Source organism: Cygnus olor, chromosome 21 (assembly GCF_009769625.2).
Source record: "Cygnus olor isolate bCygOlo1 chromosome 21, bCygOlo1.pri.v2, whole genome shotgun sequence".
NCBI classification, from domain to species: domain Eukaryota; kingdom Metazoa; phylum Chordata; class Aves; order Anseriformes; family Anatidae; genus Cygnus; species Cygnus olor.
Genome location: NC_049189.1, coordinates 3,512,825 through 4,643,080, shown reverse-complemented (window position 1 = coordinate 4,643,080; position 1,130,256 = coordinate 3,512,825). Strand labels below are relative to the sequence as shown.

Here is a 1,130,256-nt window from a genome sequence, read left to right as displayed (position 1 = left end):
GCATGAAATGCCTGCTCATTCCTCAAATACTGCAAGTTACACTACAGAAAAATTAAGATCTTCTCTCCAAATTTCCTTCAGTTATATCAGGGAACATTTCAATGCCTGAATGCACAGGAGTATCAATGCTAAAAAAACCACAACAGCTTTCAGCCAATTGTTTTGCTCAAAGCTCTGAAATAAGATCCATAAAATGGCATTTTTTTGGTACATGCTGAGAAAGTTATCTGGCCTGAATCTTCTCTGTAATCTGACGTAGCATAAATGATATATTGACTTCATGCCTGGGCATAACAGCTTACCCACACAAACTTCTTTCCAAGCGCTTTTATGTATCTTGCCTGATCACTTTCTAACTTGTTTCTACTTTGCAAACTAAATGACCCCAGAAATATCTATATTTAGATGTAAAGCTAATAGATACAAGCTGAATCAGAAAAAACAGTAATGTCAGCATGCCAACAGAATCAGGTGTTATTCCATTAAGTTTTCTGCACGTGGAAACCAGAAGGGGAAGCACACATTTCATACAAGATCACTGGAAACACCGTGTGCTTGTGTACGAGTGCGTTTGTTAATCACAGAAATGAGCACAAGTACTGTGGAAATCTCCAACAACTTGATAGCCAAGCTGGTATCAACTCATTTGCCTATACACTTGGGAAATCATATAGCTTTAATTTTTACATGTCATGGAAGTAAGTTGTTTTTGTGCTGGTAAATTTTAAGTGTGGTAGGAGTAAAGATAATAAGCAGTAATCACAGACTGTTATGAAAGAGGAAGTGACATCTCAGTGAACTACTCTGACACACAGTATAAGCTGATGTTTTTCAGTCATCTCCTCCATAAAATATAAAGACTTCATGAACTAGGATTTGCAAGGTGTTCTTAGCACCTTAGATATAAGCTATTACAGTTGCAAAGAATAGTAAAAATAGCAAGATAGCAGTCTTCTGTAATTATATATAGAACTATAATTTTTTTTATATCTTAGATATACATTTTTAAGATATTTTGCAGAGAAACAGACGGATGAAAACAAAATCAATCCTGTAATGTAGATCAGTAATGCAGACATATTCTGAGTAGCATACTTCAACATTTCATAAATGTGCGCTGCTTAAAACACATTTAATAAAGAGAATTACCAAATAAGTTGGTCGTCTTCACAAAACCATAAGTGAGTTACAAACTCCTTTCGTTTAACAGTTTGCTAGCCCTTGAAGTAATAGGTACAGAACTATGACATGCAGAATAAACTTTTGAAGAGACGCTCTCTTGGATACGGAAATCCTCCAATTTTTATTATTTTTTAACCTATGCCTTACCTGTTTGAACACCTCTTCATCCTGATAAGTTGTTCTCACCAATTCTTGGATGAAACCAAATGGGAGATTCCTACACAGCATATAGGGTACCAGCAAAGACTGCTGCTGCAATGACCTTTATTTATGTAAAAGAAATCCAAAACTATTGATTACTAGCAGAAAAAAAACCACAGTCATCACATTTAAGGATGTGCCAGAAAGTAGATCATCCATACGTAGACACCTGCTCTTTTCAGAAGTAACCAACCTTGCCTTCTCTAGTGTACTTGTGTAAAGATTATTCTCAAGCAGATGCTGCTGCCAACACCACACTTCAGTTTAATGAGTCTGGAAGAAAATAACGGCTTCTGTGTAGTAATCAGCTCTGCCTTCTACTCCTCTCTAATGAAAAGACCTTTTGTTAAGCTCAGCTAGTGAAAGAACATTTTTCGTTGTTTTACCAGCATTAAGAAAAAATTTAACATTAGTCTGTGCTGAATTAATACAGTCATTACTTTTAACTGCTCCTGAAGTTTCTGCAAAAATATCTTTGTCTTATTACATATACAGAACTTATTCCAGTGTCAACAGTGATTCACATAAAGACAAAACTAATCTCACAGCACAATGGATAAAAGGTACAGCTTGAAAGATAATCAAGTAGCTATCTATTTCACATCCCCCATTTAAACTGTTCCAATCAACCTGAACTGTTTTATATAAACACAATTTAAAAGCACCTAAATTGCTCTCCAATGTATTAATGGGAGCATTCAATAGCAAAAGAGTAAATTATTCTTCTGGCACATAAATGTATCCCGTTCCAAAAATTAGCCTTTTTTTTTTTAACCTAATCTTCAGAAGAAAATAAATCCCCAAACAGTCTAGCTTTCGTGATTAACATCAGCTGTATTTACCTTGGTTGTGTTAAGGATCCCTGTAGCACCAAAGCAGCATGTGAAATGCACTGTGATCGAATGTTGCTCAGTAACTGACTAACTGTCGGCTGGCTACACATCTGATAAAAAATAAGGTCATTTTAATACAAACTAAAAGTATTCAGATACAGAACAGGCAGAAAGTATGATAAACTTCTTACTTCATGTAGTATGAATGTAATATGCAAATTAAAATTTGTACTACTTCAGCTAAAAACTTACAGTTTATACTTAGAAAGTTGTGTTTTGTTTTGCTTTTTCACCTAGAAGCAAAGCTTAAAGGAAAATATACAAACCTGGTTGGGAGCTGGTCTCATGAAAGTATGTTTTACATAGAACAAATGCCAAGTAAACGCAGAAGATCCAAAGAGGAAAGACAGCTTCTAATAGAGTGCTTATTTTAGAGATGTAAAGCATATACAAGCTTCAGATATGATGATCTAACAAGTTAAAGAGTAAATCCAATCTGTTTCTACAAAGCCATCAAGAACGAACTACCCATTTCCACTAACTTTCCCCACTAAAGACTAAGAGTCTGCAACAGCACTGACATGATTTCAGTCTGCTCAAATATACCTTTGGTGCTTTTCTCTCCTCTATTCCAACTCGGTCAAAACACTCAATGAGGTAGTTCAGCATCTCTGTCTCCTTACAACTTTCAATGGTGAAGTGGTCGTTGCAGGAATCAGAAACGCTTGAGCTGCCAGAGCCTCCCATACTTTAAAAACACACACAAAAAGAAAAGAAACAGAGCATAAGATGCAGTTCTTCACTCTTGCACAATCTAATAATTAATGAGCTCTTGACTTCTTCTGTCAATTCTCTGAAGACTCCGCTCCATCACACACACGACCTTCTCAACAATTAATACCATTTCTGTGCCCTATACAAAGAGCTCTCCATTTAACAGTTTGTCCAACACACACAAAAAAAAATCCCTCAGCTGTACTGTAACGAGTAAAGAATTTGTTATCTTATTAAATATCTTAGAGATGGCAATAAGGTACAAGAAATTAATGGGAATCAGTAAGTCGTTACTATACAGCAACACTGAAAATGAACAGCCTTTATGTTGTACTTGATATCAACTATCTGAACTCCTAGGACATCAAGACACTTCTATGCAATGATGCAACCTCCGCACAGTTTCTGCAGAAATCTCTGTGTATATCACTCATGAAATTATAAATTTCACTAACTCTGTTAACACTAGCCAGCCCATGGAAAGCAAAAGTCTCCCGCTACAAAGAAGAGACCCCAGATTATAGATGAGGGCTACAGGCAATCATGCTATATACTCTAAGGAAGGAGAAAAAACAAAACAGGAGGGAACACATCCAAGCAACTGTTTCTTTTGACATTTCCACATTAAAGACTATTTAATTTCATCTCAGTTCATTTTAATTCCCTTATAGTAAAATAGGCCATTTCATTAAGTAGCACAGCTACAGGGGGAGAAAAAAGAAAACACTGATATTGTAAACATGAAAACTAAACCCAAAGACAAAACTATGCTTGAGACAAGTGACAAATTAAATAGGAGAACAGACCCCCAGACTCACAGTCCCAGATTTGTTATCTCAACAGAATTCTTCTCTATGTAACAGCTTAACAGAGCTAATTAAAAATGAAACCCTCATTTTACAGACAGGAATTAAGATATATTCACCTTATGTAGATAAAATACAAGGAAAATAAATAGCAATCATGTGGATGGTCTATTCCTATTCCTCATTGAAGAAATCAACGTGCGCAATCAGGGCGTATTTAAAAGGAAGATCAATTTAAAAGCCCAAAACCTTAAATTTGAAAATAAGAGTATTTTTCCTTAGATGCAGCTTTATAAAAATATGGTTAGAACTACAAACTGCATCAAAATTGGGATTTCCTACAAAACGTAATATATTTTCTGCTTTACAAAACTAATAGGTAAGGTTTGCAGTCCAACCAATGAATTGCATAAAGGTTATTACTTGTGAAGTATCTGGTAGCTGAGCATCTGAAGAAATGTAACTTCCAGGAGCAGTCTCTTTTGCAGAGAGAATTTGTTTTCAGTTATTCAATTGAAACTAATGCACGTAAAATGTAGCTCTGAGAAAATAGTACTAGGTTACCATGAAACCATGCATCTGTTCTCTGTTGTCTCTTATATGATTCTATGGTTCTAAGGAACAATGTCATGGTTCTTTGATTCTAAGAGGCAATAGAACCTCTTGGCTACTCACATTCAGCTTAAAAATTACTCCTTTAGGAATATCTATTTATTTACAAAATTACTATTTCTGTAGTTACTCATTCTGGTAATGATTTCACTGCACCAGTAACTGAAATTATTCCAATGCAGAGCTCATACATCCCCTACAAACATATTGAATGCCTTGGTATTTTCAGAATGCAGTTGCTGCGTAATTGTATAGTCACTGTGTTCATAATTTAACTAACATCTACTGCTGTAGAATGCCAGGACATAATATAGAAACCAAGATTCCAGAAGCATAGCAACCTCAGGAATCCTTACCAAAGGCCATGCAACTCAATCCAATATTTACATTAAATTGCTAACAGCAAAAGAATTAAACAAAACAATAGTGAAAAACAATCCTAAATTCCATGTACATGTACACACACAAAGGCCTAAACCTCTGCTATCGAGTTCCCTCTCCGCAATTTAGACTGGTATGGAAAAGAGGAGAGGCAACTGGAAGGTCTTCCAGTTAACTGACTTATCAGTAGTGTCCCAACATACCACAGGAACAGTCACAGACAGAAATACTAGTGGGGGGTGGGAAAAAGATTTGTCTCATACCAAGTCTTTTAGGGCATTCTTTAATATCCCAAGATACTTCCTAAAGTCTGCACCTAGCCAGTTTTAAAAGGCTTGAGCAATTAGCCTTCCCTGACTTGCTGTAACTGAAATACTTCAAAAAGGATTGGAAGTCCAAAAAAATTCTTTTCATCACATTTGTTCAACAGGAAAAATTTTTAAGCTGTCACTGGCTCTGTGTATTAGAATAAGACAACGTGGGCAGCCATAAGGCACCTCCAAAGTACTATCAATCGTAATCAGAAATCTGAACAATCATAGAAAATGTTCAAAATACTAGCAAGACTATAGAAGTATCACTTTTCAGAAAGTCTTCCTAAAATATATGGTTTTGTATATCACATTTACTCCCTTTCTCCAGTTTGGATTGATACAAGACAAATGGGCATTACTTTGGGAATTTTGGTGCATACGATGAAGCTGATGAATGTCAAATTTTAATGGGAAAAAAAAGAATCACCTGCACCAACAGAAAGAGAAAAAACACAAATCACCTGGATACGACAAACAACCTTGTAGGAGGGCTGCTCATTTTTTCACATCAAAAACTCACCCCTCATATGAAAACACTTCTGTACGTGCCAAGGCATTGCAATATTACTCTGCAATGGGATGTAAAACTAGAGATCCTACCCCACATTCACATTTCCAGAAGCTTTTTTTTTTTCTCCTTGGCACATCCAGTGTTCTGTAGGTTGTGTTATTTTTGCACAACTACCTGGCTAGCCTCCAGACAGAACTAATAACAATCCTCATTTTGTAGAGTGAAAGGTTTTTGCTATATGATTCCTAAGCCTGTTTCACAGAAAAATATTCTGCTCTTTTCTTCCCTCCATTCTTGTCTGTTTCAGCTACATCAGCTACTACTACCCACCACATCAAAACCAATCAGTCCCCAGCGGGTCCAACTTTCAGGTGTATTTTCTTTATAGGCTAGAGGAGAGATCCTCAGCTGTCAAACAGCAATCAATCTGAGACAAAACGACAGTGATTGCATCAACTGGCTATTTGCCACTATATTTTAATATTTGTCCTCATTTTCCAACTTTTTAATAGGAAAACATCAACTGGTTTTAAAATTACAGCCATGGGTGAATAATATTCCTTCTCATAGTCAACGAGGAGTTCAACTCAAGCATCGTTTCAGAAACCATGCTCATTAAACTTAAAAGGCAGCATGATTAACATTTCCTTTATCTTAGTCATCTCTTCAAAAAATAGCTGACTAACTAGCATTCATTATCCATGTTTATACACCATCTTAAGAACCATCCCAGTCAGCTGCTCGGCTTTACTCATTTCCCAAGTTACTCTGCAAAACACTTGACGCTGCACATACTGTTAGTGCCTAGGCAACCAGACATGCAGGTTACATTCTCTTTCTCCAATACCTGGACCCAAACTGGACACAAGAAAAATCATCATCTTCATTTTCTTCATCACTACTGTCCTCAGACACATCAGAAACGGCAAGGAAGAGGAGGGAGAAAGGGTTGTCGTATATACTACCACAACAGAAATGAAAAAGGCCATCAGATATTTTTTTTAAGCCGAAAATACACAACTTTTCTTTGCAAGTCTGCCAAAAAACATCTTCTCTAAACATGCAGACAACGGATAACCCAATGTTAGTAAAAACCAAGACTATACTAACATGCTCCATGGCACTATTACAAGTTATTCATGTATCCAAACACCACACAGTCACAAACCAAAAATTTAACAATTTCAGAGACCTCGTAAAGAATATGGCTGAAGTGGGAATATTTAGATATCACTGAACAGGATTACAGTTGTAAGCTACTGAGCTGTAAAGCAGTGGTTCCAAGACCTTGCCTTTCCATTTTTCCCCCCTGCAGGGAATGGGGATTCTAGGAGCAGCCAGAGAGAAAATGCAGCAGTACTTGGCCCAGCCTACAGAAACAGGCTAATCTGTATTTTAAATGTATGCACTAGGGAATCAAATCTAACACAGCCCAGCAAGTAACAGCTTTCATCAAATCGACTAAAGCCCTACTGAGAAAACTGCTTTCAAAGCAGGAGGTCTGCTTGGTTTACTATCCAGCAGTAGCAACTGAACAGAAAGCTAAGTTTAGCTGGGATGGATGTAAAAAGCAGAGAAAATCAAAACACTATTGCTACCTTTAAAGCAATAGCATACACCTCAAAATGCTCACAGAAGCAGCTTTAACATTTTGGCAAAGACGGCTTGTTAGCAAGTCAATGTATTAGTGCAAACCAAAATACAGAAATCATCTCTGGGTGAGTAGGGTGAGCTCGGCACAAACATAAGTTCTCCCAAATTGCAAGATCATGCCACACCCTGCACTGCACACATAAAACACACTCTTGTGTTCTTGTGAAATACCTAGAAGGAATCCTGCTCAGTAAAGACGAACGCCTGCGTGAGGTACTGGGTGAAGCAGTAAACAAAGGCGGACCCATTGTTGTGGGTCTCTGTCTGGATGCGGTGACTGGCATGGCTGGAGGGCTCGCAGCCATGACCGAAGGACTTGGTGAACTAGGCGGGATGGAAATATTCAAGGAACGCGGGACAGAAGAAGCTGAAAAGCCACCAGAATGGGCAACAGTGTATGGCCGGTACCTCGGAGAGGAAGGCTGCATCCAAGAAGGGCTTGTTGCTGTCAGGTGAGAGCTGACAGTAATGGAAGGCACAGAGGTGGTGGCAACTGAACTGGCTGGTGGGGTAAGAGATGAACCAGTCATTGGTACATAGCTTGTGAAATTGGTAGTAGGAGCTGGACTAGTCCCATAGAGACTAAACCAGTTACAGGGGAAAAAGAAAAAACAAAAAAGCAATGATTTAGGATATGAAGAAAACGGGTGAAGAAGATAAAATGAGCAGCAGATGCCCTTCCCCTTCTGTTGACTCTTCAGCTATAGCTCTGCAGCTCACACACATTAGTCCTTTTTATTCATGTTGAATAAAACTATGTCACAATCTACACGTTAAGAGCCACAGCCTTTGCTGATGTATGTTAGGAATACTTCTTGGATGAAATGACCTACATGGCTTTAATCTGTCAAATATGTTTCTAGCCACAGCAATGCAACAAAAAAGGGTGAGACTGCAGGGAGACATTCACATGAAAAAGAATGAAGAACTTTTAATATCACTTCTATTTATGGTTCTTGGGACATTTCTATGCCTCTCTAAGTCTACCAATCAATATTAAAGTGAAATCAATATTCAGTTATAATCAGAAGTCACCTGGATAATGAACTGGAACCAAAGGAGCCCACATTACAGAACATAGGGCTGGTTCCTGGGTTGGAGCCCGTGTTTAAAATTAGGCTTCTGTCAGGAGACCGGGCAGTTGCAGCAATTGGCTGTGATGTAGCTGTCAGACTGGCAAATGGGTTTTCATCCCTTGACTGGGTGGACATCATCAGCACTTCCATCAAAATCTGTCCGATCAAGTCTTTAAAATCTGAAAACACTGTAAAGAACAAAAGAGATTTAGTACCCTCATCTACTGTCTTCAACTACACATTATTCAGAGATCTCAACTAAAAAGGACAGTAATTTACATGTGTGAAAACAGAGCTGCTCTTGGCAAAAGCAACTAATGAAATTTACATTTATAAATATGCTAACTACGGTTCGGTCTATATTAACTAGCTTCTGAAATTACAACTACACAAGAATACGACTGTCATAGGAAGTACCGAAGATCATACATGACCTAATGCTGTTACTACTCATTAATACAGTTGCCTTGTCCGTCCCTCTCACATACTCCCACCCTGACGCTGCATGGGCAAAGGTACATCATAGAACAAAGAAAAACAACACAAAACAACACAATCTACACATGCCTACATATGAAAACAAGTTTCATTCTGGCCATATCTTACAGCTGACAAAATATGAATTATATAAAATAATCAGAAATTGTTAGCTTATCAAATGAACTGTTAAATTTCTATAAATGTCAGTTATGATTCAAGATAACCTATTAAGTCAGTAAAAGTTTTCTGAAAAAAATTCAACAGCATGACAGTATCAGCATAGTAGTCTCTCAACAGAAGAAATAACTAGCAAAATCATAGCAATTGACTACAAGAACTATGACCAAGCTGTCCCATGTTTCTTCTTGGGAATTCCATTTCCTGGTACAACTGCTGACTGCAGATGCACTTTCCTCCTACCCTTGAAATCAAACAAAGACTGCAAGTAGGTGGCTCACAGCAAAAATACAAAAAGCTAAAGATAAGGGGAGGAAATATGCCACTCAACTGAAACCACCTCTAACAATAACAACAGCTTGGATTCCTACCTTCTTTTGGGTTCTGCTTAAACTGGGCAGAGAGGGAATTCAGGAATATAACATCTCTGTCTCGGTCCTTCCAAGAGACTCTGAAGATCTTACAGACCAGCTGTAAAGCTTGCTCCTCAGATACTTCAGACCCAGACAGAGGTTCCTTGGTTAGAGAGGGAGAAAAGAAGTTAACTTATTTACATTGATTACAACCGTACTGGTCAAGTCACAATTTTATCAGATGTAAGTCTTCTTTTAATAGCTTCAGACTAACTCTCAATGGAAGATTTGGCATATTTATGAAGGAATGCAGATATCTGTCAGTTTAGAGAAAAAAGGAAAGATGAAGCAGAACAGATGTAGCAGAAATACACTAAACCAGCAGGAAGCAAATTTCCCAAGCACATTAAAAAATGGTATAATAAGAATGCTGATAACCAGACAAGAAAACATTTTGCTCATAAGTGATGACCACACTGCCTATTCACTTACTCATTTGGAGACACCAAAAAGTTAAGAGGAATTGAGCCAAGTGTGCAAAGCTTCACTTGACTCTCCGCTGAGCCTCCCCCTTTCAAGACTGTCCTTGATTCCAAGCTATTTATTTCACAGTAGCACAATGCAAGCTGTCCAGCTGCCCTGTTTGCAGCTAGGAATTGACTGGAAAGGATTCTGCAGCAGGGTTATTGCTAGATGGCTTTAAGCCAGGCTTTTACCAACTGAGCTTATTACTGACAGTGCAGGAATAAACAAAGGCATCTAATGAGCGCTGCAAGAATTGTAGAAAATTCTCTCCACCACGCTGATGTCCCATTTCTTTGTGGTTTTATTTCACAAGGGCCTTAAAATCCAATGACAAAGAGGACTATCTCAAAAGTGAATTAAAGCTTTGTACATGCTTTCTTCCTTTTTCCATTTTAAATGGTTTTACCTCCTGTGTAATCCTTGATAGCTAACTATTCTTATTTACTTTCATATAATATCATTAAGAACAAAATCTTATTACATAGCATTATTTCAGCTTACATAACATTTGAAGCGGCACTTAGTCGACTTCTAAAAGCTACACAAATAATCTGCAACATATTCTTCAAAAGTATCTTAAAAAGTGTTTCTTCTTAATATTGCATATTAAAAAAAATAGATCTGGACAATAATAGGTCGCTGTTGCAGGATACATAACAAAGTATTTTTCTTCAGAGTTTTCAGAAATCATTCATAATCCTATTTCTGAGAAAATCCAAACACAGCTTAGAGATTTGGAGGTTGTTTCTTTTTTTCTTCAGGCAAATTTCAATGAGGAACAGTGAAGAAGTTTTTCCACAGGTGACATCTGAAAGCTAGTTCCATCCGCTCAAAAGGAAGTGTTCAAAACAGGGAGATAGCTGAACTCTCTGCAAGCTAATGTTCTGCATCAGTCCTCCATCCTAAACCCCTTGCTCCTGTTTCAATTCCACTATTTGGGACACTTACCTGCACACAGTTCTAGTAGGAAAGTTTCTCCAAAAAACAATGTTGTCCATTTTGAGAAAGAAGAAAACACCTGGCAAACATCAGGAATATTACAGATGGCAAAGCTGTAGCCATGTAAGGTTATGCCAGTAAGAGAAAACTTAGCAGTAGAAAAAAAGGCAGAATTTATCAAGTCTGAGGTGAAGTCTTCATAAAATAAACAAAGTTTTACATAAGAGAAGCATGTGCTACATTGAAAAAAATGAAAAACCAACACTGCTAACTGCAAATTGCATGATTTGAACAGGTATGCCATGAAATCCTGAAGCTTGATGTTGCAATAACCTACATATGTAGTATGGAAGAGAACAGCCAACATAATGGGCTAACCTTATCTGTCAGACTCCTCTTCTCTCTGCGATCATTCTCATCAACCTCCATGTTTTCAATTCCTGAATCCACATCTACCTGGGACATGCTGTAAGTGGAAATAAGAGGAAAAAGTCCATTAACTTGCAGAAAGCTGCAGACAGCCCTCTGTATGATGCTGACCAAAGGTACATCACCGTAAGCAGCCAAGAAAGAACCAATGCAACAGCAGTAGACACGTGCATGAACAGCAACTAAAAGTCACTAGTTGATGAATGCTTCTCATGTTACATTTATTTTGAATTCAAGAAACACAATGTTAAATTTCTTCAGCAGGCAATACAACCACATCGCTATCACATTCCATAATCTTTTCTTTTTTAAATAGAATAATTGAATCATCCCCAACAGACATGCTCATCATTTAATGTCTGAGATGATGCTTTGTCTTTTATCATTTTAGGTAAGGAATTACCATCAAAGACAGACTAGAAAAAGCATTACGATGGTCTAAACAGTGTGTCATGTTTAAGCATTTAAACCTATTGTATTAACATGGCTGAAAGTGAGAAACAGCAGAATATTTTCCTGTGTAAGTAGTTTTGATGATTAGCACAGTGCGACGTTTTCTGACTTACACAAACTGCTTTCTTTATTATTATTTTTACCTTTTCTCACAGGAGACACTATCGATATCCATGCTCTGAGACCGAGAGAGAGATTGAGATTGTGTTTCAAGGCTGTTAGATGGAGAACTGCTGAGTGAACTCACTCCTTCGCTGCTCTGGCTTCGGTGGGCTACTCCTAAAGAAAAGGCACCACCAAGATTACTACTACGGAGATGAGAAGGCACTACACAATTACTTGAATGGAAAGGGAGAGGAAATACTGTTCTTCAGTACAACTGTTAAGCATTCTTAGTAATGTATTAGGAAATAAACATTAATAATAATCACATTTGACTAAAGATAATGACATTTTCTACCTCCCTTTGCAGCAGCAATATAGTAATGCTTACCTGCATTATAACACAGAACAGAATTAAATTTGCATCCATGAGTGCTCAGAGACTCACTCCCATAATAAAAAGTACTGGCAAACTGTCTGGACTTAAAATCTGATATGGTCTAGCTAAGTGAATGATGTCAGGCTTGAGAAATACTTAAACTTGACTCCATCACAGTTAATGAATTAGCATGGACTTATAACAATGTTAAAAAAAACAATAACCTTTCACTCATGTGCATCCTTCTTTTTCCAGTCTCATCAGGTGAGAAGTGAACATCAAATCCATATACTAAAACACAACATACATGGGACACATAAAGGTGGCCACTGAAGAGCAAGTCTGCTTTTAGTGCGATTTTGAAACAGGGGTTAATTTAAAAAAAAATCCATGCAGATGTTAAAAATGAAGTTAAAAAAATCCAGCTAGTTTAAAAGAACATCATTGAAACAGTTTGCTGAAGAACAACTGGGTATTCAGCACTGGAAGTAGGAAAAGTTTCTTCATTGTACCACTCTGAAACTCCTGTTCCACTTCCCTGTGCATAAAAACAGTTTATATTTAACTCCTCCTTATTGAAGTTGGAAATTAGTCAGTATCCAGAAAACACAGAGATCTTCATATAAAAAGTGGAAAAAAGCATGAGGTCAAATTAATTTGCACTGGTATTCAGAAAATAATTGAACCAGCAGATTATCCAAACAGCCACCTTCTGTAGCTGAAGACACCTAAGATCACCTTGCTGGAATGCATAAGTAACTTGTGCCCACCACAAAATACTCTGACTTACAATTTTACTCCATTTTGTCCAAAGCTTCTATGTTTTGCTCAGTATCTTTCAGGCTCTAACTGGGTATTATCACTCATTCACAAACAACATTCAAACAACATTCTGGACTACTTTTGTTTTTCCCCTATGAAAGGAGAAGATCCTTCAAGAAAGTTACATTTTGCTTAAGCACCTATTTACCCATGTTAAATGTCTACAAAAGATTTCACCCAGGAAGCAGGAAAATGTCAAGGAAAGCTGTCCATTTAGAACCGGTGTTTCTATCACCTCCAGCCCCGGGATTGCAGGGATGGCTATTACAGCTCTGACACTGCAAGTCCTTACAGGAGGCTCAGACCCAAACCCCAGCACAGTCTCTGCCCCAAATCCAAGGATACAGAAACACCCAACGCAGCCTCTGAACTAAGTTGCTCAGGTCAGCCAGGTTAAATCTATATAAAGGCAACTTTCAAAAGCAGAACTTCAATGATGCAGTTTCTCCACAGGCAGCACCTAGCAGAAACACTATCCATGGCAGGGGATGGCTGGCTTCAGGAGGGTATTCCAGCACGTCTCTGATTTAAGATATCCCAGTGACAGCCTGGTTCTCTTTCAGTACATCAGTTATAAAGATGCAGTCTTGCTTGAGTCACGCCAAGGCACAATCCTTCCACCTCCTCCTTCTTCCCAACTCGGTGGATAAGGGGACTAGAGCAAACATGGCTTATCGTGGCGAAGAGCACACTGTCCTACGTTCTCTTGGGGTCTTTCTCCCACCCTCCTTCTGCCAGGTAAATGTACTTTAGCCGCTGTACTGCAGCGGTCATTAACCGGCCTCTTTAAGCACAACAGCATGCAGGGACTTGTAAAAGTTATGAAGACCACACACCCAGTATGCGTGACTGTCCATGATACATTATTTTTAGGCTCTCCAAAATATTTTTGAAGTGCACACAAAATAAACGATCACACTTTCCATGAAACCGATGTATGAGTCTGATCTCATCCTGACATGCTACTCCTTACAAAAACAGATGCTTACAAGGACATTATTCTGACGGGGCTGCTTTCTGTACATCCAAATCAATTTAAATCCTCTGCAGTCATTTCAGTCTACTGCTGCAAAGGAACTCCTGCAAACCACACAGCATTAGCCGAGTCCTCGTTTATGCTAAACAAATACAGCAGATAATCCGTTGTCAAGACTTTTTCGTGATTTATTCCCCAATTTAACCATATCCCTTATCCTGATGAAAAAAAAAATCACGCCTTATTAAATTGCTGCTACGACTGGAACTCTAGGAAACAAACACTAGACTGACTAGATACCTTCTGTTGCTGGTGATCAAACAGTCTAGTCTGTGTATTTAGCAACTGTCCAGTGCAGATGGATGAACTCGTTAAACAAAAGTCTCTAAGGTCTTAACCGTAAGACCACTTTAAACCACAACAAACCTGTCTGCCAATGTATGAACATTTCTACCCTCAGGTAAGTGTTTCCACATGTCCTGTTCTGTTGGCATTTGTGTTCATACAGTTGTGCACTCAGATGGATCAGGACTTCATCTGTTCAAAAACTAGCCATTATTTTTTTTGTGGGTTAGTTTCCACCTGGATTAAGTCCACAATCCACCTCACCACAGAGTTGCTACTGACAGCAGAGGGAGAGGCAGAGAGAAACACTCCTTTCACCAAGGGCCAGACCTAAGAGGGATTAAAATAGTCATGTAACCACAGGCTGAGTGAACGCAGCAAGTGAACTCTGCACTATTCGTAAAATAAATAAGTGAAATAAAATACACCTTTGCTTCTGGGTTGCTGTGTATAATCATGAGGACAATATGCAGTGTTAAATTCCAACTGCAATGAGCTTTGCTCAGGAAATGCTTTTGGTAGCTTTTCTCTGGCCTGCCCTGGATAAAAGACAACAAAATAAGCAGAAAGCAGTGCCTTCCAGATATCTCAGAGCAGCACTGTAAATAATTCATTTACAAGCTACCAGAAGACTAGACATCTCAATTTATTGTTCTTGCCAAAGCAAAAAACATAACATTTCAGAAAGCAAATATATTAGGATTTCTGCATGCTTACCAAGGATCATCAGAAAATTATTTCTATCAAATTATTAGAATCCATACTGAAAACCTGCTTAAAACAATCTTGACATATTTCTTGTGAGATTGATTTTAACACAAAACACACCAAACAAGTTTGCAGATGAGAACACCTTATTGCAGAAACATGCCAATTTGTTTTGATTTCCAAGATACACAATTGTAAATCCAAATATGTTAGGTCAAAAGTGGCATTATATATGAGAACAGAGTCTTGACCTCTCTACAGAGACTCTCCCAACTTTCCGTGCTTTCTACATTGTCTGACTTTAATAGATCAAGAACTATTCATATGTTCTAATAGCCATTCATAAATATGCTACTTGTACCCACTGCAGTAAAAACTGGAACTGTCAGAACCTTTAGTTTTTCAAAAACATTGAAAAGTAACACAAACGAGAAAGTAAATAATTAATTCTTACGTTGATAATGCAAAGTCACAGCCTACTACATTTTATTATGCCAAACACCAGTAATTAAAGATCAGAAATGAACTTGGGACTCATTGTTAAAACGTATGTAGGAGCCAAACATTAAAAACTGTGTTGCAAGACTGGAAAGCTTTTTTCATTTCTCGTTGGTAGACGGGCATTCTTTCTGTAATATTCCTCAGCTTAAAACTGTATTACAAACTTCAGCAATCTTCAGTAAGATTTTAAATACCATCGTTAGTTTACTGATACCTGGAAAATAATTGTATCTAACCACTTATTTTTTGGAAAATTAAAACCGAAGTACCTTCAGTCACTATTTTAGAATGTTTCTTTCTGAAAATTATTTTTAGTAACAGCAGAAAGAACACCAACAATAGCATTCACGCTTTCAACATAACAAGTCGCATAACAACCTTCAGCACACGTGTAATAATAACTGTTGTCACTCAGACATCAACCTACCTGATGCACCAATTGGAGAGGTAGCTGGGGTCATGCTATGGACATTTAGGCCTAGACTATGGGATGGCCCCGGGGCTGGTGCTACTGCAGGTGGTCCAGGCGGGGTCTCTCTCTGCGGTGACGTAAGGGGTGTAGTCGGCTGGGAAGATGGTCCGCCTGCCAACCGAGCAAGGCGCCTTCGACGGATCTGCACAAAGGAAATCAAACAACACAAATGCACAAATTCATTTGCACGTGCATACACACGTACACCCCACTATCTCCTCCTCTGCGCCTCCCACATGATACGGGTATTTATTCCTGCAACACTGCAAACAGGGCAGCTTTACCTGATAACCTACCACCTGTAGCTGAGTCTTATTGCCATTCTTTGCTCTGTGTGACAATATTAAAGTACCTCTGATGTTTATTTTGAACGTATGTATTTGCTGCCTTGGAAAACCATCTGCACTGAGAATTTGTCCTTCAAACAGTTGTGTAAGACAAGTTTAACATTTACTATTCGGCTATTTCAAAACCTCTAACACACCTCCTGCTTTATTTTGGCATTTGATTAAACAAACGGCATTAATCTGATAAAAAGAATAATATGAACATGACCTTTGCCTTAATTTCACAGCACGTAATACTAATAAAAACTTCTGCTTAAGAAGATCCAACAGAATGTTATTAAAAAAACATTATCCAATACCATGTGAAACATCTGCAACGCTGAAAATCTACAAGGCATCTGCTGGACAGAAGCATCTCAAGTAGTAAATGAAGACAGTAAATAACATCCTCTCATCATCTGGAGAGGCTGAACAGAACAGAATTAAAAAAATCAGTTTTTGCATGTTACTAATAGGGTGTAGAAGCATCTGTATTAAAAATCTAACTTCAGTATACTATTGTGAACCTATTTATTAAAATTAATCTGTGACTGCATAGCACTAATATGATGCATGAGATACAAATGGACAGAACAACTTAAAGAACCTGTAACTTACAACCATGAAGCTTGAAGCATAAATGAAAAAAAAAAATTATACAGGCTGCCTCAGAGGATCTAATACAAAAGCTTCAACTAGAGATAAATAAAAACATCATATTTGAGGGTGCCCACACCCTGCAAAGCTAAGCCATTCATTTTATTCCCTATTTGTGTTACGATGCCTGAGCGCTGAATGCAATATATCAGTTTTCATCTCTGCTCATAATCCCAAAGAACTGCCAAGCAAGTGAAAGAGTGAACAAAAGATTTGTGTCAAGTCAATGTCTATGCCACATCGCTGTAGTCATTTAATGGTCTGTGAAATCTACCCCAAAAGGAAGAAGAACAGATCAAATTAAATCAGACTTCAAAAACTGTGGGAAAACAGTGTCTGGAACAACATCTCTACCATGAGTGCTGTCACCACATGAGTATGGAGGGCAGCTACAAAATAAATCCTTTTTTGTTGTTGTTGCTCTTAATACATTTTAATCATAGCGTTTTTCTATTTAACTCCTCCTCCTCGTTGAGCAAAACAGGAGAGCTTATTATTGCATAAACAGTTTAGTTTTGCCACAAGTAGAAGCCATACATACTAGTGTCTCTCAAAAACAAATGTAAAAAGTTATCTCAATTTCTCTCCACAATTGTTATCTGGAAGAAAAAAAAAACACCAAAGAATTCTCACTCCTCAGAGGCATACCTGAGAACATGTCAGCCACACATCCCCATACCTATTTTCCCTATTGCTGAGTCCAAATGAGTTGTACCTAGCTAACAAAGCTGTGCTAAAATATAAAAAGTTAAACAACCTGAATTGAAATCTAATTAGGGGGCTGAATTAAAGTTTTAAAAGCTGTTTCTTCATCATTCACCTAATCCATAACAGTGTTTTTCAGACAGAGGAAGAGCAAGCAGGAATAGAGGGGGGGAAAATAATAAGATGCACAAACGCCCCCTATATATGCACACAACCCTCCCCCCCCCATATATGCAGAAGTGGCTGAAGGAGAAAAATGGAGTAATTATGCAGAGATCAAGAAATATAAATGTGATGTGAAACTCTTTTAAGTGTTGATATTCTTTCTTGCTAACCATTTCCCTTCTAACATCAGAATTAGAACTGTAGGAGGAGAAAGGGGAACAGGCAAATATATTCAAATGTTAATATTCATCAACTTATTTATCATTTATTCTCAAATACAGTCAAACCTTGATTACTCAAACAAGCTCATATCCCTCACAAGGTATAATTTGCACAAATCCTCTTCATCATCTCCCAGCTTCAAGCAAATAATTGAGGTCCTTTGTGCCACTCAACATTTCTTCATCTACAGAGCTGGAGTAGATCAACACCAAAGTTACGTCAATACCAGCTGCAATCAATGCTTTTGAAACAGGACACTGAGTCGGACCTTTTGCTGTTTGTTTGTCACTCCGAGTCCACCAAGCAAGCACCTATCTTCCTTACGGAGCTACACTGCAGATTGTAAACTGCCCTGAAGAAACTCTGAAAAACGGCAGAGGTAACAGAGGAACCTGCATAGACACTGAGATGCTTTTAGATAAGATACTGCAATTAAAGCAATACAAGATTTTCCCTACCCGTTTAAGGATGACAGACCAATTATACTTACCCTTCCTACTGCTGAACAAATTAACATAAAAATATAAATACATTCTGAATATTTTTACACTGAAAGAGACAGATTTCATGAAGGAGGTTACATCTAACGATGGTTAAAAAAACAGATTCGGTTCCTAGATACCCAGAGTTACCATATTCCTCCAGGTTTACATAATATTTTCAAGGAAATCTGAAATTTGATTTGAAGATTAGAGACTTCAGTAAGAGAGGAAAAAAAAGGGGACTGAGAAACAAAGATATGATGCTCGAACGGGAAATCCGCAGGCTGAAACAGAGGTCTGAGAAGACAGCGTAAAACCAGTGCACACCTTCTACCCAATTAAGACACTTGGGCCTGGAGACTGAGCAGCATCGAGATGGGGGAAGGAAGAGATAATTTCTGCTCGGGGCACAACGTGGGGACTTGGAAGATGTAGCGTGTTTGTACGGTACTACGCCCAAGCGAGGCCCCGACCTCCTGCCTCCTCACAACAGAAAGACCATACGCTAGAATTGCGGGTTCAAAGTCAGTGACCTGGTTTCATTTCGGGTTACATGACTATCCACATCACCACGAAGTAACACATGTTTTTTTTATATTAAATATTTTGTTAGGGACATTTCGGGTACCTCGGTAATACCCAACCCTTGAGTTCAGCAATAACTACTTGCAATAGCGACCTATGACAGGCTGTTACACGTCGTTAGGTTACCTAATAATGACAAGTTATTTGGGACCCATTACTACATGGGCATTCTTTGTTCCATAGCCTACCTTCCCTACAGAGAACAACTCCGTAATATACGCTTTAAAGGGTTAATGAAAAAATCTAATTGGTTGAATGGAAATGGGACATTGTTTTTTTAATTAGTACTGTTGTTGCTGGACACATCTGGACTGTGTCTCAGGATAATATCTTTCAGAAATGCATTTTGGATCTTACTGGACTTATAAACAACTCTTAGCTGGGCACACTACAACAAAGATGTTAAAATAGTACCCTGCTAAAGACATTTAACCAATAATTCAATTACACAGCAGACCAGTAAAGACACAAGCGAGAAGACTGGTCCCTCAGGTTCACGTACCCTGTTTATATAAAATTTCCTGAGTCAACAACTGTTTCAGTAGCAACTGCTCAGTGAGATTTTAAGGAGAATTTTTATCCTTCCACAAGCACAGAAGAGTTCCAAATTTGTAAAATAAGAGTTAATTTAAATGGATACCTTTATTTCCTTGCATCCTTTACAGCCTGTTAAAAGAGTTTAAGGAATGCTTCCCTTTCTGGGGATGCTGGTCATGGTCTACACTCAGAAAGCACAATGCTAAACTACTCAAAAATCATATGTAGATAGTAAAAGATGCTAAGTTCACATCATTCTTTCCCACTTTATGCCATGCTTGGTTTCCTTTAGCTTTTTTCTATGCAGTCCCTATTCTCATTACATTATTTATCACTCATGTTAAATTTCATACACAGAAAAGGAATTTTCTCCCTGTCTAAAGATTTAAGTATGGTCTGTAGTGAAAGACAACTTTACTGCTTTAATAAAGTAAACACCAAAAAAAATTTCAGTGAGAGAAAAAGCAGTGGGAAGTATCTGCTTGAAGTTATAACACATTCTATAATCCCAAAGCCATTAATCAATTGAATCTCATCTCTCCTCTTTTAAAGTTAAAATCTGTTAACGTTACACTTAATTATGTTTCAATATAGGGATATAATCAACTTAAGTGTTTCTTCCCCTTCAGCTAATGCCAGATAAGAAGTTTTTTAGATAGAAGTCGCATATAAGATAGAAACATTTCTATTTTAGAAGGCTTTTTCTATGCAGTTCAACTCTGATGCAGGATCCACTGCATCAAGTAACAGTAAATGGTGATGTGGTATTAAAATTGTCGTGACTCTGTCTTTTCAATGAGGGGTCCATTAACAATAAAAAGCGACAGCACGACTCTCTTAAAATGCTACAAGATTAAGCTTGTCTCAAGCCATCACCTAAAAGATGAATCAGTTCTGGTCCTAGATGAATTGCACTAGAAGGACATGGGAAAACTCCAAGTCACTTGGGACAAACATTTTGCCAGAATAGGTGCATGACTCCCTACCAGAGAGCTCATTTTCTGCAACCTCAGTTCATAATGCAGCATTCTGAATGATGTCAGAGACTTGCAGAAGCAGTGACACAAACAAGCTTACACAGATTAAACAAGTCCGAAACCATAAAACACCTCATAATCAAGATGCAGTTTACAGGAATGATCAGAAGGATCACAGGTAAACAAAGTACTCATAAAATACAGCTATAAAATGAGAGATCCCTTTTGACGGCAGAAATGACAACACTAGCATCCTACCCCACTCTCCCCACCATCGGAACTGGGCTCCTTTTCTCAGTGCTTCCCTAGCATATAAGGACCTCACCAAATAAACAGCATGAAGCATTTCCTCCCAGTTCCTGCTGCAACATAGCAGGATTGCTAAATCATGAGGCACAACATAATCAAAACATCTCAACTTGTTGGAATACAAACCTGAGTGATGGCAGTGGTCACCTTGAGCTACAATCCAGCCATAACACATGGTACAGCACAAAAATAACTTCTTTTGATCTTCTCTGGAGTACAAGTATAGCAAGAAGCCTAGGCTGTAGCTGGTCTGATAACCATGCATTACATACAACACACTTTGATGTAAACCCATATTTTAAGGAGGTGAGAGAAGAGTTGAAGATGCACATGAATTGGGCCGCATAGGGGGAAACTCCCTACATCCTGATCAACACCATGGCAGAATTCATTTGAGAGTCCATCAACATATACGCAAGGTATAAGATCTTAGTCTACACTAAAAAAAGGGGGTGGGGGCACCCTTTTAAGGAAAGAAACTGGAAATAGTTTCATGTCTGATGCTGATCACAACACCTATGACTTTGAAGTGAAAGAATGAGAGGTTAAATTGAAAAAGGGCAAATCAGAAGGAAGCCTCAGAAGACTGGCAAGCCTGTTTCAAGGCGAAACTGTATTCAATATAAGACCCCCACACACACCTTGCTTTTCAGCAAAGACCCCGAGAAAGCAATATTTTTAGCGTTGACTACATAAAAGATAGCGTATGTGTAATCATTTTTAAAATCACAGGCAGCAGACGCACGCAACGCCCGTAGCTCAGCACAAAGACATCCTCCCGATGAAGGCAGGCGGAAGGCGGAGGACAGGCAGCGGGCAGCAGAGCAGCAGCCCGACCCCATCCACAAGCCGGGGGGGCCCCGGACACGGGGAGGAGGCAGGGGGCAAAGGCACGGGGCTCCTGGCAGCACCCTCCGGGCACCGATCCCACCGGGATCTCCACGACAGGAGCCGGGAAGAGCCAGCGGGGCTGCCCGAAGGGGAGCGAAACCCACCCTCCCCACAGCCCCCCTCCCCGGTCTCAGCCTCACCTCGTCCGCGCTCAGCTCCTCCATCGCCTTCCTCTTAATGGTGACTGCACCGAGGGTGCTTTCCTCCGCCCCGCCGCAGGGCAGCTCCGGGGGAGCGCTCTGCCGCCGCCGCCTCTGCCCCCCGGGCCGCCTCACAAGGGCATCGCCGGGGCGGCCTCGCCTCGCTCCTCGCCTCGCCCGCCCGCAGCCCGCCCCAAAGCAGCCGCCGCCGCTGCCGCAGCCCCCGGCCCGCTCCCCCGCTGCTCGGCTGCTGCCGCCGCCGCCGGCCCAGGGGGAGCCGCCGCCGCTGCCGCCCCCCGCCCGCGCCCCTCAGCCCCGGCCCCCGCCCGCGCCGCGGCCGCAGCCCCGCGCAGGGATTATTAATCAAAACAACAGGGCGGCGGCCGCCATCTTGCGGCGGGATCACGTGAGGCCGCCGAGGGCAGCGGGCATGCCGGGCCCCGCGCGGCGCCGGCCAATGGCAGGGCCGGGAGGAGGCGGCGGGGAGCGCGGGGAGAGCGGGAGGGGCGGGGCCAAGCGGCGGCGAGTCGTGGCGGGCAGGGAGGGAGGGGAGGGGCCCGGCGGCGCCATGGCAACGGGGGGGCGAGGGCGGTGCTGAGGGGTAGCGGCCGGGAGGGGTGGGCATGAGGTAGGAATGAGGGGCAGGGGGGAGATGTCCGCCTGCAGGGGCGTCGCCGCTCGCCCACAGGACGGAGCAGCCCCAGAGGGGCGTGGGGAGCCGCCGGCTGTGGTGGCCCCGACCTCCAGTTGTGGGTCCCTTTGTGCCCCGCTCCTTGAAGACCCCGTCATGGGTTAGCCCGCCCCGCGCCTTGAAGGGCTTAGCCCGCTTCTCCGTGACCCATAATTAAGCTTTTTGTCTAATCGTCACATTCGGTGTGATATCCCAAGGGAAAGCTGAAGTGCTGAGCACTCAATACTGGGCCTTACCCCTAACTCTTGTTTGAACCTGATGTATGTTTTTCCCCTTCCTGTGGAAAAACATCTAGACATCTGCATCTAGTCATAGAATCACAGAATCATGCAGGTTGGAAAAGACTTCTAAGATCATCTAGTCCAACCTTTAACCTAGTGCTGAAGTCCACCACTAAACCGCACTGCTAAGCTCTACATCTACACATTTCTTGAAGACCTCTGTGATGACTCAACCGCTTCCCTGGGCAGCCTATGCCAGTGCCGCACAATCCTTAAAAATTATATTTGTGTGGAAAATATTAATCTTTTCTTTCACTTTCTTTTCTTTCCCTGTCAAAAATCGTACTCCAGTTAGAGAACAAAGCGGCCAGGGCTGTGCTGACTTGAGGTGAGTCGGATGTTTGCTTCCTGCTCCGTGTTACATCAGTTACAGGACAGGTAGGCGAAAAGAAAAGGGATTTGGAAAGTTGCTCTTTTGGAAGAGGACCAAAAAAAAAAAAAAAAAGGGAGTTGCATCAGCAGACTTGCCCATAGGATGAACAGTCACTAGTAATAAGATCTTAGTAGACAGCTCTGTGCCATGCCATGTAGTTTGACTCAGCTGGTGAAAGAATCCCATAAAGGAAGGACAACAGGATATGAGACGGAAGCAAACCAGTCAGTGTGAACAAGGAATCAAATTAAGACATATTTCCTTAAGTACCATGAATAATTATAAAGCAATACAATTGAACAGCTCTGGGTTTTTTATCCATATATGAGGCAGATATCCTTGCTATTGTATTTCAGCACACAACTTTCTTAATTTGATAGGAGCTTTTTATTTTTTTGAATAAAAATGTTTTTTGATGACTTAACCAAGTTGCCCAGAATGGAGAACAAGTTCTTTTGTAAATAATTGGATCATAATATATACTGCTGGTCTTTTTGTTGAACACCTACCCATCCTTACCATTGATTTTAGATTATGTTTTATCTCGTGTTTCTTCATCTTCTTGGGACAATGTTTAATTTTGTTATATTTTATTGTTTGGAGTTGGAGCTGTAATCTAAAACACTTGCTATTTTGTTCTTACACTAAATTACTCCAGTTTATTCCATATAGTAAGTACACAGAACATTATCCAAGAAAATGACTAGGGGACTACACACAAATGTATGTCTTAAAACACAATTTTTAAATATACGCTTCTGAGTGAAAATTAGTAACTTTGATGGTGCTTCTGTTGCTGTCATGGTGACACCATGTCATGGTCATATACCACCTGTATAACTAACTTTTTTCTTTTCATATAATCTTTAAAGAAACTGTTTTACAGAGTGTGAATCCTGTCTTTTCTTTTGAATTTTTGTTGTCTATTTTGATTGTAAAATCCAGAAGACAACACATATCCTTCAATTCACCCATCTATAAAGTACTTTTACATGCAGCCGACATATTTTGAACTCATGTAATACACATAGTCAGCAGTTACACTGACTAAAAAACTCAAAGGTTGGTTGCTGAAAAAGTTTCACCATCAAAGCTTTAGAGATAATTGAAGTGGTCTGAAACACCTTTGAATAAAACCCTTCAAGTGCTTACCTGGGGAATTTTGTTTCTGTCCTTCAGTTCTAGAGTTCAAGTGAATGTCTTCTTGGCAAAAACTATCTTAATATCTTTATTTATTTATTTATTTTATTTTTTGGCTGGTTACAGAATATAGGACTGTTCCCTTTCTTTTTTTCACCTTGAATTTCAGGATGCTTAATTTGTATTTTATAAAAGCATGCAAAATGGTTGGCATAAAAATGAAATTATAAGCAGTTCTCTCACTGTAGTAGCTTGTCTCATCCTCAAGATCTCCAAAGCATCCTCAAGTGAGTTCTGCATGGCATCGCCCGCTTTCAAATTATCAATTTGAAGCAGGAAGGTAGCAACAAAAAAGTAATATCACAGCTGATAAGTCTTCTATAGTTTGTTTTTTTTTTTTTTTAGCAAAGGCTTCTGAATAGCAGCCTTACTACTGAAGTATTACAGTTCTAGTCATACCGTCTTTGAAGATTGCATTTTTCTGATTTCTACTTGGATTTTCTCCCTGTACTAACAGACTTCTTAAGATCATCATGGCCTTTCTGTGTTGCTTCTCAAGTACATCTGATTGGAACATACAACTTCAAGCTGTGCAGTTTAAGCATTTTTGCAATATTTAACACTTAAAATACTGCTGTTGGAAACCTCAATTTTAAATACAAAAGCAATGTGTTGCAGTGGTGCCATCTAGTGGAATAGTGAAGCCTGTGGCTGTTGCAGTACACTGCCGGTAGACATGACAGAGCAGATTTGAGGTATTAAGTGTTGTTTATATTAGAGTAACGTGGTAGCATTAATCTTATTAATCAAATAAGTAAAATCATCACTCAGTTCCATAAGGAAGACACTGTCAGGAATCATAGAATATATGTAATATTTTACTCCCTGTCCACCAGATTTCCCTGTCCAGAGTACGAGTTGTTTCTTCATATTTTAGAAGCTACTGTACCTTTACAGAGCCTGATGGTATCCCACGTAATTACCACAAATCTCACAAAATCTCACGATGTTTTTAAGCCCTTCAAGCTTCAACGGGTTTTGTATGCCTCATTTAGTAGCTGTAGTAATTCTGAACTGACAGTGAGGAAGAAGAAATATCTGTAAGATACTTATCTCTCAAAGTGTCAGGGGTAACTTCAGTTTCTACAAAAAAAAAAAAAAAAAGGAGTTCTAATTAATTTATTTTGCTTAAGCTAGATTTAAGTTAAACTCCTCTTTTTCCACTAGCAAGCCCATCCCTGCAATACTAGCGTTACCGGAGAGATATATTGCACATGCAACAAGTCGGTCTGACCGCGTAAAGGTATTTACAGGAGACAGAATTAAGCTTCTGCGCAACAGCACACAAGGTCAAAAATGAGAGCTATGTTAACCTAATTGAACAACCATGTGCAAGTAAGTCTTGAGTAGCATTGTTTTTACTCTGTATATGTGCTAACAGCATTCAATTGCTTTGCAGACTGGAACCTACGTGATTGCTCAAACCTCTTGTCATTATTGTGGGATGACACTATTTTGTCATAGGCTTGCTCCCCCTCTGGTAAGCTGAACTTAATTATTTTGTGAACAAAGCAGCTATGGCACAACATAAAGTTTACATAACACATTTAAAATGCAACCAAAGTTAACTTCTGAAATACTAATCTGCAGCTTAAGAAGTATTTTGAATAATGACTTCGTATCTTGTGTTGTCCTTTTTACTTTTTACCATTCCCAGAATTACACAGGTTAAGTTCTCCTCTTGTTTGATGTTGGCAGGCCTGTTTAGACTGTTTTTTTTTTTTTTTTTTTTTATTGTTCTGATTTAGACCAGTAGTTAAGTGGAAACCAAGCCCCATCATTTGTCTTTTTTCTCCTCCCCTCTGTCAATATATTCAGAAGACAGGTACTTAAGATTGTTTTTGGTGTTTATTAGCAAAAATCAGATATTTAACATGGCTAACAGACAGCATTTCCTGAGCCAGAAACATCGTATCATTTAGATTAACAGGTAGAAGGAATCGATTCTTGTCTGTACAGCTATCACTGGACATGAGGATGCATGGCCTCCTGTATATAGCTGTCTTTCCACGGTGACCAACACTCATATTCAAGCTCTCTTGAATACTTGTTTACATACTTGATTCTCACAACGAAGCTCCTAAAAATAAATAAATAAATAAATAAATAAATAGTAATCAAAGGGATCATCTCCAAAGGTGAACATTGACCATTTGCCATGAGTACTGACCATCACTCACCTGCTATGCTAATAAGTTGTGGTTAATATTCTGCATTTAACTATGCAGAAGAATGAAGAATGAAACAGTAAAATTGTTACAGGTAGACAAGCTGAAAGCAGAATGTGTTTCTTATGTACTGTCAATTACATATACTACTGAGCTAGAAGAAAACTTGTGCATGTTATGACCACAATAAAGACTGTATTTTTGTCATAGATACAATTCTGAAATATATATAAAAATCTGAAGTAAAGCAAATACCAGGTGGAGGTCATCTCCTTCAAGCCAGTGAGTCCAGCCCCTGTTCTTCTTCTCACCAATCTGGACACAGACAAGTTTGTCGTTGTCCCAGGTAACTAAGCTCTGTTGAAGAAGAAACAGTGTTCCTATACGTTATCTCAGTTCTGAAGTACACCTAGTAGTTAATATCCTTTCTGATAAAAAAAGAGGACTAAATACTATTGTACAGGAAAATGAAAATAACTCAGGTTCCTGCCTCTGTATCACACTAGAAATAGTATTCTTGATAACTTCAGCCAAAGTAGCAAGATTGATCATGGCATCTTAATTCTCTAAGAACTTCTTGATTATTATTATTTTTTAATAGTCAGTCTTACCTTGCATTTCCTGTTATCCAGGCCTTTATTGTCTTCTTCAAACTCTTCTCCAATTTTGAATTGGAGCATGTAGTCTCTGAATGTGCTTGTGGTATGGATAGATAACATGTCCCCATCCTGTTTGATCACTTTCTGAGGCTTCAGCATTTTTGCTATCTTGCGTGTTGCAAAATCAATACCTTTGACAGGAGAAAAAAGGATAAGTTGTGCTCATCACCAGCCATTCTGACAGCCAGGATTTACCTTTATTGCTTCTAGAAGCGTTTCTTAAGAATAGCTTGCTATGCAAGGGTTCGATGGATTTTTTTAGTTGCTTTGGTTTTTTGTGCTGTTGGTTTGGGTCCCCCCATGCCAAACTGTTTTATGTTATACAGTTCAGTGAATGTTCTTCAAAATTTGATTTCCCCACACATACCCCCAAGAACCCCTTCTTTATTAGATACAAGGAATAATTAATACCTATTCTTTCACCCTTTTTAAAGAGGAAAGGCATTATTCAAATTAACAAGAATTTTTTGTACACTGTACCTTAGAGTCAAATGAAAGACAGTCCTAAAATTGAATTACTCAGGCTCATTTTCAGGACATGCCACTGGCTATTAAGACCTTTTGAGTGCAACTAGAAAACATCACACCTAAAATATTGCCTAGTTATGGGTAACGATCAGTTATCTTGAACATCATCCTCATGGTCTTGGTAATACTGGGCTTGAAGTATTGCTTTTAGGGTTTATTCCTATTTTTCTAGTGAATGTTTATTTATTTAGAGGAACAAACTATCTATTTGGCAGACAATACTTACATGCTCCAGTTTTTCGTAAGATGGGGTGTTAAATTTCATTTAAAATTCCTTTATATAGGCAGACAATATTTACTATCATGGAAAAAAGTGAATCTATTCCTTGTAAAGAAATTGGTTTGTATTCAAATTGCAGAATAGACCTTGGGAATAAATCCTCATTATGGAGTACCCTCCTCCCCCTGTGACAACACAGCAGGATGAAGAAAGGGGAAGAGTTTTCAACATGGTAAAGCTATCAACTAGACGATTAAAGTAGGTCACCCAGCGCATATATGGATAGAAAAAAGATTGCATTCTACTTGTGCATGCAATTACCTGCAAGCGATACTGCTAGCAGTCAGCTTACACAAGTCTACAAGGCAGAAAGAGGTGGGAGAGGTAGGTGAGGGGAAGGGGATATGCAGGGTTACCTGCTGTCAGTCTATAATGAGCTTTGCACATGAAAGCTAATAGAGTACCAAGAACTTTTAGTTCTCATTACAGCTTCATTAGTATCTCCATAAAGATCTGAATGAGATAAGAGGTTAACTTCAAGCACATGAGGAAAGGGATAGTTAGAAGGACTGCTCAACAGGTCACAGAATAAGTGAAGTCTTTTGTGAGCTGTTTAAAGGTTCATGATACTAAGCAAAACAGTTGCCTTGAATTGACAAATATACAAGAACTTGTTTGTTATTTAGTAATTAACCCTAAGACATAGGGTCTATAAGTTTGTTCTGGAAAGCAAGAGAAACTTAGTAGACAGGGAGAACTCTTCCTCATCTCTGATAAAAAGTATTCAAAAGTTCTACTTTAACAAGTACCAGGCTGAGAAGTTCCTGGAACCTGCCAGGATGCCTGGGTTACAGGCTAAAATAATTTTTAATGCTATGTAATTAATCAGCAAACAAATATCTCTCCATTGCTTTTCTGGACAAAAAAGCTTTACCAATATCTAGATTTTAGAAGAACTCGAGCATTTAAATTCAGAAGGAATCTCATGGGGGAAGGAAGAAGGATAGAATGAGGTATTTCACCTACCTAAAGCCACCATATAGCCTTCAAAATTGTCATTGGTGACAAGGTTCCAGGTTCCACTGAAATCTACAGGCATTTCTAGACTGCAGAAAGAAGTTGCAATCAACCCCTGAGCAAAAAGCAAAAATAAAGAAATAGCTTTCCAACCAGGCCTTATATGAGGAAGACTGTGGGTGGAATTACACCAGAGATCCTTTTTGATGGAGGGGAGGGGTACTGTTGCTGAGCCAATAGGTGACAGGATATTTGTGGATTAGCTTCGGCTGGGTTGGAGGGAAAAGTTCACAGTTTCTGAAATCTTTGTATGGAGCAAATGTTATTAACCCAAGAGTCACAGTACAAATGAAAAACTGGTTAAACTTCTGTCTGTCTTGTATACTTTAAAGGGAAGCACGGACACAATTTGTCATTAGTCAGATTTCTTGTGTGTATATTGGATATGGGGGTTTATGATTTGAAATCTACATATTTGTTGAAAAGGCGATCTACCCACTGCAAATTCATGATGTGTTTGTTTTAGCAGGCAGGGGTTGACTGGTAAATTGTTCATGGTACTGTATCTGCAAGTCTTAAAGTGGTACTTACGATACAGTACTAGAACTAAGTAGAATATCTCATTGGTTTACGTCTGGAGTGAATAACAGGCAGCATTGTTGTCTAGGGGCTGTAACAGGAAAGTGAAAGACCAATCGTTTTTGCATATGTTATTCTCTAATGTGACTCTCAACACAACTCTGCTGTGCCACAGTTCCATCCATTTGTGTTCTGTACTTCTGTTAGTTATATCTTAGATAAATAGACATCCAAGCACATGGGAAACATGAAGAGTGAACACCAAATTCTCTGTTTTGCCTGGTGCTTTTACCAGACAGAAAGTTTATGTAACAGCTAAGCATGAGACAACAGATCTAGACGCCTGAGCTCTGTTCACAGTTCTACAGCTCTGTATTTATTGGTTTTTCTAAAGGAAAGAAGTCCTTTTCTAAATGAAAGAAGTCTAAAGGAAAGAAGCCCCTTTCCTTGCAATTCCCATTTAACTCCTAAAAACTGCTAATAACAGTAAGAAATTCAAAAAGTACTCATGTAGACAGAAGATGTGGCTCTCCCCTTGCTTTTTATTCTTGACGCATACAGTAAAGGGGAGATCATATGGAGCATTAATCCTGATGATGCTTTATTAGGTGCTATGCATTGTGGCAGAGTATACAGGGAGTATAGCACATGGTGCAGCTGGGAAGCTTCAATATTGGACTTTATCTTCAACGAAGTGAAATAAATTCCTTAAGTGATGACCCAGTAATATATTTTGGAAAATGAAATAGAAGAACACTTCACTTCAAAGGGAAATGATATGTGAGGAATTTGGAAATAAGACTTGAACTCCTACAGAACACATACAATTCTCCAGTCACTTGCAGTTCTTCCATCTGTGGCCACTTTTTGCAAACTGTATGCCTTATTGTGACAATTTACAAAGTACATTTAAAAAGAAATAGGAATTTAATAACCCTGAAATAGTAAGCACTCTAGAATTTTGAAGTACCAGAGTTCCTCATCTGTAAAATGGGGAAAACAACAGTTCCCAAAATTGTGCATATGTTTTAAGCGTCAGCTTAATCCTACATTTTAATTTGTCAGATGGGACAGTACCAATCACAACCGTGAAGGCTACATTGAAAGAAACCCCCAAAACTGATGGACAAGGGAAATCTTAACTGCTGCTAGTAAAAAGAGAATTTGGTATTCTGAATCTTGAACGAAAAAAATCACCTATAGCTACTACATTTACCTGGTCACTGATACAGGTCAGGCTGAATAAAAGGATAATATTTTGCATAGAAAATTGTTTCACTGAACTTTAACTACATTTTTGGAGCTGACAGTTTGACCTATATGACTCACAGAATCATGTGAGTAGGAAATTAGGACGTCAAAGCTTCTTTCCTGTTTGCAGATGGATATTGTTCTCTAACCTATACTAAACTGGGAATGGTACAGAGAAATGCAAATTAATGTTTCCCCTGGACTCCAGTAGTAGCATTTCACCCACAATTTGTTATTACGAGGTTACAATACTAAAAGAGCACTGTTGCAATACTACTGACTCTTCCAAGTAAAGAGAAGTCAGTACTAGTATAAATCCTCCACAAAAGTCTGGATTAACTTTTTAGTTGAAAATTAAGATTGTACTGATTGTCTGGGATGTGGTGCTTCTTTCTGTAAATCAGTTCTAAATCTCAAACTAAGATATATAGAGGATACTCAGGTAGCTATTTCAAGACTAAGCCAAGGATCTGTATCTAATTTTGTGAGAACTCCCTAATGTCCTGGCCACCTCCTGTGATGGTTCATTTCATCTTCCCTTACAAATTCCCCTATTTTCCTTTTTTTTGTGGAAAGATATTTTTTCCATCTCCATCTTAATTGTTGTGCAGCACTGAGCATATAAAACATTCTGCCAACGATGTGGCCTCATTACAGAAGTAAATTAAATGGTTCCTACTGCTGTTGCAGTATTTGTAAAATAATTTGAATCTGAATTACTTACGTGGTATAAGGACCCTATGTTCTCTTAATAGAGTAGAACCAAAAGCAATAATGTTAAGAAAGCAAGCCTCACTTTTCTTGCAGAATAGCTGTGAATGCATTACAACTCTTTCATAAAAAAGTTCAATGAACTGCATGATTCACAAACCTTACATTTACAAGTATATACATTCTCTCTTAGATTTAGTCCACTCTTGCAAGTTTTACTACTTGAACATTTCAGAATATGACACCTCACTGACTGTGATGCTGATACTTAGAACTGATTGGAACAGCAGATTGTCAGTATATGTTTACTTCTAGTGTTGTAATAGGGAGATTTCCAGATCCCACTGGTAAAACAAAAGATCAATATTCACCACAATTTTTGAACAATATTCTGTTTTGTATAGACAAAACAATACTGACATCATTACTACTTAAAAGTTATGCAGTCATCAAACATCAGATTTGGTTAATGATTAAAATTATCATATTGCATGCAATTTATTTTATTGAAAGACCCATCACATAAAACTACATTAAAACCCAGTGAAATAACTGTCTGAAGATCACAGCTTTATAAACATGCAGTTAAATATGCAGTTTCTCTAGAATTATACAGTGCACCAATATATACCAGTGTCATTATTTAGAAGAATAATCCTAAAGTGTAGTTTTACTCTGAAAAGTGACCACATAAATGGGGTGCTTTCCTACTGGAAATATCTGCTCTGTTTATTCAGAAGCACACTAGTTGACGTGCATGCTGAAAATAAAACTTTCCTGCTCTCTGTTCTTGTCAACCATTAAGACAGACAACAGACGAAAGAGTAACAGAGATCTTATCCTTTCACATGCACCATCAATAATATAGTTTATCTTCAATGGCAGTTTGATGCTAAGGTGTGACAGAGGGGCTTAATATGTCCTTCAGTGCCTTTGTAACTGTTGATGATACATGAACCCAGCCTCATTATCAAAAGACTGTGTAAGTTTGCCTAAGCTCTAAGGGAAAAAATGGCAGACTGAGCACATTTGATGCAGAAATCACCAAGGGAAAAAAAATAAGATCTATGATGCTACTCTATGTCACAGTAGAGTTACAGATGACCTTCTAAGCTGTGCCTTGATTTTGTTACACTAATGATCTCCTTGTACATTCTCTGTAGATGGCGTGCCTTTGAAGAGGGGGAGTTAGAGAGTGACCGTGGTGGAGCTTGGCTGCCCACCCGAGAAAAACCACCACAGATGGCCACCTTTACAGGCTAGACCTAGCAGAACAGAGGTTCTAGTACATGGTAATTTTATAATATCGTGGGGCTCCAGGTTTGTATGTGTGATCCTAGCTCCACTGCATGTTACATGTTCTCCCACTAGAGTCTTTACTCTCCAGTTGGGTTCTATATGAGCCCTGCACATTCTAAGGCAACCCGTGATTGTTTGGCTGTGTTTGGCTTGTGGCTTCCAGATTCACCCTAAGCTCTCAGTGAAGCCCACACCTCTGCATTAGTTTTTGGGAATCACATGCCAGGGAAGGAGGATGACAGGTTGTCACAGTTATGATCCCAAAGCAAGTTCATGGTTCTAGACTTGCCCACCAGCACCTACGCTCTGCACACCAAGAACTTCATGTTCTGTTGGCTTTGTTGATCTGAAAAATGTGAACAGATTTGTCTTGAGGAGATAGTATGAAAAAGCTGTTGACCTGTTAGGTAGCGTCTTGGAAACCTTGACATTTTTATTAAGGCACATAATCCAAACTAAAAATGGGATGACAGCAAAGAAAGGGAGGTAGAATTATATTACCATGACATTCACAGTGCCTCTTTAGTTTATATTCACTTAATACAGACAGTATGTTTTTAGATTCTAAACCAGATTTCCAGCAAAGAAAAACATTTCACTTATGAACAGTCCTAAGTGTCCTACTATTTCTTTTCAACTCCACTAACATAAAAACATATCTAGCTATATACATTTGGCTCAAACGTAAAGGCTCATTTATTATTTGAAATAAAGGGACAACTGTCTGAGAATCTGCAATGACACTATTATTAACTTCTTTCCATTAAATCAATGGCTATAAACCAGTTTCTGAAGTAGGTCCCTCCTCTTGTGAGAAACATTGTTGAACTGAACCTACAGCTCTGGAAACATGAATGGGAAGGTAAAGCACAAGGCATTTTGGGGAGCAAACTGTGTGAGAGCAAGTAAACGGGCTTCATATTTGAAAGGCAGGCAACTAAAAGCATGATCTATCTAGTGCCATTTCAGCCAGGAGTAAATTTTTCCCTTCCAGGGTATAGCTAAATCATTTCTTTAAGTTGCATCATATGTTAGCAACTTAAAAAGTAATAATAATTATAGGGATTTACTATCAGTAAGTGGTACATTTTGAAATGAAATGGCTTTATTACTTACAGCACAGTTATTAAAAATATTTGTGTTCTTATTTTATAAATAGCAGTCAGAGCGGTCTGAGTTAAAACACATCAGAACATTTTCATTTGTTCTGTTCATCAATTTGTACTCTCATATACCACTGTGAATTCTTGTATTTAGTTCATGAACTGTGACAATATGCTTAAAAGTGAAAATCTTCTAACTGTATTTTTAAAAAGGATTGTGTAGGCCCAATTCTTAAGCAAACCAAACCTCAACAGCAACTACATGTCTACTAAAGCCACAGAATTTGCCTGCTATTTAATAAAAAAGTCACCAAAACCAAACAGGCAAATAAAAACTAAAGAAAAAAAACATTTTCCTCTACTGAACTAGTACCTTTTCACAGCAGAAAGTAAATTCGCTGTATAGTGCCTGTTAGTTCTTGGAATCACTTGCATATTTTTGTAAGGGAGCTAAGACAACCCCAGCATTCTTGTCTTCACTCTCTGGATTATATAGATTATTTTTTTCTATGTATGCCTGAACTACATCAGGCACTAGGTAACGAATGCTCTGGCCTCTCCGCAATGCTCTCCTGATCCTGGTGGAGGAAATGTCATTTGTGATCCATTCTTCCACAAGGTGAATATTATTCTTATGTCTCCACAAGATATCAGATTCGTAGATGAATTTCTGAACGTTGCTTCCAGCCCTACTGATGCATACAAGGCCATGATTTTGCACAATTTCAGTGATGTCCTCCAACTTCCACAGGTTGGGGATCCCAAAGGATTCCAGCACGTCACTTCCACAAAGCAGTTTAATCTGTGGGGTACCTTAAAAAGAAGAATAAATGAGAAGCTGGGCTTGGTTTAGGCCACCAGATTTTAGCTAGCTTGATGGGGACATTTAATACCTAGGCTAACTCTTCCCATCTTGGTTAAGATGAAATTAAAATAAAAAAAAGATTCAGAGCATATAGTTTACAATTAGTAGCCTTAACACAGGGTTTCTCTGAAAAAAGGTTATGGAAGTCTTCTCATGCAAGAGGACCAGAAAATATACTCTAATATGCTTATTTAGCTTTGGGGTGAGTCAATCAAAGGATCAAAGTAAAAGAAAATCTAGAGAGGATTTCAGAATAGCTAATTAGGAAGGGATACTATTATGGTTTTAAAACTTTATGTGACACTCCATAGAGTTACAGAAGAGGAGCTAGCTTTTGCATGGCAGGGGGTGGAGGGGATTGCATAAAAGGAAAGAAAAAACAAGCAAAAACCACCTATTTATGCTTTGGGATCTAGATGAGTAACCTTTTTTGCTAAAATCATAAACAAGAAGTAGCATAAAAAAGTTACTCATCAGCACAATTCCCTTGACATAGCAACTATTGTTAAGCATTTAATTTGCAAATAGACTTAACTTTTTATATCTGGACTCTGATTTTTTTTTTTAATAGGCTCGTGTCTATTTGGTTCCTGTTTCCTCTTCCGTCCTGGCTTTGTTAAAGGTAAAGCATTCTGCGGACTATTAGTGGGATCAGAAGACAAAAGCTTTTGATGATGGTACCTGCAAAACAGAGGTATTTTAGATATTTTAAAGATGCAAGAGAATACAGGGAAGAGTATTATCTACTAAATAACCTTTCACCACTTCCTCTTGCAGTGTCTTCACAGAAAACCCATCCAAGAACTGATCTGCTGAAAGAAGGACTTCTGAGAGTTGGCTTATAAGGTGGTAAAAGTGCAAAGATTTCAAAGCAACAACTACAAGATTTGTTTCCTTGTTTTTAAAGAAAAAGAAGAACCTCAGTTAAGTAGCAGTGACTGAAAGAGCGAAAAACATTAAATAAATAAATAAATAAATAAATGCCTTTAGATGATTCTCATGCCAACCTTTAAATACACAAATGGGCAGCCTAACACAAACAAAATCAAATGAGGGAAGCTTGCATAGCTTATGCCCACCCTATTTTAGTCTCTGTTCTTTCCTTGGGAATATCTTTTCAGCACAAAAACTAAATAGAGCCTAAGAAAAAATATATGATCTTAAAAATTGTTCACAGGCACATTTTGTGTACGTTTAGGACTAATATTGCAATCCTTCATTTACAATGTTTATACAAATAGTATTTTTGACTTCACTGAGTTTATTCACATGATTTGGGGTTAGTTTAACTTGTAATAGCTAACACCATTCCTTATTATTCTACAGGTTCTTGAGACTTTTTAGGATTTTGCAGAAGAATACCTTAAAACTTTTACTGTTTCCAACCACTCACTCTGGGTGCTTTCCCAGTCATCAACTTCCACCCAATCTGAGTTTTTAGTAGCTAATTTTGCCATGGTTACTCGGTGATCAGCACTGATCAGACCTTTCTTCTTATATGCGTCACTTACTGGTGAAATTATTCCTTTGATTACTTTGTATTTTCCTGTGGGGAAAAAAAACGCATATCACACAAGAACATGAAAAGTGGCTGAGCAGATGTTATTTCCACAGTACTGTATTTAAACTATTACACACTCATTGTTCACTGCAGTCTCTAAGAACATCAGTGACAGCTCTAATAACTAGCCCAGTGGAAAAGTACGGTATATTTCTGCCACTGTACAAGGACGCACAATTAAATATTCAGTAAGAAATATAAGAAAGATATATCTCTATGACATCTACTCATGCCTTTCTAATTTCAGAAAGAAAAACTATAAAACCAGTGTTTTAGTTCGTTAGAATTAGTAAAAGGCAGCAAATAAGTGAGACTGTATTTAGCCTACAGGAGTCAGTAGGATACATACTCATTCTAGCTTCAATACCTAATTAGTTTTCCAAAAATATCTATCACTGTCAAACAGGCATAAACAAAATATTCACCTTAACATTTAAGTGTCTGGATAGAGAGCTGTTTTAAATGATATAAATTACCATCCTACCTGTTTCATCAAAATAGTCTTTAGCCAGCTCAAATAGCCTGAGATGCATGTTGGTAATGGGATTAAAGGACCCACAGGCCAGCAGTACTACTTCAGTCTTCTTGTCGGGATCTTCCATAGCCATTCCTCACAGCTACAGAGCCAAGAGGAGAATGTTGGGCCTAGTTACTGCAAGAGAGATTAAAAATAGTTATTTCTACTTACTTGTGCTGCCAATAAGCAGATGATTTCAAGGGCAAATTGATCACCGTATTTTCCTTCCATCAGCATTTGGCCTGTGACCATTCATGTGATACTGCATTATCCAGCTTTTAAGAGATTAAAACCACTGTCTCTAGTTCTTCCTTGTTATTCCTGAATAGAATGCAAGGAGGACGACATATGTAACAGATATGTGAACCTAACTTTGCCTTGTCCATGTATTAGCTTGGCAGTTGCAATTCCTTCCTATATGCAAGAGAAGGAAGCACCTTTAAGAAGTTCATTAAAAATGGGCAGCTCACCAAAAGAGAGGCCAGTGTACTGCCCACTCTAAAGAAAAGCAGCTTGTGAAAAAAAAAAAAAAACAAGCAAATAAAAACAACCAAAAAACAACCAAAAAATCAGGAGGAGAGATTATTAAGGTCTCCAACTTCAGGACAAACTTTATTAGAATGTCTTTTTTTTTTTCAGATGCTAATGCCAATCAACTGCCAAGAGACATGTTTGCAGGGAACTTCCTTACTTCTGGTGCTTATAGAGGGGAACAGAACATCCTCTGAGAGTTCCCAGTGCTGCTGATGTACTTTGCAGTGAATATTTTCAGCAAAATCTACATAATTATCATTATATTGAATTAAATTCCGGAAGAGAGGAGGGTTAACATTTCTTTGTTTAGGATTTATTTACATTTTACGTGTTCCTAGTATGCAGAAAGACAGTGCTATGGCCTAAACATGAAAACAACCAATCTACTTGGTTTTGTGGAAAGTGGGTACTGTGTATACCAGTGGAACTAATGATAGAAGAAAAGTGAATTTTAAAAAGTTTAGTGAAAGCTGCAATTAAATACCTTTTTTTTTCCCTTTTTAAAAATACAGCAGCACTGTTTCAACTCTGCAACCTGAGTTTCAGAAAGGTGTTTAAGAATTGGGGAAAATAAGGAAATTTCACCACTCGTCTTTTTAATTTCTCCTCCCACTGCATGGATTTTTGCTCCTCAGTGCTTCATGAGAACATTCTGGCTTGCCAAGATGGTTTCTCCTAGGCTGGCCCTGAACAAGCACATGAAAACTGGAATATATTATGGGCCATTCTCCTGCTTGTTACTGTTTGTGAGATGTCTGAGGCATTTGTGTTGAGCACTGAATAGTCTGCCATTATTTCTACAGCACAATCTGCCTGGAAAAATCCCACAAGGTCAGCCTCACGATCAGTCTTCTTTGCAAAGAAACAGCAATGCTCGGTGCCACCACAGTGGTGATATATCTCATCACAGCTGAATCTTCTAACAGCTCCTACCTACTAACATCAAATAGCCCTTGAATAAAAGGAAATCCTGCAAGGCATCTTATGAGGTACATTTTGCAAGTTTTGGTACTTTTCTGTGCTTTTGAGTTTCACAAACTTTTAAAATATTCTTTATTATTGCAGAGTAGTTCAGCATTTGAAGGGTTTGGTGTTACTTGGAATGCAGTCTTCACAGGGGCATCAGCTAGAAGAGTTACTATGGGAACAGGCAAGGAAAGGAGTTGGACTTGCCTTTGTAATGCATAAAGCCCCACTTGCTAAAGAAAGTGACTCATACTGCAAATTGGAAAAGGATTGATTTTCTGCTTTAAAAAAAAAAAAAAGTAAGGGAAAAAAAAGGAAGATTTTAAGGTGAAAATGTATAGTGCCTTCTCTGGAGTTAGTCAAACGTCCTTGTTCATCCTTTTTTGCACTCTTTAGAAACAGGCAGGTATTGCATCATAAAATCACCTTGTAGCACTGCATATCTGCATAGAAATTAAGAACATAACAGTATGCCCATACCCTCAGCCTCCCAATCTGCGTTGACATCCTCTGTCTAGGACCATTTGCATAGAAAACAGCTACATGGCTGATGTGGAGAACAGCGCAGATGACAAGAGGTATTGTGATTACTGACGCTATTTTGTCATGGTTATACACAGCATAGTACCTACAGAGCTGGGACCTGCTCTGTACGAAATGACCTTCATACAGCTCTAACTCTTTGGTATGAGCTATGTGCACAGTCAGTTAAGTGTGGTTTGTTTCACAGCACTGCAAACAGCCACATCCGTTATTGTTCCCTTATATCAAGTACTAAATAAAATGTTAGTAAAATCTCTCTGTAGAGACTTTAAAAGTAACAAGGTAAGGCTGTGCTCAGTCAATGTTTCTGTAAGCACTGGATGCCGTGGATCATTTTCACTTTTTCATAAGGAAAAAAATGTGCAATGTAATGTATATGATCCTTTACATGTATGTTTACATAAAATCTCAGCATGCTTATACGTGATTTCATGTAGTGTGCACCACTTGCAGCCCTGACACTCGACATGTATTAGCACAAACCCCATCAAGATGTGCCTACAGCAGATTTTGGCAGTCCTGAAAACCAAGCTGTTCGCTTCCATGGGTGCGCAGGCAGCGTGGTGAGTCCGCCTTGGCCTACCACCTTTACATTTCCGAGGCAAACACTCATTTATTAAGAACAGCCGAAGAAATAGAAAGATTCAGACGTATCACATTGTCAGCGTGCAGAAGGAAGCTCCTGCTGGCAGCTGCCCCGCGCTGGGCCCGCCGCTGCCCGGCCCGTTTCAGCAGCCACCCCCTCCACGAGAGCCCGGCCCCCCCGGGTCCCCTCGGTCCCTCCCCGGCCCCCCGGAACCCCCGTCTCTTACCGCCCGGGGCCTCCCGGCGCCCAGAGCCGCAGCGGGCGGCGCCATCGCAGTGGCCCCGGCGCTCCGGAAGCGGCCCCGCGGCGCCCCGCTCCCGGCCTGCCCCAGGTGAGGCGGCGACACGGGGCCGGGCGGCGGGAGGGCACCGGGGGGATCCGTGTGGGGCTCGGGCCCCTCTCCGCGCTCCCTGCCCTGCCTGCGGGCGGCCCTGCGGCCTCCCCTCCCTGCCCCGCGGAGCCGCAGGCCGGGCGGTGCCGGCCTTGCTTCTCTTCCCCGTCTCCTCCCTCAGCCCTTCGCGTTTACCGCTCGTCTCCCGCCGTGGCCGCGGGAGGGTCGTGTCTCCTCCCCGAGTGCCTTCCAGAGCCGGGGCGAGCCGGTGGCATTCGTGCAAGTGCTGGGAGCCGGCTGCTCAGTACCGGGGGAGCCGGCGTGTCGCCCGGGTGCAGCCTTCGGATCGTTGCGCTGAGGCCACTTGGCCTATTTAATATCCAAAGAAGCGCGGATTTTCTCTAGAACGTTCTAGTTTTCTACGGCTAATGGTTTCAACTGGGGTGTTTACGTGCTTCAAACTCCTAAATTTGGGTTGTTGTCTCTTAAGTAGTTTCCCAAGGGGCAGTTGTAGAGAAGGCGAAGAATAAAAATTGAGGAGTTTTAGGATGCAAGGAGACGGCCTCAAGATGTGCCAGAGGAGGATTAGGTGGGATATCAGGAAGAATTTCTTCACGGGAAGGGTGGTTAGGCGCTGAAACAGGCTGCCCAGGGAAGCGGCAGTCGCCATCCCTGGAGGTATTGAAGAGACATGGACTTAGGGATGTGGTTTCCTGGTGGACTTGATAATGTTGATGGTTGGGCTTGATGACCTTAAGGGTCATTTCCAACCTAAAGAATTCTATAAGAGCCTACTGTTTCATATAGAGAGACCTGAAGTCATTAGTAATTGATGCTAGGTTTTGGAGTCGTTTCTATGTGATATAGCTGTTTGAGTTACTATCTTGGTGTATGATTTCATGCTAGAAAAAAAAAAGTCCTGTAGACCCAGCCTAATATTCCAGTATTTCTGCTGCTGGGATCTCGAAGTGCTTTTATTAGACATTCCGTCATCAATATATTGATCAATTGGATCACTTTAAAATATGTTTTAAGGTGTTGATACGTAACAGTAACACGTTCTTTCTCCTAGGAGTGTTATGTAACAACTTCGGATTTTCTCATGAAAACTGAAAATGGCTTCAAGAGGAACAACAGAGACCACTAAACTAAAACAGAACTTGGAAGAGCAGTTGGATAGGCTAATGCAGCAGCTTCAAGATCTGGAGGAATGCAGGTAATAGAAGTAGATGCTTTCCTCTTAAATGGGAATATTTTTCCTAAGTGGTTGGCAGAAGGGAACTGTACCTTTCAAAAGTCTTGTGTTTTTTTGTTTTTGCTTTGTGTTTTGATGTGTCTTTATTTTTTAAAAACTATGATAGGGTGTTAGTATTAGGTAGTAAAAGTGATGTGGAAAAAAACATTTTGTATTAAGGTCATTCTATTGTCTTGAGGAAAATGAGGGCAAAAATACTCATTACTATTTTCTTTGAAATTTTATATTTCAGTGGGACTTGTTAACTTGCAGTAGCTGTTCACAGAATTCTCAGTTTTCATATATGCTTTTTTAATAGCAGTTATTTGCTTTTGTGTGCTTTTATTTTGCTTTGTCTTATAATTACAGATTTGGTTGTGTATTTTTTTCCGTGGTTTGTTTAACATCTTCATGTGATACTCCTAACTCTTTCGGTCTTCGTAGGCTAGTAAAATTTGAAATAGATGGAATTGCCAAGGAATTTTTTTTTCCATCTCATTAGTGGTACTTAAGCATCCTGTCTGGTTTTAGATGCTTTCTCTGGCTATAATTCTAACTAGCCTAAGCGATACATATTTAATGTATTTTCAAGAACAGTTCTGTGTGTCATTCTTTGAGTTTACCAAGGCTTAAACAGCAGGATTAAGGGCTGACATTTTTTTTTTCCTGAATTGCTTGATGGTTTTGGGGTGAAGAGGTGGGCTTTTCAGATAATTTGATCCATCTTACCTTTAAGTAAGGCAATCTCACTGCATTTTTTTGTTGAGATCCCAAATAAATTTTTAAATGTTGCACCATGTGTTTAGTACCTTGTAGTTGTCAGTGTCTTTTTAATGCAAGTGAATTTGTACAAGCAACACAACTGCATGGACAACTATGAAGAGGTGCAAAAACAAGAAGCAAACTCATATTCATGAGCCAAATAACAGCTAAGAGGCCTAGAAGCAGAATAACGTGAAGTGATGTGAATATTTTTATTGCTATTTGAGGATATGTGCTTCATGATACACCCTGATGTCCTTTTTTTCCATATTACATCTCAGCTTTAATCCTGTGATTTAATACGTCTTGTTGGCTCTTCTTTAGAGAGGAACTAGATGCAGATGAGTATGAAGAAACAAAGAAAGAAACTCTAGAACAGCTGAGTGAGATCAATGACTCACTGAAGAAGATTATGTCTGGAGATATGACTTTGGTGGATGAGCTCAGTGGCATGCAACTGGTAAAGATGATTCTTACTCAGATCTGTCTGACTGATGTGTTATTAAAAGTAGGTTGTATTCTGCTTGGACTCAGCGAAACAGGAAATAGATCTAAGTGGTCTGTTATAATATCTATACAGGGGCACGTGAAACCTGCATCTTTGCACTGAATGTTTTTATTATTTAATGTATGTGTACATATTAAAAACTTGGTTAGGTCTCTTCATTTTACAACAGGAGGGGAAAAATAGTATCAGTGATAACACTGTAGAAGAAAAAATGTGGGAAACTGCAGGGCCTGAATATTAGAAAAAGTTACTAAATAATTTAAAAGGTGTGAGAGACAATCCAGGACAATATATGGTGAGAAACGAAGTTCTTGCCTATTTGTTAAGAAGGGTGAAGATAGCATTTCGTATGCTCGTATCACAGGTTTGTATTTCAGAGAGTCATCCCAGTCCAAATGAAAAGACTAATGGTGACTGTAAATTCAAGTTCTTCTGGTGTATTGATCTTATTTTATGTCAACTTCTAAACTTTTGATCCATTTTCTGTCTTTTCAAGTGTTTAATGAAAGCATGGTTTGTTCCTTCCAAGCCCTATGTTTTGAGCTCTGTTTCCAGAGAAATGATGATTTGTTGAAAAATAACTGTGGTGAGATTTAATATAATAGCTCTGATATTCTGTAGAGTATTTTGAATAGCAACAGGAGATGGACCTCATCAATTACATTCTGCTTACTCTTAGAAGAACTGTACTTGTCAGTGCGGGCATAAAAACTGCTTAAGATAGCACAGCACATTCACTTGTGTCCTGATAATATCAGGAAGATGTTGGAAATTTAATTAAGACCTGGACTCTAATTAAAAGTTCCACATCTTTTTCTCAGAATAATTGCACCAATTAGTGGATTTTTCAAGCCCTGCGTAAATGTTGGATATTTTTTTCATCTAAGTTCTGTGGTTATGCAAACAAAGAAAAGCTCTCTTATCAAATGATGCAGAGGATACTAATGATGCTTTCCAGCCTTCATTAATCTTGTCATGCAGCTATAGTTTATGATTGCTATTAGTTCTGGTCATTCTTGTTCTTTTCCTTGCAGGCAATACAAGCAGCCATCAGCCAAGCATTTAAAACTCCAGAAGTAATTAGAATGTTTGCAAAGAAACAACCAAGGCAATTGAGGACAAGGTTGGCAGAGGTGAAGGTTTCTGTTTTACTTTAAGAACAGTTTATTAGAACTAGACTTATTTAAATTTGTAATGATTGCAAGGAGAGTACCAAGTGTGTTAGGAAACTTGGTGATGGCATCACGAGGAGCTAAAGAAGTTATCTTTCAGTTTGTCCAGTTTCGAATGTTCATTGTGGTAATGGGGACAACAATGTATATGAGTTGTTCTCTATCTTGCTGTTTCAAAACAAAAATGTGGTTAACAAAAAGTGAGCTGAGTATAATTGCAGATGGAAGATGTGAAGAGTTTGAATCTAGAATTGTGTTGGGGGCATTTGAGTGCATTCGTGTTTCAGATTATGACTGAACTTGAGATTTAGATTAAGTGAAATGTGATTCCCTTGTGTATCAGTGATGTGTGAATCCATAATTTTGGATTAGAAGAGTTTCAAGTCTTTTATTAGAAGAATTTCAAGATCAGAGACATGGAGAATGCTAATGTCAGGTGCAGAGTATCTGGAGAATGTCAGAAAAAATGTGCAGCCGTCTTTTAAAGTATAGTTAGGTCTGTCCCTTACTTCCATGGGTACCGTGCTTACTGATGGTATGTTTAGGCTGTTGCAGTGGTCATGCTGTTTTATTGAGTGAAACTACTGGGATGTTTATATGATTTGACTTTTTATTTCTTGGTATACAGATGGACAGAGACTTAATGGTTGGGAAATTGGGACGAGACCTATACACGCAACAGAAAGTTGAAATCCTGACTGCCCTCAGAAAGCTTGGTGAGAAGGTAAAGTGTTAGTATGAAAGCTAGTTGATGAATAGACTTTTTTATCTATATAATGAAGACAAATCTTATATATTAAAATAAGAAATTACAACTTTTTTTTAATGAACAAATCCTAAAATGTAGCTTGCTTTCATAGCAAACGTCTTGAAGCACTCACTACTAAACATGCCAAATAATATTGTACATTTATATAAGACTATTACTATCTTTGTTGGGCCATAGGAGTGAATCACGTAGAAGCTCATACAAGATGATGATACGAAAGCTGCAATACGAGTCTTTTACTAGCTAACTAACGCCTATCCACCTAGCAGGGACTGTCAAAGACTTTTGACACACATTGAGCTTCAACTCAGTTCTGTATTGTTGATAATATCTGTTCCTTGGTGTGAGATATATACATTTGAGAGGTAGATGTTAAACGTTGTATTTCCCCAATAATCGCATCAGTGTGCAGAACAATCCTGTTTTTTTTTTTTGTGTGTGTGTGTGTGGTGTGTTTTTTACCGCTAGAGGGAGGAAGAGAAGTTATTTCTTTTTGTTGAAGGTGTATGAAGAAAATGAGTTGCTGTGTGTCTCTGTAGTTAAACTTTCCTAGTAAATGAGGGAATGTGATAGAAAATATCAAGTGTGGTACTAAAGGGAGGTACGTTCCAGGTAAGTGATACTAGCAAGTGCTTTCCGTCAGAATATTGTTCTTGTTAGACTGTCAAAGGAAAAAAAATGTTTTGGAAACATTTAATTAAGATTTGCATCTAATTAAGATTGTGAACTGAATGTGTGAAGTTACCTAGACCTGGCGTGAGTTCCTTGGGTCACCTCAGACAAGCCACTATGTTATGCTTTGACAGCCTCTTTATCTTTTAAAATGATCAGTAACCTACTTCACAGAGGACTTCCCAGGATAGCGGTTTCACATCTATTCTGAATGTGACAAATGTTGGTAAATATTACGTGCTTGTCTGCGCTGTACTGCAAAATGTTAGGTAGTTCGATGCTTGCTTATGAAATACAGCAAAGACAGGTAACTAGTAGTTTTTTCCCTACATCTGTCATAATTCTCAATGTTTGTACCTGATGTTCTATTGTAGCCTGTACTTTTAATTGTTAAATTGACACAATTGCTGTGGGTAGTTTGACACATTTAATTCTTCATCACTTTAATAAGGATGTATATCTGAGGTACTTAAATGAGTGAATTTTAACTTAGATATCTGAACCTTTCAAATGTAGGTTATTGCTTCGTTATTGTAAATATTTTATGGGCATCTGTCACCAAGGCATCAGAACACAAACATAAAAGCAAAATCTACATGTGTAAATGTCACTGATGGTTCACAGCACTTTAAAGGAAGAGACGGTTTTCTAGGTCACTGACTCTTAGTGTGGTCAAAGCTGGCTGTGGCTCTGTTTTGGCTTTTGTCAGTAGATGATAGGAGGTGAGATGCTTATGAGAGCTTATTAAGAAGCTTTGAAGCTTCTTAAATGAGAGCTTAGCTCATTAGTGTATGGACCACATGACAAAAAAAGTGGTTTGCATCCTTTGGCTAGTTTTGGTACAGAGATGCAGGGTGACCATTTCATCAAAAATTATCACTGGAGGGCTTGAAAACTTAGTGGTGCATACACTGTCCTTTCTGAACTGACAGAGGATATTGAGGAAGGTAATTCAGTGCAGGGCAGTAGCTTGCGTTTTTACTTTGGCTTTTAGTATTAGATAAAACTGCAAATTGATAATCCCTGTAAGCTGTCATGTTTCATGATATAGATGATGGGAATATGGTGGGGATATGCATAGTTAAGGTATCAAGTTCAGTTCGGCCTTTTTTGATTAAGCTGACACCTGATGAGGAGACCTTCTTGTCAGCAAATGCTGGTGCAGCCCTGAGCCAGTTTGAGAAAGTCTCCACTGACCTTGGTAAGTTTTCATTCTCATAAATTCCAATTTCTTTGCCTCTTCAAACAGTGATAAATAGAAATACCTGTGATTCTCTATGAAACAGAAAATACAAGCAAAAGATTCATGCCATTAAATTCTGACATGCGTTTTTCGATTTTATTAACAATAAAACTCTGATACACTGTCCATGAGGGAAAAGAAATGCAGCAAATAAACTCAGTGCCAAAAAGCCACAAAAAGGCAAGTGTTCCACATAATGCTGAAGCCTTGAATGCCCTGTCTCAAGTAGACATATCACTCGTACAGTTAAACAATACTTTTTTGCATTAATGACTCCTCAGGAGAGCCTTTTCCTCTGCTTGATGCAGAGAACGCTGCAATTACTGGCACACTATCAAAATAGAGCTTTAAAGCACTCTTCTTGCCATGATTGTTGTAATTCTAATCATGTTGACAAGACCAAAAGTTCGTGTATAATATGCATTAAATAAGCACGACACTTCATTCTATTTTTACTGTTAGAATTGTGATGAAAGAGCTATGAATGGCAGGAATGTGCCAGACTATGTCAGGGTACAGATGAACTAGTTCTGTGACCGAACTCTCAGTACTCCTCTTTCTGAGTGCAGGCAAGGTGGGAACCCTGTTGATCAAAATGGTGCTTCATTAGCAGCTCTCTACATAGTTTTGGAGCTGTCCAATCCAGTATATCTCTGCTTTTTCTTTTTATGAGCTCAAGTGTTCTGCTTTTCAAAATGCAGGTTTGATTTCTTTTGATTTCAAATGTTTTGCTTGATTTATATTGTATGTAAGGAAATTCTCTAAAATACAATTTCTACTAATACTGAAAATATTTTTCCTTTCACAGGATCAGGAGACAAAGTTTTTGCTCTAGCAAGTTTTGAAGTAGAAAAGGCAAAACAATGAAGAGGTGTGTGAGGCTCGAGTCTCTCCAGTTGTCAGCAGCATTGGACTTCTGTCGTTGTAATTGTTTTTTCTATTTTTAAGATGTTGCAAAAAAAAAAAGGGGGCAAAACCTATCAACAAATCCTAAATCTCCTGGGTTCTTAAACAGAAGATATGAAGTAAAAAACCTTAAAGTGCACTTGGTAACATTGGTGTCTGTGTACCTCTCAGTAACGTAAGTTCTGAGGCTAAACACTAAGTGGTACTCTAAAAACAAAACCTTGTTATGACTGTCTTTGAAAAGAATCGGCTATTTTCAACTCTTCTGAATGTGTATTTCTCTAACTATTAAATACGTTTTTTTTGCATGTGGTTGTACCAAGCAGATCTTTTTTCAGGAACAGTCCTAATGAATGAGTTATTTTTTGGGTGATTATTTAAGTTGCTCTCGAGTCGTCTTAATTTTTGTCTGGGCCCCCTACTAAGTATTTTATACTAGGAATGCATTGCATCTTTTAAAAACTGACATAGCTTATTTGAAGTACCATCTTTCTACAAACTGTTTGCAGAAGACCCAAAATGGGACTGTATGCTGATCGTTGGCCCTTGTCTGCTTGTTTACTGTGCACATGAATGAGTGTCATTGTGTCCCAGCTTTGATTGACAAACAATGGAAGCCCTGTAGAGAGACTTCTGGAGAAATTTAACCTTCTGTGTTGAAATGACAGGGCATTGCAAGGAAATGGCAATGAGAAGCCCTTTCTGTGACCTCTTATTTGAGCTCTCGGTGTATAACTGCATGCTACCATTATTTCCCAGGATTTCTGAGATAGCATGGAATAACTTTAAAGTAGAAACAAATTAAAAAAAAAGAGTGGGGGAAGCTCTCGTTAGATGTTGATGCAACTGTAGCTGTCTAATTATCAGGTGGTGGTGCTGAGCAGAGAAGAAGGTCAGTGCTTCCACAAGGAAGTTAGAATCCTGAATAGTTTCAGATTATCGGATGATTTAAAATCTTGTATTGTTGAATTTTTAGCTCTGATTGAGGAGAAACTACTTGGGACTCTAGATCTGTGTTTAACACTGATAAATTATTTTTTATATTTCTTTGTAAAATCAATATTAGGGATCTTGTTCTTCCAGTACTGGCAGCTTCATGTTTTAATTCAGCACTATTTCTCCTTATTTTATCACTAGCTGAAGAAAAAGGATATGAATAGAATACAAAAACCTCTGTGATCGTCTTAGCTATTAACACTTGCATCTTTTACGTCTTAACAGAAAGAGGAGAAAAGTTTGGCTTTTTTTATGAGTGTTGCTTCTGAACCTAGAAGCAGTAAATCATAATTTTTTTTTTACACAGTGTAGCTGCATGTAGACATATCTGTTCAGCTTTCTGTTTCTAGCCCATTCAAAAATAAGCAATTCAAAAAGAATTCAAATATTGGATAGTTTTTGGTCATTTGGACTAGATGTTGTAACAGGGAGTTAGCACTTCCTTTCTTTGGAGAACTTCAAAAGTGGAGAAAGCACGTGAAGCATCATTGGCAAAGGGAGCATTTGGCTGCAAGAGAATCGACGTGCTGTTAATACAGTACTGGGAGGGGGGCAGAGCACTGGGACAGGTTTCCCATAGAGGTTGTGGAGTCTCCTTCTCTGGAGATATTCAAAACCCGCCTGGATGCCATCCTGCGCAACCTGCTCTAGGTGATCCTGCTCGGCAGGGGGGTTGGACTGGATGATCTTCAGATGTCCGTTGCAACCCTGTCCATTCTGTGATATGGCACCTGTCAGAGAATGTGTAACTAGCCAGTTGCAGACAGACAATTCCCCTTGCTGTAAGATGGGGCAGAAATGTGTCAAGAGACGAAAGCTACCACTTTGCTGCTTATACTCCACATATGATGTTTTTTTTCCAAGTGATAAATTTGTATTTCCTTAAACAAGAGCAAAGTACATAAGCAAATAACCAAAGGCCACGCTGTTTATTCTAACTTGCCAGAAAATAATATTAAAAAGAGGACATTTTTGTATTGCAAAGCTGATAGGACAACAACATTGGTGATAGTCAAAAAATAGGCAGTGTGCCTATTTAAATTTTAAGCATGTCTCTGAAATTGTGGCTCTTCATTCAGAGGTTTTGTCTGTCATGGTAAAAGCAACCTCCTAAAAACATGATTTTAAGTTTTGAGTTTCTGTGAACGCATTAGGAACCTTGACAAGCTAAACGTTTTCCTGAATTGTTGTTGAATTAAATTTATCTTTTTCCTGCTGCTCTGTAAAATGTAGTAACTCCTGTCACAGTAACTTTGTTGCTAGAAAGAAAAGAATGGCAATAACACTGGAAAGAACTCCTAGGGAAAAAATTATATAGATTCCATCTTGCTAGTGCTTTGGGTTATAAAAAAAAAAATAAGAAATTCAGGTACCAAAAGTAAGGATGCTACCACATTCTTTTAGAATTGGTAATGGTTTAGAAACCAACTTTTAAATCCAAATGTTGAGTGGATTCAGTACCAGTTCTTGATGGCATGGCTGTTTTTGGCAACAGTGGAGTTGTCAGCATTGTTGCATTTGTCGGCAATGAAGATGACTGACTGTTTTGAGGAATCCTGTGCTTAATGTAGTGCAATGTCAGTGTTTTACCTACTGTGTGTGTATCTTAGGCTTTTATAGCAAGATCCGAGCTTCATTGAGAACTGCCATTAAACCGAGTGGAGTAAAAATAGTCTTAAATGTAAATAGTCAACTGTGATGTTAATGTCTGTCACATAATAGTCACTTCGAGAATAGGTGGTTAACATAGACTAGAAACAGAAAATTAACATGATCAATTGTAATGTAGATTGCATTTATAGGGCATAACTGCACTGTAAATAAGCACGTTTGTCTAATTGTAAACTAGGATTGGAGTAAACCAGATAATTTTTTTTTTAGAAAGATTTTGCTTTAGTAGTTAACCTTTTGAATTCTAGTCTTTTAGAAATGAAAGGCTATATAGTATAGACAGCATAATTCATTCGTTTAACTAATGGATTTTTTTCTCATTTCTATTTTTTGAGGAGCTTTTATTTAGACGGGGTCTTTTGTGCATTCTATCAGAACTATTTTCCTGTCTGGGACAGTATTATCTGCTCTGACAAAGGCTGACTGCAGCTTTATAGCTGAGAGCAGCTTATTAAAGGCTTTATTAGTCAGTCTGAAATTATTGAAAACAAAACAGTCCGTGGGGACTGTTGCTGCCTTCTTTTTCTTTCTGCTCATTACTGGTGCTAAGTAACTCTTCCCCTCCCAAACTGCTTGCAGCATTAGTATGTAAATTAAATCTCTCACTCCAACAGATCACAGTAAGTTTGCTCTACAATAACTTGCAAATCTTTTTCCTTGCAGTTTTAGAAAGGTGTGTACGTTTTCAGGAGAAACTTTTTTATTGATTTGCAAATACTTCGGGATTTTTTTTTTAAATTTTCTGTACTGCAGGCAGTTGTAAAATTCCTATTAAAATGATTTCTGACTGAATATCTTCTTAGTGTTGTGCTCCTTCTGCTCTTGAAAAGATCTCTTGTGATTTGGATGGACAAGATGAGACTGAGATTAATGATCAATGTTATTGAAAGATTATGTATGCCATGCCAGACTTCCCTTCTCAAAGCCATGACGGGTCAGAAAGCATAGCTCTAACCCAGAGGCTGGATATTTCCTGCAGAATAACTTGATTACAAATGTAATTTAACCAAGGAATCTGTTGCCAATATGAACCTACTTATATGTTGGCCCTAGCAGACAGTTATTTAAGCTAACCTACTTGAAGTGGTTAGATTAATTTCAGAGGCACAGAAGATTAATTGGTGTGCTATGCTAAAGCTTTTGCCAAATAATCCTGGGAATTACCTCCACCAGTATCTCTAATGTTTCTACAGGGGCTGGAAAAAAAATGCCATATTCCATTTATCATAATAATCATTTGCTCAAATAAAAACCGCTAACAAAAGAACAGATTCTACATGAATGTCTAGTTTTGCAGTTTAACATACCAGCTTGTGATGTTTGAGTTCCATCCCTAGTTCACCATTAGACTCAGGCAGATCGCTTATTGTCTACACGTTTTTTTTTCCAGAATAAAATACAGATTATGATACTTGACTCTCAAGTGCTGTGAAGTTGTCATTGATCATACATTGCTTTGAAGATTAAAAGTGCTTTGGTTTTTGTTTACAATTTTACTTCTGAAATACAAAATATAAAGTACAGTAGCTTTAAACGCATCAGCAAAGTTGCCCAGAGTTCTTTTTGGCCACATATAAGCTCCCTTATCTAATTGTTTTTCTCTGTAGGGTGAATCTAGTGACTGTACTGAGCTGAAATAAGAGGTGTTAGAGAGAAAATTGAAGCTTCAGATGCTGTCTGTTTCTTCTGTTTTTTGTCTCCTTGTATTATTTCCATTCTTTGATCTTGAATGGAAAAGTAGCAAGTTACCTTTGTATTAAAGGAAAAATACAAGATTTCTTAGGAAACCCCTTATTTATAATTTACCATGTTAACTTACCTGTTAAAGTCAAGTTCATTTTGACAGAGAATTTTGTATTAATGACACTGAAGTCTGTATTAGTGATACCCTATTGACCAAGGTATTTAAGGCTGTATCATTAGTGGCTGAAAAGGTAGCCAAATTAAAATATAACCATTTATTTTTGTTTCCAGTGTGGCCTCTGTAAGGACAAATACAATTTTTATGTTGTAAAGATCTGAAAGTCAGCCTGCAGGTGTCTTCGTTTTCCCCACATCCATCATTTTAAAATCATCCTCACTGAGTTCTGGTAAGTCTTTTCTGGTAGGGAAGTCAACTCTTATATCAATTCTGCTGAGCTACCTGTGAGAGAGGAATAGGAGTGCTCATAGCAGAGTTTTTCTTCAGGAGTTGTGGAAAATGTGACAGCTTGCATTGCTATGGGGTGGGTTTGTTTGGTTTGTTTGGTTGGTTTTTGACTTTTTTTTTTTTTGAGTTTTTACACCTGAGGGAGGGGACAGTTAGTGAATTTTCTGTTGCCCAAGATTTCTCTCCCGTGACTTTTAAACATCCAAGCTTCCACCTCAATCATAAGGGAGCTGCTGATGTTCAGAGCACCTGAAGAGGCGGGCCTGAAGTATCTGACACTACGTGTCCAGGATAAATAAAGACGTTTCGGAATAAGTAGTCTCTGAAACAAGATCTTAAAAGACAAAATGTTAGTGAATATAACTATATGTATTGCTGTATCATGCACTGAAATGTCTACTGTAATTTAATACATTTTACTGTATTAATGATAGATTTAATAGCAGATTTCTTAATTAGAACCTTAAAATCAAGTTCTAATTGTGAGAAACAATCTGTAGCCAATAACACAGGCTCAGGCGTAGCATTTTTATTGCAATGGTGGGCATCCTGCAAGCAGGAGAGCACAACATAACCTTATCTTCCCTATTACCCAACACTTGATTCCTCATGTTTCCACATTGGCTGAGTACTACAGGTTCACAAGCTACTCGACGCTTTTTACTACATATATGTACAATTTTATATGACCAACCGTTACTTTCTCCGTTTTCTTTTTTTCCCTTCCTGTCTCATGACTATAGGGGCTCGTGAGTTTTTATTTTACTGGTATCAAAATTCTTGTCTTGTTTTTCTTATCTATCCTCCTTTTTTTGGGATAGTGGGACCTTCCCCTTTTCTGCTTAACTCACTGTTCAATCACTTTTGAATATGCAAGATCACTGGAATTTTCCACTGCAAAAACAAAACTTTATTTCACACAGGTCTACAAAAAGGCTTCCATTGTGAGCACTTTTTGATGGGAGAAATCGGCGATGTATGTGCTGCCTTAGGGTTGTAATTAGGGTTAGGGTTGTTAGGGTTAATGTTAGGGTTGTTAGGGTTTGGAGAGCGAGAAAGCTCAGAGTCCTGTTGTGTGTGGGGTTGTGTAAAGGCTCCCCGAGGGAGTTCAGGTCTACCCAAAGGCTTCCATTGGGAGCATTTTGATGGGAGAAATTGGTGACGTAGGTGTTGGCTTAGGGTCATAATTAGGGTTAGGTTTACCATTAGAATTAGGGTTAGTTTTAGTCTCTTGAGCATGCAGCATGTCCTTTGACACTAAAAGTGGCTATTACAACAGGAAGTTGTCACCTTACTTGATAGCATAACTGAGTAAGGTTGGTGGTGATACACTAAGGTGGGTCAAAACCTGGTTTATACTCTATTTTTTTAAGAAAATAAATATAAATTTTCCCAAAGGTTTAGGAAGCCTTCTAGTATCTTGGTCTGCAAAAATCTTTCTAAATAAATCTGGGATGTTAAATTTTGTAACATATGATTGTATAATACTGTTGTGCTGTCGCCCAGCTAAACTAGGACAGGAGAGCTATACAGTACTTAGTTGTGAATGGTTTGTTGCCCATGATGCTCTCAGGAAAAAAACTTATACTATGGCAAGGGTGCAGACAATAGCTTAATTGTATGGTCCTACTGGCATAAGATGCTTTTGGAAATTTTCCTGAGACTCATATGCTGTGCTAATTAACAGTAATCCAACTGGAGGATCCCAGAGCGATGCTTCTGCATATTTTTTTTTTCAGCTTATGCTGGTGCTCTTATGTTCTTTTCTTAAATAATTAATAATCATTACTGCCTGCTGTGCTGTGGGTATATGCTAGCGATCTCAGATCTCAATGTATTTGCACCATTCCTGTTCCTGTCAACAGCTTGGTTTTGCTCTTTGCATAGGCTTTCATGTTAAGACCTTCATTAACTGGCAGTGGGTATGGATTTCAGTGGCATCGGGCTTTGATGTCATTAAGTAGCAAGCTGTTAAAGGAAGTGCCACCTATTTCATTACTGTGACTATTTTTATGCAATTAAGTTAAATAGCAAGTAGAAAACGTGCCTGTTACTAAACAGCACTTAGCACACAAAGCCCTTTATCTTGCTGACCCCACAATGACTATTACAGGTACGTGATATTACTGTTAGCCTCAGTGGGAAGCCACAACGCGCGTTAGTGACAGCAGGAGCGGATTCTGCCTTGATTTCTCTATGTTCACCGTGCTTTTACTCAGCTTTGGTCTTCAATGGGGACGGGCTGCGCCCTCAGCACCTGAGATCGGGTTTATTCGGAGAGTCACGGTAACGAGTGGTTGGGTGGGTGAACGGATGTTTGGTCTGGATGGAGGCTGTCAGAGGAGGTGCTTGGAAGATAACTCTTGGTGGATTAGCTTGAGTTCATGACTTTTCACAGAACCTACTGACGTTTCATAGCACTGTAGAATATCCCAAGCTGCAGGGGACCCACAGGGACCATCGAGTCCAACTCCTGCTTTGCAGAATTTAATGTTCTTAGCACGCTTTTATCCAAAAGTGGCTACGTAGGTGCCTTCACATCTCGGGGATTTATTTACCCCGGCACTCCCACAGTTGCCCGGCTCAGCGCAGCCCTGCGCAGCTCAGAGGCCAGCGCTGAGCTCCTGCCGATGCATTTCGGCGGCGGGTCCCAAGGGCAGGTAGGCCCCGCCCCTACCCCTCCGAGACCACGCCCCTCGCCAAGGCCCCGCCCCTCGCCCAACACACCGCACCCCTACCCTGTGGAACCACGCCCCTCTCCAGCAACACCACGCCTCCCTCCCTTCGTAGCCCCGCCCCTACCCGCCGCGACCACGCCCCCGGGTACAGTGGCCCCGCCCCCTGCCGCCCCGCCCCGCCCCTTCCTGCCGGCCGGCTCTCGGGTGGTGCCTGCGGCGCCGCCGCTGCCCTGGGCCCGGGGCCGCGGCGGGTCCCTCCCCCGGAGCCGCCCAGGCGCCTCCCTCGCCGCCCCCGTCCCCGCCCTCCTTCCCCGGGCCGCCGCGGTGAGTCACGACGGGAGGAGGCGGCCGCACGGCACCGCACGGCTCGGCTCCGCTCTCGCCTCGCTGCCGCCCGCAGGAGCACCGGGGCCGGCCCGGCCCCGCCCGCAGGTGAGCGCGGCCGCCCTTTGTGCGCGGCGCCCGGCCGGGAACAAAGGCGTCGGGGCGGGCAGGGAGGCGCCCCGCGGCCCCGGGCCTCCCGCCGTGTCCGGTGAGGGGCCGCAGCCCCGGGCCTTCGCCTCCGTCTTGTCCTTTCCTTCCTCTTCCTCCTCCTCTTCCTCATCTCCTTACTCTTCCTTACTCCTCCTCCTCCTCTCCGCCCCGGGGCCCGGCCACCTGCGGAGGCAGCGGCCGCCAGGCCCGGTGCAGGTACGGGAGGTGCCCGCTTCGCCTCCTGGCATCATCACGGGGCGACCGGCTTCGGGGTCCCGGCCCCGAAATGGCCGCGTTTTGGGCCGCCAGCCGAGGGTCCGCTCGTCCCGGTGCTCCAGGTGCGCTGGGGCGGGTGGCACGCCCGTGGGCCATACAGCAGCAGGCAGCCGCCCTTTGATTCCCAAAGGCTGCGGTGCTTGCGGTGTCCGAGCCACGATGAAGCGCAGGTAACCTCCGTGCAAACACCTCGCCTCGGCCGGTGTTTAATTCATTAGATGTCTTCGCTTGTTAGATGTCTTCTGGAGCATCCGAAGCAGCGCTCCGTAACTTTCTACTTGGCGTAAAAATGGACAGCATCTGCAGACTCACCATAGTTTGGTCTCTCTTAGATCCACGAGCAGCATCGCTTCTAAATCAGAATACAAATTGTGCTCTAGAAGCAGCTGAGAGCTGGTGGTAGCTTCTGCTCAACGTCCAGATGTGCTGCATCAGCGAACATTTGACTTGCAGACTTGCGTTTGCTTTCTCTCTTCCTCAAGAAGGGGATGTTTTGGTCTGTTGTATATCATCTTTTATTTGACCGTTCCTCATCCTGGTACGTTTAACAAAGTAAGCTTTGATGCTCTGTGGGATGAGAGCGAGACATTCTGCAGATGTGATGGTTAAAAAAAAAACACTAACAAACCAGACGCTGGAGGCGAGTTAGGTTTACTTGTTTAGTTTTCTGACCAGACTTGCCTCCGGTATGGCGATAGCCATCTCTCTTGAGAATTTTGGGAACATCACTTTTCAATAAATTTACAACATCCAAATTTTCTGTTTAGTTTTTGTTGGTCACTGAACTTGCAAGCTGTCAACTTCTTTTGCCTTTGATACTTCTGGACATCATGTGTGATGTGAAGTAGCCTTCTGAAAGAGAAACATCGTGTAAATGGTGAAGAGTGAGGCTAAACTTTATGCCTAAAGAAGTTTATTTTAGAAGTAGAGGCCTTCAAAGTGAAGGGACATACAGAAAGCTCAAGTATTGCATCTTTTGTAAATGCAGGCTTATTTTCTTATTAATCTAAAAGTTACTGTTTGCCTTGAAAAATAAATACAGATAGCAAATAGTGGCAGGTGTACTTCAGATACACTGGAGTTGCTTTGCTTTGGCACTAGCTGGAAAAGCATCATCTCTTATATCGTAATTCTTGCCCCTTGGTAGAAATTGGCGTCTTCTTCAGTACAATTTAAAGTTGCTGCTAAGCTGCTTTGCCTGCTCTCTTACTTCATGTTGTGCATGGTAAGAGCGGAAATCTACGCGGAAGCCTGTAGGATTAAGCAAATGAAAGAGCGAGGCTGTTTTTAACAAGTTAACTGATAGTGGATTGGCTGAAGTGTTATTATGGCTTACCTAAAACTGCTTCAAAGCAATATCTTTGGTTCAATTCATTTTAAACGTTGCAGCAGAGATTAGGGAGTCTTACAGGACATAAAGGCTTTCTGTCATCTTTGACAGCCAAATGGGAAGACACTGAGTTCTTCATCAGGAAAATCTTCCCATAGCCTGACAGTGTAATAAATACATATCAGATATACCACGGTTGTTACTTGCTTGGATGCCTGTTTGCGGTTGTGTGTAGGAGCTCTATTTATTGCACAAGCACTGTAGGTGTGTAGGCAAAGAGGGTTATTTCTTTGCTCGCGATACAAATTGAAGCCTCTATCATCTTAACACGAACTGGTTAATACTAGTACCTTTCAATAAATATGTAACAATAATGTTAAGGAATAGAGGAGCGCAAAAAGGAAGTTACGAATCCCAGTTTAGTGGGAAGTCTGTAGTACTGTGAAGTTCTTCCCTCTCTACCATCCTGGTGTCTCAATACAGTTGCTTTACAAGAGAAGAGAGGTTTCCAAAACAATTTGTTGTTTTCTAACAAACACAACTGAACTGAAACAAAATTTTGTAATTGCAAACGTTGACTGATACACATCTATTGCTAAAAATTAGTCTGCAGTTGCATACAAGGAAATAAACTGAACAACTGCACATATTTGGTAAGGTGTGACTAATGTTCAAGATTGGTGATTTGCTTAGAAAACTACTTGTGTAAAGATACCTATTTGTATTAGTTTAATTTGATTTTTTTTTCTCTCCAGAATGTTTATCAATAGCTAATGTGTACACTTGTGTTTTTTAGTAAATATTTCAGTTCGTAAGTTTGTTGTTAACTACAAAGCATCCTGAGCATCTGACCTAGTTTTAGGTGTCAAAAATGCACCAAAGTGGAGTGTGTACGGAGAAACAAGAGGCTTTTGGAAGCTGCTGTTGAATATGCATGGAGAAACTTCCAGTAGAGTTTTTTTCAAAAGGGATGGATTAGGTATCTTCAGAAATATTTCCATGCGTGTGGATGCAAAGCTGCATTTCCTTTTATTGCAAGCTGTCATCAGATTGGATTTCCTGCTGAAATGCAGCAAAGGTAGTAGCAGCTGTCATAGCTATACCAGTACCCGTGTGTACATAACGCTGAAGTGATTGGACCTGATGTTAGTGTTTCTAATTGTAAAAATTGTAATCCCAAGAAATATGCCAAATATTTACATTATCGAAGTTGACCTAAGTGTGTAGCAAGAGGGTGGTTATAATTCAGTTTTCAGACAGTGAGAGAAAATGACGTTCTGCTAGGTTTCCAGATATTTTAACAGTGATGATGCAGCCAGTCAATCATGTTCTTTATTTAAACTATTACTGTTCAAAATGGTACTTCAGAAATGGTATGGTAGGAAATTCAGCCAAAAACAAATTTTGGTTTGTAACAACAAACGTGTCAAGAACAGCAAAGAAATCTTAGCACATAACAGTTTTGATTGAGCCCTCTTTAAAAAGCAGTTAGTCCTGCATATTTTTCCAATAGATTAACTAAAATCCATCATATCTTGTAAGATTCTTTCTGAAGTTATGTCCGTAAATATTTTTGTCTTCCGTGTTATGTACGGTTTCTGCTTAGATGGTTTAACTCTTATTTATGATACCTCTTTGTAAATTTTAGTTTGAAATAACTCTTTGTATCACAGGTATTAGAGTTTTTGTTTTTAGTTTGAGTGTTCTGATTTGCTGCAAAATTAATGGTATTCATTAATTTAATTTCAAGAAAGCTCTTGCAAGTATACAAGTAGGTGAAGAGTCCCAGAAGATGTTAATATTTTGACGCTGATGCACACAAAAATGTAAATTAGTATGATGAAAGCATTCTGTCACCCACTCCACACCCTAAGAAATGATGGTAGTCTAATGGTCTTGCTTGTAAGTACATGGGAGAAATAATAAATATATGTTTTAAATTTAATAAAAACTTTGTACCAACAAACTTGACTTCAATTAGAAAAAAGCAAAGCATTCTGTTACTGTTCGTGATGATGTTCTATCTCTAATAATAGATGAGACTTACAGTTCTTTTTTCCTTTTAAAGAGCCATGGCCTGACCACGAGCTTTTTCAAAAGAAAAAAAGACCAGAATGAGTAAAACTGCGGAAAGTTAATAGGTGAGAAGAAACCAAAGATCAGAAAAATAACTGGAAATCTTCAATTGATGATTGAATAAGGACAATACTCTTCTGACTCTGGGATTTATTTTCAGACTCAGTGTTGGGGAAACATTATGTAACACATACTCCTTAAAAATGAGGAAGGGGAATTGCTTGTTTCTGCTTACTGTTGTTGATTTGATAGAACATTACAGTGCTTATACATAGGTTAAGTGTCACTGTGAAGAAAGGAGGTGTAATCATACTTCTTCACTAGGTGTTTTGGGGGTTTTACAGAATATCAAATCCGCAAGCATATTTTTTGTTGGTAATTGTGATTTTTTTTTGGTGTTGTTATGCTATTTTAGCATTAAAACAAACAAACAAAAAAACCATCTGTAGATAAAATGCTGCAGAGGGGGAACCAAAAAATTCTATTTGGACTTGTGGAACTCCTGTGACTGACTTGTAACAACTATTGATCAGGGAACAGAAATGTAGCCAAATATTTTTGTATAACGCTGCACTTGACTCGGGATGTTCTGTTTCCTGCAAGTATTTAGACCAAACATTTATCTGGTTTTGGAATGTCTATTTTCTCAATATATTATGAGGATAACTAGCAAATATGGGAGCAACTGAAGTAATCAGCTCTGTTTGTGACCATGACCAAGCTCTGAAACTTTCTGACTCAGTTTATCCTTCTGTAAAAATGAGTTGACTAATTCGCAAGAATGTTGTGATGTTTAATTAAGTGTAATTGTTTTGCCTGTGAACTCATCCAGGTCTTGATTCAGTGCACACTGAAGTCAGTGAGGAGCTTTTAATTAATTTCATTGAGCTTTAAGTAAGTGTACGTGTACAGGCAACCATGTAAGCTTAAAGGAAGCGTGACCTAAGTTTTTGCTACAGACTTTATTTAGAGTGGTAGCATAAAGCCTGAAACAGTTTCAAGTAAAATTACTGATAGAGGCTTTTTGTAGAAATGAGAAAGGGATAGTGTGGTTCTGGTCACCTCTGATGTCTGTTACCATACTCATTTAAATAGATTGCTAACTTTGTGCTGGATCTTATATGGAATGCTGGTAATTTCATTGTGTCCTGGTGGCTTGCTCAGTCGGTCTGGGGATGCAGTACCAAACTTCAAGATAAACATGGTAACTGAATGTTTATGCAGAAATAATCAGCAATAACACACTTAAAATATAATTAACTTTAAGAGTTGATGCCAAATTGAGAAAAATAGGAGCATTCACGTCTGCTTAGCTGTTTTTTTTTCCAGGAATGTATGTAGATGCCAAATAATACTCATTGGTTTATATGGAATTCGTGCAAGGGTTTGCTTAACTCCAGAGGTCAGAAATGTCTTTTTTTTTTTTAAACAGAACTGCTATCACTGAAACTTTATTTAGCAGCTCCAGAAGACTGCAAAATACATCTATCACAAACCACATAAACCTTTTCGCAACAATTTTCTTATGCTTTACTGCCATGATTTAGTTCACTGGCTCTTACAAAAGATGTTGTAAACCTTAAGTAAGATTCCATATGTGTAATAGTGATTGTATGTGAAGAAATATAGTTTTGGCACTCTGTTTTTAATGTATCTATTTCATTGTTCTTAATAGCTGTTATTTTTGACATAACCGCTACAAGCTCCTTCCTTTGGCTGATGTTAATAAAGATGTACTGTAATTGTACTAACAGTTTGGAAAGTGTAAAAATCTGCCTTCAGCTTCAGTAATTCTCTTTTCTCAATCTGCCTTAAATTAGGTGGCTATTGCATGCAGCATCTTCCTCGGGGAAGCTTTCTGAAGCTGTGTGAGATCTCATGGTGCTTTTAACTTGCAGAAGAACCTGCCTTGTTTTGAATGTTGTTGTTAATGGTCTCTGAGCTAAGATCTTTTGTTATAATTCGTATATATTGGAGTTTGGTTAATCAAAATATGTTTTATTGCATCTTTATGATTCTCCCGTTCTTAGTGGAAGGAGTGACGTTCATCCTGTAGATGTACTGAACTCTACATATTTAGGAGATCATGAAACAATCAGTTTTAAGTATTTAGCTTTGTTACTGTTAATCCTTGAATAAATCAAACCTGCCAGGCAGTTCTGCTTCCAGTTTTCCATGAATCTCAGGTTGGTTGCCTTTAACACGTGAGTGTCCTCAATCTTGCCTTAGCCTGTGATTCTTCCTGTTGTTTTGGGACTCTGACGTTGGCCAGTCCAGCACTGACTGGGACTTCATATAACGCTTAAAGCTCCTGTAGTCAGTATTTACTTCTCTCCAGCCTGTGTGTATGTTTGTAGGGTAGTGCTAAAGAGTGATTTCTGCTGTCAATGACCTCATACAGGATTATTTCACAGTTCAGGACTAATATAATTACCTTTACATACAAAATTGTGGCTAGGGAGGAAGGAAATTGCATCCCTGTTCCTGAGAAATAGGAAGTCTCTTGAAGGCAAGAGTTCCTTCCTTGTAATTCCTCTTTACCAAAAACCATAGATAGCAAAACATCTGCAGTGAAATTGGGTTGTAACTAGGAATTTGTATCAAGTTTGTGAACATTAAATCCTCTCTTTAATTGGTAAGTTTTTTTTCTTTCTCTCTGTTGACCTAAAGAGACTAACAAAAATCCTTTTGTTTTGCTTTTTTAATAGATCCTTCAGGAAGTAGGCGAACTGGTATACTTCTGTAGATGTGATTAGAACAGCCATTTAGACCAATTTATCAAACATTACCAAGAAACTTTTCAATGAGTATTCTTTTATGAAGGTCCTAGGAGCAAGAAGGGTCTCTTGGCCATATCATCCAATAATAAAGATGCTACCAGATCACCAAGGAGACAAAGGTTCTGTGGTCAGGAGAAAAAAGGTGGATCAGAAACATTTGTATTAGACAAATAGCCATTAAGTCTTAGTTTGAGCAAGAAGTATTAATGAAATACCACTCCAAAGGGTTTGAAAACCTGAACTATGAAGGTTCAAAACTGAAAGCACTTGACTTCTTTGCTTATGCAGAGCATCCATGCAGAAAGGGATGCAAAAGGATTATGGTGTATATTTTTTTTTCTCTGAAGGGGCAAGATAAGTTGGTGTCATAAGGGGTTTATTTGTAACTCTTTTCCAGCAAATGTTATTGATGTGTGAGGCCAGAACAATATTACATGCTGTTATATCCAATGGTTAGGCAATTTTGGTAGTCAACAGCTATTAATCTGAAAGTGTCCTTGGTTCTAACACTGTACTTTGATACAGTATTGCAAAACATTAAAATGCTAAATAGCAACCTAATAACAGCTCATGTTTTAATTGCTTACAAAAAATCTAGTTAGCCATAATCTCTCTTATAAAAGAGCTGTAGGTATTTTCAGTGTTAAATGCATATGATCTGGCATTAATGGTGTTCAGATGTCAGTACAAATTACAGGGCAACAAGTCATGTTTTAAATTGAAAGCTATCCCTAATATGCTAGGCATCTGTAGAAAGATACTATGCTGATGAGTACTAAAGTACTGCCTATAAATATAATGGTGCTTCAGCAAGTGGGGTAGTGGAGAGAAATCCTTGCAGTAGGCATTGCTTGTGATGTCTGCCATTTCTGGTTAAATATAACAATGCTGTGTGCTTAAGCTGCTGAGAAGTTGGTTGCTAGACCACAGGCAGCTTGACTCCAAACGTGGTACTTCTATTTTGGGGGGGCATGCTTGTAAATTAAAATTAAATGTTATTGTTAGTTTAACTGCTTGCAGATACTTACTGGCATTTTGCGTGTTCTGGTTTTAGACTGTTCTGTATGGGTTTGTGATCTGTTAGCAGTGTCACTTGCCTTTTTGCTAACAAAGATTGAGGGTGCAAATTTTTGTACTAGCCAGAGGTTAACAGAGCAGTTTAATTTAAAAATCTGAACGCAAATACAGTATTGAAGCTGGCTGGAAACATAGCAGATGCTGAAGTGTTTTTCCATTAGTGCTGCCTGGTAATTCTGAATGTGTGATTGTTCATGCGTTTCATGTTCCATTTCAAGCCACTTGAGAATTACCGAGGAATTCAGAAAAAAACATCCTACCTAGGGCATTCATACCTACTTGCATCAATTTTGACCTTGTATTTAGTTGCATGGGAGCTCAATGTAGGCTCAGTAGGCTTTTTTTAGGGTCATTAGGAAGACTGAACCAATTTCTTGCTTCTCCAGTCAACTAATTGTTTATTAGTGTTTATAGTGTTTATAGTCTTTATGCCCTATGAATTACATTTTTTTTTGTAGCCTGTTGAGTTTGGTTTCTGTGATATTAATGGCAGTCTCTAGGAAAACCCAGTTTTACAGGTAATGATCTATAAGTCTTCAGAAGTTTGCAAGTTCAGTGTTACTACTTCTTGCAGAGCTTCTTTGAAAGCATGACTTCGGTCGTAAAGCTGAGTTTACAAGAAGATGATGTGACCACAATTGCTGGCCTTGATCTTCTTTGTGCATGTTGTGTATTGCCCCTTGGGTCAGTTCCTGAAATGAACATGGGATAGACATGTGCTGCAAGAGTCTGTCATTGGTGACCATAATTAATAGCCCAAAAATATGATACTTCATTGAGGGAGATGTTGTATGGATATGTATTTGCCTGATGTGTGTAGCACGCCAACTACGGAAAATGGGAGAGAGATACAGAAAATAATTTAATTCCTGTAGGGTATTGATAAAATCGTTACTTCTGGTGCTCATTTTTTTCACTAGTTTGATTCAAGAGAAAATCAAACTACACAAATAAAGCTAGTTTCTTTAGAACAAAAGAGGCACCACAAGTTGTCTCGTATGTTCACATGCTGGAAGCTTGGTTTTTTGTTTCCCAAAAGCTAGAATATTTAGAATTTACAAAGAGATCCATAGAAGGCATTGTTTTGTCTTGAGGCACGTGTGACACTTGTTTTACAGCCCTAATTCTTTTGTGAGAGATACCTGGTAGTTAAAATTATTGGCTATCTATCATTATGACCTAATTTCCTGTTTAGAAGATTTGTAGCTTTGTTATAAATAGGTGCGTGAGCCTGTGTGAAAGGTGCTAGCGATCGGGACAAGAGCAGCGCTCTTCATTTCAGCTGTTGAAGATCATCTTGACTAAAGTAAAGTATTGTAATATTTCTTTAGTTGTTTCTTTGGCTTGGGATAAAATTTGAGGATAAACTGCTGTAGTTAAGTTTTGTAACTTTTAAAAGATTTTTTTTGACATTCCTTTTTGAAGTGTGAATACATACATGAAATTAAAATCTTATTTACAGTTGTGTTGATGTTACTACGTTTAATTTCAGAGGCTTCAAGACGACTGACGTGAACTGCCTAGAAATCTGTACTGCCTCTCTTAACTATATGAGGCATGATAGATGTCTTCTGTTATAAAGCTTGCTGCTGTGGTACACCAAAAAATATAAACTTAGTTTTTGTGTGCCTGAAGGTCAGGAGACAAGCATCATTTTCATAAAAATTGTGATTATAAAGCTAGGATTGTAGCTTGAACATTGATGTAAGAACTGCTTTATTAAATTGGGGAGCTTTTCTTAGTGCACTTCATTACCACTATTGAAGTGCTTTCTGAAGCTCTGGAGGGTGATCCCAGCACTGGGGGGAGAGGAAAAAAAACACAACTGCCTGTTTTTGTAGTTTTTCATGTCTAAGTGGCAGTGGTTTGGGTTGTTTCCCATCCCTCTTGAAGAGGGAGGACTGTACTGTTGTGTTCAAAATTTAAATCTAATGTTTAAAAGATGTGAACCTACCACTGGAGTTCCAGCTGACTGGGACTAAATTGAGTAAATTGACTAAAATCTGGGATTCAGATTCAATAATTGTATAGAAGATTATACTTAACATAAAACAATAAGATGAAAAATGCACGTTAAATATTTCAGTTCTTACTGTTCACCTATAAATAGGTAGCTGTTATGAATTCTCCATTGTCATGTCCCTCTGGAGATGGGAATTAATCCAGCTTCCAGCTGCCTGTGACTGAAGGTCATGAGTCAGATTGAATTAGAGGAAAATTTGTAGCAGGATTTTGCAGACTCTGGTTCCTGACTTCAGGTTTTAGGCTCCAGCTTGGAAGGTTTTTAGGGCTCAAGCTGTTCTCTGAAAAATGTCATTTGAAAATTAACAAGGCTTAAAGGTGCAGCGTCCCCTTGCGCTTACAAGTTTCCCAGTATGACCATATTTTAACCACTGAAGAACTCAATAGTACAGCTGTGGAGGCTAATAGCTTAACCTTGGATAATGGTATCACAGAGTTAAAGGGACCTCTTCACGCTGGCTGTTAACTCAATTTGTGTAGTGCAAATGAAAGCTGCAGTGGTCGGTCTTATTCACCCTAACTTCTTATCTGAGCTTTTATAATCCTATCCCATTAATTGAGGTTTTTAGCTGCCTTGAACAGAACCTGCCAGATTCAAGAAAAAAAAACCCTAGCTCCTATTGGATTTCTTTTGGCTATAACTAGAAATGATATAATGCATTAAAGAGGTAGTCGGCTGTAACCTACATTTTAAAAAGCTCACCAGGTGGCTGCTGTAAGTACCCTAAATTATTAAGACTGAATATGTAAAATATTACTAACATTTACTGACAGTTTACTGCCTTTTTTCCCCTCAATTTAGGCTGTGCAAACTGCTTCATTTCACCTTTTTTCCAATACCAGTAAAATGCCAATGTTCAGAACGTCAGCAGTAGGTGATCTCCAGTGTTGGGGGAAATATGGAATTGGAAGGAACAAAAGCTCACGTTGCTTTTCATTGCATTAAATAAGCATGCCTTTAAAATGAAGTGAGGTGCTTAAATAGTTCGATTTATGCAAAATTTACCAACGTTCATTTTTCAAATGTTTTTTTATGTTGGGATGTGAAATTATCTTAGGTTCTTTTTCTTTTTTTTAAAGGGTGGGGGCGTCAGTAATTTAGAAATTCTTTATTTTAAACCCTTCTGTGGTGTTGCCCAGCAAAAAAGCCCTTCCAGGTTTTGAATTCATAAGAGTGTAGGTGGAAGTGAGGGAAATACAGTTATAAATCTGTGATTTCCAATTGTTGCGTGCTGGAATCCTCCTTTACTGAAGGAGCTTGGTGAAAACACTTCTTGCCAGCGAGCTTCGGTTTCCTTAGGAGCTGTTTCCATCTGTTCATTAAACAGAGCTGTTAAACTGAGTGTGTGTTCACATTTCTTCTGTCTACATTTTTTTTTAAAGTGAAAACGGGGTAGTTGATGTTCTAAATCCGGCTAGGAAAACAAAGGGGGCTGGCTAAGTGGAAAGGTCATATTTTTTCACTTCGTACTGGACTGTTGTGTGCAGGGTAGTAATTGAAGGGAAACCTGGTGTGGTCTTTTCTTTCACTTTTGGGAGGGATTTTCTTTTCGCGATTGACTTTTCAACTTAGCAATGTGGAAAGGTAGTTGAGCATCATTTCCATTAGCGGAAAAGTTAAAAAGTATTTAATCCTCTTCTACCTTGGCAGCGTTCTTGTGAAGTAGCCCAACTGTTTTCAGACATACATACATCTGCTTCCAAAGTAAGTCCATTTTACTCACATCCCTATCTTGCTACCTTGCTAGGAAGTGCAACTTTTTGCATGAAGAAGGTGATACTTGCCCTTCCTTTTGCACAGGGGACAGCATTGCACGCACTTTTTCCACTACCCCACAGATCAGTTTGGTAGGCAGGCAAACGGGGACTGGAGCAGGGATGTCAGACGTGCTTGGCTCTGCCCAGTCCACATGTTGGGCCTTGCAAAGCAGAAAGCATTCCAGTGATCCTCGCCCAGCCCTTCTGCAGGCAGAGCAAGGAATGAAGTGCTGAAGAACAGGGCAGCTTTTCCATTTGCTTACTGACCCGCGTTTACTGCTCGAGAAAGGGAGACAACGTTTTTAAACCCAGATTTGTGCTCTGGTAAAGCTGGGCTGGCAGCTTTGGCTGTAATATACGGAACCTCCTCATTTATTATTCTGTCTTGTGAATCATATTAATAATACATGAGGCCCAAGTTTCGTTCCCTATGTGTGCCAAACAAGGAAAAATGAGGTGACCCAATTATGTCTGTTTTGCAGAGTTGGATGCAGCAGGACAAACTTGTAGGATTTGGTCTTTTAACACAGTTTAGTGAAAGATACAATTATTTCAGCCAAAAAAAAAAAAAAGCTATGCTTTTGAATTGCACAGCTGAGTCTTTTTCATGAGAGAGGCATTAAATAATGGCACTGGGAAGTACAACTGTGCTTAGCTGCAAGATAGACAAGGTATTGGCAGCTCAAAACATTCCTGTTGACCTTGCGAAACTGTCTCACCCATACCTGGAGAGACCAGTTCCAGCCGTGATAGAACAGGGCATCCTGTATGGCTTCACCAGCTTTTGGTACCTCTTCTTTCAGCACTAGTAATTTAGGTATGATCACTGGGAATTTGACAATATTCAGAAATACTTTGCTTAGACCAAGGAATATCAATGGATGTGTAACTGGGCTTATGAATATCCTTGGGTTCTACCTCTTTATTCTCAAAAAGTTTACGCACAAATCGTTATTAATTCAGTTAAATCTTTCCGTTTTTAACTGGGAGATAACAACTGTGTTTCTTTTTAGATTCAAATTCTTCTAGGCCCATATCCCATTTGTTCTCTTAAATGAGCATCCTTCCAGCGAAGTTCGGTTAATGCTGTGGAAATCCCTTCAGTACATAACTGTTTGTATTTTTCTATCTCCCTGTCTGGCTTTTTGTGCTGAAAAGACAGATCAAAATGTTGTGGGATTGTTTCTTGTATGCAACATAATGTATTTGACAAGAATAGGAAAACACATTAATTCTGTGTTTTTCCTATTACAGTAGGATTCAGTGGTTCTTTGATAAAAGTTTGATTTATAGGACATGCCAAATTAGTTGCTGGTTGGTTTTCCTCTTTGCTGATCAGCTGCCGTTCAGCCGCCAGCATCCTTCACTCGGCATGCTGCGTCCTGGTGCCTGTTCCATTTCCTTAAGCTGTTGTAATTCAGTGACATACATATTTTAAACCATGTTTCTGTTTGATTATTATGCCTTATGTTTTAGCTTAAAAACTCGTTTATCTCTTTGGTTGGGGCAGCATCGTGAGTTAAGTGATAGAGCCTAAGACTTCCACCTCTTGCCAGCTCCTGCATGGACTACTCTGAGCTTGTAAACATTGCTTCACTGCTGGTAAGACTTTTGTATGTTAAAAAGTACTCTGACCCAAGCATACAGCATTGTAAGGAGATAGAATTATTTAGGAGAGAAGGACAAGCATGGAATGAAACTGGAGACTTCGTGCGCAGTAAAGTTATTTCATTTCCATGGTGAAGGACCTCGCATGGTTTTATCTGTTCTGAAGTCTTTGCCTGGGAATGTAAGCCCATTGGGGCTGGAAGAATTTTGATTGGAAGTCTGAAAAATGGTTTTATGTTCTTGTATTCCAGTGACACCTTAAGTGAAAGGTGTTTGGTTATGCTTTCTCACGTGTGTGGGAGTACACAGTGTGTAGCTGGGCTTCAGCAGAATCTCTGAACCAGGAGAAAATCTGCGTCTTACTTTCCGTGATGGAAGTCCTGATCGGTGTGACTAGCCCAAGCAGCTGTTTTTAGCACCTGTACAATTGTTGAGAGGCTTGTGCGACGATGAAGTGATGCCAACCTCCCCATGTCCTGCAGCACTCACAAGCTGCACGAAGCAGTCACCATTTGTGTAGACAGAGGGACAAAAAATTGAGCAGAGGCAAAATAAGCAATGACTTTGCAGGAGCAGAAGGTGGGTACAGGTGAGCAACGAATTGGCAGAATTTAGAGATGGTAAAATTCTAAGAGCCAAAGAATTAACCTGAGCTGAAAAGTGCTTTTGGGATGGCTCACTGTGTTAGCACACAGGTCCATTGGGGCTTTCAAGGCTGTGAGCATAACTCATCCTGGTGATGATTCAGCTGTCCTTCAGCTGTCTTGCTAAACTCTTTCTCATATTTTGCAGTTCTTCCCTCCCACCCCTAAAATACATAGTTGCGAAATATTTTTAGATCCTATTTCTTAGGGTTTGTTGGGGATGAACGTGGAAGTGTTGATGTATAATGGAAAGCGCTGGACGTGTGAGCTGATGGTTGTCATAGCTGGGAACAAGGAGGTAGAATGTGTGGCTTTGGACTGGTCACCAGGCCTTTTGTTTTGTCCTCACACCTTCAAGAAAAAGTGATGAAACCTGATTTATATCATTTACTCCAGGCATTTGGAAGCCTTTAGCAGTAAATATGCATGTTCAGAAGATTTGCCCTGCAGTTTAGCAGAGATTTTTTCGAGGTACGGTGTGCAAGCTCGATGATCTATCCATTTATTTGCTGTGACGATGGTGAGGTGAGTTCAGCTGGGAGCAACTGTGTGGATCTGACAGAGGCAGCATGTTTTTAGTACCGCTGCTGACGTGGAAAGGGGCTGCTATTGTTTGTAAGTGAGACTATGCAATTGAAGCCTTCTAGCTGGTCATGAAAATGACGTGTATAGAGTATGTTTCAGTTCTCAGCTGAATTCCCCTGAATTTATAGGGTCAGGAAAACATTTGATCTTTCTCTTTTAATTTGTGTTTGGTGTTAAATATAACATAAATGCATAATGACTATTCTTAGCAATTTAGGGGAGGATTGGGAATTCTGCTGGTAGCCATAAATACTTTGTAACTGTCAGTAGGACCTAAATGCATCTCAGAAGTGGTTAGTACCTGTGTGCTGATCTTTTTTTCCTTTAGGAAGGAGCTCTCACAGGTGTGTGGTGAGTGTTTGTACAGTCTGTGTGGGTTCTTTGAGGTCTACAGAAATGAGAGCAGCAATTAGATCCTGTAAATGGTCCTGTTGTCTGTAGATAATCTTTCCTGGGACTGCGTTGCATATTTAGAGGGCAAGAACAGTGGGAACTAATTAGCGAGGTATAGCTTAAATAGAGGAGGTAATTTTTCTCCTCTGGAGAAATGAAATGAATTCTTTTAAGCCCATGATAAAGCTCAGCTGCTGCAGCGCTGCTTAGTAAGAGCCACAGTTGAGAACATATGGGTGAAGCTAGCATGTACCTTGAATTCAGCCTTTTTCTGATAAACCTGTTGTACAGAATGGATGAGTAGCCCTAGCTACTCAGTCCTTGTTTTTCTGCTAGTAAAGGCGTCTGCATTGGGTCGCCGTGAACAGCCATGAAAGAAACTGGATTAGTCTAGATTCGCCTTCACTTACTGACTTTATTTTAAAAAAAGAGAGTGTGTTTGATAAGTTAACGAATGGTGCAGGTATGTGTATCTTCCCTAATCAGAAGTTCTTAATTAAATATAGCAGCTTATGGTAATTATTACATAGTTCTAGCTGTGATGCTGTCCTAAGTAGCAGGCCCTTACTATTTCATTGCACGTAAAAGGACCTGAACTACCACTTCATTTGTGAGCTTGAACAGCTTGTCTTGCAGACTAATGTGATGGCAGTACGAGTTGTAAACTCTTACCAAGCCCATGTGCCCAATGTAAATTGTGAAATATGTTCAGAAATATGTCACAAGTCTAAAATAACACATGTAACTGTTTGACATTGGGGACTGAACAGTGAGGTTGGTCTGAAACGTTCTGAGCAAAAGAATTTTATAGCCCAGCATTTAATTGCCAGTCTTTGTAATTGCTATATTCAGATAACATATGCATAGCTGAAAACAATAATTTTGGTCAAAGTCACCATGCCTTCCATTTCTCCCTAGTTTTCCTCAAATCTTTGGTAAGCTACGCCTGTTTTTTTTTTAATCTAGAAGAAATTACATGTCCCTACTTTTATTGGCTTTTCCAGGGAGCTGGGGTTTATGCTGAAAGCTTCTTAAAGAATGCAAAGCTGAATGCATTCCATTCTCAAGTGATTGGGAATGTCATTGGTATGGACAGGGTGTAAATCTTGCAGATGTAGAATGGCTTGACCTTTAAGAAAACTTACTCTTTAAGAATAAAAAGGATCTACAAACTCCAGACTAGCCTACGCTTTTATGAATTTTGGCTAGACCAAGATATAAAACAGTCTGTGATTCAAAACATACTGAATAGAGTTTTTTTTTTTTTCTGGTTCTCGGCTTTTCTGTATGTATTTCTGTAATGCTTTGCTCATTTTCTTTTCACAGGGCAGTTTCCCCATCCTGTTTTTTCCAAATCTGACCATTAATCGGGACTGAACACACGGATTATCTGATCATCTGAGGTTTTTAGAAGCAGGTATGTTGGCAGGGAAATCTCTCAATATTTTACTTGTTTGGGACGGTGGGGGAGCTTTCTTCATATATGTACCAGAAAGAGTTGTAGGTTTAGAGAAATTCTGGTAAGTAACATTTCATTATGTATAGCATATTAATGTCACTTTCTTGAGAAAGCGAATTGGCTAAGTACTTCAATAAGACTTTCCAGTCCTTCGTTTGTAGAGATGGATTGTGCTGACTTCTGAGAATAGACTAGCTTTGTAAGTGGTTGTGGAAATTTACTGGTGTAATTATATGATACATATGGTGGGTATTATTTGTCATCCTAAAGGATATGATTCTTCTATGATTCTTCATAAAAGCTTTATGTAACAGGGACAGAGGTAGGTTTAAAGTTTTCAGTCTCAATATTGACTTAAGACTTTTGTTTCTACTTGAATGTCAAGTAGGAAAAGCTGTGGTAGCTGAAATTCACCCAAAATAATTATGCGGTGTATGAAGAGCAGAGTACTGTTGTGCTGTAATCTTAATTTAGCCTCTTTATACATATATTTTTGTAGCTTTTGAATCATGCTGCATGTTTTCACCCCATGTTGCTACTACCACTGTGAGGTATTCACCGAATGGGTAGATTTTAGTATTTTTTAATCCTTCCTGTTAAATAGGTAGCTTCATGATGAATCCATCTTGGTTGAAGTTTGCTTCGGAAGAACCAGGTTTAAATAGGAATATTTCATCATCCCTTTTTAAAAGTTTGATAAGTTAATAAGCAACTGGAAGACTATTATACTGGAAAACAATGAATAACTATATATGATTGACTGTCAATCTCTCAAATCATCTGATGTGTAATGAATGGGATGCTGAAATGTGTGGATCTCCCCAGCTGGCATGGAAGCAGCAGCGGCATTTTCTTGGAGCTTGTGGATAGTGCCACCTATTGGTTGATATTCCATATAACTTCCATTCTTAAATCATAGGTGTGTTACCACGTTTCAGGTGTCTTGGTTTTGTTTTTTTCCTGGAGAAAGGAAAAAACAAGACACTTCAGCTTCAGAAAGAGCTTTTTTTTTTTTCTCAGTGCAATACATGACATGCTGATGGAGGCCTTGAGACTGTGAAAAGACCTCTTATACAGTGTTATCGAGTTCTCTTTCTGTAAACATGATTTTTCATCCAGTTTCTTTAGAAGTATAAAGTCATGCACTTTTAAACTACTTCGAAGCACTTATTTGCTGTCTCTGGCTGCTCCAATCGTTGCCCTATCAGTCTTTGTTTCCAGACTTTGCTGATTGCGTTTCTTAACAGAACCGTTGGATCCATTTGGAAGGAGAGATGTGCCCATTTGTCTGAGCAGACTTCTATGAAAGCTAAAGCAGTGAGAAGTTATGTCAGGTATCATTATAGAGTATATTTGTAGGAAGAACCACATAAAAGAATTGAGGAAAAAATACAAATATGATAAACTCAGATTAATTTTTTTTAATAACCTCCTTATTTGTGGCATTTGATGCTGTAAGTCAGACCAGTCAAGATATCCATGCATTTCCAAACGTGGATATGACAAAATATTGTGATTACTCCTAAGAACATTGTATCTTTTTCTTTATGATTTTCTAATGTAGAAATTGTAATTATTTTTTTTCTACTGCTGCAGGACTAATTAAGTTCTAACAGATTAAATTGTCCCATCACACAGGCCCATTAGGTGTGATATTATTAAACCTTGCTGCTCTGAGTGTTTTGTAGAGTGATAGATTGGTGCAATTTGGAAATGCTGGAACAGCATGTATTGGCATAATCTAGCAGATCAAAACAGTACTGTAAGACATATTACACAAATAGAATTTCTCTATTGACAGTAAGTAGAAAATGAGGAAGAATTCAATGCCTTTTTTGGGAAGGAGCAGGGCAGGGTGATAAGTGCATAAAGAGAGCTATCTGTCTGTAGGAGAGTGGAGAAAAAAGTAAGTTGGACTTGATGACATAAATGTATTGTGTATTTGAGAGGGGACTATGCAGATGAAGAAATGAGGCAAAAATGTGTACAGGACAGTCCTGTTATGTTGTTTGTTCTCTTCTAAATTGATTTCTTTGGCTACTAATACAGCACCTTCCTGCTTCAAGTAACAATATTAAGGAGATAAAATAGTAGTATGTATCAGTTCAACATGAAGGACCAGTCACACATTTTCAACCTTTCAAACTTGTTTGGTATCTTGATTTAATGGTTATTGTTTCATCTGTCTCAGGATAGACATAACATCTCCTGCTCACTGTCTTACTTGGTTCATTAGCTTACTGTTGACATCACTTGTTACCACTCACAAATTGCACTGAGGATTGCACTCCTAGGAACCTAATCCAATCTACTTACGTCAGAGTTGATGTACAAAATTATGAGATCACTTTATTCCCCCTTCAGAAAGCAGTTTGCTGATTATAGCAAAAAATAAAATAATCATCACCTTGCAAATTTACAGGCTACAAGTTTTTGAGCCCAACCATCTCTACCGAATGGGTACAATGCAAATCTTCCCAGTGGGAACTTCTTCAGACAAGACTGGTGATAGAGCTTTCTCGACTCTGCTGTCTTCATGCTAAGTAATGTGGGTGGTAAAGCCTATCCCTGCAGCTGCTACTTAAGTTTGCATTATTTCTGACTCATTCAGGAGGGCCTGTGTGTAATTTTAAACTGTTTCCACACCCAGATTACTTTCCCTTAAAAATAATAGTGATGATAAAGTGGGGGGAGAGGTTGGTAATGACTACAGGAGAACATTACATGGAAAAGAGTGGTGTTTGGACCTGCTGTGGTACAGTCTTCACTAAGCATATCTCATATCTCAAGTATTCCCTTCGTTACTAAGATTTAAGAAATCAGATTTATAGATTTATATAGGACCAGACCCAGTTGTGTGAATGAAAACTAATTGGAGGATGATTCTGGAGCCAATTCTCTGAGCTGTGCATTGTGGAAGAGTAGCTGCTTTACACTTCCATCCAGGGATTCCTTAGCAGGGGTTATGTTTCTCCAACATACAGTACTTGTAATAGGTTTATTTAGTTTATTATGCTGCTGTATCAATGTATTATTTGAAGCGTTATTATTTCCTAAATTTGCAGTTAAGATTTTTACTGTTGTTGACTTAAAAATCATCTTGGAACATATTTATTAGTAGCAGTTGAAGGTTATTCCTGAACACTTTTACTTTGTCTCGGTAAACATAGTATCGTGGACTTTGAAGAATTATTGGATACTCAGGCAATAAATTACAATGATGTTATACCATCAAGAATTTACTTGACTGTTTAGTCTGTTTATTCTCTGATGTTACTATTCTTAATTAAAATAGAAAAGCGAAACTTCAACTTAAGCGATGTGAGAAAGGTTGCTAAGCTGTACTCCTTCCCTGTTCCTCTTAACTCTTTTTTCTCTCTACAACCATTATACGAACTGTTAAAAACTTTTATAAAATGTGAAGTGGCTTTTTTATTATAAAAGAAAAGGACTTAAGATTTCATCCAGCTTTTTTTTTCTCCAGTGTAAGCTCGATGGTTGTACATTCTGCATCCTGTTTTCGTGTTGGCTGTGGTTATTTACAGGGGAATAAAACAAAAACACAGGCTTTTCTGTCAGGGTAATTCTTTCATCTAGTTAGGTTTCTCTTTTTCTACTCATGCAGTAATGTAACAACAGATGATGAGGTACTAGTGATTTTAATATCAGACTCTTTGAATCTTTGGGTTGAGTAAGGCCCAGTTTAGCTATTCAGATTTTTAAGGGGTTTTCTGATAAAGCTTGTGGTTCCTCACTATTTCAGGCTACTTACTGTTCTGCCTGCTGGTGAAAAATAGATGGTTTAAGAATTAAACTTTATTATTGTTCCTATTATACCCCATTACCTGTTTCGGTTTGTTGTTTTCTGATCTTATCATGCCTTCAGGAAATCCAGGAGCTGGCAGGAGGGGAATGAACCGTGAGGGCGTCCCCGGAAAGAGTCCGGAGGAGATGTACATTCAGCAGAAAGTGAGAGTCCTGCTCATGCTGAGGAAGATGGGATCAAATGTAAGATGTCATAAACTGTCACAGCCCATGTTTTATAGCTTTCCAAATATAATTTCATAGCAACTGGGATTGTGCTGACTGAGATGGGCAGGTGATGGTCTGGTTTTATTGCTGAATTGTTTTAGCCATCATTGATTTAACCATCACCTGTGGTTAAATACAATTGATTTTTTTGCAAAAAAAGTTATGAGGCTTGTGATGCCTGAAACTGCATCTGAACACCTGATTATTACTCTATATAAGCCAAAGTTTTTCATTATTGTGAAACCAGGAGAATAAGGCATCTGTTTTAAAGTGGCTTTGAATCTCTCCATGAATGCATGATGTACCAGTTTGCTGCTGTTATTGCTTGCTGGTATTATAATTTGTACAAATAGCAGCTTAAACTGTTGAAGAGTAGAATAGAGACAACTGTGACATTTCTTACTGGGGAGTCAGAGATGATATCGTCAGTGTTTCTTCATTTTAGTTTTGCTGACTGACTCTTTGTACATTTCCAGCTGACTGCTAGTGAAGAGGAGTTCTTGCGCACATATGCAGGTGTAGTGAATAGCCAACTTAGCCAGCTTCCTCAACACTCAATTGATCAGGGTGAGTACCGGATTTGTTTGCATTTTGTTTAATTAGTGAGAAACAGTCTCAGAAAATACTAAATTTAGGTTCCTATTTTTCTTAACAGGTGGTTTTATTTTGTCAGATAAAGTAAGTCTTGGATATACCTAAGATTACTTAGGATGAAGGGCATTATTCTCCATGATAGCTCAAAACATTTTTGGCCAAAATCTTGTGAAATGAATTAATGTATATCACTTCTCAATGTATTTGATAAATATAAATGAATTCTAACCTCATTGATTTTTTTTGCTATAGGTGAACTTAAACTCAGGCATGCCTAGGCCCCTCTGATTCTGAGTGTCTTACTGTATTCAGTATGGGTCCTCTGCCTAAGTCAACTTTCATCTGAATTTTTGTACTTATTCTTACAGTGCTGTAATGGCCCCATTTCAGAGAAAGTTTAGCAACAAGAGGAATTTGTTTCCCATAGCATTTCTTTAATTTGCACAACTCAATTCCCAAACAAGGGTGGTGGAAATGAAATAACTTCACAATCAAATCTGCTTAATGTATGTGGCACACAAATTCTGACAGTAAAAAAAATAAAAATAAAAATCTAGTTCATACTAAAATAATACAATACCTTTGAGATAAAGTACAGCCAGAGATAACTGTCGCAGTAGAACTTCCATACTTGTTCTGGTAAATGCTGAATTATTTAGTACACTGTTTTAATTAATTGCCATACTGTATTATTTTAATTTGTTTCCTTCAGGTTCCCATTAGTGGAATGAAGTAGGTAGTATTTTTGTGAATTCCTTACAGAAGCCGTGGAAAACAATTGTGTGGTGGTATTCTGAAGCTACAAATATGTTCTGAACCTGAATGTTTATTTCTGAATATTTTTTCCCCTTCGTAGGCTTCCTGCCAGACCACATTTATAATGTGGGATTTGGTTTTGAAGGAAAATTGCTAGTCTCTTATGCCAGAAAGAACTGAGTTGAACAGAAATTTAATATAGATCTGAGACATTTAGAAAACCATTAGAAACACGACCTGTACAGACTTGCTCTTCAGTTTTAAGACTGTGTGTTCATTCCTCACATAGCTGGGGGACTGGTGGAGATAGATACACCTGTGTATTTTGGCTCAGAATTGTTAAACTTTTCTGCCAGTCTAAAGAGAAAATTTGCCAGTTTCTCGTCAAAAACTGAAGACGACATATTCAGTTAAGAATGACTGCCTTAGTTACCAGACAGTTACTGTCGTGCTGTCTTAAGCAGTTGGCATTTGTCAGCTTTATCCCTAAAATAGTTACATTTCTCATAATAAAAGTGTATGCTGAATTGTCTGAACTTTGGCAAAGAAGAGATAATAAAAACAGAAGTCCAGCCAGAGGACACTGATACTTTGTGCAGCTGTGCTCCAATACAGCTTAATCTAACTTTCCTGTCTAAGCTGTCTGCTTTTATCATTTGTGAAATTAACAAACTATTTTCTTACTTTACAAAGAGCTTTGGAAACTTAATTCTAATAATGTTGGAGTGCTTAAAAATCCCTGGCCTAGTGTTGTAAAGAAAGCCCAAAGTACTGTTTCTGATTGCTTTCAATTTGTCAAGATGATATGAAAAGTAAGAAACCCAAAGGGTGCCCTTCCAGATAAGGGTCAGAAACTTGCAGCTGAAAAAAAATTTGACTTAAATGTAGTCAAAAGAGAGACCAACAGTTATTTATTCTGCTTCTAGACTCCCTAATGATGCAACGCAGGAAATCTAAGAGCTTTATGCATTGTTCAAAAAGTTGTCTTTGTTCCATAGTTGAACAGATGCTAAATGATTTCCCTGTCAGCATTTTCTTAAAGTCCTTGAAGATTCTTTAGACTTTTTCCATAGGGAAGTCAAGTCCTCCCTGTTGTTGCTCGCTTTGATCTGATCTGAGGCGCTGCTGTCTTTCCTGTGTGATTTGACCATACGATCCACCTTCAATTCTCCTAAATTATAGTGAAGCTGTTGTCCTGACCATTAAGATTTTTCTTGGTAGAAGAAAATAGAACAAAGAAAGAATATACTTAACTATTTAGAAAAGCGGGAAAAGATGTTGGTCCTTTTCATATTCAGACATGTTGTCTCTCCAAATTAATGAAAGCATATCATGAAGAACAAATTGAAATGAGAAAACCTAGCCAAATACCATTTCCTCTGGAGAAGGATGGAGCTGTAGTATGCTGTAAAGGCATGAGCAACTGTAATTTGTTGCTCAGGACTTTGATCCTCAGAAAACCTCTGCAGATTTGTAATAGTCAGCTATGATAATGTTGCTCTTTGCTCTTTTTCTTCTGTGATTTTACTTTATTAAGAAATGTTATGTGTCATTTCTTAATAAAGAAACCCAGCAGTGACCATTACCAGCTGTCAGTACCTTTTGCTGTCTCCTAGTGTTGGTGAAGCATGAAGGGTAGATCATTAAAGTACCAAAACCAGAGGATAAAAATGCCACGGGTATCAGATTTGCCATCTTAAGGGAGATTCCATCTCCACTAGATGGCATTATCTTGCACTGAAAAACCCTGTCCCAAGTCCAAACACTTGAGGAACTTAAATGTTTTGTGTCCTTCAAGATTCCTTAGAGGAATTTTCTTCCCTACTTTTTTTTAATGTTCTCATTGAGTCTCCTTCAGAGGCTTTTAGTCTTTATGCGGTTTGCCTTACACAACAAATAAGAGGTGTGTTATTTAAGGAGTTAGTTGCAAAGACTTGGTAGACTAGCAGATTTCACAGTCCTTTTTTTTTCCAATAAAAGCACGAATTGCTCTCAGCCTAATTTGTCCCAGACTTCAGAGCCATTTTTCTCTAGCGGGCACACACAAGGCAGAAAGCTGATTTCATACTCTCATTTCTTTCCCCAAAAGGGAATGACATTCATGGCGTTCTAAAAGCTTCGGTATAGACCTGCAATTTTTCGTGAATCACTTATATATGCTGTAGTCTGGCCCCGCAATTGCAGAAAGTTTGTTGTTGTTAAGAAGAGTATAGATGATGATTTAGGATTTCATAAGTACATTACAGTCCCCATTACAATTTTTATGCTTTTCCTTGTTGTGCCTCCATGAAATAGTGTCCTAGAACAGCTGGCAGGTTGCCTCACAGTAATTACCTGAGGTAGGACTGCTGAGCCTTGTCACTGTCTGGTGTTCCTTACTAAGTTTTTTTGATAAAGATCTGTTAACTCCTTAGTTGAGTCTATTTGTCTGACCACAGGGAATCAGTCTGCAACCTGTGCGTCCAATATATATTTGCAGCTATGTGACAGTGCACTGAGGAAACAAGTTTGTGCTTGTCCCTGCTGAATTCAAGTAATTGTGCTATAAACCTTCATTTAGCCACTATTTAATAATAATAACACTGACATTTAAAGTGTATCCATGGTACTATGCTTACCTTATTAGGATTCAGCAATATAATTTAATCTCTAATTTTCATCAAAAAGCACCTTAGAATGTGTTATTTTTAAAGCAAGCTTGTAGTCTGACTCCCCTTCAGTTTGTGTTTAGTTTTCTAGAAAGAGGGGAAATTAAATTCTTAGCTTTTTGTTTCCTGTTTTGCTTTCAGAAGAAGTTTGTTAGTTTAGAAATACAAAATCATTGTTCTAGGATTATTTGCAGATCTCCTTTTATATTTGACACATACATTTGGAGCAACTTCACTCCTGAAGCACCTACATGGTGTCCTGTTGAACTGAACCTTGATTTCCTGGCAGGGAGCTCAGAGTTAGTCTGACTGCATTACTAAATGTATTTGTGTAAATCAGATAATAATAACAAATGTCCAGGGCTCTCTACTGTGTTCCAGCAGATAGTAAATTGAAATAGGTTCTATCTAGTATGTCTTCTATACCCCTCACTTTCAGAGGCACAGCTTATATTAGAGCAACAGATCTGTGAAGGCATCTTGAATACCCAGAACATGTATCCCTGTCATAACATAATTGTCTTTTTACTCCAACTCTATTTGCCCTTTCTTTTTAGGGTATTCCAGAATCTTAGGAAGTGCTTGGCCTTTTGGTGTGTTGCCTTTGATATGCCTCTCTTGAGTTGCTGTTTCCTTAATCTGGACTACAGTTCACCAAGAACAAGGAACGTTTGGACAATTTAGATGTCTGGAGTCAGTTCATAGCTTGATATTTTGACTGGTTTTATTAATACTTGGCCTGCTCACCCATTCTCTTCTTTAAGGGATCTGGCCATGTTGCATCCATAGCAATTATGAGGCTTATCTGATAAATGAAATACTTGATTACCCATCAAAAGGTACACTGCTAGCAGAGGGGATGAGATCTCACTAACGCAGGAAGGTCTGAACAAAAGTTTAAAAAACTAGACTGAAGTATTTAATGCTTAAGTTTAGTATTAGTCTAAACCTTTGTACCGTGTTATTAATGTTATTTTATAAACATTTTATCTTTGGATCATTGCTGCAATCTTGTTAAAGTGCAAAATATATCGCATTTTTCTTAAGGAGCATTTTTTAGCTGACATCTGTGTTTTTTTTGTTTTTTTTTTCATAGCCCCAAGAATAACTGAGGAACCCAAAGCCATCCCTCTTCAAATAGTGTCTGTTCTAAAGGGGGGATGTGATCATGAGCTGTTTTGAGATATTGCATATTAGTGCTCTTCCCTGCATTGCAGCAAGAGCTAACGCAGCTTAGACTCATTAGGTTTCTTGAGCTTGAAGTGATGAAATTGAGGCTTTCTTAAATATTTTTGACACAAGCAAAACGCCTCTCAGGAAGTTATATGCACAGAAGCATCACCTAAAAAAAAATAAAAAATCACAACACCATATTTCCTGCTTCCCAGTTACTTAAATTTCTAAATGGTAGGCTAGCACTTGGCTGTCTTAAGTCCCTGCTCTGTGGTGTATCTGAAAATGGAAGCTATGCAGCTAGTAAGCATGATATGTGAATTATAGCAAGACCTTGGTGATTACAGCTCTGTTGTTCCTATAGCAACAGGAGTGTCATGCTGGTTCTTGAAGAAAAAGCTGGTCCCTTGGGGAGGGCAAAGCTGAGATGCAAACGCACGCCTCAGCTCGGTGAGACACATTCTCTGGATGGTAGGGTATTGAAAACAAATCTAGGCTGCTTGTGGAGCTAAGAGGCAGACTGCAGCCATGAAGTATCAAATACTGGTGGAGAAATTGAGATTTCAGAGCTCTTCTCAGTGTAGGGATGGTTTTTCTTTTTTTAAACACCATGCTTGTCTTAATGTGTTCCTTTTCTCAGCAGTGCACGTTGTATTTTTAGAATGCCAAACTAGGATATTAAGACTGGGAATTTCAAAGAAAAGTTAATGTTTAGAAGATAGTTGCTGGAAAGTGATTGAAGAAGTGTGTATGTAAAGATCTTGAGGAAAGTAAAGATTTTTATTGTTTTTTCAGTTTGGCATCCTTTCAACACTCACAACAAGTTTAACCTTCTGATCTCCAAAAGCTTTTCAGGTTTATTAATTTTGCAGGTGGCTACAAACAAGACAGTTCTGTGTATCTATTCATCATTCCTGAGACACTAGGAAATAGCAGTTACAGGTAACATTTTGCTCTGTGTTAAGGCAGTGTGTTTCGAACCCACCTTGTACCCTACTGCCTTGATGTCCCTGTAGGTGAGTACTTGTTGTGGAAAGCATTAGGTACAAGTTAAATATTGTCAACTTTCAGGAAGGATAAAGGTGCGAAAGTATAAGGTGAAAGAAGTGGGAAAAGGATTTTTGTGTCTGAAAGTTTGTGGCAATCAATGCTTTGCCCCTGTAGGTAGACGGGAAACATTTTATTGAGTATATGCAAGTCTCTATTTCAGTGTAGAAATGTGTGTCCAGAAAAGGGAAACTTGGGGAGGGAGATGTTGTATGTATAGAATGTGTTAGGTCAGGTGTACGTGTACCTTCCTCATTGTTCAATAAATTAATTACTGGAAGTGCAAAGCTCAGTGGAGGATGTGCTGAAAGTAAACACGGTTCACAGTCCTATTGTCTTAATTGCAGACTTTTGGCAATGTGCAGCTTAACTTTATAACCTGTGCTCTGCTTTTTCAATTTTTTACTTGATTAGAAAGAAAACATCCGTTATGAGAGCCAAGTGAGACTGCTGCAGAAGCCTTATTCATTAGTACTTTAATCCCTGCTTTCCTTTCACTTCATAGAAACCCCTGCTCCATTCTCTGGAAATGTTTGTGTTTGCACAGGAGTAAAAGCGGCTGTGCAATTGCTTAATGAGCAGACTTGCTAGATTGGTTTCATTTATAGCTTGGGTTGCAGGACTGGATTTGAGCAAAACCTGCTTTTGTGCTGAGAAATGTGGATGAACTTTTTCTAGACAAATGTCACCAAGGATTTTTTTTTTTTGCTACAAGGTATCTTCAGAAATAATGATTTACTGTAAGCGGCCCCTGGAAGGTTAGAAGTAGTCACGAGGGTATCCCTTTCAGTTGCAGACTGTGCTGAAAATTATTATTCAGCAGATAATTTTTTTGTTCTGTTTTCAGGTCATTGAAATATCACTAGGTAGATGCTTCTCAATCTTACAGCACCTTCTCTTTGAGGAACTGAAAATGCTTGACAACGCTCTTCTGCTAGAACATCAACATCTGTATTAAAGGCAACATTTTGTTGTAGGGAAGATAAAGTGAGTAGCCAGAGATTACATGGCGCTTTGAGGCAAAATCACACCTAGTCCTGAAATTCCAGATTGGTAGAGTGAACCCCAAACTCTAAGAAATAAGTTTAGGGAACTGAGGCATCGTTTTACTAGTACAATATTTCTTCTCTCTTTCTATTGTTTTTGCTGCCTCTGTCTCCTGTCAAGTCTCCAGGTATGTATTTATTTTGGGGACCTTCCCCCTCAATATCATGCTTCACCTGAAAGTATATTTTCGGTTTTGTTTAATTGGCTGTTTTCACCAGATATGTGGTAAGGCTTTTGTGATGGTTCTTGTACTGCGAGCCTTCCTCTGTTCATCCAGAGGCTTGAAGCATAGTACAGAAACCTACCCGAAAAACATCCCTTCTCCTTCCCCTTCCCCTTCCCCCCCCCTTTTTTTTATGCCAAAAACATCTGAATTTGGTGTTTTGACAACAGTAATTTGGTTCAGACTGTTTAATGTCATTGCTGCTTCATTTTTGCAAAAACGGAGGCACAACAAAGAAGGCCATCCTGGAGTTCTTAGAAAATTGACATTTTCTGTCTCTTTCAACATCCCTGGTGCTCCTCTACGAATCATAGAACTTACTGCCATTCAAGGCGTTGTGGTGGTGGTGTTTTATGATTATCTACTCACCCTATGGACATGGAGATACCTTTCCTCTTTGCAAGTCCCTTGAACAAACTGGTCCCAGATCTGCGAAACGATACTGCTTTTCATATCTGTCAAGAGCCATGGTGCTCTTGAATAAAAGAGAAATGCTGAATAATGAACTCCTTTGTTAGTGAATATAAAGTAAGGCCATGAGATGGAATAGCCAGAAGGTAGTGGCACGTGTTAGAAGTGACTGGATTGACATCATCTGAAAACCACTGGGTTTGGTGTAAATTTCTTGCTCCTGTGCTCCATGACTTCATGGTAGTGTCAGATTTGGTAGCCTGCAAGAACTATCCATGCGGCTGCCATTATTTGGAGAAAGGATGTCTACCTCTTTGTAGTAATGCATCAACTCCTTAAGTATAAAATTGGATCTTTAATGTGGGAATAAAAGAAATCAGCATTGGCTTGAATCTTTATTGCAAGATGAGTGGTATTCGGTTGGGTGTTGTGCCCTGGGGGTTACCCACCCACTTACTTGTCTACCTTGAAGGTGGTGTATTATCTTTTATTTGATAGATCAAATTGTCTTCTTGAAAGAGCCTCAGGCAATTGCATTTAAATGTTAGCTTGCATGTAATTCCTGCAAATGAAAACAGTGCTAACCTTCTGTTAAAATAGCAAAAGGAACCGAGGAGGGAGCAGGAAGTAACACTGCTAGAGTTGTGTATAAAATCCATCCTTTACTGATCTTGTTTAAAACTGTACCATGGGACATAGGAATATGTCACTTTTAATGTTAATCTTCTTTTCTTTCCTTCTAAAATGAATAGCTAAAGCCCTATAGTCACTTCTGGCCTTCACTGTTCTCCTGTTCATGCCTGTATATTGTTTTGCTGCTCCCTGGTGTTTTGGCTGAACTTTTTAATGTTGAACTGCTGTGAAATTTCATTACTATGTGGCTACTCTTGTGTTCCAGCATAACTTACGAAAGTAGCAACTAAACTTGGTACAAAGGCCAATCATTGATGAAGTGCACTAGTAACCTCCCTTTCAGCCCAATGATTATCCTTTAAATACAGTTCACGATCTTTCCTTAACAAATCTTTTACCCTCTTTGGTTCTTGCACTGATTGTCCAACTTAAGTTAAAAGTGCTATATGGGAAATAATGTTATGAAGTACTGAAGAAATCGGAGAGGGAGCATGCTTTCTGATGATGATATACTTAAAAAATAATAATAAAAAACACTAGATGTTTTGTTGACAAATTCAGATAACTTTAAAACTGTAGTTATGATTACATTGGTGACAAAGCAGGAGTACTAAAGTTTCTACTTTGTTGTTAGCTTTGGCTGTGAAAGACTGAAACCTGGAATTTCAGACTCTTTCTTCATCCACTGATCATCATTTAGGATGCACATAGTAATAATGCGGAAGTATTACGGATATTCAAGCATTTTCCATACTTTTACACCGTATTCTTTACTGTACTCTTGCTTTTTTTCCTCCAAATAGAATATAATTTTTCTTTTTTTTCCCTGTTTTCTGGTTGTATTTGCAAGCTGTGTTTCTTCTGTTCCCTTCTCTTCTGTTCATAGTCCAGGCAAAAGGCAAGTTACCAGTTCCTTCCACCAGTGACACTGGTATTGAGGCAGTGCCACGCGGGCCTAGAAAAGGAGAGCAGGAGCTAGCTAAGTGGGACCTTCCTCTTCAGTGATAACTGTTTTGGTTGTGAAAGCCCAAATGAACGGCAGAATTCCCGGCGTCCTTTGCCGAAGGCTATTTCTGCTCATCATGTGCTTTAAACTGCTGCTTGCCCGCCGCACAGGAGCAGCGCTGAAAGCTGAAATTGCTCAGAGCAGGCAGAAACACCGACCAGCAGGCTTGTGGGATTGCACCATTAATAGAGAATGAAATTTCCTTTTCCACACCAAACTTACAAGAATACTTGTAAGTATTTTTTTCATATTCAGCCTGTGGAGAGGGGAGACCTCAGAAAAACAATCAACATCTGTTAAGTAATCCCACTCATCTCGGTGCTGTGACGTTGCCTGTGATTTCGCTGTTGCCAGGCTGCTCCAGCTGCTCGTGGCTCGCACAGCAAAGCTGCTGCAAAGCCTCCCCGGCTCTGGAGGAGGACTCGTGCAAAATGCAGAGGCATAGGTTGTTCTTCATGTGCACTGGCTTTGCTAGTGCTTTTAACTATTGTTACTCCTTCTTTTTGGCACGTGTTTGTTTCTGCAGGCTCCTTACGAGTAAAATCCCTCTTTCTGTAGAGGCTGGTAGTTGTTATATTTATGCACGTTTAAGAAAAAAAATCAACATGGTAACTTGCTAATTCTGAGCTGGGTTCCAGCATTATATATCATTTATGTTTTGATCAAGGAAAAAACAGTTTGTGGAGGAGATGAAAAGGGAGAAGACCGCAGGGCTTCTGAATGTTGGCAAGAGGGAACATCAGAGCAGGTTTTGATGTACTTCTATAAAATGTGGGTCCTGCGTAAGAAAAACAAATTACTGCTTGGTCCTTAGTATTTCCTCCTGTGAGTACATAAAACATATAAATTGTGAAGTGTATAAAAATAAATGTAGTTGCATTTCATAAGCATTGATTTAGTTTTTAAGGACATTAGCAAGGGGAATTAACAGCCTTCTCTTCCTCCATGTTTTTTGTCACTTTTCCTTCCGTATTGCAACTAAAGAGCAAATCAGATAACTGAAATTTCGGCTGATGTTCATGCAGTCATAACAGGTGAGGAATTTTGGTTAGTCCTCTTTCTTTTACCTTGTGTGCAGGTCTATAGGCAAAGTTCCTTGGGGCACAAAACTGAAATCTGCTGCTTGATATGCCTCAAGTGAAAGCCTCTGGAGAGTTTTACGCGCTGATGCTCAATCCAAGCTGAATCTGAACTTTCTAAACCTCAGTAAAAGATTTCTTTCTGTAAAAAAAAAAAAAAAAAAAATTTCTGTAAAGCTGATCAGTTATCTGAATGGCACAGGCAGTCAGTGTTACTTTTGGCATTTCCTACTTTGTTGTCTAATCCTTTAATAGAGGCTTTGAAGGAAATCTGATTAAGCAAAATTATCCCAAGCAGGCCAAATTAATTAATGAAGGCCAAAATGGTCATTTTCAGTCATCTGTTGCACTGAAGTGTCTAAGATCATTTCAACAGAGTAAATAATTTTTAGAAATTATATAAATGGTGACTGCATGTGTCATCATATTTTTCTAATCAGTTAAATGCTGTTACAGGATGTACAGATGAAAGCAAGCATTTACTTTTATCTAACTTTCTCAGGGATCAAATTTTTACCAGAAATTTAAAATATTGCATTCAGCCCTTCAGGGTTGTTTTCCAGTTCGTGTCTAGACTAGAGATACTGATTTAAATCACTGCTTTGACACTACTGTATGATGTATTTTTATTTCCCTATTGTCCTGAAGACATTTCTCTTGAAGTGCCTGTTAGGCTGTGCTCTATATTTAGGAAGTCCAGAGAGGTGATTTTTTTCCTGAATATCTCAAGGTATCTTTTGAAGAATGAGACCTTAGGATGGAAGGCTCTTTACAAGCCTTTATCAGGTATGATTCTTCAGCCATTCAGGACTTTCTACTGTAAAGGCCCACTCAAAAGACCACCCAAGTCTGTAAAGACTTGGAGGTGGTTCACAGGAAGGTAATAGCATCTTTCTGTATTTAGGGGAGGTGAGTTTTGGTGGTAATTATACACAGTTGATAGCCTCAATTGGAAAAAAAAATGAACGAAGAAAGTCTGAATTCTTCTGGAAAGATTTCTTTAGTGTAGGGATAAAACCATTACTTAGCAAAGCTGTATCTGTTCTCTGGGCAAATGGAAGGTTTCAGTTGGGAAGAAAATACTGTATTTCTACTACAGAATGGAATGCTTGCAGTATGTGTTAGTTCATAAAAGGTGCTTAAACAATTTCCAGTGAAGAAAATGCAAAAGCCTTTCAGTTGGCCTATTAACACAATTTTTATTCTTACAAGTTAAAAAAGGCAGTAAAAAACATCTAGATGTCACTGAAAAGGACAGGGCGATGCACAAGGCAGTACAATTTTTGTCGAACAGTTGAGTTCCTCATACTTCAGGTGGAAGCTCTATGAGTTTCCTATGCAGTGTAAGAATTTACGCAGCAATGAAACCAGAAGAAGATTATCTCTAAATGCCTGTGGTGACAATCTTGTGATTTTCTATCAAGTCTGTCTTCTTAACAATATTTGGGAGCAAGGAATTCTTGGTTTTCTCTATAAACAAACTGATTTCTGTAGTCTTGCAAAAAAAAGAAAAAAAGTTTAAATCTGCTGTTGAAATGTGTAGTCTGCTTTAAGTTCCAGTCCCAGAAAAATAATCAAAAACAAACTTTTATTCTCTCTATGCTCTTTTTACTTTCCTGTTGATTTGGTTTAGCGGATGACATTGGTAGTAAGGGGATGGTTGCACCAGATGATACTGGAGGGCTTTTGCAACCTTTATGATTCTATAATCATGGCACACATTTTGCTGTCATTATTACAGGTGCTGAGGATGTCGTGATGGCATTTTCCAGATCAGAGACAGAAGACAGAAGACAGTAACTACAGGATACCTGAACAACACAGAACTGGAGAGGACAGTGAGATTCCTGAAGATAGAGGACGATGGCTGAGCATTAATAAGTTCCTTTGCCCACCCTAATTTTTCCGTGGTAGTCCTTCTCCTTTATAATTCTGTTTCCTTTTGCCCAACCCTCAGAATGCATCTCACAGCCATCTATTCTTATAAGTTGTTGCTACTCAGCTGGGCTGTGTTAATTAAGGACAAACCTAAAGGTGTATTTTCGATTGGCTCAAAGGGACAGACTGATTGGCTAAAGGAAGACAATTTTTTAAACTTGACCAATGAAAACCTTTTCTCTCTTATGTTTTAAAGTAAGTCTCTTGACATCCTACTTCTAAAGAAGCTTTTCATGCTGTGGTGCTTATTTAGGTCAAACTTGTGAATTTGAAGAGGGTTTGATTTGGCTATGTAGAACTGGAAGCAAAGTGTGATTGGTTGACGATGCAAATGCTTTCTTCAGTTGGCTTGCAGGTGTTTTGCTGACATCGACACTTTCATTGCAGAAAGCTGATGTTTTGGTGCATTGGTTATTACTTTATCCTTACTTGGGGAAAAAACAAATGTGCTTTGCGATATTTATTACATCTATACACGTATACATGCTTGCTTTTTTGTTGTTGTTTTTTGTTTGTTTTTGATTGGCTTTGAAATCACGTTTTTAATTTCCTCTTGGCTGCAGTGTCTCTGATGCCATCAGTTTTTCCATACTCATCTGCTCTGTGGCCTCAAGCTCTTTTGGGAGCATGTGTTGAAAGCATATTTAGTTCAGTAAGTCTACCTGTTTCAGCTGGAACACGGAGATTACCAGCTGTTCTGTGCTTCTGTGTGGGCTGTACTACGAACTCCTGGTCAATCTGGTCGTTCAGGTGGCTTCTCTCTTTGCTTCTGACAGAGGAGCTGTCGTTATTTTGCAGGAATTGCAAGAATGAGATCTATGGCTGTGACATGAATTTGCCAAATTTGTATAGAGAATATGTGAACTTGTGTAAAATAACTATAGTTCCACTTTAACCCTTTAATTGCTGCACAAGACTCGCTCTCATACAAGGGAAAATTATTGATCGTTAACTTAAATCCGAGTTTCACGGGGCTTTAATAAGCTAAGTTCCTAGTCACTTGAAAAAAATTGTATGCAGTTTGGTTCCCTGAAACCGCTTGGTGAGTTGGAAATTATCTGGATCCTAGGCTAATACTATTTTCTCTAGGCACTGGTCCCAAGAGGCAGCAGCAATGCGTTAAGCTGTCTGATAGTGAGTGTACAGGTGACATTCAGGTTTACTCTGTTGGTAGTTCCAGGGCCTTCAAGCAGATGCATTTACAAACTCAAAAACCTGCCGTGAAATTCCCGAATTGCACTGACTGTTCAGGAATCTGCACATAAAATATCAGAAGCCTAGAATTTCTAGCACTGCTGCCAAAAACCTAGCACTTCATTTTCTCCAGTGTGTGCAGGTGGTTTTTACAATACTTCTAGATTTTCCTGTGGTTGCACTGACTTTAAGATGTTTCAAAGCCTATTAAAGCAGAACTCCATTCATTTACCTGTTCTTGGCTCTTTTCATGTGGTTGTTAATTATTTGGAGTAACGATTACAGAATCTGGCTGTGACAACATGACCATTTTTCATGGCAAGAAGTTCTGACGACAAGATGCTGTTACGGTCTCAAAGCGGGGAAAAAGCTTGAAAGAAACCATGGAATGTGTGCAAAAGGAAGAATGGACTTGTGAGCATGAGCAGGGAGATTATCTTGAGCAAATAAATATGAAATGAGAAAACCTGTATGTCTATTTATGAAAAAGTTCCTTTTCATTCATTTGCGGCTTTGTGAAGTTCAATGTGAAAGTGTCATTGCCCCTGTTGGTTGGGGCTGGATAAGAAGCTACTTTATTAAAATAAACCAGGAACAAGCCCAAATGATTCCTTAAATCTTGACCTCGTTGCCTAAGAGGCACTTTAATCTTAATTTAGTGCAAATGGGGCAACCCTTCAAGGGTTAATTGAAGGGAATAGGTGTGTTTCTGGCTGCTGGCTGGATGAATGGGGTGGATTGTGGTGGCCTGTCGTTGTCAAGCTCACGTGCATCCTCCGTGTGTATCTATGGCATTTCTGAGCTGTTGAGTCTTTTCAAGGAGAAAAGTGAAGTGTTTATGTTGTTCAGTCTTTTCACTGAAAAATGTAACTGTTGGGGGGAAATACAGTTTTTAACAGCTTCTCTTGTTTCTTACTGATTTATTATATTGTTAACCTGCCAAATGGTAACTGTGCTCTACCCTTGTGGAAGACTTCCAATCTTGGAGTCCTGAGTAACATGTTGAGAAGGATACATTGAGAAAAGTTAATGTGTTGTGTAACAGCGTGATTTGAGATTCAGAACCTGGAGGAAATCCAGTTTCTTGAGAATATTTGTGCTTTGTTACCTGTGTGCTCCCCAGCTCCCCACAAATGATTTCTTGCCTTTAAACCGGGGTCAGAAGATTTATAATAAAGAGTTGATATATAAATCAGTGAGAAAGTGGAAAATACAGCTTTCCAATGTTCCCCTTGAATTACATTTCAAATTAATTATCTTCCTGCTATGAAAGCTAAATGTCTATTAACACTGTGGAGCCTGGATTAATTGGGAGTTAGAGAAACCTGCACAGAATACATCAGCATGGTTGACTTGTTTATTGCACATACAAATATCTCTAGCTTTACCTTTGTGCTTCTGGCTTCTCAGGCGAACTGTTATTAATAAAAGTAAGAAACAGTGTTTTAGAGGTCAGAGATGAGTATAGGACTGGATCGAAAGACATTTATAAATACAAAAAGCTGTATAGTTCAATTACCAACCAAATAGTGCTTAAGGCATTCAGAGAGCATAAAAGCTTTAGAGGCAATTTCCAAAAAAGCATGCATCCTTTGGGTGGTCTTTTTGGGAAGACATGTTCCTTTAGATATTTACAATGTGTTGTTACGCTTCTTTCTTCTCTTATCAGGCTTATCATCTACCTCTCCTTTACACGCTGTGTTTTCCAGAGCTTGAGGAAAAGATTTAGAGCTGAATCAGATGCCCCTCTCATCTCTCCCCAGATGGGTAGCGATTGCTGTAATTGTCAGTAAAGGTCATTGTGTCTGTGAGCATTGCCTATTGTAAATGAAAATGAGACTCCTCGCCATTCACATAAGCCTTTAGATTGATTCTCCCAGGTCCTACAATAAACCCTGAAGTAACGCAACGTGTGAGCTGGTGGCGTAGTGACACTTGGGAAGGAACTGTTGCCTGAGAGAGACTGGACCACAAATAAAATAAAATAAGCTTTTTAGAGTTTTTGTTCCTTTTCATATCTAAGGTAAGTAGTCACTGTAAGTTGTCATGTTCTCTTGGCTGTTCAGTGGCCTGTGTGAAAGTTCTTAATGCTTTACTGTTAAATCTCTTTCGGTTTCATAAGGCCAGTATTTCTAATTCACCAGCAGCCTAAATAGTTCTGGTGAAGGCTAAAGATTAAATGGCCCATGAAATTCAAAGACCTCTGTCACCCATAGAAGACATCATCCTAAATAAGGCTTCAGGGTCATATGTGGGATGAATTTCTATAGCTATTGAGAATCCTGTTATAAGAATAGAGCAGTGCTATGTCTGAAGTTATCGGGGTTTTTGTTATACAAGAGGAAAAAAATTAAAGGCCAGAAGATGAAAGCTTTGAATCAAATGTAAATAAAGTGTTAGAGATTATTTTATGAAAGATCTACTAAATGCCTGGGCAAGGAGGGGAATAGATGACGTATATTGTTTTAAGATCAGTCCTTCAGCCTTCGTTTTGGTCTCTTGCCTCCTAAAGGACTGTGTGGCAGAGTTGACAGCAAAAAAAGGCTGCAGGGCATGGGGACCAGCAGAAACCAACAGTGCCATAAGAACAGTTCCTGGAGGTTTAAGAAATCTTCAGTTGCATTCAGTTTCTACCAAAGAAAGAGTAGTGAGTAAGCATTTTTACCTGTTATTCACCAGTAACAAAGTATTCCGAAGCTTAGTTGTTCATAGAGATCTTTTAAGAAGCTTTTTTAAAACTGCAGAATAGTTGTTTTAGGTGTATGAGTAACAGGAGCACTGAAGTGTTGCACAGTTGCTACCTTGGTGGGATTTTTGCTGAATGTGGTTGATTTTCAAATCAACTGACAGTAATACGGTGTACGTCTTGCATGAGCAGCAGCCTCAGCAACATCTGAGTGAAACTGGACCTGTTTGTCATTCAGTGCTGGGGTCAGAGATGTGTTGTATGCAGGGCAAGTTTTTCCCTGTTCACAACATCACCAGGAAATAAAAATGATTTTTTTTTAAATTTATTTTAGGTATTTAGGTATTTTCTCATTTGTTTTAAATTTACTTTCCTTCTGCTGCAGATTAGTATTAAGGATCCTGTCAGGCCTGGTTCAATTATTTCAGTAAACTCATGCAATAAAAATTCTCTCACAAAACTAACTTTTAAATGCATTATAATGGGTCAGATTTAGGTAATCGTGAGCCAGATAGGTATAATGTTGATGGGTATTTGCTGGACAGTCTTTTTCTTGCAGCCTCAGGTGTAACATGATCAGTTTGGTGTGGTGTGTGAATCTTGGAGATTTTGTATCCTGTATATCTGTAACTTCTGGTCTGTAGGAAATAGGTCACTGCATCGCTGTGGTTCTTCCAGATCTGCCCTGGGCTTGCTGTATAAGTATGGCAAGTCTACACATATACCTTGCACTACAGTTTCCTATAACCTTCCTCTTGTTTCTGATGCTTTTCACACTTACAGACGTGGAATTGCTGTATACAGGCAGGAGCGCTGTTATGTAGCAGGTGCCCATACAAAGACAGAAAATAAATCACCTACTCTGTTTTCTGAGCTCTGCTTTCATTTTGTTTGCAGCTGATTTGCCCTAAGCAGAATTCCTGCAGTGTGTCATAAACTATCTGGCTAGTTTCCTTTGTAGCCTGAAGCACTTCAATTTTGGAGATTATTTATTTTGGGAAAGAGTTATTTGGTTGTGATTCTTTTTTTTTTTTTTTTTTGGGGGGGGGGTGTGCATCTTTATAACCTGGCTTACTTATAAGCTGCCTCATACATCAACATGAAATAGCTATATGCATGGAGCTTTTTGCTGTCTTGACACTTTCGGGGTTGACTTTCCTTGCTACTAAATGCAAACCTGTGACTAGAGGCCTGTGATGCACAGAAAACAAACTTTTCAGCCTCTGTTTAACACTTACAATATTATCTTCAACCCAGGTGTGGACTAATGCACCTGTACCTCTCTTTGGTTTTTCACCTTGGATAGTCGTTGCTGCCCTTTTCTAATGGGGTTACAAATGTGGCAGGCCCCACAGGTTCAGAAGATGATCCCTTGATTGGGAGCAGCTGGAGATGTTCAGCCAATGCATCACAAGCATGCTCTCCGCACCTGCTGTGCTTGTCATTGTTGCACAACACCTGAGCTCTTCAGACTCCCCCAAAGAGGCCATAAATGTTCTTTTTCCAAAGTTGTAAAATACCTCTGATTAACCTGATTACTGTCAGTTGATTGAGCCGACTCTGGAGGTTGAATGTTTCTGGGCCGAGACTCTTAATGTTAGGGACCCATTCAGCCAAGTTTGTGTTGGAGCAGTATGTAACAGTGCTTCTGGCTCAACTATTTGGTTCTCAAATCTGAGCAAAGGGTTCCCTGGGTTTGCCTTAGTATGTGTGGAAATTGCTGCTTACAGTGTGGTCCACATGTTGCTACTTAAAACATATTCCCGTTTTGCAGTGAGGTGAAATTCTCAAATAAAGCCTATGGCTATAACTCAGTACTCACCTGATGTTTGCAATATTCCAGCTAACGTAAGAAACAAGGATGATTGTTTGGAAAATATCTCCCCAGATGAGGAGAATTTTGTGAGATGAGCACGGATAATGTAAGTTCAGATCAAGCCTTGACATAGAGATGCACCGGAATAAAAATGTGGTTTTCGAACTGCTCTCCAGCTGTTCTGTAGGGTTTGTTTTGGTTTTAAGCTGCCACAAGAGCTCAAAAGTTGCTTTTGTTTCCTGCCCTTAGTCTATTCTTTCAGAGAAGCTAAATGCATAATTATGGTTCAAGACTGCAGAACAACTTGTGACTGGAACTGAGACAATTTAATCATGTTTAGTATGCAAACTGGAGCCCTATGTTCATCTACAGCAAGAAGGGAGCATGGCACTGGATCTAGTCTTTGCCTTTATGCTGTAGGATAAGATTGTGAAGGTCTCAGTACAGTGTCACTGTTGTGGGTTTTGTTTTTTAAACTGTGTGAAAGGATGGAAAGTTTTGTAATTTCATAAGAAAGGTGCTGCTCCAGAAGAGTGCGGCTTTGCGTGTTATTGTATGCGTGCACTTATCCCATAAGGCAGGAGAATGCATGAAGTTATTTGATCATGCAGTGATACAGGAGCTTGTCTTGCTGCTGACAATGCACTGTAATCCATTTGCAGCTTTATGTGTGACCTCCTAATTGAGGGCACAATGGAAATTGCTTTGAACGTGATTGGAATGGACAGTGGTAGCCAAGCATTTTTCCTTCAGTCTTTTGTCGTGTATCTCAAGTGGCTGGAGCAGACTGACATAACTACAATTTTCCTAATCAGTGTCTGTAGTCAGCACTCGAAGTGAGCACCTGATGCCTGGTCACAGCTAGACACGGAGTTTTCTTCTGCAAGCAGAGCTGTTCACAACAATCTGTACTCCTTTTTACAGCTTTTTTCAGTGCCTAGCTTCTACTAAATCTCTCTGGTGTGCCTGAGGAGGAAGATACGGCAGGTCAGGAATGGATGAATTTCTGTAGGTGGAAGCATAAGAGGAGGATTCTCTGTCACTGTTGTCTTCTCATAAGCTTCTTTGAACCTGGAGAAAGATGGTAATTACACGAGACAGAATCTTAAGCTTTTGACTTGCCTTGCCAGCAGCACCAGGCTTCACAGTCCCCCTCTAAAAGGAACTGTGCTACGTGCTGGTTCTGTAGCATGCTTAGCTGCTTGTACCTTATGGGTGTATGCTAGAGCCTTTTGTTTTATTCTGGCCTTGACCTTGAGGTCACAGTCTTCTGAAGCTAAGTGGGACACTTGGACTTTATCATCCTGGCTAGTGTGATCATTTTGCTGCTCTCCCCCACACTCAATGTATAGATGTCAGAGGATGGAGCAGCACAGGGAACTAAATGAAATTTTTATTTTCAGTGCCATTGTCAAAAAGAGGAGGCAAGACTTAGCTGAGAAGTGCTTAGGTTAACTACATGCCAGTAACAGACAGGAAAGGCTGTCTAAGGGTTTACAGACCCCAGAATCAGCAGAGCTCAAATATGGACTCAAATATAGTAAATACTGGACTCCAGCAGGGTAGCACTGCTAGGTACGTAAAGATTCATAGTTCGTGTCCTTCTATATCCTCTCCCGTGTCCTGAGGGATTTAAATAGAGAATTTGTCAGCAAAAGCACCTTGGCTTAAGTCCTAGTGAGATGGATCACAGAGAATAAGTAAGACACAGTAAGATCCCAGACCTGGTAGTGCTTACAGCTTAAAGCCAACACCTTGAATTCAACTTGGGCAGATAGAACATGAAAATCAACTGTGTCTGGTTGTAGAGCAATGCCACAAAAATACGTTAAACATGAGTTCTATTACATAGATATCACTTCGGGATATTTTAAAATGACATGTACTGACATCCTGGCAGGAGGCGATGCTGCTTTTGTGATCTGATGGATAGTGTTTTCTGCCACCTGGGCAGAAGGAAGAGGTCGTTTGTTTTGTTTCTTTAGCCTCTTATCTTGACAGAGTGCAAAGAGTTGGTTCCTGTCTGGACCTGAATTAATCTTTGTGAAGGTTGTTAACACCATTCTTGCTTAGAGCTACTAAAAAGAGAGGGGGAGCAGTGAGGAGAGAAAGAGATTAAAGGGAAAAACCCAGTAGGTTATAAATGCATTTTCCTCTGTGCTGCAGGTTAAATAATACTCTATGCATGTGAAAGAGATACTGTGATTAAGGAGCTGTCAGGCAGAATGAGAGTTGGGCAAGCAAAGGGAGCAGAGATGCTTGAGGGAAAAGGGTATGAAGATGTTCTAATGCTGAGCTTTTTTGTGCATATCTAGCATGTGATGTATGGCTTTCTGTGCCTTTCACTGAAAAAATGGATATTCTACAGATATTTAGGTTTTTTGCCCTTTGTTGCTCAAGTATCTTTTCCCTCTGGGATGTCTCACTGGTTGCTAGTGACGTTATTTTAGAAAATGGTCAAAAACTCTAATCTACGCTGCTACTTCAGGGACAAGGATTAGGACTCTAGGATTCTATATAATAATCTTGTACTTAAACCATGGCTTTAGTGAATAGAAAAGATGTCACCTCCATTATTTTCCGTTCAGGCTTGTTGCAGAAAGACCAGTTCCTGTGCATGTTACTTAGTTTGAGGACTCCTCAGTCGTTGCAGAGCCTTGGGAAGTTTAGCTGTCATCATACACCTCCTGTTGAAATCACTGAACACTGGGCACTCGGGCTCATTTTTAGATCAGGTCAATAATCATTTGACCTATCCTGAGCTGTATTTTAATGTAGTGTTGCACAGACACCAGTCATTCCCAGAGGCTGCTCCTCGTGCTGCAGAAGTTGCCTGTGTAAGCTGAGCCCCAGACAGGATGATATGCCTGTCTCCTCTCATAAGCTTTTCACTTACGCTCAATGGGTAATGTATCATCGAAGCAGCAGTAAACATGGAAAAACTTGAGTAGTTAGAATGCAGTGCAAAGCCCCGTATTTCTGTCACTTACCACAGCAGGGGATTTACAGCCCCCCAGTTTCCCTGGCAGAAGACAATGTGTCATTCCACTTCTTCGGCTGGTTCACTTGTGACTAGTACAGAAGAATAGTGCACAGACCAGAAGAAGAAAAGGTAAGAATGCTCATTGCCTATGCTGAAAATAAGGAAAAACCTCAAATGTGGAAAAGTACAGGTGGAATGGAGATTTGTGGCTGCTGAATGTTTGTCGAGGTGGTAGGGTGGTCCTTCAGGTTGCGTTGGGTCCTGCAGAAAGTGATCCTGCAGCAGTAGGCATGTTACATTTACAAAACAGCTCTCTAGAAATGTTTTCCTTCACTGAGTGTAGGAAAACACAGGGTTAACAATCTGACAGGTACATCAAAGCAGAGCATGATGGGGTGGGGTAATTATTCTAAATCACTCCGATTCACTTAAAGATATTAGACTGGTTGGGAGCAGGGGGGACAGCCTTACCTCAGCGCTGAGTACAAACTGCAGTGATGTTGGTTCTGCCAGGTCTTAGCTCTGAGTGTGCATTTGTTTCGTGCTTTGTTAAAACAATACAGCTCTCTGCTGGCTCCCTTCTAAGGTTAGACAGTGCATTCATGACATGTATCCAGCCTGCAGAAAAGCCACCAAACAGAATTCTGTTAAGTTTTCCTGCTGATGGTAAGTCGACGGCTGAGACAGCGATACATACAAACCTCTGCTTATCTCCAGTGTGTTCCAAGAACAGCTCCACTTCTTTAAAGGAACCCTCCCACCCCAGGACAGTTTGCTGTTTAGAGAGATAGGGTCAGCATTTAACCTCCTTTCTGTTGCAGAGCAGCAGCTAGCATTAAAAGCAGAAGACAGACGTGTCCTTGTAGGGAGACTGTCTGCCTTGGAGCTCCCCGCGGGGAGGCAATCAGCCCCTGCTATTGGCAAAGAGCTCTCACTCACTCAGCAGCATTAATCAGGGTTGACTGTTCCTCTTAATCCTCTGATCCCCTCCATAAGGACGAGAACACAAGCGTCGCGTTTGTGTGTTATGCTCCTCTTCACCGAAAATAGGCCTGGCTCCGTGGCTTGCAGCAGGCAGTGATTAGAGGGGTGGGTGATCAAAACATGATTAGCAAATCTGCAATTAGAGTGAAGGCCAGGAGGGCAGAGGCTTACTGCAAGAAAGGGTCACAACTGGTATCTGTCAGAGTAGAAATAAATATGTGAAATGACAAAGGATTAAGCTGCACTCATGTCTGATGAGGCTGTAAATAGACAGGACACTGCCAGGAAGATGCTTGGAGCACTGGAATTTTAGAAAAATAGCAAGTAAAAGGAGTCTGCTCCTGGATCAGATAATTTTTTAAAGGCACTTTTTAAAGCAACAGAGGTAGTTTATGTAGCTTGAAACGTGGACTCAGGAACTAGGACATCTCCATCAATTCTTAATTTTGTCCCAGATGCTTTTTGTGATGGATGTACAGGAACTTCATTCATCATTTTCTTCAGCAGCTAGACAGTGAAGGTATTGACCATGCCTTGCAGAGGTTTGTGGGGCTTTTAATATATCAACGTGTGAAATGCTCTGAGACTCTGGGAGAAAGCTGTGGACTATTATTGCCAGATAAGATGAATTTGAGCAGGACAAGAGTGGAGAGGAGTTCATATCAGGAAGATCAACAGTTTGCTTGAAACCAGCTGCAGGACAAATAATGGCATGTTTTAGCTTATTTTTATTGTCTTTAAAAAGTCTGTATTGTGGAAAATACAGCAACTGGAACTCTGTCTCAGAAGACCTGTTTAGTAAAACCAATCCTATTTTTCCACATCTAAACAAGGCTTTTCACATCAGCTTCAAAGACAGCAGGATCAGGCCCCTTTACAGTGCTTTGCAGGTCACTTTTCTCAGGAGTAGGAAGCATTTGCTTGTAGTGATAGAAAACCTAATATTGCATGATGAAAATTCACATTACACATTTACGTATCTCAGATCTCCCTGGAACTTGTAATCCTTGGTCCAGGTCCTGGAGTTCAGCTCACTGCTACCAATGAATATAACTGGCATCTGTGCAAACACTGGGACTTGTTCTCAGAGCTGTGGCTGCGGCATTGGCTCCTATTGCACGGCCACACTGAGCATCCATTCAGCACACTGCACAGTCAGGGGGAAGCAGCAGCTGATTTGACTAAGGAGCCTTATGCACTATGGCAAAGAAGAACATGGGCAGCTTTTTTGAGGTCCAATCAGAACCATTGGGACTTCAGTAGTTAGAGCATATACAAGCTGGGTGACCTATGAATTAACCTGAGTAGTCTTACATTTGTCTGCTACAGAAGGATAAAGAGCTGAGTAATGCTTGTGAGAATTCAAAATGTTCCAATGGGTGGGGAATTTGAACCTAGCTTCTGATGGCGTTAAATCAGTCCCTTTGCCTGAAACTCTGACCCAGCAAGACAGCCTCAGATAGATGTAACATGATTTATGTTTTTTCCTTTTTTTTTTTTACAGCCCTATTGTATGACATGCATTGCACAACAGGATCCTAGTATAAATCTGCTAAATAGAATTGCACAGGGAATAAAAATGCCCTTTACTCCAAATGCTTTGTGCAGAGACAGTTAATGATCCTAGTGTCCTTTATTTGCCTTATTATACATTATTAAAAGATATAAGCATGAAAATGTTTTTAAAAGGCTGGGCTCTGGAGAAAATTTTGGCAATGTGGGGTGAAGAAAAGTGCATTCTGGGAATATGTTGCTCCCTTGTCTTTTGAGCAATCAGGTTTTTGAGTCTCTTAGTTGCTGCAAGATAGGATTAATTGTACACTGTTTATAGATAAATGAAATAAAACTAACGGGCTCCTTTCCTATGTCTTCCATAATCTAGTTCCCATCCTGACCTTTCTTCCAGAGTCCCTCATCAGAATGTCAATAGAGTGAGTTTTGGCAATGGGAAGACCAGTGCCGATTGTCTGTCCTCCAGTTGTCTGTCCTCCAGTATTGTTGTGCCTGCTTGCCTTTGTTATTATTAGATTTGGTCTGCTAATTGCACTCAAAGGAAAAGAGGAGAGGCAAGTTTTCTTTCCCCATGTGAATGTGGTAGTATAGTAGTATACTTTCAGCTTCCTGGCCTGGTGACAAGGACTGGCAAGGAGTAGTACTGAAGAAGGAATCAAATATTGAATTATCTGTTTTTCTGGCATTCTGCTGTTCCCAGTTCCCTGTGCCTTACAAAGGTCCCCGAGCTACTTTCAGCACAACTGTGAAGACTAAACATTTGATGCAGCTGAATGATTGCTCTTAGAAGTGTTGTACGTTTTCAGGGGAAAAAAAATCAACATTTGGGCAGGAAAGAAAAAAGCAGTTTTGCCGTATGTAGCCTTTTAATTTTTTATACAGTTTATTGAGGCCATGAATACCAGAAAAGAAAAAGTTAAACATGATAGCTTTCATCTAGGCTGGGGTGTTAGGAGTTTTCCCATCTTTACTCCAAATCTATTCTCAAGAAAATGCAAATAAATCTGGACTTGTTGGGTGCTTATATGCTAAAAGTCAATGAACAGTCAAGTAGGAATCTTGATACTTTTGTGCTCTTGCATAATATTCTTGGTTCAAATATTATTGAATAGTATGTTTAAAATATCAGTCTTCACGCACCTTAAGGTTGGTTTGGAAATGGGACTGTCTGTTTGAGATATATATGGTAATTTAATGGTAGGGAACTTATAAATGCTGCCTTCTTAATTAAAATAATATTCAGAATTTCTAGAGAAGCTTTTGTATTAGGATCCTGAAGTACTTTACAAACGTTAGTTAATGAAGTCTTATTACATGCTTGTGGAATAGGTGAGTGGCATTAAATTGAGAGGATAAATGAGGCATAGGGAGATTAAGGGACTTGTCTGTGGGTAAAATCAGTCAGTGGTGTCATCAGGAACAGAACACAGCAGCCCTGTCCCCTGCTTCAAAACCTTACTTTTGTAAATACTTCCAGCTAAGAGCTCTGTGCTATCTGAATAGGGGTCAGTACAGTTGGGTTCTGAGATCAGTTTCGGGTGGTTTTATTTTTTGGTCTGGATAGAAATAATGATGACAACTGTCTTTCAGACATCCCCGATAGATAATTTTGGTCTACTAGTCAACCATTTAAAGTAAAAAATATTCCAGATGGTGTTTTTGGGAAAGGCAGAGCAAGCTTTTTCAACACTGATATTTGCCTGCCGAGTTTTTATTTCTTTTCTTCCCCAAGGGACACAAAGGCAATGCAGTACAATAGGGAAAAATAAAATAAAAACAGTAATGGAAGCAGACACAGTTAAAAGCAATTTGCAATCATAAACTTCAGGTTTTCTTATGGGTAACACTTGTCCCAGGTAGCAGAAAATAACGAATGCCCACTGCTGTCTCTGAGAAGGAGTGAGTGACATTCATTCTGGCGTGGGACACCTCTGTTTCCTGCACCCAGAAACATATTGCAGCCAGACCCACCAGAGATCTGGACCCAAGGGATTTGGGGAGGAGGGAGGGTGCTAGACAACATACTGTGAAGTTTCTGCCCTGTTGTGGGAAGACAGTATTTTGTTTGTCCTTTTCCTCCTTCCCCAGACAACCACATACAGAAGGAAAAATAAATCTTTCCACAGTGGGGCTTTTTTGCCCATAGCAGCATCTGTGACCTAGTGGAAATTCAGATGTGTTTTTATAGAAAACTAGAGAGAAACAGTAACTTATTTTCAGAGGAACAATAATTTGTCCTAAGGGGAAAAAGTATCTTTAACATGTTTGTGTGGTACCTCTACGCCTACTTAATTTAGTCAAAAAAAGCTACCCACCTTATTGTCTTACAATAGTAAGTGTGCATTTTTTTTGTTGTTCCTTAATGTTTTTCAGGAATATCCTCCCTGATGAATGTTCATTTGTGGGCGATCTGTGCAATTGTAAACCATTTTGGTTGAGCCTTTGTTGTTCCTCTTTTCTTTTTTTTTCTCAAAACGTCATCGGGTTTAGTGAATATAAAATGGAGATGAAAGGTCTTGCTAACAGTGAGCCTTTGAACAGCAATAACGTTGCTGGAAGAGCTGTGTGTGGAAGTGCTGGTCCTGTCCTTGTGGCCCTGCTGCTTCAGCCGCTGGTTACGATGCTGCACACATAACTGGAGGCTTGTAATTTGGTTTCCCTTTAGAAGCCTCTGAGATGGGCTGCAGCCCAACAGGAGAGCATCTGCTTTTCATTTTGGTGAAGAATACTGCTGGACCTTCTCTCTGTAAGCTCACTTAAAAACCTATAGCTTGGTTTTATTAATATGTAATAATTTGGCTTCTTTTACCTATGAAAATTACTTATCTTAATAAAGTGGAAGAATTTTGTCTAACGAAAGAGGAAAATAAAGAGTATAATTGTGTTAATTACCAGAATACCAGACATGTAATTAATATGCCAGAGGAACAAAGAGCAAATGTACTAATAGCATATAATTGGACTTAAACTACACCCTTGGTAGAAGTCTCTGCAATGGAACTCTTGTGTTTGTGCTCCTTTTCAAATTAGCAATAAGGAATAAATTAACATCCATTTTCTTGCTCGTATAAAGGCAGAATCATATTGTGGGGCAGAGTAATGAATTCAGAGAATGCCTTTACATTCCCATATGGCTCTTAGGGAGGGGAGTACTCACGCACGGAGTCTCCTCCTCTTCCTCGCAGGAAAGCAAGCAAAGAAGAGGAAAATGTCATTGTATGACCAGATGTTCAATGAGTACCATGATCCTAAAGAATACAGAAAATCTGCAAGCTGAGTAATTTAAGCATCATCACCAGTATATGGTGCAAATACTGGAGTCTTTTCACAAATGTTAGCTTATCCATCCATACTTTTATATGTGATATGTTACTTTACTATGTTGTCAGATGAAAAATAGGTAGGGAAAGAGTTAGTCCCTGACCCAGGGGGCGGCAATTTGTGAAAGAACTAGAAAGGCAACACAAGATTCTTAACTTTTTTTTTCCCCCCAGCATAAATCATTCAGTTTTCTGTGTAAGTGAGGAAGTTAAAGCAGTTGTTAATGTGGATATAGCACACTATGGTGATCTTCAAAGCAGGTTAGCACAGTAAAACAGCGTAGAATCACAGGAGTCCTTGTTTTTTTATGGACATACATTCTAGCAAGGCTCATCCAGAGCACCTGACTTTAATTTTTTATTTTATTGAGTTAGAGGATGATTAGTAAATTTATTTCTGCCGCCTGTTTCACTTGCTGTCTCCCTCTTTGTCTTTAGCAGTGCCTTACTAAGCTTTATAAATAATTTATTTAATGCTATTTAGAGGCCATGGTGATTTCAGGGATTTGGGAGGCCCCAGTACCCCTTGAAATAAAGAAATCAGCCTTTTAAGAAACAGGTCCATTTTCATTCAGACTTCCCTCTTATTTATCTATCACAACTTAAAATAGCTACTGTGGTACTAGATGCAAAGGCCCATGTTTAAAAGCATAAATTTTCTTGAGGGCCTTCAGTCAAGTATGGTTTTTACCTAAGCACTTGAAAGCCTGTCTGTCTGTGTGTGGTTCAAGGTATTTCAAGGTGTTATGGTATTTCTTAACATTACCTACGCTCTTTGTGCTCTGCTTTCCTAAATATGCAAATAATGAGTCTAGAAATTGTCTTATTGTATTGTAATGCACCTGTCATCACAATATCTGCACACCTGCCTTTCTACTTCACAGAAGTATTGTGAGAGTGCATTAATTAACGCTTGTAAAATGCTTGGAGATCCTAGGATGGTAGGTGCTAATGAGCTGTAAAATATTATAATCATGTTGCAGAATATTCAGTCTCTCTCTTAGTAAGGAAAGACTTGCATCTTTCCTTCATTGCTTTCATGTTTCTAGATGTATATTTTTCAATAGTAAGTCTAAATGGGAAAAAAGGGATAAACAAGGTGGAAAGATTGCTAATGCTGATGGTTTTCTTGTGAGGAAGCTAGTGGTTTTTACGTACTTCTTTGCTCATTGAATTTTCTTTTTGTCTCTCTGATAAACCCATACTTCAATGGCTTGTTGAGAATTCTCTGAATGTTCAGAAATGTCAGGGGAGAAGATTTGCTTCTTCAGATTGCCAGGGCCTTCATTTGCATCCCCTAAATCAATTCTCACACACGATCAAAGCAGTTCTGGAAATGTTCAAGCATGGGGAAAACCAGTCCCCTAATTCTTTCCTCTCTAATATATACAGTCAGGTTCCAAAGTGCTAAAGAAAAAAGACAAAATCATCACCCACTAAATCTAAAAGCACATGAATTAAATGCCTTTTTATGGTCAGGGGATTGCAACTCTGTGTATTAGGGACAGCAAGGCTAGAAAAGATGCAGTAGGTCATCTGTGTGTTTTCTTCTCAAGCTAGTAGGGGCATTGCTGTAGCATTCTGTTGTGGAATGACCCAAAATATGCCACTTCTGCCTGCTGCCTTATGAGAAGCACTCTGGTTTCATACATCTCTCATTGTGAAAAATGAATTTTTGATATTCACCTTGAATTTTTGTTGTTGTTAATATCATCCTAGCTCATTCTTCCTGACTCAGTCTGGTAAAGCCATATCAGAATCACAAAATACTAGAATTTAAATTAGCAAAATGCCTTGGGATTCTCCCATTGTTTTCTCCGGTGGGAATGGGGGGAGCTAGAGTGGAGGAGCTGTAATGCAGATTTTCAGAAACTGGTCAGCTGTTGCCTTCATGTAATATTTTTGCTTGGCTATGCATGCAACTCTATCATGAGCCTAATTACATTACAGCATAGTCTCTATTGCAATTAGTCCCCTTTCAGAACTGGTTTCAGGGCAGCTGTGATAAAGCAAATGCTCAGTAGAGGAGATAAAGCTAGGTTCTGAGTTCTAACTTCCCATTAAAAGCAGTCATAATCTGGAAGCAAACTAGCATGCATACATTAATTGAAGTATTGAGACAAAAATCAACCCACAGCTAGTTCTAGCTTCTTTTTTTAAAGTCTGGACCATTTTTTGTCAACCTAGTTCTGGACTGTTTGAACGTTCTAAGTGTATTCAGAATTGGGTACGAGCCTCAGCTGTAACAATCAGATCCAAATGTTAACTTCACTGAGTATGCCTTGCTCCTCTAGATATGGTATGCACCAGCTTCCTTTAAGTAGCAAGCAGACATAGGCATTCATTTTTACCTATCACCTTATCTTTTCATTTCTGGCTGCTCAGCTCCATTCTGACAAGTGCAATAAATATGTGTCCTCCTGGGTCCTTGCAAGCTGGGCATTAGTCACACTGTGCATTTCAAGGACATCAGTCCAATAGTTTTTCAGCTGCAACAGAAAACATGTTCTGCCAGGAGCCATTTGTTCCAGTTTTGTTGCTTACTAATAAAATCAAAATCAATGGGTTTTTTTTTGAGCTTGAGAAGCAGGTCGGAGAGTAGGAGGGAGATAGGTGGTAAAAATGAAGGTGCTGAAGTTAGTTCTGTGCGTTTCTCTGAAATAATGGCATGTGGCATTTCAGAGAAAGTGAGAATCTCTGTCAACTTGTGAAATGCAGTTACCTCTGGCAAGTAGTGTAGCTATTGTTTAACAGCAAATAGGACTGCTGCGTGGTGGGCTTCACGGGCAATTTAATTCAAATTTTGTTTTGTAAAATAAAAGGTAGGTATTTGAGAGGCTGTTGTATTTGCCATACTTATGAAGTAAGTGCCAATGGAACATTAGCGGTGACATGGATCAGTTTTAATCTGTTGTCTCTGCCACGGATGGAGTACCCATACTATCCATGTCCTCAACCACTGAATTGCCAGTTCAAACCAGTTAGTCATCTAACTAAATAAAATTATCTAACTGAGCTTAAAATACAGGGTAAAGAATTATTGGCTTTACTGAATCAGTGCCTTAGTCACAACTGACTCGGAGGAGTTTTGCTCAGAGGGAGATGCAATCAATGCCTTCTCCTGCCTTGGAATTTTCCCAGTTTCATCATGACTGATTTAGCTGATTAATTTCTCTGAGCTGATAGTGTCATTGTACAATAAACAAAGCATTCCTGGACACACCATTTATTCCCTTAAAAATGTCTCCTCTTTCTAGTTCTGCAGAATCAGAATCATTTAGATGAGTCCAGATGGTAACACTGAAGTCCCCTTCTTGCTACGGTCAAATGTAGAGCCATTTTCCCCACATTAATGCATTATACAGACAGAGTGGACTATGGAGCAAATTCAACAATTTGAGATCTATCTTCTCTGCCATACCTAATGAATCTAAGTTGTTCTACAGTTTAAAGGTAAAAAAAATTGTTATTTTGCAGAAAGAGCGTATGCGATCGTATGTATTTGTATGAGAGCTGGCCACTGACTTACAAGCCTTCTTCAGATACTATCATATTGATATTCGGACTTGGTTATTCCTAATCCAAATCTAGTACTTGGGCAAAAGAGGTGTTATATTGTGAATTCACCAGCAGGCAATCATTTTAACTGATGACCTCTTGCCTCGCAAATCTTTACTCATAGGGGTGTTTTATTCCTCAAGCACTAAGTCGATAAGGCTAGTCTGCGAGTCATACTGAGCTGAACAGCCCTTCTACTCTTCATACAAAAGAAGAATACATGATGTAGCATACCGTCAGCTGAAGCTGCGTTGGCAGAATGTAAAGACTCAGCTATCTGGCAACAGATGGGCTACAGGCTTCTTCTGACACGATCTGCCATCCAGCATATGTTAGGCTGAGAAATCAAGGGGTTTTAGACTGAGGCTTTACCTTTAAAAAAAGAAAATGTCTTAGCTGTTGAGAAAGCGGGTTGCATATATCATACAGGCAATGAAATAAATGTGGACTAACCTGGTTGCTTGGTGAAGGGACAGGTTCATAGCACAGGATAGTAACTGGGGCACTGTTCACTGTAGTGTACCACGCTCTATGTCTCTTGAAATTCCTTTTCTGTGCAACAAACATTCATATTAGCAAATGTGTTTAAGGTACAGCAAGTCAAGATGGCTGGATTTAAGGATGGAAAAACCCTTGATGGGGGCAGAACAGCTCATCTTTTGTGTATCTGCATGCACTGTCTTGCCAGTTTTACATCTTGCTGCAGACCAAATCCTGTCAACTTGCTGAGACCTTGGGGACTGATCAAGGACCGTGAATAAGTGGGCTTCTCACTGTTGGTTGGCCGGACCCCCAACTCGAATTTGGGGTAAACAGATAGTGAGCAGAGAATGCGAACAGCACCGGGCTTGGCTTGGGGGAGTGGGGAGAGGAGGGTCTAGAACAGATCAGACTTGGTATTTAAATCACATATGTTTTAAAATAAATACCACATCTCTAGGATCTTGAACATTCTGGATTTTATTTTTACTTCACTGTGGGAGTGGAATGGCTAATAGGTACAAAACATGAGTAGTCATATCTAATTATAAAATAAGTTGGTTGCATTTTAGCTGTCAAAACTCTAATCGTGGAAAGGCATTTCTTCTTTTATTGAAGCATTTTCAAATTGAAATTTTTGACTAGAGAGCAAATAACTTTTCTGTTATAGGAGAGGTTGTGTAATTTAATTATTCCTGTGAAATGTCTTGACTTAGATAGTACTTGTAAATGTTTCCAGCTAGAATTAACAGACCTCTGCACTGTTAAAACTCAGTAAAACTATGGCAAAAAAAAAGGTTTCTCACTATGCAGAGGGTTCACCCAAACTGCAAGCACTGCCCTCGCTCCATTTGCGCAGGGTTTGTGCTACGTCACGGGCCCGTCATTCCCTGCAGCGTGTGTGCAGTGGGGATGAGCACCAAGGAAAACCTCGCAACGTCAGCCCCCAGCTCTAAAAATGTTCACCTGGAGAGGCGTGCAGTGGTGCACTGAGGTGCGTATGTGGTTGAAAGAAACAGATCTCTGCAGGACTGCAGTTCTACGGCCAAGAAACCAGAGCAAGAAGGTGTGTGTGTGGCTCCAGGTGCTGGTTTGCTCCCTGCCTCCAGCTGTGGAGCTCCCTGTAGCAGCACCGATCACTTAGCAGGAGGAAAAATAAACAGCTTTTTCCTGGTGGGTTTTTTTTTTTTTTTGGTAAAAAGATCTGTGTAAAAAAGATCTGTAAAAGAATTTAAATGGCTCTATGAGGGTTTTAACTCTTCCTCTAGTGTTGGGGTTTTTAATCAGTACTTAGCTCAGCTGTGCATCTTCAGCGGGGCATCAGCCCCTTTCCCTCCAGATAAAGTTCACCCCCCCCAGAATAGACCAATGAACCCCTAAAAAAACGCTCCCGGGGGCAGGGCTGAGTTCCTTTCCGCCCCCCGGCCGCCCCTCACATAGGCTCTCCCGTATCCCCTCCCCGGCTCCGTTGGTTCGTTCCCTCCCCCGCTTGGTAACGGGCTCGAAGGGGGGGGGGGGGCGGCCGCCATTTTAGGTGCCGCTCGCGGGGCGCCGCGGCAGCGAGGCGGGGGAGGGAGGGAGGGGAGGAGAGAGCAGGCGAGCGGAGCGGGGCAGCGCAGCGCTTCTCCTCCCTCCCCTTCCTCCTCCTCCTCCTCCTCCTCCTCCTCGGGGCCGAGCCCTCCGCACAGCGGAGCCCGGACCAGCGGGGGCGCCACAGCCGCCCCGCCAGCCGGGGGTGCCCCAGCACCGCTCGGCGCTGCCATGCCGCCGCTCCGCCCGGGCATGCCGCCGGCCCCCGCCCGCTGCCTGCTGCTGGCCGCGCTGCTCTGCGGAGGAGCCGGGGCCGCTCGAGGTAAAAACAGAGCCCGGGGGGAAGGGGCGCGGTGTCCTTGATCCCCTCGGTGTTGCGGGAGGGGAGACCGGGGGGGGTGGCTCGTTTTGCACCTGCGGCGGTGTGCATGGGGGGTATCGGGGGAGCATCGCCCTCCGTGCTCACCTTCACGGCGCCGTTCCCCCAACCCTTTTTCCCCCCGAAGGTTAGCCGGTGGCCGTTATGTAACCGTAACGGCCGCCCCCAGCAGCCCCCCAAGCCCCGGGGGGGGTCACTTGTTGCCGGGGGAGGTTTTCGAGCTCTCAAAATGCGGCGGGGCCGCCGGCCTGCCCTGTCCCGGCGGTGTGTGCTAGAGCCCACACGGGGTTCGGGCTCCTCGGAGGGAGCCTCGGTGGCCGAGCGAGTGGGAAAGGGGAATAAAACACCTCAGGGAGCCCCCGGGGAGCCTAACCTTCAGGGTTACATAAAGAACGCTTGTTTGGTTGCTGGTGATAACGCGTCGCTGTGCTGAACCTTCGGCGGTACGGCGTTTGGAAACGTTGGCCTTGTGGCTATTGATTGATCTCGGGGAGTAAAAGCATACGCATTGCAGGTCTCCCGAGCAGATTTCAGTAAGAGGCTTGCTTCCTACCTGAAGGTTATCCCTGGCATCGAGAGTGCCATTTCTGCAAGATTCAGCTGATCATATGACGAGGTTTGGGATCTGGCATATAATTTGAATGCAGATTAGAACTGGGGCTTTAAAATGGCTTGCGAATAGATTGAAGGGAAGTTCCTGATCTTAAAAACAATTCATTAAGGATGCATCTTGCTGCAATTTCCCTACAGAGGATCAAGAAACTGCTCCTGTAATAAAGGGCTCTGCCAGCTGTTTAAACGTGACCATAATTTACCTGTACAAGATCTCTTGAGTGCAATCTGTTCACTGCTGTTCTTGGAAACAAATTTTTTACCACACCAACATAGAAACACAATCTCATTGAATTGATGGGCTTTTCTCCATTAGAAAGCATGAATAAAATGAAGAGCAAAAACCATTTTCAAAGAAAGCTAATGTACATACCTGGAAAAGAGTGGCAAGTTTAGATAGCGTTTAATGGGCAGCTTTGTAAGTCAGCTCTTGTGCACTTTGTTAGAGGCTGCACTTGTTTTCAGTCTAACATAACAGAGCTGCTGACTGCAAGTCCTGTTTTGTTAAACTTCATCACACATAGTTAAACTTCATCACGCATACCTGAGTTAACATGTGAGCCCGGGTTTGGCTTGGAACTCATGATATTTTGGCTACTCTGGGTTGGCCTCTTAAGAATGTTATGTGAAGCTGTATCTAATGACAAACTCTGGAGAATACAAGAATACCTAGACTAGGGAAAGCTGCAAGGGGTATTCACTTTCATTTCCCTGTTAGGAAAAACATTTTTGTGGAAGCATTTATGGTAAACTTCCAGTTTTGTGCTGTACTGTCAGTTCCATCTCCTACGAACAGAGCTTCCTTTTTTTTAAAAAAAATAAAATCTGTGACTTTAAAAGTCCTTGGTACGAAGGTCATTGAGCTTTATTTTACACTGTGAAAACTGAATTGCACTTGGTTCAGAAATGTTCAGAAATGGAGTAGAAAGACTAGACCAGAGTGGTGAGTTTCCCTCTCCAGTCCTGCGTATTCCTGGGTTAGCATAACAAGTTTATTTTGTAATGAAGGAGGGAAACAGAAATAGCTTTTGGTGAATGTATTCTTGTGCAAAAGTTAGGTGCAAGCCTACCATCTCCTCTGTAGTTAATTTAAGGGGTGCAAATTGTGGTATTAGGTTTTGAAGAAGCATATTCCTGTCCAGTTGATGCAAAATGCTTAATTTAACTGAATTTATCTTATAATTGGTCAGGTTGACCCAAATATTTCAAAACTTGTTTGACTAATATTGCAGTGGGAAAGCAGTAGTTAGGAATGCGTCGAAATATTTATTTTTATCAAAGTGAAGTAATTGGGTATTTATCAACAGAGCTGAGTGGGAGGTGGAATGGAGTGACTTTCCAGAGGAGAAGGCAATGCCTCTAATGGCTCCTTCATCTGTAGTTACTGACCAGGTCAAGCATTATACCCCTGTGTTGCCTTGGACCCTATCTGATTTACTGTCATTTAGGTAGAGGGAGCATTGATCAAAAAAATAATAGTACTCTGATTTGTGATTATTTCAGGAAGTTGTCTGGTAATATAAATGTCTTAAATCCAAACCACAAACCACTTTGTCACTACCACTGTTTTACTGCAGATATTTCTTTGACATAGGAACAGCCTTTATAGTATATGGCTGGTGGTTAGGTTTCTCTCTCTTTTTTAGAGGGAAGGAAGTTTTAAGACTACCTTTAAGCATTATGAAGAGACAGTTTGGTGGTGGTTGTTTTTTTTTTCCATAAGGATTTATGAAAGTAAGAGACCACTGAGAGGAGGCAGAAGTAACCAATGCTAGAATTTTCTGTGATGCATAATGCTTAGGAAAGCACAATTTAGAGTCATCTGCTCAGATCAAATATCTAGCAGAAAATTTTCGTCTGTTTTTCTATTCATATTGTATATAAAATATAACACTGCTGTGGAAATTGAAATGGAGGAGAGGTGGTCTGAGCTAGCATCCTTTGCTGTGTGGTTAGGATGCTGTCATGCCAGTTGCCATTTCCCAGATTATTAGACTGCAGGTTGTACTGTCTGTGCCAAGTTAGCAGGAAAAATTATCAATAGAAACTTTCTAGACTATTACTTGTATCTTTGGTTTGAGAAATTAATGTTTTTATAGGCTTGAAATCACCAGTTTCAGATCATTGGAAACATTTTTCTGAGGTCAGAAGCTAGGCTCCAGGACTTCCATTTCTCATGGAAGATGGAAGGCTTGAAGTTAAACCCAGGTCAGGCCTCAGGACAACATAACATGAACATCTCGTCCCAAACAGATTAAGTTAGTCTGGTATTCTGGGTAAAACAGCATTTGCTGCTGTGAAAATGTATATACTTGATAGCTTGGTGCCTCATAGCTTTGAAACTGTTTTAGAGAGTGGAAAAAAATTATGTAGTCATTGAATTTTTCTGAACAAAAGCCCTTTCATCATTTTTCTGAGCCTTATCTCTCATTCTGTTTAGTTGTGTTTAGAGCATTCTCTATGAAATTTTGTTTAAGATATTAACGAGCATCCATCTTGTTGCATTATCGTTATTGTCAAAGACAGAAGTGATGCTTCAAAACATGGGAGAGTTCAGTAAGTCAGAAGCCTTGGTCTTAAATCTTGTTTTGCACTCTAATTTATTTGATTCGTGCCGGTTGACTCCCATTGGCTTCACTAGGAACTAAACCTCCTTAGGAGCCTTAAGAAAGGATTATTAGAAAACCTCAGTGCCTTGGAAGAACTGTCTTTCTGTCCTTTGTTTATGGTATTAGGTCTCATCTCACTTGCTTTGTACTCAGATTGAAAACAAGTTGCTGCTACTATTCCCAGTTGGTTTCCCTGTTTTTAAAAGGAGTCAACAAGTACAGCCAGAAACGCTGGCTATACGGAGGTGATATTTGCTCTATTTGTAAATTAGATTCCCTTTCAAGGAGTCAAGTTTATAAATATGACAACAGTTAGAAAGTGATTTCAGCTCCTGCACTATAACTAGCAACATTTAAGAGAACACGTATTAAATTTATGTTTACGGTTAGAGGCTTATGTTTTCTATTTTGGTGTTTGCATTTAGTTTAAAACATTTCAAATTTCATTTAAAAAATGAAGGCTTTTTTTTTGCCTCAATCCTGTTTAGGCTATTTTGTGCTGGGATATTTTTTATTTTGCTGTTTTCCTTGCGAGGCTTTTATCCAAATTGAAATTTGGTCGCTATATCTTCATTTTAAGATATTTGGTGCTCTGAATATTTCTTTTGCTGCAGCTGTGGGTAATAAAAACAAATAAGCAACTGGTTTCTCATCAGTCATTTACGTGTTCTATAGTTTCAGGCTTTTAGCAAAATCTCCATGTGTCTTTGCACAAATAAAATTGGATTTAAGCAACTGGTTCTGTGTAGAACAGGAAACCCACTGCAAGTGGTGATAAACCAGAGATTTTTCCCTAGGAATAATATATTTTAATAAACCTGTTGAATTCTTACAGCCGTTAGTCTGAATATAGTGTTTGGAGAATTAGTGGTAATTGTCCAAGCTTAAGCTATAAGCACTGATAGTTTAATTTACAAACATTACCTTGTGTTCCTGATGTATGACAGTTGAGCTCCGAGAGCATAAATTACAAGGGCTCCTGTGGTAGAGAATCCGAGATTGTGATCTGGAACTGTGGGATGAATTTCAACCACCTGCATTTCCTGCATCTAAGAACCATAGAGGTTAGTGTTGGTGTATGCCCTTGCCCTTTACCCAGTCCCTCTCCTACTGCAGATTTATCCCTCCACATTTTGTTACAGCCTATAGTTTTTATGTATCGGTAATAGAAATTGTAGTTCATTTTTAAAACCCGTGCTATAGATTATAAAAATTCCATAATATCAAGAAATTCAGCGTTTTAGCAGAACTTATGTTCAGTTTTACCTCATTGTTTGTAGCCGGTTACAAGATGACGATTTTTGGTAAAGTCCTAGGTATGAGAAGACCTGCTTAAATAAACAAAGAAAATAGATCTTTTCATTATCAATGATGTATTTCAAATTGTTTGTATGCAAAGTTAATCCTCACCCCTTTCTAACAGAAAATAGAGGCACGGCTCTGAATTGTCGGCTGGTGAGTGTAGGGCAGGAAGAGAACACACCATGCTACACCCTTTCTTATTAAACTTTGCTTTCAGGGTGGAGAAAGTATGTTTTACTGTGTACATCCTTTACTTCTTGGCTGAGCTATATTTTTCTCTGATTATGTACCACATAAACTTTGTTCTCATACTGATATTGCTAGAAATTTCATCAGATCAGTACTAACTTAGAAATATTCAAGCTTTAGAGTTTTTGTTGTCTCACCGAAGGCATGTGTGTATTCTCTTACACCAAGAGGAAAATAGTCACACAGAAGATGTACAGTAATCAAAATCTTTGTCAGACCTTCAGGGCAGGAACGAAGGACAATTTACTTAGTTCACTGAGTGCAATTCGTTTGAATTGTCAGAGAATATCTTTATGCATTTCTGGATTTTTCATGAAGTCTCAAAGGTGAATTTTAAAAGTGAATATTTTATGTACTATCATTAGATTAAGCATCTAGTTATCAAAGTCTCTAATACCTGTTATTGAATTCATTCAATGTGTTTTATCTGTTAATTCTTACAAATTTGTTTTGATATACATCATCTTGATCTAGATCTAAAAACTTGTAGCACGGCTGAACAACACCATATATGTGAAGTTGATGTCCAGAAGAAAAAACTGTTGTCATTGACAGCCCTTTCAGGTTGAGGTGTCTCTAAATCTCCAGTTATGTAGGTGCCAGATCCCAGTTAAGTCAAATGAACTTCTGACCACTTGTAAGACAATAACTCAGAAGGGACTTCGTTAAGTGCATTTAACTTTAATATGTTCACATCCAAATACCAGCACTGAGTTCAGTTGGATTAAAACTGTAGGTTTTTATTAAAGTCTCCTTACTAGCCCTAAACCCCAGTGTCCTGTCCAACATGTGCACTTACATTCATTAATTCTTTTAAGCAGCAGGAAAGGATTGCTGCTAGTTGATCTGATGGATTGCATTCTGCAGTATCAGCCGTTGCTCTTGGGGAAGCATCCTTTCTTTAGGATATTATTCCCGTTCCGCAGAACAGTCGGTAGTTGTTCGAGTTAGTATTAATAAATGCTATTCTGTTCAGTTTCATGGGAAACTGAGCATACCCACCTAGAGTGGATGGTATTTTAAAAACCTGTGTTCAAAGCACACATACTTTGTCATTCCTCGTACAGCTTAGCAGCAATTATCTTTAGATAAACCACGTTGAGTTGAACAGGTGGCTTGTGCTTACCTCGCAGATGCATGTTCGGTCATTGCCCAGTAGCAGTAAAGACTCTAGCATGAGCTTTACAACTCCTTTTGCTACTAGGAAAAAGAGCTATGCCTAGCTGTTTATAAAAAGTCTTGGCCACTAAAAGCTAAATAGAAGGCCAGCTTGCTGCAGTTTGCTAGGGAAGCTTCCTCCACTTGACTACATTAAATGCTAGTTGGGATTTACAGCAGATTCCAGTTGAGGCTCTCACAGATAGTGTGAATATTGTATTTCAAGGAAACCAGTGTAGTTTATCCTAGTTAAATGGCAAGAGATTAACAGCTCAGGGCACTTTGTTAGTGTCAAGCTTGGAACAGGCTGACTGTTTCAGTTTGCAATTAGCAGTGTGGCTTTGGAAGACTCTCTCTGCAGATTCCAGGTATTTTTTTATCATTTACGGGGGAAAAAATGTGAGAGAACAATTCTTACTCTAGCATTTAATAGTATTTAATCCAGCTGATATTAGACTAGTGCTTGCTTCAATTCCAGAGTTGGTTCGAGGGAAGCAGAAATGTACTGCTCCTAAGCTTGGCCTCGTATTTCACATAACAGATTGAGAATTTCTTACAGTAGGTGGTTATGCTAGAGTCTGGAGATCACAAGTCTGGATAACGGGCCTTTCCCGGATATTCAGCAGTAAGTTTGGTTAGTGATTTAAAATCCAGTGAAGTTTAGCCTTCATAAACACAAAGGGATTTAAGCTTTATGTTTTAAAATCCGGTGATGTTTTAGCCTTCCTAAACACAAAGGGTTTTAAGCTTTATGATTTTGTCTATGGCACAATAAAATGACATGACTTTGCTTTTAACTGGGCCTGTTGTTTGAAGGTTCACTAGACTTTGCAGATGCTTAGCATACTCATCATAATTGTGTTCATATGTGGTTATGGTACTTTAAGCTTTTATAGAACTCCCTACCCTTCTGTAATGGGATTTACCATAGCTTGCTAAATTAGGAGAGGTTTCTCAATGCTTTTAAAACAAAACAAAACAAAAAAAAACCCCTACATTTAGAAGCATTAGAATGGAGAAGGTTTTGGTTTTTTTTTTTAATTTTTTTTTCCTGGCAGAGGTCTGTTCTAGTATTTTATACTAGATCTTGTAAAGACTAAGATGAGCAGATGAAAGGACTCTGATATGTTCAGTCAAGGTATAACTGCCACAGGTACACCGACAAAAATACACAACTGCATCCTCCTTGTGCTTCTGACTGCAATAGCTGTAGTAGTGATGCACTTACGGTTTAAACCAGATCTGAATTAGGAGACCTGTTTCAATTAGAGACACTTCTAACAGTTACTGGCGCCTTCCCTCTGGGGGAGGAATGATGTGTTGGTCCCTTTGAACACGATGAAGTTTGTTTTAAAACACCAAGTTCCTTGGAGGGTGCTGCAGCAGTGTACTTCTCTGGGTAAATAGAACAATGTGGCTGACATTTAGCTGGCTATTTGGTATGCTGAATATTGAAAGCATGCCCATGTGAGTGTATTGAGGCAATAAAGATAGTGTTGCCATATTGAGTAAAACCACATGGCGGTAATTAAACACTCTGCATTAAAATAGTTCATTGCAAATTCTCTCTTGCTGAATCATGATGTATGAAGAAGTTATATCCTATCAGTTTGTTGCTGCTAACCAGTAAAAGATGGCAGATGAAAGCATATTGGGAGAATGTTATGGCTTCCTATATGAGTTCTCTGCATTTAGGTTTAATCACTGGTTTAAGTGTCATTTTATCACCTTTTTTTTTTCTTTAATTTCCCAGGGTAAGCATATGACAGACATCTTGAATGCATTTTAGCGTGTTGGAGAGGCAGGATTCAAACGTCCAGGTTAGCCTTGCAACCCTGCCTCTTTTGACAGTCTGCTTGTATAATTCTGCGGCGGGGTGAAATAGCAGGACTCATCTGCACAGGAGCGTGCTAGTTGTCACATAGGCTCTGTGCAACAGTTTTCAGGGCATCTGAGTGAATGTTTTCCAGAGGTACTAAGCAGCTAGCTACATACAGCCTTCCAGAATTAGATCTGGGCAATTAGTATTAATTCAATGAACAAGAAGAGTACATGGTAGCCTAAGAGGTTTTGTGAAATGATAGATATACCTTGCCCCAAACAATTTAGGTGGAACTGATGCATGTTAGGACCTCAGCATGAAGAGAGCTTAGACCAAGGAAAAAATCTATTCAGCTGTCAAGAGAAAGTAGTTGTTATACCACATTTGCTGGTTCTGTGGAATAAGAGCTGTATTTATCTTTAACAAGTATAACATAAAGATACGTAACAGCAAAGTCTTTCTCACATTGGATTGTCAAGTAGTAGATGATAACCTAGTAGGTAACATATGATTTTGTCTTGCATCTTTCATGATGTTCTAGAAAAAAATATTTTTGCAAGCTGACAGTGAAAGATACCGGGATTCTTTGCAGCAGAGGAAGACCAGTCATCTTAAACTTGCTCGGGTCATCAGTTTACAGAGTCCTTTATGCAGAGTCAAAGAATGCTTTTATGAGTGCTGCTTTAGTGGAGCTTCCCCATCTCCTAAAGCAGCTACTACACAGGTGATATAAAAAGTAGTCAGTATTTTACTTAGATTTCAAGGCATTCTATTAGATATCGGAAAAGGCCTGTGTAAAAACTAGTTAAGTTTGATCTTTCTTCTGTTTGTTCTCTTAATAATATTTATAAACACAAGAAAAGAATCTGAAACTAGAGAAAGCGTTCACTGGTAATACCTGTACTCTGAAGAATAATCTACCAACTGGAGAGAAGCAGAGCTTGAACAAACCCACGTGTTTCCTGTTGGCTGGTCTATTTTGGTCTGGTGCTGAATATGTGTTTTCTAGTGTCGTGTTGGCACTGATGACAGCAGCTCCCCATCACTGTTAAAAGGTTTTTGAATTGCACTTCGGGGGCATCTTAAATCCCGTCATAGTTAAAAGAGACTAATTTAGATTTTTGGAGTTAGTTTTGGAAAGCCTACAGGGACACTGATCTTTTCTGAACATACTTAGCCAGGATTTTGTCCCAAATTCTTGAATTTAGTCAAATAATGATTCAGATTTAGGAAAAAAAATGAAGTCAGTATTATAGAGCATTTTTAAGAAGACCTTAGTTTCAAAATTTTTAATCTTGTTTTTTTTTTCCTTTCAGTTAACAAGCATAAGCCATGGATTGAAACAACGTATCATGGTATAGTTACAGAAAATGACAACACAGTACTCTTGGACCCCCCCTTAATAGCTCTGGACAAAGATGCACCTCTGCGTTTTGCAGGTAAATAATTCATCTGCCTTTTTTTTTTTTTTTTTTTTTTTAAGAAGTGGAAATGCTTTCTTGATGGCAAATACTGTGTTTTCCCTAACAGCAGCATAAAGTTTTGTAGAAGTTAAACCCTAGGAAATGTTTGTCCATGGACCAGAGTTTAATTTGATATTTACAGCTGCATCCAAATATTCAATCTGGACAGTACTGTATATTGCAGGTATTCCACGCTCCTTTCAATTTCATGTGTATATGTTAATTTTTCTGGATATCTTTGCATAATGTCTAACCTTTTCTTCAGTCCTCTGGATTCCACATTTCACAGCATTCAGTCTGGGAGTTCTAAAATAATTGTTTGGTTTTTTTTAATCATTCTGAATAGACTTTTCAGTTTTCCTAGTGGTTTTGATTTATGTCTTAAAAGATTGAAAAAACAATGAAAACAGTAATTAATAGAATTAAGATTGCATTTCCTCTCTGCAGTATTTGGGCTGAGAATTTCTGTAGAAATCCAGACTTTCTGTGCTAAGTTTTTGAAGCAGTTTGGGTGTTTTAAAAAATGGACAGACTCTTCTGCTCAAAGAATCACAAGTAATTCATAGCTTAATGTGTGTCACAGCAGAGATGGTATAAGGGAATGTTACTTTCAACACTTTTTTTTCTCTGAGAAATGTGAAGGTCCACTTAGTTGAGGCTTCTTTAGCTATGAGATAGTGTTAGAAATCTGATCTCTATTTAATTTCGGGAGGAATTGTGGAGGGAAGCTTGGCTCTTTTGAAGTCTTCCTCAATGTCAGCTAGGAACCCTCTGAAGTTCCTGCATCTGGGAAGAGCTTGAATGCTGCATGACTGTAAGCATGAGCTGGTCTTGCTGGTGTACAGAATATCTTCCCAGATAATGGAGTTTTTCACCAGTGTGCTAGCATAATGCTTACCAATTATGAGATTTAAAAGTGAGCTGACTGTAGTAGTCCTGCAATTTTCTGTTAGGTTAGCGGGGTACAGCTGAGGAGGTCTTCTAGGTGCTGTTCACCTACATGAGCGGATAATCTCTGAACTATGAGAATTGCAGCCTAAATAGATGAAATTGATAATATGTCATTTCTTTTGCTCTGTTTTATTTTGTTTCAGATCAGAGAGCTAAAGCACAGATAGCACTGCATTTTTATAAAAGTCAGTGATGAATTCAGGTTTTCTATCTCCTGTGTACCTTAGTGTAATAGCACTGGGACTGTCTTAAAGGCAGGTTCTCCTCAATCAAAGAATATAAGGAAGGATGCACAAACTATTTGCAAAATGCAGACTATTATTTCACTTTTAACATCGGACTAGCAGCTGACAGTTCTCTTACATCTTCTGCAATAGGTCCTGCAGAATCTGCAGGTATCTAAGTTAGTTGTAGTAGTTAACATATGCTTATGTTTTATACTTGCAGAAGCTTAGTTGGTTAAATACATTTTTAGAGGATTAGAATCCTAGTAAAATGCCTAAAGGATGTGACCTTAGCCATTTTTGGGAACATAGCTTAGATTAGCTTCAAGGAGGAAGCTACAGGAAAAGAGAGTGATTAAATTAAAAGCCACTTAAAACATTCAGCATGAAAACTGCATTATGTGCTACAGTGGTATGGTAAGGTGGTCACAGTTTCTTAAGGTGGCACATAAAGTAACTTTTTTGTTGCTTTATTTTAAGAATGTAATCATCTCCAAGCCTGCATTGCAAATTCAGGAAGTTCAGAGATAATGGTAAACCTCTGAAATTTAACATGAGTTAGATAAACATGAGTGATGCTATTAAATGATCCTAACTGGAAATAAAACTATTGTCTATGAAAAAATATTTCATCCCCAAATGAAGATGCTTGTGTTGGGCTATCTCTCTTTTTACTTAAAAGATACGATATCGGATCATTCGGATTGCATACGTGGTGGTTGGGAGAATATGAAACATCGAAACATCTCTTGCAGTTCAGTACTTTAAATGTAGGCATTAGTAGTTTGAAGTATTGAACAGATTTTGAAAGCAGCAATTTTATACATCTTAGTGGATAGTAAAGTTTTCTTGAGTGTTGGATATCATGAAGCTTTCAGAAAATACTGGCAGAATATTCTTAAGTAGATGGTTGATTTGCAGAGGAAAGACCAATGTCAAAGCATCACTTTAAATGAGACTGCTTTTCCATTGTGTTGAACCAAATTGTATAAACCTGCTTTCATTTAATGAACCCAAATGGAAGCTGTCATTTAATATCAAAAGTTTGCATAAACACTATTTATTTTGTCTCAAAAACCAACAATTCTTCAGCAGTAGCAGAACAATGGATTTAAAATAGTTACCTTAAATTCTGAATATAGGACCCCAAAATTGTGCAGCTGTTTCCATCTTGGTATGACTCTGGATCTGAAGTGTGAATGACAATGTACTGTGGGAATCTGTAAAAGTAACTGTCTGCCATAAAATGGAACAATACTTGAATCTGTCTTTGAGGAGACCAAATGTGGGAGTGGTGTTGAATCAGCATTACCAATCCTGGTTGGTGGTGCGGTAGCTGTGTCCTGGAACGGAGAATAGCATTGTTATTGTCCAGCAGCATCTATGTGGGTGTTTATGTGTGAGAAGCCCGTTAGATTAGCGATAGAATGTTTTCACAGCGAAACAAAGCATTTTCAGGATTAAGTGGCTGTTTCAGCCCCAAGCAGTATATTCCTATTGCAAATCAAATATGTTCTTGCTTCAGAAGGTTATCTGTTCTAATTAGCTGTGTCTCCTAGCTGAGCTGGAAACACTTCTGAACTGCCTACAGTTAAAATATTTTAGATAGTCTTTTGCCTTCCTTCAGTTTTGAACGTGTCAAAACATCTTGAAAATAGTTCATTTAAGTGCTTTAAAGTACGTGAACTGTGGGGCAAAGAAAAGTAATGTTTTACTGCTTTGCTCCCTCTGCTCCCGAAAATTCAGGTATGCAAAAATAAGTAAGGCTATATAGAGGTCTATTTTTTGGATAACTTGTATGCTTTCACATCTGAAACAATACATTTTTAAAGACAGAATTTGAATATAGTCATGCCAAGTTGTTTTGTCTATCTGAAACACAGAGACCCTCTGGAATCAGTCTTTTGCGTCATGATTGTTATGGATCTGCTTGCGAAGACAATGGGTATCCTAGTTCAAATGCAGTCATGCTGGAATCTGATCCAGCGTGATCCATTTTTTGCTGTAAAAAAAAAAAAAATAAAAGGCAGCAATGTTTTCTATTTACCTTAGAGAAACATGTGTCTAAAATCAGTTTATTTTTTGAAACTCTTAGTATGGGTTTTCCATTTACTATGCAAAAAAAGAGCTGAATTTTAATTGCTTTTGAAACAAACTAGTATATCTGCATGTCTTCACATAGTTGAACGTATTGTTAAGAGAGTATAAAAGAGGGTCTTCATAGCAAAAGGTTTGAAATGTTTCCTTTGTGGAAGGAAACCTTATTTTTTTGATACATCTGTAGTAGGTTTTTAATTCTCCTGCCCCCTGAAACCCAAGAGAAAAACACTCCTCAGCCACAATATGTTAGTTTCCTCTTACTAATCTGGGATGCAAGAAGTATTTTTGAGGGGGCTCGGAATTTTTGAATTTAGAGCATGAATATGCATAGAGCTTTGAAAATAATCTTGCAGAATCTCAAATTGTTCTTCAAAAAATAAAATAAAATAATCCATCAAGCCCTTTGTCAGCCTCTCCCTGGAGGTGTGTTCACATGTGCCAGTGGGTGAGGGCTGATGCCGTCTTTCCACACTGTACTGCCAACCCTTGTTTGTTTAGGGCACGGAGCTGTGCTGACGTCCTGTCTGCAGCAGGCTAGTGTGAATGCAGTGCTCAGCTGGATGGTGGCTATAAAGAAATGATACGTAGAGAAGATGAATGCCACTGTGTAATCACTGGATTTTGATCTTGTCACATCCAAGGAGTGATTCAACAAATCAAGGAGTGTTACAACAAATGTGGTGTACAGCCATATCTGTAAAATGAAATGATTTTACAACAGTAAGTACAGCTGAGCCAGAACACTCTGAAAGTTCTATCCCAGTTACGTGCTTCCAATATATCAAATAAAAAACCAACTTGCAGATCGATTTTCGTTCTCGTTTAGGATTAGGAGAGGTAGAAATTTATTTCAGTAGTGAATCTCAGCGGATTAAATGAGAAAAAGTGATATATATACATATGACATAGCATGAAACCTTAGGGAGCATATCTGCCACTAAATGCATTGTATGGGACTAAGCTTACTTAGTGGCAATGAAAAAAAAATTCACTGAAAAACAAATTATCTATTCTATTTCTCTGCAATATAAATATATGCATTTCTTAACTGAGATGAAAATGAATATCATCCATATATGGCAATATTCATCTGTAAATTGTCCTATTTGTCTTGAAACAGCTCTATAACAGTCTAATATCTTTTGGAGAAAAGAGGAGGAGCTTTCATTTTTGAAATATTTTGTACTTAAGAAAATAAAATGACTCCTTTTTGCTTCTCTTCATTGCAGAGATCTTTGAGGAAGGGAGCTTAAAAAGCCTGTTAGGTTTGCGTATTTACAGCACTTTTACCATAAGTAACACTGTTAATAATAACGTGTGATAATAAAAGGGCTTTTTGTTAATCTTGTTAGTGTGAAGGGGGAAATACAATTGTATTGGGTCAATTATTGTTCTGAGAAATACTGGGCAGGAATTGAGCTGTAGTGCACCTTGAGCAGAAGCTTTGCACTGTAAAAAGCATCTGGAGACACATGGATATTAACTGGAGAGCTTATTTTATGTTTTATGCTTGGGAGCCAAAAATACAGTGCCTGACAGCCAAAATAAAATCGGTGTTGGTGCCAGAGCTAAAGGCCGCTTCGGATGGTTATGAAATGACCAGTTTTCAGACAAGCTCCCCTTCTCCCAAATCGGTAATTGCTGTATTAACACACTTTTCCCTCTTCCTTCCTTTACCAGGCTTTCTGCTTTCGTGTTCCCTTCCATATATTTTTTTTTGGTTGTCTTCGTGTTTCACACACAATGTGTGGCTCTCCAGGTTAGAGTTACTGGAAGGGGGCAGGAGGTTCCTTGCAGTTGGATTGTCATTTCTGACTGCCCTGTGGTGTCAGCCATGGATTTAAGCAGTGTAAGATTTTCTTGAATGGTCCTATAGACAAAACATACTCAAACACAGGGTTATATTTATACCCTATGTAAAAATACACTGAAATAAATTACGTGGATGCCTCCAGAGGCAGTATATTTGGTGCATTAAAATAAAGAGCTGATTATAAATCCAGGGATTACCTGAAGTGGGTTTCAGGAAGCACTTAATGAGAGCTATTTCAGAAACCAGCTCTTTTTGAAATGAAGGACTGCAAATAATGATACATTAGAAGGTATTTTTCCTTAATGACATTTTTACTTCAATATTAACCCGGAAATTTCAATTTTGTGAAAAATACTTGCTTGTAACTTCAATGCCTCATCTCTTTCTGAGGCCACTCAGGAATGGAGAATTGAGTGGCTCTGCTACTGCAAGTTGTGAGAAATATGTGAGAATTAACAGGAGATCTGTTTGAAGTGATTTTAAGGGTACAAGTCTGCTTTGTTATACTGCAATTAAGGTCAAAGATAATAGTAAACAGGAAAAATAAATGATACGTAAAAGGTGGTAGAATAGGATTTTAACAAAATTTACGTTTCTAGGGGAGTCACCTGCCTAACACAGTCATCTAATACCATTTTAAAACTCAGTTACATCTGAGATCTCCTTGTAACAGTGGAAAATCCAGGACACTATGGAAGCCTTTACTTTTCTGCAGCATTCATTACTTCAGTATTACAGTATTCAGTATTTCAGCAACAGAGTAAAATAGAAGTTGGTTACTTGTTTAACCTGGGAAATAAATATGCTGCAAAGAAAATATACAGATTCCTCCTAGCTGCCCAGATTTTCTTAAATTAAAGCTTTTATCATTATTAGGATCACAGTTTAATGTGTGTATTTTTAATTCTGAATTATGGCAATACCATAAGTTTGATTTTGATGCAGAATTTAAACTTTCCAAATGCTAGGTGTTATACAACGTCTACTGATAAAACATTAATTGGAAATGCAAAAATCCCACAACTATTTAAGTTGGTTTGTTTATTTGTTTTCTGGAACTCAAAACAGGAATACAAATTATTTTTAATTTTAGAAACATAGTGATTTCAGTATAATAGTTAAAAGCTTGTTTAAATTATGTAGCCTGTCTTCTTTAAATAGAAGAGTACCAATAAATTCTGATGAAAATGCTGCTTTAAGGATAAATTTCCATCAACATGAAATTTTGAAAATTTCTTGTACCTACAATTTAACTACCTCACTTAAAATTTCTACAAATGACAACCTGGAGATAAAAGGTTAAATCATGTTTAACGTAACTAAAACTCTAAAATTGTAACAGTTACAACAAATCACCACTGAATTTTTAAAATACATTTTTTTTCCAAAGCTTTTCTGTGTAATGTGTGCATCTTCACCTTTTCCTTATTTGCTCCCTTTCAGCCTTTCCTTTATTACTGACTTGGGTTTATCTTTTCTCCCTTTAGAGAATTTTGAGGTGACAGTCACCAAAGAAGGTGATAAAGGGTTCTTTCTATCCCTTTTATTAATATTAACCCACTAACTTTGGTTATGAAATGGGGAATCAGCACTTAAACAGAAGATCCTGTCATGCTCTTTGTCCCATTTATTCTCCCAGTTTTTTTCTATTTTAAAATATTTCAATAAAAAATTGTTATGTAACCAAACCCTTGGTTAGAAATATCTGTAAATCAGACATCCATTTGAACCATTGGGAATTATTGTATGTTGTATGGACAATGAAGAAGTTGTTTTGGGGAAAATTAGTATTTTCTGATGTTTTCACCGATAGCTTACTTCTTTGGGACATGTTAAGTTTTTTTCATATGCTTTGTAAAGTAATATTTAGCTGCCAAAGCATCATAACACCTTCCCTGCAGTATACTTCCTTCAGTACATATTTCAGTAGCTTAAAATCCGAGTCAATTTTTTTTTTAAATAGTTTTAGACTTGCTGCAAGTAGGAGTGCATTCTTGGTACTATGATACCACAGCAACTATAATAGCAACATGTTGTTTTATGTCGGTATAAGAAAATCACCTTCAAAACAAAGCAAGTTCTATGAGTAAAAACACAACGTAGCTGATCAAAGTCTTCATTGAGTGGCTTTTGTTAGCACAGCCAGGTCAGGAAAGGCTCAGTCCTCCTTACATGCTGGCAGATCGACCAAACCGTGCCAGCAAAGATGTCTTGTAGTATAATCTTAGGCTTAAATGTTTTTTAAAATGGTGTACTGGGGGCTTCTTTTTCAAGTTTATTAGGATGAAGAGAATAGAAAGGAAAGCTGACCAAATTGTTCTACGTGAGGACTTCCTTGACTAACATATTTGGTCTGTGTTAGTAGATAGCTGTTGAAATGGATGCCTGAGAAGTTGGTATTTCTACCTTTCTCATTCAGTAGTTTATTTTGATTCCCTAATTTTAGCCAGGTACATTGCACAGGAAGACTTTGTTCATTGATCTTTTGACAGAATTTCTGTAATTATGGTGCTGAACCTGTACTTAAGGCTTTTTCATCCCTCGACTTGTAACTGTGCATTTTAACCTTTTGCTCTGGTCAAAATAAACAAGCTGCCCAGCTATTCCCAGTAGCTTGGCATAGAAGATATTACCAGTGGCCTTGGCTGTTTGCTCTCATAATATCTACTCTTACCCTAGAGCTATCTCAAGTACTCCTGTGAAATGCCTGTCTACATTTCTCTTTTTCTCTTTTGTACTCCTGCATGAATGGATGCAAAGTAAACAAGTTGCTTGGAAGGCAGACGAATGCTTCTTTTTACTAAAGTTCTCAGAAACCACGCATCTTAAAGCACAGTGCTCTTGCTTTGTCCACAGACCCTCACAAACCCTTGGCTGCAAACTATTTGGTCGTTCATTTAAAAAAATGTTTAATAGTTTTGACCAGTTCTAACCTCTGTTACTTTGCATCTGTAGGTGAGATTTGTGGATTTAAAATTCATGGGCAAAATGTCCCCTTTGAAGCAGTGGTAGTGGATAAATCCACTGGCGAGGGAATTATACGCTCCAAAGAAAAACTCGACTGTGAACTACAGAAGGACTACACGTTCACCATACAGGCCTATGACTGTGGGAAGGGACCAGATGGAGCGAATGCAAAAAAATCCCACAAGTAAGTAAATCTGCGGTTGGCTGAGGGGAAGTTTGGTTTCAAGTGGTTGCCTGCTCATGGTGATTTATGGTCTGTGTGTTTAGAGCAAATGCAAACCAAGTGTTAATGCTGGAAGATTTTCATATAGTGGCAATATAAATAGCAGCAAAATGGAAATGAACTGTTTTGACAGGTCTTTATATTCTGAATTGTACTGCTTCACCCTTGATATCTCTAAATTTACATTACAAAATAGTGTGGAGTTAGAAGCAGGAAGACTGTTGAAATAGTTCAAATCTGGCTTGAGTTGATAAACAGACTTCATATTTGATACCAAGCCTGGACACTGTTTCAGAATTCAGTTTATAAAACAAACAAAAAAAGATTCAATAAGTCATATATATTAACCTTGATGAAATGGAAAAGAAACATGTTATTGTCATTTACAGACAGCTTCAGCCTAAAAAGCAAGATCAATAGCATATGGTTCATCTCTGCCTAGATTAAAGAATGGAAACAAAGCAGTCTTTATCTAAAGAAAAAACCACAATGTAAAATGCTTCCTAGAAAATAATTTGCAAATATCTGTAACACCCTGGTATAAACATCTGTAGAGCATGTGGAAGATTACTGTTTGTGCTAAGCAAAGAAGGGCATGAGTAAGATGAGGACTAGTTTAACAACAGTCATCTTGATGACAAATACAGTATTGTTACTCTATAGCTGTATGCTTCAAATAAGTAGCAGAAAGTTATCTTGTTATGGGTTACACTCATGGGAGATAGGTATCCCTGTTAAATTTATATTTAACACTCAATCTGACTTTCGAAGAAAGATCTCAAACAGAAAGATGGCAATAAAAATTTTGGTTGGTTGGCTGGAATTATATTCTTTGCTCAGTTTGATACTGTGCAGTTCTTTCTCCTCACTGTAGAAAGTAATATATTATTGTGCCTGTGCAGGCTGCTTGAGATATAAACTTTCTTCTGATTGATCCAGTAAAAAGTATATAAAAACAAAATATAAGTTGCATCAAAATGTGTAAGCCAGAGGAAAAGGTAACAAGTGGAATTGGGAAAGTTCCTAATAAAAAGGCAGCTGTGAAATCTCTTCAGTATATATTTAGAAACTCCTTATCTCAGACATCTGATGAAAGTGCATGAATTCTAAAGAAAATTTTAAACAGTCTAGTGCACAGGTGGCTGATCTTTGGCCTTTCTGAACAATGTAAATACAGCTTCCATGGTAGATTTGTGATATGTATGTTTTCAAGTGGTGTAGTGTTATGGCTACTGAAATTCCTCACTATGTAATGAACCAGAACAGCAGCGGTTCGTGAAACCATCATTATGATGTTGCTCTGCAATCCTGCACCATGTGCTGCAACTCTTCTTTTCCCACAGCAGAGTAGGGGGTTTCCAAGACCTGCACCTACAAACCTCTGTTGAAATTTCCTTGCCTCATGGCTGTCTGTGTTGCATTTTTGTGGCTTTTAACCATTTTTTTTTTGGAGTAGAGCCTTCAAAGGCAGTAATATAAACTGTGTTTGGTACAGAAAGCTTTTTTTTTGGTGAAATTTATTTGATACAAAGGCTAAAATAAAGCCCTAAAGCTAGATAGATATATTTAACGTAAGCATTGTAAGTTTTTTGCTCTTAGGCAAGGATTGTAGTTATTTAATTCTTTACAAGTTTACATTTCAGATACTTTTCCGTATTCACATTTTCTTCTTGGTCACTGACAGCAAATGTGTATTTTTTCCCATTGTGTATATACCAGCCATCAGTGGCAAGTATAAAAGGGAACAATTCAAGACCCAATCTGTTTAGGGTTATAAAGCTAGCTATGTGTTGTGTTGCAGTGTAACACTGTGATTACTACTGTGATTCTTCCATTTAAATTGTCTGATCTCTCATTCCTACTTTCAGGAAATAAGCCAGTTTTCGCTGACTTACAGCACACAGTACTTTATTATGAAAAGAAAGTTAATCAAATGCACTTGACTGAGCTCTTAGTCTAAGACCAGTCATAACTGTCATTCTTATTCACATTAAATAAGAATTGGATGTTTATATCAAATACTCTGACAGCAGAAAAGAACTGGAAGGATCGTACAGTTAATAGAGAGCTAACTGCCTATTTTGTCACAGCTGTACTTTGTTATGTTTCTGTAAAATGGCAGTAACTTAGTAGTCGCAGTACAGGGGGGTTGAATTTTAAACAAACAAACAGCGATAATAAAAAATGACCTGGAACTACATAGAAATATACAGCAATGCATGTGAAAAATATTCACTGCTTTCCCAGTTGGAGTACTTAAGGTTCTTAGTCTTGTTAGTCATTGGTCACCTCCTTCAGAGAGCTTAAATTCTGAAGGATGGCTTCATCTGTAAAAGAAGGAGCTGTTCTACCAGACTCCTTGCATGAATGGGACATCTGCAGTATAAAGAAAACTGACTTTTCTGTTTATTTCCAGAGCAACAGTACATATTCAGGTGAACGATGTTAATGAGTATGCTCCCGTGTTCAAAGAGAAGTCATACAAGGCAACAGTTATCGAAGGGAAGAGGTATGATAACATCCTCAAAGTGGAAGCAGTGGATGCAGATTGTTCACCCCAGTTCAGCCAGATTTGCAGCTATGAAATAGTAACTCCGGATGTTCCTTTCGCTATTGACAAAGATGGTAAGAATATGATGCAAGACGGAGTGGGAATTGCTATCATTTCACTGCCTTAGGAATAGGGCTTCAAAGTAATCAGCATAAAACTAGAGCAGCCCTGTTTTAACCCCTTCCTAGGATGTAGTTAAATGAACACGTTCACTTTAGCAATTTGAATTTATAATGAAAAATTAGATGTCTTTCAGTACCTATACCATGCAGTATCTACTGCTGTAAGGAGCAGGTGGTCTGCCGAATGTTTTGTTCCTAGTACAATTTTTTTCAAAATAAAAAAATATATAGATGGGAATTGTATTATGGTTTAGACCATCTCTTAGTAAGCTCTTTTTTTTTCTTTTTTCCTGTAGTTTTCTTTTCTGTGATAGTATAGCCTTTGCTAAACAGCTTTCAAAAATGGCATTCTGTTTGTGTGTTTTTTACATTTGAAATGCTTATATATGGTTATGGAGATTACAGTATTGTATTGAGTATATGATACTGGATTTGAAGTGTGGTGATTCATTTAGGTCATTTCGGCTGGTGATCTGTGAACTAATTCTACTTCTAGGGGTCCAAGGAAGCTGAGGTCTGCAAATTAAAAATAAAATAAAATAAATTGGAGAACCCTGGCAGGCACATGCCAAACTATTTGCCAGTTACCACTTATGAACAGTTTCATTTGGAGTAATATAATACTATTAAATATGATATTATATAATGTACTATATATGTATATATAATGTAAATGTAATATAATACACCATTAACAGCAGGATAAGTATATACCTGTTGCTCTTGGTATTGTGCTTATCTCCTGGATTTATGTAATTTTTGAATATCTGGGCCTGATATCTAGCATCGAAAGCACAAGTAGTGAAGGGCTGTCACTTGTGGTTTGTCTGTAAACATCTTGGTACCAGTATGAAGTACATAGTTAATACCTGTATGTATTTCATGCAGCAGTGACCCTGAAATACTCACTTCTGATTATCACTTTTTTTTGTCAGGTTATATAAAAAACACAGAAAAGTTAAACTATGGCAAAGAACATCAGTATAAACTGACAGTAACTGCGTATGACTGTGGGAAGAAGAGAGCTGCTGAGGATGTGTTGGTTAAAATTAGCATTAAGCCTACATGCAAGCCTGGCTGGCAAGGTTAGTTTGATCTCCTTCTTATCTGCTTTTAGCAGTTGCCAGTGCCTTACTTCAGTGAAACGTGAGAGATTTTTAATATTGTTTCTTTGGATGAATATACAGGTTGGAGCAAAAGAATAGAATATGAGCCTGGAACTGGTTCTTTAGCTCTCTTCCCAAGTATGCATTTGGAGACGTGTGATGAGCCAATAACGTCAATTCAAGCAACGGTTGAACTAGAAACCAGCCATATTGGTAAAGGCTGCGATAGAGACACCTACTCTGAGAAATCCATTCACAGACTCTGTGGTAAGAATGCTTTTGGTATAATAAAGTGCTTACTAGTCTTACTTTGAATATTATGTTAAAACACAAATCAGTGAGTGAATACAGTCTTCATTTGCATGTAGTTTCCCCTAAATTTTTGCCTAGTAGGCAATAAAAATAATTTAAATTGCTTGAAAGCGATGTTTTAAAATAATTTTCAAATGCAGTGAAGAGTCTTTTTCTTCTGCCTCTCTGCTAGCTTATACAGTGTAGTAATTTCTCTCATGAGGTTTGTGTTCAAGAGCTGAAAGGATTTTGTGTGTACATGTGGAAGAGAGTAGTCATCAGAACCTCTCTGTTTTTTGGTAGGCATTGATGGATGTAAAGGATGCCATGTGACAAATCCATTGTGATAACGTAGTTGAGAAATTCAAGAAAATATGATTTGGAAAACACAGCTTACTTGAATCAGTTACATTTATGCTGTGTTTGCCCCAGGAATATAGGGCCTTGGCATCCATATATGCTGCAGTTAAAGTTCTTAGGAAAAGTTTACTGATGGCAGAAGAATTAAGATTACAGGACAAATTATCACTGGTGCTTAATCTCTTCAAGTTCAGTTAAGTTGGTGGAAAGTGTATGTAATCCTAGAGACAGACCTAGGTTCTTCCCTGTTTATGTCACTGTGACATTGATAATTTAAGCTTGAAGAAGGGGAAAATCAGCAAGCCAAGCACCTACTGGGTATCATTGCTTCGGACTAAGGTTGTATTAGACGGTGACCTGGGAGGGGATGCTTGGGTTCTGCATGATATTCTTATGCAGCTCTCTTCAATAGGATGGATACTATTCTTAAAGCTAGTATAGATACAAGAGAAAGGCATCATGTTCATGGGTGTGGGTATTAAGTGGGCATAAGTGGTATTAATATGTTTCTTGAGATAGCAGCAAAGTGAAGTTCTACATCTGCAGGGATAGTAAGCAAAGCATTTTTGGTAAGATGGGTAAACTACCCAGATGTTAAAGGTATGAAAGTTAACATGATATTACATATGTCTAATGTTAATGCCACATTATTCAAAGGGTGAACAGTTTGGTATGTGATGGTAGTGCATAATGCTGATGGTGCTGAAAAATTAGCGCTCAGAAAATTTGATATGAAGCTAGCTATGATCTTTCTAGTTTCTACTTGGCTTTCATTTGAGCGTGTTTATTGTAGGTGCTGCTTCAGGCACAGCTGAACTACTTCCCCCTCCAAGTAGTGCTGCCAACTGGACGATAGGACTTCCTACTGACAATGGTCATGACAGCGACCAAGTCTTTGAATTTAATGGCACACAGGCTGTGAAGATTCCAGATGGTGTTGTCACCGTCAATCTAAAAGAACCCTTCATGATCTCAGTATGGATGAGGCATGGGCCGGGAACCAAAGAGAAGGAGACAATTCTGTGCAATTCAGACAAGACAGGTTTGTTGGTACATCAGCTACAAGCAGTCTAGTTGGGGGGTTGTGTTTATATACTCTGGCAGTATATGTGAGAACTTGGTCTTTTCTATAGGTTTCTCTAGTTTTTTCTTGGAAGTGAAAGAAAGTGGACTGCAACAGTTGTTCTTTATTGTATTTACCTATAGAGGTATGCCCTAAGATTATATAGCTTCAGTTCAAATTGGGTAGACTTGTTTTTCTAACTCTATTTTAATTTATTTTGTGCATTGCTTTTCATTATGGTAGGTGAAGTATTCTGGCAAAGAAGTCTCATTTTTTGCATCTCTACAAACAGTCTTACTCTTGGTATTGCCAAAAATCCTTAAGATACATATATCAGGGTTAGCAACAGCAATTGCTACTATATTGTGTTTTTTTTTCTAGGAGGAGATAATTTCTCTCTCTAATGATGCAACTTTTTTCATGCTGTGCATAGTTTCAGCCTCTCTGAATCCTGCAGACACTATCATTCTGAAGATGATATTAATAAGAAGAAAATCTGATAACCCTGTTTCTGTAATTGCTGTCTAATGGGGGTAAAAGAGCTCTTTCCTTTGTAATCTGGAGCAGTGGATTTGTTCAGTGTATTAGAAAGATATTTTAGTTAAAATGCTGCTAGGTTTTTCAAAAGAAACCAGTCTGAATGCAGACCAAATGCAGCGGCCTTCACATTTAACTTATTTAAATTGTATTTAAAGATAAGAAAGATTTAACAGTATCTGTAATATCCTAAAACTATTCCTTTGAACAGGAGAAAAGTCACTGTCATTCAGAACCAGGTACAAATAATTCTCCTCTTTTCCCTACCTTCGCCCATTCTCATTAATCAAAACCCAAAACTTTAGATTAATGAAAGGGAGTGAACTGGAGAAAAAAGGCAAATTTAAATACAGTTTTTCCTGTTCTAACGTACATGGGAAGGAGACCTTCAAAACAAGTTTTCTTATTCTTTGGTGTGACCTAACCATATAATAATTGCAACAGATAGTTTCTAGTATTAGAAATATAATTTGCCTTGATTTCAATGGTACATTATGCAATGTTGAAAGTCTAGAACTAGGTTTGTTGGAGAGAGATAATTCTGAATAAATTGCACCGGAACAATACAGTTAAGTTCAATGATGTCAGACTGAAAGATTTGCATGGTTTTGGTACTTTTTCATTCCATTTCTTGACTTATCCATGCCATGGTATGGATGATGTAGCTAAAATGTTTCCTTTCCTTATTCTTACTTGTTTTTCTAGCTTCTCACCTTTCTATTTAAGTTTTACATTCTTTAGAGCTAGGCCTATATGCTTTACACTTAAGAAAAAGTCTGTTGAGCAGCCATCATGTATATGTGTTCCAAAACAGTAATTAGATGTGTAGAAGATGCTCATTTGTAACAAAAAGTTTTTTCTGTTTGTAAATAGAGCTCTCTTTTTTTTTTTTCTTGCTTTCTTTATTTTCAGAGGGTTTATCCATGTCAGTTTTCAATCCTTGGCCTTGGCTCAGATTGGATTTTGAAATAGATGTCTATTGTTTTTGCTGTGTGTTATTCTTGGTCTGTTCAAGAATGTTTCAATGAACTACTGCTATAGATGTTTCTCATTCCACTTAACGTGTCTGATTTGCTTCTACATCTGTTTTTCCTATCAACTACTGGGCATTTACGTATGGAATTTCAGAATGGGTGAATTTTTTGGAGTTCTTGATGCTTACAGAAAAGTGTAATACTAATTGTACCTCTTGTGCAGATATGAACCGACACCACTATGCACTGTACGTACACAACTGCCGACTGGTTTTCCTCTTCCGCCAAGATCCTTCAGAGGAAAAAACGTACAAGCCTGCTGAATTTCATTGGAAACTGAACCAAGTAAGTTTGGAAGGGACAGTTGGTAAGGTGTTAGAATGCAGTGAAAAACACTGGAGCCTAAACTCCTTGATAATATAATTATTAATAAATACTTTTTGCAATTCCAGACTCCTCATACCAAGCTTTATAGAACCCAATTTATGATTGTGAAGAGTGAAATGGGAGGGACTAAATATTTTGTGTGCTTTTCCAGCCCACTGGATCTGGTCAGTTACTTGACCAGAGTTACATTCTAACATAGCTCACTGTATCCTAGTATTTTCTATACAGGGCAACGTATACAGCTTTAGTGGTAAAATGTCCATATATATCTTTGGGGAAAGATTATTGCTTTCCAAAAAGTAACTGACTTTCCATATAAATAATTATGTTGTGGAAAGCTTTGTTATATTCAAAATGGTCACGTTTCTCTAACCAGTCCCTCTCAGCAAAAAACAAATCCTTTGTCAAGTAATGTTGTATTATGACAGTATTTATAAATGATAACATGTGGATATATATTTTTTTAATTTAAATAAGTGGTTAATATTTAGATCCTATAAAAATTGAAGGAATGGAAATACACGCAGCTTCCTATATTGGCTATAGAAGAAAAGAAACTATTTATAAACCTGTGGTTGCTTTGCTTTTTTCTGTTGTTCCATATGTGTGAAACATAAAGTATGTCTATACAAACTTATAGTTTGTCAGTATGTCTACATATATGTATATATATATGCAAAACATGCATCAGATCCAGTTATTCAAATGCAATGTTTTTTTTAAAGATTAAAGCAATTTTTAAAACTTTTTTGTTCAGGTGTGTGACAAAGAATGGCATCATTATGTCCTCAACGTTGAATTTCCTGCGGTAACTCTTTATGTAGATGGTGTTTCCTATGATCCTTTCCCAGTGACTGAAGATTATCCACTTCATCCTTCCAAAATAGAAACTCAGCTAGTAGTTGGAGCATGTTGGCAAGGTGACTATTTACAGTTGTTAAGACATTTATTTAACTTTTATTTTTTTAAACAAAATCTTTGTGGTTAGCCTAGTAGTACATACCTAATCTTTTTAATGCATTGAAGATGACTTGTTATGTCTTATGCAGATTATTTTTGGTCCTAACTAATATCACATATTTCTTCTCTTAGCCATTTTTTCTGTGATTTTTTTTTTTTGCTTATTGGCTGCAGGTGTGTATGAAATACAGGGCTATTGACCAAGCAGTATTCCATCAAAGGGCTTTCTGTGGTAACTGAGAATATAGATGACTTAATTTTAATAACAGTTGTAAGAGTACATCTTATACTTCAGATTACTATGTAGAACGCTAATTTCAAGTAGGTTGAAAGTCCTATTTTATAAGTGTTCTCATAAATTGAAATATGGTCAGCAGACCAGCTAAGCAACACAGTGATGATGTCTCAGGTATTTTACCATTTCTGCTTACAGAAATAAATGTAGAAAGCATCTGCATCTGCTTTATTATATGCAGACTACGGTTAAAACACAATATTCTGCAAGCTGTAAAATGCTGTTTCATATTCTCTAATACTTATGAAACTATTCTTCAAAGCTTGTGGGGGGGGGAAAAAAAAAAAGAAAGCATCTGAACATGGAACATTGGCTAATCAAAGTACGTTGGTACCAGAGATTTCTGTAACAAAGCTCTTGCTTTACAGTCCTGAACTGAAATGTTTTGCTCACTGATTTAATTACCTCCTAGGTGATAAAAAGCTGATCTTTTGGGTCACAGAGAGAACAGTGCTAAATCATTCATGCTTTATTGTAGTTCGGAATGTGGACTGTAGTTGCAGTCTGCAATAATGCATAGAATTAGCTTGTGAATGAAAGACAAATGGGAAGTTTGGGGAAATTTATGTCAAATTAACAGTTTTTTTGTCATGATGTCTCTTCTCTCTTTGAGTTTTAAGGCTTCGAAGTATGAATGAAGGTTAAATTACCAAAATACCCTCTCTGTCAAACTTACTATTTTGTGGGAAGTTCTTTGTCTTTCAGCATTTCTTATTTTTGTGTTAAAATTCATTCTGTTATCTCTTTGAGTCAATTAATTATTTTCTCCATTATTCATCTCATATTCTGTCTGTGACTTTCTAGCTATCTATTTTAGTTCAAAGGGAAGCTATACTGGCTGGTTTTCAAGAAATTGCAGCTTGGAAACTGTTCCAGATGAGCATATAAATGGTGTAATGGCTTCTGTATATGCTCTATATCCGAACAAAAGCATTTAGTCTACAAACTTGTGTGCTTTCACATTAGCAACATTATATGATTCTTTAATTTCTTGTGATGTTAATTTACTTTTTTATAACAGCATACTGAAATAGGAGCATTAAAAGTCTGCAATACAAGAGCTTGAGGGGCTACCTTTTTAAAATTTCTACCAAGATCTGATTTTTAGGCAATTAGAGCACAGAAGGAAAAACAGTTATGCCAAAGGAGGGAGAGATTCTGTGATTTTTGAAAAAAAAAAAAACAACAATAAGTTTCTTAAACTAGATTAAAAGCTGTTTTTCTTTTTTTTCTTATTTAACACACTTCCATCTGACAAATTGATTACTTGATACATATGTTACTATTATTATGATAAGAAATTTGTGTCACTAATAGCTTCTTTTGATTAACATTCAATACCATCAGGTGATCTACTGGTACAGGCTGGATCTTACCTTAATTTCTCCTTTAGGGAGAGGTGAAAAAATAAGCCAGCTGATGGACCTGCCTCTCATTACTAATAGTGGTTTGTGTGAGACTGGGTGTTTGTAGTTAGTGTTCTCCATTGTGACCATTTTTACTGTGTCTTGTGTTATGGGGCTCTTCAGATTTGTCTTGTCATGAATGTTTATTCTTGTAATAGCTTAGTAATGCTTCTTCCCTGAATTGCAGTTTTCAGAGAACTCATAATCCTTGAGAAGCTGGGTGGAGTATAAGCATGGTTTTGGGGGGAAGTAGTGGTATCTATTTTCTGTGACCTAAGAGAGAATTTGACAAATGGTAACAACCTGGTCCCTTCCCTATTGTCCTATTCTTTGTCTTGCTTTTCTACAGAATATACAGAAAATGAAAATGACAATGAAACTGTGCCCGAGACCTCTGCAGGTTGCTGGAGTTTTTTCCCTACTGTTTTCATTTTTAAGCCAAGACATTGCTTCATCTCACACGCAGCATGAAATGCAGGCATTGCATTCGGGCCATTGACCTTCACATAATCCTCTGCTAGGCTTGTTTCTTCATTGTGCCTCTATTTCCAGAGCTTCACCAACTGATTTTTTTTTTCTCTTATTTTTTTTTTGTTGCACCCAATTGCACATCCATGTACAAATTTGCAACCATTGTGATTGCAGTGAAGTGGTGTAAAATAAGTTGCTGGTGCAAAATATTGGCTATGATCTCTTTTGTCCAGTTTGGTTAAGACATAAAAATACTTCATCCTATATGTGTGTATAAAAGCATATGTACATATATGTATGTATGCATAGCACAGAATCATTCAGTAGGTTGGAAAGGACCTCTGGAAGTTGGATGGTCCTGCTCTCCACTCAAAGGAGAAGCGGTTTCATATTTAGATCAGGTTGCTCATATTTAACTCAAAGACAGGCTGTAGCCTACAGTGGGTTGGATACTCATTTGATGAAAAAATGATACAAAGTTCAAGCTAGTGAATAGATATAAAGGCTTTGGCTCCCAGGTATTCCTGGTTGGCTACAGGGTTTTATTTTCTCAAACATTTATAGTTGATAGCTCAGTGGATTTTGTGTCTTGAGTTGGGACAATGAAATAAGCGTATATTTCTAAAAGTATGTTCAAGTTATGTACTTGTTCTGTGTAGTTTAAGAATTTCTGAAATGGTCTACATAAGATTGAGAAGAGGTTTTGAGCTGTGCATTGTGTTTTAGTTTGACAAGGATGTAACAGAATCCAGGGGCTAGATTCTGGAACCGTACAAGTCTAAATTGGAAATTATATCATTTATAACGGACAATTAACTACTGAAAACTTGTATCGAGTTACGTCAGGGATCCTTCATCATGTAGAATCTTTAAAACACGCTTAGATATGTTTATTAGAATCTGTTAGCTTATTAAGTGATGACCTTGAAATACAAATTTCCAGCAGGTGTTTTCTGGCCCCCATTAATAAGCTCACTAGGTGATCGTTTGGTGTCATCTTCAAAAAATCACTGGGTTGTAATTCATCAGGCCTAACTCAAATGTCTAAAAAACAAATTACTTGAGTTTAAAACTCCTCACTTCTGTCCATGTGGAGAAGTATGCACTTTTAGAGGGGACCAGTTAACTCTTAGATGTCTTTTACAGGAAGAGCTGGATCACTTTGTGAAGTTTATTTCTCTTATTTGAGTGTAAAGAGAGCGTGAAATGATTGGCTTAGATTTAGGTAGCTAACATCTAGATGATTGATGCTGTTGTCTTCTATCCTGATAGACTGCTGGTTTTGTAGAGAAGCTGTTAACTCATTGCGAGGATTCAGGATTCTGTTCATCTCACTGGTTTTGTCTTTCATTTCTGAAGAACACCACCTCGCTGTATGGGCATAAGATACTTTTTTTTATGGAAATAGTAGCCTTAGTTTCACAGTTCAGGATGGCCACACCTTCCTGTTTTGGAGGCCATATGCATGGTGAACTGCTTAATTCTTTCTTTATGCTTGAACGTAATCACAAGGTTAACACCCGGAACGGATGAAAACTAACCTGCATGTCTATAATATATTGTGGAGCCACAAAGCATCTTTGTTGTTTTACAAGAGAAAAAGGTAAAATAAATAAAATCAAGATGTTTAAGATTTTTCCTTTCTTCCTTTATGAAGGTGGTGAACTCCGCATGGCTCAGTTCTTCCGAGGCAATCTGGCAGGTTTGATGATTCGTTCTGGTAAACTGGAAAACAAGAAGGTGATAGATTGCCTATATACCTGCAAAGAAGGACTGGATTTGCAAATAGCTGATGGTATTGGCAAAGGCGTGAAGGTAAAGTTGCCTATAAATAAATGGAAGCATGTATATTACTCTGCTGATAATAGATGCAAGTTTTGCTCGTAGAGGTGTTCTAGATAAAACAAACTTACCTGTTGTGACATCTTGCATTAAAACTGCATGAAAACTAGCAAATCTTTCTAGTATAGGTATGGGTATAGTGGAGTTTAAGAATGAAAGTTACTGTGTTCTCTCCTTTGGAGGAAAAATTCCATATTTGAAAGCCTCTTTGTTTTACCAGCTATACCAGATTGTCTTAAAAGATAGAGATTCTTAACAAGCATCTTAGTAGAATTAACCTAACTTCTATGTCTTATTTTTTAATAGCAGGGTTGTAAGAACAAACATAAATTTCTCTTTTATATTAGTTGTTTCTCCTTCATGTTACTTCACATCAGAACTACGATAAGTGTCTAGATTTCTTCTTGAAGAACCAAATACTAAGCATATTTGACTGGAATAAGGAAGTGAATAGGGAAATTAAACTGTGAAGCACAAGGCCAGTAAATAACGGCCTCATTGCTTTGAATACAGATGTTATCATAGCATTTACCTTGCTAAGCAGTGCTGTACTTCTCGTTTTGGTTACCTGATGATGTTACTATTTTTATTCTTTTTTTATTATTTTTCCCTGTTATTTCAGATCCACATGAACCCAAGTCAGTCAACACTGACCTTAGAAGGGGATGATATTGACAGGGTTGATAAGGCCATGCAACACATTTCCTATCTGAATTCTCGCCAATTCCCAACACCTGGAATCCGGAGGCTTAAAATCACCAGTGCTGTCAAGTATGTTCTAGCGCTGAAATAATGTGTCTGTGTATTATGGTAGTGAAGCCTGGAAAAATGTTCATGTATCTCAGTTGTGATACACAAAAAAGTCTTGCTGTATGTAAGTGTTACATCAGAATGTGGCATCTGTTCTGAATATTGCTGTTTTCTTCCTGAGCCTGTAGTAAGGAATGTGTAAGATAGGAAATTTATTGTTGCAAGGGTACACAGTGAGGAACCACCAGTATCATAGGCTTTATTAAAGTTGTTATCTGTGGCTGTTAGTCATAGCAGAGAAAATGGGGCAAAATGTTAAATGTAAGTAAAAAGTAATTGTAAGGTTGTTCCCTTGCTGGGAAATTCTTCCAAAGCAGTTGATGAATTTATCTAAGACTCTTGGGTCTGAAACAGAGCTTTTTTAATTTATAAGGCAATTACTCTGCGTAATTGTGGCTCCCTCTCAAATAGCCACCTAGACTGCAAAACCGCTTCTCTATCTCATAGATGTTTCAATGAAGAGGCCTGCGTCTCCATTCCTTCTGTGGAGGGATATGTGATGGTCTTGCAGCCAGAGGAACCAAAAATCAGCCTTAGTGGCATCAACCATTTTGCCCGGTCTGCTTCAGAGTTTGAAAGTTCAGAGGGTATTTCCCTCTTTCCTGAGCTTCGCATAATAAGCACCATTACACGGGAGGTGGAGCCCGAGGGAGATGGAGATGAAGATCCTACAGGTAACATAATTTCTGGTTAAGACTGTTACCCTTACTCCATTCAGTGATCACATTGGAGGATCTTTCTTTTGCAAAGAGGCATGGATTTCTCTCATGATACAGAATCTAGTAGGGGAAAAGAAGATGTATATCAGTTGTATAGGTACTTTGCTCTGGGCTAACAGAAATTTGCCTGGAAATGGTAGTAAGTCTAGGCCATTATCTTCGTGTAAACAATCCCAAAAGATTGATTGTTTTATCATTATCTTGAATCCTTGGTCTCTTTACTTCAGACCCAGGTCTTAAAATCTGATTTGTAAGAAGAGTTCCATTTGCGTGGGATATTTTATGGTTCTTGGGCTCTTGTCTACTTCACCTTTGTTTCTGCTTATCTCTCTGGACTTTCCTTTACTTCTTAGTTCAAGAGTCTTTGGTATCTGAAGAGATCATGCATAACCTGGATACATGTGAGGTGACTGTGGTGGGAGAGGAACTAAATCAGGAACAAGAAAGCCTGGAGATTGACATGACACGATTACAGCAGAAGGGCATTGAGATGAGTAGTTCTAACCTTGGCATGATCATCACAGGTAGGACTTAGTACTTCTGCTCATGCAACTGGGTCTGAAGGGTCTGAAATCAGTGATAAGGAGAGCTTGATAACACCTTACTCCAAGTATTTTGATTTTTGACTAGAATTTCAGGCTCTGAGGTGTTCCCACTATATTCTGTGGAAATCTGTGGTTCTAGAAAATACATTGTTTTAGAACCTCCTTTCTATTCTCCTCTTGTGTCCTGAATTGCAAGTCACTTTTCAACTGTGGAAATGAAGTACACTCTGCCCCCTAGAAGAGGCTTGCTTCTTGCACAGATAACCTGGTGCCTTGACACATGCGTCATTCCTTTCTGTGTCATATTCAAAAACATATTACATATGCAGAAGGAAAGACGCCTTTAAAGATAATGTGGGTCTAGGATTTTATCACAAAGTAAACACACAAAATTTTAGTAAAGCCACATGTGTGCATGTCTGTCATAATGGTGTTACTTTTTATTCTGCTGACAGAAAATCTATCAGCCCAGAAAACTTGCTTAAAGAAAAGGAGTGAAGTTTGCGGAGTATATGATGTTGCCCTAGTCTTTTACAAAGTAATTGTTTTACTTGTTTCTCTCCACAGGGGTGGATACTATGGCTAGTTATGAGGAAGTTTTGCATTTGATACGCTACAGAAACTGGCACACTGTTTCTCTCTTTGACAGAAAGTTCAAATTAGTTTGTTCAGAGCTTAACGGGCGCTATGTCAGCAATGAATTTAAAGTGGAGGTATGTAAGCTATTCTGATCACTCTGGGAGGTTATCAAGTCTGGAAGGGTAGGTGGGTTATAGCTGGTGCCTCAGCTGATGGATTATTGATCAATAATTGATTTTTTTTCTGTAAATATTAGTAAACTTGCACATCTTAGGCAGTATTTCATATGTCTGTTCTCAATTGTATATTTAAATAAGGGTGCTTAAACAGAGGTGAAACTTGTGTAGTAGCAGAAATGGTATGGCTAATGGAATTGTGAAGGCAAAAGCATTGAATTAGAAAGACAGCATATAAATTTAACAAAAAAAAAAAGTGATTGAACTGCTAATAGTGGTGCTATACTGACCAGGGGCTTGAGTAGCTTTCATGTAAAACTTACAGGATTCTGCAAATGAACTTGCTGGGCCCTTTAGTGTTTTGCTTGTGTGATCCCTAAAACACTGACTGATACTAAGCACTGATGTAAAAGCCTAGATGGGCTAAAATTGCATTTCTTCTGCAGTAGAATACAGGTTAATTATTACTCGGTATGCTTATATCAAATATATGGAAGTACAGCAGAAGGTGACATAGTAGATACTAAAATTTCAGCTGCTGGAACATGAAGTCATTTTAATTGAGTGGAACTGTCACGTACGTCTGCATCTTTTATCTATAAGTTTGAATTTCTACGTTTTAAAGCTGATCAGAAGGGTTGACACTAAAGGTAACAGTTGTATTTACCACTAGTTGGGTGGATATTAGGGACTAGGGAGAAAGGTTGCAGAGCCTCTTGTGTTGCAGAATAGATTTTTTTTTAACTAAGTAATGTGATTTTGTTTCCTGAGGAAATTCTGTGAGCTTGAGTTGGGATCTTACCAAACTATTAAAAGCAAACGCTTTCCTTTTTCTGTACTGAACTTGCTCTCTTCCTGTTGTGCAGCTGCTCAGGTAACCTATATCACAGTGTTCTGCCACAGGAGAGGTATATTTAGCTCTGCTTGTTTGGCAAGGAAGCATGAAAAACTCTTTGTGAGGGTGAGCTTGCAGTTGTACTTAAATGCCAGCTATGCTAAGCTTGGGTTAAACTGTAAAGAACAATTTTTTCTTAACCTTTGGTCTGCAATATGGATTTTGTCTTTGCTGTTAGCTGAAGATAAACAGCAGAGTAAGAAAAGAAGGGAATGAAGAAGTGTAATTAATATGTCATACCTTTTTATATACTGTTTTGTCAGGATTAAAATGGCTAGCTACCAATTTTGATAACGAACCGGCTTTACCCGTTTTATTCTGAAATACTGGTGTCTGTACAAAAACTCGCCAGATTAACTAACACAGATTAGAAAGATGGAGAAGTGAAAGGTTATGTGACAAGAAACTATAACATAGGAGGAATTGCTGGTTGGGATGATTGTCCCCAGAGACAAACCATTGCTATGTTGAATGAGAATGGGATGCTTACTGTGGGAAATTGTGTTGTGTTTTTTTTTCCTTTTTTTTTTTATTTCTGTCTCTTGAGAGGTAAACTCTTGTATTTCTGGGGTTTAACAATTTTCCTTTTGTACCTAGGTGAATGTTATCCACACAGCTAACCCCATTGAACACGCTAATCACATAGCTGCGCAACCACAGTTTGTTCATCCAGTGCATCATACGTTTGTTGATCTCTCTGGTCACAACCTAGCTAACCCTCATCCATTTTCAGGTAAGAATTCTCAGTCGCTGAAGTTCAACTGATTTTTTCTGTTGTTAAATTGTCACAGAGGCTTCTTGCTGCACCCAAGATTTTTTTTGCCGGTTAACCCAATGTGTTGGACTAATAAATTTAAGCAGCATCTTGATCCCATTCTGCTGTTGCCCGAACAAGGAGGAGCACATTGCTGTAGATCTATGAAATATCTTTTCCTGCCAGCAGGGAAACTCTCTGCTGGTGTGCATGCATTGGAAAACAGAAGGTGTACTGTTCTTGGCAGGGACTATAAGACCTAGATAAAGGGCTGTGAGGAACTGGGACAATATTTCTTGTGAATGGCACAAGGAAAGAATTGCAGTGTTATTCCCTTGATGAGTCGTGGTATCTGCCTTTTCTATTTTAATTACATAAATTTGACGTGGGGGTAGGATGTGAGAGGAAGGAAAGTAAGCGTATTAGAGAGGAGTCTGTGTGGTAGAATCTGCTTTCCATGTCTTGTCAGACCTTCAGATTGATGTAATTATACTTAGGAATTAAGTTTTGTTTCTGGTTCTCCCACTGACTTTTTTAGTGGCCTTATACAAACTGCCTCTGTGTAGCTACCTACAATATTCGTATAATGCCATTTCCCTCTTGCAGGTGATGGGAACAGAGGATTAGTTATTAGCTTTACATAAAAGTTGTTTATTAGTATCGTCTAAGAAACTCCTTTTATTTTCCTGTTGCAGTTGTTCCAAGCACAGCCACTGTTGTGATTGTAGTTTGTGTGAGTTTCCTGGTTTTTATGATTATTCTGGGAGTGTTCCGAATCCGAGCTGCACATCAGAGAACGATGCGTGACCAGGACACTGGAAAGGAAAATGAGATGGACTGGGATGACTCTGCTTTGACCATCACTGTGAACCCTATGGAGGTAAATCAGAGTGGTGTCTCGGCACTGCACAAAAAAATCCCTCTTCCAGCTGTAACCAGTATGACTGTACACAGACAGAGTAGTAGAGCAAAAACAACCGTAGAACACAGAGAGAACAGACACTGAGTTTTTAATAGATGCCCAAAAGTGACATATCCCAAGAGCAGTTACATTTGGGATCTTGCATGGGCTGTAGCTTTGTGATACGTAATTGGGCAAGAATCACTTGAATCAGGTTTCACAGATCAGTGTTTAACACTGGTGTTTATCATGCTGCACACTACCTTTATGACAATCAGCTTTTTTCCCAAAGTTGCAAAAATTTATTGTTGAAACATTGTCTGTATTTAGGATGTTTCTGTCTGCTGTGTTTAATGTCTGAAATTTTGGAAAATCAGAAACAAGATTTGCAACCTTAATGTTATTTGTGTAATCTTACTGAAAGTTCTTTTTCCAGTAGAATTTGAAGTACTGGACCATACTTATGAATTAGTTTGTTTGGAGTGACAGGATTGATAGAAATGTTACAAAACAAGAAGAGCTGTTTTAATGAGAGCTTAAGCTTTGCTTTCTGGTTGCCTGATTACTGCTGAACTTCTGAAAACAGTAATGAATTAATAGCTCTTTCTCAATAAGAGTACTTTGTGCCCAATCCGAAAGAATAAAGGGAATTTTGGCTAGTATGATATCAACAGCCGATTTCTATCTTAACAGACTTATGAGGATCAACACAGCAGTGAAGAAGAGGAGGAGGAAGAGGAGGAAGAAAGTGAAGATGGAGAAGAAGATGACATCACTAGTGCAGAGTCTGAAAGTAGTGAGGAAGAGGAAGGAGAGCAGGAGGAGGACCAACAGAATGTTAATAGACAGCAACAGCTGGAATGGGATGACTCTACCCTCAGTTATTGATTCTAGCTGTTCCCTTTGTCTTTCTTTCTGCTCTAGAAGACTCCACTGTAATACACTCCATTGTTCCCAAGGATTCATGGTGTTTAAAAAAAAAAAAATAATTCTGGCCAGTAGATTCAACCAACACACATCCCAGTGTTTGTGTTATGTCGGCTAGTTCCTGATGCTGTTTCTAGAATTGTAGTTAGCACCTCTTTTCCCTCAGCCATGCCTCAGTGACTGGATTTTTTTACACTATGTGAGGAACCACCTTGCACTTTTTCTTCATGTCATCTCAGCTAAGTGACTCTGCAGATCTGTAGCCATTGCACATGAATTTCTGAACTTTTTTTGCTCTGTGAAACAAATATGGCTTTGTTCCTTTTTGTCTTTCTGAAAGATACAAAGATTGCTTGTTGACAAAGGGTAAAGCTGATCATTTCAGCCTGTTGATTTCTTTTAATTTTTTTCCCAAATTAGTGCATGTGTAAAGTGGCAGAATGAGGTTAATATGTAGAAGATTAACAGACTTTTTAATATTTTGTAAATATATTGGAATTATGTAATTATGTCATTTGTGGTAGTGAAAACAGGGATTGGGGTATAAAACATGCTAAAGTAAAAAAATCATGAAGCATGAAGTAATACAAGTCTCATACTACTGCAGCAGGAGCACTGGCACAGTTTTCTAGTGTAGATGTTTCAGTAAAACAGTGTCATTGGCCTTGACTGCCTTGTTCACTCATGCCCCACTCTGGTTTTTCTTTTTTGTTTTTCTTTTTTTCCTCCAATCCTTTGTTTTTGCAGAGGGAACAGATAAGCTTGTGAGAAACTGTAAAGGCTCTTTGGAACCTGTGCAGAGGTTCAGCTGCCCAACTGCCCTGCCTAATACAGTTTGTTGGGTTTATTTTATTTTATTTTATTTTTTCCGGTAAAGTTTTAGCATAAGGGCTGTTTAAGTTATTGGGAGAAAAACACTACTTGGATGGTGGACAAATGAGTGTGCTGGTGCTGTGGTGTGCTGCCACAGCACCTACTAATTACAGCGAGGCTGCCTGTAGTACAGTGATGGTCTGTTCATCTTGCTGGCAGGACAGATTGTTTAGTTGATTGATTGTTACATTGGTAACTGAAGCTGGAAAGCCTGAGACCTGTGTACCTGCGCACCTTGGCTACCAGTCTACATAGATAGGTTTTTAGTTTATTTGACTGTTCAGTTTTTCACATTTGGGAATGGGAGGGTTTGGGGCATAGCTGATACCATTTCTATTAACCACACTCCTGCTCATTCCCTGTAGCTCCTTGTACAGTAACTTGGACTGTTGGTGTATTAAGCCTTTGTTTACACTTAGTAATTGTGTTTTCCTGCTGGTGAAACTATAGCATAAATTATCCAACCAGAAAACCTTGGGAATCACATTAATATTATTCCAAGTCATGGCTAATTTTGGTTGGTTCCGATCAAAGTTCTAACTTGGAATTGCAAAGGACTTTTTTAAAGAACTGACTGAAAGGTACGAAAAGTAAGTTATGACCCCATGGTGGAGAGTGCTAGTTTTTTCGTAAGGCAGGTCTTATTCATTTAACTTTATTTGTCCTATGCAGAGCCTTGAATAATGAATATCTGCTTACTTGATTATTTTATGTTTGGAGGTGGATTAAAGAGTAACTTGTTTTGCTTGTAACAGGAAACTAGGACTCCATTCGCTCCTCAGCACGGTAAGCAAAGTTTCAGTTTTTGATCTTGTATGTAATCTGCCTGTGTTCTAGATGCACAGACCATGCATGTCATAGCAGGTTGGTTAATGGCTGACAGTACACAGCAGGGAAATGTTGCACTGGATAAGCCTACTAGAGGAGCAACAAGCAAGCCAAAAGGTGGGAAAGGAGTGGGAGAAAAAGGGTCATAATTTAAAAAAAGATAAAGATTGATCCAAATGTGTTCTATAGTTTTGATTTTTCAGAGCAGACCTATTCTCACCTAGTGCACATCTTGCCTCCTGATGTGTGTAATGGGATCTAATGGTGGGTTTTATCTGGTGGTAACACTTGACTCTGTGGAGTGCCTTTTACAATAATAGATGGACCTGGAAGCAGGGGAGAGAACCCACACAACTAGCTTACCATTTTTTTGTTTTTTTTTTTAATGTAAAATTTTAGATTTCTAAAATGGGGAAATGGTTTTGACTACTTATGTGGTAATATAACTGCTAGTTTTAAGTAAACTGGGAAACTTTTAACTTATGTCTGACAGTTGTCCTGTGTTAATGTGTAGAAGACTTATCTTTCCATATACTGTCACTGTAGCTGCTGTATTTTAGACTAAAACTGATCATGACTTAATGGTAATACTGAAAGGTTGTAAACGTCCTGATGCAGTTTGTAGCCACTGTGGGTATAACTTTCAGATGTGTATATTGGTAACAGGTCAGTTTGGAAAGTCTATAAGCTACAATAAATTTCTGGTTCTAAAGATTGTTTGCATTTATTTCTTAATGAACAGAATGAAGTTGGGTCAAGTTATATTAACTGTGTGTTAGTTTGCCTAGTAGTAGAGTCCAGTTTTATTTTCATTGATCTTTGAAGCACAGAAGGACTGGGGTATCGTGGTGTACAATTTAATCTTTTTTTTTATTTTTTGACGTACAAAACATGTACCAAAAACAACTGAAAAGTTAAACATGTAAACATTCTCTTGTTACAGAACCATAGTTTGACTTAAAAAAATACTTTTTTCAAAGGCAACAGAATAAGCACAGTCTGTTTGTACAGTTAAAAAAAAAAATCACAAAAACATCTCTAAATAAATACAAGTAGAAAGGGGTATCACTTTGAGCATATTTATAAAATCAGAAGTTACTTATTTACAGTGAAATGTAACATTTTTCAAAGTAACTTTAAGTTTTAATCCTCGGTACAATTCAACTTGCTGGGAAGTATCAGGTGAGCTGCTGTTTTGTCAATTTGAGACAAAAGCCTCTTTGCTGACCCAATACAGCCATCGGAATTTCATTAAAGATGCTATTCTAGTGGAGTACAAGGGAGGAAGTCCACTCACTGACTCATGGACATTCTTACTTGTAGGTAAGTCAACTTTCTAGACTACAAAACCTACCTAAAACTGTGCTGAATTGAGAAACACCTTTGGAATTGCTCAGTTCTAGCAGTTTATGTTGATACAGCTTTGTTTTATTGCACTTGTACGATTGAAGGACAGATGACATGAGCCACTGCTGCTTTGTACTTCTGTAAAAACAGGTATGAACTGCTGCAAGCCTGCGAACAGAGTACCTAAGAGTGACCAAGGAACCTGCTAGGTAAGACTGCCTTTCTACAGTATGACAGATGGGATCCTGGATTTTCAGTTGATGGCAATGTAAAAGAATTGCATGTACATTTACAGATTTTTAGCATGTTCCCTTCCATTGTGATTGCAGCGCATCTCAACTTGGATGTGGCCTAATGAAAAATGTGCCTGTGAAAGCACAGGCTCGCTGTCAGTTGTAATAGAGCATGTGACACGTAATCTGCTGCCCCGTGGAAATGTTTGCGTTTGTCCAAGTCCTTAAGATACTTGAATTTTTTAAGTGGGTGTAAGAGAGATGAGCGTATCCCTACTGCTAGTTTGTGACACCTAAAACCCTTTTAGCCTGTGAAGCAAGAGGCTATACAATCTGGCACTGAAAAGGAAAAGTATCCTTATAATACTTAAAATATTAGCTAAAAACATGTCAGATGGATTACTCTCATAATTTGTTAAACAGTTCAGCTTTGTAATACTATATTTACAAATATAGATCCACTGCTTTAAGATTTAGTTTGAAACCTGAGACCACTGACTGCTGTTCAGTTCAAGAAAACAGTGAGGAATATACTACACTTGGGAACCACATCAGTGAAAGCAATTTATACTGTATGGCAGTATTCCTTTCACAGAGAACAAGTCAAAGGCCATTTGAAGTTTCTTTTAGTCTAATCTCCAGAAGCAGCAGCAGTTCTAGAGTGTTGTCTCCAGTCAAGATAGGGTCAGGTCAGTTTGTACGCATTTATCCAATGTTGATTTCCTAGTGTTCTAAGTCAAATGCATAGCTATGGGCTGATACAAAGCCTGGCTTTAGGTTCTAGCTAACTAACTAGGGTCTGTAACATAGAGAAAGTACAGCACAACAGTTGCTTTTTGTAGCTGCAAACAAGCTTTCAATATTACTTAATATGCTGAAAAACTGTTAGAGAGGGTTGTGTAATAAATAGTTTGGGTCAATTACAAGGGCACATACCATTCTATCTTGAAATGTTCTGCCAAATCTCAGTTACATACAGCATCATTTGAAAGGTGTAATAAACGGGGATCAGTGAGGATCGTGTCAAGTTAAAAGCAGTTGTCTGCTGTGTAACTGCTGCTTCTGGAAACAGGTGCTGTATGAGAAGCAACCTGGTTTATACCACACACATATATATATATATATATATATATATATAACAGTATAGAATAGACTTCATAGCATGAAAAGAAACCTTAAGTCCGTAAAACAATTTAAATGAGCCACAATGTTACATTTAATCAATCATCTGGTATCATCTGTTTGTATATAAAAGCAATGAAGAAAGGTGGTTTTTTTTAATTAAAGTTGTTTCATGCATACTAAACATCATAATATCTACTTGTACTTTCTACAGAGGTAGAAGTTACTTTAAGGAAGTATTAAATTAGTTATGCAGCTTATGAAAAATATGTTTGAACTTGTGCTTTTTAAAAAACAATGGACTTAGCATTACCTGGAAGCATTTTGTTTGTTTTGAAGTACTAGGAGTACCTGGTTTTAAAAAGAGCTAAAAGTCAAGAATGAGTTGTACCTAGATGCTGGATGCAAAAACAATAATGAATCAAATTTACCCCATAACGGGGAAGATCTACTAAGAATAAACAGTTCAATTCAGACTCTGTCTGAAACTGGCTGTTTTTGTGTAAGTTTTAGGCAAAATAATTCAAACCAGGCATGGAAACTAAATTTATATGAGAGTAGACCATTGTTTGACAGTACTTGGATTTCTTGTCACTTAGGAAACACAATATGAAATGCCTGTATTTCACAGAATCACAGAATGTTAGGGATTGGAAGGGACCTTGAAAGATCATCTAGCATTGTTAAACCTAGTTAAGGGCATACAATCAAAGATCTGATTCAGCTTTAGTGATGTCTTGAAAATGGAATGACTTTGTCATTCCTTAACAGGTAGGAATGATAGCACCTTCATAGGAACATGATATTGTGGAGAACACAGGGAAATGGAAAGAAAGCACCTCAGGGAACTGCTAAAGGAAGCAGATACTAACCAGACTACTTCACTTATCTTCCAGCATGACCCATAGGCTGCAGCCTGCTTGATGCACCTCACTGTGCTCATGTGAGGCACAGAGGGACAGCAGTGGCTCTTGTTCATCTGTCCCTTTGCAACACCAGTGCTCAGAACTGCCCACCAGGTGAGGACGCTAGCTGGAAACAAAAATATGACACAGGAGTAGAAATACATGATTAACAACAGCACCTTGTGGGAGAGGAGATTCCACTTGGGAAAGAGACGTAGGCAGCAGTGAGAGCAGGAGAAGGCTGGAACAGTTTGTCCAGCTGTAGGTACCAGCACAGACGGCTGCACCTTGCTCTTTGGCTGCACCACCCCGTGCAGACAGAGTCTTTGCACCCCAGCTCTAATAACAGACAAAAAGTCATGTACCTTAGTTGAGAGCAGGATGTATGTTGGAAAAGAACAAAGAACAAATTTGTAAGATGAATTGAGATGCAACTTATTGTAAGTAATTTTTCAGTGTTAAACCCGCTCATCTGGCACTTCTCTATCGTTACACAGGAAGGCAGACTGGCCAAATAACTTAAGCACAGAATGGTGCCATCTGTCCCAGCTGACACTGGATTACAGTGTTGTATCCTAGTGATTAACGTAGGTGTAGGCCAGCGCCCTGCATGCATGCAGTAGAGGGAAGCCGGGTGGCAAACTAGCTCTAATGTACCCCAACAGGAGGTACATGTAGCAACCAATTACTTGCCAATTTTAAAAATGCAATCTTAATGTTTTCAGGCTTAAAAACAGAAAAAACACAGAAATCCAGGAGCGACTTGAGGTTGAACTGAAGTCTGATTTAGGAAAGCAAACAAATGTACCTAACCCACATTAGGCTGACCCACGCCTGTTCTTGTGGCATTAGCTTTTAGACAGCAATAGGTGGACTCCAGTTCCATTTCAGAACACTTTGGCTTCTGAAGCAGAGAGATAGTAAAACAATAGTATGGATATTTTTCCCTGTCACACTGCAGAGTAAAACAATTCACCCAAGTAGGTTTCAGAGGTGATTTAGACTGACCTACCTTGCTGCACACTGAAACAGGCTAGAAGGAGTGATCACGTAGTGAGTTAAAGCCTCTGAGCTGTAATGGTAGGGGCCTACAAGAACAGCTATAATATAAGAGCTATAGGATAGTAGCTTTTCAGTGTTCAGCTGAATTGTCAAGAAAATAGACACGTTAGCCCACTTAATGACTTTAAAGGATGTTACGACAGCCTGAACTCTTCCATTAGAAGATGTATTTGAAGCTTAACAAGTTCTTAAGGATACAGTACATCTACCTACCTTTCACTGTGTGCAGTAATTTTATTGCCTCATGCCTGCCCCTTGTCCCCCAAAGATCTAGAGCAGGCATGATTAGGCAGCTGACGACAGTCCAACAATCTTCAGTCATGCAGAAAAGTGTGACCTCCGGGAATGCAGGTGAGGAATCTTGAACACAGCAACATTCATCAGTCTTTATAAAACAGTCTACAATGGCTGGATTCAGTGCAAGTGGCATTACATTCTCTCGGAGCAAGTGTGCAGCCTGACTCAGTTGCTCTACTGTCTGTTATCTTTGGATACGTTGTGTGCTAGCCAGTTCACTTTGGTTTTCCAGCTCTCTCGCAGGGCTTCATTAAACTTTAGTCTGAAGTGCTTTAGTGCCTCCTCGTCCGTTTTGCCGAGAGCTAGGGAATCCTGAAGGTAAGAGGCAGAAATCAGTGTAGTCTTACTGAAAGGGCAACTGAACAATTAATGGCTAAACTGCTAAAATATTTACTTGCTCAGAAATTACTCTACTGAAAGGAGCACTGTGTAGGGAACAAGTATCCAAATAATTGTTTTGAATGGTTACTATAGCTGCACATTTTTTCATTCTGATAAATAGAGGCATCCTACTCTTAGCTTTTGGAATTAGGGAAGCATTAGATTTTTTTTTAGTATTCTTGTACAAAGCAACTGTCTTTCAAATGGACAAAAGCTAGGTTGTTATAATGTAAGAGGCAAGTTGAGAACAAGAAGTGATACTCCACCAAAAGAGTTCTCTGTGGTCTTAGCCTGCAAGCTGGTTCTACCAGGTACCTATTGCCTTTGTGCTGAAGAATCTGATGAAATTCTTCCCTGAGCACCAGTACCTTGTATTTCTGACACCTGCACGTAAGCATTGGACATTTACTCACGGTTTTTGCAGTTCAGTTGCTTCAAAGAAACTTCCACTGTGACCTACAACTCCTCACAAAACTACACGATCAGGTATTCATTTTCAACCGTATCCAGGCTCTGCTTTTCTTACCTTTAGATACTGAATGTCTTTAGAGCAGCTGAGTTCTGGCAGGCCAGCAGCTTTCATCAGTGCAAACAAGTGCAAGAAGAGAAGACCATGGCGCCTCAGAATCATATAGGCTTTTTCACAATAACCTCTGAATCTATTCAGAAAGGAAGGTGAGGCAATGCATTGAAGACTGCAAGATACGCTATTTTATAAAGCAAGACTAGGTATTAGTCTGAGGCCTACTGTCTGCATTGATGACTAGCATGTCATTTCACCTTGTCTAAAACATTATTTATTTGCTTTACCTTGTTTGTATATATTCAAATGGACTAGCTAATGTTTGTAAATTCCTCAGCTCTCCATTTAGCAAGAGCTAGGAATATCTGATTGCATTGGATTATCTAGTCCAGGGATGTACTCCCCACAGCCACAAACCTGAGTCCAAGAACCTGGACAAGGGACCACAGACTACAACAGTTGCAGATTCAAGTGCTACAGTCTCTTATTTTGTGCAATGAGATTTGACAGCTACAAGGTAAGTGGCTGACTTCTCACATACTTGGTCACTTTAAAAAGCCAGTTCAGAGCCATCTGGTCTAGGCAAAGGGCAAGGGGTCACGCTCGAGCCTGCGTGCTCTGCCTGCACTGATGGATTTAACAGCTATAGGCTACGTACCACTGCTAGAAATAAATTGTGAAAATTCAGAGCTTAAAAAGCTGAAGTCTAACACTTAACTGCTAACACTTACCTTTCAAACTTCTCATTGTTGTTAGTTTTTCCTTGTTGGATGACATGCACGAAGTCATATGTTAAGATGAAAGGAACTCGTTCTCTATTAATACCAAATTTGGTTTTGAAGTTCCCCAAAAAGTGACCAAAATCAATATGGAACAGCTGGAAATAAGGAAAAAATTGTTTTCAGAATAGTACTTCTTTTAGCCAACCTCTCTTCATGGTTACTGTATTCAAAAGATACTGACGATAGGATTTTGGAAGGGAAAAAACTGACCTGTTCCATTGGGGACTGTTTTCCTTTGGGGAAAGAGGAAATATTTACTTGCCAAGATAGCCTCCAGTGTAATTGGAGGTGGGAGAGCACAGAAAAGGTACTTAGCTCTTTCGTACTTGGTGTAGCTGGAAATACATTTTAAAAGCATTAGGGTGTCACTAGGAAGAGCAGAAAGACAACTAACTATGATGGGCTGGTGTCTTACCCCACCAGTGCAGTCTGCAGTCCCAGACTGTGGAAATAAGACGTCCTCCTGCTACAAAACATTATTTGTTCAGGTAAAGCTTTCCACCACAGCCACTTTTTTTTTTTTAAAATACAAAGTACAGTGAAGTTGTTTCATCACCGGTACAATGACGGGAAGGAAGCTCACGTGCCAAACCTTGTGCATTATGGCGATTTTACAGAGCTGCTGTAAACCCCAGAGCATATACAAAACCCACGGCTGCATACCGCAGGGCATCAGCTCCCCCAGGTGGACAAACAGCTAAGTGGCCCCTACTCTGCAGAAACAGCTTTGTAGGCTTCCTCCCCAACACTTGTTTTTTATATGGTGAGAAGAAGCAATCCTAGATAAGAGCTGCTGCTAATCACAGCCCAGGGAGAAAGGTTAGTGCCTAGTTAGTTAGAGAATGACGTGGTGGCTCTGTCCCTGCAATGATCCCAGAACAAAGGCGCTAGTAAGTTTTTATGACCATGACTGCTTGGATTTAGGGGAATAAGATGTAGAGATGGGGGATGTTACAAAGAAACAATACAGGCAGGCAAACTGTTGCCAGGAGTCTCAAATGTCAGCAGCTAATTTCTTACTTTCAACCACTAACTAGCTGACTTGGCTGGATCTGTAGGAGACTAACCTTGCAGTGGCTAGCACAAGGTTGTTCAGGCATTGTAGAATTCACAATTAAACAAGAGACACAGCTTATACTTTCCCCTCTATCAGAATATTACTACTGTAATTTAGTCTGTGCTCTACTAGAAAAAGTATTTTCTTTTTTTTTTCTAGTTTTGTCCTTTGTATTTCAAAGATAATATAAACGCTAATAACTATTCTTGTACACTAGAGAAGTAAAGGAATTGGTACAGGTGAAATTAAAACCACACTGACCATATGCAACTGTTTAAGAAAAAAATCTAGGAGAAAGACTATAAAAATATCATCTTGGGCAAGTAACTGAGGATCTTATCTAGCAACTACAAGCGATTTGTAATTCTGCTGAAGCCAAGTAAGTCTTCAGACTGGTAAGTACAGTGCTCAGGTTTGGATCTGCAGACAGTTTTAGGTCTGAGATGTAAGAATTGTTCCACTGTGATTTCAAAGTGGGTATTAACAGCAGCCTGATAAGATATTACATTGGCGGCTGCTGACACTTCCAGAAGCGCATTCAAATTATAAGACTGTATTTACCCTCTCAGTGATAGAAGCTATTGAGACTGGTTGTCCAGTCTGCCTCTACTGGAAGGGGCGATACATTCCTTAGCAGTAAGACTGCACTGGGATGTTTCTGTCCATTGCTAAGTAGAATTCGTGCCCCTCTCCAGCAGCAGCATAGCCCCTTACCTGGCCAGTTTCCCGGATCATGATGTTATCGCTGTGCCGGTCACCTATCCCCAGCACGTATGTTGCCACGCAGTAGCCAGCACAGGAGAGAGTGAACTCTTCTATAGCTTGTTCTAATGCGTCACTAAAGAGGGTAAGAAAAAGATTGAAATGAAATTTTACTTTGAACACCAGTACTTCACAGCAGGGAAGGCTGTTGTTATAGCTTCCCCCATGCAGACGTGCAGGAGAAAGTAAGGGAATTATGTGCCTGAATTGCACCTTCTGTAGCGTACTCCAGAGTCTGTATGCCCATCCTCACTTCACAAAAACCAGCTGCAGTAAAAACTGTCCATAACTGGAAAGGCCTGGGTAAGATTCTGTCCACAGTCTCAACTAAAATGACTTGGTATTAACTCATTTCTAGGTCTCCACAGATCCAAAACACCACCTGGGGTTCTTGAATGATTCCTGCTAGCACCTTCGGAGTTTGAGCAGGGTAGGGCTGATATTTTCTGCTTTCTATTTCTGTGCCTGCTAAACCCCCAAGCTGCACAGCTGCTTTGCTGTTTTCTTCTTTCACCTTCCAGTTTTGGCATTGCTCTTTCCACCCCTTTTCCAGCTCTTACCACACTCACTACTTACTCAAGAAAGTAACAGGACTAAGGGGAAGGCCAAGCTTTGGATCCAACCTGTGACAAGTGCTACCTTAAGCTACTGAAGGTCAAAAAAGCTTGCAAACAGTAACCCAAATGCCTCCATTTCTGTTCAAGATCCCTATAATGCCTTCTAGTGCGCTATGCTGTGGAGCAGCCATGGCTATTGCAGGACAGCTTGGAAATACATGTAACTGAAAGGGGGAAAAAAAAAGCAGTAAAGCACCACGGAGTAAAAGTCAAGCCCACTTACCCTGGGTTCTTGGATTTTAGCCAGTTGAGCAGTGCATCCTTGTTGAAGGCTGCAGTGGCCACCATGTTGCTCTTGTTCAGCTGGATGTTAGCAATGGTATCTGAATGCATGACTACTTCTATCAGCCCAGTTTTGTCTCCTGTGGAGAGGCAGCCATAAGGGGTCATCCTGCAGAGATGAAAGAAACCCTTCCGCTGAAATATTGCCCACAAGTGGGGTGTCTTGACTTTAAAGCTTTCCGTTGTCTCCCATATCAAAAGCATACTGGTAGAGGAAATTCCAACAGTACTTTCTGCCCGTGTTTTATGTTTGGAATTAAGGAACATCCCACAGTTCTTCAGGGGGTTGAGCCAGCAGAAATATTCCTAAGGGCCTACCGACCTTCACCTTATAGTGCTTCAGATGTGCTAAGGGCAGGTTGCAGCTGGGGTGCACAGAAGACAGAGCATCTTCCAACTGGAGGGTATCTAAGCCAACTACCAAGCACTGGTTTGGTACAGATAGCCTCCCAGCGACACAGATGCAGCATAACTAAGGCTTAATGGGAAATTGGTGAAAGAGCCTGATTTAAGCCCAATACCACTTACATCCTAACTTAACAGCTGTGCAGTTCTGTTTCTAGCAGCAGCCCTGAACTTCAGGTCCAGTAACAACATACATCATCAACACCTGCTTGCTATCAGTGAATTTCCACAGCCTCTGCTCCTGGACTGTATTACAGTCCTCATACTTCTTTCCTTAAACCTTGCTCTGTGGGAACAGCTGCAGAGTGTTACTTAAAATAGAACTGCCTGCATCCCTTCTCCTTCACAGTTCATTTAGTTGGGAGTCTCTGACGTCCCAGTTCTTTCTCCCACCTCTTGTTGCATTTCTACCCTCAGCACCATAAAACCTGACTAGCTGTTCACAGAATACTGGACAGACGTGGCAGAGACAAAACAAGCTTGCAGGTAAAACACTCTCACCATGCCTGATCTACCACTGCAGCAGGCCAACAGGGAGCATGTTACTCACCTCAGGTCCAGGCCCTCCTGCTTCCACAGAACATCCATCAGCTGGATCATCTGCAGAGTCAGCATGTCCTGACGAAGATCTACACAGCATTACAAAGGAAGAAAGGGTTGTGAGTGCCTCCCATTTTCCGCTCTTGTTCTTTTGCAGTTGAACTTGCTCTGCCCCTGCAGAAGGTTGCTAGAGGGGCCCTTGCCATGTTTGTCACTTGCTACGTCTTGCTAGCAGAGAACATCATCACAGAGCAACGTTCAGTAGTTCAGGAATATTGTAAAGTATTGCAGTATAATCAGGTCTGAGTTAAGGTATCTAATGGAGATAAATGCTACTTCACTTTGCCAAAGCTCTTCCCATAGCAGACAACATAGTACTTAACTAGAAAACATCTCCCTGACACAACTGAGCAGGAACAACTCTGACCCTACAAGGACTGATGTAGCATTTCCAGACCTCACATTTTACTTTGCAAGGATATCCAGCTATAAATAATTGGTACTACTTTGTTAAAGTTTTATGAAATACAGAGGAGAGTTCACTACATCTCCAGCTTACTGTCCAAAACCTCAAACACACTGATGGTCCTTATTGACAAAAAATCTTAATGGTCCATTTTTAGGCCCATTCACCACAATAAATATGTAAGACTATTACGCCTATGAAAGCACATCCTTTAAAGACTTACCATCTCCATTTTTAAAAATGATACCCACTCCACCTGTCTCTTCATTATTAAAAACAATCCATAAAGGTTTCATTTTGGAGTCCATAAAGGTGCACTGATCCACACTAGGGGAAATAAAAATACTACCATCAGTGTTTCTACCTGTTAAAAAAAGCATCCATCTAAGCTGCAAATTCAACAGCACCCAGCATTGTTAATGACCATGTGCCATCCATGAGCAAAGAGGGCCTCAGAGTAACCACAAACCTGGCTCTCCTGCTGAGCAAAACCTGCAGCACAAAGGGAGGAAGAGATGCAGCTATCTTGCTTACCAAACTTCAGCGAGGATAATGCTGGGATTCAGGGGAGACTGGAGGTGGGAAAGTGCTTCAAGATAAGTTTCCTGCTTCATGCACACATGCATCATCTCTTTGGTTTGAGGCTTGGTGGCCTTCTGAGAACTCACTTTAACAAAGTCATTCAGAGCTTTCATCTTGTTGAGTGCTTCTCCCTGCAAAGAAATGGAGACACAAAATAGGGTTAACAAATAGGAAGTACCTGGAGAAAGGTTAAAAACTACAAAAATCCACTGTGCAATGCAAACATTGCTTGTATTGATTACATTCTCCTCAACTTGTAGCAGTTCACACATTACAACAAAATGAATTCCGTACTGTCTGCTTAAGGACATCTATAATCAGTTACGGATATTCTGCTGGGCATAAATGTATTGCAAGGTAATGATTGCTGTCCTAAATATCAGGGATGATGCACAGCATCAAGCACCAGAAGAAGGCATGAAGTGCACTGGCTAGAAGACATGAGGATGAGTCCTATAGCCCCTGCCCTGTAAGGCTGTTGGGGAGGTCTGGTTATGCAAAAGCACCGCTTCAGCTTGCAAACAGAAGAAGCACTTGTTTGTGGGCACGTCTTAGCTCTGACTTCATGTATGCACTTCTGAAGCGGTTGCAGTGAGCCTTGACAAATAATAAAAAAGAATTTTAAAGAGTGGGCAATGACCAGGATTACCTCCACATGGCAACTGAAGGAAAGACTTCACTGCTCCAAATCGGGCAGAGAATTTTGAGCAATGCCTACTAGATGACAATTCATTCAACTCATCTAATAACAGCAGTCTGAACATGTCAAACCATTCTAGACACATCTTGTAGTCTGGGATACGTACGGGTGAGTAAGAGATGAGCAAAGTCGCATGTGATGGGGGAACTCCAGGCTCATAATAGGATATGCCAAAAACAATATAGCAGTTGCAAGGCTCTTTTTGTATTACTGATAACTTTAAGTTGAAAAAACTAACAGCTGAGACCAAGCTCCAAGCAAGAGGGATGTCAACCTTATGGCTAAAAGCAATTTTTACCTGTTTCATCAAAACTTTTATATGATGGGTGCTGCCTCTGCAATATGCTTCCAGGATCAAGCCAAACCTCAAGGCAACTGCAGGGACATGCATTTCTGACCTAGAGGAAACAGGGAGGTTAAAGCAAAACTGACTCACCACAGCAAGTGACTAATTCTCCCATTCATGCCAGCAAAAAGTGTGGAGAGAAAAACAAAACAAAACAACAAAAAAAAACACACCCTCCCCAGAAGGTGCTGTGGAAAAAGTATTGCTTGAAGTGGTGAGACAGCTTTCTCAATGACTAAAAGGTTAACCACTCCTTTGAAAAGATTAGCTGAGGAGTAAGGACAGGTCAGAGCCTATGGCTCGGAGCTGGCAGGTAGCCAGGGATGTCCAAAGTAAATTTCAACTCCAGGCATGTAGATATAAGTTGTGAAAACAGAGCCTAATCCAAACAAAACTCCTCCCTTCCCTGCCACCTGGGAAAACAAACAAACAAAACAATCCCAAACCAACCAAAAAATGTCACATCCTCATTGAATAAACCTCATGCAGTCTCTCAAGTAAAAAGCAGCAGTTCCTGAGGATTTGTAACCACAAGAAGAAAATCCCATTCATGCTCTGGTGAAAGACACTTAGGTAAAGGCCAGCTAATAGCCTTTACATAAATTCCCTGGCATCCACACATACAGACATGCTTGCTATTTTATTTCGCAGTGCAATGAGGAATCCAGTAAATGCTCGTCTCACTTTACTACTGAGCAAAAGCCTAAAACATTTGTTCTTACCTGAGATGCCAGAACAGGAAGTGGCCTATCTTACGGTTGGATAATGCCCTATCCAGCAAGAACTTGGTTAATTCACAGTCTAAGTAGGATTCATACTTGAGCACCTGGACAAGCTGCAGCAGATATTGGAACAATTCGTGATCCCTGTGGACAGAAAGGCAAAATAAAAGACCACCTCATCTTTACTGCAACGAGTGTAGTTACAAAAACAGTACAGAAAGGGCTGTTGGCCTTATTCACGGTCCTTATTAGCAACCCTAAACACATGTAGAAAGGGGCTCCACATCCCCTAGCGCTGAACACTTACGTCAGCTTCTTTAATGAGTTGATAGCAAAGGAGCCAACATAACGGTCAGGGAAGCTAAAATCCAGCAGCTCCAAGGCATTCAGGACAGGCAGCTCTGGCCAGGTCTGAAGCAGGGAAATCATCTGTAAGGGCAAAAAAAAAGAGCAAAAAGGGAACAAGTTTTTTAAGACTGATTAAAAATCTACTGATAGAAAAGCAGATCCTTTGTGGGGCCAGGGGGAACCCTCTATCTCAGTCACGAAAGATGCCTCAGAGCCAGCTTGCAGAAACCATGTCAAATACTGTCAATTTTTGGGAAAAGCACTGTTCTGCAGCATAACAATGTAGACTGAAAGGGGATCTTCAGAAGCTCCTATAAAAGCTCTTGAAGTGAGGAGGGATGAACAGCACAGACACCACCCGTAACTGACATCTGAAGTTCTCAGTGCAAGAGCTTCACTGACACCCTTGCAGTAGCTTGTGGCTGGTCTCTGACTATCAGTTAAGAATATCCAATCCAGATCCTATTTCTGGCTGTGAAATAATTTTTTCTTGCCTCCAGTTTCCTCCTTTCTAGAGGGAGTAAGCACTACCTTGTTGGTCAGTAATAAGCCTGGGACAGCACACAGAGCCAAAGCTCAACTCAGCTGGGTACCACTCAGCATACAAAGGTGTTCGCAGCAACTGGGACAGAACAGAAAATTTTGCTCAGCCCCAGTGATGCCAATCCTGCCTGCACAGGAGCACTGCCAAACATCCCTAGTTAAAGTGGCCTCTCGAACATAACAGAGGGATTGCCCACTGAAAGATACATTACATGTGTCCTGACTGCCAGCCCCAGCATCCTCACCTGGGCAACATCTTCATGCTTGTTCCATTTGGTGATGATAAGGAGCTTTGCCAAAGCTTGTGGGTACTGGTCACGGATATCATATCTCATCTTCCACACCAGGTCTTTCTCATGTTCATAGAGCTCAGTGTGGCTCCTCCGCTCCAGTATCTCCTTCAGTTGCAGCTTCTGCTCATGGGAATCACAGAAAAGAGCATACAGAGGGCTCAGCCTCAAGCCAAAGGGCTTGCTCAGCTCAGAGAAACCCTGTAGGACTGGGGAATGACCCAGGTTGGTGAAAAAAAGCTGGTTGTGGGCAAGATGGAAATACATGACTTGATCTAAGAAACTAGGCTTGCTAGTAGCCTGTACATACCCGAACAGTTGATGCCAGAAACTCACCTCCTCCGGATCTTCTGGTGCAGTGCGGGGTGGTTCTCCATTCCTCCCCAGCTCCAGCAGCTGGAACACAAATACAGAGTCCTCATTTCTTAATTCCACCTTGCCATCACTTCAGGCATTTATGCTGCATTAGAGATCAGTCACTTGCTACCTTTGGAGAAGGGGATCACCCCTCACAGCCCAGGTGTAGGTAATGTACTCAGTGGAACCTCTGCTCAGAGGTGTAACCTAATTGCCCATGGTGCCCTTTCCCCAGTAGGGATGAGAATCAAGGGATGAGTTCTTCCTCCTAGGCCAGCACAACTGCACACCCACATGGTCCATGTATGGGGCGCTGGGTCACTGAACTCCAGGCTACCACAAGCCACTCCAGGTTCCTACAACTGGCATGTGCTTGCCAAAGAGACAGCACTGCCCAAGGCGCCGTGCATGCTGGCACAATCTGTTAAAGCTTCTGAGCCAGAACGTGCATCATGGATGAGCATGTGTATATGTCCCTGGCAGAGCAGATCTCCTTTCCTGCAATAGGCACATTTCTTCTTCCACTTTAAAAGTCTGGCCAGTTGCAGTGACAGATGGAAAATTCTCATACCACACAGTATGTTATCGTTCTGTGCTGAAAGGGAGGGAGCTGTCTCCTTTCACTCATTTCCCCTTATTCCTCTTCTTTCCTATAGAGCCTGGTGCCGCCTGCAGTTTAAAGGCAGCTCAGTTAAACACATTTGCAAACAAATGCTCATGGATGACAGTGTTGTACCTTAGTACTTCCTTTCAACTTGAAAAACTATTCAAAGGTCCAGTACAGGTTAAGAGAAAAGGTCATTTTTTGAATTAACAATATCCATTCAATGAGTTTGTACCCGGTCTTTGTCATCAGCCACCCAAGAGACAGTGATATTGCATGCTCCTGCACTAAAAAGCTAGGGTATTTCTGTGCCTCCCAAAAAAGCATCCATGTCCCCTACCTGCTCAAATGATGGGTAATACACAGGATGCGATGCAACATTGGGGAAGCAGATGACCAAGGATGCTGCACTTTCCGTGTTGGGGTTGCATTGTACTGTGCCCATGGGGTTCAGAAGTTCACCTTTCTCATCTGAAAAACAACGTACATAGCCCATGAATCCTGATCTTCCGAAGCTTTGGTCCAGAAAACAGAGCACAGAATTGCTTCCAGCTCTGTCAGTGGTCATTGCATGGCCCTGAGCAGGTCGCTTCATTTTCCTGACCTCTCACAACCAAAATATACATGGTATCTGCAGGACAGCAGCAACCTCTTATGTCATGAGTGCAATGCCAGGTAAAATGAGGCCTTAATCTCGGCAGGGCTCTAGGTGCCATCACAATACAGAGTACGGTACAGGAACTGCTAGCACAGAAAGTTACTGCAGCACCAGTACGCCCTTCCTACAACCCCTTGGAAAGCAATGGAGGATTCAGGGCAGGTCCCATCTTTGTGGTGGGGACTGAAGACACAGAAAAACAAGGCAGCTCTAGCTCCTGACGTACCTGGAAAGGAGGACCACATGTGCAAGCAGCATTCCCCTGTTTTCAGCTGGTCCTTATAGTCAAAGAGCATGACATTCACCCAGGCGATGGGGCAGTCCTGGAAAGCAAAGAAAGAAACTTATCAGGGTGCTGTAATTGGAAAAGCTGAGGGAAGGGAAGAGCAGAACAAGAAAGAGATATCCCTATGCAAAGCAAATCCCTCACAATAGCCAGGGATAAAAAGTTCTTCGAAGTCTGCAAATTGCTACACAGAATGCTGCAGGCAGGTAGCTTTCCATTGCAGAGGGCACAGGCATCCCCTCAAAGAGCTGCTGGAAAAAATTCACCACCCCAAGTGGCGATGCCTGCTGCCTACCTTTTAAGTTCTCCTAAAATTTGAGTGTAAGAGAGCATCAAATTCAGATATTTACCACAAGTTAGGGTCCTTTTTGTAATGCTGAATGAAACCAAACACTCCCCACAAATATGCCTAAAGCTTCATCACTCAAAGTTTAGCAGAGCTGCAGATGTCCAATAAGTGTCCAATAAGGCCACACAACTCTACACTCAATGATATTTGAAGGAGCTGACTTTTATCCTTCCTATATTTCACAGCTTGAGGGGAGACCAAAGAGCCTCAGTTTTGAAACAGGGAAGAGGCGGTTAACATGACCTGGGAAAATGATACAGAATGCTAAGTGTGTCTGATAATGGGAAGAAAAGGCTTGAATCCTTTGTACAGTAATGAACACTGTCTGTCTATAGATGACAAACTTTACCCTGCCAATCCCAACAACAGCAGCATTAAGAGGGGAAAAAAAAAAAAGCACCCCAAAAAAACCTCCCAAAAGCCCAAACTCAACCCAGTTACACAAGCCAGTCTCATTTTGGGGGTGAAGGACTCCAGCAAGTAAAGTGACTGGGACATGGTTAGGAAAGAGAATCCATCTCCGTGCTCCAACCCAGTTCCCCGCCACTAGAACCGACAGGCATATCCCATAAGTGACCTAAGATTTCCTGTGCTCGGGTTCCCCGAATGGAACAGCTGACTTCATTTAACAGTTTCAGCAAAACCAGCATTTCACCCAGCTGCTCAGAAAACACCAAGGCTTAAGTGAACACCAGCACAGAGACTGACTTGCAAAGAGGCTGCAAGGCAAAATTCTGGTGAGACAACCCACAAACTGTGTAATACTGAAAGGGATCCCCACTGAGGCATTTTCCTGTTCCACTGATACATTCTAGAGAATATATCTCTAGATCTCTCCAGAAGGGACACCAAAAGACTTGTTGGAGGTAACATAGTCAGCATTTTTCCCTAATGCAGCTAAATGAATCACTTCCAAGTGGCCTCTCACAAACCTTGGTGTCGATTTGATTAGACTCAGCATCTTCAGTAAGATCCTATTTGAGACATCAGCTTTCAGACCGGAGGGAAAAGCCAAACACAACATCACCACCAGCAACAACCTTTTCTAACAGACTAAATGAAATAGTCTAACAGACTAAATTTCTAACTAAATGACATCAAGTCACTGCACAGAGCCTGCCAGAACCCTAGGCAAGATTTTTGGTGGATAAAGTCCAGCAGAGCAACGATTCAGCATCTTGAGGACAGAAATATCTCCTGCATGACTTACAGAAACACCGAAAGCCAACCGGTGACATTAACGCTCTGACTCATCCCAGCCAGGCTGCAGGCTCGCCTGTTTTTGTGGTCGTAAATGATTTAGTTCTACCTATCTGCTCTGGACAGTCCACACAGACAAACAACATGCATGTAGTTAACCTCTGTGTACTATGAGCAAAAAGATTTTTAATCTAATAAAAAATCAGAGTGCACTTTGAGTGGAACTTCCAGTTACCAATCATTTCAAACGAGATCTGGACACCTCACTCAGAGCTGCAGCCTGAAGATGTGGACAACTCCCTTTCTACGAAGCTCAGCTCCAGTAAATACTGTGATTTCACATTAAAAGCTCACCTGAATGCAACCACTTTTCCTCATTACCAGAACATACATGAACAACTCAGCTAACTGCACTGGTTTTGTTTTATCAATCAGAACAGCAAAATTTCCTTCTGACTGCTTCAAAACTGAAAATTGTTCCTGTGTGACCACAAAAACACAGACTGTGGATGAATCAGATATTCTGTTCAAGAAAAGCCTCCAGCAAGAGTTGGAGTTCTGCTATTCTTAAGTGAAAAACCAAACAATAAAAAGGTTGTTCCCTGTCTTGGCCTCAAAATGTTTCCAGCCTCAAGTCTCCAACCTGAAAGCTGGTCCATCAGGACTCCTGGGTTGCTCCCCAGATATTAATGCACTGTAACCCCGAGAGCCCTATTGATGTCAACACGACAAAGCTCAGCAAACCTCCCAGCAGTGAAGAGGAGCAGGCAGAACTGAGACTTAATAAAATCTTCTGTGATCGCATTTGTCAGTCCCTCGTTTCTCTGTACTCTAGTAAAGGTGACATGACTAATCCCCTGTTTAAAGCATGGTGACAGTGCTTTTATGGCTGCAAAAAAATCATTTACAGAGGAACAGATGCATTTGCTGCTCACAAAGAAAAGTCCTCGCATGCAAAGAGCTAGAGGCATCATGCTTACTTAAGTTACAAGACCAGGAAGCCAAAAATTCAATTACAGGCTGCACTTAGATCTACGCTTAGTTATTGAATTATTGTTATTAATGGGTGAGAAGTTTTGAAATAGAGGTGAGGAAAATGAGAAATATCACTACCTCTCTGATTCAGAAGCTCAAACCAAGAGCTTCCAAAGTGATTTGACACTTTCCATCCTCAATTTGCAGCATTTGAACAATAACCCCAAAGGTCCTGCACTTTTATTGTATCTCACCTAGAGCTTTGCTACAACCAGTGTTTACATTCCTCATTTTCTTCCCCGTTCTTGGCTGTTAATTTGCTCCATGCGCTTGCATGAAAGAGCTTACTAGAAAGAAGATGCAGCACAGAAGATGGTTTTAACCTCAACTATGAAACAAGGAAGTTGCGGAACAGCAAAACGGAGAAACTAACACAAATGATCCTTTTTTGTATGTGTTCAGATGCTGGGTATGTTTCTTAACAGTCTTTCTGGAGAAGAAATTACAGTTAAAACATCCTTTCCTACAGGCAGCCACTCCTCAGTTTCCTGTTCCTGTTGGGGAAGTTACTGGCGGTCATTCTGTAAGCTCATTTATTAACAAAGCCATCAGAAAGCAAAGGGCATTCGGCTCAGACTGGTGTCCCGTGCCCTCCAGCCCTGGCAAGCCTGGCTCGGTCCCGCGCTGGCTTTACTTACAGCTTTCTTGGACTTCTTCTTGGTGGAGCGTGCCTTCTTTGCCTTCTCGATGACAGCATAGAGGGCAAAACAGAGCCGCGCCATGCGGGGAAGATCACAGATGTTGATATCAAAATCCAGCCTTTGCTTCCACACCGGCTCCGAGCACACGTTCACTTCAGAGCTTGACACCATTTTGCACAGCATCTCATTGCCGTGAAAGAGACCTGCCTGCACCACCAGCTGAGGGGAGAAGTAAGAGAATACCGTGAATCCACGGGGACTTGACCTGTTCACACAAGACCCATGACTAGAAGAGGAATGGGACAGGGAGTCCAATCCTGTGAATAGGATGCCCTACTCCTTTCCTCTTATGTCCCCTAACCTCCAGCTTTACCCAGCTGCAGTAAGGGCACTGTTATCCTCTTACTTCATGCAGACTTGCAAGAGCTGCTTAATCATTGCAAAATGCTTGGGTAATCCATCGGTAAGGGTATTACAGGTTCCATCCTGTGAAGCCAAGCAATATAAATACTCACCAAACCTTGCCCACTGAGGTGCTACAAAACCTCAGCAACCTGTCATGCTGAAAAAGCAGGGCAGACACTGAGAGCCGAGCCAGTGCTTAGGCCAAAGAGGGAGCAAATCAACATTGCAGGAGAGGGCGCATGCAAACGCTGGGCGCCAGAGCAGGCCTGCAGTGCAGTGCCAGCTGTGAGCTGTCTCTGGGTGCACATCTGCCTGCAAATCTGCACTGCTCCTGCAGTCTGCCAGATCACTGTACAGCTGTCAGGCCAAGCCCATCCCCAGCTTTACCTCGTTACAGCATTGCTAGCTAGTCTGAATCACAGGAGACTCCCCAGGAGAAGCTCCCTGCAAACGATGGGGCACTGGACAGAAGAAATAACTATTTCATTGCCTGTTTTTTTATAAAGCTTTGTCCTGCAGAACACCTATACACATGATATATTATTGCTCTGGTTCCTTCCTCTCCCAAAGGGCAGCCATTCCCCTTCCCATTTGCCTGCTCCCTCTTCCCAGCAAACACCTTGCAAATCCCAGGGCTTTGCTGCATCATGCTTTCTGTCTCAACTTTACCAGTCACCACATCTCCCATCGTTCTCTCTTCTCAGAGCTGAATTTCCCTTCCTCTGCTTTCTGCAGACTTCCCTGCCCCTCCACACCTCTGTCAAGCAGCATCACTGCAGGGGAGCAGCACTGTTTGCTACTCAGAAGCTCTTGTAGAGGAGTGTTTCTAAGAACGCATTGCTCTGCTGCTGTGCTGCTGGTTAGCAAGTTGCCTTCCCCTTCCTGTTGTGCTGCAGCTCAGAAGCTGCCCGAGGGCTGAATGAAGCATGATGAGGATCACATGAGATCGAGCGATCAGCCCCTGCTTTCCTCACCACACACAAACAAGACCGAGGCAACCAGGAAAGCAAGAAAGCCAAAACACAAAACCAAAACCCCAAACTGAGCCGGTACCTACCTTCATTCTCTCGTCTGCATTGACCTTGCTGCCTTGCACCAGCTCAATGTAGAAAGGCTGCTCTAAGGACCAGAGAGAACTGTAGTTTGGCTAGAAAGAGGAAAGGGTTCAGATCAGAAATAGATGCAACAAAGACTTCTCAAGCTATGGCAAGACCTCATCGCTCATCACACGCTTTTTGCCCCAAGAGAAAAGAGCGTGACGCTGCAGGTGGGCAGTATGAAGGCTGTGACAACTTGGGCACTTGTGGAGGGAGCTGGAAGGTTGATTGGAAACCCCCAGCTCTTGGACCCTAGAGAAGAACCTGCCCCAGGAATGGCAGGAAGAACCAGCTGGTGTTCCAAGACCTCATCAGCATCTCCATGTGAGTTCAGGGTGACCTGGTGGGGTCACTGTGCCCTTTTACCTTTTTCTTGGGGAGCGGGGGAGGCTTTGGAGACATCTTTGGGGTGTTGGCAATGCAGTTGATCTGCTCATCTCTCATAGCAATGATAGTGGACGAGTGTACCATGGTCAGGTGGGGCGTTAGGCCTCGGTGCAGGCAGCTGCGAATATACTGCAAAGACAGAAGAGTCAGCACGGATGAAACAGAGCCAGGCAGGCATGAGCAGTCGAGCAAATCAGAACTGCCCAAAGCAGAAACAGGTGGAAAGAAAATACGGAAAGGACACAGCAACAATCAAAACTCAGTTTTAATTTATCTCCTGTTGCTTTTTAATCCAGCATCTCCCTGGACTCACACTGCCAGAGCCACAAATGTGACATGCCTTATAACCAGCATTACAGCAACAGACTCATATGGCTGCATTAAGGGAAACTGCTGAGAAGGATTCAGCACTCCCAGCTGCAGTTTGCCCTGCCAGGTGAACGCAGGATAGGGGATTATACTTGCCCAAATTCCAGGAAGCAAACCTCCAGCCCACCATGCAAGCAAGCAGACATTTCCAGAACCATAATGTATAAATGCACTTATTTACACTGCACTTGCTACCCAGGGACAAGCTAGATCACTAGCCCCCCACACCATAAGGACCTGTCTGGTTGCTAGAAGTACCCCTGGCCCCAAGCAGCACCCGGGTCCTGCCATCAATATGCTGCATTCCTGTAAACAGCAATGTCTCCTTGATGGAGGACATGTCTCAACGTACCCTCCCTGCAAGAGCGCAAAGGGGAACAGACTCGCTGATAAAGGAAGACAAAAGGCTCACCTGGAACTGGTACAGGGGGTAGTTTCCATATAGATATTCGTACTTCCCGTTCACCTGCAGGGTATAGTCCTCCGGGCTCTCCATTGTCTCATGGCGGAAGACGGTAGCCTGCTTCTTGATAGCATAGCTCATTAACGTGATGGGGAACTCATCTGGGGCGATCTGGAAAGTGAAGCTCTCCTGCAATCCCAACAACATAGCACGGACCGTCAAATATGAGCGAAGGGCTGAAATCAGCACAAGAAGCAGCAATAGCTCAGCAGGGAGGTAACAGCATTCCTGTTGCTGACAATGAAGGGAAGGATAGGGAGGCACCCTATCCCCCCACAAACGCATTAGCAAATAAGTAGGGATGTTTGCCAAACTGGGCAGAAACGTGTTTCAGCAGTGCAAGCACAGGGCTGGAAATCAAGAACTTCAAGTCCAGTATAAGCAGTATCACCAGCACATGTGGGTGCTATGCTAGCCATTAAAAATCTTCATAATATCATCAAGGCAGATGGTGGCTAGGGTCATCTTGCTCAAACACACTGCTCCCAAAGGCCATTCTCCCCTGGGGGTGGCTTCTGCTTCATGCCCAGGCAAAACATGCGAAACTCACATTAATTAAGGGTAGCAGGCAAGAACAGGGGCCATGGGCAACACAGACCAATGTCTGCGAGCAGCATATGCTGAGCATGAGCTGAGCAGACTCTTGGGCTTCAAAAGGAAAGGCATACATTTGGTTCTGTGCTTCTCTTCCACCCATAAACAAAAAGCTTTCCACCACGTGTGCATGCAGCAACCTCAGCTACCAGCTAACCAGTACACCCAACGCACGGTCAGGAAGGGAAACAGCTCCCTTGGTTGGAGGTGCAAGTATCCCTCCCAACCATCTCCACAGGCAATGGAATCTGGAGGATGAAGATGAACACTGAACAGATGGAAACACTGTCCACGTATACATTATTCCGTCTCCAAATGCCCAAAGGTACCCAAAGGGAAAACACAAACAAGCTAAACATCGTCACAGAAAAATTTGTGCTTTACCCCACCAGACTGAAACTTGACGTTGACAAAAATGTTCTTGGTGGGGGTGTGCAGGAGTCCAGTCCCAAAGCCTTTGGCCATGGGCTCCAGCTGCAAGGGAAAGTTGTACTCCATCCAAGCTGCCCAGCTGAGCTGCTGCCGCTTTGCTGCTCTCTCCTCGCAGAACTGGCACATTTTGGTGCGGAAATCATTCACCTCTGGATCCTGCATGGAATCAAACTCATGCAAACCTAAATGCAGAGGAAGAGAGAAAGACAAAATAAGCACCTGCACCCAACAGGGGCAATCGCCCTTTGGTAATCAAGTGTCTGTGAAACAATCTTCCTAAACACATGCTTAATATTTGGTCAAAAGGAGAAGAGTCAGCCAAGTTACTAATAATTGCTTATTTCCTCCGCAGAATTGCACGGAGTAAATAAGTAATTACTATGGCAGAGTAACGATGCAATTACTATGTCCATCTGCCAGCAGAGAAGATCACCCTTCTTCTTGGGTTTCCCCATACACTGTTCCCTTACCAGAGCCACTACAGACCGATGCTGCTTATTTCATCTACCATCTCAGCAGGCTCCATTGCTATTCCATGCTTAGGAACGCTGGCTGGGACAGAGGCATGTATCACCAACAGCCAGCAGCCCTACCACGCTCCTGGTGAGACCCATGGTGGGGGAACTGACCTTTCCCAATGAGCAGGCTGATTTGGGAGTTAATAACCTTCTTGACTCTGTCGCCTTCTCGAGCCACAAGCCGCAGTACCGGTAGGAAGGGCTGGATGTCACAAAGCCGCCGCTGCTCATCCTCCAGCTCTTGCTGCTCGGCTGTCTGGTTGATGCATGTGAAGACGTAGGCCTCGGGGTCACTGAGCATGTGGTAGAGCGGCTCATACTGAGCATGCTTCCACACCACCTGGGACAGAATGACAGCAGGGTGAAACTACTGCTGCTCCGCCAGAACCTCATCTTCCTCCTTCTGCCACCCCACAACCTCCCTCTTCCAAAACTCTCATAGCATTCCTGCACTCACAGGCTGCTTTTCAGCCAAGTCTGGGGGCTCCAAATCTTGCTGAACTGTGGGGAGATTTATTTCTAGTGCCTTTAACTGGCCTCCTTTTTTTGTGCTTGCCACGTGCTCCAGGCAAGGTCAATCTCTTGACCTTGGTATTCAAATAACCCTCACCTGGATAACTCTCAGCAAGTATCTGCTGACTGCTAGCCTGGTGAAATGAGAAATTACTCTCAGTGGAAGGAAAAGTGGATTAAGTAAATTGCCCCAGTAACATCAAATTTGTGACAGAGCCAAGCACTTTCCCAAAGTCTTCTGAACTCTATCCAGTTCTCCAAGCCTCTTTGCTCCCAGCAGACAACACTTCCACGTGTTCGTTCATATTCCACTCCTTTACTCTTCCTAAGCATCTGCTGTAGGAGACACAGCTCTGCAGTCAATGGGCCTCCAGTCTGACCCAGCATGCCTACTGGTTGTAAAACACAGACCTGGAACGTAGCAGCTGGAACCGATCAGCTCCACTTGCCCTTTTTTTTATTTGACCTGAAAGCTGCAGTATGAGAAAACTTGGAATAATCTGGCATTGTGCTTCTGTCCCTTGTGATCTGTGACTCATCTAGGCCAGGTTGCTGCTGCAGAGAAAACCTTTTCCATTCTGTTTTCCTTCACTTTCCCCTACCCCTCCTCCTGCCCAGGGAAACAAGAAAGTATCGTGCCTTTTACACACGGTTTCACTGTAGCGTTTTATTTCTCAAATGGAATTCTCTCTCTCACTTCTCAGCTTTCACTGTTCAGTTTCTGTCAGGCAAGAGACGGCTGTGCTGACATCCTGAACACTTGGAGTCAGTCCAGCATTTTTGACTATTTGGGGTGACTTCTCCTTGCATCTGCATACACGAGAGCATTCATACTGAAAAATCCAGCGTGGGGACTGGACGGCTCAGGGAAGCACTGATCAAACATGCAGACCACGAGCCTTGTGTCACCAACGTGAATTTGCCCTCATTCCACAGTTACTCAAAAACTGATTCATGTCTCAGGGCTGGACAAGTGCCCAGTGAATTAAGCCCAGCACCACCGGCACCACCAGCAGCACCTCAGCAGCTAGAGAAACATTTAGGATCGTGGAGACTGTCACAAGGAGCAACATGGAAGAAATCCAACTTGGGTTGAGACCCAAAACATTTCCCCTGGCGTTCCCAAGAACAGACTCCTTGTTCCAGGAGACTGCAGACAGGACTGGAACAAGGCTGTTACCTGCTTGATGGTGCCCAAGCTGGCATTGCAGGACACAGAGAGGTTCAAGTATATGCCTGTGGGCAGCAGAAAGTCCACCTGGATGTTCTGGTTTTCCCCCTTGGACCAGAATTCCATAGGGCAGTAAATGCCCGGGGGCATCCTGCTCACTTCTTAGCTACAACCTGCAAGGAAAGAGAAAAATGTTGCTGTTCACTACATATCTTCTAAGGGCACAACTCAAATCTGTGCTGGGCTCTGTACAAACTTAGTGTGCAAAAGGACCTAAAGAAAGGAAGATCAGCATATCTGCATAGCTCAGGAAAATTAGCACCTTAGTCAAATTTCCAGTCCAGTGCCTTTAAACCAAAGGGATATTCTTGCCATAGAATTTGCTTCTATTTCAATGCAACCCTTTCTTAATCTCTTTTAAAAACCTCTATTTGACAAAGAAACTGAAGAACTATCTTCCCAACAGCTCATTTTCCAACCAAGCCGTTAACACAAACAATGAGTCCCTACCCCTGGCTTTGTAAGGTAATCCTCAGGCCACATGCTCCAAGCTCCATTTTGTTTTCCCAGAGCTCAGTTCCAGTCTGCAGAGGGAGAAAGAGGTGTTGCTGGTTCTGAGTACACACACATCTTTAAACAAAAAATAACAACACTCCACTGCATAGTCCCCACCCTGGTAAAAGCAGAGGGAAAATGAAAGCTAAGGCTGAAGCACTCAGAATAAGTTTGTTAACTCCATTTGCATCCCTTCACCTTGCACTTTCAGGTACAAACACAGGATAAATGTGCACATGAACACCTAAAACAGGAGGCATTTAGCAGAGGGCCATCATATGGTTTCCTTCATAAAGACACAGTCTCAAAGTCAGAGAAACCCTCAAGCTCCATTCATTTGCCTATGAGCAAAACACTGCAGCAGTATAAAATCCTAGCTTCCTCCAGAGGTGACAGGCAGCCAGTCTGACTCTGCTGGTTCTAAAATTGTCCCTGCACATGCCCTGAGCAATTCTGACAGTGTCACTTATCCTCGGTCCATGATATCAGTACAAAATTTGCTCACTTCACAACTTAAAATGTGGCTCTGCAGCTGTCAGATGTGTACAAACTTAGAGAGAAACCAAGCAGCATGCTGCTGAAGATTTGGGTCTCCCGAATCATGAAGTACTGCTGGCAGCCCTGTGCTTCGCTATGACAAGAAGCCCAGCATCTTATCTGCAGTGCCTGGGAGCACAACACTTCCCCATCAGCAGTGAGGCAAGGATTCCCAGAAATATGAGCTATGTTTTATCTGTCCTGCTTCCTCAGTGCACATGCTGTATCACACACGGACCGGATACAGAGACCACAAAACCACCCATGTGCCTTAAGAGGGAGGGAAGTAAAAGGGGGAGGAGGCAAGGTTTATAAGTTTGAATAAAGCAAAACAAGCTTGCCTGGTCCTCTGATCATTGACAATAAAACCAGCAGGTTTCTAGAATACCTGTTCCTTCAGCCCTTCCCAAGGGGAACGAAGGCAGCAAACTGCCATGACCCTGCTGACAAGCTAAGACAGAAGATGCAATTTTGGCCAAGCTGCTTCCTTCTGCTGAGGATTTCTACCTGACAGAAAGCTCCCATCAGCCATGAAGTACCATACCTAAGATGTCAGCACGACAACGCCAAGTTCCAATTGCTCAGGACCTTTCCAAAGGCATCACACCGATTATCTCATGATGTACAGGGATGTTTTCCAACAGAAGACAAGGTGGATATGCCAAAGGAAGGATAACCTCTGGACTCGTGCTGCCTCTAATGCTTCTGTTACTAAATCTCTCCTCTTCTCGCAGCTAAATTCAGAGCACTTTGCTAGCTGAACCTTAGATCTGATCCAGTGTGACAGCTGCTACATTGAGCAAGCTCTGCACAGACTGGTATCTTGCACCACCCCAAGACAGACAAGGTATCTCCCCCACTTTCATCTCCCATTTTGCCCTGGGAAATCAGAACAAAGTTGTCCAGGCTGTAACCTTGTTTGCACTATCCTGACCTCATGAGAAAGAGTAATGACAATTCCCTTTTCTCTAGGTCACTTTGCCATTTACAAATAGCCAAATGCTGTGTGACTCCTTTTTGTCAGGGTTTACTCTACTGGTATCATTTGAAATATACTCTTTGCTTTTCACTGCTGCAGTCTTCTTTTCTATAATAAAAAAAGGAAAACATAGATTTCTCCTTGCAGCTGCCGATTTCTAAAAGTCCCAGCTTCATCTCAATCTTTCATCCTGTTGAATGTACGGATTACTGGATTATGGTAAGGTTACGACCTGTAGGCCTGGCAGTCTGAGGTTCAAGTTATTCAACCCACACTTGACAGAAATTAGTTTACTGCACAGCCTGCACATCCCGCAAAGCCAGGGCAAGCATGGGTGAGACAGAGGTCTGTATTTTTGTGGGATGCAAACCCACAGAATGCACCCCATGCGAGTACACATGCTACCTAAGGCTTATCTACGCTGGCTGTAGCCACCCACTTTCTACAGAAGACTCCCCCAACCCTCGCCTTCCTACTGCATACGCCCCAGAACATCGTCTTCTTGCTAGAATACTTCCACATTCCCCCACCTCCACCTTCCTACGACACTTAATCCTCCCCCAGCAGCCACATCTCCCACAGCCCTCCAGGATTTGTTTTAGGCCCAAGGCCTGGTTCAGGTCAGGGAGCGCACAGCACTTCGCATCCCAGGGGCCAAGGAGCAGGGCAGACAAGCCAAGTGCCCAAATCTGGCCTACACACACGACATCCAAGAGGGATATTTCAGGACTGGATGGCCAGCTGATCTGTTTGGGTGGCCAAACGTGTACATCTGAAGTAAAGGCCAGGCCCTCACACAGGATCAACCTTTTGGAGCCACGCACAGAGCATGTGAATCAAAAATGGGACCTTAAACACCTCCTCATCTATCTCAGGGCCTGCTTATATACAAAACTGACCTAAAAACTGCCCCGTGGCATGCATTCACTTGGGCTGGACGCCTAACATCATGCAAGGGCTGCGAGTGACGGGCTGCGCAGGAGCCCCTCAGGCAGACTGACCCCAGGGAGCCAGCACGTCTCGTGGACAGTGCTGCTGGCGCAGCTGGCAACACGAAAGCAAGATGCAGGTTGCTCAAAACATTATTCTGCCATTTCCTGAGAGGGGCAGGACCCCTGCTGCCCTAAAGAGCCGCTCTTCGTGGCCCACACAGAGGCAATAATTGAAGTTTTTCTCTCACAGTAAGCAAGCACGCATGGTGGGAGCCCCAGGTGCTGCGAACAGGGTGCGGTGAGCGGCCAGCCACAATGCAGCTGGCAGGGCTCAGTGTCGCTTCGGACTTCTCAGAGCATGTAAGAGGAAGAGAGATGAATGTTGCACAATGCAGGCCCCAGAGCATCGAGCAAGCACCAACAGATTTCCATGGGTCTAAGCAAGAAGCTGTTCCCCACAATTCTCACAGCAGTCAAGTGTGATCCCCTTTTCACATGTATTTCTGCACTGTGGAATATTTTCAAAGGGGAAAGTAAAAAGCTGGGTAAGAAAGACTTTCTCATGAAACTAGAAATAAAATACACATGGACCCGCTCCACACTGCCCCCTGCTCTGGTTCAGCCCGGTCCAAGCAGCAGCAAAAATTATTAGTAGTGGACACCTGCTCCTCAATCCCTCAGTAATTTTGGGATGTGGAGTCGGCCCATTTCCAGGGAATCAGGAAAGGCGTATCCACTGGTGCTAATCACTGCCTTACTGAGAGCCGTATGGGCAACGAATCCATCTTACAATGCCCAGACCTCCCCATCCCTGGGCAGAAAAAGAGGCAGAGGAAAATAATTATGAGACAAAATTCCAGGTGAGGATGAATCCTTTGCTTCCTCTCCCTCTTTGCCTCAAGTGATTATTCTACAGGAAAGCTACAGACTGCTTTGCCCTCCCTAAGGTCTCACCTTGCTTTAATGTGAAGGTACTAAATGTGTGTTTTTCCCAAAGAGGAGAGATGGCCAAGACAGAGCTGAGATGCAGATGGGATGAGTCCATCATAAAACCCTTACGTTACCGGATGCCATGTAATGCATGTAGGCATGATACACGTTTTGAATTCGTAGCACACTGAGGAACGTGCAGCGCACAGAAAGGCAAACCTATGCAGAACGTAGCAGACACATTTGAAATTACCTGGGTGGTATTTAGTGAGCCAGCAGTCAACACAAAACACACTAACACACATCTCCTCCTATAAACTTATCAACCACAGCTCTGGTGTTTACAACACACAACTGCTATTGAGTGAAAAAAAAAAAAGCAGCGAGCTATCAAGATCACACGCAGAGTAGTGTTCCACAAACCTCTGCGAGGCTGCTGCGTTAGACAGACACGGAAGCTCTAACGCCTACAAACTGATTACAGAATTACTAAACCCCAAGACTACAAAAAACCTTTCAACTTTATAAGAAATGAGTGGCACGGAGCTCACAGGTGATGCGTGCAGCGTGGGAGACTGCAGGAAGCCACTTTCATTGCAGGCATCAGCTCAGCTGAGGGAGGAGACCACGGGAATTTTTATGTACACATGTACTTGGCACATCTTTACCACACAAGCAACATGTTTAGCAGGTCTGAACCAAGACTGTGCTCTCCCCGACACAGCACACCCATGTCAGGGAGTCTTCTGAAGGTGTGTTGAGCTTGAGCTTGCTTTTTTGGTGGTGGTCATGGGCTGAAAGAGGTCTGCTGTTCACTGCGAGCAAGTCATTTGAGCATCAGACTTTTGTAAAAGTAACCTGTAAATTCCCCTCAAAGAACAGACTGGGAAAACTCCCTGAGCACACAAGCGTGCCCCCAGAGACACGCAAGCAATTCAAAGTGACTGCAGGTGGGAGCTTTGGGGAAGGCCCCTCAGCAGGGCTAGCTGGTTACGTGCACCAGGTGCCACTCATCAACTTAACTGCATATTAAAAACAGCTGAAATTGCTTGGCCTTATGGCCTAACATAAGAATTTGTGACCCAGGCCTCAATACCAGGATGTGGATGCAACCAACAGAAGCTCTGTTGTGACCTTAGCAGCTCTGACAACCTGTCTATTTGTTCCTCTAAAAATGAACGCATGCTGGGGAAAGGTGCTAGAAGCACAGCTTGGGAGACTGCCGGGTGCAGAGGTGCAAGTATCTGCTGTGCCCTGGCCCCAGCGGATTAGGTGGGATGCTCCAGACTGCTTAGAGGACCTGGAGCTGCTTCTAAACATCATTTATTTCAGAGAAGTTAATAGGATAGACTTGGCACATGAGAGCTCCTGTGCTCTCACATGTCAAAAGTGTTTCCTTTACAGTTTCCATAAGTTCTCTATAAAGTACAGGTCAGTGTCCCAGCTGTGCTAAGCCATCTGTGCTCCCTTTCCGTTCCTGTGACAGCACTGCACCTTCAGCACAGCCCTGAGTTACACCACAGCTCTGCCTCTGGATCCTCCTCCTCCAACACACGCCTAAGTGTAAGGCTTGGACCATGAACCAGGCAGGAAAACCCCTGAAAAGGTGGGGAGAAGCATTCAAACCCTTAACAACACCTGAAGTCAACGCTTTTGTATGCTTGGGGTTCATTTCCTCAAACGTGGGTTTAGAATATGGTGATCTTTATTTGGTTTGCCATAGTCAGACCTCTACCTCTGCCAAATATAAAACTCAAATAAAGACTTTTGCATATTATCAGCTTCTGTTTTATAGATTGATCTTTTATATCCTGCCACACAATTCTCTGCACTGATTCGGTTGTTCTCACAATACTTTGTTGCTCCTCTGGCTCTACAGAGGGCACATAGCTGCATTGTTTCCATGATGCCTTTCCTGAGAGATCTCTAAGCCCCTGATTAATCACCTTTACTCATTACTTTGCTTACACAAACCATTAGACTGAAGCAGATGTATGACGGGATCTGTTCAAGACAACTGGGCAAGGGATGAAAATGCACGTACCCAACATTTCAGGCCTCTGCAACTCCGCAGAGCATCCCCTTCCCTACCAGAGGGGCTGATACAAACCAGTATTTACGTAAAAATCGGCACCTTCAGCATCCTGAGACACTGACAGGGAGCAATGGGCCTTCCCACTGCCCCAGGAGGCATTCTAGCTGCAGGAAGACCACAGGGATCAGGCCTTGAACAACTGCTGGACCCAAAGAATCCCTTGGCTCCCGCTCTTCCCCTTCTGAAATACACACGCCTTTATTTTGAGCGTTCACATTGCTCCATGCCCGCCTTACACGTGCACACGCCCAAAAAACAGGATCCCAGCGAGGAGCAGCGGGAAGCAGAACTGCACTAATGCAATCTGAACCGGAGCTAACCTCGTTTGTGCGTGGGGCCGATGATGAACGGGGTTGTCAGCAGGGAAACAGAGAGGAAAACAGAATGCATGCAGGGCAATACCGGCAGGGCCACAGAGCTCATCGGGCAGTGCTGAGCATGGCAGTGCTGCACCTCGTTTGGGTTCAGCAGGGCCTTGGGTACGGCCACAAGTGTCAGCCAGAAGGAAGGGAAGGGATGGGAAGCTCAGGTGAGGCACCTTAAGAGCAGCGGAAGCAGGCAGCCATACCTCCTTCTGGAAGCAAAACAGCATCGCCAGAGAGAGGCAGAGGAATGTCGGGGGGTAGGAAAAGCATCTGACGGGAGGACTCCAGAACTCTGCCCCGGCGGAAACTTTCAAGCAGCCTTTTAGGCAAGTTCACAGACACTCAGCTACACTGCCAGTGCTGCCTGAGGAGGCATCGAGCAACAAATTGTGCACTTAGTGGTTAGAGCAGGAGCTCGCAAACCAGCGGCTCGCAAAGCTCCCTCCCCAGCCCCGACACGCGTGTGATGCGGGACTTTGACCACCCGACCCCGCTGCGGTTCGGTCCCCTCATGTGCCCGAGCCTCGCTCACGCAGGCGGCTGCAGCTCTGGTTGCTGGCGGGGAGGTTTGGGAACTTCGCACGCCCGCTGCCAGCGCGGGCACGGCCGGGAGCTGGATGAAGCGGCGCTAACAAAAACACCTCACCGAGGAGGTGGCTGAAATTGGTCTTTTTCCAACTGCTCCCATGGGCAGGCGCCACCAGAAGCCCAGATGCTCCTCACCAAGGGAAAACAAAAAAAAGCCTTATATTGCCAAGGACAGTCCAGAGCGCTCCACCTCTCCCAGACTCCCTGCACCCGCTGAGGCATCGGGGTGCTCCAGGGAGCTCTGGGGGGGCCCCACTCGCCCTGCCGGGGCAGCACCAAGCCCAGGCACCCCCGGGGGCTCCCCCCGAGCCCCAGCCGAGGCCGGGAGCCGCTGCAAGCCCCCCCACCCCCCTCCTGTGCCCCCCGCCCGGTGCCCCCTCACCTGCTCCGCTCGCCCGTGCCCGCCGGGCTCCCGGCCCCGCTGCCGGAGGGGGGCGGCCCCGATCCGGTCGCGTTCCGCCCCGATCCGCCCCGCTCCGCCCCCGGTCCCAGCCCCCGGCCCAGCCCCGGTCCCGGTGCGGCCCCCCCCGGGGCTGCCCGGTCCCGGTGGGCACGGGTTTGGGGGGCCGGTTTTTTTTTTGGGGGGTGTGGGGGGGTTTGCGGTGCGGCCGGGGCCTGCGCGGCGGTGCGGCACTGCTGCGGGAAGGGTGCGGCTGCGGGGGGGGGGGGGGGGAGGGTGTAAATCGTGTGTGCTCGCAACATTGTGCGTGTCCAAATTAAATTGTGTGTGTGCAACTCGGGTGTGTGCAATGCATGCATCTCTGTGCAGCACACATGCAGCTGCATGTGCGTGTGCAACTTTGTGTGCAACTTGTGTGTGTGCAACTCGTGTGCAACTTGTGCATCATTGTGCACAACTCGTGCATCTGTGTGCACAATTTGCACACGCACAACTTATCCATCTGTGCACAACACATGCAGCTGCTTGTGTGCACAACTCGTGTGTGCAATGCGTGTCTGTGTGCACAACTGTGTGCACAACACATGCATCTGTGTGCACAACTCATGCATCTGTGTGCACAAGGCATGCAGCTGCTTGTGTGCACCTCTTGTGTGTCTGCTTGTGCGCACGACTTGTGTGCACACAACAGGAGATGCCACATGCCCAGCAGAAGTCAATGCTGGCGGCCAACGCATGGTGTGGCAGCCACCAGCCCGACGCAGCTGCCATCATGCACGCAGTGCTGGTAACCGCAGGCAGTGGCTCATTGCTGCAGTGGTTCAAGGGCTAAATACAGGACATGATGCCGAAGGTAGGCCGTGAACACACATGCACAGTAAAACTACTCACAGGGGAGACTGAAAATACTTTGGGATTCACTCCTTCCCAGGGAGGGGCTCCTTGGCGGCCTCAGCCATGCCCCTGCTCTTTCTTCATCTGGAAATGTGTGCAATAAGGCCGGAATCCTGCAGGAGAGGGAACAGAGCACACCTCTATGCTGGGTACCAAGCACAGCCATGCAGGCTCTCCCCCACCCTTCCCCTCCCCAGGCTGTCGTGCAGGTCCCACGGCAGCAGGGAACCCCCCCAGGCTGCACCAGGGCACCCACAAGACCTCCCCCTGCACCAGCACCTCCTGGCCCGTAGGAAATCAGCTGCTCCCCCCGGCAGCAGCAGCTGGGGATACAAATCGTCACCCGTGCTCGCAGACCAATCACTCTCCTCTGTCTCATTAAATTTTCAGCAGCAATTCGATACCCAAAGGCCGCTTGCTCATCTGAAAAAACGCGCCGTGCTTTGGAGCATGGATAATGCAAGATTCGGAACGTGGATCTGTGCTTTGGCCATTTCACTCCCACCCCTGGAAACAAACAGCCTTTGGCCGTGACACGGTCAGGGTTACACATTGCCCCGACCGGTCCTGCAATTTTACGAGTCCCAAAATCACCATTTTTCCTAAAGCTTCCACTGCCGGTGGCATGTGATTAAGGTATAAATTCATTTTTTTTCCATGTTATAATCCAAGAAAAGCTCATTATTCTTGCGATCTGACTCATTTTTTTCCCTGAACATTACTAGTTGGCAGCCCAGGCTATCTGAGCATCAGTACAAAATGTGACTGCCGAAACATTCGTTCTTCAGCTCTGCTCGGATCTACCAGCACGTCTCAACGTGACCTTCTAAAGCTCAGAAACTGCCTATTTCAAATCGGAGCCCCTGACATGTGTTGAAGATATTTTTAACAGACTGTTTACTGGAATTCTGGTTTCTGTTCCGCTTTTTTTTTTTTCCTTCCCCAACAGCTTTTCTCTTCATGCTCTCCAAGTTTCACATATAGGGCCGCACTGAACACTCAGCGGGACGTTTGCCTGCATGGCCTGTGAGAAATGGGACAACAAACTGTAGGGAAGGGAGAAGGGAACTGAAAGTCCAAAAAATAGTTGCAGCCTGCTAGTGTAAGGACCTGAGACCTCCAGGAAGAGCAGACGGGAAGGGTAAGCTGGTTGGGTTTCCTCTGGGTTATTGAGACGCGGTGAAAACGCTGGCCAGAAGGGCTGGTAGTACCCATGCAGCACCTACAGCTCGGCCCTAAGCAGCTCCTAAGCAGCTCCTCACCTAAGCAGCTCACCAAGAACAACAATTGGTCGCTAAAACTGGCACAGGTGTAGCTGTTGGACAACACAAACTGACTTTCATTTTAAAAATTAGTATTTCTCATGCATAAATAAACACTAAAACCCAGCAGGGATATTCTCTCAGGCTGCGTTATAAAGGACACGCACTGCGAGCTGCAGCCAGTAGAAAGGCAAACGGCCAAGAGGGAAGGGTTTTCATACACGCTGCATCACAACTGCAGGTTCTAGGTACAAGTTTCTATGGGATAAGGAGTGCCCAGAACTCCCAGAAGAGGGGAGACTCCCGACAGATGGGGATGAAAATCCCACAGCGCTTGGCTGGGCCCAGGGGCTGCTGCCCGCTATAGATTTACCAACGCCAAACCTAAAGCACAGTTTTCTATTCATCTTTCGACTGTATCACACTTACAATGACTGCTCCATACAAATACCTTCTTTTTACATCCTTTTTCTTCAGCAAAGACTCTTTCAAGCCTTTAGTCTCATCTATCAGCCTTTCATAGCTCTCCTCTCAGCATTTGTCCTTGTGTCCCTTTTCAGGTTGTTTCTTGTCTTTCCTACTCCAGGTACCCCATTCTTGCGCCTTTGCTCTCCTCAGCATTGCTTTACAAACACACATGGTTGGAAACACCAAATATACAGCTCCTAAACATCTCCCTGCCAAATCCCTTCTCTGCACCAACGTGGTGCATGAGAATTCAGCCTGTTTGTAGCCCAGATGAACTGGCTGGTCAGCTTTTAGAGGAAAAGGCAACGGAGGGAGAAAGAGGAGGAGGACAACGACAAGCAGATAACGTGGCCGTGGCACCTTGTTTTTTACAGGATTGCCTGGCAAGAATGCTTTCAACTGCCAAGTGTGCACCTGGAGAGGAAAACACCGTGCCTGCCCTCCTGGGTCATAAGCCACATAGATATTGGCAATTTTAGTAAATAATAACATTTCACTAAATAAATAAATTCAAAATAAATAAATAAAATAAATAAATTTCACTAAATAAATAAAAGTAAATAATAACAGTTCACTGCTTCTGCAGGTGGAGTAATGATAAGCCTAGAAGTACCGTCTCTTATCCTCCACTTACTCAAAAAAAGAAAGAAAAAAAAAAGAAAAAGCCACATTTAATTGCACCACAAAGCAAACAGGAAGCCAGAGCAGTTTTAGGAGAGTTGAAACTATTTGCTCCATGTGGTTAACACTACCAAACAGGCGGGCAACCGCGTTTTTGCATCAGCTATGCAGTTGGTCTGCAAATATGGCTGGTAACTTGCTCATATTTAAAAGTCAAAAGAGCTTTTCTTGGCCACAAGGTCTGAAATAGGATCACAGCCACATGAGGTGTATGACAGTGATCCTCACAGGCTAGCAGAGGCGAGCAGCAGAGCTCGTCTGTACGAGCCACCGGATACATCCCTCGCTGAGAACCGCCCGTGGCCAAACCAAGCAGGGCTCAAGGTTTGAGGATCACCGTTCCTTTTTGCATCTCACATGATGGGGCTCTGGGCTCTAGCACAGTGCTATAGGCTTTTAGTTTTGGGAGGGATTTCTTTAAATCACATATATTTGGGGTGCCTAGGCTCTCTTGCAAACTAGCAGTGTGCATGTTGAATGGAAGCGAGGAGAGTGGAGCCCGGAGCCACGGATGTGCGCAGCCACAGGCTTCCATGTAGTCTCATATTTTGAGCCTTCCAGTCCTCCATCTTCATCACCCAGAGCCTCCACAGCCTTGCTAATTACAATGAACTTCATAAACAGCTTAACACTGCTGTATTTTACAGATATTTATTCAAGCAGGCCACAAAGTAAGAGAGAAGAGGAAGAAGAGACCTTCCTCACTTTGCAAATCTGTGCTAGCTCTCTGAGGAAAGCATGGACTGATCTAAACCAACCGCAGGTCCAAAACTTCCTAAACTTTGTTGGGGAAATTCGGATGTGAATTCACAATTTTAATCAAGCCCTATAGGATTATTCATACGGCAATCAGCTGTGATACACTCACGACAACACGCACAACCTGCTCAATTAGCCAGCAGCATTATCAGAGCAAACACTCATCCCAGGGAAACCAAGCTCTGACCTAGCACTGGGAGCGTGGCAGTGCCAACCTAATTTGACAAATTCCTGTTTGGTAGGAATATAGCACTACTAAAGACATTTACTTTTTATCATTAACGCATTCAGAATACATACTCTTTCAGTTGTGCTGCTTAAAGAGCTTTTGAATGGTATTGCGCTGTCAGCTCTGCACGCCCAGGCTTTTCTTCCTCTGTCCTTAAGAGGAGAAAACCAAGACACAAAAATGAATTGCCCAAAAGTTACCTAAGGGAATGGGGGAAAAATCAAATTACATGTCTGGTATCCTCACCAAAGGACATTTTATCAAGATAGCGTAAATTTACTTGTAAAACATATATACATATAGATATATGTACATATTCAGAGAGTAGAAGAAAAAGAAAAGTGGAGGAAATGGTGACTTAAGTAAATAATCAGGTACAGAGTAATTCAAGCATGCTGGGAGGTGACTGGGTGAGGGGTAGTGCATGCATTGGGACCACTGGCTGGTGGAAATGTGGAGGGACAGACAGTGGTTGCCCAGGAAAGGGAGTGCACAGAGAATTTCCTTGAGGAAGAACAGCACCGTTAGGATACACGGACTCACTGCAGCCAGCGGTGCAAGGACTGGGGGGTGGTAGCCCCGCGTGTTGGTCTCTGGACAGAACAGAAACTAGCAAAAGGCTGTGTTGAATAAAACTGAGAGGAGAAATTCACCAGCACACCTTCTTAAAATGAGGACTAAAACCACCACCTCTCTCTTGAGGTCACTACCACATCTCAGGTTCTCCTTTCCCGCAGCTCAAGTCCCACCAAAACGCCTTGTCCCCTGCTAGGGACAAAGCAGAGGACAAATTCCGGGTGAGGACCCAGCTCCTTGCTGCTGTAGGCTGAACACCTCTGAAGGAAAATGTGGCAGTAATTTCATAGCTTGGACTTTGGGTCAGCTGACTGCATGGTGGTTTTAATAGGAAATGATTGTGTTTTTTTTCAAGAACAAGGCCACAGTTTGCTTGTTGTTATTGTCACAAAAGAGCTATTTTGGAGCAGAAAGCCATGGCAGAGCCTCGGCATGTTTTTTCTCTTTGTCTGATGGACATGCTCGCAAATGAAAAATCCATAAAGTGAAATCTTCCCACGAGCTGTATTAGGAGCTGATGGTGAATTGTTAGGGGGTGGGATTCAAGGACTCAAGCAGCCTGTTTGTTCAAAGAGATTTTGAAAGAGTGTCAAAGCCTGGGACTGTCTGAATGACAGAGAAGGGGGAGAACGACGACAAAGATGCTCAGCTCACTTGCTGAAGGCCAGAATGGCATATTTAGGTGTCCTTGCCCAAATAAAAATACTGTTTGATTTGTGTGACTACGCATTTCAATGAAGGACATCGCGGACTTGAGAACAACACATTCCTCCATGAGTTCCCCATAAATATTTATGGAGGAAAATCGAGCAACAAGAACTGACCTGAGTTAGCTAAAGCAAAGAGCTCAGACTCTATCTTGGTCATCAGCTGAAGCCCAGGACTTCAAAAGGAGAAAAGCCCCTGGAGGCAGTTCTCCTTAGGAGGATATTGAAATGAACCAGGAGGCTTCGTTTGACACCTCCTTAGTTGTAACTTTGAAATTCCAATGAAGAGACAACATCTGAGCATGTCAAAGTATTGTGTTAAGGAAAAAGCAAATTCACTTAATTTTTGGTGGTGCAAGCAGTACAAGATCCCAGAGAACAGAGGGGAAGGTATTAGTTAAATGCTAGACAGGAGGAGATGCTACTGACCCAGTTCTGTGAGATACAGGAGGCTCCGGCTACATCGAGGATACAGTTTGGGTTACCGACTGCAAAAATAAAGCACAACAGAACACAAAAGCAAACCAACACCACTAAAACAACAACAAACAAAATGACACACTACAAAATCCCAAGACTTAACGCTTTCAAGGACAAGACCTGGCACAAGGACTCACGTTCTACTCCTCGTACTGGCACTGGTGCCGTGGCCTTTAATAAGTTGTTTCACCTGTTTCTCTGCATGCAGAATACAGATAACTTTACTTCCGCGTTTCACAGGGCATTTGGTGAAGCTTTGTTGTTTGTACAAGTCATCTGAGGTCTTTAGCTGGTGGTGCTACAGAAGTTCAAAGCATCGGCATCAACACAAAATATTGTTTATTTCTTTATCGCTTCAAAACCTAATTGCATACATACACACAGCATTTCCCCCCCACCAAGGAATGCCTCTCAAAAACTCACTTCTGGTGAAGATGTTTTTTGATACAAGACCAAAATAAGTCCAACAGAAATCTACGGAGGCTACGTCCCTTTTCTCACAATTCAGGAGTGACAAACAACTTTCCTCTTCTTGTTCTGCAACACATTTTCTTGGGAGTATTTCTTTTTGCAGAAAGTAAGTGATCTATAAAACCACAAATTTCCATTATGAGTTATAACTGCCTGCTTAACTTAACCACGCTATTTAATCTTGAAATTACTGTTGGGGGATTCTGGATCCTTTCCTTTGCTATCAGAAGAAAAGCAGCACCCGGTCTTCCTACAAGCAGAAGTCCAATTTAATTTCACAACTGCTGGGTACTCAAAAATATAAAACTGGACTTCGGTGATAAAGCCATACCATTAAAAACTTTCACCTTCCTAGTTTTGGAATTTTAGCGGTCTTTAATAACAGTTTCCCAGCAAGACCGGATCTTGCAGACCTCTGTGTGGGTGGCTGTCTGCACGCTGAAGGCAGATGCAGGTGCCTGCCTGCACTAAATATTTTGCACAAACTCATGACTTTGTTATGTTTGGGTGGTTTTTATTTGCTTGGTTTTATTTGATGTTTAAAGCGTGTATTCCAAATTAAGCACCGTTCAGAAACCAAATAAATTCGCTCCGTAATAAACAGAATATACGTATCATGTTACAAAACGAGATGGATGCCAGTGAGAAATGCTTTAAGAATTTTAACAGCCACCTGAAAAATCACTTAAGTGTCAGGACTAAGCAGCAAAGGGCACTGCATGAGTCATCAACGGCAACAAGGAGAAAAGGAATGTGAAGAGAGAATTTTTTCTTTTTCCTCCAAAAATGAGAGCTGGCTTTCGCTTAAAAAAAAAAAAAAAGTCTTATTTTTACTGTTAGCAGATTAAAATTTCCATTTATGAACAGGGGAATTTCCACCTGAGGCAAATCGGTGAAGAGTCATTTACATAGCCAGAGGTAAAACCACAGCTTTTACCCTGGGAACAGTGTCGAAGGAAAAACAGTCTCTTTCTGGTATGAGGAAAGTGCAAAAATTTTGTCCTCTAATTTTGGTCCAAAAATAGATAATGTTTGTTTTTATTACGTCTTTAAAAATACTTACAAAGAAGAGAAGATGTATTTCACAGAAGCAAACATTCCAGCCAGCCTAAACCCAACTGGGACTGGGAAACTGTACCGGGTAAGCACTGACTACATTAAGCTCTTACATTATAACTACAAGGGCGAGTGTGCCTCTCAAAATAAAAAGCTTCACTGTTTATTATTACTGTTTCATCATTTAAAACGTGGCAGCAGCCAGTGTTTGAGTCAGGCTGGGAGCACCAGCAGGATGCATTTCTGCAGCTAACTCTGCTGCCTTGGAGGATCCTTGCAGGTCTCCCCCTGCCCTTTTCCACGACACCGGCTGCGCTGCGAACTCACTGCCTTCGTTTCCCTCTCGGGCTGGAAGGAAGAGCAGTGCTGAGCACTGGATCAGTTAAGAGATTAGTGTTTGCGATGTGCAAATTACAACATCTGATACCGTACTGGACTGTTTTGCGTGGTACTCTCACATCTTCTACCCGGCAATGCACAGGCTGATACTACGAACTTGGGCTGCTGAAAAACAATCATGGTAATATTTTCTAAGCAACCTGGGCAGCTTGTTACAATGGAACTTTATACTCTTCTGCCTTTTTTCCCTCCTTGTGCAGTGCTGTTTTTCCCCTCCCCGTTCACAAAATTCAGGCTCAAAAAGACCAAGCAGCTCCCCAACACAGGGCTGAACCAGACCAGCCCCCATGCAATGCCAGCACATGGCCCTTCCTCACGATGGACACTGCGGTTCTCTGGAGCTTATGGGTTTTAAAAGAGCAACATTTGGGGACGCCTAACAGAAAAAAAAATAATAAAACAGAAGAGTATTTTTTCCTGGTATTTTCTTAGTATAAACATTTTTTTGCTGTCTTTATTGTTGTTTTCTTGCTATCTCCACAGAAAAAGCGAAGAATACCGCCAACTAGCAAAGTCTTTAAAATCAGTCACCTAAAATGGGAGTCTAGGGAGCCTACTGGTGGGGAATGGCCATCACAAAAGGTCTCCACCAGCCTCAAACCAAAGCCATCTGCCCCAGCACGGAGATGAGCAGCGCATCGCAGCCTGAAGGAAGGGTCCCCCAGGACGTGGTTAGCTTTTGCACCCCGTTCACCCTCTTCCTGAGATCCACGAGACAACAGTTAGCATCACGCTGCCGCGCTGGGTGGAAAAGCATGCACGTGACACCTGGCAAGCACAAACGAAGAGATGAACAGCATGCAAAACAGCAAAGCACGACACGCAGAAAGTGAATTTTACATAAGCATTGTGTCTAAGCTATTGACAAAAAACCCAACTCACTCCCACTCTTAGACCACATCCTTTCGGGTCATCAGGAATTTTTATCAATAGTTGCAGAGTTTGCTGTTCTCCGGGACTTAATTGAGTAAAATAATATAAAAAGGGAGATTCTTCAGCAAAAATCGTGCGTCATTGTGTTTTGCAGGCTGTGTGTTGCACATACAAGACAAAAGGTCCTCATCCCCACTGCGGCTTTTCAGAGCCCAAGCACTGCCCTTCTGGTTGCTTGTCTTCCCTCAGCACCCATGAAACAGTTAAACAGATTTTTTTTAAAAATCTACTTCCTTCAAGTTTCCTGGAAGATCATGCTGCACAGTTATCAAGGCCTAAGTCAAGGAAAATACTTGAAAATTAAGGAAAAAAAAGTCCCACCCATTTCACTGGTGTTTTAGCTGAATCTAGCACATTAAATAAATAACCCACTCCTAAACACACAATAAAATTGTCCATATTGGTCAGCAACACTGAATATTAATTCAACTATTAAATCAATTGAATGATGGCAGTTTCCGCATGCAGAAATTAATTCCTTACGAAGAAAGGCTTGCAGTCCATCTTCATATTTGTACTCTGTATAGCTGTGAGTAATGGGGCTTTGACTATGCAATTTCTCCATTTTAACAGAAGAACAGCAACGTACCACAAATTATCCCTATTATATTATTACCCTAATATTAAATGATATTAAATTTTATTATTACCCCAATGATACTAAATTACCCCAACATTATTATTACCTATAAACCTTTTTATATCCAACTACTCAGCTATTCGGTTGGAAAATTATAAAGATCTTAGCCTGAATTTGATGCAATTTTATTTCCACCTGCTCCCTGACAGCCAGCTTCTGCATTAGCATGACAAGCACAGAGCAGCTCACACCCCTGCCACCTATCCCTTTTGAACAGGAAAAATTTCAAGATAAAATGTTCGTCTTATCGAGGCTGCCTGAAAGTTCCCTTTCTAACTCATCTCTGCTGTAAGCCTGTTCTGCGCCACCTCAAAGACCTTAAATCCAGCTTTCCCCCGGCTCCAGGGGCAGCAAATCGTCAGAGAAGCAACAAAACAGCACCCGCAGCCTGTGATGCTGGCGGGAGCTCAGCAAGATAATATTGCTTTGAGTTTCCTATTTTATTTCCTCGTTACCTGCAACAGGAAAAAACTCAACCTTTCATTTCCTTCCTCCTGCCTACTTGCTGTGTAATGTTTTGAGCAACTGAGATAAATTAGCTAGAGTCAGGAGCCAGATTTTCAATTTACTCTTTTTTTCCGAAGGCTCTGGTTAGAAAGACACAGGACAACGTCTCCTGGGTAAAACAAGAAGGTGGCAGGGGTAAGAGGAGGATGGTAACAGGCACACACAGTTAGCAGAGCTCCCAAGCAGCAAGAGATGTGATGCTTGGCTGCCTACAGGAAAAAAAGAGGCACCGTGTTGCCAAAAGGGAGACAGGTTGTGCCACTGAGATCATCCACAACCGTGGCAAGGTGAGCCTTTCAGAATCAAGCTTGGAAATTGAATGGAAAAAAATGATTTCATTCATGCAGCCTCCTTCCATCAGCACCAGCTTTGTGGGTACGAACATACCACGTGCAGCATGGTAATATCACCAGAGCACGATGCCACACCACACTGCTTTGCGTGACTTTGAGAATGACATGATCCCACTGAATGAATGTTCCCACTGAAGATGCTAGGCAATGTGGAAACCACATGAAAACGCAGACCAGACACCATTTCCAGTACCAAATTAGGGGATGTAGCTTCTTTGCCATGCCCTGAGCCTAAAACTCTACTTCTAGAAAGAAAAGCTTTGAAAGAATTAGCAGCAAGGAACAAGGCACCACAAAAGGGAACTATTACATCTCCTTCGGTGTCAGCAGAGCAGAGTTTCTCCTCGCAGGAGCACCAGGAGCGCCCATGCCTCTGGTATGGTTCTCTACTTGCCAGATGTGAGGCTCACCAAGCAGATGCCCAGTGGGTCAGCAAACCTCAGCACGACGCCCCGAGGAACCCCTGGTGGTGGCATTTCCTGGCAGCCGCTGCGGTGAGCGCCCACCACCCACCTGCTTGTCTGGCAGGTTCCTTTGGGATGCCCTGGGGAGACAAGATGCTTGCTCAACCCCCTGAAGCAAAGCTTGCAAAGAAAATGGGCCTTGAAAGACGTTTCCTCCCCAGCCCCAAAAGCCCCCAACAAAAATACACCTAGCTACTGCACACGTGATCCCTTTTGTGGCAAAAGCAAAAGAAATTCACAAGCCCTTCGACACTAAAAATACATCCTTCCTCCTCCTCAGACTTCTCCTTTCACAGAAACATTTCTCTTTCTGTGCCATTTCCCAGCCTGCTGCCCTCGTCTCACACCAGCTCCCACCCCAGAGCCAGACAAACGCCCTTCCACAACACACAGCTCCCGATGAAGCCATATGGGCTTTTAATAACGCGCCATTACAGCCCCAGCCACAGCACCCACTTACGGGCCATGCGGTGCTAGCAGGTCGTGCCCCGACTACTCCTCCACGTGCATTATTCATTCACCATTTCTCTCTTCCTCCGATCTGTTATCGATTGCTGCCGCTTACTCCCGTGCACTCTGCCAGTGAATTCCCCGTGTCGGGAGGTGGGGGGAATGGAGGCTGCTTTCTGCTTGCAAAACACCAGTCTGCTTCTCCCTGTGTCTACCTAAATAGCCGTGTGACAAACTTCAGATCAGCAAATGGCAAAATAAATAAATAAATAAATAAATAAATAAGGCAAACAACCCCTCAAAATCCACACCTGATCTTGTTTTTCTACTGCTGAATCAGAGCCACAGAGACTTGCAACACACGTTGCAAGAGGAGGGATGCACAAGTACCTGCATCTGGTTGCATTTCCCAGTATGGCTGAGCTCTTGTCCCCCCCAGGCTCCTGTCTTCACCCAACCTTTGTCTTCCTTCCTCTCTCAAAACAGACACCACGAGCATGTTCGGTAGTGATGGGATACACAGCGCAATCCAGAGCATCACTGCATTTCTCCCTACTCCTCTTGCTTGAACCTCTTTTGTGAGGTCCTGCTGGAAAGGAAGGCAGCTCCAAGTCTACTCCGTTCACAGGTGACAACAAATAATGGCATTCGAAATCCTGCTATGCTGCAAGGAAATAAAGATGAGAACACCTGAAAAACTTGCACAGAAAAGAGCGCTCACAGGGCAAAGTCTTCCCCTTCAGGAACTCTAGAGAGAGCAAATGGCCACCCATGGGACAATCAAACCTTGACGAATTTTTTCTTCACCTTCTTGATGGTCAGCGTCTCCAGCTTGTCAATAGATGGTCGTGCCTGCTGCCTTGGCTCTGCTTTGGAGCCCTTGTAGCTACAAGCTCGTGTGGGCAAGCATGTCCTGGCAGTTCTGCCCACACCTGAATTAGCAAAGAGTGAGCAGAGCCCCCTGAACAATGCTTAAACCATCTGGCTTCAGGGGAAAGTGGTCTTCCTGCATGCTGACAGCATCAGGAGAGACGCTGGGTATGAATTGTCCAGTGGTACTCCCTATTTACTCCCTTGGGATCTGTCTTATATCAGAAAAATAAAGCTGTTCACACCGATTCTCTTATGTCACAGAAAAAAAAATAGAGGAAGAGGACATGAAGAAAAAAAAAGGCAAAAAAAAAAAGCACAGCAGAACTGATTCTGAACATGATGTTTTTCTCTGCTGTGAATGAGGAGTCAGCAGCCCTGATTGCATGTGTGCAAATTCCCCCAAAGTTTCCCTGAAACTTTCCATTACAGAGAGGCAGCAGAGCTCTAGTAAAGATGGCCATCAATTTTATGCTGATACTTGTTTATTTACTTCAGTGAAGATACATCTGTTAGATCTTATCGCCAGTGACTGAGTCACCCACTGCTACATACGTGCAGTTGATTCTCCCTAAGGAAGGGAGCAGATCAGCAGTTCTCCACACTACAAGTGCTCAGAAGTCATCTGGCTGCAACGGATCTTCACCCTACAGTGCTTTTCCACCCGTTCTAGCTGTTGCCCTAAGTGAAGAACAATGTCCTGGTGGGAGAAGTGGGAATCGCCCGCTGATGGGCTGTTTCCTTTAAAGCACAACACAGCTGCAGCTTTTACGTTACCTGCAAGCTTACAAAAAATCTGCTCAGGTTATGTAGGAACAGATCTCTGCAGGAGATTGTATAGAGCCCAGTGAGAGACCAGACAGATGCAGCTCTCCAGGAGGAGGAGAGAACTTCTGCTAAATCCTAGACAGATGTACCTGGGAGATGTGGTGAGACACAAATCCAGGAAGATAATGACTCCAGGAATTTATCTGAAAGGCATGAATGGGCATCACCACGAAAGCTCCAGTGACAAAGTCACATTCAGCACAGTCTGCACTCAGCCTCTAGACTCCCTGCTAAATCTGATTAACTGCAGCCTTGTATCGCAGTAGACACCTCGGCCCACAAAGCACAGACCACAGCATTACAGTGCAAGAATCATTCATACGGCTGCTGGCGCCTCTGGAGGGAACTGTAAAAGAGGAGAAGAAAATTAAATCTTAATGGAAGCCTGTTCCTGTCATTTGGGAACCAGCACTACCAGCAGGCTGGCCAGCTCCTTTACAGTCCAGATCAGATGCAGAAAAGCAGGCAACCCTTCTCTTGCTTAGCAAACATTTGCACAAGCTGCTTCTGCCTCGCCTTGTATCATTGGTCAGAGCGGGTACCACCAGTAACAGTAGTTGAGATCGAGCCATGGCAATGGCATTTATCTGCAGGAGTCTGATGGGAGCCAAGGGTGGGCAATTTAAACGTGATGTCCCTTCCATCCTTGCCCTGCTCTAATCTGCATGCAAAGCTCATAGGTTAATTTTCCACCTCTCTCCCCAGCAGCTGATTAAAGGGGCATCTTATCCAATTCCCCTTCCTTTTCTAGCTCCAATTGAGTCCTATCTGTCCACGCTTTGGCAGCTGTTTTTCTCCTCCATTCCCGCCCATTTGCCTGCTGTTGTCTTGCTAATTATTTTTACAAGGCTCAGTAATTGATGCAATTTTCCTCATTTTTCATCTCCTTCCTCCAGCACTGTCTGGCAAACGAGGAACTCCACAAGCAGCTGTGCTCAGTTGGCTGCCCATCCGCCTCCTGCAGAGGGGAGCCATCGCCAGAACAAGCCTTTGAGACTCAGTCCTCTATTTACTTTCCTCTGGACTCTGTAGCCATCACCCACAGGAGCTGCATTCAAAGTCACTTAGCATCATGTGAGCAAACCGAGGGTCTGATGTCACGAGTAAAAGCAGTGGCTCAGAAAAACCCATACGTACGCGCTGTGCCTTGAGCCAGTTATCTGCAGCCATCTAGCTCCGTACCTCACCATTTTTTAGCTTCTAAAGAATTTATCTTTTGACTCACTGCCAGACAAAGCAGCAACACTGATTTCACAAGAAAAATAGCCTCTCGTTCTACACCAATCGCACTGACTTAAGCGCAGGACTGCTTGTACCTTTCTCTAGGGCGCGTGGCATCGAGCGAGAACGCAGATCAGATACCAAAGTGAACGTGGTATTCCTAGTACCATATGGTACAGCAACTCCCTCAGCCCTACAGGTTATTCATTTACTGAAGATGAATTATGGATTTCACCAGAGTGAGTAGAGACTTACAGATGTTAAATCTGTGGGAAACAAACAAAAAAATGTTTTCAAACAACGTTGGTAAGGAGCCCTGTTCAGGAAAGGACTCTGCTAACGGCTGACTCGAGCAGGACACCTCATGGTGCAGTTCCTTCATCCAAGAGATGTCCTAGAAATACCTTTTTTTTTCATGTTTTGCCTTCTTTGATGGTCCAACATACCATTTCCCCTTCTGGTAGGAGAGTAACAGTAGAGAGAGGAATTACACCGACAGCAGAGTTCCTAATGCAACTTCTTGGTATGCTGTGAATACCAATCTGAAAACCACAAGTCTCACAACTTTCAGGTTTTTGCGAACTGTTAGGAATTGCTGCCTGGCTCGCAGTTTGGGAATCCCTTCTCTGAGCAGTTTGCCATTGCCCAGCCTTTGTACAAGCTGCTAAATGCCCGAGGTCATGGTAAGGTAAGGCAACCTGTAAATGTTCAAACAAGACGCTTGCTCATTTTGCATACTGGGCTGCATTTTTTTTCTAACATAAAAACCCAAATGCTGCAGGATTCAGCACTGGTGGTTCATCTTTCAGCATTATTCTGACACTGACTACCTCTGACTATCCCAGGATGCCAAAGGATAGGGCAAATTCTAGTTCTGCCCATCCAAGAGCAACTCGGGAAGACAACTGCCAAAGAGGAAAGTGCCCGGACAGTTCTGCTGCAGTCGCACCGAGCTGAGCAGTGAGTTTCTGCAGAGCATGCGTGTACCACAGCATCACCTCCCTCAGAGAGCTGCTTCTCTGGTACACAGCAGCAGGATCTCACCCAGAGAAACACGTAAGCACGTGGTGCCTATTCCAGAGCCAGCTCCAGATCTCTTGCAAGCATCACCGGAGGCTTCTTCCAGCCTTCTAACCTCCACCCCGTCCTCCCTTGCAGCTTGTTGTTTCAAAGAGCAGTGGTGTGAAAAAACAGGAAGCCATGCAGAGGAGAGAGAGAATACAGATTGAGGCACGAAACTGCAGCAGCAACAGCTCCCCCCACACACACACACCCCACCCCCTCTTCCCTTCCCACCCCCTTACCACAGGCCATGCTTTGGGTGAGAAACGCCGTGCTTGCTCTTGACGGGAAACCGGTTACGGAGCCGCATGGCCGGAGAGCCACTGCGGGAGGGGAAATCCAGCAGCGTGGAGGGAAGTGCTTCTCTGCTCGGCAGGTCTCGAGGGAAGGAGGTGGGAGTGTAGCTGGTGTCAAGAGAGCCAGACAAAGCCATAGGCTGTGGGGTATCGGGGGCTCCTCGTACATCTGCTGCGCTGTCGGCACAAGTCCTAGCACCTGCTGTCCACTCCTGTGTGGCAGGAAAGGCAGGACGGAGCACGAACGGCTCCCACTTCTGCACTTTCCTCTTTGGGAGGCCATGCTGTGGGGAGGCTGGAGCAGAAAACAGATTGCAGGGGGTGCACGACACCCAGAGCATCAGAGCTGTGGGAGCTGTACTTACCTCCCTCCAGACAAAGCATGATCCCGTACATCTCCCTCCCAGAGCTCCCTTGTTGCCCTCATTCCCCCGGGAACTGGGATTGATCCTTTCTTCCCCTTCCCTCCTCCAACAAATTTCACCACAACTCTTGGAGGCCAAAGAGGGATTTTTGAAGAAGGGGAGATCTAAGACTCAGCTGCTGTCCATTTGTCCATTTTAGAGCTTCTGCAGTAGGCCACTAACAGATATGGGCTGCTTTTGAAAGCATCGCTCTCTTCGTAGATTGGATGGGGCTTTCTTGGTCCCTGGCTGGCTTTGGGAGGTAATGCAAAATCATTCTTGCTCTGAAAGTCCCAGGGCCACAGAGTAAAAGGAACAGGTCAAAACTGACACAACCCCACAGGCAGCTCTGCATCCATTTTAAGCTCTAAACTTCAAGGAAAAATACGCAATCTTCTTATTCCCAAGGTTTCAGACTGACAGCTTCACATATTTCCTGTGGACCACTCTACAATCTATTGACTTTCATCTATGACCTGCTGTACCCAAACAGCTCTCAGCGTCATTTTCATGCCCATAAAACCTGACTGTTTAAGGAACAGCCTGCCCAAGTCACAGCTCCCTATTGAAGAGGTCACCTTGCCCGTGGCTCTCAGCACTCACAGCTCTCCCAACCCACGCTCTGTTGGCAGCTTCTGACAAAAGGTTCCTATTTTGCAGAAACCTAAATTGCTCTCGCCCTTATCTTTTCATTCTTTTACACAAGGCTGAAAGATTAAAAGGGTGGAGATGAGGAAGCAACAGTTAGGGGCAAAAACACTGCAGCAAGGAAGAGAAAGGCCAAGCAAACCCCCTGATAAACGAGGGGACACTGCGACTTCCATTTCGCACAAGGTATTTCCAATGTTATCTCTACACACGACCACTTCTATTTTTCGTCAACCAATTAACAGGATAAAACAAAAGGAAAAGAATCAATGTCACAAGAATCCTGGTGATGCAACAAAGAAAAGAAAGAAAGAAAAAAAAAACGTTCAAAAGCCAGCTTTGGCCAGTGTTTCTGTAATTACTTTGGATTTTGACAATTAAAAGTCTTACATCTGTACTGATTCAGCACCGTGCATGAGTGAATTCTCCTTCTTTTCCACTGTTAATGACACACAAAACCATTACTTTAGTTGCTAAACCCAAGGAGGGAAATAAGCCAAGACAGATGTGAGACAACACAATGGAAAAGAATTCAACAGCCTGATGTCTACTGGTGGGAAAGGGGAACGTACTATTTTCTTAGCCATTTTCAAAGACTCTGTATTGCTTGCAAAGGGATACGCTCTGCTGGGGCTTATTTATAAAACCTATAAGAATGTTGACCAAAGAAGAAACTTGAAGAAAAATAAGCAGAAGTCAAGTTTTCTAAACTCAGTCACAAACCCAAGAGAAAGAGGATCACCAGTAAGAGCCTCTGCTGCTGGAGGGATGCAAAACACAGGAGAGGCCCCAGTACTTCTGAGCTGCTAGAAAAGCCATGCAAACCCCGAGCAATCTCCCTGGTCTAAATGCAGCCAGCACTGCAGTTTTCTATTCCAGCCACAGCACAAGTGTGTGAGTGTCTGAGCAAGACTGAGGGGGATTCCCAGCACCTCTCTTTGCCGGCTGCAAGTCTTCCCAGGCTCTAAAGCTTTTTGGTTTGAACTTGTAAATAACCGATGAGAAGAAGTGCTCCTATAAAAAGTGATTCAGAAAAAGAACTTCATCTAAAAGCTCCAAAACATTCCTTGGAAGAGACCATCTCTGCTGACAATTGAAGGAACCTCTGGAGAAGGGAGCCAGCTAGAAAAGGTGATTCACTCTCTGTGGCAATCACACCATGAAATCCCTGCAAGAGACCTGCCTGACTCTGTGCCTGTGGGACGGTGGCTTTTATCTGTGCTCACCTGTGCTCTGCTGCTGGGAGGGTGCAAGCAGGAGAAAGCACTACAGTTGCAAAGGGCAGCTGAACTCTCATTTCCATCTTCCTTTGACATTGCTCCTACACATCCTCATTGCTTCATTTTCTAGAAGGGATGGAGATGCAATCTGTCACCAAAGACCAATTTCAGCCTTGCTAAAACGATCCCCCTAGACCTGGTATGCTGGAGCAAATGCACCATCTAGTGGCACACACAAATGGAAAAGCTGTGGAACCAATGAAGTGCTGGCAAATACATCACTTACCGACTGAAACAGGCTGCTAAACGTAACAAAGGACCAACACGACACATGCACCCACTGGGAAGAGAACACAAAGCTCTTTACTCTTCTGTACGTCCTCAAAAGCTTGAGATACCTGTGTATTTGTAAGTGAGATGACAATCAAGAGCTGAACCAATGTAAAATTCCTGCATCTGTAACTGCCACATATAACTTGATAACATTATATTTCTTGATGCACAGAACTCCTGTGGCCTTTTGTTCAAGATGTTAATCTTAAAATAGGGTTTAACTGGAAACTTCAGACCACTTTCTTATGCTCTACCTGATATATTGCATTTTGTTTCACAGCCTCTCCTGCCTACAGTGACACTCAGCATTTCATGCTTCACATACAGCTTCTTATCCATTGCTCAAAGACACTGGTACACTGGTGAATTTAGTTGTGAGGAAGCCTTAAGAAATCGAAGACTGAAGTCTGCTCATAGCAGCCCCTGTGGAACCGGAGCCTCACCAAGACAACATACAGTATCTGCACCCTCATGAAATGGAAAGGATAATTTAATTAACATTATTTCTCTGTAGAAGTTTCAGGTGAAACTAGAACATACAGGTAGCCACACATACATGTATGATTCATATATCCACTAACCATAGGGGACGTAAAACTTCTCTAAACATATATAACATATATATGAATATATATATTTAAAACAAAAACCCTAGAAGTCTTTGTTTTACATACATATAGACTTACCACCAGCTTCAAGATGCAACAACTCTTAGATACCTGCGTTCCACTTTGGGCACTATATCGATTTTATAGCCAAATATAGCCTGCATCTGGTTAAATGTGGAAGATTAATAGGAGCTACAAGAAAAACGAGACTAAAAGAAAACAAAAAATTATCTGGAAAATAATTAAACTGCAATATCTTTAATACGTTGGATTTCTGTAAGAACAACCTCAATGCCGTTGCCCCAGATGAATTTAACAGTATTTGCAGCATTTTATTGATGTTGTATTGTTAGAATTTAAAGACAATGTTAGAAACTCTTCTTAAATACAGGAAAATATAAAATACAAACTACAAAACTAGGTTTAAGTTGCATTTTTTTTAAGGATGAGCAAAAACCTGTCAAATTACTTCAAGTACTTTCTGAAGCCATGAACGCTTACAAGGTAGTGCTTATTAAACAAGTCATAAAATGCAACATATAACAAAATGCTGCTCTGCAGCACTCATAACAGTATTTGAACTCTTCATTAACAAACTTAAATATACAAATCTTATTAGAAGCATGCTTTGCCCCTGATGGTTATCTTGAGGTGATAATACAGGAAGTATTCCTCTGAAATTAAGAGGAAAATACCCTTATAATCAGTGCATTATTTATAAGAAACGCGTCAAGAATAAATGTAAACATCTGTAACAAGAAACAGTATAAAATAACTCTTGACTGTATGTAAAACCCCATATAGCTCTGCTTTAAATACATAACAGTAAGATTCCCAGTATTAAAGTTTCACATAAATGAAAAATACACCTCATTCCCAGTATTAAAGTCGTTTTTTTCCACAAAGAAGAAAAATACATTATATATATAAACAAATATGAAAGAAAAGCTCAAAAATGAGTTTAAGGACACTTGAATAAATGCTTTTTCTGCATGTAACCAAGCTTCACTCCTACAAGAACTGGTACTTCATGGCTCTTCGTGTATTTCCAGACTGAGGAAGATAACACAACATACCAATTAGTTTGCGCAAGCCCCGCAGCACCCCTTCAGGCTTGCAGGTTCAAACAACAAAATCACAAATAAATCTTTAAAAATAATAAACCAAACTGACAAATCACAACAAAATCATAGATAAATAATAAAAAAATAATAATAATCCAAACTGATGAGTCGCTTCAGGTAACGCAATACCCTTCTCCCAACAGAGCACTGACACAAGGCACCTACATGTCAACAACTCCCCGAGCACACAGCCCCAGCACAGCCCCTTCCAGCCCCATATCCCCCCTCACTCAGCCGAGGCCCTTTTTTTATTTTTTTATTAAAATCCCCTTTATCTCCAACTTTCGGGGCTCGGAGGGGCGCTCAGGGCAGCGGCGGGTCCGTACGGGCGGCCACAAAGCAGCAAGGGCCCAGCTCCGGGAGGGGCCCGGGCGGCGGCGTCGGCCCCGGGCACCAGCGGGGGCCCCAGGCGGGCACAGGCGGCGTCGGCCCCGGGCCCCACGGCGGGGCCCAGGCGGGGAGAGGCGAGCAGGGACACCCGGGGAGCGGCGCCGGAGGCCTCGGGGCGGCGGCGGTGGTGCTCGGAGGCGGCTGGGGCCGGCGGCGGCGGCGGCGGTAGTCGCCCCCCGGGAACATGTCGTGGAAGGCCGGGTCCAGGGCCCACTCGCCGCCCCGGCGGGGAGCGGCGGGGCCGTGCCGGGGAGGCAGGCGGAGGAAGCAGGGGTTGAGGCTGAGGTTGTGACGGACGCTGTTCTGCCAGCCCTTGGGGCCGCAGCGGTAGTAGGGGAAGCGGCTCGCGATGTAGGCGTAGATGCCCCTCAGGGGTAGCCGCTGCTCCGGGCTGGCCCGGATGGCCATGGCGATGAGAGCCACGTAGGAATAAGGGGGTTTCTGCAGCTCCTCCGCCGGCCCCGGGCTGCCCGGGGACGGACGCGGCTCCCCCGGCTGCGCTTCGCCCATGGTGCCCGCTGTGGTGGCGGCCCCGCGGTGCCCCTCTAAAAGTCGGTGTTCCTCCTTTCCCCGCCCCAAAAACGGCTGGTTTGGGGTCGCGGGAGGGTCAGGACGGCGCTTGGGTTCGCAAACCCAAACACGGGGGAGTGGGGGAAAGGGGGCAGGGAGGGGGCGGCCCCGCCGCCGTGACCCCGGGCACCTGGGGAGGGGAAGGAGCCGCAGGAAAACGGAGGGAATCACAGAATCCTAGAATCATTAAAGTTTGAAAAGAGCTTCAAGACCATCTGGTCCAACCATCCAACCAACTGCTCCTTCTGAGAAGAAATGTCTCCTCATTTCCAACCTGAGCCTCCCCTGGCACAACTTGAGGCCATTCCCTCTAGTCCTATCACTAGTTACCTGTGAGAAGAGGCCGACCCCCAGCTCCCCACACCTTCCTTTCAGGCAGTTGCAGGGAGCAATGAGGTCTGCCCTGAGCCTCCTCTTCTCCAGACCAAACGCCCCCAGTGCCCTCAGCTGCTCCTCACAATACATTGCCAGGTCTTAAAACAAATTAGCAGCACATTTTAACGAAATAAAACACAAATCATTGAAGTGTAAATGGAGGAAAACTACAACTTTCAAGCCTACGCTTAGAAAGTCTGTCTAAAAGCTTTTCACTCATCTCTTCCACACCATCAATTTACATTGCAAAATGAAAACAAATTTAAAATTATAAAACAAACCAAAAAGCAAAACCTTGGAAAGACTCTCAGCCCCCATCTCACAGAGGGGAAAAAAAACCACTAAACGACAAATGAACACAAATCATGAAGTGTGCATTTAACTGGACTGTGCCAGTGCTCTGTGCATGTGCACATCTTGGGATGAGTTCTGGGGCTTCCCTGAACATCCTTTATACGTGCCCAGTCCTTATCCATACAAATAATCCCCTTGGGTTTCTCACTGACATACGCATGTTTGGAAGATGACTGGATCAGGACCAAAGCACCTGCATTCCGTATCTCCCTTACTCCACACCCTGCCCACCAAAATACTGAGAATCCACGTGAGAATGTGCTGGTGTTAGCACGGCAGCTCTACCAGAGTTATCCTGGATGATCAGGGCTCTGAGGAAACAGGAACGTACAGGATGGTCCCTATCCTGCAGAAGTTCAAGACAACAATGTCTTACAGGGGTGCAGCAACATCTGAGGAGAAGTTAATGGCAGGAGATGACTTTCCTTTTAGTGGAAGGAAAGCTTTCATAGAATATCATGAGTGGGACCCATAAGAATCATTGAGTCCAACTTTGAGGCTTCAAAGCATAACAGTGCACTTCCACTCCAAATCACAGCCATGAGTTTCTCCTCGATTTGGGGGAAACTCACACAGATTTGTTCTTCCTCTTAGTTCTCACTAGCTTTACAAGAGTGAAGAAATCAGAGTTAATTTGACCAGATGCACACACAACCCCAAATACTATCTCCCTTTCCCCCCAAAACATAAGAGTTCCCCAAGAAATAAAACCATAGTAAGGTGAAAACTTTTCCATTTTATTTTTTAAAGAAAAATATTCCTCTTTAAACACAAAGCATGAACTAAAAACCTCCAAGGAACAGTTTCTCCCCCGGAGCACAATTTAACTAAACTGTACAGTGTTAGAGCTCCCCAAACAAGTACACACACATGACATACAGTATTTCTGTCACAGGAAATAAGATTTAGGACTCAAAATTGTCCTCCACACCCTCTCTCGATACCCATTCCATTCATAACAGTGATGATCACTTCTGGTTGTGACATATATATATATATATATATGAACATTAAAATATAAATGTATTGGCCAAATTGGCCCTTTCTAGCCTTCTAACAAATGTCTGTGATAGAGGTTAAGACAATAGTTATTTCCAGGAATGGTACTTGGAAGAAAAAATATAGCAGCATCCACAGGCCACACAAGCCCTTAATTTCAGCTGCCCTGTTTTAAGGAACCCAGTCAGTTCAGCAGTGTTTTGTAGAAATTCCCATCACTCAAGAAGGAGTGGGAATAAAACATTCACAGGCCAAATTTGTTGCTTGAGCAGACAGGCAAAATTCCACTGAATCTGGCCTATGGACCCCAGCAATAATTTTTTTCCACGTTGCCACAGTGACCAATTTCATGTCTAAGCTTTTATGTAGAAAGATAACGACAACTTTCTGAAATCAGCAACTTGTTCTATCTATCCCATCAAATAGATATGTGTATAATATTTACGGCATCTGCCATACTACCCAGACTACAGAACTGGAACCAGACTCTAAAATCCAAATTCTTCCTAATTCAGAACAGTAAAATCATCAAACGTCTCTGCATGGTCTCATAACATGCCTAACAAGTTCATAGCCCCCCAAAAAAAGTACCTGGGCATTTTCAGAGGAAGGCAGGGAATAGAAAAGGTCTGGAAATGGAGCTCATTTACGTCCCACATGATGATTAACTGTGGCTTTTATTAAGTAACACTCAAATCTTTATCAGACAGACCATTTCACAAAGACCTTTTCCGTTCCGTACACTCCAACAATTTTTACAGTAGGAAAAATATTAGAAAAATAAATTTCACCCCCGAACAACACTGTATGAAGATCAGCATCACCAGTCAAGACGACTTTTACAGAGGGACCAGCTAATCTTTCATTTCCTCCAAACCAGCTTCATACAGAAAACAGCAGCAAGATAGACAAGGTATCTAGGAGCTAGATTAAGGCCAACAATATAAAGACAAACGCAGGCTCAGATCTTTTGAAATGAAGAAACCCTCCAAATGTTTTTATACATATGCACGCACGCACACACATACACACATATAACTCGTGTACTACTCAAGCAAAGGCTTCACATCTGTGAAAGCACCACTGGAGAGTATTCTAGCACCAGGATGAAAAGTTGGTTGTCTTCCCTCTTCAGCAATAAAATCCAAAGTCTTTATATTGCTTTGGACAAGGTCACCAAATGCTCATCCATGAACAGTTTCAGCGAGCAGATTCAAACAGCTTAAAGATTTCCTGCTGTGGAATATGGGCAAGAAGAGGTGTGTTGAGAGGCTGCGGCTCCTTGGTTGCTGGGAAGGAGGGGAATTTCCATATTGCAATCTGGTAGAGACAGAGACCAAATTGGGCCCTGGGTGTGTGCGACAGTACGTGAACTCAGCGGCGCAGACAGGGGGTGAAAGTGGAAAACTTGCATACATGAAATCACAGTGCACATCTGTTGGCATAATAAAGACAAGCAAAACCACCGTATTCTCTGGCAGGCTTGTCTCTGCATAGGCGGCCCCTGGCTATGCTGGAAGTCAGGACAAGGATCCGTGAATGGGATGTCACACACAGGACACCAGGACAACATCAAACTCATACAGCACAGGTCTAAGGGAAAGCTTGTAAGTAGGTCTGCTAGCATCTCGCCTACACACATGCTCCGGTGAGTCTGCACAAGTCTATAAAGGGGACAAAAACCTTGTAACAGCAATGTTGTGGGGCAGGTTCAGCTACAAGTAACAATGCACGCGAGATACAAAAGAATTAACCATCAACCTGAGCACATCCAGCTCTTCCTGCTGTGGGTCTCTATCCTGGATCTAGGTCTTGCACAGGAGGTGCTGGCTGTGCGGCCCTTTACCAACGCACTGAGCAAGCTGAGAGAAAGATGCAGAGTCAGGAACGACATCTCCATGCTCTCTCAGTTCGCATGTGTGGCCAGACGTCTGTCCTGTGCATGCAAGATAAGAAGGCAACAACCAGCCTCACTACCAAGGGAGGATGGGGTGCAGTGGCTGGAAGTGAGCTGCTAAAACAGTGCTGGAAGAAATGGAAGAGACAGAGAGATTTAATTTTTCAGAGATTGAATCACCAGCAGTAAAGTCCCACTTACTCTTATATAGCATGCTGACTGGTCTGGCCATTGCTTCTGTGATCTGTTAAGTGAGGCTGTGGTAGGAACTCCATAAAAACATGCAAGAAAAGAAATGAAGTGAATGGAAGGGTGATCATCGCTCTTGTGAACTGTGAGGTGTGAATTTCGGGTCCAGCACAGAGAATTATCAGCACAGATATGCTGTGTCTCTGTGCACATGCAAGAGTGCAACAAAGGGAACAGCAGCAGAGGAAGAGACAAAGGAAGCATAACACTGTAATTCAAGATACAAACACAGGACAATAGGATGAGGGGAAAGGAAAGAGAAAGGATGTTTGAGGTAAAGGAGTCCAAAGGAAGAGATGATATAAAAACTCTTAATAGTCAGTCCTGCTTCAGGAAATACGTAGCTAATGTCAGTTAGTTCTCTTTTCACCAGGTGTCCTTGGCATGTTGGTAATTCTCCTCTCTGTATTCGGAATTTAAGAGTCAAGACAAAGATCGTTAATTTTTTTTTTCCTAAGATATGCTAAATCATTTAGAGCATTCAGCATAATACTCCAAATGGCCCCTGAATACTAAGCCATGCTGATGACTCACCTGAAAGTGGAAGCACTCAGATTATAAGCTGCTTTTTGAAAACCTAGGGCTATTTTCTTTGGGTTAGAAAAGCTAACAGTTTGAAACCATCCAGGAGCAGGTCTGGCATCTCTCACTGAGAGCACATTGGCATCTAAGAAATACCTTCAACAGTTACTTGGCAAATCCCAACGTCAGACTGAGGCGCCAGGTTTATGTAGAAATGTATACAATCAGACAGCTCCTCATATACCTCCTAACAGGATAGATTTGTGCGATTTACAGCAAGAACTATGGATGTGCCACTCCCTGATTCAGTGAAAACACCAGCAATTGGAGTTGTGAGCTGAAGCCCTTTCAAATCACGTGGGGACCCTTTCCTTTTACAACAGGATTAATGCCTCCTGGGCAAAGCAATGCGTAGCTTTCCTCTGTCTACTGCAAACCACAAAAGATGCCTGTTTTGGATTTGTGAATCCCTAGAACAACAGTGCTGGCTGGAGGTATGCACAGAGAGCAGTTTCTGTGAACCAGTAAGACCAGAAAAGCAACTGGTGAGAGTGGCCTCAGGGCAGAGCCGAGGTGGAAGTACGTGGTCAGACAACAATATGACGGAGCAGTCTGGTCACACGTGATCAGGCAAGATTAAGGCAGCTAAAGAAAAGCTCATCGATTATTGAGAGGAGAGTGCCAAAGGGAAGAGAGAAGAGGAACCACTGAGCAAAGAGGCTGGGAATGGTGTAGCCAAAGCCCAGCACCAACTACTAAGCCAAGCCTCTTCTCCAGCTCATTGTTCTAATGCTCATTTTACCAGCACCATCAGCATGAGGTTAATATATCAGGAAGAAGAGCTGGGGGAAGTTCCTAAAAGTGTAGCTTGCACCTTTTCAGGCTCATGTCTCAGGTCAGTTCCTTTGAAAGAAAGCGCATGGGCCATTTGACCAGCATCTGGCTTTGAACTAGGGCCTTCTGGGAGTCCTGCTTCCCACCTCCAGGGACAATCCTGTGATATGTTCTACCTGGAAGTGACGGCAGCAGCTACTTAGGTTCCTTGTCATGACAGCTGAGCATACAGTGGTTATATAAAAAAAAAAAAAGAAAAAAAGAAGTAACAGCATGCACCAGTGGCACAGCCATTAGACATGAAGCCGTGGTTGAATTCTTCTTGTCAGAGTCTTCTCAGAAGCAGGTGGGACCAGCAAGAAAAAAAGTGTTGGCACAAATCAGCGCAGGCTCCGGTAGACATAGGCTGATGTGAAGATAGCATTGAGAGTCAGACTCACGGCTAGGAGACCTCGGAGAGCGGAGTTACCAAAATGACCTTGGTGGAAGAGGAGAACACAAAGAGAGAAAGGGACAGTAGGAAGAGATGTTAAAGAACTGATGAGATAAATAACAGTGAACATATGTTGCGCTCTCTCTTTGCTTTCACAGTAAGCAGATATTGCCGCAGCAGTTTTCCTGTCAGAAAAGATTCCACTACTCTCCTTAGCTCTGTTTTCATCTTGTCCCTCTTCTCAACACCCACATCCCCATCCTTTTCCTCCTGTCTCAGTTTAGCACTCTAGCTGTCAGTACTTTCCAGACGGCCCAAAAAAAAACAGGAATAGCCTTATTAAGGGCTTCAAATAGCAGAGAGAAGACCCATTTTGCTACTAGCAATTTGTTTGATCTTAAGATCAGATCACTACCACAGCACAGGAAAGATCTCAATTGTCCTCATAGAAGTGGTTACACGCATATGAAACGCCCACAGGACTTGCACTTACCTCTCCAGCCTGCCAAATCTTCCCCTTTGGTAGTTGTGTCTACCACACAGGTAGATGAGTGTGATGAATGATCCTCCTTTTTGATGGAATTATCGCTGCAAATACTCCCTCCTTCCACAGCAGATCTCATATCTGCAAAATGAAAGAGATACAAAAATTCAGAAGGCACCCGTGGAAGTCAAAAGCAGCAGAATTTACCAGTCAAAAGGTAGACATCGGTAATGAATGACTGCCTGGTAAAATCATGAAAGGACTGAGGATGGGAGCTAGAAATAAAGGCCAAGTTTCACTGCTGTGCAGCAGAAGTTGCCTGTTTGCTTGGCTCAAGCATTATCTATATCAGCATCACCACACCAGCAGTTGGGAGAGCTATCCAAACAGGGGGAAGGGCAGTGACAGTAGTCTCCCTGTGGCACCGCTCAGTGAGCAAAGGACATCGGCTTTGGCAGAAAAGTGAATTCATAAGGGAGCTTTGGTAGCCTAACAGTCATTACCATCTGGGTCTTTCCTAAAGGATTCCCATCTATTACAGGGCCTAGATGATGCATGGATTTGCTTGCAAGTTAACTCCTTCCTACAAGTGCACTTCAAAGAATGCAGCAGGCTGCCAGCATACCATGCATCCCCCACTCACTGAGGTTCTTCTTCGGAAAAGAGGACAGCTCCGTGGCAAAGATGTTGCTGTCTGAGTGGCTGTGCTCCTCTGAGCTCGTTGGGGTGAGCAGGGCCTCATTCTGAGATGGGAAAAGCAGCAGCTTCTGTCCTTTCAGGTTCAGGCGGGCAGGGCTGATGAGCGGCCGGCGATATCGCAAGGAACCTGAGCTGGAAGTCACAGAGCCAGCCACTGATGGTGCTGGAGAGGGGATGCGGGAGGGAGCACAGCTGCCTGACAACATGGAGAAGTGGTCTGGAATAGAAACATACACAAAGAGAAAAGAGATTATAACCCCAATATACAAGAGGCACGGTTTTCTGTAACGATTCTACAAGAAGAGGGAACAGAAATTGCTAAAGTCCATCAAATCTTGTACTAAAATTCTTTATTCGTTCCCGTTCCCACACTGCAAAACATGGAGAAATTCCACATGCACTTACTTTGATATACTCAAGGATGAGTTATACTAGAGATGTTTTTTTCAGGAGCTGTGGGAGCTCTCTCCTTAGTGTGTCCGTTCAGGAGAACCTCTACACATACTGTTTGCATGTGAACGAACAATTCTGGCATGTACTTTAAAGGCTGCTGTGAAGCTGTATCAGGAAGCAAGGAGTTTCCATGATGGCATTAGCCCAGACTGCATTTCCAGCAGCAAACACTTAGGCAGCACAAACAGCCAAACGATCCAGTTGGGGTCAGGAGTGCAACAGACAGGTCACTAGAGGACATGGGATCAAAAGGACAGAGCAGACAGGGTAGCTAAATTAGGAGTTCCTTGGGCTGGGGAAAGCAAAACAGAAGAGCTGCCTTAGGAAAAATTCCAAGTCTTCCTTCAAAGCAATCTCAATTCAGATATAGAGTAGGGAAGGGACCCTTGCTTTGTCTCACTGATTTCAGTGTGAGCTCTCCCGGAAAGAATAATATCCCACACGTTATTTTGATGCAATCCCACCTTTAGTTGGAACTATCTCTGCAATATTTCCATTGAGATCTCAGCAGAGAGAAAAGAATTAAACTGGGGTCATGTGTTTCAACCCACCCACTGCAAATCCTGCAGAGACACTTGCTCTGGAAGCCCCAGCATTACCTGATGTAGGAGATTCCTTGGACTGAGATGACTGCGAGGCCGGTCGACTTCCGCTGAACAAATAGCCAGAATCTAGAAAAGCAAAAATGAAAGAGCTTGAACCCAGATGGCTCAGCTACCAGAAGTCTATCCTTCTAAAAGATAACGGTGTCATCTTGTTATCAGTCTCAGAAGGGGAGAGGTTGTAAACGTAGGCAGGAAAAATGTCCCTATATTCCTAGGTAGGCTAAATGCCAGAGTCAGAATAATGCCGTTTTCCCAGCTGCAGTGGAACAGATCTGTCCAACAGGCTCCAAAAATAAAATGAGCCATCCCCTCCCAAAACATCTGGAATTAAAAGCATCTAAATCTATTTAGAATAGACTAAACAGAACAGAATAAAAAATATTCTCTCTCCAGCCTGTCTGTCTTTGGACCTTCACAAAAGAAAGCACAGCCTCACATGGGGGGATTAGCATGCAGGGGGAATCCCAGCCGTCTGGTGCGTTTGCACCTATCCTTCCATGGCAGTTAGGTAATTGGAAAGGTGAAGGCTGCGCCAAAAGCTTCTGAGCTGCTGGAAGGTTTGTGTGGCTGGTCTTTCACTTGCTCTTAGTGGCAAAACTTAGTGGCTGCTTGCAGCTTGAGCCAGAGAAACGTGGAATGAACTAAAAAATCCCAGTAAGACTGCTCTCTTTGCTGCAGCGTTATCCTAGAAACTGCCACAATTCGGCCTCTGACCTGGTGGTAATCAGTCAGTGACACACGAAGACTTAGCTTTCCTTAGACAGAGAACAGTATTTGAATGCTGTTTCCCATCTGTTAATCTCGAGCACAGCAAAACTGAGGGCTTAATGAGCTACTGGGAGAGAGTCGTTCATGAGGCCTATAAATCTTCCCTAGATCACAGAGCCTCTAAAGCAACCTCTGTAGCTGTGCTAGCACATATCGAACCCAGACGTAGGGATGAGCCTACCTTCAGCTCTGCTCCTCTCAGGTGTTGTAAGAAAACCAGACTATATAAAGCAGCCAGAAGGAAGGGAGAGATCTCTCTCACCAGATCAGTTATCCTAAGGCTCTCAATCACTTCCAAAAGCTGCTCTTCTCCATTCCCATGCTGAAATGCTTCCTCTGTCTCTCTCCAACATATATTTGCAGCTTCTGCCATAATGTTTTGAGAAGCCTCTGGATTTCAGTAAACCCCCCAGACGGTAAGCACTCAGCGAGACTTCTTGCTTCATCTAGATGGCAACACCACGCTGATTTCTTAATGCTAAAAACCAAATAACCAACACTGGACACTCCTCTGCACCACAGGAGATGCAGACACTGCTTGTTTTAGACAGTTCAGACGCAGTCCTTAACTAACTGCTGCAAAAGGTATTAGTTTAGAAGCGATAACAACTGAGATTTACAATCAGTAGTATCACAGCATCAGGCTTAGTCGCTCCCTCAGGAGCTGGCTTAACCTAGTTCTTACGAGGTAACCTATATTAGCGACAGCCCACGACATAACGGAATAGGTGTGCCCAGTTAGCGCTGCCTCCCACAAGGCTGTTAGCAGACTGCTGGCCCTCACTCCAGCCCCAAGAACATGTCAGCGGTCTCTAAACAGGACTACCACTGGTGGATACCTCACAGCCCACTTCCTCCTGAAGCACTGCACCACTCCGTTGTCATTGCCACATGGTTGGGAAGTTTCACGCACAACTTACCTGCTCTGGCCAAGGATGGGATGGTACCCAGTGAGAGCGCCCTGTTGAGACGTCCAGGAAGAGAGGAAGAAGAAGTCCTGCGTGGGGACCTGAAGAGCTGCTGGTTTGTCAGCTGGAGAATACTGGGAGGTGTTGGGACAAAGAGAGACGTAGCGGAGGAAGGGAAGCCAGTCCCAGTGCCGTTGGAAAACAGAGTAATCGAATCCCCGGAAAGGTACCTGCAAATGACAGGCATGACAAGCATTTAGCAACAAGTATGTTCCAGGAACTCCCTCTCTCAATTCTAACTAGGGGAACCAGAATGCAACAACCTCCATAGAATAGAGAAGAATTTGTGTTTCTTTTGGACCAGAACTACAATGGTGCTTGTGGCTCTTGCATACGAACATTTGCTTTGTTACCAGGTTTGTACTAAATTTTCAGTGCAAGAATGCAAGATATAAAATGCTTAGGGTTTACGAGATGGCTTCTACCCCTTTGAAACTGGGCAAGGAAGAAGCGCTCAACATTACTTAAATTATTGTGCACCAACCTGTCCAGCAACACAGGGTAGAAAAAGTGGTGGGACAGTTTAGAACCTCAGGTGCAAGCAGCTACAGTTCATTGGTTTTCTCCTGAGAAAATTACCCTGATGTAAAACATCAGAATGCTTTATCCATTCCACATACAGAGGGCCAACAACAGAGTACATCTGATGTTTGTCATGTGCACATGCAAAGAACATGCTTACAATGCCATGACTCTGGGTAGCAAGTAGTTACCTGCTTATTTTTTTTGTCTTTACAAACCAGAATCGGCATCTCTGATGTCAGTATAGAGAAAAGTGTTTTTATGAATACCTAGATAAAGATTTAAACACAGATGTTCTGTTTTAAAGCTAACATTCAAGCCCCTTTGATACATTTGCCTTTATTATGTTTCTGTGAGACTCACTGCCCTCATATTAAAGATGGGAAAGAGAAGCAAAAAGAAGCTAAGTGACTAGTCCAGGGTCTCATTGAAACTGTGAAATTGGGTTTCCCGATCCTAAATTGAGGCCTAAACCATTATATTTTTTTCTCTCTAGATATCATAATTAGCCACAAATATGTACTAGCGTAGTCATTCAGAGGGCACTGTGCTCCCATAGCATACGCTCCGGGCATCGTCTTGCTTCTAGTGTGGAAAAAACAATTTCAATTACGGCCCCCGGGAAAATTTAATATTGGCAGTAATAATGGCAACTGTATACGTAGGTCTCCAAGTTGTTTCCTAGGGGTTCTTTGCAAGTGAAAGCAGGGAGCCATAGAAGAGTGTTTCCAATTTGAGAACATAACATGAGAGAGAACAGACAAAATGCACTTAAGGATATCTTCACCAGTTAGCTTGATTTTTAAGTAACATGGACTCAAACTGACTTCTATTCTACTGGTAATATAACTATAGGAAAGGACTTTGCATTTTACACGGTTGTTGCAGCTAGCTCTGTCACAGCATATGGTTTATATGCAAATAAACTACGCAATTAATTTGTGATACTCACGTTTCCCTGTCTACCTTTGCAGTGGTTTACAATATAAGAATCAACCTAAACTGAACAATCTGTCACAAAACTACTCCTATTTCTACTTTCTTTGCATTCCTCCTTGAAATCACGTGCTGATCTTAACCTGTGTGTGCAGGTTAGTTATCACATTACATCAGAGGAATCTGCTTTGGAGTCTCACTTGCGTTCTCCTGCCCTCAAAATGAGTGTTTCAAGAAGGTCACAGCGTTGAAAGTATGGGAACTTTGTATTATTTTTAACAATTCAATGAAATGCATGAAAAAGTCTAGAATTTGAACAAGATACCTCAAATATCTCCTGTAAGATTCTTCAGTTAAAAGCAGGTAATAAATATTCTTGTCAAATAAGTAATGACAAAGTACTAAACAAAGTATGAAGTGGACACATACATTTTCAAACAGAGATACCAGACTTTGCATCGTATCATCAGGCTGCGACATTTAGAGGTTTAATAACACTTCTGATGAAAACACTGAGGCAGATGAGAGCAGAAACACAGCTTTTCATCTGTCAGAGGAAAGCCAAGAGTAAGAGAAAGAGCGGAGGAATACGTGCATCTCAGTCTCGTGCTGTGGGGTGATTTACGCATGTGCCACTCCCTTGGTGTGATATGATAAAATATGATGCAGCAAAATTATGCAGTGCTAGCACACGCAGAAGAAGCAGTCTAGGTTTAAGATCATAATTTAAAATATCTTATAAAACTACTTATCTGCTAGTATGAGGCAGACATCAACAATCCCGACCAGCTTAATCAGGCTGAACAACATCTGAGCCAACCAGCCTCGTGGTGCTTGCAAGCAGGACATGCCTTTAACAGCAGCAAGGAACTCGTCAATCTTGCAGCAGAAAGTGCCCAACCTCTTCAGGTTCCAGAGGACCTGGGAAGGGTGTCATGCTTCGCAAACGTGCAGAGTCCTTTAGTGCATATACACATAAATATTTGCCCCACCACACATACAGACATCAACAGCAGAGGTACACGTCCATCTCAGCTCCGTAAGAGGGAATGAATTGGAAAGGAAATGAGAGGTGCAGCTCAGGACTATGATATGAACCATCTCAGAAACAGCAATACCTACCGCTCACAGTGTCTGTGAAGGACCAAATTAGAGCATCACCCATGAACAACATTGCTCTTGTTTCCTAACTTTGCACCTTTTCTATGCTTGGGCAAAAGGATCCAGCTTTACACACCTCCTTGCTGCACAGGAAGACAGCATATCTGCCTTATTGGCTTTTGGCAGTTTTTCACTTAGAAGGGCAGAAAACATTACAATTATACTATCACTCATAACTACAATCTCTTTCCTAGGATTTTAACTTTTTTGGATTGGAGGTCCATGGGCTCTGCTGCTCGACAGCCCCCTTCTTCTGAACCTCAACACATTAGCGCAGTCTGAACCCCCAGGCAGCTGATGAAACGTTTGTCTTGCACTCTCCAGAAAATCATTTTTTCTGGTTAGTAAAGAAGAGCTGTAGAATTTTGAGGATAGCATGTTAATGCCTGAGGACTAAGGGCTGACCAAAGAACAGCTTAAATGTCGATTTGCTCTGAATAAATCCCTACAATGTGCAAAATTCTTCTCCTTTTCTACGAGCAGCTAAAAAGCAGGGGTGCTGTCAGGGGAACACATTTCATGGCTGAGAGTGGTCAGCTGAACTAAAACTTTCAGAAGCAGATGGAAAAAGGTGAGAAAATCAAGAGGGTCATAAGGCAGGAAGCAGCCAGAACACAGCCCTGGAACGGAGCAGTGCAGCTTCATCTTTGCTCTCAGCTTAGTGCATTGCTCCAAGACGTTTGTGCACGTGATAAAAGTGGGTCTGGCAGAAGTGGAAAAAGTACCCAAAAAGGAAGAGGGGGGAAAAAAAAAAGGCTCTGGAGTCAGATGGTTTGTGGAAATAGGGCCCGGAAGCCGTTTATTTCAGAACTTGTCATTCAGAACATCGAAAATCGGATATCTTAATTAGTGTATACAACGATCACAGCGTTACTAGACAGTTGGGCACAACTCCGCTACACAGATACTTTAAAAATAAATAAAGAGAAGATTAAAGAAGAGTAGTACATGGTATGGGACAGTACACTGTCCTGAAGAAACACCTCCTGCCCATAGAGCCTCCTCTCCCAATACCTCCCTCTTTCCAAAGCCAGCACCTTTTTAATTGAGATTTTAACCACAGAGATGCTGCATCACCCCTGGGATAGAGAGAGCCATGGGAGAGCATGGGTGAGGTCAGACTACAGGGCTGTAGATGGACCCCCTCCTGCCATCAGCTAACTTCAGACATGGAGGAAGAAGGTAAGGTGCAGAGTCAGGCAGCTGACTGTACGTACCCAGGTTTGTCTGCCTGGAAGCAGCCAGAACCTCTTGTCAGTTGTGGGATAAAATGTTTCCTAACAATTTACGTATGAGTTGTCTGTGTATAACTGCACCGTCTTCTGCCCAGATTGCAGAAGCAGCTCGCTACTGCCTTACTTATTGCTGGCTGCAAAATATGCAAGTTTCTGCCAGCTGACATGCAGCCACTCGTCTGGTCCGCTGCAGCATATCAGGCCACCAGTCAGTTCCACAGAGTGTGCCTCTGGTCAAGGTGACAGAATCAGGAGTAAAGAGCAATATGGCAAATAAACCTCAGGACAATAATGCTGAAAAAGAGCACAGGTCTCAAACGTTAAGATTTTGATACATGACTTACAGAACTAGGAACTTTAGCTCCCCAGGCTAAGGATTGTTTTCTCCTACATGTCACCCTGCTTTGGGTGAAAGAGGAGGAATGAATTATAGCTGAAAAGGCTCCAGCTGCCAGGTCCTGCACTGATACCTTCTGGAATACAGACGGATGTTTGGCATCAACTTTGGCTTCCCCTGGCTGGTGGCACAAAGGTATGTGTGCACACCTTCCACCTCTACAAAATCCAGACTCACTTGCATGATGAAAAGGTTCAGAGGACCTCTCCCCTGCCTGTGTATTTGACAGCTTTGGTCCCAAATGAGGCTTTACAGGGGGTGACTCACTGTACACTTCAGGACTGAGTACTGCCCCTTTCTTGGGAGAGCATCTGCTACAGCTCAGAGAGGCCTCAGGTGGTGGCGCACCTGGAACGAACAGGCAGGTTACATGCAAGAGCACACAAGTTCAACGGCAGCTCTTTAAAAGCTGAAAGCCATTTACTGCAGCTCCCCACTTTCATGAGCAGAGTCAGTATGGAGCAATGAAACCGGCTATTAATTAGATTAATTTATATAAAAGTATAAATAATTTGTCCACAATACAACCGTACACAACTTCTACAGTATCTAAGCATGATTATTAGCTTCACATAATTTCAGCTTACTTGAAAAATATTAATAAAGCTAAAATAAAACACCACTACACCCTTTTTATATTCCCCTCTTGTCCTCATCCTTTAACACACCCAAGCTCAGTTCACTAGGGCATGCAAAACACAGATGTAGGAAAGAAGGATTTAATAGAAAGGAAAGAATGGGATATTTATATCATGTATTTAAAATTGTAAAGGGCCACAAAGGGGTCAGTCTGCATGCAGAGATGTCAGTGAAGGCTTCAGGAACACCAGAAGCAGCAGCAGCAGAGATACTCACTCAGTTGCTAGCCCTGGCTTTTCCCCTCAACCCCCATAGGGTCTGCAGAGTCGCTGGAAATCTCAGAGTACAGCCCAAGTGCCCTCTTATTCCCAGCCACACTCACTGGTGGCAAATACAGGCCAAAAGCACTAGCCTGCCACACGTACAGGTACTGTTGTCCCAAGCTGCAGCTGCAACAGCTCCACTGAAGCAGAGCAACGTAGTGTTGTCAAAAAGTTTGTCCAGGGAAAGGCACTTAATGAACCCACCTTGCCCCCTTTATGCACCCCATGCTGCAGGGCAGGGCACAAGGTGGTGCTGAGCTGGCAGACCAGCCACGGCCACCGTGAGGACAAAGATCTGAGTCAGCCACGTTGGGCTGGAGCAGATTTCATTTCAAATGACACACAAACCCACTTGGAGTTCCTCACCACCCCAGCTCCGCTCTGTAGTCCCATAGTCTGGTCCAGACACCAGCACAAGGTCAGCGTCAAAAAGCAGCACCTAAAATGGGAGGCTTTGGGGCTAGAAACCTCTAATACTGCTGAGTTAAGGTGTTTGCATGCTCTGCATGGCTGGAAGCATCCTTAGGCAACAGAGCTGCACCTGGTGACCGCAGTTTATCACCTGTTTCTCTGTGGCTTGAAGTAAGAGCACAGCTAAGAGAAACCAAGAAGCTCAAAGCACCAACCAAGTGGTTCTGGACGATGTTGTCAGTGGTTTTTGTAAGTTACCAGCCCTTTGTTAGCTATTATCCCCCCCAGCAGGAGGAAATGTGGCATAGCAAACAGCATCTCAGCTGGAGGATGGCAACACAGTGCTCAGACACGGCCGTGGCTTGCACCAAAAGAACTGAGCTGCAGGTATGCCTTTCCTTCTGCTGGAGCCACTGGGGGGAAACGAACCAGGCACAGAGTCAGATGGCGTGTCTAACTGCTGAGCTGCTTCCTAACTGAATCCCAAGTCAGGCAATGCGCCTTCCTTACAGAAGCACAGCATAGCTATGGCTTCCTCACAGAAGCACAGCATATTGTTTAGAAGTTCTTTGGTGCTGAAATCAGGTACTAGAGGAATAGTCTCAGTAACGGCAGCAGTGGTTTGCTTAACTTTTTTTTTTTTTTTTCCAGAAAGAGTCAACAGTGAAATACTGGTAACTCATCTTCTTCAGGCCTAATCACCTAAGGAGGAGCTCCATACACAGAACTGGTACAGATCTAATGTTACCACTTTATAAATCCCAACATCTATGGGAAAAGACATCCAGTTTCTCCTTGCCTTCCTCTCCTCCAGAAGATCAATTGTGTTATTCCAGCAGCCCTGACAAAGCACTTAAGAAAGGCAGAAAGGGAGGAGACTGTCAGCATCAGAGCCTCCGAGAGACAAAAATTCACTTGCTGCAGGTTTGCTCCTAAAGCTCTGAGGTTTTTTGTTGTTTTTAGAAGCAGCAGCACAGGCTTGCTGAGGCACCAAGAAGTGGGAAAATAAGCTGATGCCTGAGCAAAGACAACAGCTTCTTTGGCATGAGAAGTGAGTCACGCACCAGTATCTGTTTTGTTATTTGGTTTTGTCTTTAAAATTTTTCCACTTAGGAGTCTGAAAGTTCTTCAATTATAAGGTGTGGAGAAAGCACCGCAGAGACCAAGGCTTCAGTTGCACAGGTTGGCCATAAAACGAAGCAGTTTCTGATATGTAAAGTTAGTGCAACCTGTAAATATATTTCACTTGTATTAATTTGTGTAACATGAAGACAAATGGATTTGCTTGCAATGTAGACAGCAGGTAATGTACCTCCCAGGTGAAAAGATTTTAAACTTTTGCACTTGCTGTGCCACCAAACCTCAAGGATTTTTTAAGTAGTATTATTTAGGTTTTACAGCGTAAACCCCACTCCTTCCCACAGTTCTACTGCCTGCCTGCTCCTGCTACCTAGTGTGCACCCCCATCCCACCACAGCACTGCACAGGAAAAAAGGCAAGAGAGTAAGAGAGAACCAGGCACAGAAGAATGACGTAACAACAGAAAACCAGCGTAAGAAGTGCCAGACCCCAGAGCACAAATACAGGGCATGTTTAAATTGGAAGAAAAAGTTAAAATGCTGCCAAAAAGAAGGGAAGAAAACACCTTTTCAGAAGACTTATGGGGCTATAGTGACACTCGACACAACCTTGACTTCCAGCTCCTGAAAGCAGAACCTCTGAAGAGGTTGACAAGCATCTTTGCGTGCTGCCACCAAATTTCCTTGCTACTGTGCAAGAAGATTTAGACAGATGAATTTTATTCTTGTTCAAAAAATATAAAAAAGGATATTGTTGTTAGAAATTGGCCGTGATGTTACCATGACCATCCCTACACATTTTAATAACTTGTCAGCTGCTCACACTTCTCCTCTTTGTAGCAGCCCCAATATCCTTCTAAACATGTGATTCCTCCCAGCATTTGGGTGTACCTGACAGCAGAGCAGCAAGAGGAAATTGCTTACCTCTGCGAGACCAGCAAGTTCACAAACTAGAAGGAACTTTCCATCCAAATTCTATATGTAAGTGCAGAAGACAATTACAGCTAAACATAAAACACGAGTCTTTTCCTACATTTAACTTTATGGAGAGAACTGGAAAGTATCAAAGATGAAGAAGGGAGGGGGAAAAAAGGCTAGAGGTCTTTTTTTTCACTTAATGGACATAACAGCTCAAGGTCACCTGGGTCTTTAGTGCAGCTTGTTTAGAGAACAGCAGAGCCAGCACTGGATTTGTTCCCACTGTCCATTTCATTAGGTGATTTTGTCCGTGCCGCTTTTAAGAGGAGAACACTGCATGAAAAATGGTATTGGAAGGACAGCCGCAGCGGGGAGCTTCCCAGGCCTGAAAACATTGTATTGATCCCTGCACTGGAGGGAAGGCAGAGCAGACAGTGGTAAGCCATCTTATTTTATTTTTTTTTTTTGCCACTTACTATCCTTTCACCAGCCTACTACCGTCTTTCTTAACACTGCTGCCTGCTTGAAACCCACTGCTCCCCTTCAAATGCTGCTTCTAACCTCCCTCCCCGCTCTAGCTGACAGGACAGAGGAGCCTGCTGTCCGGTACAGAAAACCAACAAGGGATTTTTAAGGCACACTTCCTATTAAATCTCCTAATGGAGAACAAGAGAGAAGAGCCAGAGTGACTGTGAAAGTCTAACCTAGTCTTCAGAGCCATGCATATTTCAGGCTTTTTTCTGCTCTGATGAACTCACGTGGCTCCTTGTAAGTATTTACTTTGAAACAATTTTCTAGGTTCCATAAATATCCATTGTCCTAGTGGAAAATGGGACACAGTGGTTGTTATTGAGCATTTCAGAAGTCTGAGATTAGAACAAGAAACAAACTGGAACATCAAGCTGGAAGACAAACCTTGTGGGTCAGGATTGGTAAGCACCAGGAACACAGAAGGGCAGAGCCAGACTTTGCAGATGTTGGATCCCTTTTGTGGGCAAGTAAACAGCCATCAGAGCAGCAGCGTTTGTAAGCACCAGAATGGAGAAAGGTGTTCTCTTTGCACGGAGGTCGATATTGCAATTATCTGAAGGCACCGTTAAAAATATTTCCAAAGGAGAGCACACGTGGGAAATAGGTTTGCGCGTCCCCTTCCCAAGGCAGCTGCTAAGTTACAGGCACGAAGTCTTTCAGCCAGGAGCTGTACCTGCCCACCACACACTCAGCTTTGTGGCTTACTGTTAACGGATCTCTACAGAGCTTTTGTTAGTGCTACATTTTTGCTTTCACAGTGAATACTAGTTTGAAGAACAATAACCGTGAAAGCTCTGAAATACCTTTTGTTTCCTTAAGCAATGTTCCCAGCATTTCACCAGCACCTGCCGTCTCCAGTAGTGTCTGGATCTTTCAGTGGGAAATGCGGATACTTCGTCACAGTGAGAGCTCCATTCTGATTATTTTAGAGTTTATGCATAGGAAGATCAAGGCGCTCAACCAAGACATCATACTACTACTGTGGCATGTTCCGTGGGCTGTTCTGAAGAGAGGAAAATAGCAGATTTTCTGCAACGATGCTATTTCCTCTTGAAAGCCCAGCTCTAGCTGAAAGACCCAAATCCAGATAAGCTCAGTGGAGTGCCTTACAAACAACAGTGCAGGATAACCAGACGGCTTATCTTAAGAGGACCCAACGCATCAGTCCAGCAAAAACCCAAGCACCTGAAGACTCCTTCCTCTGCACACAGCGACACCCAGTCAGCCAAGCTTTCAGCAGAGGACTGCCCGGCTCAGAGTCACGATTTCCAGGCCCCTTTCTTCAGCAGCATTGGCACCAATGCTGACTCCCACTAAGGTACCCCCACGGCAAACATAATCCATCTCTATCGCCCTGCGGTCCCACAGCAGAAGCTCCCACCCCTTCCTACAGGCACGTCCTCCTGATCTGTGTTCTCAATGCCAAGGAAAACATGGACTGAGTTGTGATGTACACTGACAGCTGACCGTACAGGACAGCACGTGGTTGCTAGTCCCATACATCTTCTCTTTCTAAGGCTACAGCAGTGGAGGAACACACACGCTTTTATCCAGTTGTGCGTTTACACAGATGCTCCTCTTAAATTGTAAACAGAACAGAACAGCACAGAAAGCAACAGCCACTGGTGGATTTGAGAAGTTAGCCTAAAACAGCTGAATATTTTCACATATCTAAACAAGACACCCTGAGCTACGTAACCTTTTAAAGCACCCTTTTAAACAAATTATTGAAGTTCCAGTCAGAAGTACTTAAGGACTCCTCTCCGGTTAAGACAGGAGTTACAGGAGAACGGCAGAGCATGCGGTTAAGTGATGCTGCACAGTGGAAGGCAAGAAGAGCCAGGTTACGGACTGCGCGCGTCCCCTCCTCGCATGCCCCCACACCATGCAGTGTTACTACAGCACACGCCAGGAGGACTCAGCATCCAGAGGTAAGTTCCCATCAGGTTGAAATTAAAACGACCAGCACCATTAGAAAACTGAATGTGGCCCAGGCCCCATGAAGGATCAAGGAAGAGGATTCCTCTGTGACTGGCTAAGGATGGACAGGCAGTGAGGAGAACTGAAGGACAGGAGAAGCCAGAATCTCTTTGGCTGGAGGAGCAGAAGGGGGAGGAGGCTGCATTTATGGTGCAGTTTGTGAAGCAGTTGCTGGAAGAACTGGCTTTGGGGAGGTTGGATATTTGCACTGCTGACGGAGGATTCAGGAGGAAGGGAGAATGGATGCAGCAGGAGCAGCTTCCTTGGCTAGCACCAGCAGTGGGAATGCTCCAAGAAGCTAGTACAGTGGGAAGCAAAGATGGGAGTAAAAAATTATATAGAGAGGAAGAAGAGATCTTCACTGCTTTTATCTAATTAAAAAAAAAAAAGGAAGGAACATAAAAGGAGGAGACAGAAGCACCAGTCACAAAGAGTTCACAAGGCTTTTTTTCCTCCTTCCCCCAGCGTCACTGCTCTGGCTCTGACCTTCGGGGCCGGTATCTCCGATGGCCCGTTGATTTCCGCGTTGCCACTGCTGCAGTGAAGCCCACCAAGCAGCACAGGGACGTGGTGCCAAATTTGGCTGTGTCTAGCCAGCTGGGCGTTTCTGTCTTCAGGTACCTCTCAGCTAAGTGCAGACCCATCACTATGAACCACAAGACTGAAGCAAACGCATCAATTCTTCGGAGCCTGCAATGCCAAAAAGAAACCCACGAAGATGCAAGGTGAGAGTTTAAACTTAACGAATCCCTCGGTTCTGAGGAAGGGGAGGGAAGGGAGGAGGTGGGGGAAAGGTGGCAGAAGTTCACAGACTGAGCAGGTTAAGTACTACCTCTTACTACGGTGATACCATCCCCAGCCTTTCCCACTGCTGCGTTAAGTACCCAAGTGGATTAGTCCTACTCTCCACCAGATTACAGAGCTGCACAGGGAGCTTTTCATTCGCTCTAATTCCAGCTTAAATTGAATGAATCAAGGCACAGAGCCAAAGCAAGTTCTGCTATCTCCATCCAGTTGGCTAGCAACCCAAAAACCAACAAGAACAGTGCCACCCAGTACTACATTTGCCACGCTGGGGCTGCCCCGTGGCTCGCTGAGTCAGGACAGGACAGGAGACTGCCAACACAAAGCAGTTTTTAAGTGGAACAGAGGAGAAGAGGACACTCACCTGATCCGCCCAGCCAAGAACATTGCCAAGAGGCAGGTGAACAACCCAAGGACAGCGACTGCCATCTGATGATTCTTCCCGTAAGCCCACGCAGCGCTCAGGTTCTCCACCATCTGTTCTGGGAGCAGTTGGAGCAGCTCCCGCCAGCCTGCCACCGTCACGGAGGTGTCATTTTCCAAGTCTGCACGTGAGCTCGTGCCAGTCCTATTTTGAATGGCTGCTGGACTATAGGAGACAGGAGCAGGGACTGCAGCACCGAGTGAGAAGGGGTCGCCCGACCCATACAAGGCCATCAGGACCAGGAACGCACAGCTGAGGAAGGCCAAGAACCGCAGAAATATCACCTGAGCTGGTATAGTTATGGAAGTAGAGGAGGACGAACACAAATTCTGCAGAGGAAGAGAGAAACTTCTTGTCAGAAGCTGAAGAAACTGTAGTAAGGTTTTGAAAGGGTGTTTTGTGAAACACTCATAGGCTGCATGCTTTACTGGACAGTTTTGCCACAGAGATGTGGTAGGGTGGCAAAGACCAACAGAGAGAGTCCAGGGTCTGCAATGAGCAGAATCCAGAGTCAGGCACGACACTGAGGCAAAGAGGTCACAAACCACCTCCCATCTCACTTACTCCTTTTTTTCCTGTACTTTGTAGTTTCCTGCATTGTGCTTGTGAACCAGCTTCCCCACCCTCCCCTTTCTGCCTGTCCCACCGTTCTCCCTCCACCCTTTCACAATTACATTAGAGTTACCACCCGGCAATCTCCTAAATGACACCAGCAAGACAAAAACATCAAACTAACATCAGGAGCATCTGTGCTAACTATTCTACTGTTTTCTAAACTTCTGCCACACCCCCATCACCCCAGAATTAGAAAGCCCCATGACAGCTGCCAGCATCGATACCTTCCTTTTCCAGCTGTAAACCCAGACACAGAGGCACTGAGTTCTCTGCACTCCCCCCTAAATTCCATCATCTCTCCCACAACGTACCTGAGCGTAGGTCTTGTCTGTCTCACGGCGTTTGAAGTGATGGCTGAGCAGCAGCGCCCGCAGCTGCCGATTCTGGTGCTTTATGTAATACTCCACGGCAGCCTGGCATGGACGGCACAGCTTGTAGGTCTGCTCCAGGTGGTGCTTATACACCTCAATCTCCTCATCATATTTGCCCTGGTGTGAGAAGAGAAAAAAAAAAAAATAAAGTAGATGAGAACTGCAGGTCCCTTGCCAGTTACCTTGCTTACTGCTGACATGCAAACAAGGCATGTTTCCAGTCTCCAGAAAGACAGTCCTGAAAGCAGACCTTAACAGCGACTAAGCTGGAGACAAGCCACACAATCAGCTTCCCATACAGCTGACCCAGCCTCCATGCACCAGAAGAGGCAAATGCAGCCCTTTGAGAATGCTGCTGGGGCTCTTATGAGGATGCTCCATTTGTGGTCAATTTTTCTGTGGCCAAAGACAACTTTGCTGCCTTTGTCCAGATTTTCCCAGGGAAATCAGCCTCATAGGTTTTCCAAGACATCCCTCAGCACTGAGTTTTCTCAGGGCCCTGAACAAAAAATCTTCATGCATAGGAGATGGTGAAATTGCTGGTCTGCATCATTACCCAGATGCCAGAGCACCCCAAGGAACAGGCACACGCTGGGCAGAGACAGCTGGGGCAGAATGACCAGGCAGTAAGTTAGCTACAGGGTACCCACGAGTGTCCTGCTACCTGGATGATGTAGTCCTAACTCAGGAGAGCAAGAAAGCAATTTAGTAACTACTCCAGTTGCTCTTCTGAGCGCTGCATTTGAGAATCACATTTGCAGAGTCTGAGCCCCCTTCCTTCCTTGCACAAATTCCCTTTGGAGATGCAGGAAGGATGCTTTAGTATTTCAATGGCTTGCAGCTCTCCAGCCTTGATTAAAAATGTATTAGATTCCAAGTCCATTCACCCTTCGTGAAACAGAGCAGAAACATAACATACATGCATGGAAATGCATTAGACAAACATTCTCCTGTGGTGCCAGTGCCACTCACCTCCTCCCTCGGTGAGAATGAAGCGAGCTGTTTGATCTTGGTGGTTTGATGGTTGTTGCATTTCTTGCACAGCAAAATTTGGCTGCTCACCCACTGCTGTGGCTTGGTAGGATCGCAGAACGTTGTAGCACCCGACACAACATGGTTGAGGTGTTCCATGTACTGGGCAGGGATGGGCTTGTTGTAGTCTCCATTCTAAGAACCAAAGATAGAGCAGGAAGGAAACCAAATGTGAGATCACACAATCAGAGCTGGGTATTCCCTGGTTGATAACAAGATTCCCTAGGCTCTGCATGCCATACCTACGCAACAAAAGGAGTAAGCGAAAAAGAGATAAAACACTTCATATCTTCTCCCCATCCACTGTTTTAGATATCTATTGCAAGCAGTTCTTGTTGGGTTTTGGTTTAAGACAGCTTTTGTCATTATTCAACCCCTTATGTAACACAATTCATCTGTTCCAAAACACAAAAGCAGAGAAGAATTGCTCCATGTATTAAAAAGATTCTGAAGAGATATTGATAAAAATGTCAAGGCCTTCTTTGCCTTTTGAAGCAAAGGAAGACAATTTGTCTTTATCATTCCATGTCAGCACCTCCCTGTACACACAGCTTCTTTCCCAAATTTGAAAAAGCCATCAGCTGCTGAGTACACAGGTGCCCAGCACAGAGCTACCAGCTGTCAAACCTCTGGATGATATATCCAGAAGAATATCCAGACACGCACCTCGCCAGCCACCCTTCAGCCAGCTCTCGTCACAGTACCTCTTGGAAGCCGTTGTACTGCTCGCAGTTGGGGCAGTCCCAGCAGTTGCGATTCCCATATGGCACCACCGTGTCCTGGTTACAGAACCAGCAGTTCACTGTCACATGCGTGGGCTTCTTCCTGGTAGGAACAGAAATGTGGCAGGCATCAGCACCAGATCCAGCTGATGGAAAGGAAAGCAACGGCTTTCAAACTGGGAAACGTAAGAGAGCTTGGAATAAAAAAGTCAATTTTCTCATTCAGTATGTTTTAGCGGTCTGACTCACGGTAGTTGTTTTTGCAGTGAAAAGAAGGACAATTAGAGTAGAAATAAATTCCTGCCTGCTGCTAATGTGTCTTTGTGCTAGTACCAAGGACGTGCCAGAATTTTAATAACAACCTTGTGAATAACCCACTTCACTCTTTATTTCAGAGGTATATTTGGGAGTGCAAGTCATGCCCATAATCAGCAGCATTAAGAGACATGAAGGGTGCAGTAGAGCATCTGTTTAACACACAGGATCCTGAGAAATAAGTATGACCCTTAAGAACTGCATATGATGGCATTCAGAAACCTAGGAAACAAGCTCCCGGTTACGGTGCTACTTGCCCTGTTTGTCACAGAATTTCTCCAAGGACAAGCGTGTATCAAATTAGCCCAAGGTCCAGGCACTATAAATAGCTGCTGCTTCTCACAGCTCTGGTTAAATAAGAAGGAACTGAGGAATCAGCAGGGCTTCCCCAGTTTTTACAGTCTTGAATTGAAGAGAGAAAGATCAATTACCTGGATCCGTAAGTCCCTTTTAAATAATAATAATAACCACTGCAAGAGAAACAGCTGTGACATGGGCTGTTAGAACAACTTCAGTAACTCGGCCCTCCAGCCAGCCTGCTGAAGCAGCTGTGCACTTGTCTTCAAACCCAGAGCAAGACCCAAGAGGAAGCTCCACGGCGGCCCAGCCCAGCTGCCCGGGTTTAATCAGAATCAGCCCCAAGCACAGCCCAGGGAGCGCGGCTGCTCAGGCAGGGTCTGGCGGTGGTGGCCATGCAGACAGACAGCTCCAGCTGCTACCTGCCCTGTGTGTTGCCCGTGCCTCCTGCCAGGCTTCTCCAGGAAAGAGTCCGGCCATGGCATGCGCATAAATACACGGCTGTGGCAGCTGAATAGCTGCTAAGAGTTGGCCCGACCAGAAAAAACAGGACCCCGGCAAATGTCAAACATCTACAGCAGCAGTGAAAGCAACTAAGCAAGCACACTGGGGGCCTGGAAAGCAAACAGCACCTGAAGTGCTCACAAACTGGGAGCAGCTTCCCGTCTCTTTGCCCTAGGAAATGTTCCTGCTGCAATATTCTGTGCAGAAGCACCTGAATGCTACACAAAGTCCTCTGGCACCCTGTGACCAAACAGGCAGGGGGCTCTCCCCGTAGTAAAGTGGGCTTCCCTCTCAGCCGTCACCTCGGCAGCCTACTATTAATTAAAATTCTTCCCCCCTCCTATTTCCATAGAGCACACCTTGAAAATCAGCTCATAAAACATCAAACCTCCCGAGGGATGCTTGGGTCTCCTGTTGTTGTAATGGCAAGGGTAAGCTTGAAAGACAGCACCGAAAAGAAGCCCAAAAAGCCCGAGTGCACAGAGGGTTCCCTGCCAGATGCTGGAAGGAAATGGCTGGAGCTACTAGGGTGACAGATTCTCTTCTCAAAATAGATGTACACACCCACACCCTCCTAAGATGAATGTTCTCCGCTTGATTCTTTGGTTCAGCGCCAAAGGGGTTCAAAACAGTAAGTGATCCGAGATAAAAATACCCTCATTGAGGCTGACGGGCGAAAAAAGGTTAAACCAGACAGAAAATTCAGCGGCCAGTCTGAGTTACTCTTGAGCTACCACTGCCTAAGAGCCGAGCAAACTACACGTCAAAAGACATACAAAGGCTGGACTGCAACACCTATTGGTGCTAGCTTCATCTCACTCTTTTAAGCTTAAAAGCTATGAAAATAGGTTTTACCATGCTTGCCTAATACAAATCCTACTGCTCCTTGGGCATAGGCTTTGACAGCAAGCATAACCCAAATTCCACCCTCAGATGTAGGTCACTGTACTGCTCCCTGAGCTAACACAGGCACTGCCGAGTGCCACATGCCCACCTCCACACTGCTGCTGAGCCATCCTTCGGCATCCCTGAGGCACTACGAGATGCTGTACTTCAGCCTCTATCTCCCTCGTTCTTTCACGATACGAGAGCAGGCAGAAGCACTGATTTCATGGGTAATGCAGAGGTAGCATCACAGGCCAAAAACGCAGTAAAACATGCACACTGTAAAGGGAAAATTAAAACAAAATACATAAAAAATAACACCAAACCTTATTTCAAAAAGTATCAGCAGTTAAATTGTTAGTGTACTCTCCCATCTTTACCAAACAAGGTTCTGCTTCTCACCCTTGAGGTTAACAAAGTGCTACCAAGGGTTAAATAGCTGCCCTTCACTCCAACAATGTATGCAGAAGAAATCACTATGTCCTAGATTATTTAGGATAAAAAGCAGTAATCCTCCCCTTTGTGAGCATATAATCTGTTGACACAGAAATAGGTTAAAAAAAATAATCACCAAAAACAATAAAAAAAATTATAAAAAATGCAGAAATTCCCAACCTGCTGGATGCAGAAAGAAGGAAAAAAGGTCATCAGAGGCAAGAACATGTAGGTGGGGCACTCATTTTCTAGTAATTGTGCAAGACTTTAAAAAACAAAAAGGTAAGAGACTCTCAAACGCAGACCGAAAGACTTTGAACTATCCATACCTTGACTAAATTCAGGCAGTGGATGAACAATAAGCTAGACCATATACTGTTTCTGAAGCCAGATATTGTTATGAGAAGACAGACAATGCAAAACCCATATGAGCACCTACCACGTGTTCCACTCCTTACAAAGCACCGAGCAAACCATCTGTAAGGAGTTCCTAATCTAACACTGCATTAACTTGAATCAGCTTCGCTGGACAAAGAGCCCCGCTGCAAAATAAAACCTGAGCAGCAAGCAGCGATTGAATTACTGCACAGAGATTTCATTCCCAGCTGACTCGCTGTACAAACCCTAAATGTAGCCTGAACGCAAACTCTGGATGTTCGCACACCCAAACAAGCTGGAAAAGCCGCCAGGTTTGGACTAATGGTTTTTGCAGGCAGAAGGTCTTCGCTTTAGACAACACTGCGGGGGACATCCGTGACGTAAAGTCAGCTACGAGGTCAGCACCTAGATATCCGATCCCGCTCAGACAGCACGACAAGACGTAGCTTTGTGGGAGGCTATAGACTCCTTTATTTGTGCTAACCATCCTTCTGTCCTGTGCACAGTACCTGCAAAATCATACGGTAGGCATACCCAGTGACAGTCATAGCTTAGCAGTTTGCCTCTCTCACGCAACGTAAGAAGGAAAAAGTTGCCTTCAGGACTCCCAACGTGCTCCAACATTCCCCACTTACACATACACTGAAGGTCACACCTAAATCCATACCTTTAACGGATTGCCAGAACAACAGCCTCCCTACTATTCCTATCTATTTCCACCACCCTGTCTCCTCCTCCCCTGCTCCTGCTGGGTCAGGAGATGAGGATATTTCGTTTTCCATGTTGTTAAAAAAAGGCCACAGAGGAACATGCATCCTTAGGTGGGTTACCCTCAGCTTCTGACAGAGACTAAAAGAAACAACAATTCCCCATTACAAGTATTTAAAGTAACACTTCATTCTGGCACAAACAGATTACAAAGCAATGACACAGATGGCTGTGCCAGCAAATCTGAAGAAAAAATGCTGGGAAGAGAAGCATAGATCAGTTTTAATCAGAACAATGATGATAATCAGAAAAATGTGACGGCAGTTTGACATAACCAAGCACAAAAGCTCCCAAGGATAGACCAAACCCACGGCACTCGATGAACCTGATGCTGTTCAGCTCGTAGCCAGGGAAGTTCAGCTCCTGGGTGGCATCTCAGCGAGCTGCCGTAATTCCATGTTGTGCCCATGTCTGTCACCTGCCAGAATAGACCCAGAGCTAAAACCCATTTTCCAGTGTGACAAAAAAGCATCCCAGCTATCCAGACGCCAGCAGGCATCCAGCTGATGGCTCTTATGAGTGGCCTCTGCCACCACTGACCTGAAGAGTCCCAAAAGAGACCTCACGGGGCACTCTCCATTCGTCCTGGCAACAAGTCAGTAGCCAACAATCAAGAGGAGCACAAAAAATGAAGGAAAAATGGCTACAGCTGCAGGTCTGCACTCCGCAACCCGACTTCCAACATGTACCAAATCTTTAGCAACACAGTGGTCTCAGAGGAAGACCACAAACATATCAGAGTTTTCCTATCTGGCCCGAACTCATAAAGATTAAGTAGTTCCTCTACGTATCCGGATGTACATCAAATCTTTTTTCATCCCGGTACAAGGTCTTGGATGCTGGCACAGTTACAGCAGTGCAACTCTGTATGCTGACAGTGATTCCAGTGCTACTTTCCACTAGGTTGTTCAGATCTATTCTATTTCCCTTTCTATAGGGGCGGGAGCTGTTGTGGTAAAGGCACCTTGCTAGATAGGTAAATGGAAAATCATGGAAAAACGGAGCAGAGCTGTATGGTAATGTTAACAGCAAGGGCAGCATCACATCTGCGTTTGGATCGGTCCCTTATAAAGCTGTCCTCTGTGCTGACTTTGGATGATTCATTTAACTAAGGCAAAGAAATGAATTAGGTTATATTGGAATTGCATCGAAAAACACAAATACTTAGCCCCAAAGAATTATCAAGGTCACGTGCTGAAACTATTTACAGCTCACCAGCAGATTTCAAGGACTTGGAGAGAAATGCTTTCCATTCCAGAGACCTTTTGATGAACTTAACCAAAACGAATCCAATTTCTTGGCTCAAAAGACACATTAGTGTCAGCAGGGTCAGGGATGCTGCCTGTTTCACTAAGGATTGCTTTAGGGCACTAGTATTTCTCTACTGCCCTCAATATACCATAGAAATGCCAATACTTGTATACAGGCTAATATACCACTATACATTATACGATACAACAGGAGACGCAGTAGAGCAACCCTTAAATATTTGGTTGTGGAAATATGCTTGAAATTCAAAGCATAAACTTGAAGCGAACCTTAACACAACCAGCCCTTGGGGTCTCCTTTTACTCTAAAAAGCACCCAATTGATGAGCAGAAAACTGCTCAAGTCTGTTCTGTCACACCGTCTGAAGTGCCTCTTATTCCATATATCCCTACATTCAAACTATGCTGGAATAAAGTCCGCCAAATTAAGCTTCACGTTTTTCATGAAATCTGTGTCCTGAATTCTCTCCAAGTGGTTTTGAGACCTTGCTTTTAATGGATCTGCTTGAATTTGTAGTGAAATCAGACACGCTCGTGCAATTAAGAACCAAACGGCTACAGAACTTTAGTCAGGAAACAATAATTTCGGCTTGCATTTTATATTCCCGAGTTTTAGCACTGCACCAGCGCTCCCCTACCTGCAGCACCCCCACACTGCTCTCCCTGCGGTCGCGTTTTCCTGGAATTCTGCTCTCCGCCTCAAAAAAAAGGCCGAGGAGAAGCAAACCTCTCTTCCCTCACGCCTCGAGCTCCAGGGCCCGCCACACGTTGGCCCAGCCCCGCGGCTCCAGGCCGGAGGAAGAAGGCAAGATGGTTTTGAGCACAGCCCAGGTCCCCGCCGCTCAGCGCCGGGACACAAAGCCTCGGGGGAAGCAATGAGGGAATATCCCCAACCCTTCACCTACCAGCGGGCCGTTCCGGGCAACTTTGTGGGGCCGGGGATGGTTTTGGGGAATCTTTTTCCTCACAGACACCGCCCCATGCGCGGAGCCTCCCTCAGAAGCCAGCGGCGGGGCGGCCCCGCTGCCTCCGCGCCCCGGGCGGAGTCTCCCTGCCTCCGAGGCCTGCACCCAGCCACCCACCCCACCCCACCGCACCCCATCCCACCCCACAGCATCCTGTATCACCCCGTAAAACCCACTCTCACCCCATACCTCCTCGCGATGCGGTACAGCAGCAGCCCGGCGGCGGCGGCGCACACCGTAACGCCCAGCCCGGCGGTGGGGCAGCGGGCCAGCAGCTCCCCGGCTCCCTCCATGGGGCTCAGGACCCCCCCCCCCCCTTTCCCAAGCCCACCGGCACCGCTTCCACCTCGGCGGCGGGGCTTTGTACGCGGCTCGACCGCCCCCCGCCGCCGCTCCTCCCCTCACGGCCGAGCGGGGGCGGGCGCCGTGAGTCACGGCGCGGGAGCGCGGCGTGAAAGGCCGGAGTCGTGAGGCGGCGCCGCCATGACTCAGCGCCGGGCTCCCTGCCCTGCCCGGCCCGGGGGCGGGGGCGCTCGTCGTGCTTGGCCCGGAGCCTAAAAAGCTGCCCAAATTGAAGCGAAGGTGGCAGGCTTGCAGGCAGAGGGGTGGTGGAGGCTGCGGGAAGGAGGCTCAGATGCAAAGCTGCAGGCCCGAGCGTGCTCCCGGTGCTCGCGGAGGAAGCGAAGGGGGCTGCAGGAAGAAGCCCACAGGAAGGAGGCAGTGAAACGTGGTACAGTTTTGAGGCAGGCCAGGAAAATAAAATAGACACCTGTGATACTGAAATCTAGCGAAAAATAAAGATCTTAGTCTTCTGTAACTGTCCCTTATCAAGATATACTTTCCTACCACCAAACCACCTTCTCCAGAGAAAACGCAATGCCCTCCCAATTACTCTACTCCTCCTGCTGACCTTATTGTTAGCACCCTTCTGTGGTCCCCGATCAATGCTGTCCTGTCAAGCATGTGCTGCAATAATATCTCCCTTTAGCCAAGGCATGGCCGGCCAAGCAGAGCAGGAATTAGAGGGCTTTGCAGGCAGTTTGTTACCTGTGAGCCAGAGAGGTTGAAAACTGATGCTGTATTCACTTTCCCTCTGTCTGGTTAGATGCAGTTTTGCAGAAAGATCTCAACTCTTTCATGCAAGCAGTTCTCAAGTCAGGCCTGCTCCTGACTTGAGCTCTCCCTTAGAAAGCAAAGTAACACTTACCTGGTCAACCTCTGCCACTCTCAGCACATCCACGTTGGATTCACTGTCCTTACAGCCCTAGAAGCAGCTGGTGGTTTGACAGTCATGCCCTGTTTTTACATGAAGGTAAGAGGCAAGCCCTCTTCAAAATATGAGACTGATCCTGCCTCAAATTGCACAGCTGTTTTTCTGGTTAAAGAAAACAAAAAACCCTTAATCGCAATAGACAGAATGGCTTAAAATGCAGGAGAACCAAGATGAGTTAACATGTTTTTTAAAAACCTAAAACTAACTAGCAGCTCTGCTTAAACTAATGGAAAAAGGAAAAGGTACCACCATAGACAAGTACTCACACTGGAAGTAAGCTATACTTTTAAGCTTAATTGTGGTTAGGATCTTAACTGTCCCATTTCCATCTCCACAGATTTAAGCATGGGAATGAATTGTATGGAATTAACAGTGATCATTTCCTCTTGATACATGGGAGGGGGATGTATTTTTTCCATCTTTCTTCTATTGTTTAGCTTAATCACTTAGGGATTGTTTTAAGACCAAATGACAGGAGAATGAGGAAGTACAACCTGGTCATTTGGTACATCAAGACTTTCTGCAAGCCCTCCAAGATCTCTATACTCAAAAGCTTGTCTATTCTTTCTACAGAAGGCCCTCCCTTCCTATCAACTATATCTGTAATATCAGTCCTACTACCATAGATGAATTGTTTACCAGAAGTTTCCTCCTTTAGATGAGCTATTGAAGAACTTGTTCAAAACAACTATAAATCCTGGCAAGGGGCACATTCACAGTACAAGTAAGCATCACAACAACAATCAGTGAATGCAGATAATTCTGAAGGATATCAAGGCAATCGTGATTACCCAAAGGGAGGCACTAAGTCTTTTAGGATTTGGGAAGAATGCCTACATCTTCAACTGCCAAAGAAACGCTTCCAAAGCTAAAATAACCATCCTGAGGTGCTGTTACAGTTGTAACGACGTGTTTGTAGTTTCAACTTAACGGTTCATTTATGAACAGGAACAGACTCGGTCCTGGTAAAGTTGATGGAAACCTTGTGATCATTTCAGACCACAGTTTCATCACCTATCTGATAATTAAGCTACAAAGGGTGCAGTTATGAAGACCAAACTTGGAGGGAAACCACCCAGGAAAATCTAACCAGTGACATATTTATCTACTTTCCATGAAATTAACCTTCTGTGGGAGCTGAAGAAGCGGCGCACACAGTAAAAAAATGCTTAAAGTTTTTCTTTCACAACCAGAGTAAGGTTGATTGTTTTTAAATTCAGATATCCCGTTGGAAAAACTACTCCCAATTCTTCCCTCTGCTAATAGGCTTATCCCATACTCAGTGGCATCAATGGGATTGTTCATAGAGCATCACATGAAAATGTTAACTCTTTACAGGGTTAAAGAATTTTTAGAATTCTGGCAGAGAGGAAGGAAAAAGGAATAAAGTTACACTAACTCAGAAATTCTATTAGCTCCCAATATAGCTTTATAGCTCCCCACACATGCCAATTAAGAATAATTTTGTCAGGGTTGTCAGCAAAGCTTAAAGAACAAAAACAAAAATCCAGAATTCCTGTTTTTCCACCAGATTTAGCTGGAGCGAAAATTTGTCCACCTTCTCTAAGCCCCAAACTCTTCAAAAGGGTCATTTAGCTCCCTCCCCTCATTCTCAAAAGGTACCAGCAGGCTACACATTTGACTAACACCTTGTAAGTGAGCCAGTGTACTGTGACTACAGAAGAACGCTAATTTAAGAAAGCAAGTCTCAGAAAAAAAGTTTCAAAGCAGCAGCACAAGTGTCCTGGTTCTCAAAAATAGAAACAGCACCGCATGACTCCCATAGAGACTAAAGCTTTGCTGCTCATCATCTCCATTAAAAAAAAATGCCAGTTTTTAGTTACTCAGCTGTTTCTTATTTTAGCTTAAGGGTAACATGATATGTTCTTTTCAGTGAAACACAATAGAAATCAGTTATTTTTGCACTGTTTTGCCTCATAATGAGGTATGCATACATTCTACCCCTCTTTGCTCGGTGCTCCTCCATCACACTGATGTCAAATATGACATCAAGTACCAGTCACCAGTGAGGTTCTAATGAGAATAAACATGAAGGTTTGAGTCCAGTTATCAACCCATTATATTTCTACAACAAAATAATAGCCTCAAAACTTTCTCTTCCAAAAGCCAGCCCTACTCACTAACAGGCTGTTTCTTATTGCTTTGCATGATCTTTCCAAGTCCAAACACCACCTCCACTGTATGTGCTCCTTGAAGTCAAAGTTGTCCATAAACACTTGGGTTATGCTCAAGAACTCAACACCTGCTCAAATCATGAGAAGCTCATTGTTTGGTTCACCAGCAGGGAAGACTGAAGTTGGGCTCAAATGCTGGAGTGTTTGCCTCAGCTGTCAAAGCAAATGACATTAGTGAATAGAAGAGCATAGAATGGCCAAAGCAAAACACAGATCTACCCATTTAAGTTCTAAAATATGTTACCCTGCTCTATCGGGAATTATAAGGAAACAGTATTTTATGTAATACATGTTTACATATATGTAAACGGTATTGCTGCAGTGCAAGTGGTAAAGAAATTACTGAAATTAAAAGTACATTTTAATGTTTATGAAAGGACTAATTATATAAATTATGCAGGATACTTGATTTATAACTGAAAAGTAAGAACTCTGTCATGACTACTGCTGAAGAATACCCCTTTGATAACGTGTCTTTGATGGGGAAGGCAGATATTTATATGAAACTTGAGCACTGTTCCAGCAGCTGCACTAGACTGGCAGATCCTTCTTATTTCCTTCAATAAGAAATCAAGTAATTATAAAGAAAATATTTACACAGGCTCTATATTTTTTTGGTGTTAACTCCACTGACATGTCTGTGAGATAACCACCAGAAGCACTGCTCTACAAAGACGTCAAACAAAGAGGGACTTGTTCCTGAACATCATGTTATAAAGCAGAATCCAGAGCTGCAATCATAGTCTATAGTGTTTGGGACCTATCTTCTCTTCCACTCTCCAGACCCCTAGCATTGAAGTATAAGGAAAATTCAACACAAAAAAGCCTCACAGTAGCAAAAGGCTTACATCAGGATACACGACTAAGTTAGTGCATCTCATGGAATCCCTGCAGGTCAGCCAGCCCGCAAACACTGGCTGTCCTTAAGCTCTCAGTCCTTCACAAAAGCAAGGTCTAAAAGCAGTCAGTCAGGACAGATCAGTTGACACACACTAGCACTCAGGTGCACCCAGTACTGTAAATAATTACATTTTACTAAAGAGCCTCCCACAATCTTATTCCAGCAACACTGCCAGTGTAAGTGGCTTTTCTGAGATGCTGGTGTGACACTTGAACACCCCAGAATGTTCACACAGCAACAAATGATGCACCATGAATAAAACAGAAGACCTCTCAAAGTTATTTGGGCACTAGGTTATTTTAGTACTAAAATGTGACATGACATTAGTGGTAGGAAGACCAACTTTCAAACCAGTTCTTCAGTTTTAATACAGTTTTAATGAACATCAGTCCAAGAGATCACTTGATGGTACGAGGTACATTCCTTGACCACAATGGCTGTGCTTAAGGAAAAGGACAAACATAAATTAAATAGTGTACTTTAATTTAGTAGCTGTTTAATTATCATTAAGTTAAAAAAAAAGTTATAATTAACTATTAACGTTAATGACTCAAGACCTTTCAGAAAACATGAATCCAAAAGGAAAATATCCAGCAGGTGATCACAGACTCGTAGCTCTTCCACCAGCACTGCCACCTGCAGCAGTCATAAAAGACTATTTGTTCAATGAAGAAATTGGTCTACAGTCTGTAACAGTAGTCTTGGCTCTGCTACTTTGCACGGTCTTCTAACAGATACACAATTAACTCATAGGTCGACAACACAATGGCTGTGTTTGGTATCTGTCGGATGAGCTGGGCAAAGAGTCCTCTATAGAAGGCAAGATAGCCTTCCTCACGTGCTACCAGACGTGCTGTCTGAATGAAAGTCTTGTATTTAGTGCCTTCTTCTCGCAGCCGTGTCCGTATGACCTCTGTAGAAAAGAGGAAGAGAGCCCAAAGTTAATGAGACTTAAACCTTTCCATTAAGAAACATGCCAAGACCAAGAAAGAATATGCAAGGCCCATGGGCATTAAAACCTTCCTGCATCCATCGCCTCCTAGCCAGTACTTCCAGACATGGAATCCTGTATGCATTGCCCTTCAGGTAAGAAGGAAAGTTAAAGATGACTTCCCCTCCATGTGGAATATATGGGTTAGGTGCTTATTCAAGCTGCTACAGATCTAAAGGTTTTATTGATGCCCACCCACATAGCCAATATTGCTCTTTGTATATAACCATGACAACATTCACATTTGTCCAAAAATACCTCTGTTCACCCCACAAGCATTTCCCACACTTGGTTTGCATGCATGCATCCTTTTCCTGAGTTCTTATTGCCTCATGTGTGAATTAAAATAACCAGACGACCAGAAAACCACGTAGCTAACTAGGAATAATGGGGCCAGAACTGGAAATGCCAATGCATATACACATGCTGCAGTAACATGCATTTGGCCATTCAAACAGCCAAGAATTTTTACAACCCTAAAACCCAACATTTGCCTTGGATTAGAGGCGACAGCTGTTCTTCTGCAGTCATAAATGGAAAAGTTAACATACCATGTGGATAAGCAATACAAGAGGCACAGCCCTTGGAAACAGCAGCAGCAAACATCAGTCCAAAGAAGTCTGTGGAGTTCCTTTCGGTCCCATTAGTAGAAGAAGGGGGCAGCTGGACTTCCTTTAAGTGCTTTTTTAAACTTTCATAAATAGCAAAGCAGATTATGGTCTCAGAAATCCCAGCATAGGACGCAGTCAGGCCTCTATAAAAGCCACGGATACCTTCTGTCTGGTAAACGTATCTAGCACACTGCAATGCATTCATCGGTTTTGAACCCCTGACTCTAAAAAACAAACAAAATAGAGAATATAATGAGCCTAGAATGATAAATAAGATTAAACAAAAACCCCACATCCTCATGGTTTTCAGTAGTTCCCCTAACTATAGAAATGGTTCTCTACTAAGTTCTACCACAAAAATTCTTCTAGGAAAGCTGCAGAGAGCAGGATTATCATGCTAGGAGTGCACACTTGGCTTTGCTAATTGACTAATACAGACTTGTAATAATTCCTGCAGCTCCAGTCCTATCCACTCCGTGACAGTTCACGCCAATGCTTTAAAACACAACAAACATTGAGAACACACTGCTTTGTATTAAGGTAGTAAATCCATTTAAAGCCATCTTCAGCAGGCCAAAAGACAGAGGTCTCCCACATGAGAAACGATCTTTCATTTTAAAGAGGCAGCATTCAGTTCAAAGGTGCCACCCTGTGAAGCGCTAGAATTAAGGCTTATAAATTATTTATAAGTTGTGCTGTGCTAAAGGATCTTTCTTATCTCACCTAACCCATCCTTGCAGGAAAGAATTTCCATTCTAAGGAGTCATAAGTACAGTCCCTCATTGCTTCAATATCCACCAGTGACTATGAATTGCTCAGCTAAAAGATATCACTGTCAAATTCCCTCTCTGCCCTCAGGAGGTACACTTAACAGTAATACAATGCTGAAGGAAGCAAGAGAACATTAAACCACTGCAACAGATTCTTACTGTCTCTAGAATGTTTTATGAAACTAAACTAATCCTGCTTCATTAAACTTTAAAAACCATCACCCTTTCTGCTTACAGCTACCTAGCTGTGTACCAGTAGCCTTGGTTTGTTGCAGTAACACACACATCTGCATGATCTGGGGCTGGCACAAGTGATGCTGCCAAGTGGGACACAGACTGCAACCTCGTGTTTGGCTTCCCACACAGGCTCCTCTGACCTTTCCATGGCCTCCATTATTTCTGTTTCAAAGCACTTCAGTCCTTGATGTATTTAGCCTCAACATCAACCCCTGAGGTACAGAAGACTTTGTAAGCAGGGTCTGAGGGCAAGTTAATGCTATGCCCAAATTTACTCGATGTTTACAGTGGAACCAAAACCTGAATCGAACTCAGCACTGGAGGCAACTTTCACATCCCTCTCAGTAGTTACTGTATATCAAAATTAAAGTACAACACTCAAAACCTTAACCTTCAGCCTGATCAGGCAAAAGGATGGCAGCTTGAAAGGTGGGAGTCAGGGGAAAGAAAGATCAAGATCTATCAAAATCTGAAGGGCCATCAATAAAAGCATCTTAAGTTTCTCAGTTTTCCAGAGGCTGCCTTAGCAATCTAGCAGTATCCCATCTCTGTCACTTACTTCCGTTCCAGTTGCATTCTGGTTTTCACCATCCATACAGGATTCATCAGGGAATTTGTGACAAAGGCTGAAAACGAAGAAAAACAAAGTATAGATGAATCCGGGCCAGTGTACTGCCATTGTTCATGCAAATATGAACCACATACATTGCACAGTGACACAGTTCTAGTGTCACAGCTCCAGAGGTTTCAAAAGACATGCAGGTGTGTGGCTTACAACCTGGCTCTTGCTAGAGAACTATCTATGTTCAACTTCTGAAGGTATCATCCAATGGCCTTGGAATTTCATATGGGCTCCTTCCTTTTTATACCTGTTCTATCTAATATGTACTTCACATTCCTAAAGACTGTTGTAGGCAAGAGAGCTTACCAACTGGGTTTTGAAAAATAGATAAAAGGAGAACCTGTGGGGAACACACATGCATATTAGTCTTTTGCTTTCCCCAAGGCTCTAGGTGGTGCCATTGAGCCATCTCATTAACAAAATCCACCCATAATTATGGGGTTTGTTTGGGAAAGATGTTTAATGATCCCTCTGGTGACCGATGCTTGAACTAGTGGGGCTCCTCCGCTCCACTATTCCTCTGTTTGTCATATTTTTCTGATGACAACAAAATATTTTCCCATCCTGCAAGGAAAAATACAACAAACCAAAACAATTTGGCTAAAACAATATCAAAGGTTTGCCGATGTCTGTTAACTTTTTTTTTTTTAACTGTTTAGAAGCATTACTATAGCATTTCAGTTAGAAAAACATTTATCCCCACTTACTAAAGAAAAGTCTAGAAACATTTTAAAGCGTTGAACAGTAACACAGTTTCTCTGCAAATACATTAAGTCAGGAGCTAGCAAACTCCTGGGATCAAACTCCGTGAAGTCTGCCTTTGGCTTCCTCCAAAAGCTGATTGTAGAACATTTCCAGTAACACTGAAAGGGTCCCCATCCTTCAGAGACAAGGATCAGATTATGCCGCTATTCACTGTTCTGTAGCTGCAATACTTGGTGCATGGTTTCAAGAAGCTCTTATTGAAAAAATCTTTAATTAAAAAGACAGTCAAGCATGTGTCTACATCAGTCTCATCCGCTTCAGTGATTTCTTAAAACCTCCCTCAACACTGAATGTGGACAAAGCATAGAAGTTCACAGACAGGAGAAATATATAACACCGCTCTGACTCATTCACAAGGGTGCTATGAAACCTATGGAAAGCGCTGTGCCAGCTGAGCATCGCTGTATTATCTCTTGGTATATTGGCACAAAAATCTGTGAAGGCCGAAGCAAAAGGATTTCCAGCTCCACCAGTATGCTTTTAAAGTGCCTTATTACTTCAGGCAGCATTCAATTTCTGAGCCGTACTGGATGTAAGCGCCACAGGCTTGCACAGGTTACAAAGCAGACGACTGCCAGTTGACCGATACGTACAAACCATACATATAGATCCATCTATCTATTTATTAGGCTCTTTTGTGAAGTCTTACATGCCTCTTCTCTACCTCCTCACATATGTAAGGATGACTTTTTGAAAAGGTGCTAAGGCTTCCTACAACTACATTAAATAACAAACACACGCAATACCTTTGTTACAAACTCTTTAGATTGCACCAATACATGGTTGTTAGAACCAGATGCTAGAGAAGAGCATATTTACCTTTTCAGTAAGATTGTGAAACACCAATTTAAGTTCTTCAGAGAGTGTGTTCCTTAACAGTCTCCATAGCAAGCTTGCCAAGTACTCGTCTGTTTGTTTCTCAGAGAACGGGATGTTTCCAGCCTCACAGATTTTATTTTTAAATAGTCTCTGAACTTTGGCTCATTAGGAGTGCCTTTTACATACCTCTGTTTCATGAACTCGGTCACGTCTCCTGATCTCGCCCTTTTATGGAGATCAGTGCTGGATGTATTTCCTAGAAAGTATATCCTTCTACACCTAGTAATAGATTCTAATATTTTCTGGCATATACAAGCACAAACTGCATGTATGTTTCAGAATGAGCCATATACTGCCTCTGAATTCATTCACATATCAATCACAATTATCCACAGCCCTCAGTCCAGACCGGTCTATTTGCCCAGGTCGTGTACAGACTGAAAGTCCAGTCCCTGCCTTATGATTCTTTCCATTCACTTTCTAATTACCGAGAGGGACAGAACACATCTTGAAGCAATAACAGCTTGCAATACATACTTTAAAGAATTAAAGTGCATCTCAGAGCCACGCAGATGCCAATGCAGACATTCCTGCTACTGCTGAGGGGCTGGACACTTGGGTCTTGCTGCAGACCATACGGAAGATGAATTACAAACACTTACCTGCAGAACCTGCAGAACAGATGTGCACAATATTGCTGTTGGGTACGAAAATGCCATTAAATTGCTCTTTGGCTTTGGAGTAGCATGCAAAATAGACAGCTCTGTGGGGAACAAAAAACAGGAGAAGAAAATCTATGTGATACTCATGACATCAAGTTAGACACGTTGCTATTTTACCCCCTCTAGAAAAAACAAGACTCTTTCTCCAAAGGGGCCTCCATACGACTGCTTCCATCTGCAAGCATGAAGACATTTTTTCTCCTTGCAACACAATGCCACTATCTGACTTGACAGCCACAAAGTAGAAATATTTCCCTTTCATACCAAGTCTGAGATGGGAGGCAACATGGTCTTGCAGATAAAGCAAGTTGGATTGGATCCTAACATCAGCTCTGGCATTAAATACCCTTTGCAACCTTGGGAAAGTCACATCCCCACTCTGAGCCTACGCCTTCCCTAAACTTGGTCAGAGCTACAGCCGCCTCAGCAGCACTTCATACTTTAAACACTTAACCCTGGACTGAAATGAAAAACAGTTTTACCCACCTGAAATCCCTACATAATGCATGCAAGAAGTAAAAACTCACAGCAAGATCTGCAACAGTCAGTGCTTTGATATTAGCTAGGCACAAGATCTTCAGCTCTGCCAAGCATGGGACAGTCATAGGTATGTGTGGAAACCAAACATTAGGTGCCTGCAAGGCTTCCAAATACAGCCACTATAGGTAGTTTTGTTGTTACTGTTTAGAAAAGAGTGGGGGGACCTTTGGGGTTATGTGGCAGCTTTGCAAGTCCATCCCCCTGACCCTCAGCTGCAGTTTTTCATTTGAGAAGAATTTAGGCAGTCAAGGACCAGACAGGTATTCCTGTTTCACCTTGCATCTAGCTCCTACTCAGTGTCTGGGAAACACATATATTCACAGGGAAGGGGTAGGCCTTATTAGAAAAATTAAAATATTAACCCTGCAGATATTTCTACAGTACCTTCCCCTGTTTTCTAAAGTATAAAGTCATTGCAAAAGCCACTTAAGTGACTTATTTAAACTATATCTTAATTTAAATTCTCCTTTAGTACTAGGCTAAAATATCCCCTGCCCCCCACTTTTTGTTTTTGAGGATGGCATCATAAACTAAGTTCCACTGATAACAGAAAGCACAGATCAAAAGAAGCAGCTAAGATACACACACACAAGTTTACAGAAGCCAGTAAAATACGAGAAACCTGTCAGATCCAGGTTTCATTTTTAGAAAGACAGGTACTGACTTTCATACCATTTCATCACTTTTTAGAAGAGGATATGAATACTGATGAGAAGCAAGTTCTGAATACATTTAGTGATTGATACATGTAACTGAAAGTGTCATCCAAGTATAAAGCAAATTTTAAAAATTATTTGTTGGCATATGCACGTCTGATACTCTTAAAAAATCTCAGCTTACGGATGGGATAATTTTCTGACCTACTCTTCTCAATCACAAACGGACTACAACATTCGGGTCGGTGCCTTAAACGTGTCTTTTAGCAATAGTTTAACTATTTACCTTGATGGTGCAACTCCAACCAAGTTTGGACCCAGACCTCGGAAGAGCGACCTTGGTCCTTCTTTTTCCAGAATTGACCTTAAAATAAAAACAAACAGAGGAAAAAAACGGGTAGTATTTGGGTTAAAAGTTATATTTCTTGTTCTGGCAGGTGGTCAAAAGAACTGTGCTAAAGAAATAAGTATTAGTTGTGAACCTGTTAGCTCTCAAGCTACACAACAGACTTGAAAATTAGCAGAATTATAGGCTCCTGGATAAAAGCCACTGTGCTGTAAAACTTCAGTGTGCTACAGGCCAATGTGTGTTGTATGACAGAAGGTTATAATTTCCATTCTTTGAAAGCTGTCAGGAACTAAATTAAATAGTTTCATGGAGAATCCAATGCTAGTTGACTCTGATGAACACAGAATATTTTTGGCCTTTTCTGTATCTAAGCAATTTAAGTAGTTCAGGAGTTTGTTGCCTGTACAGAGACATGGGAAAAAAAAAAGAAAAAAGAAAAGAAAAAGAAGCCCTCTTCCCTTTCACAATTAGCTAGTCGTGATTTTTCTCCCCCAGAGTGAAAGCTGAATGCAGCACCATATTACAAGCTATGTCTCCCCAGGCAGTTCAGGGTAACTGTTCTGGTTTTGAAGGCATTCTAAAGAGTTCACAGCATCCTTCCAAAGGAAACACCAAGCATACTCCTGTGCATCACTGCCACACTCATGACCCGATCTAAAGCAGGAAAACAACCAAATGATGTTTTCCTGCAATTCTGCAGTTGCTCCAGTCCAGGTTTCCAAAGCCATTTTCACCCATTTCCCCACACATCTCAGAAGGCATGTTCAAACTGGGCAGCTTCCCCAGCAGCTGTCAAGTTCTGTACAATACCTTGCTCAGGTGCCTCATTAAAAAAAGAACTAACCTTCCACAAATCTTTGCGCTATTAACAGGAGACACATTCACAAGGAACACTCTGACAGCCAAACACTAGGAAACAGCCAAGTGTTCACCAGTGACAGCCAGGTACGGTCCAGTAACCATCGGGATGTCAGTGCACAATCTGCTAGACGGCAGCTCTCCACTTGAACTAAAGGCTCATCATGTGAAAACCATGCAATAAAATCCAGATAACACCAGGATCCAGGGGTAGTTCACGTGCACCTGTTTGAAATGCCCATTTTTCAGAGTTTGCTTTCTAGGTCATTAGCACTGTTGGGAACATTCCCCACAGTGTCCAAAAACAAGCTCATTAGACAGAAGAAGATACAGGAGCTTCTGAAATGCTTTTTCTGCAGCGGAGTTGAACTTTCTGTGTAAACTCCAGGGCTGAGCATCTCCAAGGAGACAGATCCACCAACTACTTGTTCTTTGTCACTTAACAGTCACGACTGCAGCTTCCAGCTGGGGTGACTCATCAGAATCTTAAATGGATTAGACAAAAACAGCCTGTCCTTCTGGAGTGCTTTCTATTCAGCAGCAGGCTTAACTTGCCCTCCTGAGTACCTACTTTCCTTCTATTTACAGCAGTTAAGGGGCCTTCATACTCAACACCTTTAACTCACAGACAGATTTTATATGTACGGCTCTAAGGGGCTGCTTCTTTAGCCAGATGGTTTTCCTAAAACAGAAAATTCAGTTCACATCCAATTTGGTCATGCACACATGACCAGGATTGAGAAAGGGATGGAAGAGTAAAAGAGATCTAACTTCCTCCTCTTTCTTCATGCACTTGTGTTTTATCACAAAGATCACAATCAATAGCATTATCTGTACTTCATGGATACTGCCACCAAGGGAATGACAGAGCATGATTATTTTGCTCTCACTTCTTAATCCTCTGGGGTAAACAGGTGAAAGGCTTGGTGATACATGCAGCTGAGCAATTCCTGAGGTAAAATGAACTCAGGATCATAGTCACCAAATTTAACGAGCTTAATAAACATATTAAACGGTTGACTCAATTTTAACCCCTTTTTTAACTCCCTAAAAGGAGGATCTCAGAGAAAGATGGGAAGAGGAGATAAATTGAGAGCCTCGTGCCTCTAAGTTACCACTTCCTTGAGTCAGAGCTCTCTCAAGTCCAATGCTGCAAGTCAAAAAAAAAAAGTAGAAAGGGAAAAAAAGAGATGAAAATCGAAGGCAATTGGCACTGCTTTACATTTTCAGTCACGGATTGCTCTAGATTCACCTCTGAATATACAAAGTGTTTGGCACGGGAAAGAAGCACTGTTTACAACACAGAAACTCAAGTCCCAGAATGACTCTAGCCATCTAGTTCTGCAGAGAATTTGAGTGAGCACTGTACTGTTATATAACCGTGCAGCTTCTCCCCAGGCAACCTGCCAAGTGTGTTGGCCTTACATAAATCATTCAACTTGTTTTGCTAGTCAAGTTAGCTATTTTCTTTGGCATTTCTACTACCTGATCTAAGCAGGACCTCCTCTGCATTACCCCGTGGTGTGCCCAGTGATCCAAATGTGGCGTGCCTCAATGCATTTGTGTGAGGTCTGAACCAGAACTTTATTGTGCTTTGATAGGAAATATAATAGTAGAGATTTGTCCTTCAGAGTTGCTGGTAAAATTAGTCAGCAGTTCTAAGCGACACGATTTCACGTTTCATCTTCTTTATGAATACACATCTGAAAAGGGAACAGCTAGAGCATCAGCTGCTGCAATCTGAACCAAGAAAAGTGACTAAATAATACAGGTGTTGACAGGATTGATGCACAATAATAATTAGCTGAAGCAACATACTAACAGCAAACAGAAGAGATCTCATTAAGTCAGATACAGCTGAAGAAAAGAGCTTCCAAACCTCCAAGTACATTTTGGCAAGACTTCTTTAGCAAAAAGTGCCCTTCCCTGACTCCTGTAAGTTTCAGTTACAGATCATCCACACAACAGAGCAGACAAGCACAGCTTAAATATATGGGATCACAGAATTCTGGAGGTCACCTGGTTCAAATGGATGCTAAAAGCAGGGCAGGCTTCAAAGATGGATCAGGGGCTGGCATGAATCACTAAGTGCAGAGAATCAGAAACATCATTACAGCACTGCTCCATTAAGGAGGAGAAAAGGCTACAGGCTCTCACTTCTAAATGAAGTTTCGAAGAGAGTTCGTGACAGGAAAAGGCTGAATTAAAACTTCCCTCCATCAAACAGGTAAATAGCTTGGGCAGCAATAGAAACGAGGATCTCTCACCAGCCACTCAAAGCAAACTGGGAATGGCTCCAGGAAAGAAAGACAAGGAGTACACAACTCAAGTTCAGTCCTTCATTGTACCAGGAACTGGCCCCAGCTAATAAGGATTACCTGTTCCACTGCTCAAAGGAGATAATAAACATGACAATTCCCAATAAAACACAAAGACTACACTCTCTGTTGTTCAAAATAATAATAAATAAGTAAACCTTTCACCCAGAATATTTTCTATGATAGTTCCTGCAAGCTAAACAGTATCAAAAGTTTGTGGCACGTCCTGTGTATTGATCCTTACAACGTAATAACTACCAAAAAGCTTCAATCTGAAGAGCTGACTTAAAAATAACACTTCCAGATACTTACTCAAATCAATTTGCTTTGGAAAGCTTTTGAGTGCTAGAAGCAAATTTCCGTGGAAGTTTAAAGGAATACTCAGGAAACTTATCTGTGTTTTTAAAAGAATAATTTATCTTTTGACTGCTGAATGCAAAAGCCCAGCTGACCTGCATCCTCCCAGTGCAAATCTGAAGCAAATTTTGCATTCCTTGTTTGCACTGAGGAATCGAAACTCAGATCACTGGTGTCAATTATCATCAAAGGACCGCAGGAACAGTACTCACTTGAGAACGCTGAAGAGCCCAGGTGATACAGATGTTGGTCTAACCATTCCTTCACCACTGATGGTCCCCAGCTGGACTTGCGGGTAGTAGACAGCCCGGAAGGCTAGCTTTGAAGATTGGAGCCTAGTCTTTATTACTTCTAAGGGACAAGTAAAGATGGCACCAACTGTTCCTCCGCATCTGTAAAACACAAATTTAAACAGAAGACAGTCAGTAAAACATGGCTGCACAGATACACTGAGTCACAAGAGCACTGAGTATTAGTATAAAAAAATATAAAGACTCGACTTCACTTGCTCCATGCTGTGGACAAATGATTAAGAAGCAGGGCAGTTTTTCCATCAGGGAAAGGGAGACAGTTCCCAAGCCCTGGAGGAGGGGAGAGAAGGTTGAGAAACACTTCTGATGACTAACGATGATCCCATGTAGTGATGAGGTTGGAAGGGTGAAACACAAAGACAATACCCAACCCCAACAAAAATCCATGACTGATCATCTGCTGGTGCCGGAGTCTGCCAGGACTTGGAATTCTGCCTGTAAAAACTTCAGAGGCACCCATGTTTCAGAGGTTGTGCTCCTTACACAGACACAGCCTTGGATGGATTTTTCCTATGGAAAGCAGGAATCTTGCAGATAAAAACAAGCAACTGGGGATTAGGACACTGTAGGCTGAAAACACAGCAATATAATCCTTCACCATTTCAGTACTTATGATCAAAACAGCTGCCTACAGAACTAGCAAAGAGAAAATTATTGTAAATTAGGTCTTTTTAAAACAATTGATATCAACTTCTGGGGAGGGGGGGGTACAGGAAGCTGCAAGGATGAGAGAGAGGGTGGAAAAACACAGTAACAGGGTTGCTGTTCTTTAGGCTACTAAAGATGAACAGAAATCCCAAAGACTGCTAACATAAGCACAGAAATAATATATATACACACAGATGTGTACATGCAAATATTATTATATATAATAACATAATAAAATAAACGTACAATTATATATATATATATATAAAAATATAAAAGAAATATTCCATCCTGCAAAGACCCCTTACATTCGAGGTATCTAACAACCAACCTCATTTGAAAACAAACTCAGCAGGGGGCAGAAAGAATGGAAATTATGGTTTTAATAAGGACATTTAACTTGGTTTGCCCACTTGTGACACTTGCAACTTGTTATCCAGCCCTTATCACTGTCTCACTCCATTTGTTTTTCCTCTTCTAGGGCTTTTTCTCCCTCTTTCTTTAAGGCATGTCTTCTCCCTATAATTGGGTAATACTAGAACTGAAAACCAAGCTTCCAGCCACCAGCAGCCTGCTGTTACAAACTCTCCTAATTCACACTCTGGACATAGAGACCTACTGTAAAAAATCAGTTTCGAGACATAATAGAAACTAATCAAATTGAAACAGCACTGAGAATTTCCAGCACAGAGCTTTTACTTACCCCAGGGCTAACTGCTCTTTACCTTAGAGTTTCAACAAACCACATGTTCTACATGACATTATGCGAGTTCCAAAACCTCTCCTGTTACACCTTTCCCAAAAAGGGAGGCTAAGGTTGCCAGTGCAGATCACGCATCAGCTTGTTGTTACTGAGATCTGGTGATATCTGAATGTTCCAGCACAATGATGGAAAAGCAGCCATGACTTTTATCACTGGTGCAAAAAAGAGCTACAAAGATCTTCTTGAAATCAAACCAGTCCTGGATATCATTGCTGTTCGCTGCCATTGCCATACAGGGGAGCAAAAGCTGGAAGTTCCCAATGTTAGCAAACTGGCTGAATCAAAGAGTTGGCGGTTCACTGCATGAAAACAACACGCTGTGCTTCATGTTCTGCCACAAAAGCCCGAGGAGCAATGCTGGAGCCACCTGTTCCCTTGCTCCAAAAGCCCACGCTCTCATCTTTCTGTAGTCAGCGTGGCTCAGAAAAAGCCTACTGGGCCAACCACACAGAGTGCACAAGACCCTATTTCCATCCATCATCTTGAAAATGACTTGTCAAACCATTTCTCTCTCCACCTCTGTTCCTCTTTTGTTTTTGAACGTCCCTTCTGTCAAACTTCACAGTTCAAAATAATTCTGAGGATGGCTAAAAAGCACTCTAAGTTTTATTAATCTAACAACTTGGGATTTAGGAAGACAACTCAAGAGTTCAGTTTTTTTCCAAGGGCATTTACTACAACTGATCATATTGACAACAAAGAAATATTTTCCTTATTTACACAAGTTTCAAAGTATGTTATTCCTTCAAAAACCTGTGTTTAGACTTTCCTTAGAAAACAGCATGAGTCAATAACTTAATTTTCTTTGATGTTAATGTCAAACTAAGTAGCTTTCCCATGAGAGGGAGAACAAGAAAAAAATCCCATCCTTTGACTTGCACTTATAAAAGCATTACTTGCTAGAGTCACAAGAACTTTGCATGAGTAAGTTTAGGAACAGAGAACTACAAAATGACACAAAGAAAGGTGCTAGCATGTATTTTCTATGCATTAATTATTTCACCAGAAGAATCATTTTTAAATGCCAGGAAAATGGCATTGAAAGACTGGCACAGAAATTCCAGCTGCGGATACATTTAGTTTAGAAATGCTTTATCTGGTGCCACTTACTCTGCTTGCTGAAATAGTGTGTCTTACATCAAAATATAACAGTTCTTTGCCAAACCCTGAAGGCCCTGGATTCTAAATGCCGTGCTTCTCAGATACAAACATCCAACAGAAGAAACTGTTGTCACCAAGCCTGACAATCTCATTTAACAGCAACACTTCAGTGAGTTTTTCCTTTAAGTTCTTGCTTCTTCCTCTTCCCCAATGAAAGGGGAAAACTCGGCTGGAACGAGGGACAATCTATACATTCAGAGTGAAAGACAGTGTAAAGAAGCGATTTGCCTTCATCCCGTTAAATCACTTAAGCTTTGATTGATGAATACAGACACAAAGTTGTTTATGGGATGAGGTACAGAGCAGCTGAAGTGGTGTCACTTGGATCGAGAATGGCAGTGTTCACGGAGACCTTATCAGGTCTCTGATTATTTTGTGTACTGAACCAGGGCTTGGACACGAGCCTTTTGGTCTGTCAATACCACTCTTGAGGACGTGGCTTCAGCTTATCCTTCCCTGTTTTGTTAGATGCGTCTCATGTTGCTCACGTGCTGTAACCTAGATCTCGGGGGAAACAGCAGGGCCAGGAGCAGTTTCTCCTGCAAAACTTTTCCTGTTCCCATAGTTCGGACTTGAAGCGGGAAGTGTTTGGAGGATACCTCTTGCAGATCCACACTGCCACCATTCCTACTACATATATCCCATACAGATGCAAGCATTATAATTAACACCTCAATAATCAACATCCTCAAAAAAAGGCAAATCTGAGGGAGGTCGATGAAAATAATTTGATTTCTTTCATTCTCAGTTCATCTACCAATGCTACCCTACTGTGTTTTCCATCCTTGTTTATTTCACATTTATGAACATTAAAACAATGCTTTCACAGTAACACCTGATAAATTCAGAACACAAATTCCACATCCTGTCTCTGACCCACCAGCTGCTCAGTCTAGAGCGTCATCTTGCCATGCAATTCTTCAGCCTCTCTGGCATGTTCTCTACTTCATCAGCTGTCTTGCCTTTCTGGCCTGTTCCTTGCCTTCCATCCTTTAAGTTTGATAATCCAATACTCACCACAATGAATTAGTATCTGCATCATGAGTTTTAACAGCTCAGAGTTAATGTTGTCAGCGTGACATTTAAGAAAAAAGCATTACCTAACAGAGCAATTCTCAGAATGTCAATAGCGTGCACGCATTACATCCCAAATATAAATACAGCATATAGTTCAAGTCAGGACTTTGATGCATTAGACATCTTGTACAGATGAGCTGATTTTCCTCCACATGGAATTTTTTTTGCATCATATCCTGGTGTTGCTCTATTCCCTGGAAAGGTGGCTGAAAATAACATGCTGTGCATAAAAGAAACACTTTGTACTCCTAGGGTGTTCCAAATGCCTTCATCTGGGAAGAAAGGAAAAACACCCACCAGCCTTCCCCAGCTACATAAACAGCCCTAAACCCTGACAGATTCAACTATGAATATGCAGCGAGGTAAATGTGATTTGGGAGGATCTAAAGCTGCAATTGAGGCAATACCTTCAAGTCTTCATCCTGATTAGGCTGAGGTTTTTAATGATACACCAGCGCGGAACTACAGATCTGGAGATGATGAGCAGTGTTCACTGCACCAGCATCTAGCAAAAAGCTCAGCAATGCCTAAAAAATGCCCTTAGTGGAAGGAAGAAACCTCCTCAGGAACAAAACACCATGGTACACTCTTCTCGAGTCACGTGGCAAGCATTGAATGAGAGGTTCCCAGCTCTGCTCTGCATGCAGCACGGGTACACAGCCCTCTCCAGCGCGTGCCACCCAGCAATTCATCAGCCCTGGCCTGTCGCATACTGCCAGAAAAACAGCGTTTGTCCTTCAGGCTACAGATACCTCCTCTGGCTACAGGATTGCCAGGCATATATTGCCACTGGAGCAGGAGAATGCGATTCTCTGCTTTGTCATGTCCAAACAAAGAAATTAAGGAAAGCACGGTTCATATCCTCAGGCCAAGAGTTAAGTGTTTATGGAGATATATCCTGTGCTATACAATAAGACCTGCAGAAAAAAAATTATTTGCTTCCATAAACAGAAAACATTCTGTTTAAAAACCATGCCAAGAATGTTAATCTCAAAATCCAATTACGACTTCTCTTGCTGCCAGCTTTCTATTTTTACAAAGCCCACCCCCAATATATCACTGACTTGCATACGAAATCAACTCCCAGCGCCCAGTAGCACAATCAATACAGATGATGCCAAGGATCTTAATTAAGAGCAGGGCTTATTTCATCCGTCCTAAATTTAATCACTGAGCAATACTCCTAATATGAATAACCGGACGTCATGCTCGATGTTAAAGATTTGAAAATTAAAAAGCAAGAAAAGAGCATCCAAACCTTCAACAATCCTTCAGTAGAGAAGCACAGACTTCACCAAGGTTGCAAGGAAAGCTGATTGCCTGGTTAGAGGAGTCGTAACTCCTAACTCAGTCTGACAGCACCGGGGAGTACCTCCTCCTCTGGCCACTGCTCTCAACATACGGAGCAGCTAATTTTTGGTGGCCAGGAGTCAACTGAAACACAAGAGGAGAATTAGTGCAAACTGTCTGGCAGCTATACTTAACGGGCCACCTTAAGAACCAGGTTGACAACCACAATTCAGCTCACGCCTCGTGGATTACACTACATACTGCTTCAAACCTCAAAACACAGCCTGAAAATCATCTGGTGCTACTGTCTGGACCCCTCCGATGGATGCAGGACTCTGTCCCAGTGAATTCAGCGGCACAACCAGTGCTTAACACTTCACTGCACTAACACTGCATCTGCTTTCCTGGTTGTTGACAGAGGACTGTGTCTGTGAAGGCAGATCAAGGAGATCTCAAGGTGAGCAGCATATTCACAGCCAGTGCTACGCAAGTTTTCCCCGAGACTGTACTTGCGATAGGAATTTCATTTTGTTTTTCTCAAGCATGCCACATGGTCTAGCATGAAATGCACAGCACAAACAGCAGGGCAGGTTGCATCTTTGATATTTCAGTATTGCATCATCAAGACTGCAAGCAAAACAAGCTCCTGCATTCTCAGAAGCCGTAGGAAAGCCAACTTCAAAGCAATACAGACTGTTCTTCACGCCCCAGTTTTGAGATATTAAACATTCAATGTATTTCCAGCTAACACGGCTGCCATCAGGTGTGAATATTCTTGCAAGCACTTACTGCGTTCCTCAGGCTGGTGCACTGTTAGTCAATTATATAAAGCACACAAAAACCTAAACTAGATAAAGGACTGGAAGAGAGTGAATCTCTTTATGAAGTCTTTATGAAGTCTAGGTCTGTCCTGGACCACACGCAGCACAACAGACGTCCTTTGGGTGAAGGCTGCTTCTGTCCATTTTACACATTGAAACAATATCTCCCAAATGGTTCGTTAGCATTAGTACATCGCGTAACAATCAACATCTGTGGGAGCTGTATATAGCACCGTACCCACAACTCATGTGGTTACTACTCTGAGGAGCAGCTTTACGTTAGTTCTGTTATTTGTACTTTATACTCTGACAAACTGAGGTCAACCCCAACACTTCAAACAAGAATCTCAGTGACCTCATGCATTAAACACCCCTTGGTGCAACTGAGACAATCCACGTATGCATGTGAAGACAGGTGTCAACGTCTTCAAAGCAGCTTCCTATTATTGGTCTTTCCAAAGTATCTTCCAGCTCTTTTCCAGGTGGCTTAAGAAAGCTTTGGGATCTCAGGTTGCTTTCAGAGCAGCAAGCGAGTTACAGACTCAGGCCTCAATATCAAGACAGAAAAAGTCACAAACATGGTTATATTCACAGAGCACAGTTTCCCCAGCTTGAATAAAACTGCTCAAGAAGAGACATCACAGAGTGCTTTTATGAAATCAAGGTAAGAAGTTTGTTCCTAGCTTTTTCACGTATTCTGCCAGTTCTGTGAAAAGCTCTGCAGCCTCTAAATATCACTTGCTAGAATCCCTGTAGTAAACGGAATTATTCCAGCTGGAGACACAACATGGAGTCACCTCTGCTGAAGCCTGAGCCAAGCTTTGTCCCCAAACAAAAACATGCAAGAACTCCACTGACTTCAGCAGGGAAGGAAGAACCCAGACTTGTAAACATGCTTACATCTGTTGTGCAACTTAAGCATCATTCTGTTTGTTGCTTCTGAAATCTTCCCGGCCCTCAGAGACTTTTTCCCATCAACATCCCAAGATCTTTTGGTTTGCTGTTATTAATGTAAGCCTTAAAAGGAAGGAACAGAAATAAGAGGAAGCCAAGAACTGTCTGCCTGCTTTTCTGTGCAGACATAAGGGTGTTGTATTACATCTCCTCAGCATCTGACACACTGCCACATACTCACCTTCGCAGGAAGCTAACGTAGTACCAATAATAAATCTCTAACAAAATTATTTTAAGTGAATGAGCTTCATCTGCAGAAAATATTTTACAACAGAACAAAGCTTAGCATCTTACACAATTCATAAAGCATTCAGAGCTTCCAACACGTTCTGCTGGAGAAGGTAATTTTATCCAAGGACCTGGTTGTGCGGGAACTCCACAGCACAATACAACCCATTTATTAAGGTTTAATAGGATTCTAACAGAAAGTGTAAATGCAAAGGTATTGGAAAGATCAATTACTCAGAGACTATTGCTCGAAGATAAACACAGTAATAATTCTAAAATTCCAAAACTGAATACCTTGCGTGACAGTCTGAAACCGACATTCATTTTCTTGTTCCACCCAGTGAGCCCCAGAATTCTGCATTTCTTACTTGAAAAGCAGAGGTAATAGCATTAGTAGACACATACAGAATACATGAGCTCAGGGCCTTGAACAGGGAACCGCTCTGAAATAAACTCTTTTGGGATGGTGGGTGGGAAGGTAACATATTATACACACATACCCTTATTTGTATAGGGCAAACACTTCAGCATAAGCTGGTGCACAAGAAGAGAAACTAAATTTGCTGTCTCATTTTCCTTTCTGTAACATCACAGCCAGATAAGTGATAGTGCACTTTTCGGTGCCACTTTAAATAAGAAGCTATTTTTCAAAGGCCTGCATACCCTACAAGGCCATCTCTCTCCTCCATGCTATGTTTTCATCACTGCTTTAAAAATGGATCACTCTTATTATAACAGACAGGTCAGGAGGATATTCTCTGTTTTGTTTCCACTCTTTCCTTCCATGCGCCATCAAAAACAGCTTGGACCTAATGGCTTTCTAGATATACTGCAGAAACTGTTTATTAGGATCCTTGGAGAAGATGGAGGGTACACTAAATGACTAAGGAAGATGCTGAACATCCATTGCTAGATTAAAACACCAGTGAGTTTAAAATTCCTCTTTATTTATTGTGCGAGGAGTTATGTGAGGACACCTAGAGTTCTGGAGAGGCATTGTTACTACCCAAACTAGTTGCATGTGTACATCCAGCTCCCATTTCTGACACAGCCTCCAGGCACTGGTCTAATACAAAGAGGAGGAAAAAGAAACAGGGGGAGAGAATGTTTACAACAATACATAATAGTTAAGCCACCAGAAGGGACATGTCTCTCTAAAACTTAGAAAAACTGGTTTTAATATTTATATTAAATGAATTTACTGCTCCATGCACGTCAGAGGAGACTGAAGTTTAGCAACAGAAGAAACAATGGTGTACTATTAAACAGATTAAACCCAACAATAGGTTTCATGGTGGCTTCCTAACTGTTGTCAGCTGGCAGTCACTACAGAGTATCCCACTACTTAGTCTAAATAACTGAAAAAGAAAAAGGGATTTTTCATAAGGACAGAAGTACACGGAACAGCAATTACGAGCTGTATATTAGGTGACTGTTTATTTACTTTACACCATAAAATGATCCTACTGGACTACAATTAAAACTCACGTGGTACATTATTTTACACGGGTTGGTTTTCATTTTCGTTTGTTTGTTTTAAGCCTCACACAACAAAAATAAGCAGTTGACAACTCCTTGAAAGAGCTTGAAGCAGCCCAGCAGGCCACTCACGAGTACCAGGACCTTCTCCTCCCTTTTTTTTTTAATACTTCCTTGTCGGTACAACCACACGGACCAAGAATCACAGAGTCTCGGCTCTGTGGCCATCCCCAGAGCTCATTAACAGAGCTCATTAACGCCCAGCAGACACCCCCATGCCGCACAAAACCACGCTGCGGCCCACCCGCGGCCCCCAGCTCCCACCCCCCGCAGCGGGGCCAGCCGTGAGGGCAGCACCAGCCCAAATTACGGCTTTTTGTTAATTAACCGCCGGCCGGGCGGCCGCGCGCCCTCAGGCGGCCCCGCTCCGGCCCCCCCTAACGGCTGCCGCCTCCCTCAGGGGGCCGTCAGCGCCCATGGGCCCTTCCCCGCCCGGCATGGCCCCGGCGGGAGCAGCCGCCCGGTGCCCTGCACTCACCCCCCGGCGAAGAGGTGCAGCAGGGTGTTCTCCTGAGGGGCGCCAGCCATGCCGCTGGCGGTCCCGGTGCCGGTGCCGCCGCCTCAGGATCCGGCTGGGCGGGCGCTGAGCAACGGAGGCCGGGCCGCGGCACGCATGAGATGGCGGCGGGCGGCGCCTCACGACGGCAGTCCCGGCCCGCCCCGGCCCGCCTCGCGGCTCAGGCCGGCCTCCCAAGTGCCTAAGGTTTCCCCGGTGCCCAAGGATTCCCGAAATGTTACAGATCCACAGAATCACGGAACGGTTGAGGTTGGAAGGGACCTCTGGAGATCATCCAGTCCAACCCCCTGCTGAGCAGGGTCACCCAGAGCACGCAGGATGGCATCCAGGCGGGTTCTGGGTATCTCCAGAGAAGGAGACTCCACAATCTCTCTAGGCAACTGTTCCAGGGCTCTGTCACCCTCACAATAAAGAAGTGCCCCCTCATATTGAGCTGGAACACCCTGTGTTTCAGTTTGTGTCCATTGCCTCTTGTCCTGTTGCCAGGCTCCACTGAGAAGAGTCTGTCCCCATCCTCTTGACACGCTCCCTTAAATTATTTATACACATTGCTAAGATCCCCTCTCAGCCTTCTCTTCTCCAAGCTAAACAGGCTCAGCTCTCTCAGCCTGTCCTTGTACAACAGGTGCTCCAGCCCTCTAATCCTCTTATTAGCCTTCTGCTGGACTCACTCCAGGAGCTCCATGTCCCTCTTGGACTGGGGAGCCCAGAACTGGCCACAAAACTCCAGGTGTGGCCTCACCAGGGCTGAGTAGAGGGGGAAGCTCTTTTGGTTTTGTGTTAATATCAGGAACTGAGGAAACACCCCAGTTATTTCAGTAGACACACAAAAAATAAAAGCTCTGTTAGCGTATTCAAAACCTGCAGCTTTCCTCCAGACCTTCGAATGGCCTGGAGGAAAGCTCAGATGCTTGCAGTGCTGGGCAAGTGATCCGCTGGGTGTTTCTGAGAGGTGGCTCGACACTGAGCTTTAGCAGGCTTTATATTTAAGGGGCACATGACATCAAGCTTTTAAAATTTGCACTCCCCTAAAGTCAGTGGAAGACCTTTGGCCCAGTGCAATGATTTACACTCATCTGTAGGATAGATGCCATCAATTTATATGCTGTGGATTAATTTCACAGCCAGGACTTTTAGGAATGTCTGGCTTTTTACATTAAAGCTAAAATCCTGGGGAAAAGATTAACATGTACAAAAAGACCCTTGGTCTGCACATTTTCCATATACACAAGTTTTCTATTATCATGACAACGGGCTTGAACGAACAGCCTCCTAGTTTGAATTCAGATCCAGACATGAACCTCATGCCTCCCGTATGGCACAGGCCAAAATTCCCAGTCCTCAAACTGTTGGAAGCTGTGGTTTGAAGGCTGGGTGTGCACACTCCCAGAGCTTAGGCTTCAGCCTACTTGGAGGAAAACATGGCTTAAGGGTTAAAACCAAGAAGTGAAGCAGTACCTGGGTCCACACTGGGGGCAGTGCTGTTGGTGTGGGCCTTCTTGGATCCTCAGTCTTGAAAGAACTGTCCTAGACCTTTCTGGTTTTGAGGTGCTGATGATGAACCCCAAGGCGCTATAAAGAACGTTTACCTTTAAGAGATCTTGTGTGGTGGCTGGAGGGTAATGATTTACTGAAGCAGAATCAGTCTAGCAGACAGGGATGATGGGATCCCTAGTCTACAGCATTTGTTGAGACTAAGGAATGGATACAGCATTAAGTGCAAATAGGATCTGAGGCAATGTTACAGCTCTGGCCACCTGGTTCCCATGCAAGCCAGAATCCCAAGGATCCCAAAGGATCCCAAGCTGTCATCAAGATTCTGTAAAGTTACTCTTTGTAATGATGTAGAATTTACACCAGAGATCCACACAGTGACATGGATTTGGCAGCTGTTAATATAGAGAGGAAGCTGGTCCTGTGAAATGGAATAATGGGATGGTAACTGAAGAGCTTTCTCTCAAGTGTAATCCCAACAGATCATGAAAATTAATCAAAGAATAGAAAGATCTGGAGAGTAGATGACTCAGAAGAGAGCTGGTACCCTTTGCAGGGTTATTGGAAGTCAGATGACTCTTTTAACACCTCTCTTTTGTTTGCTGGTGGTAGTGATTCAGCCACCATGTGATATTTGGAGGCCCACCTTGTTTGTAGTGTCTCTTCCCAGCCAATAAAACCACTGACCTTATCACAATGACAAAAGCATCCGGGTAGGTATATGGATTGAGAAAGCACACCTAGGCACCTGATAACATCAACATGACCAGAACTGGCTGTAAGGACTCCTTTGCTAAGACTTCCTGCAAAATGCAAGTGGCGCACATTCACATGCAAGTAGATAAGGGTTCGCATAAGCACACGTATATACCAGTGAAAGCTGGGCCCAGTGTTCTTTACATCTACAAACTACAAATGCACAAAGGCAGGAGCACCAGCCTTTCCTATTCATGCACACAAAGCGCTTATGCTTACATACACATACGGGGTAGAGCTTGGCCAAGCATTTTCCTACATGCCCAACCACAAGAGCTCTCCCCACAACAAAACCGGTTTTCAGCCCCAGTTTTATGCTCCCAGTCCCACAGAAACAAAGCAGCCCTTATCACAGTACATGTACAAACACTTGTCTGTGGGTAGCTGTGAGGTGGCAGGAGGTTATTTCTAACCCACCAGCAAATTCAGGAAAACATTTCCTAGGTCAAATGGGTTGGTTAAGCCTGGGGAGGTGCCAGGCAGTCTCTTACAGCATGGAACCAGGATGCTGGACCTGAGTGACAGAAAAAAATCTACTTCAGGCAGAGGGGAGAAGGGAGAAATTGCTCTTAATGAACAACAGTGAATGAGGTGTAGGAAAGGTCTTGGTCAGCTGTTTTAGGGTCACAGAGAAGTGGGGGAAGCTGATCCTGCAGAATGCGCACGTGGGACGGGTGCCCTTTCCCTCAGCTTGTTTTGTTCTATTGCTGTTCCCTTGCTCTTTCCCTGCCCTTATGCTGCACACACCAAGGAATCTCTTGCAGCTGTCACTTGGTAACTGGGCAGTGGGCTTGTCTGCAAGGCAAAAGGCCAGACAAGAGCAGGAGCAGCTGCCAGACCGGAGGGAAGCGTCAGGGCTCTTGTCTTGGGCGGCAGCCCACGCAGGGGGTGTGCGGGAGGCGTAGGCTCTAGACAGCCACTCATCGACCAGCTTCCCAGAAAACCCTCTGGACAAGGGTTTCTAGCAGGGCTGCCTGTGCCCTGAGACCTGGGCAAGGATGTGGCCAGAGCTGAGCTGTTTTTAAATGCAGCCATTTCGAGGCAGTTCACTGGCTGGCATGGTGGGGTCATGCATGCAGGAGGGAGGTCAGGTCACTCCTCTCAACATTAAAGCTGTAGGGCCTCATTTCCATTTCCTCTGTTTCTGTGTGAGCGAGGCTGAGGTGGGATACATGAAAGTCAGCAAACATTATACTGTTCATAACATTTGGTCCAATGTATGCTCTGCATCCCATGGACCCTTATAAATGCAAAGACGAGCAGCTATAGAAAATATCCAGGGCAGCCAGCAGCGCAGTGCTTCCCTGTCTGCCTGCTATGTGAAATTTATCAGGTCTAGAAAGCCTTCTTTAGTTACTCAGCTCTTACAGAGCCATCTTCCCTCATTTTATGCCCTTTCATACTGCCAGAGACATACAGCAGCCTTTGAGGCTTGGTACTTGAGCTCTCATAATTCATGTAGAAGCAATGTAAGGGACATCTGCCTCCTGGAGCAGCAGAACTGACTACGAGTTGGCTCCTCGGCCATTGTCTCTATCGCCCAGCACAGCAACGTAGGTGTCTAGATTCCAGCTTAGTTTAACACATTTCAGCAGCTCACATAGGGTGTTTTAGGCAAGTACCAAGACCATCTACCAGTGAACACTTCCCTAGGTTAGCACTTTCTGCTTAGTTCTCTATTTGCTATTAGGTATGCGAACACATATCCCAAATTTATCCCCACTAAGAATCTTTAGTAGCAAGTTACAAGGTACTGGGAGTTCTTACAAAGACAGTAAAGCAATTACAGGCAAGGCTATTTATGGACAACACTGCCTCTAATGAATAGTAATTAAATAGGAGGACTCTACACAGACACAGAATCATAATCATAGAATATCCCAAGTTGGAAGGGACCCACAAGGAGTCCAACTCCTTGCTCCCCGCAGGACCACCCAAATAGCAAATCATACTTCTCAGAGCATTGCCCAAATATTTCTTGAACTCCAACAGGCTCAGTGCTGTGACCACGTCCCCGGGGAGTCTGTTCCCGTTCCCAACCACCTACTTGGTAAATAATCTTTTCCTACCATCCAACCCGGACCACCCCTGATGCAGCTTCATGCCATTCCCTCAGGCTCTATATTGCTGGTCATCAGAGGGATGAGACCAGCACCTCCCCTGTAATGCCATACCGGTTGGATCCAGTATTTTGATTAAAACTGTTTTTTCACCTGATGGTCTACCGTAGAGGCATTTTTTGAAGTACAGATGTGTTCACAGAGCCCCCTGGTGGAAGTACCATTTCGGAGCACAGACTTTTATTTATTTATTTTTTTTTTTCTACCAGGACATCATTATCAGCTTCTGAAAATGATATAAATTATGGTGGTAAAACTATTCTTCCATCACCAAATCCGAATTTAGCAGGGCCTTTGCTAGTCTATCTAGGTGAACAACAGCTTATCGTTTTCCATTTTACTCCGTGGTAAACTGTCTTTGTGAAATTCACTCTTACCTTATTTACCATTGCCAGCAGCAAAGTGGAAGCAGTAAAAGACACTAATCTAATTGTCTTGCCAAGCTCATTAAGGAGTCTGTTAATACAGTTCTGGCTAGGTGCCTTGACTGAGCGGCTTGAATGTGTGCAAAGCTGCAAGTGAAGCCTGTTTACCTGGGGACCATTGCCACCCAACTTAAGAGCTATATGTTACTGGCTGCTGTATTGAGCACATGAGGCTCCAGACATTTCTGTCGTGTATTTCTGCATTGGCTAGAAACTTATTCCTGGAGCACAGTTCAGCCGAATTTATGCTAGTAGGCCAGAGGAGGTATAAATTTCCTGGAGCAACATATAAGCTAAATTTGTACATCATTCCTTAGCCTGGAATGCTTGTCTGCCTTCTGGACTAAAGAATAATTGCAGCTGTGCTTTCCTCTAGTTCTCATTCCCCAGCAGAGAGCACTGTAAGACCAATGTTAGAAGCAGAGCCACCTTAGGGCAGCGAGAAGTTAGGCATATAAGGCTGGTCTTTAACAGATCCTGTGCGTTTTCTCTGCCTGCACCTCCAGTTTTGCCTATATATGCCTATCATCCTCTCTGGACACTTTGAAGACACCCTGTCTTGTGGCTCTTGTTCCTGTCCATGAAACACATCTCAAAGGGGAAATCAGTCCTAAAAAGCTCAGGTGGCCATAACTTTTTCTGAAGCCCTAGAAAAGAAAGCCATAAATACTGTCTGAGCACCTTGCTGTTTTGACCTGGACAGCAAAAATATTACCTGCTTCCTGGCTGCCATCACCTTTACTTTCATTTTCCTTTGCTAGGTGGAATGAGAGGTATGTTGGCTTGCATCTGCTTGCCTCAACAGCTGTACCGATGGTGTGCACAGGAGCTGGCTCTCCTTCTCCATCATTGTTTTCCTGTATAGCTCTGAAAATGACAAAAATATTGCTTGGTTTGTGCATGTTGTCCAATATCTCACACTGTTTCGCACCCTCTAGGATATTGTTAAGAAGACATTCTCTTTCTTGGTTTAGCCACCCATTGAATTCGAGCTCTTAGAGAGCTCTAAGAGCTCTTTGAGCTCTTAGAGACACACTAACAGGTGTCTGCTCTTCCATCACACAGAGCGCTTCACCTATGGGACCTGAAAGAACACTGCAGAGTGCAGGTATTCACTCCAGGAGCTGCAGCTACAGGCAGAGAAATCAAAGAGGAAGACAGGTCTTGTGGTTATGCTATGACTGCATCAAAGCAGCAGGAGAGTGGGCCAGATCTAGGAAAAGCACTATGTTCCAGACACTGTTTTTATAGCATGTAGAGTATTTCTAGGGAATTTCACGATGATAAATGTGCACAGAAGCACTGTGGCCTCCACAGATCAGACACCACAGGAGCCACATCAGGGGAAGTTCCTGAAGTACTCACTTGCCAGTACAGCACGAACCCAACCAGGAAAGGGTCGAGCTGGCTGTTCATGGGACTTGTTTTGTCTGGTGGCTTCCTACAAACTGGAGCAAGGACTCACCAACTTGTTCCACATCATTAGCAGCTGGCAGCTTCCCAACCATTACCAGCCTAGTCTGGATTTTACCCAGCAGTTTTGAGATGAAAGACACCGCAGCACCACTGCACTCACTGTTTTAGGTCCTAATCCAGCTCCCACTGAAGTCAGTTAGTCTTTTTCCACTGACTGCAGCTGGAGCTGGGTCAGACATCTCTGTAACAGTTTTGTCTCAAGTCCTCAGCTAGTTGAAACATTGCTAAAATAGTCCAACGCAACAGATACATGCCTGCAACTCAGCTATTTTCTGGCATTCAGATCAAAACCAGCAACAGAGTCGAGCAAGATCATGAGGAATTATGTTTCTTCCCTGAAGATCCTGAATGTCTGAACTGAAGGCAGCCAAAGCACCTGGTGAAAGGAATCTGGAATTGTGCAGTAAGTGGGTGTCTATCAGGAGGTGGATACGTATCTGAAGCTCTGTTCTCTTTTCCAAAGTGCATCCCCGCCAGGAGCACCATCAAAGCCTTAACTCTGGTGGTAATGAAGATACTAATATCGCTCAGCTGCCCTGGGAATGGCTGAGGTCATTGCTCGTATTTTGAGCGGGGCCTTGGGAGAAGCATATGCCTAAAAGAGGATCCAAAGTCCAAGGATTTAGGAGCATGCAGGATGTATGTTTTTATAAACATAGCGAGGAGACACTTCACCTGGCTATTCTGCCAGCAAAACCTTGTTGAGAGTACTTTGAGTGATTAACCTACCAGCCTAAAGGCCCTGAGTGTACACGCACAACTTGAATTCCTTCTACCTGTCGCATCGTGCAGTGCGTGATCTTTGACTCCCTCTGCTTTACACGGGGAAAGCTAAAACACCAAGGCAGCCAGCACAAAATGAGCAAGCAGATGTGAGGCCAGGCAGAGACCGGCTTGCCCAGAGGTCAGCAGTTGTCTGCCACAACATGTGTGCCTCCCAGTCGGCTCTGCTCAGACGCTACGAACGGAGGGCCTGGGTTGCTACAAGACTTGGCCACTGTTACTAAACATCTTGTCATTGCTGAAACGGGCTCCGTTCCACTTTCAGGACCTTGAGGACAAACAGACTTCAGGCATCTGCTACCATTTTAAATGCCGCGTCGTGCAACTACTGCAGGGCTGACCCAACACCAGGAGCGGCAGGCTGTCAGCACAGGAACAAGAAGAGCGCTCAAGAGAATGAGAAACTGGGTAAAATTAAAACTGACAAAAGAAAACATTTTTTTCCACGCTGACATGGAACTGGATTTAGGAGCTTGTGGTAAGAGGATGCCACCGAAGCCAAGAATTTACAGTCTTTTGTTTTTGTCTCGGGAAGAATAGGAGCTGCAATTGGTCGGAAGGAGTGACTGAGGGCCCCGAGAGCCCTGGGTTATTGCAGAGTGAAAACACTGCCCGTGTACAGCCTGGCTCAGCACTGACCGAGAGCTGCCAGCCATTGACTGCGGGAAGAACATCTCCATGTCTGCTGTCAGCATATGGAAATCCTGCTGTCTTGTAGCTATGTTTATGCTGTGGGCAAGGATGACCTGTAGCATAACGCTGCGACACCTCGGTAGCTTTCCATCTAAAGGATGAATGAAACTCCTGGAGGCCTGTGAGGAATACCAGGAGCCCACAAGTGCCTTTTCCCAAGAGCCAGCATTACAGAAGTGCGGCAGGTGAGCAGAGTTCCTCCACCCATGGTGGTTCAGTGCAAACATAGCCAACACAGCCAAATAAAGGTAGTAAACCCAATTTCCAGGAAATGACAAGGGGAGGGATGGAAAAGAGGAGCACCATCCCTATTCAGGAACCCGCTTCCCTTCATCCCCATAGCCAGCTTCTCTGCAGGCAACACAAGAGCTAATAGGAAACATATGGGAGGAGAGCCTGGGATCCAGGGCTCCAGGACAAGCAGCTGAAACACTGAGGAGCTACCTGGACCCCATTCAGGAGTGAGCTCAGTGATCAAACATCTCATGAATGGGGAGTGGGCTGGGTGGGGGACTTAAAAGGTACAGGGCTCCAGTTCAGTGCTTCCCACCCTCCCAGGGCAACACGCCAGTCTGAGAGGAACTTTCCAGCTCCAGCACAGCAAAACATGAGCGTCACTAACCATACCCAGCATCTTCCACGCAACGTCTCTCTCTTTACCTTCCCATCCCAGTTAAATTGTTAGAGTTGGACTCATATTAAGCTATTAGGGTTCCAGCGTGCTAGTCCATTCCCTGGTCTCACGTTCTGAAGCCTTAAGGTGCATCCATGATGTTACACCTGCAAGCAATGGAGCAGTAGAGAAATGAAATGCCCTTGAACTTTCATGGAGCTGAGGGCTGAGTTCAGAGGCCACAGATCAACCCCTCTACGGAATTTGCTAGAGGCAGATTCTTCTGCCTCCCTGAGGACAGCATGTATGTTCAAATAAACCCTACATCCTCCTTTCTGCTCCATCTTTTTTTCGCCTCTTTCCTTCTCTCTGGGTTTTCAGCTTTTTGTCCATCCCAAGTACAAAGCAACCATTATCAAAGCTGAGCACTCTACAATTAAATAAGATCCAGTGAAATATGTGACTTAGCAGACACGGGACAGCTGTAGAAGAGCAACTAGGCAGCCAATATACAGCCATATACAGACAATGTACCCAGTGCCATTTTTAGCTGTAAATTCACCTGAGTACCTCAATTCACTACACTTTGGGTTAGAAAAGCACTGGCATTAGACAATGTGATTAGACCATGGCCTGCATAATGACCTGGGGTCTCATAAAATGTTTGTGCCATTCCCAATGTCCCACTGACTTTCTGGAAACCTGGAATATTCCAAGCATGATGTCTACTCAGGGTGTAATCTCTTTGGAGTGGGTGCTGAGTCTCTCCAGAGCTTAGCGAGTGGGGACAACGTCCTTGCTGGGGCCTTCAGATGATGCTGTAATGCAAGGGAACAACATAAGCATCGCACAGAGCAACTGGAGTTGCTTCCAATTTAAACCACAATATGATGTTTATGGACTGCATCACCTACACGCTCTCTCCATTCTCCAAGTGGAATTATATCAGAAACAATGTGGAGGAAATTTTCCAATGTGACAGCGATCTGAATATATATACATATGTATTTTTTTTTCCCTGTGTCTGTGCTTCTCTGGAATTTAACTAACAAAATAATTATAAGAATGGCAATGAAATATGCTTCTCAACAATACCTCCCACCTCCCTGGATTTGCACATCATTACTCAATTGAATCTTTCCCTTAAAAATAAAAAGGTTTCTTATAAGAGGAAAAATTAATTTAAGTAAGGGTGGAATGCACAGAGGAGATGACCTCAGTGACTGAACACTCTGCTGTTCTATTAGCTAACTTCAGCAGAAAGTGCTTAGCAAAATGGCTGCCCATCCCATCAGATTTATTATGTTGCACATATGCTATTTTATTATCATTAGCTTAACTTTATACGATCCTTTCCAACCTTTCCTGTCTCTTGATTTTGCTGTCCTCACTCCAGAATTAAGCAACATGGTTGCAAACAAACATTTTCCATGCCTTACCATACAAGGTTCCTTATGTTATTCCAGGACTGCTTCCTATAACTCCTCCCTGACATCCTGATTCTGCCATCAAGTCTGTGCACAGATCCCCTGAAATTAATGAGGCTCCAGCTACAACATCAAAGATCTGGTGACCTCTAAATTTAGCTCAGTAAACCTTTTTGTCCAACATGGCTCAAAAAATGCTTGGTCTAATAGCCCAAGATTAGGATTAAGTTTTATAGAAACAAGAGCAATAATTGCTATGATTCAAACATATGGTTTCCTGCATTTGTACTTTTATTCAGTGGATGAGGATTTTCATTTAAATAAGCTCTGCAATGTTTCAATCTGGATACAAAAGCAACGAGCCAACATGAATCTTAAGATACCGCAATAAACGCCACAAGGACTGGGTGTCCTATTGTTACAGCTTTATTAGCCCTGCCTCTTTTCCCATAAATTTGACACTGTTGATCAGCAGATCCTTCCAGAAATCCCCCTTAGAACAAGGAGGGGGGGGGGGGATGGGGGAGATTTCTACATTGCAATGCCCTGAAATATCTCAGGATTTCTCCTGAGACCAAACACAGGAAGAATATAGAGGTCAAGGAGATTTCAGGGCTCAGTCCTTTGCTTTTTTCCTGATGCTGAAGGGCTACATCAGTGTCATTGCTGTAATAAGCTTCCTCAGTCTCATTAGTCCCCATTTACACAACCAACCTGTTAATCTTCAAGTACAACCAGGACCCTCTGTGAGACGGGGCTCTGCTCTCTATCAGAGGTTTCACTGTCGTATGTGATGCTGCAAGACTTTAGAGCTTTTGCTCTGCTGGGACCACCAGCCTGGAATGTAAATCCTCCTGCAATGTGGCCTGCTGCCTCTCTTCCTACTCTAAAGGAGCTCTTTAATACTCCTGGAGTGTGTACAGGTGTTGTGTTTGTGTGTTTAATTGCAACCATGGCTATTTTATTGCTATTTTAGTGTGCTTTTTCCTTTTTGTCTCTTTGTAATCTTGTTGTGTGGCTAGGCTGGTTTTACTTGATGAGAGATGGTTTCATTAATGCTCTGCAGCTTCCCACTCTCCTCCCAACCTGTGTGCTTTTGCAGAAGGATAGCTATTTACAAAGAAAGTGGTGTACACCATTAATATAACTCCACACTTCTGCATTGATGTTGGAAGAGCCGGTGAGCTAGCACAGGCTGAAGCATCCACAGTATAGAGACCTCACCTGGTTCCATATCTCTTTGCTGATAAGACAAGATAAATGCATGGCAGTGGAAGGGGTGGGCTGCCACGGACCACAGGGGTTCTGTACGTAGATTTATGCTGGGGCTGCAGAGAGCCTGGATCAAGCTTCTCTCCTGCATGTGGTTAAGAAAAAAGCAAGGGAAGGAGAGAGGAAATGAATAGAATAGAGAACTTGAAATAAAAGCATTTTATATCATCTCCTATAAAACAACCCATAAATCCCTGCCCTCCTGCTCCACCCCTCACATGTTTTTCATTTTACTGGCTGGCTGAAAAGCAGAGAAGTGTAGGGTACAAAGCACATATTCTTGGTGGGAGAGGCTCCCCCCTTCCCTACACACTTCCTACTGACACCTTGTGCCTATGCCTACAGCACGGCATTCTCTTCTGGTGAGTAATCAAAACATAGAGGAATCCAACATCTCTCTGCCATCTGCATTTCTCTAATTCCTCCTGCTTGGCGACCACTGTCCCTGCACCAGCATCCTCAGCAGTCTTTGCGTAGTGCAGGGGAAAGGCACTCACTTGGGCAGAGCTGCTGGGACTTCTCAGCCACTAGGGTAAACCCCATGGAGCCAGCAGGAAGGTCCTCAGGCACGCAGATCTGTCACTGGAGCGATGTTGTGGAAGGTTCCTACAGAACACAGAGGGGGTTAGCCAGGGTCTTCCACAAACCACCCCTATGCTCAGGGTACTCACAGCGCTTTGCAGGCATTCATCTCCCCAGGTGATGCAGCAGCCACCAAGATTTTTGGCAGAGAGCAGCAGAGAATTTACTTCTCTCCTGGAATCTGCTGACTTATTTAAGTAGATATTCTGGGTAGGTCTCTAATGCCTGAACAGAACCTGAACATCCACAGTGCTGTATAAATGCTATTCATTACTTTCAGCGGAGTTGGATAAACAAAGATGCTGACGGTTTACATCCAACATTTCTAGCTATGAGAATTTTGCTGTTAAAGAGAAGTTAGAGAGGAACCCACTAGAGAAACGCGCAGCTCAAGATCCCCATGCTCCATAGGGTCCCAGAGCCCTCTGAAGCTTTCGAGGGGGTGCAATGCTGTCACTGCTAGCATGGAGGCTTGCAGGGAGGCTTTCCTTGCTAACAAGAGAAGTCACAGGCAGCAAACAACTTCCAAGATCAGCCAGGTTTCATTCCACTCTTCCCACCTCCACCCCAAGCACTCCTCACCAGAAACAATGATCCAGTGTAATTCCAGGAGCCATCCAAACAGAGAGGGAGTGAAAACACCTGCCTGATTTACACAGAAATGTAAGTTGCTGTTTTTTTAACATCTGGTAGGACAAGCTCCAGTGAGAACAGCTTGTTCAGAGTCAGAAGTCTGGATCAGGTTTATCCCAGTGTCCTCCACCTCACTGGGTGGGGACCCACACCAGCTGATACCCATCTTCTCCAACCTGCTGGTGAGCTACACCATCAGCCCTGGACTGTGTCAGACCTCAGCTCCAGCCCTCCTGGGATGAGAGCTGGGGTTTGTTACCATGGCTGTTTGGCATGCAACAAACCTGGGGATGACTCTGTGTGTCTGTAAGAGCCACGCAGACAACTACAGTTCAGATCAAGGCTGGGTGCGGGTGGAGGGAATGTGCTTTAGCAGCTCACTATACAATGGCTGTTGCATTTTCCACTTCTCCCAGCACTGATGGTTGTCATTCTGGCTTTGGCATGGGTATCCAGACCAAATCATCTGTCCACTACGCTGTGCAAGCTACCACCCTAACACTCATCTTTTCCTGGCCTAGCAGGTAGCAATCTGCTGGTGTTTCCCCTCAGAACCACTTACACATTTTTTAACTTTAGACCTTGCCGTAAATGGATTCTGCACCTGGACCTGCTGGCAAACTGGGAAGTTCTCTAGGCTTTTCTTGAAACTCATGTCACTTCCAGATGTGGTCCTTCAGCCCATACGCTTTTTTTCTATTGTGCTGGTCAAGCCAATCCATAAGGGAAATGCTGGAGAGGCTCTAGATGCCACCACAGCTGTCATAACTTTTTATCTGATCCTCGGGTTGCCACTGCAATTTTGATCCCATGGTGCAGGGTACCCTTCTGGCACCCAGCCCATGACCTACATGGTTCACAGTCCAAGGGGATGAGGCAAGTAAAAGAAGGATAATTATTCCTGTTTTATAGCTGGGAAGAGGTGCCTGGAGGAGCTGGCAAGCTGCTGACTGCAGGGTGAGGCACTGCCTGATCTCATGGTGTGCTGGCTGCTGTGAGGAACATGCCCACTGGCAAACTGTGACCCCGTGCCAAACGTTATCATTTGATGTAGTTCGTGCTTTTCTTGTCTCTGACTGAAACCATGAGGAAAGGCAAAGGATGAGTATGAGTTAACAGGGAAGGGGCAGCAGCATAAGCAGATTTAAAAAAGAAATTAGTCACTGCGTTCAAGGCAAATGGCAGCCTGTTGATATATCCCACCCAAAGGGGACTGAAAGAAAGTGACCTCATGCTGCTTGTCAAACACAATCCCATCCCTCCCATGACTACCTAATGCTACAGCTCCATCTGTCTGGAAGCAAGTCCCCGCTGCACCAGGGCCAGCTTTACTGTAGAGAAAGAACAGTGCTGGTAATTTTTAATGACCATATATTATACAATCTACCCTGGTCTAGGCATTTTCCAGTAAATCTAGGAGCAGCAAACAAATACAAACGTCCTGTGCTGTAACATGTCTGTGATGCAGAATGGCTGGGTGCTTAGGAACAAGTCTGTGATGTGATTTCTATACACCCTGTGCAGAACAACTTATTTCACCATGACATTGCTATTGTGCCTACAGACCTAGTCCTACAGACCTAGGGACCTGGATCCTCAGTGTATTATGTGCTACACAACCAGACAAACAGGACGATCTCTGCCTTGGATTTGCTGTTTGGCTTGTGTGTAATGCCTTCAGTGAGCACAGTCCAGACAGGCAGGGCAAATTGCAGCCATGATCCCAGCAGTACCTGTTGCATCCTGTGCATCTAATGAACTCTACGGGAGCTCACCACAGATCATCACCTGGGCAAGGAAGGCAGAGCTGCAGAAAGTGTCAACCCCTCTTATCCAGGAGCACGGACACAGAAGATAAGGAAGAAAGGCTGCCATTTCTCCACAGCCTCCTGCTCTTTCCTTCTCCCTCCCATTTATCCAGCATCTAAAAATCCAGAGGCTGCCTTCTGCTTCTCCTCATAGCCAAACTTGTCACAGCAAAGCAAGACGCAAGCCATGGCTGAGCCATGCATGTTGTACCCAGGCTATTTTCACGCAGAAGGCCATCCTCTGTCCCCAGTTACTAGCATTCAGACCCACCTACCTGACCACAATCCTGGACCAACGTGGCAGAGTTGCAACTTGCCCTAGAGCTTTCCATTTCTTTTGCTGTTAGTTTCAAGGCTGAACTCAAAAAGTAACCTGTCATTGACTAAAGTCTAGCAAAGCTCTTGGGTGCAAGGCACCCAGATTACTGCTCAGAGACTGTAAGCAGCGTGCCAGGAGACTGTACCACCACCAGGACACTTGGGAAGCAGTCTGCGTGCAAAGCTTTCCCCTTGTATATGTTTAACGGAGCCATCCAGAACCTGGTTAAGAGCACAGATAACTCCAAGAGGTGGCAGGCAGTAGCAGGTGGCTGGGTGTGATGAAGCAGGAGGCCATCTGAAAGGCCCAGGGCACCACGGTGCCTCTGCCTGGGTGTAGTTTGTCAAGAGCTCTGAGCACAGGTTGAGCTTCAGCCAATTTGGCTTGTACAAGTAGCTTTTCACTGAGGATTTTATGGGGCTCCCTGGGACAATGGGCAGTGGCAGCCCCCTTTCCCCTGCCTCATCTCCCTGACGCTAAGTTATTTTGCAATTATTATTTGAAGTCAATGTTTAGCTGTTGCCCAGGTAACAGCTCAAACACGCCTCACCTCATGGCCTCCCTGCAGCTTCGCGTGGCTGCTGGAGAGCTGGGAAGCAGACTTAGTGCCAGGCACAGAGGAAATGAGCTCTGCAGCCTCCCCAGGACATCCCAAAACATTGGAGAGCTTGGAGGAGAAACATCCCCAGCCAGATTCCTGGGCAGGCACCTCATTCAGCGCACAGCGCCTGACACAAAACCCATAGCACCCCCCACACCCTTCAGGATCTCCAAACACATGCAAGTCCACGAGGCAAACCCAGCCCAGCTCATGCCGCTCCCATTGCTACCTCTCTCCTACCTGCAAAGGCAGCCCCCACGACATATCCTCTAGAAAGTACACGTCCTTTGACATACGCTAGTATTACTTACAGCCAAATGTATAATCCTGCAGTACGTACTCTGTCCTCCTGAGCCACAGCCTGAATTGAGGTGGGTGAACTCAAACACACAGCCTTTCAGACCATGCGAGGGGTTAAGAAGCTGGAATGAAGACCGTGGCAGGCACTCAGCAATCCGGTACTGCTAACGCAGGCAGCTCACTCGCTGAAGCCACAAGGAACATCCTCTACGTAAAGTAGGTAACGCCAAGGCTGATGTCCCTTCTACAGCCTTCGTATCAAATGTGCTCAGCTTCCTAGTCAAAACACAGCTCTTGTAGTGTCGCAAGCTCAACCTGCTATCAGGAAATGAAATAAACACATCCACATGTTGCTTTGAACATCATGAGCAAATGAGGGTGAACAGGACTTGAAGTGCTGGGGCCTTGCATGTGTTTCTAGCTGAGTGCACAAGGAAGCAAAGAGCAATCAGGTTACAAGCAACAGCATGCAGGAGGCTCTTAAGTGCTGTGCCCCTGGTGTTGCCAGTCCTTGCTGGAATGGGGGGCAGGGAACAGGCCAAACAGGGAAACCAAAGCCATTTTAGCAGTTTCAATTCCTCCATGCTCATAAATCCACAGAGGTATGTTTTTGTGTGTGTGTTATCTCCGTGGCAGCAGTTGCACTGTAGCTCACACTTTAGCTTGTGTCTGCAAACAGACATGCTTCCTGCCCAAGCGTGTTGTTGCAGTTTAGTTAAGTGCTGGCTGTGCACTTCCAGCACCCCAAAGAACTTCTTTTCTTTCCTTTCCTATTCCTCCTCCCCTGCTCCCCAAATCAGTAAGCGAGGGATCAGTCCCTGAGGAAACTCAGAACATTCCTTCTTGGCACCCTACAGACTCCAGTGCAGATGTACAAGATGAGGATTTACCACCCAGCCACACTGAGACCTGAGACTTAAGTGTGGTAGCACTTCTGCACCAGATCACGTCTGATATGTGCCAGATCTCACGCCTTCTGGGCATCAAAAGCTCCCGTCAGCTATTTTGAAGAAAAGTACACAGGAATCCAAGGTGAGGCCTCTTGTACTGAATAGATGGAAATCTTTCCCCACCAGAAATAATCGCTGCTTGGATGCTTGTTCCCAGTCAGGCACTGGCAAAGCAATCCCTGGGAATTCTTCGATAGCTTTAAATACTGTGAGATGATGGTGGGGTTCCAAAATATATTGTTTTTGAACTGTTATTCAATTCATTTTACTGTCCCCCTGCTGGGAGCCTTGCTATGAGGGAATGTTTAACTCCATGAATGGGAGCAGATTTCAGATTTCTGAAGAGCTGAGTGATTTTTGCCAGCACAACTGCAACTTAAGTTTGCTTCAGATTTTTCTTTGCTTTTTAAGACTAACCTCAGAGTGGTCACGCAAGTTGTCTGGGCACTGTCACAGTGGGGGGAGCAAAGTACCAGCATCTACTGTGATTTTCCATGAAAGAGGAGATTTCTCATGCATGTCTTTGCCTTTTCTTCCCCCTTGCAAGCAAGAGAAGCATTGAGAAAAGACTTCTGGAATATTTGCAGCTTAATAATACAAAAGGAGCCAGCGTTGTCAGAAAACTCATGTGCTGGGGCCAAAAAATAAATTAAGTCTCCCACAATCTTCTCTATGCATCATGGCAGGGAAGAATCTGCTCCTATGTCCTTCTGATGATAACCAAAAGACCATCTCTCATGGCTAAAACAACTCCATTGCCATCTCCATGCAGCAGCATGGAGAACCCTCTGGTGTGGCAAGGTACAAGCTGATTTTGCTTGGATCCACGCAAGAGGCCAGCTAGATGTGTTATGGCATAAAAGCAAAGGAGCTGCAGTGCTCCCCTGGATGGGAACATGCTCACTTTATCTTCCTGAGGTTTGTAAAAGGTTCACTGTTTCCAATGCATTACCAGGGATTTTTCAGGGACTAATTGGCAGTCCTGCTGTCTGTTGGGAGCGCTGTTTGCCCACATGGCACACAGATAAGGTGTAGTGTGGGGCATTCATGTGATGTTTGTCCCATGTGCTCAGTAGTAACCCAAGAAGCGGGGTGAGCAACAGAAAGGAGAGTCTTTGGTTCTTTGCAGCTTGGGAGGGTGCAGCACACAAGCTGCCAGGAAGGGTGCTGATGTAGTTGTTCCCCTCTTCGTGCAGGAGAATAAACTAGGTGACCTCTCAAAGGCTTATTCTGGGATGCGATGATTCAGCACCCCCACGCTGACACTTCCCCCTCACAGCTGCATTTATGGCTCTCAGATGAGGGATTTGGCCCACTGAGATAATGCTGTGGCTCACTGCACTACCCACTTCTTTCTCTGTCTAAATGCGGTTCAGTTGCCGGGGCTGACATTTCCCACAGGTCAGATGGACAGGAGATAGGAACCAGCCTCTGCTGAGTCCTCCCTTCGCATTGCAGAGAAAGCAGCAGACACTGAAAAGCAGAGGGCCCTGGCGTGTGTACCAGTGTGAAATGGGACTCAGCACAGGGAGATGGCATGTTCTTGCAACACAGGAGAATTTTGTCTTGCTGAACCTCCTTCCACTGCACATAATGGAAGATGGTCTCTTGCTGTGGACCCTTGCAAAGTCACCAGACAAAACTACAGCTGTAAGTAGGAGGTGTTTGCCCCCCACTTTACCTATGTTGGACTGCAGAGAATCAGAGGCCCAAGTTTATAGCTAGAGAGAAACTGAGTAAGGCTAATCTCATGGATTAGGAAAACAGCCTCCTTAAAAACGTGCTGGGGAGAAGGGACATTCTCCTAGCAAAAGCACTAAGGATTCAGTCCTTTGACCTTTCTCTGACTTCTAGGTTGAGCTAACATTTGGGCAGTATACTTTCTGCTTGGATAATCCATCTCCACCTATGAGTGACAGTGACATCTCTGTGTCAAGGGCAGAGGTTTGGAGGACTCGACAGATGTTTGTCCAGTGCGTGGGATTCTCAGGGGAAAGTACTGTGTTTGTGCAAGCTATTATTAAAGCCAATTATGTCTGTAAAAATTTCTTTCCGGGATGGAAGTTTGAGGTGTCTCATGACATGCAAGTCACACAAAGGACACAGATGGATATTTATTGCCACACGAGTCCAACCTCACTCTTCCCTTTCTGCTCCCCTACCATCCCCTGCAGAACCGGTTCCCCCCACCTCGAGGCAGTAACCTAAAACCCTCTGTAACAAGATGAAGAAAGAAGAGGGAAGAACAGTCATGTCCAGCTCTTGATGCGACACTCCTTTCCCTGAAGGGCAGTACCCGAGGAAGACTTGACATGGAGACTTCCTTCACCCTGTTGACATTGATCCTGTCACTTTGCCTGGCTCTCTCAGCCAGCCTGTCTCATGAGGTCTCCATGTTCTAAGAGGTTTGGTTCATGGAGCCACCAGACATGACTGGGCCACAGTATGGTAACATAAGAGAGCTGCTGTCTGGTGAAGTGTGTAAGAGTTAAACCCCTATCTGATTCCTGCATCACGGCCAAGCTGGAATCAAAATCATATTATGAACTTGCTGTAAGGGTATAGTTTTCAAAGGAAGCCAGAGAGCTGGCTGAAAGCTCAGACTCCCAGGCAAATAATAACACAATGTGCTTCCATCCCATTTCAGACCTAGAACTCAAAGAGGTCCATAGATATTAACCCTGCAGTCAATCAATTTTATACATAAATAGACCAGAATTCTGGAACACATCATTCTGTCACTCTTCTGTCTCCTCAATTAGATCTTTAGGTGACATTGTCAGCTCAGGGCAACGTCACTCAAACCTCGCTTAACAGTGGACTGGATCTATGAGGCACGAAATTGAAGTAATTGCAAGGGGCTGATAGGGTTGTATGTTCATAACAACTTCCTCAAAGCCTGAGCAGCCTACAGGCTTTATGTTCTTCGGTATTCCAGATGCAATACAGATTCCGAGTTCTGATACTGTCATGAATTTGCCAGTTCTTAGGCTTGTGAGAGAGCTGCTGTCACTCAATTCACTGGACAGGGTCAAGCTATCAGTAGAGTATCCTTGTGAATATTACCTGCTGAATATGGACATTCTTGCTGTTGTGATTGAATGGATATTTGCCTAAATCTCAGGCGCTGGCTGAGCCATTCAGCTGTTCCTCATTCTTTTAATCTCTTACAGCAACAGGATTTATTCTTTAAGAAAAACCTACTGCAGCTCAAAGTCATCAGTGAGCTGTAGTCAGTCTGTGCCTTGCTAGAGTAATTGTATGGGGTTAGACAGCAATCTCAACTCCTGTTATGTACCATTCGCAAAAACACTACTCCCACCGTTTGGACAACTTCTTCCTATCTCCAGTCAGTTGTGACCTCTGCCCTTGGGTCTGTGGTACCCTACATTCAGCACGCTGATGTATAAATAACTTTGCTTCTCATCGTGTCTGAATGCTGTTTATACCCCACTGCCTGCCACGTCATGTGCCAAGGTTATAAATACACCACTGCGTCTAGACTGTATCTAAACTTGGCATTGAGCACCCAAGTTCATGAGAGGAGCAGTTTCATCTGTTAGCACAAAGGGGTGCCCCAATGTGTTTGATCAGGGGTCCAGAGGGGACTTGGCAGGGGAACTCTCTCCTCCTGCCATGCCAGAGCAGCACTGGCCCTGCTTTCTGAAGGGGCCTTGGAAACTCTCTTCCTCTCCTGCTCCAAAGCTACCGGGCACCCAGCCCAAAGGAAATACCTGACCTTATCCTTTCCTGATGTGCTTCAATGCACCATTGAGTGCAAGAGGCCCGAAACATCACAGACTCACCTTCACTAGCACGGACAGATCCAAGCTGAGGCTGGACTTGGGCTGGCAAGGCAGACTGAGGCACGGGTGCAGGGAATGCTGTAAGACGCTGGAAAGGAAGAACAAACAGGCATTAGCTGCCTGTTAAAGCCAAGCTGATACAGCTGCAGCAGTAGCCTCTGTCACAAGACAGTGTCACAAGCAAAACCAACATCTTTCACCATGCAATGTGTGAGTAGTAACATGTATTTTTGGCTAAAGGACAGTGAAACCTTACAGCCAGATTACCTGTACCTGTGCAAGGGACGCTGCATGAAATCCTTCCCACTTCTGTGTTTTATTTGGAGGATAGGAGTGCTCTTGGCATATTATAGGGCTGTTATGTGACGGTTGAATGACAGATGAAAGGATCACATATCACATCAGGGCACTGGCTGTAAATATATTTTGTGCCAACATTGGCCAGACCCATGTGAAAACTCACTGGACCATGACCTTAGGAAGTAGCAAGCTAAAGCCTGGTTGACTCCACAGGCTGGCTCTGTGCTGTACAGCCCAGCTCCTGTCTAACTCACAAAGGCCACAGCAATCCCTGAAGGAAAAGGGAATCAGGACAGACTTTTGTTGCCTGACTGTGAACATGAAACAACTCATTGTGGTTGAATCTTTTATGATGGGATAGGTAGACTAACAAAGAGAGACATTTCTCCTAGTTATATTCAATCACTGGTGAAAGAAAGAAAAGGGAAGACAATCAGAAAGGAAGGATGGGAGATTTTTTTCTTACTTGCTTATTACAGAGCAGATGATTAAAATGAATACATCAATAAATAAACAGAAGATCAGTCATTTCGACTTTTTTTTTGATTTAAGGATGCCCTAAAAATTTCCCAGTGGAAATGCTGTCTCCTGACAAGTGAAAAGTAATCCTTCTAACTGTTAATTTTTCTTCTTAGCTAATTTGGCAGATGCCTCAGAAGTAGATAGCAGATTTATGGGTTTCAGGTTAAAAAATACTGGTGTATGACTTAAATTCATCAGCTTGGATGACATTTTACATACTGTCTAAAACTAAAACGCCATCTTACAGCTCCAGACCTTATTTCATCTGCATCTATGAGGCCAGATGTATTTGTGAATATTTCCCCCACTCTAAATCAGCAATTTGTTGTGTGTTTGTACAATACTGTCATCAGGTAGGGGAGAGAATGAGCCCACTGTGTTCAATGTGTCCAGTTTCCAGCACTGCAAAGCTCTAAGCAGATGCAAACATCTGAGCATCTCAGAGAGGCTACAACCCATCTGCACTTTTACACGTGAAGGCCAGAAAGTGCTGTTGCCTTTATCTGGGCCGACCATCTGTGTGGCACAGATCATTGCTTTTTTGACTTCTAGCATAACATCAACCAAAGTGCTGAAACTTTGCAGGCATGAAAAATAGGAAAGAAAAAAATGTGTGAGAGAGACAGAGGCAGGGAGAAATAATAAAGGAGATCAATCTTCCTCATGCCCCCTCTTCTTCCTCCCCTTCCCCTTTTCTATCCTTCTCAAGCAGCTGCAGGGCATTACTTGGTTTGTGCTGGACTGAGAGGATGCTGCCAGGTCAGCAGGATATATTGTCCATTGAGACACAAGGAGTATTATTTAGTCTAGAGACTCTCAAAGGAAATATCCATTTGCACGTGAAAAATCTCTGGAATTCCGTTTGCTCTCTCCAGTGTCCCTGTATCTCTGCAACCTCCAAATGCAATTGCTGCTTTCTCCATCCTCTGCTGGTTCTGGGCTTCAGCAGCTCTTTGTTCAGCTGAACTAACAATGGGTTTTTGCCTGCACCAGGCATGTTAAATAGCAGGTTGAAATAGATTTTTCTATTTCCGTAATTTCTAAAATCTCTTTTTCCTGTTTCTTTTTGGATTCACTTCTGGGTTCAGCTAGAGCTGTACTCTAGTCCTGCTCTATTTTCATTTCCTTCATTGCAATAATAGCTTAAAACTGTCTAAGAAACTGAAGTGGCCTGCAATACCATAGCAGCTGAGTGTCCAAGTACTATAAGAGCATTATATTTGTAGTGCCTCTATGAGGTGGGACACTGCATTGTCCCTTGGCATGTGTAGAGAGAAAGGGCGTTTGTCTAAGGTCAGACGTAACATCTGTGAAGGTGAAAGGAGCTGAATATGCATCTCTGAAGTTGCAGAGTGAAAACAAGCAAGGAGGGGGCAGACAGGGAAATATTCCAACAAGCAAGGCACATTGCTCATTGTAATATCTCTAGGCGTCAGCTAGCTAAAAAAGCTAACCCACACTTTTGCTTTTATTTTTAAAGAGGACTAAACGGACTAAATTAGGACTAAAAGGACTAAAACCAATCTATTTCTCAGAGTACCTGATTTTCAGTCACCCTCAAAAATTCCATGTTCCAATCTCACCCTCACCCCTGCACCCACAGTAACCTGCTGGATGATTGAGTGTAATGCCAAGGAAATGAACATGTCATCCCACAGTGATCTTTGTCTACTCAGTTTTTCACCGTCAGGGTGGAGCTCAGTGGCACCCAGAAATACAAAGCAGTAGGGCTACTTGGATAGCCAGTGAAAGTTCCTGCTAAGGTTCTCTCCTTTGTGGTTTCCTTCCCTCACAGCAGTGAGGAGGGGAAGGTAGCTGTGTGAATGTTGTACTTTACCTCTAGAGGCTGCACATCTGGGAGAAGCAGGCAGTCCTGCTAGAAAGGTGATTTCCCTCTAGACCAGCCTGTAGCTTTGACTCCTCTCACAGTTCAGGGATAGAGGGTCCTCTGAAAGCCAGGAGGCAGACAGTTAAAGAACAGTGGCGTAAAGGATATGATGGCAAAGCTGCAGCAGCCTTCCTCCAGGTGTCCATTACACAAACTTTCCAGCCAGACAGCTGGCTCTGGTCTCTCCCTTTCTCTATAACTTGGGCATCCTTCGGCCCAAGTTTTCTCTGGAAACCCCGAGTAATGGACACCTGCTTCTATGCTGCTTCCACTCTGCCATCAATACCAAATGAACAGCTCAGTGTAAAAAGGTCTGGGAAGTCTGACAGCATGCTAAACACATTTTCTCTGTCCAGCAAACTGGGCAAGTTGATAAACAGGTAGAGCTGAGAGCACCTAAGCTCCTTGATGAATGCAGACCACAGCTATATGAACACAATTCAGGCCTCCACGGACTTGGATAAAATGAGAGATGTATTATAGGAAATCAGGGGAAGAGAGAGGATCTTGGACACTAAAGCAGCCTTCAAAGGCTTCTTCCCCTTCCAACCAGGAAGGGAAGTGGGAAGGGCATCTTAAAAGAGCCAGTAACCTAGCAGCGATTGTGTAGAAAAAGAATGGGCAAAAGGCAGACTCCCACTTTGATGTGCAGTTAGGGTGCAGCAGCAGTGTTCCCACGCTGCCCTGTACAACCAGCTGCAGTGCATCTGACACGTCTGGGCCTTGTTTCTCTCTCTGTACGTCTCCTTTGTTTCTGCAGAGAGGACCGGATGGGGTGCCCTAAACCACTAACGTCTGGCTTTCTCCCCACAGCCCTTTCCTGCAGGCCCAAGAGACCTGCGAAACCCAAGCATGAGTACGTGGAAATGAGGAGGAGAAATGACAGGCACCCAGGACAAGCTGAGGAAGCCTGTATATGCAATGCCCAAGGCTTGTGTTCAGTTCTACCAATCCCCAAGACTCCTTCCTGGTGAGCAGAAGAGGCACTCATCAAAACCTGAAACTCTGAGGGCCGAGGTTTTCCCCCCACTGCTCCTTCCAGCTCCCTGAGCAGCAGGACAGCAGCTGGCCTCAAGGCTTTAAAGATGACAAAAGCATCCAGCCGCTTTGCAGGGAGGTGGCAGGTGACAGTCCTAGCAGCTGCAGCAAGACCACGATGCCATGTTCAGCTAGATTTCAGAGAGCTCTGCACTGAACTCTCCAGGCTCCCCGCAGCTGTCCCTGCAGCTGTGCTCAGGTTTCCCTTATTCCCCTTCCAGGAATATCAGTGACACACCCGGCTCTCTCAGGGCTATATAATGCCCTTCCACCATCTCCTGCAGTGGCCCGCCCTTACCTGGAGAGGAATGAGATCTCCCTGGAGGGCCATCCCTCCCTGGCACCAGTCCCTCAGCTCAGGTGAGGGAAATGCCTAAAGGTGTGGCCCACGCTTGCCCAAGGGCACCAGAGCCAGAACCTCGCTGTACCCACGCATGCTTTCCCTTCATCCCTTCCCAAAGCCCTCGCGCTTCCCCAGGCTCCCTGCTGGAGATCTGTATCATTGTATTCCCTGTCTTATTATTAAGATTTATCTTTTAACGAGCCCACTGAGATCACTGCAGTGACGCACTTGCCCACTGATGTCATCACCCTCACCACAGCTTCCAAGGCATTTTTGAGTCATTCCCTTGCCATACAAGCAGAGCCGTGTGGCTTAATAATAAAAACACCTTCCCCTCCCACAGCAGCAGCCACTCAAGGACTGGGAGTGAGCAAGCTCACAGGCATGGAGCTGGTGCTGGGAAAGAGAGAGCCCGGAGAGGAGATTTGCAGCCATCTCTTACCCATTCTGGGCTGGCAAAGCTTGGCTGAGGCCTTTCCTTCAATTCTTTGCTGTAGGACTTCTCTCTTTTAACTTGTCATTTTCATTTCTTTTCCTTTCCTTTCTTTTCACCTCCCTTTTTCATTCTTCCTTGAGAACAAACCCCGGTGAATCCAAATCCATCTTCTCAAACTGTGACAGAAGGAGACAGAGGTTAATCAAGAACACGTGCACCCATCCCTACCTTCAACAGCCACCCTTAGCCATGAGCAAGAGGAGCACTCTGGATCCTGTGACAATTTAGATAAATAACACCTGCCAAGGTGTTATTTACACCAGAGCAGCTACCCAAAGCAAGCTACAAATGGTTAAAGAAGCAGTGGGACACTGCAGGGATGGGTGGCACCGCGGCCGGTCTGCATGCTGTGCAGGGTCTCAGCTCCTCTGCTATGGCTCCAGCCGAGCTGATGGAATCACATCATCCATGAGGTAAATAGTGACGGACCAAACCCAACCTTTGTTCCTCTCGGGGTGGAAACAGCCCCGGCATTTCCAGTGCTACAAAGCTGCCAACAGCATTTTGGCTGACCCAGAACCTTTGCCTCTTCTCAGAACCAACCAAGCAGAGGACGTGAAGTTTTTTCCACTCAACCTCACTGGTCATTTAATGTAAAGACATCAGTTTCTTAGCGTGCCCATTTCATTAATAGTGGAGCAGAGAAATAAAAATGACAAAAACAAAAAAATCTGCAATTCTAGCTTCGGATTTTTTTCTGACTCAAAATACAGCAAATTCAGAGTGATGCTGGGTGTTGTGATTCTCACTGCATTTCTCCCTTGCCTGCCAGAGAGCAGATTCCTCCCCTCTGCATGCTACTGTCCTGAGAGCTGGGCTAGGGAAGACTCTTGCTTAACTGTTGCCATCAGTAGATTTATTACACAGCAGATCAACAGCTCCAAATATATATGAGTTAGGAAGCAGCTAATCCTTTGCAGGAAAGGATTAGCACGTTACATTGCGTGCCTTGCCCTGGTCTTTCTTTAGAAGATTGCTGTTGGTCACTACCTCTGAAGCTAGACTTCAATATCCACTGGATCTCAACACCTGTTACCACAACCCTTTTTTATGACCTTTCACACAACCTCACCACCACAGGTGGGTCTTGATCTCTATATAGATGTAAATAGCTAACAGCAAAGTAGAGCCTACATGGATAACTGCACAGCAGTTTTCAGGTTTCTAAGTACATTCCACTTGTTTCACAATCAGGAACTTCCAGGGCATTGTACTAACGTACATCGACATCACAGCACCTTGGAGGAGTAACTCAGGTGTAAGGTGTACCTCAGGAACAAGGAGGAAACATCACGTTTACATAAGGCTGTCACGTAAAGCAGCACCACTTTAGCAGCATGCAAATATTGCTAGGAAATTCTTAGGATTGGATAGAAAGGAAATGATACAAAGCATCTAGATCCAACACACTTTCTGTTTTTAAAGATTCCTGAGAAATTAATACATGCACACAAGGAAGACAGAGCTAATTGCTTTACACAACCCCTTTTGTCTCCTGTAATCTTCCTAGGAATTTTACGTCAATGCTTTGTACATTGCTCATTTTCAGTGCTAAAGGTTATCTGATTCCATAGATAGACAGTAAATGGCACTGTAAAGCAAGGACATCTTTCAACACTGTGGATCATTTATCTATTTAGGCAGCCCTTGTGAATGTCAAACCATATACGACAGAACAGCAATGTCCTACTGAGATATTCGCTGGCTACCTTATCACCTCGTGCTCTGCTCCCGTAATTAGGGACAGCTTCCCAGAAGGTGCAGTCGTGGATCCGTGTGCTTTGGTGAAGAGCCATGATAGCTTGCATTTCATTCCTTTGATCTGCACGCTATGTGGGTACCATGAGGGTCCTCTCTGTGATTCTGAGTGTATTTATTCGGCTGGACCACGGCCTCACTTGCAAAGGAGAAGAGAGGAGAGTTCTTGGCAATTTGCTTATTCTTGTTGCAAAAACACAACTTCTGACCTGGTTTCTCCCCCCGCTTGGTGTGCAGACACTGACCGTGGCCTCGTGATAAGGAAATCATTGTTGAGAAGTTATAAATAGCTATCAGACTGGGGTCGCTGAATCTGTGTTACTCACAGCAGATGTGTCAGCCAACATTCTTCCATCAGGAAACTGCATTTCCCACTCTTGGTCTGTCTCACTCTCTCCTCCCTTCCTAAAGGTGTCTGCACCGCAGGGTATTAACACCTCTCTTTCCAAGTTCTCTTCCTTTCCTGTTCCCATTCTCTTTCTTTACCTCAGCGTGGCAGGGTGCGAGATGCACAGATACTCACTACAGGGATGACACCACCCATCAGGATCCTCTCCTGTCCGGAAACTACGGTTTGGAAAGTGCATTCTGCCATAAAACAGGGAGATTTCTAACCAGTGCTGCTCTTGTGACAGTAATTAAGGTAATTAAAGCACCGTGTTCAGTAAAGAATCTACAGTCAGGTCATAGTAGTGAGTCAGAGTAGAGAGAAATGAATAAGGGATGGCAAGTCACAAGGCTGAACTGCCCCCAGACAAACTCCCACGGGCTGGGTAACATATATCAGAATTATCAGTGAATCTATCGAGGAAAGGGCAGTGCTGCACGTGTGTCAAGTAGCCCCTTTGTCACAGCCCATGGGGCCGGGAAACTGAAATTGAGATTAGGTCATTTTAAGGAAGAAAAGAAAAAGCTGGGAGGGTAACGGTGCTGGTTCCAAGGACTCAGCTGATATTACAGAGAAATTAGCATTACATAATTGCATTTTATGGAGACCGAGGGGCAGACGGAAGGGAGGACAATGTGCTGTTTTCCCCTGAAGTATCTGTACCAGCTATTCTCAGAAGTCACTGAGCAGAAGATTCAATTGCAAGAGTTCCTAATATAGCAACTTATACCATCACGGGGCTATTTTATTTTTATTTTTTTAAATTTTGACTCACCCATTTGTACACTTCTAATGGTAAAGGTCCTTTCTCTGTGGAAACTCTTCCTACCAGAACTTGAACTGACTCAAGGGAACATTTATTTTGGGAGACTGTCGTTTAAAAAGAAAACAGAAAAATCAAACTCTGAGCACTTTTCACGTTTATTCATGACTTGAGTAAACTGCTTCCTGTGCAGACAGGGTAACATAAAATCTAGGCAACACCCAAACCCAGAAGCACCGTGTCCCTGTGAAGAGAGCTCTGGGCTGGAATTCAAGAGTCTGTGGCTCTGTTCCTTACTCCACGCTGTCCTTCTGGCTGCTGTTCAATGAGTCAATTCACTGATCCGTGCCTCAGTTTCCCTACTTCTGTAGCAGGCAATGATACTGACATCCTTGGGTGTCTGCTCCCGAACTGTTCAGTAAGCGTTAAAAGTTGCAGCTAGTGAGCCAGCCTAGTTCAGCCTCAGTGTGAGCTCTGTTCCTAACGTGCTTACTAGACTTCATTCTTTCTAAAGGATCCTGTACTTCAAACACTTCTTCTTAGAATAAAAGGCAAAAAGTATATACAAATAAGTAAACAAACCACAACTCCACCAGCCAGGAAGCCAAAACAAAACAAAACAGAACGCTTTTCAGACAGAGACTCATTTGGCTAGGTGACATCCTGCCCAGGCAAATTCCTAATTGCCCAAAAATCATGTTGTGAACGGAGCTGTTATTGTGTCAGTGAGAGCGTGTTCAATCTGGGGAGCAGAGGCTAATGGAAATGGCACAGAAATGAGCTCCTTTAGCTGGGGAGAAGGTGAAGCAGTATGTGAGGATGACCTTCACAAGGTCACGCCAGGAGTCAGCCCTCCCTTTCTCAATGACGGCTTCATGAAGGCGCAGCAGACGCTGTGCTAACCCCAGTGTCTGTCTCCTCTGGCACCTCGAGGTATGTGGTTTCAAATCCTGTCTGCCTCCGGGTCCTACTGAACAGCAACGAAAGCCAACAGAGAGGGAGAAAAAAAAGAAAACAACCTAAACCCAAATCTCTTTAAAGGAAGTCAAAGGCCAGATGTTCCTTGCTTCCTGTCCGCCACTGCCACAGTTGCCACTGCCTGTGGTTGTGGTTAGTCTAGAGCTCATATGTGAGAGACTGAAACTGTGTTTACTGGAAACTGCCCCGGCTCTGTGGCTGATCATCCACAGCATCACCTGACAGCAGATGGCCCGGCCAAACCCAAGGTTTATCGCAAAATGAGACGTTTTGTTTCTGCTGGGCTCAGCTTGAGGATGCTAGCACTGAGAAAGCTGTTTCTCCCTCAAAATCTAAGATACTTGGGCATGGTATTAGAAAAAAATGAAGGTGTACTTTGGACTAGTTTTAAAAAACCTATGGCAGAAAATAGTTTATATCTTTCTGCAGGAGCAAAGTAAAGCAGTTACTGTATTGCATTTGAGGTTGTAATATGGCAATTCCTTCTGTATGCACTGTGTGAGGAGCTGTGCACAGCAGCTTTCTGAAAGAGTGGGGATAAATGGGCAAGTACGGACATCACTGGGAACAAATGAGATCAGATAAACACTCTCTTGCAGGTGTATACCAGAGTAGTTCTGTAATGGACAGTAATAAGGTCATTCCACACTTTTTGCAAAAGCAAAGGTTGACCCCGTAATCAAAATTAACCATTTTCAGCAGGAAAATATGAAGCAAAGTGTCTGCTATAGCTACAGTTAATTCCATTGGCTACTTTCTCCTTCTGAAATTACAGAAACTCTTCCTTGACATCAGTGGGAGTTTGGACTGGAAATTGTCTTTTGGATGGATTCCTTTAAAAACTACTATTTAAGTACAGCAAGGAGAAGAATAAAATACAGTCTATTTCCAACAAGTAAAGAGGACGGAACAAAGGGAGCTGTAGAAAAATTCCGCTTGTTAAGCACCACCTACCGCTCTTCCTAATCCTCCTAAGGAAGCATGGGCTAAGTAAGGCCAACAGGGAACATTAATATAGGATCTGCATAGCCTTTTTATTCTTGTTCTTCAGTTTGTGTGACCAGTCTGGACAGTGACAAATGGTGAGCCTATACCAGGTGATGATATGGTGGAATCAGGAGGAAACATTTCTAATTTGCTAGCAAAGAGAGATCACGGATCACAGGATTTTTACAATGGCTACATGGAGGCTCACTGGGCTCAAAGAATCTGTCCAGGTGCTGTGGTGGGGGTAAAATCAGAGCCTGACAGTCTGGAGAGCCACACTTCTGGTCTGAGTCCTCCCTGCCTAGTTAGAGCAGAGCACAGAGGAGATTCAGATGCCAGACATGCAGGATGCTATGAAATCAGAAAAGGCAGCACAGGGCTCTATCTGCATTTGTAGCAATTAACGAGCATATTCTTCCCTGACAGTAAGTTACGGAAAACTCTCCCACACAATCCAGGAAGTGCCAGGAATGGACACCAGCCCTGTTTGCTAGTATCCGCTGTGGGTGCCAACACTGCGTAATAGCTGCGGATATAATGTGTCTGGCAGCTCTACCAGCTGGCCAGCCCCACGCTCGCTGCTAGAGAATGCTAGCACAGAAGATGGTGATGGCAAGCCTCACATTGGCTCTTTACTCCGAGGAACTGGGAGGATTTAAAGACATTATGTAACAGAAAGGTGCCTTTTGGGCTTTGCCTTTGTGGGTGGCCAATGGATTTCACACAGAAGTGATACCCCCCCACACACAAATGAAATATTCCTGGCAGTACAGGAATTGAGATCACTCCTGCTCCCTCCCCAGCAAGCTCCTTTCTGTCTTGTTTTACTACACACAAATGTTTTTGCTCCCTTGTGTGATGCAGGTGAACGCAGGCACTATTTTTCAGTGACAGAAAATAGAAGTGCATCTGCTTTGGTGCAGTGTAGAGCAGTGAGGATGCGTTTCTTTAAACAGCCGGGAGGCTTTCTCCTGGCACTACATCCCGTGCTATGGAGCACTCCAGAAACTAGCAGGATATACAGTGTCAGGCACAGCATGTTGGTGTGCTCAACAAACACCCATATATTGGGTTACATTTCTTCCCATTGCTTCTCCGTAACTGGCTGCACATGAACCAAATACAGAAAATAAATACAACTGTCTCTAATACTGAAAAGAAATTGTAAGCAGGCAGAGCACGGAAAGCAATGCAAACAAGCTACTTTGGGTATTTTGGCCACTACTGAGTAGGCAGAGTGTGTAAGATGGGCTTGAACGTATACAAACTGCTAAGAGAGAGCAGCAATAATGGTCTTACTAAAAATATGTGCAATACCTGGGGGTAAAAGGCGCTGTAGAATATTATAACAGCATTTCTCCGTGCAGATTAGGGCCTCAGGGAGCTCGTGGCCATTTTTTCCCTTCCTTACACAGGACACTGTCTCCATCTCCTTGCCTTTTATTTAACTGTGGTGTAATGCTGATTAGTTACAACACATTTCTGGTGTCTCCACAAAGCCATGTGGGCTGCACCACTCGCACAATGCTGTCTGCTGAGCATCAGGGCAGGACTGAAGCAGTGACCTGTCTGGCCCCTGCTGCTTCCAGCACAGACTGAGCCCTTCAAAGTGGCTGCAGGAGGATGTTGTCCTCCCTGTGTGCAATGGAGAAAAAGAGGAGGCAGAGAGGAGGGCAGAGGGGAGACCTTCACTGGGAGGAGGAGGATGAAGTGGGAAATAGAGGCAAGGAAGAACAAAACCAAGGGTGCAAGGCAGTAAAAAATGAATCCAGCTGTTAGTATAAATCACTGCATAAATGAGCGTAAATCACTTCAGTGATGCTGAGATGAAGCTGTCCAAGGAGCTGGATCAGCTCCATCTGTGGTATCGATCCACCAATGTCAGCAGACAGACATACCCTGCAGTTGGATTTGATCACACTTTATGCCCTCTCTTACACCAGGAACCATGGCTGCTTGTCCCTCTGGAAACATATTCTGCTCCAGAGCAATGTGTACGCCTAAGGGCAGAGACAACCTCATCTAAAAAAGAACAAGGGATAGCTGTACCCCAGCTCGGCTATCACTTAGTTCAAGCATAGGAAGCCTGTCTACAAGAACAAATTCGCAGTTCTAAGAATAATTTCTAGTACAAACCCTAGATTATCTCCAGTGGGGGACTGTCCCAAGAAGGGAGGATGTGGTCAGAGAAGGGTGGTGGATGTCTGTTCACTATAAATTTAGCCAGCTGGCTTTCCATAAGGACCCAGAGCTAGATAAGTTCCTATAGACAAACCAGTTATGCTCCCCTGACATTTCCAGTGTCACCTCTACTCTTGCAAGTCTCTTTTCTGCCCAAATCTAGAGCACCAGCTGCTACAGGGCCCCTAAGACAACATAACTTCACTGAGGTTCCTGCACATCCAGCTTGGTTCCAGGAACCTTGACTTACACCTCTTGCTGTGGCCGTATGTTGTGTTTTATACCACTCTGTCTGTATGACTCTGAGAAAGTGATTTGCTAATTAAACGTGACATTTTCAACCTACGAAGTCTGCCTAACCAGTATAAACTGTTCTGCTTTCAAGTGGTTTTGGCTGCAATTTGCAATAATTAGGGGGATTTTCCATGCTCGTCCTTCTCTCTTTAAGCAGAGCTGATTTTTCTGCCTCTGATCTTTAGCTTGGGTGGCATTTGGCCACCAGCTATGTACAGGTATCATATGTACATCCAGCGGTCTTACCCTGGCAGAAAACAAGGAGCAGATGTAGGGGTTTGAACTCTGCTGATTCTCTCCATCACTCAGCTCACTTCCCTGGTGATTTATTCATACCCCCAAAAAAAGCCAGTTGTACTTCTGTAATTACCAGGAAGGAACCAGCAGCTTTGTACCAGCATGCACAAGAGCAGCACTGCAATCAAAATATCCCTAGATAGTGCTTTGGGTCACAGTCCCCTAACACGTTGAATCGCGTATCCTCATGGTCACAAGCAAAACAGGCACACTTTTGGGGGTCTGTGTCTTTTGGAAAGCTCCCACTCTGGCTGACTTGTCACCTGACTTGTCTCACACATAGTAAACTGGCTGTGCAGGGAAAAAAGCCCATAATAGACATTTCCTCCAGCAGCAGCAAATAAATCCTGGTCAAATTCCATGCCATTAGCAAACAGGGGGGTGATCCAATGAGACAAGGAGCCCCTCTATGCAAGTGGTATTGTCACTGTTCAGAAATTAGCCTGGGGCAGAGCTGAAAACCCTATCATTCAGGACATTTACAGATGAAAATGTTTTCTCTGGTCCAAAACCTTCTAACAAGCTAAGGAAAGAGCTCATTCTACAGACAGCCCTCATCACCCTCATATCCTTTGTATCTAGGACTGAACAGGGCATCTCCAGGCCACATGTATTTAATGTTGAGAAAGAGATTGTTATGTTGTAGCTTGGCCTTGAGTTTACTGATAATGGGACGTAGCTGTTGTTACAATCAGCCATCACCACTATCAATCAAGCCCTTCCCACCCCTGCCTGGTTGTGTACATTGTGAATAAAGTCCTCACTACAAATAAAAGCTTGGTGGTACCCTTGGCAGAAGACACAAGCACTCAAGAGAGTTCTGATAACAACTTGTGTAAATCCCAGCCTGAGCTGGATAGGACTGAGCTGAGCCAGATGGTTTCATCTCAGAACAGATTTTCTTTCCATGAGCAGCCTGTCTCCACTTACAGCAAGGCACGGGCAATGCAGAGTTTCCCCTCCTGAAGGGCAGGAAGGACAGAAGCTGATTTCTGTTGGTTTTTTTGTTTTCCTGCTCCAGGATTCATACAGACACAAAGAATGCCACGCTGAGACCTAACAGCCAACTGATATGTGTGTTAGCCTAGAAGTCAAATCTATTTCTCTATATAATAAGCAGCAAGCCATTCCTTGTATTTACAGAAACCAGGCGTGAAAGATCCTGTACTACAGCTAGACATATCTGTACTAGCAGAGGAACTAATTGAAGCCTGGTTTCTTGTGGATGTGTCTCGTGATTGGATTCTCTCATGTCTACTGAAGTGCAGCTCTTCCTGTGTTGAGGTAAAATCTGAATCCTTGGGTTTCTGGTGAGAACCGAATTAACTTCTTCCCAGTAGAGACTTTCACAAAAGGGATCTCTGTCCTTGACCAGGACATTTCAATGAAACTTGCAAGAATTGGATGACTTAGCAACCTCTTGCTCTCTGTTAGACTCATTTGCAATGGGCTAGTAGTTGCTTGGGCAGACAGATGGTCAAAGGGCCTAAATCCTAGCTAAAACAAACAAGGTGGTAAAAGTTATGAAAATGACTCTCTCTGCAATCAACATGGTTCATCACTGCTCTTCTGGGTCACACATAGTCTTTAGAGGGACATCCGTATTTCACAGCTGATGCTATCAGCTCTTCATTCATAACCATGATTTGTGTTCTGCATCTGCATTTCTAATTGTCTGGAGCCAGTGCCCTATCTCAGTGTCTCATCTTTAATCAGGAATCCACCCCCTGGTCCATGCCTCTGGCTTTCTGCTCCCTTCTGCCATGAGTCATTATTTCAGTCTTCTGCAGCACCGTGGGTGGCAGCTGATCCAACAGGTCAAAAGCATTCCATGGAGAGGAAGTTGCACAGCAATTGCATTTCCTGTGCTGGGAATTTTCTCCTCTATGTTTTGCAAAAGAGTGAAGAATCTGGGAATTATCTGTGTTGTGATGGCCCATGATTTGAGGGGAAGGACAGGAAAGGTTCTTACTCAAAAGTCTCTGCAATCTTTCAGTATGAGGTTTGGATTATGACCCAAAGCCCTCTAAAGCTCATGGAAACACTCACAGTTCTTTCATTTTTCTTTGGACTGAACTGCAGGTGAGCTGAAATGACTGAGCAGGTGATATTTCCAAAGCCAGGGGGAAAATTCAGTACTGCCCTTACACTGAACGACTCTACCAGAACTGGTGCTAAACATGAGATCATCTGTCAATAAGTAGTTCTTCTGCGTGGGCCTAGCAAGCAGAAAATAGGAGAGCAAAGGCGCTGTATGGAGAGTGGTGTGAAACAAACATACCAGAGGACTCTTGTGATGCTCTGATGAAGATCTGAACTAGTCTCTCAGGAAGTGGCAGTTACAAAGCTCCTTTCCATCAAAAAGGAAATAGTAAGGTAGTCCAGTGAGTAGGTCTCCCCAGGACTGGCTGAGAGTGGGATAGCAGAGAGGGGATGGGAAGATGTTATTTCTGCAATCACAACTTGTAAAGCCACCAGACTGAGTGACAGGAAGAGTTGCAGTCTGAGTATAAGAGGGAGGGGTGGGCGTAAAAACAGAATGAATGTGAGCAGGTTAAAGCACCAGGAAGGGAGTCAGCCCAGATCAGGGTAGAATTGAGATGCTGTGTGCCCAGGCAAATGTTTTTGCTTCTCTGCACCTCAGTTTCCCCAGCTGTGAAACAGAGATGACAGCCCTTGCCTCCTACACAGGGACACTGTGAGGCTGAACTCATTAATGTTTGCCAAGCTGCTTAGAAATCCTCTGACGGAAGTTGCTGCACAGCATGAGCACACAGTTGTTTTGGTTTGGTTTTTGTTTTTTTTATTGAAACACTGAAGAGATGAGCAAATGAAAGAGTAACCAGCATAGTTCACTGCCTCTTTAGAAATTCCTGGTGAAATCCTAGCTAGCAAGGGAAGAGGGTTTGCAAGGGAGATGAGAAGAAAACAGACGCCAAGTGAGAGAGTTCTGGCACAAGGAGGGTGAAAGCATCCATCCTCTCTCACACTTGCCTGGTGAGAAAAAAAAAAAGAAAAAAGGAAAAGAAAACAAAGGTGAAGGGGGGGGAGAGGGAGAAGGAGGGAGGGAGGGAAGGAGCAGTAATTCCAATGCGGTTGGAATAACTCTGCTCACTGTAGCCTGTCCAACAACAGCCCTGGCGGATCATAAAACAGCCTCTCACATCCATGTGGTTTTTGCTGCTAGGAGACAAGGTGCAAAACACACAACCTCACGCCGGGCTCTGTAAAACCTTATATCCCCCTCAGACCCAGAGTTCATCTGAAGAATTTGCATCACCTAATTAGAACCAAGCCAAGTTTCCCCCCCCCCAAAAAAAGTAAAATATAGAAAATGAAAAGCCCCTTTCCCTTCTTTGTGATTTCAGTTACCATAAAATTTGAAAACTACCTTTCAGGCCTCTTCCCAGGAGAGTTTCCACGAAGAGGCTGTGCTGGCGGGTCTCAGCCATGAAGAACAGTTGAAAGCTCAAGTCACTTCCTTGCAGCAGTGCCCAGAGGCAGGTGTACCCCGTTCTCCTGCCTCCGCAGTGGGAACTGCTGACACACAACACCAGGAAGCACAACGGGACCGTGAAACAGCTCTCACTTTGGCTGCTGTTGGCATTCTCAGGGTTGTTTTTCTGCACAGAGAACAAGAAGCAAATCTTTGCTTTTACAGACATTGTGATGAGTCATTTTTTTTTTCCTCCTCCTCCTCTCTTCATTTTCATTCTTTTTGTATCTTTACTGTAAAGCAGAATAAAGCATACTGTGGTACAGGTGCTTAGGCTGGTGTTGCCCCTCCCTGTAACAAAGACCCTCACAACCTACCTGACAAACTGTACTGCAATGTGTGAAAGCACAATCTCTAGCACCTATGATTTACAAGGCAGCTTTATCTACATATCCTCCCACTCACCCCACCTGGGGCCTCTCACGGCTGCAGGCCACCAGGTGTATGAAATTTCATGGCAATTATGTGACTGGCCAAGAAAAGGAAGGTTTGGCAAGTGCCAGGTTGTGGTGGCCCTCAGCTCTATCTGCTCCCAGCAGTGGCCAGCCCTGGGCTGGGAAGCCATGGCAGATATGCTGCACAGAGCGGCCTGTCAGTCACAGTGTGAAAGCAAGGAGTTTTCAGGAGGAGGCTGATGATTTGTGAAGCCATGTCCAGGCACTTTGACCAGCAGGGACCATGGAGGCGTCTTGCCTGCCCTCACACAATGCAGGCTGAACCTGCACCTCTCCCTTAGACCTCTCTTTGAGGGGGCCACCAGGAAGCTGCTCCAGCGGTGATTTAGCCTCACAGCTAAACCCACACACCTTCTTTTTGAACATACCCATCTCCCATGCTATGGGAAAGGCTAGCACAGGGGTTTGCCCACCTTGTCTACAGCCCCTCACCCATCTGTGCTGGGCATGGTTCCCCCAGCCCTCAGTGGCCAGGGTGGGCCTTTGAGGGGACCCAGCATGGCGGCAGCACCAGGCTGCAGTTGTGGACGGGCAGGGAAATGTCCTTCTCCCTCAGGCAGCTGTCAGAGACGAGCAGGGCCTGTCAAGAAGGCTGTGAGGGCAGGAGGGAGCTACTCGGGTGATGGAGGATGTGAGGAGGCGAGTACCACATCAGCCCTTCCCTTGAGGGCATGCTGCCCACACAGCCGTGCTGTGTTGGCCGATGTCGCCAAGCTGTGAAGAGCAGCACTGAGACTCTGGACTTGGTCCCTTTGGCACATCTATGGGGTGTAACAACATCATGTTGATGTGGCACTGGCTACTATGTTGGTAGGACTCATGAAATGGAGTGCTACTGCAGCTTTAGTCCAACAGCCCAGGCTAGCAGCCAGCAGACTGGCCTGTAGGATCCCAACCTGACAGACTGAAATCCCACAGCAGTGATAGACTGCTGTTGCGTGCTCTGTGGGACCCAGCAGGCACATCCACGCTGTGAGGCTGGAGGCAGACGTGTGGTGGATGCCACAATGGTAGACACAGCAACGGGACCTTTCTCAGAACCATATGTGCGAACAGCAGGGCCTGAGGCCTGTCCTTGTCATGCTCCCTTCCATCTACCCACGCTTTATTGCTTTGTCTGGGATTTCAGCGCAGGGGCTGTGGGTAGGGGACATGCTGTTACTGTGGGTTCAGATCATATTCTGATTACAGAGGCTGTGAGGAACATTCATTCCTAGTGGGTGTATCACAGCTACGGCTTCCGGAGAAAGCAGCCAGTGGAACAGCAACAGGTCCCTGACAGGGAGGGCCGTATCCGCTACAGCCTGTACACTCAAGAGGATGCAGCTGTATCCTCCCCGCCAGGCTTGCACTTGCATTTTCCTTCTCCAGAACCCAAGCAAGTGTTGCACCTCCTCTCCTTGCTGCAGCAGCAGCGACAATTGACCTGCCAAGTGCGCATGCCCTGCAGAAAGTGCTCAGGAGGAATTTGTCTGCCCTCACATAGCCACCATATCTGCCCAAAACCTTGGGTTGTCCGCAAGAGGAGGCAGCTGGAGCACTAGTTTTAAGAGAGAAGTTACTCTAACCTGGACTATGCAACCAGAGTGCACCCTCACGGTCTTTCAACACCCAAAGAGACACCAGCAAGGACCTAGCCTAGAGGTGTTGACGTCAGGGAGAACTGATGAACACCGTGTGCGTCACTGCTTCGAGTGAGAGGAAAGAGTCATCTCAGGGAGGGAGGGCAGACAGAAAACAAGGACCCCGAGGATCACTTGCTCAGAGGATGAGAGGGGAAAGAGGTCAGTTCCTGACAAGCAGCTCAAAACAAACTCATTGTTCTAAGTGAGACTCTGTCGTCCCTCTTTCACCAGGTGTTACCTGGAAAATCCATCTGCCCATTCCCCCTCCCTTCCCCATTCCTCTGCCATGGCTGCTCAGGGAATGGGGAAATTCCTGAGACAGCTGTAATGGCACCAGCTTCCTGGCCAGTCTCGCCTCACCTTCCTAGAGGAAAATCAGCAGATCTCATCTGATGCCTGGAGGAGGAAGCACCCGGCAGCCCTGAGACAGGCACTTTTTGGCAGAAGCTTCACATCCCATGGTAGGACACGTATTTCATTACTTATGCATTCTTTCCTGGCCTACAGAAATCTGCTTTGTGGGTTTACCAGCCAGATGTTGCCCTGTAGTAATGGTCTAAAAACCAGACCAGCCCACAGAAATACCCCTGTCTTCCTCGCTACCATACCTTTTGCACTACCTACCGGCACCTTCTGGAAAGGCTGAGGGCCTGACAATTACCTACAAGAAAGCAAGAAATACCAAGGCCTTCCATGCCTTTTCTATAGGTGGAAAAAGAAGTCCAAATCTTTTCCCTGCCCCACCTCCAGCAACTCCAGTGTAAACATCCCTTCCAAGTCTTCTCACATAAATTCCAGGGTTTATCCATAGGACAGTCCAGTTCAGAGCAAAGCTCTAGACCTGGATTTTGCATCCTAGTAAAGGCCATCAGCAAAATGATGCTAAAAAGTAGTTCCCTGTCATGTCCATCACTGCCCTCACATCACAGCACCACTTCCCTAAGCAGAGCCAGAGCAGGCTCCATGGGTACACATGGAGTATGTAAGCCTTTTCCGTAGAACGGTTGTTTAAAAAAACTCCTTGGGATCATAGCCCCGAAGAAAGGACCCTGCAGAGACCAGCAGTGTACATACAATGACAACATTATGCTCCCCAAAATGCTGTCATGGGCAAGAAACACAGAGGAGAAGGGAACTTCTTGTCATGGTTGATTGATGGTTGCTTTGGCCCACAGCCAGCTTGGAATACCCCAAGCCTGTGGAGAACCTTTGGAAATGAAATGCTGAGGAAGTTGTAGATCCTCTTGAAGAGTCAACTAAAAATGGAGTGCAGGTTTTGTAAACATAGTGTGCATACACTGTTAAAAGACACTCTTTCTGCTGGGTTTTGGCATTGTGTCTAATACTGCTGGCCAGAAAGGCTGGTCGGGAGTAGGAATTTGGGGATTTCTTAAAAACGGCAGTATTGGAAAAAATGTTGAAATGTTGACATTTCCCACAAAATGCAAGTTTTGAATTTGTTTTTGGCCAGGAACCATCAAACAGTATCACTTTGCTTCTTTTGAAATAATATCCATGTTCAATACAATTGTATGAGCATGATTCTTCAGATATAAACAGAAGAGAACATGGACATTTTAACCTTTTTTTTTTTTTTTTTTTCCCCCTGTACTATATAACTGCCCATACGTTTGCCAAGAGAAAAGCAAACCACTGAAATTTTTTTAAGCTTTGTTATTCTCCTCCTTTTTTTCTGCCCATACTCTCCCTTCAGGGACACTGGCTTGAAACTGGTGATAACAACAGACAAAGTTAACGCAGGTGTTCTTTAAAGAGGTCACTTATGTGAGTGTCTAAATCGAAGAATATAAAAAATCCAAATGTACTGTGCTCTGGAGCTAAGGCCAAAGAAAGGCGAAGACCGGGATCACTAAATCAAGCTTTGCCACTGACATCAAAAGGATTTAGCATAAACCCATTCCAAATTAAAATGGTCCTTACAGTTGAAAGGCAAGTCCTTGTTTTCCTGGTACCTAGGCCCTGTTGTACATCATTCATCTCTTGTTTATGTGAGTGCACAGGCCCTTGACCGTAGCTTTGTTCATCTGGTTTTTATAAAGGACAACTACTATTTCAGATCAGAGGAGAATGTGTGCTACGCACAGGTATCTTGTCTACTTCAGAGCACGGCAGTTTCCAAGCGGATGCCACTCTGGCTCCTAGCCTGGTCTCCCTTCAGTCGTCCGGTCTTCCAGAGTCAAGCAATAAATTCCATCCCTTCTACACAATTTAGCAAAGGCCATATGAGTCATTACTGGGTGTGAGGACAATGATGGATGTTCCCTTAAAATGGTTTCTGTTCTGCTATTCCTGCTGCAGGAGGCCTTTTAGGAAGCTCTGGTCAGGTCCCTGGAAAAAAGTGCTGCTTGGGGTCCTGACGAGCTGTGTAATGCTTTCTGCTGTGAAAATCTGTAAAGATCCTTCTTCAGATAAAGATATTGTCCTGTTCCCCAGGGGTATCTGCTCTTCACAGCCATTTTCTATGCTACAAAGACTGCCTGCAGCTAGGCTGTTCGTTTCATGGGCTGCTTATGGCTCAGCTGTGACCGTGACAGTGTGAATCCAGTTGGACATCTGGCTGTTTCTGCCCCCATCAGTAAGACTGGGGTGCAAACAGCAAGATAATTCTCAGTGGATACAGCCATCACTGTCTTAGGAATGTTTGTTCTTTCAAGTAATAAATGTTTCCATGAAACTTTTGGGTAGAAGGAGATACTACTGACAGTTCGGACATGATTGCTTTCTTTGTATTGTAATAGAAGTTCAGAGGTTTGGGGGGAGCAAGTGAGCAGTTATTTTCAATGCTTATGTAATACCTACTTGCACAGTGTGTTTATCTGGAAGATGAGGGATTGTTTTAGATATGACTGACAAGTCTGTTGACAATGATCAGAAAGGTGTAGAAATATGTAGAATTCACAGCTAAATATACTTCTTTTGTGGCAATTGCATTTTTATTCCCTTCCAGTTCTACCCCCTTCACATGAAGTAAAGGTAATTGCTTAGGGCACAGAGCCCAGCATGGGGAGGTGCTGCAGGTGCTACTGAAACATGTCGAAGAAACATGCAATGTTGTGTTTTTCATTCCCTTAATCATACAGACAGAAGTGAAGCTCTCCTGTTTGAGCAGATGGAAAGGGAATCAGTTCTGTGCACCTCTCATGGTGTGATTTCAGGATTTGGGCTGGGGGTTAGACTGGTCTCTGCCACAAAGCTGGTAGCTGTGTGTCGCAGCTGCTGCAGAGAGACCTTCATGAGGCATAAGCAGTGTCCAGGATTGTCAAGGAGAAATATAAGCAGGTGGGCAGGATCCTTCCAACTCTGAGAGAGCAGTTCTGAGTGGCATTAGAGCCGATACCTTCTGCAAGGAAGCGTGGGCGGTCACTACTGAGCCTTGTGTATAACTTCTAGAAAGTAGAGCCAAGTAAAAAAAAGATAAGGACCTTAATGGAGTGACCGCTTCTCACCCATAGCCTTATGCATATCTCCACACTTTGAAACAAAGAACATAAATCAGCTGTTGCCAAGCAGCTAGAGAATATAATTTCTTAATGTTGAACAGCTGAGAGTGAACATGTATGTATGCTTGTAAAAGATATGTCACATACATAGCTGTTTTCTTGCCAGGAATCTGGGTTTGCTACTTGAAACTTAGAGTTTTCACCTTGAATTTCCCATAATCAGGACATGCGTACTCCTGGTTTCTTTTTCCTTGTTCTTTTTAAGTGCTGTCATTCTTAAATGTGCAGGCAGCGCTTCAGTGGGAGCTGTTACTGTAGATGACTGTTCTGTGATAATATTTATGTAGCATGTTCTTCTACGGGCTTAGCTCTTGCCAGCTCTGCATCTTTGTTCCAGGCAGCGCTCCTGTTGACTGTTAACACTGAACTCTCACATCAGATGTCCCGAGAACATGTTTTTTGCTGTGATCTGTTCCTAGCAGCACAAGAGTCGTTGCTGTACCAAAGCCCTGCCTGATCCCTCCAGGATACATTTACCAAGGCTTCCTAGCAGGTAACACACAAAAAGTGGGACACATGGGGACAGCTCCAAATGTTTGCCTTTTCCTAAAAATAGAATTCCTACAATTAAGAGGAAAAAAACAGGATTTTCTTCTGCAACAAGATACTGGCAACACTGGCATGTGGCAGCAAGTGCAGTACAGGCCAACAGGCCATCAGGCAGTTCTGCTAGTGCATCTCCATTCTTAAAAGTCCCCTCCTTTCCCTCCTCCTTCCTTTCTTATGCATTTTGGTAATAAGAAGGTAGGCCAAGCACCTAAAAGCTGACTGGGCATGCACATGTCCCCATCCATCTGTGACAGGCTGTGTGTGGCCCGCAGAGAAGCCATAGGCAGGGCATCCTAGGAGCATGTGAAGGAATGTTATTAACAGCTGCAGCAGCGCTGCAGGGATAAATGACCTGTTTCTTCAGCCCAGGGTGAACTTTGGCAACAGCTCAGCCACTAGAAAAAAGATCAGTGCATGCTTAGGTAAGTGGGTGTCAACTCCTCCTTAATAGTGTCAGAAGAGGAAATTTAACAAGACAACTATTGATGTCAGAGAGATCATCTCTGCAAAGGGAGAGCAGTCCAGAATTCTTTGGACATACTCATCTCTCCGTCACAGACTCTGAGATTTTGTTTAGATTAGTCAGTGAATTTGTTCTCTTCCACAGTTTTCCTGCTCCATGAAAGACAGATCTTAGTAACAATCTTGTGAGACTGGACAGTAAACCTGGAGAATAATTATTTACTGACCGCAACCTGCTTTGAAAAACTCCATGAAAGAAGCTGCTGGCAATTAATACTGCTCAGTAGGATGAATAGAGGTCTGCGGGCACACGGAAAAGGCTGACAAAAAGGGAGAAATGCATCATTTCCCTTGATGATCTGAGCTACATGTCCACATGTTATAAAGGCTGTTGATTTTCACAATTAATAAATGTGGGTCTTAGCACACTGTTCTCTCTTGCATCCTCCCAAAGCTTGGGGCTGGTGGGCTCTGGAGCATGCTGCACAGGGGCTCTGCACAGCTGTAACGAACAGAAGCTGTAAGAAACCTTCCCCTTCCTGCAGGACAAGCCAAATGAGGACCTGTATAGGCATGAAAACATCTCCAGTGCTCCCCTGTGAAACCTGGGAGCTGTGCTGTGTGACTGTGAGCTCCAGCCCCTGCTTCCTTACGTGGAAACTATTTACATCTAGAGATACAGAACACTTCTGAGATGCCAGGCACCCCTTGGCATAGCCCCAGCCAACACCAACCCCCCTCCAAGAGATGGCCAGGGAGGTGAGAACAGTGCTGTGTCTGCCTTCACACAGCCAGCCTCTCCTTTTACGCCGTGTCTGCAAGCTAGTTTGTTAAGAGAAGGAAGAAAAAACCCCAAAGCCCCAAGACTATTTTTATTTATGATCATGTCCGTGGGCTGCTCTTTGTCTAGACAGCTGGTATTAGTATCTGAAGCTGTCCTGGAATTTGAAATACCATTTATTTACAGGGGAAATATAAGCCATGAGATTAAACAGTTCGTAAAAATAATCTGGGAACTGACACGAGGCCCAAAGAGACCAAAGGTAACAAGATCTAGAGCAGGCATCTTCATTTGTCTTGGCTGTGGTGATGTTTTCTCAGAAAACAAAACAAAACAACTTTCCTCTCCCAGATGCACCCCCCTCCAAAAAAACAAAACAAAACAATTTGGTTTTAGGAAAGCATTTCCTTTTTTTTTTTTTTTTCTCCTCCCACCTTTGTTTGGTTGCTTTAAACAAGCCCCCAACAAGGAATCTTCCAAGCAAACCAGTCACCCAGCTGAAAAGAGGGTTTGGACGGGCAGCTCTTACCCACCCAAGACAACCCTGGGACCTGGGAGCTGCTATACGTTCATGCAGAGAGACTCTGGGGGGGGTCACAATTGCAGCAAAATGCCATGTTGACATCTCTGACAATGTTTTTGTTTCTGCTTGCAGCACAAAAGTAACAGCAGGAGGGTGGATAGCTGTCCTTCCGCTGCTGGGGAGGCTGCGCCAGGTCGCGATCAGTGCCTACTGCGTTCACCATGGCTGCGTTGCAGACCACCTCATCTGTTTGGCCTTCACACCGCACTCATTTTTCACTGCCAGTTGACAGACTTTAGGAGGTTTCCAGACATGGAGCTGAGCAGGAAAAGAGCAAAACAAACTTCTGGGCTCCATCTGCTCCCTTCCCTTGAATGAGCAGTGCGCCATCACCCAGGGGAGTGTGTAAAGGAGTTTGATCGAGTCACCCTGTAATTCTACACAGCAGCTGGTGAACTTTAAAGACCAACTGCTCTAAGGTGTGGGACCTCCCCCTTTTACAAAGAGCCACTAGCTCCTTGTTGAGGCATAAAGTTCATATTAATTTAAGTGAGCCGGTAGACCTTGTGCATAACTGCTTGGCTAGAGAAGTGTGATATTGCTCATACTACGCGGGGACAGCTCGGTCAATAAGGCAGCAGCTGCAGGACAGCACAGCGGTACCAGGCTGGGCATGGGCTGTCTTTGTGCAGCATTGGCAGGGGTAAGAGTTGGGCTAAGGAGGACTGGCAGAAGTTCTGAGCAGTTTGAAGGTATTTTGGCTCAGGGGTCTACTAGGGGAGAAGCAACTCTGGGTTCTGTGATCCTGAAGTTGAAAACAAGAGCTAAGACCTTTTATTTTGCTTCACTAGCGTCTAATGTGTTTTTTTCTCATGCAGCCATTCTGGCACGAATGCAGAGCAGGGGGCATTTTTAGCAAACTACCAATTAATGTTGGTAGCCTCATTTTTAAATGCAATCCAAGGAAATCCTCCATTTTAATCCAATGCATGCAGTAAAGAGGGAAACAAAAATCTTTAGGCTCAGGGCTTAAATCAAGACACAGCAAAAACATCACTCTGTTCAGGTGCCAGGTTCTTGAAAAATCAGCCCCTTCAGGTATATGGCACAGCCTGCAAGGGAAGATGGTTACAGAGCACAGCTGGGGCACGTGCTTGGTTTCCAGCTGTGACACAGAGCTCACATAGTTGGAGTTATAAAATCCACCGATTAAACTAGTTAGTCATGAAACTAAACTACCCTGTAATATTGTTTACTCTGCGTAGAGGCAGAGACTGCATTTTATAGTGGAAAGAAACAACTAGCACAAGAGCCCACGCATATTACAAAATACTCATCTGCTCCCTCTCTTTTTGCATGCCCCCTGCAATCTTGAAGTATCTGCCACATTACCGAGGGGGCCACATTTGGTGGAGAACAGTTGAGTTTTGGCTACTGTTGCAGGACTCAATTTGCTGGACCATGGTCCTGGCCCAAGATGACCAAACCTGTCATAGTATGGAAACGCTGCTAATGAGATCGGAGTCTGAAGAGGCAAATTCCAAAGCGCAGAGAGAAAAGGATGTTTTCTTTTCCGCTGGACAAAACACAACTTTTCTGGCAGGCACAAGTAGGACAGTCTGTCCACTTTGGCAATACCCTGCATGCCTGGACATACACAAGTGTGTTTTTACATGCAACCCGCTTTGATTACACAATCTCCCTCCAAGAGAACTTGGCAAGGAAGATATCTGAGAGGCTTTAGAAACTCCGAGCAGTCTGCAGCGTGCTGCATCTCTCACTCTATTTCTAGCACCGTGTGGAGCAGCTGACCGCTGGGAAAACAACCAAAGAAAGCCACCATAACCATTGATCAGGTACCCAGGCTGCCACTCCACAGATCCTACAAGGTCACAGGTTTAGTTCCAGTTGCCAGCTTACACCTACCAGCCCTCATCAAGTAGCTGGGCCCATGAGCACTGAACCAGCCCTTAGGCCAAATATTTTTCCCCTTTTCATTTCCCCAAGCGTGAGCCTGAACCTTTGCCAAATGCATCTTGTAACAGGTTAACGTGTCATAGGCTTTTCCTGACCAAGACTCTTCTTGCCTCGTTTTATTTTCTGAAGTTGGACCTGTTCTTTCAGTATTCACCTCTTCAGAAAGGACAATTTAACACTCATCTGGGGAGAGAGTATTTAATGCTGAAGCCTGATTCTCCTAGACTCAAGTTAAACTTTCTGGGAAATGTCCCATAGCTTGCCCAGGGATTCTCATGCTCATTTAGGTTGCAGGCATCCTATCTGTATGACCATAATATTACTTAATTTGCATTTATTCTGGGTAGAGAAGCATCCATGTCTTGTGCTTATTGAAATGCAATTGAGATCAGTGCTAGTGCCAGGCAACCTTAAAGAGCAAAACATTCTAGTTAAGGCCAGGGTCACAGTCTTGATTACAAAGTTTGAAACATATTTAGCAAACACAGGCATAAAAACAAGAAAAGGCAGACCCGTGTTTCACGGGTCTCTTGCTCTGAATGTTAGGCATCCTCTAGGGCATTGCTTGCCTGTGGATCTGCACGCCCATCTCATGAGGTGTCCTAACTCCAGGATGCATCTGCTGAGAGTGGGTATCCAGAAATGTCTATCTCCCATTTAATCTCTAGATTTATTTGCTTTTTTTTTTTCCTATTTTTAACACAAATAGAAGTGTCAGACTGTGTATGAAGAGTCACCTTCTTTTCTTTCTGATAGAGGATCTTATCACACTGCACTTCACTTTGGAATAGATACTTGGCATTTGTGAGAACAGCTAAGAACAATTGAAAACCTATATTTATCTAAGAAGGATGCTTCATAAAGACTCAGAGTGCTCACCCTTCTAGCTTTTCTTTACTAAATCAATTAAAAACTTCATTTTTAGCATTCTCTAAATCTCATTTTCAGTGCTGTAATTTCCTATTGTGCTGCACCATTTCATTCATCTTCTCATTTAACAGCATTTCACAGAGCCCACGTCAGGCATCAATACATCTTCCTGTTTTAAGGGTTTACTGTGTCAGAGTATCGTTATCAAACACGACAGCTAATAATTTCTGAAATCCTGAAATCTGGGCACTGTCTACACCAGGTGAGAATGAAGAATGTCAAAATCTCAGCCGTAGCGATCAGATTTCCCCACTTGTCTGCGGGAGTCACTGTCTTCCCCTGGGTTTCTCTATAGCTCATTAAACAAAACAAAACAAAAAAGGGCCTCTATAGAAAGAAAAAGGTTGACATGATTAACTAGCTCTGCTGCTAATGTGTGCAACCCACCCAGGTGTCTAGACAGTTTGAAAAATACAGGTTTTATTCAGGAGGAACAGCTGCTACTCCTCAAGTCCCCCTGTGCTGGACCTCAAATTAAGTAGGTACAGACCCTATTCGATATTAGGTGGTCCTCTTCCAAAGGAAACATCGAGCATGTGGCAGGAAATTAAGTTATTGATTCAGTAGGTGGCACTTTACCTTTCAGGTCAGTGAATCGCTTGCTCAGCCTGCAAGGAAGTCCTGAGCTCCCAAAGGCGCCTGCTCTGGGAAAAGTATGCGAGCAAGGTTTTTCAGAGCCTGATGTGGGAAACCCACAGTATTTTGTCATAAATGGAAAGGGGAAAAAAAAAAAAAAAGGCAACACCTGTGTCCTGGCCAGATGCCAGTTTAGGCAGGTGTTTCTTGACTGCCTGTGTGCCCTGCAAAGTAATAAGCTGGGGAGCATGTTTTCTTATGCAGGGTTCGGACAGTAAAATTCAGCTAGGCCCTTCTAAATAATGGTTAATGGCTTTGTAAGAGGTTGTGAGAGGGGAAATGGACAGATGCCTGTAAGAATAGGTGTGCTGGAACCCCCCAGGACAACCTAGGAGGTTATCCAGAATTAGCATCTTGGCCTGTGGCCCCGAAGTACCATGCACCACAAGGCTTCCCTGGGCCGTAAGGGAAGACGGCAGAGCAACCATACAAGATGTTAGAGGAAAGCACAGGGCTAAGTGCCTAAGAAGCCCCTGACTCCTAAAAGCTGCAACTCTGAGCAAAGTGAGAAACTGCAGGTTAAACCCATTTGACAAGGCCTTAAGATACTGTCCTCGTGCCTGTGAGGGTCTGGAGGAACATGTGTGTGGTGCAGAAACACAGAAAGCCAGGGATGTGTGCTCCTAAACCTGCAGGCACTTGGGACTGCTCCCAGCTGAGCCACTTGACATCAACAGCACGCTGCTGGAGCAGGTTGAACACCAGGGAAATGTGAGGCATCCCTCCTGGGCTGGTGCATCCTTCACTTGACTCACATCTGTCACAGCCCTGAAAAAAACACAGAGGGCTTTGCCCTGCTTCGCCGCGTTTGGGAATTGTTGTCCATTTTACTCATAGTGGAAAAAAACAGTTTATAGCTCAGCTAAGTTACAGCCAGCCAAAAAGGCCTCCCAAGCCGTGCAGCGTGACTGGTTAGCGTTGGGTTATTTAGGATGCTGAAATTCAGAGGGCTGTTTGTGTGGCCATCGCTGCTTTTTTAGGAGCCTGCAAACCACCTCAACTTCTGTACGCTGCGGCAACATGTGAGCAGAGGAATGTGGCTGCTCTGTGCTAGTCCCAGAAAAGGTCCCAGATGAGGCCAGCAGATTGGGCAGCAGACGTGCAACACCGAGCCTTTGAATAAAACCCGCAGGCTTGCATCTCCCCTGCGCTACGTGCGTATGTGACCGGGGCTAACGGCAGGAAACCGGCACGGAGATGCCACAGGAACAGAATGCACAAGGGCAGCTTGGACGCCCGGTGGGAAGAGCATTGCTAAGCAGTAAGCAAGTTGTAAAACACAAGTCAGACAAAACATCTGGCAGCTGCTTCAAATAGTTCTCTGTCTGAAGGGCAGACAAGCCTGCAATAGTCTCAAATCAAAACATGTGCAAGGACAGGATCAATGCTCCAATGTGCTTTGTGCAAGCGCTGAATGAATTTTGCTCCCTTCAGCACTGCTTTGTATGCCAAGAAAGGCTGTGCTTTGGGTTAGGTTTTTAATTTTAATAAACCTTGCTAAATAAATCACTACGTATTTCCCTCTCCAGTCAAATGCAACTTAGTCTTTGGCACAAGATCAACAGCATTAGCTCTGCATAGGAAGCATATGGGCGAGGAGGGGGGAGCACGCTAGCAAATGTTTTTCATGATTGTCTTAACTTAATCAGGCAAGAAAGCACAACTGCCAAAGTAGGTTCTTGAAAGTATAACACAAATCCTTCTAGTTTGTACATCTCAGGCACAGGGAATGGGATGACAGCCTTGAAAAATTTGGGGTAAGAACGGGACAGGTACAGACCGATGGCTGCACCCAGTTGGGGAGGTTGCTTGCGCTGAGAGAAATCATTTCATCAGCAACGTGCCAGTGCTGCAGACAAAGGCGAGAATCAACAACTGTCCTCCCCCTCCTCAGGTTTTTCTGTCTCGTTGACGTTGTCATAGCTTTGGTCAAGACCCACAGCAGGAATGCCGGCACCGACGTGCTGCACGAGAGCATAACCTGCACCCAAGACGGGCTTTCCTTTTGCAAGGAATTTCGATGAGACTGCTAAAGGAATGACAGACTTCCTAATCAGCTGCTAAAGGCATCCAGTGAAAGCTTCCCCTCTTCACACTTTCCTTTCGACTCGGAGCACTTTTACCAAAGCCTCAAATCTCAGGAAAACCCAAAAGCTATGCCCACGGAGCATCAGGACACCAGGTTCTCTGCAGGTTTGTCGCAGCACTTCTGTCTCACCAGCAAGGCAACAGCAAACTACAAAGGCCAGGAGCCTCCTGTAAAATGGGGCAGAGCAGTCCCACGTGCACGAACATGCTGCGCCAGCAACAGCAGGAAGATGAGAGATGCCGGCCAGCGTAAGAGCGTTGGCTTTCAAGGCGGCCGTGGTATGAGCAGGGCTTGTAATTTTCAACGCTGCTTGGAAAAAGGAGCCGGTCTGCCTGCCACATGCCTGTGCCTGAAAGCAGGCAAGAGCAGGGGAAGCAGCCACTGATTCATTAGGCCTTGCTAATCTGTGATATCATTTGTTGATTCCACCAGCTCCGATCCCCATCCCATGACTTCCTCCACCGTCGCCATGGCGCCGTACATAAACACGGCGAACTCCCAGCCCCGAGCAGGTCATTTATTTCAAATATTCCATGCAGCTGGAACACAAGCCTGTTTGGGTGTCTGGAGCGGAGCATGAACTAATTTCTCAGTCTTCTGCACCCGCCCCACCTTGTGGGCCCTCCCCAGCCCGCTGTGCTCCCAGCACCCCTCCAGCCCCACTCCCAGCAAGGCAGGGGCAGCCTTCCCCCCGAAGCTGGCAAGAAATAAGTTTCACTCCCAGCCCCAAAACGTGCTGCAGCTGAACACAACTGTGCTGATAACTAAACACACTGACTGTTCAGCTTCAGATGTGCAGAGTCGTCTTCTACATGTGGGAAAACAAACAGGATGAAACCTTCCAAAATTCAAAAAAAAATCTTTGCTGTGATTGGAGAGGGAAAGAAAGCACTTGCATTTTCTTTTTTTTTTTTTTTTTTTAAAGAAAAAAGTTCTCCTCACCCAGTACCCTTATAAGGTAGTTCATAAGCATACCTCTGAGCTTCGGTTGAGCCTCACATTTTGTAGTGTCTATGTGAACTGATGAAGTGATTTGCTTTTCACGCACAAGGCGGTAGCTGCAGGAAAGACAGAAGTACGTGGCCAGGAGGCAGAAGTAAAGCCTCTGTCATAACTGGCAAAAGCACCTGGTCACTTTGGGGAACCTTAGCCTACCTGCTGATAGCATTTGAGAGCACCGCTGTGTCACACAGGTGGGAAGCAGAGGAGACTTAAAGCACTATACCAGCAAGCAAGAAAGTCTGTACTCCACAAAAGGCAATCCACATCTCGCAACCCAGGAACAAAGCCTCTTGTGCAAATAGAGCTCTCAGAAGCAGAGCAGGAGGTAGGGAGTGACTGAAAACCCACATTCAGTGACGAGCTAAATCAAGCTGGTGATGGAGTTGTTCAGAACACATGGAAATCAGACATTTTTCCAAGCACGTGATACAGAAATGATTTCCACCACTCAGCTTGGCCTGCTACAGCCCCTTCTGTGCTTAGTGCACTGTGCTATGGCCAGGGGTTCCTTTAGCCCCTACCATTTCATTTTGCTTTCTTCTGTCTGTCACCTCTTTACCTAAGAAGGACAGAAAGTCAGGTGTCAACACGAAGTGGTAGGTTGGAGCCTTGTTTTTTGTTTTCACAAGATGCTTTTCTGGAAGAAAAAGGTTTGTCTACTGTAATCTAGGAGATGCTTGCAAACCTCCCCAACATATCAAGTTTAGAAAGATAGGTAAAGCCCTGGTCTATTGAATCTACTTGAAGAAACAATAGTATAGTGTAACGAGTTGTGTAGAACAAGTTGTATGAGTTGTAACTCAAGGCAGCTTTAGCTTCCTCCTTTGACTTAACAGATTTAATTCAGCTCTACCAGGAATAGCTATCTTTAGGCATGAATGGCAGATGTACAAAATCACAGGTTCCAACAGCCTACCAATAGCTGCAGCTCGCCCTCCACCTACACACAGCTTTTAGGTGCCAGCTTTAAATTTTTATTCTTCGAAGCAAGGTCCCAACAGCCCTTGCTTTACCTACTTGGGTTGAGTTCCTGGAAGTACGCTCAGCCTTCAGGCGGAAGCTAGATATGGAAAATTCTGATCATCTCATGCAAATAAAACTCAGCATCAAGCAATATTTAATAAAGTTTATTAGGTTACCAAGTATTATCTACAGCCATAAAATAGGAAGTGAGAGTTTTAAAACTGTACAAAATGTACTGGGGAAGTGAGAAGAGATGGAGACAAGGGAGCATGAAGAGCGTTAGAAGTGAGGAGAACACAGGCTTCCCTGGAGTTAAGGAAGACACTGGTTCAAGTCGAAGGCAACCAAGTAGGGCTCCATACACACTATTTTTTGTGCAATTTGTGTCCCACCCTGTAACAGAAACTAGTACAAACCTCTATGTTAAAAAAATCATACAATATTAGATTAAAAAAGAAAGGGGCACATCATACCCCACCCAGTCTTGGCACCAATTCTGTGCTTTAAAAAATATACTATGTAAGTAGTTTATTTTTAAAAAGGTACCCTACAGCAGCTGTTTAAAACATGTTCTTATACATACACCACAAATATATATATTAACATTTTCAACAACTAAACTCATTTGTACCTACACAGAACTGAAGGAATAACTCAAGAGCAAAAAAAACCAACCACACAAACATTTTTTCAAGACAAAGAAATGTGCAAAATAACCCCAGAAAGGCAGCATAGTAACCTGTGGAGAGGTCAAGAGAGCAGCTCCTGCTAGTAAAGGAGTGTCATCCTCTTTACTTGGCTACTGAGGCAAGAATCTATTTGGGATGTGCTGATTTTGCCTGAATTGCTTGTCCTGTTTATTGCAGTTCTCCCCTGCCAACCCCCCAGCTCTGGAGAGGTTTATTTTCTTGCTGTGCTTGAAGATCAACCCCGTTGGGCTCTGGTGAAGTCTCTCAAGTTACATTCTGCAGCAACCACCTTCTGGATTTCTGGTCTGCTTATGGCACTTCCGCAGCTACACTGCCACCACCTTCCCTGGGACAACTTCCCACCCCCAAGCAACAGACAGAACTATTCAGCTGCATCGCTAAACAGAGGTTATGCTGATGGTCTATGGCAGAACAAAGCCTGGTTTGGGTGACTAAGCAGCTTATTCAAGAAGAGAATTCCCTGGAAGAGCCCTTAGAGAATTACTGTGTTTCTCTAAAACCTTACCGTGGAACAGGCTATACAGAAAGCAGACCTAAGATGGCAGGACCTACAGCTGAGTAACAAGTCTGAGGACATCCAGTCTGTCTCACCAGGGACTTTATTGCAGAAGTTTGTCCCTTCCCTGTCCTTACATCAGCAAGAAACCCTTCAGTCCCAGACTAAAACCTACAGTTTTAAGTCAAGAGGAAGAGGGCAGACGAAGACGTGGGGTGACTGTTCAACCAACCGAGTCACACCCACTAAGAGGAGGCAGGACAGAATGGAACAGGAGAACTGAGTGTGATGGTGGTAAACAAGAAAGCAAGGTTTACTGTCTATGAAACATGGTAAGGAGTCCTAGCAGAGAGACAGATATCAGCAACATAACCACCTCCTCCAATTTAAGTGTCCTGGTGGAAGGGTTCTTGGTTTTGGTGTTTCAGGGTTTGGGTTTTTTTGGTTTTCAAAACTCAGCAATGAATTCCTCTTGGTATTCCAGACTCTTCCCAACTCTGCTGGCCACCCCATGCCTTTCTGTTCTTAGCACCTGGTCTTAAGATGACCACTCCTAGTGCCTTCCCTTCCCCTAAACTATGTTCTTCCCTTCAGCTGGTACAGGAGAGCTCACTCCCAGGCTCTACAACCCAAAGGATGCAGGACAGCCTTTTATCAGGAGAAAAAGGGAGGAACAGAGCTTCTAAGTGTTGCTTTTTTTTTTTTTTTTTTCCTTAAAGTGTGCAGGGGAAGTGACTTCCAAAGAACAAAAACCACTCGGTTCTGAAACAAGGACTACTTGAGAGCTTGCCAGTAAGGGCACATGGAGGCTGTATCAGTGACAGAAGTACTTTGGCCAAGGAGTTCCAACAGTAGCGATGACACAAGGGTGGCAAACCCATCTCCTAGTGGGTCAGCTCCAGATATTTTGCCTTGGTTCCAACTCTCAATCCCGGAACATGAAGGTCATTGGTAGAGCAGGTAACTCTTGAGGGAGGCTGGCAGTGGCAGCGTAGGGATCTCATTCAGTCTTTCCTTGCCCAGAGCAAGCCTCACAGCTCGCCGACACAAGTCCATCAGAGGCAGTGGTTCAGCTGGAAAGAGAGAGAGCCAAGACGTTAACATCCCAAGCCACAAGCTACACATTCATCTTGTTTGTTCTAGAAATCCCCCAGAAAAAAAGATTGAGCAAGAAAAGTGGATGCCTGGCTTGTTCACAAAACCCAAACCATTCAGCATCCACAAGTCAGCAGCTTCAGCTCAAATACATGGGCAGGGCACGACATTTCTGTGGAAGTTACTTAAGTTAAAAAGTTGCGTGTGAAGGAAGAGAGACTAAAATCCCTAAAAGAAGTTTCTTCTCTGCAACAACATTCAAGTAAGAACACGTCTTCTAGCTTGTGCCTCTCGCTGCACTATCCAAAAACCTTTGGAAGAGATTTATTGAAGTAAGAGACAGCAGCAGACAGTTTGGTAGCATCATATGGTATGGGCACCCAGAAAGTACTCTGATTTGTTTTTATCCACTAGAAACAGAACTGTCACCCCTTTCATTTCTGCCGCTACTTCTCATGAAAAAAGCAAAGCCATCTGTCAAAGCTTTGTGTCACTACTCATATTGTGACATTTCCCATCAGAGGATTTCTTCCTACATTACAAACCTGGGAAAAATACACGTCTTCTGCTACTATTTTTGCACCTTGTACTTACAAACACTGAACAAGATAATACTAGTTTTTTCAGGCAAGGCATATGGGGACCTTTGCTGCTGAACAGTCATTGACAGAATACAGGGGACTGAGGTCAAAGCCAGGGCGAGCACATCACAGCTGCACAGAAGGAACACAGATTAGTTTCTCACGGCTCCTGTTGCTGAGTCTCTCCAAGCTCACCTGCACAAGCCCAAGGGGTTCCTGTGCCCCAAAGAGACAGCTAAAACAAAGGCATCCCAAATTCAGTAGGTAACCAGACATCCTTCTAATAATCTGGATGCTCAGCACGCACCATTAGAAAGCTTTCTTTAGAGACATCTCAGGCTGAACACAGACACCTAAAAACATCCCCAAAAATAGAAAAGCTTGGCTGAGAAGCTGCAGTTTTCAGGAACTCTGATAGATGCCAACAGCTCTAGCTTCCACTGCTACAAGCCAAATTAATCTGATTGTTCATACAGCTGTTTTAAACAGCTGAGAGACTGGGAAAGCTTAATTTCTAAGCACGATCATGTTACTGTATTTCTTACCAGAAGCCTCTCCATCAATAGGTGGACACAAATCCCTTCCTTCCAAGTTCAAAGATAACAGCTAACATTGAAAAGCTCAGACAGAAGAGGTCAGTCATCTCTGCTCAGGCCACTCCTGATTCTACTTTGGAAAAAGTAACAGTCCACGTAAAAAACGTCTCTAATGAAAAGCAGAGAAAGCAGTTTATCTGTTTTTTGGCAAAAAGGCTGGGAAGGAGAGTTTGTTAGCTGTAGAGACTTGGTAACAGTCAGAAATTGCACTCTAATTGGTCCGTCTCCTCCTCAAGTTAGTAGCCAGAGCTGAACTAATGCCTTATTTCCCCCCCCATCAATCCCTGCTAAGCATCCCAAGCTATTACCTGCTGCAGGGGAAGCTGCAGTGGAATGTTTTTCTAGCACCAGAACTTCAGAGAACTGCTTCGAGCATCGTTACTGAGGCATCACACCTCTAAGTACACCTCTTCCACGGGGAGAGATGGGTGGAGAACAACCAAACAGCTGTCAGGGCAGTGCTGTTCCTACCATTTGTCACCATGTCCTGTGCCAGAAAGCAGCCCCAGGGTTGCTCAGCCCCCCAGCACTGCCCATCTTGCTGCTCATGACCTACTTCAGGATCCACGCTGCCTCTCCTGCAGGGACAGATCTCTGTACAGCAGGACTGCACGTCTTGGCTCTGGCTGCGATACGACTGGAGAAACCTATTACTGGCAGCACTCCTCTGGCACTTCCCAACGTAGCTTACACAAAACTTTGTACCCTCTCTGGGGTACAAGCGTGCTGTATTCCAAGTCTGTCCCAACTCCTCTTGCTCCATATGGAGATAGCTTGGGCAGAGGTATTGTCTAGCCAGAGGACGAGGGGCCTGGGCTTCCAAAGCCTCTAGCATTAACATAGTATATTCTGATTTAATGGCCTTAAAAGCCGAGAGGATCTTCTTCCCACAGAGCAGAACTTTGTCCTCAGCTATTCTGCCCTGATAACCCCCTCTTACTAAAGATAGACCAGAAGAGAAAGCACACGCATCTGACCTCCTTCCATTCACAAGCACTACAATCACTGGACACAGTGCTGCTATTGAATGCTCAGAAGGGGTTAGAGCCAGACACCTTCTTTCTGTCCGTGCCAAAATAGCGTCCTGTCATTCCTGGCCTCATGCCCATGATTCACTCCTATGCTGAGAGCACGCTACAACCAAATCCAATACAGGAGGTGGCTGTTTCCCTGCTAAGAGCAGTTCTGTGCAGACAGCTCCACAGACTCGCTGGCTCTGAAGGGAGCTGCAAGCTTTGGCCTTGACCCTTCCAAAAACCTGGTTGCTGGAGCCGCTGCCATTCTATAAGCTGTTGTGGCAGGATAAGCTCGGTTCCTCTCTGTTGGTGAGAAAATGCTTTGCCAAAAGCTCTCACTTCAAAAGATTTCGATTCTCCGGGGTTATTCAGCCTTTCCTGCTCTGAGCTCATCTGCTAAAAAGCTGATGGGAAGAAGGCTGACTATAGGAAAAACCAGAATAGTTACAGGAATACACCTATGCTGAGCGCTGAGATCGTGCCTCAACAGCCACTGAAATGCTTGCCAGCTGCAAAGAAAATAGTGGCGCTACTGTCTGAGTAACACACCGCTTGAGGGACAGCCCCCAGTTTATTTTTTCTGAGCTAAGCCTTCCCTTGAAAAAGATCAATTATGTTGTGGCTCATGATAGAAATAGGTTGAGGCAACTGTCTCAGTGGATAGATCACCTGCTTTGCAAAGAATTTAGTCACACTCCATGACAGAATAAGCTGAACACGCAGACCATCCAATCAGCCTCATTTCTAAACCAGTTTAAAGAATCAAGAGCTGAAGAATCCAGTAACTGTTTTTCAATAACAGGCAGCAAGCAGTTGTTCTGCAGACTTTCACCTGGGTCCAGCATGTCTCAGGCTTTATTAATACACTGGGAAGTCCCTGTTGCATGCAGGTGTTTGCTTCCAAAGTCAAGCAGGACTTCTCTAACCTAAAAGAAGCTTCCTCGGAAGTGTCATTGGTTGCCTATGAACCCAGTGAATAAGAGACGAGTTCACCAGAGGTGCTTAAGCAGCAGGAGATGCTATCTGGCCCTTTCCCTCTGCTCTGAGCAGCATGCCTTGCTTTCTGCCCACACGAACACAAGACACATCAGGTCTGCAAGCATTGGTATAGATACCTGTCTTGCCAAATTGAGGTATATTTCTCAAAGCACTTGTGGATTTTACACCTATCCCCTCACAAGGCTCTCCTGGTTGTTCTGACAGCTCAGTTTTCGGGTGCCAGTGCTGCTTTCCATACCTCACATCACCAGTGCCAGGGGTTTGACACGGCTGGCCCAGCGTCATAACAAACATGTTCTAAGCACAAATAAAAGCCTAGTATGCTACAGCCTTTGGGCAGACACCCTTCTGGAATGCAGAGGAAACACTACCCTTTTCATATCAATATTGCCAAATTTATTTCAGTAACATAAATCCAGATATTAATCCACTTCCTTCACCTCTCTCCTCCACCCTACCCAGAGGACTGAGTCACAGTCTGGCCCAGTGGGAACCTCTGACTACGAGAGATAAGACTTTAGCACATTTGGACAGCCAAACTTATTACTAAGCTTAGCTAGGGATTGAGGTCCCTATTAGTAAAAGGCCTGGCATGCAAGTTGGGCTGGCTGCAATATCCAGCCCCACACTGAAAATCAGCACAGCCTGCCCTGAGAGAAACAAAGCAAGCTACTTTCTTCAAAGATAGGACATTCCCCTTTCCTCAGGGAGGGACAGCTCTTCCCACTCCTTCCTGCAGGGGATTTTAATGAGTCCCTTCATCAGGCACTGCAGGAAGGTGATTGTCCCTCAGGGACTGTTCCCTGCAGAAGGCACCAGGATTACACTGCAAAGAACAACTGGCCAAAAAGGCCATTCCTGCTGAGACCTTGGTAGCAGTATAGGAAGGCTTGTCATTGCTCCAGACAAACTGGCATCTCCTTCTCCCACTATGCCTCCCCAAACTTCACTTGCTCCCTGCAGCACCTTATTAACAACACGTTACCCAGCCAGACAAGCTGTTTTAATTGCCACTAAGGATTCAGAGATTTCTCTACATCCCACTGCTGCCACGAAATCCTCACCTCTTCGGGAAAGTGAAAACCCTCCAGGATGGTGTACTAAGCCCGCACGTAAGCGGCACGCAGATTTTTATTTGTACTGCTAAAACAAATAGAGCTATACTCACGGTCGAGTCCATTCAAGTAGCGCATCCGTATTTCACAGTGTCCCCACACTGCGCTCACCACGGGGTACAGCTTTTTCCCTTTGAGTCCCCGAAAGGCAACACCCATGTACTGCCCGTCCACAATGAAGCTCAGCGTCCCATCGTCCATGTCCAGAACCACCAGGAAGGAATCCGGCACAATGAAAGTTTCATCTGGTTCTAGGAAGGCAGGGTAGGTTTTACTTGGCTGGTTCTTGCCGTCGTGGTACAATCTGTTGCGCCCAAGGTCCCATCCCCACGACTCATGGTTGTTTCCTACGAGCGTGGTGTACCCTACGGAGTGCAGAGGGGCGTCTGCTGTTGCCACCCCTACCACAGCATGCGTGCCTCGCTGCCGCATCGCCCACGTGATCTGCCACACGTGCAGTCCTCGCGTGTATCCCACTTTGCCTCTGATAGCGTCTGTGCTCTGAGCCACCGGATGCCGGTGAAATATCAGTTTGTCATCCTCCTTCACGAATACATTCAGCGAGCGATCGTCGTTGTTCCACGAATGCAGTAGCTGGACTTCGTACGACACCGGAGGCATGTCCAGTAGCAAGTCCAGACGTGTGGGTTTGCTGTAGTCAAGTCCCTGGAGCTCCTGTTTCAAAGGCCTGTATACCGGGTCCCTCATATCCACAGTCTTTATCCCACCTGTGACCTTCTGACCCATCGTGCGTTCTGGTTTTGCCTACTTGTAGGCTCCCAAAGCAAGCTCATCAATTTGCCCGGCTGCTTCTGCTGTCATTCAGCCCTACAGGAAATGTTGCTTGGAGACCTTGTCAAGATGTACACTAGTCAGTATTGCCTAATGGATGGAAAGAAAAACAGGAGACAAGTTAAACATTACCACATACAGCCTTGTATGCAACATTTACAGAGCAGTTTCAATCCATTTATCTTGACAATTCATCCTTCCTTTCCACCAGCACGGGGAATGCATGCCACCTATACAGCGTACCCTGCATAGCAGAGAGAGCATATAGATCAAACAGACAGGTACTGAGTCTGTCCTCTTCAGAGAGGCACTCAAATTCCTCCTCTTGTCTAAAGAAGGTGTGGATCCGGCCAGAGCTCACCTCTTTACAAGGCACTGTCCCTTATTACTGCACTACTAAACCCTGAGAGCTGGTCCGTGGTCAGACTGACTCCAGCTGTCGTTTGCCTTGAATCATGGACAACGTCTAAGTCAGGCTGGATAAATTGACAATGGTTTCTTCTACACAGAAGACTCAGTACACAGTAATAATGCCTGAGATTTCAGTGCTCCAGGACTATCTTTGCCCAGCCTACCAGCTCTACGTGGTGCCACAAGACCAGGCTGAGCAGGACACCCACCCAGAGAAGGCCCAGGCTGATCACCGGTGTTCGTTACTCCAGCTCCTTCCACCCACCTTGGGGTTCTCCAGCCAAGGCCATCTGTACAGCTATCCACCAAGGAGCCAAAACACACGAGGCATTTTTAATACCCAGAAAGAGTCCAAACAGCTTCAGTGAATTTTAAAACACACCACGATTAGCAGGTTTGGGACCTGTAGCAGCCTGCTACAGCTGACCGGTAGCAAAGGCTTGGTTTGTACAGAGAGCTGCTGTGCAAAGCTCTAATCTGAGCTATCCCTACAGGAAAGGGCGGCACTACTGAATTAACTTCTCCCTCTGCTGCTATAGAGGGATGCAAAGCATTCGTAAGTATAGCTTCCATTCCAGGGAAAGGAAAGCAGGCTGCGTTTCAGGAGGGCAACATTTGTGTTCCGTTTCAGGGAGAGGATCACAGGCTGGCAAGCAGAGCAGACACTGCAAACAAGCCCGGTACCTGCAATATTTTTCCAGGGTTCAAAACAGCTTATTCACAAACATGCTAGGCGAACACTCGGTGTTCTCCTAGCTGGTACTTGAGTGCTTCCTCCACAGGGCTCCCAGATCAGACCTTAGATGAAGAAGCCTGACCTGTAGCCTTTTTTTGGCAGACAGCTGTAGGAGTTCTTGGAGAACCCCCTTCAATGCAAGCATCCCCTGGAGTAAAGGCCGCATACCACAGAGACACGCACACCCAGGGGTTGCCTGGTGGCATTATCCAGCCATAAATAGTTTGCTTCCCTCAACATTTAAACAGTTCCAAGAGAGAAATAGAAGCAGCACTGAGCACAAGCCATCTCCCCCCAGCAGTGATCAAGCAAGGTAGGAACCAGGCAGTAAGATGAAAGCTGCTCCGCCTGGAGCCTTACAGACCTTCCCCGATCAGCTGGCAAGGCAGCCAGCAGCCATCGACACAGGTTTCAGGACATAGCTCAGCCCCTCTCCAGCTCTGGAAAGTACCCTGAAGGCCTGACTGTGCAAGTCCAGAACAGCAGATAAAGCGGCTGGGTCCAGCCCCAGCAGACACCCGTTGGCACTACGGGCTGCAGGGGATCGCTGCCGTCAGGAGAGCGGCTACACCTCCCAGATGGCTCGGCTCAAGCGAGCAGCTTCAGCTGGGGCAGCTCCTCTTCTCCAAGAGGAAAAAATTCCCAGCTTCAGATGCAGAGTCCAGGGGGAGGAGTGAGATTCTTCTCCATTTAGCAGTTTTCCTTCCAAATTTCAGAGAACCCTCTAAAAAGTTGAAGCCAGCTTGCCTGAAGAGACGAGCTTGCTGTGTGCGCCTCTCCTCCAGCTCCGCATCCACCGAAGTGGCTCTGCTCTCGCTCAGCAACACAAACAACCCTCTGTAAGGCAGCTGCCAAACTGGGGGCAGCTATTAGGAGAATTAAAAGTGGGAGGGGAGTGAACTGGCTTTCTAAGAAAAAAAGTGTTATTTTAACATTTCCTGAAGTGAGGCAATCAGTCGGGGCTCCTGCCAGCTACAGTCACAACACTTACTCACAACCAGGACCTCATCTGGCATAGAAAATGAGCATGAATCAGGTCTGGTTTAAAAATAAGGTTACTGGACATTAGCAGCAAGGCTTCAGCTAGAAGGTGACAGGGAAGGTTCGCGCATGTCCTGGGTTACAGATCAATTCACCAGCTTCCCTACAACTTATTCCTACTCCATGGTATGCCATGGGAACACTCAGCTGGAATCTGGTAGTTCTTAAGAGATGACTCCTTTTCTTGCCCCCTTTTTTTTATTTGTTAAGTGCAGAAGGGAAAAATCCTTGACATTCTTTAAGAGTCACATCCCAGTGCACATTACTAAGCAGCAGGATGGCTATTTCCTAAGCATTTAGGGACCTCGGACGTATGGCACGGAAGGACAGAAGGCTCATTAAACAAATACCATTTAAATGAGATTCAATCACATTACAAGCTGACAAGATGACTGAAAAGCTTATATGTTAAGCACATACCATCCACAGCATCAAAACAAATCCTCTGTTATTGAAGCCAGCGAGTCAACAGCTGAGAAGCAGCAAGAAGCCACACAACTTGAGCAATGGCAGTGACTGGGTGCCAGCACACCCTGGCACAATACCTGTGTTATTTATTTCTGCCCCAAAGCTCAGAGTGCCACCACCACCTAGCACAGGCACTTGGGACCAAGTGCCTCGGTGGCAGAGGCTCTCCCAGCCTCCAAAGGCAAAGCCTCTCTCACCCTGGGAGCCTGCAGCATCAAACCAAGGGATCCCAAGAGCAAGCTGCTACAGGCACAAGCCGGGCTGCTGGTGTAAAAGCACCCGCATTGTCACAACATCACAAGTCATGCAAACTCACCCGGGGAGCTGCCTGGCAATATCTTAAACTCAGCACATGTACCACATGGAGTTATTTGAGGATTTAACAGCAGTTTTTCCCAGTGGTCCCCACTCTCCCATCTTCAAACCCTCATGCCTGAGGTATGAAACGGAGGCCTTCAGCGCTCACAAAGCCGACACCAGCTCTGTTAGGATGAGATTTCTCGAGTTGCTCCAGCAGGAGCCTTCCCTTTCCTGGGAGATGCACATTAATGCTGGCTGGAAGGTAGGATTTTAAAAAGTCTCAGTGCAAGTCACTTGCTCAGGCTGGGAGTAGGACCATCAGGCTGCTGAGGCTGAGCTGTGTTGCTCTGCAGAAAGCACCAGATGAGCTACCTGGCATTCCCAAGGCTTATGGCACATGGACAAGGGCTGTCAACGAGGCACTGGCTACAGCGCACTTGGAAGCCTACAGGCGAGTTCAGCTGTTGGAACATTGATTAGGATAAAGGAACAAAACATTGGCAGGAGGGAGAGAGGCAGATTTCCTGAGAGCTGTACAGTACATGTGAGAACACTGCATAGGAAGCAACAACCAAAACAAAGCAGCCTGCCAGGCTGCAGGAGTACTGATGCAGACTGTTCTGAAGTGCAATGCTTGAGAGAAGTAGGAACACAACTCTGCGCTCCCCATTAGCAAAACAACGCCTCGTTCATTATAACTTTCCCTCCTGCCAAGGTCAGCTTTTATCTAGAGGCTTTTTCTTCTCCCTTTCTTCACCAGAAAGGGAATCACCACAGTTCAAGACAGGAACTTCTGAAACACATTTGGTAGGATACTGTCTCACTGCCTGCTCCACAAAGCAAGCAGCCTTTCCTCAACACAAGCACCAGTCGCCACTTGCCTTAGTTGTGACTCTTTCCCCAGGCAGACTAATACCATAAGATGAAGGACTATAGCCAGAATAAACAGAAATAAAGGGGAAAAAAGATTGCAACAAAAGGGTCAATTAGACTGAGAGCAGGTCAGACACTGAGCACCATATGCCAAGATTCAAGCACAACATGGCTCGTTATTAGGGCAAGGCAGTGATTTCAGCTCAGAGCTGGCTCCACTGTCCCTTGCCTGGTCTAAAACTGCCGAGTAGCACCTCGCCCTACAATCAGGAGGTACAATTACGCCCCTTTTAAAAAAGCTTTGCCATGCACAAGACAATACAGACACTTTCCCTTCAGCGGGACAGAGCGAGAAGCTTACTCTCCTAAACGAACAAATTAATGCTCTGGATAGCTTTATGAGATGCAGACAGCCATAAATGAAAGGATACGCCACGGAGCCAGCTACTCCAAAACCTTTGAAAAGTTAGAGGATTAAGTACAAGCGGTAGAAGTGCTTTTACCTATCGCATCAACAGCTCAGGCTTGCTGGAATACTGCTTTACTTTATCAACATAATGCTCCATTTTGCTCCCATGCTATTTTCTGTTTTTATTGGTAATTTCTAGACTTAAAAGCTTCAGAACAAAAGTTGTAAGCGTGTCTCAGAGCAAAACGCTCACTGTCATTTTCAGGGAGTTAGACCTCCCCTCGGTTTAACTGTTCAAAGCAAGGAGATTTGCCATACTAGAAAGAAACGCCAGTCTTCAAAACTACTGCCTGATGGAAATAGATCAAGGTAGGAGGAGATAGCAAAGACATTTCAATGGATGGTGTCAAAGTTCCAGCTGCTAAATGGAAGACAGCTTTTTTTTTCCTTTTTAAACAAGGCTTTGCAAAGAAAAGAATGTGTACAGCAGTCAGAGCAGAGTTGGTTTCCAACTTCTATTTAGGAAAATCATTTGCCTATCACAGCCCTCTGCTGAAGCAGTCACTATAATTTAGTTCACCACCATGCTGTGTAAAACTGAGCAGGACCATCCTGTGCCCGTGGCGCCTTCAGCTCGTAGCCAACCTGTCAGAACACAACCAAGAACCCACGCAGGCCGATGCCATGCAGACAGCAGCCTGGACTACCCCCAGCAGGATATTTTGTTTCCTGGTGTGAATCAAGTAACTAGAATTTGGTTTCAGTCACTTCCCTCCTGTCACCCAGAACCTGGGGAACACCTTGCATGCATTAGGCTAAGCAGTGCCTTGGCTCACACAGATAGGTTTAAAAAGTCACCCAAATCTAAAACGCTATTATTCCAAGACAATTCGCCTCATTCTTATCTATGCCAGCATTCAAACCCATTCACCTCATCTGAGCACACAAATGCAATCCCAGCTATCAATGCAGCGTATGCAAGCCAAGGAACACTCACCCAAGAAGCCCTCATTGTTTCATCTGAAGCCAAAGAGCTGTTCCCATGCAAGTTTTTTCACACAGCGGGAGGTTGTGTCAGGTAGCTCCGTCTCAAAGTGACACAGGAATTTTAACAGGCTCTGTACAGATTTTCAGCTCCATTTGGAAGCAGCTTGCACAGCAGCGAGAGCCCTCAAAGCCCCAATTATGTCTCCACACAAGGCAAAGCATTTGTAGCAGCCATGCAGAAAGTCACTGCTGGTTCCTTTAACATCCCCCGAGCCAGCTCCTGAGCTGCCAGAGCACTGCCGAAGCCTCTGCACAGCACGGATGGCTCAACCCAAAACGCAAAGGGCATCGAGTTCTAGGAGCAGCCTATCCAAAACAATGAAAAGCAAAGAACACTTACTGGAAAATGCATGCACCTGTGAGGCACTCAGCCACTGAAAACAGATGTTTTCATTAGGTCAAGTACTGGCAAGTCATTCTCCTTCGGTTACAAGCTTTACCAGAAGGAAGGACCAGAAGCACTTCAGTCAGTTACAAAAAGTTTTGTGAATGTGACTGCAAAAATCACTTAGCTCCTCACCAGTCTTCCCTTGCTCTGCAGCTCAACATCTCCAGAACACCTGTCTGGGACATCAGTTACACCATTACATGGAAGCCCTGAAACTCCTTGATCTCCCATCCAATCTTGCTTCAAGCCTATTTCTTCTAGTTTACTGTGGCTTACGTTTCCCCCCAATATTTGTAAGACTACTTCTATAGATAAGAGTCCAAGCCTTCAAACACACACAGCATACTCCGCAGACAGTGAATCAAAGCCATACCCTACAGATCTCTCATCTGGAACACCTCAGGGTAACGACAGAAAATATTCTACACATTTACTTGCTTACTCCTTTAGAAAGCTGAACTAAAGTACACAGCTCTAGTAAATGAGACACAGAAAAAGCACATGTACTTTTGCTCAGGTTTCCATGATTTTAATAGAAGAACATTAAGTAAACTTGGTAAAATTCTTAGGCTGAATGTTCATCCTACAAGCTAGTAGATAAAGCAGCTAAACTGACAGGAGCTGCACTACTGCTACTTTTATTAGTTGGCTGGCAGCAGCTTACCTGGAGAATGTGCAAGGTGCTTGCAGGTACTTCACATGCTAGTTTTGTACACAACCCCCGAAGGCCCTTCACACAGAGCTACCCCCTTTCTTTGACGTGAACTCTAGAATCTGCTTCAACACCACAGTTTGATGTTTCAACAGACAGTGAGTTTCTCCTCACTTTTAAGAGCAGATCCCTTGATCACATAGGCCTTCTGTAAAACCAAGCAAAAAAGCAAAGAATGAACATTGATGCTACAAAACCATCCTAAAAGCACGGGGAAGTAAGGAACTTGCAAGCCTCAAGTGTAAACAGCATCCAAGCCTTAGTCCCAGAGAATCAGGACCCCCTGTTCTATTTAGCCTTAATTCTTAGCATCAAAATTGTAGTGCTTCACTTGCAGCGTGCATTTCTGCCTCCTGCAGAAGGTGATCACAGCAAGGCTGTGGCATCCCCTCATCCAGCCCTGGTGCAACCATTTCACCAGCACTCTAGCTTTAACACCCCTCCCACCCCATTAAATATTGAGCAAAGCCTTGCAGGGGGAGTAAGCTTACCTACTCTGAAGTTCCCAAGCGCTGCATTAGCAGAGAATGAGCAGCTACGAAGCAGATGACAGGAACGATCGCACCAAACGTGGCTAGAGCTGGTTTCGGAGTGTTGCAATTGTGCAATTGTTCTTAGATCAGGGCTGGGCAGGCAACATTTATTACATAGCATTGGTTTTGGCAGCACTGGCGAGCCTCCTTGCTATCTCACTCTACATGCAGAAGGGTGCCGCAGTGCCACAGGGGCAGCTTCCCCAGCCCCACCTAGCGAGGAGCAGCAGCAGCTTGGCTCAGCAGGTTTTGCTGCTGGCAGGGCTGCGTGGCCTCCGCAGAAAGTGAAACCGCAGTCACTGAGATCATCAGAGGTAGGGCGAGAACATTTCAGATGGCACGTGTCCCAGCAACGAGCAGAAAGGAACATCCTTGAGCAGGAGGAGGCCCCTGACATGAACTGCACAAGCATGTCAGGGATGGGGAGAACAAGAATTTTAGTGTTTGGCAGTGACCTCTCCAGGCTACAAAGCTAACAAACCACCTTGCTAAGCCAACAGCCTCGTTCTCCTAAGCAGCAAGTTTCATGGTCTTAGATACCAAGAGCTTTGCTCTCCTATACGTTAGGCAGCTGGCATAAGCACGTCCACCCTGAGACAACCCAGGAGAGGCTTCTAAGGAAGCCAAGAACTTGCCACTGTACGATATTGCTGGGATCTGTAGCCACTGAACCAGCTTGTCCATACGAATACAATACTCTAACGAACCTCTCCTTGGGATAAGGAGGCTTCTGCAGAATTTTCTAGCTATTTTTGCAGTGTTGAAAGGCAGTGCAATGAGGACACTATGCCTTCTTACACTCTGAATGGAGGGGCTGGTTCTCCAGCGCAACACTGAAGTTACTCAGAAGTCAGCACATCCGAGTAAGCCAAATCTGGAACAACCCTAAAACCTGGAACAACCCATCCTCAAGTAAGCCACCGACTAGAAACCAACATGAACAAGTCTCCTCTGTCACCCTACCTAGCCTGCTCCCGCTAAGTGCAGTGCTGCATATCCTAGCAGAAAGGGCTTCTCAGCAGCAGGAGAGGTAGCTCTGCAAAGTATTTGCAATAATGGAAGGAACCCGGGCAGAAAGAGTCCTGCAGCTCTTGCCAGAGACTTTCTGCTATTGAAGATTGGTTACTTGGTTACAAATGGCAATTTTGGTTACACAAAAACTAAGATTTTCTTGAAATGAAAAAGTGAACTCAAGCAGATTTCCCTTGCAAAGGAAGTTCAGGGGATATGTCAGAAAGGTCATTAGATTCTTTGCAGCTCTGTTTAAGGTAGCTCCCAGAGAATGCACAAATGCCAGTTAATGCAAGTTAAAGAGCCTTGAAGAGATACCATGCTTGGTGTTTAAAATAGCTTCTCAGAAGTAGACTGCACCTATGTGCTCTGGCAATGCCATCTTTGGTGGGCATCAAGCCCTAAAACAGATGAGATTTGCAGTGCTAAGCTCTCCCTTGCACTCGAGCCCTGTGCTTAGGGACAGGCTCATCCTTCACAAGCCTTCAGAACCACAACAGCACATGTGTTCTTCCCCAGCCTCTCCCACTTATGACTAACGTGTACTCACAGGCGCAGCACTAAGATCAGCGCGCCACACTGACATAAGGGCCTGTCCACCAGCACAATCCATGACCTTTCATCCAGCCCACGTGCCTGAGCTTACCCCACGGACTGCAGACAGCCTTGTTTCATAACACACATTGGGCTGGAGACTTCCCTTCCTGAAAGGACAAGTGGTAGCAAGGCATCTCGTCAGGACCTCTGTTTCCCTGCCTCCCTCTCACGTAGAGGAAGCCAGCCCGAGCACCGTAATCTGTATCCACAGAGGCTGGGATCAGCTCTAAGAGGCTCTCAGTCCCTGCAAGACGATACATTTTTGGCATGAGAGCTGTTAGCCCATCTTCCTATAGAGAGGCTACTTACTCTAATACTCTCAAGCAATTCTTTTGTAGTTTTTCCTGAAGCTGCTTCAAGGATGCATTGCCCTCAGTATCCCAGCAGGATCAGAAGGACACGTAGCTTAAACCAGTTCTACAGCTGGCTTCAGACCTCTGCCTTGCAGACACCACTGCTTCTCATCTCCTTGCCCTGCGATGTCTCCATTTCCTTTCCACTCTTACTCACAGACCAGGGCTGTTACACAGCAAACACTGCTCAACTCAGGACAGCGAGACTCTGGCTAGAAGTGGTTCATTTATTGGTGTTGTAACAGACAGATGTGAAAATGAGTTGAGCAATTCGCTGTGGTTTCCCTGCATGCTCCTTGTACAACAGAAAGCCTGACTCCAACCAGATCCTTACCACTACGGAGCACTGCCACAGAGGCACATCAGTACCTGCACAGCAGGGCAAGCGGCATCGGATGGCACAAGGAGTACGGTTAAGTTCACCCTGGGGCCTGAGAGAAGCCACAGTGAGCGGGGCTGAACAAACAGGCCAGAGAGCTAGCGACTAAAGCTCTTTCCCCAAAGGCAGGATAGTCCCAAGTTTACCATCCCACACAACTGACAGCTCCGCGTCTTAGCCAAGGGCTGAGAAACATAGCCAGCGTCCCTTCCCATGTCCCACATCTGCAGCTGCAGCAGTGACCTTCCTTACACCTCTCCCCTTTGCTCTTCTCCAACATCCTGCTGGTCTAGAATAGCACTTCGTAGCCAACTGGCAAAATGCTATTTTCCAGAAGCAACTGAACTATAGTTTCTAGCAAGTTATTTCCTGGCAACTGCTACAAGCCTAGGGAACTGATTTGATCAACTCCAGCGCCAGGTGGAACTCGGCATCTGCATCGTGCTTGGTGCCCCAGGACAGACTGCCGCATGCTCAGACACCAGCCCAGCTATATTCTCCCCGTGGCTCCAGTTCGCAATACATACGAATGGATTGCAGACATTCCTTGATTTTCCAACACAGAGGTTGTGGACAGGCTGGAGTGGGGACATGCTGTAGCTGATGAAGATCAGATGCGGGGAGTTCAGCTTTGAGCCACAGCTCTGCGCTCCAGATAGATTCTTTTGGAGGAAATACAAAGAAGCTGTGCCTTGGCAGTTGTGCCTGAGCCAAGACAGGACCTGTATATGGTTTTATAGCAGTAGGAAGACCCAGACAACTCCCTTCTTCCTCTGAGGGAAGGGCAAGGAAACACTGCAGCGAGGTTACAAAGCAATGCAGCTACTGCAGATAGAAACCGAGTTAGTGCAGTTGCTGTACTTTTATCTACAGCCCTACTCCTGCTCAAAGCGCTCTGCAGACGTTAGTCATCAGCACGGCCATTCTGCAGAGCAAGCTGTTTCCAGCCGATGCACTGAGACACTTGTTTGAGCAACTTATGGGAGGCTACAGTGCTCCAGCTACAACACGCTCCGCCAGCGCAACAAGTCCTCCACGTGCTTCAGCACGCAGATACATATTTAGAGGACACAGAAGCACTGGCTCAAATGCTTTCCAGACCAAGCGAGACATACTTGCTGCATACCAGGTTGCAGTCTCACTGGTCACATTTGGTAAAGTCACTTTTTTAAGCTCCTGGTACCATTTCCAGTCTCGAAGCATCCGACAAGTGATACTTTTCCTCATTGCTTGTGTCAGTAACACATTTTCTGGGGATAGGGTTTGCTTATATTGAAATTAAGGCCATTTGGAAGCTGTTTCCAGGTTGATTGAATGAAGTCTCTGCCTTAAGCAAAAGGCACTGATGTCCTGGAGTCTTGGGAGAGCTTATTTCAAGGAGAAAAACTACGCTAGCATAGATCCCAACAGGAGAAGTCAGCTGCAAGAGGCACAGGCTTTTCGCCATTATGATTTCTTCACATGGTCTCAGGGGACAGCTCTGCTCTGCCTGCAGACTACAGAAATAAGTCATACAGGGAGCAGGAAGGCAGGCCACATGCAACTTTTCCACCTTGCCCCGTGTATCACCTTTTGTACACTTTTGAACCTGTCTGACCACCTCAATTGCCTTTTCCTTACGTTACTGAGATTTGGCACGTCAACTAGTGGTGTTGCCAGAGAATGCCTCCCATCCCAGCAAGGCTGAAGTCTCCACTTGGCACGCTGCAAACACAGAACCCCTAGTTTAACAAACAAGCTGCACTTGAAAGACTAGTTTGTGGGACTAACCACCAAGCACACGAACAGCGCTTGTCTTACAGCTTCCCCGTCCTTTAGCAGCCACCTCCGTGCTGCTTTTCTACTGCCACACAAGTTAATCAGCCCAGTTTCTAAAAAGTTTTCTGTAACCAAGGATTATACTGAGGCTTATACTGAGGCTTCTGCTCAGGTACCATATAGCACTGCCCTCACGTAAGGGCTCCTTCAGGGCAAGGGGCTGACTTGAGCTCCGCAAAAATCTTAGAAACTCTAAGACAAGTGGAAGCTCCAAGTGCTAACGCAACCAGCAGGGAAGCATCTCTGATGAGCTCCTCAGGACCTGTAGATTAAAAGGCTACACAGGAAGAAGTGCCGGTGTCTTCCAGAGCTCTTTTCAGACCATCTTCACAGAAAGTCACGAGAAGAGTAAGCCATTTAGACCACACCTCAAAATGTAAGTTAGAGTTATAGACAAAGGACAGCCTGAGCAGAGTCAGGGAAATGAACAGGAAGGACAGAGGACTCGAAGGTACCTGCCCTGACAAGGCTGAGTTACAACACTGCAATGCTTTAGTTTCCCTTTCAAAAGGGTTTCAAACTGACTAGGTTGGTCAGCTACTCTGGAGCCTTTGTTGAAAGCCAGTCTGAACTGGGATTACAAAAAGGGAAGCAGGAATACCCACATACCTTCACTGTAGTTACTAATGGACCAGAGGATTGTCGTCCAGTCACAGGTCATTCCAGTGCACTGAAAGCCACAACGAGCAGTGCTGCATTAGTCAGTTCCTCTCCTCCAGCCCTTCCCATCCCATTCCTCACCCTGCTTGCACAAGCGTCAATGCGAGCACGCTAAGACTGAACTGGGAACCCATCCAGGAAGGTGCTGCTCCCCAGGCTGGTTCACGGCCTGGCACTGCAAGCCTTTGTCCCAGCTCAAAAGAGGGGACAAAGCAAGCAACAGTATTTTGGCTGGCACTACTCTCCAGAAGCCATTCCATAGATGGAGTAAAGCTGTATAGTTGTTTTTTTTTAGCACTGGTATTAAAGAGTCAGCACCTGGCCAAGTTGCCACATCAGCCTCATGTTTCTCCCTCCTTCCCTCCAGCACTGAAGCTGAAGCTGGAACATCCCAAGACAAGCTGCATTTAGAAAGGCATTCCCTCCACAATTAGGCCACCAGAAGTTTTAAATGTCAGTGTTTATGCCCAAAGCTATTTGCATTAAATGCTACATAATCCATAATGAGCCACCCTCTTATACAAGAGCTCTATTCTTTCAGTTATTTCCTCATTTACTAATTTGCACTTTACCTAGCACACCGTCCAGCCCTCACATCCAAGTAGCTTTATTCATTAGTGTTGCCTTGTAATCAGTAGATGTGGAAGAAAGCAGTGGGCAGCAAGAATGAAGCTTGTTTCTACCTCTGTCCAGAGTTTCTGTTCCTGTCTTGGAAGCTCTTTTTGGCTAAGACTGCAAGAGTGGACAAAACAAGCCATCAGGAAAAAGGTTTTGGTAACAAAGCACTCCTTCCCCTCTGAAATGAGTTAACAATGAATCACTGTGGTTTAATGCTAGCAGCAGCAGCTGTGTTAGAAGAAATCCATGTTAGAGTTCTCAGCCATCACCTATCAGAGCTCCCCATCTGTCTCCTTCCTAGGTGACAGCTGGGAAGAACAAAGACTTCTCACAGCTGCATCTTGTGCTACCCACTCCCAGTCCAGAGCTAGAGCCTCCCATTTTAGCTATCCTCAGCCTGGACAGATTTTTAGAAAGCCTCTCTCAAATATGCTGTAGGAATGAAGGGAGCAACATGATTGCTATCTTGCTTGGGCTTGTCAGTCAGGCTGAAGAGTAAACCCATGGTCTAGACCAGCACTTCCTGCAGTTGGAAGAAGTCTTCTTTTCCAGGATAGCTGCTGCGCTGCTTTCAGTGGGCAGCACAAGGCAAAGCACAACACCTCCCTATACACCGGGAGCCCAGCAAGAGCTGATGGAAGTTGCCTAGTACTCACCAAGTACAATACCTGCACAAGGACAGGAACTGAGCTCTTACTGTATTAGCATCACATAGACTTAGGTATCCCAGACCTCAAGAGCAGCATTTTCTCAAGGAAGTGACTTCAAAATGTAAGGTACACAGCAGGTTATTAGGATATCAGCCCCTGCTCCGAAAAGCAATACCATTTATTCTGTCTGCAGACATACAGAATCCAGCAGGATCTCTTTCCTCAGGAAAACCATTTGCAGTTTAAGCTATTTTAATGAGGGCTGCCCAGCTACAGCCTCCTCCTTCCTCTTTTCATTTAAAGATGTCACAAGCACTGCTAACAGCAAAGCGAAAATCCCCACAGCAGAGCAGCTGCCAAGCACTAGATTACTCAGCCTGCTGCCCTCAAGTAGGTTTATTTTGTCTGAAGCTTCAGTACACATATCTACATCAAATACATCTATGCCAAAGGGGAAGTTGTGCAAGTGTCTGGTGCTGATGAGCAGCAGTACGGAACAAGCTGAAATCTGGGCCACGCGCCAGTAACAAAACCTCGGTCCATTACAAGAGTGGATCTCTGCTCCCTCTGAGCAAAGCATTGAACTTCTATGGCACCAAAAACAGAATGTTGTCCTCTGTAAAATTACGGGGACAGAGCAGCACATCCAGGAGCAGCAAAGCCAGCTCCTTCTGGTGAGAAACTGAAGTCACATTCCATCCCTGTGTCATTGCAGCACAGCCTGGGGAGCCTCAGCACAGCGCTTCCTCGCTTGCTTTTCTTCCCCATGGATGGGCAGCGATGCTGCTACCAACCTACCAGGTAACCAGCAGGAGAAAGTGCTGAGTGAGCAGAAGGGCACACCTACCGCATCACAGGGAGAGAGGTAGGGCTAGAAGTGAAGGCAAACAGGAGCACAGAGGATGCCCTAAACTGCCTACACTACAGACAAAACTCCAAGGCTCAGCACACGATACCCAGCAGGACAGCATTCTGCTCCTCCTCACCAAAACCTGCTTTATCCCTGACAATGAAGGCAGTTAGATTTTCCTTCTCTTCCAGTTTCAGTTTCTTTGCATTACCATCCTCACCAACACAGCTGGCATCTTCACATTCAGCAGCCTACTTCCAAGTTCATCCCTGTTTTCCTCCCTTTTCCAGTCTGCATTCAGTCTGTAGTGGGCTTTCTGACTGAGGATTTCACAAGTTTTTCAGAAGTTTCAGAGTTTTTCTAACCCTATCAGACACCATAACAATGAAAACGCAAGAATGAGGTTCTGTAACTGAGACTACCATACACAATGAAGGATCTCTGCACAGCTACTGCCTGCATCCTTTTACAAGTGACCAGCGCTACAGCACAACATCATCCACAGAGCTTCAAGTAAAAGGAAGGCAGAGAGAGGATGCAGTGCAATGAGCACAACTTCTCCCCAAACTCCTTCCTTCAGCCAGCTCAAACTGCAGCCAGCAGTACGTTGCCACCAGCAGCCTGCCTCAGCACGTGGAGCAGCTTCTCTTCCATCCTTTCTCTCACCAGCAGGTCACGGGCTGAAGCTAGCCATGCTCCTCTGACCTCTGATAGTCACAAGGTCACAGTCAAACCAAGTAACCAGCCAAGAAGCCCTGCAGTTTAGCAGCAGTCATTTCACATTACCTTGTTTAACGTCATGTAACAAACCCGCAAGGCAGACAGGACAGCTGTTAAGCCCTTGAGCAGGATTGCTTGGGAGAAGAAATGCCTTCCAAAGGTACACCTGACATTAATCTCTGCTGTATCCTGCAATTCAGATCTGTCATCCTCTGGATTCAAGAAACAGGAGCTTTTTCTACTATACTAAGTAGAAAGCATCTCCCTAAGGATCTGTTCTGCCTCTCGTACCATATTTTTCCAGCATTCCCAAGGTGACAGAACAGCTGGTAAGAGCTGGCTGCATTGTTCAGCCCACAGCACTGCAGTGAGCTTCTAAAGGAGTCTGAGACACAGCACTGCACCAACACTTGCAGTGACAATGCAAACCCTACATGATGACTATAGAAATCCTCCTGACACTATAGATGGACTCAGAGGGAGAAACAGCAAGCTTGTGGCTGTTTTGAGAGCCTAGAAACACTGCTATCCTTCCAAGGACAGCCTGCTCCAAAGGGAACAACACTACTGTCAAGCAGAAAGGGCTCACCACTATGTGTGCAGCAATACCAGTAGTTAGGAAGTGAAATCAGCAAGTTTTGTAGCTTACTTGTGACATTAAGAGAAGACTGGAAGAAAGCTTTTTATACACATTTTAAATCAGAGTTTAGAAATGGCAGTGGCGATGCTGAGATTTGAGAAAAAAGTAACTCATCTGTATCTCAGTGTGATTTATTGGACAGAAATGTATGGTAAGAGGTTCTCAGACCAACTTCCCCAAGAAATAAACAATCAAAACCCCCAGGTTACAGCCTGGCTGTACGTATAAGCCCTGTCTGTCAACTAAGAAAAGAGCCTACCCACTTCCAAAAGTTAACTTTCTTCCAGTGGTATCACCCAGCGAGAGGCCTCCGCAAACTTATTTCAGGACCTCAGGAGGTCTCCAGTCCCATCTCCTCCTCCAAGCACGATCAGAGCTTTATCCAGTTTCCTGTGGTCAGCCTTCAAAACTAGAGACTGCCCAGCCTCTGGGCAACCTGCTCCAATGTTTGACTCTCTTCATGATGAAGAAAACTCTTCCTTACACTTCGAGCTATACATCCTCTTCCCTGTTCAGGTCTTTCCAGTTCAATCAGCCAGTTTCATGCTGAACTTCGTGTTAATCCTCTGGTCGTGAACAAGTACATGTAGTACAGCCTTTAATTGACAGTGAATCATTAAGCAATTTAAGCAGAGATTTAAAGAGTTCACAGGTCTTGGTCTTACCTTGCCACATGGAGAAAAAAAACGCAGCCTTCCACAATATTTACCCAGATTCCTTTACCCTGGGCTTGCTGAGCGTTGAAAAAGAAGAATGAAGGTACATCCTGATGTATAAACACCCTGTAGATCTTTCACAGCTTACTCAAGCTATAAATTCAGGTCTTTCCTGTCCTGAGGTGTGTGGAGACTGAGGGTATCACTGTTGAAGACAAACCTCACAAGAGGAGACAGTTGAGTCACTGAGGAAGTGATTTTTTTTTATACTGTTTAGAAAACTGTTCTGTTCACTTAGCAAAAGGATGTTTTCAGAAGTCAACACCCCTGCATGTGCATCCAAAGCAAGAGTTCACACAATTTATCACAGGTTCTTTAAATCAAGTTGAGGCTTCCTAACCTGAAAGCCCATCAAATTCTTCAATACCATCAGCACCTGTATCTGCAAAAAAGCTTTTTTGGTCCAGGCAGACAAAAAGCATAATCACTTGGGAAAAGTTAATTTTACAATTCATCTCCAAAAATGCCTGACTTCTGCTGTTTTCTAGGAGGTATTTTCTCCAGCCTCTACTCTCAAATTCAGTCTTGAAACCATAACCTGTATATTAGATGTGCCTCTGCTGCATCAGATAGCTCTTACAACATGGTAAATGACATCAGAAACATCTTTTCTTGTGTCCTGACTGCTAGCCAAGCCATCCAGACTTAAATTTAGGAGTTCTCCGTTTCCCAGAGTCACCGGCTCCGTGAGCAATGCTGCGGCTCAGCCTTACCCACCAGCACCCTCCCTGTGCGGGGCCAACGTGCCCCTTGGAAACAATGCTCCCAAAGCACACAGCTTAGCCACGCCACCCTTTAGGAAGTGCTCCACCTTACAGGAACAGAGCTCATCTTTTTAAGTGGAAAAGATGAAAGCCTGAAGCTGCATGTTCACACAAACCTCACACTCAATGCAAGTCTTTGAAGGCAGGAAGGCTAGGGAGGGCAGGGTGGACTGGGAAGAAGGCTGTCTGGCTAGAGGCTACGGATTGCTTCCCTACCACAAGAAGGGTCTGCAGACTTGTGTTCTCCTCTGCTCCTTCCCCCTGCTGTGCTCTACCTTCAGCTACGTGGTTGGCAACCTTGTGACAGCATCAGCCACGCACTGCAGCTTGTCAGCAGCCGGGAGCAAAACAATCTGGGGAAGAACACTCCGCATCCCATCAGCTCTTCCCCAGGCACGGCCTCATCGCAAGGAGCTCAGCTTCACCTGCACCTCCCTCCCAAACAGGAGGGTCACTGGTGTTCCCAGGCAAGGAGGGATCCACACGCTGAGCAAACAGGGTTCAGGAGCTTCCAGCTCCCAGATCTGTTTCAAAGGAATGCAGAATTACCTTCAAAATAGAAACAGTTTTATTAAAGTTCACTAGGTGCTTTGCTTTGAAATACAGGTTTTTTCCCCCTGCATCAGAGGGCTGTTAATTTCAGTCTTGTAGCAAGAAAGTTGAATAAATGAAAGCAGCATCTGCTTGGAAGAGATGAATGCAAGATAAAAGGTGTCTGTGACAGAAAGCTGGCAGCAGTCTTATGTTTTCTATTCAAGTTTGATCTGGGAACAACAACAAGCCATAAAACATAATAAAAACTATGGAAAAACCCTTCCCAAATCCAGCAGCATAGCCGGAAGATGCAATTTTTCGTCTCCAACTGCTGCAACAGCCAGTTGATGCGAAGAGCCCAGACAAACCCAAACTCGCTACCCCGTGTAATCAAGCACCTTGGCTTGCTCAAGTCCACAACATCCCCGTCACAGCCTTCAATTCCCTCTTCCCCTCCAAGCCTCCAGAGGGAAAGCAGTTTCCTAGGGATCTCCCTCGGCAGAAAGGAAGCAGAGTCACACCATGGCAGAACGCCTCCCGAATGTTTTGGCATAAATGGTCTGCAAGCCAGCCAGTAAAGAAAGGAAAAAAGCCTTGGCATTTCTTGTCTGCCTAGAACGGTCTGTTCCTTGCAGAGAGTCAAGTCAGGATCGTCATGAGTTTGTTATATAATACAAATTTTTAGACATTGTGCTCAAGTCCAGTCCTATACGGCAACACAGAGGCACTGAGGTTTGTCACAGAAGTGCATCAAGGGTATGTCAACTGTGCTCTGCATCTCCACAAGCTTTAATTGGATTTATTGGCACTTCATGCAGCAGGGCAGGGGATGGCAGCCTTTTCTTCCTCGTGTTTTTCCATGCTGTAAAGCCATGCTGTGTTGTATGGGCTTCCACTGGAAAGAAACCTGACAGAGCGCACTTGTGTTCTGCTCACACCATCTACATAGCGAGAGGAACATACAAGCATCTTTGCTCTTCTGTCGTCTTCTCAGTACCTCTGAGACAAGTCCCTCCAAACATCTTACGCAGACTCAGCCTTCCTGAGAGCCACTTTGATCCGCCATCCTGAGGTCTTGGGTGGGAAAGGACTGTTTGCTGCCTTCTTCCCTCTGCTGTTTTGTAGCAAAAAGCTTCACTTATTAAAGCTATCTGTGAAATGCAGAGCCAACACACAGGCTGCAGAATCTAAGTGCTGCGTGTGTGCTTTGGCTACCTACACTGCCTACCACGTGCACACACTTGTTTTACTTCGGCTCAGGATTTCTGCAAGGAAAGGATGGATCTTTATCCGTTCCCTGATCAGCTTACAGCTAACATGGAAACCTTTTACCTAACCTTCAAATTGCTTGAAACTATCAGGCCAAGAGAAGCCAACACAGTGCACTCAGCCTGACCCAACTCACTGCCAGTCTCTAGGAAGATGCGTTCACCTCGTTCCCAAAGCAGCTGCCAGGAGCTATGCAGCTCAAACAGGGGTTATGTGAGCAGAAATTCAAAGAGATAGCCAGATAAATATGCAACAAGCTAGTGCTGAGACATTTGTCAACATTTAGCAAACCACTCCAGCGGCACGCTCAGGAAGACAACCGTACACACAAGCAAAAGCCATCCCACAGCAGCTCTCAGTAAAGTGCTGAACTAAGAGGATATTCCTGGCAGATGGATTACACAAGAGGCAGCTCACACTGCCAGCTTTACTGGAACAGACACAGCAACTCCCCACAGCAGAGCACTCTGGGATGATGCCTCGCTAGATTTCTGCCTTGTCATTAGCCAAAAAAATTTAATGACATGGTTGGACTCTGTGTTTAAATATGGTATGTCCCCGGTCAATTATAATTAGGAAGAGAGACACCGCACATCTGAATGAAGGCTGCAGCTGGGCACGGTCTCAACATGATGCAATGTTTTGCTTTCACCATTACCTGAAAGGGTCCTTGGAAATTGCTATGGGTGTTTGAGATAAGCAGGGTTACCAAAAGCTTCATCTGGCGTTTTACATCACTCTGAATTGTGAAAGGCCTCACGTAATAGAGCAACTTTCGAAAGCTCTTCTAGCCTGGCTGCCTGAAGATTTGTCTCTGTGTGACTGGAACTAGACAAGTCTGATCTGAAAGCAGAGAACCAAAGTGAAACGGAATAAAGCACATTGTGAAAGCAGGGAACTAAACTGAAATGGAATAAAGCACATGGTGCAAACAGTGGCTGCAGGAACACAAATGCTGCCTTCAGAGGACATCTGCACCATAGGGTGGCCAGATATCCAAGAACAACTTTTTCCTGGAAATAACAGTCATGGCAAACAACAAATTGCCTTTTCTTTTTTTTTGTCAAGACTAGCAACATGTACCTACAACACCACACAGTTGCTTCTCTTCTGGTTAGCATCCACAGTAGCCTGCGGTGGAATTTGTCCCTTAATTTGTCTTACTGGGCCACACTCCGAAATGCATTCCTAAACAGTTCGACTCGCTCAGGCTCTGTAAATCAAGTCATATTTTAAATAGCTTCCTCATCACCTCCGTGCCAACATTAAGCTGCACCTTGATCACTTATATTGAAGCAGTGAAGCAAATCCGTGTGAGTAGGTCCAACGCTGCTGGCTTACGCAGTGGTAGTACCTCTCCGTGGGTAAAAGCAGGCATGAACCAACAGTCCACACCAGTTGCTTCACCACATGCAACTGGAACAACTGGTTAAGCACTCATGCTCTGAACCGTACAGAGGATATATTACTACAGAGACACATACATTGTCTGAAGAGAGATTTGGACAGGCTTTTTGATTATGAACAGCTTTAAACGTCACCCTTTAAGATAATATCTGAAGAGAGATGAAATTTTTACTCTGGGCCATTTTAGTTTCGTCACCCAGACTCACAAGATGAAGCCCTGTACAGAGCAGTCCATCTTCAGCCCCAGCCACAAGAACAAATCTCCTAGATCATCCTTTTCCAAAAAAACCTCCTAGCTCAGCATCATCAACGGTTACATCAAACATGACGCTGGAACACGTAAAGGCTGCAATTAGCAGCCATGACAACTCTTACAGTATCAGTTTCACAGAAGATACCTTAAAGAAAGTTCATGTAAAGGGAATGTAATCTCCTCCTTCAGGCAGGAAGCAGCTACCCTGTTTTCATGGCCCAGCAACAACCCTGAGAAGACTCTGCCCACCACTGAGCTCAATTCCAGATATTAAAACCACGCATCAAGCCTCACTCTTCGTGTAATTTATGTACAAACGTGAAGGTTTTTAAAGGTATTCTGCCCTCTGCAAAGGGAAGGGCAGAATTTGGGGAAGAAGGGGAAGTTTTCCATAAAGCCCATCTCAGAAGCACAGACTGGACTTGCTCATTCGACAGGGAGAACATGTGGCAATGAAGTCCAGCAAGTCTTGCAAAGCTGACTGATGGACATGTTACAGGTTTTGTTTAGCTGGATGCTAAGACAATCTACTGCTAAGAAGGTAGCTACCAGCACATTAACATTTAAGGAAAGTTCCCTAACACCCCAAGCACCTCTGTGCTTCTTCCTGATCTAAAGGACAGACCCTCACGATCTCCTCCAGGGAAGAACACAGGTGGCCACTCTTCAGCATCTGAGGTCTGGTCAGGGGGGACGCTAAGACAGTATTTATCCTTTCTGTTTCCAGCTTCCAAGCACCCTGACCCCACCACAGAAGCCTGAGTAAGCAGTCTGAAGATCACACATGTTCACCATCTCTTCCTTCCCTCCCTAGGGCTTCTCAGCAGACTAAACTGTGGATTTCCTCTCAAAAACAGAAATTCCAGTACCTGCAATTAAGCTAGCTTTCTGCTCGGACTATTCCAGACATGGCTGTCTGAGCCCTTTCCATTAAGGTTAACCATTCAAAAAAAAGCCTCTCCAGTGCCAGAGATAGGAAACAGCACAGGAGCCAGTGATGGGGCAGGTTGATTAGATGTAAGCACGCCTGAGTTGTCTTATCTGGGCATTAAACAGCTGCCAGAACTTTTATAGTTCAAAGGCAACACAAAAGCCCGCACAGTCAACCTATCCTTCCAACATACCAAAGTCATCATAGGTCCTCATAAATCAGCATGCCTTCTAAATAAGTGTTTAATATAAACATTTGTACAGTCACTTAATTCCTGGTGAACCGAACTATTTGATGTGGGCCACAGAAAGCTCCCATGACATCAATGGAAAGTTTCCAATTAGGAAACCAAGTTTGAAGCACATTAAAAGAGCTTAAGAAGTATATATAGAGAGGAAGAAACCTTACAGGAACAATCAAGAGATCTGTTCTCAAGATGCAGCATACCTAGGAACAAGCAGAAAAAGAGAGGCTGCCTTGCATTTTCAGAGTTTAGCAACTCGGAATTCTAGAGACAAACAGTTGTATTAGCTGCTAGATCCCTTCAACATCTAAGCTCGTCTTTTGGCAGAGGCTGACCAGCCTCAGCAAGCACGTTCACCTGTTTTTCAGCTGCCACTGAAGTCCTTGATCCTTTTAAGGAGCCTGGATGGCTCCTACAGCTTCGCCTTGATTTGCTGTGCGCAAGCACCAATTTAAGAGTAATAAGGTGGCCACTGCCACCCACTGTTCAGTGCACCACAGCCACCCAAACATGGAATAAATGCATGCTCTCTAGGATATCCAATGCTTAGAAATTCAACTACAGCCACCACACCCAGCGTTTTGCCTTAAAAGCCTCCCACCAGACCAAGCTCACCTTGCAGCTTCATTTCTACAATCAGTTTGTTACACTCACCACCACTTCCTATGCTCAGCGAGAACATGAGCTGAATTCACCTCCCAGCCATCCCCTGCAGATAACCCCACTGCTTTGGTGATACCGTCCTACAGCTCGAAATCGCTGGCTACAGAAACCCCGGCTAAATGCATGCAGGCATGTACTAATCAGACCGCCCAGCTGCCCTGTCAGGCTTAGAGACAAACAGGGTAACATTCAGCCACCTGCAAAGCCACCTCTTTCACCACTGCCACCTGCTGGGCCACTGGCTTTGTCCACCCGGGGACAATGACAACTTCCACTCGATGCCCATTCAGCAGCACAGCCGTGGGTCAGACAGGACCTCCAGGACCAGCTTGCTTTGTGGGGGGCTGAGATGTGCTGAAACGAGCTTAACAGGGTATGGAGAGCTTCATTAGCACAAAGGCTGTCTCAGTAAAGCCAGTGGTGGGCCTGCTGCTGTGCTGTTTGACACCTTGGAATGAGGATCCCCGCGAGGCCAAGAGCTCTTTCAAGAGCAGTCCGGACCAGGGACTGGTTGTTTTTTTTGGTGAAGGTCTGAAGAGAGCCTAATGCTGGTAACGTTTGGAGCAATGCACTCACATGTACTGGGGTACGAAACTGTCCTTCCCGTACACCTTAATGACTGTTAGATTGACAGCAATTCTCCGACCTCAAACACGCAGGGGGTATTTGCCATCTGTCTTAATAGATGGTCTACAGCACATCCAGTGCCCCAAGGTCTCACCTGCATCAAGAAGCCTCTTCCCGCTCCCACTTAAAACTAAGAGCCCTTCAATTCTGTTTCTTCCCAGCAATAGCGAAACGATTGCCAGTCATCCTGCTCCCATTTCGCAGAAGAGTGCTGTAGCACTTATCCCACAAAAACACAGTTCAGCTGAGCTTAAGCCATACACTTTGCTCCTGCGTGTTCCTAGATGCCTACCAGAAGCCACGCCACCGCCCTGGCACAAAGCCCAAACCTGTTTCTACCTGCTAAGTTTAGTTGAGGGGCATTGCACATGTCCCACCAGCCAACAGAAGTTCTGTTCACCCCCATGGCAGCGTGCTGCCATACGATAGCGCCCACAGCAGCAAGCTGAGCTCTTCTACCCAGAGCCATCTGGCTGGGAAGAAAACACTGGATACTAACAACTGCATCCCTACAGCAAAGGGCAAAGGCTGAAGGCACATCACAAGTCACCACTAAATCAATTCCTGAAGAGCAGAAACCCCTTCTAGAAAGCACCACCAAGCGACTACACAAGTACACCTAGCAGCGAAATTCTCTTCTGAGACCAACAACCTTGCTAACCCCGCAGATTCACTTGAATTCCTTGCAGGTAAACATCTGGGCCTCTCTGCCACCCAGGAGAGGCACAGCACACTTGGCAAGCCTCCCCCCGTGGAGCAGCGCTGCCCTGGCTGTGGAACAAGCACGAGGGGAGTTGCACAACCGCAGCCTGCTTGCAGATGTGGGTTACGGCCCCTTCCAGGCCCACTCTAGTCAGGTGTCCCCTCCCATTTAACGTGTTGACACAGAGCTGTGCCTCTTGCAGATCCAGTTCAGGGTCCACAAGCTGGGCACCAGCCCGATTCCTCAGCTATCAAGCCTGGAGTTTTGATGTGATTCATGCCAGAAGTGCAGATCCAGGCCTGTGTGGGCACATACGACCTGCTCCTCCACAAGTCTCTCCGGAAGGCAACATCTTTCATCCTCTGATCCCCAGGGGACCAGAAGCACGTGAGGAACCCCAGTACCTCAGTAAGACCGGAGAGATTCGGCTGTGGAAGTACGCAGAATCAACTTTCCAGGGGAGCTCCGTTCCTCCGACGCCTGCTTCTTGCAAACAGGTCAGGAAGTTTAACTACTTCGCAGCACGCTGGTCCTTGAGTGTATCTTGAAGCTGATAAACTGAGGCACGTACCAAGAACACAGCGTCTCCAGATTCCAGGATGATCCTCAGCCACTGAAGTACGCTCATTTTAATAAACATAAGATACAAACTTTGTCCCTTTTTTCTCCCAAACGCCAACATACAGCAAGTCAAGCCCACAGCCTGGACAACCAGTAGCACACCACGCTGTTGCTCTGCCTCTGCTCCCCTGGCTTTTCACCGTTCCCCACACTCGCAGCCACTACCCATCAGATTAACAGCCCCTTTTTAACTTGTACAAATGCAAGCAGCAGCTGAACATTGGCAAGACAGCGTGCCACATACCTAACCTTACAGCAATATCCTGCCGGAATCAGTGCCATGTGTGCAGCCCTTCTGCCCTTTTCCTCCTCGGCTGCAAGCTAAGCTATGCTAGCAAGATCTAAGAGGTGCATGCGCCTGAATCAATCCCAGAGCCAAGTCTGAGGCTGAAACCACTTATAAATGTCTGTCTGATCCTTGTTGCAAGAGGGACACGGCACTCCAAGAAAGCTGCTATATGTAGTAGGGAGGAAAGCAACACGCTGGCTCACAGAAAAGAAACATTCATTAGGTTGATTCACTCCCACCCCCCAGCTCCATTTTGTTCCAGCTGGAAGTGCACAACGCGCCGCATGGAAAACCCCGGCCCATTAGTAGTGAGACTGCGTGGGACATCAGGAGAGGAAGCCAAGCCCTCAAGTCATGACCACGGAGCTGTGACAGCAAGCCGTCGGTAAGAGCAGCACACATCAACCTGCAGCAGCTCCTGCCCATCACGTAACCCCAGAACAGACAGCTATACTCCGTGCCCGTACAAGCGAGCCTCACATTGATAAGCCAGGTGCTTTCTGTATTCATACAGACCCCAAACCTCCTTTCAGCTGAAATGCCAGCAGGTTTCTTCTAGGAACTGCCATACAGAGCTAGTGCATCAGTGCTAACTGTTGAAGTTCAGCTTAAGTTACAGGGAATTATTGACATGGGCACCACCCGAAACTTCAAGTCCCAAATGCACCAGTGCCCTGGCATTGAAATGGGACAAGGCAATCCCTCCCTTGTCACCCAGGTTCAATAAGATGACATGTTTGGTCTTTAAACAGCTATGGAAAATTGGCCATCAAAGACAGCCCCAGGCAGAACTGCTGACAACACAGCACCAGCCCCTCCATACCACATACCCAGCGTCCCGATTCCTCTATGGACCAAGACTGGAAGCATTTCAAGGGTTATCATGGCCTTCACTAAGAAGCTTTGCTTGCTTCCCTGCAGCACAGCTCACCAGGCTACATCCCTACCAACCCGGGGCTCCTGAAGCCCAACACGACGATGAATTAGCGTGTCTAGGAAAGAACTGCGCTTGGGCAAACTCCAGGACTTCCTTCAAGCCTCAGGACACCATAGCTGGAATCCAGGCATTTTTCACATCCCTGCTTAATGTAGAGTTTAACTTCCAACAGGCCATTCAAACCAGAAGTTATCCACAGTGAAGTTGCCAAAAGCTTAAACTAAGGATTCCTAAACATCTGAGACCAATGTAGCCTGCTCATGTAGAGAACAGCTTGGCCTTAGCCCTTGCTTGCTTTTCTTGGCTGTTTACCATCAGTGGCTCACGTTCTTTAGAACTAAGTTGTTTCTGTAGTTTTTGTGCAACCGAGTGCCTTTGTACATTTATGGTGTCAAGGCCCCATCCGGGATCTCCTCAGGACAGATTCCTGACATGATAACATACCAGCTATCCAAAGAAAGCAGTTTGAAACTAACATCTACACAGCTGCTCCAACTTACAAGCTTCATCAAATTCCCCTCCCAGGCTAAAAGGAAAAAGCCCATGTTTGGTAACCCCATATTCAGACATTACCACCTTCTGCCCCCAAGCTCTCATGTCAAGAGTTGTTGCTCTCACTTTGAAATCAGGCAGATGTTTGTGTGTTTTCCTTTCTGTAAGAGGAAAAAGCTTCCAGCTCCCAGGGGAAGTTTTGCAGGTTAAGAGCTTTAGTGTTATACAGTAGTAGCACTGCTCTGGTTCGAAGTCGGTCTTCACATTTCCTAGCAGAGAAAAACCAGCAGAGCCAGAAGTAGACAAGCATTAGTGAAAAAGGCTCCAGGGTTAAGGATAGGTAAGGCAAGGACAGGTGACTGTTCTAGTAAGGTCAGATGTTCATCCAAAAATCTTCCTTAAAGCTGAAGTTCAACCCTGCTTAAACACAACACGGAAAAACAGACGGGAGGCAAGGCCCCGCCATCGGGGGATGAACAGAAAGCCTGCAGCACACTAAGCGCCCTGCTCCCAGCTGGGGCACTTCTGCACTGTGGATAAGGAAGACATTTCCCACCTTCCCCACCCCAGCATCGTAATTCCACCCAATACCAACCGCTTGCATAAGCCACAGGGTAGAAACCATTAAATAAAACCTGGTATTAGCAGCCATCCCTGCCAAAGGTAATCATGTAAGAAAAAGGTTACTTTTTCTCCCTTTCTAAAGAACCCTCAAGCCAAACATTCAGTGACTGAAGCAAGGCCACACATCAAGCCAGACGTATAGAAAGGATTAGCCCACAGCTGTCCCTGGCTCGCAGCCCTGCGCTCATCCCTCTAAACCACACTCCCTGGGGCACACGTAACCCTGTCAGACTGCTACGAGCACCAGCTGGAAAGCTCTGGATCCCAGGCAGGGCAGCACGCAACTGAAGGCTGTCCCCAGCAGTCATGTAATAGCACCAAGACCCATCTCACCAGCCTGCAGCTGCTCGTACCAGTGGTCCATGCCCAGAGCACAAACAATGAACAGGCTAAGAAACCGCTCTTCTCTCCATACTCTGCCCAAAGAAGGGGCACCTGCAAAGGCTGCCTGCACTAGGACAATTTTACTCAGTCACAACTCGAGAGCAGGACGTTATCCAGCTCAGCTGATGTCCTGCAGGATCCTTGTTCACCCCTCAAGGGGGTTGGACACCACGACAGCATCCAGCTCACACCACATCAATCTTATCAGGGAGAGTCTGCCTGCATTTCCATCCCTGAAACGCTACACAAAGAGTTGAGGCAGCTTGTGTCACCCACAGCTGCCAAAGAGTAGCTCCCATACCCAATTAACGCCCAGAATTAAAATTTAAACCACAATCTCAGTACAAAAACATGCCTCAGCCACACGCTGTTCCCAGATGGGCAGCTCCGGAGCACCAGTCACTCCTGAGCCTCTCCGGGATCAAAGCTCTGCCTGCTTCCAGAGCTCAGAGCAGGTTTGTTTCAAGCTCCTGCTGCAGCCTTGTTTCAGGGGGATGGGGACGGATTGTTTAGTGACTAGCTAAGAAGCCAGTACTCAGAGTCCCTGGCTTTTAAATCCCTAATAATGGGATGCATCTGCAACAAATGCTTTGGTTGACATGAAGACGCCTTCGCATTTTAAGGAGGAAAAGCGGCATCCAGCTGGACTGACTGCAAGGGAGGGACGTCAGGCCTTGCCGGTAAGGCACACAGGGATTCGTTGGCGCTTCAGCACTCAGTTACTCCAATCACTGACCAGCAGCAAGGTTTCACTGCCACCAAGAATATCAATGCCTTTAACTAAGCCAGGAAAGAATTGCTAAGCAAACACCTCACCAACACATGCATCAGCGTTTACTACAGCACTGCGAGTGTGTCAGGAGAGACAACCTGGACAGAACAAGGTCAGTGAAACTGCGAGACTGACAGACACCCATCCGCTTGCTCTCAAGCACCTTCCCTATGACATTTATGTGAAGCTGTTTCTGCAGAGACACAGCAGAAGCCCAGTGCTGCAGCCTGTCCTTTGGGGGGAGGGTAGGACCGGAGCAGGTAACACTGTTCTTGACCTCCCAGCTATGAGGCCAGCAAAAGCAGCAGCAGACATGCAAGAACACGGGGTGAGTTCTCCCCGTGGTACGCACCAAGCCAGACATCCTGCTTTCCAGTAGCACGCGCGTAGCCTTCAGACAGCTTGGTTTCCGCTCCTCCCAGGTGCAAAGCCATGTGTACATAACGAGGCTACATCTCCATCACACATCACTGCAAGCATCCCTGAGTTTCCCCTTGCTCTGCTGGACTAGAGGGGTTTTCACTGGGTGACTGGCCCCGTTTCCAGAAGCCACGCTCCATACAGGCACAGGCCTAGAGGCAAGAGCAGGCTCCAGAGAATGGAGGGGATTTTTCCTAGCAGTAACACAGGTGACTGCAGAAAGGAAACATTAGACTTCAAGATGTTAGATCAACTCTGAACTAGCTCAGAAGCCGTATCACTAACTGCGTGTCTTTTCAGAGCTGAGGTACTTTAACCACTTAAAATGTGGTTTTGTGAAGCTCAGAAACAGCAGACATGGATGGTTCATACCCATATCCCCAGACCAGCAAGAAGGGAAGAGTAAGCAAGAATCCTTAGCTGGATTTATCTCCTCTTTTTTTAAAGCTATTCCCAATCCTCAATCCCACCCAAAACACAGCACTTGTGTATCAAGAGTTCAAATAAATCAACAGCACGCTGAGCAGACAGCACAAACCCATCTGAGCGAGGCACTTCTCACACTTCTCTAAGCAAAGTCTGGCAGTTGCCAAAGTGGAAGTCAGAAGAGCTCTGAAACTATCAGCTGCAGCCTGGGCAAAGCAGCCAGCGTCTCCCCTGTCACTGGACATGTGTGCAGGTTTTAGTTCTGCAAAAAGATATGCAAGCCATTAGGATCTCATGTTTGAGAATCCACATGGACAAGGACTAAGTTCAGTGGGTGACTGAACAGGAGCAGACTCCGCTTGATTTAGAGTTGATCCACACCCCCTTTGATCCCCTAGTCTAAGAAAAAGGCGTGCCTAGTCCGACACGCACAGCTGTCAATAACCTGAACAGCTTGAGTCAGAGGTAATTTCAGATGTCTCAATATTTGTGCTTGTTTTTAAAGCTTTTTCTTGGATGCTGCAGCAATACCAAGCAGTTCTGTTGCCTCCCAAATGTTACAACACTTTTTCCCCTGAGCCACAATAAACAGTCCACTGCACTAGACAGGTATGTGCATTTACTAAACAGAAAGTCAATAGCTCCCAGCCTGGGAGTGCCGAGAACAAATCAACAAGCTCAACTGCTGAAAGCCACCCTTTACCCATAAGCCAGAAACAGGTGTTCTTTTTTGGCCCAACACAGCACTAGGACAGACTGAAGCTCTGAAGATCACTGCTGCACCTCTCATCTAGACTTGACAGGACTTCACTTTATGTTTTTAAAAAAGCAAGCCCCCAAGCTTCCTGTCCTGTTTTGAGCTTTAATACAGTATACTTAAGCTTTACAACTCACTAATTCTCTCACAAGGGCATCCGTTGGGAGCGAAATTCACAGGAGCAAATTTCCATCGGTCTCCTATCATACTCAGCTGCCCAACAAGAGTGCTGGACAACCCTTCTTCACCCAGAAGTATGATCAGGGGGAAGAAAGTTTCCTGATCAACCCAGCAGGCCGACTTACTGTAGCTCAGGAGTTCCTAAACCTACAAGATTTAAGTGGTGCAGAGCTGCTAGTGAATCTATGCCCCTTCCCCTTTTTTCTTTTTTAAAAAAGGTGACACTGCTTTAGTAGTCCATGAGGAAACCCTGTTAACTGCGGTCTCCCCAGCCTGCACCCATGAGCTTGGAAACCAGGACTTTGAAGCTAGGCTTTCCTCAGACTTGCACTTCACCAAGTGTTTGGCCATCTCCTGTAACACATACCCCATCTCTGCCAAGGACAACTGCACTCCCCTCCCCTCCACCCCAGCAGTTATTTATTGAAACAGAGGCAGCTGTAGCAATTACTCACATGGAAGAGTAACTCAAGGGAAGATCTTTGTTGCTCAGAGCTGTGTAGTGACTGGAAGTGAGTCAACACCTTGACATCAACCCAATCGATGGTGACCACCAGCAAAGCATCCAGCGACCACAGTTCGGTAACCTTGGTTCTCAGACACTTACTCACTTATATTCTGCAGGCATTACACAGCTTTGCCTGGAAGCAACTGATGTCTAACTCCTATCTTGTGCTAGCAGATTAGTTTGCTGGCTCGTGTCACATGCCTGCAAACGCAGAGGAGCAGGGCAGCAGGTTTCACAGCTAGCCACATATACCAGCCTTCAGCACGGTCAAGGTTCAGGCAACTCGTACCACAACAGGCCTCGTTAGTATAATTCACACAGGTCTGCAAGATGTTTCTTTACTGCTATAATGCTACCATCACTCTACTAGTTAACAGAAGCCTCCCTGCATAGGACGGCAAGATAAGCTGTGCCAGTGAAGCATCACTGTACATCCCAGCTGATGTCATCTCATTGATGCTCCCTGCCAACCCCAGTTAATCCTCACTCCCCTTGTTGGCACAAGCCCTGACTCCAGACTGAGTCAGTACATGTACACTTCCACCCAAAACTGTAAGTACAACCTCACACGGGTGTATCAGAGCCGGCCAGTCTGTACTGGCTATCAGGTGCCAGTTCCAGCGTATTCAGTGACACCAGCCACAAAATCTGACATAGACAAACCTCAGCCACAGGGCATGCTCTCTTCCACATCTTATGATCTTCAGAAACACTGAAATGTGAAGACTAACCATCAGCAGTCTGCACTCAGATCACAAAGACTGGCATAGCATGCAGACTGGCTCACTATCTACAGATTTATAATTCAGGTGACTTCATGAATTTAATTATCCCTCACAAGAGGGACTTGAGGAGACAAGCAGCCCTTGCAGACTGCTTTCACTTTGAGGAAAGGAAACACAGGAGGCCAGGGCGAGACACTAGAGCAGCAAGCAGAGCACATTTTCCACATCCCGGACCCAGCTGCAGCGATCTGACTCCACACAGACACAGCACATCTCAGCTAGCCAGTTCCTGGAACACAAAACCACATCTCTAACGTAAGTTTACAAACAAACTTCAGTCACATTATAGTGCGATTCAGTAACCTCCCCAGCCGGAGAGCGGCTGCAAAAGCCTGCTGCTGATGTACTGCAACAACACAATGCCCCCCAGAGGACTGCTCAAGTTCATCCCTTGTCTTCAGCAGAACTAAGGGTGGGGGGGGAAGAATAAATTACAGCTTTACGAAACCATCATCACAACGCCCCAGAGCCATGACAGGGCTGGAGGCCAGGCACACTGACACAGCAGGGAGGAGACGGGCGCACCAGCAGCCGGTTGGCCGGGGAGGGCTCCTCCAGAAGCCAGTGAAGTGCCTCTCAGTGCTGCCATTCACTTGGTAAACAGTAGCACAGCCCCACCACGCTCCCAGTAGCTTCCCTATCAACTCACCACAGAAATTGCCTTCTTCCTAGGCTGAGATAGGTACTTTGACCCCATCCAGATCTCCTGCTGAGGAAAGATTGCTTCTGGGACAAAAGGGTCATAAACTCTTCCTGCATCACTATCAGGAAAAGAAAAGCCAATCTATCTCCAAGGCAGCAACTTCCATCTTTATAATCATTTTGTAAACTTCCTTATCTTGAGCAATGGCTCACTTCATAGATTTCTGCTCAGCCATGACCACCGCCGCTCACCAGCCGCGCTGACTGCCCACGTCCATCCTGTAGCAGCGGGAGCAGACAGCATGCTTCTGTTGTTCTTCGAGCAACGCTCGGCACTTCGGATGGAGGATTACACAGGCTCCTATCACATTGGCACGGGTTTATGTAGGATAAAGGCCGATATCCATTAGGCCCGTGCTCCAGAGACCACCAAAGCAGCACCGCAACCACCGAGCAAACAACCCGACCTCCTTACCGAGCTGAGCCTCGCTCACCGCCTCCACCCCCGGCTGCACCTCCGGGTCACAAAGCCGGGCTTGAGCCCAGCGCTTGCTTTTTTTTTTTTTTTTTTTTTTAAATTCTTATTTTATCTTTCGGGAAGCTGGCACCGGTTCCACGCAGCCCGCGCTGGCCGGGGAGCGGGGAGCAGCGCCCCGCTGCGAGGGATGGGAAGGGGAAGGAGGGGAAGGAAGCGGGGGAGAGGCCTCGGCAGCCCGGTGGCCGCCACCCCAGGGAAGAAACCCCCCCCCCGCCGCCGCTGGCTCCTACCGTCCGCAGGCCGCCCCATGGCAGCGGCCGCGCCGGGTCCCGCCGGAGCCTGCTCCCGGGGCCGCGCCGCGCAGCGCCCGTGGCTGGGCGGGCTGCGGGCAGGCTGCAGCCGCGGCTCCTCCCGCCGTCACATGGCACAAATAACGCCCGCAGCCCGCCCCGATCCGCCCCGAGACCGCCCCGGCCCCGGGACCGGCCCCCGGGGTCCGCTTGGGCCCGGCCCCGGCCGGCTGCGGGCCCGTGAGGAGTCCCCGGGCCTGGGCGCGGCGAGGCGGCGGCCTCTCGGCGGGCAGGAAGGGGACCGGCGGCTCTCTGAGGGGGGTTCGGGCCTCGGTTGACGCCGAGCTGTAATATTTGCATGGCAAAGGCTTCGGGCAACGCGTGTCTGCTGTGTTTTTTTAAAAAAAAACTGATCGATTTGTTTACAGAAGTAAATCAAGGAAGTACAACCCCGTTGGGTCTCTTCGCAACGCACAACTCTGTTCGTTGGAGACTTTGTGCACAAAGCGAGTTTTGGGACAAATTTGAGTCAGCGATGTCCCTTTGAGATGATTCATTTTCGGTATTCGCAGACAAAAAGAGTGTGTAGCAATACAGCTGGCAGCTACACGCTGGTGACTCGGTGCAAATTAGGCGAGAGCTCCAGGGACCACCCGAGAGCTGCAGGAAGCGGCGAGAATGATTTGGGGGGCGGCATTGTGGCATCCGAGCCAGGACACACCGAGTGCCCCTGCCAGTGACCGAGGTTATTGTCTAGGGGATTGGACATGAACAATGGGCCTTGGCCACTTCTCATCACTAGTGGTCTTGGGGCACACCTGAAAAAGGGAGCGGGGTTCATTTGTGCGTCCTCATTTGTATGTCCCTGCTTCCAGAGGGCTTTGCTTTCATCTCTGCTGGAGCTCCTCTGCAGCACAGGGCCTTAATTCAAGGTTTAACCGTAAATGTGCAAGTGTGTCCTCCTTCCCTACCTTCTAATCAGGATAATGAGCCGCTCTTTCCCTCACCGTGCTCCTTCTTAGGGGCTGCGGGAGGTGAGCGGTGAGGAAGGTGATTCCCAGGTGTACAGAGGTGCTGGATCTCTGGGGAGGCTGCAGGCTTTTTGCCACATCTTGGGGGCCATGCATCGATGCACAACTTGCAACATAACAGCAGTGCTTACGAGGAAGAGATCGAGTAGCTGCAGATGGGTGGAGATGAAATTGCATGGCCCCAGGGACTGTATGCTCCCCACTGCTAGCTTCCTTCTTCAGTAAGGTGCTCACAGCAGGGCATTCAGTGACCTATAATGGCGTCGGGAACGGTGCTGAACCCACCAAACTGTCAGGAGAAATAAGGCTGCATCTTCCCTAGGACCTTGCAGTGCAAAGGCCGAGGTGTGGTAACTCGCTGAACAACCCCCTCCTCACCCCTTTCTGGCCATGCAGTCAAAAACACCCCTGCCATTGCAAGGAAATAATCCCGTTGTGCTCCATGGGGCAATGCACGCAGGGGAAGTAGTTCATGTGTGCATTCGTGTCATTGCAGGATGGAGGCACTAATTTGTTAAGCATATTTTGAACTCCTTGGGGAATTGTCGCTCTGTGCCAGCTATTGTGGTTCATTAAATAACACATTCACATTGCATTAAATTTATTACTCCAGCTGACCAGAAACACCAGGGAGCTGGTAGATACAGCACAAATAGGCCCTTTCACACCCTGCAAGATAGAAATGGGAGAAGTTTCCTGGTAAACAGATAGGTGTTTGAGTAGCTTTTTCAAAACTGTTTTGCTTTGACCTATACCTGCTGCCATTTCAGTCAATTTTCTCCAATAAATTCAGCAGAAGTTTCTGAGCAATGGTCCCCCAAGTGTATTGTGCAAATCTCCCCCTTTTCCTCCAGGTTACTGTCCTGATCTCTGGCAGTTGGGCCTGTACTCACCGCAGACCCTGTAAATATTTCTTGGAGTGTGCAGAGGAAGGATTTTGACGCTGCAAACTGGCTCCGGTGGTTTCTGTGGTCACACCTGCAGCTTTCTTTGTACATCCATCCCTGTCTGTGGAGAGTTTTCCCAGTTATCACCACTGTTTAGAAATCTCTCCTATCTCCTCTGGCTGTGCCAAAAATGTTAGAGGAATGTATCGCCTAGGCATAAAATGGAGAGCAAGACAAACTGGAGTGTTGTCTAGGGAAACTCCAAAGCTCCTCAGAATCAGAGCTCTGTGGGCCAGATTCTCCCCTAAGGTAAATCAATCTACTACACCTACTAAAGTACACCTACTTTGAAGGCTTTGTTTCCTTACTGCCAAGGTGGGAGGCTGCTGTAACGTGAGAACCTGACTGGTGGAAGTGGGGCAAAGGCTAAGGTGGATTCGTCATCTAGGAAGGCAGTTGCTAATTAGCTGGCTGACAGTAACTCTTGATGCCTAGACATGTGGATGGGGAAATTTCCTCTTGCCCCAAGACCTTTCCTGCCCATCTGCCGTGCTCCAGGGGATAACAGAGCAAAGGCTGGGGCCAAGGTCTTGAGGGGAGCCCAAGATCTTGCTCGTGGTGACTCTGAAAGCAGGTTCTCCTTGGCCCACTTTGCCGCAGCTCCCCAGGGCATATTAAATGGTCAGCACAGCATGAGCACCTTCTGCAGCAGCACAGACATGTCATCACTGAGTCCAAGAAAGATGTTAATGAGGTCTGAGAACTGTACAGGAAACTCAGCAGGCTGTAGTCTGCCTGTGAATTCAGCTGCTGCGCTGACTCCACCGCAGCGGCGCTAGCTGCCTCCCAGCACCACGCGTATCGGTTTCTCGAGGCCCGAATGGTGAAAGCGAGGTAAGAAAGGTTAGGCCCCTGCCAAGGCAGAAGGAAAAGCGGAGAGCGAGGAGAAAAGCATTAGGTGTGACATGATTCCTTCAGCCGGGTTGTTGGCTCCCCTAACCTTTCCGTGTTCAGGGTGGAGAGAAAGAAGCCTGAAAGAGCTAAAATCTGGGCCAGCTTCTCGTAGTAGCTGAGGTGGGAACAATTATGTTCAGCTAAATCCATACAGGGCTACTCAGGACAAAAAGGAAGGATCTATGAGCTGTCATACATTTCTTCTGCAGGAAGAGATCGGGATCAGATGAGCTGGAAAAGGCACAATGTGATTTCACTCCACCTCTTCCTCACAGACAGCGAGTCTTGTGTTTGAAATGTCAAAAAAAAAAACCAACTAGTGATTTTGGGTGTCCAAGCGTTTTTCAAAGGGCAAAAGTATCTCAGTGTTGCACGAAAAGCAAGGTCTTCTAAGGCATCTAAGGCTTAAATTATTAAAGCTGCCCATAAAACATAGGCCAGTATCAACCAAAAAGGGACAGGCATGGCAGGGCCGGGCCCGTTCTGCTTAGTCCACTGGCTTTCAGTGACCTCGGACAATTGCTTTTTCCAACTGTGAGATTACAGTATGGCTCTGCACTCCATGTGAAACTTCTTTAAATATCTTCAGAAAAAAAATGTGGTGCATTATGCACTCACTTATCTTGCCAAGAGCACATTACATCCCTCGCAAGTAGAGGAGTATTATTGTTTTCGAACTGAGAGGCGACTTGTCCAAGGTCACAGGCAGGGGACCTGTGACAGCCTAAGGAATGGGAGACAGCTCTCCTGGGACTCGGGCTGGTTTTGTAATACCCGTTAACCCATCCAGGCCTCGGCAGACAGCCTCCTCCAGACACCAGAGCGAGCCTGAAAAGGAAATATTGCAGCAATTTAGGCCCTTTTCCCAAGAGGAATGTTAAACCAAGGGGAGAAAAACTAAGCTGCCCTTCCAGGTGAGTCTGCAGCTCCTCTCCCACGAGAAGCAATCATCTTGTCACTTCCAAGGCGGTGAGTGCTGCTTTGCTCAGGATTATCTTATCCTCTTTTCTTTATGTGACTTCCAATTATGGACACAAGCGCATGAGAACAAACCCATGGCAACAGCGTATTTTGTTCCACAGCTAACACTGCTTAAGTTCATCTCCCGTTCATACTGAGGCAACCACATCGAAGCTTGGCAAAACAGCAGGTTTACAAGTGCCATATGGCTGCACGGATCCTTTATTGACCCATCCTGTAAATAGAAGCCAGTTTTAGTTTACCCAAAGCTGCTGTGTCCACTCCGCTGAATCACTGTGGAAGTACAGCCTGTTAGCACCAGCATCACGTAAATCCTGTGGACAAATCAAAGGAGAAGGTGGCTTTCCAAGAAATCTTGTTTGAAACACATCTCGGCACCGAAAAGAGTCAGATTTGACAGCCCACACTGCGGCTTTACCCTCAGCAAGTGAGGATGTCCCCTGACTGCTGGCAAGAAGAGCTGACGTGCTATTTTATGATGCGGGGCAGATGACCCCAAAGGGGCATTACCCCTCCCCGAGCACCTTGCTACTGCCAGCTTGATCTTTGTCTGAGGGCTATCTCACAGTCTTACATTCGCTTGTGCAAAGGTTTCCTGCCCTAACAGAGATCCCTGTCCTTTAAAGAAGGAAGGGTAGGTAGGGTGGTGAAGGGGGGATAACGGCAGCAGGGAGGTCGGAGGAAACCAGATGTGACAAGTGCTGAAGCAGAACTTTTCAGCTATGTGGTGGCTCCTGGCCAGATGAGATCACAGCTCCTGCAGAATCTTGTCTCCCTTTATTTCCTTAATATTTGACTCCTGCTTCCTTAAGAAGCAGGAATTGCTAATCTTCGCGTGCTTGCTTTGAATACCCTCTATGTTTCAAACAGCAGTGCAAACAGTGGCGGAGGGGGGTAGCTGACAAACGCTGGTGTTTATGGCCTGCAAATGGAATCCCTCTAAGCCTGTTTGGAAAACTAACTGGGGATGTAGTCTGGATTAGAAGAGACTTTCCCAGCTCTCATCCCTGTGAATTTATGCTAAGATTATTTAAAGGGGAGGTGGGGGGAAGACATGACTTGGCGTGTCTCCTTTTTGGTGCTCAGCCTTCAGTGTCGTAGGTTAGCCATGGGGTCTGGAAGTGGGCGAGCATCCGCCTCCCAGTAAAGGGAACCCTTTGAAGGTCTGAAGTTAAGCATCAAAATCCTTCTTAAGAACACAGACCCGGGCTGGTGCGGGCTTTGTAGGCATGCTTTATGCCTGACTGATATTAACCTTGCAGCAGCAGGCTGGCAAACTGCATCAAAAAAAGGGGATCCAATTGCTTTGCATTTTGGGGTGAGTATAAAGACAGGCAGGCAGCAAATATGCAGCTTTCTGTGCCCTGGAGAGACAGAGAGAGACTAAACACTGCCCGGAAACATGTACGTGCTGCATGCAGGCTCTGCCTGTGGGAATTAAGGGAGACAATGTGACAGATAGGGAACAATGAGTGTCTGTAATGTACAGCAACAAAGCCAAAGTAACCCAGTGTGCTGCAGAACAGAGGAGACTGTGAAAACAGCAACCCCATGAGGTAGAAATCCTGCCAAGCCTGCTGAGATGACGATCAACGGGCCCTCCTCAGCTGGAAGATGGCTCAGTGCGGTGGAAAAAGGAGTAAAAGAGTGGGATGGAGGAGGGAAAAAGAGGCATCCCCAAGGGGCCCTTTTACAGAAGAAAAAAAAAAAGTTATCTTCCTTTTCATTAATCTCTTCTTGTGAGTGCATATCTCAGTCAACACAACACTTTGCCCACTATAACACAAATAAATGAGGCTGTGGAAAGAAAGGAAACCCTTTCTCAAAAACAAACCAGAATCCAGGTATTTTGCAGAAAGCCTGCAGTGTTTCACGTTCACTGGGTGAGCAGGGGCCTGCTGTGATGTCTCCTGTCACTGCCCCTCTGCCTTTCCGCTTCAGCGCAGGGTGCTGGGTGCGAAGTGCCTGCCTTAAAGAACAGGATACGTACCGCTCTGGAGCACTTGGCTGCAGAAGATGCTCTGCAAACATCCCAGTTCTCCAAATCTCCAGTTTTTTTTGGAGCAACCCTTACAACAGCAGCTGGCTGCCTGGCTCTGGGGTACCTGTCCTACAGACGTGGCTCTACCTCTTAATGAGAACACGTGCCCCGAGCTCGCTCCCAAAGTCACAGGAACTTCATGGGCTGACACAGCTGCTAGCAGTAAAAAGGGCACAGCATAGCGCTCCTTCTGCTTATTGCGCTGCAGCCTCCTGCATGTGGGAGGCCGAGCGCACGGCCAGAGCCCGTGCACAAGAAGCCAGTGGGAGCAGGGAAGCAGAAAAATTAGTGCCTGGCCAATTTGATGGGGAAAAGAAAGGGAGCCACAAACCAAAACTGGAAGCACCTGGGATAAGAGAGGAGCAGGAGCTGTGGAGCAGCTTGGGGGGTGAGCAGGCTGCCAGAGCTGGCTGTGCCCCAGCTCAGAGGTCTCCTCTGGGTGCTTGTGCCCTGCAGCAGCTCCAGGGCTGGAGCCCCAGTGCCTGCAGCTCCGCAGCCTGAGTGAGCAGCACCCTCTGCTGCTGGCACGCTTACCTCCAAAGCACCCTTCTTTTTTTTTTTTTTTTTTCCAACACCTACATGCTTCCAGAGGGAAGCTCAAGAAAAGCATCCACAGAAATATCCTCCTGCAAGTCAAAACACTGCAGCATGTGGGTGGTTTGTTTGTCAGACGCTTCGGTCATGCTGCTGTTGGGAAAGGCGATGCCAGGCAGCATCTGCTTGCAGCAGATAATAGCGATGAGGACAGGCCCTGGCTTCGTGCTGAAAAGATTTTGACTGCTGCTGCTCCCTGGCAAGTACCCTGCCTGATATTATTTGATGAAAGTGACTCGACACGCACAACAGGGACCCTGTCAGCTCTCCGTTCCTCCAGCAGCCTTCCTCCAGCCTCTTCCAAACATCTCGTATCCCCACGGGGCAGCTGATTTACTACTGCTGCACAGCGAGAGGGAAGGGGAACTCGGGCAAGCGAGGTGACTCACCCGCAGTGAGTCAGGGCAGAGCGCTGCCCGCGGCGGCTCCCCGCTGCCAACCGTGGACCAGCGGGACCAGGCGGGAGCCACGCAGTCACGAGAATCCTAGTCACCTACGGTTTTTCCTTCCTTTTTGCTTTTTGTTTTACCCAGCTCAAGCTGCTTAACATCAGCTCCATTCCGCAGGCACAATCCCAGGTGGGATGCGCACGCCCCAGGCAGACTGAGAGCACTGGGGCTCGTCCTCGTATTTCCTCCCTCTCCCTGCGTGCCTGCTGCCCTTTTCCCTAGCATCTGACCCCACGTTTCCCTCCTTCAGGGAAGGTAAGCTGCGTGGTGCCAGCTGCAGCCCCAGTCCCCCATGTCCATGGCCCCTGGCTCAGCAAGGGACATAAATCTGACCTCCCACATCCCCTCCATCTCACAATCCTTTTCCTTTCTGCAGGCAGCAGGGGGGAGCTTCCCCAAATCTTCAAGCACACAGTACTGCGTCAGCTCGTAAAATACGCCCGATGTAAGAAAAGCAATGTACAAAAAAAAATTGCCCGAACCCTGTTAAAAATAGGCTGGGATCCACCGAAGAGAACCTGCTCGACAGTTTGTCTCTGTGTGCGCAGGTCTCATTTCAGCAACACCGCTCAGAGCCAAACACCATTCACACAAGCCCCAGATTGTTTTGTGGATAAGGAGATGCCTATACAAAAAGGGAGCCCTGTTTAAGGAAAAAATGAGGCGATGTCTGCTCGGAGCGCCACCAGGACATAGTTTCTGCGGGAAATTCCTCTCGGTAGAGCAATTTGTCAAACAGAGCCAGCGTGTCCCGCCGCAGGGAGCAGCGTGAGGGCACGGCCGGGTGCAGTCTGCAGCGATGCTCGCGGGAGAGCCCAGTGCTGCATTGCTACAGGACGGCGTGCCAGCCCTCTGCAGGGGATCGGCTGGAGCGAGCTGCATCGATTCACATTACCCACAGACATCTCACAAGGCAGCTTGCCTCAGGATTGCTCTGCCTCCTGAAATGTACTGTTTTTCACTCCCCACCATCTCCCTTACTGCCCCTTTTAAGGTCACCTGTTTGGTGTAAGGAAGGCAATAAAACAAGTCCCTGCTAAGGCAGGCACAAATCCTTCTAAGGGTTGCCTTTAACTGCGGCCAAAGGAGAAGTCAAGCACAGCACCAAAAATTTTGTTTTGAAAAGCATTAAAACCCCTGCCCCTGCTCACTCTGTCTGGGGAGGATTCAGTGATGCTGTAACTGCTCTGTGAGTCTCTCTCTTCAGTGACGTGCACGGATCTCTGAACTAGAACAAAACTTTCTCTAAACTAGAATTAAAACATTTCTGACCTGGGTAGGAAAACATTGTCACAGCCCTATGACATGACTGGTAAGCCTCCTCACCTGCACATCATCTCCAAATGCATGGGCTGCTTAGGCAGTTCATCATCACTCCCTAAGAACATCTCGCAGCACCATGCATATGCCATAGCAATGCACCCAGATATCCCTGAGAGCACCGGAGAGGATTTGGACAATGAAAACACCCCCATGGCTTGGTGCTTCAGAAATCCTGCTACGTTAGCAGCCCAGAGACTCCACTGAAAACCCACAGGAGTCTGCAAACAGCAGCACATTTCAAATGCAGTCGGAGGAAGGAGCCTTTGTGCATCAGCAGGAAAACATCTCATTTAAATCCTCTTGTCAGGGAAGGGGAATGACGCCTCACCTACTGCCCCAGGGCAGTGGGACAGAATTGCTAGCTTCCCTTGCCCAGGGCACACACTGTGCCCGCATGTTTTGTGTCGGGGTGGCGCCAGGTGAGATTTCCTTTCCCTGGGGAGTGGGATGGATCTGGCCAAACAGGAGACGTGGCCCCGCCTGTGACGCCAGCATCGTGCTGGAGTTCAGCAGCATCACTGCAGCTGGCAAATCTTGAGTCGATTAGTTAAAACTATGGCTTTACAAGGTTTATGTTATTAAGCAGCTCTGTACTACGGTGATAGTATCTACGGAAATGCAACAGAGACTTCCCCAAGGCGCCCTCAGGGCGGCCATTCCAGCACCCAGCATTGTGCTGGGCGATTCCACCTGGAAAGGGCTTTGGCTGCTCTGAAAAGCCCTGGTGTTCAGGTGATGCACACACCAAAAAGACTCAGTGACCAATACGAATGAACATTTTAGGCTCCTGGTTTTAAACTACAGAAAATTCAACATGGTCATCTTTGTACCCCTAGAGCTTCACTCACCCAAAGGAAGCGGGGGGGAACAAACCCACAGAATAACCACCAATCTTTGAAAGAAATTACAACACACTATTGTTAAAAAATATTTTTATAAATATAATTCTCTATTCATTACACAAAACAAAAGGAATCACAAAATTTACTCATGGAAAAATAAGATTTTACAGCTCAATTTATAAAAGTGAGAAAAAGTGAATTCCAGTGTTAGTTTTCTGTAAAACAGTAAATATCACACCATTGAATTACAGGAATGCAATGAAGAAATTATTTGCCATTTCAAAAAAAATAAAATAAATTTGTTATCAATAATCACTTATGGGAAACAAACAATAAGTAGTTACTCCATGGACTTGCTTCTGCAAAGAAAGGTTAATACTCAAGCTCTCAAGAAGGTGCACATCTCCTATTAATAGCTTTTAGAAAATAAAAATAGCACTGCTTCCCTGGCCTACAGCCCAGTGGATTTCTACCATTCTTCTCCAACAGATTTGTTAATAATTTCACCCTTCTTCCCATCCGCAGTCTCTCCCTGTACCAGTCACAATTTTTATACATTACAAAATAGTTATTTCTCATTTGGCAAGTGCTAAGTATTAAAGAGTTTAAAAGGAATGTCTGAGGAAAAAAGAATAAATATACAGTGCTAGAAAAATACAAACAACCCAGTCAGCTATGTTCAATGAGGAAAACACGTACGTTTTAACTGGGTTTTCATAAAATCCAGGATGAATTTGGGGGTGATCTATTAGAGACTCCCCAAACGAACCCTTTTTTTTGCTGTAAAGAACAGCTGCTCTCTGAGGAAAAAAGAAAAAGCTTATTTAAGAGTGCAAATAACCCCCTTCTAAAAAAAAAAAAAGTGTTTATTTCAAAAGGTGCTGGACAATTATTAAAAATAGTGTGCAGAAACAAGAAAATACCAATGCCACAGTTATCTGTAAGGTAGGAACAAGCTGTCACGTGTAACAATAAGCTTATTCTCACGTAGGTCAGTTTTTCCTTAAAACTTGTTCCCTCACCCCAAACACCCAAGAACCAGATTGAAGTTTACATGGCTACTTTTGTTTAAAGAAGAAAAATGCTGTTTAAATTTATGGACATACCAGACCTAAAACATCTTCCTCTGCACAGCTGTTTCAGCCACTGTGGTATATTTTGGAGCCAGTGTCTGCTAGCACTCGTCTACAAAAAGAGTTATTCCAGAAGAGTTATTGCAGTTAACTCCTCAGGCACGTGCTCTTATTCCAGACTCCACTTATCCAGCAAGTCCTGCTCCAAGGAGCCTGCAGTGCTCGCCTTCCTCCTGCTTTCCCATGCCACCTTCTTCCCCTGCTATTTATTTTCACCCTTGGGTGTTTGTGCTGGTAATTAAGCCTGCCTGCAACTGAGAAACAGGCAGCAATGAACTTATTCATAAGCACACACGTAAAAATGGATAACCAACTGTCCCCGTCTGCCAGACCAGACCGGTTCAGGCACTCGTGCCTCTTCTCTATGTGAGCTTTTGCGGCAGCTACACCACCACAAGTCCCATTTCTTCCCATGCAAAGCGATGTGCATCAGTGCAACTCAGCTCAGCTTAGTCAGATACAGCATGCAAAATGCAGTTTTGCTAGACCATCTGAACCTTGTGGGGCTGGGGGCTGCCAGAAATCGCAGCTAGTCCCTGAGAACCTGGCCTTTTCCTGCTGCCCGTAGCTTCTGTCAGCTTGTATCTCCCTGGCCCTGCTTTCCTAGGGACTGCTGACAAGTAGCAGGCTCTCTGGGGCTTGCTCACTGCACTTTTATCTGCGCAATTAGTAGCGAATAAAAATTCTGATTTCTCTGCACTAAACTGAAAGGCAAGGACTTGAGAACCTGGGAGGAGCACAGGTTGGATGGACCTGTCCGCCTTGCTTCATGTGCTGCCAGGCCACAGCAGCTATTTGCACCTTGATTTGCATCCTCATCACTAGGATTCAGCAGATCCCCTGTGTGGGGGATTTGAGGCCAATGCCCAGCTGTCTAAAGCAAAGTCCCCTTCCTTCCCCATCCTGCAGACTTGCAGGTCCATGAAGGGTCACCAGGCCCGCAGGCCCAGCTCCTGAGGACCCTACTTTACCTCAGGGGCCTGGAAGGGCGGCCAGGCCTGGCGCCACCCCAGACCACACAGCTTACTGCTGCTCCTTGGGGTCGGGGCGCCACCTCGTGTCAGCATCTCAGTCCCTGAGTCACCCCCAACCCATCCAGCAGCTCCTTCTCTGTGGAAGCAGATCCAGCATTCACAGGAGGAAGGCGAAGATCCCTTTGGAAGTGGCCTCTGCTCCTATGCCGCATCCTCACTGCTGGGAGCCAGGACCACATCCAAGCTCCAGCTTCTTCGTGGGGCCACTCCGTGTGAGCAGGTTTGTCTCCAAGCCTCCACATGGATCATCAGCCCACGTCCTCCCATCTTGATTTCCTTTCTACAAGCTGCACTCTGGCATGCTTCAGCAACTTACCCATTAGAGAAGGTCACGGAGTACTTGGGTATATCATGAAAGTAGAGACAGCCTTTGTTTGTGGCAGCATTCTGGGAAAGTAAAAATTAGGACGAAAAGAGCAGGGTCTCTAGGTAGGACGGGATGTCTCCAACCCTCCTTCCCATGAGCAGCTGCACTACACATTTCTATAATCACTTAACCTTGTCCTGTCTACACAGAGATGCAGCATGTTAGCTCCGTGTGCCCAAAATAGATGTTCGGAGAAAATTCCCTCTCCTTGTAAGTCAGCGTCCTTGAGCTGAAACCCCAAGACCACCATCCCCAAACACCGTAACTACCTTAATGTGTGCTGTAACAAGGGACATATGGGTAGTTTTTAAAGCTGCTTCCCACAGAAATTTTATAAGCCTCTGAATGGCACTGCAAGCTTCAATTCTGTGGACAGAGAAAAATTGTTTCAGAGAATGAAACAGAGGACAATTAAGGAAAAGACCATTCCTTTGCTGGCTAAACACAAACAACTACCCTGAACAACAAGCTTTTCCCTCAGTAATTATTGCACTGCAGGCAACTAACAGCTTTGTGAACTGCCACGTTCCTCAGCCTGCCCCCATTATTCTAACAGCCTAAAAGCAGTGTGGTTTCCTTCTCCATCCCCCATGATACCAGCTATCCACTTAAGGAAAGCAGCAAATTACTGTGTATAGACTCAGCCCCTGCTGCTTGGCAATTGGTGAAGACCCAGGACTACAACGAGCTCACAAATTGGTGTCAGCTTTTAGGGGCCACAAGCCACAAAAGCTCCAAGAGAGCCCAGCCAAGGCCAGTGGCTGGCTGACACCACGACAGGCTGCACGGACAAGACTGCAGACCCACGTGCACATGAGACTCATTTTGCCGAGGCCATGAGTGTCCCAGGCAGAGCTGGGCAGAGGACAGAGATGTCATTACTGTCTTCAAACCTGAGAATCAAAAAACAAGAAAAAAAAATGGCAGGTACTTAATTTAACAAGTCTCCCATTGTGCCTGCGAGGTAGTTCAATGTTAATAACCATAAAGTCCTGAGAGGGGAAACTGAGGCACTTCAAGGTGAGGTAACATGTCCAAAGCCACAGTCAGAGTCTGGCAGAGCCAGCAATGCTGCCTGGGCTCCTGCTTAGCTCTGCACACTGAGCCGAGCTCAAGTGTCAGAGGCACCACAGGCCACCCGTTTCCCAGAAGGTTACAGGAGCCCGTCAGAGATGAAGCTGCTGCTGGTAACAGGAAAACATGGACATTGTGTAGGAAAATCCAGGCAGACGAGGGAGGAGGGACACGGAGGACATCACCCAAGCAGAGCTTCATAATCCACATACCACACCAGCTGGCCAGAGCTGGGGCTGACACCTGAGATAGGCCACTTCCTTGGCTGACGGCCCACCCTGCTGATCTGGGTGGTGATATCGTGCTTGCCCTTCCCCACAACCAGCACGAACACCTGCCTGGCCTTGTTGATGAGGAATAGGCTGAAGCTCATCCTTTGGTGAGGTTTGACGGGGCTTTCGGTCAGCACCACGGCCCGAGTCCCTTCCAGGCCGTTTTCAGAGTCCGGGAAGAGCGAGGCGGTGTGCCCGTCAGTGCCCAGCCCCAGCAGCACCAGGTCAAAGCTGGAATTGGCCACCAGGGCCGCGATCTCCTTGGCATACAGCTCCGTGCCTCCATCCTCTTCCACGCAGAGCCGCTGGTTCAGGTGCACGGGCATGGGGTGGACGTTGAAGTAGGGCACCCTGATGCTCTGCAGGAGGTGGTTGTGCAGGCTGAAGAAGTTGGACTCCGGGTCAGTGAGCGGGACGCATCGCTCATCCACCAGCCAGATGTGGGTGTGCCTCCACGGGAAGGCATAATGGTGTCTTGCCAGCCGCTGGAATAGGGCCACGGGGCTTGAGCCACCGGACAGGGCCAGGTGGAACTGCCCAGAGCCTGCCACAGCCCTGTTTGCTGCCTTCTCAACATCAGAAGCCAGCTGGGAAATCAGGTCCTCGGACCACGCTGACACCAGGGGGCTTTGCCGAAATTTGGACTGGATTGTCTTGAAATCACTTGGCATCGACCTGTCAGGGTTCAGCAGTTCCACCGGCTCTGCTGCTGTGAACGCCAGCTCCCCGCTCACCATTTCAAAGTCCAAGAGGTTCTGGTTCTCCACCCCACCAGGGTAGAGGCGTGGGGGCTGGTGAGAAATGCTGTTGAGCAGCGGTGTCCAGAAGGCCCAGGAGGCCAGCAAGTTCTCAGTGGTGATGAAGAAGTCCTTCCTGCCATGGTATATGTTGGAAATAAGGACAGAATAAGCATCTCTCTCCTTCACAGGGCTGTACACGTAGTAATCAGACAGCGGTTGTCCAAAAACATGCAGGTCTGGCTGACCCACAACTTCTCTCCAACTGCTTTTTGGCATGACAGGCCTGAAAAGGTTCCTGCTCACAAGCACTGCAGGGGTGTTGAGTGCGCCATGTCCAATGTAGAAGATGATCTGCTTGGCTTTACACTGGCTGTGCCCTGCATCCCGCAGCGTCTCGCTCTGTGTGCAGTAGGCCCGGTTCTTGAAGAGAACACGGACGTAACCTACCCGTTCATCCAGGGCTTTTCCAGAAGTGAGGAGGAAAGGGACCCCTTCCCAACGCAGGCTGTCACTCTGAACGAGCACACCTGAAACGACAAAGTGATCTCGGCTACCAAATTCAACCTGGAGCCTGAACAGCAAGCAGACTTGAGGGGAACTGTCATCTAGCCATCACTCTCGTTCTTTAGAAATCTTGACATTCGCTGTGTCTCTTGCTCCACATTTTGCTCTTTCATGACAGCACAGGACTAACTGCTCTTTAGCTACCCTGCTGTGCTTCCTCCCAGGTATCCTGCTTGCTTAACCGCCTTTCTTCTCGTAAGAAACCAGTTTCTAAGCATGAATATCATTCAGACAAAACCTTTGATGTTCAGAAAACACAGCAGAGCCAGAGATCGCCTTGTCATCTATCAACCACAGAGAACTCCCCATGCTTTATCCTCCAGATACAGAGAGCAACTCAACTTTATGAAAAGGTGAAGGAGTTTACAGGCCACTCCTGAAAATAGTGCACAGGCCTTAGCAAGAATAATGGGGCTTAAATCTTATGCAACGCTTTCCATCTATAGGATCATTAATTACCAGACATGACACCAGTATTATTTTGTTACAGCTCCCAGCTACCGTGCTGATGGATGCCTGGAAACATCCCTGTGTCAGCACTGACGTCCAGCATCACGGCGTGAGGACTCCCATCTCCTGCTCTCCTTGGCTGTAGACTACTCCCCCTCACCAGGGCCCAGACCCAAAATCTCACCTGCGAAGGTTGGTGTTGTGCTGACATAGTCCTGTCCCTTCTTCAGTTCCTCCTGCACGTGGCTGGCATATGCCTGATACTGACCTAACACAGCACTGTGTTTCTCCAGGCCCTGCAAGGACCGGAGGGCCTGCAGCTTGCACCGCAAGACTTCTTCGGTCCTGCTCAGGTTGGCTGGGAGCTCCATGGTCAGAAACATCAGGGCCTCGGTGAGGTGGTTCTGCAGCACATCCCGAATGACTCCGTACTGCTCGTAGAAGCTGGTGCGGCCTGCAGACAAAGAGGAGGTGAGAGACTGATAAACTGATGTGGTGTCCTTGCAGCCCTGTCTTCTGCTTGTGTAACGCATGTGCCAAGAAGACCAAATTGGTTTGCACTGCTCTTCCCTTCTCCTGGCCCAACGGTTATTGTGAACCTATCAAGCCTCTCCCCTCCCTCCAGAAGGGCTTCTGAAATGTCTCTGCTCCTAAAATCAACACTTAGCCCCGGCAGCAAGCACTGCTCTTCTCTGCCTCTTTTCCCCCAGTTTTCTGTCCTTGGGAGGCTCTGGCTGGGCCATGCCCTTGAGAGACAAAATTTTGTGCACAGAGCCCTGCTGCTCTGCTTGCCTGACTTCTCACGCAGGGGTGTGTGTGTGGGAGGTGGACAATCCACTTATTAAGAAAGTGACTCAAACAGATGCCTTTCCGTAGTCCAGCAGCAGCAGGCTGCACACTGCAGACTACATCATGGCCGTAGGCTTCCCCTATTGATTGATACATTTATCTCCTTTGCTCTAATCCAAAGGCACATTCATTAGTGTAATCAATGCTGCAGACTTGCTGGGAGCCAGGCTGCAGCTGAAGCCGCACAGGGGAAGGAAGATGTCAAATGAAAAATGACAAAGTTTTTCAGAGAGGGGAGGGCACAGGGAGCAGCTGGGATCATGCGCAGACAGCACCGTTCTCCCCAGACCTCTCTGCAGTAACTCCCTCTCCCAAAATCAGGTCCAGCTGAGGTCTGGGCTGCCAAACCAAGAATTACAAAAAGCTTGGTAAAATTGCATTAATTGAGTTTGTGGTAGCTGGGGGCGGGAGTGGGAGGGAGGGAGAAGAGGAGGTTAAGGGAGTGGAGCAGCAGCCCTGATGTTGCAGAACTGAGGGCGCCTGACATCCCGAGAACTGCTGCGGGTGGCAGTCCAGCCCAAGTGCTTTATGCTGAGCACTGCAGAGCGGATGCTGCAGCATTGCAGGGAGAGATTGCAGCCGTGCCCTTCAGCAGGAGACCCATGCTAGCAGCTCTGGGCTTGGATTTTTCTCTCTGCAAGGCTTTTAGTACTGAGAGGAAGGGAATGAAACTGGCCAACACAGACTCACCTGGGTACCTGGACAGACACTGACTGGCCAGTTTGAGTAACGTCCAAGCAAAAGATACAAGAGCATCTTCCAAAGAATACCGCAATGTATACTCATTGCAAGCTTGGTAGCTAACAGGACAGGAATAAAAAGGGGACTCCAATAAAATGGCCAGATTGTCACAGCACTGAAGCGAGGTGGCCTTAGACTGCATCAACTCCAAATGCAGTGCCTCTTACCAAGACCTGGCATCTCTGAACTTCAAAAAGCTTAACGAAATGCCTCCAAAGCTCTATAGCAGAAAAAGGTGGGGCTTCTACCCCCACTCCCAGTTGAATCCAATGGGAATCTTTTCTTGGAAGCAGTAACACTACCTGGAAGGTGATTCAGTACCCAGCATGGGAAGCATAAGACAGTCCCTCTCCATTGCCAGGGAGCAGCATACCATCCACCTGCACTTTTTTGTTTCCACACCAGCACCGGCTCAAGGGCCACTTCCTCATAATTACTAAGCCTGCCAGTTCTCCCTCTCACCTATTCACCCCAGTTCTGTACACTTGCTTCACCAACCTTTAGCATCCACAGTCTCCTTCAGGACAATCTCCACTCTTTCCACATGATGTCGGTTCCAGATTGGATCCAGAAACTGCTGGTTCTGGTCTCGAAAAGGCAGGATATGGGCTACAGCCTGTGAAGGGAAAGTTCAAAAGATCCAAGAAAAAACTCACCATATTTCTATGGTATCTTCTCCTCACTTCCCGCTCCAGCACTGGGATGTGGCCAGTGAGTGGCCACACTGGAGTGCTAGCAGGCATGCCACATAGCAGAGAGCAGAGTGGGTAAGAGAAGAGAAAAATCTGCAAGAGCCCGTTATGATACACAGTGGAGTCTCCACTGACTGTACATTAAAGGCCTTGCTGAAGCACTTTGAGGTTTCATATGAAAAAGGCTGAAATGCAAACTACAAGGCACTTAGTTTATGACCCTCAAAAGACAAAGGTCTGAGTCAGACCGTCCTGGGATTAACATACAGCTCTGAAGTGCTTAAACAGATCAGATCGGATGCTTACACTATTAAAGCCATCTGCTTTTGGGGAGGGAAAAAAGGCAAGGAAGAAATCCCCCCCTCTTGGCAGAGACGCTCTCCTTACAGCTGGACATGCACCTTTCTGTGTAAAACCTGGCCACGGTGCCATGGCTGGAACAGGCTGCTCTCAAAATGTGGTATTACATTGCTCTAAGGCAAGGATGGCACGTCCTTGAATGCATTCCCTCTGGGACAATGCAGCTGCTGCATGTCCCGAGCTGCCCCTGCAGCAGCCAGGCCCCACACCCTGCCTGCAGTGCAGGGCAGGAGGAAACCTTCTCCCCAGCATCCCACAAATCTAACTTCTCATCAGCTCTGTATCGTATCACATTGAAAACCGCTTCTAGAAGCCACTGCTAGCAGAAAGGCCTGCGTGTAATGAAAGGGGAGAACGGTGAAAGGGAAAGGGCATTGCTTATTCAGCAAAATCAGACCCCTGACCTTGGCAGGAAGACCAGATGAATCTGCACCTCTCCCTCGTGCAAGCACACCACTCACCCCTACACCCTGGCTTCCCTCGAGAGAGGGGACCCTCGTCACCAGCAGGAGAAGGTCCAGCTGCACATCTCCCCTGCTCTGCAAGAGGACGGACACCAGCACAGCACAGGGCATGAACAGCACAAGGGCCCCGTAAGCAAGTGGAGGCTTGGGACATAACCAGGAGCACTGCCCGAATTTGGGAACAACACCTGCATCAGATGCAGGGCTGACACCCAGCGTTCTCCCAGCCACCGAGTCCCTCAACCTGGCAGGAGGCTGCGCACTGCAAGCTGCTTACCTGCTTGCCCAGGTAGTGGTCCACCCGGTACATCTCCTCTTCCCTGAAGAAGCTCGTCAGCTCTGCGGCCAGCTGCTGGGCCGACTCCAGGTCATGGCCAAAAGGTTTCTCCAGCACCACACGCAGCCAGGCGCCCGGAGGGGGTCTGCAGCTGCTGTTGATGTGGCGGGCGATCTCCGTGTAGGCAAACGGTGGTACCGAGAAGTAGAAGATTCTTCCAGCCTCCTTCAGGCCCTCCTGGCGAAGCAGCACCTCAATCTCCCTGTTGAGCACAGTATAGTTCTCGGCGGTCTTCAGCTGGTGGTATTGGCTCAGCTTCAAGAATTGGTCCTTCAGCACAGCACACCTGTCTGGAGCCTCATCTCGGGGACAGGCCAGCTTCTTCAGCACGTCAAACATCAGCTTCTGCCCTGGTTCCAGAGCTGTCAGTGCAGCCCCGTGGAAAGTGAAGCTGTGGCCACTGCTCACTTGGTCCATGTAGAGCTGGAATAGGCCCTGCCACAAATACTTCTTGGCCAAGTCACCTGTGGCTCCCAGCAAGACCACGGAGATGTGGCCCTGGGACATCTCAGCTGGTGATGGCAAGGCTCCCATGAACAACATGGTACACAGGACTCTTCTCAGCATCTTGGGAGAGAGGAGGCAGACCCAGGAACACTACAGAAGGCAGGATTAAGAAAGAAAATCTGTCAATCCATGTAGTAACACTGCAAAACACAGCCCAAGGTGCCTGCTCTGCCATGACTCAAACCTGAGATTTCTGCCTGGATCCTCCATCCAACCACGATCCCTCTACCCTCCATGATTTGAGTCATGGTAGGAACTAGGGCTTCACTTTCTGGAGAAGACTGCAGCTGCCTTGTGCAAACCAGGAACTGGAAGACAGCTCGCGTAAGGTCTTTCAGTAGCACAGGAATTGCTCCCAAGGCTGAGTTAATGAGGGGATGTCAATGTCTTTAGATTGTGAAACTGAAATCCATTTTAATGCAAATTTCAGAGCTGGCTACAATCGAACACGTGCTGGCAAATTCAGGCTGCTGCTTTCAGCAACCTCCCGTTTGGGACTTTGCTCAAGTGGTATTATGCTGTCTTGGCACTGCTTCATGTCAATATTGTCACAGCAGCTCAGAGACAAGCACGACCACTGGCAGTTTCAGCTCACAGGCTCTTCTTTAATACACTGCACTTTAATGACTCGTGTGCACCACCACTCTCATGAACACAGCTGAATTAGGTTCTAACAAGCTACCGGGAGACAAATGGTCTGATAAAACAACACAGGGGAAGAAGAAGTTTAGTCCTTAAAATCAAATCCAGACATAAGCCAGTCGAGATGCTGTCTCATGATGGTTGTGTACGCGGCCAGGAGACAATGCGGGGCTTGTGCTCTGCCGACTGCAGCTTTCCATCAGTGAGGAGAGCGTGGGGGCACCCACTCACTGCTGCAGCCAGCAACAGCTGGTCTCCTTAGCCAAAAAAACCCTCTCCTTGTTCTTATTTAGCCTTGTTTCGCTAATCTGAAAGAAGGCTGTTTTTAAGAGTAATAACACACCTGGTTCTTATATCTAGAAACAGGACAAAGATCTTAGATCACGAAAAATAATCCAGAATCTCTAGAACGGAGAAAGGTTGCTGCCTGAGCTCTGACTGGTTCTCCCACTGGAAAGCTCCCAAAAAGTCACTACTCCATCATCAACAGTGAATCTAAACCAGCTAAAGGATGAAGATAACTAAAAACAAGGAACTCCTGAACATCTCTCCCTACCTGCAGCTTGAACTGGTTGTAGTAACTCATACATTTCTCTCCCCAGCACTCACCTAAGTAACACAGAAGCTTTACAAAAGCTGCAGAGGCAAAAGTAGCTGGAAAGTTGTCTTCTTCACAGCCCCCTGGGTTCAGATCTCTCTTCTCCTGTGACTGAGCACACTGCAGAGTCGCTGATCAATGGTCAGGTGAGCAAGATTTTGCAACCAAGATAAGGCAGGTTGTTCCCTTTCTGTAAATGAGAGGAAAGACCAAATAACAGCAGAGAAAAAATGACTGCCTGTGCCAGCAACATCCCGGCTCTCGGCCCATCCATACTGCCTGTGCTAAAAGTTCTGGCTGCTGTTTGCGAGCAGGCAAAACATGGGCGCTTTGTGGCAACTCCTGACTCCTCTGCCACACACGTCAGCGCAGCTCCGCGATGGAGTTTGGCCACCAAGACCCTGGTGCATGTCCCTCGCAGCAGCCCCGACCCCAGTCCCCAGCTTCCCAAGCCTACAGTGAGCAGGGGGTGGTTTTAATGAGCCCCCTAGGGCAGCAGGATAGCACTCGCGTGCTGCAGCTCTTAAAGGTTGGTTTGCACTGGTGCTCCCTGCCTTTTCCTTCCCCTTTTCCTGCACGGGGATAGGGATGATGCCACAACACCTGAGCACACCTGCAGCTCGCCCTGCCCTGCTGTTGGGTGAGAGGGCCTTGGTGCTCCCACAGGGCACATCACCCTCTCAGGAGACTCCAGGATCCACTGCAAAGCTCCATATTGCAGCTGGTCAATGTAATGCTCATCTCTGCCCAGCCCTCTGCTGTGTCTGCCTCCCCTCCCTGCCTCCTTACTTTATTTAACCTCCAAGTACCCACTTACCAAACCCAGAAAAAAGCACTGGCAATTGCACAGGAGCAGCAGCGGGGCTCCCAAGTTTTACCCGCACTAGAAATAATTATCATCTCAAGCACAGGTTTGGTTTTCTTTCCCCCACTGTGGCACTACGGCGCAGATGACACTTTCTCAGCATAATAAGGTAATATTTACACTTGCTTAAGCAACCTTTGTTCCAGGAACCCGGGAGGTTGGGCACGCTGCCTGCTGGGCACGGGGGGGCTGCAGGTACCAGGATGCTGCAGAGACCCCAGCTGAGAGCAGGAGCCTCCCAGGGCAGGGAAGGATTTGGGCGGGCCGTTCTTTTCCACCTAACCAAGGAAATGAGTGAATTAGCCAAGCGGCTTGCTGGCAAACTCAGCTACAGTCACACGCATTTCCAAGCCAACTCGAAACTGGTTTCACAACGCTCCCAGTTGCAAAACAGAGTGCCCAGGAGAAGCACAGCAAAGCCAGGGCTGTTTGTTTGCCGCTCTTATAGCCCCTAATCACCAGGATTCCTATTAAAAAGGATTATTCTTTACAAGTTTCCCAACCAAAGAGAACTCCATCAGCTTTCCCCGTTCCTACCAAACACGGGGAGAGCTTCACCCAGGGCATCCCCTGCAGCTGGCCAGGAGCAACTTTCAGCCCCTGCTGCACGGAAAAGGGGAAAAGCTCTTTTTTTGGTCCTGCTGCACGCCCCCCCCCCCTCCACCCCTTATAAAAAAAAAAAATAACAAGAGATGCACAGCCAAATCTGGGGACCTCCTCGGCACCTTACCGGGGACCTGACGGTGGTAGTGGTTATGGGGGGCAGCACCGGGGTGCTCCCCCCGGGGATGTGAGACCCTGGGGTACGGGGGCACGGGCACCCCGAGCCCCACGGGGGGGTCTCCAGTCCACCCAGTGACCCTACAACCCCGCTGCCAGCCCCAGGCTCGTCCCCCGCTGTCACCCCCGTGCTTTTTGGGGCACCCCACATCCACAACCCTGAGTCCGGAGGGGTTACACTGAGGGGGAGAGGGACACGGGGGGGGGGGGGGGGGGCGTCGGAGCCAGGCTCGCAGCCCACCCCCTAGCCAGCGGAGGGCTCCCTCCGGTACCGGAGGGTGGATCCAACCCGGTAGCAACACCGAGGCCCCCCCGGTGCCCGGGGAAGCCCAGCGAGCGCCGCCTGTTGCCGCCCCCCCCCCCCGCCGGGGCCGCCCCCCCGGGGCCGCCCCTCACTCACCTCCCGCCCCCCACCCGGGCAGCGAACGGGGCGCGGCGGCGGCGGCGGCAAAGCGGCTGCGGGCGGGCCCGGCACAGCGCCCCGCCTCGGGGCCGCCCCCGGAGCTTGTGGTTGGCGGACGCTCTCGCCGCGTTGTATCGCGAGGGAGGGAGGGAAATCGTGGCGCCGAGAGGGGTCGGGGTGCGGGGGGGGGGGGTTGGGGGCCTAGAGAGGGTCTTGGGGGTGCAGGCGATCCCTGGAGAGGTTCCTGATGCACCCTGAGACCAGGGCTTTTACTGAGGGCAGGAGCCTCAGGAACCAAAGGAAAACTCCTCTGTTTTCTCCAGTTGTGCTGGCCGGTCTAGTTACATGCGTATGCATACCTACATGTATCTGGATTTCATACAATAGAATCCTAAAGTCATTAAGGTTAGAAAAGGCCTCCAAGATCATCTGGTCCAACCATCACCCTACAACCCCTGTCACCCACTAAACCATATCCCCAAACACCACGTCCAACCTTTCCTTGGACACCCCCAGGTTCGGTGACTCCACCACCTCCCTGGGCAACCCGTCCCAACGCCTGACTGCTCTTTCTGAGAAGAAATGTCTCCTCGTTTCTAACCTAAACCTCCCCTGCTGCAACTTGAGGCCATTCCCTCTAGTCCTATCACTAGTTACCTGTGAGAAGAGGCCGACCCCCAGCTCCCCACACCTTCCTTTCAGGCAGTTGCAGGGAGCAATGAGGTCTGCCCTGAGCCTCCACTTCTCCAGACCAAACGCCCCCAGTGCCCTCAGCCACTCCTCACAGGACTTGTGTCCCAGGCCCTTCATCAGCCTCGTAGCCCTTCTCTGGACACGCTCCAGGGCCTCAATGTCCTTCTTGTAGTGAGGGGCCCAAAGCTGAACACAGTACTCAAGGTGCAGCCTCACCAGAACTGAGTACAGGGGGACGATCACCTCCCTACTCTTGTTGGCTGAACTATTCCTGATACCAGCCACTGTGCCGTTGGCCTTCTTGGCCACCTGGACACACTGCCAAACACATGTTTACCTAAAGACTACATTACTTTGTGTCCTGAAACGCTCGTGACTGCAGTGTCCCTCCTTCTAACCACAAGTGCACCCACACCTCCAGTCCCGTGTTTTCTGAACAAACAAAGTCTGTTGTGGACCTCCTGGGGTACATTGCAGCTCAGCTTGGCCGTGCTTTTGGACACATCAGGTTTTGGGAAGGAGGAGAGGCAAGCGAAGAGGAGCAAAACTCTGCAAACTCGATGCTCTTGGAAGTCTTTCCCAACCCTAATGATTCTATGATTAATGATTCTGTGAAATGCCCCATCCGATGGGTCACACAGCAGAGAGCTCTTATAAACTGTCCTGGTGCAATGCAAAGCTTGCACTGGAGCTCAGCTGTTGTCTTCAGATTCACGTGGGTGAATGATGTTCTAGGGATCATTTCCCTAGTTGGCTCCACTGAGCACACAAATTTTCCTATTGCCTTTTTCACTCAAAGGTCTCAAATTATGTTATGCAAGTAGACACACTTTACCACAACTAATTTACAGGTGGGGAAACATAGTCACATTGGCAGAACTGAGAACAGATCTTGAATATGTTGCTGCTCAGGCCAACAATCTGGCAATTGTGTTACATATAAGGCAAACCTTGCTTTCTATTTGTGATACAACTCTGAATTATGCTTACATTATAACTTCTTGGTGCCATAGCCTTCTTTATCATCGTGTTCTGGAGGTTTGTCCATCCTTCTGCATGCATGCCCGATCCCATAAAGACCCTTTATAGTATTGCAAAGGTGTTGGAGTGACAGAGTTAGCACCTAGGTTTGTCTGTAAGATGCAGGTCCGAATTGTGGATGAGGGAGACAGCAGCCTGCCCTGCTTCATGTTGCGTATTGCTTTATGATTCCCTCCACATCACTGATGCAGCTTTGGGCTGGGTAGAGCCTGAATGCCTCTAGCAGTGGCCCTATTTCTGAAACCCAGCAGAGGGTGGATCACAGGCATAACTCAAGTGGTGAAATTTCACAAATTAAACTTGGTGAGGGGGTAAATAACTCATCCAAAAGAGCCAGCTAGACAAAATAATCCAGCTCCAGAGATCTCCCCTTACCACTTTGTGCAATGTTACTACACGGAGCATTTAGCAAGAAGCTTAGGGGAATCAGTGCTATATCCCATAGCTGTGTGTTTAACCCATCGATGGCCTGATGACAAAGCTTACTTAGCTTGCAGAAGCTAATCTGAACCTGGGTATAGCAGATGGTGGGAAGAGGCAAATGGGAGTCCCCTTTACAGTCTGCTTTCTGCCCTGGAAGAATAAAGAGGGGTTGCTACGTACTCTGGCAGAAATGATTGAAGTGCAAATCTCCCTGCTGCATGTTTCTGGCACACTGAATGAGATGAACAGCTGAGGCCTTGGTCACTTGAGCCTGTTATTATAGATAGAGCTGGAAGTTGGGAGTAGTGACAGTTGTTTAACATCCTCTGTTGAGAGACCCTGTCTCTAACTAGTTACATGATGACAAACTTTAAGTATTGAAGCTGAAATTGTATATGGGGGGTCTGCTTTATACAGCCACTTTTTTTTTTTTTAAATCTGAAAAAAAAAAATGGCGAAGCTATTTCTGAGCTGGAGGGCAAGATAAAATAGGTTTTTTGACCACATTAAAAATATCTCAGCTGTTTCGTTAAGGAGCTCTAACATCTCATAATTTGGGGCAAGGAAGATTTTATCAGGATGATGGTTTGGATCAGAATGTACTTTTGTCAGAAAAAGTGTGCTTTTGTCAGTGCCTTTTCAGATGTGCTCAGCTGCATGCTCCTTGAAGGGAAGTAGGTCCAGTGTGACAGCTGAGACATGTGATGCCAATAAAGGAATAAAAGGTTGTTAGCAAGGGATGAAGTATTAAGGAGCCGGATGTTGTACAAGCAAATAACAGTTCTGTAGGGAAGGAGGTGTTGTGGAGGAGGAACCATTAAGCTGAAAGGAGTGGCCTTTTAGTTGAGAAGGTCATACCTATGTGCTATAGGTAAAGGCTGTGTTTTGGTATAGCATTTGAAAGTGGCTTTTTATTTAGGAGCAGGGGAAATAATTTAAAATGAGAGTTTGATATACTGGGACTTTGCCTTTTGGTGTTGTGTTCACAGGCCAGTTTCAAGATGCAGAGAAGCAAACCTGGTCTAGCGTGGCGTGGGTACTGCTTTGTAAAGCTTTGTAAACCTGGTGCTGTCATCTGGAAATAGACTTGAAATTTGCCCCATTGATTAACTTCTGCAAAGATGCCTACTGCTGCTGACCTACTGATATGGCTATAAATGATTGAGTAATTTCTGTGGATGCTTTATCCTCCATCGGTTCTTCTTCCCAAGCCAGAAGCCCTGCTTGGTCATGCTGCTGCAGAGCCTGATGCAGCTTCATCCCCCTTTGGGCTGGGGGTGCTAAGCTTCAGGAAAGCTCAGAAGTTCTGGACCATCGAGATCCTATGATTTTGAGAAAGGCGGTTAACTGCTGCTGTAAAGCAATAAAGAACAGTTGTATAGCAGCTGGGGTTCTTATTAGAAAATAAAATTAAACTGGCTTCTGGAAAACCAGATTTAAGGTAAAAATCATAACAGCAGTTCCCTAACTGGTGTGGGAAAGAGTAAGAAAAAAGAGGTTTGTTATGGCTACAGGGGCAGGTCAGTGACTTCCCTGCTTCACGAGTCCTGGCGCTGCACTTGCTCTTGGAGCTGGTGTGTGATTAAACGTGCTGACTTAAATCCTTGGATATCCCTGAGAAAGAGAAATCCCCAAATTCTGCTTTAAGAAGAAGTTTGGATGGAAATGTTTGATATTAATCAAAGCTATGCTGAGAGGCTGGAGGGCTGCTCTAGCGCTGCTCCCAGGAGCCCCGTTGCAGTGAGGGCAGGTGATGTTCCCAAAGGCCTCACTGCTCTGGTGTCCTGCCTGGAGAGCTTGGCTCCTAAAGAGCTTATAATCAAATAAAGCTGAGACACTCCAAGGTGAAAGAGCATTAGAGTAACACTGCCTGCTAAAAGCTCCTGTTTCTATTGCTTGTCTGCTTTCCTTTTTTAACTGTGGCTTTTAAGCCATAGAAATCAGGTCCAGTGTATGGCTCACAGGTGTGCTGCTTGAGTGGGGCAGGGAAGTGCCTTAACACTGCTGACTTGCTGTGAGGCTTGAGTAAATGGCATTACTAGCTAATGCAATTACCTCGCTGCTGCTATCCCCGAGCAGCTGTGGGGATAAAATACGATTTAATGCCCCTCTGTAAGCCTCTGTCACAGAGACTGGCGAGTCCTCCGGCAGCGATGCAGCACTGCTGCAGCGAAGATGCGGTCTGCATCCCTCAGCAGCCATGGCACAACTGCAATAGGAGTGCTCCACAGCAGCCATGGCAAGGGGAAAAGAGTCAGGGGTGGGGATGGGGAGAGCTCATCTCCACCAAATGCTCTAAGTGAGTTGGAACCGAGCCGATCGATCAGTCAAGCTGTGCCTACTTGCTGCCTTTTGTTCTGACAAAGTGACGCTCTCATCACCTTGGCCATCAGATGAAAAAGTGCTGGCAGCTTCCCCAGGAATCCCTGCGCTGGGACAAGCTGCCTTCAGTCCCATGTTTGGTCTTGAGCTAAATGAGGAGGGAAATGGAGATCTGAATTTATAGCCCAAACATTTTTTTTTTCCTTGTAACGTAGGCGAGTATTAACTTCCTCTTGTGCATGCGGACAGAGGAAGTGAGACAGTTTCACTTAGAGCTTTCAGTAGTAGACAACTTCCTCCGTGGCTCCCAAGGATGTGTTTGTGCTTTAACTAAAGGACTACCTTTCAATCTGCTATCTGAGTCCCAAAAAATATCTTACAATCACTACAGATTCCTATTGTTGCAGGCATCAAAGGTGAAGATGGACTAAAGTCTGTCTGCTAAAATGAACAAAGGAAGCTTACTGATGAAATGATTCCCTCCTTTCTGTGCTAGGTGGTAAGAGTAAACATCTTTCCTTGTGATTCAGAGCCCTAGTGGTTTTGGGTCTGTATCCTAATGGGTGAAAATACTTCAGAAAGAAGTACTAGGTGTCTGCTGTCCCTGAGAGCTTCTGGGGTGCTTCCTGAAACTCCGAACATCTGAAGACCTGGCTGTGCTGTGGCAATGCTTTGTCCGCTGTCTGCTGGTGTTCTCCAGACTCGTCAGGGCTGAGTGGCAGAGAAATGACACTTTGTGGCTTGTGATGTAAAACACGGACAGATGACTGGCACATAGAGAGCACTGTAATCGCTGGGCTGCCAAAGATCCCCAAAATGTACTTGGTTAGGGTTTAATAGTTAAGGTAACGGAAGTAAATATTGAATGGTTGATAAAGACTTAGACACTGACCTTCTGAAATCAGTAATGGATATAATTGTGCTGGTAATCAGTTTCCTGACTAATTAGTATTCAACACTGTGTCAGGTTAAAAAAAAAAAATCGCAAAAGGAGTATTATAAAAGTAGCTCATCTCTTATGAGAAGAAACCTCTATCTGCATGGAGGCTTCCTAGTCTAGGCAGAGCTTAGCACAGCCCAACACTTATACCAGTGTCCCCTCTTGTATCGATTTCTTACTGAGTGACACAGGCCTAACCATAGCAGGAGGGATATTTCTCCCATCCAGGAGGCTTTGGAAGCAGTTTAATCAAGGCAAGAAAACCCTGCTATCAATGAACTACTTTTATGGTCTAATACAAGTAGTGGCCCAGGCAGCATCTGATAGCACAGTACAGCAGGGGAGCTGTGCTGCACTGCATGTCAAAATGCTGATCAGCCCAGCACTGCTGTACTCAGAACAGCTGAGCTGCAGGAATACGGCTGAGGAAAGCCAAAGGTTGTCTTTGAGTATCTGAAAGCTGCATGGGAAAGCAAAGTCTAAAAGATACCCCTATGCTCTTATCTGAATGCAACATTAAGAGTAGATTAGGATTGATAAAGTTTAACAGCGAAATCCTTCTTGGTTATGACATCTTTGTCCTCCCGTACCGAAGTGAAATGCACCAAAATGCACAACCATGGTTCTATTAATGGGCTGTGTTGCAGCAGAAAATTGGTGCAGGGTTTGGGATGATGTATGCTGTTTGGTGCATTCCTTGGCATCTTGCAATTGGAGCTTTATTTCATTAGAGCTGTGCTTTCTCTCATCTTATCCACTACAGATTAACTATGTGTTTCTGGCTTGCAGAGTGAGTGGCCTTGAAGTATTGTGAAATGCTTCAGTAAATCAATACTTTCAAAGCCTTGGCAGTGCCATGTAAAATTTCAGTAAAAGAGTTGGACAGTCAGGGGAGGCTCTTGCTGCTGGTTTTAGCTTTCCCTTGGGTCTCTCTGAAGGCCTTCCTTGGGCTTCTTTACACTCAGGATCTCCTCCCTGTTAATGCCAACTCTGCCATGCAGTAGTAAATACTGATAGCAAGGCATAAGTAACTACAAATACCAGGCTGAGTACCCAGCTTTGTCTCTTTGCCCTTCTGCTGTAAACCCCGGAGAACTGAGCATGTTGCTTTATGCTGGCGGTATAAGAAGTGGAATGGGACCCAGTCCCCTGAATCCTAGGGCTCAATGACTCTTAGCGTGCTGGATGCGAATCTCCATCTGCATGCAGTACGTCTCACCTGGCAAAGCACAGGTACCCTGTGCTTTTGGGTTATGCAACTGATAGGCAGGTGTAAGTGGCCCAGTCCAAAACTAATCTCCAAATGGAAGAGCAGTGATGGTGAAAGGGAAGGGAAAGGCTTTTCTGTCAGTGCCAGGACTCTTTTGGATGCAAATAATCAGCGTATCTGAAAACTTGATCCAAAAGCTTTCAAGGGTGGTATCAAAAGGCAACAATATATTTAGTTTGACCCTGATGTACACTTGGCATTCTGCTATGGTACATTGGAGTATGTGGATGAAAAATTAACATGTTTCAAAACTATCAGTCTGCAACTGTTGGTTCCAGGGCCAGCTTGCTGTAGGGCTCGTGCCCACGTATTACAAATGCCGCCTGGTTTAGTTGTGTCCCCCAGCAAAATCCTGCAACAACCTTGAGTTTGGATTTTCTCTGTCTCACTACACACTGGAGCCTGGAATAGCAGAACCAGAAATCACTGTAACTGGTACCTCCAGGATGCAAAGTGAAGTCTCTTCTCTGGACACTGTTTCTTTTGAGCTACAGGGCTGACTTTCCCATCCAAGCAACAGAGGAGAATGGAGCAGTGCGTCTTGTCTCTGCAACTCATTGAGTCTCTGCAATGAAAACAGGGGGCTGGATCCGCTGTGAAGCAGGGGTCTGCACAGCTCCATTGGATGTACCCCTCTGCTGGCTTCATCAGGGGAGTAGTTGAGGGAGGAACTGCAATCTGTCAAAGCAGTAAGAGGCAGGAATTAAATGCCTCTTGTACACAGGGTAAAAACCTTTCCTGGGCCTGAGCTGGCTGAAGGCAGCGTGGCTTTGCTGAAGTTAGCGGTAGGTCTTCGGATCAGGCTTTGCACTGTCCTGTGTCTCAGGAAGAAAATCAGACTAGTTTGACGTTTGTGTAAGGTGTGTGCTTTTTTCCAATGCAATACCACGGAGAGTGAGATTTCTCCCTGTGTTTTGACATCTCCTGTCCTTACTGATCCCAGTTCACGTGTGTTCTCCCTGCATCTCTCCAGCTTGTGTTCGTCTGAGCAGGCGTGCTGACTTGTGAGCAAGTTCCAGCCTGCCCCCCCAAATTTAGGCTGGCTTAGGTGGGAGCAGAGCCTGTTAGAGAGGCTTCTGCAGATGTCTGACTTGCTTTTCACTTCTTCCCTTGCTAAGAGCAACATCACCAGGTGAGAAAACCCAGCAGGCAATCAAACGGCTCAGCCTCCACCTTGTCGGGAAACAAGGCTGCACCGAGAGCGAGCGCTTGCTTTTTAGACATGATCCTATAGGATCAGGGTTCTTGCAGTGTCAGGGATTTAAGATTTTTGATCTCCCCATCCCCCCCCCCTTTTTTTCCCTGCCTGTCTGAGCAGCTCTGGGCTCCCCCGGCATCACTTCAGCGCAAGGACCCGTCTGACACTACTTATGCCAGGTCCTGCCTCCCGCGCAGGAGAAGCAGTCTGCAACTTTTGCTGCTCCAGGCAGCACTTCATCTCTGAGCAAGCAGCGCTCTGCAGAGTGGATTTGGGGTAAGAGAGGCAACTTCTGAGGGAGGGAGGGTTTCCTAGCCTGCTTTAATGGAAGCTTGTTCTCTGCATGCTTTTTTTAGGAAGGAGGCATTTTAAAGGGAGGCTGTGGTCCTTTCCGCACCCCCCCCCCCGCAGGGCTGTCTTTTATAATTGATAAAAGATGAAAAGAAGTCCAACTTCTGGTGGGTGATTTGCTAATTAAACTTCATCCAGTTTGTGTCCTTTCTGCGTTTTTAATTCTCCCTGGGACCTGCATGAGGGAGGCTGAATCAGAACCAAGTCTTTTTTGATCTGTTTTTTTAAATGATAACGAGAAAGGGGGGGGGGGGGGGGCAAAAAAGGCAAACCGACCCCCCTGAAATGACTCGTCGGGAGCTGCGTTTTTGCATCCTCTCTTCTGAAAGCTGTTCCAGGCAGGTGCAGGGCTCTCGTGCCGCCGGGCTGGTGCAGTTGTGCTGCAGTCCGAGCCCTGTGCTGAGCTGCAGAGCCTTTGCAGGAGCGCATCAGGACGCGCCGACCTGCTGCTGCTGCTGCTGGTGCAGTGCCTCGGCAAGGGAAACTTCTGCAGCCCCCCCCTCCAGCACCTCCCACCCCTCTCAGCGCTCCCCAACCCCCCCCCAGCACCCCACCGTCACCCCCCCAAGACCTTTGGGGGAGCCTCCCGGGGAGGCCGGCGGAGAAATGAAACCCTGCGGCTTTAAGGGCGCTGCGCTCTCCGCTTTTAGCCTCCTGCGGAGCCCGGCCTCGACCGCGGCCTCCCCGGCCTCAACGGGGCCTCCCCCGGCCTCCTGGGGGGGGTTTGGGGGTGTCCGAGCTCGGGCCTCGCCTCCCCGCAGCCTCCCCCCCCAGCTCCCCTTGCGCGCCCCTGGGATGCGCGCTCCCGAGCCCGCGGGCGCTATCGCCTTCCCACGGCCTCCCGGAGTCCGACGGGGGAGGCTCAGTGCAGCCTTTACTCTCCCTACCCGAGCAGAACTTGGGTTTTTATTTTTTTATTTTTATTTTTTGGAGGCCCCAACGCCGCTTGTTGGCGGTGCGGGCTGTGATTGTGCAGCCGTGAAGCACAAAAATTCACCTGGATGCAAACGTTTGGTGGCAACTTGGGTTTTCCTTGTATAAAAACACACGTTCTTAACCGAAATGTGCCTTCCTGCCCACTCCGCAGGCTTGGTAACTGAATGAATGAATGGGGCAAGGGGGAAAAACTGCAGTTTGTGCAATTGCTGAATCTGTTGAAATAGCAGTGAAGTCAGCGGGGCTGAAGTCCCTGTAGGTCCGGATTTCAGCTCGTGCCCCGCATTGGGGGGGAGCTGCTCAGCCCGAGTCAGATCCTTGCTGCCGCTGGATGACATTAGCTGGGTCTGGAATGGCCAAATATTTGACTTCCCCTTTTTTTTAGTGATGTCTCCTGACAACAGGAGGGGTGTTCTTGTCCCCACTGGGGCAGAGGCAATTACTGGTGTCTGCGGTTCTGTTTGAGTAGTCGTGTATGTTTATGTTGATTAGATCTATAACTGGGGTGGGTTTTTTATCTTGTGCTTGCACAAGGACTGGGAAAAGTCAGCCAGATCAGTAGGAAAGGTGAGCGTTGCCCTCGTCGCAGAGGAGGGAAGCTGGGACCAAAGCTTGATCTCTCAAGGTCAAGCAATGCAAGGTGGTGGTAGAGGCGAGCCCCTCGCCACCCTCAGCTGCAGAGGCTTTTTTATATTCAATGAAACCTGCAGATCTTCTGTCAGAGCTCTCTGGCCTCGGTCCTGAAGACCCAAGAAGAGTCACAGATGACGTAAGGACCAAGCCTTTAACTTTGCATGATGTAAATCAAGCTCTAAAGTAACTGAAAGCCTCAAATGGCTGCGATGCAGGGACTTTTTGCACCCTGCTAAGGCTGTTACTTATTTTCCTTATGTCATCACATTAATGAGCAAAGAGACTTCACTTCGTTTTCGAAGTACTTATGCATAAGTTTGGCATTTATAAAGGACCACTCAAATTGGTAGAATGGGACCAAAACCAAAATAGCTGAGCTAACATCAGGCTTGGTGTAAATTGCCAAGGGATAATGACTGGTGGGGTGTTCCAAAATATGGGCACTGTGAGGGCATATGGCAAAAAATCAAATCATTCTCTGCCTTTAAAACTGCTGCTTAAAAAACAGTGAAGTGCTCTGGAACTGAACAGGAGAACAGGCTTCACCAGAGCTGGTACAAGTGACAAAAGCATGAGAACTGCAGGCACGCAGCTAAATTTTCTGGAGTTTGGCTTTCTGGAAGTCAAGAAAGACTCCAATAGGCACAAGAGCCTATTGGAAGGGCTTGCATTGATTCCTTGCAAACTTGGCACGATAACTGTACCAGATATAGAAAATAAGAGTGATCATAGGGGACAAAAATGAGCCAAACTGAGGCTTGTGCCTTTCAAGTAGGAGTCCCTGTTCTGAAGTGCCATCCTACTGGTGCTTCTATTCAGGTGAAGTGTAACTGATTGCATACTGCCAAAAGCAAGTTAAGGGCAAAGAACCTTCAGTGCTGAGCAATGGGAGGAGAAGTTGCAAAAGATGAACCAAGAGGAGGGGAAAGGAAGGGGGATGTGCTTGATGCTCTGTCCTACTACGTCCTATGCTGCTCCAGCAGCTTTTGCTTTACACGCCTGGGGAGGGATCCTCAGCACACAGTAAGTCTTATCTGGAGCTCACAGCACCTCGAGCACCACCCTAGACTTATGCTGGGTTGCTATGGGCATAGCACAGGATAGATACCTAAAAAGAATGACTATAACAAGTCAATGTAGTGAAAAGCCTGACTCGGTGTCTAGATTGTGCTTCTGGAAATCTGAACTCAGCTGCAGCTAGTGAAAGACTGCTTTGGTTGCTTTCCTCCTTTAATGCTGGTCTCTCTTCTGGAAAGCAGCTCTATTTTTTTGACTGCCATGTTGATGCTGGAATGGGTTTTCACATTTTGGGCTGCCTGGGGTATTTGCCACTGCTAGAGGTGTCTTTATAGGAGCATAAAGTGTTTTGAGAAAGTACTGGCATTATAAAATGTAAGGAAGATTATTCCCAGTGCTTGCTCCTAGGGCTCATGAGCTTGCATAAAGATGTCATACCAAATTCTTTGTGGTTAAGGCCAGCTTTGCTACTGGAGCATCGGATTGCTCTGCTCTACGACATGCTTAATGAGTGGGACTTAAATGATGGTTTGCTTGTGGATACTGATTCCCCATTATCTATTTGCAGTGGCTGGTATCACAATAGTTAAAGACTGAGTCAAATGACAGCAGGTATTTTTGGAGGAGAAGGTCATGGGTTCTGAGCGGTGCCCCACTGCAGAAAGCACACATCATTTAAATAATTGGAAATGTCTACATTTTAACTCTCGCTTTTGATAGTGCCATTAAGTTAAATGCAGTATAGTACAAATGTTGCTTATTTCCAAGCTGTATGTGCTTCTTCCCCCGGGCCCCCTAATTAATGATATACTTCCCGGGTATTATGTGGCACTGCAGCAAACTTGCTGTAAATTATTGTCTTCCAAGAGGTCTGGGTTGGAGCGAAGAAACAAAAGTGTTGTGAGGAAGGGCCCGCTGTATTTTACTAAGGGGGATTTAATAATTGCTGCCGGACCCCAACTGGAGAGCCACTGGTAATGCTGGTTTCGGTGAGGAATATGGGAGATACACTTGCCCTTCCCAAATAACTGTGTCAAGCACTTTGCACTTCTGCCCATTTTCCCACTGACCTGAAAGGCTTGGAGTGGGGCAAGGGAGAGAGGCTGCTGCTTGCAAAACCTCTGCAGATTCTTCCAGTTGGCTCTTGCACTGCAGAACCCGGAGCGATGGGGAATGCAGGGGGCGGAGGGAAGTGTTGGCTGTCTCCGTTGTGCAATGTGATGCACCAGTGTATTAAAAAGCCTTACCAGCTGCTGTAAATTGCTTTCTGCCCATCCCCATCTGACATGTGAACACAAGAATTCCCATGTGCCAGGAATCTTAATGGTTTTTCCTCTACTTCTGTGCCTGGGCATAAATGTCCTTAAGATGCAATTTTTCCAGCTAAACCCTTAGAATTTCTAATTATGCTACGAGATCAGAGCTGCAGCAGGCTTGCCATTCGGCTGCCCTCCTTGTGCCTTTCCCCTGCTTCTCAGACAACTGATCTTTTGAGAAGGAAGAGTCCCTGCTGCTGAGTGAGCAAGAACTGAAATTTGGCAAATCTAAATGGGTTTTAATTTGCATCAATATTCTGCTGCAAGTAACTGTTTATAAACTGAGGGCAAAGCTTACCTCATCTTAAAAGCTTACGTGTGATGAACAGAAAGTACTCTGTTCTTGTATTAAGATCAAAATCGAGAAAGGTTGTACTTACTGAAGATGCCCTTCATTTGGCTCAGCAGTGTTCGTATTGAATCCTGTGGAAAAAAATAAGGTCCCTGCCCCATAAAACTCAGTTGAGAGCATATTATATTCAAGAGAAGCATGGAATTGGCGTTGAATGAGCTGCTGACCTTGAATAGTTGGTGAAAAATTTGAGGCCTAAAATACATGGATTGTAATTTAGCACCAGTCATAACTTGTCAATACCTTTGTTAAAAGATGGGGAGTCAGCTGATTAAATACACTTTGATTAAAAGGGGGGGATTAAGTGGAGAGACATCTTCAGCTTTGAAGGTCACTGTCAGAACGGGGGAAAGTTCCTGGTTGGGGTCGTCCCCAAAGTGCTGCTTTGGCTCCTGTGGAGCTCCCAGGCTCAGAAATGCTTCCTCACGCATCCCTGCTCCCAGGGGATGCCCGACTGCAACTTTACACATAGTGATGAACACACTTTTTTTGGTAGAAGTCACTGCTGTGCTACTGCAGCAGTGCTGTCAGCGGCAGGGCATGCAGCATGAGCCTGTGTCTCCTTTGAGCAGTTTCTGGAGGAGCTTGAGAGTGCTTGCTGTGCTTCAGAGCAACGTTTGCGTGGCTCCAGGCAAAGAGGGGCTTGGAGCAAATGTCCTTGAGCTGGAGGGCAGGAGGAGGCTGGGCACTGAGACCTCTCTCTGGATTAACCTGGGCTGTGGACAAGCTTGTAAGTTAGAACAGCGGGTCACAGCCTTGAGGGGATGGACCTCGGGGTGCGTAACAGGACATGCTCCTAGCTTGAGGCCTTCTTACAGAGCCAGTAAAATCAGCATCCCTCAGGGCAAAAGTGCTCTGCAGAGAAGCTGCGTAAATGAGGTTACGGCATACCGAGGGTAAAACCGAGCAGGATCCTTGTGTACACCTGGTTTAAAGGAGGGGTGGTGCAGTTGAGACCAGCTCCTCCTTGGAGGCTCGGTCCTATGGACAGGCGAGGCAGTCTGTCAGTCTCCAATTACTGAGGATCAGCTCCAGGGCCCTGGGTAGCTGGGGGAGAAGCGGAGAGGAGGGAGCACTTGGTGGTTTGCTGGCAAGTCACCCGCTCTTTGATGCACTGCAGCAAAAGCCCTATCTGAAAACTCTTCAGCGAAGGACATTGCAGGGAAGGGGGGGTGGGAGGACTGAAAGATGCTGCTGCCAGCACTGTGACAGCCAACCCCTGTCCTCTGCTCCCCTCGCAGTCATTTAGCAATTGAGTTGGCCAAGTCTGTTGCCCTGTGTCTGAGCAGGATGCAGTGTCCTTTCCCTGGATGTCCTTCAATTGCAACGAGGGATGGTCCTGCCTGTAGGCATGTCCCAGGGGTTTTATTTTAACAATTCGGGTAACAGCCGGGATGAGGAAGCAGCAAGGCTCCAGTAGGTGAACTGAACTTGGGTGACGAGCCACCACTGCAGCATCTGCTCCGCGACTGCCTGAGCCAGGATGTTACAAGGTTCTGGGGACTGAAGTGACGGATGTGGCGCGTTACGTAGCAGCAGTGCTGATGGAGAATGAGTGTGGAGCAGGGGAACGGATAACTGCTGATGCAGTGCAGGTGATATTTGGACTAGTGTTGCTGCAGCATGCGCAGGGTGTCTGGACTGCACCGAGACAAACAGCAAGATAAATGGCAATTCATGCGTCGTATCTGCTAGGGATTGAATCTCTTCAAGTGGTAATAGCTTTTTTCAGACACCCCCCCCCCACCCCAACAAATATATGGCTGCTGCAGGGGAGGTGGGAGCCTGCAGGCCCTGCTACCAGATGATCTGTTCTGCCCCTCTTAGGAGAACTGCACCCGGAGCAGCAACCCAAGGGTGGAAGAAGACCCCAATGCTCTGTTGGCTGGCTGCTGTCTGACGAGGGCTCTGAAGTGCTCCCGAAGGAGATGTGAGATGTCCTACAGTGCTGCTTCCACGCTGGACCCCTCGGCAGCATAACCTGCTAACTGAGCAGTGTTTGGCCACCTTGCTCTGGAAGGAGTTGCAAGAGAGTGTGGTAAGGGCTTAACTCCTTATACTATGCTCATAATATGGTAGAGGCGGGGGGACGTTTGCTTAGATGACCTTGTGTGGAGTTTCTGGTGACACAAGTAAACTTTTTGTCATGGGAAAAGCAAAGCTTGGAGGAGACTTTAGCTGTGAGAAAACTTGCAGTGGTAAATTTTGTTAATTCTGACTGTTCCTGTACAACACCCGAGTTGAACACATCACAGGATGAATGTATTTCTGCTGGTAGGTAGCATTCACGATATTAACGCTTAGCCGATGTTTATTTTCAGGCTCTTTATTTTAAGACACTTACTCAGCTTTACATGTGATGAGTGCTTCTGGTAACAAAGCTATTAATGCAGAGCGCGGTTACTGGCAGTGTTGGTGTGTTTGTTGTCTAAACAACTTGCATGGCATGATATCGAAAAACAGCCACTTGAACTGTGAACGTGGCATTGGCATTCGTATGCCTGTGCAGCTTGATTTAAAGGAGGGCTCTTTATGTCCTGAGGGGCTGCAGTAGCAGCCGGGAGGATGGGGAGACCTCTGCTTGCATGCTTTCCGAAGCTTTGCTGCAGTTCTGGTCTCGATGACTGCTGTGTGCAGTGCTGTCTGAATGTCAGCTGTTCAGAGCTGCTTTTCACTCGGCAGGAATGGGAGGGGAATTTGGAGCAGGATTGATCAGGAAAAGCATTTCTTCTGTGGCAGTTGTGTCAAGAGGAATCACAGGGCTGCAGCAGCGATAGAGGAAGTGTGGTGAGGCTGAAGAGCTGTCTGTTCTCACTGCTGACCCTGTGCTGTTTGTTCCCTGTGTACGAAGGCAGATCCTTGCTGCTGCTGCATGGGCTTCCCTCCTTAAGCAGCTCTGTGTGCCAGGCACCTGAACTGGACCCTTCCTGGCTGGAAGCTTCATTGGCTCTACAGTTCTGAGGCATGCAAGAAAAGAATTAATACCTGCGATCTGGTTATCTTAAAAAGGGGGAGAAAAGAAAAACTGATGGCAAAATGCTCGCTGTTGAACTGCTTGGGATAAGTGACCCATTGTCTCTACCTGTGTACTGGTAGGAAAGAAGTGGTGAGCTTCTCCCCGCTGCCTCTGAAGGACTTTTGCATCTGCACCCATCCTGCTGCAGCCCTGTGCCCCTGGTGCCTGCAGGGACCCTGCTGGAGGACATTGCTGGAGGAGGGCAGGGCGCCGTGTCCCCAGGACGTGGTGACACCTCGGGGGCTGCTGGCTGCCTGTCCCCCGGCAGAGGGAGGCAGCAGCACACCGAGTCACAGGCATGCAGCCATCAGCTGCTCTGTGCTCAGTCAGCCTTCGTCTAATTAAAAAAAAAAAAAAATCACTCACTGAAAAAGGCATTTCTCTTGCTGCTTAACGATAAAGCCTTTGAATAGCAGGGATTTGCTACCTGTAATTGCTCCGGCTAATCCTACCAGCAAGCTCCGTCCTTCACCTCAGCTACTGCTCTTAATTCAGTCCCTGTAGGATGTTTGACAGAGCAAAAGCTCAGGCTTGGTCTGTGCCTTTGGAAAGATTAATTGAATGAGTGAATTTGGAAGCATCTTCCATCTCTTTAAGAGGCAAAGGCACGCAGGAGATTGATGGAGACCCTACTCTCCTCCTTTTCTGAGGGAGGTAAGTCAGATATCGATGTGTACACTGAGAAAGTGGTGGAAATACTAATGAACTCAGCAGCCTGCAGTTAGCTCTAACCCTGTCCAAGGGAGCTGATCGAATAACTTAAGTTTCTTGCAACTCTGCTCTCATGACTTTAGGACAAAAGTCTGCCTTTTGGCACCCTGCTTTTTTTTTTATTCTATTGCTGCGACCCTGGCTTGCTGCTCTTCATTTGCTCCATCAGCTATCGTGCAGGATCCCTGAGCCATCCAGGCACTGCCCTTGTGCGTGGGTGCAACACTGGGGAGGGGAGATGGTCCTGGAGGAGATTAGAGGCTGTTTGAAGAGGTGTCTGCTTCTCAGAGGAGTAACGTGGCTGCATCCTTTGTAGCTCTCTCTTCTGAGTCTGCAGGGACAGGATTTTGCATTGCAGAAAAGTAGAATATGTCAAAGTGCTTCAACACTGGTCTTTTGCCTGGCTGGGAGCTTCAGTGTCTCAGTCCATCTGGTACAAGTCCTTTCTAACAGGGAAGATGCAAACCATATCAGTGTGTTGAGGCGTACCTGCACCTGGCACTTATTTCTGCATGCCTTGCCATGTGCAGCATATGGCGAGCTGGTGTGTGTGTGTGTCCTTGCTTTAGTTCAGGAGCGAGAGAAAGGATCTTAGAGGAAAATGCTTATCTTGCAGCTGGTACATGTCTGAGCAAGGCCAATGAGACTGTCAGGGTGGATGGGGAGCTTGAGAGGTCAGATGCTTCAGTCGTCACTGCGAATGCTCAGTGGCCCAGAACTTCATCCCTTGCTCTGTGCTTGAATTAGTACAGTTCCTTCTGCTAATCGCTCTGCCTCCGTTTCCTGTTTCTGTCAAAAAAGGGAAATGTTCACAGGCTGTTGCGAGGCCTAATTACCTACAAAATGTGCTGGGAGAGAGTTTACCGGCATCCTTGGAGACCAGAAGCTTCTGGGAGATGATGCTCCTGGTGATGTCTAAACAGGTTTTTAGCTATATAATGAGACAGTGCATGGCTGGAATGGACCTGAGCTGCTGCACAATGATGGGGAAGGCTAATTGGCACGTGGCTTGCAGTGGTGGTTGGTATTAGACTATCTGCGAGGTGTTTATTCAAAAAGAAATCTCAAATATTATATTTCTCCCCTCTTAGGCAAAATATGCCTGCACAAATGAATACTGAGATATCTATAGATATATCTCTCTCCACCACCTTCATTGGCTGCTCGTCTCTTCAAACCCAGCGCCTCTGGCAATTGTGGAACCATGAGCACAGCCAGAGTGCTGCCAGCCAGGACACTCCGCCAGCCACGCAGGGGTTGGGAAGGCTCGCTGAGCTCTGCAGGCTCCTGCCTCCCCATGGCTTTTCTGTTCTTCTTGCCAGAGCTCCAGCAGCTTGTTTAGTTACTTTCTCCTTAAATATGAGGCAAGAGAAAACCCAGAGTTAGCAGGTGTATTTGTTCTATGTGACTTTTTTCCTCTGCTCTGAAGACTTAAGTTGTTTCATGATGGCTTTGTTCCAGGGCAGTAGCTGGAAGTTGTGTCTTCTAAAGCCTTGCTTGTCTTCTAAAGCCTTGCTTTATCTCCAGACCCTTGTAAAATGCAGTCTCTGGTCACCTACTTTGTCCTCTTTTCTGTCTCTGCACCTGTAAGCAGTGATTGGGTTGCTAAACTATTGCTTTTTCCATGCAGTTATTCATACTGTAAATCTGAATTAGCAATTTTGCAGCCACAGGAAGGACCCAGATCTTCCTAATCCTGAATGTAGTTTCTGTAGTGTTTGTTTTTTTTTGTTTGTTTGTTTTTTTTTTTTTAGCTGTCATTCTGCAAAAAGGTATAAAGGTATGGGGACGGGAAGTATATGTGATGGCTTGTGGGAAAGGTTTCTTTAAGCTTGCAGGAGATGTGATGGTCTAAGTAGAACCGATCATTGTGCTACCCCCATGCTTTTTCTGCTATGCTAGCTTAGCTTTGTGCTGCAGTGTAGCAGACAGCTTCACTTTGAACAGACCTCTAACATCCCCAACAGATGCTCTTTGTAGATTGAAAGGGTTACTAAATGTTTCCTCAGCTTAAAGTAGACTTCACATTTGCAGTGTTTCAAGGGTAGTGGTGGAGGCTGTGCCTGTAGCACACTTGCTGAGTGGCAGCATGCTCACTGATGCCACTCATTTCGCTCTGGATTTATGCCTATGCAACTGAAGGGACTTTGTCCCCATCTCATTAGCTATAATTAGCCTCTACAAAGTATGCATATACAGGCGTGTGCATCTGTGGCAGCCTTACTAGAAGACAGCTTACGGAGAAGTTATCTGCAAAGGAGCTGAGGAGAGCTGGACGTCTGAGTTTTCAAGACAGTGAGTCCATGACAGCTTGCATTGCTCTGGCAGCCTGAGAGCTGCTTTGGCTTGTGTTCAAGTTCCAGGTGGTTAATGTGTCTTAGTCACCAGCCCTTATCCATCTGGCTGCCTAGGTAATAACTTTAGCAGTGAGATCACTGCAAGAGTGAAGTAATGACATGCTTAGACTCTAGTTGTCTCGCTTCAAGTTCAGATGGTAGATGAAAAGTGCCTTTGTACTTGCAGACTATGGCAAATAAGAGGCACCTGACTCAGGCTAGCACTCCCTCTCTGAGCTGACACTCATTGGTAACTCCTGTGAATGCAGGCTTGGAGCCTGTGCTCACAGGCAGCTAATGCAGCTCTGAAGCGTGGCGAGCTAAGCTGAGGGAACTTGTTCAAATATATGACTCTAGTTAGATGCCTTCTACACTTACTTGCTGCTGAAGGTTCCTGACTTAGACTCCAACCAAGCTATTTCCCCAAAGGAAGATGTAAAACAGGTTATTGAGGTTTGTCAGGTTTGTATGAAGACCTCTGGCTATGCTTAGCTGTGTTTCACTTAGCCTCTGGGAAATGCTCATGAGATAAGGCCAAAGGGCTTGTTGAGTAGGCACAAACTCTTTATATAACAAATACAGCTGTGAATACAATAAATGCTGCTGTATATAGAGTATTTATGTCCATTCCCAGGCCTCTGCTGCAATTAAGGAAGCTGGTCTCTCTGCTTGGCACAAGTGCACAGCTGCACTCGCCCGCACTGCTCAGCTGCTCTTGCAAAGGAGACCTGGAAACACATAATCTGGGGAAAGTCTGGATTCTTTTATCTCCTTCTCTGGATTCTTTTATCTCTTTCTCAAGGAATTTGCCACCTATATGTTAGTGATGTTTATTTAAGGGGAGAGAAATCACATATTAGTGACTTGTGACAGACAATTTGCATCAGTGTCTGTGGATCTGTCTCCATAGTGGTACTGTTGGTGGGAATGGATGGGGAGTGGTTGGGACTTTAAAGGATACACTGAAATTGCTGTAATCCTCCACACTATCTGATGATATTGTTTTACCCTTGGTAGGTGAAGTGGTAATATAGTGCACTATGATGTCTCGGATGTAGGATGGAGATCAACAAGCTGGCACTCAGCAGAGAGGGTAAGTAACTTCCCTGTACATGTATATTTTTCTCACCTGGCGTTAAAACCTATTGCCAATGTCTGTACACAATACCAGTTTTTAATTAATGCATGATACTGTGACCAAGGATAACTAAAGGCAAAATATGAGTTTAAACAAATCCACGTTCAGATCATAGTTCCCTGGAGTTTGAGGATGGAAGGGATCCACTGAAGTAATCTGACCACTGAGCAGCAATAATTCATTCAGTTACTCTAATAGCTTGCTGGGCTGAACCAGAATGCCAGAAAAGTGAATCACCTTGATTTGAAGATAAAAATAAGCCCCCCATTACTGAATTTCAGTCCCTAATGTCCTGTTAAATTTTCTGTTTAGTTTAAGCTGGATCTTTGGAGTTGGCCTTCAGCTGGTGGCTGCAGCAGCGTCCAGTGCTTCTCACTGGGAAGAGGGTCCTGTGCTGTAATCCAGTTATGTCTGAAGGTAGCTTGGTTTGGCAATAAGGGCACTGTCAGTGGGATGTCCTCAAGTGCTCCCCAAGTGTCAGAAGAGCCCTGAACTCTCAACAAGAGTAAGCAGGGCTGAAACTGCAGCAAGAATAGCTCAGCTGTTAGTTGCTTTTCCTGTGCTCTGGAGAGCTTTCATCAGCGAGACCCATCCTTAATGAACTTTAGGTGTAATCATGGTTCTGAAGTGGTGACGGCTCACGTGATGTAGAGGCAGCAGTTGCCCCTTGTGTGGCAGGGTGCCAGTCTGTCTTCAAAAACTGTTCAGTCATGGTGCCAGCATGCCTGTGGGAAGCCTTGGATTGTTGGCTTCCAGATATGAGCCCTTTAATGAGGTTGCTCAGTTTAATTTTTCCATTCAACTATCAAGTCTCAACTGTCTGGGCAGTGCCCAGAATTCCCTTGTCCCTGCAGTAGTTGTGAATAGGTGTGTATTTACAGCCGTTAATCTCCTTGGGGTATGTCAGAGGAATACCCACCTGTGCTTGCCAAATCTTAAGCATTTGGCTCAAACCTCATGTTTAGAGAGAATTTCCAGGCCTGCCCTAACCTGTGGTGTTACCATAAGACCAACCCAAAGGAACTGATGTGCAGTGTGGAGCTGGCACAGCCACAGACGTGCACCTGGGGATGCTCCTCTCGAGCTGCAGCCTGCATGCTGGGGAGTGTCCCGAGTCAGGCGAACAGCTGTGCGTTGTGCTGCAGGGGTGTATGGCTGCTCTGAAGGGATGGGGGGATCCAGAGCACAGAATGAATGGGGAAAAGTCACTACATGCACACAAGGGTAGAAATTCGTCCAGGCTGTCTCTATGCAGCACGGCTCCCTTAGGCCACTTTTCATCTTCCTAGTTATTGCTCCCTTCTTTAAACCTTTGGTTGGTTGGGTTATCAAAACCAGCCCTGGCTGGGCTCTCTTGCTGAGTGGGGGCCCTTGATATCTGGTGGAAGCTTAGGAGTTTGTAGCACTTCCTAAGTTGGGGATACAGTCAATTGCTGTTTGTGAATATGCCAGCAAGTAATGACAGATTTTTCATGCTTTGGCAAACCATAGCCTTGGTAAAAATGAGACACTGGTTATCTCTGGTAATCCAGGTAGAAGCCTCCTTTTCCTTCTACATTCATCCTTTTTCCTGCACCCAGAACAGAAGTGTTTTCCCATCCTTCTCACTCCAGCTAAGAGGACTGATGAATCTAAGGGACAGTAGTAAATGTCCAGGCTGCAGCCTGTTTTCTAAACTTTATTGCTGCTTCTGTTCTCAGAGTAGGCAACTTCCCAACTTTTTTCCTAACTTTCAGATACAGGCAAGGAGGCTGGGCAGCATTGTATTCTCTAGTGTTGGGGAAGTAGTAGCTCAGTTAAGCTTGATGAAGTTTTAGTTTAGCTTGCTAAGGACACTGCACACTGTTTCTCTGAATGCTTCTGAGATCTCAAAGCCTTTGCATTTTTTTGAGCAAATACAATCATGTCTACTGCTTCTTCAAAACTACAGCAAATTTTGAGTTTCCTGACAAAAGCTCAGAGTTCAAATGGCTGCATGACACATCTCAGAGATAATTGCTCCATTTGTCATTAGATCTAATTACAATCAAATTTGCATCATGAGTGATCTCTGTAGGCATCACTTGGGTATCAAAGTTATATCCCAGCTGGGTCAGACACTGAAATTCCCCTAGATCATTTTAAATCTAAAATAGTTCTATGTTTTTAGTGTTCAAAACACTTCTCCAAACCAAGAAGCTCCACTAATGTTATAGTGAGCACAGTAATTGTGTGGCCTTTTAAGACTTCTTTCTTTTTTGTGGTCATGAAATGTTTTTTTCCCCCCTGCTCATCTCCCTTTCCAAGTCTGTCTTGTCACCCTAGTGCTTTGACTTATTAGATCTGTTCTTTGTGGCCTGGCTTTTCTCTTTGAAAGCTGAACAATTCCCTTCTTCATCTTGGTAGCGTTTATAGACTCATAAAACATCCTTCTTGCTCCTGTCATTTTCTTTGACCTAGAATGTATGTTGAAGGTGAATTTCTCCAGACCCTCTAATTACAATTTCCACTTATACCTATTTTTTATACTGTATATCATATTATAAACTGTATTTCTAGTGACTGAGCTCTTTCTAATTTGATTGTTGTTTCCAGTAGCTCTGTCTCAGTGAGTTACAGCTGAGGGAGTTGAACTATTTTTATAGGATGTGGCTGGGGGGGAATCTTTGACTGGAGACTTGAAATATTGCTAAATTGTACTAAATGAGCCCACCTTTGTATTGCTCTGAATATCAGGAAGTGGGAGAATGTGAGTGCCTCTGAGCAGTGTTTAGTAGGATAAAATCAACAAGGTAGTGTTCTTTTCAATATATAGTTATATACATCTTGGTAAAGCTATTATGTGTTGCATGGAGATTTATTAGCCTCCCTGGAAAATCATGCTGAAGATCTCCCTCTGCAGAAGAATAAAGCTGTGGTTGTGAGGGGTGGTGGGTGGAAAAGCAATGTTATTTCCTGGGCTGCAAAGAGCTCTCCTCTCTCACCTTCTAAGGAAAAGAGGCTGTTCAGTTGTTTCTTATTTGAGAGTGCTCACCTTGGTAGTTCGAGTAAGGTGGGAATAAGTGACGGAGTCGCTCGCAGCAGCCCTGCTGCCTTCCTGGGCTTGTGCTGCCCTGAAATCAGGATCTGGCCCTGCAGCTTTACTAATACAGAAAAGTAAATGTGATCACCCACTGATATGAAGGAGAGTTTTTTTTTTTTAAAAAAAAAAAAAAATCTGCATGATGTGAGAGGGGAGGAGGCTGCTGCAGTTGTCTCTGAAGGGCTCGTTATTAATTAGGTGTGTGCACAGCACAGGCTTCTCTGGAGAGGGAGCGAGGTACCCAGGCCTCCTTCCACAGCCTCCCTGCTGGTGCCCAAATCGGTGCTGGGGGTGAGGGGACACATTTTGGGGTGGGTGGGCTGGCATGAGGAAAGCCTCCAGACCCCGACAGCTGGGTTTGCGTGCCTCAGACCTGACTTTCTGGTGTCACTGCCGCAGCACTCATCTCAGTATTTTTTCCCCAAATGCTGGAGCCTCCGACGTGACTGAAGTTGTGGGTTACATTCCTTTGCCAGGGAGAATCCCGGAGAAATCCTGCGTTCTTCCTCACGTGGGCTTCCGCCAGAGAGAGATGAAATGCAGCCCTCGCAGCGCTGCCGACGGGCGCGATCCGTGTTGGCGGCGATGGACGATGCTGCGATGGGGGATCCAGGCCCCACCTGGTCCCATGGAGCCCTGCCGCAGCGTGTGGGGCTGCTGAGGCTGGGCAGGCTCGGGGAGAGGCTTCCTTGGGGCTTGTCTGGGCTTGTCCAGGCCTGAGCCTGCCTCTAGCTGTGTGATCACAGGATCCTAGATCACGGATCTGCCCCCAAAGCTTGCAGCAGGCCCGGAGAGCAGTGCCCTGCTACATCTCTGCCCTCCTGACCATCTCCTTTCCTCAGGTGAGCGCAGCCCGATGTCTGTTTGTGCATTGTGTCTGTCTGTCTGTCCTCCGGTGCTGGCTGCCTGCTGTTGTGTGCAGCCTGCCTGTGGCTGTGTGGGGTGGTGGGGAGGTGGCGGTGGTGGTCTGTGCAAAAATAATCTGAGTTTAGTGTCCAGAGGTCCTCGGGCTACACGGGAGCACTTTTAGGAAATGCCCTCGCTGCTTTGTTATGGGGGTGTGGGGGTGTTTCCTTTAACTTCTCCCGTTTCCCCTTCCGTAGCCCCCTTCCTTCCTGCAGGCATGTAGGTTGGAGCTGGGGATGCTGGTGAGTGCCTGGGGTCTGAGGGATCCCACAGGAAGATCCAGCACCCCAAAAAGCAGCCGTGTGCTCGCGCTGCCTGCGTGCTGCGGCTGTGCAGGGGAAGCTGAGGATGCTCCATTGCAAGCAGGGGACTGGACATGAGGCATGAGCAAGCAGGGGGTCTGGGAAGCTGCCTGGCCTCTGCATCCAGGTGGCAAGGTAGCTGAGTTTGTGGGGGACGAGCTGCTTGAGCTGCCTGTGGTTTGCCCAGCACTTACATGGGGGAACAAGGAAGCTGAGTGCTTTCTGCAAGCGATTTTTGCTGTCTGCAAGGTGCTGGCAGCTGTGTCCCTTCCACTTAGCACAAACTGTCCTCTCCGTCCTATTTCCAGTGCTGTTACCTGGCTCAAAAGGTTGTCTCCATTCATTTTGTAACGGAAAGGATAAATATGTGGGGGAAGAAAGCTCTGTTCTGCTGTCTAATTTTGTTCCTCCCTGTTCATGCCTCCTGAACACTGACAAAGTGAAGCTGGGCTGTACCTGTGCCTGGGTGCCCTGCGCATCCCCCACCTGCTTACCGTGAGGTTTCAGGTGTCTGTGTGAACTGCCAGGGTGTTGTCCAGTATCCAGGTAGCGATTATGTTACATGGGAGGTGAATGCATGTCTGAAAGTGCTAGCTCACGTAAGAGTTGAAGAAGACACAGAGTCATTTCAGATCAGAGGTAAGCCAGTACCAGTCCGTTAGAGCTAATTCGAAGTACACCCGTCTGCACCAGCCCAGACCTGGGCTCCAGGGGTTGGTGTTTTCCCCTTCTGCCTGTCAGGGGCACCTTAGGTGGGGTGGATGGGTGTGAAGTTTTCCTCTGTATTTTGAAGACAGGATCATGCTTACCTTTTTCATCTATGATATAAAATTTATTAATTTGTAAATGACTTAGCCCCTCATACGTACTTACAGTCTGTTTTGATATTTTATGCTGTAAATGCCAGTGTTTTGGAGTTTCTACTTACTGAGGGAGAGTGTTACTGAGGGTGATTATTGACTTCAAAACTTTTATGTTAGGTGCTTTTTAATTTTTTTCCGAAGTAGACTAGACGTAAGGATTATTTTTCAGGACCTGAAAGTAAACACGTAATATTTGGTTATGATTGCCATTCTTTTCTAGTGACTGCTCTGCTTCTTACATTGGCAACCAGTAATGTTAAAGATGAATCATCCCAGCAAAGTTAGTTTGCGTGCAGACTAACATACGCAGGCAGGCAACTGCAGGGAGCTTCAGATTGGTCCTTGTAACCCTCTGACACTGGCAGTACTGGTGGGGATGTTGGTGATACATAATCCATGCAGCTCTCTTGTTTCTTGAGGAGCTTGTAGTTGAGCAGTATAATATATCTCGGGAGGGGGGAATCTAGGGCTCTGCTTCAAGCCTAGCAAAGCCACATGCACTGTGAAACTGTGTTGGGTTTGTGAATTGACCTACTCAGCCTAAATCCCAAATGGGGCAGTGGTAAAGGACTCTTAGGCTCCTAATATAATAATACTAGGAGGCTCCTTTTCTCTCGGCCACTTGCTGCCTCTGCACCTGACCCAAGGATGCTGAGTGCAGACAGCTCTAGTGGCCACACTGCACTCTAGTCATTTCAGTGGCTTGTCAGCAAGAGAAAGCTGGTTCACTTATTTCAAGTAGCTTCAGAAAGCTGAGGCACCAAGGAAAAAAACAATTGAGGGATGAATGATGTTGGAGCAGTAACATGAGGTTAAAAGCACTGCCTGGGAAACTGCACTGACTTCGATGGAGAAATGCGAGGGATGCTTATTGCTTTGTCCTTTTGACTTCAGATGGAGATTCTCTAGAACTAGTTTTGTGGGTTTGTGGGACTCTTTACCATTCTTCACTTAGTCTGACAAAAATGTCTATGTAGACACAGAACTACAGATAGGCTTTATGTAGGGAGTTTGAAACTATGAAAAATCTCTCCTTACCTATTCTGATAAAAACTCATTTGGAAACAATAGCTTATGAATTGTCTATTGCTGCTAACTGACCAGTTGTGTTCTCTAGTACTCTGTTCTGTTTTGAACTCTTTTGTATCATGGAGGATGGACAAGCTTGTAATGCAAATGACAGGATCATACTGTCAATGAGAAGAGAATGGGATGTCAACAGGCCAGGCCAGAAAAACAGCACATATTTTCTTGTTTTGAAGCATGGGGGAACTAGAGAATTTGCTTTTAGTATAGATTTTGAAAAATCTTTTCCTTGCACTCACTCTGGCATTGGTTAAATGAGAAATAAAACTGCTTTCTTGGTGAGATTTCAACCGTCCTTTATATTAAAACAAGGTTATTTCTATCTGCTCTCTACAGCTGGGTGGAGAAGACTTCTCAGCAGGATTCCTTGTGTGACTGGGGATCTTTTTGAGTATATGAAGAAACTTGCTAGTCCATTATATAGGCACATCAGTGTTTCCTTGCATGTGGAAGGTAGAATACCAGTAATCTTCCAGTGACTGGTACAGACCATCTCTTCCTGGAAACAAATTAATAACACACGAGCCATTGTTTGTTTCCAGAGGGACTCAGCTGAAGGGGCTTACACAACTGTGGGGCTCTGATCCCAGCCTTTAGTTTATGTGCTTTTTTCTATTTGCGTTTGAATGCGTTGTAGGCGCAGTGACCAGACATCAAAACTAAGCCCAGTCCATCTGAAGCCATTTTCTGCCTGAAACAAGATTCCTTTACCCAGATAACAAGAGAAGGCTTTGGTAAGAATTACTGTACACAATTTTGCTGCTGAACAACAATAACAACAATATATTGCTGAAAAGTGAGTCTGAATCTTTCACTGGAGCCTTTCTGTAGGTGTTCTCTGTTAGTGATATGTGTCTGGTGTTATTTCCTTTACAAGGGAAGCAGCTGAGATGCAAGACTCATACCTTGCACAGAACATTGCAGTGCATTCATGATTGACATGCGTCTTATAAGGGATGATGGTCTTTAGTGTAACTGTGTTAATTCCAGATAGTCCATGCCAAGTGCTGCTATATTTATCTCAGAAGCCACCTGAGGACGAAGCTCGATGCAGGAGCAGTGTCTGGCACTGCTTCAGTGCCTTTAAGCCCTGGGTGGAGGAAATGTGGGGCGGGAGGATGTGCTGCTGGGGAGCATGCTGAGGGTAACTGCCCTTTCACCAGCCTTGGTGTCAGCATGCATCTCATCTGCTTGTGCAGATGGGAGGGCCAGAAAATGTGCTGAATATAATCCTGAAATTCACATCTTCCTCCCCTCTGCCCCCCATGCTTTGGCGGTGCGTGGGGAGCACCTCTCAGCACAGAGGATGATGGCAGCAGCAGCCAGTGCATGGGACTCTTCTGGAGTCCTTTGGCTGTTGTGGTGAGCGGCTGACTGGCCGTGCTCATCAAAATCTGAATTTTCCTAATGTGGCTGGGCAAGGTGAGAAGCAGTGCGGGCAGCAGACCCTGTTCTGACACTCAGCATCTTGCCCTGAGGCAAAGATACACAAATCTCTGCCTAGACCTGAAGAAAGTAAAAAGGCAAGTCCAGAAGGAGTTTCTTTAAAGATCCCTCAAAATCCTGATAGAGGAGCTTAACAAGCAAGAAAGGCAGAACTGCTGTGACAGTAAAATCTGCTATGAATCATTCTGGCAGTGTCCCCTCTGTCCCAGCAGATTGAATTGCAGAGGAGGGGCAGGTCAGGAAGTTCTTGGGTTCAATAACCTCGTCTTTCCCAGGCCCATCTGGGCTGTAAAGCCACAGGCTTTTTTGAGTGGCAGTGCTGGGGTAGACATGGGGCTGCAGATGGCTGTTGACTCCAGGTTTATGATCTATGGCTAATGTTTGTGCACTGCTTGGTTAATGACTCATGCATACATGCTTAGGTGTGGTGTACAGTCCTGAGAGCTGCGGTGCACTGGACTCTGCCCAGGTTTCTCCTGCGGTACTGAATCAGCAAGACCCCTGAACAGCCTGCTATGCTTAGCTGCTGCAGAATGGAGCCAGTTAGGGAAAGTAATAAACTCGCTTCCAGGAGCTATGGCAGTGTTGGACAGAGCTATTTTGTCCAAGTCACCATCGAACACCTTCTGTGACATGTCTCCACAGAGATTAATGCGGCTCATGTAGATGTGGGAGCTGACACAGCTGCTAGCAGAGCTGTGAACTGTTTGTGTAAGCTCCAGAATGACAACTTCTTAAAGCCCTTCTCGAAGATGCTAGACAGGGAGAACCGATGTTAATTGCATTTGACAAATGACTGCAGAGCAGGTTTAACAGAACACTTCTGCCGTTAACAGTGCTTCTGCTTAAGCCTTTGGGTGATGAGGTTCAATTTGTAAGGGTTTTGTTTAAGTTAGATAAGCTTTGGGGGGAGCATTGTTTAAAGGAAAGCAGTCAGATAATATGCAGAAAGTTTAATGAGTGAAACATGAAGGTGCATCTGCTCTTCTGGTAACAATTGCTAGCTGCTCTTCTGACTGGTGAGGCTGGACTGCTTTGAAGAGCTTGCAGTCAAAGCTAAGATGTGGCTGTTGCTCATCTCTGAGCTTGTTTGGGAAAGAGGAGGTGGGGAAAAAAGGTAATGAAAGCTTCATTAAACGTTATTTGCGGGGGGAAGAACAGGATATACTAGAAGGCAGAAATCATTGAGCTTTTTTGCTTCATGTAAAGATTGAAATCAAAGGGAAGCTGTAATGAATCACAGAGTGGTTTGGCTTGGAAGGAACCTTAAAGCCCATCCAGTCCCAACCCCCTGCCATGGGCAGGGACCCCTCCAACTAAACCAGGTTCCTCAAAGCCCCGTCCAGCCTGGCCTTGGGCACTGCCAGGGATGGGGCACCCACAGCTTCTCTGGGTAACCTGTTCTAGTGCTTCACCACCCTCTGAGTGAATAATTTCTTCCTAATATTTAATCTAAACTTACCTGTTTTGAGATTAAAACTGTTACCCTTTGCCCCGTCACTACACTCCCTGATAAAGGGTCACTCTCCAACTTCCTTGTAGGCCCCCTTTAGGTACCAGAAGGCTGCTATAAGGTCTGTCTTTAAGCAAAGAATGAATTGTTTGCCTCTGTTGTGAAGGAAGGCATAAGTCTACGGTATTGTGTGTGGATAGGGTGAGAGGGGTTCCACTGCACGTTATGTAGAAAAGTTCAGTAAGTGAGGTATGTGTTAATTCCACGGCTTTATCTTGTTTTGATGTGAAGGTTTAATATTGCATGAGCCAGTGGGATTAGCCAGGCCCGGTGAGAACTGCAAATAAAGATTCATTTGGGTGAGATGTGGTAGATTTTAAATGTCATGTTTCTTAAGGTGTGGGAGGAGATGGTTACTACTAGATTTTCTTCAGACTATCCTTAACTGCACTGTGTTTTACAGCATTTGTGTCTGTATTTCTTGATGGATGAGGTGATTTTGGCCGACAGACACAGCTGTCCTGTAGGTCTTGGTAATGTAATAACCTGGACTGCTGCCTCAATTTTCCCTGCTATATGAGAGAGTTTTCGCACTTCTTGGAGTGCAGAGAGGTTTGTGGAAAGGAGATGCTGAGAGCAGATCTGGCTTCTGTCTGCAACGTGATCCCGGGGCTACAAAGCTACTGCTTTTCCACTTGTCATCTGCAGTAAGGCCAAGCCTGCAACCCCAAAAACTGTTCCTCTGAGCTGAAATTAGGAGGGTCAGGCATGCAGCAGGCTCGGACTACTTTATTCCTGTCACTTTATCTGCTGCTTACCTATCTTGTGCAATTTTTGCCTGTCCTATTGTGTTTTACAGAAAGGAGCTGGTAGTGTTTGCCTCTTCTTTTTCCCTTAGTTCTGCTTTCTTTCAGACTGCTCGTGACTCACTGCAGAGGTATTGTCCCATGTCTTTATTAGCAGCGAGGCTGGCCTGCAGGAGTGGTGGCAGGAGGTGGGGTGGAGTCGCAGCTATATCAGAAAGCCGGAACAGTCGGAGTTTGCAGCGAGTCGGAATTATGAAGCAGGTGCTTGCACCTCCCTGGGACCCGTGCTCACCGTGCCTGCGGTGTACCAGCCCCGGCATCGGGAAGCTGGGGTCACTCGGGAGCTCAGATGGACTGTGTGTGCCACTGTCAGCTGGACCACCTACTGCAGAACTGCAAGGAGTCGGTAAATCTCTCTCCTACCTAGGGTCGTATCAGTGCATTTCATAAGGAAAGTTTTTGCTCTGTGCTTTTTTTTTTTTTTTAAAGTCAAATGGTGGCTGTTAAGCAGTTTTTGAACTTGGGAGATTAGCTTCCTATGGGGTGTTTGAGGATGGGAGGAGAAGGAAGTGACAGGAAATATATGATAATGCTGAATAAGCATTGTGGGGACTCCGTCTAGAACCCTTTTCTGGCCAACTTGTTGGCATACCCCAGGTGTTGCAGTAGGAGATAAGATAATCAACAGTAGTTTGGAAAATTTGACACTAACCCAAAAGCCAGGATCTGCATATTGTAGGACACAAATCAGACTGAATTTATCAAATGTGTTATCTTAAAAAGGGAAAACCTTTAGGTTACAAGTCAGGAAAACTACTTGGAGAAGCAAGGTAGTTCCTCCCGTACCTGAAGATTCGTAATAAGAAATCCAAACAGTTTTGGGAGAAAGGAGAGAAATTGTTCTTGTTCTGTAGCCACTGCTATAGTGCTTTATATATAGCTTTAAGATTTTTCTCTGGCGTGCCAGTTCACCCTAGTAAGCAGAGCAGACTCAGCTAGACATAACTTCTGATTCTGTGGTGTAGAAATGGGCAAGGTTGATTAGAAGAGCCTGCACAGAAGTGAGCATCCTGATCTAGTTTTAACTTAGGCTTTCTTTAAATAGGCAGCTGAACTGGCTGATATCCAGGAGTGTCTTCTAATCTAAATCGTTTCGAAGTTTGGAAACTGTCATTTAATCTTTTTTTTTTTTTCCTGTTGCTGGGTTTCGCCCACCAATTTCGCAGACGAAGCTTCAGCTGTGCTTTGCCTTAAAACAGGAAGCACTCGAATCCCCCAGTGGTAGGATCTCCTTGCATCAGGCTGCCAGCAGGAGAGGTTTCAAACTTCAGAGAAACCTTGTGTAATTCTTCAAGTAGTAGCTCAAGGCTTGTGAGCGGGTCAGTTGCTGCTTAAAACTCCCCTTGACAAAAGGAGGATGACAATGCTGGGAGTGAACGTGAAATAAATGTGCCTGGTGAAATGCAGCTTATGGTATCACATAGTTCAGTGATGACAATGATTTCTGCAGATCTTACCTGACAGGACTCTTTACCTTTCTTGGAATGCAGTATTTCCGTAACAGGGGAGAATTTCTGTCCTCCCCACCCATCAGCTTGTTTTTACAGCAGAGCTTTCTGTGTGGGCTAACTCCGTGTACTGTTATGTGATCCACCAAACTCATTTCTTGCTGCTTTGTCATCCGCATGGTGACAGTGAGATCACTGTGAACTGAAACAGGTCTTGTGTTATCTTCTCTAAAGGGAAAAACCCCTTAGGAGAAGCTGGAGATAGCAGGACAACCGCAGGCTGAGATCTCTGGGTGCCAGGAGCAGTACTCAGTGGGTTAGACCTGAGAAATTTGTGTCTAAGATGCTGGCCCCAAAGCATCTTTCACTGGCCCTGTTGCGCTTAATTTTTAGCGGCTGAAAAGGGTTTTACAGTCCCCGGATCAGGTAATTCTGCAGTCTCATTTCTCCCCGGAGGAGGATGAGATGTGTTATCTTCCTCTTCTGTACCTGATTGCTTTGGTCTCCTGTAGCTGTGCTTGTCCCTGACCTGGTAATTGCCTTTGAGATAGTCTGGTTTGTTCTGATCCTGGTGGGAAATGTTGGAGGGACGATTAGGTTATTGTTTAAACAAGATAGCTAGTTCCAGAGTGGGACGGATGCGTTTTCAGGGCAAGAAGGTAGGGACTGCTGTCAACTCTTGATTTTGATGTTTTAGAATTGTTTGCTTTTTTCCTCAGGGTTAAAAGGTTTACAGTCAAGAAGTGATTTGTTAATTAATTCTTGCCATCTCCTGGGAAGCAGGGAACGGAGCCCTTGTTCTGTTATCATGATGCCTGGTGGGTATCTGTTCTCTGCCGTGGTGTTTGGTGTGCAGTTACTGCACTTCATTTCACCTTTGTCGGTCATCTCTGATAGCATATAGAGGGCTTGAGCTCTCCGTTACCTCCACTGCTGTATTGTACAACAGAAGCCACTGAACTTCATCCAGCGACTCTTGCAATAAACCCAACTGGCCTGTCCTGAGTTACTGTATGCTTTCCTGGAAGACCATGTACTGCAAATTCTGGACATTCTGAAGACTCAGCAATAGCCAGGAGTTCAGGGTTTTAACGTCTGTTTCTCACTTGTAGGCATTTCTGATCCTTGCCTTTCAGCTGATGCTGCCTTCCTTTGCAAGACGGCAGCTTTGTGATAGCTGTTGGAAGATGAAATGAGAACAAGACAGAATTTAGTTTCTTGGTGCTCTATCTTGCTATCCAAACACAAACCTGTCTTGTTTGAATTTCTGGTGTTCCTAACCAGATACATTAGGAAGGAGGGAAGGCTTAGATGTCTTGGACCGTGTTAGAGGCTGATGAAAGCCAGTGAGCTTCTAGTCATGCAGCATGCTTTACCTTTATATTGCAGTGTTGCACAAGAGACCCTAGGAGTAATAACCTGCTTTTGAGGCTATGATGCAAGAGTTGAGGAATTGCTTTGCCCTGAAGGCAGCCTTCCAACATGTTCACATGTTTCCAGGAACTGAGGACTGCAGGAATGCTAGATAACACCAGGTCTGGTGCATCTCAGGCTGTTCCACATGTATAATAGGAAAGTCAAATGGCTTTAATCCAAGTGAGTATTGGTTCCCTTTTTTCTTTTGTTTTGCAGATGGTTGTTTCTCCAGGGAATTCTTCCTCTAATACCATGCATGACCTAAGAGCAGAGCTGTGCATTCAGGTGAACCCACCTAGAGTTTAAGCAGTCCTGTGTCCCTAAACTATTAAGCATCTGGAGACACTCTAGTGGTCCATTGTCTTGCCTGAACAGTGTTGTGTGAAACTTGGGAACTATTTGAGATAAGGAATGCAGACATGTAAGCTGGGTTTATCTTGTTAATATTTGTAATGCTTAGAGGTTTTAATCAAGACTGTGGTTAAAGAACAGGGTATCTGTCAATTCATGGTTTTGAGACTCTTCTCCCTGGAGAGCTGTTTCCTTTAGTACTACTGCAGTTACTTCATTGACTCCTTGTTTGTCCCCAGACTCTTGCCTTCTGTGAATGAGAAGAAAGGAGGAGACGGAACAGCCCACCCTAACTTCTCTCCTTGTGTGATGCCAGCTGTGAGTGTTTCTTTGGCAGTGTCTTAGCTGGTTGTTGTGAGCAATAGTTAAGGAAGCAATCAGCAAGTATACTGCCCTAGAAGTGCTACACATTGTTGGGCCTGCTTCATATCTCCCTGGCTTGCGAGGTGGATGGGGATCCAGGCTGGGATGCTGCCCAGATGTACTGTGTTGCATTGGAGCTTGGGTTGCCTGATGGAGCAAAGAGCTAACATGAAAAATGCTGCGGGATGCTTAATGTGGTGACTGCATCAGAGATGAGATGAAGAAAAGAAGATGAACACGTTGCAAGTTGCTTTTTTCTTCCTTTGTCCTTTCCACATGTATTTTCTTTAAATAAAATTCCAACTGTCATTAGTAATGCTGCAGAAATACAACATTAGGTACTGGGAGAAGAGCCTGCTTATAGGAAGAACTCATCTGAGTAATGACAAGCTGGCTTTAAGCCCAGCATGGGGAAAACTCACCTGTTGTCACTTTCTCCTGGCTGCTGGTCGGCAGCTGTTTTGCAAGTACGTGCATTCAGGAGCCCAGAAATGTAGCTGATCTTTCTGGGGAAGAGTTAATTAGGTTTTAATGATGCAATGAGACATTTGATCTTGCATCCTCTGAGTAGGAGGGAGAGAAGGAGGATTTATGGGGGGGGGGTGGGAAGCGAGTCTAGGATATCTGATCAGTTCTGTAGAAGGGAATGTACGAGCACATCCACCTTGGAAGAGGGAAAGACCTCACCCAAACCTTGTTTTAAAATTCCAGTATTCATGTAGAGGATAAGCTTTCATTAGTTTTGATTAAATTAGGTTGGCTTTGTTTTATGCTCTGTGGCCCTCACTGACTTGCCTGAGTGTCGTGATCCAGGGGCATCGCAACTACAACCCTTCTTAAAACACTGACTTTGCCCACGCTTCTGTATACCTTCTTTTTTTCCAGACACAAACATAACTGTACTGGTTGCAGGGAGCTATGAAAATCTATGAACTGTCTGGCAAAGCTCTGCACTCAGAAGATAATGGATGGCCAGAAGGGAGCAGAGTATCCTTCCGTTGCAAGTCTTCTGAAACTTCATCTCAGGCCTTTGTAGGGTATTTGTCATGAGACAAATGTTTTGAGCAAGTACATCAGCTTTCCTGATAAACTACTACTTTTGATGGCTTTTCACTTCTAGGTTTATTCTTCATAGAGCAAAGGTAGCCATCAGTCCTAGGATTTTTGGGAGAATAAGAGGGTTGTTTTGCTTTTTAACTTAACTCATTACAGGTAATAAGAGCAGCTTAAAAAAAAAAAAAAAGTACTGAAGGATTGCAATGAAGGTTGCTGCAAAGAGTTCCTCTGAGTACCCTGCTCAAGTGCCCTGTCCCAAAGTGTCACTGCTCCTTATTGTCTGAGCTGGGTGTTGACTGGGTGGGAGTGATGCAATGAGTGGCTGGAATGTGGCTGGGTCAAATACATGGGCCTCGACCTGTCTCACCATATAATTCCTGAGCAACTTCACTTGTGTTAATGAAGTCAGCGGGCTTGAATTCTTGTCTATTGCAGTGTTCTGTATATAACCTTGGTGTGCCAGTGCTAAAACCAGGATGGGTAACAGTGATTGTCAGAAAATGTGGGCCTTGTATTTCAAATAGTTCTGTTAAATGTGCTCTTTGCTACCTGGGAAAGAACCATATGATGCAAACAATGCAATGCCAAGTGATACCAGTGGGGATGTGGCCATGGCTGACCCCTTGGTTGGGCAAATTGTAGTAGCTGTGCACAAGTCTGCTGGGACCTGAGCAGTCAGCATCTGCACGTGGAGAGAGAGAATTTGTGAATTGTTTAAATGCAGACATTTTGTCTGTACTCACTGAGGGAGGGTGAAGTGTATGGCATGGTGTTTTACTGCACGTTTTCAGGGTGATCTTTGGTTTCTGGACATTAGGGGTTAAGTGTCCTCATATCAATGAAAGAATTAATCTCTTGGGCTCTGTTACACCCTTTCCAGGAAGGAGAATTGTCTCTGCTGCTTTGCACTTCATCTGTTTCAAATGACTTGTGTGAAAACGTGAGGTTTCTGGCTCAGTGACCAGGGAAGCCAGCAAACTTCATGACTTCTCCTGCTCGAGGGGTCTCATTATTAGCTTTTATGTTCCTGTCTCATCTGCGTTAAAACTGTGGGATGTAGGCAGAGCTTTCTGTTGCAAAGTACAGTGTAAAAGCTGCACCCCAAAATACAATTATTTGGCCTATTTTCCTGTTACTAACTGTAAGAGATGCATTTTGCTTAGACCAGATCTTAAATGTAGTATTGTTTGCAGCATACTGTTCAACTGTGAACGTATAATATTAACACCTTTATTTTAATCTGTGCAACCACAGCGTGAAGGAACATCCCATATTAATCTCCTAATTTAAATTTGAAATGAAAAAAACTATCCCAATGCTGGGAACATAATTCATTGATTGTGCTGGCTGGATTCCAGCAGTGTAACTAATTCCATTCTGTCTGCATTACATTCTCCTTGCTTCTGGTGGCTTTTTTTTGTGGGTTGTTGGCTCGAATTCTTGTGCGGTCTCCGCAGCCTGACTACGCGTTTTTAATGCAAGTGGAAAACTGCTAGAAATGACTAAGCATCTCTCCAAGATGAAAGGAAAGGAAAGCCATGGGGTTGCTGGTTAGACCCAGGACAGCATGATGTGGGTGGGTAACAGGTGTGCCCTGTTTCAGCAGTCGTGTGCACGCTCCTCCTTGCTATCTCCTATCCCAGCTGCAGGGCTGTTTTTGGGGTGCAGGTGGCAGCCTGCTGGGGCTGGAGCCCCAGAGCTGCAGCCATGGAGGGAGCATCTGCTAGATCGGGGCAGTGGCGATAGGAAAACTTCTCTGCCTGGACCAGCAGTGACCTCTTGTGGGTGGCGGAGCTGCCTGGGTGTCAGCAGCCAGTTCTCTGCTGTAATGAATGCAAAGGTGGGGAAGGGAGTTTGGATTTTGTTGTCTGGGTGTTGGAAACGCACAGCTATACCTGGTGTCAGTCTCTTGCCGTGCTGAAGCTGTGATGTGGTGGTGTCCGAATGGTTGGGGAGCAATTCAGACTCTTCTCTCCCCTTGGTGAACCCAGAGCTGGCTTCCGAGCCCACCACAGGAGCAGGAAGGAATGAGAGCAGGACTTGTGTGCAGGTACCTTTTCCATGACATCTCCTTGTTTCTGCCAAAAGCTGTCTCACTGCTCTGGCACAAAATTGAGAGTTATGAAGTACTATGCCAGCATCGTGGCTGTGGTATGCAAGAAGGGCTGGGGGGTCTCAGCCCCTAGTAATCACTTAAAAACCCTGAGGCATAAAACAGGTTCCCAGTTAATAGAGGACTATGCCTCAGCCCAGCTTCCTGGCCAGCTGCAAAGGCAAAGTTAAAACAAAAACTAAAATCTTGTTGAAGCCTTTTTTGCAAATGTCAGTACACTACGTCTTGGTTAGTGGAAGTGAATTTGTCGTTACAGCTCAATTGATGTTTTATAAGATGCGGGGGGCAGCCTGTGTGTCAGAAAGCTTTCTAAGTAGCTAAAAAAAAAAAAAAAAAGAAATTGTCCTTCCACCAAGTAGCAGGTTACTTCACCACCCTGTGACTTTGACTTCTCCCTGCACTGAGCTACACACAATACTTTCTTAGAATTGTCGTGTATTTTTAGGCAGTTTGCAAATCTTTCTGTTCTCTGGACAGCTGCGGATTCCCTGAGACTGACAGGCAGACAGCTGCACCGCTGCCCTGCGATTAAAGGTAACGACACCAAGATTACAGGAATGCCACAGAGATGCTGGCGGTGGATGGATGCCTTGCACATGCAGAAGTCAAAAAATAGAAGGTAGTGAAAGTCTTGAAGTTATCTGCCTTTTATTACTCGGTTTTGCAGCATTATCTCTGCATGCCCTGCTGCTGAATGATGACTTGTGTGTGCAAATTAACCATACTCCTATTTTCGGGAAGCAGGAAGAGATCCTGTGCCTGTCCTATTACTTTCTGATTGCCAAGGGCAAAATATATCTCTGTAAAACTGGACAACACCAAAATTTGCAGCTCTACTAACTTGTGGTTGCAAGTCAAGTATTCCCTGCTATCCAATTCTAAACGAGTTTAAGTCAGGCCATAAGCTGTGGAAATAAATTGTCTTGCAAGGCTTCAGAATTGAGCTGTATTGTAGAGCTACATCAGTCACACACACACACCCTCCCTCCCTCCCTCCCTCCCAAAAAGCAACTTTCAGGATCCAGGGCTGGAGATGAAGTGGTTTGTCCGGATGTTTGTGCTAGGTGGGTGAGCCTGTCTCCTTTCTTTTGTGCTATAAAAGTGGGGGAAGGGAAACCAAGGAACAAGGAAGAAGCCAAGAACAGAAGAGCGAGCACTGGGAATGCAGTCTTGACCAAAAAAAAAAAATTTTTTTTTGGAAGGTCAGATGGTAGCTAAAGCAGGCCTGGAATAATGATTAGTTAGTGCTATTAGTGTCAGATTGTGTGCAGGGGAAACACAAGTTGCTGCAGCTTCCTTTTCCTATAAAGACCATACAGAAGGCATCAGGCTCCACAATAAACTTCTAAATGTACTTCTAAATGTAGAAGCCTGCTTGATGGAAGTTAACTGAGTGTCAAAGGTCAAAAAGGTACGTAGAAAGATCTTGTTTCTAAACGGTGACTTTTAACACAGGGCAAATGACAGATGCATCAAGGTGACCAAGAAGTATGCCAAGCCTGTATATTGCAGGAGAATCAGCAAATTGAATTTTAAAATGTGCTGAAGTTCCATCCAGTAACTTCTTGGAAAGTGCTGGTGTGGCTTGTACTTGGATGTGGATCTGGGGCAGAAGGGATGGGTTTGGACAGCACAGCAGAAGCAGCTTCGAGATGGTTTGCAGTAAAATGGTAATAGTGGGAAAAAAATAGAGTTAAGTACTGGTTATCCTGAAAAACTTGGTTGTAAACCAGTGTGGTCTTAGTGTAAGGTGGCAAAAATACGTGATTTAAAATGTTGAGGACCCCCTTCTCCATTTGGAAGATGGGGATGTAAAACTGAAACAGCGTTGTGGCAAAAAGCACTGTGCAAATAGAAGATGTTTCTGTTAGAAATGGGGTTTCTGGGGTGTGTTGGATGGCTTCAGGTTCCTAGGAGAAGGTGAGGTGCGGGATAAGGCACCTGGTTTTGTGGGTCAGATAAACCTTGCTAAAATCTGAGCTCAGCTGGGATCCTCTGTTGCTCCCGCTGGGGGAAGGATTAAGCTGTTTTAGGGAATGAGACACCCGAACCAACAACAAACTCCACTGGAAACTGAGCACATCAGTACCAGACTCTAAGCTGAGAGATACGAGTTACCTGCGGGGAAGCCAAGGAAGTATCAGCAAAGCGAACAAGGACACAGCTTATTAACGACAGAAATATGAGATGTGCTTAACGTGGTAGTGAACCCCCCTTTTAGTGCCTGCTTAGGGGTGTCTGCCTTGCAGGTCCACAAGGTATGGTGTGAGTCGAGGGTGTTGTGGAGCGAGGAAAAGGTAAAGATGGGGAAAGCAAAAGGGGTCGGGGGGCTCCCGCTGAGTTTGGGGGGCTCTGCCTGGGCTGCGGGCGAGCTGCGCTTGCTGTTTGCAGAGGAAAGGAAGCAAGCATGGCTTCGGGACGACAGTTTAAAATAAAAAAAGATATTTAGAGAAAATAAATTGAAGGGCATCGAGCCGGCCCTTCCCCTTCCCTGCCGGCAGCTGTGCGCCTCTCCCTGCGAGCAGAGCCGGCTGCGGGCTGGGGGGGCGCCGCCGGGGTGTCCGGGGCGGGGCGGCGGCAGCGGGGCTGCGGAGGGAGCTCCGCCGCTCCCGGCCCTTCCCTTCCCTTCTTTTCCCATCCCTTCCCTTCCCCTCCGACCCTTTGCCGGCTGGGTGCTCGCCTGGCTCCCCGCAATGCCCCGGCCGCTGCCCCCCACGGAACTGTACGCGGCGGAGCGGGCGGTGGTGCTGGCCTCCTGCCTGCTGTCCTGCCTGGGCTCCAGCCTCCTGCTCTGCACCCACGCCCTGTGGCCGGAGCTGCGGACGCGTCCCAGGCAGCTCCTGCTCTACCTCTCCTTGGCCGACCTCCTCTCAGCCCTCTCCTACTTCTACGGGGTGCTGCAGGACTTCGACAGGACGTCGTGGGACTGCGTGCTGCAGGGCGCCCTGTCCACCTTCTCCAACACCAGCTCCTTCTTCTGGACCATGGCCATTGCCCTCTACCTCTACCTCACCATCGTGAGGGGCTCGTCCACGGGGGCCGGCTTGCTCTGCTGCTTCCACGCGGTGAGGTGGGTGCTGCCGGCCACCCCGGCGAGGCGCGGAGCCCGTGGGTGCCCCGCGTGCGGCACGCTGCGCTCACGGTGCCCGCTCGCTCCTTGGGGATGCCGTGCCCTTCTCGAGTTCCTTGTGACCAGGGGTTTTGCTGCTTTGGGACTAACCAGCCCTGCTTGTTCCCCCCCACCCCACCCCTCCCCACGCCCTTGAGAAGGAATAGAGACGTGGAAAAGTTAAAACGGATTGCTTAAGTTGCAAAAAAAAATGTGCCGGTGACTCAAAATCGTGGCTTCTCCCCCTCCGCAGCCTGCTCTGATATCCTAGCAATAATAACCCGAAACTTGTGTTTGCACTCCTTGCCTGCTGCTGCCCAAGCTCCCGCGTTTGGGATCCGTTTCCCGGATTTCCCGTGTCAGTCGGGTCTGTTTGTCCTACACTTTCTTAGCAGGTTGCTGTAACCCAGCGCTCCTAGGGGAACCCAGACCACAAGCGAGGAGGCTGCGAGAAAAGCGCTCTGAAGGTTGTTTTGGCATGTTTGATTGAAAGCAAGACAAAGCAGCCCACAGTGTAGCTCGATGTCTTGGTTGCTGCTGGTTAGTGAGCTGATTTTCCACATCATGTTTAGTAAAAGCCTTCATTATGCAATTTGAGCTTGTGTGATCATGTGCTACCTCCACACCGAGCAAAACAGTGATCCCTTAGTGCTCTGGGCTGCCAGGCTTTTGCACTAAATTATATGAGGAATGATTTCTTTAAAAAAAAAAAAAAAAAAAAAGGCATCAGGGCAAGCAAAGGAATGGTTTTTATTCGGTCTGTTTCTCAGTGAAATATTTGTCACCTCTTATTGTCAACAGCGTGACTTGGGAGATGATTGAATTAGAGCTAAGTGAAGATGGGGCAGTGAAAGACATTAAGGTTAAGAGGGAATCAGGGAGGACAGGAATCCTGCCCCATCTCTTTTAATTGCTGCTAGATGGCCAGGTAGGTCTGCCTGCGAGCAAGCCTGAGGTGCCTGCACATGTGGCTGGCTGCACCAGCACCGGGTGCAGGAGATGAAGTGAAATGCAATGAGACAGGAGGCAGCTTGTTTTCTTTTTTTCCTTTCAGTTGAGGATGATGTTGCTCTGGGTGACTTGTGGAGAAGAGGAATTGCTGGTGAAGAGCTGCATGGGGCTGAGGGAACAGAGACAAGGAGCCTGACTTCTTCACGGGCATGCTGTTTGCATCAGGCTGCGTCAAAGAGCTGCTGCAAACCTGCCCCACTTGTAATTTCCCTGTCTGCTAATTGCTCTGAGCGTGAGCTTGGTCTGTACTTAAACATCTCTGCCTGGTTTAATGCTGCTCAGCCTCATCAGATACAGGGTGCAGAAGGAAGCTCGGGGAGGCTCAGCGAACTGCTGCTGGCCCTAATCTGTGCGCTCCTTCACAGCAGTCAAATCCCGAGAGCACTGTGACGTTGCGAGAGAGGAAGGGAGTGTTCAAACTCAACTTCCTCAGGGTGAATTTGCTAGGTTTATTTTCAGGGCTCTGCAGTCAAAATCAAATGCGATCTTCTGCTCTAGGTGTTGCTCAGCTCTGCTTGCCCTGTTTAAAGGGCAGTGTAGATAGCTTTCATATAAGTCCTATTTCCAGGTTCTGCTTCATAAGTGGTGACTCCCATTCTGTGCTCAAAGCATCTTCTTGCTTTACAACCTGTGTGCAAAGCAGGGAAAACAAGTGAGGACCTGTCCTCTGCCCAGCCCCTCCTGACACATCCTCCTTCCTTGCATTTCTGTTGCTACCTGAGAACTCCATCATAAGCACAAGTTCTGGACCTTGTGCTTGGCAGGGGCTCCCCCCTCAACACTTTTCAGTGCTTCAGAGTCCTTCTGGCTGTCTGCTGTGCTTTGGCCAGAAAAATCTTGTGCCATACATGTAGGAATTTTTGCAACTAGTATGGAAAGATTCCAGTGTGTGCGTTAGCTGCAGGGGATGGGTGAGGGAGAGCAGCCAGGGACAAAATAAAAGGAGGCAAAAGACAGGTAATGCTCTAAGGATTTAGAGATAAGTTTATGTATTTTTGTCTAGGCAAGAACCTGGGGCTTCTTTTTTCTCCTTTTATCACTTCACAGGTTGCTGACACGGTCATGCAGTGACCGCCATGCGAAGAGCTGTGCTGAGATGTGCGTCTGGCAGGGATGGAAGGCAGGACGGGGTTTGGTCGTGCACGAGTTTTCCAGCCCTCTCAAGCAGCTGCTCATCCGGGGCGAGTGTTTGTAGCAACGCATACTCCTTTAACATTGAGCATAACCAGAGACTCTGTTCCTTAGCTGAGCAGAGCTGGCTAAGCCTATGTTGGAAGTTACTACCTGGAATTTTGTTTTTAGGGAAATCAGGACATTGCAGGGGATGAAACCTGATGAACGGGTTTGTTCCTCATCAAGTTGAGTCATGGTAACACATGCACCTCTTTTAGAGCTAGACTGGGCAACTGCGGGCCCTGGTTTGTTTCTAAATGTTTGTTGAGCTCAGATGAGCTTTGAAAACAAGCTTGCAGCTAGCTTTGAAAATATTTGTAGTACTTGTAAGCTGCAAGTTCTGGCATTGGGAGTGTAAGTTTCCAGGCTACCTCACTTGTTCTGGGTTTCTAAATGTCAAGCATCGTTTGGTCAGGCAATGGCTTCTTTGCTCTGAGAGCAGCTGATCCAAACTCAGGGCAAGGAGTGGGCCAGATCCCACCAAGGGATTGCTTCTTGCTTTGTATTTGATAGTGGTTGATGTTGACCTCTGAAGTGTTTGCATTTCACGAAAGGCTGTGCAGATGTTTATAAGCATATATATATATATGGAATATAAGCATATATATGGAATACTTGAGACCCTTTCATGTACTATTTATTGTATTGTACATCTGAGACTCAAGTACATCTGTACTGTCACGACTGTGCCAGTGATGCACTTCAGAACTGGACAGTCGAAGTCCCTAACCCTAAGCCTTGCCTGTGAGGTGCAGGGATCTCTTGGATGTTGCTGTAGCTTTACCTCTCTGTTCAGAAAAGGCTGTAGGTCAGGCCAAGCCAAGGGAAACGACCTGGCTGCTGGTGTCTCAGCTTTTAAATTCTCTGGGAGGAATCTCTGTGTGGTACCAGCAGCTTGGTGCTCGGGTACTGCAGACTCAGTTAATGTTTGGGTAAGAAAATGGAGAAATTAAACTGGGAGTAGATTTGGTCTGGAATTCTGCTTATGGCACGTGCTTGAAACTCTTTCAAGCTGGCTTGGATCTCCAGAAGCCTGATATTTCTCTTGAAGAGTAAAAATTCCAGTTCCCATCAGGAAGCACCTGCAGGTTGCTGTAGGATGGCTGCTTGTCTGACCTGTGCAGGCCAACAACTGCAAATCTCCTCTGCTTGCAGGAGCCAGTGGGGGAGGAAGCACCTGTCCAGAGTAAATCAAAGTAGGCAATCCGACCTCAGGCACACTGAGGACAAGAAAACCAGCACAGCATGAGTCCTTGCTCATGAGTCCTCATATAAATGCAGCGCTTGTGTTAATCTGGAGTGACGTGCTGGATTGGATAAATTTGTATTAATAGATTGCTGGGTGCTCTATTAGGGAAATAAGTACGGTTGTATCTGCCTGAGGGATGGGATTGCCTCCTTTTATCTCCTGCACTGATGGCATTTAGATCTGAGAGGCCCAACCTACATAATTACACTGTGGGGCTCAAAGGAAAATTTCTGCCTCTTCATGCTATCTTGGATCCCTTTTATTCCAGTCTTCAAACTTGCTTTGGGTGTATATAATGTATTATTTTCTGGCTCTTCTAGATAAGTATGAAGCATTGGTATTTTCCAGTCCTTGGTAATCTGTTCTCTAGGGGTTCTTAAAAATAATTTAATCATGAGTCTCAGTTCTCCTTTCCCCTTTTCTAAAACATTTTCAAATAAGCTGGAACTGATGAAGTTCCTTGAAATGTCTGATTATTTTCTAGATTCTTTCCAATTTCACTTTGGGTTTGTAATCCTTTGTGCTTAATGTTAGTTGTGATAACCTTCTGATCGCAATACACTCTTTCTGTGAAAACTGAAGCATAAATTAAGCTCCTGATGTGTGGCAGTCTTCTTCCCCATTCTTTCCTTTATTTTGGTTAGGTACTTGAAGATTTCTTTTTTTTTTTTTAGTCCCTTGCTAGTGAGCTGTTACTTCATACTGTAGCCTCTCCTTGTGTGGCTGTAAGTCCTCACACTGTTCTTTTATATTTATAACTAGTAATTTGACCCAGTTTGATCTTCTCGTATCATTCTCTTTCAGTTTCAGGTCACTGTGGAGATCATTATTTAGGCAAATTAGTTTCTTAATACATTTCCTTTGTCCTGGTGCTGGACTCATTTGTGCTTATGTCCTTTAATATGGTTCCGTAAGGAAGGGCCAGTTCTCCTGAGTGCTTATCCTTACCTTAGTGGTCAGTTCTTCCAGGCATTGAAATGTGAACCTGTGAGCCTAGAATCCTTGTTCTTGGGCCACTTCACCATTTTTACCAGAATGAGAAGGCTTTGAGAGGCGTAGTAGGAATTTTCATGGTGGTGGTGATGCCTGGTGTGTGTTCAGAAGGCTCTGATAACAGCACAAGGAGGACTTCCTGCAGCAGAACTGCCCTTAAACACCACCACCAGCTTGGGTTAGCACCAGCCATTCTGAACAGAAGAGGGCAACAGGATGTTCCAAGTAAAAAAGCTGAAAATTTGACTCCAAATTTCTTATACCCTTCCATTTACATTCGTTTTGTGTATGTGTAACTGATGTTAGGAGCATGATCCTGTCCAAGTTCTCTGCAGCTCCTCCAGGCCACCAGCAATATAAGTATGAATCAGGAAGGTGATGAGACCGGTACAGTAGCAGCTTTGTTTTCTTTGCATCTGGAGAGAGCAGGGCGTTCACGCTGGAAACTCAATCTCAGCTCTCTGAGGCATTTGACATTTTTAGAGGAACTGTCCCTTGTAAGCTTCCTCAGAAACATTTTCTGAGGGTGAATGTGGGAAGGGCAGGTGATGTGTTTAGCTCCAGTGTTTCAGCCACAGAGTGACGTGTGAGCTGTACATCGTGGGCTGGGGCAGCTCTGTGAAGTCCTGGGTATTCACAGCCAACAGGAAGGGGCTGGGTGTTTTTACATCTGGGTTGGGGGAATCTTTCAGTTCTTGCTCATGGCTTTTTGTGGGCAGCCCGAGCTGCTGAGCGACTTAGTCCATGTGTGTCACCGCAGTTATTTTTCTGCTAGGTGCTTCCCTATATCTGCCTCTGCTGCAGGACAGAAGCTGAAGTCAAAACACAGCTCCAAATGATGTGAAACTGGCTCCTCTTTGCTACTCCAGTTTTAATGCTGTTACTACCAGTGCTTTTCCTTGGGAAGAAACTTTCCCTTGGTCCTTGAGAAATGACTCTTGCTCCCCAAATATTGACTACATCTCCATCTAAACAACAAAAAAAGCAAACCACCACTACTACTAGCACCACCATCAACTGCAAAAACAGAAATGATGCAATGAAATTGTGGATTTCTTTGTGTCACCTGTGCAAAGTGTCACGTAGGAATCAGTGTGAGGGTTTGGCTGCGTGTGTTTTGAAAGCTGTGAACGGGCCAGCCTGCCCTCGAATGGCTGGTTCCTGCAGGATGGGCACGTTGTACCGTGCTGTGGCCTGCCAAATCCTGGACCTCTCGTGTTAGGTGTGCAGGCCAAGTTCCAGTTCTGTGCTCAGGTTGGCGTATCATTATCTGTCTGTCCTTTGTGTGTCCTCCAGGCCTGAGATCCCAAGTTCCTAGAGGGGATCCCTGGGAATTGAATTGGGGTCTGCATGGGTTTGTGTTCCCCACTGGGTGCTGTCAGAGGCCTGCCTGTCACAGCCGCTTCCCTTAGGCCTGGTGCAGGAATGCTGGCATCCTGCAGGAGGAATTGGCATCCTGTGTAATGAAGGATCCCTTCATCTGTCACACGTTTCTCCCAGGGAGTTGGGGGGACTAAACTGAGCGTGTTCTCAGCTTAAACTTGCTTCTTTTGTTCTTTCCTCAGCTGGGGAGTCCCCCTTTGCATTACGGTTGCGGCTGTTGCTCTGAAGAAGATTGGCTACGATGCCTCCAATGTTTCTGTGGGCTGGTGCTGGGTCAACTTGGATGCAGAGGATCGGGTCTTGTGGATGCTGCTAACGGGGAAAGTTTGGGAGATCCTGGCCTATGTGACTTTGCCGGTGCTCTACATCCTCATCAAGAAGCACATTAACAGAGCGGTGAGTACTTTGCTGCTTTCAGATCACATTACAGGCTTGCTGTGTGATTGTATCCTCCCACTCTCTGAAGATTTCGCTGTGTATTAGCAGCTACACAGGCAGGAATTGCTTCATAAACTGCTGAAATACGTCCAACTGCTGGGAGAAGCAGTACCGCTGAGTCAGCAGCCCGCAGCATCATTGCACAATGACTTAGCACCAGAAGAATGTAAAAGCCTCTTGAAAACTTAAGGGGTTACGAGATGAAATGTGAGTCCTGCACTAGGAATTGAGACAGTGTGTGAAGGACAAAATTCAGCTTTTATCAGTCATCCATACAGCTCCACTTGTACCAAGCCTGAATTTGGCCTCTGATCTGACTTACCTAACCACAGTCATTTTAGGATCGCTAATGACAGCTTGTGTCTGAGTCCCATTTGTACTTGGAGGCTTCAGAGGTTTCTTTGTTGCTGTTTATGGTGAACACAAAGAATCCAGACGTATTGGACAATACTTGCATAATAGAAATGAAATCTAAGTTATGAGATTGGCAGAAAGAACAACACCTAGTTAGTTGTATTAGAAAAAGAAATCTGGATAAATGTCCTTCTGGAAAGTGTTGCCATGCACACCTGCTTGCTGTGGTGAAGCTGTGGCAGTAGTAGTAGTGGATAAACACAACTCTGGTGAGGGCAGGGTTTCCCAGATGAGCTGGAAGAACAGCACAGTCCGTACAAGTCCCAAGGGTCCCGGGGAAGGGAAGCCGGGAAGGGTTTGCTCGTGCCTGTCACCACTACGGACACAAGGCAGACAGGACTCAATGTTCCAGCAGCTGTTGAAGATAGCTACGTGACTGCCTGGAAAGCTGATCGCCCTCCTGCTCTGCCAGGGACACGTGGCTGCTCTGCTCTCCCGTCCTGCTGAGAGCCACTCGATGCTCGTAGCAGGGTCGGAGGAGCAGCACATGGGGCTGGGTGCATGCGAGGGTCTTTCTAAATGAGAGCTGAGGAGTCAGGGCTGGGAGTACCAGAGCACAGGAAGACACTACATGAAAGCTGTGTGTGCTCAGTAGCCCTGAAGGCAGGAGAAATAGTTTTCAGCAGGTCAGCTGTCCTGAGTTTTAATCTCTTCACCTATATTGCTATCCTGGTATTCATGATCATGCTGTCCCCACAGGTGCTCCATGGGTTGTGGTGACCTGCTCTCCCCCATCCAGGATGCTGCGTCCATCCAGCAGCTTCCAGCGTGGAAAGGTCCCGGGGCCTTGTACCTCCAACTGCCCTTATCCAGGGCATAGATCCCAGAAACTTTTTTCTGCCTGTAGTGTTACAGAGGCTTGCCGGCTTGTCAAACCTATGGAAGCCCATTGTTAACAGTATACTGTCAGAAATCAAGCACCAGGTCCCTCTCAGGGACTGCTGGAGGCTGGTGGGATTGCTGGATCTGTAAAAGTGCCCAGCCAGGCACCGGGAGAGCAGGTTCCTGCAGCAGTGATTTGTTTGTCTGACCCAGCTACGTAGGGCATAATAAAGCTCTAAGAAGGGCTGGATCTCCTTTATTTGCAACTCCTTGGCTTTAGCAGGAATGTTTGCAATAGTGAGGGCAGAATGTGTCTCAAGACCAGTGCTGTGTAACTGTGTCCATCAACTGCCCACAGGATGCAAAAACTGGGTTGGCTTTGGAAAGAATCCCCAGAGCTCAATGTCCGGAGTGTGTAGCCTTTTTTTCACATTTTTGTCTCTCCTCCATCTCCATGGAAGCACGCAGCGCTCTCAGAGTATCGCCCCATTCTCTCAAGAACACCGTTTCAGCCCCGGACTTCCATAGCAGATAAAAAGCTGATTCTCATCCCTGTCATCTTCATCATCCTCCGCATCTGGAGCACTGTGCGATTCATTCTGACACTCTGCAACTCCCCTGCAGTGCAAAACTCAGTCCTGGTTGTCCTGCATGTAAGTATTGGCCAGGCAGTGCGTTAGAAGGAAGGTCTGGAAGGGAGATGGAGCCTTGTTGCTCTCAACATCACTTTCTGTGCCAGGATGCAGCTCAGGCTGGCACAACACATGCGCCTTGCAAGAGCATCAGCTCCCTGGGATGCTCAGCAGTGCTGTTCCAGCATCATCTAGTGGACACTGAAAATAACTGCAGTGGGAGTGCTGGCTATAGGCAAGCTGCTTGTAGGAGAAGCTGGGTGCCTGTCCTGGAGCAGGGTCAGCCTGCTCCACACCCAGACCAGGCTGCAGGAGTGGCGCAACAGCAGCCTGTGCCGTTTTGGGGTGTGAGACTGTTTTTTCCTCTGTTTTCCTCACTTAGGTGGGAGTTGCTGACAGCACTAGAGCTGGTCTGACTTGACGTTTGCTGGTTTGGGTGTGGGGGTGTTGGTACAAACAGCACTGGTTAATTCCTTTCTTGCCCCCTTGCAGGGGATCGGTAACACGTTCCAAGGAGGTGCCAACTGCATTATGTTTGTCCTCTGTACGCGCGTGGTCCGGGCTCGGCTGCTCTCCTCTCTGTGCTGTTACCGCTATGATGACTCGGGTTGGCCTTCACCAAGGTCAAGCAGCAACCGGCAGTGCCCAGACCCCGCTGAGAGCGAGAACGTGCCAGACCCCGAGCGGACGAAACCTCTGCTTTCCAGCACCTGAGCCTGCGCTGCCCACGGCTCTACACTGACTTCATCTCTCTGGGTAAACTGCCTGGCTTCGTGACCCACTGCCAGAACTGGGGAGCTGCAGCTGGGGAGGACTGGGGTGGAAGGGCTCCCCTATGGGGTAGGGTTCTGCTCCTGCTGCGTGTGTTCCCTGTCTGACTGCAGGGATGACATGTACATCTCTTCGGTACTGCACAGTTCAGATGCATTTAGTGCCCAAAGTGTTCCTCGTATCGTAATGCAGCCCCTGCTGCCATTTATCACAACAGGCGCCTGGGGGTTGGTGACTCATGCAGGTTTATGTAGGAAATCTGCAGGAGCCCAAGCGTGGCATCAGTTCTTTGTGGCTTCAGGTACAAGGTTTGACACTGGATGATGTACTTGATTTCATCTGTGTGTCTTGATTCCTTGGGCTTGACTTAATGAGTGATAATTGCAGAACATGCAGGAGTTTTGGATTTAGTCCATGCAGGAGCCCCTGGGGCTGAGGCTCTGTGTGGGCTTCTGCCTGAGGCAGATTCTGATAGCGCTCTTGTGTAGCTAAAGGTAGTCCAAGCCCAGCTGTCCTGGCAGCTTAGGTAAATGTAACTGTGCTGGGAACTGCAGTCTCTCCAGGAAGGGTATGAAGCCCTGTGTCCTCCCACAGTTGTGCTTAGCCTGCAGGCCATGCTGAGTGAAAGGGCCAAGCCTGGAAGGCAGCGAGCTGCTCTGGGGCGCGGGCTGCAGCAGGGGCTGAACAGCTTGGAGAGGAGGCTTAGGGGGATGTGCTGCAGGTCTTTGTACCTCTCTCACGTACTTCTGGTTTGGTCCTCCCAGACCACAAAGCCTGAAGGGGAAAAAAAAAAAAAAGGCAGATTTTTTTAAATCAATAAACAATTCTTTTTAATCTGTATAACAAGCTTTTGCAGAAAGAGCAGAAGGCTCAGGAATTGCGTGGGGAGAGAGGGCAGCTGTCAGGCTCCCACTGCTCCAGGCACCCAGCTGTTCCAAACCTGCTCGTACTACTTTAATTTTAGTCACCTTAACAACACGCAGAACAAACTGCATGGTACGGTGACCTCATGGGACTAGGCAGAGGCAAGTCCTCTTAATGCCAAGTCTTCACTTCAGGGAATAACTTTATTAAGATATTAATACATCTAAGCCCTCTTGTACAAGAGCTGTGTAGGCTTGGGAAGGTGGAGTCCTCAAGGGCTCATTAACCCATTTCATGGGGCTGGAAAGGGGCTCAGTTCTTTAGCATCCCCAGAGCCTTTGAAGGATAGATGCAAGCATCTTTTATCTCTGGTATAGATGACTTCAAGAAGTTTTGCCTGCTTTCAGAAGTTGTTTTTTTTTTTCTCTTTTAAAACTTCTAACAGCTAAGTAGCAACCTTGGTAGCTCAACCTTGTGTTAACCCCATGTGGCTTTAAAAGAGGAGCTATATTAAAAACTGTTCTTGCAGAAAGGCAGGATAGTAAATCTTAAATGTTACAAGACTTAGAATTGTGCTGTGTTCATTTTTTTAGAGCCAGCCCTGAAGAGACAGTAGAATTGTCACCAACTTGGCTAAAGGAGCAGGGGAAAGCAAAGCAAACAAAATCAAAAAAGACTCCTTGTTCTCAATTTCCCTTTTTCCATAACAGCAGAGTGCTGAGAAACGCTTTTGGAACAATGTGCAGCTTTACAGAATAACGTTCCTTGTTCCTTGGGGTTCAGGGAAGCGTGCTGGTTCGTGAAGATCAGCTATTGGCAACAGCACCTGTGCTGATACAAGTGGAAAAATCTCTGATGACAGAAGCCTTCATGCAGGCAAGGCCAGGGAAGTAAAAACAGCCAACAGAGAAGTTCCTAGAATTGTCTTTGGTTTCTAACGCTGCAGCTGATCACAGCCTAAATAGAAGCAGGGATGGGATAATGGGAGAGGAAGGGTCTGTGACGGGCTGCAGAAATGTGTGGCTGCTCCTGGCAGGTCCCCTTCAGTCTCTGGCATGAAGTGCAGGAGCACAGTGCTCCCTGCAGCATCAGCTGTCTGTGAAGATGTCTGAAGTCTTCCCTGTCAGGCATGGGCTGGAGCAGTTGGATTCTGAGCCTGTGTTCCCCCCATGCCTCTTTTCAGCTTCTGCAGGGTGATGCCCCCTGCAGCTCAGGCTTCAGCAGGCCTCTTGTCCTGTCCCAGAGCAAATCCGTGCGCCCTGGTGCAGGAAGAGGGGACGGTTTGGAATTTTAACTGTGCTTCATGTTGTGCAGGTGCAGGATCATCCCAGAGTCCCACAGAGGGAGCTAAAGGCTGGGGAGAAGCACCGCTGCAGTGGCCGAGGAAAATGAAGATGTCCCAGTCCTGGGCGTGCAGATCCCAGCTGCGGTGGTCATGAACTTTGCTCAGGACCTTCTGGAAGATACTGTTTGGCTGCACTCCAGCCTCCTGGGTTTCTTCCCTCCTTCTCCTCTCCTTCCACCATAAATTTTAAAATTGTTTGGGGTTTTGCTTTTCTGTCTGACAGGGCAAAGATGTTGTTGTGAGTTCTGGGGTCAACAAATACGGGGATAGGGAAACTTTAGTAGCTGCTGGATAGGACTGTCCTGGGCATGGGTTTCAGTCCTGAGGTGTGAGGCCTCCCGGGGATCTCTGGCCTGGCTCCCGTTCTTCACTTGAATACGGACAACAGTGTGCAGACACACTTGTTTGGTGGCGATGGATGGTTCCTCTTCACATTTTATTCCTCCTTGGTGGTCAGGGGTCATCATCATCATCAGGGTGCGTGGTGGCTGCATGCTTATTGCCTCCTGGGGATATCTCAACTCCGCAGACTCCTGGTGCTGAGGGGCACCTGGGCTCGCCAGCCCGGCCTTCAGCAAGGGCAGCCCTCACCGTCTGCAGGAGGGTGCCTGGCACATGCTGGCCTCGTGCTGGCCTCCAGCCAGCCTCTGCCAAAGCACAGCCCACAGCCTGCCCCTGTCCTGGGAGTGTTTGTCCCGGGAGTGTTGTATCAGGGCTGGGGAGGGGACAGTTTGTTGGTTGGAGATACTGTGTTAATTTATTTACAGCTCCTCACTTGCTTGTGTTTTTTTAATATTTTCTCCGACTTCTACAAAATAAAGTTCAGTTTCTTTACCGAGATGTTGTTCAAGCATGTTGTGGTGGGCCCATTGGCGCCTTGAAGAATTTGGATGGGGAATTGTTGCGAGGTCAGTCTTCAGGTTTCTTGTGTGTCTGGCGTAAAGACTGGCCAAGGCATGTGCCAGAAGACAAATCTCTTCTACTGATACGTAGATTAGTATCTCTTCCTATCATTTTATATATATAGAAATGTAAACTTTTGATGAGTTTGAGCAAATCTGTTCACCGGTTCGCATTGTTATGTCCAGTTCCCCCTGGCCTATTGCTATGATCTGTGAAAAGAACAGTGTGTGGGGCTTGTTTCTCATAGGTTCTGTTGACCTTACGGACTGTGGTGCCTCAGCTGTGTGAGATTACAAATGTTACCTAATCATGAGATTACCAATTGAATTTTCTCCAGATGAGGCCACGCTGTAAGGTAGGTGGTACTAATGCTGGGCAGAGCTGGAGCTTTCCCAGGACTTGCCCAAATAGAGAAAATTCAAGTCTTTATGGAAAAAATGGGCAGGGTGACAACAGAGTAGTGCTGTGTAAGATGCCGTGCATTCACAGCTGTGAATGAACTTTACTCAGATGAAAACTTTGGCCATTTTATAGGGCTAGAAGCAGCCAGGGCCCTGGAGCAAGGAGTGGTGCTGGCCCATGGCTATATTCAGAACTGATTGAGCAACAGTGTCTGTTACTGATTGCACAAGGCTTCCCATGTGAGATATCTGCTTTTCTGTGGCTTATAACTGTGCCCCATATTTAAGTGGTTGATCCTAAAATGTTCTCTGCTGGAGGCCAGCTGCACCGCAGGTGAGGAAATGAGCCTGGATGCTGCAGAGAGCAAGCAGAGGGAAAGGTGTTTGTTCTGCAGTGTTAGAAGTGACTGAAAGCCCCTTGAGGTATTTTGGTTGCTCTGTCAGGGGGGTTTGCATCAATGCCCTGCCTTGTGTCTGCATTACAAGCCTTTGAAAAAAAAGTTATCTTGTATGTCTTGTATGGTTGTCTTTTAGTTTATCCTATATACTGCAATGTCTTTTTTGCCCCTTGGAGCTCCTGTGCTCAGTGTGCTCCAGTGCATGGAGCTGGGGTTGTGGCAGAATGAAGGGCAGGAGCTGTGTGCTGGCTTCCAGCAACCATCCTGGGGGGTCTTTGAAGCTCACAGAGGTTCGAAGGATATCAAGATGGAAGGAGCTGTGGGGAGGGTGCTGGCTGCCTGTTATGGACTGTAAGAGGGGAGCCAGAGGAGGGGGAGAAAGAAAAGTTGGGGCTGCAAAGAGCAGAGCTTGTTAGACCGACAGAGCTGAAGGGCAACCAGGCAGGAAAGATGAAAGTGACTTGAGGTGGTTGGAAGGGGAGGACAAAAAGCTCCTAACAAAATGTTAAGACTAACCGGTTAGAAAAGAACTAGCCTGCAATGAACCCTCAGAGTGGAGGAGAGTGGTCTGTGTGGAGGAGGCAGGCGTGGGATGCAGGGACAAATCGGATGGAATGAGAGAGCAAGCTTTGAAATGAGGGCAATAAAGAGCAAAAGGCTGTAGTGGCTGCAGGGTGCTTGCCCACACTGTTTCCCGAGGCAGGAGTGAGTTAGAACTTGGTGAATTCACCACTCACCGTTACATTCATCTGCTGATACTGGTTTGGTCATTGCAAAATACCATTCCTCCTTTTATTTTTCTTCTTTTCACGAGACTTGAGTCTATCAGTGCAAGGTGATCCCTGGCTCCAGGAGTGAGCCAGAGCTCTGTAGTGTGGGAGGATTTAGGCAGTCTTTTACTTTGTGAAACGTGGAGCTTGTGGGTTTAACAAACCATCTGCTTGCAAGAAGAGGATGAATCCTCTTGTTGCTGAAAGCAGAAGAGCTTGGAAAACTAATTTCTGGCTGTGTCACTGCTATCTCCTCTCCTCAAGAGGAAGAACTGTTCTGGAGATGAGACCAGAGTGCTCTAATGCTGCCAAACCGAACATTTGTATTGTACAAATCACTTCTGCTACTCAGAAGCAGCAAGAATGTCTCTTGTGCTGTGCTGAATTCCCCAAGTCTTGTAGCCCGTGCAAACCAAGAGGGAACCACAGAAAAGGATGCAGGGTGGCATGAGCTGGCAAAAGGCAGGTCTTGGCTGGCATAGTCAGTACTTCTGGATGGAAAAGTGAACCCACTGAGGTCCAAGAGGGCAGTGTGGGTATTTTGAATGGTCGGGTGCTTCTGCTGAACAAAGTGCAGATGGAGCTTTAATGTCCGAGTATTCCAACGCTTCCTGAAGCATCTGCTGCATCACACAACCATGCCAATGGAGAAAGGACTGGACAGTTCCCAGCCCAACTTATCAGGGCGTGATATGGTAAGTTTACAGACCTGCCTGCTCCTCTGTGCTTATTTGGGGGATGTGTGTGTAACTGCAGCTTTTCTGGGATGGTCTTTGACAGTAGCTATGGAAAAGGAAGAAGGATGCTACCCAGTATTGCCTTTGTGCAGCAAAACCAGGGTCTTGATGACCTCTGAGTAGTAGAGCTTCTTGGGTGTCACTGTTTATCTGCAAGATGTGCCTGTTTAATCCAGCACCCCCCTCCACTCTGGGTAGGCATTCAGGCTGCCATGTCTGCCTCTTGCTTAATTGCCTGGAAGCCATTGATGCAGCTAATAAAGCAGTGCCTTTATACATCTTTTGTTTGCAGGCAAATCACTTGTTACCTAAATTACGGTCTCACCAGTGGTAGCTCAGGGCTGCGTTTGATATCGATTTAGCCTTGCTACACATGCAGTTCCTTCCCAAGTTGCAGGTGAAAAGGCTGCCAGTGTCAGTCCCTGGATATGTTGTGCTGCGGGGTGTCTGCTAATGAGTCTCCTTACTGCAGGCATTGCCACCAGCATCACCGCCAGCCCCTAACCTAACCACAGCTTTTCCACTGCTCGCTGCTGATGCTCTCAGCTGCATCTGTCTCCAGCAGATTTACTCTCCTGGAAACAAAGCCTCACCTCTAAATTATGCTTGCATGGGAACTCATCGTGCAGTGGACAAGTGCAGAGGAGAGAAGATAACAAAGCTGGGTTAATGCCTCCAGGCAAATGCACTCCGTGCTCTAGCAGATGTAAGAAGCTTAATATGTGCTGCAGCTGAAATGAGAAAAGTGCCTGTAAAATTCCTGTGAAGTTGGCTCTGCTCTTTGCTCAAGTCCAACGGGATCTGAGCAATTGGAGGCAATAGTTATTCCCCTGCAATTACTGCGAAAGTTCAAGGAGAAGTTTGTTCAAAATCCTGTCTTCCTTCATTGATATCTCCCAAACTCAGGGCCAATTACCACCTTAGGGAGGTTGTTGCCAGACTCTTGCTGTGATTGGCAAATATTCAAAGTGTTCTACTGTCATAAGCAAATATTTGTTCTCTGATGAAGGATTTCTGATGGCAAATACGTGTCCTGTTTGATTTCTGTCTATAACAAGGTTATTTCTTCAAACTCGGGGAAAGAGTCTATAAACCGTGACAGATGTCTTCTTTCTTATGATTACTGAATATTGGAGTGGCTGCCTGCCTGCCAAGAGCTCCCGGAGGAATGACACTGGCTTTAAAAAGCAGGGATTTTTCATGAGAAGCTTGTCCTTCAGAATTCCCCACCTGTGGGGCAGAGCAAGTCACGTATGAAGCTTTTTCCCTCTTCTGACCCAAGATCTATGAGTGAGCTATAATCTGTCCCATTTATTTTGAGGTACTTTGAAGGGTTTTGAAGGCAACGTGAAAAGCTGAGTTAGCTCCAAGTGCCTCTGTTGATGCCAGCTAGCTGCAATCCCTCAGCGGGAATGCTGAGGTAGGGTGAGGGTTTTTGAGCTAATGAATATTCTGGTTTGCATCTCTGTTCAGTTAAGACCCCAAGGGATATGTAGGGCCATGATGCAGGAGCAACCTTTTGGGAGACACGGGGTGTGAGCCACTGAAATAGTTTCCACAAGAAAACTACTGAGTGGGTTGTATGAGTCCTGTAGGTTCCAATTTGTCACGATATCCAAGCAAACAGTGTCTTTGAGGTTGTTGGCTTACACCAAATCCAGGAAGGGACAAATGACAAGACTAGGGACCAAGTCGCACTGCCCTGAAGCAGCAGGGCTCTGTTCCCCTTCCTATATTTAGGGCAGGCTCTCTTGCCAATTTGTCTTATGACAGGCTTTGCAAGCTGTGCTTGCAGTTTGAGCTGGCACCTAGTTAGTGTGTCCGCCCCTGCAAATGGCTACACAGATCAATTCCTGCTGCCAACAGCATCGTAGCTTTCACGTTAAGTAGCTGTAGCAAGTAGTTGTGGAAGCCCACAGTGGGAACCTGACCAGCATCATCTGAGCAGCTGGACCATTCCTGACCAGCACTTTCTGCTCTGATTCATCTCATCTTTTACAACACCTCATATAAAAAAAGTGAAAGACATTCAAGGACTAAAAAAAAACAACAAAATGCTGAGCATAGGATGACTTCACCACACAGGAGGGAGGCTGTGGCCACTCGAGGCATGCATGCAGGTCGCGTGAACACCTCTGACTCAAGAGATGCGTTTTTTTAAGCTGGGTGCTGAAGACAGACCAATAACAATGTGGTTTCGTTCTAGTTGTTCTTGCTGCCAGAGGTATCTGTGAACTTTGCATTTTGCTGATAAACTCTAGGAATTGTAGTTAATTGTTAACTAAGTCCTGTGCTGTTCGAAGTAGCCTCCTCGTGTAGGTGGTTAATACTTAGCTGGCAGCATGGTACACCGTGTGTGGAAAGAAAACTAATATGATTTGCTGTAAAAATGGTATTTTCTGTGCACTGTCAGAAATAAAGCTGAAAAGGAAGAACCTTAAATCTGCTCTTTTGGCCATGGGGAGAGGAGAAAAAAAAAAGAAGTATGTGTTTAGCTGCCTTTGATTTCTCTTGCCCCAGCAAAAAAAAATATGAAATAATATATGTAAATAGCAGCCAGTACTATTCAGCCACTGTTCAGTGGTAATGGGTTGCTCTGTTTTTATAATGGCTATGTGTGATTTTAACTGGAATCAGTCAAGGTTTGTGTAAAACTGAATGTTCCTGATGTCAGTGCCTGGCGTTGTTCTTAGCCCTCACTGAGCGCACATTGCCCTGGCTGCCTTGCTGGGTGCAGAGCTCCTGGAAGACAAAGCTTCTGGGCTCGAGGAAGGGCAGTACACCTGGTGGCATCCACATAACTTGGTGTAACTGCAAAAACAGGACGTCTGTGTGAGCCTGTCAGGGCAGACATCCTTCCCATAGGGACCTCCTGTGTAATCCAGTAATGTGGAGAAGCAGCCTTTGTGCTCTCCTCTCATATACACAGTGCCCACAAATCCAGGTGTTAATGTGGAATTCTTCAATGTTTTCTCTCGTCTTGTTCTCTAATGAGCCAAAGCAATTACCAGCCCTGGCCAACCTTGATGTTATTCACTGTGGTGCTTTATTATGCTCACTCTGGCTCAGTGAGCAGTGTTAGCACTTTTAAAATCGCATGCTTAAAGGTGTTCCTTAAAGGTGTTCTATTTTTGGTCCTGACCAGGATTCCTCTGGCGGAGGTGGATGTGAGCTGCAGGTTCTTGTGATGCTCAACAAGAACCTGCAGCATTTTTCTCTCTGAATCCATCCCTGCTCTCCCTTCTGGTCTCTGCGTTAATCAGTTGCTGAAGGTATCTTTTCCCATCTCTGCTTCAATCCTTGTTTCTCCCTGATTTATTTTTATTTTTTAAATATTATTTGCATTGTGGCTCATAAATTGGATTACTTTAGTGAATTTTACCTGTCAGTGTTATAGGATGACCAACACTAAAGGCATTTGATAGAACTGCTTGTGAAGCACTTGGCTTTTGGTGGTTAAGCTCTTACTGCATTTACTTTCTTTGAGGCCATGACTTAGATTAATTGGGAAGAATTTCAGAGTAAATAATAACAAAGGGATTTTGGAAGCAAAAGATCCCCTGAGGTTTGGGGGGGAGGATGTGGAAAAAGCAAAATCTATCAGCAGCTGTCACCTTGCTGTTCTATTTCTATCGAATGGTCTTTGTCCTGCAAAACTTCTTCCTGGGAAAAATTACTAATGGGTGCAAAAACACATTCAAGGACACACAAAAGAGAAAAAAAAATGATGAGTGTAGGTTCTGTGTGTGATGACTTCACCACACAGGAGGGAGGCTGCAGCCACCCGAGGCATGCATGCAGGTCGCATGAACACCATTGACTCAAGAGATGCATTATTTTTTTTAAGCTGGGTGCTGAAGACAGCCAGACCAATAACAGTGCAGTTTGGTTCCAGTTGCTCTGGCTGCCAGGGGTATCTGTGAACTTTGCATTTTGCTGATCAACTATAGAAACTGTAGTTAATCATTAATTAAGTCCTGTGCTGTTCGAAGTAGCCTCCTCGTGTAGGTGGTTAATACTAAGCCGGCAGCGTGTACACCTTGTGTGTAGAAAGAAAACTGATATGCTTTGCTGTACAAACAGCATGTTCTGTGCACAGTCAGAAATAAACCCAAAAAACAAGATCCTGCAACCTGCAGGAGTGCCCCGAGGGAGCTGGGCTGGGTGAGGTGGGACCAGGCGTGGTGTTTCTGCTCAGGGGTAGATGTGCAATAGCGGCTGCAGGAGGGCTTGTGCAGTCCAGGCTTATCACTGTCCTATGGCAAAAGCCCTCTCTGGGGGCCCTGCTCCCATGGAACACCAATTTTCTTTTTTATGGAAGGCGGTGGTCACCAGGCAGTGGTGCGGCTACAACTGTGCTGGAGCTGTAGCGTGGAGCAGCAGCGGCTCTCCTGCCACAGCCCCATCTGTTCCACATACCTGCGCTGCAGCGAACAGCTCCTCTAGCAGCTTTGGCAATAAGCCTGCTCCTCCTCATTGGGTGGATGAGGATGTTTCCCCTGTAGCTGGGCTCTATTTTGAGTCTGGAGCTGGCACGGGAACACCTGAGAGTGGTGACAGACTTGAACGAGGGAAGGGAGAGGAGACAAAAAGGAGACGCGCAGGATTGGAAACCCAGCAGTCAGCTCGGACTTGGGCTGATGTTGCTGGCCGTGGATTGGATACTTCCTTGAAAGTCACGGGAGGGATTTTCTGTCCAAGCAGGGCGTTTCCATCCCCTGTGTCATCTGTTTTGACTATAAAAGTCCGTACTCAGCATCTGTGGTTCAAAGCCCAACATGGAGCCGAGCAAAGATAAGCAGGAGAGCTCCGACTCGGAGGGAGGCTCGAAGGGGGTAAGTGAGCGGACTCTGCTTCCACTGCTGCCTTCCCTGGAGATGCAGAGCGGGTTTGGAGAAGCGAGGGTTTGTGGTGGAAGGAGAAGACCGGGATCTGTTGGGCTACATATCCACAGCTGGTCTCATAGGGAGAGCAGGGATGTTTATGTTCCCGAACCCAGTTTGTCTGCAGTGTAGCACTGCTCCCCTGACTCGCTCCTTGCAGCTGACCTGCTGTGCAACTTTGGGGTGAAATTCCCTTTCTGTGTGCAACTTTTCTGTCCTACTTTTGCAAGTTTTCTATCCTACTTTCCAATCACTTTCAGGCTGCGGATGTTTCTGCATAGGGCTGCCTCCCACAGCAGCGTGTCTGTGGGTTCTTGCACAACACGGTGCTCCTGCGTGCCAGGGGCTTTCCTAAAAGTGCTGCGTGTGTATAATTAACACCAGTGGCTCTTCCAACCTCTGGGGATTTGTTTAACGACAGCAAGGCAGTCTGCTTTTCATTGCTGTTGCAAGAGTGTCAACAGTCTGGTACTAGAAAGTGTTGCTGGAAGCCTCAGCTTTCTCCTGATCCTGACTTGAATTTCAGTCTCCTGCAGTCCCTTAACATGCAGATCTCTGCAGGGGAGCTGCTAGAGCTTCTGGAGAATTTGGGGGCTATAAGGAGTACCGGCAGCTATTTGGACATAGCCGTCATGGTTAGAGCCATGTCAGATCCCCCATGTGGGAGCCGGGCTGAGTGCTGGGACATTTAAAAACCTGCAAATGTTGCCAGAAAATGGTATGCGTCTGAACGAAAAGCAGTTTTATTGCTGCAGCAGATATGAGACACATTAGTGAGCTATAAAATGAAAAAAAACAGCTTAGTCAATAAAGTAGGGCCAGCTCCAGCCCGAGGATGGAATTACAACTAAATTGCTGCAGGAAGCTCGCACGGCTTGTAACCCTGAGGACTGTGTGTCTACAGACGTGGCTGGTGTGCAGTTCTGCTCGGGGTGGCGATTTCGCCCTTCTGTTTGGCTGCCAAGCCTTCACCGAGCTACTTGGTCAAGTTGTCATTGGCTTCAGTGGCGGCTGGATAACCAGCTCAATCCTGAAACATGGGAGGCAGAGCAATCCAGCGTGTGAAAGCAGAGCAAATGACTAGGAAAGGGATTTTTGCCACTTCATGCGAAACCCCACCTTTTTAAAGCTTTCCTGAGCCAGCATCCTGCTTTATGTCACTAACCAATTTGCATGTTGCAAACAAGAATAATTGCATGCAATTTCTTTTTTTCCCTGCGGGGTGGTATTTTAAGCACGATAACGTCAAAATTATTTATTATCCAAATGATCCATCAATGCTGGGAAAGAGCGGTAGAATGAATTACTGTAATGACTGTGCAAATCAAGCAGAACAAAGCGAGTTATAACAAAAACAACCCATTGGGCTTTCTTTGTACGGTAACACGAAGCCAAAAACACAGAAGGCAGGTCTGAAGGTATTGCTGTATGTTTACAGGGGGACGTTTATGCCTGAAAGCCAAACCTGATTCTGAGGTGCTGTTTGTGTGTTCTTGTGTCTCTCTGCAGAAAATAACACTTTCACTTGCGCTGGTAACACTGATCTCTGCCTTCGGATCATCTTTCCAGTACGGCTACAACGTGTCTGTGATCAATTCTCCAGCCCCGGTAGGTTGGACTGCGGACCATGACCTAGGAGAAGGTTTATAAACAGCAAAGTGGAAGAGGAACTAGATTACAGGTGTTTTGTGGGCAAATGCCCAATGTCTAAGGTGCTCACACTTCTCCACACGTTGAACCACGTGGAAGTGGGTGTGTTAAGGCTGTAACATGGCTGGTAGGGATCCGTGCCCAGCAGTGATGGGGCATGAGGAATGTCTTCCCTTCTAGGAAGCAGACAAATCCAATCAGGCAGGTTAATTTGTCTAAAATCTAATAAGGCAGGATAACTTGCATTAACTTTTATCTAATCCAGGCTTCTCCGTTGCAACACTCTCTTGCATTTGTTTTCCAGCTCAGTCTTTCTGGTTTTATCAAGACATTTGTTTAAGGTTTTATGGCATTGATTGTTTGACATTGATTGATCTGTGCTTTTACAACATGGATGTTTTGCATACTGCTAAATATGCTCTGTATTTCGTTCCAGTACATGCAAGACTTCTACAACAAAACGTACACAGACAGGCATGGGGTCTTTATGGACAAGAGCTTCCAGACGCTGCTCTGGTCTCTCACCGTGTCCATGTACCCTCTGGGTGGCTTCTTCGGGTCCCTCATGGTGGGGCCTCTGGTCAACAACTGCGGCCGGTACGTGACGGAGCTGGGGAACGTTCTCCTCGGGCAGCGCGCTGGGTTCAGATAAGGCTCGTCTCACCGGTCACTCCAGCTCGCTGAGCTCATCAGAAGCTCAGCTGCATCACGCCACTCCGGTCCTAAAGCAGATGGGCTGGTGATTAGCAGCTTGGGAACGTGCTGTCTCACGTGTAGAAGAACTGATATGGTTTTGGGATGGTCAAGGCCACGCTGGGACCTGAGCCAGGTGGACAGCCACAGGGAAAGCCCTGGGAGCTGGGTGCAGCTGTGTGCAAGTCCAGCCCCGGCTGCTCAGGTTTCCTGAGCTCGCTCTTCATTCCCTGCAGGGAAAATGAGACAATCCCCATTTTCCCCTTGCCTACTCTTTAGGATGGCAAGTCCTTTCAGTTTTGGGCAGCGTAACCCAGGGGAGGGTCTATCTGCTATTGGCCCAGCAGCTTCCATAGAAAAATAAACTGATTTCTGTCTCTGTCTCCATGACTTTGCAGAAAGGGCACCCTGCTGATAAACAACCTCTTCTCCATTGTTGCTGCAGTCCTTATGGGAACCTCAGAGATAGCGAAAACCTTTGAAGTAATCATCCTTTCACGTGTTATCATGGGGATTTATGCTGGTAAGTGAGAGGTTGGACAGTGAAAGGAGAGCAACAAATACGATATTCTTGGCTATGTAAAGGGTTTTTTCCCAACAGATGTCTTCACAGGTAGCATATTTTAGCCATACAGTTGCATAGCAGTTCTGTACTTGCTTGAATAATGGTTCTCATCTGCATGTTGCAGAAGTATGAGAGATCTCTAATAGGCAAGGGCAGTGGGACTGGGGTTTGGGCTGCACAGAGGAGGTGTCTGTAGCTGCAGCTGCTCTCCACAGTCAGCGTCTGCTTGGCTCCGGGGCACCATCAGCCAGGAAACCTGCTGCTGATAATCTGTTTTCCCAGACATCTTAAAGCAGATAGGCTGGCACTTTTTTTCTTTTCAAACATAATAGAAAACAGAGTAATCCTTCCAAGCCCAAGTCATTGAAGACAATGCCAGATCCATTCCTGGAACTGGTTGCCCTTCCTGCAGGAGAAAAGAAATATTTGGGGGAGGGTAAAGGGTGCAGGGCCACAAGATTTACTGCAAGGCTCCTGGGGAGCCAAGAGGAGGGCTGTGAGGTGCTGGAGCTGCAGTAACGTGGACCAAAGAAGTGCCGAAGGGCTGGTGCCCCACACACTGCTGTGCTGGGCTCCTGCCAAGGCAGGCTGATAAGTGTCCTGACAACATTCAGACCCGAGTAATTGGCTTTGGCTTAGCGAGACTGACATGCTCCATGATTTATTAGTGAGTTCGGATATCCTGTGTGGATAAAGTGAGAAAACAAACTGGCACAGGAAAACAATGCTATCTATAACACGCGATTGCAACCGGTGAGGTAAGGCAGGAAATGTCTGGTCTGGTTGGTTTTGTTTTGACTTTTCACTCTCGTAAGCCTGACAGCTGCTTTTAGCATTGCTTTTCCGAGTTGCTACAGAGGGATCTGCAAAGAGGGATCCCTCCTTTCAGCTGTTTATTGCTGACAGAAGAGTTAGGACTGGCTGTCCTGACCTGTGCTTTGCAGCCTTGCACTGTGGAGGATGCATATGGAGAGGGAAGGGAAGCTGCTGGACCAAGCAAGCTTCGGGCTCTGTCAGGATCCAGGCATGGTTCCTCCCAGCAAAAGGTGCAGCTCTGGTGCTGGGAGCACCATCGGGAGCCCCTCTGCGGCAGGGCTTGATCAGCATAGGTCTGAACACTTAGAAAGCCACCATTAGTTGAATGTACCAGACTACAAGTCACTGCTAGCGTGTTTTATTTTATTTTATTTTTTTAGGGAATTTAAAAGGATGGTTGTAGTGCCAACATCAAACACTACATTTCGTGAATTCAGTTTTACGATGTTTTCTACCTGTGTTAATATTTCTTTCTATGCCTTTTAGCCTTCAGATAACATCTTGATCTCCTTTATAACCCGAAGTGTGTGAATGCTAGGAACTTTGTTAGCAATGTAAGATAAGAGTGGTTTGGTCATTTGACTTCTGGAGTTTGGGGTTTGCATGCCAAGATTTACAGCCTAAGTATGGGAACTGGCAGCTTGCAGGGGTTACTGCAGCTAACAGTGCTGTGTTCCATAAAACAACCGGTCCTCAGTGTGCTGGTAAAATAGAAATACTCCAACATGCTACCTGTAAGAGAAATCTCAGCCCATCAATGCTCTCTGCAAACTGTTACAGAGCGATTAATGGAGTAGTGAATTTCTAGGAGCAAGTGAGAGTCCCATCCCTCTACCCTTGCATCAGCTTGTTTGAGTACTGATTTCTTACTGAAAGGAAGTAGAAATTCCTCCCTTACCTTTTGACTTTGTTTCCAAATGGGAAGCAGCACACACAGTTTCTTTGTATGTCTTCTATGGAAGTCCTTTGCACCCCGTGTTGGGAGGGAGCTGCTTTGAGGAAGGTGAAGAATGGACACTGAGGGCCCACAAATGGTCTGCCAGCTCTGCAGGCGAGCTCCTGCCAGCCTTCTCAGGCTCCTAAAAACACTTTGCTCAGTGTGCTGAGGTCGGGCAGTTGCATGACTAATATTGGTCTCTAACTACCAGGTCTGGCCTCCAACGTGGTTCCCATGTTCCTGGGAGAAATGGCCCCCAAAAATCTGAGAGGTGCTATTGGGGTTGTGCCCCAGCTTTTCATCACCATTGGGATCCTCATAGCTCAGATCCTTGGTCTCAACAGCATCCTTGGGAATGTTGAAGGTAAAGCCCTGGCATGGGAAGTTTTCTGTGGGCTCCGCTGGGGAAAGATCTCTCCCAGTCATCATCATCTTGTCACCTTTGTTGCAGGCTGGCCTGTGCTGCTGGGGCTCACTGGGATCCCATCAGTAATTCAGCTCCTCACATTGCCATTTTTCCCTGAAAGTCCCAGATATCTGCTGATACAGAAGGGCAATGAAGAGCAAGCACGACAAGGTATAGCACCATCCTTTCCTGGAAGGGGAGGTGGAATGGGATAGGTCTGGATGTGAGATGTGGCTGGCAGCAGCCAACAATGAAGCAGAGCTTCAAAATTTCAATTCAAATTATTCACTGACGTGTTGCTGGTGGATGGGATTCTTGCTCCTTTCTCTGCTTGTGTGAATCCCTGACTTCCCATCCTGGGAGCACTGCTACTGCCCATGGTTTGCATGGTGTTGTATCTTGCTTGGAAGCAGGAGAGCTTTCTGGGGTCCGTAACTCACCTTCCTCTCCCAACTAGCTCTGCAGAGACTGAGAGGCTGGGATGATGTGGATGATGAGATAGAAGAAATGCGCCTAGAAGACCAGTCAGAAAAGGAAGAAGGACAGCTGTCTGTACTCACCCTCTGCACCTTCAGGGGCTTGCGGTGGCAACTCATCTCTATTGTCGTCATGATGATGGGCCAGCAGCTCTCGGGGGTTAACGCGGTGAGTGGGAAGGCAGTGGGGTGAGCAGTAACGGGATGGGGCATGGATGATGTGGGACAGCACTGACATGGGAGCTAGAATCTGGGAGACACGAGTCTCCCTTCATCAGGGACATTGGTTCTGTAAGATGTTATGGGAAGTTCACCCTGGCCAGTACCAAACCAAGTACACACATGGTCCAGAGTCCAGCATCCTGCAAGGATGGTTTGGACGTTTTTGGAGTAAGATGCATGTGCCTGGATCTAAACACCAACATCTTCAGTACTGAAATAATGTGGGAGTTCCTGTGCACCAGTTCCAGGAGGTAGAAGCAGCCAAAATGGGGTTCCTGTGCTCTGCCTTTGGCCACATATAAACACAGCTGTGGTTTTGCTGCAGGTCTTCTACTACGCGGACAGGATCTTCCAGTCAGCAGGTGTGGAAACCAATAACGTGCAGTATGTCACCGTGTCGATAGGTGCCATCAACGTTGTCATGACTTGCCTCGCTGTAAGTTGCTGTTGGGGCTTTTTGAGTTCTCACTTGTCTGTTCTCACTACGTGTGACCCAGGTTGTCACTTGCACCGCGAGATGCTTTGTGCAGTACATGTTCTGCACTCTCCCTTGCTAAATACCACCTTAACAGAATTTGCTGGAATAAGTGCTGTGCCCCGGGGATCTGGTCTCTCACCCCCTTCTGTCTCTTTCAGGTTTTCATCGTGGAGTCCTTAGGGAGGAGAATACTGCTCCTCGCTGGCTTTGGCTTGTGCTGTGGCTCCTGTGCGGTGCTGACCTTGGCCCTCAACCTCCAGGTGTGTGGCTGGGTGGCTCGGTGGGCCTGGCCAGGGACTTTCTGGGGAACAGGCCCTTGGTGTGTTTTGAACTGGTTTCTGCACTCTGGGAGGGGGGCAGTACGGAAGATCTCAGTACTTGAAGATCTACCTAAAGTAAACCGAGCAAGAGCTACAGTCCTGCTTGGCCGGATACCTCTCCCAGCACGTTGTGTTCATATCTGTTGCACCCATTTGTTGGAAGCAAATATTCTACACAGACTACGTGCTATGTGGCTAGGTACGTCTGCCTGGATGTAGCTGGGAACAGAGGAAGACACTGTTTAGAAAATCCCTCAAATCTCACTGTGAATAGTGCCTTGAGTGTGTTGCTGACTTCCAGGCAGGACCCAGCTCTAACCTGTGATTAAATTCTTTACAGAACACTGTCTCCTGGATGTCTTACCTCAGCATAGTGTGTGTCATTCTTTACATCATCGGACATGCTATTGGAGCCAGTAAGTACACACAATTTTGTCCAGTCTCCTCCGCAAGCTGGGTAAAGCCAAGTATTATGCTGAACTTCTCATCAAAAGCTTTGTGGGCCTGATACAAGGAGATTGCATTTCCCCTGTGCAGCCATGCACCTTGCTGACTGTCAGCCAGATTTATGATCCAGTGGGCCCTGTCCACGGGCAGGGGAGCATCCAGCTTTCAAGAGAAAAAAAACAAAAGCACGATTGTGCTCATCATACCTGGGATGCACCCGGTAAGACCTGGAGCAAAGCTGTGCTGAGATGCTGAGCCCTGGCGGCTGGGCAGAGATTCTGCATGCTTGCATTTGTGGGCAACAAATCAAATTAGGAGCAACTCGAAGTACACGTGTGGCACTACAGATCACTTTGCAGACAGGAGTTGGTATTGCAGGTAGATGAGGATATTGGAAAGGCTGTTGCCTGACCCGGCAGCTTCTTAGAGTGATCGAATTGCCTGCTTAGTGTGGAAAGCCTGGCCAGATCCTCGGTGGATGCAGCAATGCAGTTTTGAGACTCCTGTCGAGGTTTCAGTGGCAGATGGAATTACATTTAACCTCTCTTTTCTCCATGTATGCCGTCAGGCAGACTGAAGTGCCCACAGCAGGGATGTGGAGGATTGCTGGAGGGAGAACACCAGGCCAGCTGGAAATGTGGCCTGACCCCTGTTGTGATAATGTTTTCTGTATCTGCTTCATCACCTCACAGAGGGGGCAGTGCTGTGAAGGAGCCTGGTGGCTTGGTCCACCAGCACCTGTTTTCCCAGCACCTGCATATGTTGTATTTTTTTTTTCTATTTTTAAGACACAATGCTTTGCTTAGATGCTGCTTGTAGGATGCTCTCTGGAGATGCATTTCACATTTATCAGTCTTGACAATCTTTCGTGGTTAAAGTACAGCCATAGGAGAGAGAAAAGGCTGATTGCTGTGTGTGAGGTTAGGCAAGTCAGTCAGTTGCCAGGTTTTTGTTTCATTTCCCTCTTGGATTTATCAGACGTTTCTAAACACAAGTTGTTTAGTAAGCTACTGAAATAAGCGATGTAATGTAGGAATTCAGAGTGAGGGATTGCCTTTGGGGTTTACAAATGTGTGACTCTCTTCCAGGCCCGATCCCCTTTGTGATGATCACCGAGATGTTCCTGCAGTCGTCCCGGCCTGCTGCCTTCATGGTCGGTGGGTCCGTGCACTGGCTGTGCAACTTCGCCGTGGGGCTCTTGTTCCTCTACATGGAGGTAAGAGCAGGGGATGGGGCAGGCCTTCAGCTTAAAATTAGTATCTTCACCCCTGTGTTCCTACAGAGAGCCTTTTTAAGCCTGGTCACTGTACCTGCCCAGGTTGCCAGTACCTGCAAGCAGGATTACAGATATTACAGATAAAGGGCAACAAACTGATGTTAATCAGCAGTTCTTTGATCACATCTGTTGTGCAATACTTTATTTTAAAGTTATTTTTCCATATGAACGTCTGATTCTCAATTCAGGACCATAGAAAAGACAGCAAATTCCCCATCTTCCATAGTGGGGTGGATGTCTCAGGGAGCCAACTTTAGCTTTTGACTGACAGGTCACCAGTTCAAACTGATCCCAAGTAGTAGTGACCCATAAATTGATAGAGTTTAGCCTGAGCAGGGGGAGCTGGTGAGTTTACTTTGACTTGTGTAACAGACCCTCATGCACCTTTTCCATTAAATCCATGGTGGTGATATCAGAAGACAGAATCTAGAACCACCCCTGGCTTCCAATTGCTCAACTTAAAGTACGTGCACACCACTGTGGTCACCTTTCATAGATGATATAGGGTTTCAGCATGTCCAAATCATATAATGTATACATCTGGGGTATTGCCCTGGTCTTTGCTCACTCTTCTTTTCTTGCTCCAGGCTGGACTGGGAGCCTACAGCTTCCTCATTTTCTGTGCCATATGCCTCGTCACCATGGTTTACATCTTCTTTGTTGTTCCTGAGACGAAGAACAAAACCTTCATGGAAATCAACAGGATCATGGCCAAGAGGAACAAGGTAGAGATTCAGACAGAGAAAGAAGAGCTCATGGATATCCACACCATCCCAGCTGGGCAGGCAGAGAAGAAAGAAATCTCCAACAGCGATCTGTGAACACAAACTAACGTTTGGCCTGGTCCAGGCACTTTTCAGGATCTGCTCAGTGGGAGAAGTGGCTTGATACTGATCTTTCATCCAGACTTTCTGCACACTTCCCACAGCAAGAGTTTCTAAATAAGCCATTATTGTGTCTTAAGAGTGTTCTCATTGTGAGTGATTAGCAGGACCGCTCTGCTTCACGGCCCAGCAGTGCTGAGGAAATTCCCATTCCTGGTTATTTGTCACAAGGAAAGGGCAATGCCCACAGCCAGCTCAGTTCCTGCCATCAAGGAACTGATGTCACAGTGTGATGCATGTCCCTCATGTCCTGACACATCTCAGCTGACACAAACCAGCACCTGGGCTGGGTTTTGGTCAGTCACGTGCAAGGAGTGCACCATATCCCTCTTTAACGTAGCTGAGGGTCCAGCATGAGTGATGGCAGCTCTTCGGTGCTTGGTGTTCTCTGAGTGGAGAGAAGCAGTTGTGCTGAGATGCCTTGTTAGATGGGTTGATAGCAGTGTTTATTCTGTCCCCTACTGTCCTTCTGTGTGCTTCAAAGGACCGTAAAAGTGGAAATACACATCACTCAATCTCACCCCCGCCCTGCTCACCAGACTCTCCCTCACATCTCAGCCCTCAGCTGTTGCTGATGAGTCCTTCCAGAGCCTTATTCTTGAGGTTAGGAGTCCTCCAGCAGTCTGATGCTTATTCACGGATGGTTGATAACCATTTGTTCCAGCGGCACTCCAGTCTTTGGAAATAGCTTACTTCACTCTCTGGTGCTTACACTTCAGTTGCCCAAGGGTGGCAGTCCCTCTCTCAATCTTTTAATAACCCCCAGATCCATGCTCTGTATGCATGAGCCAGGTGCACCTTGTTCACTCCCCAGAGGTGGTCCTGAGCTCAGTGAGAACCTCGGTGCTGTGCTCCTGGGGTCAGACGCAGGCCGATGGATGCCTGTGCAATGACTGTAGGGCAGGGTCTGCTTCCAAGCCTGTCTTTAAGGCCAAACCTGTCTTTAAGCAACTCAATGCGAGAAGCTAAAGTTAGTTCTCCAAAAAATTTCTCTCTCGGGTACCTGAACCTTCTTGAAGAAGTCTTCAGAGGGTTTAGAGCTTGGTCCTACTACTGGTTTCTTTCTGTTGTTTTCCTTAAGAGCACAGCTCCACCTGAAGGCTAAAATGGTTTGCAAAAAGCTGAGTCTGAAGGACTGGTGCTGGCACACAGAAGAAAGCAAATTGCACGCTGATAAAATGGAGGATTTCTAAGGTGTTATTTAAGGGGTTTAAGGGTTAATTGCTGCATAACTTAACATGTGGAAATTCACACAATTGTTGTGCAAGGTTGCTGCCCTCCGTATGGAAAAAAGCAGAATTGTTCAGCAGCCTGGCACGGACTTGGTGTTGATGCTGGCGATAGTCCTTCACATGACGTACGTCTTTAACCCCAGGAGACGAGTGTCCTACATGCCCTCAGTCTTGTCTTGTGATGTGTACGTGTCAAAAAAGAAGCTGCTTCCACGCTCCGTCTCACCGTCCATTTACAGCAAGGACGAGTCACTGAGCAAAGCGCAACGACTGCGTAGGAGCCGCGCTGTCCTTTGTGTACCCTTTACTGTCTGATACATCTGCAGCGGAAGGGGTGGTGATTTGATGGTGAAAATAGGAATAAAGGATGCGTGCAGGGAAGATGGCGAGACATGGAGGTGAGGTGAAGGATGTGAGAATAGTTTTACCTGAGAAAGGGGTTCTTTTAACCAACGAGTGGCACTTTGGCATATGAGAAGAAAGTCTGCGTATGGGGACCTAAACCAAACTCCTAGGAGGGATCTGAAGATGCAAGGCATTGGACTGCGCTGAGTTGTTCTCTGTTTTTTTGCCTCTATCCGACCGATTGATAGAGGCTTTGCCCATATATGCCTACTTGGAAAAACTAAGCAAGGTGCCTAGTGAACCTATAGCAAGCAGGAGAAAAAAAGCAATCTAAACAATAAATGGAGCAAACTTCCTTTCTCATTTTCCCCAGAAAGTGGTTTGGATTCTTTTGTTTGTTTGTTTTTTAAAAAGGGGGTGTCGGGGGGTCACTGACAGCTGGTGTCAGACTCCAGAACCACCCCTCCCAAGAGGGTCATGGAGGTTTCTCCCCATGCTATGATATCTCCCTTGGGGCGCCCTGCTCTGCACAGCGCAAGTGCCCGAATGTCTGCGGGACTGAGGACTTGGCTCCACAGGTTCACGTGCGTCATCCACCCTGCCAATCCATTGGAGAAGGCCCCGAGAAGAGTGTCTCTGTCTTTCCCAAGGAACAAGCGTCCCTCCAGCCTGGCTCATGTACCCTTTCTGGATGCTCTTTGCTTTACCGGCAGCTCATTGAGCCATAAATTTGCCATTCCAGACTGGGAGGCCCACGTCATGCAGAAGTGCAGCCAGTCCTGTGCCTTGTGGTACAGGGGGAAGCTGATGAATGTGGCCTCCTATCCACAGCCCCACATCTGTGCCCACGGTCAGCACTAGCTCATTATCCCTCTCCTGCGTGGAGTAGGAAAGAACGGTCTGACTGCCAGCGTGCTGGGCTTTTGTCCAGAAGCATAAGGTGAAGGCTTGGAGAGACATATCGTGGAGGGGATGAACAGTCACAAAGCTCTCAATGTTTTCCACGGGGAAGTAGAAAGCTGGGAAAGAGCTGGATTTAATACCTGAAATAACCAAAAAGCCAGCTGTTACGTTTTTTACTTGTTTATAAATCAGCCCAAACCCTACAGAGTGCACTCATGGGAGCTGGCAGGGCTGTAGCAGCTTTGGCTGTCTCAAGCCACTGTTACTGGCACGTTGTACCAAGAACAGAGGGGGTTGAAATGATGAAAAGCTCAGCTCCCACACCAAACTGTTTTGGGAAAACCACTTTTTCCCCCCTTTCTTTTTTCTCGTCTTTTGTAAAATGGAGACACTTATCCTGGGGGAACAGTGAGCTTGAAATCCTCCTGTTTTTAAAAACGTGCTTACATGTTGCAGGACAAAGCTGCGGTTGCTGTGAGAGTAACTAGATTTGGGCTGGATGTAATGATATTGTAGCTCATGGAACTTCTCCAATTGGCCTTGATATGGAACAAAATTCTACTTGTATATATCAGCACCAAACCTGTTAATGATTTAGGCCATGGAGAACAGTAGGCATGGGCTCTTCATCCTTGGAAGGTAAGCTGGACCTGGGAATAGACGTTTTTCTTACCCATGTGGCTCACTCCATTCAGCAACTCTTCTTCATGTCCTGGAGCTGCGTCTGGATCTGTTCCAGTCTGAGGCTGAGCTCTTCTGGCTGGCATTGTTCTAGAGCAATCAGACAGCTGGACTTACTGAAGGCCAGGACCTGCACGTGGCAGCTCCCCTGCTTTCTGGTTTGTAGGAGGTTGGGGAAAAGCTTTGTTTTTAAAACGTGGTGTATCTCAGTACACGACACACTGGTTGTGTGCACTGGTTGTGTGCTGGTGCATGACCTACAGCCACCATGCTCCATGAGAAGCAGAGATGTGTTGGCAGGATACAGATCTCTTGCCCCTGGGGAAGGTTTGGGGGTCCTGCCTGCTGTCCCCCCGTTACATGGGGTGGGTTTGGCTCGGAAGGAGGCCTCCACCAGCCGGCCGTGCAGGGGCTGAGCGTGCCGGTAGTCGTTGCGCAGCGTCTGGTTGTGCCCAGTCCAGCAAGGTGTTCTCCAGGAGGCTGATCTGCGAGCAACGCAGCCGTGTTAGGGAGGGCAGCAGGGTCAGCACTTTGGCCTAGAAGTGCTCGGGGTTAAACCCAGCAGCTTGTGACAGGGGGACCCTGCAGGGTGTCTCGCTGAGCATTAGCAAGGGAAGGGAAGAGCCTGTCGAGGCTCTTATCAGCTAAGTCATGGTGAAGATATTTTTGCCTGAAGGAAGTTATTTTAACTCTGACCCCCTGGTATGCATAGATGCAAGTCTTCTGTGGATTGCTGCTTTCTCACAAGCGCCCACTAGTGCCTTCCCCACCAAAAAGTATACTTTTTTTCCAATGCAAGCACAGTGATCTTGTACTGCTATAACCTGCACTTGACCGTGTTCTCATGGAAAGAAAGTTCGTGGTTCTTTTTGGTTATGGAAGATTAACTACTCTGCAAGAATCACCGGTAAGCTCATTTTACTAGTGTTATGGAACATGGCTGAGCCTTCTGCCACGCAGCCAAACAGAAAAAAAAAAAAAAAAAAAACAACCCACAAACCACTTTTCTAAAATCTGCCAAATATTCTGTAATGATTTCAACACTATGAATGGCTCTTTTATGTCTTTTTTTTTTCTTCTTCTTCTTCTTGACTCTCTCTTGTGGTAGTTCTTGTGTTATTGACTCTGGCTGGTCTCTTTTTCTTTATGTAGTGCTTCTGTATGGTTGAGTTTAACTGAGCAGAGAGCTTTGTTATTGCTTGCCAGAGCTCAGGTCCTACAGCCACCAGTAGCTGCTGTTGCTCTGGAGTCTGTCTGAGAAATGCCCTGGTAGCTGTTCTGCCGGGCTGTTCTCCAAATCACTGGAGAATGGAAAAGGAAATGGGTGTGGAAGGACAGCGTGAAGGAAAGAAGCTGCTGTGGCTGGTGAAGAGCCACCACATGCGTACCTGCATGTGCGACAGGACAATGGGAGAGTCGAAGATGGTCCAGGTCACGCTCTCAGAGCAGGGTGGGGGGTGAGCGAGCCCTGGTACCTGTAGTAGTGCGAGAGGTTTTCTGGCAGCATGGCTTGGACGTCCAGAGAAGTGAGCTTTGTTGATTGACCTCAAAAAGAAACAGCGGCAGTGTTAACAGCTCACGGTGACCAAAGAGAAAGGGCGTCATGCACACCACCCTGCCCTGGGAGCTGCTGCTGTACAGGCAGGGACAGCACGATGTGAGTAGCTGAGGATGCCTGGCCACGTAGCTGCAAGCAAAGCAGTGGCAAAAGGCTGAACCCAGACCCAGGACATGCATACAGGTTTTGGGAAGATCAAGGGTGGAGAAAAGCATCCCCAGGACTTACCTGCAAACTTGATCTTTGCCAGTTTGGAAATGAATTCACTGTAGTACGTATTTTCAAAGTGCCCCTCCTAAACACAGCATAGAGAGTAGAAAAAAGGTCGGTGACCTGCCTGTCCTTCTGTAGCACTGGTCAGCCTGGGGACTGACTGAGCCTCGTTATCCTGTAGGCTGGACGTGCAGCCCTAGATGGGACCAGAGCATGGCTGTGGGACAAACTGACCACACACTGGCCTTGCTCAGAGGTAAAACCTACCGCATACAAGAATGCAAGCACAGCCAGTCCATTCGGCTTGTCTTTGGCATCTTTCAAAGCTCGAGTACTCGGCAGAGTTGTAATGGACAATGTGCAGCTGCCAGGAGAGAGACAGGGCCATTGAGCGACAGGTGACAAGTGCCTTCCACACCCTCAGCACCCTAAAGGACTTAATTCCAGCTGAAGGCAGAGTCCCCCTTCCTCCCTCCAGCCCGCCTTCACAGGTACCTCTGCGACGTATCTCATCCCGTCCAGTGTGTGCTCAGAGCCGCTGGTCTCCAGGTCCAGGCCCCCCCAGTGCAGATGCATCTGCACTGCCGTGTAGAGGCCTGGGAGCCCTCGGGCGATGCGCAGGGTGGGTGGCAAATCGATCTGGACTGAAAAAAGCAGGATTGGAGACAGCAGTGAGTGCAGAGCTGATTGTGCTAGCACTGTCTGTAGCGTTTTTTCCCAGCTGGGCAGCTCTGGCTTTTTCCTTAGGCACCAATAAAAATGGTTAATGCTTGTGCCTGGCACCGCACATCACATCTTGCAGGGCTCTGCATGCATTTGTTCATCTCATTATTTCCAGGGAGGAAAGGAGGGGGTCAGAAATAACGAAGTGACTAGCCTCACCTAACTCGTCACCAGTATTTTCCATGTTCTGAGCTCTGTGGCTGCTAGGGATGGGCGGTGCTGGGCCAGAGCCCTGCGAATCTGAAATGGCTGTGTTTGTGCTGGGGGGGCTGAGAGACAGAGCCCTTTGTCTCGCTTTGCTGGTAGCATTCACACCAGGGCAATGAAACGTGGGTCCTCCTGCTGGTGTACTGCCACAGATTATATATTAGGGTAGTAAATATACTGAATTTACGGCTTAAAATGGAGAATTGCTTCATCCTAGTGAAAGCCCAGAGCATGTTGGAAAATAAAATAGCAACTCTCATTGCTAAAGGTAGCACCGTGTGTGATTCATTAGTCAGAGCTTGGGTTAGAGGAGAGAGTTTCTTTTGTTTGTAAAGTGTTGACAGCCAGACAAGATGAGAACATGTTCCTTGTGATATCCCAAAGCATCTACAGTGGGAAATAAACACCTACCTTACTTTTTATGTAAGATCCCTGCTGACTGCCTTCCATAATTAGGATTATTTGCCTCAAGTACCTCATTATGGCCTCTACCTTCTGCAAAACACAGCCAGCGAGGTGTGTTCTGAGTCTAGGGGAAGGTTAAATCTTCCGAAAGGCATTTTGTGTAATTGCTTTGCTGCTAACAGCCCAGCTTCTTTCTGCTTCTTGCCCTGGATCTCCATGTAAAGGGGGAGAGAGTTGCTGCTCTGAGCTGGACCTGCCTTGTGGCCCCACAACGTGGATTCTGCAAGGGAACAACAGCACACGGGGCCGGGGTCTTCTCCCACCTCTGGCCTCTAAGGGGTTGAGGTAAGGAGTTAATGGAGGCTGTACATCAGGTGCCAAAAGCACAGCTGGTTTCTTAGGTGAGAAACTTGTTCTTCAGCACATGAGAGCCCGAGCCGAGATTCCTGTGGATTAATCCATTTGCCGTGCCTTTCACATAGGCTAACCTCCTTTAGATGTGGCGCAGTGGGAGATTTTCCTCGTGGGGTATTGGCACCCTGTGCCAGCCCCCTGAAATCAGTGGGAAAACTGCGCCTGTCTTCGCAGGAGCTGTGAATGCAGGCTGTCGTTTTGCCTTTGTGCTTTATTAAAATGCCCCGCGTTAGAGCATCGCTGTTTTGATGTTGACAAGAGAATAGGGAAAGGCACACGTGCAGAGATGTGAAAGCTAAACCTGCAGGAATTGGTGTGCAGGCTGTCAGGGTGGCAGCGCTGATATGACAGCTTCCAGCTGAACGTCAGGCTTACGTGGGGGACAAACAGGAGTGCTTATTCATGATGATTTTTAGAAATACAATCACAGCACTCTCTCTCTGAAGACAGTATGTTTCTCATCGCTTCAGTTCCTTGTTGTTGCTCTATATTCTTTTCTCTCTGCTGCAGAGAGACGAAAGGACTGGTGTGGGGGATTAGACAGCAACCAGGCTCTTCGTGTTCCAAATGCCCTGAAAATACTCATCCCCCTGCAGCAGTTATTGGGAAATTCTTCTCTTGCTGCTCATCTGTAGTCTACAAGCATTATCCCAGCAGCACCAGCTGATGAATTATTTAGATAATGAATTACACTGCGGCAGGAGCATCCAGGACCTCCTAAAGGAGAAGCCTTGCTCTGAGGCTGTACAGCCAAAGGCAAGGCGTTTTAACTCGGGCTGTGCTTCAGCTTTCCTTCCTGAGGGCTGTAAGTAGGGCTCATCCTCTGCCTTGTGTGACTACAGCTAACCAACCATCGGCTGCCAGCTCACTACTGAGCTACAGTTCTCCCATCCCATCATTTCTGGTTCTCACTGCACAGGGGCAAAAGATGCATTTTGTGACTGCAGAGACGAGTCAATATGCCTCAAACGTCACTTGCTCCTACAGTCCTGCAGTTGTCAAGTACGCTGAAAAAGGAGCCAATCTGTCATGCTCCTGCTGCCTTTCATCCCTTTTCAATGTCTAACAAAGAAAATATCTTGCAGAAATGTAACTAATTCTTATTTTTCTGGTTTACATATGGGTTTCTGAAAAGCCTTTCTGTGTGATTGGGGAAAATAGCACAACCAGGAGAGCAGAATGAAGTGAGATGGCAAAGCAAAGTGTGTCAAGTTCGGAAAGTAAAAAGGACATTGTCTGTGAACAGCATTTCAATCAGCTAAACCCAATAATCTATTCCTGCCATGGCATGAGTTTTACATCCTCTCAGGGCAACTGCTCAGCCAGGGAAGAAAAAAACTTTCTACCCCTAAGGCAATGCTGGCTCATTCACCCCCACTGGTGGCACTGGCCTTGACTTGGTGGAGGGGTATGTGATAATGGCAGAGTGCAGAGATGGACACGTGGGAGGTATTCCTGTACCCTGCGTGTGCTGGGAAAATACATATCTGAACTCATAAAGTCTCCTTTGAACTCCGGTAATGAGTACATGCTGCGCTGCCCAGACAAAACTTCCAGAAGACAGACCACAGCCTGCTTTACAGCTTAAAAGCAGGATGCTCTCAGGTTTTTATTACTCCACTGAATGCACTGTGGGTTGGTGCAGGGTGCTAACAAAGAGGCATGGACAAAAGGCTGGGGTTTCAGGCCAGACCTACCATTACCAACGTCTGCACTTCAAAAATGTGAGGCTTGGCTTTGCTGCCAGCATTGCCCATGGTCATGGCAGCAGTGCGTGGGGTCCTGATGCTGCATGAGCAAGGATGGTGCATGCACCATGCCGTGGGTCAGGGACCACTGAAGCCTGCAAAATGGGGCTGAAGGGGGCTGTATGAGCTGTATGTCTGCTCCTTTGCCAGCAACGAGCTCCTCTTTTTAGGCAGGAGATGAGCAGGCTCCCCCCAGCCTTACCTGAATGGCCGTTGTTGGTCATCGTGAAGTCCCCCTGCAAGGGCTCGTCGTAGCCACTCAGCTCCAGCTGCAGCAGCTGGGGGTTGTGCACCACTTTTTTCCTCTGGATGTCAATGGGGGACTGGCGCTTGCCAGCGCAGGCAGCAAAGTGTTGTCCCCAGTGCTCTTCATCCAGCTCGCCCTCTGTGCGGAGGAGAAGCAAACCAGGTCATTAGGATGGGGCGGGAGCTGCTGCTAGCTCAGCAGTCAGAAAATACACATTATTCTGTCTGCAGGACAACTGTGCTGCAAAACATGAGACCTGCATTGCAGTAATAGCCCACTGCATTCACCTCCTGTGCCTGTCTGTGGAGGAAGCAAATGCAGAGGACACCTGGCATGCTGGATACTGTCCTTTTTCCAATGGCTTTAAACCACTTAACCCCAATTTGAATCTTTCCTGCAGAGGTCTGAGTGCTCCTGAAACTGCTAATTGCTGCTTGAACCCATCAAGGCTATTTGCACTCTCCCTAGTGCTACATTTACAAGTTTAAGGCTAAGTAGAAATTTTGATGCCATCTCTGTCATGGCTGTGACTGACAGTCACTATGGAAACCTTTTATTCTTTTTACATTCCCCTCAAACTGCAATATATTGATCAACGGAGACTTGTCTGCCTGAGACAAACAAAGCTAGAGCTGAGGAATAACCAGCACGTGACTGTTGCACTTGCTGAGTGCAAACCCTGCAGAGATGGTTTGGAAGGAGAGGTGAGCGTTTTAAAAAGAAAGTAGATCAAAGCTATTTCATCAGCCCCCTAATTTTCTAATTACTATAATCACAGCCACAGCTGGGGATTTGTTACCATTTGCCAATTCTTTTTATTTTATTTAAGAAATGAAAGTTTGCAGGAATTTTGTTTCCTGACATTGATTAAATATGGAGGGCTTAGGCGAGGCAGAAGGAAATCCAGCAAGGAGTTCTGCAAACAGCTTGGTGGGCTAATTGCAGGATTGCATCCACTCAGCAACAGCCTTTCCTTCAGCCTGAGTCCCAGCCCACTGAAGAGTGTAAAAGGACTGCCCTTTACTTCAGCAAGTTCTGCAAACAAGCTCCTGAAACAATTACAAATCAAATAAAGTTTCATGAGATCTATAAATACATAGATGAGCACTTTTTTTGTGACCTGTTCTGAATAGGATGCGACAATAAAATAATGGACAAGCAGTATTTAAAGGTTTTCCTTTCAGGATCATCCAAAGGGCAGCTTTTATTCTAAGACATTGCAAAGATTTTCCCCATTGTTCAAACCTTCTGGGTCTGCCAGCTCTGACAATGTGTCCTCACTGCGCAGGGGAGCACAAAGGGGTGGCATTGGGGAAAACCATTTCCGAGATACGCAGCCATCAATAAAGGGGAATAAATTAGCTGCTCGGTGGAGACCTCTCACTAACAAAAGCAGTGTCCAGCTGAGTGTTGCCTCTGCAGCACGGAAAGAATGCGAACATCTCAGCAACTTGGCAGGCAGCAGCAGTCCCAAAGCAGCCTCATTTTTGTTACCTTTGTATGTCCAGTGCACGGTGTGAGAGCAGCTCAGCTGCAGCAGCAGCAGCAGGCGCAGTGGGGCAGCCAGGACGCGCATCTCTCGCTGCACCTGCAGGACCAAAGCATGGAGCACATTTCTTTAAAAACCCTCAGGAGGCATGAATACCAATTTTCTCTTGGTCTGGTCTCTCCAGCACCCATCCTACCCTGCTCTTCACCCATCAAAATCTATAGCTAGCAATGCCACAGGGATATTTTGTGTGGGCGCTCTGCTCTATGCACAAATGAGCCAAGGCACACAATGTTTAGGGACCAGTTTTCCGAAGTGCTGAGCTTTCCCAGTCTTATTAGAAGTCAGAACTGTAGACACTTGGCTCCTTTGAAAGTCAGGCTTCTGAGGCCAGATTTCAAGAAGCTCCACACCCACTGGTCTAGGATTTCAAGGTGTTTTGCTTTCAACACATTCCCTCATCTCCGAAAACCTGGGTTTGGGTGTGAGATTTGAAACCTTTGGAAAAATCAGAGCTCTGAAAAGCTATTTACTCTGCTGAAAGATGCAGGCAGGATGCAAGATCCTGAAGCCCTGATTTTTAGAAAACTTACAGGAATTCACTTCAGAGCTAAGAGGTGTCAGATGTCTGAAGGCTCTTGTGGGTTTCTGTAGCTGCTCTATGCATCGTCAGACACTTGATTTCCTTGAAAATGTGTCCCAACCTATCAATTGGCCAAGAAATACCAGCCTTAGAAGGCCTTTCCTGGTTTGCTGTTTTGTGCAGTGTGTGTTTAATGTTTGGGAACTGCTGTAATATTGAGTTAATTAAGCAAATGCATATTTCTCCTTCTCTTCCCCGAAGAAGTCATTTATCCTGACAGCTGCACTGAACTGTGGCAGGACTGAGCTAACCAAACATGCCCTGCAATGCACTCCATAATCCGTGTGGATCCAGTTGGGTAAATAAACCTTGAAATTAGCTGAGGGAGAAATTTTGGGGGTTTAGAGCTGTTTGCACACCCGGATTCCAGACAGCAGCACACGAGGGTGTGAACAGGCATCAGGAACCGATGGTGGCCCCTGCAGCCGCCTGTCACCCTGCCTGCATGGGTGGCATTGGGGACAGGCTTTGTCCCTTGCCTGCACTTCAATTGCATCAGCCTGTGCTAAGGGGTTGAAATAAAATCCTCCTGATAGCGTGCTGGTGCCAGCGAGATGGAGATGGCAATGAATTAATTTTTAATGGAGCCTTTGCGACACGCTGCAATTAGGACATTTCACTTGACATCAGCAGGGGCTGCAGGTGCTCAGCACATCCCCACACCACATCTCTGTTATCTCAGATTAGGCATCACGGGAGTCGGAGGCAGAAAAGCCAGGATCCCTTTTCTCCACATGCTCCCTCGAGGCCTCGTTCCTCTCGTACAACATTTTGGTGTGCCTGGTGAAACCTGCCTTTCTCCAGCATCCATCCAGGCATGCTGGCTGCTTCTGCTGAAGCTCTGTGACAGAAATGGGCTTTGAGGTAGCCAGAGGTCCCCACCTGAGCTCCTCAAAGTGGGGTCTGTCACTTGAAGAGCAGAGAGGTCTCCATTTCATGGCCTAACAGCTCTCGGCACTACCTGCAGTTCATTCAGCCTAAATTTTCTTTTGTTCACCAAATTACTCTTAGCTGTAGTCTTTGTGTTATCTTGAAATACTTTCTCCTTTTCAGTGTCCAGTGTTGTATCTTCCCTCTGCCTTTAGTGGGAGGCAGGCAGGGACGTGACCTGGGCACGGGCCTGAAGGGTGCTGGCAGGAGCGTTTCCATCGCACCAGGGCCCATGGCACAGCCCGATGGAGTCAGCGTCAGACCTCCAGCAAGGCACACAAAGGTGCTGAGGGTGGGATAAAGAAGGAACCATTCGGTGACAAGACAGCTTGGCAGTGTGTGCAAATGCCTGCTCATCTTCAGAAACGCTGCGTTATTAATATTTTATACGTATCTGCACCTCCTTCCTTAAAAACACTGGCTGTGCTCCTGATTTCCTGATGTTATACCATGCAGAGGAAGCACGTTTGCTGCTCGGTCTCTCTGGAAATCAATATTAGTGTGGTGTAGACACTCGCAAAGACCCCGAGCCCCTTAACAAAAAAGCACTCTCCATGGAGCAGCTCTGGCAAGGCGGCCGCTGCCCATCGCTGTGCAAGCACTTTTCCTTCCTCCTTTCTGTTGCACGGTGCGTTGAGCAGCTGTGACATCCAGCGGCCAAACACAATACAGTGGGGTTTGGTGCAGAACCTATCCTGCATAGCAAGAAAAACAGAGCCCCTTCACGTCTTCAAAAGGCTGTGCAAACATTAATTCGTTAACCCTGCACGGCTCAGCGGGGCAGATGAATGTAGTGATGCCAACAGTACACGCGAGAAGGGGAAACATCACTCTATCCATAAGCAATAACGAAGCATGGAAATCAGCTGGCCAGCTCTCCAGGGAGGGGATGAGCCCAGCCTAAGGCCTGAGTGCAGGACCCTCAGCACCAGCTGTGGTGGGGCTATCAGGAAGCTGCAGCTCATTCGGCCTCTGATGGTGAGGCTGCAGCTGAGGGCTGTGCTTGTCCTCCCCAGGGCAGAATGGCTGTGGTCAGGGGTTGGGGAGCTGTATGGGAGGAACCAGAGCTGGTCTGGAGATGTTTCATCAGAGCCTGGCTAAAGGAAAAGGCTTCAGGGGGATTTTCTGAAGGTATGGGAAGCTTTTGTTGGTAGATGTGAAAGGTAAGGAAGGCAGCATGGATGTGGATTTGGGTTATGAAGTACAGGGGTGAAATCAGAGAAACAGGACTGTAATGATGTCCTCTGAGTAAAGGGACTCCGGTGGTTAACTGGGATTGCTGTTGCTGTGATAGGTGAACAGGGAGATAGAGGAAACTAGAGAACCAATGGGTGAGAACGGGGAGCTGGGGCTCCCCCATGGAGCAGCACACGGGAGCTGGCAAACCTCTGTTCCAGGAGAAAAGAAAGAAACAGACCAAGAGAGGGGTTTTCCACAGCTTCACGTTAACGGGGAGGAACTGTGGGCATGAAGTCTCCAACAGAGGCTTAGTCACAGCGGTGAGTGCGTTTCAGGCTTGCTCAGCGTGCTGCCTGCCCAGAGGCACAGGTGGGAGGGCAGAGTGCATCTGTAGAGGGACTCGGAGGTGCACGATTGCTGCTGTCCAAACTGCTCCATGTGAGCAACAACCAATGCTTCCAGCCCATGGGAGCTTGTTTTTGGTGGGAGTTATGGCTGCAGCTACTCCATATGCCATAGGGTATAGGATCCGGGAGGACAAGTTGTGTGTCTACGTATGAATTCATCGCCTTAAGCTTCCTTTCCAGCCCCTGCAGAGAAGCAGCCTTGATGTAGCTGCTGCATGTTGTATGGGTATCGTTGAGATCAGTCGTGCAGGGATGCTCAGCAACAGCAAGACCACATGCACCGCAGGGGGCAGGAGTAGGAGCTGAAAGTGTTTCCCACGAGAACAAAGTTGATTTTTAGGGCAGGAAGACAACAAGAAGGAAATATAAAACCCTGCTGTCTGTGCTGTACCTGTTCTGCGGCAAGAGAAGCCTGCTTGATAACCCTTGTGCTTTGCATAAGTCTTATTCACTCGTTAAGAAAACAAACGAGTCATTATTTGTTTCACCCCTGTTTTTTGGTTTCTATTCTCAACCCCCCTAAATACCAAACGTAATTTCTGGATGGCTGACTGACCGCTTGCCCTGCTAGCAATGTGTCCAAGTGAGGGGGTGAGGCCTGCTCGGCACGGAGGCACCGCGAGGCCCACAGGCCTCCACGAAGGGGGGTTACTTCGTGGTTTGGGCGAGCAGCGGTGGCCACAGAGCTTGGCAATTAATATCCAGCTGCATTAAAAGCTTTCGGGTTTCCCCTCGGATCACGGTAGCTGTTGCGAAAGGCACTCTTTGGTAGCAGCACCCTGCCTCGCGTGTTGGTCCACATCCAAATAAACCTCTACCACCACCTGGAAGTGGATGTGGTGGTTTACAGGCAGGTTGGCATCTACAGTAGTTAAAAAACAGTAAGTATTTTCCCTGTTTCAGCCATTCTATATGGTGTTTTTTTTTTGATGTCATGGTTGTTGTAGAGTGATGTTGTATTTTAAATATAATCTGTTCAGAGCATTACGTGCCTGACACACTCCTGTGCACTCGTGGGGGCTGATGATGGCTCCACGCCACGTTACACAACCTCCACACAACCCAGTGCCCACAGCATCCCCTCCCCAGACACGGGTAGTCAGTCTAACACTACCCGTACCTTCAGCAGCCGTGACACCTCCTTGGGACTGCACAGTTGCCAAGCACCCTTCAGGAGACCACCAGGTACACAGAACCATGCCTGAGGCCAGCTTGGGTTGGAGAACCTGCCTTTCTAAAGGCAGATGGTTTAGATAGTTTCCAGGACACTAACCAGATGGGAGAATTAGGAGAAGAGGAGGAAGCTACAAGCTTTGAGAAAGCCATCAGGTCTGTCAACTCCACTCATTTCATTATTCCCATGCCTAAAATCTGTGGTGTTCAATCACACAGAGGCCGCAAGACAAAAGAGGGCTGAGAAGCTTGGAAAATCAGAGGAAGTTTTGATTGCCTGGAAGAGAACATCCTACAAAGGCATGCAACAATTGTAATAGGTGCCCAGAGACAGCATTAGTCAGGCTCTGCCGTTACCTTTCCAAGGACCGTTCCTCAAAGCCACCAGGACCTGCAGAGTCCACGGGGAGAAGTGGGAATGTCTCCTGCCTCCGACCTTCCCCAGAGCCCTCGCCGCGGTCAGAAGCCTCCGTCACGAGGCCACTCGTGCCCAGGACTGCTTTTCGGAGGAAACCCGTGGAAATAAGGAACCCGTGGAAAAGGCTGGCTTGCAGGAGCTGCGGGACTGAGCAGAGGTGGGTGGTGCGCAGCCAGCACCAGACACTTGCTCTTCAGCTGTGCTCTGGGGAAGGAAGAGAAATCCCTGCAGCCTTAAGGAAATGCATGCACAGAACAAAAGCGCACGCCCTGGAAGGCAGCCTGCTCTGCTCCGTGGTTTTTAGGTGTTTTAATGCCCTGGTGAACAAGTCCTGATCTGCAGAGGCTCTGCTTCCCTGGCATCCTTGGTGGTTTGAACCAGCAGCTTCGCACTCCTCATGAGTTATTGCAAGCAATGAAGCGAGCTGCATGGAGCACACTTTTAATTTTACCATGACCAGCAAAGCACAGGGCACGAGCAGGCCTTGCAATGGAAGGTGGGCTTTGCTTTCTGCTGCTGGCTGGGGGTGCCCATAAGTCAGAGCTGTGTCTGTGGTTTTTGTCTCCAGCTGCTCCATCAGCGTGCTGCACCGATGTGTTTGTGTGGCTCTCTGGGCTGTCAAACCAGATTACAGCTGCAGCGGCTTTATGCTTCCTGAAACTCTCTGTTCCCAGTGTCTGCCCCATTAGCCACATGCCCCCCTGCCAAAAATTATATTTGAGTATTTGATTAACTGGTAACAAGCCCAGACTCCCACAGGAACTCGTGCCAGCCAGATATCTCATAGCCTCAGGGATGCTCAACTTTTTCTTTAAAGAAAGAGAGGATGAAAAGACACACAAGTGAGCAGGGGCACTCTTCGTACCAGCTCGGACTTCTGTTTGATTCCTTGTGGCACAGAACAACTTGAAAAAATCTGCTGACCCGGGGAAGGCTATACCAACATCTGAACAGTGCCAGGCCAGTGCCGCCTCCAGCTACTGCACGAAGGGGATGCTGTGCTAAGCTTGTTGCTTGCACGCTGCTGGGGTCAATTTGCCTGCTTTGCACGGGTTTTGCATTTGCAAGGAAAGAAGAGCCTGGCCACAGGACGAGTGGCAGAGCTCTGTCTTCTGGCAGGGTTTGGGTGCACAAGGGGTGCTGGAGGGTTTGCTTTTCTGCGTGCCCCAGGCTAATCACAACCTCTCCTGCTATATGTCTTTACTTCCAGAGAGCCCCTGCCATGCTCCGCTGTCAGGCTCAACTACTGCAATGCTGAATTTCCCTTGCTTTTAGGATTAGGATTCCCTATGCTCCGGCTCTATTACAACACTCAGCATGATTTTCAAGGCACTTTTACAAAGCCACTCAGGAGCTTTTTTTGCAAGGACTTCTACCCTCCTGCACCCAGCACCAGGCAGGATAAGGCCTCGGGGTGGTCAGTTGCTGCTGCCATGACCCCCAGCACAAAGGCAATAACACGCAGGTTTGGGGGATCGGCACCCCAAAGAAAGATTTACCTATAAAGCAAGTTAACACCTCACTGCAACGCAGCAGCCTAAATAATTATCAGTGAATAATCTGATGCTTTTTTCTTTGCAGATCACCCGTGGAGGGATTGGAGCTTTTCAGGAGCATGCATCGCAGCACCCATTTGGGAAAATAACGTTGAGGCCAGCTGCTGAGCTCCGATTTTTTTATTTATATGTATTTTAGATGCAACGTGGTCTTCAAGCACGTGCCTTGGGGCACCATTTCCCTTGTGCAGAGCCGGGCTGAAAAGCTTTTGTTCGGAGCTGGTACCCGAGGAGTGGTACCAGTGGCATCTGTGCTCCTGCCGCCGCTTCCCCCCGGAAATCTGAAGGGCGTTCACTTAAAAACCCAATAAAATTTTATTGTACGTGTGACTGATCGTACCCTAATAAAAATTCCCTTCTGCCCAGCCCTCCACGTGTCCACCACGTGCTGCTGCTTGCTGCTTTGTTTTTTTTTCTGCTTTTTTTTTTTTTTGCATTTTGCTGCTTTCGCCTTTTTTGCTTATTTTTTGCTTTTTGCTGCTTTTCTTTTTTTTTCTGCTTTTTTTTACATTTTGCTGCTTTTGCTTTTTTTGCTGCTTTTTTGCTCTTTGCTGCTCTTTGCTGCAAAGCTGCAAAGAAAGGGAAGGAATCCCTTGCCTTGCACGCCCGAACAACCAGAAAAACCCTGTGGCTGACCTGCAAGGATCTCCTACAGGAGGACACCAAAACCCCGGGGTCTCGCCCCGAAACTGGGGCTAGCGCCGTTCCCCCCCGCAGCCCCGCGTGGTTTGCTCCGCGCTTCCCCCTTCCCCCCCTCCCCCCAGCCCTCAGTGGTTCGCTCCGCGCGGCCCCGCCCCCCTCGCCGCGGGATTTTCCATCCGTCCGCGGCACGTAGCGCACGCGCCCGGCGCCGCCGCTGGCGCGAGGCGGTACCAACCAATGGGCGAGCGGTTCGGCGGCGCGGCGGCCAATAGGAAACGGGTGGGCGGCAAAACTGGCCAATGGGAGGCGAGGGGAGGGAGGAGCAGTGGTACGGGGGGTATATAAGCGGGCGGCGGAGCAACGGTCCCTTCCCAGTCAACGGCGGAGCGGAAAGGGTGCGGGGTGAGTGCGGCGGTGGCAGCACCTCATGGGATTCCACCCGATCCCTCTCAGGGGGTCCCCGGTCTTGTGGGGGCTCGGGCAGCGCGGCGGGGCCTGGGCAGGGTTTAACGTGGGTGTTTGTATCGTTACACAGCCGCCGGGCCGGGTTCGGGCCTTCCCCGCGGCGGCAGCGGGCGGCGTCCGTCAGCTTCGGGGGGGGAAATGTTGGGTGTTCGGGGTCAGCGCTGGGAGCTGGGTGCTCTCGGTCCCCCGGCGGGGTTAAATTGTGGTTTTATTGAGGGAGAGCGGGCGGGGAGCAGCCCCCCATAGCTCAGTGCGCACCTCAGCGGGGTGAAGCGGGGGAAAAATGGATTTTTAGGTGGCTGGCCTCGTGTGGGGCCGCGTGGAGGCTCTGGGTGCCCCGCCGTGCCGTTACACGCTGCTGAGTCACAGGGCTGGGGCTCGGGAGCCTGGCAGGAAGCGGCGGAGTTGGTCATCCGAGCCCCGGGCGGAGGCGAGGCGGTGCGAGGCCTCCTCCATCTTGCTGGAGAAGGAGAGGGAAAGTGGCGCAGCGCGCCCCGGCCTTGTCTCACACGCCTTGCTGCCCTTGCTTCGTGCTGCAGGGCACGGGCGTGACTTAACACCACGTGGAGCACCGAGGGGGAGAGCAGGAGGTGCCTCTGGTGGTCCACACGTGCCTGGTTTTTAGGTGTGCTACTGCACTACATTAGGAGCTGATGCAGTGAAGTCAAGGTCTGAGGTTATTTTTCCAGCATGGTAATGGTACGAGACTTAGTCTTACAGCATATCACTGCTAGCTGTGTGAAAGCCATGTGGCAGTTGGGTAATAAGACCTCTCAACTAACCAGGGTAGTTCTTTCTGGCCAAACTACTGCTGGTTTTTATTCTCTATTCCAACCCTCTTAACACATGGCTAAGAGAAGTGTGGCTGCAAAATACCTCCTTTGAGATCAGCTTTTGCATTGCTTGTGCTGCGTTCCCTGTGCGGAGTAGCATCAGGTAGGAGTGGATTTCTTGGACCCGAGCTGATAGTGAAGACAGTTCTCAGATTTGGGAGTGGTGCTGTGGGCTGTAGCTTAGCCTTGCAGTAGGTAACAACGTGGGCGCCCTTGGGAAGGGCAGGGAGCTGGTGTGCGTGGCTCCTCACCCAAAAGGAGACACTGACCTTGCCAGCATACTGTAGCACAAAACAGGGTTTGAGGCAGTACGTGCATAAAATACCCCACTGGTATTTGCTTGTGTTTGGCTTGCTCCATCACAAAGTACAAAGGTCTGGGGCAGGCAGTGCTACTGATGAGCTCTTTTCAAGCTCGTGTGCAGTTAGCATTTCCACAGCCAGACCTGTGCAGGGGCAGCTCTCACTTTAGAGCTGAGTTGTCTGCAGAGAGGGAGGCAGAACACTCCTTGCTCAGCCTGCGAGGAGCTAAACGCCATCAGGTTTAGGAATAACTCAGTGGGAATACTGTTTCTTGAACGCAGAAGGGAGGGGGCTTGCAAAATGAGCCAAAAAAAGTGTGAGGAATTTCTGGAACAGTGTAGTGCTGTGAAATGCCTCCCCCTGAAGAAAAGGGAGGGACTGCTGGGGAGGTCGTTTGTCAAGGACACTTGGGTAGTGTCAGACCTGGGGTACGGATGGGAGCTCCAGCGGTGTGTGCTGCTGGAGTGACCCCTGTATGAAGGTGAGGAAACATTACTGCATTGTGCTAAGCCTTCCTAGGGAGCTGCCTGTGCTCTCAGAGTAGTGCAGCTCATGCTTTGTAGCAAATCTGTGGCTCTGAAAAGGAAAGTAAGGTGTAAGTGCCAGCCTAAAAAGCTGTGAAAGCCCTCTTCAGATAAATGCAGGCTGTTCATATTGGGTGTTGCTTGGAGCAAGTGCAGAGATGTCTGCGTGGATGGGACTGATAATGGGGGAGTTGCAGGGATTTATTGCGAGCTTGCGTATTCCCCAATTAAAGCAGCAGAAGCACGGAGGCCAGATTGAACTAGCTTGCTCTGCTTCTTGTGGCAGTCGTATCATCTGTCAGCACGTGGGTCTTACAGTAAAGCAGATGATACCTAAAATACCTGGACTGCCTTGCGTGATCTGCTGTGAAGAGGCACGGCAGCTGGAAGGGGCGCTTTGAATCCAAGGGGGCGAACAAATGGCTGCCCGTGCCTTTAACGTGGGGAGAGGACTTTGCAGTGCAGCAGGAATGAGGGTAGGAAGCTGCCCCTGTGCAAGCAGCAGGGTTTCTGAGAGGCTCTCATCGGAACTTCTCAGTAATGAGTGGTTTGTGACAGTTCCCGTATGCAGGGTTTCCACCCACACGGGCTTGCCAGAAGCCAGCTTCCAGATGGTTCTGCTTCTGAGGCTGAGCTCGCTTCTCTGCGGATGAACTAGTTTGGTGCTAGTCCATGGCTTACAGGCATTTGTCTGACTTGATTTTTAAAATGTAGCTGAGCTTACATAAGGCATTCCTTACTGCGCTTTTATTAAGTAAAAATATATAGGTGGGGGGGAGGGAGGGCAGCATTCAAAGGACTGTGGTGACTTTTTCTTCTCTTTAAGAGGAAAGGCTATTCCTGTAGATGTTCTTCTCAAGAAAGGGCATAACTTACTGCTTAGTTAGAGCTGTGGCGGTCTGTTGCTATTTCAAGATAGGTTACATTCGGCTCTGAACAGCTGCTGTGCATACTAAGAACTGTTGCCCTCGAGTCTTTTATCAGAAAGAATTCTAACTAGCTGCAGAAATTTCCTGTATTGGGATTACTTGGCGGCTTTTATGTGGTAAGCGGTGGCATTCCTTTAAGACTCTGGAAACAAGGCTTCTGCTTTTTGATGGCTCTTCCTGCCCAGGTTGAGGTTCCTGTCCTCCTAATGTGAGACTCCAATCAAGTATTAAAAGCTTTCTTACTTGAAATAGTGTGAAGTGAAGTTTCTGACCTGTTCTCATAACTACAGATGATGCTGCAGAATATAAACTAACACTGCACTCTTTTTCAGGTGTTCAAGATGTCCATTCTCAAGATCCATGCCCGTGAAATCTTTGATTCCCGTGGGAATCCCACCGTAGAGGTAGACCTCTACACCAACAAAGGTGAGTCCTTAGCTCTAAATCGTTTTGGTTTCTGTTTCAGATAGAACTGGAGAGGCAGTTTTACAATGGAATGATTTTTAAGTGTGCTGCTTTTTGCAGTCTAAACTGTAAAAGTATTAATCCAAACAGTGCAACCTGCCTTCGTTCCCTTGTCCTGAGCTCAAACTGGGATAGCACTGGCATACTCGGGGTTAACAAGGCCTTGGTTCCTGTTCTTAAGTAACTGCTTATGGACTTAGTTTTTCTGTGATCACGAAACCCTGTATGACTGCACTTGAGGAAGCTGAATTTCTCAAGCGGTCGCTTTGTGTAATGAAACAGTCCTCTGCTGCAGAGCTGAATCCTGGGTAAGGATTTCTTCTCTGCATAGGTAATCAGGCATGACTGAACAACTTGTCTAATTGGGTTTTCCTGTGTAACATCTTATATTTCTAATTTTTGTAGGACTTTCCTTTGGTTTTTGTTAGTTGTTCATCCCATATCTGATGGGACCTGACAAAGGCATTGTACAAACACATACCAGTGTGGTTTGGTGGAATGAGCACACACAATAGCTGTAATATGCTAACTAAATAGCTGATCTTTCTGCCTCAAAAGATTAATGCAGTCATTTAATGAGATTGCCCCCACTAAGCTCTTTGCTGTCATGGGATAAGGGAAAGGCTGGAGATTGAAGTTGGCATCCTGAACCACAGGCAGCGTACCAATTGGTTCTTACGGTTCAGCACCCTTGGCTGGAAAAATGGGCTGTCCGAAGGGCTCAGAGCTCGGAGGGACAAAACAGGCCTCCGAATTGTCCCTTGTGTGCCTTTACCTTACAAGAGCCTAGAAGCTCACCTGCTAGATAAATGGGGCTGAAAAGCAGATGCACTGAATAAAGCTACCTTTTAGGAAGGAGAACGGATGGCTTTCCAAGCTTACACTTGAAATACGGATTGGAAGAGAGGCATATTCTTGTGAGTGAGTCAAAACCTGCTGTAGGGAGATGCTGCTGTGTTGGTGACACTGTAATGGAGCCAACAGCTCGCTCAGGGTCACTAAGTGACCAGAGGTTTGGTTTAGAGCTTACCTCTCCCATCTCTAGGGGTGGAAGTATGTGGTAGGCTGGGGTTGTGTGAGCAGGGAATGCTTTGCAGGTTAGAATGCGCTAAGAGAATTCTTTTTCTGTTTAAACAGGTCTGTTCAGAGCTGCTGTTCCCAGCGGTGCCTCAACTGGAATTTATGAAGCTCTGGAACTTCGTGACAATGATAAGACACGCTACATGGGGAAAGGTAAACCTGAAATTTGGTGCCTGGCTTCTTACAGTGGCTGTGTCGCTGCAGATGGCTATGCTAGTTAGACAGCGTTAGAGGAGACATGGGCTTTTTTTTACTGCCTCCTGTAGTCTGTACAAGGTGTGGCAATTAAACAGAAGGGATGAAGGTGAACAGTGAAATGGTAGTGCCCTACCCACGTGTAAGCTGTGTGGTGGTAGAGGTGCAGCACCCTGCTGGGTTTTCCAAGGGACACTGAGGAGAGGGACTGCCTCCAGCATTGCATGGTGTGCGGGGCTCAGGCACGCCAGCTGGCTGACCCTGTCCTAGTACAGTGTGCTGAAACACTTTGGTATTCCACTTCTGTTGCCCTGTACATGGTGCATGTGAGAGTAGAGTGTCCTAAGAGCATCTGAACTACCTGTTCCAAAAGGCTTGGTGATGCTGCAGCTAGTCACAAGATCTCTTTGTAGCCCAAATTTGTCCAAGAACTATTAAGTGCATCTGCTGTGGCACTGTACGCTCCTCAGCTCACAGCATGTTAAGTCCTGAGCTCGAGGTTTATGCCAGCTGCTGACCACAGGTAACATGCAACTACCCTAGTAGCAGTCACTGAAATGCTTTCGTTTCAGGCTGCATTGTAGCTAAAGGCACTTGATCTTTGTCTTCCATTGCAGATGGTCCTAATACGTAAGTTTGTGTTAGTGGCATACTATCTTAATTGTCTGTGGACTGATTCTAAGTCCTGAAAGGCAACTTGGCAGTAGTCATGAGACTGGCTTGGAAACAAGCATGGAAGAAAATGAATAGCCGCATACAAGATGCCATTAACTAATAAACACCCTAGTAGCGATTGTTAAAACTACTCTGGGAGCTTGGACAGTAGGTCCAAGAGCTTTTTAACTTGGTGCTGTAAAACCACTGGTGGCGCTTTCCAAGTATGTGCAATCGATTCACCTTTCAGCTGAGAGAAGCAATTTTGTCAGTACTCCAAACTTTTGTCAGTCAGATGAAAGGAAGCTGAAATATTTTGTGCCTATTGAGGAAGTGGTCAGAGTGGATAGCTGCTGAACTGAACGTGCAAAGCCATGTCTGAGAAAATTCACAGTGGTTATTACTTCGATACAAAATAAACCTCAAATTACTCGGTATCCCAAAGAACAGAAGATCTTAGGCTATCCACATAGGGCACTTTTCCTTAAGAAGAGTAAATGCGTTCTTACCTCTGTGTGCTAAATAGGTTTGTGTGCTTAGACCTGTGAGGTCTGATCCTGTAGACAGTTAACCGGACAGTAGTCTAAGCTTCTGCAACAGGCTATTACAGCTGAAGGTTTTTATCACCCAGCAAATAACATGAGTCAAGAAAATCACTGCATGGGATGAGTTGCAGATAGCTGGAAGGACTTTTGTAATTTAAATCTGCTGACTTAGACTATTTGAAAGGCAATTAATGTGGCTCAGGGTGCACTTAATTAGCATTCACCAGGTTCTGAAGCCTAGGTCTTGGGAGATGTTTAAAAGCTCTGCAGGGATGACAGCATTCCTGAGGCTAATGGTGTAGCTGGCTAATGATGGCCTCTGCTGATGGGGAAGAAGCAAGTTCTTAGTGCAGCTCCTGGTTTACCTGGTGGTGGGGCCACACAGATTAAAAAGGGCGCTGTGTTCACATGCTTTTCCCTATGTGAGGCAACATTCAACCTGAATGCATGCATCCAGGTACAGGGGCAGTGCGTAGGCTTTCTGCACTATATTGAGTGTAAAACATACTCTAAGGTGATGCTTTAGTAGTGTTACAGGATGACAGCATAGCGAAATGCCAGAGCTGCGGCATGCTTAACTAGCAGGGAAACCTTTTTCTTTCCCCCTACTCATCCATTCTATGAGCAGATAGGAGTAGCATATCCTAAAACCTTTATTTATTCAGCCACTAAAGGTTTGGGTCCACAGTTTTGCAGCATGAAACCAGGGTGGAAAGAACCAACACAGCCTGGCTGGCAGCTGCACAGTTTTTCTCTACCCTTTGAACCCTTTTGTTTCTGGTCTACAGCTCAGTATCAGACACTTGCTAACCCGTAGGTCTGTTGCCCTACTTGTGTCCTTTTCTTGTCTTTGCATGACTGATTTTTGTCTTTGGCTGTGAGCCTTCATCTCTTCCTTGATTCTCTTGTCCATTTCGCTTCTGTCAGGTGTATCCAGAGCTGTTAAATATGTTAACGAGTTCCTGGCGACAGCATTGTGTACACAGGTAATGGATGTGCTTTCAGTGCAACCTTGTCACTTGGACAAAGTTCTCCAGTGCATGGTCTTGCAAACTAACATTGCAGCAGGCATTCCTAGATGATGCTTATTTCATGCGACTTGCACTCAGTTGGGACAGGGTCTGTAAGCGTTCAGATCTAGCAGTAAGCTCAGGTTGGATTGGGGTTTGAATAGCATGAGGTGGTATTTTTGAGATTTTATTGTTACTGAGATCATCTACTAATGCCTGCGTAACAAGTGTGGTTGACCAGTGTCTGATTTGCTTGTTCCTTCCAGGTGTCTCAAAAGCTGTTGAGCACGTCAATAAAACAATTGCACCCGCACTGATTAGCAAGGTAGGAGTGATCTGTCTTCTGCTAACATCAGCTAATGCCAGTCCAGTGCATCCTAGCTGATGTTTGTCTCTAGAGACAGTTACAGGAACCGTGTTACGTGGGGGATGCTAGCATGTGTACCGGAGTGCATGAGAACAAACTGACTTACAGTAATTGCTTCCCTTAATGACTGCGTATCTAACACTTAATCAAAACAGTCTCCAGCAGCCTAGTGTTGCTGTGTGCAGCAACACTTAAGCACCTGGGAACCTCAGTGGAGTGCAGCTAAGATGCAAGCTGCCTTATGCTTAAAAGGGTGGCTGAATGGTAGGGGGGGACTGGGTTTTTTCCAGGCTGGCTAATCTGGGGGGAATCTTAGGGGAATATTAGGGAAGTTGGCTTGAGTGAGATTCCTATGCCATTTGTGGGCACTGAGCACTAGAAAGGATGGGGCAAGGCAGTGATAATACCTAAAGTGATGGCACATTCTTAGCCATTATTGCAAACATTGTGTGCTGAGCTATAAATGGGTTTGTGATCTGAGCATGCTGGTTGTCTTTAAGCTTGAAGTGAAGGAGCAGAGGGCGTAAATTGGAGCTTTCTTCCATGTCAGGCCGAGAGCAGCGTAACTGGCCCTGTAGTCAGGGAGCTAAAGGACGTGGCAGCCTTACAGCTCTGCCCGAATGTCTTCTGTCTGAAGAACAAAACAAGTTTTTGGCGTGCCCAACTTATGTCAGCCTTGGGGAAGTGACCAGAAGATGCTGCTGTTTGATAATGGCCAGAAGTAGTCCGCTCTGCTGTTGGGTAGTTGAGTTGCATTTAAGCAATTCCTGGTGCCTGCCAGCGAAGTAAAGATGCAGTGGGTAGGTGAGAGTTCTTAGAGCCATGTTTTGCTTCATCAGCGTTTTGCTTCTTTCTCTGCAGAACGTCAATGTAGTGGAGCAAGAAAAGATTGACAAACTGATGCTGGACATGGATGGATCGGAGAACAAATGTAAGTGGGCTCTGTTGTGGTAGGCACGAAGAGATAAAGGTTGTTTTTGCAGAAGGCTTGTTTACCTTATCAGAAACGGTGTACTGCAAACAGTGTGCAGTGCACGGCTTAGGCTGTGCGCTTACGTAACTGAGACCATAATAGTGCTGGTACTGCTGAATCTCTTCAGGAAAATTCAGCATTTCTGTAAACAATTTGTTCCTATTTCAGCTAAATTTGGTGCCAATGCCATCTTGGGTGTATCTCTGGCTGTATGCAAAGCTGGTGCTGCTGAGAAGGGTGTCCCCTTGTACCGTCACATTGCTGACCTCGCTGGAAACCCAGAGGTCATCCTGCCTGTTCCTGTAAGTCTCCTGATAAGGCTAGCTAAAGGCTTGATCCGGCCAGGTGCTTCACAATGTCTCCTGGTCTTGGATCAAGCGTTCTTGATGGTGGAGTGTCTCTTGCTGTTGTCCACCTACACTGAAGCACTTCTCTTTCTGGTTACTCCAAGGCTTTCAACGTGATCAACGGTGGCTCCCATGCTGGCAATAAGCTGGCTATGCAGGAGTTCATGATCCTCCCTGTGGGTGCTGACAGTTTCAAGGAGGCGATGCGCATTGGTGCAGAGGTCTATCACAACCTAAAGAACGTCATCAAGGAGAAGTATGGGAAGGATGCAACCAACGTGGGTGATGAGGGTGGCTTTGCCCCCAACATCCTTGAAAATAAAGAAGGTAAAAATAAGCTTGGTGGGGTGGGAGGTATAACTGATCGCCTGTTTCTTTGCTCTGCTTCTGTCCTGACAAGCTTTCTAAGATCCTGTTGTGATGCGGTGCAGTGTAGAGCTACTCTCCTTGAAATCAATTTATGTAGCTTGACAGGGTAGCTTTCACTTCAGTGCCTCATCAGTACTTTGCTTCTGTACCACTCTGAGGGAATCTTACCACCTGCCAGTTAAAGGGGTGGTCTGGGCATGTCTGTGCATCTTGGGCTTCCTAGAAGTCAGTGGTCGAAGTTTAGTGGACTTATTTTTCTGCTGACAAAGGAGGAAAACAGTTTGAACTGTGCCTGCTGATGTGTGGGAGTGCGTGTGGGCCAACCTGGGACACAGAGGCATTTGTTGTCTCCACAGCCCAACAGTTCTGTTCAGAAGGCTGCAGGGGAAGGGGGGGCACAGTCTGTCTTGTGGGAAGTGAAATGCTTGTTCCTACAAAAATGATGTGTACCCAGAAGGGCTGTTCTATGGCCTTTTTGTGCAGAAATGGAGCTGGTAATAAGCCAGTACAGTGCTAAACTCAAGTTGCTTGCATCCTTGAAAGTAGCTAGTTACGGTATTGTTGAAGTTGGCCTCTGAACTGTAGCTGCCTTTTCTGATACTGAGGCTAATATCTTTTCCGATAATGAGCCAGCAGTGGAAATCCACGTGTTCCCTGTATCGCACGGTTAAATGCAGATTTTGCTAGGTCTGTACCCTGAGACATCAACGGAGATGACCTTGGGTGACTATTACAGTCCAAGGAATCTGCGTTGTTGGTAGCAGCTGCTCTTGCAGTTTGTACAACATGAGCATCTTTAAAAAACACTTTATGTAAGCTTCCTACTGTAAATAGCCTGGCTGACCTGGCTGGTTGGCTTGGAGTCAAGGATGCTTGAGGGAGTCTTCCTGGCAGTGAACGTACCGAGTTTCCTTGTTCGGACTCTGCCAAACAGTAGCATAGTGGGTAATATCCCAAGACTCCTACTGAGTAGTTAAATTCCCTCTTCTCTAAATAAATGTGCAAGAGGAGAACAGGTAGATGCAAAGAGAGGGTGCCCCGTGCAGTAGCAGGTTGTATCTCGTTGCATGTCAGGATCTGGGTGCTCACTTCTGTCATGGTCAGCACCTGATCTGGAGCTGAAAGGGATTCATGTGTGGTCACTTTCCTGCCCGTGTTCATAAAGCAGCAAGAAGTTGTAGTATCACCTTGTCTCAAGCTTGCTGGCTGACCTGTAGTCCTGCCTGAAGAGATCAGAAATGCCGTAGAGGTGTCTCGGGGGTATTACAATCCAAAAGCAGTATTGAAGTAGTAGACTGTTTAAATTAGTACAGAAGCTGGAGCGTTAACATTTTGTGTGGCCTTTGGGCTTCCTATAGGGGGTAATGGAGATTCCTGGCCAAGTGAATGTACTGTTGTTGGCAACTGATTAGCTTCGTGTTGAGGTGTTCAGCAGGAACTCACCGGTGCCTAACTGTGTTTCAGCCCTGGAGCTGCTGAAGACTGCCATCGGTAAGGCTGGCTACTCTGACAAGGTTGTCATTGGCATGGATGTGGCTGCCTCAGAGTTCTACCGTGATGGAAAGTACGACCTGGACTTCAAATCCCCCGATGATCCCAGCAGATACATTTCTCCTGACCAGCTGGCTGACCTGTACAAGGGCTTTGTGAAGAACTACCCAGGTAAGTCCTTCAACAAGGAAGCAAAAAATTTGTGGAGAAATAGGGGTTGATTGAAAAAAGTTAGGATGCGGCCTCCCTTGTTTGCAGATCACAGGCAGAACAAACCAGCTTTCTAGGAGTTGTAGCCATGTTTTTTGGGGTGGGTAATGCTTGTTTGAAAGCAGGGTTAGCAACGTGCTGCAGGCCTGAGCTTTCGTGGTGGTATTTTGTTAAATCTCCTTCTGTCTTCCTCCAGTGGTGTCCATCGAGGATCCATTTGACCAGGATGACTGGGCTGCCTGGAAGAAGTTCACTGGCAGCGTTGGCATCCAAGTGGTTGGTGATGATCTGACTGTGACCAACCCGAAGCGTATTGCCAAGGCTGTGGAGGAGAAATCCTGCAACTGCCTCCTCCTCAAGGTCAACCAGATCGGATCTGTAACAGAGTCCCTACAAGCGTAAGTTGTTCTCCCTTCTTAGCCATGTCACGGAGAGGGATCCTTTAGTGCATGAGAGCGGGACTGTGTAATTGAGGGGGATGAACATAGAGAACAGTGCAATAGAAATCTGATTGGACATTTGTGAGGGGACTAAAAGTTAACTCACAGAGGCTATTGGCAAGCAAACCTGTACCTTCACGGCCTTGAAGTCATATAGGCGCATAGAACACTGCCTAAGCATGCGTAAAAGCAGCTTGTTATCACTGTTTTCACGTGATCCTAGCCCTGACATACCAAAGGGCAGTTCTGTCTTGCCAAAGCAGAGAATACCTGGCGCTTGGCAGCAGCATTAGAGCGAAGGTCGTAATGCAAATAGGGTGGTGTGACGCTTTGCCTGTCTCTCTTCCAGCTGCAAGCTTGCCCAGTCCAATGGCTGGGGCGTGATGGTGAGTCACCGCTCTGGAGAAACAGAAGATACCTTCATTGCTGACCTGGTGGTCGGTCTCTGCACTGGTCAGGTTGGTGTCTGTACCTGCTGTAGTTTGCTTCCTTGTCTGATTAGACAGTGCCATGATGCATAGCAGGTGGGGTCTGCTGTGACTTAAGGCATGAAGACTTCCTGCTCGTACGTACAGAAAGCTGATCTGCCTAATGGGGCTGTGGCATGGGAGCATGTTATCTTGTGTAAACTCACCTTTAGCCATCAATTAAACTTCTGAAAGTGAACTCCATTGGGTATGTCAGGATTTGATACGGAAGCTGTTCCAAAGTGAACCTTCCTTATTGCTCCTGAGCACTATCATGTTTGAGTGTACGGGTATTCAAAGCCTGGTGCTGAAATCAAGCTTGTAATTGCGCTTATTACTCCAAATAGAGTAGTTTTGTAGTTGCATTCATGGTCTTACTTCTGCTATAGTTCCTGACCAGCCTTCTGATTTCCCTTCCAGATCAAAACTGGTGCCCCCTGCCGATCTGAGCGCCTAGCCAAGTACAACCAGCTGCTGAGGTGAGACTTGAGATGGGAAAAGGGATTAGGGCTGGGTCTGACATAAAATGGATGCTCCACTAATGCATTCAGGGCACAGCTTGCTCTTCTGTGCAGCTTAAGGACAAACTGACGCTAGTAGAAATGCTTTTGGGCTGGTGCCCTGCTTGCAGAGCTGGCAGTGGGATGAATGAGTTGAAGGGGTTATGGTCATAATGGAGACACAAAAGGGGAGCCTCACACAGTGTTCAGTGACATTGTCTCTGTGAAGTTGTCCTGACTGCATGATGCAGTTGCCTTGGGCAAGCATTTCAAATGTTTGAGCAGAGTTGGGTAAGATGAGGGTTACTGACCAGGGCAGCTAAATATGCGACTGTTCAAGTTGCTTGGGGAAACTGACTGGTGACCCTGATGGTACCCTCAGTACCTGTTAGATCAGGTGGTTTGGTGTAAGGTCAGTGGCTGTGCCAATGCAGTTCTGCTCACTCAGCATTTTCTTCCCTTGTCTTCAGAATTGAAGAGGAGCTTGGCAGCAAGGCCCGCTTTGCTGGAAGAAACTTCAGGAACCCTCGTATCAACTAAGCTGCGTGGATCTGACACCCCTGTTCTGGTTTAAAGCACTAGTCACCTACTTAGATCACAATTCCTGTATTAGAAAGATGAGGGCAGCTGAAGGAAAAAGACCGGTTTGCAGGTCCTCTCCCTCCCTAGATGACTCCTTCACCTAGTGTTTCCACCAGCTCTGATCTGTTACTTGTAACAATCTGCTTTTGTAGAACAATCCCAGTGAGGTTTTGTGTTAAACATGCTCTGGAACCATGACCCGTTGACACTGGGCATAAGCAATTCCCTTCTCTGCCTGTCTGGTCTTTGATGTTTGGAGCTGTTTGACTTGCAGGACAGCAAGAGGTACCTACAAACAGAGATAGTAGTGTTTTTACATGTGATAAATAAAAAGCATCAAACAACCCAACGAAGTGTGGCTTTGAGTTGCTTTGGGGGAGAGTGAGGAGGAGGGGTACCTGTGTCTGCATAAGCGTGTCCTGTTTCAGGCAGCAGAGTGAGAGTTGGACTAATCACTGTGGTTTGGGGGTGGACTTAAATTGCTTTGTGACAAATACACAAATAATTAGCTGTATGTATGTGCTTGCAATCAAAAAGTGGCCTTCAAGGATGTTTTGTTGTGTGAAGCTGGGATGAGACATAGGTTTTGAACTATGAGATCAGTTACAATCCCTGAGGGAAAGAGAGAAGCTCAGGGCCTCCTTAATTCAGCAAAGGTAAGCTGTGTCTGGGCGAGTGCTGTGATCAATGTTTATCGTAGACCATTGCAGATGTCTGCTCTGTCTCTCTATAGCATTACTGGGGCGGGGGGGGACAGTGCTGGCCTTGGTGTATAGCAAGAAGCTGACAGTTAACCATCTTGAAGGTAATTTGCAGCCTCCATCTTGATCTGCTGCTGCTGTATGGTGTACTTCAACAGGATGTGAGCTGTGGGACAGTACTGCTCCCAAACCCTTGTGCTCGGAAGAGGAAACTCAGGGGAAGCCCCTGAAATCTGTTGTAACAGCGATTCTAGGAGGCTGTGATATTTTTCAGAGACTTTTATGTAACGGTGCAGGGAACCCTGGTACGAGTGGGATGCCATATTGAATTAAAACCAAAACCCTAATTAAAAACTGCTGTGTTTGTTTTGTCATCACTAATAGCACTCTAATACAAGGTGTAATTGAAAGTTGCTCTGATAGCTGCACTTAATTTTTGCCCTATTAGTAACCAGGTACTGTATTTCACAGAGGGGGAAGAAGAGACTTCAGGGGCTTTCCAGCTGTGTGAGAACAGATGGCCATAAACAAAAGGCATATGAGCAAATACTTGTTTTTCCAAAAGGCTTTATTCTGTTCAGGTTGCAGCTCTGCTAGGAAGGGAAGGCAGTAAGTGCAAAGCGGCTCGTTCCTGGTCAGTGCTGATGCTCTTGAAGGTGAGGAAAGAAGAACGCCTTGGCCTGGGGACCAGCAGGAGCCACGTTCAGGGTTCTGCCTCCAGCACTGTGGGGTTGCTGTCAGAGCAGCATCATCTAAAAGGGAGCAGAGGCGTGATGTTAGATGCGTGCCAAGCAGGGAAAAACGAATTATTGCACAATTGAGGGAGGGGTTGTTTAAGCCAATTCCTACTGCATATGGTTTTTTTCCCCCATAATGGCTGCTTTGTGAAAAAAAGATGAATTCCTGATTCACTTCAGTGGCTGTTCTGCTAGTCTTTCGATTCTAGGAGATTAAAATACCAATGGCTGGAAATTTGTAGTGTGAGGAGCACAGCAGTGCCCCGCTGTGGCTGTTGCCTGTGTTGCAATGGTTCCTTGCATTGTAAATCGATTTTGTATCTGCTATGGTCTAAAATCAGTAAGCAGGAAATGAAAGCCAGTGATGCTGCAGGGTGTGCTTTAAAAATTGGATTTTAATAAAATCTTCAGTTTTAGACTGAAAAAAAAACTTTACTTCAAAAGTCCCTATTTAAAAAATACAATGCTATAACAGAGTAGCGTGAGGACTGAGTTGTATCCCTAAATAAATCTGTGCATTGGAGGTTGAGGTGGGATCGTGCCCTGGGAGTAGCGAAGCCACAAGAGAGGCTGTGAGCCACTGGGAGGTGCTGGGGCTGCCTCATGCTAGCATGAGCAATAGCTGTGAAAGGCTTCAGCACACAGGGCCCTGTTCATGGGGACGCCTGGCTTCTGTGGTCTCCCTTGATGGATATGTTTGAACTAGAAAGGCTCAGCTGTTGTTGGCATTTCTATAATACCTCGTCTCATAAAAAAGACTGGGGAAAGTGCATCACCCAGACTGCCAAACACCCCTCACAGGGGCAGAGAGGTTTTGGCATCTGCTCTAACTGGATCTACAGAGGGAGGAAAATAACAGGTCATATATGCTGCAGTGTATTTCTGATGCGAGTAGCCCCTGTGCAAAAGGCTAAAGCCAATCTCAGGGACAGTGGCCCACGGCCCTCTTCATACACGGGCATTCAGTGGAGTTATGTGGAACTCCCCTGGCCCAGGCTGTGTTTGTTTGGAGCCAGCGCTGTGTTTTGCAGTATCCAAATGGACCAAAATGGACCAGCACCCGTCGGGGTGAGGTGAATTCAGCCCCCACCCATGGCTTCGGCTCCCCGGCCCTGCAGCCAGCTCAGCAGATGGGGTCTGAAAGTAAATGCAGGCACAGCTGGCTGCTGGAACAAACCTCCCTGTAAAGACAATAACTGGTGCAATGAAACCATTCCTGCTTTGTTGGGCAGCTGGCAACTGCTGCTCCTTATGAGATTTATCTCCTCTGTCAAGCCCTTCTTAAGAAGAGCTTTGCTATAAATACCAAATTTACCAGCCCCAACTCAGCCCGTGGTAAATGCTTCCTCTTGCACAAATTTGTCCTTTCATGAGGCATTGGCGTAGGCTGGTTGCACTCCGTGCAGATTTGAAACCTGGTGCACTTTTCACACACAGCTGATCTCTGAATTAGACCTGTTAAATGAATAAACCAGCTAATTACACACAAATCCTATCAAGGGATTTTTCTTCTGTCAAAGAGGCAGGCCTGTAATGTATGCAAAATGGTTTGGAAAGCTTTTTTTTAGCAGAACTGTGTCAGGAAGCAAGAGCCACGGTTGGTCTTCACATGGTGCTTCAGCAAGTGAAGGCTGAATTCTCAACCCACCTTACCTGGGCGGGTAAGTCTGTGTTCACACCTGGAGATTTTCTTTTAGTAAGCAGAAGAAGGGCAGGAAGGAGCTGGGAAGCAGATCACCGGCCGCTCTAAGGTGACAAAGCCCTGCCTGGCTGTGACACGGGGCCGTGCACCAGCAGGGGCTGGCACCAGGACTGGTGTCCTGGTGTGCGGTTACAAACTGGGGGGAAAAAGAGAGGGAGTTCACCGAGCTGGAATCCTCTCTACAGGTGAATAGGTTGGTCCCAGCTCTGACAAAAAGCCTTCTGTTAGCAAAGCCCAGGTAATAATAATTCATTATCATTCACACCTTGTTGTCGGTGTGTGATGGAGAGCTGCTACGGGTACAGTTACAGACATGGTGTGTCTTACAAAAATTGCACGTAAAATGGCAAGGTTAGAAGAAAATCAGTCAGGTTCTGAAGCCAGAAGCTGTTCAGTCAGATGCTGTCGAGTTGTACGTGCCTGCCTGCACCAGCAACACCGTCCCATGGTGTCAGGGGCTGTGCTCACCCTGTCCCATCAAACGAGAGCTATGTAAAGCTTTCAAGTGAAATCATAGAGAGTATTTGGGCCAGATCAGCGAGGTGCTTCCAGCTGCAGACAATTCAGGCTCCACCTAATGAGGCTGCAGTGTTGAAAGGAGTTCCTCGCAAAGGAAGAAAAGAGACTGGAATAGGTAAGTGCTGAAACGCGGGGCCCTGGTTTGTAGATAAGAATGTAAAGTGCGTTAGAGGAACGGGAACGATCAGTAATTTCGTGTGTGCGTTTGGAGTGAGGGGAATAAGCGAACAGGGAACACGATGTGATTGCAGAAAATCAAAACCTAAACCCGCGGTGCTGGAGAGGTGGAGAGCTGTGTCTGCTCCTTAATCAGGGCTCGAGTCCTGCTGCACAGCTCCTCACCTCTCTGCGCTGTCCCCACGGAGCTGCTGCTCGAAAGGCTGTGCTTTATACCGGAGTGCAAATGTAGCACAGCCAGTGTCTTTATTGCTGTAATAATTTGCAGGGCTGGCACTCTTTGGAGTAGAAGGAGGTGTCAGCTTAGCAAACATGGATTGGGAGGCTATTCTGAGAATAGCAGGCAGCCTTAAAAGCAGAGCTGAAGCGAGAAGCAGGCAGAGGAGATGACTGATGAGCAGAGAGGAGAGGCAGGTGGCACTTCGGGGAGCTATTCAGGTAACAGGATACATAATGGAGTGATGCAAAGGACTGGAGAGGGAGAGCTCTCCCATTACCTGCTGGCTCTATTTCCAGGTTCCTGGAGGTAGCTGCTTGGCCCTGTAGCCCAGCCTGCTCTTAGTGTTCGTTTCCCACCAATATCTTGACTTTTGGCTCTTGTACTGGCCCCATCTCAAAGAGCTCGTTTGGGCAGGAGGGAACGGTGCCATCCTGCTCTTAATTGTTGAGAGGCCAAATGCGTTAAGGGTTGGCTTTCTCCCTAGACATTAGCCCCTCTAGGGAGCCAGCACAACGCTCAGAAATAGAAGCTGTTAGAGCCAGGCATGGCTTCTGCTCCTCTGGTTACTGATTTTCCAGTTTTGTAGCGTCAGAACAGGGCCCTACCTGCCAGCTGCAGCACCAGTGTCAGGCCCAGCAGCGCTGCTGTAACCTTCCTGCTCGGCATCTAAATTCATCCAGAAATCACAGCGTCGCTCCTGGTGCAGCTGCTGCTGGGTGCTGACTGCCCGATCCCCTGCCTGGTGGGGACAGCAGGGGATGTCACAGCTTTAGCTTACAGCAGGGGATGTCACTGGCTTTATACATGTCCATGGCACACAAAATCACAGAATATGGAAGGGACGCACAAGGCTCATCGAGTCCAACTCCTGCGTCCCTAAAGCACCAGCCAAAAAATCAGACCATGTATCTGAGAGCGTTGTACAAAGGCTTCTTGAACTCTGGCAGGCTTGGTGCTGTGCCCACTGCCCTGGGGAGCCACTTCTGGTGCCCAGCCACCCCCTGGGTGAGGAACCTTTCCCTAACACCCAGCCCGACCCTTCCCTGTTGCAGCTTCAAGCATTTCCTTGGGGCCCAAGGATACGGTGCTGGCCGGGGTGATGCTCTGGATTGCCCAGTGCCCCTGCTTCATCCCAGTCACTTTTACTCCCCAATTTTTGTGCCATTCCAAAATGTCAGAGAGATTTTCCTCCCAGACAATTGATTTCAAAAAGAAACAAAACTGCAATTGAGCAGCGCATCGATCTCGCTCCCCGCAGGAGCTGCTTGGCTCAGTGAAATCCTGAGACTCACTGTGATTTTACCACCTCTAGCATGGGTGAATATATATTTTTTTTTTGCCTCCTGCTTGCACCTGGCGGGCCCTCACGCAATGCTGTCCCTGTCTCATCCTGTACATCCAGCTGCAGCCTGAGCATACCAGGGGAGCCTGTGGCAAGCGCTGCCTGCGCCGTGCCCTCTGGTGTCCCCATTAAGGGACCTCGGCCAGCCCTGCCACGTCTTTCTGGCTGCGTGCAGGAGCTGCAGGAGCTCGCAGGCACAGCGATGTGTGTCAGCATCCTCGCCAGCCGGCGGCTGCGGGAGAAACCCCGCTGCAGCACGAAGGAGCAGCAGGAGCAGGTGATGGGAGCACAGCGGCCACTTTTTCCCCTTCAGGAGGGTGTTCGGCTCACCCTGCGTGCCGGTCGTGGGCGGCTGGTGGATGCGGGGAGAGGATCCCAGCGGGCAGCCAGCCAGCCCTGCCTGCCCTGCAGCAGCAGCTCGGGCTGCAGCCTCGTGCTCCCTTTCACAGCGGGGTTTAAAGAACCGTGCCAGGCACCGGCTCGGTCCCACCGCTCCCTCTGAAGCGTTCGTCACTGCTCTCTTTGTATCGTTGGGCAGAACGATTTCCTTGTAGAGGCGAGCTGGGGGTGGCTGTGAGAACAAAATGCGAGGAGCCTTCCTGCCCGCGCTCCTCTCTGAGCAAGTGGGGAGTGCAAGGAAGGAAAGCACCAGGTCCTGGTCACCTCCTCGTGCCGGACTCATTTTTGTAGTGTGCCTGTGGGGAAAATCTCCTGCCTCTAATACAATGCACAGGTTCAGCTCTGTCTAGAAACTCATTTAATGATCCAGGTTGGCATTTACGGGCTGAAGGTACGGGGAAGAAAACGAGACACACCTCGTTACATCCCAGCCACCCAAAGAGGCTGGGGAGTCCCACAGTGGGGGTGCAGCCTGCCCGCTGACAGCACCCACGGGAGCACCCGGGCTGGTGCCTTTCACAAGAAGACGAGGGCTCTGCGTGGTGTCTCTGCCCCACGAGGGCTGTGTCACCCCGTGTCACCCTGTGCTGCCCAGAGAGGGGCTTTTGGGGAGCAAGGGCTCCTTCCCTGCCCGCTGCTGCCCTTTGGGCGGCTCAGCTCCTACCGGCAGCGGCGGATGGCAGAGCTCCTCTCTGCCCACCTGGAACTGGTTACGAACTTGGCAAAAATGCTTTGAGCTCAAAATATTATTTCCGTGCTGGTGTGTTTTGTTTCAGCCTTTTGAGAACAAAACGCTTGCCCTAACTTTGTTTATTTTGAAGGGATGTTGCTTTTGAAAACTCCTTAAGAAAGCTTTCATAACAAACTAACAAGGAAACCAAACACTTCCTGCCAGACAAAACATTTTCTTTGCTGATGTTCCACATTGCTGAATGTCTTGGTTTCAGGGTGACCCAGAACAAGACGTGCATGAGCAGAGGGACAGGAACGGGGATTTTGTGTGCATTTAACTGCAGCACAGGAGTTGCCTGACGCCCTCAGACCACAAAACCCACTCACACCCCTGTTGTTGGGTCTCTTTTCCATAGTGTGTGTTTTATGATGGGTTTTAAGCCTACAGCTCATCCAAACCCACCAGCTGACTCCTGCTTTGCTTACAACATGCCCACGAACAGCGTCGCTCAGCGAGGCACCAAGGTCGTGCAGCAGCTAAATTACTCGAAGCAAAGGGCACGGAGAACTTCGTACGTCCAGGTGCCGATGTGCCTCGGCTGCTGGCTGTGGGCATCATCCGTGCCTCGTTGTACGTGCTTGTCCTATCTCCCTGAAACTTTGCAGAAGGGTCTTGAATAATATATATCGCATTAAGCAGGTGCTGAAAAATGAGGGCTGACGCTGCTTATTCAGCTAGCTATGCGGATATTAAACCAAGATGCAGTTGAGACATTTGTGTCGCCTTTTTCTTCCTTCTCACTGTGACCAGAGTCCCGGCGGTGTCTGAGGCGGTGTCTGGAGGATGTGCAAACGCAGCCCTGCCTTGGTCCTGCACAATGTGCTGGGGATTTTTGTGTCAGAAGCCTACTGCACACGGGGCAAGGTTGGCATTATTGTGAGTTTTGTGCAAAACCAAACAGATACCAAACAAAAAGCAGTGTGTGCCAAAGCTCCCAAGCCAGTGCCTTGGTGGGTAGGTGACAAATCCTGCTCACTGAGCAGAGCCTCTTGTGGAGGCAGGTTCCAGGCTGCGCTCCTACCTCCACGCTATTTTAGTTTTAATTTGTCTCATTGATGCGGGTCTGCGAACACCAGCCGGGGAAGAAAAGCTCCTAGGCTGCAAAGACCGATCCCTTTTGCTGCAGTTCCTCAGATAAGTCCTTGCCTGGGGGGTTTGTGCTTTGCTGTCAGGTTCTGCTCCTGTCTGCTGCAATAAGCAGTGACTGAAAGATGCACATGGTGGCTTCTCTTCGGGCTATAAAGCCACTGGCAGTGAGAACAGCTGAATTTGGGGCTAAAAAGTGCACTGTTGCATCAAAACCCGGAGAGCGGGTGGTGCGAGGTACCTGCAGCCTGAACCCATCTCCAGCCTGAGCAGGAGAGGTGCCTGTCCATAGGAAGGCGACTTCTTTATTAATTAACAAAACCTGGCAGCCTCTTGTCCGGTGGCACGGGGTAAAGGTGGGTGTTGAGAGCAGGACTGTGTTCCCACGTGGGTGCTGATCCTCGTGGACCTGTGCTGGGACCTCGGGTTTATCACCTCTCCATCGCTCACCTGTCCCGGGTGGGCACCACGGAGCAGCGAGCCGGGCAGGATTCGTTCCTCCATTTTCTGCAGCGCTTTGAAGACATCGAATGCTGAGGGGAAAAGGGGGTGGAAGCAGGATCGGTGCTTGAAATGGAAATTTTCCCGTTTCCGTCACTATTTTTTTCTCTGCCTTTAGAAAAGCACATTGAAACGTGCCATCAAAGGTAACGGCCCCGCAACGCCAGGGAAGGAGCAGCCACAATGGGGAGGCGAGAGCCGGAGCCTCCTCCTGGAGGAGCGTGTCTGCAGAGGGAAGGGCGAAAATGCAAATCTGAAACCAATCCATCTCCCTCTGCCTCGCACGCTTTGGCCATTTATAACAGTTTAAAGTGAAGTCAGTGGCTGAGGACAAGAAGAGAAGCTTGTAAATCCGTTTACTACTTTCTGCACTGAAGGAGAAGCAGCGAATTTATAGTGGAAACGCAGGGAGGGCACGGATGAGGTGTTCCACATCAGCAGTAGAGGATGGCTCAAAAATATCGGAGCAAACCTTTGAACAAACAGAAAGCCTCGGGATGCGGAGGCATCGAGCAGCTTTGTGGGCCCTTCCTCCCTCCCTGCCCTGGCTCTGAGGGTTTTTTAGAGGCACAGAGGTGTCTGCACCACGGCTCCCCGGGGTTTCCCCTTTGCCTGTGGTCCCGTTGTGCTGACCTTGTGCCAAACGGGCACTTTCCTGGTGGAAAGAAGGGGGCGAGTATGCCTCTGTCCTTCCTGCCTGGGGCTGGAGAAGTGGATCTAAACATGCCCAAGCCTGATTTGTGGATCCTATTTAGGATCCTTTTTGCAGCATTCTGCTTGAAAGGACCGCTTCCAGGGTGGGATGCTATTTAAAAGCTCTTTGGCGTGAAGAGTAAGTTTGTTATATTTCCTTTATTTACCAGGTTTTGTAAAAGCAGTAAATCATGGAACAGATTGCCCTGTAACTGTCCCCAGGTGTAAGGAGGACACAGCAACAAGCCCCGAGGGGCAACGCGATTAATCCCGCTCCGGAGGAAAGGCTGCCATTAGTCATCCGCAGCTCCGGCACCGGTGACTTTCAAGGTGTACAAATCTCTCGTTAGATACATCCCATGTTCTGCAGATGGCCATTTTGTCTTCTCGCTGCATGCACTGGAACATGCCCAAGTGTACAAAAATGAGAGGAGAGATTGTTAGGGCTGAATTTTTTTTTGTTCGTTTTCAATGGGATTTTTTCCCCTTTGCATGGCGCACATCCTGGGCTTTGATAAATGAGTCTCACCAGACACTGTGGTAAGCCAACCTCTGCTAATATTCATTATGCAGAACCCACCAGGAAATGGTCTGAGTCAGGGAAATGGAAAAGCTTTAACAGATAAAAAGAAATATATATATATATTTTGTTCCCCGAGGAAACTAATTTATAACACTTAACATTTCTGGGATGTTTCAGAATATTTAAAACCAGACGTTTCAGAGTCGTGTGTGCTATCAACGCTTCCAAAACTTCACAGCAAAGACACAGCGACTGAGCCACGTGCAGAGATACAGACAGGGTGCTTTTTGTCGATCACAGGAAAGGTGTTCAGAGGAGGCTTAAGAGCCTGGTGTTAAAGAATCGGAAAGAAGCCACCAAGGTGGATGCAGGCTGGGAACGTGCTGTGTGCCACCGCGGCTGTGATCTGCGGGGGGAACGATCTGCTGCTGTGATAATTGACTGGCAGCTTCCTTCTCTTCCAGTGTCCCTGAAGGCACCAAGAGCATCCTCCCCGTGGCCCCCAGCGGCGTGTGGCCACTCGCTTCTCCAGCCCTTCCAAATGCATCCTCTGGCTCAGGCATCCATGAGGGTAGAGACGCTTAGGAAACAGACCTGGGTTGGCCAGCAAGGAGTGGTACGGAGTGCCGGCTTCAAAGGCACGCGAGGAGAGCTCAGTGGGAAGCACGGAGTTTGAGTGGTTTGTTTTCAACTCTTTATTTTTCTAACAGGCAAATATTTTGGAAACACTTTGTCAGTTGTTACAGTAGTAAGTGCTTCAACAAAGGCCGCGCAGGACACAGACCCCGATTCAGCAGTTCATCCATATTCAGCGGGTTTTTTTTTTTCTGAATTGGAGCTATAGTTCCTGCCCCAAAGAGCTTGTACCCAGGGGACAGAAGATAGCTGGCACAGGCTGCGCACATATCGCTCCCTCCCACAAACTGCAAACACTGACAGTCACAACCCATTTCTATGAAGTTTTATCAGATTAATGAATAAAATGATTCCTTTTAACAGATGTTGTTGAGCTGCTGGAATTTTATATGTGTTCAAATGTGTGGGAATGTGCTCAGATTGATTTAAATCTCATTTACTTTGCTTCTGCTTTCATTGCAACCCATGCAGGCAGTTTTAAGTAGAGGTAACTGCTTGGAAGGGGTTCCCACCCATCCACCCTTCGAGCACTGCGAGGCTTCCTAAAAGTTCTCTGCTAATATAAATGAAAATGGGATCTGAAATTCCTGAGATTTCTAGAGTAAACAAAACAAAACAGAAAAAGCCCCAAAGCAAATAGTTTTCATTTAAAGGGCAGGTTTTCAGATATTACAAAAGGGAAAGAAAGAATCTAATCCTGTTTTGCAAGTGGAGTTAGGTCATCTGTGAAAGCCTCTCAGAATATTATCTTCCAAGCTAATCGCTGTATTGACATTCGCCTGTTTCATTAGAGCTGGGTTTTTACTGCATTGCTGAGGTTAGAACCTGACTCATCTGTCATGGTCAAGGACTGGTTTGTAATTTCATGACTGTGGAATAAAAAATAAAATCTCCTCTCCCGCTTGTTTTAACTGGCTGGGTTGAAAGGGTGGTGACAGATTTCTCAGGATTGGTATTTTTTTGACTTGATTGTTCCTAGTCGGAGATTTTTTTTCTCATAGATTTTTGTTTCATTCAGTTGGCAAATAGTTTTTTTTTTTTTTTAAAAAAAAAAGAGCCACGTTAGAACACACATGTAAAGAGATACTTTTAAAAAGTTAAATATATATCACATATAACAGATGCAAGACTAACAAAGGGAGAAGGAAAGAAATGTTATCTAAAACTGCAAAGAAAAAACAATCCAGGCCAGAACTAAGTCAATTATCCATGTAATAAACCTCTGTGGCTACTGACTGAACAGATAAGTTCAGACTCTCTGTAATACGCTGACAGTAAACTTTGCAGCAAAAGGGAAGTGTCAGAAAAGTTTTATGCACACGCAGGAAACAGATCAGCATCTGAAAGGAGACAAAAGTGTCTGTGGAATCCTCCTTTACCCAGAGTAAGAGTTCTTCTTGCATCACCCTAATAAATCCAGAAATGCTTCACATCATTATTATGTAAATGTATTTATTCCCTTCCAGAGTGTTTCTAAGGTTTGCTGGCTGCACTACAGATACTTCTCTCCACCCACATGAATGTTATCTGGATTTGGCAGCAAAATTGTCATGAAACACTTTAACTCTTCACGCATTGATGACCTATTTTGTCTGAAAGTGATTTTCCTTTTGCATCAGTGCCTGCTTTCTGCCCCCTTTGCGAAGAGGTATTTTGCCACTGGCTCTTTTTTATTTTTCTTTCCTAATGAAGAAGATGTTGTTTAGGATCATGGAAAAGTAACAGACAAAGCAGAGCATGGTTTTTTCCATAACATAAGAATGACAATGCTAAACATCTGTAGTTTCTACCGTGCCTTTGCCTCAGTAGAAGCCGAAGGCTCGACTGGTGGAGCACGACTCCGCATTGAGAGGCCCGAAGGGGAGCTGGCAGGATGGATTGGGACAGGTCTGTGGGAGCGTGGAAGATGGGAAAGCAGCAGATGAGGAAGGAGCAACACTATTTATTTTCTGCCAACCCCAAGGCACACTGCAGCCTTCTCCTGGCACACCTAGAAGCGTGCTTTTGGCTAAATGACCTCCACAATGCGGCGGCTGCGTGGATGGATCCCTGTGTGTGCAGCGGCGACATGCGGCCCTGCCATCGTTTTGGGAATAGCGATGGGGCTGTGGTGTGACCCTGCCTGTGGCCAAGACAGAAACATTTCCAGTTGGCTGCAGAAGCAGTGTTTCGGATCCAGAGTACTCAGCAGAAATGTTGCTGCATCAGATCTTTGGAAATGTCCAGGGGTAAGGAACAGGATTTTGAGGATTAACGTTTTCTGTGTAGGTACCTTCTGTAGCACGTTGGAATTTAAGTCTCTCTGTGGATTTAGCCAATTAGCCTTCCTCTGCATCAGCACTCCTGTACCTCCCAGGAAGGCTGGGGCACAGACACACGAAACATCACAAGGATGTCAGAAAATGCCTTGCTAAAGACCTGCTAGGATCTCACGTAGACAATCCATATGCATATAAAATATTTTACTTGTAGAACATGCCCAGTCATTTCACCATCCCTCTCCCTCCAGCAGGATGTGAACCGTGAATGTCTGCAGTCCCCAGATAGGCGGACAATGATCTCTCGCTGCAGCTTTTGGGTCTTCCTTGATCTCCCCTGTGTTGACTCAACCTCATGCTACTTTAGCTGGTAGAAGATTACAGGACAAGGTCTGTGGCTTTGTTTATTATTGTCCACAGGGAGGGCTGCCTCTCTGCCAAAGAAAACGCTTCAAGTGCTATTCCTGCAACAATCCTATGGTTAAGAAGCAAACTTATAATTGGATCACTTGTGCGTGGTATGAGGATGTGGGGCTGCCTGCTGTCACTGGCTGTGAGTAATCACCTGCTTCTGCACTTCAACCGGCTGTGCAGATTTCAGGAGGTATATAGATGTTAGTTACACGGCGTAACAGGAAATCCCCCACAAATGGACTTGTTTTTTGTTAATGACAAAATACAGCATCAAAACGTTGCGAATAAATGCTTGTAATGCTCGTGGGGTGATGTGGAGGTTAGCGGAAGGGGAGAGGGAGAGACAGAGGGGGGCTGCTGTGGAGAATTTTTGCTATCACAGAGATGGAGACTGGAGAAAGCTGAAGGCACGCCCGCGTTGTGGCAATTTGTACAGTTTTTAAGGCATACATCCAGAGACCGAGGAACGTGAAATTGTAATTAGCAGAGAAAATAGGAGAGATGGAATCAGACTCTATCAAGGACAGCTAAAGTATAGCCTCCAAAATGGCTGTGTCAGACATTTAACTGATGTGCATTTTTAGACGCTTATCTAAATTAGTTATTAGAACACAATCAACTCTGTGTCTCAACCTCTGGTGATAATGTCCCTGAAGTTATGCTAGGGATAAATTTGTCCTGCATGCTCAGGGTAAAGAAGTAAATTCCTCTGATGTGCAGACCTCAAATCTCCTTGTGTGTGCCTTTCTCTTCAGTGAAAACAGTTCCCACTTCCCTCTGCTAAAGGCAATAATGTTAACAGCCTCAAATGTATCTCCTGCGATACCGCTGGAATCAGCCATGAAGGCAGTTTATAGAGACAGCAAACAGTTGGGGTTACACAAGTGTAATTGAGGGCAAAATCTGTCCTGACAGATCCTAGTGCTTTTTCAAAAAGGAGATGTAATTCCACACGAAATTTCTCAGATCCCCAGGAAGAATGTGTGACTTTCTTTACAGCCATGTGATTTATTTTGCTGGCCCGTGTTCTGCAGATGAAAGCTAAGGTTAAGGTTAAATAACAAGTTTGCTCTATTTATGGCGCAGGTACCTCCGTGCTATCTTTCGTAACTGCGTGATAGCTCAGGGCTGAAGGAGCTTGAAAAGCTCCTAAGTGACCTAGCGCTTTATTAATTGCCACCCAGTAATTGGGAATTCTGCTGTTGTGACAACATCCTCACCGCACCGAGCGATAAGCAGCAGCCTCAGCTTTTTATCTAGCCTTGCACTTACACATAATCCCAACTTTCTGCGCCAGCCCAGCGGCTCGACGTGAGCACCGTGGCCTGAGAGCTCTGAGGTGCCAGAGCCTCGGCGCAGACAAAGGCAGAGCTGTAAAATTTTGCTCCGCATCGCTTTAGCGCCTACTGAGAAGACTTGAAACGCGTTTATGTGGCGATGCTGATAAATGTTTATTTATTGATGAGAACAAAACGCGGCGGAAGGGCTGTGGGAGGGCACCGTGGCCTGGGTGGCTGGGGGGCTCCAGGGGGGGTGGGTGGATTCAGAACGGGTGGGGGGCTCCAGGGTGGCTTGGGGGGGCTCCAAGATGGGTGGGGGCTCCCCCAAATCCTCTGCCCACCGCTGCCCCCCGAGAGGACACCCAATGGCAGCTCCCCCGTGGCATCATCTGGAGCCACCCCCAGGGGCTGCTGCGGCGGGGCCGGGCCCCGCAGACCCCAGAGGGGCGGGGGGGAGTCCCCTCAGGGCCGGGGGTCGCAGCGGGGCGCCCCGGGGCCGGGCGCTTTTTGTGCCGCCCCCCCCTCAGGCGGGCCGGGCCTTGCCCAACCCCGCCCGTCCCCCCCGCTCCGCCTTCCCCTTCTTCTTTTAAATCACTTCCATCCGCTCCTCCCATTGGTCTCGGCCTCCTGCCGGGTCACGGGGCGCGGCTCCTCCTCCAATCGGCGCGCCGGATACTGGCAGGCGGCGGCTCCGGCCTGGCTGCGTTGCTGGGTGCCCGCTCGCTGCGTGCTCCGTGTGTGTGTGTGTGAGGGCAGGGAGGAGGCAGCGCCCGGCCGCTGCGCCCCACAGCCCCCGGCCCCGCTCCTTCCCCTCCCCGCCGCCGCCGCCGCCATGCCCCTGGGCCGCCGCTGAGGCACCGCGAGGGGATCTCCGCCGCCAGGCAGCCCGAGGGGAGCCGCTCCCCGCCGCCGCTTTGTCCCGGCTGCGAGAACGGAGCCGCCGCGGATGCTGTGAGCGCCGCCGAGGTACGGGGGGGAGCCCGGGGGAATGAGGGGGAGGGGGCGAGGCCCTTCCCGCCCTGCTTGGCCGCGATATGTCGCGACAAGCCGACAGCGGAACCCCCCGGGGAGCGGGGGGGGGACGGTGGGGCTGTAAAGCCGGGGGTCGTGGGGGGGGAGAGGCTCCGCTCGGCCGCTTTTTGCCCTTATTTTAATTATTATTTGCTCTCCGTCCGCACGCTGAGCCCGTATTTTGGTTTGCCAGCGAGTGGAGGAAGGGCGCTGAGAGAGCTGTGGCTGGAGAAGGAGGGCAGGGAGCGCTGAGCCCGCCCGGGTACACAAAGGAAACTGCCTCAGGGGGTAGGTGCGGAGCCACGGAGCGGGGGCACCGCGCACCCCGACCCCGTCACAACATCCCCGGTGCCGTGGGGAAGCCTTTTCTTCCCTTTATTTTTTTTTTTTTTTTTCGTTTCTCAAGTGTGAAAGGAGACGCTCGCGATCGGAGAAGTGGTGGGAGGCAGGCAGCGGTCGAGGTGTCGCCGCCGAAACTGGCTGCTCAAGAAATCGCTGGGAAGAAAACAATGTGATTCATTGTTGGAGCGGCTTTCCCCTCAGACTTATTTTCGCACGCTGGCTGCAGTTATTTTTGATTTACTGACTTCTTATGCGGAGTTTTTCCTGGAAGCGGCGATGTTCTTGGGGGCGAGGAGCTCGGAATATTTTTATGCAGTCAGCGGGCTACGGTCTGAGGTCTGTTTACTCATGAGTTTCACTGACCAGTTACTGAAAGGAAAGGTGTTATTTTGCGTGCGCAGGGGTGTAACTGAAACGAGAAACCTCATTCAGCAGTCCTTAATGCTATAATTCGGTAAGAATTATGGCTCTCTTGGAACAAACCCGAAGTGACACAATTCCCGTAGTATGCCCCCTCTTAAATGCAAATTTTTAACCAGATGAAAACAAACATTGTGTCAAAAGGAGTACGTATTGTAAAAGGCGTATGCCAAATATTCAGATTAATGGGTGATGTACGGTGTTTTTTGTAGCCCTAGTATTGCCAGGCAAACATTTGTTTTGTGTACGCTGCTCCCTTAGAATTGAGAAATCCATGGTGGCTGCGAGGGGTGGCAGCATCTCTGTGATAATAAAAGCACTTCTGGTAAACGCATCTTATCTTGGCTTTCCTCCCTGAGCTCGTCCTGTAAAATTAGGAACCGGGGCTGGGTTCGGTGGCCTGGTTTGGATGAGTGGCGACTGGGGAGATTCGTCTTGTTGGTTGATGTGGTCTGGAGGGGAGAGAGGGAGGTGGATGCACACAATGCCCAGGCTTGCGAGCTCATTGTTCTTTGCCGTATACTCTGCTGTGTTTGGGACTCTGCTCTCACGCAAACACGATCTCTTTTTCCTTGGGCAGTGAAAGGCAGAGAATGGGAGGCATTTTCTACCTTTCCTCCTTCTCCGGAGTGGCCTTTTGGTAACCTCGCAGAAAGCCGAAATAGTAAATTAGAAGCTAAAGGATGCCAAAACATTCTGTACGTTCTTCCCTCCTCCCCTCCCAGCGCTGGCTCGGCTTCTTTCTCTGGAAGTGAACGTATAAAGAAAGAGGGAGCACATGAGGTGAGACTCTGAAGCACACTCTTTTGAACCCCTCTCAACTTTCATGTTCTGCCTTCTCCCCCCACCCCCGGTGAAAAGCCCAGCTAGCCTGCAATAAAAATCCCTCCTTGTGAGGTTTGTGTGTTGGCTTTGGGATGTTTGGTCTGGGGGCACGTGTAAAGGGAGACTGCTGCCAAGGGAGAAGGCTTTGGAGAAATGCGTTGGGATGATGAAAGTAAAAGGGAGCGTACAGAGCCTGGAAGGTGATTTCAGTGTAGACATAGTTTCCTTTCTTGATGATCATTTAATGACTTCTGTTTTTACAGCAGCATCTGTAAAAACAAAAACAATTACGGTGTGTTCTGAAGCTGTGAAAAGCGACTGCTGCGCGAGGGCTTGAGCTGCTCCACAGATCATGTTATCAAGCCTCATGTAAAGCCTCCCCCGGCTTCCTGATAACTTTAACTGGCTGATGATATCGAGGCATGCAGAAGAGGGAAAGAAATAGCATGTGGGTGTGAGGAATAGATGCCAGTGTGTTAGATCCCTTGGAAAAAGTGTACTGAGAGTAGGCAGCAGCGACTGTCATAGTTTAATGGAGCATTGACTGAATGGTGAAGCTTCTAAGTTGTTTCTGACTCTTTAGCAGGCTTTGTTGTCTGACTGGGGTAAACGGCTTCTTTCTTCTGCTTCCCTACCCAAATACAGCGTGCTGATTGCCCCTGGATTGAGGGCACTTCTTTTTATTGTTCTACCACTCACGTAGCTTTGGTTGTGGCTACAGCGTGATTGTAGGTCATTGTCTGTGCGGATGCTATGGCTTGAGCTCAGGGAGAGGTCCAGTGGCGTACTTGTGTTGCCTCTCCGGCTTTATGATTCCTTTGGCATGTGGATTTATGCTCTGGAGCAACCGAGAGGGGGATAACTCTCCGTCTGGACAAAGCCCTTGATAGCCCTATGCGAAATGGCATGCGTTCCTCGGGCAGAAAAGGTGAGCGGAGCTGGGAGAGACAGACCTGCCTTAAGCAGTAATTATGTAGCTGGGCTTAAAAAATGGTGATTTCTTTGAATCTGGGAGTTCATTTTACTGTAGTGGGGTTTTTTGTATGCATGCAGAAGTGTCTCTGGTGGAGTTGTGGGTAGAGGCTCTGTGCTGCCGCAGCACGGGGCTAATAATCAACAACAGTCACGGTTGCGAAGAGCTGTGCTATGTTTAATTCTTGGTGCTGATTACAGCTTAGGTGAGAAAAATGATATTCTGCTGTTGCTATTTTACTAACTGGTATTTTAAATAACGTGCTATTTGTAAACTTACAGTCATAGCCACAAAATGCGTCTCTCTGTCCTAGCCATACTGGGTGGTTGGTGTGCCCATAAAGAAGTTATTTTACTTTTGGGAGTGGGAGGGGGAAAATTGTGCCATGAGCATATAGAATTTTGCAAGCCCGTGTTACTGGCTGTGTAATAGCACAGCAGAACCTGTGTTATCTTCTCAGCAGAGCTGTTCATACATTAAGATTGCCTGAGGGTAGCTTTGATTTCATTACCTGCCATGTTTAAGGACACTGTAAGCTTCAGTGACACGCTGTGCTCCGTGGTGTTGGTATGTGAATGCGGTGCTGGATTTGTAGTTAATTTCTAATTTATAAGAAATAAGGATGATTGGGAAACATTTAGGATGTTATACTGACACGAGTGAGCAACTACACACACACACACAAAAAAAAAGACAGTTCCCTAACTTTGTGATGTCCATTTTTATTTATTAGGCTGGTGGCCTGGTTAGGCTGGCTATTTTTAAGTTTCAGCTATTTTTCACTCCGGTTCTGCTATGGAAATGTATTGTAATTGGTTCAGTTGCATCAAGTCCACACAAATCATCTTTCTTGACTTAAAAGGGGTAAGTGGTATCTGACGGCAGCTGAGATTTAAATCAATAGGCTCAAAAGAAGGCATGTATAAATCAAAACAAAACATCAACACCGAACTATCTTGTAATTCAAACAGAGCACAAACAGTTCATCTGAGATCTGTTTGTTTAGTGCGCGTGTGTGTTCAGAGCTGCTTGAAACGAGCCTTGTGTCCCACTAATGTGGCGTTGGTCTGTTGCACCAGGGCAATAGGAAAATACGTGAGGCTGGCGCTGGTGCAGAAGGCATCACGAGGAGGTCTGCTCGTTTGCTTGTGGTTACGTGGGCTTTGGAGGTGATGTTGGTAGGAAGGAAATGTAGCCCCTTCGTGGGGTGATGGGAGGCGTTGGGGAGCAGGAGCCACAACGCAGTATTGTGCTCTTTCTGTTGGGCTGCCAGCAGCATTTTACACAAGCTTTTATAACGCTGGTAGCTGTGCCCAACTGCTCTTTTCAGAGGGCCTGATGTATGAACAAAGGAGCAAACAAGATATGAATACTGCGCTGGCTCCTTTTGATTTCAGAGTCTACTGAGGCAGAGAATTGCTGTAAGTGACTGAAAAAACAAACAGATGGAAATATTAGCTGACTATTCCCATTTCAGTAGTTTTTTTGGTACAAATGTCTGTGTAGTTAGTTCACTGAGCATCCAGAATAGTGCGCTGACCTGGGGAAAAGTGAAACTCGTGTGGGTGCAAACGTCAGTTTTCTCTCTGTGCCTAACGGGGACAGCGGTGGCCCTTTTTGGGGGGGAATTCTTAGAAAAGCGTGCATGAAATGCACTGTATCAGAGCTGGTGGTGCTTCTCTGAAACGTATGCATGAAGGATTTTTGGCACCTTAATTCTGATAAAAGTGCAGCTCTGAAAATATAGAGCAACGTAAGTAGTGCATGCATTTGTTAAATTCAAAAGTGAATTTTACAAGTGAGTTACTGAAAACCAGGTAATTCTTTGAACACGTATGTTGTCTTTTGTTCCTACAGAGCATGAATGAGAGGTTAGTTAACTGTTGGAAAACTGAAGGTAAATGGAAGAAAATGAGGGCTTGTTAATTCTGAGGTCTTAGTCTAAGTATTCTACTTGAGTATATTTTAAAAAACCTGTTACTGTGGTGTTATTTATCCCCGATACTGAGTCAGTTTCGGCCTGTTTCAACTACTTGTGAGATTTCTTTCACAATTGTGGCTGTGATGTGGTGTTTCTAGCGCGTGCAACGAAGGTTGCAGTGTAAATTTATTTCCCTGACCGGCAGTACTAACGATGCTTATGTCCTAGTAATTCTTCTTAGGAGGCAGAGCTTGCAAGTCCTGAGGCTTGCCCCCTCCATCACCAGTTCCTTCTTCTCTCTCCCTGTCCTTCATAACAGCTGAAGGGGCCACCGGCCTCGATGTGCCATGTACTGAGTAGTGAAGCTTAAAATGCCGGGTTCAGTCGGGGCCATGCCTTAGCGGGGATGGAATTAGAGATTTTTTTTTTTCCCTATCAATTTGCTGGTTTGCACAAAACTTTGAGGAATGTCGGTTATTGCTGGGATGACTGTCATGGCAGGCTTGGTTGAAATTTATCGTGCACAAAAGTTACTTGCGCGGAACGGGAGGATAAGGGCTTGAGGAGGGGGAGGAAATGAGGGGATTATGGAGGTTTTTTTCCTCCAAGGGACCAGGTTAAAGAAAGAGAAAGGAAGTTGTCTCACCTCATGCTCATAAATATTTCTGTCCATGGCAGTTTCTCATTTACGCTCATCTTTTCTGATAGTCAACCATTTTGGGGTGGAAACAGCCAAGTTCTTGGGCACTTTGGCCCATCTTCCTGCAGATGGAAGTATTCTTAGTGAGCAGCGGGTCTGGGAGCAGGCATCTCGTACAAACGTTAATTGAGATACGTGGGGGGAACGTTCATGTTATATTACTCTAAAAAATAATGGAAATGATAGGGAGCAGAATTTCTTATTAGTGAGAAATCACTGTTAAAATCTCAGAAAAGCAAGCTTTTGTTTGGTTTGACGTGGCTCTGGGTGTGTTTTTATACCAACTCTCCAACAAATATCTTACTGTGAGCCTGATGCAGCTGAGGGGACAGAAAAATGAAGAGTTGCTAGATCCTGTTTGATCTCCGTTATCTTGTAAGTGATGTTTAATAAAATTCTTAAGCAGATATTATGCATTGAGCTCTTGATCCTACAGACGGATTTCTGTACGTGGAGTCCTGGCAGTCTGAATGTGTGTAGGGGAATGGATGGAGGGAATCTCTGCCTGGCGGGACTGATGATCATGCATGCTGTACATTTAACCTGTGTCTATTTGTGCCCAAGACCTGGTAAGGGCTCATTAAGGAGCTCGCACAGAATAAGTTGCAGTGGAACTTAATGAATGTTAGCAGCTCTACAGCAAGCCTTGGCTCTTAACGGCAGCATCCGTGAGGTGCCATTTATCTTTCCCTGAAGGACAGGTAACTTCAGGCAGCCCTGTTTACTTCTTTCCTTCAGTAAATGGCTGTGGGCACTTAGCACAGAGTGGCTGTGACCCGTGGGACCTCGTCTGTGCCTTTATGCCTTGAGTCAGCAGTCTGTGTCATACTACTCACACGTAACCACCTACGTGCTACGTGAATTGCCACGTTATCTTGTTTTGGGTAGCATCCTAACAAAAGATGATTGTCGTTTTGGCAATAGAAGCTCTAGAGGAGAGAAGTTTTAAGTTCCTTTAAGTGAGAAACTGTTCAAAGCGTGTGTAGGCTGCGGGAGAGCTGCGATGTGTTGTGGCTGGTAACCTCGTAGTGTTCGAGCCGCTGCTGGAGGCGTTGAGGCAGACCTGTGATGCCAGAGATGGGTCACTTCAGTGCTGCCTGTGAAATCGCTGCGGTCTAGCAGGAGCTTGTAAGACTACATATACCCTGTTTTAAACCTCAATACTTCTGATAGCTACGTGGCTGTGCCGCAATATAAAGCGGGATGAGGTAGGCTTGGGAATACTGGCGTGGTGGAATAGGCAACTGAACCTGTCTGATGGTCCCTGTAAGAAGCTCAGCGTTTTAGGCAACCAGTTTATTCCCTGGTTTGAAGAGGGGTGGCAAGTTCAGTTATTTATTAACTACGTGTTATAGTATATTGAGGTATCAGAAGATTAGTGCTGGATGTCAACATTATTAAATATTTAGGAATTTTGAATCTTCAAAAAAAAGTTTGTGTGACATTAACCTGCTAACACCAGCAACCACGAGGGACTGGAATACATGGTGTCGTTGTGAAAACACCTCTTTATTTCTTCCTTGATTTAGGAGTCTTCATCCATTCACACATGTTAACATGAAAAATGGCATGAATGTGAAAGAAGAAAGCGACAGCACATCATAGAATTTGAAGTGCCGTAAGGGCTGTGTTTCTTCAAGACACTCTGCCCCACGAAAAAGAAAATCCTGGAGCATAGGCAGCCAGGGCCTTCAGCTTTGCTTAGAATTCAGAATTCTGGGCGTGTGAGAAGGTTCTGCAGAGCAAATGTTTCATGGTGATAGCGTGGACGTGCGCAGTTATGACTTTTTCCCACACCTCTGACTAAAGAGTGGCTCAGAGCTTGGGGAGCTTGGAGTTGAACTGAACTGCTTTTCTGCTGTGTGTGGGGTTTTCTTGTTTGTTTGAAATAATGGTGCTCATCTGTTCTTTGGAAGGTTCTCACCCGCAACGATGGCTTAACCTGTTTCTTGTAATTCTCCCTGTGTTGCTTTATAATTCTTCTGTTGATTTTCTGTCTACAGTAGCCTTAAAGCAGATACTTCACTCCTTGTTCAGGTGCATCAGCTTCACTGGGATCATAATTTAATGTAATTTAGAACTTTAGAATGAACTTCTGCTTCATAGGAGAAATTAGGTGGGTGAAGTTGCTTAAAATTTACCTGGTTAAAGCTCAATATCTGACAAGATTCTGCAAAAGAAAGCTTTGCCTCTCTCCTTATTATTAGTTCATTCTAAAATGGGGGAAAGATGACAGGTTCTTGAGGGGAACAAAACACGCCCGACAGTAATTCAGCCACCAACTCTTCTGGTATATGTCTCTGTGCCAGCATGATACATCTTACGTAAAAATGAATGCTGTGCCTCCATTAGAGATCTTCTAATGAGGTCGGTGCAGGAAACTTAAACACTTAATCCTCATTTTTACAAACTGGGAGAGAGATGCAGAAATCTAATTTATGTCTCCAAGGTCATTCATTTTCACTTCACAAAGCTTAATAGACCTGCCTTTGACCATTGAATTATGGTGCTTGCCCTCTAACACGAACCTTTAAGATGAGAAACTTTACTCAATAAAAGATGAACTTAAAGGTACCTGTACTCCTGAAGATTTCTGAGAGTCGAATGCCCAGCTAGTAAGTGCCATCAGGGGATTAAACGGCTTACCTTAGGGCTGTTTTGAGCTGTGCTTTTAATTTTTGATGTATTTTGTTTCTTGAGACTCCAGCTACAGACTTATTATCACACACAAGTTTATTTGATGTTATTGGGAACAAAATCGAAATGGTCAAGTGTTTAGTGAAGTAAAACCCATTTTTTTGATAACTTGCTGTGATTTGACCCTGGTGTCTGTGGTTAATCAAGGTAATCTTCTCCCTTCTTGTTCTTCAGAGCAGTTTCCATGGTAAATTTTATATTCCCTGATTGATTCAACTGAACCCTGTGCAGCAGCTCTGGAAGGCTTTCAGATGATGACAGTAGAGACACGGTTTATGGCTGATCTCGTTGGCTGGCCAAAGCTAGAGCAGGATATTGTTCCAGAGGTTAAGCTCTAAATCAAAGGGATTGAGAGAGAAGGACAAAATGTGGATAACCCACTGAAGGAAGAAATGTGGGTGGAGTGCGGTAATGCAAGTGGTTCTCCTAAGCCACAGAGGAAAATAAAACAGCATAATGTCTGAATAAAGGGAATATGGATTTAGGGCTTTTGTTCATACACAGTGTCATGGTGTAGGGGGGATTCTGCAACGCATGCTTCTGGATGATGGTCTGAATAATGTTGGGATTAGAAGAGGGCTAGTCAACTGCTACCATATGCTCTTGAAAGAGAAGCTAGGCAGCATCCAGGTCCTCTTCTGACCTGCTGAAACGCTTGTGGCTGCTGTTCAAATGCTTTCATCCAAGCTTTGAGGCCCTGTAGGAGTGCGAGCTGCTAGTAGTGGCAAATCAACTTTTTTAATGGTAGAAATGCATAGGGAGGAGCTAGAACCAGTGACACTTTGCTGGATACCAAATGTCCATTAGCAATTGGTATGGTTTGCAATATATTTGTTTTTATGGCTTTTATTCTTTCATAATTATGCCAATTTCCATGCTGTGGACTTTGGGATTCTAGCTGCTGTTAGTGTTTTTTGGCCGTTAGTGTGTTTGAGGACAGGCTCCTTTTCCATGAGTCTGAGTTACTGTTACTGCTACCTTCGGCGGCTGGCGTTGTTAGGCGCAGCTCTGTGAGCAGCGTATCTGCTCGTTTTTCTGCTTGGAAAAAGTCCATTTGATTCTTATTTCCTACTTCTCCTCGTGTTGAATAGACTTAGTCTTTTATTGTTGAATTTTATTGTCTAACGGCATGCCTCTCTTTCCACGTCTGTAATATACGAAACAAATGGAACTGGCTCCACTTGTACTCGCATTGTATGTCGCTGCTCTCCACGCAGGCTTACTGCAATTCATGAGAGCCCTGTTCTTTTTCCTAATTATTCATCAAATAACTACTTGCATAGCTTTTTGTCCCAAAGTACAAGTTTAGGAAGTATTATGTGGAAGGTAATTACTTTTGTGTATGTATAGTGAAGCCTTCTGAGTCCTGATAAATTATATTCACGTTTTTCCTTGCTGGGATTTTTCTGAGGCCCTAGTACACGTGTTGGAAATAGAAAGACAGGCTGGGAGGGCTTGTTAATGAATGAGGCCTCTTGTTTGTAACATCCTGTTGGAAATTTAACGTGCTTCCTGTATTAAATTCCACAGATATTTTAATAAGGTCACATATTTAATTCCTGGAGATGGTAAATGGCCGTGCTGCAAGTAGACAGCGAGAGAGGCTGGGAAGATTGCACGTTGTTAATCCACAGGAAGGATTTAGATGGTGTTGGTATTGCAGTATTTGGGTTGTGCTCCTGGCACTTCGAATAACTTGTTGCGTGACCTTGAGCTCAACTCACAGCGCTTGTTTTTATTTTCTGCTTCTGAAATAGGTGTGATGATACACGGTCGGTGTTACCAGGAGGTTTTAGAGATGCTGAGCAGTAGAAAAAGGCTTGGCTTGATATTTCAGTAACAAGCAAATCTGTGCTGTGGCAAACCTTTAGCTTTCTGCCTATGGTATATAGTTTTTTTTAGGACTAGAAAGCTTTGAGATGATGAAATATGCAGGGAGTTAGGTTTTCTTGCATTTGTTGCATCTTGGTGCATCATTGTTACCTACTGATACTTGTCTGTTTCAAAGCAGTGGAGGATCTCCTGATAACAGCAGCTGAAGAAAACACCTGGTTCTCTCTTCTTGAAAGGAAGTTATTCTCCCTGGTTTATAAATGACTGTTCTGCTAGCTGCCAGATTTTAATTGTTTTAAAATTTCTAGCTGAGGCTCTCAGAAGTGTTTTATACCACAAATCTTTTCCTGATAAAGTTGGCATTTAAAATAAGCTTTGTATGGATTACTGTAACTTCATACTCCCTGGCTTATTTATTTGGGTTTTTAGCAGAAAATACAGGCCTTGGTGCTTTGTAAGAGCAGGATGTCTCTCAGGTATTACTAATGGGGAGCTCCTCTCCTTAGTCTCCCTCTTGTTGCTAATTGACTCTTTGCTCGTTCTGAATCAATACTGGAAATACATTCTGAGTAACATTCCCTCCACCTCCTTCAAGCATATGAAATTGGGATTTTGCTTTCAGGTGTACAGAGGTGGAGATATAAATGTTGGATGAGTTTTCTGAGATGGAAAGAGGTGAAGTCACCCATTAGTAAGCGAAGGAAAGCCAGGAGGTTGTTCTCTACGTACGTTTGCTTTTGATGAAGATGTTTTTTCGAAACGAGTTTAGTAGGAAGGCAAGCTCAATCTCATTTAAATGTGGTTCTTTAAAATCAGTATGTGGTTCAGTGGGTGTGTGGAAAAGCCTGAAATTCTCATTCTCTAGCCCTTTTTGATGGGGAAGGTGAAGAGGAGGGAAGGGCTCCAGAGAGGAGACTGAAGAAGGCGAGATGCTTGCAGTGCAGAAAACAGATCCTTCTGTGATCTGGGCAGTGTTCTGCCTGAGGTGCAGCCAGGCCTGTTCTCTGAGTGGCTGGGTGTGTGGCCTTGAGCTCATGTAGCCTTTCTCTCCAGTCTGTGCTTAGGAGAAGAGGTGGTGGTTGTGATCAGCTGGTGACAACTAAACATGAAATGCTCGTTAAAAGAAAACTCGATGCCATACAAGCAGTTATCATGGAGCAAGCCTGAGGGATGGGGAGAGGGTTTCTTTCTCTTTCCCTCATTTTCTGAAAGTATTAGGCATGCGTAGGCATGAGCTGTTGAATGTGGTTTTTCTCTGCTAGTGTCCACTGAAAGAAAAGGAAGATGATGTCCGTTGTGTTTGTGTTCCGTACTACAGCAATACAGAATGACACCAGACTTGACAAGATGCCTTAAAACTACCACTTGGCTGTGGCAGCAGAGCCCTTAGCTTCCTTTTGTACTTGGACTTGGTCTGATGCTTTCCTGTCTAAACTTTATGCTGTAACTAAAGAGCTGTTTGATTTCATTTAACCTTTTTTTCTTTACTCTGCTGTGCCTGGCTTCTACTATGTCTTAGCTGTATTTTTTTCTGTGCTTACTTTACAGTGATTTTTTTTGGGGGGGGGTGGGGGTGTTATTGGCTTTTATTTGCTTTCTCTCTGTTTTTTTTTCCAGAAGACTTTATGAAACTTGAGGGTTTTCCTGTAACTTGCAATTCCATTCAGGGTTGTTGCTTTGCAGCCGTTGTTGCCGTGTATTGCCCGTACAAGATCTGAAGACTCTGAGAGCTTCCTAGTTTGTTTGTAATAGCAAGAGAAGGACCACTGAAAGTCATCTTCGTTGATACGTTTCAGTACAGCTAGTTGCCCGTTAAAATTATCTCCCTTGGAATCTTGTTTTTAGCTGCTCCATTCTTGACATGCTTTAAAAAAAAAAGGGAAGGATTTGAATGGCAGCAAGGGTTGAAGATAATTGATAAGCCAGTGTGTTGCCTTTGTCCTCATTGTGTACCTTTGGTACTGGCTGCGGTCCATTTCAAATCTGTCTTTCAAGAAATCATCACAAAATCTTAATCTCAAATATATCAAATTATGTCATTGAGGAAAATAATATTTAACAGATCAGCTTGGCTGAGCCCCCTGATGTTGCTTTCTTCTCTACTGATGAAAATGTAGCAGTAGAAGGCTTTGGGTCTAGACTTTTTTTTTAAAGCTTTAACAGAGGTTTCCTCGAAAGCATCAGAATTTACCCTGAATGTGTGGTGGGGTCTGGACACATGAGGCTCTCTGTATCAGTAAAACCTTGTCCTACACCCGCGTCTACTGTATGTATTTTGCATCCAAAATGCTTTACTCTGTAAGAATTATGCAGGGCAAGGAGAGTCGATCAACAAACGTGGCACTGGGAAGAGCCACAGGTCCGAGCTGAGGCACCTGAACGACTTACGGACCGGCTGTCGAGAGGCCTTGGGGAAAGGACTGCTTCCTCCCCTCCAGCGGTTGTGTTCAGGCAAACATCTTCGTATAAAAGGTATTTGAAATGGAGAAAGTAATGGGTTTCTGTGAGAAGACCTCTCTGGCTAGTGTCACTTACACGTCCCTTTGAGATCGTTGTCCACTTAGTTCCTTGATGCTAACAATTCTCAGGATCATCAGTTCCTGCCTGCCGAAATGGGACTTCAGGGGCCAGTCATCCATAGCACAGTCTGATTCCTGGAGCCGTGGAAAAATGTCTTCTGTTTCAAAGGACTGCAGACGCTAAAAGTGTTTGTCAGAAAGAGCTTGCAGAGCGTGGCATGTGGCTGATATGCTTGCTCTACTGATTTGATTACCTATGAATTTGGACTGTAGATAAATTGGCTGTCAGGGTGGGCTGTAAGTGCTGTCTCTATAGCACAGTACAATTATATTCCTTTTTTTTTTAAACCACTGGTATCAAAACAAACCTCTGCTTCTCTGGGGACTGAACATTGCAGAAGCTTGTATTGGAGGTTTTCACATTAGTGCGAAACTGCTTAGAGATAAGGGTGTGCAAAATGTCTGACATTAGGGGGTAGCACTGGGCAATGAAATGGAGCAAATCATTTAAGAGGAGTGATAGCTGAGATGGGCTATTGCAGTGCAACGTGTGAAGAACTTCCTACTAGCTACAGCACCCCTCCCAAGCCCTTCAGGAGCTGTGTATCCATCCCAGTTACACTTGTCTGTTATCATTTGTTGACTATATTCCTGAAAAGGCAGAGCCTTTCAGTAAGGTTTGCTTTTTTTGACAGCACTGGTGCCCACATTTCTCTGTATTGGTAACTTGTGTCTGAAACTTGATGATCTCGTGTAGGAGGGGAAAATATTTGCTATGCATTTAATTCTCAGTGAAATGTCACAGATGAAACCCACTTGAAGTCTGCTTTAGATCACAAGGTTTAATTTTGCTAGCTTGTGTACATACATTTTTTTCTTCAGCATGGGATTTCTCGCTGTTTTCTCAGTGTGACAAGAGCCCATGCAGTGCCTTTTGTCAGGGCACAGTCTAATCCAAAAGGAGGTTGTATGAAAAACTTGGTGGTTTGGGCAGCATGCTTCTCAACATGAACGTCACCGCTCACCTACGTGTGACGTTATTCTCCGTGTTAGGTTTGTTCAGTATAGATATTTTTACTTTTGTGTTCAAGAGTATTTCTGTTGTGATTTTGAATAATGAAGAAGCTAAGAATTAGCTGAAATCTTTGAGATGAGAAATTATATCGGGTTTGGGATTCAGTTGGGTGCCCCTTGGGTACCAGTGAGAGGCTCGATTGCTAGCACCACGTAAGATGCTAGGCTGAAATCTTGGCTTTATTTTACCTTCTTCTAAACCCTGTTTGAAGTGTGGCGATAATTACTAGGGGAGCGTTGTGTATTTATGGAAAAGAACCAACACTTCAACAAAACCGTATGGACCTGTCTTCTGATCAGGTTTTTGATGTGAAAAGAGCTCCCCTTGAATTACAGGGCTCTGGTTAAACGATTGCATGAGGTGTGTTTAAAAATAGCAAATGCATTTTATGTCTGGTCAAATAAGGTTCTTGGCATTCAAAACTCGAATGAAATCTATGCTGACTTGGGTCTGACAGCTCAAATTCTATGCTTCTTGGGAAGGAAAATTGCTTTCCCCCCTCCCCCCGTTAATTCCATGGTGGCCTGTAACAATGAATAATCTGGTAGTGGATTTTCCTTAAAAGGCTGGGATCTATAACTCTGTAAGCGTACTTCAATTCAGCAATTTAAAAATAGTTTCTCTAGTGCTCAAGTTAAGGCAAATGATAATTTGTGGAAACTAATTTTTCAGTGTGAAATGGTCTGTTGAATGCTTCTTTACCGCGTTTCTGTGCACTTCAGTTTGCCAGATTAACAGAGCTATTAATAATAGCTGCTCTTGCCTTTTCAGCATGACAGAGTTGGTAAGCATGGAGCTATATGTAGTTTGTATTTTTAATTAAACTTGTACTGGGATTATCTTGTATTACCAGTTACCTTCGAGAAGATTATGTTCATAAAAGGTTCATCAGTGGTTAAGTGGAAGAGATTAAAGTGATTGTTGGCATGCTAGTCGAATTATTTGTTGCCTACGCAGCATTTGTTCTTAACTTTAATTTGCCAGTAATGGCAGACGAGTAAAATGCAAGCGTCTGAATTTTAAGTCTACTGTAGCTGAGAAAAGAGAACTGTGTTTCTGGAGTGATTGTCTATTTCATTTTTTTATGTGATGTTTAGAAAAATTGAGGGGGAAAATATGCTTGTTTTTGGTGTTTCCGTACAGTTGCTTTGCGGTGATAGTCTTAATGGCGTGATCAGGAAAGTATTTTATTAAGGAATAGGAAACCTTGCCCTGCTTAAAGCATGGAGGGCACGAATGGTCATAAAGAACTAATGAGCATGTTCTGGAGAAGATCGCTTCAATTATAGCGGGCTTGTAAATCCTTGCTGCTTGGGTCAGTCAATATAGGGAAGGCAGAAGGAATCCTGTGCTTAGATAATGTGTTGAACTAGGATGCTTAGTATGATTGTACGCATCTAGATCTGTTTAGTATTAACTGAAATGCGTTGCGGCAATAATAATGAATGCAGTGGGTGCCTCTGCTGTTATCAAAACGCATTAACAAGTTTTGCTGTGCTTGAATGCCTTTCATTGTTACGGTTTCTGGTTCATCCTAAAGCAGTAGAAGTAAAAGGCATCCATTCTGTGCCGATATAAACAGCTCCTAGATGCTAGACAAACAGGGATGTTAGTGTGAGTAAACATCTGTTTAGCTTTTAATAATGAATACCAGGCTGGTTGTAGAACTTCTAGCTACAGTCGCATGTTTTTAGCTACAACAGGGAAAATAAATAGGGGAGATGATCTAGCAAAGTTTGATAGCCTCTGATGACACACACACATAAAGGTAACGTACGAGATGAATTTTGGTGTCGAGCAAGTTGTTAATGGCTATCTCAAAATCAGGTTCCTCTGCGTTCTGTGATGCTACAGAAATGCATTGCACTGTTCTGCTCTGTGTATCTTAAAATAAAAAACCTCCCATTTTGAGTTAGAACTCCCCTTTGTAGCTCTTTGGGTTTGTGGGGGCGAAGGCAGGCCTAGCTGTGCATGGGTAGATTGGAGTCAGTGCATCAGTGCTCATGCCAGCAGTGTGAGCTGCTAGCTGTAGGCCTGCTGCTTCAAAATGATGATGATTTTGAAACTGGACATCAGCACTAGCTCTTCCACGTGCTAATACACTTATCTCAAATTTGGAGACATTTACAATGATCAGGAATTCTAATCTTAATATTAGGTTTCTAAAAGTGTATTCTGTTAGCAGTACATCCAGTTCATCTTCATCTGATTTCCTATTTGTCTCATGATGATGGCTGCAGTTTCTTGTCTGCCTAACCATGTGCTGGGCTGACTGAATTCAGAGACTGCTGGTTTGTGTTGTGGCCGTATTTAGAGGCCATGTATTGAGTGAGATGTGTGTGGCCTTACTTTGGAAACTTCGTAAGGCAGTGATCATTCGTAGTCTTCTGCTTTGAGCTGTGAAAACACAATTCCCGTCTGTTTAAAAAACAAAACCCTTCTAAAACCAGGCTTTTGCTACAGAACTTCTGATGAATGTGTCACCGCGTTTAGAACCATAACTTTTTTCCCTTGTTCTTACAGCTGGGATATATATATACGTATACACATGCTAGCTAGTCACCACGTGGTGGCCATTTCCTCTGTACAGGAATTTGTGTGGATGGAAAATGTGAACTTTCTTTACTCAAACATGAAGACCGCAAGCGTGCTTTAATTTAGGCGTATCGATTGTATTGATCATTCCGTTTTCCAAATGGAGCAAGTTTGAGAAGAGGCATATATCAGGAGGGAATATAAAAAATTAGCATCAGCTGTCTTTTGGCTTGAGTATATCATGAATTTCCAGCCTGTAAAATGTTAAATGTGATTTTTCAATTATAAAGGTTTAGCAAGGCTTAGAGATTATTTTCTGAGATTCTGAAATACGTACTATATTTAATACATAATGCAAAAGGAAAATCTGTTTTCTTAATGTAGGAACATGAAAATGGAAGAGGCTGCAACATTATGCTGCCCTGATGCAGCGCTGATGCTAAACTTTTAGCAGCAGATTAAAAATTGATACCTCTTCCTATTCTTCATCCTCCAGTACACTCTTAAAACTTCTGCAGTTTTAAAAAAGTTTTTTATAGAACTGTTCGAGCTTCTATACGTAGATATTTTTGTGTGTAGATTTTTATGGAATATTAAGAGTTTGTGGTTTAGGTAGGCGAAAAATGTGTGAGCAGTTTTCTTCTATAAATGGGTGAGTCTGTGAACAAGAGCACTGTGCAAGTTCAGAGGCTCAAATGAAATCTTTGATAAGGAGCGTGACGTCCCTTGGCTGCAGCAAAACCATACCTAGGATCAAGTAAACAATATATGAAATTAATCTAGTAAAATGGAAAGTAAATGTGTAATTACATCACAAATGAAAGACAGATGTTGGGAACCCAGGGATTATCAGGGCTGGTATGAGAAGCATGTAACAGTCTGATGCTTGTTTGAACCATATGTTAGCTCTCAAATGTGAGTTATATACCACTGAAACGGCTCAGGATACTAAAAAAACATGTTCTTATACTTTCTCCTGAGGATTAGGAAAGTAGAGAGGTTAAGAGGAGATTTATAAGGCTGTCAGAATATCCTGCTAGGACTGGAAACATTTGAATTCAGTAGGACAATGAGCAGCTGACTACAGAAAATCCGTCTGCTCCGATGGCAGAGTGCAGGCAGTGCCTGGCCGTGGTGGCGAGGTGACGGAGGGTTTGTACTTCGTCACTGTTGGCTTCTGAGACTAAGCAGCTTTGTGCAGCTCTTGGAATGAGCTCGGCCATCCCCAAATATCTCGCACCTAGGCGCTAACGTGTATTTATGGAGTGCATTCAGTAAACGCTCTTGCCTCGTGATCCAAGAAGCTGAAATTTTACATTCCTTAACAGAGGCTTTTCAGTGGGCTGAAGGTGGCCCTGTGCAGCACTCACCAAAGGGGGAGTTGGAGCATCGCTCACAGTGAGATTAGGTCCAGCCATAAACTCTAGTTTTTGTATAGAAAATACTTTTTTTCTGCTAAGTTCTGAAGTTCTTGAGTTCTTCTTGCAGTAGAATTAAATCAGTAGGAAATGTGTTTTAGGACTGGTCTGTGCTGACCAAAAATAACCCCAGAAAACCGTTTTTTTGGTCTGAGTTATATTGCCTTACTTCTTATTTTTGTAGAAAATGCTGTAGCAAACCTAATGCTTGTTGTCAACCCCAGGTTAAAACAGACACGCTAAGATGACAACTGAAAGCTCAGCGTTTTCTCTTCTGGTGTGGTGTTTGCTCTCTTGGATGTATGCATAGTTCTGTTTTTGCAGCTTTGTCTCTCAGCGAATAGTCAAGGTTCCAGGTTTAAGATGCACAGAAGGTTGCTCATTCTGTGTGCGTTGTAGCTTGCTGTGACTCAGAGACAGCAGTGAATTGAGTGATAGGAGATATTTGGTCTGTTGTGAAACATTTCTCCCTTTCTACCTTGTTGTTCTGCTCACTTTGTATCTTGCGGTGGGGAAAGTGGGTATTGGAGAACTCAGCTGCAGTTAGGGTTTGCTCGAGTGCCTTTAAGCTTTGCTGGATAGATAGAGGCCAAACCAAGATCAATGCTGGAGAACTTTGTTCTTTTTTTTTTTAGAGTGGTTTATCTACCTGGCTAGACTGCACAAAGGAGAGGTGGGATGCAGATTTAAATACCTGCAGTAATAGTGACATTGTTTCCATGTAAGGCCATAGTTCCAAAATAAATTCCTTGTTTATTGTGGAACCTAGTAATAGAGCTTGAACTTCAGTGTCGAGCGCTGAAAAGCCGCTCAGCAGGGAGGGCTGCTCTGATTTGTGGCTGTTGATCTTTCTGCTTAGTTTGTTTGCTGTTCTGCAAGCAGCTTGTACAAAAAATATCAATAGTTTTTCTTGGGTTTGATTTGATGCAAGCTTCCCCATCTGTCTACCTAGTTTTTTGTTAGTTGGTGGTATGGAAAGACGGGCAAATACTTCTGGGTGGTCAACTATTGAGTAGAAACTGAGTTATATTTTTGTCATGTACTTTGGGGTTTTGAGAACTTTAACTTTTTCACTGATGTAGTGTTGTTTGAGAGCAAAACTCACTTGTGAAGGTCTATATTTAAGCCTGCTGGCAGAACTCAGAGCAGTTTAGGAGTTGTTCTGTGTTGTCGAAAGGTCAGGGCTTCTTGCAGTGTAATCCGTGCTCCTTTGAAAATGCGATAGGTCCTGTTTCATGAATATGAATTGATCGAATGCCCTTTTTAATCCTGCACAAAGTTAGTTTGAGCAAATATCTTGATCATTAGGTGTGTAATAGGTAGGGTTATATTAAATGTGAATAGATGAGTTGCCTGCTATTTGAATATTTGGTGAGTACATAGAAGATTGTTTGTATATACGTGTGTGTGTGTGTGTAATTCCCAACCAGCCAAAGAAATTTCCTTATTAGAATAATTAGAGATCTGGAAAAAAGAGACAGTTTGCCTAAGGAAAATGAATTAAAAGATGCCTTTTTAAAGTGAAAGGACTGGCCTGATGACTGTGATTACAGATTGACTGTCTCTTAAAGCAAATTTTGAGATAGCTATGTTGCCTTAAAAGGTCTAATTACTTTAGTGGGCCTGGAAGATGGAACACTTTTTTTTAAAAAAAAAAAAAAAGAGAGAGTACCCATCTGGTCCTCTCTTCAGTTGTGTTTTGATACCATTATCTCTTGAATTGCACTGTAGGAAATGGCTGCAATGCAACCTAGTGTGTGTTGGCTGGCCTCCCACACACCCCTTTGAGGGATGCAAGTGGAAGGCTTGTGAGCATTTTAACATTACTGTCTTGTGTCCCTGTGATAGGTTTGAATGGGGCTCATGATATAAAAGCAAGTGGCCTTACTCTGAACTGAAACTGGCCGCTTGTAAAAGTGTACTGAGAACTCCTGGTTTGAGGAGTTCTGTGCCTTTGTCCGTTGGTTTTGGCCCAGTGGTGGGACACTGAAGTCAGTGATTCCTGTGGTGTGGTCATCTTGTGCACTGCTGTTAGTCCCTGTTAGAGTTAAAAACCGTGCACATGCTTTTTTCCCTTCGCCTAGGTCTAATCTTGGTTGAGACTGCAATAATTATGCACTAATCCGCAGTTATAACATGGTAACACAGCTAGCAGTTCTTAATGCAAAGAGCAACAACTTTTAAAACTGTGGAGGTGTTGGAAGTACTGGGTAATTCCTGTGAAACTTAGCAGGTTTTGTAGTGACAGCCAGACTTCGTGCCTGGAGACTTTCACATTTATACAATTGCCAGCAATAAGTCTTCTGACCATCTTTTTCTAAAGGGCCACAAACATTTGCGTGGTGCACAGGGCACTTTCTGTAAGGGTGGCTTGTTATCTCCAGCTGGCTTAAGGTTTCCTGGTTTCTCAGGTGCTCTTACTGGATAATGTGAAACCCCACATGTGGTAGGGAAGAGTATCCCCCAAATTCGCTGGGATAGAGGAGGGTGGTGTGGTGTTGGAAGCGAACAAGTCTCTAAAGAAGCAGGGAAGGAAATAAATGCGAAGCCGCTGCGCGTGGTGCCAGCTCCATGATGGAATGCTCTGTTCTGGAGCATCGCAAGGAGAAAATGGTCACAGCCTGACAGCAGCATCAGTGGGGCCTCAGTGGAAACGAATGAGGACTTGTATCTCTCGAGGCTATTGTTGAGGGCAGACTGAAGGAAATGTTTAATGGGTTCATGCTTTTGAAATAATTCTATAACTGTAAGGGAGAGGAACGCGCTTTTAAAAATGGAGTGAGCAATTATGAAAAGGAGGTTAGTCACCACTTCTGTAAGTGGTTCCTTTTGTCAGAGAGTTGAGTATGTAGCGTTTGAAGAAGCATTGGGGAGTCAGGAGTCATGGTAATCATGGAATTCCTGTTCATTTATTTATTTTGTGATTTCAGACATGGTGTGTCTCTGAACGGCTGTGAAATGTGGATGTTTGCCCTGAAGAAAGCTTAACGTATGCGTAGGGGTAGAATTTCTGGTTTTAAAGGGATTACCTCTGCAAAGTAGAACTTCGTACAGATATTGTGTACCGTCATCTGTCTTGTTCTTGGATTTTGGTGCTTGGGTTGGACAAGTGTGCAATTATCAATGTGTTCATCATAATGGCAGCTGTACTGGGCTGGCCCCCTGCAGTCTGGAACCCGTGGCCAAGTGCAGAGGGGTCCGTAAATATTCAGGAAGAGAAATGGTAACTTGGATCACCTAAAACACGGCGGTGCATGGGACTAGCAAGCAACTAGCAAGAAAAGGGTTGCTCCAGGTCTTCCAAGTGCAGTACCTGGCGTCTCCTGGCGCAAAGCAGATGAAACAAGAACAAATGATTGAGCAGAACAACATTCACATGCATGAGGCATTATTGTAAACACGTTTTAAATATTGGAAAACTGATATTTCTAGCAGTTTATGAAGCTCTTGAGGGTTTCGTTTAGTACAGAAACTTGGGATGCGTGGATGTTGGTTCTGTACTTTTGACAGAACAGTTCTGGATAAGATGGTTATACTGGTAGGCACGTGACTCAAACTGTGGAAGGAGTGGGATGTTCCAGCTGTTTCTTGCTTGTAAAACACGTGTGTACACTGTCACCCCCCACCTTTCATATACGTGTGTGTTTTATGGAAAAAGGAAAAATGAGTACTCGCTGGACTACTAAGAATTGCGTGCTGTAGCAATTTATCCTAACCAACTAACATTCTTGAGGTAAAGATGGGAAGTGTTTACTTACATCACTTGCCAAGTTTGATACTGTTTTCTGCTCTTTTTAAAATGCTTTGAGTAGTAAAAGCCTTCGTTACTTCCACACTCCCATTACTGTATTGGGAGCTGGGAAAAAAAAAGCATTTTCTTAAATTAATAGAGTAGGTTGAGTTCCAGAAATACTAAGCTGAAGTGATTTTTTTCCCCCTTTTACCTTGTCAAATTAACATGATTGCATGTTTCACTTTTTATGCTAAAGAGATTCTGATCTTCAAAGACAACTTTCAAAAAGACATGCTGGTTCAGCCAAGCAGACTAATATTTTAGAAGGAATATTACCGGTAATAAAAAAGACAGTTATGATAGTTTGATGCATTAATTTTAATAACTTTTTGTACAGCTCTTGAGTCAAGATGTGTGAAATTGAAGGGAAACATAGCTCTTGGTTTGACTGCAGTGTATTTATACCTGATGTACAGCTTTGTCTTGCAGAGATGTAAAAAGGCTGGGTAAAGGCTGCTGTAACGGAGGTGGGAGGTCATTATCTAATATTTGTTTAGGAATTGCCTGGCCTTGTATCAGTATTTCTTCTGCTTGTGAACTCTGCCCTTCAAACGGGGCAAATCACAATAAAAGTTATCTTAAATTCCATTTTCTCAACTAACCCCAATGCTATTGTGATAGGATGGAGGAAGCCTGTGGTCTGTGGGGCTGTACTTGTCCTTGCCAGCAGATGTTGGGAAAGGCTTCCCGGCCTCTTCCATGGTGAAATTCATTCACCAGATCAGGAATATCTGCCTTGTACTGTACAGGAACGTGGCTGACATCAAATGCTACCAGTTGTACATCAAATGCTGGTTGTACCAGCAGCTCAGTGGTAGCAGTCAGCTGAGCAAGGTCAGCTCCCTTGGCTGTAGGAGGGCAGGGACCATCCACAGCTTGCCCTCTGGTGGGCTGCTGCAGGAGCTGATGGGATCTTGCTTCTGTTGGGATTCAGTGCAGGTGGGTATGAAAACTCGTGAGTCTTGATTCTTCTCAGGTTAAGACAATAATAAGTAAATGTGCTGGGCTCTGAGTTCTTCGGAGATTCTAGTTTTCCTCAGAATGGCTTAGGAGATGGTGAATGTAGCAGACCTAATCAGGTGCATACAAATAATATTACTGAGTTAACCTCGAGTGAAAGCTTGTCTTGCTTATGTCTTGGTAGTCTAGCTTACAGGTTTTCTACAGTACTGCAAAGAGAAAGTAAAGGGGAAAAAGTCAGGACTTCAAAAAATAAATAAAAAAAAATATTTTCTTTTTCCTGAAGAGACTGTTACTGAAATTGAGTATGAGAAAGAAAGAAACGCATCTGTCTTGCCATCTAATCTCTCCCGTAAGAGTTCCAGCTCTTTGATGAAATATCAAGGTGCATCCCTCCACCTTTTAGTGATGTGAATGTAATGGCTTGTAGCTGGTGAGCAAGAGGGGAAGAAATGGAAAGCTGTCCCACTGCTTCCCTCTGCCCCATACGTAAAGGCTGCATGCATTTCTCTTGTGTTCTGTCTGTTTAGCAATGAGAGTTCCTGCTATGTGTTCCTGCCCCTTCTTCAACAGATCTCAGCCACCCAATGCATGTGTTCAAAAGAGATGTGAAAATCAGCAACAAATGTAGGTCTTCCACTTCGTAAATATGGGGTATAAATAGGATATCTAACGTGTTCCTGGGAAATGTCAAACTTCGTTTATCATGATAACCATCAATAATGCACCAGATGTTTTGACTGCATTTAGGTTTATATTAAATTAAGCATAAGCAGGGGTGCATGAAGTCCATCTGTAATGCTGCCAAAGCTGGCACCATTGACAACTGCTCTTTGCGTTCTGTGGTTTTCATTTTTTTTCAATTTTTTTTCTTGCATTGATTGTAACTGTGCTTGTGTGGCCTGTGTGTCCGTTCATGTGTATTTGCAGGAGGTGCCTTGCTTATAATAAGTTGTTCTAAAATTAGTTGGCTTCCTTCAGATAAGCTGATACTCCTAAGTTAATACTGCTTTGATCAAGGATTTTTGGTTCCTTCATGTCAATCAGTTCTTGTCTTAATAGTTTAATAAGCAATTACACTACCTCTGTCCATTTTATTTGGTGGAATGCAGCTAACTTAGAAATGGTAAGAATTAGATGTAATAATTCTCTTTATAAGAAGACTTGGGCTGGGTTGTGTTTTGTAATTAATAATATCTTTGCCTTAAGTGTGGTCCGCAACGATTTGTTGGTGTGTAATACACAGACTCTAACTGCTGAACTCGTGCACGTAGAGTTCGTACTCCTAGGAGCTGGTACCAACTACGCTGTGGCTGTTGAGTGAAGTGCATCTGCAGCGTGGTTCTTAGCTCCGTGTGGAAGCAGCAGGGTAATTAAGATGGAAAACCTTGGAGATCTAACATCCCCTCCCTCCTTCCTTAGAAAATCAGCTGCATCATTGAAAAAAGGCTTGAAAAGCATGCTCTAAAGCCAGAACAAACACCCTGAAATTTTTTATCGTAATGTTGCTTTTAAAAGTCCTAAATGTCCTCTATTTAAAATGAAATTCTTTTGTATTAACCTGCTTTCATATGCTAGCTTTCACCAGACTGCAGAATTGCCTGATTTGACTTTCTAATGTAACTGTAATGAATCTTCTGGGAAATGGAGCGATTGAATGCATATACTCTGCAACTCCATTGTAAAATATTCTGTCAGAACTGGCTATATTTCTATTTTTTTATTTATTTTTATTTTTTTAAGGGGGGGGGGGTGTCCCTGTCAGGTATTAAAGCCTAAACCAAATGTCTTCTCCGGGGAACTTGAGGAGTGTAGACACTACAGTGTGTAATATAGCCTTGATTAAATATATTTCCAGCATCACATCCATAAATATGCTGGGTGAGGGTAGCACAGTTATATTAAACTCAGATGTGCTTTTGGAGAGAAAAGAATAAAGATGAAAATTATTGGCCGATAGTCTTGTAATGGGCACAAACAGAGCCGCCGTGTGTTATGCATGAGCAGATAGCAAGGTGAAATATCTGTTAGCCAGATAAAGGCTTTATGCATCTGTGTATAATAGACCATAAGGACACTTCTTCTATAGCCGTGATTGTAATGTAAGCATTATATTCTCTGCTTTACTGTAGCAGCTGGTGAGCTTTTTGAAGGGGATTTCTGCGACTGGAGTATTTTTGTAACTGGTCTATCCGTAGTGTTTGTAATTGTTATAATGTAATGGTGTTTCCTCCATGCGAAGGAGGAAATTGAACACTGGAGTTTAATAATTTAAAAATTTATTAGTTAAAACCTCATGTTATAATTAGCCAGATGCTGCTATTTTGAAATGGTTAGCCGCAATTAGCGTTTTTAAATAGAAGGGTCTCGCATTTAATGCTGCCTGGCTTTGACTTTAAAGATCTCATCCTTTAGGACCTACTGAAGTCCAATGTTGAAGGCAGATTTTCTTTTTATTCTAAGCAAAGGCAGAAACCCTACTGAAATTTCAAGCTAGGTAAGTGAATTTGAACTATTTGATTTTTCTTTTTTAACCGGACTGAGGGTGGAGTGTGGTTGTGTGGTTTTGGGGTGTTTTTAATAATTTTTTTAAACAAAATACGTTTCCTATATGCAATGTGTTTGTAGGGGCTTTTGTATTGCGGTGAGTTTTCTGTTTGTTTGGGTATTTCAAAGGTAGTAAAAGGAGAGCTGTGGCTGCATCGATTGTTCCTTTTCAACCACAGAACACAAGCAAATAGGCAGCCATCTGGTAATAGAGACGTGGGACATGTGTAGGTAACGGGCACTAAGAATATGTGGGGCAAGATTTAAAAAAAAATATTAGTTTTTGTCACGGGCAAGCTTTTATAATAATAGCAGCCTGAGTGGCGCGTTGAAGCATCTGATGGGCCCTCCCGAGAGAGGATGATTATACTGGAGAGATATCAAACTATGAATCATTTACACTAACCTCTTGTGAAGCACAGCTTGCATTTTTAATGAAGGATGATTGCATTTCATAAACAGACCTTTAAAAATTAAAATAATATTGATCTTCTTTCACTTAGCTCTATTAAAACAGTAAGCTATGCATCTCCTTCTAATAGCTACAGGACAGATGATTTTGTAAAAAAAAAAAAAAAAAAAAAAAAAAAATTATACCCACGTATGCACACGCCTCTACATAGAGGGTATGTTTTTGTGCTTAAATGCCGCCTTATCCTGCAGCTGTACTTGCACAGGGTCTGACCTGCGAACAAAAGACCATTTGAGAAGTATTGCACACTATGTATGTGAAGGGGAGGGGGACTCCAAGTCCCTGGTACTCAGCTTGGCACCTCGCAGCCATTCCTTTCATATTTTAGTTCAGGTCTGAAATGCCTTTTACTTGTGCTCTTTCCAGTCTGCTCCCAGGGACGGCCGTACCCACATACTATTGTGTATTGTCTGTGTTGATACCGTTAAAGGTGGTACGTGTAATCTTGATTTTTTGGGTCATAGCTGTGAAATATCCATCTTTGGGCTGCGTGCGTCTTCAGGACGGCTGTTGAGATAGGGGGAGATGGCCAGCTGTGTTCTTGGGCTGTTCTGAGCGCCACGATGTGCAGCTGTCTCTTTGGGCTGTCACAATTTTGTTTAATTATGTACATTTCTGGGTCAAAGTTATTTTAAAGCCGTAGACTGATCTGGTACTGTCTATAAAATCCAGGAGAAGCGCTAGCCAGCACCATGTTAGCTCTTCATAGTAAGTGACATCAATTTTAGCTGTCCACGAGCTTACGAAATAGTTCCATATCTAGTAAGTCTGCTTGTAGTTGTTTGGAAGGAAGGCTCTTTCTAAGAAAAACTCTGGCTTCCGGATAACACAAGAGGGGAACTTGATTGAACTGGAGCTCTCAGTTCTTGGCATTTTAGATCATCATCTTCCCAAGCTTGGAAGTTTCCCATGTCGTTCTTCCAGGAACTGAGGCAGGCTGAATCCATCGATGGTGACAGAAGCTTTTATTAACTGTGAAGTATTCTCCAAGTGGTAAAAGGTAGAGGTTAATTTCGGGCAGAATTGAAAATGCAGATCTCTTGATTGCAGAAATATTAAGAAGTTTAAACCGGGGAAGTGGAAATACTCCTCTCCCCTTCTGTAAGGTAACTGAAAGAGCAGCCTTGCATCAGAAGGAACAAAAGCAATGATGCTAATCTGAATAAAATATTGCTTTTTTGTTGGTACACATGGAAAATCCTATATATCTCTTCACGCATATGGTACCATTTTCTGAATAGTAGAAAGCTACCGAAACCAGAGCTAGTCTGTTCTGCTGCTCTGTTCTGTTTATAAACTGGCAAGTTCACTGGAAGTGTTGTAGAGATGTAAACTCTGATTGCTTCGAAGTCAGAGGTGGAATTTGTGAAATATTTTTGTTTGCTTTAAAATCCATGTCCTATATTCCAAGGTAAAGACAAATGAACACAAAGAAGGTTCTCAAGTCCTGGAAGATGCAGAAAAAATGGGCTGTAGATCAGCTGGAGTCTTATTTTGGACTTCTGTTTTTCATGTAAATAACCCCCTTTTCTGCTGTCAGTCAAGTTGGGCAATTGAAATACAGGCTGATGCTGCACAGGGACGATGTTCTGTGGACTTATCCCCACATCATGTCAGTGTTTTTTCTTCTTTCCCCTTTCTGGTTTCCTGCCATTCCTCAGTCCTTTTCAGCAGACTGATGTACATCTTCCTGTCTCTGAAACCAGTTAAAGCAAACCAGCCTTTTGTCAGGGCATTAGAGAAAAAGCAGTCTTCGTTTTGAGTCAAAGGCTTTAAAACCTGCGTGTTACTGCTTCAGCATCTAGAATTTATTGCACGTGTTCCTATGTGGCGAGCGTACGTGCCGTGTTTATCTGGAAACGAAATTTTCCTACCAGTTGTTGCCATTTTGCATTCTGCTTTTGTAATCGCCTTTTATAAAATGGCTTTATTGTTCACTGATCAGGTGCATCCTGACATAAATAAAACATTGGCAGTAATTGGCTGTGACAGATTTTCAGCACTCCCCCTTCTGCGGTGCGTGCAGCCTCTGACAGTTACAGAAGGCTGCTACAGAGCCCAGTCCTCACACAGGGAAGTCCCTGGGGTAATTGGCTTTGACGGGTACTGGTTGCTGCAATAATACTGATCCATGGGCTTGTGTGAGCTGCATAATGCCTGAAGGATTTTGTACCCATCAATACGTCCTCAGCTTGAATCATTTTTTTTCATACTCTTTCCGTGGCAGTTTATTAAAAGAAATACTTGCTACGTTTACAGTGTATTTGGTATCTACACAACCTCAGCTGTCATGGTAGATGAAAACACTATCCTGCAATTCTGTGCATAACACCACTGTGTGTCTGCAGCTGATACAAAGAAAATTCTGCCTGCAATTGCTGGAAAAGGCTTGCAGTTCAAGCCTCTTATTTGCGTAGGTACCTCGATGTTTTAAAACAATCTGTGGCAATAAAACGTGATAGCAGCTGTGCTCTTGCCAGCGGACGTTTGTTTGCTAAACTGAAGCTGTGTGAGCAACCCCCAGAATATGAGAAGGCAGAGATGTAGATGTTAGAAATGTGAGGGCTGACAGGTTTGCAGGTTACCACAGCTGAAGGCATGATGACCTATGGTTTTTAGGGAATCAGCTTTAAAAGGTTCCAGTAGTATTTTGGGAAGCCCTGTGCAGCAGACCAAGGTTACGATAGCTGAGCAGTACCTGTTCCTGATCTGGATCCTGCTGCTTGCCTAAAATAAAATCCTGTTGGCGTGCACCAAACATCTCACACATGTAATGGAATCCGCTTGAACAATGCATCTTTAAGAATGGCAGAAATTCAGGGACTTCTGGCTTCGTTTTGTGCCAGGCTCTAACTCACCAGAAGTAGTTGTTCAGATGTGACTGGGATAATTCTCCCTTTTGTGTAAGTTTGTAGTCGTGCAGTACCGGTGTGTTGATGACTCTCCTGGGGAAGTGGCAGACAACTGATGGTAAGGGGATATTCTGCATCTGTATTTTTAGAAGGAAAATAGTGATATGAACCCCCTGGCTTACTTGTCAGCATGGGGAGGTCTGGCAAATTTGAAGCTCCTTGCTTCATGGATACAGCTCTGCCTTGTTAGTGAAAATGAAGCTGTATATCTAATTACATATTACGGAGAAGCAGCTCGTAATCAGTGCCAGGCTGGGTGTTTGCCTTTGGTTCAGTTTTCTGTGAGAACAACAAGTCCCATTTAGCACAGATTTTGAGGTGTGAGTGTGTGGTGTTTTTAAACCGTCAATCTGTCCTGAGCCTGTTAGGCCAAACTCCTGAAGCAAGGTGTTCCTCACTGTATGGTCTTCCTCTTAGTGCTTTGAGGGAAAAAGCACCGAAATGTCATTCTTTTCACCAGATGAGCACAAAATGCAAATCGAAATTTCTGATATTGCATTTCCTTTGGTTTTTTTTGGTTTCTCTCTCCTGGAAATTACAGTAATTATTTGGGAAGAAACCTTTCAGAGGCGGAAAGCTCACTTTCCTTCAGCAGAGTTCTCGGACTAGTAGGATTTTATGCTTTTGCCCTTTCAAGCTGTTCACACCATGGCCGGTCGCACAAATTCTGCCCCATTATGATGGGTAAAGCATCGCACGCTGAAAGTCTCGTCCTGTGCTCAGCTCTCCTACTGGCCTCCCATTTTGAGGCCAACTTGCTGCTTCAGTGTCATGGCAGAATCACTTTCAGTTGCCTCGTTGTGTTTTCCAGGTAGGCCTTAATTTGAAAACACATTGATATTTAAAATAATTCAGACTCTTTCGTAGTGCTATTGATTTTTATTTTTCCTCCTTCCAGGAACCAAAGCCAGGGAGTATCAGATTTTCAAATTCACGCAGCTAAGCCTTGCGAGTCAAAAATTAAATTGTGAAATGCAATTCCAGGGTAATTGATTAATGTAATTACATGTATATTTGACTAAAATTGGGTTCTGCAACATTAGCAATTTAATTACAAAATGCATTATGATTGTAAACCCAGCAAAAAGTATTCTGTTGATAAATGTAGCTGCTGGTTCACATCCTGTTGGTTAGGGCTGGTCAGTTGGATTTCAACATCAACTAGTTTCAGCAGTTAGTGTGTGAACAAGTGAAATACTCAAATTTGCATCAGAATGAAGCTTGCTCTGGAAATATGAGCACAGTGCAAAATTGCTTAAAATTAGACTCAAGCAAAGTAACTTTAATCCTCATAGCTTTAGACTCTTGCATGCAAATTAGATTTTAAACATTGTGTCCTGTGCCAGCTAGTGAGTTTTCTTTACCTTGGATGTCATTTGGGAATGCTGAAGCTATTTTGGAGGAAGCATTTTAGCCTGCTATGTTTTTTCTCTCTCTCTGCTTCCACATCTGGTTTAGGTCACTCTCTTTCATGAGTGTAGAGTGAGAATCTCAGGGCAAGTCAGTTCAGCAGCTGACTCTGCCTCAGTAATTTTTTAAAGCTATTTCTGAACTTTTACAGGCAAAAACCCTTGACTTCCAACTAAAGCAACTAAAATTCCAGTAAGAGCATCAATTGCCTGTTGGCACAGCTGAAGACCTTTGTATGTCAGAAGGGAAGGACTGCGCGCAGGATGAAGGCCAGTTACCAGGCTGTGCTGGTTCTGACTCCGGTGGTTTTTCATTTGGGGAGTTGGGTGGGGGATTTCAGAAGTGCAAACACTTCGGAGCAGAACAGTTGCCTAAAGATAGGTGTCTGAGATAGGGTGGGTTGGCTTTTAGGTCTTGGGAAGAGGCGTGGATGTATTTAGAGGCAGTTTCATTGACTAAATAAAGCAGCCCGTTGACCACTGCCAGCTTTTGAGCTTCGTTTGGCTGAGTGATCAGGCCGGTGGGGTGCCTTGCCTTCCCTCTTCTTGCTCAAGCGGTTAAGAATTTGTTTCCTGGGAAAGCTCTAGTGATGTAAACCCAAGGGGGGGGGTTAGATTGCACTATTATGGTGTGTACTTTTATGAAGGGCGCTTCGTGTGCTGTTAACCTAATGCACCCAGAAGTAGATCAGGTTAACTGGGTATTCCTTCTTATTTCTTTTTAATCCCATGCTGTTGCAGTGTTATTCCAAATGATTTGTCCATACAGATAAGCCAAACGTTCTAATCTGTTTTGGCTCTGTTCCTTTCTCTGCTTCCCTACATGAGAAAATTATCATTTTGCCTTCTGCCAGCGGCAATGAGGTGTGCTTCTAACTTTTAAAAAACCTCCTTCAGGTTCCTGAAGCGAATGGCTCGTCTCCTCTGTCGTCTTACATCTGAGGGCTGACAAGTCCAAACCATATTTCTTAATGCCGAAGTTCTTGTAAATCAAGGTGTAAATCAAATTTACTTTGCATTCTGTATGTAAGTGCAGTTTTATTCCTGTTTTCCTGTTTGTGTGTGCGTGTGTGTGTGTATATATAGGTGTATGTATTTTTAGCTTTGAATTCAAGAAGGGTAATGCTCTCATGCTCGTGCCAGCCACCCACTGCTGAATTGTTTTAGCTAGAGGGAATTTCCTCCTCTATTGGTGTGTATTTGAAGAGAAATGATTTAATCAGAAGCGCTCACGTTATGCTCAGAATTACAGAAATCCCCATCAGTATCTTGGAGAAACTGCACAGTGACTCCAAAACCTTGTTTGCTCTCTCCTCTAAAGGAGATGCAGCACAGCAGGACCCCTGAAGTAAGGGTTTGTTTGGTGAAGGCAGCTTTTGGTGTAGTTAGCTGCTGTTGTCCAGGCAATGTAAATAATTGCTGGGCTTGATTCATGTACTTCTTTGATGCAAGCAAGAAACGAGCAGTGACAGGCAGGGGAAGCTAATCTGCATGGTATCTGTACTGCAGAGCATAAATGCGGAGGATTGTTGCACTGGCCAACGCTCCAGCATTAATATTAGTTATAATAACTGTCAGTAGAGGTCACAATCTTGCTGATCCAATGTGAAAGCCACACAATCTTGTTAGCGGATACTGCAGCACAGGAAAGAGGATTACATAGCAGCAATAGTTCATAGTGTATCTCTTCATTGCTCTCCGAAGATGGTTGATTTATTTTTCAGGTATATGAATGACAAAATACGGAACTTGAGTTAACTTAATTTCTTCATAATATGTACCATGTAATACTTCAAATGTGCTCTTCTAAATAACCTCATAATGATCCACAAGCTTGTCTTGACTTAAGAAGATTAAGGAATTAATGTCAAATTACAGACATAACTGCAAATAGTATTTACTGTGCAGCATGCGGGAGAGGTGGACAGTTGACAAACACTAAGTATTTTTTAGATCCTTTTTTCTCTGTAAAGGACCAAGCACGGCTGTCACGGGTTCACGTTGGTATGCCCTGAGTGTGCTTGGGAAAAAAGATCGTACTGGCCAGTGAGCCTGCGGTTCTGTTTTGTAGAAGGTTTGGCTGAAAATATGGGCAGATCTGCTTCGAAGGGGAGGTGTCGGTTTAGTTCTACACCATACATTTTTTTTGTAGGTCATCAAAGTCCAGAAAGGCAGCAGTTTTACAGGCAGAGCGTATGTGTGCAGTGGGCTGGTTTTGATGCGAGATAGTGATGAAATGCCTAAGAAGATTGTCTGTTACATAATGCTAATGGAATTATGGTTGGATAAACACATTAATATGAAGGAGGGAGAAGATGCACAGACTTCAGCTGTGGGAGGCATAAATGTTGCTGCTGAAAGCTGTGGCGGAATTTCTGAATACATCTTTAATTTCAGTGTAGCTAGTTAAAAATAACGTGTAATAAGTCTTAGTCTTCCTGGCTGTAAATGGCTTGTCTTAACTGTTCACTTTTGGTCAGGTGAAAGGGAAAAACGAGGCCTGGGAAAGGCTCTCTCGCAAAAGAGGGGGAAGCTACCAGGATTACATTTGAATTGCAGGTACTGTGTGTTTATCTGTGCGCTGGTTTGCTTATTTTCAGAACCAGAACAGTAGTGGCTCTATAGGAAAATAATAATAATAGAAAAAAGCTTTATGCTAAAAACTGTGGCCAGACTATTGATCCTTTTTGAGAAACATCTCTCAGTACTGATTTCTATTAAAGATTTGTAGTTATTTAAGACTCTAGATGTGTCTCTTTCAATAGATACTATTGTTAGCCACTGGTCACAAGCTCTCAATCACTTCTTGTGCTAACGACTATTATAAAACTGCAAATCTTGTGTGTGCACAAGTTTGGAGCTGTGAACAGGAAGTCCAGTAGGTATGTTAGCTGTAAATGACACTTAATTTACTTAAAGTTCGTTTTACAGTTGTCGTGGCTCAAAAGCCAGATTCTTTAGAAATGAAGTGATTAATCCGGAAATGCGTTAGGTAGTCTGGCACTTGTTTCCATCAGAATATTGGTAGAGATGACATTCAGAATGATGGTATTAAATAATAAGCTTGGGAACTTAGCTTTAACCAGCGTAAAGAAACTGTTGTATATCATGGTTGCCCGCTGAGTAGCACGGTCCTGCTTGTAAGAAACATATCAGGCACTTGCTATTTTGATTATCTTGATCAAAACCAAGAAAAAAGATGCGTGTAGAGTTCTGAAGGAAGACAGAGTCCTCTTCAGATTGCACAAAACACCTTAGGGTTTTGGAGTGATGTGTCTTGCACTCCAAGTAGCTTAGCCCAGTTTTGTTAGCGACGAGGTGGCTGTGAAGTTGATTTGGACTTGCATTTCTTAGGCAGTGGCAGGAGCAGCTGCTACTTTTGAACGCTTCTCTTCCAACTAGAATTTCTAGGGAAGATTACCTGTGATGGAAGTCTATTATATCCTTTCTGCAGGCTGCTTCTCTATCTTCCTGTTGGGGAAGGGAGAAAATCCCCCCGTTTGTTTTCCTGGCAATGACTGCGTGTGTGGGAGAGACAAACCATTTTCTTCTGCCTCTTTGGCTTTGTTGAGCTTGTTCAAAAAACCTTGTTTTAACTCCTCGTTTCTCCTGTGATTTGTTTTAAAGGAAATGGTTGTTTGAAGATAGCCTTGAATTCTTACAGCCCTTAGAGTTCTTACACGTACTGCCTGTGTCCAAAAGCAGGGTCTTCAAGAGATCTTTTTGAATCCCCTTAGATGAAGGACGAATATCCTCTTCAAAGAAAGATTAGAAGGATAATCATAGATTTTCTGAAACAGAAGATATGTCTGCTGTATGAGATATGTGAGTAAAGCTCAAGAGCATGACCTTGCGTGTTTACCTGCTTCTCTGTCGGAGAAAATGTGGTGCTCGGCCTGAAGAATGGAGTGGGGGGTTATGAACTGTGGTTATGAACTGAGATTACTTTTGGAGCTCCCTAGAAATTGCTTGCATTGTGTAGCTTGCTCGCTATCCTCAGTCATCAGTTGAGTGTCTAGCAGTAACAGCTTAATTTGTAGCATTAAAACAAAAAGGCATTATTACATTCTGCAGCCTGTTTTGTTTTGTCGTGTTTCCCCGCTACCCTGGGCTCAGATTTGCATGCAATAAGACACTAATAATTGTGCATTGATTAATAGTTGCTTATTAGATGCTCTCTGCATAGCTCCTTTCTTGTATCAGCGTTATCATTTGCATGTACCTGCTTTAAGCAAAACCTTAGAATCAATGAGCAAGGATTTAATGATATATTTCACACAACAATAACTTATACTCATTTGAGATTCAATTGGGCTTTCTAATAGTAGTTTAATAACCAAGTGGATTTTTAATTAACTGACGTCCTACGCATTAGAATCTTTCACTTAAAAATAGTAATTAAAAACTCCAGCTCTTATGAGTGAGAGGTAATCTCACAGATGTGACCAATGTTAAGCAGAGCAAGAATGGCTCCTTCGCTCCACAGTCAGGCTGATGGAGTAAATCGGAGCAATAGCAGCTTCCCTGCTCACTTCATTAGGTCGCGACACGTGAAGTCTTTGAAAACAAAACGTAATCTTTATTCAACGTGAGCTAGTTAGCTATCTTTCCAAGTGACAGAGAAGCAGCAGTTTTTTGAATAGCTTTGTATGTTAATTGGAGGTAGTATCTTACTTTGTCCTATCAGTGTGCTGATAGCAGATTTTTGGGGGGAGATTTTTTTGTTGGCATTTTAATGTTCTCCTAAATACCTAATAGCTTTATTCGCTTCACGATGAAGGAGGCAGCCAGAGCTGCCAACAGTATGGGGCCAGTAATGAGAGGATCTATTTCTTGCTATTAATTGAGGGAATGGTAGCATATCTATTCAACTTTCCTATCTGAGAAAGTCCTAAAAACAGTTGTGTTCTCCAGGATTGATTTATGCTTAAGGTAATTCTAAGAGTTAACCACATCAAATAGTTAACTTATTGGAATTTGTTCTGAAAGGGGCATGTGTTAGGCTGTGTTCCTTTGTAAGACACTTCTTTTTGTTAAGTTTTTTTGTGCCTGTCAGTAGATGAGATGATGTGTTTGTCTGCAAACATGAACAATTATTTAGATGAGCTATAGAAATGCAGGAAACAAATATGCATGTGACATGAAAAATTCAACATTGTTTTAGTAAAGTATGTTGGTAGCTTTCATTAATATGAATTATGTTGTTGATAGGAATTTTGTTATGACATGAATATAGAATTTATTCTGGGCTGTGCGTATGTGGATGGGGGAGACGTTTCTGTTGTGTTTAAAAACACACAAAACCCCAAACCAACCCCCAACACACCACAACTTTGTTCCCACAACAGTGGGGCACGCAATAAAAGAAGGGAGGTGCTAACTCCAACCTAAGAAAAAACCTTGGTTAAGCTTTTCCTGGTCTGTGACAGGCTTCCCAATGACGAAATTGACTCGAGTACAGCGCAGTGCAGTTCTTAGCTTTGCCAGTCCTTTTCCCTATCCGTTAAATTTTCATAGTAGAAAAAATTGTCAGAAGGGGAAGTAGTCGCAAGTCCTCTGGTAGCGGAAGGCATTTCTGGGAGCTGGGCTGGGCAGGCTGTTGTGTGGTGGTCATCCTGTATACGCTGAGCAGTTCAGAGGGGGAGTTTGAGAGGGGCATTTGGAAATGAGACGTGTCAGCTGCGATGATTTTGGAGTTTGGTTAGCACTAGAAGGCTTTGTTACACTTGTCTCTGCTTTATGCATCCCAAGCATTCTCCTGGGCATTGGTATTCCAGAGGAAAAGTAACGGCTTTTGCTGGGGAGAAAATGCTTAATCCAAACACCAGTAATGGGTGGAAGACAAGGTGCAAGCGTACGTGCATGCTGAGTGAGAAGCTTCGCTGCTCGGTGTCTGTTGTTGAGCAATATTTAGACCAGAAGCTCTTCTAAACGCTCGTTACAAGGAAAACTGTAAAATTTTACAGGCAGAGCGTCCTTCCAGTGGACATTGTACTCTTCAAAAAGATTTCCTGTGTGTTGTAAAAGCACCACTCTTTCATAAATTAAACTTAGAAAGTTCAGTTACGTCTTATTGCCAAACGGCAGAAGGTGGTTGATAATTGTGTTAATGAGAAGTGTCAGCGTGCACAGCTCAGCCCCGTGGTGGTTTGGGTTTCTGAGCATCTTTCTGAGCTCTGTAAGAGGCATCCAGACCTCAGCGTCCCTGTGCATCGCTGTGTTCGCTGCTGTCTGTATCCGCTGGTTAGATCAGGGCATGTTTCAAACTTATTGATGTTTGGCTCTGGCTTTCTAGTGAGCAGAAAGGAGTCTTTATTTCCTCTTCAGCCAGTTTCATTTAAATTCTTTCTGCTTCAGACCCGCTTCACAGTGCGTACAGCTTGTGGGGATGTCAGATGTATTTTCATAGGAATGGGAAAACTTGTAAGTGAAGTTATGGCTTAAAAACAAAGCCACGTGCATGCCTGGTGACATAAAAACAATTGAAGGGATTATTGCCTCTGGGAAAGGGGTGGAATTATTGTGGGGGTTAAACAACAGCATGGAGGTATAATATTGAACAAGAGCAGACTGAATAATGCCCGCAGAACTACTAAAAACCTGCTCAAAGGTGACAAAACAATTTCAAAAGGTCGTTCAAAATTGCAAAAAGTGCTGGATGCAATGAGACACCCTCTGTCCGCGCTCCTTCGCTCACCTCCCTTCCACCTGCAGCGGTGGTGGATACCTAAGTGATGTATATGCTTTAGGTAAGTTTAGTAAATAGTGCGTGTCCCATGACATCTGAAAAATGATTGTGTTTAGTGGCTGTTATCAGCCGTTGTGTAAAAAAAAAAAAAAAACCTTACCAATTTTTAGAAACCCGTGGTTAGTTATTGGGGTGTGAATTCCGGAAGCCAATGAGGATGGTGTTGGTGACTTGCTGTCACTAGGGAGGAGCCGACTCCAGAGGGCGCTCGGAATCAGCAGTGCTCTCCGTCCTTCCAATGTGCCAAGACCACATTTCACTGAAAAAAGCAATAAAAATCGCCGTGCTTCCCTTTTGTCTTTCTCTGCACCACCGCGTGACATCTCGGCGTGCTGGAAGCGTGAGTATTGGCTTGGGCTGGAGACTTAGAGAGGCCGATGCATCTGAATTGCTCAGCTCTGGGGGATTCCTCCTCGAGGCTTCCAAGGCACAGTGAGCTCCAGCATCCTGCCCATCGCTGTCGTGCTGACTTAAATCATTGGGATGTTTGAAGTAGCTTTTCAGGCCTTTATAGAGCATAAATAAAAGGATGGATGGTTCCAACTTGACGGCGTTTTTTTCCCTGTCTTGGTCAGGAGGTAAAATACTGCATTTTTGCCTCGAGATCTTCAAAAAGCAAGAAGAGGTGGTTTGACCTGCTGTGATTTTTAATATTCCTTTTTAACAACTAATAATAACTGGTAATAAAACATGCTATGTGCAAATCCCACACTGAGATATCATGTAGGGATTTTTTTCTGCTGCTTATAACTGCCCCTGTAATATTTTTTTTTCTTTTTATTTCTGTAGTCTTGCAATCCTTCCCGAAACAATTCAGTAACTGTTCTTGGGAGGTTGCTTCCTACCTGAAGCTTGCAAAGCCTGAAGTTGTGAATGTGAATGCCCTTAGTTGTAGGGCAGCAGCTTCCATCTCAATTTCCTTTCGGTTTTGGCAGTTGCTGAGGAATGTATATCCACGGGCCCGCTGTACGTGACCGAGGCCAAGTATTGAAAGTGCTGTGGCATTTCAGAGAGAATCTGCGTTGCTATTCTCAGTTACGGCTCTGACTCTTAGAGTAACTTCCTAAATTAAAAGTTGAACTCCTGAGAAGTATTTTAAAAACTGAAAACATAATGTTGGCAATAATTACATAATATAGCACATACTTCCAGGTAGCAGGTAGCTTTTCAGCAGATCTTCTCTGAGCATTTCCTCTAATAACTAAATATATGTATGAATCACTCTCTAATTTCAGGTCTTATATCAGGTTGTAGTTCAGGTTCTTGGCTGGAGAATATTTACATTGCAAATGTGCTGTCTGTTCAGATTGCTTTCCCTTTGTTGCTCTGTGGCAAGAATGATGCGTTTCTCTTGCTCCTTAACAGGAAGTCCTGATAGCTTGGAATTAGGGAGCGAGGTGGTTGGCCGTCCTGTATTTTCACGTTCTCAGTGTGCTTCACCTGTTTCCTATGGAAAGGAAAAAAATGGCTCCCCTGAATATACATTCAGGTATACAAAACTGGTAATTTTGCTTCCAACTTGTGTGGTTATGAGCATAGTAATTGTTTCAGGCTGATGGAAGATTAAAACTTGTCTCCCATGTCAGTTATTAAATGTGGGAATAGCTGCGGGCTGTGGAATAAAATATTTGATTTACAGTGCAACTCTGTGAAAGGCTGTAATGCAAGAACTGTTTAGGTTTGTTTGGTATAAAAGCTTCATTTAAGAGGAGAAGAAAAAGCAGCCTACTAGAGCGTTTCTGGTTGTGATTTCTATTTTAGTAGGCTGAAGCCCAACGTGGTGATTTGTGTGGTATAATGATGGTAATTCAGAGCTGGAAGACGAGCCGTCTGTAATTTTGAGCCTTTCTAAGTGTTACAGCTCCTTATCAGCAGAGCTAACAGGAGCTGAAGAGTCTGTAATGCGGGGAGCTTTCCTTCCTTCTCAAGTGCGAAGGTTAAAGTTGTTATAAGCATGTTTGTTAGCTTTTGTTGGTATAGAAGAGTGCTTTGGACACTTGCATGTTGTTGCCGGGGATGTATTTTTCTAGTTAACGTGGTGAGCAGTTGCTTAATTTGCAAAGCTGTTACTTCTCTTGATCCTGACTATAGTAAAAATCAATGTGCTCTCTGCAGTCTGAACTAATAGGAATCAAACTCATTGAAGCATGAAAATGGTTTAATCAACAGAGAGCAATCTTAAAGGTTACTTTAAAAAGAGAAAAAGGAAGAAAAAAGAAAAACCGCCACCACCCAAGCTCGGAAACTAAAGAGCAAAGCACGGCACTTCATGCCTTAAGGTAGATTAATGGAAGGAAGACTGGAAAAGGTTTAATTTGAAATAGAGTGATATTCTTAGGAGCTACTGGATTTCCAAGTCTTTTTAACAACCCCATCCAGCTGCTTGTACCTCTGGTCTTTGAATAAACTGACAAAACTGAGAAATAACTATCGGTTTCTTGGTGCCATGAAAGGCACTCGGTGAGTTCATTCCAGGGCCTGAGTCCAACAGGACACTCAGGCTTGCTCTTGACCTCATTTAAATAAGCAGGCATCAGTGAACAAAACCAATTTATGGCATATCTGGTTATTGGTATCCCAAAGTACAGATTTTCTTGAGAAGGAAGAAGCAAGGGGAAGAGGAACAGTGTAAGTGACAACAGTATGTTTTGTCGTCTGCTCCTTTGGAAAAAAATCCGGATAGTGTTGGGGGTAGAATTTAAAATGTTCTGCTTTTGCTGTCTTGTGACCCTGTAAATTGGGTAATGGACGAAGCAGCTATTCCTACACACCTGTAAGGGGAGGCTAGGGAGTAAACTTGCATTTTGCTTTCTTGAAATTGCTTTCCCTGTTAATATTTAACCACTGCTAACAACTGTGCTTTACCACTGAGACTGCAAATAGAGGCTCAGATTGTAGCCTAGCTCTCTGGTTCCCTCTCCTCTAAACTTTAGTTGATGGTTTTCTGCTCGCTTCTGATAATTCCCTGTTGAATACCCTTTCCAGCCATGCCTCGTGCTGCTATACACTGGCATCCTCGTGGAAATGAAACAGCAGCGTGACCCTTTTCACACGTGGCTTGAGCGCTTTCACGCTGGAACGATGACTGGAGGTTATAAAGAGGGAAGGGATGGATAACCGGGTGTGTGTTCTGCTTAATGATTCTTTAGGGAAACTGAAATAGCAAGTGTAACCTTTAAATTATGTTTTCACATCTTGATATGCCACCTTTGGCACATTCAGATCTTAAAGTAAAGAAATAAAGTTTATTTCATGAGGAAGTTGCTTGCCAAGCTTTAATGCCAGTTGTCTTAATGGATTATTAATGAACTCGTGAGGTGTACGTGTATCCTTGTTACTGATAAAACACAAGCATTAAAATTCAGCAGTCCCTATCGCTACCCTAATCAAAGGCTAGATGTTATGTTCAGAAGAGAATGAAATTATAGCTCAGAGGCTGAAGAAAGAACACCTTTGACATGCGATACGTGCTATGTTAGAGGACCTGCCTGTGCTCCTCTGGATTTTCATGCACTTCACACGCTTTTTTTGTTGCCCTTTAGTTCATGTCGGGATGAATTGAGTTGTTAGCTGGAGTGGAAACCACGTATTTTAACTTCCAGTGGTGTTGCTTACGTTCACGCGCTGTTTTTTCTTTGTGCTTGCAGTTGGGCTGCTGTCAGCAGTCGAGGGAAAAACTGAAGGCTTAAAATTTACAACTGCAAAATCAAGTCTGGACATGGTCTTTGTGGCTTACTTGAATTTGCAGCGTTTTTGTTTGGTTTCAAATACCATTTGTTTTAGGAGTCTGACACTAGGTGGCATGCTGCAGCTTGACCATGCTGGTGATGAGCTGATTAAAAAAAAATGCTCCTGGATTACTTCTGGGCCCTCTTTGTTGAAGGTTTCTTATGTTTCTATGCAGCGGCTCTAAAGCCGCTTATTTATTGTTACATGGGAAGCCCGCCTCACATCACGTGAAACTCTTGCATTCCTTTTGTCCAGAAACGTTAGCTGTTCATGTAAATTTAATGTAGAACATGTAAATATTTTCTTAAGTGAATGTTTGTTTTTTGGAAGTGTCCTTTGATAGGTACATATGCATGTGTTTCGGTTAGGGTTTGATTTGCGATCTGCATGCAGTTGATTTCATCAAAGCTGTCATTTTTGGAACACAATTTGGAGGGGGAGGGAAGCGTACTTTGATGTTTGCAGTTTTCTGCAAGTACTTTGAAGAAATTATGTAGATAGCTCTCACTTGTATCTGTCTTACCAACTTGCCTTGAAATTATTTGTTTGCCCAAGTCTCCGAATTACATCTTCCAAGCTTTTTAGTCTTGGCTTCTGTGATGTCTTTCCATGCTGTATGAAGAGACCCCAAAATAGAAGACCTGGGATGCCTCTTCTGTTAAACTCTGTTAATTCTGGGCCATTGAAAGCACAACAGCAGGGAAAAGCTGGCGTGTTGCCTTGAGAGCCTTCCTTGAAATGAGGCTGATGTGGGTGTTTCTGGAGGAGCTGCCCTGCACAGGAAAAAACAAGGGTGCCAGGGGGGCCACAACCGGTGTGCTTTTGCGTGAAGGAAGTTCAAGTCAGAATCCAGTCATGTGAATGGGATTTTTTAAGCCCTTGTGTGATTTGTGTTAAATCCCGGTAGGAAAACGTGCCTTGTTTTGACAAGTAGCCCAGAACTGATTTACATTAAAATTTCCAGCAGGCCCTGTTATTTTCAGGGGAGGGTGTTTAACAAGTTAGTGTAAAGCGCGCTTAACTCGTTGCCACCTCTTCATCTACGGTATGGAAATATTGTGAGAATAATTTTGAAAGGCCCTTTTGGCTGTTAATTGGCTGATAAAGGCTATCAAAAAATCTGCTGCTCCGCTTTGTTCGCTTGAAGCCTCTGTGTAGGTGGCTGAAGGCTGCTGCAGGAGAGGTGTTCCTCCTTCAGCTAATCCTGCTCTGTTTGAAAAACAAATCAAAACGAGCTGAGTGCGGCAAGCTGCTTATTGAATTTGTGTGCTGTAAGGCAGCTCATGTTCCTCTCTAAGCAGTACGGCTTTAAATTGGTCTTTATCAAGTCTTGCAAAGTGGAGGGAGACCTTTCTCAGAGGGACAAAAGGTCTCATTTCCTAGGATAGCAAACGGTCGCGTGGAGAAGATGGACACGTGCTAACACTGGGTTGCAGTTCTTACCCCAGTATAATTTTTTTAATGCTCTTAGCAATTGGATGGGCATGTGGTTGGGAAAAGAATTGATTTTCAACCAAAATAATATTGCTTCCTATGAGACAGAAGTTGTCTTTGTTTGCTCTTGTAAATGAGTTTGTAAAGGGAATAGAAAAGGGGAATAAACTCAGTCCCTTCTCATCATTCCATGTTACGGGGGATTTTGGAGGGGCGAGGTGCCTGGATCAGTTCCCTACTTGGTATCTTCTCCCATAGGTTTGGGAAATCAAGTGTTTCTTCTCCATCTAATGGAGCTGGAGTCATGTGGTTCCAAACTGCTAACATATTTTCAAGATTATAGTAGAAACTTCCTGTTTTTAGAGCTTATCTGACCGTCTGGAGGGAAAGATTATTATAGCTATGGTCACATCCTGTGGTTATTGTCACTTAGAGAGGGGGAAAAAAAAGGGCCTATTGAATTTTCTGAAGCTTTTGAATGTGAAAGTGATTATTATACAAAAAACGTTGAGAGCTGTAGTCACGTTTTCTATCTCCACTGTGACTTCAATAAAAGACCATAAATCCACAGCAAACTTTACGTGTCGGTTAGCTCAGTGTCTGCTGTACTTGGGGGTGTTGAGAAAATCTCTTGGTAAAGAATCTGTCTTATTCTGGAGAGATTGTAAAGGAAGCATTTGGCAGTCATTTCCTTTAGCTTGTGAGTATAAGCATGCTTTATATTATAATAGTTTAAACATACCACGGCCTGTTGATAGAGGTATCAAATTTTCCATTCCCAAAGTTACTTTTAGTTGAAACTGGAGGGAAGAACGGGCAAGCTTCCATTGTTTTACAACTGCTTTGATAGAGTTGAAAAAGATGTTTGCTTACTTCTTCCTTCCCTGTTTCTCTTTAGCCTCACAGCCCCCACCACGGGTTTTTGTATAAAAACAGCACTACTTCTACCTACTGAGGGTTTTATTTTCTTTGGTTTTACGTACAGCTGAGAATAAATGTTTTCCTGCTTTGTTGATCCATTTCTTAAATTTTCATATGTTAATTTTTCCTTTTGCATACGGCCCTTTCTTGACAAATACCTTTTGTTCTCGTTATTTTAAGATATCCTCTAAACTACATTGTATATCATTTTGTAGTTAAATTCAAAGAGTTGCTGAACAGGTTGATGTATTGCTGTATGTGTACTGCAAGCTGGCAGACAGTATTGGCGTTAGCTGTAATATTCTTGGTTTACCTTACATTAGTCTGTAACTTGGAGTTTTTCAGGACAGGGATTTTCTGCACCCCTCCTCTCCCCTAACAAAAAAAAAAAAAAGAATTATTGGTTATAAAGAATAAGAGAAAACAGAGTAGAGAAAAAATACTGGAAAAAGTGATTTCTGTGATTAGCAGACACTCTCCTTTTCTGCTTAACTTTCTGCCTTGCCTGGTTTGTTTCGATTTCCTGATGTGAAAGCCGTAGCTGGGTTTCAAGTTACTTGTCTCGCTGCTTGCTCCTTAGCAGCGTGGTCACAGTATCCCAGCTGAACTTATTACGTTTTGTACTTACATACTTATCTAAGTACATAAAAGCTTTTATTGTAAACATCCTGCCAAGTCGCTGGGTTCCTCAACTCGTTCATCCATATGACCTTTTTTCATTTTTCACTCGGCTCTTCCCAAAGCAAGCATGCCGTCCTGGTGGAATTTCCTCCTCTCGGAGGTGCAGCTCCTTTGGAGCGCCGTCCTTGAGTTAAGCTTCACCTGTAAAGAGAGAACGCTGTCCCCCTCCTCTGCCTCATCCTTGTCTTCATTTCCTCTTCGTTAGGCACGTGGAAGCCACAGAATCAGGAGGGACGAGACTCCACAGCCCCTCTGGGGGCCTGTACAGTGAAGCAGTGTTCCCTGGTGTCTGGAGGGAGCCTCCTGTGCTCCAGCATGTGCCCGTTGCCTCCTTGTACCTTCCCTTCAGGTATTCATAGGCACTGATGACACTGCCCTGAGCCGTCTCTTCAGGCTCAGCAGTCCCCCATCTCTCTCTGATGGTCCTGAACCAGACCCAGTGCTCCAGGTGCGGACCTGGCAGTGCTGAACCGAGGGAAGGATCTGCTCTCCACCTGCTGTCTGGCTTCCAGCGTTGATGTAGCTGGTGAACTGAGTCCTCAGCATTTGAAAGGGGAGAATAGGGAGGAGGGCATGGGCTGACACTGTTGTGATCACTCACTTAATTGTGTGGAGACTTGAGATCGCAAAGAGCTCCTAGTGGGCTCCACAACAACTGTTTATTTTTTCTTTTTTTTTCCTCGACACTTCTTCAGCTGGGCCTTTCTGTGAAATGCTGAGATTTCCAGCATGTGAAATTGCTTTAGCAGTCTTCACAGCTCCCCGGGGGGCGCAACTTTTGTTTTCTCTCTTCCCTACTGTGACAGAAATGCTGCATGCATCCAAGATGGTGTATAAAAATAACCCAGCAGATTTTTTTCAGGCGTGTAGAATGGAGTTATGCAGGACTTTCTGTATGTCCTTGAAGTCCCTATCACCATTCTGCAGCTGAGGTGATGCACTGACTGTACCAACAGTAATTTCTTGGCTGCCTCACAGATTCTGGATGTGCTGAGAAAGAACCCGAGGCGACTTGTGATTTTTGCCTAATAACAAGCAGTAAGTACTGCCAGTGCACAGGTTTTGAGGGCTAATTTATTTCTTGTTCTTCAGAGGATTTTGTCTGCGCTTGTGCTTTGCTCTTGACATCAAGAGAATTGTGGCCCAAAGGCGTCACCTGATTCCGGGCACCCTGTCTGGGGTGCAGAAGGGGACGGATGATGCGGTTGCTGGTGACAGTTACAGCAAGGGCAGTACTGGAATTCTGGGGGCCAGGCGTTGGGGTGGTTGGAGGGGTTGGAGTGGGGGTTGGGGTTCCTCAGCCCTCGCTGTGCTTGGGGGGTCCTCCTACAGAGCGTTGAGGTGAGGTTGGATTTTGACACTGACTTTGTAAGGGCTTGAGATGTGACTTGAGGTCATATGAAATATCAATCTGAATGCTACGTAAGTACGGAAAAGAAATCCTAGTTGTTGAGCCATAAAACACGTGATAGAGAGGCAGTTCGCTTCAGCGGGATCCAGGTTAGGTGCTGCATGCCTACAGGCTTAAACCGCAACCTACAAAAAAACCCTCCTGAACGCTCTGAAGTTCCATGGCCCATAAAGAGTACAGATTCCATTTGGGGGATTTAGAAGAGGCAAAAGAAGATTGATCCAAATTTCAGCAGTTACACAGCAAATTAAAATAATTCTTCATCTTCTGGTTTGTTAGGACTATCGCATGCCGTATATGTAAACTTGTGGGAGAGGAAGTGGGCAAGACTCTAATTGTGTTTAACTCGGCAGAGTTTACATTCTCCTTAGGCTTGGATTACAGAATGAAATGCCCTTTTGATTATGTTGAAGCAATAGTAATATTACACTGAATTTCCTCTTAGAGATGGCTTTTCAGGAGTGCAGAAGAGTGCCCCCATCTAATTGAGGAACGAGCTGTAGCTGAATCAGAGCTGGGGCACGAAGGTGCTTAGGACTTGATCGATGTTTCCTGTGGGGTGTTCAGGTGTACTCACAGGCCTCGGGAGTTTAAATTGTCAGCTTCAGGCTGCTTATTTCCGTGAGATGCCATTGCTGTCTTGGCTGGGAATGAATGCACTGTCAGTGACAGTCTGGAAACTTTTGATGAGGACTGGAATTAGTGACAGAAAAGCAAAGCGGAGTTGTGACACTATGAAGCTGTTAGCTGGTTCTTGAACCTATTCCCTTCCTCTTCTCCCCACCCCATTGCCAAATCCGAAGGGAGAGCCTGATTTCCATGAGAACAGTGTTAAATCCCCTTTTAAAAATAGGTTCGGCTTAGCAGGGGTTTAATGTGTTACACTTCCCAGCTTAGGCAGGCAATGCTATATTAGCTTTTAGAAAGCACTTGTCATAATCATGTCTCCATGTGTTCTTAAAAGTGAATTTAAGGCATTTTACGTCTTGGCTATGGTTTGTGTAAGGCGGGCAGTGTGCTTGAGTCTGCTTTGGCAGAGGTTAACTGGGTGGTAACTCTGAGCTGCTCTCAAGTGTTTGTGGGACGAGACCTCTTTGTCTTGGTTGTCTTAAAAAATAAGAAATAAATTGCCTGTTTAATCTGTCTAATCTCATTAAGTCTGTTTACAGTTAGCCTGTATTTCCAGTGTATACATATCTGGTAGACCTCGGTCTGCTCCTTCGGAGCAGTTTGTCTCGTGGGTGAAATATTTGTGTGCTTAATGGCTGATCCTGTTGGAGGGAGCGGAGAATGCTGCTGGTGGATAGATCCTGTGGCTTGGAGGGAGTTATATCAGTGTACTAGTCTTCAGCTTAGTGTATCTGTATGTGACAGTCTTCAGATTTGGTAGAACTTGTGAGAAGCTATGAGCGATTGCGCTGCGGGTGGCATGTCTAGAAAGCACCACGCTTTGCAGCCCTTTGAGGATGCGCTGTCACTTCTCGGTGCTCAATCTTTCTTAAGCTGACGTGCGTAGGTACGGTGTACAAAGCGTTAGATTATTCACGGGAAGCCCTGAAACAGCAAACTGGAAGTTAATGGGTGCTTCCCAGCTCTTTGCGTAAGGAGAGGTGTGTGTGGGTGTGTGTGTGTACGTGCTTTTAAGCAGTGTCAAGAGTTACTGACAGCGAGTCAAAACCTTATTTTTTTCCACACTTTCAGCTTTTATTGTTGATTATCCTCACCTCCACGTGCCCTGTGTAACTAGTGCCCGTAATGGACTTGATGGCAACTCCTGGGCCACACGTTGAGGCCCGTGGCATACGGAGCTCCCCTGATTGCACATCCCCTGTCTCCTCTCATTACCTGCTCACCGTGGCAGTGAGAAACGGGCTGGAACTGCCACGCTCTGTGTGCACCCAAATAACCAGCACATGCCGAGCGTGATGTGCTGCTAGCGCTTGTTCTGAATCTGCCTTTGGGTGAAGCTCCGATCGAGCCCGCTCTAGGTCTTTGTGTGACTAGCTGGGATGGTTTTTGTGTGAGTAGTTGGGATGGGTTGTGCGCGCCTAACTCAGGGCTCGTCCCTTTCTCAGACATGTGTGCTATTAGCGCTGATGATAAAAGAAATGCTTTTGTGAGTTTATAACGCTGTGACTAGCAAAGGTGTATTTAATGACCAAGAAGAGAGTTTCATCTTTTATAATCCATTTTCAAAAGGAAAGATGAAAAGTCTCCATTGCAAAATGGAGCTGGAGGCTGCGCTCAGTGCATGGGTTTTTTTGAATTTAACTCTGTGAAACGGGGGCAGATCTACATATCTCGCAGGAAAGCCAATTAGTGAACGTTGAGTTGCTTCTGATGTCAGTGATTGAATGCCGGAGCTGTTGTGTTCATTCAAGGATCTCAGATGTGCTGTACAAAACCAGGTGGGACCTCAGATGGCTGCACTGCCATCTACCACGCTGCCGAACCCTGACGTTGGTTTGCCCTGGCTTTGTGAGGCAGTGTCTGAGGCTCGAATCCAGTCCTGCTGTGCTCAGACTGCTGGATGTTATTGCACTTCGCACTGTTGAACAACTTTAATTGTAATGGGATATAAAAAATTCTACAGATTCATATTTCTTTAATTTGAGTGCACTTTACCAAAATACACTGACTTCTAGGATTAGCAGTTCGAAGTGGCAGGGAACTCTGTCCTAAAGTGATAACGTATTTTTGAACAAATCCCATCAAACAGTATTTTTTTTAAATACATGGAACTTGGCCTGAATGAACTTACTGCTGGAAAGCTCTTGGAAGTCATTGGAAGTAAATACTTCCTCAAATGCACACTGGAGCAGTAAGTTCTTTTCCATGGCTTGCCAGATGTCAGGCCATATTTGATTAGAAAATTGAAGTGAGGATAAATGCAGTGGTTGCTTTGTGCTGACTTGAGGATTGAATTTCAGCTCTGGCAGGTTTGGAGCTATCACACAGCTACTTGGTTATGAGGCTTATTTTGAAGCCGCTCGCTTTTCCAGCACAGGCTCCAGCTGAGAAGCTGTTGTACAATGGATATTGCGGGAGCAGAGCTCGTGCTGCACACCATTTTCAATTTGTATCGATCACAGCAGTCTTGCAAGGTGGCAAGGGCATTAGAATTAATCAGCTACTTGTGCTTCAGCTGTGTTAGTGGTTTTAGGTAGCAATTTCCAGAAAGTACAGCATAATTTTGAGGCTGGACCTTTGTCTCCTGAAGGACTCCTTGTACAAAACACGAGGCATACCTATGGATAAAGGGAGGGGAAACACACAGCTACAAATAACAAACAGCATCAGAAAAAAAAATCATTTAGCAGACAGTACTTGAGGGTGTTGCTCAAATTAAGTGGTTCTGTGAACCTTGGTTCTCCCTTTCTGTAAGTTAAAATACTACTGTGGGACTGGGAAGCGGATGCGCTCGGCAGGGCAGCAGCGTGCCCTGGTTCATTCATTACCCTTAGGTAATAAATCACATCGATGGCTTGTTTTGCATTTTACTCTGTGATGGAAACAGCAAAGCTTTGCTCTAAACCGTGTGCGCTCCTTGGTGTCATTCAGGCAGCCTCCACATCCGCGGGCAGACACGCGGCTAGAGGTAAATACCCGTTATTTAAAAAAAAATAAAATATGGCCGATTAAGTACAATTAAAAGGAAGAGGTTTTGCTGAGCAGACGAATTCCTCTTGCTGCTGGGGAGCGGGGAGGGCTGGAGGGAGGAAGGCTCCTCAGGAAAACGGCTCACTGCTCCAGCAAACCTGTGTGAGGGGGGCCTGGGCGAGGCACCTCTGCTTGTTGGGGGACCCCTCTGGACCCCCCCCCCCAGACCCCCACTTCGTCCCCTCCCAGACCTCCACTACACTCTCCTACTCCCCCTGAGACCCACACTGTACACCCTGTGGCCCCCTAGGCTCCCCCCAGACCCCTCCTACAACCTCCTAGGCCCCCCTAGCCCCCTCCAGACCCCCACTACAACCTCTTATGCCCCCTAATTCCCCTTCGACCGTCCCCTTAGGCTCCCCCCGACCCTCTTAGGCTCCCTCCTGACCCCCCTACACCTCCTTAGACCCCTACTACACCCTCCTGGCTCCTCCTAGACCCCCCCTTAGACCTCCCCATTACCTCCCCCTAGCCCCCCTGTACACCCCACCCCACCACACCCTCCTAGCCCCCCATTACCCCCCTCAGCCCCCTCTACCCTCCATCCCCTCGCTTCCCCCGGCTCCCTGCCGCCTCCTCCATCCCCGGGGCCCCGCCGGGTGGCCTCGGGCCGGGCTCCGCGCCGGGTTTTCCCCCGCTCCGCCTGCCGGGGCCGTGCCCGCCTCCTGCTGCCGCCGAGCGGGGGCCGGGCCCGGTGGCGGCGGCGGCGGCGGCAGCGCCGTGAGGGGGCGGCTGAGGGAAGGAAGGGGGGGACCCGGCGGGGGGCCCGGGGGGCGCCGCTCCTCGCTCCGAGCCCCGGCCCCGCAGCTGGGCGGCGAGGAGGAGGGGGCCTCCTTTTGTTTGCCAGCTGCTGCTGCTCCTCGCTGCCGCCGCCGCCTCCTCCTCCTCTTCTTCGTCTCGACCCTGCCGCTGAGGTGAGTGAGGGGCTGGGGGCGGCTGCGCCCCGAGTGCTGCTCGGGGGGGTTCGCCCAGCTCATGTCCTCGCTGCCAGCACCTGGCCCGAGAGCTGGCCCCCGCTCCTGGTCTCGTTTTCCTCTCGGTAGTTTTCATGTGGGTTTTGGTGCTTTTGTTGTTACTGGTTTGGGATTTGGGGGTGTTTTCTTGCCTGCTCCAGAAAAAATTGTACCAAATCGGTAGGTGAGCTGGCCGGAGGAGTTGGGGATGCGTTCGGACACAGGGCAGCTCTCCATAACAAACGCTTTGCTTCTGTGCCCTAAATATAAACAGGCTGAACAGATGTACTACGCTTAATTTTTACTTTGAGCAGACGCGGTAAGAAGATAAATAATCACATTCGGCTCATCCGGACAGATAGCTCACCCCACGGAGTGCCTGCCCATCACCGAGGGCTTCAGTGCAGGCTGTGACTCCTCCACCGGTGCTTTGAGGTGCTGCGAGGCCACGGTGGGTACCCTGCGTGGCAGCGGCCGGTCCCGCTCTGCGTGGCTGGGTTCAGGCTCCTCTGGAGACCCATCGGCCTCCTCCCAGCCTCCTTTACGTGTCTGGAAGCGCCACCGGGCGAGGAGAAGCTCAAAATCAGCGTTCGGCGTGAAAAAGGAAAGTTGAGAAGAGAAAGGCGGTGTGGTGCAGCCTGAAATGTTCCGTGCTCCACCAGTATGGTTCTTCTGGGAACTCCAAGTTGAAAGTAAACAGGATTTAAAGCCCTACAGACAGAGGAACACTATTCTAATGTAAAGCCATTAATCTGCAGGCAATTAGTTCCAGACGCGCAACCAACTCTGCATTTTTGTCAGTTTTTGTTCTTACAGGCGATTGCATTTTTGAGTACTTATAGTGCCTAGTAAATATCACAAGACAGACATTTTAGATGCTTAACAGCAAGTTGAGAATTGTGTGGGAGCAGCGTTTAAATGCTTTTATTTGTTTTTCCAACCCGGTAATTTAGTAGTGTTTAAGCTATTTTTATAAAGATCTCTGGGAGCAGTGAAAGGTGGTTTTGAGTGTGGAGCACTTGAGCGCTTGTTGTGCTCTGGCAGGCTGGTGCTTGGCAGGCACTTCTCCAAGTGCTATTTGATCTTGCTGCAGGGTAGAATGGACTAGGATTACACCATTTTTCCCCCCCTGTGGCTGTTTGAAAGTGATGCATCAGCGAGCGGTGGTCAATAGCGTATTTTAGGACTTAAACCGTGTGTATTCTTCCTAAGCAGGTTTCCAGAGAAAGGCAGTTAAGATTTTGTCTTGTTTTGCGGTCAGGATTTATGAATTGAGGCGAGGACTGACGTAATCTATCCTACCGCTTCCTTTGTGTGTTTTATAGTTGATAGTGCTTTGTTTTACTTAAAATAGCCCTGGCTGTTTCTCAAGTGCTTTCTATCTCCTTTGTGCTGCGGCCTTTGCTAGAAGCAGGCAACTTGTTCAAGTTGCACGTGATTGTGCCTCCGCGAGGAAATGGTTCCTTCGCTTTGTCAGTGAGGTTCAGGGAATTGCTTGTATGTTAAGTGGATGAGCCTTTAATTTTAATTACCATAATGCTGTACACAGCTGTTCTGTCAGAAAGCGGTGCCTGTCGGCAGTTTTACTACAGGTTGCAGAGTCTCTTGGTGCATCTCCCAACCCCTCTTTGGCTTTCTTTTATTTATGTAGCTGTGACGAGATGGGGCTTTTGTTTCCTGATGGGAGTGGGTAATAGCTCATCTGTGAGAGGGCTTTTGTTTTGATTTTGCATGTAGAGAAAGGAAAACAAGCTATTTATTATTAAACTAAAGCTAAGCCTCCTTGTGGTTAGGTAGCGTGACCTTCCTCAGCCCATCGCGTGGCTGGGGGCAGTGCTGACCGTCATCTCGCAGGGCCAGCACGGGTTTCTTGGGGTTAGTACTGCGTGTCGCTGCCATGGGAAGTGACCTCCATGGAGGTGAAGCACTTAAAGGGTTGCTGTGCTCTCCATCTGGAAAAAAAAACAATAGAAACAAAGCCAGTCCCCTTTGGCACCTGAGATTAGTGTCCTACTGCTGCAGCTTAGACCTCTGCAGATTGTGGTGTTACCCTGGCTCTGACTGCAAATCCAGCCTGACACACAGCCTGTAGTCCAGCCAGCTGGTGTTGATGGCCTAGGTGAGCTGCTTAGGTTAGATGTGGTTGAGGTTTATGGGTACAAAAAGCCCTGTTCGAGTAACTTTGTTTCATCTTGGTCACAGGGTGCTGCAGCTTTTTAGGAAAGGTCTCTTTCAGAGATCTGTTTGGCTCTGTAAAAAGCGGGGAGCTTTATGGGTTTGCCCCTGGATGTTAGGTCAGAGTGTGTAAGCTGAGCGGTCCTGGTTCTGGGACTTTCAGCAGGTACAGAGAAGTCGTGCTAATGCTCTGTTTGCTGAATGAGGAGTAAAATCAGCTTGTAAAACACTGAAAACCAGTAGTTCTGACGTTTGTTGGTACACACTGCCAAGGTACACCTGACATCCACTCGCTGGTTTCAAAACACCAAAACAATAATGAAGACAGAGGGTGCAGAAATAGGCGCCGTGTTGAGATGATCATCATGCATTCAGTGCTGTTTTCCCCCAAGGGGTTTTCAAATTAAGGATATTCCTTTGCAGCATTAGCCTAGCCTGTGACAGACGAGTGGATTAAAACACGACGGCTGGAGTTGTTACAGTCCCAGCTGTTGGCCTTATTTCTCTGGTGGTCATTGTTATGCTCAGCCCCACAGCAGGATGCTTAGATTGTAAGTGGGACGTGGTTTTGACCCACCATGGTTTGGTTAAGTAATAATTCTAGTTGAGTTGAATACACTCTGCAGAAAGCAGAAGCAGCTCAGGAGCTAAGGTACAAGTGCGCCAGACAATTCTCTTTTAGGTGTGTGAGGGTTGCAGGGACTTGGCTTCCTTGGCTCCTAGCGAGGAGCTCCAGAGGAACAGGTAGAACTGGCACCGCTTCCTTGGTGTTAGGGAGCAGAAACTGCGTACAACCGGTGGGGTAAGGCTCAGATCGGTAAATGACTGTAGGAACATTGAATTGCCTTTTTTTTTTTCATTTAAAGTGTAAATAAGAGATGCTATCATAATCACTGTTCCTAAATTAGAAGGCTTCCCAATAATCTGATGTGAATCTCTAATGTTCAGTTGCATGGGTCTGTTTCAAGTTGTCTGTCAGCCTGGCAGAGCACGGCGTGTGGCTCTGCAAGTGTTTGCTCCAAGGGGGCAGCGAGAGCGGCTCTGGTGCAGGAGCAGAGGTTGTGCGGGTCCCCGAGCCCACGTCTCACTGGGCTGCACGCAGTGTTTGGTGCAGTGAAGAGGCCCAAAACTGAGCAAGAAGATGCCCAAAACTGAGCTGGGTAGGCCTCAGAGTAATTTGTCAGCCACTGGTAAAGAAAGCAACAGCCCACGTCGGTGTAACACGCTGAGTTAGGCAATGGAGGAATAGGACCCAGGAAAAACTTCCTATAAGCTAGTTAGCTCTGTTTATGAAAAATGTCAAGAAACATCTTGAAAAGGATCAAAGGGAAATGTGTTTTTTATACTTAAACTTTCCTAACAAAGGTGAAATCCTTTCCAGAAGAAAGGACAAAAATAATATTTATTCCAAAGTTAGCCTGGGGTGGCGGTTTGAGTTGTGACCTTTGGATGCGAAGTGAGAACAAATAGCGGTGAAAAATGTAAATGATTAAAACAAGCTGGCCTTCTTTAGGAAACGGTTTTGGTCAAGTTTTGCCAAGAAAAGGCCGTAGTGATTGGATAAACACTCGGCTACCGCAATAAATAATATTTGATTGCGATGTGTAAGTTTTCTTATAACCACGTGGTTTTTCTGTGGTGGTGGGTTTGCAGCTCTGGCTTTCCCTGATGTTAGCAAAAGCATGAAAATAATGGTGGCTGTAAAGGCCGTACTGACAGCGGAGCTGTACGCTTGCTCTTGGGGAAGTAACAGCAAATTTTGAAAGAGACTTGGCTTGATTGGGTAGTAGCAAGTGTGGAATAGCAATCCTGGAATGCAGTAATATTTGTTCCTAGTTAAATATATGCAGGTTTTCTAGTTAGTCGTATTTTAAAATAACTTCACTGAAAAGCTGTTTGATAGGTAAATCTTTCGTTAAACCCACCCAAACTTGGCATAGCTGCACTGTTGCATCTGTAGCACCAGTTCTGTACAAATAATGCGTTTTTTTCTTAGGTGCTGATTTGAATTTTCTCAAAACATTCAAAACCGAAGATGCTTTGGTTTTGGCAATGTTTTCTTTGTGAACTTGCTTGTTTCGAGAGATCAAAATGACTTGCTTTTGAGATAAAGCTGAGATTCTGTTAATAGGCAGTAACTGTTTCCGTAGCCTCTGGGGTCTGACAAACTTCTGTTCTGTGTATATGGTTAAAATTTCAAGCCTTTCATGGTGTGAATGTCAGGTTTTGTGCGTGTGCTAATCTTGTTTCAGGAGGTCAGGGCCTCTGTGTTTTGATAGTTGTTGGGAACTGGCGAAAGTGCAGAGTGTAGCCATTGCAGTGGATGTTTTAATCCATAGTTCTGTCATTCCTCATCCATCTAGGTAGTAAAAAGCAGTAAAAAGTTCAGAAATGTAACACTGGTGGTGTAGCTCTAGGTTCTCTCCTTCCTGACTGTGGCGGTTTCAGCCTCCTAATCTTATCGTCTGCAAAATTAATATATTTACCTCGGGCAGAGCCGATCTGTTACTTCCGCTGACCTTGGGAAGTTCACAGCCTTTTGCTCTTGCCAGCTTCCCTCCCTGGGGTGCGTGGCTTGGAAAGGCACCCGGCGGGGAGGAGGCGTTTAAACCCGAGCACGGGTTGGACCCGGGAGCTCAGCTCATTGCATCGTTCCGTGTCGTGCAGTTTCTGGGGTTTAGTCAGTGGCTGGTGACTAAAAGTGGCCTCAGCAGGTGGTTAAATTGCAAGATGATATGGAAATGACTGAGCCAGAGCACGACTCGGTTCAGCTCGGGCACTTGGAAGAAAATAAAGCCCCCATCCTTATGGGATGTGGTAACAGCCCCCTGTAGAATTGGCTTTTTGCAGGCACTCAAAACATGGTGTATTTGCTCAGTTTCCTATTGAAATCTAACAAAGGAGCCAAAAATCAGATTTCCCTTTCCTGATAATCAAGCTATTCCTTTGAGATCAGAGCTGGGAATGGATTTTTTTGCTGTAGCAGTTGCTGCTTATTAACGGAATGCTCCCAGGTAATCTCGTATGCTGGCTTGGCGGAGCGGGTGTGAGGAGGAACACGTTGAACCTGCGTGCTTAATATTCGAGTATTGTAATTGACTTCAAGCTGGAGACCCAGCCTGTTTGTAGTTAAGACTGATATAAAAGAGTTAAGAGCAGCCCAAGGTTATTAGATCATTTGGAAACTGATTACCCTTTCACAGTGTAATAAAGTAATTATGAATAGTGTATGAAAATTGGTTGCAGTCTGTTTCAACATTATGACTGCCTGTCTTTAAAAGGAATTGCATTGTCCTCTTTTGTGTTGTTCTTATAATTTACATATTCAAAGCACGTTAGATATTTGTCACTTCCAGCTGTAAATGCTAAATAGCATTTAAAAAAACAAATTATGCCATCTGTTTGTGTAGGTTTCTGTGAGGTTTCTCAGTTCTTGATAATATTTCACCTTGGGTCTGTTCTCTTTACAGTAGTACGTGCCACTGTTGCTAAGGGAATACGAAGTGCGTCCTGGTCGGAATTGGAAGAGGCCTTTCATGCGTGGAGCTGGTGGGTGCGACCGAGCAGAGCTCCGGCAGCTGGTGGTGGGGCATTGCCCTGCAGCCCCGACCTAGGGAGAGGTGGGGATTGGAAGGAAGCCTTTGTGATGCTCTGTTTTTGATTTAGGTAGCCTGTGATCAAATGCTCCAATATCAATCTGAATTTTTCAGAGTTTTTAAAACGTAGCCTAATGTGATTTGTGCACAAATGAAACTGGCAGCTTTGGGCAATAGAATTTATGACTAAAACATTGTTCATGTTGAAATAGGCAGAGCTGTGATCTCTAAGGCACAGCTAGGAATGACTTACCATGGGATTGCGTGTGTTGCCTGTGCACCTTTTACCAGTCCTCTCCTTGCCAGGGGGCCGGTTCAGCTCCACGTGGGGCTGCTGCTGATTTCCTGGCATCTAACAGCACGCCCTGAGTACTGGCACTGCTTGGGGTTGTCTTCCCCCGGGGTGGTAACGAGGGTGGGCAGGTGCCAGCAGTAACTTCCTGCACGCTGTCCCCCTGTCTGCTGATCCAGAGCCTGTATCTGGGGGCCAGGAGGATGGGAAGTTTCCCCTAGAAAGATGTGTGACCTCTACGGGGTTGGTAAAAGCAGTCCTGGTGTGGGTTTTAAAACGTGGAGACAGCGACGTAAATCGGAACAGTGTAGGGATGTATGTTTAGCTTACCGAGTTTGACTTTTTTTTCCCAAATGCTGCTATATAAAGTTATACTTTGTCATAATGTTTTATGGAATCCATGCTTAGGGCTGAGTGGTTTCCTTCTGAAGACATGCTCTAGTATCTGAGATGCCAGAGGTGAAGGAACAAGATAGTTATATTTATGCTCGTGTGGGAATTCAGCAGCGGATTAGAATTTCAAGAGCACTACAACACTTCTGACAGCAGAACCTTTGCTCGGTACTTATCTCTCTGCTCATTTCAATAGAGGGAGTTGTTGGGGACAACTTACAAACGCTGTCTGTCAGGTTAATGAAATCCTGAGGCCGTTTTCCTTTCCATGCGACCTGTGCAGCGCTGTGGGGCGATTTGGTGCTGACCTCAGGTTCCTGGGCACTGTGGCGGTCACAGGAGCATCCTGCTGGATCTCAGCATCGTGCAGGTGCCGCAGCGTGTCCAAAACGGTGCACGAGGGCTCTCTGATAGCACAGCGCCATGACTTTAAGCTAAATTGATATCTTAGGCTTCTGTCGCACGCTTTTATTGAACTTGAAAAATGAAGTCCTTACCGGGCTGCTTCAGAACACTTCAGCTGGCAGCTGAATAACTGAAGAGCACGCCGGACACAAGGCTACCTTTTTCTGTGCTCTTACATCTTTATGAAGGTTCCTGGAGACCGCTGATGCGGCTGAAATACCCCTTGAAAATATTAAACGTGAGATTCTGCAATGTGGTTGCTGCATTGCTGTCACGGATATCTGAGTTTGAGGGGCCTCCAACCAGGCCAGGCATGCTTCATAACCACTGGTGTCATTTGCTTCAAAACTGAATTTGTAATGCACTCTGTGTTTGAAATGTGCTGGTAGCTCCAGATTGGTTTGAGTATCTTCCGTGGAAGTTCTGCAGTATGTTATCTGCTGTTCTTAAGCAGATAAACAAGCGATCGAGTCCTGTGTGGATAGATGATGAGTAAGAGGAACTTTCCCCATGGTTATCGTGTTTAAAACCTTTTCCTGTCTCTTACAGCCTAAATTGTGCATGTGATTTCTTCAGTCGATTTTTATATCGAAACATAGGTCTCAATATGCGAGGAAAACAGCTCTGTCTGGAATTTATACTGTTTTTTCCTCTCTGAGTTCTTGCCTTGTTTTTTTGTTTTGTTTTGGGAGAGAGTACATGGTTTTTATTTTCCCCAAAAGGCCAGTCCTTTCTGGAGCTTTTAAAACTCTGAACAGCATGAATTAAGTTATACCTTAATAGTTACCTTAAGTTATACCATTGAGTTATACCCATCCAGGAGGTAAGGAAGAAAGAGAAATATGCACGGCACCACTGTAAAATCCTGAAAAGGTTTTCAGTTCCCCCTTGGGTGAGGGCTTGATGAACGTCCTTCTGTAGGAGTTTCTCTTGCTCTTTCTTGGCCTATCAGTGCATTCGATGCTAAAATGCTGTCCACAAAAACTCGTTTCGGATTCTTTATTCAGAATAGGTGCAGAAGAGTTCTTGAAATGCCTGCTAGTACCAGGACTCATTCTGATTCACAGGCCAGACGATAATTCAGTGCGTGTTGGGAGCTAGTTGGCAGGTAATAAATCTCACCTAAGCTGTATACGTTATCCCCTGGGAGAGGCTGCAGGACTGCTGGAGAAAACAGGCTGATCCCCGAGGTGCTGGATGGATTTAATTGGGTCCCAATTGCTGGCGCTTGGTGCGACCGCTTCTGCAGTGTTCTGTAAGTGTGGCTCTGAAGCCAGCTCCTGGCTAGGTCGGTGTTGCAGGAGAGCACTTTGGGACGTGGAAGATGGTTTCTGAGCTCCTGCTTGTCGGGCTGCTGGCTGCTCAGCTGCACTGAGTGATGGAAGCTTCAGAGGTGCAAGTCCTCCAAGGTCGGCTGTCACAAATAAAACTTGGTTTTGTAACGTTTGTAATAAATACTGTGATTTGGGAACCAAGGACGGTACAACAAAGGATCACCAAGTTTTTGTTTGGAAGAACAAGGAGAATATGGTGCTCCTGGTTTGTTACTGTGGAATAAAGAAGGTCTAAAAAAGCATGCCCTGGTCACAGATGGATTAAACAGTGCTGTGAGCAGCTTAGGGCGCTCTTCTCAGCCTAGTGTCCTGTCCAGCACAGGCTGTAGATGGACAGTTTGTAACCTGATGTTGTTTTGGAGCTGTTAATGGTGTCTAACCTTAAAACTTCACCCTGAAAATAGAGTTGGGAATTTCATACCTATTTGTTTGGAGGGGAAAAAACCAACCTCTATTTTGCAAGTATTTTCGGTATGATGCATGGCTTGTGTGGTCTTGATTTACATGTCATGGGGTGTTAGTATATAATTATGGAGTTTCTTAATTTTCACATCCTCGTTCCTCTCTTTCAGTGTTTCTGGACTCTTACTTTTGTGAGACGGTTGTTCAGTATGCGAAGGATGAGTATCTCCAGATTTAGGGAGGGTGTTATCTGCCATCTCCCGACTGCTGGTGGTGGCAAATGATGAGATGTGGTGGTAATGTGTAATGTGAACGAGGCCAACAAATTCTTGTGTGGCTTAATAAGGGTTTGCTTCAGTTATTCTACACTTAATGGTTTATGGTCTAATTTTGCAAATCACTGTCCTCAGCAGCTTACAAGATCAGACCTAAATACATTAATCCAACTATATTGCCTCATCTTGTTACATTAGATGCCATCACTTCAGTCATACAATAGTTAAGAGTCTGCACTGAGAGTACTGGAAGTAGAAATTAATGTCTAAAGCATGACCAAAGTCAGAAGTTATTTCACGCAGCCTGAAAACACTTCCTCTTGTTTTAGATTAGAAGCAGGCTAATCACTCGGAGTGTTTCTTAATATTTTCATCCTTTTCTCATGAAAGATGCAGCCAGTTATGAACTGCGTTTCAAGTGGATTTATTAGCGGTGGCCAGCAGACTGCTGATGCAATCCTTCGTGCAGCAAGGGGAGGCTGCTGTTAATTTGAACCATAATGCATCGCACTGAACGTGCGGTGCTTCGGATCTAAGGAGAAATCCAATTGCCCAGGAGCAGTAACAGGGTTACAGAGAAAGTGAATTTTCCTGTTGCATTTGATGCTATATATACATAAAGGCGGAGGTTTGAAGGCGGGGGGGGGAGCAGACAAGCTCGCTCACTGACTTCCAGAAATGTGAGTAAGACTTGAGAGAAAAACCACCTGCGAGCTTGCAGGGTGAGAAGTCGTATCGGATGCTGTTGAGTAAATAGAAACCTGGTAGTGATGTGCAGTGCGAAACCGGCAGGAGCAGCGGTAGGTCGGAGCTCTCCGGGCTGCTGAACGTGGTCTACAAACAGCCTGGGTTTGCCTGCGTGGACGTGCCGAGAAGCGCGTGGCGGTGCAGGTGGTAGCTGCTGCTGCACCTGCACGTCGGGCTCAGCCTTGCCCAACCTCACCAGAGACAGCGTGGGCATTGTGGGGTCCTGTGCGCACCTGCGTTTTCACTGTCTGCACCGCAGCGGGGTGATGCTGGTGAGAAATACTGAAAGAAGGAGCCAGCAACTGCAGGAGTGCTGCTGATCCCTTACCGTGGTTTTCGGGGGTGAAATGAGCTCGGTGGCTGTTTTAGCAGCCCCTCTGTTAAACTAAATGCAGATGAGAATGGATGCTGCTCCGTAGCAATGAGGTTGCTGCTGGGTAGAAAATACCTAATAGAGAATTTGAAAGGTTTTAAAAAAAAAAATCGATAATTGACTCATAATCAGTTCATTTACTGCAGGTTATAGGTCCATAAGGTATTGCTGCCTGCTGCTGTCTCTGGAGCATGCCGAATTCAGAGAACTAATCTCAAGGCTTTGAAACGCTTTGGAAAAGCAGGTTCAGAAGTTGGCTGACCTTTCGAATATCCTGCTTGTGTAATTTCTGGTATTTGGTGAATATAACTGAAAACAATCTTACTGTGGTCTGTCTGAAGAATACAAAAATAATGTGTAATTGTGGTGTCAGTAGTGGATTCTCCTTCTCCATTGTGCCTGCATGTTGGTGGCTGGAGCTGCCGGCTGTGCGAGGGCAGTTGAAGCAGGAGCTGCTGGTGCTGGAGGAAGCACTGCTCCTTCTTAACTTAACATCCAAAAGTGACTACAGACAATGGTCTTTGTTGATCTGTTCTACCTGATGGCCCTGTGTTCAGACAACCTACATGTGCTAATTTTCCTTGCTGTTAGTTGAGGTCGTCTGTGGGATTTGTGTGGTTCCTGTCTTGTGTTAAAGCTTCGCGATGGACTATTTCATAAGTAGCTGGTCACTGCCATTACTATCCTACGCGTTCAGCCTCGGCTGATGGCGGTGTGGGAGGAGGCTGGCCCTTTGATTAAAATGAAATCATTACAATTGTACATTACATGTTGAACAAGGGAATCGGAATCGTGCCTTAATATTAAGGGGCGATTCGAGTTCTTAACTGTTTGAAGAGGCAAGAAGATAAAGTCAGGGACTTGGGATACTGACAATGTTTGCTGTGATAGACCTGTAGGCACAGGCAGTGTAGGGTTTGTGTTTTAAATGGTAGAGATGCAGTTGAGGGGAGGAGGTGGGTGTATGCTTTGTGTTTCTGGGTCTCCGGGGTATAGTCTGCACCAGAGGCTACTGCAGATCTGCCAGGGCTGGGTGTGAGCTGGGGCAAGCTCAGCTGGCTGTCTTTAGGGATGTCTGCAAGGTTTTGGGGTGCAGCTGTGCTGGAAGTCAGATGCCAACATGGACAGCTTTGGTTCTTTATCGCTTAAAACTCTACCATATGACCTCTGAGACACAGACCCCCTTGGCAAATAGCTTTTAACACGTGGTTTGAGATCTTTAGCGTGGGATATGGAAAGGTAATGAACTGTTGCACTGGCTTACTGCAGGTGAGCCTGTATTTAAACAGCCCACCCGTCTCCCAACTGTCTGCGCTTGCACTTGTTCGCTCTTGCACGCCGTGCTGTGTTTGCTCTTGGGGTGCTGTTGCTGCTGCCTCGTAGCAGAACCTGCTCGTGGAGTCCACGAGCGGAGATCGAAGGTCACGCTTCCGCTAGGAAGGTTTTACTACTTTAAATACTAAGCGTTTGTTACCGTGTTCCGTAAATGCACTAAAGGAAGTGAGATGTAATTTAATACATTACAGTTGTTAAGTATTACGAAATTATGAGGAATATGCTGACCGTTTGCTGGAGGCAGCCTCTAACACGAGGCAGAGATCAAGCCTGCATTTCACACGCGAATAAGCACTCTTAAGCTCCTGATTACAACAGTGCTTCTGTGCTGGGAGGAGAGGCTTTGTCGGGAAGAAAATTCGGATGTCTGTGCTGTCATTAAGCACAATAAGCTGCTGCTCAGAGAAAATGAGACTGTCTGAAATGAAAGACAGTTTTTCTTGACAGAAAGCTCGTTTGTCTAGATGCCTATGTAAAAGTGTTTTAAAACAGTGGGCAACCGAACACGTGGCCTGCTAATGTTTATTGCTCTTTGTGATAACTTTGTACAATTTTCCCCCTTGTTTTGAGATGGAAAGAGCAGAATTTCCCTGCAATTCCAGTGTTGTGGAATTCGGTGGGGCTTTATTTAGTCCTATAGACGGTCTCTGCAGCTCTCAGGGTGCTGCTTTCTTTAGATGGAAATCGCTTTAATTACGGCCGCGATTCAGTGGAAACGTCTGGTCAGTCAGCCCACCCTGCAGTTACTCTTCCATTTTGAGTAATTCAGCTAAGCAGTTGTGTGGAGTGCAGTGAAACAGCTAATGTGGCCCGAGACCACAATTCTTGCCTTTGATCGCCGCTCAAAGAAAGGTTTTTCCAAAAATAACCTGCTCTAGTTTTAGTTTGAGTGGTTTAAATGAAGATATTTTGGAGGCTTTTTAGAAGATGAAAGGCTTGGGGAAGGGCAGAGGTTTGGAGAGGGGAAAAGGATCCCATGGAGAAGAGGCAGGGCGGTGTATGGTGAGAATGCAACACTGGAACATGTATCCACCAAATTGTCAGGGAGGAAGGTACCAAAATAAAAACCAGGATGGAAATTTAAGTTAATTAGTTTGGGGTATGTAGAGATCTACGTGCAGTTACCTTTGTTGTTATGGTCTCACTCAAATCTGTACACCCCAGTGAATGTTTTCAGTATCGTGCAATCATATTTTTCTTAAAAGAAATGACTTTGCAGGAAGGCAGAGGTGTGTGATGTACTGGCAACTCCGACAGTCACGTGTTCCTTTTAAAATTAGAGCTATTGTAAAATGGGGGTGTGATTCCACTTCATGGAAGTGTTCTTCAGTGTTGCTGTTGCGTGCCAGGAATTTCTCTGTATGCTTTGATTTCTGTCTTGGTGCTTCCCTGCTCTGAATTTACACCATTTGTAAGTGCTTGTATTTTTACCTATTGTAGTAAACAGACTAGAGATCTCTTTTTTTTCTTCTGAGTTGCCTCACAAGGAATCCATATGAATGGCATTCAAGTTCTGCCCTTCTTTTTCCTTCTGAGAATCTGTTGTCTTGTTCCAAAACCTCTCATCAATTTAATTTTCCTACAGTACGCGATGATTTATCAGGAGGAGGCGTGGTGTACTTGGTGCATGGCTCGATCCCATGGCTAGTGTGACGTGATGGCAGGTGGCTGCTGCTGCTGCTTCTGGTCCAGGTTTGCCACCCTGGTCCCACTTCTTGTCTCTTTTAGTTTATATTTCGCTGGCTGGCTGGTTATTCTACAAACCCACTTCTGGCTTGGTTGCTGGAAGGCAAGTAGAGCAACTGTGGCTGATAAAACCAGAATGTTCCCCCAAATCTGCTCTGTTTTGCAGCAAATTCTTTTCAACTTCTTAAAAATATTGTTAAGCAGCCTTACAATGCAGATGTTTTCTTGGCTCCAGACGACACTGCGTTCCCTGGATAATAGTTCTTGTTACAGCAGCAGCTCTTTACAGGTCCCCTGGGCCTTTTCTCCCCTGAACAGCCCTTTAAAGTGAGGGAGCACGTTGTATTGTAGGAACACTTTAAGAAGTCCTATTTTTTTAATGATGTTATGGGACTACTACTTTGCATTACTCAGACCTATATTGTAATAATCATTTACATTAGCCTGGATGACTTTGGAGAAAGGGAAGCAATACGTGGCTTTGTATTTACTGTCTGTTGATCATTGTTTATTCCCATGCATTACACCTGTAGAACCCATTCCAGCACCTTTTTGAATCACCAGAGGAGTTCTGAGCGTCACGGCGTGGTAGAGTGGATCAATGCAGAGGGCTGGGACCTGGATTTTGGCACCCGAGGGTTCACCCGTCCGCTCAGCTCTGCTGCTGCTTGCTGTGGGTGTGAGGTGACCGGGGGTAGATGCTGGGGGGCTCACTTCAGCGGTTTTAACATCACGGGCTGAGCTTTTCACTGGTGGCAGCCTCTCACAGTGTGGGGTCTGCAGGCAGCTGAACAGCCCTAAATTAAAGAGAAGTAGAGCTCATTTATCTGAGCCTGGGAGATGTTATTGGGAGTACAGAAACTTTCTAACGCTATCGATTTGAGGTTGCTGCTCTTAAAGGAATTGCATTTCTCCCCGGAATTATGTGGAATTGCATTACTTTCATGGAAGCCTATGTGTAAAACTGTCGATGTTTTCAGAAGGCCTTTCTCAGTCCGCTGTTGTGAATATGGGACAGCAGCTGGGGAGGTAGGAGCAGTGACTTACCCCCCAAGTATTATTATATTTCCCCCCGGTCCTTCAGTCCGCCTCTGTGGTCAAAGCTGACTGTCTTATAAAAATGTTGCTCTTACTCCTCACTGAATTCAGGACCTCTTGCAGGTAGATAACTGTTCTGCCTGTCCTGTGCCATTTAGAATCACAAAGTGAAATTTCCCTTTCCTCTCCTAAACCTTCACTGCTCCAGCCTTTAAAAAGCCTCACAGTTGCCAGGGGATGCTGGCCGTTTTCTGCAAGGGGGTTTTAAGGTACCTGAAATGTTCTTGAGTTAAATGAAGTGAAATGTGTTCCTCCTCTGCAAGCGCGAGTCTGAAGCTATGTAGAGTAGACTATCGCTTTCTGTTGCTAAATAGAGAACTAACGTGCTAGTCGCGTGAGATCTTGCTTTGTTTTTGGGAAGAATCTCCTTCACTCTTCCTTCTTTTTTTCCTCCCATTCCTTTAAGTTTTGGAGCATCAGCAGTCGTGTTGAGAAGACAGGGACCTGGGCTCTTACCTAAGCTGTAACTCGCCCGTCACACAGCCCCTCGCCCTGGATCTCGGGACGATGCTGCAGAACCTCGGTCGTGTCGGCGTGAGGTGGGGTGTGCGGGGGGGGAGCGCTGCAGCGTGGCGCTGCACAGCCTCTGGTCTCAAAGCTGTGGGCACAGCCGATGGAAGGCACAGCTCAGAGACGCCTTCAGAGAGCTTTTGTTCTCCTTTTCGCAGGTCAAGTCTGGCAAATAGCGAGGGGGGGAAATGAGGCCGTTGCCTGCGGTGAGGAGCACCTTGGGTTTCTGCCCTTCCTCCAGTGGCGACTGCTGCTCAGCCACGAGCTGCTGCTGAAGGCAGTGCCTGTTTGTTTCTCTGCACGCTGGCTTCCTCGGCCATTTGGGGATGATTAGTGGCGAGCAGTTCAAAGTGAACAAACACGCTTTTAATTGCATGCACTTACAAGGGCTCTGAACTGTAAATATGTAACTCATAATGACCATTCCTGGCCAAAGCGTTCCAGAGCTGTGTTTGTATTGTAAACTCAAAGCGCAGTGAAGGAGATAGGGAAGACAACTGATAAGAGGCATATCATTCATTGGAGAGAGACTCGGAACAGCTCCTGAAAAGGCCTGTAGCAGACTTGCTCCCAGGCAGGAGGGTGCAGGCTGGTCCCACGGGCATTCGGGAGCGGGCAGCGGACCCCTCGTCACCCACCCCACTGTAAAGCTGGTAAGGCAGCGGCGTTGGCAGGGTCCTTGGAGGAGAGGGCTTGGAGCACAAGGTGTGTGGTGGGGGCACCAAAAACCTGACCATCCCTGTGGTTAGCAGTGTTTTGTGCTTTTCTGTGCCCTTTCTGGCAGAGCAGGGCGAGCTAGGGTTGTACCATTGACGTGTCGCACTTGGGGTGCTGGGGTGGAGAAACACGTTCCCTGTGGGCTAGGTTCAGTCTGACTTCTCTGTATGGTCTGTAGCCATGCTGGAATTATTACAGAAATGGAATTGGTAATGTGGAGGTTGTCAGAGGCATAGAAGAAGCCTGCATAGCTGTACCCAAGAGATTTCTCATCTGGCTCACAGAATATAGATGACGAGGGCTCTGCCTTGCACGTTCTCCTACAGAAGGTAGGTCTGCTGCAGGTGCTGCTGCTGCTTGGGGTAGCCGGACAGATGTTAGCTATCTAAACATTGTTTTACTTTCAGTAACATCAGCCAGGAAGAGTTCTGCTGGTTCAGGGCTGTCTGAGTTGCTTGGATTTTTCTTTTTTGATTTGATGTTAGAATAGGACTGGAAGTGACACGGCTGTGTTTACTTTAATAACCGGGTCTTCCTTACCATCTTTTGAAACTGCTTCCAGATTGTTTTCTCAAAATACTGGTTAAAAAAAAAGTCACTGTGCACCACGCCAGAAGAATTTTTAGTGAAATAACCTTTTCTCAACTCGATCCCTCTCAAGCTTTCATGTTTCAATTTTTCAGGTGTAATTATCAGGAACAGAAGAAATGTTGAGCCTCATAGTAAAGGGTTAACAGAGCAGCGGTATTACACCAGCACAACAGCTAGTGCAGCAGTAGTAAGGACTGCTTGAATCTCAATTTTTTTTGGCAGCCCATCTGTGTTTGGGCTCGGGATGTGGCAGCTGACGGGAAGTACTGTAGGTAAACTCAGCGGGATCTGCATTACAAGACTTGGGGCAAGTATCTTTGGGGAAAACCTCTCTGGAAAACCTCCATAAAATGCTGCGTGGTTATAATGGTAGAGAGCTTGCTGCATCTTTTTTTTCCTTCTCTCCTTCCTACGCTGGCCTCTCATTGAGTTTGACTTGAGTTCGCAACCCGTGCGGTGTTGTCGCAGGGCTGCTGGCTCTGGGTCTCCAACTTGAGCTTACAAAGGATCGTGAGGGTGGGGGAATGCTTGTTCTGAGGGGTATCTGGAATGAACTCTTAAAATACTTTGTCACCTCCATGTCTGCAACTCCTATTTTCAACAGCAAATAGAAGATAGGGGAAGAATGCGGGAGAAAGTTGATAACAGATGTGCTTGGCCTTTTCTGGAGCTTAAAGGTTAAACTTGTGTGCTTCCACGGGGAGGTTGAGCCCATGCAGTTAATTAGCTTTATCACCAAAGGTGGGATCTTGAAGTTTGAGCTGTATATAGGTGACTGTGGGTGCTTGGTTTGGCTGTTGCAGCTGAGATTTCCTTTTCCCAGTGCTGCCTTGTCAGGCTCCCTTTTCACAAATGATCCTGAAGATTTTTCTTAAAGCAGTCCTTCAAACCTACTGAATGTACGGGGGAGTCTTTGTGGGCTGATTCTTATTTATTTAGTCCTTTGCACCAAAAAAAGTGTATAAACCTGAAAAATTCTTCCTTGAAGAAAATCCGAACAAGTCCGTGGAAGGAGCTCTCGTTCCAGCGATTGCAGCACATAGTTCCTTTAATCTGGCATTTGCTGAACACAGTGCCTTTTTATCTTGCAGTATGAGACTGAAGGCTTCCAGAAGAATGGTCCTGTTGTGTTTGTTAAGACCGCCAACACATGACCAAACAAATCTTGTTAAAAGACTGATCTGTCTGGCTGCCTTAAACAAGAGGAGTTCTCCTCCATGGTTTTCCTTACCCTGCGTACTCCGTTGCCTTTTTATTTCACTCTCACAGCGTTTCTGTTGGGCTTGCTTTCACATTATCTTTAAAACCTGACTCTTTAAGTATTTAAACCTCTTAAGTGGTATTAATGTGCAAAGAGGTGCTACGTATGCCCGTTGCTCTGGCAGTGGTCTCCAGGTGTGTAGAGCTGCCTGTAGTGGGTGGCTGCAGATCTGGCTGGGATAATTCAATTCTTGGGGACAGTGCTGTCCTGGCTCGGGTGGGAGGATGTGGAGGCGTTTGTATCTTGACAGATAGTGGAGCTTGGATTAGAAAGATGTAAAATGCTGGAAAAACTCGACCGGGTGCATTTGTGGTAGTGGTCACGTGAAAATTAAAACAACTGCACTTGGGATCTTTAAATGAAGGCTAAATCGGGCCTGCTTGACTTCCTGTAAGATTCTCTGGCAATAACTTTCATTCAGTTTGTGTGTTTGTATAGTGTGAGTGCACACCCACTGACTTTGGTACTATTTATGTTGTGTCTTGGCTCTGTAGAGCCACAAGCTTGGCACGCTGGCCAGAGCAGGAAACGCTTCCATCCAGTTTGCTTCTGGATTCTGCTAGAGCTAAAGGAGACTTTCTGAGACACATCTGTCCTCCCTTGTAAAGTTCCAAATCTGTTAGTTTATGCTCGAGATAGGAATTGAAGCTCTTCCTCCTATGCTGCGAGTATTCAGGTCAGCCTTCAAATACATTGAAATGACGACAACGGTGGTGCAGTTCTCCCCACCTCTGCACTGCAGCCTTGCTCTTGAACTCGTGCAGGCAGAGGAGTCATCCTGGAGACTTGGAACAATTTTAACTGGTCTGAAAAACCAGCGTGGTGTTAAACACCTTTTCTATAGAAAAAGTGTTTGGGATACCAAACCAAGTAGCAAAATGCTGTAGGGGAAGCGCTGTGACTTGCTGAAGCAGCTGCTTTTGGACTTTTCTGGGCTTGGGGTGCTTACTGCCACCTTCCCTCATCGTGTCTGGCCCCCGTAAAGCTCCTGTCTCCTACCAGCATCCTGGTTTCTGTGTTCGTTTCTGGAGGACTGCACATTTTAACAGGGTCTGAAATTGTGGGTGTCTGCATTGCTGCTGGAGAGCAGAGAGCAGAAAGCTGCAGCAAATGGCTCTGCAGACACACTTCTGGCATGTGTTTGACTTCTGAGCAGTTGAAGATAACAAGGACCCTTAATGTTTGAATTCAGGTGTAGGCTGGGTCAGGGTTGTGTTAAATGGAGCCCAGACACTTTGTGGAGGAAGGAAGGCACTGCACACTGAAACAGCTTCTCTTTCTGGTGGAAGAAGTTCTTTCAGGACAAGGAGTTTTAAGACTTGCTGCACAGTAATGACTTGTGAGCTCTCAAAGAATTTCTCCCTCTTCATCTTATTAGTTTTTAGATTGGCCTGAATGCGTGCGTTCTGCTTGCGTTTTGTTGTATTTTCCAAGCGTTTCTCGTGTGCTTTATGGTACCTGAACCAAAGAGCAGTAAGGAGTTAGGGGCATTGCTGCCAGAAGGAAACAAGGAAATAAAATTCTCCAGTAGTGCTTGAGTGCTTATCGTGGTTGTTCTTGCACAGATATTTTATGGAAATTACACTCTCTAAGCTGATGGTATCTTGAATGAGTTGTCAGTTGGACATTATTTAATAACTGGAATCAGAGAAACGAGCTGTTAGGAAGGGTTTCCTCTACTTTAGGACTTGCTTCTTATTTCTCTTGTCATTGCTCTTAAATGCTTATATGCTGTTGCTTGTCATGCGGCATCTTCTGTAAATGTAGAACAGATTAGGAGAGCTTTTTCTTTTGTGAAACAACTGATGGCGTACTAGATGGAGATGGTTATCCCATGGCATACATAATAAATTTGGATAAATGGATGAATCTCAAGATTATTTAAAAAATATATTAAAGTACAGTGTGATTGCAGTGAGGCTAACGTTATTTCCTGAGGTTTTACTGTATTAACTGAGGGGTCAGGGCTGTTCTGCCATTCCTTTGTATACCAGTCTCAGCCACTGAGAAGTGAATGTTCCTCTAAGCTAAATTATTTCTTTCCTTCAAGATTTATCTCTAAGAAATTCCCTATGGATGAAGCAGTAAACCAGTATCAAAGGCAGTTAATAATCTTCAACCTGTGGGGCTGTAATCTGATTTTTTTTCTGCAGCACGATGACAGCAGCAGCTACTTTGGTGGTTGTTTGGTACAGTGCGAACAAAGAGCTGCCAAGGAGTAAAATTACTGCAAACCCAAGCTACCGAACTTGCCAAGAACCACTGAGATTCTCGATGTATTTCCTTCTAATGGCCTGATCTGGATTTAAACATCTGTGTAATTACTGTATTTGGCAGTATACGTGATGTATTGTCCCAGTTTACTTTAGAAAACAAAAAGCAAGGCTCAAAATATTTTCCTAGTTTTTTGTAACAGCGTTAGTTTTATGGGCTCCATCTCATTCGTGTATAATTATGCATAGAAGGATAAAAGTCCTCAACCCTCCCCAGCGTGTGTAATTTCTGAAGGATGCTGAGCCAGCAGGTAAGCGTGCACAGCATTTACAGTTTGGGTAGGGGTGACCAGGCAGCAGGATAGCTTTTAAATGCGGAGATCTCCGTATTGATGCCTGCTTCTGTCCGCCAGGTTGGTGTTTTCGGGCCTGGGGTTAGTGGATAAAAAGTGGGCAGGTAAGAGTGGGAAATGATGCGTGTCACCGAGGAGGCAAAATATGTCCAGAAATCTTTAAAGCGTGTTTGGGTCATTGTTTAGATGATAAATTATTGAATGCTGGTGTGGTAACGATGACTTAATTAGTGGTTGCTGCTAAAACAGTTTTTTTTGCTCTTCTGGCAGTCCTGCTACGTGCTCGAGGTTTTCCTAGTGGTTGTGCAACTGCTCCTAGGGTTCGATGGCTGCTCTCTTCTTAGAGAGACAAAAATAGTCGCTGTTCCATGATGACGGTGGTCTAATCCTGTAATGTTTTTGAAAATGGAGGTTTTTTAATGAAGTATATCGTATTTGCTAGACTATTTCTGTAGGGAAGTTGAGCCATGCTTGTGATGAGATTTCTCAAGCATGGTGTTTGGTCTGTGTATTCGGTGTCACTCTTCCGTGCAGAACTTGGTTGTGCAAAAAAAAAAACACACCCCAAAGCATAGTAATTGGACTAGTAATAAAAACACTGAAGTACTTAGAATTTAATCTGAGAGAAACAGCAAGGACGGAAGTCTATGTGGAGAGCTGTTAACTGCTGCACGTCGCTTTGTTCCCGCCTTTACTGGTGGGAGCTGGAAATCATCCCCCTGCTGCCTCTGACCCCTGGCACCGGAGGCTTCTCCGTGGCACTTGGCCCGGCGCGTTGTGCGGGGCTGTTCCTCCTGCCAGCAGCTTGCCTTCGCCTATGCCCACAAAAAGTGATGCTGAAGATGGGGAGAAGAGCAAGGGGAAGTGCACTTGGTGTGTTATTTCTGGAAGTGATTTGCCTGCCAGCCAGATGCAGCTCAGGGTGCAGTCGGGGCGTGTTGGCCCATGGTTGGACTCTGCTCCTGTACAGAGGTTTGCTTAAAATTTTCTTCTAGAGCCAAGGCTGGCAGGGGCAGCTTGCAGGGAAGTTGTCTGCTTTTCCCAAATCCTTCACACAGCTACTTCTGGTTCCTCGAGACGTAAAGCAAGAAGGACCTCAGGGCGTTCAAGATGCGGATAAAATTAACACGGGTGAATTGTCTGTCAGTTACCATCAGCTTTATTTTACTTTTGTTCTTGATTTCACTGAACACAAAACACAAGGACTAGCTCCTTGGCTTCTTTCTCTCAAGTTCTCCAAAATTACCAAAACTAGAATGTTACATGTTAAACAGGAGACAGCAGTGATATACCGCAAGAAAGATGAGAGGCGATGGGAACAGCTCTGCAAAGGAGAACTTCCTGTTAGGCTTCAGATTCTCGTTTTTCTGCCTAACTCACAAATGGAGTCTTTGGGAATTGGAGCAAGTATCTGAGAGTGGCTGTAAGTGGCTGCATCTTATCCATCCGCGGAGGTCACTGAAATAACCTAATAGGTGTATCTTGCAGTCTTCAGTTCCTAGGCTCTACAGAGCGCACAAAGATCTCGTGTACATAGGTTGAGATAACACTACTTGTAATTTTAGATTGCCTTGGGGAAGTAATTAGCTTTCATTCACAATATTTATTTATTCTCTAAAGTGAATTTTGTTGTATCTACAACAGGGGAAAAAAAATACGCTTGCTATCGGGGAATTTCGTAGCCTCTAGAAATTTAAGGCACTTCTTATTGCGTCCCTGTAGACCGGTGCTATCACTATTATCTGCAGCTTCTCAGGCAATTGACAGGTTCATTGTGGGCTTCTCTCCTGGAGCCGCAGTGGGCTCCCCTTGTGTGTTATTGGGACGATGGCAGCTGCTATGAGGAGGAAAGAAAATAGAATCATTTCTTACCTGGATGATTGGTTCGTTCGGGAAATGCCTGAGAGATTTGAGCCCCAGCCCGAGCTGTGTCAGCAGAAGCAATTTGTCTCTCTGGCTATTGCCATTGCTGGAGGTAGGAGTCAGCAGGGACAGGAATATATCGTAGCCTGGGATTTGGGTAGCACCGAAGGAAATTTCAAATACACAGGTTCACTGACTTCTCGGCTGACTTATTAAAAATCAAAGTAGTCTTTTTCTTCTGGAATGTGGTTTCAAATACTTAACGGATGAGCATTCAACCTCTGTAGGTCCCTGACTTCTGCTCTGGGAAGTGCTCTAGCGTTCTGCCCAGTGGAGTAATTTCCAGTTACAAGAGCTCGTTCAGGTTCCTGCAAAGTTGCACATTGGCAGTGAAATGGGGTTTGTACTTCTGTACATGAATTCAGAGGCCTCATATATAGTGTTTTTACTCATGGTGTAGAATCCATGGTGTAAGATGGGCCTGAATTATCCTAATGATTCTGGCCTGTACTCCTTCAAGGATCTCATCAGTAAATAGTAATGGGGTCTCTTGGAAAATATAGCTACAAGATAGAGCTTTGTTCTATTCTAGAATATCGGGATATCCAACGTCTTTTCTGAAGGGGTGTGTGACTGGCTTCCTGCAAGCCCTGCCAGGGTTTTAGGATTTAAAAAAAAAAAAGGAGGGGGTGGAAGTGAGGGGGGAAAAAGAACTATTTATAGAGTACTTCTCTCTTTGGTCATACTTAATTTATTTTTTCTCCTGCTGAAAGCCGAGTGATGGGTTGCCCAGTTCTTACCCTGAATTGATTTAGGCCAAATCGATCTCTTACCTGTTAGAGACCTTGCTGGAAAAGGTTCCCAAAATGTTTGTGCTGCTGGCTGGCGCGCAAAGATGCAGCATGCAGCCTGTCAGTCCAGATCAGCTTGATCCGAGCACCAAAAGGACATTTTAAGGAAACTCCCTTTTGAGCCAAAAGAAAAATGGGGCTGGTGCTTTTGGACCTTTTTGTTTGGCTTCAACAGGGGGGTCTCTTGGGGGCTCGGTGCAGGGAGATGGGCAGGCAGCTGTTCGGGGCACTGGGCTGTGGTTCGGGGATCCTGGCCCACACGTCTAAGCTTGCAAATGCTCTTGCAACAGCAAGTCCAATTTTTTAAAACTTGCATTGAAGGCAAAAATAATGCAGTTGACGTTACGAGTATTGATTAAACGATCAAAGAGGTAAAAGCACGGGATTATCTCTTCCCATTCTGTTCTCCAGCAGGAAACTGAATGTGCAAAGTGGGTTATAAAATCCACCGCCGTGTGCTCTGTCATTGGTAAAGCAAGCATGAAAGTTGTCTTTGATATGCGGAAAAACAAATTTTGTGAGTGCATTTGTAACTGCTGGGTGATTTATTTCCATTTCATTCATTGCTGTAATCTCTGGATTACAGGTTAGCGCTGTTTTTGGAAAATCATCTGGGGTTGAGGGAGGACTTCCTAGCTGCTTGTGCCGGCTCTGAAGGAAATGATTATCTTTCTGGAGGGAACAAAAGAATTTGTAAATTTTTAAGAAGCCAGGAGATCTTTTTGAGGGTGGAGATAACTTGTGAAGTATCTGTAAATTATTTGGAGCTATCAAGCTATCGTTTCTGCATATGCTTCAGAAGGGCTATCTTGTATTTTGCAGTCTGGTGTTTTCCCTGCTAAATTGCTTTAGGGTGTGGGGTTTTCTGTGTTTTAATTTTTATTTTCAGAAATTAAAAGTATGTTGAGTATTAACATGGGCTTTTTTCCCCTCTTTCCTCCCCCTTCCTCCTTCAAGAACCTTTTTAAAACGCTGGGGTTGTTGGAGTGGTTGAATTTTTCCTGGATTTGAGTGAGAAATTCAGAAGACTGAAGCCCAGGCTCACTGTCTACCTTTCACGGAGGCCCAGCCGTGAGAGGACAGAAGAAGGCACGTGGCGAATCATGACAGCGGACAAAGAAAAAGACAAAGACAAAGAGAAGGACAGGGATAGAGACCGGGACAAGGAGCGAGACAAGAGAGACAAGGTGAGGGAGAGTGAGAACTCGCGTCCTCGGCGGAGCTGTACGTTGGAAGGAGGTGCCAAGAATTATGCAGAGAGCGACCACAGCGAAGACGAGGACAACGACAACAACAGCGCCACCACGGAGGAGTCCACGAAGAAAAGCAAGAAGAAACCACCCAAGAAGAAGTCCCGATACGAGAGAACCGACAACGGTGAAATAACGTCTTTCATCACCGAGGATGACGTTGTATACAGGCCCGGAGGTAAGAAACTCCTACGTTACGTTTCCTTTTGAAAGTAATTGTGCAGCTGAGCTACCAGTTAGCTGGCTTCAGCAGACAGTGCGGTGTGCTAGCTGTTAATCTAAGTTGGGATTGTACTGGGGGCAGGCTGCCCCACTTCCGTCAGAGACAAATGTGGATACACATGCAAAACTGTGTGTGTGTAAAATCCCATTTATTGGAATGAACTTAGGTCCTCCTTTAAAAATGAGCTGCCCTTTTTTCTTTCTATTCGTTATCTGTGTCGTATGGGATCTGTGTCCAACAATTAATTCCAAAATGAAGCTGGACAAAGCTCTGAGCAGCTTGGTCTGAATTTGAAGCTAGACCTGATCTCTGCTAGAGATTAGACTCAGTGGCATATAGATTTATCTTCCCACCTTTCTGATCAATTATTCTGTAAATCTGATTTATTTGCAGAGCTCCTCTCCTGTCTTCTCCTTGTGCAATGTGAATCAGGTGACTTAAGATACCTGGTATCTCGTTAATCCCCCCTGACCCCCAACAGCCAGCTAACGCCTGTGCCCAGCAGCTTATGTGTTGGTCAGAACCAGCAGGGTTGGTGTCAGCAAGTATCTGGGTCTTTTGAGGACAGAAGCAGAAGCTTGCGGTGTCCTCTGGGCGTCTCGGACGTGCCACTTAATTACTGCAAAGTTCACATAAGGTTTTTAGTCTTGTGTAAGGTTTCAAGGTCTGACCTGCAGCTGCTGCCAGCTAACTCCTTCCTCAAAATGAAGTTGTACTTGAAAATTGCAGAGATGATTCAGCTGGCTGTAGTCTGTATTCTTGTGTAGAAATTTCTAGGTTTGTTTATGCTGTATCTTAACGGAGTTAATTGCAGTTGTTTGTTCCACCACAAGGCATAGTTTTCTTTGTCGTCACTGTTCAAAACACTGGCTTAGGGACTCTGCTGGTTCTATATTACTTTTTTGTAAATGATCACTGTGGTATAGTAACGTTGCTGAAGCGAAACAGAGATGAATTCCAAATAAAAACCATGGAAACTAAAGAGGTAAAATCTTGTCTGATTTTCTTTGAGGTGCTGCATATCTCAAGTACTAAAATTTCATTGTGTTGGTACAGATGTAAATGTTGTAAATGCTCTCTCCAGGTGTAGGTTCTCTAAAATGCTACTTGTACGTGTGGGCAGCTGCAGCTGGGTGGTATGTATCCAGGCTGGGCTGAAATAATGCTGCTCCATCCTTGTTCTCCTGGGCAGAAGGTGTAGTCTGCTTTCACACAGAAGGACAGGCGTTTGTCAACAGCTCACCTATTGAAACGCCTCAGGTGGATCTTTTGAACGGTTTGAGGCGGCATTTTCCTCGTGTTCAGGACTTGTAGCTAAGTAATATTAGTTGCTTGAGCAGCAGCAACAGGGAGCCTGCCTAAGGATCAGATTTGGAGCAATCTTACTGCCAGTGTCAGGAGATGAAAAATAGGAATATGTTAGGAACAGCTGTTGTGTGGGCCCAGCAGTACAATGCGATACGCTGGCTTCCACTGCAGAAAGACTTGGCTGAAAATTAAGATGGAAAATCACTGTGGTCTCAAGTTCCTTCTGGAGCAGAATGGGGAGGAATTGGCTTTTTTCTCCCATAGCTGCGGTGCTTGGAGTAGCGGTGGTGTAGCGGCACCTGGGTAGAGGTAGGTTTGCAGAGCAGCAGGAGTCACTCCTGGGGCTTTATCCAGAACCTGCACCTTTGCCAGAGAGTTGATGAAGGAGTTGATAAATGCTGCTAGCACGGGGAGAGCTTCAGCAACTGTGATTTATCTCCCCATGAGAGATTGCATTCAGGAGAGAAGGCTTTGCGCACAGACGGTGGTGGCAGGAGCTCCAGCAGCGGCTCACAACTTCTGCTCTCCAGCGATCCTGCTCCGGGGGGCTCCATTTAAGCACTGCAGAGCAAGGTGAAACTTCACATCCTGCTGCAGCAGGAGCTGCTGAGCACTGGCCAAACATCTCTCGGGCCTCCTTAGGCTGCGAGGAGCACGTGTGGGTGATGCTGAGGGAGAGCAGCCTCCTCTCAAAGCTTTCTTGTGGCTGTGGCGGACCCAAAACTGAGGGAACTGGCTGCTTGGGGAAGCATGTGTCCATGTATCAGCGCTGCTTGGTGGGGTCAGGAGGGGGCTTGTAGGGTCTGGGAACGAGTTTGGGAGCTGGGCTGCCCAGTCTCGACTGAGGGTAGTGCTGGCCACAGGCAGCTGCCTCTTCCTTGCCCGTCTTCAGCTCTGGTTTTTCAAGCGAAACAACAAAGGTGGTTGTATCTACGTCTGTGCATATCGAGTGTTGGGCGAGGAAAGCCACAGAAGCACTAATTGGAGAGGTTTTATACCTGTCACTTAAAAATCTGCTTACTGAATTTTATGGGTTTTGGTAGGGACTAGCATGAGATGTACCATTAAAATTTCAGTTTTGCTTGCTTTTTGTGCTTTTAAAAAAAAATCCTTGCACCTGTCTCTTGTCTTAAACTGCAGAGAGCAATGAGAACATGTATTCTTGGTTAGCTAATTGTTGGAGGGATGGGAGTCTAGATGAGAACTTAATTGACTGGCTTGATTTTTTTAGTACTTTGTTTTTAATTGAAAACATTATTTCTTAACAGGAGTGAGCTCTCGAATTCACGCTTCGGTGCATAATGTGTTCTAAAGGAATTACAGTACGTATCGTGGAAGAAAATGTTAACTTCTGTCTTTTGGCTAGGTTAGATATAGGGAGATTTATTTGTAGCTAAGGGTATAAATTACAGAAATTTTAAGAGGGCTTAAGAGTTTAAATTAATGAGACTCACCCAGCAAGGATTAGAAAGATGAAAGTTGAAGGTGTGTGCAGAACGGATAGCTGTCTTCAGCTCACATCTCTTAGGCCTTAAGGAAAGGAAATCCTTTCCATTTGTCTGATTCTGTCTGTTAAATACTTTTATCTGATATGGATGGATGTTAAAGGTCTGCATTTTCTTTCTGTGAAGTTCTTGGTTAAAATCTTCCTCTCTGTCCCATTGCTGTGCAGCACTTAATCCAAGACTGGATTTTCTTTGTGCTAAGCTCAGCACTTATTTGAGTAACAGTAACTGTAAATAAATAGATAAGCGAGATCCTTGGATTTCTCTCAAATGAAAGGTTATGCTGTATTGTTCCTGTATAAATACTGTTCCTATTAATTTACATAGATATAATGAATGTATGCGGAGCTTTAAACCATGCATTTAATTTAAATCTGAGTAGAGCTCCGAGACAACGCTCTGCAATTAATCTTCTCGACTGCGTTGGAAAGCACACAGAGCTAAAACCTCTTGGCCCACTTCCCCATCTGTCCTCTCCATTTTGACAGCCTCCCTTCCAGTTGCTTTCATGTCCATTCTGTTTTCAATTTTGTCTCACAGTTCTTATTATCAAAATGGTTATGATAAATGACTTCTTTGCACAATGTGCGTTCACATTTGCTTATAGGTTTCTTTAGCATGAGGTCATGATAGTGTAGGATCGTTGCATCAAGGCAGATTTTTTTTTCCTCCTTTGAGATTACCTAATACTGAAATTCCGTCAATTTCTAGTGCAGATTGACTCCCCCTGATGCTCCCAGCTTTTGCCAAACTACGGCGTGGTTCGAAAGGCTTGCTTTCCCATGCAGCTCGTATCCGCACGCCGCGTGGGGAACACATGGCTGCTGGCTGTGTGGGTGTACTCCAGGGCTGTGTGGTTTTGTTGTGTAGGGTTTTCTGCAGTTCCCCGAACGTGATTGGCAGCCTGTAAGCAAATTTGAATACTTTGCTACTCTGCTGTGCAAATCAGACCTTATAACTACATCTGTTGTTTGGGTTAGGCAGTTGGTCTCTGTAGGATTTGCTGTATAGAAGAACATACTGAAGTGCCTCTAACGGCTGTCAACCTGTCGCACTGGACTTCGGCGGCGGAGGAGCTCGTAGAACAACTGTCCAGGCTTTTCCCAGGAGCCCTGCTGCTCCACACATCTGAGAGTGGATTTCCTGGAGACCCTGCGTTTGATAGCTGGTTGAGGGACTGAGTTGGCTGGCTGGAAGAGGGAGCTGTGTGCTGGAAAACAAATAGCACGGGCAGTAACTTCCGTGATGCTGCCCAGGAATGGAAAGACAAAAGCGCAGAGGTGCTGCTGTTCTTGGGAACCTTTTTTTCCTCCTTCTTACGCAAGGCAACAGCATGCTTAGTCTTATAAGGACCCTGGTGTGCGGAGGTGTTTATCATTTATCTTCAGCTCGTTTTTAAACATAGGCATTTTCTTTTCAATTTCCAATAAATTGTCCTTGTGAAGTAAATGGGTTAACATTTCAGAAAACAGACATAGCAAGAAAATCCGCATCAAAAGACCAGCTGGTTCTGTGGCTGCTTTCATTGCCCCCTTCCTTTTTGTTCTCCCATCTCTTGCGTGCCTTCCTGGGGGGAGGAAGCTATGTGGTCCCTGTCCCTGTTCAGTCAGGAAGGGGCCTGGCTGTGTCAGAGCCATGGAAGATCCCCAGAGCTCGGTTCTGGGGTCATGGTGCTGCTGAGCATGCTGCTGTGATGGCCCCTGGACTGGAAAACTCAGCTGGACGGAAGTCGAAGTTGATTTGGAAAAAAGCTGACTTGCTCTGTCACCTGGGGATGAGGACAGCGCTGTTTGCTCTGCCTACGTAGAAACATTTAAAAGGATCTGCAGGGATTAAAAGGATTTCTGCGGCTCTGTCTCTACGATGACATCAGTAGATATATTAACAGCACATCAGCAAGAGGAGTCAGCCCCAGGTGAGGGGAGGTGAAATGCCTCTGCTGGGAGAGTGCACGAGAGGATTTTTATCTTTTTCTAGCCCTCCGGCAAAGGGCTTTGCAAGGAGTTAGGCGAGAGCCTCTGCCCTAGGTGGTGAGAGGTGGACACAAAGCTGGGCTGGAGGCGCTGGGAGTGGGACAGGCAGCGATGCTGTGCGAGGGCAGGCACACCAGGCACACCTCGCTGTCTTCATTAGCTTCCAAGAAGGACAAGAGACTTCTGTCTCAGGATATTATGCCTTCGTATCATCCATCTGGGGTTTGGCCATATGCTTCTCCACATGGGCTGGCTGTAGTCAGGCATCTGCTCTTAGGTCCAGTTCGAATATGCAGCTCGGCAGCTCAGCGTAGCCATAATGCAGTATCACGGGTTTCAGCATTCATTTAGTCTTTTAAATGGCTTCAGTAGTCAGGAGGTTTTTGATTTCCATAAATCACAAAGGACAGCAGTATGTTGGCCTCTGTTAATGAGCAGAAAGCGTCTTAAAAACCTGCGAGTGTTGCTGCTGTGACAGTGCCCGGGTTCTGTGCTTTGGTTTTGGGAAGTGCCTGTCTAAACACTGAGCACTTCCTACCTTTGTGTAAAAATGAATTGAAGCAAAGGACCTTGAAGTGCTTCCTTTTGCCTGCTGAGGATGGTAGGTAGTTACCATATCCTTCTCAAATATCCTTTTGTATTTGGAAGGGTGAAGTAGAAGCAGGCTAGATATTCTCCTTTTGTCTGGGATAGCTTTTCTGAGCTGCTCTAAGGAGATGGCTGGATGTTTCTAGGTGGGTGCAGTCTAACGTTTGGGAAAAGTCCTAGGACTGTTAGCAGTGATAATAGTTGTGCCATCTTTCTGCTCCTTACCTGGCTTGCCTTGTGCCCTGGTAGTGCAGGTGCTGCCAGAGGGAAGCCACAGGAGAGCAGGAAGACTGATTTAGCTCCCTATTTCTTCTGATACTGATACTGAGATCTTCATCTTACGGTAAGAAAACGGTGAGCTGTCTTTGAGATCTAAAAACCAGCTGCTGCTGCTCTGGGTGGTGTGCAGTGCAATGGCAGTGCAGCTCCTTCTCTCCCCTAAAGTAGCATTAAGTGGATCCTGGCATACCTGGCCCAGCACACACACAAAGGGAACGTGTCTTGGAGATGGTGCGGACAATCCCCGGGAAAGCTATTGGACTTCTTCCGTTTTTATTAAGGTATGCAAAATCACTGTTACTGGACTGAAAATGAGATACAGCTACCAGAAAATACAACTTGAGTACCGACTGTTCTGGAGGTGTGGCTTGATGTCACCAGTTCTGTTGGATTTCTGTCCCCAGAGCTGTTCAGGAAGCACAACTGCAACCGAGCAAACTGCTGACACAGCTGTTTTCATCTGGAAAACCCCCAGCATCTTTATAAAAACCGAACAAAAAAGCTAACCAAGTAAACAGAGGGAGGAAGCACTTTTGTTTTAAGTGGTACGTTGGTATTTGGGTTGGAGAACATCAGTGGAATTGCAGTGCAGGCATTTGGCTCGCTCCCTGACAGTGATTGGCTTCTATTTGACATTGACTCATGTGTTTGTCAGCCTTCCAGATGCTGCCTTCTATTTATTCTGACAGCTTCACCAGCTGAGAGAGGCGGGCACGCCAGAATTAAAATACACAAATACATGTATGAATTATATATTTGCTATCAACCTTGAAGTTCTGGCGAGTTTTTTTTAGATCTGCTAAAATGCTGGAAAAAAAGGAATTCTGGGAAATTTTAAAAATCTGAGTTTTATACTAGGACAGAAGGAAGAAATAGAATGGAAGTACTTGGTTCAGCTGTGCGTTGTGATTTTGGGAGGTCTGTGAGCAGCCTGCTTTCCTGTCTGTTGCGTGGATTGGCCTGGTTTGCGTGGAGGTGTGCTGCTGAACGCCTGCGTGCGTGCTCAGCGCCTTTGCCACCATCTGCTTGCCTCGGAAGCTTTGGAGCTAAAGTGAGCCTGTATTCTGGCATGGTGCACAACGTATTTCCCTCCTCGTTTGCAAATCTGTTATTGTGATGAAGCTAGAGCACCGAAATAACCAGGTATTTGGTGGCAGACTTTGAGCTGCTGGGAATAGGAATAACCTGAAGAGCCGCGCTGCTTAACGTGCTTAGAAGAGTTCCCTTGTTTTGCACACTGGTGCCGCTGTGTTTGCAACCTTGCTGCATATGGGAATGGTGATGAAGAAAGCTCCTAACAACCTGCTAGAAGAAGAGATTGTCTTTGACTGCTGTTTTAGTGGAAACAAATGCAGCAGTAGTTAAAAGACAGAAAAACTAGAGCAAAGACTTGGAGTAGTAGTTGGTCAGACATAAAACATCAGGAAGGTTAACAAAGTGTGTAAAAGCATCACAGGAACTCTTTCTTTTGAAGTTGAAATCCATAGAGAACAGTTTCCACGTGCAGCTGAAACTTGTGCTGTTCTTGTTTTTCACTACTGGATTCTTTTTATTTATAACAGCAGCTATAATTTGTTTTCATTCTCAAAATTTGAGATTTTATTTTCCAAAAAGAAGTTCTTTAAAGATAGAGTAGGTGAATATTAGTATTCCTAGAAAATAATTAGGCTTACGTGGCAAAATGTTTGCTACTTAATTGCTTTTAACTAATTCTTTTATATACAGGCTGTTAGCAGAAAACAAGCCGAACTGAATAGTAAGACACTGTTACTGTGTTCTTGTCTGCTCCGGTATCATCATTGACTCCTTGAACAAAATATTATTCAAGGTAACACGTGAGCTCACTGCAATGTGTGCTGTGTGTGGGAATCTCCGTAACGTGCTCCCTGAGGAGCTTGTAATGAAAACTAAACCAGTTTGGTAAAGCAGGGGTGCTGTGGAGCTGTTGCGGAGTGGAGGAGGAACTTCCCTTGACGGCCTTGCTGGTAAGGTGGTTATTTGTGTCTGCCACTGCTGCTCTAATGAAAGCTTGTGCTTTAATTACCGTAGGTAATTGTGGGCCACGGATCCAAGAAGATCTGCAGGCTGGCTTAGGGAATTATTTTTGCAGAGGGGGAGTGTGGGAGGATGGTGACTGACCATAGAGGAAGGCTTTAGGGGAAGGCAGCGTGCCGTTCCGAAGTTAGGCAAATGGCAATCTGGAAATAAAAACACGGCGTGGGAAGCAACAGGGGGAAGTTGGACTCAGGGAAGGGATTCCTTGAAGTCGTGGTTTTCAGGGAGGGAAAGTGAGTCTGTGGCTGCAGTAATTGCTCATGGCCTGTCCTCAATGTATTTCACTTATGAGTTTGAACTTCTACTGTATTAATTTACCAGCTGCATTTCCTACTTTTGACCGGTGGAAGTTGCCATGTGTCCTGTTGACCACCGGATAAATAATAAGAGCGTGACCAGCTCTAGTGGCAATACCTGTGCCAGGTGTGCTCCTAATGTAATGTCTGTGCTGGGAGCGATGCAGCTTGCTTCATGCTCCAAGCAGAAGGTTGCTTAGACATTTTATTTGCGTTGTTTGCTTAGGAAAGGAATATACCTAAATGTAGACATGATTTTCATTTTCTTTGGTTTAAAATGAAGTTATGCTTGTGTTTTTACTGTGGTAATTGTACTCTTCTTTCCTTAATAGCAAGGAAATCTTTTTTTTTCTCCCTGAAGTGGGCATTTCTTGTTGAAGCAGCTGTCTAGCATACTAGCTTAATTATTTTGCTTTAAAACGAAGGAAGAAAATGTAACATCACCATGTCGACACAACGTGAATACACTTCTGCTGTAGGATCGGCCTTACAGCTGCTGCACTAATTTATTCTGTTAAAGGCATCTCAGAGCGGTTCACAAATTTAAACAATAGGAGAATCATTTCAGAAAACGTGTTATTTGATTGTTTTTTAAATACAGATGTCTTTTTCAGTGCTGCCAGTCTTGATTTAAAAAAAATAAAAATAAAAATAAAAAGCAGGTAGCTGAGCATCAGGTTAGCAGCCAACAGGGAGCACGTCACTGAAGCTTCCTCACCTGGCTGTCAGCGTGTGCATCGCAGCAGGCTCTGAGGCAAGGGACTGCGGGGCTTTGAACACAGAATGATGTGAGAATACCTGCACCCACATGGCACCTCTACTTGGCACGGGTGTTACTGCTCAGGGCTGCACCAGCAGCTCATAAAATGGATTACTTTCTGCCTGTTTGTTTGGGAAGACAAAGTGTTGGGCCAGTGCTAGGGAAATAAGGGCTGTATTTTTTTTCCCAGTTGAGGGTTGCACGAATAAAGCCCGTAGGTATCTTTGTGAGGTGGTGTAGTGTGTTGGGCTGTAATTAGCGAAAGGGTGGCTAAGGGGGAGAAGTTAAGCGACCAGTTAGTGTTTGTGGCAGGCATGGGAATAGGTGGGTTTTCTCTTCCAAGCTGTCTTGGTGTGCTTGCTTAGCACGTAAGAGCAGGGTTATAATTATGCAGGGTCCAGCAGAACAACTTCTTGAGCTCAGAGCCATGTCAAGAGGGCTTGGAGACGAGGGAGTGGAAGGGGCATGAGAGCATCCCAGCCCGCGTCTGTGATACAGAGCCTCTGTCCCCAAACCTCTGGAGGTTTTTGCGCCCATCAGGCAGTTGCGTGCTGAGCCCTGGGATGTTGCGGACATTGGTCAGGTGGTCTGGGGAGACCTTAACGTCTGTGTTGGTTTTGTGTTACTCAATGCTTGCATCTCAGGTCTCGGAGAGATCCTCCATGGCGATCATTCTTCCTTAGGAGTGTGGTGTATGTTGCACACTGAGGATTTTAATTGGAAACAAATGAGGATGTCTGAAAAAAATAGAAATAAAAACTGGAGTCACGTAGCTGTGTGGTACATTTGTGGTGCTGCTCGGGTTTTGTCTTGCACAGTGCTTTATAAATAGGTGGCTGTGAGGAGTTGTTGACATGCATCCAGTTGGGGCTGCGAGACAGGTGTGGCCAGGTAGGCATTTGGAAGACAGCAGCGAGAAGTGTTAGGAGCAAATATTGTGTCATTATCAAAAGTGCTCAGAGCAGAAGAGTGTTTTAAATGGGATGTGAGCAGTAAACCTTATCTGCTGCTAAAGAAGCAGCTCTTAGGCTGAATGGGTGTTGCGGAAATTACTTTTCTTTTTTAGTGGCCTGCACTATTATGCCACCGTTCTTTCTTTCAACGTATTTAATTGAAAAAGAAAACCTACTCTAAGACAGGAGGATCGCCTACAATGAATTAGTGGCCGAGGCCCTCCAACGAAGGGCTGAGCCCTTCTGTTGTGGCGTGTTTTGGCAGCAGCAGCACGCATCTTGCAGGAGGAGCTGTGCACGGTGTCGTGGGCGTGCGTGGCAAGTGTGGAAAAATAATTGGTGTGGGAAATGCTGGAGCTTGGTGCCTGAGCTGCAGAACAGTTGCTTTTATAAAATTGGGAGCTGCAGACTACAATTAACTGTCATTAATTTTGTTGAATAGAAATATGTTCCATTTATTGTACAATCAGGAGCTAGGCTTGAATGAGTTTAAATAGATGAAATCTAAATTATACTGACAGTCCATTAAACAGCAGCAGAAACCCTTTAAAGAAAATGGATTCGCTATGATACCAGTTTATAATAAAATCATTTGCCAAATAAGAACTACAGTCCAGGCATCGGGAATACTCCTGTGAGTTTCAAATGAACACAGTAAATTGCTTGAACCATTTATTGCAGAACAGGGCTCGAGCACATTGTTTCCTGACAAGGAGCCAGCAGCGTTGCTTGAAATCTGCTCAGCAGGCAGTGACACCGACAGATCAGCCCAGCAATTTGTTGTCAGCCGTGGAGGGGGAAGAGGTAACGGCACAGCTCCCTACCTGCCAGCAGGAATATTTTGCTAGGTAAATCCACACATCTAGGGGTCCCGATGCACTCCTCCTCATGTTCAAGTCTGGTATTAAAGCACCGTGCCTGATGTGTTGCTGGGGTTAGAGGTCTGCTTCCAGCGCTCACCTTCCTTTGCAGGGGTTTGGGGTATGGTTTCTGGAACACCGGCAAATTCAGATCTCAGCGCTGAGAGCTCACTGAATGTTGAGAATTGTTATTCTGAGCCCGTCTAAGGTAGCACTTGGCTGTTAATGACCTGTGTCTGCTAATGTCCTTCTCTTAATTGCATTTATTTAACTTTCTGGGTGGCGGTGAAGGGTTGGGGCAGGTAAGTACTGTGACACTGGGTCTGGCTGCGGCAGAGAATTTGGGGGAACCATTGGGGTGGAACCACTCACCACTAGGGGCGAGGGCAGCTGAGCTCTTTGTTTCAGGCACCTCTATTATGGGATGTAAATACCTTTTACGTATTTGTCTCCCAAAGGGTTGGGGACCATCTCGATGATGGTTTTCCTTTTTCTATTTTTTTAACCCAGGGTGGTAGTGGTGGAGCAAGCACGGGGCTTGCCTGGACACTTTCCTTTAGTTTCTCAGATGCATCACAGGGATTTCTGCTGCACGCACCTGAATCTGTAGATTTAAAGGAAGTGGGATAAGTGCTTGTTTAAAAAAAGAAAAAAAAAAGGCTTTCCTGCCTATTTCTACATTAAGGTAGAAGCACTGGATGTGGAACAGGCAGGGTACGCATTCACAGAGCATGGTTTTAGCACACTGGCCGAATAGGAGCCGGCAATACTACTGGCTACATGAGCCTGCTTGGCTGCGACAGCGCAGGAATTGTGCGCGAGCTGTTTGAACTCGCCATCTGCTGAGCCCTGTCCTCATTTCACTGCTGTACCTGACTCGTTCAGAAGTGACCATTTGCATGTCCGGCAGGCATACCATTTGTCAGAACATCTAACTCTGATGTAGAATATCCGAATAAAAAGAAAACGAGGGAGAGAATGTAAGGTACTGGGATGTCAAAACTGGGAAATGTGCTGAACCGCTGGTTGCTTGCAGCTGGGCCCTGAAGCAGCTCCTTGTGGGTGGCTTTCAAGGAACGTCTTGGAAGCGAGCACTGTGCAGAGCACCCGAGGCCTTATTGCTTGGGTGATGCAAGTGTTGACTCATTAGCTAAAACCCCAAAGGATTAATGGGGAAGACGGTTACCAAATAAACTGCTTTCTTTAAGCTGATGAAGGTTCGTGTGCTCGGTGAGGTCGTGGCTTGTTTTACCAAAAGATCTTGAAGCCCGTGTGTGTGAGCTCTGATTTTAAAAGCAGCTCTCCGTGTGGGCACGCTGATGTAACCCTTCAAACCAGGGCACTTGTGGTGAGCATCAAAGCCTGAAGAAGCTGTGGCTCCCTGCCACGTGCCCTAGAAATACTTGGACTCCAGGGGAACGTTTTACATGAGTAGGAAAGAAAGCGAATGTACTCGGGGTGGAGAATGCAGTGAGTGTGTGCGGGGAACGTAGATTTCTTTATATTGCCATCAGAGCGGTGAAGGTTATGGGAAGCTGGGTTTTTCATTGTTTTTTTCTCCACATTGGAGAGTTTGGGTTATCAGCAAGCTCTGTGGTGCAACAGGTTGGTGCTGAGGAGGCTTTGGAAGCTGTTACTTGCTGTGGAGGAAGGCAGCGTGTGGGTTCGTAGCACAGCCCGTTCCCCGGGTGCCTGCTGGCCTCACGCTTCCTCTACTTACTCATCAGCGCAGGATGCTGATAGACCTTCAGCACAAGCAGGTAACCTGTCCTGCACCTGCTCTGCTGATGTTCAGAGCAACGTTTTTTTGCTTTCTGTAGCTGATCATGTAGCTTACCTTGCAGCAATTTCCTTGTCGCACGGTGGTGCTGATGTAGGGTACGTAGGATCTGTTCCCCAGTCGCAGGGGACGCTGTCCCCAGTGGTGCCGAGTGGCTGTGGGTGTTGTTCCACTCGTGCCAGTGGTGTGAGTGCCTCGCTGGAGGTTCCTGAGCCGTGCCCAGCAAGCCACGTCCCCACGTTCACTGCTGAAGGAGTCCTTGCAGAGGCGAAGCAGCCAGCACAGGCGGTGGCAGCGGTTGATGGAGCTGTAACGGGGTAGGAAAGAGCAAATGACCGGGAAGGGAAGGTCCGCTTGCGTGGATGTGACACTGAACTGTGTTTAAGTTAAGAAACATACAGAAAAGCATTTCTAGTCAGTCTGAGTTTCGTTGGGCTTTTTGAAGTGGAGAGGATTGACTGGTGGTAGGAGTGAATGTTAATATTGCAGGAGCAAGTAGATGGCTGAAACACACCTGTGCTGTGGTTTCCTTTCAGGAATAATAGATGTTGAAACAACTGCCCAGAATTTCTTTGGGCTGTCTGAAGGGAGAGCGCATTTAGGTCCATCGTGTTTTAGGCTGACAAACAGCCTCGGGCTTCAGCTTTCCATTTAGCACACGGAGTACGTGTCACTCAAGCTACATAAAACTGCTAAGCAGTAAAAATTCAGAAGCAAGTAAACTTGTCTGTGTGAGGAGCATCTTTATTTTGGGATTTCTTTCTTTTTTTAAGCTGTTTCTTTTTGAGGGATGGGGCATCTTCTGCAGTCGGCATGAAGTGGCGGTAGATGCTCAGAGGCAGAGCAGCCCGCACAACAGCGCTGAGAAATCGACTGAAGTTGTCAAAGTCTATGCAAAAGCTCTCTGCAGCCACATACAGCTGAAATGTTGCACAAGTATGTGATCAGGGGAAAAAAAAGGGTGCAACAGCACATTCCAGTAGCCACTCCTGTAGGCTCACGTTCCTTTTTTTTCGTGGGCATAAGCCTTATCAGTGTAGGTTTGCATTTGGAAAACAATGCACAGTTGTGTTTTGTCACCTGGGTCCACGTAGCTGTTCTTCAAGATGATGTATTTGCGTTTAGGATCTCTGGTAAATGAAAGTAATTGCTTTTTAAGGTGAGTTTTGAGCGGCTAATGTGGCTGCATCCATAACTGTTCCTCCTTCTGGCGGTTTTCCAGTTTCTATCTCTCTTGGCATTTCCTTGCACCCGAATTAACTTGTTTTCTTATCTCTTCGGCCTCCGTTGCTTTGCAGTCGCCTTAACTGGATGTCATCTTTGTTTTTCGCGTTGGCAGGCAGCCAGATGTGCCTTTCCCTGCTGCAACAAACCAGCGAGTCGACGTGTTTGCTATATCCGTGGTAGCTGCCAGATTCCGTTTCGTTGCTTTTGTCTGCACTGTTTCAGGCGGATGCTCAGCCGTTTGTTCAGCGTGCTGCCTGAGAGCACCCAGGCAGGGAGGCTTGAGGAACTGAGGCATTAAGGGAAGAGAATTGCTAAAGTTGGTCCCTGTATCTGAAATCTTGTAGCTTTTTATCCAGACTCCTCTGAGCATCCTGAAAAATTTCTCCCGCGTGGGTGAGAACCCGTTCCAGCAGGTGACTGCACCAGCCAGGACCCTGAGCAGCTGGTTGGAGTGAGCAGAGGGCTGTCAAAATGGAAAGATTGGGCAAGGAAACCCAGGATAACAGGAAAAAAGGTCAGGAAAACATGGGTTTCATATGGCTCAGGTGCTGTGGCTGCTGAGTAACTACACTGAAGCACGCCCATCAAGGTGAAGAGGCAAGGAGGATGCGTTTGGTGCTTACCTCCCAAGAGAGTCGCTGACAAATTCTGTAGGATTTTGAGGGTTTGGGGTGAGAAGTACTGTATGAGTTACAAGCTGAGTAGATTACAGTTCTTCTGGTGTTGATGGTTGATTACATATATGCTATTTCAAGCTTTTAAAATGCACATATGCATGCTGTTGCAACAGCTGCTGCGATCCGAGCTAGGAAATATGGAATTTGAAATTGGTCATTTGGGAGAGGCAAATTGGGCTCGATCTGAATGGAAGTAATTCGGCGTAATTCTACAGAGATACCGGGGGTTGTTATATAGGAATGCTTGTAATAATTTTCTTATTAAAAAAGAGAAAACATCGTGGTGTGGTTCACATCCATCAGAATTCTTTTGAGCCTCTTGCTGCAAGGCATTTGGTTTGTCACATCACCGATAGGAAAAACAAGCAGCAGAAAACTTTAAACTGATGCTGCTTCTGTGGGTACCTGCGTAGCCTTGCTGTCTACCATGGTTTCCTGGGACCCCGTAATTAATAGAGGTTAATTCAGTAAATCCTTGGGTTGCTCTCGCATTGTGTTCTCCTGACTGTGTCTCCTCCTCTGCTCCAGTGGTGGTGGTGTAAAGGACTCACAATAAATTCTGCATGAGTTAACTCTTCCCTGAACCCTTCCCTGCCATCTCCTTTTACTGCCAGAATTCTTTGCTCTAAAACTTAACCTTATTTAATACTTAAAATGCATTTTTTTCCAAGCACCTGTGTTTCTGGTGCTGATTGTTTCACTCTGCAGTCGGTTGTGTTATCCTTCTGCCTGTCAGCATTGCCTCCAAATGCAGTTGGGGTTAAGTTCCCGTCGGGTTGCCACCTGGTAAGCAGGTGACAGCCACGTTAAAGCAGAATTCTTCATTTTGTTGGCATTTTTGTGCTAAAAAGAGCCATGCAGAAGTTCCCAAAACAGGCCAGGCCCCATATGGACTGTAACCGACACATTCTGATCCTGGGTCTTTGATTCCTGCAATGAAATAAGCAATGTATTTCCAGCTTAAATCCATTTTGTCAGGTTTGTTGGACCTCACAAATGCTGTTGTGAAGCGATTAGCAGCGCATTTTGTGATGGATGGGGGCTGTTTGGGTGGAGGAGCCTGTTTTATAACGAATGGCATAAGTGGAAATCTGACCCTCGGCTTTTTGGGCATCGCTTGGGTGGTCGCTGTGGCTGCGGGACAAACCGGCAGGAGGCGGCCACTTGGGCTGTGACAGGGCAGGGGCATGGAGGAGGAGGAAGGTGCTGTCCCTGGACAAGGCAGGGATGACGAGGAGGAGGAGGAAGATGCTATCCCAGGAGCTCCCTGTGCTGTCACTTCGCCCTCGGTTCACAACTCCTGCATGCACTCATGAGACACCCCTGTGATCCGTTCCGTGAACCTGTGCTCCATGGGTTTAGGTTTTTTAATTCAAGGAATTGCCCAATGTGTTCACCACTAAGTAGCAGCTGTGCTAAACGGATTTTCTTTTGAAGAGGAGGAGGGTCTGGGTAACCTTTTCCTGTTTCTCTTTTAAAAGCCCATGCTACTTGAGCTCTCCTAGCAAGGCTCTGGTGACAGTTGAAGTGATTGCTTTTAGCTGTTTGCCAGCTCTCATATTCTCTGGGGACGTGGGCCGTGGCGAGCTGTGCTTGTCAGCTGGAGAGCTCCTTTCTGCGGGAGTCAGGGTGACCTTCTGCCTGACTTTGATACTTACGTGCTCTGGCACCAACCTGATTTGTAACCTCCTGAAGACCAGCATCTTTTCCAGTCTAGATTGAAACACCGGTCGGTAAAACTGAGAAATACCTTTGTCTTCGAGTTGCTGCCACTGAGCGTGCAACTTCAGCTGTCCTCACCAGCAGACTTGAATTGAGGCTGTACGTACGGGTTATTTTCTGATCTACAGGGAAAAGACTTACTGCTGCTCTGATTGTATGGCTTTGCAATTAAAGGAAGTGTTAATTTGGTGGGTAGCGTCTATAATGATGATGGAAGTGAACGGTTTGGATTTGAAACACGGCATGCCTGGCTTCCAGGTGTAATGCTTCTGGGAAGTTTTGGGTTCGTTTTTAGAGACCTGGGTGAAAATGTCTTGACGTGCTGCTGGCACGGGGCAATCCAGGCAGTGCAGGCCGACTGGCAAATTCCTGGAGACGATCTGGAACAGTACTCAGGAAGGTAGAGGTATAGAAAATGAGGATGAAGGAAAAGAAATGATTTCAGTTTGATTTTAAGTGATTGATAAGAAAGCTGGAATTATTGCCTGCTTTTCTCCTTCTGGTCTCATCACTGAGATGGGAACAAACGTCTTCTGGTTACAGTGTGAGGTATTGGAGGGTAACTCCAAGGTTCATCTCCTTGCTTTGCCCCAAAAAAACACCAAAACCAACAAACAAACAACAGCAAAAACATCCCCGAAAAGGGGGGGGTGAAATACAAATGATGCTGCATCCTTAGGAGTGTTCTTCGAGGAGCGTAAGAACTAGAAACTCCTTGTTTTGAGTAGCTTCAGGGTTTTCCAAGGCAGGAAGCAGGGCTTCAGTTGTGTTTTGAACGTGCCTTACAAAAATCTGACTTTCTTTTTTTTTTAGAAATTGTGGGTAGGTTCATGGAGAATCGTTCACAGAATATCTGGTGTTCTTTGTGTCTTCAGTCTTCGAACAGAAGTTAGCTCCCTGAAAATAACAGGAGAACACAATGATTGTCCCTTAAATACCTGCTTGGCTTTGGGAGCAGCCTCTCTGCCTTCTAGCAAGCTGTGTGTGGACTTGGTGATTTCTAGGGGTATCATCGTTAATCAGGCAGTTCCTCCCCATCCGTGCTGTAATTTTATTCCGAGGCACTGCTTTTGTTGCAATTATTGCCGAGACTGTTTTTAATACAACAAACCTTATTTTACAGCAACCTCGTAGAGTCCAGTTGTCAAAAGCAAACCAAAATAATTACTCTGTCTCTGTCATGTCAAATGTAATTTGAGAAAGCACAGCTCTTCCCTGCGGTAAATCTAATTTAGTTTGCTGTATTTCATCTGTGATTGGTTGCCTTGGTTTTCTTTACAATTAGAAGAGAAAATATGTTAGTGCTAGGTTCCTAATACCAACTTAACCACAAAAGATTTGATTAGTTTCCTGTCTTATTTTGATCTGGTTCATAGGTTGTGACCTGGTCGTTCTATTAACTGCTTTCACAGTGGGCTGCTATGACTTCCTTTGTTTTTCCAGCAAAATGTCTATTCAAATCAAAATTATTTTATGCTGCTAATTCCCTTATTTATCATCATAAAGCATCTAGTTGCTATTTTTAGATCACACTTGGAATAAATTACATGGTATGCAAATGAAATGGTGGCTCTTTCTAAGCATAGGCTGTTTTTAATTTATCCTGTTTTTATGGTCGGTCTTTGAGGCACAGAAGTTAATTTCCATTATTTTAAAATCTTGTTTTTTAAAGATTGCGTATATATTGAAAGTCGCCGGCCGAATACGCCGTATTTCATCTGCAGCATTCAAGACTTCAAACTGGTAAGAAAAATTTTCACATCTCCTCCTTCTCCTTTTCCCCGCCCCGTTCTCCAGTGAGATGGCAATGTTTCTGAGCCCGCATCTCTTCCCGTAGCTCCCGAGTAGTCCTCCTAGCTTCTGAAATAGCGGGAGTTTTGCTGCTAAGACCGAGATCTGTGCTTGTTTAGATGCAGTTATTGACTAGGCTGTAGAGCTGGAATTGCGGGCTGCTTTGTTGTAAATCCCCAGGGAAATGAGCTTGGAGTGGGGTGCGCTTTTGGCGAGCTGGGGCTCCGAGCTCATGTTTTTTCCTGGGCAGTTCGCCCTGGCTGTAGGTCAGATAGCCCACCTGGGGTAGCAAAGCTTGGGGGCTGGCTTCTGGTTCATCTCAGCTCATCAACGGACTGTGTGGAGATGCAAAGGGGTGCTAGGCCAGTGTGACAGTGTCTGTTAATGAGAAATAACGTAAGGTTTAAGAACCATGTAGTGCTTTCTTCTTTTAAAAGCAGAAAGCTGGGGACCTGTGCCAGAACAAAGAGTTGGAGTTGCGGTTTGCCCCTTTCTATCCCAATCTGTACATTAAAACATGAAACGTTTCCTTCTTGGTGTGCAGGAGCTGCACTGAGAAGCCCTTGCTTGGGGTGCCGAGCAGGAAGCCACCACCTGTTGGACAGGCGTGGCCCCTCTGCTTCCTTTGGCCCTGTGCCCTGCTGGAGCAGGGTGTTTGATAAAAGCAACCTACTGCTCATCTTGTGGGGAGCCCGGAATACGTAGTAAGCTGTCGTGCTATCCGTGTGTAGCAGTGTAGATATCCATGTGTAGTTACAGGTGTAGCTCGTCTACTATCTGTTCTCTTCAGAATTCAGCTTCTTCCAGGCTTTCTTACTCAGATTTTCCATTTCAGTCCTTAAAAGTTGATTTTTTGTGAGACCACAGTGGAGCAAAACACGTAGGCTTTCTTCGGTGTTGATGTCCTTGCTACTACTGGTTGGCACTTGGGGGCTCCCTCCTGTGCATGTCTCTCTGCTCTCCCTCCCTCTCCTTTTTTAAGGAGATGTTGGCTTTTTAGTTAATGCAGCCTCAGTTGTTAGAACACTATACTGCTCTTGCCCATCAGCTGGTGCTTTTGTGTTTGAAAGGAATTCCAAGGTGCTAGTTGCCATTCGGGGCAGAAGGTCCTGCTGAGCTGCAGTGCTTGCCCAGGGCATTAACAGCACCAACAGCTGAAGCTTCTCTTGTCAGCATTGGTCTAATGCAACATGTTAAAGCTTACTGCAAAACTCTGTGGGAAGGGCATTGCATGATGTTTTAGTGCCTTTAAAAAAAAAAATAAATAGCGGGGTTTATCTTTTCTCATGTTTTCAATGTGCAAAGGATATGACATCAGTGTTGCTGGCAATTTTCTGTATTTTGAAATGGAAATAGTACCATTGCTTTGTGTTTACTTTTGCCTGCTCTGAGGTCTTTATTTTTTTTTCTGCTGGATTTTTCTTGCTGACATAATGCATAAAAGGAACTTGTAAAGATGACAGAACCAAAAAAAAAAAAAAAACACCTTTGATGTTGATTATGCTTGCAAAGATGAATTTTCAGTGCATTTGTCACTGTTGATTTTTCTGCTGGGGAAAGGAAAGATGTACAGTGGAAAGGACACTTGATTTCTCCTCTCCTAGTGCCAGATACCAACAGGAAAACAGTCTTGTTTTGCCTTCAGCTGAACATGTCAAGTGAAGCAGGGAAGAAAAAGTCAACAGCTTTGAAATGTCGCCTACTAATTAAGTACATTATCATTTTGGTTATCATAAATACAAGGTTTGGGCTGCACATATGAGTCTTAGCCTACACTTCCCAGTGTTCTAGGTGCAGTTCAGACACAAAAGTGGAGTTTTATTTTTATTTTTAACCGCTAAAAAGGTGTGGGGAGGAGTTGAGATGACAACTGCTGTCTGATATATACGCACAGTTTCTTGCAGGGTAAAAAGGGTCAGTCCTGAGAAGAGGCTCGAGTGCTGTTCAGCTGTGTTCAAGTAAATTGGAGTTCAACTTGCTCTTTCCAGTAAGACCTTAAATCATAGTTGGATGAGTTTAAGTTTATTGCAGAGCTAGGAACTGGTTTTATGATGCCTACGTAGCGTTTAAGCTTCCTACATTTGACAAACAGGTCGAAGGAGGCAAAGGAAGCAGAAGGAAACACTGAAATAATGCTATATTGCCTCTGAATGGGCTTGTTCCTTCTCACGTTATTAGTTGTATTAGAAAGCGCATCTCTTTTAAGAGCTGTTTTGCCTGCTTCACTTTTACAAATAGCAGAGTGATTTAAGAAAATGGGGGAGAAATTACTTGTGGAGCAGTACGACCTCAAGTTACAAGTGCAGATGCTACAAATATCGGAGCAGCTTGTATTCCAGTGGCTAGATCTGGTGGCACCGAGGAGCTAGTAACTGGTTTTCTGATGTGCTCTGTGCAGTTCCAGCAGTTATTGCAGGTACAACGGCTTACTTTCGTGCATTAGTTCATACTTCCATCCCTGGTTTCTCTTGACGTTAAGGTGAATCCAGCCTACTAAAACTGATACTAGAGGAGCAGTTCTTTTGCTTTCCTGAAGAACGATTGCGCTCCACCAGTGGCCATAAAATCCTCATGATGAAGCTTTACTTTTTACTTACTGCTATTTGTCAGCTGTCTCTACTGCCGTCCTGCTTTTTGTTGCTCCGTGCAGCTTTGCGTGAAGCAGAGCTGTGATGCTGCCGAGGCTGGTCGTTCCCTTTGAGTTAATGGCTCTTGTTTTAAGATAAGCCGGGGCTGGGAAGAGGAGCAGCAGATTTGGTTCCCAAACTCGTTGGGGACAACCGGAGGACCAAAGCAAGTCTTGTAGGTCTGCCTCCTGAGTCAGGAAATCAAGTGGTTTGTGTGTGGGAAGAAGTTCAGTGATTTGATCAGCTTGGCTTAACCGGGTTAGGAGCTGTCAGGGGTAACATTTATCCTCCTTTGTCTTCCCCAGTTCTGTTCCTGGGCTCCTTCCAGCTTGCTGGGATTCGTATAAACAGCTGGGTGGAATTGAGAAGTAAAATACGATTAACTAGAAGTGTTGTCTTAGGGAAGCTGTCAGCGAAAGTGGCACTGTAAGTAATTGCTGTGTCCCTTCTGGGCTGCCAGTGCTGCAGGAGCTCCGTCAGGCAGGTTTCCGTGTGGGATGAACGTCATCGCAAGCACTTGGACAATGCGTTCATTGTCTCCTGTGTTCCTGGGGAGTTGCCTAACACCAGGTCTGATAGCAGATCTGCTCTGCTAGGAGAACTTCTTGGCATGCTTTTAAGGCGTGCCGTAAATACTCTGGTGTCACGCTGAAAAGGAGTTGATTTGAAGCCTGGGGAACTCCAGGGAGCACTGCTGGGGAGCAAAGATGAAGGCAGAAGAAGACATCGCCTGTTCCTTCACTTCTTCCCCCTCTGATTTTGTAGTGCTTGCAGAGGCTTGGACCAGGCATGGACCTTGTGGCTCAGCGTGAACACTCCCAGTAAGACTTTTCATAAGGATGGTTTGCAGACCCACTGGTTGCTCACAGCTTCCATGGAGCTCAGACATGGGGCAAGCGTCAGCGGCTGCAGGGACAGCTCCCGAGCACCCTGCCTGGGTGAGAGTCACGGGGCTGAGATTGAGAAATGCAGTTAATGCGGGCAGGAGGGCTTGTTACTGGTGGTGGTATGGTTAATAAGAATGGAAAGTACTTCAGTAGCCGGTGGCAATTCCCTGATGTTTTGCTACAGCACTGTGCGCCACTTGTAGCATTGCCACGTGACTGGAACTCATTTTACTGGTGCATTTTAAAGAAACTAGTCAAATTTTCAGGTCCCTTAGTTGTTTAGAGCGGCATATGATATGAAAGATACTGCGGGGTACAAACTGGTGTGTTTTTAGGGAAGCTTTCATTTGTGCCTTTTGCAGTGGAAGATGCCACGGCAAGTACAAATGCACTTGTACTTGGTCTGGCCACAAAACAACAATTGCTCTGAAAAGCTCCTCTTCTAAATAGATACAGTTCCTTTCTAGTGGGGTATTATTTTAGGATCCAAGCAAATGCAGTGCTTGTTTAGGACCCAAGCAAAGGGTTGGGAGTCACGAGTGAGGTAAGTGTTTTTAAGGCACGATGTCTTGGATCTCTCCTGTTATTTTTATCTGTCTGAGCATTGCTTTAAAAAGCTGATGGCATGCAGGAGCTGGGAGGGAGTGAAAACTCACTTGCACGTTTCAGCTGCTGGCAGCATGCTGAGATCTGAGTGCTGGGTTCAAAAACCAGCTGTCCATTGTAGGAGCCTTTTAGCTTCAAAAGTTGGTAGGACATCGGGATGGAGGGGGGAAGGGATAGCAGGGAAAACATGCGGAGATTTGTCTCGCTCCATTTTTGACAAATTAGAAGAGTAGGATTGGTCTGGTTCCTATTGAACCCTGTGTGCTTCCTTACTCCATTCAATAGATAAAGTAAAATCTGTTTTCATAGCTCATATTTTCCTTTGTCTTCTAATCTGTTTTGTCTTCGCATAATTGAGATTTTTGCTCCAATTTCTCCGTCTTCGGTTGTCACTAGCTGGGGTCTGTTGAATTGATAGCGAATTTTAGCGACGGCATTAACTTCGACAAACTTCCTCGTTGTGTTCGTTCGGTGTGACAGCATCCCTGGGACTGATTACCGGTATCTATCAGGTGCTGATGGAGGCATGGGGATGTAAATGTAAGGGTGATTGGTAGCCCTGTGACAAACCATCTCGGCTGTTCTTGAAAGGTATGCTATAGGAAGTCTGTAAATCTGGCAGGCAGCAGAACTTAGCATGAAGGTAATTTTATTGATCGCTCTTCAGAGGCGGAGAGCGCTGCCAAACCCACTGTAGCCTGATCTGAACCAGATCTAGTTGGCAAAGCTTCCTCTGTGCAGAGATCTATTAAATTCCAGAGACGCGCAGATCTAATACAGTGCAGTAATGGGGCTGCTGCAAGAAACAAAACAGCCACAGGTTTCCAGACAGTGCCATTACTTGAACTTTTTTTAACTCTACCAGATGTCTTCTCTAATAGCCTTTTTTTTCTTGTTAATACAGCTTTGATAAGGTAGCACTGGTTACAATGTGATTTAAGTTTCATCCTGGAAATATTCAGGTGCGTGTTTGGCATGGGTGTTGTGCACCGATGACAACAGACCTCGTGTGCTAGGAACGTGTGTTTTCACTTAAAAACCTGAGCGTAGCATCGTGCTTTCACTAGAAGGCTTGATTTCTGCAGTAGCATTCAGTAACCTGGTTGGTTAACCTTTTTGTTGAAGGGAAACAGCAGGAGGTGGTGGAAGAGCCTTGATAGAGGAACAGAAAGTGTTTCCTGTGAGTCTTGTCTTGCTTGGACAAGGACGATTTTTTTCAGCTCCTTACAGAGCCACGTTGCTTAAATACAAATTACGCGGCACTGGAGCAGACACACTCTCCAAAGCAAAAAGATGTGCGGTGCTTAGAGAGAACGTGAGCTGTCTTTGTGACGGATGCTGCGCCCTGCCACAGCACCCGCGCCGCTCACCCAGGACTGTGCTGCGGATAAATGTTAGGAGGAGCAAGATCTTTGGAAATCTACTGATGTATTTTTTTCCCCCCCTCAATTTCCCATTTACTGTACTTGGAGGTATTGACTCTTAAAACACAGCTTTTGCCTCCTTTCCTTGGAGAACGTGATGGGGTGTCAGGTTGCGCCAAAGGAGGCGATATGCTATAAGTGCTTCTCGTTTGCTTTGGTTCATCCCTGTTGAGTGATTGAACTTAAGTTTTAAAACTGGAATTTCCTTAGTCCGTCAAAAAGTATGAGATGGTTGACTGTACTTAAACCAAAATAAGTCGTCAGTGTTTTTCCCTCTCTACTGATTGGGTTATTTTGTGCAATTATTGATGTGAAACACCATCTTAACCTCTTACCATTAATTCCTTCCTTGGGAAACACTCCCATACCCTTTTACTGTTAAGCTTCTCTTGGCCATCTTATGGTGTCAGTTACTTTGCAGATATTTTTCATGAGAAACAGCAAAGTACAACTGGAAAGCTGGACTGCGTGGATACAGCTTGGAAAAGGGCACGGGAGTGTGGCTTTAATGCATCACTGACGTAATTTGGACAGCTCTAAGGAGGAAAGTGGTGCAAGGTAGCACAGTATAAAAAAGAAAAGGATCTATTAGCATTTAATTCAGGGTTCATTTACCAATTTTTTGTTTTAGAACAGTCGTACAGCTTGGAGCTTAAGTTACATGTGCAGGTCAATAAAATAGAAGCAATTAATGCTGAGGTGCGTGTTTTAAAACATCTTTCCCCCATGTTTTACTGATGAGTTTTTCCTTCTGTGTGAAAACCACAATCGAGGCTGTGTGTGTTGAGATGTCCCCTGTACGGCAGCCTGCTGCTTTTGACTGAACTCTGCAATAGTACCGCTGAAATCCTAATGATGCAGCTGTTTCAAAAGCAGCCCATTGCTGTCATAAACACAAATTTTCTGGTCATCACAAAGTTATGAAAGGGCTTGGATAAGGGGAAGATGCTCTCTCTTCCAGCATACTTCTTGTTTGGTTTAATTTGGCACAGGTCAAAAATGTTAAAAATAATAATAATCTACAGCCTTCTCAGACAATTTCTTAAACATGCTTTGGTTTTACAAATATACAGACAGCAGAATAACAACTGGGTTGTATTTTAGTTGGTAATGCAGAGTAAGTGAAGAGAGATGATTTGTCTTCAGACCCTAAGGTTTTGAACTTCAGTGGTTCTGAAATAAGTAGCTGGGAGTCAAATGTTCCTTCGTCCCACAAATGCTAATTTTCCAAAATTGATACAGTCTCTTCAGTCACTTCATGTAGTCCTTCAGATTTAAGCCTGATTTCAGTTACTTATCCTATAAAAGATCTTAATACTATTGTGGTCTAGGAATTGAAGTCTAAGCTCTGCCAAGAGCAAGTCAGACCTGGCCCAGATCCATTTGATCTCCTTGTTCCGGGTTTCTGGCAGAAGAACATTATCCTGAATTCCTTGTGCACATAGCTAAGGATCTGCTCAGGCACTCATATTTCTCTGCTGGGCACCAATATTTTGGCTTCTTCACCCCCTACTCCCCCACCATGGCCTTTAAAGATGTTTTTCTTTTTTAATTAAAGGCTACGTTTTGAAAATAGACTTTCTCCCTGAATTCCCTTTGGATGAGGCCATTTGACGAAATGGGTTTGGCTTCTCGACAGATTGAGGACATAGCTTCATAGTTGTAGTTTTTAATGAAATAGTATTTAATGGTTTTCTTCTTTGTGTTATAATCTTACTAAAGTGAAGTTTCTTTTAATCTTTGTTAATGGTAACAAATCCTAAAATTCAGTCTGTTCCCTTTATCTTAATTAAAATGTTGATTGTGATTACTTCCAGATGATATGAATACATGACTAAAACCTAGATGACTGACTTGTGGAAGAAAATCCAATTAATATGTAGCCACTCAATTAATATGCGTGCACGGTGGTCGTTGAGATGGCTTTTGATGCTCAGCACTAGGACCTCGGTGAGCTGGAAGGATGCTCCGTCCAACCCTGCCGACTGAAGGGAGGAGGCGATGCGTGGTGCTAGCCAGCAGCTTGTAACTGGTGCAGAATCTCTAGAAAAGTAAAGCTTTGTTTCGGCATGGATCAGTGGCTTGCAGGAAAGGCAAAGGAAATCAGTAATTTGAGGTTGATGAAAGGTAAGAACCCAGCTCTGCTGCTGCTGAAAGGATTGCTTCCGGAAGCGAGTCTTGGTAAAGGCAGAAATCAATCCAGCGAGTATCAGTGGGCATGCAGATGGCTTGCCTTCAGCAGTACGAGCAGCAGCAGTTTCCTCTGTTCTCTCAAGAGTTTAGGGGAAGAGGAGAGGTACTGGCTTTGTTTTCACCTTCCAGAAAGCGAGTGGCTTCCAGTAGCAAGGATGTTCGGGCTGGCTGCAGGACTGGTGCCCAGGATATGCTGGCAGGGCTGGCCAGCGGCAGTAATTTGCCCTTTGTGTCCAGTGGGTCTGCCAGAGAGGCAGGATGAGGCATTTTAGAAATTCTCAAGGAGTTGTTTTACTTGAGGTGGAAACCTCTGCCGTTGTAGAGCCAAGGATCTTGTGCCCGGCTCTTCGTTAGGTAACCATGTTGTAGCAAACCTCCCTCCCAGTTACATGACCTAGCCTGCTTTAGGGAGAGCGCTGGGAGGTTACGAGAGTGAGAAATCCCACAGGAGTTTTGCTTTCGAGCCCGGCAGGACTTCCAAAGCAAACGTTTGGTGCTGTGTGTGGAGGAGCAGAGGTGCGGGTGTCTTGCGCCAAACTCTCGATCTGCCCAGTGGTGTGAGCCACCCGCTCAGCGGGGCGTCAAAGCTGCTCCAGTGGGTTATGGCCAAAAGACGAGGTGGTTCTGGGTTAGGAGATGCCTTCGTTCCCAAATAACCAGCTGTTGGCTTAAATACGACACAACAGTGGTAGGTGCATTTAAAATATGAATGCTTTAATTATGTGATGCACCTAAAAGCGTGTGTACCCAGCTTTGATTACTACGTCTGTACTGAAATCGAGTCAGGTAAGGAGCGTTGGATGCTGGAAATGCTCTTCTGTGTGTCAAGATCACCGGTGAAATGAGATGACCGAATACTAGTATTTCGGGAGAAAGAAGCAAAACAGAATGAGGAACTGCCTCAATTTTAACTTCCCCCAGTAAGAACACTGGTAATCACAGGACATTATATTTACAAGTGTTCTGATTATAATTTAATTCACTGAAACAAAGGCAATTGCAGCTTACTTTCTAAGTTGAAAGGGAAGACAGCCACATCCAAAAAGAAGGGGAAAGTGGATCTGACAGGCGAGTAGTTTGTGCTTTTTCTCTGCAATAACAGTTGGAGGTGAGGCGAGAAGTTGGGTAAACAACCAGAAATACCAGAGGGTGGTTGCTGCCAGCCGGCACCGCCGCGTGGCTGTTGGTGTTCCCAGCGAGCTCACTGCCCGTGATCCACGCTAACGTGTGCAAATAAAACACACCTTGCTTCCAGTAGTGGTAATAAGAAATCTGCCTTCTAATCCTGTCCCATTTAAACCTTTATTGATATGAATTTCCAGCATTTGATAAATGAGTCCAGATTTCCTTTTTAAGGTTTTCCTTTTTTCCCTCAGAGGGAGAACCCAAGCAGCAAATGGATTCTAGCAGCATGCCTCTGATTTATCGCGTTTCGACTTAATTTGGTGTCACATTTAAAATGCTAATGGGCTACACTTTGAATCTGAGCATCAGAGAGAAACTTGCGGTGCTTTTAAAACAGAAAAACGGTGCATTTGCCCTGTAAAAGAAAACATTATTAGTTGTGATGCAGTTGCCCTTTGTGCCTGTATGTTTACTTGATTGAAGCATCTTGACTGTGGTGCTTTCTCCTTGAAGCCTGATTTGAATGGAGTATACAGCTGGATTGCCCCAGGGCCTTGTAACAATTTATAGTCTGGATGGAAAGGCAGAAGTGCATAAAAAGACAGTTGTGAAATGCCGCTAGTGCCCTGTAATAGAAAATCTGTGTATGGTGACCTTGTCTGGGAGGGCCTGTGGGATCATTTTACTGTGATCCAAAGGGTTATAAAATGGAAAGCATTGCATCTCCCTGGGAATTAGGAGGGAAAAATTAAGAGATCTGTTTTTCTAAATTATGCAGCGCATGCTTCCTCTCCTTTGTATTCTTCCTGCATGCAGCCTCGTGTTTTAGGAAACATGTGAAAACGAGGATCTGCTATTCCCTGCGCTTTTATAGGAGCCGATGCTTTTGAATGCAAATCTCTGGGTGAGGTTTCTGTAGCCACAAGCATTTATGTATTTAAAAGCCTCGTTCTGTTTGTAGATGAATTGATGTTCTGTTCCTGAACTGCAGCTGAATTAATTTGTGGCTAATTTTTCCTGGCCGGTTACGAGGCAGCTTGACCTTTCCATTTTGGTGTGGAAAAAATGCTGATTAATAGAGATCCTGGCTTCTCCAGCGTCGTCTCCCCTTTGCGGCCAAGGAAGGCTGAAAGATTTCCTTTCTGCTCCAACCCTTTGCTCAAGCCGCCACCGTCCTGCGATCGCACAAGGCTGCCTTCAACCCAGCTCCGTTGGCCATTAGGATCCCGAGCTGACTCGCTAATAAGAGGGAGACGAATGAGACGTTTGAAGGAGCACTGAATTATTTAAAATCAAAAATTTAGTCTGCAAATGAGATTGGCTGTTAGGTCTAATGCGAAGCAGATTGAAATGCCGCTGTGATTACGGTGGGGCACGCGTGGGGCAGGGGATTAGTATGAAAATGTGGGCAGAGAGGGGTTTGGAGGGAAGTGGCAGGGATGATGAAGAATCAGAGGTGACAGTTTAAGGATTGCATGGCAGGAGCTGCACAGTGATTAAATTCACTGATGCTGTCATCGAGCTGTAAGGCTGAAGATAACATTCTCTCCCTGTGCTGAAAACAAGAATCAATACAAACTCCTTGACAGGGGCTAAATTATTAAATAGAGCCTTTCTTACAATGTTTCATTATCTGGGATTTACCTCAGCTGGTAATTTGTCAGCAGCGCAGGGAGATTTGCCGGGCGCATTTTGTATTAAAATCATTCCAGATGCATATGAATCCATGTTGATAATTCCCTTCCCTTTCACAAGGCTCCTCGATAGATTTGTGATTTCCTTCTGCCCAGATGACACTTTGAGTTTTCACGCAGACATGAAGCTGTGGTGCGCGGTGGGGTTAGGGCTTCGCACGTACGTGGAACAAAAAAAATCCTTCTGTGCTAACAGGCTGCTCTGCAAGCGCTGAATTGATTTGCTTGCCTTTGGTGTGTTAAATTAGCAAGCGATGTGGAATGTCTTTCAGATGAGAGATCACAGTTGTAGAGAGAGGACTGAGGCTGCTCTGGATTTCTGGGTTAACCTGGGTGTTGGAGTTTGGCTCAACTTGGTGTAAAATAAAGCAATATTCGTCTAATTTTGTCGTATTTCTTCTGAAGGCAGGGACAAAAAGCATCAAGCCCGAAGCAGCCAGCGCAGCGTATCTCACACACCCAGGGCACGCAGGGCTGCGTGGAGGTGCATTCAGACCTGGCCGGCGCTGGCAGAGATCCGTAACTTCATCTGTGACATTATTTTGTCAAGTAAAGAGCGTTCAGGATTTCTGTGGGCTTTCTTTGATTTGTTTTTTCTGAGTAGCTTTCACAGCGTAACGCAGCGGTGCGACCAGCCGAATCTGTATGGAGCTGAGGAGTCACAATAGCGCCTCGCCTTTTGCAGATAGAGACAACGTTCGTATTTGGGGGTTTAAAACAGATGGCAGCATTGTTAAGAACAGGGATTAAACAGCTGGGAGTTAGGACGATATGTACATCATTTTAGGGCTCGAATCCAGCTCTTCCTCCATGTGCCCTAGATTTGTACAACCGAAGCCCAGACCGTACGATTTATGGGTTACATCTGGGGGAAAGAAGGGAGCAGACACCCCACAGAACACTCCACAATTTAATTTTTCCATGCAATCGCCCCGTTTGTTTTGCAGTGCTGGGCATTTGGAGTGACCGGAGTTTGCGGAGCTGGCTTCCTGCCACCTGGGAAGCGGCCGTCTGTCCGCGGGCTGGCGGGGATTCACCCAGCGGAGGCTCTGGGAGCCCTTCACTGCCTCCTGTGTGAGGCTGCTGAAGCCCTTCCTGGGGCAGCGGAGCCCTTTGCTCGTCCTGCACTGCTGGCACCAGGCTGGTCTGCATGCACGCCTTACGTGCCCCCCGAAAGAGACCATGGCAGGCAGTGCTTTCCAAGGAGCTGCTGATGCTTGTCAGCTTGATTTAGATCAGTGAATCGCTCCCTTTCCTTGTGAAGCTGTTTGCTTTTGAGAGCCAACTCGTGTGTAAAACAGGAAAGGGAATTCTGAGAATTGCGGGGACAAAAATAGGACGCTGTGAAATCCCAGGCTCGTTTTTTGCAGAAGTGCTATTGTGTTATTTTTTCCTAATTTAAAAAAGAAAGAAAGGAGGAAGGAGCAATTGAAACAAATCCCATTAGTGCTCTCCCCACCCCTGTTCCTGTCCGCAAACCAAGGACAAAAGCAGATATTCTGCAAATGGGGAAAACAAGAATATACCACTTGTGGTGGTATGTAATCAGGATTGCTTTTCACATTGTGCCTCACCAAGAGGGACATATGTGGCTGATAATTTGTACGTGGGAACTTCTGCGGACGTAGTACAATAGCAGGGGCTTCACTGGAGATACAGGAACCACTTGCATCCTTCTGTACATTTGGTTCACCCATATTTTTAGATTTTTAAGGCATTTGTCATGGCAGCGCGGTCTTTAGCACCTTTTAAATTTTTTTTGCTTTTGTATTGTCTTGTTTCCTTTTAGCAAAGTAAACCTGGCTCTTTCCGGCACCTGGGGTTGAGATAATTGACTGCTAAATAAATCAGTAGCTGTCATCTTGGAAACAGAGAGAAGAAAAAAATATTATTTCTAGTTTTTTAAAATATGCATTAAATGGTACATTTGCTGCTTTACATGTAGCAAGAGAAAATGGAGCTGGAACAGATTTAGCCATGTCCTCTGGTGTTGAATAGTGAGGGCATCTGTCATGTTTAATAATGCTTCTGACCTTTAGGATTATTGAAGTTGAAATTTTCTCTCTGGTCATCTGGGGGTACTTGAGCACTGTCAGATTTCTTGCGTCTGTGCTAAGTCTCCAAAGATACATTGTTATGCTTCATAAGCCGGTGGAGATAATTCATTAAGGAAATTTGTTTTCCCACTTTCAAAATGGTTTTCCTTAAGGAAAGTGAAATGTCGTTACGATCACTAAATCGTAGCGTGGCCCATCCCTCCCCATTTGCTTGCCTGCCTTTTGCTGGGGTAGGGCCACCTCTGGCCTGCTTCGCTCTGCTCCTACAGGCAGCAGCGAGGCTCTGAACACGCTCGGCGTAGCCAGCAGGGATAGAGCATGTGAAGAAGGTCCCACCAGCAGCTGCTGACCCTGACATGGATGGAGAGGTACCACCCTGCTTGGTCTAGTCCCAGCTGTGAAAACTGTCCCCGTAGCTGTGGTCAGGAAGCACAGGGATCTTTCTAAGCTAAGAAGTCCTATAAGGATGCTTGGACATAAGCCGTGGGCAGAAAAGAATCATGCACGATGTAAAATAAACCTTTTCCTTTTTTTCCAGCTACTCTGGGGGAAGCACGATGGAGTTGCAGTGGGGTTTCGTCACAGAAACATCACTGATGCTGCCTAATTAAAGGTTTTGTCCTAACTGCTCTAGATTTGCAGTTGTTTCCAACAGTGCGTGGCTGACAGGGTGAGGTGGCAAGCATCGGTGGTCTTGGCGGAGAAATCTCTCCACCTGAACCCATGCAGAGACCCGAGCGTTGTCAGAAGCCACTGCTCAGCCTCCCCTGCCCCACATCAGCTTGGCTGGGCTCCTCCTTCCCTCTTCCATGGCCATTTCCTGATATTCAGGACTTGGGGACTGAAAGCCCCAAGGTTACTGGCACGCATGTTCATCTCCAGTTCTGGGTGACCTCCCTTGCACGTATGGTCTTGAAGGTGGTGATTATTTGGGCTCTCCTCTGTACATCTCAGGCTGGCATGCCACGCCGTGTCACGGGGTGGTGATTTAGTGCGGATAAAACAAATTTCCAGGGAAGATGGCTCTTCTAAAACCGGCCTGGCTGCGGGTGAGAGGTGCAGAAATAGTGGTATGTGGAAGAGAAATGCAGGAGATGCTCTGAGCGCGCCTGGGATGCGCACAGTGCCCAAGCAGCAGGAGAGGCGATGGAGTAGTCCTGTAGGGCAGGGGCTGAGCCCCCTAGGGGGATGCTGAGGATCAGCTGCACCTGGTGATGGTCTGACAGAGCTTCAGGTCTTCTGCAAATCCTGCCCAGAAGGCAGGCGTGAGGTCTGCGTGCTGCTCAGGGCTTGTTCGGAGGCGTAAATGGGGCTTGGGGGCTGGCCGCCTGCCTGGCGGCGCCAGCCTGAGACTCTGGTGTGTTGCATAAATGAGATAACCCCGTTCTTCTCCCGGCTTGGGACTCGGAGCGAGGAGGGAGCAGGGATGTGCGTTTTTGACTCTGTAGTCGCTGAACGCTAATCCATGGAGAATTTGAACTTGTAATTTTGATTAAAATGATTGATTTTAAATCAGCCTGCGTTCATTTTGGGCCATTAGAGGGTATTTAAAAGGAAAATAACTCTTTAATTAAATTAGTAGTGCATAAGTATCCTCCTCGGCTTTCTAAGCAGAACTTCTGGTTGTTGGTAGGGTTTTCTTGGCTTATTCCTTTTAGGGCCTTGTTTCTTGGCACATCTTAAGGTTAAAAGCAACACAAAATTATTAAAAACAAGTTTTATGCTGAGCCAACCTTCAATTTTATTTGAGATCTTTTTCCTTTTGGAAAATCCATTACCTGTGGTGTTCTGTAAAATGTCCACGCATCTGTAGGTACTGTTGATACAACTCAGGGATGCTGTACAGAACTGTGCTTTCCTTTTATTTGTAAAACTTTTTTTTTAGCAGTAAAATGCTGCTTGTAATTACAGCACCAAACGTAAAGCAGAAATCCATCTAAATGCAAGGATCCCCAGAGGTAAGGTTCTGGCACTAGGAGCTCTACGAGTGATGCTCTGAAAGTTGTTTTTCAGCAGTTGAAATTCTCCTGAGGTGGAGGCGACTTGGGAGCTCCTGCAGGCACTGGATCGGGCTTCCTGACGTGGTGTCTGCTCCTGCCGCCGTGATTTGCAGCGAGTTGAGATGGGAGCACTCCTTGGCTTTGTTACTGAATTAAACGATGGCAATGCCTTCGCAGCAGTCTCTAGACAAGAGCACGTTAGGCATGATATACAGCTCGTTTTTCTACTGAATTTCTATAATAAAATGATCTACTGAGTGACGCAATTAGACCATTACAAGAGACCACCTTAAAAAGCATGCTGGGGTACAAAGCCTAATTACGGGTGCCAAGATTGGAAGGATTCATCTTGTCTTTCCAAATGCTTTCTGTTGTCAAACCCATCTCCTTAGCACCGGACTGTTTACACACAGCTGGGACAAGACGTTGGCAGTTTCTCTCTTGTTATCAGTACGCGTTCTGTGATTTTCTTAACCTGTCTTGCAGTTGCCTGAATATGTGAATCTTCCTGGCTCTGCTTAACTTTTCCTTCCTTAGGTCAGTGAACTTGTTAGAGGTGTCTGAAGGAGGGAGAGAGGTGAAAGAAGCACCCTAAGTTCAGCCGAATGTCCTGGAGGTCTTCAGAAACTCTGGGAGCTCTAAGGACAAGATGAGAGTTGGAGCTTCAGGGCAAAACCCTCGGTAGAGGAAATGCCCGAATCTTAGGGTGCACATGGGATCTTCGCGGGGACATACACTGTAAATGAGATTTGACTGGCTGTAAGGAACGCTGTTCTGTTTACAAATCCCTTTCCGTTTCTATCAGTTCTATCCCAAGGGCTGTTGAACGCTTGGGTCTTGCTCTTGCAAATTTTGTAGCTAACTATCTGTGCGGTGCTGTTCTCTTTTAGAGTTAAGATGTGCATGAAGTGGATTCATTACTAGTCACAGCCAGCGTGAGGGTTTTGGCAGGTCAAATAACAAATTTAGTTCCTTACAACGCTGAATTTTAAAGGTGCTGTTGCTGGCCATGTCTCATACTGATGATGGCTGTGAGGGGAAAATGATTCATCCCTTCTGCAGTGGCTTGCAGCTGAGAATTCCAGTGGACGTGATTTGGATGGACTTGCTTCACACAGCTAACCCCACAGTGCTTGCACTTGGCCCTTTGTGCTCTGTATCCTCACTTTGCTGGGAAAGCTGGCTACTGCTTTGCAGTGAAATAGCCTGGGAGGTGTGCATGTATCCTGTACGTATGAAATAGCGTAATGTGCATCTTGGTGAAATGCTCGGAGTGTCTGAGAAGTGCCAGAGTAGCTCTGTCTGTTGCATAAAACATTTGCAACTTGATCTGTATCATCTGTACAGGCCATGCTTTCATGTATGGGAAGGATTCTTGATTAGAGGAAGGCCACTTGACACTTCACCAGGTTTTTTTTTTTACTGTGCAACAGGAGCAGCAATAAAGGTGGCACTTGGGTGTTTGTCACTTTATCTATCCATGAAAGAAAATGGGAGGGAATGGTTAAGATGAGGCTTGCACAAAACCTTGCAGAAAGGAAGGGAGATGGAACATGAATGCTTTCGAGAAGGGAACCGCAGCTGTTTACACCCTACTGGCTGCAAACATGTCTGGAATATTTGATTTATAGAAAGAATCAAGTAATTAAGATAAAAGAATATACATGATTCACGACTGTGAAATATTAAGACATAATTTATGCTCTGTATCTGCTGTAGTTATGATTAGTGACCTAAGGCTGTTGAACTTCCTCTTTATGGATTGCCAAAATGCTGTGACAATTTTCAAGGGAATTACTCTCTTTGAGTTTAAAGAGATGAAAACGGGCCTGCTAACAAGGACCAGCTTCAGTATCTGCTTTCATATTCTTCATGTTTAAAGGAAAAAAAAAAAGGAAGAAAAAAAGAAAGAGGCAATTAGGTCCTTTAGGTGCTTTGATATGTTTGAACCTTAGGACCTGGTGAGACAGAAGGAAGGTGCATAATGTATAATATGGCACAGCGAGTGCAATGCATAGCGAGAAACCCCCAGAAAGGCATTCCCTCGGATGCTTTTCAGAGCGTCTGTTGCTGAAAAGATTGAGAAATAGGCTTTCAAAAAAAGGAAGCTATTATTTCAAGGCGTTGGTTTTCTAGTCCCGATGTGTTGTGGTGTTTTGCATATTTGTATTGCAAAATTGCTCATAAACATAAGAATTCTTGCTCCCTGCGCTGTGCTCATGATCAAAGGATATTATTATGGCCTGTGTAGACTGTGATTGAGTGTTTCCCTGCTTTAGTTAAAGCAAATTGTAAGGAAATCTGTGAAAATTGTATACCGATTTCAAAAGTGGTTTGTGTGTGCTTGTCTGAGCCCACAGAGCATCTTTCTGGACGGGCGGTGGCAGACCAGGAAAATGAGCAGCTGAGGGAGTAGCTGGAGCATGTCTGCATTTGAAATATGCTAACGGCATCGTAAATATTTAAATTTGAGCTAATATTGCATCATATTAAAGATTCATTTATTACTGTACTCATCGGGAATCGCTTGGAGGACAAGTGCTATAGCTCACAGTAATGTAAGTGCTGGGAAATGGCTCGTCGCGGGGTAGCTGGTGCTAGGGCATGAATATTTGATTTCCCTTCGAAGGTAAGGAGTGCTCAGGTGGCTGCACACCTTTGGGGTCAGGCTCCCGGTGAGCTGGGGCTCTTCTTCCTTCTGTTCCCAGCAGCATTCCTACAGCTCTCCAAGTGTTAGAGCGTGCAACACGTGCCTTGTGTCAGCCTGGGCAGGCAAACGGCGAGGTGCTGTGGCCAAAACTGGAGGAAAGTGCCCGAGCTTCTCAAACATATGATTCAATATTGATTTTAAGGAGGCTCTGCACTCTAATGTATGCCTCAAAGAGGGGGAGAGTAGCAAGTTGTGCTATATAATCTCTTAAGCTATTTGAAGAACTAAGCTGATGGGGATTTTTCAAAACAATTTTGTAAGTCATGCTGAGAAAGTTGTGTTTGATAAAAGGAAAGTCATCTAAATAACGAGAGTAATCTAAATAAGCTATCTCTAAAACAGTCAAACAGGGTTTTGCACAAATTTCCTTAAGTTTCAGTAACACTTGGTTAGGGTGTTTTGTTTTTGTGACTTTTTTCTTCTTGTAAGGTACTCTGCCGGGTTCTGCAGTTACAGGTAATGGTTGCATACAGAATCCGTTATCAGGTGGCCTGTTGTTTTCACTCTCTTTTAAAAGAAATTGGCTAGGATGACATCCTTCATATTAAGCCTTGTGCCCAGAAAAAAATGGGGCAGGTGCAAACATCCAGTACCACCAGTACATGCTGACTTCTGAGTTGATCGTTTGCATTTGGCAGAGATGGGCTCCTTCCAGCGTCTCCGGTAACGAAGTAAATTAATGGGAATTCTATAGGAGGACTGTATTTATGGAACTTGTTGCTCCCAAAGCATTTTCCTTCTGAAATAATGCCGGGACTGCTTGAAAAAGGCAGCTATTAGCAGCTTCATTTAGTCACGCTGTAGTGCTGTGAGCGTGGTACTGCCCAAGACAAACGATTAGCCCTAGATTTGCAGAGTGCCTGGCTGCGTTCACTCCAGTCGTAACTCAAATGGGGGTGCTGCTGCTGTCCCTGCTATGTGTAGCGTATGTTTAAAAAGAATTGTGCGCTTTTGTTTCAGATGACTCCTGTCTTGTGCTTCATCTCGGTCCTCTGTCTGGTCGCCCATGACTTCCAGCACCCGCGGGAGGGTTTTCTCCTTTGTATCCCCCTCCTAAATTCTCCTTTGAGCCTTTTCCCTGTATAGCGGGTAAACACATCCGTTTTGTTCTCCAGTGTAGTTATTTGTGACTTCAGCATTTTCAATATCGGGCTATTTCCAGATGAATGGAGGACATCTTTCCAATCTCTCGGTTTAGATGAGATTGCAGCCTGTGGGCCTGGGTTGGGGTATATTTATTTAGTGCTGATTTACATATAAATACAAAGAAAAAAAAATCACATCCAGTGTTGCTAATGCTAGGTACTGAGACGGTGGCAGACAGCAACTGTCTGTATTACAACCCCTGTGTAGTAAGCTACAGTCCTGTTTTCTACAACTTGAATATTTTTAAGGCTGCTCCTCTGTTGCCTTGACTTGCTGCTCTGGTTTCTTTCACGATAATTCCTGACAGCGTGGTTTTTAATAAGGCTGTGCCACGGCCGTGTTTAGCAGCCAATCCCTGAGCGCTGTTCTATGAGATGAGTGGAAAACATTTTTTTTTTCTGGTTTAAGATGTTAGCTTTTTCTCTAGCAGCACGTGTTGGCTCCCGTTTCCTAGAGGATGCAAACATTCCGGTAAGCGAGCGTTTCGCAGGCAAATGTTACATCCTCTGAGAAGCTGCCCGAGGAAACATTTACCTTCCAGCTATTTATCTTCCAGGTACGCTTGGCTTTCTCACAGTAACAGCGTTTGATTGTGTGCTCAAGTAGTCAAGCCACAGTAATTTGGTGCTCAGTCTCTTCTGCTGTCTCTTCTATCCTTTTAAAACCCAGCCTGCAACCCAAGTGGGCCAGTTTGCGGGGGGTGCTTTAATTCTTCCTCTGGCATAACGTTCCCCAGACGACGAGGTGATATTTTACCAGCCTGGTGACCCTTCCAGCCCCGTGCTGGGTTTGCAGAGTAAACTGTCTGCTGATTGTTTTATCCTCCCAGCTCTCGGTATCTCTTCGTTAAAGGCAGCCCCCTTAGTGAGATGTTCAACAAAACACGGCCCCTTGGTATTTAAAAGGTGAGAAATCTGTTTAAGCTGTGTATGATGACATCAAATGGCCCCACTGCTGCGTGCCGCTTGTTTTAGTAAAAGGGACGGATGCTGCTGCTGGTGGTGCTGAGCAGTTCGATGTGAGCTGTGTGCTATCAGTGACACTTCATGGCAAGTGTCAGGCGTGGTCTGAACGGTGGCTTCGTTTCACCATTGCTCCTCTTTAGGCTAATGCTCCAAAAAAAACAACAACCCTTAATGGAATTTAATTACCAGAGCATATATTCAATGATTAGCTAAATGCATCTGTAATACCATTAGTTGTTAGGTAGCTGTTGCCTTATTATGCTTGACGCGGGGTGCGTTTGATGTACGATGTGTCTGCGTGGCGCAGCACCAGCCGTGCTGTCAGGCAGTGTGTTCAGGGGGGTCGCAGCCATCCTGCTAAATGTTTTATGTATGTGGCTGCCATGCTACCAGTAGAAATGGTGGTGGAGAGGTGATATCTCCATTGCTTTGGTGGTGGCTGGGTGCAGGCACGCTGTGCCTTGGGCATCGCCGAGCTCTTCGGCACAGCTCCTGCGTCCCAGGCTGGCTGGGACTCGCAGGAGCGGCACGGGTGGTTGCTTGTTTTCCCCAAAAAGGAGCATTTGGCATGGAGGGGAAGGTTTGTGAACCCAAGAGGGTTTTCTAAAGGGGGTGAGGTGAGTGGGCACGCCGCCTTCCAGCCCCAGCAGCTATGCTGAAGCAGGCTTGCTCGTGGGAGTTGTGCGCCGAGGCGCTGCGGTTTCTCTGACACCGTGAACTGCAGATGGGATTCAAAGAACATAAAAGGGAAACGGAGCAGAAAGATACCACAGAGGGCTTAAATGAGATAGTAAGCAATGACCCAGAACCTTCGTCAAAGATCTTATGATAGTTTGATTTTAAGCAAGTCGGTTTTAAAGCATAACTGCTTTTTTTTCCATGAGATGAGATTATCTTGTGTCAGTTAGAATTGCAGAGGAGTTATAAGGGTGGTGGTGTGCTTAGGTGCGCTTCATTTATATGTAAACAGGGAACTTGCTGGGTCTTGCCACAGAAAGCAGCTTTGTTTCTAGTAAAGCTAAAAAGTTTATGGTAGAAATACTGCCGTTTGTTTTAAATGCACAAATCTCTTGTGGTCATTACCTAAAGTAAGTCGCGTCCTTTTTTTCTCCTTGAAAACCTGGATGAGGCTGGGTTCAGTTCAGCTTTCTGGGTTGTTCAACTGCGGAAGGCCTGTGACAGAATATGTTTAATCTCCGATATTTGATGTATTGTGAGGTTTAGGTGGCTTAGGTCCTCCGTTTCTGCCACCAGCTACAAGCAGGGAATGTGGGATTCACTTTGAGTGTCGTAGGTGAGGAAGAAATTGGCTCAGGAATTTGGGTTGAAAACACCAATAACTTGGGGAAAGACTGCATAGAGTCATTTCTCTCTTGGTCCCAGCTGGCCTCGTATATAATCTCAGGGAGGATGGTGTTGGTTTGCTGGGGAGTGGGATCGCAAGGACATCTTTGTGCTATGTTTTAATGGCCCTGTGCCATTAAGAAATATGGTACAAGGACAAGACTTCAGATAGTTACCTGTTCTTTAAAAACATTTCAAGTAAAACCTTAAAATGCCATTTCAGCCTACTATGTCTCAGTTGCTTTCTAGATTTTTTTCCCAGGTGCAGGCAGGCGTAACTTGGTGGCTTGTGGCAAGCGGCTTCTAACAGCTGTTCTCTGGGGCTGAGGTCCTGGCGAGGAAGGGCTCCTTGCCTCGTGGTATGTTCATTTGTTCCTCGTGTTTCCCTTTCATATGGTGCCTAACCCACAGATTGATAGCCTGTCACTGGCATTCAGCACGAGCAATGTTGGCCTCTCTGTGTCGGGGGGAGCTGCTGACACGCACCCCTCTGCGGCTCGCTTGGAAGCAGATGACGAGAGGATGTGGATCTCAAGAGTGAGAAAAGAATGAGCAGAAAGCGGGATGGAGGGACTGAAAGAGCATGTTCTGCAGGTCTGCAGCCAGCTTCTGGAGCCGGCGTGGTAGCGGGGGTTATCCTCTCTGAGGTCTGGCTATTGGAGAGCCCAGCTTGCCTCCTTCTCGACCCTTCTCCTCCCTTCTTGACCCTGCTCCGCTGCAGTGCTGTTTGGCCATGTAGAGCATCACCAATGTGCCCCATCTCCCAGCTAGGGTCATATCCAGGCTGTGAGCACGTAGCTGGTGCCTGCAGGAGGCGAGCCGACTGCACGGGGGGAGCCTCCTGACGCAGCTGGGCCCTGGGGTGGAGTGGTGCGGGTCGCCTTTTGGTTTGAATTAACGGCATATCAGCTCTGGGGTGACCGGGGTTGGTTTGGGCTGAATTATTTCTGGATGTTTTGGACATCTGGAAAGCAGAGAGTGTGGGGGAAGGGAAGACTTATGAGTGGCACTAAAAAAAGAAGCAAGAGTTGGTTGGTAACTCTTATTCTGTATTGATTTTTGTAGGAATTTTTTTGGGGGGGCAGGGCTGTGAGGAGCAGACAGGAGAGGGAAGAGGAAATGCATTCAGCTCGGTTTGTTGAGCTTTTGTCTTAAAAGCACATCTAGCTGGAGCACAACAAAATCCCGTGCTGACCTACATCCTTCCGAGGCAGCCTTAATTCGCTAAGGCCAATGCCAACCCCTAGTGCTGTTTGTGGGCTATTTCTGGTGGATCTTCCTCGTCTTACTGGGCCATACGTGCCCTGGTGTTGCTGCCCTGTGACTGTAAAAGCCATCGCACCAGAACCCATTGTGTCCCTAAGGTGGTATTACAGCAGGATTCGATAGCGTGCCTCTTCTGATCTCAAGTCTAGGTTTTTTTTCTAAGACCGTCTAGCAACTCTAATGCCAAACCGCCCACACTAGGAGACAACATATGGCAGCTCCCGTGAATTAACATGCGGCTAAGTAACACATCACCTGGTGTTTTTAAAAAGGCTTCAGCCTCGGTAGCTGGATTTGGAGTTCCTGGCGACGCATCCATCTCCCCTCGGTGCACAAAACACAACCGTGCAGTAAGGAGTTGTGTTTTAGGGCCTTGCAGAGGAAGGTCTGTGCCGAGCAAGTGCTAAAAGGTGCAGGCAGGCAGATGGCAGCTTCGTACTCGCACGTGGGTACGTGGGGCTGACTTACAGGTGTGTTTGTAGGACTTTCTGCCTTTCCCTTCTCCGTCTGCAGGAAGCAACTGTCTGCAAATAACCTGGCTGTTCCACTAAGCGTGTTTGCAAACAGTTCTGCCTCAAATGTTGAAGAAGAAATAATGTTCTGGGGGAAGCAGAGCAGCTCGGAGCCCAGGCACTGCGCTCCTTGCAGAGCCCCCGGGAGCGGCGCGTCCCCGAAGGCGCAGGGGTGCGGGCGGGCAGTTCAGGGGGAAGGCGAGCCAGAACCCTGTTCTACATCCCAGAGTTATTTGTACATGAGGTTGAATTAATTTCCAGCACACGGAGGTGACTTCGTGAATCCCAGAAGCCATTTCATCTGTTCAACGTGTGAAGAAAAGGGGCACAAGAGAAATTCCTGCTGTAAACAATCGCAAAATGTCAAGAGCAAGACACGGTGAAAAAAAATCCTATATTGTTTTGTCAATAAATTATTCTTTCTCCTACATAGATCACAGAAATGGGACTTTACCCTGGAAACAGCAGTATTTGATACCCCAGGCAGCTTATTCCCAGCTCAGCTCACACTTGACTGAATACACTGATCGATTATCCGCGGCTTAACCAAGCCTTCTCATTTCCTGCCTGCCATTACTGCGCTCAATCAAGCCGAGGGTGCTTTGTGGCCTGCCTTGTGCGCTGAGATAAGCCATCAAGGCATGTTTCTATTAGAAAAGCTCTTGTAGCTGGAACAGTCATTAGATAACACTAACGGGTGGAAAGGTTGCGGGCTTTGTGTTGGTCCGGGTTAAGAGGGCAGGAGCCGAGCGGGGCTGCCTCCTCGGCTCCTTGTGTTGGAGGGGATTAAAGAGCACATCGCCCTGCTCTTGTGCCACGTTTGGGTTTCCTGCTGCACGTCGATGGCTCTCACTTTCGGACAGTGCTCCCGTTCGCAAGAAGTACTTCAGATAGCTGTTAATATGCATGCAGCTAAATGAAATAATCAGGCTGCAAAAATAACATTCGGCTGTAGTAACGACCTCTGCATTTCCAAGCTGGATTTCCTTGGCTTCAACAGCTGTTCAGATTTCTTATTTAATTAGAAAGCAGCCCAGAAGAAGATATCCTGAGAGCATGAAATTACATGTGCTGCAGCGAAGTGGAAGAAGCGACCCTTGCTGTGTTGCTGTGGCTCCTGTTTTCCAAATGGTCTCACGGGTGTCCCCTCATGTTTTATTTCCCGGGGGATCTTGTGTGGCTGCTCTTGATCATCTCCCCACCCCGATAATAAATGTCAGGAGTGAGTGAGTGGTAGAAATACAGGTAGCAATTCAGCAGGGAAGGCTGGGGGGATCGATAACCGGAGCAAGTCACATTACTGCTGGCATTGGAGGCAGGCTGCTGCAGTGTCACGGAGCGTCATTAGGGCTGTTTGCATGCAGGAAAATAATTTTTTGGGGAGGACAAATGCTGTCCCAAAGGAGTAGGTTAATTTGTAGCGTTAAAAATGAAATATCTCCATTTGAACTGGCTTTGTGGGGCTGGAGTTTCTGTGCGTGTGAGGCATTTATTTTGAGCAGTGGAGTCACTGTTAAAATATTTAACATCTATTAAAATAATGCAAAGAGCCCTGGTAGCTTAGAATTAATCACACCATTTTTTTTCTGATAGGGAAAAAATGATTTTTTTCTGATTAAAAAAATTCATTGTTGAAAACACGTTTGAAGGGAAAGATGTTCTTTTCTGTGTTTCCATTTTGCTGTTTGTTTCTTTGAAGCAGCCACCGTTCGCCCACTCCAGCGTGCCCATCTGTTATCGCCAGCATTTGGTGCGTTGCTTCCCCAGCTAGCTGTGATTGAACAGGGGATCTAAATAGGGCGAGTAATGAAGGATGATGCTGAAATCCCTCTGCGAGAATCTGCAGGACATCTGTGACCATGTGCACGATGTGGTTAGTCATAACCCTGGGAAGAGAACGGGCAAGCTCTTCAGAGGGGAATCGTAATGTGCAGTAGCTCTGTTTTCCAGTGCTTTAGAAGGAAATTGGCACCTTGGAGTTGTCAAAAACGCTGTACAGAGGTAGCTTGGAAGAGAACCTGCAGGACTTCCCCTCCCCCCCCCCCCTTCCTTTTAATTTTCCCCCCTTCCTTTTAAAGATGTTCATTTTGAAATGGGTGGCCAGGTGTCGGCGGACTTGGATGCTTTAATCCATTTACAGGTTTTATCTAGTTGAATGTCCAAAACTGGTTCATGCCTTAAAGAAGTGTTGGGGGGGGCGCAAGAGCATCAACCACCCCTCTGAGAGTACTTCGTGAGCGCTGCAGCGACAGACAGTGTTTTTATTTATGGGGAGAATGGAGTTTTGTAGCACCAGGGATCTATTTAGAGCTGAAAGACACTTTAAAGCACTTGTCATTTCTGTGATTTCTGCAAGTCTGAATTTGACATGCGACTATCTGCAGTCTCTGCGTGTAATGGTGTTAAAAAAAAAATATAGTAACACTTTATAAACTAGAGGACACTTGCTCTTTTGTGTTCGTGTCGCTCTAAAATAACTAGTCTATCACAGAAGTTGGCGTCCTGACACCTCTGAGGATAGTTGCTCTGTAAATGACATACATATTTAGAGAGTTGGCTGACAAAATAGCATGTCTAGGAATGCAAGGAAGGATGTAAATGTGAAGCACAAGATTCTGACAGACGTTCTGCGTTTTTAGGAAAATTGAAAGTTTGGGTTAAAAACCCACGATCGTGCATGGCAGATAGTAGAGAAAATACTTCTCAAAATGAAGCTTTCAAATTAATTGGACAAAAAGCAGCAATCATGGTAAAAAGAGGTATTTAGGAAGGAGCTTTGATTGCATAGCGAACTGCCCCAAACAAATCAAATGAAAAACCCAACAAAAACAGAAAGCCTCACCACCCAGCTGCCCCAACCAATACCAGCAGAGCACAAAGAGCAGCGTGTTGCTTTGGCAGCGTATTTTTAGTTCTGTCAGTCTAGAGATTTTTGTTTTTAAAAAAGCCAAAGGGTTCCTTGCGCACTTCAGTTGCAGGTGGTGTTTGTGCTGCTGCCAGGTGTGTGCCGTACACGCGCCGTTGGTGATGGAGATGGTGAGAAGCAGCCAGCGCTGTGGGGCATGCTGCCTTCTGTTTTGAAGGGTATTAATCTGATAGTTTTTAATCTGATAATTTAACATGTGCACATTTGGATGGGCCGTGTTCATCTTTCCTTGTAACTTTTACTTCATTAAAACACCTGCTTCACAAACTTTATATTTGATAAGTTACCAGCATAGGAAGTTGCTACATACAATGACTAGTGTCTTCAGCAGCCACCAAACCCTTTTCTCTTTGTGTTGATGACAAACTGGGAGGGTCTTGTGGGAAGAGGGGAGAGAACGAGGTGGGCCTTGTGGCAACGAGTGGAGAAGCCTGCTTCAGCCACGCGTTTCTTTTCTTTGAGTTTATTGGGATGCTTTGTAAGTGCTGGCCGTAGCCTCATCCCCGAGCTGCTCAGAGCCCTGTGCTCTTCTGTGACGTACCAAGAAACCAAGACGGGGAAGTTGAGTGATTGCAGCGCCATCTCCTTTACAGCCTTGGCCTAATCCAAACTAAAGCCGTGACCTCCCATCTCGTAGCTGTGTACGGGATGTCAAGATGATGAAAGCCTCTGACAGTTTTGATCTCTCCCTCGCTCCTTCCCTTTGCTGTAACGTGTTCTCACATATTGTAAGTGAAGGATGTGCCTTCACACGACATTGTCACTCTTCTGTTTTTTTCCCCCAAACCATTCTCTTGTAGCAGAATCACCGTAAGGGTACATCAGACGCTGAAGCCATTCATTCACTACCCTCTACCTTTGTTCTCTTCATGACCAGCTCTTGTTGGCCAGGATGTGGTGGTGTCTTCTTTCCCTCAGCTCACATATCTCCTGTTGCGTGCCGGTGGTTGCTCAGGCTTGTGGTGATTCAGTTTGTAGATAACCATGAGTACGTGCTGTCCCTGCCAGAGTGCAGTGTAGAGCTCTGGTCCTTCTCTTCTCTCCTCTGAAGATTTCCCATTCAAAAACACCACCGCAAAAATGAAGTAATGTAACTGGTTGTCTTCCTTCTTCATGGCTGCTTACACACAGACACTTAGTTCCCCTTTACCGTGCTCCTTGGAGTGTTGTGCTGTCCAAGAGGACCAAAGCTTTAGCTCTTGGTGCTTGTTGCAAGCTGTCCCCACGCACCCAACTGGGTGCTTTTAGAGCCCCGAAGTGATGCCTGGTGAGTGCTCCCATGGCTTTGTGTAGCACACTTTGGGTGCTCTTCCTCAGCTAGGAAACACAAAGAGAATTTGCAGAGCAAAGCTAATGCTGAGATAATGCTTCCTGTCTTTGTAACACGCAGTCCTCGTTAGCACTAATGCAATTTATGAACTCTTAGCAAGAGGGTAACAAAACATCCACTTGGAATTTTTTTTTGCCTTCAGAATTCGGAGGCTGTTCATAGAGGTGGTGATGCACAGACCCTCGTTCAGCAGCCGCCTTCTCGTACAGCAGGCAGCACAAATCCTTGTTACCTCCCAGACTTGTCCATTTGATTTCTTCCATGCATTAGACAAGTTTGTCATCTTTAACTGCAAATGTGTTATTTAAAAAAAATAAAAGAAAAAAAAGAAAATGGGGTTTCTTCCCTACAGTGCAAATATGCTCAGTGTGGTCTGGAGTGGTTTTTGAGGCGTTCTGTGCACAGCACATGTGGTCGTGCTGGGTTAGTTAGGAAACTTTTTTCTGGCACAATGCTGCCACTAGCAGTTTTTTTGTGGTATTACGTGTGGTTTTAGTCAAAGGCTTCAAGAACTGCCTTTAATGGGAGGATTTTCATGTTTTCTACTGAGCGTAAATGGTGGAAATTGTTGTAATAACCAGACTGATGTGGTCAGAAGAGACGATAAGAGCTCTCTGGTCCAATAACCTGTGATTTAACTGTTAAATGGGAGCATTAAGGCTGATCTTAGAAGGATGCAGAGGACCATGGCCCAGAAGCCCAGCGGTGCTGGCAGTTGCGTCACTCCGAAGGAATGCTCGTTTCCCTTTCGGCCTTCCTCCCATTCTTGGGGGAAGAATCAGAGGAACTCTGAGTGTTTGGGTAGGAGGAAGAGTCAACTACCACAAGTTTCAAAGATAAACCAAAGCAGATTCTGTAATAACTTGATCTAAAAATTATTTTCAAGTGGTATTTATGTTCTGGTTTCCTTCTAAGAACAACAAACTGGTAGCTGGGTTTTCAAATAGAGGAGGAGCCCTTGAGGGAGATAGGTTTGTGTAAATCTTGCTGTTGGCTTGGAGGGGTATGTAAGCAGTCAGAGCCTGTAATTACTGGGATTGAAGTGCAGCATCCTCCTCTTTTGTATTAGAGCATAATAAGGAACTTTAACGATTGTGTCTGAAACCATCTGTCCTTGGTTTCTTCTGGTTGCAACGGTTAAGAGTGATGACATTGAATTATGCTGGTGTTGGTGTTCTTTTTCCTGTGTTTGGCAGTAAATTCGTTTTATATGTAGAAATTAGCCAACTAAAATCGTGCTGCATGAAGCCAAAAATTCCAGTCCTTTTTTGATCCCTTCCTCTTCTTTTCTTGGTTGTTTTTTTGTGAATGAATCCCTTATATTTGCTGGTCAGGTACAGGGATAGAGCTGCATGAAAACGGAGTAGATCGCTGTTGTCTCTAAGGTTGAAAGTCAATCTGTCTCATTAGCACGCTGCCCTTGGTTCATTGCCACAGAAATCTGCTTTCCTCCCTTCTGGGTCTCACCTCACATTTTCTTCTGTGATTTTGTACTGTGGAAGATTGTCAGCTGTGGTCTGATTTCCTTTTTAGTAATGCCTTTAGACCTTCTTTTTCAGAGTAAACGGGACCATCTCCTTATGAATGTCAAATGGTACTATCGCCAGTCTGAAGTCCCAGATTCAGTCTATCAGCATTTGGTTCAGGACAGACACAATGAGAATGGTAAGTTAGGCTCTCTAGAGGAAGGCCTTCTTTACTTGTACTCTGAATTTTAAGTTTTAACAGCCCAGAAAGCAAGAACTCACGCGTAGGGTTGTGAAGCAAGGACTGTTGCTGAGAACAACGTGTCAGAAGATGGATGATAGTGTTTGCTTTGTCCTAACCAGTCTGTCCTGTAACCATAGCTATTATCAGATGTGTTTCAGGTATGATTTAAATCTGTGTGGTGTTATACTAATGTCTTAGAGAAAACAGAAAAGAAAAATAACGTTGAAATCTTTGTAGCCCTTCTGGACAGTGTACTAATACCTAACCATCTGGAGACAAGTTGTGTAAAGAAATTGTGAATCTCTTTTCTTGATTCTGCTGTATTGTCATGAGAACTCTTTTTGAAGCTTTACCTTGCACGTATGAATACTCATTTTCATTAATATTGCAGTAAGTGATGTAACTGAAGCACTTTAGCTGAGTTTCCCCCTTTTCTCTTTAAAAAAAAAAAACAACAAGCGTAGTCTTGGGTTTAATAGCATCAGAGGAGGAAACTTCAGTACATATTCCAGTGTCATTTATCTCCTGCCTATAGGGGAGACATAACTTTTCTTCTGTTATTGGGGAATTTCCTTGAGGCAACTGTTAAGATTCTGAAGATGCTCAAAGGTGAACTGCGATGGCAAAAGTTGATGCTTAACATATGCAACACAGCAGTTTTTTGGTGCATGACAGTACAAAGCTGGGCATACTGTCTTGTTTTTCGAGACATGATGGACGTTTTGCCTGTGTCTTTAGCAAAAGCTGCACAGAAATAACGTCGCTAATTTATTTGAGACTATTAACAAATACGTTATAGGAGCGATGTCAAAAAGTGCACATCTATTGATAATGTGGCTGCTTTTTTATGTGGTGCCCTTGTAGATGAGGAAAAATATTTTTGTGCCTTCGTCAAGGGTATCATTAAGGAAATAATGGAAAAAAGTTGTCTTCTAGTTTTTATTTAATGCTGAGAACTAATTTTCTTTATTTGACCATGAATGCTAATATTTGTCTGGCAGAGCGCTAAGCAGTGCTGTCAAGATTTAGTTGAAGATTGGAAATAAAATATGCAAACCAGAACCTTAACCCAGAAACCAAAAGTCAGTGATAAATTTGCTAAACTCTTCCCATGTAGGACTGGAAGTTTACTGGTCAGTGCATAAGGTGCCATCCAGTGCCCCTAAGGCACCTTGCCTTCAGATACGGCAGGCGAATTCCCATGTAAAAATTATGGGAAATAACCGCGTTGTTTCCATACCCTACAGGCCACATAAGCAATTTGAGCGTTTGCCATTGTAACGCTGAGCAATGCGTGTTTGAGAAACATCCTTCCACTTCGACCTGTAAGAAATACCTGCAAAATGGCAAAGGAGGATGCTTTCAGACTGCAGCTAACATGTTGGTGGGGTTTTGTGTTTTTGCTTTCTGGCAGACTCTGGACGAGAGCTTGTTATTACAGACCCGGTTATCAAGAATCGAGAGCTCTTCATTTCAGATTATGTCGACACTTACCACGCTGCTGCCCTCAGGTAAGCTCCAGAGGATGTGGTGCAGCGTCTCTGAGATGGATGAGAATAGAGCGAGGTGCCTTTTCTCTGGTTTTGTTGGGGATCATTAGCATACTGCTCAGCTTTCTCCTCGCCTCCTGCAGTAATTAACTTGTGTTATCTGTTCTCGTTCAAAAAGGAGCTGTAATTCTGCAATCTCATTTTAATCTCAGTTAATCAATGTTGCTCAGAAGATATTGTTTCCCATCATTGCCAATTTAGATTATTGCTAGTTCCTGCAGAAATACTACCCTTCCCTCCTCTGTGTTTGATTTCGCCATTAACAATAGTGTCTCTTTGCAAAGTGACTGTTAGTATGCAGCCCTGATAAATTGCATTAAAGACTTTGCTCTGAGGCACTTGTCATTGTTGAAGCTCAGCTGAGAGCTCCATTAAAAGCTGGCTGTGCAGACAGGAGGTAATGGGCTCCCCGTATTGTTCTCTGGACTATCTGCCCTTCCCTGGGGGCTGCCGCTCTCTTTGCCTGCTAAGGTCTTAACTGAAGTTGCTAACCTTTGGCCAGGCAGAGGGGATGCACCGTGACTTCATGTTTTAAAATAGGCACAGCGAGGCATTATTTTTTAGCAGGTTTTCAATATGCCATACATGCGAGGAGATTGTCAAAATGCGTATTGAATAATCTCCCCGCTAATAATGCTCAGATGGTGTTTCGCCAGAACCATCTGGAGACGTTTTCTTTGTTCAGTCACTTTGCTGAAGCCACTCGAAGACAAACTAGCTGCCACTTCTGTTACAAGGGTGGGAAAAAAGTCTTTGATTTGCATATTAGAGGGTTTGTGATAAACTTGAAAAATTCCAGTGGTGTACTGTAATCCTGTGAAATTCCACAGCGCCCTTTTTTCTGTTACAGAAGGTAGCCAGCGTTAAGGAACAAGCTAACGGAGGTGGGCTGGCCTGATGGAGCCACTCTGAAATCTAATTGTCCTCTTAAACAGGGGGAATTTGAACTCTGGGTGTGGAATTTTCATGGGAATATTTTATGTTCTCTTTCTTAAAGAAAAGATTCAAATGGAAATTTGCATGTACCAAGCAGACTTGAAAAATAACATTCCCTTCTTCCCTTCTAAAAGGAGTGGAGGCTGCTGACATCCTAACCTGGTCACTTTCTCAACCTTTCTTTGGTTTTATCTCTTTTTTGTTTGGAAATGCATACCATAGGCACCTCTCAGATGACTCATTTTATTTTTCTTTTTTGACATAAGGTTTCACTTTTTTGGATTTTTCATACTTTGGATAATTCTTACAGGCTTCTATATGGTATCTAAAGATGCTGATAATTGGGAGGATGCACTTTTGCAGGATAAAGATTTGATTTTGCTTCATGTTTTTAGCAAATTGTGATTAATGCTACTAAGTAATTTTTAGTGTACAAGACATAAGGGTAACTGTATGTGGTGTTCTTCCAGTCTGAGAACACGCAGTAGGCAAAATACATTGTGATGCCTGAAAGAAAGGTTAACTTGAAATTCTAATTTCCTATAAAATGAGATTATTTCTTTGCCCTCTGCAAACAAATGGCTTTGGTCACACAATGAGTTGATGACAAACTAGGAAATAAAACCAGTGACTGTAACTTCCAATCTTCTGCTCTAACCAGTGGAAAAATGTAACGTGAGGATACTTGTGGATTCCTGTGGAAATGTGTAATAAAAGTTACGGCCTTTTTACCTACATGGTGAAGCTTTGTAGTAACCTCTAGTGCTATTTTTCTGAAAAGCTGTGTATTGCTTTCATGAAAATAACTAGTACAAGCTTACCTGGACAAGAGTTGTTTTTGACTGTCAGATGAATTATTGGAAGGAAGCTAAATCTTTTTACCCCAGCATTCTTCTAAAATGAGAATTTCATGTGAACTATCAAAACAAATATCCCTTTTCTTTCGAAGTGAGCAAACTTCGGCAGGTTTAGGACACCAAGGGAAAATAACACTAGCAAATAAGTTTGTTTTTCAGGATTTCCCTGTGTGAGGTCTCAATTACAGACCTTGTTAATGTCCCATTCCAACCTGGTGTGACCTGTGCACAATTCGGTGTTGCTCTTCTGTTTGCCAGGAAGGCAACTGGCTGGGAATTAGGCAATCACAGGGACAGTTATGCAGCCCCAGCTCTCAGGATAGCCAGATTGATTTGGTCTTACAATGGACAGCAATTTGCTCACCTTACCGGTCCTCCTAGTGCCTTTCCCTCCCTTGCAGTAGGTGATGATGTGCACAAGGGCTCATGATGTGGAGCCAAGCTGTCCTTAGCCACTGCTGATGGGAAGCTTTTCCAAAGGTTAGGAAGGGAAGCAAGCTTAGCATCTTGACCAACCTTCTAGGGCAGGTTTTCACATATACAGTACTGAAATATGCTGCTCTGTTGAGAAGAGTAGGCAAACAGATCCACTATTATTACAGGTAAAATAAGTATTCACCTTGTGTTGGTGGCCGTAGCATTTTTCAGCTATAACCAAGAGAGGCAAACCTTTTTACAATGTTTAATAAGCCCCACAACAGCTTATGTATAATTGCAAACACTATCCAGTAAATACAGGTGAAAAAGATGCTAACTGTGTTAATACCAGAAAGCTTGACATGCTCAAACAGAACAAAATCTTGTACTTTATTGCACTGAATCAAGTTCAGATAAAAAGCACAAACTCTTGGGCTTGGGCACATTCGTTTCTGCTCTCCTCTGATCTGGTTTACTTGGCTACAGTGAATTGCAGTGCGTTGGGTGACAGAACGTGGGCAGCTGTTGCATCCCGACAGCCCAGCAAACCCTTGTGGAAGACAGATGCAACTTCTTGCAGCTAATATTCATGCTCGACCTCAAGGATAATGTCTCTATCATGCTATATTAAAAAAGAATTATTAGCGGTCTGTTACAGAACAAGCTAATAAATTCCTATTCTCTCTCTCTCTCTCTCTCTCTCTCTCTCTCTCTCATTTTGTAAGTGTTTCATGTATTATAGAAAACCAAGTAGAAGGAAGAAACTCATATTTGCTGTTCCATGTTTGGAACTTACGTCATTAGGACTGTAGTCTAGCTTAAGGCATAGCATGGCTTTGTTTTCTGTCTTTGAAAGCATCAAAACTTTCTAAACTACAGTTTTGTATAGCTTTATAAGTAAAAAGCTGGCTTCCCAAGTAAAATAAATAGTAGAATTTTTTGAAGTTTCCTTAAAGCTTTAATTGTAAAAAAGCTGTAAATTGTATAAACCCTGGAAAAAAAGACATTTTCAGGATTCTAGGGTAGATACTGTTTGTTAGTCTACCTGATTAATTTGGGGCTCCTTGGGACTGTGTGCTGGCTGAATAAGAATTAATGAATGTCTGTAGAATATAATCTGAGACACTGTAGCTGTATCTTCTTCCCTTGCTACCATGGGAAGAATCTATATGGATGTTTGTTAGAACAGGCTTGTATTTATGACATTTTATACACTTACAAGAACATAAGGATCTCTGTTTTATAAACAGGTTGCAATGGTGTTTAATTAAAATAGCTGTTATTCGGGATAGAATTCTAATACCATTTTTCCTTTCTTTCAGAGGGAAGTGTAATATCTCCCATTTCTCTGACATATTTGCTGCTAGAGAGTTTAAAGCTCGAGTGGATTCATTTTTCTACATACTGGGCTATAATCCAGAGACAAGGTAAGCGAAGCGGCTTTTCAAGACAACCTTTATGACATATTTGAGCCTGTAGAAACAGAAAAACTTTGGAAGGGAAGAAAAGCTAAAATCAAGTATGATGCTGATAAGAAGGCGGGGTGGAAGGGAATCTGAAGGAGAAGCTACCAGTTCCCACAAAGTGTATATACAGGAGAAAGAGATGACAATTCTGTAGCAGGTCATAATATTCAGTTGCATTTCTGGGTAAATAGCTTACTGTTTCAAAACAGATATTTCAAGATGTGATTTTTTTTGTTTGTTTTAGGAGTTACAGGCATTAGCAGGGATTCTTAGGGGTGTCATTGATTAAATGCACACCTTGGAAAATACTTTGTAAAATACATACACATCTTCTAGTAAATGATGTCAAAACTTTGACAGTTAAGAAATAGTATTGAAAACTTTTAAGTGTGGAAGTTCATGTTCTCATGTGTAAATGCCCACACCAGTCTTCAATCAGCTCTGCAGTGCAAACTCAGCTGATACTAGACTACCTTCATTATTTTTCAAGTCCAGATGCCAACTTTTTCATTTATGTAGCTCTATAAACACAGAGAAGAAGCCTTACAAATACTGTCCTGAAGAGTTTGCTGTCTAGGGGCGTAGTTCTGTGAGCACTCGAGTAAAAGCTGAATAGGGCTCAGCAAGGACTGTGGCTGAATGCAGAATTGTTTCCTTCAATAGAGAAAACGTAATTAGCTTGTGGACCTTTGATTTATAGAGATACTGTTGAACTAGTGTTATTTTAAGTGGGGATTAGATAGGCATACAAATAATAACTATATTAATTGTTACATTGGAGATTCACAGTTTTTAATACAGATATAAATCTTCATGCTTCAGGGCATAGGCAACCACTAATTGCTTGCAGTTGGGAAGAAGCTGTGTGGGCATATGTAATTGCTGGGTTCTGAGGTTTCCTGTACCTTATTCTGAAGTGTTTTACATGTCCGTATGTTTGAGACAGGATATTGGATTTAAGTAAACTCTTTTAATTGATTCAGACTACATCGATAGCAAGTTATGTCAGCATAGGTTCCTAGGATTGTCTAGGAGGCAATCTTGCTAGTGCATGCTGCTGAGCTCGGGGGGGGAAAAATACCACGAAATCCTATAATATTTGAAAATACATTATGTTCAAGTGTTTTTTAAGAACATCTGTGTTTTCCTGGAGCAGTCCAACCAGGTGAGGCACAGATGAAGTTTGGCTCTCTGATACTCAGCATCACACCTGACCCCTGTTTTAACTTCGTCACTTTTCTCTGATGCATTTGGATTTTGAGAGAATATTAAATGAACTCTTTGTGCCGCTGTTCAAGTTGCTTTTTAATGAACGACTTCTTTGTGAAATGCCATTTATGCTGGAGTTGTTGGCACTTTTAAACCAACATTTTGTGTAGAAGTAGCTGTTAATTCTCCTGGCTACTAGAAAGTGACTGAGCCTGAAAAGATCAATGAAATGACAAAGCACAGCACTGAGTGATCAGCTAATTGCTCAGAGTAGCCAGCTCTCAAAACGTAGGCTTTTCTTCAGTTGGTTACAGCCACATTTTCTTGATTTTTAGCTCGTTTTGTCTTGAGTAGAGTAGGTTTTGAAAAAGAACCCGAGCTTAGGCTGCTTGGTTAATGATGACCTGTGTGTTTGCTACTGCATTGCAATGCTTGCTTCCTAGACTCCCTACTTAAGATTTATTTGGCTTTTGGAAGTAAAAGTATTGTACCACGTTTCAGGATGACCTGCTAATGGCTTGCCTATAAAAACTAAAGTTTGTCTTGAACTTGATCTGACTTTGTAGTTTAGTGTTTTGTTTCATGTAGAAAGGATGGAAAATGTTTAAGGTTTACAATCCTATGTTATAGGTACGGGTCTGAGTATTGCCTCGGACCCCCTCAGTTGGCCTGTAGAAATGTGGGGTAGGATTTGTTCTTGGAGCAAACAGCCTTGAGCTGTGCATTGCGCCTACAAAGATGTATTTCTATTTGAGTGCTTTTAATTTGTGTTCACTGCAAGATGCTCATGTGCTTTGCCAGGACTCTCAAATGCAGCTTAGTGTGTTGGGAATCTAACCATTTTCAGTTTTCCTGGGTTCTGTTTAAACAAATAAAACCAAATCCTCAAACCCTGGTGTGGTGCATGTGTAATGAAGGAGGTCCCTTTGTTCTGGGAGCGTAAAGGAGAGCATGCTTTGTCCTTTATTTTCTGTTTGAAAGCTTGTTGACTGCGGGTTTAGCCCAGGAAATATCTGCCGTGATCCTGTTGGTGACGGTTCCGCGGTCCGGAGGCGTCTGTACGACCTGTGTGCTTTGGGTTAACTTTGGTCTTCACAGTGTATGTGAAGCTGGTTTTGTTTTATGGATTTTGGGGAAAGATTGCATGCTACATTTCAGTAATTATTGCATCAGTGCGAAAAATCTGATAGATGAACATAAAAAACAATCTTCAAGCTAGACACTGAGCGTTGTCACCTTGAATTGAGTGTTACTCAAGCTAGTAAGCGGAATGGAAATAGTTCCTGGGTCTCCAGAATGTGGAATATATCCACCGAACACGTGTAGCCAGCTGAGAAAGAACACTGATTTTATGATGAGTACGTTAAAAATAATTAGTGTTTGCTGGGCGAGGGGTATATTGGAGAAGGGAGCTGAGTGCAGGGACCTGTAAATCTGACAATGGCTTATTCCACAAACAGGGAATCCCACAAAACTTCTGGTTCTCCAAATGGCAGGAGGAGACCGATACTTCGTCAGAGAAGAAATGGTTTCTTAGGTTTCTTAGCATTGTAATAATTATATTCCATAATTGATGTGTTATTTTTAGTGGTGTTGGAGGTTATATTCGATTTGGCTGAGAAGAAGTTTTTATTAATGTCTTACTTCTGGTTTCCCACCCTTGTACAAACGTACCTTGGAATATGGAGAGCAATAATGCAGTGTAGATACCTAAAGCTAGGTTGGGGGGGGAATTAAAGTTATCGATAACTTAGCAAGAGGTATGTTTGTCATTACTCTTCTATGTGTATTTTCCTTTTCTGGTTTTGAAAACAGGATGATGGACAAAAATGAACGCCAGCTGTTCTTTCTGAACCTCCCCTTTACTTGATCAGGACTTGGATGCTTGGCCTGCAGGCTGGGGAGGTAGCAGAGCTGGCCCTTTGTGTCGGGGAGCTCAGGTGGGTTTAGAAGCATTTTGAGGCATATAGCGTTGCCGTTGAGAGGCATTCATGGCCAAAAGACAACAGCCCTATGTATCACATCAGAAAACCAGTAACCACAGCAGCTTGCAAGCTGTTGGTTTTGGCTTCTGAGTCAGAAATGAGCTCTGCCTGTTGAAAGAGAGCAGCAAGGCTCTGGAGCACCGTCGCTGCCTCCTGACCTCGGAGCTGCCTTTTACCAGCTCACATCTTATCCCCCTCCTTCGCTACAGCCACGGGTTCTTGTCCTAGTGTAGTGCCAGAGGGTGCAGATGCTGGCAGGAACTTTTTCTCGTCTTCCTTTTGTACTGCGACATCCCGAATGGACTGAGAGGAGCAGCTCTGAGCTTTCTGGCTCACGGGTAGAGGCACGCCACCTGCCAGCATTCGTTCCGCTCTTGTGGCATGCTGGCCTGTGGCAGGCCGTCAGCTGCATTCGGGAGTGAATGAACATGTTACGAGCTTCGTCTGACATGGGCATCCTTAAATAGACATGGATTTGAATGCTCCCAAATTTTGCTTGGAACTAGAAATAATCAGATATTTTTCTACAAACACCATTCATGTAGGTCTAGGAACAGGTACGAACAGTGTATGTTAGCAAGTCAAGAAGCCAGGGTGGAGTTGTGCGTTAGTAGGGTTTGCAAAACTTCCTCCTGAAATTGTCTCTTTTAGAAAAATAAATATAATTAAGAAATTGATACCTACAACCAAAATGTGAACAGAGTCTGGGCAGGACTGCAGAGCTCTATTTTTCCATTGGATCCTTTTGCCTTGGTACTTTTCAGCAGTCAAAATATTCTGGTTCTGTGCACATTACAGCACCTAGGGCAGTGATAGAGGGAGAAATAATCATTGAAATGTACCCTTATGTCTCGAAGCAGAGCCTTAAATGAGTTCCCATTATGCTTATACTTGGTAGGACATTATGGCAGTTTGGGGCATGGTTTATTTAAGAAAGACAATTCCTGCAGCATATCATAAGTCCCATTAAAAAAATGAAAGGGGTTAGCAATTTTAAATACTGTCAGGAAGATATATAAAATGGGGGGCTCTGTGTGCAGGGAACAGATGCCTTCTATATGTCTTAAGAAATTAGGGCCAAGCTGTTTCATGCCAGCCTTGTATAATAGACCCAGGACAGAATGAGGGAGGTGCGGAGCTCCCTTGCATCATGCTGGTGGGTACAGTCAGCTGTAGAAGTGCCTGGCAGTGGAGTCCTCTTAAACAGACACAGGACCCTCAAGAACTGCATTTAGGTAAATCACTGCGTGCCTTCCTTGGGTTGTGCTTTTGGCTGCTGTCACACTTACTGATGTCACTGGCAGCACATGATTCCTGTGCGTCCATATTTCAACTTACCCGTGAACTGGAGGGTAGCAAAAGCTGAGGTCGTCTTCTCAGGTGTGTGTTGTGACCTCAAGAAAACAAAAAGTGATCTGGAACAAGACGAAATGAATCCCCAAGTGCATTTCAGCTGTAGTCAAAATGAAGGCCAAATACTTTTGTACAGATGAGCGTTCTTACTGAAAAGTGGTCAGCTGGTAAAGGCTGTGCAAAACCTTTTGGGTTTTTCCGAGGTGGTAATTGGGTAAAACTTGATCAGACATTCTCATGAATTCGTTGCCCTCCTCTCTTGCATCTAGAGTTCGGTAATATTTCTATAACAGAAGTGTGTTAATAGAATGTTGTGCTTTTTTTTAAAGCAGCTTATGAAACCTAGTTGTGTTTCCAGAAGTTAGAAATAAATGGTCTTGCTTAATAGTAAAAACTACAGGAAATTTTAAATCTTTTTTTTTGGCAGAAAAAAAAATGAGCCAGGTCCCTCTTCCCTATGTATCGGGGAACAGCTCCTTTAAAGGGCTGATGAATGAGCTTTGGTAGCATCAGATGGTTTCAGCAGAGCCTTGGTAGCTGAAACACTTGTGATGCTGATGTTTAAATTATGTTTGCAGGCCCCAGGAAGGAGCCTGACTGTCATTGAAGGCTCCCAGGAGGGGCTGGGGGCATGTGGTGGGCAATGGGAATCCTTGAGAGTGGCACTGGGATGGTTTGAAGGGTGTCCGCCTGTGTTAGGGTAACACTTTCTCACTGGATCGCTACCTGAGAGAGAGAATTTGGGATTGTTCTGTGGCCTGGTCTGTTCTGCTTAGCCTTTGTTAGTTTTTTAAAATTCAAAGTATAAGAAACTTTTTGGGCCTTTGTAGCCTTGCAGTGAATGCAGGCATCTGCTCCGAAATAGCCACAGGGGTCCTAAGGGAAGCGCTTTATGCTGCAAGGCTCAGGGATGTTACTCAAAAACACACAGCTATGAATTTGGCAGAAAGTGGCACTAATAAACAGCAACGCCCAAGGTGCAGGATGTGACAAGCCAGGTGGGTTTGGCCTCCCCTGCCTTCACCGTGGCGGTGCCGCGGCGCTGCTGATCCGCACCCGCTCTGGCCGGGTGGAGGCGAGGAAAACCGCTGGGTGCTGCTCCCCTTCCCTGCAAACCCACCGGGACATCAAAACACCAAGCTCCCCGTCACTTCGCATCTGCGAAACCCTCCGAGCCTTGTAGTCGGCGTTACTTCTTGAGAAGCCGATTGCAAACTCAGGGTTAAAACCGGAGAGCTTTTGCACGGTGCGTCTGCGGCTCGGAGGAGGGCTCGGAGGAGCGGCGGCGCGGCCGCGTTGGCTGTCCCAGAGCCCCTGGCGAAGGCCCCACTTCCCTGCACACTAGCTTGGCTGGCGGGAGCCGCAGCGGCGCCCGTCCCCGCGCCGTGTTTACGGAACCAGCGGGCTCGAGCCTGCTTGCGTGGGGAGGCGGCGTGCGGCCGAGGGAGGGTCACAGCACATGCTCAGTCCTGGCAGTCCGAGGGCGAAGTTTCTGCGTTCTGCGTGCGGGCTTAGGTCATAGCACAAGCTCAGTGAAAGCTCGCTGAGGTCTCTCAGCCTGCATGTGCCTCCATTTTGAGTTGGTAGAGTGGAAAAGGCAGAGTTTGAGCTCTTGACTAGGGGGTTCGGGAATACAGCTAAGCCCACCAGAGCCTGTCATAGTCATGGATGATCCATTCAGCCCCTGCAGGTAGGCTGCATCGCTCTGGCCTCCCCTAAGCAAACGATGATTTTTTTTGCTGTTGTTTGTGACTTCTGCAATGTTTATGAAATCATGTCATTGCTCGTGCATGTTCCCCAGGACCCTGTAATCCCACCGGCTTCGCTGCGCAGCTGTTCGTGCGGTGCATGAGGGCGCTGAGCAGGGGATCCGCTGGCTCAGGGGTGCATGTAGCAAAACGCTGAAGCTCTCCGGGCTGACGGTTTTATTTTTATTTTTTTCCCCTCCCTTTGTGCTGCAGTTTTGATTTCGGTCGTGCTGTCTGCATGCCAACCTTGTGGCAGGGCTGGAGGGAGCTGCAGAAGCAGCCTGCAGGATGCAGCGTTACCGAAGCAGCTGCCGGGGAGTGCTTGGGCCCGCAGCAGCCGGTGCAGGGAACGCTTTGGGAGGCTCAGAGCCCAGCTGGTCATGGGTGTGTGGTTCTGGGCACGGCTGAGGGGCAGCAAACAGTCGTTTTTTCCTGAAGAATTAAAAATTCAGGTAGCCAGCATAGTTCTCCTTGCTTGTCAGTCGCATGCAAATAGGACTTGTGCATCTATGCCTGGAGAGGCTTCTCACAGGGCGGCTGGGGAAGCTGCAGCCACAGCTGCCTTACCAGGCCAGCGAAATGGCATGCTAAAATGTTTTTAGCCCGCTGCTGAGCAGGATGAGGACTCTGTGTTGTGTAATGATAGCACGGCTGCGGCTGGCCTGAGGTCCTTGTGGGCTAGCTACAGCCAGCAGTGACTTGTTGCTGCTGAGTATCTTGGTTGGAGAGGGCTGGGCGTTGTTAATGAGTGGGAGCCAACTCGACTCTGCAGCGCGTTCCCCTGCCCCGGCCTTGTGTATGATGGGATGCTGTAACCTGCCCCACGGGGTGCTTGGGGCAGGGGGCTTGTTCTCCTGGTACGGGAGCACATCCAGAGGTGTCAGGCTGGTCCCTGCTGAGCGCGGTGACATCTCCGGAACCGAACAGCCACTGTGGGCCTGTTGCCGCTTCACCCGCGCGGTGTGTGTCACCGGGCCTCCCCTCCTGCCCTCGTCAGAGCGGGTGATGAACCAGGCTGCTTAATTGCACCCACATCAGTGCTGTGTCGGTACCTGAAATAGCGTTCCCTTTTCCATTTGTATGTAGAGAGCCTAAACATCCAGGACGCTTGTTCAGCGTGGGTCGCTGCTGAGTTTTGGCAGTGGTTGGAGCGAAGTCGTGCCCAGTGCCCCTAAACTTGTCTGGCTGAATCGCTTGGTAGTTAAGTGCTGTCTCCATAGGCCGAGGCTGGGAAGCATTCTTATTCCTAATAAAGGAGCTGCTGGAGTGCATACGGGAACATGCTGCTGCTGTGCAGGAACATGGGGCTATGAGAACTGATGTCTTTAACATCTTATTCGTTCACTTACAAGCAGGAGTGAATGTGTAAGGGGGGGGGCGTACAAAGCAGTCTGCTTAGTGCTGGTCCTCAGCTATCGTTTGTGCACACGTTTAAAAAGGATGTGAAGGAAAAAATGCCCCTTGTAACTTGAAAAGAAAATTTGGTCACTCTTATTTTTGATGAGTATGAGGTGAAGTTAAATTGGCACAGGTGGGCAAAACTGGAAACACCTCCAGGTTGTTATGAAATGTGTTTGTCAAACCCAAGTATTGCATTTGGCAAAGCAAATCCTGTTGGAACGATAGGCCAAATGCGGTGTCCTTTGCTTAATCACTTGCACAGGAGAGCTTGTGGATGCAGCCTTGGCTGTGTCAACTCCCGGAGCTCCCCGCTGAACGGTACCCCTGGTGTCAGCGCTGGGTTGGTGTGGAATCGGGAGGTCCCTGCCCCCAGTGAATGTACAGAGGTGTTTTTTTCCTTGTGCTCTGCTTGCTGCAGATCTTTGGCGTTTCTCAGATCTCGGTTTTTCCTTTCCTTTCCACGTGCTTCAACACAAATGTCTTCCAGCAGTTGTGCCACTTGTGGGGCTGGTCAGCCAGCGGGGAGTCAAAGCAGCTCCTTAGGTGTGTGCCTGCTGTGCGGGGCTGTGCGAGGACGTACTTGGGTTAAAAAAACACCACCACCGAAAACTAGCAGGCAGCCTACTTCTACCTAAGTTACCAGTGGTGCTGGCAAGGTATTCAGTGAGCTGCAGAGACCCCTGTCCTTGCTCAGTGTGTGGGATTGCCCTGCAGCTCCTGCTCACGGTGAATTTTCAGGCTGCGGGTGCCCAAAGGATTTTCTCCAGCTGGGAGCCTGGTGATGGGAGCTGCTTGGAGCTGCAGCTCTTTCACCACACCCTGGTCAAAGATGTAAATTTATGAGGGGAAGTGCTTGTATTCTGTCCTTCGGATGAAGAAATGCTGGCTCAGTACTTGATAGCCTGAATTCTTTTTTTCTGGCTTCATTTTTGCTTCTTTCAAGGCTGTAGATCAGTAAGATGATCTCTCCCCCCTTCCTCCCAGTTCTCTAGGCTGTGATTTGTTTTAATTCGAGCTTTGTATTTCCAGGTCAGCAAGGCAGAATTAGAGCTATCTTCGAGCTTGCTTTGTGCTTTGCATTCTTCATGTTCAGCAACTTTAACCTGTGCTGTTGCTTCCTTGTGTGTCTGCTGTGCAAAGAAGCTGGACCTTGGTGTTTCCCAGCAAGCTGAGAGACTGAGCAGTAGGTCTGGCCTCGGTGAAGCTTCGTGGAAAGAAATTAAACGGGCAGATTGCTGCCTGGTCCCACTGTCCTGCATATACACTGGCTGTGCTGCAGGAATGATGCTGATGCGGTATTTAGCATGATCCAATGGCAATTATTTGCTGTGGGAAGTGCAAAGGTATTGCCCTGCCATTTTAGAAACCTTTCAAGGTAAACACTGCAAGCAATGTGATTTGATGTTGAACTCATTTACATACTTATTTGTTCTGCGTAAGTGTTGCTTGTAAGCCAGTAACATTCTGGTGACTCAGACCTCTGCATGAGGTTTTAGAAATCATGAAAACAAACCAAAATTTTAGAAATGAAATTTTAGAAATCTCATACAGACCAGCTAAAAGAGAACCTCGGATCATGCAGGGGTTTCTACGAACTCATTCTTTTGGCTCTGTGCTCAAAGCACAATGTTACCCACGCAGGTAACCCCTCGATGGAGGGAGTGCTCGTGTCCTTGCAAGAACCTGTTGTCACAGTGGCTCTGCACCGATTGCTTCCATCGTGCCTTCTCAGCAGACGAGAAGAGTTGGGAGGAGCGGGTAGTCTCACTTCTCAAATTGAAACCCATTGCAAAAATAACATTATCTTGAAAAAGCTTTCCCTGTCTGACTCAGACTTCTGCAAGTACTTCCTTCCTCAAACAGCAGCGTGGATGCAGAAAGCCCAGTCCTCCGCTTCCTTCAGGTCTGCCTCTGCAATCAGCCGGCAGGTTGGAGCTTGTGCTGGGGATGGAAATGTTGGGACACGTTGATTCATTCCTGCTTTAGATTAAGCAATCTCGAGAGATGTTCCCACATGAGTTTATTTGGCAGAAATACAGGTTTAATTTTTTTCACTCAGAACACAAAATTGCTTCTGCATTTTTTTATTATAACCCATTACTGTACAATAGGTTATAAAGGAAACTTATGCTTACTAGAGGCTGAGTGCTAACAAGAATATCTTTTGAGCACTAAGATATCTAGAAAAGGGGTTTTTAAATCTTGATAAAACTGTGTTAAGACACAGGTGCAAGCTGGGCACATGTTGTGTAACTTCAGGTCAGATTTCTGATGGTAGGAAGTAATTGTTGGGACAAGTTAGCCAGCTGTTTAATTTACAGGTTGAGATATTGTGCACCTGCGTAACGAGGGCAAAATCATGTGCCTAGTCTTTAAGCAGGAATTGCTGCTTGTTTAGAAGGAGGAAAGAAAAAGCCACCCCTGTTATTCTCAGGCATCCAACTTACAGGTTTGTGGTTCTTTGGTTAACGTGTGAATGTCGCGAACTTGGTTGTTCCATGTGTATTTTCACTGCGTGGCGTGAACACGTAGCTGGTGGAGGAGCCCGCCTGGGTCAGAGCGAGGATCCGTGCGGCTCGGGCCGTGCGCAGGTGCCCAGGAAAGCAGGAAGAGGGCTGCGAGATGCTGCCCACAAACACGACGCAGCTCTAATTTCTGTTTGCATCGCTGCGCTGAGATGTTAGAGTGGTTTAGTGCTGCAGAGAAGCAAATGTTGGTGAGCTCTGTGTCTTTAAAGACAGAGCCTGCGTGCTGCTGTGTGAGGGAGGAGCGTGGCAAGGCGAGCTCAGTTTTGTTGTGGGGATGCACAGAATAAAATGAAACAGCGTCCAGCCGAGTGAGCTCTTCAGTGGGATGCCAGGCAGCCTTGCAAGCCCTGCTAAGCTATTTTATAACCAGCTGAAGTTGGCCTGCAGTAACTTCCTTCTCTCTGGTTTTGTCCCCCTAGAGATGGAGCAGAATGATCCTTGCCAGATGTTTTTAAAACTGCTTCTGAAGACTATTTTTTTCATCTGGTGTATAGGAGCATTTGTTTAAAAGGATTTAAACAAACAAACAAATAAAAAAAACCTTAAGACTTTCGTAATGACTTCAAACTTTTACTTACTCTACAGAAACCACAAATATCCAGGAATTGCCTTCTTGTGTCTCACTTGAGTTTATGTAACTGGTTATCTTGCCAGTGACTTTTTGGTTACATCAGTGTGAAGTGTGTGATTGCAATTTATAATTAATCTGTCTGAAATAGATGTAATCTAATCTGGCTCTGAATTTTAGAACATAATTTTTTTTTGCTGAGCTTAATAACTAAACCAAAATCTCCTAAGATTCAGTAGTTAGTGCTAAATATTTGTATTCTTTAAAAAAAAAAAAAAGACCACACACAAGCCAACAAAAAAAAATCTGCATATCCTACTTTTAAGCTGTTTTTCCTGCTGCAAAGAGGATGGGAAAAACTTCTTGGGAGGTCATTTGTGGCTGAGCATTTCTGCTTGTTTATAAACAGCCTTCTGCTGAAGCATCCCTCTAGCTTAATTACAGATCACCTCGTATACAGAATAGGGAATGGTTATGCCAAGAGTGGTTGAAGAGGTAGCACAGAATGCTGTCCTATATGTGCAGTTTGGGCTGATTTTTACTTTATTTTTTTTAAATAACAGTAATATCAAGCTGTTTTCACCTTCTCTGAGCTGTGGCTGGCTGGTGGCAGGTGTTTCAGAGAGGCAGTGGAAGCACAGTGCGTGGCGAGGAGCAGTGAGTGCGTGGTGGCCGCAGCAAAGTGCAGCTGAACCATGGACCATGAGCGGGTGAAAGCAGCTGGAGAGGTCCTGGGGAGGACTGCAGATGGTTTGGTGTGGCTCTGCGGCAGTACCACCTCTCTCTTACCCCGTCTCAGGCCTGTTTCTCAGCATCAAAACCGTGCAATTACTGCATAGCTTGTGTCTTGCTGAACTTCGGTGGTTTAAAAAAAGGGAAGCATGAAAGAAGCAGTATCTCAATTTTGGAGGTTGCACCTTGTGCGCTTGATCCCTGACCTGGCATGTCCACCTTCAGCACACCCCCTGCCCGCTGCCTTTCAGAAGCCTGCCTTCCCGACAGGAGCTGTCACCGAGCCTGCTGGCTTCAAGGGCTGCCCTGGAGCCACGTCAGGGGCAGCACAAAGGTAGGACGGTGCAGAGAGGCACTGCACACAGGTCTGCAAACACATCTAAACCACCTCTGAACTCTGCAGAGCTTTGCTGGGAATTTCCAGCCTGGAATTCAGCACGGTTCTGGGGACAGCGTGAGAGCAGTTGGTGCTGCAGATCCTGATCCTGAGTTGTCTCAAAGCCAGCCTCAAGTGTTTCATGGTAGCTCAGTCCCTCTCCCTTGCCTGTCGGGAGCAGGGGCTGAGCCAGCTCCGGTGCAAGCGATGCCTGGCACAGGCAGGAAGGCAGGTGACTAACGGGGGGCTAAGCTTGCTTCTCTCCTGGAAGCCACACAGGAGCTGGTGTTGGCAGCCTCCTGTCCTCCTCCTTTCTGCAACCGGTAAATGAAAGCCCTGCACCGCCCTGTGCTGCCTCCTGTTCCTTTCCCTTCCTCACCTCTGAACCACCATCTCTCAGCAGCGCTGCTTTTTGCCTCGAACTGCCATCCTCCCCCGATGCTTCGGATCAGGCTCAAGCATTCCTGAGCTCAGCATCCCTGAGCTTTGCCCCGCTGCTCTGCTCCGGAGGCTCCTCGCCTTCTTGATATGCAGTCGCAGGCTTCCATCTCCTCTCCGAGCAGCCCCTGTTTACTTTGCAGAGCACAACGTTGCCATGGCAGCAGGTTACTTTTCAAAGGGAACATCTTGTCATTATATTTAATCCACTGCAGCTGAAGAGGACTGAAATATTAAGTTGTTGTTGCCATGGATACTGCTTTGTTACATCCGTTCCTTTTGTGTCAGATTTCATACTCGGCGTTGGGTACTCTTTTTAATTCCCCGCCGAATAAACACGGGGCGCCTCTCCATTATTCTCGTAATTGCGCGCCAGCAAGATAATTTAGCTTCCAAGTCTACGGTGCATTTTAGTTTCCAGAGGGAGAAATTTCTTTCCATTTGCAAACCCGTTCCTGGGGAGGTGGAAGCTGCCTGCACAGCGCTCTGCAGGTCGCGCGCACTTGCCGAGCCATCGGCTCCGTGCCCTCGGGAAGCGCGGGGCAGCGTGGTCCAAGCGAGCTCCCTGCACAGCAGCTCGGTCCATACCTTGGGGGGCAACTTTGGGGCAGGAATATAATCGGGAAATTTGAAACAAGTGATAAAAAGGCACACCCAACTGTTTCTCTCCTGACACGTTACCTGCATGTGAAGAATCGCGGTCGGACAGCCGCGAGTTTTCCCAGCGAACTCTGCACCAACGTCGTTACGAGCACGGGTCCCATCGAAGGTTTTGCTTTTATCTTCACAGCTACTAACAGGATGCTATAGCATGTGCGGTCTTGATTCTCAAATCCTTTATTATTCATATTCAGTGTGATGCAAATGAAGGAAATGGAAGTCAGGGAATATTTAGATTTTTTTTTTTCCCTCCCTACCCGGAAAGTGGCTTTACCTTTCTGGTAAAACACCCAACCGATTTGTGCAGAGCTTGGCTCATGCGAGGCATTGTAGCTGCATGGACATGTTTCAGGTTTGACTTGCACTGACTAGTAGAGAGGTACACGGCTGTAAAATGGATTCTGGGAATTGAGGAAGAGCATCAGCATTTTTGTGGCAGCTTCCCCTTTGTTCCTTACAGGGACAAATCCTGACACCCTGTAGCTGTAAAAAAAAAAAAAAAAAAAGTGCATGTATTAATAAGTGTTCTTTGCCTTTTTAATTAATAAGTGCAGTATTTCATTTATAACTTAGTTGTAGGTACAAAATGGGGTTTCTGGTTGAGTCATTTCTCTGCATAACCTGGAAGCCAGAGGATGGTGTCAGCTCGACTTGCAGAAGCATCCGTGAGAGGAAAGGACTTTGACACATTCTCCCTTTCGGGAGAGTTTGGCACGTGCAGCTGCAGCGTAGATCGGCTTCCCAGGAAGGCGGCGTTGTGTAGGCATCGGGACATCAGCCTGGGTATCACAGAACCTGTTTGGAGTACTGTCTGACAGGCCCCACTGTCACCTTGCCTTGGCTAAGGTCTGTTCAGATCTGCTGCTGCAGTTTCCCCACTTGTGAATAAAATTTCACAATGCTCAGCACGGTCAAGTTCAGTTTAATAAACGTTTGCAACGTAGTTTGATGTGTTGAGATGAAAATGTTCATAAAGATATGCAAATGGTCATGTCAGAAAATCCTCTGGTTTTATTTTGTCATGATACTTGCTGCTTTGCGTGGTAGCTTGGCACAGGGCTGGCAGTTTCTGGTGGTGGTTCTACTTTCTATGTTTTAAAGAAATGTGGTTTTCTTGATGGCTTGCAATCACCATGAGCGTAGCGGGGCGAATATGAAATCCTGCAGGGCAGCAGCTTGTTTGTCAAATGATGTCGTTATTCCTAAAACAGCAAATTGCAAGATGAACTCAAGTTTGCTGTGCCAGATGAAGGATAGTTTTTAGGCTTCTGCATAACTTCTTCCTTGCCAGTGGGTTAAAACTCTTAAATGGAAGATGTCTGTTTAAACGCACGCAACCTGGAGGCAAAGAACAATGTTGGTCTTGACACTGAATTTCTTCGGGTTTGGTTCTGGTCCTTAATACTTATTTTACAGGCATCTTGGAGGGTGATGGAGCTTTCTTGACGGTAGCTGTGTTCAGTACCCCGAGTACTGGTGCTGAGGCACAGATGCCATTGTGGACTGGTGAGGTGGCTCTTGCCAAGAGCTGGGTGAGGAAGGAGATGGCAGCAAACGAGTGCCATGGCTTAAAATAGCCACTGGGAAAGGAGTATTCCAGTAAATAATTTTGTTAGTGTGCCTCGCTGATTATATGGTAATTCTTTTTATAAAGAAAAAGGGTCAAAGGGTAGGCGTTAGTGATAAAGAAGCTTTATTTATCTTTGGTTAGTCAAAATCTCATAGGAAAAATAGCTTTAGCCATGTCAGATAGCCTGGAAGAAATGGCATTATTGCTGCAGATTCTGGTAACACGAGGCTCTCTGTTCAAACATTAATAACACGAATATTTTTTCTTTAAAATATTTTCTTTTTCCAAATGAAAATGCCCATCAAGGTGTCCATAAGGAACGTGTTATTTCCTTCGTATTTTTCTGTAGCTTAGCGCTTTGTGTGTTGCGTGCATTATTTTAGATCTGGTGTTGAAATAAGCAATTAATGGATCATCGCCCTCGTAAAAGTCAGATGGATGCTCGCTGGAAGGCGATGCTCTGCAGAGCAGGCTTTAGAGCTGGCTGACTCAAGCACTGAGCAGTTCAGAGCTGTAGAGAACTGTAAAAGGGCTTTTAAAGGATCTCAATTAGAAGCCAGCGTTATTTCTATATTGCGTGGCATCTAAGCTTCAAAAGGAGCGCGATGTGCATCCCTTCATCAGCTGCCTGGTGCTTCCTGCTGCTGTGACTTCAGATCACACTAGGGAATTACTCTTGGCTCCAACAGTGTGACTAAAACCTTCCAGACTTGTCCCATTGGTTTTTATCATTTGCAGTGTGGCCAGTAATATCCTGAGTATTACTTTTTTTTTTTTTGAAATAATTTTTGCTTCTCTTCCATTTGCATTGCAAATACAATGACAAAAAATGCAGACCGTAAGCCTGAGTTTCATTAATCATACTTCGTTCTCATTACTGGTTTTTCTTTTTATATTAGGAGGCTAAACAGTACCCAAGGTGAAATCAGAGTTGGACCCAGTCATCAGGTAAGGGATTCTGTTTGTACTTTAATAGCTAGAGGACGTGGTTCTCGGCATTTGATCTGTTCAGAGGACGCTTATTTAAAATTGTATCAAATACTGCTCAAATTGCTCAAATACTGTGAATTTGAGAGTAATCACGAGTTCCCTAGAACTCCTTAGCTTAGTTAATGAGATTAATCTGTCAAATGTTGATATTTGAATGATTTTTACTAGTGAAAGTGCTATTGGATCGATTCTAGAATTGGATTGAAGGAATCTGAATAACTACTGGAAATTAAGGAGGAAAAAACCCCAGCTGTTGTTGGGCACATTCTGGAGTTAAAAATGAATGCGTTCTCAGCTGATTTTTACCAAACAGTATGTTAATTGACTATATAAAAACAAAACAAAAACAAAACAAAACAAAAAACTTAGTTTGGTATTGTTTTCCAGTTATAGTCAAAGTAGATGTTTTAACTTCCCTTTTTATGGTAAAATTGTCAAGCTGGTAGTATGTTACTTATGGCATTTGAAGTCCTTTTCATTAATCAATATGTTTGAACAAAATGGAGTTCTCTTAGGAGTAAAAAGGCAGCAGGTTTCCAAGAAAAAGATGACAAACTTAGAAGGTAGGGGAACTTTAAACCTGCAAAAGATTTTCCTGAACAGCAAGTATGTTGAGATACACCTGTATTTTTATGCACGTGTTCATCTCTTAATCCAAGACATGGCGCGTTTGAGTGTGGCTGTTGTTACAGCTGTCACCAATTCGGAATTTGCTGTGAATTTGTTTTCCCTCTTCCATTTGTGACTGTGCTCTTTGTGGTGTCACGTCTGTGGCTCTGCATTTCCTCCTTGACCCACGCTTTCATTTGCAGCCTGTACATGCTGTCTTCATATTTTTACATGTTAAACAGAGTTTGGGCAACGGTGGCACTTGAGCGTAAGAGTCAGTGGGGCCGTTGTGTATTTACTCGTTCGTCACTTGTCTTAAAATGAAAGCAGTGTTTGTAATTAGAGCAATTTTGGCAGCTGCTAGGGATGGACCTTTTTCTAAATGCCCTCTTTGTGCCCTGCCATGTTCTAACAGAACCATGACGTGTAGTCTCCTACTGTCAGGAAGAGGTTAGCTGGTCCTCGCCCTTTTGTCCTGCATAATTTTGACACAGAACAGCTTAAATCTTTTTGAATGGGAGGCACGGTAATGCTGGAGAATTATTATTGAAATATTATTATTATTGAAATATATCTCTTACATCTATACACTATAGAAGTCATGGCATAGTATTTTATTTGTATTTCCCAGGAAGTTTTTAATGTAATTAAAAAAAAAAAAACTTCCTGATGCTGTAAAGAGAGGATAAGCTTCAATTTTAAAGATGGGAGAGCTCAGCAATGTTGTTTGTTTGTCTCTGAGAAGTAAAAAGAATTGCAAGGTCTTAAAACCGGTGCCTTAATTCATTTGGGCTGTTAAAATTTGAGAAATCATACCGAATGTGTTCAAGTAGTGGGAAGTAGAAGATATTCCTTCTGTCTTTCATGAGCTTGGGAAATAATCTGCTTTTACAGCATTAACAACTGTTCTGGTGGATCTTTGGTGGATAGCTGGCTTGTAAGGCCAGGGCTGTCACTGGGAGCAGTCTCCTCTGCCTGTGGGGCTGCCTTTGTACCGTCCCACCACTGGATTTTTTGCATCCACGTGATAAATATTCATTCAGACTCCTTTTTCAGTCTTGTTTAACAACTGGTGATAGTCAACGTTTGTATAATTTAATCCTCGAGGATGCTTTGTATTGAGGGGAAAAGAGTTCTTGTCAATTAAACCTGTATTATTCTTTCTGTTAGTCATAATAAGAGCACTGTAAATGATACTTCCAAAACAACCTTCATTTCAAATTGTCATGTAATGTTTTGGCAGGTAGTAATCAGCTGTGCTGGAAGATATAATTGCCAGGTGCAAGTATGGATGGAGAAAAATAGAATGAAGGAAGGTCCACAGTTACCGAACACTGCTAATTTTTGCTGGCTCACTAGTTCAGTGTTTTAAAGTTGCACAGTTCTTTTATTATATGCCGAGCACCTGTGGTTCTGGCTAGTGTCACCTCCGACAAGATGTATTCTCATCCTGTTAATTAGCGTAAGGTTTAATCTTACGAGATACGAATGGTGGATTGCAGGCTTTGGCTGAGGTACGAAGTCATATTGAAGATTTTTGCCGCGTTGTGTTGCAGTCTCATTCATTCAATGGGAGGTGTGTGAACAGCCCCCTCTACGCACAGCTCTCTGTTAGCTCCGGGTATGGGCACGCTTCTGCCTTCCTGAGAATGAGTTATATGCACGAGAATCCAGAAACACACCCTTAACTACCCTGAGGTCCCACTGGTGTTTTCTGATGATTTCTGCTGCCTTCCTTTTCCTTAAATTATATGTTGCAGAGGGTACAGGACTGCTGTTTTTTTTGTATGCAGATGTCAAACTACTGCTTGTGTCGTAACAGGGAGTAGGGATGTGAGTGGAGCTAAATGCTTTGGAGAATTGCAATTATCAAAGTTCGTGTATAGAAGAGGAGAGGGATAGCAGGCCTCTGCTAAATGTTCTCCTCTGGAAACTTCTGGCTAGCAGCTGACCAGAGGTGTTCAAGAGGAAGTTGCTCTTAGGAGGAACTCAAGTAATGCTGAGCTTGTTCCTGGGGCACGCAAGGCTGAGCATCAGTTGTGAAAGCCCCTTGGTTGCTAGCATGCAGAGCTCGCACAGAAATCGATGTCCTCGTGGTGTCATGCTTGCTTATCCTTTTCCTGAAGAGAAGCTCAATGACAGAGCCACTTTCCCAGGGAAGAAGTAAAATAAAGTACAGATTAAAGAGCAGAACATGAAAGACATCTGAACCTGCGACTTGTAATTACTGGTTATGTATAAACGTTGCCTCTCAAATATGTTTAGCGTTGTAAGTATAGGAGGTAATTATAGGGCTTAAAAGCTGTTTCCGAAGAGGCTCTCAGCTATCTCATCCCATTGCAGTAGATGACTAAAGATGCTAATTGGGTCTCTGGATCCAGTGCAGTGCTTCTTTAGAGGCAGGGTTCATTTCACTGAGCTATCTCACTTTCAGGAAATTTCTTTTTCTCTTTGGATTCTTAATAATTTACAGAGGATTTTGTTAAAACTTAATGTCAAACGTATAATTTTTTTTTACTGAGGTATCAAAATAAAACACATGCTAGCCATATTCTTGTTGTCTTTTATCGTTATAGCAGTATGTTTTAGCCTGACAAGCAGGAGTTGTAACAGCATCTTTTTGACAAATGAAATCTATCTTTCACAGTAGATTGTCCAGCAGTATTTGATTTTAGTATAGGTGAGGACTATATGTGTGGTTCAAAATGGCTTAATTCCACACTGGCATTTCTGCAGGCAGGATTGCACATGGCATAAATATAGAAGGGCTTCACGCTGGTGGACTGGGAAGTGGTCTTAATCCCGCGTGACTGGCAGACAATGAACTGCCCTTTTAAAAGGACTGATGGATAAAGTGGATAGATCTTCATGACTCAGTTTCTCCATAAACTTCAAAAGTGTGGATCTAATCTCTTTGTCATCTGTTGCGTGAACATCTTCCATCTATGAGTTGGGATTATTCCAGAGAGCTTGCAGACTTTGGTACTAGTAATGCTTGTGCATCCTCCTAACATTGACAACTCCAATGTCTGTACGAACTCTTTTTTTTTTTTCCTAGGCTAAGCTTCCTGATCTGCAGCCATTTCCTTCCCCAGATGGTGACACGGTGACACAGCATGAAGAGCTTGTGTGGATGCCGGGGGTCAACGACTGTGACTTACTCATGTACCTCCGGGCAGCAAGGTAATTACAGCCAGGACACTCCCCACATCTTTAGAGTGCCCTAGCGGACATGTGGGCTTCCCCCTTGTGCAACAGCTGGCTATGGTCACTCCTTTAGTATTTTTTTTGGTTTAACATGGCAGTCAGCTGGGTAAACTGAGACCTTTAGTCTGATACACGGATGCGCTGGTTTGATGCTGGGCGAGCACAATCACTTTTCAGTTATATACAGAATTTTAGTATGCTTGCTAGATTAATTAGATAAAGAAATATCAGGCTTTTACACTAGTGGCCTCATAATTCAGAATGTGAGTAAATGAATTAATTCTAGCTTGCAACAATTCAGAGATGTTGGGAATCTGCAGTTTAAGCCAGCTTTGTAACATAATTAAACTAAATTTGCAATAACAAGTTTGCTGTCTCTGGCAAGACTGTGCCCTTGTGCCTGTAGGTTACATCTCCCATAGTCCCAATCACGCTATGGTACTACCGCAGTGCAGATTTTTAATTAATACAATCCACTTTACATTGGAATTATTTCATATGCCGAGGTGATACAGGTCTGTAGAAAATGGCAGTGTTCATGCGGTGCCTCATTTTACTTATTTCTGCAGTTTTGCAAGGCCCTGAAATTCATTATTTAAGGTGTAAATGTACTATTTCTGTATTGCATGATGTGTGCATCAAACAGAAGCTGAAGGATTTAAACTTTTTTCCCCTCAAACTCTAAAGGAGCATGGCAGCTTTTGCAGGCATGTGTGATGGAGGATCCACAGAAGACGGTTGTGTTGCAGCCTCCCGTGATGACACTACACTTAATGCACTCAATACAGTAAGTATACAGAGCTGCTGTATGGATGAACTCGTTACATTTAATTCTTGGCTGCTTTAAACCAGAAATGTATAAAATATTTAGGAGGTAAAACTGATTTTGGGATGACACCATGAGTAAGTCTGTAGCCTAGTCTATAACAACTTTGCTTCAAAGACCACCTAGGTTTCAAAGACCTAAACCTGCACTGTTCACTCTAAGTTCACTACAAATTTAATGACAAACTTTTGGGTGATGCCTTTAAGATTTGAGCATGTGTGAACATTCAGTGTAGCAAGCTGCTCAGGTCAAGCCCACCAGCTTAGAAGGGTTGCTCACCCAGCTGACACCTGCCCTGGCCCCAGGTGGTTTCATTCAGTCCAGCTAGCTACTGTGTGTAGGAAAGCAATCATTATTTCATCTCAGGGCACTGAGTTTTCCTTCTATATATAGTGTTCTGTATGTGGTAATGACCATCTGAAGTTTTTCCCACATGTAATTCAGTCTTCATTATTAGTATTTGGCTGCGTGTATGTGCAGTTCTCTTGTGTAAACATAATGTGTGTAAATAAAGTGTTACCGAGTGGTTATATAGATGTGAGTGTCTGTTCAGATGTTCACACGCTTGCAGCGCAGCCACCGTAACTGTTTTGGGAAGGGTGGGGGTCACTAACACCAGTAAATCATGATACATGGAGTGGTAATTTAAGGCTCAAGCTGAAACAACCTGTCTGTCATCCCGTCTTTCTCAGTAGCAGAGTGAAATCTCTTGGCTTTGTATTCCCCAGAGCCCTGTGTGCAGCTTCTGGGGAGTTGTGGTGGTAGTGACTGTAAACTGACCTTTGCATCTTTGTTGTTTCCTTCCTGAAATATAATAAGAGGAATTAAGTATAAATGGTCATCTGCTACACTGAAAAAATACAGGGACAGATCTGCTGACTGTACTAACAGTTTTTGTTCTGCCTCTTTTTAAGCCACCTTTTATGCACAAAACGTATCTCAGGGGCTTGAACAGTTGAGTTCAGGAGCTAAGTGATGATTATCGCAACAAAGAGCGGGTTATCTGTTTAGAGGTAGTACTGTAGGCATGTTGGTCTTTGGTTTTATTAAAGTGAGAGGAACTGACCTTATCAAATTAATCACATCTATTAAATATCCTTTACTGATTCTTTACTCTCAGTAAATCATCTCATTGCAGGAAACTTTTAAATGCTTCAGAACATTAAAAGAAGGTCTCTGCAAGCTATAGACCAGTTTGTAATGGGTCTAGTCTGTGATTAGGTATATATAACTCAATATCCACACTAAAGTTAAAATTCTTGTATTCTTAATGGGAAAATCATTACTGATGTGAGATTAGTTTACCAAAAACACTTGCCTTTTGTTTTTGTTTCCATTTCTGCCTGATTACACGCCTTCCAAGGAGTGCATCAGTTTTTGTCTGGTTTCCTGCAGCACAGGAGTAGAATGGGATTAAGACCTAAAATATGCCCCTATAGTATTTATAAAATAAATGGCAATAGCACTTTCATTCTGCAAAATGATTGAGATAAAGTCAATACACTCACATGTTTAACCAGCTGAAATCCAAGATGAAATTTTGTACCCAAATTAAATGCTAGTTCTCACTTCCAGATCTGCAAAGTCAAGTGTTATTTCTCAGTTAGCTTCGCAGCACACTTCAGAACTGAGATGAATACATAAATCTTACTCCTTTGCTCCCTTTACTTAAGACAAACCAGCGTGTTAAAGATTTTTATGCTGTTGAAGAATTGCAGTTAAGTCTGTATTGCGCATCCGCTTCGGTTTCTCATCTGTTTTACATGTTATTTCCTTCCTTTCCCTTGGGATGAATGCCATCTGGTTCTGGTGTCTTACCACTCTGGAGTATTCTAAGTTGTTCCCTGACATCCTTCTTAGAGACTCAAATCTCTGCTAAGACCAATAATCATCAAAGAGCTTTTGGAATTGGAATTTCTTTCCTCTTGTCATCTATAATAAAAGACTACTGCAGAAAATTCATTTAATTTCACTGCTTTGCTATCGACTTTAATTAGCCCCTTTAATCCCTTGGGAGTTTATGGAGCCTGTAGTTGCACTTGTAGGCTTCTCGCATCCAAGACCTTGCTTCATCCTGATGCATTTTTCTGTTCTTCCGATTCTTTTTGTATTTCTGGTGCACATCTATTTTAGAAAATAGGCGCTGATTCATTTTCTGAATGGGGGAGGTTTTCACACTTGTGAAGTAAAAGCACTATGCAAACTCTTAATGCAACCCATTGAAGAAGCTGGATTGTTTTTGTGTCAAAAATACTTCTAACTGTTGTTGTCATGGCTCCCGCCACGTATCAAATCTTAACGTGTAACAGCAACTGGTGTTCTTACAGTCAGCTCGTGTTAACCTTGCCTTCTTCTTCCAAGTTTCTCTTGGAAGTCTGGTGGTTCACGTCCTCTCTGTTCCCCTCTAGGCTACTTTTTCTCCTTGTATTGATACCGAGTAGTTACCACTGAGCAGAGCTCCTGAATGTGGAGTGTTGAATGTTCTTGGACGTACCATCTGGAAAGTTTGACCTGAACAGAAAAGTCCTTAGACTTCTTTGATGTTTATTTTATTCATGCTGCAAAGCTCTCTGTGCGCTGCAATTGGGGATCTCAACTTTTAGAAAGCAGTGGAAATACTTGCCTTGCTCACTTTGAATTTTTTCTAGAGGAATGTTTTCTTACGAACAACAGTTCGCTCAGGCAGGATGTTTTAAGAAAGTTACTTATTTCTGAACCTACCCTTTTTGACTAATTTAACGGTTTAGATGGGTGATTTGTTGTCCTGACAAAAGGTGCTCTTCTTAATCTTTCTGTTCACGGTGTATTTAAAACAGATATCAGGTTTATCTGATAAATAAATTCTGAGAACATTACCCTGCCCTGAGTTGTGTTTTTGTTTAGAAATTATGGTGTGTAACCCAGAAAATTAATGGAAGAGAATTGATACGGTATGATTTCTTATTATGGAAATCCAATAAACTTCAGAGCAGCACTTCATATAAATCAGTCTTGACAAGCTCCTTTGGTAGTGCTTTATTTATGTAATAACAGATGCTGCAGCCCCCAAATGATTTATTGTTAATTACAGCAGATAGAAATGAAGATCATGGAAGGCCCAATGCAACACATATATCAGCTCCTTGAGGTGATCATTCACTTACTGTTCCAGGTACACCTCAACTCCTGCTCCTTGGTTGGGCTCTTGAGATTTTGTGCCACGTTTGTAGTTGTAGCCCTTAAAATTGCATTAGACCTTAAAATATTGGTCACGTAAAGTGAAAATATGCATATTTCTGGGTCCCTTCCAACTCGGATATTCTATGATTCTATGGTATTTAGTAGGCTTTTGGTTTACCAGTTTCAGAAGTGAACTAGAGTGTGTGAAGCCATTTGACTGGTGAAATGGTAGGTGATGGAAACAATTTCTTTTATAGCTACTCAGTTCCTCTTACCTTGTGAGCTGCAGAATCACATCGCTTCAAGTCAGAACCCTTCTAAGTGTAAAGGGAAATAGAAATGTTAATTTGAGTTAGTCCCAAACCTTGTTTTGGGTCACTGTGGACAACATTACTGCCTTCAGAGAGCCAACGTGGTTAGCCTGTTTTTGTAATTAATCCTCTGTAGCAATGCACTTTGCCTTCTTTAGCCCTTCTGGGCTTTGAGTGTGGATAGGCTTTGCTTCTTAATAATCACAAAACCACCAAAAAGCCTCCAAAAAGACTATATGCACAGGATATCTGTGGAGATCCTTAGTTTGAAAATCGTGCAGGAGGGTCAGGACTTAATTAGCCAATATTTTTTTGCCTGTCCCAAGCTAATTGAAATTTGGAAATCCTTAGAAATCATTCCCTTTCCAAGTCTGGCCAGCTTAATTAACTGTCTTATTTTGCTCACCATTCTTTACTTGCAAGCTCATTGCCCGCTCTAATGACATGTTCAGTGTGGGAAAGCATCTGACACGCTGCTTTCTTCTATTCCATAGAAGGAAGGAAAAAAATCCCACGGAATTATTTTTAAAAACGGCCAGTTGTGGTGCCAGTAAGTTTTAGTTGTGGATAAATTTCTTTGTAACACGTGCATTGGTGTGTAGCCTGGCCCATCTGTAATACATATGTGGAGCCGGGGGTGAAGAGTTCTGGTTTGCAGATGACAATAAATCCTGCACTGAAATGTGGCAGGGTCAAATTGGTGTGTGTTCAGACAAGCAGGTGAAACTGCATTTATATTCCTACGTGTGTGTCCTTGTCCTCCTGTATAGCTGTAGAGGTTCCAAATCTGTCATCACGTTATGCAGAACTCCTCTTAGGAAACTCAGCACTTAGGTATTTCTTCATTGTGGGACTGAGAACTCTTTGGAGGCACGACCCTGTGTTTGGTTATGGAGAATGTCCTTCTTGTCCTCTCTTCAGCTAGCAAACAGTGTCAAAACATTTAAGCAGGTTATTGTACTGTGGCTTGCCATGTCAGACAACTCAGGGTAAGGTTTTCCCATGTGATTTTGTATTGCCTTAAGAAAAAAAGTAATAGAAGTTTAAATATTCCTATAAAAGGGCCTCAGAAGCAGAAATGACGTTGGGTTTTGCTTTTACAACTCTCACGTCATGTGAGGCATTAAAGAACAGGTTAAAGAACATCATTAGAAGAATGTGTGAGAGTGGCTGGTGTCCCAGGGAGCTCTATGGGAAGTTTTGCAGAAGCTCATTGAGGCGGAACTGTGTGTAGGAAGGAGGAGTTGCTAGGGATTTCTTCCCCTGTCCTCATCTCACCACAAGGGTAATGTCAGACCTGCACTGAAATCATGGCTTCGTCTTCCCGAAATCATGGCTTCGTCTTCCCTAGATGAGTAAGCAAAAACTAGCAAGGCTGTTGGGTTGTCGTACCTAGGATGGAGGTATCCAAAGGCTGGAAGAAATGACTTTTAAATGTCTTAATGTGTTGAGGTGTTACAGGAATTGGAAGATCCTGCAGATCTGAACCATCAAAGGAAGCGTTTGATGCTACAACAGAAGATAATACCGCTTAAGCTAGCGTACTGCTGCACGGAAGGAAGAGGAAAGTCATATGCTAATACTGTACAAATCTCTCCTTACTAATAGCGTTGTTCTGACTTCTCGTAACACACTGTTACACGGGAGCACGTCATTATGAGTGACAAATGTGACAGCGTAATATCAGTTTAAGGAAATTCAGTTCGAAGTAACATGTCACCCAGACAAATTACTCCCTGTTTTAACTTGCCCTTGGACAAGATTTTCTTGTTCATTAACTACAGACAGGGTTGAAAGCATTAAAAATTATTTAAATATATGTTAGCATTTCTTATTATTACTAGTTTTCCTTTTGGATGAGTCTTCATTAACAGCTACTCTCATGCTTCAAATGAGGTAGCACAGCACTTCAGGGGCCATCGCTGTCTGCCTGGGCGTGTTGGAGAATGAAGCCACTTCAAGTCCATGAGACAGTTTTGCCACTTTGAATTTTCACTCATCCTTATCCTTGCTCTTAGGGGGAAAAAAAAAAACTTCTGTGCTTTATTTGTAAGATGAGTCAGGAGATCTTTCAAAAGAAACTACTGAAAGGGCTGTGAAAATGACTGCCATGGGTACTTCCAGAAATCATTCTGGAATATATAAAATATTCAACTTTTGGAAAGTATTTCTTTAAAATGCTCTTGCATTTAACGTTGCTACTTCTGTGGGTAACTTGCAGGGTCTTGCCGTTGTGCAGTGCTAGCAATGCTGTTGTGCTGACCCAGGAAGGAGCTGCCCCAAGGAGCTCCCTCTGCTGTTCTGCATTTCGCATCTGTGCCTTGAGCTGTTCACGGTGGCCTGGCAGTACCCAGTGTGACAAGGGGATGCAACACAAGCATCTGGCTTTTTAATCTGCATCATTAGCATCTAGATCACTCTGTAGCAATTAGAGCTATATAGAAGCTTAAAATAGATGAGAACGAGGGGTAAGAGATGGAAGTTGCTGCATTTTTAATTTTTTTTCCAAAGTAGCGAGGGCTGATTTCTGTATTTTCCAAGCTGACAGATGCCACAAATCAGATATTTAAAAACCAGAGCTAGCAATAATTTTCCTCTGAAGCAGCTGTATTGATTTCTGTCACCTCCTGAACTTTTTTTGTTAGTTTCAAATTTTGTTGCAGGCCAAGCTGTTAGACAACTAGTTATAAATCAACGCTCACCAGCGAGCTCGTTGGCAAAAAAAAAAAAAAAAAGGCTGTCAGGCAGAGGCTTTTTGTTGGATAGCTTGGGTTCTTGATTGCTTCAAGGTTTTGTTGTCCTTGGGCACCAGAGGGAGCCCAGCAAAATAGTTTCCTTGTCCAAAAGGGCAGTGTTTTTTTCTCTGATCCAGATTGTTCAGTGTGCATGCAGCAGGTGGGGAGGAGTTAAAATTTAAAAAAAACGGGGGTGGATCCATGGCATTAAGGAGCATTTGGGGCCAGCCTCTTGTTGGGCACTGGGCATGGCTGATAAAAATCAGACCTTGCCATTTCGGAAGACGAGCATTTTAAAGAAGGCTACACATTTGGAAATAGGCTTTGCTCTTTCACCTAGTGCAGTGTTTGCTGGGGAGCACGTTCCACTTGCACAGCAGCAGAGACAAGTCCCCCTGCTAGCGACCGGCCGGGGCTGCCACGAGTGCTTGCTTCAAACTGAAACCGCTCGGCTGCGCTCCCAAAAGCAGCCGGCTGAATTACATTTCATATTAAATTAGCTATCTGGATTAGCGTAATTATGCCACCAGAACTAGCTACTCGAGCCACGTGGCAGTAATTCTCTCTCCTCTTTTCATTTTCCTTGTCGTCTTCTCCCTCCTCTCTATTTTCTACCTTGTTAAGCAGGCTGCAGTTTTACAGAGCCGCTGTCTATCTCGACCGTTGTCGGCTTCAGTGAGAGGAGCAAATCCCTTGCTAATAATCAGTGTTCTTAGGCCTGCGTAGATTACAATAAATAGAGCTTAAATGGGGGTGTTATGTAAACCTTTTCTGTGTGGTACCAGGCAAATTCCAGCCTCTTTTACAATTCACTGCAGCATCCCGCTTGACAGCAGTGAAAAATGTCTTTTGACTCCGCGGTATTACTCGAGGCTTAAAACGCTCTCACAGTAGCGGTGGTATTTACCTCGTGTTTGGCAGGGCACGCTCTCTATCTCTGTGCCCTGACGAGTGACATGATGTGTCCCTGACCGGCGGTGGTTCAGGGGAAGAGCCAGCACTTGACCTGGAGGGCTCCTGGCTCCCAGCGCTGTCCTACGGACGCCGGACACGTCCGCGTCCCCACGAAAGCACAGCCTGGCTGAAAATCCCTTCTGCTTTTATTGGCTTTTCTGGGTAGGTTTCAAAGCAGTTGAGCAATGCTCTGTTACAGTGCAGTTGCAATTTTTCCTCGGAGAAAAGGACTCTGGACTCTAGCAGCGTTCTTAATGAGCTGCAATTATTTAATACTGTAGCGTGAATGCAGCCTAACTCAGCCAGGCTTTTCAGCGGGGATCGTAATGACTGTAATTGCAAAAGGATACCTCGCTGAAGGAGAAGCTGCCAGATGCAATGCCGTTCTGATCGAAAAAGGTCACGGTAAAAGGGACATTTAAATTAAGTTATAAATTACAGTTGAAGAACAATATTTTGATGAGCGAGACCAGGGATGTCAGAGCTGCAAGATGTAATTCATGGGTTCATTACTGAGCAGAGGTGCCTGACAGCTGAGCCATGCCAAAAGGAGAATTTATTTGCAACATCACGCAGACAGAAAATGGCAGCTCGGCTGAGAAGCTGTGGTGGAAACTTGAAACCTTGTGGTAATGTGCAGACTTTATGCTAATAAGGCTTTCCTGTGATCTAGAGTTGTTTAATGACTGTTGTAATATAAATGAGCTTTTTGGATACGTGCATATTGAGAATTCTTCTTTAATCTAAAATCCGGCCCAGTGATGCAGAAGTTGCTTTATTTTCTGATTCCAAGTTTGCAAACAACTGCAACAAACGTACTTACACGTTAATGTCACAGCAGTTCAAAATTTAGATGTTAGAGTTAATGTTAAAAACAATAATTCTCTAGGTGACAGGACGGTAATCTGGTGTTTATAGCAATACCTTGAAAAGTTCAACCAGAAGTTAATTAAACCTTAGGCAGTTGTCATTAGCTATTATTTATATGTTCAAGTTGCTTGCCAATAAAGTGCTTATATATATTAAATGACCAAAAGCAATAAGCAGAGAATGATCCATCAGCCAGATTGAAAGAAGCAGATTGAACTTGGGCACTTACACACAAATACATTTTTCCTTTTGCTGCATTATCCTGCTCCTGGCACTTAGAAAAGCATTTTGTCCCTTGATCAAAGTCACATTTTCAGGAGACTCCAAACCCGGACAAGTTCTCTTGTTTTCACTTCTGTTTGTTTTCTCTTACATGACTTCTTCCTTCTGTCTGTGTTCATGGGTTTTGTGGTTTGAATGTAACCACTTGGTCAGAAGCTACTGCTCCTATCATCTGGTGGTGGTTTGGGGCAGTTCTGGCAGCCTGGAAACATGGAAATTTTTCGGTAACCGGCAGAGTCGCCTGTTAGCCCAGTCCTTTCTTTCTCTGTCTGATTATCTGCAGACTGAGAGGTTTGGGCAATAGGGCAGCCAGGGGAAAAAAACAACACTTGTTGTTCCTTGAGGCAAAATACAGGTTCCCTCCACCTTACAAAGGGGCTTTGGCAAGGCTGCGTGTTTTGGGAGGGAGCAAGGAGGGAGAAGGAACAGAAGCTCTATTCTCTTCACGCTGTCAAATTTCCAAAATGAAAAATCTTTTAGGTGGTAGCACACACAGAAAAAAGCATTTGCAAGGTGAGCTGGCAAAACAAACAGTCCTTTTTACTTGAAGATGGATGTGTTCCCAGTTCTGGAGAGCAAACAAGGAGAAAAACCTCTGTGTGCCCAGTAGAAAAGACATCTTATTTTCCTGCCTTTAAGTAGGTATTGCATACCAGAGGAGGCTTAAAAAAAACAAGTTACGAAAGCTGTTTAAAGGCAGTCGCGTTGTTTGAGTGTTGGCACTGAGCACTGGCACTGCAAGTCTGCCTTTCGGCTCTTATCGTTTGGCTTGCGGGAGGTGGGCTGAGAGCACTGCTCCTCCTGCGTGGAGCTGCAGTCCTGGTAGCTGGCACTGACGTGGGCAACAAGGCTGGTTTGTGAGCTGGTTTGTAAGCTGATGCTCTGCTCTGTGTCAGGAAATTTCACCTGTGGCGAGGTGTTTGGAAGCAGTGATTCCTATGAAGTCATCTCGGGTGATGCATCGTGCTGACTTAGAGCAGCGTGAGGTGCTGTGATGGCCCTGACGTGTTAATGCGTCCTTTGCAGCAGCCTGTGGAGATGGGAGTTGGGACAGGGGATGGGGAGGAGATGACTTTTTGCAAGCTGGTTGCTCAGTGAAGGTCCAGATAGTTGTAGTTACTGCACACGGTCTCTGTAACTCTTGTAGGCACCACATAGAAAGCTGAATAGAAAATGGTCCTGGCTTAGAGTTTTCTCTCTTGTTCCCATTACATTAGCCAAGCGCTTGTTTTATTGCAGTAACACCCTGTACACGATTGTTACTTCAGCTGGTGGTAAGGGAAAAAATGTTCAGGCATGCAATTAAGGCAACGCTGGTGATTGTTCTAAATCTCAATCCCAGGCTCTGATCAGAGGTCTTTGTTCAGCAGTGACCTTTTCTTCTTAGAAGTCCTTAACTTTCTTTAAAAGACGTCCCTTGAGCACAAACAAATCCTGGATGCCCCAGTGACTTGGGGCAAGAGGTAGAAGAGCACCTTCATCAGTTCAAGGCCTGCTCCTACTGTTCCTGGAAGATTCAAGACAATTTGTACCAAGTGTTACCTGTAACGTGCTAATTTCTCTTCTAACACAGCCGATGACATCTCCATGCCCACCAGCAGGAGGTACGCAGCGCAGCTCTAGAGGGTTGTGCACTTGGGCTTTCACAGCTAACTTCAGTCCTCGGTGGCTTTGGACCTCCCAGGTGTTCAATAGCGATTGTTTATCAAATTGTTTTCTGGAAACTCAGCTATTCAGGTGTTACAAAGGAGGCTCCACATTACTTGGAACTGAAATTTCACCAGTAAATAGAATAAATTAGCTGTTACTTTCAATATGTTTGGGGACCTCACTAAGGAAAGTAATTCCTAGCATGCTCTGCACTGCAGATGGATGGGCTTTGCAGGCTGTCACAGTCTGTTCTGTGGCATCCATGACCAGAAAGCTGCGATGTTAATAAAATAATTGGGAAGATTGCATGCTGTGATACATGGTACCCCAATTCCACCATTTTGTGAAGTGCCTCTGTATGATGGACCATGGTGCCTTGTGTGAGCTCGGCACTCTGTCCTGGGACGTTTCCTACCCACTTACGATATTATTGAAAAAGCGAGCCATGTTTTATAAAAAAAAAAAAAAAAAAAAAGGCAGTTTGTGTACAGATTCACCAGCTATTTAAAACCTGCAAAGGCCCGAGTCAACAAAAGCCAGGACGTAAAAGTGAGGGCCATACAGATGTGCGTTGTTCTCACAGCTGCATGAGCCCTGCTGGTGGTGCAAGGCTCCGCTTCCGCCTTGCGAGCCTTCACCACGGTCTGCAGTGGCCCTTGCAGACCTGTTGAATGTTCTGCCCTATCATTCACAGAAATAATTTCACTTTTGACATAAGAAAAATGAGATTTTTCTCCCATCCTCCTATAATCAGGTTTGGTATAACCATATTAATAGAGACAAAGTAGTTAATACCTTGTTGCTGTGCAGTAATTGTATCTTCATCCCTGTTCAGTTCTGCAGACTGGGACAAGTTCAAGAATTGGAGTACTCATTGAAATATTTTTGGAGAGGGATGGGACGTAGGGCTGGCAGCACAGATGCTTCTAGAGGGTGGGATGCAGAGAGCTTGGGATACGTTCAGGGCAGGAAGGAAAAGCAGGCGATAATGTATGGAATTACAGTTTGGTTATTGCTATTATAAAGAAAACTTTTAGGATCTATAAAAATCTGTGATGTTAGTCAATAGCTGTGGTGTCCGTAGCACCTTGTTTAGCAAACTCGCTCTTGTCTGTGCAGGGAAGTCTGCATGCAAATCCTTCTCCCTTCTGGGTATGGGAAGATAATTCAGTTCTGTCACCCCAGCAATGTGTCTTTTTCTTTTAGATCACTTTCCGAAGATATAGAGCAGGCTCCTGACTAGTCCTCCAGTTCTTAAAATCCCACTGTACTTTGAAGATAGGACAGGCGATAAATCTACAGCGTGCTAAATGTTTTCTATCAAGAGTTAAGAGCTGGAGATTCTCCTGGGCTCGTTGCTGAATGTTTTTTTCAGTGTAGTTGTTTTTCTACCTCACCCTGATTCAAATGTCTACTTCAGACAGCTTTTGATCATATACTTACCTACTTTTATGGTAGAAAATCAGGTACGGTGTAGGCTGTGACCATCTGAAACAGTAATGTCAATGTAGACGTTCCTACTTGCCTTTATGTACTCCTCTAGTTATCTGCAGAGGCTTTGTGTTTCTTTTCCATATTTGTTTTTCAATAACACGTTGATCTTTGCAATGCAGTAAGAATCCTGTAAAAAGAAATTTCTGGGTGGTAAATCTGACATCCCATAGCTTATAATCGCTCCTGTATGTTAGGTTTTTCTGGTTGGCTATACTAATTGGAACAAAATATTGCTGTGTAAAATACAACTTGTTTGAAAAATGCTTTGGAGCTTTTTACAAATTTCCTTGGAGTTTATAATGTAAAAGATGTATTTTTAAAATATAACCAAAAATATTCAGTGCTTTATGGCCTCAAACATCATCTGGGAGAAATCCAGGAAGGAGGGGGAAAACCATACTTGTTTTAATGCTGTCTCTGCTACTAATAAAATTCCAATTACCTTCAGGTTGTTTAAATTTCACTCCATATTTCAACAGTAGAAATAATTAGGTGTAGAGCATCTCATGTGGCCCCCTTTAGTTTTTTCTCCAATATCGGATCACTGCTAATTCCATCGAATGTTCTATTTGTCTTCTTTATTTTTTAGCTACACGAAAGTAACTATGATGCTGGAAAAGCCCTGCAGCGGTTGGTGAAGAAGCCTGTGCCCAAGCTGATTGAGAAGTGTTGGACTGAAGATGAAGTGGTAGGGAAATGAATTATTCCCTTGAGCCTTATAGTTCATGTTGCTTCTCTCATTCATTTTATTTTTTTCCTAAAGAGGTTATTTTTATGGGAAAGAAAAGACGCAAATAATTTATTGCACAGGATACATCTTTGCACACTCCTGAGTTAGTGGACTCTCATTCAGGGTACAGAACTTTATTAGGCTATTTTTCTAATACAGAATGAGAGGAGAGGATCAAGTGGCTGTTGTTGAGAGGACTCTGTAGAGCAGATGAACAGCTGGAAAACCTCTGGGCTCTAAATTTCACTTCCACTTTCACCTCCAGGCAGGCTGGCCCCATCCATAAATTGGAGTAGGACAAGATGTAAAAAGGCACATGAAGTATTGTCCTGGATTTGTACCTGCTGGTGTAGGAGGAGGCTCCCAGCGTCAGCACAAGTCGGCTAATGGGAAGCTAGATAGCAGTGTTTTCTCCTAAACCGAGTTTTAAGTCTCTTTTTCCCTTCATACGGGATATTAGAAATTGCTTGCTGGCATTGTTCTTGATGGATGAGTCTTTGACAAAGAGCAGACCAAAAGGAGATAATAGGGAAGCTGGGATTTAGCCACGCCATCTGCATGCATGCTCAAGTATGCAGGACTCGTCAGGCTCCAAAACCGTGCCGAAAACAGCGCATCCATCTTAAACAAAGCTCCCAAAATAATGTATGGACATGATGAATGTGGGGCGTACAGTAAATATACAGCACAGCATCATGTCCTCACTGTTATGGAACTTGGATTTGGGTCCATACAGTTTAACATCCTGGTATTCTGCAAGCCTCATCCACATGCACAGCGTAAGGAGGAACCAGCATGCTGATTTCTCTGGTGTGTGCAGGTAGTTACAGACCTCTAGGGTATTTGGTTGGGGCCGTAGTGCCAGAGGTGAAGGAACATGTCAGCATGTCATTCCTTCCTTCAGCCAGAGGTTAAGGTTTTTGGTCTATATGACTTCAGATGGAAATTTCTGCTATTGATATTAGCCTACTAAAAGAGTAAGTATTAGCCTATTAAAAGATTCTGCAGTCTGATAGTGGGGGGGGGGGGCGGAACTTCTGACCTGAGAAAGACACCTCTTCAGAAAAGCTCTAATTGCCAGAGAAGGTGCTGGGAAAGCACTCCACATTCCCAGTCAAATGGACCACATTTTGTATTCCGGTGTCTTCTTGCAGGATTTGGGGGAGATGATATCTGTGCAAGAATTAAAAAGGCAAAGGTTTCTCCTTGTGGTTTGTTTGTTCTGCAGTTTAATTGCTGCAATTGTGAGATTGCTGCTGGCTTAATTTTTATGTGTATGACATAATGCAACTGTGCTTATTAAAGTGTTTTGTAGGGTTATAAATCACACGAAGTTGGGAGCAAACTCTAGATTCTTAATTTGCTGACAGCTAGTAAACAAGCAGATTCTTATTCTTTCTGAATAAATAGCAATATTTGTTGCATTCAGCACAAAAGTTGCATTTTCTGGCAGCGTGTGGAAACCAAATGCTGTTGTTACAACCCTTTGTTTGTCAGACCTTGCAGCTTGAGCTCACACAGAAGTACTTGACTGCAAACAGGGAGACACTTGTGCATTTTTGCTATGTGGGAGAAGAGAAGTGCTGAACGAGTTCACTTGGATTAAGTCCTAAAAATATTTTGCATTTTAATGCTGCTGTTAAATGCACTTAACAAAATAGATTTATGTGAGATGTAATGTGTAAGAAGATGGTGCCTCCTTAGCAAGCTGACTAGGCATGTCTGGGTTGGTGAAAATGGAAAAAGGTTATTTCCTAGCTCAATAATTAGGTGGTGGTGCGCACTAAAATAGAAAATCAGATGGCTGAAATTTAGCTATGATAAAATATTTATCGAAGAAGAACCTCAGACTCGCTTGTGGTTTTTACCTTTCACTGTCCAAAAAGCTGCTTCTCTCATGTATGTTAATAAATATGGTTTAAATGGAAGGAGAAATTCAACTCGTCACGTGTACCCACCAGGTGTCTAAATGAAAAATCTGATTCGGGGCAAGACAACATGGTTCACGTAAAAGAGATGAGCAAAGTTTTGTGAATTCCTGTTTTTTTTTTAATGAATGAACTTTTAAGGTAGTTAATTGGTAGAGTAAAAGTACATTTGGAAACGTAAATAAAAATACAATTTGTGTTCTTTTGTTAAGTAATTAAGCTGGCATTGGTGCTGTAAAATAGAGCTGGTAATAGGTGGTGTTTTTATGGGCTCTTAACACTTTTTAATTATTCAGACGGTGGCTGGAGAGAGTTTTTTTAAGCTCTAGTTTATCTGAAAGCCTTTCAAGGATTTATTCCAATGAATTGCGTGTACTTGCTCTCTCCTCATACATACCCTTGTGCAAGAGCTAGATTAGGGCAGGCCAGGCTGTGTAAACCTGTGTTCAAGTCGGCTTTATTCAGAAGCCCAACAAAGAACCTTTGTGGTAAGGAGGGTGCCTGAAGTGGTAGGGTGGAAGAAGAGTGTGTGCTAGCACAGCAGCAAGGCGAGTAGAGGGTGAGTAAAAAGCCTAGAACATGCTTTCCTAATAAGGTTTTCAGCGATCTCGTCACAAAAGGGCATTTGGTTTGGGGCGCTGGCTGTTGGAACAAATGCTTCAAGTGCCTTGTGCTCGCTGTGTTTGTCCTCGCGCTGTCATTACCTCCGTTTTCTCTGCCTACATTCTTTCTGTAGAATGGTTAAATTGAACGCTGCCAACTCCTCTTCTTCTGTGCCGAGGGTTTTTTTTCACTCTCCTTGTTTTTTCCATCAGCTGCGCTATGCTGAGAATGCCAGAGCTGCTGCAGCTCAGGGTTTTTGATCAGCAGTCCGTGTTAAATGGTAGAGAACAGAGCCTTGCGAGCAAGAAAAAGCAAAATTTACTGAAAAGTGAAACATTACTCCAAAAGTACAGCCCCTGTGAGTGCAGACTAATGATCGTTAACTCTATAAATCATTGTCAGTCTCAGCTCGTTTTATCATATTTGTTCCTGTTCTGTTCCATCCAAGTTTCCAGAAACACTTGGCAGCCCTCCAGCCTCGGCAGAGCCAAAGATCAAACTGTGCTCTTATTTATAGACAGCTAAGCTCCACCTGCAGAACTTCATAGCTTGTTCGTCTCCGGCAGTTTGTAGAAAACTCCAGATTAAAGCAGCTGCACTGCACTCCTGAGCCTTTCTGGGGCTTGCAAGGCAAGTTTCCTTCTCGTTGGCTCTGCAAACCTGCAGCAAACTCCTCCTGCGCCATACGTAGGGTGCTGCAGCTGCACGGGAGCTCCACAGCCAAGTGTTTTTCAGAGGAAGAGACTGTGTCAAACCCCAAATCTGGCCAAAATAATTAAATTTCAGGGAAAACCTTAGTGTTAAGTGTGCCCCCCCCATGTCGTGATGGGAAGCAGTGAGAAGGAGGGAGCCTCTGGTGATGTGGGGCTGGTGACCTGAGAGTGGCACTAGTGAGGGAGGTGGAAGACCTGGGTCCAAACCATGTCCCTGTTTGTGCTGGGCTTATCTCCTCTTGCAGCCCAGCAAATACCTACTGAGTTACTTTTATAATTCGTGTGAATAGGCAGGTGCCACACTAGGCACTAAGCTCTGCTTAGTTAACCTCCTGAACTGGGAAAGGCTCTGTAAATGACCAGCTCCATCCCAGAATGGCTGAGGCTGGAGGCACCTCTGGGACCACCTGGTCCAACCCCTGCCCAAGCAGGGCCACCTAGAGCAGGTTGGCCAGGACCACAACCAGAAAATAATTAATAAAACTAAGTCACAGCTTCCCTTGTCTCGTTTTTTTCCGCTCCTGCGATTCTGATCCTATAATATTCTCCTTCCCCCTTGTAGACCCCACAACAACACATTCCCCCTTTTGTTGTTATGAGTTAATTTTCTGCCAGCCCTGTAAGGTCAGTGTCTGAAAAGCTTTGTTGTAAGAAGAGGTGAGGTGTATGGCCGGGCAGAGGGAAAGGAGCACCGGGGCAATGTCAGGTTAGCAGGTGGCAAAAGCAACCGAAGGGGAAGTGTGGGCACACTGATGGAGGGAAACAACTGGCTCGGTCCAAAAGTCAGTCTTCAAATGCTGTGCTTCCTTAGGTCAAAAATCCTCCGAGTTGGTTGGTGTGTTACTTGCATGAGTGTTTTGAGTGAGTTTCTACTGTGCCAGGGTGGTTACTGTAGTTCCTTCCTCTGTGTCTATGATAGCCAGGCTTTGTCCAGCACAGGTCTCTGCAGTTTTCAGGAGGATTTGTGATCTGATGCTCTGTGAATAGCTCAAATTTATTGTAGTTAGCATTTAACTCTTTCTGCAGACTATCCGTTGCCCAAAGATTAAGCCTTTTTTGTTAATTAAAAGCACTTTGCTGCCTGTGACTGATCTATCCGGTAGGAGTTGCCTTGCAGTGATCAGAACTGATTAAAATAAAGGATGGAGGTTATTTTTACTACTGATGAAGTGGTTACAGAGGTTTAGATCAAATTAAATAGAGGATAAAATTTACCACTGATTGAATTAAACGGAAGGCTCTGTAAATATGAAGATGGAGGTTTGCTGTCTCCCTGCTGTTTCTAAACCCATGGCTATTTTTAAACCTTTCTCATTCCAGTACGTATATTCGGGGGCACACTGAAAACCACAGTCTTCCTTACTGCCTAATAAAACCAGCTGAAGCAGCTCCTTCACTGATGCATCTAGAGGCAGCTCTAAGAGCAGCTGCTTCCTGTTTATAAAGGCTGCTGCTCCACCTGACAGCATCAATCTCCAGCATGACTTGGTGAGCAGGGCTTGGTTTCTCTTGCCATGCTGACAAATTTACTCCTGCAGACAAATTCATCGAGCAGTTGTGGTGCAGAACGCCGCAACGAAGCGCTTTCCAAGCAAGCACCCCGCAGACCAACGTTGTGCAGCATCACCTGGTGGGATCGTGCTTGTTAGAGCTGGGCTGCAGTGCCAGCCAGAAAGCAGCAGTGAGGTTCCAGGTGGATGCTTGGTTTGGGAAGAAGCCACGCAGCGCGCTGTTAGGACAGAGCAGGTTGTTTTGACCATGAATGCCATGCCTGATGTGAATGGCATAATTCTGGGACAGGGGGACTGACCTCACCCCTCACGCACTTGACAGGCCGATGTCCTTCACCAGTGCGAGGTTTGAGTAACCCCATTTCCCTTCATTTTCTTCAGCTGTCTTCTCTAGTCCCCAGGACCTGGTAGCACGTGGGCTCTGTGACGCTCCGGTCTGCTCATCCTGCGTGCAGTCATGGGCTGTGGCATGGGCAGGACGTAGTGTTTGCCTTTCAGTGCACTGAGACAGCAAAAATGCTTTGCTGGAGCTCAGCCAGGATTGTTGGAGGGGAAGAGAAGTAATCTGTTCTGCATCTCCTGGCCACCTCTAAAAGTGGCTCTTTGAGTCTCTGACAGTACGGGCAGTTTTGATGCAACAATCAGTGATCCCTATTAGGGATGGGGTGGTGCTGGTCAATTAACCTTCTCCAGATGGAAGTATTTCAAAAATTACGTTGAAATTGTATTTTGAAACATACCGACTTAGAGCTTTTTGTCTATCGGGAATGACTGCAACTAACCCCGTTTGTGGGCACCTGTATTTGAACTCTGGAGCCTGTCTTGAGGACTTGCCGCTTCGCTTTCCCCATGTGCCAGACCCAGAGCAATGATCTTGAGCTGCTTTCAGTTTAGTTTGACTTGAAACACCCCCATTTTCTGCTGTGGTTTCAGTGGAAATGTTTCCCAAGAAAAATTGTCCTAATGGGATTTCCATTCTCTTGGGACGAGACGTGCTCTGAAAGCAGCTTTGATAATTTCAGTGATGTTCAGAACAATTCCGAGCTTACGCTTGCTCCTGGTCCCAAAATGAGCTGTATCTGCACACTTCCATTTCAGATAAATAACCTATCAAATGACTGTCATTTACAACGGATACAATGTTCATCTGAAGTTTTAATTTAATGAAATAGTTTTCAATTCCGGCGTGCCCAACGTATTGGGAACAGTGAAGGAAATAGTCCAGTTCTAGCTGTTCTTCGCAGAACAGTTCTCTTTTTTTTGTCTCTATTCAGTACATGCTTTTTTTGTCTTTTTATCGAAAGTACCACCAAAATCAATACAGCTTACAGGAGAGAGAAATACAAATCAGAACTAAAAGAGAACCTCTAGTTTATTAGGTTTTTAATTAAACATGATGAACACATTTTAAATAACACAAAGGCCTCAGGCAGAGCTGCATCTAATCGAAACAGATTAAGTCACCCGTCCACACTTGGGTAGTTATTAATTCTGTTTATTTATGCATGCTTGCTGAAGGCAGAGTTCACTGCTGCTGTGTTGCAGTTTATTGCACAGGGAGGCTTTTGCTGCATGGAATTGTGCTCCTAATTAGCATTCAGATGTTGATTATGAAGAACATTGGTGAGGCTAATTGAACCACCTCTAAAATTCAGGGCTGCCTTCCAAAGTTAAGAGAATCAGGGTGAAGCAGTAGTTTCCGCATTATTTCTTGGACTCTCCCTCCTTTTTCTCCTCCCATTTGTCCCATCTTTCAAGAGATGTTAAAATTCTCAAGACGAAAATGTAAAATGTTCCTTAGGAAGGAGGTTTTACTCGTGCATCTCCATGCAGAATTGCTGATGACACACTGTGACATCCTTGATAACTAGCTTTTATCATGAAATATGCTGCCCTTTAAATATTTTACATTGCTTTTGATGTAGAGTAGTTGAGGTAAACAACCTAGATTCAAACAACCTCTTAAATTTATGTGCAGGGATAGTTAATCCTTGCTGGCGATAAACCTTAATTGGCCATGTACATGGATTTACAAGTTCATAAATTTTAAAATATCCACACCTGGCTTCAGCTTAAAGCTCATTTGTCATAAAATACAAGTGGAGATCTGTCTGCCAAAAATGACAAGATACAGCAAACTAATTCCCTAACGTGTTTACGAGTGTTTGTAATCCAGTGTAGCTGGTCAAGAAATTACTTATGCGAAACACACGTACTTATTTGCCTGGCTTTTCTGCCTGGAATCATCTTCAAATGTCTCTCATCTGCCCTTTTCGGAATATCTGCTCATGAAAACATTGTTTTCATTGCTCACTCCTTTGAAGCCAGCCTTTTCAGTTATGCTGGAAGACAGAGCTGCTTACTGGGGCAAAAATACCATGAATTTTATTTACTGTTTATATGGCAGCTATAGAAAATGTGATTCATAGCAAAATTGAAACAGAGCCTCTTGAACGGTGAGAAGGGAAAAAAAAATCATCAAGGGATATTTGAAAAGGAGGCTGGCATTGCGAGGCTGCGTTTGAGTAATTGAGTGGGCTTAGAAGGTTAAGATATCGCTTGCTGCTTGGTTTTAATTTTTTATCCATAAAAAGTAAACATTACAGCTTCTTAGCAGAGTACCAGTTCCTGTTAATGTTTTCTGGACTTCAGAAATTAAGCCGTCCGATGCTGTTTGCAAGTGCGTTAGTCAAAAACAGCTGAAAATTAACTGAGGATTGAAAGAAAAACAAGCCATGGTCTAGTAAGTCCTCTATTTTAATAAGAATAAAGCAAGTCTTAGTTTAAGAATAAAGGTGGGAATGTACAGTCCCGACTGTGGCATATTCTAAGAACTTAGGCTGTAAAAAAAAAACAAAAAGCCATCAGTCCTTCTGGTAAAAAGTAACTGATGAAGGATGAGACTCGTCTGCTTGGGGGGAAAAAAAAACAAAAATCAATTATTTAAGAGTTGCATAAAACTCCAGTTACTTAGCAGTTGACAGATACATGAAATTATGAGGTGTAATACAGCCAGAAAATATAATGTATAATCTGGCTAGGAAAGGTGAATTTAGCTTAAACACAGCTTTTTAGACAAAAGATATCCATCTTTTGGGTTGTGATTAACTTGCATCAGTCTTTGATCCAAGCCCTTGTTAAAGGGATCAATATTGCACATACAGCACTGAGTTTATCGTCAAGTCCTTTTGGAAATGAGACAGTGAATTAAAAATCAATTATACGTGCAGAAAAGTTTGTGTAGGGCAATCAATTTTGTCCTTTTAGTTTGCAGAAAGATTCCATTGTTTAACCAGCTGTGAAGAGGAATGAATTTTAAAAGCCTCCAGCAAATGAGATAGCCCAAATGGGGTGGGGGTAGATTCAAAAAAAAATTATTTCAGCATTTCATGTTCAGCAAAGGCTGCCTTCAGGGATAAATCTATAAATCCTGTCAGTGACCTTGGCTTCAAAATGGGTGATTTCACTGCTTTCGTTAATCTTGATCTTTCCACAGCTGCCAGATAAGTTAGCCTTTTCTTAACAATATCATTATAGTTTTTGTTTGCTTTGTTTAACTGCCATATGTTTCTTGATTCATCGTCTTTCTGCCTTCATGTGGAATATTTTTATCTATTAAGTACTTACCATATTGCTGATCCCCCAAAATAATACAACAAATATTTACACTGGCCAGTTGCCACGGCTCAGAGGGCTATTTCTGCGTGGGGCCAGGAAGCTAAACTCCGAGCTGAACTCCTCTATAAACTAAATAATTTGTAGGTGCTTTCACAAGCTGGGCTTTGGTTTTGTTTCCTAAAAAAAAATAGCTTTGTAATAGGGAGACAGAAGCACAGTTCGCTGTTGCCAGAGGGAAGGAATCTGCTGCCTGGAAGATTAATAAATGCTCTAGCAGTTGATTGTTGAAACCATGTTTTTCATCTCATTTTCAAGGGCGTCTTAAAAATGGAGATCGCTTACACTTCGTAGCGTTCTCGATCATCTTTCCGTGTTCATTTCAAAACGAGAACAAGACACTGGGGGACTTGAGAGATTGCGTCTGTTCTCCCATCGGGCAGAGTGGTTATTTTATAAATGAAGAGGGCCAAAAAAGCTGTCCTTCGTAGTTTCTTAGCAACAGAGCCGGAGTCGGGTTTAACGTCCGCGCGTACCGTACAAGTGCTATGTATAGCAGCACGAGCTGTGCAGCTCGGCAGCGTTGCGGCTGAAACAAAGGGCACTCACCCAGCCTTGGGCAGGGGAAGAAAATCAGCCCAGCGCACCCATACGATGCACGGGCTCGTCGTCTTCCTCCTCTTGCTGTCAGATGATGTTCTGGGCAGGGGCACAGTGACTGTCTGCACTGCTCAGACATCTAATTCAGATTTTTGTCTGCTAAGAGATCTGGAATCTGATTTAAATATAATATCTTCTGTCCCGTTTCTCTCCAAAAGGAAACTGAGTCACGGCATTAACAGTAGGAGCATCAGGCGAGCGCAGGGATTGTCCTAATTATGGCAGCTTTTAGGGTTAATGCTTTTGTCACAGCGAGCAGGACCTAAGGAGCAATTGCAAGTGTTCATGTTGTAATCATGGTAACACTAACCCTCCCATCGGTTTCTTAATTTTTTAAATTTAATTTTGAAAGGATACCATGTATCAAAGCTCTCTTGCTTACATTTCACTGACCTATTTACTCTCCGTTTTTGTACATGTTTAATTCCCAAATTCAAAATTTTTTAAAGATCCATATTTGTTAATAGTATGATGGACTTCTGAGTCTGATAAATTTCATAGGGTACTTGTCACAGTTTGCTTCCCCTTCTGAACACAAATTTAGTAAATGGCCTTCCATAGGTTTTCTGGCTTGCATTCCTTGATGTACATTGACCCAAAGTCTAGGATTGCGTGAGGGTTTTCATGGTTTTGAAAACAGTTCTTAAATTTAAATACAATAGTGTTTAGCTCTCTGTTTTCAGAAGATTTTTGTTTGATTGTTTTGGAAATGCTCTAAAGAGTGTGATTTAAATTCTACCTTTCCTAATGGTCTAGAAGGGGGGCATCCACATGGACTGGGAGTGACATCCACAGTTCTTGGTTTGATTTCAGATGTTGTCAGTTGCCCCGGCATGTTTCAGTAGTTGCAGTTTATCTGTCTTGCAGGAATTAAGGAATTCGCATCAGTCTAAAGAATCCCTATCTCCATAATACCTAAAAGTGCAATTTTAATATAGTAATAAGTAATGGTGAAGTGCTGTGTTGTTTTCCATGTCAAGTGTACAATAGAAATGCCCAGCATCTTTACAAGTAATTTTGGCTTAGTCTAAGTTGATACAGGTACAAAGTGCATAGTTACCCACGTCAGAGTTACTGCAGTCAATGCTCGGAGCCCGGGAATGGGTTACTTGCTACAGCAAGCCCCTGCTTTGCGTTGGTTGCTACCTAAACCATGGGAAATTGTATTATTTTTTTTCTGCTAGCCTTTTCGTGTTGTGACCTGGGAACATAGTCTTAGCCGTGACTCGCACCACATGAAAAGGTCTTCAGCTTGCTGTGTCCGAGGTGGTGCTCCTTGCTGTAAAGGGTGCAGAAGATTTCAGGCACAGTTCCTTTGTCTTTGCCATTGTACCCAAGGAATGCTGTCCTTGCAAAAGGATGTTCCATCCCCTCTTTGCATTTCTGGGAATATTTATTCCAGTTTGTCCATGTTGTTTGTTTTCTCTAGTGAGGTGAGAGTCTCATGGTCTCAAGAAATTGCCAGGCTTTTACCGAACTCGGAGTTTCTTTTTGTAGAGGCACCTTGGTTGGGCCGTGCTGCCAGCGAGAGCCGTCATGAGCTACAGGCATAGGAAATAAAAGCTATCTGTTTTGCTGCCTTGCAAGTGGTAATTCAATATTTTAGATTGTTTGGGCAGCGAAGGGTAGGGTAGCGCTGTTGAACTGCTTAAGCCTGATGGATGGAGAAGAAACACGTTTTCAGGATTGCAATCCATAACCCAGATGGAGCGGCGTGGTGCCGGGGAGGCTGGCAGCTCCAGCTAAGGAATGGGAGTCTGAGGCTGAACCCTTACTGGTTTAGGCACCTGTAGATAAATAAACCATATTCAGAAATTGTAGTGGGGGAACAGCAGAAGCACTGCCCGGGATGCTGGGGACTTGGCATCCAGGTGAACCTCAGTGACAGCCAACTTGAGCTCCATGGCAGAGGGCTTCGCAGAAGGAGAGTGATAGCGAACCAAACGATGGTGGCATCTGCAAAATGGGAGTTGTAGTATAATTAAGGTTATTTTGGAAATAAAGCACTCTTAAAGTTTTGATTTTAATGTCAGTAAAAGCTCATTTTGAACAGGTTTTTGATTTTTCTAATAGCTATGAGGAGAAAAACCAAGACAAAACAAAAGTAACTTTTTCAAATGCCACTGGATTTGCTGTGATCCTGCCTGACAGCTCATCTGAGACTTATTTACTATGGACCAGGGGATGTTACAGCAGAAAATGACAAAATTCCTCTTTGAATTGGTATAGCGACATAGTTCTTATTTAAGAAACTCTGATTACTGTCACAACATGGATGCTCTGTGTGCTTTAGTGCTCAGGACTTATCTTTCCTGCACAAGCGTAAGCAGTCTGAATGCCAAGCTACACCTCATTTGCAAGTTCTGTTTGCATGATAAATTTTATTTTTCTAATCTTCCCTATCAACAGCGCTGATTTTTTTTAATCTTTCAGATGACATAAAAATGCATTTTAATGAAGCAAATTATATAGCTTTGTCTCCTTTTGTGCACAAGCGGGGCGGCCATATTCAATTAGGCTGAAAAATGATCATTTGTTCTATTACAGGCTGTAACAGAGCGAGAGAGAAAACTGTGATCCATCACCAGTTGCTCAGCTTTATGTTACTTAAATCACTTGCCATTCTGTCAGCAGCTCCGAACCCTCTATGGGAGCCATTATTTAATTTAAGTTTGTGGAGGTGTCACTTGTTTGATAATAGGCTGCTTCTGTAGTAGACGCGGAGCGACTAAATATTAATCATTTTCTGCATCCATCCAAGATTCCTAATTAGTTAGAAGGGTAACAGCGCCAGTAAAGCTAATGATTATGCTGCCATAAAAAGAATGTGACAGCAAATAAGGACTCGATCCAGCGAGATGCTGAGTGCCTGCCAGTGCTGGGGAGCCTGCGGGAGCTGGGGACTCTGAGCGGTGTGCGGGGCAAACTGGGGGGGCTTGGAGCGACCCGGGGGGGGGGGGGGGGGGGGGGATCCCATGGATTTGGGAGTGCAGATGCCGCCTTGGAAGGATCCTGTTTCCTGTTTTGTAGCAGCCAAGCAGCTCGGCTTTCAATCTTTTTTGAAAAGTTTGTTGTCAGCACAGAGGAAGCTCCCCAAGACAGCCTGTAAATAAGCTGAGCCGCTGCAGAGCTCCGCTGGAAGGGGCGTGCGGTTGGGTCTGCTCTTCCTTCCTCCTCGCTCGGGGTTGTGTAAAGGCTCTGCCGTGCTGCTCAGGGTGCAATCAAAAACAACCACTTGGTGCTCGGTGTCTGATGCTGCTTTTGTGCTTTCGTGTGCTGTGGTTTTGAAGATACAAAGTGCACATCGCTCCTGGGTTTGTGGTTTCGCTTCAGCTTTTACTGCCCTCCGATATCTCGCTCGCTCCCCTATCCACTTGTGCACGATCCACCACGTTTTCTTTCTTGTTTTTTTTTCTTCGTGCCCTTCTTCTTCTCCCTTACCCTCCCTATTCATATTATCCTCTCAGATTTATACAGCTCATAGGCTATATGGGGAGATGGGTCAGACAGGGGCTTATGCATTTAGAGGACCCAAATAAGCATCCCAGCATATTTTTCTTGCCTGGATTGGAGTAATTTCAAGCACTCAGATCAACCATTCCAGTTCTTACAAATTGGAGAATGCAAAACAAGGCACCTCTGGTTTATCAGGGTGCTTATTTTACAAAGGAGTTTACCTTTTACGGAGGACACTGTCTGGGTCTGTAGGTCAGGGGAGGCGATTTCAGAGTCTCAGCACCACTTCTTCCCCAAATACACACCTTTCACATTCCCTTTGCCACCATTCTCCTTTGTTATACGTGCATTTCTGGGCCTCCGTTTCCGATTCTTTTTTTCCCCCTCTTCTATTCATGGCTCACTTTTTCATATTTGGCACCCTCTCCCCCCCCGCCCCTCGACTAGATGTTTTGATTCAGAGGCCCTTACACAAAAGAAAAGGGAACTTATGAATCATCTGCTTCTTTTTAAAGCTACTTTTATGCGTTGCTGCCAAGATCACCGTATGAGCCAACGTCTTCCTCGGTAATTGGATGGCGGCGTTGCGGAAGTGCATCAGTCACTCGCTGTGATCTTACGTTCGCGGGACAAAAAAGCAGCGGATAATTGAACAATGCAGGTTGTAGCGTGGGTCCCCGTGTCACGGGAGCTTGCAAGGAACCGAAACCTCGCGCAGTAGAAATTAGTTTTAAAGGGGGGGAAAAAAAATCAGAGCTGATAATTATCAGCCAGCTCAGCTGACGGCGTATCCACTCTGCCTTAAGCACTCTGCTTGCAGATTTTGGTGCTCGGGCACGAGCTGCACAGTGAGCGGCACCGTTCCAGCTCTGCCAAGGGAGCCAAGGGGCTTGCTGACATGCTGTCTGCTGTCTCTTGGTGGGGACAGCTCAGGGATTTCTCATCGCTAACTTTTTTTTGACTGGCAGGGCTTTGATATAATAAAAGCACTGGTGATGGTCAGCAAACCAAAAAATGGTTCAAAAACGGGTGGCAACCTTGGGCAGTGTGGCACTGAAGATGGCTTTCTGAAGGGCTGTAGGAGATCTGGAGTGTTGTGCATGTGCTCGTGTCGGTCTCAAGTGTCGAAGGCTTTCTGATACTGTGTCATACTAGGTAGAAATGGAAGCTGTCTACTAAACTTTCATTTCTCTAACTGCAAGGTTAGAAATTCTTGAACCATCAGAACACCCCCTTTTTGTTGTGAACACTTCAGCAGGATGGAGAACTCCTGCCTTACAGGACAGAGCTTGCTTTCTGCTTGATACAGGTCTCACGCAGAGCCTAAGTCTCTTAGCTTGGAATTTATTTTGTCACTGCTAGTATTTCTTAAATCCAGATGTGCTGTCTCAGGTATCTCCTCACTACGCTGCAGTGGCAGGTGAATCCTGAGACACGTTGAGGAAGCTTGTAGGGGTTGTTATATGCCTTTTTAGTAAGGGTCACAAACTAGGATTTTTATCTTGGTGCTTGAACTCAAACGTGGGCACTGTAACTGCAAACAGCCCCGCTGTTTAATTATTTACTTGGCGGAGTCACCTGCAGAAATATTTGCCTCTCTATATGGATAATTTCCTTGGGGATTCTTGCCACCATTTTGTCTCATTATTCTCGGATCTGTTCGTTGCTCTAAAGCATGGGAGCTCTTGAAGTGGTTTTGTTCATTTCCTTCTGTCATTTGCAGCAAGTCACTGTTTGATGGCAGAAATACAGCCTCCAGAATAATTGACAATAATGGCTGAAATCCCAGAGGAACAATATTTCCGCAATAGGGAACTTCCACTAGAAATACAGCGTTCGGGTCTTGAAAGGATCGTACAGTACATTTCAAGTAGTCTGAGTGCAGCTTTTTGTCTGCAGCGTTACAAATCGAGTGAAAGGACAAAAAATGGCACTGAAAGAGGAGAACTTCGGGCTTGCATAATGGTGTTAAACTCGAGCAAATTGACATGTATTTTTGCAACTACGTATGATCCACGTAACACAAAGATAAGTCTTTTCTGGGGGAAAAAAACGAAGGAAATGTTTGGGTGTTTAAGTAGAAAGCTCAAGTTGGAGGCTTATCTTATGCTAAGCCTCAGGTTAGTTATTACCTGGTGGTCTGATCGTGCTGAGCTGCAGCTCCGGGCTGGGACGGGTGCGTGTCTGTGCTCACCCAGTGCCTACAGCCGGAATTTTACTATTGATAACTTCACGGAGATCTGCTCTGTGGGAGCAGCGAGGTGTTCCCTACAGTGTTCCGAGCTCTGTAAACGTCACGGTAAGAAAAACACTAAGAGGAGAATGAAATTCAGAAGGAAGCTAATATATGGTGTTTTCTTCTGGGCTCGTTTCTGCCTAATAAAGGTGACGAAACGCAACGTCTTCAGCCCCGTGGATGGCGGTGCGCATCCCGGTGTTGGCATTACTCAAGGAAATATTCACAGCTTGAAGAACGTACTGGCGTTGTGGGTTTTGGTATGGGTGTTTGAGGTGTGGAGAATGGGAGGCAGGGAAGGTTAGTATTCTGAACCGATGCATGAGGAAATGTTGTGTAGTAGGGCACTTTATGTTCCATGTAAGGGCAGCTTTTGCATTTTGTTTCATGTTGCGCCTGTTGCTTATACGTATTATTTTGTGTATGCTTTTGGATTCTCTATTTCAACTATTTTCATCCTGTTAAAAATAATAATAATGATTGAACTGTTAATTTTAAATTTAAGTGTTTTTCACCAATTCTGGATGAGCATTAGTCTAAGAAACAAAAAGCAAGTAGCTTTTTACGCCTGGAAGTTTGCAATTTAAGAGCTGAATTTCTGCTACTTCTCCATGTTAAAGGGAGATCCTTTCAGATGTCATAAGGGAAAGGAAGTGTGTCCTTGGAAAGAGATATTGTCCAACTTTTTTTTACTTGCTGTTTAGTTTTGATCTGCCAGAAGACTTTTTTTGTATGCTAACTTTTTAACAGCAGTTCAAAATAATCAGAAGTGAATCTGTGTATAGAAAAAGATAATCTGAAGTAAAATCAAAAGCTCGATGTTGTCTCTTGGCAGCAGCAAATTGTTTTGTTTTTCTGGGTCACAAATGTGCCAGACCTTTTTTCTCTTTAACTCTGCAAATGCCTCTAAAAAAAAATCAGGTGAAAACGCACTGAAATCTTTCAGCTTTGTTTGCGGTGGTGAGAAACTGTTGATTGCAGGAGACGACAAAGTTCAGGTGCCAGGAATAGATAGCGAGCTTTGGTGGTTTCTTTGTTTTTTTTTTAAGCCCACAGAAAGGGCTGGGCTCAGAAGCCTGGTTCATGGACATGTGCAGAGAGAAATAGTTGGGTGGAGATGACGGAGGTTGCGGGAGGCTTTGTGGGTCCCGGAGAGCTGCACAGGTCTGGAGTCGGCGTCGTGCCGGGCAGGTGGGTGTCTGCCGGCAGAAGGCCTGCCACAGGCATTTAAATACAAATGTGGGCAAGCTGGCCTACCCAGTTCCCTGCTGATGGAAATGACTATGTTTAGTAGCATGGGGAAATGCCTGCAATGTGTGCATACCATGGGCCTGGGCGCTCGCAGCTGATGGCCGGCTCAGACTTGCTGCTCTGGGGAAACTCTGCCCTCAGTGGGACGCGGTGCTGCCGGGGTTCTGTGGCCTGCCCAGGGTATGGGGGACACCACATCTTGTCCCCCATCCTGGCTTTGCTGGGGGTGAGCTGTGAAAGGAACTGCCCTCAACCCAGTTCTCATGTGTGCCTGCAGCTCGCCTTGCTGTCGGATGTGTCACAGGCACCGCCGTGGATCCTAACGCTTGAGATAATCCAGGAATTGCATCGCCAGCGAGGCGAAGCTGTTTATCAAATACCCTTTCTAGAGCTCGGGAAAAGTAAAGTCAGTTTTCTTTTTTTCTCCTGCTGCTGCTTTAATATCCAGCCCTTTTTTGATCTGTGCACCAGCATCTGATGTGCCACTGCAGGCTGTCCTTAGATCAGGTTTCTTGGCGCGCTGTTGACTTTATCTCGTTTACCGGATCGCATTTCTGTTGCCATACGCCGTGTGATTGCAGCCTCCCCGCAGCTCTTCAACAATTAGCGACCGAGCAGGAAGCGTGTGTTCATTACAATAGCCTTTTGATTCTGATTTTGCGATCCTGTGGTGGGGCGGCGGCACCGCTCGGCTCTGACAACCGACTCCCCCTGGCTCGGGCTGCAGCGATCGCGGTCGGATCTGGCCACGTTCTGGCACGGGGAGAGGTGTTGGTAGGGCCATGAGCTTCCAGCATCATGGGAGCGTCGTCTGGGGACGTGTGGTGAAACACCCAGACCTGATAAACAAGGAGGCCGTGCTCGGAGCAAAACCGAATGCTCCTCATTTAGGGGTAATTGATTTTTATTTTCTGTCTGTTTTCTTTCCTCTCATCTAGGCTCTCGCCCAGAAACAGGTACAACATTCACCAGCAAATAAAAGCCTTGCGAACTGCTTTGGGTGAATCTGAAATCTGTCTCTCTACAAAAATAGCTCTGTTGCAATACAGATGGTGAAAGAAAGCAGGGGTTAGAGCGTGAGGTTAGCAGCATCCTGACAGCTTGGAGCCCGGGGTGAAGGAATGGTTGATTTCTGCCCCGGCTCTGGAAACGCCTGGGAGCTGTTGTGTCACCTTCGATAGCATGCTGCCTTTGATGCAGGTTTCTGCATTGATCCTTGGCATGAAGCTGAGAAAGGAAAGAAGAGATGGAGAAACTGGCAATTGGGCTGTAGTTCGCACTGTGCTGCGATTTAGAACTCTTACCCCCTTAAAGCATCATCCCTGATAAAATAAATATAAATGAATTTGGGAAACCTTGAAGTGAGCACCCGGGCTGTTCCTGCAACTAGCTTGGGAGCCCTTTTCCCAGACCAGGTATGGTTCAGGGTCAAAGGCATGCTGCTAGCACCACGGCGAGAGCGTTTTCGCATTGTCGTAAGAAGGGAGAGAGGAGAGAAGGGATGATGAATCCACTCTGACCTCTGGAATGGCAGCATAAATACGTTATTGAAAATTCTAAATAAATGTGTTTGTAACCAGTAATCCTGCTCTGCATGCAGTCTCATTTAGCCAACTGTGTATGCAAATGTGCTATTAATGTGTTTGCATCCAGTATAAATATACAAATCTAATCTGTTTATATATGTAATTTACACACAGCTGTGCTCATGCTCACTTAATACCAGTATTTTCAGTGAGCGAGAGGTATCATGGGAGATCTATTGTTCAAAACAAAAGCTACCAGTGCAGCACCATGGCAGGGGGATCATTATCATTTCAGGATCTTTTGGCATTCCCTTGGGGGAGGCTGCTTAATGACTCTCCGTCTGTGTGCGCGGCTCTGGGTATCCGGAACGGGCTCTGGTGGTGCTGTGCGCCTCCGCATCGCTGCGAGGCTTTGGTGCGGGGCCCCTCGTGCTCAGGTTGAGGTGCAGGGTGTGATTTTGCAGGAATACAAAGTGACCCCAGCGGGAGGGAAAGCTAATTGCTCAGCACCTTTTAGGCCTTGCCGCTGATACATTTCTTGTCTTTTTCAGTTCGTAAAGGACAGGTGATCTCACAGGCATATCGCCCGGGGGTGTATGGGTTTATGGCATTTAGATGACCAGCAATGCACTCTGAAGAGCTGCTTTGAAAATCCTATGAGAATGTTGGTTCCCTTAAATATAGATGGGTATCTAATGAACACCATTAAAATGTTGTTTGGTTTTTCTTTCCATATTATCTTTGAGTTAAAGGCCTTGGTGAAAAAAGAACTTGATATTCAGAATATGAAACTCAAAGGAGAATTTTGCCTGGAGAAAAGAAAAAAAGATTAATTGTAACAAATACACAAGAAAAATAAGCAGGCTGTTATCTATTAAGGGTGAATTTGGTTTTAGTATGTATTGTGAACTGAGGTTGCAATCTGCATAATGAAGAAAATAATCACGTATATTTTGGAGGTAAAGGATGCTTTTAACAACAACAAAAAGTACCCATACCCACCCACAGACATGGAAGATTCTCCTCTTCCAGCGCTTCTGTGCAGAGCAATCACCTGCGCGTGCCTTCCCTCTTGGCCTGGCAGTCTGGAAGCACATTTGTGTCCCAATTTAGGAAGCATTTACCTGTTCAGAGTCACGGAAGGGGCACATTAAAAAAGCAAACAACAAACCCCCCCAACAACAACCACCACTTCTCCCAAAATGTGTCATTTCAAGGCGTGTAGTTGGTGATCGAGCAGCAGCAGCTGGCATTGAGGGGCTGGCTGGCAGGTATGAGTGCTAGTGCTTCACTGCCGCTGTGCGCTGCTGCTCAGAAGTAGGGTGAAGCATCGCTGCACCGCTGCTCCACGACCTTCTGCAGGCCAGATGGATCCGGGAAGTGCTTGTGTGTACAGCAGTCATGGAGCACAGGCCATCTCACTACAGCACAGGGTTGCAGACCTCTTCAAGCAGTTGCTGGAACCACCCTGTGAGCAATTTCTCCGACCTTTGATTGTGTTAGGGAAGAACAATGAGGCCCTGTAATCATGACCTCTGCCATGGTGCAGTCTCCTTGGGAGAAGATTCAAACGTGCGGGTCAGTGACGGCCCTGCGTGCTGCAGGGGACAGAGAAGTGCTGTGGTGGAGGTGGGACAGAGCAGTCCTATCCCCAACCTGAGACATGCTGTAGCCTAAAGGCAGATGGCCCTAAGCAAGCAGTAGAGGCGCAGATATTTCTCCAAAGATTTACTACAGCTTCCACTTACGTGCATGAGATGTGCTCGCACCTCTCCGATGTGGTGTCTCCAATGCTGAGGCCAGGGCAGTGGCACGCAGAGATGCTTAGGGAAGGCTTATGGAGCCTCCACATTAAACAAGTTTGCCAGCTGGGTGATTTTTGCAAGCTTACTGTTAACTGATGTAACGAGCACTGGATACTCGTGCTGCTGCGAACGGTAAAATTGCTGGCTACTTCAAAATTAAATTTAAAAAACATAAAGCAGAGTTACGGTAGTGACAGGAAACAATAAAACAAAGGAAGTTCAGATGAGGTTGAAGCATATCCTGTTCTCCCAGCAGCAGGCCATATTAAAGGAACATAGTAGAGGCCTGAATATAGATTTTTCTTGACAGTTCCTTTCCCAGCAGACTGATTTTAGAGGTTTCAGGTGAGCTTTGCTGGGTCACGATGCTCGTTCCGTACTCTAAGTTACAACAGTAGAATATCCTCTTACCTCGGGACCAGTCCCCTTCGTGGCCCAAGGATGGGCGTCCTTAGGCTGAGAAATTCCTCTGGAGTCTCCCTCCAGCCCTCTCCTGTGACTCTAGAATTTTTTTTTTCTCCCTCTTTTCTTCTGTAGCTTTCTGTCCTCTTCGTGTGGCGGGATTTGAGTCTCTTAGTGTTGTGCTATGGAAGTGTTTGACTCAGTGACCAGACAATGTCTGTCCATCTCTCCGTCTGCTTCACCATCGTGCAGCTGCCAGGTGCCAGGCTGCGTTCCCTGTAACATAAAACACCTTTTTTGGTTCTTGCTGGAATCACTTGCTGAGCAGTACTTGGTCCTATCTGCTACTGAGCATACACAACTCCTCTGAGGTAATGATACAGTAAATATTAGCATCATTTTCTGCTATAGCCAGGTGTAATTTGGTGGGACAATAACTGTGAATAAGGGAAGTTATGTTCTGTAGGAGATACCTGGCGTCTTCAGGTTAACCTGTCTCCTTGTCTTAAGGCAACTGTCAGGATACTTCTGTTCCTGGAGGACAGTATGTATCATTTAACCTTATCAGCAAATGCCTTTATTTGCACTGTACACACATAAGCGAAATATAATGTTAAAAACCAGCCAAGCTTTTAATAAAATGTACTCTGCGTGCTGAAATCCAGCCAATGTGCGTATACTATGTCTGCATGCTAAAAATTGTTTGGGGCGATCTATAAATGTGCTGAACATTTAAGAGTTTTGCAGATACAACCAAATCTCATTTTCTTTCCAGAATAACTGCCATAATTTTTCATCCTGTGAAATTTAAGAAATAAAGATGCTTTTACCCATTTAGTGTTTATTTGCTGTTAACTATTAAAGCCCTGTAAATCTTCTTAGCACATTTACTATAAAACTTAATAAGGTGCGTTAAACGTGGAAGATGGTGACAACTTCAGCTGGCATCTGCCTAGCAAATCTCAGGCCTTTCAAAACGTGCACTGTACCTATTGCTTTCATGATCATAAAATCTGTATTGGAAAAAAATCATACAGTGTTTTCCACTCTAACTTCCCTTTTCTATACACTCATAATTTAAGGAAATGTTTGAGAGAAGAACTTGTTGTTCTTGGACATGGTCTAAAGAGGGGATTTTTTTTTTTTAGAAAAATTGAGGAAAAATCCTTATTCGTTGGATTAAGAAGGAACAGAAAAGCCTCTGTATTTGTGTGTTTGCAAATGTATTGCATTACAACATGTTTTTCATTAATTAACCAGGTGGGAGTCGTGGGAAGGGAAAGAAATAACACATGGCTTCTCTTAAAGAAAATACATTTGATCTAAACCGGATTGAAGCATCACCTCAGAAGAGACGTATTAGTAGGAGTTACAAATTTGCAGTTTTATCACTCGTCCTGCCTTTCTGAAGCCCATGAGGTTTCCGTTTGAAATTCTTAAATTGATTAAACAGGTTATTTTTTACTAGATGTTATTCTTGTGTGCTTTTAGAGCCAGCCGTATCTTCGATTTGTGCAGTAAACAAGATGAAAAGTAAACTGGGAGCCTCAGTTCCCAGTTAAAACTTGGGGTGCTGAATTTCAGCATGCAGCAGCAAATTTTTCCTGCCAAGCTGTAGTCTCTTGATAATAGAAACCCTGACGCATAACCTTAACTACAGCTTTGCAATGGCATTATCATCACATTGATAAACATGCCATCTGAGCTCTGTTAGTCAGAACATAATGGCTTTGTGTATCTTGTCATGATATTTGTTTCTCGGGATAAAATATGGGACCTGCAAGGAACACATGTGCAAACATTAACGTGCTTGTTCCTTGTTCTTCCTTGGTTATTTATAGCTCCCTGTTTACACATTGGAGCAGGATACTGTAGAACCTAATAAATTTTACTGGGGAAGCTCAAATTATAAAATGGCATTAGGAGATCTTGTGTTCTGGCTGGTCAATAGCCATGGTAACCACTTCATAAAATATCTCTGACTGTCAATATTGACTGACCTAGCAAGCCATGGGATTTCCTAATGCTGCTTCACAACAATAATTACCCGTAGTATTTTTGTCAGCTGTGTTACAGTTTTGTCTTCGGTGACAGTACAAACAATAATGGTGACAGTCCTGTCATATGTCTAACTTTAAAACATTACTTAAGTGGTAAAATTGGAATGTTTATCTTAATTTTTCAAAATACAGAATTTGGATTTTCAAACCATTGTGCTCTAGAGCCACTTCGTTTTTTTCCAGAGCTCCGTCCTCATGCATCCATGGGTTTAAGGCTCATTGTACTGCAAGGCTACTTTAATTCGTCGGCTGTCGTTTGCTGATACCTTCTGTGAGTGCCATGTCTCCTGCATGGTTAAAATGCAGCCATAAAATTTGTTGCATGTCATTTGTGCAGAGGAGAGAGAATTCAAACTGTGTTAGGCAGCCTGTTTTATGACAGAAGAACAACAGGTCGCTTCTGATTTGGTGTGTGACTATTTGGTTCTCAATATTTAAATGCATTTAGGAGAGGTCTCTTGTGCTGGACTTGGAGAAAAGCGGTAGCTGGTTTTGTTGCGGGCTGAGCGAGAGCTGAACGTAATGCCTGAATTAATGGAAGAACGGGAAGGAAAATGTGGAAGAGAAAACGTTTAAAAAAAAAACAAAACCACAAAAACCCAAGCCTTAAGTTTCAGATTTTCTATCTAAGTTTATTGAACTGCTTTTTATGTGTGGTTGTTGAGAAGAGTGGCTGTCTCGTGCCTTTGAGTAGACACAACTATTTTATAGCTTCTTGCACTGCCTCTGTGGCCTGGTGCTCATTTTATATGACACTGATAAAGGTGGCAGCATAATTGCCCGGGGTTTTGGAGCGCCAGAAGGACGGCCTTCAGTCACGTTTGGAAACCTGGGGCGGCGTTTCAGGCTCCCTCAGACAGGCTCTGCTAGGCTGATGTTCCCGGTAGGGATTTTTGACGTCTCCTGAGTCAAATGGAAAACAGTTTGTCATAGCTGGTTGGTTTGTTTGGTTGGTTTTGTTTGCTTTAGTTTTTAATAGTTGAATAAGAACACGAAGCAAATGTAAGAGTTTGGTTAGAAACCTTCTGAAGAAGATAAATAGACTTCTCCCCTGAGAATTCAGGTACACCGTAGTGTTAGGTAAAATGAGGAATAGGAAACCAGGCCTTTCCTCTTTATGGGGACCACTTTGTGCTCTCCTGTTCCCCGTGCCTTTCACCCATGGCTGGAGTGTCACAGCTCTGATTTCTCCTCCTTCCCCCCCAGCATTTCATGTCAAGTTCTCCCATATGCTGTTAGCTGATGCCGCAGAAGTGCCGTACTGCTGATAGCGCCCAGGAGGCAGTGGTGTGAACAGTCCAAGCTCCCTTTGGATTGGCTGCTCTTAAATCCTCCTGCATGTAGTTGGTTTTCATTCTTTGCCATAAGCTGTAGACAGGAATGGTGCTGCTCTTTCGGGATGCCGGGGCTGGCTGAAGGAGGATGGTGCCACTGCTGTCTTTTCTAGCCCAGAAACACAAGGTGTACATGGTGTCCCCCCGCCTCGGTGTAATGAAAATTCCTCGCCATTCACATGGTAAACAGCCAGAGGTATGCATGCGAATCAGCGCACAGGCTGTGGGCAGCTTGGTATCTGGTGATCTTTGGATGTGCAGGGCTGGGACCATGCCGTTAATCCAAGGGGCCGGCTGTGGGATCCCGAGTGCCCCAGGTGCTGAACTCAACTCCTGTCGACTCCTGTGTGCTGGGTACCCTGATTTAGGGGGAGTGGGTGTAGGTTTGAACCCCATAGGGTTGAGATCTGAAAGCATGGACCAGGGGGTGTTTGTTCATGTCCCTGTGCCCCCAGCTGTCTCCATGGGAACCCTCGGGGTGAGGTGAGGAAATGGTTCTATGATTCTATGAAAGATCCCCTCGGGTGGGAGCAGGTATGCCCAGTGATCTGCCGGAGGCTCGATGTTGTGGTGGGCACTTGTGGGGCATGCAGAGTGCTGGTGTAGCAGAAAACTGATTGCCCTTCCTCAAATTCCCTGGCCACCACACAGTGTGGAAGCCCCTAACCCTTGCCCACCTCCCTCACGTCGGTGTTTGCAAGAAGACTTAGCCCAGAAGGCATTAAGCCAGCCTGCTGCGTGCATTTGTACTGGGGGAGCTGCTGCTGCTCCTCTCCTTCGTGCCCTGCTCCCCTTCCCTCACAGGCAGCGCTCGGTTCGTGCCCTGGGGGCTCGGGCCTTCGTCTCCCCGCCGCCGCGCCGGGAACGGGGGGACAGCCGCGGGGGGCAGCCGGGGGCTCCGGGGGGGTTTTGTGGGGTTGTGTTTTGTGGGGTTGTGTGCGTGTGGGGCGATCCAGGCCGCCTTTTGCGGCGCGCCCGCGGCGCCCAGCCCCGCCGCCATCACACGCTGGGCGGCCGCCGCCTCCCGCCCGGCCCCCGGCTCGCCTCAGCTCCCGGCGGCTGATCCGCGCCGCTCCGCCCGGCTCCCGCCGCCCTTCTCCCTGCTGCCAGCGGCCCCCGGAGCCGGGGTCGAGTCCCGGGAGGACCCCGGAGCTTCCCCGCAGAGCCCCCCGGCCCACCTCAGCGGCTGCGGAGCCGGCAGAGGGAAGCGGCCGAGCCGCCGGGGAGAGCTTCTCCGGGAGCGGGCGTCAGGAAGGGCGAAGCCGGGGGAAAGGCGTTGAGCCCCCCGGCACCTCCTGCGGAGCCGCCTCCTCCTCCTCATCCTCCTCTTCCTCCTTCTCCTCCTCCCCTCCGCCGCCTTCCTCCCGGTCGGGCAGCAGCGCTGAGGGACGCGCGGCAGAAGATTGCGGCCGTCGCGGAGAAGGAGCGGCTGCGGTACTGACTTTCTTCTTCTAAAAGCTTCAAACGCTGGAAGTTTGACATAGGAAGGGATCTGGCTTGATTTTTTTTCTCTTTTTCGGGGGCTTTTCGAAGCCTTTTCTGCCTGCTCCGTCGCTGCGTACGTGTATGTTTCCTTCCATCGGCAGTCCTTGCGCTCTGAACAGTTTGGCAGTTGTGCTGATTACCGAGATCTTTTTGTTTTCCTCTCTGCTGACATGCTATTTTTGTTATCTTTTATCGCAGAAACGTTTTATTAAGGGGTTGAGGCAGTACGGCAAGAACTTCTTCAGGATCCGAAAGGAGTTGCTTCCGAATAAGGAGACTGTGAGTACATTCGGACTTTATGTAATTTGCTTTTTCTCCTGCTGCTTCAGTGTTTGATCTCGTAGAGCTGTTTCCTTTTCACCCCGAATTTGATCCCTTTCGGATTAATGCAAGAGAAAACGTACAGCTGGAAAAGGTGGCTGTAATTTTTAGTGCGGTTTTTAGGTCTTAGCGTGAAAGCTGTTACATAAAATCGGCGTCGTTTCTGGACCAAGTCATTAAGGTTGGATGAAGTGTATTTCTGGGGGGCTAAATCTAATTCTAAATTCTGACATTGCGATGGGATAATACATTTATGTCACCAAGTTGGGCTCGAATGGCAGCGGGTAATTAAAGAAAGCCGAAAACAAAACAGAATCTAATTGAACGTGGAAGAAGGAGGAGGTGTGTGCCGCTGCTCTCCGACCTGCACCATCCGTGGTGGTGTTTTTAACTCTTCGCTTCCTGAAGCGTGCGGACAGCAGAGGTGGAACTTCAGTTTCTGAATCGATCTGAACTTCATCAGGCTGCCTAACTGTCAAATTCTGTTAAAAACCCTGGCAAGTGCTTAGGAGGAGGGCGGGCAGGGAGGAGTGGTTGACTTCTTCAAAGGAAAGAAGGGTTGGGAAGCCTTGGGAATCTAGTTAGTTTTCCATTAGTCCTAATTGCCGAGCCTCTCTAGAAGCTTCGGTTTCCATTCTGCAGGTGTCATTTAACTGCTGGGAGGACGGTTTTAGAAAGCAGCATTCCTGTTTGTTCTGAATTTAGAAGGGGGATAACTCCATGAAAAGTGAGGCAGAGTAACTGGTTTTTAGCATTTTCAGTGTGCTTGCATTAATGGTTCTGAAAATATTTATTTAAAGCATAGCCAAGAAGAGGTTGTTTAGACTTTTTGTTTGTGTGGAACTTGGATGAAAGGAGGAGCACTGCTGTGAAAATATTTTACAACCTGTAAAACCTGCGTACTGTAAGATGTTTCCTTTCTCCCCTTCTGAGACGTTCTTGTGACGTGACCGTGTGATATCAGTCTTTCATCAGTAAATAGCTAATAAGTGTGTGAGTCAAATAAGAAGGGGAGGGTGAAGCGATTCCTGGGGTGCCTCAGCCAGCATCTCTGTTCACCGATTGCACTGAGAACGACAGGAAAACTTAGTTACCGAGCAAGTGTAGGTAGACCTTGCTTTGGTATTTAGTTGGATTTTGAGGCACGAAGGCCCAGTACTGGAAAGATGGCAGCTTAGAAGGAATGCTGAAATAGTGTGCTCCTAGCAGCACATAGTCAGCTTCAGCAGCCCTTTCCTCTCTGCTTTAGAGCAACTCCTAGCAATGGATTTAGGACAAATTTGTGTTTACTTTAGAATGCATTCTGGTGATAGCGAAGTTACCAAGCGGCAAAAGTACTCTTTTAAAGTTTGAATTACAGTGAGTATGAAATACAGCTTTAAATAAAACATGTCTCTTTGTGCTAGAGAAAAAGAGTTTTCAGGAGAAAAGAAAAACTAAAGACCTGAGAGCTGGGGGCATGTGCCTGACCCTTTTTCTGCTACTTGACTTCTGCTGTTTGCGTTTGGATATCAGGCCGAAGGCTCTGTAAAAAGTTTGCAAGTGGTGTGAAATTTGATACAGGCTATTATTGTGCAAGTGTTAGGTTTTTGTTTCATTAGGTCTAAATTTTTACTGTCGGGAAGACTAACTACTAAGTTTGAGCAACTGGAAGCTGTGTGTTCGTGGTTTTGAGCAGGCTGTTTTAGCCTCTAGTGGTAACTGATCTACAAGTAACCTTTGACCGACAACAGATTGTTTAATCTCTGTTTCCTATTTTTGCCCACAGGTCTCCCTTCTGCTCTCTTTTAATTCCACTCTGTTTTCAGACAAAATTTGCAGCAGTTTTGCTGTAGTAAGACCCACAGGATAAAGGCTGTAGTAAATAGTATCTGACTATCCAGTTTTGCTTTTCCTTCTTAGAGTGGTATGAGGAATATTGCAAATTACAAGGTTCTGGAATTAATTTGTGTATTTTTAGGTCACTAGAATAATTTCAGAGACTTTGCTTGTCATTCTTCTATTGCGATGTGAAGTAACCCCCTAGCAATTCCAGAAATGCTAGAAAACAGGCCTTATTTTCCTGTTTAGCCACCATATTAACATGAGGTAGAACTCTAAAAGCCTTTATAGGCACACGAGGGAACTACAGCAACTCCCAAGTCCTGCAAAAGCTGCTTGAAAATGAGACAGGGACATTCTTGAAGTGACGTGCCCTAAATGGAAACCAGGTTATAGGTCAGTACAGCCTACACACTTCTTATTTATTAGGAGTTTACCTAACCAGTCGCTGAAGTCTGTGGCGAGGGGAGGCAGGCTTTTTTCTTCTCTGGAAAACCCACTTAAAGTTAAATCTCCTTATTTTCTTGCTTTTTGTATAATGCATGCCTTTTCTAGATACTTAGGCTGCTTTCTCCGGGAAAGAACTCCTAATGCCTCCTTAAGCCCTGCAGTTGGAACATTGCAGCGGTGGAAGATAAGTAATACAATAGAAATACCAAATTACTGTGAAGACTAGGCCTATTTTATATTAAATCGAGCTGATGCTACTGTAAAGGAAGTCAGAAATTAGAGGTTCATGTGACACTTTCTTTTATAATATTGGAAGGTGTACGGTGGCCATGGAGAGGTGAGAATTGAGCCATACTGTAGGAAGTTTTCACAAGCACGTTAAGAAATGCCCTATTTGAGTTGTGCCTTTGTTTTTTTTCTCTCTCCGCAGTTCATGTGAGCTGTTAAGAAACCCCTGTGCTCCTCAGTGAATGTTTTAACTAATGTAACACGTTTTTTTCAACGTTTTTAACGTAGTTACTTCTGAATGAATAACCAGCCAGAAAAGATCTTTATGAAGGAAAATATTGACTTCATATCAAAGCAGTATTTTTGTTTAGGTCTTCCCTCATCCAGTTTATTTCAAAGCAATTATGTCTAAGAGAGGTTCCCAGTGGGCACGAGCGTAAATAGCTGTAGCATTCTTTCTCTTCAGGCTTTTATGAGCAAGAGACACGGGAACTAAACCAGCTCTTATCTGAGCATGCCCCCTGCTGAAATGGGAGTGCTGAGGTTGATTAAGGAAAGCCAGTGGCTTTAAGGCTGGATCAGCGTTAACCATGTGATGCTCTGGAGAAAAATTGCCTCCATGTAGATGGGCTTAAATAAAGCTTCTGAAACTTCCTTGGGTTTCCGCTCTACTGTATGTATCTGTCCCTCCGTTCTCTCGTGTCCTTCCTTTCCCCTTCCTCTTGAGTAGCTCTCTCTTGTCGCCCAGTTTGGGAAGTACTCTTGTGTCCTTTGGGTCATGCTTACATTTTGGATTCTTCCCTATGGTAAGCCATGAACTTTTAGAGACGAACTTTTAGAGACATCTTTGTGACATGACCAGTTTTCGTGAATAACTTCCATTTAAATTCCTGTGTTGTGAGATGCAAGATAAACAGCTAGCAGCAAGGTTTCGTAATTATCTGATTTGGCTTTGTCAGTGCTTTTTTCTTCCTGTTTTGGGTTAATTTGCTAAAACTTGGTGATATACAGGATTCTCAAAGCGTTAATGATTCCCACTCCGAATTCTTCAGGTGATTACGCTGAGCTCCTTGAATTGGAGAGTTTCAGAAGTACCAGCACTGATGGGCACGTGATAAATGGACTTAAATGCCTACAAGATCAGGGCATGATTTTCTGTGTTCTTGTAAATAGCTTAGCTATATGTCAGTGATGTGCAGAAGGTAAATAGAAACACAGGTCCAGGAGGAGGACACCACATCACAGTGTCAGCTTGCTCGCATTCAGAGCTGGGTCTTCTGCCACTGGAGCTCCCACAGCCCTCTTTGTATTAAATGTGTTGTCTGACCAGCAGAACTCCAACATGTTGGCCACTAGAAGCGGAGGGGACGTATGTGAATTTCCTGCTGGTAGGTCTGCTTAGGCTTAAGCGTAATAACACGTGTTAGTCACTGGCCACCACATTTGCTGCAGTTGAATTCAGGCTTTGGAAATATCTTCCATGGGACTAGGCCCAAGTACTTATTACCTCTTCTGCCTGTTTTTAAAAGTGGGGCTGACACCTCCCTGAATGCTTTGAGGTTCTCGAATGACTCCTCCTGCATTCATCAGAGGAGTTTATGGTGCAGGGATTGTGGCTGTGGTCTAATTGTCTGCTTGTCTCTTCCCCTGGTGAGCCTTGTGGAGCTGCTTGCTGAGGGAGAAGTCTAAAAACAGAACAGTGAACCTTTGTGGAGACTTGCAGGCTTTGGTCTAATTTTGTTTTGAATTTCTCTGTTAAGCACATAGGCATCTCTGCTGTGTATGATTTTTGGTTTGGCTGCTTGGCAAGAGACAGCAGAGTGTGATCTGAAGGTCTTACCTCTGGGTGGATGCTTCCGTATTTAGCTTTAAAACACAGTGTAAATAAAAGTAATGAATATCAACTGCCTCCCTTAGATCAAAATACCTGCAGGGTGCTTTCTCATGTGCCTACAGACTAAACGTGCACCGATTTCTTCTTTAGGAAAAATATTCTCTGTTATGGTAGTAAAAATCTTCCTGCCCAACTGAATGCTGTTTGGGATTTATCCCTGAGACTAAATAAGCTGTCCTCTGTTAATGTTAGGAGACAACACGAGTGCAATGTGAGCTTTCAGCATAAACTTCTGTTTAATTTTAGATTGGAGTTTAGATAAACAATTTTATTCTTGCCTCATTAATGCTTAATCTTGTGTTACATAATACACAATATTGGCTTCCTGAGTAGCTCTTAAATATAGCACAAATGTGCGGCGGCTGAAAGGTCACGGCGGTTGCCATATGTGGAGCCTGGCAAGGTGTTTGTCCTCCGACCATCGCGGCTCTGTGCTGTGCTGGTCGGGTCAGCAAACAGCCCGGCAGCGCTAGTGCAAAATGCCCCGGGGCACGCGGGTGGCAACCATTCTCCGGCAGCATAATTGCTCAAATCGCAGCTTTCCTTTGATAAAGAGGGGGATAATTAGGTGAATATCTTTAGGTCCCTTAGTAGAAAGTGATTAGTTAGCCCTACGTTGACTTTTTAATATTTACACGTAGTGGTGTAACTTACTTTTACCAGTAGCTGAATTGGATTGTGGCTGCAGCCCGGGCGTTATCGCTGCTCTCCCTTCCCAGAAGAACTAGGTTTTGTTTGATGGTGTATTTCCCTAATGAGAGCATATTAATACACTGCGTGGTCCAGCCCTATTATTTCCTGACTTGTCTTTGCTGCAGGAGCGTTCAGAAAGGGACGAGCTACGCAAGCCTTTTCTGTTTGAAAGCTGAACTTTTTTCCTTAATAACTTGCTGTAGCCTCGATGCAGGCAGAGCTGAAATTTTCCATTAGGGTTTGAAGTGACTGCCAACATAAACAGCCACTGCTTCTTTTCATTTCAGCTCTGCTCGCTGCTGCTAGTGCTTCCATCGCACGGCTGTTACACTCGGAGGGTTTTGTTCTTGGTAAAACAGGGAATGGGCTTCACATTTTAAGAACGATAGCCTAGGACTTTTTTTTTTCTTTAGTCACAGCAGATATCCTACTGGGCCTCAGCCAGCTCTGAAAGCAGGCCGGGGCATCGGTTGGTTGCTTTTCCTGTCTAAGTGAAACCATCGGGTCGTTTGCATAACAAACTTCTGTAGGGAACATGTTGCCATTTTTATTTTTTTGCCCTTTTTTTTTTTTATGAGTGACTAGCTGAGCTGATTGAGGGGGGGACTCTAAACAGGAATGTTTGGCTTTAAGATAAAGCAGGGTACCGAGGAGGCATACAGTAATCCAGTTCATGCTTCTCACCAGGAGCAGAATAAGCAAGCCAGAGAATTTTATGAAATGCTGAAAAAGCTGATTTTCTGAGAAGCTGAGCTCAGATGGAGGTATTCCTAGATTTAAGTGGCGCCGAGCCTAAAGCTGTTCACAATGACCAGATCATCTGAGGGGCGCTGGGGATGTGTGCTCAGTGCGATTCGGCTCGTTTCTGTAAGTTTAACTGTTAAACCTATTGCAAATGTCATCATTTTATTGGATAATAGAACTGAAGGTTTCTAAAGGTCCTAAAGAGACGTGAAGTTGCGGTTTACCTCGGGTGTACACCGTGTTGTCTTTATCTCCAGAGCTGATCTCGGTCTCGGAGGTGAGTAGAGCTGCCAGCTGCGTGCTTTGGGCAGGCGGTGGTTCCTACCCCATGGTTTACATGTTGCTGTCCCTTTTCTTTCCTCCTCACAAGTTTCTTCTTTAAACATAGCATATCCTGGAGTATCTTGCTTCTCTCTAAACCCTTGCACTGTGAGCTGCCTTCTTACATCGACTGCTGCCTGCTCACCCAGGGCCACCGATCACGGACTGGGGTTCCATCTTCCAAAGCCCCAAAACCCTTTTGCGTACCTCTGTGGCTCTCAATTTCACAGCAAGGAAAGCCAGAGATAGAAAGTACCTGCTGTGCTTTGTTTTTATTTGGTTTAAATCTCTTAAGCTCGGTTTCTTCATTTTCTATTGCGTTTTACTTTTGTGCTGTGAAGGTAATTTACAGCGTCATCAGCTCAGAAACTGAGCTGCTTATTTGTGTTTCTCACTAAGAAACCTTTGTAGGTGAAGAGCATAAAAATAGAAGGTGCATTCACTGTGCCAACTGGACTCTAGAATTGCATTTAGTATGGATAATAAATCAACTCTGTTTTCACTCTGTTTTTTTTTTTATTTTACTTTACAAGATTGAAACCCATTGTTTATTTTTCTCTGAAGGTTTAGAGGTAGGTGGAGGTAAAATATTGTTGCAAGCAAAAGAAGGCCATTAGGCAATTGCATTGTGTTCTGTCAGAGAGCCAAAAAGGACAATTTCTGCTTTGTAGGGAAAAGTATGTATTTGAAGATCTAAACCAAGATTATTTGGGAAATTGATACAATATTGTCCGAGTCTTTCTCTCCACAAGTGAGAGAGAACAATGCTTCCGTGACTCTTTGTAATCCTGTTACACCACATTTTCCTTACCTTCTGTTTATAATTCACCAAAGTAAGGCATTTTATTGTTTTGTTTATTTTCTTACTGTGAATTCTCTTTTTTTTTTTATCGATGCTGTTTCTGTTCATCAACAACCGTGTACTTTTTATTCTGCATTTTTCTTTCCCTGCGAGGAAAGGTGTTGGTTTTTCTTCTTTTTCAGCAGTTGTCAGATCGCATCAAATCTGCAGACATCAATCCTAAGGTCCTGTGAATCTCAGATACATAAAATAGGTATCTGTTTGAGAAATTGTACTGTTTATTTTCAGGATGGAGTCTTTCATCCTGGCAAGATTCTTTTCCACGGATGCTGTGCACCAAACAAACTCTTGTTTGTTTCCCATCCAGGTAGTGACTGAAGATACTAAAACTTCGAGATGGCTTTCAGAAGGGCAAAAATAGACAAGTCATTTGAAACAACAGTGATATTTGTGGAACATCCTGTCCTAGAACAGCGTTAGTGTTACAAAATTTGGGTAACTACAGGAAGAGATTTGTATAATCCTGCCCAGTGTCTGATTTTTGAAATGGCTTGGTAGAGAAAGATTCTAGAAGTATCCTCTTGGGGTGCTAGCTTTATATACCCCCAAGTGACACCTAAGGATCTCAGGATCTTTAGTCTTGCACCTAAAAGGCAGCGCTGTTGGGTTTTTGCAGGTGAAGAGCTGAGGCAGAAGCCAACCTAGTGACCTGCTCAGGGAAACAGAACACATCTGTGGCAAAGCAGGAAGATATGCCCTGATGTCCTTAATACTATTTATACCATTTATATTTATACTGTATTGTTGGTATAAAAGTGGTGTTGAACAAATTGTGTCCTATAAGTACTTGATTTAGTCACTGGAAGATGTAGATGGCTCAGTGGCTTTGTTTTATGGCAAGTTAGATTTTTAAGCATTGATGTGGTATTCTAAGATGATATTGTCCATTTTTTGGGGGAAAAAAAGCCCTGAAGGGGAGAACACAATGTAGGCCTCAAGTTGGAATAGTATTGTATTGGTGCTGCAGATGATATCTGCCTGGTGCTGGGTAGGCCCTTCGTCTCATCTAAGCTAACTTGTAAAAAAAAAAAAAAAAAAAAATCCTGTATGGAGCAGACACAGGAATTTTTAGAAGGGGCTTCCAGTAACGGAAGATGTGGAGTTGGGTTGAAAAACGGTAAGTTTTATGGTAATTACTCAGGTCTGGTTTGTTGACAAACTGCAATGAAACCCAAGCAGTTTTTGCAGCTAGTTCAACTTGTGTGTTTAAACTTAAAAGTTTATGGCCTTTGTGAAATTGGGGTTTGTGTATTTGTGTATTTGGACCAAATTTTATCCTTATTTTCTGCTGGAGGCCAGTGCAGCCTGCTCGAGGACAATTTTTGCCAGAGTGGTGCCTTGCTTATGTTTGAGGAACAAGCTCTCTGTCTTGCAACTTGAGTTTTTCCTCCTTGTCACCCTCATTGCTTTCTTATCCTAGTTAGGGATAACAAAGTTTAATTCCTAATATGCCATTGATGAACAAGGGAGCAGAAATCAGATTGTAGCTGACATAACGGGATGACACCCACCTAGCTCAGGGTTTTTGGAAGAGCTACCCAGGTGTTGTCTCAAGTGTGTATTCACCATCTGAGGGACAGATTACCATTTCAAAAGGTATTGCAGCAGTTTTCTTTGAATGTTCCAGCTCAAGAAGTAAGTAAATGTGAGTAGTTTTGACCTGCTGTGAGGTTCGTGCTTACAGGGGAGTCGAGGCAATGTGGAGCTGCTGGTGGTGCAATGCAGCTGGCGGTTCCTTAACGTGGGCACCCAGAAAGTTGTGGACCAGGATGCTTGGCTCAACACAGCACACGCAAACCTTTGGGAGCAAACAATTGCACCAGAAGAAGCCATCAGGTGTTGGCAGAGAGTAAACTGTACTTTTTAATGCGTCTTGCCTGTCCCGCTGGGCACGAAATTCGCTTTCCCCTTATACAACAGATCATCGGCCTTAATCGTTGCTTCCTGCCCCAGATGGCACTGTAAGAACTGTATGTATCTGGTGTTCTCTTGGCGTAAAATCAGCCCCCAAATACATTATTCAGTCGTAAATATCCTGTAATATGCTGCTATAACTGTACTGAGAGCAAGACAACAATAACTTGGGCAGACAGATGCACTCATTTTGTCAGTTTTGTTTCAAGCCAGCTGTAAAAAAGAAGCAGTGCTTGATTGCTGGATTGCTGGGGTTTTTGTTTTTTTCCTTGCCAAGGAAAACTCCCTGGAATTATACAGATTGTAGAATAAACTGAGAACAGGGAGTTAAGTATAGTGGCTTTTGTTTCAAGGGGCTGTGGTGCAGGGGAAACCAAGGCGGTCTGGGACGATAACAGGTCACTTAACATCAGAAGCTGAAATCCCATGTATTGCCATTTCCCCTTCATATTTCTGAAAGAAAAATGCTTATCAGGCCCCCAGACCACTACTGGTTCTTAGGGGTGATGGTGTTATTCTTTTGGGTAAACACCTGGTTTTGTCCCGGCAGCGTGTCCCTGAGGGAAGCAGTGTGTTCTGCCAGGTGGTCAGCTCGGTCTGCAGGGTGGGAGGAGGGCTGCAAATCCGACCCCAGCCACGGTGTGCCATCAGACGTCGAGTAGCCAAAGCAGCTTCCACAGAAAGCCTTTTTCTTTTTACATCCCGTATGTTAAAAAATTTTAGAATGTCGGAGGGAGTTCCTTCTGGGTTGTATCTGTCGAGATGAAAGTTTTCAATTCCTCTTTTCTTCGCAAACATGAAGTTAGAAACTTGCAGGAGATGTAAGTGGGCGAGGGGGTTCCCATGTAATCACGGGGTTTAAGAACTTGGGGTCTTCAGAAACGGACCAAGTGCCCTGAGATTAATGACGAAATCGAACATGCTGACGGTACTGACGGTTGGGAAGTCCTTACTGGTTCTGGTCACCCAAAAAATCGAAAATTGGCAGGGAATGCTGTTTCTTTTTACGCTCCCAAATTCCTGTGCAGCAGTAAGAGAAATCTGCCGTTCGGGAGGTGCTGAGAAGTACTCGGGCTGCCGTGACGAGCCGCATCGTTCTCGCTGGATGGAACAGTTTGTCTCAGTCCTCTCCTCCCTCCCCCAGACATCCTCTCTGTGCGCCTTTTTCCCTGCCTCCGAATTTGCCTGACACAGGCTGAATTATTTCGTACGATGTCTCTAGATCCTAACCCTTAAAGAAAGGGAGAGTGCATTCCAGGTTAGAAACCAGCTCGTTCCTCATGCAATTTGAGAAGTCCTCCCTGTTGTTTAATTCTTGAGCCTGCTTTGTGCCTGGTGCCTCTTGTTGTGTAAGCACTAGCACGTCCCACAGGAACTCCTGATTTATTTTGCTAACTCTGCCCTTCTCTCTGTGGTTCAGAAACCTCTAATGATCTGTGAAGCTCCAAGATTTCTGAGTCGAACAGTAGTAGTTTTAAGAACCTCCTCTACTACATAAAAGTCTTAACACTTTCCACATGCTGCGTTTTTGACCTTCTGAAAAGCTGACCTCACACAAACCTAGTCTGTAGAGGAGCTGGGCGCCCCGGGCTGGGGCTTGTTAGTGCTATTGTGAAATTCGGGGGGGAATGAAAACTCTGGGCTTTTGGCCAGCAAGAAAGATGTGATACAGTCAATGTGTTTGTGTTGCCCTTTGTTACTGTTCGAGTTTGATTAGCTTTGTTTCCGGTAAGCTTAATTACGGTTCTTTTTTTCTTTTCTTTTTCTTTATGGCTCAGAAAGCGATCCTTGCCAAAGCCTGAATCTTTCATTACCTGAATTGCCCGTAGGAGGGAACTGCAGAAATACATCATGCCAACCCCCAAAAATACAAACCGCCAAACACAAAACAGAAAACCCATTAAACTGTAAAACCAACCCTTTTCTTTTTCTTGTTCCTGCAGCCCTACCGCTGCTGCTTTTCGTACGTTCCTTTTTCTTCCCTGAAGTCTCTTTTAGGCCTTTAGTGTTGATAATGAATTCAGAAAATGTGCGGGGCTAACTGCGTTGCTTGGCTTTCCTAAGCCAGGGCATGCTTGGCTATCGTGATCTTGGAGTCACTGCAGCTGGACCACGTAGCACAGGGAGCTGGGAACAACCTGGTGAGGACTGTGGGGCACTCGAGGAGAAAATACAGTGCAGATATTCCATACACCAACAACAATTAAATCTTGCGTTCTGGAATCACTCCCAGCCCTGCCAGTGCTTTAATGCAAGACGAACTTGTGCTTATTTTAGTGCATTGCTTTCTTTGTGGTTGTCTTTGTACCTTAATGTTGGCCTGTCTTGTTACAGGTTTTGCCCACCAATAGTTTTGATACTCGGGGGTGATACTTCTCAACTGAGCAGCCCAAGATAAGGAGAGGGAGGTTTTGCCATTATAAATGCGCGCTTATTAATTTTGAAAGCCCCAAATGCACAGCGTGTGTTGCCTCTGGAGGAGAGGGTGCGTCCTGTAAACATCATTACCCCATCAGAGATTGTGCACTTGCTTGGGGTGCAGCTTTCTTGCCTGTGCAGCATTCTTTGCATTCGATCGTTGTATTTCACTGGAGCTTGACTTCTCTGCAACCTGGATGTCAGCGACGACTAGGCTTTCTGCTTAGGTTTCCTTTTGCCATCCTAGAGCAGAAAAGTTGCAGTGTATAATGTCTTAGATACTGGAAGAACGTAATTTGCAAAAGTGAGTGTCTCTTGGTTTTGACCCTGGTTTTGTTCTGCAGAATTTAATAATTTGCGGGTTCAGGTGTGATTAAAAATGAGCCATAAACCATGCAAGCTCTGGATGCTCAAAGAGCATGTGGAAAAGCGCATTCATCCCAGTCCCCACTGTTGCATCAGATCCAGCAGGTAGAATAACTCTGTGGGTTGCGTATCTGGACTTTCACCTTGTTTTGATGAAGTGACATGGACAAAGGCCTTCCACCTTCAATGCTGTGTTAAAGTTGTATTGATTTAACAATTCCAGCTCATGTTCTTATTCTGTGCTATTTGATGTGATGGATTTCTGTTGCCTGGCTTTAGAACAGTCTTTTGTTGTGAGCATAAGAGCTTCTAAAAAGAACTTGTCTGCTCACCGTGGGCACACAGGTCTCCTCTCTGTCCTTCCATTATTTATATTCTTGTAAGGTGAGTAATGTTTTTGTTTCTGAGAAATCTGTATGTTTCTTACACTTGTAAGCCTTTCAGAAATGCTACAAATGGTTTTCAGCTAAAGGATGAAAAGGAAGAAGCTGAAGTCTTGGTTAGGTTTGAACAACCAGAGAGTTTTAACCTGTAGCTGTCCAAAATATATTTGGGAAAAACGCGTTTAATTTTGGCAAGTTTTATTTAATAGTTGTGTATCTACTGTAGGGAGATGGAGATTGTTATAAGCTGCTGGTCATGGTCATTATGAACGACCCCACTTGCCCCATGGTGACTTCTGAATGTTTTTCCTTGGAGCATATCGATAGTGCTGCCGAAGACAAATGAACGGGGTTGTTAAGCATTTAAGTGAAAATTGCCCTACCATTTTCCCTCCTCCTCCATTTACTCTTTCCTGGTGCTTATCCCGTGTTTACACAATCTTGAGTCATCGCTCTTCAAAAAAAAAAAACACACCATGCTGACGTTTAGAAATTGTGCTTGTACAAGTTTTCATTGCTCCAGCAATTAAATAGTGTGCAACAAATTTACGTAAACTCCCACTGAATACTTCTTATATATTTATATATTTCTGTCTTTGCCAAGCCAGCGTTAACTTTTTGTTCTTTTGAGTTACTGAAGCACAGCTTTAACCTTTTCAAGTCAACTTACATAGAAGAGATAGGGAACTTTTCAAACTTTGGGCTTCACGTCGTGTTTGATTTCTCTAGTTGTCACCTCGCAGCTGAAGACGTGGCTGGGATCCTGCAGGCTGTAGATAAACAGCCTTTCTGGCGTACTGCTCAGTCCTGCTTCGTCGTTCCATAAAGGTCACGTTAAAACAGGAGGAAAAACCAGGCTAGCTGGGACTTCTTATCTTGGGAGTAAGAAGTTCTTTGGACTGCTGATTTTTGGATATTCTTGCTTCATTCTCTCTCCAGGAACACATCGTCTTTTCTCCCTCGCTGAAAAGAGCCCATTGTGTAACCTCCCTCCCGAACAGCCTGCTCATCACCCTCCAGCCTTTGCAACTTCCCTGTAGCTGTAGCACTCCGTTGGCAAAAGCAAGGCTAATGAGAAGAGGTAGCTCCTTTAATTGGATGAACATCTGTCAGGGTCTTTACAGGTGGAGCTGTGCAGGGGAAAAACAGTGAGCAGGAAGCTGGTGGCTGGATAGACGGCTGTTGGTGGGTGTGCTTTGCTCTGGCACTGCCGTGAGACCTGTCCAGGTCAGCAAGTGGAAGGATGGGGCTGAGTTCAGCTGGCCTCCGAGGTACCGACCATCCCGAGAGCCCCCATCTGCTTTTATTCCTCCTCTCCCTCACTCCCCAAGGTCGCTTTCATCTGCAATTCATAGTGGGGCTTTGCATTCTGTCTCATTAGAAGAGTTCTTGTTGAAGGGCAGCGGGAAAGTTAAGTTAGATGCTGCCAAGGCTTTCTTGCCTCTGCCTTATTTTGCCTCATCTCTGCCGTAATTAAAGCTGACGTTGCCTGCTCGAAGGCTGCAGGGTTCCTGGCAGCTCTGCTGCCCGGCTCCACGTGGGATCCGTTAGCCACGGGGTGCACGCCCTCTGCGACGCAGACACCGAGAAAATCAGTTGCAGGTACCCACATCTTTCACAAACAGAACCAACGCACACCCATCCCTTAATTAAATCCTTAAAAGCTCTTTTGTAGGAAGCTTGTCCTTCTCTGCCCAGGCCTTCTGAAGGAGAGCAGCTCGGTGCAGGGTCCTTGCGGGCTGTGCACCTGCCCTGGGTCCCCGCGGGTGGCGCAGGTTTCTCTGAGCCTAGTGAGTGAGCGAACCCCGCTGAGAAGCAGCTGGGGAACCACAGAAAAGGCTTTGTTCGCGTATTTGACAATTGGAGTGGCTTCAGTTAGGAGACTGCTGCGCGGTAGCATGCGTGTGATGAGTTAGGGAAACGTGAGTCATGGAAAACCTGTCCTGCTGCTCGCTGCCTTGCAGCTCTGCTGGGAAGGGAGGGTGTCTGTTGAGCCAGCAGCAGCTTTCTTCTGCAGAGGGAATGCAAATGAAGGCCTTTAGTGCTTTTGGGGAAGAAAATAACCCACGTGAATACACACAGCCAGTGTAAGAAGCCATTGTTTGAATTTGGTGTTACACGACAAAGCCCTCAGATACTTTTTGGAAATCTGAATTTGAAAGTTTGCTGTGGCAATTTGTGCCTAGTCGAGCTCTCCGTATGGGTGTTCCTGCACTCAAGGTAATCTGCTCGGAGTGACTGTAAGGACGTTAATTGTGGGTTTGTTAGGCTTTGCTGCTGGTTTTTTTGTTTTTAATTTCCAGAGCAATGGGTATAGAACAGGTGGGACTGTAACATCGATCATGACGAGTAACTTAGGCTGGATCTTGCAATGCTTTAGCCTTTTCCCACATTTAATCTATTCAATAATTCAAATATCCTCAGAAGTCTCTGTGCCTGTACAGAAAATAACTTTTTTTTTTTTTTTTGAAGCTAGCACCTCCATCTAAAGCCAGAAAGGAGATTGATATTTTTCTGCATTGCTAGATACAATTCTTTGTTGTGTTGACTGTCTTCTCTCATGGTAAATGAAAATACGCAGACATCCATAAACACAGTACCTGGAGGATGTCCTAGTTCAGGCAGCAGCCTGGATGTTGTCCCTCCTGCGGCTGCCCTCTTGTTTGCTGAGTCCTCGCAGGTAAGAGTCACACAAAATGACCGTATAAATGGACGTATTACTGATCAACATAGTCCAGAAATATTGTAATAAAGCTTCTTCCCTCTTGGCTACTTAGGAGTCCAAGGCTAACTATGCTACTGAAAGCCTCCTGGCTCTTTCTGTTGCTGCGTCTTGTTACACTAACTTAAGAAGAAGACAAGAAGGTCAGGTCACTTGGTTTCCAAGCTCTCTCACTTTTTCCTCCCTAGACCAGCAGCACTGGCTGCCACGTAGGATAGTTAGAGCTGGTGGGGCTCAAGTATCTGATAATACAGTTGCTTACCCTTCGAAAACTGAATTAATGTTAACAAGCCCATCTCCTAGGATACAACACTACCATCCAGTTAATGACTTGGGGTTGGGGGAGAGGTCTGTGTTTCATGTTACTCCTAGTTTTTGGCACTGCTTGTACCAGTGCGTGTCCATTCTCCACTGGAAAGCAGTGATATGCATGGGTGTCTCTTTGCAGCATTAAAATTGCAATGAATTGTGCTTTTAAGCAGTGTGGTCTCACTCTCAGCTTGTCCACATAGGAAAATTGGCTAGCATGCTTGTACAGCAACAGTGTGATTTTATTAGAAAGCATTAACCTCGTTCCAGGATAAAGTGACTGTACTTGGACATGGCCGGTACATTATCGGTGTGTTCTCCGGTTCCCTCGCCCTGGGAGGCTACGAAGGGTTGATTGGAAAGAACAAGAGCAGTGCGAGAAAGCTGCTTTGGTGGTTTTAAACAACAACAAGCAAATCAAAACTCCCACAAAACAAAATTATAACAACAGTCAAAACGCATGAAAAGCCCATCGCTCCAAATCCATCGCCTGAGCCTCGTGAAACTACAAGCGGACGTTCGGGTGGAGGTTCCAAACACAAAGGGTCTCGCAGCCTTGCAACAGCACTGCTGCTCCCGAAAGGTCGTTTTCAAAGGTAATTCACAGCTAATGTCAGCCTCTTGGAGTTTATACCCTAAATACCCTAATGCGCTACGGGCAGCCCAGTTCCTTTTATCCTGAAGGGCGCTGCTTTTAATGCTAAAAGTATGGAGGCAATTATCTCGGGGTTACGCGGCAGTTGGGTTTGCTCTGGCTTGTGCCCCGAGAGTCCTGTGCTGTGATTCTCCTTCTCTTTCTATCTCTTTATAGGCAAACCTGCCTTGGTTCAGATCCTTATTTGTGGTGTTGCTATTGAAGATAACAATTTGCTTAAGGGTATTACCTGGTGAAGTGAGCAGTCCTTGAAAAGCTTGGCATGCTATTAAAATGTAAAAAAGGTATTGTGATAATAGAGAGGGCAAAAGATGGATTACTGATGTGCATGGGCAGATATGTTGGGCTGTGGCAAAGTCTTGAAAACTTCCTTTGAGTGCAGAGCACCAGGTTAGTGTGTTTATCCAGTAGTGCCAAACAGAAAAGTGTTCCCTTTCTGAGAAGTTTCTCTGTATTGAACAATAAGTGAGGTCTTCCAAGCTGTCTCCACCCTGCACAGAAAAATTATTTAGGAGGGTTATTTAGGAAGGGATTTTTGTTTGTTTGTTTTTCAGTTTTCACAGGTTGATGGTGCCTTTCTGAAGCACACGAAATGGAAAACAAAAACAGTGTGTTTTATCAGACCCTGTGCAGTGCATACTTTCAGGCCACACCAGCTGGAAATTGTTGTGTGGGTCCTTGTGAAATAGAAATGCTGGAGGAGGCCAGTTGAAGTGCTGCATTATATTCATACCAGCAGCATTATTCTGTGTCACTTGCATCAGTCAGAAGGCTGCTTTGCGAGCGGCTGAAACTTTAATAGCAAACATCCCTCCAGGGTTTGTAATTTCCCAGACAAGATGGCTGAGCTGATAGAAACATTTCCACTGCAGCCTTGCAGCAGATGTTTGCCCCGGTGCTGGCTGAACAAATGCTGAGCGTAATTCGTTCCTGCCTCCTCATCCTCTGTCGGAGGACCTCTTAGCTGGCATGGCGTATAAATAAATACGTGGTGCTGGGTGGAAACGAAAGCTCCTGAAAGGGATGGTCAGTGGTTCCCACCGTGGCCTGCTGTGGGTGTGCAATTTCATAAGGAGCTCTGGACAGGCAATTAACAGGATTAATTGGTTATTTGTATCTTCAAATGTGGATATTTGTTTGCTTGCCTGGGCTTTTCGGGAGCATGGAATTGGCAGAGGGTGTTTCTTTGCTCCTGCTCATTTATTTTTTCTGCTTTAGGACTTCTCTAGCTCCAAGTCTAGGTCGCAGTCACCCATTTCACAGGAGGCTGGAGCTTTGCTGTGTTGCTGCCCCTCATCGCCCTGCAGAGAGGGGAACCTGAAGCAGCTCAGAGCTTACACAAAGTCCAGATCAATCTCTGGTTATTTTTCTCTCGCAGTGTTTTGTGCGTCCTGCGTGCCAAAGGGTGGGGAGTAGACTCAGACTCCTTCAAATATTCTGATCCCTCAAGATGCTTGTTGGCTTCTTGGGAATGCTGCCGGGTGTTTGGTTACTGTCGCCAGTGCTGCAGGTCGAATTTGAACTGGGGGGCTGGAAGAATTGCAAATCTTACTGCTGCTGAGCCCCTCGCCTGCTCTGGAGACATGAGCGTGTAGCGGTCACCTGCTGCTTACAGCTTGGCGTTCTCGGACGCTGAGCGCTTGCTGTTATTTTTACACGGTATAAAATAAGCAATGTAAAAATCCTTACACGCCTGAGTTAAATGTCAGGTGTTCGTTGGGCCTCTTGTGTGTGTTTGTGCATGAAAGATTCATGAAATGTTTTAAAGAGATGCTAATAGCACTGCTGTGAAACCGCCACAGAAAAATCCAGTAAGTGATTCCGTTTTTACAGTGCTTCGTTTTCTGTATTTTCTCTCGTTTTTATCGTTAGCACCATTTGCACGAAAACAACATCTGTATTTGTCTTAATTTGCTGCTTTTGTTTTATTCACACCTGAAGACACCGCTTCTTGTCCTGCTGTTGGTAGCAGCGAGCTGCAGCAGCGTGGAGTCCTGGGGAATCCTCGCTGGGCTCACACCTACGGGAACGGCCCGAAGCCCAGGCAGGGACTTCAGCTGACACCTAGGCAATAGGAACGTACAGATAGGTGGAGAAATCATGCTGCTATTTTATAAGCAGTACCTGCAAGGATGGACCAAAAATAAACAATAAGACTTCGGGGTGTTATTGTGATTAGTTTAATGTGGGGGAGAAATGAGAGTTGGAGTGATGAGGGATGACTTACAAAATGATGCTCGAGAAACTCAAAACACGCTCTTAATGTATGTCATTAGATCCAGCATGGTAAAGTGGTTTTTAACTGAGAAAACAGTGCTTGTGGTCTCCATGATGTCTTTTCCAGAGTTGGATGATGTCTCAAATCTCAGTTATTGCAAGATTGCTGCGCTACTTGTGTCAGCTGGCTGGGTGGTTGAACACGCTCATAATCAGAAAGGGGCTCGCACCTCAAGTGTGTGGTTTTCTGTTAGAATTGTCCCAAACCTGGTTGCAGTTGGTAGAGCAGGATGCTGCCAACCCCAGAACTGGACAAACAGGTAGGGAAGAGTTAAGCTGAACAGAAAGGCTGTTGGGAGGTAATAACGTTGCCGTCGAATAACTTGAGGTGATGAATTGTTTGAAGCAGCAGATGCATTTAAGAGCTGAGATGGCTGTCACTGCTGTGATTTGCTCCTAATTAATGGAGAACTGCACATAAAGCTGAGAGCATTCTTAGACTATTGAATATTTCATATGGAAAACACAGGGATTCTGCATTTAGAGAGGCTGCGGAGATGTCAACCACCAAGAACCTTCCTCTAACACATCGCTTTGGAAAGTACTTCTCCTTCGTGCCTGCCAGACCAAAGCGACCGAGTGCGTCTCAGCGAAGCCTGTTTGTAACCTCCCTCGAAAGCAGCAACCCACTGCAGCAGGAAAACCCTCACACCTCACTGTTTTCTTTGACTGTCACTTACAGGTGAAGGAAGCTTGTTAAAAGATTTCTTTTTGAAGCTGGGAGATAAAACGCTGCGGGCGTGGTGGTCTGAAGAACGTGGAGGTCTAACGTGGGCACGTGTAAAATGTTTTTCTTTGCGTCCTTTGGCTGAAATTCAGTTTTCTGTCTTAAGAAATCAATATTAGTCTAAGTTAAAGCAGATTTTATGAGAGTAAGATCGGTGCTTTATCCCAGCTGCTTCACTCCCTTTGGACACCAGAGCACTCAGACCAGACGAGTTCCCTGTGTCGAGCAGAGCTGTGCTTCTCCTTCCTAGCAAATACTACCTGTCAACATTGCCCAGCAAGTAAATTCTGTTAGTGCCATGCCAGTGAGATTTCCTCTGACACGCCGCTTTGATCTTGCGCTGCTGAGGAGTTGACAGGAGCAGCAGGTTACAGCAGCGGTACTTAAACAGGCTGGTAGCATCTCTTCATCTGTGTTCCCTCATCACCCAGACCCTGCCAAGGAGACCTGCAGGCTCCTCATCGTGCAGCCACTGCCCCTTGCAGGCATCCCTCCCCTTCTGATGCCAGAGGGATTGCAGGGAGGGACGAAAGGCAAAGCAGAAGGATGGTTTGACAAGCCCTGTGAAGGGAGAACTGACTTCATCTCGTCCTTCTGTGCGCCTTCTCTTTTGGGGTGACCAGGCTCTCCCCAACTTCTGTAAAATGGGAGATCTCAGCCTATCCCATAACCGTGCTGTTGAAAATCAAGCACTCAAGATTTTGAGAGATTGTTCCAAAGTTTGGCTGCAGGAGAGGCTTTGTAAGCACCAGAGAGGCCAGGAAAAGAAAAAAAGAACAAGGTAAGAGCCGGAGGGTTGCCAGGCTGCTTTGCCACGTGATGGCAGCGTGGCCTTCCCACCGCGGGCTGCATGCGAAGGGGCAGCGTGCAGGGAAACCCTGTGCAGAAGTTGCAAGTGTTTGGTGTCTGCAGGAAGCGTTAGCTTGTGCAATACATGTGGTCGTTTGCTGAGCTTGGCCCCGAGCCCAAGCGCCGCTAAATACCAGCCTTGCTTCACAAAGGGAAATCGTCCCCAGCTGGAAGGAGAGATGGGAACGTGTCCCCAACATGGAGCCGCTCCGCTTTCCCCTCGTCCAGCTCGCACGTGCGGTGGAGTCAGCACGCTCAACATCCACCAGCAGCTTTTTTGGCACTGCGCTGTGTCGCTGGGTCTCTTCTCTTCCTGAAGGATTTTTTTATAGTGTAATATTTGGCTGTCATAAACCCAGTGCTCAACGCGCATAAACCAAATGCAGAATGCAATGCAGCTCAGTCACATAGGAGGTGACATTGCTTTGAATGCTGTGTCTAGAGCCACGGGTTTCGTTTTGGGGGGAAAAGTCTGTTCTTCCATTCTTTTGGGGGAAACTAATTGTCAAGCTAGCCCAGCTACCACCAGGTTCAGTACAGCAGTTCTTGCTGCTGCCACCTTGGTACTTCTCTTCGGGTGTTTCTAAATTCTGTCTGATGCTTTTCAGACTGATGATGGAAATGCTAACATACCTTTAAGTGGAGCCTCTTGTGTGGCACCCTGTAATTAAGGGTACGTGTACCAAGTGTCAGTGCTTGTTGGAAATGTAGAATGCTTCTGTAGCGTGTGGGGGTGTTGTTTGTTGTTGGTGTTTTTTTTTTTTTAACGGTATAGTGTATAGTTTGCCTTTTGATAAACTTACAACAATTCATATTCCAGCACTTTGGGAAACTTCGTGGCCAGAGCTTACCAGTTACCAGTCGAGTATCCTTCTAGAGTGTGCTTAAGAACCAATATATTCCAGTAGGCTTCATTTTCTCGAAGGAGGCCGGCAAGTATTGTTATAACCTCTTTGTTGCTGTTGTTCTTTTGAAGTTCTCAATTATAAGTGCTTCTCCTCTGGTTCCTGACACCTCGGTTGCTGTGTGAACACAAGCCACTAATTAAACTGATCACTCACGCTGCCTAGTGGCGAGCATCGCCACGCTGTGCCTGTTAGACACGTTAGCAGGGAACAAATGGTGAAACGCTCGGCGCGTTTGGGATGCCTGATCAGGGCCTCGTGGGGTTCCCGAGGTGTGTTGGCATAGCCCGAGTGCCGTAGCGGAGGATTTTTGGGGCCACACCATCTCCCTGAGGGCCACCTGCGTGCGGAGCCGCAGTTCTCTGGAACAGGTCTTGTGCAGAGCCAGCGGCGTGAAGGTGCCTCTTCCAACGCTGCAGCTGCTCTGTGGCAGCCACGGGGTCAGAACCTGAAATCTGAGGAACAGCTGTCAGAAGATGAGCCTGCCTGGTGGTGGGAATCTTGGCTTTTATTCCTGGTTCTGATGGCAGTTAATTCGGGGGTTGATGAAAATCATTGCCTCAACTAACTTGTTCCAGTGTAATTCTTTTCTGTCCTGCACCCCCAGTTCTCTCAGAGGAGAGCATCCCTGCAGCGGAGATGGCAGCAACGTAAAAGGAGCCCGCTGTTTCAGCACGACTGAGCTGAAAGGAGTGAGGTTTTGGGCCGGCATGCTCCGTGGAGTTGTGTGGGTGGGCTCTGGCCCTGAGCAGGGAGGACAGGACTGGCAGCAGCAGCCACATCTCAGCTCTGGACTCACTGTAGCGTGATTTGCAAGACCGCATGAGTCAGAGCCCTAAGTCATACCACAAATTAATGGCTTTGGGGTTTTGATCTTTTTTCTTATCCCTAGTTGTGAAGTCGGGATCAAATTCACTTTCCAAGGGAGCGGCAAGACTTAATGCTCGCTGGAGACAGCGGGGCAGAGCAGAACTGTTAGGAATTAGCAATTTCTTTCACTTTTGAGCTCGCTGCATAGGCATTATAGTAAGCTGCAATGAATTGGTCTTTTTAATATTGCTTTACAGCTCTTACCATTGTCTTTCAGTTAAGTTTTGCTTGCGAAGGATTTTTTTTTTCTTGAAAGAAAGAATTTGAGACTGGAAGGAGCAACAATAACTGAGAGATAAGCTGCTTATGTGGCAGCCCTTTTTGTGTGCGCGTTTGATGTCCTGCCTCAAGATTCATCTCCTCACATATCGCTCTGATAAACAGGAAAACGCTTGGAGTACCCCCCAGCCCTCCGCACTTAATCTAGAAAATCTACTGATTCAGAGAAACGTTCTTTGAGAGCAGTAAAAGGAAAACAGCTGTTCAGGGATCAGATCCAAGAGAAACCAAGTCTGCTTAAAATCACGACTTAACGACAGGGATGTCTGTCTGAGAGAGCTTTTGTTTGCAAGAAGTTTGGTACTTTTGTCCTGGCTCAGCCCGAAGAGGAGGGCAGGAACCTGCCCGTCTCACACCGCTGTGCTGGGATAAAGTTTTTGGTGATAGGCTTGGTGGTCTGGGCTACTTTACTTGATGCTTTCTAGGTGTAAAAGGGGTGGCTGTGTTCCTCTGCCTGGCTTGGTCAGGCGTCGGGCATCCTGCAACAGAGGTTTTTATTAAGAGGTCAGATTTGGGCTGTCTGCAGCCTGGAAGCGGGGCTCTGGCAGTTCTCACCGTGGACTAGCCCGTCGTGAGGATAGCTGCAGGAAAAAAGGGTAGGCACATTCTTCTGTTCCCAGGTGATTGCATATACACTTTCCTCATTAGCAGGCAGGATTATTTTGTGTAATTTGTTGCCTCCTGTGTCATTTTTTGGTATTTTCTGAGTGCCGTCGGTTTAAATACGACTTCAATAAACCGTCCAAACTCAGCAGCTCCCCTATGGGTCACGAGCTGCAAAGGGAGGAAGCTGTATGTCAGTGGAGATAACGCTCACGTTTGACAAGCCAAGCCTTGTGTGATTCATCACAGATGTGTTTGGGAAACCTAAAACATCTGTTACATGGAGATGTGGAATGCAGGTCAGCGTGCAGACACATCAGCCTCTGAAACCATGCTGCTGCGGCGGGGTTGCCTTGCTGGGGAACCTCAGAACCAAGCGGGCCTTTGGTTCTTATTTCTGTATTTAAATGAAAGCAGAATTACAGAGTGGGACATTCGAAACACGAGTGGCTCATGCTTTATTTACCGTTCAGCTCTTCTTGCACTATTAAAGCAGGAAAATCTCACCAAACGTTCAGAATTCCCCCCCCCCTTTTTTTTTTTTTTTTTTTTGCTTTGGATGGTTTTGTTTCCTTGCTTTTCTGGTTCATGTCTTGTCAGTGACCGCTGCCTGCCCAAGGGAGCAGTGGGGCTGGCAGTGCAAGTGATCTGTGATTTCTACCTGGAGGCAAAAAACACGTTCTCTAGAGAAATAAGGGGAAAAACTGTCTACATCATGGGGAAGCACCACACCTGAGTGGTGTCGGAGTCTGGTCACAGAGCGTGGAATAGAGGCAGGCTGGTTTCTAAGCCTGGTAGTTGTGAATTAACCCAGGGAAGGCGCAGGAGGCCTGGAGGTACCAGCTGTGACCAAGGGGCCAGTCCTTGGGGACCATAAGAAGTCATCAGGCTCACCCGTCTTGACTCATACGGAGAAGCTGCAGGGAACCCACAGGGACTGAAGTTTACTCTCCAGACCATCCAGGGTGCCCCGAAAGTGCTGAGCAACATCACCCATTCAGCCTGAAAAGCTCATGGACAAGCTGGTGAGGACTGGCAGGCAGCTGGAACTTCCTTGGGACGTGGCCTGGGCTCCAGGGGCTCCTCAGGTGAGGCGAGCCAGGAACTTGCACCGAGATGTAAGCACTTCTCCATTTAGAGCCATCTTTTTAGATGAGTAAAATGACATCCAGCTTACCTCTGTGTAAATATCCAGCTGACCACGAGAGGAATTTGTTTGATTATGGAACAAGTGTCTGCTTCAGCTAACGAGGGTGTGGGGTTTTAGTGCCCCTCCCCTGTATTCTAGTGAGAGAAAACCTTTCTTGTTCCAAGCAGCCCAAACCCAATATTTTCTGGTGGCCCTTGGGCTGTGGCAGCGGTGCTCCGGTGAGCCTGAGGCATCCAGTGGGGTGTTGCAGTAATGCAGGGTATTGATCAGAGGGGACAATTAGCTGGGAGTGGTTTGCTTTTAGACACACATTTGTGGTAGTCGCTCTGAAGTAGTCAACCACCAGAAGGAGTAGAGCTAAAAATCATGGCATGGCTTGGTTCTGTTGGTACAATCATCATGATGTAATAATTATAATAAAAAAGACACGAAAATAACACGTGAATACCTCTCTGAGATGCAGGAGGACTGAGTTCTTGGCTGAGTATTACAGTTATTTTTTATAATACTTTGCTAAAAGAAAATTAAGGAATTTCAAACTGCTGCTGTCCCTTCATTTTGGCTGTCACTTTACACACGCGCACGCCCATTTGCAAATTGATCTTTGGTTTGAATTAATGGAAGTTGACACGTGAACCACAACAGAAAGCAGTCTGGTTTGAGATAAAATTACCCACGTCTGTCCGTATTTTGGGGTTGCTTTGAATAGCTCGTTGTGCCTGATAATTTTCAGCCCACACAGAAGCCATAAACCAGCAGCACCGCTGTGGTCGGAGGAACCTTTTTCATTCTCCGGCAGCCATTACGTGCTGCTAGTACAAAAACATTTTTTCTTAACAGTCTTTTTCCTAAGCTCAAAAATGGATTTCCCTCCAGCCACTGTCATTCAATTATCACCTCAGGAAATGCATAGATATAACTGATGATCCCTTTAAACCATCCTGCAGTATTCCTCCCCTCCCATCCTTCATTTCTCTCCTCGCTCCAGTCATTAAATGTAACATTGCCGATGTATATTTTATAGGGTGACCCTGATGGCTGTCGCTTTGAGGATGTGCAGAGATAATAAGATTGTGCATGTAATGAAGGGCAGATAAATAGAAAAATGTTTACGGGATGGAGTGTGGCCGTTTTAACAGCTTTATGGCTTGCTTATGCACGCTTGTTCTCCCCCCTGTGCGCAGCCACGTGAAGCACCACCGGTCCCTTTGCTTGAGATGGTGGAAATGTGAAGTGTTAGAGGCATCGAGGAGAGGTGGTTTTCGTCCAACACCTGAAGCCTAGCAGCACACAACCACGCAACGTAATTATTGAGCTGGTGGGAAAAGAAAGGCCAGGTAAAGGGTTGACATATCGGTGCCTGGCACCTTCACCGAGGAAACCCATTCCTTGTGTTGTACTGTCAGCTTTTCGAGGTCAGTAGGGCTGGAAGAGTGCGTGAAGGGGAAATACAGGACCTATGGTAAGCTCTGCTCCAAAAGCTTTTCCGAATACCCTGTGTTTAATTCATCTGGGCGTTTCTCCCACCCTCCTGATGGTGCAAGCAGTGATATTGAGGGCTTCTGGCTAAGCAGGGCAAGGTGCCGCTTGGGACAGCCCTGGGCCCTGGGCTCTGGGCTTTGTGGGTTGAAAGATGGAAAGAAAATTGCTGGCTCAAGAAAATAGGAACTTCTCCCACCTTTGCTTTGCAAAAGCAACTCATCCCTGTTCCTTGGAACTGTGCTGGACATAGTTCACCTGGCCCGGGTGCAGTTGTTAGGGGTGGCGCTTTGAGCATCAGGGTAGGGAAAAAGGGAAAAAATAATAATATTTGCATTTGCTAGGGGAAAATGGGCTCTGCAGGATGGGACACCCTTGGTGCTGCGTGGGGAAACGCGAGGGATGGGGTCGGTGAGGAGAGGAGGGGCAGAAATGGAATGGCTGGAGCTCAAAGTGGTCAAACCAACGAGGACTTCCAGAAACTTTGGTGTTAGGAACCGCAAAGGGGCGCTGAGTAGAAAGCAAATCCTCCACAGATATGTTTAAGGCAAGCAGGTGCTTAACTTTTTCACTGTTTTGATAACCTCTTAATTGATCAAGCTCCAGAGCATACCTGGTGACGCCGGCAGCAGCTACGCGGTCCTGGAGAGCTGTAGCTGACGCTATCGCGGAGAGGATCTAATAATTAGTAATGGATGCAGTCAGCAGCCTGCGAGCTCCTCTGGGGATTAGGGACTCTGTTGATTAACAAAGAGGAGTCTCTGGAGGAAGAAGCTGTAATTGCAAAAGCTTTCTTTTCATTCTGGCTTGATGTACAGCTGGAGAGGGTCAGCAGCTTTCGCCTGCAGCTGAGGTTTAAAACAATGCACCGGCTTGCTCTGCACTTGGTTTTGCAGAACTGTTAAAGCTGGTACTTAAAGCCCTAAAAAAAGAGAATTGGTCGCCTAGAACAGGTAGCAAGGGTACGTTCCTTAATATGCTAATTATTGTATTTCCTGCTGGTATGTACAACCTTACTTGCAAACACTGGGAAAAGTTAGCAAATGAGCTACGTGAAAACTGCGAGTTAGATGTGGCACAGAGTTGTGGCACCGACGTTTTTTTCAGGCTTTGGACAGTAACATTTAGGTTTCTCTGGGGTTTGCCAAAACAACAATCAAGGGGTAGGAATACCAGATGGAAAGAAAAGGCAGCTTGTAGTGAGGACAGGAGGAAAGCTGAGCTCTGGAGGAGCAGCCTGCCAGGACTGTGCTTCGTAAGGATGAATTTAGCGCAATTAGCCAGGTTTTGGGTTTTGAAAGACTTTGGAGCCCGACGGTCACTACTGGACTCTTCATGTGGCATGAGGCCTGATCGGTTGTACTTCCCACAAAGGATTGATCTTGGCCCGTTTATTAATCTTCTGTCTCTTTGTTTGCTTACCCTATGTTACCAAAGGGTGTGCTGAGACGTAATTTGCAGGTACTCCTTGGTTTGTCACCGAAGGGAGGATGCTCTACACTGCTGGAGTCTTGCTGTGTTACTGAAGATAAATGCTGTTTGTTTCTGTTTTCCAATGAGAGATTATTTACATCCTACCAGGTGTATTTCTTTCCGTTGCTTTTCCCTAATTTGCAGTCCCTGTTCACTGCCTCCTTTCTACTTTCGCTTCAATTACTCTTTGTCCATTCCCGTGCATAATTTTATTGTAGGGGTTGGGTTTAGTTTGCCCTCTCCTGTTATCCTGACTTTTTTTTTTAATTATAATTTGTTAATGAGGGGAAGTATATTCTCTTGGGAGAATTTCTGTGTGTTTAGGTAACATGAAAAACAAAATTATTTTAGTCTCTTGGCTGTTTTGGGAACTCTGGAGTGAAATGTTGAGGTTGAAACATGTTTCAGCACTACCAGGAGCGGCACAGTGCTGCAGTGCCCTGTTGTGTCGTAGGCCTGCGTCAGCTGCCTGAAGAAAAGCCAAATTTGTGGGAGATGGAAGCTCTTTCTGTTCCCGGTCTGTAGAGGACTAAGCAAGGTAGCAGTGCTCAGCTAGCAGGAACAATTAGAAAGCACGAAGCTGTATAGGATTGCAGGTTTTTTCCACAACAAAATGAAACCCAGAAGCTACAGATGGAGTCTCAGCTGGGTTCCCAAGGAAGTCTGTGGCTGTTCCTCTATTTGGGGTGAATTGACAGTTTGGCAAAAAATCCCAAAGACTTATCCTGGGTTTCTTATACACCGATATCCTCTGCTGCTTCCCACTTGGCCAGACAGTTTTGTCAAGAGTTTGAAATCCAAAATGAACCGAAGGAGCTTATCTTGCTGTTTGCAGAATAAGAAACAGATTATTAGGACAGCCGATCTTCTCCTAAAACTGTAGGTAGAGCTCTTAGCAGAGACCAAGCAGAGCCAGCTGCGTTGCCGTCCAAAAGATAAAACACCAAGCTGCAGATAAAATACCGAGGCTTTCAAAATGTGCAAGAGAACCGAGACCTGCGGGATGTTCCTTCGAAAGCACCACGCGATTTTTAATACGTGCTTTGTAGCGTCAGTAAAATACTGCTTGGGTTTTAAAAGTCCCTCTTAAAATTCAGTAATGTTTCAGATAATGCAGTGCTCCTGTGCACCGAAGGTGGGCATTAATCAGTGCTACTGAACAAGCTGCTGAGACTTATTGCTTAATTAGAACATATGCAAACCCATTTGTCACAGCTGACAGAGGCACCCAGACCGAGCGCACAGCTGTAAAAACGCCGAGGTTCGACCCTTCTGAACTGCACCTCGGCGGTGCGCTTCCTCGTCCCTGCTGCAGTTTTTCTGTACTCGAGCTCCTCTAATCCTCGCAGCTTTGGGGCATGGAGATGTGTGTGATGGTGGGACCTCCTGGGCTGTGTCAGGGGTCAGGAAGCAGCAGGACGCTGGGCTGGGCTGCAGGTGCCTGCTAGGAAGCTGCCATTTCGCAGATTTGGGCATGGGTAGCCCCTTGTCTTGATTTGCCCCCGTCTCGATTTGCCCCCTGGCACACAGACACTTGAGCAGATGCCCTCACCAGCGCTGGTCAAGCCCGGGGGGCTCACTGCACGAGGAAGGTGCTGGAGACTCTTTTCACCACGGGACCTGCGTTGAAGTGGCCTGAGTGAATAAAATCTCGCTGCATTCCAGGAAGATGGGGAATTCATTAAGACCCCAGCTGGACAATCTGTTCCCCTCTGCTCTGCCGTGCCTGCCGGTAGGGCCACTGAAAGGAGTTGTTGTTTACCTCTTCTGTTTAATTACAGTCAAGCTATACCCCCCCCCAATTTTTTTTTCTCCTCCTAACAGTGCTAGGCTCTGGGGAAATTAACCAGCAATTATTGTGTTTGCTCACTCTGTTCTACCATAACAGATACTTGAAGGTAAGTTGATGCATTCCTGCGATCTCTCCGATCTCTCCGTAGGAGCAGGCTGCTGCAGCGGGGCTGCCGGGGCCTCTCACAGCAGCAGTGAGCACACAGTGTTAATCCTTTGTTTACCTAAGGCAAGACTAAACACAAACACAGGGCACAGCTTGTACTGTGTATTTTACATTTGAAAACTGCTGATAAGAAGTGAGAAAGCAGGGCAGGCCGCACTCTGCCTGCTGGCAGTTTGTGAAAGGTGGGGAAGAGTTAACAAGGGCTGCCCTGGTGTCCTGCAACGTGGCTGCAGAGCTGGGCTGAGCTGCTGAACATTTTAGCAAGGTGAGGGCAGGGGATGAAACTGGTGGGAGAGGTCAGAAGGGTGCCCCCGTGCCAAGGAATTAACCCTGGCTCCAGTGCCGGACTGCAGAGGAAGCTGTGCCGCTGCCGGAGTGGATCTGAACCGTTCCTTTCTCTTTAAAAATAATCCCCAGCACAGATGTGAAAGGAGATGAAGCATGGCTTTCTTCTGTGTACCTACAACGTGGGGTGAAATGGCCTTGGCAGGAGAAGGCAGGAGATTTGAGGAGCTGTGAGCTCCTGATGGGTTTCAAAATTGATGAAAGCTGAACCTGGCGAGGAGCATATCCCCTCTGTCGGGAGCCTTCGGGAGCGGGAGGGTGGGTGTCCTGGAGGGAAGGTAGTGATAAAGTCCTGAGTGAGGCTTCCCACGTTGCTTTATGTGGGTTCAGTAAACCACTTGGGACATTCAGTCAGACCTCAAAGCCAAAAAATGGAGTAGTGTTGGCTGGAAAGACCGCGGAGCTGCTCATCTGAGGAGTGGTGCTGAAGCAGGCTAACAGGGCACCTGGTGGTGGTTTTCCTTCTGGATACCGGATCAGTACCTAGAAGGGATACCGGGACACGGGACCCCTTCCTGCAGAGCCCTTGTGTCTCAGCACCAACACCGGGAGCGTTGCTGGAGGAAAGGTTTGGGGGTGCTTTGAAGGGCACTTAGGTGAGCGCTGGTGTTGCTCACTTACACCTGTGTTGAGGGTTGCTTTAGTGTGCTGTTGGTCCCAGAGCTTGATGCAGCAGGGGCACGTATTGTTTGCAGGCAGGAGAAGAGGGCACCGGAAGCAATCAAACGGTCCTTCTTGCAAAAGCGGTCTCCTCTGGCCAGTCTGCGCCCTTCAGGCTGCTGGAATGGGCCAGGGGACGACCCTCAGGGTCGCTGCTTTGAGCAGCGGGTGCAGCCCTCCCCAACCTCCCGTGCAAGTCGTGTTCCTCCTCCTCCATCAGCCAAGAGACCTCACCACAGGTAGCAGTCTTGGTGGTCTCCTCCCTTCCTTAATCTCTCTCCAGAATTTGGAAATGAGGGGCAAGTCAGGCAGACGTACTGGTGCAGCAGAGATGGTTTGGTGCACTTTACCTCATGTGGTTTTAGCACACTGCGAGGTGCTGAACGTGTCGGCCGCGAGACCTCGCGGAGAGGTGAGGGGAGCTCGCCAGGAGCCAAATGATCATTACAGGCCATTCATGTCAGCATGTTTATGCTCCTCTGTTTGCTTGCAAGCAAAAACAGCAGCTAATTTGCAAGGCTGCCTTTTGTAAAAGGGCCTTTTGATCAATGCTCGCCTGTGTTAATGTTTCAGTAGGCTATTGATTTCTGCAGCAGCTTTTGTTCCCTGAATTTATGTGCGATGGGTTTCGGGCGGTGCACGCTCTGCATGTTTGATTAATGTTCATTTGACTTCCCTTGCAGCGAAGCTGGAGGCTGTTTTCCTCCCTGTTTGGAGAACCAAAGCTCTCCCGACACAGCCCTTTGTGCTCGAGCTGCTGCCACCCATGCAGTCACCAGGACGCGTTTCTAATCCTTCCAGGCTCTCTCCACTCCAGCCTTTAATCCCGTAGGTAGACAATATTGTACCAGATAGCCAGGCAGCTAAGAAGAGCTGGCGTGGAGTTTTTTCAGCGTAGCACGTCTGCCCTGTGTGTATCACTCTGCCATTTTCTCTCTGTGCTTCCTCTTTGGCTTCTCTTCCTCCGGCTTTGTCAGAAAGTTGAGTCATTCACTGACTCACGTTGCTGCAGCAGTCTGATAATAAATTAAATATTCTCTGGTCATTTAGCGGGTCCAGATTTCGTAGATGTAGCAAAATTAATTGTTGAATTCAACTTTTGTTTCAGCTTTATTGGCGTGGTTGTGAGTGCAGTTTTGAGAGGGTCTCAGGGGAGAAAAGTGTTGTGATGATGAAACCAGCATTTTTCATAAATATACACAATTTCTTTTTCTCTTTTTTTTTTTTAAAGCTTGTTTTATGATGCAGCGCATGCGTAAGTTGTTAAACTCCCCTTGGGACCTGATGGGTTTGCGATGTGTAAATAGAGCTCCAATAGGTTCCCATTTCCTATTTTATGATGGGAAGAAAACAGATTGGCTTGCACTCTGCCGTTGCCATATGTCAGAGGACACGTTAATTCACTGACATACAGACAGGGGATTTACTGACTTGTTCCTTGGTGCTGACACCTGAGATTTGATAGAAATGGATGGATGGATAAACCGGCTGCTGTCGTTTCCAAGAGACTTTCTACCGCCGAAAATCACCGCGTGAGCTTTTCTGCAGAGCTCCGCCTGCCTCCCGGCACAGGTCGTCGCCTCAGTTTGACAAACAGTTGTGCTGGTGGACTTTGAGCCCACTCTTAATGAAGCAAAATGGCATTTCTAAAGCAAACACACGGGGCTGTGCACGCAGCAGCACAGCATGGTGCTGTGTGTCAGGACTCTGCGTTCCTCCTCGATCTGCCATGGCTTGAGTGCTCGTCACCAGCTGGAGCCTTTGAACATCTGCAGCCTGTACCCATTTCCCTTCTCGGTTTTAGAGTATCTTCAGAAAAAGATGGATTCTTTCGTTAGGGTTTTTGTCCTTCAGAGTGTAGAACTGGGTGTAACGGTTCGTTTTCATCACTTATTCCTCCCCGCCAAGCACCACTCTGGGTAGGATTTGGTGTGAATATCACTCAGGGTCTGCAGTGGAGAGCAGCAGCATCAGTCCCGGTCTGTGGCAGAGCAGATTAAAAATGCATCTCTCTGCCTTTCACCAGAAATCAGAACTGCGGTTGTGTTCTTTCCTGGTGCTTCTATTTTTAAATTAGGCATTGATAAAACTCTTTAAGTGTCTCAAATGTCAGCAGTTAACGTCTAGAACAACATCCTCCTTTTGTCTTACAAGTGTTTCGGTGTTACAGATGTTAGTTATGGCTGTAATTGCTTGTTTGAGGCCCTTGGGAGAGTTTGGATTAAGGGTGTGTCTTTATTAGAGTCAACTTGAGTGATCTGCCCAGAGTAAAGGCTGCAGGATTTCCCCACAGAGAGCAGGCTGAGGTTATGTTATTAGATCACATAAAATGCAGTTCAAAGGCACCCTTTTTGTGGGCAATTCAGGTATGTTTGTTCTGATGTTGATTTTCAAGGGGCTGGTTAGAACTTCTCCATTTCCTCTTGCGACTTGAAAGAAACAACACCTTTTTACCTTAGAGGCAGACAAGTCGCCAGGAAATGATGGGGTTTCAAAGTAAGAGAAAAGAGATTAAAACCACATGCTGTTCTTTAGTTCGGCATTGCATCCGCTAGTTTGAATGGCAGCCGCTCCAGTTTTTGAATGTAAGCCAGGTTCATTATGCTATGGAATTATCACTCATTTCTGTAGGTGAGCTCTTTTAACTGCTTAATTAATTTAGATGTGGGCATATATATTCAAATTAAAACACGATTTGCTGTGGTATGGTTGAGTGTTATGGTTACAGACTTCTGTTGAACGTGTTTTTATTCTAACTTTCAGCTCCTTAAGCAGCAATCTGTTAAAATACCTGTATGCAGGATGTAGGTTGGCAAAATGGCCGTGTCTGTTTGCATCAATCCTTACTCTTTCTGTAAATACCAGGGAATTCGTAGTAGTTATCAGGGTTTTGTTCTGACAGCTACTGAAGGATGGTACCGGTGTGGACGCAGAGCCTCCCGTGTGTGCAGGATGCTGCAGCAAAGCAAGGGCACCCCCTTCTGAACTGCTGAGCCCAGCAGTGCCAGCAGCATCCAGGGCAGGCTGGAGACCTGGACCAGCACCCTGTCTTTTCTAGTAAAGGAGGAGGAGGTAGAGGGGGGTGAGGAGGTACTTGCTTACTTCTGTTCCTTCCCTGCCAAAAGCAAGCAAAAAACATCGAGAGGTTTTCTGTTGGATCTAAAGAATTCTTTTGTCTGGCTGAAATGCATCATGAAATACAAAACTACACGTGCACGTCCATAGAGCGAAAGGAAGGAAAAAAGCTGGCAAGTCAGGCTTGCATGCCCCTCTAACATATTCCTTCTGTATTTGCAGGGAGAACTAATCACCTTCTATTACTATTGGAAGAAAACCCCTGAAGCAGCAAGTTCTCGAGCCCACCGTAGGCATCGAAGACAGGCTGTGTTTCGGAGAATTAAAACTCGAACTGCTTCCACTCCAGTCAACACTCCCTCCAGGCCCCCCTCCAGCGAATTCTGTAAGTGGAAGCTAAAAGCAATGCATTCATCTTTGTTTAGATGCAGGGAGCAACAGCAATGTAATGGTGCTGTACCTTCGAGTGAACGCAGCAAGGAAATGGAGTTCAGGCAGCTGCTCTCTCCTGTTCCTATACAATTATGCTGGAATGTGGTAGGCGGCTTTGATCAGCAAGTGTATTGAATTGTCTTGGCTTTGTGTTGCACCTTCTCCAGGCCTATTAGAGTAATGGGAATGAGAAAATGTAAAAAGAAGGAAGTCCTATCCCTTTTCATCCTTACCTGGTGACCCGTACCTTCTGCTTCATCGTGGTCTGTGCTGCAGTCAGCACTGCTGTATCGTAATGTGTCTGAGAAGTACTTCGGCCTTGATTGAAACAGAAGGTTCTAAACAAAGAATAATTACCCAAACCGGTGAAATGTGCTGTGTTGCAGAGGATTATGATTAGTTATGTCCATATGGATATATCAACCTATACCCTTATGTAAAAGGGTGAGGTTAGCTCGTGATTTCTAAGGCTTTCTGTGAACTAAACCCAGCACCTTCTAAAGAACAGGGACTATCTGGAAGTCTGGAGTTGGCCCAATCTAATTAATATGGGGAGGCAGAGGATGTGGTGAGTAAGGTAGGACAGAGAATTGTGGAGAGGGTAGTAGTGAGGTAGTAAGAGACAGCTATTAGCTGCTCTGTGCTGAAGGTGATAGGATTTATTGCTGCTTTCTGTGCACACAAGTGCGAATCTTGACTCTTACCAGCTCAATCCAAGACATTCAGCACTTCATGTGGCTGAAAGGTCCCATCCGTATGCAGCTGACTGCAGAATGAGAATAAAAGTGAATTTAGTAAAAGAAACCAAGTTCCAGCCTGATGCTAATTTTGGAGTCAAGGTTTAAACACCTGTGAGAATGAATGTAGAAATTGTGGTAGTGCCAGCAGCTGCTGTTATTAAATGGACCTTGCGTTGATTAGAAGGGTAATGAGTTGATGACAAGCACTGGTGGCAAGTACTATAACTCCCTGTAATGTGCATGTATGACAAAATATCCTCTCAAAACCTTTGGAAAAACACTATTCTTGCATCAAGGACTTCATTCCTAATTAAAGATGCGAACAAAAGAAGCCACACATCAGAATAATATCCTAGACAAGGTTTTGTACTTGTGAGAAATTATAGATCCATTACATTGTGAATTTATAGCAAGTGGCTAGAAGAAGGCAGCACTCTCAGTAAGGAAGGATTTCGTTGCGAGTTGTTTTAGAAGATGAGGAAGGGTACAGTTTTTGTGGTGACTGCAGATTTTCAGTGGTTTAGGTGATGCTTTTTAGCTCACAGCATTGTAGTCAGATAACGTGTTGTATGCTGCTTGCCACAAAGGAAGGTGGCCCTGGCCATATTCTCCACTTCTTCAAAACACGACATTCTTGAAATGTAATTTTGCCACTCGTTACAATGCTCAAGGAGGCTTGCAGTAAGAATTGGAAAGCTGGTAGTATCCTTATGGTACCTCTCATCCAAAGGAATCACAATATGTTTTGCAAACTGGTACGTTATATGCAAGCATCATCTCTTCCACGCACTAAACACATCGAGTTCTTGGGTTAAATATAGCTGCTGTGTAAGAGAGTACAACAGCAGTCCCCATCTGATTTAGAAGTTGAAGTTTAAAAACAAAATAAAAAACAGAAAGGCAACCACAGACTCTGTCCAAGAAATCTAATAAGCTATGAGTTAGATATAGAATATTGTGTGGTTGTAAATTTGACTGGTTTTAGGTGCAAACCTCCTTTCTCTCATAAACTGTGCTTTAAGAACACAGCTTCCCCCAGCAGCACGAACAGTATTTGAACAACTTAATTGGAAAAGTATCATATAGTGAATCAAAAGTTCTGTGAATTGTATCCTTTGCTGCGTTCCTGGAATGCCTTTTTAATCTGTAGGCTGACCAGCCCTGGCCTTGTTAGTTTGCAGAATCCGATAGGATGGTCATCCAAGGCAGGACGCTTGTAGGAAGTCACAGACTTTATGCAAGAACTGTCATTTTATTAATGGTTATTTCAGCCAGGTAGGCAGAAACAGACGATCATGCTGAATCTTTTTCCCTCTTCTCCCCTTTTTATTTACTTACTCAGTGGACTTGAGCTCAGCCAGCGAAGATGACTTCGACAGCGAGGACAGCGAGCAGGAGCTGAAGGGCTACGCCTGCCGCCACTGCTTCACAACCAGTATGCACCTGACTCATTGCTCTATTTCCCTCCCCTCTGCTACTGCCCATCTAACACAGGTTCATCCAAGCCAGAGCTGTTCTTGTGCATGTACAGAAGTTAAAAAAATGGGGTTGAATCAGCTAAAATAGGCAGCATTCATAGCAGAGTTAATCATGATTTACTATTGCAGTGACAGAGGAGAGTCTTGGGAAGTAGCCATTTTGACAGTAAAATCTACTACTATATAATCCATTTGTGATATAGCAAATCGACATTGAACTGTGAGTGTCACATACAAAAGTTAATAACACTGCACCAGTGCTCCTCTGCAGTGGCTTCATTCCTGTAAGTATTCCTGATGTTTGGGCACATGCATGGCGTGGTGAAAGCCCCAATGTAAGGGAAGGAAGCGAGAAGTTCGCAGCTCAGTTCTCTTTCAGAAGCCACAGCTTTGGAGAATAGTAGCTGCCTGTTAGTTCCCAGGTAGAGCAGATGAGACTTCTCTTTGTTATTTTCAAAGTTGCAGCTGCTTAAGTAAACAAATAGTATTTAAATGGAGCACTGAAGGAGATATGTGCTGGAAGACAGGCTAAGCCTGCAACAGGACAAAGTTTACTGGAGGTTTCCAGGACGTAGCTGCCTGTAGAAAAGCTGATACTTTTCTAGTTGTTGTATGTCTTTTTTTCTTTTCTCTTTTTTTTCCTTCAAATAATGTAATTTGCTTGTGCTAAATATCTAGTAGATTGCGTATATCTAATCTGTCGCTTTTCCTGTCCCAAGCCTCCAAGGACTGGCACCACGGCGGTCGAGAAAACATCTTACTGTGTACCGATTGTCGCATTCACTTCAAAAAATACGGAGAGCTGCCACCTATTGAGAAACCCGTAGACCCTCCACCCTTTATGTTTAAGCCTGTCAAAGAGGAAGATGATGGACTTAGTGGAAAGCATAGCATGAGGACAAGGCGGAGTCGAGGCTCGGTAGGCTTAACACTCTTGGTTCCTTCGCATTTCAGCTTCTTCTGTAAAGAGGGGGTGTTGGCTGGAGGAAGGTGGTCTGAAATGACCCTTGTTTCCTCTTTTGTGCCTGTTTGCCATGGCACGTGCCTGCTGCTGGGTTTGTGTATGTGAGGGTGGGATTTGCTCACAGGATGAGGCCAAGGCTTTCGTTACAGATTTTGTACTAGTTTACCCTTCCAGCTGGGTCCTGTCAGAGGTAAACCCTTGGGCTTATTTTAAAGGAAGAGCTTAAAAAACTTCAGTGCTATTCATGTGGTCCCACTGGAGTTGGTCAGTTGCCTGCAAAAAGCTGATGTTGGCTCCTGTGGTTATTGTGCTCTCACAGCGGTTTTACTCGCTGTGAAATGCCAAGATCCTTCCTGTGTGCAAGTCACTTGTGAGATCTTGGATGGCAACTCTGGCTAATTTAATGTTTGCTTTGGGTTTGTGGTGATGGCTTTTGTTCCTTGCCCTCCCCTCTCCATTGTTCTGGTCTTGCTGATATGACCATTGCTTCTAAATACCTTGAGAGGCTACACGATCTGGTAAGGTTGGCTTCATTGGTTTTATGGTAGCCTGTCATCCAAAAAACTGCTACACTGGGAGGGAAACAGCGTTAATTACTGGAACATACTCACCTGTGATTCCTATGGACCTGACAGGTCCATTGCATAGCAGGGGCAAAGCAAAACTAAGTTGGTTTTAGCAACTGGTCTTGACTGTTTGAATGCCAACAGATGGACTTCTTTTATGGAACATTAGGGTCACCTCCCACCTCATCCTGTGTGTGTATGCACACTTACAAACCTGTGTGCACATTTTATGAAGAAAATTTAGCATGCAAACAGCAGCATCTGTGGGAACATCTCTAGACTGTTCTCGTTTCTAGCAGACACTACTAAATAAAATAACCAGCATTTAATGTCTTAGTGGAGGCATATTAAGGATTTGCCTCTTCTACTTTTAAGCCCAGATGAACTTTCAGCGAAAAACTGTAGAAAGGTTCACTGCTCTTGGTTTGTCATCTTTCAAGTTCTTACCAGGATTGCTCCATCTATGTCCTTTCTGTAAGACAGGAAAAAATAAGAAGTTGGCAAGTGTTAGCTTGGATAAACTTTTTTTCTTGTTACACAAATAGATGTCTACACTACGTAGTGGTCGTAAAAAGCAGCCAGCCAGCCCTGATGGTAGAGCCTCACCTATTAATGAAGACATCCGCTCCAGTGGCCGCAACTCTCCTAGCGCTGCCAGCACCTCCAGTAATGACAGCAAAGCAGATTCGGTGAAGAAGTCCACCAAGGTAAAATTTCCCCCTTCTTTTGCGTTAGGACCGGACACCTGAGGCCCCTTCAACTGGCTAAATACGATGCAGATTCTAGGAGGCCAGGGAATCTGTCAGTGACCTAGAAATTCCTACTTCTGTACATAAGCAAAAGATGTAATGGTACATCTGACTGATGCTTTGTTCCTGTGCTTATGGATGTGTAGCGATAAAAGCTGTTGAAGTATCCCCACGTAACCTTACTGCTCTCATGATAAACTAATCCTTCATTTTCAGATGCAAATGCAAGCATTAGGCTCATGGAGGTAATACAGATCAGAAGTGCTATATCTGAGACAAGTAGACGGTTTTGTGTTTTTTTAAGCAGTACTTAATCTTTATTTATAAAGGAATATGAATATGTAGTAATTGAGACTACTTCTGGTACTGTTTTTCTGTATGCAATTTGCTTGATTTTCAGAGCAGGCTGACAGTTCAGTCTCTTTCAATAAGTGCCTTTCCGAGAGAGTACTGAAGAAACGCAGCGAGATGAAGAGGGAAGCTTGCATTAAGCACTGTAAATTAAAAAGTAGCAAGTTAAATATTTGTTTAAAAAAAAAAAAAGAGGAGTGTTGGGCAAGTTGTCACTTGACAATACTGAGAACTTAGCAAATATGAAGGAAGGTTAGGTAATTGCAAGGTGTGTAAACGCATCCCAGGCCATTGAAGAAGGCAGGAATCTTGTAATAGATACTCCCTGGTAGCCCTGTGCTGGGGGGTTAAACCTCTCAGAATATCAGGAGTAAAGACCCTCATTTAGTAGAAAGAGGCTTTTCTGGTGCCTGTCTGCTGCAGAAATTCTTGCTCCATCCTCTGTTAACTGCTGGTGTTGGTCTCCTCTACAGTATACTGGGCTAGTTTATCTGATACAAGTTCTTGATGGACTCGATCCTGCAAAGCTAAAGGTGGAAAGACAACTGTTTTGTTTAAAAAAATATTCCTTCTCACTCGAAGCTTGAGACAGCAGCAGTGTGATGAGGAATGCTTTACGTGTTACTTGTTCCTGCTAGTTTGTGTCAGAAACGTCTGCAGCCCAAACTGTCCCCTGGGTTTCTGCCTGCAGAAGTGAAATTGTAGCCTTGTTTTGAGTCCTGGCTTAAGTTTGACCTCCAGAGGGAGTGGTTAGAGCATAATGTAGGTGAAGGGCTACTGGGAGCTGCTGCTGGCAGATGAGGGAATGCAGCAGCAGCAGCTCCAGGACAGCTTCCCCTGCAGCCCGTAATTGGACGGAGGTGCATGTGTTAGGTTGGTGTCACATACTGACGATCCCAACTTCTGATCAGTTCTGCTCCCTAGGAGCCCTTCGCATTTATTTGTACTAACCATGATAGCGCTGGCTTGCATTCAGTTTACTTTTGCACTTCCATTACTGGTAACTGCTCTGTTCTGCTTCATTTGTGGCAGAAAATCAAGGAAGAGGTATCTTCTCCCCTCAAGAATTCCAAGAGGCAGCGGGAGAAGGCAGCGTCTGACACAGAGGAGCCGGACAGGTCCAGTGCCAAAAAATCCAAAACTCAAGTGAGTCCCACAGAAGAGGATTTTCACTTTGGGGAGCAGTTTCAGAGTGGGAGGGAGTGCAAAGCCACCAACAAACCAAAAGCACAAAATCAATTTAAGCCACAGCAAATTTTAACTTAATCTGTGGCTGGAAAGCAACCTGTATTGTAACGTGTTCCTTCTGCTGGAAAACTGTGGAACAACACAGGGTAAGTTCAGGAGTCTTTGTTTGTTTTAGGATCAGCCATATAGGCACATAGGTGGTTTATTTCTACACACACACCCCTCAGTTGTTGTTTTTTTTTAATTGGCATTTGTCTTTGCCTCTTCTGTGATGAGTTAGAAAAACGAGCACTGGAGTTCTTTTAATTTAATGGTATCAGTGCTCAACTGAATTACTTTTAGGTTGCCTTTTCAACACTTATCTGACAAGGTTCACTCCATGGATAGGAGTATGTCCACACGCTCCAGTCTGTCCATCTCTCTCCTGTGCTGGGGAGCCCAGACCTGACAGAGTACTGTAGTGGCATTGCCTCTGCTGCTTTAAGTCCTGTGAGATTCCAAGGGTGGTACTTGCTCTTTAGCATAGATCACAGGCTGGTTGTGCTCTGTGTGCAGCTTTCTCATGCACGCTGGTCTCTCTTCCCTCTCTCCTGCAGGAGATCAGCCGGCCAAACTCTCCCTCGGAGGGTGAGGGCGAAGGCGAGAGCTCTGACAGCCGCAGCGTCAATGACGAGGGGAGCAGCGATCCCAAGGACATTGACCAGGACAACCGGAGCACGTCACCCAGCATCCCCAGCCCTCAAGACAATGAGAGCGACTCGGATTCATCCGCTCAGCAGCAAGTGCTGCAGGCACAGCCCCAAGTGCTCCAGGCACAGAGCAGCTCCGGCCAGGCTCCTCCTCCCACGCCACCGATATCAGCCCAGCTACCAGCAGCACTGCCAGCAGCCTCGAGTGCTGCTGCAGCTCCGCCGCAGGTCTCGCCGTCGGCATCCCAGCCCCCCAGCCAGCCCCAGGCCCCCGCACCGCCACCTCCTCATTCTCACATCCAGCAAGCCCCCGCTTTGCACCCGCAGAGACTGCCGTCACCCCACCCGCCCCTGCAGCCTTTGAGCGTGTCTCAGAGCCAGCCTCCTCCTGCCTCCTCACAGCCCCACTCGCAGCCGCCGCTTCATGGTCAGGCGCAGCCCACCCCTCACAGCCTGCAGGCACAGCCCCTCCTGCCTCATCCCGTGCCTCCCCAGCCGTTTTCGCTCTCCACTCAGTCGTCGCAGTCTCAGGTTCCCCTCCAGACCCAAGCGCCGTCTCACTCGCACTCTGCTCTCCAGGTCCAGGTGGCGCAGCCCGCCCTGCCGGCCGCGACCCCGCTGCAGCAGGCTCAGCCTCCGCGGGAGCAGCCGCTGCCCCCCGCCCCCATGGCCATGCCTCACATCAAACCTCCCCCTACCACCCCAATCCCTCAGCTTCCCACTCCTCCGTCTCACAAGCACCCCCCTCATCTCTCCGGCCCTTCTCCGTTCTCCATGAACTCCAACTTGCCTCCGCCACCTGCTCTGAAACCCCTCAGCTCCCTCTCAACTCATCACCCTCCATCCGCACACCCTCCGCCGTTGCAGCTGATGCCTCAGAGCCAGCCGCTGCAGTCGTCACAAGCCCAGCCTCCTGTCCTGACACAAAGTCAGAGCCTTCCCCCATCTGCCAGCCACCCCCCCTCCGGACTCCACCAGGTATCTTCCCAGCCGCCCTTTTCTCAGCACCCGTTTGTCCCCGGGGGCCCGCCTTCCATCACCCCTCCGTCTTGCCCCTCCACCTCCACGCCGCCTGCTGTGCCTGGCATCCCGCTGCAGACTTCCATCTCCACGTCAGCAGCTTCTAGTGGAAACGTGCCAGTGGTGACATCCTGCACGCTGCCACCCATTCAGATCAAGGAAGAAGTCCCAGATGAGGCTGAGGAACCGGAGAGCCCTCCTCCTCCACCCCGCAGTCCATCACCAGAGCCTACTGTGGTGGATACACCGAGTCACGCCAGTCAGTCGGCCAGGTATGGAGGTTGTCAGCAACCTTCTTAATTCCTTCCTTAATGCGCCGTCTTTCCTTGTACATATGCTTTTGGGTCCTTGTACGTCCATGTTTCTCTTGCTTGGTGTTCCAGTGAAGTTCAAGTATCACTAACCTTGACTTGGAAGCAGACCCCACATTTAATTGCCTTCCTTTTGGGCAAGAAAATAGTTTTTTAAAGGCTTCCTTCTACTGTACAGACTCTGCATTAAGCAGTGACTGTGTTCCCTGCCACCCTTCCCAAAGATAGCTAAGATCAGAGGATTCAGATACACCAACCTTCTTGCCTCCCATGCGTATTTTTTGCAATAACGCTTCCTGAGTTGCGTGAGGGGAGATTTTGCATGGTTAAATTCTCCTTTGTCTACTAGTTGTTGTCCTTTGGTTTGCTGATCAATTTTTTTATTGGAAATCAACCAAAATCTTGGCTATTTACGCTGTGGGAGAAACATTTTAAATGCGTGTGAGAAATGAGCTGCTGTGAGAGTTGAGTGTATTTTACATGTGCATCTTGGTAGCCCCTGTTTTGAGCATGATTTTGCTGTTTTTCTGGAAAGGTGCTGCTTCAGCCAGCGTGTTCAGACAGGGTAGCACAGGTTGTACTTGTGAGAGGGGCTTTATACTCTGTCTATGTAGTAATATAGTACAATTAATTTCTGTCGTGGCTTTCAGGTAGTGCTCTTGTAAGCATAGGGTGATAACTTTTTTCCCCTCTGTGACATAAAGCTCTTAAACCTGAGATTCTTCTACCCTTGCCAGAGTTAAACTCTTCCTGTTTTGTTTCTCTCAGGTTCTATAAGCACCTGGACCGTGGCTACAACTCATGCTCAAGAACAGATTTGTACTTCATGCCTCTGGCAGGATCCAAACTGGCCAAGAAGCGAGAAGAGGCCATTGAAAAGGCCAAAAGGGAAGCAGAGCAGAAAGCGAGAGAAGAACGGGAAAGAGAGAAAGAAAAGGAGAAGGAAAGAGAGAGAGAGAGAGAGCGAGAAAGAGAAGCAGAAAGAGCTGCGGTGAGTTTATTTGGTAGCCGTTGGAGAGGGTTGGCATGGTGGCATCTGATCTCTTTAACGGAAATGGTGAGTTTCTACTCCCCATCCATTCTTGGCGTGCGGGAAGCCAGTGCAGCTGGTTATAGCTGGGCCAAGCGTCTACATCACTTACAGTGCGAGTTGGGATATGAAAAGCAAGCCCTCCACATGTGCAGATATAATGAATTCTTTTGTGTAACTTCCGCTACCTTTGCAGTGCAGGCACAAGATTGCTGTCTGCTGAAAAGGGATCTGAAAGCTTTTTATATTTGAAGTAAACTTGATTAAAGGCACATCACTTCTTTATCCTGGGAAGACCCAAACTCCAGTCTTGGTATAAAAAGCCAGTGCAGCTAATCCTTTTTTTTTTGTGGCCTGTTGGAAAGGAATGATTACATCTGGGCCCGCAGAATTGGGAGGTCGGTAATGCATTACTGATGCTGAAAAACAAGGTGCTGCAATCTTCCCAAGTGCTTTTCAGAGATCTGAATCATAGCTGTGTGTCTCTGTAGAATCGTAAAAGTGAGGATGTAGCATCTGTCCATTAAGGGATATGTCACGTATGGGAACCTGGCTTTATTTAGGGGATACAGATCCTTGGACGGCCGCAGGGGTAAACTGTGCTTATTGCCCTCCGCAGAAGTGCTGTGCTGCCCTTGTACATGTGGGGAGAGCAGGATGCAGAGGAATTCCTGTAGAAGGAGTGGAATTTGTTGTGCTGCACATCGGGGAGATGAGTTTCCTTGGGTTTAGTAAGTTTTGGGATACAAGTGGGTCTGGAGAGTAGAGGAAGAACACGCTGCAAACAAGACAGGCCGTGTGCAGTGCCACGCAGCAGGCAGCCTTTGCCCAAAGCTGTGACACGTACCGTCGAGCTGCTTCTCTGCTAACTGTAAGGCAGTTAGTGAGCTTTGAGGCTGCCACTCCAAAGTAGCTATCTTATGGCCTTACAGGCTGGACAGAATCCATTTCTTCTCCAAACCACAGGGGAGTGAGCACATGTAACAGGAGTCAGAAGGCTCAGCAGGCTGAACTTAGCCCCTCCTGGAGCTTGAAGCACAACAAGGGAAGTGCATGCTTGTGTTCTTAAGCCCGGTGTGTTGAACTAAAAATCTCTTTTTTTAAAAATCAGCAGAAGGTGTCCAGCTCTTCCCATGAAGGCCGTCTTGGGGAGTCTCAGCTCAGTGGGCCAGCACATATGAGACCTTCATTTGAACCTCCACCAACGACCATCGCTGCCGTGCCACCATACATCGGTCCAGATACACCTGCTTTACGAACACTGAGCGAATACGCCCGTCCTCACGTCATGTCACCAACAAACCGTAATCACCCCTTCTTTGTCCCCCTGAACCCCACCGATCCGCTTTTGGCCTACCACATGCCTGGCCTCTACAACGTGGACCCCACCATCCGGGAACGAGAGCTGCGAGAGCGGGAGATCCGGGAGCGAGAAATCCGGGAAAGGGAGTTGAGAGAGAGGATGAAACCTGGCTTTGAGGTGAAGCCCCCAGAGCTCGACGCGCTGCACCCAGCAACTAACCCCATGGAGCATTTTGCCAGGCATGGTGCACTGACTATTCCCCCAACGGCAGGACCTCACCCGTTTGCTTCCTTCCACCCGGGTTTGAACCCGCTGGAAAGAGAGAGACTTGCACTGGCAGGCCCGCAGTTACGGCCTGAAATGAGCTACCCTGACAGACTAGCAGCAGAGAGAATACACGCCGAGCGGATGGCATCGCTGACAAATGACCCATTGGCACGGCTCCAGATGTTCAACGTTACGCCTCACCATCACCAACACTCACACATACATTCGCATTTACACCTACATCAGCAGGATCCTTTACATCAAGGTGAGCCCCGGGACCCGGGCTGAGCACGTTCCTAGGGAACCTCTCGTGAGCAGTAGAACTGGAATTCCTTGTAATAAAATCTTTTTATTTTATTTTTCGATATGACGTGACTTTTGAACAGTCTAAGGTTCTAATACCTGAAATGCAAACCGTTGGTTTTTTGGAAGGGTGCAGGACGATAACACAATGATAAAGTAACTGATGGTAATGGTACAGTGGTCTTCATGGAGACTCTGCACTGCCACTGTAAAAGGTTTGGTGTTTAGGAGCTTTTAAAAACACAGTGAGAAGAGACTTCATCTCTGGGCGTTTGACATGCCGACCACGTAGCCTTAGTTAATTTGAAATTGCCTGTCACAATTTTCAGAAGAACCATCTAAATTTATGGGTTGGCATCTTTTAGTTACAGTGCATACTTAACATGTAGAGAAGTTTTTCCCAAGGTGTTTAATGGTGTCAAAAATGAATTGGTGCCTTGTTCGTTTCTAAATCAAGCTACATGGTTATTCTTCTGAGCACGTCTGGCACTAAGTCTGGCACTAAGCAGAATTTTTCTGGTTTTCTGGTAGTAGACTGGAGAGAACATAGCAAGCAAGGCATCAGGTGCAGTAGCAGCCAAGTAAGAAAATGAAGGAAGTCCAAGTACTCAGAGTGCAGCTCCTGGTGCAGCTGGGTACAAACATACTGTCTGTGCAATAAATACAGCATGCTTTGCCTTGGAGCATATGCATTGAACATGGCTGGGATGTCTGCTTTTTGGAGTAGGGAAGGAATTTAAGTGCTGGTGCAGAACCTGAGTTGTACAGCAAGGCAATCAGCGGTGTCTTGTGAGATGAAGTGGTGGGAGGGTTACAGGTGGGAGATGATAGCTGTGAGGATCAGCCTTCTTAAAGCCATCAGCTGTGGACTTTGGTTGGGCCTGTGCAAATTATGGACTGGCACAGTTTCAGGCAGGTTTCTATACCCCCTTGATAGAAGAAGAAATTTGTCATAGATCGTGTCTCTGGAAGGATCCTGTTGTTGGGTAAGTCATTTAATGCTGCTCTGCAGGTAGGTCTAGGTATTGCCCAGTTATTTGTTCTGAAACAATCCAGTGGTAGGTAGAGAGGAGAACAAGGGGCTGAGAGGTAAAGACTGAAGAGCAGATTGTTTTTTCAGAGACATAGTCAGCCTAAGGTGTTAGCCAAGGACCAGCACACTCTGAACATATGGGGAAAATGTAATTATGGTAAGCAATTAAAAAAAAAATGTACAGGGGAGAGATCTTGCAAGACCAAATAAAGCAAGAGCAGACTTTTTTTTTTTTTTAAGTCTTCAGTATTGAACAGATTTCACTGCAACATCTCAATTTGCCTCTGTTAGTCAGAGCAGGTCTCATCACAACCACTGCTGCAGTGTGTATGGGGACAGCAGAAGCAATGTCTGAAAGTGAGAGCTTAGGTGGTTTTTCTGTTTGATTTTTTCCCTGTCACTTGGTGGATTTCTTTTTGTTGTTGTTGAAATTGAAAGCCTTGTGTTGTTGCTTTGACAATTAAGACTGTTTGGCAAGCAGATGTCACTTCAAACACTTAAAGATAGAAAAGTGGGTTTCGAATTGGATGGAGCTAAGCTCCTGGTAATTACATGCCAATTAGGCCAAATGCTGATCCAGCTCAAGTGGTAACAGGGCTTTTGATCTCCCAACAGTGAGTGTTGCTTCCCCAAGCAGTTGATTGCTTTCTTTCTTTGCTTCTTCTAAAGGTTCAGCAGGACCTGTTCACCCGCTGGTGGATCCTTTAGCAGCTGGACCCCATTTGGCACGCTTTCCCTACCCACCTGGGACCATCCCCAACCCATTGCTAGGGCAGCCACCTCATGAGCATGAAATGCTCCGACATCCAGTCTTTGGTGAGAGCATTTTATGGTCCTTCTTGGAGGCTGCCCTTTGATCTGACCTGTCATCTTTTCCTCTGGGTCTTAGCGTTTCCTGGGAGGGGGAGTTGGTGGAGTTGAGCTGTAACCTCAGATACAGCTGAAGTTGGGTTTTGTTTTGGTGTGTTGGTTTGGGGGGAGAGGGTGGCTTTGTGGGACAGCTCTGCAGACCTCATAGCAAAAAAAAAAAAAAATAAAAAAAAAATGTTGGAAAGCATGCAGCTGTCTCTGTTTCAGGTACCCCTTACCCACGAGATCTGCCTGGTGCCATTCCACCTCCGATGTCAGCAGCCCACCAACTGCAGGCCATGCACGCCCAGTCAGCAGAGCTGCAAAGACTGGCAATGGAGCAGCAGTGGTTGCACGGGCATCCTCACATGCACGGTGGTCATCTACCAAGTCAGGAAGATTATTACAGGTGAGAGGTGCCACAAAGGCTTTTGGAGACTAAGAGGTGCTACGGCTTCCTTCACATTTCTCCACATTCCTTCTTTTTCTTTTTTTCCTGAATTACTTCTTTTCTTACTGTGTGCTGAGGTATTGTCCTGATGCACGCGGGGAGGATGGTGAAGCTGCAGTAAAACCTAATTTGGGCACAGATGACAGGGCAGATTGAAAGCTAGGCCCACATTATTGGTGTAGTACTTGAGCAGTTGAGTCGTTTATTGCAGGATTACCTCCAAGCGGTTTTAGTATGATTGCTGCCTCTACATTGCTGTCTCTTCTTGAAAGCAGTGCAGGAGGAAGGTGCGTAAAAGTTTTATGATTGAGAAGCAGTGAGGAATTCTGTAAATCTGTAAATTTTAAGAAATGACTAAAGGCAAAAGGAGATTGAAATCTGTGAATAAAATCCTGAATTAACAGCTGAGAATGCCTAGGTGAATCACGCGAGTACTTTCTACCTAGAATGCTACATAGTGTTGATAGCAGAGTGGTTCTCTTGGCCTGCCTTATCTGACACCACCTTATTTCCTGGTGGGCAATGGCCACTGAATGATATGTCAGCTAAGAAGAAAAAGCCTTCAGCACCTAGCAAAGGTCATTCCGCATGTCTGTGGGCTGTAAGGATGTATAGGAAACAGCGTATTAAATACCTGCCTTGCACTGCCTCGCTCTGATGTTTCCGTCCTTGCTTCTGCTCTCCAAAATTACCTGCTGGCCTTGCGCCGTGGGGGCAGCCAGCCTGCCTGAAGCTGACTGACATTTCACTTGCAACTGCAGATAAAGCCAAAGCTTGATGAGCTGGCACTAGTGATCTGGCTCACATGTAAGGAGCGCTTCGGTAGCGAAAGGTCATCGCTTCCTCCCACAGCAGACAGTGTTATCGCTGCTGTTACAGTGGTTCTCATTTTGTGCTGAAAGCTCAGAAGTCCTCTTGCAACCTCTGTTCCCTTCAGGGCACCCAGGTGAGGTTAGCAGGAAGACAAGCTGTCACTGAAGTGTCATGACACCTCCTTCGTTTGTTAAAATGAGTTTTCTTTCTTTTTCAGTCGACTGAAGAAAGAAGGCGACAAACAGTTGTAATAAATTATTTATTTGTAATGCTGGCTATGGAAACCCCAGTCCTTGGGAAGGAGTGGAACATTTTTACATACAATAAGAGCTACAAAAGGAAAAGAATATCTTATAAAGATTTCTTTATATATTTAAAGCAGAAACAACCGCCCAACAAGTAGAGACTTATCAGCATAGCATTCATTTGTAGAGAAGATTTCTCAAGACTGGTGTGGGTCTCCCTGCATGACAACGTATTCAGAAGCCTATTGAAAATACAGGACTGTGTGGAATATTCAGAGAACTTCCTGCAATCTTGGTTTTTTTCTTACTAGTTTGTTTTGAGTAGGTGCTAGAATCAGGTTCACAACACAAGTCACTGTGCGTGAAGAGACACTCAATGCATCTATAGCTATTTTAAAAAAAAAACAAGGATTGCAAGTAGGTGACATAACAAGCTCTGAATCCAAGTGCTATAATAATAAAAATCTACTTTTATTTTAATACATTGTAGGAAATCTTCATAATTTTAAAGAGAGCTCAGTTCTGCAGCATGGCTTTTTAAGTCTGTAAATAACTTTTTTGGGTAGAGGGGAGAAACAAAACAAAACAAAACTCCAGAAACGTTTATCTTGATTTTCAGTAACATCACAAGTTGTGAATTCCTACCTGGTATTGACAGAATACAGAGTTGATTTTTTAATAAAAAAATATATATAGTTATCCCTTTAATTAAAGGGAGTGATGGGTATCAATAATTTCAAATGGGTAAAAGCTTGAAATTTGGTTTGCTATCAACAATAAGCATTAAAGGGAGTTGCAGGGATAATGTTGCAAATGACTGTTTCTGTTCTTGGTTTTTGTTTTTTGTTTTTGTTAGTGTTACATCTCTCTGTTTTGCAGATGGTTTCTGTTGAGTTGGGTTTCTCAGCAGTACAGGTGTCCCTTGGAACCAGCTTACCCTTTTGATGCCTACTTCAAGGGTTAATTTTCAGTGTGGCCATAATAAACCTCTTTCCTATTACCTTTTTGACACGTAGTCTAACTACATTGGTTTTAGATTATCCCTTATAGGATAAGCAAAAGTTCAAAGAAATAATCTGTTCTAAAATCTTTTTTAAAATGCTCCATGGCACAAACTAGTACAGCCAGAATTTTGTATGCATGTGCATATTTTTGGAGGATTTGCTCTTTCTGGCCTCTTGTGTTTGATATACTCTTAAGAAAAGAGGACTAGGCAACTCAGTGTTCTTAAAGTTGTTTTGCAGAGACCAGTCTGCATTTCTCTGACTGTTGAAATTTTGTTTTTTTGTAAGCAAAAACTTTTTAACTGCCGCCAGTTTTCTGTATCTCAGGAACTTATTAATGAAAATTAATCAAAAACATGGACAGTAACATTTACTGACTCCCAACCCTACGGGTCCATGCAGAATAACTCCTGTTGGCTAGTTCCCATGTAAGTGGTGAAAGGAGAGGAGCACACAGAAGGCCAGTGAGCATTATTCTGGAGACAGCTCTGCTTACTGTCTAGGCAGAAAGGTTTTGTTTGGTTTTGTTTGGTTAGTTTTTACTGTTTTGCCACTCTTTTTTTTTTCTCCAGAGCAGAGGGTGATGCAACCAATGGACATCTGAATCTGTTGGCCATGTTTTCTGCTGGTGCATAACTTCCCCCATTCCCTCTCTCAACTTATGAGCACTCTATCTCTGCCGTCGTAGACTGTTAAATGTGATGGTTGTGTCATAGGACTGTACTGAGCCATGTTTGATAAAATTGTAGTTAATCATACGCTCTAATGGAAGGCATGGCACGCACAGTGCTTTGTCCACTGCATGGGTCTCGATCCAGACCTGGTGTTAGTGCCCAAAGGTTATTGTTGGGCATTACAGTAACATCAATTTACGAATTAAAACCTTGCATCAGGGCGTTCTAAGCCCATTTTAAATCGAGAGTATATGAGAGAGGGAGAGGAGGATTTTTTCCATTGATGCTGACCTTTGTTTTCTCCATTCCAGATTTCTCAGTGCTCAGGAACTGCAGTAGCATTTAATCAGTTCCACCTGCTATGTGTGAACTTTCTGAAGGCGTTAGCAGGAACAGCTAGTATTTCTGACATAAGGAAGCCATGAGGTCAGTCTAGAGCCAAGGATGGTGAAGTTTTCTTCAGTGAATGCCTTTAGTTTGTGTCTGCAGTGATCAGGTCAATTAGGAACTAGTTGTCTTCTGAATAACGTTTTTAACTTTTGCTAAGAGGAGCAGCCGGTAAGATGGGTTTGCTCAGCAGACAGCAGCATGCCTTGGTTGATTTTAAAGGGCCAATTAGGCATATTTCAGATAATTCTCCCCTCCCTGTTTTTACTGTGTGGAATTTGGGAGGTTGGGGGCATACAGCCATTTCTTCCGAATCTTTTCTTCTGCTGTTATTTTTAGCTACAGTTATTCTTAAGAAAAATTTGCTAATTCCTTCTACTGCTCCCTCCTCTCTCTGTATTTTTTTTCCAAATGAAGCGTTGCTTTGCAATCTGAGTTCAAAAGTTATTCATTGATCTCGCTTATTTGTTTCCAGATAAATATTTTGATATTTTGGGGAATTTTTTTTGCATCATTCAGCCAATAAGCACTGAAATTCTTCCATTTTAGACCTGTGATTAACTACAACTTTACTTGCAGTGGCTTTTGAAGCCATCTTGCTGTTCGATGCCCTGTTAAAAACAACCCAGACCTTTTGATTTTCTTTAAGAAATCTCTCTTGTTTTTCCTCAGTTTTAAAAGTTTATTTTTTAATTTTGCTTTAGTGTTTTTGAAACGTCTCTCTTGTTCTATGTCGTCATGGTTGAGCTTGTTTCACTGCACCGTTAAAGCAGAGTGTACATTCTGACTGCTACATTTATATATATCTTGAAGCTTAATGTATATATGAGTAGTTTGCCATGGGATAACACAGTGTAAACAGAGTAGAAACCCAGAAATCGTGACTTCTGTGTTCTCTCCATTTGAGTATTTTGTAATTTTTTTGAAATATTTGTGGACATAAATAAAACCAAGCTACACTACAGCAGCCAGGTTTTGCCTGCAAGCGAAATGTGTCTGTTGATTGTTGTTAGTGGGAAAAGAGTATTTTCATCTGGGGCAATATGGGATGCTGGCACGGCCATCTTCTCAGTTTCAAAGCTTGTCTTGTCTCTTTCTTGGCTTTACTTTTCCTTCTGTGAGGTTATTTCATTTTTAATATACAGTACACAGAACACCAACATCATGTCCACCTTTGGAGTGTATTTTGCCTATCCGAGGCTCATTTATGCTCTAGGGCCATACTGTGCAACTTCAGCATTTTTTTCCCTTAAGTTGAGAAGTCAAATTGAAAAGAATGAATGTGTAAGGATGTTTTGGTTGTCATGACTTCAGGGGGTTTCTGTGTACAATGGTAATGTGTTGTAGCCACTGATCTGTTTGAGCACAAACAAGTAGTTAAAATGAAGTGTGTGGAGAAGCTCTCACTGCATCAACCAGTGAAGAGTAGAAAAGCAGGACAGTTCCCTCAATTCTACTCTATTGAAACAGCGTAGATGCTGTCATTTTCCTTTAATTTTGCTTATGAACCAAAGGTGTTGGAAAACATACAAGGGAAAATGAGTCTTGATGACTCACGAGGGTTAACCTTCAAATTAAATTAATAGTATGCTATAGATGATCCAGTAGCTGAATTTTTTCGTGCCTCTTATTTTCTAAGAGATGTTACTTTGTGCCAGTGAAGTCTTCTTGAATATGACTGATACCGGGCTCGTGAGAGATGCATTCCAAAGCGATGATAATTGTGGAGAGGAGGGTGCACAATAACTCATTGTCTATTCATTGCTTGCTGAAAAGCTAAAATTTGCTTTCAAATTGCATACACTTCTGTGTTTGTGTACGTTTGTAATGGCTGCCTTCCCTCTGTCTATCAAGGATTATAATGTGTTTGTATGAGCTAGCTGTTTGGGTGTTCCGTATTTGCAGTTCGTGATAATCGGTGTCTCCAAAGCTTAGGAAAACGTCGTGCTGCTGCAGAGAGAGGTGGTGAGTATCTTTACAGAATAAATGTTTGGTCAAAAGGGAGACAGTAAGGCTGCGTTCTGGATCTGTTCCTCCTTTGTATTTGATAAATGATTTTTCAGAAATAGTGAGGTGTCCTGACTCCAGTTCAATTTAATGAGTGTTCTCAGTGTGGTAAGAAAAGAGAGCCCTGTTGTTTGAGCATGCTTGGAGCAGACAGAGCAGTTGCAGACAAATTGCAAAGGAGTTTGGAGCTGCATATTTCAAGAGTCTGCTCTATTTATACCCTGTGGCATTTTGTAAGGGGAAGGTCAATTCTGTCTACTGGAAATAGCTTCTGAAAATGCTTTCTCTAAGCCTGGCTTGAACATGTGCCATGGTATTTATTTTGACATATTTTATTTATTTCTTTTTTTAATTTCTTGTACTTAACATAGAACTTGAATGGGCTGAGGCTGCCCTCCCTTGCTACAGGTTGTTGAGTTTCCAGACTTGAAACGTTGAACCCTACAGGGACAAGGCCAAAGAGGATTTTTATTACTGCATACATTGAATGATATAGTTCCTATTGCAGTGTTGGTCTTGTGTTAATGATGCCTTGGCGTTACAAGGCTGAAGGCTAGAGAGCTGTCCATCACGTGGCTGTGTTACAGGTACATTACCAGACTTCATTCTAATGGCATGTCAGCTGTAAAGAGTAACATGGGCAGCGAGGTTTCAGTCCTGTCTAGGCCGTGGGTAGCTTTTTATAACATATATTCGTTTAGGTCTGAGGAGAAAAGGTGAAGCCTGGTGTTTTGTTTTGGAATTTGATTGTTCTGTTCTTTGAACATGGGAAAAAAGGTAGCTTGTGTTGCCTGGCGTGAGATTTCTGTTCTTTGTAGGAGTTTCTGTGCATTGGGTTTGGTCCCTGAAGATGTTAAAGTGAATTTGTTTTAGGCAGTAGTAGCAGGAGGTGGAAAGGAGAGCAAGGGGAGGGAAAGCAGAACAGCTTTTTACATGTGTATGCACTATTAAATATTTGGTTTGCTATAATCACTCTAGTAAACAGCAGCAAAATCTGCACTCTAGGCAAGTGATTAAGTTCTCAGTTTTCCTTTACTTTTGATGATGGCAGAAATGAATGCATTGAATGTTTGAAAAAGTTTGTTTACAGTCATCAGAATGGCTGAGGAAGGCACACTCGCCTGTCCTGTGGCACGTCCCGCCCTCAGTGGTGGAGCAGTGAGCTTGTTTGCCTGTCTCCTCTCAAAGCCTGAGACTAAGCCTGGTTTATGCCCAAATATTAAACTGAATTTGTTATTCCCAGCCCTGCACCTAGAAGGACTTTTGCCTGGGCCCTAAAGCTCTTTGTGCTTAGAGGTCTGAACTGGGGCACAGCATGGGTGGCATAAAAGTGGTATTTTGGGAGCTGTATCTGCGCCAGGTGGGACACTTTGGGGCTGGGGAGGGGATTTTTCCTCACAGGGTGATGCCCTGCTCGCAGCTGGGGCCATGCAGGCTGTGAGGACCTGACAAGCCACACCTGGGCCTGGGCCCGGAAGGTTCCAGAAGGAGCTGCGAGGCCTCAGCATGGTGGTGTGCAGGCAGGAGCTGTGCCTTGCTGTGGCAGGGAGAAGGGTGACAGAAAGGTGGTGGAGGGAGCCTGAAGGCCCAGCCTCTTTCCTGAGGGCAGCGCTGGCTGGCTGCCTGTGGAGGGAAGTGAGAGCCTGAGGGAAATCTGTCGCCCCGTGACCCTCCTGGTGGTGCCCCTGTGCCCCCCTGGCAGTGTCCCTCAGCCTGGAGCTGGGTCCCCCCCAGGCTCCCCAGGCAGTGTCCCCTTTTTCCCTGAGGCAGCAGCCCCTTGGCTTGTTCTGTGAGCTCAGTCCAGGCCGTGTTGCTGTGACAGGCACCCCTCCAGATGTCCCAGTCACCTCCGTCGCCATCTTGGACGTTTCTCCTGCCTTGCTCTCCACATGTGTGAGGTAAGCTTGAGAAAGTTTTGCTGGTGTTTTTTTTTTGTCTTTTTTTTTTGTTTGTTTTTTACAAATGACTGTTCTGTTGTTTCACCCTTTAATGCAAGATAATTATCCGTGACTTTTCTTAAGGGTGTGGACTTTGCAAAAACAAACTGGAGCAACAGGTGAAAACAAACGTAATGCAAACCGTACATTCCAAGTGGACAGCTTACCTGGGCTATTTTTTGTTCTTTACAAATGCTCATCTCTGTAGAAGTAGTAATTTTCCCCTGCAAAATCAGCTATTTCTATATATGTAAAAAAATGTCCTTCCTCCCTGCCCTGTTCCTAATCACCATCCTCTTTCCACAAGTTCCCTGCATAAACTCTTAGCACAACTCAGAAGTACAGTTGTAAAAGTGAAAGACCCAGAAAAAGATTTATTTTTGCATCTTATTTCCATTCTTTTACTCTGAATGACTTTGTTGGATCTTTCTAGCTTCTGAAATCCCATATTGCAGTTTTATCTCATTATTTGCTAGCTCTTTAAATATTTGTCCAATGTTTTTACCTGTGGCAATGTCACCAGGAGGAACCAGGCTCTGCAAAGAACTCACTTAGCTTATAAACGCTCTTGTCCCTTGCTATAGCTCCAAGGCTGAGTTCCTGCACCAGGGAACATGTGTACGGGAGAGAAATTACGGAGTAAATTGATGCACTGGCCTTGGAAAATAGCTGTGCATGATGTCAGTGGAGCTGCATTTCACTTTGCCTGGGGACTTGGTTTTCCTGGAACAGGCTATTAATCGGATCTGCTAGATGGATTTTTTTCTGGTGTTGCAGCTTGTTTGAATGAACCCTAATTACAAAGTCTAGGCAATTACAAGTAAAGGAATCTAGTATTAACGGCCTAGTAACTTGGTTGAATGTATGCCTTCAAAACATGCAGCCACAGCTACATAAGGGGTTTTCCTCCCTCTGTGTTGGATTGTTTTATTGTCATTTAACCATCATTGTTTTATCCTTCTTTTGGCTTCTCTCCAGTCTTCTTCACCACTTAATGCTTTCTCTGCAGTAGCAAATAAAATGGATATCAATAACAATATTTTATGAAACACAAGAGGATGCTCGGTAGCAAAGGAGTAAAGGAACATGCTACTTGGTTTCTCCCAGAAGCTCCAGTGAGCTTCAGCACTTCGTAATAGTGAGGTTTTTGTTTGTCACTGTGACAATTTATTGGAAGTGGGGGGAGAGGATTAACAAAGGGAATTTAACAGGCAAAGTGCCCATTTTGAAATACGGGAGTTCTCCAGGTGCTCTTATTTTAACCTGTGAAAGGGTCCACTCAGCCTTAAATCTTGTAGTGCACAAAATGGCACCGTATCCAGTGTGTCTCCAGTGAGGCGTTTTCATGTTGCAAATATTCCTCTAGCCATTCTTTGAGGGAGTGGAAACATAAGGTGAAGTGAGGGTCACAGTTTGGATTTATTGACACTGCGTAGGTATGTGGCCACCAAAGATGTGTACTGGGGGACAGGGAGATCTCCCTTCTAGCTGATGTGTCAGGCAGGGCGATGAGCTTGAGGAGCATGTCAGAAGGAAGGCTGGAGAGTGGCAAGTGTTGTGACAGCCTGCGGAGCTATACCTTGGGTATTTTTGAAGGGTTTCTCTGCAGCCCATATGCAGATCCCTATAACGCACTGTGGTTTGGTGCCAGTACATTTCTCGCTTGGCACATCTTTAGTTCAGCTCCGAGCGCTACCATGTTAGTTCTCGAGAGGAGAAAACGAATATAGTGCTGATCTCGTAGGATAAGCAGATGCACGTTTGCAACTGCTGTCACAGTTTGAGGAGTGTGCAAGTGCCTTGTGCTACAGAACTGAAAGGGTTTGTAAAATGCTAGGGCTGACACAGGGCCACTGTGAAGTGTCTCCCCACTCGAAATGAAACAGCGTTTAATTAAATGTTCCATTACGTGCACGTTTGGTGCTGACGTGCAGGGACCCTCCAGGTGCAGGCATGCCAGCAGGAGAGCAGACAGGTTTGTCTGCAGCTACCTCAGCACATAGGGGAAGCTCTGTCTGCATTTGTGTAGGCTGAAACTTGTTCTGAGTTGACCTCAGACTTGGAATCTGAGCAGAGGCTTCAGTCCCTAGGATGGCACCGAGCTGCAAGTACTGATTCATGCAGATGACAATACTTAAATAATCCTGACTATATCCTGTCTCAGAATCTGTGGCTTATCTCTTCATCACGTTGAAACTATTGGGTTTATTCAGTTTCTTGCCCCTTTCGATCTACTTTTTTGGCACGTAGAGGGTTTGTAATCTATGTCTGTCCTTCATCTGTCAAACTGCTGCATTAAAGCCTGGCCTGTGCTGGGTTTTACTGTAGGTGGTATTGATTAGGGAGGTGAAAATAATTCCTTTTCTTCCTTGGTGTAGTTCTAGCGGTTCAGTTTCCAACTGTGGAAATAGCTGTACTGGAATGAAGCTAGCTGATTGCAAAATATTTATTTCTTTCTGATAGGTAAGACAGTAAAGCATAATTTTATTGGTAATACCTGAATCCATTGCTTTTACTCTTTCAACTATTGTGTTACGAGACAAATTTCAATCATAAACAAGCCTCTCAGTGACAGCAGCAAAAAAAACGCAGGTTGGTTATTGCTCACTGAGATTTCTCTAGTTGGGGATGCTGAGGGCAGTGAAAATCCTTGTGGGATCTGTGCTCCCCGGGGAAAAAAGCCCCTAAAAACAGGTACCTATGCAAAGCGCTCCCTCGCCATCAGTATTGAAGCCACGTACCCTGGATTTCATTTGTCAGGTGTCTTGAAGACTTAGAGTGTAATGAACTGAGGAAGGGCTGGAGGTTAAGCCTACACGGTGTAAATTTGTGGTGGTGCTACGGTGTTTTACAGCAGCATTGAATCTAGTCCACTGCCAGCGTGTAAGGGGGCGGTTCTGAGCCTGGCGATAGCAGCCTCGCTAACTGCTCAGTACGCCTAATGCAGGGCATTTTAACAGAGTTTGTGCTGGAAAAGTCAGTTTCAAGATGTAAGATCCTTGCTGCTCCCTGAAGTGATGATACCACTGTCCTTTCACCTCTTGCCATTGCTTTGCTACAGACGGTGTGACTACAGGCACAGTGTGCATGCAGCGGGGCTGTAGCAATGTTTTCTTTCCTTTTCCTTAGGTGTTGTTTAAAGCAGAGCTGCCTGGCTTTACTAATTTCTTGTGGAGACAATACCTGGGGCCAGGAGCTGTTGGGGGAGACACTGTGACAGAAACACCTTCATCTAAATGTAAATGCTGCTTCCCTGCCTCAGGCTGCCTTTAAGAGGCTTTTTCTGGGGGAAGTGGCTACAAGGTAATGGTCCCAATCAATTTATTCATGTCAAGAAATGGTCTTTTATATGCTTATTTGAAATGTATTGTTCTGGGGTGATAGGACCACATTTGTTTTTTAAGCAGGTGACTCAAATGGAATGAGAATCAGGGAGCATAAAGGAAAGGGAAAAGAAATCGTGTAAGGCTCCGTGCAGTTCAGGGAGGGCTCTGCTCGGACTCCTGAGTGCAAACGGTAGGAACTAACAGGACATGGGGCAACGGGTGCTGGGCATAACCAGGACACGAATGCCCCTGTGCTCCTCTGTGGGCACTGGGGCAGGGGCAGTCTCATCTGCTTTGGGTTTTGGGTTGAGGAAGGGAGTTCAGCGGAGTCCCAGCATGGACGGGAGGATTTTCTGAGCCGCTCAGTCTTACCGTGAAGCAGCGTCTGTTTGTAGCTGACCGTCTTGGGCAAAGTCAGCTTGAAATTCTCCAGCATACCCACTCTTGTCCTGGCTTAAAGGGAAAGCAGGTAAAGAGGTGCCAGACCAAAGCAGAGAACAAAACTCTTTCTCTATGTATTTCATGTTCCACAGCAGAGTGCGAATTCTGTGTGTGTTACCTGCCAGCAGCCATACAAGCGGTGCCTTTTATGCTTGGCATTTCATTGTCCTTTGGCTTGGACTTCAGTTTGAGGTAACCTCACCGTGCTGTTCTGACAGCAAGAGGCTAACGGGCACAGGCAGGTGCTGACGGTGAGGCAACCTGCTCTGCCAGGGGCTCCCAGTCACTCTGGTCCCCTCTGCAACTCCAGGCTGCAATTTCTCAAACTGCATTTTGGCATTTGTGCCAAATTACTTAACAGCCCGTTGAAAGATGCATCTGCTCCGCAGGGCCTGGGCCCGTGGTTTGCCCAGTCTGCCCAGCTTCTGTTTGGCTCTGCCACACATCCCAGCGGTGGTACGCTGTGTCTCGGTGTCCCTCTGATAAAACAGAGAGGGAGATACTGACTTGCTACAAGTCGTGTTTTGCTCTTTCATAAGAGTGTTGAACAGATGGATTTCTAATACTTGTGCAACATGGATGCAAGTGGACTTAGCTTTGGAGACCCTTGAATCCTAATGGCTGCAGAAGAATTCATGATTGCAGTCAGAAAATATTACTAGATAGGGTTTGAGCATAGGTTGCTGGGGTTGCTTACATCTTCTAATCTGCTAATAAGCGCCTGTACTTACGTGGTGTGGGTCTGGTCCCTGAGGCCCTGGAGCCGGCAGTAAAGTAAGGCGTTGGTCTTCCCTAGTGCTCCTGACAAGTTATGGTTTGGAGCAGAGGCAGCTTTTTGAAGTGGTGCATCGAGAGCTGGTAGTTACACCACCACGCAGTAAGAGAGAGGCTGCTGTTCGGCTAGATTTCCTTGGAGTAATTGTGAGCAGCGCTTGCGATATTCTGCCTGCGTGCGTAATCCCTGTGAGACAGCTGCTGCTTGCCCTGTCGTGTGCTGCCGTGCACAGTGGTGTGCTAGCTCTCAACACTGGGACGCTCCAGAGGATGCGCTTGCCTTGCTTCCCTTGCTGCAGCCTTGGGGAAGCGGAGATTTGGTTATTCCTTGTTGTGTCGAAGCCGTTGCAGTGCATAAGGTCTGTCTCCTAAGCAGATGGCTGGCTCGTCTTACTGCCCGAGGAGCAGCAACTTGCAGGCCCCTGGCTCTGCCCCTCGGAGCCTCTAGGTATGTGGTGGCTGCTTCCTTTTTTATCACCAGCCTCGCGTGGCGCCGAGCAGCGTTCCTGCCTGCTGCAGGGCCCTGTGCATTTCTGCGGGTGCCAGCCTCAGCCCGGAGTCATGCAGGGCTCCCGGATGACGGGGGCCTCGGCTGTTTCTGCCTGGGCCCCCGGGGGCTCTCGGCTGGCTGTTTTTTGTTTACAAGATGGCAAATAAGAAAACACGAGCAGTTGGCCGCTGTCCCTGGCATGCCTTGCGGTGCCCAGCTGGGCGGTGGGGATGCGGGTGGCCGCTGGAGCGCTGGCCTGGGGTGGGGAAGCTCCCTGGGAGGGCGGCCTGAAGGACTGGGGGCGATGGATTTGAGGGCAAGTGCCTGCTTCGGCTTCTGGCTGAGCTCCCACGGCCCTGGCCAGGCTGCAGGTTGCCACCGGGGATGTTTCTCAGCCACGGGTGCCTTTGCAGCGCTTGCCACCGGATGGCAGCAGATGCTCGGGAAAGGGATTTCAGCCCTCGAGTGCTTCCAGGAAAACTTGAGGATCTCACAGCAACTGCTGGACCAGAGTCATGGGCAGAAAGCAAGCCCTCCACCAACACTGCGGCGTGCCCGTGAGGTCCAGCACCACCTGTGCCACACAGCACTGCGTGCCCGTGGCTTTCCTCGGGGTTCGTTGGCTTTGCAAAAACAAGTTTCTGCCACCCGAATTTCCCAGCTGCTGCTTTTACTCCCGTCCTTGTGCAAGCTGCTGTGCACCTTTTGGCTTTGTCTGTGAAGAGCAGTTCTTTTGCTGTGCTTGTTATCCATCAGAGGCTGGGAGACACAGACCCTTCTTTAAGCGAGTCGCTCTGTGTGTGTACATATTTACAGCGTGGCAGAGGGCTGCCTCGGATTCCTCGTCTGGACTCTCGACCGGCTGTGTGGCCCCACACGAGTCCCACCACCTCCGGGTGCCCTGGTTTCCCTCTTTGCGAGCTGTGCTTTTGATGCCCTTGTAGGGAAACGGGGATGTAAACACGAGGCAGCTGCCCGGAGAGGATTTGTTTCTTTTAGGTGGCCTCTACTCTGGACTCACTCTTGAACTGGAAAAGTACACAAGCCATGAAATAATATTTAACATATCAACCCCAGCTAGCAACAGCCCTCTTCCACACCACGCAGCAGCTGGGAGATGACAGGAGGGGTTTTCTTCTAGACTTTTTTGGCTTCCTTGCTCTGAATGTCACAGCCTCGAGAGCTAGTGTTTGCCCGGAGGGCAGAGCGGCGTGCTGTCGGGTGCTGCTGAAGATAAATGCCACTGAGGTGTGCTGCGGTGATCAATGGCTCCCGTCAGGCGGTACCGGTCTGGTAAGGACCGGCCTTTATTGTATCGGTAAAGGATGCCCTGCGTAAAATGCTCCTGACCTTATTGATCCCGCACGTGGCGCCTGCCCACCGCGGGGCTTGTCTGGAGCCGTCTCAGGGAGCGGGGCTGGCTGCAGGCGCCGCTCGCAGCGGTCCTGACGCGGGCAGTGTGCGCGCTCCCTCCCCGGCCGTCTGCAGGGCGAAGAGGCAGTAAAGGAGGTCAGGGCGCCGAGGCTGTTTGATCAGACAGGGCGTTTGTTTGCTGGGCTGGCTGCTCCCGTCAGTGGCTCCGACGTTTTCTGCTGGGGTCCATGTCCACCTCCACGGAAAGTCTCTGGGCGGCAGATACCAAGGAGTGAAAGCGGAGGCCAGCGGGCTGCAGTGCGAGGAGGTAGAAAAGCAGTCAGGCAGGCAGGTGGGAAGAGGACTTGACTTCTGCACAGCAGATACTTAGTGAAAAATCAATTTTAAAAGACAGAAGATGATAGCAGAGGCCTGCTCGGACAGTTCCTGCCATCTCCCCCATTCCTTCCCTGCCCTCCGAACCTGACGACGTTGCAGAGCTCCCCAAAAGCTGGCCGTCCCTCAAGGCTGGAAGCCAGGACACGCTCCTCTAACAGGATCAAGTGTTTCAGTTTGGGGTGTGGGCACCTGCTCTAACGTGAGCCGTGCTGATCCTCATCCACGGTCGAGAATATCTGAGGGCACGATGTGGTCGCAGAAGCCACGGAGCTCTCCTGGGGCATTTTGTTGCAAATCACAGCCCGAGGTCTTTGCTGCCTCCGCTCCGTGCGTGGTGCTGAGGTCGGGCCGTGGCGTCAGCTCAGCCTGCGCTGGTAACCGAATTTTCTGGCTGCAGACGATGCCTGTGTGTCTGCACACGAAACGGGCAGCAGTACCTTGTGTGGCTCTCCTTTATGTACAGATTGCGAAGAGATTGTGGCGAGCTGACAATACCTAAGAATTATTCAAAGTAAATTAAGGTGGTAATTAGCGATGTTAGGCAATAGCTCTAATTACTGGTGGCGAGCTCTTTGGGGGTAGGAGCGGTGCCTTGCCCGTGCTGAGAACACCAGCAGCACTTTGTCAGCGTTCAGAAAACAATCGGGGATTGAGCAGGAGCTCGGAGCACCCAAGCGTTGCTGGAAGTCCCCGGGCGAGGCATGGGGAGCTGACAGCAGGCGCCCGGCTCCTGCCTCCCTCAGTGGTCTGTGTTTCTGTATAAATGTGGGGAGCGTGTGTGTGTTTATCTATATGCTGAATTTGTGTGTGTTTGTGTGCCGCGCTGCTTGGGCACGCAAACCTGCCAGCAAAACGTGCGTGGGATGTGGGCTGGGTGGTGGTTCCGAGCATGGAAATGCCTTTTCTTTTGTCCCTTTTTATTGTCCTGCCTCTCAGCTTATTCGGACAGAGGGCTGCGCTGCTTTCGCCAGCGTCTGATGCTGGGTTTCCAAGGCGGGCAGGATCTGTCCCCCCGGGTGGGGGAGTGCTGTTGCAACCTGCTTGGCACCTTTCCTGGAGACCAGGGCGCTGACCCTCTGCAAGCAGTGTCGCAATTCTTTGAGGCTGATGGCTTTTTAATTTCTTCCAACTTGTCTGCGTAGATGTCGTTCGCTGCGGTGTCTCCAGCCCTGGCTCTTCATATGAAAGTGTTTCGTGACGGTTCCCCGTGTACTTATTTCTGGGGGGTTTCTCCAGGATCTTCTGCAGCGCGCTCTCCCAAGTGCTGTTTAATACTGACGGGCCTCATGAAGGCAAAGGCAAGCTCCAGCTGGTTTTTGTTTCAGCCACTGCTGGAGCTGTTGCTGGGGCTCCTGTGAGATGAAGGGCGCGGGGAAATCACATCCCAAACCTCCCTTCCAAGGGGAGAAAGGCAGCCTGTGCTGCCTCAGTGAAATACCCATCAGCACGCCCTGAAGGGAGGGAAAAAAATGTTCCAAGCCCAAAGGCAAGGTGAAATGTTCTGCGGCTGAGCTGCACTCAAAGAAGCTGAGCCCAGTGAGCCTCTAACCTCGTCTGAAGTGCTCGGTGTCTGTTTTTGTAGCTGCTAAGGCCAGCTTTACAACCAGTCTGGTGCGTACTCATACCTTGCATAGTGTAAGAGTGTAGAAGCATTTGGGTGTTTTAGGTGCTTAGAGATGCAAAATAACCCAGCTATCGAGTGCCAGAAGTGTCTCTTAGGTCTTAGAGCAACTTGCTGTGAGGTTTAGGACTCCGCAGCAGGATCCGGAATTGGTCACCAGCTCTGGCTGCTTCTAGCCTTCTGTGGCTCAAAATCAAGGAGGCAGCCCCTGCCCCATTTCGAAGTACGTTCCTGCTAAAAACAGCCCCTCTAGAGCAGTGGTCAGGGTGTTTTGCAGCAGTCTGGGAGGGATGGACGTCTATACCTCCTCTGCTTGCACCTGTATGTGGTTTGTGGCCAGAGGGCACTGACAGCCCTGGAGGTAGCTCTGGCGATACTCATCGGCGTGGCGGAAGGAGAGGAAGGCGCAGACAGATGTGGAGAAGCCGAGACCATGTCACTCATCCCCTGTTTCTGTCGCTGCCTGGCCCAGACAATCCCTGGCATGCATGTGATTTGCACCTGCTTGGCTTCTGGAATGCTCAAACCCGTGACTTATTCTGGCTGAATTGCGTGAGCACGGAATACCAGAACTTCAGCAGAAGGCATAAAAATGTATGTGCTGGGATGTGGGAGGAGATCTCATGGACCTGCTTTGCAGTTGCAGAACCATCTGTGTGCAGGGTCCTTCTGCAAAGGTGTCCTCAGGCCTGGGGCAAGGAGTGGGAAGGCTGCAGAGCTGCTGGGTGCGTTGGCGTGGCCTGTCCGACTGCCTGAGTCCCAGCCAGGTGTGAGTGGTGAAAAGTGGCCAAAAGTGAGCCACCTGATGGCCCCGGGGGCGAGCTTGGAATGGACCAGTGTGTTGCTGAGAGCCTTCTTTGGCTTGCTTGTCCTCCTCGCAGCCAGGTGTAAACCCTCTGCCCATCAGCCCTGCCAAGTATGCGGGGCAGTTTAAGCTGTGCCCTTTGATATTTAGCATCTCCTGTGCCTGGGATCTATATTTGTCAAGTGAGAAAGAGCGAGACCTTTGGCCTGCTGCCCAGCATGTGCCTGGCATCCAGCTGGTGACTTTTCAGCTTTTATTTTTAATATGATATTTGGTGAGGAGGGAAGTGACAGCACCCCATTCCGCCATGCACACAGGAGCACGTTTCCCTCTATTTCTCCCCGTAACTAGCCATGGTTGTTCTGGTGGCAGAAGCAGATTTGACTGGAGGCAGACCCCCAGATGACTCACTTGTTGTTTCCAGCGAAGAACCGCTCCGTGGGGTCTGCTCAGGAGTCCCTCCCGCATCCCACCTGCCCAGCTCCTCGTCTTTTGCAGCATTGCTGGTGGGGAGCAGCTCTTTCGTGTCACTCTGAATGCCTCTGGAGGAACGACAAGATTAATGACCACCTCCCCTACTCCCCATCCACCTCTACTGTTTTCCTTCCCCCCTCCGCCTTCCCAGAGCTGCTAGGTCAGAAGTTTAAATCCTGCTTTGAGCAACTCCTGACTTGCTACCGGCTCCTACACAGAACTTGTAGTGGTTGGATTTTAATAATTTCCCTGGAAATGAGCCTGCTTACATCGCATTACTTTCTGGTGTATCCGTATATAAAAAAAACATGCTTAGAAGGGCCTCCTTGAGTTGCTCTTTCCGTGTTGATACGTGGAGTTGTCCAAAGTATTCTTGCCTTCTGCTGCAATGGATGAGAAATGGCTGCTGTTAATTCTGGGTAGTGGCTGATTTCACTAGATTAAATATATAGCTCTTTATTAACTTTATTTTTCACTTGTCTAAGATCTGCTGTATTGTAAGTACCTTTTTCAGCGTGAAAGTCCCTTCTGCAACCTCTGATGTCCCTGGTCCAATACTGATAGTGATTTCATATGTACAGGGAACAGGATTTGCAGTTTATTTTCTGGAGAAAACTCCTCGGACTGCAGTTCCATCTTTCTACCTTCCAGAAATGCTCTTTCATTTCGCTTTTGCTGCCAAGCCCCCAACCACTATCTAACTCCTTGTAAGTCCCACCGAGTCCACATTCACAGCTTTATCTCGCCTTCTCTTTCGTCTTGAAGACGCAAAAGGAGAGTGCCAACCATGGATTTGCTCTGAAAATGAAATTCCAAGTCTGCCTTTTTGGGTAGGAGGGCTTCTTGACTGCATCTAAGGCAGAGGTGAGACCTTGAGATCAACAGGGTTCATCCCAGAGCCTGTGACCAGCTTTCTGGAACAGGCCAGAGAGAGGGGAAGAGAAGTAGTTACCTTTAGAAGGTCTCTTACTGGAGCTGCTTTCACCTCATCAGTACCCAGGGCTCGCCAATCTTTAGTTACCCTCCCCTGATTTCAGTGAAATGCAATATTAGTTTTGCTTGCAGATGCCTGGACTTGCGGGGTGAAATATATCCAAGTGTTACAGTCCTTGGTCAGTCTGTATGGCTGCTGAATGCTTCCTATGAATTGCAAAGCACATCTGTGTTCTGTCCGCATCCATGTGCACACCATCTCTGGAGAGCCACCCAATCTAATTAGTAGCCATTGGGGAAGAAGCTCACTTGTTAAGACCAAGATACAATAAATAAAATATTAGCTAGAGGAGGTGGTGAGCCAGGAGATACAAACAGGGCTGTGCAAAAGCTTTTTTTTTTAAAAAAAAGAAACACTGTGGGGAGCCCACAGTGAAAGGAGAGACTGTCAGAAATGCGCACGGTACGATGCTCGCTGCCTGCCCCTGCGGAATGCCTGGAAATATGCAGACACGGGCTTCTGGGAAATCAATCCCATGCACATGACTGTGCTGCTCTTTTCCCAGTGGCAAAGAAGGATTTCAGCACATGCTTGGGAAAAGACAGGAGAATCTTTTCTCTCTGGCTTGTGTTTTGGCATTGGTGCCATTCATTAAGTTAGCCCTTTAAGGATACCTGTACGGGGTGTTAATGGTTCAATGAACAGCGTGTTTCTTCTGAGAAGGCTTTCCTACCGTTGCTTGCTCAGTCTTTTTCAGTGCTTCACCTTCCTATTCTGTAGACTCGTGAATAGCGTGAAGCTTGAATTGCTGATTGTTAAATGCGCTGAGATATGGAGCAAAATCTGCTGGTGGAGCTCGACATAACGTTGGGAAGCCATGGCGAGAACAGCCTGTCCGTCTGTCCTAAATGAAAGATGTGCTGGATTTTGCTTTGCTTTCTAGTAGCTTGGGCAAGAGTAAATAAATGTTGAGGAGGCTTGGCCTGAAGAAAAGCTCATTAGTTAAAATGGGGCCTTGGAACCCACTCTCTCCACGTGTAAAACCTCAGTGGTTGGTTTTGCCTCCGAGTGGTGTGTGCTGGCAGCAGCACTAACGCTGGTGCGGCAGGTACCCCTCGTGCCTTTTGTGCTGAAAGCTGCTGCTGTGCTAGCGGGTTTGTTGTGGACAGGCTGGCCACTGATGCAGGACCGTCAGAAAAAGCCCTGGTAAGGAATTCGTAGTAGAGGGTGAGAAGGGGGAAAGCTTTGTCTTGACTTTCAATCTGTAGGTTAAAAACATGCGGTTCAGGGGAAGGAAAAACTCTCCGTGGGAGGTGGAGACGTTGAGGTGGGACGGTGTCATAGCACGCGGCCATTTGGAGGTGTGGGATCTCTTGTGCAGGCTGGTTGCGTGGAGCTCCTAGGAGGAGAACCGCTAGGTGGGGCAAAGCAAGGTCAAACGAGTCCTTCTAGGGCAAAAGAGCAGTTAAAAAATCATTTTGGCTCTTAACAGGAAGGCAGCGAAGCGACTAAAAAGTGGGTGTGATATGTTGAGATAATCTAATATAAGAAAGTACCCTGGAGGCAGAAGAAGCCATGTTTAAAACCATCAGCAGCCACTGGAAAGCCTTATCAAGAACAGCAGGAAGATGGAATAATCAATCCTAGAAGGAACGCAGCTCATTGCTGCAGCAGGTAATGCTATAAAATATTTCACAGCCTAGCAATGTGACTTGGATCGGCCAAAACCCAGCAGCTGGGTAAGGCGTGAAAAGGGAAATTTTGACTTTTCTGCTGTCAGGAAGGGTCGCGTGCCACTTTTTGCAGGAGACCTCTGGTTCCAAGTGCTGGGAGGTGAAGATGCGTTCCTCTGCCAGACAGAGAGCTTTGCAATTTGACTGGGTAGCGCGTCTTTCATGCATCATGTTAAACTGGCACAGAATGCCGAGCTTCTCCGTTAAGAACTGTCATAGCTACTGCTGTAGCTGCACAATGGTCTTTTTCCTGTAGATTGCTTTGAGATGTATGAGGGTGGGCTCTTGTTAATTGGTTTGTTCAGACCCGAGACTGACAACTTCATGACGATTTCCCAGCTCCCTAGTGAAGTCTAGTCGGTGGCCGTTGAAGTCACAGAGGAACTTACTTTTCTGCTTCTGCCCTTACTGTTAATTTCAAGGATTAAAATGATTGAAAATAGCCGTGGTATTTCTGGGGCAAAATCCAGCAGCTGGGGACTCCCTGACTTGGAATCTGAAGCAGAGCAAGTCAAAACAGGCCTGTGTCATTGCAGCTTGGACTTCCTGGGGCTCCTGAGGGTTTGTGCCTTAATCTGAATCTTTGTTTTTTCATTCTAAGCCGACCTTCCTTCGAACACTGTATAATTGTTGGGGCGAGGATTCCTCTCTTGGTACTAAGAGTGCCTGGCTTAGACCTCTCGATACGTGCTGAAGTGAGGCGTGTTGGTGTTCTGCATTGCTCTGGAGCACTTTTATCTGGTTGTGTTCCTTGGCGTGTAAGCACTGCCCTTGTTCGTTTTCACAAGCCTCAGCCCTGTACGCATGTTTATATACGTAGGTACGTACATGAATACGGATACTTTATATTGGTACCTATCTATCCTCACAACAAAAACACACAGAAGAGAGAGCTGCTCTTTCACTCAGCAGGTTTTTGAAGTCAGCCAAGGCAGGGAGGATCTGGCTGTGCAGTGCAGAGGCGAAAGGAGCCTTTCCAGGCATGCTAGAGGAAGCAGATAAGACAAACCATCAACTTTGGAGCCCGAAAAGGCAGCGAGCGCTGGCACATCTGAGCTTCCAGCCAGTGCTCTGATCGTGGCATGACGGAAATGGGACAGAAGTTCAGTATTACCACTGGCTGAGCACAGGATAATGAGGGCACAGACAACCATGGCTGGGCTCATTAGCCATTCTGCTGCCCAATTAGGCTAGGAGCTAATTGCTCATTAATGAGCCCGTACCTGCTGAGGCAGCTGGGCTTCCCTAGAATTCGCGGCTGGAGCCACAGCAGAGACCGGGGAGAACAGAGGCACGATTTGAAACCAAGGAAATGGAAAAACTCGGCTGCCACCGAGGAAGGGTTTTGCTGCCTCTGCCGCCACTCCCCGGGGACGGCGGTTCGATTCCTGGCACCGCTGCTGCCTGAAAGGCATGTCAATTAGCCCCCAGCTCCCTCTGAAGCCTTCCTCTGCTCCTGGCATCCTACAGCCCCGCAGCTAATGACGTGGAAAAGGACCAGCGGAGGAGAAGATGCTGGGGAGCTTAAGGTGGAGGGTTGTTCTGACCTGTATGTCTCTCCTGAGCGTCCTCTGGAAAGAAGCCAAGTTCCTGACGGGGAGGGGGGGGGGGGGGGGGCGCGTGGTGGTTTGAAACACAACAATCGCAGACAAGGGGTGGCAACAGGATCCTGGGGAAAGCAAACCGCAGCGCTCCTGCAGGATATAGGCCGTGGCAGCCCCAGCACCAGCTCCTGGAAAAGGGGAGGTGGAAGCACCCATGTGCTTCACGCCACGCGCGTCAGCTGTCCTGGGACACAGACTTGTTCTGTTTAGCAGTGAAAGCACAGAGACCATGTCGAGAATGAACTCCTGTGTACGTCCCGAGGTTATCTACAGCACAGATAAGCGTGACTGTCTGTTACCCACACCCTGCTCAGCAGACACATGTGGGATGAGGAGTTCCTACCTAAGACTGGAGAAAACGCTTGTATTGACACTGAGAAGCGTTCTGCACGTGCCCCGATGTCCCGTGTGGAGCTGTGGGTTGGGTTTAGTTACCAGTTTGCTGCTTTCCCTTTATTCCATTTCCCACTGTTCTATATGGCTGCTTTGATAACTTAGGCTTTTTTTTCTTGGCTTTTTTCCCCACAGTAAAACAAAATATGGGAGAATGGTTTGGTGTGCTTCCAGCTGTAGGTGATGGTGGAACCAATGCGAATTTCATTTTTACCTGGCTGTGACTGGCATGTAAATACTGAACAAGGACCCGTATTGCCTGTGTTAGCAGGCCTCTTCTGCGCTCTTCTCTAGTCTGGATCTTACTGGAAAGAGTGTGCTGGGCTCCAGTAGAATACTGGGCTAAGACTCGGCATTGGTTTCAGTGTATATGGGTCAAATCCAAAAGCAAACGCAGGTAGGTTTGTGCTGTGAATGTGCACGGGACGCTAGCTGGCCAGAGAGCAGAAGGTAAAATTCCTTGGGTGCAGGCGTATCAGGGCGGAGGCGTTCAGCACTTCCCAAGCATGGTGATTCCATTTTAAATCTCCAAGAACGATTCTCTTACTGCTCTTTTTACTAAGACAAAGTATTGTTGTCCCCTATCAGTAAATAGGTGAGGAGCTTGAGGCGTGGAGTCAGGAAAGCATCCCGTGCAGCGCACGACACAGCTCGGAGACCCTGGTGTTACGAAGACCCATCATATGGTAAAGACCCAGGCCTGCACTGTAAGCCGTAACTGAATAGCTCCCTTTTCTCCGTGGCTGGATTAAAACCAAACGGTTTTATTTAATCAAAATGAGCTGAATAGTGTCTGAGGCTTTTTTTTTTTTTACAGAGTCTCTCTCCAAAAACCTCCATGCCGAGCCACCCACCGGGCAGCTCCATAGTGACCACTGGCAAGGGACGGATGCTCTAGAGAGGCACGAGGAGGGAATGGTGTAAGAGCAAATTTGGGAAGGTGTTTCGGAGCTGCAGGGGAGAGTGCTTGTTTATTTATGGTAGTACAGCGTGCAGCTCTGAAGGTGGATGAATGAGCAGAGGTGAGACAGGGAGTGATTTTTTTCAGGTGACTAAATTCCACTTTTGGAAGATTTTGCTTAAAAATCATCAAAAGTCGGTGCTGTTCAGTCCCTCAAGTGCCATGTTTCTTTGAGAAATGGGATTTCAGCCCCACAAACACTTCGCTGCTGTTGAATTATTACTTCAGGTCTATTAGGTCAGTGTACTGGAAGCCCGTGGAGTGGTTTTGAGAGCCAGGAGAGCAGTAATTGGGCTGGCTCCTGCAATAGCTGAGGAGCCAACGGCGCTGCTCAGGCGTCGGAAGGGGATGGGTGCCCAGCCCCTTCGTGTAGCCGTACGTCCCTTTGTCCATTCAGCACAATTTGGTATTTTCCATTCACCCCAAGCTATGCCTGGTGGGGGCTGGAGGCCATCCGAGAGCAGCAGCGGGATTACTGCACAAACATCTTATTTTAGTTCGCAGACTCTGTGTCTCCCAGGGAAGCAGAGGAGCCCTGGATTAGGCTTCACGCTCCTGCGTCTTTTGGAGCTGGCCCCATACGCCTTTTCTGTGACGAGGTGGCTGCAGGAGAGGGACCGGGGAGGGAAGGAATGCATTTCTCATTATGAGCTGCAGCCTCTCTGCTCTGGCAGCCTGGGAAGAGAAATTTTCCCTCCCTCCCCAGGCCCTCTGCCCCCTGCAGCTCGCTGATTATTTTTGGCTGAGGTGGAAAGCACAGCCCTAGCATTTTTCCCATGGGGAGTGACCCGGGCGGGAGGGGAGCGAAGCCTGAGCCGTTCTCTTTGTGCTCTTTCAATTAAAAGCCACGCTTTGCATGTCTATAGCCCCTTTCCTCCCAGCACACCAAGGGGCTTGGAGAGCCTACAGGGTCCTGCCAGCCCCCTGCCTTCCCCTCACCCGTGCTGGGCGGAAGGGGGGAAACTGAGGCACGGAGGAGGTCACGCAGGGAGGCTGCGGCCTGCCTTCCGCTTGGCCTGGGCTTTTTTCCTGCGGCTCTTTGCTGCCGAAGGCCCTTGCACCCTGCTCTGCCCTGCCCCGTGCTTCCCCCGGCTGTTGCAGCCGCAGCTCCTGGCCGGGGAGGCGTCTCTGGGTCGCGCCTTCAGCGCGCTCTCAAAATCCTTCTTGGAAAGCCGGCGCTGCCAGGCGGAGGGCTGGAGCTTTTGAGGAACGTGGCACGCGTGTGTGGGAGCCGGGCAGGAGCCGGGCAGGCTGCGGGACATCCTCCGAAGGCGCGTTTGGGAAGCCGAGTGGAGGGACAGGCTGCGAGGCCGAGCGCCCCGTGCCTGGTGGCTGCTCCCGTTCGGGGAAAGCAGCGCCTGGTGCGTGGGGTTAACGCGCCGTCGGGTTTCCCAGGTTCCCCCCCTTGCACTCCCCCATGCTCGGCAGCAGCCCGGCTTGTTTTCTCAGCTAATAGAAAGCACATGAGCAGCGCAGCCAGGCACGGCGACAGCTGTTGGGAATGATTCGCTTGGGATGCAAACAGGAACCGAACGCTGGCTGATCCCTCGGCAGAGCCCGGCTGCTGCTCCGGGCCTTTCCAGGGGGGCTGCGAGCCCCCCCCGGCCGTGACTCACTTCCTCCGGCCTTGGCGGCAGCACTGCACAGGGAGGGCTGGCGGAGATGCTTTGGGGCATGAAACCTCCTCCTGGGCCTCTTCTTCCCTCTCCCCTGCCCCTTCTGAACCTGGCTCGCTCTGCTCCGAGGGCAGAGCCTGCCCGTGTTTGATCTGCGGGGCCGGGAGGGGAAGCCGCGCAGAGGTCTCCAGCCAGAAATGAACAACGCGTTGTAGGGCGCTCGAGCCAGCGGCGATGCAAACCGTGTCGGAAAAGGGGGGAACGAGCGTGCTGGCTGGGACATCGCTGAGCTCAACGCCGTGTGTCGTGGGGAGATGGCTGCTGATCATGCACCCTGGTTTAGGGGGGTGATTTACTGTTTGCTCATGTCCCTTGTTGGCCCCTGTTAGTTTTCTGCTGCCACCCAGGGCTGATACCTAGCCGATAAAGGCTGTCTACGAGATGGCTTGCACTGGGCTTTACTTTTCCTTACAGTTTGTCTAACAGATTTAGAGCTTGTTTTGAGGTCTGATGTGCTGTGGTGGAGCAAAGTCGAGAATGGCAAGGCTGGAGCATCTCAGGGCATCGGGAGTCCTGGCTTTCCGTGGAAGGCAAACTGCCCTTCCCAGCTGGAGACGCCGGATCCCGAGGTCCTGGGGCGTGGTTTGTGCGTGGCACAAGCTGTCTGCACCCTGTGCGCGCAGATCTGCTGGGTCTGACCCGGCCAGCCCTCTGCTGCTCCAGCCCTTGCTGCTCCCAGCGTGCCGGCAGGTGTGGGAATTACTGGAGCAGAAGAGACAGGCGGAGGTGCCACGGCTCTGGCAACGGCAGACAGAGCGAGCGAGAAAGGAGCTGAGGAGAGAGAGAGCCTGATCCTCTCAGCCTCTCCGAAGGCTTGGCAGTAAAGCAGACGTTTGGAAGGGCCCCTGGCTCCAGGCGCAGTGGCTTTTTCAAGCAGGAGGGCCCTGTTTTAGGACTATGGGCTGTGATTGCAGCAAACCCAGGGAGCGTGGGGGAGCGCGGTGACACCTGCTCCGCTCTCGGGCCGCCCCAGCCGCCGTGGCTGCGCTCCAGAGCCGGGTGTCACCCAGGGGAATTTGGGCCGCGGGATGCCAAGCCTGGATGGCGCCGCCGCGGCCCTGGCCTGGGGACAAGCTCTGAAATCGGACCCGGCTCCCCCCGTGCTCCAGCAGGGCGTCCTGGCTGCGCCGCTGGGCCTCCACGTCTCTTCCCCTGCTCTCTGTCCCCGCCCCCAGCACCCCCGCCGTCCTCCCCCCGCTCCTTCCCCCGTCCTTGCCCTTTTGCACCGACGCTGCCCTTGGAATCGGGCCTGGCAGGTGGGATGTTGTCACCGGGGCTGGCGCAATATGGCACGGTTGAAAAGCACTCGGCATCTTCCCTCCTTCCCTAAACCCCCTGCATTCCTCCCGCGGCCTCCGGGCTGCCTGGATACCACCCTCAGCTGTCACGGGATAATAGCCGCCGAGTCCTAATTACAAATCTCCCCGGCTCGATCAGAGGGCGGCTGGGCAGCTCCATCTGGATCGTCTCTCTGGGACTGCACCGGGGGGTACCGAAAGGGGAGGGAGCGTCGGGGAAATGCTGCACAAATGTCGTGGTGCTCAGAAGCCTCCAGGCCTCTGGCCCCAGACAAAAATAATCAGCCAGCTCCGGGGGGCACGGGGCTGCGGGGAGGGTGGCTGGAGCAGAGGCTCTGCAGCAGAGCACAAGGAGACGTGTGCGTGCCTCACCCAGCCCAGCACGCTCCGCACTGGAGAGGGCAGATGGACCTGAACCCAAAGCATCTCCCGGGGTCCATCCATCAATCCCTCTCGTGCCCCCCCATCTTGGGCTGCCCGCGGTGAGGGGAGAAGCTGAAGAGGTTTCATTAGCTGTAGCATTTCCAGCGGAGACCTTGGAGACCTGCAGAATTTCCATGACAAAGCACAGTCGTGCACAAAGGCACCTGCAGCCTCCCCGCTGCCTCCCTGCAGCCAGCCGACTCCTGAGGCCGCCAGGCCGTGTGCTGCTCGCCCTCCCCGCTGGCTGGGCTATCGCACGTTGCTCAGGAAAGCTCCTGAAGGAAGGTGCCTCCCAAGTGCAGCATCCTTAAGTGCTGAGTTTGGTTTAGATCTCCCCGTCCCCAAGAGGAAGGAGCTCTCCTCTTAAGGGATGTGGAAGCACCGCAGGATCAGGCCTCCCTGGTGTTTCTGCCGGATATCAGGAGGTAACCGTGGATGGGGAAGAAGGTAATAGAGCAGGGATGGATACAGGGACTGAGAATGCAGCAGGGACAGATACCCGGAGGGCTGAGCCTTGCCGCAGGGCACGCTGGAAAAGGGAGGAGGTGCAGCTTCGTGTGCCAGTGGCGAGGTGGACCCTTACTGCCAAAAGCTCGTGTTTAATGAGCAGGGCCAGCACTGGGAGGAGTGCTCCGGCGCTACCCCGAGATGCCATTTTCTTGCTGCTCAGACTCCCATTTCAAACCCAGGCAAGAACATTACGTGCCGCTCCCAGGAGGCATCGAAGCGTCTGGAGCTAAAACCCGCCGGCACTGGCAGGGAGCGCTCCATCCCCCGGCAGTCCCCCCGCGGGGCAGCAGCCCCCCGCTCGCCTTCCCGCTCTGCGCCGCCTCTTCCCTGACTCCCTGCAGGGCTCCTCTTCCCGGGAGTTATCTGAGGCCAGCAACGTGCCAGCCGCCGCCGCTTCTGCTCCTCTTCCGCCGAGTTTAACCCAAGGTCAGGCAGCATCGTGGCATTCGCAGCCCCGGGAGCTCTTGAGAGATTTAATTTTCAAAGCGCTCCCGACGTCCCCCGGGACGGACCTTGGCGGAGGTCCAAGGCCCGTGACCGCCAAAAAGCACCGCGCTCGGCCAGACCGGCAATAACAGCTCGCCTGCTCTGTTCCAGCAAGGAAAGGGAGCAAAGCAAAGCAGCAGCGTGGTGGGAAAGGGGAGGGGGGGGGGGGGGACGGACCCGAGCCCCTTTTGGCCTTCAGCAGGCTCAGCGGTGCCTGCAGCAACGCGTAACCTCCAGTTGACACGCCGATAAAGCACACGAGGCGGAGCTGCGTGTGTGCAGGGGCTTGTCCCCTGAAGGCAGCTGCTGGAAAGCTGCTGCCCGCCGCAGACAGAGGGGTCTGTGTGTGCCTCTGCAGGAGGAAAGGGTTTCCAGGTTTTTTTTTTTTTTTTTCTCCTGGAAAACAGGGCAGGGGCTGCCTGGTGCCGAGGGAAGCAGGGGGCTCACCAGCGCGGCTCTGGCCACGGAGCTCGTAGAGGAGCACTGGAGACACTTTTATCCCCAGTCAGCCCGCGGGCTTTGCCAGCAACCTCAGTCCTGACCGTAACGGCGGCTGCTGTTCCAGCCGCCGGCTCCGCCAAACACAAACCTTTTGAAATGCTTCCAACCTGGTCTGCTCCCCCGGCTCCTCCAGGCCGACGAGACAGCTCGGCCCCGATGCGCGCTTCCTGCTGTTCCCGCCCCGGCTTCCCCCCTCCTCTCCTGACGGACCCCCTGGATTTCTTGCAGGGAATCCGCTTCGGTTTCTGGGTGTCTGTAACCTTCCCTCACTCGTTCCTGGGTTCTCGCAGCCCTTCCTCGCTGCTGGTTCTTGGTCCAGGGCAGCATCAGCAGTGCAAAGGCGGCCAAGGGGAGTCAGCCCTACAGGTGTGCATTTTGGGGGGGGGGGGTTGTAGGGTTAGCAAGGACATATGAGGAAAGTGAGGGATGTTCTAGGATTTAGGATTACCTTTGTAGATCGTGACTTTTGTAGAACCAAACCCTGTTCTGAATTCACTCTGGCCTGTCTGGGATGAGCTGGACAGAGCCGTGTTTGCCTTTCTCATCACCGTCCTGGGCTGGACTGTGCTAGGCCAGCAGGGGACTGAGAACGGCCTTGGTCTACCTGCTTTTACTTCATTCTCTTAGCAGTTGTAGAAGCAAGACAGGAATCAGGGGAGGAGGAGAGGGTTATTTCAACGCTGCCGGTCACAAGCCAGCGAGCTGGGAAGGCAGGGGATGTGGGGTGTGTGCAGGGGGAAGCAGGGGAGTTGCGATGTCTGAAATCCTCTCGTGTTTCTGTAGGCAGGAATGCAAAACCCAACCCAGAGGTGGTTTTGGTTTTGACCTTGTAAAACGAAAACATGACGGCTGAGCTGGTGCCAAACCCCATCGCCAGCAGATGCGCTCTGGTCCTTTGCCCTGCTGCCCATACAGGGAGCAGGAGCCCTGCTCCTTCCTGGATGGCTCCAACCATCGGGGGGCTCTGACATGCCAGAACCATCAATAAATCGCCGTGGGTCGATAAATAGCACGGGTGTACAGCCTAATTGCTAGGTGAACTGAATAGCCAGTTCCCGGCCGTGTAAGCGGAACGGAGAGGTGTCTGAAAGTCAACGTGTGTGTCCGCAGGAGGCAAGGTGCTGTAGGGCAGGGCCAGGTAAGTGTCCTGTCCTTCCCCGGGTCCCCGCTGGGCAGCGGGGCAAGGTTTCTGGCCGTGGGGCTGGGGCCGTGCCCGTGGTGCGGGAGGTCAGGGCCCGTCTTGCCCAGCTCTGCCCTCAGCCCTTGGGGTTTGCCTTTCACAGGGATGGAATTTCCCGTTGAACGCGTTAACGGCACGCCTGGGCAAGGCGACCGCCGGGTGTGATGCTAGAAACGCGTCTGTTCGGGATTTTTGGTGTCCGCACGTAATGCCCTTTTGCAGGCACGGGGAGGCCTGAGCTCTGCGCAAGGGTAAGAGCAGCTGTGAATAACTTCGTGGCGCAGCTACCGTGTGTAGCCAGAGCGGCTGCTGGGTTTCCTGAAGGCTGCAGCGAGTGGTAGTTTAAAAAAAAATCAGGGGAAGGGGGAATAGTCTTCCAAAATATGGAACACCTCATAAAGCTGGGGAGGTAGGAAGCAAGTCAGGCAGTCCCAGCCGTGGTTTAAGCTCACAGGAGGCATACTGTACAGTACATAAAGCCCAGGGAATCAGCTCAGGATGCCGACTAATGAGCTTTTTAATTAGCTGCAATTGCAGGCAAGGTTTAAAACCCAAATAAATAAGTAAATTAAAGATTTAAAAGGCTGAACGCAATCAATGAGGGGTCAGCACTTAAAATATTAAAATGCCAAGGCAGTTAACTTTGCAGTAAGTTTGCAGCGCTGAAGCCGAGCTGCCCCTTTAAGGAAGCAGGAGGCGCTCATTTTTCTGGTCTGAAGCCCTCTGGCTGGAACATGCCATCTGCAAGGAGCCATAAATCATCCTGCGCTCGGCAGTCTGGAGTCCAGCAGGGTCTCCGTGTGTCCCGGCCCTTGCTTGGAACCTGCAGGGCGTTTGCTGCGAGCCCGGGGTCCTGGCCAGGCGCTCCTTTTGGCCGCCACCCAGGTGTGTTTCTCCCCGGCCGCGTCCCGCGATGGACGGGGAGCCACGGCCAGGAAACTTGCAGTCAGCTTGGACGCCTTCGCCCCGCTGCTCTGCCGCCACAAAGGGTCTGAGTGCAGCGGGAGTCCCCGGCTTTGAGCGCTCAGGAGATCCTAACTGCGTTGTGGTGGGACGGGCGGGTTGTCGCCCCCCTCCCCAGCTGCCTTCCCTCTTCCATCGGAGCGCGGGACTCCTTCCAAGCTTGTCTTTCTGTTTTACTGCCACCGTTCTGCCATGGCAGCCCCTTGTCCCCAGCCTTTATCCTCGTGCAGTGCCCAGGTTCCTCCCGCTGTAGGTCTCAGCTGCAGTTTGACTGCCGGCAGCCAGACCTTCCTCGCTTCCAGCACCGGCAGGGAACTGCGAGGGGAGCGATCTGCAGAGCCCGAACTCGAACTGCCTCAACCCCCCAAATGTCGCCCAGCTCCCCTTCACGGGGGGGGATCTGAGAATTTGAGCATCCGCACTTAGTGGCTCCTTCCTTGGTGTAACTGGGGTGCAAATAACGAGGATGTGATCCGTCATCGGGGATGGTGAGAAATTGAAGGACATGGCTCATCTGCGGCGTTAGGACCATGCAGTTGCTTTGCCAGCAGCCTCGCGCTTTGCTCTTCAGAAACGCAGGGCATGATTTCTCTAATATCTTTAGCAATTTTGGTGTCTCGTGTCACGGTTCGGAGGGCAGCAAAATTTATTTAAAAGTAAAAAAAGGCACTGAAAAATTCCAGCTTTTTTTTTTTTTTTTTAAGGGCCACTTTGTTTTTAAACTTGTGCAGCTCTGAGCGCGTAATTCACTTTGCTGGCTCACAGGTGGAATTTAAAGCCGCTTTCGCGTGGCGGCAGCCTGTTGTTTTGGGATGCTGGAGCAGCCTGCGGCGCACTACGTCGTGTAGCGTTCAGGAGTTTGTCACCAGGGATCTTGGTGCGGCTGCACACACCTTGGGGGGTGGCTGTGCAGGGACCCAGGCACCTGCCTTCTCCACCACCACGGGGCAATGAGGTGTGTTGGAGGGGGCGCAGGGGAATGGGGCATTGCCGGCAGCGCACCGCCGCCTTTTTCACGTCCCGTGTGTAACGCGCGTGTCAGAAGCAATTCACAATCAACCGGGATGTCCCCTTGTGCCTTTGCAAGGAGGCAGAGCAGGAGGAGAAGCTGCTGTTCATTATGCTGATGCCCCTGGCTGCCCTCAGGAACGGAGAATGCTAAACAGGCTCAGACCCCCAGGTACGAGGGGCTTTGGAGAGCCAGGCGAGCCCTGGAAGAGGAGGGCTGGCTCCGGCTCCCTCTCTAAGTAGCGCTGGCACAAGGACAATAATCACGTCCTAGTGTATTGGAGCAGCAGGAAAAGCATTTGTCTGTGCGCACAATGCTTCGTTGGGGCCTGTTGTTGGAGGATCTCCAACAGCCTTGTGCTTATCAATTGGTAAAGCCTCGCCTAGAGCTCCCAGGAAGATAAGTGCTGTTGTCCTGGGGGGGGTGGAGGCACAAAGAGGTGAAGGGAGAGGTGGGCATCGGTTTGGGGGGGGCTGGCACCCTCTGCCCGGATGTCAGCTGGCAGAGAGCCCACCTGCAAGGAGTCTAATATTAATTTCAGAGGGCTGGGCAAGGTGGTTGGTGTGCAGTAAGCACAGAACGGAGCACATTTTGCCCTACTTTGTCAGCTGTGGTTTCGTTTGTCGGTGTCCTGCCTTACTGCATCCTCTGCAATTCCACTCTTGAGACTATCCCGTATAGGAAGCTGCTGTTTTGATGAGTGTGTTCCTCTGTGGTTCCTCTCAGTGCCATTATACATGCAAAATCCCTTGGGACACCACCTGAGTTTGCACCCAGGCTTTAGAGGTATCAGAAGGGCCAAAAAGGAACCTCCAGTGAGCCACTCTTGTGGAAGGCCTAGTTGTTTTTTGTAAGAGCAAGACAATAAAGCACAAATTCAGAGCTGTTGGCATTTGGATATGCAGTAGGGGCCAAATGGGTTTGTTCAAATGATGATTTACTGAGACTTGTGTAAAAGAGGGGGACAGAGGAACCGGAGAGGCGGGAGGCAAAGAAGAATCCAGCCCCCAGTGGCCTTGAAAGCGATCCGCAAGCGCCTGCTGTCTCCACGCTGATGGATTTGCTGTCACCTCTCCCTGGCATGAGGTGACAGATTTCTCTGTCGGATGAAGCCAGAACCAATAGCCATCCATCACCGTGAGGACGGACGGGAGCAGGAGGGAGGCATAGCGAGGGGGGAAGCAAGCCTTGGCAAAATGTTGCCCTGCCCTCCTTCCTTGTCAGCGCCGGGTCATGGGAAATAGGTCCTGTGCATGCACACGTCGGTGTGGGAATGCTGCTGCTTGTCACCCGAAGCACGGAGGGATCCGAGTCCGGGGACAGGAGTGCAGGGGCATGGGGGGAGCCGTCTTCAGAAGGGGGTGATATCTACCTGGGAGACTTTCCTTGGGGTTTTTATTACCGTATTATATCATACCGCATTGTGTTATCCAGTCACGGGGGAACGGCTCCTGGAGCTGCTGGCATTTTTGGCCTGTCCTTTGCAAACGCTCGCAGCGAGCAGATGGAAGGGCAGGTCGCTGCTGTGCTGCAGCTGGGCCAAGGCTCTGCCGGAAGGCTTGCCAGCTCTGCCTCCCTCTATGCACGAGCAGCAGAGCCAGAGCCCGGGAACTCTCTGGGGCACCCTGCGTGCAGGAGACTTCTGCTCCTTCTGTCTCGGTGTGAGACAAAGCGCCGTGGTTAGAGCTCCCGGCCCTGCCTTTTTATTCCTTCAGAGCTGAACCCAAGACAAAGGCAATGCTCTGCCCACCCAGACCTGTGTTGTTGGGCAGAAAAATAATGCTGTCTCTGCTCCTGCAGGCTCCCCACTGGCAGGCAGTCGCCGTGGTTGCTCCATCCCCGGGGCATGACGCGTGCTGCGTCAGAGCTCAGGCGGGTTATCCCGCGGGGTGCAGTGCGAGGCAGGACCTCGGGCTCGGTGGTTTCATCCCCAGCTGTGCTTAGTGCCTCCAGAGCCACTCCAGCCTCTCCCTGGGCTCTCTCTGTGCTGTTTCCAGCCCCGGGCTGTGACAGCACCTGCTGCCCATCTTCATCTCGTGGTGCGTTGGTGCCTTTGCAGCCATGTTTTGTTTTGCATTAAAATCTTCCTGCCCTGTCCTGTTGATCAGTGCCTTCTGATGGTTGCCCTGCAAAGAAATGATTTAGTTGGTTCTCACAGCCAGAATGGAAGAGCAAATATAAGGAAATGACCCGTAGAAGCTGTATTCATTTAGTGCATCCTTAAAAAATGTGTTTCTGGTGCAGGGAGAAAGGATGGCTGACCACCAGAGATAGACCAGGTACGTGGAAGTATTTCTATACACCTAACCATCCCATAAAGCCAAAAGGAGTTGGGCACTTCATTCGTTATAGATGTTCTTCTTAAATCCTTTGAAGCATGTTTCTCAGTTATTTTGCCCTCTAACTAACTTCGTAAATCTGGACCAAAACTCTATATACGCTGCTTATTTCTAAGTTGCTCCTCCAAGGAGCTGGGGGGGAGAAGCCCTACCTGTTTGCTGAAAAGCAAAGAGCCGGAGTGTTCCCCTAAACTGAATTAGCATGCAGAAAGCTTGGGCCGCTGCTGAAGCTTTGCTGCTCCCAGGCCTCAGACTTTGCATCTGGTTTTTCATTTGCAGTAGGCTAATATGCTTTGACACTGCACCCCTCTGGGAAGCTGTCGATGGGCAGTGTCAATACTTCCTTCTGAAAAAAAAAAAAACCAACAAAAAAAACCACCAACCCCCATCAACTGGAAGTGCTCCAGTTTTCAAGAGTCAGGCACCCAAAACTTGGAGATTAGCATGAAAGTCATGAAAATCAAATACGGGTGTGTGGGGGCACTATTTCCTGTTAGTTTTCGTACCTTGTTTTGTTGTTTTACTTGTTGGTTTTGATGCTCTAATTTTTATCCTTTCACATTTTTCTAAAAACTCACGAGGGCTAGAGGAATTCTCCTTTAAAGGTATGGGTCGTGGACATAAGTGCTTGACTCTGGGACTGAAGGCTTCATAAAACCCACTAAATATCAGAAGACCTGTGGGATTAAATTGCAGGCGTTGACAGCAGCCGAGGTGTATTCTCCCCAGGGCTCTGGCAGTGCTGCTGGGGAAGGTGAAACTCACACCGCTGTTTTCCTTTCCAGCTGGACAATTCTGTCCGTGGGAGGAAAGCAAGGAGGGATGCAAACCTGTCCTGACTGCCACCGGGGACTGGCATGCACTGTTAGCATCATCTGGGGGGCTGCTCCTTGCCAGCCCTGCTCCAATACCTGTCAGGTTCCTTGGCAGTCCTTTTCACTCCGTTCCTATAACCCCGACCTCGTAAGCTAACTGAAAACACACCCTTCCTATTCTCCCTTTTATTTTGGCTGCGTATGGAAGTTGAATTCACCATTTTGTAAAGGGCCAAGGTGAAGTTCCCGAACTTATACAACTCATAAAGAACTTTAAATAGTGCGCTGTCTGGCTGTGAACCGTTTACCTTAAAGAAGTCTTGCTGAACTAGCAGCACTGGGTTATCCGACTGTTGTGCCGTTTTACCCTTAAACAGACTTCCAATAAGCCGACCGAAGTCAACCTTGCGAGGTTTAATGGCTGGTATTTGGGGACTATGCAGGGAGATTGTAAAGACCAGCACCACTTTACTGACTTTATAGCCTCCAGCAGCAGTTACTGTGAAGCGGTGTCGCTAGTCCATCACTGGAGGCTTTATTCCCTTCTGAGCTTGCAGCTGAATACCATCTGGCCCCGGTGATTTAGTGCCCGTGAGTTCCCCCGCTCGGTCATAACTTCCTCCTCGGAGATTTTGGTGTCTGCTAAGGCCACGTTCTGATTTCCTGTGAGAATGGCTCTCAGAATAGGAATCTCTCCATTGTCCTCTATGGGGAAGGAAAAGACAAGGCATACAATTAACTTTCCTACTACTTTCTTTTAAGTGGAATGAGGGCTTATAATCATGCGTACATCCTTCTTGCTGCTTATTTATGTATCCTTCTGGCTTAAGAGAGTATTGTTAGATGTATTTCATAGAATCATTCAGGAATATTCTTCTAATATTTTCTTATTATTGACTCCGATTTCCTATTTGAGCTACTTGTGGTGTGGATTGAATTCTGTGGCCCGTATCTTAAGAGGGGCAATTGTCTTTCTCAAGGATGCTGAGGAAATTTTGTACTTATTTTCTGAACTGTCCTGATTTTATTCTACCTGCCTTGAATCCCATTCGCTCAAGCTCTGTCACAGTGCCCAAATTGGCTCACCAATCAATGTGATGGTTTTGGATTTTCTTTCTTCCTTCCTTTTTCTTTTAGGTAGTCAACTAAGGATCTAAAAGGACCTTAAATAAATAAAGAAACCCTGTGGCTGCTGCAGCTGTAAGTCGTTCCCTTCTAAACAATCCTGGTGTCTTATCTCCCCCTATTTTTATTTATGTTGGCTGGGATAAGTGTGCCCCTCCAGTGCCTGCACCAAACAGAATAACAACAACCAGAAACAGAAAATAAAACCACACAGATTTCTGTTTGTGAAGAGCAACCAAGGACTTTCTTGGTCACGCGTGGCCCAGCGCTTCCATGGCAGCTCCTGCGGGAACACCTAAAAGGTCGGGTCTGGATGCGCCGTGCGATGGTCGCTGCTGTGCTGTGGGTGGGAGACCCACCTCTGAGTGAGCTAATCCTGACCTGGAAGAGAGAGGGAGCCTGCTAGAGAGAGTCTCCACCCCAGATAATTACCTAATTACCTGAAAAGTAGGGTTAATTAACCTGGGCGGATGGCCACAGTCATGACTGTGCAGCTTCTGGGCACGGAGCTGGGCTCGGGGTGTGCTTTGTGCTGTGCGGGTGGAGAGCTCGTGGGGCTAGCCCTGGGATTTCTATTCAGATGTGCTCTGCGATCCCCTTAATGTATCAGAACCTCATGAATGCTGAATTAATTAACTTTCACTGTGATTTCATGGCTATTTAATGATCTCTTTGTTACGGGTGGAGAACTGAGGCAGAGAGCAATTAGGGACTCTCTGAAGGTCACCCAGGAATTCTCTGGGAGAGCTGGAGACCGAAGCCAGCGTTTCCTACCGGTGGTTTAGCCACACGCAGCACTGCTTTCTCTTCTGTGGACAGGTGCATCGGCTTGAAAGCCGCATCCCCGGGATGACCGGCTGCAAGTTGTTGGGTGCAGGGTGTCGGACGGTTAACTCTTGAGAACTGTGGGTTCATTCAAAGGTTTTTAGATGAACCCTCGCTGTGGCATCCCGGCTCTGTTCAAACGCGGGAAGGAGATTAAAGGTGAAGTTTCAGCGCAGAGCTCATCCTCAGGCAGGACAGAAAATAGAAGCAAGTGAGTTCTCTGGGCTTTTCCCCTAGCCTGGCGATGCTCCGCTGGCCAGAATGTCATTTCTGATTTTGTCTGTGCTGTTCTCTCGTCCGTTCTCATTAACCCCTTCCCCTGTGTGAACCCTGCAGCCTGCACGGCGCTCTGCCCTGCAGCCAACATGACTGCTGAGAGAGTCTTTCTGCCTCTCTGAGCAGGACTCCCCAGTCTGTGGATTTCCTGCTCTTCTCTTGGGGCTCTCCTCTAGTCTTGCCTGCTTTATGTTCTTTGCGTTTTAACTGTTTTGTGGCTCTCCTTTCTCCCTTGCCACATCCAAGTCTATGCCACCTCTCCCTTTGCTAACAAAATATTCTTCTTCCCTACGAGACCTCCTTAACAGTCAGGAGCTGGCAGAGCTGTGTGTCAGCTCAGTAGCTCTCGCTGTGTATTTTGACTAGGAGAGTTTTGTCTTCCTACCTGCCTCTTGTGAAGTCTGTCAAGGTGAAACTCCGAAAGCTGCTCATTGAGGATCCAACATTCAGCGTCTCACCACTGCTCACCGACTCCGCTTTCCCATGACTGCTCCGTAGCAGTGGCTGCCTGCCATGCTGTGTGGTCTTGTCAGGTTTTTGGTAATGCCTCTCTCTGCCTCCGAGTAGGTTTTGGGTAAATCTTCTGTTTTATCTTCAAAGCACTTTGCAAATGTGAACCCATTTGCATGCCATCCCTCTAAGGCACATGGCATTGTAGGTCTTTAACAGAAAAGGAGAGGAAGCCATAGAGGAAGCTCATTAATTTACTCCTAATGTTACACCCTAACATCTGTTCTGAGAGCTACAAAGTGGACGTGTATTTGCCCAGAATTTATCTTTATCTGCCATTTTATCTGGTAGCCAATTATTTAGAAAAAGGTTGCTGTCTAGATCTGCACTACACAAATGATGTCTCATTTTTTATGCATTGTATTATCAATAATATTTTATAAGACTTCCTCCTTCCTTTCCCCATTCTGTGCCAGGGATGTGTTCATTCAATCACCAGATCCTGATGATTTTCAACATGCTTAGCTCCCCAGGTACCTTTCAGGAAACATCCCTAAGCCTCTTTGCACCTTGGTTTCTCAACTGTGCAACCGCTAATCTGGGTCCCTTAACCCAGAAAGGTCTCCTGCTTTATTGGCTTTGTAGAGATCTGGAAAGTGTTCGGTTCTGGCATTGGGAATCCAAGAATGGCACACAATGAAACGTAAGGTTCCTGCAGAATTAGTGTTGTGTTGGTCAAGTGAAGTGTCTGAGGACTTCAGAGCTTGCCCTTCCCTGTAACTTTCATCTCAAGAGGGCTACCACGGAGTGTACTGATGGCTCTGCTGCTAGGCATCACCAGGGCTGGCAGCAAAAAGTGTGAGACACCGAGAATTACAATAGGTTTTAGTAAAGGATAGCATATGCTTCAGTAGAAGAAAGGGAAAAGGGAAAGTATGCCGGAATATATTCATGAAGAGGGACTCATTCGTTCCCTGTGCTGTTTTATTAATCCAATGGACCCGCTCCAGAAGGCTACACCCTGTCTTACCTTTCATTTCAGACCCAGCTGGGTGAATCAGAGGCCTCCTCTGTGTGAGTGTTGCGTGAAAAGCATGAGACGTTCTGTGAAAAATGTGTTTAACAGGAGCAGAGCCATTGCTCTTTCCCCACCTCTGGCGTGAAGCAGGTGCTATGGATAGGGCATGCTGAAAGCTTTGTAAATGGGGTCTGGATGGTCAAGAGGTGGAATTTGCTGCTTTCCAAACCAGGAATTCCCAGTTTCAGACCTCACAAGATTATTAGTGAATAAACACTGGAATGCTTTGGAGCGATGAAGTAGGCTAGTCCTATGTCCGTGGAGGCAGAAATCCCATTGCCTTGGAGAAGGGGAGGCAGGAAACCTCCTGGTATCGGGGTTTTGTTTAAGTGTAAAGGGAGGGAGAGTCTCCTCTGTGAGATCTCTCATCTTGTAGTTCTCATTTGTGGTGGGAGGAATGGCATTTTGGAAGGTGTCTCGAACAAATAAGCTAGCCCAGGTTTGCTTGTGCAACTCTGATTTGTGACTACTCGTTCCCAAGGTGGCCATGAGGGGCACTGCAGGGTAAGGAATGGGGCCAGCCACACTGGTCCCAAAGTAAGTTTGGTTTCAGAGGACGCCACAGGGCATAACCAGTAATCCCCAGTGAGGCTGAAGGGCTGTCTGCATTTAGGGTTTACATAGCGTGGCACAAACAGGGACGGTGCTCCTATCCGTGTCCATAAAGCCTTAAAGGTTGAACGCTGGGTGGGGGCAAAGGAAGAGCATGGGTGCGCACGCTTCTAGAGTAAAGGTGTGAGGGTCTGGCTGCCTCTGAAAAATGCATGAAAAGGATCAGTGGTGAATGTGTGACACTGTAGGTGGGAGAGGAGAGCCTACTGTGGGGTCAGAGGAGGGGGGTTTGAAGCTTAGGCTGTGGGTGACGTTGCTGTCTGTGCTACCAGTTCCCTGTCTGACCTTAGAGGAGACCCTTTAAAAATTATTTGCAGCAGTTTCCTCACCTGTAAAATGGGGCAGCACTCGCCTGCCTGCGGGTGAGTTAGATAAATGTCTCACTGCCCATGCCTTGTGGATGTGAGGCGTGACATGAGCTGGGTTAGGACAGGTTTGTGTGCTGCGTTGGGTGTAGAGGGAATCTGAGAAGAGCTTTGCAACCGAGGCATGTCTCTGTCACTTACTCACTGCCATCATTCTTGTCTCCCGAACAGACTTTTGAGAGGCAGATGTCTGTCGGATGACAACGTACCGAGAATTCTGTGGCGTAAAAGCTGTGAAGCATAAAACAAATGAGAGGATGTGGATGTCTAGATTAATGGGAATGGCTCTCTGAAGGTGTGTATTTGTGTGTGCGTGTTACACACATCTGTGTTACCTTACCTCTGTGTGTCTGGTACAATCACATATAAGTGTGTGTACGCACCCCTGCGTGTGTGATCGGGTGCCTAAGTACACATGAGAGTGCCTCTGAACGTGTTTAGGGACCCCTACTTGCATTTTGGAGTGTCCATGTTCACTCTGGCACAGATACCTCTGTGTGCAGTCCAACAAGACCTTTTAAATGTTAGGCAATAGGGCAACCTCCTTTGGCAACCGTAACTGAAATGCATGGTCCAAGGCATGGCCTTAAAAGGGTTTTAAAAAAGCTGAATGCATCATTATTGACGTTTTGATTCCAGAATACATAGGGTCTTGCTGCAGAGGCGATGTTTTCTCCTTGGAATATCATTCAGGTTGTAGAGGGCAGTCAGGTTGGTTAATTTGGTTTGAATGAGCACTCTCTAGAGACTACAGGACTAGCTGCTATTATAAGCACCTGCTACGGCTCACCTGCATGGGGTAGCGTACCGAGTGACTGCCTGAGATAACCGGTTGATGAATGGCATCTATACGTGGTATCAAATAGTACCAACTGCTTTCAGCACGGTCCTGGCTAACTGCTCGTTGGATGCAGCATATCTCCTTAGAAGGAACGAGGTTAATTTTTTTTTGTTGATGAGAACAGGTGGCGAGAAGCACAGAAAGCAACCTAAGGCCACCTGAGCCAGGCTGTGCCCAAGCAGCGCTCTGGGATGAGATATCGATGAGCTAGGGTGCTGTGAGGATAACGCGCGGTGCTGGGGGGTGAGGAGGACTTCCTTCCTGCGCCAGATCATTTTGAGCAGGCAGGGCCTGCGCCAACTCCAGTTTCATGTTGACTTCTCTCGAATACAATGCCTCATTGTTCAGGGGAGACCACTTCATCATTTTGTCAGTGCCATCGTTTACTATCTTAATTCTCTGGGGAGAAGGCGAGAGGAGGGAGCAAGGGGGTTGGTTACTGAATCTTAGAATTTCAGACCTGGTGTTCGCATTGTTCCTGCCCACACCAGCCTCTTGCTTCACAGCGAGCTTGGACGGATTTTTTTGCTTTGTTTGTGTTTTTTTTTTAATCGTTGCCTCCCATGTGCAATGAGAGATCAATGCTGCATTAATGGAGCAGCCTCACCGCTCTGTGCTGACGATGCACGGAGAGCAGGGGGTGTAGACAGGAGCCTAGTTTTCATGCACAAACTTCTGTTTGTTTCTAATACCTTTCATAAATAGCCCCTTTAAAGTCAAAGCTCATAAGCCTGAGTGCCTAGAGTTCAGACTGCTTTCCTGTATTTAAGCACGGGTGAACCAAAAGGCCCCACAAAACTAAGGTATGCTGACAGCTGTAAGGGCATTTGGAAAGGCAATTCAAGCCACCTTGCTGCAGGCTGGAGAGGCTGAAGCATCTCGTTTTTCCCCATTATCTGCCGCAGCGAGGGCACCTTTGGTTTGTGTGTGGGTAAGCTGGCCCTCTGGTAGTGTTGTTACCTGTTGGCTAGCGAGGTGGCAACTGAAATGGCTGCTCCGTGGCTCCCCGCAGGGGAACCCCACTTGAGAGCAGCAGTGGATCTCTTGGTGCAGCCTGGCAGGCTGCACTTTGTCAGGAGGGGGAGCAAGGGGGGGAAGTCAAGCCCGGGCTCTCACCTGCTCGTTGTCTCATCTATCACCTTGAATTGTGTTGCAGGATAAAGTTACTCATCCAAACCTAATGATAAATTAAATCAAGCCCAGAGTAAAGAGGATTAATGGGCTGTGCACGCACATGCACGCGCTTGGCAAAGTGGCCATGACCCAAGCAAAATTTGGAATGCCTGCTGGAAACGAAGCCGGTCACAAGGTGGGCTAGGGAATGCTGTGAGGCTCCTGCGTCCCTTCACAGAAATACAGCGAGCTGTGGGAGCAGCTTCCACCCCGTGAAAGTGGAGAGGACTCCTCGAGGAGCCATCTGAGCTGTGTAAGGGTTTATCCGTGCAGGAGGAGTCTCTTTCCTGCGATAAGGGCCTCGTGTAGGTGGGGTAAGCCATGGGAGAGGCAGGCTTTTAGCAAACGACTACATAAGCCATAAACATATTTGATGAAGGCCAACAGCATCTGTGTTGTTCCTGGAGAAACAGCGGGCTGTGTAAGAGCAGAGACTTGGAGTATGAACTGAGTGGGAACGTTTAGCTGCTGCACAAGTCTGCTGTCAAAGCCCGGGACAAAACAACTCTCGAAGCTTCTGTTTGCATGCCTGCTGTAAAATGCAGCGTGCTTTTGGGGCTGGGAGCTAGGAAGTTTAGGTCCTCTTTCCTGCTCTGCTCACTTTGGGAGGAGCTCTGTGGGGTCAGTGTCGTCGCTCATGCTAAGCCAGCCTGGGAAAGCAGTCCTCAGGATGCCCTTCAGCCTTGCAATCCGTGAGCATTACTGGCCTGCACCACCGAGGAGCTGGGAGTCTTTGATTTTCTGTGCCTGCTAATTAATTCAGGGTTGTAAGCACTACAAATCCTTAGCATCCCTTTGTGTATGAAGCACCTTACAGAGGCCTGGCACGCCGCGGTGACAGGCACCAGTCAGCCCTTAGCAGGGGGCACTGAGGCACAGCGTGCTCCAAGTGACTGCGGGTGCCAGGTGCTCTGCCTGTGCCCTTGCCGGCCTCCCTCCCACTCAAACCGCCAGCTCACATTGCCTTATCATCACCTGACAATGTTTTTCAAAATCAACAGCCTCATAAAGCTTTTCCTAATCTACAGCAGATGCTGTCAAGAGGCCAGTTATTAGCTTCACGGGGGGGAAAAAAGAATAACAAACCCCAAAGCCAACCTTCCCCCGGCCCACCGCACAAAGCCTCCCTAACAAATAAAGTAAATACGTCGGGGGGGTGGGTGGTTCATCCCCAAAGCAAACAGGGTATTTCGCTCCCTCTCTCGGGTTTGGCTAAAAAAAGCAAATAAACCACAGAGGAAGCGCGTCATGGTGCAAACCGTAACCAGATGGCGCGGGTGCGAGCGTGGGAGGGGAGAGGGGGTTTCTCCGAACGGAACATGCATGTCAAGGAGGAGAGCTCCGGGCGGAGGCAGGGAGCGGCGGGCTCCTGTTTGTGCGGGTCGCCCCCAGCCGCAGCTGGGACCCTGGGGTGGGCTGGGGAAAGGGGGAAAGCCTGTGACTGAAACCGAGACTGCTGGGGGCCGCGCATGGAACATGAAATCGAGCAGGGCAGGACTCCCCGGTATCGGCAGCAGCCAGCAAAACGTCTCGCTCAGCTCCTTTCTTTTTCTGTTTCGTTGCCGCGTGCTGCTGCCCTCCGTCAGGTGCTGCTGTCTCTTCTCTCCCACTTTCTGAGGGTCTCAGAAATAGGTCGTGGGCCTCCCCTTCTCCCTGGGCCTGTCCACCCCGGTGAAAGGGGCCTGGCCGGAGGCATCCCAGGAGCCAGCACGGCTCGTGCCTTCCACCTCTGCTTCTGCCTCCTGAGGCTGCCCAGAGACCGTTCCTCCTACAGCTGAGAGGTGGGCATGGATGCTGGCTCTTCAGATGAGTCTTGAGCCTCTGATGCACGGAGATGAGCTGCGTCTGCGTGCCCCGTGCTTGGTTCCTCTCCCATTAGCAGCACCTTGGCTCTGTGTTATGAGAACGTGGTAATGTGGGGTGGTTTGCAGTGGTGGGGCGAGCAAGAGCATTTGGGAGGGGGGCATTACTTTTGACTCTGTAAAATGTAAATCCCCTCTTGCAAGGGAGTCAGAGTTCTTGTTAGACCCCCTTCTGAAAGTCCCCCCTGCGCTACCACAAAACCTCCAGCTGGGGTGGTGCTCACCGCGTCCCTGGGTAGAAGGTCTCCTCCTCTTCCTCTGCTTTGGTTTGGTTCAGTCTTGTCAGTGTGCAAGTGAAGTTTTGGTTTAGGGGCTCAACCAACAGACAATTATGAAAGGCACTGGGGCACAGCCTCGGAGACCCGGTTCAGCTGTGATGCTTTGTGCATGTGCTGCCTGTTCTGAGTGTCAGGGGGCAGTGCACGAGGGAGGTGCTCACACTCAAGGACTGTCAGACAGAGGACAAGCCAAGCAGCAAGGATGCTGGTCTTAGTTCTTGAGAATATCCAGTTTCCATGTGGTACTTGGCCCTAATTTTCCCAAAAGGCATCAGGGCTAGAAACTGCAAATAATATTTTGAAAAATGGCCTAGAGCACCTCCAAGTATTAACTCGTGTTCTGCCTTAGGCAGCAGTGATGATCATTGGCATTTTCAATGGGGAAACCAGGGCACAAGGAAGAGATTTGCCTTGGCAGTGTGCTGATGTCAATACTGGGAGAAGAATCTGGGGGGTTCTGGTTCCCAGTCTGGGACCTGGCCTCAAGACAACTTCCTATTTTCCTTCCAACTTTTTTCTCCCTTCCCTTCCTCCCTCCCCTCTCCTCTCCTTACCCTCTCCAAACTCAGACTGCTGGTCTGAAGCTTGCTCCCGTAGCGATAGCCTTTGGTGAATTTGGGAAAATGACTGACTTGTTTAGCTGTGATACGCTTTTTCTGCAAGTGTCGCAGTACCCGGAGTTTGGATCAGTAGGGGCAGCGACGGCTTGGCCCCACGACCTGAGCCCTACACGTGGGAAGTTGTGTGGGTTTGTATAAGGCACATGCAGGGGAAGGCAGTCAGCTAGGGAGGGAAAAGAGGGAAGAACGAGGGAGAAGGCTGTTAGTTAGGATGATGGAATGAGCATGGGCAGGAAGGGTTGTGGGTAAGGTATGGCGGGGCTGGTGGATACGAACCCGAGGAGGAGAGTGGTGTCTGAATGACGTGTGGGGCGAAAAGGTGCAAAGGAAGAGGTCTGTGGGACGTGGCGTATGGAAATAAAAGACGGAGAAAGGAGAACAGCGGTGGCGAGGTTGCAGAGTGGGGTCTGCCAGGAGCGACTGGGGCGCGTTTGGAGAGAGGTGGGAAGAGCCCCGAACGTGGGAATGAAGGCAGGCCTGGGGGGAGCTTGTGCAAGGCGGGAGGCAGATTTCCTTGAGGGCTGGAGAGGGAGAGGGCGAGCGTGCAGGGTTTGGACGGGTTGGTGCTCAGAGGGTTTTGGCTCGCGCGGTGCATTAACAGCAGAGAGAGCCCGCAGCGCTGTCCTGTCGGCACGGCTGCTGCGGCTCCAGACTGTGTGCTGCGAGCTGGGGGGCTTTGCCTGGGGGCAGAACCAAGTTGTGCCTTTTCCACCCACGGAGTGTTTGAGGAAAGGGCTGCTGGTGCAGCTCCTCTGGCAAGAGGGAGGTTTGGGCAGATCAGCTTCACCAGCCAGAATGAAAAGGGAAGGATAGAGGGGAAAAAACCCGGCGCACAAATAAAAAGCCGTGTTTGCTCCCCCAAAGGAGAGGCAGGCGTTAGCACCACCCCCCAGTGACTCCTGGATAATTAGCATGTCTATAGAGCAGAGCTTCTGGCTCTAGGCATGCAACAATATTTTTCAGTGAAGCAAAATGCAGATTTTTCCCAGTAAATCCCGTGTTAGCTTGTGCCTCCCTTCCCATTTCCCACCCCGGCAATGCACAAGCAGCTCCCATCCCCTGAATGTTCAACCACCGCTGCTGCAGGCTCCGGGGAGTAGCTCGGGGGGCACGGCGAGAGCTGCGGGAGCAGGGGGGCACAGGAGGAGATGAACACCAGCGGCACAGTCAGGATCCAAGAGCCATTTCTCTCTGCTTTAATCCTCTTCCTCTGGTGCCGCTGGGACGAGCTGGAGGCAGCCGTGGACATGCTGGTAGCTGTAGGGCTCCCTGAGCCACCCGCTAGGAGCAGCGAGGAGTGCCAGGAGGGTCTGCAGGTCCTGGGGGTGAGATGCGACTGCAGCAGGTAACAGAGATAACCTCGTGTTCCAGCTCTAAATGAGGGGATGGGCTGCGGCCAGGGCTGGGGTCTGGGATTTCAGGAGCCTGCGTGTGCAAGTGGAACAGGAGAACAGTTTGTCTTCGCCAGCTGAGGCGGTGATGGAAACACGTGGCGTGTGATGTTTTGTCCTTCGGGGCGAAGACAGGGTCTGTAAGGAGCCCGTTGAACTGAGACCTCAAAGGTGAAGGAACAGAAGTTTTCCAGGGAAACTGAGGCACGGGGAAATAGGAATGGTGCAGGTTCATGAAGAGAAGTGGTGCCAGAGCTTCAGACTGAGCTCCCAAAGCAACTCCTGCAGGTTAGGGCATCGAATCGCCATTGCTCGCACCCCAAATGCACCCATGCTCTGGCAGGTGAGGGTAGAAGCGAAGAGCTACGTTTCCACGTGAAGCCAGCTCCAGGGGTGGCAACGTGCTGCTGCTTCACAAGTGACTGCGTTGTTCGTGAGCGCTCCGAGCAGGTAACCCCAGCGACAGACACCAGGCAGCTGATGGATTTAATGGCTCTGTTTATGTGGACAGCTGCTTTCGCATGGCAAGCAGGGCGGTGCGCTGCCAGCCTCGGGATCACGGTGCCACGCTCCATGCAGCGGGCTCCTGATCTCCACAAGTGTCCCTCCGACAGAGACAAGAAGCCAACTGCAATGAAATGAATGCCACTCTGCTAGGAGCTCTGACCCCATGTCTTTTGCAAACTTTTCCTCTGGCCTCTCTTAACTCCGCCTGTGTTGCTTAATCTCTAAAACGGGGACAAAGACCGCGATCTGCTTGCGGAGTTGATAGGAAGGAGGAACGTGGCCCTCAGCCTCTAATCCCGCAGAAATGCATCTCCTTAGGGGGCATTCATCTTCAAATCCAGCCTTTGTGGTTTGGGCTAATTGCTGGTCAGCGTTAGCAAAGAACACTGACGTGACACGGTGCTGACAGGCACTAAACCATAGCTGTGACATGAAGGGATGTTTCGGGGGGCTTTCCCCGCCCGGCTGAGGCTGTCAACTGCAGCTTGTTCTGCAGTCGTTTACCTCGGTGAACTTTCATGCCTCTAATGGATAAGCGGGATTTTTCTTCATTTAAATGTTTGTTTGTGTTAGGAATCGCTTCCTGATATCCACGTTATATCTTCCTCATCCTGAATTTCCCCACCTTTGCCATGTCCCTGCGAGGTAGGGTGAGAGTTGGCTGCCGCGGTGAGTGCTGTTTCTCCTGCTCCGAGCAGGGTGTTTGTGTCTGAGCGCTGCTGGCACGCATCTGCTGGCTGGTACTAGAAAGCAGCAACATGGGGCTAGAATTAGAAATCGCATTAGCCCTCCCATCTCTCCCTCTTGGCAAAGGGTGGGGCAGGAGAGAGGGTGGGAGTTTTAGACGGCGGTTCTGATGAAATCCATCTCCCTTTCCCGGCCCTCTGCATGGAAGCAATCCCAGCAAAACAGAGATGCAGATGGTCTCACCCCTGGAGCCAACGCCTGTGTCAAGAGCCTTGGAAATGTGAGACCATACCACCAATGAAGTTCAAACGGCATTGAATATCTGCTGTCAATGCTGAGTAGATTCCCCCACCCTTCTTTTCTTTTCTTTTTTTTTTTTTTTTGTAGTTGCTGATGCCTTTCTTGTTCTGTTTCTTTTTATTTTTGTTTTTGTGTGTTTTGTTTTCTGTTTTTAAGCCTTCTTGGGGGCCTAAAGAAAGGCTGATGAAAAACAATCACCCCTGCTTGGACGGCTTGGCTAAGGGTTTGATATCCCATCGTGCGATCCCATCTGGAAGGGTATTTTCCAGGTATATCACTGCGTCTCCTGCGTTCGTTCACCTCCCTCCAGCATTGCCACACATCGGAGTTTCAGTGGCAGCATTAATACCAGGTACGACGGGCCCCCAGCCAGCCCCACGGGTCGCAGTCCAACGTCTGACTTGCACAAACGGAGGCGACCTTCAGGTCGTGGCCTCCTGCCCCGCTCTGTGCCCTGTACCCACGGGGACCGTCTGCCCTGCTCGCTGCTCTCTGCAGGGAGCGCAGCCTCGGTGCTTGTGGTCCTCCAGCACCCGCCTTGCTTTTTTGGCATGGCCACTGCTCCATCCCGCTGGGTCCTCAGCGCGAGCTCTCTTGCTGTGAGGATGCCATCCTCTGACTTAGTGTAGGTTTTGTTCTCGCTGAGCCTTCTGTTTTGGTAGAGTGGAAGCTAGACAGCCTGTGCACACTGATTGCATTTCAAGCCCTGCTGATTCATAAGGTACCACGCGTTACTTTTGCCATTGGTCCCTCCAACAAAGTGAAAAGGCCAGGGCAGATGGGTCAGGATGCTTCCAGGGCTGGGGCTTGTCAAGCCTGCTGGACCAACATGCCTCGTCCTCATGGGTTTGGGCACAGGGTGGCCGTTTGGGCACGGTTATCGTGCGGACTCTGTGGGATTAGGGAACTGCTGCTGACGTTCTGGGCTATTCTTCACAAGTTAGATCACAAATCAGGTTTCATCAGGGTCTATGAGAAAAATTTGCGTGCAAGCCTGGTTTGTGTCCCCCGTGGTACGCGTTACAGGGCTGGGATAAACTTGTGTCCGTCTGTCCCAGGTAGGTGTAAGTCGTGGGCTTCTTGGGAGGATGCTGTAAAGAGCTACGAACTGAAGGACCAGCCCCTGACCTTCCTTTGAGAAAGTTAGTAACAGTACATGGAGCTACTCAAAGAAAGGCATAGCAGAGGAGAAAGTATTGAGAAGCTGTTTGGTACTGGCTGTTTCAGAATGAATTAGTTTGACGTTAAGAATTTCTTTCCAGGTGTCACTCTTTTTGCATCTTTTCTCCGCTTTCAGTCTTTCATAACTTGCTGTTTTTTCCTTCTAGTCCTAATTTTTCAGGGGACCAATCCAGACAGCTGACTAGCCCTCTCACTTCTCCGAGCTTTTTCTTTCTGTAATAAGTGGCAGGGATCAAAATAAATCAGTACGTGTCTGCAAGAATCCAGAGCATGTGGACATGCAACAATTCACTGAATACTCAGAAAGAAGGGTAGAGAATTAATCAGATCTGCAAGGCAACTATGAATCTAAAGGAAATATAACCATGATAAAATTCCCGGTGCTGGAGCAGTGTGGAGTTTAATCATTGGAGACGGTGAAAAGCTTGTGAATGTTTTGAGGCATTTTTATTCTTTCAGTCATGTCTTTTGAGATAAAAAGTAATAAGCTAATTAAAATGTACCCAAGCGTGGCTATGAGTAATAAGGTGAGAGTATGGACATAAAATAAACAAAACCCAGCAAACACACAAACAAATATACATACAGTCCTTTTGTCTGGTGTAGGTTGTACGGTCATGTTTCAGCTTTCTGAGCACAAGTGATATCAGAGGGCATACGGGCCGCGTTACGTGCTCGGGCAGCTCATTCATTAATGGGTCTGACGGGGGGTCGGAGCGGCCCTGTTTTGCCCTTGCACTGGTAAAAAGCTTGTTTGAGAAGCAGAGGAGAAGCAGTGCTGTAAGGGATAAAGAAATGAAGTCCTGGTCAAGCCAAAGCTCCAAAATTATTTTTATCAGCGGTTGTTTCAGAAGAAGGCAGCAGGTCCAGTGGAGTGATGTTTGTGAACATGCACGGCACAGGCATTACGATAAAAAGGATGTGTCTACTTGCCAGAAGGGGCTGGATGCCACTTGTTTGTCTGTGCGTTCTGGTTTTGACTGAAGAAGGGAGCCTGAAAGGCATTTATTATTTAACTTGCTGATTTGGGAGAGGCGTGGAAGAAGCACTGTTACTGACCTTCAGGTGAGCTGCGGGCTGGAGCTTCTGGGCCATGTTCAGTGCTGCTGGGCCCACGGAGATGAAACTCAGGGCAGACCCAGACCTTTGTTGGAATGGTGGTATGGTTTTGTGTGTTTTCTGTTGCTGCAGCTACAAATTTGGGTAAAGGACGGGAAGGCATTTGAGCGAAGGGCTTGAATGTGAGGAGGTAGCAGGGCTCTGTTTGATAGGCCTCTTCTTTGAATTCTGCTTCAAAAGTCTGGGGGAATGGTGGTGTGCGTCCATTACTTATTTATTTCTTCCTTCAGATTTCCAAGCAGGACTGTAGGTGTGCACCTCTCCCATAAATTAAACATCACAACGTAAACAAAGGGCTGCTCATAAATATCTCCACCTTAACCCGTCCTTATCAGAAGTCTTGGAGGGAAGGGAGGTGGGCTCTGTACCATGAAGTGGAGGCTTCCTCGCTCATCCTTTAGCCAGAGAAGGTGCAAACAGAGCTCTGTTAAGGCCCTAGCTCATGTTTGTTTGTTTTTTCTGCTGGAATTACACCCTGCTTTTCTTTCACCTGCGCTGTTGCCTCAAGCTCAATTCAAACCCACTGATTATTTTCTGGTGCAAAAATTCTTCTCCTTCAGCTGATGACGCTGACAACGCACAGTATCTCTCTGCCCTAGCCTTGTGCCCTCTGCAAATGGATGTGTTTGCTGCGCCCAAGGTTAGTCCTAGCTTGTGCTGCTGTGAAGCCTTGTGTGCTGCCCCAATGGCTCTGCAGAAACGCAAGGCCCACTGGACCCACAGCACGAATGCTGAGCTGAAACCCGGTGAATCTGAGGTGAGATGTGACTTGCCCTTCAGGAACAACTTAGAATGTAAGCTGAGAAACCTGCCACCTGAATTTCTAGACCTTCTCTTGGTCTGCATGCGGAGGAGCAGAGGCTTTGCAGGAGAGTGAAGTGGGTGCAGACCACCCTGGTGTGCTCTGCCCCAGGCTGTGGGCACAGCCAGAGAGCACTGCCAGCAGCATGGTACCCCCTGGTGTGTGCCCAGCACCGCCTGCAGCAGCTCTGAGAGAACCACTGGGCTCCATACCTCCAGGGCAGACATCAGAGGCAGAGAAACAGCCCTTGCTGTAGCAGCACAAGGACTCTCGAGGAGGCTGGGGGGAGCTTTTTCGCGCTTGACTCTCCTGCTGCTGCAGGCTGGGTGCAGCCAGCAGCTCCATCGCTCTGGTTCTTCCTGCCCAGAAAGCGCTGTTTCCATTTCCTGCCGCAGTGGTGAGAAAAGCCTTCACATCGCTGCCTTCTCCCTCGCCCTATCAACCCCCTCTCCCCAGTTGAGTCTGCTTTGTGACACGCAGCGTGCACAAAGGGGTACTCCCCTTCCCACACACCCGCTCACCGGGCGGGCAGCCCTCGGTAATCTCCTATGTCTCATTCACAGAAGTGCTTGCTCTTGAAAAGAAATGTCTGGTGGTTAACGTGGTTCCAGTAAAATACCTAGTGAGTAGGTAGCTAATTTCCATAATACAGAGAAGCATCAAGAAAAGAAATCTCCTGGGCTTGGTCTGCAGCAGAGCAATTGCCTCTCGCTGACAGCAGGCGTGCGTGCTGTGCTCGGGACTGGCTCAGGCTTGCTTAGTGCTAGCTTTCACCCTTGCCTACTTAGAGGCTACTGAATGTGGTTTAAACCACATGTGCTTGAACTGGTGTTGAACCTGTTAGGAAAAAAAAAAAAAAAAGGTGTTTTTCCAGTGTGGGATGGGGCCGAGTGGCCGTACAGAGAACTGTCGTCACTGCTGTGCTCAGCGAGGGAGCTGCACCCCACCAGCGCTGGTCAGTGCTCTCCCCTGGAGAACGCCGCTCCAGCTCAACATCTGGTTTTCCAAATGCCTCTGCAATGCTACTTTTTTTTCTTTTTTTTTTTTTTTCCCCCAAATGCTTCTCGAGCTCTGTTGGCTGACTTGCATCTGGAGGTCAAGTGCCTTGCCCCCGTAGGTCATGCAGCAAGTGAGCCCTTTGATCCTTGTCCCGACAGACGAGAGCAGTCTGAGGCACTGCTGCTGCCGGGGCTCAGATCTGAGCTTCAGGCGTTGGAGGCAGGGCCCGTGGTGGCTGAGAGCTCTGTTGGCTACAGACAGCGAAAGGAGTAGCTGTTTGCTTCAGATTTGACCTGGTCTCAGGCCTGAAAGCAGGAAGGTTGTTCTATAAATGGCCTGAAGGTGTGAACCGCTTGTGTTATTGCCCTGTTCTTTCACCTCGGGGAAAGTGAGATGCAGCGTTGCATTTCAGCTGCAGTGGGCCACGCACCCCGAGGGGCCTGCTGGCTTTGATGGGGGTTGCTGAATGCTCCACTCCTGGGATTTGCAGCCCCTGTTAATAAACGTGTTTGGGCTCAAGCAGCACGCGAGCACAGTAAGAGGTCAGTCCCGGGGCCCTCAGGCAGCAGGGTGCAGCTTTTCTGGCTGCTCGCTCCCACAGCGCATGCACAGCTGCATGCAAGCTCAGCAGATGCAGTGGTATTTACATTGGGCAGGTTGGTTTTCTTCTGCTACCATGATGCCTCCTCTGCTCTCTCGTGGAGGCCTCTGGCGCTCTGTGAGAGCCAGTCGGTGCAGGTGTCCTCTGTATCCAGCATCCCTGGAAACCTTGTCACCATTACGAGGGCTGCATGAGAAGACAAAGCGCTGCCTGACCACCTGCCAGGACTATCTCAATGCTTAAATCCTCCTTTTGTGGGTAGGCAGGCTCGCATGAAGCCGAAGGTATTCCAGCCTTCCTGTTCTCCCCCTTGCAGCCCTTTCCACCCTCCAGCAAGGGGAGCTGAGAACCTGCTCCCTTCTCCATCGCAGCTGCACCCAGGCTGTCCCCAGGTAAAGGAGGCAACATCTCTGCGTCGCTTTACAACCTGCGAGGGCTGACTCCCATCCCACGACGTTTGTCTCTGGCCGGACTGGGATTCTGACTGGAAGCTCTTGGACAGGAGCCTGCGCCCCGACAGCTGATGTGCTGAACAGCTGCTGCAGGGCCGCGTTTCACAGCCACGTTTCGCCCTCTGACCGCTTGCTCTCTTCCCTGGGTCTTGGGAAGACCGCACGGTCAGGCTCTGTGCTCCTTCCTCAGCCTCCCCTGAGTGTGGCCAAGGAAAAGCCTGACCTTCCTCTCCTTGCTCTGCGGGGAGCTCCAGGTCTGCTGCTCAGTGCAATACCACCTTTAGCACAGGTCTGCTAGTCATTTCAACAGGAGCGGGGCTAGGTTTTGGGTTAACGTGTCTGGGAGCCTGTGAAGGGCTCTGCGGGAAGAATTCTTCCCTCTAAGCTGTGTTTATCCGTACCCGTAGGCTCAAGTTTTGTGTTCCTCTCCCAGGGTTTGTATCGGGGAGGGGAGGGAATGTGGTGGCACACAGCGTTTCTGGCTCTCTGCATGGTATCAAAGCCATCTAAGTTGTCCCTGTGGTGCCAAGAAAGGAGGCAGATGCTGGTAAAGTCCTTTCTCAGTTTTTATTTGGGTTGGCTTCACTCTGGGAAAAGTTTTGTCCTTCTTCCTGCTTCCCCAGCCACCGTCAGGCAAAGGAGAGAGGCGTCGTGGATGTGAGGTCTGCCTAGCGGGTGATCCCAGAGCCACAGAGCACGGGGAGGAAGGCAATGAGGGGCTGTAAGCACATTAGTAGGAAATGCTTCTAAAACCATGTTAGAAAAGAACACGCAAAAATGGAGCTAAAAATAGGCCCCGTCTGACCAGCACCACGGCTCCCACCTTCCCTTGCTCTGGCTCCCCTTCGGACTGGGGAGACAGAAAAACATTTCTGCCTGCTTTGTTCGGTGCTTGTGGTGCTCAGCTTGGCAAGAAGGGACCCCCAGACACTTGCCTCTGTGCTTGGCTTTTATATCCATTTTAATATGCTCATTCTGACTGCTCTTTTCCATGCGTGTATGTGTGTATGCACACAGATACGCACACAAGACCCCCCTTCCATGCAGGCAATCCAGACAATCTTTGCAAGAATGAGGCTTGAAAAGATTTGAACTCTTGCACGCTTTGGGTCCCTCCTGGCAGCGTGAAGCCCGCAGCTCTCAGCTTTCCCTGATTTCTCTGGTAGGTGACGGCTCTGGTGGCGTTCTGGACCACACAGACACCATGGCACGGGGACTGTGCCCGGGAAGATGACGCTGTTGCTACACAGGCAGCTGGAGCATTGTTACAGTTTAATGCAATTTTGAATGGCCTTGAGTCTGCCTCTCGTGTTTCCCATTTACATATTCACTCGGCATCAGAGGCTTGCAAAGTGTGCTCGCAAAGTGTGCTGCCCGGCCCTCGGCCACACTCGGAGACCTGCACCCAGTGAAAAATGTCAGCCTTAAAGAATGTGAAATATTCTGAATTGTCCCAACATTGCACTCCAAATCTTAGGTATCTACTACCCCCTCCTTGCACAGACGGTGCAGCAATATCTTTTTGTTTATTTCTTTATTTTTAAGCTGGAGCATTCAAGCCTGGTGCCTCCGTTTAGCTCTGATTGGCCATAGTGTAAAATACGATGGTTGTTGTAGAGTCCCAGCTGGCAAGGTCCTTGCTAAATATTTTGCAGATCGGGAAACTGTCGAGCAGAGCAGCTAAATGACTCACTCAAGGTTCACACAAAAGTTCAGTGACAGCTGGAAGAATCAACCCCCGGATTCCCAGCTCCCCTTCGCCTGGCCAGCGGCAGGTATGAGATGTCAGGAAGGAGCACTGATTTCCCTGGGGCCCCGTGCCTGGCGGATACTGCCCATCATTTTCACTGCAGCACGACAAAGCCACGTTGTCACCACACGCGTTGAGCTCCGTGGCAGCTTGAAAAGAATGCCACTCATTCATAGGAAATCTCCTGAGTGCGATGACCAAAGCTGGGGAGAAAAAACTGTGCGGGCTTTGCACATGTTGTTGCTCCTTCCCTACCTCCATGCTTAAATTAAAAACAAAAACAACCCCTCCCCCCTAAAAAATCCATCCAATTGAAAGCATTTGTCTCCCTTCGAAGCAGTCAAACATTGCAGAATGCAGAGGCATGAGTGCAGGCTTGCGCCTGTGAGCCTTTGCTGGCCAAGTTATGTGGCAGTGGGTGCTGGGGAGTCCACATGTGCAAGGAGAAATGGGTCGAAAGGGGACAGAGCTGCTTCTATATAAGGCTTTTTTTCCCACTTCTTGCCAACATAATCAAAATAACTCACTTACACCTAATAAAATAAAATGCAGAATCCAAAAGCCTTCCTTCCCTCCAGCGGTTTGTCTGGATCCCATTCCTTGAAGCTGAGCTGAGAAAGCCACAGTGGGTTTTTATTATTATTATTTTCTGTTAATTTTTCTAGAATGAAAAATACTAAGCGAGGCAGAAGGTGCGGCATATTTCTGGCACAGATGGAAGGCAAGTGCTCCTAAAGCTGATGGCATGATGGGGACCAAACATCACGGTAAGTTAATGTCTGTGGGGTTTTTTTGTTGGTTTTTTCCCCCCTTTTTTCTCTCTCCCTCTTGGTTTAATTTAGTCCTTGCTTACCCACAGATAGGTGGGGTTTATCACCTCCTTGTCTGCTTGAAGCATATGTGTGTATGGTTTTTCAATTAGATCTGATATGCCCTTCCCTTCTGTCCGTTTCCATTTAGGATTGCTTTCCATCACAGCTGCAATTCTCCAAACTACCGGAGAATGAGTGTGGGAAGTATCAGCAGCCCTTTACAACGTGCCGGGAATGACCAGAGATGACAGTTGCAAAGGTGAAAGAGAAAGGTACTAAAACATAAAAGCAAGAAATTCCACATGGGTAGTGGCAATCTGACAAATTAATTAACTCTTCTGCATATGTAAATCATAACGGTGAAGGGGACTGCTCCTGTGGTGAACTCAAATGCAAAACTAATGGCCTAGTGGGTTGGAGATACAAAGTTGGGTGTTCTTGGAGGCTCTGAGTAAAGCTGAATGTGAAATGATCAACTGAAAGTGCAAGTCTGTCAAAAATTTTCTGAAAGAGTTTGCAGAAACATGTTGATTTTGATAAAAATTTTCAGGGGAAAGGCACCAAAAGAAATAGCCGTAGACTTCACCATTTCAGACCTCTCCTCTGACCCGGATGCGTCATCTTGAGTCAGGGTGTTGCAGGGGCAGATGCAGCGCAGCTGTGACCACATCAGGGAGCGCGGGAGCACCCCCACCCACCCTGGTTGGCCGTGCCGTGGGGCACGTCGACCCCTCCAGCCTGACTCACGGGGTGGGCGAGGGACAGTGTCACCGGGCTGCAGCTGGGGGGTGCGTGTGGTCCTGCAAGCATGTGGCCACCCCACTCCAGGAGCCCCCGGGCAAGAGGCAGCACCCCAAGGCCAATTGCCAGAGCCTGCACGTTGCCAGCGTGGTGGGACATCTGGGCTGAAGGAGGCACCTAAGCTCCTTCACCTCTTCCAGTAAATCTTCATCATCGTTCCCACAGCGGGAGAAAGCGAGGCGCAGAAATATGAACGTGACTCAGCGAGTCGATGGTGGAGTCGGTGACCGAGCCTGTAGACGCTAATCTCAGTGCTTGTTCTTTAGCTACAAGACTGTCTAGCGTAGAAGAGGGATTTATATTCACATTCAATGTTTTCTTTTTGCTGTCATGCATATTTAATATGCATCTAATAAATGACTGACTTCCACAGCTTGTGCCGCTGCAGCTATGAAAATATACAATAACCTGATGCCTCTTATCTTTGTTTCAGTTTCAGTTAATGACCAAGATGAAGCCTGTCTTTCAAACACAGGTAAGTGGTCTCTGCTGAAGTCGCTGGGATCTTGGCACATGCTCGTGAAGGTGGAGGTTGCCCATCTTTATTACTTGCTAAGTTATGTCTTAGAAACTACCGTGTCATTTCCGCTTGCATCAGGACTTAGAGGTTGCTGCATATTTAAAAAAAAAAAAAAAAAAAAACCAAAAAAAACAAACCAAAAAAAACCAACAACTTAAATCTACCAGACAATGGTGACTAGTCACGAATAAAAAAGAAAAAAAATGCTTTACAGTGATATGAAGGTAAAGAAATGAGTTCCATATGGCTGTGTGTGTTTAAGAGCACAGATTTAGTAGGGAGGCAATGGGGGCTGGGACCCTTTAATTTCTGCTACTCTCTGTGTCACAGTGATGAGGGAAAGTTATTGCCGTCACCAACGGGTTGCACCTAGCCCTGCTATGAGATATCCACTCTCCTATGTCCTGCCTGTCCCATCACGTACCTGCTCCATGTTTCTCAGCCTCAGTAAATCATTTTTCACTCAGCTACCAAAGCTCTTGATTTTTATGCGCGTGGTTTCCCAGAGTCAAATCCTTGGTGTTGGTCAGAAGATGTCACATATGTGCGTGTCATTTACCTTGTAAACCACAACTTTTTAAAGAAGCAGATGCAAAGTATGTAGGAAAACTAAGAGCACTGACCCAATCACAACAGCAATCTCTTTTTAGATCGTTACAGTATGTAACATCTCTGAGTGAAATGGAGTTAATCATCCAAACCTGTAATTTTCAAGTAATCTCCAATCTGGATTGTTATGTTATTACCAGCAGTAGCCAGCATTTGAAAAGGAGGCAGCAGAGAGTTTCTGTTAAAATGAAATCAAAAACATTTTTTATCAGTGGCATGTTTAAAAGCTGAAGCATCTGAATGCTTTTTTGCAATCTGTATCAGTGAGTCATACCTGGTTAATCTCTGCCTAAATCAGTGGCAGCAGATGGAGCATGTAACAAAGAAGAGAAAAAGTTGCATTGTGTAAGATTATGGAAATGCCATGCAAGAGGCATAACATGGTAATTTGCAGGTTGGGATGAAAAAACATTAATGCTCAATTTCTGCATATTGAGTTGTTATGTGCAAGTTATTAACAGTGTAATTGTTCAGCTCAGATGCTGGTGGCAAGAGATTTCAGATGATAAATATGTCTCCAGCATAACTCAATTCTTTTCGCTAGAGTTTGACTAAAGGACAAATTAGGTCCCTTATGTCCGAGAATGAATTTGGTGGAAGCAGCCTGTATCAAAGGGCCTGGGGATTTGAGATTGTAGGGTACAAGATGAACATAAATATTTCATAGTGGAGAATAGTCTTGACCCCTCACAGAAAACCTTCTGGTACAGGATTCAAATATGCAGCATCGCTGATTCTTTTTGCATGCACCATCCTCATTTAACATTGAAACTACCTGCTCTGTTTTCAGTTTTGAAAATAAGGAGTAATTGTCACTTCAAATTTGACCTGCTGGAGCAGACACAGTTCCGTTAAGACACAATTCTTCAACCATTATCAATGCTCAGTACAAAAACTGTCCTCTTCCTCATTATTTCACAGCTAGATTGTTAAACATCTTAAGCCATTTTGGAGGAATAATAAAAACAAAAAGATATCAACAAATCAACTTTATCTCCCTAAAAAACAGGGAGGAATGAATTTCCCTAGTGCTTTCCACCATCATCTCTCTCTTATCATGAAGGAGGGACTGTGCTGGCTTGCTGAAAAGAAAAATGGGAGGGAGGAGAATGCAGCCACTGGGGAGGCTGGAGCTCCCTAAACGTAATTTCCATATCTCGTTATTTGCAGGCTGTGTCCTGATCGGGCCGAGTACCCTTTGGAGAAGTTTTGCTCCAGATGCATCAGCTCAGGGTGGCTGCTGCTACTAAGCAGTACCGAGATGCTCCGGCCTTATCCGCGTACCGCAGGGGACCCACAGTGCGCTCCAGGAGCCAAACGCATGACTCAGATCTCTGTTCCTCCAGCGGCTCGAACTGCACACTGCTGGTAGCTCTGCATAACCAAACCTCTGACGGACCCAGCAAAACCTCTCCTGTTCAGTGGCGGAGGAAGCACAAGCATATGTAGCTCTGCATGGCTACCCCGCAGGTACGGCTCTCCAGCGCCTGTCCCATCACCCTGGTGGCTTTCTGGGCTGATTTGGGTACACCCAAGGAGCTCTGCTCTCTGCTCAGGGTTGCCACCAGGGCAGGTAACAGAGACCCTGCCAAAAGGTGCTCGATCCCCTTAGGAAAAAACCAAGCCGACCTCCCCAGCTCAGCCTCCTCTGCCTCCTGTTTGAACCCCCCCCTAAGGTCCAGCCCTGCACAAGAGACAGCAGAGCCACCGGTAGGTCTCCCAGCCCGCCGGGGGGGCGGTGGTGGAGCCTCCCCACCACCCTTGGGGCTCTGGCCACCGGCGGCCACCCGCCACCCAGCCGCTTCCAGGAAGCCAGCCCCGTCGCGCCGTCTGGGGCCGCCGGCGGCTCCGCGGCCGTGCCCTTGGCTGCCGGCCACGGTGGGAGGCCCCCGCGGTTCTCCCAGCTTTGGGCGGCCGCCCGGGGGGGTCCCCGACGCCTCCCCTGCACGCCGGGGGGAGAGCGAGGAGGGGCTGGGGTGAAACCTTGAATTCCCCCCCCTGCCTGCCCCAGCTTTGAGCCCAGCGGGAGGAAAGAGGGGAGGCAGAGGGCTTGTTCTGCTCCGGCAGCGTTTCTCTAATGCGGTTACACGGGCTTGAAATGAGTGAGTGTTTACCGCTGGAAAACACTGCTGCTGGTACCTCTGCTCCTCTACAGCGCCAGATCTGTGTGTTTAAAATGGCCAGGCCACTGGAGGAGCAAAGACTCAAAAAATAAAAATCTAATTCTAAGAGCAAATCCTTTTATTGAGCATGTGTGTGGCTTTCTGTGGTGCTGGGAACCTACAGTTCCCATATAAAACTTGGCTCCTAATTCTTCCCTGTCTTTTCCCTTCCCCAGGCTCTGTCCATTGTTCTTGCTTGGCTCCATCACTGAGTCCATGGCAAACTTTTGTCCATATGTCTCCCCAGGAGCCATCCGAGGTGTAGGTTGGGCTGTTATTATCCCTGCTTGGGAGAAAGGAAACTGAAACACGCCTCAGGTCACCCGAGGAAATCTGTGCTGGATTAGCACCTGAATCATTTGTTCTGGTCACAGAAATGCTAATTTCATTAGCATTTCAACATCTGAGCAGAGCCCTGAGTGATATGGCCGCATGGAAGATGCAGGTATTTCCAGCACCAGCCCTACTCCACTAAGCTCAGTGGTGAATTTCTTTGGCGGTGGATTGAAATCTAACCAAATATTTTCTTTGGGCTTGGTTCTCCTTTCATTAGCGTTGTTTTATGCAGAACCGATGTAAGCAAGAGAAGAAATAATTATTTTTTTCTTTAATTCTTGTAGAAAATATTTTTTGCTGTGGAATTATTCAGCAAAAATCGTGATTGCTGGTAACAGACTGGGATATCTCAAATGAATGTCATAAACTTTTTTTTGGTGCAATCCTTTATTTCTGCATTCTTTACAGCAGGAGTAGGAGATAATGGGGTTGGAATGTCCTTCTTGAATGTTCATTTTATTTTTTTTGTCAAGGAGGATAAAACTCCAGCTAATCCTGCCATAAATTTAGGTATTCCTAATGCTTCAGTATTCCCACTTTTCTTCAGGCATTAGGTATGTAATCAGTCCTGTGCCAAAAAGGAAAATAAAAGAAAAATTTGGGATTGTAAGCAGCTTAAAAAAAAAAAAAAAAAAAGGAAGAATAAAAAAAGTACAAGCTGCCCAGTATTGCTCAAGTTCAGATGGTTTTAATTGCTTTCCACTGTAACCTGTCTGGCTCTGCTGTCCCTCCGCAGGAAAATTGAGATTTGGGAGCGTGCAGAGTCTGTCTTGTGGCAATTTACATGGCTCAGTACTCTTAGGACAGCAGTATAGCTGTGCTTTGCCCACTTACAGTAGTGTCCCATTAAAGGTTTACATCTCTGCTCCTCACAAACCCAGCAGAACTGAGCAACACCCCCTGCTAACGCATGGGGCTGGTAAGAAAGGGGGCTAGCTGTGATGTTTGGAGTGTGACACGTGGCTGAGCGTGTCGGGGTCCAAACAGAAAGGAGGAACAGGACCAGAGGGGCCCTGATCAGCAGCGCAGCCCCGCAGGCAATGGCCCAGTTTGAAGATGAGCTGTGCTTGTGTAAAGGCTGTCCCTGCTCCCTGTGGGGCAAGGTGGGCGTCTGCCCCACCGTGCTCCTGTGGGGTTGGGACCTGCTCTTTGGGACCAGGGCATCAGGAGCATGGAGCAGGGCAATGGGCAGAAGGAAGCAGGGCTCAGAGCAGCTTCTCCAAAATAAAGGAGGAACTAAAGCTGCTTTGGGGAGGGAAAATGCATACGAGGTGTCTGCTATTTCTGAGCAGAAGCTGCATTCCTGTCAACCAGCACGGTGGTATTTCCCTGTGGTCTGCTCCACGGCTGCTGCACCACCTTCCTGATGCCTTATCGGTAACTGGCGTTATATGATCCCTTGCAAAGTAACAGTTCTCCCTTCTTCCTAGCTTCTGTTGACTTTCTTTCCTTTGCTGCTTAGCCCATGGCTTATATTACAGATATATTTAAAGAAGTGTTCTTTTTTAGAACACTTTTTTAGTGTTCTTTAAAGAAGGGCTCTTTTTTAACTCTTCTAGGCCTTGTTTATTTCTTTAGGAGTTATCAGTTTGATGTATGTACATGTTAAGAGGTGCTGTGCTTCTTGACCAGCCTTTTCTTTTTTTTTTTTTTTTTTTTTTTTTGGTGGGGTTCTCTTACTCTTTCTGTGGCTTGAAAAGGCTTTGGTGAGAGAAGAAAGATGATAGAAGGAAACCAACCTCAGCCTATGAAACTTTTCCAACACAGTGTACTTGTTACGGCTAAATGGCCACTCTGCTTAATGATGGGCCGAGGGTTGTCCAAGTGAGCAGTGGAAAACCAGGCTAGCTATAGGTATAGCAAACGGGTGGTTATTTTCATGACATCTACCCTTTCTCAGGTAGCTGGGAGCTGGAAGCCAGTGCAGGGTAAGAAGAGCATCCATGTGGAGCATCAAAGCCTGTCCTGCTGGCCTGTTTGCAGGCAGCCTGGGGAAGCACCTCTGTGCACTGCAGGCACAAGACCTTGGCCTGGCCTTCCCACCAAGGGGTGCTTTCTCCGTGAGCCATGCAGCTGGTGATCTGGTGTGCCTTGCTGGCTGCTGGGGGGCTTTACAAGCAGGCCAGCTGCTGTGAGGAGGCCACAGCCGCGCAGCTCCCAACTTTGGTTTTTATAAGCACCAAAATAGACAATGGGGAAAAAATCAGAAATAAGCAAGCTGGCTGTTTTCGATTAGGAGCAGCCCAACTTCAGTCTGCGCCACAGGCACTCGTGTTTGCTTAGCAGTACAAAGAATTATTCATACGAAAGTGGATTCCTGGAGCAGGATAAGATAGCAGGACCTTTTACTTGCTCCCGCGGGTCCATTTCTGGTGGGCTCCACTAGCATCTCGCTGGCATTTTGTGGGAGGTGAAGCCTGTGGAAATGCACAGGGGTCGGTGAAATGGTCCCTTTGTCACTAGGCAGTTCTGGATCAGGCCCGCTGTGTGAGTTTCCCTGTTGTCTCCAGCCTGTGGGGTGGTTGCTCCCTTTTGTACTTGGGTGTTCCTAAAGTAAGATTATGGGGCTGTCTGTAAAAGCATCGAACAAAACGACCGGCCTGACTGGCCTTGGGGCTGTGATTTTAGGCCCTGATCTTATGCTTGATCCCTGGTTTTCACACCTGGCAGCAAAGCATCTCTTCTTGGCTTAGCAAACAGTGGTTATCTGGTGTAAAAAAAGTTATCTGCAGGTTGTATCGCGGACCTGTGAAGTCAGGGTCTCTTGACTGTATTCCCAGCTTCTCCACCAGCTCCCCATGGGCCTCAGTTTGTGCACCTGCAGAGTGAGGATAACCATCCCTACCTGCCTTGCAGGAAGGAATATTTGATTGAGAGGTGCCTGCGCTTTGAGATGCTCGGATGAAGGACGTAGCTGGGAACAGTTCTCACTGCTCTTATTAGGCCCTGCTAACAGAAGGGAGAAGCAGTTCTGTGCTGCCTTGCTTTAAATAGGGCACAGTGTGAGGCACAGATACAAATGAAAACCGTTCAGCTTGTTTCTTTTCTCTTCTCCCCCTGCAGAGAACCTGGCCCTGATTCTGCTGTCATGCTGGTGCAGAAGAGCAATTCAACTGGTGTCAGAGGATTTCCATTGACATAAATCTAGTGTAAGCAGGAGTATTGTGGGGCTCTATATTGGACATTTTCCACTTTCCAGGGTGAATGTGTGGACTTTCCCTCAAGCAGACCAACCTCAGTAGGCATATTTTTTCCTCTTTGTCCTTGCTCTTATTTTTTCTTCTATTTGCTTGCGTTACTTAACTCCATAAAATGCATCTTCCATAAATGCAAGTGGAGGTGGGCATTAAAATAAGACATAGCTAAATGTTTTAGAGAGACTTCTCCACTTGCCCCTGATACTCCCTTCCAAAGTGGCAATCATGTATGGATTTTGCTATCCTTAGGCAGGTAGCTTTGCTGATATTTTTCATGTTTATTGATAATTATTATTGATAATATTTTATTGAAGAATTTTATGTCTTGGCATTTTGAAGTGTTGCAAACTTCCTGCAGAACAAACAGGCCCCTATACTGAGGAACTTTTGAGGTAGCAAAAGGTTTGTATGATAAAGAGCGCCTGATTGTTGAATCAGATTGAGATCTAAGTACGTAAGGTCAAGCTTGCTGTTCTGCTTTCATGCAACGTCTCCAGAAACTCCCTTGGTAATAAATAATAATGATTACCTGATTATCTGTGAGGCATAATAGCAGCTTTCATCCAAGATCTTAAAAACTCTTTGAAAGGTGGATTTTGCAAATGCAGAACTGCAGCGCAGGGGATGAACAGCTTGATTTTTATCAGACAGCGTAGAACTTGCCGTAGGGGTGCACAGGGGAGTGCGTAGCAAAAAGGGATTGAATTCGTGCTTCTTGCAGCTCTGTCCAGTGCCTCATTTTTGTGGCTGGTTGTGCCACACAGTTCACGCAGTCTCAAAACATCCTTCTGACAGTGTGCTTTCTTTTTTGCCTTTTTTTTTAATCGGACCCTGAGCCCTGGGTATGGTCTTCCAGGCTTATCTTTGAGACAGGTACTCCTAGAAACTTAGATCTGGTTGTAGAGATCGGATGCTTCTGAGCAAGAGGGTTGTGTTCGCAGCTCCTAGGGAGCAGCCTTGCAAGGTGACCTTACACCTGAAAACTGCAGGATTGGAAGGGTTCTGAGCATGATGGAAATCCACTGCTCACACCGAGTCATGCATGCATGCAGGCAGGCAATGACATCTAGAGTATCTTGAAACATTTGGGAGATTACAAGAAAATCTTTACTGCTGGCCCTGTTCTAACCCATTCTGTTTTTTAGAAAGATGTGGAAACAACTTATCTAATATAAATGTATTTGTTTTAGGTTTTTCCTCCCCCCTCACGATTTCTGCCAGAAGCTCTGGATTGCTGTGGTCAATGGCATCTCCGAAGGACACATGGGCTGACAGACAGTAAGTTTGCTACAGCAAATATTGCAGTCTTTTCCAACAAAGGCGAAACAAATCACATGTTGTCAGTGGTATTGCAGGTCAAGCATGAAGTTGTGCCATCTCCCACAGTCTGAACAGAAAAAGAAATCTAAGCAGTGAAGGCAGACAGAAAAGATGGCTGACTGACCCCCTCAGAGCTGCCTGTTTATTTTACTTATCCTTTTATGTCTTTTTCTGTACTTTTTTTTATTTTTTAACGCACTGAGCTCTCCAGTTTTCTGTTATTATAATGAGGAGTTTAATTCATTGCCCAGCACCAAAGCTCTCCTCATGGTGGTACAGATTGGACACTGTTTTTTTCCTGTCCTTCTTATCAGTTTATCAGAGATAGCTCAGTGCAGATTTGAAACATTTACCGTATGCTCAATGACTTCACCCTGTCTGGGAGGAGGGAAGGAGCGGGGAGCACCCTTAATCTGTCTTTCCCTTGGCCAAAAAGGTGGCAGAGGAGGGGCAGTGTAAAGGAGAAAGCTGGTGTCAGCTGAGAACCTTTTTTCCTTGCTTCATCTCTTCTTCCAATATCTCCTCTCCCTTCCCTTCTGCTCTCTGCCCTGTGCTGTAGCACTGCTGGTGACCTTGCTGTCTTCTCCCCTGCCACTCCTCTCCATCAGACAAGGTGCTTGAGAGATCGGGGGCCCCATACAACTGAGGGAGAAGCCTGTGGAGTCATTCCTCCTCCTTCCAGCTGTGAATGTGGCCCAAGGGGCTTCTAATCACTTTCTTTCATTCTGCACACAATGAGTAGTGTAGCAAAAGCTCTCAGCTGGGGAAAGAAAGGGAGAGAATTGCCAGAGGAAGAAAAGGATGGGAGGAGAGAGACGTTTCTCTCTTTATCCATAAAGCTGGAGACTTCCCTGTTCAGGAAATGAAGGTCCTCTGACCCCTGGAGTCTTTTTCCTACAGTTCAGACAATGTGCAGATGTTCTGCCAGGCCTTGCTGCACCCGTTTGATACCTACAAAGCTTTTACATTCAATTCTATCGGGTTGGCTCTTTCCCAAAGACATTAAATTCACATAAGAAATAAAAGCATTTTGCAGCACTGGAGCTATTCATACCTTGGGAAGTCCTAGAGCTTCATGGGTGGAACTCAGAGAGAACCTTCCCAGCAAGGTGTCCTTCAGCACTTCAGGACACCATTTCCTATAGGAAAGCCATTTGTCACCAAAATATCTGGGGCAGGAAAAGGGATAACGATGGTATAGGGATGGCTGGCTTTGCTCTATCAGTGGAGAGCTGAGAACGGAACATCCAGTAAGTGTGTGCATCTAGCAATAATGGGGTAAGAAAAAGGCAAATATTTTGCTGGCCTTATCTGGGGAAATTACTAGGGCTATCCATGGAGGAGAAGGGTGGGGAGCAGCTGTAGAATTAACAATGTGTACCTGGAAGCTCACCTCTCCATTTTACAAGGAAGCAGCCACTCTTAGAGGGGCTGTGCAAATGCTCCCAGCTTCTTTTTTGAGACCTTTCTGGGGGTGAAATCTCACGGTTGTGTTGCTAGCACCTGTCAGAGCCTGTAAGAGCTGCGTGTGTTAGATGTAAAGTTTTCAAAGTACACCAGACCCAGAAATGCTTCCCTCCGTGCATGCATAAGATACTGTGATTAAAAATGCACCCACAGAGAGGAAAATAAAAACAACAGCCCAGAAACTCCTTGAAGAAAGATATTTATGTCCTAAGTTGTAAAACTAGCCAAGCTCCCCAAAGAAACAGCAGTAACAGAATTTAGCTGTTGGAACCCAGAGACGCATTGTTCTGATTTAATAATTAATGTGGAGTTAATTGAGGCTTTTACTGAACTGAAACAGGATAAAAGAAACCTGCCAGTCTGGACGCCATGCTTCTCTGAGAACAAGTTCATTCTGTTCCCCTGTGACCCCCTCCCCAGTCCCTCTGCCACACGCCGCCCCCCTTTCATTTCCCCCAAAGGGGTGTGGAGCGTGACCACTTCTGTTCGGCACACAAAACGAGACGCAGAGAAGCAGGGAAGGTGACCACCGAGGCTGCTGGGTGTGGGGAAGGGGGAGCTGAGAGCAAGCCCAGTCTGGGGGTGAACAGAGCTTTCCTCCTTCCCTCTCCTGGGCCATTGTTTGACAGCAATTTTCCACATATGCACTGACTTGGGAATTACTGAGCCATGCAGCAGTCACAAAGGATGCCTCCGAAAGGCAGCAAAAACAGACAGAGAAAGAGAGACAGGGAGAAGCTGGCTCCGTGTTATCTTCAAGAAAGTAAATAATGACACGGGTTTATGACTTAAAATGTAGTGCTTTAGAAATTAAGGGTTGCGCAGAATGTATCCTGGACACAGTGGCTTTTAACCCCTTGGAGCCTGTGCAATGTGAAGAAATACTTCTCAGGCTTGCTGGGAAAAATGGCCGAATTTTGGTGGCAGGGCTGTTGGTTACTAGAGAATGGAATGATAGGAGAACCTTTCAGAGTAGGGCATGGCTGCTGCACTAGATTTAGGTCCTCTGAAAGAGAGTTTGGAGTGGCCTTCATCTTGCAGTAGAAATCATTATACCAATTTCAAGGATCTTTGGGTGAGAATTTATCAGAATTTATCAATAATCATGAAGGAAAAGCTGTGGATTTTTTTTTTCTGATCACAACAGTATCAGGGGAGCAGAAGGTGCTAAGATGTATGAGTCTTGGAGCAGATCTGCCCTGAATTCTGGCCCCTGCAATCTCCTGCCTTGGGTCTTTGTTTTTTTTTGGAAAAACGCAGCCCACTGACATATTGTGGTGTGTTAGTGCAGAGGTGAGGGAGTTTTCCTCATATGGAAAGGGTAGAAGAGTTTCTGGGAAGGAATGGCTCCTCGATCTCAATTCTCCTTTCCTTCCTTTCACCCCCTCCTGTCGGGGAGAGCCCTGCTACTTTCATTCTCCTACCTAGAAACTGGAGCAAGAGCAACAACTGTTGAAAGTCCATGAGATTGTGACCACTTGCAGTTTGCAAGGGGGAAGGATCTCTGGACATCTTCCCATTTAGTAACTGCTCTTCAGCAACTGCCTCCAAAGAGGACCTTTTTATTTATGTTTTCCCTTTATTCTTCTAGGTTCACTGAACACAGTGTGAGGAAAACCCCAGCCGGGAGCACCAAAAATGTGCAAAGCAAAGCTCCTCTATATTGCTGACAGTCACTGGGATCATCAACAGAAGTGAGGTACGCAACACTTCTTTCTCATTTGGGGTTCAGACTCTCTCCTTGGAAGCAGGAATGCTAGAACATTGGGGTTTCTTCCCTCCAAATAAATGGGGTGACAGAAGAGATTACTAGGCTTGTAGGATGTGCTTTTTCACCACCTTTGAGTCCACAGACCTGTATGTGTACCCCTGAAAACCATCTAGGATGTCATCTGCAACGTATATGCTGTCCTTTGAACACTTCTCTCCAGATCTCTTCTCTCCAGATCTCCTGTCTTCATGCTGGAGACAGTTTCTAGCCACGTCTGCTAGACGTGAATTGCAAGGAGTTAGGAAGTGCTGCCAGTGACAGCATTTACAGAGGGGCATGCTGCTGCATGCACTGCAGGTATTAGTTTGGGTTCCGGGAGACATACACATTCCGGATACGAGATGGGGACTTTCTGGATAAAACTGCCCAGCTGGTCCGTGTACTATCTAAAAACTACTTCTATAACTTGAAGAGATCAGTGTCTGTCATTTGTGCTTTTACTTTAGAGTCTCATAGCTGGAGATTGAATCCCTTATTCTGAGAAATAATCATAGCTCATGTTAATGGGTCTGCTGGTGAGAGGGGGAGAGAGAGAGTTTTACCAATCTTAGTCTACAGTGATGTAAAATGAATGATGTAGTATTTTGCACATATGGGAACAGTGGGGAGCATTATGCTTTTTCAGTGGTAATCTGTGAAACATTCAGGTTTGGGTGCTGACTGAGGGCATAGCCCTTCTGGGGTTCCTTCTACGTGTGATATCTGCATCTGCGCCAGCCCCTTGCTGACCATAGGTTGGATGGCAGGATACAGGGCCTGCTGAAACCAGTACTGTAAATGGTGGGCCCAGTTTAGAGCTGGGATCTGTTTTCAGACCCCACGGGTGGTTGCTGCTAGCTGACGATGTTTTGGTCAAGGAGACTGGAGCAGTAGTTTTGCCCACTGAACAGAAATGTGTCAGGTTTCAAGTTCCTTCATTTTTATCTGCTAAATGTGTTAGACATGGATTTCTGTGGGTTAAAACAAGAGAGTTTTGCAGGAATTGATGATTTATTGTTCTTCATTGTGTACCAGCTGGGCCTGCAGGGGATCCTGCAGCACACATCTTATCTCTCAAAGACCTTTCCTGCACTGGTGTTGGGTTGTTGTGGCATGCCAGGAAGTAGATGTGCAGCAACAGACCTGTGATTTTTCCCTCCTCTCACCTGAACGCGGGCAAACCCCATTGGATAAACTTTGCAGCACAGAGCGCGTCTCTGAGGGTGGGAGAGGGGATGCTGGGCACTTGGAGAATGAGGAGAAAGAGGGAAAGCTCTGAGGAAGGTAATCACACACTTCTCGAGGGTCATGTGAACACGGTATATATGTACCTGTTGTGAGGTGGTGCTTTAGGTGCATCCCTGTTTATTAAAAAGGGAATTTTTTGCATCTGACTTTATTGATACACAGTGGTTCAAAGGAAATTAAGAAAAAAATACAGGATTGCAGCTGTGGAATATTATTATTTATGTGCAACCCCTTAGTAGTCAGAAGTTCCTCTGGAGATCTATTGATTCTGAGTGTGGGTGAGTTTTTGAACTGCAGTTGGTGCTGCTCTAGCTTTGTTGCCACTTAAGATCATAAGCTGGTCTAATTCTGTGCACGGCATCCTGGCTTCCACAAGAATGGAGTTATGCCAATATTGGTAGTTTTGGAAAATCACTTCGCAAGTGTGTGCCAAATCCCTGGAGGGTTTGCCGTTCAGAAACACAGAAATTAGAAGAAAAGAATGACTCCATTGATCCGGTTCCTAAACTGTTCATTGTATAACCTTAGGCAACTCATTTAATTTCTGAGTGCCACAGTTTATCTATCAATAAAATAGGGATAATATCTATTTATTTCTTACAATAGGTTGGGAAATCTAATAAAAAAAATGTTGGCAATAAGCTTTTGATCCTGTAAAAGTAAGAGAGGACAGCAAAGGACAGTATTATTTACAAATTCATGTTTCATTTTTTCATGTAGTTGACAATTTTATTGTGCCGTTTGGAATTAAGCTGATGCTAAACAATTATCTGAAACAGAATTCAACAGATTTTTGATCCTGGCTTGTGGGAGGTTCTGATGTGACTCTAAATTTAGAGTTTCTCTTTAATTTGCTCAGGCAGTTGAATTCATGTTGGGTATTCAGTCCCAGACAGGACACGTACGCTGGCTCGCACAGCTTCCATGGATCACACCGACCTGTTGTACACCGTGCCATCAGTCTTCTCTGGTTTAGGCACGATAGGTACAGCCCTGGGGGCACAGGTAGGCTGACCGGGTGGCTTTTGGCTGTGTCCTCTGCCTTTCTGTGGTTATTCTGTGGTTTTGGCTGAGTCAGTGTAAGAGAAGGGCATTGACTGTGGTCTGCTTTTGTATGAAATCGGTCCATAAACAAAATAAATTGCAGGCCCAGCTGGAGCTGTGAAAGCAAGCAGCACTGAAAAATGAGCCTCGGATAGGGAGATTTATTGAAATGAGCCATACACTCACACCAATATGTATGTATATGTGTGCATGCTTCTCTGTATCTGTACGTGTGTCTGTTAGAAAGGTAGAAATCTAATGACCATACAGTAACCATATAACGTCCTAGTGAAGAAATGAACATAAATGACAACAGAGGTATTTCTTTACCTAATGAGAAAATTGAAGAAGAAGAGAGGAAAAAAAAGAGGAAAACACACACCAACATATTCTAGGAGGGGTTTATCATCAGCCAGACCTGAGGTGCAAACAGAGGGCCAGGCTTTCCCAGGACTGTGGCCTGCCATTCGCCTGTAACGTTGACCTGGATGAGGGGAGCAGACCCCAGATGAAGGCTCCTTCTCAAGGTCCCGCAGACCTTATGAAGAGCCCAGAGGGCACGTGTGCATCGAAGAGAACCAGGCAGAATCACACCATACAGTGTAGGAGAATTTTATTCAGGCTTTGAAACACCCAAAAGGGGATTAATAACCGTAATTAAAAAAAGGAAAATAAATCTCCTGTCCATTAGACAGGAAAAATCCTTTGCCTCCCTGCAGGAGAGAGGAGACTGGGAGCTGAACAGAATGTAGGATGCAAGAGCAAACTATAACCCAGTGAATTAGTCTTAACTATAGTGAAAACAGCGCTTGTGTAAATGAGGCCCCTAAGGGCCGATAACCAAGCAGTAAAATGTTACAGGAGGGAAGTAAGTCAGGGCTATAAACCTGGGAAGTCAGGACTGGATAGCCAGGATCTGGAGCATAAAACAGGCGAGATTAAAGGATGACAGATGAGGGCTGGGAAGGATGCATGAATCCTTACTGGCCTAAGGATTCTAATTCCTTTGAAGGCAGGCTGGTTCCTCCGAGTACTGCCAGGCACCAGAAAATGACGAGATGCCCACTGAGAACTTGTGAGGAGAGTGGAAGAGTGAGCGATGGATGATAAATAAAATAAGGGAACATAATCAAATCAACATTGAGTGTATTTGATTTAGGAGGACACCAATGAATAGAGAAGGGGAAGAAGGCGGCAGGGTGGGAGTTACTGTTGGATGAGACTGTGGCTTGAGTGAGATATAGTGCAAGCCCTAAATTATCATCATCATTATTTTTTGGCTGGGCTGTGTTGTGACATCAATACCAATTTACACTCTGGGTGAATAGCACTTACTACCTTCTTGTCTTCATAAATTGTGCATTGTCCTTATTTATTTGCTTCCCTGTCCCCTTCCTCTCCTCCTGCATTGCCTCCCTCCTCCCTTATACACTGATGGGGATGGCGTATCCTTGCTATGTCCTTGAGGAGCTTGACATTTAACCCCAGTTCTGAGTCCCCAGCTCCATGCTCTCTTCTTCTGTGACAGGTATAGCAATGTTCCGTTTATATTCTTTGTTGTGGTGAGGATGGGGTGTGCAAAAGGAGGCAAGGCTGGCATTACTTCTGATAGACCTGTTAGCAAGTGCACCTCTTTTCAGGCAGCTGGTATTTCCATAATACCTGTGGTCCTCTTGTCTAGCTGTAAGTTGACGTGTTGACTGTTCTGAGTCAAAGCCTTCTTCCTGACATCATGTGTTACACGCTCAAAGGTTGTAATTTTTATACTTGCTTTCTGTCCAAATTTAGTAAGCCATCTCATGTTGTGAAGGCCCACAAAAGCACTGCTGTGGCATCACAAGACATCTTCAAAACTACCTTCAAGCATGTGAAAAGCAGGTCACATCATGGCAACCCCAGCACTGCCTGGAAGCAGGTCAGCTATTTTTTATATATCCGCAGGACGGAGCTGCTCCATCTCTCACTTGTGTGGACTAAGTTCTAATAAAAAAAAAAATCATTCTGCAAGCCACTTGCCTTCCCAGGGCATCCATTTGATGCCTATTGTAATGTTAAAAAGGCACAGTCTATTGTTTTTCTTTGAGCGTAATATAGCAGCTGAGGGGAAAAAAAACATCGTAACAGTGACCACATTATCTTAGGTAACTGCAAGATCTCTCTCTCTGCTGCTCAGAAGGAACATAGCTAGAGAGACAGAACCCGTTCAATTTCATTTAAGAAAATACTTTTTTTTTTCTGCGAATTTGTGTTGGCATTTTCATCCTGCAGAAAATGAGGCATTGAGAAAGGTAGTGTAGGAGAAGCATTAAAGGACAATAAAATCAAGTATATCCCAAATACAAGACCAGTCTTGGACTATACATTTTATGGAACCTCTGCAGAAGGATAGGGAAGTAATCTGAATATAGGCAAAGAAGTGGAGAGTTTGATTTTGGATCCTAAGTACAGTCTATCCCAGGTGAATGAACAGATCCTAGGTACAGTAAAGTTTTCAGAGACTGGTTGTGTATCCAGCCTCCTGTCACTCACCTTCTCCTTTCTCATCTTCTTTGATTGATTAGAAGATTTTCTTACTTGCTCTTTTGATGTGATCAATGGAGGCCACCTGTCCTGAGAAGGGGAAGAAGATGACATTCAGTTACTCCATTTCCTTGGGGGAGGAGGACTTTCACTCAGCTGATTAACTTCTGGAGTAAAGATGGAGATGGGGCAGTCATCTTTTTGTTTTCTCTCTACTCCTATGTACTCTTTTTTTTTTTTTTCTGTTGGTGTAGCAAAAAAGAGGATGAAGCATCTATATCAGACAGATGCCGTGTAATTTACAAACCTTTTTTTGTCCCTCAGCAAGTGCTAGGGGCTAAAGGATTCCCAGGTTCAACCTCCCTGCCCATATAGCTAGAAAGGAGCCTAGCAGAAGGTATAATGCTCTTTTATAGCACTTTGCCTCTTTTTTTTATATACTTTTTTTTTTTTTAATACCTTTGAATACGTACAGTTAAAAGGAACAAAAAGCATGCCCAGGATAGTGGGGTACTTTATCTTACAGACTGTCAGGTGAAGCTTTTGCATACTGCTAATCATTGGTATAAAGGAGGATAGTGCTGCGACTAGGGAAAAGAAAAACAATGTCCAGCTGGATTGTGTTTCCAGTTCCTATTAGCCCTAGATCCAAAAGGGTACGAGGGGCTGAGCTGCACATTGCTGGAGCGCGTGGGTCTATAAATGGTTAGCCATTCTTGCTCTAGGCTGAGATCTCGCTGCAGGATTTTTAGCTGATGTGACTTTTGATTTTTGACATTAATTCCCGCTATGTGACTTCGTAGGAGAAAAGGTGTCTGTAACCATTAACAAGAATAATTATGGAAGGAGAAGAAATCTTGAATTGGAAAGATGATAAACTATCATCTTGTGTCAGTCGGCAGAGATACACTGGTTTTCGCTGACAGTTTGTGCTAAACCACTGCATTTTACACTGAAACAGCTGAGTTGTGCACGTGCTCTACTGTTCTGCCTTTGCGATTGGGTCAGTGATTAAGTGAATTAGACAAAGTCCATTTGGAAACTGAGCGTGTGCCAACTTCCTTTTTCAGTTCCATTTGAAATTCTGCTATAAACTAAAATAATTCTGGCTCAAAACTGGCAAGCTTTTTCAGTGGCTTAAAATCACACCTTAAATTGATCTGACACCCATCAGTGTATGGGATAACTGGTGGTCTCCTCATAAACTGGTTTGCCTGTTGGAAGGGCAGATGGCAAAGCTGAAACTAACAGTTCTCAGAATTACCTCTTGGTGATGTTGTAGTGGATAACTCTTGGCTGTGGCATTGTTATTGAGCATGATGTTGCCCTCAACCCGTCCACATTGCTTCTCCCACAGCAGAACCTGAGGAAAAGGGTGATGGCACAACAGCAGCATGCTGTGGGGCAATTGCTCTCACACAAAATCCCATTGACTTGAGAGGGAACTTCTACCTGCATGAGCACCACCGTTGCATGTAAGGGTGCAGAAAACCCAAAACTAGATGCTTGGTGAACTCAGAAGGTAGACTAACAGAGAGTGGGAAGGCCTTGGTTCATGTGTCATTTCATTTGGCACACAGGTGCCAGGCGATGGGCAATGTCACTATTGAAAAAAGGGCAGAGACTTTTCCTGTGTAAAGGATTACAGATATAATCTACAATAAATCCTGTCTCCTGTTTTCTAGTGGTATCTCCAACTCACAGTCTCTCCTGTTATGTTCCACACCCAATTGAATGTTTATTACTATATATATGGAAACACAAGGCCTGTTCCTGCATCACGATCAGTTCATGCTCTGATCTTTGCAGCCAACAGAACAGAAAGCTGGGGATTTGCCTACTTTTGAGAGTCTGCTTTGCTGAAAAGAAAATAGATTCAGATAATGTATGAAGCAGCCTGGAGCTGGTGCCTGCCCAGAGGAAACAGGCAAAAGAGGGATAGACTACTGAAAAAAAAAAAAAAAAACTTATTTAGGGGTAGTAGATTTAATAATCTCTAATAGAATTACTGGTAAGGAATCTACATGCTCATCTCTTTCCTGTAAAGTTGTGGGTTTTTTCTTTTTTTTTCTTTTTTTTTTTTCTTTTTTCTCCCGTCTATAGCCTGCCTTCTTCATCTGCAGGGAATCAGTATGTAGACATTCTCCTAGGACAGCAGCTGATGATGGTACCCGAGCTGCAAGGTCATGTCCTTGCATAATACATTAGGAGACAGTGGGTTTGAATATGCTTAACCCCGTACAGGTGCACAGGGAAGAAGATGGATGCAAAGAACTTTTTTTTTCCTGCTGCTTCTGTGCAGGGGGCAGGGCAGAGGTACCATCTCTGAAACTCCTCTTCCACACGTATGGTGCCGTGGGAATCCAGCCCAGACTAGAGTGGAGCCTAGCCCCAGGCACAGGGCCTTGGGGAACAGCTGCCAGCATCGAGTTCTCCTTTAGCTTCCCTCCCCGCCCCTCATCAGCAGAGACTTGCAGGTGGAGCTGAGCTTTTCCTACAATTCCGAGTTGCAATAATGCAAACTAATTGCCAGGGTGCAGGAAAGAAAGCTGAAACACCTGCCAAAAAGATAGAGCAGTTCCTTTTACTTCCATTTTCTGCCTGTGTGAAAATAGAGTAAAAATTAAAATCCTGGGGAGCGCTCACACCCTCTCAGGCTGCAGCTGAATGATGGAAATATTTGGAACTTCTCTGCTAGCCTCTGTGGTTTGTTTGATTTGGGGGATGCAGGCGGTGTAGAGCTCCCCAGTGCCCCATGCAGAATAACGTGCCTTCCCTTAGACACCACTTTAGTAAACATTCTGGGTAAATGTTGGGTAAGAACTGCCATGTTAGATTTTCCTGGCGCCTTGATTTCTGCTTTTTTGTGCCTAGTCTTGGTGACAAGGGATTCTCCCTAGAGATAATGACTTGAGAGCAGTGTCATTTCAGTTTTTATTGATGCTGTGGTCTTGCACAAGTATGAAAGAATAACTTGGCAAGAGGTGGTGGTTTGGAGAGCAGTAGATAACCCCCTCTAAAGAGAAAGGCATTAAAAAAAAAAAAAAAAGGCAGCATTAACTTTTAAGTTTGGATTTTCCAAGAATGAATGCTGGACAGATGTAAGCCCTGAAATATGTGATTAGTTCACTGTGTTAAAGGAGTGCAGCTCCTCTGGTTTCCTGGTAGTCTGCATCAAGAACTTATAAGACAATCAGCAACTTTCTTTGGGAGCCCTGTTCTACAGACCCTGGCCTCAGTGAAAGTGCACATCAGGCGGTGTTTACAGGGTCAGGACCCAGGGGACCTGCGATTTGCTCCATCAGTGCCACAGAGCACTCTTGTGACTTAGTAACACATTTCTGAGTAAGAATGTAACTCCATAAATCCAAAAGCCAAACTTTTAATGTGAACATCACAAATTCTTTTGCCTGAACTTCAAACGTGATTGGATTCATTGTTTAATTTTAATCAGTATTACACAATAATCGCTCGCCCAATTTTATTTCCAAATCTCAATCCACCTAGCAGTTCTGTACACGAATGGCCCCTTTGTGTTCACGAGCATCAGTCGTTAGTAATTCTTAGCTGGATTAAATTATTAGGCCCTTATCCCGCAGACGGCGTTGGGTTATGGGTAATTGTACTCGGGGATTAGCTGACTGAGTTTTCTGGTCTCATCTGGGTGGAGTTGTTTGTAAACCACAGGCGTTTGCGAGACTCGAGATATTAAAGAATGCTGTGGCATGGTTCATTTACTTTCATATTAAGCACGCCTATAATACCAAAAATTCTGGGCATTAAATGAGATAAGGAACATCTGAAAGGAGGAGATTTATTTGTACATATTTCATCATACAATTTTCTGTATGTGAAAGATGCCTAAAGCTACACTGTTTGAAGTCATTCTCTATGGCTAAAAGCGTTTAAGGACATTTGTTCCCTGGCTTATATTTATAATACTGTATAGGCAAGATCTGGTATTCAACACAGAAAAAACTGTCTAAATTTTGAATGTAGGAATTTCAGGATGGGGCCCAAAATTGGATGAGCTTTAGGACGTTGCCTTCCTTCGGGAGCACCCAGCACCGCCTGCAGGATGAAAGCTGGACTCCTTGGAGCAGTGATGTGATCTAGGGGCAAGTCTTCATCCCTCCACGATAAGCAAAGCAGAACTTTTAGACAGATGATAAACACCCAATAATCTGTGCTACTAATGGAAACGCCAGCGATCCGTTAGCTCCTTGGCATCGTGGCCAACCGGTTAGCAGCAGCCACCAGGCTCGCCCAGTTCCCAGCCACCCGTCCTGGTTGGGATTTCTGTGGTGCAATCAGCCTGGATCAGGGCACAGGAATTCGGGCCGTGTCCACAGCTGACTTGCCCCAAGCAGTTCACCTGGGCTTCTCACGATCCTACAGACACCGTTGCCTCACGCAGCACCCCTGGGCTCGATGGCTGAGATTACAGAGCTGTTACCTGGCTGGGCAGACAGGCCCGTGCCCTGAACACGTCGCCGCTGTGCTCCGCAGGATGAGGCTTTCTGCTGCTCCCCAGCCCTGGTGGACAAACTTCTCCCTCCTGCCCTCCTCCTGACCTCAACCTGATCTGGAGGAGCCGCTCCTCCTGAAGGTCAGAGATAATTCACGTGGTGTCGTGCTGTGTCATTCAGGATGAGTGACCGCACTGGTATGATGAATGGGGAAGGGTCAGGCGGAGCGCTAACCCTAGGAACAAATCCGTGGGGCCGCCACCGGCATTTTATTTAGCGTCTACGCAGCGCCTTCCAGGCTTTCTGCCTCAGGAATGAGCAGCTCGTCCCTGAAAGGAACTCAGCATTTTCCTCGTTTTTCCCCCCCCCTGACTCCAGGAGAAGGAGAGGGTGAGAAGCATTTGCAATTCTGTAAAACTTACGAGCACAATGGGTAGCCCATCTAATTGATAAGCAGCCTTAAATCTCGTTTTTCAAGGGTTTGTAGCGTGGCACTGAAAATTGCTGAAACTTGGCATTCAAAGCTCATCTGGGGAGCAACTCTTTTCTTCCCATCTCTTTTTTTTTAAGAGATTGCTTTCTCGCATTACCTTGGATCTTTTCTGCTCCGCGGCCTCCCCTCCAACCCCCCGCTCCCCCCCAAGTTACAATTTCTGGCAGAGTTTCTCAGTGAGCAATTGCTCACAAGGGCTCCGAGCTCTGCCATTTTTCTCCCAGTGGGAGCTTCATCCCTGCATTTTTCTGGAATTAAAAAAAAAAAAAAAAAGTCCATTTCTCAGGGTTTTGTTACCTGAAAGAAAGAACAAACGATGCAAAGGCCCGAACAGAAATTTCTGCAGTGCAATGCTCTTTGTACCTACGGCCTACGTGTTAGTTAAAATCATGTCTGCAGAGGGCCCACAAAAATGCCTTTAAGACAATTAATTTCCATTTTAGATCAGCAATGAACCCTGTTTACTCGAGGGTTTTACTCCACTGGCTATACCACTATAATTGAAACCATATAATTTCTCTAAGCTGTGCTAAGATAAAGCACATATCATGACGGTGTAGAGCTGCATCTTTTTAAGGGTTGCACTCATAGAGCTTTTCTGATTAAGTCAAATTCTTCTCTCCCAAATACGGTACCAGTATGCTGGAGAAAAGGCCATACCAGAGCTAAGAGATGAGCCTAGCTCTCACCTTCTGGTTTTCAGTGTTTCTGGACTATGGCAGCAAGGGAAAGGGTCGGATATAGGGGCTGATTTGCAACGAGCACACTTGGTGTGCAGCACAGGGCTGAGTTTTGGGGAACACTTCACTGCCGTGTTAGGGCCACCTCTGGAAAAGCTGTGGGATGGGCTGGGGAGCAGAATCCTGTGCGTTTGTTGTAGCATTATTTTCCTCTCCCGGTCAGCTTCTTGCCCCAGGAGCGTGCTAACAGCGTGCTGTCAGTGCCGAGAGGAGTCTCGGCTCCGATGTGACAGATGTGGCCCTTTGTACCGAGCAGGTGAGTTTCGTGATGAGGTGTGAGATTTGCCACCCCTCCTTAGGCAAGATTTTCATTGAAGTCGGCGAGACTTTTGCCAGATCTGCATTGTCAGGACTCCTTCCTGGCTCCTGCTTGCACAGCAGTATGACTAAAATGCTCCACTATCTCATTCCCATTTTTTTTCATCACCTATTTTGGCAGGGCTAGCATCGTGTCCCTGGCCAACAGGTTCCTACACTGGGATGCACTCAGGTAAAATTACCACCGATTCTACTGGAAAGTTTGCCTGCCTCAGGTCTGCAGGCATGAACACAAAGCCTCTTTCTCCTGTTTCCATTATTCCAAAACAGCTTAAATTTTAGTAATAAAATATTGCAGGCATTTAGTCCATGATATGGATTAGGGCCCCCTTGGCCACTTAGGAGTAGCAAACATAATTTAAATGGCAGATAGTTTTGTCATTTGAAAATTAGCTATTCTGTATCTGAAATAACCGTTTTTTGTGGTGGTTGGCATGGAAACAAGGAGAGCCTACAGGTCCTGCTCCAGACACCTTCGTAACCCCAGTAGAAGGTAATGGGAGCCTGTGGAAAGGCTCTGCAGCTCTGAAAATCTATGTAAAATATCTCGCTTTTATCCTCCAAAAAGACCTGATTTTGAAAATTAGCTTTATTCTGAAGTCTTTGCTGAAGTGGCGACTTGCAGCGGTCTGAGCTCAGGTTGTGTATTTGGAGTTAAGGTTAAATATTTCACGTGTTAGAGCTCCTTCCACACCGGCTGGTTCCTGTGCTCTGCAGAACAAGGACACAACAGTCGAGGGCCCTCCTGTAGTTAAGAGGACACAGCCCTGCTCCTGTAGGTGTCCTGTCCCTCCGTGCTAGAGCTGAACATCGCTGGTGGCACGCTGCTACTATCCTCAAGCCGTGCGGTATCAGGTAGAAAGGGTCTTTGGTAACTATGGCAAGTTTTGCCCCATTTTTGGATAGGTATTAGGCTGAGTCTTGTCGGTAATTTGTAGAGATTGCTGTGCTTAATTTTCTCATCAATGCCGTCTCAAGAGAGGAAAAAAAAAGTCTTCGATATGACTTGATGAGATGGGGCAAAACATCATCATTTAGTGATGAGGAGTGATGGCATTTCACTGAAATGTCATGGCTTCAGATACAATCTGTCTCTCCCATTCCAAAATGATTTCCAGGAAGGCAAAATTGAAAGTGGGACCATAATGATAAATGAGCGAGATTTTTAACTGTCTCGTTGAAATACAAAAAGCCCTTCATCTTACATAGGAAGGTTTGTTTTTTTTAGTGTTTGAAAATAAAGCCAGAAGGAGGACATCTCCTTCGAGACCTGTCGGGTCAGGCACGGTGGTGATTAAAACGCGGTCCTGGTCCTAATGCAGTTTTTAAAGTAGCTGCCTGATGTGGGGTTGTGTCAGATCTCCTGGTTGAGGGAAATGCTGACGGAAGGAAAAAGAAGCACGGGGAAACAACTTGCATCGTCTTCCTCACTCTCCCAGAACCTAAATGCATCTCCATGTGAGGGGGCAGGAGAATAAGGTGCTCATCCCAGTTTCTTCCCCTGTAGACCACTTTCTCTTAAATATCCATCGTGCTGAGAGGGAGACGGGCAGGGGGTGCGAGGAGTTGGAGCTGTGCTGTGCTGTATCTGGTGCTGCAAAGCTTCTGCAGGGTGGCGGTGAGGCCTGGGACGGACGGCTGTAATTTACAGCTGAGAACATGCTTTGTAGGACGGACTGGGGGAAAATTGAATCTCGAAATGATTCGCTTAGAGCCGAAGCCTGCCTCCGTGGAAAGTCTCGCTAGGTGTGGAGGATTTTCTGGCAGACGCAGCTCGAAGGGATGGGGCCTGGAGCACGACTTCGCCTCTTTCTTGCACCGCTGCTGCTTGGAGACCACCTCCGCTGGAGCGTGGCTCTTGGTAACTTAGACTTTTCCTGTCTAACACCGGTGTCCAAGGGTCAAAACAGACACAAAGACCTCGGCGTGGAAGCTGCCCATCGCTAAAACATTCAGAAAAGCACCACAGCGGACGTGTAAAAGGCCGGTAACGGTGCGCTGGTGTGCCTACATTCGGTGGGCTGCTGCTGGCTGTATTTGCGCGCACGACTTCTGCGTTTTATTTTTGCTCTTTTAGGGGATTGTTGGTGAGCGCTGCAGCAGGACACCCGTGCTGCGGCTCTCCTCGCACCGAGGCTGTGGCCCCCCGGAGCTCATCGTTCCCCCCCCCGCAGGGCGGGGACCCCCCGGGAGCCGTGGCTCTGCGGCTGCCTGGCTGCGTGCGGCCGCGCCTCCGCGTTCCTCTGCTATCAGCCCTGCTGGAAAAAAAGAAAGAAAACAAGAAACCCTCATCCCCGGCCGCCCGGGGAGCGCGTAGGCGGCTGCGGGGCGTGCCGAGCCGAGCCGAGCCGTGCCGAGCCGCAGCGCCCCGGGGGAGGCAGCGGCCGGGGCCGCCCGGTTAATTGGGACCTGGCGGCGCCAGCTGGGGCCGGCCCCGGGCAGGGCTCCCAGGGCACCGCTCGGCCCCGTCCTTGCGTGGGGTTTGGGGTTTTTTGCGGTTTTTTAATCTCGGTTTCCTCCCGCCCCCGCCCCGCGGATGCCGGAGGCTCCGACCCGCGGCTGTGGGCGGCCGCCGGGGCTGTGGGGTGGGAGCTGCGGCTACGGGGGGTGGAGGGGATGGGGAGGCGGAGAAGACCCCTCGTCCCCTTCCCTGTCCCTGACCCTGTCCCACCTCCTCGTCCCTGTTCCCATCCCTGTTCCCCTTCCCAGCCCCTTCCCTGTCCCTGTTCCCATTCCCATCCCTGTCCCCATCGGTATGAACTGATCCTGGTGATGCCAGGGCTGGGGGAAAGCCTCTGTCCCCAGCTGTGCCCATTTCCCAGACACAGATTATTCACCAGGTCCCTCTGATGCTGCCCATACTCACACAGTTTAATGAAGTTCTGTCTCCCTGTGCCTTCATGCATGCTGCCAAGCACGCGCCTTGACATGACACATGTCTATGGCATGCTTTTTGGTACATTTATTTTTCTTTTTTTGCAACCAAACCGATTAGAAGAAAGCCTTTTATGAGGGGCTTACAGCTGCGTGAGCCTGCATGTAAAGGATTTCCTTGGAAGGTTTAGTGTTTATCCTTCACGTTGCAAGAGCAGTTAAACAGCCCGGTACGTTCTCATAGATAGATGCAACAGCTCCTGGACCTGACGTGTGCATGAGTCTTGCTGGTTGCAGTGCTGAGCGTGTTCAAAGTGCTGTGGAGCCCAAGGAGGAAAATTGCAATGGTTTCTGTTTCCTCCTGCGGCATCGTACAGTGAAGGGGTTGCGGGGCGGTGGGTCCGTGTGGACCATGGGCATATCAGCAACTGGGGTTCGTGTTTGGCCTTTTCAGGAATACACGTGAAGGTTTTGTCGCCAGTTGAGTTCAGCTGCTGGGAGAACTGGGAGAATGGGTTGTACTGGGTTGGGAGATAAAGCTTGCGTCAGCTTTGGCTGTTAACGTAAGGGGGAGACGCGGGTTTGGGGTTGATGAAACGTGAAAGTGGAAGGGGAGAGAGAAGTACAAGGCTTCGGATGCTGTCATAATTATTGCTCTTTTTTAATAAGAGCTGCGGATGCTTATCACCTTGGTGAATCAGGTTGCGTTAGGTGCCAACATTGAGGCACCCACATTTGAAAAGTGCCAGCTTGCTGGCAAGGTCACAACAACTTGGTGACAGATCTGGGAACAGCGGCCGGGTCCTCACCCCTCTGCCACCGCCTTGGGCATGGCGGAGGGAACCAGGGAGCTGTAACTTAGGGAGAAAGAAGTACCATAATGAAGATCCTGCAGGAGACAGCTCAGATGCCTGGAAGGGAGAGGCACAGAGCTAGAACTGAAAAGATGAAGGACCTCATTGAACCTGAAGTGCCTCATTAAGTGCAGTACAGCCTGAGCGTGCACAACGGCAGATTTTTCGGGAGATATGTGGAGAGCTCAAACTGGGAGGGGTGGGAGAAACGGAGAAAACAGTTCCCTTCCAAAAATACTGAAGTTGAGTAGTATTAGATATAAGGAAGAAAATTAATTATTGTATGCTTACAAGGTAGTAACACGCACCGTCCGTTTTAGCACAGTCTGGTTATGTGGCGCTGCCTGTGTACGAGGAAACAGAGGTGTCTGCTGTTCCTGGCTCCGGATTCTGAAACGCCAAATGCTTGCTCTGTGCCTCATTTTTTCCACAGATGAGCCCAGGGTAATAAGTTGATATCTCTGAGTCTTTCTGCACAGAAGTGTAAGGCAGTAAATATCCATTGGGTCTGAAGCAAAAGCAAAGAATAGATATACTCATAGGAAATTGATGTGGAAATTCAACCAAGTATTGAAATATTCAGGAATATTGAACAGCAAGTTGTTTGCATGCAGTTCTTAGCACTTGGGGATGCTGCTTCTGAAGTGTGGTTTATTTGGCGTTGCTGCTACATCAGGAATTGAACTAATATTTGCCCATGTTTGGTGGTTCTCTGGCAGCCCCTGGTGCTACCGGGAAGCTGCGAAAGGAATGTTTGCCAAGCGCGTTGCGACCTTCGGGTGATGGCTGCTATGGCTGTGCAAAGAATCACCATGAATAAATCAATGGCTTGCTGGAAAAAAAAAGAAGAGAAAGGGATCTGGAGAAGGACAGCTGCTTGAAGAGCTGACCTCTTAGGAAGAGGGTGACTGAGGAACTCCTGCCCGTGTTGCTCTAGTGCTGGGATTCCAAGATGTGAAAATAGGAAGTGCGCTGTTTCTTTTCAAGGGTCTCAGCCACGCGCACTGCTCAATTTATCTTCCTGGCTGGACCTACGCTGATAGCATTTAGCCTTCCAGGGGCCATTTCTCTGTTATTATTCTGATTAAGCTGGCGAAGTTTGAGCGAATGATGCGGTGACTTGCTGTGACTTCCAGTGGCTTGCTGGAGAAAGGTTTGCAACTAGACTGCTCGGCTGAGGAATTGTCAGCCTGGTTTTAACTGGGTGCTGAAGTCAAATACCACTTAAGGTATCTGTTGTATTTAAACCCAGGGAAACTGCTGGACAGGTTCCTTTGTAACCTCCTCTCAACATCTTGTCATTGCGTCACCAGAAATTTCACACGCTTCTGCAGTTTGGTTTCATCTTTTGCATGGGAGGTGGTAGGCAGCCAGCTGTCGCGGTGAGCGATGTGACCAGGGAATCGGGGAGTGTGGAAGTGTCGCCAGGTGTGGGTCCTCCACGAGGCAGCATGGAGACAGCGTTTTGATAAAGTCCTGCCTGCGGCAGGCTGCCAAAGTCTTTTACAGAAAGCATGGCTTTTGCAGGTGTTGATGGCAGCAAAACGGATTTGGAATGGGTTGCGATAAAGGGAGTTCTCCTGGGAGGTGAAAAAAGGAGCGGTAAATATCTGAAAACCGCTTGGTCACAGAAGGAGCGAAATGTGCTTGTTGGAGCACTCAGGGACTGGCTTCTCTTGGACCAGACAAGGTAGACAATCTGGGGACCTGGTCAAAGCCTGAGATTTCCATGAAGTACTTTCAATATTCTCTCCAAGGATAGGACTTTTCCTGACCCAAGGACTTAAATAAATTCCTCAGCATTTTGGTTCCTCAGGTCCCAAAGGGACAGTCACCCTTTCTTCTAAATGCAATGAATCAGAAGCCCTCGTTTCAGGTGCCCTCTTGGCTGATCCTGCTTTGAACCCGGTGTCTTTCTTTCATCCTTATTTCTGGGTCTTTCTGCATCCAAGTAACCTTCTGCTCACTCATCTCTCCAGTACCTGCCTCCAGTCATGATCCCAATCTTTGATTTCAAAGGAACTAGATGGATTTTCTAGCCTAGTCTGCAGCTTTAAACTGGAAAACGCAAACTGGGAGCTAGGAAACAAAGCAGAGCAGTGATGGGATATGTGAGTCTGGTGGGGAGAGAATCAGGGAGAAGCCCAGGATTTGTGTCCAGTAACCAGGAAAACGTACACAGTACAAAATTATTGCTTTTGCTGATGTAAAGATTATATTTTATGTCCGTTAGTGCATTTCTGTGATAGACCTGAGAGGTTGCTGCCATGATCTATAAATCTTTGTTCTGAAGGGGTTCTGTGTGCTGGTATCCCTGATGTAGAATTGTTTTAGGGACAGATCTGATAAGTGATAAAACATGCAATTACTTTGTGTACGTTCTCTTTTGTTTGTTTGTTTTAAATACGTGCATTACAGCCATAACATGACTGCAGCTATAGTCCCTCCCCGTTAACATTTTCAACACAGGCTCACTTACCCTGGGTGGGGCTGAGCAGGAGTTTTCTAACCCAGGTACTCGGTGAGGTAGCACTGGTGGGCTGGGGTTTTGTGTCAGCAGCACCTCAGTTTGACAGTGGTCTACAGGATGTCCAGCAGCACACAGGCTTCCCAAACTACCATGCAGTGGGCATCCTGCTACGCTCGGTGAGGATGGTGTGCTCCTCTGCAGCTCTGTTACACGCTGGTGGCAGGTGAGATCCTGGCTGTGCCGTGGAGGAAAAGGCTGCTCTGGTTCCGACAGCGATTAACCCAGTGACACAGAGCCCTGCTGACGGCGCTTCGGCAAATCACAGGAATTCAGGGTGAAGGTTTGGAGCGTGGCGTGAACTGTGGACATGTTGGATGTTACCCTGTAGACATAAACATGGTTGTGAAATGATCAGTGAGTCACCAATGCAGTATAATCACTGGAGACGTGCCAAGCACCGGGCTGTCAATCACTCTCGAATTGACGACGCACCCTTAAGTGTGTGCTACGCCTGCCCAAGGCCCCGATATAAATCCTCTTGCAATGGGGGAACACGTGTTCCTTGTAACACAGGTATGTACACAGGGGTGCCCTAAGCGTGTCACATCATTCTGTTATTGATGGGCACCTCCAGGCCTCCACAGGGCGGCTTGTGCTTAGCCCTAGCAGCAGGAGAAAACACTGTAGAGCTGAATAATACTTCCCAACCTGCGGCTCTTGTTGCACGTGTGTGCTTTGTAACAGACACCTCCAGTGCATGTGGTCACTCCTGCCTCCCACAACCCAGTTGATGCAGCAGGGATTCGGCACTGCAAGTGTGCAGCCTGGAAGGACTCCGGGAGGGAGAGCAGAGGGCTCTGGCTGTAAGCGGTGGCCGGGTTTGCCAGTGGAGTGTTAAAGGAGAGGATAGAGCAATGTGGATACAAAGGTGACTCTAGAATGGGTGCTGCAGAGAAAAGCACTCCCTATCGGTGAGTGGTCGTCCTGCAGTGAAGACAAGGCAAAGCTAGCCCTGTGCCTCCTGACTGCGCTTATCTGTAGAGCTCTGGTGTGCGCAGCCCTTGGCAAGTAGGGTTGTAGATGCCAGACATGCTCCGTCGTCTGGATCTGTCAGCACTTCTTTTGAAGTTGTGCAGATGTTGGTGCAAATGTTCCTGACATGACTGAAAGAGACCCGTCGAATGGAGAAGACCATGAGGCTGACATATGGAAAGGTCCAAGAATTTTGGAGTGGTTTACAAGCGAGCTGCTGTATTGAACAAAGCAATTAGCATCGCTGAAGAGCATTTCAGCACTGTGTCTGAGAAACGAGAAGGATGTTTTGATGTTTCCTCAGCTACATCCAAGGCAACTTCCTAGCCTGCAGCTGAAGATACGGCCATCGTGCACAGGATCCAATTCTGCGCCAGTACTTTCCTCCTGTCCTTTCAAGGCTGGCATCACATCTGCTCCTTTTATCCTCACTGTCTCTGTGCCGAGCAAGCACAGGGATAGCAGGATGCTTACACACATGACTTTCTTGCAGGTATTCCAGCCAGGTACCTGATAGATGCTGGCAGGGTGGTGCAAGCCTGGCGTTTCCTTGCTCTGAGTGTTGCCAAAAACCAGTGCTTTCATTAGAAATGGAGCTGGTGAGTGGCAGAGTACCTGATATCTCGGCAGACTTCGGCATATGCACAGACACAGTGTGGTGCACACACCTCCAGTATCCAGGTGCGGAGGGGGTTTGGGAGGAGAGGCAATACCAAAGTGAGTTTGTGTAATAAAAGATGGAATAACCATCTTTGCTGCCTTTCTCATGCAGTATAAAATAAGACTGAGACTGAGGGGCTGGCTTCTGGCGATCTAGCCATGGCAGCATGAAAAATGAGGAGGAGTGTGATAAGAAACTAATAATTTATGTTCCAAGCACAGACTCACACCAGTGTGGAGGGAAATTTGTGCCAATAACTCCTACTAACTCAGAAAGGCACGCAATCTTTTATTGCACAAATTATTAACGACCAGAAAATAAATGACTCTGTAATCAGATTGGTGCTGCCGGCGCTTTTCGTTTCTCCTTTTATTTGTATAAATTCTGAAGCCAGTCCACCCCTGAAGCTGAGGCAACGGGAACTTTTCCTGGCCCGGCGCCATGCCTGACAACAGAACAGATTAAACGGCGAAACAGAAACGCCTCGCTATCTCATTGCCTATCAGAAATGGGCTTACCCGACAGATGTTTGCTGGCCCCTTCAGCACTAAGCAGCTTTGTAGGGATCCCTGGCTTGGGAGCGCATCGCGTGGTGACCGGGGGAGTCAAACAGCAGTGTATGGAAACGTACAGGGAAATAACAGCTCTCCGTCATCTCTTGGCCCTGTCCCTTTTCAGGCTGCTTTCTTCACATCCTCGCTCTGTCCTCGGGGCTGTTTGTGTTGTGCTCCATATGCTCCTGCTCTAGTTTTTCAGCATTAGTGCTTAACATTCAGCAGTGCTGGGCACCGACAGCAATTGCCAAAATACACCAGAGTTGTGGGTCCTCAATCCTCCTAAAATCAAGTCTTTGGGCCTCGGACTTGCCTGGTAAAAGGAGCATGAGGGGTTGGGTTTATTTAGACAGAGTCCATATGGAAACAAAGCGTGGAATATTTTCCCCACCAGCAAATGATTACATCCTGTGATCTTTCCTGAATTAAAATCTTTATATGATGGTAATGAAGAAAAGAGGCACCGACAGAAGACGAAACCTCTTAAAGAGGAGAGATGATGGCTTTTGGATTGGCTGCAGGCTCCCTTCTGTGTGTCTCCCGAAGGAGGGGGCACAGTGTTCCTGTGGGAGGAACGAGGAGCTTGGGTGTGATGCCAAAGCGAGCTGAGGAATGTGATCTGGGCTCAAGCTAGTTGCTATTTGCAGGAGGCGCAGAGCGAACCGGAGTGGTAGAAGCAAACAACTTTGAGCCCACAGGTAGCTTTGGATCGAGATCTAAGCTTCACTTGAAAGTTATCTCGATAACACACTGAACCCGTATCTCGGGCGGGGTTCCAACCCCGGGGGATATCTCAACCCGAACCTGACGTTTGCAGGACTCGCTGCGTCCCAGCCGTGGGCCAGAGCAGCCCTGCCCTGCCGCCCCGACCCCAGTGCCGACCCGCGGGGCTTTTTGGCCCCGGACCCAAGCCCAGCCATGGGGCCCAGCTCTGCAGCCAAGGCGGGTTTGCTCTGATTCAGATGACCCACAGCGGCCTGACCCGGCTGGGCCTCATTTAAGCCCAATATTTAAGGTTTTTAGGGTGAGGTTTCTTCCATAAGCAGCGTCCCTTGAAGGCGAGGGAGTTGCTCCATATGCCGTTGGAGGCTGCTGGCCCGTGTTAGGCCCGTGTGTTTTTCAGTTGGTGGGGAACAGCCATCTGTACAGACTTATAATTACGGTGGTGCTTAGACATTCCTCTCCCCTCCCATTCCCCCTTCCCGTTTGGATTGTGTGAACCAGATGATAAGGAAGAAAAGTGTTTCTATTGTTAATCCAGCCCATTCGTTATCAACGGCCCTATCTCCCTGATGGCTTCATCTGAATAGGGAGGAGGGGGAGAGTTGCTCTCCCTCTCTCTTTTTTTATATTGGCGAGGGGGTGTTGGTGAAGGTGACCACAGCCGGGCTGCAATAATGAATAATGTGCAGATTGTTCCCGGGGACTGCGAGTGTTTTATTAATGCAGGTTTTCTTAGACTGAATGCCCAATCACCACAGAACCATGAAACTCAAATTGCCTTACAGCTCTCTCATGAACATACTTTTAATCTCATTGACCTGTCGTTATACTGCAACACATAAATCCAAGTTTGGAGATCTTATGTCCAATCATAAATTGGGCTGGCAGACTTCCGATCAACAGAATAAAACTGTCTCCTGTGAGGTGGGTTTTTTATTTGTCAGCACTGTTCCAGCAGACAGAGCGGAGGTGCAGTCAGCTTTTCTTAATAAAGTATTCTTTAAAAAAATCAGAAACCCAGCATGGAATTCACAGGAGAGAGAGAAAAAAAAAATAAGGTGACGTTTAAATAACATTAATGTTGGACGTAAACATAGAATGTGGAAAATTGTGAATTAAGGGGTGTTAGCTTCCACCATCATAGAGAAATGATAGGAAAATAGAAGAGTTTGTGCAGTGGTGTTCAGACACACAATTTTGGCCATAATTCTGTGTGTTTTCTGGGGGCAGGAGAGCACTTGTACCAACTTTATAGAATTCTTTCCTCTTTTCTTATGTCTTTTTCTCTTTTTACTTAAACGAGCAGTCTTGAGGAAATCTAGTTTCCCCCTCCTTCTTGTCATACAGTGTTTTATTTGGATGCAGCAGAGAATGAGGGATTTGAATTTTCTTTGGGTTGGTGGGAAGTTGGATATGCAGGGAGACTTTGCTGTGCTGCTATCAGGTTGGGGGTAGTCATGCAGAAGAATTTCCCTGTGTGAAGAAAGATTACGAGAGGGAAATCCTGCTGGGCGCTGAGCGTGTTCAGGGTGGTGCAGCAGGCCCCTGTGCGAGTGCTGTGGACAACTTCTGTTCTCTTCAATACAAACGTGCCCTCCTAAATGCTGCTAGAACAGGTTTGCATGTGCATTTTCTCTTGATAGATCACTGTAGAAGAAAGCCCTGTGATGGACTTCTCCAGTAGATCACACAACACTCATTAATCCTCAGTGTTTCATTTACGTAGACATCACCTTTTTAATGCTCCCCTGTCGTATGTGTTAGTCCATAAGATAATACGCATGTTGAAAATAATGATTTCATACTCTTGTACTTGCTGAACCGATCTTTTGTCTTCATCTCCCAAAGGGGTCTAGCAGACAGCAGCGCAGGCTTCCCCGAACAGAGCTACCTCCGTCGTACTTTGCATCCTACCCGTCAGAACCCGCTCTGCTGTGAAGCAGGTAAGTCAGTAACGTGCACCACCGTTACACGTGGCTCTGCCAACCTGTGCTGAAGCCGAGCTGGTGGTCTGGAGGCAATGTGTCCTTTCCTGTGTGTGGCTTCTCTGAGGGCTTGTTGCTGCCAAGAATTCTCCCTAAAGAGCAGCTGAAGTTCTGTATTCCTCAAAACGTGGAGACCTTCTCCCAAGCTTTCCAGGAGAGTCTGTGGTAGGAGTGGCTCATTTAAAGAGTTTCCTGGGCTTTTCAGTGTTCTTGGAGTGTTGGCAGGTGAGAGCACCACTAGAACCTGAAGAGCTCTTGCATTAACGTGTTCCAGGCACCTGCACCTCACTGCAGCTGCACGCTGGGCAGGCAGGCAGTGCCTCCAGGTAGCCCCACTGGTAGTTGTGTTGCTCTGAGGTAGCAAAGCTTTGGACAAAAGTGCAGTTTCTGGCAATTGCATCCCTCCGAGTGCTGTTCTGTGGCGTGTCAGCTGCTGCCAGCTCTGGCTCTGCTCCTCAGCATTCCAGCCTTGCCCCCGTAACAATTCAGCAGCAGTCATCTGAGGAAACAAAGTACTTTGGGCTCCCTTCTCTAGGGCTTTCTGTCCTCATGGTATTTTGTTGAGGGCCTCTGTTTTCATAGCGCTGGGATAGATGGACTCCTAAAATATACAGCCAATTACACAGCAGAATTTATTAGACTTTATTCTGGTGCACGTTACGTGGTGGGGGTGGGGAGGAAAGCGCCAACTCTGGAAGGAAACCCATAGCAACTGAAACTGTAAGTGTGAGGATTAGAAGTCCCCATAAATATACCTGACTTTGCCATCACTGTTAATTAAATGCAAGTCATGAAACACGGGCCCAGAGCGCGTCAGTGACAGGGAGCAGCAGCGTTCAGAGGCAGGAAAGAAGAGTAAGGAGGGGAACGGCTCCGTGGCCTGGGGCTGAGACACAGAGCACAGCCAGGAGGGTTAAAGCCACGCAGGTGATTTAGAGCGAGCCCTCCCCAGCGAGGCAAAGGGGACTCTCCAATCAGTTATTAATGGTTCCTGTTTTATCTTCTCGTCTTCATGGGTTTAATTGTGAATTATCTGGTGTGCTGCGCTGCTCCGCTGTGTTTTCTTCTCCTGTCCCAGTGAGGTGATAGAGGAGGATGTGCTGATGCTAACAAGGAAGCCAGGCTCGGGGAAGGCCTGTCCCCTCGCAGCTTTGCCTCAGGGCTGTGCAGCTACGAACTGTGAAGCTCTCTGGGCCTCACGCTGTGATTTACTCAGCTTCTGAGGCCTTCTCCCCTCCAAATAATGTGCCAGGATTCGGCTTCTAGGAGCAGTGGTGCTCGGGTTCCCTCCAGATACGTGTGGCCCAGAGGGCCGTGTCTGAGAGACCAGGATGAGGTACTGTGTTAATTCAGCTCTCCTGTAAACAGCTTCCTCATTTTCTCCCCCTTGTCGTTATTCAAGCATTTTTCCTTTCCCAGCCCTGTTTCGCCTTTGGTAATCTCCCCAGCATGTACTCCATCAGCACTCCTGTGGGGCTTCTGTGCCTAGGAAATAAAGCCCATAGTTCAGCACTATCCATCTAATATCTTCTGACTGGTTTTAATCATAGCATTTTCCATTTAATTGGGAAGGCAGGCACACTTTGCATATTAATACAGCACAGCCTGCACCTCCTAAGCATTAAAAGCATAGATGTCTGGGATGTGCTATGCAGCGGCTGTGAACCTGCTGGGCATCTTTTAGCATCTCTGTGAATGGGATATTTTCAGCAGGGCTGGTTTTTGCCCTCCTGGTGGAAGTCCATTTGAAAAAAAAAAAAAAAAGGAAGAAAAAAAAAAGAATTATTCCCTCAAAAAATTATATGGATTTCAGCCATTTAAATAATTGGTCTGTAGACAGTGCAGCCGTTGCTCTGTCTGTTGTGTCCATTGTCTTTCTTAGATCACAACACTGCTGGTCCCATTGTCTATTGAGGACAGCCAAAGGGGAATATATCATCTTCCCTCCCTTCAGAACTGTTGGTCATGTAGCTCTTTCCCCTTCTGTGATCCATCTATTTTCATGAAAGACCCATTCTTTTTCTTCTTGGCTTCATACTGCCACCCATCACTGGAGCCTGTCTGTGCAAAACCAATAGTTTTGTCTTAATTTCATTGTGGTTTTCATGACTCTTTCTTCTCCTTGGTCAAAACTTTCCTTAGGACAGGCATATTGGTTTGAATTTGGAGGCGGTCTCAGTAGGTCTTTTACTTTTATGGTGAAAAAGCTTTTCAAGAGCACGCTCACACGCACCTTGCCATGTGGAAGGCACGAAGGGCATTTCTTACTGTGATTTACTATCAGCATCAGCTGATGGTGTGTTAGATGCTGTCCAGAAAGGTAGCAAATGTGTAGTTCTGTTAGAAAGAAGAGGTGTTTTTTTAGACTCCAGATAGGTCCTGCTTATGGTTTTCATATTCTCTTGTAGTCTCCCTATCCCCAAAGTTTCAGGTATATGTGGTATATATCTTTAAGGTTCCCGTTCAAAGTCAGGAGAGAAAGAAAACTGATGAGCTGAGTCTGTTCTGACGTTTGCATTTATTTCCATTATTCACAAGAACACAGATCTAGAGCCCTGCCATCTCTGAGAACAGTTGCCCATGGTTTTGTATGGCGCAGTGCGAAAAGAGAGGTGTGCATCAGGCAGTAACTTGCAGGCTGTGTGTGGCAGGGATTTTATCTTCCTTTCTGGTTGAGGCACACTGGCCACAGTGCTGGGTCTGTGTAATTTGTGTTGATTAGATAAGCCTCCCTGCTTCTCCATTATTCCTGTTGAAGCCTTCAGGAAGTACCTGGGTTATTCAGCACCAAAGTAGCTTCCACTTCTCCTGGAAGAAGTCTGGAGTGCTCGGGTGCTGCTGTAAAGCTCGTTAGGCTCCCAAGCGCTGGCTCACAGCTCCGCAGAAGTGTATAATGATGGCCCCGGGGGAATGGCGTTCTTAACTGGGGATTGTAGGGTACGATCTAATGCTTTGTCCTGTGTTGGTCATTGTGATCCCAGAGCGAGATCCACAGTACGCAGCGGGCACTTCTGTGGCTTCACCTCGTAGCTTGTGCTCAGGGCCATGTCCCTGAGAAAGGGGTGAACCAGCGATGCTGTACAGCCTCACCTGCTCTGATGCCACACAGAAGCCTGTTGGGTGGGCACTGAGAAATGCTTGTGTATTTAGCTTCCAAGCTTGAGAGGATAACACAGATGAGGCCAGATGAAAAATAGGTAGATAGATTGGTTTGGATTATAGATTGTAACCGCCGCCAAGGCAATGCAGCATTTCAGCTTTCAGGAATACCACAGTGTCCAAGCCAATTCTGTCCTGGTTATCAATAGACTCAAGAGATTATCAGCAACCACAAATACGTTCTTTTGCTCTTTGTGTTTTTGTCATTCTTCAGTGTGACAGCAACCCCAGAAAGTTTTCAGGCATCGTTGCACCTGGGACCTTCTGGAGGCTGGTCTCTTGTGAGCTGGTGTCGTGGGAGTTGTGACTGCTCCCGGCTCCAGTGTGTACCATGGAGAGGCGATCCAGCAGAGGCGCACAGTTTAATTATAGAGGGAAGGCTAGGTCAGGAAATCTAGCTTTCCAGAAGTTGGTGGTATGATAGCAGAGGGTAAACAGAGCCAGATCTTGCATGCTGCATGTGTTTTCCTTGCTGATCTGTCATTGCTCCTGCAGCCTGTCAGTAGTCCTAGTCACTCCTGCTTTTCTGGTCTAGTAAGAGCTATGTCATTGCGTCTCTGTCTTGACCTACAGTTCCCTGTAGACTTCATAATTATGGCCTTCTTTAAAACAGACATCACTTACCATGCCAGAAATTGTCGCGGTGTGGGGGAGTAGATCAAAATCCATTAGGGAACAAGAGGTGACTGGATTCATTTCCACCTGAAATTTCAATTAAGCATTTCAGCGTAAACCAAACCTAGACAGAATGACTCTGTTTTTTGAATTTCAGAATTGGTTTGTCAGGAAGAAGTAGATGGAGCTTTCCAGAGTTTAAAAGTCTACAGCAGCGCTACAGACAGCTAAGTAGAGCTATAGATAGCTGTAAGTATTTCAGATGTTGAAAGCCACAAATATGTAGAGGTTCTCCTCACGTTAAATTGTCTGCTGTGTCTGAAAGCTGGGTATCCCAATGGAAACAGTCAAAACAGATTCTTCTACTCGTTATTTCAACTAGAAACCCGGTCGTCTTTGTGTTCGTGGACCCTTTTTTGAATATCTGGACCCTTTTTTGAATATCTGATTGATACTGAACACCACGCAGGGAGGCATTTCCTTTTTTTGAATATCTGGACCCTTTTTTGAATATCTGATTGATACTGAACACCACGCAGGGAGGCATTTCCTACAGAGGTACCATGGCTCACCCATTACTGCTGTTCACTCTGTGCTTTCTTTTATGGAGAGGGGCCGATAGCCAGCCCCATCATCCGTGTTGTTACAGACATTGTGGATAAGAGTTGTGCTGCGAAGCGCCTAACCCATTTCTGAACAGGGAGGTGGGCTCCTCTGTGCTTTGCTGTTTCCGTGAGTTGTGTTATTTCTGAAGTAGCAGCTAGCAGTTCTCCGGTGCTGACGGCATGGCTGCATCCCAGCGCCTGTTGGGCTAGAAAACTGGAGGCTTGAGCTGAAACCTGCCAGCTGATTGCCAGTACCTTTGGGGAGACAGCTGGCTCTCTGTGTCTTAACAGCAGCAGGCGGAGTGTACGGATACCGCGCCTCCAACCCTGGAAAGCATCTGCTTGCAGCACCACTGTGGAAACAGAGGAATAATACTGCTGGCATTCTGCACCAGGCAGGAGTATAGAAAAGAGGAAATTTTGAAATGGCAGTTGATCTTTTTGTAAAGGAGCTTAGGTTTTCACTGCCTTTTTAAAATTTCTCTCTTTTTCTTTTTCTCCCCCCAGATATTTCACAGGTCTGGGCTATTTAACACTGACCCGTAGTGAGTGAGTGAGCTTCTCAGAGTAATTTGGAGGTTTCTTTTGTTAAGTGATGTTAGCCAGAGAGGCCTTGCATGGCCTTTAGCATGCACTAACATTGAAGACAAGATGTGACACCCAGGTCCTTCTTTTTTCTTACACACAACACCTCCAACCTTCCCCTGTTTCTGCCACTTTCTTTTTCCGTATCCCCAGGAGACTTATTTAAACAATTTTCTTCGTCAGTCTGTAATAAAGCGCAATCACTGACCACCTATGTTGCATTGGAGTTGTGACACATAGTTATCAAGGACCTATATCAAGTCAGAGAAACATTACGTTTCTTATTCTCAATGGACAGAAAAGAAAGGAGGATCATAGAGGCTTTGTTTGTTTGTTTGTTTTTTGTTTTTCTTATTTTCTATCTTATAGTGAGACCGTGAATTGCCCTGAAAGAGCACAAGAGGTTGTTCCTAAGGCTGGAAGGCATTAAAGAGTCGAGGCGGTTCTTGTCTTTAGCACAATATGGTTTTTGCAGTGGTTGTTGCTGCTTAAAAGAGGCCGGTAGGTACATGGCGGTAGCAGACTGGTGTTTCTGGAAGTTCAGTGCTGGGAAGGGGGGCTACAGGCAGGATAGCAGAGATCTTTGGCATTTCCTGGGCTATGAAAATAGTTCTGAGTTCTGTTCTTTCGACTGGCGACAGGAGTAAGGTGCCTTCTTATTTACTAGAGACTTCTGAAGATGGCTGGGGGGAGAAAGTAAAGAGAGAGAATGGCTAGAAAGCAACCAAATCAGCAGCTTAATCAGCAGCTTGTTGCTGCGAAACACAAAAAGGATATCCCAGAAATTTAGGGACTGAGAAGCCACTGGACTGCTTTGAGTCCTGGTGTTCTTATTTGACTGGAAGTCCCATGCTCCTGGCCCCTGCCGCGCACATCTTCCTGAACACGTCCTTCCACATAGTTGGTGTGTGTCTATGAAATGAGACGTGTACTGTGTGTGTATACATCCACACGCACGCACACACGCACAGAGCCATGTACAGAAGCCATGCAGATCTGGGGGACAGCCTCGGGAGTCCCCGGAGAACAGGCTGTTACTGCACTTATTTTGTGTCACCCTTATTTCTAATCAGACACTCACACATGCACACACCTCTCACTGGCTCTCTTCAGCCCTGTATCTATTTTCTTTTATTATCCTGGCAGGAGACGAGCTTCATTAGGGGAGTGGAGTCTCTAACAAGGATGGGGAATGGCAACAACAAAAGGATGTAGCAATATAAAGTTATGTCAAAAAACCTTTACAAGAAAAACGGCTGACATTAGAAACAGTGTGCATTAAAAATTCAAGACGGTTGGAAGCAGGGGCAGGACTGGAGAGAGAGAAACAAATAAATACCCAGGCTTTAAACTAATAAATCCTTGTATTTGGGAAATGCATCAAACCCTGCATGCTATTAAAACTGGCTTTATTTCTATTATTGTTAATAACAATGATAAATATATTTTTTTCTTGGATCTCAGTGTGGGCTATCTGCATTTTAAATACACACTTAACTGGCTAAGCAATCTTTTCCTTGTACTGTTTGCTGCTAATATTCAGTGACTGGGAAGGCTGCTTCATTGTGCCTGAGATGGAACTGGCTAACTGGGCCCGGCAAATCGTTTTGGCTGTTCCTTGACCAGCAGCCCCAATTCAGTCAGCTCCAAAAAGTTACTCCAACCCATCCACCCTGTTTCTTTTGGCTGATCAGATAATGCCGTCGATCCAGCTATCCCTGGTTTTGGGTTTGTTTCTTTTTCACCGTCAGGCTCTTTGAGAATCTGTTGACCCAAACACAAAACAGCCGTAGGCTAACCTGTGGGTAATAGATTAATTCGTTTTTGCAGGGAACTGAGAAATCCAAATCTATGTGCAAAGGGAGAAGGATTTGGAAAGGAAAAGTTAGACTGCTGTGCTCTATAAGCATTAGAAAATTAGGATTTTATTCTTATCTTAGCATCCGGCCCTGAAGGTCTCTAACACATACTTGTTTCCCTCCTCCCCTGTGAACTGGCCAACACACCCGTACAGAATAAATCTGGATCCCGAAGTCCAGTCCTGCAATTAGCAGAGGTTGGAATCAGAACTGCCACTTGTGTCACCTGCCTCTAGAGAGCTGAAGACCTGGGTGATGGGCAGCAAGCTTCTTTCTCACCGTCTGGCCGAGCCGCACACCTTCGTGGTGACGCCCTGAAGGCAGGGGTAGGTTTGCCATGTTGTTCCCCTAATTCTGAGAATTCAAAAGAGGCCCTGGATTCTCCAGCCTGACCAGTCTACTCCTTCCCACCTGCTCTAAATTCATGCTGAAATTGCGATTGCTCCCCCCCAGCTCCTGAGCACGAACTTGCAGTGGCAGACGAGCGTGCCCGATGTTTTCCAGGCGGAGGCAGAACCTCTCGTGGTGCTGCTTTATCTGCTTCTCGGGGTGTGTTAGCAGACGCCGATGGGTTACAGCACCGCGTCTGGATTTCCTGCGGTGTGGGGACCTGGCTTCCCAGCCTCTCCTTTGTGTCAGGTTTCTCCCACTTTTTACGAGGCTCATTCATGCTGTTGTAATTACAGACTTTTATAGACTTTCACCAAACCAGTTCTACCCACCTTTGGTTTTAAATGCAGTTAAACAAAACACGGCAATGCACAGAGGTTACCGGTGGTTCTTGGGGAGTGTCGGAGGTTGGGCAGGGTGTGGGGGCAAAGGGTTCCCCTCGTCTGAGAGGACAGCTTGCTTTTGTTACTTCTGTACAGCCAGCATGAAAAAAGGCTGAGAAGAAAACTCCCAAACTGGGTGGCAGACTGTCACCCTCTCCTAAAGTCTGACAGCTTTAGATTTAAAAATAAAAAAGGTCCCAGAGAACAAAGGAGATGAAACGAGGAACCTGTTTCTTTGACACTTTCAGCTTTATTGCTTTAGACATGGGAGCAGTAGAGCCATGCTTAATAAATCCTGGGATTTGGGAAGTATATCAAACTCTGCGTGGTATTAAAACTAGTGTAATGCCTAGTGCTACTGTCTGCTCTTCTAGCCACTTTCCAAATGGCTCAAACAGTCTGCCAGGTGCTTTAGACAGGTCAGAAAAAGAGACTCCTACTCACAGCTCTCCCGGTATCAGTCTCTGTCTGTCTTTACCTACTCGTCCTTCCTTGCTTCTAACCCAGCAGACAGACATAGGCTTGTCTTTCTGTCTCCATTATGTATAAATGTATTGGTTTTACATGAAGAATGGGATATTCTGCTGGACACGGAGGATTTTTTCCTGTTTTCTTGCTACAGATGTTACAGGTTCCTGGAGGTCTCTTTCTCCCCCTATTTGTGTCTCTTCTCCAGTTTTCTTTCCTCAGCAGCACAAGGTGGGGTATTGCCGAGTTCCCTGTCTTGCTCTGCTTGGTCAAGCAACAGAAAATCTCCCCCAGTTTCTTCTAGCCTTCAGGGAACCGTATCGTGCCTCGACAGCCAAGCAGCCCACCACCAGGTTGGGATCTGTCGCCCTTCAAAGCCTGCTCTCTGTCGTGGCGGCGTGGCGAGGGAGTTATCCTGTTGTTTGGAAGTGTCAGTGGCAAGGGACAGCTGTGTGTTGTGGTTTGCTTAACGCCTCCTCCTCGGTTTCTTCACGTGACATAATGCCACCCAAACCAGAGGGAAAAAAGCTTTGCGTGCAGGCAGACGGAGGAGCCTGGGAGCCGGGTATTTTTCAGCTCCCTCTGTGATGTTAGTTCATGACCCTCTGTGTCGTATAATACCTGTGCATGTTTTTTCACTGTCCTTCCATGTGCAGTAGGGCAGGGAAAGGAGGGAAAGAAGGTGGTGAAAGGCAGCTGGGGTCAATCTGTTGACAGCAAAACATCCACTAAGAAAAAAATGTTCACTTTGAAATGCCGTAAAACAACCTTCGTTTCTGTATTTGTTTGTACAGTTGTGTGTATGTATGCATGCAGGCTCTCTGTCTCTCTCACAGTTCTCCTCTTAATATTATTCATCCTTATTACATATCATTATTCTTTATTATGATTTATCTGCCATGCCACGACTATTATGATTTATACCCCTGCCCCCAAAAGAGCTTACAGAAGGCATCACATGGCGAGAAGATAGGCATCCCTGCACAGGGGAAGAAACGTGGCTTTCTCCCTGAGCAGTGAGTCTAACTTTTCTTCTGAGCTATAATGAACCTCAGTTCTTGGCTTCAGCGAAAGGCTTTTGGTTTGCTTGTACCAAGGCTACAAATCTAGCTTTCACCCAAGGTTATGGTCCCCAGATCCTTTGCTGCTGAGCATGAATAACTGCCAGCAGTGTCAATGGGAGCTGCTTGCTGCTGGAAATGGGGGAATAATGTCCCTACCTTCTCCTGCTGCTTCTTCTAGATCTTGATTTTCATCTTGCCTATTAGAGAGATTCATCTAACGACTGCCCTTACAGCAGGCTGATCCTTGTTTTGGGTGGCGAGAAAATTCCCTGGACTGCTCTATAACAGCTTCACTCTGTGCTGCTCTTAAAATGATTCACAATTTAGGGACGTTTCCACAGATCAAACCATCCCAGGAGGCAGCATTACCTCTTGGGTACATACGTGTAAGTAACAATGGCCCAGCAGATGATGCTTTCTGCGTGCCAGTAGCATTTCGGTGTTCACATGAAGGAACCTTAACCTGTCAGCTGTTTGTGAGCAAAAAGGTGCCCTCTTTTGTCAGTTGTGCTGCTTTGTTGAAGGACCTGAAGGAGTGAATTGCCACGTCTCCAGAACCTGGAAATTTGCTCCTCTCTTTGGTAAGAGGATGACTTAGCTCCCCAAACCAGAACACTGAAGGAAGGAACCTGCTCTGCAGGCTAACGCCAGAATCTTCAAAGCAATGTAAAGGAGACCAGAGCTGTCTCCGAAGGAGACTTTCAGAACTAAGTGTTTCGGGAGCACAAGGACTTGTGCTCTCCACGCCCTCAGACTTTTTCACTGGGAAAAAAAATGTGCATTTTTGCAATACAGGGACTCCATTTTTTTATGGCCAAGGCCTTAGTGCTTCATACACATTAAAATTAAAGTTGGGCCAGACCTTGAGCTCCTTTGGAAAGGCCAGTCAAGACAGCAGCAGGTAACAGGGAGAAAAAAGAGGGAAGATGAGAGATCATAGGAATAAGAGAACCCCGGACCTTTCCTTAAGAGAATATTGCTGTTCCTTTCGAAATGACTGAATCCTCTTGTGTGCCCCTATGTTTGCCTTCAGCATCTTACTGTGTCCATTCCATGTTTGGTGTGCAGGCGCTGCCACCCATAAAGCCCATCCCCAGCCGTGGCTGCATTCCCCCTGTCCTGCTCTCATCCCTCCCTCATTACCGTGCTCCTGTGACTTTCCTCTGAATGCACACAGGAAGTGGCAGAGCTGTCAGAAAATCTGGATTTCCCGGAGATGATGTTTTTCATGGCAAAGAAGGTCAGATTTTTTTTGTGTGTTACGGGAAACCCATGACAACGATAAAAACAAAAATGCCCCACCCTCGTGCTTCGTTAATGGCCGTGATTTAAATGGCCCTGACGAGAGGGATAATCGCAGCTGGGGAAATGGGTCAAAGGCAGAAAGAGGGAAAACTTTGGAGAGCCGCTTTGGGGATGGGAATACAGCAGTGAAGTGCTGTTTGATGACATGGATGCTCGCTTTTGGCACAGGTCGTGCATTGTAACCTGGCATAAATAATCTTTGAGGGTGGCCAGAGCTGTGTGCAGCCCGGCGTGCCTTGTGGAGCCCCCTTGGCGATGGGATGCCTGTGCGGGGTAAAGGAGGAGTTAACCAAAACCTTCAAACGCAACCAGCTCCCCTGTGGCAGAGCCGAGGAAACGAGCTCCGAGCTTAGGTTTCTGCACAGTGTTTGGGTTTTTTGATCTGGCATCCAGTTTGGATGCCTGAAGTTTCTAAAGCTGGCCTGGCGTGACTCTGATCCTATTTGAAACGTTGGCAAAACTCATGTGGAATTCAGCAATGCAAGAAAGAGCCGGGTTTTGGAGCGCATCAGCGACTGGGGACAGGGACTGTCATTTGCCCTTTGTCTGTACGGCACCTAGCACGACACGGTCCTGGCGACAGGAGGCTCTGAGACATAATGGCAATGCAAACAGCAAATAACAACGTTTTGTGAGGTGAGCAGGGCTTAGGGCAAGCATATGTATGTCGTATGCATGCATGTGTACGGGTAAGTGCCAGAGGCAGGGACTCGCAAATATTTAACCACAATAAACAGAGACACATTTTCTTCCCTTTTCCTGAGGAGCCGGTCATCCATCCAGCTATTTTATTTATTTATTAAGTATCACTGGAGATAGTTCAGCAGCAGGGGCGCGCTGCTCTGTCTGCCGGCCGATGATTGCCATCAGGCTGGAGAAATCAGTCATTTCTGGCAAGAAAAAAACTGTTCGGTGGGTTAATGATGCAGGGTAAATACTGACAGTGGCCAGTGGTCTGAGCACACCAGACATGACCTAAGGGAATCATAGATTCTGAGGGGGCTGCTGCTGCTGCTTCTCCGTAATGTGATTGCCTCTTTATAATGGCCTCAACTTTTTTTTTTTTTCTCCTTCCCCTTTATCATTATTGACCAAGGAGCATCAGTGAGGCTGGAGAATAAATAGTTCCCTGATGGTTAACAACAGGCCCTCCACCGACTGCGAGGCAAGCCGGGCTCCCCGCTCCCCTTCTCCATCATCACGACAGAGTGCGGGGAGCACGACAGGAGGCTTCCCTGCGGGTGTGGGGCCAGGTGAGCGCAGGCTCCGGGACGGGCCACGGGCACAAACCCCGGCCCCACCGCTCCCCCCCTCCATCCCCAGCCCCGTCTCGGCGCTGCTGGCCGGGGCTGTTTGCACAGCCTCCCCCGGCTGGGGCTGGCTCCAGGCTCCCGGGGGCGGGAGGTGCTGCTTTTCCAGCGGGTATTTGTCGGGTCAGAGGCTGCGCCGCCCGCCGGGCTCCGCGCCTCGCTCCCCGGGTTATTTATTGCCTCGCTCCCCGGCGGCAGCGCTGCGGCTCCGGGGCTGCTGCCAGCAACCCGCGGCGGCGGCGGGGAACCCGTCGGGGGGTTCCCGAGAAGCGACGGGGCCGTTTGTGTGTGCTTGTCCCCAACCCCGGTCCCCGTCCCGCTGCCCCCGCTCCCGGAGCTGGAGGCTCGCGGTCCCCCGGGGGCTGGTGCCGCCGGGGGTGTTTGGTGGTCGGGGGGGGGGGGGGGGGGGGGCTTTTGTGGGGGTTGGTTGATTAAAAGCAGGCTGGAGCTGAGTTGGAGGGAAAGGAATCTAATCTATTTCTAATCGGGGTTTGATTTGGTGGAGCTGCGGGCAGGGTTAGGGCACAGCATCCCAACCTCCAGCGAGGTCCTTTGGCTGAAACTCCAGGCACCCCAACGGGCTCGTCCTCTCCTCCCTCCAGCACTAGGAAGTCCCAGCGGGGAAAATTTTGTCTTTCAGGCTTCTCGGTGCTTGCAGCCTTCACCAGGAGGTCGGGGAGGATGTGCAGCCACCGAGTGCTGTGACCCCGTGGGCTCTGGGGCTGGGCACAGCTGAGCTGGAAGGGGGACTGCAAAAGGACAGGGCTGTAGCTCACCTCAGCACTCGAACCCGAAGGTCAAAGGATGGGAGAGAAGGTGTAAATGTGCCCGTGATAGCCTTTGGAGAGCTGTAGGCGGTGTGCTTGGGTAGATAAGCTCAAGTAGTGGGCAGCCCGGCCTGGAGGACGGGGTTGGAGCTGTGTCAGCCGGGCATATATGCGTGCAACCACGCACCATGCTGCTTCTGAAACAGAATTACTCAAATTCCACATGACGACACTGTTAGGTGATTTCCATTGATATTTCTGTTGAGTCACTCCATGTAAAGTTGGAGTCTTAAGGTAAAAATGAACGCAGTCCCTAGGCTGACCTTATCTGCTCTTACTGGCTGGGCTATGTTCCGTGGGTACCTGTAATCTAACGATCTCCTAGTGCTATCCAGATCTTCATTAACATTTCACCCTTATTTCAGCTTGTTTATTTCTTTGCATGCAGATTTCTTGTGCGCCGGATCGGTTTCTTTCCCTTGCCAGCAGGCTGCGTGCGTAGGGTCCTTCCACGGCTTTCATCTTCGGGGTTGTGACGTGAGCCTGCTCTGAGCGATGCGATGGGAACACCACAGCATCGGGGAGAGGCCCGACTTTAGTTGGCTTGCTGGAAGGAAATGCCCCTGCCTTGGGGAGGATTGCCGTGGCTTATGGGGAAAATGGTCTTGCTTCTAAGTTTGTGATGGGGATTCCAGTCTGAGCTTTACCATCCGTACCTTCTGCAGCAGTTGTCGCTCGGGTAGAGGAGACGTGCTGGAAACTCTTCTGGAAAGGGCAGGCAACTCTAGGGTCCCCGCGTGGGGCGGCCGCGCAGCTTGCATTTCCCTTGCTAGGGCAAGCAGCTCACAATTCACTCTTGCTCCCGACAGCTTGACTTGTTAAGGTGCCTTTCAGACCTGAAACTTCTGTCCCTGCTTGCAATGTATCGGCCCGCTCAAAACGCGTGGGAACTAGCGAGCAAATATTTCTCTCTCACGGTGAGCTCCATCTCTCTCATCCTGATACAAGTCCTTGGGCACAGGGGAATACAAGAAGCCAAGTAAGTATCATTTTGTTATAGTTCAGCTGTATTTCTCTCCTGGTGTTACCTGCTTGTCTGCAGATGCACCAGGGTCCCCAGGGCTCCTGAACACTTCTTTTATTTTTATCTTTATTTTTATTTCCCCATCTGCTGCCCTCACGTTCACTCCTGGGCAGGGGAAATGTACCCCAAAAACCTTTGTCTCCAGTTAATGGGGAGAGGAGAAAAGAGACTGGTAGAAACTTCTGGGACGTGCCAGGACAGCTGTTGATACGGGCAGGTCAAAAAAGACATGCACGTGGAGGGAACTTTTTACTCTGGAGGCAAAGGGGACTGCCCATGCAGGTGAGAAGGCCAATGAAAAATGCTAACGAGTGCGAGGTGGTTAGCAGCAGTCAGAAGCTGCTAATTATCCCACGCTCCGGCTTGTTCTCATGGGAGCTGGGAAACTCGCTCTTTGATCCGCCTGTAGTTCATTTTATAATTGGATGGGGGTTCCAGATGTTACCGCCGAGGGTGTTAGGGAGCTGGTGGGAAGAGACAGTTGAATCAAGGGCCTCGGACGGTCACCAAGGTGTTCTCAGTGTTTTGCTAAAGGAGAACTTCGAACATCTTTCACCTTCTTGTCCTTACGGAGTTACTGATAGGGCTCTTTTGTATCAGCTCTTGAATGCTCTTTTCTTTACTATAGTCACCCTTAAGGTTCCACCCTTTTTCACTCCAGTTTCATGGAGAAGAGAGCTGAGTGCTTACTTCCTACTGCTTCGAAGAGGTTTGAATTGCATTAAGTTTGTACCTCATTGCTGCAGTTCTCTCTGACTAGTCCAATAAATAGATTTACTGATTTAGTGGCATTTAGTGGTAGCTACTGCAGCAGCAAGGCTGGAGAGGACTCCAAGAACATCCGTGGAAAGGGAATTTTGAATTTGTCATTGCAAATGACAAATGTTGAAAGCCTAATTCTGGCAGTTAGACCATTTCATGAGCAGTGCATCCAACCTAAGCAAAACAACTGGAGATGTAAAGATGTAATTTTTGCACTAAGTTGCTCATGAATGGGCTACGGCTCAAGATATTAGCAGAAATCAGCAGGAGAGGAAGAGTCACACTTCCTGCCTGCTCCACGAGGAGACAAGTCTGCTCCCAAAAGGCCTGGTCTCCCAGGAGCTCTGATTACAGACTCTCACTGCACTGCGGGTTCCTGCGCTGTTTGCAGAAGAATTTCTCCTGTGGCAGACTGGAGGCTGATAGGAACCGAGAAAGAAGGTTGGCCAGCTATAAAAGAAGTTGCAGAAGCACTGGTATAGTTAAAGTACTGTGGATATAACAGTGCGATCTCTGTTATTATTCCAAATAATGCCTTCTCTCGTTGAGTAATACAAATAGGGTCAGAAAACTACCTCTCAAAACAGCTTCCAAAGCGGGAATTATGCAGTAAGCAACGGCTCTGTAATTGTATTGGTAAACTGCTGAGTGCAGGCAAACCCTGGCTCCTGTAACAGTCCCAGGAAACATCGCAGAGGAGGGCATCAGTGCTACTAAAGGGCCAGTGGTTTTCTAAAGAAATGTTTTCCATAGCCAACTATATAATCTGAAATTAGGCAATAGCGCCTAGAGACCACAGTGGCATACATGGATGGGAAGTAGGAACAACCTCTCGAGGACCTCCTTATGACTTAAAACGCCCAGCCACATGCATGCTGTGAGCGCTTACAGCTCCAGATTGGACAAAAAGCTGCATTCACCCAGCACACACACTTGTCAGTCGTGCTTTGCTGTTGACCATGAGCCCTGCACGGAGCTGTGTCCCCTGCCAGGACTGCTGATAGAGAGGGGCATGGGACACGCAATCCCCATCCTCGATGGAGCCTAAAGGCTGGCTTATGGGAGGATTATGGGAAGTGTGTGTGTTTCCACCACCAAAAGAGGAAGGTACTGCACAGCTTCCTCGTCGTTTGTGTGATGAGAAAAGTTTGATCGAGGTCTGGCTGTCCAAATGAAAGATGTCAGCCCTCCCAGAAGGACTCCAAGTTGCTGTTCCAGAGGTGGCCTGGAACCTTCTGGTTCAGGGATACAGGAGGTATCTGGAGCCTCCTCCTGTTGTACCACACCACTTGTACACTACGTCCTGAGAGTGGAGTATTTTTTCTGTGAGGATGGAAGTAAATGGTAGGGGCATATGCAAACTGTGAGCAGCAGCCCTGGGGAATGGGAAACAGGAGATGGAGAAATGGGGAGGAAGAATGGGTGGTGCAGCCCAGAGTAATGTGGGTACAGCATCCCTAAGCACATCCATTTATCGAGGTTTGCACCGTGTCCCAGACTTCTCAAGGCTGACACTAAGAGGCTTGTATTTGTTTTATAAAGAGAGAAATGAATGGCTTAGATTGCATTGCTGTCTTTCAGGAAGCAAACTACAAGTCTGATCAGAGTGAGGTATAGCATTGTCTAGGTGTATATGGCCGATGTGTGTGCATCTTAATGTGCGCATGTGTACAAACACACAGGTTACTTCTAGGAAGCACAACATGTTGTAGTCTGAAGGTTAATCCAGATTAGGATTTGATTTCCGTATTCATTCAGTGAGAACATTATAATTTTGTAGTTCTAATGAAAATACTGCATATGTTGGAACAACGGCCATTCTTGCAGTCAAACACAGCAGTCCCTGGTGAGTTATACTAGCTCTACTCTCTCAGGTATTAACAGGGGGAGGGGGGAGAATCTTGCACTCAATAATATATGGATCCTTAAAGATTTTTTTTGAGCAAGTAATAATTCTTTAGAAATTAAGGCTAATTAAAAGCAATACCTTACCTATAAATGCATTCAGTTACTTTGTCAAGATAATTTTATTTTTGTTTCCTGTGATGTTGTGCATCCTAATCAGCATTTTGCTGTAATTGTGATGGGAGGCCATAACACCGAGACAGGCTCCTTTAAAAACTGGAAGGAAGTAGCAAGCGGTTGGACGGTAATAGACTTGAGCGTCTTCTGGATATTTACAATGGATTAGGCTTTTTATTTTAGGGTCAGTGCAGCCTTAACCTGAATGCAGTGGTTTATGGCTAATGCCAGCATCGCTTCTGGGTGCAAAGCACACGTGAGAAATGCCTGCGTGCTTGATGTGCTTGAAAGGGGAAAGGGGAACTTAGAAAGATCTCTTCCCTCCACTGCTCACCCTCAGTCATTGATCCCAGCTTCCTCCTAAGTCTTTCCTGGGTAGTGAAAAATGAAATGTGTGATGGAACCCAGCTTTTTGCCCCTTCAGCTGTTGGCACATCTGTTATTCTGCTGGGGATGAGATGCAAGTTACCATATGGCTGAAATGTTAGCGACTGAAATTCTGGCGACTGCCCCCATAAAGCCAAGCTAATATTTCAGCAACTTGTCTCTTCCCGGTCGGTATGCAGAGAACCTCAGGTTTGATATTTTAGCCCTTCTTGTCTTTCTCGGAGCACAAAGCAAAGCAAAATTAACCCTCCTGCTTACCCAGAGTCTATTCTCTGTGTGCACACGCCTGTGCATCGTTGTGTGCTGGTGTCTCACAGCTGGTGCCCCTTGGTGCCAGGCTGTCCCAGCTCCCTTGGGCTGGTTGCTGCAGGACTGTACCTGCTCCCATCCTGTCTGCAGCCGTTGCTAACTCCGTGCTGCAGACAGCCGAGGAGAGCAATAGCCTTTGTGAATGATACAGCGTTCAGAATGCCTTTTTATACTTTCCTACCAAAGCAAAACTTGAAACGTTGTGCCAACGTACCGAGTAGTTTTTCAAGTGCGTGCTGACAGTGTTATCTATTTGCATGTGTGTCTTCTGAATGCGAAGAGTGAGTGAGAATGGTTTGTGCCATGTGTGGATACAGATTAGTTTTGGCTAAGGCAAGGAAGATGTATGACAAACAAAATCCTTTTCTCCTGCTGTGAACAAAATAGTTATTTGTAAGTATTTGCCAAACAGTTTGGATGAGCAATTTTAAGCATCAGGCATCGAAATTACTTGCAAACTGTTTGCTTTCTGCATGTGCCACTTGTGTTGTGTTGTGGTTCGTAATTACTTGTTTTTGCTCAGTGACTGAGTTATTGAACTTGAGAAAAAACAGAGATATAGAAATATATAGTATGGGGTAGGGATGAATGAGGGGTGCAAACACCCGGTGAGTTGTGCTTCCCAGCTCTGCTTTATGGAGATGTTTTCTCTGTTTTATGAGCAGAGAACCTGAGCTTGGAGTTGCTAGGTGAATTGCTGCAGTCACAAAGTGAGGCAAAATAGGCAGAAATAGAAGTTGGAATGCCTGACTCCACATGTAGAAAAGTTCAAGTTTGGAAGTCTGACAAACAAATAAAACTCGGTGCTAACTAGTTGCAGCAGGCAGCTTCTCTTGTCCATAAGCATGCTGCATTTGCTATGAAGCAAGGCAAGAAGAGCAGAAGAGTTGCCCTTCTTCCAAATCACCATAAAGAGATTCAAATGTACAAATGCTTGTTTACATATTTTTTGAAATTCCCTTTGTTTTGTTTTTGTAATTTTTTTTTATATCTTATCTAAGTTTTTGTTTGATTAAAGCACTCTGTTGCAGTGTAGTCATGGCAACAAGTTTACTTGAATGAGTCTCTTTTTCTAGGAATGTAAGATATAAAAGAAAAGAAAAACAAACCCAAACAAGACAGGCCTTCATGTGGTCCTGACCCAGCCTTTATTCATAATGATGGAGGCGAAGGGAGTAGTGAGTGAGGAGCGAGCGCGGAGTTGTTTATGTGCATTTGACTCCGTGAGTTTGCTGGAGACTCTGCTTATGTCTGCGACTGTTCATACGAATGCCTTTGCATATCTTTTATTCAAATACAGCGTGCTCGTGCATGACCACATAAGAGCTTTGGTCGCAGCGACGACGAAGTCCTGACTGCCTTCCTGTACTGAGCTGGATTGTTCTGGTTATAATTTTGGAGAAAGCACAGCGGCACAGACTTTGGTGAGAATTTCCCGGAGAAGCATCAGTCCACGTTGGTGCACCTCCTCTGGGATGTCTGCTTGGAATACCCCTGTTAATTCATTAACGTTTAGCTACAGCAGATGGATGGTTGCAGTCATATCTGGAACTGCAATATAGACATCACCCAGACTAGGGCCTATGCGTACGTAAAGTTTTACAGTGCTGTAACAATAATTGTTCAGAAATGTTCCCGGTGGAAGTTGCACAGCTGTCTGGTGGGGTGCGGCTGTGTTAGCGGAGAGGTGATGTATGCTAATCCCATAATTACTAGGGCATTGACTACACAACACCGATTTCTAGAAAGGAGGAGAATTAGAACAATACAAAACCTGTCTGCAGAGATGCCCAGTGATTTAAAGGCTTTCGAACATGTTAGCCCTAATTAATGTGAAAGCTGTAAGCCAGCTCAGGTAGTGTGTACTTCAGCACCTCCTAAATTGGTTAAGGCAGGTTCTACCTAGCCTTTAATTTGACCTCTCTAGCATGCATTAAAAGTAGTTACACCTTGATTACACTAGACTCTTGTGACACTTCACTTCCAAAGGATTAGCTAACAAAGTTCATCCGCCCAGTCTAAACAACTGTGCTTTGTGCACACGTGTTTGTATACCCTTGTGAATGAGGGGACAGGCCCATGGCTGCTTCTTTTATAGCACTGTTTGATGCTGGGGTGGCCCGCCAAATGTTATCTTCTTCTTGGTGGCCACTGATTTTTTATTGTTTTAACCCAGCAATAGATTCCAGCCGTGCCCGGCTTCTTGGATAGCCAGTTTTTCAGTGTTTCTTTTTGTTACTATGATTGTAGGCGGGAAGGAAGGCAGGAATTTGGAGAGTGGAGTAGCGCAGAGTGATCTACAAGTGCTGGGACACAGCCAAGCTTTAGATTAATACATCATGACCATCATTTCACCATCTTTTGATACAGTGAGTTTTTCTTAGCAATGGAGCAGATTAGAGTAGGAAAAAAAAAAAAACTAAAAACAAACTTTAAGGAAAAAGAGAATCTGGTGATGGCTTTCTTCTGCATTACAGCTTTGATATCTCAAGTCTTTCACAATAGCTACAAATTAGCAGTAAATAACACCCCAGGAGAGAGGAATAGGCGAGAGAGAAAGATGCGTTTTTAATTGCAATATGGGCAAAAAAAAAAAAAAGTATAGTTAATACAGAGAGAAACACGGGGAGGCTGTCCAACGGCTGGAACTGCAAATAAGAAGGCACTTGCCTTAAAAGTAGAGGGTCAGAGAGAATTGTTAATATAACAGCAGCTTTGATACTTAAAGCCATATTCCACTGGTGATTTCTGTAAGCGCTCTTTTTACATCACACAGGCACCAGTTGAGTGTAGCTAAATTTGTTGTTTTCCAAAACCTTTGTAGGGAAGGGCAATCTCCTGTGGGCCTTGAACAATGAAGTGTGAAGTCAGTAAAAAAAATTTTCCATTGGTTTTAATGGAAATAGGAATCTGCCCTTTTAATTGAAACTTCTTGTTGCAGAGATCTCAAAGCTGATTCTGATCCGAATTTCCACAGCATACCTGAACTCCAACCACTGAGGAAGGGAGATGAATCAGTACTTTTATCCTGTTAGGTTTTCCGGTGCCGTATCCTCTGTATTGAACTACGTAGATCGGTCTCACTGGTGCTCTGCTATATAGGGTACTTGTAGGGAAGGTGATTTGGAAGGTGATTTTGGAAGAGGTATTTCCTGAAAATACTTGGATGAGAAGAGTTTTTTAACCCACACTGACTGTCCCGGGCCGTTCTCTTGGAAGCAGACAAAATGCCTGCAGGAGGTAGGGATGTACACAATTGACAGCTCTGGTTTGTTGTGTAACCTCATACTACCCTAACGCTACTTCCAACAAAGAAACAAAATACCTCTTAGTGAGTTCTAGGGGGCTCCTTTTTCACCCCAATAATTCAGTGTAAGTGGCAGTCTTCTGTATCAATGGGATTAAAAAGTGTACAGCCCAGCAGTTCCCGAGGAAGCCCTTTTTGAGAAGCAAACCCCTTTCCAGTGTCCTCCTTGCCAACCCTCCGCCCCTGAAGACCCTTGTGTGCCCTGTCTGCTGCTGCTCTTGCTGCTGGGCTGTCAAAATGTCTCTCGTAATGAAGCAGTCTGGCCTGAGGCTAGTATTACCTCCAGTACTGATCCTGCTGAGTGTGACTCTGGCAGCGTGGCTGGGCTGCTCACGTGCTGCAGCGAGCACAGAGCCGGGCCACACCTGGCAAGGAATAAAAGACAAAAAGCCGTGAATCCTGTCTGTTAGACAGCCTTGATGTCCTCCGAGGCTCTAAAAGGGACTGGAGAAAGCATGAATTTGGCTGGCTCGGGAAGTGGTGGTGTGGCTGCTTGGTCTCCTGTCTTGTCTTTTGGTCAGCTTAGGGTGACTTGGTAGGGTCAGAGCTGTCGCTTTCCATCACGGGTGTGATCATGTCAGGCCAATTCTGGGGGAAAGATCGAGGAGAGGAGTGGGGAGAGCAGCTGTTAACTCGCAGTCATAAAGGGCTAAGCACCCCACCTTCATTCGGGGAAATGACAGGGCCCAGGGAGTACTGCCCCTTTCGTTGAAGGACCTGCTTAATTAGCTGAGCTTTCCTGGTGTGCAGGACACAACTTTGCTGGCATCGTTACTTTGGGGCTGTGAGGAACCCCTGGTATGGCACGGCCAGCCAGGGCTGTGCTCTAGGAGCACTCTGTGGACTCGGTCTGGCCATTTTACTTGTGCCTGGGTGCCTCTTTCCTCCCAGCCTCAACCTGCCTTTCCTGTCAAGGGGCAGAGCCTGCACCTACAATGAGTTTTTAAAACACTCAGCACCAAGGACCTTTGATCTCAGTTAGAAACTCAGGTTTACTGTCACACGTAAATAACAAATTACATATAGGATGTTCCCTCTCCTTTTACGGGTAGAATAATGGAGGCCTCTCCAGGATAAGTAATTTGTCCATGAAACTGATGACAGAATAAGGAGGAAAATCCTTATCAGTTAACTTTCGGACCTGTGCTTGAAGCACCATCTCTTCTTGTAATATACTTTACAGGACAGCTAGCTCTTGGCTGCTGTTGACACATTTGATCAGAGAGAAACAAAAGGTCCTGGTTTTGCTTCAATCCAACATGATGTATTCCAGAAGTGAGGAACTAAACGTTGGAAAATGATCACTATTTATTACGCTCACTGCGGTAGTGCCTCTCTGAGCAGATTAAGAATCATGCTTTCACTTTGCTAGGTGCGCTGGAAACACGCTAAAAAAAGACGGTGATTTGCACCCCCAGACTTTAGCACATTCCAATTCCTTAGTCTGGCATTTGCAAAGCATACCTGGTTCTCTCTTCAACCACGTGTGCGTGGATTTGCTTAGATCTCTCTGATCTGCTCGCCAATGGTGAATCTGTTTACACTAATCCTGAGAGCTCCACTCTTATGAGACTGGAGCTGAACAACTTGAGGCTCCTGCTGTTGGACTCAGACTTCCAGACAGAGCTCTTATGCTTTATTACAGTGAGGAGGGGTAGGGAGGACTTGGTAGTAAATTTTAGTACTTATAAGAGACTGATGGCCTTGAATCTGTTTCTCTTGAATCCCTCCAAACTTTGCTGAGGTCTTCTGGAAAGCCTTGTGCGTGTGCAGGAAACGCAGCCTGGCCCAAGCCCTGCACCTCGTGTTGAGCCACCATCAGGAAGCCTTCCTCTGCCAGTGCTTGGCCAATGCACCTATATCTTGACTGGCATCAAACACCCATTTTTGGGGGGGCTGAAGCGCAGCCAAGTAGATGCTGCCCTTCTAGAATGAAGTCTAAGCATATTCGCTTATGAGTAGGTTCAGATTTGAGTCCAGTTTCTTTAGAGACTGAAAGCAACTGAGCTGACATGCAGTGGGAAAACCCCACGGCAAGTCAGCTTTTCCTCTGAAAAGAGAAGGTAAATACAAGTCCTCTGGGTTAGGAAAGGTTTCATCACAGGTGGCTGATACGGGCAGAGCGGACGCTAGGTGCTCTTAGGGGATCTGAGTGAGCAGCCAACCCACGGGATCCGAGGGGCCTGGAAGTGCCACAGGAGGACGTGTTCCTACAGGGTGAAAGTAATTCCTGCTCCTTTGAGCCCTCCTGGAGGAAGCCTTGAGACCCACCTTGGAAGATGGCCAAGCTGTCTGCACTTGGAGGTGAAGTTGCTATTGCGGATGGAGGTGGCAGAAGAACAGCAATCACTATGTAAAAGAAAGCAAGCTTGGAGAGAAAATACTCACTCCCCTCTAAAAAATGAAAAGCAATCAGCCCCGTGAAGCCAAGTCACAAAGAAAATGGAGTCAAATGAAGTCTGAAGCAGCTCTGCGAGCCCTGCAGAGAGCTCAGGGCAGTTGTAGGTGTGCCAGGCGAGGAGGTTTTCTAGGAGGACAGGAGCAGTTCTGCTCACCCTACGGCCTCCTCACCTGAGCTCCATCCAGAATCATCGCACGCTTTCGCAGAGAATGCCTGTGTCTCCCAGAGCCTCTTCCAAGCATTGTTCTTGGTTCATTAGGTGATAATAGAAAGTAATTTTTCCCCTGTCATCTTGAGCAATCAGAGGCATTAAGAATAAGAGCCTAAGCCTGAAAGCCTAAATGAGAGGGCTTGATGGGTATGTATATCTGCCTCCTTCATTAGAGCAAGAAGTGAGAGGATTGCTCCCAGAGCCTGCGTTCCTTGCGAATAAATAGGCGAGGAAGAATCATGGTCAAACAGGGCCAGGAGACGAGGTTTGGGGCTTCAGGTTCCATTCCCCGACCTGCAGAACCCCGGGAGGGCCGTTTTCCTCCCCCTTTGCTGGTGTGAAGCAACAGCTTGTCCCACAAGGGACCCATCAGAGGACTTGGTGGAGAGAGGGGTTCCCATCAGCTGAGGGCTGCGGGGGGCAGAGAGCACCCGTGAGATCTCAGGCAAATCACTTGGTGCCCGAATGTGAGCTCCTCGCCCCTATTAGCCTGTGTTTACTCATAGTGGGACTGAGTAGCTGCATGAGTAACTGCGTAAACCCAGCGTGCGTACGGCGTTCACGTTCTGGATCTCAGCCTCTTTACCACTAAAATGAAGCTTTTTAGCTTCCTCGTAAAGGTGCTGGGAGGTGGTGGGCTTTCTCATCTCTGCCCCGAGAGCATCAGAGGGAGGGCGCTGAAGGGGCAGGGGCTGGTTGGAAACTGCCCTGCTGCCTCTGTCAGTGGCTACCAGAGCAGACGGGAGAGATGCAAGCGAATCCATTTCTCACTGTCCAGAAGGCAAGTTTAACTTGCCACCACCTCCCCTGTAAGAAAATATGTACTAAAATGTGCACCTTGGAACAAAATCAAGAATTGTTGTTGTTTGGGATGGGATACCAATGCCACCTTGTAAGACCTGTGGAGCATATTTCTTGTACTGTGTTTCAGGGGATAATTTCTTTTTATTTCCCTTCCAGGTAGGATTCTTCCCACTCAGCCGATCCCAAGCAGCATTAAAGGTAGGGACCTCTCATCACCATCACAAATCTCCGTAACAGCCACACAACTTAATCTTGGGCCGCGGTGTCCTCCTGGGTCTGCTCCGCGTGGCCGTCCACTGCGGCTCCTAACACAAAACCAAATTACAGCACACCCCCTACTTCTTCCTCCATCCCTAGGGGGGTAAAAGAGAAGGATCGAGCCCTCCTTCTCCAGGCTTTTCCCACCAGGAGCCTGCCAGGCAGAGCAGCGCATGCAGCCAGGCGTGCGGAGGGAGGCGAGCCCGGCTGGCAGGGGGCAAGCCCAGCCGCGCCAGCCGCCGGAGCCGGGCTGGCGGCTCCCCTGCGGCTCCGGAGTTGGCTCCGGAGCCGGATCCGGAGCTGGCCCCGGAGCTGGCCCCGCCGGCCGTCGCTCACCCCCTGTCTCCCCGCCGCCGCCGCCGCCGCCGGCGCGGCGCTTGCAAGCGCCTCCGCTCTTTAAATGGGCCAAGTTAAGAGAAGCGGCGGCGGCGGAGGGAAAGCTTGTTTGGTCGGAGTCTGGGAAGTGCGCTGCGACTTCGGAGCGCAGATCAATATATGTCTGTCCCGGCTCGGGGGAGGGCCGGGGGGGCGAGCCGGCAGCCCGACAGAGAGCGGCGTTTAGGGGCTGGGGGCGCCTGCGTGGGGAGCGCACGGCGTGCAGGAAAGCACGAGCTGGCGGGGCTGTGCATGCGTGTGTATATATATATATAAATATGTAGATAAATATATATATGCACACACATATCTCTGTAACATAATACCGTGTTGGTTTTTTTTTTTTTTCTCTCTTAAATTCCGCGCAGGAGTGGGAATTAAATACCAACTGGCGGGGCTCCGAACCCGCCGGTGGGAGCGGGGCGAGGGCGCAGGGGTGCAGGTGGAGGGGGGGAGGCCCCCGGGAAACTTCTCCGCCCGGCCGGCCGGCCGGCTGCAGCCCCCGGGCGCTGCGGGACAGGGCAGGGGCGGCCGGCACCGGGCGGCCCCCGGGGGCCGGATCCTGCCCGCGCCCGGCGGGCGCCGGCGGCGGCGGAGGGGAGGGAGGCGGGTGGCGGGGTGGCGGCGGCGGGGGCGCAGCGTTTCATTTTAATTATCGCCTAGAAATAAATAAACCAGGTGTCAGTTTAAAGGAAGGAGGGGAGGAAGAAGGGGGGGGGGGGGAGGAGGGCGAAAGGGGGCCGGGTGGGCGGCGGGGAACCCTCCAGCCTGGTGAGAAGGTGGGTCGATCTGGGGGAATCAATAAGCGGTTTTTTTTTTTTTTTTTTTTTTTTTTTTTAAACCAAAATAATGTCTACGGCAGCGGAGACCTCTCCGAGATGTCAGGTATTAGTCCGGAGGGGCAGATCTGCGAGCCACACGGCAGCTCCCGGGGCTACGGTACATTAGGCTCTCCGTGGGAGAGGGATCCCAGGGAGCTCCGCTGGGGAGCCAGCCCAGGAGATTTGTTCGCGGGCTTCTCCGGGGGATACCAGCCACCTCCGGCACCCGAGCGCCAAAGGTGCTTGTGTTCCTGCTGCTGCTGCTGCTGCTGCTGCTGCTGGCGCATTTCATCCAAACTCCAGCCAGAGCGGGGGCAAGTTGAGCCGGAGACATCAGAGCCACTGCGCTTTGGAGAGGCGAGGGCGCCCGGGGAGCGCAGTAGCACCATGCCTGCTATCAAGAAGGAGCGACTTGACAGGGAAGAGCTGGCCCTGGCAGCCTTTAACCAGCCCATGGAAACCTTACCTGACTATCTCGCCCCTCTGGCCGCCGCTGCCATGCCGGTGGTAGCCCCCCACCCGCCGGCGTACGAGCAGATCTTTGCCCACCGCGCGTACCTGGGCTTCCACGAGAGCCCCCACCCCTCCCACCCCCACCACCACCTCCCCGAGGACCTGATGCTGGAGAGGTTTTCCTCCATCCCGGATTTCCAGCCCTTCTTTGACAACGGCGAGCCTTGCATCGAGGTGGAGTGCGGGGAGAACAAGGCGCTGCTCTACATCAATAAGTTGTGCCAGGGGAGCAAGGGACCCTCTATCCGGTACCGGGGCGAGTGGCTCACCCCGAACGAGTTCCAGTTTGTCAGCGGCAGGGAGACGGCCAAGGACTGGAAGCGCAGCATCAGGCACAAAGGTAGGGGCGCTGCCCCCCCCCCCCGCCCCCCAGAAATTTTTGGGGGTCCCCCAAAATTCTCCGCTCTTCCTCAGCATCCTCCCCCCTCGCCCCCCCCCCCCTACGTTTCGGCGGCCGGATTCGGGGGGGGTGGGGTGGGGGGGGGCTGTGTGGGTGTGTGTTGGGGGAAGCGGGGGGGCTCCCCGTTACCGGGGGGAGCTCGGGACCTCGTTTTGCTTCCCCGTCCCCCCCCTCCCCGGGGCTCTCCCCGCCGCCCCCCACCCCGGGCACCCCGGGAGCGCGCAGCGCGGCTGGAAGTTTTCCCAGCGATTTGGCAGCGCCGCCGGGGGGAGGAAGAAGAGGAGGAGGAAGAGAGGAGGTGGAGGGGGGGGGGGACACGAGTTGCGTTGGGGGGGGGGGGAGGCGTCTCCTCGTTGTGGGGGGGGGGAGAAGTTTCGCTCCGTGCGGGCACACGGCGGGGGGCACCCCGGGGGCGGCGGCGGCGGCTTGGGGGGGGGGGGGGGGGGGACGACAGACAAACCTGGGGGGGGGCACAGGACGCGGGGGGGGGGGGGCAGGGAGCCGGGGGCAGAGCCTCGGCGCCACGGGGAGCGGCGGCTCCGTCGCGCCGGGGTGAGGACAAGGCAGCTCCGGGGCGGCGGGCGGAGCGCCGGGGGGGTGTTCCCCCGGCTGCTGGGTGGTGCGGGACCTCCGCCGTGCTGCCGGGGGGGGGAGCCGGTCCTCCCCCCCCCCCTCCCTTCCCTCCATCCCTCCCTCCCTCCTTCCTTCCCTCCCTCCTTCTCTCCCTCCCCGCCGCAGTCCCGGCGCCGGGGCCGGCGCGGCGGAGCTGCTGGTGCGGGCGGCAGGTGGAGGCAGAGCGGGGAGCCGCAGCCGGCCGGGGGGGGGGGGCACGGGGGGTGGGGGGGGGGGGGGTTGGTGGGGATGGGGAGGGGAAGGGGTATGGGGGGGGTGAGGGGGCGAGGAGCGGAGCCACGCAATTAGCGAGAGCCGGGGGGGAAGGGGGGGGCTGGGGAGGTGGCTGACACCTCGCCCCGGTTATTGATCGCCGGGGGGGAAAAGGGGGGAGCAACTTCGGGGGCTGCTCCGTTTGTCAGTGCTGCACGCCCTTCCAAGCAAAAAACCAACAGAATGTTGAAAAATCTTTTTTTTCTTTTTTTTTTAAATTTTATTTTTAAAAAATTCTTAATTAAAAAATCTTAATTAAAAAGTCTTTATTAAAAATCCTTATTTAAAAATCTTAATTAAAAAATCTTTATTTAAAACTCCTTATTTAAAAATCTTATTTTTTTAAAAAAAAACTTATTTTTTTAAACCTTAATTAAAAAAATTCTTATTTAAAAAAAAATCTTAATTTTTATTATTATTTTTTGAATTCTTATTTTTAAAAATTTTTTATTTTTATTTTCTCACCGGCTGCCTTCGGGAAACCTCAGTTCCTCCGGGGTGAGTCAGGAGAGGCCCGAGGTTGAACTGGAGGAGCTGGGGGGGGGGGGAAGGCTCCGGGCAGCTCGGGGAAGGAGCAGGCAGCAGCCGAGGTGGGTGGGTGCTGGTAGGCAGGGGAGGGTAGCGCCTGTCTCCCTGAATCCTTTCCTCCTGTGAAGGTGCTGATCTTTCTTTTTTTTTCTGCTTCTCCTCCTTGTCTCCTTCTCCTCTGCATCCAGGGAAAAGTTTGAAGACTCTTATGTCCAAAGGAATCTTACAGGTACATCCTCCAATCTGTGATTGCCCTGGGTGTCGAATTTCGTCTCCAGTGGTAAGATTACTGTTAAATATGTGCTTTAGTTAAGACATCTCCCCTCTCCTCCGCCTCCTCCCCTTAAAAAAAAAAAAAAAAAAAAAAAAAAAAAGGAAACCAAAAAAACCCACCAGCCCTTTGCTTCTGTGCTCAGCAGGGGTAGGAGCTGCCAGTCCCTGGGGCTGCCCGCGCTGCTTGCAGACAGAGCAGGTGGGAAGAGAGGTGTTTAACCTAAAGGCTGCGGCGCGATTGTGCGGCTTTCGGGGGGGAGCCGGCTCCGTGCAAACGGCCAGCCGTTCAGCAGCTTCGTCCTTATCCTCACTCTTTGATTTTTGTGTGTTTTGCAGAGGTGTAAAATGGATAAATAAAGCAGAAGGGAATTGCGAATGCACCCGCGTGCTAGAGGCAGAACAGCCACGGTTTACAAACCATTAATGATTTTTTTTTTTTTTAAGCTAAACTGAAGGAGGAATGAGCTCATCTTAAACATTCACAACTTTTACAACATTCATCGTGTAGATCGCTGCTTTTGTAGATCTTTACAGCACAACTTTTGGGTTCCTCTCTGCCTTTATCTTGAGAACTTTCAAAATCTCTATATGACATCAGCATTTTCTTCCAAAAGATGCTGGTGCTGTAAATAAAAAAAAAAACTACTGAAATCATGCTCAACTGAGGCATTAAAACCAGTTCTTCGTGTGCAGGAGTAACCATAAAATACAGAAATATCAAAAGGTGATGGCAAAACTGTTGGTTCATGGAACTGAACCGGGTCTTGTTCTGAAAAGCCAACCGTGACTTAGAACATTGTTGTCAGTAGCACTGTGGGAGCAGCTGCCACTTGCGATTTGCTTCCTTTAATCCACTAAAATTAACCAGTTTTTTTTCTTTTATTGTTTCTGTGAGATCCGAGGGACGTTCTCATTCCACACGCAGCATCTTGGTGATGCGGCACGATGGACTTGAGGACTGAAATGCTTTCTGCATGGCGTATGTATGTGCATGCGGTGTGTGTCTACAGACAGACACGGTCACAGCTGTGGGATCTGAGTCTGTGGGGTCAGGTTGGTGGAGCAGCCGTCCGGCCCCACCGGGCTCCCAGGTACGGCTACGCTGCCTTACGTGGTATCCTAAACCCAACGGGGCAGATAGACCAAAACCTGGCGTTTCCGAGGGACTGCTGTCATTCCTCTGAGTTTGGGGGCAAAGTGGGATGCTGTGTGATAAGCTTGCTGCCGTGTTGAGTTCTGTGTATGCCTTAGCTACTAATCTGTACGGACTGGAGGCCAACGAGCAGTGATCTGAAGACCAAAGTGATTTGCAGCACTTGCTGCTGGGGCTGAGAAGTGTCTGGCCAGGTGATGCTGGCTGCTTGTCATTTTCTGCGTAGCGAGTTGCGTGGAGTGGTGGCCAAAAGGCCACCTTGTACTTCCCTAGCAGCAGCATTTTTTAATAGATGCGCGGGGATGCTGTGCGTTTACAAAGGGAGGCAGCTGGGCATGGAACAAAGGCTATATTAAAGTGGCTTTTAAAATAGAACTGAATTTGAGAAGTTCAGACGGGAAAAGAAGGGTTCGTGTAGTTTTGGGAGAGGAGAAATGAATCCCCCTGGACTCGGCTCCTACTGCTTCCCCACTTGTGTGAGCTGCTTGGAGGGGGTTTGATGTCAGAATGCACACAGCAGGGCCAAACCCCAGCGAGAGCTTTCATCCAAGCTGTGTTTCTCAGTGCGTACTGCATTTTCTGGGCTGTAATTAGACGGTAGTCCTGACCGAGCGACAATTTCACGTTTGGAACCTGAAAGCTTTCGGTAGTGCCTGGTAGCAGCTGTGTGTGCTACGCATTCAGAACAGTGACACAAGAAAGGGGGTGCCCACCCCTCTCCACGTAGCGATCCCAGATGTAGGTACCACTGCCACCAAGGGCTGCTTCTCCCCAGGCATGGAACTGCCTTGTGTTTTGTAGCGTGGATGAGTAAGGACGTTCAGGGTACCCTGGGTGCTTGCGTTCAGACGGGGGCACGGCGATGGGGAGCCAGCTCCATCCTCTTCCTCCCAGAGCGAGGTCGGTCCCAGGAGAGCAGGACCCCCGGCCCCCACGTAGCCTTGGCGTGGGGCTGGCTGGCTGTTGGCGGCTCTCCGCCTCCTGCCCTTCTCGCTGCCGACGCCAGCAAGAAGAGGCAGCGCTGCAGGGCTCGGGTCGAAGCCCCCCGAGCTCGGGTCGGAGCCCCCAGCCCTGTCTGGCGCCACGCTGCTCCCCCCCGCCTTTGGGGCCAGCCCTGCCGGGGGCTCCCCCGCCGTGGCTGGGGAAAAAAGTGGCGCCCGGCCCCGTCGCGCCCGGCTCCGTCGCCCCCCGCCGCCCCGTCGCAGCTCGTTTGCTGCAGCTGCAGACAGCGGCCGGCGCCGGGGCCAGCTCCGCCACCGACCGCTGGTTTCCTGCGAGGCGGAGGGGGAGCAGCCGCGTCGCGCCGGCTGCACTGGCGCCTTCTCCCCCCGGGCAGCAGCTGCCCCCGTGCCGGCATCCATCCGTCCATCCGTCCGTCCATCCATCCATCCACCCACCCATCCATCAGCGGGGGCCAGGGGGAGCCGCTGCCGCCCGGGAAGGCTGCGCGGAGGGGCTTGGGGGGCCCTCGGGTGGAAGAGGTGGGGGGGGGCACAGGGGGGACCCCCGGGATGGGGGGAGAAAGGAGGGTGCCGGGGGGAGGGCAGGGATGCTCTGGGGGGACAGCGCGGCGTGTTCTTCCCCACAGCTCTGCCGAGAAGGGGAGTGGGGTGCTGCATGTCCCCCCGCTGTGCCCTCCTGGAGGGCGGCTGTGCCCCCCGTCTTCCCGTCCTCCTTTCCCCGTACCCAGCCTTTGCACCGGAGCTTTCCCAGATCTGGAGGGGAGACGCCACGCAGGTCTCGGCCCCTGCAGTGTTTTTGGAGGCGCGGGATGCCAAGCGTCCATACAAGAGGTTTTGAGGAGGGGCCTGCCCCCACGCTCGCACACGTCAGTTCTGGGCAGACACAGCTCGTCTCGCTTGGAGCCCTGGATGCCTTCCAGTCCATTCTGGTGAAACCCGTTCCCTGCAGGGTTCCCCCCCGTCCCCTCCGCGCCTCGCAGCGCTCCCCAGCACAACGTCTCCGCTTTCAGACCCCCGGCAGGGGCCGGGCTGGACGCTCCCTCTTGAACGTGACCTGTGCTCGCTGGCGGTGGTCTGTGCGGCCGGGCGGAGGGGGGAGCCGAACGATTTTTGTCGAGAGCAGCACTACAATCTTTACTGCCAAAACAAAGCGTCTTGGGTTTGCAAAGTCTGGCATCGCGTGTCCAGTGTAACGGAGGGTGGGCGTTTCTTACGAGACTTTTACTTGGGTTGTTTTCCTTGTCAGTGCGACCCTTACTGCGTGCTTGGTGCGAGCCGTGTTGCCTCTGAAGGCGTGCTAGGGCTGGATGTCAAGGACTCCTCATCCTCTTTTCCCGTGGAAAGAGAGGCTGAAAGGCTGCCCACGGTAGGCTTTGAGGTTCAGGTCATAGGTACAGAAGGCAGGCAGGCTTCTAAAAAGTCTTATTTATTTATTTTTAAATGTGCCATAGCTGCATTCAAGCCAAACAGAAAGCACGATAGAATGTGTGGTTTTTTGTGTTTTTTTTTCACTCTGTTTCCTTCGTTGCATGTCAAGACACATGGTAATTGTGCATAACTTGGCCGATGACGATGGTAATTTGTTTGGTTACTGGGGTGGTGTTTTGCTCTTGATTTGATTTATACGTGCTTCTTTTTATTTGCTGCTGCTTTGCTTTCTTGTTGTTGTTTTCTTTCGATGCCCCCGAAGATAAAGCGTTAGTCCGAGACTTTGTCAAGGACAGGAAGAGTAAATATCTGCTTATTTAAAACCGAGATGACAGCAATCAGCAAAGGCCCTGTTATTTAGCCCTAAGACCGCCGAGCGCCCTGCTGCCTGCCCGTTCGGAGGGGCTCTGCGCCTCCCTCCAGCGTGGCCGTGCCTGACTTCTCCTGGGGTCTGGCTGCAGCTGCAGGCGCTGCCGTGCCCCTGGGGGTGCCCTCCTGCCACCGCTGCTCTGCAGCTTGCCAGAGAGCCAGGAGCAGATCTACGTGGGGTAGGGACAGCAGTGCCACCGAGACCCCTGCACGCTGGGACCTGAATTCAGAGGCTGCCCCCAAACGGGGACTGTGCCACGCTGGGCATGAGTCTTGCGACAGGACTTTGCTGCAAAAAGAGGACTTCGCCCGCTGCTGGAAAATTTAGTTGGCTGCCTGTAGAGGCAGGATTAAGTCTGAAAATTTACTTTTAACTGAATAGATTAGATTTAGGTTCCTTTCCGAGCTGCCGTGGCCTCAAGGATTGGAGCTGGAGAATCTTGGGGTTTATGTGAAGGGGGCTGTTCATAACTTTGCCTTCGCGTCTCTGGGGGCTGCCTTATGAATGTGCAAAAAGCCCCTCTGTAAAGCAGACTTATAAACCTTTTTATCCCCCCAAGGTCTTTGGCACAGTCTGTTGATTTTTATTTGTGGTTTCATGCTGATTTGGATTGTTGCTTTTAATCCAGCACATTTTAGTTTAGGTTAGCATTTGTTGGAGGCTTTTTTTTTTTCTTTTTTTAAACAGACTTCACTCAGGTGATTTTTAGGGCATGTGTGTTGTACTGGAAACTTCTAACTTAAATCCGAGCTCAAAAGTTTATCCAAAATCCATCAGGCACCACCTTCACAGAGAGACTGGGGATACGGCACGCTGTGCTTCTGAGTGGAGAGACCGCAGCTCCTGTCCTTACTGGGAGAGGTGAGAGGCTGAGCGCACAGCCTCAGCTTGCAAGGTTTCCAAATCCAAAGGCAGCAGGAGCACATTTGTGTGCGGCTCTCACAGGAGGGTCCCCAAAACCAGCCATTCTTGGGTCATTCAGCACTGAGCAAGGGAAAACTGGCAGCTGGAACCAGGGATGGGTGCGGGTGAGTGGTGCTCCTGAAGGCATTCTGCGCTGGAAGTTATTCCTGCTGGTCCTCAAGCTCAGCTCGGGGACAGGGCACGCTGCCACTGCCTGGTGCTGTCCGGCGTCAGAGGTTTGGAGGGGGGGTTGTTGAGAACAGCTAGTTATTATTTTACGCAGGGGCAGAACAAACCCAGATCAATGGGACTAAGAGTGCCAGCACAATACTGAAGGATTTAATTTTGTGGATTATTAAATACCCTCTGGAAAGGAAAATATTAATTGGATTGCAGTCTTGTGAGTGAACAGCAGAGATGTATAAGCAGCTATGGCTTAGGAAAATAATTTTATCTTCCTGTGGATTTTAAAGAGGTCCAAGTGGGGGAAGTCTGCCGTAGTGCAAAAACAGCGGTGAAGATTTCTGCTCTTTGGTGAGCAACGAGGAGAAACTGGGTGCAAGAGGCCTCGTGTGATGGAAGGAGCGAGGAAGCTCCATCTGTGAGCTCAGGTTAGTGTCTCTGAAGTGTGTGAGCAATGGGTCAGGCTGACCCACCGACTTTTGGAGTGGTGTTGGTTCCTTGGGAGAGCCAAGGCAGAGCATCACCTCTGCCACCGCCTGTTGTGCCCTGCGGTGGGCTCCGGGTTTTACGCACGAAGGGAACGGAGGCAGGATGGGCTTTGCAGCCAGCACTGCTTGCCAGGTGAGCTGTTGGGTTTGTGTTCCACCAGGCCTGGAGAATCTACTGCAAGAAAGTTGCACCTGGGAAGAAAGAAGGATAAATAAATATATAAAGCAGTGAAAGCAGCAGCATCTTGTTAGCGGTGTGTCAAGGGCAGTGTAAAGGTGAGATAGGATAAGTAATTTTGCTGTCAAAATTATTTAGAGATGTCATTAAACTGCTTAGGGCTGTCTCTGCTGCTTCAGGGCACAGACACCTGGTTTTAATTTGCAGTGGTCTATGTCTAAACCTGCTGGCCTTATTCAAAGGGATCAGTGCTAATTTGGAGCCTGGTGGCAAATGCCTTTCGTGAACACGGGATCTAAATGGCAGAGGTGACTAAAGGACCAGAATTAACTCCCTCATAAACTCTGTTCATTTTTCTTTTCCTGGGGTTGTAAAACTATAACGTAGTTAAGTTTGCAGAGCTGATGAACTTTTCAGATTGCTTGTTCTGGTTCAGCTCTGGGGAAAGGAGAACAGAGAAGCAGTCTCGTATTGGCCCCAGACGTTGGCAAAGAGACCCACGCTGTTCCTAATGAAGTAATGCTTGGTCAGAATTTTGCACTTGCAGAATTACTTTGTTTTGTCTACAATTCTTCTTCCTCCCCCCCTTTCTCTCCCTCTCTCTCCTTCCCTCCTTTCTGGATTGTCTTGTTCTGTTTCTTATGCACAGTCTGTTTCCTTTCTCTGGAAAACTTCTTGCCACACAGCAGACACTGCTGCTGACTCTTGCTTAGCACCTCTGCCCTTTTCACTCCCTTCTTCCTCCTCCAGATTGAAGTTCACCATCTTCACCAAGTCAGCAGCTGGAGAAACACCTTTCTCAGCATTTCGGGGCTCCTTTCTGTTTGGAGCTATTCAGCTTCCTCACTTCTGGTAGTGAAAAACTCATTATCAGTCTCTGTGTCCCAAATTTGTGTTAAGGGTGATGAAAAGACATCTGAAGAGTTATTTATTGTTGCAGGGTTGTAAGTAAAACGGAGAGCATCCTCTTTACCTTCCCTGCTTTGCTCTTATTCTGCTCTTGTCTGAAGGTAAATCTTCTGTGTGTACCACCTCCACTGCTGGAGTAACAGTGCATTTCCTTTCTTTTATTTTAGCCTGTTATTTAAAACAAACAAACAGAAAACAGAACAGAGAGGAAATTACACGTTCCCCTGGGTCATAAATATAATCTGATGTGGGATTTTGTTGTAACAAGTCGGAGGAGGAGGAGGGATGGATGAAGGGAATTCCCAGGCTAGGAAGGTTCTTGTTCATTTATTGCAGCTCTAGTCAGTGTGGAGCTTGTCACTTTTCCTGGTTTCGCTTTATTTTGCACAAGCACACAGAACTGCAAAACCCAGGAATACCTTCAAGCCAAAATTTGCGCTTTTGACTTTCTGTATGAAAATCTTCCTGCACGCCAAATCCCTCTGTTTTAAAGTGTCGAGATCGCTTCAATCAGCGTGCAAAGTAGACTTTTTCAGTCTCTTGTATCTCCAGCGAGGCAGACACCTGCGCCTGCATCCTCCAGCACGCCGCTCGCTGGAGGCAGCCTCCCTTGGTGCAACGCGTGCCGACGGCAGCGAGCGCTGACTGCCGTCCCCAGGGCTGCTCTGCTGCAGCATCAGAGCAGGGGCTCGTCCAAACCGCCGGGCTTTTTCCAGTGGGGCTCTTGCCAGAGAAAGGTGAACAGGATTTGACCCCAAGTTGCAGCTGGGAAAGGGAACGGTGAGATAAATGGGCGAGCAGCAGGCAGGGATGGAGGCTAAGTGTCCTGCTGCTCCTTGAGGGACTGAAGAGCTGAAAGCTCCCATTATTTTGCACACTAATTGTTCATCCGCATTTGTGCTGCCTCAGCAGCTCTTGCTAGTGGAGATCTCCCATATATTTGCCCAAAGTTGGTGTATTTATACCAGCACACGTCCACTGCTCAGCTGTGCCAAAGTGGTGCCGGGGCATTACGTGGAGCAAGAGGCCTCGCCACGGCTCGGTTGTCTGTGAGCGTCTTGGTGCTGCCTTGTGTTTTATCGTCTTGAAAAATGGGAGAAAAATGACTTTGGAATAAGGTTTCATTAGTACTTTGAAAAGTAACAGCATTTTCTGTCTTTAGATCTAAGTTGATGGGCAGTACCCGTGATTTTTGCATTGTGCTGGTCAGTTGGGGAGGTAGAACCTTTCTTGAGTAGTTTCCAGATAATTAAGAAGCAGGAAAACTTCAGAGCTTTTGATGATAGAAGAGATACTTGTCAGCCCTTTGGTCCAGAAAATACATCTGCTTCTAAACTATTTCTGATGATGGCACTGCAACAAAGTCGTGTGTTGGCTCGTAGCTGATTCTCGGTGTAGTGTCGGGAGGTACGATTGCTTCGGATCGTGTAAGAAGCAGCTCGGGGATTTTAAACAGCTTCAGTGAACTTGGGCCTCTTAATCAACGCAGCTTCTTCGTATAAAACTTTTCTCTTGAAAGAAAGCAGACCACTCTGCCCCAGCCCGAGTGTCTCACCCCTAGGAGCTCGTGTTTATCGCCGCGTCCCTGGGGCCTTGCAAATTCAGCGTTATGAGTAGATTCCTCTCCAACGGTAGCTACTGCTCTGCCTATCTCTGCCCATCAAATTGCAAAAACTCCCTTGTAACCCCATCCTTTCTTTTTATCAGGCGATGAATGCGATAGGTGGTACTCAGCTCGGCTGGAGCTGCTTTTGCTGTGTTGCTAGGGCAACCGGAGATAGCCCCCGAAGACAGGAAAGGGCAAGCATTCCTTTCTGCCACCGGCTGGAGCATCAGTGATTGAATGAGATTAGATGGAATTAGATAATCCTGAAATTCACAGTGATTTGACGCCAGACCTTTATTAAATAAGTAAAAGTACCAGCCCTTATAGGAAAAACGAATTCTCGTAGATCAATAACTTTTCCCACCATTTGTCACAGCTGTGATTCTGAAGATCTCTTTTTCTGTGATATGGGTTGAACCACACAAACAAACCTTTTTTTTTTCTCTCTCCCAGAGGGAACTATGATATCAATTCCTCGTTTATTTCCCCCTTGTGATTCACCCACTTAACCATAAAGTACACTTAGAAAGGAAAGCACTACAAGATTCTTCAGTGATGGTTCAATGAACTACAGCTTACAGGAGTTACTTAAAAATTGTACACTGGTACTCTTAACTATAACTGTGTGTTAGGGTCCTTTTTTTAAAAAAAAAAAAAAAAAAAGCTGTGTGTTTTGAACGGCAGTGTAGTTTTTTGTTCCTTGTGTGTTCAGTGCCTAAAACTGCTGGGACCTCATCTGTGCTTGGCATGTGCCTCGCTCAGCTGCAGTAGAGTTGATAACACTGTATTTTGATCGAAAGTAGATCTGGGTAAAGTGAGCATGGCCGTGTGAATGCAGGATTGGACTTTGATCACAATCAGTCTAGATTTACATCAGTTTGACTCTGTTGACTTCTTTTTCATCTTCAGACTGGCATGGCTTGCATCAAAACTTAGCCTGCATCAGAGGATACCCAGCAGAGCATGGAAAATTTGGTGCCTTCTGTCCCTCAAGCAGTCGTGTTTCTTATCAAGCTAAATTGGCTCTTTCTGAGCATAGGAATGATTTATTTATTTTTGCAGAGGGGGTGCTGTCTCTCGGGTGCAGCTCTGAACACCTCTGCAGGCACAGGGGACAGAACGTGGTCTCAAAGCCATCAAGAAGGAGCATATCCACAATGAGAAGGGCAGCCTGCCTACTCTCTATAAGGATGCTTTTCATTCTGAACAAAAATATATAATAAACTAGGCCTGTTTTTTTTTCTTTTTTCTTTTTTTTTTAAATAACAATGTGATTCCTTAAAACATTTTTGGCTAGAAATTCTTGAGCTGGTAAATCAGGGCTGTAAATCTGTGTAAGTCTATCTGCACTTGTTTGCATCAGCACCGTGGATCCGGTTTTCTGAAGTCTCACCTTACGTTGCTCTGATGTATTTCTCAGAAATAAGTTCAATAAAAGTAAATCAGTGAGGCTGATAAGCATTGCTGTCCCCTTATGGGTGCAGAGGGCAGAAATCTTCCTTTCTTTGGGAGGATTTAGTTTCATTGAAGTCTCTGCTATTGTCTTTAAAACATTATAGAATTTTTAAAAAGTATCTTAAAAGGATATTTGAAATTATATACTCTACAAGATCCTGTGCTTTTCCTCTAGCAGTGCTGAAAAGCTAACTTACTGAGAAAAATCTCATTGTTTTGGTGGGACTCCTAATACCCTGGACTGTCTGTCACATCAAGGTCTAGAACTAAGGATACATAAGGATACAGGCAGTCTGAATTGTCACCCCTGCCTTTATTCAGGATTCAAATGCACTGAAGAGGGCTGAGTGATGAGCTGTCACGTCCCACTAGGAAGCAAAGCCAGGGCTCCTCCAAAATACAGAAAAATCTGGGATTTGGGTCTTTACCCCGTGACAGAAGATGATTCCTGCTGGTGATCAGGTTTCCCACCTGTCCTGCCGGCTGTTGGCTCTGGCTGCTTTGGGAAACGAAGCCCCAGTGTGCGAGGCGGAGGAGCTGCTGCTGCATCCATCCAGGGCAGAGTACTGCTGGAACTACTGGTACGTCCTACTGGAAGAGTAGGAAGCAGTATGAAAGGAAACGAGCCAGCTGTTCATGTTTTCTTCAGGTGGCAGCTTCACCTGGGATAATCGTGCCCTGTTGCCTAGAGGTTTGCCCACAGGACCCCCAACCAACTTCGGGGGAACCAGGATTCTTCCTGGGAAGAATCTGGCTTTGTAAGTATAATAGCAGCGCAGTATGAAGACCACACATGTGTTCAATACATAATAAAGTCTAGGTATCGGTTGCTTCAGTGATTTCCCATGTTTGGAGACCAGCCTCCACCTGGGGAGGTCTCTCTGAGCTGACAAAGGAAAATCAATTGGAAACACACATGGTGCAGAATTCCTTGTGGTGAGGATTGCACTCCAGCTTGAAGTTGCTTGCATGTTTTAAATTGTACCCTGGAGAAGCTGCCCTTAATTTGTTGGAACTGTACTTTTCCTCTTATTTTTCAATGCCATCTCAGTGCATGATACTTTTTCTTAAATGCTGCGTTATGCGAAGGCTTCTTCTCTGTCTGGAGGGAGCTAGCTGACACCAAAGAACATAACAAACTTGGGTGTTCGAGGCTCTTCTGTGGGTTGGCGTTGGGGAGACGCCTGGTAACCATGCAAAGCACGGGGCATTTGGAGAGAAAGACTTTGCTTTGGCTGGTTGCTATTTATTACCACTGAATCCCAAAATAATAGACATCAGATTTTGAGATGTCAGTTGGCAGCGATCCTGCTGCGTGTTCCCATGGACAGACAGGCATGGAAAGCCGAAACAGAGCTACTCAGACTCGGTATGTGATGAAGAAAACCTGATCCGTAAAGGCAGAATGAAACCCGCAGCCTGCACCGCGGGACGGGCGTCCTACGAGTGCTGGCTCTGGCAGAGGGGAGCGGTGGGCGCTGTGGGCTGGCAGTCAGGTGACTGCTGGGGATAACCCACCGTGCTTTCTCAAGCCTCTGTTTCCAAAAGCAGCTTTTTATGTGGGTTGTTGGACTTGGCTTACCAAGAAACATACTTTTCTCAGGGCCTAAATACCTTTTATTCCCTTTCACATCACAGGGCTGTGCAGTGTTTGGTACCTTTGCATGGCCTTCGGAAATGTGGGCACTTTCCGTGATTCAGCTTCCCCATGTGCAGGCTGGGGAGAGCACCAATGGTACTGCTTATGGAAATCAAATATTTAGAATTATGGGTTAAAAGGACAAGAGACCACTGTTACCATCAAGTTTAAGGTCTGGTACTATAATAAGAAATAGGACTTCCCCAAACCGGTTCCTCTTTATGGTGGCTTGTCTTTGCAGTTTTCTTTTTAAGGAAAGCATGCAGTTGTGATTAAAGGTCCGTTTGTGTATTTATCCTAATAAATAGTTTCAGTGGGTAGCTACTCGCGCTATTTAGGAAACATCGATGATATTGCTAGTTTGGGTTTGTTCCGTGTCACATTCCTGCCACCTGGTCCCCTATACAGCTTTGTATGTCCTTCTTCAGAACTCCTTTTAGTACCCATCACGAAGCCACCTCTCAACCTTCTCCTTGGTGAGTTAAATAGAGCGAGGTTCTTCAGGCTGTCCGTGTAAGGAGGCGACACCAGACCTTTTGTCTGCATTACTGCTCTGTGAAACCTTGCACTGTATCAGCATCCGTCTTGAACTGCTGGCACTGAATTCAAGTGGTGTCAAGCATACGTGTGTGTGTATGCATGTGTCTGAGTGTATATATCCACATACACACACACGTATACATGCACACGTGTCTGTGCACACTGTTAGCTTCCTGCTCTGGCATTTGTATGTTCATGTCATTGATACTGTTAGGGCATAGCCCATGGTAAACCTCTTCACCTGAGTTCCACCCTGACTTTGCACCTTGTTCAGAGTCCCTTTTTCCTGGGGTAATGTTCCCAGATGTTTAAATGCCAGCTTCTCCCTCTGTTGTGTGTCTGTGATCCTGGGATTTCGATACTCACCATTAACTCACACATTCCGTGATAACCACCAAACACCAGTGATGACTCTCTTTTCTTCCTGGTTATCGATAAAAATATTAGAGAGAATTGGTTACGTGCTTATATTCTGGGATCTTTTTATCACCTTTTAATCCAGTTAACTTGTGCTGTGTTGGCTGGTAGTGCTCTCATTTCTCATTCAAAAAGTTGTATGGCATAAGATCAAATAACTTGCAGAAATCTAAGCACATTACACGAGCACGATTGTCTCAGCAAAGAAGGATATCGTAGTAGTTTAGCATCTTTTCCATGAACAAACTTTATTTTGCATAAATTATATTGCCCTCCTTTAATTTATTATCGCTTGTCCAGTTTCCTCTATTTCATTATTTCTCCTGGGGGTTATAAAATTACTTGGATTATCCTGTTTATGCTTTTTAAAACACAGGCCCAGTGCTATGTTTTCCCGTTTACCTTGGATTTCCTCATTGTTCTGAGACTCATTAAAGATCAAAGTCAAGTATATAAAGAACTTCCCTGGCTAAGTCCTGAAACTCTCCGAGTGCAAGTGATCCAAGTCCGCTGATTTAAAACTATATAACTTTAGAAGTTTCAGTTTGGAAGCCTCCTAATGTATTGCTGGAATGAAAAGTATTTCATTTTCGTACCAAGTTAGAGCTAGCTTTTTTTCCCAGTGCAGAAATGAAATATTTATTGAACATTCTGATTTTTTCAGCGTTTCTGACAGTTCTACCATTCCCATCCAGTTACAGGCTGAAACCATTATTACCTCCTCTGCTTAATAAACCAGTGTTTACAAACCAGTTTGGAATTCTCCAACGAAAGAAGGAATTATTAAAATTACAAGTGCAATTATTCAAGATTAGGATCTTTATAATGGGCGAGGAAGCAGAGGCCTTCCCCATTACAAAGGGCCCTTTACTGCGCGTTACGCTGATGAGATGTCCAACTGTCTTAACGTCTGTTACTCCTTAGTTTTTGGTTTATGTCTCCGGTGGGAGTTCTGCCTTCGTTGCTTCCTGTTGTTCGGTGCTGGTTTAATCGGAAGCCTGGCGCGTGGCTCAGCTGGTGGAGCCTTAGGCTTCTGCGGAGGGCAGGATGCTTTCCCTTCCTCGGCTCAGCGCCGCTTGCCAGGCTGAGTGTTTACAGCCTGCGGGTTCGGGTAATGAATAGATGTGCCGGGCTTCAAAAACCCGACCTCTGTGGCTTTCTGATGAAAGCCAAGCCGTTCTCCCCCACCTGGATGCTGCTCTAGCTCACGCTCCTTTTCTGGCTGCTTCTGTTTTCTCCCGATCTTCCAATCAAGCCTTCCCGCTTGGTCGCCAGCTTACAAAGCAAGGCGGTGTTTGAATCATCCGAAGAAGCCCTCACCGTGTGTTTTGTCAGAGCTCACTCCTCTTTAAACAAGCAGATCCGCCTTCCCTCGGTGTTTGCTTTAAATGCTCTTGGAAGGGTCTCGGCACAGGGCTGTATGTGCAAGAGAAGAGGTGGGGATGTGATGAAGCCACAGCACAAAACTCCTCTGCTCCCGGGAGCACCCAGTGGGAGACACCTCGCCGTGCACCTCCCTCTGCTCCAGGCCCGTGTTCTCCCAGCGCTGGCTCGCGGAGATGCTGTGCTGTTAGCCCGGGCTGGCGCAAAGCATCTTGATGCCCTGCGAGCTGTGAAACTCGACATATGCCGAGGCAGCAATAGGAGGAGGATCTCTCCTTAAAGCTTCCTGGGAATGTTCTGACAGTATTTCATCTGCCGGGGGCTGCGGTGTCATTCAGGCTGATCCCAGTAGGCCAAGGGCTTAGAATCAATAACGCCCTTGATCAGCAAATAATTCTACCTTGATCAGAGAATCCTGGTAATTAGAGCTAGAAAGGATGTATGGCATCACGCAGCCTGCTCCAGAGAGCCCCGTAGCACTCTGGCATCTTTGTGCGTGCTTCTTGGGGTTTTTTGGGCCATTCTTGTAACATAACGTTAGCCAGGCTATGCATTGTTATTTTCAGGAAGTACCAATACGGGATGCTCCACTATTTTTCCTTGATATGAAAATACGAAAAAGCCTGTTTTAAAAATGGAAAAGATGAGGGAGAAGTGGGGCGCGAGGAGAGGAAATGACCCCTTCTGATCACCCACGAGCAGAGCTGGAAATGGAGTTCAATCCCTCAGCTCCCATTCCCTTTCTGTGGACGCTCTGTTCAGCCTCAGACCTCGCTTGTGTCAGCCCCCAGACTGGCTCCTCTGCTTCCCTGACCAGAAGGCATTGTTCCTGGGGATGCTCGCTTTCCATGGCTTGCTCCATCTTTGCCTGTTGGCTAAGACTGACCAAAAAGAGAGGCCCTGCAGCATTTTGGTGTGGTTTGACAGCCTGGTCCAAAGGATCACAACCAAGCCACGGTAACAAGCAGGCAGCTACCTGGCAGTGCCGCCCACGGCTGGGGATGCCGAGGTAGGTGGAAGTGGCTTCCCTTTCTCTTCCTTCACTGGTGTCTTCATCTCTCCTTGGGTTGAAACTTTGTGTATTTGGGACAACATTTTTGGGGCGAAATCGCGTCCGTGGGATTCAACTCGGAGCGGAGCTCAGTGGAAGGCAAAAAACGTGTTGCGTGGTGGCAAGGGAAGGCACTTTGTTTTACGCAGCTCTTCGGTGGTAGCTGCGAGCAGGTTTTCGGTGGCATAAAGCAGAGCAGCTGGGGGCTGGGTAAATGCTTAAAAGGTTTATAAGTGAGCGTGTGGGAAATTGGTTGGAGTGTGCTGTGCCAGGGCCAAGTCTGCCCCGGAAGAGTTTAGTCATCGGCATGCAAAGCACCGAAAGGCAGGGTGTCACACGCCGCCGGGGCTGATGCGGAGGGAAGGAGCTGTCACAGCAGTAGCTGCTCATTACAGAGCTCCGAAAATGAGGAAATAAAGATAGCTTTTCATTTTTTTGCGTGGCTGTCTGTGTGAGCCCATCAAACAGGAATATGGCCGCTTGCCTACAAACAGATTAGGTTTTTATTGCTTTTGCCACCTCTGTGATGCTGTAAGGCCTAGCTAGACCAGAGATAGCACGATAAATCTGGTTTATATCAACGTGAACTTTGATATATCTTATTAATATCACACTCATGATTTGAATATTTAAACATGGATGGCACACACGAAAACGTCATTCAGCTTATGCTTGCTTTATTTAATTATTTTAGATTTATACAACACCTGGCATTGGCTCGCAAGTGCCATGCAATTAATTAAACCTACCAGTCACTCCAGGTGGAAAATGGGCTAGGAAAAAACCTCAGGAGCCTCAGCTGAAGCCATATAGGATGCCTCCGAGGGAAGCCTGCGTGGGTTAACGAGGGCAGGGATTGCACTGAAGTTTGTCTGGGCAGAAGGAGGAAAGGAAACAGGGGGGGCTCACACAGCCACAGCAAAACATCTCGACCCAGAGGGAACGGGGGGGATGTTCAGAAACCCGCGTGGCCCAGAGCTTTGCTTACAGTCGGACCTCTTTGCAAGCTGCTGTTTCAGCACCTCTTGCAGGGAGCCCGACAGAGCCACACCAGGCGGGGGGAGCAGTTCCTGCTGCCTCAGCTCCCACTGGGATGCCCGCAAGGTTTGGAAGTGGTTTTGCATTCAGTGTCTCAATTTTCCCCAGTTTCAGCCTTACTTTAACAAAAAACTGTCAAGAAACGGGCTGAGGGGCTGCTGGGGACTTTCATGGCAGGGCTGGCTGGCTGCAGAGTCTGTGCTGGCTCCTCATTTCTCCTGCCCCTGCCTACCCCCCAGACCACAGTTTTCATCAGAATTATACAAACATTATATTGATGATTATTTCGGGCTCATCTTGCCCACATACCCCATAGGAATTTGCAGCCCTTCTCAACGTTTTGCATATGCAAAATTTCTAAGGAAGGAAGAAGTTAATGAAAGGCAAGTTCTCGTAGGTGGGAGTCAGAAAGCACAGGGAGAGCCTTTCCCCAACTTGGATGAAGCACTCTTGACCAGAGCAGCCTGAAACGTGTTTGAGAGGATTCTCTTTCCCTTGGTACTGCTGAATTACCTCTTAATAGGCTGCAGAGAGCTGCAGCAGTGCAGCGTGAGCTCCCTTCCTGTAGACTAAAGGTCAAGCGTAGCCCCTTGCTGTTGCAGGAGGTGGCACGGCTGTTCTGAGTAATTAGTTTAAAAAAATGCATATGTATCTTTGTGGTACCAGAAATGCTGACTAAAATCCAGAAGGAAATAACAAAGCAGTTGCCCATATGCATCAGATAAAATTTGTTTGACTCTATGAAATATCTGCCGTGCCTTTGTAATAAAATTAGCAAGAAGGGAAAATACCTGGTGAATACAACGCTAAGAGGCTGTCACATGTTTTTCCAAGTGTTGTCTTTAAACAGCAGCGATCTTGGGGGTCAGGATTGTTTCTTTGTTCTGTTTCTCCAGCCCCGAGCATGGTGGAGTTGTGCCTGGGGACTCGTAGCTGCTGCCGCAGCGCAATATTTGGGGATACAGCGATTGGGATGCCTCGGTGCTCTCGTGCTGGGATGTGGGTACCTGCAGTGATAACGATCGCGTGGACCCGTGTAAAAGGGGCTGAAAAAATCCCACGTCTGGCAACACCGAAGACAGAAACCAGGAGATGAGCTAATGGGCAAGAGAGATGGAGTACGCTTTGTAGAGGACTGGGAGACATCGTCTGAGCGCTAATGAGGTGTTTGAGTTTTGGCCAGGATTAGATGGGGGCATTCTGCGTTTGGCTTGACAAGTTCAGCTGGAGAAGGGCCAGAAGACTTAGAGCTTAGGTCCTGGAGACTCCAAGGGTGTGTAACAAAGAGGAGAGCTACCTGCTGTCTCCTTGCTGTTCCCCTGCCTTGTGTGCACAATTTCCCTGCCAGCGAAAGGCCAGCAGCCCACGGGACCAGACAGAGCAACTCTTTGGACTTGTGCTTTGCTTCCTCGCAGATAAGATAGCAGATAACTTTATTTTCAGGAAAAAAATGAGGTGTGCTCCAAGCACGGATCAGCAGGTGGGGAAAGACAGGAATTAAAAGTAGAGGGTGGCTCTGAGGAGGAAATAGCAAGTGAGAGGCAATTGCTCAGGAGCTCACGCTACATGCTCCTGATTTAAAAAGCGTATTCACTGCTTGCCTGGTTGCTCCAAGGTCAGGAAGGCAGCAAGAGTGGTGCCAGCACAACAGGTCTGCTGGAAAATAAGGCGCCCTTGTGTGGTATCCCCCCTCCAGGGGAGGTGGAGCTCCTCTAATCTCCTTCCCCTTATCCCTCTTCCAGCTGACCTCCTGGGCTCAGTAAATAACATTTCAGGAGCTGCAGGAACCGGTGAACAATGAGCGGCCTCCCAGGGAGCCAGAAATTCCTTCCACCTAAACAGCAAACTTTGCAGTCTTTGCTAAAGAATCCACAGTTATTATTCATTTAAGTGGTGGTTTGTGGTTTTTTTCCCCCCGATATGTATATATATGCCATGCCTTGTCTGTCTTTTACCCTCCCACTTTAAATGTGATTCCAGAGGGGATTTTTCTGGACCTCCAGCTGGCACCCAGTGGCTAAACAGACCCAGCCTTCTGCCTGTTGGAGTGCCTGGTATTGGGTATTGCTTTCCTCTTCTCTTGTTGTTGTTGTTTAGGGCTGGCTCACCTGCCTGATTACAGCGCAGAGGGAGGTGGAGGGAGATTCGACTGAGCCTTTGGAAATGTCTGGAGGGATTTGTCCATCTGATCCCTATTTATTTTAATAGAGCATTCAGACCTCGAGAGCTGCCTGTCAGACCTGATTTTGTGTCTCCAGAACCAACGGGTATAAGGTTTTGCTCACTTGATTAGCCCTTATCTTGGGTTTCTCCTTGTATCCATCAGCGTTTGGGTTTGTGTTGGTGTTTTGTTTGTTGTTTTTTTTTTTCCCCTGTGCAAAGACTGCATCCTAGAGTTGGAAGTGATGCTGTTCTGGACCTCGGTATCTGTATTCTGCTTTTGTTTTGAGCTGGAGCGAAGGAAATCCAGAGGAACTGTTTATACCCACGTGAAAGAGACAGCATTCCCCTCCTGCACGTGGGGCTCCCCGGCCAGGCTCGGTGGCTGAGGTTTGCAGCAGGGATCCCCGTGCCAGTAGCCCTGCATCCCCGTTTGCCTTCTCTTCCCTCCATCTCTGCCCCCTTTTTTCTCTCCCTTCCCTTGGTGAGTGTGCAGCGTCTCCTCCACTGGCTGCTTCTCGCAGGGTGGGGTGAGGAAAGGGGGGGTGGTGGAAATTCCTGCAGTGAGCCCCAACCCTTCCACCCCCACGCACTACCCTGGGAGAGACCCAGACAGGCGAGGTGACTCAGCTGGGGCTGGCTGCGGCCTGGGGCTGCCGGTGGGGAAATGAAAGGCCCCCAGGCAAGGCAGCCAGGCAGCTGGGGGTGGCGGCTGCCGCTTGCTTTGCTTCTCTCTTTTTTTTTTTAAGCCCAAGGACCTCGCAGGGCGCAGGGGAGACGGCTGCTGCACGGGCTCCTAGAGCCTGTGGGAAGTAAAAAGGGAAAGCAAGCCTGTTACCAGCAGGCTTCAGGTCAGTCTGCAAGGGTCCAGTCTTTCACCGAAAATCTTTAAGATTCAGCAAATCAGAAGCGATTGAAAAGCAGTGGCTGAACCTCCCAGGTTTTTTGCATCACGTAGGTGACTCTGGGGCAAGGTCCACCCGAGCAGAGGACCGGGAGCAAGATTCGGGCTGAGTCTCTGTCTGTGGTGGTCTCCAGACGGGGATGACATTGGCCTGCCTGCCTCTGGAGGTGGTGATCGTGGAGGGCAAAAGCCAGGTCTGCTGTCAGGATTTAAGGGGCTCTGAGCTGGGGTGGGATGAGCAGGATGAGTGCTGTAAGGGGGACGCCCCTCGTTTCCTACCTTCTCCCTGGGAAACGTGGGGAATTACTGGCTTTGAGCTGCTCCCCCTCCAGTGCCTTCTGGACATGCGGGCGCACAGGTGTGCCTGCAGAAATGTGTGAAGACATGTGCGTGCTAATGGCACCCAAATATAGCAGCTGCTCCTCGCTCCTGTTAACCTGTCAAGTGACTCCTCATTCTCCTCGGCTTTGTCAAGCCGTAGGTATTACTCACTTCCATGACTAATTCCCTACGGAGGGCCCCTAAAGAGGGTTAGAAAATGAGGCCTCCGTCGCTCTGGGGCACAAAACATCACATCTTTTTTTTTTTTTTTTTTTCTTTTCCTGAATTTGGCTAATGAGAGGAGAAACTCCCATAGATAGACTCGAACTGCAGACAGGGAGTCCTCAGACAGGTTTTTTCTCCGTGGCAGCCGTCCTGGCGCCCTTCCGAGGAGGCGTGCACACCGCTTCTTGCAACACCCTGAAACCGGCCCTGGGTGTCTGCAGGAAAGCCCAAAGCTGCTAGTTGGGGCCGGTGCTTTCTGCAGGAGGAAGACGTGATGGAAACGTGCTTAGGGTGGGATTTCACTTTCGCTTTCAGGGACTTCCTTTTCTCAAACGCAGACGCTCGCCGAGTAAAACCGAGCTGCTTAACAGCACACAAGAGGATCATGCGACCACAGAGAAGTCTGTGTCTTCTTGGAGCGGCGGGGGGGGAATTAGGATTGGCAGAGTGTAATTGTTAAAGCTTGTATTTGGCTGGGATTTTGATTTTAACAGGCCCAGAAAAGCGCCAAGCAAATAAGAAGTTGGGACCTTAAATTTGCTCTTCAGCACCTCTGACGGCAAAGTATACCCGAGTACACTTATTCAAGAAGGAAGAGTGCCACCTATTGAGTCCCACATTTCCCCTCCTCGAGAAGGCTGAGTGTGAGCATCCCATCCAGGTACTTTCCAGGCACGGCTCCACACCACTCACGTGGTAGGAAGGAGCCACAGCCTGCGGTGCTGTACTCCTGCAAGGGGAAGCAAAGCGTGCCCATTAAAAGCCGGGTATTTTACATTACTGCAGCTGTGCCATGTGCTGTAGAAGCAGATGTCAGTTGTTAGAAGTTACCATCAGCAATCTTCCAAGCAGAGACCATTTCGTGGAGCAGGGTCTGTGTTTAACATGAAGAAAACCCACAAGGCTTCCAAACAGTTCTGGGCGAGTTACGTTAGTGCTGCTTGACGTGCATCGGGCTCTTTGAGGAGCTGGTGAAAGACACGAGGGAATGTGGGTCCGGTAAGCGCTGGCTGCATGGGCAGGGTTTGGTTCTCCACGTGGCCGTCGTGGAGCCTCTGCCCATGGCTGAGGGGTCACTGGGAGCCACACAAGGCAGCCTAGCAGCAGACTTCAGTTCCCACCTCAGGGAAATGCTTAAATGCCTAAGAAGGGAGATAAAGGGTACCCAGACAAAATGTTTCACCTTTAAAAACAAAAACACCCTCCTCCCCCCAGATTTCGTTCCTTTAATTTGGGTTCTGGTTTTCGCTCCCATGGGAAATGAAGGTTTTTTCCCCTGCTCAGAAAACTCTTCCCTTTGGTATTTTTTTTTTCCCTTTGAGCTTCTTGGTTTTATTCTTTTGATGAATTATTTACCTCTCTTGGGTTTGGGGTTTTTTATATTCTCTTTGTGTTTATCTTCAAAACATACAACTCCCAACACTCCCTAATAACATACCACCTCCTCACACTCCCCACTTGCATTCAGCACACATCGCAAAGCCACTGTATTTGTTGGTCATTTGTCTCCCAGTGTTACATTTATATATACAGGTGTGCTGTAAATCATGCGGTATTGCCTCATGGCGTTCCAGATGTGCTGAGCCACCTGGTAGCGTATTTCTGTGAGTAGTTTTGGTTTATCCTTGGCTTTTGTTGGTGCATGCTGTCTGAGCAGAAGATGTAGGGCTGGTGCTGAGTGACCCCAGTGGATGCTGAGCGTTGCCCCAGTGCTTGCAGAGCTCACTTAGGAGGGAATCAGGCAGAGTGCAGGTAATTCCCAGCTAGGTTTCTTTCTCGGGGGCACACTGGGGTCTGAGTGGTGGGAGCACCAGCTGTGGGGACAGGACCTTTCTGTCCCAGTCTTGCATCTTCCACCAGTCTGCAGTGCGATAGCGAGCGAGTTGCCCCACCGTGCTTTTCCTTTGGTCTCACTTGTTTATAAAGTGGTGTAAAAGTACTTTCAGGGACGTAAGGCGAGACCTGCGTGCCTTTGTTGCAAAAGCTGCTGGCCTAGAGATGAAAGGCCATGGTGAGTTCGAGTGCTGTTACTGACACCATAGGGCTGGACTTCAATGCTTGCACATCTTGGCTGTTGAGTGAGAAGGACAGGATCCACGTCGTCCTTCCAGGAACTGCTCGTGGTGGAGCTGCTGCTCGGCTCCTTTCTGTCGCCATCGTCAGACCCACAGCAGTGCTGTCTGGCACCCCATTTTTCATACGAAGCAGCAGCGCCAAGGTGGGTTGTAGGAGATGCCTCTTTGCCTGGGCTAGCTTGTGTTAATCTGTGTGTCGTCCTCAGTAGTGACAAGCCTCCTCTTGCTGCTCCCGACCATGCTGCATTTTGATGGACTTAGGGCATGTCAGTCCTTAGCAAGGCCGAGGAGGAGGGAGGGAGTCCCTGGAGTGGCAGCAGCCACGCAGGAATTTGGCACGCTTTTTGCCTCATGCCTGCTGCTCTCTGACTCTTTCATTAATTCCACTCTGTGCCGCAGCTGAAGAGCACGTATTCAGACTCTAAGGAGGCTTGTCTAGTAGTTGTTCAAAATCAGTTAATTTTTTATTGGATTTGAAGTCGGACTTCATGGGCCAAATCCACCCCTGGAGGGCTGAGGGTGGGGAACAGGAGGCAGCCTGGGCTTTCTCTGGGTAATTGACTTTCTCGATGGTGTCCACCCTCTCTCTCAGATTTGCACAAGAAACCTCCCTGCCTTTGCTTCTCCAAAGTGCTAGGGCTGAGAGGCCTTTGTCCCTGGCAGCCTCCGCCATCAAGATGCATTAAATTAAGCATACACACACACCGCAGCCCTGAGGCTATTAACCCCCCGTGCACACAAATAATCCGTCGTGGGCTAAGCAGAATAACTTATGTTTGGACCCTGCTCTCGTCCAATTCATTTCCACACCTGCGGGAGTGACCTTCAAAACTTGCTGGAGGCTCTGTCTCCAAAGTCGTTTTCTCATTAGTGGGAATGAAATGTACTGTGGGGCTGCTGCCGCGTCTCCGCATCTCCGGAGAGCCGAGCGCCGAGCAAGGCTTCCAGTCCCTGCCCTCGGATCATGCCAGGCCCTGTCAATCCCTGTCAGCTTTCCAGGCGCCCTGCTTCCCTGCCTGCTCCTTCTTTTTCTCTCCGTAATAATGTAATTAAGATTAATGAGGGGTCCTTGCGGCACTGCCACAAAGGTTTGGGTGCGCGGGGGCTGCTGTTTCAGGTGCCTGGATGGATGTGCCGGAGAGCAGCGTCTGTGGTGCTGGCAGTTGTTTGGTGCTCCCTGCCACCCCTGCTCGGAGGAATGTCTCTGCTCGCTCCCTCTGTCCTCCTGATGGCTGCACCTGGGGCTTTCGACCAGGACTGAGTGCCGGAGCCACTGGTGAGACCTTGTGCAACACAACCATTGTGGCTGGCATTGGCGTTGATATAAGTCATGCTCGGAGACCTTGGCTTGGACTCCTGGTTCAGGTGTTTTGTGGCTGACAGTCGCTGTTTTACACCACGAATACAGCCAGATCCTGCCCCAAAAGCATCCAAAATACAGAGGGAGCCAAAGCAGAATCAGCCCCTGGCCTTACCCTCGAGTAAGGAGACTGGAGGAGACCTCTCCTTGCTGAGCAGTGTCCTCATGATGGACACAGCAAATGTAGGGAATATGCAGGGTGTATCAAGATAGCTTTGATCACTTGAGGGACTCTTTTAAAACAATATGATTTATTTCCATAGTGAACATGGTCTGGTGGCAGTGTTTCCTTCTAGCCTTCATCTCGGGCGTGCTATGGGCAGGTCTGTAGTGCTCTTAGAGAGTAAGGGGAGAAAAAGCCCAAACCCTCCTGTTGTGCTTCGGGTCCTTGCCATCCATCAACCAGGGGTCACAGCAACTGCAGATCGTATGCTCAGGTCTCAAAACCTGCAGGAAATCAGTCTTTGTTACATGGAAAATAAAGCAGTCTATGGGGAAAATAACCATAAATGTTCATTATTTGTACAGGAAAATCAATTTGTAGGCCAATTGACCAAATAAAGTAATACAATTTGCTGGGAAATTCCCTAGGTGTGGCAGGCAAATCACGGAGTGGAAATGGCAGCGGTGGCTTTAGAGGTTGTCTGGTGGTTTGGGGGTGGGAGGGATCAGGGGAAGGGAGGTAAAACGCGGAAAATTAAGAAAAGACAACAGAAAAGACCGCTTTCTGCCCTTCTGCTGTGCAGCCAGCTGAAGGGAAGGTCCTAACAAAAGGAGGAGAAGCGGAAACTGTTGTTTTTTGTTTTTGATGTTGGGTTTGTTTGTTGTTTTTTTTAATATCACAGAGGGTGTTGGAAAAAAGGTAGCAGTGTCACCACGAGTGTGGCAGCACGGAAGGGCCTGTGAGAGGTGGCACGGCCGTGGTGTGCAGGGAGTGACAGGGACACGACCTCCCTCGCTTCTCCCTCGTTTCGTGCCCAGCCCATCCTGGGCAAGTCAGTTGCAGCCTGTGTGCGTGGAGTAAAATCAGCTAATCACCCTGCAAGGGCTTTATGGTGGTCCTGGGAGTCTCGTGGCAGGGATAAATGCCGTTTGCAGCCTTCAGTGCCGAGCTGAGCATTTCTGAACGACGGCACCGGTGGTGGGCACCCTGCGGCTGGACAGCGATTTGTCCCAGGGGCGCGTTGACACCGGTCAGGTTTGAAACGGTGAGGATCGATTTGTCAGTCGGGCTCCTGCAATTATCCCAACCAGATCCTTTGTGCTTCCTGAACTGGGAGGCTGTGTGGGCGTGCGTGTGTGAAGGCGATGAGATTGGGAGGGAAAAGGACATCTTCATCCGTGTTTGGCTTTAAGGGATGCTTTTTTGACCACAGCACTAGGAGGCATTGCTAAGGCGGTGCAGTCCAGCTCCTGTGACAGCTGAAAAGGCTCCCCCAGAGCTTCTGGTCAGCACTGGATGGGAACGTGTTGTCCTGGCTTTGGAAGAGCAGCAGAGCGCTCTTGGTTCGTTGCCTTGCGTGCCTGCATCACGCTCTGCACCGCTGTGAAACGCACCCACAGCTCCTCGCCTGCCCCTTAACCGCCAAAAGCTTCGTTGTGCTTTCCAAATGGTATCGCCTAACGGCAGCGTCACCACAGCGAGTAACAGGCAGTTTATTTGCTCAGATTTCACTTGCTTTTGGCTCTCCGTGATGGGGAAGGGGCTCAGGGGAGGCCATGGCTTCGCGCCTGTGCAGGTCTGTAACAACAAGCTCCTTCCCAAGCCCCGAGTGGCACTGCAGAGCTTATCCTGCTTCGACAAACTCTGCCAGTCCCACCACGCCTGCACCTTTCTCTGCTTTGTTTTGGTATTGATAGTGTGGGAGTGAGATGTTTGCATAAACACCAGACTTTTTTTTTTTTTTTCCAAACGTGAAAGCAACACCCTAATGAATATTTGGAGTTTTCGTGTTTGCTTTGGATTTCCCAAGTTTGCTTGGCCATCGGGAGGGTCGAGTCGATCTGAGGAAGCTTTGTGGGCAGACCTGGCTGCTGCTCGCTCACTAAGTGGCCGCCATCTCCTCAGATTTCTCTGCTCCCTCCTCAGTGCTGGGGGCAGACTCAAAACGCTACGGTTTGGGTGGCGTTCAGTGCCTTTGCCGGCCTGGAGCATCTCTGGGCAGGTGCTGCGTGCACTCAGATGCAACGCAGAGCTCTGGTTGTGCTGGGCGAAGCTGCTGCTGCTTCTCTGCTCTCAGCTGGGCTGCTTCAGTTCTGAGGGAAACTGCTTAGAAATCTTTTTTTTTTTTTTTTTTTTTTAAGCTGCGAAAAAAATGCCCTCTTGTTCTTTTCCATTTGGTTCTGGCCAGGACGTGAGTGGTGGAAAAGTCAGGAGGCTTTTCGGGTCGGTCTGACACCAGGGTGCGTGAGGGGAGGATGCCTCGGGTCGGGGACCCACAGTGCAGGAGCTCTCGCTTTTGTTCTTCTTCTCATGGCCCTGGTACATTATGTTTTCGGTCACCAGTGATTACGAGGCTCTTCTGTGTTTTGGAAGGCCAGCTTTTAAGATGTTTTTAGACCTGATTTTCCAAAGGAACCAGCTGTAGCTCTCAACAGGGAACAGCTCTCAATAGGTGCAGCAGCAGCAGAATCTTCTTCCATGTGGACAGCAGAGCAGGCTGTAAGCCACGCCTGGAAATCTCAAGGATCTCAAAGAAATGCTTTAAGCACATGTCTCCAGAGGAGAATATAAGCATAAACCCCAGCTGAATTTCCTTTGCTGAATTATTTCAACTTTGCAGGGAAAGGCTGTGTTCTCTTGGACCTGATGAGATGAAACTTTGGAGTGAAGTGTTAATTCCTTGGGGGAATGATGGACAGTTATTTTGTTCTCTTGTCTTTCTCCTACCTGAAAGGTAGAGCAGTGAGGTGCGTGAGGAGAAGAGGAAATGTCTGAAAGCATCCGTGCCCTTTTGCTCCTTGTCTCTTCACCAGAGTGGAAGAGCAGGAAAGGAAAGAAAAAAGAGAAAAATGCGTGAGTTTTGCTTTTATTTAGGAGATAGCATCAGTGTACCACATCCTCAGTTGGTGTAAGTTGACTTTTACTCCATTAATGCTGACTTACATTGCCTGAGGACCTGGCTTCAAATCTCTGCTTCCTTCTTTTCAACCTCAGACTGAAATGGACAAAGTTATTTGATGTGGGACAGACACAGAAAACAAAGACCACAGCACTCCTCGGCCTTCTTCCAAAGAGTTTTTGAAAGCAGGTAGCTCCAAAAGACTGATAGATTTTCTGTCCTGGGGTATTTCCCTTCAAAGACTGGAAATTCCACTTGGCTTTTCCAGAAGAGCATAGCTCTGACTCTATTAACAAATTATCCTTTAGGCTTTATAATTCACTCAGAGGTAATAAATGGGAAGCGTTTCCTTCTGTTCACAGGTCTTGTTCATCTGTTTCTTTAGGGCTCCAGAAAATAATGTTGTTAACATTGATGGGAAGAGCTTCCCTCCTGTGTAACTTTTTTTTTTTTTGGTTTTTTGGTTTATAACATATATAATTTCTCCAATTATAATAGTACCTACAGTCATGTTGGTACTCTTCATCAGTGCATCCTTCTCTGCTCCAAAATGCTTACAGTATAAACAAAGTAGAGAAACAAGTACGAGGGAAAGTGTTACTACTGGCTTTTTATAGCAGGGAGACCGAGCACAATGGGGTCAAGTGAGTTGCCTGAGATCACACAAGGAAGTTGTGGTTAAGAGCAGTCTTCTTCTTTGACTTCTTTACTCTCTCTCTTTCAAGAAAAGAATGAGATCCCCTAAAAAAGGGCCTGGACTGTCTGTACTGGAATTGATGGCTTAGTATAAAGAAGTTGGTGCAAGCAGCCCTGGATGGTGAAAGGGTTTAAGCAAAAAGACTCACAGCGTGCCTGATCATTTGTGTGTCTCTCATGTAATACAGCTGGGATAGGCTGCAGGTCTAATGTGAGGAAGATTAACATCATTTTTTTTCCTGCCACATGTCTGGAACTACTTCTACTACACAGCAGCTGGGAGGAGACGTGGGGGAATCACTCTTGGTAGTACCTCAAGCTGTGGAAGATAGTGAGATATTTGTACTGGGGTACCCTGCAGAACAGCTGGTACCTTTGCACCTGGGAGTGCAGAAATCTTCCCTCACTTTCAGCTAAGTTTCAGTGTCACTCCTCCAGCTCCAGAACGTGGAAGTGCAGCCTGGAGCATCAAAAACCGCTGATGTTAGAAGAAGCAACCTGCATCTCTCTGAGGACCAAGCAGTCCTGTTAATGGACCTCAAGAAAACACATGGATATTGACTAACGCTTGACCTTTCTTCTAAAGTGCTATTTAAACAGAAGGAGCCAATGCATGAAGTATATCCCCAGCTCAGAAGATGGAGTAACACTGGTTGTTTCCCTCTCCCATTTGCTCTCAGAAGAATAATTGCAATTTGGCATCTAAGCATTTGCTTCGTCAGTTTTGCTGCAGCAAAGCCCAGTTGTCCACCTAGGACTGTGCCGTCTGACTTGGAGGTTTGCACCCTGAGATTTTTGGTGCCCTGAGGAAAACTTTGAGATTTCAGGGTTTTCATTATTCAGATAACTCTTTTTGTTAAAGGAGCCCTTTATCCCAAAGCACACCCTTACCAGAGCCCTCCAGGTGTTTAGCCATCCTGGGTTCGTTGTCAGTCTCCAGGAAAGCTTTTTGATATGAATCTTGGGAGTACCTTCTCCCTCTCAGGAGGAAGATTCCTCACACTTGGCAATCTCAAAATTCTTCCCACACACAGCGAGGGAAAGCCCTGCTGCAGGACTTTGTAACAGCTTCTTAGACCTGCTGTAGTCACAGCCTGGCTCTGAGTGCCCCATGGATAATGGGATCCTATAAGGTAACGAGGTAATGGGAGTTCTTTAACTCAGACTGTGACGAGCTCTCCTCTTAGGCTAGAGAGGACAATTTGAGAGCAATCCCTGCAAGTACTTAAATTGCTGCATGGAAACTGATTATTCTGACCTCTTCTCCGATTGGGGTTTAAGAGATCCTGGCTTGTTTGAGAAGAACATTGGATGCGAGTCTTCCTGGACAAGGAACCAGAACAGAGAGGTTCATTGACAAAGAAAGGTGGTTGAACAGATTGACACCTTGCAGCATCAACTGGTGTGCAGTGAGGGCTGCCGGCAGTGATTTCAAAGCATTTTGCTACCTCCCAAACATCAACGATCTGTCAGGTATCCTGCTAGAAATCAACACAAAGGCTGCTGTGACCTGCATAAAGTAACAATGGGTACACACAGGCTGGCATCAGCCCAGTTTGTTGTTGTGGGCAGGTAGGAGGAAGATGACAGTAAAACCCACTTACATCCACATCTAAATCACGTATTAGACTGGTAAAACACCCAGGGCTTATCTTCTGGGAGGATGCACGCTGTGCCATCAAGGTGTTTTTTTTTTTTTCTCCCATTGACCTAGGCCTCAGTAACCGTAGGGAAGCCAGTTTTGTTTCTACAGATCCAGCTACTCCAGGCATCACAACCCCAGAAAATGGATCCCAGTTTGGGATTCCACTGCAGGAATGCCGGTGTGGTGGTGGCGTCTTTGTGCTGAGCCACCCCTGTCTGCAGGAGGAAGTGTTCAGTTATTGGGGCAGCAAGTGTTGTTTGGACACCCATCCTGCACCTTTTCCAGAGAAACCAGATCAAGGACCTGGAAAAAGTCCAGTGCATGGAAGGACCCTGGGAAGAAGGTCTGCCCTTGCAGCAGGATTTATCGGTGCCAGCTGGGACTCTTGCTCTCTTCCTTCGTAACACTCTCCAATGAATGGCCTTTAGGATTTTTTGCTGAATCAGGTTTTGCAGAACACATCAGTGAGCGGTTGGTGCTGGATCAGGCCTTGCCAGAATACGTCATTTCTCTTTCCCAACTGCTTCATTGCCTTTATTGCTTTATTTGTATACAACCTTAGGGGGGCAGGGACAGAACTGAGAAGCTCCTGCGTCAATGCTCTTCAGAGCCTCATATGAAGCAAACTTGTCTGAGCAGGCCAGCTTGCTCACATGATGGAAGAAAATATTCCAGGAAGAAAAGGGGAGTTTACTTTGACCTATTATAAACAATGGTGAAAAAAGAAATATTTTGCCCAAATTGAGACGTGTCTGTTTGAACAAAATATCCCTTTTTTGCAGAGTTGCTGGGCAGGATTGGCTGTTTGGGAATGATGGCTTGGCAATTACTTGTGAGTTCGGCTGCTTAACTGTAAATATTGCACTGAAAATGGTGGCCTAGGATGAATGAAAATGAGAGGAAGAATAAGCTCGGTGGGATGCATTTGTCCTTATTTTAATGCGTTCTACCTGTAAATGTCAGTGTTCTTTATCAAAGTGAGGAAGTGACACTCCTGCAGGAAGGGTAGCAGCGGCGTGCCGAGATGTGACTACCTGTGATCGTGCAGTAATCTGTGGGCAAAGCTGGGGCAGAAGCAAGGTTTTCAGATGTCATCTTCTTGAGGAGATTCAAAAACCAAGGGTGGGCTGCACCTTGGTCCTCTTTGTGTTTGGGGACTGTGAAATGGGGAACAGCAAAGGGACACACTGCTGATGGCTGTGTCATAAGACAGAAAGTAGGGGCAACCAACTTGTTTTCAGTAAAGGAAGAATTGATGACAACTCAGGACTTCTGGTGAGGAGACAGCAGGTGTAGACACAGAGGGCTTGTTGGGGTGCCCAGGTGGATCCCCAGAATCTCTTGTCCCCTTGGCTCCAGCTCTTAGACCCGGCCATGCCAAGCTGCCTCTTCAATGGGCCTCTGCTCACTGCCGGGACTTGTAAACTGCGTTCGTGAGACCCTACTGAAGAAAGTGACACGGTCCCCAATCCTGGAAGAGCCTTTGTGGTCTGCACTGCCTTCATTTCTGCGTGTCCCTTGCTGTCTGTACCTCGAGCCATCCCTCCTTTCCGTGCTGGACCAGCGTCCCACCGGCGCTGCTGGAAAGGGATGCCGAACACCAAACCTGTCAGCCATCAGGTGAGGAGCTGCACCGCAGCTGGTGGGGAGGCAGAAAAACAGCTGCAGAGGAAGGCTGCTGGCTGTTGGTTTATTCATTTGTTCATTACCAAACAGGAGACGAGGGGCCGGCCGGCTCGTTGGGTCCGTGATCCCCCCTTTTGGCGGAGGTGCAGGCGCTCCCGATTCCGTCAGCCCGGTACGATGCTGGCCTCGGGCGCCTAATGAAGGCCCAGGGGAAGGCGGGGGATTAGCTGGGCAGGCACCTGGCCCTTTCCTGGGTGTTTAATCACGGCCGAAGGTAAACGCCAAGCCTGTCATTTAGCCAGCAAGGGGGTGTGTGGGCTCCACGGGTGTGTAATTTCCCTAATGAAAGCCATTTGACTGGGTTTATTATTTGAAAAAGAAAAAAAAGATTCCAGGCTCTCAGAACCTCCCCCTTTCCTTTTCCATATCTTTATTATCAATAAAAAGGGAGAGAAAATGCTGTCTGGACTCGAGGATTTCCTTCGCATATGGAACAGATTTAACATTCCTCAGCTCCCAGCGTTGGCAACGCACCAAGCTCCCCTCTTGCCTCCCCCCAGCATCCCCTGCTTGCTCCCCGTGTTTCCCAGACCTACGTATACAGAAGGAATGCATATGCTGTTGTTTCTGCAGTTGTTGGTTTTCATTTTATTTTCTTCTATCCAATAGAAATCGTATTTGCAGAGGGTTGAATCGCAGGCACGTGAATCGTCTCGCAGACAGCTCTGATGTTTTTATCGGTGCGCAAACTCTTCGGGCGTTTGCGTTTCTGCGCGTTTTTCTGGTGCTGATGTGGATGCTAAAGGAGCGGTGTCCGTAGGGACTGCACCTGCTCGTCGGCTCGGGTCAGTTCCCAACGGGATCAGACATCCGGCGTTTGGCGGGCGGTTCCTGTGGACTGGCGAAAGCTTTGATTTCATGTGCATTTTTTTCCATGGCGCTTTTTTGCCTTGCAGCTCTCCTCGCCGAGGCCTTTCCATTGCTGGGATCAATTAAATGCTCACCAGGGACTCTCGCTGCGAGGAATCTTTCCTTTTCTGGCTGCCTTTGAATGTCACACCAGGGCGTTCAGCTGTTTTGACCTTGTTGCAGTAGCTCCCAGGGCAGAAAACCTTTCCTAAATCCTCCCTTCCCTCCTCTCCCCCAAGCCCTGTGCTTTCCGCCCGCCGCTCCATCTGTGAGCTCTCCCAGGGCTCTTGTGCAACAGCTCGCTCGTGGTATTCTTGGCTGGGAGCGCGTGGCTCCAGGGGAGAGCTGCAAGGGGGTTGGATGGCTGGGTGGGGGGAGAAAGATTGCATTTTGTAACTCCTGACCTCTCCTAGCCACACGGAGCAGAATTTTCCCCTGCTCTCTGAAAGGGAAGAAATTCCACTACCTTTTTTTTTTTTTTTTTCCCCCCATCTTTCTGATGGTCCCTTGCTTTCATGGCAGAACAAGCGGGCTTCTGGGCTTCTCCACTCAGGTAACCTTCCACCATTCCAGCATCATTGTTTTGTTTTTTTTAATTGTAGCTGCATCTCTACATTTGACTGATCTGTAATTTTAAATTGTGTGTTGGTACCCCTCTGATTTTTCCTGGGGAAAGGAAATATTCTTGCCTGTGATTTTTCAAAACCAAGCCAACCCCCCGCCCGGACAGTACTGTAAGAGAGGCAGTGAGAGCAGTCACTGGTGTCAGAAGACCCCAGGAGGGTGAAGTGGTGAGTGACGGAGGGCTGGGCTGACACAGGACCGGCTGGGGGGGTGCGGGGGAGAGAGGGTTATGGGCTCCATCTCCAGCTGTGTTGCGTTAGCTGGTATCATAACCCACAGAATTAATTCTGTGAAGGGGAGGGAATCCTAACGTGGGAGGCAGCTCTGCTCTGCCCCCAGCACTCACCCTTGCAATAGCTTTGGAGAATTGCAGGAGTGTTTTACTCTCTGGCTAGGCTAATTAAGGCGAGGATAAATGATGTTCGTTCTGTTCTGTGCCCCCACTGCGTCCAAGGGGCAGGGGAAATCCCTGGGTTACGAAGGGAGGGTGTCAGCCCTGAAGGGGCAAAGCACAACTTTACCTTTCCCTCGTGTGGGTGAAAATGGAGTTATTTAACGGGGGAGCTTCGAGTGCGAACTGGGAGTCTCATTTAGTAGTCACCTGCCCCTGCTAAAGGGGGCTCCAAGGAACTCTGCATTGTTCCATGGTTTTTAGTTAAATCCTGCCTTGATTATTGGGCTCACGGAGGTGTTTTTTTTTTTTGTAACTGCTGAAAGTTTTTTCCTTTTCCTCATGTGCACGCTCCCAAGGGGCTGGGAGCTTTTCACGTGGTGCGGGGTCAGTGTGTAGCAGGAAGGCTGGAAAGAGAGAAATTCTGGCAAATGTAATGCCTTGCTTTTCAACTTTGGGAGGCCCCCAGTGAGCTCTTAAATTTATGTTCATAACTGATAGTTTATTAGGGATCATTAAATAGGGTTAGGTTGGTAAGATCCAGCACAGGCCAAACCACGCAGTGCTTACAGTACAGGTTTTATCTTCTGCTGAGTGACATGGGTTAAAAAGATAATACTTCCACGAATTTTAACTGATTTTAAGTTCTTTTGCTTTTGAGATTAAAAGGTAGACAAAATTATTCCAATGGGAAGATGCAAGTGTGAAATAGTTCAGGTTCAGCTGTGCTTGCGGGTGCCTTTCAGGGCAATCAGGTGCTTTCTCAATTAAGCCAGGCTGCTAGCTTCATCTTTGTTGGGGCTGTGAATTAAAAACAATCCAGCCTTTCAGAGGACACGGACAGGATTTTCTCTCAAGTGTCCGACATCCCTGTGAATACCAACAAATTGGGAGGCGGTTTTCTCTTTAAAATACTCGAACTTTATTAAAGGGTCATGGCTCAACACCAGCATTCCTGTAACGTACAAGAGCCCTCTGTAATGACACTCACACAAACACGAGCTTTTTTAATGCCAGATGATGGGGCTTACATCAAATACTATAAATCCTGACGTACCTCCCCATATACAGTGACCCCACTGCAGTCCCTGCCTGGATTCTTGCACGTCACACTGCTCAATGTGCATTTTGCTACCTGCCACCACGAGCAAAGTGAGATTTGATAACTGAAGCAGTATGACCGCAGGTATCTCAATATCTTCACCTCTGCAGGTGGGTTCCTGTCCTGTCGTCTGTCTGCACGTGGCAGAGGACTTCAGCAAAAGCCAGAGTCGTAGGAACGGCTCCTTGGTGGATTGCTGCTCACAAACGAGTGTTTTTTATTTACAGCTTGGACCTCTGCCTTCCCAAGTCAATGGAAAGACAATTGATTGTAGCAGGTTCTGGACCAGGCTTCTGGCTACCTTTGTGCTTAATTTAAAAGTAATGTGTATCTACTGGTGAATGCCTCTAAACAGATTAAGAAAGTGCAATTGATTCAAAACTGACTATAGATGAACATAAAAGGCAAAATTGATTGTCCCGGTCTATTTTAATTTTCTGGGAATGCAGAAATGTTAACAAAAAAATGCCCCAAACCTAGTGGCATAAATACAAAGTACAAAATAAACACAGTTTAAAAAAAATACATTCCCAGGGCTGGACTGCAGGTGTTTGCAAGGGCGCTGGAACTGCAGTGGCCCTGTTTCCAGTGCTGTCCATTCGTGTTCATTCATTTGTTTTTAGGGGAACAAGCTGGGTAATACCCACACAGATATGTATATATATTTGTATACTATACGTACAAATTTGTACATTATACATACAAATATATATATGTGTATATATAGGTATGTATTTATATTTGTATATTTCAACTTTAGGTGTAAGGATATGATTTTTAGGAAGGCAAAGGACAAGCATTTTAAGGAGCAGGGGAAAGCGGGAACTGGTGCTCCAGGTCCGGTGGGCTGTTTCTGTAGGTTTAGTGCCTCCCTTTTTGCTGCACTCTCGCTCTTGTTAGGGCTGATGAGTCCCTGGGTAGTCACTGAGACCCGGTAACTGCTTGAAGGTACCATAATGGCCATAAAATGATTTTTAGTATCTGATCAGCGCTATTCTCTTTAGCCTGCAAAGTCACAGCAGAGCGCGAATTGCAATTATTTTGAAGCGGAAATTTGCACACCCTCCCTCCCCTCCCCCTTTAATTGTTATGATAAATTGCAACTTCAGGAAAATATATAAAGCTCTGGTGTGATAAAGCTCATGCTGATATCAAGTCCTGGCTTTTCGGCGTGACAGAACTGTGGTGCAAATCCTGCCCTCTCTTTGCATTTCCCTTCCTCCCCTCCCGTTTTCCCTTTCTCTACTTTTCTCCCCACTGTCCTTTAGCCACCGTGCAGCCCAGAAGCTGCTTTAGGCAGAGGATGAGCTCTGTGCACGTTCTCCATTTGCACTGGGGCAGGGGCAGAGATGCCCACGTATGCAAAAAGTGTTTAGGGGCATGAGACACAATTTATATCATGTCCCCCAGGCTGCAGGCAGCGAGAAATCTCTGCGAAGGGCCAGGTGAGTGGGGCTCTACTGCTGTCCGAGGGAGCCTGCAGGAGAAGGAGAGCATTGCAGGTTGTCACGTAGGTGCATTGGCCCCTGGCACCATCAGGATTCACCTGCTGCAGCTGGGTCTTGGAGAGCCACCAGCAGAAGTCACAAGAATGATTTCCCCATGTCCAAGTCTGGGCATTTTCCCTCTTGCTCTTTTCCCAAGGATGCTCTTTTCTTCTTCACACTGCAAGAGCAAAGTGCACAAAACCTCATGAACAACAAATCCGGCTCAGAGGGTGTCTTTTTCCTTGTATACATGACTTTTCCCATTTTGAAGCCAGCTTGGCCCACTGCTCCTCTCTCGCTGGCTGTCTGCAGTTCACAGGCAGCTGAGTTCTTGGCTTGGAAGTGCATCGGAATGGAAAAGCTAATGTGCCTCCTTGGGGTGATGCCTTCCAGATGGATTTAGCTAATTATCACAACGATTAGGGCTCCCCTTAATGACCACAACTGGAAATTTATTGACAGAGGTAAACAAGAAGTTTTCGTTTTGTCTTGGTGGAAAGTTCTTAATTTGTTTAATTAAAAAAACATGGGCTCTTCTGTCACTTAGCCTTGCTCCGCTCTCCCCTGCAGAGAGCCTGACTGGCTCTCCCACAACATTTCCATTTTGCCAGGTTTATTTGGAAAGTTGGAGTTGCTGTTGCAGAGAAAATGTTGTTAGTTAAGCATTGCCCTGCACTTACTTGACCTGTTTCACACACCTTTCTTCGTTTTGTTCCAGTCCTTGCTAAAACCATATTTCTTCTGTATCACTCATCTTATTGAAGAAAGTATATACAAAGAGTATGCAAAACTATTTTACCTTCCCTCACTGGTTCTCTGCCCAGTTTCATGCTTTTGTTTGTGATATTTTAAGTTCTGTGGGGCAGTGACATTGCAGGCTCTTTTCCTGGGTTTCTAATGTAGCACAAACACACAGAGGCAGCGAAAAAGCAGCTTTTGCCCCCTGGGTGTTTTCCTCTGGTTTATTTGCGTCTTGTCAGAAGTGAATTGTTGGGGGCCAAACACTGCCAGGACCTCCCAGGGGAAGTCAGGACAAGGCAAGACCCGCCAGATTCCTCTGGACATGCAAACGCACAGTGAAAAGTAGCCTCAGTAATTCAGGTTTAGATGGATGTGGACTATTCACTGGTATGGGAGACAAACCTGCCGGCTGGCAAAGGGAGAAGTGTTCTGGATTATCTGGGTCACATCTTTGCTGTGTTACTGCCAAAGGTTGCATTTCACCTATTCTGCTGTGTTAATATGTTGACATTTGGTGGGAAATACTCAGGAGAGAGAGTCTGGAGCCTAACTGTGCTCCATCTTCCTTTCCTGTCGGCGTGAACGAGAGCCAAAGTAGGAACGGAGAGGTGGGGAGAGGCTGGAAGTGCATGGCTTGAGTGTTAGAACTGGAAGAGCTCGACAGAGATGTGCCTCTACTGAAAAGTCCTTTGCAAAGTGAGCATGGCCTTTGCCCACCCACCATACCTGTGTGAACCTGTGTTTTTGAGACCTGGGCAGCATTGCTGTCCAGAGCAACCATTTGAGAGGAGCTTCTTGGTTCTGGATTGCCTAACCAAATTCTTGTTTTCTTCTTTTCCCCTTCTGCCCTTTCCTGTTGCAACTGATTCCACCCTGTGCCAGAACCGGGGTCGCCTGGCAGAGAAGAGGACGATCCCCCTGCCTCCAACCAGGATCCCGAAGAAAGAGCTGACCTCAATTTTCTCGCATAGTGACGACAGTGAAGAGAGTGACAAGGGCAATGGTCAACACCCCGAAGTAAAGCAGGAGGAGGATCTCCATATCAGTATCATGAAAAGAAGGTACTTTACCGCCAGGGAGTGCTGGCATTGCAAGAGCAAAGACAGAGAAAACTGGGCAGCAGGTTACCACCCTTTCTGGGTCAATACTGCCCGGGCTGCCCGATGGAGTCACCTCCAGGGCCTGAAATTCAAGTGCAAATGTCCCATTATAGTTCAGGAAGAGCAGTTGGATACTCTCCTGTGCTTACTCACTCCTGTTTGGGGTGAGCAGGGCTCTAAGAGGCCTTGTATCATGGGTCTTGTGTTTGCACTAAAGGCATCTGCGTTTGCAGACGGTGATTTTTGTTCCATCCTCTGCCCAGCATTCTGTGTCTTTGTGCCTGGGGAGCCAATGAATTGCATGACCAAGAAACTATGGGCCTTTTACACAGCCATCTGAGAATCCACAGAAATGTATGGGTCAGAAGGCCTATCTTTTGCTCTCATTTGCCCAGAAGTTCTGATGTAATAGAAACTGGATAATTTAATGTTGGTGAGCAAAGTTTGGGGTGGAGATAGCAATGATGGTGGTAGTTACGTGTTCTTGATTGCATGTCAAAGAGCATAGCCACGTCTCCCTGGTCCTCTGTAGTACAAAAGGAGACGTAATGGAGTTGCAGGAGGCAGAGTCACTCAGGGTTACCTCAGCACTTAATATTTTGGTTACGTCTTGCTCAGTACCGTAGATGTTCACACAGGAGCTCACGCAGGGTTAAAGGAGGAGGAGGAGGGATTGCTTTGAGTTACGTTCAAGTAACTGTCAGCTGGGCTCTCATGTAAGGCCTTAGTGCCAATAATATTCAGCTGCAAAATTTTGGGTTCTCTTATCCTTCACAAGAAATATGGTGTTTAGAAGACCTGTAACTACAGGAAAATAAATACCTAAAGGTGATGTGTCTCAGCCTCCCATGCATATCATTGCAACTCATCTTGATTGTCATCTCTCTCTGATGCATAAAATCACTCAGATCCTAAGACAAGCCCTATAAAAACAGAGGAGTGGAAACCGAAGGCATGTAATTGCTTTTCTTATGTTTTATGTGTTTCTCGCTCCTGAGTAGATGAGCTATTTCCCCTCTTGCCTTCCAGCGGACGCTGGTACATTCAGCAACAGAGAGCTCGAAAGTCGGGAGACAGAACAGTAGCCAGCTCTTCTCATAAAACCCACCTGTAATTAAAGTCCGGGTTTATCATTGCAGCTGTCCGATGGCTGTGGCCGAGGGTTATCGCTCGGAAATGAAAAGGTGGTTGGGGAAAGCATCTGCCCTGTCTGTGCAGGCAGGAGCCGCGGAGGGGAGGGAACCCTCCTCATCAGTTTGGGGAAAGTGCCCTTCTTCTCCACCCCCCCTTTAATTATGCTCTTAATTCTGCAAAATTACAGCGCTAGATTGTTCTCATTAGAAGGGAGAACATAACGAATGTTTAATTGATACGCTGGGCCCCCAAAATATAAAGTGCTCTTATCCTAAATCTTTAATTACTGTAATTGCTTTGCCTTGTTTATTAGGAAGTGAAGAAAAAAAATACTCGGTAGTTATTAGCCAGTGGTCCCCCAGCTTATCGTGTCTGTGTTCTGCACTGCTTTGAGTCCGCTTCTCTGAAGGTCTCTTGCTTGAGCGTTGTCTCGATTCCTTAGAGGAGTGCGTGAGTCTGGCCAGGGAGGTTAGAGTCTCGTTGGTTTTGCACGGTTGTTCTCCTTTTCATTTTCCTGGGAGCTCAGATAAAGCATGGGGGGAAAAGCTAGAGCAGCCGGGGCCAACAGGGACCAGGCACCACTCTGCTGGGTGCAGTAATAGCAGAAAAAAAGAGCGCGTGGCTTCAGCGCTTGCTGCCCTGGCAGGGGACATCTACCGCTCCCATCCCTCGGCATTTCCAAGCACTCTGACCCCTGCAAATAGACGGTCCCACAAAATCATCATCCTCTTGTCCCAGCTGGGGGAGGACTGGCCGTTCCCACCCGTTTAAGGGTGAGGAATGGGAAGCAGCCTGACCCCACTCCCCTGGGGGGGATGAAGGTGTGGTGGGGCTGGCTCTGGAGGCAGCAGCGTGAAGGCCAGACAGCTCGCAGACATGACAGCTGGGGCCCGCCAGAGACAGCGCCCCATCTGCCTTCTGCTTTTAATTCACCTGTTGTATCCCCCCCGCCTGGTGCTGGATTGGGCCGAGGTTTTATTGCCTCCCACTGAGAGGAGGAAATAGGTTAAACTGCGACAGCAGGAAAACAAGGTCAGGGCCTGAGCAAACCTGTGGTTTCCTCTCATACCCCTGGACGGCCCTCACGCACATTTATTTTACAATTATAAACAGTGGCATTATTGGTGTGGACGTTGTTGCCTTTTCTTTTTTTTCCCCATTCTCAGTTTCCTTAATATTGACTGTTTCCTTCCATCGTTGGCACAAGGGGATGCTTCCTGCTGCTTTGAGGTCTAGGCATCGGTAAAGAAGAGACCCAAAGGATTAGAATAGGAGCCAGAAGCTTAGTTTCTTGGTTAGTCTCTCATTCTAGCCTTTGACACTGATCTTAGGCATCTGCCTGTGGTGATGGCCTTCAGAGGAGGTCTGAGGGCTTTTCGCCTGCCTCGTGGTGTTCTTGCAGCGTTGAAGTCGGTGCTTTTCATTGCGTGCCAACTTATTTCACTACCAAGTCCTTGCAAAACCGTGTCACTTTGCTGTCCTGCACGTGCGTAACGAGTTTTGCACTCTAATGAGCTTGGCTCATCTGCTTTGAAATCCAGGTGACCCAGGCTTAGAGGTGAATGTTTCTCAGCTCGTAGTGAGACCCCTTGAGTCCTCTTTAGCCTGCTTTGCAGGGTGTGCTAAGTAGCCTTTGTGTTATGCCTCCTGTCTGGAAAACAGGGGGCTTAAAATCTTGTCTCATATAACCAGAGGCGTCTGCAGAGCTTGATACCGTAGTTTGATACCCAGACTGTAAGCACTTAGGGAACAAGCTCTGGAGATTATTGGGACAGTGCTGCAGAAGAGTAATAGCCTTTTCCTTTTGATCAGAACTCGGGTTCCAGAAATCTTGCTCTTCTACAACCTTCCTTAGTGTAACACTTGCATTGCCTTAATCACTGCAGGTATGTTCAGCTGTGCTGGCATCTGGTGAGGACGCTTGGCTGGCTATGAAGACAGTTTTTCCTTTATGGTGAAAGGAATGATAACAATGGGGCATTTCTGTACTGATTGATGCACCTAGGTCACTGGTGTAGTTACTAACTAAAAGTTATCCCAGTCTGTGGCTTAGTTCTCCCCTCTCTGCTTTATCCGAGACACAAAATGAAGCAATGTAGAGGGATTTGAGACTACAAATTCCATATCAACTTCCTTAGACTCATTGGGAAGCTCTGACTGGTATTACTGGGAAACACATTACCTCTGCAAAAGCCTGGGAGCTTTTCATGTTGAGGTTGAAGCTGCCTTAAAGGAGTTCCATTACATTGTCCCAGGAAATCTCCAAACAGAGGAAGCTCAGAGTAGCTGAAGAATAAGGCTCAGCTTTAACAGCAAGATGCTGACATGCTGTTGGATTTAAGCCCAGCGTTGTCTTGTAGGTGCAAGAATATAATTTTTGTTGTAAAGACTGGCCTTTTTCATTAGTATGGGAGAGGAGGAAAAGAGGGAGGAGGGATGTAATGGTGGCATCTGAAATTTGCCATGATAGGTTGGGAACTGCTCATGAAACAGCTCTGGCTAACTCCCCAGCAAAATGCGACGGCGTGGCTAGCAGTAAGAGGCAGTAATGCTTAAGCACCTGTTAGAAATGGTGAAAGTTTTTGATCTGACCGACCATGAAGGCATCGAAGGAACACTTATGGGATATTAAGTAAATATGTACATTGGACTAAGTAATGGGCAGGATAAGTACAAAAGGACCTGTATGGTGAAAATGCCTTTAAAGTTCTTTTATTAAAAAAAAGAGGATTGGGAGAAAAAGTAGGAGCAGATTGTACGATGAGAGCACACAGGGGGCTGGGTTCCGTGCCAAATATTGCTCTGAAATAAAAGCAATTTTGAGGAGAAATAAGAGGATAACAGTTGTCCTGCAACAGCATGCTTGTGTGTGCACTGGGGAGGTTTCTGGAGAACCTCATACTGCCCTTAAGTCTTTCCTTAAGTCCCCGCGTGTTCTCCGGCTGGGGCAGTGGCGTGACCCCAATGCCCAGCACCTGCCGCGGGACTTGCGGTGCTTTTTCAAACCAGCACTTGAAGCGAAGGTGCTTATTCAAGGACTGGTGGGACGCTGCCGTGCATCACATACAGAGCCCAGAGGGTCAGGGTGCCTTCCCCTGCCCCCAGCATCCCCCACCTCTCAGCGTTCTCGCTCCGCATCCATTTTCTGATGGCAAAATTACTGACCTCCGCTCAGCCCTAATGGCTAGCGGCTGTCAGCCTTTCCACTGCCTGCCTTCCTAAGTGGAAAGCTATTTCTAATATCCCATAAGGCTGCTGCTCTTTGACTCCCTAATTGATTGAAGATCAAATCCAAGCACCCCCCGTTGTATTTGTCACACGCACCTGCTTGTAATTCAGGGCCACAAGGTCCCAGCGCCTTCCCCATTGATGTGCAGGGTACACGGCACCGCCTCTGCCATCCTCGTCCTTCCCAAAACGCTCCCAGACACTCCCCCTTGGTGCTGCCCTGGGGGGGAGACCCTTGAGACGCCCCCCTCCCGGAGGAGCTCAGTGGATGGCGTGATGCTCACAACGCTGATGATTTACCTGCTGCCAAAATCCCTGGGGTCTGGGCTGGGTGGACAAGGCTCGTCCAGGCGGCATAGGACTGAAGGGAGAGCGGACACAGGGAAGAGCAGGATGCTCTTTGGGCTCCAGCCATGAATCAGGCTCTTAGATTAGACTCGATAGCCCTCCTCCTAATTACCATGACTCAAAAGGAGGGAGCCAAAGCCCCTTTTAGAGCTGGAGAGAGATTTTAATGCTTCAGGACACTTTTCTTTCACAGCCTCCACTGGCTATTTTCTGTTAATTGGCAGGTCAAAGTCAATCCCTTCTTCCTTCCTCTGCAGCCCTTTATTTTCTCTTCTTCCTCTTTCCTCCCCCTTTCTCTCTTTTTCTCTGAACCATGCACCACTTAATAACAGCCCCCGTATTCAATAGATATATTAAAGATCCATCTGGGAAGCGAAGGCTGGACTTGGTCCAGAGTGCCAGGAAGCATGTCACTGACCTAATGAGGACATATATTTGAGGTGCGGGGGAGAGAAGGACAATGGTTGCTTGTCAGGGATGTTGCAGGATAAAATACAAGATACAGCAAGAAATCCCTTCTTGCCCAAGAAAGAGATAGGAGGCTGGAAAGAAAGGTGAAGCATGAGAATGAAATCCAGTGAGTGCTCTTGGCTGCCTGCGGCTCCGTGTAGCTGACCCTTACAGCATCGCTTCCATGGCAGGGAATGACTGAGACACCCCAAGTCCAGGTCTCAGTCTTGCTGTAATCTTTAGGCCATTCTTCCAGCCATCGTGTGTGGGCTTCCCTGGAAGAACTGCCCTGTTCATTGCCTGCACGAGCTTCGTAGCGTTGGCTGCAGGTAGCGGGATGGGGGTGCAGGCAGGCTGTGGAAGCTGAGACCCTGTTAAGAGGACAAAGAGCAGGTAGGAAGAAGGAGAAAAGAGCAGGTAGGAGGAAGGAGCTCGCTCTGACCACCCAGCCAAGCAGCCTGGGCAATGCCACCTGCAAGTATAGATCCTCCCGAACTGCTCACTGTGACGTGCATCGTGCCTACGCTCTGTGTTCCCATGCACGATGCTGGCACCTAGAGCCTGCCCCAGGCACGCTGAATTCCCTCTGCCCGCGGTGGTGTTGGGCTGTGCCAGCTGGACAGACGTCCTTAGTTCCCCCTTTCTCCAGCACTGTCCCTTCAATGCACTCTCCTGCACCAGAGGACATGGGGAAGCCTTGTCAGTATTTTTCTCTCCCTGGCAGTTGGGACCCGTCGCTGTAGCTGGATGCTGCCCGGTGTTTTCCACGCTTCCGTGCCATGCGGAGAGCCAAAAGGAGCAGCACAAGGCGAGCTGGCCGCGGTGCAGGGGCTCAGCTGCAGGATGGGGCTGCTGCTGCTGCCCGTGGTGTGGCCGGGGACGCCTGGCTCCCTCCCTTGGCCTCTTCCGTGGTTGCCACTCCGGTGTTGGAAGCCCGCAGGGGCCTCTAGAGTAAAAAGAAATGACAGGGAAGGAAAAAAACAACTTAAAAATTAAAAACTATCCCAGCTGCTCTCCCTTATTTTGCCAGCTCTGTCGCTTTCTTTTCTGGGCTGGCTTCTCATTCCAGTGCAGGCTCCAGAGATGACTCGAGCAGCCTCAGCCCTTCCTGTTAAATCCCTTTTTTTGGTTTCACGTACGTTTTTGAGTGATTTCACTCTTGGTACAGACCGAGCCCTGACACTCGGGTGCCTCCTTGCTGAGGTGCCTGACCCAGAGGTTTGTGAACCCCCTGCTTACATCCTCCGAGTGCCTTGGCCCTGCCTTTGTTGGGATCCTGCCCCTGCTTGCTGCCACGGGACCCATCGGGGCATTTTTGTACTGGGCTCTTCTACCTGACCACACTACACCTGAAATCGTGGCTGGGTGAGGAGGTGGGAGAGATGGAAGTGGCCGTCCTGCCTGCCTGTTTTTAATTCCCCCCCCCCCCCCCTTTTCTGTTATTAATTTGTAAGGAACCATCTCCCGCTCACCATTCTCTATACGACCCAAGGACGGGCTTGTGTAGCTGATAGCTTGCAAATTATTAGTAATTTGATTTCAATTGGATGAATAACCCGTTAAAGCAAAATGTACATTAGCCTCAGAAATCTAATTGGTGATAACGGCGTAGAGACGTGGAAGGAGCGCTTGGTTCTGCTCCCCATCCCTCCCCACGCCCCCCCAAAAAAGATAATTAGGATTTAATTTCATTCTCACCTATTCATTTGTCTAAATATGGGTGTTTAATTATCCATCTCGGCAGATAGCTGTCTCTGCCTCTGCGTGGATCTGAGCTGTGCCTTTCCTAGCAGCCCGTCCCTCCCTGCTACTCACAGCTCTCTGAAGCGGTGTCCTTACACTTTGAAGCTGAGCTGGGCTAAGCCTCATTAGGAGCCCTGCCTTTCCTCGGTGCTCAGCACCGCCGGGCTCCATCCAGCCTGCCGCAGACCACGAGGAGCTGCGTTTTGTGGAGAGCTGCGAGCATCACTGCAGGGCTGGCCCCAGGACGAGAACGCCGAGCCCGGGTGAGCTCCTGGTGGGCCTGAGCAGCTTGCCGGTGGACCAGCACCCCCAAGCACTGCGTGGCCCACTGCTGGACCCTGAGTGGGGCTTGCAGGAGCGCTGCTGTCTTCAGAGCCCCGTGGGGCAGCTCACCGTAAAGCTGCCTTTCCGAGTCGTCATTTTTTCATCAGGAAAGGGACCGTGGAGTTTTAGCTAGACAAACACGGTGTTTAATCTACCTATAGCTCAGGGCCAAACCCTCTGGCGGGATGATTGTTCCTTTTGTCTTGCCCTTTTTTTTTCTTTTTTTTGAGGGCACCGAGGAATGTTTTATAGACAGAAACGGGAGAAGCATGAGGTCCCTTTTCAGGCTCGTGGTTCGATTTCCGGCAGTTTGTGGCTGGGTGGCGTTTGGAGCTCTCCCCACTTCCACTGTGCAGCTTCCAGGGTCTGAGTGGCACCGTGCAAGGTGCTGAGCTGGAATTAAAGGGATCTCCTGGAGGTCTGTGTGTGCAAGAAGTCAGGGATTTTATGGAGCAGTGCAAAATCAGGCTTTCCATCCCCACCAACTGCACTCTCTTCTGGGCCAGAAGGACCAGGAGGGCTCGGGCTGGCTTCAGTTCGCTTTGGATTCACATCAGCTTACCTGGAAAGCTCAAATGTGTCCCAGTTTGACCAAGCCTCTGCTCATGGAGATGTTACTCAATGCCCCAGTTTGGCCTGTGCTTTCCCAGAAGTTCTCAAATGTTGGCCAAATTTTAACTTTGAAGAGCAACTGTTACCTGCTGTGGGCTCAGTAGCTGGGATTCCCCTTTTGCCCCTTCTGTTTGCAAACAAAAAGCTAGGAAGGTGGAAAGCTGGGGTAGGTTTTCTAAACCTTGCATATGAGGAGAAGGTAGAATAGGGAAAACGAGGTACATGTGGAACTAATAAGTACAGTTCAGAGCACAGCTTTATTGGTGGAACTTAATATCTAATAAAATCTAACAACCCCCTAAAAGAAGTAACTCACCCCTGAAAGAACCACTCGGAGAGCAGCCAGCCTCCCTTACTGAGCCAGTCCTGCAGGGAGAGCACAGAAGATAGGTATCGCATTAGTAAAACCTGCAGAAGCCTCGTGTCTCGGATGTGGAATTATTTCCGTGCTGAGCATTGCTTGCAGCTGATTTCTGAACCAGGCTGGAGCAGGGGCACCCGTTCAGGAAAGCACTTGAGCAGCCACTCAGACCTGGGTTATGTCCCATTGACTTCCCCGCTCATGCTTAAGTGCTTTCTGGCCCAATTCAGGGCACATTCAAACCAGAACAGGTCCCTTTTGCTTCGGCAGCCTTTGGATTAGGCTTTTTCTGGACTCTTCAGCTATGTTCTCTAGCTGGGGACAGAGGCAGCAGCGCCGTGGGGACGCTCAAAATGCGCAAAAACGCATTTGGCCTCGCCGCGTGTGATGTTTGCAGGCGCTTCTGTTCAGTGCTTTTGGGAACCTCGGGCTGCAGGAGCCGGTTTGTGCACACAGCCAGGCGTGCTCGCAGGCAGATGCCGCGATGAGAGCGGCGTCGTGCGAGGAGCTGGGCTCGCGTGCCGGTTTGGTCTCAGCTGGCTGGGCTCCTCATCAATCACGCTGACGCGGAGAACCATGGGTGGTCACAGCCCTCCTCTGGGTGCCGGGGGAGATCGCTGCCCCTGCTATCAAGTGGAGACGCCGGACCACAGAAGGTCAACGTCTGCCTTAGCCCTCCGGGTTGGTGCAGATGCTGTCCCTCTTGAAAAGGGTAGCAAAGAGGGGAAAAAAAAATCAAAAAAAGAACAAAACCAAACAACAAAACCCAGCCCCCTTGGCCGCCCTGTCTTAATTTAGGATGTTGTTCATCTCGGATCTGCTTTTCCTGCTTGTCAGCAGGCAGAGTGACAGAGTATGTGAAATTAATTTCCGAGGTGGGAAATTGCTAATAATTTATTTACAGCTGGGGCGGGCGTGGAGGAGGGAACGCAGCGCAGCCGTATTTGGGTTTTCTTCATAAAATGTCACTGCTTAGCCCTTTCTGCTCCCTGTGAACGTGCCCTATTAGTTGAGACAGCGTCTTGCCCCTGTGCCTGGTAGAGAGCTCACCTGTGGGTCTCATTTACAGCACTGTGAGACCCCCTGGGGGTGCTCAGCCCCTCGCAGCACCCCGCAGAGGCTGTGGCGGAGGGGTTGGGAGCCCGAGAGGAGCGCGGGTGGGTTGTCGTGACGGAGCTGCTCTTGTAAATGGCGAGCGATGCAGCATTCAGCCTGTGCCATTGACCTCTCTGTTTGTTTGTCAACAGGATACACACCCACTGGGATTTAAACATCTCCTTCCGAGAGACCTCTTGCAGGTACCATTTGGGGGCACCCTCTTTGTATGGTAGGCTAAGAGTTTCTGCTATGTTACTGGCGTGTGGATGCTGTTAGATGTAAATGAACATTTCTGATTGTCAGTGCTGGGGGGTTTTCTCTTCTTTCTTCCTTTTTTTCCCCTTCCCAAATATCCTTCCTTTTGTTCTTTTATTTGGGGGAAAGTTGTCTTTGGGGGGAAACGCTCATTTTTGTGTTGGAAGGGAGAATTGATTAGCCTTGTAAAGAAAGCCCATTACTGTTTTTGATATATGCTTACTCTAGTCCCTTTTTGGAAGAATGTGGGATTGGGGTGGCCCAGATGCGTGTATTTTCTAACTGACGTGAGAGGCTGCATCTCATTTGCAAAAGTGATCCTTTGCACAAAAGGCTCATTGAAGGCCAAAGATGCTCCCGAGTCGATTGGAAACTTAGCTTAAAGCATTGCAGCCTTAAAAGGTGGGCCTGTGACTGCAAGGAGCAAAATCAGTGGATGGCAGTGCTTGGGTAACAATATGATAACCCTGAGACACCCTGATCCTGAAAATCTTATATATGTAGGCATCCAGCTGCCATGCATAGAGGTCATACTCCAGTAGGAGCTTCTGGAGCCATCGGGGCTCTGCTTTTTGCAGGGTGAAGTCTGAGCTGGGTGAGCTGCAGCTGCAAAATGCAGCGCAAGAACATTTGCGTGTTAGCTTGGGAGAAAGTGGACATTCAAAAAAATGACCAGTATTTTACAAAGCATAAATAATAGAGATGATACTGAATTCTGAATTGTAAGAACAGAAGGATCGCCAAACCAATCTGGTCTGTTGGTTTTAAAGTCTGATTTCCTGCAGTAGCAGATACCCCAACAAGGTAGAAGTTCCTGAATCAAAGATATCCAGTCACGAACATGAATATTCCTTTGTCACCTCTGATGTGGTCAGTTGATGCTCTGGGCGTAGTGTTCAATAGTGCATTTTCTCTGTGTTGCTAGTAGTCATCAACTTTTCTAATGCTTTAAAAATCTAGCTTAAGATACTTGTCTCGTCATTCGAAAAAGAAAACTGGAATTTTGAAATTCCCTTTCTAAACTCGGTTGCCCCATTTGGGTGAAAAGGCTGAGCCTGGCAGGTGCTGCTTGTTTTCTAAAACAACAAAAAATGATCTGTGCAGCTGTGAAGCTTCTGGGGACACAGCAGGAGGTAGGTAGGGCCCAGAGCAGCCCAGACTCTGGTTCTGGATGCGCTAGAAATCAGAATGCTGGTCCGTTGGGTCTGCCTGCAAACAGCAGTTCGCTGATGACTTTTCTGTTGTGCTAGTAGTTTCTGATGCTTCGTGTAAACTTCCTGTTCAGTTACAGATTAAAAAGCAGTAGGAAAATATTACTGTTACTACTACTGCTGCTGGTACTACTTGTGGAAGCACTCACTGCGTGCTAGGTATCTGACACATGTAGGACTTGGTGCAGTAAATGCAGTGTTTGCTCAAGGGAACGTTGTTTAAGAGCTTCAGAACGACATCCATCCCCCTCGGTGTTGGGGCTGATGTGGGCATTTCTCTGTTTTACCTGCAAGCCTCAGAACATTTTGCAAACGTAAGTATCAGAGGCAGGAGGAGAGTATCAGAGATGACTTCCAGCTCCATCACCTGCCCTTCAAACGCAGTGCTAACAGGTTCTACCTCCGTTCTGTGCGCTCCCAACAAAAACTGCAGTACCAGGGTGAAAGTGGGCAGCAAAGAAGTGAAGGACAGATATTCTCTGTCATTTTAACCCATCAGCAGGTGCCCACACCCCAAAGTGAGGACAGTTTGGACTGTTCTGTTGACAGCACTCGTGTGTGAAGGTGATACCTGTGCACCTGGAGAGATGAGTCCATCCGTATCTGAGTGCTGGGCGTGAATTACGTCCTGGCACTCCCCTGAGGCTCAGTGGGGGTAGCAGGGAGTGAAGGATGGGAAACGTGAACTGATTCATGTGCCAGTGGGGAATGGGCAAGGGCAGAGGGGTGGATTCGCTGGTATTTAAGTAAGCACAGACTTTGGCCCTTAAGCCCAAGAAACCATAATTCCTAAATTCTCAATGTTCAGCATATAAAAACCCCACCCTGATCAGTAAGCATCAAGGAGCCAGTCTAGAAGGCACATCTCACCCAGCACCCCTATAAAAAACAGCTGAAAGGTTGTTTGTTTTTTTTTGTGTTGCAGCCTTTAGAATAAAATCCCTGTTTTGTTGCTGTAAGCTTCTGGGACTAAAAAATACAAAAGAATGGATTCCTTCCAGGCAGACCCTTTCATGATAGATTTCAGCCTGGAGCAAAGTTTTATGGCTGAGTTATAAACTCCTAAAAGGCAGAGGTTTGTAATGGAAGTGCTGCCACAAGCCTTAATTAATAGCCATATGAACAACGATCCTGCAGGTTAATACAGCTGCAGCTAAGGGTGCAAACGCCTTTGGAAATTAGAATCCCCATCTTAAAAGAAAATATTTCTGAACCTGTGATGCACAGAATAAAATAACGATCTGTCTTTTATGAAAGCAAATACACTTCTTGGGCTCCCCCAGCCTGTTTGCTCCCTTCAGCTTAGCTCTGGCCTGGTGGGAACATTGGTGGTTCCCCCTGGGAACACAAGTTTTGCCACTATGTATGATTAGTCCAGCTATCAGAAGCTGTGCCCATCTAGCTATTTCAGAAGAAAACAACCCGTGTTATGCTATGAAGCAAAGGAAATAATTTGTGGGTTCTGTGTGTCAGTCCAGAAAAAAAAGTTGTATATGTTTAAGTGACCTAAGTTGCCATCACGCCTCTGTAAAACATCTGGCATATCTGAAATACATCGTGGGGTGGCAAAAAGGTTTGGCTGACCTTCCTTCTCGGTGACCTGCATAATTCAGTGCCTGGCAGCTGCACAGGTCACCCCAAACCCATGCCAGGGAATCATAATGATGCACCACACCTGTATGAACCCCCTCCCTTGGCCACACTATGTTAAATGAAGAAGGTCCAAGAACTGCCATCTTAATTTACCTGTCTCTTTGTCGTGCCTTTGATCTTCCTTTCCAAGCTGTCAGAGGGTACCCGGGTTATTGGGTTCAGCCACCGTGGAATTGCTGTCTGTGTTGCCCTGGATGAAGACACGTAATTGGGTGTAATTGGGTACAAGGCATACAGAACCAAAAGCTCGAGATAGGAGCATTGTCCTCAAAGGGGAGATTAAGATCTCTCCTTGTCTTGCCAGCCGCTTCGCTCCCTTCCCTTTCAAGCTTTGAAGATAACACTGGGTTTGAGGCTTTGTTTACAGATACCCTTCCTTTAAAATTGCCCGTTCGAGGTAGAATTCCCTTGCATGGACATACTGTTCATTGAATAATTTGCTGAAATGCATTAAAGTTGTTCAAGACAAGCCTGTCAAGTTCTAAAACAGTGAGCACGAGGTTAAAGCCCGCTCTTTGCTCTCCCATGGATTTCAGTGAGTCCCAGTTGCTCAGCACCACGGGCAGGATTACCTTGCTGAGGTTGGGGCATAGCACGGAAATAAATTGTAGAATAAAAAGGAGTTCCAGGGAGGAAAAGGATTTTCCTTCCATTTGTTGCCACTCGATATCTTGAGGGAACTGCAGGGAGGTGAGTGAGAAATAGATAAGAGGCCGTGGGTGTTAACAGCACGCTGTGGTGCAGCTCAGGATGGAGAAACTTGGTGCCTGTCCGAGAATGTCAAGCTGCTGTCAGTGCAATTAAGCCAGCCCAGCTTGCAAGGACGTTGGGAGGTGTTTAGTGTTGACCATGTTAAAGAATGGTAGGAAAGAAGATGCTAATTAATTTGGTGAAAGCTGCACGAAAAGGCACGGAGCATAGCTGGGCATGGAGCTAGGCAGCGCGACGTTCAGCCACGTGCTCTCTCCTCTGGCTGCAAGGTGAGCAAGCTCTGAAAGAAAACCCAAGGCAGCATTTAAGTCTTTAGAAACAAAGAACTTGTTGGACAGGTATAAAGCAGTGACAAAGAGGCAGGAGGAAGCAAGAAGAGTCTCTTGACTGCTGCATGAAGACAAAGCCATTTGAGGGGACACTCCAGGCTTTCTGGGCCTCCCAGGGGATAATTTCTTCCAGGTACACGCTACATGAGGGCTGCATAAGGACATGGAAGGAAAACAAAGGCATCATGTGCCCAGAGCAAATAAACTGCATGTAACAAGCACAGTTTAAACAAAGATTACAGTGGTATGCAGCCAGCCTTTCTGGATGGGCACGGACCAGATTAGAATATGTTTTAGGCAGGCAGACGTTTGGCCAAGAGCCTGTGCATCTCATGTGCGTATGTTTAAATCTGCCTGGAATGTACTTAGTGGGCCTTGCCATGTGAATTTCACCCTGCCATAAACCCGTACAGCCAGGGCTGAGTTGAAACAGCAGTGCTGTAACTGGATTGCCCCAGGTACGTGTTTGGTCTACGGGGTGCAGCTGTGTCCCGTTTAGAAAAGGGTATTTAAGGAGGAATGAAAGACGTTAGTCAAGAAGGAAGAGAGCAGCAAACAAGTCAGGCCAGGTGGAAGGAGCAGATGAAAAATATCTGGGAAATGGGTCAGGAGAAAAGGAGATCCACTGATTTAGCTCATTCCTTTGGAAGATGCTCCGGGAGAGAAAAGGAGAGCAGGGGAGAACAGAAATGCAGATGGTTCTGCCCACGTCAAGGCTGGTCCTGACTCAGCAGAAGGCATTGCTGAGCGATGCAGGTAATGGTATCAGGGTGCCTGAGCATCCTGCTGCACTGCCCTCTAAGGATTGATACAAGCTGGCTTCTGGGCTGCCTGTTTATTTATTTATTTGCTTTTTTATGTTTCCTCATAAGCTTTTGCCTTCTAATCTAGAAGACCTGAAGTAGGGACTGAAAGGTCACAAGAAGCTTTTAGCAGCTGGGAGGTAGATGTGAGCCTTTAGTGCCCTGCAGTCTGTAGCATCTGCTGCCAAAAGAGCTGATACTGGTCAGAAATGTTTATTCGTAAACGAAGTTACAGCAGAAAAAACAAGCAGCTTCAGAGGAACAGGAGTGCCTTCAAATGGGGACCTGTCTGCACCTTCCTTGGTGGTCCCTGATTTCTTCCACAGCACGTACGGAGCTGCTTCCACAACTCGTGCTGACTTTGGAGGACAGCTGTGAAGCTGACTCTTGACTGCATGCTGCAGAAAGCTTAAAAAGATCCCAGAGAAAGACCACTGAATGCATTAACTGTGGCTTCTGGGTCAGTGTGGGGAGGACGTTTATGCATCATGATGCTGAATTTGGCCCTTGCAGCTTAGTTCTGCTGCATCTGTGGGACGTAGACTGCCTACGGAAATGTTTTAATCCTCATCCTGGCGGAATATACAAAGAGCTCTCACCTTTGTGGCTGTTTAAGTTAAAGCTCTGCACCAGGACGTGCTTCCTGAAGGCAAAGCCAATAAATACAAGGAAGCTCCTGACTAATGCTGCTGCTGGCAGGCAAGGCCTGGCTGTGCGGACACAATATGTTGGAAGGAAAAGGCTTTCCAGGTGGGTGAGCGCAGTTTGTTCATCAAACAGAGACATACCTGTTTGGTTTTAGACAATAGCTGCCCAAGTAAATGGACGTGCTCTTTTGTTTAACTAGAAGACAAGAAATCAAGTAAATCCCTACCAGATCCGTGTAATTGACGGACATTAACAGAACATGCTGTGTCAGAATGAAGAGCACGTGGGAAGGTTCGGCCAAGGAGTTAAGCCTCCAGGTCTGTAGGAAGGTACGAGCAACTTTTGCTTTGCTTGCCTGAGCCCCCACAAAGTGTCCGTGTGAGCACTGAGATACTGAGATGAAATGGGAGGAGCTGCCAAGTTTTTATTCGGAGCCTGATCCTCCATCGGCTGCTTTGTGAGGGCTTCAGATGGCAACGTTGCAGACTTCAGGCTGTGCACTATAAAATATTTGCTTTCCCTTTTTTGCGAACCTAAAACCTGCAAAAGGCTGGCAGGGAACAAAGCCATTCCTGGACACCACCTCGCTGGAAGGCACTGGTGAAAATTACCTCTGGAATTGGCTTGTGGTGGTGTGCCCTGCACTCCGCGGAGGCTGCTGGCAGGATGCTCCCCAGGGCCCACGTGCGCGGTGAGTTAGGTCTGGGATTTCCAAGGAACTGTGCAGAGCAGAATTACCCGGGTGGCTTTTGTTTCTCCCTTTCCTGTAGGTCTGGAGTTATCCGTGGCCGCCTTCGTGCAGGTTCTGGGATGAACATACTTGTAGGGAAGAATGGATGAGCTGGGAGGAGAAAATTAGTATATTGGCTTGCTGAAAAGCATTATTTCATTTGAAATAATTATTTCATTAGTGCTACTCTTTACCCTTATATTCATCCACAGAATGCTTCATTTGGTGTTGGGGAAAGGAGACCATTTAGGTACTGGCAGAGATTCAGAGAAATGGTAAAGGTGGAGAGGTCTCTGATAAACCAGTTTTAGCCTTCATTTTAAAGCTAGAAGAATACGGTTATATTTCACATGAGGTAGGTGAGAAAAGCTCTTAGTTACCTGCAAGGCAAGGGAAAGAATCCTGGATAAACCAAACCCGTGAAGACATCCTAAGGCCTCGGGATAGTGTTGAGGTGTTGTACCCTTGGCTGCAGCTTTTGGGGAGCGTTCTTGATGCATTTCAGCAGCGTACAGCAGTGTCCTCCTGCTTTTGCATTGCCTGTTGGATCAAAACTCCAAGGGCGTGTTTCTGGAATAGGAGGTTTTCTGACTGCCCTCCTCACACCCTACGGGGAAATTGAAAGGATTCCTATTTAAGGCTGCCTTGCCCTTAATACATTGGATATGTGAGTGATTCCTGTGGATCATCAGCTCCCACTGCTCATTGCCTAAACCTGTACCTTATCACCCATTTAAAATCACTCATCTGAGTATTTTAATATTTCATCAGTTCAAAGCAAGCGGCTTAATGAATTGAGAGAATGAGTAGAATTTGGGATATTTAAGGGACCTTATATCCATTAGGCACACCAGCTGCATGTCAGTGACACGTTCTTTTTATTGGCTGAGCACATTTCTGTTTGTCCATTACTCAGTAACTTTGGAACGCAGCATCCAGACAAGTCCAAGGCTTTAGGGAATGCTCTGCACGTCAGCGGGATGAGCCCATTGATTTCGGTGCAAATCAGACCGGCCAAAAAACCTGTCAGGAGAAAAATCAGGACCTCCAGGCTATCTGGTGCTGCAGGCAAAGGAATCTTTTAGCCCTTCGCTGCACTTGCATGCAGGCAGCAGGAGCAGCTGCGTGGCTCAGAGGGTGAGGCTGGGTGGGACTGGGATCTGACAAGGAACTGGGATTTCAGAAGTGCTGCTTATGGGACACGTTTGGAGATCCTGCATGGGAGGTTTAGTATCTCAGGAAATTTTAGGGCAAATTTTGGGATGATCAGGTTGGTGCTAATGACGAACTGTGGGACTGACTGAAGGATTTATAAATTAAATAAATAAACCACAGCAAGCCCCTGGGAAATGAAGAGATGGTGTGGCTCTGGGAGGAGGGAGGGATCCCATGCGAGGCAGGGAGTGATGGAGGTTGTCTCGCAAGGTCTGTGTAGTGGAGAGGCAGGGAAGAGCAACACGGAGACAGATTTTAGCATGTGTGAAATGCAGTTGGCTCAGAATACTTGGGAAGTGTGTGACCCGGCCCCCCAGAACTGCTTTTCTGATTGCTGTGGTTGCCTTCCTTCTTCTCCTAGTGGAACTTCTTTTATTAGTGGCCAAGGTGAGCTGCAGGCTGTGGTCAGGAGGGATCAATAGCACGGCCTTGATGGATGCTCAAAGGAAAGACGTACAGACACCTGCACGCTCGTGGCAGGGCCGATGAAGATGGATGTTACGGAAAGTCCTGGGCTCTGGCGAGGCTGTGACGGGTGCTGTGCTGCCCAGCGGCTGTGTGCACTGCAGGCAGAGGTCAAAGATGTTTTTAAGGGACAAGTCGTGTGTTTGAGTGCCCAGAGATCTCATTTCTGATAGGCTTTGTGGCCCTCTCCCTTTCCCAGAAGTCACCGTGCCCCTTTGTCCTGCTGCACAGTAAGCTTTTTGGCTCCAAGGTTGCAACTCTGGTGGAAATACAGGACTCAAGACGCCTTAGGTCTGTTGGATAGTTTCTCAAACTCAGGAGCCCTATCTGCGTTACTGCAGGCAGGAAGGGAAATCCAAGGCTAAAATGTTGGGTGGGAATCCCCCTTGCCAAATGCTTTTGTGGCACCTTCACAGACGGGCACAAGTCAAACCGTCTGTCAGAGTCAGGTGCCATTAATGACTGCCTTTGTGTCTCATCTCAGTGCTTTATCTCTTCGCCATCTCCAGTCCAGCATCAGCGTGTAGTTCCATCTTCCTTTTATTTATGGGCTTGCGGAGAGCTGAATGACGAAGCAGGATTACAATAAAAACATCTTTAAACTTATTTCCACCTCATTTTGGAGTTGCCAGCTCTACTGATCATTTTTATGAACTGTCATGAACATTAATGAAATTTTATGAGCATTTTGCTCAGGACATTGCAAGATGATTTTTTTTCCGAGATAAGTCTGCAGGGAGAGTTAGGCCTGTGTCGCTTGGGGTTGGGGCTTTCAGGTGTCTCAGCTCCCTTTAGTTTGTAAAACTTGCTCACTTTCGTCTTGCCTCTTCCCCTTTCCTTCCCTTCTTGCCCATGCCCCATGGGTGGCATCTCACCAGAAGGAGGTGTGCGAGAAGCTGGGTGCTGGTAAATCTGTGAAGGTCCACAAAGACTGATGTCTAAGAAGGACGGAGAGTGACTGAGAGTTGTTCTTTTTTTTATAAATGGTGAAGTGTTAGAAGGCAACCAGAAGAGTGAGCAATAAAGATATAACCCAGGAGCCCATGGAAAGAAAAGCAACCGTGCCCTGAGCTTTGCTTGTTGGAAATCGTGCCTCTGTCTTCAGCCTAGGGTGCAGAATTCTCCCCAGGTATGCCGTGCTCTCAGGGCTGTGGAGGCAGGGGGAGACTTTCTGTTAGCTTCAGCAGGCACCAGGCTGGGTTCGTGGACAGCCCAGTTGGGTTCTGCACGTGCAGGTGTCCTTGGACACATTGCTGGCTACCGACGTGTCGCCAGGTCTAGGCTTTGGCAGCAAATGGAGAAGGTGGAGATGAACTCGAGAATTAAGGAGAGGGAAGCAGAAAGCACATCACAAGCTCGCCTCCCAGCCTCTTGGCACCTTGCACAGGGGCAGGGGTGGCACGGAGGGGTGTGCAGGAGGCAGGCAGCCCCTCTGCTCCTCGGGGCTGCCCGTACAATGCTCACTTGCCTCCAGCTTCCCCGCCTGGGGCTTATCTGCCTATCTCTGATGGAAAAGTGACACGGGCTGCCAGCGGGTCACGCTGCCTATTGTTCAACCGAGAAACAAACTCCGCTGCTCCCCCCCCTCCCCGCCCCAGCCACTTCTTTATTAGTCGCCTGATCGCAGCCTTCAAATCCTTGACCCAAATCCTCCTGTGCCCAGCTTTTAGGTCTTATCCTGCTCTGGCTGTCGTGTCCGCCGTCGACCCGCGAGGGAAGGTATTGGCTGCGCGCCGCGCGATTAGGGGGCTGCTGCCGGGTGTTTTGTGCTGCGCACAAGGTGATAAGCGGGGAGAGAGGGGGGGGAAGAGCCCCCGGTGGGTCTGAGCCGCCAGCTTTCCCCGATCCCCAGCCCTCCCCTGCTCCTGCTGACTCAGGCACCCTGGGCTTAGCGCCCGGCGCTGTCGGAGGCACTGACCTTGCCTGGCCGCGCGCAGCCCGCTGGCACTCAAAGGCCATGCCGGGGCACGGCGAGGGATGCCGAGGAGAAAGTCAGCGTGCTGAATTTCACAGCCCGAGGCGACTCTCGGCTCTGCTGGGTGGGAGGACGGTGATGCCTGCACTGCCCTGGTGCTGTGCGGGTAGCAGGGAGTCACAGCAGTCATCCTGCGAAACGCCCTTTATTTTTTTCCCCCCTCTCGCTAGGAAAGTGGACATGCTGGTGAGGAAGAAGCTGCAAGGATTCATTTTATCTTGTGAATCCAGAGTCTGCCTGGGGTTTGGAGGTGGAGGCTCTCTTTGCTTCCTGAGGGGCAGAGATTTTTTATTACCTCTTACCTAGGCACCTGATTTTTTATTACCCTCTTATGGGGTGGGCCTTCCTGGCAGGTTCTGTGCAGGAGGTTGGATGTGCCAGATATAACAGTCCCTTCCGGGGCTTAAACTCAATGAATCTGTGCTGAAACGGCCCTCAGAGGCTGGATGTTAAGGGGAAGGGAGTGATGCTGGTGGCATTTTACGGGGGAGCTGCAGTCAGGTATTTCTCCAGCAGCAGTGCGGTGCGGGCAGTCCCAGGTCACCTCTGTGCTTCCAGCGAGCCCCAGGTCCACCTGCACACAGTAGGGAGGTAGAAGGTGATTTTTTTTATTCTTTTTTTGGAGTGTATTTGTTGCTTTGGAAATCGGAAATCAGTTTTGTTTTGGGTTTAAAAAAAAATACTAACCAAAAAAAGCAGGAACCTCTGCGTGGTAATTTCCCACCAGCCCTGACATTGCAGAGCCGTGCTGTTACATAAGGTTGTTTCTCGCTGCTGTAATGATGCAACAGTATTTATAGACCAATCTGGGTTTTCCTTTTAATGGCTTCCATAAAAAGCTCATTATTCCCCTCGCGCAGGCACAGGCTCATTTACATGCTCGTCGCGTCCCTGGGCGTGGGCTGTGCTTCGGGCCACCCCGGCGGCTCGGCTGGTTGCTGACCGCCTCTGGCAGCGGTCCTGTCCCATCCCCGAACCAGGATCTTGTCTTCTGGGGGGACGGAGAGTAGGGGAGGTTGGTGGAGAAGGAGAAAAATCACTTTGGTTGCTGCACGTTCTGGCAATGTTGTTTTTTCCTCGGAGCTGCAAACTCGCGTCGCGCTGGCGAGGGGCTTGGCCTGGCTCGAGTGGGTTTATGTGATATAGGGAGGGTGTCAGTGCAGAGCAAGCAGCGTGTGGCTCCAGTACCCGAGCCAGGGGGACCTCTGAAATAGGTCCCTGAACCGGACACAAATCCAGACGAGGATGGGGAAGGAACACCGTGCGTGCCCCCGCTGAGCCGGGAGGGCTGCGCGGAGGTGCTCGGCTCCTCCACCCCGGCTCCCCCTGCCTCAATCAATGTGCTCGCGTCTCTCCCTCTGCAGGCCCTGACATCCCTCCTTTTGCATATTGGATTTTTTTTTTCTTTATTGGAGGGAGGGGCAGAGGGTCGGGACAGTTTTATGGCAACGGTATTGATCAGTAAAATTTAATATAATCCCTGCAGTTACTGAGTGATCGTTAAGGGGATGGAGAGCCAGTGAAACATATTTAAAAAGAAATATTTTTCAGTTTTATTTCCTCCCATGCTACTTTTCTGAGCCTCTCTTCTCTTCCAAACCTGGCATCAATCGCCTACTTTGCATCCCTTCAAACCCACCCATACATTTCTGACCAGGTTTTCACAGCTTGCCTTTGGGTTGATTAAATATTAGCAAAAGACTGATCCAGGCTGATCCCGGGCTAGGTTCGATTGCCATTTCCTCAGCAAAGCGCCTTGCCGCTTTTGGATCTAGGAAATTTTGTGTCTGCCGAGAGCATCACTCCCTCCTTTTATCTCAGCTCTATCTGCAGCTCCTGTTGCTGTAGTGCCAGGTTGCCTCTTGGTGTCTGATGCCTCCCACTCTCTCCGTGCCCACGTGCGTCCCTGTGCAGATGGGGAGCAGCAGCAGCACGAGGCGGCGAAGCGACGTGCCCAGCAGCAAGTTGGAGCAGAAGAGAAACGACAGCTTGAGCTTCAAATGTGTGCTAAATACCCTAACCGCTGGAGCAGCCTTTTTGGGGCAGGGCTGCGCGGTGCTGAACCTCAGGTGAAAGAAATTCCCTCTCTGCAGTCACCGGCGCTTTTCTCTTGCCTGCCACCCAGCCCAGAAAGGCTGCTGTCAGTGATCGGAGCCCGACATACATCAGGCTGCTGGTGGGCGATCTCCAAAAGGCTCACGGGGCTTATCCTGGCCCACCCTGCGAGGAGAACGGGGCACGGCATTCGTAGTGAGGTTCCTGCTGCCTCCTTATTTTGGAGAGGGCTGCAGCAAACCAGGAGGCAGCCGTTACTGAAAATGATCTGAATTTCAACCAGATTTTCCTCTTCCCCTCGCCCTCCCTCTCTGTGCAGTCACTCTTTGCAGTCACTTGGAGCAGCGTGTTGCGAGAATCACCAGACCCTGCGGGCGCCTGGCTGCCTCTGCTAGCTGCAGAGACTCTGACACTGATTTATATTTTGGTTAATTGTCTCCAGCCATTAGTCTCCTCATCCTTCTCCTTGTTAAAGATGCAGTCGCTGCTAATGTCTGTAAATGAAACACATTTAAAAGGCATTGCTCCCAGCCTGAATCCGGCTTGGGTTAATGATCAGCGGAAGCTGCCACCACCCTCGTGAGCATCTTGGGGTGGTGGTGTCTCCGTTCGGGTGTCCCCTGGGGCTGGGCAGCCCGGGCGTTCGTCAGTAGCTCTTTGCTTAGCCTGACTCGAGAGGACAAGAGATCGAGGTGCCTGCTCCATCCTTGTCTGCTTCCCTCCTTGACTCACTCCCCACTGAATGTGCTGCCAGGGCTGGCTCCAGAAGATGCAAGGGGTCATCATGCAGCGGGGAGAGGTGGCTGGGGTGAGGGTGCAAGGCAGGGTCCAAACGCTGCTCCGAATGGGGACCAGGGGAAAAGGCAGGACCAGAAGGGGTCTTGGAGCAAGAGCTGCAGATGCTGCTGGTCAGGGGCTGAACAGCAGAAGCTGTAGATGCTGCTCATAAGAAGCCCACTTGTTCCCAGAAGTCAGCCACACGGGGTGGCTGCATGTTTGGCCACCACAGCCTCCTCCTAATTCATCTGGGTGTCCCAAGGGACAGCCACACTCAGCAAATTTGCCGGTTCGGTGGCAGTCCTGGTGATGGACTCCTCCTCGGGCAGGCACTAGGGCTCATTACCCAGACAGGGTGATGCTGCCAAAAATGCAGATGAGTCCACGGGTTTCGGTGGCATCCTCTCCCAAACAGACAGCTCCTGTCGGGATGACATTTCCCCCAACTGATGTGGCTCTCTGTCCTCTAGGGTGCCTTTTTCCTGCAAGCAGCGCAGCGATCGCATGGCTTTGGTGGACCATTACGCTGCTGGTACAGAAAGGCTCATCAGAGCAACCAGCGCTGGGGAGACAGAGGAGCAGCCGGTGCCATTAAACACAGACAGTGCAGCAGTCAGAGCGTTCGGAGAGACCATTAGCAACGTGGCTTTTTTTCCTCCAGTGGTAATTTTTGCAGCCATTAGTTATTAGTACATCTCTCTGCTGCTTTGCAGGGGGGGCTTCTTGTGTCAGAGCACCGGGGAGTGACAGGAATTTTAGATTGTCAGCCCTGATGTGTATCTGGGTGGTACAGTTATCCTTGTTGTCCTGACTTTACTGCGACACTGCTCACTGGATTTGGTGAGAGGCCTGGGGAGAGGAAGATTTTTGTTGCTGTTTCCCATGCCTAGCATGAAACCTGCAGCATACAGCCCTTGCTGCACGTGTGCTCCCGTGCCCTTCTCTCGTTTTGTGCAACAGGTCATAGGTGTAATGTTTTTAGAAACACCTTTAGAGGTCAGGTGGCCACTTTCTTAGAGAGCAGCTTTCATATCATGCCACATCCAGGTAAAATCCAGGAGCCATTTGGTCTCGGCCTTTTAAGCTGCGTGGCTGCTGCTTGCACCACGCACAACTTGGGTTGCAGTGCGCTGGTGAGCTGCTCAGCTGCTTGTGGCTTAGGCACAACCTTTCTCACAGCTTTCCCGTGTTCCCGGTAAGTGGATCTGTTGCTCCTGTGCCTTGGCATCATTAGGGCTTGAAAATTGCCCAAGCCATAATAATATCCAGCCACTTCTCCAACTGTTGCTTTTGGCAGCGAGGCAGAGCCCGGTGGCAGAGCGGGGATGCTGTTGGACGGCAGGCAGCCTGCAGAAGCCTCAGATGTTCTTTTCAGGGGAGGGCTGGGCAAGGCAGAGGCAGGACAGACATATGGCACGGTGGTGGGATGGTTACCTCTCTGAGGCTTCTTGGAGCACGGTAATAGAGAAGCGCTCACACGTTGCCACTGCCAGCTTTGCGCCTGTGAGGCCAGGTTCATCACAGGGTCTGTGCCAGTTGCAGCTCTTCTCAGAGCTTCAGAGTTACCCTTGAGGGAAGTCCACAGTGCTGTTAGGTAGCTGCTACCTTTCCTTTATTTATCAGGAGGGACATCTTTGTGAAGGTAGGCTCTCACTCCTTCATCAGCACCCACCTCTTGTTTGCCACACAAAATCCTCATCCTTTCTGAACGTTTACTGCTCTCCGCTGCTGCCAAGTTTGATGTCACAAAACCAGGCTGGTGGATTCAGAGAACGAGCAGCAGCACGTCAGCTGTAATTGAGAGCGACAAAAGGAGTTCAGCTTTACCAGGCACGTTTAGATGCCCTGTTCAGACACAGGTCTGGCCGAGGTTTGGTGTTCTGGATCGAGGTGCACGGGATTCGAAATTGCCACTCAAGTCTGCTTGTGCTGCAAGTTCTTTGTAAAACTTGTCCCACCAAAATAGCAGAAATACCTGAGAAGCACGTCTTCTGACCAGAGCTCCGGTCATCCTGGGCCAGATACCAGAAGAAAGATCTTAAGGAAGGTTATGTCCATAACACTGAGCTGCTTCCCGGTCAGAAACAAACCTGGAGCCTGCTGGAATCCCTGGCACTAAGTGCTTGGTTTGCCACCCTTTGTTTTACTGCAAGAGCACAACTTGCTTCTGGGAGGTGGAACTGCCCAAGCAGCCGTCCCTCAGAGCATGTGAAACACACCTGAATTACTGGGGGCCCCCCAACCATTAATTACCAAACCCCATGCAAACTGAGCATTGCCATGGCAACCTGCAGCCCTACAGAAGGCTATTTGTCTCCTCCTTGACCTTTCAGGAGATCTGTATCTTGCTCAAGCCCCCTTCTCTAATCCGGTTTTTAAAATATAATATTATGCTACTGGAAGGGATCAGACCTTTAATCTGATTGTGTGTGCGTGTGTGTTTGTGCGTGGGGGGGGGGGGGGGTGCCTGCATTGACAGGCACCCGGCAGCAACGGGGAGACGAGACAAAGGAAAAGCAGAGCGTGCCTGTGCCCTGCTGGGGCTGCAAGTGAGCACCTGGGAGGAATTACTGCCTTCGGCACACAGAGGGGGGAAATCCTCCGCATGGGCAGGACCTGCTCTCTCCAGTCCCCCTGGTGCAGGCTCCTTCCCTCTGGGGTCAGGCAAGAGTTGTGCTCTTGCTGCTGAGGACTGCGGAGGCGATGCTCTCGCACCCCTGTTGGTTTTTCCTTCCAGGAAGCTTCTATCCTTGTCTTCAGCTGCATTAATTTGTGGTGCAAGCACCCAGGTTTCTACGTGTGTGTTGGTATTCCTGAAGCATCTTAATTCTGCATCTTAATATCCCGCAAGCCAGACACTCTTTTTCCTGTTGCGTTCCCTCCAGGGGAGCGCTCTTCAGTCCTGTGCTGGCTCTGTCTGCTGGAGCCCTGACCCCAAGAGTTTGTTTCCCATTCTGTGTATGCTGGGATTAATGTGAGCAATATAGGGGGTGCATAAAGACAGAGGAACAACCAGCCTTTTCCCCAAGGGACTTTTGAAAACACCGTTCTTGTGCCTTGAGAGCAAACTGAACACCAGAGAGCACCCTGCATCCTGGGTGAGGGAGGGGGCATCAGTTCTGTGCCGTGCCAGCTGTTGAGGCAGCCCCAAAACCTGGGCACGTCCATGAGATGGGCTCAGACAGGGGGGCTTTTTTGCATGGAATGTGGGCACAAAAATCCAGCAGGAGTGGGGGTGAGGAATTGGGATCCAGGTGGTCAAAGGGAATTGGTGCAGGGCCATCATCGGCCACCTGGGAGCCAACGACTGCCCAGGTGCCCCTCGTTTTGCAGCGGTGTGGTGCTTGCTGGGGCAGCACGCTGCGCAGTGCACGGTTTGCCTTCAGGAAAGGTAGGTGCTGGCTTGAATTTTTCCAGAAACTGTTTTGTCGAGAAACACACTAGGCTGTTTCTAGGAGTTGTATGGCAGACGGACAAGGCAGGGGGTGAGGCAGTGTGGTCTCAGGGAAGGTGCAAAGGCAGTTGCAATCTTGGAGTCCAAGGTGGTGAGCGTGCAAAAGCAGGGTGACTTCTGAAACTGGCTGGTGGCTGGGCAGAGCCCTGCCCCCTGGCTAAGGGGGAGACCTGAGATTCTGTTAAAAAATTAAACTTTGACTAGTTGTTGGTTTTTTTTTAATGGTATTGGGATGAAAAGCAGTCAGTTGGGTTTCACTCTTTGGGGGCTCAGGAGGGTCTCTGGTAAAAACGAGGCTGGTTTGCTGTCTTGAGCAGACACGGGTAAGGTGGAGGTGGCAGAGCTGTCTGCAGAGCTAAAGCTGGCTTGATTCTGTGTCCCCAGCATGGTGGTAGAGCCCCATGGGGTCCAAGCAGAGCCTTCCACAAGTACGGCCCTTGTTGGAGAGCCCACGCGGTCACTGGTGTCTGACTGCAGCTGCGTGGAGCTGTATTTGCAGGAGCCAGCTGGGCCTACAATATTAAAAAAATGCTTAAATCTTGACATAAGCAGCAAGATATTTCAATTTTTCATGAGCTGATCTAGCCACCCCTCAGCGTTTCTTTTCTCCTGCTAAGACTGAGCCCCAGCTCCAAGCTGCCTCCCGTTGTTCCAGCTGTGGAAGAAGCCCAGAACAAAAAGGCAGCCTCTGCTTCAAGCCTCCCGCGCACCGAGGCAGCAGAACAGCTCCTGGGGACAGGCTGATGTGTTAAAAGCTGCCCGAGCTGCAGTCCTTCTCCCCTTTCCTCTCAATGTCACCTTGGTGTTCACTTTGCCTTCTGCAAAGGTGTTCCAGCAAAGTTGTGATTTCTGGGATCCTGTGTAGTTGTGTGGGTGGACTGAGCCGGGTTCAAAGCCCACTTGGGTTCCTGGTCCTGCGTGGAGTTAGGACTTGCAAATGCACCTTTTGATATTGTGACGATTTTAAATTTAAGGTCATGGAAAATGTAAAAACGTCTGTTTCTTTTTGGAAGAAAAATACCTGTTCTGGTGTCTGTCTGCTGGTTCTGGTTTCCAGCGGCTGCATCGCATCTTGGAGGGTCGAGCCATGTTCAGGAGTTGCTGTGCCCTTTTCCAGAAAGAGAGGCAGCTGCGTTTTAGTGGTGGATAAAAACCCAATTCCTTTTCATAGCTCTCTTAACGTGTTTACGTATGAGAGGGGCTTTGGGCTCGTTTGGGATGCAAGACACTCTGCAAATGCAAAGATGTAATTATCCCATTTTTCTCTTACTACTCCCTGCCTTCTCCCTCTGCACTTCTGGCTCATCTCCTCCGCCCTTTCCCAAGCGTTGTGCTGATGGCAGCGTTTATCTGCATTTGTCCTCTGTCCCTGACATCCAGTTATTGATTGGCATGATTAAAAAGAACTGATAATCACTTCACATTAATCCCATAAATGACTTAAGACACCCAAATATTTGCATAATGCATCTTAAAGGTGGCAGCTAAAAGAGGATAAGACCCAAAACTGCTTGGCGCAGGAGAAATGGGCTTCCCACTCACCTGTGGGCTTGCTTAAGTAATTAGCCTTCTGCTTGCATAAGGAGGAATCTGAACTGGTTTAGCGGAGGAAGATGCAGTGGGTGCTCAAAGGCTTTGGGATTTGAGCATCCAGCCCCGGCGCTGGGGCCGCGGGGGGAGCAGCAGGGAGCGGGGCAGCGGCTGCTGGAACGGGAGCCCGGTCGTGTCTGCTGCATCTCGTGAAAATCTGGAGCCAGACGCCCGCTGAAAGTACCTCTGTCTAAAGACTTTCTGTCATAAACTTATCTGATTAGCGGGGAGCTAGACGACAGATTAGCCCCTGCTTCTGTACCGGGGCTGGGCTCCCCGGAGCATCTGAGCAGATCCAGGGCTGGTGCCCAGAGCTGCTGGCTGGGGGGGCAGCAGGTGGGGAGGAGGTGGGGGGAGAGGAGGGGGATATTTAAGGGAAGACGATCGCGAGGTGGCTCTGCAGATAATGCACCCTCCGTGCTGTCCCGCGGGTCCCAGGTGAGGACGCTTTCTGCGGCCATGTGCTGCCTGTGGCAGCGGCACCAGGCGGGCGCGCTCCTTGTGTGAGTAGGGGCCGGGAGGGCAACGGGTGCAAGGCTCCGCTCCTGGTGTGCGGGGTTTTGTAAGTGTCTCTGCTTCCTCTGCCCGTCGTCTTCCTTTTAGGAAGGAGAGAGGAAGGAAAAGAGCCACGTCTAGCTCGGAGCAAGCACCTCGTGCTGGAAGGTCGGGTGGTTTAACGTAGATGCAACCCAAAAGAGAAGGGAGACGATCCAGCGTTTCCATTTAGTATCACGTATAGGGTTGTGGTTTTTTTTCTGCTTATTCTTCCTCTTCAGTGTTTGTGTATCGTTTATTGAGAAATATTTTGCAAGAGCTTTGCAAGCCAAAGCATTTGCCAGCTGAACTGCAGTATCTGCTACAGCGACTGTCTTTTCGTGTTTGTGCTCTCCCTCTCCATAGAAGGAGAAAAGAAAAAAGACTGAAGTAGCCTACTTGACAGCAGCCTGATGCGAGGATAGCAGGCACAGTAATGCTGAACCACTCTAATGTGTGCTCTCGTCCCAGAAGGAAGGGAGCATTATTTCAGGAGTGAAGAGTTGAAAATTAGTTTTGTAAATAAGTCTGAGCTGTGGGCTCGGAGTGATGCAGATGTCCAGGTTCACGGTGGGTTTCTCTCCAAGAAGAAAAACAATTATTCAAGTAAATAAAGTAGGCTTGTGTTCCAGCAGTGATGGAATGGAAAAACTTACTTTTTTTGAGAATAGAAGGGTGGCAGCTGATAGAAGACTATCAGTTATTTCAGTTCAAGTTTCCTATTAATTCGGGAACAGATCTGCCAATTCATGCGCTTTCAGTTTTTCCATCTGAGATGTAAGTTCTGGCCCACGCAAGTTATATCTGGCAGCACTGAAATCAGGAGCTCTGGCAGCTGCCGAGTACTTTATGGGAAATGAGAGGGCTGCTTGGGAAGTGCTTCGTGCTCGCTCTCCGCTCCCCAAAAGTAGAGGAGGTTACCTTGGAGCCTGGCGGTTGTGGGGGGAGAACCTTTCCTGCAAGGCGGCGATGTCAGGGGCAAACAAAAGCAGCTTGCGCACGCGTACGCACATACACACAGAAATCAATTACGTGGTGGCAAATAGGATTTCCTTAACTTGGTGCTTTTCTGCTCTGTTGCAGCCGTGATAACGACCTCTCCACTATCATCTCCAACCTGCATCAGAGCCGTCAGCTCGTTATGCCAGAGACCCAGAGCCGCTGTGAATTCAAGAGGAACAGCATCGACGTTGGCTTGGGAGCAGCAGGTAAGGGGCTGGAGCAGGTCCTGCTGGCTGGGGCTCAGTGACTTCCCTCCTCTCTCTTTCACCCCTCCATTTGTGCATTTTTTCAGCAGCTCCTTTCTTTTTTTTCTTTTTTTCCTGTGGCTCTTCGTGTTACACTTCAGAGTGAGCTACGTGAAGTCTCTTAATATTCTGGCCGGAGATTAACATGGGAAGGATTTCTTGGTGTTAAAGTGGTGCGGTCTTTTGAGATCTCAGCCCTGCTTTATTCTCAAATCTAGTGGTCTGTGTTAAACTACTGGCAAAGGAGCTTGCGCCAGCAAAGAAGTGAAATGTCCCCAGGGTTAGTGTCAAGTGAAGCAGAAAGGCCTTGCAGAGAGCACGGTTTGATTTGTAATTTCATTAATCAGAGGTTCCCCATGCTGCCTCTGTGCCTGCCAACTCCTTTGTGAGCGTGTGTTTGTTTGGTTTTGGGCTGCTACCTGGCTTTTTTTCTTTCTCTTTTTTTTTTTTTTTTTTTTTGGAAGTTGAACTTCCTTGACGTGGTGAAAGCAGAAGTGCTGTGCCTGTCTGGATGTCAGAAAGGGAGCTCTGGGCAAGGATGCTTTGGTGGTGGATGTGCATCAGCCAACGAGTGAGGCACTGGTAGTAAACCAGAGCTCTGCTTGCTGCTTGCAGAGCCTACGGTTTGCTTTTGAGAATAATTAAAACTTGAGGAAAAAGTGGGAGTAATGCTGGTTTTTCTATTCTCTGTAGGGAAAACAGCAATCTTTGGTCTTCCAAATCAGACCCGGATCTCTCTGTGCATGTTAATGTAGGCCTTCCCTGAAAATCTGTGTGTGTGTGGTTTTGTTCATACTTGCCTGTAAGTCATTCTGTTGACCACGTAACTTAACCTGGGATCCAAAGGGAAGAACACCACATCTAATGTTCTTTGGGAATGCCTTTGGAGGCACCTGGTTCGCCTTTTGCTGAGGCTTGACCCCTTTCCTCCTGCCTGCAGTGGCACCTGAGCTGGTGCAACTGCTTCTGCAGGGAGCGTTGGGTCCCATGTGTGTGTAAGGCTGAACTGGGGGATTTGGGCTGTCTGTAGGGCAGCCACGAGCAGCTCCCTCTCCTCGCTTGCACAGCTGAATCTCCTTTTTCTCTTCGTTACACAGCTCCAAGAGACAAACTGGCCAGAGAGATAAGTTGTTCTGTACGACGTTACTCGTGTCTGGATGTCTCAGCTGACCTCGCGTGTTACAATGGGTTTTAATAATGTTTGCTTCACAGGGAGGCTGCTGGGCTTTATCAGTGCTGCTGAAATTCTCCGAGATCCTTAACATTCCAGAAATGCAAAGTGCACTTTTCATTCCCGTCAGTGTTAAACAGGAGCAAAGATTAGATGGTGAGGTCCTCGTTTGTACTTGCTAGAATTCGTGCTCGAGGTTCTCTGGTTAGCTTCTTAACCATAAGAAACGGCGAGAAATATAAAACACAGGCACCACACAGGGGTTGTAGCAGTGGGGACGGCAGCGCTTGGCTCTGATCCCAAGGAAAGGCTGAGCAAAGAAAAAGAAGAGGGCTCGTTCACATGAGAGGCCACCAAGCGAGTGACAGAGCCTTTCAGGACGTGATAGATCTGGTGTGTCTAAAGAGAGCCGACGAGCGACAGAGCAGCTGGGGGCATGGTGGGGATGTTGGGTATCCGAAGGGAGAGGCGCTTTGTCACATCTCCACAGGGATGGTTCAGCTCTTGCTTTGTCCTTGCTGCCAGGCAATAGCTCGCTCTCCGTGCCTATTTGATGCAAGGAAGGCTCGTTTGCCAAAATCTCCCCAGAACCTGCCAGGTCTGGGTCTAGGTGTGCTGGTCTGGTACCTGCACCACCACCACTGGAAGCCAAGGGAACAGAAACAAAATGTGCTGGGGTTTGTAGCTGCCGCCGATTACTGGATTTATGCCTTGTTTCTGTTTGTTTTTACTGGCATGAGTGGGAGGGGAGAACGCTAGAACTAATTGCTGCGTATATAATTTTAAGAGATTTAATGTTGAGTTAGTCTCAAAGACTGGCTGTTGTTTAAACCTCTTAGTAAGGGGAAAAGAAATGTGCCCGCAGCTGCCTGCCGTTTGCACTGTATGCCTCTGAGAACAAGCACTGCGTGTTTGGGTTATGAGAATATCACAGAGCGGCGTTTGGAGATGGACGGCGCTGAATAAACGATGCTAATGCAGACCTCTGAAAAACTCCCGCGTCACTCATGGCCGTAAGCTGCGCTGCTCTAAAAGTAAGTCGGAATCCGATGCTCGAGTGTTTGCTGCTGCTGGGTTAGCATTTATGGTGTGCAGCGAGCACACGGTCCCAGCCAGCAGGGGCCGAGCGCTCTGGAGGCTGAGCTGCAGATCGGACCGAGGGTTGTGCATGCTCAGGACGAGGGGTGAGTGTCTGTGGCTTTTTTGGTGGCTATGGCTATAAGCAGGGGAGTGAGAAACGGGGATAGCACGACTGGAAGAGATTTGTTTATTGCAGGGCCCCCGGGGCTAAGAGGGCTGAAGTTGGCAGGGTTGGTTGGTTTATGATTAACTCGGCGAGAGTCGCTTGATTTATAGTTAAGGCTAAGATTAGAGGCAGTGCGATAGTTTTGAATGTGGACTGGAAAATTGGAATAATTACTGGATCTTGAGTGGTCTTTGAAATGATGGAAGGGGCTGGAACTACTGGAAACGGATGGCATGTAGGGCTCGGATGAGTTCTGGGGGGTAGGTGAGTCTGGAGTCAGGGTTCAAACGAGAGCTGGGCTGATGGTCAGGTCGAAAGGGACTGAGGAGAACATTGCTGGAACATGAAAGGCCTGTGGTTGGAAGAGCAGCACTGATATTAACGTCCTTGGAAGGTCTGTGAATAATTTTTAAGTGAAACCAGGTCACTGTATATCAATGGTGATGGTTAAATTTGGGAACAGAGACTGAACAGCTCAGTTTGCGAAAGCAGAAGCAGAAGAACTTCCAAAATAATTGTGTCCTGAAAGACTCGGATAGGGTTTGGCCCTGGCCAGAAGGGGGGCTGATAACCCCTCGTGGTGGGTGCCGACTGGTTGGAGCAAGGAGCCTGGAGGAGGCGCAGTCTTAGGCTAGGGGCAGCTGGGACAAAAGAAGTCACTGAATTTTGGGTCATGAGAGGCCCAAAGAGCTACAACGACTGTGGAGTCAGCACAGACAAGTGGCTGTGCTCCCCATTGCATCGCTTACATGCGACTGAAACAAGTGTAGTGACTGTCACATGCTAGCAAGTTTAGCACCTGCAGAAATCTGGGCTACCAAATCTGAGAGCTCCAGTGCTTTGAAAATACATTGACCATCAAAAATGAGAAGACCGTTACTGCTAGTCTACAAAGATAATGGCAAAGGAGGGTAGTTGTGTTACCAGAGAGTGAAATTCTTTTGGACAAGATGCATAACGCCTTCCACCAGTCTCAGAGTACGTTGTAGGGATGCACGGGTCAACCAAGGCATGGAGAGGCAAATCTGCCCAAGGTGATAAAGCCAACAACAGAGCTCTGTTTCCTGGCTTGTCCTCCCTGGCTTCTTTGCTAGACTTTTCTATCGTTATTCCACTGTGACAACAGGACAATTTGGATTAAAGCGTGCTCCTAGAGATTCCCCATGTGAGAGATTTTGGGTGCGGGGGGTGTTCCCCCTTGCTAGGATGTGGGCTGGAGGAAGAGCTCTGGATAGGAATAGCTGGCAGCCTCACTCATGTTCAAAGCATCCCCTGATACCGGGCCTTCAAAAGAAATAAAGAACACCAAGAGCAAAAACCTACAGAAACAAACAAAAAAAAACCAAACCACCTGAGTCTGCTCCAGCCAGTGCTTCTCGCTATGGCACCCAGAGAGCTGGCACCGGCAGGGGTAAGCGAGGCTTTTGCAAGGACAGCAGAAGTAGGTGGCCGAGAGGCGTGTCCTGATAAAATCTAATTGCCCTATCGATCGGCTCCGGAGCCGCGCTCGGCTGCGGGAATGATTGAGATATTCTTACGTGTTTGATGCATGGGAGCCGTATCTCACCGCCTGGGGCCCACTGGGGACCCGGGGGTGTTGCAGCGATCTCTTAATCACGGAGCAAACCCGCGCGTGTTGGGCCTGCTCTGCGGCACCGCAGATTTATTACAATTATTATCACTGATGCACTTGGATTTCCTTAGGTCCCAGGGGGTGCCAGGTTTCGGGGAAGAGCTGCCCTGCTCATAACTCTGAATTTTTAACTGGCTAAGGAAAACCATCTCAGTCCTAGGTCAGGAATTCACACATCTGCACCGTCGTATCCTTTGCTTTTCATGCCATCCTTCCGTCTCATCTGGGTTGACTGTTGGCAGTGTGAGGTTCTCACACTTTTAAGAACCGTAAATTTGCTGCTGCTTCTGCTTTCTCTTCCTCTCTTTGTGGCTGGGAGTGGAAGAGCTCGTGCTTGCAGATTGAGAGCACTGGTTCGTACGGTCTCTGGGTAACGTCTGCTCACCAAAAGGTTGTGCAAGTTTCAAGCGTGCAAATATTCATTGCTTCCAGCACAGACTGTAAATGTTCATGGAGGATTGGGGAATGTGATGTGAGGGAAGGGTGTTGGCCCCTCTGCCAGCTCCAGTGCTCCCCATTGATCGCAGTGATATCCAGCTCTTCTTCTGAAGCCTAGGTTATATCTACGCTGGGCTTCCACCCAGCTGCTGGGTTTAATCTCCTCCTCCTCTGAGCTGAACCTGACTTCAGAAAGATCAGTATTATTATTTAAAATTGGAGCTGGCTGATGCAGCTGCTGAGAGGGGAGGGCAGCGAGGTGCCCCCTGTGCGGAGAGGAGAGGCGAGCTGCTCTCCTGGGGCTGGCAGTCTGTGGGAGGGCAGGGGAACACGCAGGGAACCTGCCTGGAAAAATGGGCTTTGGCCATGCCCAGAGCTCCCGGGGCTGTTTACCTGCGAGAGGTCGGTGCTCGCTCCTCCCTTGGCCCTGCAGACCTGATTTTCTGTTCGGTCCTTCTCTCGTGGTGGTGCTCTGCAGCGGGAAATGCCAGAGGATGCTTTCCTTGGTGCTAATTAAATTGCAGTCACGATGGGGATATAATATGCCAAATGGAGGAAGAAAGGAAAAGTACCTATAATGGGGGCTGTACTTCCTTGGGAACACACGGCGACAGCCTGCATTGGTGAGATTCAGTAAGAGGCTTAGCAACATCTGCAAAGGTAGAGCAAGTGTGCTGAAATGCCTCCGGGGGAGCGCGCGTGGGAGGGGAGGGCAGGCGGCAAGCCTAATGAGAATATAAAAGTCGTTTCCAAATGGATCAGATAAAGGCGAGGCAGCAGACAGGGTACAGCGATGGCACTACAGAGGGGCTTACCTTGAGAGCGGATGATGGCACAAGGCACTTTTAATCTTAATTGAGAGAGAGAGGCACACACGAGGAGGAGCAGAGCCGGGGCTGCTTGACAAAGGCGCGGCGGCAAAGCTGGCGGTTTGCACATCAAACACGGATTTAGAGCCCCTTTAAGCAGCTAGCGGTGTGCCTGTAAACAAGTCCAATCCCCTCTATCCCGTTTGGCTAATGCAGTCTGCCAGGGGAGGGTGGAGGAGCCCTCGTGGAGCTCCTGCGGCAGGCACCCGTGGCTCTCCCTTGCGTGGGCACACGCTGCTCGAGGAGGTGCACGCGCGTTTTGCAGTCCTGGTCCCATGGCCCTACCTCATTTCCCTCCTGCAGAACTCCTCTTTCTCCTCCTCTCCTAATTTCTCCTCTTTCTCACCAAACCCCCTCTGTTCTGCAGATTTCATGGCTTTCCATTTGCAGGAGGACTTTTGCACGGGTAGAAGTGGAGGCAGCAGGCTCGCTGGTGCTGGAGGAGGCAGCTGGATCTTCCGTCTCCTCCTCCTGCCCCTAGTGGGGTTGGCTTGATGTCTGAACATGGTCTGAGAGGGCACTTCATGGGCACAGCAAGTCCTGGTGCCTTTTTTCTTGTGTCTCAAAAACATCCTGAAAGAGATCTCTCTCCCTCTCCAAGGCTATTTGTTCTTCTGTATTAAGGCTCCTGTCTCATCTTTCCACTTGATGCTCTGTTGACTAAGAGAAGGAGAAGGAGAAATTTCAGGAGTGAACTGCAGACAGCTTCCTGTGTCCAAAATCAGTCTCGGGACTTTCCTCTGCTAGGGAGGAGTTAATGTGGGGGCTGAGAAGGAACTGGGATCAGGGATGTCGTAGCTAATGATTAGAGACAGAGGCACAGCGAACGGCTGTTTTCTGAGCGTGTGATAATGAGGTAGGATGCAGGCATGTTTTCATTTAACAAAGCAAAACAATAACAAAAAAAAAGCAGCAGCCTTTATTGAATTGCTGCCTTAAATTGAGCAGAAAATCAGCACCAAGAGGGCATCTGGGAGCTGTAAGCCCAGCCACCCTTGTTTGCATGTTTTTCCACGAAGGACAGTTGTTCGCCTAGGCAACGTGAGGGTCTAGGCTCTGTCGGTGCCATTTGTCCACTTGGCTCGGATCTGGAGAATTGTCCTTTCTTTGTGCTCTGTTTAAGTTAATTTTTATTTTTTTCTGAAGCCTGGTTGGAGGCAGCCAGCATCCTTCTGTAATCCAGATGGAGGTCTTGGGAGGTGAAGGAAAAATGGGAAAGCCAGACATGGAAGCGCTCAGCATTCCCTTTTGCTGTGTCCTGCATAGGTCAGTGCAGCGCCTTTTGCTGGTGTCATCGTGAAGGTTCTGGCTTTGTCACTGCAGGAGGAGAAGGAAATAAGGTAGATGAGTGCCCTGTGCTTGGAGCAAGCAGCTTGGCCTCCCCTGTGGCCGGTGTGCTCCGTGCAGCCCAACACAGCAAGGACACAGCATCCGTGGCCTGTCCGCTGGCTCAGCCTCCAGACTTAGGTTGGCGCGCGTGGTGGCTTTGAAACGGAAATCAGCGGCGACTTTCTTCCTTTCCTTGCAGCTCTAGGAAGAGCAGGATTATCCTGCTTCCAAAAATAACCTCCTCCCTGCTCCCGCCTCCTTTCCCAGGTGTCTCACAGGCGGCTCGCAAAGCGCTGAAAACGAATTGTCGGCACGGTGACACTTCCCTGATGTTAAATACAGAAATCCGGTACGGATCGTGGTCGGTACCTGACATGTCCCCTTCTGTGAGCCCCTGCCACGAGTCCGGGTGATGCTTCAGAGGCAGGGCTTTGGCAGTGCTCCTGCTCCGGCTCACGAATTTGTCATCAGGTTTGGATGCTGCGGGTTTGGTCCTGCAAACCTGAGCCTCCTGCTCTTGCTGCATGGCAGGTGCGACCCTGTTCCCCCAAGCCTGCTTGTCTGGAAAGCTTGCCCTGGGATTTGGTGCTCGGGTAGCAGGCATGGAGCTGCTGCCCCGCTCCTTGTTTCCTTGAAGCCGAAGCCCTGCCAGGTCAGGTCCTGCTTTCCAGCACTGCTCCAGCACACGTACCCTTTGGCAAAGCATGCCCGAGGGCTTCTGGTGGAGGTGAGCCTCCTCGGTGCAAATCAAGAGCAGGAGATGGGAGGGGGTTCTCAAGGATGTGAGTGCGAGGAACCAGCTCCTAAATGAAACGAGATGATGCCCTCTCCCCAGGTGCAAGCTTGTGGCATCAGACCTGGTCAGAGCAGCCAGCGGTGCCACGTGCTTTAGGTCAGACCTGAATGGAGCTGGGAGCAGCTGTCCCAGGGTGGAGGCCTGGGGGTTGGAAAGATTTTATTAACCCTTTGCTATGAGCAAGAGGAGGGTCGCCTGCCTATCTCATTAATTTTTCAGCTCTGCACAAGCCTTTTGTTCCAATTCCTTTTCTTCTCTTTGCTCCTCTCCCATTTCCTGCTCTTTTCCCTCCTCCTTGCCTTCCCGTGGTTCTCAGACCCTTTTTTCCCTCCTTTTGCCTCCATCCTTAATCCTCATCCCACGCGTGCGCCCTTCCTCCCTCCCATTCCTCTTCCTCCCTTCGGTTCCCGGGTCCTCCTCCCCGTTGGCCCTTCCCCACCCTCCCTCCATCGCCGAGCTCCTGGGGAAGAAGACAATTCGAAGGCTTTCCTCTGCTCTCAGCTGAGAGGCTCCTTCCCTCAAGCCAATCAATGGCAGCCTTTCAGCCCCAGTGGGGCTTGGCAAACATTAGATCAATAAGTTATTAGCACCATTCTGTCAGCTGTAATGTGGAGATTGATCGGGGCCGGGGCTCCTGCACGCTGCCTGGCACTTCCCCAGCCTGATAAAGATGACAGATTAAGGGAATAAGAAAAAGGAATTAAGGAGTCTGGCTGTCAAAGCTGTCACGGGCTGGAGGAGCGCTGTTTTTTTCCAGGGGCTGAATGAGTGCAATCGGACATTTAAATGGTGCGAAGGGCACAGCACCACCAGCAGCTCTGTTGGAAACTGTGATCTTGGGCGTTCGCTTTCATAAAGAGCTGCTGGAGGTGGAGGCAGCACCAGGGAGCTGGCGGGGACCATGCACAGCAGATCCAGGAGCCCCTGGGGAAACGCCAGCCCTGGCCGTGCCACACCGCCCCGTCTGCCTTTTGGGGTTGTGTCGTATTCCCCAGGACCCAGAGAGGTATCTGTGGCAGAGGACCGGTGCCAGGTTTCATAGCTTTTTATCACGGGTAGATAAATGGAGGCCAAACGACCGCTGCCTGGGAGGTTTGTGGTCCCTCAAGGAGACACGGCGTGATCCTTATTGGAGCTGGGCTTAAGCCTTTTGATTTAACAAGCTTCCCCCTCCTCCCGTCCTACCCACGAGAGCAGCTCCTTCCTAGAGCTGGCAGGATCCTGGACTTCCAGCCCAGCCTCCCTCCTTCAATCTTTTCTGAAACAGAGTGGGGATTCACAAGTTTGCAATCGCTAAAAAGCCTCTCTGCAGCATATAAAATGAATGCAGATCTCTCTCTTAAGTGCAGTATATCCTCTCCATGAGTGTTTTTCATACTATGAATATTTACCACCTCTTTATGGCTCGGTGCATGCTGTAAAAATGAATTTTGTAGGAAGCTGGGCGACGAGGGAATGTTGGTGCACCTTCCCTAATAAACAGCCTCGTTACAGCCGGGCAGGAGGACGGCTCCAGCGCGACCTGCACCTCGTTCCTGGGGAACTGAAATATTGGGCTGGCCTTTTAGGAGCTTGGCTCCAGCTACTGAGCACGAGGAGGTGGGAAGAAGCAGGATACTGTTTGCCTGGTAGGAGGAAAGGCAGATGGCCCAGCGGTTGGAGCTGAGAAGGGGGGTGCGGGCTCCTTCTCAAGCCTAGGAAAGGCTGGTTGATGTGTTGTACGTCGGGAATCCTTCTACGACACTCTTCTTGTGTGCTCCTGCAGTCTGTTAGCTGGCATTCAGGGAGGAGTGGGTGACATCAGGTCTGCCTCTGGGGGGGCTGCTCTCTGTATTTCGCCGAGATCCGTGAGTGACAGCCGCTGACCCTTGGCTGTTGGAGCCCTGCTCTGCTCCCAAGAGTGACCGGACACCTCTCTGCCAAAGTTAAGTTCTCTCAAAGTGAGCAGGAGAGGAAAAAAAACACCCTTTGGTTACTTGCTATTGCATCTTCCTTGCTCTATAGTAAGGGACCGTTAGCGTGCCCCATTCCTCCCTCCATTTGGTTGCTTTTTTCTTCCTGTTTCCAAGAGCTTTTGCCCCAGGGATCTTGACGTGTGATGCTCAGGGGAAGTTTGCAGATACCTTGGTCTGGGTTCGGGATGGTCCTGAGCCAGGAGCGTGCTACTTGCCCTGCTCTTTCAAACCTTTGTGCTGTCGAGACTGGTACAGCAGCTAGCAAAAGGATGCTCTCTGCCCAGGAGGGCTTGTGATCTAAACCTAAATGACAACCAACAAATAGGTACAGATGTGGAGAGATGAAGGAGTAAGGAGAGAACCTGACGCAATAGCTGAGGCTTGAAGCCTGCTGCCTGCCGTGTCCCTAAAGCCACCGAGCTGACCTGCTGGGCGGAGGCTGCTGCCTTTATTTTGCTGCTGCTCTGACATCCCCTTTGCAGTGACATCTTCCCCCTTCCTTGACAGACCCACCGCTGCCCCGTGAGCTGGCACGCAGCCGCATCGTCCGAGCATCCCAACTTGCAGAAACCCACCGCCTCCCTTCCCCCAGCTCCCCCAATATTTCCCCCCTCCCCGTTCTCGTTGCCCTCAGTTAAATTATGGCCTGTTATTCCCATGACCTTGTGCTTCGCTCTGCCTTTGTTCCATTGATTCCTGCTGGCAAGGGACGGGGCCGATGTGCCGCCAGGCTCCACGCTGCTCCGCGCAGCCTCCCGCCTGGCCCCTCGTCCTCCAGCCTTTGTTGTCAGCAGCCCTGCGACTCGGCGAGCTGGTGCTGCTTCTCGCCGGCAGGGCACAAGCCCATCGAGGGGGGAAAAAAGTCTCCGGGGTCCCTGCAAACCTGTCACGTCGGGCACGGGAACAGGCTGAGCAGCAGGACTGGAGCACCAGAGCTGCCTGAGCGAAGCAGCTCCGCCAGTGCCAAAGGAGAGGGGAGAGCTGAGTGGAGTGGGATGCTGCCAAGGCATTTCAGGCCAGGCAGTGGGAATTGTCATCCCTGGGGTTTAAGGTCGATGGGGGGCTTAAAAGCAAGGGAAGATGTTTTCCTCCTCTAAAAACAGTGTGGAAGGGGGTGGATGAAAAGGGCTCCCTTCCCTTGTTAGATGTTGGCTATCAGAGCCTGGGTGGATTCCCATGTAGCTTGGCTCGCTTCTCTGTTTACTCAGGGCTTCTGGGGCCAAAAAGCTTTCACAGCAAACCCAGCGATATGGATAGGGAGCGTGAGATAGGGCTTGATCTCCTCCCGCGGTGTCTGTAGCACAACACGGTGCAGCAGCACTTGGTGCAGTGCATCTTCCTCCGTAGTCCACCCATTTCACAGTGTTGGGAGGGCAAAAATTTTGGGACCACCTCGAAATTGTTTGTTTGGCCTTCTCCAGGTGAAACCTGTGGTCAGCTATGGGGACAGGTTGGGTCCTCACCTTGCGTTGATGCAGTGTGCCCTCGGTGCGTCCTCTGTGCTGCAGACCCACTTGTAAAGGGTGGAGGTAACGTCTCCCCCCTCTTTGGGGAAACCTAGCGATAACTTTTCTAATCTGCCCAGCTGACTTAGGCTCCCGAGTCCTCTCCTCAAAGCTGATAATGAGGCTGGGGATCCTCAGACGTGTTGGTGAGCGTGGCCATTAAGTCACCCAGCTCCACGGAGGGCCGGGAGCCCAGGGATTAGCAGGACCCTGCCAGGTGACGTTCCCACCCATGGCCTCTAATCGGCGGCCTCTAATTCCCTTCCCGCAATGGGAAACGAATAATAATCCATTTTGATTTCTAGATCTTCAGGGAAAATACCAGACTTGGTTTCCAAAAGCTCCCTGGATCGTCCTCTGTGCTGCCTTGTTGGGCCAGGAGCAGCTCCGAAGGTGGTGCAGGGTGTGGGGCCCTTGGGGTGCTGTCGGGTGTTCGTGGTCGGGGCTGTGCGGGCGATCAGTATGCCTGGGGCTTCCTCCGGCACTCCCCGCTTGTCATATCGCCTGGCCGAGCTTCATAACAACGCCGTTCTGCTGATAATGTCTTTCATTTTCAGCCGGAATATTAAAAAACTGCCCTGATTTGGCTGCCTCGCTGTTGCAATGCTTTGCGGAAGGCAGGGGAGCGGAGGCAAAAGCAGGGATTGGGAAAAACAACAGAAAATAAAAGCCCACACGACTTTTGTCTCCCTCCCCATCTTCACCCAAGGGTGGTGTTCCCTTTTGCAGGGGCACGGCCTGGGCCGTGGAGTCGTGGAGAGGGATAGGATTGGTGCTGTGCTACGATACATTGCCATTGAGGTTGTACCCCAGAATTGGTAACCTAAGTGGGCACCTGCCTCGTCCCTGCTCTGCAGATAAGGAGGATGAGGAGGGTCTGACCTGTGTAACGCTGGGCTGGGATGCAAAAGGCTAATCTTGTGGTCTCCTACTGATGCGGGAGATCTGGGGCGGGTTGTTGGATCTTTGTGCTTCAATATTGGCTGCAAATGATCCCCTCTTCTTTGCTTAGCATGTGTCTTGTTGGGTTAGTTCCACCACTTCTGGGGGCAGAGGCATCTCTGGCACATCCCGGGACTTTGCCTTAAATGGAAAAAAAAAAAAAGGAAAATTTTCATTCTGTGATGTGACTGCCATCAAAAGTGCTGGGGAGGAACCCAAATGCAGCCTGGGTGCTTTGGTGCAACGTGAACCTGAGGTGCGGATCATCTAAGAAGGTAATACATGAACATGGGGATGCCTCAAAATCGGGCTCAGATCCTTGGTAGCTGTGAATTCAAAGCATCTTCGCTGCTCTTGTTATAACTGCTCCGCCACGTAACTGGTGCTTCCGTCTCCTCTTCCATGGAGCCTCCTATGCCCGAGGTGTGCCAGAACAAGCCCTGCTGGGTGTTGCTGCCCCCTGGCCAGGCTGGGAACGGTGAATTGTGAGCAGAGCACTGGGACTCGGTTGTTTCAGAGCCACAGATCCCAGATGAGCGCGCTCCTGGGGAGGACATGCTGCAAAATCTCCGGCACTGAGGGGCTGCAGCGTCAGGGTGGCATCTCCAGGAAAATCACCACGAAGAAGGAAGAAATCCTTGTGGCCACCTCTGTGCCCTGTGGCCAGGCGCTTGCTAGCTCTGACGCTGCCTTGGCAAGCTGCTGCAGCTTTGGGGAAGTTATTGGAAGGGGAAACTGAGGCAGGAGGAGGGCTGAAACGCACATCGTGCCGACAGGCTGACTCAACACCTGGAAAGGGAAGCGCCTGGGAAACTTGAGCGCTGCCACTGGCTGCCTCCATCCCTGTCCATCTGTTTTCCAGTCGCTGCTGTTTTGTTGCATTTACTTGGGGCTTCGGTTCCGGCTGGCTGCGAGCCTCCGCAATTGTCTCTGAGTGCCAGCTTTGTTACCAGGCTGGGAGACAGGGTCGGGCGAGATCAGATCGGAGGCAGCCCGTGCTGCGTAAAGCCTTGCAGTGCCACTTGTGGCTGTGCCGAGTGCCAGGAGTGCTCCCGGGATAAAGGGTGCAGATCTGTGCTCGGGCTCTCCTGGTAAATGCAGCGCCGAGGCAGGACCCCGGGCTTGCAGAGCCGGACCCGAAGTGGTGTGCAGTGATTCTGAGTACGAAGGGCGGTCGCTCGGCTCAAAATGTCACCTGCAACCGAAATCATTTCGCTGCTCTTATAAATAGCACCGAGGGGTTTTGTAACCTTTCTTAACTCAGACGCGTCGGGCAAATTGCAGAAGCTCTGCACGCGTGTTGACTCACGGGCAGGTGCAGCGTGTGCTCACTCAAATGTGGTGCTTGTTTGTGAGGTTTATTTATTATTATTTTTTTAAGATGCTGCATCTTTAACAAGCCCTTGATAGATGAGAATTTGATGCGTGCAGTGACAAACAGTCTCTTCCTTCCTGCCCATATGCAACATCATGCTTTCAGTTTTCCCCAGCATTATTATGGGAGGATATTGATTTTAAATCTGTTCGGGGACGCTGTAATTGTATATTAGATATTTTGTGTTGGTTTGTAGGGCTGCACTAATGCAAAAGGCTTGAGCGTTTCCGTACAATCTAGAGGGGGAAGATTGCTAAGGACCTTGAGGTTTTGAAGAGGAGAGAGGGAGGGAGGGAGGGGGGGAGAGAGAGAGAGAGATACTGTGGTAGGAAGATTCAGAGATCTGTTGTGCTTTTTTTTTGTTGTTGTTTTTTTCCTCCCCTTTCTCTCCCCCAGTTGCTTTGCATCAGGGCATGAAAGGAGTGGAAACACCAGGGGGACAAAAGGCAACAGAACAAATGATGAAACTCAGTAAGGAAATCAACTGGATTCAGAATTTATAGCTCGAAAACGTTGCATTGATCAGAGTGCGAATAGTCATTATGTGCTTTCGGACTGCGTGATTAGGAAAGCAGATCAAGGCTCTCAAGATGATGATTTTTCTTACTTTCATTTTTTTTTCTCTGCCTGTAATGCGTGTGTGTGTGTTTGTGTGTGCGAGAGGAGGAAAATACCAAAGTCTCGCTGGCTGATTCTGCAAAGAGGAAAGTACAGCCTTATCTGATGCTCAGGTCTCTCCTCTCTCTCCTAGATGAGATTTTAGGCAAGAGAAGAGTATGTTCTCCCAACAGCAGCAGTGAGTGTCCTTTAGAAAGCAAGAAAGCCCGAAGTGAGTCCCCAAAGGGTAAGTGCTGCTTCTCCCTCCCCCCATCCCCTTCCCCTTTCTTCTCCTTGCTTAAGTGTGGAACTTAATTGAAATTAGGGAGGGAGGGAGGGCTGGAGAGGCTGCGGCGGGGTGCTGGAAGTCGCCAGCGCCGAGGGTGCCCGGGGAAGGCTAGCAGCGCTCTCTGCTTTCTTTATCTAATCGCAGGGAAGCTTGCGGCGCGAGAAGGGAATTGCCTCTTAATTAGAATAATTATTTTAGGGCTTAAAAAGCAAGCTGCAGCTTCTGCAGCGGATTTTAGGGGTGTTCCTACTTTTCAGGCGGCGTGCCTTGATTATGCGTTTAATATAAAAGATACGGAGAGGCTTATCGTGCTGGCATCTGCTCCTTTAAAGGGAAAAAAGAGGAGCTAGCAGGGAGGATAGGGCTGCCTGCTTGTTTCGTATGCATTTATGGCACTGTTCCTATAGAGATGGAATCTGCGGAAGGTTTGTCTTTTTAGGGATTTTTTTTTAGTCTCCCGATTTGTTTTAGGGCTCCTTTCTCTAAACATGATTTTCAAACTTTCTTTAAACCGGCGAAGCGGGGTGGGTAATGGAGCCTGCAGTTAATGAGTTTGTCTCCAGGTTGCGTAAATGAGGGCTTGCAGGCCGTTCACTTGAAGGCTTTGTTGTTAAGTTCAAACTAATTAGCTGTCAGTAATGCCCACCTCCATCACTGTGCCTAACCTGCACTCTTCTGGCTATTTAAAAAAGAAAAAGGCAGGCTGGCTGGCTGAAGCTAGGTCCTGTTTTGTGGGTCTGGAGGCCAGCAGCTGAGCCTCCTCAAGGTGTCCATCCTAAGTAACGAGTCCAGGGAATCTCAAGGGGGACCCGTATGCAGCAGTTTGTCCTGAAGCCTTCTGAAACCGAGTACTGTATATGATGAGATGTAAAGATATATCGCAGCGAGTTGTACCACATCCTAATCTTGCATAACGTTCCCATATATTGTCTCTTCCTGATTCCTTGTCCCCAAATTATGATCCGAGAGGCAGCATATTTTGAGAGGATGCTGAACGCTAGCGTCGCTTCGTATAATAAAGCTAGCATTACCAAGAACATCCTAAATCTCTTCTTTCACATAAGCATCTCCTGTCTGCTAAGTCCTCATTCCAATTAAAGGCACCTTAGCTTTTTCCTGGGCTTTTCTGAAAGACAGAAGGACACACTGCTGCTCTTTGCTTGTTTTCCCTGATTGGTTCGTCTGCCCTGCTCCTGTTATCCTAGGAGTTTCTGGCCGCTGTGCAGGTAAGTTCCAGCAGGATGCTGCTGTGGATTCCGAAACGCGTTTGTTACATGGGAGCGTGGGCTCCTGTGCCACAGCCGACAGACCTGCTGTCTGCTTTGCTCGTCTGCTGAGGCTGTGTCCTTCCCAGTTCCAGGACCATGATGCTTAGAAAATGAGCCCAGGTAACAGCAGCCTCTGTGGCCGGGCTGAGAACGGGCTAGACTTCAATCAAGCCATCTGAAACCGAGCGGCTGCATTTGGATTCACCCTAGAAAAGCGCCCGAACCTGCAGAGATGGAGGTTTTGGCCTTTGGAGCAGCCTGGTCAGGCCATCCCATGCTGTTCCCTTCCTCTGCCTTCCCACCATTTCTCTTCACCTGCATGGGCTGAGCGTGCACTAAGCTAAATCCCGCTCCCTAACTCCGGGTGACTCAGTCTGGGATTCCCCCCGCTCGCTCAGAGCGGGGTGCCCAGGAAGCCCCGCACACCAGCAAATTTTGAGTTTCCACTCCCACTTTTTTCTCAGAAAGCCTTCCCTGCCCTTTACAGCGGTGCAAGGCAGAGTGGAAACTCTGAGCTGGGCCTTTTGCTAATCCCCCACATTACCTGTTTTTTATTGCATCCGATCACAGGGGACTCCCCTGCTCTCTCCAGCACCGCGCAGGCATTTTAAGCCTAAGCTGTGCTGATGCTAGCACACCGTTAGAATAGCTGGGGGAAATAGGAACAGAGTCTTTGGTGCTTTTAGGGCCTTTATTTGCCCACTCCCTGCAAGGCAGAGGGGATAAAGGAGGGGTAGAGCTGGTGTTTCTGTTTCCTGTGCCCCGGACAGTGAGAGCAGCTTGCAGCTGGGAGCTTGCAGACTTGCCATGCCACTGGCAGTCAGAAGGATGCGTGCTGTGCGTGGGCCCCAGGGGCTGGTTATTTGGGATTTGGGACCCACTGCTGCAGAGTGGATCCCAACTGTGCTTGGTGGGGACAAGAAGTGAATTCAGCCTGAGATTTAGGGGTGGGAGATGGGGATGACCGGCGGGATTTTGCAGCATCCTCGCCAGGTCTGCACCGCGCTCCGGTCTGCGCCCATCCTTTCCCCTTGTGCCCCATGCGGGTGCTGCAATCCTGGGGGTGCACAGTGCTTGGTGCCCCTTGCCTTATGGCACTGATGCAGCCCTGGCACTGCTGCCCCATCTCCCAGCCAGCTTTTTGGAAAGAAGTGACCCCGTGCCTGCCACACATCTTGGGGACGAGGCCAGGAGAACAGGGGCAGGCGGGGATATCACCGCCTCTCCCTCCCCGAGCGAAAAACCACCTGTGGGGCTGGAAGCCCTTCCAGCAGGGCAGCAGCAGCCCTCCCTTCCCCCTCGGCGATGCTCGCCGCCGCGCGCACGCCAGAGATCAAAAGCGAGCCCTATCTCGGTGGAAACGGGGCCGCGGCGGCGCGGCTGTCAAACAGAGCAGAACGTTCTCGCGTCTCGTATGGAAATGCGAGCGGATCAGAGGCTCGGCGCGAGGGCTGCGCTGGCAGGTCACGGAGGAAGCTTTCTCCCCGGGAGACAATTCCCCAAGCGAAGCCCTGGCTCCCGAGGCAACGGCGTGGCTGGAGATGTGCTTCCCCCACGCCTCGAGACGTGCGGTGAAACGGGGCGATGGCAGGAAGGGGGGAAATGGGGAGGAACGTTTCGGTTCCCCTTCGGACTGCTGTGAAATAAATCTGGTGTGAGTCTCGTCATTTGGGAGGGTTTCAAACCAGGCTGGACCAAGTGCTGGAAAATCCAGCAGGAGGAATGTTGTGCTCACCCCCCGGGGCGGGCTGGTGGCCTCACGCGCTGCTCTTTCTGCCACTCTCTTTCCTTTGCTCTTGGAGGTGATTCAGAACAAAACCTTACTGCATCCTTGGTTAAGGAAGTAGACGGGAGCTGGATCACAGCTGCGCAGTTCAGATCCAGCTCTGACAATTTGTTCCTTTATTTTTTTTCTGCGGGAGGGGGGGAAATCCACACGTTGTCTGATCTGGCTCCGGCCTTGCCCGGTTGTCGTAGCACAGGAGGGGCAGGCTGGGTGCTCCTGCCCACTCCTGGGGCTGTGACGAGGTGGTGCAGCACCTCCGCATCCACCACACTAGCCCACATCGTCCAGGAGCTGTTTTTTGGGGGGGCTGGCGGTGGGGAGAGGGGGTCCCCATGGCTGGGGTGTCGGGGGGATGCTCGGGAGGCCCTGCCTGGCTCTGCCTGCCCGTTGGCAGTGCCAGAGTCCGTTTCACACTTGGCAGCTGGAGGAGATTTGGCGAGATCAGTCTCTCCCACATTACCCCCCGGTAATGACAAAAGCAGACAGCAAAGCTTCAGCAGGGCTGGAATTATCGCTGGCTGAGTCATGTGAAATCTTGGAGTTTTCAGCGTGGAAAGCCAGCCTTTCCCTGGGCTCCTCCTTCCTCCTTGTCGCCCCCCCCCCTTGCACCTGAAATCTGCTCTGGGGCTGATCGGATGGAGTTTATGGTAATTAAGTGCCATTAACTCCCCTTCTCCCTCCTTTTTTTTTCTCTAATGACACAGCTGTGTAAAAAAAAAAAAAAATCAGTGATTTCCCTAAAGCAGGTCTGCGGCACGCGGCTTTGCTCCTTAGACCTTTGCTTAAGAGCATCAGAAGGGAGCAGGAAGAGTTTGGTGCACTTGTGTGTCCCCAGGGAGGTGTCAGGGGAGATGGGGATGGGAATTGGGTCCCTGTCCCCATCCCCATGCTCCTTCCACTGGTGCCCTGCAGGTTTGGGTGCCTGCAGGTGTGGATGTCTCTTCTTTTGGGGCAGGGTTTTGCGTGCGGTGCAGGGTGGGGATGAACTCCTGGTACCTGCCAGCTCGAAGAGGGTCCCAGACCCATGCTTTGCGCAGGAATCCTGTGGTCCCCAAGGTGCAGGTACCTCTGCTGGGGGGGAGATAGGTGGTTGCAGATTTGGCCCCAAGTTGCAATGCTGGGTGAGAACCCGTGCTGAGCGGGGCGCTGACCTGAGCTGGAGCGGGCTGGAGATTTCCCTTTTCGAAGAGTGCTTTGGGAGCTGGGGATGCAACAACCCGTTTTAATTGAAATTGTGCGCAGATTGATTTTTTTTTATTTATTATTTGTTTGTTTTTATGTATATATTTCCCCTTCTGTGCCGTGGTGAGGGAGGAGGTGGTTGCATTGCTACCTGAAAGCTGCACCCCCAGGTGCGAGCCCCTGTATGCTCGGCCGTGCAGTGGTTTGGTGGCAGGCAGCACGTACCGCCTGGTTTGTGGTGCTGAGCGCCCCAGGCACAAGTGAACCAGTCCCCCCCCTGCCACGGCAGGGTCCCTTTTTGGAAGCATCTCTTCTCTCGGGCTGCACCGGTTTGCCCCAGGCTTTCTTATCAGAGAGCAGCCTTAGGAGCCTTTCTCTCACCTGATGGACATCCACAGCTCTTTTCCCAGCGAGGTGCCCAGTGCCTGCATGGCTGTTACGGCACCACCACCGGCGTAAAATAAGCATCCCGCTCTCAGAGCCACCACCCTGAAGGTGATCTGGAAGCACGGCCGCCTGCCACGGGCCCTGGGGGACCCGGTGTGGGACGCAGGAGGCAGGAGCTGGGGCAGGCAGTAGGGTGGTCTCATCATTCACCCAGCGCAGCGGGGGTCCTGCCCGCGCCCCCGTCCCTCCTGCCTCTTCCCCTCACTGCTGGGAGTTCCTCGGTGAGTAATGAAAAGGTTTTGCCCCCGGGGAAGATCCAAGATAAAACAGCCTGAGAGCAGCCACCGCCAAGGCAGAGAACGGTAATTACTCGGAGTTGTGCTTACAGTAAACACAAAGCCTCTGTGGTTTCAGCTCCCCGGCTGTCAGGCTGGGATCCCTGCTGCCCAGGGAGCAGGCAGGGCCCTCCTCAAAGCTCGCAGGCGTTTCGGGAAGGGGGAGAGGTAGGCGTGCTGGGCCATTTGTAGGCTTTTCTGAGTGTGAGGCTGAGCAAGCCGTAGTGACTGCACGTGGTGCTACGTCTCGGGGCACGAGGACAGCTTGCTAGGTTGAGTTTGGTGTGTGCTAGAGTCGTGGAAATTGTCCTAACACCCCCTCACCCACCTTGCTCTTTCCTTTGCCCCATCCCTGTACTCAATGTGATTTTTTCCACCGTGTTTTAGTATGGAAAAAAAGAAAAAAAAAAAAGCCCAAATCTCTCTGCTCTTCAGAAAACTCCCACACGCCTCTGCTGGAGGACGCGGTGACTCAGATGACCCCGGAGGAGCACTACAGGCGCATGATGTCAGCGCTGAACGAGCACGGCACGTTCGAGGAGCAGCAGCAGCAGCGTCTCTACCAGCTGGCCAACAGCATGGCAGTGCCCAGCCACGGAGGTACGGGCACGGCGGGGACACCAGGGCTTGGGTTTGCCAACGGTTATGGCTTGTAAGACGTTACGGTACGTGTCTATCATGCAATGAATACAGGCGGTGCTAAAGAGGATCCTTTGGGCCCTTTTTCCCCCATCTCTCTGGAGGTGGCTACTCTCAGCCATCTGTAAGTGCTAACACCTTCTGGAGCGACCTGTATCTGGAGTAGATGAGCCACCACATCGCTGCCGTGTATTTTGCAGGGCGGTGAGGGATTTCCTTCTGTTCCTTTGTTTCAAGAGTTGGCGTCAAGCTGTATATTCAGAATTTGTGGTGCAAGTCTTACGTGGTCATGGTGCAGAGCAAGGGGAACGAGTGCTGGGGTGAGGCAGGGGGCTGTGGCAGCTCCAGATGCTCCTGGCATTTCATGATGGGGTCTGAAGCAGCAAGATGATGTTGCAGGATTTAGCTAAGCGTTGATAACGCCAGGCTTAGAAAGTTTGTGCAGTAGTTGCTGCCCACAGACATAGCATAAATTGGTGTTAATGACCTTTTGCCTTAATGAGAATTAGATATCCTATGATTTTACGGACAATTAAAATATGCAGATGAAGCTACGTCGCAGTGAAGGCAGCTCAGCAGGCAAGTGCTGAAGTCAGGGGGACAGGTTCAGCCACGGTGTCATCTTTTGAAAGCAATCGTGTTTGCATCACCAAGGATTATTCCGGTCCTTCACTAGCCGAAACCAGATCTGATGTGAAGCGAGGGGGTGCTGAAGGGGCAGAACCTCCTCTATACCCCACCTGGTGAGGGCTTCATCAGGGCGTGGCTGTAAGGACCACGTAGGCTGCAGCTTCCAGCACGAAGGAATTGTCCCCAGACCTTCCCAGGTCCCCTGAGGTTGAGCTGGGAACAGCTGAGGGACCCCCCAGCCCCTCGTTATTTGCTGCCTGCCGTGTGTGCTGCTTGTTGTGCTGCCGTACGATGCCCGCCTGGCTGCTGGCTCGAGGCCGGAGCAGTACAGGAGTATTTCTGCACCAATGTTTGTGTTGAAGAGAAGATGCTGCCGCTCTGCTCTTCAAAACAAGCTGCTGCTTGTAGTTACGGGAGGGGAAATCCAAAGCCTGGCTCCAAACACACCAACAGGTACCGCCGTGTGCTGCCGCCCTGCCCTGGGCAGGTGCCAGCACCTAACGGGGGCTGCGGGAAGGGAAGGGTCTCTGGAGACTCTTGCCTTCAGCTGGGGAAGAAGCTGCCTGACCGCAGCTGGGCTGCGGGATGCCGGGCTGTGCCTAAAGGGGGCACCAGGCAGTTGCAGGTTCCACCCTGGGAAGCGCTCGGCAGAGCACAGGAGCGCAACATCCCCGCACCGCTGCAGGGTGCTGGGCCCGCGGGGCGCTTCGGCCGCCTCCTTGGCCCAGGCGGAGGCTGTGCGGTGTCCCGGCGGGGTGACCCAGCTCTCTGCATCCCTCAGGACCAGGGAGATGGAAGAGATGCCTCTGCTCCAGCGTGGGGAGCAGAGCTGAGTGCTGGTGCTGTGCGAGGACCCAGGGTGCGGGGGCTGGCACGCGCTGCCGGGGGGTCCGGGGGAGCGCGAGCAGCGTCCGTGAAATATCCAGCAGGAGAATCTCCAGTCTGGAGTGCAAATCCCCAGGGCTCCTTGTTAGGTTAATGAAGAGGCTGTCTTCTTTTCCACTCTGTTTGATTTGATTGGCTTCTCTGGGGGCAGGAAGGCGATTCCTTTTGCTGCGGAGCAAGAATTTGCTCATCAGCAAAGGCAGGGCACAAGGCTGTGCTTAGACGAACGGTGGTGAACACGGCACGTGCCTCGGTGTTTGGCTGTCCCCTGGGTTTACAAGAGGTGCAGGGCTCCTGCAAGCACAATACTTTTGGGGCAAAACCATGCTCTGTGGGGCTGGAGTGGTCGCCCTGTGAACACAAGCGTGCAAAAGCACCAGAGCTTGTGCACAAAGGGACAGCACGTCCAGACCCTCAGGTCTGCCTTGACCGTGCTGAATACATGCTCTAATATTCGGCACCAAACGGGGTGCGTGCACACCTGTATGTAACAGGAGAGCCCCCTTGCCCTGGGCACCTGCTGGTGCTGGACACGCAGACCACACGCAGCTGGTGCCACCCCTTTCTCCCCCTATGTCACGAGGAAAGTAGCTCATTCCGTTAAAAGCCTGACGCTTTATTTATTACTTTTTTTATGATTACGATTAAACCGTCTCCTCAGCCTTTACGGGACGAGGGGTCACCCTGAGGTTTTGGGGTGGGCAGGGGAGAAGAGGAGCCGGCACCGAGGGGCTCTCCGGTACCGCTGCCGAGACAAAACTTGGTGAATTTTGGATCGGCTCCGCGCCACGGGGCTCTGGTCGGGCCATAAATTATTCGTGCCACTACAAAGCACAGTTTATCTGCGGGCTCGCACGGAGGCACCAATAACATTAATAATTTAAAAAATGTTAATAATTTAGAAATCTTTTTTTTTTTTTAATTGCTTTTCTCCCCCCCCCCTCCGCCCCCGTTCTCCCAGCGGCATTCATCCGGCATTCTGAATTCAGGCTGTCTCCGTGCCTGGCTCCTCCATCCGCCGGCGTCCCCCTGTCAATCACTCTGATTTCCCAACTGTCAGAGTGCAGGATTGTAAATAACAGATCCTCGGGGGGGCCGGGAGAGGGGCAGGGGCATGGGGGGGGTGGAGAAGGAAAGGAGGGAGAGCAAGAGGAGAAGGGAGGGCGGGCATGCGGGGGGTTGCTGCGGTCATTCGGGATCAATGCGGCTCCTGGAGCTGGCCACGCGCCAGCCTTCTAAATTACAGGCGCTGTGGCAATCAGGAGCGACCTGGGCTTTGCAGATAATTAATTTATAAACATTGGAGGTGCGCTGTCCCCGGCTCGGAGAATTCTCTCGGCTTTTTTTTTTTTTTTTTTTTTTTTTTTTAACGCCATCCGATGGGGTTTTGGTGCTCCGCTCTTCCCTTAGGTGTTTCTGCAGCTGGAAGTTTGTAGGGCGTTTGAGTGTCTGTCCCTTCGTTTGGGGAGGGCTGTGAGTGCATGAACGTGGCTAGAACCGGCCAGGTACCCACGTGCTGCTTGTTCCCAGCCCCAGCTTGCACAGGCTTTGAGCCCTGACCATGGCAAAAATACTCGGTGGGGCTCGGGCACAGGATGCGTGGATGCTGCAACCCCCAGGACCAAAACAAAACCAACGTGCTGGTGGAGGAGAGCAAGGAGAGGGAAGGGGTAGCGTGGCCAAGGTTGTGCAGCACGCTCGCATTAACTTCGCTTTATTAATCGGCTGTGGGAAGAGGGCTGGTGCACGCTGCTTTGTGGGGAGGGCTTGGAAATCGCAGGCTGCTCCCGAGCAGGGTGTGTTCATTAAGATAAATTCTCCTCTCCTCCTCTCCCCAGCTGTGTTTTGGCTTCCTTTCGCAGAGTGGCACGCCTGAGTGTGCGAAGGAGGTTTCCTGTAAGCGTGCATCCGTGTGCGTGCGTTTCCTGCGTGTCATGTGAATGGCAGCAGAGGTTTTGTTGTGGGTTAGAAGCGAGCCGTGTGTAGGAACGAGGCACTCCTGGTGCTGAGCTGTGAGAGTAGCTGCAGAAAAAGCCTCGGTCGGCGCAGCTGGTACCCGTGCCCGCGTCCCTTGCCCTTCTCGGAGGTTTGTCCACCTGTGGCGGTCCCCGAGGAGGAAAGCAGAGCGGAAAGCTGTTGCCTGGGCATCTCCTGGTGCTCCCCAGCAGCCCGTGGTCCCCGCTAGCCGTGGCCGTGTCACCCATCGCGAGGCGCTTGGTGTGCAGCTGGGCCACCCGCGCTGGGGTGACAGCGTGTGACGTGCCACCGCCTGGGCGATGGGGAGAGGCTCCTGGGGTGGGGGTGAGCTTGAACGAGGGGCGCATTTTGCATTTCTCTCGGGCCGATGAAGGCGCCGAGCCCAGGGCTGGAAGGGGAGGGGGGGGGGGGGGAGCCCCTCGCCTTGCCCCAGCCCCTCTCCCTGCAGCAAAACCACGCCGGGCGCGCCCCAACCTGCGCGAGGGGCCCCGCAGCACCCCGGGGCTTTGGGGGCTCCGGGTGCTGCTGGGGCTGCTCCCGGAGCTTTTATTTTTTGGGGGGGGGGGGGGGATTTTGGGGGAGCAGCCCCCCTCCCCGGACAGGGTCTGAACAGCTCCCGCTCCCTTGTGCCCCCTCCCCGCCTGCCTCCTCCCCTCCCTCCGCCAGGAAGGCAATTAAGCAGCAATCCGCCCCCCCTCCCTCCCTCCCCTCCCGGAGTTGCACAATTTCCTCCGCTGCCCAACTCCCTCGGCGGCGGAGGCGGCTCCGGCTCCGAGCCCCCGCTCTGCAGGGTGAGCACCCGGGGGGGGGGGGGGGGGGGCTGCGGGAGGGAGGGATGGAGGCAGCGGGGGGGGGGGGGGGGGGGGGGGGGGGGGGGGGGGGACCCTCTGTCCCCAGCTGGGGAGCCGGCAGCAGCCGGGTTGGGAGCTGGGGGGGGGGGGGCCTCCGGGCAAAAGGAGGGTGGCGTGGTGTTGTGGTGTTTTTTTTTTTTTTTTTTTTTTTTTTTTCGGGGGGTCGGAGGTGGGGGGGGGGGTGTCGCGGCTGATCCCTTCCCCTCTCCCCCAGATCTGCTCCGGGCTCGGCAAGAGGTGGCGGCGGCGGCGGCGCGCAACCCCGGCGCGATGGAAGCGCACATCCCCTCGGGCAGCAACTCGTCCAGCCAGCGGAGGAAGCAGGGGCTGCCCCAGCACAGGGACACCCACTTCCCCGAGAGGTACCCGCGGGGGGGGGGCGGCTCCGCCAGGCCGCTGGGGAGGGCTGGCCGCGGTTCCACCCCCCCAGCCCCGGGGCGGGGTTAGCTCCGGGCACGGCTCGGGAAAGGGGCTGCGCTTTTTGGGGAAGGGCTTGGGGGGGGGCTCCAAGCAGCCCTGGGGGGATTCCGCCCCCCCCCCCTCCCCTCCTCCCCGCCCCAAGGATGAGAGGGCACTGAGGGTGGGCTGCCCCTGTGTCACCTCCTGCGGGTGTGGGGGTTTGGGGGTTTGGGGGGGGGGGCGTTGGGGGCTGGTGCACTGCCTGCCTGCTGGGAGCCGTCCCAGCCCTGCCTGGGATCCCTTACCCCAGCCTGTCCTTCGGCGCAGAGCAAGTTCGGGTGTTGAAGGTGGGGTTTTAGAGCTCCCCCAGATAATGAGAGAGAAGGAATGCGCTAGGGTGGAATAAAAAGAGAAGAAATTTCCCTTTTTTTTAGAGGAAGAAGGAGGCGAGGCTTCCTTTTTCCACTGACAGGAGTGCTGGAAAGCTGATTTCCCTCCCTCCCAAGAAATTCTAGCTCATTTATCTTGCTCTGTGCCACAAGCCATTCCCTCCGCAATCAGGAACTTCAGAGGGAAATTAAATTAAAGCTGCGTGAGCTCCTGACAAGGATCGCAGAGGTGGGGATGCAAAGACTTTGGGTATCACGGGACAAGCAGTGGAAAGCTCCAGCATCTAGCCTCGTCTGGCTTTCATCTCGGGGTGGGGGCAGCTGGATATACGGATTATATAGTGTGCATATTAACCCACTGGGTTTAGAGTCCCCCCCTTCGTCAGAGCCTCGGGGATCCCGTCTGTTTTTCCCTCTCTCTGAGCAAGGAGGCTGGGCGCAGACCTTCCTCCTGCAGGGTGCACTTTGGCTAACCCGCCCCACGAAACCCCAGTCCAGGCCACGTGGATCGTAGGCAGACCTGCGAGGAATGCAGGGATAGAGGAGCTTCAGTGCAGCCAGGCATGGGGGAAATTTTCTCCAGCTATGTGTGGCCTGGAGAAGCGCCAGGCCAGCCGGAGGGCTGGCTGGAAGAGCCCCCGCGGAAGGGTGGAGGCGGCGTGCGGGGAGGCGCTGCACGCAGGAGGGGCAAACTGCAAAGGAGGGAGATCGGTATCGCACCCAGAGGTGCTCTGCTGCCAGGCAGGTGTTGTGATGGAGCTGGGCAGGGCCAGGAAGCGTTAAATCGGTTGGGAAGAAGGCAGGGAGGCAGCCAGCAGCCTCAGCAGGGGCTGGAGCTAGGAGCTGTGTTCCTCCCCGCACTGCTTCTATTTGTGATCCCGTTCTCCAGGTAGCCCTACAAGTTGGCACACGTGAGACGGAGATCCCGGCAAGGTGAGGAGGGGAGAAGAGCACCCAGGGCCCCAACCTGGCGTGGATATTGAGAGAAGTACCTGCGGGCCCTGGGGTTCAGTTTGCGGGGGTCGCCCCGTGCCTCAGTTTCCCTTCATGCGCTGTGATGGGGCCCTGGTTTTAGGGATTTTCCTGGGGTTTTAGGGATGCCAGGAGAAGCCACGGTCATGCATTGCAAAGCAGAAAAGCACCACGTGGGTTAAATCCTGCCTTCTGTTCTCCCTGTTGATCTTAGCTTTGGGTTTTGCTCTTGGCTGCCATGGTCTCTGTCAACCAGGTAAATCACGGCAGCCTTTCTGCACCTTATTGTGCAGGTGTAGACGTTGTAAGGGGTTCAGGTAGGCACTGACAAAGGAGGCGGTGATGGAGGAAGCGGGCTCACGTGCGTAGGCAAACCGTAGGCAGATTTATGGCATCTCCTTTCCCAGGAGCAGAAGTAATAATGCATGATGCGGGGGGGGGATGCGAGCAGTTTGGCGCGGCGTTAAAATTCCATTTCAGCTTCCTATCGGGAGGTCTGCGGGGATCAGGTCAGCTCTCGAGCGTGGCAGCAGCGTGGGCAGGAATAATTAGCCACTCCAGGCATTACGTCTGGCAAAGCGAGGGGGGAAAACCCACGCAGGTGACCCAGTTCTGCTTAGCAGGGCAGTGCTGCGGCTCTCGCAGAGGCAGCGATGCGGGGACCTTTGCTAGCAGGAGCTACCTACTCAGTGCTCCGCTTCCCAGGTGTGAGGAGGGTGGGAGGTGAGGAGTCTGAGCCAGGGAACATCTGTGAAGGGAGGTGTGTGTCCGTCTTTTTGGGTAGGTGTAACGAAGCACAAGGTAGGAAGATGGGTGCTGGCTCCGCAGAGGATGGTACGCCCGTGTGTGCTCCTAAAAACACTAAATGGGCATTTTTTGGGACCAGATCTGAGGTCCTTTTAGCAGAGCAGTGGTCCCTTCACCTCTCCAGCTTTCCCAGCTATCGGGGGCAGTTCGTAAAAGCTGTGCCTCTCACAGTGTCCGTGGCCAGACCTGGAGTTGGACTGCTGCTTGAGAACCCATTTGGTTTCGGTTTCCTAAATCCTTCTCGAGATCGGTTCAGCCTCGGCTTACGGAGCGCCAAGACCCGGTGGTTTGTTTGAAAGGGCTGTTGAGTTAGTTTGGAGTTATAAAAAGACTTGGAAGAGGAAAGGGTACAGCTCAAAGGTGTCACTGTAACTGCTCCAGCCTGGAGAACTTCCCATCTCCAAGCTGCTCTGGCTCCTGCAGAACCGGCAGGTGGCTGCGCCCCGCAGAGACTGGGCTGCTGGGATCCTGCTACCTCCCGAACTTTTTGGCAACGCGCTGGCTTTGCTGCCTTGTTTGGCCTGGCAGCTTCTTAGCCAGGGTGCTCGGCTCCGGGTACGTGGTGCAGGACCTGCTCCTGGGCTGTGCTCCGGACCTGGAGCTGGGCAGACCCCGCTTCTCACCAGGGCAGGGCGCTGAGCACCAGCACTCACCTCCTCGAGGGGAAAACTCCTGGACCCTGCAGGTGCTCAGGCTGGGCTGGGCCAGCTGTGGTCGCTGTGGTGGGACTTGGCTCAACGCGACGTGGCAGGAGGGCATTTGGAGATGCCAGGAGCCTGTTCGTGTGCCCGTGGTAGGTGTCCGGGGGAGCCAGCCCTGCTCAGGACAGGAGAGGGCAGGCAGGAATGGGGCAGGTGTTGGGGCAGATATTTGGTAAGTGTCCAGCTGCCTCTGGTCCCATCCGTGTGAAGTGTTAGGGACACAATTCGGGCAGGAGGAGTGCCAAGGAGTGAGAAATGCTGCCTGCATGAGATGCCATCAGCATCCTGATCTGCCGGGGCTGGGTGCTGAGCCCTTTGGCTGGAGCTTGGTGGGTGCAGGAGCCCCAGGGCTGGGGGATCTGCCCCGTGCCCTTCCCTTACAAACACTGCATCCTTCAGAGGCCTTCCCCCGTGCCCAAAATACACAGCGAGGATTTCTGGGTTGGATTCTTTCCTGCTGCCGTTGATTCTTTCACCACCTGCGTCCTTCCCCCTGCACTGGGGGGTTTCCCTTTTCCCCCCCGTGCTCCCTGCTGCCCTCCTGCTCTCACCTTGGCCTGCCCTGCATCCCCCTCTCCACTCTGAACGCTGCATTTGCCTTCCTCCCGCTTCTGCACCTCCTCGCCTGCGTGAGGGGCAGCACCGAAAGGCCACGGAGCTCGACCTGGCGTAGGGAATTTGGCTTTAGCACCGCTTTGCATTTTGAGAGCATGATTCCCCCCAGCCAGCCCCTCCACGCCTAGGACAGCAGAGGTACGTGTCCCTTTCTGCCTGGAAAACCCAAGCACCATTTTTTTTTAGAAGCCTTTTCGTTTCATTCGGTTTCCCTTCCCGGCACTGGCAGCGCCTGTGGATGGCGAACGAGCCAGGAGCTGTGCGCTGCCTGCCTATTACCTCAGGTTTAAAGTGTCTCTCCCTATCAAATGCAAAGCAGAAGCAAGCAGGGCTCTCATGCATTCTTTTTTTTTTTTCCCTCCTTCTTCCATCCGTTCTAAATTTATTTCCATGCCTTGCCGGTTTCAATCTGCATTTCCTGACCCCCTCACGTCTCCAGCCGCAGCCTCTGCTCAGAGCCTGCCGGGAGGAGCAGGAGAGCTCGGGAGGCTGCGAGGGGGTTAAGGCGAGAGGCTTGGCTTTACCAGTATAATGTGTAACCCCGTAATGACTTTAAATATTGATTATTTGAAGGCCATTAGTGCTTATTGTTAAAGAAAAGTCAATACTTTTTAAGCCTCGTGAACCATTTGTCTCCTGTTAAAGGACATATCAAATTTAACAGCATGCAGCGCAAATCCCCTAATACCCTGCTCCCAAGCCTCCAGCTGGCATATTAGGGGAAAAAAAGGGCTGGGGGGAGGACTGGGCAGCACCAAGGAACTGCTCTCCGCAAGGCAGGGACCGGGCTCATCAGATGGAATTGCCAAGGGCTAAATTCACGTCCTCGGGGTCCGGGGCTGTAACTCAGCCCTTGCTCTGGGAGGAGGAGGAAGAAGAGGAAGGAAACGAACGGGGCTGGTACCTGCGTGGGAAACGATGCGAGGATTTGCATTTCGGTCTGCCTGAAAGCACACGGCAGCCGTGGCTCAGGTCTCGGGGGCCTTTTTCTCAGGGGTTGGCTGTTTCCAGGCTTGCTGGGAAGCAGTCGGCTGGACCCGTGCAGGAAGGAATCGGGCTCCCCAGCTCCGCACCAGGGCCCTGCTCCCTCCTCCTGCCCCCGTCCCCGTGCCAAGGGCCAGGTTTGGGGGGCAGCAGCATCTTCCCCATCTGCATGGCCCCAGGCTGGGTGGGAGGCAGGCAGTCCTTGTCCTTGTGGTAGCGTGGCTGGGGAGCATCAGTCTGCCAGCAGGGAGCAGGTCCCTCGTCCCCCGGGGATTTCTGAGGTCGCCTGCTTGTCCCACGTGCGTTTGGGGGGAGCCCCAGTCCTGCCGAGCAGACAGCCCGGGGGGCTTGCGGTGACCCCCGTCGGGCAGGTGCAGAGGCATCCCCCTGAATTTTCCAAACCTTTGGGCTCATCCCCAGCACGGGCAGTGTGTGCGCAACGTAAGGACTGATACATTCCCCGCAGCCCCACCAGAACCAGCGTGGGCTGCCGGTGCTGGCCGTGTGCGTGGCAGCAGGATCAGGCCCCCATCTCCCTCCCTCCCCAGCTGGAGCATCGCTCCCTCTCCAGTCCGTGCCGTGAGCTGATCCCTGCTGTGCTGGGGAGCTGATGGCTCTGCTGGGAGCCGGAGGGACTGGCCGTGAGCAGCCGTGAATTCCTTCGGGATCGTGGTGAGCGCAGCATTAAGGTGTAAGAACAACCTCTGATTAACGCTGTGCTGCCACCAAAGGGGAAAATGTCCTTTTTTCCCGTGCCCAGCCCCGATCCCCATCACACAGCGTGCTTCCTGGGTCTCCTCGCAGCTAAAACCCGGAGCCTCTCCTCATTTTTAGCATCTCCCTATAGATCCTGTGCCTGGGGCCGCTGCGCACCGCTCCCAGCACCAAATCCCCTTCCCTGCATTTGCAGAGGCAGGGAGGACGCATCCACCGCTTGCCTGGCCGCGGAACAGTTAAAAGCGACTTGATTTCCTAAATTGCTTCTTATAAAACGACCAGCACGTCTGCCAGCCTCGTCTCCCCATGATTACAGCTAATTACGATCGAGCGGACACCTCCTAGCCCCCGTCATGCCGCTTTAATTGTCCGTTATTCATCTGCAGGCTGTCCGGGGTGGCAAAGCACTTGGCAGCCCAGCGACCGAGGCCTCGGCTAATTGTGAGGCCTCGGGGATTAGGGCAGGTGATTACACACTTCATGGTGTAATTACATAAGCATCGCTTGGCTGCTGCCCCGGCTCGGAGCCGAAGGTCACGCGCTGCGTTACCTGAGATTAATTGGAGCTGCCACCGGAGTGCGAGGTGCTGGCGGAGCGGTTATACGATTAGCATTAACATTTCAGCAGCGACGGATCGATCCGTGGCTCTCCTCCAGACACAGCGAGCTGTGCAATTAGTTTAGAGGAGAGCTAGGGGAGGAAGGAGGAGGAAAGGAGAGACGGGGAGACAGCCGGAGGAGAAGGGGGGGGTGGCAGGGAGGAGGAGGAGGAATTTCAGAGGGGGCTCGCAGCCCGCCCGGTGCTGCCCATCAGCCTCTTGCAGCGTTTCGTGGTGATTTTCAGGGATTGCTGCACGGAACGAGGAAGAAACGACAACGGGAAGACCTAGGGAAAGGGCAGGCAGCGTTTCCTTGCGGTGCTCCTTGGAAAGCTGGTGCTGCAGGGAGCCGTCTGCCCGTCTCACCCCCAAATTCTTCTCGGCTGGCTTTTCACGAGCCCTGGGGGCAATCCATCCCCAGCTGGGATGCTCACCTTAGCACCCCTCAGCCCCACTGAAAGGGGGGGGCGCTCCTTGCCATGAAGTCGCCCACGCCACCCCACTCCTTTTCTCTCGCCCTCCGGTCTCTCCCAAAGCAGACTTTATAGGGAGACGTTGTAAAATGAAAATAAACGGCGCAGCACTTGGCTTTGCCTCTAGATGCCCTGGTGAAGGTAATAATGTTGTAAGTGGCCATCAAAAGGAATTAAGAGACATGCAGCCGGAAAGCAGAGATTTGCTTGCAGGCTCCCAGGACAGATTTGACTAATGGAAGAGACCTTGGCTCCTATTCCCTTCCTGCGTATTCTTTTTTTTTTTTCCCCTCCTATTTTTTTCTGCAACAAGCAAGCAGGCTCTACCTGCCTTGCTTCTGGGCATTGTCCTCTTCCCCACCCTCAAGCCTGCCTCTTCCAGCTTGCTGGTCACTTTCCACCTTCCCCAGCTCCCAAAATGCTTCTTCCCGCAGACCCCATGGCACTTTGACCTCACGTCCCTCTCCCCAGCTCCCCTCTCTCCGCCTCACATCCCGCTTTTCTCTCCAGAACTGGGGATCATCCCTCATCCCAGCCAGGACAGTGATATCTGCGAGGCATCCCCCTGATGCCTTCAGATCTTCACAGCCCCAGCTCCTCAGATCTAGAAGGACTTTTTGGTTGTAAGGGAGCTGAGACAGAAACCCAAGCTTGAGAGGCTTGATGAAAGGCAAACACAGCATCCTCAGCGTTGCATTTGCCAGCTCTGGGCAGCCAGGGATGCTTTGAGCACCCAGCTGAGAGTAAACGTACTGGAGCAGGAGGGTGGGAGGCAGGTAGGACCTATGGAGTTTTGGCTGATTTCTTCCCCGTCTGGTTCTGCTTTTCTTTATTTAGTATTTTCTCCCTCTTTTCAAGTTTTACGTGTGGGAAATGGGCACCTTTCTTCTCTCAGCCCAGCCCCTGGTGCAGAAAAGGGATGCTCTTCCTGAGCCAGGGTCCTCCTGTCGCTGCGGATGGAGCCTCCAGCTTTTCAACGTGGATTTCTTTTCTGATTCCCCCAGGGAGATATCCCACCCGCCGCCGCTGCTGTCGCCCCAGAACGCGCCCCATATCGCCCTGGGGCCCCACTTGAGACCTCCTTTCCTCGGGGTGCCTTCGGCCCTGTGCCAGACACCAGGTGAGTGCAGGAAAGGCCTGCGGTCAGCCAGGGAGGTGGGCAGAGTGATGGTGCTGGCTGTGGCAAGCTGTCCCTTAGCACAGGCACGTTTTCTGTGTTTCCCTGTTCTATTCTGGCTGCCGTGCAGTGATGGGAGCAGGTTGCCTTCCTCTTTTACTGCCCCCCACCCTCCCTGGCCCCGTGTTTCAGCACAGGGTTGGGAATGAGTTGGGTTTTGGAAGCTCTCCTGCTCAGCCCTTTGGAGAGCTCACCCCGAGTGAGCAGGGAGTCAACGCTGGGCTGAATAACCCCATATCGCTGCCCTCCCTGTCCCCAGGTTACGGGTTCCTACAGCCGGCACAAGCAGAGATGTTTGCACGGCAGCAAGAGATGCTACGAAAGCAAAACCTGGCAAGGTAAAGAGCGCGGAGGGCGAGCCCTGCCCTTCTTTCCCTGCTAGCAGGCAGAAGGGTGCAGGGTGCTGGGCTGGGGGAGCTGTGCACAAGCAGCAGAGCGACATCCAGACGATCCCAATGGATCTGAGGGTGTGGGGACCACTCTTGGAGAGCCCCCAGGCTCTGCTTCAGCCGGGCTGCGGGTTAGCAAGTTCCTCCCCAGCGACCGTCCCCCTCTGCCTCTCCCCGTGCAGGTTGGAGATGTCGGCCGAGATCATCCGCCAGAAGGAGCTGGAGAACCTCCACAGGCAGCGGCTGCTGGCCGGCGACCCTCTGAGCCTCCACCCGGGCTTGCCCCCGGACCACCCGGCCCTGCGCAACGTGCACGACATCCCCGAGGGCCACCCGCTGCGGGAGGAGCTGTCCCGGCGCAACGCCATGCTGGTGCTGCGGCACAACAACGCGCCCCTGCTGTCCCTCAACCCCGGCGTCCCCAGCAGCGCCACGCCGCCCAAGGAGCAGCCGCGGCGGGGCAGCAGGAAGGCGGCTCAGCACCGAGCCGAGCCGCAGGGGCCGAGCGAGGCCAAGGAGCCGGCGGAGCCCCGCGGGGCGCGGGACGGGGCGCCGGACTGTAACGACGAGGAGATGAAGGACTCGGAGAGCGACGCGGACGTGAGCGACGAGAAGCCGGAGAGCCTGAAGGCGGAGAGCAGCGGCTCGGCCACGGAGCTGAAGGAGTGCAAGGAGACGGGCAAGGGCTGCGAAGGGGCCAAGGAGCTGGGGGAAGGGGCCGCCGGCCCAACCGCGCCCTGCAGCTCGTCGAGCGCCGAGTCCCCCAGCCACTTGCTTGGGCCGGGCATCAACAAAAGCGAGGTGAAGTACCTGCCGCCAGCCTCCATCCCGCCGCCCCAGCCGCTGCCCTTCGGGTTCCCCTACACGATGAGCCCGTACTTCCACGCAGGTGGGTGTGCCGAGCGGCCGCGGGGCTCGCTGAACGCGGGGCTCGTCCCCTTGCCGTCCTGCAGCGTGCTCGTGGTGGCTCTTCTGCACCTTTTAATTAGAGGAAAGGCCCCCCCCCCCCTTTGCACCAGAGCAAGTCAAGGGTGACAACGAGCACCAGCAGGGATGAAGCGAGGCCCAAGCACGTGAAAAAGGCGAGGGCGATGTGATGGGTTACGGGACCTTGCAATTGCACGGACCTTCTCCAGGAGCCATGGTTAGGACAGATGTAAAGGCAGCTTCAGGGAGAGGTGACACAGATGACTGGCGGCAAGGTGCTGCCCTACAAAGGGGCGGGTCAGAGGTTTTGTGCTTGGAAGGGAGGCCGGAAAATCAGGAAAGGCTGTTGGGCTGCGCTCGTCTGGTGTTTAGCCAAAATCGTTCCTTCCCCTGCAGCGACTTGCCCATCGGATGGGACAGGCAGGCAGGGAAACCACGACCAGCTCTCCATCATCCCCAGCCAAAAGCCAAAGCCCGCTTCGGCTAATAATAATTAGCAGAGCAATTAGCAGGAGGCAGGAGCACGCGGAGGAGGGAGACCGGGGGGCACGGCACGCGGGGCGCCGGGCCTGCCTCCTCTCCATGCAGAGAGCCGCGGCGGTGGGGAGCGCGGCTGCCCGGCGCTCATTAGAGCTGCCTTCCAGCCAGGAAGGAGGAAGCGATTTTTCGATGACAGGCAGGTGGCCAGCGTGACAAATATTCCTGCTGCCGGGGGCTGCCGAGGCGTCCTCGCAGGAGCCCTTCTCTCCCGGCCATTAAGGGAAGAAGCACGGCTCCGGTGCGCGTCACCCGCGCGAGGCTCCGCGGGGAGGCCGGGCCGTGCACGAGCTCGCTCCCTCCCCCAGCAAGGCACGGGTTCCTGTAATAGCCCATTTATTATTATCACTTCGAATTTATATCACAAGCGTGTCTGGAGGCCTTGGCAGAGATGAGCGTTTCTGATTTTGCTCCTGATTTGTGGAGCCCGCTCCAGGTCTCTTCCTGAGGGTGGTTTTGCTTTTGGCGAGCTTCGCTCGCGGTCGTGGCTGCTAAAATCTTGCCTGCTTGCAGGAGAGCAGCACCGGGCTCAGGCTCCCGTGTGCCAGGTGCCGTGTGATGCCAGGAAAAGCTCCTGGTTTGGGATGAGGGCGCATCCCCTGCAGATGGGGGAGCCGGGAGGAGAGCTCAGCCGCTGAAATACCGAGGGCTGCATTGATCCAAGCGCTGCAGGGGCCCTGGGCTGTGCCAGGGTAATGTGCAGCAACAACAAAAAAACAAAAAAAGAAAGGGTTTTGGCCCTTGAGGAGTGGCTCTCGGAGACAGGCAGGCAGGCAGAGCTGCACCAACCTCCCCCCTTGTGCCAAATAAATCCCCGAATACTTTGGAGGGCTGCTCTGCTCCTTTGGCCTGGCTGGTCCTGGCGTTGCGCAGCACGGCGCCGGCTGGTATCGGAGAGCGTCGGCTTTGTGGCGCGAGACAGGTAACGCGGCGGTGGGCTGGGAGGCAGAGCGGGGAGAGCAGCAGCTGGCTGGAAATGACAGCCGAGCCACGGCGGCTCCTCCGGGCCTGCAGCAAGGGAGCTCCTGCTGCGGAGGCAGGGAGCCGCTCGGCGTCCCCGCCGGGAGGAATATTGACGGCAGGCAGAGCCGGGTCGATTCCCGCAGCCGCCTTCTGGGGACCTGGCGGCTGCCGCCTGACCTCATCTCGCCGAGGTTTCAGCAGCCCTGCTCCCCTCCTCCTCCTCCTCCTCCTCCTTCTCCTCCTCCTCCTCCTCCCGCCGTCCCCGTCCTCTGACGAGGTGAAGGATGGAGTGTGGAGGAGGCTAAAATCCTCGCATCGATCCGGAGGCTGGAGAGCAATTAACGGGAGGCTGCCGGTGCTGCTCCATGACCCGCACCCAGGGTGTGCAGGAAGGGGGTGCAGGGGTGGGTTTGGAGGGGGAGCAGTGCAGATAGAACAGCATAACCCCCCCCAAAGGGGGCTGCCCCCCCCAGCGGGTCAGCTTTGCGCACTGGTCCCCCGCTGGCACCTGAATCATCTCCTGCAGTGCCAGGGGCAAAAAACTTATCCCCGCAGCTCTCCCTCACCCATTCTGCCTTCGGCTTCTCTTCCAAAGCAGCTGGACGTCAGGAGGAGGGAGAAAAATTACAAATGGATTGCGGCCGAGGCGGTGAGGGCTTGGACGTGGACACCTGCCCACGAGCCTGGGCCGATGAATCCTTCCCGGTGCCTCCACGCCGGGCCCCATCTGGAGAGCTGCTCTGCAATCCATTAGCAGCCTCCCAGACCGTCATTTATCACGGGGCGAGGCGGGGGGGGGGCCTGGCAGGGACTAGATGCTGCCTTTTCTGCGTGCCGGCGGTCCGGCAGGCCCCGGTGACGTGTCATTATGGCACCAGAAGGCGCGTCCCCTCGAGCCGCTGGGCACCGATCTGTTCTCGTTCTCCGAGCTGCCAGAGCGGGGGGCAGCCCTTGGTGGGGGCAGGATGGGACCCCCGAGCAGCAAGCTCCAGAGCCCCAGCTTGGGGTGCTGAGTGTCTGGGGTGCGATGGAGCCTGCTGCAGCCACGGGGAGCCTCTGGGCTTTGCTGCAGGGAGCGGGGCTGGTTTCCCACTGGTTTCACTGGGAAGAGGCGTCCTCCGTCCGGCTTTTAGGTTCCACGGTGCAGGAATTGCTCGCAGGGCAGAGCCCGAAGCGTGGCTCTTTGCCTTCCCCTCCCACCAATATTTCCATCGGTCGGTGCCTGTGTTTTCCTGGTATAAACGGGAAGGGAAAACAAACTGAGATAAATCGTATTTCTCTGCGTGGGTACGTGGAAAATCTTATTCCCACCCAGCCTGGCTGTCTTGCCCTCACTCTGTCACCGTGCGTACATCTGTGTGCATCTCGACCTCTCCCTCGCTTTCATCTCAGGGCAAATGGGGGCAAAGGAAGGAAAACCAGAGAGGAGAGGGCTCATGCGGGGGCTGCACTTGCCAACCCAGCCCTGCGGGTGACGGCGGTGGCCCTGCAAAGCACCCTGCCCCGGTGCGTGCCCAGCGCCGCGGGTGCGTGGCTGCATCCCTGGGGGGGCTCCCGGCCGGGGGCACTGCCCGGCCCCCTCCCCGGCTGCCTGCAGGGCTCGTTCCCGAGCACCGGGCGGCTGCACTGCGATCCCTGGCTGGCTTTTGGAGCGCGGAAGTGCCGCATTTTGGAGGAGCTGGCTGTTACGGGCAGGTCCCCTCGGAGGCGCTCGCTCTGGCTGCGGCTGGAGGTGTCTCGCCCCAGCGCTGCCTGTGCCTGGAACAACTGAGTGCGTCTGTGATGCTGTGCGTGCGGTTCCAGTTCCTCCCTTCACCCAGCTGCGGCCGCCCCTCCAAAAAGCAGAAAGAGGATTGCCCTGCCCCGGGAAAGAGCAGCCCGAAACGGCAAAATAAGTGGCAGGGGGAAAGCCCTCAGCCCTTTGGGTGTTTTGTGAATTTTAACAACGCTCGTCTCCCAGTTTGAGGAGCACCCGGAGCTGCCTGGACACCGGCGGGGTCCCGGCCGAGCTGCGGGCACAGCGGGATCAAGCGCCTTCCACGCTCGGGGGGGGGGGGGGGGGGGGGGACAGGAGAGGGGCCGAGGGGTGCTGGTGCCCCCCGTGCGCCGGAGGCGATGCCGGCAGCGGGAAGCTCGGGGCGGAAAGGCGGTGGAAGTGGTGACGTGGCGTCTGCCGGCGCCTTGTGCGGGCTGCTGCTGGGTGGAAAGCATCGTCCTGGCGCGGGAGCGCGCTCCGCGAGTCCTCTCCGTTCCCCGCCACCTTGGACCTCGGTGGCTTTGCCAGGCAGCTGCTGGAGCCCCGGTTTGTGGCTCCCCGGTTTGTGGCTCTGCTGTTCGCGCTCCCCACCAGGACTTTCTGGGTGCCGCTGTCCCCTCGGGCTGCTGCCGGAGGTGCCGACGGGAGCCGAGGAGCCACAGCGAGGGGCCGTGTTCCTGGTGCTGCTCCAAAGCCTGGGGGACAAACACAAACCTACAAAAAGGATCATTTTGTCAGGGTAAACCCCCGGGAGAAGTACTTTTTGGGGTAATTTGTTGCTTCGTGCCCTGACGTGTAGCATTTATGTCCCTCGTAAACTTTCACCCTGCCCAGCACAGCCACAGATGCTCAGGTCCTTGTCAATGACCCAGATGACGCCGTGCAGCAGCGAGTTCCTCACGTTAATAACGCTCTACTTTTTCCCCCCAAAAAGTGGCATTTTCTGGAAATGGGTTTCTTCGGTGCTTGTGTGCGTGGCCTTCCTTCTGTGTGCTGTGGGAGATGGGAGGAACCTGGCTGGCTCTTCCCTCCCTCCCTCCTTATTCCTGTGCCTCTCTCTCTCGGCTCTGTTGTGATGCCCCCCCCGGGGGTGTCAGGAGCCGGGGGCACCCGCAGCGCTTCTCCCATCACCCCCGTGCCGCTGACACGGCTGGGACCCAAGCACGGTTCGCAGAGCTGCCATCTCGGCCAGCCGCGGCCAGGGCCGGTGGGACGGACGGACAGACAGACGGACACACAGGCAGCGTGTGGGGCTGGGGACGTCTCCGTGCCGTGGGGCCGGGGCCGGTTGGCATTCGGAGCACGTAGGCAGGAGCGGGGCTGGGGGAGAGAAGCCCCCGGGGCAGGCAGTGTTCCGCTTTGCGGCGTGTGCAGAAACGCTCCTCGGGGTTTAGTTTTTTTTTTTTTTTTTTTTGCTTCCTTCTTTTTGCCGCCCTCCCCCCCATCTCTTCCCTGCAGCTGAAGAGCATTAAGCACATGAAATACATTAGCTGGGATTTTTCCTTCCCCCTGCCTGCCCCCCACCCCCCCCCCCTTTCCAAGCTGGGGACCTCCAGGAGGAAGAGGCCTATGAATTGACCCTGCCCAGTGCTTTAATTGACAGGTCATTAAAGATGAATGTGCGGCTAGAGAAAAATATTCAGATTGCAGGCTAGTTGTTGTCCGTGTGGGATTTTAATGATTTATGTTTCTTTCTCCTCCTTCTTTCTCCTCCCCTCCTTCCCTCCCCCCCCCCCCGACTCCGAACGCTCCAGGCACCATGGGAGGTCTGTTTCTGGATGGCGAGGAGAGCCCCGCGCTGGAAGACATCAGCAAATGGACAGTGGAGGACGTGTGCAGCTTCGTGTCCAACTTGTCCGGCTGCACCGAGTACACTCAGGTAAAGCATCCTCCAGCCCCAGCAGCTTCCCGGCCGTGCCTCTTTTTCCTCGCACTGTCCGTCCCCATGGGTGTACATCCCGGAGCCCTGCGCTCCCTGTAGCTCGTGTTTCTGGTGGATCGCTAAATACCTCCTTGCTGCCGGTGCCGACCCCAGAAGCAGCGGTGGGCGTTGAGGGTGGACAGCAGGGGGACACTGAGGAGGGAGAGGGTGGGAGCAGGGTAAAGCTGGGAGCTTTGAGCTCTCCTCCTGCGCCCAGAGCGCCGTGGGGCAGAGCAGGGACAGACCCTGGCGTCACAAGCATCCCCGTAACCTCCGTGCTCACGCTTCGGAGTGATGCTGATGGTGACTTTTAAGCTCATCCTAGAATTGCTATTGCTATTCCATCAGCACTGGGGAGGCTTCGTGAAGCCCGCTCGGTGTGAGGTCGCGAGGTGCAGTACGAAAACCAACCCCGTGTTTTTGGCTTCCGCATCTGCTGGAGCCCATTATCAATGCCCCATTGAGAGCGCACCGACGGCGAGGGCGCAGATTCCTGAGCTGTCTGGGACAGCCTCGTAAAGGGGGTCCAGTGTGCTTGGAGCGGGGGGAGAGAAAGCAGCAGATAGAGAGGCAAAGGGCCAGCGCCGAGGACAATCCTGCCTTTCAGCAGAGACGCATCCGAGGCTGAGAACGGATCTGAGAAGGGAGGAAGGAGCAGGATTGGGCTTTCCGGACACGCTGCTCCAAAAGGAGCTTCCCCGACTGGCAGCAAGGGAGGGCAAAGCTCTCCTTGGGCATCCTGGCTGGTTGGAAGTTGGTTGCCAAAAAACCCCGTCCTCCAAAAAAACCCTTGCCTCTTTAGTGCGTTAGGCAGAAGTTGTGCCTCCCACGAGCCCTTTTGAGAAGGGTAAGGCCCAGCGTGCAGCTCCTGCTAGGGCTGCGGCGTGCGTATGGGGCTCTACACGAGAGATTCCCTTTAGGTCCTGCTGATGTTGGTGTGTGCCCTGTGGAGAGGTGCATGCACCTCGCCCCGAGGGGATGGGGAAGCTGGGACACAGCCTTTTATTTTCTGTATGGAAACCTGGAGTTGCCCCACAGCTCCCTTTAACTCCCAGGTGATGGGATAATGTGCTTTCACTCCCAAATCTCTTTCCTCGCCCCCTAAACCCTGACGTTAATCCCATCACTACGTGCTTTGTTACCACCATCGGTAAACCAGGGCTGCTTTGGAGCAAACACCTGTGCGTGCATCCAGAGGCAGGATTTAGGAAAGGGAACGCTTCTCATGGAGGTGCAGCACACACAACGTTCCCTAGGAGGAATGAGAGGGGTTTGGGCTCCCCGTGGCTCAAGGTGTCTGGCTCAAGGTTTTGGCTGTCTGGGGGCTTGCAGGGGGAGAGGCAGTGGGTCTGTGCGTGGAGGGGAGCTCGGGGGCTGCTGCTGGTGAGGAGGGCGAGGGATGGGGTCAGCACGTACCCGTGTGCTGATTATTTGCTGGGCAGGGACGCGAGCCCAGAGGAAGGCTCCCAACCCAGGCACGCAGCTGCCCACGCCAACAGAGCGCCCTCGGCACGGCGGCACTGCGCCCTGCCCGCGTTCCCACAACGGCACGGGGATGGGAATAGGGGAGGGGAAGTGAAGTCGCCTGGGAGCCGGTGGGAAGCGTGCAGGAATCCTTCACGCAGCCACCTCGCAGGAGGCTCATCCATCCAGTTCCTCCTTGCGTGCCAGCCCCTGGTGCACCAGCGGGGAGAAATCAATCGCTCGCCGAGACAAAGGTTCGGCAAGCTCGGCGCGTCGCAAAAATGTTTCACGATAACGGGGGCGGCTCTAAACAGCCTCGTGTCGTGCCCTTGCTACGTTGCATTTTGCTGGGGGTGCGTGGTTTAAAGGGGTGGGTTTTTATGCGCCGCGGTTATACGCTTAGCAGGTTTTTTTTCGCTGTGAAAACGCCGGCGTTTCGGGGGGACCCAGGTCCGGGGCTGCGCGTTGCAGAGCCGCTTGTCCCCGTCTCCAAAGCCACAGCTGCCGGGGAGGTCTGGCACCGGCCCGCAGGCTGCTCCTGCCAGGAAAAGCCAGCGAGAGCGTGGTGGTATGCAGTGCGCGTAGAGCCGCGGCGCAGGCAAACAAGAAAACTTGAGCAGAAAAAACAAAAGTCGCCGTTTCTGCTCCCGGCCCCTGACGATCTTCGGCTTTGTCCCCGCCGCGGGTTGGGACCTGCGGGGCACCCGAGGGCGACGCTGTTCTCAAACCGAGGCTTTTCGTGCCGGGTTTCAGCGCCGAGCGGAGGGAGGCTGTTGGCTTCCAGCCACGCTGGCTTCACAGGAAGGAGAAGAAATGGGTATATTAAGTTTCGTGAGGTCAAGGAGCACAAACGCGCTGCAGTCAGGAGCGGCTTTGCTGGTGGCGTCCAGCAATAAAAAAAAAATAAAAAATAAAAAAGGGTTCACAGCAGCTCAGCTGCCGCTCTGAAGGGATGGCTCTGGGCTAGGGGCTGCTGAGAAAGAAGCCGTTAGAGGAAGATGAAAATTCCCCTCACCACTGTGCTCAGTGAGGGCACTGCTGTGCAAAACCACCGCGCGGCGAGGCGGCAGGATCGGGCCCCGCAGGCGGCTCGTTTGGGCAAGCCTCCAGAGCGAGCCGGGCTGTGAGAAATGCTGCGGAGCGGAGGTGGGGTTGGGTTAAAAAAAACCTAAAAGCACAACAAAACAGGCCCTGAGCTGACATCCCCCGAATGCTGGCAGCTTCTGCTCGCACCATGGAGCCCGGGCATCCGGAACAAGCCCCCGGGGGAGCCGGGTGCAAGCACAGCCCTGCTCTGCCTACAAGGACCGGGGCAGTAAGCTCACGTAGCCAGCCCTTAACCTTTACAGCACGTACTAGGTGGAAAACTCCAGCACGACCCTGTCACTTGAGGCAGATGGAGGCAAAATAGGACTTTTTTCCCTCCCCCCGGCTGTAAGACTGCGTTCAAATGGTGCAGTTTTGCGTGGCCGGGTGCATTGGGATGCCTTGGTATGAAATTGCCCTTTTTATGGACTAGCCTAGCCTGGCTGCCGTGGCTGTGAGATATGAGGCTGCACTGCACCCGCTCTGCTTCGCTCAGCTGCCGCGGCGCTGCAGGGAAGGGTCTAACCCTAACGGCAGGGGGGTATCCATCAGCGTGTGCCCCACAGCACTGGTGGTGATTTGTCTGGTGATTTTTTTTTTTTTGGGAATGAGCAGCTTTGAGCAGGAAATGCGTGACCAAGAAGTTTCTCCTCCTCACCTGCATAGACCTCACTGCAATACTGTTGGGCTGCTGGGTCAGCTTTTTCCAAATAGCCACGAAAAAAGGTGTGTGATGTAGGATGTGTCAAAAATTTAGATTCGTATGGTGTCGTCTGTCCTTCTTTTGGAGTTGGGATAGGGCCTGGGACGTGTCTCATCTGTTTCTCACCCAGGATCATACGCGGTCAGCTGGGCTTACTCATGGAAGTGCTCTTAGACATGGCTGGGTGCTGACCTGGGGGAATGCTCCTGAGCGAAAAGGGGAAAAAATGTCACCTCCCAGCCCAATATTTAAAAAAAAATAAGTTATTGGTTTATTAAAACTAGCCCACCCAACTTTCATGCACCTTGCCACATGTCTCCATTTATGCGTTGGCTCCTGGCTGTGGATTCAGGATGTTTCATACAGGTGTGGTGAGGGATCTTCTGTCCCAGCCGTGGTGCAGCAGGCGAGGAGCCCCTCAGCCGGCTCCCTGCCGCTGCTGAGCCTGGCCCCTGGTTTCCCGCAGGTATTCCGCGAGCAAGCGATCGACGGCGAGACCCTGCCCCTCCTGACGGAAGAGCACTTGCTGAACAACATGGGGCTGAAGCTCGGCCCCGCGCTGAAGATCCGCTCACAGGTAGGACCAGTCCCACTGCCGGGCGGTACCAAATGGCACAATTTAAGGTTGTCCCCAGCTGGAGCAGCACCGTCGGGAGCCCTGGTTTAGTGACTGTCATTTTCCAAGCAATAATTGTTTAGTTATTTTATTTGGGTTTCGGGAGCGCTTGTGCTGGCCTCCAGAAATGGTGCATGTGCTCATCAGTCACGCAGCTCTTCCGAGGCAGACAACACGGGCAGCATGCTGCAAATAGCTCGGGCCGGGGATGCAGAGGGAGCCTAAATCGGCCCCGCTGCGGCGAGGCGAGGTGCTTGTGGCTGGCCCCACAGCCGCGGCTCGGAGGGAGAGCAGCTGCAGCCAGACAGGGGAGGCAGAGGATGCCAAATCAGCTCCGCCTGAAAATAGTCTGCAGGGACTTAACCGGGTGAAGCCATTTCAGGAAACGTGTTTTTGTTCTAGACTGACTGCAGGGCCTTTGGCGGCTCGTTTCCCTTGTGTCCAAACGGCTCTGGGCAGCTCCCTTTTTGGGAGCTGGAGGCACCAAGGCATTTAGCAGGCTCAGCATCAGCTGTTGAGCGCTTCCCCTCCCCAGTGAGTAATGAACAGCCAGCTCTGCCCCTCCTCGGCTGTGCTAGCAGGAGCCTGCTGAACGTTTCTGTCCCGGGCTAGGCAGCGCTCACCGGGCTCACCGCTGGCCAGGGCCCGTGCTTGTGGTGTTCACTTGCACTGTGACACATGGGCAGTAGAAGCTGTGTTTGCCTCTGTTGCTTTAACCAAGCGCTGTCTCCTAGGGGAACTGTATTTCCCTCCCAACAGAGCAGTTTGCTCCTGTAGCACTATGACTTTAAAGAAATGCCAATCCTCCCCAAAACACCTTTTTTTTTTTTTTTTTTTTTTTTTTTCCCTGCCTTGGCTCCCAGCTGCCCCTGGTGGTTTGCTTTCCTTAAGTCGGGTCACAGCGACCCAATGCAGTCGTCTCCAACTGGAGTGTCTTTTGGACACAAAGCTGGCCGAGCAGCTCTACTACAGCTGCTTTTTGTTTTTCCCCATCCATCCAACAGCCAGAAAACAGCTCCTGACACACGTCAGGACCAGGCTGGGCTGTGGGATGCCAGCGTGCAGCTGGTTGTGCCAGCACCACGCACGTGCACGTCCCTGGGCTGCACACGAGCGTCACTGCCCTGGCGTAGCTGCCCTGATCCACGAGCTGTGCATTTGTTAGATTATGTTAAAACAATAAGAGAACCTTTACTACTTTCCCTACAGCCCTCACTGTTTATGAGGGGGCTAATAAAAAGGTTCTGTGGGCAATTGTTCCCCGTGGGTCAATTCAGTAGGAAATAAAACTCTTATGTTTCTTAAAAAACAGAGAATGCCAAATAGCTCACAGACATACTTAGATTGGCTTTGGTGGGGGGGGGAATATGAAATATGGGCTGAAGCTCGAAAAACCCTGCTTCGATTTAATCAATAGCGTTTAAAGGTCTCTAATAAGGCAGGAGCTGGGGGGGGGAGTAAGTGGGGGAGCAGAGTCCTGATGTTGCTAACTGAATAATGCCCCAGTTGTCTGGTTTGAACACAAGCCTGTGTTTTTGTTTAAGCCTAAATGTAAACCAGCTGTGTAGGTGCTGGAAAGTTGTGAGGCCTTTGGCCCTTGCTGGGAGGCAAGAACTGCTGCAGGAGAGTTTTCCCCGGAGCTGCAGAAGGGAGAGGCTGCAGGCTTACAGCTTCCTGCGCTGCTAACAGAAGCCACACTGTAGCCAGATTTTTTTTTTATTTTTTTTTTTTCCCCTCTCCCCCTCTTCCCATTAGAGCAATTCCTGCTCTTCAGAAGTGGGCATCATGCGCTGGCCTGCAGACAGCTCACTAGTAGCGTGGGGCTAGCAGAAGCGTTCTGTTCAATCAGTGGTGCCTGCTAATGGGATCAAAGACGAGGCAGGTAGTGCCAGCTGGCTTCACCCCGTACTTGAGGCAGCTGCCCACGGGGTGCCCCCAAAGCCTGGCGCAGGAGGGCACACGGGGACGGATGCTTCCCACCGCTGCGTTTCACCTGGGGAGGGGGGGCCACGCAGAGCACCATCACTTGGCCGTGCAGCCTTACCTAGCCAGGTACAGGCTCCAAGCGCTCCAGGTTTTCCACAGCCCCTTTCTGAGACCTGAGCATTTCAGGGGCCGGATTTGGGTCAGCAGTGGTGGTTCAGGCTTGCTTGCAGCCTGGAACTCAGCAAGGCCTGCAGCGTTGGACACATGCAAAACACAGCGCAGGAGAAGGTCCTGCACTGCCCATCCCAGCACGTCTTTAGCCTGTGAGAGGTGAGCAGGGCTCCAGCTGCACTTCGGCGCTCTTTGTGAGCCATGCACCAAAGCGCCCAGCACAACACGGAGCACGCCGGCACAACAGAGGCCTTTAGAAAAAGGGCCGGGGGGGGAGAAATCTTCCCTGGTCTTCTCCAGTAACTCACCAAGGGGGTTTTTGGTGCATCAGGAATAGCAGCTCTTCATTCAAATGGTGTAACCTAGCCTTTCTACCTTTGGGTCCCTTTGGATTACAGACCCTGGGACGCCGCAGGACAGCGCAGCCCCTGCGGCTTCCTGAAGCCGGGTTGCACACGCTCAGCCCTTTAACCCCTGCCCTTACTTTCCGTTTTTCGCTAGGTCGCCAAGAGAGTGGGCAGAGTGCTGTACATGGCAGGCTTCCCCATGGCTTTCCCTCTGCAACCCCCTGGTTTGCGGCCTCCGGAGCGGGACCTGCCCCCCGCCGACCTGCGGCCGTCCTCCACGGGCAGCGTGGCCTCGCCCTTCAGCAGCGGGCTGCCCTCCGCCAGCCGCATCTCACCAAAGCAGGAGAACGGCAACCCCGCCATCCTCGCCGGGCTCAACGACACCACGAAACCTCCCTCCTAACTGCAGGCCAGCTCGGGGCTGCTGCTGGAACTGAGCTTCAGTTGGGGAGACCGAAGGGAACGCGGTGCGAGAGCAGGAGAGCCTCCCTCAGTGCGAGACACGGGAGCAAGGAAGGGAGGTTTTTTTACTTTTTTTTTTTTTGGATGCATTTTGCTTTTTGTTTAAAAAAAAAAAACAAAAAAAAAAACAAAAAACCACGGACGTTTTAAAAACTGTAAAAAGGGAAGGAAAGAAAACTATCCAAAGATGTAGCGAGACAACACGAGTGAAGAGGAAGACGATGCTGGAGGCCAGCAGCGGTCCCCTTCCCTTCCACACCCCTTCGCGCTCACCAGGCTGATGGAGAGCTGGGGCCGGGGAGGAACGCTCCTCTTTGCCTTCAGAGCCACACGGCTTTCAGGAACTTCTGGCAGTGACTCCGAGCAGGGCCAGGGACCGGGCACGGCTCCTCCCAATGGTACTCGGCCCCCCCCTGAGCGAAAAGAAACCCACGGAAACGGCAAGCACCCGCCTTCCCGAGCAGCTCCTCCTCCCTGGAAACTGTACTCAGTTCCTCATTCAGGTGTCTATGCATCTCTAGCGACTTTTAAAACAATACCAAAGACAGACAAAAAAGGAAAAAAAAATAGAAAAAAAACCTAAAAGGCAAGTTCCGGTCCATGTTTACTTCAGTGTGGATGGTACGGCACAGGCGGCTCGCTGCCGTCCCTCGGCTGGGGGCTGCCCTCTCCCCGGCGCCTTTTCCTTGCAGCACACACCCAGGAGGACTCTGCCCGCGCTCCAGCCCCGCAGAGCTGCTTTTTTTTTCCTTCGTTTTGTTTTAAAGAAGAAAAAAAAAAAAGAGTGTGTGTGCTTAGGTGGGACGAAGGGTCACAGGCCTCACTCCAGCGTGGCCCTCTCCCTCTGTCGCGTGTACTACGGACTCATTTCTACATTTGGTTTATTTTTTTTTGTTTGTTTGTAGGGTTGGTTTTGTTCCTTTTAAAGCCTTGTTACAGAGGTGGATGTAGTTGCACATTCTGGCCTGCTGCGGACCATGAGACGGATACCTGTGCGCTCCCAGAGGAGGGGGAGGGATGTTGGGGGTGGGGGGGGGGGGTGGTCAGGCTAAAAACCAAGGGGCAGAGTTTTTACTACTGTGAATGAGATGGTAACTCCTGGGGGTGACCCCCTGTGACTTGTACAGTTGTGAGCAACAATCACATGTGGTACTTTTCTCTCTCTCTCTCTCCTCTTTTTTTGTTTAAACGTTGCACGTGCTGCCGTTTTTTTCTTACAAGATAGCTTGGTGGTACATTAGCTTCTTTATATTGTAAAAAAAAAAAAAAATTGTCATTATCCATCACATCACGATAAAAATGCTTTCCAGCAATCAGTTTAAATAAAAAAGGAAAACACTTAATTTACAAATGGTACCTGGCTTCCTGAGCCCCTCGTGGCTGGCTGCTTTACCCAAGAAGTCTCTTTTGTTGTGTGCACGCTTACCTGAGCTGTATGCATCACTGCTGGGGGTGGGAACTCGGTGTTAAATGGCAAAAAACCTCCTTGCCCAGCTAAGTTAAGGGAAATGAGGAAGAAGCAACCTCTTTCTTTTGGAAGAGGAGGTAAGTTAAACCTTTTTCTTGTAGTTCGGGCCCTACAAGCCTCATCCCTGCAGCCACATCGCAGGCTCCCAGCTGTCAGTGCCCGCGGACACCGGCTGCGTTACCAGGTAGGGAACCTCAGTCTGGAGCAATCCTGCCCCCTGCTAAAGCAGCAGGTGCTCAGCCCCCTCAGGGCGCTCTAAATAATAAATAAATAATAATAAATTATTAATTTCTGAAGATACTTCCTCCTCCTTATGGGACAAAGGGTATCTGGGTGCATGTTTAGGGAGGACAGGACTAATAATTATTGTAACTACGGCTGGGGGAAGAAAGAAACCACACCGCCCTTTCTACCCCTAAGCTCCAAAAAACCGTAATGAACTCCGAAGGAAACAGAACCAGTTCCCCCACAACGCTACTACAGCAGTGATTTACCTGTTTACCTGCACAGCAGTGATGTTTGAAAGCAGAAAAGGAGCAGCACTGGGTGTAGGGCAGGAAGAGCGTAATTACGGCTTCACAAACACCGAGTTGTTACCACTTACGGATGGGGTGAAAGGGAGAACGCCAGCCAGGCTACAAGACATGTGGCTTGACTGGTCCTTTTTATCTGCAATAAGGGAACGTTTCTGAGCTGTGGTTCGTCCTGTGCCATGAAAATAGAACTTTAAAAAAAATATATATATTTTTTAAATGTTTAAAAAAAAAAAAAAATCTTGTCTTCTTGTAGTGTGCCTGGAGGGGAACACGTAGGCAGTGCAGCAGGCAGCGATGAACAAGCCCGTGCAGGCAGCTTGGCCACCCCAGCGCTGACAGCTAGCTAGTGGCCTCACTGAACGGGGACACAGAGGAATAAAGATAGCATTTAGTCCTGCCTCCCATCTTCCTTTCAAAAAAAAAAAAATCTGCATTAAGGAAAAAAATGCTCTTAAAAGGCACGGTTAATTTTCAGGAGTGATTTTTTGTCAGATACACTCTGAGAATACTTAAACTTCTCCTACCTCTCTCAGCAAATCCCCCTATTTCCAGTTTACCTGCCAAAGAAACGTTTCTGAGCTGCCGGCCCTGCAAACTCTGGGCTCGAGAGAGAAGCTGTTTCCATTTTCCCAGCAGAACACGAGCTGGAGCTGCGCGGTGCCCTCCCACGAGCACCCCTCCTGCAGGAAGACCCAGGCTGAGCTGCTCCCCGCTGCCGTGGGCGGCTGGCTTGGAGGGAGGCAGCGAGGCAGGCTGCCCGAGGCGTGCTGCAGTCCGACTGCTGTTTGCAGGGCTCACAGCCAGCAGCCGGGCGTCCTCCCTGTGCCACGGTGCCACCACGGGTGACAGCGGGACTGTCACAAAGCACAGGAGCAGCCTGGATGCCCCTTGGCTCACCAAGCACGTGGATCCTGGCTATATCCAACAAATCCTGGGCATATCCTACGTTTTTTCTGATGTGAAAAGCCTATTTCCTACGTTATTAGCTTTGCCTCTTCTTACTCCACCCTGCTCGCACACCCTCCCTTCTCCGCCCACATCCCAAGGCTTATTATTTCAGGTCACCACACACTCGGCATCCTTACAGCCTGCGCATCTGCCTGATCTGACTGAGTTGCCTCTGACGTTGCCGGTAAAGGCTTTCTGCTTGCAGCGAGGACACAAAGCTCTAAACGCTCTGCGCACTCCTTGAGGACCCTTGGCTAAAAGAGAGGGTTTGGGGAGAGAGCCCGGAGCAAAACGGGGGGGCTGAACAGGCAGGAGGCCCCCTCAGACATAGGGGCTGCTCCTTCCCCTGGCCAGCAGAAGCTGAAATGGGACCCTACATTATTTAAAGCAGGAGATTTTAATGAGGGCTTTTTATTACCTACGCTGAGAAGTTTTACTGGCTTTGAAGTGCCCAAAAACGTTACCAAAAATATATAGTCAGTAGAAAAAGCTTGAAAAGTCCAAGCAGCTGCTTTGTCGTGTCACCGTAACAGTCCTTGGTGGCACCTGGGGCTGGGTCCCCCCCTTACCACCTCCTGGAGACCAGCTGGGGGGGGTTCCAGCGGGGCTGTAAGGGCCAAGAGGTGCTCAGTCCTCATCGGAGAACGCCAGGTCCTCCACAACGTCCTCGTCGCCTTGGGCCAGCTGCTGGAGGTCAGCCCGTGACAGCCCCCGGGGGCCAGGCCTCTGCTTCTGCTTGCCCTCCGTGCTGTCGTCCTCTGCGGGTGGGAAGAGAGAGAGAGAGAGGTGTAAATCCTGCTTTACTGGGGGGCAGGTGGAGGCAACTCATCGCTAATTAAGCCCAGACACTCGTTAATTTATTGGCAGCGCTGCAGCTCCCCGATAGCGGTAGGTGAGCGCTGCAGGGCGCAGCACCGGCTCCGGGGAGCTCGGGGAGGTAACAGCGCCGTGCCCCAGGCACGAGGGAGGAGGGAGAGAGAAGGGAGGGGACGAGGCAGGCAGTGCCCCCAGCCCTCTGAGCAGCCTTCCCCCTCCGGAGATCCCTCTGGGGGGGCGAGGAGCTGACAGAAAGGAGCTCTCACAGGTACCTGCAAGGCTCCCAGACGTGAACCTAGCCCCGAGCTCCCTCCTTTTCGAGTGGCGTTTCTAATAAACACAACGGAGAGCTGGTTTCTGGGGGCTGTGCAGGACTCTACATGTTCCCCTTCCCGGGGCAGCCTCCCAGAAGTGGGGCTGGAGCTCCCCTCGCCCTGCGGACCATCCTGCTGAGCCCCTGCCAGCACCGTGCTGGCTCGGCGCCGGTCCCTCGGAGCCTCTTGCTCTCCAAAAAGGACAAAAAGCCACCTCTGGCTACCCGGACCGGGCTGGGTGCTCAGGACAGCTCACGTTGAAAACCCCACCGGTGGCACCAAAGCGCCAGGCCTCCCAGCCCCCAAGGGAGGGTGCTTTTCCTGCGTACAGCGGTGGGCAGGGAGGAGGAACGCTCCCTCGTTCTCCTTGCCAGCGCTGTCAGAACACGCACCGAGCCCCCATCTATTCCGGGCGACGCGGCTGGGCTGTGCGTGCCAAGCCACAGCCATCTGCCACGCTAAATCAGGCAGGTTTTGCTCTCACTTGGCCTCTTTCCCCCTTCCTGCTCTCGTCGCTCCCCAAACTGGTTTAAAAAAAAAAAACAAAAAAAAACCCAGGCTGCACACGGGAGCTTTTTGTGGCTGTTCCCCGCAACCGCGCATCACACCCAAAGGCAGGCAGGGGCGCAGAGGCTTGGTCCTATAAATCCCGGACCTAGGCAATGGCAAAAAAGAAAAAGAAAAAAAAAAAAAAGGAAAAAAAAAAACAGCACAGGAACAGCAGAGCAGGCAGAGGAGCCCTGGCAGGCCCAGCTCCCGTCTGCTCGCGTGGCAGCGACTTGGCAGAGGCAGGCAGGAGCGAGCCCAACGCGGGCCCTGCGCCCTGCCGGGGTGCAGGCGGGCTCACGAGCCGGCTGCGGCTCTGTGCGAGGGACAGGGGGGGGCTGACACAGCTGCAACAAAGCCTCCAGCCTCCCCGGTGACACAGCTGCTGCTCGGTAGCCTTTAAAAATACCATTCTGGGCTGGCGGCCTCACGCTGACGCCCACCCCTGCTGATTCTCTGGGTAGAAGCGGCCAGGCAAGGAGCAAAGCCAGTGGATCGAGCAGAATGTGTATGCTGGGAATACCACGCACCTTCAGCGCAAAAACCCCAGGTGAACGCAGGATTTGGGACGGGATCCCCTACCTGCCCTGTCCCGGGAGGACCGCGTTAGCCCTGCGCAGCGCCCCGCAGCCCCGAGGAGGAGCGCACCCTCCACACCCCGGCGCCTGCGGAGAGCCTTGAAGCAAGGTTTCTGCGCCCTGTGGGGCTGGGCTGTACTTGCCGAGTCTGTTCGAGCCTCTCTGCAGGAGGCCCCTGCGAGGAGATGAAAGGGACTGGTGGCTTGTGAGAGCACGGGCCGCGCAGCCCTTAACCCCTCCGCTCTCCCCTCGGTGCGCGCTCGGGGCTGGCAGGTCTCCCCGTGTGCGTGCCGAAATCCCTCCTGCCGCCCCGCAGCTCGCAAGGGCAGCGCAGCGAGGACAGGGGAGGCAGCTCCTTTGCAGGAGAGCCCCCGGGACGCAAAGGAGCCTGCGGCTGGCAGCGCGGTCGGTAACACCCTTCCCCTTTTCCTAGGAGCACTACTCACCATCGGAGTCGCCGTCGTCTTCCAAATCTTCCTCGTCCTCCTCGACTTCGTACTCTCCCTCTTCATCATCATCGTCCTCACCGAAGTCCTCCCTGCTGCTTGCTTCGGAGCTGTCATCCGATGCCGCTTTGGCTTTGGATTTCCCTGCAGGTATTTTTACGGTGTAAACGGAAAATCAAGGGCAGCACAGGGGTGTGTGCAGGCAGGGCAAAGCACCCAAGGGCAAAGCACCACCCCCCCCCCCCCCCCCCGACACGTGTTAAGGGGAAGTTCACCGCTCGATTTCTCCTGCCATATCTCCCCAAAAGCCTTTTTGGCTTACACCGGAGCCCAGGGAAGGATGCACAGCACTTCAGAGGCCCCTGCTAGAGGTCGGGATGGCCAGGAGACAAAAAGGCAGAGAAATCACCTCGGAAGCCCCAGGCTCTGCGGCTGCCTGGTATTTACTGAGCACCGCGGGCGCAGCACCCACTGCTGGTCATGAAAACACCTTTCTGCCCTGCTGGGGGGGGGGGGCGTGAAAGGTAGGAGAGGAAGACGGACAGACAAACACGAAGAGAGAAGTGGGCCTACTGAAGAGACTTGAAAAAGAAGAAAGAATAAGCCACGAGGGAGGTCTGGTTCCTTCACCCGCACCCCTCAGTGGCTATATGCCACTGCAAATGGGCAGACCCTGATTCAGGGCACCCTTTTACACCCCTTTTAGCCTTCTTCCCCCCGATGGTCACAAGGAAAAGGTGCAGGACCGGACACCCCTGCAAATCCCCCCTGCAGGTGGCTGGGAGGGAGCACGCAGAGCCTCGGGGTGCCTGGAGCAGCGTCTCGGGGCCGCGGGAACCGGGCTGCTTTCCTCCCCTTCTCTCCCTCCTCTGCACGGGGATTTCACCACGCGTTTCAGTGCCAGCAGACACCGAGATGTGTCCCCAGGGAGCAGAACCCCCAGCCACCCCCCGAGCTAAGCCCTGCTTGCCTGCCTGCGTACCAACCTGCCCGGGCAGCTGCTTGCTCACATTTCAGCCCCTCTGCCAGGCAAGCGGCGCGCATCCTTCTCCCGCCGCGCTGCTCGGCGTCTGTTTTTTTTTTTTTTTTTTGCCCCATCCTCCCTCCTCCAGCAGCTGACCCGTGCTGCTCGCTGAGCCGGGTACGCAGCCATCAATAAGCTCCCTGCCATCGCCGCGCTGCCACCGATCCGTCAGCCCTGCCGGCAGCCCCCCGGCCCCCCCCCCCCCGGGGCAGCCGAAGGCGCGGCTCGTGGAGGGAGCCCCCCCGGGAGCTGGACGGCAGCGCCGCGGCTTATTGATGGGCACCTGAGCAGCTCCGGCGAGGGGAGCGCGCTCATCCATCACCCGGAGCCTGCGACGGCACCGCCGGCTCGGCTGGGAGCACGGAGAGAAACCAGGGGTGGGCGGGAATCGGTGTCGGGCTGCTCCTGAAGGCTAGGACGCAGGCGGAGGTCACTACGAGGGGATTTCCTGAGCTGCAGCCTCCTGCGCCCCTCCAGCGAGCTGGGATCCTGCTGCCCTTTCCACCAAGGTGCGCAGGTCCCAGGGTAGAAGTCAAGAGTGTGGTTGTTGGAGGCAGGAGCACATCAAGGAGACGCTCTCACGCGATGTTTAGGGTGCTGCAGAGCTCCCCTCTTCCTCCAGATCCTCCAGCTGACGGCACGGAGCAGGAATTTTGCCACCGAGTGGTTCTCCTGCCGGCAAATGGGAACGCCTGACCTCTCCCTCCACAGCCCCGGCCCCCAGCAGCCCGGCATGAAACTGATGCAACGTGATTACGTGCGGAATAAACGAAGAAACCTGCCCAAGTTCATTAGAGGCACGCCGACACCTAACGCGGGCAGATCCCGGGGAGACGCCGCAGCCACGCCGCCTCCTCGCCTTTAATTGCCTCGTGCCGAGGCCGCCCAGCGCCTCCGCCCAAGCCGTTAATAATTTCCACGAGCCTCTCCTCCCGGAGAGCTGTCAGGCGGTAAACGAGAGCAATGCAGGAACCTCCCCGCCCCCGGCACGCCACGCAGGTGGAGCAAACCCACGCTCCTTCCTCCCCGTCGCCTGGCTCGTCCCACCCCTGACACGCTCGGAGGGTCCTAAAACGCGCGAACCCGTTTTCTCTCCCATCCTCGGACCTTGCAGAGACCCAAGCAAGGTTTTTTTTTCTCCTGCCTGCCAAACGCTTTCTCCCTTCCGAAGGGCAGCTTGTCTTGGTTTTGTGTTCGCCACCATCCTGCCCCCTCGGGGAGGGGGGGGGGGGAGCGCGAGGCAGGAGCGGGGGGAATCTCCCCTCAGCCCCGCCAGATTAAAACACGATTGCAAATTCATTGCTCTCCTTCCTTCCCCGCCGTGCGGCTGCCGCACGCGTCGGTTCGCTGCCTGCCAGTTACTCCCACCCGCTTCCCAGCCCGGCGCGGAGCGAGAGAAAGCAGCCAGAATCGGAGAGCCGGCAGGCGGCACCGCCCGGCACCCTGCAAAACTCCGATTCCTGGCTCGGAGCCCCCTGCAGCGGGCGTCGCTCCCCGTCCTGGTGCTCAGCACCCCTTCAGCACCCGCACGTGGTCGCGGCTGAGGGCTCCCAGCACGACGCCAAGGTGCAGCGGCAAGGCAGCGCCCCTCGGCCCGGCTTCGGAGGGCAGCGGGTGCGCAGACGCGCTGACGTCAGGCCGAATTCTGCCTGTCCATCGCCCTCGCCGTGCTTTTGGAAGCCCCCGAAATAAGTAGGAGCGCTGGTACTGATGGAGCAGGAGCTCAAACCGCGATGAAAACCAATAAAAATTCTCCGTACGCTTCTTAGCAGGGACCCACAGACCCCCGAGACTCTGGAACTGGCTCCTTCCAGCAAGGACTCTGACCAGCGCCTCGCGTGCTGCCGCCAAGCCTTGCTAATAATGAGTGCGGACACGGCTGGGGATGTTTGCCCTGTCAAGGGAGCCCCCTGTTCTTCTCCCCATCAGCCCTGGGACCCCCGAAGCGTGCCCTTGCTCCCATCCCCGGGGCAGGGAGGCTGCAGCTCACCAGCCCCGTCTCTTCCTGCCCCCGGCTGGAAGCGGTGCTGCCTCCGGGGGGCTGGTCTGCTCCCACAGCTTTCCAGACGCCCCCAGCACACCAGTGTCGCGGTTTCACAGCCCCAGCATCTCTCCCTCTCGCTTCTCGAGGCCAGCATCGCCGGCAGCCCCAGCTACGTTCCTTTTGTCCTCTCCCTGAAGACCCATCCAGGGCAGCCTTCTCTTCCTGCTGCTCGACGTGTCTCTCTTGGGTACAGCTGGAAGCCGATTCAAGGCGACCCAAAGTCCCTCTCCACGACTTTCCCTTCGCCTCGTTTGAGGCTTGGAGGCTGTTCCGCACCCCACGCGGAGCAGGAACAAGAGCTCATTGTGCGCTTCTCCCCAGATGCGGGCGCTTTTCCCAACCTCTCCGTCCTCTGCCCCCTTCCCGGCGCGGAGGCACGCCGCTGCCCGGAGGGGATGGGGACGTCGCCCTGCGCCGCAGCACAGCCCCGCTGCTCCGCTCTTTCTCCACCCAGCGCCTCCGGACTCGTGGTGGGGACCCGGCACGGTGGCTCCTTGAGACGGAAGACGCCCCCGGGGCCCGTTCCCTCCCTGCGGAAAACTCCCTGCTACGAGCAAAGGCTGCGGGGAGGCGGCTGGGCCAGGAACGCTGGGCGCTGCTGGCACTGCCGCGCTGCCACACGAGGCGTCACAGCGGTGCACTGCCTTTTTAGAAGCCACTGAGGCTTCTCCAGATTCTTCGGAGGCACCCATTTGTTTGGCAGGCAGGACAATGCCAGATCTCAAGGGTGTACCTGAGCAAACCGCCCTGATGTCATCCGATCCCTTAGACTTGCCCGTTCTTTGCTGGGGCACCTACAAAAATCCACCGACTTCAACCTCAACGCGAGTTTTCTGACCGTTTCTTCCTCCCGTATCACAGAAAGCTGCGAGGTGGTCACTGGTTCTGTGCTAAGGCTCAAGACTTGTGCTCGCACCCCACAACGCGTGCCACGGACTAGGACTTTGTCTGCAGATCCCATCTCCAAACAAGAAAGCCCTGCGTTCCTGCGAGCCTCCCTGCTATCCCAATGGCAATGCATTTCGAAAACCTGCGCTATCCCAAACTTCCCAAACCACAAACGGGACGTCCAAGTTTTCCTCAAGCCACGTGGGCAGCTTTTTAGGCAGGTTCCACAATTTACTATGGCCCCCTCGTGGTCAGAGCCAGTGAGTGGCACCACTCCATTTTCTCCAGAGGCTCCAGACTTCCTTGGCTCACCAAGAATACTTGCAGTGTCACCTGCCAGAAAATAAACTCACCCAAAGCGCATGCAAGGAGAGGATAACCGCTTTTCCATCAAAGGTTCTCGTTCTGGTAACCACCCCCTGGGACAGCCGCTGTTTGCAGTGATGTATACAGCGAAAATGAAGCACGCTGCCAGGTAGGACAATGTTCTTACTCCTCTTTTACACGTGGGGAACAACAGACGGATTTCTGCATCTCCACCCACCGGGCAAAAAAGGCAGCAAACACTCCGATGTTCTCCGAGGTTTTGGGTCAGGTATGGGAAAAAAAAGGACTAACGCAGAACCCATGGGTTTAAAATGAGCTGGAGCGACACAGCGGGAGAGGGAGAGGAAGAGAAAAGCCTCCCAGCTGCCTTCTGTCACTCTGAAAAGGCACCATCGTGCTGTGCTCCCTCTCCACGTCAGTCTGCCTTTCGAACTGAACATGGTTAGCACACATCTCCCCTAGGGCAGAGCCGTACTGCCCCACGTCACAGAGAAACCCGGACAGGAGAGGCATGCCCAGCCCTGGAGCCGTACCTTTTACAGCAATCCCAGTGTTCTCCTCATCGGAGTCAGTGTCCAGCTCAAACAGCTCCTTGAATTCCTTCTTATCTTCCTCCTTCCTTTCCTCTTGCTTCTTACGTTTAATTTCTGGGAAGTTCAAGTCTTCGAGCTGGAAAACAAAAAAAAAAAGAAAAGAAAACACAAAACCAACAGTAAGAACGACCTTAATTTGTACTTTTAAACACAAAACGCTGAGCGTGAAGGCAGGAACTTGGCTTTGCCCTGTCTGTGGAAGCCACGCTGCCCAGAGCAGCTGGGCCTGCCTGCTGCCAGCCAGGAGACAGATCCGCGAGTCCCTTACAAAGGTGAGCGCAAAGCACCGCTGCTCCCTTGATCTTTACCCAATAAACCACTCGTGCTAATGGGCTGCTGGTACCTCGGCATGGCTCAGAATGCACGACACCGCTGACAAGCCGCCCGTCCTGGGGCTCTGCACGGAAAGCCTGGAGGGATACAGGAAGGGATACCTCCGAAGAAGCAGTTTTCCACCGGTGCCGAAAGCCGTGGCAGCTCTGGCAAGCTGTCTTCTTGGCCCCAGACTTCAGCCCGGCTAAGCAGCAAGGCGCTGAAGGTGCTTAAGGTCTGTCTCCGCCACGGCTTGCCCTGTTGCTAGCCCTTCTGCAGATCGACGGGCCCAGCCTTGCTGCTGCAGCCACGGCCAATATCAATGCCATTAAGTACTTGCAATTGACACCACCTCGCTGCTCTTTACACCTCTCCGGAGGGGGATTAGGGGGAGGATTTACTTGCCAGGGCTCAGGCCAGCAGGGCGAAGATAATCAGAATGCAAATTCAATCCCAAGTGCTCTCTGAACATCAGCTGCCCGCTGCCTGTGCCTGGCTGCACACCTCCTGGGAAGCACTCATGCATTAGCACACATTAGCTTGCTTGGAAACATTCGCCCGGCGAGTAATAACTCATTTGCTCTCTCCCACCCGTCCCTCCACCCCTCGACGCTCTCCTCCCCGACCACAGCCGCTTCTCCACCCCTCCCAGGAGCTTCCCCTGGTGGGAGAGGCAGCGAGCGAGCTCCGCGCAGAAAGGCAGCTCTCGGGAGGGCGAAGGAGGCAGGCGTTTGTTCCTGCAGACAATCCCAGCAATCTCTCCCAACCCGTTTCATGGTTACGGTCCCCAGCCGGGCAATATTGACGCCGGGAGCCGAGCGCTTACAAGCAGTAACCTGCAGCACCGGGATGGAGAGTCAGAGGCTGCCCGGAGAAGGGGAGAGGGGAGCGAAGCAGGCTCCTGATTTTCAATCATCTTCCCACCCGCTCTTTTCCGCTACCAGAGACTTCTCCTTCCACTGGCCCTGCAGAGACCTCGGTGCTGGGAGGACACGTGAAGGAAGAACACAGCCCGAGGGTGCTGGGGGCTGCACCCCGTGGCACACAGTCACCACGCTGCCCTGATGCTGGCAGCCACAGGCAGCACCTTCGGGCTCCCTCTGCCACGAGCCACGCTCGCTGCAGTCCTCGTCCGGCAGCTCTCTCTCCTTAGCAGCTCCTATTTTTAACAGCAGGAGCCAACCAGCAGATAGTTGAGGTTGAAAGTGTCACGATCCCGCTAAACATCAAACAACCAGGAGGAGAAACCCTACAACGAACTGCTTGCATCGCCTGCCCAGGTCCCTGTTCCTCAGCCCTGTTCTCCACGAGCCTGGTCACTGCTACTCCCCCAGCGGTAAATGAAATGCAAAAACCTTTCAGGGTCTCATTCGCCCCCTGCAACGCCTCCTGAGTGTTTCCCCGCAGCACGTCACTCAGGTTTCGAAGTGGGGCTGGAGCTGTGTAATAAGCCAAATGTTTCGTGCGCGTGATGGGGAAGTCTCCTCCGGTTCTCCGAGCTCCAGTTCAAGGCGGCAAAGGGCAGAGATTTCTGTCCCCACTGAGAAAAACTTCTCCAGCACCCCGTGCAGGGCACGCACAGCAAGCAGCAGAGACTCTCAGGTGGGACTTCCCAGGCAGCACGAAAACACAACCAAGGGCCCCCATTTCCAAAGGCAGACTGGTTTTGGGTGGCACGCGTACCGGCTGAACTCCATCTGAGCGTATTATAAAGGACCTGGTGCTGGATCACGCCAAGTTGCACCGCCTCTGACTGTCCGAAGCTCCACGGGAGTGCCCTCAGCTCCGACACCTCAAAACGAAGGCACCAGAACTCCCTACAAGCTGCACAGCGACCACAAAGCAAGGGAACGAGGACCTGCACGGAGCCACCCCTCGCAGACACAGCCTGTGTTCATCGCACAGGGGCAGTAATTAGGTAATTTGGGGGCCAGTCTTTTAATCCCCAGCTGGAAGGTCGCTACAGACCGAGTCTCACGAAGCCGATTAGTCTGCATCCCATTAAAAACCTTTGGGAAAAGCAAAGGGAACGGGCAGACGGGGTCAGCGTTGTTATACAAGGCGAGCTGCAGCTCGGAGCAGCTGAGAGCCAGGCTGATTTTTTCCTCTGTTATTATTTTTCCCCCCAATGGCTGCTAATGGGACATGGATTTTCCCAGCCCTAATGGGCCTCATGGTGTTCGCTCTCCTGCTGGGGCTCACAATGCTGCACCATTAAGCTAGCAGTCCCCACCGAGAGAGACAACAGCCCCATTCACCAAGCAGAGATGTCAGGCAGCCTCAGAGCCTTCTGAAAGCTAACTCCGAAATCTCTCTCCACCGTTTATCCGTTCAGCCCGCTTCCTCCAGGAGAGAACAAGTCTCCGGCCCTGCCCTCAAACTTCCCCTGGTTTCCGAAGCCATCCTCCTGAGCCTCGCCCTGCCAAAGCAGCCCCCCTTCAAAGGGAGCTCCTCTCCCTTTCAGCTGGCCCTGGCCACGCCACACTGCTCCAGCTCACCTCCAGCCTTTCACACGAGGCGGGGGCTTGCCTACCCAGAGCTTCTCTCCCGTCCCCTTGCGACAGCTGCTTCGGTACCAGGGAAGTCGTGGCTCGCACCAGCAGGGCCGGTTTGGGGCCAGGTTAGCCCCGCTCCCAGCAATCGCTTCTTGCTGTCTCTCAGCCCCACGCACGCAGTTTCATTTCTGCAAAGGCCACCTTCTCCTGCCGGGCCCGCGCAGAAAACGAGAGGTTCTTTTTGTTCCCTCTGCACGGCTGCCCCGGGGGAATTTCTTATTCCCCCTTGTCCTCATCTCGGGGCTGGTGCACGGCGCTGAGCGTTTCTAGGGTCTCGCAGGTCTCGTAGCACGCTCCGGGGCTTGGCTCAGAGCCAGTCATGCTCCCGTCCCATCGATTATTTTAATTGTTCCCCACCATACGCTGGAGACACCAATTATATCTATTTCCTGCTCCCTGGCCAAGCAGCCTAGCTCGGCCGCTTTCATTGCATTAGCATCGAGACAGCTTTCCTTTAGGCTCCTAATGTCAGCACAGCTCCCTCCCCCTTCTGCATCCCGGAGCGCGGTGCCCTGAGGGGCGGCCGGGGAGCCTTCCCTTGGGCAGGAGATGTGGGAAATGGCAGGCTGAGCACTTATGTCCAGACAGCAAGTCCCACCTCGCAGCCAGCCACCCACGTGGGAGAAATAAAATGCAAACCAGAACTCATCTCTGATATTCCCCTCGCGAAGACGAGAGCCGTCGTCCCCTCCCTGATTTCTTGCAAGGCTGGGCTCCAGCGATCCAGCCACGCTCTGCAGGGCTGGACAAAGAGCACAACCCTTTGTTTTCCTGTTAGGAGAGCACTCTGAAACGATGCGGGCTGCCCAGAGCAACGTGAGAAGTGGGGATGAACACACAGAAGGGGCATCGTGCGTGTGTGTGCCCCGAGTGCTCCAGCACAATGGGATCTGTTACCCAACCCACCTCTGTGGTACTCTATTTCCGCAGGCGATTGCTCTGTTGTTACTGTCTTCAGCTCCCCATCCTCAAATTACAAAGGCTACCGGACTAATCCATCCTGAACAGCGCGAGCCTGAACAGGGACAGAGAGAAATCTGCCCTGGCACTACTTCACCCATCTCACCTACGGCTCTATCGGGCAAATAGGGTACAGGCAGGGGACGCAGACTCCTAGAGAACCCAGCGAGACAAATCCCCAGGGGGCTGAAGACACTGCTGTCCAGCCACAGCCATGCTCTTCCCCCGAATGCCCGGTCCACACAGCCAGAAAGTTCGAGCCCCTTTCAGCTTGAGCTGGCTTTCATCAGCCACCCCCCTGCTGCCAGGACAGGGCTGTCCCTTCCTGCCACGGCACAGGTGCTGTGCACTGAGTCAGGCGTTTCTTACTCTTTCTTTGCCAGTGATTTCCAGCTGAATCTCCTTCTCTCTCAGCTTCTTCCACTGAGCGTAGTACTTCGTCAGAGGCGTCCCCTCCTCTTTGACCTGCTTCTCCCACTGCTCCTGTGGAGAGAGAGGGGTGCAAATTTAAGGGAGGTTTGCAAAGCAGTTCTGCAACAGTACCCCGGCAAACGCAGAGAGTTAGGAGCAGAGTTAAACCACCTTTCTGCAGCTTCTGGGTAGGAAGCTGGCAAACACGACTACGAACGCGAGCAGGGTGGATGTGAACGTAGGCACAGTCACTCAAGCAACCACTCAGTAAGGAGCGGTGTGAGTGATGACTCTCGTGAGGTTGAGCAGTGCCTGGGCACTGCAGGGAGATTAAAGAAACCGAAGGATGAAATCAGAGGGCTAGCCAACGCAACAGCTCGCTCAATAGCCCAGGACGCCCATGGCACAGGTTTCTAACCACGACGGAGACGCAGCTGACAGACAGCAGGGTGTGAAGTCCTCCGAAGGGAGGTGGCGCGTGAGATGCTTTAGCTCCTGGAGGACCACCAAGGTTTCCAGGCATGGTGGCCTGAAATGTGGGTTCCCAGATCCCTGCTCTTCCCTTGGGGCAGAGGCCTGGTTCTCAGAAGTGCTGAGAACTCACAACAGCTCTTCTAGGTCAGCTCCATGCCTTCTGGGATCCACTGGTACTACCCTGGCCTCGGATGCTCACTTCTCTCTAGCTGTAGTGAGAAGACACCGGTACAGCACTCAGGGCAGACAACGCAGCCTGCTGTGAAGGTAAAGAAATTACTTCAGCTCAAAGCTGAAGGCAGGAATCACAGGGATACATCGGAGGATCCGTCAGGGCAAAATCCGTCCCCTGCTCTTGCAACGGAGACATTTGATCGCCTGCTAAGTTCTTTTTTTAATTCAGGAAAACCTCATGCGAGTATTTACAAGACCTAAATACAAAAGGAGTTTGACTGCCTCTTCCCCCCGTTCTGTGGCCAAGTGTTTATTTTTGCAACAAACATTCCCCCGCGGGGGCTTGGCCTCATCCCAGCCTTGGGAGAGCAGAGCACGAAGAAACGCCGCGCCTGCTTCCGCTGTCCAAGCAGGGGGAGTACGGAGGTGTAAACACTGGGAACAGTGGGAAGCGAACGGGATGGTTACAAGGGTTTTTTGGGGCACGGTAGCGCTGAAAGGGGTGGGGGGCAGCATGTCATATTAAAGCACGTTGTTTTTAACCTGCCAGGGTCCCTTAAATTTAAACCCGCAGAGAATTGTACCTGTTAGCTGGATTGCCACAGTGCCCAGAGGCGTTGCGCTATCCCACAGGAAAAAGTCAATTTTATATAAGCACGGCCATGACGCACACGTAGGAATTTAACAGGCAAAGGAGCAAGGGAACAAGCAGCAGGAGGGGTTAGTTTAGATACACTCGTAGGCTAGCACAGGTCCAAAAAGAGTATCCCAAAGCCAGGGCTGAGAACAAACGCAGAGCTCTGCGTCGGTACCTGGGGGTACGTGGTGCTGCTGCTGGAGGGGGGGAACAAGCAGCCAGACCATCTCCGTAGCACAAAGCACAGCAGCAGCTCTAACACTCTTACCCTGAGCCCAAATCGGCTCTGCTTCTGGGGAGCTGAGCCTCAAAACTCAGGGGTTATGGTGTGTTCACTGCAGCCTGTGAGCCGAGGCGCGGGGAGGAGTGTAAAGAGGAACAAGACGGAGAGAGCGGACCTGTGACGGGCAGAGCAAGGCAAACAAGCAGTGCAGACGGTGAAATACATCAGTCTACACCAGCTCTCGATCTGGCCCGTCACCGGGAGGGAAGTGGAGATGATCTGTGGCCTCCGCAGCCGGCACCAGGCGCTGACCCTGGGCAATTAGGGGGCGAGCAGCCTCCGTCACCCGCCCTCTGATGGCGCAGCCTGCCCGCGCACCCCGCACCAGGCGCGTATCGATACCGCAGCCAGCCGAACGGCCCCTTGCCGGTAATCCCGGGTCCCAGGCTCACAGCTCCCGTGGGACCGTCCGTAACACGGCTCCAGCTCTGCACCGGAGCCCGCGGCTGCTCCCCAGCCTCCTCCCGGCGGGCTGGCAGCAGGGCTGATGGACCTCTGGCTCCGGCAGCGCTGGCTGGAGGAGACGCCAGCCGGCAGACAGCGCGGCTCTCCTGGCGGTCTGGCCCACCGCTGCGGCACGAGGAGTAATTCCTGAGGAGCACAGAGTCACCCCCTTTATGGATCAGGCTCCCATCAGGCTGCCAGCCGCAGGCAGGCAATTTGTCGATGCTGCTCGGTGCGGACAGCTTCTGAGAAAGGCTCTTCTTAGGGAAGGCAAACGTCTGTTTGTTCTGATGCGGCTCTTTTGGTTTTAAAGCGTGCTGGATCCAGAGGTTAGAAAATAAAAATAAAACAATCCCATCTTTCTAGTCAACACACCTCGATGGGAATTTTGCAGAGTGGATGCTACCGTACCCACCTCAACCATTTGCAATTCTCCTTTTTATTACTGCCTCTGCATCGCTGCGCCGCCAGGGGACACCCAGCACGGCTCAGCCCCTGGTGCTAGGGCTGTACGAACCTAACAAAGATCACCCAGATGGGGACGGAGGCAAATCTGGAAATCCCACGGAAACGAGGCAATGCCTTCCGTCACCTCATTCCCTCCCTGGGCTGGGCTGGTCTCAAATGCAGGACCCCCAGAGCCCCGCGTGGAGCCCCTGAGCTGTGCCACGGCGCGCGCTGCAGGTCCTGGCGAGCTCTTCTCCTCCCCTGCATTGTCCCCTGCCAGGCCAGGGCCCGGGCGGGTGCTGAAGAACCTCAGGTCAGAGGTGCCCGTCGCACATCTGGACCCAACAAACAAAAGGAAATTCAAGTTCTCAGCCTGAAAATGCTGTGGAAGCATCAGGCTGAACGCAGCTGGTGTGGCCAGCCCTCTGCTCCGCAGTGCCTGGGATGCCAGGGGGCCCCCCGTACAGCCCCTCCACCTTAAGTCAAACGATGTAGAAAAAAAACCAACATAGACCCTTAGGTAAAACGGCGAGCTTTCTGAAGTCCTCCCACTACTTAGGAGTGCAGAACCGATGGCACTCCTAACCTTTATTCCCCTCCCTTAAACCTATTGCTCTGCAACTCCCCGCGATGAACGCTGCATTTCAGCACGCTGCGTGCAAGAACTGGCTCCGAACCTGGGCTCCGCTCCTTGGAGTGGGGCAGGCACAAATGCATGGATGCGAATACCAGAGAGCATTTGCTTTCGATTGCTCTTGCTGGCAAGGGGGACACGCAAATACTTTTGGCCTCTCTTCTTTCCCTCCCTTCCCTTTTCTGGCAGCGTTTGCTTTTGCACAAGTGCCAATGCCCCGCGTATGTTGGAGACAGCCTGGCAAACTCAACCCAGACTTCGAGGGACACTCCAAGCCGTTCTGGGAAGCCCGGTCTCTGTGGGAGCTTTGGCCCTTTTTGGAAATCTACACCATCTGTTTGCACAGGAGCAGGGGGAAAGCGCAGGGTCACCAGCCACCAAACTCGTCCCCAGGCACAGAAGATAAGCCAGGATCTTCCACGCCACAGAAGCACCGAGCTGGCTGCTTCCCGAGCTGGCTGCTTCCCTCGCTCCCAGGAGCACTGGGAGCCCATTAACCCTTGGAAGAGAAGGGCTCCCTTCTCTCACAGGGCAACAAAGTGCAAAAATACAGATGGCACTGGCAATCTAGGCGTCCTCTCCGAGCAGCACGCCACGCTGTTGCTGGATCCCCTTAAAGGGCAGGAGGAGAACCTGTCCCCAAACAGGCTGGGCGAAACAGAGCTTGTTTCCCCAGACCAGCCCCAACATTACCTGCAGCAGGCTGCCCCTTGGGAGCCAGCCCCGTCTGCCCCACGCTATGCAGCCACCCGGGTGCAATGCTCCTGAGAAAGCAGGTGCACCAGCATCAGCTAGGAGCTGTGCAGGCAGCAAGATGTTAAAACAAAAAATCACTTAGTTCTTGAAAAAAGGGGCTGCTGCCAGAGTTGCTGGGAAAAGCAGACAGTGGCAGAGTTGTTGGAAACCCCTTTCTTCTTTTCAGCCAACGATCTTCCCCAGCCCATCATTCCACGGAGCCCTGGGGGCTGAAATCTCTACCTCTGCGGAGTGGGTGGGTGGTCACAGCGCTGTCTGTCCGCAAAAGCTACAGAACAACAAAACCCTAACCACTGCGCTCCAGACGGGAAGCGTAATTCCTCTGGCAAAGCAGTCCGAGCCAGAACGGCGTTTACAGAACCCAGGACTACTCAGTCTCTTCAAAACCAGCTCCCTCAACCCCTTAATCCCGGAACAGCAGCGCCGTGTCCAGGCACTGATATGCCAGGATTTCGAAGGGTAATTTTCCCGCAGTTCCTGCCCCTCGGTATCTGAAGATGAATTAGTCTGCGCTGCAACCCCTGCTCCATGCCCAGCTCCACGCTAACAGGTGGAGCTTTCGGTGGTGCAGACCTCCAGCCCTCCCAACGACACCATGTGGCCACAGAGCCATCACTCTGATCCCGTCAATTACCTCCCAGACACAGGTATTTTCTCCTCTCTCCTGCCAGGCAAGGAATTACCGGACTCACCGCTGACTCTCACGCAGAGGCGTGCACACACAGTCCACCTGCAGAGGTTGCTGCGCCGGATAAACGCAAAGCTCCCCGTCCCAAAGGACAAAGCAAACAAAGCTTCATTAACAAGGCTTCCCTTTGGCTTCGTTTACATGGGGCCTGCGTTTCAAATACCTCGGAGCTGAGCAGGTCAGCAGGTCCCAAATAAGGAGGAAGCAAAGCAAAAGGAAAAACAAAGCTTCAAGCAGGGATGGTGAACGGGCTCTCCATCATCCCTGGGAGGGCGTAGCTCAGAGCAAGCAGACTCCTGGAGTAGGGGAAGTGACGAGAGAGGCGGCCTCTCCAGCTGTGCACAAGCCAAGTGACTTCCTAACAAGGGTGAGGAATCAATGGTGTGTCTTGTAAGACAGGAAGGTAACAGTACAGGAGTACTGTCCCCTTGGAGGCAAAGAAATGAGCACGAGCAGGTTACCCTCCTACCTCAGGCCTGCAGAGAACAGCACAACAGAATTAAGACCAGACAGTTGCTTCTGGCGCGTTTTTAACAGCTCCCTGCTTCGAGCTGAAACCAGCAGCTTCCAGTGCCTCCGTCTGAATCCAGCTGGCTGCGGCAGCTTCCTTACGGAGAGGCCCTGGAGACCAGCACCTCTTGGCACGCCTCGACAGGCAGCTCGTCTCCGCCTGCTCCTTTCACGGTGCCTTACCTCCGGACCCTTCCCAGCCAGGGGAACACCCCTAGCCATGACAGGGTTTTTCCAGGAAGACACCATCTCCGTCTGTTAGTCAGATGCACCCTTTAAATATACCGTTTTCTACCTGTGCTACAGTTCAGTTCCTAATATAAGAGGAAAGGATCTTTACCCTAGCTGCTCTCCACCTCATCAGTGAGGCAGAACTGCCCTGAGATTCAGCTCAACACCACTACGGGCCCTACGAGCCACCCAGGGCCACTGCAAATTTTCTAGGCATTGAATGTGCTCAGCATTTCCTCAGCAGAATGGATGTTTACTTCGGCTGCAGACCGAAGAACACACCAGCATCTCTCCTGAGGAGCAGCTACAGTGCCCAGGATACCTGATCACAGTTCTTCGGGCTCGTAACTTTAGTTGTTCTACAGTTCTGTCTACACAGGAGAGCAGGAAAACGGGGAAAGGTTTGGCTCAGGATTCTGAACTGTCACGTAGCAGTCAGCTGGTGGCTTGATTCTACACTGCTGGAGAGCTGTCTCCACAGACCAGGAGGAAACGACGTGGTTATAGAGGAGGCAGAATCCCCCCCTTCACCTTAGGCATGAACTGGCACCGGTGTATCAGCAGCGGGATGATGAAAAGCAAGAAATTTCCCAGCAGGGGATATGCCTCAGCAAAGCGAGGCGCTTCCATACATGTGCGTGTTATACATAAGAGAAGGGTGTAATTTATGGCCTGTGTTTTCCATGAGGCTCTTGGCTGCAGAGCCCTGCCAGCTACAGCATCAGAGCCCTGCCGAGTCCGGTTGTTTGTGAGCGTCTGCCGCACCCCACAGCCCCGTTTCCATGAGCTCGTCCTCCCTCCTCCCCCTGCCACCCGCTCGGCCCCAGCAGCCGGAGCCTGACTGTCTTTCCAGGAAGCCCAAATCGAAGCAGCAGACTCACCACAGACTCCCTGCTGGCCACACCGAAGGTAGCTTTCTGACGCCTGCTGACGATGTAGGCAGAATTTTCCTGCAGTTTCTCCAGGAGCTGCCGGATAGGCTTGCAGTAGTTGGCAATCTTGCATTCCTTCAGGAAAGATTTTAGCTGCGAGGAGGGAAAGAAGAAGAATGAAAGCCACGTAAGAGTTTCCATAAACAGACCCCATCAGCAAAAAACCATCTCCCCACCCTCGGTGAGGGACAGCACGGGGCGCCTGCTCCCTTCGATTCATACCCCGGACCAACGTCCTGCCACCCTGGGCTGGGAGGATGCAAAGAGAGACAGATATCTGCACGCAATCCGGCTGTGGGGCTCGCTCAGGAACAGCTCTCTCTGCACCCTTTAACTCGAGCTCTTTCTGAAAGGATGTGTCGCTGGGGTTCGAGCAGCACAGCGACGGATGTTGGGATGGGAATCCCAGATCGGCGAGGCTGTGGATTGAGACTGGAGGCTGGGACTGAAGGCAGAGATTGAGAAAAGACTGCACATGGGGCTGAAAGGGTCTGTGGATCGGGACTGAAGGTCTTTGCGTGGCTCAGTGGGAAAACTCGGGGCTGTCGGAGCTGCAGGGCCGTGGGTCAGGCCGGCTGGCCATGTGCAGAGTCATACGGGGTGAAGTTTGCTTACCGTCTGACTACCAGCCCAGCTCCAACTGGAACCTCCTATTTTTCAAGGGCACAAACCCACGCAGGCACCACACAAAAATGCGCAGAGCAACCCTCGCTGCGGACAACCCCCACGAGCATGTGCCTAGATAATTCGGTCTTTTAAGACCCAAGGGCTTAGGTGGAACGGCTGGGACGAGAGCCAGTCTGCCAGGAAACCACAAACCCTGCTGCTGCCCAAAAGGGCACGGTCCATCCCACTCGCAGGGAACTGGCCCCTGCCCTCCCTCTGCGCAGGAAACGCACTTCGGTACCCCCAGACAATGGGACTGTCTCACTGCAAACGCCACGTTTTTGTGGGGTTTTCTTTTTTTTTTTTTTCCATCTCAGCAGCGGTGTCCTCAAGCAAACCCCTCTTCTCCCCAGCAAAGACTTCCCCTACCAGGCCAAACCACCACGCGCGGCTCTGACACAGCGGTGAGGCAGCAGAGGATGCTCTTGACAGGAGGAGAGGTGGGAGCGTCCGGATTGACCCAGGGCTTCACTTTCCATTTCAGCACACTGCCTGCTAAGTTTAGACCAGCCCCAAGACAGCTCTCCAAATTCAACCTTCTTGCTAGAGCCCTGCACACACCAGCCAGACACTTTGATTTAGGGAAAGAGACCCAACGGGGCAAAAGAAAATGGTCAACCACGAGGGAGCCTTCATCTCAGCTGGGCCCTGCAGACGCTATCACGATGGAGATAACGGGCTTCAAGTCAGCAAACGCAGTAGCGCCTCCTCCCCTTCCAGCTTCAAAAGTTCTGCCTCAAAAGAGAGAGATGGGTAAAGGAAAAGGAGGAGGACGTCTCCTGCCTGTCAAGCCTGCAGGTCGGCTTGATCTTACACGCCGAGCGGGGAGGAATTAAATGTTAACCGAGGGACGACAGTCCCACCCAGCCCCTCTCCGTCGGCACGCCGCTCTCCTGGTGGGTGTGTTGCCGCAGGACCCGCTGCCTGCCCCACGCAGGGGGAACGTCCCCCACTAGCTGGCGGCAGGGGCTGCTCTCGTCCCTTTATCCACCTGTCAGCACTCGGCCAACTCAAAAAACGGGAGTTAAAAGCAACGCCTTGCCCCCTTTCCGCAGAGCAAACAGCCCGTCCAACACGTCCAAAGAAACCATCACCAAGCGCTGCTGCTGCTGGTCAGGCCCGTCCTATTCTCACCCTTCCTTTCTAAAATATTTATTTTTTATGGGCGCTGCATATTTATCTCCGCTGAGAGATGCATTTGTCATCCCATTTATCTCCCTTGATCCCCCCGGCTGCAGCCCCAGATCCATTTCATCCGCTGCCACATACATTATCATTTTTCTTCCGCTGCAGAGGTGTCACCTGAAATCCTGCAAGATCTCGGGCTCTATCTGTGCGGTTTGGCGGCGTGTGCTGACGCTCAGGGCCGTACGCTTCGTTTCTCCTTCGCCCCTCCTCTCCCCGACCCAGGCAATCCCTCACGGCCCCACTGCTATCTGCCACGGATATTAAGGAAAGGTAATGAGATCTCAGCCCTGCGTTAGGAGGCAGGGAACAACCACGACAGTGAAAGATAGAGGGGAGAGAGAGAGAAAGGAACTCTCTGCGTGCCTTTTTCCCCTCTGCCAAGCACAACAACCACAGCTTTCCAGAATAAAAGCGAGCAGAACATATGTTTGTGTGCGTGTGCCTCGTTAACATCTCGCGCCGGTTCCCAGCTAAGCAGCCCTGTGATTAGCGGGGTTGATCCTGTCCAACTGCCAGCCTCAAACACCAAGGGTTTATACCAGCGGAGACCACAGCAAAAGCCCAGCTCCTCTTACAGTAAACGACACAGGCGACTATAAATGATCTGCTGCAGCTGGGCTCGCGTGTTCCGGGGGAACCCAAAGCAACCCCGATCCCCCGCTCCCAGCCAGCAGAGGCAATATCCAGCCGGGAGCAGAGCGAGCAGGAGGAAGGGCTGCTGGCAGGGACGCCGGCACCCCCCCCTGTCCTTCTGCCCTGCCCAGACCGTGCCACCTCCTGCCCCCTCCCAGCAGCACCACCCCCTATCCAAACCCCTCCAGTTTTCCCCTTTAACCCCCCACCTCCGCTCCGCGCTGCCCGGAAGGACCCTACGGAAGAGGGATTCTCTTCCAGGCGCCCAGACGCACGCCCTGAGCTCCTCACCAGCCTGTGGAAGCGGCAACAGACCAGACCCAGGGGTCGTCGTCCCAGTGGCTGGGCAGCAGGGAAGCCTTTGAACCGCCTCCCTCCCCTGCTGGCTCTGCTTTCCTTTGATCCGCCCGGCTGCTTCCTGCCTTCCAGGCAAGGAGGCTTCCCACGTTCGGCCTGAAGGCCGTTCAGGTTCAGCCCAGCTTCTCCCAAAGCCGCTGACCGAAGGCCAGCCAGCCGCAGGCCTCGCCAGCTGGAACCCAGCCCCCGGCGACGCGGCACCGAGCGAAGCGTGAGCTCATCGGGGGAGAGGGGAAGGATCGGGGCAGATGGATTTTTACAGTTAACTGGAACGGTGCCGGGGGAAAAGCCTTCCCCCACGCGCTTTCCCGAAGGCTCCGAGATTTTGGGAAGCTAACCTCAGCATCCCGGGCCCAGCAGACGCCACGAGGCTGCGGTTAGCGGCAGCCGAACAGGAATCCGATAGCATGAATTCTCTGCAGAAAGCCGGGCTGGGCCCGGGGCGTGTTTGGAAGCCACGGGGCGCTCGGTGCCAGAGGGCCGTCAGCCGCTCCTCCTTCCAGCTACGACATCGGCTCCGACAGCTCCGCTGCTCCCAACAGCCGCTGGCTGAGACCAAAGGGCTTTTGTTCGCCGCCGCCGATAAGTGAGAAGCAAAAGGAGAGCAGGCACGGGAGCTGCTCTGCGAGCGTGGAGGCTGCCTGTCAGCTCGCATTAACCAGGGCAGCCGGCTGGCAGCTAGGCAATGCCTCTGCCAGGCTGCAGGGGCACAGCCAAGAGGCACGTGCCCGGCAGCTGCCAGCCCGCCACGGACAGCAGAAGGAGCAAGATTTGCCTCCCGAGCAGCCTGGGGGACCCGGCGAGACGTTGCTGCCACATCGACCAGAGGCACGGCAGCAGCAACGTGGGCAGGCACGCCGGCTCGTGGCATCAGAGCAGAAGTGTGTCCCCCCACGGAGGATTCAAGAGCAACCCTCTGCCAAACTCGCACGGCACCTGCCGCTTGTGAGTTAAAAATAGAGAGGAATGGCAGGATGCGAAGCAACAAGCTCCAGCTTGTTTGCACTGAGCAATCCTCCTGTGCAAAGCAGAGAGGTCGCTGCTCATTCGAAACAAGCCACCGGCTTCAGCTCCCAGTATTAGGGGAGGATTACGCTCCAGACGCAGCCCCATTAGGCTGCCTTATTGCAGAGAAAGCACGAAGTGGCGAGGAAGAACTGCCTGCCACGGAATGCCAGGGCAGAGGGAAAGGAGAGCACTTTGCAGCAACGCTGTGAGGTGCGTTGCGGAAGATGGACAGAGACAGGCATTGGACTTGGGGAGAAAGTGCCCCAGCTGGGGGGGACACAGGCTGGGAGGGAGGATTGCCGTCTTGTGGAGAGCACGTGGGAAAGGCCCTAAGGCAAGGAGAAACACGAGCTCTGAGAGCACAGGTACCGTGGTGAGGTAGCACAGCAAATCTGGACAACCCTAAATCACCAAGAACTGCATTCACTGGTCAAAAATCCATCTCCACAGCCCTTTGTTCCACTTTGTCTCCCAAAAGAGTGGCTCACACTAAAGCCACTTTCACCTACCTTCAGCCTCCCGTTAGATGTGATACCTCCGTTCCTCCCTAAGAACCCCTCAAAGTGCAAACACAAACTGTGACTAGGAAAAGGTGAACAGCTCTCCCCTCACACTATCAGGACCATCTAAAGTTCCCTGCTAGGTTAAAGGACCTTATCCCACTCCGGGGGCATTCCATGGGGCGTCCTATACCTTACCTGGATGACAGTGGGGAGAACCAACTCTGGGAACCCAATGCTGTGGGCTTGGCAGTGGAGATACTCAAGAATCAGGTCATAGAGCTGTTCAATGAGTCCATCCTGGGCAGAGGAAGCAGAAATAGAGATATCAGATAGGAAATAAGCTCCTCAGCTCCCAGATTGGGAAATGAGCCTCTAACCTACAGGACGGGATCACAAAACGCACTGCTAGGGCAAGTCCTGTTTATAGAGAAGCTGTTTCCACAGATGTGCACCGTTGGCAGCTGGGTTCCACTTACTCGGAAGGCTTTCTCCTGCAGGTTGGCATTGGAAAGCTTCAGGATCACCGCAAAGTTTATAGGCTTAGCACTCATGCGTCCTGGCCTCTTGTTGAAATCCACCTGCTGGAAAATCTGCAAGAGAAGAAATTGACTGTAAAGATAATCACACCACGAAACAGACAGACACCAAATGACTCAACCAAGACCATGCAGTCGATGACAGAGCTGAGAAGACAATCCAAAAATCCTTGCTCCTGCCTGCTTGTTCTGATCACTGTCCAACAGCTTTTTTAAATGCCCTAGCGAAGGACGGCTTGGGAGCAAACACCAAGCATACTCGAGGCTTTAGGGACCTGAGCATGAAAGATACCACAGAAGCGCGATGTAAAAGGGAACCAACACAAGCAACAGCACAAGGAACTAGAGGTTTGCTCCTTGGACCTGCGCTTCTGACAGTCAGAAGGGCGGTACTGCAAAGCTCGAGTGTACTTTGGAGCTGTCCCTGAAGACGAGATGCTTTTCAACAGCAAGACTAAATGCTGCTTACACCAAACTATTACCCTTTTATTGTCATTGAAGTAACTGCCTGAAGTGTCCTAGGAAGCAGATGGACCAGTAAGTCCTTTTCACAAACACCCCTTGCCAGGCAAGGTTTCTGGTCTAATGCCTTTCCCACCAGTGTCCCTTGTACCAATTATAAGCGAACAGACTTCGAATAAGCGCATATTATCCTCCACGGACACATTTCGCTTTATAGCAAGGGACATGGGGAAAAAACTGGCCCCCTTCCAGAGTCTGAGCAGAGACTACACACGTAGCTCCTCAAAAAGAACCACAACAGGCACATACAGCATCCAGGGTGAAGCTGGATGCCAAACACAACGGCGTATGTCAAATGGCAGACCTGCACCTTCGCTGTTACATTCTTCCAGAGACGGAAAACGATAACGCTTAGGGAAAAGAATATTTCTTTCCCACAAAAGCCACCTTCAGCTGAAATCAGCTGCAGCCAGGATCTGCCTCGGTCCCTACCCTGGGTAGATATCAGGCAAGAGGGTAGGCTACCCAAAAAGGCCTGTGCGCCGTGCTGCTTTGTCCTCTGAAGCTGTGACACACGGAGGAGGACAAGGTTTCTGGAACGATGGGCAGCACAAACCTGCCCTTTCCCAGCCCGGCAGAGGCAGAGCTCAGGAGAAAGCTGAAAAGAGCTGCACAGACCACCCGAACCGGGGCGCGTTCCCAGAGACTCCCATCGGGGGGGTAACAAGGGGCGATCAAGGGAGGCGTTCACTAGGAACGGAGCTTCATTCCTAAAAGCCAGCCCCAAATTACCAACTGGTAACCGTTTGCACGTCAGATGAAGACCTTTGAGGGGTCTGACATCCTGCCTGCCCCTGAGCATCTACAAGCAGCCTGAGGTCCCTGCCTCCAAGGCGCTCAGACCCTAGAACCCGCAACACTTCTAAATATTACTTTCGAGCAGGAAATAATTTCTATCCCCTCTATGCAGCGATGCATTCATCATCAGACCCCAAGCGGCCCGGCGATGCAGCACGCTGATTGCTAGAGGGTGACGTGGGGGAAAGGGAGGGCGCTTGGGTCACATCGGTGCCCCCGGGGCCAGAAAAGCATGGAGACGACTATTGATTTTTTTTACATTTTATTTGTCAATCCAGGTTATTTGGAAGGGAGGGACAAGCTTGGTGGCTTGTGAAAACAAAGAGCCCTAGCCTAGGGAATCGATGCTATAAACCTCGTTATGCACGGTTATTTCTTTGGCCAAAACAGCAGTATTGATCCCCGAGGTCAGACGCATTAAAGAAAAAGGCATCAGGCTCTGTGGGATCCTAACACGCCACTAGGCAAATGGGAAAATACAAGCAGAGGTTTTGAAACCCTCCCAGATGTGCTGGGGAAGCTGTCGGGACACGCGGCAAGGGGAAAAATGTGGTTCCCAGCCCTAGATTGTGCAGGACATATCAGACAGCAGCCAGGCTGAGAGAGAGGATGACTACGTCTAGGAATCCTGTGGCAAGGCAGAAAGGTGATAATGAGGGACTAGAGGGCCAGAAAATGTCCGAAGCCAATGACTTGGCTCAAGTGATAACCACCAGCAGACAGAAAAAGGGACAGGAAAGAAAGGGATTTCCAGCAAGCTCTAGCTCACCGTTCCTACACTGGTAGGGTGAAGGGTGCTCCGGTGTACAGCTTACACCAGCAAAAAAAACAAGTCCACAGCCCCAGCACCCTTACTTTATTACCCCCCACCCCATCCCCACTTTTCTCTCAGGCTCCAACAAAGCCTCCTGGCAGCTGCTTTGATCAGCCCGAGGCTGGCTGCCCCAGGCCAGCCCCCAGCAAGGAGGCAGAGCTCTGCAGGACCTGCCCGCAGCTTCCCCGCGGCTGCTCCAGCACCCTCCACCTCCCCCAGGGCCCCCGGCTAGGCTGCTCAGAGCCCAGCTACTGGCAACTTGAGAAAAGCCGCTCAGGTTTTTAATAGATTAGGTTCCTGGTTTGCATCTCGCACAGACTGGCTCTCACCCTGCCACTAGGCACCGCTGGGAGAAGCTTAATTTTTTGATTCTCGATCGCAGAAGGTTGAGGTTGGAAGGGTCCCCAGGAGGGCACCCGGTCCAACCCCCCCAACTCACCCAGGGCCACCAAGAGCCACTGCAAGGGGGTACTGCTCACTTGGGGTCAAGTTGTTCTCCAGGTCCTTTTCTGCAAAGTTGCTTTCCAGACCCTCAGCCCCCAGGGTGTTCTTATTATGGGGTTATTCCTCCCCCCATACAGGACAGTGCACCTCCCTTGGTTGAGCTACGTGAGGTTTCTTCAACCTGCCAAGGTCCCTCTGAACAGCAGGACTCTGCAGGTATAATAATTCCTCCCAACTTTGCATCTTCTGCACGCTTCTTGATGTCCTTGTCCCTCCGTTCAAGCCATTAACGATAACATCTCACACCCCTGACGAGCACGAGCCCAGCACCGCACCCCAGAGCCTGCTCCTCTAGCCCCCAATTCATCAGCTTGCCTGGGAGGAAGGTGTGGGAGATGGCATCCAAAGCCTTGATAAAGGGAAGATAAACACGCTCGGCTCTCCCCTCATCCACTGAGCCAGTTGTCTCTTCGTAGGAGTCTATTAGATGGGTCAAGCGTCATTTCACTCAGACAACCCCTGGCACATGCAGGGTTGTGCAACTTAAAAGCTGCAGCGTAGTATTCGGAGGGAGGGGAATGACCAGGGTAAGGGACGCATCTTCAGTTGGTGCAGAGGTTCAGCCTAGTGAGTCTAAAGTTGTACTTCTTCCTCTGCGTAATAATGCAAAGAACCCACAGCTTGTAGAAACTAACTCCAGACCCATGCTTAAATGTATGACAAGGTCCAGCATTATCAGTCCCCAACCTTTGCGGCAGGTGATTTCCTCAAACAAGCCACCACCCACGTACACTGCTGGGCTTCAGACCCCCTGGCGACCTTCTCCAAAGCTAGCTGCACATCCAAAACAAAATTCAAACCGTTTAAGTGTCAAAGCGAAAAACTCACGCCTCCCTAAGCACGTCAGGGTTAACCTCTTTCCCCATTCCTCCCAGGGAAGCTAGTTTTAAATTGGCATGCCAAGCCTGCCTGGGGGGAGATTTCCACCGTGTTTATCCACACCTGCCTTCCAGCAGATGAGCCACCGATTCGCCTGCTGCAGAAACTAGTGCCTGTCACAAAATAATTGAAGTGCTGGAAAAAAAAAAATAGCCTGGGATCTCACAGGCCCTCCAAGGGTGGGAACAATACAAAACTAAAAGCCTGCCTGCTTTACGCTTTCTCTCAAGCCATCTCCTCTCATCTGAGAGGTAATTTCAGCAAGCTTCTTTCGCTCCACCCTGAAAAAGCAGGGTCAAAAGCGGAGACAGCCCTGGGTGCCCGTGCTGGGGAGCATCAGCCCCTGTCAGGCTGCATCAGGCAGCCAGCTCTCACTTCGACTGGCAGGGGCTTGGGGAATTCCCGTGCCTGTGGGAATTGCACAAACATTCGATCTGCTGTCTCCTGAAAGCACGGCAGCAACAGGGCTGAGACAAGAGGTAGCCCGGGCTGGTCTTCTTGATGGTGAGGGGGAAGGGAAACAATCGTGGTCCCTTCTTCCAGAAGGTTTTCAAAAACCTACACCGAGGCTATACAAAGCCCTCAAAAAAAATGTGGCTGAGCCTTGTGCACACCTGGTGTCACTCATTCCAGAGCCTTACTTCAGCTGCATCAGTGACTGACGGGGGCAGCCTGTCGTCCTTCATGGCAAATGGAGCATGGGAAGGTTTCGATCTGCTCCCTGACCCCAGCCGTGTCCCTTAAACCTAGCGCTTAGTCCCAGCACGCTGCTCAGACCCTTCTACCCCACGACGGTTTGGATACTGGGTTTAAAATGTATTGTTTTGTGACGCAGGCCTGCTGTCTACCGGCAGAGTCACCGCCTGATTTGTGAGCTGGTAGGACAGGCTCGTCGTTAAAGCACCAGGCTATCAGAACGCATCTCCTCCTCCCAGCGGCACCAGACACCTTGGGACTACGGGCGGGTGGCCCGTCCTCTGCGCGCTGGGGCCTCCTGCCATCTCACCTGCTGCACGTATCCTGGCCTGAAGACAGCTCGTGGTGCTGCACCGAGCTGTAGGAGCACTCGGAGACTTCTAAGAGAGCAGGAGGGAGTTCGGAAGAGATGGACGGGCAGAGGGAACAGCTCCTGGGAACTCCAGAGGGATCCCTTGCAGGAGGTGGGAAGGACGAAGCGAAATGCTGGCAGCTGCTTGGAGATTTGAGTTTATCCCTGCCACCTTGGGTTAAAATTGGAAATTGAATGTGGAAGCATGCGAGCAACACGCGTGCAGGCATTTACCCTGCCCCCACCTCTCCTTTGTCACCAACACCTGGACAAGGCAGGCCGAGCAGCGCCTCGCACGCAGCGGGCTCGGATGTGGTCGGGGGCGCGCGGAAGCCGGGAGGAAGCTCAGCGTGCGGTGACGTCTGGCTGGGGCCCGACACACGGATTGCAGCCGAGGTGTCGGGGCCAGAACACGACGAGGGGGAGGCAGCCCCGCGGGGAGGGAAGGTTCTCTCTCAGAGATATTAAAAATAAAAAGCAGAGGAACCGTCCTCCCCCCAGGCTCCGCTACTGCGGAGCGGAGACGCCTCTACCGCTAAATCTGGCTGGCAGAATTTCAAGCGTGTGTGAGCAAGAGGAAGGAAGCAGGCAAATGGCAAAGCCGCACAGGCCAGGGCCAGGGCACAGCAGAGGGGGGCGGGAGAGCAGGAGGAGATTTATAAACATCGCTGGCTTCCACAGGCTCAGAGGATGTGGTTTGCAGAGGACGTTTACAACAACACAAAACCACAAAAGCCTTTGCTGCAACAGAACTTGATTAGGAACGAGCCCAGCTGACTCAGGTCATTTGTTACAGAAGCCTCCCTCATTCTTCTCCAACATCCAGCCTCACGCTGACCTTCGGGGGCTTTGCATTCCTCAACCTTGCCCCATTCTCCCACAACAGTGCTTCTTCAAAGAAACAGGGCTGTACCACTTCTGTACTACCCTCTTACAGCAGCAAGGCTGCGAAGCCCTACGTGGAGAGACATCAGGAATCTGGTACATGGAAAGCTGGATGGTCTCTGAGCCTTATCCTAAGGAAAAGGCAAGGCACCAGTACCTCACCAAACACCCCGTGCTTCGCCAGGCTGCCTTCACGGGGATCTTTTGACCAAATTAATTCTTAATTCTTGAAGCGCCTTTTTCCTTCCATCTCCCTTCGTCTGCGGTTATGACAAACTCTTCCATTTGCTAAGACACAAACATCAACGGGATCAAGTAACAGCGTGGGGACTTACTGCAGCCAGTTGAGTCAAAGCTCCTCTTTGGAAATCCTTCGCCTATTCCAATTGCATCAGCCAAACCACCTAGGAATGTCTTTTTGCACCCAGCTGATCTCAGACACCGGAGAATATAAATTTAATCCTATTTGCTAACCGCGCAATACGTAGTCTGATGGCATTTGCCAGGGAGTTTAGGGCGATAGCAGATCCCGGGGGATGCTGTTGGTGGGTTATGGTAAATATGAACGTGTTCGTTTGGTAGCAGACAGCCGTTGCTAAATCAGCAGGACCCGACTAACCTCCAGGATAAATGGCAGCACTGGGATGAAGGTCCTGGTGTTCTCGGACAGCAGCGTAAGGGCACGGATGCAGTGCATGCGCAGCGGGTAGAACCGAGCCGTGGGTACCAGCCTACAGCGGAAAAAAAAGAAAGGATATTAGGCCAGGTTAATACAGGAGCTGCACTCGCAGCTTCCAGCAACGTTTTAGAGCCCTTCCTACTCTACAAAAGGAAGGGAGCCTCAGTATTGCACAGCAAACTGAGCTGCTGAAGCTGTCCCATAGTGGGGAAAACTTCACATGTGCTAAAGCTGTAACACCAACAACCAGGTTCCTGCAACCCGAGCACCAGGTTCTTCTGGGACAGGGGAGGGAAAGCGCTACAAGCCAGGAGCTTTGCAGACGAAGCTCACCACTGATGCTCTTTCATCACGTTCAACACTTTCAGCGCTCGTGCCGCCAACACAGGTAGGTATACGAGGAGAAGTGGCAGGAACCAGCAGTGAAATGCTCAGCTGGAGCAGGAAATTTGACAGAAACGGGCTCCCCCAGCACACAAAAGGGACTACAAGGAGCAGGTGTTAACCAATTTCAGGCTACATACCCCCTGTGTGCCCCCAGAGCTCATGCTGTCACCTCAATAGCAACGCCTGTCACGTGGAACGTCACCAAGGCAGAAGGAGCTGGGCTAGCAGCGACCAGCGTGTCAGAAAGGACAGAGCAGGAACGAGACGGGCCTCAACAGATCTGCTCAGCCCTCTCCAACAGAGGGAGGAATCGCTCAGGTGCTCCTCTTTCAGAGAGGAAACACAACTGAACTGCTAGGGATGAGCAGGGAGGGAAAGAGGCCACCTTTGACCATGCTTGAAGCTATTACGCCCTTGGATATTAAATGAGTACAGTCGGCTGCCTTTGTAAGGTGGGGCACAGCAGGGTCAGCTCCCCCCGTGCCACCTAAGCCAGCAGCAGAGAACACAGAGCCCATCATCAATCCCATGGCTACCCCTAAAAGACACCAAAGCTCGTTACCTTACCACTCTACAGACCTCTTGCTATGCACGACTATACCTGAAGACAGATGCCTCCAGCATTAACAAGGTGTTTTTCCATGGAATTCTCAGACAACAGCCCCATGTCCAATAATTACCTCCCTCCCCACCCAAAGAGAGCTTGCTGAGCGATCCGGGGGAGAACACACCTGACCTGGCACCGTAAATCACCTCCACCTTCCCCACACACTAAATAGTGAAATAATTATCACTGGATCCATTATAGAAATAAATCTACTTCACACTCCTGATCTGGCACCACTAGAGATGACGAAAGCCATTCTCAGGAATTAATTGATCGAGGGATAAACCTGTTAAATGTATAGATTTACTGTAAACCAAGACCATTAATTTTAGAGGGCTCTGCAATACAACAATCTGTTTAACTTCCCGATGGCTGGATGCACAGGGAATACAAAACACAGCTGGGCCTTGGCTCTGCTGAAGATCTGACCAGAGGTCACACCAGCAAGTTCAAATCCACTTGCCTGGGTTTACAGCTCAGGCATTTCAGCTCAGAGGAGAGTGCTCCCTGTTGTCTTACCGTCACCATCGCCTGGAACACCTGCCCTGCTTCTCCCGTGCAGCAGGCTGTGGTGCAGGGAACAGCCCCAAGGCACTTCGAGGCTTATTTTTACTAGATACAGTTCCTTCTGTTCTACTCCTGTCTGGTCGCAGCCTTTTTCTGACTGGGGAGAACAAGGAAAGCTTCTTACAGCGCCAGCCTCCGCCCCACCAAGAGGGGGCAGCCAAGGGAAGGAGTGCAAGGACACCAAAGCTGTGCTTGCATCTGTACCTGCCTTCTCCCTATACGTGCTGGGAGGCTGGAGACCAACCCTTAAGGGGCATCACAAATCCTCACTTAACTACAAGCCAGGGAAGAACCTCATATTTACAGCCTGGAGTAAGAGCAAGGTAGGAAGCCAAGCAGACAAGGTCAGAAAAACACTTCCCTTCATCCTGGAAAAAGGCACAACAGGAGCTCCTCCAACAACTCTGCCACAAAAAAAAAGCATGAAAGAAACACAAGCGCACGGACCAGACTGAGAACTTTATGGACCACAGAAGCAGAGAAAGAAAAGCAGGTAACATCTCCTCCGTGTTCTGTCTCTGGAATACCTACAGCAATACCCCAGCGGTCAAAGCAACTGCAGCCTTTCAGCTGTTTGCAAGATCAACACCGCTGATTTTTACAAAGCAATGCCATTAGCAAACTCAGCAACGAGGCTTTTTCCAGCAGCACTGAAGTCAGAAGCAATCAATTCCAACATTTTTTCCATTCAGCAGCCTGCCTTCCCCAGATCACATCTGAGCATGTGCAGCTTGGACACATTTCAGGAACGGACCCCATGTATTATTAAAAGTAGTTCCAGTGTGTTTTATATGCTGGAGAGCAGGGAGAGGGAGCAAGAAAATGAGGGAGCCGATTTTAATTTTGGCAGCAACGCTCTGCTCCTAGTTACCCTATTTCCTATTTAATCACGTTTCCAATTCTGCCTCGGCCCCTGCCTAGAGCAAAAACAAACCGAGGAGCGGTGGTTTCTCCGCAATCCCCTCCCGCAAGCCACCAGGGTGGCACAAGGAGCTGGTCCTGCAGACAGACAGACACCCCGCTCGCTGCCCTTTCGCTGGAGCGAGGCGCCACCTCCTGGTGCTGAAGGCGCTTGGGGAAGGAGAATCTCCTCCAAGGGCTGTTTATCCCCCTCCGGATGCTCCCAGGAGCACAAGCGAAAGGCTCTGCAGATGAAAAGGCTGCACGGCATCCTTCCCTACCACCCCATCACACGCACCTGGGATCTATTTCTATTTTCCCCGTGCTAAAATTCATCTCTCAGGCTCCCGAGCCTTTGACACCTCGTCAGACGGTGGCTGTACCCTGTGCCAAGTACCTCTGCGCAGCATCGCAGATGCGAACAAGTTTTATTTGCTGCTCTTGCTGAGACTCACCCAGTTCACCTTCCCTTGGCCCCAGCTCGCTGATTTATCTGCCTGGACAGGTAGAAAACTGCCTCGACTTGTCTGCAGGACACCTGGAGCTCCGCAACAGCAGCGGGAAGCAGCCTGTGCACACGGGGGATGGGGAGAAGGATGTATGCACACTAACGATCGTTTAAATCTGCTTATCTTCATCACCACTTGGGAGTTTTTCAAGACTAGGCGGGTGGGGTTTTAAAGCTGAGAATCTGGTTACAGGGCTAACAGGATTTCAGAGATCACCAGAGATTCAGAAATTCCCTCAACGCCCATTAACAACAGCTTCAAAGCAGAAGAAATTCAAACACAAACTGATAGGGAAAAAAAATTCTTAGCAGAGACATATGAGGAACAGTGAAGGTGCCCTTAGTCCTTCCAATTGTAACAAATACACAAAAACCATCTCCTACCTGTATTTACAGAGCAGGAGATGAGCACTTGACTTCGTACTTTGGCACTGTCTCCTGTTAGGCCCTGATGCAAGTCAGTACATTCTTTCCCTTGCCACTTTGTACAACTGGAAGGATAATCTGCCCAGGTTATTCACATTGCAACTCCCGTGGAGCAGAGCCACCATCTACCCTGCGCACCACCTCAAAGAAGAGCCTTACTGCTGCACACCGTACGAGTACTGACTGTTCGGAAGCTCATCTCTCTCGATTTCCCCATCACACGCAACACTGGCACCCCACGATAACCCCCGGCAGAAACTCCAACACAGTTCAACCTCGCTAACGGAGCTAGAAGAACCTTCAGCTCAGACCACTTGACCTGGCTATACCCTGGAAGTAAAAAAAGAAAGAGAAAAGCTTTCATATTGCTCAAAATAAGCAAGCAGGCTTTTGTATTGGGGTGCACAATTAAAAAAAATAGGAGACTTAAGCACACTTGTGATTCCAAAGCCAAGTCCTCATCTCCTCCCTTCTTTCCACTCCCCCCGTAGCTCAGCTCCGAGACTATCAGAAACTGCTGAGCACGGCGTGCTTGCACTTGGACAGCTCCACAGAAATACCCAGACAGATATAACTTCTTGGAAAGAGCTCTCGAGAACGGAATTCTGCCTGGTGCTGCCACTGCTCTACTTGTGACAACATTCCAACAGATATTAAAGAGGCAAAACTGTCCCATCTGGGTCAGTACTTCACAGGAATGCTTGCGACTACTCGGTTATTTTAAGCTTACCTTTTAGATAGCGTCCTCTTTCTTAAGGAATTCTCAGGGATATAATGCTCCAGCAGTTAAGGTATCACACTTTTTAGCAAAGCAGAATTGGACTAGGCACCAAAACTAATTGCATTGCTCTGGGTCTCCCCAGCTCCTCACCAGATGATAGCAAAAAGGGGTTCAAGTTGTTCAGAAATGTGCCCAGACTGCACAAACTCCACAAATATTCTGGAGCACGCGGAAAAGGAAGCTCATACTATTTTCTGTCCTCACTGCTGTGCATCACACAGCTACTTTTGAGTTTAGTGAAGAAGTGGCTGCATTTTGACAGTAAATCACCAACTCTGGGGCCTTCTTTAAAGACGGGAGCTCATGAAAGGACCTGAGCTGGACACCAAGTCAGACAGAAGAACTCCGAGCCCTTACACACTGAAGCTGGTTGTGGTGCAGGTTATTCTCCCCTAGGCTCTCTCATCAGCTGAACACACGGGTGCCAAACTCGAGCCCAATCCTTCATGCACAGCATCTGATTTCACACCCACTGAGCCCATGATCTCAGCTGGTGAAGCAGAGGTGCTGACTTCCTCCTGAGCAATCCTTTAATTCCTTCACACAACGTGCTCGCAACACGCCTGCGGCTGTAATGCCTCAATCAAAAGCAGCTCTCAGGTTAAATCCAAATCACGTAACACTAACACCCCTTAGTAATTGCTTTACCACATCGAACAAGAGAAGTATTGCCAGAAGAGACAAAAGCTACTTACTTTATACAGCCAATGATGACCTGGGTCAGAGGATAGATCAAGGGCTCCATCACCTCGCTGGGGTAGATCGTGCTGAGAACCCGACACCAGAAATAGAGGCAGTGGACGTACTGCCAGTTGTAGACAGACTGGAAGTTCTCCTGCAGAAAAGGGATGAACACAAAGACATGAAAACGGGGCATCTGAGAGGGGCTCGCTCTAATTTCTCTCCACAATTCATTTTATTTCTTTCTCCTACAGGACACCGTGCACTGTCCAGAGGATAACTCACATTCTAGCTGTGAGTTTGACGCCGGTGGCCCATCCACCACCCAGCAGATTCAGACGCCTCACACCATAATTTAGTGCCGGTTAGTGCCTTGGAGGAAATAACGCGCAGCACAGCCTGCTTTTCTTCACAAGTACGGCTCATTTGAGAGGGATGATTTAATGACTCAGCTCACAGCAGATGGTGGGATGCGGCCAAGCATTAGGAAGCCTTTAACCGTTCCCTTCACTCACAGTCCCGGGGACAGTCCCCAGGAACCCGCAGGTAGGGAGGCTGGAAAGCAGTACTGCTCTGACAGCCTTGTGAGTTGCCTTCTGGCCTCTGCAGACCAGAAAGAGGGAAAAAAAAAGCATGTAAACTACTATAGTAGGAAATTCCTCTGGATTTCCCCTCTTTGTACTCAGGCTCCCCTGGCTGTGATGTAGCAGCTTATCCTTCCCCACTCAAGGCCTCCCTTCCCTCAGCTGGCTTAACTAAACCCCCCTACCCACCACCCCACCATCTCTGAAGCATAATGCCAGCGATGATTTCAAAGACATTTCTGTGAGCGTTCACTGTCAGAGCGAGCACCGAGTCACCAACCCAGCACCACTTGCAGAACTCAGCCCTCCTCCCTGCTTTTGGAGAAGACACAGTCCAGGCCAGTTGAAGTTTTTCACTGCAGAGTAAAAACGACAGAGCTGGGAACCAACTTTCAGCTCTAAGCCAGCCTTTATGGTTACCAGCAAAAACAATGCAAGAGGCCAGTGTGTCTGCCAGGCCGTGACACCGAACCGGTGGTTTCAGGCTGGCTCAGACCAAGTCTTGCACAAATCCAAGACACGTGGTTTTCCAAGAATGTTTGGGCAAGCCCCTACTCTTTCCTGCCATGTGCTGGAGCAGCCCCTAATGCCAGAGTAAACAGAAGCCCAGAAAGAGCGCCGAAGTCCCTTAAGGACACTCTTTCCAATGAGTTCTGCAGGCCCACGTACTCCCCAGAACGCACAGCATTGCGCCAAGATCTTAGGAGATAACATTTAAAATGTTCCTCAGCTCCGACCTGCTTCACACAGACTTTCGAGGCTCAGGTCACCTCTTTTGTACGGTGAAAGCAAGATGTGCAAGTCCCAGAAAGAGGACAGAAGCCCTGAACTGCAACCACTGGCCCAAACCTTGTGACAGGAACTTCAGCTGGAAATGGCAGAGCTCTCAGCAGGTCAGAGATGTACCAAGGTCTGTTCTCAGCTTCTCTTGTAAACAGCGACCTGCTCCTGTAACCACCTTCCGCAGCCACCCACTGCTCAATTTAAGTTAATTGGCTTACCACTAGGATTTATACCTTTTGGTTGTGCTGATGTCATTTAAAGTTCCCGCAACCCTCCCCAGCTGTGAAAACAAGTGGATTTCGGTCTTGTCTGGGCCAGGCTCAGTCTTACACTGAGCATGTAAGAAGCCAACACAATCCAATTAGGGCATGCATATACATCCCAGACTTCGTTTATCCCCATGTCTGAACAGCCAGGAGGTTTAACCGGTCACCAGTCCTGCAATGTTTGGGAGCAGCTCAAGCATTAATCTACAGGGATCCGTTTTGCTAAACGTGAACAAAGCCAGGATTAACAAGCTGACTCAGATTTGCTAGGTCAGACTGGAGGTGGCCCAAATCAGGGCTGTTCCCTAAAGGTCTGAGCTGCTTTGTTCAATGAAGCCTACATTGGATGGGCAGCACCAGCTGCTGATAAATTGGGCACACACCAGGGTCACTCCCGCTCTTCTTTACCCTGGGCTTCTGCAACAGAGGCTGCAAGCTATAAATGCAGAAGGAGAGTGCAAATTTTTGCAAGGTGAGAAGAGAAAAGTGACTCCCACCCTGCAGTGGCCTGTTCTCTCCTTCGTTGCTGAAAACTAACACAGAAAAGAACAACTCACAGACAGCTTTGAAGATTTTCAAGCTCCCAGCCCCAGCAAATAATTCCTTGGCACGTTATGAAACGGATCAGGCAACTACTGACATTTCGGAGACATCACCAAAAGCCTGAAGCGGCTACAGTACCTTTCCCTCCGCACAGGAGGGTTCTCCTCCCACGCCGATGGGCACCTACCTTCTTCTTTATGGTCATAGCACTGCGCAAGTGAATGGCGAGCTGCCGGATATAGATGAAGGCGTGCTGGTAGGAGATCTGGGTGTCCAGGCCATACATCTCTGTCAGCGTCCGCTGCATGAAGTTGATCATGGGCAGCACGTTGGGAGAAGTAAATCTTGAGTTCTTCACGAAGGAGATGTACATTTGCTGTTGGGGAAAGAGGACAACATACTGGTTGTCAGAACAAAACCAGTGTTTTACTAACCTTCCCCACCCAGGTGTTGCCAACCACCTGTGAAGTGTTCCTTTAAGAACAGCCACTTAAAAATATTTGAAAAGGTAATTCAGCCTACTCCTTCTCCAAGGAAGGAGTCAAAAACCTTTTCTCACCCATACATTGTTCAGCACAGAGCTTAGAAACGTCCCTGCCACTGCTCCTCCACAGGAGGAGGAAGGAGCTGCGGGATGGCTTTGAGCCATACAAGCTTAAGGCTGGTCACAGTGGTTAACGCAGCTCTCTGGTAACAAAGCAAACTGCACTTGGGAGCCTCAGCTATTAGCTGAGAGCAGCACCGAGTAGTGTGTCAGCACTTGAAGAAAGCCCTTGAGAGGCTGGAGGATGAGTATTCATCCAGCAGACAGACAAGTACCAGAGGCATTCTCTGCTAAGACCAGGCCCACGTGCCTCTAGCAGGAACAGCAGCAGCGAGCAGGACGCCACTCTTCGACCTGCAGAATTCCTCCCATTTAATGTTGATGGGGAGCCAGCACCTTGCCCTGCCTCAGAGGCTGCAGCGTATGCCCTACGTTCTTTGCATTTGACTTCGGAAAAGCTGCAAAGTAGAGGAACCACCAGGCTTACCTTCAGCAAGGTATGCAGGTACACGTCTTTCTTCTGGCGGCAGATCTTGTTCAGCACGAGGAAGGCCAGTACTCTCACGGTTTCCTCACCCGTGCTCCACAAATGAACTGCTCGCTGGGAAGGAAAACACACAGATAAGCATCCCAGCCTCGCCCTGCTACAGCTTTTCATTTAAACATCACCCTATTGCCCTCTTTCGCTCTTCTCCGCCTCCATTGTTGTTCTTAAGCACTCAGCAGTTGTGACTAAGTTTCTGCAAAAATATTCCACCCACAGCTCTCGAGTGAAACGCTATCGCAGACACACACAGACTCGGCACACAGGCAGCAAGCACTCCATCTGCGGCAGGGAAACAGCTTCCCCAGAACACCCCCACATCGCTTTGCGTAGGGACTCGCACTCAGTGCACACACAGCATCGTGCTCACTCATCTTTCCCTGAAAGAGCTTCACGGCACTCACAAAGCCTGGGGGAGAAGCACGAGTCCCCTCCGGGACCAGAAGAAAAGCAAGGAAGAGTCCAAGAGACCGGACTATCATGGGATCCGGTCCAAATACCATGAGATGCTCATTTGGAGGGGTAAAGAAAGTACTTGAGAGCTAAATGAAGCACCACAGCACATGGCCTTACCTTGAGAAGCATACGGCACTGCTTTGGGAAGGTCAGATAATAAGGCACTACGGCACTGACATGCTGAAGGACTGCTGCTCCAACAGAGGCTTCTGTTAAACAAGAGAGGAGCTACAGGAAAAAAAAATCCTAGTCAGTACACAGTCCTCATCACCTCTTCCTTTACCATTTAGCATTTGTATTTTGCTGTTCCCAAGTAATTCTGCGTTCCGAAGGACTGGAAGAACAGCCTAGCAGGAAGCCCAAAAAACCCAAGCTGTATTAGGAATCGAGCATGTCCACGGCAGGTTAAATAATTCCCCTGAAAGAACATCTTAGCAAACAGGAGCTCAGGCTACCAGCACCTGCCTTCATCACTTAAAGCCTCGCTTGGATATATTGCAACAACTCCATCTACATAAAGCTTACAACTTCTTACAGACAGCACGACGCCGATGCCATTGTCACCTCACCACAGATGGCCGAGGCATGATGAAGACGCTCTCAGTCTACACACAGCTTGCTTGGAAACAGACCATCTGAGCTGCCTGATGACTTACAGTGCTTCACCAGATTTTTTTTTTTTTAAATGGGAAGCAGGAATGCTACCGGGTATTTAGAGGTTAACTCGAGCTCAAGAAATAGGTTAGAACATCATCCTGGTATTTCTGGGTTGTTAAGCTCAGTTCACCTGCAGCCAAACCCAAGTACAGAATTTTGTACTTTCTAATTTGTTAAGCTCGAAGTCATTTCAATTTCAAAGAAGTTCTGCACGATGCAATATCTACTCTTGCCTGAAATCCCAATTGCTGTAAGCAGAGACATCTTTCTAACTTCATTTTCTCTCTCATTCTCCTCCTTGCACTGCAAGGACTCTGCAGCGAACAAGTCTCCTGCAAAGTCCCTCACTCAACAAAAAGAAAGCACTTCTCAGAACCTATTATGCTGAAAAAACCCTGTCATGAAGCATGAGGACGCCCAGAAGCAAGCGCAGGACCAGGAATTACTTCCATGACTGGACTGCCAGCTTTTCCTTTTCTTCTGCAGTCTTCAGTTCCGCTGCTGGTGAGAAGCACCACAGCTTCAGGAAAAAGCTCTACCGATCGAAATGCTGTTTCTGCTAAGTCATTCTGCCATCATCACCTCACAGCAAAAAGGCATCAGCACCTTATGTTCCCTTCCCTCAGCTTCTGAAAAATATTTCAGTGACACCGTTAGTTTTGTATTTTTACATTCCATACTTGGGGATGTCGTATGTGCCGAGCAGAGATTTTCACCTTCGTATTTACTACAAGAAATGGCAACATCATAATACCAAAAAAATGCATTAGAAATTCAGAACAGCGCTGCAAACTACACGGACATTAATTATTTTGGCAGACAAATTAAAGCAAAGAACTGCCAGAATGTTTAACTAGCCCTTCTTTACAGGCTACCTATTTTCAACCAGTTATTCTATGGAGCTCCATGCTATTTGTTAGACCAAAAACTTCCAAAAAAAGAGACGTGCAGACTCACAGGTCACAAGTGCCCAAAGCTCCAAGACCCACTGAGACTGCAGTGGGCAGAAATAATCTCAGCAAATAAATTAATAAGTAATAAGCCCACTGAGGCACAGATTAACCCTGAGAACACGAACATGCCGGAATTTCTCACTTGGATTGTACAGGTGAGGTACGTTCTCACGTCCAGTCGCAGCTTGCTCCAGATTGGGCTGCTGGAAGGGAGGACCATTCTGGAAGTGAACAAGAGTTGAGTTTAGCTTTAAAAAAAACACAAATTAATGCTTCAGTAGCAGAACAGTGAGTTCACTTTCTTAGTATTGCCAATGAGTAAAAGCAACTGCCTGTAAAGCAAAAATAAAAAGTAACGATTTCGTCACAGACGCAGAGAAGTACTTCTCACGCCATTACAAAATTTGATTCAAGGCAGGGTTCAGCTTCCCAGCCTGGTACCCAGGTCTCAAACTGATTCAGGGAAACTAATGATAGCCAGGAAATCTGGTGGAGTCTCCCTGAATCCCTCACAACGTCATCTTCTGATCATTCTGCAGCCACTGCCTGAAACACGGAGCAGGCTGTCTTGTAGCAAGAAAGGTTATTTCTGGGATCAGTCTCTTCCAAGCTTTTGGCATTGCACTTATGAAGTAGCTGCCTTAAGCCACCCCAAAATTCAAACACAGCCTACACCAGTCAGGCCTGTGCAGTGGAAAGAACTGGAGCTTAATTCTCAGACTGGGCACTGCTGACAGGAGGGAATACAGATTTTTAGCTCACCCTTCCATCATCCACAATACAGAAGGGAAAGCGACTGCCACAGAAACTAACCTGGAGCTGAAACATTTCTGACAGATTCAAATCTCACTCTGCTCAACGCTGGGAAAACAGAAGGGCTCAGGTTATGAAACCAGTAATAAAACAGCGTCCAGATGAAACTGCAGCTGGGAGTCACAGCTAAGTAAGGCTGCTCCAGCTTGAAGTTCCATACCGGGACTTATCTGGGACGTGTACTTATATCAAGTATGATAGAGGCATGGAACATACGTTGCCATTCTGGAAAAACGGATGAATTGTACAACTCTTTGCCCCACTGCGTGCTCTTCTCCATTCTATGTCCTAACAGTGAACAATCCAACTCTCAAGCCACCAGACTAGGGTTAATACAACTGCAAGCACTGGATTGTCACATACCTGCAATACTCTGCCTACACTGAATGTAGAAGGGTTGGCCCCTTTCTCATCAAAATGCCTTCTTGAATACAAGCACATGCAATTCCAGATACCTTTCTGTTAAACCGTGTTCTCTGTAAACAGCTGGAATCTAATGTTAGAGAGGACACTTCCTGGTGAAGAAAGGAAGAACCTGGCTAAGAAGTCTCTGAATATACTCAGGCAACTTTAAAATTGTTTGGAAAGAATTACCATCTTTTTCCAGCCTCAAAGCCAGGATGCAGTTCGGAAAAAGCCCTGCCAGCTCTCTCTCACCTGCAGTTCTCAGATCTCCTCAGACTTACTTTTGTTTGTTCTTCGGGGCTTTTATAAGCAGCAGCTCTTGCAGGCAGTTGAAGAGGTCCCGGACACAGAAGGACACAAGGGCATTGAACACTGTTTAGAAAAAAAGTCAAAAAAGCATTTGACACTTTCCACGTATTCCTGGATTCTCGGCAGACCTGAAAAGAGCTCTCTAAGGAGCTGAAGCCAACAGAACAGCAGAACTACGGAGTTTCCACAAGCCTCTAGAAAACATCAGTTTGCCTCGTCCTAGAATTCCTACTCAAATAGCAAGGCTGTAACTGACAGCCTTACGGCACAGGAGCCTTCTCTGCCCTCCACGTGAAGAACACCAAGCACAAAAGCAGCCTGACCCACCACTAGTGGTCTATGCTACCACCACTCTGCCCCAAAACATAACAGGGATTCAAGGGTACTTTTTAAAGGGTCGCATAGGTTATAGAATGCTATGGGGTAAAAAGACAAAAACAGCTCAGTAGAATTAGTTCTAAGAGGCAACAGCAAGAAGCAGCAGCAAAAGTTGTCCAAAGAACTTCAACGCGAGGATTTAAACGGTACTTTGCTCGAATTTCTAAGAAGTCTGACGAATGACAGGCGGTTCAGTGCCCCTGCTTGGTTTGGAATACAGCAGTAACACTGAGAAGTCTGGCAGCCAAACAATTCTGTCCAACGTTCCTACGTGAAAATATACAAGTAGTTTCCTCAGCAGTCTGCAAGCCCTGGTGTTTCATGCTGACCAGAACACCAGAAGAGATACCACTCCACACTCACTAATACGAAGATAAGCTATTTAAGTGAAACTTACCCTTCCACAGGCTTCGTTTACTCCTGCCAGTACTTATTCTTTTCTAATAGCTAAACTTTCCCTCCCAGAATGAGGTATGGGTATGCTTGGCACAGAAGCATGGCAATCAACTCACCTGCAGCATCAATGACTTGATACTTGCTAGGGTCAGCCCCACCATTATCTCCTTTGGTAGTTGCTACAGCTGCTTTGAATGCTTGAGTGATTTCATGGAAAAGTCTTGGTGTTAGCCGTCTCTGGGGAAAGGACAAGAGACAAGCAGTAATCAAACTCTGAAGCACTCTACCAGGACAGAAGTATTGGAATTTACCAGAAGTTTGGTTGCAAAAATAGCTCCATCCTTTCACGTGAAGAAAAGCGTGAAGACAGTTAACAAATGCTAGTGGCCTTCGCTTGCTCTAAAATAGGTTTCTAGGACATTTAATTGGTTGGGGGTTGAGGAACAGAGACTTAGCTGCAAGCAATTATCCAGTCTGACCTTTCCCTCCCCCTCTTGGAGGCAGCAAGCTATTTTATCACTGCTCAAAATGGGACTTCAAAAAAAGTTCTTGGAACTGTCACAGACACAATGGTTAGCAAGGCAACGAACAAGAATTAATCACTCTACCTACTTCTGAACCATTCCAGTTTCTCTAGCTTCCCCCCCATGAAGGAGTCAGAGTAATCTTGCAGCCCAAGCAAAAATTGTGAAGACAAATCATATTGAAATAAGAAATCTATGAGTAGGACTGTCACCATCTTCTCCGTACTTGTGAAAAACGAACAAAAGGTGGTCTTTTAGAGGTGGTGACATGTGGAAGAATATTAAAGGAGAACACTCCAGTGCCTTGCATTCTAACTCCCTGCTCACCTCTGCAGCTTTCTTCCATTCTTCAACCATCTTCAAGCTCACAGGAATGGTATCGGCTTTCTTACATTTGGCTGTTTTACGTTCTTCTTCATCTTCGTCTTCATCTTCTTCATCTTCATCACTTGCTTCCTGGAAAAGTTTTTATGAAGACCGAGTAAATGCTTACAAACTTATTTTCTGGCCCTGCCTCTTTTGCTTAGCATCTGCTGAAGAGGAAAGCAGGCAGCAGCAATTGTTATTAATGCTGTTATCAGCACTTTGTGTAACACAGTAACAAAATTAAGGTTACTACAAATTCCAAAAATGCTACTGAATCCAAAAAAAAACTACTTAAGTTTTACAGCTTTGCTACAAAAGTACAACGTGCAGTAATTAAAGTCATCAAGGAGAAAGCATGTTGCTTGCAGTAAAACAAGCTCCCAGTTGGAAAGCAAACACAAATCCAAAGCCACAGGGAAGATACGCTTTAAGGCTCTGCTTTCACAAACTCCTCGTGCTCGGTTCAAACCCACAGCTGACTTCTGATTACAAACCTGTACAGCTGCAGCTGATCTTTGGGGAACCTCCTCCCTGGCCACCTGTGCCACCACAGGCCCCGCTATACTTTGCCCCTGCACTGAAACTCAAACACTTAACATGTACTTGATTGATTTCAGCTGAAATAACTGATTCCAGCCATCCAAATTAACACCTGGTACCTCCAGTGTATGAGGGGGTACGTGCAACCTCTCGTCCTCCTCATCAGAGCTGTCTGAAGCATCAAAGTTCAGCAGAGTGCGGTCGTTTTCTTCCAAAAACTTGTAAAACTCAGGATCCTTTTCCTTCAGCCGGGAGAGCTGGTCTTTGTGCTCAGACGCCTTCCCCGTCTTCCTGTTCGGAGGGAATTAACAGGCGTTAATTCACCGCTCCAGCTGGGGCTGGAAGGAAAGCAGGCAGCCTGGGGGCAACGAGGTGCACCTGGGACTAATGGGAACAGTGAGGGGTTTACCAGGGCTGGACTCCCCTGCTGGAACCCTTTTAATACCATTTCTGGAGGGCTTGCCAGAGAGTGTTTTAATGGGGGATTAAAGAAAGTTGAAGTTTAATGGAGGACTAAGAACAGCTGAACCTCGTGGCAGACCGTGAGGTTGTGCTGGGCAGATGGAGGTACTGGCCAGAGGTCCTGAAGAGCAGCCTATGAAGGAAAAAGTCAGGTTTTTTTTTTAGTTTCTCAAGGTTATTTTTGCAAACTTTTTAAGTAAAAAGCATTGAAACGTTGACATTTAATACTGAAGAACGCAGAAACCTATCCCACGTGAGAAACCTGATGACAGACACTCAGTACAGCCCCACCTGACACAAAATCACTCATTTTCCACTTATTTCAGCTTCTCGGCCAACAAGGCCCGAGCTGGGCCCCGCAGCCCGGCCCTCACCTGGCGGCCGCCTGAGGCCGGGGCCGCTCCCGCTGCTTCGGCTTCGGCCTCGCCTCCTCCTGCTCCTCCTCGTCGCCGTCGGGCTCCGACTCGAAGCCGGCCGCGAGGAACTCGTCCACGCTCAGCTCCGCCAGGCTCCTGCGGGCCGGGAGGGAAGGGGTTAAAGAGGGGGGGAAGGCCCCGGGCCCGGCCCGGCCCGTCCCGGTTCCCCCCCCCGCCGCCGCTGCTCACCTCCGCCCGGTGCCCGCCATGCTGCCGCCCGCGCCGCTTCCGCTCCCAGAATGCCGCGGGGCGAGGAGGGGCGGGACTAATCCCTCCCGGGGGGGCGGAGCCACCCTGATGAAGGCGGAGCCACGCCCACTGAGAACGGAGCCACGCCCACTAAGAGCGGAGCCGCCCCGCTAAGCGCGGAGCCACGCCCGCTGAAAAGCGTAGCCACGCCCACCGCAGGCGGAGCCGCGCCCACTACGGGCGGGGCCACGCCCACCATAAACGTAGCCACGCCCACTACGCGCGGACCTGCCGAACTAAGCGCGGGGCCACGCCCGCTAACGTCTTAACCACGCCCACTAATGCATAGACCACGCCCACTAGCGTCTTGGCCACGCCCACCGAAACGAAGCCGCGCCCCCCCGCGGGCGGAGCCCCCTCCCGGTCCCTCCGCAGCCCGGCGCCGAGCCCCGCCCCCAGCCCCGCCCCCAGCCCCGCCCCGGCGCGGGGCCGGCGCGGGCAGAGCGGAGCCCGCAGCACCGGGCGCCGGCACCGGGAGCGCGGCGGGGCCGGACCGGGAGCCGTGAGTAGCACCGGGGGCCGCGGGGAGCACCGGGACCGGCCCTGCTCCCCCGCACCGGGACCGGGAGGGGTGTGGGGGGAGCCCCCCCCCGGGGCCTGGCGGCGGCGGCGGCTCCGTGCCCAGCCTGCAGCGGCCCCGGGGGACCGGCGGTGGCGGCGGGGCTGGGAGCTGGGGGTAATCCGGTGCGCCCCCGCCGTGTGCAGCCATCCCGGCTGTGCTCCCGGTAACCCACCGGCCTCTCATCACTGGGGGGGGTGGGGGGGGCGGTGAAGGGCACCGGGAGAAGCCCGGTACCTCGGGGGAACGGGGGGGAGGCGTCGGGCTTGGGGATTTATTTATTTTTTTTCCCTCTTGGCCTCTGCGGTGAGCGGCGGGAGCCGTCCTCCCTGCTACGGCATCCCCGGGCCTGGGGCAACCGCCGCTCGGTACCGGGGACGGGGGGGGTTCGGCAGCCCCCCGGTAGTGTTCGGGGGCTGCCCCGCTCCCCGCACGGCCACGGTGCCGTGCGGGGTCAGGAAGGGGCACAAACGGTGGCCCGGCTTTTGGGGGGTCTCGGTATCCCGGGGGAGTCCCCGAGAGGGGGCAGGGTGCTCCCGGGGTGATTCAGCACCACGGGCATCCCGGGAGCACCGGGAGGGTGCCGGCGGCTGGTGGAGGTGAGCAGAACCGTCGGCTGGAGGGAGCCTCGGGGGGGCGGGGGGGGGGGGGAGGAAGGATGGGGACCCCCCGACAGGTTTGTGGCAGCGTTCGGGTCCGTTACGATCCCAATTAGAAGGGGCTCGGGCCCCAGCGGGTATCGCAGCGCTGGTTTTAGGAACGATGGCTGTAAGGAAGGCGAGATGTTGTAGGCAAGCTCATGTGCCTTCGGACTCTGGTTCCTCCATGCTGCACGGACCCCACGTGGGAAGGTTATCTGCTATCTTAATTTTTTTGGGGGCTCAGGTAGGGTTTTCTTAAAAGTAATCCCGGCCATCGCTTCTGCTGGCAGACAAGAAGGATGTTCGGAGGAGAACTTGTGCTGCTGGACAAGGACGGGGGCATGGAGGTGCTGCAGGCACCCCGGCCCCGGTGTGCTGCTGTGGCACGAAGGCCTCGTGGTTAGGGGCGCTACAGCCAAGCGATCACCTCCGTGGAAGTTTCCCTCCTGATCCGGGAGCGTCTGGTGGAGATGTCTTCAACGAGGCAGTAACGTGGGTGTCTTGGGTGTAAAGATGTGAATTTCCTCCCTGAGAGCTCACCAAGCAAGCAGCATCCAAATCAGAGCAAAGCGGGAGCCGGCAGGGGTGGCAGTAGCCCAACCTCTTGGCTTGGTAGTCCAGGATCCGAATGGAGTCGCTCCTTCGTGCCTGGGGTTACAAGGAAGGTCCCTGGTCGTCCCTTCTGTCGGCCAAGGGCAGCTTGGTGGCAAAGAAACCTCTCTTCCCAGCCCACCTCGTGCCCTCCATCCTTGCTGTCCTCAGCACCAGCCTGGGGCTCGAGGAGGCGTGCCCTGAAGGCCGCAGGTCTGCTGGGGGGCCTCTTCTGGTCTTGCTTCGGTCCATTGCAGGCCCAGCAGCCCAAAAATCACACAGCCTGGCTCAAGTCTGAGCTCTGGCTCCTGTATTTCCTCAGGTCCCGTCGCTTTGTCTCCAGCCCCAGAGGCAGGGGAGGCCTCCCCCTGAGTGTCCGGCCCGCAGGCCCCACTGCCTGCCGTGCAGGATGCAACCCGTCACGGGCAGGAATTTGAGCTTCTTCGGCTCCAGTTCCCAGCTTCTGGGACCCTGCGTGATGGCTGGTCCTTCACAGCTTCCCCAGCGAGTGGTTTTGGGGAGTTTTCCCTGGTCTCTACCTCAGACCTGACCTGGTTCAGTCAGAGATGGCTCCTCGCCCATGATGCCCGGTCTCCTGGCCTCTCCTGCATCCCCACCTTGCTTCCATCTCTCCCCGGCCCTGCTTTAGGCTGAACATCCTCTGTCCCACAAACACCTGCCCAGGAGGAACCATTTTGCATCCCTCTCCCACAAGTGGCAAGGACACGAGGGCTCCAGAGGGCTGCCTCCGGGTGCCCCGAGCTCCGGTCTCGTCTCTGCTCACCTGCCTGAAAAACGAGGTGGGGACGGAGATGTGCCTCACAGAGGAGGTCAGCAGTACCACACTGATGGGCAGTGCTTAAGCAGCTGTTAATTAGCGCTCTTTGCTGCCTGGAGACTTGCTCCATGCCCACGTGTGGAGGTGTGACACTGCTTGGGCCATGATATAGCACCTGGTCTGACAGCAGCTTCTCTCCCTTTTCTGCGGAGGGATGCTAGGAAGGGGCAATTAGGACGTTTCCAGCCCTTGGTGGAAGCAGAGGGCTTAGATTTTGTTTGGATTTTGGGGTGCTTTGTGCTGGGCTGTAGGAACTGCTGCCTGGCCTCGCTGCAGCTGGAGACCTGCACATTTTGCTGAGCATCTCGAGGCATCTTTACAATTGACTTTCCATTTCTTGTTTCTTCCCAGTATGGGAAGCCAAAACTCTTCAGGTCCTGGCCCTCACACCCAATCGCTTGGTGTGACCCAAACGTTAGCACAGACGCCCCTACGTCCCTCAACCGCGCGGTCCTGCTTGGAGCTGCTGCCATCCCCTCTCTGCAAGGCGCTGAAGGCGAAGGCTGCAGTGGGAGCTGTCTGCAGGAAGAGTTGAAGAGGGTGCATGAGAAGGGTGTTTGCCCAGGTAGGCACCAGGCGAGCTGGGCTAAAAACCTTTCTCTTTCAGTTATGGGAATATCCTGGCGCTGAGGTTCTGCCTTGCACCCCCTTCTCTGAGCAAATTTGCTTCTGATGATGGACTGGGATAACTGGGAGCAACTTTGTGCTGGGTTCCCAGACAAAACACCCCGGGAGAAATGGGAAGAGAAGCTTCAATTAGAGGAGACCTCCAGCCTTCCGTGTGCACCAGAACCTATTGATTACAGCCCGCTGAGCTGCTGAAAGGCACTGACTAGGTCAATGTGCTGAATGCCCTTCTTTGCCTGAAGCCAGCGCTCTGCCTGTGCTGGAGAGCTGGCAATCGTGTGCGCTTCGCCCCTGCCCTCCCCACCCCCTTGCCAAGGCTCCACATCCTCTCTGGCAGCTTGTCACTTCTCTGCAGATGTCTAGACAGGAGGATTCAGTGCGTGTCAGTTATGCCTAATTCATTAAAAAAAAAAAAAAAAAAGAAAAAAACCACCCTACTGAGAGCCGGGGATTCTCAGCCCTGCAGACTCAGCGCTGCCTGTGGTGCCCCTGCAGGCTGGCTCTCGGCAGATTTATTCCACCGGTCGCAGGATCCACGGCGTGAGGGTTTCGGGGACAGGAGGTGGACGCGTGTGTGTGTGCCGACAGCGGGTGCCACAGCCAGCCCCGGAGGGAGGGGAGGGGAGGGTGAAGGGATTGGGATTGATGTGCATGCTCATAGCAGCTGTCTGTCCTTGCAGTTTATCACAGCCCTGTGTTCTGGCCGCGCTCCTGCCCTCCACGGCGCTCATCGGGAGCTGGGAGAGGGGCACGAGGCATCCGAGCCCTCGGTCTGGCTGCCAGAACCCTCCAGCTTCCCCATCGCTGGTCCCTCCCGAGGCAGAGCTGGTGCCAGGATGCCAGCTCCTTGCCCCGTTAGGTCGTATTTCCGTCGGTAGTTGCAGTCCTGACCTCTGCATGGGTTTATTTTATAGGTATTTACTGCCGTAAATCAGTCGTGGTGGCTGGATCCGCAGCTCGGAGCAGCTGGTGCTGAGCCGTCAGGGCCCTCTGCTTCCTCACCATCGTAACGTGGGCTCTGCTGGGCTGAGCACCCGATTAGCCTTGGGTAAAAGGACTGAACACGAGCTGCTGCGTGCTCTCGGTGTCTGCTCAGGCTCCCGGGACGCAGGCGGAGGGAGGACGGAGTGAATTTCTAACCGAGGGCGCGGGGGTTTCTGTCTGTGATGGGACGGCCCTTTCTGGGGACAAGCGCCCAGGTTTAGTGCCTGCTTTGCGTCTCAGCCCCGGGTGTTTAACGACTGGAGGATTTCCAGCCCGCTTCGGTTGTGTTTGTTGCAGAGAAGGGAGCGGGGGAGGTGGGCATGCGGTTATATTTTGTAATCAGCAGCGCCAGGACCTCGGAAAGGAGCAGGAAATTTGGGATACCCGAGTTGGGGCAGGAAGGGCAGGGGGAGTCCGTCTGCTGTAGCTTGTGAAAACAGCCCCGGCGTCTCAGAGGCGCCTGCTGCAAGAGGATTACTGATGCAAAAATACCGCTAGTCATCCTAAAGCTTCTCTTCAGAGGCTTCAGAGCCACGGAGGGGATTCTCCAAAAGGGCTGGCTCAGCGCGGAGGAGCCCTGCGCCTAACGGGACTTCCACAAAGCCCCGAGGAAGGGGAAAATTTGCGGGCGGGCCGGCAGCGTTCCCAGCTGGATGTCTGGGTGCTGGTCCGTGCCCCCGTGGTGCTCTCACTTTGCGGCAGCACAACGGCAGCTATTGTTACTGCCGGCTCAGCTGGTCGTGTCTTATGACTGCTGAAGGGAAGGAGCGGTCCCCGGGAGCACAGGAGCACATCCTCTCCCTGCTCCAGGAGGGGGAAGAAGAAGCTGCTCGCGATGCTGTGCACACCCAGGGGTTCCCCGTGCCCCCTTTTGGGGGGTCCCTGATCCCTTTCCCCGAGTTTTACCACGTGCTGGGTGTCCGGGCTCCTTGCTGAGTGCTGCATGCAGGAGGCTGCTGCTGGGAACAGCCTGGGAGCCCTCTCGGAGGGGCTACAAATAAAAATTCCGAGGGATGGTGTAGGGGAGAGGAGAATGCACTCGGAAGCAGCAATCCTTTCTTTCTGACCCCGCCGCCAGCTCCTTCCTCCCCAGGGCTGTGGGGCTGGTTTCCCAGAGAAGGGGCACGGGGATATGAGGGACAGGGCACACGTAGGAGGGATGGATTTGGGCATAAAGCGCGTCAGGCCTCAGGGAATATCATGCCTTAAGAGGAGGGTGCGGCACCTTGTCCCCAGCACCCGGCCAGCTGCACAGGATGTCTCCTCGCTGGCCCGGCGGGCATAAAATCTCCATCCAGGGCCGCCAACAAGAAGCCTTTCTGCAGGGCCTTCCTGGGGAAAGGGCAGCCTCCGAGCTTCTCCCGGGAGGATGCTCAGTTCCCTGTTTATTGCTCAGCGCGCTTCTCTTCACTCGCGGCAAAACACGTTATTTTTTTATTTATTTTTTTTTTGTGCGGAGAGAACAGGCCTCCCTCTGGGCAGGGATCATTTGCATTAATTAGCGGAGCCGTTATGCACGGCCGCGCTCTGTCGCATAGGAGCCAAACAAACGCCTTCTTTTTTTTTTTTATTTTATTTTATTTTTTTTTTTAATTCTGTCGTAACCTAGGAGTTATTACAAGTCGGCCACCGCATCCGTTACAGCCGCTGCGGAACACGTGCGCCCAGCCTGCCGCGTGCTCCACAAAAGTGGGCTTGTGTTTCCTTCCCCCCCGCCGGAGCCCTGGACACTGCCTCCCTGTCTCTCGTGGTCCAGGCGCCGTTCCCCGTTAATTATATCTTCGCCGGGCTCGCAGCCCTTCATTTCCTGGGAACGAGGTTTCACAAGGAAATGAGGAATAGTTAGTGCTGCCGGCGAGGCTGGGAGCTCGGCGAGCAGCGGGAGCAGCGGTGGGGCGCCCTCTCCCTTTTTCCCCCCACTGATTTTATCCTGGCTGGTTGAAGCAGAAGAGCTCTGACGGGAGCGAGTCATTTCAGAGCAGAAGGAGGACAGGGGCTCTGTACCCACTGCAAGCCTTAAGCCAGACCCGTGCCGGTGGTCTCCACGTTTTGGGATGCGGACCCTTCCCCACGGTGCCTGCGGGGCGCAACCCGTGGAGCAGGGCATCAGCTGCCAGCCTGCCTGCTTCGGTAACCCTGCAGAGCTCGGCGTTTTTATCACGTAAGGTGGTCCTGGCTGGTGATTTTCTGGCATTTTAAACGCGAGTGTGAGCCTCTGCGGTGCTCCTAGGCAAGGCACCTTGCTCGAGGGCCCCCTGGCACAGCAAATCAGCCTCCTAGGGTTTGTCGTGATTCACCTCTGCGTGCGCTGATGCACGCAGCCAGGAGGCGGGGAGGCTCTGCAGGAGCTGTTTCCCTGTGCAAACCCTAAGGGAGGGACCGTCCCGTGGGCTGGGGATGCTCTCGGGATCCCGGTGGCACTGGGGTGGCTGGGATGGGATCTCCCTCGGGCGCTGCTCCCTGCTCGGTCGCTTCGTAGCTGGCGCTGCACGGGGCAGCAGGGGCGAGGGGGGCACCGGTGGGGCTTCACTGAGCTCTTCGGAGGCTCACTGCAGGGAAAGATAACGTCCCCCTTGTCACTGCCTGCGTTTGTACTTGCCCAAAGTCACGCAATGACTCAGTGGCAGGGCTGGGAAGAGAGCCCAGGACTTCCGACCCTCCTTGGAAATGCATCTGATGGCCGGAGCTGGAGATGCAGCGGCATCGCGGTAACCTTCAGCCCGCCGCGCCCTCTCTCCCCGCTGCTGGAGCCGCCTCGTGCGCTGCCCTCCAGCCCGCCTGGGGAGGCACAGCGTCCTCACGAGCCTGCCAGCACGCCGAGCAGCAATCCCAGCTCCCCGCTCGCCTCTCCTCTCCTGCCCTGTGCCCTCGCAGTGCTCGGGGGGGCTCTCGGTTACAGCTGGGGCACCGCTGCCGTAGCGATGGGGAGCAGTGTGCTCGGTGGGGTATCGCACAGAGGATCGGGCTTGCGGCTAGGAAGGGGAATAAAGGAGAAGCGGTGTCTGTTCTCTGCCACTAAACCAGGTCTGGGAAGGGAGCTGCTGGGCCCGGAGAGATGCCGAAGGGCCTTCGTGCAGGCACCTCTCGGCCCGGTGCCCGCGCGTGTTACCTGGCGCAAATGGGGTGCCCCGGGGACGTCGCAGCTTTCTGAAAGCTCAGCTGAGGGGCTCGGGAGGGGAAGGCCGGTTAACGCTTGGGATCTTCTTCCCTTTCAAGGGCACAGCAGCATCCTGCTCTCACTGCTGGGAAGCATTCGCTGTGTGCCCATGAATCCTCCTCGCTGTCACTGCGGTGGGGAATCTCATATCGCACTGGTGATGCGAGGAGAAGAGGGCATCGCAGGCCTCCCTCCTGCTCAGAAAAGCTGTTTATTCATCTTTTTCCCTCCCCCAGACTCTAGTACGTGATACAACTGCTATTTAAAAATGAATAGATGGCTGCTTTCGTGGCTGAGCAGGCACAGCGTGGTGGGCTTCTATTTTTAGGCTGAGCGCGGCTGGCGACGTGGAGGTGTCGCGAGGAGCAGGGAGGCGGAGGGGATTCTCTCGCCGCAGGGATGCGGGGGCAGGCGACGAGCGCAGCACGCTGGCTTTCTTCCTCCCAGCTGCCTTTTTTCTCCTGCTGCCTCCCCCGGCTCCCTCCTGCTGCTCTCTTCTTCCCTCCCCACTCCCCCAGCTCGCCTTTGGGTGCCGCTGGGCAGGGAGGCAGCCAAATGCCTTTCGAAACGCAGGCAGGAGCCTAGATGCTCACGGCACGGAAAGGAGAAAAAAAAAAAAAAAAATCTTTGCACAAATAAATGCCCTTGTTTAGGCATTTTTTTGTTTTCTGAGAGCTCAGCAAGCTCACGCTGCTGCTCCCCGCGTGCCCAGAGGCGTGCGCACAGGCTGAGCTCTGCATCGGGTCCTGGCCACTCGGTCGGTGTCTCTGTCCTTTGCTGTCTGTCCGTCCCATCCTCCTCGTCAAACGAGCACTGCCCGAAGCCCAGGGCCAACTGCTGGAAGGACAACATCAGCCGGGGACGGTGCAGGGGGGCTCGGGGCTCTGCTTTGCCCCCGCTGCCCATTGGGACCGGAGCTGCGGCAGGATGGTCCGGGGCAGCCTTGGGGTTGGATGTGCCTGGTTAGAGGACACGTGGGGGGAGTGAGACCAGCACGTTAAAGCGTGTGTCCCCTGTTCCCGTAAAGGAAAGCTCAGTCTTTGTCCAAAAAGAGGCTTGAAATATAAAAAAAAAAGAGAGAACCAATCCCCAAATCTGCAGGGTTCTGTGCTGGGGCTGTGCAGCTCTGTGCTACGATTGCCTTTGCCCTCTGCCTCGTCCTCCCGAATTGTTTTTGGGCAGCTCTTTGGGCTTACCTTCTGAAGGCAGGTGCATTGCAAACCTCCTGGCATCTTCTGGAAGCAGGAAGAGATCAAGCACCGCTCAGAGGGCTGTGGTCCATAACGCCCCCCTTGCATCTGGGAACACGGCATTCCCTGGTTGTTACTTGTTCAGTCTGGTCCAGGTTGTCGTGTTCGCTGTCTCGAGTGGTTGATTTAAAAACGTGCTTGACCAATGCAAGGCTGGCAAGCCCTGGTGGGACTTCTGAGATCAGTGCTGATGATGGGACGGAGATGCACACGGTCAGGCTGATTTGGAGGCGGTGTAACTTCGCGGAAACCCAGCGGGGTCACATACACAGAGCAGTGCCCTTCTGAAGGCGGGGAGGAGGATATTGATCCAGAGATGAGCACGGCAGGGAAGCAGTGGGTGTCAGCGCTGCCACAGAGCAGCGAAGAACCTCAGCATCACCTTGCACGACTCGTGTCCCTCCAGGGACCGTCCCCTCCCCATTGCTTAGGAGCAGGGTGCTGTTTCCCTGGCAGGAGCTGGTCTTGCTTGGGGTCTTTGAGGAGGACCCATGGGAATCGTCAGGGTCTAGAGCTGTTCTGGGTAATGCTTTGTTTCTCCCCCCATCAGTGACGCCGAGAAGGGAGATCCCACCCTCCACCACCCGCAGCCATGGAAGGCGGCGTGCAGCTCCTCAACCGCGACGGCCACAGCATCTCGCACAACTCCAAGCGGCACTACCACGACGCCTTCGTGTGCATGAACCGCATGCGGCAGCGCGGGCTGCTCTGCGACATCGTGCTGCACGTGGGCACCAAGGAGATCAAGGCCCACAAGGTGGTGCTGGCGTCCTGCAGCCCATACTTCCACGCCATGTTCACAAGCAAGTAGTCTTCCTCTCTTCTCCGTGGCACGGTATCCCAGCTCTTCACAATCCCCTTCCCTTTCTGCCCTGCTCCTGCCTTGTGGAAGGATGATGCCTGTGTATCATCTCGGTGAGCAAGTGCATTCCTCATTTGGCTCCCTTCCGTGCGGCAGTTTGCCCGTAATCCCCTTCCCAGGTGTCTTGATGCCCGTCCTGCAGACGTGGACCCCATTCCCTGCTGCTTCTCCCCGCGGAGAAGTGGGCAGGAGACCTTCCGTGGCCGTGATGCCGGGCTGTGGATGTGGCTTGTTCCATATACAGCCAAGTCTGCTCCCTCCCGCTGAGGGACTTTGTTCGTGTGTTGCCCCAGATGAGATGAGTGAGAGCCGCCAGACCCACGTCACGCTGCACGACATCGACCCGCAGGCCCTGGAGCAGCTGGTGCAGTACGCTTACACGGCTGAGATCGTGGTGGGCGAGGGCAACGTGCAGGTAGGAGCCTCCCCAAATCCACCCTCTCCACAAAGCCATTCTGTATGAGGCTTACCTCCTGGGGATCTTCTCGCCCTCTGCTCGGGACTTTCAGCTGTTGTTCTGTGATGCCACCCGCGTTTAGCAGTGGTCAGGGAGTTCCTCTGCCCTCCTGAGCCCGGAGATGTGGTTTCTGCAACTGCTTCCTTAAAGCAATATGGCAATGGGCAGCTCTAGTCCCGAGCATCTGCCATTCTCCTGCCATTTCCTAGCCCTTTGGGGTATCGTGGGTGTCCTTCTTGGCTCTTCTTAAACTCAGTCCTGTTGGAAACAGAGAATACTCTGTCCTCTATGTGCTTTTGTGCATGAAGCCGCTCAGTAAACCTGTTCTGCCATTGACCTGCAGTGGGACAAGGGTGAAAATGGTGTTTCCTTGCCCTGGAAACTCCCTTTTTCCCCATTCTTTTCCACTGCCAGACACTTCTTCCCGCTGCCAGCCTGCTTCAGCTCAACGGCGTGCGGGATGCTTGCTGCAAGTTCCTCCTGAGCCAGCTCGACCCATCCAACTGCCTGGGGATCCGGGGCTTTGCCGACACGCACTCCTGCAGCGACCTCCTCAAGTCTGCCCACAAGTACGTCCTCCAGCACTTCGTGGAGGTGTCCAAGACAGAGGAGTTCATGTTGCTGCCCCTCAAACAGGTGAGGTCCTGCTGGAGACGTGAAGGTGTGGGCCTGGCGAGGCTTTTCTTGCTCTGTCCCGGAAGGCACAGCCAGGAGCCCAAGGGGCCCACAGAGAGGGGACAGGGTTTGGCAGGGAAATGTAGCCAGAATCCGTGCTTTGGTCCTTTCTGTTTGACGGGGAAACGATACGTGGAGGAGTGCCGTCAGAGAGCGAGCTTAATCCCCTGTGAAATAGGGACGGGAGGCTAGCAGGGGGGATAATTGCTGGTGCTGGTGCTCGCCACGTGAGCTCTGGGTGCACTGCCCTCTGCCCGGGAGCACAAGGGACACATCTCCCTCTGTCCGTCCTCAGGGCAGAGGGGAGGGAGCATTTCTCCACCTGCTCCAGCTCTGTCATCCTTTGGCAGGCGAAGCGAGCCTGCTGGGAACAGCCAGGGCACCTGGCTCCCTCCCATGAAATATTGAAGGGACGCGTGCGGGCAGAGCCGTCTGCCTGAGCTCACTGATGCTTATTGGAAGTGTCAGGCACTGCAGCGGCTTCAGACACAGAAGGGGGGGAACGAGCCAAGGAGGGTGGCCGAGGGCAGAGCTGGCTCCGCACCCGTGCTGCAAGGAGGGGGAGCTGCACCTGCCTGCCAGCGGGGACCCAGCTGCCCTGCGGATCCTTCATCCGGTGGCTGTGCACCCCTCGGCCACCAGCATCTGCAGGGGGCTGCTCTCTGCCTCTGCCAGCGCTGTTCCGCTGGCCACTCACCTGCCTGTGGGAATGAACCCCTTGCTCCTGCGCTGTGCCGGCTGACACCTGCCTTTTCCATCCCTCTCTGCAGGTGCTGGACCTCATTTCCAGTGACAGCCTCAACGTGCCGTCGGAGGAGGAGGTGTACCGGGCTGTGCTCAGCTGGGTCAAGCACGATGTGGACAGCAGAAGGCAGCATGTCCCCAGGGTGAGGGAGTCTGCTGGGTTCAACCCGCCAGCTCCCAGCGTCTGTCGGGGTGGGAACGGGGCTGGAGGAAGCTGCGGGGTGGCCAGGGGGCAGGGTGGCCCCGGCACCGGGCAGGGTGTGGGCAGCAGAGGGGGATCAGCCCCGCCTGCAGACTTTGTGAGCTTTCCCATGCGTTCTCAAACAAGAATCTCAGGCAAACGTAATCAGAGACTTCTTTCAACTCGTGCCTGTGTCTCTGCACCTTGGAGCCTCCTGCCATGGGCACGCTGGGTGCGGGAGGGCTCTGCAGCCCCATGGCGAGCGTCACTGCTCATAGGATGAGTGCTGGAAGAGGATGAGGGACGTGTCCCACGGGGCTGAGGGCTCCTAGCCCTGCAGGGGCAGTAAGGCAGAATTGCTGGCTGTGCTGCCCTTTGCCACCAGCTGCCAAGCGAGCAGGATGCCACCTCCACGCAGGAACAGCCTTGTCGGTGTGCCAGGGTTTGTGGGGGTGGCATGGGGGCTACAGTAGCCAAATCCTTCCCGCCCCACTGATGGGATACGACCCCTCTCCCTTCAGCTCATGAAGTGCGTGCGGCTGCCCTTGCTGAGCCGGGACTTCCTGATGAGCAACGTGGACACGGAGCTGCTGGTGCGGCACCACTCGGAGTGCAAGGACCTGCTGATCGAAGCCCTCAAGTACCACCTCATGCCGGAGCAGCGAGGGGTCCTCAGCAACAGCAGGACGAGGCCACGGCGCTGCGAGGGGGCCAGCACCGTGCTGTTCGCTGTGGGTAAGGCACCACCAGGGAGGGGATTGCCCCTTCCGCGTGCGGATAGCCGTGCAAACCCACTTCCCAGGGCCTTGGGACTGTTGTGTGCTCTGCTTTGCCGTCCCATGCGCAGGTGGGGGGAGCCTGTTCGCCATCCACGGGGACTGCGAGGCCTACGACACGCGGACGGACCGGTGGCACATGGTGGCCTCCATGTCGACGCGCAGGGCCAGGGTCGGCGTGGCTGCCATCGGGAACAAGCTGTACGCCGTGGGCGGGTAAGGAGGGCGGGGGGATCAAGGAGGGGGCTGTCGCCACCTCTGCGCAGAGCCGTCTGTGCTCTCAGCAGGTGCTTTGGTGCTCTCAGCTTTGGAGGAAGCTGGGGTGGTGCCGGGGATCCAGGCCCTGGGTTTCTCCAGCGCACACCCAGGCTTCCCAGCCTCTCACACGTCCTCTGTTTTTTTTTTTTCCCCCTGCAGTTACGACGGGACCTCTGATCTGGCCACGGTGGAGTCCTACGACCCCGTCACCAATTCCTGGCAGCCCGAGGTGTCCATGGGCACCAGGAGGAGCTGCCTGGGCGTAGCGGCGCTTCACGGGCTTCTCTATGCTGCTGGGGGTTACGATGGGGCCTCGTGCCTGAACAGGTAGGGGATCGCCCTGCTGCGGGCTCCTCCGTTGCTCTTGCATGCACTGTCCGTGGCGCTGGGTGCCTGGGGAGCCCCCACTGTCTGCTCCTGACAGAAAGCCTGGCCCTGGCGTAGATTTCTTGCAATCCAGCTCGGCCTTCCAGTGTCTTCGGCCCAGGGGAAAAGCACCCCGTAGCCCTCTGCCACCACAGCCCGTGACCTTTGTTAGTTCTCCCCTCCGTTTTTCCCCTCCCTTTTTCCCAAGCTTTCTGGGGAGCTGCCCACGAGGCTGTGTCAAGGGGCTTTGACCTGGGCTTTGCCAGCGTCACACCTTGTGTTCCTGTGTCCCTGCCTGCTGCAGCGCAGAGCGGTACGACCCTCTGACAGGCACCTGGACATCCATCGCTGCCATGAGCACCAGGAGACGCTACGTCCGGGTGGCAACGCTAGGTGGGTGATGGCACGAGGACCTGGCTTCTGTGCAGACCGTCTCTTGCGTTTCTGGGTGGTTCCTTTTGATGTTCTTCTGTTCTAGTCGCTGCCTCGCCTTCCGCAGGTTCCCTGGCTGCGGGTGCGGGTAACCCAGCCGTCCCTCTGCTATGTCCTGACGTGCTCCCTGCCTTTGCCTTCCTCCTCAGCCTCCCTCGTAGCTGGGTTCCAGCACATTCTGGCAGCTCCCCAGGGGACCCAGTGCCCCCACGACTTGTTCCTCAGCTCCTTTGTGCTCACTTCTAGCTTGGAGCACGAGGGCTGGCTGCGGACGATCACCCATCCCTAGAAGGGAAGAGGACACCTTATGAGTTTTCCCTTTTGACAAGGGGGCAGTTCCCTTACTGACGATCCAAGCAGTAGCGTGGGGTCAAACCTGTCTCTGCTGGGGGTGCCGTGCCACGATGTCTCATGGCTCCGCCGAGTGACTTCTGCCCTTAAGGAGGATGTAGTGGGAGAAGCGGCCACCTCATTACTTAGTGCAGCTCTGGGGTTAATGCAAATACCACTCCCCCCCTGAGCTGGACCCCCGTGGGGATGCCAGGGCAGCACTCTGCTCCCCTTTATCCCGGCATCTGCTGCAAGACGTCCTCCGGCACCTCTCCCCTGCCTCGTTCTCTGCTTCCAGCTCTCGGTGCTGACTCAAGAGGCTCCCTCCCCTCCATCACCAGCTCGCACGCCGCCGGCCACGGCCTTTATTGGCTTTCCCCTGCTCCAGCCTCCGCTGCTAAAAATATCCCGTGGCTCTGGCGGGGAGCACTTGCAGCTCCCGTAACGAGGAGCTCGGGAAGCAGCAGGCGGACGAGCTCTTTGGGAAGCTTGCGGCGGGGCTGAGAGATTGCCCGATGAATATTTCACAGGGCTCCGTGCTGCAAGGCAGGGGGGAGCCGTGCGAGCCCCCTGGGGAGCGGGGGGCACCCACGGGGCCACCCCATGCGACGTTTAGGGGGGATTATGCGGGGACTGGGGGGCTTCAGCTGATTCCTGCGTGTGTCTGACTGTCTTTGCAGAAGGCAACCTCTATGCTGTTGGGGGATATGACAGCTCGTCCCACTTAGCCACGGTAGAAAAGTATGAGCCCCAGGTAAATCCGAGAGAAAGCGTGCCTGGTAACCTGTTTTCTTTCTCCCCTCCTGGTGGGTGTCTGACGGGGCCCCGCGGAAAGAGAAGGGCCACACGAGCTGCTGAAGGGTGTAGTAGAGGGCGAGAGATCTGCTGTGCGTGGTTTTGGAGCAGATAGTTGCTGTAGTTTAAGATGTGACCACGTCCTAGCGAAGTATTGCGGTGAGAGGGGAGCAGAAGGGGTGCCCAGCTGAACGTGGGCAGCACAGACCTGCCCGCCTCCTTGGTGGCACGTCCCCGTGCACAGCCGTGAAATGGGGCAATAGCAACCCCTTGTCCAGCTCCTCTGCAGGGGCAGAGCATCCGTGGGGGCAGCCCAGAGCAAATGAGCCTGCACCCACCTCCGAGATCTCTCTTTGAGGTTTTTAACCACCGGATCCCTCCGTATCCTCAGTGCCCCTAGGCCAGCTCAGCTTCTCTAGGAAGAACGGTTCTCATTCACGTCTCCCAGCTTCCAGCCCGAGGTTTTTGCTGCGTGCTCACCCAGGGCACTTAGCAGGGATAGCAGTCGGCTGGGGACACGTGTTGGGGCTGGGGACACGTGTTGGGGCTGGGGGCTCACAGCTCCGTTACAGCAGGCTGCAGAGCTGCAAAAAGATCAAAGAGGAGGTCCTGGAGGTTTTCTGTGAGCCGTAAAGCCACAGCCGTGCCTCGTAGAGGTTTGAAATAGCCACAGCTCCGTCCCCATGCCTGGTTCGGCTGTGACATGCCTGGTGGCCTGGCACAGAGCTCTGCTCAGGGGGTGGCAGGGCTCCTGCCAGCTGGGGCTGTGCTTTCCCGAGCCTGTCGGCAGAGGTCTCTCCTGGGGCCTCGCACTTCTTCCTGCTGGAGATTTGTTTCATTTGCAAACTTTGGGTTTGTTTGATAGCTCCTCTGGAGCCGCAGGAATGTCCCAGAACCCTGCGTTCACAGTCCTCCCAGGTGCTTAGCTGGGAGAGGGGGAGAAAAACCTTCCCCGTGGGAGCTGTGGATAGCGATAATTTGCCTCTCTCCTTCAGCAGGAGCAAACCAAACCCGTGCAGCGGAGATCTCCACCCTCCATCGTCCCACAGCATCTCTGCGATGCCCCCAGAATGGTTTTTGCAAGGGACGAGGGGAGGCTCACAGTTAGCTTGCAGCTCGTGCGGGCAGCGTGCTGTTGTCTGCCTGCAGCCGAGCTGGAGAGCCGGCTTGGCCCCGTGGGGCTGGGGCTGAGATGGCAGCCAGCGGTGCTGCAATCCAGCTCGCTGCTGCCGGGGCTCTGCAAGCAGCTCGTGGCCTCTGCTCCAAATAGCAATAGTGGGAGGGCTGCTCCTCGCTCGCCCGTTGCCCTGAGCTCTTTGGATGAAGGGGGAAGAGCTGGGGTCCTGCCAAAAGCGTTTTCTGGGGGGAGGGCTGTTAACTCAGCGTGGGTAGAGCAGGGGTGAGGGGAAGATGGCTTGTACTGGTGGCTCACGAGCAAACATTTCCCCTTCCCAGGTCAACACCTGGACGCCCATTGCCAACATGCTGAGCCGCCGGAGCAGCGCAGGGGTGGCCGTGCTGGAGGGGATGCTCTACGTGGCCGGCGGCAACGACGGGACCAGCTGCCTGAACTCCGTGGAGCGCTACAACCCCAAAACCAACACGTGGGAGAGCGTGGCGCCCATGAACATCCGCAGGTAAGGAGCTCGGGGCCAGGAGCTCGTCCCTCCGAGAGCTTTGCCGCACTTGGCACGGCGAGCGGCGCGCCGCAGAGCGTGCCCCAGGGGCTGGCCGGCCCTGCAGCTGGCTGGCTCCGTGCTTGCTGCACAAAGGCAACCCACGCGTCCTGCTGCTCTGCGGGGGATTTAGGGGTGTGCGTGTGTGCCAGGAGGGACATTCTGCAGCAGGCATTGTCTGCTGAGGGATTTATTCCCGGCTCTCTGCATGGCTGTACAGATTCAGGTGGTGCAGCTGGCTGAGGCCACGTAGATGTCGCTTGGCTGCGGGAGGATTTTAGGCTTGGAGGTCCAAGAATTTTAGGCTCCTGTTACTTAGGAATGGCACTTCTGCGGTGGGAATTGGATATCGGAGTGAGGGGAAGGACTCAAAGCTCTGCACTTCCCTCTGCCATGAACGCAGAGTTTCTTTTCATGGGGCATTTGTGAGGCTGGGCACCCCCTTTTGTGGGGTGGCAGAGCTCCCCCGCACCCCGCGTGTGCTGCGCTGGAGCCTCACACCCCTGTGGTCTCTGCACGGTCCTTCCAGGAGCACCCACGACCTGGTGGCCATGGACGGCTGGCTGTACGCCGTGGGTGGCAACGACGGGAGCTCCAGCCTGAACTCCATCGAGAAGTACAACCCGCGCACCAACAAGTGGGTGGCAGCCTCCTGCATGTTCACCCGCCGCAGCAGCGTGGGGGTGGCGGTGCTGGAACTGCTCAACTTCCCACCCCCTTCCTCGCCCACCCTCTCGGTGTCTTCGACGAGCCTTTGACAAAGGATCAGGACCTGCCCTACCTCAAGGGGACAGGGGCGCCTGGCGGAGCACCCGGCCGCCGTGGCCCGCCCCGCGGGGCAGCCGGTCGTTATAGGAGGAGAGCGAAGGCACCGGGTGCCACCTCCAGCCCCGGCACCCCCAGGGACCCCGGAGCCGTCCCCGCTCTCGGTGCACGCATGGGACCCTCACGGCGGTCAGAAATGTGCTTCCCGGGGGAGCACCCTCCTTCCAGGGGGCGAGGAGAGGAAGTACTCTCCGCCCCGTCCACAGACTCATCTCACCGCCCTCCCGAGGGGTGCGTATTTTCCTTTGGGGAGGGGAATCTCGAAATCATTGCTGCTTCTCGGATTCAGACGATCCGGCCGGTGCCGCACGGGCGAGCACAGCCAGCCGTGGAGGCTCCCCGGAGTCCCGTTGGGTGGCAGAGGTGGGCGGCGCTCCTCCCAGGGACACGGCCGAGTGTGCAAGCGCTCCTCTGAATGTCACTGTAGCCAAACTCTTTACCAAGCCTATCGTGCACTGTTAAAGACTCTGAGGCCACCGCATGGTTCTCAATGGTGTCTAATTGATGCCTTAAAATAAACGAATGACTGAAGCCCAGCGAAGGGACAGGGCCTGGAGGAGGCGAAGTTTGGAGACAAAGCTGGATGCAGCATCCACATCCCTCGGGGTTTCCAGGCTCAGCTGGCCCAACCTCATTCCCAAGGATCCCAACTGCCCGTCCCTTTGGGGCGGCCCCAGACGGGTGGATTGGACTTGTTTGCATCGTGCCCAGGTCGATGTCCCAGGTTCAAGTGGCCGTGTGGCTGCCTGCTCCCCGCGCGTGCTCCTGGTGCACGGTCTGGTGGGAACAGATCGGCCTGGCTGCTGCTCCCCTCTCTGCAAAGCAGGTTCTGGGTTCATGGGGAGGGTCTCGGTTCTTGAAGGAGAACGGTCCAGCCTTCTGAACGAGGAGGGTTGCCTGGTGTTACTTTTTTTTGGGTGTTAATTTTTCACCTTTTTTAATTTGAGTGCCAGTATTTTAATTTTAATTACTTCATATCCTTTTATTTTTACGCCTCTCCCGGTATTCCCCATCCCATCTGCTTTTAAGGCAGCAGAAGGGATGCAATTACTTTTCTTAATTGTTGATGAGATGATGACTGTGTCCTGGAAGACGTTCTCTAAAGATGTGTGGGTGTGTGTGCATGTGTGAGATACCATATGTACAGCGAAAGCAGCATGGAAGGGACCATGTGCAATTAGCAACTCCCTGGCAATTAAGCAGCCACTTTAACTAAAGGTTGAATAAATTAGCACTGTAAATCACAAGCCTGTCCTTCCAGACCCGCCTGTGCCGTGGGACCTCCTGGGCGGTTGCTTAGGATGCGATTTCGATGCGTGTGCTGCAGGGTGTGCGCGTTACAGGGGAGAGACTCAACCCCTGGTACCTCAGCGGTGTTCGCATGGGGCATCGGAACATGCTCTGACTGTTTGTTTGTTTTAGACTTAATGCCTTCAGCCGTGTGCCCCCGCTCCTTCTTGTTCCCCGTTTACAGAGTTCACATCTCACTTGTGATGGTGCCTGGCCTAAGTTTTCAAGTGGCGTGGGATTTCCTGCTTTCTCTTCTCCTTGGGGTGGAAAGAGAGCTGGAGACTCCCCAACTTAAGGCGATTTGTCCCGCGATCTGATTTCTCCTGGACAGGTGCCTGCATGTTTTACAAGCCCATTTACAGTGCCTAAAGTTGGACACCTGAAATTACCAGCTGCTCCTGAAAATCTAGACTGCTTCTCCCCCTGGCCTCTCCCACAAGACAGTCTGGGCTTCTCGGGCTGAGGAGGACGTTTTGTTTCTCAGAACAGACTTGAAATCCGCCTTTTGTTCCCCTGCCACTTCCCAAGACTCTGCTGGAGCCAGCCCCAGCTCAGCAGCTCTCCTCTTCCTGGAGATTTACGCCCTGTAAGTGGCCAGGAGGCTCTCGCAGGTTGCCTCTTGGGCAGCACGGCTGTAGGGCTGCCAGAAGTGGTGGCATTAATCTGCTTTGTGTGCAGTACTGATGAATTAGTGAAATCCGCATTGGTGTGCGTGCGAGTGTGCGTGAGAGAGGTCTCGATCCTTTTCTTCCCGTTCCTGTAAGCAACATCAGGATTTGAGTCTTTTGCTGGGCTCGTTTCAGCCAGCACATTCAAGGTGCGCTGGGCTTTAGGGTCCCCTATACAGGAGGAGCAGCCCGAAAGCCTCACGGTAGTCTCAGAAAGGGGCTGGTGCTGGGACGCTGAGGCCAGCGTAAGGAATGGGGTAAGGAGAGCTTCAATCCCTTGCAATTTACGCTAGAAAAGGTGTGCAATGCTGCCCTGCCTCCTGAGGGTCAGGGAAAAGGGCAGCGTGACTCCCGTCACCCTCCGGTTGGGTCCTGAGCAATACCACCACGGAGCCTGCTGTGCAGAACCCTGGGGAGGAGGGAGCCTTTTGTGTCTGACGTCCTAACTATGCAGGTGCTCACGGCTTTCCCCTAACGGGAAACGGAGGAGAGAAAGGGCGAAATCGTTCCCCAGCAGCTTGCGGGGGTCCAGAGCACCCCAACCCACACTGTGTGGACACGAGGTGTCAGCATCTGCCCCGGGGCGATCCCGGGGCTGGAATTGGTGCTGCACACCCCTTGCCTCGGCGGGGATGTGCGTCTGTGTGTGTGTCCGTCTGTGCGTAGTACCCTGTCCGAGCGGGGAGGAGAACCGTCCCGACCCTCTGCCGGTTTTAGTTCAGTGGCGTCTCGCCCCAAACGTCCCTCGTGCCGTTTCCCACGTGAATTTCCCCCGGCTGAGGGGCGGCTCCGGGCTGGCTGTGTTGATGTGCTTCGCCCACCGACCCCCCTGGGGGTTGCAGGGGGACGGCCGGGGTGGTCGGAGCCCCGACCCCGCACGGGGCAGGGGTTTGCTTGGCCATCCCGGTGGGCAGACCCCGTCTAGCCATGTCAACCCGTCGTCACTGATTTCTCTGTAAGTTATCTGACTTATTTATGTGGAACTCTGTTTCTCTGAATTTTTTGCACTACGTGGGACTGGGGAGGGGATACAAGCAATACGAGCCAACATGTACAATAAAGATGTTTTCTTGAATACAGGATCCCGTCTTCTGCATCCTTTCTTCTCCCTTCCCTGGCCCCACGAGCACGGAGACAGGTAGCACTGCCCCGTGCAGAGGGTGCTGGGCTGGGACTGTCCTCCCCACAGCAAAACCAAGGCAAAGATGCTGGTGGTGCTGGAGCCCGCTGGGAAAAGCCCAGCCCGAGGCACGGGGGCTTTAAGACAGACTGATTTACACCCCTCTCTGCCTTCAAATTCCACTTGGGGCTCCCCGGGAGTCCCGATCTCCAGCGCTGCTGACAGCTTTCCCCTGCAGTGGAAACGAAAACCAGCCGAGAGCCATCCTCCCTTACCTCCAGCTGTCACACGCCTCCTGCCCGGGGGCAGGAGCTGCTGCCTGGCCCCATGCGGCGGCAGGGAAGGCTCAGATCTGCCTCCACGAGCTGCTGCCACTCACTGCTGGCTAGGGGGGCAAATGCCAAACCCATTTCATGGCAGTCTGAGGAGAGGCGGGGGGGGGGGGGGTGAAAAGGGCAAGGAGAAGCTGCGTGGCAAGGGGTAACCACGTCCCGTGGGGGCCCGGAGGGGAATTTTCCCATGCATGCGTGAGCCTACCCCTGCGGCAAAGCCCCGATGGTGCAGAGCAGCCGCAGCACGCCTGGCTGCTGCCCTGCCCTCCTCCTCACGGCTCCCTAGGCTCAGTCCTGGGCTTCTATAAATGACTGCGGTGCTGCAAAAGGCTGGAGCCCGGCTGCTTCTGCCCCTCCTGGGAGCAGAGCCCCGGGGGTTTGGGGAGCCGCCGGCCCCATGCGCCCAGCAGGACTGGTGGCAGCAGGAGGGGGGCAGCTGTAAGGTTTAGAGCTGTAAGGTTTAGAGCTGTAAGGTTTTATTTAGAGCAAACACGCCGGGGGGAACAGCACGTTGCTGGTCACAGCGCCAATCGCGTTAGGCACGGCTCTTAGGAGGAATCCTAGCTTTTCCTGAAAAAAACACCAGTTGTTGCTGTTGGCTGTGGTTTTGGGGGGCTGCCAGCAGTCACTGGGACGTGGCTTTGCTGTTGGAGAGGGAAGGGAACTTGCAGAAGTGCCCCCGCATAAAACACTGGGGTTTTCCGGCAGGTGTCCCCGCAAGGATGCCCGGCTGCTTTGCCCAGCCGTGAAGGGTTAATGAACTCTGCAAGGAAGAGGCTGTTTTGAAAGTCAGCCGTGTGGAGGCCTTTGACAGGTTTTATGGCATGTCTGTTATCAGCAGCCTCCGCGGGCTGCCGTCGCCTGGCTGTACGACCGGCTCCGTGGGGCTGCGCTGCGTTTGTCCCCGCGGGGCTCCTCCGGCTCCCAGACGGGGCAGATGCAGAGCCCAACAAGCCCGGTGTGTCTGCAGGGTTTCACCTAGCAAACCCCACAGGACTCAGGCAGGTCTAGGAAAACATCCTCGGCCAGTTTTTAAAACCTCTTGTCCAAGGGTCTCCCAGTCTGGGAGCTGCTCCAGCGAGAAACGACCTCTCCTGTTTAAAATTCGCACGCTTTGGGTTAACCTTGTCCAGCTCCTCTGTCCCAGCATCGTTTCTTTTTGCCTCCTTGCCAGCTGCTTGCTGCGGGGCTGCTCCCCACAACAAGACGGAGCTGCTGGGCTGTCCCTCGGAGCAGCGGGGTGACAAATCTGCCCCCTGACAAACCCCTAATTACGGGATCGGGCACCTTTACCCCCTGAGACGTTGCTGTCCCCATCGGCTTCTTCCACTCCTGGCCGATGCCGCGGTCCTGCGAGACTCCCTGCAAGCAGACAGCGGCGATCCCAAACCTTTCCTGCTCAGGGCTTGCAAAACTCACACGTGAATTCCCTGCGTGTTTTGTGCTTGCCTTTTCACACCCACCTGCAGCACCAGGGGAGGAAAAGAGTTTCGTCGCTTGCTCTGACTACGCTGCCTGGCTTTCTTCAATCCCTAAAACAGAAATATTTATTCTGCAGCTACCTTCTGCATTCCCATTGACGGCTCGCTATTAGCATGACCACTTCCACGCAGCAAGGGGCTCACACCACAGTCAGGAAGCTCTGTCTGGATCCTTTTGAAGTGTTTCTTCTATAAGTAACCCTGTAGTTTTGCTTATCATACACGTCTCCGTTTGGGATTCGCTTCCTTTGCCAATTTTCCATAATTCCTAGATTTTAACGTGTGTGTAACTTCAATATATATATTAGCTTTCCCACATTTATTTATTTTTCTGCTGTTAGTTATACTTCGAATCTATTATTGTATTTTTCTGCCATGTGTTTCACGTCAAATCTAATCCAGGCTGCTCCTTTCCAGCTCATACAACCGTCCCGAGCCGCAGCCTTCTGAACACCCTAAGCAATAACCATCGATATTTTCTTCCTGCTCCTTTTTTCCTTTTTTTTCCCAGCCGAACCAAGCGGTGATTTATTTCCTCTAGGAAAAACGCTCCCGAGGAGCTCCTTCGGGGCTCCAGCCTCGTCCTGTCCGCCGAGCTTTGGTCGCCCCATGCCTCCTGGGAGCAGTGCCCGTGCGTGCCAGGGCATCCATCCCTGCGGGTGCCGCGGTGCGCACGGGGCCGTGGCGCTGGAGCCGGCACCCAGCCCCTCCCCGCGGCACGCAGCGCGTCCCGGCCCCACGCGGGGAGGGAGGAGAAGCGGAGCAGCTGAGAAACCTTGGCCAAAAGTCTGTTTGCTCGCTGCTCACACCCACAAGAGTCACTGCAGACGGAAGCGGGGAATGGCTGCGTGACACACCGACCGCCCCGGCTCCGCGCGCCCAGCGCTCGCTGCTCCCAGCTGCTCCCGCTGCCGCCGGCATGGGGAACATAACTTGCGTTCCCCAGGCACCTGGGAGGTTCAGGCACTCGTTCAGAAGGAAACCTTCGCTGAAGAAAGAGTGAGTACGCTCGTTTTTGTCCGGGACAGTTTTTCAAGCTGCCCTGCTGACTGTCTCCACGCGGGACGGGGCTGAGCCCCGCTCGGGGAGCCCAGGAGTTGTTGGCAGGCTCGGCGAAGGAGGGCTCCTGGGGGGTTTTGAGTGGTGCTGGCAGTGCCAAACGTGATCGACTGGCTGCCAGCACCTGGGAAGTTATTGCGGGGCTGTGCTGGGGTATCCCAGCGAGGCTGCCCTGAGGAAAAACCTGATTTAGGTCATTTCGGGTTGAAAAATGGAAACTCCCCCCCCCGTGGGGCAGATGGGGCGCAGGGCGAAATGCCTGACGTTCCTCCTCTTCACCCACAGCCTTTTATACGTGACGCCCAGAGCTGTGGTGCCGTGGGGTGGCAAAGCAACCTTCACATCCCTTTAATTTCAGGTGGCCCCAAATCCCAGCACCCCTGCCCCTTCAGGCCGATCCCTGCTTGTACCCCCGGAGGAAGAAAATACCTGTGAAATCCTCTCGGGGCTTTGGTGTCGGGTGCCTGGGACAGCACTCGGGTACCACAGTCCCAAAATAGAGCGCGGGAGGAGACGCTGCCACCGGTCCCGGGTCTCGGGGCTGCCCTAAACCAGGAGCAAGGCTGTGGGAGTCCATGGGAGAAGGGTTGGGGAATTGGGACCCCGAGGGCTGACACCGGTCCCGGCTCCCCGGGGAGATGAGAGGCGAGGAAAGGTGCTGGGAAATCCCAGCAAAGCAGTCCCGGTGCTTCCAAACCGGTGCCTGCTCCTTACTGGTGTGCGCATCAGGAGGAGCTGGGGGCTCTGCTGGGAGCGGAAGGAAAGGGAGAGGAAAACCACAGAGCTCCCAGTAAAACCTGGCTGTGTGTGTGTGTAAGTGCACACATCTCCGCGCCGGGGGGCTGACAGCAGCCGTCGGGGCTGGATGGGGCCTCTGCCTTCTGAGCAGAACATCCTTCCCTACTCGTTTGGAGGCTCGGTTGAGCCCAGCTGATCGTCTGGCTATGGGAAGAAATGACAAAAACAAAACAACAAACCGAAACAAAACCCAAACACCGACAGGTGCAGCACAAAACCCATTACAACCGTCCCAGGCTGTTTATCAGCCCATTAAAGGGCTGGGATGATTAGAAAGCCCATGACAAATTGCTTACTTAGCGTTCCGACTTCCTTATTTCTGGGAAGAAATAAGAATTCGCCACGCATCAGCCTAGCTCTGTGTTTACATGCGTTTTGTTTCAGTTTTTCTTTTCTTTTCTTTTTTTTTTTCCCTCCCCTCTGTAGGCAAAATGGCAAGAAAAAACTGCCCAGCTTTTTCGGTATAGACGGAGGTGGGGAGAGAGATACAACCACAGACAAAATCCTGCAGTACATCCCGGGAAAGGCAAGTACCAACGCATCCTGCCCCCTCCCCAGCCTTCCCAGGGTTTATTCCCACCCATCCCAAGGCCAGATGTGTGCAAGGCCCCGAATGGGGTGGCAGCAGGTTTGTCTCCCACCCACCACCCAGGGGCTGAGCCCCCTGCCTCTCCTGGCAGCATCACCGACAGCTCGAGGTCCCTAAAGAGGGGTTGAGGGGACCTGCCGCGTCCCAAAATTTGTCTGATGGTTGTGGGGTGCTGAGGGCAAGGCAGGCGGCAAGGTGGGATCCCCCCCCCTCCCCCCCCCGCCCCCAGCCCCGTTCCTCTGCTCGTGGTTCTTTGTTTCTGGGTCGCCCCGTGGAGGAAGGGAAAATGAGAGCGAGCGCTCCAAGGTGATTCATTCCCACGCTGGAATGAGACGGAGCAGGCAGCGCGCTCGCGGGGAGCCTTGGGAAGATAATCAGGAAGGGCAGGTCTGCCCCGGGCACGTAGCAGCCCTGTGGCCATATGGCCCGCTTCCCAGCCCCGCTCGGGGCACGCTGGGGCGCACCGACGAGCCCCGATGCGTCTGCCTGGCTTTTGGGGTTGCCCAGGGCCACGGATGGAGCAGTCCTGGGCATGTGCCCCCCCCCCGCCCCGTGTGGGTTTGGGGAAGGGGAAACTGAGGCAGGGGTCGCAGGATGGTGGCGGGACCTTGTCCCTTGGGTTTCTCAGCTGGTGCTGAGACGCTTGTCGAGGGCTCGGTGTCCAGGCTCTAGGCAGTCCTCCAGCTCGGAGGGGTGGGTGCTGTCCCCTCTATTTGGGGGCACCCTGGTCGGTGCAGGGGGAAGCTGTTTGGCTGCCCCTTTGACTTCTGGCTGAGGGCAGTGGGGTGGGCACGGCTCCCTGCCTGCCCCCCAGAAGGGCTGCGCAGCACCTCGGGGGACCAGATGCTGCCTACATCCCCCCAGGAGAGCTGTGGTGCCAGCAGGTCCTGCAAAAGGAACCCCGCGAGCTGCCGGGAGAAAGGTGGCCGAGGATGATTCACAGGGGAGCAGAAGTGTGGGATCCCCTCGGGGCAGGAAGGAGGGTGGAGCAGTGGGGTGGATGTTACCCCCGCCGGGGGCAGCTGGGATCCACGCTCCCTGCCCAGCCGCGAGCATCTTGTGCGGCCGGGAGAAAGCCACGATTTAGTCCTTTTCCCACCCTCGTTTTCCAAGGAAAAAAAACAGCAGGAGGTGACCGGGTGCTGCGGGGCTTTGGAGGAACCCGGACATCCCCATCTCAGAGGTGATGGGGTCATCCACGCTGTGCCCATGGCAAACAGCTTGGGATGAGGGCAAGAAACATCCCCGAAAACCTGTCCCCGTGACCCCACCGTGGACAGTGTCCCTGGCACGCCAAGCCAGCCCCCCCTGCTCCCACCCAGCGCCTTTATTCCCACTTTCCCACACTTAAAACTTGGGGGGGGGCGAGGGGGGGGAGGAGGACGGGGCAGAAGAGCAGCGCTCTTGTTTTATCGGATGTTTTATCATCCGGCAGCAGCTTTCGGCGCCCCGGGGCAGCAGCAGCAACCCTGCGAGGCTGAGCCCTTCCTGGGCTGGTGATTCAGCGGGGAGTCACCGGGGGCTGCAGGGGCTGGGGCGGGTTAATCAGCAACTGGCTCTACCTGCGGGATGAGGCAGCGGGGACGGAGGCGGGGAGCGAGGATGTGTCGGGGTGGTCACGCTGCTGCTGACCTGCTGCGTCGCCAAACCCCGAGAAAAATAAGATTTCCAGGGATCTGTGCTGCCCGCAGCGCAAGGGGGACAGCTGAGATGCCCCAAAATGCGCTCATTGGGCAGGGAGAGGGTTTGCCCCCAGCACAACCCAGCCAGGGGAGGGCTTCCAATTGTTATTTTCCTTTATTTTTGGCTGCGCAAGGTCATTGTGGGGTTGCCAGTGCTGCTTTTTGGGGGATGGCTGGGTGTGGGCTGTAAACCTGACCCCCAGTGGGCTGCCCCAGGGACATCCGAGGTGTCTGCCTTCTGCAGGGCTTGGGTTCACGCAGCCTGGAAACTGCCTTTGTACCCAGGCAGAGCATCAGGAGCTTGTGGGAAAGGGCATGGAACAGGGGCTGAGCCCAGCCCAGGTGCCGGCCAAGCCACGGGGCCCTGGCAGGAGCAGCAGAGCCCATGCTTGGGATGTCTGGTTCGCATGGCCAACGCACCCAAAGCGCTGCGGGTCACTGCTGCGCCTGGCGGGGACCTGTTCTCCAGGGATCTTGGCTGCGGACCTGGTCCAGCTGCTGGGTTTGGAGGTGTCCAGCTCCCAGCACCGCCCTCCTGAGATGCGGGCAGGGACCTGTGGAAAGCCGGGGGCAGCTCCCCCGGTGCCTACTCAAAGGCTGTGTTCGGTTTGGGTTTAACAGTGAAAAACAAACGGCTTAGAAAAGTCCAGGAGAGCCCTGCCTGGTAAAAAATTGACCAGAGCAGTCCCACTTCTTCCTGCAATACCTGATGAGGAATGATAAGACGGCTGGCGCTTGAAAGGCTTCTCAATTACATCTTTCTCAAGAGAGAAAAATCCTGCTCCCCCCCCTTTGACCCTGGCCGGGTGAGCAGCTGGGCTGTGCCCAACCTGCGCCGTGTGCCTCGCCGCAGCTCCGAAGCTGAGAGCTGGAGAGCTGAAGCTGGCCCCAAACTCCTCAGCAGACTGTTCTTGTTAGTGTTTCACTGTCTGTGCCCTAGTGTGGTGGTCTTGTCCCCATCGGGGCATCGCATCCCCCCTGAAGATGGGATCTGGAGATGCTGCTGCCCTGCCCTGAGCTTGAAGGAAGGGACGGGGCGTCGGGGGCGCCTCACCCCTGCGGGGCTCTTTGCCAAAATCACTGCTGGCTTCCCAGCGTCCAAGCTGCTTTTGCATCCCAGGGCCTCACTTATTAGAGGGCAATTTCAGGCCAAGATCCGGCCAGCAGCGTTGCTGGGGCAGCTGGGGCAGCCTCGCTGCTCCTCTCTGCATCCCTGCTCTCATTTCTGCACCCCGCCTCACCCCGCTGCCAGGTTTTGTTATCGGTGCCCCCGCCGCCAGCCGATCGGCCGCTCTGTGTTCTGGCAGCAGCTTGTAGCACCAACGCAACCGTTTCCTGAGCTTAATTGCCTCTCGGTGAGAGCGTTAATTGGCAGCCGGCGGGTTCCTACCTCCAGGGGAGGATCTGGGTGCATGTGCACGGGTACCGCGTGGAACCGGCTGGAGGGAGACGTGGAGCAGAGAAAGGCGCAGCCCGCATCCCAAAAAGCCGCCTAAATCCACGAGGGTGCGGCGGGAGCTCCAGTCCTCGCGGGTGGAAGGCCCCTGGGAGGGGATGAGCGCCGGTGGTGGGCAGGGTGATGGGTGAGGAGAGGGGTTAATGCCATTCCGCAGGGCTGAGTCACGGGGGCCCCAGCACGGATCTGGTGCGCGCTGCTGGCTCGCCATCCATCACGGGGCTCAGGCAGCTGTCTCGCTGGCCGGCGGCGGCGGGGGAGCGAGGGCTGCGCAGGGCGAGAGCTGTCACCCCATCCCCGTGCGCCCTGGCTCCCTGCTAGTTCCTGGAAATGCTGCTGCGACAAGCGGGGAGCCACATGCCACCGCCAAGCCCTCTGGCACGGGACAAAACCCAGCCTGCAACGGGCGGAGCGGGGTCCCCCCAGGGTGGCTTCGCAGCCAGGGAAAGCTTGCATCTCCCACCTGCCTTTCTCTTTTTCTCCGGAATTAATGTCCCGGAGTCCGTGGCATGCCTAAGACTGATATTTAGGTCTCGGATGTGCACGCAGGGTGTGGGCCTGGGGGGATTCTGTGGTCTTGCTGGGATACAGCCCCTCCTTCACCCCAAATAGTCAACCAGCCTCCAGGAAAAATCAAAACCGAAAAGAACATTCTTCCCAGAGAAACTGCAGGGAGAACTTTTCACCTCCGGGCTTGGTGCAATACCCCACGGGCTTTCGGCAGCGCAGTGCAATAGGGGTGTGGGTTGGTGTCATTGCACAAGGGAGGGATTTCCATATAACCAGGGCTCAGGAAATAAGAGACTCCCTGCCTGGAAGGCAGACTGTGCTGAGCCTGGGTTGATCCTTGCTCCAGTGAATTTAATTAGGACGGCAGGGGGTCAGCTGTGGAGCTGGGCGACCCTAAATGTAGGATGTGCTTCTGCGCTCCCTCTTTCCCACCCCATAAAGCCTCCTTTTAGCTCCGTATCTCCCCAGGCCTGCCAGCAGCACCCGAAGACAGCACGCTGGCATGGAGACCCAGCAACAAACAGCAGGGGCTGGGCACCCTCCCAGGGCACCTTTTGGAGGACGGGTCACGCTGGGAACATCTCCGCCATCCAGCCCTCCCACCACTGATTTGTTTCTCCTGAATCCTTTCTGCAGCACATTCAGAACCAAGAAAACCAGAAAGAAAACCTGGACCAGAGGTTCCCCAGCCTATTCAAGAAGGGAAGGAGGAAAACGGTTGTCAGGAACCTGGGGAAAATCATCTATTACTCCAAGGTCAAGCTAAAGCTTCAGCACTGCCAGGTAAGTCACGGCACGTGCCTGCGGGCTCGGAGTGGCCCTGCAGGGCTGGGAAGTGATGAGCACTTTTGGGCAACGGGACCCATGGGGACCTCCTCCAGCTATAGCTGGTGTCCGTCAGAACCCCCCAAAAATGTATTTTATTTTTTTTTTTATTTTCTGCAGGAGGTGAATGACTGCTACCTGGAGCTGTTCCAGTCTTACCTGTACTTCCAGTCCATGGGCTTCAACGGGCTCGCCTACCAGGTAGGGCATCTCCTGGGCGGCACGGCCAAACTGGGGGCACTGGGAGGACAGAACGGGACAGGACAGGACAGGCAAACCCTGCTCCTGGGGCTGTGCTGGCCGCCGCTGAGCAATCTTTTAACCTGGTGATGCTGGTTAATTACAGGCAAAGGCTGTTTTGCCAAAAAAATCACAGCCGAGCAAAGCCTGAATGCACTCTTCCTCCACGGGAGTGAGCATCTGCAGCTGAGCATTGCTGTTTTGGGGATGTTTGGAAAATTCGTCCCTTTTAGAAATGATTTATTGTCTTCTAGGTCACTTGAGGTTAATGCAATGTGACAATGCAGTCTCTTAAGTCAGCCGGCAAGCCAGCCTTCAGCTGAAAAGACACATCAGAATATAAACAATATCACAAAATCCCCTGTCTGCCTTATAAACAGCCCCTCAGATTATTAATTCTAAAGGAATTAAAAAGAAATTAATGTGCCAGCAGTGGCCCCTAGACATTACGGCAATTTGCATCCTTTACAGCCCTTGTTCAGAGAGCCCACGACAGGGAGCACAAACTTGTCATCTGTCCCCGTGCCTCGTTGCAGGAACCCGGCAGCCCAGTTTTGCTTTATGGGCATTTCCATCTGGTTTTCTTTGCTAAATCAGCATTGTTTGGTTGAGCTTTCTCTTAAAACCAAAAGATTTGAAGCGTACAGAAAGCGTTCTGGCCAGCAGGGCAGTGGACATCCCGAATATTTCCAGATTTCTGCAGTCCAACCTGCTGGGGCCGGGGCTGGGCTCCCAGTCCCCCACGATAAAGGGGTGCTCGTCGCCTGTCCCCCGAGGTAATGGTGCATCCTTCTCACGCAGGGACTGCTGCCTTTGAAAGAGCTGAACGTGTGTGAAATCGAGACTGGGAAGAGCCCGGGGCAGGAGGATCACGCCTTCCGCATCACAGGTCGGTGCCTCCGCGCTCGCTTCGGGAGGGGAGCAAAGGGTGCGTTAGTCACAGCTGCCTGCTCTTTGTCCCCCTCTGACCTAGTCCCAGAGGAAAACACACTGAGAGAGGAGACAGGGAGGTGATGCTCGTCCTCCCACCGTTTGAATCCTTCCCTCCGAGGCTCCGAAATTCCTGGCCACGGATGGCCAGGGCTGCAGGCAGGGAAGGGGCTGGGGGGGAGCGCAGAGGATGGGCCGATGGGGCACCTGGTGGTGGTTCCTGCAGGAGCTGTGCATGCCGATGTAGATTTGAACGCGAATTGCAGCAGTGCTGAGAGGTGAACGGCCCCACCGGTAACACCAGCTGGGTGCCGTCATAGCACAGCAACACTTCTTTGACTCTCCCCCAGCAGCACTCCTGCCTCCATGAGCCTTTTAGACTTTTCTCGGTGAGATCTTCCTTTATAAAACGTTTCCCGGGATCACAACCTGCTGCAGCATGGCTGGAGGCTTCTTTGGGCAAAGTCATTACAGAGCTGCAGCAGCCCCAAGCCCCCAAGAGGGGCAGTTACAGCTTGAAGTGCACAGAAATAAGTGGTTAACCCTGTAAAGACAGAGCCAAGGAAGCTCATTCGGGTCCTGTGCCCACTGCTAGAAAGCCGTACGATGGCCACTCAAACAAAAAAAAATAATGTATAAAAAGGAGCTGGGAAAAATGACCCACTAATTTTAAGGACTGCCGGGTTGTTGCATCATTGAGCTGCGTGGGGCAGGGCTCTCAAACCCTTTTTGGCAGCCGAAAAGACGAAGGAAATCTCCGCGCAGGGCTGGGCAGACGCGCTCTGATCGCGCTGAAACGCGGGCGAGCGCGGCTGGGTGGAAAATCGCCCCGAGCTGTGCTGGGTTTGGGTCCTGCTCAGGGGAAGAACAAACCGAGGCTCTTCTGGCAGAGGGAGGTGGTTAGGAAATAGTGACAAGGAGAGGCCGGGGAGGCAGCGGTGTTTAGGAATCCCGTGAGATCAGCACAGCAGTTTTATTTCTCTGCTGGAGAGGGAGAAACCAAGGCGCAGCAGGAGCAGAGCCTGGTGTGTGGCCTCAGGGTGGGAGTCTTTTGTCTCATGACTTGGAGACAGAAGACACGAGCCCATCCTCTTGTGAAATCCTGCGGATTTTCCCCAGGAACTGTGCTTTCTGGGCAGCTCGGTGCCTTGGAAGATGCCAGCACCATCGCTGCTGATGCTGGCACCTTGGCTGCTCAAGCCTCCGGAGCATCCTGGTGCCCCTGCCCCAGCTGCGGATGCTGCCGCAGCTCTTTGCTGGCTCCAGGCAGAGCTCTGGGTGGGAATGGGCTGCAGCCGTGCAGGGAAGTGGCTTCGTTGACCCCGACCTTCCCCTGGGAGCCTTCCCACGGAAAGGGGAAGCACGAGGCAGACGAAGGGCGCACGAGGGCCGGCACAGGTTGCTCAGCCCCGCTGCGTCACGGCGCTGCCACAGGCTGTGCTGCTGGAGTTCCTCTTCTCCTTTTTCCCCCCCTTAGCACCCCGTTGGATGTGGCGGTGAGGGGTGGCAGGGCACGCAGAGCCGTGCTGGGAAAGATTCCTGCTGCCTCTGTGATGGTCTGGGTGCTCCGAAAGGGCTCGGAGCTTCCCGAACATCTGGATAACGTTGTCACGTATACACCCTCCCGGCTGCCCTGCACAGGGCAGGGAACCTCTTTATCTCCGCTGCAAGGGCAGGGAAATCAAGGCAGGGGAAGAGGAGAGAGCTCGGAGCCACGCGGGTCGATGGGCACACGGGAACCCAGGGCTGCGTGCCACCGAAGTGCTGCGACGGGTCTGAGCGCCGTGACTCACGGGCTGCCATTCAGCTGCCTCCGTTTCCCCACCTCTGTGTTTGTGTTAGTGCATTTCTGGACAGACGGAGGTGTCTCAAAGTCTTAATTAAGTGATAGTCACAGATAATGCGGGAATTACGAGATGACAGGCGCTCCACAGGAGGGCAAAGTACCGTGTTTATGCCGTGCGCTCGTTATCTGAGTACCTCCAAGTCCCATGAATCCAGGTCTTATGAAGCATGCACCAAATATGGCTTTAATGTGAGATCACGGGTAAATTATTAATCACAACATCCATTCTGCAGCGTGCCAGAAATGATCATTAACGTCATTAGGTTGTCTCTGCAGTGAGTAGCAGGGGCTGTGTGAGACTGGGGCTTGTGCTACGAAGGGAACGAAAGCCGGAGACGTTAAACCCAACAAGATGTGGGGCTGTTCCTCCCTCCCGGGCCACGTCTGAGAGCAGCTTCAGCTCATCTGGCACAGGCCCTATCTGGCGAGGCAATAAATAAGCGGTATTGGGAAGTTGCTGCTGCTCCATGTGTTTGCAGCCAAAGTGAAACCAAGAGCACCATGATGGTTTGGCGTGGCGTCATGGATGCTTTCCGCAAGCCGACGGGGGCTTGCGGGGTTAAAAGCTGCCTGCCGTTCTCAGGCGTGACTTTTGGACTCTTGGACTTTTGCTCCTGACTTGGTTTTGGACTGAAAAAGGGCGGTCAGAGCTAGAGGTGACTGCAGGAGCTGAAGGTGCCGGCGAGGTTGCCTCCCGAGAGCTTCCCAGCAGCCCGTCCCATGCCAGGAAACGTGACGGAGGTGGCGGCGGCGTGGGCTGGAGCTCGGTGGCCAGAGAGCAATGTCCCAGGCAGCCCAGGGTGCGATGTGCTGAGCCACGACAGCCCCGGCCAGCTGATTGCCCTGTGATGCTCGTGCCCTTATCTGCTCGTCTCATCTCGTTTCTCCCAGGTCCTTTGCTGAATCCCCTTATCGTGTTCTGCCCGACTGAGTCAGAGCTGAAGCAGTGGCTTTACCACCTGGAGAAACAGATCCACCTGAACGGAGGGAGCCTGGGCTTGCCCTTCCTCTCTCAGGTGAGCGTCTTGGGCCGGTGAAGCTGTGTTAGAGGGGGACAACCCCTCCAGCCAGCTGCTCTCAGCATTTTCCAGCACCTTTTTCCATCCTCCTTTGGGGCTCGGGGCTCCTCCAGCCTGCGGAGCGTGAGCAGAGGGCAGGGGGTGGAAAGGCAGCGGAGCTCTGGGTCCACTTCCAAGTGCTCCCTGCTGTGCTCGCTGCTATTTCCAAATGCTGGGCGGAGACGTGGGGTTTAATCCTGGCCCGATCCCCTCTTCTCCAGGCTGGCTGCTTCCCTGCAGCAGCCAGGAGCTGCCCCTCTGGTTGGCGTGCAGGGGTCTGGCAGGGTGTGGGTGCCAAAAGGGAGCCCTGCCACCCAGGGGTGCCGCACCACGAGGTTTGGGGCTGCTTCGGAGAAATTCTCACCCAGCTGGCTGCTGGTGCAAATGTCCCGAGCTTGCAAAACATTTTGGAGGAGGAGGCTGGGAGCGGGGTCTAGCAAACAGGACCAGATTCAAGAGATCTGCCTTCTCTTCCAAGCTTTAGGGGGTGTTCTCCTCCCCTCCTGCCTCTGTCTGCCCACGTATGAAACGTGGATATTCCCCTCTGAATTCCCAAAACGTGCAGATGATGCTAGGCTGGAAAGCTGGCTCCTGCACAGGTTTATTTGCTCTTTCCTGCCTCTGCCCCGCTTGAGAAGCGTCCTGCCGTGGGCCCTGTGCTGGCTTAACGCTTAGGGGAGGACACAGCTTCCCTGCTCCTCAGCCCTGCTCCTGTCCCCAGGATGACTGGCAGCAGAGCTCCATGGGGAAGGAGGAGCTGCGGTGGTCCGTGCAGAACATGCCCGTCCAGGAGTGGAGAGGGACCCAGCGGGAATCCCTCGGCAACGTCCTCTGTGCTTCCAAAGTGAAGCTTCAGCACTTGCCTTTCCAGGTAGGACACAGCCTCGGGTCCGCAAGGCCGATGGTGCAGAGTCCTGCCCAACCGCTGCCAACCAGCCAGGGGGTCCCCGAGGGCTCCTCTAACCCACGTCCCTGTAAATGGGACAAGGTTTGTCACCGTTCCTCCAGCCCAGCTGCGGTGCCAGGGGGTGGCACGTGTGCGCAATGAGCTTTTGGAGGTCGGGGCTGGCAGCTGGAGCTGCAGGAGCCTCGCCGGGAGGCTGTGCTCTGGCAGCAGCTGGGCTCTGTCCCCGGGGCTGAGCCTTCCTCCTCTTTGCTTTTCCAAGGAGCAGCACGACCGGCTGCTGGTGCTTTACCCTTCCACCCTGGTGATAGTGTCTGAAGAGCACAACACTTTCTACTTCAAGGTAAGTTCATTCGCAAGCCTCTTCTCCCTCCCTCCCCAGCCCACCGCGGCGATTTCAGCGCGGCCCCAGCTCTTTGTTCCCCTCCACCCGGCTTTCCCTGCGCTCCCCATCTTGGCAAGGGCTCTCCCTCCACGCTGCTCCCTTGCCAGCTGGCAGGCGAGCAGGCAGAGGGATGTTGCGAGCCATCTTCCCATGAGAAACACCTTGCCCTCCTACTAAAGCCCCGGGGGGAAGGAGGTGGCTGCCAAGGCTCTGGGAGGAGGAGGTTGGCGTGCTCCCGGGCGGCCGTGCCGGCGGCTTCCCGAGCCCCTTTCTGCGGCACTGCTTGAGAGCAAGGAGCACGGGAGCTGCATCTGCACGGCCTGCAGTGTGAGCCCTTGAGCCCCCTTGCCAGCATCCGTCCTAGACACGGCTGTGATGGCTGTTAACCAGCCCGGTGCTCCCCGACCCTGTTTTCTCGTGCTACAACGAGTGTGCCGAGACAAGCTGCGCACTGCCCAGCCGGCAGGTGCAGCGGCACCGGGACGTGGTGGTGCTGAGCTGAGCGGTGTCCTTGTCAGCTGCTGAGACAGGAGCCAGGGACCAGGGATGGGGAAGCCCTGCGGAGGTGGAGGGCTTGTGAATTTCAGCATGAACCCGCCGGGGTCCTTTGTGCTATTTCCCCATGCCCATGTCACCGCCCTGAGTGCTGCAGGCTGCTTGTAATTCAAGCGGGAAGACCTGCACGGAGCATCTCACTGGCTGCAGGAGGCTGTGCCCGCAGTGCGAAGGGGCACGAGGAGGGATGCACACCATTAAAAGCTCTCCTCTCTCAGCCACCTGGGTGTTTTCCAGCAGCTGGTGGCTCCTGCGACACGCCTCCGACTGCGCCTGCTTTCGGGAACGCGTAGTTTGCAGCTCCTGGGAACGGGGCACCGCGCAAGGGGGCCCTGGGCTGGGCTCCCGGATTAACTCATCCCTTTTGAAACCTTAAACCAGATTTGTCTTCCCCGGCCACGCAACGCTGCCTTCCCACGGTGCCGGAGCGTGGGTCCGCGGGCGCCTCGCTAGCGGTGCCGAGGGCAGGGCTGCGCGGCTGACTCACGGCCGGCTCCCTGCAGCACCAACCGGCTTTTCCACGGGCGTGCCGGGGCACAGCAGCCTTCTCCCAGGGCTTCTGCGAGCCGGCTTCCCTTCCTTCCCCGCCAGCAGACGCCGAGCCCTGCCTCCGGTGTGCGAGGGAAGAGCCTGGCCCTTTTGTTCTCCGGTTTTGGGCAGGAGCTGGTGCGCACGGGGCTGACCCGAAGCAGCCGGTTCTGGTGAACTGCTGGTGGGAAAATGCCCCGGGCAAGGTGTCGAGGGGCGCAGGGGGGCTTCTAGGAGGGGGGCCGTGCCCCCAAAAGGCTGGAGGGGCTGCACGGGCAGCGTGCATGCTGTTTGCAAGGGATGCTCTGCTCCTGCCCTGCACCAGCTCCTCCAGCCCCCACCCATGTGAGCACCCGTGTGAGCCGAAGCATCAAAGTCCACCTCTGACAGCAGCAGGGGAAACGGAGTCACGGCGCGGAGCTTTCCCTCCCACATTCATCCTCCTGGTGCTGCTCGGCCAGCAAATTGCTTGGCTGTGCAGGAGAAGCATTGTTTTTTTAGAAAAAACTGTGTGTTTTTTTTTAAAAGGGAGCTGTGTGTGCCCCTGGGGGACTGCGGCGAGGCAGCCGCCCGCACAGGTCCCCGACACCTGCAGCCTGTGCGGCGGGGACAGTGAGGGCGTGATGAGTTGTGGGTTTTTTTTTTTGCCAGAAACCTGATTTTTGCAGCTGGAGAGCTCAGGGAAATGGATCCCAAGCGACTGCACCTTAGGATCGGTGACAGGGCTTTGCTCCTGCTTTCGGTGCTTGGTGGGGGGCATGGTGAGGTGGGCACTCAGGTTTTGGGCACTGCGCAGGTCCCACGTGTGCCATCCCGGCCAAAATTGTCCCGGGGCCACTGCCAGCAGCAGGGGTACGGTGACCAGGGGAGGGGAGCAGGGGCTGCAGGGACCAAGGGACGATGTCCCACTCAGCTCACAGAAAGGGAGAGAAATTAAAAATAAAGCAGGGAGCTCATAGGCGAGCGGTGTCCAGCGCAAAATCTGCTTCAGCTGCTCGCCCAGGGTGCTTCTTGCTCATCTGGGGAGCCCCAGAAAAAGAGATCCCGATGCTAATTCAGCGTTGCCAAACCCTGGGCCCTTCTGCCAGGCTGCACAGGGAACCAAACTGTCACCGGTGGCACTTGGTGCAGTGAAACCCTCACAGGCCACCGGCGTGGCATCCACATCTGAGCCCCATAGCCCCGGAGCTCACGTTTCCCCCGCTGGCATTTCCAGGGCTCAGCCCTGCCTTTGTGAGGCTTCGCAGGGTACGGGTGCTGGGGATTCCTGGCTGCGAGGCTGGAAATCCCAGCCCGGCACGTCCAACCTTCTTCAGGACCACGTTTGCACAATTTTCTGGAGAAGTCTAGCTGTTAAAGCGTGGGAAATGAAAGCAGGAAAAGGCATTTTTCTGAGCTCACTTCTCAGGGAGGGCTTTGTAAGGACACCCACAGCTCATGCAGCCACGCTGCCTTCCCAGGCTTCTCCCCATACCCCGTGAAGATCCCCCAGCTCCCTCCAGCTCAGCCCGGTCCTCGCTGCCAGCACTGCTTCACGGCTCTTCTCCTGCTCCCAGCTGTGCTGGCAGAACCTCGCTATCAGCTCCTGAAGCCTCTTGGCTTCCCTGGGGGGCAAAAATCTGGTGCAAGGGAGCGGAGCCAGCGGTGCCTGCTCGGGCGGGCGCACAGCCCCCGGCGCAGCCCGCGTGTGCTCAGCCTGCTTCTCTCTCCGCCAGGGCGAGCTGCCGCTCAACGCCATCCAGGTGTTTTTTGAAGAGAACGAGAAAACCTCCTTTTTGATAGAAGGTGCGTGTCCGCCGTGCCGAGGGCTGTGCCGGCAGCGGCTGCGGAGCTCGGGCTGGTTTTGCTGGGCTGCTGCGAGCATCCTGGCACCCAGACCTGGTGAACCGAGCCACGTGGGTGCCATCCTTTGGATCTGGGCTGCCTTTGTCCCTGTCCCACGAAGGCAGAGCATCCTCCTGCAGGTCCCGTGCTGCTCTGGATGCCCGCAGGGCATGGGGAGGGACGGGGCAGGGGGGTGCCCATGGGTTTTTGGAGGAATCGCCGCGGGCTGCGCTCGCCTCCAGTGCCAGCGGGGCACGATGCTGTTTTACAGGCCGGCTGATCAATTCGATCCGGGTGATCTGCCACAGCTATGACGACTACCGGGAGTGGCTCGACTGCCTGAAAACAGCCCAGTTTCGAAACGCCGACTCCTCCCTGTCCGGATCAGAGAGCTTTTCGGGATCAAAGCAGCCACACCTCGGCCAGGTAACAGGCGCTGCGGGTTCGCATGGCTCCCGATGGATGTCTGGGGGCTCTGCCTGTCCTGCCTTTGGCCATGTGTGAACAGAATACTCTTGTGACACAGCAGGCTTTGCTTCAAGTGCCCCACTTGAAGGCTCGAGGTGTGCCAGGGGAGGTTTTGTGAAGGATTTCTTTCTGGAGAGGGCAGTTGGGCACTGGGACAGGCTGGTGTTGGAGCTCCCAGCCCTGGGGGCATTTCAGAGAGGTGGGGACACGGCACTAAGGGACGTGGCTCGGTGATGGGACACCGTAGGTCAGGCTGATGGCTGGACTTGGTGGTCTTGAAGGTCTTCTCCAGCCTCAATGGCTCCATGATTCTATGCTTCTAAGACTGTCATGAAGTTGTTGATCCCTGCAAATTACCTTTGAAGCCCTACATTGTACCATATAGGCTGATATTACACCGAATTCCCACAAAAGCAGATCCCTGGCTGCAGCTCACAGCAGTGCCACGCAGTGAGGAGCTCCCAGCAGGACACCACCAGGGTCCTACAAGGAAAATCCCCCCGGTGGCATTGCAGGGGGATGGGGTCGGGATGCCCGGGCACCCACCTCCCTGCTGCAAGCACCCCTGGGTGGGCTGGAGCACGGAGCCGCGGCTCCATCCTGCCCAGGCTCAGCCCCAGGGAGCAGCACAGAGGGCAGGGTGTGGGGATGCTCGGGGTGCTCTGACACACTCCCCTTCTCTCCCCCAACAGCTTGGTGGCAGCGGGAGAGGCTCGCTGGCCTCCGATGGCCGCACAAACTCCTGGGCATCCGGAGGGAAAGGGGCCACCTTGACGCACCTCTCCCAGAACAGCGGCTCCTTCCACGACGCACAGTCCTTCGTGCTGCTGTCGGAGGGCAGGGTGCTGGAGGACTCGTTCAGCTCCGGCTACTCCCAGCCTCTCCACGTAAGTGAACCCCCAAAACCCGGGACATTTGTGGGGTCAGAGCGATCCATCCAGGTGCCCGGGTGGGCTGAGCTCGCGCGGTCTGTATTCACGGCGCGGCGTTGCAAATCCGTGCTCGGAGCCTGTGTTTGTCCTGGCTCAGCTCTGTCACTGCTGGTAAGGGAAAGGCTGATAAACAGCCCCAGTTCTTAATTTTTTTTTGCATAAGGGTTGTAGGTACGGGTTGCAAAAGGCTGGAGGCGGCCGCACGACCATGGGGGTGTCCAAGCACGGAGCGATGCCCGTGGCACCCTGAGCAGGGCAGTGGTGGTGCATCGGCTGCGTGCATGCATGCCCAGGCTGTTGGAAAGAGCCCATTTCACCTTCTCCTCGCAGTGCCTGCCCCACGCCAACTGGCCGAGCACGGGGCTGCCCACGCAGGAGCTGCGGAGGGGTGGCAGCGCCAGGAAATCCAAAGGCAGAAGCGGCCAGGACGCGGAGAGGACGGCGCGCGGCCTCATCCTCGAGCACCCCGGCGGCGAGCTCGTGCCCGCGGCGTACAGCGAGCCCTACTCAGCAATTAACTCATGGCATCGCCCCACGGCCCCCCCGTCGCACCCGGAGCTGAGCAATGTAAGGGGCTGTGGGGTATGGGGGCTGCCCTCCTGCCTGGGGTGGGTGTAACTGCAGGGAACTGGTGCCCGTTTCTCTCCGGTGCCTTGTGCTTTCCTCACCGGTGCTGTAAGGCAGCGGGGAAATCATTTCCACAGGGGCCGGCCCCCGTCCCCTTTGTCTGAGAAACATTTGGGGTCATCACCCCCTGCTCGTGCCCTGTTCCTGCCTCAGTTTCCCCACCTGGATGCAGCCTGGTGGGTGCTGCCCCCCCCCCCGCACACCCGGCTCCCTCGGCACACGCAGCGTGGCCAGATCCGGCTGCCTGCGAGAGGCACCCCGTGCTGCTGCTGGTCGCCTCCCTGCCTCGGCTCACAGCTTTTGGGCTCCCGAAATTGTGCCCCCGGCCATTTCTTTTCCTGCTGCCTGCCTGAGCCCGAGCAGATGTGGCACTGCAGGACCGGCACGGCGGGCTGGGGCAGGGCATGGCACAGTTCAGTTCTCCTCCAGCCGGGACAGAGGCAGAGGGAACAGCTTTCCCCTTGCCTTATCGCTCGATGCCAGTATCACAACAGCCCCGGGAAAAGCCAGAAACCACGAAACAAAGGCCCGGGCTGAGATGTCGCCCAGCCTCCAGAAACTGGAGATGAGTCAGAGGCAGAGAGCGCCTGATCCACACCCCCCGAATAACCGGGGGCCTGTTGGAGGCGATATTTCTAGTTCTGTGCATCCCTTAGCAGCCTTGGCTGGTGCCCCCCATATCGCTGAGCCCCCTCTCCCCCTGGAGGGCTCCTCCTGACCCTGACCCTGAGCTGCCCGTGGGTTTCGCCCTCCGCCCTTCACAGCTGGCCACCCTCCATCACCCCTAGCGGGGTGCTGTGCGCGACCTGCACCCGTTCTTTCTTTCACAGCGAGGGCTTTTGGCACCGGAATGTAGCAGAACTTGCAAGGCGGAGAGAAAAACCTTGTTTTGCCTAAGTCTGCAGCAACAATCTGCTCACAGCAGGGCTGGTTCACAGTGTGGGGGAGCAGCCAGTCTCCACGGCAGGCATCAGCTCTGCAATTTGTTCTCTTTAAGGTCCTGCAGTGCCCGAAGACCTCCCAGCCCCTGCCCAGCAGACACTGGAGGGAGATGCCCGGGGCGCAGAGACCTCCCCAGCCTCCTGCTGATGCTTCTTACCTTTCCAGTGTGAGTTGTGAGAGAAGCCCTGGCTCGGCCTGGTGCTGGGGTGCAGGAGTGGTGTGAAGCGCTCCGGGACTGCAAGGCTACGCCATCCCCATCAGCACATTTTTTCCTTTCTAGGGCTCATCCCTGCCAGAGGAACATCTGGGCCCCTTGCTGCAGCCACCAGGTGAGACCCTCGGGAGCTGCTGGGGTGCCGCAGCCCCCTCTGCTCCCCCAGCATCACTCGGAGCAGGGCTGGGAGGGCACACGGGGGAACTCGTGCACGGCCTCCCTCTTTTCTAACCCTGCCGGTGATGGAGCAGGCAGCCACGGGGCGCTCAGCAGCTCTCCGATCTCCTCTTTGCTTTCCTGCAGGTGACAGCAGCGGTGCTTACGACCTGCCGGAGGGCTGCTCGCGCCGCGGCTCCGCAGCCTACCACGACTACGCCGAGCTGCAGAGCTTCCAGAGCGACTTCAGCTACGACAACCTGTGGGAGGCCGAGGGGAGGGCGCCCAGCACCCCGCGGGGCTCCCCAACGCCCAGCCCGCAGTTCTACCAGGCCTGAGGAGGGGTCCCACGGCCAGGCACACAACAGCCCCCGGGCTCTTTTCCCCCCCTGGGCTTCCCATCCCGGCGGGGTGCAGGGAGCAAAGGGAGGGGATCTGTGATGAATCCTAAGAATTGCTGTTAAGCCAAACCTTCCCCCTTGAGCTCTGAGGTCTGGGAAGACGTAGGGGACGTGCCCGGCACAGCGCGTGAGGTCGGTAGCAATAGCTGTTCTCGTAGGATTGCCCTCCTGCAAGATCGGAGCTGTCTGGCAGAGATGGAGAAAGAAAGCCAGGGTCTTTGGGGAAGTTCTTTCCATTTTATGCAAAAAAAAAATCCTTTCCTGACGGTGCTGGCTCCAAACCATAGCACGACCTGCAATACTGAGAGCCTGACACCTCGGAGGTGGAATAAAGCAAGGTGCTGCCACAAAATAAGCCACAAAATAAGGTTCGTGTTTACCCAGGACTTCCCAGAAAGGATGCCCTAGGTTCCCCCTACGGGACCGCGTCCTCTCTTCCCACCTCTCCGCCCATTGCTGGGCCCACACCAGAAGCTGCCTGGGGATACTTGGGCAGGGAGGGAAGGAAAAAAATCCTCTGCAGAGACCTGCAGCTCGCTCTGCCCCCCCACCACAGCAGCAGCAGGATTCAGGACACAAACAACAGGGGACAGAGTCTCGGTGCTATCTCTTTGCAGCCTCTTCAGCCAGATCCTTTAGCACATACAGGGCAGCAGCAAACCCGAATGTTTTTTTACCTGAGGCTCCGAATTCTTAACCTTTGTTCCCTAAGGAGGCTGCAAGCCGAGCATAGTAGCAAAAATCTCCATTTTCATTCTTTCACTGGTGCAAACAAAACAATCCAGGAGCTCTTTGTACTTGAATATCTATGCATTGTATCGTAGTGTTTTGTGATGGTTTGTTTTTCGGAAGGTAACCAGCCAAGTTTACATGTAAGGTTTGATTGTATTTTATGTATTTAATGTGTAAATGTGTCTGAGTTGTAGATCTATTTAATTTTGTAGCTGAGTTGTAGGCCTATTTAATTTTGTAGCCGTGGATGACCTTCAGTACTGTAGAACGGGCAGCTCTGTGCTCCTCCGTGTGTGTATGTGTTGGTTTGGGTCTTCTAGCTGTTATTGTTCTGTTTCAGGTTCACTTTCATGTTAGGAAGATTTGTCCCTAATAACTTAACCCCCAAGGACCTATTTATTCAGGACGGGATCTCAGCAGGGAGCAGCAAAGACACGTGCTGTCCTGGGGGGGGCCGTGCTCGTGAGCTTTTAATGCACGTTGGCATTAAAGCTGTCACCACGATCCTTTTAATTGTGTTTTAACAGCAATGTCTGCATTGTACCAAAGGGGGAAAAGCCCCCCCCGTTACTGTAAAAGTTCCCCGGTGGATCACTGTGAGCCCGTGCAAATACAACAAACCTTCTTCTGGAAGACTTTTGTTCTCTCTTTTTCCAGCACCTGGCTTGGTGGCGGTGAATTTTCGCCCCTTGCTGCTGCAACGGAGCCCTTCCTCCCCTGAGGACCTTGTGTCCCCGGGTCGGGGAGGATCCCCGGACTGCTGACTCCCTGGATCAGGGCAGGCACGTGCAAGCACCTAATCCCAGAGCAAAGTCTCCACCGCATGGCGGATTAATGCCAAAGCTCACCGGCCTTTGCTTTCCCCCGGAGTCCTGGGGGTCTTGGAAAGGAGCTCTCCAAGCTGCCTCCTGCACCCCTATCGATCAGCGATGGGAGGACACAGATGCAAGGGGCCCCCGACAGCAGGATCCTGCTGCACAGCACCCAAAGCGCCTGCCAGAGCTCGCAGAGCTCGCCCCAGCTACATCGGGGCTAAATTTGTCCCTTCCAAGCGCTGCCCTTTGGACGTGCAGGCTGCTCATTTCTCACGCCTCCAGCGCCGCCTCCGTGCGCGGCTGCCGGGGTGTGCGCGGCTCCTATTTCGGGTCCTGGACTGTGTTCATGCCTCGGCACCTGAGGTATGGCCTGGCCCTGTCCCCGCCGTGCTGCTGGGCAGCGTTTTGGGGTGACAGGCGAGCCTGCCCTTAGCACACGGGCACCATCGGGGTTTGCACCGATGGAGAGCTGGGCTGGGGGTGTGGGCACGACACCAGTGTCCCACCTTTGCCCAGCTGCTCAGGAAGACCTGCTCCCTGCTCTTTCTTCCCCACTACCCCATAGCAACTAAGGATTATGATGCCAAACTGCCACTGAAATGCTTGTACAGCCCCTGCCTACAAGCAGCTAAAGGAGTTTGGCTTATTCCCCTTCCCAGCTGGGGTTGGGTCCCCTATAAGCAGCTCTTCTCCCTGGTCCCCCTCTATTTATCCCTGCTCGGAAGGTTGTACGGCTTTCCCAGGCTGCCACCATTAATACACAACAATTTATGTGCATATACAAGCCCTGAAGTGTTTCCAAACCAGCCCCCACGAGCATCAGACCGGTCAGGACTCCCACCTGAGCTCCACAGCCCACCTTCCCTGCCGAGTCATTGGGTTTGGTGGCCTTGGGTTTTCCTGAAGGTTTCCCATCGGGATGCTGACCCAGGAGCTGTGTCCGCGTACACCTGCCTGGTGGCCGGGAAAACTTTCTCATGCTTTTTCTCTGACACTTCTCAGCAGACAAAGGGTTTAGAAATAGATGGTTTGCTTAATGCGGCACCAGGTGTCTTGGTACAGGTAGAAAATGGAAACTGAAAATGGAAACTGTAGTACCTGTGAACGCACAAAATACCTCACTTTTCCTGGAAAATGCCTTCATCCACCCCAGCAGCAGCAGCACAGCCTGAGTGAGGCTGGGGGGCGCATCCCGCGGCTCCGCGCGGCCACAGGACACCCGCCTCTATTCGCAGAGCAGGTGCACGACACAAGGTGACATTCACTGCCAACAGTTCCCCCTGTGACAGATAATCTCGACTCCTTCGCTAGTGCTAAAAGCCGTGAATTGGGTGTTGTGCCCCCTCGAGGTGTGGGAACCCCTGGGAAGAGCGCGCTGCCCCCCAGCAGGGACCTGGCGATGCGCAGGATGCAGCGGCTCAGCGATGCGCAGCTCCCCCGGGGATCCTCGCTGGGAGCCCACCCCAGTGCCTCGTCCTGGCCTTGCTGTCCCTGTGAGCAAGGAGGGGGCAAAAGGCAACGCCAGCCCCTCTGCAGCCATCCAGGGCTGGCACCAGCAGCCCTCAGACATCCCTCTGATGTCCCGCGAGAAGACGGCAATGACGCAGAAATGACCCAGCAGAAATGCCCGCAGGAAGCTTTGCTCTGATTTCATTACTGAGAAGGCGAAGCAATAAATAAATAAATAAATAAATGAATAACAGGAGCTGCTCTGGCGAAGCGGATTGCTGCAGGAGAGGGGGAGAGGCACAGAGCTGTACCCGCCCCGGCTCCGGTGCGCATGGCAGGGCAGCGCATGGTATGCCCCGGCGGCTCAGGAGCGTGCACCTGCCTGACTTTTTCATCTGCTTGGCACGACGAGGTGTCAGATGTGGGAGCTACGTGCGAGGCGAGGAAGTGGGGCGGGATGGCACGGCTCCCGCTGCCGGCCCTGACGTTTTCTTCAGCGAAGTGCAAACGGCCTCGCCGCCGCCGCGAGGATGCTCCGAAAAGGTCATTTCTATTGTGGTGGCCGGTGCTGTTGCAAAAGATGGTGAGCTTCTGGCTGCTCCCTCCGGGGACAGATACAAGCAGGCTGACCTGGCCGTGGAGAGAGGCGAGAGCTTAAAAGGTCAGAGAACAAACCAAGCGTTAAAACTGCAGGCAAGCCCGTGCTGGTTTCCTTGAAGGACACCGGAGACGCTGCTGCTTGAACGAGCACAGCAGACGCTCCCAGAGCTGCTACCAACGAGCTTCTTGCAGTATTTCCCATTGCATCTGCAGTGGACTGAAAACATCCATCTTCTGAAATATTTATTTCATCCGCTTCTGCCAGCGGAGAACAAAAGGAGTGTGAAATGCACCTGTGACCTGGTGGATAATCTGGCGTCTTCGGTGACTTGTGCAGGGGGAGGTGCCGAAACACATTTGTTTCTCCAAGCCCAAGCTCTGAAGGACCAGATCCCGACGGTCCCAGACAGGCAAAGTGCTCTCACCGCAGAGGTGATGGGCACCTCACGCTGCCCGTGGTGTAACGTGGTCCTGAGCTCTTCTGGGAAGTCCATCACACTCTGGGATGGAGACACTGAGGCAGCGAGATGGACTCCTGGAATCAGAGTGGTTAGGGTTGGCAGGAGCTGGGGTGGGAGTTCAGGAAGACACAAACCAAGGGTGTTAGAAAGGATCAGGTGCGTGCCCCCATCCCAGAACTCCTGGAGGAGCTGATGTCCTCAAAGGTGTCCTCAACACCATGGCTTCTGGCCAGGAAGGTTCCCAGATCCACTGAGATCGCCAGGCCAACTTTGCACCACTGAGACAAACCAGGGCAGCTTTCCCAGCCATTTTGCCCAGGATTAAATTTGGTGATTTCTGGCACGAGCCTTTATTAGCTGCCAGCACTGCACCTGGGAGCGCTGCACAAGCTGGGAGGGAAACTAACTGTTCCTGCACCTGCAAAGCGAAGGGAAAAGGTTATTTCTTCCAGGCTTGTCTGGCAAGGCTAGAAAACACAAAAATCTGAAAAATTCAAAGCGAGGAAGAAGCCAGCAATGCTTGTTTGTGGTTCAGCTTCCACTGGGATCTTCAGTCTGCAGGAGGAGCTGTGCAGGATGAGAGGAGGGCTGGCGGTCCCAGGGCCCCCTTCCTTTCAGCAAGCCTGTCTGCTGCCCTCCTCTGCCCTTTTTCTGCTTTGCTCAGCTCCGTGTCACTTGGTCTCCCAGGAAAGCCCTGCAGAATGAAATCGCCCGCTTCCTCCAGCTGTTCCCCCATTACCCACCCGCCACGCCAAGGCTGCTGCACTTCCACCTGCCGCTGAGCGCTTAATGGATTATGGCTGGATAAACAGTAAAACTGAGCATATGTGAGCCTTTCCACCTCCCCTCTGCCTGCCGTGCTCCTGCGAGCACGGTCTGCTCGGCAGGACTTCCAGGGCTGCGGTGCCAGGCTGTGCAGGGAAGGATGGAGCAGACCTGGGGGCTGCTGCTCCGTGCCCCCCCGTGCTCACCGCTGTGCTCGTGGGCACGGTGCATGCTCAGGGACAGGCCCTGGGGATGCAGCCAAAGGGGAGGAGAAGCAGCCCAGCACCCTGGGTGCTCCGTCCTCCAGGGCTCCCCATCCTCTTCTAGGCTTTTATACCGACAGACCCAGTATAAATTGATTTCTCATCCTTTAAAACCCAACACTCGTTCAACAGTTCCACGCGTGGACGATGCAGACAGAGGAAGGCACGCAGAAGTGTTAAATGGGATAGATCTTTATTAGAAGCTTTCAGCATATTAAATATGTTCTCTTCCTCCACAAAAACTCTTCCTACTGAACATACAGCTACTATAGTCCATATAGAGCCTGCACATCCCTCTTACCACCTACTGCTACGTGTCTCACTGTGCAACCAGTGTGCTCTCTTATCTGCAATAATACACGGTCTTAAGTGCAACCCCACACACATTAAAATTACATGGCACTCTGCGTTTCAAGGAAAGAGCCGAACCTCTCCTTCTGTTCCAGAAGACAAACCCTTACTGCTCCTACAAAGCTCATAGGCAGACCCACACAGGCATTTGGGGCACATTTCCCCCCGGTACCTTTGTGAATCTGGTCCCTAAGTGCTTAACAAATCTCACGTTTGTGCTGTCGCCAGACTTGGGAGTGCAGAAAACCCTCATGAATAATGCCCTTGGGTCCCAGGACGGCACTCGAGACAGGGAAGAAACCGAACCACCTCCTTGGTGTTTTCCACCCCCTTCCGTGCCGGGTCTCACCCCCTGCACCACAAAGCCCCACACTCACCCTCCATCCCCTCCCATTTCATGTTCCTAGGACGGGAGGCAGCAGAGGCCCCAAGTGGAACACCTAGACCCTTGGCTGGCCAAATGCCTGCATCCCGTGTCCTCTCCAACAAGCTCCTGTCCTTGCCAGGGATCTTCCCTGCACTCAGCCCCTCTCCCTGCTCTCCTCCGTCTCCTTGCTGTGGCATCTTCTTAGCAAAGCGCCGTGCTGGGGCAGAGACAGCCCTTCCCCAGCTCTCTCCTCTCTTCCCCCCAACACTTTAGTAGGACACGAAGCCCTTTTCCTGGCTTCTTTGGCTCCCTCCTCCCTCTGCTGCTCCCTCCAGCGCCTTCCTTTGCCCCCAGCTGAGCTCAGCAGGGAGGACGGGCGAGCAGCGCCCTGGGTCAGACACCGTGACTACTCCTAGCAGATGGCACGAGGATGCAAGAAGTGTGCAAAGAAAGAACCGAGCCAGCCCACGCCGGGCTCCTCTTGTGTCCAGTACAGGTACAAACCGCCTACCGTATTGCCAACGACCGCCACGGGAAGGATCCTGCTTCCTGTGACACCCTGTCCCTTTTGGGGATGGGTCCAGAGAAGTCTCGGTGCTGGGATCCAGGCTTCCCACGCTGCCCAAGGACGAGGTGCCTGGCCCCTGCCTCCTCCGTCCTCGCCCGTCCCGGGGGAGCACCTCCTGCGTGCGCCGGGGCTAGGTCCGCGGGCGTCCTTCTCTGGCCTGCCGTCGGAAGTAGCGGATGGCGGACAGCGTGCCAAAGCTCGCCAGGAACACTGCAAAAAAAACCATCGTGGTCCCACGGTGAGCCTTCTTCCCAACCCAAAACATCTTTCTCTCAACGTGAGGGTCACAAGCCACTGACCATGCACCAAGACCCTCCTGTCCTCACTCCTTGTCCCCACCACGCCGAGTTGTTCCCAGCACATTCAGCCCCACACTGCCCACAGCTCGGCAGACCACATTTATTCCTGCAGTTTGGGCACACCGTTTTCCCAAAAAATGGCTGGTTTGGAGGTAAAGAGCACACAGACTTCACGGGCTGGCTGAGACGTGGGGGGAGTGAGCGCTAGGGAATCACACAAGGCATGGATCCAGTGCTGGTGGTTGCGTCTGGAGTGGCTTGTGGCCATTTATGGATGGGATTATCAATAAAAAAGCACTTTTGGAAGAAAATCCCATCTCCTGGGGCCAGCTCTGCTGAGGTGTTCAAGGTGGCAGCCTTACCTTGGTGACTGCACGGTGCTGGTCCTGCTGTGGGAGTTGTTGCTCACGCAGGACTCCCATCCCTCCCGAGCAGCTTTGTGTGCCCTGAGAGAGGCCAGCTGCCGGGTCACTGGAGGGAAGGACCCTTTGGGAAGGGAGGATATTTTGGGAAGGGAAGGACCTTTTGGAAGGGAAGGACCTTTTGGGAAGGGAGGACGTTTTGGGAAGTGAAGGATGTTTTGGGAAGGAAGGACCTTTTGGAAAGGAAGGATATTTTGGGAAAGACCAGTGGAAATGGTGATGAAACATCTACGCTTGCCTGGCTGGGTGGTGGTCTACAGGCTAGCGTGGAGATGTCTGATCTCGGATGAGAAGGTCACAGTAGGGAACCTGACCAGATTTTCAGGACATTCCCTTCCTTTGCTACTGCTCAGACCAGGAAGATGCCAAGAAATCTTTTTTTCTTGTGGGCTGTCTGCTGATATTCTGATCCCAGCCCAAAGCAGAAAATACCCCAAGCTTTGAATCAGAAAATGCAGAGCTACAAACAAGACCTCAGGGAGAATGTACACGGAATGAGGACCTTCTCTGAGCCTCTGGTGCAGGTTTTCAGCTTGGCTCATAGGAGAGGTCAGCCTGCCCAGCTCTCTGCCCAGGCAAAGCCCCTTGCACGCTGCCTTACGCAACCCCATGGCACGAGGCCGCGTCCTGCTTCCCGCACCCCCTCCGCCGCCTCTGCCTCGTACTAAGAAGGCAACGAAGAGCAGGCCAAGAGCTCCTTGTGATTGCTGCGCGGAGCAACCTTAGCTAACGGGCTATTCTCAGCCCCAGGGTGTCAGCTTCCTGCGTGACCTTCGTGGGGAACATTCCTCCCCGGAGAGCCCATGGGCGGCGCTGGCCCCGTGCCCTGCTCCTCGGTGCCACCTCCTGTGTGCTGCCCCTTCTTGCCTTGCCACCAGCTTGGCTGTGGCTGGGGAGGGGGACCGAGGGTTGTGCTTTGTGCAGGCTGTGTTTTGGGGCACGCGTGGGGATGACAGAGTTGCTGGCAGGGTCAATGCACCACCAGGGTGGTATTTAGGAAAAAGATTATCCCTTTATGGCACATTATAAAAATGCATGTACTTGTTCCATCTGAGCTGAGGGAGGATAAATGTGCACACTTGAAGTCGTGGTGATGCTCCTTGAAAGCAGGGACCTTAAAAAAGCCTCTCCTATCCCCCAAACCCCATACTGGTCCCTAACTGAGGCTGGATGGAGCGGGGATAAAGCCAGGCTCAGCTGAAGGCAGCAGACACTGTGCAAAGAGAAAGACCCTAAGCAAGCAGGACTCAGGACTGACACTCCTACAGGACATGTTAAAAAGCAGCAGGACTCTACAAAAACGGGAAAATGTCTGCATTTCCCTGCCGGCACCATGGGGTCCGTTAGCATCCCTGCCTCCCTCCCCGCCGGGTCCTCCCCCAGCCCCTGCCCGCCCCTCTCCCCCAGCCCTGCGCCGCACGCACTGGTTTTCCAGGCATCCGGAGCCTGCAGGTCGGAGGTTTTCACTGCCCAGGAGGCGAAGGCGCAGAAGACGAGACACATGTCCTTGTGGGTCAGCGGCAACGGGGCCTCGGGTATCCCTGTGGGGACGAGAGCAAGCTTCAGGACGCCTCGCAGAAGTAGGTTATTTTTGCTCCCGTGTTTATTTGACCAGGCGTTTAATTAAAGCCGGCTTATTAATTAGCTTCCACCATGGCAAAGTTTTTTTTTTTTTTTTTTTTTTTTTTTTTCTCTGTGCAAACAGACTGGGAGCTCTGTTTTGAGGCGCCCCTTGGGATGAGTCACTCGGTGTTTGGTTTTAATATTAACGGGAGGCACTGCGGCTCTAAGCCCCGCGTAAGCTCTAAGACAAATACGCCGGCTGCCCTGGCGGTCAGACCCGCTTTGCCTTTCCCCCCATCCCTCTGACCTGCCCCTGTGCTCAGGAAGCCTTTGGGGTCTCTGGATGGCGCTTTGCAAATCTCAGCACGTGTTTTTAAGCCCCCCCCCTCTCCTTCAGCTGGATGTGTTCCCCCCCCATGCACACTTTTTTCCCCCACCAATTCAAGATCAATCAGCAACCCAACGTCATCAGCCTGCAGCTCGGCAGCCGCTGCCTTATCTCAGGGGCCTGAGTGCTTTGATTTTGCTCTTTACTCTCCCATCCCCTCACCAGAAACACAAGTACATGGTTCGGTGGGATGGCACGACTGCAGGGACAGCCACACCGGGTAGGACAGGGACTTGTGGCCAGCCCGTCACCCCATTGCAAGCACACTCAGAGCAAAGCCGGCCATGCCCAGACCTCCCCCGGGTCCCCGTCCTTCCCGCGGGGCCAGCAGCACCATGAGCATCGCGAGCAGAGCCAGGGGTGCTGGGCACGGGGTCGCGGTGCTTTACCTCTCAGGGCAAGGGCCATGTCCAAAGCTTGGGGCTGTGCCTGGCCTCTGCCTCTTCCCAGCGGCACGAGGGCGAGCGGCTCTCCGGATCCTCTCCGCGCCAGAGCCGGCGGCACCGGCACTTGGCCTCTGCCAAGGTGCATCGGCCTCTGCAGGAAGGACCTCAAAGCCCCCACGGCTTTCTTCACCTCGGAGGCTGGCGTGGTGAAGAAAAGCCCCCGCCAGCCCCCCCTGTTCCAAGGCCTGTCAGGAAAGAAGTGTTCGTACAGCTCCGGGACCGTGGCAGCCTGGGGCTCTTTGACCAGCGCCAGGTCGGGTTCCTCTTTCTGCTGATCGCGGTCCAAGCTGCTCAACTTCTTTCGCTTCCTCTCTTTACCCTTGACTTTTTTCCTGTTTCCTTCAGGTTCATTGAAAAAATATTCATACAGTTCAGGCAAGGATATTTCCCTTTCCAAGGGTGTTTTCTCGCCCTCCACCGAGTTCCCCATTGCTTCTTCTTCCCCTTGGGAGTCACAGAACAAATAGTCGTACATCTCGGGCCAAGTCACATCCAGCGAGTTTGCCCTTGCGCAGCCCCCGGCTGCAGAGCCTGGGGGGCTCACCTCCACGGGGGGCTCAGCTGCAGGCTCCTCCCCAGGGCCCCCCCTGGCAGCATCCCCTGCAGGGACAGCCACGCTTTGGGGACGGAGAGCCTTCCCCTCCCGGCACGCCTCTCCCGGAGGGTCTGGGGCTGCGGTGGTAAGAATCACCGGCACATTGTCGCGCACGCCCGATCCCCCTGCCTGTCCTGCTTTGGGGAGCTTGGGGGCCCTCGTCTTCCCCGGGGACTGTGCCCCCGGCTCCTTCGCCTTCTGCTTTGGGGGGATGCTCGTGGGCACATCTCCCTCATCTGTTCCAGGGCTGGCTGCCGACCGTTTGCTCTCTGCTGCCTCCTCGCTCCCCAGCCGCATGGGTGCCGGCTTGGCCGCCTTCTCCTTCCCTTTGCTCTTCCTCGAGGCCAGCGGGGAGGACGATGGTGCCCTGGTGGGTGCCCCACTGCCCTGTGCCGGGGTCCCCGCTGGCTCCCTGTCCACCGGGGTCACCTCGGCTGCACCGGCTCCGCGCTGCTTACGGCTCTTCCTCGTCTGCGCTGGCACCTTGGGTCTCACCACCTCCGGGGAGCTGGGCTCCGGCCCCGCTTTCTGCCCAGGGTCTGGGGGCCGTGCCGGGCAGCTGGGAGCAGCCTCCGGGGCAGGGCTGGGGGGGAGGTTGGGAGGGGGTCCCTGCACCCCAGGCTCCATGCAGGCAGCTGCGCTAAGACTTTTTCTCGCCGAAACATCTGGGGCACCCGCTTGTGCCGCCACCGGGCTTGCACGGGGCTGCTCCCCCCCAGCATCCCCTCCGTGCACAGGGGCACGGGGTGCAGCGGGGTGGCCAGCAGGCTCCATGGCCCCACTGCTGCTGCTGCTGGTGGTCGTCGCTCCTTCCCCCGATGCCATCTGTGGCGCTGCCACCTCGCATGCCGCGTCCTGCCCTGGGATGCTCTCGGCTGCGGGGGGACGGGGCGGCTGCGTCCCCTGCGCGCTGGGCATGGGAGCGGGCAGCAGACAGCCGGGCTGGTCGCTCCCACGCAGAAAGCTGCTGGCCGAGCACGGGTCCGCTTCGTCCTCGTCCGCCCCGGGCACCCCACGTGGGGAGCAGCTCGCCCTGCCAGCCCCTGGCCCGCTGCCCGGCCTCGCTGCCAGCTCCCCGTCCACGCTGGCGCTGCGCGGAGCGGGCACGCCGTCCCCTTGCTCAATGTCACTGAGACACTGCTCCTCCGCCGTGGCCAGGGAGGCCGGCGCTAGGTCGCATTCCTCGGCCGCCTGCAAGAATTCAGCCCAGTCCCTGTCGTTCAGCTGGATGCTGTACTCGAAGTTATCCATGCCTGCAGCGGCAAAGCAAGGGGAGGGGGCCGGAGAGAGCGGGGCGTGAGGAGGGGGCACCAGCATCCGTGGTGGTGCATGCCCCCTGCCCCTTGCCCCTGCCATCCATGTTTTTTTGGGTGAAATCAGTAGAAGATGAGGGTGGCTCATGGCAGACCCAGTGGGACAGGTATTGCTGGGCTGGGTATTGCCATGACCACCCCACTCAGAGCTGTTTTGGGGGTTGCCTCTGCTCAGCACCACAGCAGCGTTGCGTCTCGCACACCCTTTTCCTGTAACCCAGGTGAAAAGTGGAGGATTTATTCTCCTTCCTGCTGACCCGGTGTCATGCACGAAGGTGGCAGGCAGCGAAGCCCACGCAAGATTTCAGCAAGCCCTTCCTTACCCCTGGGTTTTGGGGAGGGAGCTGCAGCAGAGCCCAAAGCCAGCAGGGGGGGACCCGGCAGCAGGAGGAGAAGCAGAAAGCCCCCAAAGCCTCATCCTACCTGTGCCACAACCTCAGCCGGTGGCGGAGCCATTCAAAGAGCCACGCTGGAACCTCCTCCCGGCACAACATGATGCTGTACCCTTGACGGGGGCAGAGAGCTGGGCTTCAGCACAGCTCCATTCACCCGCTAAAAATAGCCCCGAGTGTCACCTGAGCCCCGAGTGTGATGGGTTTGGGGAGGGCAGACCCATATTTAGAAGCTGATGGGGCAGAGGCGAGGGTGGCAGCCGGCTCATTTCCACCCTGCACCCCCTGAGGTCCCCAGGACCACTCCTGATACCCGCACCACATCTTCCTGGGGGTGCTCCGTGGGCTGGGCATCCCAGCAGGGGCACGGGAGCCTCGGTGGGATCCTGGGGGCGAGCACGGCACGGGGGAAAAGCCACCCGTGGGTCAGCAACCAGAGCCAGAAATAGCTCCCGGAGCCAGAAATAGCCCCCAGCTCCTGCCAGCCCCTGGTCCCAGGGGGCCAGAAATATCTGCCCTGCCCCAGCTGCCCGTCCCACGGGGAGGAAGCTCCCCTTCGTGGCTGCCGTCACGCACTGCACGGCCCCGCGGCGTGCCGGCGGCGCGCAGCCCTGCGGCGTTCCCAGCTGGAGCGCGCCGGGGGAGCCTCGACCGGGCCACGCTTCCTTTCCTTATCCTGCGGGCTGACGCACGCGGGGAGCTTGTCAAGCCGAGAAAATATGGAAGGGAAGAGCTCTGCTGTCTTCCCGTCCTATCTCGTTTCGGATCTGGCTACACCCTTCTCCCACTCCCCCTCACACGCGCTCGCAGACGCAGGAGGGAAACCAACTGGCTTCCTTTTCTTGGCTGCAGCCGCTTCCTTCCCTTTGAGCCCAGCAGCCGGGGGTTAGTCAGAGAAACCTTTAAACTCTGCCTCGCAAACCGCAGCAGCGAACATGAAAGCGGCAGACGCAGCGAGACGGAACTGGAAGCCAGCAGCGGGCTGGCGGCCTGCGTTATCGGTGTCACATTGAAACCCAGCGCCGGGGCGGCCGCACACCAAACCCAACAGGAACTGCACACACCCCGCCACATGTTCCGCCCCGGCCTGGGAGACACAAACAAGCCTCAGCGCGAGAGGCATCCAAGTATTTATTTAGCTGGCCGGGCGAAGCCCACACACCGTCCTTAGGGGAATTGCACATCTGCTAGCACTTCCCCGGCTTCCTCTGGGGCGACCCTAAAGGCGCAGCGGGGACCTCAAGGGCAAGGCAGGGGCCGTGCACGAAGGACGTCCAGCGGGACCGTCTCCAATTTCCTCCTGGCGCCGCGTGCCCGGCCCCGTGCCGCTCGGGGACGCCTGGCTCCGGGTCTCCATGGGATGCGGGGATGCTGCAGGGGATGCTTGCACCTCCGGAGCAAGGCGCGTGGCGGATGCCACCTGCCGAGCCGCGGGCACGGCTGCCCCGGTGCTCCCAGCCTGCTTGGGCACTGAGGACGTTATATAAATAACTAATGTCAACCTGTAATTAGAGACGGGACTGAAATAAAGCAGCAGATGAGGCCCCTCTCTGCCTGGTGGCACAGGACATAGCGTAGGAGAAGGAGCCAGGATCAAGGGCACGGAAAAGGGAGCTGGGCAAAGAAAGTGGGAGCATATAAAGCCCCCCTTTATGGCCCCCACGTTCATTATTCCCAGCATAAAGGGAAAACTGGCAGGGGGAAAGGAGGTATCGGAGCTGTACAGAATAATAGTCAAAGATAAGCAATTTCCTATCCAGCAAACTCCACTTGGGAAAATTCTACCTTCACAGGGCTCTTAAAATCAGCACTAACAAGTCACGAGTATCAGGTTTTTGGCAGCATGCGTTTCAGAGACAATGCAGCTGAGAAATGTGGGTTTGATTACAAACAAGCCCTCCTTGCCCAGATCGAGACCCATCACATGGTGTCTGCACGGGGAGGAAGAGAGCGATGAGTTTGCAGGAAGAGGGCTGGGGAATAAAAAAAGCACAGTGGAAAGAGAAATACATTTACAGCTTCGGGGGTAAGGCTACCTCGTCCCGTGCTGCCTCCCACTGCCTGGGGCAGACCTGTGCCCACTTGGTTATGCCTTCTGCTTTAGCTGGATCAGCATCCTTCAGCCTCGGCCACTGCTCGTGGCTTTCTCTGCCCATCTCCAGCTGATCCCTGCGCCCCGGTCTTCTGCCCTGGCAGCAGCAGGCTTTCCAGCTTGTGATGCCCGCCCCTCGATGCGTTTCTCCCCTTCCAGGAGCTCCCTGTGGGCCGTGCAGATGGTGGCAGGGAGTGGGGAGCGCCGTGAGCCCTCCCTCGGGATGGGGAGCGGGCAAACCCTGAATTCAGCCCCCCCAGAAAGCCCGGAGGTTGCAGCCACTCGCGCCGAGGAAGGGGTTAAGCCTGCACTGAAACTTGGAGCGCAGCGGAGCTGCAACCACCAGGCTGGTTTTGCCTGTTTGGGGACAGGTGAACGCTAGGAATTATCACCCCCGAACCATAGGAGGTCTGCATTGTTTTTGCCTAAGCCCTTTAACGGTGTTATTTTTATTTTATTTATTTTTATTATTTTTTTTTATTTTTTTGCCTGAAACTCTGTCCCCAGGCTCTCTTAAAATTCAAGCCCATGCTTCCCGGGAAGCCAGCAGTGGGCTCACTCAAAGGTCAGCCTCCGCTGCCTTGAAACTCAGCCCGCGCTTGCCTGAAACCCTGCCAAGCTCTTCCGAAAGGCTTGTATCCTGGCCTGAGTTTCGGGTTGCTAATCCAAGTCTCGCTGGGTTTCAGGTTTCCTTGCAAGCCTTGGCTCTGCTCGCCACCGGAGCAGCCTCAGGACACAGCTCCCGGCTGGCCGGGGCAGGGGGGCAGCAGGAGGACGGGTCCCCACGCCAAAACCAGGAGGGGACGAGCACGAAACCGCAGCAGCAGTCGGAGGACAGCGAGACCTGGACGGCCACAAAGCTTACCGAGCCCATCGCAGCACTTAAATCTGAATTACGGCGTGGTAAAGCCAGACCCATGCGTGGCTTGTGGTGCTCGTAGGGTTTTTGGCTCGGGACCAGCAGCCACAAGCCAGGTGGCCACCGGCACGGCGCGGCCACCCCGTAACTCACGGGGTTGTGCTGAGCTGAACCACGCTCCCTGTCACACCCAGACAGACAGAGCCCCTGTGTCCTGTTGCACGAGAGGCTGCGGGGCTGGAGCTGCAGCCCTCGGGAATCCGAGTTTCATTGCTGAACCCGCCAGGAGCTGTATTTCACCTGGGGAACCCTTTTTTTTTTTTTTTTTCCCTGCCGTTTCCACTAGATGTCACTTACAGCCAGAAAGTTAAGGGTTTCCCTAGGTTTTTAAGCTCCTGATGCACAGGTTTATGCTAATCCCAAAATGGGGGCTTAGATGCCCAGGACATTGGGGTCGGGATGGTGTTAGGGCAGGCGGGTAAGGAAAGGGAGGTGTGTGGGGGAAGCCAACATCTCCTTTTGGGATCAGGCTCCCTGCAAGACGTGACTGGGTCAGCTGCTTCCAGCGTGCCCCTAAAAGATTAACCAGTTATATTGTCTGCGTTCAGAAAAAAAAAAAAAAGATATTTTGGGGAATCCCAGCTGGGGGTGAGGTGGTCCTCGGACCTGTGTGGTTTTTCTTCCATCGTGGTGTGAGGGAAAGGGCAACAGTAGCTGGAACTGCAGCCGCAGCTCCCTTTCTGTCCAAGCCGCTGATTAATTATGTTTGGGGTTGAAAGGGCCTCCCCTCCCACCCCAGCCCCAAATGCAAGCTGCTCCACATCCACGGGGCTCCCTCGAGGCCCCGCTGCCTCCGGCCCCGCGCTGGCCACCCCCTGGCCAGGAGCTCCGGCGAGGGCAGGGCAGCCGAGTTATCCCAACTCCCAGCAGATTCCAGTTACTCCAGCTCCCAGCAGATTCCAGTTACCCCAATTCCCAGCAGATTCCAGTTACCCCAATTCCCAGCAGATCGGCAGCACCACTGACCCCAGCCCACCCACTGGCAGCAGCTCCAAAGGGCGAAGGAGAGGTCGGCTGCAGACACCGGTAGCTCCTTGCACGGAGCTGCTCCACCAGGGCAGAGCAGGGGAGGCTGCCTCGGTGCAGTCTGGCTTGAATTAAATCAGCCTGGTGGCATTAACCCCCTGACGGCTGCAGGATGGGAATCCCCAAAGCCTCCTTTGCTACGGGGAGCTGTGCTCGGGGTGCCTGCAAAGCCGCTGGTGCTCCCTGACATGGCACTGGGGCCGGCTGGTGGGTGGTGGTGGGCACGCATTGCTCTGCACAAGCTGATCCCCAAAACCTGAGAGTCTAAATATCAAAATAGGTAAAGCTCTCCACGAGCTGAAGGCTCCCAAGGACCTGAGCACATCCTCCACCTGTGTTTTAAATACGCTGCCTCCGGTCCCCGGCGAATTAAACCCCCCCTCCTCTGACCAGCTCCTTGCAGGGAGTTCATTTGTTTCCCCGTTTTGAATACAAAAGCCCCACGGAGAATCATGGCCAGGAGAATGACAGCCGGCAGTCCTCATCTCCTCGGCTTGAAGATTATTAGAGAGGTTTCCGAGACAAAATCGGGATTAGAGCTGGGCCAACAACAGCCCTCGATTATTGATTCGAGTGCCTCGGGCGCTGTGCGTGCTCGGAGGGAGGGCAGCAAGAGCAGAGCTGAGCTGGGACAAAGCACGGGGCGGCGCTGCCATCCCAGTACCTCCCAGTGCCACCCAGTACCACCCAGTGAGCCTGCCTGCCAGCATCTCTGGGGGAGAGGGCAGGCAAAGAGGAGATGCAAAAGGATGGGGCTGGGATGCAATGTTCCAGCACCACTCGTGCCCTGGTTTTGGTGGAGAAATCAGAAATCAGGGTCCCTCGGCGCACACACAGTGCTCCCAGCAGGACCCAACAAACCCACCTCTTCTACAAACAAACAAACAAAAAAAGAAGTCTTTTGAGGAAATGGTATTGTTCCTGTCTTTGGAATAACTCTTCAGCAAAGCCCTTCCACCGCAGTGATTTCTTCCCATCTTCCTGTCTCCCTGCGCCACATCTGGGAATCCTATTTGAAGTGCACATTTTTTCCTCCCTTCCTTAACGAAAGTAAAGTATTTCTTCCCCCTTTTCCTCGTGAGGAGGGGGGTGGATGTGTGGCTTGCATTTGTATTTGCATACCAGCTATTTGGGTTATTTCTGAGTGATTGCGTTCCTTTGCATGCTGCAAAAAAATTCTTGTGCTCCTTTTGAAAAGAACTCGAGGCAGCAAATCCTGGCCCGGGGTTGGTAAGGACGGCTCGGTTTTTCAGCTCCAGTCGGGCTTTTTCCTGGCAAGGGCACAGAGAAGGCTGCGGGGTTGCACACTGATAGGGTCTGGGATGTGTTTTAGGTCACCCCAGCCTCGTGGTGTCACCGTGTTTGGGGCTCTCCTCGTGTTTCAGTGCCCTGGCCGTACATCAGGATGCAAGAGCTCAGCACATCAGCTCCTGCTCCCCTCCTGTGCCAAGCACAGCCCCGTGCCACCCCGTGCTGGAGCCTCCAGGCGCTGCTGCAATAACGCTGCTAATAATAACGATGACAGCCCAGATGCTGATGGAAACCTCCGCGCTACCTGGCGCTGCCGGTGACTAATCTCTGCCCATTGATTTAAGCAGCTGAGACCAAGCCGGAGAGACAACAGCAGCGGCAAAGGCAGGAGCAGACAGCAGAACCGCAGCTGGAAGGAGATGAAAGGCTGGGGAGGAGCGCGGTCTCTCCCTCCTCCCTTACCGCAGCGCGCAGGGCTCCTCTGGGCTGCCGAGACGACTGTGGGATCGTCTTCCCCCTGCGATGAGCAGCACCAAGAGGATGGGATGGGCGAGGGGCTGCTGACCCCAGGGGCTGGGATGAGCCAGCAGCAGCCGACTGCTCGTGCACCTTCTGATTTCTCCCCCCCGGGGGGGCTCGGCATGGGAGCAGGGCTCCCTTTGCTCCGGCATCTTAACAAGAAGCAGCTGCTGGAGGCAGAGCGAGGAATGGCACAAGGAAAAGGCCCCGCTGCATTAATTAAAGGTCACGGGGCCATTCCAGAGGCTTCCCAATTACCTCTGGAAGAGTGTCGCTAATGTGAGATAATGATGTCATATGGCCACTAATGAGGCAGGTTAACCAAACCCCAGCGCCCCCTCCCCAGAGGATGTGCCGGCACCAGCGGGGCGAACACGGCCACTCATCCCCCTCCACCCCCCAACCCCGTACCCCTCCGCCTCCCCCTTAATAAGGTGCCTCCCGGCGCCCCTGCCCATAAAGGAGCCAGGGGAGAAAGGAGGAGAGGCCAAGCCCCTCTTTGAGGTTTTTGTGCCCAGGAGAAGTCCCGGCGAGGCCCATTCTCCCCTGCGCCGTGAATTGCTCCTCGGGAGTGATGTCAACAGGATATTGTTCGGCCCTGACCCTGCTCCCTGCCTCGCTCAGACCAAATCCAGCCCCATTAGCGCTCCTTAATTGAGCGTAATTTGAAGCGAAAAATCTGCCTCCCAACGTGCCAGGGGAGATGGAGCTCCCCGGGGCGGGGGGCCGTGGTCCCGTCCTGGGGACAACCCCCAGGTCCCAGGGTAAAACCCTGACTGGTGGAGGGGTCCTGGGTCAGTGTGGGTTTGGGGACAGGCAGAAGTTAATGTTAAAATGTTAATTTCCATCCACCCTCTGCTGTTTGTCTCCAGTCCCAACGCCTGGGCAGGCCCACAGTGTAAACACCTCTTGGTCTTAGGGCTCAGGCACTGGGCAGGAGGTAAGGGGACAAAACGCTGTAACAGGGATTAAAGTAAGCCCCAAAATGATAAAAAATAAAAATAACAATAAAAAAAAAAAGCCACGGGGTCCTGAGTTCCCTGATTTGGAGGAGGGAAGGAGAGAGAGGGAGCGAAGAAACACCAAAAATAAAGCAATGCTCACATCTGAAGCTGGTCGTTTTCCACCCAACGCTTCAAAACTGATGGAACAGGGGAAGCGGGGAGACCTCAGGGTCGTGCCCCTGCAGTGCTGTGCCCCGAGCAGGGCTTGGTAGGTCCCAGCCGAGCAGGATGGGTGCGGAGCCAGCCCTGCAGCATCCCTGGGGGCTGCTGCTGCTCGCGGTGCTTTGCCCCTTCCCGTGTGCGGGTGGCCAGGCTGCTGCGGGGGCGATGCCTGGGACTAATCCTGCTCCTGCTGGGTGGCAGCACGCCTGGACACCCGCTGCCTCGCCAGCACAAGAGGACAGAGCTGGAGCCACCGTGCAGCCCCCGAGAGGCGAGCCGGGGTTATCAGCAGCTTCTCCTTGGCCTCTCCCTGTTGTGTCTCCCGCTGTTTATTTGCTGAAGCAGCCGCTGCAGCAGCACTGATTTGTGCCCTGCCTGAAGCATGTCCCGAGCCTCTTCCTTTAGGCCCTGCCTTTTGCCTTCCCAATCTCTCTTTCAACGCACTTATTTCCAATTTCCAGCAGGAAAGGCCAGGAGCTAGCTGTAAGAAAAAGGGTTGATCTTGCCCTAAGCATGAAGGAGCTGCAGAGCTGCTGGGCACCACCTGGAAGGGGAGAGGAGAGGGAGGAGGAGAGGCTCTGGCCACCCTTAGGGCTGGCACCGTCGGATGTCTGCTGTTTCACCGTGCCCTGCAGGGCAGATCGCAGCCTGACCCACACCGAGGAGCTCGAAACGAGGGCTTGCTGCTGAGAAACCGTGACAACAGCCACCTCCAGAGGGGCTGACATCCATCCCCTGTCCCCAGCTCCAGCCGGATCCTTACCCACATGCACACACGCACGAAACAAGCCAAGTCTGCTGGAGTGGGAGCTGCCAGCTGCAATTTATCAGGCGATGGGAAGAGACAGCACATGACTGGAAGTGAGGGAGCGTTTGCAGGGGGAGGCAGAGGTGGAGGGAGCAGGGATCTCTGAGTTCTCCCAGGAAGGCAGAGCTGAAAAGTGCTGGGGTTATTAATTATCTGCAGCTTTCATCCCTCCCACATTCTGCAAGGAGGAGGAAAAAAAAAAAAAAAGTTGTCAGGGCAAAATGGAAATGGGCGGGCGAGAGAAAAGAGATGAAAAGACTAACGGCAGAGAAAGGAGGAGCAGGGGGTAGGCTGGGACCAACGCTTGCTGCAGAGAGGGTGCCAGGGCCGAGAAAACACGGCGCTCGCTGATAAGGAGCTTCCTCGCCCATAGGGATCCCATTAATTCCCCCAGCTCGCTGCGGTGGCCAAGGGGTGGGGTATTTTCCGTTCGCCAGCACGATTACATCTGCTCCAGGAATTCTGCTCCCATGGCTCCCCCAGGCTGGGTGGGATTTTTCCATGCGCTCGCAGATCGGGCTAAATCAACACAATTTTTTTCTAGCGTGGCCCTAACCTGCGGCAGAGGAAGAGGCTGGGAAGGGCTGGAGCAGTAATCCCTGACCTTTGCTAATCCACAGGCAATAACTCCGAGCAAGAGGCATGCTGCAGGCGATGGCAGACTTTGCTCTCCCCATGGGCAACGTTTTTAACCTCAGCAGCAGACGGGTTTTGCTGGCAGCTCGTGGGTCAGGGAGCTGCAGGGGAGCTGTGAAGTCGTCAGGAGCCCCGGCTCGCTCCCGGGATGGATCCTGAGGGCTCTGGTGGGAAGGCCACAGGGCTGGGAGCTTCGGGAAGGCTGAGATGTGCTGCTGGCCTCCCCGGAGACCTTATTCAAAACACAGCACCTCCCTTTGCTTACTTCTTCATTTCTAAAATGAGGATAATGAGCCTGAGACCTTGGAGATGGAGCTATAAAAAAAACAACCGCCGGGTAGCAACCGAGGGTGTTGCAGCCGGCTGGGAAGACGCTCTTGGTTCCAACCAAAATAAAGATGTTCTGAGCAAATTCCTTTAACCATCCGTTAGCATCGGGATCCCGACCAGTGACCCGCGGCCCCATTTTTGGTTCAAGTCTTCTGGCCTCACGCATCCCTCCTCGGCCTTAATGCAAATAGAGGCTGCCACCAAGCACCACTTTTATGCAAAAAACCAGCCCTTTGCGGCACACAGAATATTTCCCAGCTATAAAAAAAAGCACATAGATAGCTGTGAAGATGAGCACCACCTGCATGCAAATCCATCCTCAGCCCCCTCTTTTGGCTACCACGGGGCTTTCTGCTGTCCTCAGGGAACATTGCCCAGCTCCATCGGGCTGGTTTTAACCATGCCTTGCGACTGCCACCTTGCAACTGGCACTGCTGCTCTTCACCCCCAGCTCCTGCCCCATCCAGGGCAAAGAAAATATCTCCAAGCACAAGGAGCTGCTTCTCTGATGTCACTTCGTGCATGCCAGGAGCCGGCCTCCGGCTTTTAAAGCCTCCTGGCTCCTTTGTCCCGGCCATAAATCAGGGTGTCTTCCTTTGGAGCCTCGGCCCGATTTCTCCCGAAGCAGAAAATAAACAGCCAGGCTGTCGCTGCTGAGTTATGGGGGGAGTTTAGAGGCTGCGAGTGTGAAGAAGTTAATTGCCTGACACTCGAGTTAATCACCCTGAGACCGCAGCAGCAAGGCGCTAAGGTTCGGTGGCAGGGCTCAGCCACCCCAGGGCGGTGGCACTGTCCCCTGTCCCCATGGCACGGTGGGTGCTGATCCCAGGAGGCACCCCTGGGTGCTGCTGACCCCTCCATGCCAGCTCTCGCTGGTGCAACCGCCCGGATTTTGCAATCCTGCTCCTCGCAGCTCAGCTGTGGGAGCTCGGAGGCTTTTGTGCTCACCTGGACGTGCGCGAGGAGGGGTGTGGTGGGGCGAAGCAGCACCCGGTGCCTTGCCCGGTGCTCCTTTGGGTATTAGCACAACCACGGGAGTGCTGCCAATGACCCCGGGGGCTGGCGTGGTGCCCCGAGCACAGGGACCTTCAGCCCAGGCAGCAAAAATCCAGCATTTGACAGCAGCGAGCAGCCCCGGGTGGATTTCCCCACCCCATACAACATTTTCCACGTGCCCCCATCCCCGTGCCCTCCTGCTACGGGCTCTGCAGGCAGGCACAGAGCGCTCTGGCCTCATTTATGAAGGCATTTTTGGCCTCTTGACAGTGCCAGGGCTGTGCTTGGTCCTGTTTCACGCTAGGCTAATGGGATCCATGTGCCTCCGGGGGAGGAGAGCGTCTGCCCCGGGCTCGTCTCCACAAAGCGCCTTTGTGCGCTGCTGCTGTGGAGGGAAGGGGCTGAGCACCACGCTTCTTCCCAGCACGCGAGCAGGAGCAGGTCCTCTGTGGTCTGTGGACGTCAGTAACCTCAAAGCAATGAGGTGGAGGCAGGAAAAATGCAAGGATCGAAGAGCATCGTTCCCACCAGGCTGCCAGCATCACTTGTACACACAGTGGTGGTGGCACGCGGCGTTATCCTGCGCCCTCCTCTCCTCCCTGTCTGGCACTCCCGGCCCCGCGCTGCTGGGCCCTCTCAGGCAGGGTGTGAAACCCTAATTGCTGTTGACACCCTCCCAGCTGGGGTATTTACACCCGAACACGCAGGTGTTGGGTGCTGAGTGCTCCCTGCTGAGCTCAGGGCAGAGCCTGCCCTCCTGGACCCCCTCGCACCTCCTGGACCTTTTCCTCTGCACAGCACGTGGAGCTTCGGCCGGGCTTTTCCCTGCCCAAACATCTCCCAAGCTGAGCCTTCCCCGGGGACATTCCTCCTCCTCTGGCAGCATGGAGTACCCCACAGTCCCCAGACAAAAAAGCCTTCCCCAGCCCTTTAAAGAGCCGCCAAGGGTGTCTGGAGGCAGCAACCGCAGCGTGAGGGTGGCCGTGCTCATTGTCTCCTTCCCAGACATTGTCCCCTGCTGCGGTCCCGGGAGGGGACATCGGAGCGGCCCCGAGGGATGCGTGCCCTCCTCGTCTGCCGGGCACGGAGGTGCCTTGAGGCCGTGGTCCCTGGGGGCTGGTGGTGGGCAAGGAGCAGCACGGAGGTGAGAGGCAGCGGGGTCGGGCGAGCGGAGCATCCTCGGGGACCACCACCACCATCCTGGTCCACCCGTGCCATGAACAGGGGGCGATTTCTCTGCCTGCCCCCCCCCAAGATCCTGCCCTCTGCCCGTCCCCGAAACGGTTAAGCCCCCGCAGATGAAAGGCGTCCTGGGGATAGGCGAAGTGTTATAAACAAATAAATAAAATGTGTGCGCGCGCGGGGGGAAAGGGGAGGGGAAGGGGGCTCCCGGGGAACGAGGCCGCCTCATAAAGCGATGACGCACGCACCGCCAGCCGTGGAAGGATGCCAGGGGATCTGGAAAACAGGTTCGAGTGAAATGCAGGCTCCTGCCCGTTCCCCCTGCCCTGGGCAAGGAGCAGGAGCTGGAGGGGCACCGGCTGCGGTGCGCAGCCCCCCGGTGATCCCCAGCCCTCCTCGGCTGCAATCTCCATCCCTCACCCACACAGCACCCAGAAAGTCCTCTTATAGGACCCATCCTTTCTCCACGGGATGGGCCGAGCCCTTTTTCCATCCAGCTGTGCCCTCGGTGCTGAGGTGCTAATCCCCAAGCGCCCGATTAAACCTTGAGACAATGACGGTAATGGCTGCGACTTCCTTCCCACCATTGTCTCCCCGCCTGGGTATGGGGAAATCTTTGCTGGAATGCCTCTATAGGAGCTTTTTTTCTTTATGGGGCTGCTGCTTTGTTTGGTGGTGGTGGTGGGCGGGGTCTTCCAGCACGTTGAGCATCCCCAGGTCTGGGAGGGAGCAAAAAGCAGAGCAGGGAGGGTGCAAGGCCAGGGGTCCGCCACCGCTAACCCCGCCTGGGACACAGCGAGGTGTCTGGCAGGAGAAATTTGATTTGGATGTGACCTGCGTGTGCAGAGCTGCGCACAGACGAGCCTGGCGCGTCCATCTCCCAGCCAAAATTAACAGAGCGAACGTCTGGTAGCTGGTAATTGCTTCCATCAGAGCGGAGGAGGGAGAGAGGTCAGGGAATTGTCATGACACGCACGAAACTCGGTCACTCCTGGCGTGGCTGCTTTTCTCCTGGGTATAACAGCCCCGTGGCTCAGCTGGCGCAGGACCCAGCCACCACGAGCAGGATCAGGCTGCAAGAAGGGTGCAGGCAAACCTCTGCCAGCAGCTACTGCGGGGAGAGGTTTCTTCCCGAGCCTCCTGAACAACTCCAGGGCTATCCATCAGCTCTGGCCTGGCACAGCGAGCCGGCCTGAAGGGCTGCAAGGCTCCAGCAAGCTCCTGATTCTCCGTGTTAACACAGCCGAGCCTTGCCAGCTGCCTGCCCCGAGCTCAGCCCCATCAGCCTGCCTTGGGTGCCGAGGAGGAGCACGCACACGCCCGGTATGGGGCTCTGCTGAGCGGGACTCCAAAACTGAGGTGCTGATGACATGCACAAGGCTTTCTTCTTCCAGGATCCCAGGCTACGCAGAGGGAAGCACGTGGGCATCGCTCCAGCCCTCGTAGAAGTGCAGGCTTTGGGGCTGGGATGCACCAATTTCATCAGTTTGGGATCAGAGCAGGAGCTGGCTGGAGACGGAGCTGCCGGAGCGCCCGCGGTGGTCCCTGGTGCAAACCCCATCCTGGGGGCAGAGCTGGTTTTGTATGCAGCCCCCCCAGAGGCCTGGGTTTAATTCCCAGCCCTGATGCTGACTCACTGCACGCCCCCGGGCAAGTTCCTCAGCACCTCACAATAAAATGAAAAAAAATGATCATTTGTGTGTCTGCATTGTCCGAGCTCCTCGGGACGGGGACGAGCAGAGCCAGGCACGACGGTGTTGGGTGGGTGCCTGTCATCCAAATAAATGTTGGGACGAGCTCCCAAAGCTCTGTCCCAGTGGCCCTGAGTTTCCAAGAGGCTGCGGCACTCCGAAATAGGATGACATTGATGGGGGGGTGTTATTCATTGTTATTTAATGAGGACATTAAACTGTGGTGTTCGGCCCTGCTCTGTGCATTGGATGAGTCTTTGGGGAGTAATTGTGCTGAGAAATGCCTGCTCCTAGGGACGGACGTTTGATGAATTAACTTTGGCAATACTTGCAAACCGTGTCATGCCAATAAGGCTATTGAGATTGAAAAAGAGCTGAACTGGAAAGGTGGGCTAGAGTGGCAAGTCCTGGAGAGAATTGACAGAGACAGGGCAGGGGCGAAGGTAGGGGCGATCCCTCACTCCATCCAGCCAACACCACTTCAGGGCTTAAGGAAAGCTGACAGCCAGAAAAAAAAAAAAAACAAAAAAGAAAAAAAAAAAACCACTCTTCCCTGTCTTCAAACACCAGTGCCCTGAGAAATCCTGCAGAAAACCACACGGGCTGTAAAAGACCCTCGTGCCAGCAGGGTCGGGCATCGGCAGCTTGGGTTTGGGGCCCAGCTGCCTGCCAGCGGTGGGGACAGGCAGGGGACAGCCCCATGGGGATGCTCCGGGGAACAGAAACCAGCTGCTATCTCACCCCTTATTTTAACCCCTATTTAAGCCAGCGCTTCCAAGCTTTCCAGTTTTCCCTGCAGGAGCCCAGCCGCTGGACACCCTCCCGGCGAGCCACCCCGGTGGGCAGGCACCGGTCCGCCCTGCCTCTCTGATTATTTTCATCACAAATTAGAAGTGGGTTAGCAAAACCCAGCCGTGTCCCCCTCGGAGAGCAGCAGCCTGTCCTCGCTGTTGATCTTGGCTGCCGTGGGGGCTGATGGTGTTTTTCCAGCTGCAGGGTTCGGGGTTTGCTCTTTCTTCCTTTCTTCCTTTTTTTTTTTTTTTTTTTTTTTTTGCCTTTTTTTTTTTTATTTTCAAAAAGGGGTCCAGATCGAGTTGTGTTATTCTGCAAGCGAAGTGTAAACACCGGCCCGGGGTGCCAGAGGCAACAGCGCACAGGCACACAGGCACGCACACGAGGAAATAGGGCAGAGCCTGCGTGCGGCAGGAATGTGCACCCCGGCTTCCCTCTGCTCCGGACATGAACTCCCCGACACGGAAACCCTGTCCTGCAGCTCTCCTCTTCCCTGCCCACTTCCCCATCCCCTGCGGATCACGGGGCGGTGAGGCACCGAGCTGCTCCGGGCTGCACGAGTGCACCGGGGTTGTTGGCTCTGAAGCCTAAGGAGGGAGGCTGCGGGGCAGTTGGGATTAACCAGTGTGTTCCTGGGTGGGTGAGACATCAGCCTGCGTGCTCACAGCGTTAATCTGGACTTCAAGAAAGGAGCTGAGGGCTGGGCTACATGCTCAGGTTCCACTTTTATAAAAGAATGAAGGAAAGACGCCGATATTTTGCATCCCCTCTTGAGCATCCCTGGCCACAGCTTGACATCACAGCAGCAAAGCGAAAAGCGAAAAGCGAAAAGCGAAAAGCGAAAAGCGAAAAGCGAAAAGGAAAGGAAAGGAAAGGAAAGGAAAGGAAAGGAAAGGAAAGGAAAGGAAAGGAAAGGAAAGGAAAAGGAAGGAAGAAGAAAAGGAAAGGAAAGGAAAGGAAAGGAAAGAAAAAAGAAAAGGAAAAGGAAAAGGAAAAGGAAAAGGAAAAGGAAAAGGAAAAGGAAAAGGAAAAGGAAAAGGAAAAGGAAAAGGAAAAGGAAAAGGAAAGGAAAGGAAAGGAAAGGAAAGGAAAGGAAAGGAAAGGAAAGGAAAGGAAGGAAAGGAAAGGAAAGGAAAGGAAAGGAAAGAAAAGAAAAGGAAAGGAAAGAAAAGAAAGGAAAAGAAAAGAAAAGGAAAGGAAAGAAACAAATGCAGCAATGCAATGCAATGCAACGCAACACAAAGTGAAGCAAAACAAAGCAGGGAGCAGCCCGGAGCTGCAGCTCCCCACGGCCGCCTCGCTGCCTGCCCCGCGCCCTGGCTGCTCCGCTTGCCTTCCTCCCACTAATCCCCTGCCGACCTGCCTCGTGGCACGCCAATTACAATAAATTAGCAACACCCGGCGCTGCGCACAGGGTGGAGCGTCCAGCCCTTGGGTGGATGCCTCGGAGACATCTCACCTCTCTTACTCCATCCTCCCCTCCTTCCCCTGGGACTCAGGGGCAGGCCCCGATGAGCCACACGCATTTTTTTTTTTTCAAGCAGCCGCGTGGTTCAGAGACGTCTGGAGCCTGGACTTTGCCCAGAGCCCATTGAAGCCTCTCCACCGCCACCAGCAGCCCCGGGACTAGGGCCACGGGGCACGAGGCAGGAATCGTGCCTCATTTTCAGGTCCCTGCTGACTCACCCCCCGAGAAGGCTGCCGGCTGTGCAGACAGGGCGATCCTGTTCTTTTCTGGCTGATTCAGGCTGGGGCCACAAGTGGGGCTGAGTGGAAAAGCTGCACCTGAGCGACTCGAAGTGCACGGGCACTTCTGAGGTCGTGCACGGGCAATTCAGATGTCTTCCCTCGCTGCGTGGCGTGGATCTTTGCAGGCAGACGCTGCTCGTTTCGGTTTGCAGGGCACCTGAAGAAGGTGCAGGAGGGGAAAAGGGAGGCGCAGGGAGAAGGGTGGCTGCAGGACTGACCTGGCTTTCAGCTCAGGGTGGGTCATTTTTGGTTTCAGGCAGAACTTCACTGCCGCATTTGGAAGCCTGAACCTTGGAGGAATTTTCGTTTGTTTCAGGTGGATTTACATAGTGATCAAAGGGTTCCAAAACCCTGTGGTTTTGGACGGAGCAGGTTCACATGAGCACCTCCTGCTCTGCATGAGTGCATCTTTGCCACGAGAAAAAGACACGGGCACCCCTAATTCCCACTGCTGTGACAGAGCATCCGTGTGCAGCTCGGGGCTGCCGCTGCCCCTTCTCCATGCCTTGCTGTGAGCCTTCCTCCTGCCCCTTCCTCATTTCGGGTCAACCCCCCCGGGGCTGGGGTTTGAGGGTGGATTTCCCTCCCTCACCTCCCACGGTGCCAAGAACGGGGTTAGGCAACGCCTGCTCAGGGCTGGGCTGCTGATAAGAGCCAGCCCGTAAAATGCGTGTGAGGGCTTCCCACACTCACCTCCCCAGCCCAGGCCCTTCCTTCTCCTCCCTGCCCCGTGCATAACTCATTAACCTGGCTGCCAGGGCTCGACACGGGGCCACGCCAATGCCTGGCTCTGGGCAAGGCTGGAGGCTTCCCACGGGTGGGGGGCCAAGGCGGTGGAGCCCCACATCCATCCCCTTATCCATCCCCATATCCATCCCCACATCTATCTGGGGCATCCATCCCCACATCCATCTCTGTACCCATCCCCATGTCCATCCCAACATCCATCCCCACATCCATCCCCACATCCCTACACCCATCCTCTCATCCATCCCTGTATCCACCCCGTCATCCATCCCTGTGTCCCCACATCCCCGCATCCATCCCCAAATCCCCAATCCATCCCTACATCCCCACGTCCATCTCCACATCCCTACATCCATCCCCACATCCCTGCATCCATCCCCACTTCCATCCCTGCATCCCTATATCCATCCCCTCATCTATCCTCCATCCCCTCATCCCTGCATCCATCCCCAAATCCCCACCCCCATCCCTACATCCATCTTCACACCCCCACGTCCATCCTGTGTCAGTTTCTGCCCCTCTCCAGTGGCACAGCCCCCTCTTTCGCAGCCAGAGGACAGTTGTCCTGTGTTGGGGCACGCCATCTGCCCGGCAGAAGGGCGCTCTGTTCTGCACATCCTAGCCAAAATCACCAGAAAACCAAGCAGTTTCCTCTCAAAAGCAGCACCCAGGGTCCTGCGTGAGCCGACGAGGCACGGTCCCGCACCCCTGCTCGGCAGCACGTACTGCAGGGGAAGGCTCGCCTCTTACAGGAGTTAATTACTGTCACAACTAATAACCCCCACGGCTGCTGTTTCAGCTTTTCACCGCGTGGACCTGCTCAGCAGGGCCAAGCACCGGACGCGGGGCAGCAGCCGAGGTGCTCCCGGTTTCCTCCCAGCCCACAGCCACGCATCCCCGGTGGCTGCTGCAGGTTGCCGGCCCATTAGCAATATCTCTAATTACTCGGTGACCTGCTCCAGAGTGCTCCAGCAGCCGGACTGCCAAGACCTGGAATATCAGCGGTGGGTTTGGCAGCCAGGTAGGCTTAAAGGAGAGAGCAGCACGTGGGAAACCCAGCGCCGTCACCTCCCATGGGGCCTTCCAGCACCCGGGGTGTTTGCAGTCATTATCAGCTTTGTTCTGAAAGAGGGCACTTCCACCTCGGTGCCTCTTATTTGTTTATATCCAGATAAACACCTCCACATGGACGCATGCAAACAGGCACGCCACGCACTGCTTTTGCACGCTGCCGGGGCTGTGCACGCCGGGGGTGCGCACACCTGCAGGCACACTGCCCCTTGGGTAAATGCGTGCTGGAGAGGCAGGAATGCAGAATGGCCCCGGTTCAAGAAAGCACTTAAACAGGTGCCTAGCTTAAAACACGGTCTTAAGTGCTTTGTTGAATCTAAAAGCACTTAGGAAAATACTTAAATGCCATCTTAAAAGGAGGCTGCCTTCCAGAGCTGCAGACAAATGGCAGAGCCAGCAGAGAGGAAACTGGTGTGTTAATGTAGGAGCTGAATTATTTATTTTGTCTGACTTCAAATGCTTTCCTCTGTTCTAACATCTGAGGTACTGAGAGCAAAGATACTCTGACTTCCTGAGGATGCCAAACCCTTTTCTATTTCTATCTGAAAAAAGCTAAGCTCCCATCCTCACCCCAGTCAATGGCATCTACAGAAAGGTCCGTCGTTTGGTGCTGCACCTAAGTAATGGGGGGAAAACGAAGACTTTGGCACTTTCTGCTCATTTCAGAGCTCTGTCTTGCAGTCCCGTGCTCCAGCATGGTGCTTGCAGAGGCTCATGTCACACAGGTGCTGCAAAGGGCTGCCCAGTGGTTTCCCTGCTTTGATTTATGTTGTCCCTAACTTGAGACAGATTGGTTGGGTTTGGTTTGGTTTGGTTTGGTGTGGTTTGGTGTGGTGTGGTGTGGTGTGGTGTGGTGTGGTGTGGTGTGGTTTGGTTTGTCCAGCCCATGAGGGCTTTCTTTTTGGTTTGTTCAACCCACAAGGAGACCCCAGTGACAGGAGTTCTGGCCTTCAGTGCAGAAGTTTCCATTTGTGGGTTGAAACCCTCAGGGGGAAAAAAAAAAAAAAAAAGTAAGCATGAGGGATTTGGTGGTGATTTTCCTAACCTCAAGTGAGCTCTCAGGGTCTCCTGGGGTGCTGAGCAAGGAGTTAAATTGCCCAGAAGCCATCAGCAAACAAGCGGATAATGGTGGGCTTGGTTGGTGCGTCTCCCCTCCTTCCTCTCCGCCGCAAAGTTCTCCACCTGCTCGCTCCAGCCATAAAGTCATTCCCGGGGCCGTGAGGAGCACTTGTAAAATCAACAGGCCTTATCGGACCTAAACTTGGGTAAATACTCGGACAATCGCTCCCCTTGTGCTTTCATCCTGGGAGTGTGTTGGGAGCCGATAATGAGCCCGTGGAGATGGAGTCTCCCAGCAGCAGGATCCGTGTTCCCGAGGTCTCTGCTGCCTGCACCTCCCTGCCCTCAGCCTGGTGCCAATGCTGCTGCTTTGGGCAGACCCCCAGCGGATGTGTCCCATGCCCCATGGGGAATGGAATGGGGTTGGGAAGGGGAAAGGTGCTGCTGGGTGCCCCCAGGACAGGATGGGGTGTGGGTGACGCAGGGCTGGCTGTGCCTGTGCCCCATATTCCAGTGGGGCTCAGCTGCTTTGGCTGGGGGGGTGATGGGACCTGTACGGACCTCTCGCAGAGGTGACAGGGTGGGGACATGGCCATACGCTGCTCCTCTGGGAGCTGCTGCCTCTCAGCACAGCCCCGAATCCAGCCCCTGCACGCAGCCCGTGGGCTCGGCTGCCCAGCTTTCCGCACCTCCCGTGCCAGAGCTCGCGGCAGGACCCAAACATCTGCACTCGCTCGGCGAGTTATTCATGCCATGAGGGGATGCAGAGGATGGAAACATCTGGGGGGAGGATGGAGCGAGTCCACGGAGCCTGGAAAACGAGGAAGATGATGTGGAACAGATGCTGGGGATCCAGCAGAGCCTCTGGAAGGGCTGGGCGAGGGCTGCGTGCGTGCGCGCACATGTGCGCCACGGCTCTGCGGCCTCTCCCGCGGCACTGCCGGGAGAAAAAAGGCTTGTCTGATACCTGCCACCCAGCGAGGGAGCTGCCCCTCTGCTGAGAGCCGTGCCAGGCACTTATCCAGGAGCAGGGGCTCCTGGTTTTGCCAAGAGGGCACACGTTTCTCGGAGCAACTCGTGCTGCTGCTGGAGAAGGCGCACAGCTCGTGGACGAGCAGATGCCGTGCGCGCCCGCCCCTGGAAAGCTGCAGGAGGACAGCTCTCCCCGGTCAAATCCAGGCTGCTGAAGGGAGGAGCTGCCTCCTGGCCACGGTTCCCTGGGCCTGAGGACGCTCTTCGCAGCTGGACGGCGTGCTCTGATGCCGGGCAGCAGTCATCTGATCCCTGACTCAACCGCAGCGGCGTCAGCGGGCGGAGAGCCGCACGCCCCGCGGCAGCCGGCGGCTGGGTTTGCACAACGCCGCCAGCTCTGGCTGGGGCTCCGGGAAGGAAGAGAGAGGGACAAAGGGAAGGACAAGGTGCCTCCCATCCCGGTGGGATGCTCACGGGGTCGGGGCATGTTTTTCTTGCAGGTCCCACCTGCGTTTCTAACTCTAACTAAAGGTTTTTAATCCTCCGTGCAATGCCTGTGCCTCCTGCACGGGTACGCATGGGTTTGTAATGCACCCAGTGCCGCTCTGCAGACTCCTGGGGCATTCACTGCGGTCCCTGGGTGTAATTCCCATCAGCACCATCCCCAATAATTCCCCGTTCCCCTGAGGTTTACCATGATAGGAGCTGCAATGCAGCTCGGGTTCCCAGAGGGTTTCTGCAAGCTGCCCTTTCCTGGGGGTGCTCGGTAGTGTGGAGACGTGTCTGAAGGACACCGAGAAGAAGCACGTGCAGAGCCAGCAGCACCCTTAGGTCCCTCGGAGCAGGCTGGTGAGGGACATGGCCATCACCAGGCCAGGCAGGACCACCTCAGGACAAAACCACGTTCCTCGAATCACAGGTGAAACTGCAGCTGCAGCAAAAGATCGATGTTGGGGTCAAAGAATATGGGTGAAGGCTCAGAGCTAAGGCTGTTCCAGGCTAAAAAAGCCAGCTTTCCTTCCCCAGCCAGGACACCACCTGCAATTGCCATCCTGAAGGCAGCAACCAGCCGGCCCGTGAAGCTCTGACACACCAGGGTCACATTTTCAGAGGAACATCTTCCTCCCTATCCACCCAACCCAGGGCCAAACGCTAGAGCCAAGCGCGAGAGCGGCAGCCACCCAGCCCCGCGAATTTGCTCTCTGTTACAAATTACACTCACCCGAGCGAGGCAGGGCCTCCGCTCTTTGAAAACCTATCCCCGAGTGTTTATTATAGAAACCAGTCGCCCTCTTTGTTGACAGCCAAATTGCAAAGGCCCTGCTGGAACCGCAGCGCCCACGCCGAGCCGCAGCCCCGGCACCCGGGGTCGCGCGGCGCTGCCTCGGTCCTGCTGGGATTTGGACCCCGAGCTTGGGAAAGCCACACCACGGCCGGCATGGGGCTGCACCAGCCCCTCTCACTCTCACTGGGGGAAAAAAAAAAAAAAAGCTTTGCGTTCGCGTGTTCCCAACTGCTTGCGGTGCCAGAAAGAGCACAGACGGTAATAATTAAATAAGGGAGGCGATGCGAGGTCCCGTTTTATCCCAGTGCTAGCGAGACGCATTTTTCTCTGCCTCTGCTGCCTTCAGGTAGCTGGCTGCCAAGGCTAGGAGATGCGTGGCTCTGCACAAGCCTGGAGGTTATCTCGGGAAAGGCTTTTTCTTTTTTTTTTTTTCTGCTAAAAGAGCAACCCGAGCCCTGGGCCGTGTGGTTAAGTGGCTCTGCAGCCAGGGCTTGCAGCAGGGAATGCCCCGTGTGCTGCTGGCTGGACCGAGCCATAAAACCCCGGTTATCGCAGCCAGGCTCGGTTCCCGGCTGCGCGGCTGCCTCCGGGTGAGTCACTTCCCTTCTATCTCCTGCGTTTCCCATGGGTAAAGCAGGCCTGATAACCACAGGTGTGTTTAAGGGATTTAACCCCGGAGTGGCCACCCAGCGCAAAGCACAGTCCTGACGCCGCCCTGGGGTTCCTCCTTGCTTTTATATCCCAGGGTTTTGGTAAGGAAAGCAGCAAGGGGCGCCGAGGGGGGGTCACTGACCCCAAAACGGCACCGCTGGTGGTACAGGGATTCACTGCACGGCCCAGCCCCGCAGCAATGCCCTCGAGCAAGCCCTCCTGGGGCTTCCTCCCCCAAGAGCCGCGCTTTTCCCAGCACAGGCATTAAAACCACCCCAGAGCAACCCCGGCATCACGCTTCCTTTCTCGGCTTGGCCAGGGAATTCCCCCGAGCCTCCCAGTCCCAGGGCGGTGGCAGAGGGGGAGGTGAAGCCTCCAGCAAGCCAGGGGCCGAGCCCCAGGGGTACCAGGCTGCTGGCCCCCCCCCCCCCCCAGGGACCCTTCCCTCAGCCCCATCCCTCATCCCACCAGGAATTGTGCAAGGAGACGAAGTCAGCACGGTGCACACCTACAAAGAAACACCCTCACCCCACTACGGCCCCCCTGGGGGGAGCGGGTACCCCCCACCACGGGGCTGCCCGGGCCAGGCACCGGGATTTCTTTTCCCTTTTTTTTTTTTACATATATATATATATATATATTTTTTTTTTTGACTCGGGAGCCTCTCTCCCCCGGCTTTGCTGGTGTCTGCCTGCTGACTGAAGCTGTCATTATCAGCTCAATAAATCTCTGGCGCGGGTTTTATTGAATCGCTGCCTGAGGGGGAACAAGCCTGTAAAGGTTGAGGAGAGCAGAGCTTTCCCACGCCTAAGACACGCTGCCGGAGCTCTTGCACACATTCCGGGCCTGCCAGCACTCCGCAAATGTTTGGACAGCCTTGAACAAATAACACACCTTTAAAGAGGCCAGCATGAAATTTTTCCTCACCCTCTGGCCACCCTCCCACCGCCGCGTCCCACTCCGCCCTGCTTTTTCCCCCCCCTCCAAAAAAAAAAAAAAAAAACAACCACCACCGCAGCGCCGCGTGTGCGCGCGCGGGTTTATTTTCGGCTCGCCTCCCCCTCAGCGTTCAGGGCTGGTGGCTGAGCTCCAAGGAGCGATTTTGGGGAGGAATCCTGGCGGTGGGGAGGCAGGGCTGGGGCAGAGCGTGGGGACGGGAGGAGGAGGTTTGGCTTTGCCTCCTGCCCCCGCTTCCCTCCGGCAGGTAGGAACCGGCCAGCGGGGATTTTCTGCTGACGCCGCGCCAGGCTTCGGTGGTAATTTGGGGATGCCAAGGCTTTTCCAGAGAGGCCCTGCTGCTTTTCACGGCGTTTGGCACGCTCCCTTGGCCCGCAGAGCGGGGCTGCTGGTGCTGCTGGTGCTTCCCTGTGGTGGTGTCAAAGGGATGGAGCCAGGATGGGACCTGGGACCGTGCCTCCCGTGTGCCACCGGCGCAGCGGGAACGCGGCGGTGGGGCTGGAGAGAAACTTGGGAAGGATTAATAGAGCAGACAGCTGCCTGCCTGCTGAGTTCTGGGAATGTCAAACACTGCAGCCATCTCAACAGCTCCTAAAATTCCCCCTGCCTCGTTTCCTGTTGCTGCTTTCCCAATGCTGAAAGGCTCGGGCTCCCGTGGATAAAAAAATAAAAAAAAAAAAAAAAATTGGAGAGGTTCCAGAATTTAGGTTTCTGCCTACTCCATCTTCCCTGTCAGCGGATCGTTAAATAAGAAGCAGAAACGTTGTATTCGCCATACGCTCCTCACCAAGGAGCTAAGCGAAAATCCTGCTTTAGGAAGCAAGTGACAATTAGGCTGATGGTTCCCTGCTCCTTAGGTTCTGTCGGCCGCCTGCACGGAGCCGTTGCGCACCCTGGGGTGGCTCAGCGCCCCTGCCATGCCCGAGCAGTGGGTGCAAGGAGCTGCGCAGGCAGAGATTTAGCCCCCTTTGGGGAAACAAAGGCACACCTGGGACAAGGATGCTGCAAGCCCAAGTGGCAAGCAGCAAGCTGCTGCACGCACCAGCTGGCAACCCCACCTTGGGCAAGCTGGCGGAGGACCTGAAAGGCAGCAGGATAAACACAGGAGTGCAGACAGTGCTTTAGGACGAGGAGAGCCAGGGCTGGAGGCAGGGGGTGAGATAATAGAGGCTGATCTGATGAGGACAGAGCCATGCAGGACACGCAGACGGGGCAATGCTCCACGGGGCTGGCCAGGAGCTGCAGGGCAGGGGCAGAACCAGGCGGGAGCGAAGGTTGAGGTGTGCCGGCACAGCGCGGCGCAGGGCTCGGTGCAAGGTTCATTGCCACCAGGCTCATAAAGCGCGGATAAGGAAGTCATTCCCGGCTGAGAAAAACCTCTCACGTTGATTTAGGGGCCACCCAAATGTCCTCAGGTTGGTCATGGGTTGCGCAGGCTTTCCCAACCCACATGCTGGGGACAAACCCAGGTGGATCAGAGCAAAGAGGAGGCTGTCCTCTGCTCCTCCCTGCCCTATAAATCTGGTGGGCGCTGGCCTTATGTCCCTGCACTGATGTTCTACCACTGCTTGGGTTTCTCCTCTGTTGAGGACAAGGCACATGCCATGCTGGGGTGAAGGGATTAACTCTTCCTTCATCATCACCAATTTAAGTCGCTTTTGAGCGATGCCAGGCAGAGCTTGGGTTGCTCTCTTCCCTCTAAGCAACCCTCTGAGGGTTTGGAGCATCCCAAAAACCACCGTGGGCTCCAGCGTGCCCGGTTCAGACAAGGTCTCAGTCTGGCTAACTGGTGCAGCTGCCCCCAAAAAAAGCACAGGAACCACTGATTTACGGCAGGAGGCGGATAAAATCGCCTGTTTACTTTCAAGCCTTAAATTGTCTGTTGGCGAAGCGCAGACCACAAAATGGGTGGCCCCTTTCCTGGAGAAACTGTGAAAACCTGCTTAGTTCCTGCTCTAGCAAAGCAAACAAACAAACATGACCCGGAGTTGGGTTTCAGCGCGCCTTGTCGCTCACCGGCACATCAGAGCATCAGAAAACAAACCCAGAAAACCCTGCCTGGCTGATAAGAACCAGCCCCGGCAGCCACGGAGGGGACAACCCAGAGATGTAATTAGAAATGCGAAATGTTTGAAACAAAGGGCAAAAGCAATCAGCAAAAGGTAATTAAAACGGATTAAATGGAGCAAAAAACCATCTGAGTGAAACGCCGGGAAGTGGCCCAGCCGAGCAGGAGAGATAACCGCGAACCGCGGGCTCTGGGTCTGTGCATTAATATTGCTTTGCACTCCTGCAAGTCTTTGAGGAGCTCGGCACGCTCTGCAAGCAATTAAACCTCACGGCACCCCGGGGAGGCAGAGGTTACGGCGCACACTTCCAAGGTGGCTGCGCCGAGGGTCAGCGGTGATTTATGCGGGACCCGCGCGGCAGGCTGGAGGCAGGAGGTCGCTGCTTTACCAGCGAGGCCGGGGCTGGTGCCACCCGAAGGGAGTCGTTTGGCTTCCACGGTAGTGAGAGCTCGTTCCTCTAAGCCGCCTTGTTTATTTTTAGCACCTAAGTTTATATCAGGAATGACAAATTTGGCGCTCGTGCTCGGATGTGGCCGGGACAGGAGCAGCTTGCAACAATAAAATCCTAAACACACCGGGGCTGCCTCTTCCTCTCTGCGCATCGCGCGCTCCTGGAACAGGGCTGGCGTGGCCGTGGGAGTGCTGGGGAGCTGTGGGAAGCCCACCGGGGACACTTGCACGGGAAGCTTCTGCGTTCAACAATAACAGGCAGATATAAGTCAGGAGAGACACATTTCACTTGTCCTTGGGCAAAAAAAAAAAAATAAGCGTGCCTTGTATCTGTATTTAAAAAGCAAACTCATGGCGCTGGAAAACGAATCAGGTCTCTGGGATACTGGTGAATGCAATTGCTCCGAGCTTAAGTTAGAAAATAAAAGAAGGGGTAGAAAAAGGAAAAAAAAATATAATAGCCCTCAAGGCTTCCCTTTTCCCATGGGACAGCACTGAGCAAAGCACAAATTCCTCTGCCTGCTGAGGTTCCTGGCTCTGCGTGGTCGTCCAGGGGCCGGCTCCTTGAGGCACTGCTGGGAACCTCTCCTGTCCTGCAGGCCAGCTCGCTGGCTGCTTTTAAAAAGCCATTTCCTTCGCTGGTTGCGTTTTTATTTTAGCACCCTGCTGGTGCGGCGGGCTGGGCAGCGTCCTTTTAGCTGGGCAGGGTTTGTGCAGCTGCCCCGGCGCGAGGAGCTCCTGGCGCCGGGTCAGGGCTGGCGAGTTTCAGTTCCCCTTTCTCTGAGTACCCCGAGGGACGCCGAGATGCGAATCTCCCCTCCCTTTGAAGATAGCTGCTGCTATTTGCATCCAGCTCTTCCAAGAATCGCCCTCCCCTTGCCTGGACCCAGCGCGCCTCGTGTTCTCCGTGCAAATTGTGCATTTGGCCCCTGTTTCTTGCTCTCCAAGGCACAGCACATGAGCAGAGCAATGCTGGATGGTGACCATCCTCACGCTGCATCCCACGTGTTCCTGGGTGCCTCCACGAGCCCACAGGGGCTCAGTTACACAGATCTGTACAGCGTTCCCATGAGCCGACCCTTGGAGCATCCCAGAAACCACCGTGGGCTCCAGCTTGCGCGGTTCAGGCAAGGTCTCAGTTTGGGAAGACATCATTCAAAATCCAGGAATGGGTGCACGACTTTAGGACACATCTCCTTAACCCCTAGGGGATTCTCTGGCTGGGATTTCCACTTGGGATGCTCTCTAGCATAAGGCAGGCAGGCAGCGAGCAGCTGGGATCAGAGAGAGGCTGGGGTGCCCACATGCAATCAGCAGGATGAGGCATTTGCCTGGATAACGAGGTAACCACCAGCACAGCATCACGCCTGGAGCACAAACTAATCCCCGGCCGCCTGCGTGTGGGAAGGCTCTGCGTGGGGGCGGCAGGTTATCCCGAAGAAGGCTGGCGTTACGGAGGGGTGTTTTAGGGGCACGCCGCCCTCAGAGGCGACTTGGGCTGCTCGCTGCCGGAGATAGGAGGCTGCTCTGAGCAGACCATTAGCCTTATCCAGCCCGCCAGCTCCCCGTGTTTTGGCTGGAGCACGCAGATAGGAATTAGCGACCGCGCGATGCTTGCTCCCGCGGAGCAGGAGGGGAGGCTGACAGCGAGCGAAACGCAGGGCGAAAATAACAAGGCAGGGAAGGAAGGAAGAGGAGGGGACGTGCGCGGGCGTATAAACACACAGCCTGCTTTTGCACGATGGAGAAGCCCCCCCCCGTCCCCGCCGTTTTGGGGAGGAAGCAGCCCCGTGCCCCGGCGCGTGCTGCGGGCGCTGGCGAGGGCGCAGAGCAGGAGGGGGAGCGGGCGGCGGGCGAAGGCGCGCCTCCGACACACGACAGCAGCTCCGGCTGCGTGGGTGGCAGCACGGCTGCGTGCCTGGCTTGCCTTTCCCAGGCACGAAGCAGACAGCCTGGCGTGCAAAAGCCTGCGGTCGGTCCGGGGCCGGCACACGCAGCGCCCCGCCGAGCCGGCGCAGGCACCTCGCGGCGTGAGTTCAAAGCAGCGCAGGCTCCCCGGGTGCTCGCTGCAGGACGGGGTGGTGGATGGGCAGCCAGAGAAGTAAAGCGACAAAATTAATTCCCAACGTGCTGTCGGGAGGCAGGCCAGCTCAGGGGAAAGGCATCGGGGCAGAACGCACGTTGCTCAGAGCGTCGGGGGTTTGCTTTGCTGCTTTCCGGCAGCGCGCAAACTGGTGTCACCTCGGCACCGTGGCACGAAGGTGAGGACAAGAAGTCCGAGCCAGGGGTAAACAGCGCGTCTGGCTGCCGGGACACTGCAGACAAATGTTTTCGGGACGGCGGGGTGAGCCTCTGTTAGTGTAGCGTGTGGGTTTTAAATAAACTTTGCCCTCCAGATTGCAGCCTGTCCATAACCGCCCAGCGTGGGTTCACCCTGGGTGAGGCGTTTCTCTTTTCCGTCCCGAAGTCACCTGCTGGCCACACGCACGGCGTCGGGAGCGGGGTGCCCGGTGGCACGGTGGCTCTGAAAGGCTTGGATGTCTTTGCCAGCCTGGGGGAGAGCCCGCTGGAGGTATTGATCTGATAATATAGGTCAGCTCCAGTCATTATGCAGAGCTCTAAAAACAGGGGATCAATCACAGCAGCCAGGCTCAGCGAGACTTTAATCACTGTGACAAAATCAGGGGTGAGGGGGAGCTGGAGGTTGGTTTTGCCCTAGATTTTTATTATTATTATTATTTTATTTCCAACTCTGCTCCTGCCAGCTGGTGCACAGGATAGCAACATGCTTTGGGTTTCTAAATGACATAGCACTGGGTGGACAGGGAAGGTCAAAAGATTCCTCCACAGCCTCTAAAACAACTCCCAGCCACTGCACGAGGATGCCCCGATTTTAAAATAAAGGGATCACTCAAATTCCCTTATCTGTGCTCCTGCAGGGTGGCGACGCCACCTCCTTGTGCCCTGCAGGACGTGAAGATTTGGGGCTTGGGGAGGGCGCTGTGCACATTGCGCCCTGGGTCCCCAGGGCTGCTCCTTTCATCACGCACTCTCCTTTGGTGAATTCAGAGGGTGTTTTTTTTTCCAAACCCTGAGTCCTGGAGACTCACCTGCAGGGTCTTTCCCCCGTCCCCTGCCCCAGCGAGCTCTGCCCCGAGGAGGACGGGTGGAGGCCGGCACGTTTCCTTTCCACGGGGCTTATCATCCCCGCTGCCGGCCTGCCCCTCCCTGTCTGTCTGGCAGGCTACCTGGGCTGCGAGCAGAGATGCTATCAAAGAGGCAGCACTGATAAGGGCACCGGGGATGTGGCAAGCGCTGGGCAGAAACCTCGCCTCTAATGGGCTCCGGCAGGGCTGCCCGTGGCAAACAGACGGACGTGTTTCGCAGGCTCTCCCGCGCCCTCCTTCTGTCCCCGTTTGAGCCATCTCCTTTGGCAAGCCCCACGCGGGTGACTCACGCCATGTACCTTGACTCCTCTTTCCGAACTGCCAGCACCGATGCTCTCTTTTTTTTATTTATTCCCCCCCTCCTCTTTTTTTTTTCTCTTTTATGGCTGGAATTTGCCCCCTTGGCTTTGACCCTGGCGCCGACAAACAGCACCCCCGTGCCCCTGGCTTGCTGGTGATTTTTATGTGAGGTCGATACCTTTCTGCGTGCTCGGTGCATGGGTGAGGAGTGTGAACGTGGCTCCCAGGGGAAGCAGGCAGGCAGCAGCACCACGGCAGGACCAGGGCTTGCCCACGGCTCCTGCTCGCCCCAGGTGCGCACGGGATGGGGACGGGCACCTTGCAGCCCCTCTCCTGGTGGGCACCTGGTTTTCCGATTGGAAATGGGGAGCTCAGCGAGAGGCCCGGCCGAGGAGCCAAAGGCAAGGTTGTCGTCCCTGGAGGCGGCAGGGTTTGAGCTGGAAAAGCTTCTCCTCTGCCTTCATGGCTTGCTCTGGGCGCAAAGGGACAGCCTGGCTGCGTGGCACGGCTGCTCCAACACACCTCCCCGCTCCTCAGACAACACTTCTCACAGCTCTTTTTTTTTCTTCTTCTTCTTTTTACACTTTCACAAATAATACATCTCCCTATTTTAGATCTGGCAGACAATTTGATGCCTGAATCTCCACTACCACCACTTTTGCCAGGCTCCTTTCACCGTATTTAAAGTCCATTCACCGAGGGATCCCGGTAGACAGAGGGGCAAAACGCAGCTCCAATGAGCCACCAACAATTTCTGAGGCACCCCGCCTTCAGCAACAGCTTGCTGATGGCCGTGGTTGTCGTGGGGCTCGCTTAGGAACCCTGAGAAATGAGTTCGATATTAATTGAAAGAACACATGCAGACCTAAAAACCGCTGCAATGAGAGCCTGCCTAGATTTATGGTCCCTCTTGCATTAGCTAGTTAAAAAAAAAATAGTACAAACATTTAAACACCAGTGGCAGTAAAGATAAAAATGTAAGTTTGATTAGATAAAGAATAAAGATACGTATTTTATATTTACACCTGGACCATAACCTTTGTTTGCTTCAAGTTAAGGCTACTCAAGTGCACGAGCATTAGGCAGAGATTTCCTGGGGGCCCAAACACCTCCCAGCAAAAACGAGGTTTTGGGGTGTGGGTGCACGAGCACTTTGAAAAAAGAAGTGTGGGTTTGTGGCTCCTGCAGGGTCAGAGGGGCAGGAGGAGGGGGTTGAGGGCTCTCCTTTGGGACAGATCAAAAATCTGGGTTTACCCAGAACCATTGGGTTTTTGGTGAAATCTGGATTTACCTCAAATCAATGGGTTTTTGGTGAAATCTGGGTTTACCCCAAATCAATGGGTTTTTGGTGAAATCTGCGGGGTTTTGGCTGGGAATTGCTGGGGAAGCAGCGAGGTGCATGGTGCTGGCTCTGGCGCCACGGCTGCATGGCCCTGGTGGGCGCAGGACGCGCAGGACCCCCCCCCTTGACAAGGGACACGTGTGTGCCACTTGTGCCACTTGTGCCGCACAACTTTCGGGCTCTGCCCCGTGCTGACACCAGGGTTAAAACAGTGCAGCTCCGCGGACTCGGTGGCGCTGCCCGCCTATGCGACACGTGTCAAGGGCACAGAGAAGCAGGCCGTGGGGACACGGTGGCACATGCCTCCCTTCTTTTTTTTTTTTTTTTCTCTTTTTTCTTTTTTTTTTTTTTTTCTTTGCGCACGTCAACCGAGCAGATTCCATTTTAATGTCACGTCTGTGCGGTGGTGGTGCATTCCTTTGAGCGTTGCCATGTGAGGCCAGGATGGCGTTTGGCTGCGGTTAAAGAGCTTTATCAGTTTCTGAAGTCACTTTGTAAATAGCGGCAGCCAAGAAGCCGGAGCAGGGAAGGGGGGGTTGGAGAGAAGAGAGAAAAAAAAATAAAAGCAGGAAGAAAAAGGGCTTTGTTAATTTTAATAGGGTGTGTTATGTTCCTCCTTCATCTCCCAGATATGCCACACTCGGCGATGACAACCCTGCTTTATGGAGACCTCGGTCTCCCCGAGCCCCCCCAGCCTAGTTAAAAATCCCCCACTGCACGGCAGAGAATAACTCGCATTGCGCTGCTGGCAGGCGAGCCTAAAACGCGGCTCTGTTTTCATCACGGAAAAGCCTCCGGGCGCATATTTTTGTAATTAGGCTTTTCTGCTCAGCAGTTTTTGCAGCTGTGATGACACTTGGGTGTCGCCCCCTGGTTTCTCACGCTCTCCCTGCCAAGGCGCCGAGCGCCTGGGCTGCAGCCAGCCCCCGGCCGGCCCCCGCTGCCTGCGCTCAGCCTGCCTGGGGGGCACCGGCCACTGCCCCCGCTCGGGGTCACGGTCTCCTTGTGCTGATGCCAGGGCCCGCCTGCAAGCAGGGAATCAGCACAGAAACGCAGAATTATTAGGGCTGGAAGCGCCCTCCGAGATCATCCTGCCCAACCGCCCACCCCGGCCACCAACGTCACCCATCGACCCACATCCCCCCCAAGCACCACGTCCGCGGTTTTGCTGCCCGCTCTGCTTCTCCTCTCCCTCCCGGCCACAAAAAGCTTCCCTTGGCTTTTCAGCAGCCTTGTCTGCGAGCCCCCTGGGGCTGCAGGAGGAGGAGGAGGAGGAGCAGCAGCCGCCGGGTCGCCCGCCCCAGGCGCACGCTGCACCCCAGGGCTCCGCGCGCCCCCGCAGCTGCCGGCCGCGAGCCCTCGCTCCAGCTGTGCCTTGTTAGAGCCGGAATGTCTCTGCGGGCCGCCGAGAGCCGCCAGGGTCATTAATAACAGCTAACGACGCTGCCTCGCGTGCCAGCCCGGGCCTGACGCCGCAGCTCCCACGCAGGAGGCGAGAAAAGCGTGGCCCCCCCCCCTCTCGCAGCGGCTGCACGCTGCCCCTGGGCACCCCCTTTTCTCCATTTTTCTCCCCTTCAGCACCCTATTTCTCCCCCTTCGAGGGGAAGACGGTGGACGTGGCACCCTCATTTGGGGTCCCCACGCTGCGTGTGTGCAGCTGTAGGGTGGGGGGTGACAAGCTGCAGCAGCCTGGCCCCCCCCCCCCCCCCGCAATGCCCTGCCATGGCGATGCTCGGCTGCGGGGCCGCAGGCGTTGTCGCCAGATGTATTTTTTTTAACCTCAGAGCTGGGGCTCTGCACTCGGATCTTCACCGACCAAAGGACAACAGGCGAGGGAATTCGCTCCTGGCCTCATTTTTTCCTCCACTGTTTATTTACTGATGCATCACTTGGAGGGGGGGGGGGGGGGCGTCTCTGCGCATGCAGGGGCCCCGATGGCTCTCCTGTTCTTGGCCTCCATCAGAATTAACGTTTGGTGGTTGTAAATCTGGTAAATTTGTGCTTTTTTTTTTTTTTTTTTTTTTTTTTTTTTGGTTTTTTTTTTTTCCTCTCTGCGAGCTGGAAGTAGATCCTCGCTTCCCTGACTGCAGGCCCTGGCCCGCAGCCAGTTCTCATGGAGGTGGAGGGAGGATGTCGTCCCGCCGAGGCCACTCAGCCCCACATTTCAGCACAAAAACGGGCTGTCTGCCTGTAATTTGGTGTGCTGCTGGGCTGCCCCTTTTCGGGGAAAAAAAAAAAAAAAAAAAAAGAAAAAAAAGCAATGTGACATGTTGCCCGATGCTTTGCCACGTCCCTCGTCCCACAGTTGCCATCGCCCCATCCAGCACCGGTGGCAGTAGCGAAGGCTCGGATGGCAGAAGGGGCTTTGGGGACCGGGGTGATGTCTCCTCTTCCCACAGAGCTTTCATCCCTGAGAACTTTCCTCGTGGTCCGTCTGCTGTAGCAATGTCCATCTGTCACGTAGGAAAATGCAGGTTTTCATTTTACGCGGGACTTCAGTTCCAGTGTCTCTTGCACAGCCAGGTGCACCAGGAAACCTCCTCAAAACCACAGCATTTATAACAGGTCATCTCCCGAGCCCGGGCTATTTGTCCTAACAACGCAGGCTCCAGACATGCTTTATTTTTTATTTCCAATGAAAGCTGATTTCTTCTGCTGAGGTCACTTGACTCCAGGAGCTGCAACGGGGCGTAAAACCCCACTGCAGACTGCAAAACGCTCTGTGAACCAAGAGGACGTAGCAGCAGCGTGCTGCCCCCGAAAACCCAGGCTTCTGGTCATCAGGGAGAGGAAAGAAGCCAGCAGCTCTGACAGAGCTTGCTAAAAGTGCTCCCATTTATTCTTACTCCCAAGCCTTTGCATGCCAGCTTCCTTGTAAAACTCCTCTGTAAAAAAAACATCTAGAAGGAAATTAGATTTTTTAAAAAAGAGAAAACCCAGCCCTTTCATACCAACGCACAAATCAGCTTGTTCCGAACCAGAGCAATGAGATGAGTCTCTGGCCTCGGTTTTGTGAAGTGACAGGGTGGCTTTATTTGGGGCAGAACAAATGGCAGAGCCCGCCCCTGGGGTGGAATTTGCGCTTGAGCTGTTGCTGGTGGCTGGATCTCGTGCTGTCCTTCGGCACGAGGGATTTCATCCCCCCGCTGCTTCCCCGTGTGCTTTGGCACGTTGCTCAATCCCGTACCCGTTGCACCATCACCAGGCCAGCTCCATCCCCAGGGCTGCTCCCGCACCCCAGAGACCTGCAGCAGAAGGGTCTTTGGCTGGGCTCTCCGTCGCGATTTCGGTCAACTGGCTGCAGCTGGGGAGGAAATATTGCGTTGATTCAGCTGAAGGTTGCTTACGGTGGTTTGCGACAAAGCCACGAGCATCTTCGGGCCCCGGCAGACCCCAAAGTGACAGCTCCCAGCCCCGACACAACCATGGAAAACCGAGTTCCTAATAAATTGCGGTGAGCGAGGATGGGGGATCAAGGAAGAGGAGATTTGGGGAAAGCCTGTATAATTGGCCTGGGCCTTTTGACCCCGTCTATTATGGAGGATCTGAGGCTCCTTCATTACCCGGCTCCACGTGCATTGTAAGTGTCAGCTCGCTCCGCGAGCAAGCCTTCGGAGGCATTTGGAATCAGACAAGTGTAGAAAATCCCCCAGGCTCTCCCAGCTGAAATCCCGGGAGGCTTCAGGTCCTGCTCGTCCCGTTTGGCCTTTTTATTTGGGCACACCAACCTCCCGTCAGCCGCTGACCCTTCACTAAAGCCTCGTCAGAGTTCACTGGAGGCGAAGGACGTGGCACGGCCGGCTTGCTGCTGCCGCCAGGGGAGGAGGGGAGACACCGGGGATTGTCCCTGAACAAAAGGAATAGTTGGATGGTGCCGTTTATGTGAAATTCCTTTGTGTTTTGGGGGAGGCAGAGGGCAGCTTTTGGGGGCAGGGGGGTGCAGGGAGAGGTGGGAGCACGGAGCGGGGTCTGCTCCTGAGAAACACTCACGGGGTTTGCAGGTGAGCCTGTCCCTAGGAGAGGATCACACCCAAGCACATCCCTTTGCCTATTTTGAAACATCCCCTGTCCATAAATTAATGGAAGTTACGGGTGTTTGGGGCGACCACGGGGCCACTCAATGGTCCTTGTGGGTCCCTCCCGGCTCGGGATGTTCTATGATTTTGTGATAACGTGACCAAAAAGGAATAATATCACAGGATTCATTATGGAGCAAGAACCAGAAAGACCACCAATTTATTTCTTTATGAGCCCATTTCTTCAAATACTCTAGGATGCATTAAATCCATGCAGTGCAACAGACTCCTTGGGACGGTCTGCAATAAGAAGCAGGTACAAGAGGTAACAGCAAGGATCAGACTTAAACAGTTTGCTCGGGGTCCTTGCCCTGGGGTTTAGCATCCCTCTTGGCTTTCTGGTACCCAGGGACACCCTCGTGCTCTGCTGGCAGGTGGGAGCTGACGTTTGGGAGCAGTGTTTAATTTCCTTCAGGCTTCTTCCCCTCTCTTGCAATGGCTAAACATTTCCAAGTGGTTTTTACAACCAACTGTCTGGTGCCATTTTTTTTTTTTTTTTAAATACCCTTTTTTTGCATCTAATCCTGCCTACTTTTGAGGCAATAAGTGACACAGACCTGTCTGCTCCCATCTCGGAGTGTTTCTCCAAATTTCTAATAAATCAGCAGTCCTGCTGCAGCTGACACAGTTTTAGCTCATTGCCAGTTGGGGATGAATTATGATATATCCACTTTTAGAAAGAACTTTGAGATCTTCCAGTTACAAATAGCTCCCAGAGAAGGAAAAGGATTCGGTGAACCTGACAGGCGCTATTTATGAAGGTTACAGAAAAGTGCTACGGACCGATCTGGGCCATTTTTATTGTGGTTTATGTTTCCAGGGTCTCTGCTTTGCTCTTGCCAGCAATTGTTTAGGGGTTCCTTCTTTTGGTTTATTTTGATTTTTTCTTCTGCCTTTGCACTGTGCTTCCCTGCCCTCGCTCGCTGCTGTGTTTATTCCTCATGGCTGAATTCTGCTTCAAACCGGGAACAGGATGACCAGAACGTCGCCGAAAGTTTCTTTGGATGCTGTGTATTGGAAAACATCTGTCTCGAGTACAATTGTGGAAAATCCCTTGCTTGAATCGTTTAAAACTAGCGTGAAAAGAGAAGAGGAGAAAATGTGGTACGGGCTAATCCCCCGAGCTCTGCGGTGGCGGACGGGGCGATCTCGCAGGAGCTCTCCATGCGCCGGCCCTGGGGGCACTGGAGAAGAATGGCACTGGTGTCCCCAGACACGCAGACAGTCACGAGCCAGCCCAAGGCGTGCACGAAGATCAGGAAATGAAATCTAAAATCGTGGCGAAGAGGAAGAGGGAGAGAGGTGGGGTTCAGACGGCCTTGCAGCCTTTTAGCCTCCGGTGTTTCCTCAAATTGCATTTCGGAGCTTTCCTTCCTCTGTGACCGCAGGGGCTGCATTTTGATCGTTTTAACCAAAAAGCGAGATTCTCACACCATCACGTGACTGCTGAAACCGTGTCTTTGCACAGAACAGAGCAAGAACTGGAGTGAAATGTGGGTTTGCATACCACGAGAGCTGCGGATTGTCAAGCGCTGAGCAGTAAGGACTGACTTAAATGTCTTGGAGGGATACTAGCAAGGCAGCTGAATGTGTCCTGGGAAATTTCGAATGGATTTCATTAAAATCCGAGCATGTGCTTGCAGCTGAACCTGCTGCAAAGTCACGATGGTCTGTGCCAGGACCTGTTTAATCCCACAGGGGGGTCTTCCCACGTAGGACATGGGACTCACTGTCAGCGTGGCTGTCCCCAAGGAGGAAAGCAGACAGCCCTTGTCCTTGGCTTCTAGGGGACCTGGGGAGTTTTATTCTTGCTCCCAAAGCCAACTGTGAAGGGACAGCTTGGGAGTAGCACAAATCCCCGTGTCCCCACCTCTGCAAGGTCCCCCGCCATCTGCTGAGCCTGTCGGGAGGCAGTGCCAGCTGCAGGACAAGGGCAGAGCCACCAAGTCCACTTTTGACGACGAGCTCTTGGTTGCCTGTGGGTTTATTTAGCGATGCTTTGAGAACGTGCACGTGGAGGTCCGTTACCACCAGACGTTCGATACCGCCCACCATGGGTCCCTTTCCCAAGGTGAAACGCGACACGGCCTCGAGGGGTCAAGGCAGCGGGGGGACCCCACGGGAAAGCACGGGTCAGAGGCCACGGCCATCCATATATTAGGCAAATAAAGAGCAAACAGCCTGGGTTTTGGTGGGAGACCCAGCCCCAGCCCCATAACCCTCCCCACTGCTGATCCTCGGGGCTTGGAGGAGCGTTCCCCATGCGATGTCCCGGGGGGACCATGGATATCCCCGATGGGAAGGATGGGAGCTGGGGTGCTGGTGCTGCAGGACATGGGTGCCCTCCTCGCCCCATCCGCTCACACCAGGGATGCTCGGGGTCCCCGCCTGCACCACGCCTGCATCCCAGGGAGACGAGGAAGGGGGGGGGACAGCTAAATGTGTTTCTTCTGCAGCTCAGTTTCAAGGAAAATTTGCCCTTTCACAGTTGCTTAAGCAAAATGTCAGCGAATGCCAAATGCCCGGAGCCACATATGCTCTACACAAGAGAGGCTCCATAAATCAGGGAGCAGTTAGTGGGAAAAAATCAGGTTCCAAGGAGGAAAGCAGTGGGATACGCTTTTTTTTTTTTCTTTTTCTTTTTTCCTTTTTTTTTTTTTTTTTTTTCCCCTCCTCGAGCTAGGGCAGCAGTGTTTCGGTTTATTATGCTGCCCAGCAGTGAAGGAATCCATCACATTGTCACCCCCCACCTTCTTTTTTTTTTTTTTTTTTTAAACCGGGAAGGGAACACGAGGAGGGTTTGTGTGTGCGCGCGTCCGTGTGCGAGGCAGGGGTGGGGGGGGAACAAAGCTGCCGGGGGATGCACTGGGTATAAAATCGGCGCCGCGTCCCGCTCACAATGCGGGACAAAGGCTGGGGGGCTGGTGGCTCAGCTGGGAGCCCGGGCAGCACAGCTGTGACCAATGCCAACACAGTTCCCCTCAATATGGAGTGACCCCGGCTCTTTTTGCAACCTGCTTCCAGGCTCATCTCCAATAATTCTCACAAAGGACGGGAACAAACAAAACCTTTGTCAGCACTTCCAAGACTTTCCCCTGGAAAATCTTAAATATTTCATTAGGCTCTTCTCGCCTCTTTCTTTCTCTTTCACCTGAGCCGGGCTTAAAAAAGCAAATGTGGACACTAAAACTCTGGGTCAACAAATGATTAAAGGACAGGCTTGAAAGGAGGAGGGCTGGGGTGAGTGGTGGGGGAAGCTGCTCGTACGGCTGTCCAGTGTGAAACAGCACAAAGGCAAGATAGGAAAGAAAGAAACTCCCGTTTGTTAGTTAACACTCCAGGCAAGGACAGTATTATTTTTTTTTTCAACCTATTTGCTTAGGGAGGCCAGGATTTGAATACTGTAGCCAGGGGCGAGGGGCAGGGGCTGGCTGGGATGGAGCATGGTTGGGGAAACCCGTCTCACGTTGCACCAGGGGAGGTTCAGAGTGGATATCAGGGAGGATTTATTCCCAGAGAGGGTGGTTGGGGACTGGGACGGGGCAGTAGTGGAGCCCCCAGCCCTGAGGAGCATTTCAGAGAGGTGAGGACGTGCCACTGAGGGACGTGGCTCGGTGATGGGACACCGCAGGTCAGGCTGATGGATGGACTTGGTGGTCTTGAAGGTCTTTTCCAGCCTCAGTGGTCCTTGGGTTCTGTAAAACCAAAATATGGTTTGTCATTGTCGTGTGTCCTCTCAGACCTGCTTGCTTGCTGACACCAACCCAGGACATAGCCAACGAAACCGTGCACCATAGCACATAGGGAGATGAACCCAAACATAGGGAGATGAACCCAAACTCTGGAAAACGTGCATATTTTTATTGCTTCTCTCCTCTGCGCTGAAGTCATCTGGGATGAGAGCGTGGGTCCAGACCAAGGCTCTGCTTGCAAATATTAAACACTTCTTAATAACTCTGAAATAACTCAGTGCCTCCGTTCGGGTCCACTCGGTGACTCTGACCCGACTTTCTTCCTCCCCTGCTTCCCTCCTCCTGGTTTCCACCAGGCCCCGAGTGGTAGGAGCAGCACAATGGCATGGCTCTGCCTTTGTTTCAGCCTTGATTTAGCCACCCTTTTACGGACCCTACTGAATAATTCAGTGTTATCATTCAGGATGACGCTGGATTATTACAAGGGTTTCTTCCCCCCCACACCCCTCCCCATAACCTTTAAATTCTTTTCACACGTGAATGGGTTCAAAGGAAGTCGTGTAAGGAAAACACACAACGAGGAGGTTGCTGCTCTCCCCCTCCGCTGTCAGTTTGATAAATATAATGTGTCACCAATTAAAAACTCATTGCCATTCTCCTGCCACAGCCACGGCCTCGTTAAGGTCCTCCTCCCGGGGTGGCTCCCAGGATCCGCTGCTATCATTGTCGATAACAGAGGGCCTGTTTTTTTTTCCCATCCTGGGCCATTTCAGGGCTCCACATTGGCATGTAAATAAGTTATTCACTCGACATCACTTTCTGATAGAAAAATGACCATGAAACTCTTTGATTTTGGGTTTGCTCTTGTCGCAAGTGCACAATGAAATCAAGAGTTCCAGTTTTGTGTCTGTGGCTTGTGGAGGGCTTTTTTTTTTTTTTTTTTTTTTTTCTTAATTTGGCTTTTCTCTTTTGCAGCAAATGCCCCTTTTCAGCATTTGTATGGAAATTGTCCCATCACACAATTTAATGCAGGCGTGGATTGACCTGGTTGGTGTCCCGACTTCTACACAGCAGATTGTTGTTTATTTTTGCCCTCCCAAGGAACATTAAAAAACAATCTGGGTCATCAATAAAGACTTGTTTTCTTTCTTTTTCCTTTTCTTTCCTCTTCGCACCACTAATGCCTCTGAAGAAGAGTGGGGAGGCTGGCACCAGAGACCCCCCCCTGACTCTTTCCCATGGGGACACATGGAAGGGACCCGGCTGGGGCTGTCCCACAGGGGAACAAACTCCAGGGCAGGCTGCTGGTTATGGAGGGCAACAACCTCTCCTTGGACCATTAATACCTCCCTGCCTCTCTCCAGATGTTTTTTCCATAGATATCTGAAACCACATCTCCAGTCCTGTCCTTTTGGGATGCCGGCGTGCTCACCAAGCCTTATGTACAGCAGCTGGGCGAAGAAGATGGAGGCAATTTCTTAGGAGGCATTGAAACCCAGTCCTTCAAATGTCTCAGTCTGGCTGAAAAGTTTCCAAGCTTCTCTGTGGCAGAAGTTGGTGCTGCCACCAATATCCATCCCCGTGAGGCTGTGTTTGTGCTTGCTTCGAGGTCACCTCGACATCTTTGCTCTTTTCTCACCGGGAAAGCTCTGCTGCCTGGTGTTCATGGCAATGCCTCTCATTGTTTTTCCATTGCCTTGCCAATTTTTTGGCAAAAAGCTATTGATTTACTATTGGAAAACTGTCCACGAGAGTGGTAAATAAGAAGATCTGGGTCCTTGGCTGTTATTTCAGGCTGAGTGCTAGGGCTTTGGGGTGTTCAGCTGCTGAAACAAGGGCATCTACGCAGCTCAGCTGTGGTCAGGGCTCCTCTTTTCATCATCTTGAGAGCGCCCGTGCTTTGCTCACACATCACACTAACCTGGGATGGAACATTTCCAGGCAGGGAACACCATGACTAAGCTTTGGGGCTTCCTTTTTTGCTCTCTCTCAAGCTTCAGCAGAGATTCTGGAGAGAGATTTGAGAAGCTTTTATGCTGGGGAGCTGGGACACCAATTTTAGTAATAAGGATAATTCTGCGCAGCGTTTGAAGTGGAAATGCATGCAGATTTGAAGCGTGTATGCTCCCAGCAACGTTCTGCAAAGCCTTGGCTGCTCACACAATTTAATAAAGCGAAAAGAAAGCCATGACTCTCCCCCACGCCCCACGCCCCCACTTGCCTGTTCTCCCTCCTGTGTCAGCCTGCAATCTCTGCTGTGAATTTCCCCCTCATCTGCCAAGCACCACCTTCAAGTCGGGGAGTTCCCTGGAGCCCAAAGACAAAAGGGTTTGCAATCAAAGCCTAGGAATAGAAAAACAAACAACCACCAACAACAGCAACAAAGAAAATGCTGTAAAAAGGTTTTTTTTTTCCGTGTACAACCGTGCTCTATCGTGGGGCAGATCTGTGGGTTCTTCTGCCTGGTTGCAGAGGGGATCTGCAGGCACAGCCATGGGGCACCGCTGTCTCCCGTGACCAACAGACCTACTAAGGCACACGAGTGCTGGCTGCCCACGTCTCTTATCTCTTTTTGTGGCCCAGTGATGGAAAGAGGACGATAAGGTTTCATCCTGTGGGGCATGAACTTGCCTTTCCATGCGCTGTTGTGCCTGATTGACTGCCAAGAGAACTTGCTCTCCGCAGTGGTGCAAAAGACATAAGGGTCAGGCTCTGTGATGGAAGTGGAAAGGAGGGGACAAGGTGTAGGTACGGGGTCGGCTGCTCCTCTGGGACATATCTCTGTAATCTCTGTACGAAATTTTTCTATTAAAGAGTGGTCTTTAATGAGCTACGGGAGCTGGGTGCTGCTCAGCCTCCTTTCATCTCCCGTACAGCCAACTAATATTTTAGGGTCTTAGCCCCTTTGGAAAACTGGCCTGGGGTGACTGAGATGCCAAAGGCTCCTTGGAATTAAGTGCCAATAGCATATATACACTTTGGAAATCATATCCTATATGCCCAATCTAATTCTCCTTCCTAAATAAAATGATTTTTGAGAGTGCTGAGAAGTAAAAGCTCAATGGCAAAAGTCTGCCATCAAAGTAAATTGTCCTAAACGCGAGGGGGGTGGTAACTATAGCTATAGGGGAAAGAGGAGAGAGGATGTAATGTGAGCAAAACAATTTGGAGATGAGTGGAGAGAGCAGGACAAGACTTGATTCCAACAGAGCAGTGTTGTGGTGGTGGGTCCATCCCCATCACCTTGCTGGGGAAGACCACGAAGCTCGAGGCCCTCACAAAACTGCTCGTGGGGGTGTCTTACAAAAGCACAGCCCTCCTGGCATCGCTAAAAAACCTTTATGAGGTTTTTCTCCGGGCGTGAAAGGAAGCGCTGATTGCTGACACAGCCAACCAGCCACCTCTGTCAGCAGCGCGCTGACTTTTGCCTTTTCTCCTTTCTGATATTATTTACCTCGCTCTTAGCTGGAAGCCCCCAGCGCCGGGACGAAGCCCCGGGCGTCCCCCCCCACCCCTCCTCCTCCCTCGTTATTCTTTAACTTTCTAAGGCGACTGTCCTCTCTGTTTGCCCGGCTGCCCTGCCGAAGGCGCGGGTGCACGGGGGCTGTTTGTCCGCTGTCACTCCGGCACGCAGCATCCCTCGCCCCCGAGGTCACCCGAGGGATTGACACCTTCACCCAGGGGCCTGGATTCCCCCCTGCCCTCCTTAGAGATGCACCAGGCTGTCAGTAACGAGGCCGCAGGTTTATTCAGTGGAGATCCCCGGATCTCAAAAGATAATCTGGGAATAATTGGGATTTAAGGAACTTGTGGGAATCTGATTTTTCTGCGGCGCTGCCATTCACGAAACAGATGGACATCTTACTTCTCCCTAATTTGATGGGCTTTCTTGACAAAATGGCAGAGGTTGCACTTTGCTACAATAATAACCTGCCACTCAGACTTTGTAAGGGGTTTGTGTAGATTTCTTCTTAATTAGACCGTGTCTCGCTATCAGTGAGGGGATGCGTGCGTGTGCGCAGAGCGGGACGTTCGGAGCAGCCTCTCTGCATGACAGAGCCTAGGAAATAGCGGGGGAAAATCAGGGGACTTTCATGTTTGTGTCACTTTTTTTTTTTAGTCTCATTTGAAAAATAAAGATTGGGATGCGAGCTCATTGTCTAGATGATAATGTATTCATGGATTTGCTCCTGCTCGCCCTGCAACTAAACAACAGTGAGGGACAGCTTTCCCTGGGCTGGAGGGTGAGCCTGAAAGCACTGCAAACCTTGGGGATTACTCTCAGGTTTGCAAAACCCACTTTTCACTTGCAAAAAACTTCCCCATCCTGCCATTTAACCCCTGACCTTCTCTTCTGCTTCCCTTTCCCTCCTGGCCCCTGCCAAAGCGGATCCCCTGGCCAAGGGCTCTTCTCGAGCCCATGGGTACGAGCCAGCAGCACGCTTGTCTTGCTATCCACCGTGCAAGTGAAAAGCAGTTAGGAACTTTTTAATTACTCAGATGTTCTTGCCCCTTAATCAAGCTCCGAGCAGTGACGACGGTTTAAAGAACAAACCAGAACCACAAGGAGCTTGCAGCTTGTCGCTGCGGCCAGCTGACTGAGCAATTTACCTGCTGAAAGCATCCCCTGTGCGTGCAGCGGGACGTGGGAAGGATGCCCATCACCGTGCGATGGTTCTGCTGCAAACCACGACCGGTTCTGCACATGAGGGAGGGCAGCAGCTTCGTGCTCTGGGCTGGGGCGAGCGGAGCAGCTTGACAGTTTCATTAGCATCCCCCTGCCCTGGCGCACCGCGCGGCAGCAGAACGTGGCATTTACAGCACACACCAGTCCCCGGGGAAGGAGGAGCTGATGCGGGGGACAGGTGGGTCTAACTGCATGCTCCGTTGGTAAAGCTGTGGCCTCTTTGCTCATTTTTCGCTTTATTTTGTCTCCTACCCACTTTTTCACCTGTCGACACAACAGGTCCCATGCCCAGCAGGGTGGCTCCGTGCTTCTGCATCCACAGCAAGGGTGAAGGGTTTTTGGAAGGCTGTGCATGCCCTGCGTGCTTTGCACTGATTTTTCAGAGAAGATGGCTCAGGCTGACTTCAAGACACTCTGTCAGCCCCTGCTTCGAGGGAGCCGGTCCAGCAGGAGCTGCTGCTCACCAAAGGCTCGTCCTCTCCCTTATTAGCAGCCATCAGGAATCAGCCCCCAGGCAGACGTTTGTGCAGGCTGTCCCTGCTCCAGCAGGAACTTTAACTCGGTGAGGGTAGCCGGGCTGGGATAGGGCCCTTCTTCCCTTCCTCAGTGCATCTGTGCAGCAGACAGAGCGGGGCTGGGAGCTGTGGCCAGCACTTGTGGCTTGCTTTCGTGACTGGCTGGCCCCCGGGCTCCTTGCCACGTGAGTTCCCCTCCCTAGCGGAGGGCGATGGAGGAAAGCTCGTAACGCTGAGCTGAGTCACCCTGTCTTCAGCTGCGTCTTCTACTGTCTGTCGCCAGGGCCCTGCTCATTTTTCTTCTTCCCAGAGCTTCTTCTGGCCGGGAGCTTCACTTGGGGGCATTCCTGGGGGGCTCCGTAGATGGTGTGTCCCTCATCTGCTCATGGCACAGCGTGCCAAGGATGCTGAGCCTGCAGGTTCATGGCCAAGCCAGCAGACTCTGAGCCTGTAGACAACTTGATTCAGGGCCAAATTCCCCACAAAAGCTATCCAAAGCAACAACCCCGCTCCCTCTATTTGGATCATTTCACTAAATACATTTTTTCCCCCACTTTCCTCCCACTTGGGCTCAAGACGCTTCTTCCTCTGACCCTTAGCCCTTTGCAAGCTGTGCTCAAACAAACCCAGGGCTCCTCCGTGGAGCTGAGGAGCAGAAGTCTGAGAGGAGGCCAGGGTCACCGTGGCACCCTCTGCAAACACCCCTGGGACGTGCAGGAGCGGGGCAGAGCTGTCAGGAGCTCCCCCAGCCCTGCCAGAGCCTTTCCCCCGAGCGGGCACGGCCGCGAGTACCCGGCCCTGATTTATCCCTTCCCAGCGATGAGGTGGCACGAAGGGTTTCGAGAAGCCCATCTAATGGAGTGCTGGAAATTATAAATCAGCGGGGCTTTGTCGGGGTTATTACTTTAAACAAAGAGGGGGCTGAATGGAGCCAATTAAACGGCACCTGAATTGATAAACAAACTGGTTATTGTCGGGGGCTATTCTGCAGCTCCGGCGGTCCCCCCCTCGCTCCGAGATGAATGCGGAGCAAGGCCTGGGGAGAAATTTACATCTGATTGGAGTTTAATGGGCCGCAACAGGCCTCCCATCCCATCGCCATGGAAACCGGCCCTTTCTCAAGATTTTAAACAGTCTGAAATGTCCTTTTATTGTCTGCTTAAAATGTGTCATGTGAGCCCCGACGGGGTGGGCGCTTGTATGTATCAATTTGTTTCTGTCGGCCCCGCATGGCACTGGCGAGGCCATGAATATATCTGGGGGGACGCGGGGACAAAAGGGGCGGCCGATGGGGCTCCATGGAGACCCCGGCGCCCCGCGCGCAGGAATGGTGACATATGGTCCCTCCTGACCCCGACAGCCCCACAATGGGCAACCACGCCGCCCCGCTCCGCCGCGCCGTCTCCCCTTTCTTGCTGCCTATTCATCCCGTGGCCAAGTCAACTCGCCGGTCCCTCTGCCCCGTTTGTTGTTTTTTCTTGCTTTCCTCTTTTTTTGGGGGGAAAAAAAAAAATCTCGGCTGTTGATCACTAGAGTCTGGCAAAAGAAAGAGGGAGAGGGAGAAAAGGAATAAAGAAGGGAAGAAAAGGCTCTCCGTGTCCCAGAGATGTTTGCTTTCCACTTGATTGGGAATTGAATGGAGGTGAATACTGGAGCGGCACGGCCACGGGGCAGGAGCAGTGCCTGTGCTGGAGCAGCTGAGCTGTGTGCGACCGATGGGATCCTGTCCGGACTGTTCCTCTTGTGGACATATCAAAACATCCACCAAGGACAAGGAACCTTAAGGAATATTCACCTGCACACCCAGATTTGATTATCTCCAGGTGGCCTGTGCGTCTAACCAGGACGTTTTGCTTTTCCTTGAAAAAAAATAAATAGAATCAGAGAATGGCTTGTCTTGGAAGGGACCTCAAAGATCACCTAGCTCCAAACACAAGCCCTGTACCTCTGAAGCCTGCTTTCCCCCAAGCATCCCCCGCGAGCACTGCTCAGCTCCCGGTCCCACGAGCATTGTGCGACTCCCCACGCAAGCACCACTCGCAAGGCAGGCATGAACCCAGCTCCCCCGTGCGATCCTCCCCCAGGAGCAGGGCATCAGGCCGGGCAAGTCCACGGGCAGGGATAATTTCTAAAACTCTCCCTGAGCCAGGCACACAGAGCTCGTCAGGGACAGGCGGCCACATCCCCGTCGTGTGTGTGCCAGCCGGGGAGCTGGCCGGGGACCAGGCGAGCGGCCGTGCCAAGCGCAGCCCGCCCATCAGCTCCGGCAGAAACACATGGGAACAAACAGGAGCTGGCAAAACGGGGGAGAAATACTTGCAAAATAATGAATCTACTGAAGAAAATCTTCCACCAGCAGGGAAAAGGGAAAAAAAATCTGTTCAGCCATTCACGGCAACGGGGTTGCCAAACCCAACGTAATGCTCGCAGTATAACGTGGTTACTGTTTGTTTCTCGAGAAGAGAATTTTTTCCAAATGTGACGATGAGACAGGATGCTGTCTGTGATATTAAAAGATCAGTCGGCTCTTCGCCACTTTCCACCCCTCGCCTTTTTCTGCTTTCATAGCCATCCAGCATTCTGCTGCGGCCGTGAGGCTGGTGCTGGAGGCGGGCAGGGAAGAGCTGCATTCCTCCTTTCATCGCCGGGCGCGAGCCTGTCTACCACCGCACGGCGAGAGGAAGTGATTTCCAGCCTGCATGCACCAAGCCCATCCGATCAGAGAGCAAAAATCCCACCGTACCTCTTGCCTGGGAAATATTACAGCAGCCTGAGCCCCAGCCCCGAGATGTCAGCCCAAGGGGCAGTGGGACGCATCCCCCCCACAGAACAGCAGGGCTTTTTCAGGGTCTGCTCCAAGCTCTGCCGTAGGGGAGAGAGATTAATATCCTATTAGGAAAATTCCCATAGCACTATCCTTAATGCCACCTGATAATCACTATAGGACAAAGCATCTCCTGTGCGAGGTGCTGCACAAAGCGTGCCGGGGAGGGGATGCTCCTGTCCCAGTTTGCCCACCGGGGACAGAATGGGGGCTTTTTCCTCAAAATCACAGATACTGTATTACTCGATCAAGGAGGAGAGAAAGTGGCTGGTCTTCCATACCAGATGCTCTCCCACAAATGGGCCTGTCAGTCTAACAAATTATTAGCAGGAGGTAATATTGTAGCAAAAGGAAATGCAGTTATTTCTATCGATTATTAGAGTTCAATAGCTCCTCATTTCTAGTTTCTTTTGTCAGCGTGTTTTTCAACCTCTGTAACACGTAATGCTCTTAATTGTAATAGGAATGCTTTTAAAATGTGATACGTGCTATATGTGAGAGGAGCCACACACAGGCTGCGGCAGCGTTCGGCTGTATGTGACATGGGATTTAACTCCTTAGTGCTGGGAGGAAAAGGGCTCTCAGCTCCTGTTGCCAGTATTTCACCTCCTGTGTCCTGGTATTTGACACTTGTTTTCTCTCTCTGCACGTAGCATCACCTATTGTCACCGCTCTGCCCCCAAAAATAGGACTTGAATCAGGGGGAAGCAGCACCCGGAGCAGTTACAGGTTTGCTGCTATTTTCAGCTGCGACTGACCTGCAAAACGTGTGTCGGGAGGCCAAAATGAAATGTTTAAAGGCTTTGACAGCAAACGCTGGCAGCTAGACAGGTCGCTGTCCCCGCGGCTGCTCTCGAGCCTGCACCTCTTGCAGCCATCATTGCCCCCACCAGCGATGAGGCTTTGAGCTAAATTGCTCATTTTTTGTGCTGGTAACGGCTGTGATGAAGACACATCCCCAGTTCGGGGGAAGACGTGGTGAACTCAGCTTTAATGAGCGTGGGAGAGGCGCGTGTGATACCCAGGGGAATAACAGTGAGGATTAAAAGCCCCTGGGACTTGGGGAGGAGATGGGGAAGACCCCATAAAGGGGCTGTGGCACCAGGGTGTTATCCACGCCGGACACTTCCCTTGCAACCTGCTCTTTTTTCTCACTCCAGCTGCTGCACCGTAGGGTCAGCTGCAATAGGATGCTCCCAGCCTGAAACCTGAGGGTATGGGCCGACAACAAACCCGCTGATCACAGCTGGACCGAGCCATCCCGACACCTCATAAGCATGCATAGAGCTAATTCACAGGGCTTAGCTCCCAAAAGTGGTAGCTCAGTAAGTTGCTCTGCCCTATTCCTTGCAGCCGTGCACATCTGAGATGCCGGTACATGGCTTTGCATCAGTGTAACCAGATGGTTTTAAAACTGATGGAAATTGAGCTGTTGCAATCCCTTTAGTTTGAAAAATAAAGTAATAATAAAAAGGGTTCTTCGCTCTCACTTTTCATTAACGTGTTCCAGAGTTGAGCTTAGCGTGAGATTTAATGCCTTAGTTTGAAGGCTATCAGCTCCTCCTGGGGAAATCAGTTCTTATCCTTAGAAGACCTTCCTGAAAAGTCTTTATTCATGAAATCTATTAGCCCATTTTGATTTGACGTGATTTTTTTTTTTTTAAATCCCTTTTTAAAGGATTCAGATCCTGCTCTTAATCCTGGATCCACGGAGGTCAGGCTACCAGATACATCTGCCCACGCCAGCCAGGCGCCTGCTCTTTTGCATATACCGGGCTCACCATTTGCCTAGGAGTGATTTTCCTGCCAAGTTTATTGCCATTCCTTGCATTTGAAAGAAAATTGCGGTTATTTAGCTGGTGGCATCCGCGCGGGAGAATAACATTAAGCAAAAGGGAAGGTTCAAATCTTGCAAGAGGCATTCACCTGTAAGATGAAACCGCAGCGTGATGGATTTGTTTTCACATCCCAGCCCGCCTGTCTGAGGAGCTTCATTTTTAAACTGGATCTGGGCAATGCACCATGCCACCAGCCCTCTGCAGAATGATTTAATTGTGGGCTAAGGAGGAAAGGAAGGTTGCAAGGTGAGACTGGAAGAGGGGAAGTGACGCCAATACAACATCACATCCTGACCTTTAGCACGCCGTGCCACCTCAAAGTTCAGGAATGAATCCTTCCCTCTTGCTAGCTAATTACCCAGGCTATTTCCAACATCCCCTCTTGCTAATCAGGAATAGTACATGCTATAAATGTAGAAGGAGGAAACGGCTCGCATGCAACGTGCGGGAATTGCATAGTCTGGGCTTTCTTTGGTCTCTGGGATTGCTGCCTGAATGTGCAGAGGCAACAGCAGCCGGCTGGGCACGCTTCTTAAGGGGTGGATGAGAGGAGATCTGATGGAAAAGGGGTGGAAATTTGCACGGTGAGGATGCTGTCATAAGAAACTCCATCCTTGTGAAGCCTGATTTGCAAAGCCTCTGCAGAACGCTAAGCCTCAGTTCTTCCTTTGCAGGCTGGGTTACTGCTCGGTACCCTGGAGTTATAATCAAAGGAACAGGAATAAAACAGAAAAAAATAATCCTGCTTTATGGCATCCATTTGGCCCTTAATGGATTAATGTTCTCTGTGTTTCTCGCCGGCTTTAACATTTGTGCCCGTCGTAAACCACATTTTTCCCTCTCCTGCTCTTGTTCGCCCTCCAAATGGCTGCTCCCAGCCTCCCACCCCGGGTCGCAGCCCCTCCAGAAGCCTCTTAGCAGAGCTGATGCCCTGCGGACACCGAGCCTCGGCAGTGGCAGCAACGTTCAAACGCTGCCAACAGGACGGAGAGGGGCTGCAGGACGTCCTCAGCACGGCCGGGCAGACAGAGCTTGACACTGATGCTGCCGAGGATCACGGCTCAGGGATCAGGACGTGTTTATTTTACAGTCCGTGGGCAGCACCATGCCCCTGGGGGGCCGCAGGCTGCTGAACACATCTCCCCTTGTGGTGGGGAAAGTCGTCCTGCGCAGGGGTGACAATGCGGCCACACAGATGCTGTTCCCTCTGGGAGGTCCGCATGCAGCCGGGCTCGGCTGAAAGCTGAAATCCATGCGGGGTTGCTGGCTCTTAAACATGGCCCTGGCCAGCTTTCCCTTCGTTTTGACATTGCAGCCCTTACCTGGGGCAGAAATGAAGCTTGGGTGCCTCCGTGGGGATCTCCCAAAGCTGCCTGGATGTGGTGCTGGGCACCCTGCTCTGCGCGGCGCTGCTGGGGTAGGGGTTGCACCGGGTGGACCTGGAGGTGCCTCCAACCCCAGCCGTTCTGAGATTCTGGGATTCTGGGATCCTAAAGTGCCCTCGAATGCCAGACCAGCCCCAATCCTCCCACAATATTGGGTCGAAAGCTTTGCCACGAGTGAACTTGTTGTTAAACCTTGGTAGCTGTGGATTGCTGCTCACAGCAGTGACTCCAGGGGGAGGACAGGCTGCTCCTGGTGCTTCTTCGGAGGGGTTTGCATGGCCGGGAGCGTTGCAGCCCCTCTCCCCAACCCACAGCCCCATGCACCACAGCCTGGTGGAGCACGAATCAGGCAAGCTTGCTGTAAGCAGTGCCCGGGATGCTGCTCTGGGCACGAAGCCCTGTGCCGCACCGCGAGGATGCGAGGCGGAGGCAGATGCACAGACACATGTCAGATGGTGGAGAGCCTTTCCAGACCTCAGCTGGGGTGACGGGGTTCATTGCTATAAGGAGTGGGCCAATAAAAGTTGGATTCAAGCTTTTACAGCCAGCAGCGATGGTGACTGTGCTGGCAAAGAGCTTAAAACGCACGCCAGGAAGCGGCCTCAGCCCCGAAGGATGGACACGCAGGAGAAGAAAGGGCTATTGAGAGAGAGAGCAGGATTCCTCTAAAGCAAACAGCGTGCACCTCCCCTTGCCAGCCCCATTTTATGGCTTGGTGCTTCTGGTGGAAAGTCTTGCAAGTGAGAAACCAGCTGGGCTGGAGGCAGGAGAGCGTCCCGCCGGGTTCTGCAGGGAGAGGGCGAAGGTGCAGGAGGGTCGGGGCACCACGGCCCCGGGTTTGTGCCCTGCTCCCAGCTCCCCGCAGGGCTGGGTGATCGGCTTGGGGCATAAAATGCAGGGGAAAAAAAAAAAAAGAGGTTCCTCTGGCTCAGCTCGCCACTCTGTGCTGAAGCCTGCGGCTGGTTCGTGAGCCATCAGCAGACTTTATTTTCCAGATCTCCGTCGCGCTGCTGATCTCCACCACAGAGTCACGTCGAGCCATTTCTTCCCTCAGCTGCCTGCCTAAACGCGCTTGGAGAGCCGCAGCGAGCTGGCTCGTGCACCAAGGATGAACAGCAGGAAAATGTTCTTTCACTGAGCCTAAATCCTGCGTTTTATCCCCAGGAGCATCCTCCTCCTTGGAGCTTCAGCACAAAAAGTTGGCTATCTGCAGCAAACTTTAGGCACATCCCCATCACTCGTGCACCCCTCTAGTTTGAAAACACTGGGGAATCAAAAATGCAGAGCGAGTTTTTTGTGAAGTTTGAAGTAACCAGCAAGGCACAAACACTCTTTTGTTTCCCCAAAGGATGGCATGGTGCGGGGTTATTTTTTCCCTGGCGGCATGCGTAGGGGAGGTCCCAGCGCTTCTCGTTCGTCACAAGAAGGGGAGATGAAACAGGAAAATGGGGAAGAAAGCACACCCCGTGCCCTGGCATGTTTCCTTTAGGAAGATCTGAGCTGCCCTGGGAATCAAAAGCAGAGCCAGGCATCCCAGGCACCTCCCAGCGCCCACCGCATGGCTGCTCCCATTCAGGGACCCATCCCTGCTCTTCACAGAGAGGCTCCCACCGTGTCGGATTCGGCCCCCAAGGTGGGCACAGGAAATTGGGGATGAGGCCAGGCAAGCCCTTGTCTGGAAAACTCATTTGTCTGGAAAACTCCCTAGCGGCTGCTGGACACGCTCCCGTAGCCTTCACCCACACCCCTGGTTTGCGGGATTATGAACCTATGGATCCCATGGAAAATGCTTGGGTGTCTGGTTTGGGTTCTGAGAGAAGCAGAAACAATGTATTTCCCAGTGAAAATCAGCTCGATGCTGTTAAGAATACTGGCTTTTGCCTCTGAATCTGAGAGCTGTATTTTTTTTTAGGAATCTCCACCCTGCCTGCATGGAAAACGATTCCGCCTCGCGCTTGCTTTCTCAGACACACGCTGCTATCTCCATACCCATGTCGGAGCGTTACAGCCCAAGTATTTTTTATGTATACAGTGGGACAATTCCTATAGCGAGACGCTCTCTCCAGCGAAAATATTTCCAGGATTCAGCCGTGAGATCACTGTGTGTGTGTCTGCTACAGGAAAAAGCAAATCCACATTTGTAAACAGATTGGCTTCCTAGCCTCTTCTGAGCACGCAGTAGTTGGGACCCAAATCTACTCTCATTCCTAGAAAAATCCTTGTTAGCTTAACATATTTTAAACACAGGGAAAATACCAGCTTGCTTTTTTGGGGGGCTTGAGTGCTCCAGGAGGCTTTCCCAGTCAGGCCCCATGGTGTCCTGCCTTCGAGTTGCCTTTGCCTCGGAGAGGCAGAGCAAACTCCTCCAGGGGAGGTTCAGCTTCGATATCAGGAAGGATTTCTTCCCGGAGAGGGCACTGGGACGGGGCAGTGGCGGAGCCCCCAGCCCTGGAGGCATCTCAGAGAGGTGGGGAGGTGGCACTGAGGGACGTGGCCGCTTGGCAGTGATGGCACTGTCCTTGCTGCTGGCTGGGGGTCGGCTCGAGGCTCAGCCCATCGGATGCACAGCATCGTGCATGAGCGCAGGACGAGCCCCAGACTGCAAAACACAGATGTTCTCTGATGGCTCTGTTTTGTTTTGAGGCTTAGCCTGTGTTTATGTGGAATATAAGGTTTGGAAAAGCCATTTTTTTTTTTAGCTTGGTGCTCCCTCCTGTCCCCATTTCTAATGAGATGGAGCCAGTTTTGAGTTAATACCTCTGGTGTTGGTCAAGTCCCATCCTTCCTCCTCGGTTTTCTCCTTCCCAACTCCAACCTCTCAGCTGCACGTCCACAGAGGGAAGCAGAAGGCACTAACCCGGAGCCCGCAGGCGCCTGGGCTGTGCTCCGAGCAGGAGTTCAGCTTGCTCCATCCTCGGGCAGCAGCAAGCAGCTCCCCTTGGGGCTGTCCCTGACCAGAAAACGTCGTGCCAGGAGTGCAGGGCCACACGCGTGGTGCTCCTGACGATGGCTTTGTTTCAGCGCTCGTTGAGCAAATAAAAGCGGCCACACCTGAGCTGGGACTGGATGGGCGAGAGGAACAGGGCTGGGCACGAGTGAGTCAGGTCAGAGGGCTCGGGGTTTGGGCACCGGCATCTCACCTCCATGGTGGGAGCAGGGCTGCAGGGAGCGACCCCGAAACACGACGGACCCAATTCCACCAGGGGAACCTCGAGGTTCCCAATTCTGCCCCGTACTTCTGCCCTCGGGTCCATCTGCAGGCTTCTGTGGTTTCAAAAGTCAGCACGGAGCCTGCTCCAGCAGGAGCTCAGCCCAAAAAACCCCTGGGGCCATGCAGCGATGCCCCAGGGAGGAAAAGGGCTGGGGATCAGGCGTGAGGTCTGCATCATTAATGGGATGCAACCTTTCTGCAGGAGGATGGCTGCTCCACAGCAGCATCTCTTCCCAACAGGCTAAAACCATCCTTTCCCTTCTGCTGCCCTTCAAACAAGCCCCGTAGCTGCTTTGGGCGTTCTGTCTCAATGGCTCACACCAAGCGGGGAGGAAAACAAACCAGCGACAAGGGGAAAATAAAGCCCTGGAAGGAGAACGGGGCGGCGTGTCGAGGAGACAGCGCAAGGGCAGCCGGCGACGGGCAGGAGAACTCCTGCCACTTCCACTCATGTCGAGGCAGAGGAAAGCCGTGCAGGCACGGCGCTGCTCGTCCTTAAAGTGCTCAGGTTAGGGATTACAGCTGGGCTGCAACCGTGGGAGCGTGGGCAGGGAGCTGAAGGGCCTGGCACGGCAGGCATGGCACGCACGCCTCCTGGGCCAAGGGCTCGAAGTCCCCTCCTTCACCACGCGAAGCTGAAGACCCCTGCATTGCAATGGGAAAACCACTTATTCCCTGCAAATTAAGGGCTGGTTCCTGATTTTTATTTTATTTTGTTTTCGAAGGGCTGGTTCCTGATTTTTATTTATTTATTTATTTGGAAGGGCCGGTTCCTGATTTTTATTCATTTATTTTATTTTTTTTTTTTTTTGAAGGGCTGGTTCCTGATTTTTATTTATTTATTTAGTGGAGAGAAAAAGAATAAAACGCCTTCTGAGTCACTCCTGGGAGAGGCACGAGCAAGGACTTGGTCCCACGCCACCAGGCAGCAGGGAGCCGAGGTGCCCCTGCCAGCCCCGAGGTGGGACGGGGACCGGAGGAGACGTGGCTGGGGCAGGGCTGGAGCGGGGGGGGCCCTACAGGAACGGCACCGAAGCACCGGGGACTGCTGCGAGAGCCCTGGGTCCGACCTGGGGGAGAGCCTCGGCCATCACATGCAAGCAATTTAGCTGGGGAAACGTGGTTTTATTGCCTGCCGAGTGCTTTTCCAAACGGGACCTGGAGCTTTCACACACTTCTCTGCCTCTTCTGCATTCTGTTATTCCTCAGAGGCATAAGGATTTTTATCTTCATCCAGCATTAAAAAAATCCATAAAACCAGCTGCCTTAAAAAATAAAACCTCTTTCCGAGCCTATGCTAATAATTTACTATTATTCCAGGTTTTATTACAGGCTCTTTCAAGGGCTGCCCAGAGCCCCATCCGTAAATAGCACATAACTCAGGCCATGAGGATTTCCTCCCCGGTGGGACTTTTAATGTCTAAACCAGAGGTGTCAAACAAGCAGCTCAAAGACCAGTTGTGGCCCTGGAGAGCTCCACATCTGGACTATATCTCAGCGCTTAACACATTAGCTTTTGCCCCAAGCAGCTCCGGATTTCCCTCGTCGGTTTGCGCCGAACCTGAGTTAGGTTTGATTTAGGGGGTAAGCGTTCAAAGGAAAAGCGAAGGAACCTGCTCGAGCGTTCAGAGTGCTGCCCCGAAGGCTCGCCGGGTTTTTGGGGCAGGGTGCAGGCGCCTCTCTCCCCCTGGAGCCACGCACATCGCAGCGCTCGGGGTGCAGGAGGGAGGCAGGGCGCCCACGCACCCGCTGCTCTCTGCTTCTCCTCGCAAGCTCAAGGGGAGCCGCACTGGGAAATGGGGTCTGCCCCCATCCCGGCCCCATTTCCCTGGGAGGTTGTGGCCAGTGTGGACAGAAAGCAAAGCGGGTTGGGGAGAGAAGCGCTGCCGCCTGTGTCCTGGCACGGGTAGGGGCGCACGGCTGGCTCGGAGCCCTCTTTTCGTACGAGATGCAGCCTCGTGCCCCAGAGGGGGAATTTGGGAGGCTCTCTTCCTGCCTCCCCTGTCACCTCCGTGGGTGGCACGGAGCCATTTCCTCTTCTGCTTTCTCTCTCTTGCTCCGTCTCTGCCTTTTCCAAGGGGAGCGTGTTGGGGCCGGGACCGTCCCCTGCCTCTCCTCTCCTGCTGCAGCAGGGCTCTGAGCCCAGCTGGGACATTGGGGCAAAGCAGCGTGAGCCAGCACCACGTCCATGCACCACGTTGCTCCTCCTGCAGCAACGTCTGTCCCCAATAAAAAGGCTACTTCAGCATTTTGGGACGAATTCCCTCCCGCAGCGCACTGCAGCTCCAGTCCCAAACTGGTCCGGATGATGACCAAAAGGGTGCTGGGGGTGGGAGAGGTGGGTCCTGGCCATACAGCTCAAGAAATGGCCGTTTCTGGGGGGGGCTCAGCCTCGGGTTTTGTCCCGTGCTGAGCTCTGGACGTGCAAGGGCCGCGCACAGGACCAGGCTCGGTGCACGCAGCACCTGCTGCCATCCCCGTGGGGTCGGGGCCGATCCTGCTCACCCAGCCTGCGGGAGGCAGGGAGCTCGGGCTTTGCAAGCTCCCAGCGTCTCGCCGCCGCCTTTCCCTCCCCGCTCCTCTTTTCCTGCAGCAGGTTGATAGGTGAAACCTGCTGCTGGAAGTGTCGTAATGCCATTAACAACCCGCCACCGGCAAGTTTCCAGCGCGAGGCGCGCAGCCTCCGCTCCGAGCGTGCAATCTTGGCAGGCTGACACTTTCCCATGCCTTCTGCCCTCTGTCAGCGGGGAGGTGGGCCACTCCCAGCCTGACAGCTCCGGCAGGATACCTCCACAATGACTGCAATAATAGACCCAGCGATGGGAAAATGAGGCCAAGAAAACCCAAGGGTGAATTGCGAGATGAATAACTTCCCTGAAGCCACGTCCCAGAGCATGCCTTGGCCTGCCGTTGATTCACCAGCTGACTTCCCCTCCTCTGCCTGCTCCGCCGCCCTGGGAGACAGACCTGTCTGGATTCCTGCGCTCGCCTAAAATAGCTGAGAGGGTTCAGGGAGGAGAGGAAAAAGGAGCGGGGAGGACAAGCAGGGAAAAGCAGAGGGCAAGCCCTGCCAAGCGGCACCTGCGTGCTGCAAGGGATGCCTCCCCGGCGGGCTAGCGAGCGGCTGGGGGTCCCCAGCAAGACTTGCAGGTGTTGCTTTCCCTTGCACACCACCTCCGCCTTCCTCCAGATTTAGGCTCCCCAAAAATTGGGCTGGAGATCCTGAGCTTTGCTCCCTCGTGCAGCGCTGTCAGCTTTGGGATTGAGGTGCTCTCCAGTTTGGGAACCCCTGTGCAGTGACCTCGGACCCGTTGCCTAAATGCATCCACGTGCAAAACGCGTGGCCACGTGCAGGAGGAAGCGTGGCAGCAGACCCCAGAGGGGTGCCCGGCTCCCTGCAGTGCAGACAGCCGGCTGCTGGCGTTTTCTTGGGAGCTGCTGGTCCTGGAGCACAGCACCGGGAGCAGGAGGCGGCTCATTATCGGGTGATCGGCACCTGCAGACCCCTCTGCACACCCGCAGCATCCTCTCCATCAGGGTGCTGTTAGCCACGCCGAGGAAACGGCCCTAAAAAAGCAAGGAGCTGAGCGTTCCCCAGCAGGCAAAGTGGACGCCAGCCCAGCGTCGTGGCGAGGCGATGCTTTCAAACCTGCTTGCTTTTTGCCCCGGGTTTTAAAATGCACAAGGGCTCTGTCCAGTTGGAGACGAGTCCTGCTTCCCTTCACATTCCATATTCTGCAATTCGTACCCGCGTCAATCAGAGGTGTTGTTAGCCATAGCTGTCACGTCAAGTCCACGTCTCACAACACGGGTGATTGACAGCAAAGTTTGTTATCTGCGAATGTGTCATCCCACCCGGCACCCAGCGCTGGAGTGCTGCCTGACAGGTCATCAGTGGGAGCCTTCCATCATCCATATATTATGAGGCGGTTCGAGGAAATCATTTTTCAGCCAGTCGCAGGCGCAGGCACTCTCCTGCGTCCCTGCTAACCTGAGATATAGGATTTGACAGGGGAAGGGGGCGGAGAACGGTGGGCCGTGGCCAGGCAAATCCTGAAGGGTCAGCAAATAAACACGGGCTCCATCCAGCTCGGTCCCTGCTCTTCTCCAGGAATTTGAGGCAGCAAAAAGGAGCAGAGGATGGGGAGCACATCACAGCACGGAAGCAGACCTCCGGAGGCTTTTCATCAGAAAGCCCCAAGATACGGTAATTTAGCCAATTTTTACAGACTCTGAGAGCTCGGAAAAAGCTTTCCTATTCAGCTTCTTGCTTTCTTATTTTCCACAAGAACCAGCCCAAATCCTCCCTTGCAAAAAATAAAATAAAAAGTAATATTCCATGTGAATGCTTTCACGCTGAGAGGTAGCACGATGAGAGATCTTAGACAAAAAGATTGTATCCAAAGCAGTATTTTTCACAAGTTTTTCTTGCCAAGGCCCTTTTAAAGTCCAGCCTTGTTCAGATTTGGAATTAAAATTACACCTAAAGTGTGGTAGAGAAGCTGCACATCCACCAGGATACGCACTGCATCCCCCAGGGAAGCACAGCCACTGCACATTCATGGCCTGGACCCAGTCTGGCTGAGGAAGAGCTGGATCCCAGGTCCCCTGCAATCTTTCCTATCCTATTTCGAGTCTTGCTAAAGCCAGTGAAGTGTTTGGACAAAGGTTTCCCAGCCTCTTGCACAGTACCTGGGAGGTATCTCTGTCTGCACCCCTGCAGAGAAGTGATGCACACACCTGGACTTCTTTGTGACCCAGGAATGGGATGGGGCCACGGAGATACCTTGGGAAGCCAAGCATGTGTTATAATGCTGTAACAAGGAGAGATTAAAAGCAAATCATAGGAACAGCTTCCTTCATCCCACGCAACCCTCACGCTTTGATTTCCTGACCCAAAGGTTGGTTTGACTGTAATTAGTGAGGTTTGCACTCGTAGCTCCGTCATGGCACCTTCGTCTGGCTCGGGAGGAGTTTAAACGCAGCAAAAGCAGAATTAAATCCAGCGTTGGCTTCAGAACTCCCCTTGCAAATAACATTTGCAAGCACTTTGTTACCTTTTCAAAGGTCCCAAATTTGGATATGTGGATTTCCAGCGAGGTGGAAGGGAGGAAAAAGCTCGTTTTCCCAACCACTGCAGTCAAGCCCCACGGAAGAATGACTAGGGGGAGTTTTTATGAAAACCCATGTGCATTTGTATCTATACACAGTACCTAAATGCAGGTGGACGGGCGGCTGGCTAGCCTAGGAGATAAAGACAGACAGGAGCTGGGAAGGAGCAGCAAAGGGGATGAATCCTGAAGACCCCCCCTTGCTTTTCTGGTCCCCGAGGGTGATGTGAGGGGGGCTCTCGGTGCCCCTGCATTGCACCCCGTGCCTAACGTCTGCACAAACCAGGCCTGCTCTGACATCCCCCTGCTCGTGCCCCGAGCGCTGGCTTAGCCTGGGGGAACCTTTTAAATTGCTGCAGGAGCATGAAAAGGCTCGCGAATCCACAGCCGCGTGGGGCTGGCAGACATCCCTTGTCACCTCTCTGCGGAGCCATTTGCATGCCCTTGCCGACACCTCTGGCAAAGCACGCGTCCCCCCCTGGTCTCCGAGCGGGGGGCACCGGCTACTGCATTGATTTCAGCCCTCGCTGCTGCCAGCCTTACACTTTCCCTGCAAATTAAAACACCTTTGGTGAGAGGCAGCCCCCCGGGACACAGAAGGAGGCAGGCAGCCTTGCCGTGCGGGAGGTGAGGCGCCTCAGCAGCTCAGCCTTTTGTGCAGGGCTCCACGTCCCACCTAGCAAAGGGCCAGCCTGTGGGGCACCTGCAGGCTGCTTTTTGCACCCTGCGTTTGCAAAGAAGCAGCTCTGTGGGAAGCTAACAGCAAGGGGAAGGCAGCTTTCTGTGCCGACGGGCTGAACAGAGGGTGCTGCGCGGGAAGGCTTTGCTCCTGGTGCGGGATCACCCCGTGTAGGATATCAGCTCTGCAGATGCAAGGCAGGACACCTCTCCCGCTGGTCCCTGGGAAAGGGGGCTGGAGCAGCAAGGATGCAGAAGGCTCAGATCCAGACCAGATGTGGGTGGGCTCACGCTGCTGCGCTCGTGAAAAATACCTCGATGCAGAGTGCATCACCTGGGTCAGGGCTGGGTGAGTCACGAGGAGAAGGTGGAAATTTGGTTTTTGTCCTTCTTTTCCACCCTATAGGAGGGTATAGGTTTTAAATACAATTCTATCAACCCCAAGATTAAACACAAGTACATCAGCCCAAGCTCAGATCTCACCCTCCCCAGGCTGCTGTGGTTTTGTCTCCCCGGAAAAACCCTTTAGCAATTGCCCCCGTGGTAGCAAAATGCTTCATGCTTGCTTTATCTGCTCCAGCTCCGGGGGGAGAAGAAAATCTCCAGACATGTAAACAGCCTTAATGAGAAAACTAGAAGTCAGGATCTGCCTGCTTGCAGAAGCGGAGTTAAATATAGCTCCTAAATGCTGCTAATTGATTTGAGATGTCTCGGGGAAGCTCTTGCCTTCACGCCATCCCACCCACGCCGCCCGACAGTTCCTCACCTGCCCCTGTCGCTCCAGAAGGCCCGGGGAGCTGGTGGCAGAGCCCCTGCACGCGGTTTTTGTCGGCTGTTTTAACACCCAAAGGCTGTCAAAAAAAAAACACGGGCTGCTCGGAGACCCTGACTTTAAACCCCGGGCGGAACCGCCGCGTCTTCCCATGCCTTCCTTCCATCTGCCGCGGTCTGCTTTTTTACAGTTTGGCCTCAAAATTGGTCCCTTGAAGGGAACTATTTACAAATATTATAATATCTATGTATATATATATATAAAAGTCACAAAACTGTTTGCAAATATTTGCCTCCCCGAGGTTCCCAGCAGGCAGCAAGGAGAGGCGCCCACCTCCGCGGGGACAGCCCAAAGGCGTGCGTCGGGTGCCGGTGCTCTGCCAACTAGGATGAATTTTTTCTGGACAAGGACACGAGCCCCTTATCGAGGGGTGACACTTTTCATGTCGCCATTCCGTTTAAGATGCCTTAAAGAGGCTGATTTTTACGGAGCAATACTCGGCTGCTGTTGAACCCCAGACTTCCTTAAAGTGCCTCTTGGTTTTGGGGAGCCTGGCGGCGGCTGATAAACATCCCCGTCTCCCCCTTGGCTACTCCATGCACGGCCCCTTGGGGCTGCTCTCTAGGACTTTATGAATTTGAGACCAATTTGTAAATGGGAAAGGCCTGGGGGGGGGGTCAGCCCCCAGCAGTACCAAAGCCTGGGGGTTTCTTGCATGGCTTTGCCTGGAGATGCCACGGATGTAACTCATGGTGCTGATCCAAGGATAAAAATCTTGGTGTGCAGCAAAATGAGACGCTGGCCCCACATATCTGGCAGAGTAAAGAAATGGGAAGAATTGCATTATTTGTGCACAGATGGAGGAAATATCATCCTGCTTGCAGGACCGGAGGAGGAATGGGAGCGGTGCACGGATCGTGAGTGCTAATGGGACGTGCTAACTGCTGGGCATCGCTCCTGGCACGTCCCTTTGGGGTGTGTGGGATCAGCCTTAGAGCCACCCCATAACAAAGCCAGAGTGATTTATCTGCGTAATACTCCTGAATCGCAATGAAAAAACAACTTTATTTAACAACAGTTTGGGGTAACCTTATAATAACCTCCCCCGCCTTCCCCAGAGAAATGCTTCTGCCAGATAAAGGAATTTGTTATCCGATGACCGCCTTGGCGTGGCGGCCACCCTTCCCTCCCCACGCTTGGCACAACAGCAGCAGCATCGAGCTGGGGCTGAGTTATTATTATTATCTTTCCTAGTGGGCTGAGTTATTATCATCATCATTATTATTTATTTTTTTCCTAGCGGTTTCGGTCGCAGGAAGCCCACCTGAGCTGGCGGCGCGGGTTTTGTTGCAGGGTGATGGATGTGCTGCTTGAGCGCAGTGGAAGGGGCGAGATAGCGGAGCAGAAATTCGGCGCCGAGGCCCCGCTCCGAGGGGCTAAACGCCGAGATCTGATTAAGCGGCTCAGTGCCGTGACCCCGACCCTGACGAGCACGCCGGTTCTCCGGAGGGACTTCATTTCAATTAATCACCTTAACAGCCCGAGCAGCTCGCCGCCGAGTCCCGCACCCCGCCACCGCCGTGGGAAGCGGGCGGCCACGCGCGGCTGGGGGGCACGGGGGGACACGGGGGGACATGGGGGTCATAGGGGGACACAGGGGGACATGTGGGGACACCGTGCCAGGCCTGCTGCCGAGCAGCTGCCTTCCCCCTGATGGGCTGGGGGGGGGCTGGGGGCTGGGTTTGCTTTGGTTTGTTCTGGTTCGGTTCATTTTGGGTGGGTTCGGTTGGGTTGGTTCCTATATTTTATTTTATTTTATTTTATTTTATTTTATTTTATTATTTTATTTATTTTATTTTCATTTTATTTATATTTCATTTTATAGTTTATTTTACTCTATTTTATAGTTCATTTTATTCTATTTTATTGTATTTTGTTTTATTTTATATTTTATTTTTAATATAGTATAGTATAGTATAGTATGTCATTTATCTTATGTATTTCTCTTCTCCCTTCCCTTCCCTTCCCTTCCCTTCCCTTCCCTTCCCTTCCCTTCCCTTCCCTTCCCTTCCCTTCCCTTCCCTTCCCTTCCCCTCCCAGACCCCATGGCCGTGCCCTGGCCTGGTTTCGCTGCCTCCCGTCGCGCCCGGCCCGTGGCTGGGTGCCCGCAGCTCCTGGCCGCCCCTTTGGACTTTCACCCGCCAGCAGCAGCAGCACACTTTGCTCTTTTATTGCCGCTCTAAAGGGATAAGGCCAGGTTCAGCACCCGAAAAACAAAATAAAAATAAAATAATTACAAAGAGCTACGTAGGGAGGCTTGACGGAGCGCGGCATCCCCCTCATTGGGGACAGGTAGAGTGGTGGAGCCCAAGGGGGTTGCAGAAATGTAGGGTCTGGGTGCACCTAAATTGTAAGTTTGCTGCTCAGTTTGGCGCTACGGGCAAACAAAACCCCTCGCTGCAGGATTTTGAGCTTCTGGCATGCGTTTTTATTGGTGTCATTCACCTTGTGTCCACCTCCTGCACCGCAGAAGCCAGGCACGGAGAGGTCCGTGACATGCCCAAGGCCAAAGAAAAAAAAAAAAAAAAAGAAAAAAGGTTAAAAAATGGCATGTGGCAGCTCCGGGCATAAAATCAGAGCTCTGACCACAGGGTCCCTGCTCCCAGGGCATCATTTCGGAGCAGCGCCGTGTCCCCGAGGTGCGTGTCACGTTTGCACGCTTGCAGTAATTCACGGAAAATAGGGTTTTATTTCTTTTTTCAGTATTTTTTTTTTTCAACGCACGAGCTCGGCAGCTTGGCCTCAAAGAAATTTGCAGGGTGGATCCGGAGGGGAGCGGGCGTCGAGGGCTGGGTCCAGAGCCCCGGGGAGGTTTTCGGTTACGGGCAGGCGGCAGGCGGGCTTTCATCTGCTCCTCCAAGCCTTCCTCCAGCAGAAGAGGAGGGGTAGTAAAGGGCCACGGGGGACAACGTGATTTTGTGCCGGGGATTGCATAACGAAACCTCCCGGGAACCTCTGGGTTCGGACGGGTTCCTCCTCGTGACGGCGAGATGGAGGCAGGTCAGCGCGCGGCGATCGATGGCCCACGCGTAGGTGCACGGGGGTGGCCGGGTCGCACCGGCACAAGGTTAATTGCAACCCGCGCTCCTGCACCAAACCCTTGCCAAAACCTCGTGCAAGGCGCACAGAAGTCCACAGAGGCGGGCGGTCTGCCCTATAGACCCCAAATCCCACCCCGAATAAACCACAGCCCGATCGCCACCAGCCCCAGACCTCGAAACACCAAATCGCATTGGCATCCTGAAAAAAAAAATAAAAATAAATAAGATAACCCTAGGTTTGTGCAATTATTGGCTGCTCTGCAAGCATCGAGGCATTCCCTGAGAGCCAAGCAAAGCCCAAGGGGGGAGGTCCCAAGCATTGCCCCCCACCTGTGGGGTCCCAGGGGACAGAGGGAAGCCGGGCACGGGGGGCCCTGTGCATGTCACGTGCTGGCTTTGCTCTGCGAAATTACACGATATCCTCGTCAATTCGGAGCAAAGCACACCAAAAAATAAATTAAATTAGGTGCTTTCTCCGCACCTTATTAATCGGTGCCAACTGGAAGCGGTTAATTCCCCGCGCGCGAGGCTGCAATTGCTTCCACTTGGCCGGGATTCAAGTGCCGGGGGTGAGTCAGAATGGGTGGCAAAACTGTCTTTTCCTCGGTTCCCTTGCTTACTGGAAAAAAAAAAAAAAAGAGAGAGAGAAAAAAGCCACAACCCCGAGTTATTCTCTTTTATGAGGTGGGCATTGTGAGGCCAGGCAATTGAATTTACAACAGCATTGAGTATCAGAGTCTATCTGGCCCTGTCAATGAGAGTGGATAGAAAAAAAAAAAGACACACATTAACCCTCAGCTCCGAGTTCCCAGGCGTTTCAATAGGGTTCCCAACTTCCCAAAGAGCCCGCTGCATACTCGATGAGACCCTTTATACCTTCTAATTACCCTCCTCACAATGGGGACAGACTCTCCTGCCTCTTTTGTGGGCGAGATAGTAACTTCTGCGCACCCCCCCCCGATCCCTAAAAAGAGGTAACAGGAGCGAAGTCCTAAAAGCAGCAAATCCTAAAAGCAGTTATTTCAGTAAGCGGTATTGGGGCCGTGCATTGCTCAGGCTCCAGGGGCAAATTTTTAGGAATTGTTTTCATTTTTTTGAGCGGGAACAGGGCACTGCAGAGATCTCAGTGCTATTTCAGCGGGGCCAGACCCCCACCCCCATCGCCTCCCCTCTATCTGTTGCAGGAATCCCTTCCAACAGCCTTACTGAAGGCCATAAAGTTTGCTCCTACTTTCCCCCCCCCCCGCCCCCGAGGATTAGCTTTGTCCCTGCTAAATGAAAAGAAGAAAAAAAAAATCTATTTCAAAGAGTTTATTTAAACACCTGCATTTTTTTTTTTGGAAGTCTCCAACACAGGCACGCAACACACACACAGACAAACGGGATACAAACAACTTTGGCATTATACTTTTTGAATATTTGTTACAAAACTATTTCTCATTTATTTCTTTTTCTTAAAAAACGTATCTCAAATAAAGGCATTTCAAAGGAGTAAAAATACAAGTCGAGATCCCAACCTCTGAAAATAATAAATAGCACGTTCATATCGAGGTCCTTTTTTTTTTTTTTTAAATCCTCCATTCTGTGTTTTTTTTTTTTTAAAAAAAAAGAAAAACCCGACCATAACAGGGCTCCATACAACGGAGCCAAGCAGAGTTTCGTGCCTTTTCGCTCTGGGCAAGTCACCAAGGCCTCCAGACGGATTCGCTGCGCTCTGCGACGGGGCTCCCCGCCTGGGACGCCGGCACAATGCTGCCCCCAAATGATGTCAAGCCCTGCACCGGGGACGCCGACGGGGTGGCGGATGCATTCCCCGAACCTCCTCCTCCTCCTCCTCCTGCAGACACGGGGACGTTGGCGTTGGCGTAGAGGGGGATCACCGGTCCGGAGCCGGGCGGGAAGGCTGGGTTGGGGATGAGGAAGGCGAATTGGCCATCGGTGGCCGGGACGAGCTGGAAACCCCCATAAACCTTGGGGGACAAGGCTTCGGCGGGGTTCATCTTGCAGGGCACGGGCACGGCCCCGGCGGCGGGCGGCAGCTGGACGTGCAGCGGCTGTGCCAGATGCGCCGGCTGCCCGGCGGGCGGCGGAGGAGGCGGCGGCGGGTAGTTCATGGCCACGATCTGCCCCAAGCAAGCCGAGAGGTGGCCGAGCAGGCGGGTGCGGACGTCGGCGTTGACCCCCTCGCAGGTGGAGAGGAACCTGGTCACCTCGTTCATGCACTCGTTGAAACCCGCCCGGTATTTGCCCAGCACCGTGGGGTCGGCGCTGAGGGCGGCTGCAAAGCGAAGGGCGGCGGGTGAGCGGCTGCGGGGTGCGAGCAGCCACCCAGCCCCCCCCGAAAAACCCTGAAAAGGGATTTTTTTTTTCCCCCCCTCCTTAAAGAGGATGAGAGGGATGCTGGGTTTCGTGCTTACCCGTCATCTGCGCCCGCTGCAGGTTCCGCAGGTGCTTCACCGTCATCTCCAGGATGTCCGCCTTCTCCAGCTTGGAGTGCCGCGAGCTCTGCGGGACGACAGCGGCCGTCAGCCCCCCCCCTCTTCTTCCTCACCCCCCCCAGACCCCCTCGATTTCGTCTTTCCACCCCCAAAAAGCCCCAACTCACGTCTTTTTTCAGCGCGTCCAGGATGAGCGTCTTCAGCTGCCCCAGGCTCTCGTTGATGCGCGCCCGGCGCCGCTTCTCCATGATGGGCTTGGAGGACTGCGGGGAGAGCCTCGGTTGGCCGCCGATCGCTTCCACACCCCTCCCCCAATTAATTTTTAATTTAATTCCCCCCCCTCCCCATGCACCGACCTCAGCACGGCCGCCGGCTCGCCGCCATCCACCGCCGCTGCGCGCCGGCCGGGCCCCGCCATTTACCTTGCGGTGCTCGCTGGCGCTCCGCGGCTTGTCCGGCGTGTGGCTGGCGGTGGCCGGCGCCCCGGCGATGGGCGAGGCGGTGGGCTTCTCCGGGCCCGCGTCTGCGGGCATGGCGCTGCGAGCGGCGGCGGCGGCGGCACCGCGGAGCTCCGGCGGCGGCGGCAGCGGGGCCGGGAGTGGCGGCGGCCGGCTCCCCCCCCCTGCCTTTTATACCCGCCGCCCGCTCCCCATTCGTGGGAAACCGCCGCCGCGGCCGTTCCCACAGCGCCGCCGGCCAATGGCAGCGCGGATCGCGCCCCCCCCTCTCCCCCCCCCCGCCCCCCCCCCCCGCCGCCTCGCAGCCCGCGCTGCGATTGGCGGGCCGGGGCGTCACGCGCGCGCGCGCGCGGCCCGCCCCCTCGCTCGCGCGCCCCGCGCCTCACCCCGCCCGTTGGCGGGAGGCCGCCCGGCGCGCGCGGGGCCACGCGGGGACGGCGGCGGCGGGCGGCGGGCGGCCAATCGGCGGAGGGCGGACGGCGGCGCCGGCGCCGATTGGCTGGCGGGGAGCCCGGCCGTCAATCAAGCGGGCGGCGCTCGGCCCCGCCCTTGGCCGCCCGGCGCCGGGAGCACGTGCCGCCGCGCGCCCGGCGGCCCGCGGGGGGAGGCCACGCCCACTGGGGCGCGCGCCGGGCGCCGTGCGGCGAGCAGCGAGCGGCGTGCAGCGTGCAAGGGGCACCGTGCGAGGGGCAGCGAGCAGCGTGCAAGGGTAACGGGCACCGTGCAATGGGTACCGGGCACCGTGCAAGGGTAATGAGCACCGTGCAATGGGTAACGAGCACCGTGCAATGGGTAACGGGCACCGTGCAAGGGTAATGAGCAACGTGCAATGGGTAACGAGCACCGTGCAAGGGTAACGGGCACCGTGCAAGGGTAATGAGCAACGTGCAATGGGTACCGGGCACCGTGCAAGGGTAACGAGCACCGTGCAATGGGTAACGGGCACCGTGCAAGGGTAATGAGCACCGTGCAATGGGTAACGAGCACCGTGCAAGGGTAACGGGCACCGTGCAAGGGTAACGAGAACCATGCAATGGGTAACGGGCACCGTGCAAGGGTAATGAGCAACGTGCAATGGGTACCAGGCACCGTGCAAGGGTAACGGGCACCGTGCAAGGGTAATGAGCACTGTGCAAGGGTAATGAGCACCATGCAAGGGTAATGAGCAACGTGCAATGGGTAACAGGCACCGTGCAAGGGTAACGGGCAACGTGCAATGGGTAACGGGCACCGTGCAAGGGTAACGAGCACCGTGCAATGGGTAACGGGCACCGTGCAAGGGTAATGAGCACCGTGCAAGGGTAACGAGAACCGTGCAATGGGTAACGGGCACCGTGCAATGGGTAACGAGCAATGTGCAAGGGTAACGGGCACCGTGCACTAGGTAAAGAGCACCATGGAAGGGGTAATGAGCACTGTGCAATGGGTAACGGGCACCGTGCAATAGGTAAAGAGCACCGTGCAATGTGCAATGGGCATTGAGCTCTGTGCAGTGGGTAAAGAGCACCATGCACCGTGCAGGGGGTAATGAGCACTGGGCACAGGGCACTGGGGACCTGCAGGTGCTTTTCCTGCCACTTGCATTCTTTTTTATGCCAGTTCCGTATTTTTTTATAGCAGTTTCATGCTTTTTTAATGCAGTTTCCACCCCTTTTTATACCATTTTCATCCATTTTTATGCCAGTTCCATCCCTTTTCTATGCCATTTCCATCCCGTTTTTATGCCATTTCCATCCCTTTTTTTGCCAGTTCCATCCTTTTTCCTGCCACTTCCATCCTCTTTTATACCAATTCCATCCTTTTTTATGCCAGTTCCATCCCTTCTTTACACTGTTTCCATCCCTTTTTACACCGTTTCCATCCCCCTTTTACAGCACTTCCACCCCCTATTTATACCACTTCCATCCTTTTTATGCCAGTTCCATCCCTTTTTAAACTTTCCATCCCTTTTTATACCATTTCCATCCCTTTTTTACGCCAGTTCCACCCCCTTTTTATACGAGTTCCATCCTTTTTATGCCACTTCCATCCCCTCCTCCTACCACTTCCATCCCTTTCCTACCAGCCCCATCGTTTTTTGCACCAGCTCCATCCCCTTTCCCACCTGTTCCACGCAGGGGCGGCAGCATCGCCTGCTCTCACGTTAAACCGCACAAAAACTCCTGGAAACATTTCACTCCTTGCTGCTCATCCACCTGCAGACAGCAAACCTGCAGGGGAACCCATTTATTTCGGGCTTCTCCATCCAAGGTGCATGCAACCACAGCTCCTGGCTGAGTTTTGGGGTTGGGTTTGTGGAGGGATGGTTTTTTTGGGGGGATTTGTGACCCCAGCACCTCTTCTCTCAGTGTCCACGTGTTGCAGCCTGCTCCTTTGCAAAACCAGCGCACCGAGGTGCGTGTTGGCTTGCAGAAGAAGCCTTGCAAGTCGCATTGGAAAAGCTCGGGGATCTGCTTCCTTATGAGAGCAACAAAATATAGCACAGCCCTTTGTGCAGCCTCCCTTGCTCGTGTAGGAATAGCGTGAGGAAATAACCAGTAACAAAAATAGTGCCCCTCCTTGGACGGTTAATTCAGGGTGCATTAATGGCACGATTGCAGTGAAAAAAAATAACATGAAACGAGTGGTTTTCCAACAGAATCCGCACCCAGTGGTGCAACCCCCAGGCCGGGAGCGGTGAATCCTTCTTGCGACACCTTAGGAGCATTTTTGTCGTGCTATCCCCCTGCCACCATGCCTTGCCTTTCTCCTCAAATTTCCAAAGTCTGGTATTTTTGAGCTTTTTTCTTGCTTTGCACCACCTTTTGTTCCTACCGAAGTCAGCCTGTAGATAAAGTCGCGGTTACAAATTGGAGCCAAAGGTTGATTGCAAAAGCCTCCCGGAACAGGGAGGAAGCTGTTTTGGAGCTGGGTTCATCATCCCCTGACTATTGGGGGCAATAACGTGACCCGGTGCTGGGAGCAGCTGGGGCTGCTCCTTAATTAGGGTCTGGGGGGGAAAGCGAGCCCCCGGCCCGTCCCTTTGCACGCCGTGCAGCGTGGTGCATGCTCCGGTGGATTGCAGAGGGCAGGGAGCTGTTTTTTTTTTTTTTTTTCCCTGCAGGTCCCATTCTGCAGCATTTTACATCCCTCTAGCGGGAGCTCAGCCTGCGTGGGGTGGGAGGCAGGCGGCTGGGGGCCAGCCCTGGCCGTATCCTGCCCGGGCAGCTGCATCCAGCTGCTCAGCACCTCCCCGAAGCCAGCCCCGGGTGGGCGCAGAGCACTTGGAGGTGTTGTTTGCAGCCAGTTTGCTGCTCCCTGCTGCTCAGGGGCTGGAGCAATGCGGAGGGGGGGGGGCACGGAGACCCCTCCTCGTAAAGCTTCTCACCTCCCCAGCACCTCTGCTCCGTCTCAGGCCTTGCACACCTTGCTTGTGCAAAACCCTGTCTTCGTGTGCAAGGTCCGTAGGAGGTGCTGGAGAAGCAGAAAGCACGGCTGGGGACTGCAGAAATTGGAAATAAGGCAGAGATGGGGCATATCGTGCTCAGCACCGCTCTGGCTTGCTGTGGTTTTGCTTTCCCAGTTTGCAGCACTGGCAGCCGGCCTCGAGCGTGCACTGGGAAAGTGAAAGCCTTGAAATCATCTCGGGACGGAGAACGGGGATTTTCCTTCCTAAAGCTGGGGCGAAAAGTCCGCGGGATCCCTCCCTGGGCACGGCCTGTAGATTTAGCCTTGATCCCTCCAAAATCCGTACACGTTGTATTAAAAAAAAAAAAAAAAAAAAGCAGCTTAAAGGCTCTTTCCACCCTACACACCGGCATCGTGGGGTGGGGTTATTAGCCCTAATATTCGTGTTTGGTCGGGGCAGAGGAGGACACGCCGCTCGCACCTCCCCGCTCGCTCGCAGCCCGGATGCGCGCGGGATCTCCGGCCCCCTTTGATCCCTAAACCCGACTTTATTGCAGCCCGGCTCCTCGAATCTGGAAGCCCGGCTCAAAAGCTTGCAGCTGTGTTTGGGGGGGTGGGGGGGGGAAGGAAAAAAACAAAGCTCATAAAAGGCCCCCGGATGGCGGGGGGCTGAATGCAGGTTTTGTCTCCCGCTTGCAGCCCCGGCCCCGTTTGCTCAGGGCATTCTCGGGGCGGCCAGCTGGGGCTGGGGTCGGCCCCTCCGGCTCCTGTTTGCCCAGGGATCGGGCTCTAATCCTGCTGGATTTCCCCTCGATTTATCCCGTGTGATCGTCCCCCTCTCGTACGCGGCTTTGGGTAGCGGGGCAAAGGAGAAATGAAGACGTTAAGGGCTGGCGGGGCGCGAGGGGGTCCTTTGGCAGCCCCTAATGTGTAACAAATTGCAGCCCTTCTGCCCCCAGCAGCCTTTTCAAACCTCGCCCGGCCTCTTTTGTCCCTCCGCAGCTCAGCCGAAATTAATTACCGGGGCTGGTAGGACTCGCCAAATCCCCCCAAACAGCCCCAAAAAAGGGAGCGGGGGGAAACCTCTGATTTGTGCCCGCCGCTCGCCGTGCGCAGCTCCTGCGCCGAGGAAAAGCTGGGGCTCTTCCAGCTCTAAGCAAGGATATTTCTAAGAAAATTAACGATTATTTTAACCATTGAGCACCGTGCATGCTGCTGTTGAGGACATCCTTTTGGGGGAAGGCAGCGGCGGGGATTTTTGCAGCCTTAGAAATGGAGATTTTTCCCCGGGCCTCTTTCACCACCAGGCAAAAATGGGTTTTAATTTCTTTTCTCGCCTCCCTTCCTCCTTCCCCGCCCTTGGAAATTTTAGCAAAAGGAAATTGCAAGCGTGCTCACAAAAACAAAAATCCTTTCTGGAGGCTTCGCCCCGGTTGTGGGAGCGCGGCGGCAGCGACACAACAGCCCAGCTGATGGAGACAGATGTTCCCTTCTCCAGCAAGTGCCAACGCTCCGCCCGAGCACGGAGATTTGCTGACTTACCCTCCGCTGGAAAACATCTTGAAAAGGCGGCGGAGATGAAAAGGGAGGGAGCGGAGCCGCGTTGTGTCCAGATTTAACACAGCCCGGCGCTCCATTCTCTGAGCCCGGCGCGGGCTGAAGAGGTCCCTTTCACCGGGTCCTGTTCATTTGTCGGCGGATAATAGGGGCTGAGCTGCGGCAATCCATGTGCAGAAAGCAGAAAATAGAGTCAATTACATCTGTATTAGGTGGCCTTGGGGAGAAAATCTCCTTACATGCCTTCCGCTGATACTGTTCTTAATTATATGGGCTAAGGAGCTGCCGACGGTAAACCCGAGCACAACGCGAGCTGCTCCAAATATAGAGCCTAAAACATCTCCTGGGACGGTAATGGTGGTGACGTAGCTCTCCGACGGGACATTTAATTAGGGTTTTTGCTTTGCCCACAGTAAATATCTCAAAGCGAGGTGCTGCCTGGCCCTGCACAGCCCCAGGTGAAGCCAGGTCCGTGGGGCCGAGCCCTGTGGTGTGGCCAGGAAGGTGCAGCAGGACCAAAGGCTCGTGGGTTGGTCACATAGCCCGATGCTTTCCCAGGTCAAAAATCCAAGACTGAAGTCGTGGAGAAGTCTGGAGGGAAGGGGAAGGCAGGAAACCCTGGCAGGCAGGGGTTTCTTGGCTGCATCCTGCAAGAGCATCGTGCAAGAGAATCACAGAAATGCATTGTACAAGTGCATCCTGCAAGAGCATCGTGCAAGAGAATCATGCAAGTGCATTGTACAAGAGCATTGTGCAAGAGCATCATGCAAACGCATCGTGCAAATGCATCATGCAAGCACATCTTGCAAGTGCATCGTGCAAGAGCATCGTGCAAGTGCGTCGTGCAAATGCATCATGCAAGAGCATCGTGCAAGTGTGTTGACTTCCATGCATCAGTGCACCATTGCTTAGGGCTGGTGGTTTTATGGCTCTGAGCAGCGTCAGAAGCAGGGTTTGTAAGGAGGTCGCTGCAAAACCTCGGTGCCTCTGCGTCGCCTGGTCCCCGAGGGGCAGCTCAGAGCTGGTGGCGATGGAGCATGGACACGGGGCCTGCATCGCTTCCCACCAGAGCTACCCTAAGGGACCTAGGAGAATAAATTATATGTGTTAGGGCTTCCTATTCCTCCACATTTTATGTAGAGAAGGTGAACTTCCTGGGCCTGTGCCATCCCACCAGCCAGGACAATTATCCGTGGTATTCCGTGGCCCCTTTCATTCTGGTTTCCCTTAATCTCCTTAAGTGTCTGTTCCCATACCTGGGGAAACAACAACACCACCAACAAAAAGCCATCAATTATATTGGCTTTGCCTTTGCAAAGATTTGTCGTTTTGCCATCTGTAGGCAAGCGTGCTCGGCGACAATGGGTTTTGTTTGACTTCTCTGGTAAAAAGGTGCCCGGTTTTCCTCCGGGGCTGTCCCCAGCCTGCTCTCCCCCCGCCTCGCTCCTTTCAGCGGGGCTGTTGATGAGCTTGGCCTAATCAGATTAACTCGGCCCAGACACAGCAGTGGCAGTTTATTCTCTTTTAAAAGGACTCCACGGTTTCCTACAAACTTTTTTGTAAACTCTTCATCTCCGGCTAAACTCTTTTGTAAGCTGTATCCAATGGACTCTTTGAGAGACCCACGCTCCCGGTCAATGAAGACCTGTTAGAATGGGTCACTAATCCAAAAGAGCGCAGAAATGCCTTTAAAGCCGTGCACCGAGGCATTGGGAGCCCTGACCAGCACCCGCAGGAAGGGCGGGTTGAATTCCCGAAGAGCTGGAACGTTTCATTCGATTGCTAAAATAAATGTTTTTGGGGAAAAATAATAATAATAAAAAAATCTAGTTTGTTCACAAGGCTGATGAAATAAGGTGGCGTCCTCTGGGTGCTGGGACACGCTTTGGGGGCTGCTCCGAGCCCAGCTCACCCTCACCCTCCAACAAACCCACCAGGAGCTTGGGGCTGGCAGGAATCGAAGCGGCGTTCCCGTGATGGGTTTTTGTGGTGCTGGGCAGCATTTGGGCTGCTTCTCTTTTGGGGAAGAAAAATCCCCTTGGGACCTTCACGTGGTGCTCCTCTGGTCTGGGTGGGATGCGCCCCTGCACCTCCGTGGGGCTTGTTATTATGTAAAGCTTTCCGATGCGCCGCGGCTGGGAAAAAAATAATTTCTCTGCTTGTTTCTAATGCATTGCATAGGAATTTCAAATTTCTGTTAATGCAGAAGTACCATTGCCTGCTTTTTGGTGAGGATTTTGTCAACCTGCCCATCTTCCCAGGTGTCCCGACAAGCGCAGGAGCGCAGCATCCTGCAAGGAGAGGAAGAGGAGGAGGAGGAGGGAGCCCAGGGTCGGGCTCAGCAGGGTTTGGGCTGGCAGGGAGCTTGGTGGGAAGCCCTGCAGGAGGGGACAGAAGGGGAAAAGCAGCCTGTGCCCAGACCCAAGCACTCCTACTCCCAAAATCGAGCCGCGGAGGCACGATTTTGGCACCCAGCGAGCCTCCCTGCGGCCCCGCTTCCTTCCAGGAAGCTTTTCCCTCTCGTGGCCGTGGCGAGCGTGCGATGGGCACGTCTGAACAACTTCATTGTGGGAGGATTTCACGGCATTCAGTGGAAGTTTCCACTTCTTTAGCGTCGCAGGGAGAAGATTAGCATCGTGACTCCATCCCCCCGCCATTGTCGCCCTGACTTGGGGTCGGTTCTCTCCTTTGATAAGGCCTGCCCCAGTTCAAAGTAAGCAAACGAGCCCCACGACGCGCACCACCAGCAAAGCAGCTCCCAGAAAACACCCCGTTGTCTTCCAGCAGTAAGACTGTGAGTTTTTGTGGTAGCAGCTTTATAGCAAAAATTGCATGGGACGGCAAAAAAAAAAAAAGCCTTAATCAGGTAGGAGGGACAGGACCCCCAACCTGGCACACCTCAGGGCACGTTTCCTAAAATCCCAGCACCACCCAGGCTGGAAGGGACCTTCAGGATCATCAGGCGCAGCGATTGCTTCCCTAGGAGTTGCAGAGGGGACGTCCCATCTCCAGACATTTTGCATGAAGCTTTTTCTCCCCGTACTTTGAACCCGGAGGCTCCAAACTCCCTCTGAGCAGGCGAACCCCGAGCCCTCGCTCTGGTTCCCACCGGTTGTTCTTGCTGAAGATGTTATCGCTGGATTAAAGCCTGCTTGAAAAGGAGGTGAGAAAAAAATGATGCTAGGACTTCGATTTCTGAAGGAAGGAGAACTCCAGTGGATGATTCTCGTGCCTGCACCTGAATGAACTGGTTGAGGTGGGAGGAAGGAAAATGGACAGGCAGCCCAGGTCCTGGGGAGGCTTTCCCAAGGACAATTTTTCTCCAGCTTGCACGGACAACGTGGAAACATCTCTGAGCTGGTGATGGGGCAGGAAAGGAGCACGGTGCTCGAGTGCTGACCCGTGAAAGCCAGTCTGAGTGCTTGTAGGAGAACACTGACCCCTGAAAGCTGGTCTGAGGTTTGCCAGGTGCCTGTAGGAGAAGATTTTCAGCAGAAAAAAGGGGGCCACTTCTTGCCCCCAAACCCTACATGCATGGCGCAGGGCTGCCGTGTCCCCTGCTCCCCGTGCCTTCGTGCCACCAGCTCCTCCGTCGGCTCCTGCAGAGCACGCCGAGGTTTCCCTGCTTGCCCACGCCGCCTGCCCCAACCAATCTGTCCGTGCAGGTTCCTCTGCCCTTCCCGTGCCGTGTCCCCGCCGGCGTGCCCGGGCTGGGTGAGCGGGGAGGCAGCTCCCGGATTTGCATCCCCGAGATGAAAGGGCTGGCAGGGCGGCTGCCCGGCCTGTTCGCTCTCCTTTATCACCCTTTATGACAATCGGGTGCAAGTGATGAAAGGGGAACTGCTTAGCCCGATGGGGGCCCTGAAATGACCTTCTTCATCCCCGCCCCCCCAAGAGCTGTGCCCAGCACCGTGGGCTCAGGACAGGGACAAACCCCTCAATGGGGGCTGTATCCATAGGGCAGGGGTCTCACCGGCACCCCTCATCCTTCTGCTCCATCCATCCCTCCTCTGCCCCCTCTCCGCTCACCTGAGCTGCTTCTTACCCCGAAGTTTTTTCAGGGATCATTTTATTTAACAAGGCGGGGGGGGGGGGGGGGGAGAGGAAATGAAAGGAGAGCGGGTGCCAGGCTGGCTCGGGAGAATCCGGTTTGGTGCCGACCTTATTATCTGCTAATTGGGATCTTAACAAAGATTGTCCTGTCACATGCAGGTGGCCGGTGACAACGTGTCTGTGACTGAAGAGCAAGTCCTGACATAAGGAGAGTCAGGGCGCTTGCTGGGAGCCAGCAATCCCTGTCTGATCTCCCGTGCGCCCGTCTGGCGCTCTGTGAATAATTAATAAATTAATGATACACCTCAGTGCTGCACGCGAAACGCGGCGGCAGCTTGAGCTGAAACCTGCTGCCTTGCAGAAACCTCCCCGTGCGCTCGGGTGTGGGCAAATCCCTTGGTTTTTTAGGGGGGAAAAGCTGTCCCCGGAGCTGCGGCGTGGCACCAGGGCGCACGGGACCCTGCCCGAGGATGGGCTTTGCAGGGGAAATTCCTGGCTTTGCAGTCCGATGGGAATGCTGGTCTAACAGCGACCGAATCTGTGCTAGAGCCTTTCTAGCAGGGGGTTAGGAACTGTACTAGAAAATTATTGCATGGCAAAGAGAGAGCCCTTGGTTAGGACTCACGTGGCAGGAGGGAGATGCTGCGCTCAGCCCGCGTGGGCAGCCCCGTCCCAGCAATTCTGGGGATGCTGAAATCCGGGACGGCCCCCGTGCTCGGTGGATGTTTGCAGGGCGCCCGCTGGGCAAACTGCAGGAGCTGGATGGAAAACACAAGCTGGGCACGTGGGGAGAAGGCGGCCGACCTCCAGAAGGCAGCTCCGTGCCCTCCGGGTTCGCTCCGGGCATCGCCTTCCCCGCAGCAGCAGGCACCCGGCACGGAAAATTGCAGCTTGGGAGCTTGAAGTCTGGCAGAGCTGCAAGCAGAAAAACCTGAGGTCTGGTAGCAGGATGCTTCCAGCCAGCCCTACGGCAGGCAGCGTGCCCGGGACCCTGCGGGGATGCTCGTCCTTGGAAACCCACCCCGAGCAAAGGGAGCCCCCAGGGCTCGCTCCCACCAGGCAGCCCTGCTCCAGCCAGGCACGGGGCGCGTGTGCCGTGAGGTCTTTGCCCAGGAGAAATCCTCCTTCCCTTCCCGACGTGCCAGGCATGCAAACACGCCGTTCCCCCCCCCCGCCCCGGTTCCCCGCAGCAGCCTGCTGCATCGCAGGGGGAAAAAGGTTTAATGAAAAATTTAAAGGCCGGCGTCTTAAAATAAATTCCAATCCTGGCTGAAATTTCACAGCGGCTGCTAAATGCCTCTCGCTCTAGGACTTGTGTGCGGGAAGCGAAACAATTGCCGAATCCGAGAGGAAAACAAAAAATTAGAAAAAAAAAAAAAAAAAAGAAAAAAAAAAGGGGCCTTGTTCCCTCGCTGGGCTGGTGAGACAGGCAGGCAGCTCCACCGGAGGGGTGGGAGGTGATGGATGTAATTAAAAGCCCAGGGGGAGGGAGGAGGGCGAGAGGGAAGAACAATAAATGGAGGCAGCTTATCTTGCGGCTGAAAGCCGATCTTCCTGGGCACGTAACATATGGTATTTTCAATAATGGATAAACAGTTTAAAGGGGGGACCTGCAAACGCCGGCTTTTAATGAGCTAGCAGCGGGGCTGTGCGCTGAGTGCCCCCAGCTCACCTCTTATCTTGCTCCGGGGGTCCCCCCCCCAGTGGCGGCCGGCCAGGCTCCCGCGGGGCTGCGTGGCCCCGGCACGCACCGCGTCGTGTCCCAGCTGCCACGGCCGTGGGGTCGAGGGGCTGAAAATAATTAGCCGGGCTGGAGGGCGGCCAGGAGACTTGCCTTGCTTTCTCTCAGACTGCTGTGGGATTTTTAATTACCAGCACGGGTCGGGACCCTTGGTTTTAGCAGCATTTCGTCTCCGGGACAGCCTGGCTGGCTCTGAGCTGTGCCCGTCCTGCGGGTGCCACCTCGAGCAAATGCGTGTAGGCTGCAAATCCCGTGAGCAGGCTCGAGGCTTTGGCTCGAGGCTCGGGGCTTTGGGGTTTTTTTGCTTTTTGGGTACTCGGAGAAGATGGGCCGGAGGTGGGTGCTCCGAGGCTGCCCCTGGAAGCTGCACGATGCGCTCCGGTTGTCACCGTGGCCAAAGATGCGTGGGTGCAAGGAAGCTCTCGTCCCAGAAAATAAGTTGTATGTGGAAATCAAGTCCTAGAACCCGGTGCCTGCCTTCCCTGCTGGGCCTCGGGGGATGCTGGGTGGCCGTACCTGCATCTCCAGCACTAGCGGCACTTTTCGGGAGGGTTAAAGTGACTCCACTTCTGTGGCTAAGCCTGCAGCTGGCATTAATCTGTGCACATCCTTCGAAGCTCTGGCGCTTTACATCGGCTCAGGCCGCACGCAGCCCTGCTCCCCTTTCATGCTGTAATCCCTGCACGTGCTTAGTCCTGGAATTACCTTCATCCTTTGGCAGCCTCCAGTGCCCACCACCAGCCCTGTCTCATCCACGTCGGCCTAAACCTCATGTTTCTGCTGGCTTCTGCTGGCCCGTGGCTGAGCTGAGAGGAGCTAAAGCATTTTAAAAGTCTCCTGCCCCATTTCCCAAGGAGCTGGGCTTTTCCCACAGCGTTTCCCAGAGCCTGCAGAGCCCCCGAGCCCCAGATTTCTCCTGGCACGCTTTCCTCGCCTGGCTTCAGACCCTTCCCATCTCCCAGCCCTGGGAGCCGGGGGCATATTTTTTTTTTTTTTTAGTTCGCCGAAAATATACACGTGTTTTGGGAGCCATCTCCTTTTGTACCAGCTCATTAGGGGAAATAAACGGCCCCTGACCATCTGTCATCTCCGGGCAGGTACCTGGCAGAGAGGGGTGGGAAACGGCGCGGAGGATCCTTAATCCGCTCAGGCTGCGGCGAAGTGAGCGGTGCTTCCCACAGCATAATTACAGCAGTCCCGCTGCAAAGTGACAGACCTAGTGAGTGGAAATAGATGAATGTAATTAAAAGCCCAGGGAGAGAGCGACGGAGACGGGGGCGTGCAGGAGAGCAGCGGAGGGAGGGAGCGGGGCGGAGGGCGAGGAAGCGAGCCCAGGAGGCGGCTTGTCCTCGGGATAGGGACCATATGCTGGTTTCATTAGCCAAGAAAAAGGGTAAAAGTTTATTAGTGATTAATTCCCGTCCTTTCCTTCCGTCTAATTGCATTTTTTTTTCCTGTTTAATTTAATGGATTTAAAGCCTGAAGGACGAGTGCATCCCTCCAGCCTGCCCTGGCGTGCAGACCCAGCCCCAGTGGGATTTGCACCCAGACCTGGGGCTTTGCTTCTCCCCCTGCACTGCCCCACATCATTCCTCTCCTCCGACAGCCCCAGCGGCAGCAAGCCCAGCTCTCGAGGGCTCTTCCAAAGGCAAAATTCGCTTTTGCATCGCAACCCTGCAGGGACACCGAAGGAGGGGAGCTGGTGGCGACCGCTGGCTGCAAATCCAAGGCAAGATCGAAAAAGTCGTCTAATTTTGCTGGGTGCTGGAGAGGCAAAACCCAAGGATCCCCTGTGCTGGGGTCCTGCCCAAGCTCCTGGGGCTGGCACACAAAGCCCCGGGATGCTGAGCGCCCCTGGAGGCTTGGTTTGTGCTGAGCTGGGACGTGCTCGGTGCTTGCTCGGTGCTTGCACGCCCGTGCTCTAAAGCAGCCGGCCGAAGCACCGTAATTGTATCGGTCAGGAACGGCCGTTTTCCCTCTCCTTCCCTCTTTCAAATGCCCTTTTTTCTTCCTGCCCTCCCTTTGATGTCTTTTAATTACCTTCCCCCTCCTCCCCCCCCCCCCCCCTTTTAAAGAACTGGGAGAGGTGGGCGAGGTTCATTTATTGGCCTGGCTAGGGACGAGGCTGGGCCTTGAGCAGGCTCGGGGTGAGCTGCCTGCAATAACCGGGGCTGGGGGTGGCTCTCGGGGGGGGCTGAGAACCCCCCAATTGCTCCGAGCATCCCTTGTGCCCGCTGGGGCTCCCCAGAGGAGGATGCCCTGCCCCATAAACCCGCTGCCACCGAGGGCACAGCTCCCACACCACCCCTTAATTCCGCCCCCCCCCCCCCCCCCAGGCACATTTCGTGCTGCGGGAAGGATGCTCGTGGGGAGGGAGCCGCTGGATCCCCTTCTCGAGGCCATCCCCACCTCCAGGTGCTTGGGGACGGGGCTGGGATCAGCAGTTTTGTCCCTCCCTGAGCATCGCCCTCTCTCCGCGGAGAGCCACTCGGTCCCCATCCCCCTTCGCCCACCCTCCCCTCGCCCCGGGACGGATGGGAAATTTGAGGAATGCTCAGATTTTACTCATTAGCCCAACCTCCCGCTGGCCCCGGTTTAAAACAACCTGCGGGGGCTTCCCTTGATCGGTGATGTATGAGTGGCAGCCGCGGGGTAAGGCAGACATCGAGCCTGGCTGGAGTCGGCCTGCCTCCCGTTCCACTGTTAACTCGTCTGCTGTGACTGGACATAATTTAGCCTAATTGTCTTCATGTGGCTTGCTTTCATCGTGGCCACAGCCCGCTTTAGCCAGCGGCTAACGAGGACGTCTCAATGGCGCTCGGTCGAGCCCGTCCCTGCTTCTTTCTCCCTTCGTTTCCCAGGGCAGGGCTGGCGGCGGCTCCGAAGGGGAAGGGGGATGCTCGGGGACGAGCTGGGCACGGGGATGGTGTTTGCCTCTGGTGGAGACCCCACAGCCGACCCCATTTCGTTGTGGGACAGAGAAGCAGCCTTGCGCCAGTCCTCCCCGAGCCTTGCGAGACCCCCCCCAGGGGCCAGGAGGATCCCGGGGAGCGGTTCCCGGCTCGCCGAGATCCTCTGGGACCTGCAGCCTTCACGCCTCTCTGCACCCCACATCATTCCCCATCCTGTCCCAGCCCCCGAAATGCCAAGCACGAGGCGCGCAGCTCCCGTACAACCCGTACCCAAAGCCGAAACGGGGCTGCCCCCGGGCAAAAAACCGTTTTAGCCCCAACCTAACAGAAGCACGGGGAGCAGAGCTGGGTGACTGGGGGTGACGTGAGCTGCCCCCCCTGCCCCCGGGGACCCTCACGGGTGCTCCTGCAGGGTCCCGGCGGTGGTGGCAGCGTCCCCGAGCATCCCCGGCTGTGCGCACGTCCCTGGCCGTAGGGGATGACTTGGGGGATGAAGCAGGCTGGGGAAAAGCGCCACGTGCTCGGGATGCAGGCTCCTCTTTGAGCTCCTCGAGGGCTCGTGCAGCCACCCAGCCTTCGAGCCCTCACCCTTTTGCGGGGGATATTTGGGTTTGGGGCTTTCCGTTGTCGTTGGAGGGGGAGCCGTCGCGTTGGTTTTCTTGGAAGCCCGTCCCCGGCTTTTTTTGACGGGAAGAAGCTGGCGCTTCATGAAAGCCTCTCCCTCGTTATTTAATGCGAAAGCACTTCAATTAGTTTCATTTGATTTACTTTGATGCTTTTGTTCCCCGAGGTTTCCAGCGCGCGGGGCTGCTCCACCTCTCCGGGGCTGCCCCACTTTGATCTCGGCCCCCCCCCCCCCGGCCGCCCCCCACTCACCCCATGGGGACGGGGGCATCGGCCCCTCGTCCCCCCCCCATCTGCTCCTAAACCAATATTGACGCGGGAGCCGGGCAGCCCCCCGCCAGGCTGCTTTAATCAAAGCTTTCCCCCAGCAAATGAAGTTTTTACAAGAAGGTCTCCAGGTGCTCCGTCCTGGGGGGGGGGGGGGACACAATGGTTGTCCCCGGCGGGGGCTCGCTGCTATGGCAAAGGGGGGAAGCGGAGGGGCCGGGAGCCCCAGAGCTCCCCCAGGGTTCTGCTGTAGCTACAGGAGCCAGACAGGGGTTTGGACGGCGAGCCGAAACATTTAACATTCGCCAAGTAATTAAGCAGGGGGGAGAGGCGGGGAGGGCAGGGGGAGGCTTCGGGAGTTGGTTCTCGTGGGAATGGTGCGGCGGGGCCCCCCCCCCCCGGTGGGGCAGGTACCCTCGGCCATCGCCATGAACCCTTCCCTCTCCGACTGGAAACAGCTCTCCAGAGCTGCCTGGCTTCTTCTGAACCACCCCCCCCCCCCCCCCCCGGAGGACATCCCGGATGGGTTTGGGGCCGTAGGGTCTCGCCGTAGGGATCTGCGGGGGGGGGGGGGGGGGGGGGCAATGCGCCCTCAGCAGCGGTGCCCACGCACCCGAAGCTGTGCGAAGCGGGGCAGTGAGAGCACCTGGGGGGGGGGGGGGGGTGGCACCCCACTTAGCCCTCTGCCCTGCTCCTATGGGGGACGGCACAGCCTAAAAAATCCACGGCAGGGCGCGTCACCGCCTTGTTCCATGACCCAGGGCGCAGCGGTGAGGTGGGGTCAGAGGTCCCCCAGGGCACCAAAGGGAAAGCTCAGGGCTTGCCGGAAAGGAAAAAACACCCAAGAAATCAAAATAAAAAATAAAAAAAAAAATCAAAACCCTGCTAGCAATCTGTTCCAAACGCGTCTATTCCAAACAAACAAACAGCTGAGAACAATGGGGGGGGGGGGGGTGGCGCAGGGAGAGGGGTTGGCTCAGGAGCCCCAGACGGGAGCAGGGGAGTGAAGGATTGCGCGCTGAAAGGCAGCATTTAGGAACAAAGCACAGCCTTCCACCACATTTCAGCTGCTTGCAGTGGGTCCCCTGCCACCGAGGTCGCTGCCCGAAGGCGGCTTTAGGTAGGGGCGGCGTGAGCTGGGGGTTGTGGTTAAAAGCTCAGCGCCTTGGTGGCAATTGGAAAACGCTACCAGGCTTCCCAGCCAGCCAAGCGCCTTTTATTCCCCCCCCTCCCCGCCCCGGCTCTAAAGGGAATGTAATTAGTTTAAAACCAGCAGCAGGGAGGCACGACGGCTCCTTTGCCAGGGACAAAGGCGAAATAAGTGTATCAACGCCCCGGCCAGCATATTTCGGTGTCCTGATGAGCCCGGCCACGGCCTGGAGCCTCTCTTTTCCCCTGAGAACCGCCCCAGGCTGCGGCGCATTGTGCGCGTTTATTAACAGGCCGCGCGGCGGGGAAGGCTCGCGGGCAGCAGCACGCTTATTTTATTCCCCGCGGTGTGCACCGTGCTGCCCTCCGACCGTCACCGGGACCTGCAGGGACCCGGGGAAGGGCCCACAGATGGGGCACGGCTGTCCCAGCGCCACGCAGTCACCACCTTTGCAATAACTTCCAGGGGTTTTACGGCGCTGCACCACGTTGGTTTGGCTGTGGGACGGGCTCAGGGGTAAGGATGCTGGAGGGCAGCTTCGGAGCAGGGCCGGTGGCTTCGTGTGTGGCTGTGCGAAGGTGCTGGAGCTGCTGCAGGCTTCGCAGCCTCCTGCCCTGGGCTTCTCCTGGCCAGGCTGCACTCCAACAGGGGCTCTCCGTAGGGTGGCGCGGGGAAAATGCAGCGCAAATGAAACCCAGAGGCATGGGATGCTCCGTGTCATGCTGGCAGTGGTGAAATCAGCGAGCCACTGGGTTTTTGCTGAGAAAGGGGCACATCCCGCATGCTACAGATGCAGCAGGTTCCCTGTCCCCCTCTACCCTCCCCTTGTCCTCCCCGGATCTCCAGGAGAGCCGCGTGGGCTCCAAACCTGCAGGAGGACCCGGACATTTGGCCACCTTGCAGCCACCTTTCCGCACACCTGCGTGGCTGGATTTGGGAGCAAAACCAAAAGGCTTTCCACCCCAAACCTGCGTCCCTGTGCTAAAACCAAGGTTTCCATCCTGCCAACGGGGCAGGGCGCAGCCGGGGCCATGCCTCCATCACAGGCAGCTGGGCTCGGGATTATTTCCCCGTGGATAGGGTTCAGTGGGGCTGAAAGAGCCGCACGCCCTCCGGTAATTTGCAGCCTGGGGATGCTGGGCTGACATTTCACTGAACCCAGGGCAGCAGCAGGCAGCGCCGAGCGAGGCATCTCTCCCCTATTGTGGCTGCGGGGACGCTCGGGGCTTGGCTAATAGGGGACATTCTTTCCTCCCAGGGCTTCCTCCACCACTTTAATGCATTCAGGACCAGCCTGGGCTATTTAGACTCGTTAATGGCAGCGTTCGGGTGACCGTCTTCCCCATTTCCCCTAGCATGAATATTATCCCTATTTTGTTCTGCATTGTTCATAACCAGGGGGGACGATTAATCAGAGCAGAAAGGACTTTATTCAGCCGAAATTCCTTCCGTGGCTGCACCGCTGAGAACAAATTAGCCGCTCGCACGTCGCAATTGGCCTTTTCCGTGGGCACCAGGCTTTGGGCTGCAGCCCTTGCAGGTTCCCTGGGTGCTTAAACGCAAGTCTGCTCCCAGGTTGTAATCCCTGCCCTCGTCACCTTGTCCTAACTGCTTTTTTTGGTGGTAAATGGGCTCTGAGCCTGGTCCTTGCTGATCTGCGGCGGTGCTTGTTCCTGCAAACGGCTGGGATAACGCCACGGGAGTGGTGGCCCGCGTGCGGCGAAGATCTCCTGCAGGCTCCTGCGCTGGGTCCCCAGTGATTAACAGTGGGTGCCTTGTCCCTGCGGATGCCTCGGTAATGCTGAAAGCTGTGAATGTCCTAACCATGCTCCTCCTCACGAAATAGTGACCTACAGCCATCGCTTCCCACCAGCTCCCCGCTGCAAACCATCTCCCAGCTGAAGGAGATGCTCCAAAGCCCCCTCGCTTTATTTTGCAGCCCACCTGCAACCTGCAGACCCTGCAGCACGGTTATAAAGTAAAACACAGCCATAAAATAAATCCAGAAAGCCTGTGAGGTCTGGGCACGTCCGAAGAGCCTGCTGCTGCTGATGAGCGTGGCTGTCCCTCCCTGCCGACAGGCTTTGGGAAGCCTCTGCAAGCGTGCAGGAGACGTCTTGAAACAAAACCAGAATATTTTAGGGAGGATCAGGCAGAAAGCTGAGCGATGCCCGGGGGTGCTGAGCCGCCCTGGGAGATGCAGGAGCGGTGGAAGGGCAGGGGCAGCCCTCGTTGGCTCCGTGCTGCTCCCGGGGCAGCTGCACGAGGTCTGAGGAGGTTTTGCATCGCGTCCCTCTGCCTGCTGGCAGCAGGACCGGGGCTGCGCGGGAGCACGGCGCTCCCAGCCCACGGTGGCCGGATCAGCCGAGGTCACCAGCAGCAGCTGCTGCCGCCGCCTGACATCTGGTTTAAGGGTGCTCGCACGGAGAGACCTCGTCTTGTGCTGGTCAGGCAGAATGAATTCAGCCTGCAGCCCGCTTGGCTTTGTCAGCAGGGCTGGAAAGGAGCCCAGGGACTGGACGTGGCCTCGAGGATGGGGTCCTGGGAGGTGCTCCTGCAGCGGAGCAGCAGCACTTCATTGGGAATGAGTCTGTGACGAGTTCATTCCCTTTCCCGTTCCCTTTTTCATCCCCTTCCCCTCCCCTTCCCAGCCGTGTTGCTCACCACGAGCTCCCTGCAGACCGGCAGTCCCCAGCTGCTGTCCCCGCTCCCGAACATCTGCGCCGCACTCCCCGCTCCCGACGCCTGCCCCGGGACGCCAGATGCAGAACCGAACCCTCCCCAATCTGCTTCGCATTTCCCCGGTTTTATCAGGCACGGACGCTTTGAGGTTTTTACAGGCTCCTTTCCTGATGGCATCCGTGGCGGTTTGGGGCCGCAGAGCTTCTTTCCCAACTGGCAGAGGGGCTTTTTCCAGCCGTGTTTTCCCAGAAGAAGGCACAGGACCCACCGCGGCCCCATCCTGCTGGTGCAGCATCTCCTCTATCGGTGCGGCTGCTCGGCGGCTCCGGGAGGACCATTTCTGCTGCCTGCAGCAGGATCCGGCCCCACGCCGGAGCCGTCTAGCCCCGTGCCCTGTCTCTGGCTATCGATGAGGCTGCCGAGACGTCTCAGCGGAGCAGTAAATGAGCTGCTTGCGCGCAACGGGGGGAGATGAGCTCTGCCCTCCGGGCTCTGCGCTCTCCACGCCGATGCAGTGCCCCCAGGCTGCACATCCCGAGGTCCCTGGGGACACCGAGCTCCCGGGGACACCGTGCCCTGCCCGTGGCGCTGATTTGGCCGCTGGGGCTGAGGATGAGAGCAGCGGCCAACTCCAGGTTCATTTTCCCCGAGGACAATGAGCTCGGGATGCTCCGCCAGGCTCCGTCCCCGTGTCGCGGATGCGCTGCGGCAGGCACAAAACGAGGAAGGAGTGATTCAGGTGCTGAGGCATGAGGGCTCGGCGGGTTTTGGTGGCGAGCAGGATGTGTCCCTGCCTGCCAGCTGCCGTGTCGGTGAGCCCTGACATGCCCCGGCTGACCCAGCTGGGACGAGGAGCTGCGCCCTTTCTGCTGGAGACCCAAGGGGTCCCACGGGAGAACCTCACGGGGTTTGGCTTCCACAGCAGCGTCTCGCAGAGGGTGCTTCAGGAGGGATGTACGGGGCAAGGGTGATCCCAACACGGCAGCCTGGGGCATGCAGAGTGTGGGGCTGGGGGTCTGAGGGTGCAGAGCAGGGCCGTGGGGCTGGGCTCCACGCCCGGGCTCCTGCTAGGACGCTTCTCTCCACCAGAAATGCATTAGGAAGGAATTGAGTTTGGCTGGCAGCCGTTCCTCAGATCGATGAGATGAAATTTGATAAGGAAGAAGCAGGAACGTGCTCAGCACATGGTGAAAATAAATAAATAAATAAATAAAAATATCCTCAGATCTTGGCCTGTGGGAAACAGGGCAGGAGGGCTGGGGCTGTGAGCACCAGCCTTCCTGGAAGGCTTTTCTTGCTGATGTCTGCCCGGGGAATCCCGGGGGACGCATCTCAGGAGCCAGGCAGATGGACAGAAGGGCAGCAGAGGCTGGTGCCGGCACTGCCCCTTTGTGAGCAGGTGCAGGAAAACCCCGTTTCCCGGAAAATCTGGCCCTGCACCCGACCTGACCCGCTTCCGGGCTGCTTGGCTCGTTGTAGGTGGCGGTGCCCGGGAGGGGGATCCCAGCCGGGGGGCTCCGTGCTGTCCTCGGAGCAGGGATCTCTGCGTGCCCCGAGCACACAAACCCAGCCTGGGAGGCAGGCAAAGGGCAGCCACGGGTCAAACACATCAACCCCTTCAAACAGCAGCACCGGGGTGTTGGAAATGACATGTAGGAGAGGCACCGAGCCCCTCCGAGACGCCCCGGAGGGCTGTGAATGCGTCGCGGAGCTGTTCAGCCTTCCCTGGGTGACAAATGTCACGCGGGGACACACGCGGCCTCCCCGCCTCTGCTGCACGAGCGGAAAGAGGGAGGCGGCCGTGCGATCCCCGTGGCGCCTGCACTGCGGTCTGAAGGATGGGAGCGTGTCAGCAGCGACTGCCAAACGCCTCCGTCAGGCGGCCGCGCTCCCCTCGGCGGCACACGGCGGCCGCGATAAATAAATAACGTCGCCTCGTTTCCTGAAACGGGGGCAACCAGGGCCGGAACGCGCGGCAGGGAGCGTGCCCTCCTCCCGACGCGCCCCGTGAGTCACCGCGGCTCCCCGGGGTATCAAGATCTGGAAGGCACCCAAGGCTGCAATCGAGCACATCGGGGCTCGGCGGAGATAACGCGGCGCTATCGGGCTCCATCCAGCTGCTGAGTCAGCCCAGCACGCCCTCCCCGCCTGGCAGGCAACCAGGGATGGGGCTGCTGGCGGTGAGACTGGGTTCAGGGCTCTTTGCAGAGCTGTGCAGCAGCCCCGGGGGCTGAGCATCCCCGGGGGCTGAGCATCCCCAGAGTCTCAGCAACCCTGGGGGCTGAGCGTCACCAGGATCTGAGCATCCCCGGGGGCTGAGCATCTCCAGCATCTCAGCAGCCCTGGGGGCTGAGCATCCCCGGGGGCTGAGCATCGCCAGCATCTCAGCAGCCCTGCAGGATGAGCATCCTCAGCATCTCAGAGCATCCCCAGCATCTGAGCCTCCCTGGCATCTGAGCATCCCCATCTGTTCTGCAAAGCCACGCCGAGCACCCGCATGGAGCGCAGCATCCAGGAGAATCCTGCTTAGTTTCCAAGAGCATCCTGCTTAATTTCCAGGAGCGTCCTGCTTAAATTCCAGAAGCATTGGGCTTAAAATTTCCAGGAGCGTCCTGCTTAATTCCCCCGCAGAGGTGCAGAGGGGCTGTGGCCATGCAGCCCTGTGAAGAGTGAGGGTGGGCGGGTTGCTTTGGCCGCCAGCCGCGGGCTGTGAGGCAGAGCTGCAAATTCAGGGGCAGGTCCCAAGGGGCTGTGCCGTGGTGTCACCCTGCGGAGGCACCCTTGGGTGGTCACAGCTTCTCCAAGGAGCTGTGCGCTCCCAGATTAATGCAGGAGATCCTGCCCTGGGCAGCTCCGTGCTCCGTCACCCCTGCATCAATCAGGCACGGCTCCATCCCAGCTGGCCAACCTCTAATAAAAACCACCAGGGGAGCGTTTCCCTCTCCCTCTCTTCTCTCCAAAGGCCAGCCATGGCCCTGGCACCGTCTCCTGGCTGCTGCACCCCAGTTCCTCGGCTACTGGCAGGGATCACCCCAGGAATATCCCAGAGAGGAAGAAGGGAGAGCTCGGTGTGGTGATAACACAGGTGGGAGAGCTCTGAAAAAGCTGCTGGAGCCTCTGGGTGCTTTGCCGTAGTTCGTGTCCCCATCTACATTACCGCCCTGTTTATGTTACAGTTTATTATCGGGGATGTGCTCCCATGTTCCCATGTCGTAGAGTTTCAAAATCTCTCTTTGACTGTAATTTAGGGACCGCAACCAGCTGTGGTTTGGAGCTGAGGCAGGTCTGGGAGAGGCAGGATTTTTGCAGAGCCCAAACTTAGCTTTACAGCTCCGTTTGCTTCCTACTCAGCTTTCAAACCTCCGCAGGTTCTTCCCCACCAAGCTTTGCTCCGCGTCTCGCTTTTAGAGCTGTCACATTTCACTCGCTTTAGCGACGAAATGAGAGGCAGACCCGAGCGAGCAAACCCTGGGCCAGCATCTTTGCAGCATCTCTGCAGCTGGATCCATTAACTCGGGACCGGAGGGTGGAAATTCCCAGCACATTCAGTGCACATGAGCCACACACTTCAGTGGAGAGGGGGAAGAAATAAAAAAAAAAAAAAAAAAAAAATCCCAGCCAAAGAAACCAGTGGGAAAAGCACACGGGATGGTGAGAGGAGCCGGGGACTTAGTGCTGCTCGTTCCAGGGGATCCCAGCCAGCACCTGCACGTCGTTCGTCTTCTTTTATTGCCCTTTCTCAGCTTCTTGCAGGGTTTCAGTGCAAAGCCTGATACCCCCTTTGGATAAAAAGACATTCTCCAGGCCTTCCCATGTGCTCGGGAATGCGGGGCTGCAGCCAGAGGAATCGGCAGAGCAAGAATTTGGGAGCAGGGCTGGGATGGAAGCGTTGTTTTTTTTTTTTGCCATCAGAAGCAAAGCCTGGGCCACCAGGTCCTGACCCAGCTTTTCCAGCAGCTGTGTCTGTGGTGCCATTCGGGGCAGTTTAGGTTAAAATCCCAGATGTTTCGGTCCTTCCAGGCCTCACCGTGAGTTTGGAGAAAGGTTGGTGCTGGGATAGCCTGGCCCAAAACCTCTTTTCCCGTCGCCCAGCGTGGCCACCCTCGCACCCAGTGCCCTGTGCCACCAACCCCGTGGCGCTGCCCTGTGCTGTGCAGGATGGTGCTCAGCAAAACCTGCGGCTGGGGGAGGCAGGAGGAGGGGGACAGCACAACGGGGACCCCGCTCCTCGCCCCAGGCTGCCCGCAGCAGCAGGTGTGGCGGGACGTGTTCGCTCCAGGGCTAATCCCTTGTCCCTATTCTCCTCTCAGCATGGGAAGGCAAAGCGCCACGTTTAATCCCATTTTCCAGCTCCCACCCCAGGGGGGGCCCAGGCCCAGGTGAGATTCCCCTGTGGGTTTTTATCCCCTGTCCTGGTGGCGGGGGTTTTCCCATGCACGGGACAGGAGGAACCATCGGGGCCGTGCACGCACGGGCGCTGGGGAGCGAGGGCGATGGCACGGCAGGGAGCACAGGGGGGAAAGGGAAATGCACAGGGGGCTCTGGGCATGCCACGTCTGTCTGTGACCTGGGCTTTCCCTCGCTGCCGTAGACCTCCAGGTGCTAAACCAGCCCCTTCGCCCTGCCCAAACCCCATGGCTCGCCCTCCATCTGGCCCTGCTCCCCAGCCCAGCAGGATGGCCGAGCCAGGAGATGGAGGAGAGAAGAAAGGTGAGACCCCGTCCAGCTTCCCGAGCTCTCCCCCTCCCTGGTACCCCCCGGAGACCCCTGAGCATCTCCCTCCGGCTCCTCCCGGTGATGTTTCAGGGAAGCTGCCCACCGATTGCTTAACAGCATCCTTCAAAACGTCCCTTATCATATCCCTTATCACATCCCTCGCCACATCCCTTATCACATCCCGCGCCATCCCGGCCCCGGGGGGCTGCAGGGGGAGCAGGGGGGGTTAACAAGCAGCCAGGCTTTTCCCGCTGAGCCCCAGCCCGCAGAGCCCCACACGGCCGTGCCGGAGGCTGAAACGTGACTCGGAGCTGGTTTGTGGTAAGTGGGTGGGATGCGAGTTTCACGACCTGGATCCAGCAGAGGCGTGGGCAGCATCGCTAGCGTGATTAATGCTGGGGGGGAGGCAGAGAGAGCCCTAGCAATGCGCTGATAAGCGAGGGCTGGCAGAGACGAACGACACAAACAGAAAGGACCCAACTTGTCAGTCACCACCAGAAACCCCACCCCCCACCCCCCCCCCCCCCACCCCCAGGAAATGATAAATCGTGCGTGCCGCCTGCTTCCACCTCTGCCGGCTCGACCCGTGGGGTACCTGGGAGGCCGGCGCTGCGTGAGATTCCCAGCCTTATTTATTGCAGCTCATAACTCAGATGAGAAAATGGAAAATATCAGGCGTCTCTCAGCCCAGCTGCCTCCCAGGCTGCCCTGCTTGCTGCTTTCGGCTCCCTCCCTCCCAGCTCCTGGCAGCCGAGAGGTGAAGTGCACGAGAATCCGGATGATCTCCAAAGCCTCGCTCCCCGCGGCTCCGGAGGGCTGGGTCCTCCCAAATCCTCTCCACAGCTGCCAGCGAGAGGGTGGAGGGCAGGAAAAGGGGCCACGGATGTGCAAGGAGAGACGAGGAATGTGCAGAAAGAGGAAGGGGTCTGGTTTGGAGAGGCACTGGGTTTGGAGAGATACTCAGTGCTCAGTGCTGGCACTCAGGATTCTGCTGGGAGCTGTGTGGGTCCATCCCGAAAGCGTTTGGCAGCAGAATTAAGTGGTGTATTAGCAAGAAGTGGCCCTGCCCTGCCTATTACTGTTCATTATGGTGATGACTGGATGGCATTGCCTGCTGCAAGCCGCCGACTGCTCCCAACCCGAGCAGACCGGGACTCAGGAGCTCAGGTTCCCCCTGGGGTTTTACAGACCCGTCGGTGCCCTGCAGCGTGGGAGCAGCCCCGGTTCTGGGGTCACCTTCCCACTCCGGGCTGCGTGTGGGAGCAGGGAACACAACCAGCTCCTCCAGACCACAGCAGGCAGCAGTAGCGGGGGGGGCTAGGATTAAAACCAGAGCTGCCCCAGGCCCTGGAATCGCCGCGCTGAGCTCCGTGCGTGCCGGCCCACGGTCACGAAACCTTCGGGCTCTGGGTCGAGCCTCGCCGGCTCCAGGCTCTCCTCCATCCCCCGGTGGTGTTGGGGGTTTGCAACCCCCGGGACCCGGTTCCTGCAGCTTTCCCGGCCCCCCAGGCCCGGTACCCGCAGCTTTCCCGAGCTCCGAGGCTTTTCCGCAGGGGCTGAGGCGGTGCCGAGCCTGGGCGCGCTCTGCCCTCTGCTGGCACCGCGCTGCGCCGGGCGCGCCGGGGGGACACGGGAGGGACACCGGGGGGACACGGGGGGGCACCCCGGGAACAGGGGGCACTGGGGCAGAGCCACCCCAGGGACCAGTCACCGGGAGCAGAGACACCCCAGGGACTGGGGATCCCCAAGGCAGAGCCACCCTAGGGACTGGAGGCACTGGGGGCAGAGCCACCCCAAGGACCAGGGTCACCCAGTTAGAGCCACCTCAGGGACATGGGGCACCAGGACAGAGCCACCCTAGGGACCAGGGACACCACGGGGCAGATGCTGCAGCTCAGGGGAAAATGTCTCCATGCCGTGCACCCCAAGCATTTGACAGATTTTTAACATTTGGGGGATAATTTGGGATGGGATGGGATGGGGATGGGGATGGGATGGGATGGGATGGGATGGGATGGGGATGGGATGGGATGGGATGGGGATGGGGATGGGGATGGGGATGGGGATGGGGATGGGATGGGATGGGATGGGGATGGGGATGGGATGGGGATGGGGATGGGGATGGGATGGGATGGGATGGGATGGGGATGGGATGGGATGGGGATGGGGATGGGGATGGGATGGGATGGGATGGGATGGGGATGGGGATGGGATGGGGATGGGATGGGATGGGATGGGGATGGGATGGGTGGGGTGGGGATGGGGATGGGGATGGGGATGGGGATGGGATGGGATGGGATGGGATGAGATGGGGATGGGGATGGGATGGAGATGGGGATGGGATGGGATGGGATGGGATGGGGTGGGGTGGGGTGGGGATGGGGATGGGGATGGGGATGGGATGGGATGGGATGGGATGGGGATGGGAGGGGAGGGGATGGGATGGGGATGGGGATGGGATGGGATGGGATGGGGATGGGAGGGGAGGGGATGGGGATGGGGATGGGATGGGGATGGGGATGGGGATGGGATGAGATGGGATGGGGATGGGATGAGATGGGATGGGATGGGGATGGGGATGGGGATGGGATGGGAGGGGAGGGGAGGGGATAGGGATGGGATGGGATGGGGATGGGATGAGATGGGATGGGGATGGGGATGGGATGGGGATGGGGATGGGATGGGATGGGATGGGATGGGATGGGGATGGGGATGGGGAGGGGATGGGATGGGATGGGATGGGGATGGGATGAGATGGGATGGGATGGGATGGGATGGGATGGAGATGGGGATGGGGATGGGGATGGGGATGGGATGAGATGGGATGGGGATGGGATGGGATGGGATGGGATGGGATGGGATGGGATGGGATGGGATGGGGATGGGGATGGGGATGGGATGGGGATGGGATGGGATGGGATGGGGATGGGATGGAGATGGGATGGGATGAGATGGGATGGGATAATTCATTTGGAAGGTACCAACAAAGACCATGAAGTCCAACTGGCCCTGCAGCCAAGGATTCCTGGTGCAGTTTGCCTCAAAATAAGGGGGCAAACGCCCCATTTGGGAGGGCTAGTGGCTTCCACCGCGCCAGGCCGGCCGGCTGAGCCGCTAAAAGGCTTGCACGGCGTGGCCCTGGCGGTGGTACAGCCCGGGAGGGTAATGGGTATTGGATTGCTCCCTTAGGTCTGTTCTTGAACCTAATCCTCATTAGACTGAAACCCATTTCAATTAAGACAGGCCGGGCTCCTCCTTTGTCTTTCTTTTAATTGGACCGTTCCTGCTGCTAAATGGGCAGCTTAAGCATCCCAAAGACCCTGAGAAAAGCCCGGCATGTCCCCTAATGGGGTTTGAAAGTGGAGAAATAACAGCATAATCAGTCTCTTCCTCTTTGTGTCAGCCCCCGATTCACACCGCCGCCCCCTCCCCTGCGCACCCTTTCACTGAGGGGCTGCTGACAGATGGGAACAGGACCGCGGCTTCAATGGGGTCTGTCGGGGGCTTTCACGGGCCCTGTTGCCATTCTCTGGCCCTCTTCTTCTCCTGCTCTTGGCCTTTGTGCCAAGACTGGGAACAAGCTGGGAAAGCTGAGCCCGTCCTGTCAATACCTGCCTGCGCTGGATCAGCTCAGGGCTTAAAGGACACGGTGGGGAGCGCTTGGCACAGCTCTTCTTCCTTCCCTCTGCTGGCTCTCCTTGCCCTCCTCCTCCTCTCTTGCACCTTTCCTATTATTTATTCCCATTTTCCTCCAAACTAAGGCACGAGCGGCTGGAGAAGCACATGCTTGACTTCTCTTGGGGTGAACCAGCCCAAAAAGAGGCTTGGCGTGGCCAGTCCGAGGGCGAGCTGCTCACGTCTGCCCTCGCTGTGCAGTCCAGCTCTGCTCTAGGACCAGGGCAAGGCTGCTGAGGTCTGGGGCGCCCGAGGCCCCCAGTGCCTGCGGGGCTGAGCAGGGGGGGAAGACGGCTGGGGGCTTTCCCTGGTGTTAGCAGCAGCAGAGATGCTCGTTGGGCTTCATGAGGGAAGAGATTTGATGAAAAACTTGCCCTATCCATCAGCATTTGGTAATCGAGAGGGTGCCCTGATCAGTCTGTGCCCCGGGTTTCTGCTGGGGAGGTGGGCTAACGGGGCTGGCTTTTAGCTGCTACGGGCAATACCTCTGCTCTTTTTAATTCCTGTTCCCCTGGCTGGTTTCTGAGCAGGTCTCCTCAGCCATCCATCCCCTTGTGCATCTCCTCCAGCACCCCCTGTGTCTCCTTGTGCGTCCCCTGCTGGGCGCCCTCCTGTCCCTGCAGGCACGTGAACCTGCTGGAGCAACGCGTGGCTGGATTCCTGCAGGAGATGGGGCATGGTACTGGCTGCAGAGCTGCCTGGAAGAGGCTGTGATCAGCAGAAGGGCAGCTCCCAGCCTCCTTGAAACCTGCCCCTGCTCACGTGGGAGCCAAGTGGGTGCTCGGGTGCGCCCTAACCCAGCACTCATGCACCCGGTCATGCGGGCACGATCCGGGTGCTCCTGCAAGAGCTGCTTGGGTGCTCATGCGGGGCGTAACAGGCGTGCTGTGAGCTCGTGCGTGGCTGAATTGCTGCTGTGAGCTCGTGCAGGGCTGAATTGGGTGCTCAGCTGTGCTGCAGAGCCGCACTCGTGCACGCTCCGCTTGGAGCCGAGGCACGAGCTCGCAGCTCGGATGGGAACCTGCCGGCTGCTCACGCGTGGCGCGAGCGAGCAAGCCAACAGAAATTAATCGGGTGCTCATGCACGGACTAATCTGGTGCTTATGCGTGTGCTAATTGGGCCCTCATGCATAAATTAGCGGGGCGCTCATGCATGAGCTGATGGGGCTCTCATGCATGCACAGATGGGCGTGGGATGGGGTGGGGGGACACCGGGCACGGCGGGTGCTGGGGGAGGGGCCTGCAGATGCCCCCCATGGGTTCCCCTCCGTGGTGCCCAGGCATGGGGATGCCTGGCTCTTAGGTGATGCAGAGAAAAACCGGTAAATAGCTCCTAGTTCATGTATTTAATGCACTTTCTGGATTTCTCTGTTTCCAGGCAGGGCCCTGGGTCTGGCTGCGTGCTCCCCGAAGACCCAGGGCTCGAACGCCACGGGCAGGGAGGGGAAAATGCCTTCACATCGCTGCTCCCTCGCCCAGCAGCTCTGTGCAGCCCTGGGGAAAAGTCCCTCGGAGCCACCAAGGGGGTGTTTGGGGTCAGGAGGGGATTTGTGCCAGCGCTCCCGGGCGTCAGGCATTACACGGTTCTGGGGATACTTTGCCATGCATTTATTTTGTAAAGCAAAACTTTTCTGGAAGCGGTTTGCCTGTCTCTCTCATAGGGTGGGATCTGGTTTGTGGGGCGTTTTAATGACTTCACGTCACAGCCGTGTGGGCCAGCCTCGGAAAAATGAAGGAATTATCAGAAAAAAAAAAAAAAAAAAAAGAGAAAAGCATGGCCCCAGCTGATCGGCACGGAACTCCACCCGCTCCCGGCGCAGCACGAAGCCCACCTCCCCTTCCTTCCCCCCGCCAAACATTTCGCGGGCGCCGGGGGGGCTCTTTTCTCTCCCATATGGTGCCAAGCCCACCTTGGACCGGATCCCCTGGGAGAGCGCCTGGGGGACAGCTGGGAACAGAGGGAAAACAGCCGCCGCCGCTACGGCCGCTTGCAAAGGGCCGCAGCGGGACGGGAGAGGGATGCGGCGGCGGAGCAGTCGTCCTGGAGACCGCCGTGCCGGAGACATAATGAGCAGCGTCCCTTCCCTTCCCTCCCACCGCTTTTTAATTCCTTCCTCGTCTTTTTTTTTTTTTTTTTTTTTCGCCGCCTGGGAGCGAGGAGATGAGGGCATCCCCCTCGGCCCAGGCTTTTGTGGGTTTGTGGCAGCTCGGCTCGGGCGAGGAGGGTTTTAGGGCGGGTGCTGCTATGGGGTATCGGCACGTCTCCGTGGGGCTGGGGGTGTGCCGTGTGTCCCAGCAGGGACCTCAAAAAAACGTCAGAGGGGGGAAAAAATGGGGGTTCCCCTCTCGTTTTGCTATTTTGCATGGCATTGGTGTGATGTATTGAAGGCTGGGGCACCCTAATGCCCTCTGGGAGAGGGCAGGGAGGTGGATTTGTACGTGCTGCCCCAAATCCCGCGTGTTTGTGCGCTCTGAAGGCAGGTTGGGAAGGGGGTGACGGCAGGGACAGCCCCACAGCGTCACCCCGAGGAGCTCAGCCCTCCTCCTGGCAACACGGGGCCGCAGGGCACCGCTCCCCATCCCTCCCCACCTCCCTTTTACCTCCCCTCCTTTCTCGCTATCTGAGAAACGAATTTATGATTACGACGTTTATTTTAAACGGAATCGGTTTTCCCTTTGGGGGGGGGGATTAAAGCCGTCGGCATTCAGGCTCGGAGCGCAGGAAACGGCGGCTTTTCTTCTGGTGCTCCTCGGGAAGACACGGCCCCTGTGTTCTGCTGAAAGGCCCCGGCGCTGAATGACCCGCGGGCCCTGAATGAAGTGCCTCTCAATTAAAAGTTTCCCATTGACGCTGCCTGAATGAGACCTTGCTGGGGAATTCACCCCGGCTGAATGGCCCGGGCCTTCATCAAATATTAAGGGGCCAATAGATTTCCCACAATATTTGTACACCTTCCTTTGTGGGGATTTCTCCCTCCGGTGAACCAGAAACCCTTAACACATCCGCTCCCGATGTGCCCCCTTCTGCTGCTCATTAGGGGCCGTGGCGGGGGCGCCCGGGGCTCCGTGACACCCCCTGCAAGCGTAGGGACAGCCACCTGCTTGTGGTGGTCCTCTGCCCAAAATCCCATGGAAAAATGAAGGACGGGGGCACCCAAAGCCCCCCCCAGCCCCTGCTGCCGCTGCTCCATCACCTGTCCAGAGAGGTCCTGGTGGCATCACCTCTCCTGGTGGTCCCAGGAATAATTTAGGGGGCTGAGGATGGAAAGGAGAGCCTCCCCTCCTCTTCCCCTTGCCCGACACAAAAGGAAAGTGGTCTTAAGCCCCAGGCTCCCTTCTGCCCGGGGACAAAAGCCCCGGGCTACTTTCAGAGGAGCGAGGGCCTCGCTGACAGCTCCGATTGTTGCAGCCCTGCGGCAGCAAGGCCGCCCCCACCCCTATTAATGATGCTAATTAGAAACCACGCAGGGCAGCCTCCTGGGGGGGGGGGGGGGGGAGTGAGGGAGTGAGGAGAGAGGAGAGAGGAGAGAGGGGTGGGCTCTGCATAATTTATTCTCCCTTAATCTCATTAAGGAGGGGAGAGAGAGAGCATCAGGCAGAGTGTGGGAATGTGGTGTAGGGGGGATGCTGCCCGGTCCTTGCTCAGCACCCCTCGTGGGTCCAGGACCCCACACTGCTCAGCATCCTCAGCCCTGCAGGTAGGGGCAGGGAGGAGCTGGGAGCTGGGCCCTGAGCCCTCCTCGCAGCTGCTCCTTATCCTGCTCGCCCTGGAGGTGGGGATTGAAGAGGTAAAAGTGCCCCAGCCCAATGGATATGGGTGTGGGGCAGGGGAATGGGCTCTGACCTGGTGCCAGCAGCAGCAATTTTTATCTCAGGCATTTCAGAAAGTGCCTGGTGCAACGTTACCAGCGGATGTCCTGAGGAGAGGCAGGGTAAGAGCAGAGAGAAATGAGGAAAATGCATAATTCTTATTTTTGCCTTCACTTTTTACCTTTTTTAAGAAAAATTCCTTCTGCTCCTCAGCCTTGGCTGCCCAGGACCTCTCTGTTCTGGGACAAGGGAATGTGATGGCCTCATGTCCCATCCCCATGGCAGCTGGGGGCAAGGGGTGCTGGGGTGGGCTGTCTTTTTGCATCGCACCCACTTTTCATCCGCCCTGACCCATGCAGCAGGGCTGCTGGTGTGGGGCAGGGGCAGGGACGTGGGGGGCTCTGGCCCTGCAGGCAGGGATATTGCGGTGCTGTGAATCCCCCTCGTGGCCCGTGGAGGGGGCTGTGAGAACCACATCCTCTGGAGCAGGAAAAAAAAAAAAAAACATCGCCATTCCTCCCCTCCGCTGACCTGGAAATTGTGAACATGTTCCTGGGGCCCGTGGGTCAGCAGCAGCGCTGCCTGGGTCGCCGTGCTGCGTTGTGCCAGAGGGGGATTAACCACCTGCTCCCAGCCCTAACCCCAAAAGGGGGTGAGGGTGGCTCCTCTCCTCTCCCCGTGCTCCTGCTCCATGGGCAGGTAGCTGGGGGCCGTGTGCACAGTGCTGGGGCATGCTCCTCGTCTTGCTTTGCATCCTTTTCTTGCACTGCTCGGTGTTTGCACCGAGGTATTTAGGAGAAGCGTGGACGTGGCACTAAGGGACGTGGCTTAGTGATGGGACCTGGTGATGGTTGGACATGGCGACCCTGAAGGTCTTTTCCAGGCGATTCAATCAGCAGGTCCAAAGCCTTTCTCTGTAAGAGAGGATGCTGCAAACTGGCTCCAGGTCCAGGCAAGGACACCTCTGATTTCTCTTAGCCTGCTGCATGGCTTTCCCTGCTCTGGAGCCGCATGCCTGCGTGGCCGCGGGGCTGAGCATCCTCCGAGCCCGAGGCCTGAAAGGGCTTCGGCAGGACAAAGCGCACAGCGAGGTGGACGGCTGAGTGGGAAACGGGCAGCTCCTTTGTGCGATTAAAAACGAGCTGCGAGCTCCCTGCAGCCTCTGATGCTGAGCAGGGAAGCGTGGAGAGACAGGGGCCTTGGCTCCGCTCTGCGGGTCCCGCAGCAGCCCTGGCAGCGCTCCCTGGAGCTGGAGCCGTCCGTGGGGCAGCGTGTGCCATTTCCCCAGCTCCCCGTGCATCCGGAGCGCACGGAGGGGATGGCTCCGAAGCCAAGGGACACCCCCGCAGTCCCCCAAAAGCAAACAAAAATAATGCGTGCGCTGAAAAGCTTTAATCAGACCCTGTGCTTGCACGCTCAGGATAACCTCAGGCTATTTGATGCAGATGGGCTGGAACTTCGAGGGATCAGACCTGCAGCTACTCGGGAAGGCTCGAGGTTTTCCTTGATGGGTTTGTGTGTGCCACGCACACTGCCACCCTCAGCCAGATCTGCAGGGGAGACGCAGTGCCTGCTCACATCCAGGCGGTTTGGAGGCTCTCAGAAGCATCTCTTGCTCCTCCCAAGCTAGCACAGAGGCCAGCAAGCACGGCTGGGGTGTCCGTCCGTTGCGTGGAGTGTCCGCCTGTCCCCCAAAATTTGGTGTGCTCAGCCCAGCGGGGGCACGCAGGCTCCTGCTGCCTGGCACCAGCTGTGCAGCAGGGAGGCAGACGAGGCCAGGAGCCCTCAGCTCTGGAAGGATTTGTGCACCGAACCCTTGAGCAGCTGCTGAAAACCACCCAATGGGTATGGGACAAACAGGACTCTGGAGAAAGCTTGTGTGCCTGGGCGCAGGGAAAGGGAGAGCCACAGGGACAGCCAAGGCAGGAGTAGGGGACAACATCTGTGCGCGAGGGGCTGCTGCAGCTGCTGCCTCGCCCGTGAAAGAGCCCCGTGGCTCCATCTGGTTCGGGGACAAGCCCTGGTCTTATGGAAACACATGGCCGACATCTGGGGAAACAGGAAACGGCGGCGAGCGGTGTCCCAGCAACGCCGCGTCCCGCTGCCCGGTCCCCCACCGGCACGGCCATGGGATCGGCAGCTCGGGGAATTCAAAGCACAAGGCCAAGGCGACTGATGGATGGCTCGGGTTCAGTGGGGAGGGATATGATTAATAAGTGTTATGGCCCCTTTGTTCCCGCTGCGCGGCTGTCAGCGCGGGTTAGCTCTGACGGGCGCTTTGATGACTCTATGCCCATGAGCGAGCCACCGCCGTGATGAATCTCAGCCAGCAGAATAATATCTGCTCCGGACCCGTTCTTGTCTCCCGGGGACAATAGCGGGGCCAGGCTGCTTTGTGAGGGGTGTGGGATTTGGGGTTGGTAGCAGAGGGCTGATTTTCTCCTGCACGGGCAGCTCCGCGCCGCTCGCCTCCGTCTCGGGCATCGCCCCCCTCGCGGGACGGTCAAGTGTGCCAGGGAGGGGAGAAGGGTAAAGAATTGTGGCTTTTTCTTAGAAATGTGAACACAGGGGCTTTCAGGCTGGCACGTCGCCACGGTCTGGAACTGACGGCGGAGCGCTTTGTGCCAAATGTTGGCGTTTTGCAACCCAAAGCGCTCTCTTTGGGCACCGCGCACTCTGGCAAGGGGCACGCGCGCGCTGTGACGGTGCCTTGTGAGCTGGGCTTTGGAGAGCTCTGCTGCTGGTTCCTTGGGGCTCTGCGGGGTAGATGTGTACCTTCCCTGTGCCTCAGGGTGTTTGGAGGTACTGGACACTTTTTGGGACAGGGCAATGCTGCTGGGGGTACTTTGGCTCCCCTCCGGGGGCTGCTGCAACCTGCAGCATCCTTGCCAAAGCTGCGCTGTGACGAGCGCTTACCGCACCAGCAGGAACCTTCTTCCCAGAGCTCTGTCCCGCTGTTCAGGACAAAACGACTTCTGAAAGCGGAGCTCGGCTGCATTTTCCTTCTGCGCTGACCTGGATAAAGCAGGCTCCCTCCCTCCACAAAGCGGCGAGCAGCTCCGGCAGCGCAGAGGGAGGGGAGGCTCAGCCGGAGCTGTCCTAGCAGCATGGCTCATTGCCTCCGCCAGGCTGCCTCCTGCTGCCTGTCTGTCTGTCTGTCCTTCCTGATGTTTTAATAACCCACCTCTGGAGCTTCCTCCGTGCACCAAGCCACCAGGTTCATTTCAGCAGAACCGCTTTTTATTGCGTTGAGGGGGGGGGGGGGAGGGGGGGGAAATCAACACGCGCTCTGCCCGGAGGGATGCTCCCGGTGTCTACAACGAATTCAAGGAAGGGCAGCTTCCAACCCAGCCCGGCTTTTAGCCCGGGGGAGGGCTGGGGGAT

At 48.1% G+C, this 1,130,256-nt stretch overlaps 23 protein-coding genes and 6 long non-coding RNA genes across 97 annotated transcripts in view; 13 read left to right on the top strand and 16 right to left on the bottom strand.

The window, feature by feature from the left end:
- The window catches only part of UBE4B (ubiquitination factor E4B), a 40,143-nt gene extending 17,918 nt beyond the window's left edge, over positions 1–22,225 (bottom strand). Inside the window, exons 1-11 of one of the 2 annotated variants that reach the window (XM_040533476.1) lie at positions 22,001–22,225; positions 15,960–16,146; positions 11,843–11,978; positions 11,196–11,283; positions 9,372–9,516; positions 8,303–8,531; positions 7,439–7,849; positions 6,462–6,575; positions 2,823–2,964; positions 2,226–2,326; positions 1,330–1,444 (exon numbers count right to left, since the gene is read on the bottom strand). In XM_040533476.1, coding sequence (XP_040389410.1) covers positions 1,330–1,444; positions 2,226–2,326; positions 2,823–2,964; positions 6,462–6,575; positions 7,439–7,849; positions 8,303–8,531; positions 9,372–9,516; positions 11,196–11,283; positions 11,843–11,978; positions 15,960–16,146; positions 22,001–22,024 — 1,692 coding nt within the window. In that variant the 5' untranslated portion in view covers positions 22,025–22,225. The remainder of the gene's footprint in view (positions 1–1,329; positions 1,445–2,225; positions 2,327–2,822; positions 2,965–6,461; positions 6,576–7,438; positions 7,850–8,302; positions 8,532–9,371; positions 9,517–11,195; positions 11,284–11,842; positions 11,979–15,959; positions 16,147–22,000) is intronic. The other variant, XM_040533475.1, reaches the window with a different exon arrangement.
- A 1,039-nt stretch (positions 22,226–23,264) lies between these two features.
- On the top strand, positions 23,265–27,447 carry LOC121058222. The gene is made up of 3 exons (XR_005814121.1): positions 23,265–23,350; positions 25,945–26,025; positions 26,924–27,447. It is a non-coding gene; the product is annotated as an uncharacterized LOC121058222 (long non-coding RNA).
- Positions 23,272–29,306, bottom strand: RBP7 (retinol binding protein 7). Of its 2 annotated transcripts, XR_005814120.1 has the most exons (5): positions 29,147–29,306; positions 27,325–27,503; positions 26,924–27,070; positions 25,945–26,025; positions 23,272–23,350 (listed from the first exon to the last, which is right to left on the bottom strand). XR_005814120.1 is itself a non-coding variant. In XM_040533486.1 (4 exons), exons 1-4 carry the CDS (start codon positions 29,217–29,219, stop codon positions 26,575–26,577), a joined length of 405 nt encoding a protein of 134 aa, XP_040389420.1. In that variant the 5' UTR covers positions 29,220–29,301; the 3' UTR covers positions 26,375–26,574. The 2 variants fall into 2 exon arrangements, 1 of the variants encoding a protein (XP_040389420.1); XM_040533486.1 differs by lacking the exons at positions 23,272–23,350; positions 25,945–26,025 and adding an exon at positions 26,375–26,625 and having other exon boundaries at positions 26,969–27,070; positions 29,147–29,301.
- A 2,861-nt stretch (positions 29,307–32,167) lies between these two features.
- Positions 32,168–40,314, bottom strand: NMNAT1 (nicotinamide nucleotide adenylyltransferase 1). 3 transcript variants are annotated; one of them, XM_040533477.1, is made up of 5 exons: positions 40,179–40,314; positions 36,991–37,158; positions 36,308–36,491; positions 35,481–35,626; positions 32,168–34,893 (listed from the first exon to the last, which is right to left on the bottom strand). In XM_040533477.1, exons 2-5 carry the CDS (start codon positions 37,112–37,114, stop codon positions 34,493–34,495), a joined length of 855 nt encoding a protein of 284 aa, XP_040389411.1. In that variant the 5' UTR covers positions 37,115–37,158; positions 40,179–40,314; the 3' UTR covers positions 32,168–34,492. The 3 variants fall into 3 exon arrangements, with proteins under 3 accessions (XP_040389411.1, XP_040389412.1, XP_040389415.1); XM_040533478.1 differs by lacking the exon at positions 40,179–40,314 and adding an exon at positions 39,879–39,990; XM_040533481.1 differs by lacking the exon at positions 40,179–40,314 and adding an exon at positions 37,395–37,437.
- LZIC (leucine zipper and CTNNBIP1 domain containing) lies at positions 39,524–47,557 on the top strand. 4 transcript variants are annotated; one of them, XM_040533485.1, is made up of 7 exons: positions 39,524–39,629; positions 41,056–41,199; positions 42,304–42,439; positions 43,522–43,620; positions 44,288–44,383; positions 46,220–46,301; positions 47,152–47,557. In XM_040533485.1, exons 2-7 carry the CDS (start codon positions 41,099–41,101, stop codon positions 47,208–47,210), a joined length of 573 nt encoding a protein of 190 aa, XP_040389419.1. In that variant the 5' UTR covers positions 39,524–39,629; positions 41,056–41,098; the 3' UTR covers positions 47,211–47,557. The 4 variants fall into 4 exon arrangements, with proteins under 4 accessions (XP_040389419.1, XP_040389416.1, XP_040389418.1 ...); XM_040533482.1 differs by lacking the exon at positions 39,524–39,629 and adding an exon at positions 39,873–39,983; XM_040533484.1 differs by lacking the exon at positions 39,524–39,629 and adding an exon at positions 40,240–40,371.
- Positions 47,558–71,092: 23,535 nt separating this feature from the next.
- CTNNBIP1 (catenin beta interacting protein 1) lies at positions 71,093–89,472 on the top strand. Of its 3 annotated transcripts, none has more exons than XM_040533474.1 (5): positions 71,093–71,183; positions 75,112–75,233; positions 75,734–75,824; positions 81,301–81,370; positions 87,616–89,472. In XM_040533474.1, the coding sequence occupies exons 2-5, from the start codon at positions 75,138–75,140 to the stop codon at positions 87,620–87,622; spliced, it is 264 nt and encodes an 87-aa protein (XP_040389408.1). In that variant the 5' UTR covers positions 71,093–71,183; positions 75,112–75,137; the 3' UTR covers positions 87,623–89,472. The 3 variants fall into 3 exon arrangements, with proteins under 3 accessions (XP_040389408.1, XP_040389406.1, XP_040389407.1); XM_040533472.1 differs by lacking the exon at positions 71,093–71,183 and adding an exon at positions 72,474–72,559; XM_040533473.1 differs by lacking the exons at positions 71,093–71,183; positions 81,301–81,370.
- A 9,847-nt stretch (positions 89,473–99,319) lies between these two features.
- On the bottom strand, positions 99,320–108,565 carry LOC121058214. 2 transcript variants are annotated; one of them, XR_005814118.1, is made up of 4 exons: positions 108,342–108,565; positions 106,319–106,417; positions 106,100–106,237; positions 99,320–102,235 (listed from the first exon to the last, which is right to left on the bottom strand). It is a non-coding gene; the product is annotated as an uncharacterized LOC121058214 (long non-coding RNA). The 2 variants fall into 2 exon arrangements; XR_005814116.1 differs by lacking the exon at positions 99,320–102,235 and having other exon boundaries at positions 104,513–106,237; positions 108,342–108,438.
- On the top strand, positions 107,907–146,831 carry CLSTN1 (calsyntenin 1). 4 transcript variants are annotated; one of them, XM_040533468.1, is made up of 19 exons: positions 107,907–108,197; positions 117,323–117,445; positions 124,045–124,074; positions 125,513–125,708; positions 128,164–128,372; positions 129,356–129,505; positions 129,608–129,793; positions 130,971–131,219; positions 132,975–133,096; positions 133,896–134,058; positions 136,149–136,199; positions 137,928–138,085; positions 138,735–138,883; positions 139,370–139,596; positions 139,995–140,165; positions 140,754–140,899; positions 142,434–142,569; positions 143,286–143,470; positions 144,185–146,831. In XM_040533468.1, the coding sequence occupies exons 1-19, from the start codon at positions 108,107–108,109 to the stop codon at positions 144,377–144,379; spliced, it is 2,937 nt and encodes a 978-aa protein (XP_040389402.1). In that variant the 5' UTR covers positions 107,907–108,106; the 3' UTR covers positions 144,380–146,831. The 4 variants fall into 4 exon arrangements, with proteins under 4 accessions (XP_040389402.1, XP_040389403.1, XP_040389405.1 ...); XM_040533469.1 differs by lacking the exon at positions 124,045–124,074 and having other exon boundaries at positions 107,909–108,197; XM_040533470.1 differs by lacking the exon at positions 136,149–136,199 and having other exon boundaries at positions 107,935–108,197.
- A 264-nt stretch (positions 146,832–147,095) lies between these two features.
- Positions 147,096–194,371, bottom strand: PIK3CD (phosphatidylinositol-4,5-bisphosphate 3-kinase catalytic subunit delta). 13 transcript variants are annotated; one of them, XR_005814114.1, is made up of 26 exons: positions 184,897–185,704; positions 179,783–179,898; positions 172,021–172,094; positions 171,520–171,683; positions 169,938–170,166; positions 169,261–169,490; positions 168,232–168,411; positions 167,430–167,579; positions 167,024–167,113; positions 165,559–165,780; positions 162,277–162,373; positions 161,733–161,863; positions 160,768–160,827; positions 160,387–160,554; positions 159,558–159,679; positions 159,251–159,394; positions 158,481–158,580; positions 157,435–157,613; positions 157,124–157,227; positions 156,445–156,523; positions 155,431–155,598; positions 154,543–154,666; positions 152,721–152,866; positions 151,993–152,125; positions 151,002–151,397; positions 147,096–149,853 (listed from the first exon to the last, which is right to left on the bottom strand). XR_005814114.1 is itself a non-coding variant. In XM_040533460.1 (26 exons), exons 6-26 carry the CDS (start codon positions 171,658–171,660, stop codon positions 151,260–151,262), a joined length of 3,348 nt encoding a protein of 1,115 aa, XP_040389394.1. In that variant the 5' UTR covers positions 171,661–171,683; positions 172,021–172,094; positions 179,783–179,898; positions 190,231–190,435; positions 190,611–190,884; positions 194,184–194,371; the 3' UTR covers positions 147,096–151,259. The 13 variants fall into 13 exon arrangements, 9 of the variants coding, with proteins under 9 accessions (XP_040389394.1, XP_040389399.1, XP_040389393.1 ...); XM_040533460.1 differs by lacking the exon at positions 184,897–185,704 and adding exons at positions 190,231–190,435; positions 190,611–190,884; positions 194,184–194,371 and having other exon boundaries at positions 147,096–151,397; positions 160,387–160,827; XM_040533465.1 differs by having other exon boundaries at positions 147,096–151,397.
- Positions 194,372–196,181: 1,810 nt separating this feature from the next.
- On the bottom strand, positions 196,182–199,258 carry LOC121058215. The gene is made up of 3 exons (XR_005814119.1): positions 198,318–199,258; positions 197,789–197,868; positions 196,182–197,167 (listed from the first exon to the last, which is right to left on the bottom strand). It is a non-coding gene; the product is annotated as an uncharacterized LOC121058215 (long non-coding RNA).
- A 17-nt stretch (positions 199,259–199,275) lies between these two features.
- Positions 199,276–199,973, bottom strand: LOC121058442 (forkhead box protein D4-like; the record flags this gene model as incomplete). The annotated part of the gene is made up of 1 exon (XM_040533997.1): positions 199,276–199,973. A coding segment is annotated over exon 1 (459 nt), but the record flags the coding sequence as incomplete, so codon positions are not given.
- Positions 199,974–201,240: 1,267 nt separating this feature from the next.
- TMEM201 (transmembrane protein 201) lies at positions 201,241–229,967 on the bottom strand. 3 transcript variants are annotated; one of them, XM_040533411.1, is made up of 11 exons: positions 229,479–229,966; positions 223,457–223,577; positions 222,693–222,887; positions 221,661–221,837; positions 220,675–221,063; positions 219,993–220,196; positions 209,387–209,604; positions 207,693–207,764; positions 206,567–206,857; positions 205,951–206,082; positions 201,241–205,502 (listed from the first exon to the last, which is right to left on the bottom strand). In XM_040533411.1, exons 1-11 carry the CDS (start codon positions 229,580–229,582, stop codon positions 205,405–205,407), a joined length of 2,001 nt encoding a protein of 666 aa, XP_040389345.1. In that variant the 5' UTR covers positions 229,583–229,966; the 3' UTR covers positions 201,241–205,404. The 3 variants fall into 3 exon arrangements, with proteins under 3 accessions (XP_040389345.1, XP_040389348.1, XP_040389347.1); XM_040533414.1 differs by lacking the exon at positions 229,479–229,966 and adding an exon at positions 229,230–229,328 and having other exon boundaries at positions 201,247–205,502; XM_040533413.1 differs by having other exon boundaries at positions 201,252–202,842; positions 229,479–229,967.
- Positions 229,968–234,019: 4,052 nt separating this feature from the next.
- SLC25A33 (solute carrier family 25 member 33) lies at positions 234,020–253,697 on the bottom strand. 2 transcript variants are annotated; one of them, XM_040533303.1, is made up of 7 exons: positions 253,544–253,697; positions 244,486–244,665; positions 240,678–240,755; positions 239,136–239,236; positions 236,827–236,893; positions 235,201–235,484; positions 234,020–234,571 (listed from the first exon to the last, which is right to left on the bottom strand). In XM_040533303.1, exons 1-7 carry the CDS (start codon positions 253,591–253,593, stop codon positions 234,369–234,371), a joined length of 963 nt encoding a protein of 320 aa, XP_040389237.1. In that variant the 5' UTR covers positions 253,594–253,697; the 3' UTR covers positions 234,020–234,368. The 2 variants fall into 2 exon arrangements, with proteins under 2 accessions (XP_040389237.1, XP_040389238.1); XM_040533304.1 differs by lacking the exon at positions 253,544–253,697 and adding an exon at positions 249,492–249,511.
- A 51,334-nt stretch (positions 253,698–305,031) lies between these two features.
- Positions 305,032–344,353, bottom strand: SPSB1 (splA/ryanodine receptor domain and SOCS box containing 1). Of its 12 annotated transcripts, none has more exons than XM_040533301.1 (4): positions 344,213–344,337; positions 329,402–329,500; positions 311,544–312,372; positions 305,032–307,161 (listed from the first exon to the last, which is right to left on the bottom strand). In XM_040533301.1, the coding sequence occupies exons 3-4, from the start codon at positions 312,235–312,237 to the stop codon at positions 307,034–307,036; spliced, it is 822 nt and encodes a 273-aa protein (XP_040389235.1). In that variant the 5' UTR covers positions 312,238–312,372; positions 329,402–329,500; positions 344,213–344,337; the 3' UTR covers positions 305,032–307,033. The 12 variants fall into 12 exon arrangements, with proteins under 12 accessions (XP_040389235.1, XP_040389226.1, XP_040389227.1 ...); XM_040533292.1 differs by lacking the exon at positions 329,402–329,500 and adding an exon at positions 343,452–343,805 and having other exon boundaries at positions 344,213–344,320; XM_040533293.1 differs by having other exon boundaries at positions 327,756–329,500; positions 344,213–344,320.
- Positions 344,354–356,769: 12,416 nt separating this feature from the next.
- Positions 356,770–366,277, bottom strand: H6PD (hexose-6-phosphate dehydrogenase/glucose 1-dehydrogenase). 3 transcript variants are annotated; one of them, XM_040533631.1, is made up of 6 exons: positions 366,184–366,277; positions 364,150–364,328; positions 362,332–362,988; positions 361,037–361,154; positions 359,133–359,402; positions 356,770–358,461 (listed from the first exon to the last, which is right to left on the bottom strand). In XM_040533631.1, the coding sequence occupies exons 3-6, from the start codon at positions 362,956–362,958 to the stop codon at positions 357,104–357,106; spliced, it is 2,373 nt and encodes a 790-aa protein (XP_040389565.1). In that variant the 5' UTR covers positions 362,959–362,988; positions 364,150–364,328; positions 366,184–366,277; the 3' UTR covers positions 356,770–357,103. The 3 variants fall into 3 exon arrangements, with proteins under 3 accessions (XP_040389565.1, XP_040389566.1, XP_040389564.1); XM_040533632.1 differs by lacking the exon at positions 366,184–366,277 and adding an exon at positions 365,139–365,642 and having other exon boundaries at positions 362,332–362,958; XM_040533630.1 differs by lacking the exon at positions 366,184–366,277 and adding an exon at positions 365,139–365,641.
- Positions 366,278–372,566: 6,289 nt separating this feature from the next.
- LOC121058295 lies at positions 372,567–386,114 on the top strand. Of its 2 annotated transcripts, XR_005814158.1 has the most exons (4): positions 372,567–374,349; positions 380,506–380,716; positions 385,376–385,560; positions 385,759–386,114. It is a non-coding gene; the product is annotated as an uncharacterized LOC121058295 (long non-coding RNA). The 2 variants fall into 2 exon arrangements; XR_005814157.1 differs by having other exon boundaries at positions 385,376–386,114.
- A 19,039-nt stretch (positions 386,115–405,153) lies between these two features.
- GPR157 (G protein-coupled receptor 157) lies at positions 405,154–417,651 on the top strand. Its single transcript, XM_040533657.1, has 5 exons — positions 405,154–405,679; positions 411,710–411,923; positions 413,663–413,854; positions 414,326–414,589; positions 416,783–417,651. The coding sequence occupies exons 1-4, from the start codon at positions 405,303–405,305 to the stop codon at positions 414,545–414,547; spliced, it is 1,005 nt and encodes a 334-aa protein (XP_040389591.1). The 5' UTR covers positions 405,154–405,302; the 3' UTR covers positions 414,548–414,589; positions 416,783–417,651.
- A 1,178-nt stretch (positions 417,652–418,829) lies between these two features.
- LOC121058291 (solute carrier family 2, facilitated glucose transporter member 5-like) lies at positions 418,830–434,154 on the top strand. Of its 2 annotated transcripts, none has more exons than XM_040533655.1 (12): positions 418,830–419,980; positions 426,415–426,513; positions 426,992–427,152; positions 427,647–427,771; positions 429,778–429,930; positions 430,018–430,143; positions 430,430–430,617; positions 430,996–431,106; positions 431,307–431,408; positions 431,809–431,884; positions 433,004–433,131; positions 433,779–434,154. In XM_040533655.1, the coding sequence occupies exons 1-12, from the start codon at positions 419,924–419,926 to the stop codon at positions 434,010–434,012; spliced, it is 1,560 nt and encodes a 519-aa protein (XP_040389589.1). In that variant the 5' UTR covers positions 418,830–419,923; the 3' UTR covers positions 434,013–434,154. The 2 variants fall into 2 exon arrangements, with proteins under 2 accessions (XP_040389589.1, XP_040389588.1); XM_040533654.1 differs by lacking the exon at positions 418,830–419,980 and adding an exon at positions 424,347–424,857.
- Positions 434,155–435,259: 1,105 nt separating this feature from the next.
- CA6 (carbonic anhydrase 6) lies at positions 435,260–450,311 on the bottom strand. The gene is given in 14 exon segments (XM_040533658.1): positions 435,260–436,464; positions 436,466–436,731; positions 437,255–437,326; positions 437,597–437,687; positions 437,689–437,721; positions 438,625–438,692; positions 438,695–438,781; positions 439,023–439,089; positions 439,275–439,325; positions 439,327–439,371; positions 439,503–439,651; positions 442,707–442,889; positions 444,246–444,339; positions 448,930–450,311. Coding segments are annotated over 13 exon segments (1,578 nt in total). The 5' UTR covers positions 444,328–444,339; positions 448,930–450,311; the 3' UTR covers positions 435,260–436,080.
- Positions 450,312–451,508: 1,197 nt separating this feature from the next.
- Positions 451,509–464,285, top strand: ENO1 (enolase 1). The gene is made up of 12 exons (XM_040533656.1): positions 451,509–451,590; positions 454,574–454,667; positions 455,844–455,939; positions 458,457–458,515; positions 459,419–459,488; positions 459,699–459,832; positions 459,982–460,204; positions 461,711–461,908; positions 462,144–462,345; positions 462,737–462,845; positions 463,275–463,333; positions 463,825–464,285. The coding sequence occupies exons 2-12, from the start codon at positions 454,583–454,585 to the stop codon at positions 463,892–463,894; spliced, it is 1,305 nt and encodes a 434-aa protein (XP_040389590.1). The 5' UTR covers positions 451,509–451,590; positions 454,574–454,582; the 3' UTR covers positions 463,895–464,285.
- A 14,222-nt stretch (positions 464,286–478,507) lies between these two features.
- Positions 478,508–710,768, top strand: RERE (arginine-glutamic acid dipeptide repeats). Of its 8 annotated transcripts, XM_040533316.1 has the most exons (23): positions 527,566–527,717; positions 528,071–528,207; positions 551,184–551,654; positions 569,355–569,425; positions 597,845–597,950; positions 599,410–599,506; positions 603,078–603,182; positions 618,689–618,737; positions 622,447–622,571; positions 623,283–623,382; positions 635,466–635,564; positions 660,390–660,470; positions 693,164–693,326; positions 695,456–695,548; positions 696,311–696,510; positions 697,667–697,828; positions 699,254–699,367; positions 700,006–701,390; positions 702,198–702,420; positions 703,571–704,294; positions 706,035–706,181; positions 706,443–706,623; positions 707,696–710,768. In XM_040533316.1, the coding sequence occupies exons 3-23, from the start codon at positions 551,330–551,332 to the stop codon at positions 707,727–707,729; spliced, it is 4,584 nt and encodes a 1,527-aa protein (XP_040389250.1). In that variant the 5' UTR covers positions 527,566–527,717; positions 528,071–528,207; positions 551,184–551,329; the 3' UTR covers positions 707,730–710,768. The 8 variants fall into 8 exon arrangements, with proteins under 8 accessions (XP_040389253.1, XP_040389249.1, XP_040389250.1 ...); XM_040533319.1 differs by lacking the exons at positions 527,566–527,717; positions 528,071–528,207 and adding an exon at positions 478,508–478,823 and having other exon boundaries at positions 703,574–704,294; XM_040533315.1 differs by lacking the exons at positions 527,566–527,717; positions 528,071–528,207 and adding an exon at positions 478,508–478,823.
- Positions 710,769–713,595: 2,827 nt separating this feature from the next.
- SAMD11 (sterile alpha motif domain containing 11) lies at positions 713,596–933,954 on the top strand. Of its 5 annotated transcripts, XM_040533324.1 has the most exons (26): positions 713,597–713,693; positions 759,441–759,560; positions 760,201–760,302; positions 760,496–760,619; positions 761,582–761,623; positions 763,448–763,747; positions 764,687–764,884; positions 767,839–767,924; positions 769,163–769,250; positions 772,351–772,458; positions 794,358–794,452; positions 818,448–818,489; positions 819,787–820,598; positions 822,260–822,351; positions 858,258–858,436; positions 867,923–867,973; positions 887,262–887,386; positions 901,436–901,528; positions 906,964–907,128; positions 911,725–911,872; positions 919,171–919,286; positions 919,603–919,681; positions 919,915–920,621; positions 925,670–925,794; positions 929,556–929,666; positions 932,304–933,954. In XM_040533324.1, the coding sequence occupies exons 13-26, from the start codon at positions 819,803–819,805 to the stop codon at positions 932,550–932,552; spliced, it is 3,036 nt and encodes a 1,011-aa protein (XP_040389258.1). In that variant the 5' UTR covers positions 713,597–713,693; positions 759,441–759,560; positions 760,201–760,302; positions 760,496–760,619; positions 761,582–761,623; positions 763,448–763,747; positions 764,687–764,884; positions 767,839–767,924; positions 769,163–769,250; positions 772,351–772,458; positions 794,358–794,452; positions 818,448–818,489; positions 819,787–819,802; the 3' UTR covers positions 932,553–933,954. The 5 variants fall into 5 exon arrangements, with proteins under 5 accessions (XP_040389259.1, XP_040389258.1, XP_040389260.1 ...); XM_040533325.1 differs by lacking the exon at positions 867,923–867,973 and having other exon boundaries at positions 713,596–713,693; XM_040533326.1 differs by lacking the exons at positions 713,597–713,693; positions 759,441–759,560; positions 760,201–760,302; ... (7 more) ...; positions 794,358–794,452; positions 818,448–818,489 and having other exon boundaries at positions 819,652–820,598.
- On the bottom strand, positions 812,699–820,572 carry LOC121058168. Its single transcript, XR_005814100.1, has 3 exons — positions 820,361–820,572; positions 817,147–817,224; positions 812,699–815,463 (listed from the first exon to the last, which is right to left on the bottom strand). It is a non-coding gene; the product is annotated as an uncharacterized LOC121058168 (long non-coding RNA).
- Positions 933,955–935,964: 2,010 nt separating the features above from the next.
- Positions 935,965–979,693, bottom strand: NOC2L (NOC2 like nucleolar associated transcriptional repressor). Its single transcript, XM_040533330.1, has 19 exons — positions 979,593–979,693; positions 979,362–979,499; positions 978,645–978,816; positions 977,947–978,075; positions 977,212–977,332; positions 976,294–976,384; positions 974,937–975,015; positions 973,302–973,412; positions 972,672–972,785; positions 971,828–972,016; positions 969,479–969,618; positions 964,548–964,659; positions 958,419–958,532; positions 958,138–958,239; positions 953,537–953,680; positions 947,336–947,449; positions 943,080–943,215; positions 938,264–938,407; positions 935,965–936,321 (listed from the first exon to the last, which is right to left on the bottom strand). The coding sequence occupies exons 1-19, from the start codon at positions 979,610–979,612 to the stop codon at positions 936,191–936,193; spliced, it is 2,301 nt and encodes a 766-aa protein (XP_040389264.1). The 5' UTR covers positions 979,613–979,693; the 3' UTR covers positions 935,965–936,190.
- Positions 979,694–980,052: 359 nt separating this feature from the next.
- KLHL17 (kelch like family member 17) lies at positions 980,053–999,714 on the top strand. 12 transcript variants are annotated; one of them, XM_040533342.1, is made up of 12 exons: positions 980,053–980,154; positions 988,850–989,102; positions 989,455–989,576; positions 990,033–990,254; positions 991,064–991,180; positions 991,740–991,953; positions 992,066–992,210; positions 992,412–992,579; positions 992,923–993,011; positions 994,061–994,134; positions 995,631–995,812; positions 996,381–999,714. In XM_040533342.1, exons 2-12 carry the CDS (start codon positions 988,892–988,894, stop codon positions 996,607–996,609), a joined length of 1,773 nt encoding a protein of 590 aa, XP_040389276.1. In that variant the 5' UTR covers positions 980,053–980,154; positions 988,850–988,891; the 3' UTR covers positions 996,610–999,714. The 12 variants fall into 12 exon arrangements, with proteins under 12 accessions (XP_040389276.1, XP_040389268.1, XP_040389269.1 ...); XM_040533335.1 differs by lacking the exon at positions 994,061–994,134 and adding an exon at positions 982,633–983,117 and having other exon boundaries at positions 980,086–980,154; positions 992,021–992,210; XM_040533340.1 differs by lacking the exon at positions 980,053–980,154 and adding an exon at positions 995,171–995,278 and having other exon boundaries at positions 984,989–989,102; positions 996,381–996,754.
- A 2,515-nt stretch (positions 999,715–1,002,229) lies between these two features.
- Positions 1,002,230–1,021,861, top strand: PLEKHN1 (pleckstrin homology domain containing N1). The gene is made up of 15 exons (XM_040533668.1): positions 1,002,230–1,002,566; positions 1,003,851–1,003,950; positions 1,008,298–1,008,444; positions 1,008,607–1,008,687; positions 1,009,528–1,009,615; positions 1,012,394–1,012,518; positions 1,013,282–1,013,431; positions 1,013,727–1,013,807; positions 1,016,648–1,016,717; positions 1,017,028–1,017,182; positions 1,017,917–1,018,111; positions 1,018,487–1,018,723; positions 1,019,781–1,019,891; positions 1,020,006–1,020,054; positions 1,020,243–1,021,861. Exons 1-15 carry the CDS (start codon positions 1,002,487–1,002,489, stop codon positions 1,020,431–1,020,433), a joined length of 1,860 nt encoding a protein of 619 aa, XP_040389602.1. The 5' UTR covers positions 1,002,230–1,002,486; the 3' UTR covers positions 1,020,434–1,021,861.
- Positions 1,021,862–1,025,763: 3,902 nt separating this feature from the next.
- PERM1 (PPARGC1 and ESRR induced regulator, muscle 1) lies at positions 1,025,764–1,033,079 on the bottom strand. 2 transcript variants are annotated; one of them, XM_040533726.1, is made up of 4 exons: positions 1,032,317–1,033,079; positions 1,029,929–1,031,833; positions 1,029,013–1,029,129; positions 1,025,764–1,027,077 (listed from the first exon to the last, which is right to left on the bottom strand). In XM_040533726.1, exons 2-4 carry the CDS (start codon positions 1,031,829–1,031,831, stop codon positions 1,026,998–1,027,000), a joined length of 2,100 nt encoding a protein of 699 aa, XP_040389660.1. In that variant the 5' UTR covers positions 1,031,832–1,031,833; positions 1,032,317–1,033,079; the 3' UTR covers positions 1,025,764–1,026,997. The 2 variants fall into 2 exon arrangements, with proteins under 2 accessions (XP_040389660.1, XP_040389659.1); XM_040533725.1 differs by having other exon boundaries at positions 1,029,929–1,033,079.
- A 61,619-nt stretch (positions 1,033,080–1,094,698) lies between these two features.
- HES4 (hes family bHLH transcription factor 4) lies at positions 1,094,699–1,096,437 on the bottom strand. 3 transcript variants are annotated; one of them, XM_040533671.1, is made up of 4 exons: positions 1,096,197–1,096,437; positions 1,096,008–1,096,103; positions 1,095,820–1,095,907; positions 1,094,699–1,095,680 (listed from the first exon to the last, which is right to left on the bottom strand). In XM_040533671.1, the coding sequence occupies exons 1-4, from the start codon at positions 1,096,371–1,096,373 to the stop codon at positions 1,095,085–1,095,087; spliced, it is 957 nt and encodes a 318-aa protein (XP_040389605.1). In that variant the 5' UTR covers positions 1,096,374–1,096,437; the 3' UTR covers positions 1,094,699–1,095,084. The 3 variants fall into 3 exon arrangements, with proteins under 3 accessions (XP_040389605.1, XP_040389606.1, XP_040389604.1); XM_040533672.1 differs by having other exon boundaries at positions 1,096,263–1,096,437; XM_040533670.1 differs by having other exon boundaries at positions 1,095,820–1,096,103; positions 1,096,263–1,096,437.
- A 30,165-nt stretch (positions 1,096,438–1,126,602) lies between these two features.
- Positions 1,126,603–1,130,256, top strand: part of LOC121058340 — a 6,010-nt gene continuing 2,356 nt past the window's right edge. Inside the window, exons 1-2 of the long non-coding RNA XR_005814176.1 lie at positions 1,126,603–1,126,850; positions 1,126,947–1,126,994. This is a non-coding gene — a long non-coding RNA (uncharacterized LOC121058340). The remainder of the gene's footprint in view (positions 1,126,851–1,126,946; positions 1,126,995–1,130,256) is intronic.

What these genes read in the sequence shown, in the direction of transcription:
- SPSB1 (XM_040533290.1), bottom strand. Translation starts at nt 312,237, where the DNA reads ATGGGTCAGAAGGTCACAGGTGGGATAAAGACTGTGGATATGAGGGAC. An exon ending in CTACTTGAATGGACTCGACC is followed by an intron (nt 307,162 to 311,543) that starts GTGAGTATAGCT and finishes CTCTCTTTCCAG; the next exon opens with CTGAACCACTGCCTCTGATG.
- ENO1 (XM_040533656.1), top strand. Translation starts at nt 454,583, where the DNA reads ATGTCCATTCTCAAGATCCATGCCCGTGAAATCTTTGATTCCCGTGGG. An exon ending in AGACCTCTACACCAACAAAG is followed by an intron (nt 454,668 to 455,843) that starts GTGAGTCCTTAG and finishes CTGTTTAAACAG; the next exon opens with GTCTGTTCAGAGCTGCTGTT. An exon ending in AAGTACAACCAGCTGCTGAG is followed by an intron (nt 463,334 to 463,824) that starts GTGAGACTTGAG and finishes CCTTGTCTTCAG; the next exon opens with AATTGAAGAGGAGCTTGGCA.
- LZIC (XM_040533485.1), top strand. Translation starts at nt 41,099, where the DNA reads ATGGCTTCAAGAGGAACAACAGAGACCACTAAACTAAAACAGAACTTG. An exon ending in CAAGATCTGGAGGAATGCAG is followed by an intron (nt 41,200 to 42,303) that starts GTAATAGAAGTA and finishes GCTCTTCTTTAG; the next exon opens with AGAGGAACTAGATGCAGATG. An exon ending in TCAGAAAGCTTGGTGAGAAG is followed by an intron (nt 44,384 to 46,219) that starts GTAAAGTGTTAG and finishes TTTTTGATTAAG; the next exon opens with CTGACACCTGATGAGGAGAC.
- NOC2L (XM_040533330.1), bottom strand. Translation starts at nt 979,612, where the DNA reads ATGGCGGGCACCGGGCGGAG. An exon ending in GTCATCATTGGCTGTATAAA is followed by an intron (nt 964,660 to 969,478) that starts GTAAGTAGCTTT and finishes TTTCCGCTGTAG; the next exon opens with GCTGGTACCCACGGCTCGGT. An exon ending in TGCTGCCATTTATCCTGGAG is followed by an intron (nt 958,533 to 964,547) that starts GTTAGTCGGGTC and finishes CTTCTCTTGCAG; the next exon opens with ATTTTCCAGCAGGTGGATTT.
- LOC121058291 (XM_040533655.1), top strand. Translation starts at nt 419,924, where the DNA reads ATGCCAATGGAGAAAGGACTGGACAGTTCCCAGCCCAACTTATCAGGG. An exon ending in CATCCTTGGGAATGTTGAAG is followed by an intron (nt 429,931 to 430,017) that starts GTAAAGCCCTGG and finishes CCTTTGTTGCAG; the next exon opens with GCTGGCCTGTGCTGCTGGGG. An exon ending in CCTTGGCCCTCAACCTCCAG is followed by an intron (nt 431,409 to 431,808) that starts GTGTGTGGCTGG and finishes AATTCTTTACAG; the next exon opens with AACACTGTCTCCTGGATGTC.
- PLEKHN1 (XM_040533668.1), top strand. Translation starts at nt 1,002,487, where the DNA reads ATGGGGAACATAACTTGCGTTCCCCAGGCACCTGGGAGGTTCAGGCAC. An exon ending in GCTTGCCCTTCCTCTCTCAG is followed by an intron (nt 1,012,519 to 1,013,281) that starts GTGAGCGTCTTG and finishes TCCTGTCCCCAG; the next exon opens with GATGACTGGCAGCAGAGCTC. An exon ending in AACCTCCTTTTTGATAGAAG is followed by an intron (nt 1,016,718 to 1,017,027) that starts GTGCGTGTCCGC and finishes GCTGTTTTACAG; the next exon opens with GCCGGCTGATCAATTCGATC.
- RBP7 (XM_040533486.1), bottom strand. Translation starts at nt 29,219, where the DNA reads ATGCCTGTAGATTTCAGTGGAACCTGGAACCTTGTCACCAATGACAAT. An exon ending in AGGCTATATGGTGGCTTTAG is followed by an intron (nt 27,504 to 29,146) that starts GTAGGTGAAATA and finishes CTCCTGTCAAAG; the next exon opens with GTATTGATTTTGCAACACGC. An exon ending in TGGATAACAGGAAATGCAAG is followed by an intron (nt 27,071 to 27,324) that starts GTAAGACTGACT and finishes CTTCTTCAACAG; the next exon opens with AGCTTAGTTACCTGGGACAA.
- SLC25A33 (XM_040533303.1), bottom strand. Translation starts at nt 253,593, where the DNA reads ATGGCTGGCGCCCCTCAGGAGAACACCCTGCTGCACCTCTTCGCCGGG. An exon ending in AGAATGCAACTGGAACGGAA is followed by an intron (nt 235,485 to 236,826) that starts GTAAGTGACAGA and finishes TTTGTTTTTTAG; the next exon opens with AGTCAGGGGTTCAAAACCGA. An exon ending in TTGTATTGCTTATCCACATG is followed by an intron (nt 234,572 to 235,200) that starts GTATGTTAACTT and finishes TCTTTTCTACAG; the next exon opens with AGGTCATACGGACACGGCTG.
- PIK3CD (XM_040533460.1), bottom strand. Translation starts at nt 171,660, where the DNA reads ATGCCCCCGGGCATTTACTGCCCTATGGAATTCTGGTCCAAGGGGGAA. An exon ending in AGCATGAAGATGTTGCCCAG is followed by an intron (nt 159,680 to 160,386) that starts GTGAGGATGCTG and finishes TTGCCCTTACAG; the next exon opens with ATGATTTCCCTGCTTCAGAC. An exon ending in TTCCTGTTCTGGCATCTCAG is followed by an intron (nt 158,581 to 159,250) that starts GTAAGAACAAAT and finishes TGTTTCCTCTAG; the next exon opens with GTCAGAAATGCATGTCCCTG.
- HES4 (XM_040533670.1), bottom strand. Translation starts at nt 1,096,373, where the DNA reads ATGCCCGCAGACGCGGGCCCGGAGAAGCCCACCGCCTCGCCCATCGCC. An exon ending in GCGCCAGCGAGCACCGCAAG is followed by an intron (nt 1,096,104 to 1,096,262) that starts GTAAATGGCGGG and finishes CTCTCCCCGCAG; the next exon opens with TCCTCCAAGCCCATCATGGA. An exon ending in GCAGCGGGCGCAGATGACGG is followed by an intron (nt 1,095,681 to 1,095,819) that starts GTAAGCACGAAA and finishes TTCGCTTTGCAG; the next exon opens with CCGCCCTCAGCGCCGACCCC.
- GPR157 (XM_040533657.1), top strand. Translation starts at nt 405,303, where the DNA reads ATGCCCCGGCCGCTGCCCCCCACGGAACTGTACGCGGCGGAGCGGGCG. An exon ending in TGCTGCTTCCACGCGGTGAG is followed by an intron (nt 405,680 to 411,709) that starts GTGGGTGCTGCC and finishes TTCTTTCCTCAG; the next exon opens with CTGGGGAGTCCCCCTTTGCA. An exon ending in CAGTCCTGGTTGTCCTGCAT is followed by an intron (nt 413,855 to 414,325) that starts GTAAGTATTGGC and finishes GCCCCCTTGCAG; the next exon opens with GGGATCGGTAACACGTTCCA.
- RERE (XM_040533315.1), top strand. Translation starts at nt 551,330, where the DNA reads ATGACAGCGGACAAAGAAAAAGACAAAGACAAAGAGAAGGACAGGGAT. An exon ending in GCATTCAAGACTTCAAACTG is followed by an intron (nt 569,426 to 597,844) that starts GTAAGAAAAATT and finishes CTTCTTTTTCAG; the next exon opens with AGTAAACGGGACCATCTCCT. An exon ending in GAGTTGGACCCAGTCATCAG is followed by an intron (nt 618,738 to 622,446) that starts GTAAGGGATTCT and finishes TTTTTTTCCTAG; the next exon opens with GCTAAGCTTCCTGATCTGCA.
- TMEM201 (XM_040533413.1), bottom strand. Translation starts at nt 229,582, where the DNA reads ATGGAGGGAGCCGGGGAGCTGCTGGCCCGCTGCCCCACCGCCGGGCTG. An exon ending in CTGTACCGCATCGCGAGGAG is followed by an intron (nt 223,578 to 229,478) that starts GTATGGGGTGAG and finishes TGTTCCTACCAG; the next exon opens with GAAGAAGCCCACGCATGTGA. An exon ending in CCCATCCTTGGCCAGAGCAG is followed by an intron (nt 207,765 to 209,386) that starts GTAAGTTGTGCG and finishes TTGCTTTTCTAG; the next exon opens with ATTCTGGCTATTTGTTCAGC.
- H6PD (XM_040533631.1), bottom strand. Translation starts at nt 362,958, where the DNA reads ATGCTGAGAAGAGTCCTGTGTACCATGTTGTTCATGGGAGCCTTGCCA. An exon ending in ACCACTACCTGGGCAAGCAG is followed by an intron (nt 361,155 to 362,331) that starts GTAAGCAGCTTG and finishes TTCCCTTCACAG; the next exon opens with GCTGTAGCCCATATCCTGCC. An exon ending in CACAACACCAACCTTCGCAG is followed by an intron (nt 358,462 to 359,132) that starts GTGAGATTTTGG and finishes TTGTCGTTTCAG; the next exon opens with GTGTGCTCGTTCAGAGTGAC.
- NMNAT1 (XM_040533477.1), bottom strand. Translation starts at nt 37,114, where the DNA reads ATGGCTATGGAAGATCCCGACAAGAAGACTGAAGTAGTACTGCTGGCC. An exon ending in AGACTATTTTGATGAAACAG is followed by an intron (nt 36,492 to 36,990) that starts GTAGGATGGTAA and finishes TTTTCCCCACAG; the next exon opens with GAAAATACAAAGTAATCAAA. An exon ending in GAAACAGTAAAAGTTTTAAG is followed by an intron (nt 35,627 to 36,307) that starts GTATTCTTCTGC and finishes TCTGTTTTGCAG; the next exon opens with GTACCATCATCAAAAGCTTT.
- PERM1 (XM_040533725.1), bottom strand. Translation starts at nt 1,031,981, where the DNA reads ATGAGCCACCCTCATCTTCTACTGATTTCACCCAAAAAAACATGGATG. An exon ending in CATGGCCCTTGCCCTGAGAG is followed by an intron (nt 1,029,130 to 1,029,928) that starts GTAAAGCACCGC and finishes TCGTCCCCACAG; the next exon opens with GGATACCCGAGGCCCCGTTG. An exon ending in TCCGGATGCCTGGAAAACCA is followed by an intron (nt 1,027,078 to 1,029,012) that starts GTGCGTGCGGCG and finishes TTTTTTTTGCAG; the next exon opens with TGTTCCTGGCGAGCTTTGGC.
- SAMD11 (XM_040533324.1), top strand. Translation starts at nt 819,803, where the DNA reads ATGTCAGGTATTAGTCCGGAGGGGCAGATCTGCGAGCCACACGGCAGC. An exon ending in GAGCCCGTACTTCCACGCAG is followed by an intron (nt 920,622 to 925,669) that starts GTGGGTGTGCCG and finishes CGAACGCTCCAG; the next exon opens with GCACCATGGGAGGTCTGTTT. An exon ending in GCTGCACCGAGTACACTCAG is followed by an intron (nt 925,795 to 929,555) that starts GTAAAGCATCCT and finishes GGTTTCCCGCAG; the next exon opens with GTATTCCGCGAGCAAGCGAT.
- CTNNBIP1 (XM_040533472.1), top strand. An exon ending in TGAGGAAGATGGGATCAAAT is followed by an intron (nt 75,234 to 75,733) that starts GTAAGATGTCAT and finishes GTACATTTCCAG; the next exon opens with CTGACTGCTAGTGAAGAGGA. An exon ending in TCAACACTCAATTGATCAGG is followed by an intron (nt 75,825 to 81,300) that starts GTGAGTACCGGA and finishes TTAATTTTGCAG; the next exon opens with GTGGCTACAAACAAGACAGT.
- CLSTN1 (XM_040533468.1), top strand. Translation starts at nt 108,107, where the DNA reads ATGCCGCCGCTCCGCCCGGGCATGCCGCCGGCCCCCGCCCGCTGCCTG. An exon ending in GTGCAATTCAGACAAGACAG is followed by an intron (nt 131,220 to 132,974) that starts GTTTGTTGGTAC and finishes CCTCTTGTGCAG; the next exon opens with ATATGAACCGACACCACTAT. An exon ending in TGTGCCCGAGACCTCTGCAG is followed by an intron (nt 136,200 to 137,927) that starts GTTGCTGGAGTT and finishes TCCTTTATGAAG; the next exon opens with GTGGTGAACTCCGCATGGCT.
- KLHL17 (XM_040533334.1), top strand. Translation starts at nt 988,892, where the DNA reads ATGGAAGGCGGCGTGCAGCTCCTCAACCGCGACGGCCACAGCATCTCG. An exon ending in CTTCCACGCCATGTTCACAA is followed by an intron (nt 989,103 to 989,454) that starts GCAAGTAGTCTT and finishes GTGTTGCCCCAG; the next exon opens with ATGAGATGAGTGAGAGCCGC. An exon ending in AAGCTGTACGCCGTGGGCGG is followed by an intron (nt 992,211 to 992,411) that starts GTAAGGAGGGCG and finishes TTCCCCCTGCAG; the next exon opens with TTACGACGGGACCTCTGATC.